At 43.5% G+C, this 1,088,266-nt stretch overlaps 5 protein-coding genes, 2 long non-coding RNA genes and 4 other non-coding genes across 74 annotated transcripts; 6 read left to right on the forward strand and 5 right to left on the reverse strand.

The window, feature by feature from the left end:
• The first annotated feature begins 43,414 nt into the window (after positions 1 to 43,414).
• CAMK2D (calcium/calmodulin dependent protein kinase II delta) lies at positions 43,415 to 300,823 on the forward strand. 11 transcript variants are annotated; one of them, XM_007670171.3, is made up of 21 exons: positions 43,415 to 43,563; positions 45,164 to 45,258; positions 144,821 to 144,880; positions 182,280 to 182,334; positions 217,744 to 217,809; positions 221,645 to 221,717; positions 232,188 to 232,290; positions 240,066 to 240,149; positions 241,075 to 241,169; positions 244,150 to 244,272; positions 245,505 to 245,588; positions 246,309 to 246,351; positions 248,982 to 249,019; positions 254,242 to 254,301; positions 255,999 to 256,040; positions 258,363 to 258,411; positions 274,716 to 274,799; positions 287,665 to 287,740; positions 292,147 to 292,241; positions 296,714 to 296,975; positions 298,784 to 300,823. In XM_007670171.3, the coding sequence occupies exons 1-20, from the start codon at positions 43,502 to 43,504 to the stop codon at positions 296,944 to 296,946; spliced, it is 1,620 nt and encodes a 539-aa protein (XP_007668361.3). In that variant the 5' UTR covers positions 43,415 to 43,501; the 3' UTR covers positions 296,947 to 296,975; positions 298,784 to 300,823. The 11 variants fall into 11 exon arrangements, with proteins under 11 accessions (XP_007668361.3, XP_028933010.1, XP_028933011.1 ...); XM_029077177.1 differs by having other exon boundaries at positions 296,714 to 296,942; XM_029077178.1 differs by having other exon boundaries at positions 248,985 to 249,019.
• A 13,748-nt stretch (positions 300,824 to 314,571) lies between these two features.
• On the forward strand, positions 314,572 to 314,709 carry LOC114815850. The gene has a single exon (XR_003763652.1). It is a non-coding gene; the product is annotated as a small nucleolar RNA SNORA7 (small nucleolar RNA).
• A 27,976-nt stretch (positions 314,710 to 342,685) lies between these two features.
• LOC114815847 lies at positions 342,686 to 342,823 on the reverse strand. Its single transcript, XR_003763649.1, has one exon. It is a non-coding gene; the product is annotated as a small nucleolar RNA SNORA7 (small nucleolar RNA).
• A 268-nt stretch (positions 342,824 to 343,091) lies between these two features.
• On the reverse strand, positions 343,092 to 919,343 carry ANK2 (ankyrin 2). Of its 50 annotated transcripts, XM_039913763.1 has the most exons (51): positions 848,419 to 848,784; positions 782,505 to 782,565; positions 528,665 to 528,766; positions 510,351 to 510,449; positions 506,864 to 506,962; positions 480,477 to 480,575; positions 472,870 to 473,055; positions 472,424 to 472,447; positions 470,119 to 470,217; positions 468,864 to 468,962; positions 462,034 to 462,132; positions 459,289 to 459,486; positions 456,604 to 456,702; positions 456,341 to 456,439; positions 451,766 to 451,864; positions 449,509 to 449,706; positions 445,542 to 445,640; positions 444,802 to 444,900; positions 443,236 to 443,433; positions 438,567 to 438,665; positions 437,745 to 437,843; positions 432,648 to 432,746; positions 431,602 to 431,700; positions 416,339 to 416,411; positions 408,503 to 408,647; positions 406,442 to 406,453; positions 404,012 to 404,114; positions 401,419 to 401,522; positions 398,668 to 398,703; positions 392,894 to 393,118; positions 391,004 to 391,102; positions 389,655 to 389,809; positions 387,120 to 387,331; positions 385,288 to 385,492; positions 381,725 to 381,821; positions 380,608 to 380,836; positions 379,374 to 379,499; positions 376,956 to 377,078; positions 374,210 to 374,242; positions 371,754 to 371,775; positions 362,671 to 368,673; positions 360,809 to 360,883; positions 359,081 to 359,212; positions 358,236 to 358,382; positions 355,392 to 355,680; positions 354,449 to 354,731; positions 351,585 to 351,677; positions 350,989 to 351,072; positions 349,325 to 349,489; positions 348,069 to 348,251; positions 343,092 to 345,362 (listed from the first exon to the last, which is right to left on the reverse strand). In XM_039913763.1, exons 2-51 carry the CDS (start codon positions 782,523 to 782,525, stop codon positions 345,348 to 345,350), a joined length of 11,880 nt encoding a protein of 3,959 aa, XP_039769697.1. In that variant the 5' UTR covers positions 782,526 to 782,565; positions 848,419 to 848,784; the 3' UTR covers positions 343,092 to 345,347. The 50 variants fall into 50 exon arrangements, with proteins under 50 accessions (XP_039769697.1, XP_039769694.1, XP_039769693.1 ...); XM_039913760.1 differs by lacking the exons at positions 782,505 to 782,565; positions 848,419 to 848,784 and adding an exon at positions 919,101 to 919,343; XM_039913759.1 differs by lacking the exons at positions 782,505 to 782,565; positions 848,419 to 848,784 and adding an exon at positions 660,858 to 661,019.
• A 2,336-nt stretch (positions 919,344 to 921,679) lies between these two features.
• On the reverse strand, positions 921,680 to 934,721 carry LOC114815498. Of its 2 annotated transcripts, XR_005660636.1 has the most exons (4): positions 934,589 to 934,721; positions 933,730 to 933,913; positions 930,714 to 930,797; positions 921,680 to 921,876 (listed from the first exon to the last, which is right to left on the reverse strand). It is a non-coding gene; the product is annotated as an uncharacterized LOC114815498 (long non-coding RNA). The 2 variants fall into 2 exon arrangements; XR_003763275.2 differs by lacking the exon at positions 930,714 to 930,797 and having other exon boundaries at positions 934,589 to 934,718.
• Positions 934,722 to 953,811: 19,090 nt separating this feature from the next.
• On the reverse strand, positions 953,812 to 979,259 carry LARP7 (La ribonucleoprotein 7, transcriptional regulator). Of its 2 annotated transcripts, none has more exons than XM_029076995.2 (13): positions 979,182 to 979,259; positions 969,495 to 969,705; positions 965,348 to 965,448; positions 965,159 to 965,242; positions 964,524 to 964,688; positions 964,174 to 964,276; positions 963,696 to 964,067; positions 963,454 to 963,604; positions 961,328 to 961,485; positions 960,420 to 960,535; positions 958,297 to 958,456; positions 957,443 to 957,534; positions 953,812 to 954,072 (listed from the first exon to the last, which is right to left on the reverse strand). In XM_029076995.2, exons 1-13 carry the CDS (start codon positions 979,257 to 979,259, stop codon positions 953,980 to 953,982), a joined length of 1,884 nt encoding a protein of 627 aa, XP_028932828.1. In that variant the 3' UTR covers positions 953,812 to 953,979. The 2 variants fall into 2 exon arrangements, with proteins under 2 accessions (XP_028932828.1, XP_028932827.1); XM_029076994.2 differs by having other exon boundaries at positions 960,420 to 960,538.
• On the forward strand, positions 962,500 to 962,568 carry MIR302-2 (microRNA mir-302-2). Its single transcript, NR_034859.1, has one exon. It is a non-coding gene; the product is annotated as a microRNA mir-302-2 (primary transcript).
• On the forward strand, positions 962,859 to 962,984 carry MIR302-1 (microRNA mir-302-1). The gene has a single exon (NR_034860.1). It is a non-coding gene; the product is annotated as a microRNA mir-302-1 (primary transcript).
• A 696-nt stretch (positions 979,260 to 979,955) lies between the features above and the next one.
• Positions 979,956 to 1,032,727, forward strand: ZGRF1 (zinc finger GRF-type containing 1). 3 transcript variants are annotated; one of them, XM_029077030.1, is made up of 31 exons: positions 979,956 to 980,105; positions 983,304 to 983,359; positions 983,589 to 983,669; positions 984,037 to 984,096; positions 985,831 to 986,004; positions 986,338 to 988,717; positions 989,094 to 989,168; positions 994,028 to 994,107; positions 996,109 to 996,180; positions 997,990 to 998,052; positions 999,558 to 999,740; positions 1,001,465 to 1,001,570; positions 1,001,654 to 1,001,757; positions 1,003,138 to 1,003,288; positions 1,004,859 to 1,005,529; positions 1,006,101 to 1,006,239; positions 1,007,679 to 1,007,863; positions 1,009,637 to 1,009,833; positions 1,010,746 to 1,010,885; positions 1,012,313 to 1,012,456; positions 1,015,127 to 1,015,241; positions 1,016,110 to 1,016,369; positions 1,019,346 to 1,019,505; positions 1,021,141 to 1,021,218; positions 1,022,281 to 1,022,428; positions 1,024,903 to 1,025,030; positions 1,026,544 to 1,026,667; positions 1,028,116 to 1,028,292; positions 1,028,430 to 1,028,564; positions 1,029,927 to 1,030,188; positions 1,031,706 to 1,032,727. In XM_029077030.1, the coding sequence occupies exons 2-31, from the start codon at positions 983,339 to 983,341 to the stop codon at positions 1,031,861 to 1,031,863; spliced, it is 6,771 nt and encodes a 2,256-aa protein (XP_028932863.1). In that variant the 5' UTR covers positions 979,956 to 980,105; positions 983,304 to 983,338; the 3' UTR covers positions 1,031,864 to 1,032,727. The 3 variants fall into 3 exon arrangements, with proteins under 3 accessions (XP_028932863.1, XP_028932864.1, XP_028932865.1); XM_029077031.1 differs by having other exon boundaries at positions 1,001,711 to 1,001,757; XM_029077032.1 differs by lacking the exon at positions 999,558 to 999,740.
• A 26,550-nt stretch (positions 1,032,728 to 1,059,277) lies between these two features.
• Positions 1,059,278 to 1,060,030, forward strand: NEUROG2 (neurogenin 2). The gene has a single exon (XM_029076330.2). It carries the CDS (start codon positions 1,059,278 to 1,059,280, stop codon positions 1,060,028 to 1,060,030), a length of 753 nt encoding a protein of 250 aa, XP_028932163.1.
• A 20,230-nt stretch (positions 1,060,031 to 1,080,260) lies between these two features.
• On the reverse strand, positions 1,080,261 to 1,082,549 carry LOC103170799. Its single transcript, XR_486404.3, has 2 exons — positions 1,082,271 to 1,082,549; positions 1,080,261 to 1,080,564 (listed from the first exon to the last, which is right to left on the reverse strand). It is a non-coding gene; the product is annotated as an uncharacterized LOC103170799 (long non-coding RNA).
• Between the last annotated feature and the right edge of the window lie 5,717 nt (positions 1,082,550 to 1,088,266).

The following is a 1,088,266-nucleotide window of genomic DNA, read 5'->3' on the forward strand; positions in this document are numbered from 1 at the left end:
AACACTTATCAAAGCCAAAAGGGCTTCCCCAACTAAGCCCTCAATTCCTCTTCTTCCCCTCTTCTGCATCATCCTTGCGCTTGAATTTGTTCCCTTTATTCACCTTTCCCTCAGCCCAACAGCACTTATGTACATAACTATAATATATTTATTTATGTTATCGTCATCTCCCCCCAAGACTGTTAGTTCATTGTGCGCCGGGAATGTGTCTGCCAAGTCTGCTATATCGTACTCTTCCAAGTGCTTAGTTAAGTGTTGTACAGAATGAGTATGATTGATTGATCGCCCCATCCATGATCCTTATTACTATTTCTTCCAATTCCGGTGACAGATTCTCCACTAGCCTCAATCATCACATTGATTTTAGTTTTAAAATGGCTTTTTTTCCTCCAACGTCCAGTTTGGATTCAAAGTGATTTCTACTTATTTTGTTTTATGTCACTTTTGAAAGGCTGAAAAGGAATAGGTGCGACATCTAAAAATAGCACTGGTGACTTTGATGTCTTGGAGCATAAATAACTCTTCGAGTGTATTTCATGTGTGGTCGTGCTGCCATTAAGGTTAAATGGTTAGATACGCAGATCAATTGCCTGACTGTATGAATTATAGCTGGCAGGACAGAACGACTCACTTTATGAACACTGCGTTTTCTGTAAAATTCACCAAGCCTTTAAGAAAGGAGTCTTTCTCACCTACCTGCATATTATGGATGATTTGTAACCCAGGAAGAGAGAATTTTTATCTACTTTGATGAAACTTCTGATGTTCTACACTTCAGAGCTAATTCATAGTCATGTTTTCCAAGAGAAGAATCAATCCATGAGATAGAGATGCAGCATAGCCTAATGGAGAGAGTGTGGGCCTGAGGGTCAGAGGACTAATCCCTGCTCTGCCACTTGTCTGCTGTGTGACCTTCGGCAAGTCACTTAACTTCTCTTTGCTGCAGTTCCTTCATCTACAAAGTGGGGATTCACAACCTGTCCTGCCTCCATTTAGACAGGCCCTATATGGTACCTGTTCATCAGGTATCTGCCCCAGCACTTAGTACAGTGCTTGGAATATAGTAAGCACTTAAATACTATCATCATCATTATTATTTAGATTTACTGAGCATCTGCGATGGGTCGTACACTGTAGTAAGTGCTTAGGAGGGCATAAGAGAAGTAAAAGAAAGAATCAGTTTGGAGATCTCTTCATAGAAACTAGGGTAACAAATCACTCATTTACTGGACTTTTTTTAACCTCTTGGACGTATCTTTTTTAGGGAAACAAAACTGGTGTCAAAAGTTGTTTGGGAGTAAATTAAAAGCCTGCACATCCATTCACATTGGCTTAATACCACATTAATATTTTCCATCAGGCTAAGAAGTACACTGTTTTTTGATAGTACATGGTTTTACTACACATTTTGGATAAAAAGCTCTTAAAGAATTTGAACACAATCAACCATATTTATTGAGCACTTACCGTGTGCAAAACACGGTACTGAACTTTTGGAAGATTACTGTGATGTTGGAAGAAACTGTTATACCTATGTACTAGTCAAGGGAAAGTTACTATAGTGCAGGTTTTCAGGATTATAATTCCTACATTATAGAACTGAGTCAAGTTCTCTTTGTCATTATAAAGAGCCACGAGAGACAAATCATGACAGGTACACAATCACTCCCTTTGGTTCAATAAGCAGCTCAATATTCTCTCAGTAAGCAGCAGAATAAAACATTGGCTCACAAAGCTTCGACCTGATCGGACAACCTTGCAATTGCCCTGTGAGGACTTTTGTGAAAGAGAGAGGCTGGAGTAACCACCAGTTATAATAAGCTGCTTGTGTACAGGAATCAATTTTACCGCTGATATCACACTCTTGCAAGTATTTAGTAAAATGGTCAGCCTACAGAAGGACTTCAATAAATACCAAGGGCTGACTCTGTTCTTCCCTTACCATAGTGTCATTACATGAGAAGTCACCAATCCCTGGAAGTTTGGACCTTGGAAGTATTCAACCATTGCTGTGGGAAAATGGGAATTTTTCCCAGCGTGCCAGGCCAGAGTAATCTGGTTTATCTAGAGCAATGGCCAGTGACAGCAAGAGCCAAAACGAAAAGCAATAGTCAGAGCCGGGCTCTCTGTCGTTCAACAGGAGTGGGTTGGAATTTTTTCACTGGTACAGAACCCCTAGGCCCCCTGGCCATCCTATGGGGACAATGAATTGCTGTCTGTTCTGGTAACTCTTTGGAAGCCCTAACTGTAGAGAAAAAGTGGAAAGAGCATGGGCTTGGGAGTCAGAGGAGCTGCGTTCTAATCCCGGCTCTGCCAGTTGCTTGTGTGTGACCTTGGGCAAGTGACTTAACTTCTCTCTGCCTCAGTTTCCTCAACTGTAAAATGGGGATTTAAATCCTACTCCCTCCTACTTAGACTATGTGGGACATGGACTGTGCCCAATCTGATAAACTTTTATCTACCCCAGAACTTAGAACAGTGGTTGACGGATAGTAACACTTAATGGATATCATGAAAAAAGTCAACTTCCCTGTGCTTTATTTTCTATGATGCCCAGTTCTTTTTAAAATACATCATTGCATTAAGAAAATGAGCTGGTTTATCTATGCTGCTTCAAACTGTGAGAAGCAGCGTGGCGCAGTGGAAAGAGCATGGGCTTTGGAGTCAGGACTCATGAGTTCGAATCCCAGCTCTGCCACTTGTCAGCTGTGTGACTGTGGGCAAGTCACTTAACTTCTCTGTGCCTCAGTTCCCTCATCTGTAAAATGGGGATTAAGACTGTGAGCCCCACGTGGGACAACCTGATTCCCCTATGTCTACCCCAGCGCTTAGAACAGTGCTCTGCACATAGTAAGCGCTCAACAAATACCAACATTATTATTATTATCATTATTAACAGTATATTAGCTGCAAAGGCATTGCCAGTACAAACAGTCTAGTCTCTAGTAGATTCCTATACTTTCTTAGATCCCATGCCGACACACTAAAGGCAGGTCTCTTCTAAGTTCCTTCCTCTCCTCCCCACTGGGACACACATCTCTCACCCAGATCATCAAGTTCATTTCTTTGCTAGCCTTCACACTCCTTTTTCAAAGTCTTTAAATCCTCATACATTCATACATTGAATTCTTTGTTTCCATTATGTGGGGGAACAGAGTTTATCTGTGTCTTAAGAAAATGGCTCCATTTTCTGTTATATTGGAGTTCTTCCTAAAGAAAACATTAAGCTTGAAACCTTGGGATCCTGCAAAATTACTAAAATAAAATAGCATGTTTTTGAATATATAGAGAGCCCCACTTTTTAACACAACTTTTTTGGATGAGAAAAGTAACTCTTCAGAGAGGATGGACAGAGGGAAGAGAGAGGAAATGAGTGTATTTGTTTTTTACACTATGTGTAAATTGCTTACTGTGCGCCAAGCACTTTGTACTATGATAATTTTTCAGTGGGAGGGGGTAGAAATCACCTCAGAAAACTGGATAGAGGAAAGAGCAGAAATAGCTTTGTACATGGAATGAGACAATATTTTTAGACTTATTCTGTGCTCAAGAATTTCATAAAGGAAGGACTGAGGTCCACTGGAAAGGCTGCTGTCATTATTCAGACGGGAGAATTTTATTCCCCTGCTGCCTGTGACTTATAGAATAGCCCCTGCCATCCTTCAGCTTCTACATCAGTAACAAAAATGGCAATAATATCTGCCTCGAGTAAGATTCCAAACTGTTTAACATTCCCAAATGAAGACTAGGAATAAAGGACTTTATTTAAGGCACAGAGCATAGAGACCTTTTAGCTTTCATGAAAAATGTGTTCATTGCTTTTTTTTTGGCCATCGACATCTTTGTCGCTTAGGAAATTTCACTTAATCAGAAAAGTGAAATAATTGCCAGAAGTCAATTGTTCACGGGCTTTTTAAATCATCCTTTTAGGAACTTAGATGCCAGGTGCTGTCAAAAGCTGTCAAAATCTAGAGGATTTTGTTCTGTCAATGTGACAGCTAGATTAATATATCACCTGATAAAAGGAATTTCATTGACTATTCAGAGATGTGAACCTGACTTCTGTCTTTTATTTGGGTTAATTTTCTGATTGGATCTGACGATGAATAGCATTGCTTTCTTTGCATATTACAGTTTAGGTCCGAGAGAGCAAAAAATCAATCAGTGGTATTTATCAAGCTTCGTACCAAGCACTTGAGAGAGCATGCAATCAGACCTCAAACGCCATCCTTCCTTCCAGCATTCCTATGAACCCTTCAGTAAAATATCTACATTTCTTCTCTTTGTATGGTAATTTAATTAAAGTTGTCTTTCCTTCCTCCTTTCACTTGATCTCTCTAAGGTAATATTTTATTTGATATTATCCAAATCCTCCCACTAATCCCATTCAAGTCTAAACCAGAAGCAGACGACTCTGACTCAAGCCTTTGGGTCCCCCTTTATTTTTCCTGGCGTAGAGATTACTCTTGTCACATGAGACGCCTACTGTAATTGTTCTCGGCTTTTAGCGCTTCTCATGTTGCACTCCACACCCTCCCCATCCTTTTAACAGGTATCTTCTCCCCTGTAGGTGGAAGAAGGCTTCACAAAATAGAAATGCCATTTTGTATTTACAAAGCACCTTTTCTTTGAAAAGCTCAAAGGAGTTTTCAAACAGTGTCATCGATTCTGATGGAGGAAAGTGAGTGACAAGTATTACAATTCTTGTTACATGGGGGAAAATTCCTTCATTCGTTCAATCATATTTATTGATCGTGTATTGTGTGCAAAGCACTCTACTAAGCTCTTGGGAGGGTACAGTAAAACAACAGACACAATAGGGTAAAATGACTTATTCAGGAGCACCCGGTTATGGAAGGAACTAGTGATAAAATTCTGGGTTCTTTCTTCCCAGCCCGTTCCTATATTTTAATAGCATCTTTTAGGAACATACCATCCTACTATACTGTGGAAACAAAGAAAACACATTTTGAAATTCTATCACAAAAGTGGAGGGGAGGAGATCACAAATTGCAACCCATTTGATGGCTCTAAATTCTGTATCCTAAGCTCTTCCACCTCCAAATCCCATTCATCAAATTTAAAAAAAAAGGAATCAATCAATGTTATTTATTGAATGCTTACTATGTGCAGAGCACTGTAGTAAGCACTTGGGGGAATGTAATATAACCGAATTAGCGCAAATGTTCCCTGCGCACAATGAGCTTACAGTCTAGAGACATTCATGTGAATAAATAGCATATAATATAAAGATATGTACGTAAGCGCTGTAGGGTTGAGGGTGGGGCAGATATCAAATGTCCAAAGGTTACGGATCCAAATGTGTAGATGATGCAGAAGGGAAAGCAAGTCAGGGAAAAGAGAGGCCTCTTGGAGGACATCTGACCGTGATAATGCTTTGAAGGTAGAGAGAGTGGTGGTCTGGCATAGATGGATGGGGAGGGAGTTCCAGGGTGTGGGGGGGGGAGTCATGTATAGTAATTTTATCATACTCTCTCAAATGTTTAATACTGTGCCCTGCGTAAGTGCTGTAGGATTGGGGGTGGAGTGAATATCAAATATCCAAAGGTCACAGATCCAAGTGCAAAAATGACACAGAAGGGAGAGCGAGTCGGGGGGGAAAGGGCTTAATCGGGGAAGCCCTCTTAAGGATATGTGACCTTAATAATGCTTTGAAGGTGTAGTGAAGGGTGGTCTGGCATAGATGGATGGGGAGGGAGTTCAAGGGTAGGGGGAAAAATCATGTATGCTAATTTTATCGTGCTCTCCCAAATGTTTAATACAGTGCTCTGCACACAGTAGGCATTCAATAAATGCTACCGGTTGATTGGCCTGGGAACCCAGAGTATTAAGAGGTGAGGGCAGAATAACAGCAGCTAATGGGGACTATTATATACTAGTTTCTCCTTCTTCTTAGACTGTGAGCCTCATGTGGGACGGGGACTGTGACCCACCTCATTAACTTTTCCTTTTTTCAGAGCAGTTGTTAAACGTTCACTATGTGTCAAGCACTGTTCTAAGCGCAGGGATAGGGACAGGTTGAGTAGGATAATAAGTTCTCTGTGCCTCAGTTTCCTCAACTGTAAAATGGGGATTAAAGTACCTGTTCTTCCTCCTACTTAGACCGTGAGGCCCATGCAGGACAGGAACTAAAGTGACTTGACCTCCTTGGGCAGCAGGGCTTGCACAGCAGGTGAGTGGGATTAGAACTCAGGCCCGCTGATTCCCCAGCCCATTCTGTTTCCACTAGGCGATGCTGCTTCCCAGGGTATGGAACAATGCTTGTCACTTCTCTAGACTATAAAATCATTGTGGGCAGGGGATGTGTCTGCCAACTCTGTTGTAGTGAACTCTCCCAAACTCTGCACATAGTAAGCACTCGGTAAATACCACTGAGAATAATAGGTGCTTAATAAATACCATACTACTGTGACCGCTACTAATAACAATAATACTAATAATGCTGCCCTTACCAGTGTCCTGCTACATCTTCAGCTTCTGCTGCTATTATGGGGTAGGTTATTTCCTGCCAGAATCTGAGTGGGTCTATTGAGTTTGGTGAACATGTAGTTTATTGGAAATAACCATTTATGTCCTGAATCAGGACAGGACAAGCTCAGGCATGGGGCCTGTATCAGATCTGATTGTTCCGGACGTACCTCAGTCCGGCACAGAGTATGCGCTTAACAAATTCCACAGCTTTTCATGCTTTGAGTTTGGCAGTCTGATGGCTGGAGAGAGAAGCCGCCCTGAAAAGCCAGACCTGCTAGGCAGCAGCTAACAGGGCAGACTAGCAGCGAATCCAAAGGCCAACACGAGGAAGGGCCAGCCCAAATCTGTGTGGCAAGCAGCAGGCCAGTCCTGAGTGATCCAAACGACTGTGGCCAAAACCGTTGTCACAAGTCAACCAGTAGGTGAACTGACAAGAGGCTGATAATGTTTCCTGCTGTCAAGAAATGTGGCTTTAGAATCTTTCTGTTTGGGCAAAATGACATTTGTTTTTCCCTGTGCAGTCTCAGACACTGGCAGGAAATGGATATTACAGACCTAAAATGATCTATGCTCCACTTAGCTGAAAAACTAAGAACTTATTTCCTCAGAACTAGTATTTCATCTGCACATACTTCAGGTGTTTGTTTTTCCCACCGAGAGAAAAATAAGTGATCCAATGAGGTAACTTTCCACTCGGACTCAAGAACTTTGTGTTTCCCACTAATGAGGCAAGCAATCTAGGCCTTAACTGTTGCTAGTCTTCGTTGTAATACACTATAACATCCCCTGAAATAAATTATAAATCCATGGAAAAGGTCCTTCGGTTCTAAAACTGGCTTTTCCAAGTGGTTTTCTAAATCTTAGTCAAACCTTTTATCACTGAATCACTTGTGATAAAGTAATCCCCTGTTTTCATTTTTGTCAGATAAAAATGTAAATGGAATGCTTCAGCCCTTTGGTGTCTTGGTAGTTTTTGGAATCACCCTCAGCATTTTGTTCTTAATCCTTAATGCCATTATGATCAAAGGCAACATACCCTGATGACTACTTCATTTGCAACAATCCTCAGAGGAAATGCAAATTTCTGTCTCTTTCAGAGTCCCTTAGGGAGGAGTAGAACATCACTTGTACTTTGTATATTTAATTCCATTACTTTTTCCACAGAGTCTGAAAAATCCCTTGCAGAATTTTCAGCAAACGTTATGTTTGAGAGTTAAGACCAGAAAATTCCAACCAAAGAGGTGACAGAGAGTCTATTAGTAAATATGTAGAGATATAGATATGTAAATCTCAATCTATATGTAAAATATATATTTTGTTTATATATGTGTATATATATTAAATGCGATATGCTAATAAATAAATCGCATTTGTTGAGCGCTTACCTTGTGCAAACACCACACTAAGCACTTGGGAGACTATAACATATCAGAATTTGTAGACACATTCCCTGACTCCAACAAGTTTATGGTCTCGAGGGGTAAATCCAAGACTGACAACATGACCTGGTCCCCGGCCCACGTAGGATTCTCAAGCTAACTGGGCCTAGACAGATATAAAAAGTATACAGAGAATATCTAAAGAAAAGTGTAATATAAACTAATGATATATTATTTTGGATAGTTGAATTTGCAATGTTAAACTAAGTAGTTCGGAATTGTACTTGGAAGAAAGAGTCCTCTCTGCTCCAGGTAACGGTCACTGATCACAACTGCTACATTCCCCAAGCGTTCAAAGTTTTGAAATTCTGAAATGGAGAAGCTGATGCCCTCAACGACCTGGGAGTCAGGTGACCTGGGTTCTAATGCTGCTCACCACTTGCCTGCTGTGTCATCTTAAGCAAATCACTTAACTTCTCTGTGCCTCAGTTTGCACAAGGAGATAAGGCTGTGAGCCTCATCTGGGACACGGAGCGCGTCCAACCTGATTAACTCGTGTCTACTCCAGCGCTTAATACAATGTGTGGCACGTAGTAAGTCGCATAGGAAACATATATATCTCTTATTTGTTTTTAAAAACTTGTGAGATCCTGAAAGTTCAAACCGTAATGCAATTCTTCAACACAAGCTGCCTGACAGCCATAAATATTACATTATTCAGCATCTCATAAATCTTCATGAAGCCTAAACCTTCTATTCTGAGGCAGAATAACTATTGCTGCCTATTGCTATGCATTGTTGCTGAGCCTGTGAGGATGCTGTAGAACAGGAGCTACTATTAATAGTCATATATGAGCAACTAATGGGCGATTATTCAGTGACCCTACTTTGGAAACTAATTTGACTTGACGCTTAACTTTTTTTTTCTCTAAATCGTGAATAGGAAATTCAAAAAGACCCAAGCCATATGGTTTTAAAAATAAACTTAAACGAGCATTATTCTTTTGGAGGAATTAATTAGATACCAGCTATGGAAAATAACAGTGATGGCAAGAAAATGAATGCAGGAATAGACGAAATCCCCCAGGGTTCCAAGAAAAATTGATTAGGAGAGTATCTTCCAGCAGTCTGTTGACCCAGAAGAAAAATAGTCAAACCGTCATGTGTGACAATGGGAGAGGGGAAGCCAGCTGGCATGGCATTGTTGTGTCACCAAAACAAAGGGCAAATAATTACCCTGGAATTGAAGTTAGTTAGGCAGCTAGATGACCCCAAGCGGGCCGGGTACTCGGAATGGGTATCTGTTGAGTCTAGAGTATTCGGTTGGCCGTTGGAAAGCTGTGAGAAGCAGCATGGCCTAGTGGCAAGAGCACGGGCTTGGAAGTCAGAGAATGTGGGTTCATTCATTCATTCAATAGTATTTATTGAGCGCTTACTATGCGCAGAGCACTGTACTAAGCGCTTGGAATGTACAATTCGGCAACAGATAGAGACAGTCCCTGACCAATGACGGGCTTACAGTCTAATCCGGGGAGACGGACAGACAAAAACAAGACATTCTAATCCCGGCTCTGCCGCTGTCTGCTGTGTGACCTTGGGCAAGTCACTTAACTTCTCTGTGCCTCAGTTAGCTCATCTGTAAAATGTGGATTAAGTCTGTGAGCTCCACATAGGACAACCTGATTACCTTGTAGCTACCCTGGTGCTTAGAACATAGTAAGCACTAAAGAATACCATAATTATTATTGTTATCATTGCTACCCAGACACCTGGGGCAGAAAAAAGGGAGCTGGAGAGATGGGCTAATTGATTTCTGGTTTGGTAGACCTCTTGAGGCTAAAGGTGGTGTTTGTTAAGCACTTACTATGTGTCAAGTACTGTGCTAAGCACTTGGGTAGATACAAGGTAGTGAGGTGGGACACAGTCCCTGTCCCACTTGGGGTGCACAGCCTTAATCCTCCTTTTACAGATGAGGCCCAGAGAAGTTAAACGACTTGCCCAAGGTCACACAGCAGACGTGTGGTGGAGCCAGGTTCAGAACTCGCAAACCTTCTGACTCCCAGGCTTGTGGTCTTTCCACTAGCCGTGGTGCCCCCCTCCCCAGTATGGCACAAGGGACTATATCCAACCTGATTACTTTGTCTCTACCCCAGTGTTTAACATATATTGTTATCATTATTATTATGACATGCTCCCCTCCACCATGGACTTCCTATACCCCCAGGTGACAGTGTTGGGGGAGGGATTGTTCAATTTCTGTTCTCTGACATGGAGAAGATGGGAAGCCTGGCCAAGATGCCTACAGCCTCTGGAACAAGTTCTCAGAGGCCCCCAAAACGTTTGTGAACACTCATTGTGGAACTGGGGAGTTACAAAGCCATCATAGCTTTGCCCTTTAGACATGTTAAACACTCTTCTCAAGCACTTAGTATGGTGCTCTGCACACAGCGTTCAAAAAATATGATCGACTGAATGATCGATTGACTCGCATAGCAATCGACAATTCACCTTCGATCATCTCCTTCCTCCCCCAGCCTCCATATTTCCCTCACCTGAGCCATGATCTCTCCATCCCATGTCACGGCCCTTTCTGGACTGAGGCATCTCCCTCCCTCTCCTGTTCCCTCTGCCTCCTTTTCCCTTGCCCTCTGTATGTAGCCGAACCATCCCACTATTTCCTGTCGTCTTCATCTCTTTTCCCCTTCTTTCTGGACGCAACGTTAATTGGCCGACACGCTCTCAACCTCTAAATTCCTTTTGCAGTCACTCAGAAGTCCCGGAGTGGGAGCGTGTCAGCCAATTTAAAGGTTCAGAGGGGTTGATTCAGAGAGCAACTCAGCCTCATACTGTGTAGATCCACTAGATGACTGCGGAACTGTACGAGTCAGGCATTCGGTAACCGACCGACAATCTTCCTCATACCTCAGGAATGAGAGAAGGCTGAGAAAGGATTGAGGGAGTTTTAGGCAGGGCCATCTTCAATCAGCCGCCCGCTGGTTCAAGAGGCCGTCCCTCCCGTGATATGTGACCCTATCATGCCATGACACGCCCAGGATGTGGGATACATTGTGATGTCATCAGATTGCAGTGCTTTGCCACTTGTTTTACTGAGACAGTGAGCTACATGCAGGACAGAGACTGTGCCCCACCCAGTAAACTTGTATCTACCCCAGAGCTTAGAACAGTGTTTGATGCATAGTAAGTGCTAAACAAATGCCATAAAAAAGTGGCAAAAAGATGGTTTCCGGATGACCCAAAAAGTGAATATGCCTGCCGCTAGTCGCCTAACCTACCGTTAGGGTTTTACTCCTGCACTGGGCGCACGACCCTAGTGAGGTTTTTACCACCCAATAAGCGGAAAGCAACATCGATCTCCGTAAATGGCAATCTTGTGTTAATACTGTTGATATACCATTCAGATCGACTGCAAAGGAACCTATTTTCTATAGAAAAATCAGTCAATCTACAAATACTGATTGAGCAACTCTATGGGAGATTGCAATATATTAGAACATAATAGATGCGGACATTCTAACACTGAATTTGTTTACAAGACCATCACTATTGAATGAGTGCAACGAAAGAACAGCTCTCAAATGGTATCCCTACCGTTGTTGCTAAATGTGTCTGCCAGATGTACAATTACCTATAAATCTGCATCATTTAATTTCATTTATGGTCAGACCCATTTTCATGTCTAAACTTTAGCCAGCACATCTGGACATCAGCTTCCCTGTGGTAAATTAATGAGATCAGATCCTACCTGAATGTTAATGTTAATTTAAAAGTTGCAAATGCCATTCTTGTCAATCACATTTATTGAGCACTTATTGTGTGCAGAGCACTGTCCTAAGCCCTTGGGAGATTATAACAGACATATTCCCCACTGACAGCAAGTTTACAGTCTAAAGGTCTTGTGACCTGTTTATGTGAGCAGGAAAAACAAATCTAAAGATATTCATTGATGATTTGGGTCAAATTAAATATAAGACTAGACATAGATAAATATATAAGGTATAGACAGGAGTGCTGAGATGGCTGATGGAATAGCTGGGAAAGAGGGTGATTAACTAACAAATCCAGATCTTTTGAATTGCCTGATTTTAAATCAGTCTTGTTATTTTTGTTTCTCTTCCCTGGTCTTTCTTCAAGTTCTCCATCTCATCCTCCAGTTATGGGGCCTCAAACTTTCTCAATTTGGAAGGCCTATAATACAAGGATTATTTCATCAGTCCATCTTTTTTTTTAGGAGTAATTTGGGTGTTTCCCCTATTCTTGTTCCTGTCAGAATTTGAAAGCCTAGCTCTGCCTTGCCTCATCAATTTTCCGGGACAGTTGTGCCTTAACCATCACTAGACCATCTAAGTATCAGGAATACTGGAGCGAACGTCAGATTCAGATGTGCTATTTTTTGAGGGAATTAAATATAAAATGTCCAAGTCCCAAAGTGAACCAAACTGAACCAAATGCCCAAGAGGTAGTTCCGCAGAAGATGTGACCAAACTGGGAACAGTGGGAAAAAGAGGATGGGGGAAAGCGATTTGTTGAATGAAAAAGGAAATGAGGAAAGTAAACATCTGATAGGCCTCCTAGGGGACTTCAAGAGGGAGTTTGTGTGGTAAATATTTGCCAAAAGGAGTAGTTTAGGTGGTGTTAACAATCCCTTGGTGATTATGAGGTGGTTGTTATCCAAATGCTGATAAGGATGAAGGGGTCATTTAAACTACTGGCAAATAGGGTCTTTTGGGCCTTCCTTTGTGGGTGGGGGTGGGGAGAGGCTCCGAGCCAATTCACTTGGTGTGATTGCAGTTTCACCTCCGGTAACAGCCATGATTAGGAACTGAGAAATAGGGGAGGAGATCGTATATCCTTTCCCAGCTTCCTCCTAGGGAGCCAAGCGAATAAGCAAATAAATCCCAGAGTGCCTTGGCAGGTTGAGGAGAGAAAGCAGACAGTGATCTCTGGGACTTTGGGTTTCATGCCTCAAGTTAAGAAGGGTGGGATCCCGGGATGTCTGGGGTCCGACTTTCTGATAGGTCCGACTTTCTGTTCTTTTGCAAACTGGACTGTGGGCCGGTTGTCCGGTAGGGATTGTCTCTGTTCGTTGCTGAATCGTACTCAGTACATATGACTGAATTGAATGCGTGAATGAAACAGATTAATAATGACGGTACTTGTTAAGCGCTTACTATGTGCCAAGCAATTAGGGGTTTGGATATTTTCGGTAGAAATGCTCAAGAAGCGCCTTGATCCCAGTCCACCGAGTTGAAGCCTAGCCCCGTTAGCTCATTGAGGTTAGGGAATACGGCTACCGACTCTGTTGTATTGTACTCTCTCAAGCGTACAGTAAGCGCTCAGTTAAATACCATTAAAGGTCACTGAGGGTGAAGAGAGTCTGAGATTTTCTTCCCCAAGACCATGCTGTACTTGCCAGACTGGCTTATCTGACGGGTTATTATTATGGTAATATTAACTGGTATTAAGTTAATACCAAATTAAGTTAATACCAAAGTCTAATATGGTAATATTATGTATTAAGTTCCTTCTCCGTGCAGAGCACTGTGCTAAATGCTGGGAGAGATTACACAGGTGGCAGGTCCTTGTCCCTTTTAGGGCTCAGGAAACCTTCCCAGGCTAGCAGCTCCTATGGATAACCTGCTGCTGAGATCTGGACTGATTAGGTGTGGATTCTGGGGAGTAGGACAAATATTAACTAGGCCTCCCTGTGTGTTTCAGAGCCCAAGGGTCAGGTGTGGGTGGATTTGGCTCAGAGGACAGAGCCAGGGCTGGGGAGTCAGAGGTCGTGGGTTCTAATCCCAGCTCCGCCGCTTGCCAGCTGTGTGACGTTGGGCAAGTCACTTGACTTCTCTGTGCCTCATTTCCCTCATCTGTAAAATGGGGATGAAGACCGTGGGCCTCACGTGGGTCATCCTGATGACCTTGTATCCAGCGCTTAGAACAGTGCTTGGCACAAAGTAAGTGCTTAACAAATACCAAAATTATTATTATTATAATCCTGGCTCCGCCGCTTGCCAGCTGTGTGATTTGGGGCAAGTCACTTAACTTTTCTGTGCCTCATCTGGAAAATGGGGATTAAAACTGTGAGCCCCACGTGGGACAACCTGATCACCTTATATTCCCCGCAGCGCTTAGAACAGTGCTTTGCTCATAGATTTGTCCCGGCACAGGACTCACAGTTCTCAAATATAAAATAATAATAATAATGGTGGTATTTGTTAAGCGCTTTCTGACTCCAAATGAATGCTCCATATCTGCCCCATAGTGTTTTGGAGTAATGCAGCGTGGCTCAGTGGAAAGAGCCCGGGCTTGGGAGTCAGAGGTCATGGGTTCGAATCCCGGCTCGGCCACTTGTCAGCTGTGTGACTGTGGGCAAGTCACTTCACTTCTCTGGGCCTCAGTTACCTCATCTGTAAAATGGGGATTAAGACTGTGAGCCCCACGTGGGACAACCTGATTCCCCTGTGTCTACCCCAGCGCTTAGAACAGTGCTCGGCACATAGTAAACGTTTAACAAATACCAACATTAATGGATTCTAATGTCTGATTAATTCTAGCTATAGGTTAGGAAGTTATCTCAAAACTCATATCGATCAGACTCGGAGAAGATTTCTGTTTAGACAAAAGTCCTTTTTTCAATGGTGCTTTTTCATTCATTTAATCATATTTATTTAGCACCTACTGTGTGCAGAACACTGTACTAAGTGCTTGGGCGAGTACAATACAACAATAAACAGACACATTCCCTGCCCACAGTGAGCTTACAGTCTAGAGGACGAGTTTACACCATACTGAACACTGGGGTAGACACAAAGTTGTCAAATTGGACACTTCCCCTGTCCTACATGGAGCTCACGGGCTTAATCCCCATTTTACAGATGAGGTAACTGAGGCACAGAGAAGTTTCATGACTTGCCCAAGGTCACCCGGCAAGTCCCTTAGGAGGCCTTTCGAGGACAGGAGTCTCTCTGGTCCAGATTCATTCCCAAACCGGTTGAACTAATCTTTCTGAGACCAGAAGGGAGTTTTGGCAAGGGGCCACAGGCTGGGCATATAATTGCATTTAAAAAGGAACATCAAAGTCTAACCTTCACCTTCCAGGGATTATATCATCATTCCCCACCCTTACAAAACACTCAAGTAGACTCCCAAACCACTCTAACAGTTACTATTGAATAACCTCTTGTTCATGCCTACTTGAATTTGAATCCAGTTTTCCAAAGTGCCAGTTTAACAAGGCACTAAAGCTTTCAGCTTGGTAACACACCCTGTTTATTAATGTGGCAAAATGTACACCAAAGCTGCCAAAAAGACTTAAAGAATAATGGGAAGGAAAGAAGAAATGAATGCTTAAGAAGATGCTCATCAAGAATTTATTCATCCTTGTCCTGGTTCTACATCTGTATATTTTACAGCGTAAAATGAATCCATTTAGCTTGAGCACAAAGCATAGCAGCCATGATACTCAATAAACATAATCCAATTTGGGCCATGAATCACCTTTGACACTTTTCATAGCCTTATTGGAAAAGTCATTCACTTGAATTGAGGCCAAGATCTGGCTAATGAGTTTATAAGATCATTTGCGGGGTTGCTTTCCTTCTTCATTATTTTGGAAAGCACATTCATTTTCATTAAAAAGGAAGGAAACTCAAATCCAATGCCTGGAAGTCCTGTGACACAGGAAACCTTAGTCTGAAAGGCATCTTTTCATTTTTGTCCCTGCTTTTAGACAGATTTGGAATCGGATGGCTCCGTATCTGGCAGAAATGATAAAACTATCCATCAGGGGTCATTAGAATTTTCCCAAATCACGGCCCCTGAGCCAGCCATCAACAACATTTTCCTTTCCTAGAACATGAGCGAGCTTCACTGCCAGAGAAGCTTGTCCGCTGGCCAGCCTTGAATGTGCCAGTGGATTCAGAAAATAGACCTGCTATTTGAATGTTTGGTTAGCATTAATTCCGGCTGCCAAAGGGGAATCAGTGGGGCAAAGAAGAACACGATCTGACTGCTGGAGTCGCTACCCGACATGGCAAATTCTCAGCTTAGCCTCGAGAGGCCAATGCACAATACTGGCATAAAAACTCCCAGCCCGCTCTAAAACCAGGATGAAATATAGCTGCCGGTATGTCTTAAAAACAGGTTAGAAGGAAAGCCAGTAAATTTTCTACCAACTTACCCAGGACCTAGGCTTCAAGGCTGTCCATCACCTTGCCCCTTCCCACCTCTCCTCCCTTCTCTCTTTCCACCGCTCACCCCGCACGCTCCGCTCCTCTGCCGCCCACCTCCTCGCCGTCCCCCGTTCTCGCCCATCCTGCCGTCGACCCCCGGGCCGCATCCTCCCGCGGTCCTGGAACGCCCTCCCTCCTCACCTCTGCCAAACTGATTCTCTTCCCCTCTTCAAAACCCTACTTAGAGCTCACCTCCTCCAAGAGGCCTTCCCAGACTGAGCTCCCCTTTTCCCTCTGCTCCCTCTGCTCCCCCTCTATCCCCCCACACCTCTCCTCAGCTAAGCCCTCTTTTCCCCCCTTTCCCTCTGCACATAGTAAGCGCTCAATAAATACTATTGAATGAATGAATGAATGAATTTCTTAACCACTTTAGGCTGTATTAGAGGGCTTGCGGAACCTTTCCAGGTGCTGCGCAGGCTAAAATGATATTGTCTTTTTCAAAGAGCGAGAGTTGACGTGGCTCTCCCCAGCTAGGACATTAAATCCGGCTTAAACATCCTCAGCTCCTGGCAAGGGTCAATCCAAAAAATCCTTTCAAGGGTCCGCGATTGTTAGGCTTTCTTCTCTAGACTGTAAGGCAGGGATCATGTCTACTAACTCTACTGTACTGTGCTTTCTTAAGTGATTAGTCCAGTGTTCTGTGTGTAGCAGGTGCTTGAATACCACCGTCCTACCCATTTTAATATATCTATTTGATCCGAACTTTACAGTTAGGCAGTTCACCCGAAAAATCTTGAGTTTGTTTGCAAAGTATGTCGTGTTCTTCAGGTGACTTGTGTGAACCTACCAGGATTGTTACTGGATGTATAAAAGATTAATTGGGCATGAAAATAATTGTGGTATTTATTAAGCAGGTATTATGTGCCAAGCACTGTGCTGAGTGCTGGGTGAAAACAAAACAAACAAATTTGGCTCATAATTTGAGGGAGGGAAAACAGGCATTGTATCTTCATTTTGCAAATGAAGAAATTGGGACCCGGGAAAGTGACTTACCCAAGATCACACAGGTAAATGGTGGAGAACCCAGGTCTCCAACCCCCAGTCCTGTGGCCTTTCCACTAGGCCATGCTACTTCCCAGCAGGGCCAGCATGGTTGTGCTCTGTTTCTCAAATGAACTATTCTGGCTAATAATGAGGTCATTATGGCTTATTTCACTTCAGTATTTTATCTTTTCTGGGCCTTTTATTCTATTCGGTCCTTCTGTGTGACCCACTGTCAATAACCTTAATAGTATCCTTCAGTACACCTCCCGTTTCCTCCATCTCCTTTAGCTGAATGTCTCTGTGTCTCTGCCTTACATAACTGGAAAAGGCTGATCCAAGACTCACCTTCCTCCAATTTAACCTCAGCTAAAATGCTCTTCTGACACATGAGTACGGAATTGCAAACTTCCCTATCCCCAACTCTGTAAACTTCCACTCATGAATTTTGGGAAAAAAAAAACAAAACATGAATTGTGGCCACATTCTCTTAGCCCAGAAGGAGTTAGTTTTCCTGTATGTGTTCGAAAAAATGTATACTGGCTCCAGTGTATCCAATGGGCTTTATACTTCTCCCCCAAAAACTTTGGCAACTCACCCAAACTTAATTATACATTTAGTCTCACCTGGTTTTTGTAGCTTGTGTCATTTGGAAAAACTTCCAGTTGGTTGCAAACCTGAACTGTAAAGTAATCTCCCTTCCTTTGGGCTTTCTCTGATTCATCTCACATTTCCATCAACAACTTAGCAATTAATACCAATCAATTAAAAAATCATATTGATTGAGCACTTACTGGGTGCAGAGCACAGTACTGCGTGCTTGGAAGAGTACAATACATCAGAATCGGTAGACATAGTCCCTGCCCACAACAAGCTTACAGTCTAGAGGATGAGACCATTTAGCGAGAGACTGTTTTATGTGAAGCACTGTAATAAGCACTTGGGCGAATACAATAGATGGAAGACATGATCCCTTCCCTCAAGGAGTAGTGATCTGTTTGTGCTAATTATTCACATATTTTCATTTCCTGTCTTTTGTGCATATCTCTTTAAATGATATATTATAAATCATTTATTTATCTTAGTGTCTGTCTCCCTCTTGGGCAGAGAGCTCACTATGAGCAGGGAATGTGTCTGCTAACTCTGTCGTATTGTACTCTCCCAAGCACTTAGTACGGTGTTCTGCACATAGTTATGCACTCAATACATACCATTGATGGATTAAATTTTAAATACGGTACATTTGCCAGTTTTTAACTGTCTCCATCAGGGCAGGGATTATGTCTTGAACTTCTTTGATATGTTCACTTTGTGACCATTACGGTGCACTCAGAAAATATTGTAGACATTCAGAGTGCCAAGGACATCCATTTCCCCATCTCCTGCCAGTCCAGAGCTTTATTGGTCTAGAAAAAAGCTTACAAATCCACAAGCAAGAATACATTTCCCTGTTTCCTCCACATGCAGCAATACAATGAATGATATACCATGAACTGAATAGCTGCTGCATAAGTGTTCAGAAATGAACCAATATATGGCCCTTACCATGCCTAAAGATCGATCAATCAATCAATCAATCATTGTATTTATTGAGCACTTACTGTGTTGTACTAACCACTTGGGAGAGTACATTACAACAGAATTAGTAGACACATTCCCTGCCCGCAACAAGCTCGCAGCGTAGAGGTGGAAGGGATGTGGAGACTTGGGGGACCTCTTTGAGGCATTTATTTTTTATTTTTTGCCTGTTATAGTACGCCTTTTTTAGGAGGCTCTTCCTATTCTAATTATAAAGGCTAGGAGGCCAAAGCGCATGACTGGCTAAATGTGTCTCATATAGGCGAGGACTTGATCATCAGAAAGTGACTTGATTCTCTCATATGAGAACGCTTTCTGACACTCACCAGTCGATCGTATTTATTGAGCGCTTACTCTGTGGAGAGCACCGTACTAAACACTTGGGAGAGTACCACACAACAATACAACAGACACATTCCCTGGCCACAATTCCCTGGCCACAATGAGCTTACAGTTTAGAGGGGACCATATAACCATCTTATTTCACATTTCTTTCGAGTAGCAGACTCCCCTTCAAAAATAAAATTGGAATTGTTCATACTGGTGCTTCTTAGAAAGATTTTTCTAGCAGCCTATGAGTTCCACCTTATAGTTCTCATATCTTTTTAGAGTAATTCTCTTCTCCATCTCATTTGTTCTCGTCCCTTAATTTTGATCCTCTCCGCCACCATCTAAAGAGAAACTGTTCCTTTAGAGGTTGCCTCCTGCGTGGAATAGAAATCTTGTTTGAGAAGTCTAAGTGAAAAATGAAATGGGCTGCAGATGCTTATTTTTATCATGTTCGAATCCCAGCTGAAGCCCCTCTCTGTTTCTATTGCTAAACGCCAGGATAAGAAGACCTTAAGAGCCATGGAATATAGTCTTTAACCAACTGCTTCCCTTTGTGATCCACTTGCTTTTAGAGATAGCCTGGGATGCCTTTCAAATAAAACCAACAAATAAAGCCTTGAAATAAACGGAGAATGTGTGAACGTATGGCCGTTCGTCCAGCCGTTCCTGTTTTCCACCGAAAAAGAAAAAGTACGAAACTCGCAGCACCAAAATCCGCACATCAAGTAGTTTCCAGTGATTGTTGGAATTCTTCTGATCCTATTTTGTCTAGACATCAATTGTTGGCTGTTCCACCCAGTTAAAACTGCAGCAAGCAGTTCGGGTCCTGCCAGAGTCAAGCTGCTTTGGCAGAGAAGTCTCTGGGTTAACTTCCCCGTTCCGCTCTCTCCGGGAGGACGTGGTCCCAAAGGGGCTCTGACAGCCAAACCGCTTTCAGTTAAATGTTTCCATAGAGGGATGGATCCTGCTGGAGGATCCTACTCTCCACAGAGAAGATTTGCAATTCTAAATACCCACCACAGCCAGAAACTGCTTCTGGGTGGGGATGGTTCGGACAGGGCTCTGGAAATACCCTCCTGTGTTCTCCTCCGCTTAGACCAAATGGGAGAGACCTAAGGAAAGCAAGACACAGTCACACGACTTCGGATTCCTGTGGCGACTCAAGAGAAGGCTAAATCAACAGTGGAATGAAAGGAAACAGGTATTAAGTCTCAGCAACAAATCAATCTAACTGGTGTCTTGGGGCCCCGATGTTAGTTACATTAATTCATTCATTCGATCATATTTATTGAGCACTTTCTGTGGGCAGAAGACTGTACTAAGCGCTTGGGAAAGTACGTCATAACAATAAACCGACATATTCCCTGACCGTAACCAGTTTACAATTTAGCTTCTCCATCCTTACCATTTGTATATAAAAGTACTTAATACGCAGTGCAGTGCACCCAGAGGGTACTCATTAGTACCATCATTAAAAATAATCATCATCAGCTATGTGACCCTGGGCAAGTCACTTAAGTTCTCCATGCCGCAGGGACCTCATCTGTAAAATGGGGATTAAGATGGGGAACCCCACGTGGGACAACCTGATTACCTTGAATCTACCCCAGTGCTTAGAACGGTGCTTGGCACAGAGTAAGCACTTAACAAATACCAACATTATATTATTATTATTATTTATTGAGCACTTACTGTGTGCAAGCACTGTATTAAGCACTTGGGAGGTACAATATAACATCAAATCCATTCCCTGCCCACAACGAGCTCACAGTCTAGAGGGGGAGACAGACATTAATAGAAATTAATAAATATATGATGCACTAAGAAATTATAGATATGTACCTATGTGCCATGGGTAAGGGAGAGAGGATGCATGAAGGAGCAGACATGAGCGGTGCAGAGGGAGTGGGAGAAGAGGAGAGGAGGGCTCAATCAGGGAAGCCTTCCTGGAGGAGATATGCCTTCAATAAGGCTTTGAAGTCGGGGAGAGCAATCATCTGTCCGTTATGAGGGAGAGCGTTCCGGGCCAGAAGTAGGGAGTGGGCGAGAGGTCCGCGGCGAGGTAGACGAGATGGAGGTAGAGTGAGAAGATTAGCACCAGAGGAAAGAAGTAAGTCTGCTGGGTTGTAGTAGAAGAGTAGCAAGATGAGGTAGGAGAGGGCAAGGTGATTAAATGCTTTCAAGGAGTCAGGCATAATACCAATTTTATGGGGTTGTGAGACAGAAAGGATGGTGGTGCCATCCGCAGTGATAGGAAAGTGAGCAGGAAGACAGGGTTTGGGTTTAAGTCATATTAAGTTTGAGGTGACGGGAGGACGTCTAAGTAGAGATGTCTTGAAGGCAAGAGGAAATGCGAGACTGCAGAGAGGGAGAGAGAGAGATGGGGGCTGGAGATGTAGATTTGGGTGTCATCGTCATAGAGGTGATAATTGAAGCCATGGGAGTGAATGAGTTTTCCAAGGGAGTGAGTGTAGATGTTGAAAAGAAGGGGATCCAGAGCTGAACCTTGAAAGATACCCACAGTTAGGGGGTGGGAGGCAGAGGAGGAGCCTGCAAAAGAGATTTGAGAATGAGTGGCCAGAGAGAAAGGAAGAGAACCAGGAGAGGACGGTGTCAGTGAAGCCATGGTCGGGTAAAGTTTCCTGGAGAAGGGAGTGGGTGACAATGTCAAAGGCAGCTGAGAGGACGAGGAGGATCAGGATGGAGCAGAGGTCACTGGTGACCTTAGAGAGGGTGGTTTCTGTGGAGTGAAGGTGGAAGCTGGATTGGAGGGGATAAAGGAGAGAATTGGAGGAAAGGAACTTGAGGCATTTACTTAATAAATGCTGTTATTACTGTAATAATAATCATGTTGGTATTTGTTAAGCGCTTACTAGGTGCAGAGCACTGTTCTAAGCGCTGGGGGAGATACAGGGTGATCAGGTTTCCCATGTGAGGCTCACAGTTAATCCCCATTTTACAGAGGACGGAACTGAGGCACAGAGAAGTGAAGTGACTTGCCACTATATGTATCCATATCTTTGGATTCATAACGCTCATTTACGAATAGACAAGGTCACAGAGTAGACAAGTAGCGGAGTTGGGGTTAAAATCCTGGTCCTTCTGATTCCCAGGCCTTGCTCTGTCCACTAGAACACACTGCTCAAACATACAGAACTTCATGGTGAGGGGAATTCTAAAGTAAAGGGAATTTTACAGGAGAAAGCGATTGTCTCAAAAAAAATCGGTTGGTCCAATCGATTAGTATTTATCGAGCACTCGTTCTAAGCAGAGTACTGTACTAGGCACTTGGGAGAGAACAACAGAATTCATAGGTGTGATCCCTGCCCTCAGGGAGTTTATTACAAAAACTCGGGCATCTCCTCTATAACACGCCACAGTTTTCTTGGTTTATATTTGATTTTGTAGACTTCCAAACTAACCCCAGTGGCTCAGTGGAACGATCACGGGCTTAGGAGTCAGAGGTCATGCGTTCTAATCCCGGCTCCGCCACCTGTCAGCTGTGTGACTTTGGGCAAGTCACTTAACTTCTCTGTGCCTCAGTTCCCTCATGTGTAAAATGGGGATGAAGACTGTGAGCCTCACCCCTGATTTCCCTGTATCCACCCCAGCGCTTAGAACAGTGCTCGGCACATAGTAAGCGCTTAACAAATACCGAAATTATTATTATCATGACATCGCCGGTCAACTCTCTTCCCCTCTTCAAAGCCCTACTGAGAGCTCACCTCCTCCAAGAGGCCTTCCCACACTGAGCTTCCCCTTTTCCCTCTGCTCCCTCTCTGCCTCCCCTTTCACCTCCCCTCAGCTAAGCCCCCTTTCACCCCTTTCCCTCTGCTCCTCCCCTCTCCCTTCCCCTCCCCTCAGCACTGTGCGCATTTGTATATATTTCTATTACCCTATTTATTTTGTTAAGGAGGTGTCCACCCCCTTGATTCTATTTATCGTGATTAAGTTGTCTGGTTCTTTGTCCATCCGTCTCCCCGGATTAGACTGTGAGCCCGTCAGTGGGCAAGGATTATCTCTATCTGTTGCCGAATTGTACATTCCGAGCGTTTAGTACAGTGCTCTGCACATAGTAAGCATTCAATAAGTACTATTGAATGAATGAATTTCAGAAAGTGACTGAAAGTTGATATAGTTGGCTTTAATAACTGTAGTGGGAAACTCTGGATTTTACTGGAGGCGGGGGTCCTTTGTGTCCCCTTCCAATATTTCTATCCTATCCCAGATTAAATCTGTCACATTCTCTGGATTTTTTCCCAATAATCGAAAAGTTTGGAGCCCTCCGGTGGCTAAGGCATATGTCTTAAATCCGCAAAATACCTGCAAACCAGGACATCCTCGCGGAGTAGTTGGAAAGACTTCTTGGGTTTACTAAGGTGTGGGACCAGCAAGATGGAAAGAGTAATCCAAGTGCAGAAAATCCGACGTCATAAATCCTAATTGGGGTCTTGAGTATTCTATCATCAGAGGAGATCAGATTCATCGTCACATCTGTAAAAATGAATCGCAGGTTAGTTCAAGAGACACGGGTTTATTTTTATTAGTAGTAAGTTAATAAAATACAGGCAGAAGCACTTTCCAAATGTACTGTCTTTTTATGTGGGTAAAATCTTTCCTTAGCAAACTACCCCTCATTTGCCAGATGAACACTCGGGGCCCGGACGTTTACAGACCACTGCGGCACCGTGAAAAAGTACGAGGGCGGACAAAGAAGGAGCAGAGTGGATTTCTGGGTGGGAAGAACTGAACTTTGTACTTGGTGAGATTTATCATCCTCTCCCACATGCTTAGTTCGGTGCCCTGCTCACAGTAAGCGGAGCGTAGTCAATCTCAGTAAAGACCGTTGACGGATAGATAGAAAGGGAAATGAATCAAATTTTTGTTTTTTACACTCTCACTCTAGTTTGTAAGCATCTCTGAAGTCCTGTTTATTGTTCCTTCGAGGAACCTCAGCAGTGCTTGGGGCAGTATGGAGGAGGAAGAGATTATCGAAGGGTGTTTTTTAAAATTTGTTTTTAATGGCATTTATTATGCACTTACTACGTGCCAGGCATTGTCCTAAACTCTGGGATTCTCCTCCGGCTGGCCTTGTTGACCGATAATTCTCCTCCAAAAGATCTTCCACTATTTCCTAGGGAGACAGAGAATAGTAGTCGGAAAAGCACTAAGAGAGAAAATGGGCCATGCACCCTAAATAATAATGTTGGTATTTGTTAAGCGCTTACTATGTGCAAAGCGCTGGATAATAATGTTGGTATTTGTTAAGCGCTTACTATGGGCCAAACACCGTTCTAAGCGCTGGGGTAGATACAGTGTAATCAGGTTGCCCCATGTGGGGCTCACAGTCTTCATCCCCATTTTACACATGAGATAACTGAGGCGCAGAGAAGTTAAGTGGCTTGCCCAAGGTCACACAGCTGACAAGCTGACAAGCGGCGGAGCTGGGATTAGAACCCGTGACCTATGACTCCCAACTCTAAATTAGAGACGGTGCTTTTCTTAAACGCATTATTTGACATCTTTTATTTTAACCTACCCCGGATTAATTGAAGAAAATCTAATTAACCTTTCTTTTGAATTTTCATATGAATTAACGATGAAGCTTCCATCCCCCAATATCTATTATTCTTCTAAATTGACCATACTTATGTCATTGTCTAAAGCAGGCATATTTATCTTTCCTGTAACTCTGAGGGCCGGTGTCAAAATGAAATGTTTCTGTGAGGATTTAATTGTAAATCATTTCACAGAAATGGAAATAGGCAATATTTGATTTTTCAAGTTAAAGTGAATGAGAACGGGAGGCAAAAAAAAAGCATCTATGAGAGGAGTTGACTGCTTTAATTTTTAAAACCTGTATAAATTTGGTTCATTTTTTATACTTAGTGCTGTACATTAATTTGGCTACTCACATTTCTATTTATGAAGTCATTCACCATGTTATCTGAGCACTCATGCATAAAGATGGTTATAAAAATTTCTCTATATGACAAAATCAATAGAATCCCACTTAATCACAAAACCTTCCAATAATCATTCAATCAGGGGCATTTATTGAGTGCTTACTATCTGCAGAGCACTGTACTAAGCGCTTGGGAGAGTATAATTCACTGTAAGCTCGTTGTGGACAGGGAAGGTGTCTGCTTATTGTTGTATTGTACTCTTCCGAGTACTTAAGAACGGTACTCTGCGCACATTCTACGCCTCAGTTACCTCATCTGTAAAATGGGGATTAACGGTGAGCCTCACGGGGGACAACCTGATGACCCTGTATCTCTCCCAGCGCTTAGAACAGTGCTCTTCACATAGTATTTTATTATTTATTTATTTATTGAGCGCTTACTATGTGCAGAGCACTGAACTAAGCGCTTGGAATGTACAAATCGGTAACAGATACAGTCCCTGCCCTTTGACGGGCTTACAGTCAAATACCAACATTATTATTATTATTGGCTCAATAAATGCAGTTGAATGAAAGAATGAATAGAATTAGTAGACATGATCCCTGCCCACTAGGAATTTTCCGTCTAGAGGGGGTGGCTGCAGACATTGAAATATGTACAAATAGGGGCAAATGGCAAGGTATAAGGATATGTATTTAAGTGGTGTGGGGCTGAGGGTGAGGTGCCTATTAAGTGCTAAAAGGACACGGATACAAATGGATAGGCAATGCAGAAGGAAAGGGGAGAGGGGAAAATGAGGGCTTAGGTGGAGAAGGCCTCTTGGAGATTCACTCATTCATTCCATAGTATTTACTGAGCACTTACTAGGTGCAGAACACTGTACTAAGCTCTTGGAATGTACGATTCAGCAGCAGAGAGACAATCCCTGCAGATGGTTTTGAAGGTGGGGAGAGTGGTGGTCCGTCAGATATGAAGGCCAGGGGGAGGATGCGGGCAAGGGTCGATGATGAGATAGAGAAAATCAAGGTACAGGGAGTAGGTTGGCGTTTAGAGGAGCAAAGTAAACAGATTGGGTCCTAGTAGGAAATCAACAAGGTAAAATAGGAAGAGGAGAGCTGACAGGGACACGGCCTTACACCTTAAAGATGAATACATTTGGTTTTCTAAAGGACCTCTTAAACTGAGCAACCTGTGACAGATATTCTGCTCGGATCTCCCACTGCTCCAATCCTGCTGCTAAATTCAAACAGAAGATTGTCAAAATCCTCCACTGAATTCAGTTCTCAAAAGAGCCCATAAAAAGAGAAACATCCTCTCTGGCAGTGACGGCCCAGGTTTTCTTGGGCCAACAGTGACTTCAGTGCACTCAGAACCCCTTAAATCTCCATTAGCTATATCTGCTGTGTGATCTTGGGCAAGTCACTTAACTTCTCTGGGCCTCATTCGCCTCATCTGAAAAATGGGGATTAAAAATGTGAGCCTCATGTGGGACAGGGGCTGTGTCCTACCTGATTAAATTAGAAATGTTTGGCACATAGTAAGTGCTTAACCAGTACCGTAATTATTATTATTACTGCAACTCTAAAGAGGGAATCAGGCTCTCTGGCTAGAGCTTCTGAGTGTTCTTCAGAGTTGCGTTCAAAGAGACTGTTACAGCTCATCCACCTACTGTCTTTAATTGCTTCTAATTTCTTACACCATTTGGGGAGATACCCTTGAGTTCACAGTTCATTGCAGGTCCTTCCTGTAACCATTTATTTACAAGGTAATTCATTTACAATGGCAAGAGGCTAACCCAGACGAAGTAGGCTTGCCCAGGTTTTACTTCCTTCCTCTTTATTAACAAATATTTCTAGGATTTTTCAAAAATAACATTTTTCAAATGAGAGACAAGTCATTTTGAACCAGGTGGCCGAGACGGAGTTTTCCCTCTAAAGTATTTTTTTGAGTTTGCAATTTTGGAGAAAGTAAATCCAAGGACCCAACCTTTTTCTTTTTTTCTGAATTTCTAGTGATAGTATTTAATCCAAAGACTCTTGCTATTCAGCTGTTTTGACAGAGAAAAGGAGACCTGCCCAGGTTGGGGACAAAATGATGTGAGGAACTGAAAGACTTTGTTTCTTCTGACATTTCCTTTCAGAGCTCTCAGAATTCTTCCCCATAGGTGTGGGGTTCTTAGAGATAGATGGATTCATGCTCTTTCTAGGCTCAACATTTCAGTGCTTGCTCATTTCACAATCAGCGTACTACTCTTCCCACTATCACAATATCACTCATATTTACTGAGTGCTTACTTTGTGCAGAGTACTGTACTATGTGCTTGAGAGAGTAGCGATATAAAAGTGTTGGTAGACACATTCCCTCCACAAAGAGCTTAGAGTCTAGAGGCCACGCTTAGAATTGAGAGAGATTTCTAAAATTCATGAAGGAACCCTTTTTTGCCTGACTAGAAGGTTGACATTAGAGGGGCAGAGTGTGCAGGCTGAGTTATACCAGGAGACCAGAAAGAGAAGGTAGGAGGGAGAGAGATGATTGCCTTAAAGCCAGTGGTAAGGAGTTTCTTTTTTGCCTGACTGGAAGGTTTTAGACATATTTTTTAGAGGAAGTCATTTCCCTCATTTCCCCTTGAAATCAAATCACTTTCCCTACTCCAATCCAACCACCAATCCTTCTTTCTTGTTACTCATCTTTAGGTAAACAGAATTGAGTGGTTAAATATTTCCAGAGTTAGAAGTTCTGTTGTTTTTTTTTTTTAAAAAAAAAAAGGGAAAGCATGCCTGCACAGGTTCCTCAGATAAATGAGGTCTGTAATACATTTATTTTTTAAAAAAATTGCACAATTGGAAGGAGAGAGAAAAAATCCATAACGCCCACATGTTCCCCCTCAAGATGTTTACTTCAGGCTTAAAAATGATTTAGAATGCATGAGATCTGCATGATTCCTGATCCTGAAGAGCCCTTCTGACATAGTTATAAAATGCAAGGATAGAAGGCACAGCTGAAGAGTGCAAATGAAGTGTGCTTATAATGAAAATGAGGATCAAAAAAGAAGAGAAGATGTTTTAGGAATAGAAATAGATTTTTAGGAATAGATTTTGAAAGGTGGGGAAACCCAAAGAGTTTGGCATTAAGCAACAGATTTTGGAAATACATTCTGGCTTTAAAGGTGAACTGAAGGGTTTTTAAAGAATAACTGATCAATTTTTTTCCGATCAACAACAGATGCAAACTGTGTGTGTGGGTAGGTATACATATACAGATAGATACTGTGTTATGAGTGTGTATATATATATATATATATATATACAGAAAAAGACAGATCTGTATATATAGAGAAAATATTAAATGATTTCTAAATAGAGGCATAAACTATTTTCTATTATAATTGGGGGGGGCAAGTTAGAATGATATTGAATAATTATTGTGTTTATAAGGTCCCCAAGTTGGATTTATATGGAATAATTATGGTGTTTATAAGGTTTCTACTATATGCAAAACCCTGGGATGGTTGCAGGATAAGCAGGCTGAACCCGGGCCCTGTCCTACATGGGCTCACATTGGAAGAGGGAAGGATAACAGGTGTCACAGATCCATTTTACAGATGAGGAAACCCCAGAGAGGTTAAGTAATCTGCCCCGGTCAGTCAGTCAAACTATTGAGTGCTCATGAGAGCAGCGTGGCTCAGTGGAAAGAGCACGAGCTTGGGAGTCAGAGGTCATGGGTTTGAATCCCGGCTCTGCCACTTGTCAGCTGTGTGACTGTGGGCAAGTCACTTCACTTCTCTGAGCCTCAGTTACCTCATCTGTAAGATGGGCATTAAGACTGTGAGCCTCGCGTAGGACGACCTGATTACCCTGTATCTACCCCAGCGCTTAGAACAGTGTTCTGCACATAGGAAGCGCTTAACAAATACCAACATTATTATTATTATCACTGTGTGCAGCACACTAAATTCAGCACTTGGTAGAATACAGTACAATAAATTTAGAAGATAGAATGTCTGCCCACAAGGGACAGGGATTGTGTCCAACTTAATTAACCTGTATCTATCCCTAAGCTTAGGACGGTGTGGGGCCCAATAAACACTTAACAAATATCATAAAAAATTTAAATTAAAAAGGAGCTTACAGCCTGGGCGGAGGGGAGAGAGACACCGAAATAAATTAAAGATAAGAGAAATGGCAGAACGAAAGGATATGTACTTTAGTGCTGTGGGGCTGAGGGTGGAATGGATGTCAAGTGCTTAAAGTGCTTAGATCCAAATGCAGAAGGGAGAGGGAGTAGGGGAAATAAGGGCATAGTCAGAGGGGGCCTGTTGGGAGGAGATGTGATTTTAAACTAGATTTGGAGGTGGTCTGTCAGATATGAAGGAGGAGGGAGTTCCAGGCCAGAGGAAGAATACGGGCAACAGGTAGGGGACGAGCTAGACAAGATCGAGGTACAGGGACTAAGTTGACAGTACAGGTGCAGAGTGTTCAGGCCGCAGAAAGGGAAGGTAGGAAGGGGAGTACTGATTGCCTTAAAGTCAATGGTAAAGAGTTTTTGGTGTTTTTTTGGAAAAATGATCCCAGCAGCTAAGTGAAGTACTGACTAAGCAGTGACAGAACTGGGACTAGAACCCTGGATCCTTGTTCTCAGTCCTGTTTTCTTTCCACCAGGCCACACTAATGTACCATAAATTGGAGTTCATGGGAAAACTGGAACCACCAAATTCCAGAGAACTATTTGGGGAAAATTGAAACATGGGCTCTAGGAAAGATGCGAACAGGCTTCTCTCATTCCGGGCTCTCCCTCAGACATAATAATAATGTTGGTATTTGTTGAGCGCTTACTATGTGCAGAGCACTGTTCTAAGCGCTGGGGTAGATGCAGGGTAATCAGGTTGGCCCATGCGAGGCTCACAGTCAATCCCCATTTTACAGATGAGGTAGGTGAGGCACAGAGAAGTTAAGCGACTTGCCCACAGTCACACAGCTGACGAGTGGCAGAGCCGGGAGTCGAACCCATGACCTCTGACTCCGAAGCCCAGGCTCCTTCCACTGAGCCACGCTGCTTCCCATGCGTGCGATGCTGATGGTAAAGAATTTAGCCATAGAGCTTTGAATAGATGGTCGGTAAGTGGCAGAGTGGCCTCAGATTCAGAGGACCTGGGTTCTAATCCTGGAATAGGATTTAATCCCCATTTTTGCAGATAAAGAAACTGAGGCACCGAGAACTTTAAAGTCACTTGCCCCAGGTCACCCAAGAGACACATGACGGAGCAGCGATGGGAACCCAGGACCTCTGAATCCCCGGACCGTGCTCTCTCTGCTAGGCCACGCCGCTCCTCTAATCTAGCAGGGGAGACGACGTTTGCCCAGACGTCTCTGCATGAAGCAGAAACTTCTAAACATCAGTTTTAAGGTGCTCTATCAGCTCACAGCCGTACTTAGCCCAGATCCTCTCCCACTACAACCCAAGAAACGACTCGCTTTTTCAATGCCACCTACTCACTCTGTCCTGGTGCCAACTCTTTCAGTTTACTCTTGTTCACGCCCTCCCTCCTTCCTGGAATTTCCTCCCCTTTCACATCGGGCAGACTGTAACTCTGCACATCTTCCAAGCCCTACTAAAATCACATCTCCTCCGGAAGCCTTCCCCCATTAATCTCTCCCCTTATTTCATTCGTTCATTCCATCGTATCTATTGAGCGCTTACTGTGCGCAGAGCACCGTACCGAGCACTTGGAAAGTACAGTTCGGCAACAGAGACGATCCCTACCCAACAAGGGCTCGCAGTCTAGAAGGCGGAGACGGACGGCAAAAACAAAACCAGTAGACAGGCATCGCTACCATCAGAATAGATAAATGGAACCATAGATAAAAGCACATCATTAATGAAATAAATAGAGCAATAAATATGTACAGATATATACAAGTGCTGTGGGGAGGGGAAGGGGGTAGAGCAGAGGGAGAGAGTAGGGGCGATGGGGAGGGAAGGAAGAGCAGAGGGGAAGGGAGGACTCAGTCTGGAAAGGCCTCCTGGAGGAGGGGAGCTCTCGGTAGGGCTTTGAAGAGGGGAAGAAAGTTAGTCTGGTGGGTGTGAGGAGGGAGGGCGTTCCAGGCCAGAGGTAGGACGTGGGCCAGGGGTGGACGGCGGGACAGGCGAGAACGAGGCACAGTGAGGAGGTTAGCGGCGGAGGAGCGGAGCGTGCGGGCCGCCGGGGTGCGACGCGTTTGGCGGCCCGGCGGGGACCGCTGCTCTGCTGTATCCTCTTGTCTTATGCCGTAAAGTCAGGACAAGACCGTATCCTCTTGAGCCCTTAACCTCAAAGCGTTTAGGTAATAGCATCAACTGTCCCATATCTGGCACTGCAAATTGGATCAAAACAGAGGGTCACAGAGGGGATTGATCCAGGCCTGGTCATCAGGGCAGTTCTTTTTTTTTTTAAAAATGACATTTAAGTGCTTACTATAGGCCAGACACTGTATCAAGTGCTGGGGTAGACACAAGATAATCGGGTTGGACACCCGTCCTCGTCCTGCAATACGATTCAGTCTTAATCCCCATTTTGCAGGTAAAGTAATTGTGGCACAGAGAAGTTAAGTGCTGTAGGGCTGAGGGTGGGGTGAATATCGAGTAATTAAAAGGAATATCAAGTTCTTAAGTGCATAGGTGATGCAGAAGGGAGAGGGAGTCAGGGTAAAAAGGCTTAAATGGGGAAGGCCTCTAGGAGGGGGTTTTAATAAGACTCTGAAGGTGGAGTGAGCGGTAGTCTGTTTTATATGAATGGGGAGGGAGTTCCAGGCCAGGAGGAGGATGTGGGCCATTTCAGCTGTCTTTACGGGAGGAGTGGACATTTTCTCTCCCATTATATTTGGCAGCTACCTTCCTAATGTAGTGGTCATTAAGGAAGGGGCCTAAATTTGTTGCCTTAAGTGAGTGCTCAAAGGTCTCTTTGGTACTCTGTAGAATGGGCTGGCCGAGAAGGTAAACTCCTCTCAGAACGCTCCATTGGCCTCAGGAAAATGTAAATAAACTAGTTCCTTTGTTCCCTGGCTAAGTATCTTCACCCCACTCTCTTTTCTGCAATTCCCTTACCCTATTTCAAGTGATAATGATTATGGTATTTGTTAAGTGCTTACTGTGTGCCAAACCCTGATCCAGGCCTGGTCATCAGGGCAGTTCTTTTTTTTTTTTTTTAAATGACATTTGTTAAGTGCTTACTGGGGTCGATAAAAGTTAATAAGGCCAGTGGTAGAGGCTGTCCCCCACAGAGCTCAGTTTAAATAGAAGGGAAAACAGGTAATCCCCATTTTACTGAGAAGAAAACTGAGGCACAGAGAAGGTAAGTGACTTGCCAAGGTCACACAGCAGGCAAGTGGCGGAGCCGGCATTAGAACCCAGATTGCCTGACTCCCAGGCCCATCCTCTTTCCACCAGGCCTTGCCACTTTTCAAAGAGATCAGATTGTAAATTTTGGAAACACCCTGTCTGTATGAAAAAACTGTCGGCGATCCAGCTAACAATTTTACAAATTACTTTTATTTAAACTTGTGTGACTGTTACATATTAATCTCCCAAATCCAGCTTTAGCATATGTTGAAATTAGGAAAACATTCATATGATTCCTGGAAAAACTATTTCATTGCTCTTAACCCAAATTCACAAAACAAAGTTGCCAGCTCATCGTCGAGTGTGTCTTTTGAGCCCAGAGAAAAAGGGATATTTCTAGAATTTTATAGTAACCCAATCTCTGGGGTTGTTTTTTTTTTGGCATGTGAGGGAGAGGATTGTCTGTTTTTTATTTCCAGTTTCAGAGTTTATTACTTAATTGTGGGACTGGGACCAATTCTGCTCCCTGGTGTAGCCACCTTAGAGGTTGACGAACTCTCTGAAAGTTGGAACAGCTGTGAACCTAATGTAGAGCACAGCTGTGGAAGCAAAGGAAGCAACCGTTGGGCACAAATATCACCACCTCTGCCAGTCTACAGTTCCCACATCCTCCTGCTCTTAGCGGACTGTGAGCCGGAACTGAAGCAGGCCTCCTCACTGTAATTTCTATCACCTTGTCCCGTGGCTGCACTGCTCTAAGAGACTTCGGGAATAGGTGGGTTTGACAGCTTGCGTTTATTGCCCTGCATCTTTTAATTTCTCCATCTCCCTCCTTATCTTTCCCTCTACTAGCTCCCTGGGGAATTCAGACCATTTCTCACCGGGAAACTCCAAAAAAAAAAAGGAGAAAAGAATAGGGTGACTATATGGCAGATGAAGCTGTCCTGTTGTTTTCTGTGATGTTTTTATCCTGTTGTGACTCCATAATAATAATAATGTTGGTATTTGTTAAACACGATGTGCAGAGCACCGTTCTAAGCCCTGGGGTAGATACAGGGTAAGCAGGTTGTCGCATGTGAGGCTCACAGTCTTAATCCCCATTTTACAGATGAGGTCACTGAGATACAGAGAAGTGAAGTGACTTGCCCACAGTCACACAGCTGGCAAGCAGCAGGGCAGGGATATGAACCCATGACCTCTGACTCCCAAGCCCGGGCTCTTTCCACCGAGCCACCCTGTTTCTCATGCCTTAGAGCTCTCCAAATACCCTCCTTATAGTCTCCCCCTCCAGACGTGGTGGACAGGAACGTGCCTGTTGTCATATTGTAATAATGGTGGTATTTAAGTGCTTACTATGTGCAAAGCACTGTTCTAAGAGCTGGGGGGATACAAGGTGATCAGGTTGTCCCACAGTCACAGTCTTAATCCCCATTTTACAGAGGCGGTAACTGAGGCACAGAGAAGTGAAGTGACTTGCCCACAGTCACACAGCTGGCAAGCGGCAGAGTGGGAATCTGAACCCACGATCTCTGACTCCCGAGCCCGGGCTCTTCCCACTGGACCACGCTGCTTCTCATGCATCAGAGCTCACCAAATACCCTCCTTCTCCAGTCACGGTGGACAGGAATGTGCCTGTGGTAATAAGGGTGGTATTTGTTAAGCGCTTACTATGTGCAGGGCACTGTTCTAAGCGCTGAGGCAGATACAGGGTAATCAAGTTGTCCCGTGTGAGGCTCACAGTTAATTCCCATCTTACAGATGAGGGAACTGGGGGCCAGAGAAGTGACTTGCCCACAGTCACACAGCTGACAAGTGGCAGAGCAGGGATTTGAACCCATGACCTCTGACTCCCCAGCCCGGGCTCTTTCCGCTGAGCCACGCTGCTTCTCGTGCATTAGAGCTCTCCAGACACCCTCCTTCTCCAGACACGGTGGATAGGAATGTGCCCGTTGTTATATTGTACTCTCCCAAGGACTTAGTCCAGTGCTTTGCCCACAGTAAGTGCTCAGTAAGTACGACTGAAGGAATGGAGGCCGTGCAGGAATCCATTCATTCAACAGTATGGAAGCAGCGTGGCTCAGTGGAAAGAGCCCGGGCTCGGGAGTCAGAGGTCATGGGTTCGACTCCCCGCTCTGCCACTTGTCAGCTGTGTGACTGTGGGCAAGTCACTTCACTTCTCTGGGCCTCAGTTCCCTCATCTGTAAAATGGGGAATAACTGTGAGCCTCACGTGGGACAACCCGATGACCCTGTATCTCCCCCAGCGCTTAGAACAGTGCTCCGCACATAGCGCTTAAATACCGACATTATTATCATTTATTGAGCGCTTACTATGTGCAGAGCACTGTACTCAAGTGCTTGGAATGGACAAATCGGTAACAGATAGTCCCTGCCCTTTGAGGGGTTTAGAGGAATGAAAAATAGATGTCCAAATATGGGGAAGAACGGAGCAGGTCCCTCCCGCCCAACTGCGAATCCCACTGGAGACGCAGCGCGGCTCGGTGGAAAGAGCACGGGCTTTGGAGTCGGAGGTCGTGGGTTCGAATCCCAGCTCTGCCGCTTGTCAGCTGTGTGACTGTGGGCAAGTCACTCCACTTCTCTGGGCCTCAGTGACCTCCTCTGTCAAATGGGGATGAAGACCGTGAGCCCCACGTGGGCCAACCTGATTCCCCCGTGTCTACCCCAGCGCTTAGACCAGTGCTCTGTACAGAGTGAGCGCTGAACAAATACCAACAGTATTATATGAGAAGCGGCGTGGCTCGGTGGAAAGAGCACGGGCTTTGGGGTCAGAGGTCATGAGTTCAAATCCCAGCTCGGCCACTTGTCAGCTGTGTGACTGTGGGCAAGTCACTTCACTTCTCTGGGCCTCAGTGACCTCCTCTGTCAAATGGGGATGAAGACCGTGAGCCCCACGTGGGCCAACCTGATTCCCCCGTGTCTACCCCAGCGCTTAGACCAGTGCTCTGTACAGAGTGAGCACTGAACAAATACCAACAGTATTATATGAGAAGCGGCGTGGCTCGGTGGAAAGAGCACGGGCTTTGGGGTCAGAGGTCATGAGTTCAAATCCCAGCTCGGCCACTTGTCAGCTGTGTGACTGTGGGCAAGTCACTCCACTTCTCCGGGCCTCAGTGACCTCCTCTGTCAAATGGGGATGATGACCGTGAGCCCCACGTGGGCCCACCTGATTCCCCCGTGTCTACCCCAGCGCTCTGCACAGAGGAAGTGCTGAACAAATACCAACATTATTATTATTAAGTGGTCAGTCCAGGCTGGTCCACTGGGAGGCCTGCAATGTGGTTTGGAGGCTCAAGGGATCAAGCAGGGGTATTGAGTGAGGGTGGACTAGGTGCACACTGCTGTGCTAAGCGCTGGGGAGGCGCTAATAGGACAGACTGGGGCCTCGTGGTGGGAGGCCACCTCCCCTCCCCCCCCCCCCCCCCACTTGGCATGAGAGACGCTAAGGACGGGCCCCGGCGCGCTCGTCCTCGTGACGGCCGTTACGTCAGCGCGGTCCCGTGACAGCCGGGCACGCGCGTCCCCCTCTCTCCACCCCCCCGCCCCGAGTCGGGCGGACGGAAGTCTCGCGAGAATGCGGCCGCGGCTCTCCCCCGAGGAGGGAGGGGGCCGCCTTCATTCATTCATTCATTCATTCATTCATTCATTCATTCATTCATTCATTCATCCATCCATTCATCCATTTATTCATTCATCCATCCATCCATCCATTCATTCATCCATCCATCCATCCATTTATTCATCCATTCATCCATTCATTCATCCATTCATCCATCCATCCATTCATCCATCCATCCATTCATCCATCCATCCATTCATCCATTCATCCATCCATCCATTTATTCATCCATTCATCCATCCATCCATCCATTTATTCATCCATTCATCCATCCATTCATCCATCCATCCATTTATTCATCCATTCATCCATTCATTCATCCATTCATCCATCCATTTATTCATCCATTCATCCATCCATCCATTTATTCATCCATCCATCCATCCATCCATCCATCCATCCATCCATCCATCCATCCATCCATCCATCCATCCATCCATCCATTCATCCATCCATTCAAATTTATTGAGCGCTTACTGGGGGACACACTGTACTAAGCGCTTGCAAAGTACATGTCGGCCCCAGAAAAGGGAACCGAACCTTATAGGAGGAGGGAAGGCTTGCCCGAGGGAATGGGGTAGTTATCTTTTTTTTTTTTAAGCACTAACTATGTGCAGAGCACTGTTCTAAACGCTGGGGTAGAGACAGGGTCAGCAGGTTGTCCCACGTGAGGCTCACAGTCTTCATCCCCATTTGGCAGATGAGGGAACTGGGGCCCAGCGAAGTTAGAGAAGCAGCGTGGTTCAGTGGGAAGAGGCCGAGCTTGGGAGTCAGAGGTCATGGATTCGAATCCCGCCTCTGCCACTTGTCAGCTGTGTGACTGTGGGCAAGTCACTTAACTTCTCTGGGCCTCAGTTCCCTCATCTGTAAAATGGGGGTTGAGACTGTGAGCCTCACGTGGGACAACCTGATGACCCTGTATCTACCCCAGTGCTTAGAACAGTGCTCTGCACCTAGTAAGTGCTTAACAAATACCAACATTATTAAAAATAGGGATTAACTGTGAGCCTCACGTGGGACAACCTGATGACCCTGTATCTACCCCAGCGCTTAGAACAGTGCTCTGCACGTATAAGCCCTTAACAAATACGTTATTATATTGCACTCTCCCAAGAGCTTAGGAATAATAATAATAATAGCATTAAGCGCTTACCATGTGCCAAACACTTCTAAATCCTAGGGTGGATACAAGGCGATCAGGTTGGACACAGTCCCTGTCCCCCATGGGGCTCAGTCTTAATCCCCATAATTATATTCGTCATTATGGCATTTGCTAAACACCTACTACATGCCAAGCACTGTTCTGAGGGCTGGGTGAGCAGGTTAGACTGTGAGGCCGTCAAAGGGCAGGGGCCGTCTCAATCTGTTGCCGACTCGTACATTCCAAGCGCTTAGTACAGTGCTCTGCACAGAGTAAGCGCTCAATAAATACTATTGAATGAAGGTTCCTTTTAAATGGTACTTGATGGTATTTTATTTAGCGTTTCCTATGTGCCAGGCACTGTACTAAGCGCTGGGGTGGAGGGAGAAGCGGCGTGGCTCGGTGGAAAGAGCCCGGGAGTCAGAGGTCATGCGTTCGAATCCCGGCTCTGCCCCTTGTCAGCTGGGTGACTGTGGGCAAGTCACTTCACTTCTCTGGGCCTCAGTTACCTCATCTGTAAAATGGGGATTAACGGTGAGCCTCACGTGGGACAACCCGATTACCCTGTATCTACCCCAGTGCTTAGAACAGTGCTCTGCACCTAGTAAGCGCTTAACAAATACCAACATTATTATTATACAAGCAAATCGGGTTGGACCCAGTCCCGGGTCCACGTGAGGCTCACAGTCTTAATCTCCATAATAATGATGATATTTGTTAAGCGCTTTCTACGTGCCAACCGTTTTAAGCGCCGAGATAGATACAAGGTGATCAGTTTGGACGCAGTCCCTGTCCCACATGGGGGTCACAGTCTTCATCCCCACAATCATAATAATGTTGGTATTTTGTTAAGCGCTTACTATGTGCCGAGCACCCTTCTAAGCGCTGGGGTAGACACAGGGGAATCAGGTTGTCCCACGTGGGGCTCCCAGTCTTCATCCCCCTTTTACAGATGAGGGAACTGAGGCACCGAGAAGTGAAGTGACTCGCCCAAAGTCACACAGCTGACAAGGGGCAGAGCCAGGATTAGAACCCACGACCTCTGACCCCAAAGCCCGTGTTCTTTCCAGTGAGCCACGCTGCTCTTCTTATGTGCCAAGCACTGGGGTAGATAGAAGGTAATCGGGTTAGACGCAGTCCCTGTCCCACATGGGGCTCCCAGTCCTAATCCTCATTGTGTAGACGAGGAAACCGAGGCACAGAGAAGTGAAGTGACTCGCCCAAGGTCCTACAGTAGTGACTTCCAGGCCCCGCTCTTTCCACCAGACCATTTTGCTTCGCTAGTACAGTGCTTTGCACACAGTAAGCGCTCAATCTGGGTGATTGGCTATTGCTGACGGGGTTGGAAAGCGGAGACCCCCACGGCCAGCGAGAGGGCAGGTACTGGGCCACGGTTGCTTCTGCATCCGCCCGGTAAATGACAACTTGCCGGAGGGTGAGGTAGTCAGCTTCTTTTTTGATGGTAGTTAATGGTATTTTATTAAGTGCTTCCTATGTGCCGGGCACTGTACTAAGCGCTGGGGTGTAAACCCGTCGAAGGGCAGGGACCGTCTCTATCTGTTACCGATTTGTACATTCCGAGCGCTTAGTACAGTGCTCTGCACATAGTAAGTGCTCAATAGAATACAAGCAAATTGGGTTGGGCCCAATCCCTGTCCCGCACGGGGCTCGCAGTCTTAATCCCCATAATAATGATGATATTCGATAAGTGCGCCACCAAGTAGCATGATGTAGTGATCCAAGATGGCCCCGGGAGTCAGAAGGTCATGGGTTCTAACCTTGAATCCACCACTTGTTTGCTGTGTGGCCTTGGGCCAGTCACTTCACCTCCTCTGTGCCTCAGTTACCCCTTCTGTAAAATGGGGATCGAGACTGTGAGCCCCACGTGGGACGGGGGGAGGAGGGATCGAGACTGTGAGTCCCCCGTGGGGCAGGATTGGGTCCAATCCGATTTGCTTGTATCCCCCCCCCAGCGCTTAGTACAGTGTCTGGTACATGGGAAGCGCTTCATAAAATACCATTAAAAAAAGAAAACAAACCCCCTGAGCGTGGCTCAGGAGGTTTACACGTGGAGAGGGAAAGAGAGAGAGGTAGAGATCTTCCTCCCCCGAGGTGGAGCGCGAAAGGACCTGCCCCAAATTAGCCCAACTGTAGCAGGTGACCACATCCCCACTGTGGCAAGGCAGGCCCAGGTGGAATCAATCAATCAATCAATCCATCAGTGGAACTGGAGGCTTATTGGGTGCTGAGCGCTGCTAGACACGTGCTGCTGGTCCGAGGCTCACACCCAAGCCCATCTCCTGGATTGGGGTGACGAATCTTTTCTTCATTCGATCATCGTCTTTGTTATTAAGAATGGTATTTAAGCGCTTGCTGTGTTCTAAGCGCCGGGGTAATAACAATGTTGGTATTTGTGAAGCGCTTACTACGCGCAGAGCACTGTTCTAAGCGCCGGGGGAGATACAGGGTCATCGGGTTGTCCCACGTGAGGCTCACCGTCTTCATCCCCATTTTACAGAGGAGGGAACTGAGGCCCAGAGAAGTGAAGTGACTTGCCCACAGTCACCCAGCTGACAAGGGGCAGAGCCGGGATTCGAACCCATGCCCTCGGACTCCCGAGCCCGGGCTCTTTCCACTGAGCCACGCTGCTTCTCGGGGTAGCTACGAGGTATTCGGGTGATCCCACGTGGGGTTGACCCTTTTCATCCCCACTTTACAAAGGAGGTGACTGAGGCCCGGAGGCGGCGTGACGCCTCCAAAGTCCCGCAGCTGACAAGTAGGGGAGGTGGGATTAGAACCCACGACCTCCGCCAGGCCCGGGCTCTCTCCACAAAGCCGCGACGGATTGAGCCCCTACTGTGTGCAGAGCACTGTGCTAAGCGCTTAGGAAGGTACAAGGCGGCAACAAATAAGGACCGTCCCTACCCAACGAGGGGTTCGCGGCCTGCAAGTCTCTCCTCTCCCACGCAGCCCCCCTGCGTCCTCCTCGGCCCGGGAATTCAGTTGGAATCGATCGATCTCTAACGGTATTTATTGAGTCCTTTCTCCAATAACTCTAATGATGGCATTTCAGTAATAATAACGTTGGTATTGGTCAAGCGCTTCCTATGTGCCGAGCACTGGTCTAAGCGCCGGGGGAGACACAGGGGAAGCGGGTTGTCCCACGTGGGGCTCGCAGTCTTCATCCCCATTTTACAGATGAGGTCACCGAGGCCCAGAGAAGTGAAGTGACTGGCCCCAAGTCACCCAGCTGACAAGTGGGGGAGCCGGGATTCGAACCCAGGATCTCTGACTCCAAAGCCCGGGCGCTTTCTACTGAACCCCGCCAAGCGCTGTTCTAAGCGCCGGGGGAGATACAAGATATAATCAGGTTGTCCCACGTTGGGACTCACAGTCTTGACCCCCCCCCCATTTTCCAGGGAGGGAACTGAGGCCCAGTGAAGTGATTTTGCCCAAAGTCACCCGGCTGACAAGTGGCAGGGCAGGATTAGAACCCACGACCTCAGACTCCCCAGACTCTTACCACTGAGCCAGGCCGCCTCCCTGCCCGGACGCGTTTTGGGCAGGGATGGTCCCTGCTAATTCGTAGTGTACTCTCCCGAGCGCTTAAAACAGTGCTCTGCGCATCAAAAGCGCCCAATAAATATCACTGTGTGATGGCCTGAGAAGCAGCGTGGCTCAGGGGAAAGAGCCCCGGTTTGGGAGTCAGAGGTCGTGGGTTCTAATCCCGCCTCCGCCACTTAATAACGTTGGGATTTGTTAAGCGCTTACTATGTGCGGGGCACTGTTCTAAGCGCCTGGGGTAGATACAGGGGCATCAGGTTGTCCCACGTGAGGCTCACAGTTAATCCCCATTTTCCAGATGAGGTCACTGAGGCCCAGAGAAGTGAAGTGATTGCCCACAGTCACACAGCTGACGAGTGGCAGAGCCGGGACTCGAACCCATCACCTCTGATTCCCAAGTCTGGGCTCTTTCCCCTGAGCCGTGCTGCACTTGTCAGCTGTGTGACCGTGGGCAAGTCACTTCACTTCCCTGGGCCTCAGTTCCCTCCTCGGTAAGAGAGAAGCGGCGTGGCTCAGTGGAAAGAGCCCGGGCTTGGGAGTCAGAGGTCATGGGTTCGAATTCCGGGTCCGCCACCTGTCAGCCGGGTGACCGTGGGCGAGTCACTTCACTTCTCTGGGCCCCAGTTCCCTCCTCTGCCAAATGGGGATGAAGCCTGGGAGCCCCACGTGGGACCACCTGATTCCCCTGCGTCTCCCCCAGCGCTTAGCACAGTGCTCTGCCCAGAGGAAGCGCTTAAATACCAACATTATTCTCCTCCCCCTTATTAGTCACCTCTTCTGCATTTGTGTGGGAGTGGGTGTGCAAATCTCCCCGTTAGCATTCACCTCTTCTTTCCCGCCCCACCTCCTACGGGCGTGCACTTGGGTGTCAATGCGGGGGTGTGTGTGTGTGTGTGGTGTGTGCAATGATCCCTTATTATTCATCTCTTTCTCCCCCAGCTCCCGGCGAGCATTTGTGTGTGAGTGCGAGTGGGTGCATGTGTGTGCAGTTATCCCCGTTATTACCTCCTCCCCAGCCCCCCAGCTCTGGGTGTGCATTTATGTGTGTGTGCAGTTATCCCCGTTATTACCTCCTCCCCAGCCCCCCAGCTCTGGGTGTGCATTTATGTGTGTGTGCAATTATCCCCGTTATTACCTCCTCCCCAGCCCCCCAGCTCTGGGTGTGCATTTATGTGTGTGTGCAGTTATCCCCTTTATTACCTCCTCCCCAGCCCCCCAGCTCTGGGTGTGCATTTATGTGTGTGTGCAGTTATCCCCGTTATTACCTCCTCCCCAGCCCCCCAGCTCTGGGTGTGCATTTATGTGTGTGTGTGCAATTATCCCCGTTATTACCTCCTCCCCAGCCCCCCCCCAGCTCTGGGTGTGCATTTATGTGTGTGTGCGCAATTATCCCCGTTATTACCTCCCCCCAGATCTGGGTGTGCATTTGTGTGTGTGTGCAAACACCCCCCCCCGTTATTAGTCCCCTCTTCCGAGTCCCCCAGCTCCGTGTGGGCATCTGTGTGTGTGCAGTTATCCCCGTTATTATTCCCCTCTTCTTCCCCAGCCCCGTGTGTCCATTTGTGAATGCGTGTGTGTGCAAACACCCCCCCCCCCGTTTTTTGTGTCTGAGTGTGTGTGTGCAATTATCCCCGTAATTAGTCCCCTCTCCCAGCCCAGCTCCGTGCGTCCATTTGTGTGTCTCTGTGTGTGTAACTATCCCCGTTATTATTCACCTCTTCCTCCCCCAGCCCTCCAGGGGTGTGTGTGTACATAGGTGTATATGTGTGTGTATATGTGTGCAAACACCCCCGTTATCAGTCCCCTCTCCCTCCCCAGCCCAGCTCCGTGCGTCCATTTGTGTGTCCCCGAGTGTGTGTGTGTGCAAACTCCCCAGCTCCGTGCGTCCATCTGCGTGTCCCTGTGTGTGTGTGTGTGTGTGTGCAAACTCCCCAGCTCCGTGCGTCCATCTGCGTGTCCCTGTGTGTGTGTGTATGTGTGTGCAAACTCCCCAGCTCCGTGCGTCCATCTGCGTGTCCGTGTGTGTGTGTGTGCAAACTCCCCAGCTCCGTGCGGGCATTTGTGTGTGTGTGTGTGTAATTATCCCCGTTATTAGTCTCCTCTCCCTCCCCAGCCCAGCTCCGTGCGTCCATCTGTGTGTCCCTACGTGTGTGTGCAAACTCGCCAGCTCCGTGCGTCCATTTGTGTGTGTGTGTGTGAGTGCATCTGTGCGAGTGCGTGTTGCAACTGGAGGTTTGCAGCGGGGGGGGGGGGGGAGCCGGAGGCGGGGCAGCAGCAGGAGGAGGAGGAGGAGGAGCCCGGGGCGGCTTGTGTCTCCGGAGCCCGAGCCGCTCCGACCCGTGCGGCCCCTCTCCCGCTTCCCGGGGCCGAGGAAGGCAGCGGAGCCCCGGGAAGAGCCGCCCTCTCCCCCTGGTCCAGCTCGGTGGCCCGGGAGGGCGGCGCGGGGGGCGGCAGGAACAGCGGCAGCTGCCCGGGACCGGCCCGGATCCCTCCCGGTCCTTCCCTCTCCCTCCCGGCCGGTCCTTCCTTCTCGCTCCCTCCCGGCCGGTCCTTCCTTCTCGCTCCCTCCCGGCCGGTCCTTCCTTCTCGCTCCCTCCCGGCCGGTCCTTCCTTCCCGCTCCCTCCCGGCCGGTCCTTCCCGTTCCCTCCCGGCCGGTCCTTCTCGCTCCCTCCCGGCCGGTCCTTCCTTCTCGCTCCCTCCCGGCCGGTCCTTCCTTCCCGGCCGATCCTTCCCGCTCCCTCCCGGCCGGTCCTTCCCGCTCCCTCCCGGCCGGTCCTTGCCGCTCCGTCCCGGTCCTTGCCGCTCCGTCCCGTCCGGTCCCTCCCGCTCCGTCCCGTCCGGTCCCTCCCTTGTTCCGAGGCGGGGAGCCTCCGGCGGGCGGGCTCCCTTTTCCCTCCTCCTCCCCCCCTTCCCCGAGGCCCCCCACCATGGCCTCGACCCCCTGCACCCGCTTCACCGACGAGTATCAGCTCTTCGAGGAGCTCGGAAAGTAAGTGGCCCCGCCTCGGGATGCTCCGGCCGTTGGCGACCCCCGAGGCCGCAGCTGGCCTGCCCCTTTTGGGGGGAGGGGGGGTCTCTCCATTTGGGGGTGGGGGTCTGTGACACGGTACGGAGGAGCCCGGCGCCCCGGGGGCAACCTCGGCCCCGGTTTGTGCGGCTCGACGGCCCTCCTGGGCTTGGGAGGGGTCCGCCCAAAGCCCGCCGTACCTGCCCAATTCATCCGTGCCCAGCGCTTAGGACAGTGCTCCGCACCCCCCTAGATGGGAGCGGGTGGAGGGGGGCGGGGGGCGCCCCGCCAGGCCCCCCCGGGGCCGGATTTATCGAGGCCCGAAGTTCAACTTGGGGGCACGGTGGCTTTGGTCCCCGGCCAGGAGTGGTGCTGGCAGGGAGGGGGACGAGGACAACTCCTCTCCCCCCCCAAAAAAAAAAGAACCCAGGGATCCTGGCATCCAAGGGGGGGTCCCCTCCCCGACCTTTTCGGGGCACCCCATCGGAGTGTCACATCCTCCTCGGGGGGGCATTTTGGCTGGGCATCGTCGCCGTCCTCCCCGTGCATTTGCAACGGAGGAGCTGGGCCCGGTTGTAACCCTGCATGTGGGTGTGTGTAAGACCTACGGACTCCTGGCCGGGGAGAGGAAGCCCAGCGACAGCCCATTATCCAAAAAAGAAAAAAATCCAAATTGAGAGTGTTAGATGGGGGGCCGGTTTGCTTAAGCACCGACCCCGGCAGAAAATGCATTCCCAGCTGTGCTTCATCTTTAACTGGAAAACGTGTGTGTGTGTGTGTGTGTGTGTAAGACCTACAAACTCCTGGTCGGGGAGAGGAAGCCCCAGCGACAGCCCATTATCAAAAAAAAAGGGAAAAAAAAATCCAAATTTAGAGTGTTGGTTGGGGGGCCGGTTTGCTTAAGCACCGACCCCGGCAGAAAATCCGTTCCCAGTTGTGCTTCGGCTTTAACTGGAAAACGTGTGCGTGTCTGGATAAGGGAAGGGCGGATGTACGTTAGGGGACCGAATTGACCGTCGTGATTGCCGCTGTCATTTGATCGTAAAACATGGAGAATGTGTTGGGAAGAGGCAGCTCGATTCCGAGCTCCTCATTTCGGTGTCACGGGCCGGGGAAACCACCCTGCCAGAATTCAGTAGCCCACACAAATGTGCTCAATATTTATACTTTAGGGAAAGCCATGGCCGGATTTAGAGAGCCGGAGATAGCGCTCCTTCCTTTTTTCTTTTTTTTTTTTTTTTTAATTCCTCCCACCAAAATAAATGGGCAGCAGATTCCTTTCCACTCCCCCTCATCTCTGCTCTTCGCTTATTTTCACGGAGCATTTGGTGCTACCGGGAGCGGTGACTGCGAAATGTGTTCAGATTCCACTTGTGAACAATTGGCAGCCACGGTGTGTTTTGTCAATTCGACTTACCGTCGACGCCCCGTTGGCAGTTTAGAACGGCACCTTCTTCCGGCTGCTTCTCTTTGTCATTTTCTACCTCGATGTCATCCGTCGATTAAAAACACTTGCAGTGTCAGAGATGTCGGAGCGTTCGCGACCGGTTGAATTGATGCCGTGCCGGTTATTGGTTTTCAGGGGGGCCTTCTCGGTGGTGAGGAGATGCATGAAAATCCCTTCGGGACAAGAGTATGCTGCTAAAATTATCAACACCAAGAAGCTCTCGGCCAGGGGTGGGTATTTTTAACTAAATATCTTTCGGTTTGCATTTCCAGTTGCTTTCGATGGTTATTCTTTGATGTAAACGTCCTGAATTTGGAAGCTGAGTCTCGGGAGGATCACGAGAGTCCCTTCTCCCCCGCGTATCGGTCCTTTGTTTTAAGGGATACGTTTTAAATGGGGACAGAGGAACCGCTGAAGGAGGAACCATCTTTGGGATAAGCCGCCATCCCGTTTACAGCATCGCGAATTTGGGAAAAACTCAAATTCGAGGGGGTATGGCCGAGATCATTTTACCTTCTGCTGGTGTGAGGAGGCAACTTTGACTACGGGCCAGAATGGGGGAGGGGGAAAAAAAAAAAAAAGCGGCGTCCCTCATGGCTAACTTCTCTTCGTTCGCTTTTAAATATGGTGAAATAGGTCAAAACTTAATTGGATGGTACCGTGGTATTTACAGTCACATTTATTTCATTAAAGCATATTTAATGGTGTCGAGAGGAAAAATATGTGCCGTAATTTAAATGAACTGAAACGGGGCAGGCCTAATTTTGATGTTTACGCCTGCTGATAAGTACTTGCTCATTTCCATGCCTGAATATTCAAGTGTTTTATGTATGTGGTATGTATGGGTGGATGGGCCTCAGTTCCCTCATCGGGAAGACTGTGTTCCCCAAGTGGGACAACCCGATCACCCTGTATCCTCCCCAGCGCTTAGAACAGTGCTTTGCACGTAGTGAGCGCTTAACAAATGCCACGATGATGATTATATTTTGTGGGCTTCCAGTAGCTGCCTTTATTTTCCAGGACTAATGGGAGGTAGGCCCTGTGGTACTATACTATGTCCTTTTGGTAAATCCAGACTAAACGTTTCCTACTGGAGGTCTGGGGATTATGGATTATTGTGTGATAACATTATCTGCATGATACTCTTTTTTTTTTTTTTTTTTGCCATAGTGATGAGAATGGAAACGAACAAAGGGAAACCGTCTGGGCGTAAACCCCTTTTTAGTGGCCTGGTTGACTTCTGAGATAAAAGATTTGAGAATAGAAAGACCTGAAATCTGGCTGTAGGCAAATTCCATTTGTTTAAAAGTAGAACAAGGGGCAGATACTTGCCTTTGATGGCCCGCTCTTCAGCTCCGATTGAAGAGTTTTCCCATTCCGTCACAGATTCTACCGTTAAACGTGTGTGTAGCTTAAAATTGGAGTTAGGTTTTTGTCCCCATCCAATCGCGAACCTGAAGAACACCTTCTATAGGCTTCCGTAAGGGTAGCGTACAGGCTAAATTGGCATTAGTGAGGTGCTTAGAGGTTCTCTACAACTGTTCTAGACTTCAAAGAGAAAAGGTTGTGTGTTTGCTGGTAAATAATGACCTGGTGGCTTGAAGAAGTTACTGCGTCTCCGTAGGAGCCTATCTAGATATCGGATTGACTTGACCACAGACAATACAGCCCATTGAGCTTGATTGTATTTTGCGGTACCTAAGTAACAATGCAGACAAAGCTTTCGTGAAGCAGAAGATAAGAGCGATGAGGTATTTACCACACTCTTTTCCCCCATGATATCCTCCGAAGTCGAGCTTGCAGGTCCTTCAAAGCACAGGAAAAGCGCATCTATCAGTTTTTAGAAGTAGTATTTTCCTCTGAGGAAGCATCGCAGTGCATGAACATTTAAGCGAGGATTTGTCGTTTTTTTGTGTGTGGGATTCTGCTTTTGAAATTGTGTTCATTTAAGGGAGATTATGTGGTAAGGGGAGATATGCAGTGTTACTGATGGTTTCCAAAGGAGGGAATTACAAAGTGACACATCCACTTTCTCCTTCATTTACCCTCTACTGCACCATCTCTTTTCTGTGTGGTATTTTTCACTAATCTTTATCTTTTATGTGATCACTGCATGCTAAGTATGGTTATTTTAAAGGTCAAGCAGGTCATCCAGCCCGATGAACCGTCTTTCAGTACCTTTTTAACACTGAGCAACTACGAGGTCTTATTGTCACTGAATCTAAACTGCACAAAGGTAGTCCTGAAAATCTGGTCTGTAGCCACACAGAATTGCCAGTCAGACTCTTCTGTCACCCAGTGTGTGTGTGCGCGCGCGTGTGCAGTGCGCACGTGCGTGCACGTGAAGACACGTGGCCATAAACCCACCTGGTTTTAATGGATGTATTAAAGGATATTTTTTGCAGACCTTTAATTCTATTTTCTCGATTATTTTAGCACCATATATGGAAATAACATATTGATATCCCTTTGTGAATGTGCTTTAAAGCCTTACTTTTTCATTGTTTTTAAAAATTCTGGTGACTATCCCGACAACCGCTCCCAAATTAGCATTCTGATTAGGGTCTCGTTGTTATGAACCATAATAATGATTGAAACAGCGAAATGTGTAAAAGCACCCCCTTTTTGCTCCAAAGAATATTGCATTTGGTGTTTATTCAAAATACGTTTTGAGGATTTTAAATAGCTCTCTTCTATTATAAGGTTATGTTGTATATAGTGAGTGTTGGAAGATTCATATTTCATTCAAACCTCAAGATGGGACATTTGGAAATCCATCTCCTGGAAAATAGTTATTTTGATGTTTTGTCGTGTGTGCGATATAGTTGAGGAATTTTGCCAAACGAAATAAGATCCATTCAGGAGTCTTGAATAGTGGAAAGGAAACGATGGTTCCATATAATCGATCAGTGGCATTTACTGAGGGCTTACTGTGTGCAGAATACTCTACTCAGCTTTTGGGGGAGTACAATACAACGGAAGTGGTAGGCCCATTCCCTGCCCCCAGAGAGGCCTCAATATGGAGATGGATAGTTATGGATCCATATAACGATGGATTCCTTTCAAAATAGTGGAAAGCAACAAATCAGGGAGTGAGCATCCATTGTACTAAGTGATGGAGACTCACCAGGGCCCCTGGTCAGGAGGAGAGATTGCTTGCTTATTCTCAGGGAGCTATTTTCACTGCCCAGACAGTGCTCAGCTCTGTGGTATGCTGTGAAAGCATCTGCGTTAGAACCCTGGATAATAATAAAAAAATGATCATAGTGGTATTTAAGTGCTTACTATGTCCTAAGCACTGGAGAAGATACAATAGAATCAGACCAGGTACAGTCCCGAGAGCTCAGTATGGTAAAGGGGGAAGATCAGGTGCTAATGCTGGAGCTTAACCCCTGCATGGGCTGAAGGTCTCATGGCCTGACCCAGCCCTGCCCAGAACCCGGCCCTCTCGGGCTCAGCTCCGGAGAGGAATGAAAGGAAGACCTAGCGTGGACGGAAGGTCGTTGACGCTCTTGCAGTCGTCCCAGAGAGCTGCTGCGACTAGAGTACTTGGGCAGGAACAGATGTCATCGGCCTGTGTAGAAAAGCCTTGACCCGCAGAGCCCTCAGATGAGGCCGTGGGTCCGTGGATTCGGCCAGGTTGACACCAGGTGTGGGTCAGGCCCCGGGATCTTGCAGCTCGTAGTCAGGTAGCAACTTCTTAGAAGAAGAGTAATGATAACGAGAGCGGCATTAAACGCTGTGTGCTAAGCACTGGGATAGATACAAGATCATCAGATCAGAGGCAGTCTTTGTCCCTCCTGGGACTCACGCTCTAAGGGCGAGGGGCAGCAGGTGTTCCCCATTATATCGACGAGGTTACCGAGGCGTGGAGAAGTTAGGCGACTTGTCGAAAGTCGCACGGAGCAGTCGAGTGGGAGAGTCAGGATTAGAACCCAGGTCTTCTGACTCCCGAGCCTGGGTTCTTTCCACTGTTCTGTGCTGCTTCTGCCTTGCCTGTTGTGATCTTTCCTTTGGTTCAGCATGTCATCACAGTTCCCTCCCTTTTCTCAAAGCAGTGGTAGTGTTCTCTTGTTTCTCTGGTGAAAGCCTCAAAGCTGCTTACTGAAATCCCGTGTCGTCTTTTTCAAGTACATGAGAGCCTTTGTCTGAAAGGCATGACAGATTGCTCCAAGGTGTTAATCTGCTGTATTTGTCCTGCAGTATTTTCTGTTGTATATTCAGTTCTGTGCCTGGGCGCATCTCTGTAACTTCCTTAGTTCTGCATTCTGGACTGGAGGCTGGGACTCTCTACTAGTGAATCCAGTTATTCTGGTTGGGCCTTATTCATGATGGTTAGGCAATCTGGATTTTTTTTTTTTCTTTTTAATTTTGTTATAGAAACTGTCGGGCCCGAATGTCACAACGGCAGGGTGGAGCCGCCACCCTTTAATGCAACCACCTTCACCTCCTCCGTGAAGGCCTCCGGGGGCCGGGTAGGAAACGTGTCTCCCAACTCTGCTGTGCTGTCCCAAACACTTAATGCCGTGTTGCGCACGCAAGCCCGCTGATGCCACCGATTGATTGGTGAAAGGATCCCAAACACTGAAATCAAATAAAATGGCCAGCTGGAGGAGCAGAGGCCTGGAAGAATCAAGACTAGAGCTTTAGATCCCCGAAGCTCTGGTCTAGAGAAGATTGGCTCAAAGCAGTAGGGCGAAGAACTCTGAAACAGCTATTGAAACAGTTCCTCGTAAGCAGAAACTCAGTGGCAAGAGAGCAAAAGATACTAAGGGAGAGGCCTTTGAGAATTTCTTGTCTCCTCTGTTCGTATGCTCCTTCGGGTTAAATTTTTGAACATTGCAAATTAAAATGGCATTCATGTTTGTACTCGTTCTCTCTTTTTTCCTAAAAGTACCATTTCAGGTGCCCCTACATTTGTGCAGAATGGGAGTGTCTTGTCAGACTGTCTCGCCTTATGCAATTGAAGGTTGAGCTTTCACCTTTTAGTTTCTCCCTGACGTATTGCTTCATAATAGTATGTTTGACTCTGCCATATTTGGGGGTGTATAGGGTTCTGTGGAGCAAGGAGATCAGAAAGTAGAGAATAATGATGTGTGCGCATCTTGCCGTCTTTGGTCTGTGCAGACTCGGAGGTGACTTGACCCAGGATACCAACCGAATGGGAGAGAATTGAGCTATTAAGTAGTTTTTTGGGGGCCTCAGACCATTTTGATTGCAAAACACCATGGCCGTTCCCAACGAGTGAACTTCACCGAAGCCATGTGCAGGCACCCCAGAGCTCAAGGCAGTGGGGCAGACAGTCCTCGGATTTCTGACACACTCAGATCCCGTTAACTTCATCTTAAGTCAAAACGTGGGAGTCAGAACCGGTTTTCCCGTAGGAACAGTGTAGCAAATGGGAGATGGGTTCCTGAACCGAGGCCGGATACCTCAGTTTTTCCAGAATTACCTAGAGTTGTAGACATTAACTAACGTATCCATATCGAGTCAGGGAGGCTCTTTGGTAGAGTAGTGACTTTTACGTGGAAATAAAATGGACCTTCTCTGTCGGCTTCTCTACCCCGCTAGCCTCTACCGTCTCATCTTTTAAAATTAGTTCCCCATCTTACTGCAATGCCCATATTTTCCTCTCCCTTGCCCCTCAACCTCCCATGGCCCAGGAGCTAGTGCACAGTGGAGGCTAGTGTTGTAAAGTTGGAATGATGTGTTAAATGTCGAGAAGTAGCATAGTCTAGTGTAAAGAGCATGGGCCTGGAGTAAGAAGGACCTGGGTTCCAATCTTGGCTCTGCCGCTTGCCTGCTGTGTGACCTTGGGCAAGTGATTTCACTTCTCTGTGCCTCAGTTGCCTCATCTGTAAAATGGAGATGGAGACCATGAGCCCCATGTGCGACAGGGATGAATCCAGCCTGATTTGAGAAGCCGCGCGGCTCAGTGGAAAGAGCCCGGGCTGGGGAGTCAGAGGTCATGCGCTCAAATCCTGGCTCTGCCACTTGTCAGCTGTGTGACTTTGGGCAAGTCACTTAACTTCTCTGTGCCTCAGTTCCCTCATCTGTAAGAAGATGGGGATTAAGACTGTGAGCCCCACGTGGGACAACCTGATCGCCTTGTATTCTCTCCAGCACTTAGAATCGTGCTTTGCACATAGTAAATGACTGACAGATGCCATTATTATTAGTTGCTTGTATTAACCCCAGTGCTTAGTACAGAACCTGGCATAAAGTAAGCACTTAAATACTAAAGTCACCATTATTATAAAGCCGCAACAGGTTGTAAATTTAGAAATGCAAGTGCTCTCTGCCCTAATTTGAAACATCACAGGTAGTTTACTGCCTGGATTGAGTGCCTGCTCTGAGCAGAGCTCAGGGCTAAGTGCTCAGCGAGGGAAGGGTTAAGGCATTCCTGCATTCTTTAACTCTTCAACTGAAGACTAAGGTCAGCATCGCACCTCTCTCCTCCCAGTGCCTCTTAAGCTGGGAGAAAGCAGCGCCGAGCAGACAGACGGATGGACACTGAGGTGGGCAGTGGGGGGAAGATTAGTGGGCAGGGCCACGCCATAGGAGCTAAAAGCGAGTTGGCAAGGGCCCGGAACTAAAAAAAAAAAAAAAAGTCTCGGCAAAGGCCCAGAATGCTGTTCCTGGGGATTGATCAAAATGCCTTGGCAAAATGAAGAATTTATCAATCAGGTATACAACAATTTTAAGGGAGAAACTTAATTTGACAGGTAACTCTTGTTACAAACATAACACCCCCCGGCTAGTGTGTGAGAAATGACATCGGGAAGTATTCCCAATTCATCATCATCTGTCTTTCTGATCATGTCGACCCATCCACCTCTCAGCACTCCAGTAGTTATTTCTATGTTAAATATTTATCTTGTCTACTTACATCTATTTTTTTAATCTTTAACTATTCATCAATTTCTGTAGCTCTTTCCTTTTAGAATATCGGATCTCTGCAGTGGAGAGTGCGTCTTTTTTTACTTCTTTTCTTTGTTCCCCAGGTTTCTAATATGGCGCCATGCGCCAAGTAGCCCTTAATAAATATTGTTAAAATACTGTTGATAACGAGGAGCTTTATTTAACAGGTAGATTCATTTCTCCTCTCTCTAAAATGGTGTGCTCATTGTTAAAGTATAGTTAAAAGTAAATCACTTTTTCTGAATTAATAAGAATGAGTGTGAGCCATATTGTAGGATACTTTGGATCACTTTATTTTCTTAAAGCAAATGTAACATTGGCCAGCAAAAGCTTTCATTCAGTTGGCAGCGACCCAGATTCTACCAGAGTGTAAAGCTATACACTTCAGGCTACAAAATGCCATTTAGTAGACTGTTGCAACAAGCATGCGCAATTAGATAGCATCTTTTACTCTTAGGCCAATGATCGAAAGTTCATTTAAAAGATGGTGCAAATTTGAGAATGGAAAAAAAAAAATCTAGGGAGTTTTTTTTCCTGATGGTGTGTGTGTATGTTTAAGTGCTCATTATATGCTGGGCACTGTTCTAAGCACTGGGATAGGTACACGGGAATTAGGTTGGGGACAGTCTCAGTCCCACATGGAGCTCGCAGTCTTAGTGCCCATTTTACAGACGAGGTAAGTGAGGCACAGCAAAGTTGGGTGACTCACCCATGGTCACACACCAGGCAGGTAGCAGAGCTGGGATTGGAACCCATGTCCTCTGACACTTGTTCTTTCCACTAGACTCCGTTGCTCTAATTGGCATACATGTGCTACATGAAGAGCATGATCTTACATGATGAATTGCAGAACTCTTTAGTATCAGAGTATATATTTGGAAATGCTGAAGAGTGATTTGGGGACAAAAACAGGAAGCCCCAAAATAACTATCGAAAGAAAATCACTGGTTCAATAGTTGGTGAGGATGTGTTCGGAGCCCGACTTCTGACATTCAAGAGCCTCTGCAAAAGCCCCAGCCTTGATCGAGGGGATGGGATGGGGATAGGGGAAGAATCCAAAATAAGTTCACGTCGATTGCATATTAAAACAGGCTTGACTTGTGGACTCATTAACTGCCATTTTTTGGCCCAGAATACCTTCCTCATGGCTTGCATTCGTAGGTGGATTGAACTTGACCTTATGCTTCCTCTTTCAGTTAAGCCATCCTAATTCATATTAGTGAAATGTTGCTAGAAGAAATAGATAGGGATAAGTTCAAGGGGTGTGTGGGTAAATATTTATGCACACTTGCTGTTCTTTGTATTTGAGGAGGAGCTGATTATTATATGAGCCTATTCATTTGTGTAGGTAGGGCTGAAAATACCTTTGCATGACCAACACCCCGTTCTGTACTCTGTGTAGGCAAATAATGTTCTTTGGTATAGGCCTGTTCTTACCATTTGCAGGGCTTGTACCTATTTTTGACTCTGCTTTTTGGTTTCCCCTTCTTCCTGAGATCTCTTCTTAAATGGAGCAATGCTTGACTTGCTTTTTGAGCACTAGGCAGGTCTGCCAGCTCTGTGTCTCCTGAAAGTCTGTTGCTCTGCCACACTGATGTGAAACGAGGTTTCACCAAATGTTGGTTCAGTCTTCCCTTCTTGCGTAAAGCTCTGTTAACGTGACTGCAAAGGAGACGCTTGTGTGAATTACTGCCGTACTATCTCATCATACTATCTCATCTCATCATGTGCCTCACCTGGTGAAGCTATGTTGATGATTGTCTTTAATGCTATGAACTGAGTGTGTCCTCAGTTCTAATTGTTGGTGATCCTTTCTTGCCACTTGTTGTTGAGTGGCTCACAGGTGGTGCTGATGAAACCAATAGAGAATCCAGCTGCATCTTCTGCAGCCTAATCAATCATTTACCGAACACTTACTGTGTACAGAGCACTGTAAAGGTGGGTGTCCCCAAAGCTTTGAATTCCCTCTCTTTCCTAGGAAGCTGGATTCCCTATGGATAGCTACCAAACTGTCCATTACCCAAAGCCTGTTCTAACCTTCTCAAGTCTGTTTTCTCCTTCACTGTCTATCCATACGTTTCTATACTGTGATGCCTAGGTAGCAAAATTGGGTGATAGCATAAAGTTTTGTGTTGCAAGTGGAAAGCCTTTTTTTAAAATGGTATTTTTTAAGGTCTTACTATATGCCCTGTTTTAAAGTAAAGGCTGGGTTAGATTCAAGAGAATCAGGTTAGACACAGTCCACGTCCCACATGGGGATCACAGTCTCAATCCAGGAGAGGTAGATTTTTACAGAAGAGGTAACTGAGGCCCTGGAGAAGTGAAGTGACTTGCCCAGGGTCTCTCAGCGGACAAGTGGCGGAGCTGGGATTAGGACCTAGGTCCTCTAACTCTCAGGTCCACTAGGCTTCACATTGGTTCACCAAGACCTGCCGGTTTCACCTCTACAATATCGCCAAGATCCGCCCTTTCCTCTCCACCCAAACGGCTACCTTACTATTACGGGCTCTCGTTATATCCCGGCTAGACTACCGTGTCGGCCTTCTCTCTGACCTCCCTTCCTCCTCTCTCGCCCCGCTCCGGTCTATTCTTCACTCCGCTGCCCAGCTCATCTTCCCGCAGAAACGATCTGGGCGTGTCACTCCCCTTCTTAAACAACTCCAGTGGTTGCCTATCGACCTCCGCTCCAAACAAAAACTCCTCACTCTAGGCTTCAAGGCTCTCCATCACCTTGCCCCTTCCTACCTCTCCTCCCTTCTCTCTTTCTACCGCCCACCCCGCACGCTCCGCTCCTCTGCCGCCCACCTCCTCGCCGTCCCTCGGTCTCGCCCATCCCGCCGTCGACCCCCGGGTCACGTCCTCCCGCGGTCCCGGAACGCCCTCCCTCCTCACCTCCGCCAAACTGATTCTCTTTCCCTCTTCAAAACCTTACTTAAAAATCACCTCCTCCAAGAGGCCTTCCCAGACTGAGCTCCTCTTCCCCCTCTACTCCCTCTGCCATCCCCCCTTTACCTCTCCGCAGCTAAAGCCTCATTTTCCCCTTTTCCCTCTGCTCCTCCCCCTCTCCCTTCCCATCCCCACAGCACCGTACTCGTCCGCTCAACTGTATATATTTTCGTTACCCTATTTATTTTGTTAATGAATTGTACATCGCCTTGATTCTATTTAGTTGCCATCGGTTTTTTACGAGATGTTCTTCTCCTTGACGCTGTTTAGTGCCATTGTTCTCGTCTGTCCGTCTCCCCCGATTAGACTGTAAGCCCGTCAAACGGCAGGCACTGTCTCTATCTGTTGCCGACTTGTTCATCCCAAGCGCTTAGTACAGTGCTCTGCACATAGTAAGCGCTCAATAAATACTATTGAATGAATGAATGGTTGTATGCAACACTGCTCTCCTCCCGATCTTTGAAACCTGGAAAGGTGCTGTTCAAGTCCTCCCTCTCTTTTAACTCACCTATTCAATCTTGCTAAATCAAATCCATTTTTTTTTCTCCACAATATTTCCAGGATCTGCTCTGTCCTCTCAATTCAAAAGATCACCACTCTGGTCCAGGTACAAAGCATAAATACTGTATCAGCCACCTCACTTGTCTCCCTTCACCCATTTTCTCCCCTCTCCAGTCCATACTTCATTGAAGTTTTCTACTCTTGTTTATTCCCCTTAGCCAGACAGCAAGCTCTTTGGGAATAATTTCTAACTCTAGTATACTCCTAAATACTTAATACCGTGGTGTGAACACTGGTGATCAGTAAATGCTATTAAGTTCAGGGTTTTGTTGGTGAGAGCTTGATATATGGCCAAGTTTGTCTTCTACCTTACTGTTAATCTGTAGCAATCAGTGGCATAATTATAACTTAGATAATTCTTACAGTCTCTTGTGGTGGAAGAGTTTCTCATCAATCAATGGGATTGTTTGAGTGCTTATTATAATAATGTTGGTATTTGTTAAGCGCTTACTATGTGCCGAGCACTGTTCTAAGCGCTGGGGTAGACATAGGGGAATCAGGTTGTCCCACGTGGGGCTCACAGTCTTAATCCCCATTTTACAGATGAGGGAACTGAGGCACGGAGAAGTTAAGTGACTTGCCCACAGTCACACAGCCGACAAGTGGCAGAGCTGGGATTCGAACTCATGAGCCCTGACTCCAAAGCCCGTGCTCTTTCCACTGAGCCACGCTGCTTCTCCTGTGCAGAGCACTGTACTGTGAGCTTGGGAGAGGACAATACAGTGGAGTTAGACAACTTCTGTGACCACAGTGAGCCTTCAGTCTAGCGGAGGAGAAAGACAAAATAAAAAAAAAATTATGATATCTGATTTAAATGTGGGTTCATAAAGTAACTTGAATAATGCTGCATCTACTGTGTATCCCAGCTTAATTGGTGATAGGGAAAAGATTGGACTTATATAATCTTCGGTTCTAACTAATTCTCAAGCCTCCCTTGACATTACTCCTAAAAACAAAGAACCGGACGGAAGGTAGGCAATAATGTAGCTTGGTACTTGACCGGTTCCCAAAGGGATTTTAAAATTATTGATCAGTCGCTGCGGTAAGATGTTTTTATGTTTATTTGTTGGTGGGTGGAATAAATTGTCACTTCATGATCCATAGACACAATGGAGTAATCGTGTCCCCTCCACCAGGCTCCAAGGAAGACAACTCTTAGGAATTATTCTTTTTATTTTTAAATAAGAGAATTGTTGGAGTCTTTTTTTAATGATATTTAAGCACTTACTTTGTGCCAAGCACTGTACTGAGCACTGGAGTAAATGCAAGTTCTTCAGGTTGGACACAGTCCCTGTCCCAAATTGGGCTCACAATATTAATCCCCAGTTTACAGATGAAGGAGTTGAGGCAAGGATAAACTAAGTGATTTGCCCAAGGTGACGTAGGCACATGCTGGAGTCGGAATTAAAACTCAGGTCCTCTGACTCACCGGCCTGTGCTTTTTCCCCTGATTGAGTGAATTTGCCTGTGGGTGAGTAGTTGGTAGGATTTCCGACAGTGCTGTTGGTAATTTTGAGTTATTGCTGTTATTAATGGAAAATCAAAAGAAATTCCTCGTCCAAATTGCTTGACAAAAAAGGGATTACTTTTGGGCCCTCGAGTGAAAAGCCTTCATATCACAATAGTCTTATTTTTTCATCCCACATCCAATCTTCATCTAATGAAGGGCTTTCTTGTGTCCTCTTGAATTCACACCCATTGTCTATATTAAATTACCTTGCTTCTCCAAAGATGGTGCACCTGCCTTTTTGGTTCAAGGAGAAGTGCTCATTTCCTTTTACAAACATTTGAACTCTGAGTTAATCCAGAGACCTTAAAAAATAAAGGCTTAAAGTGTGTTTGATCATCAGGCCCTTAGCACAGTTGAAATAGAGCACAGTTGAAAACCGAGCGTACCAAGGTCCGTTTTCCACACAACTCTTGCTTTTATTCCTAATCATTCAGACTGGGGTTGAAGCACAGGTGTTTTCAGGGAATGTGTGTTTGAGCATGCTTTCTGAGAGCTGCTTTCATAATATTTTAAAAAATACTGGTTCATTATTTCCTAAAAGCATCCTTGTCTTTTTAATGACTAATAAAGGCATAATCCATGCTTTTGGTCAGTGTTTGGGGAAGTGGCGTTCTGAAGACCAGAATTGAAATCATCATTTTAGCCAGTTGACCAGTTTAATCTTCCCTTGTGGCTGAGTAGTGCTGACGGTATTTTGGATGCTTATTGTGCAGCTATCAGAGGTTTAAGATAAAATACCGGTGGTATGAAATTCATGGCCCATTTCAACACTGGTTTTCAAAGGTTTTTTTCCAGGTTCCCCATCGGCCAAGTGGAATCAATCATTAAATGGTATTTATTGAATGCTTACTATGGGCAGAGCACTGTGCTGAGCACTTGGAAGTGGTTAAGTCCAGATCTCCACTCTAGCAAATTCACTAAACCTGCCTTCGTGCCCTCGTAAAAACTTCTGAGTCCAGTCCCTTCTCAAACCGGGGTGGCCACTGTGGGTCTTGTGTGTGTGGCGGGGGGGTTCGTATTACCCCCTCCCCTCGACATTGGTGGCTGCCGCAGAACATCGGGAGGGACCGGCTCCTGTTGCCTGACAAGAAAGGGGTTCAACAGATGACTTTGGAGGCTGTTCAAGGAGGGATAGCTCTACTTTTTTTTTTTTAATGGTAATTGTTAAGCGCTTACTACATGCTGAAGTAAGTGCTGAGGTAGATGCATGGTAATCGGGTAACAGATGAGGTAACTAGGGCACAGAGAAGTGAAGTGACTTTCCCAAGGTTACATAAACAAGTGGCAGAAGGGGATATTAGAACCCACGTCCTTCTGACGCCCAGGTCTGTGCTGCATCTGCTAGGCCACGCTGATCCTCCGTCAGGTGATTGTTCAGACCTCTGCCGGTGGGCTGAAAACCCCCAGCCTGGAAGTCTGAGCTGCAAGGGTTGCCTGGGCCCTGTTCTGGACCCAAGTAGAAAATGGGAACTTGGAGTGGGATGAGGGAAGCCTCCCTCTTCTGCCTCCAGACTCCCGTCCCTGAAATGAAAGTAGGCCCTGGGTATCCCCAGACTGTCAGGGATCCTAAAATGGAGACTTGCAGGAATTCACTTGAATCAGAGAAGCAGCATAGCCTCGTGGATAGAGCTTGGGTCTGGAAGTCAGAAGGACCTGGATTCTAATCCCTGCTCTGCCATCTGTCTATGTGGCCTTGGGCAAGTCACTTCTCTGTTCCTCAGTTGCCTCATCTGTAAAATCGGGATTAAGACTGTGAGCCCCATATGGGCCAGGGGCTGTGTACAATTTGATTAATTTTTATCTACCCCAGTACTTAGACGGACTTGGCACAGAGTAAGCGCTTAACAAGTACCATCATGATAATGATTATAGCTTTCCACCCTGCGGTCAATCCTAAGTACACACAGTATAGTATTTTATTTTGCTATTATTTGCAGCAGATGAATACAATACAAAAAAACAAAATTGCATCATATCTGAATCAGCATCTGAGAGAAAGTACAGAGGAGACATTGATTTTCTTTCTAAATGCCAAGAAAATCATGTGATCAATAGACAGGATTGTAAAAAACACTTTTTTTCCTACCTCCAATGGAAGTCTAGGTGTAAAGCAAAAAAACAAAAAATCTCATAATTATACTGTCAAATGCATTGTGGAATGCAGTTAAAAACCGGTAGGTACTCGGAAAGGTATTCACTGCAGTTATTCCTATCGTTTTAAATAAAGGGAAACTTGTCTATTCTGTAGCAGTTGCAGTATAAATATTTAACTTTCCCAAGTTCGGTCTGTTTTTAGTGTGTTTTTTCTGAAACATCCTAGTAGCTAAAGGAAACATAAATATGTAAGATGGCAGCTTTTAGAGCAGCAAGTGCTGAATTAATTAGTTTAAAAAGAATTAACGGATCCATTGTTCTACTTGGAACAGTTTAATCTTTAAAACGTTTAGTTCCAAATATTTTGTGTAGGGTGAGGGATCTCCTTAATTTCATCCATTCTTTCCTATGAGGGCATGAATTATTACTGTATCTTCCTTTGGGTGGAGGTTGATTTTATTCTGCTCCTCAATGTGGACAGTTTTGGTTAAGGCAACACTTTGAATTTCATTCAAGGAATCATCTTTCTCTTGTTTTCCTAATAGTAGTAATAGTACGGTGAAGCAGCATGGCCTAGAGGAAAGAGTACGGCCTGGGAGTAGGAGACCGGGCTCCGCTACTTGTCTGCTGTGTGACCTTGGAAAAGTCACTTCACTTCTCTGTGCCTCAGTTCTCTCATCTTCCAAGTGGGGATTTAGTACCTGTTCTCCCTCCTACTCTGTGAGCTCCATGTGGGACCTGATTATCTTGTACCTACCCCAGCATTTAGTACAGTGCTTGGCACATAGGAAGAGCTTAAATATTATCATTTATTAAGCACTTAACTGTGTGCAGATTATCATACTAAGAGCGAAGAGAAAATACACGGGTGGGAATGAGACTCTGTCCGTCTGGTAGCTCTATCTACTGTTATACTGTACTCTCCCTAAGCGCGTCATACAGTGCTTTGTACATAGTAAACAGCCAATAAATACGATTGAACACTCTTTAGAGTTAAAGTAGGGAGAAGAGATTGGGAGACAGTTCTGTGGAGTGACAGAACGATACATATATAGACAGAAACGTATACCCAAAACACGCTCAAAGTCTCAGTGAGGATGGACAAGTCCAGACGTAGCTTGTGCCCGCAGAACGTGCTGGAGCCGAGAAACCCCGGTGGCGAGAGGGAAGGTGGTGCTTCTCTTCTCCACGGTGCTTCTCTTGGCAGCAGTGGCGGGGTCTGAGAGCGTGTGGGAGCAGCTTTTATCCCTGGCCCAAAGTGCCCAGAGCGTGCTAAGAGTGGAGATCCTCTTCCCAGCAGTGTGATAGATACCCCTCTCATCCCCAGGAGAGCCAAATACTGTTGCAACAGCAGTTGCATTAATGATTTGAATTGTGGAAAAAATGCACTATTGGCATAACCTTCTAACGTTAGCTGGCTAATGTCATATCGTCAATGCTAAAACCAAAGAACTCAGGAACGTTTTTCCATTGGCAACCGAAAACTAGCTCCCGTGATTTCAGACTTCTCTATCCACTAGAATTAGAGGGGAAACACCCAACAAATCCATCACTGAAGAGCAGCACTACTCAAGCATGATTAACAGGAATATACCGAGTGGAATTTCTCCTGGATTTTCAGTGGCCTTTTGAGATTTAATTGAAAAGCAATATCCAGTTGAACTCTGATTTATTGTACTCCTTACATATGGAATATGTAATTATTTAATAATTGCCTCTAGTGATTTGTTTTTTGAAAGAATAATCCAAGTAGGTTTTTTGGGGTTTTTTTTGTTATTTGAGGCTAGAAATAGACCATCAAAACAGATTGGGTCAGCTAATCATAGACACCTTCATCGGAAATGTGTAGGAATTTGGCACAAAATTGAATATGATAATTGCAGTCACTTCTAGCTTTGCCAAAAATGTAACTAATGTTTGCAAAATTATTCACATCTCCTGTGTGATAGGCTTTGATAATGAAAAAAGTGAGAAACAGGGTCTTTCAAAGATCTTATTGGGCATACTGATATTTTTCTTTTAATTTCTTTTATGAGAGCCTCTTATAATATGCCCTGTTAAAGCCCAACACCACCCTAGTGTTGCAGCAGAGGTACATGTAACTCTCTTCACTCCCATCACGGACATCTGAATGGCTTGTTGCATGTTTCCCCATGCGTGTTATGAGGGTTCTTGGCCTGGGGAATGGAAGAGACTCTTTTACCAAGCTGAAAGAGCAGAAAGGATTTAGGGAGACAATAGTGGAGTTACCTGAGAAAAATTTGATTTGGTCTCTACATCAACAGCTCTACTCCTGCACAGAGTTCTAGCTATAAGAAAATATATTCAGTCGGTGGTATCTATTAAGCACTTACATTCAGTCTTGTTTCTGAGCACTTACTGTTGGTAAAGCACTGTACTAAGCACTTGGGAGAGGACAGTACTACAACAGACACTCCCTTCCCACGACGAGCTCGTGGTCTAGAAGGGGAGGCAGACATTAATATACGTAAAGACTATATTCAGAGCAGTGTACTAAGCGCTTGAAGGAATACAGTATAACAATTGCTAGATTTGTTCCCTGCCTGGAAGGAACTTACGGTCTAGGCGGGGAGACAGCCATCAAAATAAATTTTGATGATGTACATAAGTGCTGTGGGGCCAAGGGTGGGGTGGATATCATTTGCTTAGAGGGTGTGTATCCAAGTGCATTAGGTGACACAGAAGGGAGAGGAAGAAGAGAAAATGATGCCTTAGCTGTAGAAGGTCTCTTGAAGGAGATGTGACTTTTGGGTTGCTTTTTGGGGGAATCCTCTGCTCCAATATCAGTTTTAAAATAGAGATCAGGCTTAATGCTTCCCACCTCCTCATCCTCCCCCAGCCTCCGAGAGCCAACTCGTTGGTAAGCGAGAGAGGAGCCGTCTCTCAGCTCACCTTCAAGGGAGACACTGTGGGGCAGTGGAGGTCAAAAGGTTGGCGACAACAACCTAACCAGTCAGTAGGTGAGCAGAGGTGCAGCACATTTCAAAGTGCCTACAGAGATTTGTTATCTACAGGACCCATTTTTGGCTGTTACCCCAGCACCGTGCCAATGCCTTATCAGGTTGCCTGACCCGGAAGGCACTTGCCATGATAGCCGCTATGGTCTCTGCACTCCATTTGAGCCAGCAATTTTTCAGGATTTCTGTTGGACCTGTCCAGCTCAAGAATCTCCCAAGAGATTCTTCGGTCCGAAACCTTCACGCCTGAAGGCCTCACCCTCTCAGCCCCACGGCTCTTATGTACAGATCTGTAATTTATTTATTTATATTAATATCTGTCTCTCCCTCTAGACTGTAAGCTCGTTGTGGGCAGGGGATGTGTGTTATATTGTACTCTCCCAGTTGCCTACTACAGTGCTCTGCACACAGTAAGCACCCAATAAATATAGTTAATTGACTAACAAGGGCTGAAATGCTGGTCTCTTGATTCCCAGACCAGCGTTCTTTCCACTGGACTAACAGGGTTTCTGAAAAGGTAGTGGCAAGGGAAATGGTTTATTATTTCTCCTTATCCTTAAACCTTACCATATTGTATGAAACAAGGGGAAAAATGTCTTGGGAATAGCAAAATAATGTCACTGTAAATCACCTACTATTGTTTAACTCTGTGGTAGTTAGCAGTACAATGCCTAGATTCTTTGACTCAGTTCTGTGTTTAGTTTCACTGAGCAAGTGTTGAGAGACAAGAAGCATAGATAGGCAGAAACTTAGTTGTATTTAGAAAGCCTAGCCAGTTTGCTGTAATTTTAAAACGCTCGGGAATTTTTTTCGCACCCCAAATAGACATGCCAAACCACAAATTCAGTTAGGCTTTTTCTGTCATTTCTCTGTCAACCGTCATTTGAATGTATGATCCACGTTGTCTAAAGTTTAGTTTGGGAAGTCCTTTCAGGAGCTGTATGTACTAAAAGGCCTGCCTCAGGGAAAAATAATTGTGGATTGTGAACAGATGGTAGATATTTCGAAGTGAAATTCTTCAGGGTGCACTGTCGTTAGCATGATCTTGGCAAATTTAAGACAGCACCATTTCAACTTGCACTCCTTGTGGGCTTTCACTCAGTTCCTCCCCAGTAAGGTGAAGCTGGTAGGTGTTGCCCGGGATAGTCCTTGAAAATGGTAGTTATCAAAAAGTGTTGTGTTTTGGGCAGTTAGATTAAAAAGGCATCCTTTTTTTGTCCCCATGTTTGCACGTAGCCTACTCGACTAAATTCAGGTTAGAGCTTGTAGCCTTTCTTTGAAAAGTGGTGGCTCTAAACTCCCATGTTTTAGCCGAGGTTGTTAAACATCTAATGCCGTTAGGTAGTAATAGTATTTCTCAAGCACTCTGTGCAGAATACTGTACCGAGCACTGGAAAAGAGCATACAGGTGGGAATAAGACAAGTACCCTGTCCTTCAAGGGAGTCACAGTCTATAAAGGATTCCTGGTATCCTTCTTTAGCTATTCTCTCCCCATTCCCCACCTCATCTCCCTTTCTTCATTTACTTGTCCACTTCCTCTCAAACCCACATTTTTGGGCCACCACCCTCTCCCAGGGACTTCAGGTACTGTCACGAAATGGTCTAGTTGGGTAAAGGAATTGTTGCCTCCTCTCTGAAACTCCCTCTGCCTACATATCCAACAGAACCCCACTCTCTCCTCCACTCTTCACTCTCAAAACGCTGCTAAAATAATTTCTCCTCCAGGAAGCCTTCCCTGACTAACCTCTCATTACCCCCCACCCATCCTGTTTTGTCTCCCCCATTCACTTTGTCCCCCCGCCCCAAGCACTTAAGTACTCACCCCTGCCCATTCCATTTCCGACCTATCCCTGTGCTCGGTTGCTTTGCTTACCTGTTAACTATTTTAATGTCTGTCTCCCCCACTAGACTGTAGGTTCCTTGATGTCAGGGTCTTTTCTGCCATCTGTATTGCACTCTCCCAGGTGCTTAGTATAGTGCTCTGCCAAGGTAAGAGCTCAGTACATGCCATTCGTTGAATGCCCCATGTTGTGGCTGAATCGAACGTGGACAATTGGCACTCCCCAGGTTCTTTTTTCCCTCCTCCGCTTCCTGTTGGCCTTTGGAAAACAGATTAAAGTGGCTAACCCTTCAGAGAAAGAAAAGAGAATTGTGGTGCTCACAAGCAACTTGAAAAGTAGGGTAAAGGTTGTTTGAGCTAAGCATGTGGTACAGTAGAGGAAAAAGCTGGTGATGTCTTTAAATGTGGATGTGTGTTTATTGTGTACACTGGATGTGCTGGGTGGTCAAACATGAGGCAGTGATTCATTGTCATTTTGATTCCTGACTTGATCATCAATGCTATCCATTGAGCACTTACTATGTACAGAGCACTGTACCAAGCGCTTAGAAGAGTACAGTGTGTCAGAGTTGACAGACACGTTCCCTGCCAACTTCATAGCATCAAAACCTGAAAGAAATGGAGTTTGGTTTCAGGGACTGTCAGATGACAAACCACCTCCTGTCTTTCTATAGGTTTGAAGAAAAGGAATCATCGAAAGGAACACCTGCTTCTTGTCAGGTGCCTCGTAAATGCATCCTGCCTGTCTTTATTAATAGTTCTACATTCATCTTTGCGTAGTCTTATCCTTCCTTCCACTAGTGTTTTGGGAATTTTTTTTTTCTTTTGCATGAGGGTTTTTATTCTCATCTCCAACAGCTAGAGTGGGTGTTGTTGCCCCGTGGGTGGTTTGGAGAGAAACGTCTGCAACTGTCATTGTTTCGTTTTGTTTTTATAAACGGGTCCACCCACTCATTCCCTTTTCACTGGAGTCTGTGCTCTCTATTACTCGATCTGTTGTCATTCCTATGATAAAACCTTTTTTTTCTGGGGTTTGTCAGACAGAATTAGCTCATGTCGGTGAAGTGTCAAGTACTGTGGTTTAAATTGGAGAGTAACTGTGTCTTGTGAAAGTTGTTCTGACAGAAAGCAGTGGCTCATATTAGCCCCGACCTAGCCTTCAACTAGTCCTGCTTACCTGGATACAAAGGCAAAAACAAAACTACGGTATCTGTTAAGGCACCTCACTACCTCTCTCTCTCCCAGACCCGACTCCAGGGGAATGGGGGAGGAATCAGCTGCCCCCCCCACTGCTTTTTCCATCATCCAAACTCCTCCATCTCATCTTCTCTTCCTTAGTAGACCGCTTCATCCACCTCTGCCACCCACTGCAGTCACTTGGAGTAATATTAGTAGTTATTGAATGTCCATTTGGTGCCATGCAGTCAAATCAATCAGTGGCATTTATTGAGCACGTACTATCTGCAGAACACCTTTCTAAGCACTTGGGAGAGTACCAGGCGACAGAATTAAGACACATTCCCTGCCCATACCGAGTTTACAGTTTAGAGGGACTGGATGCAGTAGAAGAAGAGCTTGACACATGCCTGTGTTCCCTGTCCACAAGGAACTTATACTCTAATATAGAAACAGTGTGGCCCAGTAGAAAGGGCCTGGGAGTCAGAGGACCTGGGTTCTAATCCTGGCTCCACTACTTGTCTGCTTTGTGAACTTGGGTAGTTCACTTAACTTCTCTGTACCCCGATTACCTCACCTTTTGAAGTGGAGTAAGACTGTGAGCCTCATGTGGAACAGGGACTGTGACCAACCTGACTATCTTGTATCTTCCCCAGTGCTTAGTACATAGTCAGTACTTAACAAATACTCTTGGAAAAAAATGGGGGAGACGTGTAATCGTATTTAGAAATAGGATAGTCAAGATGAATAATTGAATATTCAATTGAATAAAGAGATATCAGTGACAAACTACCCCTTATTTTACCAAGATACCTTGTCTCCTCTCTCTCATTCAACCCCCATACCCAATCCGTCACTAAATCGTGAAGATTCCACCTTCACAGCATGGGTAAAATCCAACCCTTCCTCTCCATCCAAACTGTTACCACATTAATCCAAACACTTACCTTATCCCGCCTTGATTACTCTGTCAGCCTCCTTGCTGGCCTCTCTGCCTCCTGTCTCTCCCCTCTCGAGTCCATGCTTTACTCTGCTGCCCATTAACAGAAATGTTCAGACCATGTTTCCCCACTCTTCAAGAACCTTGGGTGTTTGCCCATCATCCTCCACATCAAACAGAACTCCTCACCATTGGCTTTAAAGGACTCAATCCCCTTGTCCTTTCCTACCTCCCCCCGATACTCTGCTACTACAACCTAGCCTGCGTATGTCGCTTCTCACTGTACTTTTCTCTCTCCTATCTTGCCACCAACGTCTCGCCCACATCCTGCCTCTGGCCTGGAACGCCCTCAATTCTCATTTCCAACAGACAATTACTCTCCCAGCCTTCAGAGCCTTACTGAAGGCACGTTTCCTCCAAGATACCTTCCCTGACTGAGTCCTACTTTCCTCTTCTCCCACTCCCTTCTGCATCGCCCTGACTTGCTCCTTTTGTTCATTTCCCCCCCTCTCTAACCCCATAGAACATGTTGTTTTTTTGAATGGTATCTGTTAAGCATTTACTGTGTGCCAGGCACTGTACTAAGCGCTGGGGTGGTTACAAACAAATCGAGTTGGACACATTTCCTGTCCTCTCAGGGGTTCACAGTCTCTATTTATGTTGATGTCTGTCTCCCCCTCTAGACCTCAAACTTGTTGTGTGCAGGAAATATGTTTGTTTATTGTACTCTCTACCCTCCATACAGCAGTTGTTTGGTTTATCCTGCTGTTAATCATCTTTTTTAACCGGTCCCACCCAGCATGGCTATGTTCGAAGAATGACCATAGCTTCGACGTTAGGGAGACTCACCTCATTCCAGTTCTCAGTGTTTGTAACTTTGGTCAACTGCATGAGTGTCAAAGGTATCAAAGCCTTCTGTATTTGTCTCCAAGCTCCATATCAAGCATCTCGCTGTATCTTCAACCACATCCATCCTACTCTTTTTCCTCGTCTAGTAGCACAGTATAGTGGTAGAACTTGAGCCTGGGAGACGGAAGTCATGGGTTCTAACCCCACTCGGCCACCTGTCTGTGTGACCTTGGGCAAGTGACTTAACTCCTTTGTGCCTCAGTTACTCATCTCGTAAAACTAGAGTTTGAGAGCTTTGAGTCCCATATGAGACAGGGACTGTATGCAACCCAATGTGCTTGTATCTACCCAGGTTTTAGTATAGTGCCGGCCATACGAAGTCTTAAGAAATGCCACAGGCTTGCTATTTTTATTGTTAGTACAGTGCTTGACACAAAGTAGGGTTTTCATAATTAGTTATACTAGATCTACCACAACCTCCATTCATTTCCATTGAATCAGTGGTGACTATATATCCCGCTCTGCCACTTGTCAGCTGTGTGACTGTGGGCAAGTCACTTCACTTCTCTGTGCCTCAGTTACCTCATCTGGAAAATGGGGATTAACTGTGAGCCTCATGTGCGACAACCTCATGACCCTGTATCTCCCCAGCACTTAGAACAGTGCTCGGACATAGTAAGCGCTTAACAAATACCAACATTATATTGTTGTTATCTGATTAATGCAGTTTCCCCATAACATAAAGTGCTTCAAGAGCACAACTTCCACATTACACTGAAAGTACCCTATTTTCAAAGAAAATTTACATCATCTCACACATTCTTGGGCTTCGAGAAGCTTAACAGAATTACCTTTCTACCTGTGGACAGGAAGATAGAACTGTATATCTGATTTCTACTCTTGGAGCTTAATTGCTTTATAACCTTGGGTAGGTATTAATCATGTATGTGGACTTTATCTTCAAATATGGGGGATAAAAAGCCAACCTGTGATGTGGACACTTTAGGACTAAATGAACCTCTGCAAAATGGAAAGTATTCACTCACCCGGAAGTGGTTTTCTTTCCCTCACTGCCCCTAACCACCATGGATTCTTTCACGGAGAAGCTGTTCCAGTCCAGTACATTTTCCCTACCCTTCCAGTGTTGCAAGATGTGGAATTGGTTTAAGCACTTACTCCCCGCTATGCACTGTACTAAGTGTGAAGCATAGTCCCTTTCCTACCTGGGGGAAGGGTCACAGTTTCAGGGACAGAGATAACAGGTATCCTCATTTTTATAGCTGAGGAAGCCGAGGAGCAGAAAAGTGCTTAGAACAGTGCCTGGCACATAGTAAGTACTTAACAAATACCATTTTAAAAAAAAGGTGGCTTGTCCAGAGTCACAGAGCAGGCAAGTGGCAGAGCCAGGATTAGGACTGAAGTCTGTTGACTCCCAGTCCCATGCTCTATCCAGGAGGCAACATTGCTGCTCAAAATTTGTTTTGTAAAAGAAACGTTACGAGTAGGGAACACAGATACTAACTAGGAAATAAACTATTGATGGAAGACATTAAAAAATCAATTGTCCTGTGATAATTTGTTAGCAGAAAAGGGTCATCTGAAAATGAAAGCCATTGCAAATGGTTTTTAGCACTGAATTTAAAGGAATAGTTGGTCCACACCTTCAAATGACACTTAATGGGGGTGGGAGGTGTACATGAACTCCATTCTGTGCGGTATGTTCCCAAAGCTTTAGCATTGTAGTCATAAACTGCATACTTGCAATATTCTACTGCATGGATGCAGGTGTTGCAGTTTCAGTCACATTGTATATTCATGCCTCTGCAGGAACAGATGGGGTTCTTCATAAAATCCATATTTGACAATCTTATGGGGTTTGCCAAACTCTAATTTGCATCCTAACCTCTCCAGGAGGTGGTTTTGTGAATTAATCAGTTAAAGGAGGTCTCGGTCATTTATGTGCCAAGGCCTCAGCTTCAAAGCTTTAAATTTTTGTTTCGTTCCTGAGTTGGGAGGCTTCCCTCCCCTCAATTCTGTTTTTTTGGGGTATTCTATTGGCATTAGGTCTCATTTTCTCCCAGGATCTCTCCATGTGGCATATATTTATAATCCCTTTTCAGATAAGTGAAGGGTCGTGGCATTTTATGTATTTTCTAATCTGAAATGTCATGTGTAGCAGGGATCATTGGCAAGTGCTTGGACAATCCAGTGCTGCATTGCAGTGAAGCCCAGGCTCAGTGGAGCAGGTGACTGACTTGCTGTAAGGCACCTCAAGGTTTCACTGAACTTTAGTGGCTATTGAAAAAGAGCTCTTGAAGGTAAAGCTCTTCAAGGTAACCCATCGGGCCTGCCTTCTGCTTCTTAAATTATTTCATAGGAGATTCAACTACAAGGCCCTGACCAGTTTGTGGTGAAACAACCCATAGCGAATGATGTGGTTACTTATATCTGAGTGAACGGATTTCTTTTCTATATAACGAGGGGAACTTTGAAGAAAATGGATTGCGAGACCTGTGTGGGGCAGGGACTGTGTCCAACCTGATGAACTTGTGTCTACCCAGTGCTTAAAACAGTGCCTGGCACATAGTAAACACTTAACAAGTGGGCAGGGAATGTGTGTTGTGTTATTGTGCTCTCCCAAGCGCCTAGTATAGTGCTCTGTACACAGTAAGTGCTCAATAAATACGACTAAGTAATGGGCAGGGCACGAAACTGCTAATTCTGCTGTATTGTACTCTTCCAAGCTCATAGAGCAATGCTGTGCTCATAGTAAGTACATAAATGCCATTGATTGACACTACTAATATTGATAATTGTGGGAGATAACTTGGAATATTGCTATTCCTTGTGGGCAGGGAATTTGTCTACCAACTGTGTTGTATTGTACTCCTAAGTGTGTAGTATAGTGCTCTGCACCCAGTAAGCATTCAATGGATAAGATTGATTATAAAGACAAAGCAATATGTATCCTTTAAAACTTGCATTAGATACAGGGTAGGTGCAGGAAAGAGGATCAAGTCCCCTTCCTGGTTTCATAAATCTAACGAAAGCATTTGATATACAGTTTCAACCTTGGAGGAGTAGTCACTTTATTGGCATATATCATTGTGAAATCCAGCAGACTGTACATACAGAAAATAAGCTTGGCTACCCTATTTCCAACTGTTTTTGGTAAATGAACAGTAAGAAAGCAGAGTGGTACATTTAGTTAACATTAGAAAAGACTAAAAATTCTTACTGTAATTACTGCTGCATAACTGCCTATAGTAGCAAGACCGGTTTTCAGTCTTAAAGGTGGGATCATTTTGATTTCTGTGGATATTATTCCTTAAGGAATATCTTAAAAAATAAAAATCAATTTTTGGCTTACTTTGACATTAGCTATGTTTGTGTTTGTGGCATGCATGTATGTTAAATATGTTTTCTGTGTACTGTGAAAGTGTTTGAGGGGCTTCTTTTGTGTACTCCAACCACTTAGCCAGGCTACTCTGTGTTTAATATAAGCTTGTCCTCTAGACTGTAGGCTCATTGTGGGCAGCGAATGTGTTTGCCAACTTTGTGTTATTGCTATAATTTATTCACCCAAGTACTTAGTACAGATACAATCAAATATGATTGCACCAATATTTACTGGGGTGGTTTTATGCCATCAAATTTTGTGATATCATTGGTTAAATGCTGTTTTCTTCATTAAATGGGTTTTTAATATTCCATCACAGAGAAAGACATAACTAGAATTTGCAGCAAATTTTGTTCAGATGAAATCTCTATGATTATGCAAATACATCTTTAGGTTGGGGAATTATGGAGTTCCTAGGATATATTTTGCCTAAAGAAGTCTTAATGCTTATTTTGGTGCTGTCAGTGCTTCCCCTCCTATGCCCGACATCTCACCCTTGCTGCAAAGATCAGGAGGGGTGTCGCTTTGGAAGACTCGATCAAGAAGGTTGCCTGATACTAGCCACTTAAGGAGATGTTTAGTTGGCCTTAAGCAACAGCTGCAAAGCGGAGGAGATTTTTGCTCCAGAAATACAGCTGCTTCTGACCACGGCAACCCTTGGGCGGTTTGCAGCCTGCCATCTATGCCCTCGTTGATCCCAGCATCCAGAGAGGAGGCTGAGCGTGCCTGGTGGGATACAGGTCCAACCCAATCGAGTAAGAGAGGTTCCCTTCAGTTCGGGGTGAAGGCAGCCCACGTGGATCCGGGAGGACGTCTCGGAGTAGTGGCTTCCGATTTGGGAGCTGTGATGGAACCGTTACTTGATTGAGGGGTGAGCTTGATTTTTCTTGTCCCCAAATCATCATGCTTTGGTTCTTCCCGGTAAAGGGGAAGTTCCTTGTTCCAGGAAGATCTGCCAAGGGAGTCAGAGAGGGGTTGTAATGGACGGGGGGCTGATTGGGATCAAACACTGAAGTGGTCATTATGGTCAGTACCAGAGGGATCTTCTGATTCAGTGTATCCAGAAAAGCAATAGTCATTCTTCCCATCTCCTCCTTCCCACTAACTACTGCATAATCTAGCAGGGTCAGTGGGGAGCTCTTCCAGTGGCCTATTAAAGGGGAAGCCCAGGAAAGTCACTACCTCAGAAATCTGTCCTCCCCCCATCCCCCCCACGGCATTTAAGCCCTTTCTATGTTCCAGGCACTGTACTAAGTGCTGTGCAAACTAATCGGGTTAGACAAAGTGCATGGTCCACATGAGGCTCGTAGTTTGAATCATCCTTTTAAAGATGAGGTATCTAAGGAACAGAGAAGCTAAGTGATTTGCCCAAGGCCACACAGAAGACAAGTGGCAGAGCTGGGATTAGTACCTAGGTCCTTCTGACACCCAGGCTGTAGCCCCAAAGCCATGCTGCTTCTACCTCAGGAGTCTGTCCTCTCCTGTAGAGTGTAATTCTCTGTCTAGCAGTAGGGGAGAGAGCTGTTTTTGAGGTCTGTGGCCTGAGGGAACAGGGAGGCCCATGACCTCTCTGCTTCTGATTCCTCCTGAGAAAAACAGATAACATTAAATGCAGAAGTGTATAAATATGAGTGAAGAGCGGTAGTTGGGGAGGATAGAAAACTGAAAGAAAAAAGTGGAGGTCCAGTGACTGCTTTTTTTTAAAATTACTGGAATATTGCTGATGCATTTCGGTAATACTGAACATGCCTTCGTTCGGTTTCAAAGGCTGTAATTGAAAGCTGCATCATGTAAAACCAAGCAGAATGAGAAGTAGGTTGATGTAGTGAAAAGAGCACGAGCCTGGGAATCAGGATCTGGGTTCTAATCCCAGATCTGCAAGTTGCTGAGTGACCATGGGCAAGTCGCTTACCTTCTCTGGGCCACAGATCTCCTGTTCTCCCTCCTACTTAGATTGAGGCTTATGTAGAACAGGAGCTGTGCCTGAACTAATTCACTTGTATCTTCCCTTCCCTTAGAACAGTGCTTTATACATAGTAAGTGATTAACAAATACCATAGTAAAATCAAGGGTCGTTTCTCTGGCAGTGGAGTTTTGTCCCTTACATTTTCTTCCTGATCAGGACATAGCATTTGGAAAGTTTAGGTACCAGAAAGCCTCCCATATCCCTTCTCATTCTTTTTAGTAGAATTTAAAATGATTGTGAGCAAGCAGGACCTTTGTTATGCCTTTAAAATATACAACCAGTTAGAGTAAAAAATGTCCTTCAGTCAGAGATTTGAATGAGTAGCAGTGCTTTCATTAATATAAAATGCCAGAAGGTCTTTGCAGAGAAGCTGACAGCATGTCACTAAAATGGTAAGGTTCCTGGGGCATCCGTGAGCAGGTATTGGTTAGGTAAACAGTTGAGGTACGTTAGCTCCTTTTACTCTTTCATCGCAAGTAGCATCACGGGATGATTTAAAAGATTGATCTGAGCACCCATTAACCCTGGATCAGTGCTTGGGCATTTTTTTTTTAATTAAAAAAAACCCCAACAGCTATTTTGAGGCAAAGAGATCAAAAGCCTGATGTTGCAGTTAGAAACAGCAAAATGTAGGTTTCACTGTGTAGCTGATTCAGGGATCGGTGAATGGCCTTTGGAGACCTGAAGCTACCCTTCCCTCTGCATAAGGTTGAGAGATGCCTGTGGGGCCGATCTCCGAATAAAATTGTTTACTGTCATTTTGATCCATTTTGCATTTTTGGGTACATGACTCAATTCCAGAAAATGGTCAAGTAATTCAGTATTCAATGGAAAAAGACATAGGAGTTGGCCGAAGGATCGATCTTGGTCTCCCTGTCATAGGACCCCGTATCTGTACGCGTTCTAACCACCTTTGGTTTTTCAAGATCCCACTAAGTGATGGTTAGGTCCAGTCCAAGTGGCTGAGTAGGACTGAAAATATTCACCCCAAACTCAGTCCTTCTGTGCATATTTGTCATTTATTTTAATATCTGTCTCCCCATCTAGACTGATATCCTTGTTTGCAGGGAACAGCTCTACCAACTCTGTATTCTCTCCCAGAAGCTTAGTGCAGTGCGCTGAGCACAGTCAGCGCTCAAGAAATACCATCGACTAGGAAAAGAAAGATCCACCCTCCTGGATTGTTTACGAGTAAAGATAAATCTTAGCTGCCCGAATGAGTTTGTCCCTTATCTGGATTGCCTCTTTTTGGCCCTGTCCCTGCCCTCCCTGATTTTCCAAGAGGCCTTTGCCCCAGGAGAGCAGCCCCTCCCTAATTCGTGCCCACAGGTGTGATCTGCCTGCCTGCCTGCCTGCCACAGTGTCTCCCAGGAGTTAGTTGCTGTGAAGCCTGGTTTGAGGCCTTCGTCAGGCCTCTGAGTAGCTTTGTTTTGCTAAGCCGGCTGTCATGTGCTCCTCTTCAGATCCCCATGCAGCAACTTCTGGAGTTTCTTGCTATCAACTACCTGAAGCACAATTGGAAATACTGAGCTCTTTTGGGGTGAATGGGTATGAACCCACCCTGGCCAAAGTAACACCATTAGTGAACCCTAAAAAGAGGAAGTTTGTACAAGAGAGTAAAGGGAAAAAAACCAACCCTTCCCCACGTTATTATTATTTTGAAAGTTTCTAAGTGTTTAACAATATAAAGTACTTAAAGGAAGCACTTTTCTTGTCAACTGGGTGGAATGGGGACTTGCTCCCCCTTACACATCAAGCTTAACCTTTGGCTCATCCATGACTGAGTCACTCTTTTTTTTCCTTAAGATTTTAAAAAGACATCTGCCAAGTAATAATAATTATGGTATTAAGTGCTTACTGTGTGCCAAGCACTGTTTTAAGCATTGGGGTAGATGCAAGGTAATCAGCTAATAAGCTTGTACCATGTGGGGCTCACCATCTTAATCCCCATTTGACAGATGGGGTGACTGAGGCACAGAGAAGTTAAATGGCTTGCCCAAGGTCAAACACACGTGGAAGAGCTGGGATTCGAACCCATGTCCTCTGATTCCCAAGCCTGTGCTCTTTCCACTGAGCCACACTGCTTATCTTCTTAGGAAGCATAGGCTTTGTCATTTTGATCAGGTATGTAAGAAAGTTAATTGGTTATAATGAAGAGTTTATAATTTTACACTTCAGAGTTTGGGGCTGAAGAAAAATCATTTTCATAAAACAGTTCAAACAAAGAGGTTTTTTTGCCCACAATATGATGAATCCTATCATTTTGCTTCTTCACAAGGCACAGGAATGTCACTGAATTAATTTCTGGTGTGAGTTATGTATTGATTTCTGATTCTAATGACCCCATTACAAATGTGGGCTTTGCTTTCTGCCCAGTTCATTGCATGCCTCAGAAGGGCTAGAATAAAATTGTTCAGTTAATGTCCAAATCAAGCAGTCTGCAAGAGCTCTGAGGTTGTTGGATGCTGAATTTTAAAATGATTACATAATAACTCTAGAGCCTTCACTTTGGTGGGAGGGCTTATATGTATCTAAAGTGGAACCAAATTAATTGTCAAGAACAAATTAAAAAATACTTGGAAATAAGTTCTTCATATGCAAGAGTATTTTAGCTACAGATATAAAGTTAACACAGTGTTCCACGTGGTCTATACTGCTATACCCCATTAACACTGGTAATGGGTACCGGGGAAATAGACTATCAGGCGAATGAGTGCTAGGCAAAGTTTATTTTCACGGAAAATGCATTGCTGCACACCCAACATGCAAGAAAGTTGACCAAAGCAATATAAATATATGCTTCAAAAGCCGGGAAGCATATAGTGTGAAGACTGTTATCTATCACATCCTATTTAGCCAAAAAGCTCCTCATGCTAACAGATTTATCTATGCTAAATAGATGTCATTCTCTATTGCTAAATTGAAATGGGAATATTTAACTCTATCAAGTCAGAATACTTCAAAGGACAAGGAAGCCAAGGTAAACTTTGCGACCTGCCTTATCTCAAATTGTGTGAAATCCAGGCATTAAAGTTCAATGATGCTAGCACATAAAGGCACTAAAAGAAGAGTACTGTGTGAGCAAAGCCTCTTCCTCCAACCATGAACAAGAGAGTTGAACCAAATGCATCCCAAAGAGGCCCCTTTTGATAAGGACACTTGTAAACAGAGTTGTTTGAGGGTTTTTTTATTTTTTATTATTTATCCGGATAGAGCAAGAGTGTGATGGAAATTGCATTTCGAAGTTAACAAGGTTTCTAAGGGTAGGAAATTACCGTATAGATTATGTTGTAAAACCAAGAGCCTTGTAGCCAAAAATCTCCTTTAATGGAAGGATTGGGAAAAGTTATAATTGCTGTCTGCCTGCAGCTGGTGTCATTTGCTAGTTATAGATATTGATATTACATAGTTTCAGACTGTAGGCGAAATGTTCGGCTCCCCTCATGTATAATTGCTGCCTGCAGAAAGTAGGTAAATTAGAGCCTTTGGAGTGGGTGGAGGTGAGGCTGTGAAAGGATTGGATTACGGGAATTAGCCACTTGACTTTGAATTTTATTAATCAGTGTAATACTTCATACTGAATAGAGCGATTTTAGAGAATGTGTGTTCTGCGGGAACTTTACTTTTCAAAATGTGTCATGTAAAATGTTGCCAAAGCTGGGGGACATCTTTATTATATGGAACTTTTAGCTTCAGAGGAGTTTCGGTAATCATTTTTGTGGTATTGAAGTGCTCCCTATGTGTCAGTCACTGTACTCAGTACTGGGGTAGAGTCAGTACAATCAGATTAGACACAGTTCCTGTCCACATGGGGCTCACAGTATAAGGGGGAAGGAGAACAGGTATTTAATACCCTTTGTGTTGATGAGGAAACTGAGTCACATAGTCACATAGCTGACAAGTAACATATCTGTAATTTATTTGTATTGTCTGTCTCTCCCCCCGCCGAAGACTGTAAGCTTGATGTGAGCAGGGAATGTGTCTATGTTATACTCTCCCAAGCGCTTAGTAAGTGCTCTGCACACACTAAGAGCTCAGTAAATGCGAATGAATGAATAAATATGATTGAATGAAAGTGGAAGAGCTGGGATTAGAACCCAAGTCTCCTAACTCCCAGACCCGAGCTCTTTCCACTAGGCCATGTTGCTTTCACTGTGGTCTTGTCATTCTTCCTTGCTTGTCTCTGGAAAGGCATTGATGATAAGTGATTAGCTACACATTATAAGAATGCTAAAACATTATCTTTCCCAAAAGTGGGGAGAAAAGAGTGTCATTTTCAACAGTCATTTAGATTTCTGGTTAGAAAGGATGGAAGTGATCAGTAAAGTCACCTGGAAGAGTTAAACATCATTCACTGTGGGACAGAATGATGACAGGGTGTGCATATGTTAAATTTCCCCATTTTATGGAAATACTGCCGTTACATCTTTAGATTTTAACTCTATCAGCTGTCTTTCATGGGATAATTCAAATGCCTACATGGTCAGCTAAATTGGGACTACACGGTGAGCAATTGAAGCAGTTCAAAAAAGGCAATTTAGTGTTTTGAATTTGAGCCATGTTCACTTTATAAAGAAAGCATAACTAAATGTATGTGGCTGTATTTTCACATATAGAAAACAGACAAGCTTACCAGTTGTAAGAAACACACAGGCTATTCCGTTTGCAGCAGCTAATCGTTTATAGTGTATTTTATTGTAGATTTCCAACCCATGAAATCCTTGGTCAGGGTCAGGACCTCCTTGGCCCCCATGTTTGGATCCAGGCATAGTGGTGGCTATTGTTGAAGTTAGTTCTGGTCATTCAAAAATTAAAAAAAAAAAAAAAGGAAACTGCTCTTAAATGGTCATTTTGTTAGGAGTTCTTGCCCTATGAAAAGTTTTTCTGCCAGTGGAACCCTCAGTCATTTAAATAATCCTTTCTGGGATAAATGTGTATTTTCATCGGGGGAGTTCCTGATTAGAGTGGAACAAAATCAACTTGATTCCACATTCCATGCAGCTCGATGAAGATATGCTGAGTATGAAGATAATTTGGATTATTGCCTCACATTTTTTTCGAACACCTAATTTGAATTCTTTCCATAATTCCAAACTGGCACTGGAATCATGGTGAGAGGGTGCATGAGAGTGAAGTTTCAGCACCTCCCAGAAGCTCATGTGCACAAATAGTTGAACAAGGTAGGGACAACTTCAGGTTATTGTTTGAGGTTCCCAGAGGGTTCATTTCCATTTCATCTGCAACTCTTAATATTCATTCACACCAAGGTTAGCAATAATTCCTTCTCTTAAGGGTGTGCCACTTGAAAATATTTTCAGCCTCTCTAGGAGGAAGAGAGCAGGAACATTCATTTGCTGTCTTTCTCCACTTCTTTTCCCTACTATCTTCCTGGAGGGTGGCAAAGAAAACTAGAGTGTATTTTACTTCTCTACCTTAGAGCTGATGTTTAAACCAAAAAAAAAAGTGACAGGATTCTAAAATGGAAGGCAGCCCGAAAGCCAGAGATCTTGTTTGTTATCTTGTGGCTGGAATATTTCACAAGCTCCCTCCTCAGGCTCCAGGGTTTGAGCCTTATTTTCTGAGAGAAACATCAGGCTGCCAAAAGGGTTATTTTTTCAGATTCCCTCGAAATAGACAAATTAGCTAAAAGAGAGAAAATATTTCCAAAGTCTGTCTTCGGGAGTTGGGGGTCCACCCTGTACACTGAGCTATTTATGAGTTAAAGCTCCCTCTTCTGACTTTCCATTTTATAGGAAAATCCCATTCCCCTCCCTCTGCCTTTTTATTTGTCACAAGTGTTAGACAAACCTAATGACCTGAGGTAACAGTTTAAAACAGAAAAAAGCCAGAAAAGCACTATCCAGACAATGGACTATAGGTAAGTAGCTGCCTGGCAGTTTAAATATTGTTGTTGTAGCCAGTCAGTCTACTATCAGCAAGTTGTCATGTTCCCAAGGGCCTAGTACAATGCCATGCACCCAGGAGACATGCAGTAAATACTGATAATGATGTGTACAGTATTTCGAATAGAGGGGAATAATTGCAGTGGAAATCCTAGTCAGGGAATAGAAGCTTGGGAACGATGGCCCATATATATTTGGGCCCTCATTTATTTATTTTGGTTCACAGTGTCAAAGAGTTCATGGAGGACAATGATCCGGCATCAGAAAACCAATCTAAGCTACCATCTCCCCCCCCCCACCCGCCTCCCCGACATACCAAGTCAGTCCGCGGTCCCTGCTTGCCCGTCCGAATTTTGAGTGGAGGTCGGTAGTATTGATTACTGGAGGAAGGGTCATTTACATGAGTTCTGCTTGACGTTTAATAAATCCAACAACATTATTTACTGAACACTTATTGCATACAGAGCACTGTACTAAGTGCTTGGGAGAGCACAGTATAACAGAGTTGGTAGACACGTTCCCTGTCATTACACGGAGTCTATTCAGGAGGCAGTGAGGCCTAAAAGGGGAGGGAAAAACACCAAACAAAACATGGGCCTGTGAATTAGGGGGCTCAGTTCTCACCCAGGCTCTGCCTCTGACCCTATTAGGGAGCTGGGTAAATCACTTAACTGCTCTGGGCCGCAGTTTCCTCTTCTGTAGAATGGGTCTAAGAAACCTGTTCTCAATACCTTATAGATTGTGAGCCCCATATGGATGGGGCACGTGTGTGATCGGATGATCTTATATCTACTCCAGGGTTTGACTCATCAGTGAGTCAAACCCTGGAGTAGATATAAGATCATCCGAACTCCGTTGCCCTGTCATGGTTTCCTCCTCTCTTGCACAGTGCCTACTTCCCTTCGTTTCTTTACTGCTTTTACATTAAGGAAACTTCAATTATTCTGAGTTTTCAAATTTCTAAGAAAACTGAACTTGCAGAAAGTGACAGCTCTGAAACAGCTGAGCTCTCCCACCCTCTGAAGCCCACAACCAAGACAGCTGCAGGAAGGAATGATCTGCAATAGCAGATCATTCCCATCCCCACACCCTCTAACAAGCAAAGTGTCACTGAAATGTTTAGTTTTAACCATATTACACTTTCTTAAAACCCTTCATTTTTTTCTGCTTTTATGGTGTTGGATTATAGAGGAGACAGGAGGATGGATTTGGAACTCTCCTGACCCTGGCTAAGGAGCACTGCTTGTCTGCTTATTATTCAAAATAAAATCAATTAATCAGTGGTATTTATTGAGTGCTTACTATGGGCAGAGCACTGTACTTAATGCTTGGGAGAGTACAGTTTCTCTGTGCCTCAGTTACCTAATCTGTAAAATGGGGTTTGTGTGCCTCACGTGGGACAACCTGATTACCCTGTATCTACCCCAGCGCTTAGAACAGTGCTCGTCACATAGTAAGCGCTTAGCAAATGCCAACATTATTATTACAATACAACAGAATTAGACATGTTTCCTGCCCATAAAAATGAGTTGATGAAATGAGATACTTTTAACAGCGAGTGGAAGTATCTGACTTGATTGCTGTTGTATCCTTTGAAATGGATTGCTGGCACAGGGACACTGAAGTTGTAAATGTTGAGATTAATACTGTTGATAGGGAAATCAGGTCTTAATTGCAGGGTTTTAGAATTAGCCAAGACACTTCATATGAGGCTTTTGACCCAGTTTCTCTTCCAGGGAGCAAAACTGAAAAAAAAAGTCAGTGTGGTTCTGACAAATTTCTAACACGTACTGCACGTACTGCTAAATCTAACCCAACATTGTAAGGGATTTGTGAGATTTGAACCATCTTTCAATCTGGAGACTCCACCCGCGTGTCATCGAAACTTCTAAAAGTAACGAGAAAATTAAGAAGTTTAATAAGGATTCAAATTCCAACTCTTACTAGGCCTCTTGGACAGCTAGAAAACTGGTGACTAGTTTTAGAGAGGGAGTATGCAGACCCACTAATAATTTACTCAGTATCTATTTAGAGCAGGATTTACTTTAAAGGGAAGGGTTGGGATTCAAAAGGGAAAAGCTGGATTTAATCTACCAACAATAAAACCAGGCCCTCATGTCTGTGGCATACCTTCCCACACGTGTTGATTAAATGTGGAGATGAATATGTCTTCAGGGTAAGGTTTAGAGAGCAAAAGAATCACCCATGATAATAATCAGGTTGATATTTGTTAAGCGCTTACTATGTGTCAAGCACTGTTTTAAGCTCTGGGGTAGATACAAGGTAATCAGGTTGTCCCTTGTAGGGCTCACAGTCTTCATCCCCGTTTTACAGATGAGGTAACTGAGGCACAGAGAAGTGAAGTGACTTGCCCAAAGTCACACAGCTGACAGGCGGCAGAGCCGGGATTAGAACCCATGACCTCTGACTCCCAAGCCCGGGCTCTTTCCACTGAGCCACGCTTGCTTCTCGTCCCCTAGTAGTGGGGTCAGAGGGGGAAAAGAGACTGATACTTTTGCAGTGGCTCATCAAGAGAATTCTGGGAGTTTGGCTTCTCCCAGAACAACTTCTTTAGTTGGGGAGAAATGTGGTGTGTCAGCCCCATCTCTGCCTTTTGGCAAATGTGGTTTTTGCCATCTTTCCTTGAGGTTCCTCTACTCATCTTCAAGAAGAGGTCTAATGAGCCCATTACTTCCTTTGGAGTTGGCACAGCACACAGCCATAGCTACATGGAACCAAAAAGGGGCTGGAAATGAGCTAAAATGTCACCTCCACATCTTTCCTCCCAGGTAGGAGACTGTGACCTTGATACTCGTTCTCTCTCTCTGGAACTCGGTCGTATTTATTGAGCACTTACTGTGTGCCGGGCACTGTACTAAGTGCTTGGGAAAGTACAAGGCAATAATAAACAGCCACATTCCCTGCCCTCGGGCTCTTCTTGTCTCTAACCCCGGGGAAGACAAGCTAAACTACTGCCTCATCCCATGTCACCCTGGCAGCTTGTTTCAGGCCATCCCCAACCTATTTGCTCCCAGACCAACATTCAAAACATTTAGATCTGCCGAAGACCCGCTTTTGTGCTGCTCAAAACGTCTCCCCCTGGCAGTATTAGTCAAAATACCATTAATTCCAATCAATTCATCCCATAAACCATATTATGGGAAGGTCATCTAACTATGCAAAAACCTTTTTCCGTTAGCTCTGGTTCAACTGATGGGGAAATCTGACATCTTTCAAAGTTATTACTTATTCTTGAAATTTATTAAGTTCAGCTCTTGAAAGAGGGCTTGGAAGACAGGGTCAAATGGATTGTTCCAGCTACTTGAGTCTAGATTTGGCTTGTTGCTCTGCAGAATTTCAGAGTTATTTGGAGCTCTGCTATTTTTCTTCTTATGTCGCTATTATTTTCCCACTTCCCCAAATCCCTATTTTGAGGAGTGGGTGAAAGCCTGGAAGTGTGTGGAGTGAAAGACTTTATGGAGCAGAGAAAAGGGATTAGGGTAGGGGCAGAGCCAAGTGTGGATAAAAAGAGAGATCGCAGCCAGGAAAGCAGGGGTATGCATTCCTTGTGCCCATGTTTCCTTAAGTAGAGCTTGCTAGCTAGATGCAGACTATGAACTTTTCCCTAAGAAGTTGAAAAAGAAATCTATAGGATACTTATGGCTTTGTGGAGATTTGAACCAATGATAGGCTCCTTGGGAAAATTCCAGTCCTCAAAATCTCTCAATTCAAATTTTATTTCTTGAAACTTATTTTCTTGCCTCTCTGGAAGCCACTTAGATAAATTTTCCTCTTGGTTGGTTATGTTTCAAGTTCTCAATCTTTCAACACTAAAGAAATCCGGCAGTGTGTACTCCATAGTTTTGATTTCTGGGTCTAAAAATTTGAATCCATAAAACGGCCACAGTATCTCAAGCCTTTTTTTCTCCTTTTCTCTGCAATGAATATTGCTTTTCTTATTTCCGTTACACTGTAAGTGCTAGCACAAAACATGCCCTGTCAGTATTTAAAGATGTTGAGCCATAATTTTAAATCTTATTTGCCCAGCTTCTGTAATTGTACCTTTCTGAAACCAACATAGTTTACCCTGCATTTGCTATTATCGGTTGGGTTAACTCAGTGCAGTACAAGAAAAGGTTAACATATACTAGCTTTATATATTGGGAAATATTGGTTTAGAGGAATTCATCTTGAAAGAGAGTCTATTATTATTTTGATATGGTGCCCCCTGCATTTTGATCAAAATGAGAAATCCAGAGACAGAGTGCCATGGGTAGATACTAGAAATGGCAATGTCCCATCTTTGAAGTAGCTTCCACAGTCAACTCTTAGGGTAGATTTATAGAATTTTAGCTGACTGCTTTTGTACTGAAATTTAGATCCCTGGCATTCACGATATTCGATTTGCCTTTATTAGCATCACTAGGTCTTTGAATGATTATCTCTAATAAGCTCTTTAGTCATACTATCTATGTCCATTCCTTCATTGCTGTTCCACGTTGGTATTTATAGCCGCAGCAGTCAGTGACGGAGCATGTGCAGGCATTCGATATTTTCCCAAGGCGGGTCCTGGTATGGTGTATGTGCCTGTGGTTTTGTATGCAAACACGTTATTGGAATTTAAAACATATTGAGTGCCAGCAGTGTGCTGGATGTAATAAAGAAGAGCGTGAGGGATATTTTGTCCGGTGCACACGTGCTCTTTGCCGTTATGGGTTTGTTTAAAATATACTCCTGAGGAGTCTAGCAATTGTGAAGGCATCTGGATGTTCTAGGAAGAAAAAATGCTTCTGAGGTTGTTTAATTTTTTTCACTTCATTAATATTTGAGCACCCACTGTATGTAGAAAGAATGCCTGAGGTTTCCTATTTTCCTCTAAAAAATATTAGTATCATTTAAGGTGAGTTTACTTCATAGTTTAGAATTGTTTTCTGTCTCTAGCACCAAAGGAAATCATTACTGGAAGATTAGGCATCTATGGTGTTCTCATTCCTTTAGACATTTTCAGAAAAGTAAAGTTTCATAATAGTCTATGGTACATTTTAGCATGAATAGCTTGTCAGTAATAATTCTCTGAAGATAGATATTAAATAGTTTGGAACGGTAAAAATTTACTGGGCTTGAAATACTTTGGGTCTCCTTTCATTATTTGTATAAGGGTGGGAAATTCTTTTGAGAGGGTTTTGTTTTTTTTTTGAGAGGAAGGAAGTATTTATCTCTAGGAGATTTTCTCCCTGATAAGTGCTCTTGTTAGGCCTCTCAAGCTAAGGAAGACTGTAACATAGGTGCACTTAAAACTGCAAGTGTAATTAACTACTTTAGGGTTTGGGTTGGCAAGCCAACTGCAGTTCGCAAATCATCTGGGAAAATACAGTAGAGGTACTGATGGCACCTCGCTCATGCTGTGAAAACTTGCAAGAGAAGAGTGGCGATGGAAATATTTTCCTTTCAACCTCTCAAGGGTGTAACAACGATTAATGTTAGCCTAAAGGTGGATAGTCAGAAACCCAGTGTTCAGCTCATTTAAAAGTCTCATTGCATAATTGTTAACACTTTTCCCAAAGTCAAAAAAAAAAAAAAGGGTGACCCTTTTCCAAAAAAGAGATGACAAGGCCCTTTTCAACTTTTGCCAAATACTTCTAATCCCAAATCACAGTCCTCTATCATTTAAACACATTTTAGGATGGTTTCCAATTCCAGTCTAATCTAATCCAATCTATTCAGTCTTAGAAGCAACAAGTGTTATTTAACGTCAGTCTTAAACTCCTTCCAGTGCATCAGTCATGGAAACCAGAGCATGTAATGCATTATTATTAGAATCTCTGCTGCTGATTAAAATAATTATATCTATCTACTGCCTCCACCCTACTTGAAAAATGATCCCAATATGTTTCCCTCTAACCGTAATTGCCACAGCAAAATGTTGCACTTGACAATAATGTTTTGAGTGAGAGCTGATATGAAGACATTTTGCCATTTTGAGAGAGGTAGGAAGATAAAAATATTGATTAGGGTTGCAAATCAACTTCTAGTGTCTGTTCTTCCTTTCCAGACGTGGCACAAAGTTCGTCTGAGTTTGCTGTAATATAACTAACTCTAGAAAAGATACCTGAGGGATCGTTTGCAATTATATAATTTAGCTTCTGAGCAGAAATGCAAAGCCTGAGGAATAAAGTGCTCCGTTGTCTTCCTTACCTTAGAACAGGAGGGTTGTCAAAACTCTTAATCACTCTTTATTCACCCTACAGCACTTATGCACATATCTGCAATTTATATTAACATCTGTCCTCTCCAGACCATAAAGTTGTTGTGGTCAGGGAACTTGTCTACCCACTCCATAGTATTGTACTCTCCCAAGCGCTTAGTACAGTGCTCTCCACTCAGTCAATACCATTGATTGAACTCCTTGGAGGTGCCTCCACAGTACCTTCCTGTAAGATATCTGTCTTTTAAGTGGAATTTTCAATTCTGGTTTTTGATCCCTGTGCTTCTCCATCAGTTATTCACTTTGTCAAGATGTGATTGCATTGGGTGTAGTCAGAATCGTTTCTTGGCATTAAAGAAACCAAAACCCTAAAGGTGTCTGGCTTACCATTCACTCACACAGTGAAAAATCCATTATAAGTCTATCTAGAATAATACAGTTATTCTGGTGAAGTATGCTTCGTTTTCAACGCATTGTTCATTTGGACTTCGGAAGTCCTGTACATTCAGTGGCAAAGGGTGATGCAGACCTAAATTATCATTCCATTGTCAAAATGACCTCATGGTAGTGTAAATAGTGAATATTTTCTGTAGGTATGGAAACCATCTTTGAAAATGAAACTAGACTGAAAATGAAGGCGAAAGGAAGAAACTCAGAAATGAATTGAATTTTCAGTGTTTTTTTTTTCAAGTTGCCTACTTTCACCGAATTTATAATATTAATTGCCAACTTGAGGGAGACCTGAAAACCATGACCCATTAGCTTATTTGAAGAAACATCAGAAGATCTGTTGGGTGCGTCTTCCTTGTAAACTGGATCGGTAAGGCAGGCTGGAAATTCTAATACTTTATTGGAAACCCTTTGAAACCTTTAGACGTGAGTTACCTCCTCCTACCCCAAGTGGAGGGAATTGGAATTTAGTATGAGACATGTTTTGTATGTGGATGCTGACAAGGAAGGACAGTCACATTTCTTTTTGTGTAGAGATTCGGTTTGCCAAAGACAGATGCAGAGACAAGGCAATATATCCAGTGTGGTGCAGATGGAGAGTTTCATGGATAGAGATGAGTGCCCTTCACACCTCACCTAAAATTAGGAAGCTATTAATCAAGTATAAGATAACTATAGAAGAATAAAATGGAACGAAAAGCAGGTATATACTGCTCATGTTTGATAAGAATAGAAAACTAACTTTCTGTCCCCGAAAGAATCACATTTTGCATGGAACTTTGAGCCATGACTGCATCGTCCTTGAATCAGTTCTAAATGTCTTTCACTGATCACATCAGAAAGTGACTGAGAGACTGAGCAGCTGTAGAGATGAAGTACACACCCTTTGGAGGGTGTGGTCTCTGAGATATATTGGGAAATTTATTCTAAGGCCTGTCCGTATCTTGTTCGTATGATGGGACATTTTTCTTTAACCTCTTGGTTTTTGAGGATACTCCTTCTAAGCCTGCCTATGCAGTTAAGAATCAATCAGTCCGTGGTATTTATTGAGCACTTATATATGCCAAACACTGTACTAAATGTTTGGGAGAGTGCATTACAACAGCAAAGTAAAGATGAATATTTTGTGTGGTCATTCATTCATGCAATAGTATTTATTGAGCGCTTACTATGTGCAGGGCACTATACTAAGCACTTGGAATGTACAGATCGGCAACCGAGACAGTCCCTGCCCATTGACAGGCTTACAGTCTAATTGGGGGAGACAGACAAAAACAATAGCAACAAATAGAATCAAGGGGATCTACATCTCATTAAAACAATAGCAATAGTGATGTTACCCTAAAGGAACAAAAATATTTGAATATTTACTGTGACGTTAATTATGGCATATTTTCCCATCCAAATTAACTTAAAAAATATCAATTTAAGATTGTTATTAATGGAGTTTCTCTCCTCTGATCTGGAAGAGTGCCCTGCACATGGTAAGCATTCGGTAAATACTACTAGTTAGAAAAAGGAACACTTTCTTGGAGAGAATCCTGTGGTGATCAGTTTTCAAGTATTCAAGACTTGAGAGAGTTCACTGACCTCCATGGTGTAGGCCATTAAGTCTTCAAATTGTCTAGTTTGAGTACACCACTGCTATCTCTAGATCCACTGAATTCTGAATGAACTGTTAAAAGAGCCCCTTTAAATAGAAGTGGTGTTTATACAATAGCCAATGGGGACAGCATCTTATCTGGAAAGCAAAGTAAAATACTGGAGTTTGAACTTCAACTTTCCTTTGAAGGGGAATCCAAATTTTAAAATGCAAGGGAACCAACTAACTGTGTTTTTCTGAGCATGCGTACTTCAATTGCAAAAGTGGTAACTGAAGGAAAGAAAGTGGGGTACTGGAGGAAAGAAAGTGGGGGAACAGTCACAGTTCTGTACCTTTTGTGTAGGTTCCAAGGCTGAGATCACCTCCATGCTATTCCAGGTATCGAGCCCCTGAGTTTTTTCAGTCAGAGTGGAAGAGACCCAAAATGGTGACTTTATGACCTGCCATTCCTTCAAAACCTGTCCTCAAAACCCACATCCCTTCATAGTATCCCTGCTCCCCTTTTGGTCCAACTTGCAACTTGAAGAGTTAGGGTTTTATATTAGTTTTGTAAAAATCTTGAGACCTTTAAGCCGGATCTAGATCCCATGCTTGAAGGAAAATGATTTCAGATGTACATAATTATCTGACCAGTGTCTGTGGAAAAGTAAAATCAAGAACGGGCTTCAGGAATGTGGATAATGTTTGATAGGCCCCTATTTCACAAAGATACCTTGAAAATTAAGTTGAATCTCTATTAACCTTTTGAATTTAGTAGGAAAATAACAAAATAGTGATAATGATGTAGGTAAATGTAAATGCATCCATGAGAGCCTGCTTATTTCCGTTTGTAATTTACTCTAGTGTTAGATTTATCCAACTACATTTTTGGCAATGCGAGAGCCACTTTCTCTCCAGCCAGGAAATGCAGTGGAATAGTACAGCGTTACTCATATGGTGATGAGTAATAAAGACACAGCACCTGTGGAAGTTATACTTGGGGAGTCATCTGCTCCCACAGCTTCAAATGCCACCTCTATGTGGATGATTCTCAAATTTATCACACTCACCCTGAACCGTCTCCTTCCCTACGGTCTCGCATCCTTTCCTGTCTCTAGGATATCTGTGTGTGGATGTCACCCCTCTCCCCCATGCCCTGCACCCCATCAACTCAACTCAGTAAGTCTCAAACTAAACTCCTTATTTTCCCTTTCAAATCTTCTCCTCCTCCTAACTTCCCCAGCCCAGTTGATACTTCTCCCACCCATCCTCCTTTTCTCTCAAGCTCATTCTTGCATTATCTTCGCCTCACTTTTTCAACCCCCATTTTCAGCCAGCCACCAGTCCTGTCAGTTCTGCCTTCACAGCATCTCTAGATCCACCCCATCTTCTCCTTTGGAATTGCCACCATGTTTGTCCAAGCACATGACACATCCCAACCTGTGCCTCCAACTGCTTCTTGCATCGTTTTTTGTTTAACATGTTGTTTTGACACACCTCTTCACTCCTCGAAAACCTCTCCAGCCTTCTCTGGAGAAACTACTGGACATTGGATTTAAAGAACTCAATCAGCACTTTCCAAGGTTTGGGACTGGGTTATTTTTACAGTATTTGTTAAGCACTTTGTACCAATTCCGTACTAAGCACTGGGTGGAATCAAGATAAGCAGGTTGGATATAGTCCCTGTCTCACATGGGGATCATTGTTTTAATCCCCATTTTACAGTTGAGGTAACTGAGGCACAGAGATGTTAAATGACTTGCCCGAGGTCACTCAGCAGGCAAGTAGCAGAGCCGGCATTTGACCTCGGGGCCTTCTGACTCTATACACTAGGCCACACTGTTCTACTTGTCCCAGCTCCTCTCCAAGAACACACCAGCTCAAACACTTTGCCCCCCTCAAGGCCAGCCAACTCACTGTACCTCATTCTTGTTTCTCTTGCCCTCCCTTTACAAATCAACGGATCACCGCTCTCCCTGTTTTGGAGGTTCTTAAATTTCATCTCCTCCAAGAGGCCTTCCCTTATTACTATTACATTTTTCCCCAGACTGTTTATACCACTTCAGCACTTCTGCATCACCTAAACACTTGGGCTCTCACTCCACCTTCCACTCATAGCATTTATGCGAATGTCCTTAAACTCTGTTGTTCATGTAATTTATTTTAGTGTTTGTTTCCCCAGCTAGATTATAAGGCCCTTGAGGGCCGAGATCACGTTTAACTGCACTGCTCCTGTTCAGTTGCTCAGTACAGTGTTCTGAATAGAGTGAGCACTCAATAATTGAGTGGAATGAAGTGCATCTCTCTGACCTTTCTTCCTGTCTAGCTCATGTTCATTGTGATGGCTTGAATCAGGGCAGGTCTTTGCTATTCCTTTGTAGAGCGGCTTACAGATTTCTTTTTTTTTTTTTTAAACCCAAGAATACTTGGATTGCTCTTGATCATAAGATCAATATCTTCTCTCCCTAAGGAGATAAAAGCACCTGCTGTCGGGTGAGCTGAACTGTGAGCTCACTGTAAACAGGAATGTGTCAACCAACTTGGTTGTGTCGTACTCTCCCAAGCATATAGAGCAGTGCTCTGCTCACAGCCAGCGCTCAGTGACTGCAATTGATTGTTGGAGAATTCTCTGTCAGAGCCCGTCGGCTGGTAGCTCCTGAGGCTTTGCATGCTACTATTTGAGGATCAAATCCATTGATCTTGCTTTCATCTAAGGCAGGAAAGCCAATTAATTGGCTGAAGAAGCATGATAAACCTCCAGTTGCTTAACAACCACAAAGCAAACAGTAAACTACTCCTTTTTTCCTAAGCTCATTTGTATTTAAAATAGCTCTGGACTTGTTCAGTGGAAGATGAAAACATTGTCCATATCAACTTTATGAGGCTCAAATCAAATCAAGCTAAAGACTGAGGGTTCATTACCAAGGAGATGAATTCTTCCAAAATATGATTTCACAAGTTACAGCAATATTAGCATGGTTTAGCCCAGAAGACTTGATTTTGAACTTCACCTTTTGAGGAATTCTAGGTGCTTATAATAGTAACAGTCATGGTACTTGTTAGGCGCTTTCTGTGTGCCAAAGCACTGTTCTGAGCACTGGGGTATATACAAGTTAATCAAGTTGACACATCCCTATCCCACATGGGCTCACACTTTTAATCCCCATTTTACAGATGAGGTAACGGAGGCCCAGAGAAGGTAAGTGACTTGTCCGAGGTCACATAGCAGATACGTGGTGGAGCGGCATTAAAACCCAGGTCCTTCTGACTCCCAGGCCCTTGCTCTATCCACTAAGCAGTGCTACTTCTCAGCTTCTAAATATGAAGGTGCTTCTTATTGTTATTATTATTATCCCAAGCGCTTAGTACAGTGCTCTGCACATAGTAAGCGCTCAATAAATACTATTGAATGAATGAATGAATCCTTCTTATTGTTATTGCATATTTGAACTAGGATCCAAGCTCTCCAAAGTCAACCCTCCTCCGCCACCAATGGTAATATTGGTAATTGTGACATTTGTTAAATGCATACAGTGGCCAAGCACTGTACTAATCAGGTCAGACGCTATTAAATCAACATTTTACAGTTGAGGGAATTGAGGCACAGAGAGGTTAATCGACTCTACCAAGGACATACATCAGGCAGGGCGGGATTAGAAATCTGGTTTTCGGGCACCCAGGCCTCTGCTGTTTGCGCAAAGCTACTCAAAACTCAACTGTGTTTGGTAGGAGCGGCATGGGGGAGAGTCAAGGGTGGAGATTCAGATTTACTGCGTGGAAGGAAGCAATGGTAAACCTCTTCCATATTTTTACCTAGAAACTCTATGGATACATTACCAGAACGCTTGCTGATGGAGGTGGGGCATTCCGGGAGAGATGTGTGCATCCATGATGTAGCTGTGGGTTAGAGATGACTCAACGGCTTAAGACAAGACGTAAGAGTAGAGTCGTTTTAAGAGGAGAATTTCAGTAAATTAATGAAGTGTCCATTTGAGTTATGAGGGAAATGAATTCTGAGGGAATCATTAGAAATTAGAAAATTGGTCCCTAGTCTTCAGGATGGATATCAGGGAGGGAAAACTTCACATGTTTTCTTTAAGCATCCTGTTGCCACTGGGTTGGACGTTGACCACTGTTCTGGCTCATAAATCATATCTCTTTAACTGGTATATTCCCATTCTCCAAAACTGAATATCAGGGCATACTGCAGTGTTCTAAGAAACCCATGGAGCTAATCAGTAAGAGGATACAAGCAGAAGCACAATAGGGAAGAAATTGACAAGAGTTTTCAGAACCTGTCAGATATTGGGAGACCTGTATTTTGCCTCTATTGTACTCTCCTAAACCTCTGCACACTTAACTGGTAAAGGCACTAATATGTATTTTTTTTTAAATTTAAGCCACCCATAAATATTCACAAAGATTTCCTTCAGGTTAAACCACAGATAAGAAAAAATGAAATCAACCGGCAGTTGAAAAATAATTTCAATTGTATTTGTTCAAAAGCTAATTTGCATATCTTAATCCCAAGCAACTTCAGCCAAACAAAAAAAGGTTTAATACAGTTTTATTTGGCTCATCCAGTGCTTTGTCTTTTGTGTATTCTGTTTTTGAAAATTATTTCTGATTTTAAAATTGTTTTTGAATATCAGTCAGTAGTATTGAGTGCCCACTGTTATGTACTGTACTCAATGCTTGGGAGAATGCCAGATAATTAGTAGATCCCGATCCCTTTCTTCCAGGAGTTTTTCAGTCTAGTAGAGGAGCTACACAGTAAAATGTAGGTAAGAAAAGGTAGTCGATTATTATAAGTACATGTACAGAAATGCTACAGTTAGAGAGTTTTGTAAGCTCCTTGTGGGCAGAGAAGGTGTCTACCAACTCTGTTGTAATGGACTTTTCCAAGTACTTAGCACACTGTGCTGCTCGCAGTAAGCATTTAATATATATCATGGACTATCCAAGTATGTAGAGTGTTTATCTTTCAGCCCTCTAGACTGTAAGCTTGTTGGGCAGGGATTGGGTCTACAAAATTCATGTTGTACTCTTCTAAGCACTTAGTTCAGTGTTCTGTACAGGATAAGTGCTCAATAAAGGAGATTGAGTGGATGGCATAGAAGTTATGACTTGGCAGTTTGAGGGCTTACCGAGTTAGGAAGATGAGAGATTCATCAGAGAAGACCTCCTGGAGAAGATTTGGTCTCAGGCTCTGAAGAGCACGAGGACAGTGGTCAGCTGGGTGTGAAGGGGAAGCAAGTTCCAGAGAGGAAGGAAGGCGTATAATGATGATAATGTTGGCATTTGTTAAGCGCTTACTATGTGCAGAGCACTGTTCTAAGCACTGGGGGAGATGCAGGGTAATCAGGTTGTCCCACGTGAGGCTCACGGTTAATCCCCATTTTCCAGATGAGGTCACTGAGGCACAGAGAAGTGAAGTGACTTGCCCACAGTCACACAGCTGACGAGTGGCAGAGTCGGGAGTCGAACTCATGACCTCTGACTCCGAAGCCCAGGCTCTTTACACTGAGCCATGCTGCTTCCCACTTGCTGCGTATGGCAGCAATTACAAATTTACAACTTGTTTAATTGAATTTTGATCTAACCTTTATTGACCGTATGGTAGGTTGAGAAAAGATTTCAATTTTCCTTGGGAAATATATTACAGGAGGAGGGAGTGACTCATGGTAAATGAGTCAGTTAAGTTTGGGACCCCTTATGCGGTAGAAAAGTCTGCATTTGACCCGTCTTAACTAAAGACATTATCCCACGTGGATTTAGATTAGTAACTATAGTTATTGTGGTATGATGACAATGGTAATGACTGAGTAGGGAAATTTCTCAAGTATTCTAATGCTCTCTAGTCACATCCTGCAAATGAATCATGACCAAATCTACTCAGGGAAACAGTTTTCATCTCCCTATTTCTCAATTTCAAAACTGCGGTGCTCTGAGCTGAATTCAAGAGTACCCCAGTCAGTTGCATTGAATCAGGAGCGGCTCTGACAGGGCCCTTTCTTTTCCCAGTAAATCTCATCATCAATCTCAAGCTTAATAAAATAGCTTGAGTTGAATTTCCGGCATCTACTAAAAAAAAATCTGGACATACATACTACACCATGCTTTGAAGGGGTAGCTCAGGATTGTGTTTCCAAATTCAGTTACACCAATAGGTAACCAATTGGTTTCCTTTTTGTTTATTGTTTTAGTAAGAGAAACTCACATTTGCTCAGTGTTTACCTGGCCTGCCGTGAACTTCTCTTCTTCATTTCACTTTTGTTTCTAAAAGTGCTTTTTTATTGTAAATCCAATTTTAATCAGAATTACTCTAGGATTTGAGGCGTTCCAAGTATATGGCTGTAAGTGCCTCTCTAAACTGTAAGCTCATTTTGGGCAAGCAGTGTGTCTAACAACTCTGTACTCTCCTAAGCTCTTAGCACAGTGCTCTGCACACAGTAAGCATTCAGCACATTCCATTGATTGATGGCTTGCTTGATATGGCTTGAGTGTCTTTGAATTGGGAGAGAGACAAATATTTTTGACCTCTAAGGGTTCCTGATTTTGAACTACTTTGTAGGACGTAAATGTAGAATCTGGTAAGATACGGGCTCAGCTGCTCTTCATCTTGCTGCTTTCCCATCTGGATATTCCAAATAATACTGACCTATCTGCTTTGGAAAAAAATGTAGGTGACAGTGAAAATCTGGGGATAATAACGTTGGTATTTGTTAAGCACTTCCTATGTGCAGAGCACTGTTCTAAGCGCTGGGGTAGATACAGGGTAATCAGGTTGTCCCACGTGGGGCTCGCAGTCTTAATCCCCATTTTCCAGATGAGGGAACTGAGGCACAGAGAAGTGAAGTGACTTGCCCACAGTCACACAGCCGACAAGTGGCAGAGCTGGGATTCGAACTCATGAGCCCTGACTCCAAAGCCCATGCTCTTTCCTAACGTTGGTATTTGTTAAGCACTTCCTATGTGCAGAGCACTGTTCTAAGCGCTGGGGTAGATACGGGGTAATCAGGTTGTCCCACGTGAGGCTCGCAGTCTTAATCCCCATTTTCCAGATGAGGGAACTGAGGCACAGAGAAGTGAAGTGACTTGCCCACAGTCACACAGCTGACAAGTGGCAGAACCAAGATTCGAACCCATGACCTCTGACTCCCAAGCCCGGGCTCTTTCCACTGAGCCACGCTGGAAATCTTTGGAAATAGCAGCATCTTGGTGGGAGAGTTGAAAACTGCATGTAAGGATACATTTGTTAACTTACTTCCCACCTCTGACAATGCAGTGTCAATATTTACTCTCAATAGGTGCCGTGTCAATATTTACTCTTGGCTTGGAAGAGTTGTCATTTTCTCTTCAACGGGTTGATTGTTCACTTTGAAAAAAATGTAAGCAGTGCACTCTGGGTGTGTATCTTAATGAACGTTCTGTTGAGACAAGATAATGTCCTAACCAACTAATTGGAAAGTCTTTAAATCACTTCCGAAAGGCATGAAAGATCACTTAGTGAGTAAATCTGAATATTTCAGGATGCAGTTGAAAAGGAAAGGGGTGGACAAACATTTAAAATTCTTTATTTTAACTCTTTATCCAGTTAAATGATCAACCCTTCGGCTATTAGATGTTACGTTTTCATAGAAAATAATCTGCAAAAGTAATTATGTTGTCTTAGTAAAATTTGTTGAGTGGATATAAAATCAGGAAAGCAAAAAAAAAAAAAAATTTGTGTGAATTTCAAATATTGATATAGTGTATCATTTGTGTATATAGCAGCGTGGCTCAGTGGCAAGAGCCCGGGCTTGGGAGTCAGAGGTCGTGAGTTCGAATCCTGCCTCCGCCGCTTGCCAGCTGTGTGACTTTGGGCAAGTCACTTAACTTCTCTGTGCCTCAGTTACCTCATCTGTAAAAAATGGGGATTAAAACTGTGAGCCCCACGTGGGACAACCTGATCGCCTTGTATCCCCCCAGCGCTTAGAACAATGCTTTGCACGTAGTAAGCGCTTTACAAATACCACCATTATTATTATTATAGAGTATTACTTCATATATTAAATGAAATTAGCAAATTAAAGGATGATTGCTTAAATCATGAAAACCGTGAGAATGATTCAAGTCTTTTATTTTGCTACGGTATCAGTGTTTAATAAAATTGCTGTCATTTGAAGGCATTAGAGAGTACAGGTCATTTCTCTGATTGAGCTTGCTATGCGCTGTAAATTCTGGACCCTGATTCACCCTAGAAGATGAGTTCATGAGTAATTTGGATTAATGGTTCCACGAAACACTGCAAGTTCACTTCCACATGATGGAAAAAAAATAATTCACCTAAACTCCCCTCCACCACCTCCCCCACACACTTTTTTTTTCAGTCACAGTGTACTTCCCCCTCTTCATGATCACAATTCAAATCTATACACACACACACACACACGTGTGTGTATGTGTGTATGTGAATCAATCTGTATTGATATTTTTTTAGTCTGCCATATGTTTCTATTCATTGCACAGGATGGCTATTATTTTTGTTAAATTTAAATATTAGGCTTCCATCCTTCAATTCTGCATTTTCTCTTTTTCACTTTGGCAACTGGGAAGCAGGATGGTTTTGAGGAAAATGAAGGGGTAAAGTCCTAGCCTGCCTTGGTCCCTATTCTGAGTTAGCTCTAGCCCAGAAGCGAAAACCAATCATGTGGTTCTTATGAGCAAAGAGCAGGTGTGGGTCTCATGGTTTTAGACAAGACTGTTCCAATTCCAGTTAATTGGCATATGCATTTTTTCTAAACTTTTGCAAATACTCTAGCATTTACGTAAATTGAGGGTGCTATTCATGGAAGGTAACTTTAATTCAACACCTCGAGCATTGTACACCTTAATTGCCCGAGTCCTGTGCCAGGCTCTGTGAAAGCCTTTTGATGCTACATGTTGATCGAGACACTGAGTGCTCTTATAATGATGAGTTTGTAGCATACTTATTTTGTGATTTCTGTTGTGCAATTTGGGTATAAAGGAAGAGATCTATTTTTGAAGAAAGATGTAATCAGATGGAATACTTTAACATCAGAGAAAAATGGTTTTTATTCAAGGTTCATTCAGCCTCCTGCTGACCTCCCAGCCCCCTGTCTCTCCCCACTCCAGTTCATACTTCACTCTGCAGCCCAGATCATTTTTCTGCAAAAGCATTAAGGACTTGTTTCCCCGTTCCTCAAGAAACTCCAGTGGTTGCCCATCCACCTCCGCATCACAGAAAATCTTCTCACCATTGGCTTTAAAGCACTCAATCGCCTTGCCCCCCCCCCCCCCACCTACTTCGCCTGACTACTCTCCTACTACAACTAAGCCCGCACAGTTCACTCGTCGAATGCTAACCGTCTCACTGTACCTCGATCTAGTTCTCCACTGACCCCTCGCCCTGGCCTGGAACACCCTCCCTCCTCAAATTCGACAGACAATTCAGTAGTATTTATTGAGCGCTTATTGGGTGCAGAGCACTGTACTGGGCGCTTGGAATGTACAGTTTGGCAACAGAAATGATCACTCGCCCTGCTTCAAAGCCTTATTTAAGGCTCATCTTCCCCGATTGTGTCTCTCTGTTGTTAAACTACTCTCACAAGCACTTAATACAGTGCTTTGCATACCGTAAGCGCTCAATAAATGCGACTGATTGAATGAATGAAGGCACATCTCCTCCAAGAGGTCTTCCCTGACCAGGCCCCCTTTCCTATTTTCCCACTTCCTTCTGCCCTTTGACGTGCTCCCTTTGTTCATTTCCCCTCTCCCAGTCCCACAGCATTTATGTACATATCTGTAATTTATTTATTCAGATTAATGTCTCTCTCCCCCTCTAGACTGTCAACTCGTTGTGGGCAGGGGATGTGTTCATTGTTATATTTTACTCTCCCAAGAGCTTAGTACAGTGCTCTGCACCCAGTAAGTGCTCAGTAAATACAACTGAATACGTGAATACCAATCTAGTGTAGAACATTAGAAATAATTTAATTTGTCTTAAAACTTATGGAAAATAGAACTTTATGATCACATACTAATGAATAGGGACTTCATTCAGTTGTATTGAGCGCTTACTGTGTACAGAGCACTGTACCCAGTGCTTGGGAAAGTACAACAATAAACAGTGACATTCCCTGCCCACAGCATGTGATTCAGGGAGTGATTATAAGTCTGGGCAAGGAATGGGTTTCTTAGGTTGCAATTTTAGTGCTATTTCTAGCCCTCGTAGGCCGAAATGTCCTGGAAGTGGGGAAAGACCTGCCTCCAGGGTTATTTTTGTTGTTGTGCTCATTGTTGTTGAGCCTCAGAGGCACTCTGAAATTTCTCCAGCTGCATCATGTACAGAAGATCAAGTCAGACTCTGTTTTCGTTGCATTGGAACCTCTGAAGAGATATTTTACTCCATTTTTTGGAATAGAATTAAACGACTTCTCGCTGCCAGAGTCCCCCCAGAACAGTGAAAAATGTACGTACAGAATGGGTGAAGAAAGAATTGGCTAATTAAGTCTTGCTGGAGTGAGGGAGGAGCCAAGGTGGACACAAAGAACAGATGAAAGATAGGGAGTGAAGAAAGTAGTGGATAGAGCCACGGGCCCGGGCGTCGGAGGACCTGGATTCTAAAACCGGCTCTTCAGCTTGTCTGTTATGTGACCTTGGGCAAGTCCTTTCACTTCTCCGGGCCTCAGTTACCTCATCTATTAAATGGGGATCAAGACTGTGAGCCCCATACGGGACACAGTGTGTGTCCAACTTGATTAGCTTGTATCTACCCTAGTGCTTAGAACAATACCTGGCCCATAGGAAGCATTTAACCAACACCATAAAAAGTGAAAACAGACCAAATGAAAGAACATAATTAGCAGTAATAGTAATAGCTCTAGTATGTAAGCTCTGCCTACCCTCCTGATTGCTACCTTAAAGATAATCAGGTCAGACACGGTTCTTCCACGTGGAGCTCACAGTCTAAGTGGGAGTGGAACACAGGTATTGAATCCCCATTTTACTGATGAGGAAACTGAGGCACAGAGAATTTAGGTGACTTGCCCAAGGTCAGAAGGCAGGTACATGGCAGAGCTGGTCCTCTGACTCCCAGGCCTGTGTTGTTCCTACTAGTCCGTGGAGTACCCAGTACTGTGGAGATTTAATAGAAATGAATTGAATTACCCTTCTTCTTTCAAAACCCCCCCCAAAAAAGCTTTAAAGGTAGTTCAGGGTGAGATTGCAAGTCACCTCAAGACTTTGAGCAACCCTCAGTAAGGTTTTGGAGCTATTACAACAGTATTGATGTGGTAGTTTAAACCTGGTCTTAATGGTTTTTTGGTCTTTGAAAATTGGATCCTTGACATAGTTTCACCCAAGAAAGAGCAGCCCCTGTTGAAATTGTGTGGTGGGTTGACTTTTTTCTGTTGTTTACCTGTTTTATTTTTTCTAGTGGAGCAGCTTAATGAAAATGACATCAAGAGTTATAGTTAAGTTAATGATCACTCTAAGGCACAACTGCATTTAACTCAGCTGTAATAATTAACACTTTTCAAGCCCAGCTTCTATAATGTGGATAGTTTGAGCAGGAAGTTCCTTCTGTTTTGCTAATAGAGGAAATGGAGAAGGGTTTAATTGGACTTATTGTCAGAGCTGTAGATTTTGCTCAGTTAATTCCATATCAGAATCATTTTAGCCCATTTTCTTAAATTGATAATTCTGTTCATTTTGGAAAAACCTTCTCATGCAAGAGTGAAATTTTTCTTCACGAAAGACTCTGGGCATATTCAGATTATCTGGAATTAGGGAAGGTTAGGAGAATTAGACATAGAGTCTAGTCTTTGGAATTTTTCTCTTAAAATCAACATAAGCCAATTAGTGATGAATTGTAATATTCTATTGTTGAAAAGGACTGTAAGAAGCTTAATACAGCTAACTCTGATTCAGCTTAGAGGCCCCTGAAAAATGTCTGGGTTAAAGTGGGCCCTTATTGGAGGATGCCATTTTAGAAATGGTTGTTTTGGCATATGTGAATATGATCTAATTTTACTTAATATGCAGTTTGTCGCTAAAACCCCGTTGTCCAGATCTCTCTCGCTGTCTGTTGAGTTATCTTCATCTAAAAGTGCAACTGAGTTATGTGCGTGTATTTTCCTGTGTATGTATTTAATTTTTATAATTTTTTTGTTTTCCTGACTCTCTGAGGTAGGAACAGGGTTTTTTTATTATCATTATCCCGTTTTACAGACTAGGATATCGAGGCATTAGAGAGGTTTGAGAGAATTTAGAGAGAATCTTTGGCCACTTTTCAAATATTACCCAAAATATTAGTATGAGATTCCTGATTCCAGACCTATTTCTAATTTATCAGATACCCTTGCTTTGTGCTGAGTACTGTTCTAAGCGCTGGGTTAGATACAAGGTCATCAGGGTATCTCACATGGGGCTCGCAGTCTTAATCCCCATTTTACAGATGAGGTAACTGAGGGACAAAGAAGTTAAGTGGCTTGCTCAAGGTCATACAGCAGAGAGGTGGCAGAGCCGGGATTAGAACTCAGGTCCTCTGATTCCCAAGCCCGTGCTCTTTCCACTAAGCCACGCTCCTTCTCTAATAATAATGATGATGATTCTGGTGTTTCTTAAGCCCTTACCATGTGCCAAGCACTGTTCGAAACACTGGGAGGGATACAGCATCATCAGGTTTTCCCACGTGGGGCTCGCAGTCTTAATCCCCATTTTACAGATGAGGTAACCGAGGCACAGAGAAATGAAGTTACTTGCCCAGGGTCACACAGCAGCCAAGCGGAGGTGCCGGGTTCAGAACCCATGTCCCGATTCCCAAGCCCGAGCTCTTTCCACTGAGCCACAGGCTAATCGAGTTGGACACAGTCTGTGTCCCTCATGGGGCTCACAGTCTTGATCCCCATTTTACAGATGAGGGAACTGAGTCACAGAGAAGTGAAGTGACCTGCCCAAAACTGCTGCTTCTTTATTAAGTACCGCTGTTTCTGGTTGTATTGTACTTTTCCAAGCACTTAGTCCAGTGCCCTGCACACCGTAAGCGCTTGGTAAATACGATTGAATGAGTAGCGTAATGATGGTATTTAAGAGCTTACTCAACTCAGTTTGCCTTCATCCACCCCTATTTACCAACCCATGGCTCAGTGGAAGGAGTGCTGGCTTGGGAGTCAGAGGTCATGGGTTCGAATCCCGGATCCGCCACTTGTCAGCTTTGTGAGTGTGGGCAAGTCATTTAACTTCTCTGTGCCTCGCTTACCTCATCTGTAAAATGGGGATTAAGACTGTGAGCCTCACGTGGGACAACCTGATGACCCTGTGCTTAGAACAGTGCTCTGCACAGAGTAAGCCCTTAACAAATACCAACATTATTAGTATTATTCCTTCCAACGCTGCAGCACTCGGTAGCGGTCAGTGGTATTTACTGAGCGCTTAGTTTCTGCAGAGGACTGTACTGAGTGTACTGGAGTGTACTGGAGAGTGCAGTACAACAGTATCGGTAGGCTTATTCCCCGTCTCTTTATCGTATTTATTGAGTGCTTACTGTCTGCAAAGTACTGTACTAAGCACTTGGATTGAAGCAGACTTGCACTGTTGGACAATTCTAGCCTAACGGTGGAGTGAAAACTAAATTTATTTCTGGTGGGGCTCCTCTGCTTCTTCTTGCTTAGGCTAGTTTGTTATGCAACACTTATCCACATCACAGACACCTTCCCCAAATAGCTCTTCATTCATGAATCTTAGTGTGGGTAGAGAGTCTGTACGGTTACTTAATTTTCTTTATGTAATGGAAATTTTCTTAGACTGATTTTAACATTTATTAAGCATCTACAGTGCAGTCGGTGCTTGCCTAGTGACTTTTTACCAAAGTTATAGAAAGCAAGTTATAAAGGGAAAGATGCCAGTTTAACAGATAAGATAAAATAGGGGAAGGGTAGAACGGGAAAACACTAGACCTGAGTTTATTATCCCTCAGTTTTATTGTCTGGACCAATAATAGAGGATTTGTGCCTTGTTAACTTATTTTTTTTACTGCTCACTGTGGGCACGGAGTGTCTGTTATATTGTATCCTCCCAAGCTCTTAGTACAGTGCTCTGCACGCAGTGCTCAATAAATACATTTGATTGACTCATTAGTGATGTCTTTTCAGAGCTTACTGTGTGCCAAACACCGTACTAATCATTGGGGTAAATACAGGATAATCAGGTCCTACATGCGGCTCACGTTCTAAGTAGGAGGGAGCACAAGTGTTGAATGGCCATTTTGGAAATGAGAGAGAATTTAGGCAAGGAGAAGTGGCTTGCCCAAGGTCACACAGCAGACAAATGGTGAAGCCAGGATTAGTGTCCACCTCCTCCGACTCCGTCCGGTTTGTGCTCTTTCCACTAGGCTTTACTGTTTTCCCTTGGTGGTTCTGTGCATTCTGCTCCAGCGAGTTTTAGGGTCTCAGCCCCACAGGACTCGCGTACATATCCTTAGGGTCCAGTGTTTCTCCTCTCTGTAATTTATTTTAACGCCTTTCAGTCATATTTAGAACAGTGCTTTGCACATAGTAAGCACTTAACGAATACCGTGATTATCATTATTATTTATTGAGTGCATACTGTGTGCAAAGCACTTGTACTAAGCACTTGGGAGAGTACAGTGCAACAAAAAACAGACACATTCCCTGCCCATCATGAGCTTACAGTCTAGATGAGGGGAGCCGGACATCAATACCAATAAATAAATTACAGGTATGTACATAAGTGGTGGGGGGCTGGGAGGGGGAAGAAATAAGGGAACAAGTCAGGGCTACTCGGAAGGGAGTGGGAGAAGAGGAAAGGAGAGGCTTAGTCTGGGAAAGCCTCTTGGAGGAGATGTGCCCTCCATAAGGCTTTGAAAGGGGGAAGGATAATTGAGAAGAGAGGGCGGTCCAGGCCAGAGGCAGGACGTGGCCATTTTCCTTGTAGACTGTAAATTCCTCGTGGGCAGGGATTTGAGTCTACCAGTTAGACTGTAAATTCCTCGTGGGCAAGGATTTGAGTCTACCAATACATATTGTGTCTTTCCAAGCATTTAGTACAGTACTCTGCTCACAGAAGGTGCTCAATGAGTACCAATGATTAATAGTAAGGAGGTGATATGGGAGGAGGGGGTGGAGCAGGCCCTCTGTTCCCTCCTATCCTGTCATTTATATATGGGTAATTTTTTAAATATCTGTAATTTATTTATGCTAGTGTCCGTTTCCCCCTCTTAGACTATAAGCTCGTTGCAGGCATGAGAATGTATCTGTTTATCCTTCTTATGGTACTCTCCCATGCTCTTAATACAGTGCTCTGCACACAGTCAGAGTTCAGTAAATATGACTGACTGAATCTCAGACCTCAGGTGCTTTCCTTCCTGTCCACCTGGGAATGGGAGTGGTCCTTTCAACCCTGCTTCATTCCCTGTGCCCACTGGAACTTCATCAGAAAACTCTTGCCAGAAGTAACTGTGCCAAGGGAGCAAACCATCATTTTTCGTTCCCACGAGATCTGGAAATAAATGTACACGTACAATCTCTGAAACGAGAAAACATTTTCCTTAGCAAAATACCTAAGGTTTCCTACGTCCGACATGCCTTGTTTCGAGGGGGAAAATAATCAGAGTATGTGTGTATATATATATACGTATATAAATATATAAATTAGTTATACCTGCAAGCTACAGAATACACTTGAGAGAACCTGGTCTTTTAGACGAATAATGTGGAGAATTATTGTCCCAGTCGAAAAGAGCCAACTTCCTGTTTTCATAGCCAAAGCCAACAAGCCATCTCGATTTCCATCCCCCCCCCACCGTTGAACTTTCACATACAAATTTGGTTTCACTTTTCTGCGGCCCCGTGGTTTAAATGGAAGACTTCTCATCGGGGCACACTGCTTCACCGATACTCACAGCCTGCCCCCCAGTTTCTTTGGAGAGAGACTTTTAAACCTAACTGTTAGAATTGTAATGATCAGGTTTGGGGTTCTAGTGCCTAAGGTGAAAATAGCTGGGTGTTTTGCATGCCGGTATAATTTGACCGTGGTGCAGTTGTCACAGGGCGCTGGGAACCTTGGTTTCCTGGCAACGTCGGACACCCGCTGACACCGCTGCTTCTCCTGTAGCTCATTGCGGGATCGATGCCGTTTGTGTCTTGGGACTTGGTATCGCCGGCGGCGTCTGCTGGCTCTTGGGAGAGGGGAGTCGAAGGGGGGATGTCGGTTCCTCTTGGTCGCTGCTGCCTCGGTGGCCCCCACTGTCCACCACCCGTTGCCACCTGTTCACAGAGGAGCATGATACCCCCCAAAGCGGGGAGGTGGGAACTGATATCACATATGAAATTAGGGTGTGACCAGTTCCCTGCAATTGCATGTGACGTGGCTGATTTTGGAAATAAAGTTGGCAGGGAATGTGTGTGTCTTATTGATATATTGTACTCGCCCAAGCCCTTAGCACAGAACTCCGCTCACGGTGAGCGCTCGATAAATACGATTGAATGAATGAAAGCCTAGACTGGTAGGTCCTGATGTTAAATACCAATTTTCTCAAGTGGAAGCCCCGTGAACGTGGTGTGTATGAGGTTATTTGTGACCGTGTTTCAGTGCTGTGTGGCTTGAGTCAGTCTACTCTTGACAGTGGGGAAAATGGGTCCCAGGCCCATTGATCTTGGGAAGCTAAACCCCGGGATTGACTCGTTTGTATTGCCTGATAACGTGGAGAAGGTCGTCACGGACCATCCTCCCACCATCCCTTTCACGGAGATGACTCCCCAAGCCGTGATTGGGTGGAGGTGGGGGTAGCAGGTGCAAAGTACATACATCAACATAAATTTAGTCCCACCGGAAAGGGGGAGACACCAAACCAAGGCGGGCGGTGGCAAGAACGTATAGTTCTGTGGCTCGGTGGATCTGGGGAAGGGTGATGGTGTGTGGTGCGGCGTGGCCTGGTGGATATTACATGGGCCTGGGAGTCAGAAGGACCTGGGTTCTAATCCCGGCTCCATCACTTGTCTGCTCTGTAACCTTGGTCAAGTTACAAAATGGGGATTAAGACTGGGAGCCCCATTTGGACCAGGGACTGTGTCCAGCCTGATTACTTTGTGTTTCCCCTAGTGCTTAGAACAGTGCCTGGCACATAGCACTTAGCATATAGCATGAGAAGCAGCGGGGCTCAGTGGAAAGAGCACGGGCTTTGGAGTCAGAGGTCATGAGTTCGAATCCCAGGTCTGCCACTTGACAGCTGTGTGACTGTGGGCGAGTCACTTCTCTGTGCCTCGGTTACCTCATCTGTAAAATGGGCATTAACTGTGAGCCTCACGTGGGACCACCTGATCACCCTGTATGTACCCCAGCGCTTAGAACAGTGCTCGGCACATAGTAAGCGCTTACCAAACACCAACAAATGCCAACATTATTATAAAAAGAAAAAAGTGATCTGGAGGAAAGGGAAAGTAAGCGTCAGGGAAGGACGATAAGTGTCGGGGGTGGAATCTGTGGGGAGGGAGAGGTGGCCCTAGCGAGTGAGTGGTGAGTGGGAGGTAAAGGGGATGACAGAGATTGACTGAACCCCCACAGTCGATTGCTTGTTCTAAAAGACCATTCTTCCTCTTGGAGTGTCATCATTATACTTTGAGTGTGACTACCAATCCTTTAGGCTCCCATTTAGTCATCGGGTGACCTCGATCATATTTTCCTACTTTACAGATGACAGAACCACATGGAACAGGATCAAAAGCTTTACTGAGATCAAGCTGTATTCCATCTGTTGCTTGCGTTCGATCTACTAGCCTCCTCAGATGAGTTTGGGCTCTTTCCCTTACAGAGCCAAACCAGTGTGCAGATAGACTTTCTGAGGTCTGACCGAAACCTTTATCTGTTCTCTTTGGAGTTGCATAATGGTGGCATGGGGCAGTGGTTTATTGGTTTAAGTTGAAGAGCGTTTCCTTTTTCAGTCAATTGCATTTATTGGCCCCTTCTGAGGGGCAGAGCACAGTACTTGGGAAAGTAGGATAGGGTAAGTACAGAAGCCCTTGCCCTCAGTGAGTTTACGATCCAGTGCCTTTTGGCTCTGTCTTCACCTGCAAAGGGCAGTGAAGAATTGAAGGAAATACCTGTATAAATGAGGACAAAAAAAACCCTTTTCCAGAAATAAGATGTTTAAGACTCATAGGGGTTTAGGCATATGAATAATCCGGATCCGTCACAAGTCTGCATTTTGAAATGCTAATCTAGTTTATGGGATGAAGGTTTAGATGATTACTAAACTGAGAGAAAAATGGTTTGGGACCTGTGAAGTGAAAGTTAGGGAGCACAGTTAATATTGGGAGGCGGGGATTATGGAGCAAGCTTCGTGTCTACCTGTGTTCATGGCTTCGGTTGACGTAAGTACCATTTTATTTTCTCTTTTTTTTATTCAGGAGTCGAAGGTCGTAGCTCATCAAGGCTGTCTTAGTAGTAAGGGTAATCAGTAAGTGTTTATCACGTGTGAAGCACTGAGCCTAATTTTGGAGTACAGAAAGAGAACAGTATCTCAATCTCTGCCCCACATGGAACTCACTTAGTGGGAGTGAACAGAACAATAGCGGGGAAATTCAGAGCAACAATAAATTAGCAATTCAAGAGAAGCAGCACAGGCCTGGAAGTCAGCAAGACTTGTGTTCTAATTGGAATGGAAATTGGCTTGTTCTTCCTTCTAAAATCCAAGTATTTTTCTAATTACTACTGTAGCCTGAATGTCTTCTACTGAACCTGTTCCTGCAATGCAGAGTAATGATTTGGGTAGTAGAAGCAGTATTTTTTAAGTGAGATTAATATGCCACAGACCTCTTTTTCTCTCCCACTTAACTTTCATCTGCCAATCCGTTAATCAATGGCATTTAGTGAGTGCTTTATTCAATGAGGAACACGGCAATAAGCATTTGGGGACGTTCAGTACAGTTGGTCAACACGATCCCTTGCCCTCAAGGAGCTTAGAGTCTGAGTCTCTGGGTTGTAGCCATGGATACTTAATACTTCTCAACTGGTACTTCCTGTGGAAAGTTATCCCCCAAGAAGCAGTGTGGCCTAGGGAAAGAGCATAATAATAATGTTGGTATTTGTTAAGCGCTTACTGTGTGCAGAGCACTCTTCTAAGCGCTGGGGTAGATATAGGGTAATCAGGTGGTCCCACGTGAGGCTCACAGTTAATCCCCATTTTACAGATGAGGGAACTGAGGCACAGAGAAGTTAAGTGACTTGCCCACAGTCACCCAGCTGCCAAGTGGCAGAGCAGGAATTCGAACCCATGAACTCCGACTCCCAAGCCCGGGCTCTTTCCACTGAGCCGTGCTGCTTCTCTGCAGGACTTGGATTCTAATTCCAGGTCCACCACTTGCCTGCTTACATGTCCTTGGGCAAGTCACTTAACTTCTCTGTGCCTCAGTTACCCTAATTATGTAAAATGGGGATGAAATCCTGCTACTTGGAGTCTGAGCACCCAAGTGGAACAGGGACTGTGTCCAACCCGTTAACCTCGTATCTACCTCAGCACTTAGTACGGTGCCTGGCCCATAGTAAGTGCTTAACAAATACCATTTTCTTTTTTAAAAGCCTAACATTCTATGCTTAAAAAAAACCCAATATTCTCCATGGCCCCTGCCCAGGAAAGAAAGCCAACCAAACAAAACTCTTCCATTTGGGTTTGGAATTTCTTTTAGGCAGTGGAATCCATCTCAGCACCTGGCATTCCGTTGCTTTTCTTCTTTTAGTTCCACCATTGGCACGTGTAGCTTGTTCGGGCCACTTTGCATCTATTTCTTCGGTATACAGAAAAAAGGTTGTAAAGATGACTCCTTTGTCTTTAGTTAAGCTCCCAAACGCAAGGAGTCACCCTTGGGCAGGTCTCTCTCTGCCAGTCTAGCAGCACTGCTTGGCACATAGTAATTGTTTAACAAATACCATTATTATTATTATTATTATAGTGGAAAGAGCCGTGGGCCTGGGAGCCAGAGGCCCGGGTTCTAATTCTGGTTCCGCAACTTGCCTGCTTGTGTGACCTAGGGCAAATCACTTGAATCAGTCAGTCATAGTTGAGTGCTTACTGTGTGCGGAGCGTTGTTCTAGGCAGTTGGGAGAATACGACACAAAAATATAACATGCATATTCCACGTCCCCTGGGCTTCGTCTGAAAAATGGGGATTCACTGCCTGTTCTTTAAATGTCCGTTTATTGTTGTATTGTACTCTCCTTAGTGCTTGCTCACAGTAAGCACTCAATAAATAAGATCGAATGAATGGGACTGGGTTATTTTATAGCGACCCCAGCGGTTAGTACAGTGCTTGGCACATAGTAAGTGCTTAGCAAACCACTATTATAATTATTGTTGTTCTCTCCACTACCCTGCACCCTGTTAACACCCACTGGGAGCAGACTTGGGTGAATGTGGCTCAGTAATGCCCCTCTGGTGCCCCGGACCCCAGAGTAAAACTGGTGTAAAGTGCCTGGAAAAGTCCGGTGCTCCCTGATTAGGTTTTCTGAATCTCTGCCCTAGCCTTCCCTAGGGTCAGAGAAGCCCTACTTTCTAGTTCGATCAGGCTCCAGGTGGGTGGGAAGAGGGATTGAAAAGTAGGCCTTTCAAATAGGGTTTGTTTTGAGGCAGTGCCAGCGCGATCGCTGCTTTTCCTTGACTTGCTGTGGACTCTAAAGCGATGGAAGGAAGTACAGCCTGAGTGTGTTGATGTCTGAGAAACTGCCCTGGGCTTTCACCACGTGGGGAAGAAATCTGCTCGTGTGGAGCGCTCAAAGGAGGGCCTTGAACAGGGAATACTACTCATTTTCCTCAGAGGGAGCTTTCACAGACTTGCCGAGGCTACTTGGTTTCATTTGGCCTCAGCCACACTGCACATCCGATACTACGAAGCTCGTTTTTAATAGGCATTCCTTGAGGTGTCTTCCCTGTCCGGACACGATGCCGTTTATTTTTTCATCTGGCTAATTAGGTACAGGATGTTATTTACAAAGGTTGAGCGGATTGAGAAACCTGGATGTGGTTTGCCAGATCCCGGCGAAAGGCACGGTGGACGACGTTTCAGACTGGAAGCTCCTCGTGGTCAGGGAACGTGTCTACCGTCTGTCGTGTTGTAGCCTACCGAGTGCTTAGCACAGGGCGTTGCAGAGAGTAAGCGCTCAGTAAATACTCGCGACGGATACCACTCAGCAAAAGGGTTCACCTCGAGTTGCCGAGAAGCGTGTAGGGAGTTGCCGGGCTCACACCTGAGAGTCAGGGAGACCTCTCGAACCTTAAATGTTTTGTCACCTGTCACCCTGTTAGTTTTGGTTTTTAAGTGCTAACCGGAGCAAGGAACAAGTGTAGTTGAAGGCCAGATGTGTGACGATGCACTTCCTATATGTTGCTGGAGCTCTTTTCTTGCTCGTGCTGCAGGCTGACTCTGGGCGTTAAGGAAACGGTCTCTCTCGACTTGTGGAAAACCTACAGCCGGACGACAGACCCGCTCAAACCCATTCCAAGCCCTGTTTATGTGTGGAGATAAAATGTGGTGAGATCACTGCGGTGACCTAGAGAGAGAGTATGGGACTGAGAGTCAGGAGACCCGGGTTCTAATTCCAGTTCTCCCACTGCGCTGGTGTGTGATCTTGGACAAGCCACATAACCTTCTGAGGCCTCTCTTTCCTCACAGTGATAATGATGATAACAATAATTCCATTATTTAAGTGCTTACTGTGCCAAGCACTAGGGTAGGTACAAGGTAATCGGGTTGGGCACGGTCCCTGCCCAGTATTAAGTTTGCGTGCTCATTTGTAACGTGGGCAAAAGATAATTCTTCTCTAAACATACAGTTTCTCTCTCGCTCTCTCTGTCGCCCATATTTGAGCCCTTGACTGTCCCCAGCCTAATTATCCTGGGATTTCCCCAGCACTTAGCAGAGTGCTGGGCGCACATCTCCTCCATGAGGCCTTTCCAGACTAAGCCCCTCCTTTTCTCTTCTCCCACTCCCTCCTTCTCCCTGACTTGCTCCCTTTTTTTCTTCCCCGCTCCCAGGCCCACAGCAGTTATGTTACATCTCCATAATTTATATTAATGTCTGTCTCTTCCCCCACCCCCCAACAGATGTAAGCTTGCTGTAGGTTTAGGGAGTGTGTCTGTATTGTTCTCTCCCAAGTATTTAGTGCAGTGCTCTGCACACAGTAAGGGCTCAATAAATATGATTGAATGAATGAATGAATACTTAAATATCTTAGTGGTAATAATCGTTAGCCCCCAAAGTTAATGATACTCATAATGTACACTCATCACTATCAGCTATACGTGGTCAAAAGCTGTGTGGGTGGGAGGGGAAATGAAACAGCCTGGCTTAACGGATTGAGCATGGGCCTGGGAGTCAGAAGGATCTGGGTTCTAATCCGGCTCTGTCACTTGTCTGCTCTGTGACCTTGGGCAAGGCAGTTCACTTCTCTGGGCTTCAGTTATCTCATCGGTAAAGTAGGGATTAAGATTGTGAGCCCCTTGTGGGACAGGGACTGTGACCAACCTGATTACCTTATGTCTACCCTGGGGCTTAGAACAATGCCTGCCACATAGTAAGCGCTTAACAGATATCATAAAAGAGGGGGGAAGGAATCAAGCCATGATGGAGTGTATCCCGATGTGTTATATTTTTAATAACTTTTCTCTTAGCCTTCCTTTCTTACCACTGTGAGCTCCTCCAACACTGTGCTGTCTCACACCTTTTCTTTTAAAAATGGTATTCAAGTGCTTACTGGGTGTAAGCTGTACTAAGTGCCGGGGTAGATACGAGTTAATATATGTCCCACATGGGGCTCACAGTCTTAATCCCCATTTTACGGATGAGGTAACTGAGGCCCGTAGAAGGTAAGTGACTTGTCCAAGGTCACATAGCAGTCAGATGGCAGAGCTGGGATTAGAACCTAGGTCCTCAGACTTCTAGGCCCGTGCTCATTTCCAGTAGGTCATACACCTTTCTGTGTCTTAGGCTTTCACAATCAAATTTTCCTTTTGCCTTATTTTTGGTCATTGTAAAGTACAATTACAGACTTTTCATTTTTCCAAGATTTCAGGCCTATCTCCCTTCTTCCAAACCATTTTCTTCCTCTGTGTTTCTAGAAGCGAAAAAATGGGAAAAGATTTACATTAATAGCAATCTGAGTCAGAAACGATGGCAGTTCCTTTCCCCATTTTTTCACTTTCACCTCAAAGACCCCATTGAACGTAGTTCTACCTCACCAGCTGAATGAACAGGGTCTTTGTCAGGATTTTGAGATTGGCGTGGGATGGTTCCACCAAAAAAAAAATAAAAATTGTCTTTATGGATTGGGGTCCTGCTCTTTGGAGACCCCCTTAGAGGTTGGTGGCCACGAGGCTTGTATGGCCAGTCGATTCAATGCTCTCCCACATCCTTTTATACATTGCTGTCTCCAGAATTAGCAAAGAAGCAGCAGAGCAGGGGAAGCCAGCATGGTCAGAGGCAACCATCCGCTTACCTCTCCTCTCCCCGCCTCACCCACACACCCCCATCTCCTCCCCCTCGGATTCCACCCTTGTTCCCCTGCCTACTTTCCCATCCTCTTCTCTCCCGGTTCCCTGCCTGGGTCCTGTTTGGACTGCAGAGTTTTCACTTTGAACACTTCAGAACAAAAACCTGATCTTGTTTTCTTCAGGGCTTCTGGGACGTTTTAAATTATGAAGCATTAAATTCCTGGCCGATGCTGCAGCCACTCTACCAGCCTGGATTGGTACATATGTCCATCAATCCGATCCTCTGTGGGGGACCCAATCAGAGGGTTTGACCTGAGAACGGCCCCAAAAATAATGCTTTCAATTGGTGAAATAATGATCAAAGCGGGTTGCCTCGGGTCCTATCATTTCTCCGTCCTGCTTTAGCAAAGGCACAGACTTCTTGTGTACCCTGTTCAAACTATCTTTTTGGCACAGTTTTCACCTCTGCAGAAACAGGAATCATTTTCAAGCTCCACTATAACATATATATCAATATATATATATATTGAATGGCAATAAACCAACATAACCAACCCCTCAGAAAAATGAAGTGCAGAATGAGGCTCCTTAAATTGGACCCTTTTCCCCCATGAAATTAGGTTAGAGTCAGCTCGAAACTAATATCTCTGCAGGAACAGTTAGTTTCAGTTGCCCTTTGATTATCATGTCTGTGCTACCACAGAAACCATTTTGTGAAATTTAATGTTCTAGTGGCAACAGATGTAGTTATTTTGGTTCAAGAAAAGATGTAGGATGTTTGAATACAGATTCGTCTGAAATGAAAGAAACAAAACGTAGAGCCAGTTTTTTGTGTTGTTTTTTTTTTTTTGTGACTCATAACTCCCAAGCAATGTAATGTTTAGGGGGGTAATTAGTTCTAGGTTGAGTGTGCAGTTCTATCTGTACTTTGCTCATAAAATATTTGTAAAGGTTGTGGGTTTACCCTGAAAATGTGTCAAAGTGCAAATCCAGGCAGGAGAACATTTCATCCGTTAAAACATCACAGAAATGAGTTTATTAATTGTCTCTAAAACAAGTCTCTTGACTTTTATCAAATTTGAGCGTGAGCTTGCTTGTCAACCCAAGCCCAGTACCTCTAGTCTAAAGGGCCATCTCTTATCCTGAGAAATATTTATTGAAAGGATACATTCTGTGAACCACAAATAACAAGGTTGTACCTTTTTTCTATAATTACTGCAGAAGGGGACAGGACTAAGGAGTCTAAATTTGGAGGGGTGATTTCCAAATTGACCGTTACTAGTATTCACTTGATACACTACCAGAATAATGCAGTTGGAGATGGGGTGTTCTGGGAGGGATGTGTCCCTGGAGTCGCTAAGGGTTGGTGGAAATTTGATAACATAAACAAGAAAAATATGCACTTTGACTCAGTCTTGTTTATCGAGCGCTTACTGTGTGCAAAGCACTGTACTGAGTGCTTGGGAGAGTTCAATATAGCAATAAACAGACACATTCCCTGCTCACAATGAGCTAACAGTCTAGAGGGGGAGAAGCGAGTGAAAATGATTTTAGTTTAATTCTGAACACCTAGCTCTGATATATGAGGAAAAAAATTGAGTTAATGTTGGGTTGATATAATTTAACTTCATTTTTTACCTTGAACAATTGATGGGAAACTAAAAAGACCATCATTCTTCCCGCTGAACTAAATGCATTAAAAGACAGTACCTATGCTAGGTTGGAAGGAATTGGAGATCCTTCCCAAATTGTTCTTTCCATGCCCTCTTTTTCAGTAAGGTTTGGGGGTAAAATGCCTAAAGTGTGAGTTTTCAAATAAGGGATGAGTTACCCTTTTCAGTCATGGAGAAACAGCATGACCTAGTGGAATGAGCACGGGCCTGGGAGTCAGAAGACCTGTGTTCTAAAGCCGACTCCGCCACTTGTCTGCCTTGTGACTTTAGGCAAGTCATTTCACTTTTCTGTGCTTCAGTTATCTCATCTGTAAAATTGGGATTAAGATTGTGAGCCCCATGTGGCACACGGACTGAATCCAACCTGATTATCTTGTATCTACCGCAGCACTTAGTACAATGCTTGACACACAGTGCTTACCAGATACCATTTTTAAAAAAGAAAAAAAAATAGCACTTTGCCGAACCTGTGTTGAGAAAGGAAAGTGTATCTGACAGCCGTGGTACACTAAGCAGATGTCATGGGTTAATAAGACAGCAAATTGGTGCTTACCAACTGAAAAGGATTAATACTAGGAATGGAAAGAGATTTTGAGTTTCCAAGTATTACATGCAACCAGGGAGAAAATGTAAAACTGATATGGGCAAGTGGTTCTAAATTTTCCTGGGAATATTTTTCTTGAATACCATCTGTAGTGAAAAGGTAAATTAAACCATTTATTATCTCAAATAGCATTTATTTATCATGAACAAAAGGGCCTCGCTGGAGAAATGGAATGCATACAAAAGGTTATAATGTTAGGAGGAACCCATTTCAGCTCGCGTGGTTCAAGATATGTTTCAGGGAGGGATTATAATGGCTATCCTGAACTGAAACTATTGTTCAAATTTGACTTTTTGTATTGAGTATATGATTTTAGTTCTTTGAAATGGGTTTCAATCCTGTAATCTAGAAATATATTCCATATAAGGTAAAGGCAAGGCAAAGTGGTACTGTGTCATCAGAAGTCAGTGCATTACTCTTGACACTCCACTGCCCTTTATTACCCGACCCCTTCCGGAAACCATTAGAATTTATTGCCGAACTGACACTGGAACTGGCTTCTCTTTGGACCCGGTTAGCATTAGTAAATGGGAGGCCAACGGAGCCGAGGTTTATTTGAACAAACTAAAATGGGGAGTTATCGAATCTATCGTAGATTTCCAGAGTCGTTGCTTGTGTGGCTAAAATACTAATTTTTTTTTTTTAGTTTGGAGATCCTAGGGCTGCAGAGTTTTCTAGGCTTCTTTTGTGGTGTAACCATGCTACAGGCTTTTACTCCCCAGAGAGTTGAAATATTTAGAAAATCATAGAAATCTCTGTGAAATGAATTTATAGGAATATATGCATATAGATTTTTTTCAGGTTTTGAATCATATTAACAGGGCCTAGCCTGTTTTATAAATCTACTTTATGTAGCAACCCTTGATGTGGGACTCATAGCGCCTTAGTTAGACTTTTATGTTGGTTTGCATAGCAATACCCGGAATGCTTTTCCAGCTTACACAGCTGTGTCATGTTTCTCTTGGAACGGAATTCTTGGAATTGACCAAAAAGTTTGTAGGTACACCTAGCTGCAATGAATCTTCACTCTGTCAGCTTAGCAGTGAGTCCCACCTATTCCTGAGACTTGTGCCAGACCTTAAAAATACCCTGAGGATTTATCTACTGAGAAGTGCATTGATCAATAGTGTACCTGATAGGATTGATGAGAACACGCCTCAAGTCTATTTTTTTTGGTTGGTGTTGAATCGATGATAATCTTCTGGTACTATGACACTTACCTTAAGTCAGAGTATATCTTTGGAATGATTTTTAGCGTGCATGCAGCGTATTCCATAAAAGAGTTGCTTGTGAAACTACTAGTTTTCTACTACAAAGTATAGGTTTTCTACCCCAAAGATTAAAGCTCGGCAGCCTGTTTTCTTTCGATGCACAGTGCTAATACACTTCTTGACCCCCATTTTTTAATTTATAGGTGGTAAGCTTGTGGATTTCCTATTTTGGTTGCTTTAATGTGAACGTTTGTCTACATTACTATATTACACACTCGACTGAAGGTGGCTTGAATGCGATGGTGTGTGTCCTTTCTACTGTTGTTTCCCAAGCATTGCGTTTGTCTTCTTTTTGATCAACCGGGCGGCTCGAATCTGGGGGCTCATACTAGGCATCTGATGCAGTTTTGCCTCTGGTAGAGTGGAAGGACTGAGAGGCACCTTGAACACTGGAGGATAGTGGGGAAGGAATCTGGGAAAGACTAAGTGAGCAAATTCGCAGATCCGTTACCGCTGTCTTTCCTTTGCTAATTGCAATTCTGTCCAACTGGAATGGACTGCCAGCTTCCTCCCCCATCTGATCAAGGAGTTAGTCTCACATCTCAAAATGTCAGATTTCTTGCTGACTTTTAAACCTCTCAGCAGCCAGCAGTGAAGATAGAACACGGTTAAGTATTTCCTTTTTAATTCTACTTTTTCCTCCGACTCGAACACGTTGATTTTGAAACTATGCAAATGATCGATGGTTTTTATTTTTTACTGACTGGGCAACAGTTTAAGAGCCCAACAAGGAGGCTGTTAAATATTTAGTGTCCCTGATCCTTGCTTGGCATATTCATTATTTTTTTTTCAGTGGTGATGTATTGTTTTCAGAGTACTTATATTTGGTATAATTGCTGATTAAGAAAAGCAGCTTGGCGTAGAAGAAAGACCACGGGCTTGGGAGTCAGAGGCCGTGGGTTCCAATCCTGGTTCTGCCACTTAGCTGTATGACCTGGGGCAAGTCACTTAACTTCTCTGTGCCTAGTTACCTCACCTGTAAAATGGGGATTAAGACTGTGAGCCCCATGTGGGACAACCTGATAGCGCTGTATCTACCCCAGTCTTTAGAACAGTACTTGGCACATAGTCAGTGTGCTTAACAAGTACCATCATCATTATTATTATTATTTTATTTAAAAAACCAGGGCAGTGTTCCCCTTGAAATAGAACTTAACCTTGCAGCTTTGAATAATAATAATAATGATATTAAACACTGAGTCAATCACTGTTCTAAGCACTGGGGTAGATACAAAGTAGTCAAGTTGGGAGTAAGAGGAAGAACAGGAATTGACTCTCCATTTTGCAGATGAGGGAACTGAGGCACAGAGAACTGAAGTGACTTGCCCAAGGTCATAAAGCACACACGTGGTGGAGCTGGGATTAAAAGGCCCTCTTACTCCCTTGCTCTTTCCATTAGGAGACACGGGAAGAAGGGAGGAAGACCAGATATTTTATCCCCATTTTACAGAGGACGTTACTGAAAGGTCAAGAAGCCTAAGCTGGTGACAGAACTCAGTGTAGGATTTCACTCACAGGCAGCCTCTCCAAGAGCCAAACTTCATTTTGGGCAGCGAACGTCTCTGCTAATTCATTGCATTGTGCTCTTCTGAGTGCTTAGTACAGTACTCTGCACAAAGTAAGCACTCAATAAGTATAATTGATTGTATACCCCCGATCTCTATCCTCTCTGAGCCCCCACCTTCTCCTTCCTTCCCCCACCCTGTGAAACTTGCTTCTCACCTTTTGACCCCTCATTTAAAAAACATTTTCCTTCCTTTGTTCCTATTAGATTTTCTCTGAAAGACTTAGATTCCTTACTTTTTCAGTCAGTCTTCTATTTTATGAGTCAAGGTCCTTCCACAGGGCTTGTAGGTTGCTTGCTCACTTTTCAAATTAAGTCAGTTTTTCCAAGCATGGCCATTCGGATGGCACTCGGAGTACATTCTCATTACTTGAGCAGCCAGTACTAGTGGAACCCTGTATTAATGCTTCATTAATAAATCAACGGTCGCCAAGAACTCCAGAAACTAGATCTTCCTCTTTCCGGGGACTTGAAAGTATCTCTGTGCATCAACGCTCCATTGGTTCAGGGGCCAGGAAAGTCCTGAAGGTTACTATTTGAAGTCAGACGGTAGCGTGTAGCTTTTCTGTTCTCTGGGCGAGTTACCTGCCATGAGCAGAATGAGCTTTTCGTTCTCAAAAAATTGGACGTGAAGAGTAGTGAACTTACAATGTCAGTGGGAATATGATTGTATGTCTATGGGATATGAATAGCATTTTAGGTAACTTGGGCAGTGGGGTAATATGTCCTAGGCACTGTACTCAGCTTTTTATCGATGGTATATGTTAAGCACATACTATGCGCTAGACGCTGTACTAAGCACTGGGGCAGAATCAGCTTAATCAAGTCGAACACTGTCCCTGGCCCACATGGGGCTCGGCCGTAATCCCCATTTTACGGGTGAAGTGACTGAAGCACAGAGAAGTGAAGTGATTTGCCCAAGATCACACAGCAAACAAGTGGCAGAGCTGGCAAGAGAACCCAAGTCCTTCCGACTCCCAGGCCTGTGCTCTATCCTCTAATCCTCCCTGCTTCTCTTCCACCTCCTTGCTTTGCTCCATGTGCAGCTTTTGCTCAAAGAGAGCCACAAGGTAGGAGATGGAGGAATTGATCACCAATGTCAGTTTTCCCAAAGCTGGAAGGTACAAGTGACACAGTCTGTAGCATCTGGATCTTAGCTGTGGCCCGAAACCCACATCTTAAAATCTAGCAAGTCCCAATTTTAAGTAACCTAAGAAATCCTTTTTAATAAGCTGAATTGCATTCGATAGGAAAGACTGCATCTGAATTCTCGCAAATGCTCAGTACAGCGCTCTCACAAGGTAGATCCTCAGTGTCATGGATTGAAATCCAGACAGTGTTATGACTAACTGCCATTTACGTTCAGCTAAATTGTTCCCCCTGCCAGACTCCTGAAATCTCTGCTTTATCAAGAACTGTGTCTGTATTGGCAGTCTCTTTCTGCCCTTGCTGCTGCCCCTCGTCCTGCTTCCTCCATCACTGCTCTTTCCCTCAAGGGACGGGCACTGCAGGGTTTCCCTTCCCCTGCTATGTCTTCTCAGCCTCAAGTCTTGGTCTCTTCTTGCGCTTCTTTCTTTTCCTTTCCCCCTTGGTTCCTGCTTCTCTTCTTCCTGTGCCCAAGCCCAGCGGCCATTTCGGCCTGGAAATCGCCTCTGAACCAGTCGGTTGCCTGGAGGGAGGTGTCGTAAACGGATGTAGCTTTTGCTGCCGCCTCCTAAAACTTAAGCCCGGCTGCTGATGGATGGCTTCAAGCAACAGCTTAACAAATGACACCCCAGCCCTCCCTGTGCACACACCACGTGTGTCTCCTTTTTCATTATGGATACCTCTGTTTTGGAGGTTGTGTGTGCGTGTCATTGCATTGACTAAGATCAGCCTTTTAGTAAATGATGTTGATTGATCATTCAGTTGTATTTGAGTGCGTACTGTGTGCAGTGAACTGTACTAAGTGCCTGCGATAGCCTAAATCATCAGAGTTGGTAGACACGTTCCCTGCCCACAGACACTTACAGTCTTAATGGTTAAGTCAATTTAAGTTACCTAATCTTTTCCTAACCCAAAATGCCCAAGTAATTTACCGGTCCTACCTTGACTGTGATCTTGTTGACGGTAGAGAGGACTGTGTATCCAGATGATCCCCAGGGCTGTGGTGTATGGCTTCTTTCTAGACTCATGCTTGGACCTCCAGTAGGAAACAGGTCACGCTTGAAGAGTCAGGCTAGGAACAGTCCAGTATAGAAATGTATGTTCACGGTGGCTAAGCTGATGGAAAGAAGTCAAGGCTGTTTCAGAGCGCAATCTTCTTCAGTGTCGATTTCTTTCTCGCTAGATTAAGATTTTCCTCTTAATCTTCCCTACACCTAGGCTGTTCTTTGGAAGATACAGCTATTGTAGTCCTAAAACTTTCCTCGAATGTTGGAAATCAGCCATTTCTGAGAGCATTTAAGCTAGTTAGAGGTTTTCTTCTAGAGTGACTTCAGTGGGCAGCATGTCAAAAGTACAGTGGGTCTTTTTTTCCCTTTTCATTTATCACTCCGGATTTCATTTTAACTTGAAAAAAATATATTTCCTTTGTGGTAAATTGCAGGTTTTAGAAGACGTCTAAATGAACTGTAACTCAGGTTCCACTCTTGACACATTCATCATAGTCTGCGCTTAAAGGCTCATTGAAACCCAGTAGGTGCAAATGCTCAAAATCAGCCCACACAGACAATTGACATTATGACTTGGAATGCCTTTCTAGTTCCTGGTTTCTGTTGTTGGGTTTTCTGTTAAAAACTTTCTGAAAGGCAGTTTAATGCATTTAAAGGTATCTATTTATATCTACATATCTATACCTACTCATTCAGTTGTATTTATTGAGCGCTTACTGTGTGCAGAGCACCCAGAGAAGCAGCGTGGCTCAGTGAGAAGCAGCGTGGCTCAGTGGAAAGAGCACGGGCTTTGGAGTCAGGGCTCATGAGTTCGAATCCCAGCTCTGCCCCTCGTCGGCTGTGTGACTGTGGGCAAGGCACTTCACTTCTCGGCGCCTCAGTTCCCTCATCTGTAAAATGGGGATTAAGACTGTGAGCCCCACGTGGGACAACCTGATTCCCCTATGTCTACCCCAGCGCTCAGAACAGTGCTCGGCACATAGTAAGCGCTTAACAAATACCAACATTATTATTATTATTATTATCACTGTACTAAGTGCTCGGAAAGTACGATTCGGCAACGAATAGAGAAAATCCCTAACCAACAATGGGCTCACAGTCTAGAAGACAGTGGGCTCACAGCCTATAGATATGTATCCTATAGATATATAGCTATATAAACGCATATAAGTAGAATCACACACACACATATATATATAGATACATATCACATTTATTGATATATTCATATATGTATATTGAAGCAGCATGGCTTAGTGGAAAGAGCATGGACTTGAGAATCAGAGGTCATGTTTTCTAATCCCAGCTCTGCCACTTATCACCTGTGTGATTTTGGGCAAGTCATTTAACTTCTCTGTGGCTCAATTACCTCATCAGTGAAATGGGGATTAAGACTGTGAGCCCCATTTGGGACAACCTGATTACCTTGTATCAACACCAGCCTTAGAACAGTGCTTGGCACATAGTAAGCACTTAACAAATACTATCATTATTATTATTATTATTATTATAATATACACACTACATATGCATAAACACCACACTTCTTCCCCATTAAGCTCTAAGGTCCCTGAGGGCAGAGACCTCCTCTTAACCTCTGTTTGCATTGTCCCCAATGCCTAGTACATAGTTTTCCCACAGTTTGCACTCATTAAATGCTGCTGCAAATGTCACCCTGTAGTGTAAGGCACAGCTTCAGAATGTGCCCCCCCCCCCCCCAGTTTAATAACAATAATTACAGTACTTGTTAAGCACTTACTATATGCCAAACACCGTTCTAAACACTGGGGTAAATATCAGTTAATCCGGTTGGACACAATCCCTGTCCAGCATGGGACTCAGTCTGTTGAAGGAAGTAATAATTGTAATATTTGTTAAGCGCTTACTATATGCCTAGCACTGTACTAAATGCTGGGGTGGTTTCAAGCAAATCGGGTTGGACACAGTCCCTGTCCCACTTGGGGCTCACAGTCTTAACCCCCATTTTATAGATGAGGTAACTGAGACACAGAGAAGTGAAGTGACTTGCCCAGGGTCACAGAGAAGACAAGTGGCAGAGCCAGGTTTAGAACCCAGCTCCTCTGATTCCCAGGTCTCTGCTCTTGTCACCAGGTCATGCTGCTTCCCACTTGAACTGAATTTTACTATAGCCAGAGAATGTGGGAAGGGGAGATAAAGGAGCCATTTATTAATTCATTCATTCAATCGTATTCAGCGCCTACTATGTGCAGAGCACTATACTAAGCGCTTGGAAAGTACAGTTCAGTAACAGAAGCAATCCCTACCCAGCAACGGGCTCACAGTCTAGAAGGGGGGAGGCAGATATCAAAACAAACAAACAGGCAGCAATGTCACCAATAGAAATAAACAGAATTGTAGATATATACATATCATTACTATAACAGAATGATAAATATGTACATATATATACACAAGTGCCATGGGACGGGGGGGGGGGGGGGGGGCGCAGAGCAGAGGGAGGGAGTCGGGTGATGGGCAGGGGAGGAGGAGCAGAGGGAAAGGGGGGGGTTAGTCTGGGAAGGCCTCCTGGAGGAGGTGAGCTTTCAGTAGGGATTTGAAGGGGGGGAGAGAGCTAGTTTGGCGAATGTGAGGAGGGAGGGCGTTCGGACGTGGGCCTGGGGTCGACGGCGGGACAGGCGAGGAGGAGGCAGAGGAGCAGAGTGTGCAGGCTGGGCTGTAGAAGGAAAGAAGGGAGATAGGAGGCAGCAAGGTGATGGAGAACTTTTATGGCTTTGTGAAAAGAGCACGGGCTTGGGAGTCAGAGGATATGGGTTCTAATTCTGGCTCTGCAATTTATCAGCTGTGTGACTTGGGCAAATCACTTAACTTTTCTGTGCCTCAGTTTCCTCAACTCTAAAATGGGGATTAAGACCGTGAGCCCCACGTGGGACAACCTAATTACCTTGTATCTACCCCAGCACTTAGAACAGTGCTTGGCACATGGTAAGCGCTTAACAACTACCATCATTATTACAGGAATCTAAGGGCCTTTCATATTTTGTTCTCTCGGATATTTAAAAAAATATTTTTCAGAAGCAGTATTTCACTGATGTAAGGGAGAATGGGAAACAGAGACAGAAAGATAAGTGATTTGTTTAAAGTTGCTTGATAGCAGTTGTCAAAAACCAAATAGTTAATGATTCTTGGCATTGATAAATCAATTCAGATAATGCCAATCCAAGTCCAGTTGTCAGCAAAGTTAATGTCAGTCCCCAAGCCCTATCTTTCTCTATCTATGGTGAGATAGTTGAGATGGAGGTTCAGCGAGAAAGTTGGCGTTGGAGGAGTGAAGTGTGTGGGCTGGGTTGTAGGAGAGGTAGGTATGGGCGAGGTGATCGAGTGCTCTAAAGCCAATGGAAAGGAGTTCCTTTTTGACGCCGAGGTGGATGGGCAACCATGGGGGCGGTTTTAGGAGTGGGGAAACGTGGACTGAATGTTTTTATAGAAAAATGATCAGGGCAGGAGAGTGAAGAGTGAACTGGAGTGGGGAGGGATAGGAGGCAGGGAGGTCAGCAAGGAGGCTGTTATAGTAATCAAGGCAGGATCTGTTCATTCAGTAATATTTTTTGAGCACTTACTGTGTGCGGGCACTGTACTAAATGCTTGGGAAAGTACAGTAGAAAAGTAAACAGACACATGTGTTCCTGCCCACAACGATCTCATAGTCTAGTAGGAGCGATCAGTGCTTGGATTAACATGGTAGCCATTTGGATGGAAAGGACGTAGTTTAGCGATGTTGTGAAGGTTGAACTGACAGGATTTAGTGATAGATTGAATATGTGGCATAAATGAGAGAGGAGTCAAGGGTATTGGGCTTTGAAGCAGCAAAATATGATTTTTGCACTTCTTTAGAGTGGCAACCTTCATTTATTTCCATTTGGAAATTCAGCTCAAATTTCCCTTTCTGAGCTGAAAGACAAATGCTTGATCTTCATTGAGATGACTGAAGCCACTGACAAGAAGAACTTTTTGTATCCATATGCAAATTGTGAGTTCAGTCCTGCTTATCTTGATCACTGTTCTTGGTGAACTTTAATCCTTTTATTTTTAAGGGATGGCTGGTAAAGGGCACACTGTAGGGTATGACTTTCATTTTTACTTTAGAATAGACTTAACTTTAAGAATTCTGAATTAGAATTGAAACCATACATCTAGAAGATTGATGGTGGCAATTACCTCGATTTGCATTGATAGATGAGCACTTAATATGATTCAGAGATGAAATTTTTGTTATTTATTGCTTTTTAACAATTTATGCAAGACTCAAGCGTGAGGTAGGGAATCTTTAAATGATCTTCCTCGGTACCTGCTTCAGGCTACCGTGGTATATTTTCGTTCTGGGTATATCATCCCTCCTGAGTCATGTTTATACCTGATAACTTGACAAAAGCAGTACCCAGTGAAGGATGTCACCTCTCTTTCACTGGAATTTTTGCTACGGCTCATTTCCATTGGACTTTCAAGGTTTGGTGTACACATTCAGCAGAGCACTCCCCTCCATTACCCCTTCCACCTCCTTCCAGATTGCTATCACTTCCAGATCCACACACAGCTCTGGGGCACCAGGGGTAATTTCCGCCTGATTGCCCCCCAGTCGATGAGACTGTGATCCCGTCGTTGCCAGGGATTGTCTCGATCTGTTGCCGAATTGTACATTCCGAGCGCTTAGTACAGTGCTCTGCACATAGTATGCGCTCAATAAATACCATTGAATGAATTTCCCCCCAGTGGAGTCAAACTCCAGGGAAAGACGTGGAAATAATTTGGGAATAATTTTGGAGGAGATAATAGCCGCTTTAGAATCCAGTGGTTTAACTCTCAACTTGAGACTGCCTACTGAAGCAAGAGTAATATTTATCCTCCCCTTCACTTTCCCAGCATTTATCCTAAGACAATATTACAGGGATGTCGCTTAGAGATCGCGACTCGGTAGTTGTTAGACAACCTTTTTACATAGCTTCACTTATAATTCACCAAAGAGAAACCTTGCTGAGCTATTTTTATTGCTACCGTTTGCTACTGACCTTTGCCAGTATACGGAGCATATTTTTAAAGTTAATGGTCATTGAAAAATCATAAATTCAATTTACTCTGGTCCTATTTGGAATATTGGGGGAAATACTTTGCTGTTTACAGTATTATGTCATAAAAAATAACCAGCTAATATTTAATCCAGTTTCCTCTTCAGCTCATGAGCACTCGTGCTTCAACACTTTTTGGTTGCTATTTATTTTTACACCCTGACAGCTTGTAGGGCTGGGCTGAGGGTCATTGCTGTTTCCTAAGAAAAAGCCATTAGAATAAAAAGCATAGTTGGCTTCCTCTGCTGGTGCTGTAATTCTCCATCTTGCATCCCAGGAATCCCTCTTGTTTAAAAAGCAATTATTTTTCTGTTGACTCGAGACTCTGTTTTTCTAAAACTGAAAAGGAAAATGCTTTAATTAAATACCTTGATCTCAGTAGTGTATATTTCAGCCTGCAGTTCAGAAGAAGTGAGCGACACCTATTTGAGCTAGCATTCACAGTCCGGTTGGCAGACGGTTCAGAGGTTAGATTTTTTTTCACGGCAGCATTACCAAGTAGGGACTTGAGCTCAAAAAGCCTTCCTTGATCATAAATCTTCTTTTATCTAAAGTTTATAATCAGTTACTAATCCTTGGCCCTGGGAGGCATAAAGCTTTTTTAGGTCAAGTTTTGGATCTGCCAACTGAAGAATGTGCACATTATAAAAAAGTTAAAATCAGCTCTTATAGTTGCTGAGTTTTCCCTCGTGTCTCTTTTTCCCACACTCTATTCACCTAAAAACAGACAATACACAGCAGCATCTCTTGGGCTGTGCTTTGACCATTATGGTCTTACAGCTTTTCTGGGAATGCGCAATACCCAGTATGCTCTCCCTCTTTTTTTATGGTATCTGATGAGTGCTTATACTATATGTCACTAAGTGGTACTAAGCGCCAGAATAGATACAAGCTAATCAGGTTGGACACGGTCCATGTCCCACGTGGGGCTCACAGTTCCCATTTTACAGATGAGGTTACTGAGGCACAGATAAGTTAAGTGACTTGTCCAAGGTCACAGAGCAGAGAAGTGATGGAGCTGGGCTCAGAGCTCAGCTCTTTCTGACTCCCATTCTCTATCCACTGGGCCATGTTGCTTCTCTGGCATTTTGAATCCAGAGCGAAGCACTCCCTGGGACTTCAAGGACAGAAAGGGCAGTAGGAATTGGTCAGAACTCTGAACGCCTTAGTTTGTTTGGAACTTGCAGTTGGGCCTTGTTTCTGTTCTCAATATTCCAGCTAATCATTTAAAAGCTCCTTGTGGGCAGGGCAAGTGTCTGTCAATTCTGTATTATACTCTCTCAAGCTCTGAGTCCAGTGCTCTGCACCAAGTAAATGCTTAATGCCAGTGATGATAAGGCAATAACACTTTTCATCAGACTCTTGGCTTCACTTTTTTCCCCTAGCTTTTCAAATGAGGTAGCTCATGGGAGAAAGCTGACAGGCACCCATGGAATGGGAGTGTCTCATCCTGCTAGACTGTAAGCTCCTTGAGGGCAGGGAAAGTGTCTGTCAATTCTGTATTGTACTCTCTCAAGCTCTGAGTACAGTGCTCTGCACACAGTAAATGCTTAATGCCATTGATGATAAGGCAATACGCTTTTCATCAGACTCTTGGCTTCCCTTTTTTCCCCCTAGCTCTTCAAATGAGGTAACACATGGGAGAAGTCAGCTGACAGGCACCCATGGAATGGGAGTGTCTCATCCTTCTAGACTGTAAGCTCATTGTGGGCAGCGAATGTGTCTGTTTATTGTGTATTGTACTCTCGCAAGCACCTGGTATACTGCTGTGTACACAGTCAGTGCTCAGTAAAGCCGATTGAATGAGTGAGTGGCCAGTCATGGTGTTGGGAAGATAGAGTTGAGCAGACACTGCAGTGAGTTGATCAGGCTGGGGAGAAGGAGGTTGGGACAGAGAGGATGAGGTGGCTGACTTTTCTCCCAGACCTGTCATTCCCTTACCTTTTCCTGGCTATCCACTGTTACCCTTCCGTCTTGGCAACCACCGATGCTCCCTTTCTTCTCAGTGATGATGTCTGGGGTGTATCCTCCCAAGAGGGACCATCTTTTATGCACCTCTTGCAATCTACTTGTCTCACAGAGGTGGCAAAGGTGAATGAAATAATGCTGGTAAAGTATTATGTGCTTTTAAAAAATGTTTTTCTTTTGTTCCCTTTTTTACTACGGCATTTGTTAAGCGTTTACTATGTGTCAGGAACTGTATTAAATGCTGGGCGTCGATACAAGATAATAAGGTTGGACACAGTCCCTGTCCCTCATTGGGCTCACGGTCTTAATCCTCATTTTACAGATGAGGTAACTGAGGCACAGTGAAGTGACTTAAGGTCACACAGCAGAAGAGTGACAGAGCTGGGATTAGAACTCAGGTCCTTCAAATTTCCAGGTCCAGCTCTATCCAGTGGGCCACACAGCTTCTCTGCTTGTGCTTCTGTGAGAAAGGTGCTCTATTCAGCCAAGACATTCTGAAGAAAAATGAGGTGGTGATTCTTTTTTTTTTTTTCATAAAGCCTTTTGACAGGCCTATTCTTAATGTTAATTGGGGATATATCCATTCAGGTCAAGGACACATCATCTAGCACAACCCCTGTGTGGCCATTTTGCCAGCTGAATATGAAGAGGTGATGCAAACAGGAGCTATCAGAAGAGATTAATAGAGGAAGAATTCCAACCCCTATTTATGAATAGATTTTTAGGGTTAGCCCCAAATCCATCCTCAGTCTCACCCCTCACCCGTCCCCCAGCCCCACAGCACTTATGTTCATAACCATCTTTATTTAATTTTAATATCTATTTACTCCTCTAGTCCAAATCATCTATATCTACTCTTTTGTATTGTGCTCTCCAAAACACTGTAGTATAGTACTTATCGCACAGAAAGTGCTCACTAAATACCAGTGATTGATCACTGCGTTGATATAATATAATGTGTTGATCTGTGCGAAGCACTGACCTAAGTGCTGGGATAAACATAAGAAAAATAGACATAGTCCCTCACCCCACTCCAGCTGGAGCTCACGATTGAAATGGGCATAAACAGATGGATAGAAAAATTGCAGTGGAAAGTAAAACACCGATAAATTACAAAATCAACAGAGATAACCCTGTGAAACAAAGTCGCTAAATAGGGATCTTGGAGGGAGTAGCCCTTAAAGTCCTCATGGCCGCGGGCATGGGCTGGATACAAAGCTGTGCGGTTTTCCCTGCCGATCTTGTTATGGTTTTGGGCCTCCTACCCGTGGCCAAGAGGCAGAGGCAGATGGCTGTCAGGACCCTTGTGGTCCCAGTGTCATGGGCAAAATTTTGTATTTTGCCCAGGGCAAAATTAAGTATTAATACCAGAGAGAAGAAAGAATGAGGGGAAATGGAGTAACGGCAGAACACCACTTTAGAGTGGTATAGAGAGAACAATGTTGTTTTCATCCGCCTTTTCTGTCCATTGTCTAATCTGTGGGTCTTCTGGAAAATGAAATGCTTTAGTGTTACTTGTGAAGAAAGATGACATTTAGAGAATCGCATGGTCAAGGGGAAAGATCACGGGCTTGGGAGTCAAAGACCTGCGTTCCAATTCCGACCCAGCCCCTTGCCTGCTGTGTAACCATAGATCAGTTACTTAACTTTCTCTATGCCTCAGCTCTCCTGGTGACATCTGTTGGAACTTCTTGCTCTTCAGAGTCACTGCCAGAATCAAAATAATTTTTGAGCTCTTTCAGATTTTACTGAATTGTACTGAACTTTGAAAAAGCATGCTGTTCATTCAGAAAAGGAGTAGCTTTGCTCAGGTTCAGATTAAGACAGATGACAGGGCAGTGGTCTCAGCGTTGAGGATGAAAGGGGAGAAAAGGTCCGGGCATGAACCACACACTGAGGCACAGGCAGGAGGGGCAGACGCACATCAATATCTGAGAACGGGGATGACGTGAGATGCCCACAGACGTAGGCACAGATGTAGACCCGCAAATTGTCAGATTAATCTCATGGAGGTGTCTTCTACACTGCAAACTCCAAGTGGGCAGGGAATGTGTCTGTTTTAGTATCGTACTCTCCCAAGAAAGAAATTATGGTATTTGTTACGCGCTTACTATGTGCAGAGCAGTGTTCTAAGCGCTGGGGTAGATACAGGGTAATCAGATTGTCCCACGTGGGGCTCACATTTTTTTTTAATCCCCATTTTTACAGATGAGGTAACTGAGGCCCAGAGAAGTTGTCACTCGCCCAGGGTCACACAGCAGACAAGTGGCAGAGTTAGGATTAGAACCCATGACCTCTGACTCCCAAGCCCGGACTCTTTCCACCGAGCCACGCTGCTTCTCTAGGCTTAGTACAAGGGCTTAGTAATAATAATAATAATAATAATAATAATTATAATGGTGGTATTTGTTAAGTGCTTACTATGTGCCACGCACTGTTCTAAGCGCTGGGGTAGATACAAGGTAATCAGGGTGGCCCATGTGGGGCTCAGAGTCATAATCCCCATTTTACAGATGAGGTCACCGAGGCCCAGAGAAGTTAAGTGACTTGCCCAAAGTCACACAGCTGACAAGTGGCGGAGCTGGGATTAGAACCCATGACGTCTGACTCCCAAGCCCGGGCTCTTTCCACTGAGCCACACAGTGCTCTGCGCACGGTAAGCACTTAAATATGATTGACATCCAGACTCATAGAAACCATTGTATAGAACCAAGCACAAGGCTCTCTAGTGTCACAGAGAGATATGTTCCCACATCCTCTAGTTTTCTTCAATATCATCATCCTTGGTTGTCGTGTGCATGAGCGGGAAGAAAGGCCATCGAGCAGGATTGTGTTAAAGCTTCAGAACCCCGGTCGTTTCTATGTGGGGGATGAGAAGCGCCTTTGGCGCCCACGGTTTTTTTGCTCCGAAGTCCCTCTTGACCCAGGCACCTCTCAGACTCCAGCTCAGTGCCTCTGCATTTTTAACCTTGTCCGCCTCCACCCTCTGGTGTGGCCCGAGGCAGTTGTCTCATTCTCCATCTGAAGCCAGCCCTCTGTGTGTCTGTGAGCTACGTTCCTAAGAAAACTGACCCACTTGGTCCTGTTATTCATCTATCAGAGTGACAAGCCGCCAAACCCGTATACATCAAAAGTCCCTGCCACTGCCTCGTTAGAGTTGTACAACTCTTTCTGTGGAAATGATTTCCGAAAAATCTTGTTTAAAACTAAAAATGTGTTTCCTCCATCTCTTTAATGGGTGTAATGGATAAATGCAATCAATGGTATGTATTTATTGAGCCCCTACTGTGTACAGAATCCAAGTTCTTTGAAATGTGCCTTCATAATAAAAGAGGTCTTGCTTGTCTAAGCCCTTATTTCTTCTTCTCCCACTCTCTTCTGTCACCTGATCTGCTCCCTTTATTCACCCCACTCTCAGCCCCACAACACTTTTGTACATATCTGTAATTTATTGATATTAATGCCCGTTTCCCCCTCTAGACTGTAAGCTCCTTGAGGGCAGGGAACGTGTCTACCGATTCTGTGGCATTGGCCTCTCCCACTCAGTACAGTGCTCCGCACACAATAAGTGCTCAATAAATACGATCGATCGATCACTACTTCCTGAGCACTTTGAAACTCACTTCATCTCCACAGCAATTTGGTACATATCCTTATACTCTGCAGTTTCCTCTGTCATTTGTTTTCGCGTCTGTCTGCCTCTTTACACTGTAAGCTCTTTGAGAGCAGGGATCATGTCCACCAACTCTGTTGCATTATACTATTTCACATGCTTAGCACAGTGCTTTGCACACAATAAACACTCAGTAAATATCACTGATCAAACTGGATAGCTCTGATATGTGCGAAAGATTGTATTTATCCACATGTGTGTCCCCCAACTAATTCTTAGTTAATTATTTATAAATTACATTTTGTAATAGAGACGTGGGGCTGCCTTAATAATTTCCAACTTGAACATTTTTTGGCTCAAATAAGGAATCAGAATCTATGGAATTTACTCCTGGCTTTTTCTGGATTTTATTTCTCCAAGCGTCTGTTTTAGATATCGTAGTATTATACAGCCTCTATTTTTCTTTATATCTTTTTTGGCCTAGATACATTGAAAGTGAAGACTAGGAGCATGGCCATTACTACACCGTTGTAATAAATTTACCAAGATGTGAAGTGACAGGAGGAAAATAGCATTACACGAGTACTATAGAACTAAGTTATAGTTGTCAGCCTAGCATTGAGGCCTTTCATTTTACTTTTGTTGCTCAAGGCTTTCTGTCCTCCCAATAACTCAAATTCTAAATGAGTTCTTTACGTTTGCATAATTTAACATATTTCTAGTCTTCAAAAATAAAGGACAACTCTCACTACAGATTTTCATCTCTTGCACATAGATATGTGTATAGAGGATGCATTCATGGATGAGTTGGAAAATCTTTCTTCTGTGCTTTGCCTAGGCCACGGACATTCGAATACTGTGTTCACTTTGTTCACCACACATTAAAAAGCTCGTTTAGAAATCGGAGATGATTCAGAAAAGAAAACCAAATGTGATTCAAAGGGAGAGATAAAGGTATTACGGAGAAAGGCTAAAGAAAGAGGCTGAGCTATTGATCCTGGAAAAGAGAAATGTGAAGAGGTGGTGTAATCCTCGCCCTCAACGAGGGTTACTGGAAAGAGCATGGCACTGGGAGTTGGAACGAGAGGAAGTGACTTGCAATAGGACATAATTTAGTAAAATATGGAAGAGAGAATTTATTAATTGTGAAGGGGATAAAAAATAAAAACAGTCTACAAAGGAAACCAGCATGGTCTAGTGGAAAGAGTACAGGCTTAGAAATCAGAGGATCTGGGTTTTAATCCCAGATCCACCATTAATCTTCTGTGTGACCTTGGGGCAGTCAGTATCTTTCTGTGCCTCAGTTCCCTCTTGTGCAAAATGGGGATTCAATACTTGTTCTTCACTCAGACTGTGAACTCCACATGGGGCAGGAACCGTGGCCGACCTCATTATCTTGTTCAGTTCTTGGCACGTAATGAGCACTTTATTAATAAAACTACTTATTTTGTTTTGTATTTTTCATATATTAGACTGTTCAAAAAGATCAGCCTTAACTCTTTACTTGTCAGAAAGAGGTGGCTAGATTTTTTTATGGTATTTGTTAAACACTTATTGTGTGTCAGCACTATACTAAACACTGGGGTAGATACAAAGTAATTGGGTTGAGCACAGTCCCTGTCCCACATAGGGCTCACAGACTTAATCTCCATGTTGCAGATGAGGTAACTGAGGCACAGGGAAGTTAAGTCACATGTCTTAGGTCACACAGCAGACAGGTGGCAGAGTTGGGATTAGAGCACAGGTCCTCTGACTCCCAAACTCATGCTCTTTCCACTGGGCCACACTGCTTCTCGTGGCCTCGAGTGTTCGTAATTTGCCGATATCATCATATGATCATACTGATCATGCTTCAGGGATTGGAGGATCTGAAGAAAAGGATTGGGGAGCAGGAATTCATCTTTTTACCAGTTTTAAACCTAGTTACATTATCACTCTATTTTAACACTAAGCAACATCCTCCAGTCAGTCAGTCAATCTAACAGTAGTATTTAGTGAGTTCCTACGATGTGCAGTGTGTGCTCTGTGTTTGGGAGACCACAAAGGAGATCAAAATTTGCGCCCTCCAGGAGCTTAGGATCTAAAGTGGAAGATCGATACAAAATTATTTACAGGTGGGCAAAAGATAGATGGGTAGGTGAATAATGGCAGTAGAAATGGACATATATAAAATTGCTTCGGGTGACTGAGTGCCGATATGGGAATCGGATGGCTGTGTCATGGGGAGAAGATGGGTCAATTGGCAAAAATAGCCAACTCCCAGGAATGCAGGGTGATTGGATCCAGATCCTGGGTGACATCTGACCTTGGGATGACATGTTTGGGCACCTCTGACCGCTTCCCAGGATCTTGGTTCCCTTATGCTCAGACCCAAACAGGAGGCAGATTAACTTGACCCCAGTTGGATCACCCATGCCTTCAGGAGAAGAAAGGGAAGTTGATGAGTGTTTGGTTCCCTGCTTTATCTGAAGATTTGGATATCTGAACATTTGAATATCTCCTATTCGGATAGCAAGGGCTCCTGAAATATGAAAATCCGAGGCTAGCTAATTATTAATAGGGGCCTTTATGCCAAACACAACAATAATCTCAGTGTTTGAGTTACATCTTAGCACCTTTCCATCAGAACCCATGATTCTTATTCTCTCTCCCTTTCCGATTGCCCTTTGACTCTGTCTTTTTCTCTGCCACTATATATCCTGTCTGCCAAACTCCTCTTCAGGACCCTCTATCTCTGCTGGTCCTTGTCTGCCTTGTGTGTGTGCGCGCGTGCGCATCTGTGACCCTGTTTATTTCTCTGTTCCTTATAGGCCTATGGGTATCGTACTGTGTGGCCCAGCATGCTTTTCTGGTAGTTGCAGGTGGCGGAGGCTCCCATCAGCTTTAAAGTACTCGGTGGGCTCTCCCCGCTCCTGCCTTGCCCCACTCATCTCCTATTACAACCCAACCTGCAACTTTGCTCCTCCAGCGCCAACTTAGTCGATCTCGTCAGTATCAACAGAGATCCCTTCATGTTCAGCCTCTGACCAAGAACCAACCCCCTTTCCCTTCAGCCCGCCACTCTGTCCAGCCTCAAAGCCTTATTAAAATCACACCTCCTCCAAGAGGCCTGCCCCGACTAAGCCCTCATCTCCTCTACTTCTGCGTCGCCTGTGCATCTGATCTCTACCCTTTAAGCACTTGATACTCGCCCCACTCTCAATCCCCAGTACTTAGGTACATATCCTTACCCTCTGTAATTAACACTGTCTGTATTGTTTCCAATGTCTGCCAGACCCTTTAGACTGTAAGTTCCTTGTACTGGTCTACCAATTCTTATCGTTTTTTCCCAAGTGCTTAATACAAAGCTCTGCACACAATGGGCTCTCAAACAATACGGTTGATTGATGGCCATCAGCAGGAGATCAGTAGTGGAAGAGATGCCAGAACGCTCCAGTGAGTATTAGGTTAGTTTGAGGGTAAGGAAGAATAAGAGCTGTGGTAAAGTGGGAATAAAGAGTGTATAAGTAGGAGAGAGCCCAATGACTGTCTTAAAGCCAATGGTCCTGAGGTTCTTCCTGATGCAGAGAGGACTGGGCAGCCGTTTTGTTTTTTAAGGACTAGGGAGAGGAATGCAGAATGATGCTTTAGAAAAATGATCCAGGTAGCAGATCTTACCATGGATTAGATTAGAAACAGGAAGACCACTAAAAAGGCTGATGCAAAATCCTAGCATAATCAATGGTATTAGAGTGCTTATTGTGCACAGAACATTATACTAAGCATAAGCTGGAAGTGATGTGGATCAAGCACTTGGTTAGCCAACAGCAGAAAATATTTGGATGTATGATCCTGGCTTCTGGAAGTTATGGCCAGCTTGATAGTGCTTGGGAGGTGTCGCAAATTGGTCTCTCCAGTCCATTCGGTTAACTCCTTCATCAGGATTATAACAGCACTGTATGTGGTGTGTGACAGGGGAAGACCCCGGTGGACTAAAACCCCACTTGTAATTTTTTTTTTTTGTCTTATGATGTCTGTTTTTTTATCCTTAGCCTGCATTTGATTGTGGCCCTGGGAAACATAAAGCAAGTCTGAACTCACAAGAGATCTTAATAGAAAAATCTATACAGATCTTTTGTATCTGTCATGTTATGTCAGTTACTCTGGGTTAAGGTGTGATGCTTCGTAGAGCTGTGGTGGTGTGTGCATTTATGTAGAGTCGAACATTTTTTTTCATTTTTTTTTTTTAAGAATTATTTCTAAAGTACATGATCCCATCATTTAACCTTCACCCTGGCAAAGAGACTGGGGAAACCGTAGTATCTATGTACATCTACTGTAAGCCCGTCAGACGGCAGGGACCGTCTCTATCTGTTGCCGACTTGTTCATTCCAAGCGCTTAGTACAGTGCTCTGCACATAGTAAGCGCTCAATAAATACTATTGAATGAATCTACAGATTTTTCTATACTTTTTGAACACATCTCATATATTTTGTGGCTTCTGACCACGTTTGCCATTAGCTGTTTTCTAGATTTCTTCCGCCCTTAGTGTAATGGTATCAGGTAGCCAAGTACCCCAAGTGCTTGATTCCCAAGGAACCTGAAGTGGAACCTATTATTTAGCACGTGTTCAGGACAAGCTTGCTTTCATATAGTGATGATATGAATGTTTTTACACCACTTTTTTCCCTAAGACGTTCGTGGTAGAATGGAATACCCTTCAAAACATGGGGCTCAAAAACGTATGTTCTCCATTTGCAGAATGTGATGGACTGCTCTTTTGTCTTTCATGTGTCAAAAGAAAGGAATGATAAACAGTTTGTGTGCAACTTTTCACAGAAATGGCAAGGGCAGAGAAATAATGAATTTGAGGATTTTCAGGCAAGGACAGTCAGTCATCAGTGTTATTTTTTGAGCACTAATTGTTTTCAGAGAACTAGACTAAATTCTTGGAAGTGTAAAATATATTAGAATAAGTCCCGATCCCGGCTACCACGGAGCTCACAGTCTAGCAGAGGAGACAGTAAACTAAATTACAGATCAGGGAAGCAGCAGGTGTATACAGATATGCACGTAAGTGCTCTAGGGAGAACAGAAATTCAGTTTGGTAATCCCGTGATTAGAAAGTCTTCATGTCTTCTACGGCTTGCCAACAGTGCTGAGGAAAAATTGTTAGCACATCAGAAGAAGAAAAGCCATTCAGTCACTCTGACATGAAAACTCCTTGGGGCTAAATGCAAACGTGTTAAATGAAAGCTTTTGAGTTGTTAGGCTTACCAAATCAAGGTAACTAAGAGAACTGTCAAAAGCCAATAATGTCACATTCAAGTTCTGTTTTGCAGAATGAAAGAGGGGAAAAATGGAGTTCCTAAATGTCTTCCATTGTTCGAACTTATTATTTAAATCAATTAGACTTCATGAGTGATTGCCTGTATACATATTATCACCTTTAGTGAATGGGCCCTGTGAATTTAAGCACTTTCACTAGGGAATTTTGGAAATTTTCACTTGGATTAGTAGTTTGTTGTAGTGTGGTTTTCAAATCCAATATGTAAGCCACCAGGCCATCTTTGATCATTTTTGCTGAATTGTACTTTCGAAGTGCTTAGTACAGTGCTCTGCACACAGTAAGTGCTCAATAAATACGATTGAATGAATCACTTCAGACTCAGTGTACCTGCTCCAACTCTGCCCTCTCTTCGTAAAGGCAACATTTCCTCTCCACCCTCAACAGTTCCCATGCCCATAAAACACACCAATTTATTTCAGGCTCTTAACTCCCTATGCCCCCCTACCTCCCACCTCTCTCATCCTAGGTAACCTAGCCAACTATCGAATTGACAAGATCAGGACCATCAGGCATGGGTTCCCTAAAGTTTATCCCATAGCTCCCTCCCACCGCTAATCTTTCTAATCTTTCTCGGCTGTTTTTCAAGAGGTCTTCCTGCCTACTTTCAAACTCTGGCCCTTCCATCTGTGCCTCTGACCCATCCCTTTTCATCTTCTAAAACACATGTTCCCATTTTTCTTCCCTGTCTTCATCTTCAGTGGCTCGCATTCTGATGGCTCCTTCCTCTCTACCTTCAGCATGTTCACGTTTGCCCTATCCTTAAAAAGATAAATGAATAAAAAGCCCTTCAGGTCCCCGGCGTAGCCTCCGGATATTGTCCCATTTCTGTCCAGATGCTTTGAATGGATTGTATGCACTAGCTACTTCCACTTCTTTTCCTCGTTGACACTGTAAAATCCAGTTTCTGTCTCCTTTACTTCACTGAGACGGCTCTCCCCAAGGTCACTAACGACTTCCTTTTTGCCAAGTCTGATAAGCTGTACGTTATCCTGATTTGTCCACGACCTCCTTCAACACTGTCGACTGTTCCCTTCTCCTGGGAAAAAAACCCCAAAACAATCTCTAACCGTAGTTTTTCTGACAACAGTTTACTCAGGTTCACCTCTTACTTTTCCATCTCTTTGGCCATTTCCTCCTCCATCTCCCACCCCTTAACTGTGGGTGATCCTTAAGATACCATCTTGGGTCCTCTTCCCTTCTCAGTTTGTATTCACACTGGTGGGAAGCTCTTGCACCCCCGTGGCTTCAAATGCCACCCCTGTGGATGACTCTGTATTCTACTTTGCTATCTTTAAACTCTGTCTCGGAAACTTTGCCTTTCCTCCTATAAACAGGCTTTCTGTACATAAATGTCTTGCTGGCACTTGAAGTGCAGTATGCCCAGAGTAATCGTCCTCAACTAACTTCACCATCACAGTGGACAGTACCACACCCCTTCTCTGAGACATGCAGCCTTGCCATTCTTTGACTCCCTCCTCTCTTTCGACTGCCATATTCACACCATCCCCAAATCCTATTATTTCCAACCCCACAACATTTCCATCTGCTCCTTCTTCTCTGTGCAAGCGATCACTTGCCTAGTCCAGGCATTTGTCATAAGATGGCTTGTTTACTGCATCAGCTTTTTTTTACTGCTGCTTCCACTCTCTCCCCTTTTCCAATTTGGTCACTGGCTTTACAGTGAACTGCTGCCCAGATCATTTTTCTAAAACATCATTTTGCACACGTCTCCCCATTCATCAGAAAAACTCAAATGGTTGCCCATTCCTCTCTGCAGCAGGCAGAAACTCCTGACCATTGATTTCAAGGCATTCAGACAGCTCTCTACCAGTCTCTCCTATTTCCCCACTCTTTTTCCCCACTATACCCAGTTTGTAGTCTTAGTTCCTCTCAAGCTAACCTACTCCACAATTGACATTATGACTTGGAATGCCTTTCTAGTTCCTGGTTTCTGTTGTTGGGTTTTCTGTTAAAAACTTTCTGAAAGGCAGTTTAATGCATTTAAAGATATCTATTTATATCTACATATCTATACCTACTCATTCAGTTGTATTTATTGAGCGCTTACTGTGTGCAGAGCACCCAGAGAAGCAGCGTGGCTCAGTGAGAAGCAGCGTGGCTCAGTGGAAAGAGCACGGGCTTTGGAGTCAGGGCTCATGAGTTCGAATCCCAGCTCTGCCCCTCGTCGGCTGTGTGACTGTGGGCAAGGCACTTCACTTCTCGGCGCCTCAGTTCCCTCATCTGTAAAATGGGGATTAAGACTGTGAGCCCCACGTGGGACAACCTGATTCCCCTATGTCTACCCCAGCGCTTAGAACAGTGCTCGGCACATAGTAAGCGCTTAACAAATACCAACATTATTATTATTACTCCCTGGGCCTTTTGGGCAACTCTCCCACCTCTGAGCTTCTGCTCACTCCCTTCCCCCTTGCTTCAAACTTCCTCACCTTTCAAATTTGATAGACCTCAGTTCTCTCCAACAGTGCTTGGCACATAGTAAGCACTTAACAAATGCCATCATTATTACCAAGACTCTTCTAAAATCACATCTCCTCCAGAGGGCTTCCCTTGTTAATTTCTAATCTTCACTGCCACCGAAGTATCTAAATACAACCTCATATAACCCCTTATGCATATGTTACACATCCTCTTAGGCACTAATAATAGACATATAATAATAATAATTTTGGCATTGGTTAAGCACTTAATATGTGCCAAGCTCTGTACTAAGCGCTGGGGTAGATGACAACAAAAGCAGAAAAGAGAGACAGAGTTCCTATCCCAGATGGGACTTATGAGGGAAGGAAAAGAGATGAGGAAACTGAGGGCTAGACATGTTATGTGGCTTGTCGAAGGTCATACAACAGGCAGGTGGTGGAGCTTGGACTAGAACTCAGATCCTCTGGCTCCCAGACCCACACTGTATTCACTAGGCCACGTTGCTCTCCCTTATCCTTCTTATCTGTAGTGTATTTAATGCTTGTCATCTCTGCTTGATTGCCAACTCCTTGATGGTGGTGATCATATCTGCTAATTAATAATAATGATGGTATTTTTTGAGTGCTTACTATGCGGCAGGCACTCTACTAAGCGCTGGGAAAGAGACAAGCAAATTGGGTTGGACACAGTCTCATGTAGGGCTCACAGTCTCAATCTCCATTTTAATAATAATAATAATAATGTTGGTATTTGTTTTAGCGCTTACTATGTGCCCGAGCACTGTTCTAAGCGCTGGGGTAGACACAGGGGAATCAGGTTGTCCCACGTGGGGCTCACAGTCTTAATCCCCATTTTACAGATGAGGGAACTGAGGCGCCGAGAAGTTAAGTGACTTGCCCAAAGTCACACAGCTGGCAAGTGGCAGAGCCGGGGTTTGAACCCATGACCTCTGACTCCAAAGCCCGTGCTCTTTCCAGTGAGCCACGCTGCTCCTTAATGCTGCTCATTTTATAGATGAGGTGGATACAGATGAGGCACAGAGAAGTAAAGTGACTTGCCCAGGTTCACAAATCACACAAGTGGCAGAGTCGGGATTAGAACCCGTGACCTTCTGACTCTCAGGCCTGTGCTGTACCCGCTAGGCCATGGTTTTGTTGTACCCTCCCGGGTGCTTAGTACAGGGCTCTGTGCGACAGTGTTCCATAAATATTACAGATTGATATTTGAAGGTGACCTGATAGGTGAATGTAGGTGAAGGACGAAAAGTCAAATTTTAAAGTATGATTAAATACACGTTTCTTTTGTGAAGTACCCATCTCAAAACCTGGGTTTTCAGATTAAATCAAGTCACCACCAGAAGCCCTTGAAATTTTATTTGGTTTCCCCACCACTGGATTTCATATCAATATAATCATAGAGCTTGATGAAAATGTGCCTACTGGAAAGCTGTAACATTTTATGGGAATCAGTTTTTGGCCATGTGAAGACTTTTCCTCTGAATTTTTTTCTTTCGTTTTTTTCCAGATGAAAAGGCAAATTTCAGATAAGAATTAATAGGATTTACTCTGTGGGTGGCCATATTCTTGCCCAATTTATCAAGTGTAGTAGTGGCTAGTGAAAAACTACAAGGCTGGACAGGAGAATTGGGTGCTAATGCTGTCTGTGCCATTTACCTGCTGTGTGACTATGGGCAAGTCACCTGACATCTCTGTGTCTTCAGCTATAAAATGGTGATTAAATATATGATCTCCTCTCCTCTGTGGCTGATCTGATTGTATCGTTTCTACGTGAGGCACTCAGCACAGTGTTTAGCACACAGTATGTGCTTTAAAATATCATTATTATTCTCGTCGTCAGTTTTATTTGTTCTCTGGGAACGCAGTAATGTTGACTGTCTTGATTAAGCCAGTCGCAACTAGCTGCTTTAACAAGAGAAAAACAACTGCAGAAAAGATCTTTATGCCATGTTGTTCATGATTGGTTATTCATTCAATAGTATTTATTGAGCACTTATCGCGTGCAGAGCACTGTACTAAGCGCTTGGAATGTACAATTCGGCAGCAGTTAGAGACAATCCCTGCCCAGTGACGGGCTCACAGTCTAAATAGCCGTGCACTTTTAAATGGAGCCTTCCATGTCCAATGCGGACCCAGCTCTCTAATTCAGTTTGTTTCTCTGGCATGTTTTTCATTAATGACATGCTAAGGTGGACCGAAATATACTTAACTGGAGCCCTAAGGTGTATAACATGCATTCTATGTGAGATGGACTTGGGGCCAGAAAGGGTTATGGGAATAATCCACTTTGGCACTCTTCCAGGATTGATATCCCGTAGTTACAAACAAATTCTTAAGTGATTTTACAATTATTTGATACCAGTTTTTCTAGATGAACAGGAAAAAAAAACCCCACCAGTTCCCATAGTAATCTCTGATAGGAGGCTCTAAGCTATATACTAAACTAGAAGGGGAATTAGGGATAATCATCCGTTCCTTAATTTCAGAGAATGTATCAAGAGCTTTTCATGGAGGTTTTGTTTGTCTTTGTGGTTTCAGACGTCTTTCTTTGGAATTTGAAGAAACACTGACTAAATCAGATGGAATGAGATGAGACATTTTGAGACTCTAAATTCTCAGGGAAATGACTTTATAAGGGCAAATCAGTAAAAAAACCAAAAAGGTTTTTTCCTCCATCTTCTGTTCCTAAGACTTACTACCTTTACACTGGGAAATTGTAGGGAATTGCCAAAGAAATGTCCAGCTTAAGTCCATCTAAACCACTGAGTTAAATTTACCTGAAGAAACAATCACAATATTCTACACTGTTGCCTGAAAGCCTAGGTATTTTTTTTTTCTTGATAATTATTAGGTTTCATTAAAATCCACAGTTTTGTAGGAATGCAGTAATCTATTGTAATAGGAGATCTGTTAGGAAAACCTGTTCTAGCTTAGAGAACCCGGGCCTTGAGCATCAGGGACTCCCTTATTGACAGGTGGCAATGTTTATAGAAGAGTTAACGTGCTCACTCTGGGACTTGCTTTATCTTTATCCTAGATCTAAAGCTTAAATATGAAGCTCTCATGATGGTTTTAAGAGTGAGAGTGGGACATCAAATATAAAGTGATTCAAAATTAGGCAACGAGCCAAACTTGAAGCAAAGAATTTTTTTTTTTTTTACATTTTGAATGTGTAATACATTATTTGTTTTCAAGCACTGATAGCACCCAAATTTAGGAAAGCAGTATACTTACTAAACTTACACAATTTGTAGTGCGCACTTTTATTCATTAGTGTTGGTTGAATGGTTACTGTTGAAGTGCTTAATATAGTGCTCTGCACACAGTAATAAGTACGGATGATGATGGTGCATAGCTGTGTATAAGGTGCTTGGGAGATTGCAATAAAAGTGAATTATCAAGATCCCTCACTTCAAGAAGTTTACAGTATGATTGTATTGTTATTCAATATTGTTTTCTCATTTGCCAGATATCTTACACTGGTGGATGGATTAAAAGTGTCTTAAGAGGGAAATATAGAACCAGCAGTTCCCTATGCCATTACCTTCTAAAATGGAATGTGGATATGTGTTTCACAGGAAATATATATATATACATATTTTCCATATGTGAAGAAGAAACTACTGTTGGTGAACTTCAGCAATGAGTGACTGTGGGGCTAAAAAGTCCAGTGTGGGAGCCACATTTACAGACATAACGGGCTCAGAGCTCAGGGAAAAAAATGACTCAATAACAAAATCACTTAAATAAATGCCCTCTCAGGTAATTAAGCAACCATTTCCAAAAATAATTTGACTGCATGGAAATAATGATAAGGCTAGGACCTCATCCCAAGAAATTTGATTTCCATACTGGCCTCTTCGGAATAATTGATGTTGGGAAGATGATGGAGCAGAAAAAAGTCCTAGAGTACTATTTGAATCCCCACTCCACTGCTTCCAATTAAAGTAAAAAGGAGTTGGCTTTGTAAAACCCTAACAACCACTAAGGAAAATAGCACCCAAGGGACAACCCAAGGAGACCATAAGGTGACTGGCCTTCCTTAATTCTCCCCAGAAAGAAAATGAGTCTCCTAGCAATATGTATTTTATCTTCTCCGTTATTTAGTGTGTTGTAGAGAAACAGCAAGACAGACACTTTTAAATGAGTGTCTATTTGATCAGAGCTAAGTATGCAACAAACCTTGTAACCCAAACGTTTAAAGAATCATCGTTATACAATTACTAACCAATACAGTATATTTTGGGCATCAGTCGATCAGTCATTGGTATTTATTAAGTGCTTACTATGTGTAGTGCACTGTACTAAGGACTTGGAAGAGTACAACAGAATTAGCAGACACCTTCCCTGCCCGTATCAGGCTTATGGTCTAGAGGGGACGAAGGACATTAATAAGAAGAATTTATAAAATATAATTTAAAAATATGTATGTAAGTGCTGTGGGGGTGTGGGTGGGGCAAATAGCAGATGTCCAAAGGTCACAGATCCAAGTGCATAGAGATTTCATATAAAAAGACAGTAGCATTTTCTTGCAGAATGATAGCAGTGCCTATTATCTGTATTAGCTAATGTATGATCTCCATTAAAAAAAGTTATCTAATTTATCTAGCTCTCCCGAATACTAATTGGAGTCCTGCTTATAGATGCACATTACACAACACCTAATAGGTTTCTGTCTGGTGCTTTTATCCTTTCAACAAATATAGATGCATATCTTTGAATGCATGCCATAATTATGGCTTAAAAAGAGTAAATAGCTCCACACTAAGGTAATGATATGAAAATGGTCTGAACAAATTGCATTATTCATCATTTTTTGAACAATGGGTAATGGAATGAAAGTATTAAGTAACAGAGCCCTTTCAAGCAATTATCTCCAGACCATCACCTTTCTTGTAGTATCCATCTTTAACTGCTAAGACTGACAGAAGTATCAACTTTAAAACTTTCTAGATGCTCATTTCACATTCATCCGAAGTGTATCGCATGCACTGTGGCATGCCCCACTCACTGAAGTTGTTCACTGTTTGATTGTACCCACTCTGGAAAGAAGGAAAGGCCACCACCCTTAGCAAATGCGTAACTTTGCTGGAGTAAATCCAACTTAGCTTCATCAAGTCCGTGCCCTATATGGGACTCCGCATCTTAGTTACTTAAGGGAACTCACAAGTACCTCAGGGATGAAATCACACACATCTGCACACAGTTAGTATTCGGAGATGAGAATTCTGACTGTTTGCACGCAGACATATCTATAGAGGGATTGTAAGAAGAAACTGATTTTTGTTGCCTTAACACTGATGGCATTCCTTGTTTTTTCTTATTTTGTGAAATATACCTATTTCCTGAAAAATTGAAATTAATATTTTATTTTTCTGTCCATTCTGTTCCAAATTGATTTTATTTTCTCTTGCTGACCAGATGTATTGATAGTTTCTAGTACCGCTGTCACCAGCAATCTGGCCAAACTCGAGTGAGTTGGAATATGACTTTACAGAAAGTTGCAGTGAAAATTCCTGAAAACTATAAATATGCAATTAGATTTCCACTATACTGCCTGCCATGCTTTCACTTTACAACTGACTGAGTTAGCCTGTATGGCTTTCATAATCACCTGATCAAAGAGCACAGGAAGTTTTAAGTGTAAACTGAATTCATCTTTGTAACGGAAGAAATATAATAAAGGGCCTCTGGCAATGCTAAGCACACAATCCTTCCTCATCTACCCACTCCCTCTGGAAGAAAGGAAATGAGCATTATTTGGCTTGTGAAGGTTAAGGGGGTGGCGAAATATCAGGTGGCATGCCTTTGCACTTAGTTTAATATGAGATAATGAAAACATAATTCCATTTGGGGTATCAAAAATCTATCCCCTTTAGAGAGTGTAAATGCCTTTATGGTACACGGGAGATCACTGAAGTGATTGTACTGGAACGAAAGTGGAAATATGGCACTATTAAAAATCACAGATGACGGGTATAACCCATCTCTGGGTTAAGTTGGCCCTAGAGAAAAGCCTCTTGCCTTCAGCAGAGAGGAGTCTGTTGACTGCAAGGTGTCACATTTACACCCTAATCAGCAGCAGGATGAAGGCTCTTAAGTCACCCGATCAATCAATAGTGGTACTTATTGAGTGCTTACTGTGTGCCGCACACTGTACTAAGCACTTGGGAGAGTACGATAAAACAGAGTTTGTAGACATATCCTTGCCCTCAAGGATCTTACAGTCTACAGGAGGAGAAAGATATTAAAATGAACTCCAACTATGAAAATAAATGCTGTGAGGATGGAGCGAATATCAAGGGCTTGAAGGGTACAGTGATCCAAAGCTTCTGGGAGGAGAGATGACATCAGTACAGCTTTGAATGTGGTGAGAGTGGTGAAGTGGAAGGAATTAGAGGCCAGAGGGAGGATGTGGGCAAGGGGTCAGAAGTAGAGATACAGTGAGTAGGTTGGCGTTAGAGGAGTGAAGTGTGTGGACTGGGTTGAAGTAAGAAAGCAGCGAGTTAAGGTAGGAGGGGAAGAGCCAGTTGGAGGTTTTCAGTGAGTGAGGGAGATTTGGACTGAATGTTTCTTTAGAAAAATGATTGGGGCAGCAGAGTGAAGTAAAGACTGGAGTGGGGAGTCCCAGGAGGCAGGGAGGTCAGTGGTGATTTCCTGGTTTTCCGGGGGTGTCTGCTCTGAGACCCTGAACCTAGTTTGGTTTCTGGGAATTTGACAGGCATATTAGAGGCACTGGCTGGAAGCTGCCATTGGGAGTTCCAGTCTCAGGAAGGCCAAAATTCATGAGGCCCAAGCATACCACTTGACTGCCATGGCTGCCCAGAGGCCCAATTCTCCTTGACCTGCCCTATGTCTCAGCATTCTTCTGACTGTCCATGAGTACTTTCCAAGTAGAGCTCACATTTGGCCCCTTGGGATTCAAGGCTTTCTAATAATAACAATAATTTGGGTATTTGTTAGGCACTTACTGTTTGCCAAGCACTGTACTAAAGCACTGGGGTAGGTACAAGATATTTCAGTCCCACCTGGGATTCATAGTTTAAGTAGGAGAGAAAACAGGTATCGAGTCCCCATTTTGCAGATGAGGGAACTGAGGCACAGAGAAGTTAGTGACTTGCCCAAGATCACATAGCCAGTAAGTGGTGGGCAAGATTAGAACCCAGGTCCTCCCAGGCCCATGCTCTTTCCACTAGCCCGTGCTGCTTCTCAGTGTTCCTCCAGCTGCGGGACCGGTGACGTTTAGACTATGAGCTCGTGTGGGTAGGGAACGTGACTGTCGTATATCGTTCTTTGCACACATAAATGTTCAATAAATATGATTGAATGAATAGGAAACAGGCTACTCCGTCCTATCCGAGATCACCTAAGTTGCCCACCGAGTACATGCGGTTGAGCCACCTAAATGAAGAGCGTAAAAGGATTGTACACTGGCAGCCGAGATTAGAGGACCTTCATTCCTTAGCTGAACAAGAGCTATCTTGTGCCATTTAATCAGTTCTTTTTGTTTTGTTTTTTAAATGGTATTTGTTAAAGCACCTACTTTGTGCCGGGCACGGTACTAAGCGCTGAGGTAGATACACTCTAATCAGTTTGGACACAGACCCTGTCCCACATGGGGCTCACGGTCCTAATCCCCATTTTACAGAGGAGGAAACTGAGGCACAGAGAAGTTAAGTGACTTGCCCGATGTCCCACAAGAGACAGGTGGAAGACCCGGCATTAGAACCCAGGTCTTTTTGACTCCCAGTTTGCAAAGAAATCTGCAAAAAAGAGGTTGTCTCTAACAGGTACTGTGGTGTTGGATGCGTGTTTTCCCCCAAGGTCTAGAAGGTGGCGGTAATTCAGACGCACAGCATTTTAGGGGAGGAATATTTTCTGGGACCCAGGTTCTTGCTCTTGCAGATGGACACAGTGGAGGTAATGTTAGTCTTAAATCTCCCTCATTCTATGCACACAGTCAATCTGTCACTAAGGCCTGTCATTTCTACCTTCACAACATTGCTAAAATCTCCCCTTCCCTCTCCGTCCAAACTGCTACCATGCTGATCCAAGCACTTATCCTATCCTGTCTTGACTACTGATTCTGCCTCCTCGCGGACCTTCGGCCTCCTGTCTCTCCCCACTCCAGTCCATACTTGACCCTGCTGCACGGATCATTTATCGACGGAAACATTCAGTTCGTGTTTTCCCGCTCATCAAGAACCTCCAACGGCTGCGCATCCAACTCTGCATCACGCGAAAACTCCTTACTTTCCGCTTGCGAGCACTCAATCAGCTCGCCCCGTCCTACCTCACCGATCTCCTATTACAGCCCAGCGCACGCACTCCACTCTTCTAGTGCCAGCTTATTCACCGTGTCCCAATCTCATCTATGTCACCACCGCAACCTACATCCACATCCTACCCCTAACCTGGAACTCCCTCCCCCTCCATATAAGCACTTAGCACAGTGTTGTGCACACAGTAAGCGCTCAAAAAATACAATTGAATGAATAGGCCAGACCACCACTCTCTCCACCTTTAAAGCATTACTAAGGTCACATCTCCAAGAGACCTTCCCCAGTTAAGCCCTCTTTTCCCCAGCTCGCCCTCCCTTCTGCATCATTTATGTCCTTCAGTCGTGACCTTAGCACATTTGATAGTCACTCCACTGCCAACCCCATAGCACTTATTAATATGAATAAATTATTTATAAATGTACGTGTCTGTCTCCCTCTCTAGACTGCAAGCTCATTATGGGCAGGGAACGCGTCTGCTAATTCTGTTGTGTTGTACTTTTGCAAATGCTTAGGACAGTGTTCGGCACATAGTGAACGCTCGGTAAATATGGTTGATCGATTAAAGGCCAGGTAGGACTGCCAAATCGTATCGCTTTCCTCTTTCCTTTTCACCAGCTAGAGCATATCATCCGATGATTATAGATTGTGCTGCAAGTAGTTTCCTTATCTTTTCCTTGTAGGCAGCTTGATTTGACATCTTACTCTGTCTTGCGCTATGGTAAGAAACTCTCTGAAATGGACAGAATGGGAAGAGGAGAGTGGAAACATAGATGTTTAATAAAATGTGATGATTTTCTTGAAACTTATAATTACTTCCTTGGAGAGGAAAAAAAAACTACTTGAGGCCTTTTAGGTAGTCTTTTTTCATTTGAGAATATTCATTTTATTTGCTTTTCAGAATAATTTTACTATTTACTGAAAGTCTTGTTTTTGTTCCTCTCTCTTTTGTAGATCACCAGAAATTGGAAAGGGAAGCCAGAATCTGCCGCCTTTTGAAGCACCCAAATATTGGTGAGGAAATCTCATGTTTTTACTCAGATGATCATTTTACATTCTTGTTTGAGTGTGTAATTAGATTCTATTCCATCAACCCTAGAATTTCAGTAAATATGCACTAAAACCAGAAACAAAAGCAATATTTGTGGGTAAAAGGTCTGAAAGAAAGCAGTGTTCTGAGAATTGAAGTATGTGCTAGCATTCTAGAAAGGAAATTCTTGCAGAGATCCAACGTCATGAGAGCTGAGGACAAAATGTTTGGGTAAGTAAGAGTTCAGCCTCTTTTTTTTTCCCCCGGAGATACCTTTTTTGGTGTTGTTTTTTATAGTATTTGTTCAGTGCTTACTGCGTGTCAAGCACTGTTCTTATCCCTGAATGCAGTCCCTTTTCCACATGGAGTTTATAGTCTAGGAAGGAGGGAGAATAGGTATTGAATCCCCTCTTTGCAAATGAGGAAACTGGCACAAAGAAGTTAAATGCTTGGCCTCGTAGATAAAGCATGGGCCTGGGAGTCAGAACGATCTGTTTTAGTCTTGCCTCTGCCCCTTCTCTGCTGTGTGACCTTGGGCAAGTCACTTAACTTCTCCGTGCCTCAATTACCTCATCAGAAGATGGGCACTTGGGTTAGGGACTGTATCCAACCTGATTATCTGGTATCTACCCCATGATTTAGTACAGTGCCAGGCATAGTAAGCACTTAACAAATACCGTAAAAAAAGTGATTTTCCCAAGGTTACAGAGCACAAAAGTGATGGAGGCGAGATTCTAATCCAGGTTCTCTATCTCCCGGCCTGTGCTCTTTCCACTTCTTCCCTACCTGTACAGCTGGGAAGGAGGAAATTATACTTCAAGAGGAAGGGAACAATGGGCATAAGAGAATAAAGAAGGTTATTTATCTGGGAAGGTTATAAAGCACCTGAAGGAAAGCTTTTCTATTTGCTTACCACACTATCTGCAAAATAAATGACATATTCAAAAAGACAAAGCAAGTTGGTGTGAAGCAGACTGATGTGGATTTTCCAGCGTTGTGGAGTTGGGGAGTGCAGTGAGGCATAGCCATCAAAAGAAGTCCTAATTGTTCACAGAAATGGGACTAATTGAATCCTAAATTTTACATGTTTTAATGGATTTAGTGTATATTCAGGAAAATATATAAATTCTCTTCTCTATTTCCTCCTCTCTCTCTCTTCCCTTTCTCTCCTTCTCTTCCCCTCACATTCCCAATACAAACTATGCTGATTTCCTGGTATGTCCATATTGAAAATCTCCAACTGGCAGTTGGAACTGAGTTTATGGATATATCTTTTTTTTTTTTTTAAAAAAAAAAGACGATAACTTAAAAAATAAATGGATGTAAGGCCAATTTGAGGTGAGAAACCAAAGGACCCTATACAGGGCAAAGAAATGCCCTTCCCTGATCTTCCATGCCCATATTTGCCCAAGTGGATACTGATTTGGGGACCAGTGAGTGGATGGTATCATTTATTTTTTATCTCCTTCTCTCACTTCTTTCACATTTTGTAAATTAAAAAATTCTCATTAAAAACTGGAGGTGAATTGACGTTGCCACACTTTTTCAGTGATGACCTGATGTTTCTAATATAATACCAAAACGGCAGTGATTAGGATGACTGATCATGATATCATTCTGATGTTACTTTTCTTCTCTGCTGTCCTCTATTATACAGGCTCACATACGTCCTCTCTTATTTCAGAACCAGTTAAATGGTTGTAGAAATATGTGGAGAGCATTAATCAAGTGCTTTCAAAACTCCCGCGAGTTGTGGGCAGTGAATGTGTCTGGGCAGGGAACGTGTCTATTTGTTGTTGTACTGTACTCTCCCAAGTGCTTAGGACAGTGCTCCGCACACAGCAAACACTCGGTAAATACGATTGATTCTACTGCTAGCATTTTAGATTTGTTCTTGCAGCTCATAGGGATGAGAGGGGCTGTGGTGGTGGCCATTTGAAGAATTTAGAGACTCATAAAAGAAGGAAAAAAAATCTACTGTAGCCTACCTTTGTTGGTTCTTTAAAGTCAGTCAGTCAGCACCATACCTGCAGATATTTTGGCCCCTAAGTCAAGTTTAAGGAAATGTCTAAATTCAGTACCTTCATCCAAGACATCCGTCAAGGGAGGTATGTTAAAAAAAAATGGTGAATAAATCTCCAGATTGGCCTGTCTCTCACCTGTTTCTGTGCATCCATCCCACCACCGAGTTTACAAAGCAGCGTGGCTTAGTGGAAAGAGCCCAGGCTTGGGAGTCAGAGGTCGTGGGTTCTAATCCCGTCTCCACCACCTGTCTGCTATGTGACCTTGGGAAAGTCACTTAACTTCTCTGTGCCTCAGTATCCTCATCTGTAAAAATGGGGATTAAAAGATGTGAGCCCCACGTGGAGCAATCCGATTATCCTGTATCTACCCCAGCGCTTAGAACAGTGCTCAGCACATAGTAAGTGCTTAACAAATACCATAATTATTATTATTTAAAATGTTCTGGCACTTGGTAGTTTGCTAGTGACATCCAGAAAGTGTCTTCCAGAGTTAGTTCCCCAAAAATGCTTTTTCGTTATTGATGAGCTTTTCTTACTGTCAGGCATTATTCTCTTTCCCAATGTTCTTTTATGAGACTGAATTGTTATTCCATTATTGATGAATCCAAAGATTTCTACTTTCCTTTTGTGTCCATTTTACATAGTAGACAGTCCATCTCTTTTGATTTTTTTTTTTTTAATTGTCTCATGAGGGATCACTCTGGCCCACTCCTACTCACTCTGTTCCCCAGCCCTCGCTGACATCGACACTCTGGTCAGATCAAGTCTGTATCTAAAGGTCGTGAAGGTCAGGGCATGTTATAAACCAGTGGCCACAATAATAATAATAATAACAATAATAAATATGGTCATTGATAATAATAATGTTGGTATTCGTTAAGCGATTACTATGTGCAGAGCACTGTTCTAAGTACTGGGATAGATCTGCAAGGTAATCAGGTTGTCCCACGTGAGGCTTACAGGCTTTACCCCCCCTTTCACAGATGAGGGAACTGAGGCACAGAGAAGTTAAGTGACTTGCCCAAAGTCACACAGCTGACAAGTGGCAGAGCTGGGATTTAAACCCATGACCTCTCACTCCCAAACCCGGGCTCTTTCCACTGAGCCACGCTGCTTCTCTCTAAGTGTTAAGCACTTACTATGTGCCAAACACTGTACTAGGTACTAGGGTAGATACAAGTTAATCAGATTGGGCATAGTCCCTGTCCTATAAAGGGCTTCCGGTCCAAGTAGGAGAGAATAAGCCAACCACTGTTGCATTCAGGGAAAATACAAGCAGACACAAGTATCCGCCCGTTGTTGGGTAGGGATGGTCTCTCTCTGCTGACAAGCTGTACTTCCCAAGGGCTTAGTACAGTACTCTGCACACAGTAAGCGCTCAATAAATACGATTGAATGAACGAACGAAAGTGTCCAGGGAACAATACGGTGTATTGGATAGAGCACAGGCGTGGGAGTCAAAGCGTCATGGGTTCTAATCCCGTCTCTGCCACTTGACTGCTGTGCGACCTTGGGCAAGTCACTTAACTTCTCTGGACCTCTGGTACCTCATCTTTAAAATGAGGATTGAGACTGTGTGCCCCATGTGGGACAGGGACTGTATCCAACTCGATTTGCTTGTATCCACCCCAGCGCTTAGTAGAGTGCCTGCCACATAGTAAGCACTTAGCAAATACCATAATTATTATTAAGGGTAAAGGATTATTATATACTGCTCTCAGTCAGACCTGGAACTCCTGACTCAGAAGACCACCAGGGTTTCCTTTGTGCAAAGCCACTGATAATATGTTCATTTCCCCCATAGACTGTTAGACTCGTCCTGGGTGGAGAACGTGTCTGTTTATTGTTATGTTGTACTCTCCCAAGTACAGTTCTCTGTAAGTGCTCAATAAATGCGACTGACTGGCAGACAGACTCCGTAACACATGTTTTGACTACGCATTTGTGTAGCACTCTGTTAGGGAACTAGAAATATTCTTTTGTCGATGCTCATCTGTCCGGATGGACCATTCATTGGAAGTAGCGGTCATGCTCAGGTGCGCATTGGCGGCCCAAGCGGGCATGTGGAAACATGGGTTTTTTTCATAGCGTGAGTTCATTAACTCATGTTAATGATGAGTGCAGCATCCAAGCTATAGAATAATGGGAGCATTTTCACTTCATTTAATGATCCATCAGAAGTAGAAGTCCTAAAACTCTTCTCCCTCTTTGTTCAGATTGTCCATTTGAAAAAAATATGTGGTATTGGCTCTTCTAGAGAGGCCCCAGAATCCTAAGGAAGTTTATTTTTATTTACCTTTTAGATTTGTGCACTGCTTTCCAGCTCTGATCTGCATATTCAGTGCACCGAGCAGATGATGTGAGATATGAATGATGACAGCTCTTATGAAATGTGATTTCTAACAGCTGAGGCTCACTGTTTTTCAGACTGCGTATCCAGATACTGAGGAAAAAACTAAGGCTGCCAAAGGCAGTGACATTTTTTGTTTTCTTTTACTTTTAGTAGAAATGACTTGGCCATGGAGATGAAACAACAAGCCTCTCTGATTCTGTGTTCTCCTCCTTCAGGCTATCCTTTGTTTTAATTTTTCTCTCAGGGTCAAAGGAGGAGTTATCTGATAGCTTTAAACTTCTAAAGCAGACTGTAATTTAGCATACAAATGCTATGAAATTAGCACAGAAGAGTTAAACAAGTCCCCTAAGATTTATGTGAGAGACACCAAGGAAAAGCAGACCATGCCTTGGCTAAAACAGATTGCATTATGGGAGCTAGGACAATTTTATTAACATACTTCAAGGAAATTTCAGTAGATTAACAATTCTAACTAACTGGTTTCACCAGAAGTCAATTAGCTGCAGATAGGGTCACTGATTATGCTAAATTTTAGAATAACAGATAGTCCTGTTGAATGTCATTTAAGAGTACAATTGATCGTCTGAGGCCTACATGCAGAAACTGTATTTCTGAAACACTGGAAATGACCACCGTGGTGTGTTTTTTGTGTTTGTAAATACATGCCAATCAGTCCACGAGTGGTATTTATTGAGCAATATGTTTAAATGTGTATAGTCAATCATTTATTTAACCATTTCACCCTGATATATTTATTTTTTGGTCTGCCTCCTGTCCCACTAATTGTAAATCATTTTTTGTCTACCTTTCTCTCCCATTTGAATGTAAACACATTAAGGGTAAGTAGGAAGAGGTATCTTGCTTCTCCTGGACTCTCCCAAGTCCTTACTGCTGTGCTGTGCGGTTAGTAGGCGCTCAATAAATAGCACTGATTGATTAGAACAGGGGGCGAAACTGAATTTGGTAACCAAAACACCAGTGTGACACATTGGGTGCCAACCCTGAGCGACGCAGTGGCGGTGATGGGAGACAAGGAAGAAGAAAGGGAGAAGGGATGGAGCAAACAAGCCATGGTCACCTCATAAGAATAATAATAATGGTGGCATTTGTTAAGCACTATGTGCCAGGCACTGTACTATGTGCTGGGGTGAATACAAGCAAGTCGGGTTGGACACAGTCCCATCTCTCATGAGGCTCACAATCTTCATCTGCATTTTACAGCTGAGGTAACTGAGCCACAGAGAAGGGCAGTGATTTGCCTCAGATCACACAGAAGAGAAGTGGTGGAGCTGGGATTAGAACCCAGGTCCTTCTGGCTCCATCCATTAGGCCACGCTGCAGGTGGGGGTCAGCGAGCTGCAGTCAGTGCCTGGGTGGATGAAAACTTCTCAACTGTGGTTTTGGAATCTCTAAGAAATATTGTTTATAAAATATCACGATGGGGCATTTTACTCCTAAGGTAGAGGCTGTTCTGTTCATGCCATCTGAATCGACGTGCTCAACCTTGACTTTATAATGTAACAATGTTGTATCTGCTAGAGGCAAAGAAAGATGATTAAGATGAAAACACTAGTCGCCATAAAATACAGAAGCAACATTCACAGAAGTTGTTGAGCTAAATGCATCAAGCCGATTGTGTATGATTACACACCTTTGGCCCAGGGAATAGTGTATATACTAATAGCATTATGGACGATAGGACGGCTGTTTCATTGAGGTTGTTATATCTAGTTGACATATGGTTTTAAAGCACCCAAGTGGGGCTGAAGCTGCTGAAGAGGTAGACACTCTAGGCTCTGTAAAGAGGCCTAGAGGAAGCACCAAGAGGTGCTATTCTAAAATAGATCGTTGTCAGTAATACCAAAAGATCATCTCCTCTCCCTACTTTATTCCTCTGTAGCCCCCTCCACTTGGTTAATTCTGTTTTGGTACATGTTTTAGGACTTGAAACTTTGGTAACTTAACACTATTTGTTGCCCTATCTCTCTCCCTTTCTCTTTCTCTCTCTCTCTCTCTCTCTCTCGCATTTCATGCTCCTCAGTTTTTTTCAGTGGTATTTATTAAGTTCTTATTATTTGCCAGGCACTGTTCTGTGTACTAGGATAGACCCAAAGTAATCAGGTTGGACACAGACCGTATCCCCAGTGGGGATCACAGTCTTAATCTGGGCTTGGAAGTCAGAGGTCGTGGGTTCTATCCCGACTCCGCCACTTGTCAGCTGTGTGACTTGGGCAAGTCGCTTAACTTCTTTGTGTCTCAGTTACCTCATCTTTAAAATGAGGATTAAGACCGTGAGCCTCATGTGGGACAGTCTGATTACCCTGAATCTACCCCAGCACTTAGAACAGTACTTGGCACATAGTAAGTGCTTAGCAGATACCATCGTTATTATTGTTTACGTGATTATGAATAAAGACTACTGTAATGTCAATTATACAGCATTTTTTTTTTTTGCCATACAGGGAAAAAGATTTCGGCGTATTTGTAAAAGATGCTGCATCTTAGACTTCCTTTTGGGAAGAGGGAGGAATACAAGAAATAGCTACATTTTTTAACTTTCCACTTATAAAGCATTCATAATATTTCAGTGCAGCTAAATGAAGTGCTTTAAATTGTGCCAGTTGCAATTTTTGGATGTTGACAAATGGTTGTTCTCTGGACCTGCCAAACTCATTTCCACATATAAGCAAGCCAGATTGGAAATTACTGCCAGTTTTTGCTGAAGAGTCCCAAAACAGGAAAGGTGGGAATTAAATTTAAGGAGTTCCCGCACATCTTGGAGAAAAAACATTTCTCCGAATGCCTGCGTGCATTTTATCCACCAGGGTTGCTGAGCAATTATGTACATGAAAGGAGAACACCCTCATTGGGTAGTGAAGAGAAATATTAAAGTTTCTGTTGCCAGACAGGGTTCTGAGTATCCACATTTTCATTTTACGTAGTTCTCAGTAACCGTGATTTTCCATGACCATGCGTGACTCTTGAAGTAGCCACTGAAGGCTGCGGAATTAAACTCAGCGAACAAGAATGAGGAAATAGAATTTGGGGTTTGCTCCAGTGATCAAACCTGAAAATAGGATGAGCGGTGAATGCTAGAAAGGTAGAAGGCTTAGAGGATGCTAGGGGATAGGATAATCTGTGTTTCGGGGGAAAGTCCCAGAGAGTGCTGGAAACCTCAGAAAGCAGTAGAGGGGAAGGTATGCAAGAAACTCACTTGTGTAATTTATGAATTATAAAGTCAAATGTAATTTTACTGGGTTCGAGCTGAGTTAATTGAAGGCTAAATGCAGGCCAGAAAGAGATGAAAGGTGCCCCCCAATCCAGACATGTGTGGCACCTACTATAACATTTATGCAAGCATTTGACTTGTTTCTGAGAGCAAGTGGGTTCATTCAAGGTACCAGGTGTGCTCCATCCAGCCACCTGAAAAGACTGAAGATTAGGAACCTCCAAGATACTTGGAGGGGCAGCAGCTGCCTTCAGCTCCTGCTGCTGAAGACCCTGCTACCTGCCTCTCGCACTCACTGGGGCACTTTGGGAAAGACCTTTGCTGTCCAGTGTGCAGTGATAGGGCTCGTGTTGGCATGATTTGGGCAGCAACAGATGATGAAGAACGGCAGCAGGTAGTGATTGATAGAGCAGCTGGGGTCATTCTTTTACCCCTGCCTCCTCCATCTTCTCTTGCTCCCCATCACCATCTTTCCTTTTCCATTTCTTACTCATTTTTTTCTTTCTTACCCTTAATAATAATGATGATGATGATGATGATGATATTTTAAGTTCTTACTGTGTGCCAAGAACTATGGCAGATGCCGGAGTAGATAAAAGAAAATCGGCTTGGACCCAGTCCCTTTCCCACACGGGGCTCACAGTCTAAATAGGAGGGAAAACAGGTGTTTAATCATTGCTTTATAGAAGATACTGAGGCATGGAGAAGTTATGCAGCAAGCAGAGGTGGAGCTGGCATTAGACCTTAGGTCTCCTGACTCCCAGGCCCGTGCTCTTAACAGTAACTGTGCTACTTCCCTTCCTTTAGCCCTACCCATGCCCTCATTTGCCCTTCCTTCTTTTCCTTGTCTACGTACTGTCATTTTTCCGTTTTCATTTTTCCCTTTCTCCTTCACTTACCCTATCCCATGTAATAAATGGTCCTCCCATGTAATAAATGGTCCCTTTAATAAAATATGGGAGACCCTCACAGGGTTGCAGTATTTTCAACTACAGCAAGAGGAGAAGCTCATCATTTAATGGCTTTAATCTTTCAAAGCCGAGAAGAGTAACTACATTCGAGGATTTTGGAACTGTTCCCGAAAGGGCAAGGAAATGGTTAAGATTCTAATTGCACATAAGATACTGGAGCAAAAGACGAATCCTTTGCCAATTCGACTTTGCCAGCAACGCTCAAAAACTAGTCAAATCTGCAATTTTGGAATTCTGGGAGATTCCTTTAATAGAGATCAAATATTAATGAATTGCACAATATAGCCAAATGGGGGGGAAATTACTGCAAGTGTTTGGACTGGATTTAAACAAAACTATTTAAATAAGCTGCAACTAATTCATGATGTGTAAAATTAGGCAATAATAGGCATGGTTTCAAGGCAGAATGTAGTCAACGCCGGTAAAATAAGACAATGACTGTACAGTGTGAGGCTGGTCATGGCATTAAATTACAAAAGCAACATTTTGGAAGTCATTTACCGAGGTGTCATGCAAATGGAAAAATGTGCTACTGTAGAGATTAATTTTCCCGTTAGGTTTTGGAGCAGAAGAGTGCAGAATCCCTAAGTGAATATTTTGAGGAAGAAAAAAGTAGTCTACAGCCGGCAAGGAAGAAGGTTGTGTTGTAGTCATAAAGACAGAGGTGATCAGAATTATAAACATAAATGGAAACGGTCTAAACTGAAACATAAAGTTAATACTAAATGATATTGGAATAGAAGTTGTTACCAACCTCGTCACCCAGGTCAGTTCATACAACAGGCCCCCCCCCCCCGCCAAAAAATCAGAACTATATGCAGGTTTAGAGGTATCACTCAGATCCTACATTAGAAATAATGATCCATTCAAACTTCAACATAGTGAAAAGGACGTTGTCTAATTTATTTTTTGAGGGAAGTGATAATTATAATAATTGTGGAACTTTTTAAGCACTTACTACGTGCCAAGCATTATTCTAAGCATTGGACTGCTCTGAGTAGTGACACTTCTGGTGCGGGGAGACAAGCGTGTTTCATGCTTGGGTTGGCTTACTACATCAAAGGCCAGAGAAAAGGATGGTGTATGTTGAAGTTAGATGGTATGCCAGGCACTATGCTAGTTGTTGGAGGAGATACAGGATAATCAGCACTAAAATGTAAAATTGAGGTAAGCAGTTTACCAATATGAAAAATCCACACCAGTAAAAGGAAACATGTAGTTTACTGAAAGCATTTGAGTCTTTTGATTTGGTTGAAATCATGACACCTGCACAGTGATAAACATTTCTTTGTCTACAAACACTGATTTAATTCAGTGCCGACAGCATCACTTACCCTAGAATTAGAAAACAAGAATTTAATTCAGTATTCCAGTGACATTATGTTTGGCTTGTAGTATTACATCTAATATGGTTTTGTTGGCAAATGAACTTTGATATTTCAAAATCAGCCATATCACTTTTTGGCAAACAGATCCCACTGGGAGTGACAAGGAACATTTTGGTAGAATCCTTTAGGAGGCCAACTTTGATATTAAAATAATCAATTTCTTATTGCCAAAAGCAGACTTTTGCTATCTTCTGATAGTACTCTGGCAGACTTAGAAAGTGAAAGACATTTATTGTAACTCAGAAAAATGTGAGACAGAGAGTGGGAGTTTCAGTTGCATGACTTTTGGAGAAATTGTTACTGTGAAAGGCTTAATATTTTAAATCATATATACTGAAACTTTTGCTCCAGGAATACTTAATTCACTTGTTCGTACTGATAATACCAAGAGCACCTTGTCAAGATGAATAGACTGTGGCCGTCAATGATCAAACTTGCATGTTAGAATCCAATTTTGAACCAAAAATTATATTTTTTTCCAGGATTTCAACTCTAGCTATGCTCACCTAACAGAGCAAATGAGACAAAAGATCTGGAGAAGAGGAATTAGATTTAAGATCACATTTCTGCTGCCCTTCACTTCCTTTACAGTTCTCTCCTTATGTATCTGTAACCAGTTCCTCAAGTTCAGCATTGCATTTGGGGATCTATTTTTCAGAGATCGCTTTAGTTTTTCAGTAATATGTCATAATCTTATCTGTAGGCTTGAAACATATTTTCAGTAGTGCCTTGGCATTCAGTGGAGAATGTTAGAAAATTTCTCACCAGCAGTGAGATTGGGGAGTTCATTTGCCTGGCGGTGAAGGTTTATTCCATAACTTCCTGTCCCCCTGATTTTCTGGGAAGGGGAGAGTGTGGAGGGAACGTCCAACCCCCAGGGAGGCAGGACATTGACTGCGGATGACCAAAGAGGCACCAAAGATGCAATGGCCAGCGGGGCCTGGGATAAAGCCTCCCATTGCAGCCGTGAATAAGGGTCTGGCAAAACTATAGGAGAAAGAAGTCCCCAGATGCCCAAATGAATGTGTGTATATATCTGTGTGTGTGGACATCAGCCTTCACAACTTCACTAAAATCTACCCTTTCCTCTCCATCCAACCTGCTACCATGTTAAACCAAGCATTTTTTCTGTCCTGCCTTGATTACCGCATTAGCCTCCTTACTGACCCCCCTTCCTGCTGTCTTTCCCCACTCCAACGATTCTTCAATCTGCTGTCTGCTGCCTGGATATTTTTTCTACAAAACTGTTAAGTCCATGTCTCCCCACTCCTCAAAACCCTCCAGTGGTTGCCCCTCCACCTCTGTATCAAACAGAAACTCCTTACCATTGGCTTTAAAGCACTTGATCAGCTTGCCCCCGGCTACCTTGCCTCGCTGATATCCTACCTACAATCCAGCCTGCACACATCAATCACTCTTCTAATGCCAACCCACTGACTGTACCTCGATCTGGTCCGTCTTGCCACCCATCTCTTGCCCACGTCCTGTCTCTCGCCTAGAATGCCCTCCCTCTTCATATCTAACAGACGACCACTCTTCCCACCTCTAACACCTTATTAAAAGCACGTCTCCTCCAAGAGGCCTTCCCTAAGCACTCATTTCCTCTTTCCCACTCCCTTCTGCTTTGCCCTTGCACTTCATCCCTTCCTCAGCCCCACAGAACTTATGTACATTTATATTAATGTCCTCTAGAGTGAAAGCCCATTGTGGGCAGGGAATGTGTCTGTAAACTCTCTTGTACTCTCCCAAGAGCTTAATTCAGTTAATCCCATTTACTGAGCACATATTATGTGCAGAGCATTGTATAAAGCACTTTGGCAAACAATTGGTGGAATTTATTGGACACTTACTCTGTGCAGATTAGTATACTAAGTGCTTGAGAGAGTCAGTAGGATGGGAAGACACAGTCCCTGCCCTAGTCTAGTAGGGCACACACATTAAAATAATTTTCAAGGAAAAGAAGCAGCAGAGTAGAAGGGTATGTACATAAGTGTCATGGGAATGTAGTAATAATGTATTTAGGAGAATGGACTTAACTGCATAGCGGGTGCAGAAGGGAGAGAGAATTGGGTGGGGAGATGAGGTAAGTTAGGGAAGGCTTCCTGGAGGAAATGAGATTCTAGTAGAGATTTGAATATGGGAAGAGTGGTGCTTTGTTGAATATGAAAGGGAGGGAGGATGTGAGCAGGTGGTCACTGGCAAGAGAGATGACGTCAGGACACAGTGAATAGTGTAGCGTTAGAGGAGTTGGGGGTTGTGCTGGGAGAGGAGTTAGGGTAGGTAGGAGGAAGAGAACTGAATGAGCTCCTAAAAGTCAATGATGAAGAGTTTTTGCTTCATGTGAAAAAGATGGGCAATGATTGGAGACTGGAGTGGAGAGACATGTGCAGAAAATTTTTGTAAGAAAATGATCCAGCAAAGTGAAGTATGGACTGGAGAGGGAAGAGGGCGGAGGCAGGGAGGTCTGCAGGAGGTGGATGCAGAAGTCAAGGCCGAATATGACAGGTGCTCGGATCTGCATGGCAGCGGTTTGGATGAACAAGAAGGGGCAGATTCTAGAGATCTTGTAAAGATAGAACTGGCAGGGTTTGCCGACTGAATATGTGGGTTGAAGGTGAGAGATGAGCCAAGGGTAATGCTGAGCTGTCAATTTTCGGGGACAGAGATGGTGGTGGTGTGTCAACAGTGCCGACAATGCTGAGGGAGCCCCACTTCTATCACGGAGACTGTGGATGAGAAGTAACGTTGGGTATTGGATAGAGCGTGGGTGGGGACTAAGGAGGATCTGGGTTCTAATCCCAGCGCCGCCACTTGCTTGTTGTGTGTCCTTGGGCAGGTCACTTCACTTCTCTGTGCCTGTTTCCTCATCTCTAAAACAGGGATTAACACCGTGAACCCGATGTGGGGCATGGACTGTGTCAGTCTGATTAGTTTGTATCTACCCCAACTCATAGTATAGTGCCTGGCACAAAGTGAGTGCTTAACCGATGCCATTAAGAAAAAAACCCTCTCAAAACCCGTGATTATTGTGATGATGGATGTGCCATTCATCCCCTTATACCCACCAACCAAACCTACCCTCCTGGGGCCCGTACAGCAAGAAACGCAAATTCACTCATTCGGTCATATTTATTAAGCACTTACTGTACGTAGAGCACCGTATTAAGCGCTTGGAAAAGTACAGTACAACAATAAACAGTGACATTCCCTACCCACAATGTGCTCACTGTCTAGAGTCGGGGAGACAGGCATCCATACGGTAAATAAAATTACAGATATGTACATAAATGCTTTGGGGCTGGGAGAAGGGAGGAGCAAGTCAGGGTGACACAGAAAGGAGTGGGAGATGAGGCGTAGTGATGCTCACTCTGGTTAGGCCTCTTGGAAGAGATGTGACTTCAATAGAGCTTTGAAGTGGGGGGAGAGTGGTTGTCAGATTAGAGGAGGGGAGGGCATTCCGGGCCAAAGGCAGGACATAGGCTGGGATCGTCAGCGAGACGGGCGCGATCGAGGCACAGTGAGAAGGTTAGCACTAGAGGAGCAAATTGTGCGGGCTGAGATGTAGAAACGTGGCGAATAGGCAGGACTCTGATGGGCTCAGAATACCGGGTAGTGCCAATGTCGCCCCAGCGCCACGAACCAGCAGTCGCCGTGCTCTTCACTGTCTATATTTGCCAGCTGTTCTCAGGATTCCTCCTGGGCCCGTCCACCTGGCCAGATGCCCAAGTCGCTTCTTCGGACAAGACACTTCACCGAAGGTAGTGTGTAATCCCAGCAGGCATTTCTCTAGGCAGTTCTCTACGTATGACTAAACAACCTCCCCCCTCCCCTCCATGAGATGTATACTTCCTCCAATAAGCCTTCCCTGAGTAACCGTGTTAGAGGTAACGGTTTTCCTGGCGTAAAACACATAACTCTCTTGCTTCAGTTACCTCCTTACCTCCTTCGCGTCCGTCCAAGGCAAATCTTGGTTTAGTTATTTGCATTTACTCACTGTTTCTGAATGTGTCATTGTCACCTGTCTTACATCGAAATTCCTTAGGATTTGGCCCTGTTTAACTTTATTCTTTGCCTAGAGGGTGTCATGATCAACAAAGAACTTTAATAATGATTTTTTTATGGTGATAGCTGGAAATGTATACAAATGATTTTTGTTTGAATGTATGGTAAATATAATGAAAATTAAAATAGCTTACAGAGCTATGAAACATTCAGAACACCATGGTAAATATAGTTTCTGTGAAGTTACGTCATTTCCTTTATTGATAGATTTTAGTAGAATAAAATATATTTGGGGACACAATGTATTTTTCTAGCCGTAAAATAAGAGTTACTTGTTCTTTTCCCAGAACACAAATTGGGGCACTGAAATGTTTTTATTTGCTAAAAGGACAATTCAAGTTTAACTCAGAGCTAGTCGAGTGCATATTTATGTCACCCATAAGAGAATAACCAGACCCCAAGTTTTACACAGTGCTGTGACAGCCGATACTCAAGAAGAGGAAGTTTAATGGCTGAGGTCCCTTTATTTTTATAAACTCTTTCTCTGGTTACTACAAATTTTACCAAGCAAAATTCAGGCTGCCCAGAGCTTGCAGCGTGGGATATCGTATTTGTTGAGAGGTTGTCTAAGTGGAAAAAGAGGTCAAAATTATGGTAGAGCAGGTTTTCAAAATGTCTCTCATGAGGAGAGATTATTCTTGGTGGCTTTTCTTTTGAGAATATCAATTTAGATCCACCCTTCAAAATGAAGCAAAAATTCTGGGCCATGTGATTTCTGGTCCATTATTGTCATGGGCCGGAGTGGAAACGAAATCCTTTTGCCAATTCAGAAAGCCAAAATTTCACAGCTCTAAATTGGGAAGCAAAATATTCACCGGTATCCGTAATAATAGCCAGCTCCGGTTGGACAGAGGAAAAGATGGTTCTTTATCTTGGCACTGCCCAAGAAATTAGTAGGAGCTCTAGTAGTAATAGTGTTGATTAAGTGCTTAGTGGGTACAGAGCACAGTACTGAGCGCTGGGAGAGGCTATACTGATAGCAATTATTAACACACTAAGGAGAAGGAAATTGATTCAGTCGTATTTATTGAGCGCTTACTGTGTGCAGAGCACTTACGGCTTGGCTTCTAAGCAGAAAACTGATAAATGTCAGCAGTACAAAATGAGAGAGGGAACTGCGAGCATCCGTCCTTTTTCCCATTACTAAATTTGCAGCTGGGAAGCAGTGTGGCCTAGTGATTAAAACAGGGACTTGGGAGTGGTAATCCTGGCTCTGACTCTTGCCTGCTATGTGCCTTTGGGCAAGTCACTTAGCATCTTGGTGCCTCAGTTTCCTCAACTGCAAAATGGGGATTCACTTCCTTTTCCTCCTACTTAGGCTGTGAGCCCTATTTGGGACAGGGACTGTATTTAGTGCTTAGAATAGTGCTTGACACATAGTAAGCACTTTATAAAAAAAAAAAAAAAGCATGAGCAGTCAGTTTTTCTGGAGCAGCAAGGCTTGTGCTCCCGACAAACCTTGCATTTATGACAGTTATGCTTTTTCTTGCTGTGAGCAGTATGCATATAGCAGTTTCTTCTGGCATCACTTCACTCACTGAGCCCCATTTTTGGAAGAACGCTCCTGAATTGTGCTTTCGCGTTTTTAGCATGGCATTATGAAGGTCCGTGTTCCGGAAGAAGTGAGAGTATTATGACAGCGTTAAGAATGGTTCTCCTTCCTAAAGTTGAAATGAACTATTTTTAATGCTACTTAAGTGTTTACTGTGTGCCAGGCATTGTACTGAGCACTGTGGTAAATATAAGATAATCAGGTTGGGCAGAGTCCCTGTCCTACATAGGACTCACAGTCATAATCACAGTCATAGTCCTCCACAGTGGAGGTAACTGAGGCGCCAAGAAATTGAAAAGCAGCAAGACATAGTGGATGGAGCACAGGTCTGGAGTCAGAACGACCTGGGTCCTAATCCTGTTCATCCACTTAAATGTTGTGACCTTGGCCAAATCACAACTTCTCTGTGCCTCAGTTACTTCATCTGTAAAATGGAGGTTAAGGCCGTAAACCCCATTTGGGACATGGACTGTGTTCAACCTGATTATTCAATAATATTCATTGAGCGCTTACTATGTGCAGAGCACTGTACTAAGCGCTTGGAATGAACAAGTCGGCAACAGATAGAGACGGTCCCTGCCCTTTGACGGGCTTACGGTCTAATCGGGGGAGACGGACAGACGAGAACTATGGCGATAAATAGAGTCGAGGGGAAGAACATCTCGTAAAGACAGTGGCGACTAAATAGAATCGAGGCGATGTACATTTCATTAACAAAATAAATAGGGTAATGAAAATATATACAGTTGAGCGGACGAGTACAGTGCTGAGGGGATGGGAAGGGAGAGGGGGAGGAGCGGAGGGAAATGGGGGGAAAAGAGGGTTAAGCCGCGGAGAGGGGAAGGGGGGGCGGTAGAGGGAGTAGAGGGAGAAGGGGAGCTCAGTCTGGGAAGGCCTCTTGGAGGAGGTGAGTTTTAAGTAGGGTTTTGAAGAGGGGAAGAGAATCAGTTTGGCGGAGGTGAGGAGGGAGGGCGTCCCGGGACCGCGGGAGGACGTGGCCCGGGGGTCGACGGCGGGATAGGAAAAACCGAGGGACGGTGAGGAGGTGGGCGGCGGAGGAGCGGAGCGTGCGGGGTGGGCGGTGGAAAGAGAGAAGTGAGGAGAGGTAGGAAGGGGCAAGGGGATGGAGAGCCTCGAAGCCTAGAGTGAGGAGTTTTTGTTTGGAGCGGAGGTCGATAGGCAACCACTGGAGTTGTTTAAGAAGGGGAGTGACACGCCCAGGTCGTTTCTGCGGGAAGATGAGCCGGGCAGCGGAGTGAAGAATAGACCGGAGCGGGGCGAGAGAGGAGGAAGGGAGGTCAGAGAGAAGGCTGACACGGTAGTCTAGCCGGGATATAACGAGAGCCCGTAATAGTAAGGTAGCCGTTTGGGTGGAGAGGAAAGGGCGGATCGTGGCGATACTGTAAAGGTGAAACCGGCAGGTCTTGGTAACGGATAGGATGTGTGGGGTGAACGAGAGAGATGATTATCCTGTGTGTACCCCAGTGCTCAGTACAGTGCCTGGCAAAAAGTAAGTACCTGACTAATATTCCAATACAACACTATAAAAGGCCCATTCCTTGCCCACAATGAGAGCACAGGGACAACATCAAACCGGTGACAGAAAGTGGTCAATTCGAAGGATCTCACAGTCTCCCCAGAATGGCACTGATACAGGTTCAGAAGTTCCTGGAAACTCTTTAATCCCTCGGTGGACAGTCCTCTCCCAAACATCATCTCCTCTGCCTCTTAACTCCTTCCAGAAAAGTACACTTTTCATAAACCTGTAAAATTCCTCTCCTGCTTTTCTCCATGCTCTCTTTCTGTGAAAATGACTGCTTTGCTTTCATCACAGTATCTGCTCATCATTCAGGGAGATGGGGTTGGAACAACTATCCATGAAGAGTCTTGACAACAGCTGCAGTGTCCTGGGATGGTTTTGTTTATTCTGTTATAAGTGGTGGTTACAATAACGATCAAATACTGTGTGTGACATTAATTCCCATTAGAAATGTAATTTGATTAGGGTTTGTAAACAAAATTAGTGTCTGGCTTCTAAGATTATAGCTTTGAATAGATTTACAAATAGCATTTTTTGGCTCTGCAGCTGATGATGTTGGGCTTGGTTTGCATCTTGTGCTGCTTTTTGTATTTCTTTCATTATTAGACTCTTAGTAGTTGAGTACTTTCAAAGGAGTTTTCTTAGCAGAACTGTAATGAACTGGGGAGTCAGGATGTGGTGGCTGTTGTGTGTAAATAAAGAAGAAAAGTATACAGAAGGGATATTGTGAGTCACTGTATTGTTCAAGGCCCATAGAATTTACAGACTTCTGAGGAAGGATTTCCTTTTCAGATTCACCCCTTTTCCTTTAAGCACTGGGTTTTAGTTTTCCGAAGCTCTATTGAATGTAAGCTTGTTTTAGTATCTCTAAACATGAGACGATCCAATTAAGTGTTTTTATTTCCCTTAGTGCCACCAGAACTGTTTTATTCTTTTCATGCTAGAGACCAACTGCCAGGGCAGTGCTTGGAAGTTGTCCTGCATTAGTACAATTGAAGTTTTAAGTCACTTCATTGCTCCCAATTTTATAATTTTTGTTTCCCTGCCTTCTTGGTGATGTGGACAACCAATCACATTCAACACCAACCTTCTCCCTGTCTCACAAGCCAGTTACCGCAGCACTATCCTCCACATCTGTCTCATTCAACCTGCTAATTCAGTCTACTAGCTCATCCCGTCAATTCTACCTGCTCAGCATCTCTAGAATCCTCTCCTCCTTCCCCACCCAAGCTGCTACTGTACTGATCCAAGCATTTATCATATCCCACCTTGATTACTGCATCAGCCTCCATGCTGGCCTCCCTGCCTCCTGTCTCTTCCCTCTCCAGTTCTTATTTCGCTCTGCAACCCAGGTTATTTTTCAGAGGAAACTGACCGATCCACGTCTCCATGCTCCTCAAAAACCTCCAAACGTTTCCCGTCCCTCACTGCATCGAACACAGACCATCAGCTTCAGATCATTCAAACAGCTCTCCCCTTCCTACTTCACCTCACTGATCTCCTACTACAATTCAGCCTGCACACCTTGCTCCTCTAACGCCAACCTTCTCACTACCTCGCTCTCATCTTTCTTACAGACAGATGATTGTCCATGTCCCCTCTCTGGCTTGGAAAGCCCTCCCTCTTCATGTCCAACAGACCCCCTGCCTTTCCATCTTCAAATCCATGCTAAAATCAGATCTCTTCCTAAAAGCCTTCCCTCATTAAGCCCTCACTTCCATGTCTAAGCCCTTAAGCCCTTCCCCCTGCATCATCTGTGCCTTGGATCTATACCCTTTAATAATAACGTTGGTATTTGTTAAGCGCTTACTATGTGCAGAGCGCTGTTCTAAGCTCTGGGGTAGATACAGGTAATCGGGTTGTCCCACGTGAGGTTCACAGTTAATCCCCATTTTACAGCTGAGGTAACTGAGGCAAAGAGAAGTTAAGTGACTTGCCCACAGTCACACAGCTGACAAGTGGCAGAGCCGGGATTCAAACTCATGACCTCTGACTCCCAAGCCCGTGCTTCTCTAATAATGATGGAATTTGTGCTTAATCTGTGCCAAGGACTGTTCTGAGTGCTGAAAGCAGTTAATACTATTGCTTCTATTACTACGACAGCGCTCTGCACCCAGTAAAGGATCAATGGATACCACTAATTGGTACTAGATGTTCTATTCTGAGTCGTCTGTCTTAGGGGAACTCAGAACAGCACATCTAGTAGTAGTGCCAGTTGTATTTATCAAGAGTCTGTAGTGTGCAGAGCACCGTATTAAGCACTGAAGGGAAAAAAGAGGTGAGGATTAGATAGGGTCCTTGGCTTTAGTGTGAGAATAAGTTGGGGGAGCGTTTGGCGATAGACGCAAAAGGAAAAATTAAAGCAATAGAATTGTAAAAACAACATGGTTCAGATAATCCAGTTGTCCAGGGACCTCAGAGTGTAGCTGTTCAGGTCAATGGTTGTCCCGTCTATTGCATGCTCATATTTCACCTGGTCACTTCACCGCTTTGCTTTGTCAAATAGAACCTGGAAAAACTGGCTACTTTGGAGCACGAACCTCTCCACTGCTGTTCTGTTTTGTTACTCAAAGCAGATGTCAGAATCTTGCACATCTAACCAGATTCAATCGGGTCCTGTTTCTTGTGACCACACCCTGCCCTGGCAAGCAGTGGAATGAACAGGGCATGAGAATTTTATTGTTTTATTGGGTTTTGTAGGACTAATAATGATAATTGTGGTATTTGGTAGTTTGAGTTGAGCACGGTTCTAAGCACTGTAATAGTTACAAGTTAATCAGGTCAGACCCATTCCTAGTCCCAGATGGGACAGTCTAAGTAGGAAGGAAAAAAGGTATTGAATCCCTATTTTGCAAATGAGAAAATCGGGGCACAGGGAGAGTTTTTACCAGACTTTTGTAATGGTATTTGTTAAGTGCTTACTATGTGCCAGACGCCGTTCTAAGTGCTGGGGTAGATAAAAGGTAATCAGGTTGGACACAGTACATGTCCTAAATGGGGCTCACAGTCTTATTACAGATGAGGTCACTGGAGCACAGTGAAGTTAAGTGATTTGCCCAAGGTCACGCAGCAACATCCCTTTGATTCTATTCATTGCTATTGTTTTTGTCCGTCTGTCTCTCCCGATTGGACTGTAAGCCCGCCAGTGGGTAGGGATCGTCTCTATCTGTTGCCGAATTTTACATTCCAAGCGCTTAGTACAGTGCCCTGCACATAGTAAGCGCTCAATGAATACTATTGAATGAATGAATGAACAGCAGACAAGTGGCAGAGCCGGGATTAGAACCCAGGTCCTTCTGACTCCCAGGCCCGTGCTTTATCCACTGGGCCGTGCTGCTTCTCTAAATCCACGTCCCATGTGGGGCTCACAGTCTTAATCCTCATTTCAAAGATGTGATAACTAGTGTGCAGAGAAGTGAAGTGATTTGTCTAAGCTGACAAAGCAGACTTGTGCGGAACCGGTATTAGAGCCCAGGCCCTGTGCATTTTTCACTAGATCAAGCCGCTCCTCACTTGCGGAATAGATACCACTTCCTTTCCTTAAAGTAGCACTTTTTTCCCCAGTCCCTAGCATTATTGGTTTACACGTTTGCCCGCTTTAAGATTGCTTTTCTGAGTCATGGTTGCGTCTGGTTTGGCCTGGCAGTTGTGACACAACATTAGAGATACTCTAATGATTAATTGATACAAAGTAAATAGCTCTGGCTCAGCACTTTGCACAGACGGTAACTGAGTCCCAGCCCACTGGTCAGTGCTGGAATAAAAATGATGCAGAAACGTGACGGTGCTTAGGAAGGCACTTCCTCTCCCCTTGATCTCAGACTCTATTACATTATTGAATATATGTGCTTCTTCCATGTCATCTTGATTTATTTTAAAAGGGCACGGTTATTTAGGTTAGTGGAAATTTTCCACCTACTGTTTCTGACATTGTTGTCTGAAGCTTCATTGCGTTTTCGTGATGGAGGGAGAAACATCAGATGAAGCAGCTGCCCCTTCTCCCTCTTCTCCCCCCCCATTCTCATGCTCTTCAAGCAGACCTACTGCTTGCTTCAAAAGCCTCTCTATTGGGGAAATATTTGGAAATGTCACTTTGTAGAAGGGCATCAGGCTAACATAGCCTATGTTTGTCCTTCTAGATTGCATTAAAAAAAAGAAATCACCAAGCCCAAGAGCTTCTGGCCTCTGGGCACAGGAAAGTATTGTACCTCTTTGGACCGTCATTGGAGAGTTGTTCTTCCCTGGGGAGCCCCGATACCTCAGACAGCAATGAGGAATTTGAGCAGTTTGGGACTTCCCTTTGACCCACAGGTATCAGGTCTCTGAAGAGATGATAGGTTAGTGATTAGGTGGTTGGCAGAAGAGATCGGCTTCACTTCTGGGTTTGCTTTTCGCCAAGGCGCAAGAATGCTCAGCCCGGCCCTGCCTCCCAGCTTTGGGGATGCTTGGTTCGGCCTCCTGCCTGCCGCTCGAACTCTTCCGCAAGCCCCCTCGAAGGCACTCAAGACTAATGGATGAGACCCACCCCCAAAAACACTCTTTCCCCACTGTCCCTACCCAGTCTCCTCAATCAGTTAGAGGTGTTTATCGGGCGATTGCCGAGTGCTAAGTACCACGTATTGAGTGCTTGAGAGCAAGGCCTTCATTACCTGTCCCCAAGGAACTTACAGTCTAATGGAGTAGATGGGTAGAAATGATTTATAGATGTCCCGTCCATTCCTTTCTCAGGAGCAAGTCCAGGCATTTCCTGGAAATCGGGTCTTCCACCAAGCTTCAGAACTATCCCCACCCCCAAAGCACTTTCTATCCAAATAGCTACTTTTACTCTTCTGTCTGTAATTACTACTAATGGCAATAGGAATAGTATTTATTGAGCACCCACTGGGTGTAATGCATTGTATAAAGTGCTTAGGAAGTACAAACAAGCAAATGGCACATTACTTGCCCACAAAAAGCTACACTAATAGGGGAAAGAGAGATGAAAATATTTACAGAAAGAGTAATCAAAGGAAGTAATGGAATTTATAGCTGAATAGCATGTACACAGAAGTGATCCAGATGGATATAAATAAGTGCGTGTGTAGTAGTGACGGCTGGTGGGCTTATATAACGTGGGGTGCCGGTAACTAATGGGAAAAGCTTGTTGTAGAAAAGGGGATTTGAGGAATAATAGTAATTGTGATGTTTGTTAAGTGCTTACTATGTGCCAGAGACTGAACTAAGTGCTAGGGTAGATGCAAGATAATCAGGTCAGACACATTCCCTGTCCCACATGGGGCTCACAGTCTTAGTCCCCATTTTCCAGATGAGAAAACTGAGGCACAGAGAAGTGATCTGGCCAAGGTCACAGCATTTAAGTGGCCGAATAGGGAGTAGAACCCAGTGGACAGTGCTCTGCACCCAGTGCCACTGATTGAATGAGAGACGTGTGCCAAACGAGACTCCTGAAAGATGATCAGGGCAGCAGCATGACCTAATAATAATGATAATCGTGGTACTTGTTAAGCACTTGTGCTATGTCCCAGGCACTGAACTAAGCTCTGGGGTGGTCACGGACAAATCAAGTTGGACACGGTCCCTGTCCCATACGGGGCTCGCAGTCTCAATCCCCATTTTACAGATGAGGTAACTGAGGCACGGAGAAGTTAATTGACCTACCCATGGCCATATAGCAGAATGGCAGAGCAGGGATTAGAACCCAGGGGTCCCTCTGACTCCCAGGCCTGTGCTCTTTGCACTAGGCTACACTGCGCCAAAGAGGCTGGAGCTAGAAAGGCCAACAGGGAGGCTGTTGCAGTAGCGTAGCTCCAGTATGACTACAGTCAGTCCAGGGTGGTATCTATCTTAATTATAATCTACTAATCTATAATCTATTTTAATTATAACTACCGTCAAATAAGGTACAGCATTACCAAGTAAATTAAAGATGACAAGTAAGGGGGGAGATGAAAATCAGCGTTCCTTAAGTACTGCTTCAATTTTCCAGATAAAAGACATTTTGCTACTTCTGAGATTTTGATTATTCTCTTCTAATGTGTTGTGATTTATTTCCGTCACGATCCCCACCGAACAGATCACTTGCAGATACATTGGGACGGTGTTAGCTTTTGTTTGGTTACAAGACTGACAGTTTAACATCCTTGTTGATTGGATCTCTGTGCTGGATTTGTTTCCTGATTTGGAAAGATATGAAAGGGAAATCTGGATGGCGAATAACTGATTCTCTTCCGGCTAGCCTTAACAACGCTTAAGAGCTCGAGGTCAGAACGTACGTTCAGTGGTGAATTCAGCCTCTGTTACAAGAGCAGATTTCCCTGGTTGATTTAGTCGTTGGGTAGATTTGTGTCTTCTCTCTTTGTCCCTGCCTTTTCATTCTCTGAATGTGCCAAAATTGAGGCCTCTTCACAGGCCCTTGAGACTGATGATGATAACCGTAATTTCTAGGTTAGGTGAACGAACCACCCAGAAGATGTGGTAACAGAAAACTCACTGGCATAAGCCAGATGAGGTTTGTGACAAAAAAAGCCTTTTTAGGTCTAGTAGTCATTTTGCCCTCACCGATTGAGCACACATTTGTCCTTGCCTCAAACAACAAAACAGTGAGTCTGATGTTTCCAGGGGAGCCGTCGGCTCTCTTTCCAGGCCTGCTATATTTGCTGTTCCTTCTTTAGAAATGGAAATTTAATTCAGTCTGATTATTTTTCTTTAATACAGCTTAATTATATAAAATATTTAATAAAGCAGGACAAACACAAACAAGAGGCAGAAAAGCAGGCACATTTGTTTAAGCCCTGAATTCAGAGAGATGTGTGAAATTCATCATAATGAAATGGAAACTCCAACCTACAGTCCTTAGTTTGAAGATGATCCTACTCGTCATGGGATCTTAATATGTGAATTCTGAAAGATCATACAGCCCACCTTCATTTTTTTTTTTTTTACTTCTTTATCTTTCAACACATCACTCGATAGCCTACAGCCCAAGAAGCATCTTTTAAATACAGCATTCACATCTTTGTCCCTTATTCAAATATTTGGGAGTGGAAATTTTCCCGATATTATTAGTTTTATATCAATTCATTCCAATCGTCAACCTGTCTCCTTCTGTACGTTTCTGTAGCACTCGGTCGAACGGCGTGAAAACACTTCCTTTGTCACTGATTGCAAAATCTTCTAGGTTCTTCTGGGGCCTGAAGAGTTTAAAGAATATCTTGGTGCATTTGAGTGGGTGCTAACCCCAGCACTTGTGTTACTTCCATCCATAGGTCACATTTCAGACTTCCATCTTTCTAGAACCACAGGTTCCAGGAATTAGCGTGGTCTATCCCATCCAACTTCGAACTTCCGCATTTGTTTCCTGTGACCTTGGAATGAGAATCCAGCAAGGACACTTAGAGCTCCCTTCTGAATTGAGATGGGAAGTGAATTAAATGTCTTGGTTCAGCTGGCTGATTTTTCTATCCGCCTTGGATTTTTATTATGCTCCTATTACGTGGGGGAGTGCTTACTGTTTCGACTTGTTTTTGGATCTCATTACCTGCAGGATTCAAAAAAGAATGCCAATCCAATCGGAGGGTTGCCCGCCCCTATTCCTTAGAAGCCTTTGACCCCATGAGGAGAAGTAGGCTTAGCTGGGAGAGTGCCCAGGTGAAGCCCGCCACAACTAAAGCCTTTGAGGTTTAGTAAACGCTCATTTCCCTGCGGGCCTTAGAGCCTTATGCATTAGCAAGCGGGCCCAAGAGATAAATGGGTCAGAAGTAGCACTCTTGAGAAGCAACATGGCCTAGTGGATAAAGAGTAATCCTGGGAATCAGAAGGACCTGAGTTCCTATCCCACCACTTGTCTGCTGTGTGACCTTTTGCAAGTCACTTAACTTTTCTGTGTCTTACCTCATCGGTAAAATGGGGATTAAGACCGTGAAGCCTCTGTAGGACGGGAACTACTGTCTAACCTGATTATCTTGTATCTACCTCAGAATTTTGTGCATTGCCTGGCACATAGTAAACACTTAACAAATACCATAACGAAACAAGGCAAGCTAAATAAGTGCCCTGCCATTACTACCAGCATTTTTCCCATGCATCAAATTGAAAGGCATGAAAAATGCAGAATTGAGTCGACCTGTTCCCTGAGAGAAGTCAAAAGGACACTTGAAGAAGCAGTGTGGCCATGTGGAAAGAGCACTGCTCTAAAAGACAGGAGATGTGGGTTCCAGTTCCATCTCTGCCTCTTGCCTGCTGTGTAAACCCTGGACAAGTCATTTAATGTCTCTGGGCCTCAGTTCCCTCATCTGCGAAAATGAAGATTTTTTAGTAATTCTCCCTCCCCATCAGATTGAGAGCCCCACCTGGGACAGGGTCTGTGCCTGTGTTCATATTGTAGTTACCACAACACATAAAAAAGTAGTAATAGGATTTATTAAGAGCTTACTGTATACAGAGTACTGTACTGAACATTAGAGCAGAATACACAGGTGGGAAATAGATGTGGTTCCTATCCCACAATCAAAAAGAGATTAGTGTTTGGCGTACGGTAAGCACTTGACGTCATAATTCCCAATGCCGTGGGATTCCGCTTTTCTATCCAGGTCTCCACAATCCAACATTTACATGCTTGACAAATTCCACGTGACGGAAAACTCGTGCTATAGTTTGTGCAGCTTGAACAGTGCCAGTTGTAAGTGCACAGCTATTTCTTCCAACATTGAGTCAGACAATCAGTCACATTTATTGAGCCCGTAATACGTGGAGACTTTACTAAACGTTTGGGAGAGTACAATACAAAAGATTTGGTAGACACATTCTGGGCCCCCAGAAAGCTTAGAATCTAGAGGGGAAGACAGGCACCAAAGTTACATGTCCATAATTTTAAAAAATGATGGATATGTACATTAGTGCTGTGGGAGGTACAAATCCAAGTACAAGAGAGACACAAAAGGAGAGCTTGGAGGAAAAATGAGGGGTTAGTTGGGGCAGGCCTCTTGGAGGTCATGTAATTTAAATAAGGCTTTGAAGGTGGGGAGAGTGATGGTCCATCGGGAATTCCAGGCTAGAGGCAGAGGGTGGGAAAGCATTGCTTTCTGTTTAGAGAGATGTGGGTAGGAGGAACATTCACTACTTTCCTAACAGACTACTATCCAAAATCCATAGTTAAAACAGGCGTTATGGAAGAACTAGGTGTATATCTTTTTGTACTGATGCGAATTGCCCTTTCTTGGCCCAAGAAGCAAATCTCAATAACTTTTCTCTCCAATGAGAGATTTTGTGCCAATGAGGAGAATGATTGTGTGATTGCAGGCTTCCTAGGATACTGACAGAAATTGGGATTTTTTTTTTTGCCTTTAAAAATAAATATTTTAATTGCAAATCATAAGCCGGACTCCACTGGAAGAACAACAAAAGCCAAGATGGTAATTTTATTAAGTATGAGAAAATAGACAGGACATTTGAATAACAATGTAGCTACAGCTAATCTACATGAGAAAACTGACATCTTTCCACCTTTTTCTTTTATCTTTTTCCCCTGCCCTTTATTTCACTGAAACGAATGCCTTCCATTTGCATTTTTTTTAATTTTCCATTTCCTTTCCCTGTGAACATATTTGTCAGTGTTTATTGTGTCACCAAATATTCCACAATATCTTTATCCTCAAAGTGGATATTTTCATATGCATATGATGAAAAAGATAAGAATTTTTTAAAATATTGGACATCTCAAAGGTTGAGTCCTGTATTATGATTATTTTAAATATTACTTTTATGAACAAAATAAAACAGTTATGAATAATAATAATTGTGATATTAAGTGCTTACTGAGTACAAAGCACTGTACTGTGTGTTGGGGTAGATAGGTCCCACCTAGGGCTCACCATCTAAGTGAAGGGGAAGAATAAGTATAGTGTCCCCATTCTGCAGATGAGGGAACTGAGGCACAGAAAAGTTTAGTGACTTGTCCAAGGTCACACAGCAGGTATTTGTCAGAGCTGGGATTGAAACTCAGGTCTTCTGACTCCCAGGCTCTTGCCACCAGCCATGCTTCTCCCCTAAATTTGAATTTAAGTTTAAGTGTATAGGTGGGAGGGTAATCAGCCTTTAATTATTTCCAGTTAGTTCAGAGGCATTACATGGATTCATTATCGTACCCCATTTACATGGCTAAAATGTAATACCTACTGGGTATGTGCTTTTTGGCCCTTTTCCTGTCCTCGGGCACCTCTCTTACTCCCCTCTTCTGCTTATTTTCTCTCTTTCTCTCTCTCTCTATTCCCAACTTCTACTTACCCTGCCTCTAAATCCTTTCCTATCGGCGGCAAATAAATTATTCAAAAATCTGTTCTCCAAATGGAAGCAAATCAGCTAATCAAATGAAATTGGGTACCCGCCTTTTTGAGAGCCACACGCCTAATGAATCATCTCAATTCTCCTTCATCCCAGTTAGCCCGGAAATTGCCTCTGTACAGAGTGTCAGACCCTACGAAGCTTACTTTTTCCCACTGCTAATTACCCAGACCTCTTGAAACCCCATTTAGCTTATGCACATAAGGAGCAGGGAGCGTGATACTGCAACAGGGCACACATGAGGGGTGGAGCTGAGTAGGGGAGGGTACCAGTAGTCGTGACTGAAGTTGACAGTGGCAGAATGGGGAGCCAGTTAGAGAAGCACTTGAGGTAGAGGGAATTCTGCGTTCAAAGGGTAAGGGAGCAAAAGGTTGCGCGGAGAGAATGATCTCATGAGTTTTTATCCATTGAATCATGTCTCACAGGGGCCGGGAGGAGAAGCGACGAAGCAACGCTATCTGCCCACTTCGTTTTTAGAAGAGAGCACTTATACCCCTTTCAGTTGGGAAAGCTAAATTGATTTCGAGCACACTTCTCTAGTTACGCATTATCTGTCGGGAAGCATAGTTGAAAGAGCAGAGTCTTTCATTATTCATATCCCTGAAGGAAAAATAAAAACAGATTTCCCACAAAAGGGGAAGGATTGATAACGGTCCATCTTACTCTCTCTTCACTGATCCCTTGCCCCTACCCTCCCTATGGCCGGGAACTCCCTCCCCCGTCATATACAATAGACCGCTATTCTCCCCACCTTCAGAGTCTTATTGAGATCACATCTCCCCAAAGAGGCCTTCCCAAATTAAGCCCTCTTTTCCCCTGTTCCCTCTCCTTCCTGCATCACCCTTGCACTTGATCCTGTACCCCCTAAACACTTCGTATTCACCCCATCCGCGGGACCCGACCACTCTATGCGGAGTAGGGTTCTACTGTAGATTTTGAAATGTAGCCGTAAGGCAGTTGTAGCTTTACTGTGGCGTAGTGGGTAGAGGACGGACCTGGGAGTCAGAAGATCCATGGGTTCTCATCCCGACTCTGCCACTTGTAGGCTACGCGACCTTGGACGAGTCATTTCACTTCTCCGTGCCTCAGTTGCCTCATCTTTAAAATGGGGATTGGGACTGCGAGCCCCGCGTTGGACAGGGACTGTGTTCAACCTGAGTTGCGTAGTACATTAGCACTCAGTACAGTGCCTGACACATAGTAAACAAATACCACAATTATTATTATTATTACTACTCCCTCTTAACAAATACCACAATTATTATTGTTATTACTACTCCTGGATAGAGCTACATAGCATAACCACAATCGTGTATAGTGCCGACATACCTTGCCATCTTTGTGCTATATATAACGGAGTACATCCTCATATGGGAAAAGAATTGATATTCCCTACCGGTGGGGGAACCTGTAGAGTCTTTCGATTGTCCACGTTCCCGGTGCCTGGAAAGAAGCGGGCTAAATATTCACTGTCCACACTTTAAAATTGAGTCTCTTGGCTGTGGTCTTTCCACACTGCAGTACATCCTCTCAGCACCCCTTACAGTTGAACCACACTCAGTTCTCATGGCTTCAATTGTGCCACTGTCATTTTTCATTACTGCGGTGAGCCAGAAAGCCTAAGAGCCAACGCCTGAGTAACCGCTCACAGATGAAATTGTCACGGAGGTTGGCCAAAAGACAGGGAAAATGGAAATGAACAATGGGGAAAGGAGAGAAGTAGAACAGCCATCTGAAATACATAGATCAGTTGAAAGCCAGAATGGGGTGAGGAGAGTTTTTTTTAAAGAAGTAGATATGGAAATAGGATAGTTTGGATGAATAGAAAGAAATTTAAATGCTGGAACAGAATCAGAATTACAGAATGGATTGGTCAAAAATGTCATCTTAGCGATCGTTCAAAAGAAATATTGATCCTATTGGGGGCTCTAAATGACTGGCTAGTACACATTTTATAAGGGTTATATTTTATTCAGATGTCACCACTGATGATTGACTTTGTTTCATATTAATGATTTGGTCAACTCCTTTTAGATATATTACTCGAATTTTCACATTTTGGAAAGCACAGAATAGGATACAGAAAATAATGGGCTACGGAAAAGATTGTAGAGAAAAGAGTCTTACAGAGTATCTTTCAAAATCATCTGTGCTGGGACACCAGGACTTACCTACAGCTTATCAAGGGAAGCCAACACCGATCCTAAAGGAGGCTAAAATTGGTGAAATACTTTAGATGCCTAAAAATATTGAACTTCATTTTCTTATGCTAGTGAAGATCCTGAGCGCCTTTACAGAAAGTGAGTGTTTCCAATTTAAAATTCATGTTCTACCCAAGGAAGTACAGGTGATGATGACAGCCCAGCAAAATGTGGTGTATACTGCTAATAGCTCCTAAAAGAAATTGTGACGGTATTAATTGTATTTTTTTATGTATAACATTTATAGTAGTGAGCACCTTCTTTAATATAAGGCACTTTGTAGCCCCACCATCATTTCCTGGCAACATTATCGTTGCTATTTATTTTTCTTGCTCTCAGAATGGATATCCCCTTTGTCGTTTGAAATGGTTACTCCCTAGAAATGTTTAGCTATTGATACCCCCACAGTCCATCACATCAAGGCTGAGCTACAGCTGTGCTTTGGAGCAGATTCTGATGAGAAAGAAAATAAACTTAAAGCAGTTTTAGCGTTCAGCGTGGGGGAGAGGTGTGAAGGCTGATGGCTGGCTCAGTTCGAGTTGACTAAAAGCGTGGAAGGCAATTACCCGCTGATGGGAAAATAAGATGGATGAGACTGCTGGTGGTCGTTTGTGATCACAGGGTGTGAACCGGGGGCGGAAGGTAGAAGGAATAGTCCAGAACGGTGTGTCGGTTTGGAGGATAAGTGTCAGTGGACCTGTTGGGGTTTAATTTATTTCAAAGTGGCTTTTTTCTTTCGGCTTCACGGCTGCACAGTGCCTGGGCTACTCCTGCCGTGTGTGTGTGTGTGTGTGTGTGTGTGTATAAGGCCCCAACACAGTGCTGGCACGAGGCAGGCCGTGACTCTGGTCCTGATGGAAGGGTGGCAGGCAGTCAAGAAATCAGTGGTATTTATTGAGCGTTTACTGTATGCAGAACACTGTACTAAGCACTTGGGAGAATACAAGAGAGTTGGTAGTCAGTGTTCCCTGCCCACAAGGGGAGTACAGTCAACCTCCGTCAGTCCTGTCTGCTCCCATGGAGAGCTGAGGTGGCTTTGGGTGGGGTGAGGGCGGTGAGGGAGAGATGCTGTTACTTGGGGTTCCGATCGTTTAGGGAATAATAATAATAACATCGTTAAGCACTTACTATGTGCAGAGCACTGTTGTAAGCGTCGGGGTGGATACAGGGTCATCAGGTTGTCCCACGTGAGGCTCACAGTCTTCATCCCCATTTTACAGATGAGGTCACTGAGGCACAGAGAAGTGAAGTGACTTGCCCACAGTCACACAGCTGACAAGTGGCGGAGCTGGGATTCGAACCCATGACTTTTGACTCCCAAGCCCGGGCTCTTTCCACTGAGCCATGCTGCTTCTCAGACACCCTTCAGTGTTGGCTATGGGATTGCTGATGGGATATGAGAGGAAACTCAGTATAGGAATAGAACCTCATTTAGAGTTGATGGTTTAGACCACTGGTGATTGTCACCGAGTGATAACAGTAATGTGTATAAGCTTGTGTGCTCACTGCTAAGCCAGTGTGGGCTGGTGAGCGTCGGAATTTGGAAATCATGTAGGATTTTGGTTTTATTATGCTATCTGTTAAGTGCTTACTATATGCCAGCCGCTGTAATAATAATAATAATAATGTTGGTATTCGTTAAGCGCTTACTATGTGCAGAGCACTGTTCTAAGTGCTGGGGTAGATACTGGGTAATCAGATTGTCCCATGTGGGGCTCACATTTTTTAATCCCCATTTTTACAGATGAGGTAACTGAGGCACAGAGAAGTTAAAGTGATTTGCCCAAGGTCACACAGCAGACAAGTGGCGGAGTCCGGATTAGAACCCGTGACCTCCGACTCCCAGGCCCGTGCTCTTTCCACTAAGCCAAGCTGCTTCTCACTGGAGTAGATACCAACTAATCAGGTTGGACCCAGTCCATGTCCCATGTGGGGCTCACAATCGTAATTCCCATTTTACAGATGAGGTGACCGAAGCATACGCTAGTGGCTCATCCAGGTTAGCACAGCAGACAAATGATGGAGTCGGGATTAGAACCCAGATTCTCTGCCTCCCAAGCCCATACTTTTTCCACTAGCCCATGCTGCTTCTCGTTGGTATTGATGATGGAAGGTTTCTCGGATGCTGCACGTTCCTGAGTGCCGTCCAGATTTGTGTTTACCGGAAAATCCGGCAAACAAAGTCTAGTTACCATCTACAGTTTCCAAGGCGATATTTTGTATTCTTGTCTGCTGTGCTGTGTTAAAAAAAAATTTACTGTGTGAAAAAATTACAAATAAATCATTAAATTGTGGTTAATAGTAAGGGAGATGTTTATATTTATATCAATAAAAATCAAATTATTTTACTTATTTATATGTATATAGATGTCTGTAAATATGAAAATAGAATTACTATATGTGGAAACCTATAATGTTCTGTGGATATTAGGATCCTATCCACGATCCTGTTTGTGGCTGAAAAAGATCAGTGCAGGACTCATCCTGCATCCACACTGGTACACACGAAGATTTTTTTTTGCCCAGATGGGATTATCATTTGGGGTGCTAAGGAAGAAAATGTCTTTCTTTGCTCCAAATAGTTATAAATCAGAGTTTACATTGGACCTATTTTGGTAGTGTTACTTTGTCATGCCTTCTCTCCTTTCCTTCCTCCTTCTTCTTCTCTGTTTCTCTCTCCCGCTTTCCTTTTCCCCACACCGTCTCTCTGTCCCTTTCTCAGCCCCGAGCTTTTTTGATTGACAAGAAATCTCATCTCCTGATAAGGATGGGAGAATAGGTATTTTTCCGTATGCAATACTGGAGTTTATACTTTTCAAGGCCACCAAAAGGAAAACAAAAATAAAATTGGAAACATCCAGAATAGCTTTGTTGATCCTAGTCCAATAAAATTAGTATTTTAGCTTACATGTAAAGCAGCAGCCAAACTGGTAATTCTCAGTAGTCTGAAAGTGCAGCGAGACTCATGGCATTAAGCCAAAATGAAGAAATGAAGAAATTTAATCTGTTTCATCGGCTGAAGAGTGGATCGAGTAGAGGTTGGCAGTTTTCAGGCTGCCTGCTGCTGAGACTGTGTGACCTAATGGAAAGAGCACAGGCCTGTAAGTCAGAAGACCTGGGTTCCAATCCTGGCTCTGCCACTTGCCTGCTGAGTGACCTTGGGCAAGTCACTTAACTTTTCTGTGTCTCAGTTACTTTCTTTGTAAAATGGGAATTCAGTACCTGTTCTCTCTCCTACTTGAACTTTGAGCCCCTTGGACAAGGTTTCGGGACCTTAGTCCTGAAACAATGCTTGGCATATAGTGAGTGCTTAACAAGGACCATTATTAATTCACTGAATCCTAAAACTTTTCATTCCATTTTTTTTCCTGAAGATATTTTTTCCCTTTTAATGAAATACTCTTTCCAGCTACATACAAACCTATGTAATAAACTGTTTTGACCTATTTGGATGAAGATCTATTTCATTGTTAAGAAAGATGGTGGTAACATTTTGTTTAAGAGCTGGACCAATTTGCCAGTGCTTTTCCCAGATGGTACTAAAATACAAAATTGGATTGGGAATTGTGAAACTGCTGTCCTCATGGCTGAGTTTACTCAGAGTAGCTGGAAAAGGTGATTAATTGAAATAGTTTGAAGGCCCTTCCAACGTATAGGATTCACATTGCAAGCTAGGTGTGAAGTGAGCTTTCATGTGTTAGTGCAGTTGAGCAATTCTGATTTTTGTAGTTGTACTGGAGAAGGGATGGGTTTTTAGTTCCCCTCTCAGCCTCAGCGTTAAATTGAAGATTTTCAGTAGATTTTACCTTAAAAGCTGCCATTTCCAGCCAGTTAATTTTTCACTCCTCTCTATCCTCCAGGTTCTCAGTCATTTGCTTTGAATTCTTTCAAGTGTGAATCTGTTCTTTTGTTTTGCTGTGTGTATCAATGGGAACGTGGAAACTATGCCACTTATGTCCAAGCAGGATAAAGTGTTATAGAGAGTTTGCAGGTAGCATGTTTTTTGTCTCAAATCATTAAAGTTAGTTCTCTACGCTGCTCCCACAACGTTAAATCCTTGGGGCAGAAAGGTTCCAGCCAAACTGGATTTTCTTTTTGTGTCTATGAATAATGTTCACCAAACATAATTTTTCCTGACTCTTCTGATTTTGCTTCGTCTTCCCTCTGATTATTATTACATCTGACACTCCTGATAATTTGTTTTTCCATTTTGTAGCAGGCAGCTTTCCTGTTGTTTTTTTTTAACCTCGAGCAATGCTGCTGTTTCGCATAGATTTTATAGGTGATTAGCCTAGTTGTGCCTTTCTCTACGTTAAATAATCTCCATCTCAGCACAATCGCTATCATTAAAATAAATTAGTTTTGTCAGAATCAGTTCTTGCTAGGACCAATGTCTTGCTTGGTTCTGCGACCCCATGCTGAGCTGGTTTTAAACATAGGACTGATATTGAATTGGAGGACAGAAAAAGATGACACTGGGATAAAATATTAGACCAGGGGAAGAAAGGAATTAAGAATTAACTGCTTAGGAATTATTATATATTAATGTGATGAAAAGCTACAAGAAGTACATTTTCTTCTAAGAGATACACTTTGAATTGCTGAAATGAATGATTGGAGAATTGTCTGTGATCATCTCTATTTCCATCAGCACTTTGGATGGAATTCTCCTGGAAGGGGGATCCAGTCCAGAGTCTAAAGCAGTAGACTCTTTCGTTGTCTGTAGGTGAAGTATCTAGTCATCAGTCAATCAATTAATGGTATTTATTGACTGCTTACTATGTACAGAGCACTCTGTTAAGCATTTGGGAAAGTACAGTACGACAGTGTTGATAGACACTATCCCTGCCCACAAGGAGCTTACAGTCTTCAGGGGGAGACAGATACATTAGTAATATTCATCCGGGTGCTATCTGTTCAGCTCCTACTCTGATTGTTTTTGGCTCACTGTATTATAAAATAAAAGATTCCATCTAGGGTATTCAAACTCAAATATCTTCTTTTTTGGAGATTCTCTTTTTCTAATTTGAGGCTACCGAGAGCACCAAATCACTTGGAATCTCTTTTGGCAATGTTAGAAGCTTGAAGATATAAAAAGAAAAATCTGTGTAACTCCCGATATATTACTTTTAAGGGAGGTTCTATAGTATTTCAGCTCTGATAGCTTCCGAAATAATGCATTAACATTTCTCTGGAAGGTGTGGGGGACAGCTTCCCTGATTTTGCTTTCTAAAATTGAACACAGATAAGGCTAAACTAATGCTTCAGCATTGCCTGTCGTCTTGGACCCACATTGAGATGACGTGGAGCTTGATCAGATGTTCTGATTGCCTTGATACTTGAAGAGAAAGGACATTTTGAAGGGAAAATTAGTAATTATCTCATGGGAAAATATGCTTTTTTAACTGTGAGGGGGGAGGGCTGACCAATTTATTTGGCTTGATGCAAAGGTGCTAGACTTGGACGCCTCTTGCCATTTGGGGGGCCCTTTGAATACCTCTCTGTCTCCTGGGTGGTGGTTCAAGGAACTTCCTTCTTCTCCTGTCTCCAGTTCCGCCAATAGTCAATGATCTTGAGATTTCTGGCGTAAATGCTGAACACTCAGTAAATCTAGTTTTTTATGCTGAAGGTGTCGTTTTCCCATGAAGAGGCAATCAATACCGTGTTCTGTCAAGGCTGTGCCCCAGAACAAGGCTACATCTCTGTTTGCTCTGGACTTTGGAGTTCTTTCTGAGTGAAAATGCCTGGTTGCACAAGAATCCTAAATATCGTGTTATTCTGCTGGACCTAGGATTCAGTTTTGCTGTGTCTTGAGCATCAGGAAACTCATTTAAGAACATCTGCAATGGAGAATTCCGTAATTTAAGAGAAATAGAATCACAGAGTATCAGAAGTCCTCTCATACGCGCCCTTCCTTAGGCAAGATTCACATAATCCAGATGAAAATCTGCCTGTTTTTTTGAAGATCTGTCAAAAAGATTACACACTTGCAAAGAATGCCTTCCAGTAATTTAACAACCCCTATTGTCAGGAAATTCTTACTTTTACCCAACTTAAATTTCTCCCGTTGTCATTTAAGATCATTTTCTTACTTTGGCCTTTGGGGACAGTGCAGGGAAGCAGTATAGCTTTAAGGAAAGAGCATGGTTCTGTGTTCTAATCTCGGCTCCGCCGCTTGTCTGCTACATCACCTTTTGCAAGTCACTTAACTTTTCAGTATCTCAGTTTCCTCATCTGTGAAAGAAGGATTGAATTCTACTCCCTCCTACTCAGACTGGGAGCCCCATGTGGAACAGGGACTGTGTCTAACCTAATTATCTTGCACCTATCCCAGTGCTTAGTACAGTGCTTGGCGCACGGTAAACACTTAACAAGTACCATAGTTCTATGATTATCATGCAGAACTGCTGATTTTTCACTGGACTGTAATCCTTCTGGCCAGCCTGGGACCATTTATTCAGTAAACCAAACAGTCCCAACCCCTGAGACCTTCTCTCGTGATTGATTTTGTACAAATTTGATTTTCTTATCTCTTATCTGAATTTTCTTGGGAATCTCCACTGCCCTCGCATGTCGTGGAATCCTAAACAGGACCCAGTATTCTTGTAAAGGGCTGACGTGCTGGGTGTCGCTGGAGGATGAGTTTCCCCGGTGGTGGTTCTAGGAAAAAAAACCTGTGTTATGTTCTTAACCTGCGTTCGGTAAATTTTTTTCATGCCACACCCTGTATCTGAATGTCCTGTCCTTTCATACTCCCCAAATAGTTCCTTCAACTAAGGAGGTTTGCAGATCACATTACCTCCATGCCCCCTCTCACCAGCAGATTTCCTGGGTGAATGCTTACTTTATCGTAATCATTATTTTCATGATACTCGTTAAGCATTCGCTATGGGCCAAGCACAGTGCTAAGTGTCGGAGGAGATACAAGGTAATGAGGTTAGACACAGTTCCTGTCCCACATGGGGCTCAGGAAGAGGACGAACAGGTATTTGCATCTCCATTTTATTACTGAGGAAACTGGGACAGAGGAGTTAAATGACTTGCCTAGGGTCACATAGCAGGCAAGTTGTGGAGCTGAGATGAGAGCTCAGGTCTTCTGACTCCCAGGCCTGTACTCTTTCCACTAAGCCAGCAGCTTCCTTATATTAGTGCCAATGCTGCATAGAACTACTTCCCTGCCACTGCACTCACACATACACACACACACACACCCTTCTTTATTCACCCACCCCATCTGTAGATCTAATCCTGGTTCTGCCACTTGTCTGTTCTCTGACCTTGAGCATGTCATTAAATTCTCTGTACTCCAGTTACCTCATCTGTATAATAGAGATTAAAACTCTGAGCCCCATGTGGGTCAGGGTCGGTGCCCCCCAACCTGATTATCTTGTGACCATCCCAGAATTTAGGACAGTGTTCCATGCATAGTAAGTGCTTAAAAAAAACAACAACAGGCCCTCTGGTAAACACCTTGACCCTCTCTCCCTTTGAATGCCACCTAATGGGTTCCTGTTAGATTACCAAAGTGATAAATACAGTGCTGTGCACACAGTAAGCTCTCAATAAATATGATTGATTGATTGCTTGATTCCTTTCTCTCATTTACAGTCTGCAACTCTTCCTCTACACTTTGGAAGTTCACAGCATTATTGGCATGTAGCGTAATACATATTTTACCTGCTTCTATGTTCAACATAAACCCATGTCCCATCTTATTTTTCACAGTGCGACTCCATGACAGCATATCAGAGGAAGGATTCCATTACCTAGTCTTCGATTTGTAAGTACATAAATTGGATGAATGCCGGTTTAGTGTAGTTTGTAGAAACAGTCTTGCTTGAAGTTTGAGTAGATGGGATAGCTTTTTAGCATTAATAGCACTGAACTTTCCCAAGCACTTAGTACAATGCTTTGCCCAAAGTAAGCATGCAGTAAATACCATTGGTTGATTGAATAAATGTTGATCATCGATGTTAGCAAAAGAGCAGTATTTTCCCCATCCTCTTGTCTCTTGTTCACATAGTAACAAATTCCATACCAATTAATTGATCTAGGTAGAATTTATTCTATAGTATATGAAGCACTTTTGAAGCTCTAGGCACAGTAGACATTCCATAATTTTTACTGCTAGGATTACAATTTCTTCAGGATACAGAAGGAATGAAATTTCACAGCATAAAAGTTTCTAATGTAAGCCAATAATAGAAAAATACAGGGAAATTTTCATATAATATTATCATGTTCTTGATTAAGCTCAGTGTTCTGAGAAAATGGCATTTTAGTAGCAATAGATTCAGTATTGGCTATTAGATGGTTCAGAGATACCACCATGGAAGTTCTTTCAAGTACCAATTTCTGTATTATTGTGATGTCCGTCATTAGCAGAATACTTTATATCATTGCTCTATATTACTGTGATAATTACCGTAAAATTACAAAACCACAGGGAAACCCTGGGTAACATACATTACAGCTGAGACAGAAAGCATAGACTTGCACTTCCATTGACGTCACACGACACATACTCACAAATCCCTTCCTTTCTATACCATATCTACCTGTGCCCCATGCCATACTCAGAACAGGCTTATATTTTGAGAAGAACTTTTCCTAATTCTTCCATCATGTTATATCCACTGAGCATATGTCGTGTGTAGAGTACTGTACAAAACACTAATATCTAAGGCTCATACATCACAGCAGAACTGGATGTGTATTGAGGCAAGAGACTAGAAATTTGAAAATGTTATCACATAATACAGAAAGTAGCTTCTTCTCTTTTCAGAGGTGGGGACAAGTTTAGAGCCATCAGAATTATTCTGCTTCGTTACTGATTTGGGAGGACAAATGCCTTGGTTTTCTTAAAGAAAAAACAACACCTTGAAATGGGAAGCATCAGTTTAAAGTAGTTTTTGTCAGTGCAACTACTTTAGGGATAATGTAAAGACAGGACCTTGAGAGGAAACATGTTGTATTAAAAGATTAGATCCTAGATTTACTAAAGAAGATACCTGACTGAATCGAGGGTTAGCAGCTGGGTGGGGAAAATCCCTGCATACTGATCGGATAGCCTGGGAATACGAAGAAAGGCCTAACTGTAGCATCTTCTAAATATTGGAGCCTGGGCCTGGAAGTCAAGTAAACTGGAACCTAATCCCGGCTCCTCCACTTTCCTGCTGTGTGACCAAGTCACTTAATTTCTTGGTGCCTCAATTTCGTCGTCTGGATCCTGGGGATTAAATACCTGTTCTCTCAGATCTTTTTTAAGGGCTTGGTATAGTGCTGTGCACACAGTAAGCACTCAAATACCACTGATTGACTGTTCTCCCTTCCCCTAAAACTGTGAGCCCAGTGTGGGACAGAAACTGTCTCTGATCTGATTACCTTGAATCTACCCCAGCCGTTAATACATTGCTTGCCACATGGTAAGCACTCAACAAATATTTCGTATTATCATTATTATCGTAATAATTATTGCATTTGTGTCCAGATCATTTGTGTTGAGGCTGTTAGCGAGTTAGTATTTGTCTAGGTAAAGCAATTGGATTTGAGCTCCTAAAGGAGGATTGCTCTTTGGATTTGTCCTCCTTGTGATGGTTTTGGCACCAGTTTGCTTGTACATTCTTCCTGTGGAATTTCAAATGCTCAGAGTGTAATAGGAAACTGTTTTTATAGTTGCACTGGGGCTTCTTTAAATGATTATTCCGTTTCAGAAAGGGAAAACAGCCCTCCCTGGCTACCCTAAAGAAAAAGTTTCCTCTTGCTACTTTTGTTTATTTTTCTTTCTTGGGGTAGAAGCACCTTCTCCCCTGTGGTCACAAATCACTTTGGGTACAAATGACTTATTTAGGTAGCAAACAATACCCCTGGGAGCTTAGAGGAAGGGACTTTGAAAACAAGCTGTAACAAAATAACTGTTATAGCTTAAAGGGCCAGAAATGGGAGGAGAATGTATGCAAGCAGGATACCAGAGCTGCTGCTGATAATAATAATGATAATTGGGGTATTTAAGCACTTACTATATGCCAGACCCTCTACTAAGCACTAGAATGGATACAAACAGACATAGGCATGCATGGCAGGAGTTTGTTTGCCCCCTGAGGGCATGATCTAGACCTTCCGTTCTCTGCCAAGACTGTTTCTGCTTTTCCCATGATTTCCTGGGTGGGTGGGCAGCCCTAGAAGCAGTGTCCCTATCAACCCTTTTTAAGTTGTGAAAACCTATCCAAGTTCCCTTTTTCCAGCACAGAGACTAGAAGTATTTTTTCCATGGCCTCCCTAGTTCTCCCAAAGGGAACTCTCTGATCTGATGACATCACATGCTTTCCTATTGCCAGTGGGAGATATAGGCTCAGGAGCTCCTTAATTCTATCAACCACTAATGAATCTCCTGTCAGGAAAGTAGAGTAACCTAGGGTTTGCTCCTAGGATTAACGGGCACATTCATTCAATAGTATTTATTGCATTCATTCAATAGTATTTATTGAGCGCTTACTATGTGCAGAGCACCGTACTAAGTGCTTGGAATGTACAAATCGGCAACAGATAGAGACGGTCCCTGCCCTTTGACGGGCTTACGGTCTAATCGGGGGAGACAGGCAGACGAAAACAATAGCGATAAATAGAATCAAGGGGATGAACATCTCATTAAAACAATAGCAGTAAATAGAATCAAGGTGATTTACATCTCATTAACAAAATAAATAAAGTAATGAAAATATATACAGCTGAGTGGACAAGCACAGTGCTGAGGGGAGGGGAAGGAAGGGGGGAGGAGCAGAGGGAAAAGGGGGAAAAGAGGGCTGAGGTGAGGGGAGAGTAGAGGGGGAGCAGAGGGAAAAGGGGAAGCTCAGTCTGGGAAGACCTCTTGGAGGAGGTGAGCTCTCAGTAGGTCTTTGAAGAGGGGAAGAGAGTGAGTTTGGTGGAGGTGAGGAGGGAGGGCGTTCCAGGACCGCGGGAGGACGCGGGCCAGGGGTCGACGGCGGGATGGGCGAGAAGAACGGGGGACGGTGAGGAAGTGGGCGGCAGAGGAGCGGAGCGTGCGGGGTGGGCGGTAGAAAGAGAGAAGGGAGGAGAGGTAGCAGGGGGCAAGGTGATGGAGAGCCTCGAAGCCTAGAGTGAGAAGTTTTTGTTTCGTGCGGAGGTCGATAGGCAACCACTGGAGGTTTTTAAGAAGGGGAGTGACATGCCCAGAGCGTTTCTGCGGGAAGATGAGCCGGGCAGCGGAGTGAAGAATAGACCGGAGCGGGGAGAGACAGGAGGAAGGGAGATCAGAGAGAAGGCTGACACGGTAGTCCAGCCGGGATATTACTAGAGCCTGTAGCACTACGGTAGCGGTTTGGGTGGAGAGGAAAGGGCAGATCTCGGTGATATTACAAAGGTGAGACCGGCAGGTCTTGGTGACGGATTGGATGTGCGGGGTGAAGGAGAGAGCCGAGTCAAAGACGACACCGAGGCCGCGGGCCCGAGAGACGGGAAGGATGGTCGTACCATCCACGGTGATAGGGAAGTCAGGAAGAGGAAAGGGTTTGGGAGGGAAGACGAGGAGCTCAGTTTGGGACATGTTGAGTAGGTGGCGGGCAGACATCCAGGTAGAGACGTCCCGGAGGCAGGAGGACATACGAGCCTGAAGGGAGGGGGAGAGGATGGGGCAGAGATGTAGATCTGTGTGTCATCCGCATAGAGATGATAGTTGAAGCCGTGGGAGCGAATGAGTTCGCCCAGGGAGTGAGTGTAGATGGAGAACAGAAGAGGGCCGAGAACTGACCCTCGAGGAGCCCCAACAGTTAGAGGATGGGAGGGGGAGGAGGAGCCCGCGCGAAGGAGACCGAGAATGAACGGCCAGAGAGATGAGAGGAGAACCGGGAGAGGACGGAGTCCGTGAAGCCAAGATGAGATAAGGTGTGGCGGAGAAGGGGATGGTCAACGGTGTCAAAGGCAAAATGGTACTTATTAAGTGCTTGCTGTGTGCCAGGCACCTTGCTAAGAACTGGGATAGATACAAGCTAATCAAGTTGGACACAATCCCTGTTGCACATTAGTAGCAGTTTTCATCTCCTTGGAGACCATACCTATGTGTTATAGAGAATGGATATAGAGAGTGTTCATACGACTCAGAAAATATTTATTTTCCCATGGCTCTTCAAATATTTACTCAGATTAATACATAACCCTGCATTCCATTGTGTAGAAAAGCAGCCTGGTGTAGTGGATGGAGCATGGGCCTGGGAATCGGAAGGTCCTGGGTTCTAATCCCGGATCTGCCGCTTGTCAGCTGTTTGACTTTGGTCAGGTCATTTCACTTCTCTATGCCTCAATTACCTCATCTGTAAAATGGGGATTGAGACTGTGAACCCCTCGTGGTACAGTCCAACCCTATTTGCTTGTGTCCACTACAGCACTTAGTACAGTGCCTGGAAATAGTAAGCACTTAACAAATACCACAATTAAGGTAGATACATTCATTGAATCATATTTATTGAGTACTTACTGTATGCAGAGCACTATGTTAAGATTAATCCTCTCCTCACTGTGCAGTCATACCCACCTTCCCCTGGCCCCTCCACCAAGAAAAGATCCCGGGCAAAAGCCAGACTTGTGTGGGGTTTTTTTTTTTTTTTGGTCAGTGGTTTTGGAGAAGCCAACATTTAAGAGTCAGAAGGACTAGGTTCTAGTCCTACCTCTGCCACTGATTTGGTTGCTGAGTTGGAGCTAGTCACGTCGTCTCCTGGTGCCTGGTTTCTTCATCTCCCCCCTTTAACTGTGAGAGAAAATCCCTGCCCATTCTCTCCCCTCCCACCTCAGCCACCCTCCAGTCCCCAGTATGGGCTGGAAAAAAAGTTAGTTAATCGAGGCAGACATTATTTGGAAGATAGATGCAATACAAATCAAAGTATGATAGTGATGATGATTATTGTTGTACTTGTTAATCAGGTTGAACACAATGTTCCACCTGGGCTTCATGGTCTGAGTGGGAAGGGGTAGGATTTAATCTCCATTTTGCAGTTGATGAATATGATTTTTATCATTATCATCATCAACATAATATGTTCTTGTCAAATCCAGTGGCTTCTACTTCTTCATCCTTACCCTTCTTGACAACTCACCTGCCTTCAACATTGTGGCTCTCCCATTTCTCCTGGAAACATTTTCTAAGCTTAGCTTCACTGACCCTGTCCTCTCCAGGGTTTTGGTTTTTTGTTTTGGTTTGTGTTTTATGATATTTGTTAAACACTTACTATATGCCAGACACCGTACTAAGTGCCGAGGTGGATACAGGCGAATCAGGTTGGACGCAGTCCCTGTCCCTTAAGGAACTCACGGTCTTAATCCCCATTTTAGATGAGGTAACTGAGACACAGAGAAGTTAAGTGACATACCCAAATTCACACGGCAGAAAAGTGGCAGAGCCGGGATTAGAACGTAGGTCCTCTGTCTCCCAGACCCATGCTCTTTCCACTTGGCCTTGCTGGTTCTCCCAGCTTTAATAATGTTGGTGTTTGTTAAGCGCTTCCTATGTGCAGAGCACTTTTCTAAGCGCTGGGGTAGATGCAGTGTAATCAGGTTGTCCCACGTGAGGCTCACAGTCTTAATCCCCATTTTACAGCTGAGGGAACTGAGGCACAGAGAAGTTAAGTGACTTGCCCACAGTCACACAGCTGACGTGGCAGAGCCGGCATTCGAACCCATGACCTCTGACTCCCAGGCCCGGGCTCTTGCCACTGAGCCATGCTCTCAGTCTGTTAGCCAACTCCTTCCCCTCTCTGGGGAGTTCTTCAAGGTTCAGTTCTGGGCCCATTTCTATTCTCCGTCCTCTCCCATTCCCTTGGAGAACTCATTTAGTCCCGTATCTTCTTCATGGATTATACCCAAATGTACCTCTGCAGCCCTGACCTCTCCCCTTCCCTGCAGTCTTGCATTTCCAACTGCCTTGAGCACATCTCTACTTGGATGTTCCACAAACTGCTCAAAGTTACCAGGTCCAAAACAGAATCCTCAACTTCCCACCCAAACCCCGTCTTCCCTGGCATCTCTCATCACCGTATAGAACGCCACCATCTTCCCTGTCTCAAGTCATAACCTTGGCGGTATTCTCAACTCATCTCTCTCATTAAATCAGCATGTTCAGTCTGTCATCAAATCCTGTTGTTTCTGCTTTCACATCTCTGGAACCTACCCCTTCTTCTCCCTCCAAACCGTTGTCATACCGATACCGGAACCTGTCATATCCGGCCTCGACTACTGCACCAGCCTCCTAGCCGACCGCCCTGGTTCCAGCCTCTCCTCTCTTCTGTCCAGACTTCACTCTGCTGCTCAGATCATTTTTCTCAGAAATTCAGGTCACATCTCCCCACTCCTTAAAACCTCTAACGTTTCCCATCTATCTCTACATCCAACCGGAACTCCTTACTAGCAGCTTCAGGCTACTCAGTCACCTCTCCCCCTCCTGCGTCATCTCGCCTATTTACTTGAACCCAGCCTGCACACTTTGTTCCGCTGATGTTTATCTACTCACTCTATCCTGATCTCGTCTGCCTCTCCAGTGACCCCTTGTCTCTGCCCTCCCTCTGTCCTGGAACTCCTCTCCCTTCGTACGTGGAACAGACCACCATTCTCCCCAGTTTCTGCTTTTGTTGAATAAACCCTCAGTTCCTCTACTCACCTTTCCTTCGGAGTTGCCTGTGAACTTGAGTCTGAACCTCTTAAGCACTTAATATTCATCCCACATCCAGCTTCACAGCTCTTATGTGTGTGTTCTGATCTACTGCCATTTCCCCTGTCTGTGATTTATTTTACTATCTCTGTCCCCCTCTAGACTCCTTGAAGGCAGGATGCATGTCTACCAATTCTATTGCATTGTACTCTTCCAAATGATTAGTACAGTGCTCTACACACAGCAAACAATCAGTAAATGCTTTTAAGCACTAAATCAGCTGGCCCCATCCTACCTCACCTCACTAATCTCCTGCTACAGCCCAACCCGCACTATCTGCTCTTTAAATTATCATTATATCATGTATTATAAAATATTCATATTCATGTCTGTCTCCCCCTCTAGACTGTGAGCTCATTGTGGACAGGGAATGTGTGTGCTAATTCTGTTGTACTGTACTCTCCCAAACACTTAGTACAGTGCTCTGCACATAGTAAGTGCTCAATAAATACAGTTGAATGATAAATAGCATTGGTTGACCGAATAGAATTTTGTATAGAGACCTATTACCCTTTTTGCCTACAGAATAGGAGTGCTTGTGGGGTGTTCACTCTTCAGTTGGAAATACATTTTGGGGTCAGATCTGCATGGGTGCAAATCTAAGTTTGAGCAGCAACTTAATGCTGGTTACAGCCTTGGTTCCAGCAGTTGGGATGAGTGCTCTGGGAGTCGGGAGTGCTGCTTCTTAATCGGCTGTTAGCTCCTTAATGGGAAAGAATTGTGTCTACCACCGACAGTTTACTCTCGCTAGCATTGATTGAGCATTGTATCATCAGCCAGGGCTCCCAGCTCACCCCAAGAGATAGCCAGATCACAGAGAGCACTTTAGCTTTTTGTTCTCTGGCAGTCTGTCTTCCTATCCCAATTCTACCCAAGGTGGACTCTGAGAATTCGCATCAAGCAGCCTGAGTTGAGGGAAGAGCGTAGCCACCGGCTTCTTGGGCAGGTAATCTCGCAGGCATCAGACCACTTATGGCATCACTTAAATGCCTACGTAAGGTCACCTGTTGTTTTTTTTTTAACTCTATGGTGCTGAATTTCAGTGGAAAGTCTTACGTGCAATCCCCAATCTTCTTGATTTCAGTCAATCAGTGGTATTTTTTTGAACCTTTACTGAGTATAGAGTACTGTCCTGAGAAGCAGCTTGGCTCAGTGGAAAGAGCGCGGGCTTTGGAGTCAGAGGTCATGGGTTCGAATCCTGGCTCAGCCACTTGTCAGCTGTGTGACTTTGGGCAAGTCACTTCACTTCTCGGTGGCTCAGTTACCTCATCTGTAAAATGGGGATTAAGACTGTGAGCCCCATGTGGGACAACCTGATTCCCCTCTGTCTCCCCCAGCGCTTAGAACAGTGCTAGGCACATAGTAAGCGCTTAACAAATACCCACATTATTATTATTACTGTCCTGCCTATTTGGGAGAATACCACAGAAGCAAAACGCACATGCCCTCAAGAAGCTTGACGTCTAATGAGAGAAATAAGTCAGAGACCATAAGATGAAAAAGAGTCAGTGAAAGTTTTCACCTTGCAACCATTTGTCTGTGTACGTATGTGTAGTTGTGAGAGAGAGAGATATGCACAACTGTTCATATTTAAAGATTTTACTATTGATGTAGATCACTATCCACGAGTGGAAGTGAGGCTGAGGGGACTGTGACACGTCTAAGAGTCCCTTCCAACTTGAAACATGGCCAAGCCGGATTTTAGTTTTCAGTTAAGGTGCTAATTGCAACACCAGGCTCTCTTTCCTGTTAATATTCAGAAATAGAGTTTTAATATCTTAAGGTCATCTCACCCCCAGCCATCATGCTTCTGGAACTTGAATTGGGTCAAGAGCCACTCCTTTAGCCCAGCTCCATGTGAGTAACTGCTGCCCGCTTCAGGATAATCTGCCTATCAGTCGGTTAATCAATCAGTGGTATTTAGTGAGCATTTCTGTGTGCAGAGCCCTATACTAAGTACTCGGGAAAGTACAGTACAGTAGAGAAGGTAGACCTGATCCCTTCCTACAAGGAGAAGCAACATGGTCTAGCGGATAGAGCATGAGCCTGGTGGTCGGAAGGACCTGCATTCTAATCCCGGCTCTGCCTCTTGGCAGCTGTGTGACTTTGGTCAAGTTACTTAACTTCTCTTTGCCTCAGTTGGCTCATCTGTAAAATGGAGATTAAGACTGTGAGCCACACATGGGACAGGGGCTATATACAACGTGATTAGCTTGTATCTAACCCTGGGTCGGTATACCTCCTGGCACATTGTAAGTGCTTAATAAGTACCACAGGGGGAAAAAAAGGAGCTTAAGGTCTAGACCGGGAGACACTGTCGCAAAAGGTGACTTTCTCCTCAGTGATGAAAGCTCTGTCTTCACGACCTGCTTGCATGGGACTCTTAGAAATTTCCCACTGCTATTCAAGTGATAATTGTGTTATTCATTAAGCACAAGATACAAGATAGATACAAGATAATCAGGTTGAACACTATCCCCATCCCAAGTGGGACTCATGGTGAAAGTAGGAGGAAGCACAGGTATTGAACCCCAATTTTACAGATAAGGAAACTGAGGCACAGACTAGTTAAATGACTTGGTCAACGTCACACGGCAGGAAAGTGGCAGAACTGATATTAGAACTGAGGTCCTCTGACTTGCAGACTCACGTTGTTAGATCTTGCACTGGCATTATTTCCCAGAATTGGTGAGGAATTACCCTTTGCCATTTTATTTCCCTCCCATAGCCAGTGACACACACTGGTTGACTATGGGGTTAGGGTATGAAGCATGCTCGCAAACAGAATCTCTCTGTGTCCTCTGCAACTGCATATACAGCTTCGTGCTAGGGTCACTTCATATGCCACCGTTGAATGAGGCATTCATTTCTGCATTACAGAACCTTACCATCTTTGCTGTTCACCCAGTAATTGCAGTCCCTTGCTACCCTGAAACAGATTTCAGTTTCGTGCCCTGCCTCTTTATGTTGCGGAGATAATATAGGTGCTTAAATCAGTCTCTTTAAGATGACCTGTGGACAGATTGACGACGAAACGAAGGTAAAAATCTCCACCCGGAGAAAGCCGGCAGGCAAGGGCAAAATACTTCAAAACAGCATTGCGACTATTTGAAACCTAGTCCCTGCATCCTAGGAAATATTTCATTTGGCAGGACTGAAGGAGAGAAAAGTCTCAGGGAAGAAATCCCAGCGTTTCGGTAGGAGTCGAAAATGCCGATTCGCCTTTCGGGAGATGGAAATAATGAATCTTTGGGTCAAAATAAACTTCCTACTTTTCTGACTAGAAGTGAATGAAGGCTCTAAAATGCTTTAAAATGGTGATCGGGTTGGAGACTCTGGGGTTAGAAGTTCTGTCCAAGCTACAGTGAAAAGTGCAGCTTTAAATCTTTCACCCGAGTTAGAAACGTATCAGTTCCAATGCACTCCAGTGAATTGGTAATTAGAAATTGACTGAGATAAGAGCTCCATTGCATTTGCAGTGCACAGCATATTTAAAGCACTCTGATTTGCCATCCTTTTTTAACGGACACGAAGTATCCACTCTGCTGCCCTTCTCAATCCTTTTTCGAGGAAGGTAAACCACACACTTGCCTTCTGTTTTTCATAATAGCGTTCAACTCCAATGTAATGCTATCATTCCACCCACACACTCCTGTTCCTTTCTCTTAAGGGCTGCTTTGAGACTGTGTGGGATTAAATACTACTACATCTCGTGAGCCCTACATCTTCAGTTTACATCCTACACAGGGTACGAGACCCTTCGTGATGAATCGGTATCTGATGGCTTCTTTAGAATTACTGTCATAGATAATTGTCTCAGATTCCAAAGTACCCTTTTCTTGTTCATTTTTACGCCTTGGTAATTTTCATGCATTGATGTGAGACTGGGTTTTTGATGAAGTCTCTGTGCCATTTGATTGCATCTTATAAATCAGTGGGAGACCTCTGAGGGTTTCTGGTTTTCTTGAAACTTTTACAGTTTTTTTTTTGGTTTCACAGAACTTGTAGTTAAAAAAAAAAAAAACAAGCCCGAATCCCTGTAGTGGAAATGTAACTTCAAAACCCCACTGCCGTATTTTCGTGATAGAGGCAAAAGGGTGCTTTGGCTACATTAGTGAAACCGAGACTTACATGTCAGAGCGCTCAGTAAATACAATTGAATGAATAATTGTATTGAACAGAGTTACTAATGTAGGGTTTGTTGCTTTGTAGAAGCCAACTGAGGCTTTTCTTGGCTAAAGTGGTCTGGAATGAACTGCAAATGAATTTGCCACCCAGGTTACATCAAATCAACACTCTCCACACCAGGGGATTTTGAAAATTGCTTTCTCTAAAAGAGTCTTGAAGTATCATTGCCATTGTCAAGTAATATTTATTTCTGACCTTTAGTTCTACCACTTCTCCTTGGAAGAGGTGTGTGGAGTTTCCTTGTATTAGCCGTATTGCTTACAGATATTTTACGGCAATGTGGTGCATAAATAAATCTCGGAGAGTTTACCATTTCTGATCAGTGGTATTCATTGAGTGCTGTCTATGTGCAGAGCACCGTGCTAAGCACTTGAGAGAGTACAGCACAACAGAATTAGTGGTCACGTTCTCTGCCCACAAGGAGCTTTCCAAAATCTCAGCTGCTGCTTGTTTTCTCACATCAGTCAGCATCTGTGTACTGTCCGTATGTTTCCTATCCCATCAACTCATCCATTTTCTGTTCTACCTGAGGTTTGGGGGCAGGTTTTGCCTACCGGTTCCCCGGGAGACTCAATCTTATGTGCTCTTGTCTTGGCTAATTTGCATTCTTTGGTTCTAAGGAGGTTCTTTGGTGGTAATGAAAATATGCCTTGATTTCGAAGTTTTAAATAATAATAACCATCGTGGTATTCGTTAAGCACTTACTGTGTGCCAGGTACCCTACTAAGCACTGGGGTGGATGCAAGCAAATTGGGTTGGACTCAGTCCCTATCCCACATGAGCTCCCAATCTTAGTAACCACTTTACAGATGACGTAACTGAGACCCAGAGAAGTGAAGTGACTTGCCCAAAGTCACACAGCAGACCAGTGGCAGAGCTGGGATTAGAACCCAAGTCCTTCTGACTCACATGCCTTTACGCTATTCACTAGGCCACGACGCTTCCTGAAGCTCACTACCTATTTAGCGTGCCCTAGAGTGACCAAGAAATGTAATGTTTTATCTTCCGCAGTGGTATTTATATATTTGAGAAGAGTCCTAATTTAATAAGAGAGTTATGGATGTAGAGGGGAAAAGTTTGAAATTTTAGATGGTCGGTTTCTTGACATTAGGATGGATGCCCAAAGGGTGATCTTCATACGTTTCCTCCAAGCATCCTTTTTCCACTGTCCGAGTCAGAAAACTGGATTGAATAGACTACTGATCTGACTAATTAACTTTTGTGTGTTCTTATCCGATTCAATTTTCTTATCACAGAGAAAAGCTGTATACACTGTACACTACACTACACTAAATCACACTCAGTAATAAATGTTTCTAAAACATCAAAAAGTGTTTCATTGTGCATCTAGATTCCAACAGTCTCTTGTCTTTAAATATGAATATAGCTTTTTTTTTTCTGCCCTTTTTCCTGCCTAATTCTTGCCAGTGAATTTTAGGTTTCTTTGTTCTGGGGTGTGGTGGCTTTTTCACTTTAATTCAAGCAGGACAGAAAATCACAAAATCAACCATCAGTCCTGTCATCCCTGTAGTTATTTTTGGCAGGGGAAGCCTATTGTCATATAATGATGACTATTATTGAATAATAAAAAATAATTATTATTGAATAATAATAAAAACCTCAGTTGACTTCTGCAAAGTAACAAATCCTACATTATCTCTGCTCACTACAATAATAATTGTATTATTATCATTACTTTTTAATCACTTACTATGTGCCAGAAGCTGTTCCAAGAACTGGGGTAGATAACAAGATAATCAGGTTGGAGACAATCCCTGTCCCACATGAGGCTCACAATCTTAATCCCCAATTTACGGATGAAGTAACTGAGTCACAGAGAAGTGAAGTGATTTGCCCAAGGTCACAGCAGACAAGTGGAGGAGCCAGGTCCTTCTGATTCTCAGCCCTGTGCTCTATCCACTAGGCCATGTTGCTTCTCCAGATCACTTTCTTATCACTCGTATCCCTTTCGGATACCCAGAACCTGTCCAGACTGAAACAGTGTGAAGCAGACAGGCTAAGAACATGCCGCCTTAAATGTTTCTGCTGCAGTCACAGTCCTTGTTTTCAAGCTTGAGAAAGAAAGCCACTGTTGTTTGTTTTTGAGCTCTCGCTACAAAAAAAGCAACTTGAGGCTTTCCAGAAACTTTGACGTATTGAAGGGCACTTTCAGGGGGCAGAGACAAAGGTTTTACAAGAGTTTCCAATGGACAAAGAAAACAAGTGATCTGGGTGAGCTGCGTCACCCAGCATTTTATATCTTAGAGTCATGTTCATGACGATCCTGACCTTTTCCAAAAGAATCCCTGCCTGACACTCAGAAGATCTGAAACATTTAGGGGAATATGAGCATGAATAAGAGAACCGCTGTCTTAAAGCCTGTGGCGATGTGAGTTTTTAGTTTTAAGGAGGGTTGTAAAAAGATCCAGTAATGGAAAAGTGTTGTCAATCAATTGTTATTTATTGAGTGGTTTCTATGTGCAGAGTGCTATACTAAGCGCTTGGGAGAGTACAGTACAACAAAATTAGCAGACATGTTCCCTGCCCTGAACAAAATAACTATGACGTATGTTCCTGGAGGGCTTCGACTGTCTCTAGCGAGAGCTCAGAAATTACATTTGTCATTTAAGCACTTGATATTCACCCCACTCTAAGTCCCACAGCACTTATGTACACATCCGTAATTTATTTTGCTGCCTGTCTCCTACTCTAGATTGTAAGTTCCTTGTGGCAGGGATCATGTCTTGCAACTCGTATTGTGCTCTCCCAAACACTTAGTACAGTACACAGTAAGCATTCAATAAAGACACTGATTGATGGATTTGTTGCATTCATAGTGAAATGTTAACCGTTTCTGTCAATTTACTAACTATTACGGCAAATACTGATGAGCAGATGTTCCCGGAGCAGTCCACCAATCAGGTACCTCTGAAGTGACTTCAAAACACAAGGAAAATATTTTAACCATTCTTGAAAAATTGTAAAGTAGTTTTGTAAAGGGATGAATATAGAAGTGTGACACCAAGGGTATAGAGATAAACCTACCAGATAGCTTTCCAAAATTGTCTGAAGATCTAACACACCCCACGGGAACTTATATGAGTGTGTTTGTGGGTCTGTATGTATAGGAAGTTGATGGAACACAATGAAGTTGTGAAGTATAGGATCAATCAGTCAATGGTGTATTCTGGGCTTTTAATATGTGCAGGACACTGCACCTAGCTCTTGGGAGAGTACAGTAATAATAATAATAATAATGTTGGTATCTGTTAAGCGCTTACTATGTGCAGAGCATTGTTCTAAGCGCTGGGGTAGATACAGGGTAATCAGGTTGTCCCACGTGAGGCTCACAGTCTTAATCCCCATTTTACAGATGAGGTAACTGAGGCACAGAGCAGCTAAGTGACTTGCCCACAGCCACACAGCTAAGTGGCAGAGCTGGGATTCGAACCCATGACTTCTGACCCCCAAGCCCGGGCTCTTTCCACCGAGCCACGCTGCTTCTCTGACAAAACAGAGTTGGTGGATACATTCCCTGTCCACGAGGCGCTTACAACTAGAAGGTATTTAGAACGCTCAAGCAGTGTTCTACAAAACTATCCTGGGTTTGCGAGGGGGAGATTCGACAGTTTTGTCGTGACTTTGGCTGAATCAATGTCCACTCCATATCATTCAGGTCCCAAGTGGATTTTGGCTGAACTCTAGTGTGACTGACTGCAGTTAACCAGAAATGGGAAAAAGTTGACCAATTCTGATCTGAGCACACACAGCCACCGGTTAACTGAACTACAAGTAAACAGCTTAACTCTTCCCCAAGATCTCTTCCGGAGCAGGAGGGAAGCTACTCATCGCCTTTTATTAATCTGTAATCTCTCCTGGGATATGTAAGGGGTATAGTGATCCCAATACATTAAGGTAACTCCTAATCCGAGAAACGAGCCCAAGGGAATTTTGTCTGAAATGAGCACTCATTCCCTTCCTTATTCTTGCGTGCTTCTCTAATTTCAGAAAGAAAGGAAACAATGATATCAGTGAGATAAACCATGAAATTGGAGAAATTCACCTAATAGCTGAGCAGTAGGTGGGTGTGTTTAGTGAACACAGATATGTGGATGGCAAATACCTTTCCCATGCCACAATTGATTTCAGTGATAGAAAGTCTCAACACATTCATCTTTGGCGATAATGTTTAAATTTCCAAGATCAGTGTAGCGGGGAGGCAAGGGAGGAGAAGGAAAGGGAAAATGAAGAGGGGAAAAGGGAAGAGGAGTCCTTTACTCAGCCCCTTCACCAAAAAATGAGTTGCATGTGGAAATACCACCATTTACCAATTTCAAAGTCCTGTCTGGCATCTCCTCGCCAAGCTGTGAAAAAGGCTTCCTTACCTGTACTTTTCTTCAGGATGGCAGGATGGGTGTCGAAGGGATATCCTGCTACTATTTTAGTCCTGAGGGAGATTTAAGTTTTCATGAAGAACTTTACCATGCTTGTGACCTTCCATGATTTCAGAAGGCAGCACACGAGAGATTACTGCCTTTCTTTCCAGCTCTGGTCAGCGCTAAAGAAAGTCATTCACTTGATTATTTCTGTTTTAATCAGTCAATTCCTGGGGAATATGCCAGTGAAACAGGAAAGATGTATATAGATCAGCGTTGCTCCTCCCTAACAAATAGAGAAACAAAGACCCAGAGATGTTTCTCATTATCCTCATAAGCTTTCTATTTATTCAAACATCCAGTTCATATGTGACCCTGGGTAGTTTCTGCAAATCAAGGGTTTCAGACATTTCTATAGTGTGATTTTCCCATCTAGTGTCTGGAGAAGAGGGCTAGAGATAAAAACAAGAATCGAATCACAAAAGGCAACACCAGTTTTTCAGGAAAATATTTAATAATTTTAAATAAATAATAATATTTAATAGTTATTAATAATTTAATAATATTTAATAATATTAACGATGATGATAAAAAATGGTGTTTGTTAAGCACCTACTATGTTCCAGGCACTGTTCTAAGTGCTGGAGTGGATTCAAGTAAACCGGGTTGGACACAGTCCCTGTTTTACGTGGCGCTTAAAATCTTAATCCCCATTTTACAGATGAGGTAACTGAGACAGAGAAATTAAGTGACTTACCCAAGGTCACACAGCTGGCATGTGGCAGAGCCCGAATTAGAACCCAGATCCTTCCGACTCCTAGGCCCGTGCTCTATCCACTAGGCCACGCTGCCTCTCCTCCAGCAGTTTGGGATTGTGCTCCAGGGTTTGGCTTGGAGAAAAAACTGGCTTGAGCAGTAGCTGCATCCTTGCCAGATCAGAGTTTGATGGTGTTAAATAAAGCCGTGACCTTTGTTTATCTCTAAGGCATTTCCGCTCCTTCACTGGCAGCAGGCCACTGGACAGTATATATTTATCAACAGCCTGTGGTCTGAATTCAGACCCTGCCTAATATTATAAAAATAAGTGTCTACTGTATGTACTGTATAAGCAGTTACCATGTGGGATGCTGTGTGTGAACTTCTCGGGGACTGAGACATTGCTAATTACTTCTTCTCTATGTGCCCAGTGCATTATTCGTGGTGTATCTGCATAGACATTTAGGAAGTGTGGTACTTTTCTGTGCTTAGTATATGACTCCATTATTTGGGGGTAACGCATCGACTTAATAGTTTCAGTGTGAGGGTTACAAATGGAACATACTGTATTCTCTAAACAGAAAATATTATGGTCTAAAGGTATAGAATTTATTACCTCAGAAAAACGTAAAGCCAATGTACTGTGTAGATTTGTGAGAGTCATCTTTTTCTTTTGCTCTCAACAGTTTTATCGAAGCTTCTCCTTTCTAGTATACAAACGCTCTCTCTGCATATTTTCCCTCATTAGATTGTAAGTTTCCTGAAGGTTGAGATTGTGTCTTCTACTTTCATGGTCGTCTACTCTAAGCCTCCAGTACAACCTTCTTGCACATAGTAGTTCCTCTATGATGATGAATACTGATGATGAAGATGAGAGAGAAAATGATCAAATCCAATTAAATGAGCCACATAGAGGAACACATTTTTCTGTTCCGCAAGGTTTTACTAGGTAGTGGTGCATTTTTTTGGTTTCTTAAAGGCTCATTGATTTGCTGGAATCACTAATTCTGTCCCTTAGTAGAGCATAAAACATTTCCAGGCCAAAAAATCTTTTCCAGCTCTGCTTCCTTATTCCCACCTCTTCCTATTTTCCTAGAACCGTGCTACCGAGTTTTGCTAGCATGTCAGCATTGCAGTTATTTATTAAGCAGAGTTCAGTGTACCATGCGTTTCACTAAACCCTTAGGAAGCATTGAATTAGCTGACATTGGTCTTGCCCTCAAAGTACTCACAATCAAAAATGGATAAGGAAAGGGGTTTTCCGGGATGGCAGGTGTTTCGTCCACTTCTCAAAACCTTGCTCTTTAAGGAAGTATTATGGTTTGTTAAGTGCTTCCTACGTGCCAGGCACTGTACTAAGCGCTGGGGGAGATGCAGGTTAATCAGATTGGTCATAGTCCGTGTCCCACATGGAGCTCAGAATAATTAAAAAATAATGGTATTTGTTAAGCATTGCTATGTGTCAGGTACTGTACTAAGCGCTGGGGTGGATACAAGCAAACCAGGTTGGACACAGTCCCTGTCCTACGTGGGGCACGTATTTTACAGATCCCCATTTTACAGATGAGATAGCTGAGGCCCAGAGAAGTGAAGAGACTTGCCCAGAGTCACACAACAAATGTGTGGCAGAGCCAGGATTAGAACCCATGACCTTCTGACTCCGAGGTCCCTGCTCTACCCACTGTGCCGTTCTGCTAGTTCTAATAGATTAGAAAGATACCTACCAGGCATATATGTCCAAACATCATAGTTCTCTTACCTGCTAGAAAGTCCTCCGCACGTCGTCAAATCTCCCTCCCTTCCCACCCTACCCATGGGAAATCCTCTTGCCTCAACTTTGCCACTGCCTCTAGAAGTCTTAGCCAACAGCACCGCTTGGAATCTGGAGTGGCTCCCTGTTCCTCCTCTCATCGCATTGCTCTAGGAGAGTGACTATAAGTTCCGGGAAACACAGGCTAATATGAGGATGCATCATCTTCCTCCCAAACCCCAGTGTGGCCTTTCCCTGCCCCCTTCCCAGTATAAATTCTTAGACCTCAATCAGCCATTTTGATTTTTCAGGTAAGAGTGTCATTTGCAACCTGTGGTCTTTGGGTGTCATAAATGTTCCAAAAAGCCTCCAGTTGGGAATAAGATGGATCCTTCAATTTTAATGTCCGATTCAGTCAGTCAGTCTTATTTACGGAGAGTGAACTGTGTGCAGATCAGCTTGTTAAGCGCTTGGGAGACTACAGTAAAACAGTGCCACAGACACATTCCCTGCGCACAGCAAGCTTACAGTCTAGCGGGAAATCGGGACAAATCTCTAAGCCGAAAGCTCCCTCTGGGCTGTAAGCTCCTTGTAGGCAGGGACTGTGTGTACTATGTTTGACTCTTACCAAGGGCCTAGCACTGCGCTCTGCACAGTAAATCCCACTGATTAACCAATATAGGAAAAGTTCAACTCTCAAAAAATCTACTGAAGATGCCCACATCATCATCTCATTAGCAAGGAGCACAATACTTGAAAATAGTTTAGTCGACCAAGATTGTAGGTCAGATGGCCCATCCAGAGCCATGATCCTTCATAACTGGCATGGCTATAGGGATATTGGCTTTGGTCCATGACACTCTGGCCTGTTATCTCACAACCATCCCTGGTCATAAGCTTTTGTAGAACGAAGATACCGTTTCATCCTTTTGCCCCTTACTCCTCATTTTATAGAACTGAATATTGGTCAATACAAACAAAACAGGCTTCTTTTGAAAATAGCATGAAGCTCATTTTCAGGTTCTTGGTTATCAAGCGTTTATTGTGTCTGCACTTCTGAAGCTCATCCGCCTGCTTTCTGCTTTCTGAAAATGAGAAAAGCATCCGGCTCTTGTGCATCCGAGTTGTCTTTTGTCTCCTTTTCTGTAGTAAACCGATGTCAATCCTAAAGTGAACTAAGCAGATCTCCCACTAAGATGTAGTAGATTTTCAAACTGAGTAGATTCCCACTTGGTTTTTGTATGGGCATGGAGATGATTATTTGGCTCTGGCAAGAGAACAAGTATGTTCATAGACTGCAAACTCATTAATTCATTCAATAGTATTTATTGAGAGCTTACTATGTGCAGAGCACTGTACTAAGCACTTGAAATGTACAAATAGGCAACAGAAAGAGACAGTCCCTGCCCTTTGACGGGCTTACGGTCTAATCGGGGGAGACAGACAAAAACAATAGCAATAAATAGAATCAAGGGGATGTACATCTCATTAACAAAATACATAGGGTAATAAAAATATATATAATTGAGCGGACGAGCACAGTGCTGAGGGGAGGGGAAAGTAAGGGGGAGGAGCAGAGGGAAAGGGAGGGAAAAGGGGGCAGGGATGTGGGCAGGGATCACATTTACCAACTGCACCGCACAGTACTTAACTGCTTAGTGCCGGGATCTGTGCAAAGTGAGTGTTCAATAACTACCACTGATTGTTTGGTTCAGGGTCTTAATGCTCTTTGGACACATGAATGATCAAAGTGGTCTTTCTACTCCCTTTCCTTCTCTTCAACCATCGACCCTGATTTTCCCTACTCATCATTAAACCAACTGTAAGCCCGTCAAAGGGTAGGGACTGTCTCTATCTGTTACCGATTTGTACATTCCAAGCGCTTAGTACAGTTCTCTGCACATAGTAAGCGCTCAATAAATACTGTTGAACGAATAAAAAGAACTGTGAATGTGTCCATCTTGGGTTTGTCCTTTTCTTGACTTTGTGGCAAATTCCCATGCTTTCTCTAATGGTTCTTGGGTGCATTCTTTAGTTCAAGTGCTCTAATTATAAGTGGCTCCTAAGGTTTTCTGTTTATTTTTTTCTTTTCAAAACAAAAAATGAGCTTTGCACTGTGAGGTTACAGTATTTGTCGTACTGATACAAACCAGCATGATGTTTGTTTATTCCGATCCCTAGATAATAGCCATCAAGAAAAATGGCCATGCCTCTCAAAATGATTCAGAATTCCAAGGCAGGAAAATGTACTTCCTGTGTTGGAAAGCAGCATTGCCTAGTGGAAAGAGGACGGCCGGGGAGTCACAGGACCTGGGTTCTAATCCAGTTTTGGCCTCTTGCCTGCTCGATGACCTGGGGCAAGTCACTTCACTTCGCCTCCGTTTCCACTTTGTAAAATGAGGATCCAATATCTGTTATCCCTGCCGCTTACACTGTTAGCCCTGAACTGATCCAGGGACTGTATCTGACCTGATTACCTTGTAGCTACCCCAGCCCTTAGTACGGTGCTTCGCACATCACCGATATCACAATTTTTTCCCTTACTGTAGGCTGTCAGTACCCACGGAGCATTTCTTTCCCCCTCATTCCCAGAGCTTTATTACCGCTGCGTTCCGAGCTACAAAGCTATAACTGCTATTCTAGAATGTCTTGTCAGCTGTTATACCTTTTGGAAGTGGGTGCTCAGAGGCTTTATTGATTTTTTTTTTCCTCCCTTTAACTGATTACACCTATGTACTGGGCCATATGCCGTTGGCAAAGAAAGAATGATCTTGGCAGAGCTGAGCCGGTGTGCCCTTGTGGTGTTTCATTCCCCAGTCCAGCCGTCATGCAAAAACCTCAATGCTATCTTTCTGATTAATGCTTCCATTAAAACTTGTCTGATCATACGTGTATGCTTTTGTTAACATTTAACTGAGTTTGAAGGTTGGCAAATAGTCACAGCACCCGTTTCTCTACTTGACAAACCCAGTGAGGCCACCAGGGAGAAATATTCTTTCTGCCAGAATTGTCAGTTGAGGTGGAACTGCCAAAACCTTTCTAAGATATGGGAACATTGGATTTAGTGAAGCATCCACCGTTCTCCAGTCTTCATTTTTGATTGGAAACGGTGTGTTTCACCCCTGAAAATGAGTTTCGGTGCCTGGAAGCTAAGGAAAACGGGATGGTTTGAATGAGAAACAGGGAGCAGGATTAAAAGACGCCGGATGTGCACATAGTCAAAGACTCTGGTTGTGCCGTGTTTCTCTTTTTCTGGGCTGTTTTGGGGGAGTAGCTGGGAATCCATTTTGGAGAAAAAATCCCACTGGCCTCCATAGTACTCATGGCCTTGTGTCCCATCAAACATTGGTAGGGAGTGGGTCGGGGACCTCTCCATCAAACAGAAGTGCCTTTCCATCCACTTTAAAACTCCCAATGTGCTAGGCTCCTCCTATCTTAACTTGCTTGTTCTTACTACAATCCAGCCCACATCCTTTGCTCCTCTAATACCAGGCTGCCCCCTGTACCACAATCTCATCCATCTCACCATCGATCCCTTGCCCACATCCTCCCACTGGCCTAGATCTCCCTCCTCCTTAATATTAGCAGACCACCATTCTCTTCTCCTTCAAAGCCTTATTAAAATCACCCCTGCTGCAAGAGGGCTTCCCCAAATAAGGCCACATTTCCTCTACTCCCTTTGCCTTGTGCGGTGCCCTTGTTCTTGGATATGTACGCCTTTTAAGCACTTGATGTTCACTGCACCCTCAACACCACAGCAATTTTGTACATATCCATGATTTATGTATTTTAATGTTCATCTCCCCCCCAGATTGTAAACTCCTTGTGGACAGAAAACATGTCTGTCAACTCTGTTGTTCTCTCCCAAGTGCTTAACACAGTGCTCTGCACACAGTAAATACCAATTGATCAATAGTAAATAATAGATAGTCAGTAAATACCATTAGCTAATTGATTGTGTATTATTGCATTACGTGCTTCCTAATTCTTGAGGGCTGGGGTAGAAATAGAAGATGATCTTATTGGACACCCGTCATGGTCCACATAGGACTCACAATCCAAGAGGTGGGTATCTTATTCCCGTTTTCACAGATGAGGAAACAACGTCGTTTGATTTGTTTAAGGTCATCTAGCAGGCCAGTGGCCCACTTGGGACTAAGATCTAAGGACTTCTGACCGACTTCTAGTCCCATGTTCTTTTCACTAGGGTACACTACCTCCTTCATGTGTGTGACAACTCAGATTTATGGAGGAAAAGCAGCAGGTCTTGTGCGTAGCTTTCCGCCTGATTGGCTCCGAAGTCCATAAATAATGCCTTGCACAATTGAATAGAGACCGATCCCAGGCTCTGACTTCATCATTCATTTTATGTTGGTAATTTTCAACCTAAAACTGAAACACCATCGGGGGACTCAATATTAGCAAGTTTCTACTTTAAACAAGAGAGCAGCTGTAAAATTCATCTGAAATTAGTATTCACCCAGGAGGGAAAACAGAGAGCTCGTAGTGTAAGCTAACTGGCCTTCTCTTCAAATAGTCTTCACTGCTCACGTATGACTGGAGGCAAGGTAAAATTAGTTGGACACCAAGTAAGTTGCTACAGTTAATTTGAACATGGAATAGGATTCTGAAAGCTCAACTCTGAATCTTTCCTGAGACTTTCTTAAATTCTTCAGTGAGCCTTCTGGAGTCTTTCCTAGGGTGATTAGCCTGAAAATCCTGATGTCTGTCTCCGTTCCTTCTCCCTACTTAAACCCTTAGATTGAGCCCCACAAGGGACTTTGTCTAATTTGCACCTGTGTATTGTCACCTGTTGCTAATATTACGAATAGCTACGTAGTCAATTCTCTAGACTATAAGCTTGTTGTGGGCAGGGAATGTGTATGTTGTTATATTGTACTGGCCCAAGTGCTCAATACACTGCTCTGCCCACAGTAAGTGCTCAATAAATATGATTGACTATTTATGTTTGCCCCCTTCTCTTAGTGTGTAAGCTCTTGGAGAGGGGCGGTGAGACCTAATGAAAAGAACTGGGGCTGTGAGTCAGGAGATCTGGTGTGTGATCTCGGCTCTGCTGCTGGCCTGCTGTGTGACCTTGGGCAAATCAGTTAACTTCTCTGTATCCCAGTGTCTTCATCTGCTGAATGGGGATAAAATTGCAAGCCCCTTGTGGGATACGGAATGTGTCCGATCTGATCGTCTTATACCTGTGCCGGCGTGTAGCAGAGTGCTTTACCAAAGCCCTTAATAAATGTTATTATTATTATTATCATTAATAATAATGTTGGTATTTGTTCAGCGCTTACTATGTTCAGAGCACTGTTCTAAGCGCTGGGGTAGATACAGGGTAATCAGGTTGTCCCATGTGAGGCTCACAGTTAATCCCCATTTTACAGATATCTGTACAGTTGGTCTACAGAGCACTACTAGGTTCAGATCCTGCCATCCAGGGCTATGCCATCAGTGAAGGCTCCTGATGGAAAAACTACTTGGGGTGTTCCACAAGGTTGATGAGTCAATCAATTGATTGTATTTATTGAGTGCTTACTCTGTGCAGAGCACCGCATTAAGCTCTTAGGGAAGTACAATAGAATAAAGCTCAGGAGACGGGATCCCTGCCCTCAGGGAACTTAAGAGGAGCCCTGTAGGAATCCAGAAAAATGGACAGCAAGGATTGGGGTGGCTACCAGGGCAACTGAGTCATTGTGCTCCAGCACGAAGGCCTGGACCCTAGGGCTGTTAGTAGTCCTCCATGTAAAAAAATAAAAAAAAAAAAAAGCCTCTGTGTTGACTGCACAATGTGCCAGACCCTTGCCTGTTGTGCTACTGGCCCCAGCAGGGGTATGATTAGATGGGACAAGAGAAATGTGAGCCCTAGACTCCAGCCCTAGCTCTAGACTGTGAGCCTGTTGGATAGGGATTTTCTCTATCTATTGCCAAATTGTACTTTCCAAGTGCTTAGTACAGTGCTCTGCACACAGCAAGCGCTCAATAGATACGATTGAATGAATGAATGAAAGTGTGAGTGACACAGCGCAAGCCACTGGCTTCATATTCAGTTCCTCCACGCAGATTCTCAGGCCCGAAGCCTCAGGTTCCAAGGCTGATCATTATTAATAATAATCAACTCTGTGTGATAACTTCGGGTCTCGTCTTTCCTCCCCAATCCTCTTCTCCAACTAAGTTTTCTATCACGCTTCCTAAGGCCACCATCCCCCCATTACTTATGCATTACCCTTGAAATTCCCCTCTCCACCCCTCTCAAATCACATATTCAAAGTCCTGTCAGGTTTTCCTCTTCAACATTTTGAAAACCCACCCTTTCTTCTCCATCCCAATGGCTACCATGCTGGTTCAGGCTCTTGACATTTCCCGACTTGACTGCTACATCAGCCTCCTTCCCGATTTTCCTGCCTACAGACTCTTCCCTCTCTGATCCATACTTCCTTCCCACTGCTGCATTTGTTTTTTAGGACCTTTGTTAAGCACTTTCTGTGTACCAGGCACTGTACTAAATGTTGGGTTAGATACACACTGATCAGGTTGGGGACAGTCCCTGTCCCACATTCACTGAGTCGTATTTATTGAGCGCTTGCCGTGTCCAGAGCACTGTACTGTGGGACTCACAGTCTTAATCCCCATTTTACAGATGAGGTAACTGAGACCCAGAGAAGTGAAGTGACTTGCCCAAGGTCACTCAGACAAGTGGCAGAGCTGGGATTAGAACCCTGGTCCTTCTGATTCCCGGGCCTATGCTCTATCCACTAAAGCGCACTGCATCTCAGCCGTGATTTTACTAAACCATCATTATGGGTCCATCTCCTCACTCCTCAAAAGCCTCCAGTGGTTATCCACTCCTGTCTGTATCAAAAGAAACTCCCGACCAAAGACTTTTAAGCACTCAGTCAGCTGTCTTCCCTTTACTTAGCTTTTCTCTTTTCCCACTTCACCTCATCTCACACTTTTCACTACTCTGAAGCCAATCAATTCTCCGGGCCTCGTTCTCTTCTCTCTTGCTCACCGTCTCCCTCCTGCTTGAAACTGTTTCCTTCCCCCAGCCCTTCACATCTGTCAGACCACTACTTTCTCCATCTTCAAGACCTTCTGAAATCACATCTCCTCCAGGAAGCCTTTCCTGATTACTCTTTTATCTCCCCACCCTCTTTCCCCCTGAATGCCACTTCACCTCCACCCTAGTTACCCCCACCTCAAACCTGCCAGAGCACGTATGTACGTATCTTTATACTTTGTTTCCTTCTACTTGTAATTTCTTGTAGTCTTTCTTCTCCACTATAGTACAGGATCCTTGAGAGAGGAAGGATCAAGTCTACTAATTTTGTTGTTGGCTAGTAATTAGCAGTAATTTAGTGCAGTACTGATAATAATAATAATAATAATAATGGTATTTAAGTGCTTACTATATGCCAAGCACTATACAAGCGCTGTGTGGGTACAGACAAATCAGATTGGACACCATTCTTGTCCCACATAAGACTCACAGTCTCGATCCCATTTTACAGTTGAGGTAACTGAGGCCCAGAGAAGTGAAGTGACTTGCCCAAGGTTACACAACAGGCAAGTGGCGGAGTTGGGATTAGAACCCATGACCTTCTGATTCCCAGGCCCATGCTCTACCCACTCTACCATGCTCACTCCTAATTTAGTACAGTACTCTGCCCAGAGTAGGTTCTCAACAAGTAACTATTGAGTGATTGAGATGAACATTTAAGTGCCTTAGCGCAGTGTGTGTCTCACAGAAGGCAATCAAACATTGTTGATGATGACCCTGTTATCTTCTTTCGCCTTCTCCCCATTCGTCTTTTTCCACTTCCCTCTCTGTCAAAATTTTATGTTTATGCTAGAAGCCGAAACATACTCAGAGGGCCTCCTGCTCTCCTCCTCTACTCTCTCCCTCTTCTTCCCCCTTACCCTCCTCTCCCAAAATGGCTTTTTAAATCAGCACTGGGTAAGTATACCTGTGAAATCCCACCTCAATTGTTAAACAAATCCCAGATATAAAAAGAATTAAAGGAAACTCACCCAGCGCTTCTTGCTGCTGCTTTAATTCTTTTTGTATCTGGGATTTAGTCAGTCAGTTGAGTGTCTACTGGGTACTGGGATTGGAAGATAGTACAATGCGGGTAAAAGATGCAGTCTTGTCCTTAATTTGCAATTCAACAGGGGGGACAGATCCAAAATTATGTTATAGCTAGGAGAAAGAAGAGAAGAGAAAGATAGAAAAGAAATAAATAAGGGCTGAAATAGTAGAGTACATAAATCGAAGTGTGCCTTAGATGGCTCTGAATTTTAAAAGTCTCTTCCAGCGGCTCTGCATAGCTGTGGCTTCTATCTAAAACTGCATTTATCGTAGGTTGTGCCTTGTGATTAAATTTGAAGACATTTGAAAGAGTGTATGATTTTTTAACCACCCAGTAGAGCAGCTAATACCATTTTCTCCGATCAGGAAACGGGTCATAAGTGATTCAGTGGATGAACATGCTTCATAATAACTGCAGTAGGAAACAGTTTTTCATTCTTCAGTTGGAAAGCAAGTAGATTCAGTGCCGGGAATTTACAGTAACAGAATCTGCTTTTCCAATTGCTGGTACTCAGATCTATTGTCTGGTAACATCGATGAGAGCAGCTCTCCTCTTTTCCTAGAAAGGTAATTGCTCCAAGGGTTATATCTTCATCAACAGGCAATCAGTATTAGAGGGTAACACCAGAAGGGAACGTGGATTACATTGCTTTTTCATTTCATTTACTCGAAGAGGTATTATCCGTGGCTCTAACAGTCCTGCAGTTTATGGTCACGGTATAGTGGGTGGAAAAAAATCGAGAAATTCTGACTAGGAAAAGATCACTACCCATTCAAGCTGTAACATTGTTAGGAAATGAGGAAACTGTGGAGCACGCCATGGAGGCAGATGAAACAGTTTGTGCGCGTGCATGCTGTGTTGGATAATAATAATGATACCATTTATAAAGCATGTACTGTATGCCAAGCCCTGTGAGGTCAGTTGAAACAGTTTTCTGTGCCTCTGTGCCGTGTTGGGTAATAATAATAATAATAATGTTGGTATTTGTTAAGCGCTTACTATGTGCCGAGCACTGTTCTAAACGCTGGGGTGGACAGGGGAGTCACGTTGTCCCACGTGGGGCTCACAGTCTTAATCCCCATTTTACAGATGAGGTAACTGAGGCACCGAGAAGTTAAGTGACTTGCCCAAAGTCACACAGCTGACAAGTGGCCGAGCTGGGATTCGAGCCCATGCCCTCTGACTCCAAAGCCCGTGCTCTTTCCACTGAGCCACGCTGACACCATTTATAAAGCACTTACTATGTGCCAAGCACTGTGCGAAGGACCGGGGTAGGTGCAGGGAAGTCAGAATTAACATGAGAGGTCCTTGGTGTGTGCCTGGGCCTTAACGTTGGATTTGCAAGGACTGAAACTGGTTCTAGGAGAAATCCTGTTTTTATTCAATCTTGTTTAATTCTCCATGCAACACTGCGACCGTGCATTTCTCTCTTGCCACATTTCAACTAAATTTTCACAGTGCAGACGTAGGGCTGGGTCTAATGCAAATGAGTATCCTTGGCTTTTACAACAGCTAAATCTTCCCACATTAACTGTCCCATACATTTATTCCGTGGATAGACGTCCTGAGCAGAGTTAATTGGTTTCCATTACCTGCGTTTCCATTACTCATCTTTTATAGTAGAAGTAGCCTTCCTTCCCATTTCCTTCTTCCTACCGTTTGGAATTTTTTTCATATGTGTTTGTATCTGCCTCCCCATATGATTACGCATGATTGCAGAGCTTACTATATAATGTGATGTCTGATAAAATATTTCATCCATGTTAGATTATGAAGACCATTATGCCAAGTTCAAAAGTAGTAAAGTTGTAGATTCAAAAGTGGGGGTGACCTTATTCCGTTAATTTCCTGGAATAATGAGGATCTGTATGTCACGTTGATAGTGTTCAAGAGTTAGAGATGTAAATAAATTGCAGTCAGTCCTCCAATAACTTGGGGAAATGTGTTCTTGCCAGATTCCTCATTAAGGAAAATTTACCTTATAATTTGTAATTCTTCACTCTCATTTGCCTGCTGTGTGATCATGGGCTGGTCACTTAACCGCTCTGTGCCGCACTTGCCACATCTGCAAAATATGGATCCAGTGCCTGTGTGACCTTAGGCAAGTCACTTAACTTCTCTGTGCCTCAGTTTCTGCATCGGTGAAATTGGGATTTTTGCAATGGTATTTGTTCATTGTTTATTATTGCGTCAAACACTCTTTTTAATCCCTGGGGTAGATACAAGTGAATTAGGTTGGACACTGTCCCTGTTGCTTACGGGAGAACACGATAACTGAGGCACAGAGAGGTTAAGTGACTTGCCCAAGGTCACGTTGCAAGAATTTAAGCTGGGGTTAGAAACCAGGTCGTCTGACTCCCAGACCTGTGTTTTAACCACTAGATCACGCTGCTTCTTCAAATTGAACATCCTAACTTAAGGATGTCCAATGCGTTCCTAAGAGGAAATCTTGTTACCTCTCTGGTTAAAATAGGGCTGATTATCTCATATTATCTGACAAGAGAATTGGAAATAGTTATTTCAGTCAATCAGTAGTACTTATGGAGCTCTTCCTCTGTTCAAAGCAATGAACTATATTTTCTGTTCTTTGGACAATTTGGATACATGTTACCTCTTGAATCTGTCTTGTTGAGCTGTTCCAGATTCCTCAGGGAAAGCTGAACTTCCTGAAGAGACAGGTTTTTTTGGTATAAAAAGCTTACTGACATGTGAGCTCGTGCTGTCAAAGTATCAAATATTGTCAACCTTTCATCCTACTCTGAACCGGCTGAATTCTGCCAAATTGTACATTCCAAGCGCTTAATACAGTGCTCTGCACATAGTAAGTGCTCAATAAATACTGTTGAATGAATGAATTAATGAACCAGCTAATAATGTTCATCCTATGCAAACTCTATTGTCAACTGATTTAAATTTTGTTACATTTAAGTAATGACATTGCAAATCGTTTGGGTCTTGTGTGTTAGAGTTGGCCAAAATGCATCTGAAATAGCATTACATTTTGATGAAAATGTAACATTTAGAGATGTTGATTTGAAATTAAGCTTGCCGGATTTAAGTCTAATATTTTTTAAAGTCTGTAGGTTTGTGATTAGGTTCATGTCAGATCTTATCCCGGGGATCCATGGATCTTCTCGAAGATTTCGCAAAATGTGGGTACTGAAGCAGCACGGCCTAGTAGAAAGAGCATGGGCCAAGGAGTCAGAGAACCTGGGTTCTAATTCTGGCTCTGCCAATTGCTTGCTGTGTGACCTCAGGGAAGGCATTTGACTTCTCTGTGCCTCTGTTTCCTCAGTTGTAAAATGGGGATCAAATCCTACTCCCTTCTGTTTAGAATGTGAGCCTCATTTGGGCCAAGGAGTGTGTCCAACCGGATAAACCTGTATCTATCCCAGGGCTCAAAATAGTGCTTGACACATAGTAAGCGCATAACAAATACCATTAAAAAGTATATCAGCATAACAGTTGGAGCTTCTAACAATCCTGGATTTCCATATTTGGTCTAAAGGATGGTCCCAGGTAAATAAATTTTATTTTTATTCATTTAGTTTCAGAGGAATGAGATGTCTAGAAATGGAGAAAACATGAATTTAATGTAAGCACAGTTGAAAAAAATTAGACAGCTGGACTATCCTATCTCAGTCTTTCGTCTTTGCTGTGTGTGTTGAGCAACTAGTGAATTGCCTCGCCAATGCCTCTGTCTTAGTTCAACTCCAGTTTCCAAGGGAGACCAGAATCTTCCATTTAATTCAGAGAAGGCAGAGCCCAGAAAGGTAACTTCCTGAGTTCTCCTAAGTTCTGTAGTCTTGTCTCTAAAACTGTTTTAGTCTGGTTGACTATATATTCCAAGTTACAATTGTTATTAATTGTTGAGCTCCATAAAAAAAAAAAAAGGTGCAGTCTTCCTACCCTTTCTTCATTCATTCATTCATTCGACTCAGGTTACTGAGACAGTCAGTGGTATTTATTGAGTGGTTACAGTGTGCAGAGCTCTGTGCTAACAATAATAATGTTGGTGTTCGTTAAGCGCTTACTGTGTGCCGAGCACTGTTCTGAGCGCTGGGGTAGATACAGGGTCATCAGGTTGTCCCATGTGAGTCTTAATCCCCGTTTTACAGATGAGGTAACTGAGGCCCAGAGAAGTGAAGTGACTTGCCCACAGTCACACAGCTGACAAGTGGCGGAGCCGGGATTTGAACCCATAACCTCTGACTCCCGAGCCCGTGCTCTTTCCACTGAGCCACGCACTACTCACTTGGTTGAGTACAATATAGAGTTAGCAGACGCCTTCCCTGCCCACACCGAGTCTGGGGCCACCCGGGATATGAGTTGTAATCATTTGGAATTCAATTTTAGAGGAACGAGTGTTAAAGCGCTCATTAGATCATTCATTAGTGGTGTCCCACATCCAGTACTTAATTCTTGCTCCTGAAGTCTTGATAATAGAATGGAATATTTGTGGTGATTATTTCCAGAGCAGACATCCATATTTATGTAATGTGGAAACCCTGTCATTTATTCTGGTAGTGTATTGTGGTACTCTTCTAGAACTAGATCTTAAAATATATTTTGAAGTTCCTTTTAGAATAGAATTATTTAGTAGAGAAGCAGAGTGGCTTAGTGGAAAGAACACAGGTTTAGGAGTCCTAAAGGACCTGGATTCTAATCCAGGTTCTGCCACTAGTCTGCTGTGTGACCTTTGGCAAATTACATCAATTCTCTGTGCCTAGGTTTCTTCATTTGTAAAATGGGGAATAAAGCTTACTCCCTCCTAGTAAGACTGTGAGCCCCATTTGGACAGAGACTATGTCCAACCAGATTATCTTGCATCAACCCCAGCGCTTTGTACAGTGCTTTGCTATTGTTACTATTATTATTATCTGTTTATAGCAGGATTCAGAAACAGTATAAAAAAATCAAATTTGGAAGATGAATTCAGCCCCTTTTGACATGACTATACCTCATTAGTTTTCAAAAAAAGTATACAGGATCTAAAATAATTCAAAATCAAATCTGAAAGGCCCTGAAAAGGAGCTAAATTTATTTATTTATTAAAATCATCTGGCAATAATGATTCTGCAGTCTAGGTGCATTGTATTTCAATAGAAAGTGCCCAGAATATGTGGATAAGGAGCTGAAAACCCTTCTCTTGTCCTTAAACTTCTTGTTAGAATGAGTAGTATTCACTCAGATTCTCAGGGAAGGGATTTAAGAAAGACTCGCAGTGGTAAGTTAAGATAAAGGGTCAGAGTAGCCAAATAATTGGATGGGGTCACATTGAAAGAATACAAAGAAAATAAGGAATTGTTCACTCTCCCAGCCTGGTAAGAGATTAGAGAGCAGGAGAAAAAGCATGTGGAAAAGAGTTTTCTATGGCTGCGAGAAATTTTCTAGTCATTTCAAATATCTCCAATCTGTATGTGACATAAAATGGGATGCTGCCTTCACAGGGTAATCTGCATATTTTATGACTATAAATAGATAGTATTCTCAAGTGGGAAAACCAAGATTTAGATGGAGTGCTTAGACATTGAAACTTTCAGCCCAATTAATTGATTAAGTGAACTAATTTAATTTAACTCCAGTCATATTTTTCAGGAAAGGACTGCTACTTGGGCATTAACAATGAAAATGTGCTTCCACAGAAAGATTTCAATGTATCCCCAGTGGCGCTTTTATTCTTATCACAGAGAATTTAAAAAATAAGATAGATGATGTGTTGGTTTATAAAATGTTGATGGGTTAGAGACATTAGCCAGAGTGCCTTGTTTGTTATAGGCTGCATGTCTAATGTATGGGGGAAAGTTGGTGATCATTTTTTCTGGGAGTAAATCAGACTGGAAAAGAAAATGCAGTATGTGGAAGAACATAAGGATGAGGGGTTTTTTTAAGATAATTTACCTTGGTTTAGATTTGTGCCTTGCTCCTTGTTGAGGGAATTATCATTCCATTCCATTCATCCCAGTCTAGTTTATGGAGACAAATTGGAGAAGCAGCATGGCTTAGTGGAAAGAGCCTGAGCTTGGGAGTCAGAGGTCCTGAGTTCTAATTCTGGCTCCGCCACTTGTCTGGTGTGTGACCTTGGGCAAGTCACTTCACTTCTCTGGGCCTCAGTTACCTCATCTACAAAAATGGGGATTAAAAAATGTGAGCCCCAAGCGGGACGATCTGATTATCCTGTATCTACCCCTGTATCTACAGTGCTCTGCACATAGTAAGCGCTTAACAAATGCTGTTATCATTATTATTATCATTAACCTCTAGGATTTTTTAAAAATGGCATTTAGCACCTGCTGTGTGCCAGGCACCTGTTTTAAGCACTGAGGTAGATGCAAGGTAATCAAGTTTAGACACACACCCCCGTCCCACTTGAGGCGCACAGTCTTAATCCTCATTTTACGGATGAGGTAACTGAGGCCCAGAGAGGTTAAATGACTTGCCCAAGGTCATGCAAGCAGACATGTGGCTTGAATCTTACTCCAGTATTAGTTTCAAGGAATGAGGATATGATCAATCCCAGATGAAGAGATAAATTAGCATTATTGCAGGAACCTCGAGGGCACAGAGCTTGTCTACAAACTCTCTTGTACTTTCCCAAGCACTTAGTACAGTACTCTGCATACAGTATGTGTTCAATAAATAGTATTGTTTGATTATCATAGCCGTGTATATCATTGAGAAAACAGTCAAGTAATTTCTAATTGGTTTATTCTCATAGGAAGATATCGTTTTAAGATGTTTAGTAAGCGTGTTGTATGGAATGATGAATTCTGTACATTTTAAAATGGATTCTAAAACCATTCCAACCGAGGACTTCAAATATTGGATATTTAATACCGGTTGGAAAATCTGTTGGGAAATACCAGTTGGGGAAAACTGGGGACCCAGAAAGGTTTGCTGATCTCCGAGACTGTCAGAGTACATTTTGAGTTTGCCAATTTAGATAGAATCCAGGTGGTGTGAAACAGTTGACTTTTTTGGTCAATAATAGTTCAATGGACTCAGTTGAACTGAATTTCTGTCTAGGAATGAATAGAATTAAGATAATACAGCGACCCGGGAGCAGCTGCATCTTGGTCTAAAGGGGAAAATAAATCTTATAAAGATAAATGTTCTTGCCAGGGCAGTCCATGTGCTCAGCATCTTGCCAATTTGTGGTGCAAATAAAACCTTCATTGTATTTTGCAAATGTTGTCAGAATTTGTGATGAAGTAGAGATCGCCCTACATAAACCCTTCTCTCGGTAACTTCAAGAACTGAGGAGCAAAGTCACAGAGAAAGAGCTTTTGGCTCTGCAGGAGAGATTCTGCCCACACACACACCAGAACACTGGCCTGTGACCCCTCAAGGGAGAGGAACCATGTCTAATTCCCACCTGATTCTCTCCCAGCACTTAGTACAGTGCTCTGCACACAGGAAGCACTTAACAAATACTATTACTACTACTGCACTGGAAGTTGATGCACTGCAGCATTCCCTCTTGCTGCTGGGAACGACTCTATCTGCTCAGACAGTACAGACGGTATTGGGGTGACCACAGTAAATGGCATCTGGACTGGTGGGAATGATTCCCTCGCCTCGATGTTCTACAGCTGGTTTCATCTGGGACAACCATTTCATGCTTCTCTCCCCAAAGAACACTGAAGTAACTTCCAACAATGAGTCATTAGGCGTGAGTAAAGCCCAAAGCTGAGGACCCTTTAAGGACCTTCTTTTATTTTTTTTTAAGATATTTGTTAAGCGCTCACTCTGTGCCAAGTACCGTTCTAAGTGCCGGAGTAGACACAAGGTAATCACACGTGGATCGCACGGTCTTAATCCCCATTTTGCAGATGAAGTAACGGAAGCACAGAGAAGTTAAGTGACATGCCAAAGGTCACACAGCAGAAGAGTGGTGGAGCCGGGACTAGAACTCAGATCCTCCTGACTCCCAGGCCTGTTCTCTATCCACGAGGCCATGCTGCTTCACAGTAAATCCACAGTAAATAGGATTGATTGATTGGGGAGGTAATGAAAAAGGAAGCCAAGGACCTCAGCTCAAACTATGGCCTGATGCAATGTGCTGCAGCATTCACCATGATCAGATAGAATTTGGTCTGCCCACATTACGTGCTCAATAAATGCAATTAATTGAGGCCTGTGTATTTCGCTGCTATCTGGGCTGACTGTGAGATTGGATTTTTTATAAACTACTTAAGTCAGCTAATTAATGTAATCATTTTTCCACAGGACCTATTTTAATTTGTGGTTTGGTGGTAGAACATTCAGAAAAGCCTGTTGAAATTTTCAGTGAATAAATAATAACAATTAGCCCTTGGTGTTGATCGAGCAATAATGCGATAAAATGACCTTAGGAAGGAACTTGTAGTGAAGATACCAACGTAATTCTTTAAAGAATTTAGTCTTGTGAAAACTGTTAAATTTGTCCATGCTGGATTGTATGTATGTTTAGGAGTAGAAATGAAGATATTTATAAGTAAGTTTGAGATGCATCTACCAATTCTATTGTATTTTCTACCAAGTACATAGTACAGTGGCCTGCACTCAGTGAGCACTCTAAAAATGCCACTGATTGAGTGACTGATTGATAAATGTTGATCCTGGGGATCAGCATCAACGATGGAGCTTCCCAAGATGCTTCTATTCTGTTCAAAGGTATTTATTGATGGTTTACTGTGTGCAGAGCACTGTACTAAGCAGTGCAGTAGAGTAGGTAGGCATGATGTCTGTCCACGAGGGGCTTTCAGACTAGAGGGGAATAAAGACACATAAGAAATGGCCTAAAAGAAAGAAGGTAAATAGAAATTTGCACACTTCATGATTGAAACTATTTGTGACAATAATAATGATCATTATAATTATTAATAATAAAATAATTTTATTAAGTGCTCATTCTATGCCAAGCATTATATTAAGCACTGGAATAGGTGCAGGATAATCTAATCCAACACAATTCCTGTTCCACATGAGACTCATGGCCCAGAGGGGTGGGAGAAGCAGGGTTAAATTCTCATTTCATAGATTTGTAAACTGAGGTACAGAAAACTTAAGTGACTTGCCCAAGAACAAGCAGCAGGCAGATGACTGGTATTAGAACTCAAGCCCCCTCACCCAAATTCTTGGAATTTACACTTGGTCACACTGCTTCCCTGGACCAACCTTCTTAGAGTTCCACATGGTCTCCAGATTTAGGTAGAAAAATCATGATAGTTTAAATTGAAGGATCCTATAGCAGTAGAGCTGTACACAAGAAAAAGTGGAATAAGAAAAAAGTTTTATTTCTGACCGGGTACTATTTTGTTTTCAGAGTCACTGGAGGGGAACTTTTTGAGGACATAGTAGCGAGGGAATATTACAGTGAAGCTGATGCAAGGTAAGTGGCTTTTTTCTTGTAATTATGGTTTCACAGTCAACTTTTTTAAATGGTATTTAAGTACTTACTTTATGCCAGGCACTGTTCTAGGCTCTGAGGTAGATACGGGATAATCATGTTGGCCACAGACCATGTCCCGCATGGGGCTCACAGTCTTGATCCCCAGTTTACAGAGGAGATAACTGAGGCACAGAGAAGTTAAGTGACTTTCCCAGGGTCATGCAGCAGACAAGTGGCAGAGCTGGGATTAGAACCCAGATCCTTCTGACTCCCAGGCCCATGCTCTGACTCCTAAACCATGCTGCTGCTTTTCACAGGCAATCCCAGTACCAGCATAGTGTTTATTCAGATACCTGTGAAAATTGTAGTAACTGTGCTATTTGTTAGGGGCTCACTATGTGCCGGGCACTGTTTTAAGTCCTGGGGTGGATGCAAGCAAATCAGATTGGACACAGTCCCTGTCCCACATGGGGCTCCCAATCTTAACCCCCATTTTACAGATGAGGTAACTGAAGCCCAGAGAAGTTAAGTGACATGCCCACGGTCACGCAGCAGACAATGGAAGAGCCGAGATTAAATTAGCAAGAGCCTTCCGACTCCCGGGCCTCTGCACTATCCACTAGTCCCCACTGCTATAACTCCCCTTACTCTTTGTCATTATCTATGCCTCTTAATTGACATTTCTCTATTAAGGACTTAAGGCCTCCGGAATGGTTGATTTTGAAAAGAGACTTTCATTCATACACCGGTATTTATTGAGTACCTGCTGTATGTAGTGCATTTACCAGGCATGTGGGGTCATTTGATTACCGACAGAGTCCCAAACTGAATTGCTTTATCTTAAACATCTCCCAATCTAATAATATGTTTATGGCTGGAGCCTTGTCTTTCAAATTTACTGCAATGCTAAGATCAGTTAAAGCCCAGAGTTAAGCCTAACGAGAGCCTTGAGGCTTGGAACATTCTAGTCTTTTTGGGAGACAGTCCCATTTCTCATTCTTTTAAACGTTTCTCGGAGTCAGTGAAAAGTCAACATTTGTTTTAAATCAGAAAAATAGTTGTCATAAGGGCTAGATTTTTATAGCCAGTAACATCCAAATCCGTGCTTCGGCGCTTAATTGATAGTCTACAGCCTCCTTCATACTGATCTCTATCCAGGTATGTTTTCCACAGATGGAATTTCCTTTGATGATGGGAAGTTTCTGGATTAAAGAGTAGTCCATCATGGAAACAATGTTGAAATTTTATGTGTGGGTTCATATGCAGTAAAACCTCATTATTTTGAGTCACTTTAATCTGTAGTTACGATGAAGAGGGTAAACTGCTTCTCTCTACTGCCTCCCATTAATCTCCCGACTCCTACAAAGGGAAAGCATGTTTTGATTGAAAATAAGAAGTGAGTGAGGTCTAAAGCTCTGGTTGTGTATAACAAAACTTTAGTTGACCCTTTGAAGAGAATATACTGAGGCCATGAGAAATTCAGTGGTGAACAGACTCACAGTTTCACTGGCCATCCCAGTGGTTCTACAAATAGAGGTAGACACACACAGAGAAGACACACACACACACACCCCCACCCCACCAACACACACACCCAGAGTACTTCTTTCAAAGAAGAATTCTATTTATTTTTTTACTAATTCAATCTGGATTTATCCCTCCCCCATTTTGTCTTCTAAACACGGAGCTAATAGCTCTTTGTGGGCAGGGGACCTGTCTACCAACTCTGTTGTATTATACTCTCCCAAGCACTTAGTACAGTGCTCGGCACAGAGTAAGCACTCAATAAATACCATTGATCGATTGATGTAGCCCAAATGATTTATTTTTACCCTGTGTTGTGTACATGTGCATGTGCAGAAATAATACCTCAACCTTTTTATTCTCTATTCAGTTTCTATTCTGACTAGATGTTGTTGAGGAAATGTTCATTGCTTAGGGTGATCCTGAGGTTGCTTTGATCATCTTTAAAGTCATGGGGCTATGTAATTGAAACGTGCAAGATTTTTGTTTTCCTGGGAAGTCGGTGGAAACTTTTGTCATTTGTAATATGGTAAGTGGGTTGCCTGTTGCTTGGGTTGAAAAAAAAAAAAGTGAAGCCGCATATTAAACCATGTAGATTGCAATCAGATTGTTCATTTATATCAGAAAACTAGAAAAATTCTTACCGATCAATTTTATTCTGAACAAAAACTTTATCGAATGGCCAGTATTCACGTGGGTGGTTTTTTAAAAAAAGTTTTATGGCTTAGCATATGTAGAGATGGTCTGGGAGAGTTGGCTAAGAACAGTTCCAGACAACTATCACGTTTTTCAGAAGTGGTCGTCTATCCAAAGATCCCAAAGTTCGAACCTGTAAAATGAGTGAACCCAAGATTCAAGTTTATATCTGTTTTCGCGTCAAGACCTGGAGTCTGGATCAGGTGGTCAACCAGGTTTTTCGGTAGTTCTCACAGAAGAACCTCTCCCAATACTTGATTTGGAGAAGAAAATATGTGTACCGCAAAGACCCACTTAAAGTGTGATTTTAACCTCCCAGTGGAGAATGGGAGCATGCTTTAGCCCCACTGGGTAATTTAGAGCAGCAGTTTGACTTACTACATCGGCGGTTTGTCAGATACAACTGTTTTTGTCTTCTCAGCTATACAACAGAACAGCTGGGGTCAGTTGTGGTCCCACACTGTAGTCTGGGATCGATACTATATTGGCACAATTCAAATGGCAGAGGGCAGAGAACATGTCCACCAACTCTGTTGTACTCTCCCAAGCGCTTAGTAGAGTGCTCTGCAAACAGCAAGCACCGAATAAATACCATTGATTGATGGATAGTCGTGGCTTTGAATGCGAGATGAATATTAAAATCATCTTTGTTAAAATGTTGCATCGTGGTTTTAAAAGATCGGTGTAAGTGGTTTGTGTGCACCATCATTCAGTACATAGATTAGTGCAGAATTTAGGAGTGTGACATATTCAGCATTTGCTTGTGTTAATTGGTAGCTAATGCGATGTTCTAGATGCCGTTATTGATTAATTTTTTCAGAGTTTAATTAGGAAACTGTTTCAAACTTGCAAGGTTTTGACAAGGAGAGTATAAATTGCATATATAGACATAATGATAAACAAAAGTCTTCTCTTGCTCCAGTGGGCCCAAGAGAGCAAGTGCGTAATATTGATCTGCCCTCTCAGGCATTTTCTGCTGTATAATTTGGATTTTCCCTAGGCTGAGCTGCAGTGGGCCTATCCCTTGTGATGATGAAATACTGTATATGGTGTTTAGTAGCTGGATTGGCCTTCCTTTTAATGCTTTATGGAGAAAGGGGAAAAAAACCAAAACATTTGATTTCGGTTTTCAGATTGTTCCTTAGTTTTGTTTCATCTCATTTCTTCTTTTTCGTTTCATTTCTGTTCACCCTTCTGTCTCGATGCTGTTGTTCAATTGTGACCTCAGATTTTACAAGGCTTCTTTTGTATGAGAAATACAAATTTGCAATTTTTTGACTTTCTCAAGAATATTATTGTGGAAAGCCTTCATCAGCTTTTCCTTCGGAAAACAACTACTATTCAGCCTATAGTATTTATAAGTATGCACACATTAAACTCCAAAATGATTAAAGAAAAACACAACACATTTTTTGTCTGATATTGTCACAAAGTATATGTTAGATGTCTTTATTTTAGATCAAAAATGCCTTTATTCTGCATGGTTTGATTCCAGTTCAGTGTGAAGCTAAACAATTTGTGAAGAAATGTATTTTTCTTTTAACTTTTTTTTATTCACTATGATTATGTGCCTTTAAAATGTTCTCCCTTCCATTCTGCCCTTGTATCTTCGCAGTCATTGTATACAGCAGATTCTAGAAAGTGTAAATCATTGTCACCTAAATGGCATAGTTCACAGGGACCTGAAGGTCAGTATATGGAGCCCATAAGTTTGATTAAAAAAAAAAAAAGTTTTTCTGGAGAAGGGTAGAGGGTGGGAGGCTTAAAATTTTCCATTGCCTATCCCCTCTTCCCTCTCTTCCACAGATTGACTGTGACCAAATAATGCACGGTGTCTTTTTCCAATTCGCTCATCTACAGACCTAATATACATCATGGCAAAAGGGGGCAAGGAGTCCTTTTGAGAATGTAACCTTCCAAGGTTGTGGTTTGAAACGAATAAATTCAATTTTGATGATGTGGTTTTCGGGAAGGGAGAGCATTGGTCATTCAGCAAGCACCTGGCGACGCCTGCACTTGGCCTGTGATGTATGTCAGTCTGCAGATAAATACACCGACTTCTGAGACCATGGGTTGCAGTAGCAGACGACTGGACACATATTACTCCGACCGAGTATGCCAGATCCTCAGGCGAGAGATCATAATGGCTAACTAAATTAAAGAATGAGAAGTTAATCATTGACGTTAAGCAAAACATTACTTATGGTAATGGGGGTCAATTCCTCATTTGACAGGAAGCTTTTAGAAAAAACTTACAGTAAAGTGCTGGAGAAGGGAAATGGAAAAAAAATAAATGAACCTGTTAAATGTTCTTCCGAAGAGATTTGCAGGGATAGAATGGATGTGGGTTACTTTGAAAATCCATTTCTCCCGAAAGATGGTATCCTCAACCAGCTGAACTCCTCTATTAAATCCGGCGCGGTGAAAATTAAGTCCAAAATCCGGCAACCCAGAGCGAGGTGATAATGCTTCCCGAGAGACGGGCTGCTCCGCCTGAGGAGAATGGGTACTTTCTGGAGGTTGGGTAAGACGTGTCCGGTTGGTTGCTAGGTTTGCCCTTGAAGCCAGTGTCTGTGAGGGTATACAGACCCCCAGGGTAAGCTTGGAACTAACACACGCCCCCCCGGTCTTTGCATGCAGTCATTGCATTCAGCAGATCCTGGAGGCTGTGCTACACTGCCATCAGATGGGCGTAGTCCATCGGGACCTGAAGGTGAGTAAATGCCGCTGGAGTAGATGAGACGGCACTCACTTCCCAACTAGCGTTCAGCTGCACTTACGCTTGTGAAGGCAGAAGGTATGAGCAGTGCGGTCACCTGGGTTCATTCCAAGACTTTCCCCAAACACACGCCTTGACCGTACTCCGTTTCTGTACCCTTCATTTAAGGATCTTAAATAGCACCTTTTATCCCGTGGCGAAGAAAGGCATCGCCTCGCCCTTCCTCCTTTGAGCGAGCAGAGTCTGCGGTTTTGTTCTGGGTTGGCTTTCTTGAGGTGAGGTAACTCGGATGCCCTCTCTTCTTAGCCCCGACTTCTTAGAGAAGCAGCGTGGCTCAGTGGAAAGAGCCCGGGCTTGGGAGTCAGAGGTCATGGGTTCGAATTCCGGCTCTGCCACTTGGCAGCTGTGTGACTGTGGGCAAGTCACTTAACTTCTCTGTGCCGCAGTTACCTCATCTGTAAAATGGGGATTAACTGTGAGCCTCACGTGGGACAAGCTGATTACCCTGTATCTACCCTAGCGCTTAGAACAGTGCTCTGCGCATAGTAAGTGCTTAACAAATACCAACATTATTATTATTATTATTATTATTAGCGAGTGGTTGTTTGTAAACTGATACAACGTGGCCTAGTGGAAAGAGTACGGGCCTGGGACTCAGAGGACTGGATTCTAATCACAGCTCTGCCACTTGCCTGCTCTTTGACCTTGGGCAAGTCACTTAATGTCCCTGTTCCTCAGTTTCCTCATCTGTGAAACGGAGATTAGATACCCGTCCTCCTTCCGCTGTAGACTGGGAGACCCCTGGGGAACAGGGACTGGGTTTGACCTGACGAGCTTGTTATCTATCCCAGTGCCAAGTGCAGTGCTTGGCACATAGCAGGCGCTTAAGAAATATGACAGTTATTGGTTTTATATTAATGAATAAATATTAGAAAATGGGAGTGTAATTAAATTTATAAAATGATGCTAGTGATTAGATTGGCTAAACAGTCTGTGTAACTGTGCCCCCACAAAACTATGTGCTAGGCTGATACACATTATTTTTATACTTACCAAGTGCCAATCGCGTGGCTAAACTCTGTGATAAATACAAGATAATCAGATCAGAAATGATTCTTTTCTTCCACGGAGTTCGCAGTCTAAGAGAGAGGCAGAGCAAGTATTTGATTCCCATTTCACAAATAAGGAAACTGAGGCGAAGTGAGGTTGGGCAAATTGCCTAAATTTGCCCATAAAGCCAGGTGCGGAGCTGGGATTATAACGTGGCTTTTCTGACTCCCATTCCCATGATCTAGACTTTGTGTCTAAACTAGGGAACGTGTTCACTAATTCTATTTTATTGTACTCTCCCACACGCTTAGTGGAGTGCTCTGCACATAGTAAGTGCTCCATAAATAGCATTGATTGATTAAAACCAGAATAGTAGGTACAGATTGGGCCGCAAGGAAAATATGGTCCCTATATTCAAGGATCTTACACTCTATCAGGTGAATAGATCATTAAAATAAATTACGGGTAACGGAAGAAACTGATTATAAGGGTGTCACACACAAGTCTGGTGAGGGTAGAGTGAACACCAGTTGTCTAAATTCAACTAAACCCTATAGCCAGATGGGAAGTGATTCTGGAACCAGATCGGAGTGGGTTCAAATCATTTTTTCTCTCCCTAGCTCACTGGGAACAAATGAAAATTTACTTTCTGAAGTGTAATCAAAGTTCATGAGCACCAGGGAGACCTATGAGAAGGGAACAGGTAAAATTAGAAGCTACAGAGCAAGTGGTTCATTTCCAAGTGGAGAGATTTAAGAAACCATCTTCCGAGTTCCCATTGAAGCTGCTTTGTTTCAGGGTGGAATGTTTAATCCAGTGCTTAAAAGCATGTCTACATTTAGGCAGCCATTTGCAGCGTGACTGAGTGGAAAGAGCATGGGCTTGGGAGTCAGAGGTCATGAGTTCGAATCCCGGCTCTGCCACTTGTCAGCTCTGTGACTGTGGGCAAGTCACTTAACTTCTCTATGCCTCAGTTACCTCATCTGTCAAATGGGGATTAACTGTGAGCTTCACGTGGGGCAATCTGATTACCCTGTATCTACCCCAGCGCTTAGAACAGGGCTCTGCACATAGTAAGCGCTTAACAAATACCAAAATTATTATAAACACAGTATGCGCCCCAGGGTTTGTGCTGTTGGGCCAATATATGCACACCTTGGGTGAGCTGAAAGCCTGGGTTGTATGTCTTGTTAAACCCCGGTGTATGTGGTCTGGCTAAAAATCATAGAGCCTGAAGGGTGTGAGACTGCTTACTTTCCATACTACCCACTCTAGATGTCTAAAACGAAAAGAGAGCAGCAGAGTTTGTTTTCTCATTTACAGAGCATCAGAAAGCCATTCTCACTGTAGTGCTGCTTTTAAGCCACGTTCTTCATTCTCATATCAATATTTATTCAGTAATTGAGTCAGGCCACTAATCAGGACTCCAGCCTGCCTGGATGAGTAAAATTAAGACAAAGGAAAATATATTTTTTATTTTACAAATGTACTGCTTGAAAGGGTACACTGTGGCATCCAAACTTTGTGAGACTGTTGTTTTCCAAACCCAGCAAGGAAATGGATTCCAAATTGTTGAAGAAACAGTGAGGAGCAGGCATGACATCCATTTGGGAATTGCTTCTGCCCATAATTATGTTGGGCCCTTCTTTCCCTCTGTTTCCTGTTGGACATTCCCAAGAATAACTATTTTGAAGGGAAGAAGCTTTTCCATAGTTTTTTGATGGGAACCTTTTTTTTTTTTTTTTTGGAGGTATGAGAGTTTTTCTCTCTAGGTTTACGAGAACTAGCACAGAAATTGTTGGAAAAGAAAGACTCTTAGGAATGATGATTGCTTTTTTGAGCAGAAATGCCGTTGTCCTATTTTCATTCGTTCATTCATTCAGTCGTATTTACTGAGCACTTACCGTGTGCCACTGTACTAAGTGTTTGCAAAGTACAATCGGCAACGAACAGTCTCTTCCCAACAACGGGCTCAAAGTTCTGCTTTGGGTCTCCTCTCTCCAGGCCCCTTCACGCCTGTGGAAAAAGCCGAATGTATGTCTTTGACATTTATGAGATGGAAATAGTACTTTGGAATCATGATTTATATGTTTAAAGAAAAATTAAGGTAAAGTAGATCTTCAGGACACTATCTCAAGCACATTAATAATTCATATTAAAAAGGTTTCCTGAAATCGTTGGGAAAAATGAGCAGAACAACATTATATAATGTGCATTTCTGATGATGGAAAATTTTCAGTGTACTTTAAAAATTCAGTCTCTTGGACCATGTTAAATACCAGAATTCCCTACATCCTTTCCTTTTTCCATGCATGGGCTTCAAGCGTAGCGATGAGAATATTTCCATCATTTCTAAGGTTTTGTTTGAGCCAAAACATTCACTGGAGAGAGCGGGTCATTTATATGCTAGGTGGATAGTGATCATGCTCTTTAGAATGAACTGTGTTCTTGATTTCAATGGGGTTGTGGGTGAGTCAAATACCTACTTCACTGGGGCCTCTCGGAAAGGTCTCAACCCAAAGTGTGTTTTTATATCTCAGCGTGAGTTTGACTGATTATTGCTACGCCTTAAAATCAGTTTTTGCCTGAAGAATTGGGTTCCAAACTATCCAAATTCAGAAGTTAATCACACATTCTGCTTTCTGTGAACAAGCTCTGTGAGAAGGAAACAACAGGTAAAATTAGAAGCTTCAAAGCAAGTGTAGTTCATTTCCAAGTGGAGAGATTTAAAAAACCATCGCCCGAGTTCCCATGAAACTGCTTCGTTTCACGGTGGAATGTTTAATCCAGTGCTAAAAGCGCTTCTGCTTTCAGACAGCCATTTTCCAGGAATAACAATAATAATTATAGTATTTAAGCGCTACATGCCAAGCACTTTTCTAAGCACTGGGTTAAATATAAGTTAATCAAGTTGGACACAATCCCCGTCCCACATTAGCTCACTCTCTTATCCCCATTTTAGAGATGAGGTAAGAGGTACAGAGAAGTTAAGTGACTTGCCCAAGGTCACACATCAGACATGTGGCAATTCTGGGATTAGAACCAGGTCTTTCTGACTCCCAGGCCCATGCTTTATCCACTAAGCTATGCAGTAAGCCTCACTGCTTCCCTCCCAGTGCTTAGTACAGTGCTCTGCACACAATAAACACCTATTACTAGGTTTAATGTTTGGAAAGGGTTTTTTTTTTTTTTCCAAGAACAGTGTGTCCATGTGACCTGATCATTCACTCAGAGGGCACAACCTAGCATTTTCAGAACTGCAAAAAGTTCTAGGAAGTTTATATCAAATAGAAGATAAGACTGGTTTCTTACTATCCGTCAAGGTTGGTCCCTCTTCTCATGGTAAAAAAAAAAGCTTAGAAATATAATCTGGGGACGTCCATCATGTATTCTCTGAGTTCATTAAAATTCTTCCTTCCAAGAACAAAACGCCAGCAAGAAAGTCCTTTTTTTTCTATTTGTTAGGCACTTAAATATCCAGACACTGTATTAAGCACTGGGGTAGATACAAGATAATCTGGTTGGACATAGTCCATGTCCCACATGGGGCTCCCAGTCTTAATCCACATTTTAAAGATGAGGTAACTGAGACACAGAAAACTGTCACTTGCCCAAACCAAAACAGCAGACAGTTGCTGGAGCTGGGATTAGAATACCCAGCTCCTCTGACTTCTAGGCCCATTCTCTTTCCACTAGGCCACACTGCTTCTCATGCTAGTTCTCAGAGATGCTAAAAATTAAAATAATGACTTCACCTCAGGAGAAAATACAGTTCTCCCTGAAACTATCAGCTTTTAAATAAAAGTGAATTTTCAGCTTCCCTTCAAAGCGTTGTTCTCACCTTTATTGGAAAGGGTCCCAGTGATTGAAAACATTCCCAAGCCCGGGCTGTTGGTCTAGCTTTCCTGATATTACGGGAAGCAATGAAGATGGATAAACTGCTTTACCTGAAAAATACGTATTTCCAAAGGAACTTTAGAACTAGAGAGTGTCAAGGAAAAAACAAGTGAATAACTCTACATGTTTTTCTAAAAATCTTCCAAAAGGCTCAAAACACCTTGGATAACTCAATTTTCAGGTTCAGATTTACTCAACTTTATTGGCTAGGATAATACTAACTAGAGCAGGCAAAATGGAATTTGCCAATGAACGTCATCGCCCGTTTCTTGACTAAGGATCGACTTTAACGATCACCCTCATTTGGAGGTAATTGTCATAAGGCTGTGGTGCAAGGTCGGTAATGCCCCTCGTTATAACCATTAGCAAACCTCTCAATTTCCTGATTTTTAAGGTGTCTCCCAAAATTCAGGAAAGTTGCGGTTTGAGTTTATGAGCTTTGAGGACTCTCGTTTCTCCTGAATAAGCTTTTGGCATAATATAAAACTCTATATAAATGACTTACCATTATTAAATTTGCTTATAAAACCAATTGGCCCAGCGAACTGGAGAACAGATTTCATTTTCCTCTTGGGAGTGTGTAGGCTTCCTGGTTTAGTTCCGCAGCCTGTGCCAGTTGGCAGCGCTGGATCCTGTGAGCATACTCGCCCTGTGGGCCACGCGACTAGGAGCTCCCAGCCCTTCTCCAGCTTGGCAGAGAGCGTGGCCCAGAGCCCAAACTCCTAGTGGCGAACAGAGCTGGGGCTTCCGTATGGCATGACACCAAACCCGGCGCAGTTGCCGCTTGCGGCAAGGCTGGCGCGTGGGTCTCCCAGCTTGTCTCACTGCCCGCTTCCTTACTCTCCAGCTCAAGTCAAAGGTCAAGCCTCTGCTGCTTCTCCAGCTGGGGGGGGGGGTAGGACCCCAAGTGAACCCCTTTCTCACATCCTAGGTAAAAACCCAGGAGCCTCTAGGCCATTAAGTGTGACTAGCTCTTAAGCTGAGCTGGAAATCAAAGAACTGCGTGTTCATTAACCCAGGCTCTGTCACTAATTTGCTGAGTCTCTTTAGCACCTTGACTTCCTCTTCAGGAAAAAAGATAACCAAGGGAACCTGCTCAGATACTGAATGAAGGTTCATTCTCACAGTTGACCTCCCAGATTGATAGAGTTTTTTGTTCCAAAAATAATCTTAAAAGTGACAGAAGCACCATTTTGGAAAAAAATATCAGATAATAGGGCTATATAGACCCAGGCAGACGGCTACATCATTCAGGAAAAGTAGCTGCTATTCTTTTCTTGAAGAAGGAAGCTCCTCAACTTCCATTAGTAGACTGTTACAAATGCCTTCCTTACGTTCATTCAGAATTGCTCCTCACCTGTTTCATATTAGGGCCTTGCTGGAATATGTAGAAGGTGGCAAATTCCTTCTCACCTTCCTACATTCGAAAGGTCCACGGTAAATTACTCCGTAGCCTTCTTCAGACTAAATACTTCTAATCTCTCTTCCATCATATGATCCATTTTCCATTTCTTCCATCACTGAGAAGCAGCGTGGCTCAGAGGAAAGAGCATGGGCTTGGGAGTCAGAGGTCATGAGTTTGAATCCCAGCTCTGCCACTTGTCAGCTGTGTGACTCTGGGCAAGTCACTTAACTTCTCTGTGCCTCAGTTACCTCATCTGTAAAATGGGGATGAAGACTGTCTCATGTGGGACAATCTGATTACCCTGTATCTACCCCAGTGCTTAGAACAGTGCTCGGCACATAGTAAGCACTTAACAAATACCAACATTATTATTAGTCACAATTCTCTGGACCTTCTCCAGTTTCGCTAAATTATTTTTAAAATGTAGTGACCATAATTGTGGGCATAGTACTCTAATTATGGTCTGACCATGGCAGACTTATAAATGGAAGGATTATTTCTCAAACTCTACATGCCATACTCCAGTATCTTCCAGTTGCAGATACGTTGGGTTTTTTTAGCAGTGGTACTGGATTGGTAATTTATTTAGCACGTGGTCCACCATGAACCCCAGGTCTTTTTCTGTTCTGCTCATGCCTATCGGAATTTCCCCAGTATTTGAGTTTTTTACCAAAGTTCACCAGGATCAGAAGGGCAAACAGATGCAAAAGGTTGCTTTTCCTTATTATTTACAAGGGAACACCTTTGGCCTTTTCCCTTCTACCAGATGTGTTCAAATAACTGTGAATATTGGAAGAAAATGGTGATGCAGCGATGTCAGCTGACATTGCCTGTACGTGATCATTGACACCAAGACCAGATGTCTTGGGAATACCAGCTTCACTGGATGAACAAGGTGGCAACGATGGAATCAGTATGGGATATCTGTGGAATAAATTTGGAAATCTCATTTTCCAAACCACTTTTCACTTTTAATTTAGAATTACAATATTACAAGATGGATGTTAGCGTTAGTTTTGGTGGTGATATGTTATTGGAAATCTGAATGGATTAAGCCTCCGGACACTCCGAGTAGGAATAACACGAATTCTTGGACTCTGCTGTTCTGTAAATATATTAAAACAACACCCACATGCACATACCTCACCACAGTAATACAGATTTTTTTTCTGAAATAGATCTGTTCCAACAATAATTAAATCTCAGCTCTCTCTTTACAAACGGCCCTGCCTTTACATGTTCATAACTGCAGCTGAACACCCTCCATATGTGTAAGGTAGAGATCTCCGACCAGACAGATTTGATTTTACCCGAGGTGACTCATGAGATAGTACCGTGAAGACTTCCAGGCCCATTTTAGTTTTGCATATATGCCCTGGCCATTCAAAGTTCATGCATGATAAAAATCTGAGGCATCCCATCTATCCCCAGATGGGCAGCTGTGTGATGTTTAAGGACATAATGCACACTATACAGCACACTACATTTTTTTATTGAACCGTATTTATTCACTAGTGAGATATCCGTTGGCACAGTTCAATCATATTTGTAACTTAAATATTACTGATAACTTCAGTGTTTGGAACCCTTGCTGGGTTAGAGTCTCAGTGCAACAGTTTTATGTTGCTGATCAATAAGGTCTTCTGTGTGTGTGTCACCTGGGAGATCTGTGACATGCCTATGAGTCGTGAAGGTCAGGAAGCAGCAGTGATTTTCTTAAGGTACCTAGGGCAGGCAGTAATTACAGGAAACGGCTCTCAAATTGAGAAAAAAAATTATGAGTGCACTGGACTAAAAATTTCAATTATTAAAGTCAGAAAATAAACATGAACTTTTTTCATCATTGGATAGTTTTTAGATATTGCTGCATAGCAATACAATTATCGAAATACATCTTCCAAGTCAAAAATGTAGGATCACGCTTTTTCTACTCCTGATGGCAAGGTGTTTTTTTCAGCATGTGGAGGTTGTCCTTATTTTAGGCTGTCGCTAGCCAGTTGAAATTATTCTCACCTGATCCTTATTAGACTTACGGCTAGGCTTAAAAAAATCTGGCGATCTACAATTTTTCACTTGCTTTCCCTGAATATGTGTCAGAGTGATGAGGCATCTGATGGCAGTGAGCAGCAAAAGTCTCAGGAAATGCGGTATCAATGCTGCATATCATATTTTCAGTTTTATTAGAATTATTTTCTTGCCCATGCCTGATTGTCTTTTACTGTTCAATTAATTGTCTTTCAAGCCTGGTGTTTATGGGCCTTTGCTACTCTGTCCGAATGGCTTATTTGTTATAGCGAATAGTCCGGTACTCGATGAACTATCGGGACGGAAGTCATGATAAATCTACAGGGAAAACATAGTACTCTATCCCTAATATTAGTCTTAAATTTAAATGCAGTTAATTATTTAATTGCCACTCGAAATGCATAGTGTTAAAATTATCCAACTTACAAATTGCCAAAATGGACTTGTAATACTTGGCAAATTGTATGTTCATCTTTTCTGTATTAAATCGATTTGAAAACTCAAATAAGAGTTTTTTAAAAAAAGCACTATAAGGGTGTAAGTCTTTGCAGAAATAGCTCAGATAAATCAAGCAGTTAAAACCATCTCACCTGGGGACAAAATATTGAGGCCACCTCTGATTTGGCTTGGACTGAGACTCATTAAATTAGTAATTGGTATAGTTCTCCAGTTTTCAAAATATTTCCTGGTTGTTTTTTTTCACCCTGCAAAGAATCCTTGTGCTTTTAAGTAATTGTCTAGAGCTAACTCTGTTCCTGAAGGAGCATTCCCCAACATGGGATTATACCAAATTTTTCATCTTGATTCCTCCCAAACTTAATCCCGTAGTCACTCTGTTATGCTGAAAGCGTGACTCTCCCGTGCATTTATGCATCTGTCTGCACACTGCACCCATGCCCGTTGGAATGATTTTTCTAACTATGTTTTCCCTGGGATTCAGGATGGCCTTCGACTGTTTAGTGGGAATCGCATGATCGGATTGCTCATTTGTCTTAGTGAAATATTATTGGCAAATTACTTCCACTGTGTTCTCATCTCAACGTTTTCTCTTTTAAAATGAAGCCCGAGAACTTGCTTCTAGCTAGCAAATCCAAGGGAGCAGCTGTGAAACTGGCAGACTTTGGCTTGGCGATAGAAGTTCAAGGAGACCAGCAGGCATGGTTTGGTAGGTACAGCGTTCCCCTTTCCTTGCTTAAACCTTTTACTATTCATTTATTATCATCATCTGTTGAGAACCAACCAGTTCCTCCCACTCTGCTCCGGGCAGTTAGCTACAAAAAGGAAAACAAACTGTGAAAAAGCTATTAAAACGACAAAACTGACTCTCTTCCCTCCCTTTCCCATCACCCATCCAATAACTGCAATTTCCCCAGAATTGCCAACGAAGGCTGATAGAGGCTCCAGTTCCGCTCCACTGCCCACCGCTCCCATTGGGAGGTACGATAGAGGTAGAGTTGGGCACCTCGATACCAGTAGGGCTTCTAGGATTCTAAGCCCCTACTGGCTCATTACTGGCTAATCCCTGATGGCAGAGATCTCTGACTACTTCCAAAAACCAAAGGTGCCAAATTTGACTTGAAATCAGAAAGATTGGCAGGCACTGGGGCTAGAGAAGCAGCCTGGCTCAGTGGAAAGAGCACGGGCTTGGGAGTCAGAGGTCATGGGTTGCAACTCCAGCTCTGCTGCTTGTCAGCTGTGTGACTTCTCTGTGCCTCAGTGACCTCATCTGTAAAATGGGGATTAAGACTGTGAGCCCCACGTGGGACAACCTGATCACCTCGTATCTCCCCCCCCCCAGCGTTTTGAGCAGTGCTTTGCACATAGTAAGCGCATAGCAAATGCCATCATCATCATCATCGGGCTTCCAGGGCTAAAGTGGGAAAAAGAAAGAGAGCCGGAGGAATGAACCCAGGCAGCATCCTCTCACCCACCTACTATCCATCTTGGGTTGGCCAAGATGGGAAGGCAGCTATCTTGCTTTCATCTCAAGATGAGGTTCCTCTGGGGGCAGCGGTGGGAATCTCTAAACTCCTTGTGGGCAGGGATCGTGTGTACCCACTCTGTTGTATTGTACTCTTCCAAGTGCCCAGGAGAGTGGTCTGCATATAGTAAGCACTCAATAAATACCATAGAGTAATTGATCTGAAAAAGGCAAATTGGGTAAAGATGCCCGAAGCTTTTCCCTCCAGCCCTTCATTGGCAGGGATATTTGGACTTCCAAACAACTCGATTTCACTAACAGAGACTGGGATGGGGAAAATTTCCAAAAGTGCATTCCTAAGATTGTGTGGGGGAACTAATTGGTATACAGACAATCTAAACCAAGTCAAAATCAGTGGTGAAGAGGGGTCATAGGAGAAATACAGAAGAATTTAGGCATGTGCTTAAATTCTTCTGTATTTCTCCTATGACCCCTCTTTGCCAATCCCAATCTCTCCCCACCCCCTTGCTCCCTAGTATTTTATCCCTCCCTCCCCACTGGGTAGATACAAGCTACCCAGATTGGGCACAGTCCATGACCCACATGGGGCTAATAGTCTTTATCACCATTTTACAGATGAAGGAACTGAGGCACAGAGAAGTGAAATGGTCTAACCTCTAGACCATGCTGTTTGGATGTAGGACAGACTGGAACCCGAGTTCACAAAAGAGAAAAATTATTGAGTCCCTCAAAAATTCTAGGGAGACTTGGAATGCTACTTGACAGTAGGGCTGTCTTGTCAGTCAAGGTTTATCTAAATTGCTTTCCTAGGAACCTGTACCTGTAGCTTTTATGATTGCATGTCCTACAGACCATACAACGTTGTTACAATAAAGAATTTTGGTCGTAGTGCAAGCATTTTTTTCCATTTCTAGAAAATATCCATCTCCTAAAATGTGTGCATGGTATTAACAGTGAATCATTTCTGTTTTCCCCCTATTATTTCACTCTTCAAGAGGGTTGGCACTTAAAACATGCCTTCTTTTCTGAATAGTGAGGGTGGCATGGTTGTACTACCAGTAAAATGAACAGTTGGCTTAGTGACAGACCAGAAGGAGAGGGGAATTCTGGAACAATAAATGAAACCACAAAATCAAATGATAAAACAACAAGGTGTATTTACCAACTAAATTAAGTAAATTCTACACAAGGTTTCTACTTCACTAAGTGCCAGAACCATCTGAAGTTCTTAAGAGAGGAGGTGTTCCAATTAAAATGAGAATATTCATTTTTGGAAAAACAAGATGTTTCGCAATTTATAATTATTGACTCTTACGAATCAATCGGTAATATTTATCGAGTGCCTACCATTTGCAGAGCAGTATAAAGATCACTTGAGAGAGTCTCGTAATCACTTAACAGAAACCTAGTGGAAATGACTCAAGCCTTGGTGTCAAAGGAGCTGGGTTCTAATTGTGGCTCTGCCGTTTGCCTGCTGTGTGACCTTGGGCAAGTCACTTACTTTTCTGTGCCTCGATTTCTTCATACATAAAATGGGGTTTAAGTGCCAGTTCTCCCTCTTCCATAAACTGTAAGCCCCGTGAGGGACAGTGGCTGTGTCTGACCTGAGTGTCTTGTACCTGTCCCAGTGCTTACTTCGTACAGTGCTTGGCACAGAGTAAGTGCTTAAAAATACCCCAGTTGTTATTATTAAACTACAATAAAATTAGTAAACATGATCCCGGCCCTTGGATCTTTCAGTGTTGTGGAGGAATTTACAATCTTGAGAGGACTAATTACTGTCTTGGGAAAGGGCACGTAGAATTCTGCCACAAACACAAATTGTCGTGGAAGTCTAGCTCTATAGAACAAAATTCATAATAATTTTTCCGGCCATTTTGCATGAGGCCTTTAAGTTCCGTGCCTGAGGTTGCATACTTATGCCTTGGCTGGTCCGAGTCTTTTGAAGAAAATGCATCAATAACTGTCATAAAAATGTAATTCCTTGTGTTTCCTTGTGTGTTCCTTTTACTTCCTTGTTAAAATTAGTTTTAAGTATGAGAAAACTGTGTTCCGTTCCTTTACTCGGGAAACCACATCATTCTCCCTATTCATGTTCATTGTTCAGACTGCCTCATTTTGGTTGCCCTTTGGGTTGAATAAAATTCCATTTTCACTTAAGGATATCTTATTACCAGTACACTGAATCCTGGACTTTGGACTGACCTTTTATTCCTTCTCCTCACCCGTGAATGGAATCCTCACATGGCAGGGATCTATGATTTGACTAAACAATCCTGAAAGCAGCTCTGTGACCCCCTTCCTGCCAAGTTTGCTGCTCAGATGACTAGAGGAATTACTGAAAGGAACCATCTGAGCTTCCATGTTTCAATCAATCAATCAATCATTTATTGAGTGCTTACTGGGTGCAGAGGATTGTACTAAGCTCTTAGGACGGTACAAAATAACAGAGGTGGTAGACACTTTCCCTGCCCATAATGAGCAGGAAATGAGTATAATTTGTTTAGCGTCCCTAGCCTCTGGTGCACCTAAAAAGAGACGTAGAGAGGCATTCTCGCCCCAACATAGTTGAATTCCACCCACACTCCCCACTACCTTCAATGTTAACCAAAAGCCATATTCTGTCAACTGCTGTTCCAGTGGGAAACAATAAGGAGTTAGGGGGAAGGTGATTTGAAAACAGTAGCAATGGAATGTAGCTTCTTTCATACGCACTGAAAATCAGGGAAGTTATGGGAAATGAAAAAAGTTTATTTAAGCAATCTTCTGTCTTGATACCTTCTCGGACGCCTCTGCGGTTCATTATTTGTAAGAAACGAGAAGCAAGGAGGCAAAAGAGAAAACGGCCCCTGGCACTGCAGACATTACCTCTGACAACCTGGCTTGTGCCATTGGTCCTACATTGGTCTTTTCAATCACACCCATGCTCATAGGTGAATTTCACCATCTGTGGTATCTTTGAGTTTCATTCATTCCGTCGTATTTACCGAGCACTTAACTGTGTGCCGAGCAGTGGTATTTAGTGAACGCTGGCTATGTGCAGAGCACTGTACTAAGCACTTGAAAGAGTATAAAACAGAATTAGTAGGCACGCTGCCTGCCCATAACCATCTTAGAGTCTAGAGTTGATTAACATAATCCCGAGAACCAATCTGCAGCAGTTGAAGGTTCAGTTGCCAGGAAACTATAGCAACAGTATTAAATTGTTTCCTTGTGCAGTACTAATGAGCTGATGTGTTGCCATGGGGATCCTTTGATATTGCTTGAATTAAGCTTTTTGGGAAGAAGCATTGCTTTGGAGATGCAGCATCATTATAACCATTTTATGGCCATGTTCTATAGAAATAACTGTGTGATAGATATTTGATATGCCTCCAGGACAAAACCCCTGTTTTTTACATCTGTTGTAAGCTTCCAACCACCTAGTACAGTGGTGTGCACACAGGCACTCATTTAATTGTGTAGACGTTGATAATCTACCATATGAAAGTATTTCATTTCAGATTTTAAGCACTTGACTATAGTAAAAAAACTGGCTTTGAAAACATATTGCTTCATCCCTGTATTTTTTTGAATATCCTTTCTCATCACTCCTCCATACTCTTGTCTTACTGGGCTTGTGTCTAATTGCTCTTCTCCTAGATAGTACAATGCCAAGATCATCATCAGTGTTGAAAAATCATCCTCTTTGCCAATGTTTATTTTCCAGTGACATCCTAGTGTTCTCCATGATGTAGCTTTTTCATATTCAGATTCTTCCACCTGCCACTAGTTTGTATGTTGTCATTTTTGATTTTTGATTCTGCTTTCTTAGCTTCGTAATCATTCACCTCCCATACAACCTGTACCCTTCTACCCCCAATTTCATTTAGTTCTCTTCCTCCATTTTTGCATCTTTCAAGCCATCAATTGTACAGTTTCATCCTTTGTCTTTCCATCTGACAAGCACACTCCCTTCTCTTAGTTTCAGATCCCTCTTTCTCCATTTAAACAGCAGGGAAAATGGATTGGATTATAATCCAAATAGCCCATCCCCAAAACCTTAAAAAAAGCCAAAGGCCTATTTATAGTTCGTGTATATTCTAAAAAGCTGACTTCCTTTGTGGAAGTGAGAAAGTCACGGGTTCTAATCCCGGATCCACCACTTGTCTGCTGTGTGACCTTGGGCAAGTCACTTCATTTGTCTGGGCCTCAGTTCCCTCATCCGTAAAATGAGGATTGAGACTGTGAGCCCAACATGGGATAGGGGCTGGGTGCAGCCGGATTTGCTTGTATCTACACCAGCACTTAGTACAGTGCCTGGCACAGAGTAAGCACTTAACAAATACCATAAAAAATAGGTATGTAAAACAATGGTTTTGCTGGACATTGGTAGTCATAATATTTATTAAGTCCTTACCAGGACAGGATTCAGTGTTTTGCCACTGAATTCTGCCACCTTGGTGGTCCATTCCCAATCAGGGAATGTGTTTATCAACTCGGTCGTATTGTACTCTCCCGATCACTTAGTACAGTGCTGTGAACTCAGTAAATACCATTGATTGATTCAAGTCAGGAAGTCGTGCCCCGATTTCCAGGAGCCTAAGGGACAAAAGACTGAGGTTCAAGTCCCAGTTCTTCCATTCGTATGCTGTGTGATCTTGGCCAATTCACTTAACCTCTCTGTGCCTCTCTTTCCTCAGCTGTGAAATGGGAATAAGTAGTTACCTTCTCCACCTTTTAGATTATGAGCTCTGTGTGGGACAGCCTGCTTCCAAATGTATTAGTTCATTATTAAGCACAGTGCTTAATAGAAGTCAGAATTAAAAATAGGCTAAGAAACAAAACAGAACAAGGTGGGATATTTTTGAGGAAATGAGGTAAGGTGTAGCAACCTTGGAGAATTAGGTTTCACACCAGACTGAAGATCTTCAAACCGGTGGTAGTGTCCAATCTCCTGTTTGGCTGGGAGAAATTGCCCTACCACCAAAGGCTCATCCAGTTTCCACCTACGGGCCGAGCTCATTCTCGAATGAAAGAACAGGTTTTCCAGCAGTGAGGTCTTGGAATGCAGTCAACTTGCTTGTATTGAGGCACTGCTGATCATAACGCTGCTTTAAAGGAGAAGAATGGGCTAGGCCCATCAAAAGGTGGCTGCATTGTGAGCTGAATTTGGAGCAGAAAAAGTCACAAAGGATGAAACAAACATTTTGAAGGCAAAACGAAGCCATCTCACTGTGATTTAGCTGTTACCTGTTGGGAGCCAAGCAATAGGCAAACCAGCCAGAGAAGAAAAAGCATGCCCTCCTTTAGCGAGGTTTCAGGAAGATGAGAATCCAAAATGGCGATTTTAGAAACAGAGAAAGGCCTTGCAAGTGAGTAATCCAGTAGTGCAACGAGGAATTATTTTTGAAAGAATACACTGTGGATTGGATTACTAGTTGAATGTGTAGTATTTACTAGGCGTTTGTTATATGCCACGCTTGGATATTATGAAGCAGCATGGCATAGTTGATAGAGCACAGGCTTGGGAGTCAGAAGATCATGAGCTCTAATCCCGGCTATGCCACTGCTTTGCTGTTTGATCTTGGGCAAGTCACTTCACTTCTCTGTCCCTCAGTTACCTCATCTGTAAAATGGAGATTGAGCCTGTGAGGCTGTGTCCAACCTCATTTGCTTGTATTTACCCAGTGCTTAGTACAGTAGAGAAGCAGCGTGGCGCAGTGGAAAGAGCACGGGCTTTGGAGTCGGGGCTCATGAGTTCGAATCCCAGCTCTGTCACTCGTCGGCTGTGTGACTGTGGGCGAGTCACTTAACTTCTCTGTGCCTCAGTTCCCTCATCTGTAAAATGGGGATTAAGACTGTGAGCCCCACGTGGGACAACCTGATTCCCCTGTGTTTACCCCAGCGCTTAGAACAGTGCTCTGCACATAGTAAGCGCTTAACAAATCCAACATTATTATTACCTGGCACTTAGTGGATGCTTAGCAAATACCACAATAGTCATTATTTTTAGTAGTATTATGTTTGTTTCCATACCCACATGCACATTCAGCACATATGGACACTCAAATATTTTTTTGAAAATGTGGGTTTTTAATTTTTAGTAGTTGTCATGATGTATGCAAAACAAGCTTAATTCATACTCTGGTTAGACCCAATCTCTTTTTTTAAAAAAAAAAGTCATTTTTTCTAGTATGCTTTATAAAAGAAACCAGTAAAAAAAAAATGGAGTGGTCCCATTTGGAGTTTCATTACATGCTTCTGAATTTCTTTTTTTTTTTTCGTAAAGTCACAAAATATTCAAAGACTGAAGAAGGGATACATAAACTCCATTTGTCTAATTCTCCAATGATTAGTCCTGAAGTCAGTTATTCAAGGGTATTTACTCCTACTGAAATTGTACAATGCTTAATGAATTGAAAATCTGTGGGCCTTACCATCTGGTATTTCCCCATGCTAATTTCCATTTCGGATAAGCCTGGTTAATATTTTAAAGTAATTCATCGAAATGCTCCCCAAACTCCTATTTAGCTGTCAATCAAAACTTTCTCAGTGGTAATTTCTCAGTTTCCTGAGCTCTGTAGTAGTCCCTCTGAAAGCAGGGGGTGTCTGTCACCGGTCTGATTACACTAGGACAAGAGTATCCATAAATTTAAGCACAGAACTTGGTAAACTTGCCTCCTTAGATGGACAGAATGTGCTTTCTCTTGTTGGCAATAATGTTAGAACTCAGGGCTGACGGAACCATGCTCAATCCCTGTAGACTTTGAGCTCGTTGTGGGCAGGAATATATCAATTTGTTGTTATATTGTACTCTCCCAACCACTTAGTACAGTGCTTTGCACACAGTAAGCACTCAATAAATACGATTGATTGAATGAATGAAATGAATTTCGAGGGATCAGGTCTGCAGCCAATCCTTCCTGGTTTCCTGGGACACACCGTATCTCCATCTGTAATGGACCAGATGCTTGCCAATCCGTGGAAAGGTGCCTAAATCTTTTGCTTTCTCTCAGGTTTTGCTGGCACACCAGGATATCTTTCACCAGAGGTGCTAAGAAAAGATCCCTATGGGAAGCCAGTGGATATGTGGGCGTGTGGTAAGGAATCATGTAAAAAGTATGTATTTCACATCCTAGGAAGAATAGGAAGCACTGCTTGGTTTTGAATCAAGATGGGGAGGAGCTGCTGCAACTGGAAGAAGACACAGAATTTACTACTGGAAGAAATAATTTGGCAGTGGACATTTGGTAGCTTCTGCCTATCAGGATAGGTAGAGGCATTTGTGTGGGGACTTGGCTTCTCTCCTGCTGTGTAGAAACAGCCCAAGGGCCCTGTTTATCTTTGAAGCCATTTTCGGGCTTGCGTTCGGATTGACGTCTCAGACTGAGTTCATCTATGCAAAGGCTCTTAACCGTGAACCACTAAATAAGATTGGATAATGACAACTGTTTTAGTTCCCATTTACAAATGTGGTTCTTTTGGCCTTTTGATTTTATGAGAACCTTGTGAATAAGTTAAAAAGAGGTTCAGGACATTGAGATGCAAACATTATAACACTAGAAATCCAGTCATCTTCTCCTCACAACTAAATCGGATGTTTTCCCCTTCTCTTATTCCACTGTCACTAGTTGTGCCTAAACTCTAAGGTAGGTCTTCTCTTTGACCAATACACCTTTGTTGCACTAGAGATATCAAATACCCCAAGCGCATTGGTAAGTGAAATAAGGTGTCGGCTAGTTCATATGGGAGTGGAAGATAGAATAACCCCAGTCACTGCCATAGTCTGTTGTTTTATAATTTGCCAGTCAACACAAGTATGTGAAACTTTCTGATTTCAATTTGATTCACTATGGTCATTTATGAAAGTTTTCTAACTTTTCCCATTGCTTTTAAAATGAAATTAGGCATAAGGTTGGCTGTGGAAATCAATTTACTCTATAGTCTGTATTTTGGATTGTGTGCAGTATGTTCCACTCACATTGAAATTGCCTTAAGTGTGTTACTCTGTTGATTTTTCTCTAGGTGTCATTCTTTATATTCTCCTGGTGGGTTATCCTCCTTTCTGGGATGAAGATCAGCATAGACTTTACCAGCAGATCAAGGCTGGAGCATATGATGTAGGTAACAAGTGACATTAAGTAATAGGCTGGGAGTTTTGTGTCTACTTAATAAGAAAAATTCTTCACATTTGCTGTTTTGAACTTGTCTGTATTCCCGAAGTATAATTATGATTTCTAATTATTTTCCATAGAGTTTTCTCCCGTATGTGTTTGCGTACATGTGTGAGAAAGACAAATATGAACTGAGAAATATATCATTTGCAGTTATTGAAACCTTTTTACAGCCTGACATCTTTTAATGTTGACGTGGCAAGCGTTCCAGACTCCGTTAATAAGTTATTGCAATAAACATTGAGTCTGGTATATTTTAATATGATTTTAAATGACTACATTTTGCAGTGCTATAACTACTGGCCCCTCAGATGAATTCTTTTTCCGCATTGCCTGTAAAATAATTTTAAGTTATAGCTAACCTTGGTCATAATCTGAAGATATTGCAGAATTAAAAATTCAGAATATTGATGGTTAGACTAATAGAATACACAACACATTCTCTTCTAATGAATATGGAACAAGTAAAAATAAATCATGAAGTCACGTATGCATGCTATAATAAATATCTAATTGTACTTGGGCATCTGGATATTCCAATGTGATTTTCTTCAGCGTGCCTTAGCTTGAACTTTGAGTTGATTTACACTATTGAATTATCATAGCTATTTCTGTAAATACTGCTCTACTTCATAAAAGAGGAACCACTGTAATAGCCTACATAATAGCCAACATAATAATGCACAAGAAAACTGGCATTTACCTTGTCCCTTTTACCAGACAACTATGGCAGAGAAGGAAAAGAAATTAAATTCCCCTTCTTAGCATCTGTGCAGCACAAGACCATGGCTTTTGTGCCTGAGAAAACAATCTCTCTTTTAGCCTGGTGCAAATTTCTGCATAAACCTGGCTGGTGAGAACTCGAAGGGTTGAGGAAGAGGAAACAGGAAATCTGTTTTAATTCCAAATTCAGGACTGTGTCCAACCTGATTACCTTGTACTTAGAAGAGTGCTTGGCACATAGAAAGCACTTGACAAATACCACAATTATCATCATCATCATCATCATTGTTATTGGAAAGCCCATAACCAGAGCAAATACTAACCTGAGCTAAAAGGAGGAAACTGAACCCACTGTAGCTGGTTAAAGGTCGAAGATGGGAAACTAAAGCCACCCCAAAAAGTAATGAGTGCTCCTGGCAGTTGGGATCAAACAGATCAACCAAGGAAAAGGGAGCAAATTGCTCACTTGGAGGAGGAGCATTAAATCCTTTGCCCTCAACAGTGTGCTAGAATGGAATAATTAATGCATTTACTAAAGAATGCACAATGGTTTGAGTTAATTGGTCTGCTATACTGGGTCACACCGTCCAATTCAATACTCTGTTTCTGACATGACACTTAAAAGATGTTTAGAGTAGTGTCGCCTAATGGAAAGAGCATGGGCCTGATAGAGGAACTGGGTTCTAATCTTGGCTGTGCAACTTGTCTGCTGTATCACCTTGGGCAAGTCACTTAGCTTCTTTGTGCCTTAATTACCTCATTTGTGAAATGGGGTGTAAGACTGTGGGTGCCATGTGGGACATGGACTGTGTCCAACTTGATTATCTCGTACCTACCCCAGCACTTGGCACAGTGCGTGGCATGTAGTAAGCACTTCACAAAACCATTAAAAGAGGTAGAGGGTTGGTTGTCCTTTAGTTTATCTTCATATTCTACAGAACCATAAGTCTTCTAACAATTTTATTTTTTCCTTCCAGTATTTCTCCTGCATGAATTTGCTGATCATGGATTAAACTAAACCCTTCTTATAGCTTTTAACTTATCTAACTTTTTACCCATCCCTAAATTTTCTCTCCACTAGCCCATATGGATTTCTCATCAATGAATTTATTCAGACTATTCCTCAATTGATTGCTATTTTCTGCCTCCATAATTTCCTGTGGTAATGGTTTCCATATTTTCCAACTGACGTATTTCCTTATGTTTGTTTGAATTTGCCTTAGTCATGTGGAGTCCTCAAGTCTTGGTGGTGTGGGGTTTGGTGAACAACAGTCTCTATCTACCCTTTCCACAACGTTCATAATTTTGTGGCATTCATTCAAGTATTCTCTCAATCTTTTTCTATCACACTGAAGGGACCTGATCACTTTAGCTTGTGTTCCATTCCACTGATACTCTCAATTGTCCTTCTTTGATTGAACCTTTGCCGAAGAAAAGGACAACCGATTTGAAGTCCTCATACTTTAGCCGTGGTTTGGCTCTGTCCATTATTTGGGAAAGGACTGAGTAGTTAACTCCATTTTGGAACCCTTGGAACCCCCAAGGTGATTTAGCCATTTAAGTGTCTACATATTGAGGTGGTTGTAAGAAAAACGTATACTCATCTTCTAGGTTAGATGTAAAGATAAGGATAGAAGGGAGTGTTGACAAGAAAGAGTGCCAGAGTTCAAGTGTGGATGATGTAGGTTAGAAACTAAAGGGCGAATTTTGAAATGGGTTTCTGGGAGAAAGTTATAGAACCCTCTTTTGTAGGGTTCATTAGGAGTAGAGTTGATTTCTACCTATGTGGGGTAATTTGGTAGTGGTAATACTTGAAGAAAGGGAGGAGTAACTAGAAGATCTGATGAAGTGGTTGATGGTCCTCATCATATTTTTTAATAGTGGTTGAAAAATACATCATAAAGAGAGCTTCCTAATAGTGAAGTTGAGGATCAAATTGCTCCCCGTTTACCAAATTGAGGTGAAAGCAGAGGTGGCTCGGATGTTAAAGAGGTCTTCTAGACTATTTTTAGATTATCCTCTCCTATTCATCTCATGCCTTTAACAATTAGGTTTTGGTGTACCTTCAGTAATTTTCAAAATAATTAATTTACTGTTTTTCTCACCATTATCAAATTTTGGATGTGTTGGATTGACAAGTAGGACAGCCCTCTATTTAAAATTGAGTTGAGCAGATTTCACTTGAAAACTTCTATTTTTAAAGTTTCCATCACCAGAATGGGACACCGTGACTCCTGAAGCCAAAGACCTTATCAATAAAATGCTTACCATTAACCCTGCCAAAAGGATCACAGCTTCAGAGGCACTGAAACACCCATGGATCTGTGTAAGTTATTGTCACTTAAATTTGATACTTCATAATTATCGTGTGAAGCAAGGAGGGGAGTATAAATGGCTCAGACTAACACTTTCACACTACTGGAAAAAGAGAATAAGCAAATATTCTTCTGACACACACACACACACACACAGACACCTCCCCACACACATATACATACCTCCCCCCCGTCATTCCCCCCCCCCCAAAAGAAAAAGTCCTATATCAATTGACAACTTGATGTTCTTGGTCTCTTGACAACAGTGCTGATATTTGAGCAACCTTGTCCAAAAGCGTTGCTCCCCTGACTGGACAAAAATTAGAAAAGCTCTCTACTATCTCTCATGTATACCATGTGAAAAATAGACACAAGCATGGATAAAATCCAACACCATTAATACCTTCATCTTTGAACATGAAAGAACATCCATACAGTAGAGTCTATTTTACCCACATTAGTCAGTTTACATTATTAGTGTGCGTCTTCTCTAGGTATGTAATTCATCTGTCAGAATGTACCGGATTTGAAGCACATCTCTCCAGAGGAAAGACAGAAGAGATTGGGTCATTTCTTATTAGACATATTTAGAAAATGTCTAATCTTTGGAAATAGAGAATAATGTGTTAAAAGCATGAAGCAAAGATAGAAATCTGAAAGAACTCATTAGGCTCAAGAAGGCAGATGGTGGAAAATCATGACTGGATACAGGAATTTCTATGAGGGCAGTGGTTTTGAAGAGTCAAGAAGCCTCACTGGATGGTTTGTAGCATAGACTGGAAATGTATTAGGAGCGTTGAGAATAGAAGGCCTTTCTAAGTAAATCCTTGATATCAATTCTTGCACTGACTGAAATATGAGATCTTGATTTTTCACTGAAGGGCCTGTAATAAATCTTACTGGGGCCGCATGGAGCAAAAGAATAACCACAAACAGATTAGTCCTGTGGACTTTTTACAGTTAAACCCTACCCAACCTCATGTCCTTGGTTCAGAATTTGGGAGAATCAAGGTCAGGTCTTATGCCATAGACACTGAAAACTCACTAGTAGAAGTGTAAGAGCTTAATTTTGCCAAAATTGAGTTACAGCAAAAGGAAAATGTACATGGATCATGTACTTTTTAGGGTGACAGTACGAGTTTAAAGACCTCTAATGAGACTTCATTAGTATTAAATATATTTGATTATGATACATAGTGTGGATATAATTATATTAAAACTGTTATTTTTCTTGTTTTTCCAGCAACGTTCTACTGTTGCTTCTATGATGCACAGACAGGAAACTGTAGACTGCTTGAAGAAATTCAATGCTAGAAGAAAACTAAAGGTAAAGAAGCAGTCATTGCGGGGAGAAGCATTTCCTTCAAGGTTTAATTTAGGAAGTTGTTGAACCCGAAGGGCACTAGAAATATTTTATAATGATCGATGTCACCTTGTGAAGATTTTAAAATCTTTATTCTGATTTATTTTTAATATTAGCATCTCTGCTTCATTGTGACTAAAATATCCATTTGAATTTCACTGGGCATAAGGGATTATTAGAAAAAAATGGAGTTCTTATTAATCAGTGGGGTACTGTGATAATCTGGCATCATCAATCGATTTGATTTGTTGAGCACTTAATATGTGCAGAGCACTGTAATGAGTGTTTAGGAGAGAAGAGAATTAGCAGACGCGCTCCCCGCCTGTAACGAACTTACAGTCTAGAAAAGTACTGCCAAAATTTATTAGCTGATGAGCTCCTTGAGGTCAAGGAATGCATACATTATTCTTGTATATTCCCCAAATGCTTACAAGAGGGCTCTGCATATGGTAAATGAGCAGTAAACTGCTTTTGACACAGGTTTAATACAGTAGTCATAGACTGTCAGTCAGTTGAGAATGCATGTCTCAGGAAAGGACTGAGATTAAGAAACAACAATTTAGGGATAGACATACCTCAAAATTTGGTGTGGTAGTCCTTTTAGTTGTTTATGTGTATATTCATATTTGTGACGTGTGATCTGTCGGTATAACTCTAATTAGTGATAACTTATCTTTTTAATAGGGTGCCATTCTGACAACCATGCTGGCTACAAGAAATTTCTCAGGTATCAGTTTTGAGACCTTATTCCATTCCTGACCACTCTATGCTTGTAGCCTTAGAGTTGTGAACCTTTAAAAAGAACAATAGTTAAGAAAGGGCAGTGTACTTACACTAAAATAAACAATGGCAATGGCTCCTTATTTTTAAGCATAACATTATAATTACTGTATACAACTATATATATTTTGGGGAGCCAGCTAGTGAAGTAAGTCATGGGGTCGGTGATGTTTTATTCTTGTCTGTAAAATCCTGCCGATATGTATGTTGGCTATTCTAAGGATGGTGTCAAGTCTGATTTTTCCAGTGCCTGAACTACTCCTGGATTGAACAAAATTTACAAGCAGGGGAAGAATGAGGTTCAGTGAATGCTGGAATGTGGTAGAGAGATGATCCCTGTAAATAGTGCATAGTTATTCATTGACAAATTGTGCAAAATTGATGCCCTTCAGATTTTATACTCAACTTACCTCTCGTACAAGATAAAGTTGATTATTTTTCTTTTACTTGCTACAACTTCTAGGTAAACGAACAGAAGTAAAAGGCTACAAAAATTTCACGTGGGCAGGTCCACCATATTCTTATGAGTGATAAACCAATGAATGACACCACAGTGAACAAGAGATTAAGTTGGTCTGTTCTACTTATCTCGCCCAATTTGTTTGGTGTTTAAAGGTCTATGTTGCTGCCTCTATGTGGTCCACCAGTTTATGTACAGGTGTATTTAGCTGACATTTATAGTGGGCAATTCAGTTTACCAAACTCCTGAAAGAAGATATGTGAAAAAAGTGAACATTTTAAAATCATCTTTAACTATGGATTCAATCAAGAATCGTGAAGTCTAGAGAAATTTTGATGAGTAAGAACAATCTGATAATTTACAAAGTTATCATTTATGTATATAAAGGTATACATGCTCAAATAGGCTTAGTATTTATGAACACCCACACATACTCCATCTTCCTCACTTTTCTCTTCTCTTCTTTGTGTCTTTCTTGTCCCCCTCTTCTCTCTCTCTCCTCAAAATAAAACCAACTTCATAAAGTACAGTATGGATTTTATCTAGTTTCTGAATGTTTTGGCATAAAAACCCAATATTCTTTCATTCATTACTTCCCAGTCGGCAAGGTAACTTGAGGCTCTGCCGCAGCATCTTGCCCTTGATATGACATTTTAGTTCCAAGTAATTTATTCATTCTATTTCATTGCAAAACATGCTCTAAAGTAATTTGTCCATAAATATATGGTTATAAAAGTGTTTTTATTTTTTTTCTTTTCTTCCTTTTATGTGGAATGTATTTCTTGTGAGGTAAGGCCCATAGTAACTGAAGGGAACATTGATCTGCATTTCCCAGGCCCAAATCCTGCTTACCCCGACCATTGTCTCTCCCTGCTTGCTATCGCAACCCCAACTCTTCTGAATTTGCTTTCTAACTTATTAACTGCCACAAAAGTTCTTTAATGATTGCTTTATAGCTCAGGCAGTCGATGTGCTATGTAAGGCGAGTGTTTTGTTGGCATAAATAAAATAAATTAATGGCCTCTTGCTGACTAAATACATATAGGTAGAAGTTCACATTTGCAGAAGTTTCTCAATAACAACATCATGCACCAACATCAAACCAAGAAATTCACAGTTCAGAGAGATCTCATGAAATTTTGCTCTGACCAGCTATTGTCAGCCTGAAAGCCAATCACTGACCCTAGTTTCTTGCATCCAACAGATCCTGATTAGCTACTTATATCTGTTTCCCTTCCTGTTAGTAAAAGTGCTGTTTACCTCATAAAATAGAACCTTAAGCAGCAACCTGTTTTTCAAGAGGTACCTGTACTTCCCATCTCCAAAATGACACCCACAAACATAAGGAAAATGAGAATTTCATAGACCTCCTGAGTTCTTGTGTTTTAGTTCGTAGAAATGAAGATGTATTTGTGACTTGGGCTTAGTCTCATGTTGTTATTTTAAAAGTTCCAAACTCAAGGCCTACTCTAGACTGGGCCTGCATATTTTCTCTTTGAGCAGTGTTATTTTCTTTTCAGGGTTAGTATAAAACCATCGCTGAAACTCCGACATTCACATTTCTTTCCACTGTAAACATAAAGTGACTGATGAAGTCTTAGTAAAGTGGTTACCTTCTGTGTGTGTTTAAAACTTTTGCTCCTAGCTCAGGGTCCTTAAAATCCCTGTTCATTTAAGAATTGGTGTAAATTAGATGTGAATGAACGTCTAATACAATCTATTACCTGATGTCTAAAGACTGAAATCAACTTTCTGGATTATGAAAATATAGTCCAGTTAAAGTTCCAGTATCCTTTTCACAATAGCAAACAAACCAAGACCTATAATTATCAGTGATGTTTACATAATTAACGGTATTTGACGATACCCAGCTGGCTAAGAAGATATCTTAGCTTCAAATTGAAAATTGAAAAATAAAAATATAGAAAAGTGATACTGCACCCATGCGTCCTTTAAGCTGTTGCTTCACTGTGTGAACTTGATTCCTCCGCATATGATGTTAGTCGTAATGCAGCAAAGATGGTAAAGAAAACCCAAAAAATAACATGCTTGCTTTGCCGCCTGCCGGTCGGATCTTTGGATAGCCCACTAAATATCGATTTACTTTCATTTTGCAGCAGCCAAGAGTTTGCTTAAGAAACCAGATGGAGTGAAGGTAGGTTTCCTCCAAGCTCTATATTTACTTTTTTCAGATGTCCGAGTTATTCTCTCTTCAATATCATATTCATCCTTATTCTACTTGGAGACCCTAAGGATGACTTGGCATTCCAAGAGTGCGAGGAAGAAAAATGACTGTAAATTTCACTTTTTAAAAGTTAACAAGGAAAAAGATATTTTGCTGAATCCTTTACTTTTCCAGCATTAAGCATGACCAGCATGACCAGTTGTGGTCATAAAAGAATCACACTTGCTTATGGAGCCCTAATACTCCATGTTTAACCCTTGTTTGGCTCTGTGTTTCCATGATGATCTGAAGCTCTGTGCAGTCACGGGAATGTCAGGATGGAGAGGTCTGAGTAGTGGTGGGCCAAAGCCAGTCTGTTCAGAAGCAGTCTGGGGTGCGAAACTCTTAGGTAAGGAGCCACCTTCATTAAGATTTAGTAACCACTCCTCTCCGACCATAAAGGGTGAGGGCATCTCGCAGTTGACTGCCCTGAATAAGTGCTTTGAAACAGAGCCGGAAAGCCAGTTAACAGCACATTTTATTCTTTTTTTAGTTTTTTTTTTTTTTAGCTCTTGGGATCCCTAAAGGACGAACAAAAATTTGATCCGTAATTCAACAATTTCTTCCTTCTCTAGCCAGCCTAGTGTAATAGAAATTTGTCTTTGAATGGAAATAGCTTGGCATTTAAACTATTTTTTTTTCTTTTCAGGGAACCACTCTAAAATTTGATTTTTCAAAAGATTAACCCCTTCTTCACCCACAGAGATACTGTGTTCAAACTCTTTAAGTGCTTTAAGGTTCTTGAAACCAAATCAATGTTTGATTATTTGAACTCAACCCAAAAATGTAAACAGTGGGAAAGTATAGAGTAGAACTGCATTACTCAGACACATTTTTCATTCAGTTTAAATGGGTCAGGCAAATCCTATTCAGTTTTGAGATTTGGGGATTTCAAGTACTTCTATTAGGGAAATATTGGTGCTTTACTTAAAATTGCTTTCTCAACCTGATTTCCTATTTCTGCATCAGTTTAGACTGCACTAATGGCAGTTAATATCGATTTTGATATTTGAAGTTTTCCAGGTATTTCAGTTCTTCATTATCTTGTGCAGATGTAAAGCAGTGGCAACATTCCTGCATAAATCTGTAGTGTCCCAAGTGCTTAGTAAAATGCTCTGAACAGTAAGCATTCAATAAATACCATTGATCGATTGATTTACCGTACTTCTAATTTGGAAAGGTCATTCCCAACCAGCCCCCATCTCAAACTTTTCCCCTCCTCTAGTTTAGTCCTTTTTGAAGTCAAAACTATTCTATACTCCTTGTTTTGATACTAAAATTCAACCGGTCACATTTTCTTCTTTTCCTTTTTCTCTGACTGGTCAATTCAGAAAAGGAAGTCCAGTTCGAGTGTTCAGATGATGGTGAGGATCTCTATCTGACAGATTTTCCCTCCTGTTAAACATTCACTCTGAGATCAAAAAGTTCTCTTTACAGCTGTTAGTGTAATTAAGTTTTAGGGCTTTAAAAATGGAAAATGTTGACCCGTAGCAAAAAGTCCTACTTCATATGTGACAGAATAAGACATTTTACATTTCTTTTAACTCCGTTTTCTGAAGTTGAATGCCAGAAAGGGGATGTAGCTTTAGTCAGTGCATTCAAACCATCTTCCATCCCAGGGGCCCTCCTTTTTCATTAGTCTTAGAATTCATTTTATTCTTACTGGCCTTCATTAGCGGAGTCATTCTTCAATTTTAAGTATCAAAGATTAACTTTAACTACAGAGAAATATGGAAGTCGACCCATGCCTCACGAAAATGGTTCAACACACCATTTAAACACTAGATTCAATTTTAAAAAAGAAGCATCCTGGCTCCTCCGCTACTGAAAACATGGATCACCTTCAAAAAGCCAGACTTTTTTTTTTCCTATTGAATCTATCTTTAATTGAACACATAAGTAGTATTTGTAACTTCTAAGGCAAATTGTACCAGACTTTCATTTTGAGTTTCTATTATGTTTTCTTGTAACAAAAAATACTATTCTAAAAGGTATACTTTGCTGACCAGAAATTAGGTTTTTTCTTTTTTTTTTTTAATAGTGGAGTGTTGATTATTGCACATATATTTTTTCTCTTATAAGGTTTCAGTTCACACCTGGTTATAGTGTTATATTTTATTCTTCCTAGCATTTTGTACAGTGCTCTGCACACAGAAAGTGCTTAATAAATGCGATTGACTGGTAAAATTCAACTGAAAGAAATGATTGGCATATAGACTCTTTTATTTCACTGACTTGTACTGTGGATTGTTAGACAATATGATGGCAAAGTAGACTAACCCCACTTTCACAAGGAAAGCACGCTTAATGTATGGGCTTATGTATGTACGGCCACTGTGACTAAAACAGGGTAGTTCTTGGCAACCATAATTATTATAGCTGAAGGAACCAAAATTCTTCCTCAAAATAGAAGGACTTGAAAGCTTAGCGTTTTGACCACCCATTGAAATACGTTTAACACTTACTCAATGTTTGCTGTCCTCCAGCTGTGTGAAAGCCCAAGTGATTCTTGCCAAGTTTTTTCATTTGTAAGAAATAACTTTCCTATGCATTTTTCCCATTTTCATCAATCCTAATCTGAATTATGTATTTCAAGTCCCATATTAATAGTTGCAGATATTTTTCTTCACTTTTTACAGATGTACCGCCTAAGTTAACTTTTATGCATTTTGACAGCGGCTAAATCAACAGATAGTCGAAATATCTGTGGTTTATTTATAAAGTAGGTCCTAGTCCTTGGCACCAAAAAACTTTTCCTTCCTTCTATCCTATGACATGGGGGCTCACATTAGCACACAATCATGTGTATTCGCTAAGCATAATTCAGCAAGTTTACTGTTCAGAGATGAATATTATGTTGTATCAGCACTTAATGGATGTTTTGGTAGAATTTTCAGGTTTAAAAAAAAACAGAAAAAAATGGAGAGAAGCAAAGCAGGTTAAATTTATATAGACTCTCATTAGTACTGAACAAGTCTTCATTTAGTTTATCTGACCTTTCTGGTGGTGGCCTGATGATTTTATCTTGAATTTTTCAGCACAGTTTAGGTAAAATGATATAACTTGTTTCTCTAGATTCCACATTATTTAAATTCTTAATTCTTTATGAAGCATTCACATTGTTTACAGAGGTTTTTAAAAGTGGTAAATTTCCATCCATGTTTAATATTCATGCTACAGCTTCTTCATTCCTGCCTTTCAAATGATATGTTGCTTTTTAGACTTCGCATCTTTAGAGTTATGACTATAATAATAGAAATAATACTTCTCCTTGCCTCAGTGTCCTCATCTGTGAAATGGGGATTAAGACTGTGAGCTCCATGTGGGACAGGGGCTGTATCCAACCTGATTAGCTTAAATCTGCCCCAGCACTTTGTAGAATGCCTGGTGCATAGTGAGTGCTTAATAAATGCCATAGAAAAGACCAAACCAAAGTTTTCAGGGGTAGTTATACTTATTATTAAGGGTGTCTGTTTCTTATTCTTTTTACAACAGCTGGAGGAAGTTGATTTACCATTTATTAAATTTGGCAGTTTCTGTCCCAGGTTTGTTCCAAGCAGATAGGAAAAGATTCGTAAATCATTTCCTTAGGATAGCAGAAATCCAAGACCCCAGAGTGAGCAGAGTCCATCTGACAAGATTCCTAGGACAATCAGAAACTCCAACTAAAGACATACTCTGTAGGGGAACAAAAACTGAATGTAACTGCTTCAAACAAATGCATATGATCATATCTTGTTTTTCTGTAGCGCTTTTATTTTTCCAAATTGTTTTCAGTCGGTTTTCTCATTCACTCCTCATAGAGTACTGTGAGGTAGGAATAGATGTATAGATTGTATAGGAAACTGAGGCCACAGAGCTGATGTGATGTACCCAAGTTATACAGCTGGCCACGGCAGAGGAAGTAGAATACAGGTATACCCTGTCCCATGCCTTTTCCATTAGGGCACAGTAATCCAGTAAATGCAGATTTTTCTGTGAGGAGATTGAAAAGCAGAGTTACTTGGCTTGTGCCATTAAGAAGCACACGAGTATTCTAACGTTCTTTTATTTCAAAGGTGCATTGATTTTTCTCCGTGCCCCTTTGTTGCCTCTGGCAGCATTCACCATAGGTCTACTATGATACTTTGTCTGGTTGATCATTCCCAAGGTAAAGTGGTTGACAGGTTACTAATGAGGTTAATTACCTGATTCCAGTCACTCACAGAGATGGGGTGCTGTTAAGCTGGAATATATATATATATAATATTCGTCAGGTTGTCCAGACAGACCAATGGTCAAATCCTAGGCCTTTATCATTCTCCATTTTAAAAACTGAAAAGGTCTGTTTCTGCAGGAATCTCATCAGTGCTTTTATTTCATCTAAAGCAAGAAATTCTTAACTAACTGGGTAGCCACAGAAGCTTATGCCTCACCCAGATAGAGCCTATCCGTTATTTGTTTAACTAGTGACTTCAAGCCCAAGAAATAAACGAATGGAGAGAAGCAAGTATGGTCTCCTGAAAAGAGCATTTTATGGGAAATCAAGAAGCCCAGGTTCTAGTCCCAGCTCTGTCACTGACCAGGGAGTGTGACCTTGGGCGAGTCACTTACTCTCTCTGGACCTCAGTTTTCACATCAGTAAAACTGGTGTTAAAACACCTCCTCTCCCTCCCTTTTAGATTGTGAGCCCTTTTGGGGACTGTTACTGTGTTTCCTCTGATTTTCTGGAATCTAACTCTGTCCATGGCACATTGTAAGTAGTTGATAAATACCTTAATTATTTATGACGAGGATGTACCACTTAATGCTAATGCACAGTTGTAATCAAGGAAATCAAAATGCAACATGGCATCTCTCCTTAGCTCTCCAATTTTAAATGTTAACTCCTTTGCTGAAACTCTTTACCTGTTCATTACCGTGGCGCAGCTGAGCGAGCCATGTTTGTTTGTCAAAAGCAATGCTGAATATAGCCTGTTTGTGTTAACTATCAGGATTTCTAGGACTGGTCACCAAACCTGCCTGTCATCACTGTTCCTTTTGAGTTCATCAGTTTCATCTTCAGCAGCTCTTTATTTCCATGTCTATATCTCTACATAGACGTGTTGCAGAGAGAGATTTTGCCTGTCTGGAGGTTTAAGGCTTGTCTGTTTCTATTTTCTGTATACCTACAGATAAACAACAAAGCCAACGTGGTAACCAGCCCCAAAGAAAATATACCCACCCCGGCGCTGGTATACCTGGATTCTTCTTTTCAACCCGACTTAAGTTCTTCACTGTTTTCTGTTGTTTCTCCCTTTGGCTTTCACTTTTCCTTTGCATCCTAAGATCTTGAACAAGTTGCTCATTTCTCGTGGTTTGCATTTTTCATTTGTTTATTTGCAAGGAATTCAGTTTCCTAGCAAAGTGCATTTCTAACACCAGATATGTCAACTCAGAATTCGACCCCATATTAAGGCTACGGGGGCCCAGGGGTCTGTCTGCATGCTGTGTCAGTAGGGAATTAGAATGTGCTTTGGTTGCTATTAGCTCTTCTCTTGGTGATACTTTTAGTTGGTTTAAATGACTGTTTTCCTTGGCATAATTTTGGCATCAAGGAGAGCTAATAGGATTCTTGCTAGGCAACAACCAAGTAGACCTTATTCAGATTTCCAGCGCTGCTTTATTTGAAAGTCAGTAGAACTTGTCAAGGTTTTTCTTACTGAGATGAAGAGGCACCTCACTTAGAGTATGGTTGGGTTCCACCGTTGCACTTTGAAAAGATTTCACGTGATGGAAAATACACCTGGAACTTGCTAGTTATTGACAGGATTCTTGCCCAGTTTCACTTGATCTCTTATCAATGATGTCAACTCTCCGTTGTCCAAGCTAAACGAAAGGCATGGTTATGACAAAAACAATGCAGAACAGCGTAGGCAATTTGGTCCGTTTGGGCAAGAGGAGAGTGTTGGCCATGGGATAATGGTTCCCAGAGAAAACTGCTGTTGTGGTTGGCAGGTTTTAAGCTATGGGAGATCTGAGGAATTCCCAGCTGTTTGGGGGGAAGGGGGGCGGGCAGAAAGATCCTGCATGAATCCAAAATGTGGCTAAGTGAAAATTGACTAATTCCAGCATGTCTCAAAATAACAATCTGTGAATCTCAGGATGTTTTTCCCAAGCCATTTTCTTCTCTAGTGCATAGCTCTCAATTGTTTTTCATTTTTAAGATGTTCTTGTATCACTAACTTCACCCAACACTACCACCCGAGTTTTTGAGTTAATACTCAACTAATTCAGATCCTCCACAGTATCTGTGCACCTATAGAACTTCAGAATGCTATGAATGCATCCTTAGCTGAGTATCCTTTCAAATCCTAGCTGACTGGCATTTGCAACATCAATTTTAAGGATAATAGGAAGGACATACGAGTATGAAATAACAATGAAGTGCATCTCTGAGACAATGCTCGCCTACAGGGCAGAGAGATGCCCAACTCTAAATCTGTTCTGATCATCCTAGGCTCCTCCCCAACCCCCGGTCCACACTATTTTAAACCTGTAGAGAGTTGTTTTCCAGGAGTCTGTGATAAATCAGTTAGGAAGGGAAACCCAGACCAATAAAAAAGGGGCTGTGTTTCTGCTCTAAGGAAGAAACTGTGAAACAGTGAGTGCCTCTTCTGGTCTCCAAGACTTCAAAGATGTGTATATGTGTTGATCATGAATAAGGTCTTTGCATGCCGCTACAGTAGGGAAGCCTAGGTTGGGAAATTCCAGGAAGGGAACCTTGGATGTGAGATCAGATCAGTCTCATCCTCTGCCAACAGTTGACGTTGCTTGGCCCTGGTCACTGTTTTAAGCACTTGTCGGCTGGCTCGTCCTGCTTTTCCTGCCCAGCTACAGAGGACACATTTACCAATGCAAACTCTTTCTTTCTTTATTTGTTCTCACTCAGGAGCCCCAAACCACTGTAATCCACAACCCAGATGGAAACAAGGTATACAGAAAGAATAAACTACAGTTTGCTTTCATAAATTATCCATTTCATCCACTCCAGGCTAAAATGAGTCCATGACCCTGAATTTACACAAGGGATTCTTTCTCTTCTCTCTCTCTCTCTCTCTTTCCTTTATTTCTCTTTCTCTCTCTCTCTGTCTCTCACCTTCATTACCCTAATTTTAGTGAGCTGGACATTTACTTCTTTTGAAAAAGAAACCTCCTATCAGCAAAGTAAAATAAATTGTCATTTTAGTGTTCTAATTAGCAGGGGATATTTTTAGGAACTATATTTACATCACTTTTCCATAAGATAATTGTGATGCTGAAGCAAAATCCATCTGCTAAACCTTTTCTCCGCATGTTTGTGCGTCACACCGTGGATCTCGTTTGTGCATGGGTGTTTGAGGTTTTTGTCGGTACCACATGGAGCTTTTGGTGAAAGTGTTAAGAACTGAGTTGATGTAGCGTTGCCTTGATTTAATTAAGCTTCTGTCTAAGTTTGGTCTGCTTTGTCATCACATAATCTTTTCCCATTCCCCCCCCCCCCCCCCATTGATTTGAACAAATATATTGCTCTGCATGGATTGCAACAGACCTGAAGAATTTTATTTTTTGTGCCTTGTCATTTTACAGTGTTCTTGAAAAAGATATTTTACTCCTCATCCTGAGGAATGATTGAATGATCAGGTTTTTGTTATACCTGAGTGTGAAATTGTGTAGATACTGAGCATGGTAGCAATTAATTAGGGTGGGGAAAGTAACTACACATGCATACATTTCAAAAGGATGAGGGGAGAACTTTTCTAAGTAGATTGCATGTCATTGATTCATTTTTTACAGTCCATAAAGCAATAATGTTTATTTTCCAAACTCGTCAAATACTACGTGCAGTCATGGGCCATATTTCTCCTCCCCCTCAGTATCAAACCGTGAAGCATAACGTTTAGGGAGCATTAAAGCAAACAAAGCGTGGGGAAAAAGAAAAGGTGTATAAGTTCAGGCATGGCAGTTGAGAGACCCTGTGTCCCTGAAAGTCTATAGATGGCCAGGAAAATCACTAATGAAACACAGGTTGTTATTAAATGTCATCAGCAAATGGAAAGATCAAGCATGGCGGCTGGAATGGATGCTTCTGGTACTAGCTACATCCCTTGTAAGGGCAGTGGCATGCTACCCCTTTGTCACACTACATTTCTTCCCTTTTATCAGAGCATGGTGCTGTTAGGGAAGGTACTTTTTGTACAGCCTGGATTGAAATGCTACATCAGTCAGGAAAAGCATGGGGATTCTCGTGTTTGATCTTGTGTCTGTGGGACCTAGGTGCTGCTTAGTGTCTACATTTGTGGTTTACGTTTCAGTAACATTTCATATTTTTATTCTTTTCATTGTTTTGACTTGTTTTTTTAAGACTAATCAATTTCTAAAGGGACACTGACAAAAGGTTTTACTTTTTAATAAAAATTATATTTTCATCACTAAGTATAGGGCCACAGATTGAAAGGGGATAAAATGTAGTTTTTGGTTTATCCAAAATCCTGTGTACATATTTCTCATGAGTGCCAGGGGAATAAAATCCAATTAGAGTATTTACGTTGGACAGATAAATTCAACCAAATAAGAAGTTGCTTCTGTTAATGTTCCTCAATGAAGGCAGTGTCCTTTTAGGTGATTTTACTAATCATTCACTCCATTGATAATATTACTGAGAACTCTGTAGATAGCTTGGCCTTTTCATTAAGGGAGCAAGTCAGTGGCATTGTCGCTCTTGTCTCTAGTTTTGAAATTCTTCATTAGATAAATCTGTTAGCCACTGGAGCGTCAGAGAGTTGATTACAATTTCAATTCACCCCAACAAACTCGTAAAAAAACAGCCTTTACCAGATAATGTACACACTGAAATTTCTTATCACAAACCTCTTTCCACTCTCAGGAGAACTAATGGGAAACAAAGATAATGCTGGTAAATTAAAAGTTGCATTTGTTTTTCAAAGTTGATGTTCAGTGTGCCAAAAACTACAGTTTCTGTAAGTATTCAACAGATTCCTTCAAACAACTGGGTAGTTCAGAAACCGGACATCCAAGTATTGGTTGTGTCGAGATGCTCCCTTTTGAAATGGATAGATTGAGACGTTTTATTTCAGTGAGAACCCCGTTAATATATATGATCATTTGCATGTAAATACATCCGCCCGGCCCGCTGGCCTGCTTGAAAGGTCTTTGCATGATCTGTCCTCCACTGACCGTACTGCCCAGATGGCAGCTGTATGAATAAAACAGCCAGGCGATAATCCACATTTCAACTGTATTTGCTTTTCAACAGGAGTCCACTGAGAGCTCCAACACGACCATTGAGGATGAAGATGTGAAAGGTATGCTTAAAAGTGAAACAAGGATATGCACAACCCTCACACGAACATACTGTCTTTGGTGAATCAGCAGGTATAAATGATTAGCCAATATTTGAAGGACATATGCTTCTAGTTTTAATTCTGCATGTCAATTTGGGGTTTTGACAGCCTCATTTGGTACTCATGAAAATTTAAGTACCACTTTTGTGTACTTCGTATGTGGAAATTATGTTCCCTGAGAATAGTCGTGGCAGCTGAAGAATGTTATTTCATGGGACAATTATAGCAGCAGGGAGATAAGATTAGAACCCTGGCTGTGTTTTTGAATACAGCATACATCTGTTGAAAGAGCCACTTTTTTTGTGAAACTGCAGGTAGCCTTCCTGAGCAAGCTTGCTATGGGTATAACAATATATATGTCTGGCTTTACAGTTTTGCCATTCTGTGAAGTTGTGAATTTTTCCATTTCACACTTGTTTTGCATTCTGTTCAGATGCCAGGGTCCTTCTTGAGCCTGATGCTGTCCATGACCAGCATTTTTCACATATTAACTATTGGTTGTTAGTGTTTGGGACCCATTTTTAGAGCCGTACTATTATATTGCTTCCTCACCCTCTCCTCCGGTGTTCCATTTTGGTGTGCTTATTTCTGTTGAAGTTGCTAACTGTATGGCTTTTCTTGCTAATACGATACGTGTAGTTTTGTTTCATAAAGGCCATTTTATTGAGCTGCAACAATGGTGCATGAGCACTGGGCTGGAACGGTGAAAAGGATTAGGAAAGTATGCAACCGAAAGATTTTTCGCGTAAATAGCACTGTAAAAAGTTATCCTTTGAATTCTGCCGCGTTAGTGCGGGTGTGCTTATGACTGAACCGCATTATAGACTTAAAGGGACTGAATATTTTCAGCAGCCACACGAGTACGAATGGACACTTTGGAGTAGTGGGGGCGCATGGTTTCAGTTGATTGGTTTCCCAGGGTGACATGTGATGGCATTTGCAATTTGGTTGTGTAAATCAATTGACAGGATCCATTATAATGTCTTGCAATTGTAATAATTTGGGATGGCTAGGAGAGGAGATTACTGGTGAATCAGTATGACTTGTTGAGTCACAATTGTTGAATCAGAATTGACTGAGTCGTTGCTTTTCCGAAATGGTCACGTCCGGTGATCCAGGTCCTAGAATTTCTACTGGTGAATTTTCCCATCCCTAATCGTATTGGGCAGGGGGAGATATATATATATATATCTCCCCCTGCCCGACACATATATATATGTATATGTGTGTATATATATATATTTGTGTGTGTGTGTATAGTAGAATTGGCTTTGCATTTCCTCTTTGGGTCCATTGGATGGCCTACTCAAACAGTGCTTTTGCACTTTTACTCATAGTTCCTTTAGTCAGTTATAGACCTCCCAGTCAAAACAGAAGGTCCTCTTTAAAAATGTTGTTACCCAGCTGGTGATTTACCAACACTGAAGTCTTTCACTGGTCCAAAGAAAAGGTAGGGCAGGAAGACAGAGAAAGTCCTTGCAGCTCTGCAGTGTTTACCCAAGGTTTTTTGGTTTGTTTTTGGTTTTTAAATGGTATTTGTTGCACTGACCGTGTGCCAGGTACTGTACTACGTGCTTGGGTAGATACACGCTAAGCAGGTTGGACACACTGTCCGTGTCCCACGTGAGCCTCACAGTCTTAATGCCCATTTTACCGATGAAGTAACCGAGACGCAAAGAAGTGAAGTGACTTCCCCAAGGTCGCACAGCAGACAGGTGGTGGAGTCAGGATTCAAACCCAGGTTCTCGGACTCCCAGGCCCACGCTCTATCCACTAGGCCTCGCTGCTTCTCCCAGCTCCCTTTGCACTAGGCAGTGCCGCTAATCCCGACTCCCACACTCCTTTACCCTTGGCCCTTCCCCATTTCGATCAATCGTACGTATTGAGCATTTACTGTTTGAAGGGCACTGTACTAAGCACTTGGAAAAGTACAATGTAACAATAAAATGGAGTCGGTAGACACGTTCCCTGCCCGCAACTGAGTTAGCACGGTATTCTGCACACAGTACGTTCTCAATAATATAATTGTTGGGAAGTATTGTTGGTGAATTATTTAATAAATCATACAGTGTAGAGGAGGAGTAATGTGCGAAGCACTGTACTAAGTATCAGGATAGATACAATATAAACAATTTGGACACAGTCCCTATCCTTTTGGGGGCTCTCAGTCTAAGGAGGAGGGAGAAAAAGGTATTTAATAGTCATTTTACAGATAAGTAAACTGAGGCCCAGAGAAGTTAAATGAAGTTAAGTCACATAGCTGGGATAAGAACCTTGATACTCTGACTTCCAGCTCATGTTTTTTTCCATGGGGCCACACTGCTTCACATACCGATCTCACTCTCCTTTGAAGGTCTGCTGTGTAGGAAATTCCACAATCTCCCTTCGTACGGGAACCACTGCTTCATGACCCCACGTAGTTGGTTGTTCCCGTCGCCTAGCACAAGTCTCTCTCACGGCAGGTTAAGCCTTTCTCGTTCCGTTGACTCACGCAGGTCTCCGAGAAAACTGTTACCAGTCTCTCGAAAAGAAATTCGAGAGAACCAAGAGCAAGTGACATCAAACTCGGCTCTCTGTTTTACTATCTTTGTCTGCGGGAACCTCTGAGCCAATTACTCCTTCTTTCTTCACTTGTCACAATATTCTGCTTCCACAGCCCTCTGATTCAAAACTTTCTAGGGAGTATTTGGCAATGGGTGTACATCCTATTCCAAATCCTCATTTAGCAAACCCACTCAGAACGGCTCCTTTCTTCTCCAAGGGAAATGACTGTACTGGCTTTAAAATTAAAAACCCCGTAATTTGCCTCATTCAGTTCCACGATCAAAGGCTCACCGATGTCATTCGATCCCTCTAGACCGTAAGCTCCTTGTGGGCAGGAAAAATGTCTGCCAACTCTATTGTACTCTCCTAAGCTCTTAGTACAGTCTTCTGCACACAGTGAGCGCTCAATAAATGGAATTAGTTGATTGACTCACCAAGCAACAAGCACTGAGGGAGGTGAAATGATTTTTCAAGTCATAATAATAGAAGCAGCGTGGCTCAGTGGAAAGAGCCTGGGCTTTGGAGTCAGAGGTCATGAGTTCGACTCCTGGCTCTGCCACTTGTCAGCTGTGTGACTGTGGGCAAGTCACTTAACTTCTCTGTGCCTCAGTTACCTCGTCTGTAAAATGGGGATTGACTGTGAGCCTCACGTGGGACAACCTGATTCCCCTGTATCTCCCCCAGCGCTTAGAACAGTGCTCTGCACATAGTAAACGCTTAACAAATACCAGCATTATCATTATTATTATTAATAATAATTACAGTATTTGTCAAGCACTTACTTTGTGCCAAGGCTCGGTTCTAAGCACTGGGGTAGCTACAGGCTAATCCGGTTGGACACAGTCCCCTATCCCACATAGGGCCCACAGTCTTAATCCCCAGTTTACAGATGAGGGAATTGAGGCACAGAGAAGTTAAGCGACTTGCCCAACATCACACACGGCAGACAAGTGGCGGAGCCGGGATAAGAACCCACGTCCTTCCGACTCCCAGGTCCGTGCTCTTTCCATTGGGCCACACTGCTTCTCAGTAGCTTGATAGCTGATTTTATCATTTAGAAGAAAGCAAGTGTTCATCATGGCAATCCCAAGTGTTCTCCCCTCCAGCACCTTCCCACAAGAAGTAATGGATAGAAATATGTGCAAACTGTCAGTCAATAGCTTTTATCGATTGCCTCCTGTGGGCAGAGCACCAAGCTAACTAGGCTCTTGGCAGAGTTCGATAAAAGTAAAAGACACTGCCCTCAAGGAGTCTTCTGTCTTCCTAATTAGGCTTAAAAACGTTGCAGATACCAACGGTCAGATCCCATCCAGACACTCTAAATCATTCAGGAAATGATTAGAGTGGAAAATTAAACGTTTAACACAGTTCTGGGTGCATTTCAATTTTATAAGTTTTTTTTTCCATCTAGATTTCTAAAAATTCCCATTAAAATTAATCTCGTAATTCTCCCAGAGGAAACAAAATATCAGTTGCTAATTTTGCACTGACTTTTTTTCCCAAAAGTCTTGGTCTTGTGGTATTTCATCCTTATAATAACAAATTTAATTTAGGGAACGTCATTATTTGCATTAAGATTATTGGTAAAATGTGCTTGATAATTCCCACAGTTGTTTTAGCCCATGATCTAATGAAATCAACAAATTTAATAAATATTTAAAGACAACCGGATATTCTAAGTAGTTTTATCGTTGCTTTTTAATGGTATTTTTTCAGGGCTTGCTATGTGTCAAGCAGTGTTCTAAGCTCTTGGTTAGATACGAGTTTATCAGGTTAGACACAGCTTCTGTCCAGGGTGGGGGCCACAGTCCAATTGGGAGGAAGGAAGTTGCAATCCCCATTTTACAGATGAGGTAACTGAGGCGTAGAGAAATTAGTGATTTGCCCCAAATCACACAGCAAGCAATTGGGAGAACTGGGATTAGTGATGTGCTCTTTTCACTAGGCCATGCTGCTCTGAGCCCCTTCCTTCGGTACCCATTGTGACAAGTTTTTAAAATCATCAAACATCCTCTGTTTAAAGTGCATTACAAACCAGTTTCTCCCGAGAGGGGAAGACTGGGAGTCGGGAGATCTCTTTCCTTTCTGCATACCGTCAACACATGGTGTAAGATTGGTGTCAGGGTCCGTCTTGGAAACCGTTGAGAGAGACTCAAAAAATCTCTCCCCATCTCCTGGCCTCTCTCTGAAAGGAACAAGGCATGATGGCCACACCTAGGGGAATTGGTTATTCTCCTTCCCCGGTCACGAAGCCACCGAAAGACTCCCTATGCAGCTTTTGGAAGACTTGTTCTGTCCCCAAAGTGATTCCGAACAGGCTGTAAATTGAGTAGGGAGCACATCAATCAGTCAGATTTAGTGAGTTCCTCCTCATTCCAGAGGACCGTATTAAGAGTTTACTAAACTCCAATTAGTAAGGGTCACATCCCCACCCTCCAAAAGCCAATATTTTAACAGGGAGATGGACAGCCACAATTTATATACCAGGAAAACAGCAGCACTCCAGAAGATGATGCCTGAGGTCTGGAAGGAAAGTTAGAATGTAAACTAAGTTTAGAACATCATGAGTGTGGTATTTAAACACTTATTATGTACCAAGCACTCTACTGAGTGCTATGGTAGATAAAAGATGATTAAGTCTCACATCGAACTCACTGATTTAAGTAGAAGGGAGAACAGGTGTTGAATTCCCATTTTGCACCTGAAGGAACTGAGGCACAGAGAAGTTAAGTGACTTTCTCAAGGTCACACAGTAGACAAGTGATGGAGCAAGGATTAGATCCAAGGTGCTCTAACTTGCAGGCCCGGGCTCTTTCCACTAGATCACACTGCTTCATCAGTTATTAGAAGAAGAGTAAGTGCTAAGAACAGGTTAATAATAATAATAATGTTGGTATTTGTTAAGCACTTACTATGCAGAGCGCTGTTCTAAGCGCTGGGGTAGATGCAGGGTCATCAGATTGTCCCTCATGAGGCTCACAGTCTTAATCCCCATTTTACGGATGAGGTAACGGAGGCCCAGAGAAGTGAAGTGACTTGCCCGCAGTCACACAGCTGACAAGTGGCGGAGCCGGGATTCGAACCCATGACCTCTGACTCCCAAGCCCATGTTCTTTCCACTGAGTCACGCTGCTTCCCTGTCCAACAATCAAGTGCTAACTATGGGGACCTATTCATTCATTCACTAGTATTTATTGAGCGCTTACTCTGTGCAGAGCACTGTACTAAGCACTTGGAATGTGCAAATCGGCAACAGATAGAGACGGTCCCTGCCCTCTGACGGGTTTACAGTCTAATCGGGAGAGACAGACAAAGACAATAGCAATAAACAGAATCAGGAACCTATTAGGATGTGACCTGAGAAGGTGGAGTTAATAATAAGACGAATAATACTTGTGGCATTTGTTAAGCTCTACGTGCCAGTCCTATACTAAGTGCCAGGGTAGATGCGAGGCATTCAGCTCGAACACAGTCCCTAACCCAACCAGGGATCAAAATCTAAGTAGGAGGGAGAACAGATATTGTATCACAGTTTTACAGATGAGGAAACTGAAGTACAGCAAAGTGACTCGTGCAGGGTCTTCGGGCAAATGGAGAAGCAGCATGGTGTAGTGAATAGAGCACAGCCCAGGGAGTCAGAAGGCTCTGGGTTTTAATCCCTCTCTGCCACGTGTCTGCTGTGTGACCTTGAGCAAGTCACTTAACTTCTCTGTGCTTCTGTTACCTCATCTGTAAAATGCGGATTAAGACTGTGAGCCGAATATGGGACAGAGACTTTGTCCAACCAGATTTACTTGTTTCCCCCCAAGCGCTTAATACAGTGTCTGGCACGTAGTAAGCACTTAAATATCACAGCACGTCCAAGTGGAAGAGCCGGAATTAGAACCCAGGTCGTGTGACGGCCAGTGTTGTATGCAAAAAACCTTCTGAAGGAGGTTGGCTTTCAGTAGGGCTTGTAGACTGGGAAAACTGTGGTCTGGCAGATTTGAAGCAGGAAAGGAAAGGGCAGATTGCAAATAGGAAAGCAGCGTGACTTAATGGAAATCAGAAGGGCTTGGACTCTAGTCCTGGCTCCACCACTTGTCTGCTGCACAACCTTGGCAAGTCACTTCACTTCTCTGTGCCTCAGTTACCTCATCTGTAAAATGGGGGTTAAGACTGTGAGCCCCACGTGGGGCAGGGACTGTGTCCAGCGTGATTGGCTTGTATCTGTCTTGTGCTTAGAACAGTACCTGGCACGTAGTATGTGCTTAACAAATACCATAAAAAATAGGTCCAACAATAAACTGAGCCATGATGAAGTTGTGTCTTTGATGAGGTCCAGAGAACGTAGCCAAAATCACCACTGCCACATCCTCATCTTGGTACTTTTCAGCAGCCCTCGCTGGTAAGCAAATCCACCTATTTTCCTGAATGTTTCAAAAGGTAATTTACCTTGACCTTGGAGTCGTTAATGCCATTACCCACCAATTTCTCTATTTAAATTACAACCTAATGATAATGATTTGAGTAATGGAAAGAAGCGATTTGGTGAACGGCTACATTTTATCTTCGCTGGGCGTCAAAGGAAAACATTGTGATATTACCATCTCTCTAAATTAGAGTTCCTCGCTTTAAGCCTGTAAAGTGCCATTTGGTAGTGTGATTACTTTAAAAGTCAAATTGATCCTGATTATAAATTCCCATTTTCAAAGGAATGGGGAAGGCGGAGGTGTTTCATTGCACCCAGGTGTGAACGAGGAAGGATCGGGTGGGAGACCTTCTGCAGCTATTCCCTTGCCAGTTTCCCTTTTAGTCATTCATTCTCTGTCAGATTCACTGAGCGCTTCCTGTGTGCAAGATCACTATACTAAGCACTTGGGAGAGGTGGGACTGTCCCCTCTACTCTTGTCCCACCCACCCCATCTCTCTTGTTCAAACCTAGTAATGAAAATGCCTCCACCTTCCACTTTATTTGAAAATGGGAATTGTTTTTTTCAATGGTATTTGTTAACCACTTACTGTGTGCCGGGCATTCTTCTAAGCGATGGGGCAGATTCAAGGTAATCGGGTTGGACCCAATCCCTGTCCCACATGGGGCTCACAGTCTTAATCCTCATTTTCCGGAGGAGGTAACCGAGGCCCGGAGAAGTCAAGTGGCTTGCCCAAGATCACACAGGAGACTTGTGGCTGACGTAGAATTAGAACCGAAATCCCCCTGACTCCCAGGCCTGTGCCGTATCCCTTAGGCCACACTTCTTTATAACCGGGATCCATTTGGCCGTTGTTCTCTCCCAAACAACCAAGCGTTTGACCTCACTCCACAGCGTCTTGCATTAGTAGCCCCAAGGTCGCGGGCTGGCCACCAAGATCCTGGTGAGTGGACAGAGGCCCTGCAACCCTGAGAAACAGTGTGGCTTAGTGGATAGGGAACAGACCTGGAAGTTAGAAAGATCTGGATTCTAGTCCAGATTCTCCCACTAGTCTGCTGTGTGATCATGGGCAAGTGACTTAACTTCTCTGGACCTCAGTTCCTTTATCTGTAAAATGGGGATTAAGACTGTGAGCCCCATATAGGAGAGGGACTCTGTCCAATTTGATTAACTTGTATCTATCCCAGAGTTTAGAACAATGTCGGGCACATATCAAGCACTTAACAAATACCATAAAAATTTTTTAAAAAGCCCCCATCTGTAAATTATTTCAGTGTTTGTCTCCCCACCTAGATTGTAAGCTCCCTGAGGGCAGGAGTTGTGTCTATCAACTCTTTTGTATAGTTTTGTCTTAAGCACTTACTACAGTGTTCAACCCAGTAAGTACTTAGTAAATATCTCTGTCAAGTTGGGGAGGAATTTGTCTGGATAGCAGAACTCTATCCAAAGGAGTCGATGTGTCCCCCCAGATAGGGAAAAATAGATTAGCCTAGAATCGCAGAAGCTAGAAGAGCTTGTAAGAATGAAGAGTTGGGGTGAGAGGTCTTCCTGAAACACTGTGGACTACATTTTAAAATGGAAAACATCTGGAGTTGTCGTTGGGGATGTTGGCATAAAGTCATTTGTTGTCCCTAGAGGCACCACTGAAACTTTTCTGGCAATTGCCGTTAATGGAATACCGTTATCACCTGGCTGCTAACTCACAGGGCCTTTGAAATAGCTGGATCTTATATAATCTGAAAACATGACGATCATTCAGGAATTAAAGGTGCCTTGCAAATTAAGTAGTGCCCGGGGCCTCAAAAGAAACCAGAACAGGTCTAATGGAAATGAATCTTGGAGCCTAAAACAATCAGGTCTCTGGTCTAAAAGAAAGTTAATAAAGTCAGTTTTTTTCTCAGCTCCTAGATCTCGCCGATTTTTAATAAATTTCATGGGAATTTGGTGGGTCCGAGAGACTTTGCGGCACACAGATGTCGGTGGCCTCGTGGTGTAATGTAGCAATAATTTTTATTACTGTGGCAATCATTTGTTTTATTAAATGGCATTTCTTAAGTGCTTACATTGTGCCAGGCACTTTACTAAACGCTGGAGTAGTTTCGAGACAAATACGTTGGACACAGTCCCTTGTCTCACCTAGCACTCTTAATCCCATTGCACAGATGAGGTAGCTGAGGCACAGAGAGCTAAAGTGACTTGCCCAGACACACAGAACTAAGTGCTTACTCGGTGCCAAGCACTGTACTACGTGCTAGGGTAGACTTTGGGCAAGTCCCCTAACTTTTCTGGGCCTCAGTTCCCTCGTATGTAAAAATGGGGATTGACTGTGAGCCCCTTGTGGGACGGGGACTGTGTCCAACCGGATTAGCTTGATTCTACCCCAGCGCTCAGTGCGGTGCTTGGCACATAGTAAGCACTTAACAAATACCGTTAAAAAAGTGCTGTTTCTCTTGTTTTTACCTTAACAGTCCAACTCTACCCATATGAAATTGGCCGGGAAGCCCTTAGGGAGATGTATTTTTCTATATTTTCCCTGTAGGGGGAAAGGACGGGGAGTTGAGGAGCATCTCAGATGCCATTTCAAGGAACTCTGAGGGTCTACTTAGGGTAGAACATTTATATTTTGAAACTAAAAGCAGAAGCTGTTTTATTGTGCATTCTCTAAGCACCTTAGAATTTTTAATGGGGTGGGCTCTCACATGGCAAAAGGAAGACGACCCTTGGCCCTGTCACAGAGACTTCGAGGATGAGAACCTGCAGAAAGGAACGGATCGATAAACGAGTGGTTTGTGCAGTGCCAACCGTAATCTCTCGTCCCTGTCGTTCACGTTCTCGCTGGGGCAGGGCAGTGGGGGCCACCGGCAAGTAGGAAATCTTTAATACGCCTTTAGAGAAAGGGTAAAAGGATCCTCGGTCCAGACCAGCCAACACAAAATACCCCGGGCTCTGGCATACTTGGCCGCTTTGCCCTCCCATTGTTACCCTCTTCCTCCTCTTTTGTGTGGCCTAGTGGAAAGAACGGGGGCTTAGGAGTCAGAAGATCTGAGTTCTAAACCCGGCTTCAGCGCTTGCCTGCTGAGTGGAAATGGGCAAGTCACGTAACTTCTCTGTGCCTTAGCTTCCTCATCTGTGAAACGTGGGGATTCAATACCTATTCATCTTAGACTGCAAGCTCGTTGTGGGGAGGGAATGTGTCCGTTCATTGCTATATTGTACTCGCCCAAGCTCTAAGTACAGTGCTTTGCACACAGTAAGCGCTCAATGAATACAACTGACTGACTGGACTGTATGTGAGCTCTATGTAGGACAGGGACTGTGTCTGACCTGATGTCTACCGTGGTAGATAATAATAGTAGATAATAGTCAGAGGTCATGGGTTCGACTCCCGGCTCGGCCACTCGTCAGCTGTGTGACTGTGGGCAAGTCGCTTCACTTCTCTGTGCCTCGGTTACCTGATCTGTAAAATGGGGATTAATTGTGAACCTCACGTGGGACAACCTGATTACCCTGTATCTACCCCAGCGCTTAGAACAATGTTCTGCACATAGCGCTTAACAAATACCAACATTATACCATTATAATTATACCATTATTATTATGGGCTTCCTGTCCAATTTCATATGGGTAGAGTTGGACTGTTAAGGTAAAAGCAAGAGAAACAGCACTTTTTTAATGGTATCTGTTAAGCGCTTCCTATGTGCCGAGCACTGTACCAAGTGCTGGGGTAGATTCGGCAATTTTTAATAAATTTCATGGGCATTTGGTGGGTCCGAGAGACTTTGCAGCACACAGATGTCGGTGGCCTCGTGGTGTGATGTAGCGGTAATTTTTATTACTGTGGCAATCATTTGTTTGTTTTCTTAAATGACATTTCTTAAGTGCTTACATTGTGCCAGGCACTTTACTAAGCGCTGGGGTAGTTACGAGACAAGTACGTTGGACACAGTCCCTGTCTCACATAGCGCCCGCAGTCTTAATCCCGTTTCACAGATGAGGTAACTGAGGCACAGAGAGCTAAAGTAACTTGCCCAGACACACAGAACTAAGTGCTTACTCTGTGCAAAGCACTGTACTACGTGAGTCCCTGTCCCACAAGGGGCTCACAGTCTTAATCCCCATTTTTAACATATGAGGGAACTGAAGCACAGAAAAGTTAGGTGACTTGCCCAAGGTCACGCAGCAGACAAGTGGCAGAGCTGGGATTAGAACACAGATCCTTTTGACTCCTGGGGCTGTGCTCTTTCCCCTGTGCCACGCTGCTCTCGGCTCTGATCCTATGCCAATGGCCAAACCAACTAAAAGAATAAACCCTAAATATGAAATAAGCAGCCGTGAGCTGTGTATTGTATTATGGGCTGAATCTTGAAAATATTCGTTGCTGTCTATATTAAAACTGGTCCAGAAGTACAGAACGTTGTAAAAATTTAAACCCCAAATTTCCCTGGTCTTCCCTGGAACTACTTCTCTGCTTTCTGGAGTCTCTCCACCCCAGTTCTGGTAAAGGGTCCATAAATGAAGTTCAGTGAGTCTGCCCAGAATATGAGTAAATACGGCACCTCAAATAGAAGAAGCAGACTTTGCGGGACACTGTTTCATTTGTTTTCTGGTCCTTAACGTTTTATGAAGGAATAGGAAAAACGATAGGCATTTCCCAGCATAAAACCCACGTCTCGCCACTGAAAATTCTTCAGCCAACTTGCATCAAAAGATTTAATCAGTTATTTCCATATGAGAGCTCCTCATTCCCCCCCAAATTCTCTCCCTTGTCCTTTTAAGTAAAATGAGGGGCCATTAAGAAATGGGTTCATCCAGTCTGTGCCCTGTTTTGTTTTGACCTACAGTTGACATCCTTTTAAGGAGCGCTTCCTACATACCATTTGGACTTCTTGTCACTGTCCTAATATTAGACTTCTGGATTATTGGGAATGTCACTGCCCTGAATCATATTTATTCTTTCCTCTTGTTTCTAAAACTGATGCATTCTGGGCCGGAGCCAAGTTGCATTTTCCTCCCACTAACCCCAGCATGTGTTGTCTTTTATTATAGCTTCTTTTTCTCTGGCAGGGCTCCAGGAGTTGCTAAAAATAGGCTTCTTCTGGACAAGTTTTGCCTTGGGAATTTATGGATTAACACACGTATAGTCACACACATACCCAGATGGAGCGATGTGGAGTCCTGTTATCTGGGGAAGGGCAGAGCTGCTTAAGGGCACTTTGAAAGTAGCTCCACTGCAGGTTTAAGATCTTGGATGGGTTTTTTGGTCGGCCTCTCTTTTTTTTAAATGACATTTGTTAAGTGCTTATATTCCGGGCACTATACTGAGCGCTGGGGTAGGTGGAAACTAATCAAGTTGGAAGCAGCATGGCCTAGTGGATAAAGTTAAGGGCAGGAAGTCAGAAGCACCTGGGTTTCAGTCCCAGCCCCACCACTTGTCTGCGCTTTGACCTTGGGCGAGTCACTTGATTTCTGTGTGCCCGTCTCCTCTGTAAAATGGGAATTAAGATTGTGAGCCCCATGTGGGATAAGGACTGTGTCCAACCTGATTAGCTTGTATCCACCCCAGCACTTAGAACAGTGCTTTTCACATAGTAAGTGTTTAACAAGTAACAGTCATCGGTCATGCAGTTCATATTCCCGCACGGGGCTCATAACTTCCCGAGGTCTGGAGTCTCCCACTTCTTTACCTCAGGTAGCGCAGGTCAGCATCCCGATCTCCCCTCATCACGCACTTCCGTCAGTCAGTCGATTGTATTTATTGAGCGCTTACTGTGTGCAGAGCACCGTACTGAGTGCTAGGGAGAGTACAATACAACAATAAACAAACACATTCCCTGCCCACAATGAGCTTAGTCTAAAGGGGGATATATTTTATTAATATAAATAAGTAAATTACAGATACGTACATAAGTGCTGTGGGGCTGAGAGGACGGATGAATGAAAGGAACAAGTCAGGGTGATGCAGAAGGGAATGGGAGAAGAGAAAAGGGGGGCTTAGTCAAAGAAGGCCTCTTGGAGGTGATATGCCATCAGTAAGGCTTTGAAGCGGGGCAGAGTAATTGTCTATCAGATATGAGGAGGGAGGGCACTCCATTCATTAGTATTTATTGAGCGCTTACTATGTGCAGAGCACTGTACTAAGCGCTTGGAATGTACAGATCGGTAACAGATAGAGACAGTCCCTGCCCTTTGACGGGCTCACGGTCTAATCGGGGGAGACGGACAGACAAGAACACTCCAGGCCAGAGGCAGGACGCGGGTGGGAGGTCGGTGGCGAGATAGACGACTTAACGCATCCCTGCCTCTTGCCGGTCAACCCGGGATACCTGAAGCACTCAGGGCTTGTCGTAGGCCTGGGGCGCTCTGAGTGTCTGCTTCTCCAAAGAGCCACAGTCACTTTGAGAGTGCCTGCCGCCATGTGACTTTCTTGACCTTGAAGCAGCACAAGCTGCCTCCACCCCTACTTCCAGGCTACGATCCGGGGGCGAGGAGGGACGGGGGGGGGGGCGGGACAGCTGTGCTGTGCTCATTTACCACAAACCCCGCTGGGTCCCCTCTCTGGTTTAACCCGGAGAATTGGAGTGCCGAGCGCTGACCCTCATTTCTCCAGAAGGTTTAGGCTCGAGCCGAATGCGGAAGGTGATCGTCTTCGTTACCCTGATCCACGGTGCTTCTCTGGAGACCTGGTGAGCCTGAAAAGCCCCCGCCACTTTCCACTGCCTGTGCCCACTCCTTAACCATTGAGCCTACCCAGAGAGGTCACAGATTTGCCAACTAGTCTTCTGTGGCTCCCTCTCTGCTACCTGTGACAGCCAGGGAAGTGGCAAGTGCAGGAATGGAGGCTGAGGAGTGTGAAGGTCAGCCGTGTGACTCCCCTAATTCCCTTTTCCCATTTATCGTTGGCTAATTTCTGGGTAAACAGTGATGTGGAAGTCGCAGGGTTTTGTTTTTTTTCCTTACGGTATTTGTTAAGCGTTTACTATGTGCCAGGCACTGTGCCGAGCGCTGGGGTACATGCAGAGTAATCGGATTGGACACAGTCCCTCTACCACATGGTACTCGCTATCTTAATCCCCATTTTACAGATGAGGGAACTGAGGCACAGAGAAGTTAAGCGACTTGCCCAAGCTCACACAGCAGACAGGTGGCGGAGCTGGATTTAGAACCCGGGTCCTTGTGACTCCCAGGCCTGTGCTTTATCCACGAGACCATGCTGCTTCTCCCGATTCACAGACCCCTGCGATTTACGTGGGCATCTCCCTCAGCACTTCTCCCCAGCCTGCCGTTGGACAGACAGCACCGGCCGGGGTCTCCAGGGGACCAAGGGCGTTAATAGGACTGTTGCCTCCTACTTCAGCCCCTGGGGAAAAAAAAAATCATATGGTTTATCTGGAGGTCATTCATACCAGGTCCCTCTTGTCTGGGAGCCGGCCGATCAGTCAATCAGTAATATTTATTGGACACTACATTCAGTGCTTGGGAAAGTACAGCAGAAGTACACCATCTGTAAAACTCCTCTCCCCACAGTTCCCACACCGATGGATGCACTTATCCTAATCCCGCCTCGACTACTCTGTCAGACTCCCAGCTGATGTCTCTACCTCTTGTCTCTCCCAACTCCCGTCGGTACTTCATTCCACATCTTTTTCCTTTAAAAAATATTCAGTCCACCTCTCCTTAATTTTCAAAAAGCTCTTAACAGTTGCCCATCCATCTCCATAGCAAATGGAAACACCTAACGATCAGCTTTTAGGGCATTCGGACAGCTCTCCCCCTCCTACCTTGCCTCACCGGTCTCCTACTACAACCCACGCCTTGCTCCTCAAGCGCCAGCCTACGTACTGTGCCTTGATCTCATGTCTCACCGCCAAACCTTTGCCCATGTTCTCACTCTGGCTTGGCATTCCCTCCCACTTCATATAATAATAATGATGGTATTTGTTAAGCACTTACTCCATGTCAACCACCATTCTAAGCTCTGATACAAGCTAATCAGGTTGGACACAGTCTATGGCCCACATGGGGCTCACAGTATGAATCCCCAATTTAAAGATGAGGCACAGAGAAGTGAAGCGACCTGCCCGTGGTCACACAGCAGACAAGTGGCAGAACCGCAATTAGAACCCAGGTCCTTCTGATCTCGGGCACGTGCTCTTGTATCCACTAAGCCACATTCCTTCTCACTTGGGTAGGTCATTTAACTTTTATTTCCTTTCAAAGACTTTGAATCTCCTGGTTCCCTAAATGGTAAATTCCCTAAAGCAGAATTAACACACTTAATTCCCAAAGAATCTGAATTGTTTTATAATGTAGGTTATTTGCATTTACTCTTAAATGTAAACACATATAAGAGTGGAGTCCGTAAAATAAATTGTCCCCTGGGAAACACGAATGAGAGAGAGAGAGAGAGAGAGAGAGAGAGAGAGAGAGAGAGAGAGCGCGCTGCCCCTTGAAGCAAAGAAATTTAGTCAGTACAGAAAGAATTTCCTTCCTCCCATTAAAAATTTATATCCCTTTTTATCCTCTTTCGGGACTAGTGCTGTGCAATAGGCAGACACTGCAGGTCTATCGTGTGTTTGTAAAGATCCCAGTTAGTTGAGGAGAAGTGGTTCGGAAATTGCGGAGGGGTTGATCACTTGTTTTGGGGGAGACACACCCAGCTTTCTGTTGAGCCGTACTTTCTGATACCCAAATGGACAGTGTGATGGGAAAAACTAGTGCCAAGGAATTATTTTGATTGGCTAATTAATACGAGTGGAAATGATGTGGACAAATTTGTCTTGGATTACTCAGGTCAGGATATGTTTTGACCATGAATTCATCCACTCTCTTGAGGAAAGCCTTTCCAGGCTAAATCAGGCTGGTATTAAGTGGAAGGGCATTTTTAATCCACACTGGCATCTGAACAGAGGCCTACACCTCCTCCACTCCTCTCCCCGGTTATCCTTTCAGACTCTATCCCTCCTTCCACCCCTCGCCCTCCTGTGATCGCTAACATTGCTAACAGAGTTGGTATTTGTAGGCATTTTGTTCATTTGCTTTTCCTAATTACCATCTCTCTCGGCCTTCTTTCTCCCTCCGTCATCTCTGCATGCCCAAGCACAGCCGTCAGAGAGGAGAGTGACCTGGCGGGGTTATGGCTCCCTCACCACTCCTCATTTTCTTCCATTGCTTCTTCATCATCTTACTGGTCACCCACCGTGCTGTTTTCCAGCGGCCACTCCTGCTGCCAGATTCTCCTGAGGATCCTCATCACGCTCTACCTCTTCATCTTTGTTTGTTCATATGTTGTATTTCTTTCCATCAATTCAGCGGCCAAGTGCATAGAACATGCAAATGTAGAGGCTCACCCCCAGAAGTCTGCTTCTTCCCAGGCTACTGTTTCCTCTGTACAGTGTAAGTGGAGAGACGCCCACCTCGAGAAAACAGGAAATAGCAGAGGGAGTTGTGGTTTGTCCTGGCTGGAGATGGGACTGACCAATTTTTAAAGGGCCGGGAGCGGTTGGGGGGGATTAGAGGAGCTTTTTTTTAAAAAAAAATGTTAAATCTTCAAGGGCAGTTTCCGTCAGTAGCTCATTCAGTCAGGATAGTTTGATTTGTGATGCTGTGTGATTTTGGAATATGCAAGATTATCAGGTTAAATTCCGGGCTATAACCCAAACCCTAGAGAGTCTCTTAATCTGTAAAATTGCTCATCTTTCTTGTTACTGCTGATGAGGAGAAGCGATTTAAAGTGGTCCTTTCCTACAAAAGTAAATAGGAAGCGGGCTAGATAAGGTGGGTGAAATGGTGGCAGAATGTAAGGCGGTGATAGTCATTTCCAGGAAATATCAGAAGTTAAACCCCTTGCATTGCTTCATTATCCAAAAAAGTTTTTTCTCCCTCACACAGGATTTTCAGTGTGCAATTGATTAAAGAGCTGCTCATTTGTAGGCTACAATGCCTATTTTAAAATTATTATTATTGTTAAGAATGATATTTGGTAAATTCTTACTCTTGGTCAAACACTTTTCTAAGCACTAGGTAGATATAAAATCATCAGGTTAGACAAAGTCCCTGTCCCACATGGGGTTTATAGTCTAAGTAGGAGAGGGAACAGGACTGGAATCCCCACTTTACAGTTAAGGAAGCTGAGGCATTAAGAAGTTAAATGACTTACCCAAGGTCACACAACCAGCAATTGGCTGAGGTGGGATTTGAACCTGAGTCTCCCAGGCCCGTGCTCGTTCCACTAGGCCACGGTACTTCTCTATTTGTTCCGGAGGTGATTCCATGTGATTATTTAAACTTGGGCAGCCTTTCTGTTCACACTGGGGCAGCTGGAAAGATGCGACATAATAATGATATAAATTGGTTGAGGATAGGGAAACTTAAGCTGGCCCCCAGAGTTCAAAAGATTTATTGGTTCTTCTTGTTTATGTAAGGACTGCAGTTGTCATGTTCCACTAGGGGAATGCAATGAAAGCCGAATTATTTTTACATTTTGAAACTAGTTCCAACTAATGCCAATAGTCCCTTTAATGCCAATACGTTTAATTTACCTTAAATTTGGTAATGTAGGAGAAGTTGACTTAAACTGCCATTCAAATGTTTTTTCCACCAACCTATATCGTTACTGATTTATTTAATTAGATCTCTGACAGCGTCATAATGTTTTGACAGATCCTAGTCAGTGAAATAGACTCAAAGTTCAAGTTTTTCCTGGGATTATTTATTTTTTTTTTTGCCCCAGAGTTGTATGATCATTCTTTGGTGACACATTTCAATTTTATTTATTCTGTTTTTAATGTGATGTGGCAAGACATTTCCACAGTAGCTTTTTAAGTCTGCAAAGCCAGGGGAAGGTTCTAAATCAGTGTGCTGTGTCAGTGGGGTAAAGATCACTTTAAAAAACACACCACTTGCTATTATGACTCACATAAAAGCCTCTGATCTGAAAGGATACTATCACCCACCCAATTTAGGCATTGGAGCAGTAGGTAGTGACTAATCACAGCCAGGGCTCCTACCCGTGGAGCCTTAACAACAAGGCTGCTGACAGATTAAAAAATGAGACCGCATCGGGTGTTATAACAATTTGCACCACTAGCATAAAAGCGGAAGGTATCTCAAAGCCTTCCCCAAATCTTACAAGTCGTCACAGGCTTTTGTATATTTCTTTTGACGCTGTCGTTGCGGATTTCCATTCTGAATCTGAATCCTGTAGAGGGAGTGAGATCGTGGAAATGGGGCAACCCAACACAGGGACCGCAGCAGCATTGAAGAACTCTGTATCTTATATTCAGCGACACATAATAAGCACGTGAAATCCCACTTTCTTGTGCTCAGTCGGGAGAGTTTCGGGCCAAGATTGCTCCTTCCTATTATCATCAGAATAAAGGAAAGAAAAAGCCCATAATTATCATCTCTGTTCCTTATCACCAGTTCGCAGCCCTTCATTTTCTAGCAATTGTCCTTGCTTTCTGCTCTGCTGGGTATAGCTCCACCTTCCCCTATCTGCCTTGAGCTAGTGGTGTGACCTCAGAAAGGGTTCTTGAGACTATAAACATAATAAAGAGGAAGTTTCCCGAGTGAGAGGAAAGGAAGGGAGGCAAGAAGGCAATTAGTTGGAAGAAAAAGGAAAGATCTGATTACCCTGTGAATGCGCCAAGAGGTCTAAGATATAATTTAGGGGCTATTCTAAAAGTGACCAGGATGCTATTAAGGTTTGGGCCCTCATTCTGCCATGTACAAGATGGCATCAGGGCCCGCACAGGCCCTGCTTTCGGCCAAAGCCTTGGATGAAGGGGGGGTGCTTTGGTAGCGGCTGGAAGCCCAGCATGGGGATGGAAAAGCAGGAAAAGGGTGACCGGGGAGGACTTCCACCTAATCTCTCCAACTGCAATGAAAACCAGCTGCTCCGACCCTGAAGGGATATGTGCCGGAGGGATGACATATTCTCCTCAGTACACCTTCTACTATAAGAGATGAGACCCTTCTAAACACGCGAAACCCGCCAGCGTGTGAAGACGTGGCACTTGCGTGGCCTAATGGATAGAGCGCAGGCCTGGAAGTCAGAGGGACCTAAGTTCTAGGCCTACTCTGCCACGTGTCTGCTGTGTGACCTTAGGCAGGTCGCTTCACTTCTCTGGGCCTCAGTTCCCTTATCTGTAAAATGGGGATTAAGACTGCAATCCATATCTGGGCTTAAAAATTTCAAATTCTTACGTGTTTTCTTCAAGGCTGGCTAGGTGGAAGGAAATCTTAGAGTTTAGTTGCAAAAATAGCTTGAGGAGTTTAACACTGGGTGAGCATCGGATTGCTTAGCATTTACCAAAAAGAAATCACAAGGCAAGGTCTTGTGATAAAGTTAATATTGCTGCAGGTGCATTTTACTGACACGGAAGATGAAGTTGCTGAGACACTATTCTAAAGGAATGTGGGGACCTCATTCAAATTGAAACTAAACAAGAGAAATGAAGGCTAATTTTGAATATGATGCATTGACCACCTAGTAAATGGTGGATAGCTCAAGAGGTGTTTTCTGTCGAAGCAGCAGAAAAACATTGGAAAATCCTTTCCTAATATGCATCAATGATTTCAAATCTAGATTTCTTATCACTGGATCGATGTAAATCTATTGTTCAGAGCACAAGTTTGGGGAAATTGTATTTAATTCATTGTTTGGGGAAATCAGTCCTATGTAATCATCCAAGGATGGTTTATGTAAAAAAAAAAAAAAAAGCCATCACAACTGAATCTGTTCCTCATAATATTTTTTGTATTACTAGAGGGAATGTTGGCCACACCATTTTTCAGTTGAATTGCTGTTTAGACAATCAGTGTCTTCATCTACTCCGAAATATGTTGCATTTAAGCTTTACTAGATGAGCAGTCGAGGCCTAAATTAGATTAATGTGGTAAAGGGGAAAAGACAGCGTGGAGAAATGGACATTACAAAAACAAGTCAGCTCACATGATAATGAATCAAAGAAGATCGATAGAAGCAGGGAGAGGAAGATTACTCTCAGAGAGATGGCTAAAGTGTTATCCTGGGCATAAAATATAATTCAAAGCAAACTAGACCATTGAGGCAGTGAGAACCTTTTTTTTTTCATATCTTGGTGATCTTGTAAGTGTCTGTGATTCAAAGTTGCAGTATCGGTGCCAGTTTTGCCAAAGAATAATGAGCCCCAGTCAGGAACAAGTTTGGATTTGTTTCTTTACTTTTATCGGAGAGATTCATATACTAAAATGAGAGTTTGCCTGTGGCAGTGAGAGGGGGAGGCAGAGAAAGAGAGTGTGTGTGCACACTCAAAAGATAGAGTGGGTGGCAACATGTAAAGCTTCAGAGGTTTGAGTTTTCTTCTAAGTGGAAGGAATTTCCATGCTTTTTACAACAGAGCAATCGATGGTTGATTCCTTTCATTTTGCGGAGTATTGTACTAAGTGCTTGGGAGAGTCCCATATGGTTGGTAGAAATGATCCCTGCCCTCAAGGAGCTTACAGTTCAAGAGAGGAGACAGTCATTAAAATAAATTACAGATAAGGGAAGAAACTGAGTAGAGGATTATGTGCATGAGCGGGCTTACCTAAGGGCTTGGGGGTAGGCTTATGTAAGCAGGAGAGGTAATAGAGCCAGAATAGGATGGGGGATGAGATCTTAGTCATGGAAAGCTTCCTGGAAGACCCTAACTCCAATTTTCTTCATTGGGCGAGTCCTAGGTCTGACCGTATATTTGAGACGTTGGCCCTCATTTGGAAGGCACAGAGTAGGAAATTGTATTTATCGAGTGCTTGCTGTGTGCAGAGCACTGTACCGAGCACATGGGAAATACAACAGGTGGTGATGCCATTCCTGCCTACAAGGAGCTTTAAATATTTAGGCGATGCAGAAGGGAGCGGAAATAGGGAGGTGAGAGCTTATTTGGGGAAGGCCTTTTGGAAGAGGTGTGATTTTAATAAGGCTTTGAAGATGGGAAGAGTGGTGGTCCGATATGAGGGGGGAGGGAGTTCCAAGCCAGAGGGGGTACGTGGGCAAAGGGTCATCGGTGAGATTGGTGAGATAAAGTCACAGTGAGTAAGTTGGCGTTAGACGTTAGGCATTAGGAGTGTGCAAGACTTGAGTTGTAGTAGGAAATCAGGAGGAGGGGACCAACTGATGGTGTGCTTTAAAGCCAATGGTAAGGAGTTTCATGGGCAACCAATGGAGGATCTTAAGGAATGGGGAGATGTGGATTGAATCATTTTTTTTAGCGAAATGATCCAGACAAGATGGTGAAATATGGACTGGAGAGGGGAGAGACAGGAGGCAGGAAGGTCAGCGAGGACCTTGATGCAGAATTCAAGGCAGGATATGATAAGCGTAATAGCATTTCTGATAGAGAGGAAAGGGCTTTTCATGTCACTCAGAATGCTCTTTTTCATCTTTTTCCTGACATCTCATCCAAAATCTTGATGGAGACTTTAATTCTCCTGTGTCTTTCATCCTCTGTATCTCCAACATCCAGTGAGTTGCCACATTCAACTTTTTCCCTCCCTGCAACATATACCTTATTTCTCCCCAAATCTCTGGTTTGACTTTTGGGTCACTTCACCTCTGGACTGCACTAACTTCATTCTTGCAAGGACTTGCAGTTTCCAGCCACTCTCCATTCCAAAGGGCATTTCTGCAGATGGAACTCAAACTGACCTCACTCCACCAATAGAACAATTATCACAGATTATGGTATCAAGTATTATTACTGGTTGAAATAGTAGGATTTGTTAAGTCCCCACTTGGTGGTAATAACAATAATTGTGGCATTTAAGCACTTACCATGTGTCAAGCACTGTACTAAGCACTAGGAGGGATACAAGCAAATAGGGTTGGACACAGCCACTCTTCCACACGGGGCTCAGAGTCTTAATCCCCATTTTAGAGATGGGGTAACTGAGGCCCGGAGGAGCGAAGTGACTTACCCAAGGTTACAGAGCTGACAAGTGGCAGAGTCAGGGTTAGAGCCCAGGTTTTTCTGACTCCTGGGCCCGCCCGTTCATTCATTCAATAGTAGTTATTGAGCGCTTAGTATGTGCTTGCTATGTGCAGAGCACTGTACTGTGCGCTTGGAATGTACAAGTTGGAATCAGAACACGGGTCGCCCGTCTTCCCGGCCTGTGCCATTTCCACTAGGCCACTCTGCTTCTCGGTATTCGTTAAACTCTTACTACTGCCGGGACGGCTACGACATAATCAGATGGGAGCCGGCTCTTGCCACAGTCATGGCTGCCGTTGGGTTTAGCAAATGAAGGCAGTATAGGGGAAAAAAAAAATCTTTGAATGAGTTCCCTTTTGACTGAGAAATGTCCATATCATTCATGTTCTATCCATGAGGCCGCACTGCTTCCCTTCATGCAGTGTAGCACGTGGGAGAGCCAGAGTACCAAAGTAACAGGTGAGACCAACCTGAAAATATTTCCAGCTAGAGAGTCCAAGATAAATGAAGTGGACGTAGGGCAGCCTAGCCCAGTGTACAGAGCACAAGACTGTGAGACAGTCTTTACCTTAAACTAGCCCTTTCCTCCTATTACAGCCTTGCCTTGCTGAGGGCCTCTCTGCTGTAGGATTCGGATGCCCTGAGTTCTAGACCCAGTTTTGCCTCCAGTTGCCTAACGAGGGAGGAGATCACACATACACTTAGCCGTGTGCAGCACTTCTGCCCGGCCGACTTGCTCGTTACACTCCATGCCCCATTGGGAACGTGAATAGCAGGGGCAAGAGAGTTCACGTGATGAGGTACCGAGTGGATAGAGCACGGGCCCGGGGGTCACCGGTATCTAATCCTGTCTGCTGTGCCACCTTGGGCAAGTCACTTCGCTTCTCAGTGCTTGTTACCTCATCTGTAAAATGGAGATTAAGATTGGGAGCCCCAAGAGGGATAACGCCATCATTATTATTAATAATAATAATAACGTTGGTATTTGTTAAGCGCTTACTATCTGCCGAGCACTGTTCTAAGCGCTGGGGTAGACACAGGGGAATCGGGTTGTCCCACGTGGGGCTCACAGTCTTCATCCCCATTTTACAGATGAGGGAACTGAGGCACCGAGAAGTGAAGTGACTTGCCCAAAGTCACACAGCTGACAAGTGGCAGAGCCGGGATTCGAACCCATGACCTCTGACTCCAAAGCCCGTGCGCTTTCCAGTGAGCCACGCTGCTTCCCGTATTATAAGACTGTATCCAACCCGATTAGTTTGTATCTCCCCCCAGAGCTTAGTATAACTCTCTGGCACAGTATAAGCCCCTAACTTGTGCCTTAAAAAAAAAAAAAACGGTACTGGCACTCTAACCAATTCCTCCCTGCAGGCCCACTATCCTGAAGCTAAGGGTCGGGGCTCATCCGTTGTTCTTGCCGGAAGACCCCGCTATCCTTCCACCTTCCATGGAATGCGGCGGCTATCGCCACCGTCCCTCTCCAGGTTTCTGGCATCCCAGGGCTGCCTTGGCCGCAGCAGACCCTCTAGTCCAGAGCAACGAGCCGAACTTAACACCGCCTAAGGGGACGTGAGACGGGTTCCGCCTTACCTCTCCCCTGCTACTACTGTTCCCAAGTGCTCTGCGTAATAATAATAATAATAAATTAATAATAATAATAGTAGTAATTGCAGTATTTAAGCACCTACTATGTGCCAAGCAGTGTATTAAGCACCAGGGTAGCTACAAGATAATCAGGTTAGACCTAGTACCTTTCCCACATGGGAGAGAGAACAGGTATTTTCACCCTTATTTTACAGATGGGGAAACTGAGACACGGGGAAGGGAAATGACTTGTGTAAAGTCACCCAACAGGAGGTGGCGGATCAAAGGTTAGAACCCAAGCCTTCTGACTCTCGGGTCTGTGTTCTTTCCACTAGGCCACAGCGCCTCTGATACTTTGCACATAATGCTCGTTGAGCGCTGTTCATTTGTGGTGGTTGATGGAGATTGAGCCCATGGTGGGTTGGGAGGAAGTCCTCTTCTTAGACCCAAATAACGTATTTAACTTATCTGGGCTTCGGGTTTTACCTCCTCTCAGCCGAGGATAGCGCTAGGCTTACCTGCTCCTCCCGACGTTCAGTTAATGGTGGAATAAATTTGAACTCCTTGGATTTAGGGTGCTCTAAAAGAAGGGCGCTTGTGTCACCATTTCCACTTGATGGTTAAAGACGCAGGGGGGTACTGGGTTTACCAATCCTCTTTTCTTAAGCACTTTGTGCCGAGGGGGATTCTGAATTCACATCCCCTTGGCCAGGGCCATGGACCCTGCTGTGGATTTGAAATGTAAGCAAGTTGATGCTTTCGCCATAGTGGAATTTTCAGGGAGGGATAAATAATCACTGTGGCACATTTCAAAAGCTAAAAAGGAAAAGAATCTCTTTTTTCCAGGATTTGAGCAAGCCCTCTTAAATATGAAAATATAAACCAGATAAGGGGAAACAAAACTAATCTAAACAGGAAATGTAGGTAATCTTGTGAGGTCGATAAGCAGCTTCTATTGATGAGACTATCACATGCATGAAAACGACCTTAATTTGTGTGCATCCCTCAGATAATGACCATTCCTAGGGGTTATTTTGGTCAATGATAGCACGCAAAGTGACAATAAAACTGTGGGACATCCGGTTGTGTAAAATTATTATAATTAATTGCAGCTCCAGTGCCCTAATCAAGTAGTCAAGTCACCTTACCAGAGAAAGTTCCAAGTCATTTTGGAGGTTCATTTAAGTTTGCAACCGTGCAACCTTGTGAGAGGTTCCGTGGGGTGAATGGAAATGTTGTTGCCCAGGGAAGCAGCGTGGCTCAGTGGAAAGAGCCCGGGCTTGGGAATCAGAGGTCATGGGTTTGAATCCCGGCTCTGCCATTTGTCAGCTGTGTGACTGTGGGCAAGTCACTTAACTTCTCTGTGCCTCAGTTACCTCCTCTGTAAAATGGGGATTAAGACTATGAGCCTCACGTGGGACAACCTGAGTACCCTGTATCTACCCCAGCGCTTAGAAAAGTGCTCTGCACATAGTAAGTGCTTAACAAATACCAACATTAAAGTGAAACGGAAATAGTGGCATAACTGGTGATTTTCATAACTGGTGATTTTCTGGACTGTAGGTCCCTGCTCTAGATTGGAAGCCCCTTCTCTAGACTGAAAGTACTCCAAAATGTCATTGATTGATTAGGGGAACTTTAACAAAGCTCTTAGCAATCCCTGGACTCAAAGGCCCTTCTTAAAAAGGGGATGGATAGTGAGAGGAAGAACATCACTGAGGCAGAAGAGATAAAAATAATTGCCGAGCACTTTGGTTTTACCCAACGTTAATCCTTAAATTATTGGGAAAGTAGACCTAGTGCCTTTCTCAAAGGAGGGTTCAAGCATGGAATGTGCTCTTTCTTGCCTCGTCTTATGCCATCGAGTCGTTTCCAACCCATAGCGACACCACAGACACATCTCTCCTAGAATAACCCACTCTCCATCTGCAATCGTTCTGGTAGCGTATCCATTAAGTTTTCTTGGTAAAAATATGGAAGTGGTTTACCATTGCCATCTTCCACGCAGTAAACCTGGGTCTCCACCCTCCAGTCTCTCCCGTGCCGCTGCTGCCCGGCATGGGTGGGTTTTGACGTGCAGCAGGTTGCCTTCCACTCGCTAGCCACTGCCTAAGCTAGGAATGGAACCGGTAGGCCTCTGCTTGACTCTCCCTCCCGAAACTGAGACTGGTAGAATACTGGAAACTCTCCAGGTGTGACCTTGAGAGGGGTTTTCGTGCCTAAGGTAGGTTTATTTGCCTGTGTATGCTCTGTTTATTAACGATGACTTTCTCTTCACGTTTTTGGAGAGCTCGTTAGTGTAAAAGATGTCAAAAGATGTTTAGATCCACATATAGTGGTGTTCCCAGGTTTTCCCCATGGTTCCACAGGCACCCAGTTCAGGGGTGAGCCAGCCAGTGTTTAAGGGAAAGGAGAGCAAGCCACTGGAAAAAAAAAAAAAAAGCTCAAGGCAGGTAGAGCTGCAGCCAGTAATTCAGACTCCATAGAACAGACTTTTGCTTGAGATGAAGATTCGCAGCAGCCAGTCCTTCTAGGCCTCGATCTCCCAGCCGAAAGGCAGCTACTCCACCCAGGACAGACTTCTTAATCTCTCTTTAATAGCCAGACAGCGGTATTTACTGAGGTTCACTGAGTGCAAGGCACTGCAGAAGTCACAGAGGGAACTTAGAAAGGATGAACACAGACATAATTGCTGACCTCGAAGAGGAAATAGTAAAACTACAGTTCCTCACATAAGGTTATAGTCCACTGGAAACATAAATACAGCCATAACTAGAGATTCCTGCGAAATAAACTGATCGGTTGGTGAATGTAGGAAGCAGGGCTAAGTCAGTCTCCCAGCCTGGATGCAGCGATCCTTCCCGACACGGCTTCACTGAGCAGGTCCGATGCGGAGAATGGACGAAAGTAGAGTACCCAAGCAGAGGGCTACCAAAAAGCAGGCTTCTAGGAAAGTTCCACATTTGTTCCAATATTGCAATGCCCAAGCTAGATGGGAAGCATCCCAATAAACCGAGCTCAGGGATTTGGAACCCTGCATCAGCCAGAGACTTCATTAGGGCTTGGCACGATTCCAGAAGGGACAGTGCTTCTGGCTTCAAAAACTCTCATAACAAATCAAGTTAGGAAGCTCTTCACTTGGCGTATCTCTTTCTGGCAACCCTTTTATGCACAGAAAACTCTGTTGGCCCACACAAAAGAGATTTAAACGGATTCTGGATGTAGCTCGAATGCCCAAAGCCAGCAAATATTTCCATAATCTCATTTTCTGAGTTTGCCACCCTGTAGACCTTCTGGTCGATGCCCTTTGATCCAGAAGTCAGGTTAACTAATATAGACTTTCACCAAAGTAAGGTTGCAGAAAAATGTCAATGACTCACTTGTTACTGAAGGGATTAAGCTCAAAGATGACATTGGCAACATCCCCACTGGGAATTCGTTTTCTGCTGTCGCTCGGGTACTCTCAGCAACATGTTTTTGAAATGGCTTACATTTGGGTGTCTGCTGTTTAAATTGAAATGTGCAAGTTGAGTTGCTTCAACATGTGTGAAACTGGGAAACCCTAATTTGGAGGATTTATATAAAATCTTTACATGTGATGATGACATCCATATATGTGGCTAGCTAGTCAAAATGTAAGGCACATTTTGATTTATAGGGTTCCCTTCATTTGGAAGCCAGGGCAGTCAGTCCGGCATTGTTTACGGTGACTAAATGACCAATTAAGTAATTACAATGTTTTCCCTTCCTGATTTATGTTGTAATTATAAACCTAGCACTAATTAATGGGTTTTGTAAGGTTATCTGAGGCCCCCAGTAACTCTAAATCGCATGTTCAGATTATTTAGCTATTGACCTATCCCAAATTTCAGTGTAAAGTTCTGTGTAAGATGATACAGAGAGCATCAGGATATTTTCAAGGATCAATTTCAAAATTCCCCTACTGAAAGTGTATCTTTGGAGTGTCCATTGTCAAGCTGATGATTGTAGCAATTAAAAATAAAATGCAAAAAGTCTGCATCACAGCTCACTTTTTTTCTCTTTAAAAACCTGCCCGTGCTAGTTTACCTCAGGCTAAGCAAATGAGTTTCAGAAGAGGAAACCATTCAAAATAAAATACCCAGAGAATCTCCCTGAAACCCCTTTGCTCCTTTAAACTCCAAAACTAGATGTGGGTGTGGCAAGGCCTTTTTATCAGGTGCTGAGTATTCAGGAGGTTCAGAGTAACAGATAAATTGGCAGTTTACTAAGTAGACTCAGAGAATGCATGCAGAAGTCTGGTTCTGTGATGAATTGAACTCTTTCTAACAGAAAGCCTTCTTAAGTGAATGAAAGTTTGTTTGAAGACAAATCATCAAAAATCAAACTACTAATAGTCTAATGTTGATTAGAACATTTCATAGAATCAGTCCAAAATGGAAGTTCAGTGGTTGACAGAATCAGTAACTGAAACCCCTCGTGACAGGGTCATGGTTTAAATGATCAGTTTTATGTATTCAATCAGTCAGTAGTGTTGTTGAGCCTTTACTGTGGGTAGAGACCTGTACTAAGCACTTGAAAGAGCTCCTTAGACTAAGTAGAGTGATCCCTGCTCCCGAGGACCTTACAGTGTAATGGGGAAAGTTGGGATTAATAATAATAATAATAATGTTGGTATCTGTTAAGCGCTTACTATGTGCCGAGCACTGTTCGAAGCGCTGGGGTAGACATAGGGGAATCAGGTTGTCCCACGTGGGGCTCACGGTCTTAATCCCCATTTTACAGATGAGGGAACTGAGGCGCCGAGAAGTTAAGTGACTTGCCCACAGTCACACAGCCGACAAGTGGCAGAGCTGGGATTCGAACTCATGAGCCCTGACTCCAAAGCCCATGCTCTTTCCACTGAGCCACGCTGCTTCTCCAAGTGTTTACTGGAGAAGTGGAGTGATTAAGTGTTCCATGATGGCATGTGTCTGTACCTAATGAATAGTTTTATGATTTCTGGTGGCTTTAAAATTCATGAAACTGAATATCCTCAATCGGCAAAGACCCGGAGTCGAACATGTCAGCAAATGGCATCTTCGTTGCTTCAAGTCACTTGGGGATTTTGCTCCTTTGACTAACTGAAGCTAGTAGCATTTTCTTTAGCTGTAGAAAAAGCAGAGAATATTCATATTGGGGACCAAATGAGAGCTGGTTTATGGCACTTTTTCTTGGTAAATATTGCTTAATGCATTTACCCACACATAGAATTTACGAAAAAGAGGGATCTGAAGTTAAAGACGAAAAGAAATCGTAGTAATTGGGCTCTACATTTGACCAAAATCAATGTTAAATGAGGAAAAATGAGTTTTAAACAAGGGGGATGGAAGCCAGGATTTTGCACCTCATGTGATTCATTGGAGCATTGCCATTAGAATGACAAGTCACCTTTCCTTTGTAGCAATTTGATAAATGTCAAGAGATCTTTAAAAAAGCCTTTTCAAAATGAGTCAAGTTGATCCAGAGGATGTAACCTTGAACATTCAGATGGTCTTTGCTCATAGTGCAGAAATGTACCTACATTAAGCTGGAGTAAGCCAGATTCAGTAACCTAACACATCTATCTAGTGGAAGTAAAGCGGTATTCTTAGACAATTGGCATTAGTCCTAGGAACAGAGAAGGATCTAAAGTTCCAGGTTTTGACATAATTAGGGTAAGAAGTCACATTGCTTATTCACTTTCACCTCTCTCTTATCTTTAGCACGGAAGCAAGAGATTATCAAAGTCACAGAGCAGCTGATTGAGGCCATCAACAATGGAGATTTTGAAGCTTACACGTGAGTTAAGCGATAGTCATTTTGCTTTCATAAAGGTGAAAGGTGTTTGTTCCTGGTTCAGACTTTCTAGAAACTAGAGCTGTGTAATAAGTCTGTCTTAAGGGGATGAAAATAAGTCCTTTTCTCTTATGTTCTTTAATTCTACAACAAGAAGAGTATTCTTTGCCTATGGTTTGAAAAGAGAAACAGCGTGACCTAGTGGAAAGATCGTGGGCCTGGGAGTCAGAGGACCTGAGTTCTAATTCCAGGTCGATCATGTGTCTACTGTGTGACCTGAGACGAGTCACTTAACTCCTGGACTGTAAGCCAGTTGTGAGCAGGAATTGTCTCTATTGCTGAATTGTACTTTCCAAGTGGTTAGTACAGTGCTCTGCCCTCAGGAAGCGCTCAATTAATACAGTTGAATGAATGAATTCTCTATGCCTGTTACCTCATCTGTAAAACGTGAGCCCCATAAGGGACACAGACTGTGTCCAACTTGATTAATTCATATGAACCCCAGCACTTGGAGTGCCTGCCACAGAGTACTAAACAAATACTATAAAAAAAAAAAAAGTTTTCATTTGTTCTTGTACTTTAAGTGGCAACCACAAAACATTTTCAGCAAGTTTCAAAATGTTCCACTAAGACACTGATAGTATTCTGGCTCTTGTGAAAGATCTGTAAATTGCTATTTTCAGCCTATTTAGACACCTGGGCTATGTTTAGGTATGATGCCCAAGGGGAATTTTTCATCACTCTTGAGTTTTATCTGGTAAAAGCAGCATTTCAAAGGCACTTTTCAGGACTTGACGTTTTCTTATTTTCTTTAAAAAAAAAAAAAGATTTAATGGGTAGGACTCTGAGGTTACTGTAACTTAATAAAATGAATTTGGAAAGAAAGAAGTCAGGTTTCAATGAAAATGAAGAATCTGGAGCAAAACAAATCCTCTCTGTTGTCAGAGGCAATATCCCTTTATAGACATTTAATTGGAGACGTATGGCCCGGAATTTCCATATCTCCCACAGCACATTGGTGTTCTGAAGTGACTATATCAGACTCTTGGGGAATCAGCAGACATGAAGGATTTACAGGTAGTGGGAATAGGAGGAAGAACAAAGATTTAATAGTACAAACATGTCAGAATGGAAGAACTGAGTCAGCAATTGAATATACATTTATTAATTAAGTCTTATGGATGAGCATAAAATACTTAAATCTTTAGGGTGGTTCATGATCTAGGTGAAAATCTTATTTTATCTGGTCAGGAAGAGGCCAAAGTGAGTCTTGTGCTGCAGTTCTCAGCTTCAGCCTCCCGTTGCAGGAAACAAAGCAAAATGAAAATAGTATTCTCACTGTACCTTAACAGTGCAGCAGTTCCAAGCTGATTATTAATGCTTGACTTCATGTTATTGTGGAGTTCTTGACATTCACCATGTTGCTGAGTATTTTTCACACGGCACAGCCAATTCCTTCATGAATCCAGAGAGCACGGTGACATATCTGGAGCTCTTGAGTGTGTTACAAGCATGACTGGTGTTTTGGAATCAGGGCTTCACTTGAGGCCCTCTCATGTTCAGAGAGCTATTTTTTCTGGGCCAACAGATGTCATCCGCTTAAGAAACCTGTATTCCTAGCATTCTGCTTGTTGGTTTGTACGATCTTCTCTTCCCCACTTTGCATCACCAATAAGTCGTGTTTAGTGGTCATTTACTGTTTGCAGAGCATTGTAGTAGGGAGTTGGGAGAGTGCAATATTACAGAATTAATAAGACATATCCCCTGCCCACAGTGATCTTAGAGTCTCCAGGGGCATTTTTTTAATGGTATTTATTCAGCACTTACGGTGTACCAGACACTGTTCTAAGCATTTGGGTAGATACAGGGTAATTGGGTTGGAAACAGTGCACAGTCAAGGTCCCATATGGAACTCATAGTCTTAATCTCCAGTTTACAAATGAGGTAACTTGAGAAGTGACTTTCCAGAGGTCACACAGGCAAATGGTGGAGCTGGGACTAGAATCCAGATCCTTCTGCCTCCCAGGCCTGTGCTCTATCCACTAGGCCACACTGCCTCCCCAAGCACTGCATCCAGAAGGGCCTTTTCATGGGTGTGGGCTCTCGGCATTCACTCATTTTTCAGTGGTATTTATTGAGCACCTGCATTGAATACTGTACTCGCCACCCTCAAGATGCACCGACATGTTAAGAGATTCAGTCCCTGCCCTCGGGGTTTCTAATCGCCGGGTTCCAGTTTCACACCTTTATTCCAAACAGCTATGTTGCCTTAAGTTACTTGTACGTCAGTATACGGAAGAATAAATTTCTCAACAAGAATATTAATGATAATATTGCTATCTGTTCACTGCTTACTATGTGTCAAGCACTGTACAAGCATCGGGGTAGATATAAGAACATCAGGTCCCATATGGGGCTCCTAATCTAAGTAGGATTGAGAACAGTTATTGAATTCCCATTTTGTAAATGAGGGAACTGAGTCACAGATAAGTGAATTGCTCAAGGTCACACAGCAGATATGAGGCAGAGCTAGGAATAGAACCCAGGTCCTTTGACTCCCAAACTTGTGCTTTCCAATACATCCTGCTGCTTCTTTCACGCAGCCGTATGCGTGCTTTTAAGCTTTTAGCAAGATTTTAATGCTTGCAAATATAATCTGAGTGAATCATGAATCTTGCCTTCATGCCATCATTCAATCAATGGTATTTACTCGGTGCTTACTGCGTGCAGAGCACTATACTGAGTGCTTGGGAACGTACAGTGCAACAGAATTAGGCAGTTTCCTTGCCCATAGCTATCTATGTGCAGTTTCCCTGCGCATGATATTAAGAAACAATCAATCAGTGGTATTTATTAAGTGCTTACATTGTGCAGAGCACTATACTAAGCACTTAACTCCTATTTTCCCTGTCGTTCTGCCGTTATAATAATTGTGATGTTTGGTAAGCACTTCCTGTGTTCTAGGCACTGTACTAAGTGTTGGGGTGGATCTGAGCAAAATGGAGTGGACACAGTCCCTGTCTCACATGGAACTCACAGTCTCAATATTTACTGCATCGCAGTGAACTAATGTGAAAAATCAAAATGACTAGAGATAATTTATAATCCATTCACTCTCAAGTGAAGGGAGGAAAACAGGGGTTTAAATAAGAGTGCCACATATAATCAAATGGTTGAAATAGAATAAGGTTTATAAGCAAAGGTTAAAGGAGTTACCATCATTCCTCCTAGGAAAGAGAAGTCTGAGGGATGATTTAGAGCCTCCCTTGCTGTAATGAAAGGGGTGGAAACCCAGAACTACTCGAGCTCCACCAAGAGGAAAGTGGTGTCTACGGCTGCGTGAAAGATTTAGATTAGACACGGAAAAATTTTCTGACAGCGATTGGGTTAAACACTGGGATAAGTGGGTTGTGAAATCTTCTCTGGTTTTTCAGGAATGAGATGAGTTTTCAACTGCTTGAGATGGAGTAGGTGATTGAGGAGTATGACATAACAATTGTGGTATTTGTTAAGCGCTTACTCTGTGCCAAGCACTGTTCTAAGCGCTGAGGTCGATACAAGGTGATCAGGTTGCCCCCCGTGGGGCTCACGGTCTTAATCCCCATTTTACAGATGAGATAACCGAGGCACAGAGAAGTTAAGTGACTTGCCCGAGGTCATACAGCAGGCAAGTGGCGGAGCCGGGATTAGAACCCACAACCTCTGACTCCCAAACCTGTGCTCTTTCCACCGAGCCACGCTGCTTCAGCGTGATACATGATATGGAATGATTGAAGTGTACGATATAGAACGATCCCGTAAAGCCCACCCCTGCTCTGTGAGTTGTGATGTTATTTTGATGACCACTTCCACTGGTCCCCACACTCAAGCACGGGAGGAGGAAGAGTGGGTAAAGACCTAGAGGAGCTAATCAGAGAGAAGGATTGGGGAGGAAGTAGAGGTGCCAGCTATTGGGAGAAGGGAAGCTCAGCCATCTTGAAGGTGAGGAGTGACAAGCTGTGTAGGAGCCTCTGGACTGTAAGCTCATTGTGGGCAGGGAACATTTCTACCAACTCTGTGGAATTGTTCTCTCCCAAGTGCTCTGCACACAGTAAGTTGCCAGAGTAAGTTATTTATTACCGAATTGTACATTCCAAGCACTTAGTACAGTGCACTGCACATAGTAAGCGCTCAATAAATACGATTGAATGAATGAATAAGTGCACAATAAGTACCACTGATGAATTGATTGAGCATTTTTGTCTCAGGTAATCAATAGCATTTGAGAAATGTCAACCACCCTTCTAAATGCTCAGGGAAACTACGATATGCATGTGGTGTTGGATTTAAGGTATTTTGCGTATATAAGTGTAAGACACCAAATATATCATTCACTGACATGTCCGCTTTGTTGATTTTCCCTCCTGCAGAAAGATCTGCGACCCAGGCCTTACCGCTTTTGAACCTGAAGCCCTAGGTAACTTAGTGGAAGGGATGGATTTTCATCGATTCTACTTCGAAAACGGTAAATTCCTTTCCGTTTCATAGTGTGTTTTTCAAGTACTCCTTAGAGTCCCTCCCTACTTAACCAATTTTACGACTCTTTCCCTGCAATTGGAAATTCGATATTTAAGGTGGCCATTTCTCCTCCAGGATTTTTGTATCAGAGTTGAGAAAGAAGTGATGGGCATACAGGCTACTCACCTACTTGAAAATATATTGATTTTTATAATGCATATCTCTGTCTCTCTTTCCCCCTTCTTTTCTGTCTCTCTGTCGCAGTCCCTATTATATCAATTCAGATATGTAGAAAAATTCATAAGCTATTTATAGACATACTTTCTTTCACCATTTATATTCTCTCTAATTCCATGGGTGTTCGATATTCCCTACCTATGCTATTGTTTGTAGAAGTATATGCCTCTGTGGGTGGGTCATCATCCCACTTTGTGATTGGGTAAGCCGCAGCCCCCAGAGGTGTGATTGGCACATAAAGAAGTACTTTAATTATTATTATTATTATTATATGGGGCTCACAGTATTAATCCCCCTCTTAGAGATGCGGTCACTGGGGAAGCAGCGTGGCTTAGTGGAAAGAGCCTGGGCTTGGGAGTCAGAGGTTGTGGATTCTAATCCCGGCTCTGTCGCTTGTCAGCTGTGTGACCGTGGGCAAGTCACTTCGTTCTCTGTGCCTCAGTGACCGCATCGGTAAAATGGGGATTAAGATTGTGGAGCCTCACGTGGGACAACCTGATTACCCTGTATCTCCCCCAGCGTTTAGAACAGTGCTTGGCACATAGTAAGCGCTTAACAGATGCCAACATTATTATGCAGCAGACAAGTGGTGGAGCTGGGATTAGAAACCAGGTCCTTCTGACTCCCAGGCCCGGGCTCTAGCCACTAGGCAATGCTGCTTCTCTTTTGGTAGTGCCAGAGTAGTGATTTCAAGAAGCCCAGAGTTGGCTGGGAGTGAGGGGGTGGGATGCGCAGGGAGGGGACCTACTGCAGAACTCCAACGTGCCCCCCTATCATCCACTATTCATTTAAGTCATATTTATTAAGTGTTTACTGTGCAAAGCATTGTACTAAGTGATTGGGAGAGTATAATATAACAATGAACAGACACATTCCCTGCCCACAGTGACCTTAGTCCGTGTTCCCTACCCATCTGTTCTCCCTCCCTTGCCGCTGCACTGCTGAAACTGCTCCACAGTAGGAACCTTGGTCCTCTAGCACATCAAAAATAACCTAGAAAGAAACAAAAAATAAAATGCTCCCACTATTCGAGTGCCACCTCTGATGTACACTGCGCTTAGACCCACTCCTCTAGACTGTAAGCTCGTCTCTAGACTGTAAGTTCTTTACAGGCAGGGAACGTGACCGCTAATTCTGTTGTGGAGTACTCTCCCAAGCACTTGTACAGTGCTCTCCGTGTACTAAGTGCTCAGTACCATTGATTGATTGGTGTCCCTTCTGCTTCTTGTACCCCTTGGCAACTCAGCTGCAGCTACTTCTAGGTGCAGTGCAGTAGCACAGCCTAATTTAGACATCCACATGAAATACCAAAGTGAAATCATCTGTGCAGTAAATGACATGCTCCTATGGATAATAATAATAGTCATCATTATGATATTCAAGCACTTATTTTGTGTTTTGAGCACTGGAGTAGATACAGATTGACCAGATTGGACACAGTCCCTGTCTCACATAGATCTTACAGGAGGGAGAGCATATATTTATCCCCATTCCCTGAGCAGAAGGAAGTTAAGTGAGTTGCCCAGGGTCACACGGCAGGCATTTGGCCAAGCTGGGAGTAGAATCCAGGTCCTCAGACTCTCGGGTCCATGCTTTTCCCACTAGGCCACACTGCTTCTCACTAGACCAGATTTGCTCCTCTGAAGCACGTTTGAGTATTTTGGAAAAGCACCACCAGTATAGAGAAGGGACTTTTCAAACAATTTGGAACTTGTAAGACTCAGAATTAGTCATTTGGTGCCCCAGAATGAAGAAGCTATGCCTTAGGGAAGAAAATCTGACTTGATGACTTTCCTTATCAAAAGCACGTTTGAGATGATTCAACAGCCTCACTATGCTGACTGACTCTCTAAGTCAAAGCGGGGCCGGGAAATGGTGGCTCTGCTGAAATCTGATAATAATAATAATAAGTGTGGTATTTAAGTGCTCACTGTGTCAAGGACCGTTCTAAGTGCCGAGGAAGATACAAGATAATCAGGTCAGACAAGTCCCTGTCCCACTCAGGCTCACAATCTAAGTAGGAAGGAGAACATGTATTGAAGCCCCATTTTACAAGGAGGTGACCGGGCCCAGAGAAGTTAAGTGACATGTACAGGGTCACACAGCAGTTACGTAGCAAAGCCGGGATTAGAACCCAGGCCTCTGCTAGAGAGCCTCTTCCAGCAGATGTGCAGGTCTAATTTTAAAAGTTTCTAGATGCCAGAAATTTCCACATCCCCCAAGAGACTCCCTACCTGGCCAAATAGATCTTTACGGGTAGCGTTTATTTCAGGCAGGTCGCATCAGTTACCAAAGACTCTAGCTTCTTTGTTTTGTGGTTTCTCTTCCGTGACCAAGAGGTGATCTGAAGGACAGGTTTTCATGCATATCTTTCCCTTTCAGATAAAGCAAAAGCTGCCGAGTCAGCGGATTGATATTGATTTTTATATTTCAAGAATGTTATCAAAGTTCTTGGAGACCTTAATCTGTGGCTTTACAGGCCTTGAAATGAAGCTTTTCTTTCGGGCGAACAGACTGGCTAGTTCTTTGGGTTTTTTATGGTATTTGTTAAGTGCTTACTCTGTGCCAGCCAATGTACTGAGCGCTGGTGTAGATACAAGGTTGTCAGGTTGGACACAGTCCCTGTCCCGCATGTGGCTCACAGTCTCAATCCCCATTTTACAGATGAAGTAACTGAGGCACAGAGGAAGTGAAGTGACTTGCCCAAGCAGACGCATAGTGGAGTCGGGATTCGAACCCAGGTCCTTCTGACACCCCACCCTATGCTCCATCCAGTTGGCCATGTTCCTTCTCATTTAAGTAGTTTCAGCAAAGCCTGGCTGCAGAAAGTACCCTCTGCTTTCCACAGATTTTTGCATCACTTCAAGTTTTGCACAGTTTGGGTTTGGGGCTGGAATGTCACGAAAGTGACATTCCTTGGGCTGGAATCCAACCCTTCTGAACATTTCTACACTCATTCCCTGAACCTCACCCCAGCTTCTCTTAGAATAGATCCCATGAGCAGAGCAAGGACAGCTATGCTCTTTGTTTTACCGTAACCTTGAAATTCTAACCACCTTTCTCTCTCTTTTTTTCCCCTCTGTTTCTTTTTCTCCCTCTCTCTCTCTCTCTCTCTCTCTCTTTTTCCCTCTCTGCCACTTGAAGCAATGGAAAATGGTTCTGGTTCCCAGATAATTGACAGAAAACACTGATAGATCGGGAAAGCGAGAGCAATTTGAATGGCAGCTAAAGTGCTGATTTTGTCTTTGATGCTGTGGGTCACCAAGGGAAAATTAACATGGACTCATCTTGGAGCTAATCAGAATCAAAAAATAAACCAGTGATGCTGTTGTGTCTGTTACTCCGTTCTTCCATTTCTCTGGAAGTTGTGACTCCCTTGAAGCATGTGGTTTAAGGAGTATTACTAGGCACAGCAAAATATGAAGAGGGGAAAATAGCTGGTCTTGGTCACTGGATTCCTTAGCTGTGTCCTAGTTGACTTCCCAATTAAGTGCATCTCTGATTTCCCTTTCCTCACTGATTGAGATGTGGGACAATGTTGTAGCATTTGCCTGCTGTGGGTTTAACATTGGCATTTTTTACATGATGGAGTAGCCCTGCCCACATAGAAAGATTGATAGATTGGAGTTTTACTGTTTTGTTTTTTAATGGTGTTTGTTAAGCGCTTACTATGTGCCAGGCACTGTACTAATCTCTGGAGTAGATACAATCTAGACAGGTTGGACACAGTCCATGTCTCACGTGGGGTTCACAGTCTTAATCCCCATTTTACATAAGAGGTCACTGAGGCACAGAGAAGTGGTTTGCCCAAGGTCACACGACAGACAAAATGGCAGAGCCGGGATTAAAACCTAGGTCCTTCTGACTCCCAGGACCATGCTCTATCCACTAGGCCACGCCGCTTCCATACTTGATCTGAGGATCCCTACCCACGTAGGACAGATTGATTGACTAGAAGTTGCTGGGTTTTTTTAATAGTATTTGTACTGTGTGTCGGGTGCTGGGGTAGATACAAGCTAGTCAGTTTGGACACAGTCCCTATCCCACATGGGGCACGCAGTCTTAATCCCCGTTTTGCAGATGAGGAAACTGAGGCACAGAGAAGCTAAGCGGGCTGCCTGAGGCCACACAGACTGTATTTCAGTAGTTGACTAAACAGCCAAGACGAGTGTGCCCCGGTGACTGACTCCAAAATGGGTTTCAGAAGCAACTGACCCTCCCTTTCGTTTTGTTCTCCTTTAGCTTTATCTAAGGGCAACAAGCCAATCCACACCATTATCCTGAACCCTCACGTCCACCTGGTCGGCGACGACGCCGCTTGCATAGCCTACATCCGACTGACCCAGTATATGGATGGCAGCGGGATGCCGAAGACCATGCAGTCAGAAGAAACTCGGGTCTGGCACCGTCGGGATGGGAAGTGGCAGAATGTTCACTTTCACCGTTCGGGGTCACCCACCGTGCCCATCAAGTAAATATTCCCCGGCAGGCGGCCTCCTTCATAGTATGTCCGCGATCAAGTTTCTTTATTCCTGCATGGATCGAAAGCATGGCTTGTCTTCTGTAGGGTGGCCCGAGAGAGAGAGATCGATCGATCAGTCAGTGATATTTATCAAATGCTCACTATGTGCAGAGCACTGTACTAAGCATTTGGGAGAGCACAGTGCAACATAATCAGCAGACACGGTCCCTGCCCATAATGAGCGTAGTCCAGAGGGAGAATAATAATACCTTGCTTTTCTTTTGCCATAGCGCTGTCACATTAATTCATTTCAGTCTATATAACAACCTTGCGAGGTAGGGATAGAAGGCAGGTATTATTACCCCCATTTTACAGATGGGGAAACTGAGGTAGTGAAGAGTTTAAGTGACTCACCCTCGGTCATACTGCAGGCTAACGGCACAGCTAGGATTGGACCCCGAGTACTCTGGCTCGCAGACCAGCGTTCTGCCACTTCGGCACTTGTTTTATTTTTAAGAAATGTACTAGATGCTACCCTGAAGCAACAAGCTTGAGACCAAAATCGTTTTAACCAAGTCCAATTAATTTGTTTATCTTGGTTGTAGCCTTCATTTCAATCAATCAATCAATGGGTTTTTATTCATTCATTCATCCAATTGCATTTACTGAGCACTTATTGTGTGCAGAGCACTGTACTAGGTGCTCGGGAGAGTACACTAGAGCAATGAACAGTCACATTCCCTGTGCACGCTTAGTGTGTGCGGAGCACTGTACTAAAGGCCTGGGAACGTATAATTTAACAGAATTGATAGTCGGGATCCCTGCTCACAAGGAGCTTATAGGCGGAGACAGATATTACAAGTAGTTACAGGTAGGAGAAATAGTTGCAGATTATTTGGTGACTTTCATACAGTAAGTATGAGTGCTTCGTGGTGCTAATAACCATGGTGCAGTGAAAACACCAAATCGGGTCTCTCTCTTTTGGGCCAACTGGCACCGTGCACTGCGCCTTTTGCCTACCAGATCCAAAAACTCCTCAGCAAACTAAGTCGATTAGCTGGTCATCAGAACCGCTGTGCCCAAAGCCAGAGTACGGCATGCTTGCGAGATGACTTGGCAGCCATTGTTCCACACCCAGCAGTTCCTCAAAGAACCTCAGTACAGGAAATTAACACTGCCAGGTCAAATTCAAAATCCGGGAGGGTGGGGGGTGCCGGGTGCATGATGAAGGAACCTGGGAAGGTTTGGGAAAATGGGACGCGGAGCCCATTAGTAGGAGCACAACTAGGAATGCCATAGATGCTGTTTCCTCGCTATGGTGCAGTGAATACTGCAGGAAGGAGGGCTCTCAGTTCAACCTACGATGAGTCCAAAATTTAAAGAACGTAGCTGTTTCTCTATCTCCGGTCAGCTAGGCCTCTTGCTAACCCAAAGAGTATATTCAGTGTGCAAGGTGGTCACATCAGTATCATAAAAATAGAGATGAGCCCATAGGACATTGCTTTAGAGCCACCCTCTGGATGTCTGTATTTGCTTAGAAAAATGACTTCAACTTGAAAGGATATCATCCCCGCTGATTCAACCCAGTGACTGAGACGTTAGGTTTACATCTGTCCGCAACTTGGGCCTCTTTGAGTGAACCGGTACCTTCCAGTTTTAATCTGGCCTTGATCATTTTTCGATAACATCGAATTAGCACTTCTGACAAATAGGATAGCAACTGCTTTGGTTTCCAAGAGGTCAGTTGGCACAGTAAGGGGCTTGTAATTGGAAAATCAACAATGAGTCATTTTTCTTTTGTCTCTCTCCATTCCCTTCTTCCACCCCCATCCCCCTTTTTTTCCTTTCAGCTAAAAATCAACAGTGCCAGTCCTGCATTCTCAGTTCGCAAGGAGCCTGGATGGTAACCACCCAGGACTTCCCTCCTCTTCATGCATGTTTCCAAGTGCATGAAGCTGTGAAGGTCCCACATGTAATGCATATGTGATGCATCATTTTGTTGTATATTCCATCTGTACATTTTGTTTACACTTCAACCAGTGGGGATGTTCCAGGCAAATTCAAATTGATGATGAGATTAAAAAAAAAAAAAACCGTGGGGGGGAGGGAGGGGGCAGGGTGGGGAGAGGGAGGCAGTAACCCAACCACAACGAACCAATTACAGCTCATTTGTCATTTTTCTCCGTTTATGCCAAGTTTCGACAAACTTTCAATTGAACACTCTCTAGACAGTTTGTAAAAGAATTGTAAATTTTTTAGAATTCTATACTTGCTAGTTTGTTTAAAAAAGAAAACAAAACAAAAAACCCTTCGGGTTTCTTTCATGGTCATAGTTGAGTTGGATATTTTCACTGACAGCTTTGTTACTGTAAAACGGTTTAATCGCAACAGAATGTGGACAACAGTTACTGACGAATGTGGAAGCGAGAAGCTGTTGGCTTACTAACTCCGCAAAAGCCGTCTTAGTAAGTGCTCAAGCTGTATAAACTGGAAAAAGATCACAGCGTTGACCGGCTTGATCTCGTTAGAATGCCTTCATGCCATTCTGGTTAATCGACTGTATTCCATCTTTCTCAAATCTATATGCTAGATCTGCTTTTATGCTGAGAATATGTTGTGAGAGGGGGAAAGAGGAAAGTCGGGGACAGATAAACAGTAAGTGGAATAAAGATTTCTGTAAGCTTGAAGAATAAGGTAAAGTTTTGGATCACATTCAGGGTGTACAGTAATTTTATTAAGGAGACTAGAGGGTTTTTTAATTTTGTTTCTGCTCTTGTTCTAACATGGTTTATGTGTTCTAAATGTCGTAGAAAAATCAGGCTTTTAAAAAGCTTAGACTGCAAACAAATCGCGACCTGGTGTAGCTCTGATATTTCTCTCCTACCTGAGTGGCAAACAGGAGGTCACCAAATTCATAACACGTTAGCACAACGGTTTTGTGCCGCTACACCTGATGTATGGAAAATCTGATATGCGGAATGGTGCAGGGTCACTTGCTGTTTTTCTCTGGCTGCAGAGACCCGTATAAACTTGGGGAGCCTTTTCCCAGGTCCAAGACCTCTCGAGAACCAATATTTTGTGACCCGAACTCTTCTGGCCTCTCCAGTATAGCCACGGCAGTCTCTGCCTGAAAGCAGTTGGGGTTTTTCAACTTAAAGCGAAAAGAAAGGGAAACTCTAGGTGTTTTGGATAGGCACCCCTTTTGATCATCTTTCAGTTCCTCTAGGACTCAGTCCCTCTCTTGCAAAGCTACCTAGTGCATGATGTCTCCATCGGCGTTCTCTTTAGTGTAGACAGTTTACAACCTGCCGCAGCCTATTTTTAAAAGCAGAACGAAACCCTTCCAGATTTATACCATTTCACCTTTCTGTGTTGATTACTAATCCAAGTTCTTTAACACCTTTAGATGTTGTTCTAGTGGATGTATGGTAGATGGATTGAAGCTTTTCTGATCATTATCACATGATTTCAAACAATATATATTTAAAATAAGCATAAAGTAAATGTATTGAGCCATGTTAACCTGCCAATGGGATCTGTGAAAAAGTAATGGCCTCATTTTTTTTTCATTTTTTTTTTTGTGAAGCGGCTATAAGTGGCATAAGTGTATTTCAATTAAAAAAATAGGTGTAGGGTGTTTTGGTTTTTTTTTACACTTTTAACATAGCATGTGGTGTTGAAGTATTCCTGTAGATCTTATCTGTCCTCCACACTAAGACGTGAGGAAATTGCAAGTCTTTCTCTCCACCACAATTGAATTATACACCTATATTCTGTCATTTGAAACACTGCAGTTTACCATGGGACACAGTGTACATATTTCTTGCCATAATGGTAAATGACCGATTGATATATTTAAGGATGAATAAATTAGTGATTTCTGCTGAAAATATGCCTGTCTTCATTTCTCATGAGGAATCCGGAGCCTGAGATATTGCCAGCGGGTAATAGCTAATGCCACAGTCAGCCATCGAAGTAGAGGGTGAGTGATTTAATTGAATATTTCCATTCAGGCCCAGATTCACTCCTTCCTTCTCCAAAGTGTGCACCATGGGGGCTGTAGAGGAGATAGCCATCTTCCACTTGCTCTCCTTGAACCAGGCCTGCATGGGTTCAGACCAAAATTAATCCCTGACATCCCAGTGGCTCCCAAACAGTTCACTACACGTTCCGGAGTAGACTCACCGGGAATACGGGTCCCACTTGTCTGGGCCCTCCTGTGCACGGACTGCTAGGAAGTTCTGCCAAGCTCTCACACTCCTCCTTGGGCTTCTTTCACCTCACTCTGTCACCTCGGTGTGGAGAAGAATTGCGTTTATTGTGAAAGAACCTTCAGTGGGGGCCGGCGATTGTCAACGGCTATGTTTGGAGTTGGCCAGGGCCTGGCGCCGAGTTCAAGTTCAAGCACGGCCTGTAAATGTAGGGGTAGTTGAGGCAGGGGAGATGTAGCATCCCATAGGCATGGTCGTGCTGCAGCGGGGGGATGCTGATCTTGGATGCCTAAAGGCGTTTACTTTCCTGTCTTACAAGAATTAGCGGGGGTAGCATCTAGCAGATTATGTTCAGTCAGCAATATAACCTGCTACTTTAATAATTCATCATGCTTGTGATGCCTCTGCCCACTTTTGTGTAAATCTAATCCCAGACCTCAGTTTCTTAATATTTTATGGGTCTGACTCTGAGAGAGATGACTTGAGGGAGGTATTAGCATGGCAAGATTGTTTAAAGCAAGGTCAACCTGGCAGACTGCCAGAAACTCAGCCTTACATTTAAATAGGGTGGTTGGTATTCTGTAACGGCTTATGAGAAATCCTAAAGGGGTCAGATTCTCAGCTACTGTTCAGTTCCTATTTCCAAGCCCCCAAATGCAAACTCTTGTCCCAGTATCTTTCTTGAGACAAAGGGAGATGTTCTTTCCCTGATTCCATGCAGTGTTTGAAGCTATATTGAAGCTGGGACATTGCAGGGTGTGAATCGTTCAGATACAGTTGTAGATAAGACTGTAAAATGGGCAGCCCTAGAAAAGGTCACCTGATTTTTATGGCATTTGACTCCTGCTGCCAAAGTCAGCGACAAACATCACTACTTTTTACATAAGAATTTTTATTCCAAAGACTGCAATCAGTTATATTTAGAAACAGGCTTGATGATCAGTCTGTTGATCCACATTAATTTGCAAGCTTCCTAACTTGTATCGCTCCCGAGAAAGCGGGGGGCTTTGCAAGAATTAGAGCGTGCCAGCGTCGATAGCGACTCCCAGCTGGGGCCAGAGCAGAGCCCCTGTCTAATCCAGTCAGTCGGTTGTATCTGTTGAGCTTTTACTGTGTGCAGAGCACTGTACTAAGCATCTGGGATAAAAAGACACATTGCCTGCCCACCAGGAGCAGTCGACACTCCTTGCTCCTCCCCTGCCCCCCAATCTACCGGAAGAAACCCAAGCTAGAGTTTGATTGAACCATCTGCGGGGGGCATAACCGAGGAAATGGGGGTCTCCTTTCCATTCTGGAAGAGCAGGTCACCTGCTGGTCTTTTCTGGTGACTGAGTGGATGCTTGGAATGAGAGATCTGATGGATCAGGTAAGGTCCCCCTTGGTGGTAGTTGGTGAAATGGTGGTGGTGGATGTGGATGTGTCCCAGGAAGGATGGGATCAGAAGAAAATGCCAGCCCCAAATCACCGGATTGCTTCTCCCCCACACACCCCCCCGGTGACCCACTTGGACACACAGATCTGTTTCTGGGTTTCTTCAGCCTCTGGCCCGTCCCCCTGTTAACACTGATCCACGTTATCCTGATTCATTCCCGCCTCCCCGGGACCATCCTGCCACAGCCATTGACGGTCAAAGATCCACAGACTCAGGCCGTCCGCTCACCTCTGGTTACCTCCCGTCTATTTTCATCAGACAAGGGTCGGCAAGGAGTCCAATCTCACATTGGCACCTTGGCCTCTGGCCCTGGGCAGCTCTGCCCTTCTGGCCTCCTGCCCGGCTGATGAACCATCAGCCTCCACGTCTACGACCGACCGGTGTTGGTCTCCTGGCGGCCCTTCACACATCCACCTGTGTTTTCTGGTCTACACAGAGCTGCTTGCCTCCATTGCTGCCGTGTGTAAGTACCCTACCGGGGGGGGGGTCGATTAGACTGGGAGGAGCTGGGAGGGAGTGGGGTGTGGGTAAGAAGAGCCTGGGACAAGACAGGCTACAGACAGTTCTAAGCATGAAATGTTTTGAGGTCAGCTGAACATCGGTGTCTAAGATGACACCATTTTAGCTTTTCAAATCATTGGCTCTGACTTTACAACATTGACTGCCTTTGAGCAGGGGGCGGGAGCTGGTTTTGGGATGTGGGGAGAGCGGAACCACTGGAAAAAAGGAAGATGATCGGATGGGGAGGGGGAAGGGCTCTCCAGTCACAAGGCAGAGTCATCGGGGTGAGCCAATGTGGCCGTTTTCTTTCCCTTGAACAAAAAGCTGGCCGGCTACCATATCCCAGCATCTCTCTGACACGATATAAATGCATTAATGACTCTATATTACTCTTTAATTGACATTGCACAATTCTGGGCAACTGGGGTAAAGGTCTCCTGTAATTGACCCAGTGCACTATTTAAAGTGATTCTGACAACCTCAAACCAGCCAGGGGTCCTGACCTGCCGGGCTGGAGAGGGCGGGGAGGGCTGAAGCAAAAGCCACACACGGCGTGCTTCCTCTAGTGCTTGGCCTCGGTTGATCCGGTACCTGGACTGGGGGTCCCAGACCGCCACACCCCCGGGGCCCGCGGCCCTACTCCCACGCCTCTCTCCTTTAGGTCAGCCACAGGGTCCGTTCAGGTCATGACTGCCTTGCAACATTTCGACGTCAGTCACAGTGCAGCTAGTGGGGTCATGACCTGTCATTCATTCATTCAATTTATTCACTAGCATTTATTGAGCGCTTACTGTGTGAAGAGTGCTGTACTAAGTGCTTGGGAAACAGCATGTAGAGAAGCTTGTGGAGAGCAGCATGTACAGAAACAGCATGGCCTAGTGGCAAGAGCACGGGTTTGGGAGTCAGAGAATGTGGGTTCTAATCCCGTCTCTGCCACTTGTCTGCTCTGTGACCTTGGGCAAGTCACTTAACTTCTCTATGCCTCAGGTACCTCAGCTGTAAAACGGGAATTAAGACTGTGAGCGTCCATGTGGGACGACCTGATTATCTACCCCAGTGCTTAGAACAATGCTGGGGGCTCTAGTAAGCGCTTAACAAATACCATACTTATTAATATTATTACAGCAACGAACAAGACACATCCCCTGCCCGCGACGAGTTTACACTCTTGAGATGGGGAGACATACATCAATACAAATAAATAAATTACAAATATGAACGGAAGTGATGTGGGGCTGCCAGTGGGGAAGAACGAAGAGAAGAAGTCAGGGTGTAGCAGAAGGGAGTGGGAGAAGAGGAAAGGGGGTGCTAAGTCAGGGAAGACCTCTTGGAGGAGATGTGCCTTCGATGAGGTTTTGAAGGCGGGGAGAGTAACTTTCTGACAGATTTGAGGAGGGAGGACGTTCCAGGCCAGAGGCAGGCCGGTAACCTCCCCCTTATACTGTGAGTTCCATGTGGGACGGCGACTGTGTCTGATCCGATTGTATTGTATCTGCCAGGCACGTGACGCGGTGTTTGGCACGGAGTGAAGGATTAACAAACACCACCATCATAGGATTGAGGGGTGTTTTGAAATATAGAACCTTGGAAGGGCTGGGGGTGGAGGTGGGATTCGAGCCATGGGAGTAGCAGAATGCTTAACTTTGTCATTGTAGGCAGGGAATGTGTCTGTTCATCGTTTCTTTGTACTCCCCTCGTACATAGTACAGTGATCTGCACCCAGTAAGCGCTCAATAAATGCAATTCAAAGAATGAATTAAAGGATTTGGGAAGCCACAGAAGAAAGGAGCATCTAGGAAACCTGAGAGGGGGTTGGGAAAGTAAAAGGAGAAGCAGCGTGGCCTAGTGGAAGGAGTATGGGCCTGGGAGTCAGAGGACCTGGGTTCTAATCCCAGCTCCGCCAATTGTTTGTTGTGTGACCTTGGGCGTGTCACTGAATTCTTCTGTGCCTCATTACCGCATCTGCAGAATGGGGACTGTGACTGTGAGCCCCATGTGGGACATGGACTGTATCTAACCTGATCTATTTACATTTGCCCCAGCACTTAGTACAGTGCTTGGCACTGTAAGCACCGTACTTGCTTAAATGTCATTTTTTTTTAAAAAAAAAAAAGGTAAAAAAAAAAGAAAGGTAGGGTAGCAATGGGTGGAGGTACATGGAATGTGGCAGAGATGTTGAACTCTTAGCGATACTACTATTTGGGCTCTAGGTTAGTATAAATATTCTGTCTGCAGTGCTGTCTTATGCTATTGTCTAGGTCATCTCCGGTCCTTGAATACTAAATGTTTCCAGGTAAAATGGAAACAGCATACCGTTTTTTCTTGATCACACAACTCGAAAACATCCAACCTGATTTACTGTGATAGAAACTTCACACTTGAAATAAATTTCAGGTCAGTTTCCCTCACAATGGAAGAGCCATTTCTCTTGCTCGATAGAGTAATCACTTTGCCCTCACTATGACTAATGAGTGTTTATCGTAAACTGTAATCCAGGACGCCACATGCTTCCTCCCACGTTCCCCGCCCGAAGACGAAGCCGGTGGTGTTCGGGTGGTACGGTGTCTGGCATGTAATGAGAACTTAAGAAATATCATAATTATTATCATTTTTGCTGGCTCAGAGCAGTTCAAAGTTATCCCATTGGAACCGACACCTGTTATGTGACTACACTGAAGGTTATTGCTTGGGTCCCCCCTAGACCCTTGTCCCCCGACAGAGACCCCACTCTAACCGAAGATCCAAAGACCAAGAGACGGCAGCAAGCGTCTGGGGAAGAGAGGGAAGCAGCATTGCCTGGTGGATAGAGCATGGGCTCGGGAATCAGGAGGACCTAGGTTCTAATCCCGGCTCCTCCTCTTGGCGGCTGTTGACCTTGGGCAAGTCACTTGGCTTCTCTGTGCCTCAGTTACCTCATCTGTAAAATGGGGATTAAGACTTTGAGCCCCATGTGGGACTGGTAAGGTGTCCAACCTGATTAGCTTGTATCTATCCCGTCGCTTAAATTGGCACTTGGTACATAGTAAGCACGTAACAAATATCATTATAGTTATTACTGAGACAGTTACTCTCCCCACTTTCAAAGCCTTCAGAAGAGGTACGTCTCCTCCAAGAGGCCTTTCCTGATTAAGCCGTCCTTTCCTTTTCTCCCACTCCCTTCTGCTTTGCCCCCATTTGCGTCCTTTATTCACCATCCCCTCACCCCCCCAACCCGCCCTCATCGCTTATGTATATATCCATAATTTATTTCTATTAATGTCTGTCTCCCCCTCTAGACTGTAAAGTCTGTGGGTGGGGAATATGCCTGTTACATTGTTATATTGTATTCTCCCAAGTGTTTAGTATAGTGCTCTTACAGTAAGGGCTCAATAAATATTCATTCATTCATTCAATAGTATTTATTGAGCGCTTACTATGTGCAGAGCACTGTACTAAGCGCTGGGATTGTACAAGTCGGCAACAGAGAGAGACAGTCCCTGCCCTTTGACGGGCTTACAGTCTAATCGCGGGAGACAGGCAGACAAGAACAACGGCGATAAATAGAGTCAAGGGGAAGAACCTCTCATAAAAGCAATGGCAAATAAATAGAATCAGGGTGACGTACATCTCATTAAACAAAATAAACAAAATAAATAGGGTGATGAAGATATATACAGTGGAGCAAATGAGTACAGTGCTGAGGGGGTGGCACGGGAGAGGGGGAGGAGGAGAGGGAAAGGGGGGAGAAGAGGGTTTAGCTGCGGAGAGGTGAGGGAGGGGTAGAGGGGGCAGAGGGGAAAAGGGGGGAGCTCAGTCTGGGAAGGCCTCTTGGAGGAGGTGAGCTTTAAGTAGGGATTTGAAAAGGGGAAGAGAATTAGATTGTCGGAGGTGAGGAGGGAGGGCGTTCCGGGACCGCGGGAGGACGTGGCCACAATATGATTGTCTGCCCTGAGGCTTCACATTTTATACTCTGCACTTCAGGTGAACGCCGCCCAGAAAGCGGAGCCACGTCGGTGATTTACTTCTCTGCCCATACTGTCCACTCTGTGGACTTAGTCTTCACTGGCATGTTACGAATTCTTATCATGACCAAATGAGTCCCTCGCTATGTAAAAATCATCATCTTTGCCACTGTGCGTCTGATTGCCATGGCCAGGGCGCAGGACAGCTCCCAGCTGGTCAACTCCAGCTCCATCAGTCAATCAATGGTATTTATTGAGCAGTTCCCGTGTGCCAAGCACTGTGCTAAGCATTTGGGAAAGTAAAATATAACAGAGTTGTCAGACACATTCCCTGCCCAAAATGAGCTCTGGGTGCCTAGACAATTTCCAACTGGTACCTGTCTCTCTCCAAAACGTCTGACCCATCCTCTGCTCCTCGCCTACAATCGCGTCATTATTTTGGAGAGCCGGTGACATTCCCCGTTCGGGAACATCTCAATAGTAACCCTTTTCTACCACAACAGTAACCACAGTTCTCAACAGAGCAGATGACTAGCAAATGGCCCGCTTTCATCGTCTTTCTTCATAGCCAAGTGGAAGCATACGTGCGCACCATTCGCTGATGCTGTGTCGGTATGGGTCACTTGGAAAAGGAAAGATATTAACGGCAAGTGGTGAACGATACAGGCTCAAAACTAATCCTCTCGTTAGCTAGGAAGTGTTTCCTGACAGTGGAGGGGATGAGGTGGTGGTGACTCGATGATGTGGCAGATAATTTCCAGGCTTACCTGAAGGAGTCAGTCGTGTTTATTGAGCTCTTACTGTCTGCAGACCGCCGTATCAAGTGCTTGGAAGCGGACAGTAGAACAATAAACGGGCCCATTTCCTGACCCCAAAGAGCTAACGGTCTAGAGGGAAGAGAGTGGTCTAAGGGAAAGCTTACAGTCCTGGGGGCTAATTCTGGCTCTGCCACTTGCTTACTTGTAACCTGTGCAAATCACTTACCTTCTCTGTTGCAGAAATCTTAGACAATGACCCCTGTGAGAGTTAAGGTCTCTGTCTCTCCTGATTATATTTTTTATCAACCCCAGCCCTTAGTGCAGTGCTTGGAACATAGTAAAGTGCTTAACAGATTATAATAATCATCATTGTACTTGTTTAGCGCATACTGTGTGCCAAGCACTATTGTAAGCACTGGGGTAGACACAGGATCTTTGAGGTGCAGCAGACATCTTGTCCACTGTGTCAGTCTGGGATCTGAAGCCACAGTGTGATTCCAGGGGTGTTGAGTGAATGATATTCTTTAGTAGCTGACTCCAAAGGACTCTGGCTAAGATCTTGCGGGCAATGAGAATTATGAGATGCCCTGATAATTGTTGCAATCCCATCTCAGAAGCAGCATGGTCCAGTGGAAAGATCACGGGCCTCGGAGTCAGAGGAACCACATTCTAATCCTGCCTCTGTCATTTATTCGCTGGGTGACTCTGGGCAACTCACTTAAGCTCTCTGTGCTTCAGTTCCCTCATCTCTAAAATGGAGTTTCAGTGTCTGTTTGCCCTCCTACTTAGACTGTGAGCCCCATGTGGGACCTAATTATCTTGTACATACTCCAGCATTTAGTAAAGTCCTTGACATTTAGTAAACACTTAACAAATACTATTATTATTGCTATTATTTACTCAATTTCTCTGTGACTCAGTTTCCTCATCCGTAAAATGGGGATTAAACAAATACCTAGTCTCCCTACTATTTAGACTAGGAGCCCCGTGTGAGCAGAGGCGGCGGCTGACCCGATTAACTGATATTTACCCCAGTGCCTATTACAGTGTTTGGCACATAGTAAGTGCTTAGCGAATACCGCTATTGTTATTATTGTTAGGGAAGCAGCGTGGCCCAGTGGATAGAGCACAGACTCGGGAGTCAGAAAGATATGGGATCTAATCCTGGCTCCACCACTGGGCAAGTCACTTCACTTTTCTGTGCCTCAGTTACTTCATCTGTAAAATGGGGATTTAGACTGGGAGCCTCACGTGAAACAGGGACTGCATCCAACCCGATTTGCTTGGATCTACCCCAGTGCTTAGTACAGGGCCTGGCATATAGTAAGCGCTGAATAAATACCACAATTGTTATTACTAGTATTGTCATTATCATTGTTATTACCTCACCTATTTGAAGATAGTGGTGATGGTGACACCTAGGAGATCCTGTGGTATCCTCTCAGCACTCCACGTTTTGAGAAAGCTTTAGCCGAATGGTCCCTCTGTCACAGAGGAACTCAGAGGAACGCCAGCCCCTAGGACCAGACGAGTCGCACTGCCCTACACGCTTGAGAAGTGCTTAGGGTCTGCTGAACTGTGATTTTTCACCCTTGCAAGGGCCAGATCATTTTTATTACTGCATTGATACCACAAGTTTCACTATGATTTGCCATATGTCGGAAAGGCCCAGGGCAGCGATTCACTCCCAAGGTCTTGCGGTCTGAGGTAAACAGAGATGGTTTCCCTCTGTGATAAGAGGACTAACCACAAATTCAAAGGAGGAGATCAGGCAGTGTCTATTTACATTGGAAAAATGCCTTTTTTGATCGAACCTGCTCCCAAGTGGATGTATGGTAAGGCATTCACCACACACCCCTGTCTCCCTCCTCACTCAGCCGAACTCAAGAGCTTGGAAATCCCCGCTTTAGAAGATTAGCATGCCGAAAGTGGTCCAAGGGAACAGAGTGTGCTCATTCACAGTGGCATTTTCCAGTAGCGTGAGCACTCATCTTTTGACCCTACAGGTCACAGGTGAAGGACGATGGCAAATGAAGCCACTTAGGCTCACAGTCAACCCCATTTTACAGATGAGGAAACTGAGCCACAGAGGTGTTAAGCAACTTGTCCAGGGTCAAGCAGCAGATAGGTGGCAGAGCCGGGATTAGAACCCAGGATCTCTGACTCCCAGGCCCATGTTTTATTCACTAGACCACACTGCATGTGTCTTTTAAAGTTGTAGTGCCCAGCGTGGGGAGGTTCGACTCAAGTCCTCCGGAACAGGAAGAGTAGGCCTTCCCCCGTTAATCCCTGTTTTCTCCGGCTCGCTCTCCCTTCTACCGTCATCTATGCACTTGGATCCGTGACTTTTGGACAGTTGATGTTCTCTCCACCCGTAACCCCAGCACTTGTGTGCGTATCTCTAAATTATATTTTATACATGATTTATTAATATTAATGTCCGTCTCCACTTCTAGATCGTTAACTCATTGTGGGAAGGAAACGTGTCTGTTGATTCTGTTCTATTGGACTCTCCCCAAGTGCTCACTACAGTGCTCTGCACAAAGTAAGCATTCAGTAAATACAATTGATTGATGGGTTGGAGTGTTCCCTGCCTCACCCTAGAGCTCCCGAAGATTTCTTTGCCCTTTAAACTTCCATTCCTGGGCACTGGGCCGTGGATGAAAGTCAGTCAATCAATTGTACTTATTGACGGCTTATTACGCGCGGAGCACGTAATCTCACCTTCCTGACCTACCGTGTTGGTGAAATGAAGATCTCAAAGTGTTTCAAGGATGAAGAAGGGTACGCAGGGTTAAGGGTGGCCAAGAGATCAAAAAGGATTAGGACAGAGTGATAATTTGATAATAGTGCTGATATTTGTTAAGCGCTTACTGTGCACTAAGCGCTAGGGTAGATGAAAGATAACCATGTCCCACGCCGTCCCCGTCCTTCGCTGGGCTCACAGTCTAAGTAGGGGATAGAAAGATATTTAATGGACATTTAACAGGTGAAGAAGGTTAGACACTTGAATTTGCACCCCTTAAAATAATAGCAATAATAATTGTAGCACTTGTTAAGCACTTACTGTGTTCCAGGCACTGTATTAAGAAGGGCTGGGTTAGATGCAACCAAATTGGGTTGGGAACAGTTCCTGTCCCACATGGGGCTCACAGTCTTAATCCCCATTTTACAGATTCAACAGCATTCAAATGCAGGAGTGCAAGAGGAGCGGAAATGGGCTAGGAGGGTGATCCAGAGGTGGGGTTGGTGGCCCACAGTCTTGAGCCCCCTGGATGCAGTATTGCAGGGACCATTTGCTATGCCCCCTTGCTTTTAAGATTAGGATGGGCAGCCCCAGCTACATCCAGTACCACCCCTCAGAGCCCAAAACGAGTCTCAAGTGGAGCCAAGACGAAGGTTGTACTCCTTGCCTTCTGCTGGCGGGATGTGCACTTCCCATCCTCCTCACAGGGTTACAGTGGGATGAGCCAGAGCTGCTCTCTGTCCTGTCAGTCAATCATATTTAATAATAATGTTGGTATTGGTTAAGCGCTTACTATGTGCCGAGCACTGTTCCAAGCGCCGGGGGAGGCACAGGGGAATCAGGTTGTCCCACGTGGGGCTCCCAGTCTTCATCCCCATTTTACGGATGAGGGAACTGAGGCACCGAGAAGTTAAGTGAAGTTAATAATAGTAATAATAATGTTGGTATTTGTTAAGCGCTTACTACGTGCCGAGCACTGTTCCAAGCGCTGGGGGAGACACAGGGGAATCAGGTTGTCCCACGTGGGGCTCGCAGTCTTAATCCTCATTTTACAGATGTGGTAACTGAGGCACCGAGAAGTTAAGTGACTTGCCCAAAGTCACACAGCCGACAAGTGGCCGAGCCGGGATTTGAACCCATGACCTCTGACTCCAAAGCCCGCGCTCTTTCCACTGAGCCACGCTGCTTTATTGAGCGCTTACTGTGTGCAGAGCACTGTACTAAGCGCTTGGGAGACTACAATATAAAAACAGACACATTCCCTGTCCACAATTAGCTTACCGTCTATAGGGGAAGACAGACGTTCATAGAAATAAATGAATTAAAGATGCGTACGTAAGCGCTGTGGGGCCGGAGGGGGGGGATGAATAAAGGGAGCGAGTCAGGGTGACGCAAAAGGGAGTGGGAGAAGAGGAAAGGAGGGCTTAGTCAGGGAAGGTCTCTTGAAGGAGATGTGCCTTCAGTAAGGCTTTGAAGCCAGGGGAGAGTGATTGTCTTTCAGATATAAGGAGGGAGGGCATTCCAGGCCCGAGGCAGGGTATGGGTGAGAGGTTGGTGGCGAGGTAGGCGAAATCGAGGTACAGTGAGAAAGTTGGCATTAGAGGCAAAGTATGCAGGCCAGGTGAAGTAGGAGAGTGGCAAGGTGACTCAGGGGAACAACCCACCCCTTATGTGACTGACCCCCATGGGAGCGGGCTCCGGGGGTGAGCCCCCCCCAGCCCTCCTCCCAGCACGCTGCCCGCCTCTAGCCACCACCAACGAGCAGCAGACGGGTGCCGAGGTTGGGGGGCGGGGGCGGCGGTCAAGCTGGAGCCACCACGGGCAATTCACCGGGCGAGGAAAGGGACAACCCACCCTCCGGGTTACCGGAGAGAGGGCAAGAGCAGCCGCTGGAGTGGGCACCACCCACCCTGATTCCGGCTGTATCCGGGGAGCAGAATAGGGCGCCGTTCGCCACCCCGACACGCACCGTGTCCTGGGGCGGGGCAGCCTCTGGCCCAGAATCCAGAAGTGATGACAGGCTGAGCGGTGGTGGAGCAGAGTAAGGGCGAGATGGTGCAAAAGCAGCAGGCAGGGTGACGATTCATTTTGCACCTACCTCTTGGTTGAACCGGGTACTAAACGAGGCCCTCGGGAGAGTGATAATGACGATGGAGTGTCCTGTCAAAAATGACAGGTGAGCCTCCGTTGCGTAGAAGACTTCGGGAGCAAGAATCTGCGCCAAGGAATTAATTACAGTAGATGTAATAGACCCGGTTTCAAGTGTCCTCTTACCTTCCTCTTTCTCCCTTCCTTTTCCTTCCCTTCCCTCCCTACCCCTGCCTTTTCTTTTCCCCTGTCCCTTCTCAACCTCCCCTTGCTTCTCCTCCTTATCATTACTATCATAATAATAATCATAATAATAACAATAGTGGCGATGGTATGTTGTAGGAGTTTAATATGTGCCAAGCACTTTGCAAAGCGCTGGGGTAGATACAAGGCCCCATTAGATTGTTCACCGTCTCTACCCCACACGGGGCTCACAGTCTAAGAGGGAAGAAAACCAGGTATTTAATCGCCATTTTGCAGATGAAGAAAGTGAGGCACCGGAAACTTGGGTGACTTGCCCAAGATCACCCAGCAAGCAAGGATTTAGAATCCAGTTCTTGTGACTTCCAGGCCCTTCCTTCTCTTCTGCGTCTTCTCCCCGTTTCAGCCCCACGGTGCTTTGCCCCAAGCTCGCTCCCGCACACAAATGAATAGTGGGCAACCTCCGGGAAGCTATGAGTCAGAAGAGGTCAAAAGGCACTTGCTCTCCTCGTCAGCTACCGGGGTTAGGGATGGCACAGCCCAAAATCGACGGTCGGTCCACCCAGCAGATGCCGACTTGCTTGTCCGCTCCAGAGTCTATACTGACTCTGCCTCTTCCGGCCTCAAACTCTGGGCGTTGAATGAATCTGCTGCACCCGGAAAGAGAAACCACCTTCCCAATGGGGGAATACCATTTCTTCCCCAGACAGAGGAAACAAGCCTAGTTTCCAACTTTGGAGCAGATGATAAACAAATCAGATAAGAAGAATAAGCACATAAGCATTCCAGAAATGAGTAGTAAAAGTCCTTAACGCAATCTGTCAACTAGATGGTTGTGCTGCTATCCGTGTTTCCAGGTTGCTGGGAAGCAGGGTGGGAGATTGAGGCCCCCAGGAGATTAACCCTCCATTTTCGACCCTGTCCCCAACTGTGTTTGATTTGCCTTGGGAAATGGACTAAAATGAATTTCAAAAATGAACCTGCCCCACAGATTCATAGCTAGTACACTCAGTTCTCCTTTGATGCTGGGGTTAAGTTCTGACCAAAGGTTGACTAAAGGAAATCTTTAGGCACTGAAGAACTCACCACCTCTCTCTCCCCACATCCATTGTATGCAAGCAGGCTGGTATAGTGGAGCAAATGTTCCCTAGTTTCTAATGGCATTCTCGGCAAAATGTGAAAGGAAAACACACATGACAACACAACTGAATGCAATTCTCATGAATGGTATTTATGGAGTGCCTTCTGTGTGCAGAGCGCAAGAGAATTAGTAGACACAATCCCATCCTCTTTTTTTTTTTTTTTTGAATGACATAATCAAACCTGATTATCTTGTATCTACTCTAGTGCCTGGTACAGAGTAAGTGCTTAACAATCAGGTTTGATAACAGTTCCTCTCCTACATAGGGTTCACAGTCTGAATTGCCATTTCACAGATGAAGTAAGAGACACAGAAAAGTGAAATGATTTGTCCAAAGCCATACAGCAGATAAACGGTGGAGCCAGGATTAGAACCCAGGTCCTCTGACGCCCAGGCCCCTGCTCTTTCTACTGGGCCACACTGCTTCTCTGCTTCTTCATTCCTTCAAGGAACTTAATATATTCGTGCAATAGAGAAATTAGCCCCCGAGTTTTCTTTCCCGATGGTTCTCCTTTTCAGTCAGTGTGTGAAGGACGTCCCTCTTCTCCCTGGCCTTCCCTTCTTGGGCATTCAACTGGCAAATGTTCAAGGAAGTTGCCAAGATCTAAGGTGGCAGTTTCACCTCTCAGGATCGCACCTGGAGAGTTTCCAGTACTCTACCAGTTTCGGCTAATGGAGGGAGAGTCGAGCAGAGGCCTACCCATTCCATTCTTAGCTGGGGCAGTGGCTAGCGAGTGGAAGGCGACCTGCTACAACTCAAAGCCCACCTATGCTGGGCAGCAGCGGCGTGGGAGAGAGTCGAGGGTGGAGACTCAGGTTTATTGTGCGGAAGAAGGCAGTGGTAAACCACGTCCATGTTCTGACCAAGAAAACTCTATGGATATACTTCCGGAACGTTTGCAGATGGAGGTGAGGCGTTCTGAGAGAGCTGTGTCCATGTAGCTGCTATGGGTCGAAGAGGACTCGATGGCAGAAGGTAAGGTGGCAGTTTAGCCTGTTGGAAAGTGCCCAGGAATAGATCCTGACTCCACCACTTCTCTGTCAGCCAGTCAATCGTATTTTTTGAGCGGTTACTATGTGCAGAGCACTGTACTAAGCGCTTGGGAGTGTTCAATATAATGAACAGAGACATTCCCTGTCTGCTGTGTAACTTTGAGCAAGTCACTTCATTTTTCTGTGCGTCCGTTTCCTCGGCTGTAAATCGGGGATTAATTACCTTGTTCCTCTTCCTACTGAGATTGTGTACTCCGTAAGGGACAGGGACTGAGCTTGACCTGGTTATCTTGTATATACCCCCAAGGCTTCCCTCTCTCAGGATCACACCTGGAGGGTTTCCAGTACTCATACCAGTCTCATCTACGGGAGGAAGAGTCAAGCCCGAGGCCTACCCATTCCATTCCTAGCTTGAGCAGTGGCTAGCGAGTGGAAGGCCGTCTGCTACAAGTCAAAACTCACCTGTGCCAGGCAGCGGCGACATGGGAGAGAGTCAAGGGTGGAGGCTCAAGTTTGAGACTCAAGACACAGAGGAAGTGAAATGACTTGTCCAAGGTCAAACAGCAGACATGTAGCGGAGGCAGGATTAGAACCCACATCTTCGGATTCCCAGGCCTATACTCTTTCCACTAGACCCCGCATCACTCCTTTCAGTTCCAATCCTGGCTCTGCGGAAAGGAGGTTGTGATTGGGCTTGGCTCCTGCCCACTCTCTGGAAGTCTGTCCCTCTCTGAGCTAATGAAGCTGGCCCAAAGTGAAAGATTTCCTAAGCTTAACACTGATTTAGTGGATAAGTCAAGGGACTAGGAGTCAGCGGGACCTTGATTCTAATCCCAGCTCCGCCACGTGTCCGCTGCGTGACCTTGGGCCAGCCACCTAACTTCTCTGGGGCTAGTTACTTCCTCCATAAAACGGGTATGAGTGTGAGCCCAATGTGGGACAGGGACCGTGTCCAACCGGATTACCTCGTATCTACCCCGGTGCTTAGAACAGCGCTTGGCACACAGTAAGTGCTTAACAAGTACCTTGATCATCCTCCTCATCATCTTTAGTGGAAGAGCTTTTCACTTTTTATAAGGAAAATATTGAATTGCCAAAGACTTTAAAGACATTACACGTAATTGTCCCTTTGAAGTAAGGTTTGATTTTTATAGGAATAAAGGTACTGGAACTCTGAACTCTGTATTTGAAACACAACAAATATGCCCGGGTGATTTGTGCAGGTCCTTCTGCCAACTTGAACCTGAATGGATACAGCTACGATGCAGTGTTGGAAGAAGGGCTCGTGCCCATCTCCATGGCATTAGACGTAGTGAGCAGGACATTGCAAGTTTTCCTAAATGTGGGGCTCTGCCAGTAAAAAAAACCCCCGTGCATTCTAGGGGGTCTGTATAGGTGGGTGTGAAGTGAGTCACTCTGTAGATGCTAGTGGTTTCTACATGAACTGTCCAACGAAACAACTCCATAAAGCACAGGTCCCAGAAGCCGCTAAAAATATGAGCCTCTAACATCCCTCTTTATAATCTCCGACCTTCACGTCTGAAACTTCCTACACACTCTTTTCCACTCGCACACCACCATTTACTTGTTCCCTGTTCTCTAGGAATCTAGTTTATGCCACCAACCCTTTCTTTTCACTTACCCCTCCAAAACCCTAGAGCTGGAAGGGTTGTAAAGAGGTCATCTGGTCCAGCCCCCTGCCTTGTCAGTTCATTGACTAAACCATAGTGATTGTCTGCTTTGCCTCAAATTCTGAATAATTCACAAAATCTCTTGTCTTGAGCTTTTCCTGGTGTTCTAATAATAATAATAATAATAACAATGGCATTTGTTAAGCGCTTACTATGTTTGAAGCACTGTTCGAAGCGCTGGGGCGGAGGGGGGATACAGGGTGATCAGGTTGCCCCACGTGGGGCTCACGGTCTTCATCCCCATTTTACAGATGAGGTCACTGAGGCACAGAGAAGTTAAGTGACTTGCCCAAAGTCACACAGCTGACAAGCGGCAGAGCTGGGATTAGAACCCGTGACCTCTGACTCCCAAGCCCGGGCTCTTTCCACTGAGCCACGCTGCTTCCCTCTACCATCCAGATTTATCAAAATATCATATCCAAACCAAAAAATCTCTCCATTGAATCCTCTTTCCTCTTTGCCGTCTTCTCTGGACCCAAATAACAGGTGGTCAGCATTCCGCTTTAGAAACCTGTCCGTTTACTTTGTTATTCAAGTCACCATCTTCAGTGAGAAGCAGCGTGTCTTAATGGAAAGAGCGCAGTCCCGGAGTCAGAAGAGGTGGGTATGGCTCTTGGCTCTGCCACTTGCCTGCTGGGTGATCTTGGGCAAGTCACTTATCCTTTCTGTGACTCAGTTTTCTCAGCTGTAAAATGGGGATTTAGATGGCGAGACCAATGTGGGACAGGGAATGTGTCTGATGGGATTGCATGGCATCTACCTCCAGTCCTTATTGCAGTGCTTGGAACATAGTGAATTCTTAATAAGTGCCACAATTATTATCATTACTTTTAGTAATTATTACTAAAACTACTACTATCACTATTACTTAATACTACTAAAATTACTACTACTAATAGCAACAGTTAACTCATAATTGTGGGTTTTAAACCTGACTCTGCCACTTGTCTGCTGGGTGACATTGGACAAGTCACTTCACTTCTCTGTGCCTCAGTTACCTCATCTATAAAATGGGGATTGAGACTGGGAACCCCATGTGGAACAGGGACTGTGTCCAACCTAATTTGCTTGTAATAATAATAATAATGTTGATATTTGTTAAGCGCTTACTATGTGCAGAGCACTGTTCTAAGCGCTGGGGTAGGTACAGGGAAATCAGGTTATCCCACGTGAGGCTCACCGTTAATCCCCATTTTACGGGTGACGTAACTGAGGCACAGAGAAGTGAAGTGACTCGCCCACAGTCCCCCAGCTGACAAGTGGCAGAGCCGGGATTCGAACCCCTGACCTCTGACTCCCAAGCCTGGGCTCTTTCCACTGAGCCACGCTCCACCCCAGCGCTTAGTACAGTGCCTGGCACACAGCAAGTGCTTAACAAATACCACAAGTATCATTTTTATTATTGTGGTTAAGCTTACGAGGGAGTTTGAGTTAGATTTTTCTTCTCCTTTTTGTTTCTTGCTGCCGATGCCTCCTATCCCCATCCAGTGCTTTATCCTTTCTCTTTACCACGACTTACGTGTTACCATCTTTTTACCTTAGTTTATTGTTCTTGTTTTATTTCACCTTCATCACTGTTGTATTACTTCCCGCCCCCTTGCCAGAAACTGCAGATTTTCTACAATGATAACTGATTTATTGATCCTCTATAAGCTTCTTACAAGTCAGCTTTCTCCTGCTGCTAACAATAGTAAGGATGACTGGGGCATTTATCAGGTACTTATTATGTTGCCTTCGTGGGGAAAACACGGTGCAGTCAGGTCAGTCACGGTCCCTGCTACGGAACAGTCTCGTAGTCTAAGGGGGAGAAAAAAACCCCCTTTAACCCCCATTGTCAGTTGAGGAAACTGAAGCACAGAGAATCGAAGTGATTTGCTCGAGCCCATGTAGCAGGTAAATAATAATAATGTTGGTATTTGTTAAGCGCTGACTATGTGCAGAGCACTGTTCTAAACGCCGGGGGAGGTCATCAGGTTGTCCCACGTGAGGCTCACAGTCTTCATCCCCGTTTGACAGATGAGGGAACTGAGGCCCAGAGAAGTGAAGGGACTCGCCCACAGTCGCACAGCTGACAAGCGGCAGAGCCGGGATTCGAACCCATGACCTCTGGCTCCCGAGCCCGGGCTCTTTCCACTGAGCCACGCTGCTTCTGGAGCTGAGATTAGAACCTAGGTGGTATTTAAGGGCTTACTATGTGCCAGACACTGTACTAAGCACTGGGGTGTATACGAGCAGATCAGGCCGGACTCACACTACCTGCCCAACAGTCACAGTCCTAATCCCTATTTTACAGATGAGGGAACAGAGGCAAGGAAAAGCGAAGTGACTTGACCAAGGTCATACAAAAGACAAGTGGTGGAGCTGGGATTAGAACCCAGGGCTCCTGACTCCCCGTCACGTTCTCCATCCACTAGTCCCCGCTGCCGCTCCAGCACTGCCTGCTCCGCTTGTCTGCCTGGGAACTTGCTAACTTCTGAAGGGGTGAGGGTGGTAATAATAATCATGATAATTATAATTATGGTATCCGTTAAGCGCTTACAATGGGCCAAGCACTGCATTAAGCACCGGGGTGGGTGCTGGTGGGGTGACCCCTTCTTAATGCCATCTCACCGACTCAATGTCCTCTCATCTCCCGGTTGGAAGTTTCCCTGGGATGAAGGGAAAGCACTGACTGAATCTAATCAGGAGAATGAACATCTAGGCTCAGTAACATCTTATATACTCAATAGTATTTATTGAGCGCTTACTATGTACATAGCACTGTACTAAGCGCTTGGAATGGACAAATCGGTAGCAGATAGAGACGGTCCCTGCCCTTTGACGGGCTTACGGTCTAATCGGGGGAGACGGACAGACGAGAACGATGGCAGTAAATAGAGGCGAGGGGAGGAACGTCTCATTAAAACGAATGCAAATAAATCGAATCAGGGTGATGTACATCTCATTAAACAAAATAAATCGGGTGAGGAAGATATATACAGTTGAGCGGACGAGTACAGTTTTACGCTCCTGCCCCCTGAGAAACTAAAGCCTTGTGGAATAATCACTCTGTCAAATTCCATTACTACCAACTCTGTGGTATTGTGCTCTCTTCCAAGTGCTCTGCACAATGCTCTGCACATGGTAAGCACTCAACCAACCCGTGATTGATTACTATCTCTATCCCACTGAAGCACCGGAACATTGTGCTTCAGCACTCAGTGAAGTAGGTGGCCAAATGTCTGCTGCTAAATCATTGCTCTTGCTTTTAAAAGTAGGCAGCTTCTCTTTGGAGGACTGCAAATTGCAGCACTAGCGGGAGGGTAATTTATTGAAATGACCCAAGGAGATTTGAAGAGGTGTCAAGGTAACCTCCCTAGGGGACTAGGGGGAGTGGAAAGTACCCTGGAGAATCAATAATGCCTGTGCCAAAGGCCAAGAAACTGGAATTCATCTTCTCCCAACCCACAACTCCGAGTGGGATTTTGGAGCAGGCGGCTCCAGACTGGGCAAACCGTTTATCTTTTTAATATGGGTTCTTCCATTCTGATCCAGAATTAAGGGTCCCAGGGGAAGATCGGTTCCCTGTTCCTGACATCCTGGCTTTTTTTTTTTTTTAATATTTTAAATTCTTTTTTCCAGCCCAGTCCTTCCTTTTCGACAGGTCCTACTTCCAACCCCAGCTCTGCCGTTTGCCTGCTGTGTGACTTTGTGCAAGTCACTTCTCTGTGCCTCAGTTTCCTCATCTGTAAAATGAGGATTCAGTGCCAGTTCTTCTTCCTCCTTAGACTGAGTTCCATGTAGGGCGGGGACCGAGTATGATCTGACTGTTGTGCATCTACTCCAGCAGTTAGCTTAATGCTTGGCACAGAGAAAGAGGTTAACAAATACCGTGATTATTAGATTGTATCCGTTTGAACCGGGGTCAGTGCACAAAGCTGCTTTCAGATTTGAGGATGATGCTACTGATTTGAAGTCCTACCAGTCATTACCCATCTGCAGTGCACAGGGTGGCCAGATAAGCTTGTTGTGGTCAAGGAATGTGTCCACCAACTCTGCTATATTGTACTCTCCCAAGCACTTATTAAAGCGCTCAATTAATAATGATAATAACTGTGGTGTTTTTTAAGCGCTTACTATGTGCCAGGCACCGTTCTAAGTTCTGGGGTAGCTACAAGATAAATGTTTTGGACAAAGTCCCTGTTCCACATATGGCTCACGGTCTTAATCCTGTTTTATAGATGAGGGAACCGAGGCAAAGGGAAGGTAAGTGACTCGCCCGAGGTCACGGATCAGACAAGTGGCATAGCCAGGATTAAAACCCAGGTTCTTCTGACTCCTGGGCCTGTGCTCTATCCCCCAGGCCTTGCTGCTTCTCTTGTTTCGGAAAGGTCATTCCTCAACAGAGCAAAAGCACTCCCTGGCAGCAAGGCGGTTTTCCTGCAACAGGGAGCATTGCAAAAGAGGGAAGCCTTATGGGAAGAGCACTGACCGGGGTTCTAATCGCGGCTCGGCCCCTTCTCTGCCGTGTCACCCGGGCAAGTCACTTCACTTCTCTGCTCCTCAATTTCCTCATCTGTAAAATGGGGATTAAGATTGTGAGCCCCATATGGGACAGGGACTGTGTCCAACCCGATTAACTTGTACCTACTCCAGCCCTCGGTACGGTGCCTGGCACATAGTAAGTGCTTCACAGATATCATTATTATTATGAGCCCAGCTCTGCCGTTCATCTGCTGGGTGACCTCAGACAAGCCACTTTACTTCTCAGTTGCCTCGTAAAATAGGGATTCAATCCTACTCCCTCTGACTTAAACTGTGAGCCCCATGTGGAACAATCTGATTATCGTGGATCTGCCCCAGTGCTTAGAACAGTGCCTCGTGCAAAGGAAGGGTTTAACAGGTACCTTAATTACTAAGAGGGGGAAGGCAAGCCATCCCTCTTTCACACCCAGGAGAATGTGCTTGCTGTACGTTAGCAGCTCTCTCTGTGAAGGTGAAAAGAGGAGTAGGGTGCACCGTAAGAGTTTGGAGTGGAATAATAATAATAACAATTATCAATAATAAGCATAATGGTACTAGATAGGCACTTACTGTGCCGAGCGCTGGAATTAATACAAGGTAATCTAGTTGGATGGAATGGAGGGCTCGAGAAGATCATTTCTCATCAGGAAATGATTTCCTGATGAACGTTGGTAAGAAACTTCACTTGAAGTGGGCTAGTGGGCAGTAGCTCCCCAGAGCTGAGGATTGAATTTCTGCCATCCGAGTCTCAACAGCAGAGGAGTTGGCCATGCCCCCTGTCTCCTTCGGGGAATGCGGGACTACCATCCAACTTTGATTACCTGCGCAAACATGCTTCCCATCACCATGACAGCAAGGTGGATCATCACGTCCTGATTAAAGAGATTCTTTCTCATTCGGTCCCAGGAGACAGAAATCAGGAATCACAGACGCAGGCTGACTCATTGGTTTGGGCTTCATTAACACGGTGAAGCTCTTTCTGTCTGCTGACAACCGGCAATTTTGAAGATTTTAACCAAACAAGTGAAATATGACATTCAAACGGGTAAATTCCAGCTGGCTGTCTGCGAGCCAAGCTCTGCTGAGAAGCAGCATTAACTCCTGAACTCTCAAGCTCCCTTCTAACGACCAGAACTCATTAGGCATTAGAAGAACTAAGTGACGGATGTGTGCAAAGCCCTGTGGAAAATAGAAAACGGTACTTTACGTAGTGCCAGAGCGAACGCGGCCTGTTGCGATGAAGCGTTGGCTAATTGAGAACTGATTCTTAAATAGTAGTTTCAACCCGCAGAAAGGAAAGACCAGCCTGTTTCTGTGAAGACAGGAAATAGAGACTCCTGGTGAACAAGTCTGTCTAAGAGCAAATTTGGAGATTCACAGCTGTACTGTGGATGAACTGTGTGTTGATTGCTATTTTTCAGGGGTACTCGATAAGCACTTTACTTTGGGCCAAGCACCGTACCGAACACCGGGATAGATAAAAGATAATCAGGTTGGACACGGTCCTTGTCCCAAATGAGGCTCACAGTCTAAGTAGGAGGGAGTGGGCTTTAACCCCCATTTCCCAGATGAGGAAACTGAGGCACAAAGAAGTTAAGTGGCTTGCCCAAAGTCACCCAGCAGACAAGCAGCGGATCTGGGATTAGAGCCCAGGCCTGTGTTCTTTCCACCAGGCCAAGATGCTTCCCTCCTCCTGCCGTGTCAGAGTAACTTGAAGGGCAAATAGATCAGGACAGTGAAAGCAACTGATAAGTCCTAGGAACTTCAACTGCAGGTCTAAGAATTCTCCCCTGTTCCCCACAGTGAAAAAGGCATCGGTTAAAAAAAAAAATTGTCTCGAAAAGTTGCAAACAAGCATTTTTTCCCAGTGACTCAGCGGCGATCAGAACAAAGCTCCAGTTTACGACCTAGGACTTTCAAAGAAAACGCCCTTCCATTTCACAATCCTGAATTGAACAGCCTTGCCAACATTCTTCCGCGGAGACAGCTGAAGCCGAGAGTTACCAGAGGGACCAGGGTAAAGTCTCTAGGAAAGGAAAAAGGTGAAAGGGGATGAAAACCTTTCCAATTTTCCAGGAGATTAAAGCTCCGGGCTTTTGCGGTGTCTAGTCGTTAGCAAGAGCTAGGTATGGTGTAGTTAAGATATTCTTCAACCGCCCAGGCGGACCCATTCTTTCTCACTCAAAGCTCTAAATAATACAGAGCCAATTTAACAGGGCGCCAACAACCCGGTCAGAGTTTGGTTCATTCAGACTGCTGCAGGCAGGGGAACGTGCCCACCAATTCTTTATGTCGTACTCTCCCGAATGTTTAGTATAGTGCTCTGCACACAGTAAGTGGTCTGTAAATAAGATCAGCTGACTGACTGGAAGCTTACTGTGGGCAGGTTACACGTCTAATAACTGTTTAGTCTCCCGATGGTTTAGTTACAGTGCCCTGCACGCAGTAGGTGCTCAATAGATACCATTGGTGGTGATGATAGATGTCATGATGGCATTTTGTAGAAGTATATGCCTCCGTGGGTGGATCATCAGCCCGCTTGGTGACTGGGTAAGCCGCAGCCCCCAGAGGTGTGATTGGCACATAGTAAGCACTTAAGAAGTACTTTATTGTTAGAATTATTATATGGGGCGCACGGTATTAATCCCCCTCTTGGAGATGAGGTCACTGGGGAAGCAGCGTGGCTCCGTGGAAAGAGCCTGGGCTTGAGAGTCAGAGGTCGTGGGTTCTAATCCCGGCTCTGTCGCTTGTCAGCTGTGCGACCGTGGGCAAGTCACTTCAGTTCTCTGGGCCTCAGTGACCTCATCTGTAAAATGGGGATTAAGATTTGTGGAGCCTCCCGTGGGACAACCTGATTACCCTGTATCTCCCCCAGCGCTTAGAACAGTGCTTGGCACGTAGTAAGCGCTTAACAGATACCAACATTATTATTCAATAAGGTGATCTGTAGTTTTCTGGGAACTACAGTAACCACAGTGCAACTGGTGAGGTATGCACAGAGTCCTCTCGTTTTTTTATCCCAAGTCAACCGCCGAGTGATTATTGCAAGAAATAATGACAAATAATGGCTCTCCTGATAAAGCACTGAAAGAAATAAGGAGCCGCATGGCCTAGTGGCTTGGGAGTCAGAAGGACAGAGACTACGTCCAACCTGATTACCTTGTATCTAGCCCGGCGCTTTGAACAATGCCTGGCACATAGTAAGTGCTTAACAAATACCATAAAGAAATACAATCAAGAGAAGCAGGATGGCTTCCTGGAAAGAGCACAGGCCTGGGAGTCACAGGATCTGGGTTCTAATCCTAGCTCTGCCTGCTGTGCCTGCTGTGTGACTTTGGGTAATTCACTTCTCTGTGTCCGTTATGATAACATTAATACTATTACTGTTATTATCGGGGGATATTACCGGGGAAGCAGCGTGGCTCGGTGGAAAGAGCCCGGGCTTGGGAGCCAGAGGTCATGGGTTTGAATCCCGGCTCTGCCACTCGTCAGCGGTGTGACCGTGGGCCAGTCACTTAACTTCTCTGTGCCTCAGTTACCTCATCTGTAAAATGGGGATTAACTGTGAGCCTCAAGTGGGACAACCTGATTACCCTGTATCTACCCCAGTGCTTAGAACAATGCTCTGCACATAGTAAGCGCTCAACAAATGCCAACATTATTATCATTATTATTATAATTGTGGTATTTGTTAAGCACGTGCTCTCTATCTGCTAGGCACCTTACTAAGCTCTGGGCTAGATAGAAGAATGGTCGGATCCCACGTGGAGTTTAAAGTTTAAGGGCACTAGCTATTGAATCCCCACTTGCAGTAGAGGAAACAGGCAAAGAGAGGTTAACTGACTTGCCCCAATTACTCAGGGGGCAAATGGTCGAGCCGGGATTAGAACCCAGCTCCTACTAGGCCACAGTGCTTCTCATCTGTAAAATGAGGATAAAGACTGTGAGCCCTGTGAGGGACAGGGACAGTGTCAAACTGATGATCTTGTGCTTAGCACAGTGTCTGTCACATAGCACTTAACAGATCCCACCCAAAAATAGATAAATAAAAAGCCTAAATAGCTACTGTGTTCAGTGACACCTCACAAAATAAGGCATTTCTGATGATGTCATATCTGGATTTGACCTGTTATTTAAAGGAGTATGTGAACCTACAGAACCAATGACTAAAATTAGTCTTTAATCTGTTAGTCAACAAAATCCAGCATTCCCCAGGCAGGCAGAATGTGCTGGGACTAGACACATGGAATGCCATAGCCATGGGAAAAATAAACTGTGGCCTACCCACAGGCACCGGCTGAAGGAAAACAATTCCACAGAAAGTTTCCGAGTTTAAAAGAAAATGCAAACCAACTCTCAGTAAGGCTAATAAGCACCTTCATTGGGCTTCCTTCTCACTGGTCTGGCTTTTTACAAGGTAATCAGACCCACACCCAGGCAAAATAGTCCAATTTGGGCTGTGATTGCTCCCCACAACACCTAAACAGCAAAAACAGTTCTCTCTCCTAGAAAAGTAGGTTTAAATCAGTGCTTCAGGAGAACAGATGTTCCTTGGAAACACAAGATGCCGAGTGTGCTTTAAAAAAATATATAGTTTATTAATCTTTCAGCAAACTACTATTATGAAAGAAGGAATTTGAAAGTGATTTTAAAAAATCATGCAAACCTCTCTTAGTGGCTTTCGAGCTTTATCATTCTGAAAAAAATGTATTAATTGATTGATTAATTGATCCCTGCCCTTCTCCATCTTGTGTCCCAGGTGGAGCATGTTCTTTATTTCCCACTCCCAGCTGGTCACTACTGCACACTAACATATCCTTCCCATCATTCTCACCACTTCTGAATTTCTACCCCTTCTCTGAAGCTTTCTCTGTCAGGTTTAAGGAGTGGTGACAGTTTCTCCTGGACGTGCAACTTCCAGATCCACCAGGTGTCTGCTTGGGTAAGTCACTTACCTTCTCTGGGCCTCAGTTACCTCGTCTGTAAACTGGGGGATTAAGAGTACGAGATTAACTGCACATTATGTTTTTCTGATTAATAAGCTTCATTATATTTAATGTAATAGCTTGATGTTTGTTTGTTTTTTTTCTTCCTTACCTATTGGCTTTATATAAGCACGTCCCTTTGGGTCGCTGTTTTTAGACTGTTGGTTCTTGGAAGGCGGGGACCTGTTTGTATGATGCTGAAAGGTGCTTATACAATCAGTTTTTGAATATCCACAATCCACTACTGGGGCAGAGATTGTCTCTCTTTATTGCTGAATTGTACTTTCCAAGCACTTGGTACTGTCCTTTGCACAGAGTAAGTGTCAATAAATACAACTGAATGAATGAATGATTGATTTTTGACCCGGTTCTCTAGATTTTCACAAAATAGTAGCAAGGGACATTGGATAAGCCCCCTGAATAGGAATGCGTAAGAGAAATGGGCATCAGTTCCATGACAAGTTGTTATTGCTCTGATTGTTTTTTTCTGTGTGCTGGCTCTTGGTCGACCAGAACAACTGCTCTGTATTTTTTGATCCTGAATTCAGCTGGTGAAATATGGATATGAACTTGTTTACTTTTATGGCGGTACCTCCCATTTCTTCCTTGTATTCTTCTCCTTACATTCCTTGGTATCAGTTGATTGTGGCCCTTTAACTCGCTTGAACATTTTAAACCTCTTTGCATAACCAGATTGTCGGTCTATCGGTAGTATTTATTGAGTGCTTGTTATGTAGTCAGTCAATCGATCATCTTTATTGAGTGCTTACTGTATGCAGAGCATTGTGCTAAACCCTTGGGATCGTACAACAATAAACAGACACATCCCCTGCCCACAGAGAGTTTACAGTCTAGAAGGGGATACACTAAGTGCTTGGGAGAGAACAGTATAACAGAGGTGGTAGACAGGTCCTCACAAGGCGCTATACAGTTTGGGCGGGGGGGGGGGGACAGATGTTAAAATAATTATGGTACTTGTTTAGTGCTTACTATGTGCCAAGCACTATCTAAGTGCTAGGGTGGATACAAATTAATCAGGTTGGACACAGTCCTTGTCCCACATGGGGCTCACACTCTTAATCCCTATTTTACAGATGAGTTAACTGAGGCCCAGAGAAGAAAAGTGATTTGCCCAAGGTCACACAGAAGACAAGTGGCAGCCCAAGGGTTAGAACTTAGGTCCTTCTGACTCCCAGGTTCGTGCTCTATCCACTAATTCATGCTGCTTTTCTAATCATTAATTAATGAAATTTTAATTAAATTAAATAATTTAACCGTTTTAAAATAAATTACGGATATGTACATAAGTGCTGTGAGGCTGAGGGTGGGGTGAATATTAAGTACTTAAAGGGAACAGATCCATTTGGAGCCAGAGGAAGTAGCAGGTACTTATGTACTCTTTGTGTTTGGGGTCTCCATCTTGTCATCCGTCGTCATGGCCCTATCCTCACCTAGGTTTGGCCTGCCTCGGTTCTACTCATGCTCTGACCCAGTGGAATCAGGTCTCTCTTGTCACTCTTTGAGGGCACCCTAAATGAAAGCAAAAAAACCAAAAAAGCCTCTTAAAAGGAGGATGCAATCACCCTAGCCCCTCGGCGGCTATTACAAATGATGGGGTTTTGAAAAAAAAGTCTTCCTTCTGAGATCAAGGTAGTCACTCTACAGTGCGTAAAGAGGCGACCTTTTTTCTGATTCATGGTTTGTGACCCCCTAGGAGAGGTAATATATGAACATAAATACCCACAGTACCTTTGGTTTCATAGGGGTTTTCAGAATTTGCAAACTGGCTTTAATACTTATAAGTATATCTTTTTAGAAAAGACTATTTTGTTTTGTAGTTAACATTTGAGAGTACTAAGAGAAGGATGGAGATATGCGGGAAGAGAGTGAGTTATTGGTAAAACTGGCACTATAACTGTATTTTTTTGTTTGTTTTCCAGCTGTAAGACGGGAGCACACAGTAAGCAGTGCAGTCTCTCTCAGGGACAACCAAGATCAGGATTCATTTCCCGCTTTGGCACATTGCCCCCGAGATCCTGCAAGTGTTTTTAGCCCTCCCTGGGATTAGAAAATGGCATGTGTGACTCTGGCTGAGTCGAACAGGGAGCATCCAGTAATCCATTCCACCCTCTTTGCGGGTAAGGATTGTCCTTTGCTGGACTCTTGCATGTACCAAGTCAGGCATCACTTTCATTTCTGCCTCCAGCCATTAGGCTGGTCAGAACGTCCTGGACGGTATCTCCCAGTCTGCCCTATTTTCCTCCATGGAGCTCTGCCAGCCAGTGATCGGGTAGGACTCTCTCACACTAGTGACTCCTGCCCAGGGCAGGAGAAAGTTCCTGATTCATGATTAGAAAATGGCGTGCTGTACTTAAAAAAGAGAAGACCGCCTCATCCCAAACATTAATGAAAATAGGTAATTCTTTTAAAATAGTACATCCACCTAATTGCTTTATCATACCCACGATCTCATCCCCATTGGGAAAAGAACCATTTTACTTGTTGTTCCCTCTGGAGGCTCCTCCCTCTAACCTGCAAGCTCCTTGGGGGTCTAACCAACTCTGCCCAAGTGCTTATTAGTCCAGTGCTCTGCCCACAGTAAGTGCTCAGTAAATACGATTGATTGATCACTTGCCAAGTACGGAGAAGAAAATGGATTCTGCCTACAGAGTGGAGATTTAGTCCTGAAAAAGGAAAGTCATTCTAGAGCAATTAAGATCAGCAGGAGTCTGACACTTGGTGGAATCTAGCAGCTATTACACGGTCATCGGCAGGAAAGGTCAGAGCGTGTTTAAAGCTGAAGAGAAATGCTGGGAGCAGAGAGGATAAATTTGGGGAATTTTGTGTATGTCTATGTATTCCATAGGACAATACTTAAAAATATCCAAATATTACTCCAGTCACAGTGCTTCAGTTCAGAAATTTGGGGGATTTTAAAAATTGAGCTAGATGTAAAACTAAATATCAGATTCAACTTGCAGATACCTTTCTTGGTTTCTCATAACCTAGTGTTTTTTTCAAAAAAATGTATTTGTTTTTGCTTTAGTGCCTGACACTGCTACTGCCTAAGATGCTTTATTTCTCAATTTTATAACACAGGATTTAGGGGAACATTGTATATCATGCAACTAGAGACTTAAAGAAAAACACTCTTTTACCACCAAAACTACTACAAATTTTCTCTCAATAATAATGCTAGGAACCCACAAACACCATATTGTTGTAGAAACTGAGCCCTCTAGGCAACAGTGCCATATTCATGCAGTATATAAAGTGAAATTACTCCACCTAAGTCACTACCATTTGCCCTGATGCTCTTGGAGAGAGTTCTGAAGCAAGGGCTGGATAAGAAGGCTGTGCCTTTGGAAAAGTTAGACTAGTAGTAGTAGTAATAATGATTAATTTGTTGAGCATTTACTATATGCCAGACACCGTATTAAACACCAGGATATCAATCAATCAGTCGTATTTATTGAGAACTTGCTGTGTGCGGAGCACTGTACTAAGCACTTAGGAGACTAAAATATAACAATATAGCAGAGTTGGTAGACACAGTCCCTGATACAATATGAGCAGATTGAATGCAAACCCTGTTTTTTGGAATTTTTTTTCTTTTTATGGTATTTAAGTGCTTATTATGAGCCAGGCACTATACTAGGCAGTGGGGTAGATACAAGTTAATCAGGTAGGACACAGTCTCTGTCCCAAATGGGGCTCCCAATTTTAACCCCCACTCTACAGTTGAGGTAACTGAGGCCCAGAGAAGTATAGTGACTTGCCCACGGTCACACAGCAGACCAGTGGCGAAGCTGGAATTAGAACCCAAGTCCATCTGACTCCCAGACCTGGGTTCTTTCTAGTAGGTCTCACTGCTTTTATGGTTTTCCATATTTCTTTCCAATGAAAGGGTAAAAAAGTAAAGGGCTATTTTATTTATATGATGATAAACTAGAGAAAATAATCTTAACATTACCTTAGAGGAGCAGCATGGCCTAGTGGAAAGACCTTAGTCCTGGGAGTGAGACTTGGGTTCTAATCCCGGCTCCACCACATCAGTCTATCAATCAGTGGTATTTATTGTGTGCTTGTTATGTGCAGAGCACTGTACTAAGCGCTTGGGAGGGCACAATACGACCGAGTTAGCAGACCTGTTCCCTGCCACAGTGAGCTTATAGTCTCCAGCTGTGTGACCGTGGGCAAGTCACTCAACTTCTCTGTGCCTCAGTTACCTTATCTGTAAAATGGGGATTCAATACCTCTTCTTCCTCCTACTTAGACTGTGAATCCTGCATGAGATAGGGATTACGTATGACTTTATTGTATGTTCCCCACTGCTTAGAACAGTAATCACTTAACAAATACCTCAGCTATGCTGAATACAAGTCTGGTTGAAAAGTGAGACTGCCCAGAGGGCAGTTAATAATTCTGGTATTGTGTAAATGCTCACTATGTATCATGCACTGTTCTAAGCACTGGCTTAAATATAAGATGATGAGATTGAACACAGGCCCGTTCAAGGCTCACAGTCTCGGGCATTTGAATAGAATGTAATGGTTTAGAACAAAAATGCACTTAATAGAATTCCTTGATAGTGGTAGATATTTGCACACCAAAATAAAGTGCAGTTTTATTTTTAGGATATTATTGAACATAGTAAGGGAAAGTGCAGTGTTTCCACAAAACAATGTGAATATAAAGTACTCTTGATTTGGCTATCAATTTTAGGTATTAAACATTTTAACAATGAGCAAATTACCTACCTAATCTTATATCTGTGTTACTACTTGGAGATTTGTAACTAAATTTTTAATTATCAATCAACTGTATCTGTTGAGCACTTACTGTGTGCAGGGCACTGAACTAAGTGCTTGGGAGGGTACAACATAACAATATAACAGACATTCCCAGCCCACAACAAGCTTTCAGTCTAGAGGGGGAGACCGACATCAGTGTAAATAAATAAAGACATGCACTGAAGAGCTGAGGGGGCGGTAGGGGTGAACAAAGGGAGCAAGTCAGGGCGACGCAGAAGGGAATGGGAAAATAGAAGACGAGGGCCGAGCCAGGGAAGGCCTTCTCGGGGAGATAGATGCGCCTTAAATAAGACCCTGAAGGTGGGGAAGAGTACTCATCCGTCGGATAGGAAAAGGGAAGGGTGTTTCAGGCCAGAAGCAGGATGTGGGCATAGTGTCTGTAATGCCGTTTCCAGTGGTTCTCAACCCTAAATCCCAGCCAAGACAGGCCCTGGAGTCACTTTAGTATGTGTCCTAAGCCCTTTGGTTTTTCCTTCCTGGGTGGGGCAGGTTTGGGGATTCCTGCCTAATATACCCAAACCCCTTTCTAGTGCAGCCTATCACTGTCACCACCCCTCCGTTAAACCCAGGCCTCTCCCCGGAGGTGAACCGAGTGCTGGGGTGGATGCAAGATAATCGGGGCAGTCAAAATCCTTGTCCCACCTTGGACCCACAATCTAAGGTGGAGGAAGACAGATATTTATTCTCCATTTTACAAATGAGGAAAGCGATGCACTGAGATATTAAGTGTCTTGTCCAGGGTCACACAGTACAGTGCATGGCACATGGTGCTTAACAAATATTATTATCATTGTTGTTGTCAGTATTTTAACATATTCATTAGGTAACAAACAAACAGACAGAATTCTGGTCCAGACTGCCTTTCCCTAAATTATTTCCCCCTCCCAGATCCTCTGCACTTTTCTATAGGTGTCCTGGGGCTCATGTTCCAATTATCCTTTCTCCCCCCTGGGGAGGACCCCTTGCCTCTTCAGAGTCCTGTCCTCAGGACCCTGAAACTTTAAGGTATCTTAATTCTCCGAGATCACCCCTGATTCTTCCTTGTGCTCTGCGTCCTCCCAGACTCTGAGTCTTCGCTCCCAGGATCCAGGCTTACCACCCCAGCAAAAAGGCTGAAGGGATTCTCCTCCCCACACCCCCTCAGTCCCTGCCCCCACAATGTCCTTCCTAATCCTTCCTTCTCATTGTAGCCCTCCCATATCCGACATTAGTAGCTCTACATTTGAATTCCCCTCAGGGGAGGAGCAAGTAGGAATCCCCGTCCCGGGCTCTTCTTCCCCCTCCTGACTGCAGGAGACCACATGTGTCTACTGCTTTCTCAAATAGGATTCAAGGCTTGCAATTCCCGTGACTGAAACTCCAGTGCAACAATTTCCCTGGCCCTCCATGAATATCCAAGAGTGCCTAAAAGAGGTGTAGCTGAATAGAGGATGAATGTTTCCTGCAGATAATGAGTCGTCTTATAGTCACTCTGCATTGTTGAGGGCTTCGGAAACCTAACGTCACACCAGGAATATTTTAAACCATCCTGGATCCTAATTGGCCTTTCCACCACTGTTATCGTTAGATGCCGACCATTCAGGTATTCCTAGGAGATATGCCAATTTAGCATATTCCTTCTGGCTTTCCCCATAAATCACTTTCGCCTTGTTAAAACTTATTGAGTTATACGGCGGGGAAGAAAAATGAAAGAGTCGGATGAGACACCCCCATTCGGGGCGTGCACATTTCCACCCCCACAATAGCCCTTATGTTTACAGATGCATTAAGCAAATCAGTTGAAATTGGCATCAGATTCCGCTTTTCAGAGCCCCACAGGCAAGCCTCACAGCATGGTGCCTGGGCGTTCATTTTGATTTTCTCTTTGTTTTTTCCTCCCCTCAAGCTGGAGCTTGTGTAGGTGTGTGAGTGAGTGAGGAATGTCAAAACAGGACCACACTTTATTGATGATAGGCTTGTTGAAAAATGGTCACTGGGGTAAAAGTAAGCGTTGACTCAGGAATGGAAGGCAGGGCTACAGCTACTTGAATTGCTCAACAGTTCCACTAGCCCCAAGCACTGTGCAGAGGGATAATAATAATAATGTTGGTATTTGTTAAGCGCTTCCTATGTGACGAGCACTGTTCTAAGCGCTGGGGTAGAAACAGGGTAATCACGTTGTCCCACGCGAGGCTCACAATCTTAATCCACGTTTTACCGATGAGGTAACTGAGGCCCAGAGAAGTGAAGTGACTTACCCAGGGTCACACAGCAGACAAGTAGTTGAGCTGGGATTGGCGGGGGGGCAGCAAGACCAGTTCAATCCAGTCCAGTTCAGGTTGGTCCAGTGAGGTCAGGGAAACCCATAAATGCCTGGGTCTTGTGAGAGATGACATCCTGCTAATGGGAAGAGGGCAGGGTGGCTTCCGTGCCACCCTCATCCCAGTGTAGCCTCCCAAACCTGCCCGGGCAATGCTGGCCTGGTGGCCAAGGGGTTACCTAGCACACCGCTGCCTGACCCGCAGTCTGGGCAGGGAGCCGGAGCCATCTCGGGGTGTCATCTGCTCCCGAGAACACACGTCAAATATTCTGCTTTGAAACAGTTCAGTGCGGACACAGCTGATCACCCCCACTGTGCTTGCGTACTAACTTAAAGCTTGGTTGCTTTCCCTTACCTGTAATTTATTTTAGTCTCTCTCTCCCCAGCTATAATCAATCTCCGTCTCACGTAAACGAAGCACTATGGCCTAGTGGAAAGAGCACGGTCCTGGGGGTCAGAGAACCTGGCTTCTAATCCTGATGCTGCCAAATGGTTGCTGTGTGACTTTGGGTAAGTCACTTAACTTCTCTCCGTCTCAGTTTTCCTGTTCTCCCTCCTAATTAGACTGTGAGCCCAATGTGGGACGGGGACTGTGTCCAACCTAATTAACTTGTATCTACCCCAGTGCTCAGAAGGGTGTTTGACACAGAGTAAGCACTTAAAATATACCATTTAAACAGGAGAAAATTCCAGGATATTTTTCTAGCTGTGACTCTGAGGACATTGTTGTTAATGTCTACCATTTGTACCTTTCAACACTTCCCAATTTAATGGTGATATCTTGACTGGTCCCATGATTTGTTGACTTGAATTTGTGGATAATCCACCGAGCCAAGCCCGTCGGTGGGTTGATTTTGATTTATGACTGTTTTGATTATTCAAATTTGCCCACAATTGATTTTCAGGCATTTTATTTAAATGATAGATTGTTCGATAATCTGAATCTGTGGCTTTGCAGTCCAAATTAGTATTGGGCACTGAGAATCAGGACGAATTGTGGCTTACAGGGGGTACTGACTTGTAGAAAATTAATCTGGGAGTAATACCAGTTCACAAAGTAAAGTTTAACTTTTTATTTCATAGGAATCAAAAATATTATCATAAATCAGCAGAGTTGTCATTTAAACATCTGGATGTGAAAATCAAATATAAAAACTCATATGGAATACTATCACTGAAAGCTCTCTAACTAGTTGGTTAATGTCAGTTTGTTACTGTTGAAGGGTATTACCTCCTGGTGAGTTTACTAATCATTTACCAACAAAATCTGAGTTGAATGAAAATCATATATTTGGTAGATACATTAAAAATGGATGCAGCATGGCCCAGCAAATAGAGTACTCGTCTGCTGTGACCTTGGGCAAGTCACTTAACTTCTCTGTTCCTCAGTTACTTCATTTGTAAAACTGGGGATTCATACATGAGTCCCATGTGGGACAGGGATTGTGTCCAACCTGATCTATCCCGGTGCTTAGAACAGTGCCTGACACGTAGTAAATGCTTAACAGATACCATGCAAAGATATATATTTACTTAGATGCATTTTTTCACTAGTTGATTTTTGTACAATCCATATTTTCAAAAATAAGTCTTGCTTTCTGACTCTTTTTATTCCAATTCTTACTTACTGAAGGTGGCTCTTGAGTACATCAGAGATATTAGCTACGTTAGGGAAACAGTCTAGTTTAGTGGAAAGACCATGGATACAGGAATCAGGAGGCCTACGTTCTAGTCCTGGCTCTAACACTTGTCTGCGGTGCTGAACTGTACGAGTTATTTAACTTTTCTACGACTCAGTTTCCTCATCTTTAGAATTCCTCTGAATGAGAAACAAGTGAATAATTGACATCTGCATCATTCATTTATAAAATGAACTTGCTGAACTTCAACAACTTCCCTGTTTACCCGATCAGGGGGATCTCTTCAACACCTTGACAATCTGAGGTAAACTAAGCAATGCTTTCACCCAGAGCTTTTCATCGTTGATTGTTAATCTTAATCCTGGGGGAGAGGGTTGAAGAGGAATTTTCTTAATTGTAGCTTCTGGTCTGAACATCAAGTCAGTCCAGGATCTACATCAAACAATACAGGTTGCATCTTAGGTGGTGGTAACCTGGGTTATGCAAATATCAATCAGTCATATTTATTGAGCCCCAACTGTATGAGCCTTTGGGAGAGTACAGTATAGCAGAATCGGTGTGACCTAGTTAATCTCTCTAGTGCCTTATCTCACGGAAGAAAGGGCCTGAACCATAACCATGAGTCTTTATTAGGGTGTCTATAGTATTCTGTCTTCCGTTAGGATCTTAATGTTCAAATTAATCTCCCTACCTTCAGAAGAACCTACTTATTCTTCTAATTCAGGTCCCAAGTGACCTCCTGTCAGTAGATCCGAGGGCATTCTTAGAGAAACTATTTTGTTTGTGTGTGTACGTTTTTAACCAGCTTGAGCCTGGGCAACAATTTCACGGCAGAGTTAAAGTGGCACTAGAGTCGTCTGTTTTACTTGAGAACGTGTCCTCATCTGGATTCTGTAAGCCCGCCGATGGGCAGGGATTGTCTCTATCTGTTGCCCAATTGTCCATTCCAAGCGCTTAGTGCAGTGCTGTGCACATAGTAGGCGCTCAATAAATAGTATTGAATGAATGAATGAATGATCCATTCTCTTGCAGAGAAAGGGTGAAATGTATTGACCGTTAGCCTGCCGTCCGCTGCCCTCTAGTGGCCGTTTGGAGAAAGCACCGCTTCACTCCAATTGGTTGATTATGAGAGCAGCAATTTGGTGCGATTAATAATGTTTGTTCCTTCCTTCATTCGCTAGTATTTATTGAGCGCTTACTATGTGCAGAGCTCTGTACTAAGCGCTTGGGGCAACGGATAGAGACAGTCCCTGCCCTCTGACGGGCTCACGGTGTAATCGGGGGAGACGGGCAGACGAGAACGATGGCAATAAATAGAGTCGAGGGGAAGAACATCTCACAAAAACGATGGCAAATAAATAGAATCAGGGTGATGTACATCTCATTAAACAAAATAAACAAATAGGGGGATGAAGATATATACAGTTGAGCGGACGAGTACAGTGCGGATTTGTTAAGCGCCTACTATGTGCAGAGCACTGTTCTAAGCGCAGGGGTAGATACAGGGTCATCGGGTTGTCCCACGTGAGGCTCACAGTCTTCACCCCCATTTTCCAGATGAGGGCACTGAGGCACCGAGAAGTGAAGTGACTTGCCCAAAGTCACACAGCTGCCAGGTGGTGGATCCGGGCTTCGAACCCTTGAGCTCTGACTCCCGAGCCCGGGCTCTTTCCACTGAGCCACGATGCTGCTCTCAATCGATCAGTTCCATTTATTGGGCACTTACTGTGTGCAACGTATTATGTTAAGCATTTAGGAGAGTATAACAAGAAGCAGACACATACCGGGTTCAGTTTTATCACTGTCAGCTAATTGAGAGCTTATCGAGTGCCGACTATGGTACAGAGCACTGACGAAAGTACAGTACGGCAGAGTTGGTAGACACGTTCTCTGCCCACAACGAGCTTACAGTCAAGAGGTTAATATAAATATACAAACTTGGGTTATCGGCATAGGTGCTGTGGGGCTGAGGGAGGGGTGAATAAAGGGGGCCGGTGGCGAGGGCCAGGTGTGGCTCACCTTTGCGGAGAAAATGTTAGGGACCGTGTGTACTGGGACTTGAGGCTTCTCCAGCCATTTGTGAGGTGGTGGTTAGTGTTGGTGTTAGCACTGCCCACATGGGCCAGGGCTGCGGAGGGGTACGGCGGGAGAGCCTCCCCCTGCCTGTCTCGTGCCACCCCTCCGCCCCTAGGAACTCATGTTCACCCCTCTCGCTAGAGCATTGTTTTATCCCATAGCCTCAGAATGTGCCTCCGTTTCCTCATCTGTAAAATGGGGATTCAATGCCTGCTCTCCTTCCTACTCGGATGGCGAGACAGAGACCGCATCCAACCTCATTATCTTGTATCCACCGCGCAGTGCTTAGTACTTAGACGCTATGAACCATTCTCTTGTTCTCGATAGGTTATTTAACCTCGGTTTCCCTGACATACATCACTCCTGATTTTCCTCCTACTATTCGGACCACTCTTTCTCAGTCTCTTTTGCTGTTTCCACTTTCCCCTCTCACCTCTTCACTCTGGGTGACCCTCAATCTTTTATGGGTTGCCAATTCTTCTCACTCTGTGCTTCCTTGACAAACGGAACTGCTCTCCCGGGTTCACCCACCTCCTTTGTGCGGATGACTCCCAAATCTATCTGTCTCGGTAAGATAGATCGCATTCCATTTGGCCGTTCTACCAGTCTCTCGAGCTCAATATGCTGAAAACCGAACTCTGCATCTTCTCTCCTAAATCCTTTCTTCCACCTAACTTTCCATCACCCCAGCTTCCGTGTTTCCACAGTCTGTGACCTTAGCATTATCCTTTTTTTAAATGGTATTTGTTAAGCACTTATAATGTGCCAGGCACTGTACTAAGTGCTGGGATAGATACAAGTTAATCAGTTTGGACACAGTCCTTGACTCACACAGGACTCACGGTCTTAATCCTCATTTTGCGGACGAGGTAACGGAGGCATAGAGAAGTGAAGTAAATTGCCCAAGGTCATACTGCAGACAAGCGCTGGAGCTGGGATTAGAACCCAGGTTCTTCTGACTCCCAGGTCCATGCTGAATCCACTAGGCCACACTGCTTATCCTTGCTTCTGCACTCTTTTTACTTTTACTTGGTCCATTGCTAAATTCTCCCGGTAACATTTCCTGGATCTCCCTTTCTTCCCCAATCAAAATGGACTCCACTTTAATCCAACCATTTGTCATATCCTGGTTTGATCACAGCCTTTTCACTGGTCTCACTGCCTCCAGCCTTTCCCCTCTCTTGTCCGTATTTCACTCTTCTGTCCAGATCACCTTTCTGGAGTGCCATTCTGCCACATCTCTCCACTCCTCAATACTTTCCCAAAGTTGCCCATTTATCTTTGTATCGAATAGGAACACCTGACCATTGGCTTTAAGGGATTCTGTCAGCTCTCTCCCTCTTACCTGTTCATGCTCTTCTCCCATTACATTCATTCAGTCGTTTTTATTGAGGGCTTCCTGGGTGCAAAGCACTGTAGTAAGTGCTTGGGAAAGTACAGTATAACAAACTTGCACATTCCTGTGCACGACAAGCTCGTTACACCCCAGCTCACTCTATTCTTCCCAAGTTCACTTTCTCATTGTACTCCATTCTCTGCTCTTTTTCCTTCAACCCTTGGCTCACCCCCTTCCCTCTGCCTAGTGTTGTCTCCTTATAGAAATATATCAGGCCACAACTCTCTCCAACTTCACAAATCGGCAGTCCCACTTCCTCCAGGAGAATTTCCCCAATTCATTTTTCTTCTCCCCAGGATACATCCTCTCAACTAGCATCTCCGCACTGTGTCACACATGACTTCTCTTTGCCCCTTTGTACGTATTGTTTTACAGATTATTTGAGCACTCCGTCTTCATGTTTGCAAATTATTTTATGTCTATATTCCCCCATCAATTGTAAGCTCCTTAAGAGCAAGGATCGTGTCATCTTCTGTACTTTTCCAAAGGCTTAGGACAGTACTCTGCGCAGCGTATTCTGGCTAAAGTTCAGCTTCTCCAGATTGTAAATTCTTTGGGGGCAGGGAACGCGTCTACCAACAACTCTGTTGTACTGTACTTTTCCGAGGGCTTAGTTGCAGTGCTCTCTGCACAGGGTATTCTGGCTCGAGTTGCCAACGTATAGCGGACGATGAGATTTCCCCGTGGTTTCTCCAGTCAGCCTTGTGTATTTCTTCCTGAAGATGGAAGCTATGGTGGCACCTTCAAAGTCTTTTGGCATTTCATCTATATTCTCTGTGTTCAGGAAAGACTCCTGTAGAATTCAGAGCTCTGTTTGTAGCTTTCTGCTGGACTGTTTCTACCGACTCTGTTGTATTGCCCTCTCCCAAGCACTTAGTACCGTGCTCTGCACACAATAAGCACTTAATAAATATGCTTGAATGAATGAAGTAATGAATAGTGTTGCTTCTTCGTCTTATTGTTATTATGACATTTGTTAGGTGCTTACTATTTGCCAAGCACTGGAGTAGAAACGAATGACTTGGTTGGATACAGTTCCTTTCCCACATTGGGCTCACAGTCTAAGTAGGAGGGAGATTAGATACTTCCCATTTCACAGCTGAGTACACCGAGGCCCAGAAAAGTCAAGTGACTTGCCCAAAGTCACAAAGTAAACAATCGGCAGAGCCAGGATTAGAATTCATGTTCTCCGTTTATATTCTTCAGTAAAAGATTAGCTGAAGTTGGCCAGGTCTCTGTGCAGCACGCTCCTTTGAATCAGCTCTCTTCAGGGCCCTCTTTCCTAGAACATATTTTTAAATGTTTCTTTCATCTGTGTTTTCTGTGGCAACTCAGCTGGGTCGTTTGTTGTTTGGATATGTGAAATGGCCGGGTTCACGCAGAACCTAGACTGGAGAAAGCAGAGCAGGGGAAGGCAGAGCAGGGGAGTTCCGGTGAAGAATGGGGAGTTCTTCCCCTGCTTCCTTCTCCCTTTTCCCCCAACTTCCAACAGACTCTTTCCTACTCACTCTCTCCTTCTACCTTTCCCACCCTGACTCCTTACCTTCCCTTGCTCATCTTGCTCTACCTCTTCATTTGCTGCTGTTACTACCCAAGGCAGCTTGCCAAACCTCTTTCCTCTCTGTCCAACTTCTCTGGATATGGCTTCTCTCCCTTGTTGTTTAGTAATAATAATGATGATGATGATGATGATAAATGTGATATTTGTTATGTGATTGCTAGGTGCCAAACACTGTACTAAGGGCTTGTGTAGATACAAGATAATAAGGTCCCCCATGGGGCTCAAAGTTTAAGGGGAAGAACATGTATTGAATTCCCATTTTGCAGAAGAGGGAACTGAGGCACATAGAAGGCAAGTGACCTGCTTAAGATGGTAGAGCTGGGATTTGTACATTCCAAGCGCTTAGCACAGTGCTCTGCACATAGTAAGCGCTCAATAAATACTATCGAATGAATTAGAACCCAGGTCCTCTGACTCCGAGGCCCATGCTCTTTCCCCACTAGGTTATATTGCTTCTCATTAGTCTCTCCCCCTCCCCAAACTGTTTATTTCTCCTAATAATAATAATAGTGGTATTTGTCAAGTTCAAAGCATTGTATTAAGCACTGGGGTCTTGTCTTAGGCCGTCGAGTTGTCTCCGATCCGTGGCTCAGTGGAAAGAGCCTGGGCTTCGGAGTCGGAGGTCATGGGTTCGACTCCCGGCTCTGCCACCTGTCAGCTGTGTGACTGTGGGCAAGTCACTTCACTTCTCTGGGCCTCAGTTACCTCATCTGTAAAATGGGGATTAACTGTGAGCCTCATGTGGGACAACCTGATTACCCTGTATCTACCCCAGTGCTTAGAACAGTGCTCTGCACATAGTAAGCGCTTAACAGATACCAACATTATTATTAGTGACTCCAAGGGGACATCCCTCCCAGAACGCCCCACTCCATCTGCAGTCGCTCTGGTGATGTATCCACAGATAAAAAAAATTGATACAGAAAATCCGGAAAAATACGGAAGTGGTTTACCACTGCCTACTTCTGCACAGTAAACATGAGTCTCCTCTCTCCACTCTCTCCCGTGCCACTGCTGCCCAACACAGGTGAGTTTTGACTTGTAGCAGATTGCCTTCCACTAGCTAGCCGCTGCCCAAGCTAGGAATGGAATGGGTAGGCCTCTGCATGACTCTCTCTTCCATAGCTGAGAATGGTAGAGGACTGGAAACTCTCCATTATGTGATCCTGAGAGGGGGAGCACTGGAGTAGATACAAGGAAATCAGGTCAGATGCAGGCTCTGTCCCACATGAGGGCACGCTAGAAAGGAGAAAGGGAACTGAACACTGCTGACTCGTGGTAAGTGCTGAGCAAATACCATAATTACGTTTTTTATAATCATTATTCCAAATGTCTCATTTTAGGGCATGTTCCTCCAACAACACTTGTTGACCTGGAGAGGAGTGCAGTACTGGGAGAAAGAAAGAACATGGGCAACACAGACACGGGGTGAGTACTGTCGGTCTTTGTTTTTCTTGCAAACCAACAGCCCCCCTCTTGGAGGCAGAGCTAAAGAACCGAGGGGAAAAGAAATAGAGAACCTTCCCTGAGGAAGAACACATGCCTGGGAGTCTAGGAGGCCCCGGGTTCTAAATCTCATTCCGTTATGTACCTGCTGTGAGACCTTGGTCAAGTCATTGAACTTCTCTGTGTTTTTTTTCCTCAATTGTAAAATGGGGATTCAATACTTGTTTCCCCTCCTACTTAGACTGTGAGCCCCAAATTGGCCAAAAAGCGAAGGACATTTCCTCCTCCTAATGGTATTTTTAAAATGGTATTTGTTAAGCATTTACTATGGGTCAGGCACTTTACTAAAGGCTGGTGCAGATACAAGATAATCGGGTTAGACACAACCCATGTCCCAAGTGGGGCTCACGGTCTTAAAATGCCATTTTACAGATGAGGTGGCTGAGGCACTGAGAAGGTAAGTGACTGGCCCAAGGTCACATAGCAGACAAGTGGCAGTCAGGATTAGAACCCACATCCTTCTGACACCCATGCTCTATCCACTAGGTCATGCCGCTTCGCTATTAGCCACAGAAACACTTTTTGTACAGCAGCCTGTGTCTATTCACCACGACAAAGGCCTCCGAGAATGTGGTAAGAAAGTGACAGGAGAGCCGTGTGAGGGGAAATACGTAGGCTATGATAACCCACAGCTCTCTCAAGATCACTTTCTAATTCCCTTCAGAAGCAGAAAATGGGTTCTGAGCTGAATTTGTTTTAACAGCTTTCTCAGTTGGTGAAGCCAGGATGATTTCCTCAGAAATTTGAAGCAGGCTTCCCTTCACGCTACGGGTATATTAGGGACACTTGTCCTGTGTGGGTGGGAAACTAATAATAATAATGTTGATATTTGCTAAGCGCTTACTCTGTGCAGAGCACTGTTCTAAGCGCTGGGGTAGACACGGGGGAATCAGGTTGTCCCACATGGGGCTCATACTGCTATGGCAGCATTAGCTTGTTGCCCTAAGTGCTGTCTTCTCTTCAGACACTAGGGCTATGAGACCCTGAGATATTTGGGATACAGAAGTTCCCTTCCTTGCATTCCCTGGTGACAGGTGGTCTGGCTTCTCCTCTCATCTTATGCTGTAGAGTTATCTCCAACCCACAGGGACTACATGGACACAGCTCTCCCAGAACACCCCACCTCCAACTGTGCTGGGAGTGTATTAATATAGTTTTCTTGGTAAAAATACGGAAGTGGTTTCCCATTGCCTTCTTCCGCGCTATTAACTTGAGTCTGCACCCTAGAGTCTCTCCCATGCTACTGTTGCCCAGCACAGGTGAGTTTTGACGTGTAGCAGATGGCCTTCCACTCGCTAGCCACTGCTCAAGCTAGGAATGGAATGGACAGGCCTCTGCTTGACTCTCCCTCCCATAGCCAAGACTGGTAGAGTACTGGAAACTCTCCAGGTGCCATCCTGAGAGGGATCTCATACCTAACGGCAAAAGTTGACTTCCACCAAGGGAGTCACTCCAGGTGGGAAGAATACTGGTAGGGCAGAGTAGAACCTGAAGTTTTCCATACCCCCTTTTACAGTTCTTTCCCACACCAAAAACATTTGGCTTTCCTTCAGGACAAAACCAAGAATAGACTGGCGCCCATAAGTCCTTGGACAGTCACTTCAGGAGAGAAAACAAATGTACCTCCGCCGACCTTGCCCACTCGGACCAGGTAAAGAACAACAGACACTCTTGCTACATTTAACACTTGTACATTTTATTTAATTAAATCAGCCATTGTACACATTGCAGCTATGTATTGTTAGTGTTGTATTTTTTTTTTCTTTAACTAATACATGCCCTCATAGATATATTCAATTAGTGTTATCACCATGGGAACAAGATGCTGATTCATCAACTTAAAGTTCACTTCTTCTCACAGTATTCAAGTTCTTTGATAACACAGCAAAAAAATCAAAATGAAAAAAGGTGAGTAACCATTTATGTTGTTACACAGACATCATCTGCACCGCAAATAACACAACAGAAATGCTTTTCTTGAATCCCATCAAAGATCAACCAGTACGGTCCTTGACAATAAGAAAGCTATGGTGTGTCTTGAAATGGTCCACCAGGGGCCACACTCATTTTGTCAGCCAAAGAGCCCTTATTCCTTATCTGACTGCCAAAAAGCGCTAGCTTTGGAGTCTTGGGGGGTTGTGGCTTATAGCCATTACCTCCCAGGATAGTTTCTCTCCCTTGGCATTGATATTTTAATGATGAAGTGCCATTGTTTGCTGCATTTGTTTTTGACATTCAGAGCACTGAGTGAGTCATTTTTGCACAATAGTAAAAGGCCAGATGAGACTGGAAAAACTTCAGTTCCTGGAGGACTGACTCATTTTTTTTTTTCATTCTTTTCTGAATATACATTTATCAAATAACTGATTCAAAACATATGCTGTTTATAGGTCTATATTTATATATGTGTTAAAATGCTACACAACGCCAACCACTAGTAGGATAAGTTATAGGTCACAGAAAAGATTTCAGATTTTGATATTCCCTTCTTTAACACAAGCCTCCCCCTCCCCCCGAAAAGTGCAGTAATGCTTAGAGCCTTAGAAGGTTAGTTCAGAATGTAAACAAACCCCACAAAGTGACCCGAACCAAAGTCCAAGGATTTCTGAACCCCATCAGCAAACTGAAAACAAGAGACGTAGTTGCAGATGGAAAAATCTGTTCACTCAGTGCTCAGAGCAAAAGATGGAGAATAAGCTGTCGATGGGATTACAAGAGGTTCTGGGGATTGGTTTTTTTTTTTTTTTCCTTTAAATGCCACATGCATGTATCAGAGAAGAGGCAATACTGAAAAATGAAAAATATGGTGAAGGAGTTAATTCGTCTTTTTGTCTAGTGGGTGAGTCTTGTTTCCCATAGTTATCTACAGTGCAGGGGCCAGCAGAAAAATATCACTAGTAAAGACCACATGATTTGCTAAAGCAGTGAGGAAAATAGGAAACTATCAGTGGTTAGAACCGTTTAATGCACCCCGCCAACAGGTCCAAATCTCAGAGCTGACTAAGCAACATCCCAGGGATATAGCAGCTAGCAAGTTGATCACCTAATTGGTTGTTTTGTGTGTTTTTCTCCCCCCCCCCAGGAATTCTCCAAGTACCTGTTAAAGAGTCTTAAAAGCAGAGCTGGCCACTGTCAGCAGTAATTTCACGATAAAGGGCTGTATTTCAAGGTTATCAACGGAGATCACTAAACTGGAAGTCCTATGGTCACAATTGGTCTGAAGTGCTCCTTTCTCAGCAGATCTGCATTTTCAGCAATAGCTGGATCAAGCATCGTTCAGCAATTTCTAGAGGTCTTTTATCCCACCATTCTAAGCGAGAGAATTGAGAGGCAGTGGGCCTTTTTTTAGAAGTTGTATGAGACTGAGCACTCTAGCTATGTACAGTTTAGGGGATATGCCTTTTCTGGCTGCAGATAAGAGTCCCTTGAAGAGGCCTGCAGGTGAAGTTGGCTTGATCCACGGATTTCCATGGAGCTAGTGCAGAAGCAAAGGAGACAATGGAGGTGGCATAGGTCCAATGCGGCACGAAGACAACGATACAGTGGATAAACCATCCAAAAATGAAGGATGCTCTCTTTGGTCACCAATTAGCTCACAGTTAAAAACAAAAGCAGAGAAAAGAAAACTGAATTCACTGCGTGTGACAAAGGAGGGTCTTCCATGGATTGGGTAAGTCTTGACCCCTACACTGACGGCAGAGAGTGAATGGGGAGGGGCGCCGGGGAAGGGTTGGATTCCTTGGGTGAGATGAGGGCAGCCCCTCACTGGGCCTCTTGCTTACAGTCATCGCTGCAGAAATGCCTAAGAAGTTGCTGGAGATCGTGCTGGAGTTCGTCTCGATCTAGTGCTTCTGGTACATCCTCCAGTTGTTCGACGTGAACGTGTTTTCCATGCTGGTCCTTCACCACCATCCTCTTCTCCGTGCTGGCTTTACTCATTGTTGTCCTAGCGGGAAGCAGGAAGCCGAAAGTGATTATCTCTCTCTTTTTCCCTCCCCCAGAGGAGAATTCCTTTTCCATCTTGTGCAGGTGGTGACTTGTACCATCGCCCCAGCTGATGGTCTAAACGGCATAAGGGCAAGCCATTGTACTACTATTGAGGCATGTACGACAATCATCCTTTTGTTCCTTTTAGCTTGGCAATTCTACTTGGAAAAATGATTGTTATGGTGTTTGTTAAGCGTTCACTATGTGCCAAGCACTGTTTCAAACGCTGGGGTAAATACTCGTTAATCAGGTTGGACACAGTCCCTGTGCCACACGGGGCTCACAGTCTAAATAGGAGGAACAATAGATATTTAATTCCTGTTTTACAGTTGAGGAAACACGCACAGAGAAATTGAGTTGCTCAAAGTCAAACAGCAAAAATTGGCAAGGCCAGAATTAGAACCCAGACCCTGCTCTTTCCACTTTAAATTGTTCTTAATAGATGGTAAGTAATTAGCACAGGCAAAAAAATATCACATATGCATGTGCATGTTTATGCTCGGATCTGAACCAAAGTGATTAACTTTTGGGCTTACCGGAAATCTAAATGGTACATTCCAGGTTCTGTTCACCTGGGAATGCGCTTAAAATATGAGAAGTCTTTCAAAGTGATGACCTGTCCTACGAGTAAGAGCTCAAGGTACTGAGAATTAACAGTGAAAGTTGAAAGAGGCAACTTATCATTCATCCCTCCAGCCCCAAGTTCAATGCATGAAATAATATGCTCCATCAAGACAACTGCCCTGATTAGCAGAAAGAGGTTGGTATTTAGCACCTGGAGACAGCATTCGGGTCTTTTCAGAGCATGACGAGGCTCTACAAAACCAGTGGCTTTATTATAGTGGGGTTTGGAAATAGCCTGCCTAATTTGTTAAGGTTCCATCTATGACTTCTTTCCTCCGCGAGGTGAGTACAACTGAGTAAGCCTAATACTAATGGCATCTATTATCTCAGGTGTAACACCCACGGAGGAAAAACTAAATCAATAGTGAAAGGACAATGCTGGCTCTGTTATCGGACAAGGCTGGGTGATGGTACATGCTATCCCTGGGCTCCTGCTTCAATACTGAAACCTCACTCGCTGGGGCACCACACTTAATCAATTCATTGCATTTACTGAGCTCTTACTGTGTGCAGGGCACTGTACTAAGCACTTGGGAGAGTACAATATAACAGACACTGTCTACTCACAATAAGCTTACAGTCTAGAGGGGAAATAAGCCTGTGAACCTCACCTTCTGCCTATACCGGCTTTTGGAGAGAGTCCCCTACCCTTTATTTATGAGATGTAAAATTCAATGTGATTAGGGATTTATATTATACTCTCTTTCAGAGAAGGAAAAAAATAACCTTACGGCCCAGTGAAGTTGGGAGCCGTACAGCCTCCAGAAAAGATATGGGAAGATAACCTGCCGAAGAGTAAATCAGGCTGGAGAGGTGAGATGAGGGACTCTGGAAACTGTTTTTCAGGTTCCTCCGGATTTATATGAACTGTCTTATTTTCTGCAACATCACACCCATGCAGTTCACCGACATGCAGAGTTTTAAATTCATGTTAAATGATGGGACAACTGAATTGATTCTTGGCTGGGCCAAAGAGTCTGACCAAATATTCTCCCATGTTAATGGAATGTAGTGGCTTAATTGAATCAGAGTAATTATCTGAAAATGTTTTCAAACCCAGTAAAACAGTGGTAATAGTGATATTTTTCTATGCATGCAGGATTCTGTGAGAGCACCACTTTATTCTAGGGGGCAGGAAGTGAAATCTTCTTTCTTTTCAGAGGGTTAGTCTGTTAATCTTACTCATCAAAATCAGTCTCATGCCAACCCAAACCTTTTAATAACTGATCCATCCTCTTTCACGATCTCATTCTCTACTAAAGTGGGGAGGTAGACTTTCATGTGGTTACCCGTGTAACTCAAAGCCTGAAGTCAAACACAAGATAAAAACCCTTTATGGAAACTGCTTGATCTTGATTCCATACAGTAGTGCTTGAGAGTTACTCCAATCTACATTTTAAGTAAATCTGAGCTGAAAATTTCTCTCTGATTTAGATCAGTGAGTAAAAGACTCTTCATTTATCTTATTCTGAAATGAATTGGTTGGCATGTTCTCCTACCTAACATTCCTTCTTCAGCAGGTATAGTACTAAAGCTAATGAAAACTCTGAAATTACCTAAATGTGCCTCTACTAGAGAGGAGGGAAGAAAATGGTCATGGATAAGACAATTCTCTGATAATCAGGAGTTGACAGTGATCACAGCATCTATCAATGACTGCGGTAAATGCAGAAAAGATCACTAAATAGATAATCATCAATTGGCTTATAACTCATGAGAGTATCACATTTAATTCCAATATTATGAATAGAAAGCTCTATGCCATTTTCAAAATGAGATTTTTTTCCATGGCAACCAGAAATTGGAGGAACTTTTAATTTGTCATAATGAAGGGGTGATTTAAAAACAACAACTTGTATATGGCATGTATTTGAAAGCAGCAGTGATAACTGTCCGTTATTTCTGCAAGTCCTTCCAACAAAGAGAACCTTGCCACCGCCTGTTAGTTTCAAGTCTAGGGTTTAAAAGACCAACGAGGATAACAAAACACAAAGTACTGTCCTCCCCGTTCATGTGAACAGAAAGACATAAAGCCACTTACCTCTTCAAAGTCATCTTTGGCTGATGGAAGGTCAGTGGCTAAGCTCGCATCCCCCAGGTGCTTTTCCATCCTTTCTCCATGGACCATAGTTTTCTTAACAACTTTGCTGACCTTGCGGCCTTCCACTGGTTCAGACTGAAATTGTGAGGCACTGGCTAAGGCCGCTGGCTCAGAGAAAGTTACCTGGTGAATGAAGGACTCAACCGTTAGTCTCCCGTAGTATAAGGATATTACTTTAAAAAAAAAAAAAAAAGCGGTTTTCTTTCTGCTCTGTAAAATGCCCGGTGGAGCCACTGGTTTGTAAGTCGGAAAAAAAAACCCACCATGAACTGCTTCTTCCATCCTCGCTATCCTCTTATACCAGAAGTAGGGAACCTGGGTGAGGAAAAGAACTGAGTTCTTGGCCTGAGACTTAAATAAGACTTTGGAACAGGAGGTTAATTGATGTCAGTTGGAGGTTGAGGCTGTAAAGAAAGACCTTATCAGTTTCACCACCACATTTGTTTGCACTAATCAGGAGATCCAGAAGTGAGTGGTATTTCTTGAGCCCTGTTCTAAGCGCTTGAGGAAAATACAATAGAGTTGGTAGACGTGATTGCTGCCCACAAGGAGCTGACAGTTTTCAGTGGGAGACAGACGTTAATGAACAAGTAGGGGAAATAGTAGAGTATAAGAATATTTACACAAGTGCTGGGGGGCTGGTCTGAGAATCAGCAGTTTCACCTAGCAAAAATGATTAATGTCTGTAGTGGAAAGAGCATGGACCTGGGAGTCAGAGGACTTGGGTTGCAATCCCTGCTTTGCCATTTGTCTGATGTGTGACCTTGGGCAAGTCATTTAACCTTTCCGTGCCTCACTTATCTCATCTATAAAATGGGGATTAAGACTGAGAGCCCTAAGTGGGCCAGGGACTGTGTCTGACCCGATTATCTTGTATCTATCCCGGTGCTTAGTACAGTGCCTGGCACAGGGTAAGCACTTAGCAATTATCACAGTTACTATTATTGATTTCTTTATAATAGAATGTCTAAGGAAAGGAAACTCAGAACCATTGTCTATCCAGTTATAGCACGGTGTCAGATGTGGGTTAAAATTACAATGCAAGTTTTCCTTAGTGTGGGATTCTGCACAAAATAGAAAAACTTAGCTTATTGGGATTTTTCCCATTCTAGATTATGCATTGAATAATAGGTACAGTCATAGGCTTCAGTGTGCATGAGTGATCATCTACCCAGTGAATCTGGGGATTACCTCACCTCAGATCGTTCACTGTCGCTCTTCAGAACAATGCGCTTTACGACTTTGGAATAGCCATCTCCTTCCTCAATGGTGACAGGTTCCTGAGATGACCCGAACATTGTAATGTCTTCTGTCTCTGTGCCTTCTGGGGAAATATACCGTCTAATGACTTTCCTGGTAACCTGAAAAAATTAAAAAAACATTTACACCCACTTTAAATATTAGAATGTAGCTCTGGAGCCACTTTGAACTTACAGACCCTGAGACAGACTTGTTCATCGCTGTTGAAAGATTGGCTACCGCAACAGAATATTCATTTCTTCACAGACCTTCAACTCCTGTTTTTACAGTTGAAAAGTAGTGAAAGCAGGAACGGAAGGTCTATGACCGTATGGATTCTTACTGTACCTCAGACCGACACGATTGAGTTGACAAGAAAAGCAGAGAAGATGGGTGCTAAAGTGGAAAAATGCTTGAAAATATTTTTTGTGGGGGGAAAATGTCAGAAGCTTAGGAAGACTTGATCTAGTTATCTACCTTAATAGGTGTCCCAAAATGTAGGATTTGTGGTCTTTGTTGGCTAAAATTTATAAAATGGAAGCACACAAAAAGGATGTGAGAAGCAAGAACTTTGAGTTGCACAGGGGGATTGGGAGCCATTATTATTACAGCACTTTTCTAAGCACCGCGGTAAATACAAGTTAAATCAGGTTGGACACAGTCCATCAGCTAAATAGGCATTCTGTGGCTCCGAACCAACTTGCCAGAGCTGTTGGTTCCTGGGGAAGGAGGCTAAGAAAGAAGCACCAAAAGGTGACTGGCTCACATCCTCCCTGAAACTTTCTCTCCCAGTGCCAACACCAACAAACCGCGATTGGCTTACCTGTTTGGAGGGGGACAGTCAGGGTCAATACAAACACAGCCTAGACCCTACGAAATCTGCGGGCATCACCAATTATTCAGCAAGGGAAACGAGGGGCCGTTGAGAAGCAGCGTGGCTCAGTGGAAAGAGCCCGGGTTTGGGAGTCAGAGGTCATGGGTTTGAATCCCAGCTCTGCCACTTGGCAGCTGTGTGACTGTGGGCAAGTCACTTCGCTTCTCTGTGCCTCAGTTCCCTCATCTGTAAAATGGGGATTAACTGTGAGCCTCAAGGGGGAGAACCTGTTTGCCCTGTATCTACCCCAGCGCTTAGAACAGTGCTCGGCCCATAGTAAGCGCTTAACAAATACCAACATTATTATGTTGAGATTTGACAGTGGATTGGGTGTCTCAGTCAGTCGTATTTACTGAGTGCTTACTGTGTGCGGAGCACTCTTCTGAGCACTTGGGAGACTACAACATACATATTCCCTGCCCATGACGTACTTAAAGTCTAGAGGGCGAGACAAACATTAATATAAGTAAATAAAATTATAGTTATGTACGTAAGTCCTGGGAGGGAGGATGAATAAAGGCAGCAAGTTAGGGTGCTGAAGGGAGTGCGAGAAGAGGAAAGGAGGACTCAATCAGGGAAGGCCTCTCGGAGGAGGTGTGCCTTGGTGTGTGCTGCTGCTTGGGAAGTCCCAAAGCAATTTTGGGGGGACCCCAGAGCCTGACCCACCACCAGCTAGCAGGCTCCTCATCTATCCCCTAGAGGTCCGCTAGGTCGAAAAGCCCACATTTAGGGTAAGACTGACAATACCTTCTTCACGACCGTGTGTCCGTGTTCGTCGGTGTACTCCTCTTCCGTTACTGTTTCGGGTGGTATTTCTGGCAGCTCGTCACCCTGAACAGCCAAGAAGTGAGACACGTTAAGTACTCTAAGCCTCCCTGTATGGCGCGAGATCAAGTAAACTGCTTCAGATTTGTTAAAAATTAGAATCAAAGGAAGAGTCAAAAAATATTGCCGAGATGCAAACCCTGGTGGTAGTTTGGTTATTAAAAAAAAAAAAAGTCAACATGCTCAAGAAGAGTTACACCATAAGTTTCAGCAACGCTTCAAAAAAAGCCAGGACAAATCAAATCATCCCCCAGCTTGATGAAGTCAAACGGAACCTGCCCCAATTCTTTGCGAGGCACCTTCAGAGTCTCCGAACTGCAGCGGTCGGTACCGTGATGTTTCTTTGCAAATAAATAGCATTAGTGACATGATCCGTTTTCTTAATTTTTATTGGCCATGCATCATTCGGGGGACATGCCACACCCCCCTAACCGCTCCACCAGCTGAACCAAGGAGCACACTCCAAGTGAAGCCAGAACGCAATTGTCTCGGAACATGCAAAGAGGAATGCTTGATACCTGAATGATCACCCGCCGACGAACAACCCTGGTAGTTATCATTGCGTCCTCATCAGAGCTAGCCTCCAGCTCCCCTAATTCCTTGGTTATCTCCTGGTGGAAGCATGGAAGCAGTGCTCTGTTTAGCCGGCTAAACATCACCTTCACCAACGGTTTGTGCTTTAGTTTACACCGTGCTCTCGAAATGCTGATTTGAATACAGTAATTCAGCATGAGGAGGTATTGAGGCTCTTCAGTGATACAGGTTAACAGAAAGAGAAGAGCATGGGCTTGATACTAAGCAGCTGTAGTTATTTAAAGGCTATTTTGTGGAGATGGAGTGAAAAATAAATGCTTTCTGCTTTAAGGATCATTCTGGCATCATCCAGCCGGAGAGAGCACAGCCCTGTTTCATGGTGGACTATTACAGCCAAAACCCGGGCTCCAGTAGGAGCTTTAGGTAATACTGAACATAAACACATCACTAAAGTTACATAACCAAACTGTCTAGTCAGTCGCCAGTGATGTTACAGCTCTGGCAGAAACTCATTAGCTAAACTGAACAGGAAGACAGTTAGATGATATCTTTCTGTAAAGAATTGAAAGTGTTTTGCATCTATTCCCTAACTGAAAAATCTTCATTATACTCTTCTGTGGCCAGTACTGGACTGATTGTGCAGAGGGAGTAACCGAGATACATACGAAGAGGGGAATTGGCTTTTCCAAGGTCATTCGGCAAGCCAGTGATGAAGCTGAGAATAGAACTGGGAATTGAACTCTTTTTCAATGCTAAATCGTGAGCCCACATTGTCTCCTTTCAGGAGATGCCAATGGGTGAACTCAATTTCAGTCCTCAAGATTGCTAATCATATTTCAGAATGCCAAAAATACATGTCTTGGTAGACTTCTAGGCCTAAAACAAATCACAATTTAAGAGCCAAAGATTGGGGCCTAGAAATTTTTGTGTGAATAAGAGAGGGCTATCACAGCAGATACAGTTCAATCAGCAGAACAGCAAAATAATAATAATAATGTTGGTATTTGTTAAGCGCTTACTATGTGCAGAGCACTGCTCTAAGCGTTGGGGTAGACACAGGGGAATCAGGTTGTCCCACGTGGGGCTCACAGTCTTAATCCCCATTTTACAGATGAGGTAACTGAGGCACAGAGAAGTGAAGTGACGTGCCCACAGTCACACAGCTGACAAGTGGCAGAGCTGGGAAGAGATTTTAAGATGTGAATAAAGAGAAAACTTTCATTGGTCCTTGATGAAGAGATGAGAAGAAGGCAAGGTCTCAATAGGCAAAGTGATGGAGAGTTGAAATAATTACCTATTAATCAGATAGAGTATTTTTTTTTGGCCTGGATTTTTCTGGATTCAGTTCTTCTCTACACTGGACAGTAGAAACTTAATTGAAATTTGGCAACATTTAGACTAATGTAGCACCAATTATTCCTTCACGCACCAAGCACATATGGGATGGAGAGATTTTTCATGAAGGCAAGCATGGAATTTTTGATTAATGAAAATACACTACAGCAACATTTTGGCATCTATCCTTTCCTAATTACAAGAACGCCGAGGGAAAGGCAAGAGTATCAGAACTCCCTGTCACTGTCAGAACGTTTTCTCCCAAACTCACAGAAACCACCAGTTCTATCCGGGCTATATTAGTTTGGAAAAAGCTCAGTTCTTCTAAACAAGTCATCCTTTATTCGTCATCACTTCTGGAAGAGGCCCATACCCCCTTAACATTGAACATTTGCCCACACCGAAGGTCTTTAGAAGGAAAGCCTGGCACTCCTATCAAGTAAAATAATTTTGGAATAATTTCACCAAAGCACACTATGTATCACTTGAAATCACATACAAAGAACTGTGTATCTGGGACATGGCACGAACTGGAATGGGTCCAGAACCATCTAGTCTTTCCTCTCAGAATCCTCAAAACGTAAAATCCAAAGAAATATTTTTCCAAGTTTTGTCCCTGGAATGACACTTTTCCAAAATAAAATTTCCTAACAAATGCCAAAACAACATGAAAAACATCGGTTTGACAGAAAATAAAATCAGGGCCATTTGTCCCATTCTATTCTCCCAGTACCCACAGTTATTTCATGGAGGGTAAATTAAGCCTTTTGAGTAGAGCATCAACCCTTTTACCTCTTTGGGGCTTGCTGGCCTGGAGATCCCCACTGGTCAGAGATGTACAATGATCTTCTCAGGAATCTACTATCAGGGAGGAACTTGAGGTGCCCTTGGAGGACTGAGCCCTGTGAATTATCCCTGCACAGCAGCAGGGAGCAGGACAGGGCAGGAAAACCCTAATAAAACAACTTCCAATGGGGACACCCACTATTCATAAGTAATTTGTGTCTGCCCACCTCCCTCTCTAGATTGTCTAGATTGTGAGACAGGGAATGTGTATTTTTCTTGTGTTGTACTATATCAAGAGCTTAACACAATGTTCTGCACACAGTAGAAGCTCAATAAATACCACTGACTGGGGATCGAGAATTTCGTATCTTCAATGGGAAGTCTCTAAGTCATTATAGCATGGGATGAACCGCTTCCCAAATGTTTTAACTCTATTGCACTTTACTCTTCCAAGTGCTTAAGAGAGTGCTCTACACAGAGTAAGTTTACAGTAAATACCAGTGATTCATTAATAGATTGGTTAAACTATGCCGGTCATTTCAACAACACTTGGCTAACCGCTGGTTACAGTTTACTTTAAAATCTGTGCAGATGTGCACGCCAATCAGGTAAATCATCAGGAAATTCAAATGAATAATCTCTGTGTGCAGAAACATAATCATTTTCCTCCCCACTCTCAATCTGCGTGCGGCTGTTATTCTGAGGTGTGTGAGAGGGGTGACTTTACCTTTTCAAAAGACTCATCGGCTTCATCGTGGTGTCCCGATCTTTGTGGCTGGTCATCAGTTGATTCCACGATCACAAGGCTACTTCTCCTAGGGGAACTCTCTTCCCCCTGTAACTGGAGGTCTTCAGGCTCTTGCACTATGGGGGATTCTCCTTGATCGCTGGAAGCTGGGGTAAATGGCCTTTCTTTCTCTTCAGCAGTGGGGGTGATTTCCTCAGGCGTAGAGCCAGATTCTCGGGCAGCTGTTGAAGCTTCTGGCTGTTCGGTTCCCGGAGTAGTGACACTGTGAAACAGTCAAGGAAAAGGAAGTAACTACAAGGCATTCTGTCTTCTCAAGAAACAGGATTCAGTTGTAAGCTCACTGTGGGCACGGAACGTGTCTGCCAACTATTGTATTGTACTCTCCCAAGTGCTTAGCACATAGTAAGTGCTCCATAAATACCACTGATGATGATGATGATAGAACAGCAGAGGAGGAAGCGCGTTAGACTGTAGGCCTCTTGAGGGCTGAGGACATGTGTCTTGTTCCCCTAAGCATTTAGTATGGATGTTTTGCATTCTAGTAGGTGCCCAAGAAATATCATTGGTTAATAATAATCATAATTGTAATATTTGTTTAGTGTTTACTACGTGCCAAGTACTGTACTAAGTGTTCAGAGAATACAAGACGATCAGGTCCCAAATGGGACAGTCTAAGTAGGAGGGAGCACGGGTAAGGAATCTCCATTTTGCAGATGAGGAAACTGAGGCCCAGAGAAGTTAAGTGGCTTGCCCAAGGCCATTTAGCAGACAAGTGGTGGAGCCGGCATTAAAACACAGGTCCTCTGACTTCCATACCCGGGCTCCTTCCACTAGGCTACACTGCTTTTTCTTAACTGAGGGCGTTTTTAGGATGAGGAGATTACCCAGGGTCTGATGGGCTGGGTGATCTGCTGAGACTTACAAATATTCTTGGTGATATCCAGGAGATGAATCTTTCGAAATGTCTTGGAATTTCCCTGAGAACTCATCTGGCTCTTGCTCTGGGTGGGGTTGTTGGAGGAAATCTGCTACTGACACGTCTGCCTCGGTCTTGGGGAGGCCATCGAGGAAGGAAGAATAACCGACAGAAATGTCCTCTTCGGAGACAATGGGAGGCTGCTCAGAAGACAGCTCACTCTCTTTAGAAACAGCGTGCTCCCCTTCCTTCTTCTGTTGCGGCGGGCACAGCTCTTCTTGGAGCACTGAAAACCCTACGGTGACAAAAGAAATACGACTTAGTTGAAATAGATGCCTTTTCTACATCTCAGGAGCTAACGGTCAACTAGTGGAAATTTATTAAGACCATTATTGATGTCACTCTGAGCCAGGTATTGTACAAAGACTGTCCCAACAGGCACCCAAGTCCCTACCCCTATAGGACTTTATAGTCCAAGATAGACAAAGCCTTAATAATGTTGGTATTTGTTAAGCGCTTACTAGGTGCCGAGCGCTGTTCTAAGCGCTGGGGTAGACATAGGGGAATCAGGTTGTCCCACGTGGGGCTCACAGTCTTCATCCCCATTTTACAGATGAGGTAAACTGAGGCACCGAGAAGTTAAGTGTCTTGCCCAAAGTCACACAGCTGACAAGTGGCCGAGCTGGGATTCGAACCCATGACCTCTGACTCCAAAGCCCATGCTCTTTCCACTGAGCCACGCTGTTGTATGCTATGGTGAGAAACAGCATGGCGTAGTGGAAGGAGCCTGGGCCACCGAGTTAGAGGACCTGGGTTCTAATACCTGTTCTGCCACTTGTCTGCTGAGTGACCTTGGGCAAGTCACTTCACTTCCTCTGTGCCTCCCCATCTGTAAAATGGGGATTAAGACTGTGAGCCCTAAGTGGGACAGGGACTGTGTACCACCTGATCAAGTTTTATCTAACCCAGGGCCCAGTCCAGTGCCTGGCACATAGTAAACACTTAAAGACCATACCAAAAAAAAAGCATTTGCTAGGTGCTAAGATCTGGGTTTACACAGGGTAATCAGATTGGGCACCATCCAAGTGGAAGGGAGAACAGCTATCTTTACCTCATTATACAGATGAGGAAACTGAAGCCCAGAGAGGTTACGTTATTTGTCCAATGTCACACAGCAGCTCAGTAATAGAGTAGGAACCCATTCCAGATCTCCTGACTCCTGGTACCATGCTCTTTCCACTAGGCTATGCTACTTTCTTACCAATTGCCCAGTGATGAACAAAGCACAGATTTCCTACTGGGTTATACCAGCAATAGAGAATTTGATCTTTGCCCAATCATGACTTTCCAGATAAAAACAGAAGCCATGTTTCCCAGAAGGGGCTCCAGTACTGCACCTGGATATTTTAGTCTGAAAAATGCTGATTACATAATGACAGTGTAGAGGCAGAGTCCCCCTTAAGTGCAAAGTTACCCTCATTGAATAACAGTTTAATAGTAACAGTATGGTAATAGTTGTACTTGGTAAATAACAGCTAAACACTATAATTAATTTATCTGTGTTAAGACTTAGGATCTTGAGACCCATTTGGGACAGGGACTGTCCAACCTGAATATTTTGAATCTAACCCAGTGCTTAGAGCAGTGTTTAGCACATAGTAAGTGCTTAATATAATCATACTAATAATTACAATATAGCATTCCCTATAATAGCAAGGGACCTCGTGCAGAGTAATATGGCATATGATTTATTTTTGTTTGGAAAAAATGTTGAAAAGTGACTGTAAAGAGGCAGAGTACTCTATAAGTGCCTAGTCACTCTGATTTAAATAGTTAAATGTCTAGTCACAGTGACATTTTGCAGTAGTTATCTGTGATAAGATCTGGGATCCTTTCCATGTAGAATTTCCTAGAATAGCTAAAGGGCTAAAGGTTCTATATGGGCCATATGGGTCCCCTCTTCCAACCAGCTTTAATATTGGGATTTAAGGGCTCACCTAGAAACTTCCTATTGGAGGAAGGGTGGAGGAGGTAGTTCACTCCCATTTTTCCATTTAATTCCTCCGTTCCTACTCCTGCTACCTCCAGTTCTCCCTAACCATTGACAGGACACTTCCTATCTCTACCTCATTATGTTTGAGGCTCACAGTCTAAGTAAGAGAGAGAACAGGTATTGAATCCTAAGTTTACAAATAAGGAAATTGAGGTCAGAGAAGTTAAGTGATTTGCCCAAGCCCCATTTTTCAAAGGTATTTGCTAAGGGCTTACTATGTGTCAAACACTGTTTTAAGCGCTGGGGAGCTACAGGTCAATTAGGTCAGACACAATCACTGTCCCGCATGGGGCTCCCAATCTGAGTAGGAGGGAGAACAGGTATTGAATCCCCATTCTACAGCTGAGCAAACTGAGGCACAGAGAAGTCAAGAGACTTGCCCAAGGTCACACAGCAGGCAATTGGCAGAGCACATGTGGGGTAGGGATGGGTCCGATCTGATTATCTTGTATCTAATCAGAACTTAGTACATTGCTTGGCCCAGAGTAAGTGCATACTTAACAAATGCCAAAATTATTGTTATTATGAGAAATGACAGCAGTCTGTTTGGGAACAAATCTACTGTTGCCTCTTGGAGAGGCCTAATATGATCCCTAATTAAGAGGAAGTAACTTCTATTCCACATAAAACCGATAACTCACAAACATCTTACCTACTGATGTCCTGAATGCAGCAAAGGGAGGACTTTGTTCCTGGAAATGAGGCTTACTTTACCCTCCTAGGAGTGAGTGGCTGACTTAGGAAGGCTCCTTTTTCAGTGTCTGATGGTGAAAGGGTTACCCGTAAGAAAATATTACCTTCACTATGATCCAGGGCGATTGTCTGTTCAATTTCTGCATAGCTGCGATTAGCGCGCTCCTGGAGGGGTTCAGCAGTGTTGGCCTCCATTAGGTGAACAATATCCATTCGGTTGATCTTGGTTAAGCACTCGGTGAGGTTTGTGTCTAGGGTGATGGGGTGGGGGGAAAAAATCCACGACAGTATTTAAGAGTTGAGAGATTCTCGCAAGTCCCTTAAACAGATGGTCTGGTTCGAAACATGTCAATATCTGCAATTTATTTGCATTAATGTCCGTCTCCCCTTCTCGACTGTCAGCACGTTGTGGGCAGGGAATGTTTCTGCTTATTGTTATTTTGTATTCTCCCAAGCGCTTAGTATAGTGCTCCGCACACAGTAAGCGCTCAATAAATACTATTGAATGAATGAAAACATAGGAGTAAAAAGAGCACTTGGAAGGGCCACATATAAGTTGCCCACCTAGCCTGCAGAAGGGAAATGAGGAAGCGTTGATTGTAGCGACAGTTAACGAAGAACTGTAGTTTCCCTCAAAACCCTCAGTCTCACCGCAGGGATTCGGTTCCCACAGGGCACCCCCTTGGAAGTAGCTGTCTGCCACAGGCCAACAAGAGGGGCTCAGGCTGACTCTGATTGGGCTGGCAGAGAGTTCAGTTCTCTGCCTCTGCTCACTAGAGAGCAGGCTCTCCTGCCACCTTCACCAGCAGGCCCGGGGTGGATGGTGGGCAGGAGGAGGGGGGATACGCAGATCACGCAGCACCCAAGGGGGGGGGGTCTAGCTGATCACTTGGTGGCAGGGACCAGAGACGAGTGCTCAGCGAATTATCCGTGTCCGATTAAGGCTTACCTGTAGCATGTTTCCCATCCCTTTCGAGCCAATATTTCAACAGGGCGTGGCTCTGGTCCTGGAGGGAGTTCGGATTCTCTATCCGGATTTGATGTATTTGCTCTTCCGTGAAATCCAATTCTCTTGCTAATTCTAGGAAGGAGAGTCAATATTTGTAATCCTTTTTCTGTTTTCTTGTGGTACAGACCATTCTAATGGTCTGTGGTTGCCGAAATGACAATTTCTTTGGTGTACTATCCTGAGAAGTATGCTTTTCTGCATCTTATTCTTTCTAAAATAAATTACCCACTTTTCTTATCTTTCCTGGTAGAATCTTTCTTATTTCAGGTTCATTTCAAGATGAGAGGTGCAGAACTACTACTATTTTTGGAACCAAAAATGCTAAAGAGCTCTTTAGCCTGTCTGCCAGTGGCTTTCTTCAGTTAAATGGTCTCAGAATCAGGAGTCACTAGGTAACCAAATCTTTGAATCACTATAAAGGGAAAAAGTTAACAGTACCTTGATTTTTTTCAATGCACTAGACCTACTTTAACTTAGGGAAAACATGGACTGTCACCCAGGAAATCTTTCAAGGAATATGCCAGCTCATAAGCTGGGGATGATGTTTGCTGCTCAGGGTTTATAACCTTACAGCTTTCAGAAGTCAAAGATGCATCATAATCATTTTATATGGGCTCCTTCTTTGGGTTTCTTATAACACTCCATTCCCTTTGCTACTAATTCATTTCAAAGTTTAGCAGATCCCCTTTCCCTTTCAAAAATCACTTAAAACTAAGTCCTATTTTTTTGGAGGAAGCAGAGAAAATCTGAATTTTTCAGATAGTACTTGTGTGACGGGAATGGCTGCCTTCAGTGCAGAGGTTTGGCATTGTAGTTTCTGTCGTGGTCTTTAACAAGTATCTTTTTCCCCTCAAGAATTGCTTGGAAATACGGTCCCAAATCTCAGATGGCTGGTGAAAACTACAGCTGTTCCTACAACCTCCACGATCCTTGACAGGTATTCAGTCTATCGATCAATGGTATTTATTTAGCTCTTAATGTGTGCAGAGCACTGTATTAAGTGCTTCGGAGAATACAATGTAACAGAGTCGGTAGACACGGTTTCCTGACCACAAGGAACATACAGTCTAGAAGTATTTCCTAACTCACCAAACACACTATCGAAGTTCCATTTCCAGGTGCTAGCCTATTTGAAATGCAATTCAACCCACTCAGTTCATCCACTTAAATCTCTGAAATAAACTTTTTCTTTCATTAAAGTTTTGAACACCGAGGAAAACTGAACATTGAGGAAAAACGTGTATTTGCTAGACTGGTAGCACTTTTTTCTTTTAAATGGTATTTATTAAGTGCTTACTATGGGGCCAAGCACTGTACTGAGGGCTGGAGTGGGTACGATAATCAGGTTGGACAAAGTCCATGTACCACATGGGGCTAACAGTCTTAATCCCCATTTTACAGAAGAGATAACTGAGGCACAGAGAAGTTACGTGACTTGCCCAGGGTCACCAAGCAGACAAGCGTCAGAGCCAGGATTAGAACCCAGGCCCTTCTGATTCCCGGGCCTGTGCTCTTTTCACTAGGTCATGCTGCTTCTCTCAGCCTGCTTTACTTTGTGACCAATGTAAAATCTCCTCCAAACATCTGGTTTTCATTTCCCTTGGATAATTTCCATGATCATTTAAAATAAATCCGTTTCATGAGAAGAATGATTTTCATTCATTTTACCTGTCCAACTGAATCCAAGGTGATCAGCAATATGTGCCAGTCTCTCTTCGGTCCTCTCTTGCTCATCCTGTGGATCTAAACAAGGTCAAAACAGAACAACCCCAGGCTATTATACAGTATGCAAACGCTAGATTGTTGATGCAGACTTGCTTCCTCATTCTTGGACATTTTGCCAAAAATAGCTGGGATCTAAATCATGCACCCTGTCTGATTTCTAGATAAAGACAATCAAATAAAATCACAAACCCTGTGAAAACTCCTGGTTCCCCTAGAACTTCAATCAAGACTGAACATCAAACTTAATGCCTTTAGAAACGGTTCACTCTGGAAATCTTTTTCCTAGGTAAACTACCTCCAAAGTCAAATCATTTCTGTGGTCAAGAGATCTGACAAGTTATTGCTCATCCCGGGGGTGACGGGACAGTCCGATAAATGCCGGAACTTCCAACACTGAGGGATAGTGGTGATACAGTGGCCTGCCGAATGAACACTGGACCAATAGTCACACTGACCATCTGATAAACTCATCTTGCCCTGGATCTATCCTCAGGGCTTATGTCCAGTCCAGGTTCTGCATCGAGTTTGCCCCAAGGCTGACACTATATAACCTCCCAAGCCCGACCCAAGGTAGACCAGAGCCTTCAGACCAAGTCCAGTCTTGTTCTAATCCCAAAGAAAAGAGAGGGGTCCAAGGGTATGGTGAGAGAGAGAGAGAGAGAGTGTGTGTGTGTGTGTCTGTGTGAGTGTGTGTGTGTGTGTACCCATCAGACTGGGTTTGCCTACCTGATCCCTGGACAGCCCTTATGCCACCACCACAAGGCAGTGCTTGCTGGTCTCTTGTCTCACTCCCTGGGGTAAGCAACATGTTACTGGAGAACCTACTTATTTTAAGATAAACGTTGTTCCGTCTCCCAACAGGAACGGTGGATTATAGTTGCGTTCCTGCATTTAAAGGTGTTTTAATGCCATACCTTTAGAGCACATCTATTTTTCAGGGATTTTGGATACATTCTAAGAGTAATAAGGCCTCTCTAGTGGAGACATGGGAAAAACAGATGCCTACAGCTCCAAGCAGATTATTTTTAGTCCCTTTTAAACTCCTTAATTAAAAGAAATGGGTGATGATGTCTCCCCATTCAGCCAACTTGAGTCTTGCAATGTTTGAGTTTTCGTCTTCTCAAAGCGAACGTGTGGATCTCACATCATCACAAATCCCATGCATCTGCTACCGAAATGCAAAACACAGATAAGGGTGTCAACTTTGGTTAGTTTGCAGTAGTAGTTAGCAAGGGTATTTGAAAGCCAACCACCCTTCAGCCTCAAACTGATCCACAATGCACTGCATTCAATGGGCTGTCATAGTATGCCAAGGCTTACTGAGCAGTTGTAACTACCAATAAAGGAACTGTGGGGCAGAAAACTTCAGAATGCATAAAAATGTATATAAACAGCAGCGTATCCTGCTTCCCTCCCCGACCAAAAAAATAAATAAATAAAATAATCCCCAATCTGCATTTCTAGCGGTCAGAAGGCAGGCTTAATTTGAGGCCACTGACGGGACCTCAGGAAACCAAAACTCAAAACTTGCATGGCCTTAAGTACTGCAATAACGGCAAAAGAAATGTCGTCTACGGTGTGAATGCTTTCCATAAGCATTCGAATTATGCAATCTTGAGATTGTTCTCACAGACAAGGGAACACAGACACAGCACAAACCACGAACAGCTCACACAAGCACAGTAATCACCACAGAAAGCTTAAAGAAAACGAGACACAAATCACCAAAAACAAACATAAAAAAAAAACAAATTTTAAAGTCAATGACATGCGCAGCACAGGGATTCCCAGTGGCTGTCAAATACCTTCAGCAGGGTCAGGCCCAGTTTCATCAGGAATGCGCTCAATCAGAGTCTCAACGGACTCATCCCAAATGGGCCTTGTGTCAAAGATGTCCTCAGGAAGGGCCTGCTCCGTCTCAACAGGAGGCACATTTTCAATTACTGACACTTCCAGGGCACTACTACTTTCATCATCTGAAACTAGTTCTTGTTCCCTCTCTGCCTGTGTAAGTCTGTCCACTAGTTTGGAGGCTTCATCGCTAATTTCCTCAAAGAACTCGATAGAGTTTTTGTATAGGTCAAAGAAGTGCTCCTTACTTTCGTTTGTGGGGCTAATGGCGCTGTGGGAGGATGAGATGCTTCGGCTTTTAACGGGCAGCCTTGAAGAAAACATCTTTGGTCTCATAGTCCCCTCATCAGTTTCTAACTCAAGTTGCATTTCACCTGGCCACTGTCCGGTCTCTGCTTCCACCTCGGCAAAACTTCTCGACTTTATTGCTTGCTTAGTCCTGAAGTCCCGGCTCGCATCCGATTCCGATTTGCTTCGATTATCCGGTGTTTGGCTTGATGTGTCTAGGGCAAGAGAGGACTCTGTTTTCTGGACAGACACTTCTGTGTATGTAAACTGTTCCTCGACTCTTTGGAAGGACGCTTTGATGGGAATTTTTGACTTTGGTTTGGCTTCATCATCCTTACTTTCACCACACGGGCTGTCGGGGGAAACCTCGGAGAGAGAGGGCTCACTTTCTGAGGGCTGCAATGATTGGGAAGCCGCTGGTGTCGTTCGGATGGGAATTTTGGATTTGCTTTCGGTGGAAGGCACACTCTCTGTGGCTGAAGCTGGGATTTCAATCACAGACTTTGGCTCCTCTGGTGAGGAATCCGGAGACTCATCGCCTTGTTCGGAATATACAGACCTGGTCACCTTGGAAAAATTGAACTGGACTTCCACAACAGGCTCTGGAGAGTCAGGGCAAGGCACCGGAGCATCGCTGTTGGGTGGCAAATCACCAGCCTCCACAGTGGAGAAGGACTCTCCTTCTGGGGCATCAGGGGATGTCGCCTCTCCTGCTGATGATTTTGAGGAAGCCGAAACACCCATCTTAATTGGAATTCTAGATTTAAGTTCTGCTTTCGGGTCACCAGCATCAGTGGCAGACATTTCCTCCATGTCCTCCCTGGAGTCCTCCGGAAGTGAGTCCGCTTCATGCACCTCCCCTTCCTGTGATTCTGCAGGAGCTGGTGGTTCCAGGGGTCTCTCCACCTGCGGGGTATCCATTTGGGTGGCCCCGTCTTTCATTTCCTCAGAAGGAACCTCTTGGCTAGATGGCTGCCCAATTTGGAAAAAGTGGAAACCTTCATCAGCCATGGACCTTTTGGTCATATCAATGGCTCCACTCCGGGTCATCTCAAACAACTTCCCTTCTTGGAAGAGAAAAGGGTTTTGTTCACTTGTGGGGGTCCCCTCTTCCGTTGGGGTTCTGGCTGGTGTCGAGTCCGGGGTCGTGCCCTGCGATTGTCTGTCGACCATCAAACCAAATATCTTTTGCTCTTCTTCTTTCACTCGCGCCTCAAATGCTTCATCATCTTCCCGAATGGCACTCCAAGAATCACAGTCTACGTCCGTTTTCGTGATGATCACCGTGTGGACTTGCCCACCAGCCACTGCCGAACTCTCTGCTAAGGAAGAGGAGAAGGACTGACCGGTCTGACCTTCTCCCAGAGAATCGGTTCGGTCCGAACCTCTTTCCCCATACCCATCGGGGTCGTCTCCCGGTGCAGATCTACCGAGGGAAGGCGTCACCAAGGTCTGCCCCACCGTCGATTCGACTGTAACAGAATGTACCTCTGAGGAAAATGTGGATGTGATCTGTCTGACTTCATTATGGGTCCTGGTCTCTTCATATGAGAAAAAAGCCTGGGTGGGGACATTTTCATAAGGGCTGGTTATCTGTGGAGTGGAGACCTCAGCTGTATCAGTAGGGCAGTCTTCAGGGACAGAGATTCCTGTGGACAACTGGTCTGATTGAGGCACAGTGGGAACTTCTGGAGAACCCGCTGCGGCATCCTCACACACAAAACCTTCCACAGGCATCTCAGAGCTTTTGTCAGGTGAGGGAGTGGAGGATTTTGGTTCCTGTCTCTCAGAGGCCGAGCAAGTAGGGGCTGAGGGCAAGCAATGAGCGTACTCACGAGGGGACTCTGCTTTGGGGCTCGGGTCCTCCTGCTTTTGCCCCTCTGTTGAATCCACATCATTTGGGTGAGTATCTTCCTGAAGTATGGAGTCTTTACAGGCCTCTAACGTCCCTTCAGTAGTGTCATCGCTGGCATCGCAGAACCGAGGGTCAAGTGACATGGCCGGGTCACTGGGACTTGTAGCCTCATACAATGGCTTCGCCTCCTCCATTTCGGTTCCTGGGCTTGGCTCAGCAAGGGGAACTGGAGAAGCTGGTGTAGACCCCTCCGGGTCATCCCCGGACAAAGAGGAGCTGCCTTTCTTTTCCACTGCTGGCTCAGAGGGTTCTTCCTGACTCTCTTCTTCCATCTTGAAAGTATAATGCCTGGAAACGATAGGTTGGAATTCTGTTTCTTCGGGACTAGAACTGGAATCCACCCCAGTCGGAAGCGGGGACGGAGGCTGCACTCGGATGACTGGCTCCATCAAGAGACAAGCGTCAGCGTCCTTCTTCAGCTGCTTTAACTCAGGCTCGCTCTCTGAGGAGGATGAGGCCTTCCGGCTTTCAGAAGTCACTACCACAGGCACACCTTCTCCGCCACCTGTACACTCGGACTCTTGGGTTTCAACCGGAGAGTCGGCCCCCAGTTCGGCCTCGGTGGGAGATTCATCTTGCCTGGATTCCTTTTTACAGTCCCTTTTCTGTTTTGCCTCTTGTTCGAGTTCATCAAACATTTTGATTTTGGTGACCATCTTAAACATCTCCTCTTCAGGAGTGAACCGCTTCTTCTCTCCGTTTTCTGAATCCTCGTCTTCTGTGCATTCAGGTATCGCAGCTGGCTTGGGAACGAGTACGTCTGTTGCTTTGGGAGTGATTTCATAGCTAACCTCTTCGGAGCTAGGAGTGTCGGGAGAAAGGGGACTCTTCCCTGAACTCTCCATGAGAGACGTTTGCTCCACGCTGTCATCCTCGGCACTTCCGTCGGGGTCACGGAGAATCCTGGAACGCACGGAAGCCAATTCCGCAAACATTTCGGCTTTGGTGGGGGCTGGTGGAAGAGAGACCTGTCCCGTGAGAATCCCAACTTGCATCTTTGGTTCTACCGGGCTGCTTTCAAGGGAGTCCCGGCAAGGAGATTCTTTCAAAGGACTCGGCTCCAAGGAATCGGGAGTCTTGTGGGAGGAGTTGTCTTCGAGCACAGGGCTGGCTTCCAACGAGTCTTTGTGGCTGACCGCCAATGACTCATCGGCTACTGGACTGAGACCTTCGTTATCGTGGCAAGGAAGTGAGAGTTCCAGTCCTTGAGGACTTCTGATAACCACATGCTGTTCTTCCAGTTCTGTATTGCCCCCTTCCTTGCCGGAGGGGTCAGGCGCATCTGCCGGTTCCACAGAGTCCCTGAGTTCTGGGGCTGGAGATCTTCGGTCCCCGCTATCGGGATCTGCAGTGGAAACCGAACCACTTTCGATACGCTGATCTTCGCCAGACGTGGATTCCTCAGCAGGTCCTTTTGATATTGCTGCGACATAACCGTCGCAGTCAGCATTCTCCCCTTCTTGCTTGGGGCTTGAGGCATCAGCCGAGGCCGTCTCCTCCTCTGGCAAGCTAGTGGCTGACGGCTCAGCGGACTCAGTGTCTGCAGCGAGGGGCTTCTCGGAAGCGTCGCTCCCATCTTTTTCAGAGGAGCGCTCTCCTGCCACGGGGGTTTCTGCCACTCCTTTGATTTCATCAATTTTCTCCTCTGTTTTCTTTGGCGAAAAAGAAAGACTTTCGGGGCTGGTCTCTGGAGTCTCCGCCAGACCCTCGTGTTTATAGCTTTCCTCTGAACTAATCTGAGGTGTCCCATCCATCAGGCTCCCACAGGGAGAGTCTGCCACCTCTTCGTGTTTAAGACTTTCTGAGCTGCCTTCCAAAGCCCTGGTCTGTAAAGCGAGTACCGGCGGGAACCCATCTTGCACGTAATCGGCAGGGAAAGTCACATTGAAAGGGCTCGTGAGGACTTGGTCTAAGTGAAGCTGCGCTTTCTCGGTCTCCTCAGATTGTCGGAACTGCTGGTATCTGTCATTGTCCTCCAGCTCTTCTTTAATGACCTCCGAGAAGTCGGTGGAGGTTTTTCTATCTGGGCTGATCTGGAGATCCAGATCACCTTGCTCATCGGCCCCCTTCCCCTTGGCGGGTCCACTCTCTGGGATACTTTCTTCTTTGGATATCGGGTGAGGAGGCTCGACCACCTTAAGGCCGAGACTTTTATCCTTTCCTCCCACTGCATCTTCCCGCTTAGGACCCCCAGCAGAAGCCCGGGCCCCTCGCCTAGACTCTGAAGCCCCAGCCACTGGAAACCTCTGACCTCGTCTGATTGTCTGGCTGTCTGATTTGTGGACTTCTCTGTGGGTGAATGCATGCCCCCTTTCTTTGTCTACCTGAACTTTGCCTCTTTCTGGCTGCTGCTTTGGCTTTGCTGATTTGTGCTCAAACAATCCAGTTTTATGCTTAGAAGGATCCTGACCTGACTGGAAAGCTTTCATCAACTCCCGCACTGACATGGTCTCTTCAAGCCTTTCTGTCTTGCCGGCTGGTGACACAGGCTGGTGTTTTTCGGACCGAGCCGAGGGTGACCCAGAGGGATGCTTTTCCGACTTGGCAGAGGGTGACCCCACTGGGTGTTTCTCGGTCTTCGTGGAGGGGGAAACTGGCGGGCGCCTGTCTGTCTTAGGGGAGGGGGAAACGGGTTGATGTCTTTCTGTTTTCACGGAGGGGGAAACAGGAGAACGCCTTTCTGTCTTCGCTGAGGATGAAAATGGTGGACGCCTGTCAGTCTTAGCAGACGGTGAAGCGGGGGGATGTGTTCTATGGACTGGCTTTTTAGGGGGTTCCTGGCCAGTGCCGTCTTTCCCTTTGACCCTGACAGGAAGCTTACTGCGTCCCTTCTGTTCATCTTCCACTCGCTTCTGGAGAGCCTTTACTTTGTCTTTTATGGAGCCAATGGGGGTTTCTTCGACCAATGGCGATACGGCTCGGGCAGTGGGAATGGCTTCAGGTGCTAACTTCTTCTCCTCATCTAATGACTCCTCTGAGCTACCCTTTTTAAGTCCAGCTGCTTCCTTGCTCTCTTGTACGCTTTCCTCTTTTTGTTTTTGCTTTTCTTTCAATTTCCTCCGAACTGGCTTTTTGATTTCCAGCGTTGGCTTGGGTGGTTCCTTTGAGTCCTCTGTCTTGCCTGGCCGAGCATCCGGTTCTTCTTTCTCAGACCTCCTGCTGACGACCACCGCTTCAAACGCCTCTCCTGCCAAGTCCTTCTGGACGCTCTGCGGCTGCATTTCCGGAAGAGTCACGTACGCATTTAGCTCCTCCACCAGGAAATTCACCAACCCAGTTGGGTCCTTCTTGGTTTCTTCTCTTGTTTCCTTATTGATCTGAATTTCCACACATGGGGGTTCAGAGACTTCTGAAGGGGCTTTTTGTTTAGCCTCCTGCACCTCCTCATCACTGATAATGACCCAATCTTCTTCCACTGGTTCTTTCCCAGTTGGCGACCTCTGCATTTGGCTGTCTTCTCCGGTGCAAGTTCCGCTCCTCAGGATTTCATTCACTTTCTCCAAGTCCTCTTTTACCCTTTCAACAATTTCAAAGGGCTCTCCGGGCTCCTCATCAGCTGCCTTGACTGGTTCTTTCCCTTTAATGGAGTCTGTCTTTTCAGAAGCATCTGTTCTTAAGATGGCCGTCATTTTGATCAAATCTTGTTTCATCTCAGACACTTCAGAAAGCAAGTCTGGACTGGCTAAAACAGGAACTTCATTAACCAGGTGGCTTTTCACGACAGATGTCTCTGTAGATTCTGTCTCATCATCATCTTTGATGTGAACGACAAACATTGAAAGTAACATGGAAATCAAAATAGAGATTGGAAAATGTAATCAGGACTCAAACGACACAGAGTCTTTTGCTGCAGCGGTAGGAAGATCAACAAAATAGGCTGGGAATGGTGGATCCACAAGATCTTGGGGTACAAGAGCAAAGCAAAGCTAACAGAAAAAAAAAAACTGAAAAGGAAAATGGGCAGGAAATAACTTGCTTAATTTTCTCACTATAGCACATCCACACATACAACACCGAAGCTACAACAGACAAAATTACTGAGACACCAAAAGTAAAAAAGCCACAAATCAAAGGAAATAAAGACTGCAGTGAAATTACACAGAAGTATCTCAAGATTGTTCAGATGTTACAGATCAATGTTCAAATAAAAATAAGGAAAAAAAAGAAACAAAAGCATTAGATTGATAGAAGTCGATTTCCTCTAGGAGAAAGCCAGTGGTAGCAAACTGTCAGAGTAGCAACTGAAAATGTGTATCCATTGTTTTATCATCAAAAAAAAAAATCTGGAGTTCAATGTGTCTAATTCTGCCACAGACTACATTATGTTAAAAGTACAGATGTGTACATCTGAATCAGCTGCAAACCGGCATTTCATCTCAGGGAAACTCACACCTAACGATGACACAAACAGTCTTTAGCTCTGAGAGGCATGACCCTTTCCTTGGAGCAAAGTCCTCGTTTAGACAGATAACAAATGAATCGAAGAAGGAAAATATGGAAAAAAAAATTAAAAAGAAACCCAAGAAAAATCGAGGATAACTACGAATCAACTTAAATGCTAGTCCGAAGGTTAAAAACGTAGTGAATGGCAACTCAAATTCAGAGACATTCACGCTAGACACACGCACTGTTTATGTAAGCCAAGTTATTTCCATGCAAAGCAAATGTGCTGCAAACACGGCTGGGATCACAGCCTTATTTCAAAGCACTGGCAGGAGAACGTTAGACACTAGAAAGGATAAATGAAAACATTACTGTGGTGAACTGCTTAATTTCCCTACAAACCAATATTCAAGATACGTCATTTGTCCAGCTCCTTGAATACAGGAGTCATGCCTATTAATTCTACTGTACTCTCCTATAGACAAAAGACCCCCCGTGCGCAGGGATCATGTCTATCAACTCTGCTGAACTGTGCTTTCCCAAGTACTCAGCACAGTGATCTACACACAGTAAGTGCTCAGTAAATACCAAATGATTGATTACTCCCCCAAGCGCTTAGTGCAGTGGTCTGCAAAGAGTAAGCACTCGGGAAATACAATTGACGGATTATTGGGACTATTTTCCCTCATCAAATCATGGTATCCAAATATCAGAAATTTACTTCTAGTTGATGTGGCGCAGGTTTATGCAGAAAACATTTCCCTAACTTTTGAAAAATACAACCAATAGGACTCCTTTTTATAATTTACTCTTAAAGTAAATATGTAATGATTATGTTCTAAATTGGCAGTATGCTCAAATCGGTACCTACATTTGATAAACTCCCTGAGTATTAGAATGTAACAAATGACTGAGGGCAGCCTGTAGAGTTTTCACTCTCCCACTGAACCTCCCTGCGAGAAATACATCAACAGCCCAACCTTTGCTTTCACTGCTATGTTGGATCCTGGATCAGTGGGGGGGGCGGGGGGGGGGGGGGGCGCAAAAAAGAGGCAAATTGAACAATTTGAAGGAGGTTGAGCAGAAATGATGTAAGCCTTTAAGAAGATAGTGGGAGGAGAGTGCTACAAAAGAGGTCATTTTGGTATCTCAGCTACGTTTTCCTGAGTGCTGTTCGAGGAAGTGTGACTTACTCTAAATAGCTTGGCTATTTTCACAATCAAATTTGCTCTAGGCTGATTCAAAAGTCAATAGACAACCCATATCTCTGAATGATAATCTCAAAACATATCTCCAAAAATGTAATCTTTCTGATTAAATAACTTTCTAAATAACATAAACTATACCAAAAAACCCATATATTGGATTAATTCCATAAACAGGACCAAAAAAATCCTGGTAGCTCAAATGAAGATACAAATCTGCATTAAATCCTTGAAGAATATTGGAGTGGGTGTTCTTTTTCTGGCAAAGGTTTTCTGAAATGTAACAAACCCAAGAGAAGCTGAACATACTTTGGGATGATGGGTTGTTGAATGTCAGTCACCAAGGGTTGCCAAAAATGTTTATGGAAAGAATTTCCATAAACAGTTGAAATGGCTGGAATTCGTGGTACAGTTAGTTGTCCAATGCAATGAAAAGGAAATAGTCTTTAAACAAGATGGCGAATTTTAAATTCTTAAAGATTGCCATAGATTTGAAACATCTTAAAAGTCAGTCCTCTCACAATCTTTATTCCTGAATCTCGAGCACAATAATTCACACTGTTCTGGAGTTTGTGGTTCCTCTGTTGCCTAAAAGATCTTTGGCTTCAACATTCATTGATGTCTTAGTTTATATACTGCTGCCTCCTACAGTTCCACCAAGTTTTTTTTTTACTTCAGTCTAAAGTATGAAGACATTTCATCACAAATCACAACTCAGGGAGCCTTCACCACAGTAACGGGGATTGTATAACCTGATAACTTTTAGACAGTATCACTTTTGTAAACAGCCCTGTTCCATATCAAAAAAGTATTAGTTTTTTGGTTGGAAAAAGTGATACTGTCCTTTCAATGCTAAAAATGATGAGATGATGTTAAACTATTAAATGGACCAAAATATACAATGGTGGTAAGGTGGGGGCAGGGGCGGAGGGGAGAGGAGGGGGAGGGAGAGGCAGGGGGTCTAAACAAGCAGAGCAGCAATTGCAGGATTACCCGGGGTGTCAAAGGAAAGTAACTGCTTAAATGAATTATCTTAAGAGCTTATTGCTAATTAGCTCAAAAATGATGGCAGATAAATGCTTGCAATTTAACTGGAAAGCTGCATTTAGAAGTATAAATTAATGCTTAATGATAATATAGTCAATTATCATTGTTAGTAATGGCTATTAGCTTGCACTTTTTCTCATGCTTATCTTTATTCTTTGCCAGCTTTCACACAAATTCAATTTTTTATTTAAAATCTTACGTTTTTCGGATGTCATATCAACCTGAAAGAAAACATACATACATTGAGATGTTACAAATGATGTTACGGTCTCCTAGGCCCAGTTGGGCCTGGTAGGTACAACCTGTCAATATGGAGGCACATCCTGTCATTCTGGGGGACACAAAACTGACCCGAGAAAAGGCTGCCTGGCTTTGCTGTGGTCACGTTTGGGAGTCTTAGTTTTTGAGATTCTGTTATGGTAAACCGGCTCACCAAGATTACTGATTACACTCTCTCAGAGGAATGAAAGCTGGGATGAAAAGGGATAACTATAAATGAATGGAAATATTGAAGGTTGAGTCACTCGGGTCTGGGTTGGGAATGGAAGACTGGGTTAAGACAAGAGTTTAGGCAGCATTCTTTGGGGCTGGAATAAATACTTATAGAAGGCAAAAGGCAGGGCAAAGCAAATTCAGGCACTGAGAGTCTACGTAGTTGAACAAGAGGATAGGAAAAATGGATTCCAAAGGATAACGTTCTGCCTGTAAATTATGACTCCAGTTTCAGATATCACCAAAACCATTCATAAAGAAGAGAAATATGTCTCTAGATCATCTTTAAGCACTCTAATATTTTACTTCCAGGGAAATGATCACCAGAGATTCTCCCACGCTTGAATTGCAACTGCCTTTATCACTTCTATATTATTTTGAGCAATGACCCAGGATTGTTTACCCTGAAGAAATACAGAGGGGCTACCGCGCTGTGGAACATTCTTGAGCATCTTAATTTAGACGTAGCCCAATTCCCCACTTCAATTTGCTGGAAAAGTTCTGGCCTAACTTGCCTTTGCTCTAGTATCAGTCTAGTTGACTCTAGTATCACCCATAGTTGGTCAGTCCTGATGCCTCAGATGAAGGTGAAAACCCCTCCGAGCTGGGTCACGTTAAACTGTATGTGGCCCAACGCTTAAGTCTAGTTGAAGAATGATCATCATCAGATCACCTGAAAGATCACTTTTTTGGCTAATGGAGTATCCCAAGTCCAGTTGAGCTAATTCACTTGCCACTGACAGCCCCAGTGAGCCCGATTCTTTGGTCTAAGGATTTTGATAATTGGGCGTTGGTAACTCAGAAAGTATGGCTCCTGGGGAGTTGCTACAGGGATAGGGATATCCCCTGCCTCCTGTCACAATCAGTGCCATCAGTGAAGGCTGCTGTCTCCCTGTGGCATGCGGTTGTGGTGAAGTCCCTGGAGTAAGGTGGTGGTTGGAGTAAGGAGGTGGCGGGAATAAGGAGGTGGCTAAACACTCCTGGAAATTTTGCTCTAGGTCCAACAGGCTCTGTCCATTATGCGTATGGGAGATGTGTAGAAGGCCACCATGGATGCCACTAACTCCATGCAGTGACCCTCTCCTTACTGAAAGAAGAAAAAGGGAGGGTGTTCTCAGCTCTATTGCTATTGAGAACACTGTGTTGTGCCCCACGGAGAGGGCAGGAGAGGGTCATTCAGTTCAGTGGATTGATTGGATTGGATCACAAGGGAAACAGTTCGAAAGAAGGTTTCCTGGAGGATCTTTACTGTTTACGTATTATTTTTAAATGATTTCTTGGACTTGCCAAAAGGGAGGGACAATTTTTGTTTAAAAACCATTAAGAACCAAGATCATTTCCAGTAACTCTCAGGACAATAGAGCCTCTCTCCTACTCTCTCTTTCCATATACAGTTTAAAGTGACCCAGCTCGGAGGGGTTTTCACCTTCATCTGAAGCATCAGGACTGACCAACTATGGGTGATACTAGAGTCAACTAGACTGATACTAGAGCAAAGGCAAGTTAGGCCAGAACTTTTCCAGCAAACTGAAGTGGGGAATTGAACCATCTAGCTGGCTAACCAAAGCTTCAATTACCTGGGTATTTTAAGCATCAATTAATCTTTTGACATTGTGGGTCTTTGATTCAAAGTGGAGAATTCTAGGCCAAGAGGACTACCCTTTGTCCGCAGTAGTGGTCCTCCTAACACAGGTGGTACTCAGGACTTTGGCCAGGGGCCCTGGTTCTAGTCCATACTTTCTGGAGCTAAGGAGGAAGTACTAGAACCCAACCTTCAACCTCATCGTAAAATTGTGGTCAGGTCTCCCACTGGTCTGTCATCACGGAAATCTGTCCATCTCCTGAGCTAGGGTAGTGCTATCCTAGCCAAATCAAACCTCAAGGCAAACACTTCACACCGGGCTTATCCTTTCTTGGATAACATTAATTGTGTTTTGACTAAACAAGGGGAGAAATGTCAACTTTTCATCCTGTTGAAGGTAAACGAAAGCTACATTAAAGATAAACAGACTAAGTAAACAATTTTAATTCAGCGCTGGTTAACTGTGAAACAACCAACAGGACCATTATTAGATGTCTCCCCAGTTGGCCTTCAAATCTTTACACCTTAGTGGTTAGAGCAAAGACACAGCCATAAGCAATTGGCACTGTAGCAAGAATTACCTCTTCCTCCTGTTCTTGATCTGACTCTGATTCCTTTCAGCCCCAAGATGCCATGCAAGAGGGAGGGGGGAAAAAAGAGCAGGAAAAGCAGAGACTGTTTAGAAGAAAAGGAAAATGCCCGCCAACCAATATCAACAGGCAAGTAATCAGATAGCATAATTTTTACAATCAGTTTTCAGAAGACAGGCAGAAAAACTCAAGGAGGCCTCTTTAAATGCAGATGTCTGTAGTTGCAAGAGACAAGAGACCCAAATTGCTAGGCAGGCTAATTGTTGGTAAGCTCCTTGTGGGCAGGGACTGTGGCTGTTCATTCATTCATTCATTCATTCATTCAATCGTATTTATTGAGTGCTTACTGTGTGCAGAGCACTGTACTAAACCCTTGGGAAAGTACAATACGGCAATAGAGAGAGACAATCCCTGCCCGCAACGTGCTCACAGTCTAGAGAGTCTGTTATGCTCTGCACATGGTAAGCTCTATATAAATACAATTGACTGACTGATGCTGGCTATTATAGGGTCTTAAATACTGACAATTTAGTTTTCAAATTTCCTACTTAATGAGCTCAGTTCTCCCATCCCTGCAGAACTGGAAGTGTAAACGTCAAGGAAACACTCAAAACCATCCCTACATTCTAGTACCTGAAATCTTGGCCTCACAGAACCCCAGGTACCTAACTTTCAGCACTTTTTTGAATAGTGGGTTACTGAGGCTCATTCCAATAATCATTTAAAAAATATCCCAGAGGCTTCTGGGCTGGGATTCTGAATTTAAGAGGCTTGCGTAAGCAATCTGATCTTCTCAAACAATAAATCAACGCCTCACTTTCTGGTGACAAAACTCAGAGTGAGGAAGAGGGGAAAGATTCCTTAATCATGCACTTTAGCGCTTCCCCCATGCACCCTGAACAATCTGGATCCCTGATAGCATGCAGTGCCATTTTAGGGGGGAGCCAAGGCAGCAGTCAGACATGTGTAGACATGGGACCCCACCACCCCTGCATTGTCCTTTTCCTGAATCAAAGAACCAGTGAGTCCTGTGCCTGATTCCTGGATGCTTCAACAACACCTCAAAAAAGCCCATTGAAAATGCCTCCAGCTCTGCCCCCAAAAGGCCCTTTGAAGCCCAAGTCTGAAGCTGCTTTAGGCTTAGTAGCATACCTAGAGGAGAGCCAGAGAAACTATGCTCCCCTCACTCCTCCAGGGTGATGTGTATCTGCGCCCCCTGAAGAGAACTGGGGCCAGAAGCTTTACTAATTAAAAATCTACAAGCCATCTTAGAATATTTTGTAGATGCATTCAGAAAATAGTTTCAGAAGCTAAAATCATTTACTGAAGAACTCATTAAATTGGGGCATTTAGTACGCAGTTACCCCAAATTGAGAAAACAGTACATAGAGCATTTGGGGCTAGTTTTCAGCTTATTTCTCTCTGATCATCTTTGGCCAAATATTCCCATTGGTTTACAGAGAAAGTTGCTATAATAATTTTAAAAATATATAACAGGTGATGTTAGGCCCATTTTGTGAAACAGAACTATGGAGGGGGGATAAATATGTTTTGGGGAATTACAGCCCGTGAGCTTTCAGGAAATGCTAGCAAAGAGGTGGGCAACAGAGGTATGGGATAAATCATTTTGGTTAGTAAAGCCCTTCAAAACTCATCTTTTAACAAAATGCATAGCTTCTTAAGTTTATTGTGCCAATACTTTTTCTAACTCTTACATTTGCAGGCAATAAGGAATGTTATTCAGTCTAAGTTTGGGACTAATTAGAAAAAGGCACCACATCATTAACAGCGGTTACATATCCATAACTAAATGACAAAATCTAACAATTCTATGTTTGAATCTAGTTGAACAAACTACTCTGGTTTTGATTTAAGTCTGCTTCAGGCTGAAATACAAGTACAGAGCAGATCCACTGAATACATGGAGCTTCCTCTCATTTCAGTAGACTTCAGGCTCGGTAAATATTCTTTTTATATGCTGACAGCATGAAAATCCTAATTCTTTTAAACCCTGAACATAAAATACTGTCACCAGGGTGGAGAAAACATGATAAACCAGGCAATTCAGTTTAAAAGATTAAATCAAAACCTTATTCACTCTCCCGCTCAAATCTTCCCGTTTTACGGATGTATTAGTTCAGACATAATAATAATAATAATGTTGGTATTTGTTAAGCGCTTACTATGTGCCGAGCACTGTTCTAAGCGCTGGGGTAGACATAGGGGAATCAGGTTGTCCCACGTGGGGCTCACAGTCTTAATCCCCATTTTACAGATGAGGGAACTGAGGCACAGAGAAGTTAAGTGACTTGCCCACAGTCACACAGCCGACAAGTGGCAGAGCTGGGATTCGAACTCATGAGCCCTGACTCCAAAGCCCATGCTCTTTCCACTGAGCCACGCTGCTTCTCCAACATGGGGAGCATGGGTTTGGGTTCAGATTCTTGGGCATGGTTACAATAGACTCACAGATTAGCACAGCTGAATTCCCAGTAGGAAGGAATTGAACTCATTTACTATAGGAAAAAGTCCTTTATTTCTTCAGATCAGGGTATACTGCTAAAATGCCAAATGCTTTGATGGTGGGCCATTTTTTTTTCTTTCTTCACCAAAACCCATAAATGACATATGGTATTATAAATGATCATCAATACGTGATTTTATCAGGTGGTTTGTGCAAAGCATTTACTGAAAGTTCATGAGTCTCAAAGTGGAAATTTTCTGCATTTTACAGTACCTTTGTATATAGCGGAAGTGTAATGTTTAAGTTGCAGATGGCTTGATGGATTAGGCCTCTTGAGGATTTTGGCTCTTTCATAAATGATAGTCGTCCACAAGGTTCCTGAGTTGTATCCCGCACCTGAGGCAGTAAAGATGAAATGCTTAGTCAGGAAACGTGTCTACCAACTCTGTTATGTTATATATATTCCCCCAAGTGCTTAATAATAATATTAGCGCTGGTATTTGTTAAGTGCTTACTAGGTGCCAAGCACTGTTCTAAGTGGTGGGGTATATACAAGGTAATCAGGTTGTCCCACATGGGGCTCACAGACTTAATCCCCATCTTACAGATGAGGTCACTGAGGCACAGAGAAGTAAAGTGACTTGCCCAAAGTCACACAGCTGATAGGCGGTGGAGCCAGGATTAGAACCCACAGCCTCCGACTCCCGAGTCCGTACTCTTTCCATTAAGTCATGCTGCTTCTTAGCTCTGCACACAGTAAGCACTCAATAAATATGATTAACTGATAGACTGACAGTCTACAATTCAAATGTTCTCTTTGGGGGAAAAAGCCCTTTGTACTAGTAAAGGAAAGCTAAATGGGGCTACCATTTGTTTTCACACATCTCTGTTTTCTGACAGCTGGAAATAATATTAGAACCAACACGGCACTCTCGATAAAGCACTTTTTCTATTCTATTCAATTATATATTTATTGAGCACTTACTGGGTGCAGAGCACTGTACTAAGCGCTTGGGAGAAGTATACTATAATGATAAGTGGACACATTCTCTGCCCACAGCCATCTAGATTTAGAGTCTTACTCTGTGCACAGCACTGTACTAAGCATTTGGGAAAATATATGAGAGTTAGTAGACAAGACTCTTACTCTCAAAAAGCTCATAATGTAGTGGGGGATACAAACACTAAAATAAATGACAGGTAGAGAAAAGCAACCCAGGATCAATATATGTACATAAGCTCTGTGGAGGGAAGAGGTGGGGTGAGTAGCTAATTGCTTATCAATCAATCATATTTATTGAGTGCTTACTGTTGGCAGGCTACTGTAAGGACTCAAGTGCATAGAGGAATGCAGTAGGGAGGGAAATAGGGTGGGGAGATGAGAGATTATTCAAGGAAGTCCTATTTTAGAAGATATGATTTTAGGAGGGCTTTTGAAGATGGGGAGAATAATGGTCTGCTACCTTGAAGTGGGAGGGACTTCCAGGCAGCGGGGGGAAAATATGAGCCAGAGGATGATGGTGATAGCGAGGCTCAGTGATCAGGTCGGCATTAAAGGAGTGAAGTGTGTGGTCTGGGTTATAGTGGGGGAAAAGCATGAGGTAGAGCCAATAATAAATCCCTTTTCATTTCAACAAATGGGATTCCAAAATAACATGGTGCAGGGTCGCCCCTTGCAATGGATCAAATCTCTGTAAACTGAAGTTCACATATATTCACTCACACTATACCGAATGGCCCATTTGAATAATAATAATAATAAATAATGTTGGCATTTGTTAAGCATTTACTATGTGCAGAGCACTGTTCTATGCGCTGGGGTAGACACAGGGGAATCAGGGTGTCCCACGTGGGGCTCACAGTCTTAATCCCCATTTTACAGATGAGGTAACTGAGGCACAGAGAAGTTAAGTGACTTGCCCACAGTCACACAGCTGACAAGTGGCAGAGCGGGGATTTGAACCCTTGACCTCTGACTCCAAAGCCCGTGCTCCTTCCACTGAGCCACGCTGCTTCTCAATTTGAAGTACACCTAATACCACAAATGGAAATACTGATGCTGATAACATCATTGAAATAAGACAACAAGTAATGGAAAGTTTGAGCAAGGAAGGAAAAGTAAATAGGAGGGGATCAAAGGGCAATATGAGGAGTCTTTGATGGGCTTTTGTGGTCTGGATAATTAAACCACAGTGAGCTTTAAAGTTCACAAAGACCCCAACAGATCTGAGAGCTGCAGAAACCATTCCCTAGGGCTGTGAAGTGTAAGTTCCCTTAGCACTTATACATATATGGGTATTTATACCACTTAGTATTGATTGATATTTGTATTCTGCTCATTTATTCAACCTATTCTTCCTCCCAGACTCTTGCTGTTCCTGAATATAACCTCCTTTTCTTCTGCTCCCATCATTGTACCTATTTTTTGTCTGGTGTCCCTAGTAGACTGCAAGCTTATGGAGGGAAAGGAGAGTCTCTTCACTTCTACTGTACTCTTTTAAGCTCTTGGTTAAGATCTCTGCACCCAGTAGGTGATCAATGAATACAAGTGATTAATGAATGCTTGCTCTGCAATTAACTTATATTATGCAAACCAGGTATTCTCAGGGAAGGAAAACTGTCCCTTGAGCGAGGAAAACTGTCCCTTGAGCTTTAATCGAACTCATTCCAGAAATGAATTTGTATTATTACCTTGACAAAGAGTGGAAGCCTATTTTCTTTGAAAGCAAAAAAGCTGAATATATGATGTTGGCCACTCTTTGTCAGTGGCACCAGGTTGCCAAAGCAGTCAACGTAGATGGGTTTTCCTTCTAATACCTGTAGGAAAATGGAAAAAGGAATCATTATGCCCAGAGTTGATACGGAGCAGACAGTATCAAGATAACGACTTCTGATACAATGCTTTGAGCACATCCAGTCTTTGTTGAATTGCAAGATTCTCTGGAAATTCTTGAACGGACTGTGAATCAAATGAAAATCTGAAGCAAACATCCCAAAGATGTGAAGTCGGTTTCTGGTAGAGCCTACTCCTTTTGTGGGAGTAGCTGAAGACTTCAAATGACCACTGTTCTTTATATTCTTCCCCTTGCCATATTCATTCTGCATTTTAGATCTAACTATGGTAATTCCTTCTGGAGTAATGCCAGGATTCTTTAGAAAAGATGGCTGACTCTCATATTCCTCCATTTCTAAGACCCAAGCTTTGAGTTAGCTATAAGACAGAAACTCTGGTATTGTGGAAATTCTGATTGTTGTACCAGTGGGTTCCAATAGCTTTATGCTGCAGTAAGAGACAAGATTTCAGCGATCAAATAAATGGTAGAGAAGCAATTTGGTCCAGTAGAAAGAGTTTAGGCCTGAGAATCAGAGTCTGGATTCTAATCCTGGCTCTGCCACTTGTCCATATGAATTTATGGCAAGTCACTGAGCTTCTCTAAGCCTCAGTTTCTTCATTTGTAAAACGGAAAAATTAAATGCATGTTCTCCCTCTTACTTAAAGTGTAAGCCCCATATGGGACAGGTACCTGAATCTGACTTGATTATCTTGTATCTATGCTAGCACTTAAGACAATTCTAGGCATATAGTAGGCACTTAATAAATACTAAAATAATAAATAAAAAGTTACAGTAAGTTCTACTGATTCCTGTCTTCAATACTTCAGCCAAGGGCACATTTTCTAGTGGGCAAGTTCACAGCTTCTCTAAACTCCAACTTCATTCATCTGGGCTCATCTCATTGTCTTAATATTCTCTTTGTGGGGGAGGGGGAATCTTTTACCTCATATTTTATGAGAATCTCAAATGGCATACATTTACTTTTTCTTGAAATTCAGTATTCCTACTTATCTCACCCTTCCTCTTAAATTTATTTTCAAGATACTTTGAAATTTAGGGCCTGTTAGGGTAAACCGAGTCCACATGATACCTCCACATCTCTGCTCCTGGCCACCTCAGCAAAGTTCTCCTGTTGTTCTAGGGTTTTGTCCACTTTGTCATCTGTCATGCAGAAACATCTTAATCGTGCTTCGATAGGATCGTGTGATTTGGCAAACACGACAAATTTGGCCATGTAGGGAACGCAGATAATCTCTCTGTACACTTGTGAAGCAAAACTCACAGATTCCTGGATTTGCCGGCAGTCTATCAACCAGAACCTTAAAAAAAGAAGTAGCGACAAGTTATCCAAGATTTCTAAAGCAATCCCATTTAACCTTGTCCCTGCAAGTCTGTGTTTCAGTTACTCACTTAATATCCTCCTCCTTTCTCGCTCTTTTGCCATTTCTCTTTCTCTCCCTTTCCTTTTCTTTTATCTTATTGTGTGCAGAGCATTGTACTAAGTGCTTGGGAGAGTACAATGTAACAGAGTCAGTAGTTGCAATCCCTGCTCGCGAGGAGCTTATTGTCTAGATCTGTTTTAATGTGAAGATTTGAGCTATTTCCTGATGGCAGTAAATTCATTATATTTGCAATATAATGCTACGGAGTCTTTAAAAATGCTACGGAGGCCTGCAATAGTTGGGTTTCAAAGAAATTGGGGATATTTTCAAGTGCACTATCATTGCTAAATTTTACCATCTAATCTTTATGTAGAGTGAAGTTAAATTCAAAAGAAATTTCCTAGCTTTTTTCTTTTTAAATAGAAGCTTCTTGAATGTATGCTTATCGCTCTGTTAAATAGAATAATTCAAAAGGAAAAATGGCTAACTTGAGGAGCATGGGGGCATAATAGTGGATTCCTGGACATTAGAGAAGCAGCATGGTGAAGTGGATAGACTACAGGCCTGGAATTTAGAAGGTCATGGGTTCTAATCCTGGCTATGCCATTTGTCTGCTGTGAGACCTTGGGCAAATCACTTCACTTTTCTATGCCTCAATCACCTCATCTGTGAAAGCGGGATTGCGACTGTGAACCCCACCTGGGACAGGGACTTTGTCCAACCTGATTTGTTTGTATCCACCCAAGCGCTTAGAACAGTTCCTGGGACATAGTAAACCCTTAAGAAATATCATCATAATAATTATCATTATTACTATTACTGTACCTGGCAGACACATTAGTTGTGAAGGAAACACATTCGTTGACAAATGTTAATGGCGTAGTTCCTGTAATATCTTCCCATTGAGCTGGAGTCGTTCCACCTAGAATAATAATTGAAAAGAAAACAATAATGCAAATTTAAAGGCTTGGGGTGATAAGAAAGTACTCCATAATTTGATCTATTTTCCTCTAATTCCCCCTCCGCACCCATTCTTCAGCCAAGATAAAAACAGCATCATCGACTCTTTCAACTGGCATCGGAGGATAATTATTCTAGAGACTTGCAATCTCTAAGTGACAGAGCTGAGACTTTCAGAGTTTGCAAGCCTTGTTCCAGAAAAGTGAGGTAGTAATATTTTGCATTTTGATTTGTCTCCCAGACATTCTCTGGACATATCATGGTGTACATACAAGTCTTTAAAAGCTATTTATAACCCTGATAGTCAAATTTTCCCATTTGGCAGAATCACCCTAATTATTTTAATACTCTGGATGGAAAGGTAATTTGGGAAAGTCAAGCCAATCCATCTGAACCTGAATCCAATCCAGCATCTTTATGGAATGGCTACATTCACTTTATGTGATTTAACACTTTGGTTGGTTTTTATCTCAAACTGTACTGTCGGTTTCTCACTATGCAAAGAATCCAAGACACATATTTTATCAGACCAGGCTCAATCAAAGCCATTAAACACCCCCCGCCAAAAAAAAAAGCATTTTTTTAACATTTTTAACAATTCCAACAAGAGTTACATATAGGCATACTAGTTCATGTGAAATTCCCAACCTAATTTTCATCTGAGCAGAAATAACTATTTTGGAGGATCACCTATGTCAGGAACAAAGGAAAAAAGAGTTTAGTGTTCTTCAAGATCAGACAGTCTTCTGTGAAGAGTATAATATATATAATATACTGCGTAGAGTATACTCAGTGATTACTGAGGCTTCAGTATCTTTGGGCTACAGATTGATTTGTTTTCAGAAATAGATGGCAATTAATTAATGCTAATTAGAAGTAATTGATTTCAAATTGGCAGCTTGAACATGAAATAAAATAATATTTTATCTTTTCATATGATATGTTATGGGGAAGTCTACTGTAATGGGAAATACCAATGCAATCTCTTACTCCCCTTGCCTTTAAAGAACACTTTTCGAAGTCCCGATTACAGATCTAGGTGGTGAGAATTAAATTCCTTCAGATATCACTTCAAAGGATCCTGTGCCTCATTCTGTGCTCCAGAATGAACATAAGGAAACCTTGGAAGTGGTTCAGAAGAGAACAACGAAAGAGATTGTAAACTGGGACAAATGAGAAATGACAAAAACGGTCTAGGGGAAAAGCATGGATCTAAGAGTCAAGAGAGCTGGGTTCTAATCCCAGCTTTGCCACCTGTCTGTACCTCCATTTCCCCATCTGTAAAGTGGAGACTAAATACCTATTCTTCCACCCCCGCCCCAGACATTGAGCACTACATGGGACTAGGACAGTGCCCAAACTGATTAACTTGTATCTATACAAGTGCTTAGTACAGTGCTTGACACATACTAAGCACTTAAATTCCAAAATTATTATTATTGTTTTATAGAGTCAGAGTCTTGGGTTCTAGTCATGTCTCTGCCACTACCCTACTATGTGATTTGGGGCAAATTACTTAATTTCTCTGAGTCTCATTTCTTCACTGGTAAACTGGGGATAAAAATGCCTTCCTCTCTCATTTCACAGAGGTTTTGTGAAGATAAAGCATGGGTTGTAAAAGAGTATTGCATAAACGAAAAATTGTTATTCAACTTCAAGATATAGTAAAGAAGGTGAGGTTATTTAGCTTGAAAAAGAGAAACCAGAGTGAAGGTCTAACATTTAATTTCAAGCATATTAAAGGGTATTAATCTGAGATGCTAGGAGACGCACAAAAAGGCAGTGGATTTAAAGGGCACCAGGAAGGATATACATTTGTGCTGAAATCAATCAGTTGTATTTATTGAGTGCTTACTGTGTGCAGAGCACCGTATGCTATAATAGACCCATTCCCTGCCACAGCAAGCTTACAGTCTGGAGGAAAATCTTCCAGTGATTGTTGCTCTACACTGACTGGGAAGGACTTTCGTAGGAAGATGATGATTTGATTTTTCTGGAGGTCTGTGAGAATAGAATTGATCTTATAATCCTTGTGTAGCTAGTGATGTCTCACTGACCAGAAGGGATGGTCTCAATGACCTGTTGAGGATCATTTCAACCCCATGATTCAGTGATCTACAGGGTCAAGACTGGGCCACCCAGGTAATTTGTTTTCATTTCTGCCCTTTTCTTTCTCTTTCAGGTTCAAACGGGCTCTCTCGGTAGGGTTGGAAGTATGGATGTGAGAGAACAGTTTTAACTTGTCACCACAACCAAGAATAGTCTGTAGTCCTGGCTCCCAGCCCTAAATTGGTTGCTCCACTTAGCAGGGAGTAGTGGGGTTGGTTAATCATAATGAAAATATAAAGAATTCACTCTTTGCTAAATAGTCCGGAGTCAGATACACAAATATAAGAAATAGGGATTGATTCGCCATATACAAGTGCTTAATGGTCTGCTCTACACACAGTCAACCCTCAAGACACGCTGCTTCCCAGAAGATCCCACAACAGTTTGCTTTTCACTAATGAATTAACAGCTTCAAGACGCTAAATCCTTCAGAAACAATGAAGTGAAATTAAAAACTAATGGAAGAGAAAAAATTGGATGATGGGTTGGAAGGAGGGAAGGTCGGTCCAAGGTGGGAGTCCACAAGAATAATAATAATAATGTTGGTATTTGTTAAGCGCTTACTATGTGCGGAGCACTGTTCTAAGCGCTGGGGTAGATACAGGGTAATCAGGTCGTCCCACGTGAGGCTCACAGTTAATCCCCATTTTACAGATGAGGTAACTGAGGCCCAGAGAAGTGAAGTGACTTGCCCACAGTCACACAAATGACAAGTGGCAGAGCCGGGAGTGGAATCCATGACCTCTGACTCCAAAGACCAGGCTCTTTCCACTGAGCCACGCTGCTTCTGCAAGAAGCAGAACCACAGACCAGATATGCCAGAAAGTGGTCAGAATTTAGCATCTACATGCCAGGCACTGTACTAAGTTCTGAGGCAGATATAAGACAATCAGTTTGGACACGGTCCATGTCCCACATGGGACTCACAGTCTGAATCCCCATTTTACAGATAACAGGCACAGAGAAGTGAAGAGAAGTGAAGTGACTTGTCCAAGGTCACCCAGCAGAATGATAGATAAAGTAGACTCCCAAGCCCACACTCTACCCACTAGGCCATGAGACTTCTCCTCCCTAAATTCATCTAGTTCTTGCCAGATGCTGGGAGAGGAAACTACACCCTCAAAGCATAGGGAAAACATGATATCATGTTATCTCTCCTCAAGAAGAAAAAGAAAATTTTCACATACAATGTTGGAGTGGAATAGATTTCACTTTTTCTTGAGTACGTTCTCTGAGCCTTGCTCCATTAAATGACTGATTTTAAACGATTCATCTTATTCTTCTCCCACACAAATGAAGCATGCCTCTAGGCTACTCACCTGTTATGCTGCATAGTAATCTTAACGTAGGTGTATCGCCCCCAAAGCCATTCAATAATCCATCACTGGAAGCTTTGGGGACAGGAATAGTCATTGTGATTGGCTTATGGAACTTTCTTCTTCTAGGTTCCAAAGTGACTATAGGACTGAAGGTAGCTTTGTTGCCTAGGATCTTCTTCACAAGTTCACTGTGCATAGGTTGAGCCTTTCCAAAGGAAAAGTATCAGAATCAATCAATCAGGGGTAGCTACTGAGCGAACACTTTCTGATTTCAGAGCAGTCTTGTAAGTGCTTGGGAGAATGCAATACAATAGAATCGGTAGACACGTTCCCTGCCCAAAAGGAGCTTAAAGGAGCGTAACATTTAAAGAATAGTATACAGTTCTATTTATTCTGTCAGTTGTTTCACCGCATTGCAGAAAGGTCCACAGCTTTGTGTCGCAAACTTTGTGTCGATACGTGGAGCCAAAAAAATAATCAGGCACAGACCCAAGATGTAAAAGTAACTAAATCAGGCTTAATCCACCCACACCTACCCGGGGGAGTTTTGATGCTCTAAATCCACCATTTTATCAATTAATGATATTTCTTGATCATTTATTGCGTGCAGAGCCCTGCATGAAGCGCTCGGAAGAGTAAAATCCAACACAGTTGGTAGACTCTGCACTGATCTATTTCCAGAGGAACGTACTGATGAGAGCTAAATGATCGTACATGAATCAGGGCAGTTAAAAGTAATTTTGCTATTGTTAGGATTTTGTTTTGTATTTGTGCACTGTATTAAAAATGGAAAGCATAACTTTCAGCCCCGGATGGTTTGCCAGGCTTCTGCTGCTCCTAGTTACCAGAAACATTTCTACAATAGTGTGGGAAGATTTGGGCTATGCCTTCTAAGTGGATAGCATCTGGGGAGGCTGCCAATATTTTGGAGTCCATCTGCAAACCAGTTGCTAGTTAATGAATTAATGTGCAGGCTAAACCCAAGCAGAACGTAAGCCCTGGTCCACTGAGTTGTTGGACTCCAAAGCAGATCATTGGAGTTTAAATGTCTCTTAATCCCTGATCCCGATGTCCATCTTTATTCTGTTGCATTTGTCTACTGCCTGGCCCCAGAATACCGTGACCAAATGGAAGGCTTAAATTGGTAGTAAAGATACTTATTGAGCACCCTCTGGGTGCAATGCACACTGTAAAAAGCATTTAGAAAAATATGGTAGACACAGGGTACATATTCCCCGCCCAAGAGGAGTCTATAAAAAGAATAATAATAATAACAATGGATTTTGTTATGCACTTACTATGTGTCAAGCACTGTTCAAAGCGCTGAGGTTGATACAAGCTAATGAGGTTGGACAAAGTCAATGTCCCACATGGGGCTCACAGTCTAAATCCCCATTTTACATATGAGGTAACTGAGGTCAGTGACTTGCCCAAAGGTCACACAGCAGACAAGTGGCAGAGCTGGAATTAAAACACAAGTCCTTCTGAGCCCCGGGCCCCGTGCTCTGTCCTCTAGGCTATTTTACAGGATGTGAAAAGGAACGACCTGATCAGGAGTTTGGGATTCTAATTGCTTTTCTAGGCAACAGGAAACAGGGTCTCTCACGAGAGCAGGGTGGGGAAATATCAGGTGAAAAGAACAGCTATATAGGATGGGATAAATTGGTGCACAGCCCTAAAATCAGTGACAATTTTTGGCCCAATCTTCATTAATGAAGTATTTAAATAAATGCTACATTCTTTATAACCACATTCAGCAACATGGGCTGCTTTCTAACTGACAAGGGTGAAGAAGAGCCTAACTAACTACTAGAAATTCAATTGCTCGTTACCTGTAGGCCTACTCGGATCCTCTTCGTTAGTGCTCCTTCAGGGAAGACAGCCTGCACCTGGGGTGCCACGGTGCTGCTCAGCACCCCTCCCTCCGGCCCAATCAGGTTGCTGTCCTGTTTGACGCGGGACACCACCGCAAAGTACTGGGGGAAGTCGCGGGTGATGATTCGGCATATGCGCTTCTTCTCCAGTTCCTCTGGGCTGTCTAGCACTGATGAAAGAAAATATCCAATGTTACTCATCGGGAATTTCCACCAGAATATTTCACACTTCACCACTGGCGAAAAGTCTCATCTTCCCTTTACCTGAATTTTTGGTTGGTATTGAGGTGGTACCAAAAGCAGGAAGACCCAGGGGAATGAGTAAATCAGATGAGGGACAGACAGGCAGACACTGTGGTCTGATGGAAAGAGCACGGGAGACAGAGGACCTGATTTCTAAAGCTGGCTCTGCCAAATGTTTGCTGTGTGACCTTGGGTAGGTCACATAACTTCTCCATACCTTAGTTCTCCTCCCTACTTTTAGACAGCAATCCCCATGAGGGATAGAGACCATGCCAGCCTAATTCACTCGTTCCTATCCCAGTGGTTAGAAACGTGTTTGACACCTAGTAAGCGCTTAACAAATACTATTAAAAAAGAAATTAACTTTCTGGTCAGGGACCCGCTCAACTAAGTCAGCTTTTAAGGGAGCCTTGACCACAGAGGGGGAAGTGCACTGGTCGTTGAAAAGGGCCTGTTTGTCATTGAATAGGGCTTATTTCCAGACGCATGAATTGCTCTTGGACTGGGTGGGAATATCTCTGATTGCCACTGCCAGGTGGGCTGTATGCTGAGCAAAGTTGCACACGATCAAGGTGGAAGAGGAAAGCCTACCATTAAAAGCTCTGCCTGAGATCTTAATCTACCCCTGCCCATCTTAATCCTTTCATTCCAGCATGACCGAGTGGCCCACATGAAAGACAGCACTTCACTGGTCACTTTAGGGAGCATGAACTCATCTCTGTTGCTAAATAACAGACCACCAGTCTCATAGCTGCTCTACTACTCTAAAGGCAGCTGTAAGTGCATGAAGACTGATAGGCTAGGCCCGAAGCTATGCTTTGCAGAGAAATAAATACCCCTGCAGTATACCTGGAGAGATGATGGTACAATCTGTCCCCATTTTAGATGGACCCAGAAGGGCATCAAATAATAATGCCACATTAAAGTTATCAACTTCTGAGGAAGGACAGGGCATTTCAGAATTCCCTTTGTGAGAAACAGCATGGTGTCATGGAAAGAGCACAAGCCTGGGAGACAAAGGGCCTGGGTTATAATCCTGGTTCTGCCACTTGTTTGCTGTGGACCTTGGACAAGTCACTTAAATTCTCTGTACCTCCGTTACCTCGTCTGAAAAATGGGGACATGGCTGTTTCCAACCTGATTAGCTTGTACCAACCCCAGTGCTTAATAGCACAGTGCTCTGCGCACAGTAAGCGCTCAATAAATATGATTGAATGAATAAAGTGTCCGGTACGTAATAAGCCCTTAACAAATACCATGAAAAAAAATTGTATGTGAATTCCTAATGCCAACCCACAAATGTTCCAACATATTGTGAGGAGGGGATACAATAGAAAATGCTTTCAGAAAAATGTGAATAAAAATTAAATGTGGCTTGAGTTTAGATTGAACAAGGGAGATCATTGCATTTTAAATCATCATGGAAGGTAGCTGGTTCATTTTCAGAAAATGATTTGACGCTCATTGCTCTACACTGATAAGAACACTGTGAAAAAGGAGGAATCTGAGCTATGAGGAGAAATATGCACTTCAGAATTCTCAAGCACTGGGACAGGACATGGCCCACTGGCAGATGTGAATTTCTCAGAGAAAACAGATTAGGAGGGTGGAAGTTTATAAACAAATGAAATACTTTGCTCATCCGGTTCCTCTCTACAGAAAATTGTATTCAGGGGGCTCAGTGGAAAAGAGCCTGGGCTTCGGAGTCAGAGGTCATGAGTTCGACTCCCGGCTCTGCCACTTGTCAGCTGTGTGACTGTGGGCGAGTGACTTTGCTTCTCTGGGCCTCAGTTACCTCATCTGTAAAATGGGGATTAACTGTGAGCCTCACGTGGGACGACCTGATTACCCTGTATCTACCCCAGCGCTTAGAACGGTGCTCGGCACGTACTAAGCGCTTAACAAATATCAACATTATTATATAACCAAAGAAATGAATTACTGATTTGGCAAATTATTGCACTTTAGCACAATCCCCCTTCTGCATTAGATGTAGATTAATATGCTATTGGCCAAAGTGGATGCCCCCGAGGACTATGGGAAACTCTGATGACTGAGGGAACAGCCTCGTTGGCTGTCGGTAAGGGGAAGGCTGCCCCAAAGCAGTCCTGAGTGCAGCAACCCAGGGTTGTGAAAATAGGACCAGATCCATCACTTGCGAAGGAAACCCAGTAAAGAAATGGGACGAGGTCAAATAATATTTGAGAGTTTCCACTTCTGCTCTGGTCTTCCACCCCGAGCACCGGGTACCTTCGTCCATTCCGTTGAGGATTTCATTGAGTTCGTCCTCCGTGTAGTCACAATAGTGCTCCTTCCAGCTGTCCCCATTCTCACTGCGCAGGATCACCAGCTCCCTCTCTCTTCCTCGCAAGGCCGCAAAGTGCGGGATCTCCACGATCACAGGCCTGGCACAGCAACACAGCACATCACACCCAGGAAGGAGCCGGCGACCGGAAAACTACGAGATTCTACGTGGTCTGTTACAAAGTGACCTGGAATTTCACTCTCTCTGGGGAGCGTAGGGGTGCCATTCGTTGGATTCCACCCACCCCCATCTCCAGAATGAGGTGAGGCAGCCTTGCAAGAGCACCGTGACTGCTAAGTCAACGGAGGCCACACCCAAAGCGTGCACTGTGAAATGGACCTCTTTTTGTAAAAATGGATAAACCACAACAAGGTAACCCAAGCTCAGAGGCATGGTTTGTAACCATCTTCGTAACACTGACAAAGTTGGGCAGGATCGCGTGAGAGCGGGAGCAGACTCTGTTGTTCTGAAGACAGGGTGCAATGGGGAAAATAATCACTGGCTTATTTGTATTATCTCCCATCAAGGAAAAAATGAGAATCTTCTGCAAAATACACAGCTCACAGAGGGGAATAAGTCCACAGGCTGCCATTTTTTTTTTTTTGTCATGGGCCTATCAAAATTGGGCGGACCAATTTCTTGTCATCCTGTAGTGCTCGTGGCCTAGTGGAAAGAGCTCGGGCCTGAGAGTCATAGGACCTGTGGTCTAAGCCCAGCTCTGCCACTTTCCTACATTGTGACACAGGGTAAGTCACTTCACTTTTCTATGCCTCATTGTTTCCTCACCTATAAAAAGGAGATTCATTACCTACTCTCCCTCCTACTTGGACTGTGAACCCAGTGAGTGACAGGGCCATGTCTGGCCTATCTTATGTCTATCCCAGCGCTTAGTACAGTGCTTCACACATAATAAGCGCTTAACAAATACCACGATTACATTATGACCTGTACAAGACAGCCTTCCCTCTCCACTCCACTCCAGGTTGCTTTGGTCCAGACATCAATCCATCCATCAAAACGTCATAACTAGAACAACTAGGCAAGATCTCATGCTTCAACAAAAATGGAGTTCACACAACTTCGATAGAGGAGATACGGTAACATACCACTAAAACAAAAACCACATACCACGAGGGTCAAAGAATGGCCCACTGAAGGTAGGTAATAGAGAATTTAAATCACAGAGAGGGGGCAGTCTCATGGGTACAATGACATAAAAGAGAAAATCATATTGGAGAAGAAGAAGAAGAATGGGGAGGCCAGCAACCATCAATTTGTTTTAAGTCACTCCTACCCAAGGAATTTGGTTCCAGGAGGCCCCAGCTGAAGGATTCGGCTGACCAAGCTTTCTCCCTCATTAAGTGGGGGAGGAGCCGTCGGCAGGTGAAGTTTACTGAGTACATCCAAAGCAGCAGTGAAAGAAAGAACATAAGTAAGCTTTATGTATTTTTTTCACAGATCCCCAGTGCCACTGTCTGATCAACAGAGTGGAGCGAATTTTCACACTGCATACGGTTCGGCCCAGAATTCAAGCAGCATCCTCCGTCTGTCCGGACGAAGGAGGAAAGGAGACCCGGGTGGGGACACTGAGGGAGGGCGATAGCAGCTGGCTCTGTTGCCGTCTGGTTTCCCTGCCAGACGCACGCCACCCAGATGCCCTGTGGAAGTGGGCAGAGCTGTGAGGGATGGTGTCCACGCTCTGGCTCAGGTGAGTTTTCATGTCTCCCCACTCGGGAGAGGGGGGGTGGCATCATGAAAACAGTTGAAAGTTTGGGGAGAGAGCAAAAGGGACTGAGAGAAGGAGAATGGGACCGGCGTGGAATGAATCAATCATAACTATCTTATGATCTGATCCATTCACGCTACTCCGCTTCTCACCGTCCCCTCCTTCCAAACTGGCCTATTCTTAAGGAAGAAGGAAAATGCTGCTTCTTGACGGTGGAAGCCAGAAGCAGCCTTTTGTAAGGACTGTTTCTACTCTTTCCACTTTTGTCCATTATACATTTTGGCTAGAACGCTACAGGGAATTAGGGAATGGTCACCTGACAGCACCAGCCTGTTGGGTTATGGCGAGCTATGGTACAGAAAGAAATGGCCTGTGCTCACAGAGCCTAAGATTAGTTGATTACAGTGGTGTGAGTCCTCCTGAGCGGGAGGTTTTGCAAGAACCTCATCTAGCAGGAGGTTTTGCAAGATCCTCGCATTTACAGGGGGGAGCTGGGTGTGGCTCATACCAATCGGAGGGTTCGAAGTGTCAGATTGGGCATGCCAACAGGCAGGACCCCCACTCTCAAACGACACATGTGCAATCAGACTAATAGGATTCATCATCCAGGGGCTTGTCTCCTGGGATTTTAACTATCAGCGTGCTAGGACAGGACTTAAATACAATTGATTTGTTTCAAAATAAGATTGAAACTTTTCCCCCTCCAACGCTTCATTCTTTTGTCAGTTCCAGAAGCAGCTATTCATTCTTGGCACCCGATGGTGCCCTTTCGATATAATAGCAGCTGGAAAAACAAACAGGGAAAAACTGCTGGTTTCCATTCACAATTGCTACAGAGTCCGGCAATCTTTTTCTACGGGCATCAATCTTTCTTTTTCTACGGACATGAGGAAAGGGTATAAAATAAACTGGCTGAGGAAATCTAAAGGCTCAAAGGTACAGTTTTGGTTCAAGAAAAAAAAAAAAGGCAGTCTAGCAGTCCCTTTGTACTCAAAAGTGTTCGGACTTGCCTACTGAGCCAATGTAGGTTTCCAAAATAGAAGTGCACCTGGGTTATACCCAACAACCAAAATTTATCTTGGCTCCAGATCAGTGCTGTGATTCTTTTCTTCATGCCTTCGGCAGGGATGATTTAAATATGAATTACCTACCACTGGCTACAACATGACTTTCATGTTCGTAGCCCAGCACTGATTAGCAAACAACCCAGAGGCAAAATGAGTGTTCGCATGTCAATCATCAGTGCTCTACACCAAGACACACACAAGCTAGTGAGACACTCCTGTCTCTCTGGGTAAACCCTAGAAAGAATCTTTGCCTTTGAACCACCTAACAGACCGCTGAAGCTCAACACATCTTTTTCAGTTCCATTCTGTGAAGCAGGTGAGCCCCAGATTTCCTCACGCGGAGAAGAAAACAATCCGGTCCCTGTCAGGATGACTTATTAGAAAGCCTTACCCGAGGAACTGAGCACCGGAAGGTCCAACTTCAATCAAGCGACTGGCTAGACCTTCTCCTTCCACCATCGGGGGCATCGTGGCCAGTCTGTGGCGCTTGACCAGGCGGCAGGTGACTCGGGTCGGGGCGGTACATTTCCGAGGTGGAATGATGATCCTGAGTCCGTTGTGCCTACAGCCACGCATCGCTCCACCCCGGGCGTCCACCATGAAACTAACCAGGAAACTGAAAAATTGAAACAAAACATCAGATGTGCTGGAAAGTAGCAAGGCAAGGTTCATTTATCCATCTCTCATACTTTCCTGCCAAGCTGGGGTCCCCTAACACTGCCTTCATCAGAATGAGCATTACTGTGTATTTATCAACCAGAGGTATCTATTGAGTATGAACCGTGGGCAGAGGACTGTATTGAGCGCTTGGGAAAGTACAACAGAGTTGGTAGGCATGATTCCTGCCCACAAGGAGCTTAGAATCTACAGAGGGAAACACCCTTTAAAATAAATTACAGAAAGGGAAAGGATATTTATGTAAGGGCTGTGGGAATAGGGCGAGAATCAAAGGGTATATGGGTAATCTTACTTCACACCAATGCTTGCTTGTCATCCTGGGCTCTTGCTACCAGCATGTGGTACTAACCTGATTCACACTGACACAGCAATATCGATTGAATGGGAATAAATTATAAATTCATTTTCGAGTAGAAAGGAAGCAATGTATGGGCAACCCTCAAGTGTGCTAAAATCAACTGCCACATTGTCGATGAATAGGCCCCCCTGGTCATTTCCGTGTTCCTGTGATCCCTTAAATTTATGGAGGGCTCCCCAGTAAGTCAACAAAAAGAAGAGTTGGAAAGAGTTGCACAGCAAGAAGGAAGGCCAGGTCTTGCCATTTCCTCTAGCTCACTGTGGATTATTTTGTTCTTTGTCTCTGGATTTTCAGGCCCACCTTCATATATTCAAGAACTCCTCCTGCAGTCAATGGGAGAGGTGAGTGTATATTGATGAGGGCAGGTTTGGAATGACAACCTACTGCAAGAATAAGACAATCGAGCAGAATTGGATGGAACCTATGAATCCATTCTTTTTTCTAAGATCCTCTGTCACTAGACTTTATTATTTCACTCCTATAACCCTACTTTCAATTCATTAATATTCTGATGTGACTTCCAGTTGGTAAACTAAATTATCTATTGAATAGGGGGAAAATCATGCATATGGGAATAAATCTTGACAGGAGAGAGTTGATCGAGAGCTGATAAAGTGGAGTTAAGGTTGACAATCTTTTTTAATAGGAGGCAGTAAATATTTGATAATGAAACAATTTATTTATGGAGCTCACTTTTATTACCTCTCTCCCGCTTTTCTTTGCTAGCTTATAACTGAATTTAAGACAACTTGGAGGGATTTTTATTTAGTGGATGAAAGCTTAGTACAGTGTTCTGTACAAAGTAAGCGCTCAATAAATATCATTGAATTGCCCATCCTGGTATGTTCCCCACTTTCCTGGGCTTTGTCCTGAATGAAAAACACTCAAAAGGCCTTTCATGAGGTGCAAGGAAAAATGGGCAGCAGGAAAATGGTATTATATAGGAAAAATATACCTCCCTTTAACAGTCAGTTGCTTTTCAACATTTCTGTTTTGTGTTTTCAAGAGGTTTGGAACAAGAGGAAAGTAGGTCTGCAGGAGGGAGGGAGGGGTTATTTCAGACCTACCAGTGGGCTTAATTATGCCAGAATTACACCAGAATCATCACACCTAGGTAATTGCATCCATGTGAAACACTTTCAAAAGAAAGGACACCAAATGTGAAATACAAGCATAATCCTCTTTTGCTTTCTCTTAGGGCAACTCCAAAAAAAAAAATATGATAGTATTTATGTCTCAAGAAAACACAAAAAAATTCATTCCACATGCCGAACAGAAATACTTCGACTCTCAAAAGAATGGATCAGGAGCCATAACCTGCCAATCTGAAGCACGCCATGCTGATTGACCCCATATGAAAGCACTTCATTCTCCCTCCCACACATGCAGGAGGCAGCCCACAGCCTATCAATTCCAGTCCTCTGAGCTTTGTTTAGCATAATGCACATTTTTCAGGGAAGAACTATTAACCTGCACCTGATGGGTTGGGTTTTTTTAGGCCTCATCCAAAAAACTGCCAAGAAAATGCTGACTCGTAATTTTTTGGCCTTTAGTATGTCATGTAAAATCACTCTCACAGTCATTTTTGAAAGCAGATATGCAACTCATTCACAGGAATGAAAACAGAAATCATGGCGCAAGAGCTCTAGCTCAGTTTTTTTTATTCTGGTTTTCAAATCTTCATTTGGTTGGGATATTACTGTTTGTTTTAACGAGCCGGAATGTTAAAAGATTTAAGTTCTATTGGGTGTAGCCTCCTAGATGGAGCGAGGTTACTGCCTTTTGGATGTTTTTTGTGTTCCTTTAGTCATATAAACATGCTTTCAATGCCCACCTCTAGGAATAGAGTGATCATGCTCTTAAGGCGTTGAAACTCCGATACTGAAATTAGTAACAGCATCACGTTGATTATACCCAGTGCCCCCTCTCTAAGGAAGCAACTCAAGAGACACTTCGGAGGCCTCTGTGTGGAATCGATGTCTGAAAACGGCATTTCTGATTATCCATTTTAAAGGGGGAATCTCTAAACAATCTGGCATTCCCTATACATGGCTGTCCTATGTTCCCTGTGTTTTACTGCTCTTTTGATGGATGGCATCCTAACCATTCTTAACCCAAAGAATCCTATATGTGAAAAAAACAGAATAGCTAAAAGTGAATTAAGTGAGGATTCTGCTTTCGTAGGAATAACAGTAATTGTATTTACTGTGTGCAAAAACGCTAAACTAGAATTAGGCACAGAACCTAGAGTTCTGGGTAACAAAGAGAAAACATGACAAATTAAGGAAAGAGAGGAAAGAGTGAAGCAGGATGAATGAAGTGGGAAAAACAACATGGCCAAGTGGAAAGAATATGGGGTTGGAAGGCAGAGGACCTGGGTTTTTAACCCGGCTCTACAAATTGCCTGCTGTGTGTGTGAGACCTTGGGCAAGTCACTTAATAATAATGTTGGTATTTGTTAAGCGCTTACTATGTGCCGAGCACGGTTCTAAGTGCTGGGGTAGACACAGGGGAATCAGGTTGTCCCAAGTGGGGCACAGTCTTAATCCCCATTTTACAGATGAGGTAACTGAGGCACCGAGAAGTTAAGTGACTTTTCCAAAGTCACACAGCTGACAAGTGGCCGAGCCGGGATTTGAACCTATGACCTCTGACTCCAAAGCCCGTGCTCTTTCCACTGAGCCACGCTGCTTCTCTAACTTCTAACTTAACTTCTCGGTGCCTCAGTTTCCTCATCTGTAAAATGAGGATTAAATACTTCTTCTCCCCCTACTTATACTGTGAGCCCTATGTTTAACAGGGACTGTGTCCAATTTGATTAACTTGTATTTCTCCCAGTGCTTAGAACAGTACTTGATACAAAGCAAGCACTTAGCAAATATTATTATTAATAAAATAAAATGCACACAGCATCATAAAGCAGTACACGATCATGCTAGCCCAAGGAATGTCTTTCCAACTATATCAATATAATAATGAAAAAAAAATCCATAAATGGAGGGAAAAATTCAAGACCAACTAAAAAACATTTGGGAGAACTGCTTTTAAGTAAGTGACCTTCCATTGGAAGGAAAAATAAGAAAAATGAGAAATTAGAAATCAACCAAAACTACATATATCTAGTAGCTAGTTGATTTAACAAAACAAATATGTTTGTTTGGTAAGATGTAAAGAGTTTTAAGATCAGAGTTTGGAAACTAATTTCAGTTTTTTGCAAAGAAACTATTCAGAGAGCACCAAAGGAGTTCCAAGATAAAGAGGAGAGCCCTAATTAGGCAAGAAAATTCCTTATTGTACAAAGACGGTGTATAAAGTAAAAGCCGAGTTTGAGATAAGTCTAACATGAGGAGGGGAAGAGTGGGGAGAGACAGGAAGATAAGAGAAAGAAGGAAGTTTAGGGGAAAGGCAAAAAGGAACAAGAAAAACTAGGAGGAGTATGGGAAAACATGGTACCCAAACACGGTCCGCTGGAAGAATCCAAACTTCTAATACTGTGAATGGGAGATGAGGGATAACTTCACAGGACCACAAAGCAAGAACACTATAAAATACCTTACAGTTTTGAATGAATTTCTATTTAAAAGAAGATTCTAAGCCTTAATGAACAGGCACTGGAAAATACTATCCATATATATACACATCTTAAATGGACATGAATTTATTTATATATATATATATATATATGTATGTACAGAGATGTATATCTCATTTCTATTGATGCCCAGTCTTATTTTAGGTACTTATATTTTAACATTTTTCAGATGCTTAATTTATGTACACCCCGCACTCAGGATTACCCAGCTAGCAATAGAGTTAAGGCCTCAGTGATAAGAATTAGTTTTCCATATACATTCAGCAACCATGCAAAATACAGGTTCATGTCAGATCTTTCTAAACTGCAGCAAATGTAATGCTCTCAACTGAAAGGGAAAAATGCAAAGGTAATACACAGTCATTAGACACATGGCACTTATGAAAATATCCATTGGTTTTAGTTCAAACGGGCTCACATGCTTCAGATCATGAGGTAGGAGAAAACAATGATTCTGGTTTTCAGAGGAATCGGTCCTCCGTCCACAAATTTAGTAGGTTCTAGTTCTAGGTAATGTCAAGTGAGGCAGAAACAAGCCGACTATCACATTCAGTTAGTCATTGGGTGAAAGAATAGGAAAAACACATTTTCATCAGGGTGCTTCAGTGATTCTTAACTATGGAATTGAGGACTCCCGATTAAATCTGATTTCCCAAAAGCCCCCCAAAACCCTGAATTATTTCTCTTTCCCCACACAAACTTCCTGATCTAGTGGGTTGGCACAGATTATGGCAAAGCAACCTAAAAACCAGATCCATTGCAAATAGACATCACAGAGAGCAAGAAACATTCACTGCCACTTGGCAAACTTTGGTTGCCATTTTAAGTTTGCATAACATACTGAAATAAAATGTTCATTAGAAGGGAATGATAGAGCAGGGTAGGAAGGTGGGTTGGAGGTGGGAGTTTATTAGAGTCCAAATAATTGAACAGATTGGGCTCTGCCAGGTTACCTAAAAACTTTAAGGTTACCTTTCAAATGAAAACCCCCAATTAACATGGAATAATGGATCAATGTTTTTTAGAATGGTAACAAGTAAATATCAAGTGCAATTTTCTAAATAACACAAAGGGGTTCATTTCATTTAACCCACAAAGCATGGAAGCAAAAGTGTTAAGGAGAATGATTTCTTTGTTTCAGTTGGAACACAGTGACTACTAACTGCTGCTTAAAACCACAACCTTTTCAGAGTGTTTAAATCACCCAGCAAATTGCCATCACCTCTGTAGAGAACATGCCTTCAGCTATAGATACCTCTGTACTCGACTAAAGGGGCTGGGAAATTTTGGCACATAACTAAGCTGACGTATCACAATAGGTCCTCGTTTTGTCTCTGCTATCATCCCATCCCATAGCCAATTAGATCAAAAAGAGCCACCTGAGTAATAGAGAACAAGGAGTTGGCCCACACTAATCTCTCTCTTTGGGGCAAGAATCTCCACTAAAGCATCCTGAGGAGAGGTGAATAGAAAAGGAGGTGATGAAAGGGGGAAAGAAAGGCAGCATGTACAGAGGAGGAATTATGCAGAAGTTCACCTGCTGTTGTCACGATCAAGACATGGAGAGGTGCGGCTGCAACAAAATAGATACTTTAGCAGAGGAGGAATGGATAAAGTGAAATATAAAAGAGGAAATCGGAAGAGAATTCCAACTGAAATATACAGAGAGATAGATACATATACTCACAGTGTGTATAGACAAAAGATAGACATAAACGGGGTTATAAATGGTTCTGTAAATGCTAAGGATATAGAAAACCTCACTGTAGCCCAGAGCTTTGGATCTCTTTTAGGTATAAGTTGTAGATTGTCTGGGCTGCCCTTGCATAGTCAAGGAAGTCATAAATGAGAGGAAGTTCATGCAATTCAAACTGCCCTGCAACTGCAAATCCATTTTTGTTTTTGCTAATTTAATTTGTTTTATTAACACTTTTGCCATAGCTTCCAAGCAGTAAGGATGCAGTTTTGCTCTTTGGGTTAGCACAAAAGCACACAAAATGCCCCTAAAGACACAAAGGAGTGTTTCCATCCTCTAATATTTTCTCATTCAAGTCCTCCATGAATTCTGCTTTCCTTTTCAATAGTCTTAAATTTTATTTCCCGGTTTTAATCTTTTTACTTTTATTCTGAATATCCCACAGTACAAACCATTAGGCAAAACATAACAGTGCATACTCAACACCATCTTTTTAAAACTTTTAAGATAAATTTATTTTGAGGTTTAAGACTTAATAATACTGATGAAAAATAAGTGCTTAAAAATGAACTTCTTAAGGACTTCAGGATATACTAGCTGCTCATTTTATCAGTTTTTTGCCTTTCCCCAAAACTAGTCTTGGAAATTCAAAAGTATTTCCTAATTCCACTTTACACTCACTGATGATCCGATCTCATTGGCCTGCCAGGAAGATAACTCTCATTTGTCAGTGTCGGGAGGACTTTCCAATAGTTTGTCTCGTCGGGGAAGGGTAAGGAAGAGGAGGACGGTGAACTAACCAAAATTTTGGTGTGGAGACGCTCTATGGAAATTTTGGAAATAGAAGCATTTCATTTCATTTCTTCATTCTGCGGAGCCACATCCACAAATATAAATTTTTTAAAAAAATTATGAGAATACTGGTATGTGTTTGAGTGCCGTTGATCCCAAAACCCCCAGATGGGCTTATGATTTATTATTAAAGCCCACTTTTGAATGTAATGTTGCCGTAACTCAGACTAGAGGGAATTGAAGGGAAACTTTTATTAATGTGCTTTTAAAACTCTTCGTATACATGCCTACTATCAACTGTGATGATAAAAAAAATTAGATCTCTGATTCTACTTGGATAATTTTAGGGCTTACATTTGCAGAGACCATAATTCCCTAACCACACCTTATTGGCTAATGCTGTGCTTATAAATCTTGACAATCATTTGAAAATTCTAAAAGTAACTTTATTCTAGAGAAGGAATTGCTTTTCACCACCATGAAGAAAACCGCATTGAAGTGAGAGTTAAACCTGCATCGACCCAATTATGCCATGTATTTTGGAGAATGCCCATTAGATCTAGTGCCGTATTTCTTGGCTGCATACTCCACCAGGGCATACGGCTTCTCATCTTGGTCTTTTAGAAATAAGACCTCCATCGGGCAAAATTAAGTTACAAAATAAAATTTTACAACATAAACAAAACCTCTGACCCATGAAATTCACTTCTGAATAACTGACCCATGAAATTCACTTCTGAATAATTCACCATAAGGCAGATTGGAATATGGTCATTCGTAAAGGAAGGATCTGTTTATAGCACTGTGTTCAGCTAAGAAGATTATAGGGTGGTGTGTTTTTTTTCTGTTCTGCCCATACCACTGTTTCCTATCTTGCATTTATCCGCTCGGTGTTTTTAGAGTAAAAGATTATCTCCACTTACCGGCTCAAGTCAATTTTGGATGAGAGGAAGATAAATGTGCCCTGACTCACACAGAAAAGTTTCTTTTTTAAAGTGAACTGAAGAAGGAAACTTTTGAATCTAATGGTTACTCACAACCAATGGCTACTCACCTTCCCTTTAGCTATTCTAAGATGCCGCTTTAACAAATCATCTGTGAAATCATGCGTCAAACGCTCTTTGTGAATGCCCCTGTTTTCAGTGAGACCCACTTTCTCATTCACCACAATCTTGGCAGCTTTGAAAGGGCAAACCATCAGGGCTTCCTTGCGAGTGGGCACATGGGCGGAAGTCCCCAGGCAACTGCAAGCCTGCAGCAGCTACACCCCACGGGGGTGGATGTGTGGTCAATGGTGACTACCCCTGACACCCGTTATGCCGACCGTGGGATCACTGCTGGTGGTGCCGAAAAGCCAGGGTCCCCATTTGCAACTCTGCCAATAGGTGGAGGCTGCAACTAGGCATGGGAGCAAAGAGAGACAGAGACATTTGCCTTCCTGGGCAAATGTCCAGAACGCAGCCTCTAGGCCAAGACAGTCTCTCTCTCTCTATTCAGGAAGGAAAACTGAAGTTCCAAAGACTTAAAGCCGGGTTCCCCGTCACCCTTTCCCCACCATTCGATTCACCTCCTCCACTCATTAATGAAAACGCACAATTAGCATCAGTGCCCACCTTTTCAGTGTTAATACTGCTCAGTAAACCTTCCTCAGGTCCTGAAAGACACACGCAGTCTGGGGGACTTGAAATTCTCAGTTTCAAGACCAAGTTAAGCATTAGCTGAAGCCACTTGGGAGGAAAGTTAATTTCACCTTCTTTTCTCTTACTTCTTGGCCTGGATCGCCAGTATCGAGTTACTTACCCTGAATGAATGGGACTGGAAGAAAGAGCTACGTTGTCCAAATTTTCAGTGCCCCAGCTCAGGCGATAGGAATTCCTTTCTGCTTCTTTGGCCAGAGATGATACCTAGGTATGTGATAGAGTCCTGCATTTAATAAAAAATCTACTGTCTCTTTCAAAATCCAAGAAATAGGAACTAATTTAAGCCCGGAAAAATTCACTAATGAATCCTTAGAAAATGCTTTCAGGTTACCACCTACCTTTGGCCTAAAGCATATTTTAAAATATGGATGTCCAATTCAAGAAATAACCCTTTTGTAGTCACACGGGCAGGATATTGGTGGGCCAATCATATTTACTGAGCATTTACTGTCTGCAGAGCACTGTACTAAGTACTTGGGATTGTACAGTGTAACAGAGTTGGTAGGCAGATTCCTTGCCCACAATGAGCTTACAGTCTAGAGGGGGGCAATGTTTTTCTAAACAGTTACCTCTCACCCCCATCCATCCCCCAGTTCCAACCATCTGAAGAGAAACTAGTTGCATTAGACTCCTTCCGAGTTGACATGGGAGACCGGCAAGGCAAGGCAGAGTTAAGTACCTCATGGCTGGGACTTCTTCCCCTCCTAAGACAGTCCTCTGAGTCAGATCTGTAGCCCCAATTTCTGCTGCTTATGTTGTGACTCTCAACTTCCCCTCTATCTGTCCCCTCCTCTACTGTCATATGAGTGGCCCTTAGGATAGAATCTTAGGGCTGGAATGTTTAGCACTTATCCTATCTCTCCTTGACTACTGAAGCGGCCACCTCTCTAACCTGCCAGCTTCTTTTCTCTCCCCTCAGCAGTCCATACTTTAGTCTGCTGCCTGAATCATCTTTCTAAAAACAAAAAAAATGGTCTCCCATCCACCTTGGCATCGAACAGAATCTACTTACCATGAGCTTTAAGGTGCTCAATCAGCTATCCCCCCTCCTGCCTCAACTTGCTGATCTCCTACTGTAACCCAACCTGCACACTTTGATCCTTCCACACCAACCTGCTCACTGTAGCTCAATCTCACTGCCAACCCCTTCCCCGGGTCTTCCCTCCGGCTTAGACCTCCCATCATCTTCAGATCAGACAGACCACCACTCTCCCCACCTTCAAAGCCCTACTAAAATCACACCTCCTCAAAGAGGCATTTTCTGACTAAGCTCTCCCTTCTGTGTCACCTATGTACTTGGATCTGAACTCCTTAAGCACTTGATACTCAACCCACCTCCAGTCCCACAATGCTTACGTGCATATCCTTATAGTTTGCCATTTCCCCTAGCTGGAATTTATTTTAATGTCTGTCTCCCCCTCTAGATTGTAAGCTCCATGTGGGTAGGGATTGGATCTAACAACTCTATTGTAATATCCTTTTCCAAGCGCTTAGTACAGTGCCCTGCAAACACTAAGTGGTCAATAAATACTATTAATTGACCAAGTGATACGACCAATAGCCATCCCATTTAGATGGCTGGGCAGCTTTATCACTAAAGATTTCTAGAGATGAAGACACTACCTTGCCTTCGATGATAATTAAAATATCAAAGACCCTAGATATGGCATTTTTCTTTCTGACTACCCTAAATCACTCATACTCCAGCTCAAACCACTTTCATTTTGTTTTGATTCCTTGGAGGTGAGAGGGGTAATTGTCCTCACAGTTTTATGGAGCCGAATCAAAGCCTTACCTTAGGGGCAGAAAAGATAAAAAAAAATGGGGGCTTTCTCATCTGTACCTCTTTGAAGCCAACCCCCTCCCAGTCTCTATCCCCTCTACAGCTCCTTCCTCCCTTTGTGCCCCAACACGCACAGTGAAAATTTGGTGCCTATGATTATCAGTCACTAATACTGTATCCCATTAATTGAAGCCCATTGATAATCCCCATCTCTCCCAGTTCAAGTGGAAATTCTTTCCCAAGAACCCAAGTGGACACATTTAACTTTCCGGTGGTTCTCCCTGGATTTTCTGCCCCTTGATAAAACAAGACACTGTCTTCAGCTACCAATAGTGCTGGGAGTCAGAAGGACCCAGGTTCTAATCTTAACTCTGCCACTTGTCTGCTGTGTGACCTTCGACCAGTCACTTCACTTCTCTTTGCCTCAGCTCATCTGTAAAACGGGGATTAAGACTGCGAGCCCAATGTGGGACAGGGACTCTGTCCAACCCAATTAGCTTGTATCTGCCCCAGCACTTAGTACAGTGCCTGATACATAGTAATCACTTTATAAAAACCACAATTACTATTGGGAAAGCAGCACGGCATAGTGGATAGAGCAGGCTCTAGGAGTCAGAAGGTCATGGCTCTAATTCCAGATCTGCCACTTGTCTGCTTTATGACCTTGGGCAAGTTGCTTCACTTCTCTGGGCCTCAGTTAGCTCCCGGGTAAAATGGGGATTGAGACTGAACATCCCATGTAGAACAGGGACTTTGTCCAACCCAATCTGCTTGGATCCACCCCAGCGCTTTGTACAGTGCCTGTCACATAGTAAGCACTTAACACAATGCAATTATTATTATTATTATTACATTTCTGCCGACAAACGACGTGTAACAGAAGGGACTTCCGAGCCCTGGAGGCACCTACCTGGTTGCTCGGGATCATCACCGTGTCCTCGATCATGGCACTCTCTCTCAGGAAGGAGGCGTGGCTCAGGGTGTGGGACCTGTCTGAACTGAAGGACCGAAGGCTGGTCGGTTGGCAATAGGTCAGCGGCAGTTGTGGTGGTGTGCGGATGAGATGGTGGGCCATGCAGGAGAGCGAAAAAAGCGCAGTATTAGCCGACAACACAGCTTCCAGGGAGCATAAAGCGATAGTGGGAAGGAGAAAACCTTTCAGCTCTAAGTTACATTAACATTCTGGTGCAGAGCTAAACCACTCTGCCTTTTGACTAGTGTCTCACATTCAACAGTGAGGGCACACTGGAAAGCAGAAATTTAAACCTGAATCCTCCTAATCTGATTTACTTTCTGTTGTAAAAACTGGCAACTCTGTGGTTTAGTCACTCCCCTACAGAAACAGGAAGAGGAAATCATTGTCGTGTAAATTATTTTAAAGGGGAGTTAGATGTTCGTCTCAGAACAATTTAAAGGCTACTACCAAGAAAATAAACAGACCAAACTACCCGGTGAGAAAGTCAAAAATAAAGAAAAAATCCTTTGCCAATTCTCTCAAGTTCTTTCTTTTGTTCTCTCTCTCCCTCCCATCTCCTTCTTTCACACTCTTCAGCTCTCTCATTTTTTTCCCTCCCTCCCTCAATCTCTCGTTCCTCCAAACGAACAAATATGAGCATTTACTGTGTGCAGAGCACTGTACTAAGCACTGGGAAGAGTACACTACAATAGAGTTGGTAGATACATTCCCTGCCTACAGTAAGCTTTGGGGTCTAGACGGGGAAACAGACATTAAAATAAATTACAAATATATATAAAAGTGATCCCTTCTCCTTCTTTAAACTAGGAATGGCTTGAAATATATATTATCCTCTGGAAGGTAAACACTGAGGTGAAACATGGTCCACGGTATGCTGCCTACTGAAATTGAGTTCCTCTGGTCAAAATCAGGGTGTAAGCCACCCACCAACCAAGCAAGCTGCGGAAGCAACAAAGTCCAGGGGTGTACATGAACTCAGGCACAGCTGCCAAACGAAAGCAAAATATAAAACAACTAAAAAAAAAACTGAAAATGGGGTTTGGCTGTCAAATGTCAATTGGTTTTAATTGACTATATGCTCTAAATTGCAAAGCCATGGATTATGGATCTCACTTTTGAAGTGCCCAAATTACATTCTATTTCTACAGATCAGACAATCATATTTTATTTAGGAAATAGAACTGTATTCCATGTTTTCATATGTGTGATACTTCATTTAAATCTCATGCAAGGCTCCACAGTCTTTACAAAGGAAAATGTTTTATTGTTTATCATCATAATCCATGGGTGCTTTTTTAAAAATTAAGATGTAGGATTTACAGACAAAATTCCCAATTAATCTGCTTCTTAATAGAATTTGCAGACGTTCCACTAGTCAGGTTAAAAGAACATTTTAATTTCTTTTCTAAAGGTACATAAACATCAAAAATAACGTGGCTGGGTCTTAACATTTATCCTTTCCTAAAACTTTAGGCTCAGAAGCAGAGACCATCTTCATGACTATCCTTTCTTTGTCTTAATACTCCATAGCTTAAGAACAAATTCATAGAGCCATGCACTGCTTTCAAAGGAGATCTGCTATGCCATTCAAGAGACTGATACTGTTTGTTCGAAGACTTCAAAACTAGCAAAATCCATAAAATGTTGGACTGATAATGGTCAGCCGGGTAGTCATTATGCCAAAAGTTTCTTTTTGGTTAAAAATCTAATTATTTTCACCACAATACTTGGCAAACCAACAATATTTTAATAACTCCAGATATTTTAAAACTTAAAGGTTGGGAGCCAAATGATTCATGAGTCATATGTTTCTATAAACTTTTCTTTCTGAGTTAATGATCAGAACCCCCTTAAAAGAAAGGGATTCGTCCACTTTCTACTGTCTCACTATATTCAAAACACCACTTTCTACTGACTCATTATCTTCAAAACATTGAATACTAAGGCAATGAAGTTGTTGCTTGGAGAGAAACTGAGAGTAGATAGATTTGGTTAAGACAAAATTCCCATGTAATTTAAAAGAACCACTCCTCGAATAAAATGTTCACATTTCACTCCATGCTCACGAACTTTAAAGAAAGGAGCAATTTATGGAGACTTTATTGTGGATGAGGACTATTCAGTTCATTAGCTGTCCCATTTACACAAGGACATTACATAGAGCTTTTGTTTGTAAGAGTGTAAGTCCAAGTGGAAAGCTTAAAAAAATTGACTCTCAGTCCATGGTCCAGAGAATGATTATTAGGTACAGTCTCTCCCAGCACATGCCACACAAACTGACAGGCACACCTGCAAAGGAATGAGCAGTGGAGTCACATAAACACATCCAGGAAAACAATGTTTTCATGCTGAGTTAGTACCTACCCGGGCACAGGGCTAATTGAGAGCATTCAAAGAGGAATGGAGGGAAGAAAGAAGTAATGAAAAGGAGATATGATTATTAAAAAAAAAAACTTGAAAAAGTCACCTAAAGAAAGAGTAACAAAAAAATGCTATGGACATGACATTCTAAATTCCCACGCTGGTTTCCATGACGCACCAGTGTTGTAGAAATGAAAGAATGGGGTTGGGATGAGACACAGTTTTCATTTCTTATATCTTCTTTATCTAATATGCTGTCGTGTGCTCAATTAGCACCAATCTGTCAAACCAATCATTTCCATTTTACAGATGCTCAAAGACTGAACCCAATGTTATGTGAATACTTCAGAATGAAAAGTCAGTCAACAAAGTAAAAATCTTCCTTTTTAGAAAAGAGGCTGAAGTTAAGAGTTTTACCCAGTAGAAGATTTGGAGTTGTTTAGAATAATCGACAAAAGGCTGGTACCTAGTCCACAGAAGCTAAACCCAAACACTTCTTTGTCAGTATCAATGAATCAGTGGCATTTATTGAGTGTTTAATGTCTGCAGAGCACTGTACTAACCACTTGGGAGAGTGCAGTATACCAGATTTGGTAGATACGTTTCCTGTCCACAAAGCGCTTACAATCTACAGGGGGGAAAAGACATTAAAATGAATTTCAGATGTGTACGTAAGTGCTCTGGGGCTGAGAGTGGGGTGCCGAAAAAGTACAAATCCATATGCAAAGGTGACTTTGGAAAGATGCCTAGAAAAATCCAAAGGTCAGAATTCAGGTAAACAATGTGGGATATGATTCCAGAGGATAATCAAAAGAAATACAAATGCTTAAATTCTGAGTGCTTTTATTCAGAAAATGGATGCTATTAAACATCCAGAACAAATAAAGTCGCTGGACTATTGGTAAGCAGGGCTAGGTTGAATAACGATGGAAACACAGTATGAACATTCCTTCCAGAAATATCAACTCCTAAGCTGTAAATCTGAGAATTCGCTCATTCAATCGTATTGAGTGCTTACTGTTTGCAGAGCACTGTATTAAGAGCTTCTGAGCATGACATTAAACTACCACCCATCTTTGAACTTTTAACTGGAAACTTGCTTCTAATGGACACTTTGATTAGGCAAAATGGCAACTAGACCATATGCCCTGAATAGTAGCATGGATTTAAATTTTATTTGGCTCATCCAACACATTAATAACTCACAAACTGTTCAAGGTAATGTCATTGTTCAAAAATACTTCTAAGATGAAAAGTTATGGCAATCACATCATTAGGGAAAAAACAACTGTGGAACAGGTCTGGAGAGACTGCCCATGGCTACCCTTTCTGAGAATTAAGCTGAGTCTGTGAGTTCCCCTGAGGCTCAGGGATAGTTCTATCAGACTCTCTGAAATTGGAGCAGAGTCAAGAAACCTCAAGATGGTGCCAGACAATACAGGAGCAAACCTAGAAGTCTAGACACCAGAAATTTTACAAGAAAAAATTCCAGAAAAATGAGAAACCTTGACAAAAGCATGTATAAAGTGAGGCAGACTGCGCCAAAATCAATCAAATCATGTGCCAAAAGGAGCAGGACTTTGTTTCTAATTCCGTCCTGAGTATTTTTCCCCAGCATTTAGTTCCATGCTCTGCACATAGTAAACGCTTATTTCATTTTACTTATCCTATGGTATTTGTTAAGCACTTACTGTGTCCCAGTACTAAGTGCCGGGGTAGATACAAGCTAATCAGGTTGGACAAAGGCTTAATCCTCACAGTCTTAACAGACTTTACAGATGAGCTAACTGGGGCACAGAGAAATTAAGTGACTTGCCCAGGGTCACACAGCAGGCAAGTGCTGAAGCCGGGAATAAAACCCAGGTTCTTCTGACTCCCCGGCCTGTGCGCTAGCCATTATGCCACACTGCCTCTCACAGCTTATTAAATACGATTACTGCTACAAAAGTCAAAGGACATTTAGGTCAGATTTAAGATGTTTAAAATGAAGAGGGAGGGCATAAAGTAAACAACTGGCAATGCACAAAAGAAACATGGGAAGCAATTCCATATTAGATAAAATACCTGTCAGATCTTCCTCCCTCTAAGCTGTACCTCAGGTAGTTCATACCATCCAGGAAATGGCTGCTGGGTAGGGAGTCATCTCCTAGCTCTTTCAGATCTTCGGGCCTTAGATATTCACCTCCATCTCCTGTCATCGTGTCATCGCCTAGAAATTGGAAGGCAAAGACTTGAAGACATTTTATTCCCTGGGTAATAAATCAACTGTGGGCACCTAGTTGATCACGAAAGGAGTGAAAGGCGATTTCTATCCAAAAAATCCACGGCACACGTTGGCACAATCAATTCATGCCTATAGACAGAAATATATTGGAAGCAATCAGAGCGAGAGAGCCACGTAAACATCTAACTTTCACCATCTGCGAAAGAGAGAAAAAATTCTCAGCTGGATTTTTCCTTAAATCTGATGTTTTCTTCCTTCTCTACTTCTTGATCATCTGAATCTCAACAATGGGACTCAAATCTTTTATCAGCAAATAAATCTGTGAACACAATTACGGGTGAGACTCTTCAATTAACTGGATACATTTTCCTGATGGATTGACGGGGGTCGGATATCCACCCTGCCTTTAACCCATTCTCTAAGTGGGAGTTGGTGAAGAAGTGGTGAAACTTTAGACAGAATATAGTATAGCATGAAACCAGTAACTCACATAGGTCCAGCCTGTATTCTGTACCATTTGCAAATACTAAAATCAGTTATTCAGGTAGTTTATCAAATATGGGTTCACCCAGTATTCCTATAATGTGGGCAAACCTCCTCCTCAGAAAGACTCGCCCATTAGCAACACTGTGCCCGAAACCACATGCATGTCCATAAATTGCTTCTTCCACCACAGTGCTGTGCTGTATCAAACAGGCTGGCCTGGCCTTGCTGCGTAGTCATTCCCTGATGACATTCTAGCCAAAAATGCCTAGTGAACACTCTCATCATGACAGAGGTGAGGGAGCTTTAATCATTTTGATCATACTGTCAATGTAAAAATGAAGATGAAATTCATCTGCATAAATTCTCATTGGAGAAGCAAAGTGGCCTAGTGGATAGAGTACGGGCCTGGGAATCAGCAAGACCTGGGTTCTCTAATCCTGTCTCTGCCACCTGTCTGCTGTGTGACCTTAAGCAAGTCACTTCACTTCTCTGGGCCTCAGCTACCTCATCTGTAAAATGGGGATTAGGTCTGTGAATCAATGTGGGACAGGGACTGTATCCAACCCAATTACCTTGTATTTGACAAACTTGTATCTATTCCACTGCTTAGTACAGAGCTTGATATAAAGTGCTTAAAAAATACCACAATAATTATTATTAAGTGCTCACACAATAGGATGGGATTGGTGAACTTGGGAATTGAACGACAAAGTCTATGGGCCAGAAGAGCAAGTTCAAAGTGGAACTTGGGCAGAAGCTTGCTACCACTGTCCACCCGTTGGCATGGTAATCTCCCCCCTCCCCCCGAACACTGAGGTTTGAGCCTCATCTTGCCCATTTCTACAACTCTATGGTGATTGTTATCCTCCAAGTCTGTTGGGTCGGCATATCTGGCTAGTGCTATTCTTAAACATTGAATTTTAACTTGTTTTCTTTGTATAAATGCCATTCTTATTCGTTTATGTCTCCGTTCTTCTCCTCTTAGTTGGAGAGCCTTTAATAGGGCAAGAACAGGCTTTGTTGATTTCCTTACAAATCCTGCAGCACTTAGTACAGTGCTTTACACATTCTAAGTACTTACTAAATGCCAGTAATAATTTAGCTTGACCTAATGGAAAAAATATGGGCCTTGGAGTTAGAGTACCTGGGTACTAATTCCATCTCTGCCACTTGCCCGCTGTGTGACCTTGTACAAGTCACTTAACTTCTCTGGGCATCAGTCTCCTCATCTGTAAAATGGGGATTCAGTAACTATTCTCCTTCCCTATTAGGTGGTGAGCCCCATGTGGGACACAGACTGTATCCTACCTGGTTATTTTGCATCTACCCCTGCACACAGCTCAGTGCTTGGCATGTAGAAAGCATTTTAAAATTACTGTATTAGTACATGCATAGTTGGAAGAGGATAAAAGATAGAAAACATATTAGGATGAGGTGTTGTGGAATACTGGAAGGGTGGGGATGACCTAGTTTTGTTCAACGCATTGGTAATTCAGAGCAAAACTGGTAGAGAAAAATTTGACACTCTAAGGGAATCCTGAAAAGCGGCCATAAAGAAATAAAATCACAGAGGTTCCTGATGGCTTCTGAAAGGTCATACAGGGACCTGAAACTGGAAGAGGAGAAAAAATGTAAAATAAATTGAATATGCAACATAGCAGTCAGTGGAACAAACATATTTTTAGTTTCGGTCACAGTCAAGGTAGAAGCCAAGCAGGGAAAGTAGGGAGGCATATAGGGTAGCAAGACACCCTTCAAGAAACTGATGCGATAGATTCCGCAAGATTATTATCAGTTTTGAGTATCTGGGGGGGTGTGTTCCTGGGAATCCTCACAATAAACCAATAATAATACTAATATAATCAAAATATTCTCTCTGGTTCTTTGACACACAACCATCTCTTCTGACATCATGTCATATTCTAGCCAGCCAGATGTGTACGGTCAACTGATCAGTCGAATTTATGGAGCACTTAATATGCGCACAGCACTATACTAAGGACTTGAGAAAGAACAATAGGACAGAGTTGGTAGATCTGTTGTCAGAAGAGGGTTCTCTAGTGCTCTAACCATGTTCTATCCAAGGTGAACAGTGAAAACCCTCATTATGGAAGATCTGGATGTTTGGCAAGTCCCCTGGTGAAAAATCACAGAACTGTTATTAGGAGCCACATTTTCATGATACGGATCAAGACTCTGAGTTACAGCAAAAATTAGGGGATTGAATCAGGGAAACTGGGCATAGGGAAGCCCTGGCTACATCTGTTGTATCTGGTGGTTTCCAGTGAGAATTTCAGGGTCTGATTAATCAATCAGTGGTATTTATTGAGCATTAACTGCACGCAGAACACTGTGCTAAGCACATGGGGAATCTTTTTGCCAAACTGAATCAACTGAGAAAATATACTCTTACAACAAAATGCATGATCCAGCCACACAGTAAAATACCACCTTGAATTATTACTGTTTTTTGATCTGCTTTTTAATGCTGCAGATTTACGTGAAAATCCTCAAGCCTTTTCTAACAGGCTAATTCTTGATTTCCAACAGTAGTGCTAATAGTATAATCCTGAAGGAGGATTTTCGAGAGCTGATGTGATTCAAAGAGTAGCTATGCAGTGGGAGGCTACAAAATGATACTTATCCACGGGGCACAGGGGAGTTTGCAAGAGCTTCGCGTTTGCCTTTGAATTATATATATTTAATGCAAATGCCTGTGGTTTTCCTTGAAAAGTGGGTGATTAGACATTTTGACCTGAGAAAAACAGTCAACACGTACACCACTGAGTCAAATAACGACTTGTTATTAACCCAGCTCTTGATCGCTGTCTCTTAGCAACTTGTGTTTTCAATTACAGCACTTCTTCTGCCTTCATTTGGTTGCTAGAAATGTTGAAAGGCTTGTACAAGCATCTTCTCTGTAAATTTTAAAAAGGAATGTAGATTTTTAGTAAATAAGTGGCATATATGCCATAAAACTAAGGTTTTATGAGCTAGACATTTCAAATAGGCCCACTTCAAGCGTGCAGAAAAATCGATGGATTAATCATAAATACTTTTTATAAAATCTTGAATTTCACGTTTATTTTGTTGGTTTCATCGGGCTGTTTTGTCCTTTGACTTGCATAAAAGCATGCTTTCATCATAGAAAGAGTTGAAGTCTCACTCTACCGGCACTCTTATTTACACTCTGACTCGTCACTGAAGATACTGGAGCCCAAAGAGTCGTGGTAAAAAGACATAAAATCTAGGGACTTTTCAAATTGAAATACATTTAAATTCAACCCGGATTCAAATGAGTTCTAGACAATGTGGGGAAAAAAAAAGCCGGTAGACAAAGTGATTCAGGTTCTCCACATACACTTGTCAGGAGGTGTCATATACTTTAATCTGGCTTTGAAAACAGACAATGAAATTACACTTTTCCTCCTTCTCCTTGGTACTATAAAGATAAGGAGGAAACATATTAATAAATTTGCTAAGGAAGTTTATGCAAAATCCTGAGCTCCAGGTCCACCGATCACACTACGACCTGTTCATCATCATCTTCCCAACTAATGACTGGAAGCTCATTGTGAGCAAGGAACGCATCTGTTAACTCTGTTGCACTGTACTCTCGCAAGCACTTAGTACAGTGCTCTGTACATAGTGAGTGCTCAATAAACACCACTTATTGATTAATGACTGAAACAGCAGCACAATTTTACAAAACTCTTCTATATGCATAACGTGGCCAAGAACCCCCAGTTCTACTATAATGGGTGTTTTCAATACTCATTTTGGATAGACGTCTGTTGAGGAAATAAGAAATGTTCTTCCCACAACACACGTCTGTCTAGGTACAGCGCGACCATGACAGAAGAAATGGTTTGGAGGATGTACAAAGCATCAGTCAAGGATAGTTCTAGATGAATTTTTAAAGCTTTTTTTCAGGAAATATTGTACCATTGTAGATCTGATTGCACTCTCTGAATTAAATAAAGGATTTTTCTCACTGACAGTCTAGAAGCACAGCCACCATAAGTGCTGTTTATTGAGAATCAGTAATGATACTGGAGATTGGGTTTATTGTTTTTTGAATATGATTCATCTTCTGCCAATTTGTGGCTATTTACAAGATGGTATATTAATTGACAAGAAGACCAAAATCAGCTGTTTTGGCACATGAATGACATGGAATGTTCAAACATTTAAATCATGCAATGTGCCCACACAAGTTGGAAGACCCTTTGCAGACATTTAAAACCAGAGTGTTCAAAGCATGACAAAGTATTAGAAATAGAGTGGGATATTGGTTAACGGACCCAAATCTATTGCCCTAAGATTCTAGGCATAAAAAGTTCTCATCCTTAGAGTCCTCAAGATGGCACTTTTTTCCAACTTCTTAGGCTATTCAACTGAATCCCTCTTACGAAAAACTGGGTAATGATTTTTCATTATCCCTATAATAGTCAACTAGCAAGCAAAATATTAAAAGCCATTTTCTATCCTGAACAGACTCCAGTTTCCTGCCACTTCCAATGTTCTAATAACCTGATTTAGGGATATCAGTCAATCAACCATATTTATTGAGCACTTGCTATATGCAGGGCACTGTACTAAGCACTTGGGAGAATACAAATACAATATTACCGAGACATTCCCCGCCCACAACCAGCTTGCAGTCTAGAGAGGGAGCCCGCCATTAATATAAATACATAAAACCTTGGCCCAATGATACAATGGAGCGCAGGGCATATTCAAGGCTCACAGCGAGCCAGAAGTAAGCTGTCATTGTGGCTTCTTCTGATGCTCACCCTCGGTAACTTCTGAACCGTATCCACCCTGCACCCGCAGACCATTCATCCCATCCCCTCCAGAAAATCTATTTATCTGGCCCACCGGACCGCTTTGCTCTGGGCACTTGAAGGAACTGCTCATGCAAACTGCGAACACTCTACGTCTCTCCGGTAGGGCATGCCCCTCTTTATCCCCCATCTGTTCTTTCCCCAAAGTGAGTGTGGGGGAGAGGGAAAGTAAAGAGAGGAAATAAGGGTGGTGGGGTAGGGTGTTCTTAGGAATCATGGCACCCCTGGAATTCCTTCCCTCTTTATATCCGACAGAACACCACTCTCCCCCTCTTCAAAGTCCTACAAAAATAGTATCTCCTCCAAAGTGCCTTCTCTGATTTATCATGATCAAGGCTTAACCCAGGCATCAGCATGGAGGTGGTTTTTTATTTACCCATTCATTCTTTCACCTCAGCAGCACCTTACCTGCAACCTGTCCAATCCCCTAGCCTAGTTCTAATCATAATTATTTTACTGTCATTACTAATTACCTGCTCTGCCATTTTAATAATAATAATAATGATGATGGTGGTATTTGTTAAGCACTTACTATGTGCAAAGCACTGTTCTAAGCACTGGGGGGATACAAGGTGATCAGGTTGGCCCATGTGGGGCTCACAGTTTTAATCCCCATTTTACAGATGAGGTAACGGAGGCACAGAGAGGTTAAGTGACTTGCCCAAAGTCACACAGCTGGCAAGCGGCGGAGTCGGGATTAGGACCCACGACCCCTGACTCCCAAGCCCGGGCTCTTTCCACTGAGCCACGCTGCTTCTCTTTTGCTATAGATACCCCTGGGTCAGATGGAGTAACTTTAAATTCCTACTTTAAACTCCTCTTCACCAATCCAAAATATGTTTCCTCGTCATCTGAAATGCTCCTGGCTACAGTAATGATGCCACAAGCAAAGTGCTGTGAAGCCCACTGATTTGGACCATTATTTAATAAATTGCTGCCCGAGAGTCATGTTAACATCAATGCTTTCTTCACTGACTCTCCAACTCACTACAAACAAGAGCCGTACACTTATTTTTTGCGGAATTCACTCGGCTGCTGTTGGTGAAGGGGGAGTGTTAATAGCAAAATGATCAAAAAAAGGATTATTCAAGCTAAATCATCCAAATAATTGCTGTCAAGTGATTAATTTACTGCCTTCAACATCTACGCAAGTAAACTCAATGCATTCCAGCACACACTCACCTCCACCCACATGCTCTTTAAAAAATAAATGTGTTAGGCACGCAGATCTAAACACTGCAAATCACATCTACCAAAAAAGAATGTAAAGCAAAGAAAACGTTTTCACTCCAAGAATTTTTACTAAGGGTACCTGAATCACTAAGTGCATCTCCTGCTGTAAATGGGGGTTCACCAGACAGTTTAAAGGCTGCATAACATACAAGTGAAGATGAGAAAGATGATCTCAAGCGATATAAAATGAAATTCTTCATGCATTGCTTTGGAAAGACATGCTGCATTTTGCTAGAGAAAAAAATAACTGACAGCTTCCAGTCAATGAGAACTGGGAAACATATGAAATATGTAATGATTTAAAGAACAACTTCACTGGTTATTTGGCAAACCAATTCAATTCTTCTTTACTGTCATAGATTCAAATATTTGCCACTCCTGGAATGCACCCTTAGGAAGTATGGTCAATTACATTTTTAAAAATCATTTATGAATAATTAAAAACAGTGAACTCAATCTAAAAAAAAATCCTAAAATGGAATTAAAACTCTAGGTAGTGCATTGTGGCCCCCTATAAATTATTATTTCTAGAATACTGGACACCTTCCACTCAGAATGGAAATAAAACACTTGTAAGAATAAAGAAGGTGGAGTCCTTTGCATTTCACCCCAGTTACACCTTCTTAAACATCTCTGCTTTTTCCTTATGTACCCAATAGACGATCCACAGCTATTTTCAGATAACAGTTTCAGTGTATCCCCCAGACAATCTTCACTGCTCAAAACAATTTTAACTGATTAGATTAATTGATTTCATACAGTGTTATTCATGGTTTCTCACCAAATACGGGGAACAGATTTTGAAACTGTGCTATCTGTATCACTGCATTACTTTTTCCATATCCTGATACAGATCTGTTGTCTCCAGCTGACAAAAGACCTTCCACCGATTGAGCCATTTGGCGCTCTTCAATCGTGATGTTCAGGATTTTCTGACCTTTCTCCATCATCATCAAAACAATTTTTAAAGGTCTGTATGTTGTTTTGGTCAGTATAACATCACTATACCTAGTACCTCCAGACTGCAAGATCCTCAACATATAAATCTCTAACACCAGGATCACCAAGATAGGAAAGCAAAATGGAAAAAGAATAAATGAATTCGCTCACCTTCCTCATCAGAAACATCAAGAACTTCCGTCATCGTCTCAGGAACATTCAGCTTGTGTTTTTCGGTCACGGTCTGTAGAGACAGAATCAACAACACTCATTCGAAAGCTGCAGAAGCACAGAAGGCAACAGCAATGCCCTAATAGAAAGGCATGTCTTAACTCAATCTTCTTTCATGCACGCATTTCCAGCGTATTCTTTTCCAGTTAACTTCTGACTCTTTCGGCTACAAAGGGAATAATTTTCTCGGGCAAAACTAGGATGAAAAATTGGTTGTTCGTTAAAATCTCATTTGAGAGAACATTCCATGGCAGAAATATAGAGTTGTTCACCAGTTCAGTGACAAGGCTGGTGACAGTGAGACGAGATTCATGGGGGTGGGCACTCCGTGGAGATTCTCTTTAACTTTTCATCCATGAAAACACCTCACTGCACTTCTTCTAGCCCCTTGCGATTCAGACTAAGGTCACAAGGGTTCTAATCCCAGCTCTGCCACGTATCTGCTGTGTGACCTTGGGCAAGCAGCGTGGCTCAGTGGCAAGAGCCCGGGCTTGGGAGTCAGAGGTCATGGGTTCGAATCCCAGATCTGCCACTCGTCAGCTGTGTGACTGTGGGCAAGTCACTTCACTTCTCTGGACCTCAGTTCCCTCATCTAGAAAATGGGGATGAAGACTGTGAGCCTCACGTGGGACAAGCTGATGACCCTGCATCTCCCCCAACACTTAGAACAGTGCTCTGCACATAGTAAGCGCTTAACAAATACCAACATTATTATAAGTCACTTCACTTCTCTGGGCCTCAGTTACCTTATCTGGAAAATGGGGATTGAGCCTGTGTCCAATCCGATTATCTTGTATCTAGCCCAGTGCTTAGAACAGTGCTCATATAGTAAGCGCTTAACAGATACCATAATTATTATTATTATTGCACTCACACCAATGGTCGAGAGGGGAGAGTTATGTCCTTTTGCCAGCAGGACATGTGCTAGTATGTAGATCGCTGGGTTGCGCCGAACCCTCCGCACCCTCTCGCCCAGTCCCTCTAGGTCCGGCAGCATGCATTACCAGATAGCTGGTAGGGAGAGCGGGTGGAGTCCCGTGAGCTCATGGAACAGACTATCTCTGAGACCTCACCACTGTGCCCTCAGCCATTTCATAAATCGTCTTGGAGTATCATCCTCCAAGTGGCTTAGAGTGTGAGGAGCCTTTTCCTCTCTCTTGCGAAAATGAGAAATGAAAAGCCAAAGAATCACGACAAAAAAATTCAGTTGTCCTTTTGATGTTATATATTAAGCACTTACTACGTGCCAGGCACTTCACTAAGCATGGGGGTTGATACGAGTAACTCAAGTTGGACACTATCCCTGTCCCACATAGGGCTCACAGTCTTAATCATCATTTTACAGAGGAGGTACCTGAAGCACAGAGAAGTCATATGACTTGCCCAAGGTCACACAGCAGACAGGTGATGGAGCCAGGATTAGAACAAAGGTCTTTCTGACTCCCAGTTACTTGATTTATCCACTGGGCCATGCTGCTTCTCGCTGCTTCGTTCAATCAGATAGTCCAGAGCAGGAAAATCAAGGGTGACTGTTTCGGGACCAAGCATGGCATCACCACAATATTATTCCAGCCTTTGGACAAGTCAGGGAGAACTCTCCCCAAAAACTGCCAGACTATGAAACCACCCGCAACAGCTCCCGGTCCATCCAGGGAAGATCTCACCTCAGAAAGGGACACCTAGCACCTCCCTCCACGAACTTCCCTTCCATAGACCCGAGGCTGTGAACACGCCTTCACACCTATAAGACCATGCACCACAACGCTTCACACTTTCTGAGCTATAACTGTCGACAGTGTCACTCAGTGCTCCAATCAGAAGGGAAATGATACTGAAATGACCCTTACAGAGTATGAAGGGGAGAGATGGAAAAAAACTGAAAATCAAATAAGGATCAAAGCCCAGACTCTACACCATACCAGCCAGGAATCCTAGAGCAAGCGAAGTCTCCCCAGAAGGCCCGTCTTCCAGGTCAGGCCAGAGTCAGGAGATGTTAAAAACAAAACAGCTTACCCTGCTAACAATCCTCTTCCTGCCTCATGTGTGATGGGCTACCGCTGAGTGAGAACCTCATTTCTGATACTCAATGTATGAGCTCTTAGAAGGGATTCACTTGCAGGGAGGGAGAGGAAAAGAAAATGTAAAATTAGAATACGTGGAGTCCATACACGATTCAGTGCGGGCAGAATTTCGCACTTCCTCTCCATGTTAGCCAGGAGGTGTGAGGTAAGACAACTCCATTTCCCTCAGAAGCTCACCCTTCCCTGGGCTAAGCCAGAGGAAGCAAATGGACGTCAAAGAAAAAAAAGAAAGAGAAGGGGATTACCCAGTTTGCTGGCCTCCTCCTGCCTGCTCTTGTGTCTTAAGACCCTCAGCACAAATACTATTGATAGTATAGATAGTAGACTGAGAAAATCTTGGATGAGTGTTTTTTGGGCAGTCCTGAAATGAATTAGGTAACGTCTACTAAAGAGACTTGAAAAGCTGTGTGGGACATATGGAATTTATTAAAATGGCTAAGCTCTTGGAAATAAAGCTAAGAACAATGTGAAACTATTTCAACTGGAAAAGAGAAACTGCACTTAGGTGCTTAGGCAGAAAATATCATGCATATCCTTTTTTGTGTGTTTCAATGGTATTTATTAAGTGGAAACTATGTGCCAAGCACTGTAATAACAATAATGTTGGCATTTGTTAAGCGCTTACTAGGTGCAGAGCACTGTTCTAAGCACTGGGGGAGATACAGGGTCATCAGGTTGTCCCACATGAGGCTCACAGTCTTAATCCCCATTTTACAGATGAGGTCACTGAGGCCCAGACAAGTCAAGTGACTCGCCCACAGTCACCCAGCTGACAAGTGGCAGAACTGGGATTCGAACCCATGACCTCTGACTCCCAAGCCCGGGCTCTTTCCACTGAGCCATGTACTAAGCACCGGGGTAGATACAAGATAATCAGGCTGGATACGATCCATGTCCCACATGGGGTTCACAATCTTAATCCCCATTTTACTGCTGAGGTAGCAGGCACAGAGAAGTTAAGTGACTTGCCTAAGGTTGCACAGCAGAGACGTGGTGGAGCTGGAATTAGAACCCAGGTCCTCTGACTTCCAGACCTATGCTGTTTTCATTAGGCCATCATGTTTCCTGAATTAGATAGCAGTGAAGTGTCAATATTTTACAGAATACCATTTCTGTAAGATATTTACAAAATAAAAACACTCTTCCCCCAATTTTTCAAAAGCGTCTTCTAAAGGAGTCTAAAAGAATCATCGGTTTTCCGGATAAGCTTCTTGTCAGCAGGGAACATGTTCCCTACTAACTCTATTGTTTTGTACTCTGCTTCAGGAAGATCATGACTTTGAAGATGAATTGAAAAAAGAACCAAACTCAGCAGTTACATCAGCAATTAACAATATCTGTGGCCACTTGTTTCAAAGGTTTGGACAGTGTCTCCGTCAATCCCTCAGCCACACCTGGGCATAATGATACATTTCGCCAGCGGTAGTGACATTTTAAATGGTATCCGCGCTTACTATGTGTCGGGCACTGTATTACGACTTGGGGTAAATAAAGCTAATCGGTTTGGATACAATCCACATGGTGTGAGCCCGTCATTGGGCGGGGATTGTCTCTTTCTGTTGCCGAACTGTACATTCCAAGTGCTTAGTACAGTGTTCTGCACATGGTAAGTGCTCAATAAATACTACTGAATGAATGAATCTCCATTTTACGGAAGAGGTAACTGATGCACAGAGAAGTTAAGTGACTTGTCCAAGATCACACAACAGACAGACAGAGGAGCTAGGATTGGAACCCAGGTCCTTCTGGCTCCCCGGCCCATGTTTTTTCCACTAGGCCATGATGCCTCTACAGTTGCTATTTCATTACTAGTTGGGAGCTCCTACTTCATTTGACAATCTTTAAAAGTACTACGGAAGACGGAAGCATAGAATCCTTTGAAATCAGGCTTTCGAACTAGAACTATCCCACACCTCCAAAAGACCAACGTAGCTGAATTCACCGTGACCAGAGAAGCTTTTGTTGATATAAGGGACTGGGATTTTTTTTTAAATTCCAGTCATTCGGTCCTGTAGCAAGAAGAAAGGCCATTAAGCCCCATGTGGGATGGGACTGTGTCCAACCTGATTAGCTCATATCTGCCCCAGAGCTTAGTACAGTGCCTGGCACAGAGTAAGCGCTTAACAAATACCATTAAAAAACAAAGACTGTAATTTTTAAATTTAAATAGGAGCACACAGTATGTAATATCAATCTATGGGATTTATTGAAGGCTTACTTTGTGCTGAGCACTAAGCGCTTGGGAGAGTGCTAGATTAGTACCAGTCCTCTAGACTGTCAGTTCGCTGTGGGCTGGGAATGTGTCTGTTCCATCGCTACACTCTACCATCCCAAGCACTTAATAAATACAATTAATACAACTCGATAAATACAGCTGACTGACCAACCACAATATATCAGAATTTTACACATGTTCCTTACCACAAGGAGTTTACAGTATAGAAGGGGATAGGGACATCAACATGAATAAATTACAAATATGTGCATATATGTTGTGGGGCTGAGGGTGAAAGTCAAGTGCACTGACCACTGACCATTAACTTCAGATATGCAAGGAAGAGAACAACTCAGAAAGGGCCACTATATAGTCCTAGTGCCCCAATTTTTGGCTAAATTATACTGTCTTCTTGGATTCCATCTACCTTTCTACGTACCATGCAATTCAAAGATTTATGCGTGGCAATACCGATATGGGGGTATTGAGAACAATAAGAGAAGTGGATAGTTACGTTCCATAGCCTACAAGCTGATCACAAGCCGTTATGTCATTCTGTGGAGAGAACCTGTCTTTGGAAAAAAAATCCTTCGTAAAATATAGTGAGCAAACGGGCCTTACAGAAAGAGCAAGGGCTTGGGAGTCAGAAGATCTGGGTTCTAATCCTGCTGTGTGACCTTTGCTTAACTTTTTTTTTAAAATGATACTTGTAAAGCGTCGAGCCAGTATTAGAATCCGCGTCCTCTGACTCTCAGGCCTGTGGTCTTTCCACTAGGCCATGCTACTTAACGTCTCTGTGCCTCAGTTTCCTCATTCATAAAATGGAGATTCAGTGCCCTTTCTCCGCATACTTAGACTGTGAGCCCCATGAGGGACAGGAACTATGTCCGACCTGATTATCTTCTATCTACCCAGTGCTTAATGCAGTGCTTGGCATGCAGTCAGAGCTTAACCATTACCATTATTATTATTGTTATTGTAATTATTCAGTCCTCCGAGGTGGCTCCTGGACCTGGGGCTGCCGAGGCTGTTTGCAGACGCTGGTTAATTCCAGACCCCGTGCCTCCCCTCGGGCTGCTGTGGAGCTAAGAGCAATCATTATGGCACTTGTTAAGCACTTACTATGTGCCAAGAACCGTTCTCAGCACTAGGGTAGATATAAATCAGGTTGGACACAATCCCTGTCCCACATGGGGTGCACAGTTTAAGTAGGAAGGAGTAGGATTTAATCTCCATTTTACAGATGAGGTAACGGAGGCACAGAGAAGTGAAGCGACTTGCCCGAGGTCACACGGCAGGCACGTGGCGGGGCTGGAATTAGAACCCAGGCCCGTGATCCTTCCACTAGGTCACACTGCTTCTCCTGGGCCACGGGGCCTCCACGCCTGCTTGGCCCCATACCTACATCACTCTGGGTGCACCCCAACTCCTCCACCCCAAGGAGGTTTCTTTGACTCTTTTCTCTCTGACCGGCTCCCATTATTTCCAGAAGCCGGAGCCCAGCTACCTCTCCCCAGCGTCTCTCTGGTGGACAGACTACTCCCATCACCACAGATGCAGAGAGCAGCGTCATTCCCAGACACTCCCAGCTGCCGGTGGTGGGCCTCTGAGGGTGGTGATGTGCCTCTATTGTTATATCATCCTCTCCCCAGGGCTTAGTCCAGTCCACACTGTAAATTCTCAATAAATACGACTGAATGAATGAATGGGAGTGGACAGTGAGAAAATCTCGGCCAGCTGCACAAAAGGCTGGAATTCTTAGTGTAACCAGGGTTCTGGGAGCAACCACCGAGGCCCAAGGGGGATCCAGTCAGTCAAACGTATTTACTGAGCGCTCTATTAAGCGCTTGGAAGAGTTCAATATAACAATAAAACAGACATGTTGTTTGCCCACAACAATCTTACAGTCAAACGTATTTATTAAGTGCTTTATTAAGCTGCTGAGGCTGTTTGCAGACACTGGTTAATTCCAAACTCCGTGCCTCCACTCAGGCTGGTATTCTGAGTGGAGAGAATACTATATATCATACACGCTCCCTGCCCATAATGAGCTTACAGTCTAGAGGGGGACACAGATATTAAAATAAATAAATGACAGATATGGATGTGAGTGCTATGGGACTGGAGGGTGGGGGGTAAATTAAGGGAGCACATCAGGGTGCTATAGGAGGGAGTGGGAGAAGAGGAAAGGAGAGCTTAGACAGGGAAGGCCTCTTGGAGGAGATGCGCCTTCAATAAGACTTTGAAGATAGCCGGCAGAGTGGCCCTAGGGAGCCTAGAGGGCAGGAAACTCTGGGTAGATCAGAGCTGAGAGAGTGGTGAGAGAAAGCAGTGTGGCCTGGTGGAAAGAGCACCAGCCTGGGAGTCAGAGGACCAGGGTTCTAATTCCGCTCCGACATCTGTCTGTTGGGTGACCTTGGACTTCATCTCTCCGTGACTCAGTTTCCTCGTCAGTATAATGGGGATTATGACTGTGAGCCCCATGTGGGACAGGTACTGTGGCCAATCTGATTATCTTGTATCTTCCCCCGAAGCTCGGTACAGTGCCGGTCACAAAGTAAGCGCTTAGCAAATACTAGTTGTTATAAATGAAAGTAAGGAAAGTAAGTAGAGAAGCAGCATGGCATAATGGATAGAGCACAGGCCTGGGAGCCAGAAGGTCATGGGTTCTAACTCCAGCTCTGCCACTTCTCTGCTATATGACCTTGGGCAAGTCATTCAACTTCTGTGGCCTCAGTTACCTCATCTGTAAAATGGGAATGAGTGTTAGCCCCATATAGCCTTCTTGAATAATGGGTAACTATCTCAGCACTTACAACAGTGCTTGGCACATAATAAGGGCTTAACAAGTACCAGAATCATTTATTGTTATGATGATTATTATTATTGGGGTGGGGGAGACAAGATGGAGCACGGGAGAGACAGGAGTGGGAAGGACCAAGTTTGGGGGCTGTAGGCAGGGAGGAAAACCACTTGAAACAGAACAGAGCACATTCAGAGAGGCCGTAGGGGGGGGAGCGGGAAGAGAGGGAATTGGTTTACTAGCGGTAATTGGACGTTACTATGGAGATGGAACTGATGGCTCGTGGGATACGGTCGCAAATGGTGCATGACGTATCTCCAGACTTTACATCTGTGGGATGAGACAGCATCAGGATTATTCCTATTTGCTTTCCTTTCCTGTAAATTAAGCTGAGTCTCTGCTGTCTTCACCTTAGACTGTAAATACTAGGAGGCAGGGACTATGTCATTTGGAATTAAATTGTAAATACTATCTAATGACACTCTTGCCTGTAGGTGAGTCTTCGGGCAGTTTTACAGATGAAACTCATTTGGCTGGAACATTATTTCTTGGCTTCCCTGGGAATACCATCTCTGAGACTCCGAGCGCACCGCCTCTGCTCTCTGCTTCTTCTGTCATCCATCCACAGCTGCATCCGACCCTCAGGCTGAGAAGACGGGGTCAACGAGAACTTCCCAGACCCTCAACTCAGAGCCCTCCATCCACTCCAGAGTCCAACTTACCTTGAGATCTGCCTCTCCTCAGATCCCATTAAAGTCGAAAGGCTTAGTCTCAATCCATTTCAGATAAATTAGATTTACCGGTATTTGACTTACTGGCTCCTTCATTAGCACTTCCATTAAGGACACTGAGTATGGTAGCTGTCTGGGGAAGGGAAACTTTAAACTCGTGGAATCTTGGCTTGTGGACTGAACTGCTTAGACCGCCTAACTTTACTGAAGACTGATGAAGTGTTGTTCCACGGGGTCTAGGTCCTCTCCTCTTAGTTCTCTCTCCCTTTCAACTCAGCCATCTGCACCACCCTCGGCTTTCCAAATCTCAACACCTATAGTTCAGTCCCTTCAGGGCTTTTATCTGCCTTTCCAGCCTCCTGGGGTCCAGTCTCCACCTTCCCTCTCCCTCTTTTCCAGCTGTGTAAATGTATTCATCCTCAATTTTATTCTTCTTGGCCACCCTGGAGATGGAGCTTGAGATGATTTCATGCACAGAAAGCACTTGATAGGTGCTGCTAATAAAAATGCTAGTAGTGGGTTTTGTTAAGTGCTTACTATGTGCCCGGCACTGTCCTAAGCATTGGGGAAGCAAGATAATCTGGTCGGACACAGCCCCCATACCTAGTGGGGCTCACAATCTAAGAGGGAGGGAGAATAGGTATTGAATCCCGTTTTACAGATGAGGAAATGGAGGCACAGAGAAGTTAAACAGCTTACCTGAGGTTACACAGCAGGTTGGTGGCAGAGCCAGGATTAGAACTCAGGTCCTCTGACTCATTGGCTCATGTTCTTTCTACTAACTCAGGCTTTCTCCCTGCTGATACTGATTGTTCTTCCCTCCAGATCACGCAGTTCAATTATTTTTGGTCCCTTGAGCTACTTTTGAAGTACAAAATATATGTTACATCTCACTGCATATCTGAGGGGAGGTGAAATGGATCACTTGCAGAGAGAGGATATTAAAAAATAATTTTCTCAGGTAGATTAAAGAAGGAGGTTTGGTTTTTGAATTTTGGGTCACTATGCAGGCAGAATAAGGTGAAAGGCAGGGTTTTTTGAAATCTATTACGGCACTAGGTTATGATAACATTTAGGAGCCAGCAAAGTAGTGCTGTCCTGGCTAGATTCTTATGAGAGAGTACTGTGCTCAATTTTAGCCATCACACTTTAAAAGATATGTAAAAATATATTAGAGGGTCTAGGGGAGAGCACTAAAAATAGATCCTATAAAGAAAAGATAGTCGAATCAGGGTTGCTTAACCTGCAGAAAAGAAGGCTCAGGCATAACCAGAGAAGGGAATTACCCTATCAAACACCAAGGTAGCTAACAATGAAGGTGCAGCCGTACTGAAAGCCAGTTCTCTCACTAGCCGGCTGTGTGACCTTGGGCTAAAGCTCTCTATGCCTCAGTTTCCTCATCTGTCAAATGGGGTTAAGATATTTGATCTCCCTCCCCTTAGACGATGAGCCTCCTATGGGGCAGGGACTAAGTCTGATCTGATTATCTTTCCTCCATTCCAGAGCTTAGTACAGTAAGTGGCTTAAATACCACACTAAGTAAATATCATAATTAAACTAAAGCATTGTGTGATGGTGGGGGAGAGATGGCCAGTAAGGGCAGGGGAAATCCTTGCAGTGATGGCGACAGCTGAACAGGGGAAATCTGGACCAGATGGGAAAGAGAGAAAAGGCAGATATGGTGGGGAAGTCCCTCAGGGGTAGCGATGGAAACAGCAGCCAAGAGAATCCACCAGAGAAGACTGTAAGTTCATTATGGGTACCAACTTTCTTTTACTGTACTGTCGCAAGGGTTTAATACTGGGCTCTGCACACACTAAGTGCTCAATGAATACTATCGATGGCGGTGATGAGGATGATGAAAACCACCAGCATAAGGAAGCTGGGGAGAGAAGGGGTGGGAGAGGGGGGTGGCCAGAAAGCAAGTTGGTGGTGGGGAAACAGATGGCGAGCTCTTCCCTGAATCCGGTGGGAAGCAGTGTGGCCTACTGGAAAGAGCCCGGGTCTGGAAACCCACAGGACCTGGGGTAATAATTATGTTTCTTGTTAAGCACTTACTATGTGCCAAGCACTAATCTAATCAGAGAAGTAGCGTGGCTCAGTGGAAGGAGCACAGGCTTGGGACTCAGAGGTCATGGGTTCGAATACCAGCTCTGCCACTTGTCATCTGTGTGACTGTGGGCAAGTCACTTCACTTCTCTGTGCCTCAGTTACCTCATCTTTAAAATGGGGATTAAGACCGTGAGCCTCACGTGGGACAACCTGATTATCCTGTAAATCTACCCCAGCGCTTAGAACAGTGCTCTGCACATAGTAAGCGCTTAACAAATACCAACCTTATTAATCTAAACACTGGGATAGATATAAGTTCATCGGGTTGGACACAGGTCCTGTGCCACACGGGGCTCACACTCTGAAGCCCCATATTCCAGATGACGTAACTGAGGCCCAGGGAACTGAAGTGACTTATCCAAGGTCACGCAGCAGACACGTGGCAGAGCCGGAATTAGAACCCAGGCCCGTACTAGGCCACGTGGCTCTGCCACCTACCTGCTGTGTGACCTCTGACAAGTCATTGAACTTCTCTGTGTCTCAGTTTCTTCATCTGCAAAATGGGGATTCAATACCTGTCCCCCTCCCCAGTAGGCTGTGAGTCCCATATGGGACAGGTACTGTGTCCAACCTGATTATCCTGTTTCTCCCCATGCTTAGAACAGTGCTCGGCACATAGTAAGCACTTAACAAATACCATTATAAAAATTTCCAGCTCCCTTCTCTGCAGTTTTCTCCCTGAAGCTTTGGAAGGGCGGCTATTCTCTTGCAGAGAGGAGGAAATGTGTTGATTGGTCAGGAACTCATGCACCTACTCAGGAGCTCCTGATAATCAACTAATGACCCTGCTGCATCCATAATAATAATAATTGTAGTATTTGTTAAGCACTTACTAAGTGCCAGGCACTGTAATAAGTGCTGGATTGGATACAAGCAAATCAGGTTGGACAGAGTCCCTGTCCTGCATTCATTCATTCATTCAGTAGTATTTATTGAGCACTTACTCTGTGCAGCGCACTGTACTAAGCGCTTGGAACGTACAAATCGGCAAGAGACAGGGACAGTCCCTGCCCTTTGACGGGCTTATGGTCTAATCAGGGGAGACAGACAAAAACAATAGCAATAAATAGAATCAAAGGGATGGACATCTCATTAAAACAGAAGCTGACAGTCTTAATCCCCACTTTCCAGGTGAGGTAACTGAGGCCCAGAGAAGTGAAGTGACTTGCCCAAGGCCACACTGTAAACACGTGGTGGAGCCATGATTAGAACCCATGACCTTCTGACTCCCAGGCCTGTGGCTCTATCCACTACGCCGTGCTGCTGTACTTGATGAAAGGTTTTCAAGAGAAGGTGCTGATGAGTCATTAACCACATTCCAAGAAGACTGTAACTGGGGAAATGGGCTTAAATTAAAGCAGGAAATAATTCGGTTGAAGATAAGATTGCAACCTCATTTGTGGGCAGGCAACGTTTGCCAACTCTGCACGTAGTAAACGCTCAGTAAATACCATTGATGATGATGATGATTATCTGAGTAATATAACACTCGAAGTTTGGAGTCTCTGGGGTCTCTATGCCCCAAATGTTTTCAACAAGAATTGCCAGCCAACTGTACTAGCAGTAGTAATAGTATTTGTTAAGGGCTTACTGTGCGTAAAACATTGTTCTAAGTGCTGGGAAAGATGCTGATAGCTTAATCATCCGCCTGCGAGGGGCTGGATCGGATGACCACTCCAGGACTTTAGTTCTATGAAATCTATCAGGGTAAAATCAATTTCACAGTATCAATAAAGATTCTCAAAGAAACGATCTTTCCATTCCAACCGGCCTCCTCATTGGTTAGTCTGCCTTCTCTCTTTGATTTTCACAGTGAGTCATTTTTAACACTTGGGATGAAGAGAGCTTTGAAAGATGTTCCCCAGGGAGGCTTAAATCAAGGATTTGACTGAAATCATTTAAATGTTGAAGTAACATCTCTGATTCCTAGATCCCAGTAATAATAATAATAATAATTGTGGCATTCCTTAAGCGCTTACTATATGCCAAGCACCGTGCTAAGTGCTGGGGTAGATACAAGGTAATTAGGGCCTACATGGGGCTAACAGGAAGGAGAACAAGCAGTGAATCCCCATTTTGCAGATAGGGAACTGAGGCACCGGGAAATGAAGTGACTGCACCGGGATTAGAACCCAGATTCTCTGACTACCAGGCCCATGTTCCTTCTACTAGGACACACCGCTTTCCTGAACTTATTACCTGTGGCACCTATCCTCCAACTGGTCCCTCTTATTGGCACTGTCTGAAATTATTTTCAGAAAGTTATTGGATCATCATTTGCTACCCCGGCCATTGAGTAATAGATTCCAGTGCTCCTTCATGAACTCTTTACCATTTAGAAAATGGCAGGGAAAAAATCTGATTCCTGGGAAATTAAAGAGGACCTCCAAGGATTGGCTTTTATGTTGAAAATCATTGAAATCTGAATTTTCCTATGATTTAGGCATGATTTGGAGAATTCTGAAACAGAGACTATGAATAGCAAAAGAGAAAACCAAAAATTAAGAGTTGTTGAGATCTAAGGAAGTGTGGAATTTGGACCTAGATAATGCTGCCAAACACCCAGGGATGTCCAAAGGCTGGAGAAATGTTAAATAGAGATATGAATGAGATTTTTCATGAGTTATTAGAGGGAAACATTCAGGATGATAAAAAGTTAATCCACAATTAGGGGTGCCCACTTTTCATCATGCTTGCGGTGGGTCGAGGGGTGTTTAAGCTGGGGTGCCTTAAAGGGGAAAAATGAAGTGGGAGAAAGTGGAGAGAAAAATGTGGGGGATCATCCCATCGGTTGCTTTATTTTCAAAAGGGGTTGTCATCGTTTTTATCGCTCTCCAAGTGCCTAGTTCCATCCTCTGCACCTAGTAAACTGTCAGATCAGATTGCAGCGGGATCCCCACTGTGCACCACATACACTGATCACAGCTCCTACGTTCTTGGGGGGAAGCTGGCGGCTCACCCCAGACGTGCCAGGCTCAGGAGGAAAGAGGAGGCTCGTGATGTCTTCCTAAGCCGTGTCAAGTGCCACTTGCAAATGGTAAGTGCTTAACAGATACCACAGTTATTACTAGTAGCAGTAGGCCTAGGTAACCAGGGAAATAAAGCTGACCCTGCCTGCTCCACTGACATAGTCTTACTCTCCCCCTCTTCCACCTGGACGCTGACATAGCTTACCTAAGCATCACTGGTACGAGCCTCCTCTTTCCTCCTGAGCCTGGCACATCTGGGGTGAGCCACCAGCTTCCCCCCCCCCGAGAACGTAGGAGCTGCAATCAGTGTATGTGGGGCACAGTGGGGATCCCACTGCCGCAATCCAGGTGCCCGCCTACACCCATCACTTCTCCAGTGCCATCCTGCCTGACTTGGCTGACTTGCCCTCAACGCCAAGGCAACCTGCCGAGGAAGCAGTGTCCAGGAAGAGTGTAGGCCGTGGGGAGATTAGGAAGGCAGCTCTCTGCAGGAGGAGGGGACAGTACAACCACATGGGCAGCGGGGTGGTGGGTGAGGCAGCTCTGGCTTGCCCTGCGGCCCCGAGAGGACTATGGGAAGCCCAAATGTGCAGGAGGCCAGGGGCCATTTCTTGCTAGCCGAGCGCAAGCAGCAGAGCCTCCAGTCTCTTTCCAGCTCCAACGGACCGGGTGGACTAGCAACCCCCAAATCCAGGGGGGTGACACTAAAGGAGGTGTCCCCTAAGAGGAAGTCCCAGGGGACCCTTATCCCCATCACCATGACAACAGGCCTGAAGGAGGGCAACCGTCATTGCGGCCCACCACTGTCGGTATCAGGATACTGGTCTGGAAAGGCCATTTACCCGACCTAGCGTGGCATGTCTGTGGCTCTTCTATTTTGACAATTACAACGGGTTTTAAAAGAAAATACAATTGTATCTAAAAGACAAAGTTCAAAACCAGCTATTTCTAAAAGGCAACTACAAAAGAGGCATAATTTTCTTTTGTTTTATGTGCTTCGATTTTGCTGGAAAAAGCAAACTCCGCAAATCTTGATTCAATCTGTTTCTTGCAGCCCATTAATAAATCATGGTCCGCTCTATTTATAACTGCACGTCAGTCCTGTTGTATTCCATCTTCTTCAATGGATGTCAGTGGGGATTCACTGTCAGTGTGTAATGTGAAAGCAACATTCCTTTCTTTCCCTTCACATCTCTCAGCAGAACTGGGCTCTTCTAAGTAGTATATGAACCATCTTTAGTTTTCAGCGTTGAGGAGGAACTTTTTTCTTTCCTAACATCTGTTTGGTGTATCAATGCATTATCAAGAAATGATACTTACTCTATTTTCCTTATGGGTTTGTTCCGATAGTAAATAACTAAGCTTTACTCCTTGAGTTCTGGGATCTGAGGTAGAAAACCAATGCAGTTCTTCTGTTTATACTTAGAGACACCCCTTAAATACTGCTAGAAGGGTGGTTTAGAAAGCAACAAACTTATTCTATCCTGTCCTGGCTTCTACAATCTCTCTGGTACACTAATCCAAGTCAAGAATTAGTGTGATCTAGTAGAAAGAGCATGGATCTAGAAGTCAGAGGACCTGGGCTCTAAACCTGGCTTTGGTACTTGCCTGCTGTGTGATCTTGGGCAAATCATTTAACTTCTCTGTGCCTCAGTTTCTTCATTGTTCAAATGAGGATTCAATGCCTGTTCTCCCTCCACATTAGGCTGTGAGCCCCATGTGGGACAGAAACTGTGACCAACCTGATGATCTTGCATTTACCCTAGTGCTTAGTACAGTGCCTCGCACATGAGTATGTGCTTGGCAAATACCACAATTACCATTATCATTATTCAAAAGGTTTATAATAAGTTAAGGGAAGTTATATAGGGAAGAGTTCTCTTACTTCCAGTAAAACCTAACCTACTAAAGATTTCAGGTCCCTCTGCAACAAGCTGAACATTGACCAAAAGAGACCCCTGACCTACCTGCGAGCAGCAGGTGTCACCCCCAAGAGCACAAGTGGACAGAGGGACCAGAGATCTAGGAAACATCTAAAGAGCACACTAATTTACACACACACACACATACACACCCCTTTTCTTTGCAATTCACATTAAAGTGTCTATTTCGATTTATGATTAGCAAAATTAGTCACAAGTCGGGACCACTCAGGTGCTATATTCCTGTGTAAATGATGTAGTTCACCGGCAGTAAGTACAAACCAAGGTCCCAGATATGGAAAACACAAAAGTACAGGGATTCAGAGTCCGCAGAATTGAGCAAAAGCATTAAAATCTGTCGTGTACTCACAGTTGTAGTGGTGGTAACCTCCTCAGTAACAACCTTCAGAGTATCAACCACTGAGATGTACCCCAGACGCTTAGCAATCGCTAAGGCAGTGTTGCCATTCTGAAGGGAAAGAGTGAGAGAGGGAGAGAGAAATGAGAGGGAGGACTGTGATGTGAGCCAATGAGATCACCCGCAGCTCTGCATGAGCCAGCATTTCCATCCAAAACAAGGCGCAGCTTAGGAAAATCACTGGTTTTTACCGTTACATCCGAATCTTTCTTTGTAACTTCTTTAGAGTATAGCACTAGTCACCATGGTAACAAAACATGCTTACATCTGCCTGCTATTTCTAATAAAAATACACTCAGTTCTTTAACCCTGACATTGTCAAATCTCTGCACAAATAATGCCTCATGATTATGACAGCTCTCGTTAGATAGGGGGGTCATTCTTTTCCAAACAATTAGAAAGTGTGAAGTGAACTTTTTTCTTCATCAGAAGCTAGAATGCCCATTAAAGGTGCGATAGGGCCCAGGGGGGTACAGGGAAGTATTTCAATAGAACTGTGCAGAATAATAACAAAAGCAAAGAATCCAGACTCTAGCCTAGGTCCCTTGGGAATCTCTTTCATTTAATTGCCTGGGTTTGTTTAAATTTGTTGCAAACAGTCCCGCAGCCTCATGATCCCCACTATTCTTGCAGCTGAAACCGAGTTACTTGAAGGCAGGGAGGAGGGAGAGAGTGCACTGCCTCTCCTCACATCTGATGGCCAGCTGTATGCGGAGCACGCTCGGTATGACCCAAGCGAAAAGCTACATCTCCAGAGGAGAGGAGAGGGAGTAAATCAGACTGTCCGGCTCCACGAGGCACAGACTCCCGCCGAAGTTATTCAGCATGATTTCGGCGAGTGTCGGGCCGGTGTTGACTTCAACAGAAGTCTGGCCTAGCCGGGGCAGTGATCTGGGACTCAGCCCTGGCAAAAAGCAACCCGGGCAAGGAAGGGAGGGGAGGAAAGAGGTGGGAACAGAGTCGGGGAAGGCAGAGCGGGGCGAGAGTTTCAGACTTACAGCGGTAGTGGCGTTGGGCTTGGCCCCGTGCTGAAGGAGTATATTGATGATGTGAGTGTGACCCTGCTGAGCCGCTTGGTGCAGTGGGGTGTAGCCATTCTGGGGTTGAGGGTGGTTTGGAAAGAGAGGAAAAAAGATCACGTTAGATGCAATTTGTATTTTCCGGTCCAACAGGGATGCTGTGCTAATTTAAGAGGCAACAGTGCCCGGGATCCCAGCACTCTGAGAAACAGCAGTCCCCTCACACCATATGGCTTAGTAAACCGAGTACAAATCTACAAGATTAGTAGCCTCAAAATACATTTCACCAAGGGAGCGAAGTCCGAGTTGATGAGAGACCTTACAATCAGAAAACGCCTTAGCCAGTTTTATTTCTGACCTCACTGAGAAAAGAGAACAAAAAAAATATATAGCTAAGGAGCACAGGCTGGTTGTTTTACTTATTTGCTCGAATCATTTTGATAAAATAAGTATGTAAGGTGACCATATTTCCAGTTAGTGGCGACAGCTATGAATTCTTGTAGGCAATTAGCGTTTCGGAATTGAGACTGTGCCAGCTAAACCGGACAGCTTGAACTGGCTGCTGATGCCCCTTGTTCATTTTAATTACTTCGACATTAATGTCTATGGTCAGAACACACACAGGTTAGATGGCGCAGCACTCTGGGATTTATAGTACAGGTGTCTTGGAATATTTGGGGACTTTAACCCTACATTTGCCTACCTTTCCATCCCCACCCCTTCACCCAACCCATTCTCAAATTCTGTTGCAGGGAAAAGAAAGTGTTCAATTCAGTGATAGTGTCAACGTCTCAGATTTCAACAACAACGAATTATGGCCAGCCTTGAACAAGCCTACAGCCTCATGACTCAGAAAAATGTGTGGTTTACAGAAACCTGCACTGTGACAAGCAAGTTAAGTTCAGGTATGAGTAGGACAGGTGGAGGGATGTTAAAGAGGATGAGATTCTAAGCTATTCCAGACCACGATGAAATTAAGAACTTCTCCAAGTCACTGAAGATGCCGTATGATCCTGAACGTAATAACGCAGTCTCTCCGAACAGTGAAGATGGTTCCAGCCTCGTCACAGACTGCGAGGGAATCCCAAAGAGTTGGTATAGGCAATTCAATATGTTCTGCAACTTCCCCTGCTACTTTAGAAGATTAGGCCCTTCAAAAATATAGAGAATTTTCCACCATGCTGACACATGGCCCTTATGTTATTATTGAGGAAGTCATTGCAGCAGTCATGTAATACGGCAAAGGACATGGATCCGGTGGTGTTCCTGTTGAGATGCATAACCTGCTTAAACACTTATACACTTCAACATTTGGAACGTGACGGAGATGCTGTAAGGCCTCAGGGCTACCACAATCTTCACCGTCTTCAATGAGGAAGGTAAAAGACCAGACTGTGACAATTATCAAGGCACCTTATTATTCTCCATTGATGGCAAGATCCTAGTCAGAGTTCATTCATTCATTCATTCAATCGCATTTATTGAGTACTTACTGTGTGCAGAGCACTGTACTGAGACGCCTGGGAGAGTGCAATACAACAGTAAAGACACAATCCCTGCCCACAGTGAGCTTATTTTGGCTACTGAAGAACACTATCGACCTAATGCTCCAAGAATCGCCGTGTGGTTTGACACTATGGACATGATCTTGGCCACACATCAGATTCAGCAAAAGTGTAGGAATCACGACCAAGACCTATGCAGCTTTCAGAGACACTGTGAAAATATTTGATTCCAGCAGTAAGTTTAAGTTTTTGAAAATGTTTGCAAATGTGGCTGCCCAAAATATTCATTTCAATTCTGTGAATCCTTCATGATAGTAAGGCTAGCCACCTCAGAGTCAGGCTGTCCTGTCTAATCTATTTGCCATCGTGAACAGGGAAAGGGGCTCATTTCTATTCAGTTCCCATGTGGCTAAGTGGAAAGAGCAGAGGTCTGGGAGTCAGAGGACCTGGATTCTAATTCTGCCTCTGCCATTAGCCTGCTGTGTGATCTTGAGACAGTCTCTTAACTTCTCTGCACTTCAGCTCCCTCATCTGTAAAATGGAGAACCAATACCTGTTCTTCCCCCTACTTAGACTGTGAGCCCCATGTGTTCTTCGTGATCTTATATCTACCCCAGTACTTTATACAATACTTTGCACATAGGAAGTGCTTGAGAAGTATGTTTTTTTAAAAAATTCTGGGCCGTCAAGCTGCAGAATGTAACAAATGGCCCAGACGCATTCTACTTCTACACCACCGGGAAATTTTCCCAACTCATCAAGCATCAACCCAAGACCAAGAGAAAGTCACTGAAGAATTTCCACCTCTACCTTATCACAATTTGAACATTGTATGAAGTCCTAGAGACCCATCATTCAAGAATTGTTTTACATGACAGCCTGTAGAGGCACACACCCAAGATAGCATGCAAATGATTGCAAACTGCCTTAGTGGTCCAGGGATATGGGCTGATGATGAGTCTAAAGAAAACCAAGGTACTACACCATCCAGGGTAATGGAAGCTATACATTCAACTGGAAATTTATATTGGCAGCGCAGAGCTAGAAGCTGCCACTGAATTCCGTTACCTAAGCAGCACACTGACTAATGATTCAATGCTAAAAGAGAAAGAGTAAAATGCAATGAAGGAAGCCAGCAAATCAACAGGGAGGCTAGCAGAGGGTGATGGCAGCCTAGATTCAAGTTCTAGAACAAACTAGAGAAGCAGCATTGCTTAGTGGATAGAACACAGGCCTGGGAGTCAGAAGGACTGGGGGTCTAGTCCCATTCTGCCACTTGTCGGCTGTGTGACTTTGGGCAAATCACTTAACTTCTCTGTGTCTCAGTTACCCCATCTGGTAAATTGGGGATAAGACTGTGAGCCCCATGTGGGACAGAGACTGTGTCCAACCTGATTGCCTTTTATCTGTACCAGTGCTTGGAATAGTGCCTGGTACATAGTGAGGGCTTAACAAATGCCTTAAAATAAAATTTCAAAAAACCTAACTAAAACTCCTCAGGGTTCAACCTTCTCTATGGCTGTAAGACCCAGACTCCGCTCTGATCCCAGAATCGAGCCTTTGAGCAGTTCCACCACAGTCAGTTACTAGCAAATTTCAGCATCAAATGCCAGAACAGAGTCACAAACAGCAAATTCCTAGAACGAAGTGAGTTGTCAGGTGCTGAACTCCCTCCCTGCTTCTATTAGACAGATGATCACTCTCCCCAGCTTCAAAACCTCATTAAAAGCACACCTTCTCCAAGAGGCCTTTCCTGATTAAGCCCTCATTTCCTCTTCTCCCACTTTCTTCTATGTCACCCTTGGATTTGCACCCTTTATTTACCACTCCCTCAGTCCCACAGCATTTACGTTCACATTGTAATTTATTTACATCAACTGTCTCTCCCTCCAGGCCCTAAGCTCAGTGTAGGCAGGGAAAGTATCTATCAACTCTGTTACATTATACCCTCCCAAGGGCTTAGTATACTGCTTTGCACAAAGTAAGTGCTCAATAAATACAATTGATTGATGTTCATTTGGCACAGGTACACCGGTTGAACACAAAAGGAGGGCGGTTGACAGGAAGCTATCTAAACAGCTACTTGTAGATTGAGCCGAAATAGGGAATCCAAAAGCAAGGATGACAGGTTATGCTTTAAGGACGTAATGTAACAAAGCCTCAGACAACATTGCGTCTCAGCCGAAAACTGGGAGTCAGTAGTCAGAGAGACCCAGATGAGGCACCGCAATCAAGAAAGGAGGAGCTCTTTTTGAGCAGGAGCCTTGCAAGGAAGGTGAGACATGAAGGCAAAGGCAAAACCAGTGCCTGGTGTTGCCCAAGATAAATATGACAACACAGCAAAGTCTAGTTTTTGTGAGGAACCCAGAGTAATCGGGCCATTTCACTGAGAGACGAATTTCACCATCAGCGGTGTCTTCTTCAGGCACAAAGGACACCCATCTCTACCCAACCTTGATTTTCAATCTCCATGTACAAAGCAATTAAACTTAGTGGTTGTTGCCATTCCTCCTGGGGAGGTGACGTAGGCCAGAGACAACACACACACACACACACTGGCATGAAGCTTCCTCAACACTTCTTCACTCAAGTGTTTCAAAAGTGAAGACCGTAAACATTCTGCAAGCTGACTTTTTATGTACAGACTTGTCTTTAAGTGTTCTCGCTCCTGCCCAGAGCAAGGCACAGCCCACATCTCTGTTATCTCTGCCTCTGTCACTACTCTTCCTCTTCTACATCATCTCCCTGGCATCTATACTACTCACCGATAGGGAAACAAAAGGGGTCAATGGTAGTTCTATCTTTGAGCAGGCAACATTGGGGATGATGGTTGTGTTGTGTGGACTTAACATTATTCCTATTCCGCTTCTGCTCTGGACCTTGTAATACGTGAGGCTAGTTGTGTTCACCCAAACTGGCGAAACATTGCTTTTTCTAAAATAGCCTCTATGAGTCAGTGTGATTCACACTATAAAGCCTATACCAGAAAAGCATACTGATATCTTGAGGCAGGCTTCTGGGTCAGGATTCCCGTAGTGCTATTCAATTGTGCATATTCCCCTGCTCCAGTGATTCATTCATTCATTAGTTCAAATATCGTTACCAGCCTCTGCTTCGGAGATTCTGATTGGAGCTAGCGGTTTATGTGGATCATTCTCTGATTCATCCACAAATTATATGCACTCGTTTTGGAAATTGGGCACAGACTAAAACCTCCTCCTCTAATTTTGCTCTACACTCCTGGGGCTCATCTCTTGGATGTGTAAGTACTGTGCTATTAAAAAAAAAACAACAATCCACCCTTCCTAAATTATTCCTAAAACCACACCCACTTAATTCTGCCTGGGATTACTTTGGCAGGATTTTGAGGATTTGTGTCACCCAAAGGCTTGGCTTCTAAAACCAGTAGGTTGAAAGACACTATTCAACTGTACTGTGGCAGTCATCGTCAGAAATCTTTCCTAGGAATAACTCAAACAAGACAGAAAGTAAGGCATTCAGTTCACAAGTCTTCAACCTCAGAGATTTTTTTGTAAGCACTGAGCAAATATGAGGCCCCGGATTACATTACCTTGGTTTTCGCATTGACATTAGCTCCTTGCTTCAAAAGGAAGTTCACCATTTTCACATTTCCATAGTGACAGGCCACAATTAAAGGAGTATAGCCAAGCTACAAGAAGCAGAGAAAAACGCGACATGAGGCTCTTGCCAGCTACCGCTTTTACTGTGGAGGCAGTTGGGGTAAGGCCAGAGAAGTCAGAGTGCTTGTTGGGGTGGGCGGGGAAAGGGGTAAGGCAGAGGAAGACAAGAAATCTCTTATGGAAGCACAGGTATGATGGGTGGGGGAGAAGAGCCAGGGAAGAGCACCACAGCCTTCCTATTTACCTTTGAAACCTCCACTCCACATACAGTATTTACTCACTTAAAAGTCCTGGTTTTTGGCACGGATTTTTTCCACCCCCAAACAAGAGGAGGGGCTATAACATGGGAAATGAAGTCTCATAATAAGAGGAGCAAGAGGAATAAGAAGAAAAGAAAAAATGCAGGGGATAGAAGAGAAGGAAGAGGGAGGTCAGCTAGAACTACAGATAGCAACCCTTACCTCTAATGCACTCTCCTAAATCCTACATACAATAGGCTCTCAATTAATTATGTTATCACCCTTCTGCTCAACCAACCTTTAAGGAAAACACTCCTCTTCATGAATAAATTACCACCTCCCCCACCCTTCTGCTCTTCTCTCTATCTCTGAATGGGGCTATCCCTGCTTAGTTATGTAGAACAAAAAAAAAAATTTGATTTCTTCCCCTCAAATTGGGAGAGGATAATTAGGCAGAGAAGGCAATTATGTAGACTAAATACAGTAACACCTCATCATCAATTCATGTTGTACCTTAGTTGGTGCATCCTGGTTGGCCCCATGTTTGGCCAGGATATCTGCTACATTCACCTTGTCCTCTTGGGCTGCAAGATGCAGTGAAGTCAATCCACTCTATAGGCAGAATAGAAACAAATGGGACACGTTACCCATTTCTGTTTCTGACACTTGATTCACCCCTTGCAGTCACATTCATCCCAACAACTCAAACTGTGAGTCTCATATGGGACAGGTGTCTGATCTTGTATCTACTCCAGTACTCATTACGGTGTTCGGCGCACAGTCGTCCTTAACAAATAACAAATGATCGAGTCTTGGAAACTTGGCTGGGGGACGTGGGGTCTGAATATTCTCTCAACCTCCTTCCCTTCTCAAGATTTAAAGTTTTCCTTGAGCCAAACTCATGCAGACGCAACTGGGGAAAAAGGTCTCTCAGATGCCAAGAACCCCTGTGCTTTGCACGGAACTCAGCTCCTTTTGAATCTCAAACAGATGCATAAGGGAGCTATCCAAGTGTGAGCAGGAGTTATCAATGCATTCCTGGCAGAATTTGGGGGAATCACCATATGGCCACAGCTATATCATTTGTGTGCAAGCGCAGAGGTTCTCAGTAATACCTTTGTGTTCTGCTCAGGAACTGCAAAAAAGCACATTTCTTCCATCCTCTTCTCCTCCTCCTCCCTTGCATCTGTCTCATCTCCCAACCTGGGCTATGTAAATCCAGGACCAGATGACAACAAGTTTATCCCATCTACAGGAGGTGGAACTGGATTCACAGCCTTGAAAAGTAATGTACTGAAAAAACAGTTTTCCCTGCTAAGATCTAGTCCAAATTTATGAAAACCTAAGCAATGGGGCCCAAGTCGAATTCTTGGTTACTGACCCTTTTGGCAACGAATTTCCATGAGACTGTGAACATCCTGGAGTCAGAAAACATGAATCTTGATTCTGTTGTACTCTCACAGGTGCTTAGATTGGTTCTCGGTACTCAGTGAGTGCTCAGTATCATTAATTGATTAATTAACATTACTAAATTCTCAAATGCACCTAGTGTTTATTCCAAATACACCTAGTCTAGTAGGGCAGCAACTCACCCAAATGCTTAGGAATAAAATCTTTTGTATAAATAACTTTATAACAAAAGCTGAACTGATTATTTTAACTGGTAAAATAACTACATCGATGACAAAAATTATATCTAGGGACAGGGAACGATTAGAACAATACGATCTCCTTATCTCAAGCCAAATAACATGCCAAATTCTAAGGCCTTCTGTATAAAAACTGGAACTGAGTGTGGTTCCTTGGTTTTGATAGTGTGCATGTGAGCATGCACCTGCGCATCTATGCAAAAGTGTGACATATTCATCTCTGCATACTTGTGTGTAACTGAATATGTATGAGACTGCATGTAAATTTGTGTGTATCTCAGCGAATGATGAGGAAGTGTGTTATGTGATGGGAGTCTGTGGGACTGAATAAGGAGTGGCTCTGTGTGTCCCAGTGTGTGGTATAGAGTCATAAAAATTATGGCAGTAATTAAAGTATCTGCTAAGTGCTTACTATGTGCTAAGCAGTGTTTAAAATGTTGAGATAGAAACAAGGTTATCGTGTTGGTCACATTCCCTTTTCAGATGGGGCTCACACTCTAAGTAGGAGAGAGTAGAATTTTATCCCCATTTTCAGATGGGGAAATTGAGGCACAGAAAAATTAAGTGATTTGCCCAAGGTCACACAGCAGTCAAGTGGCAGAGTGGGAAGAGAACCCCAGTCCTTCTGACTCCTAGGCCTGTGCTCTTCTACACAGTACTGCTTTTCATGAAGCAGCGTGGCTCAGTGGAAAGAGCGTGGGCTTTGGAGTCAGAGGTCATGGGTTCGAATCCCGGCTCGGCCACTTGTCAGCTGTGTGACTGTGGGCAAGTCACTTAACTTCTCGGTGCCTCAGTTACCTCATCTGTAAAATGGGGATTAAGACTGTGAGCCCCACGTGGGACAACCCGATTCCCCTGTGTCTACCCCAGCGCTTAGAACAGTGCTCGGCACATAATAAGCGCTTAACAAATACCAACATTATTATTATTATTATTATTATGAAAGTTTGAAGATTGTGGGCAGAAAAGCAGTGAACTATTCACCAAATACCTGCCGCAGAACACCCAACCTGTGCCTGGGGAACTTTGTTTGGCTCCTGAGCACTGGCTTTAAGACACTTGCAGGTGACAGTTTTAAATCAAACAATAGGAATAGGTTTTTTTCATCCAGCCCATTCAGCCTTTTGAACGGTGCTTGGCAAATAGTAAGCGCTTAAGAAGTACCATAATTATCATTATAAATATATGGCATTACCACACAACATTGGGCAGGCAGAAAACATCAAAACTCTTAAATAGAATTGAAATGAATTTATGGAGAAGAGTCTTTAAGGGACTATAAGAAGGAAAGTTACAGATGTCAGAAATAAGAAGTACTCAAAAGCTTACAAAGTTAAAACGGTCCAAAGATGAATGGTCTATGATATTGGAAGGAAAAGATATAGCTACAATAACGGCATGTTCTTAACCACGAGAACCAATGTCAAAGAGGGCGACTGTCACACTATTCCCCCTTGCATCTTTTGCTGTTCAATACAAAACAGAACACTGGGTTGGGATCATTGATCTGTGAGACCTAGGGGTGTTCCTTTCCCCCTCCATCCCTTATTCTCTCTGCCTATTTCTTCCTAACTGTGAGCAGTGGCAACACCGTGTATATTAAAGAGAGAAACAACTCAGCACTCTCACTAAAAATTATGATTCAGTAAACTCCCAAATGCATGGCATTTGTCTAGGTTCTTGGGAAGGATGTGAGAAATTCAACATAAAAAAGAGACATATTCTCCTTAAAAATAATAAACATTTTCCTATAATGAATATTTCCTAATAAATAAACAATTTCCTATAATGGAAATTGAAGAAGTGTAAGCTCTTCAGGGACATTTTCATATGGTGTACATCCTACAAGATTAGGTATGAAACTGTATCTATCCTAATGCCTAGCAGAGTTAAGCCCTAACAAATACCAATGCTCACTACCTTCAATAGCACCACATAACCTGACACACTCAATAAAACCAAGGTGACTCTGACACTACGGACCATACCTTTCTTCTGCAAAAACCGTCTAAATTTGCCTTTTCTGACATGGTCTTCTCCTGACTCTCCCCCTACTTCTCTGGACTGTACTTCTCATTCTCTTTTGATGGCTCTTCCTCTGCCCTATACTCTCTAACCATGGTGGTCCCTCAAGGCTCAGTTCTGAGGCTCCCTCTCTTCTCAATCTCCACACACTGCCTTGGGAAATATATCTTTTTTCATGACTTCGACTACCATCTCTACTCAAAGGACTCCTAAATCTACCTTGTTAGCCCTAACCTCTCTACTTCTAGGCAATACCGCATCTCCCCCTCCCTCCGGGGCTTCACAATCTGGGTGTGTCATTGACATTTGAGAACTCTTCATCTTTCCTCCAAAGTATTTTCTTCCACTGAACTATCCCTTAGCAGCTGAAAACGCCACCACCTTCCTTGTGTCCCAAGCCAAAAACCTTGGCAAAATTTTTGGCTCTTAGCTCTTTTTCAACCACAAAATTTAGCCTGTGTGCAAATCCTGTAGATTCTTCATCCACAACCTTTGCAGAATCAACCTGCTCCTCTCCAGCCAAATTGCTTGTGCTGGTTCACGCATCCATCACATCCCTACTTCAAGACTACTACAGGCTACTGTGTCAAGCCTCCTCACTGATCTCCCTGCCTCCATTTTTTCCCCTCTCCAAACCATGCTCCTTCACTCTCTTGTCTGGATCCACTCCTCGGACACTTCCAAAGGTTATCACTTCCTCTCCACAGTGATGGTCCTGAGCACTGGCTTTAAGACACTCATTCAGTTCTTACCCCTACTTATCCTCGATCCTCTCCCACTACACACCAGCTCGCATGCCTCATTCCGCTCAAGCCAATTTATTGTGCCTTGTTCTCGTCTCTCCCACCACTGACCTCTTGCACCCACCCTCGAATCTGCCTGGAACTACCACCCTTTGCCCATCTGGCAGACTACTGCTCTTTTCATCTTAAAGACCCTTCTGAAATTACATTTGTCCAGGAGGTCTTCCCCGATTCATCTCATTTCCCCACTCTATGTCCTCCCCAACTGCCATTTCAACACTTCTACCTTTACCTAAGTACTTGGGCATTCATCATAGTTCCCCTTCGCAGTCACGCAGACTGCTTCGTTATACTTTACTGCTTCTTCTTCCTGAGGATTTACTATGTTGTGTTCCCCTCTCATCTCATTACAAGCTTTTAGAGAGCAGGGGTCAAGTCTACTAACACTACTGTACTTTCTCAAACACTCTAGGAATTGCTCTTCACACATAAGGTGCTCTGTAAATACTGTACATTGATTAAGGTGAGTAGGTTTTCTGATGACTTTTCAGCCAGGTAATTCTACTTGAAGCAACCCTGACCATAAACTCTGTGTTTTCTTGAGAATGTCACTCTCTCATCCAATTCATTTATTGCTTTCTACTCCTTCTCTTTTGAAGTGGAAAATCGGGGTAACGTCTGAATGTATGAACAACTGGTTGCCAGCTTATCTGGGCTCTATTTCTTTGAACGTTGGCCGATCTACTGCATCAAGAAACTCACTACCTTGGTCGTCATGTGGATGTTGGAGCCTTTCTCCAGGAGCAGTGTCACCATATCTGTGTGACCCTCCTGAGAGGCCAGGTGAAGCGGTGTCACCCCTTGCTTGGTCACGATGTCGGTCTCCGCTCCGTAGCTGAGTAGCGTGGAGGCTATCTGCATTTGATTCTTCTTGGCGGCAATATGCAAAGGGGTGTAGCCGTTCTAGAACAAACCCATAATAGTTTAGGAGTTAACATTTAGTCAGTGGGCACAATCTGAAGGCCAAAACAAAACCCTGGCATGTAACTGTAGGTAGTGAAAGAAAATTTCCAGAACCAGTGAATGCCTGAAAACCCTTAGCTAACGTCTCCTTCTTTTGTCAGAAACGTTCTAGGCAAATCATGAGAGTCAAATGGAAATTAGCTAAATTTCCACTTAGGGTAGTGGAGTGAATTGAGAGCAAAACTGCCCTAGATTTATATAAGCAACGAACACAAGAATTTAAAATAGCGTAGACTATTAACTCTGCTTCCTGATTTTTCCATGGAGCAAGAATACATGCTAGTTGCTTCTGAAAATGAACATGTTTCCATATTTGAGGACACTCCTTGGAATCATTAGTTCCTCACTTACCCATATACATATGCATGCAGTTCTGTTCACATGATAGATTCACTGTGTTTGGGGAATTAGGTCATTCAAGGAGGGAAGAGGGCAGGCAGTGGATTCCAGGGCAATCTGAGGAAGGTTCCAGAAGCTCAGTCACAGGGAGGATAGTTTTCCGATGACACGGGGCATAACTCAAAGTCAGTTAGGGTAGCCTGCCGCAGAACACCCAACCTGTGCCTGGGGAACTTTGTTTGGCTCCTGAGCACTGGCTTTAAGACACTCATTCAGCTCTCACCCCTACTTATCCTCAATCCTCTCCCACTACACACCAGCTCGCATGCCTCATTCCGCTCAAGCCAATTTATTTGTGCCTTGCTCTCGTCTCTCCCACCACTGACCTCTTGCACCCACCCTCGAATCTGCCTGGAACTACCTCCCTTTGCCCATCTGGCAGACTACAGCTCTCTCTCAGGTAAGTTCAGCAACCCAACGCGAAGGCTAAGTAGGCCCCAAGGTTCATTTGCTAATTCGCCAACCCACAGAATACAATTAATACGTGGAGGGTAAGGGGGCAGGGTTAGTTCTGATTCAGATGAAGGGATTTCTCCTCTAGTTATTGGAGTCTTGCTCTCTAAGGAGTCAGGTTTCCTGGGCTGTCTCCAAACTGCTGTGAGGAAATGGTTGGAACAGAGGCAGATGAACACAAAGACTGTAAGCCCGTCAAAGGGCAGGGACTGTATCTGTTGCCGATCTGTCCATTCCAAGCGCTTAGTCCAGTGCTCTGCACATAGTAAGCGCTCAATAAATGCCATTGAATGAATGAATGAATGAAAAAGCCAATCCCCAAAGCAACGAGGACTTGAAAATTCCTGGGTCCTTTCGATTCGTATGCAACCTAAAGTCTGTAAACCTTATTAACCGACTCTAAACACCTTCCCAGTGGGGTGGTGGGCTCTTGGTGAACCTGAACTGGGCTCTCACCTTGGCAGTAGCATGGGGAGAGGCGCCTTTCTCCAATAACAGCAGCGCCACCTTCTGGTTGTCGTAGTGAGCAGCAACGTGGAGTGGGGTGAGGCCATTCTGAAAAGAGCGTGTTTGTTAACAGCAGAAAGTTGTTCTTAGCAACCCTGAACCTGCCATTGGGCTACAGATGGATTCTGATTAAATGCCTGTTAATAGATTAACCAAGAAAATAAAATAGCATTGGCTAAAGGCCACATTATTTTCATATTAGAAACGGACCGGAACCTAAACGTTACAAAATTGGGCCTATGGCTAGTTAGCAAACTTACTCTGCAGAGTAAGGCACCCAGGGGGAGACAGATGTTTTCCTATTTAAGTTTGAAAGGGCCAAGCCAGAAGCACTGTGATTTCAGTTTTTTTGTAACTCCAGGAAAACGAGGCACATCCGTTTGTAACTGTGTTTTCGTCATGTGAAGAACAACAGAATAAGTGCTTTGGGGATCAACGTAGGCCGTCCTGCTATAAGAGCAGGGCACCTAGGATTTAACGAATTTGCTTCACACTCTCCAAGATCTGTCATTTTTCTCACAGTTCAATCGGTTGCGTTCTCAGAGTACAATGGCTTTGCACGTTCACATTTACCCTCCTGGCCCCAAATCGTGAGCAATAATTCCAGAAGCAGCAGGATTTTCATTCCTCCCACTCACCACCGCCATTTCCGCCACCCCGACCCCACCACCCTCCCGGAAAATCTTTACCTTGCCTGCAGAATCCGGGGAAGCACGGCGTTGCAAAAGGAGTTTTGCCACATCCAGACTTCCGTATTTGGCTGCTACGTGCAGTGGTGTGAATCCCTTCTGAATGTTTCCATTTGGGGAACAAGGGAAAATACAACGATTGAGTAACTTACAGCCATTTTTCATTTCTCGTCACATGTCACATTCGTGTGACAAGGCCTATCCTCACTCTCATTTCTCTCCCCACTCCGGTACCTCAGCAAGCTCTTAGCTCCTTGCTGATCTCCCCCTGAAAAACACACCCTTAAACAGCCCTTAGGCACATATCTTTATTCTCAATTGTTTCCTCCTACCGGTATTTATTTTAGTTTTTATCTTCCCCTCTAATTTGTAAATTCCTTGAGGGCAGGGATCATGTCTACTCTGTTGTATCCTTCTTCTGCACAGAGTAAGCATTAGACCGTAAGCTTACTGTGGGCAGGGAACACATCTATCAACTCTGTTTTATTGAACTCTCCCAAGCTCTTAGTACTGTGCTCTGCACACAAAAAGTGGTCAATAAGGATGATGGATTGGTCATTAATTTTTAATTTTAGGACTAGGCAGGTGGGCATTGAATTGTTTCAGACAAAAAAGGACTAAGGTGAGTACATAATATCAGGCGAGTGATTAGCAGGCAACTGTGTCCCTTTTTGTGGTACTTGTTAAATGCATTCTGTATGCCAGACACTGTACTAAGTGCTCAGGGGAGAGATAGTTTAAGGAATTGGTTCATATACTGGACTTTTCATTCAGTGGAGGCCAACTGGAATTCTACAAAATGTGGTCAACAAGCCCTGCCTGACCACGTTTTGGGAGGGGGAGCGATACGACTCATCTTCTCTTTCCAGCTTTCTTCCCTCTCTAGCTTCTCTCTCCTGGTGCCTGCTGTTGTTCTTGAACTTTGATTGGTTTTTTGGGTTTGTTTTTTTAATGCATGGTGGCAGAGGTAAGGCACAATTTAATTATTTATCATTCCATCAGTTGGTATTTGCTGGGAAAATGATGCATCAAGCAGTCTGCAGGGTGAAAAAATATGCAACCTCAGCAGCACCTAAAATGCTGGCTTTCCTTCTTTCCCAGAATAGCAGCACTCTTCTATCCCTTACTCAAATACAACCCAACTTTTCTGGCTAAAGGCAGTGCATTGATTTAAGAGAGCTTATTAAACCTGCCTTTTTAAGAAACGGAGGAGATGAAATTGTTTTTCACTTTAAAACTTCATTTTCATTAGACTTACAATGGTTCACACTGGGTGTGTGAACTCATCTTGCTCACTCCTACCTCACCTCACTGCTCTCCTACTACAAACCAGACTACAGACTTTGCTCCTCTAATGCCAACCTACTCACTGTACCCCGATCTTATCCATCTCGCTGCTGATCTCTCATCCACATCCTGCCTTTGGCCTGGAATGCCCTCTCTGTTCATACCTGATGGACAATTACTCTGCCCCGCCTCAAAGATTTACTGAAGGACATCTTCTTCAGGAGGCCTTCCCCCTCTTCTTCTTTTCTTCCACTTCCTTCTGAATCACCCTGACTTGCTCCCTTTATTCATCCCCCCTTCCAGCCCCACAGGATTTATGTACATATCTGTAATTTATTTATTCATATTCATCTCTGTCTCCCCCTCTAAGTTTTAAGTTCACTGTGGGCAGACTGTGTCTGTTATACTATGTTGTACTCTCCCAAATGCTTAGTACAGTGCTCTGCACCCAGTAAGTGCTTGATTGACTGATGAGAGGTGTGTGGTCTCATCCTATGCCGCACAACACAGCAGATAACAAAAACACTAAACAATAAATGATCGATTTGATGGATTACACCGTGCATTCAGGATGCTCCCATTTCTTAGGGCCGAAGCTGCAAGAATATGCTGCCTAATCTCTTGTCATGCTATGCAAACTCAGCACGCCTTTGTGATGCTTTCAGCACTGTAAGATCTCAGCTGCACTCTAAGATCCAGATGATAGCTAGAGCCCCTGGAGCTCGATTTTCACTGCCTTCTAATCTCTGTTGCACCCACTGGGGCCCCCTCTGTTTTCACCAGATCACCCTCCCAAAGATAGGTACTCTCAGCATGACTTGAGCAACATTTCACAAATGCTGCTTTGTTTCTTACTAATGGGTGCTACACAGAAAGCTGCAAAATCCTTGGTATACATCCAGGTATTCTGAGGTATGCTACGTATTTTCATTCCTGCCTACCTTTATCTGCATACCACTGCCTATTACAATACCTGATCCAGCTGTGAAATGAAATTATATTTACCTCTCCTTGCCGATCTATAGTCTTCTAAGTTCATTAGCAGTAGAGATGTCCTCCTTTGAAGTTTTACTATTTTTTCTCAAGTCCAAAACCTTGGTTGCTGTAAGTTGACAGTAAGTGGGGCTGCTAACCAATCATGAACCCTCTAAAGGGGAGTCTTGCAAACTCACTTAATTTTGGCCCCAAACACACTCCCTTTCCGGTGTGGCTCAGTGAAAAGAGCACGGGCTTTGGAGTCAGAGGTCATGAGTTCAAATCCCACCTCTGCCACTTGTCAGCTGTGTGACTGTGGGCAAGTCACTTCACTTCTCTGTGCCTCAGTTACCTCATTTGTAAAATGGGGATTAACTGTGAGCCTCACGTGGGACAACCTGATTCTCCTCTGTGTACCCCAGCGCTTAGAACAGTGTTCTGCACATAGTAAGCGCTTAACAAATACCAACATTATTAAAAACAGACCAATTCCTTTGCTATCCTATGGTCTCCTGCCTTTCTCAGACTCTACCCAGAAGTCTCTTTTATGATAAAAACTTTCCGTCCTGGTTCTTCTCCTGGATTTCTCTTCTCCACCCCTCCACACCTGCCCAAACTGAGAGAGTAAAAACACATGTTGTACTGAACCTGCAATCAACGAATGGCATTTATTGAGCACTTAACATGTGTAGAGTACTAAGCACTTGGGAGACTATCACACAATAGAATTGGTAGACATATTCCCTGTCCTCCATGTGTTAAGAAATCTCTCCTGTTCTATAGGGCTGGCTCCCTACTAGAGAAAGAATGCTGGCAATAATCCAAGGATGACTAAATCCAATCTTTCCCCTATTATCAGATTAGTTGATCATCTTTTGTTGGGAATATACTAGTTTTTCTCAGAAATGGCAATAACACTCAAAACTTCAGAACCAACACGTAAGTAGTCGGGGTAGAAAAGGCTTGTTTGTGGTGGGACCATTCATTCATTTAATCGTATTTATTGAGTGCTTACTGTGTGCAAAGCACTGTACTAAGCACTTGGGACCATGATAGAGTGACTTAGTGAAAAGAGGATGGGAGTCAAGACAACGAAATTTCTTGACCCAGCTCTACCACTGGCCTACTCTGTGACCTTTAGGCAAACCACCTAATGTCTTTGGGTGTCAGTTTCTTCATCTTTAAAGTAATAATTATGGTTTCTGCTAAGTACCTACTATGTGTCAAGCACTGCTCTAAGTGCTGGGGTGCAAACGAGTTAATCAGGTCAGACACAATCCTTGTCCCCCATGGGGCTCACAGTCTACGTAGGAAGGAGAACAGGTATTGAATCCCCATTTTACAGTCGAGGAAAACTGAGGCCTAGAGAAGTTAAGTGACTTGACCAAGGTCACTCAGCAAAAAAGTGGCAGAGCCAGGATTAGAATCCGGGTCGCTCTGACTCCCAGGCCAGTGCTATTTCCAGTAGGCCAAATGGGATAAGATAGGGATAAAATGGACTGTGAGCCCCACGTGGGACAGAGACTAAATCAACTCTCATAACCTTGCATCTACCTTGGTACTTAGCAGATAGTAAGCATTTCATACTATCATTATTATAATTATCATTGTGAGACTGGAGCCAGTTGGCTCTCCTTGTCACCGCAACGCGGTTTCCCATCTTCCTTTGGACAGAGAAGAGAGGCAACGACTTCGTCCTTCATACCTTGGTAGCTAAGGAGTGTGCCGCTCCTGCCTCCAAGAGGACCGAGGCCACGTCAACCTGGCCTTCTCTGGCAGAGATGTGCAGGGGGGTGTAACCGTTGGTGGTGGCGGCGTCTGGATGAGCCATGTGCTGGAGAAGCAGCTGCACTATCTCTGTTTTACCCAGGCGAGAGGCGATGTGTAACGGAGTCTGTTCCTCCTGCAACTCAAGTCAGGTCAACGGTGAGGGGCGAGAGAACACAACATTATCTCGCGGTCTAACTCTTCTGGGAGCGCGTCCTCTAGACCGTAAGCTCGTTGTGGGTAAGAAACATGTCTACCAACTTGATTTTATTCTTGTGTTGCTCGCTGTGGGCAGGGAACGTTCTACCAACTTGTTTTTATTGTTATACTGCTCGCTGTGGGCAGGGAACATGTCTAGCAACTCTGTTATATTGTACTCTCCCAAATGCTTAGTACAGTGCTCTGCTCACAGGAAGCACTCGATAAATAGGATTGTTCTCCCCGCTCCCAGTGCCTGCTGCTGGCACAACACCAGTGACTTGGTCACGACAACAAAGGCCTTCATTAATTCAATCTATAGTATTTACTGAGCACTACTGTGTGCAGGGCACTCTACTAAGCATTTGAGTGAGTCCAGTACAATGGAGTGGTTAGGTACGATCCCAGGCCTCAAGGAGGTTACAGTCTTTCTCCAACAGGACCTTTTCATTACTGTACTCCATCAAGCATTTATTATAGCGTTCTGCATCCAGGACGTGCTCAGTTAATACTATCAGTCATAGAGCCAATATATATGCCTGACACATTTAGTCCTTGTCCACATTTCATAACAAGTAAATTATACCGATGGATTGAAGACCAAAACATAGATGAATCTTGCTTTAAAAAAAAAGGAATGGAAAAAGGCACAAAATTTTGAAACAGCCCCATTCAGTTTTGGATACATTGGTAATCTTTCTCCACCCCAAATTTTCTAAATTTTATTGACCCATAACATTTCCACAGCTCAATTTCTATAATAAACTTCATTAAGCAGATGATGATTTAAAATCCCCGAGGATTTGGCCCCTAAAAATAATCCTTAAATTAATCCCAAAGACATCTTTTGTGTGTTTTTTAAATAGTAAACCAAAATTTAAGCAGTTTTACTCCGTATAAACATTATTTTATGGATAAGCCAGGCCCAATTGTGTCTTTTCAATGTATGCCTTATGGGTTACAAGTGATAGTCTTCATTTTAGGTTACATTGAGCCAGGGCATCCACCAACCCTAAACTCTTCTGCAGAGAGCATGGGCCAGAACTCCCTGAAACACAGATTCTAGGAGGGGTCTGAAAATGTAAAAGGGATTCAGAGTTGCCTGCTTGCCTAGCTAGTGGAGGAACACTATAGGAAGGCAAGATGAGTATTAACAAAGGGAAGTGCACTGACAGCAACTAAATCCCATTACAAGAACTAGATTGGGACTCAAGGCCTACTAGACATCAAATAGAAGATAAACTCTGAAGCAATGTGGCCTAGCAGATAGAGCACGAGCCTGGGTATCAGAAGGACCTGGGTTCTAATCCGAGCTCCGCCTCTTCTCTGCTGTGACCTTGGGCAAGTCACTTCACTTCTCTGTGCCTCAGTACCTCATCTGTAAAATGGGGATTAAGATTGTGTGCCCCATGTGGGGACAGGGACTGCGTCCAACCTGATTAACTTCTATCTATCCCAGCACTTAGTACGGTGCCTGGCACACAGTAAGTGCTCAACAAAGACCATAAAAAATGTTTTAAAAATGAACAAACTCCTTCTGGGTAGGGAATATGTCTACCAACTTTGTAGACATACAGGGTCTCTGTTGGTGTTCTGTCAAGCACTTAGTACAGTGCTCTGCACATAGTAAGCACTCAATAAATACTGTTGATTGAACAAATGTCTACAATTAGGAATGGCATTTTTAAATTTTAGCGCTCTCTCCTCCTTTTTGAAGTGGAAATAGTAAAAATGATCATCTTTAGAGGGATGGAGAGAGAAATTGTTCACCAAGACTGTCATACAGATCATTCCAAGAGCTTAGTACAGTGCTCTGCACATAGTAAGCGTTCAGTAAATACTATTGAATGAATGAATGAGTCATGCTTCGGGCTAGTGTCCTAAAGTGATTGGTGTCAGTACTGGCTGCTTTCTCAGGTGTTGCAGAAGAGCATCACTCTGTCATGAAAGAGATAGAAATTCACTGTAGCGGAAGAGCAGGAAACAAAGACACTTACCCTGGCTCTGGCATCGACGAGGGCACCGTTTCTCAGGAGACAACGAACAACTTCCACCTGACCAGCTCGGGCTGCCATATGCAGGGCAGTCTCTCCTCGCTGCCGGGAAACAGAATATGAGTCACAAATGCACCCACTTTTATTCACAGTGACGAGCACGAAAACCAACGTGAGATAGATGGGCAATGTCAAGCTGAGAGAAATGTGTCAAATGACTGTGCTATTTCACCTGGAAAAGCAAGGGTTTGGGAAAACTTAATTCAGCTAGGACAGGAGAGGTTATTAAGTGAAGATGGTGCCTAGCTTTTCACCCCCATTTAGCACAGAACAAGAAGAAACAGATTTAAACTTCAGGATAGATTTAGGTCTGAAACTTTTAATGGGTTATTGGTTGGGTTAAAGATAACTGGAGGGAATCAGTTATTAACAGTGATAGTGAACTATTTTCTGAGGGTCTTTAAAACCAGGATCATCTCCTGTACTTGAATTGGGTCTTGCCTAAAGGACTTTGTAACCTCTTTCAACATTAAGGTTCGATATTTATGATCTTTAAGAGGCTTCATTTGATAAAACAACACTGGTGCATTAATACAAATTCATTTCCCGTCTCTCCATCTTCCAAATAATCCACACTGACTTGCCATGTTCTATTTGGGTTATTTTGGCACTTCTAACAAATGCTAGCAAAAATCTCCTTTGGCTTTGTGGTCAGCAGAGCCAAATAAGTCATTTTAGGGTCCAAGGAGCGATCGACTGACCATCAATGTAAACCATTTCACATTGAACATGTTCCACTGAACCTGAGGCTAAATAATTCCCAATGCTCATTAATGACTAAAGCCTTTCTGCTGAGCACAACCCTCCCGCCCCCAAATGATTCTAAATCACTCTTAAATCATACACTAAATGCCCTGAAAGCCATCTCCTTTTTCCCATCTTAGGGTACAAAATTGTATCTATTGCTGCAAGAATTATCAGAGTAGTAACAAATCTAATCATCTCAAAAATAAACTGTCCCAGGCATAGATAGTAAGAGTATGACCACCATTTTCATCTCTCGCACTGTGACAACTGAGTTGGATAATGAGAAGTCAGTATTTTTCTGCTTTGGACAGACAACAATTCTAGATAGCCTAGGGTGTCCCTCACCACTCTTCTCCAAATAGAGGAGCCTCAGGGCAAAAACACTAGTGGGACACCAACCCAAATCTCAGCCAGACCAATTTGCAGTCATTGTGCCTTGCTGGTTCTCTGGCTCACAGATTCAGAGATTTCTAGTAGGACTGAAGATCATATAACTCAGGAAGCACACATTTCTCTTGGGTAGGAAAGAAAGCAAAGAAAGGACTTTAATCTGCATTTAATGTTGAAGTTTCAGATTTGAGTTCCTGTAATCAACACCAGAGCGGAGGAAATTGAAAAAAGACAGGCAAACCACGATACTGGAACTATTCATTTATATTGTTTTAATATCTCAAATATGTTCGTGTGGCCAAAAAAAATCTATTTTTATGCTTTACAAGTATTTTACCTTTTTAGTGATTCAGCCCCAGGACAATTCACAGGGAAAAACATGATATGCCCACCTTAACCTACCAAAAGTGCTGGACTTCACCCCAGAAAGCTGATTTGAATCAGTAATTAGTTTAGTTCCCTTTCTGCTTGTCTTCTCATCCCACCTAGCTGTCTTATTAACCTTACCTTCAATATGGTAAACTTTTTTGGGGGCGGTGGAGGATTTGGGGAGGCTCTACATTTCTGAATAGAATACACACACATGGAAATCTGTTTTGTTTTGAAGGTTTGTTTTTTCTGAAGAAAGGAAGGCAAATCTTATAATATACCACTGGGTTTTTTCATACCTTTAGACTTACTGGCTTTTCTAAAAAAGTGTAAATTCAAGAAGCTAGTAGGGGGTTGATGTCCTCGGATTTCAATTCTTAGGTATGAGAACACTTACTGATAATATGTCAAAAGTGCTAAAAAGCCCTGAAAGCTACATATTCTGGAGTTTTGATGGCATCTTTCTTTTCCAGGGAATTTTTCCACTGAAAAGGAAATTGGAGAAAGTGGGCTACCCTGATGCCCAAAGCAGATTGACCCCTAAAAGTCATGCTCTCCCCCTGTTAATCAGCAGTTAAATCTGACTCCACAACAGCTATGGCAAGTTACAGTACTGCCACATCAAGTCAAAAAGCAATGAAGCCCAACAGACTACAACTCATCCCGTTCATGTAAAAGCACAAAATTTCAGGCAACATATGATGCTCCTGGGTTAGAGTATTCTGGAGTGAAGAACTGACAACCTGGTTGCATAGAAAGCAGGGAATAAATGTTCACACAGTTTCTGCATCAGACTCAAAGGAGGTTTTGCTACAGGAGCTGCCCAAACAGGAGAGATCACATTCACTCCGTTCCTTCACCAAAATGGGATCCTGAATATGTTTTTAGTCCCTGAAGAGCACATCGAAATGGAGAAATCAGAAAAGAAAAGAAGGTTTGGAAGAGTGAAGCAGCATAGTATAGTGGATAGAGCATGGGCCTGGGAGTCAGAAGGTTATGGGTTCTAATCCCGACTCTGCCACATGCCTACTGTGGGACCTTGGGCAAGTCACTTAACTTCTCTGTGCCTCAGTTACCTCAGCTGTAAAAAAAAAAAAAAATGGGGATTAAGAATGTGAGCCCAATATGGGCTATGGGATGGGCCCATTTAACTTGTCCTATCCCAGTGCTTAGAACAGTGCTTGACACATAGTAAGCGCTTAAGAAGTATCATGATTATCATTATTATATTTACTTATAACTACCTCCACTGCATAACTGCCCCACCCCAATTTTTGAGGAGGAAAGATTATCTTTTGTACTCCATAATCACAAGCAGTTAGAGCCCCCTTGCAATGTGGGGAGGGAGAGGAAAAGCCAGAGGGTGAGAATGGGGCTTCACAGCAAGATGGAGGTTAATTCACTGAGTGTTTCTTGTATGCTGCATTTGGGAGAGTGCAAGTGAAGAATTGCAACCTCTTACCTTCCTCTTTCTTCCCTCCCTTCCTTCTCCTTTTTTTTCCTTTTCCTCTTATCTCTCCCTCCCCCATTTTGCCAAATGTACTTCTTATATGACTCACATAATAGCACCACACCTTTTTTAATATTACAAAAATTATGCAAAAAGTTGGGCAATTATGTGAGCATATATGATAAACTATGTCACAGATGGAGGCAAATAAAATGCCTTTAGAGTTGGAAAATATAAGTTTAAGCCAGAAACTGTGGTGGCCCTGGGGTCTAATAAAACCTAGCCGATAAGGTGTTCTTGTTAGTTTACTATATCACAACAGATTGGCTTCTGCCATGTTGTTCTCTGCAAAATCTTCCAAAAAAGAAAATGCTCATAGAATTTTACTTTAAAAATCTCATGAAAATACTGGTGTGCAATCCATATTTATAACAGGTACAAAGTAAAGAATTAGGAATAATTATATAGGCACTAATAAATGTTCACAATTATGGAGCTTTCTTTTTTTATAAAGAAATGGAGGTTGCAAATTCTCATTTGGAAAAAAAAATATTTTGTAAATCTTATATTCAATCTTATTAAATTCAATAAAGGTTTTCATTATGACTCTAAACATACTGCACAAAGATCGGAAATTTAACCACAGAAGCAGGGTGCACAGGACCAAAAAAATGAGAGGCTACAAAGAGAAAGCGAAACTAGCCATTCTGTTTCACAATCCACAAAACGCCAGGAAAGCCAGAAGCAATGGTAAGAGGTCAGTTCATTGTTTTTAACTGTTCAATGATGTACATTTTTTAAGTCTTTAAATTGCATCCTAAAAGCATCAAATAACTACCTTTTTCAAAGGTCAGTGGGCCCCCGCACTTTGGAATGACTAGGAACTGGCTTCAGAATCAAAAAGGAAGTAATCAAGAGCCATTAGCAGACGAAAGAATGCACGGGAAGGAAATTCTGTTGATGTAGTCCAGCTAATGCTCACTGATAGAGGGTAAATTCTTTAGAGGCAGACATTTATTCAGGAAGGCAGACCAGAACAAGGGAGTGAAGCCCAGGAAATGGGGAGAAACAAGCATTTGTTGTCTTGGGTTACTTCTGATTTGACGGGAGAATAATATTGCTCACATTCCCAAGTCTTGAACTGAGGTTATGTTTGGAATAGCATTTCTTGCATACAATCCCAGTGGACCCTGTAACATGTCTCTGACAGTCTTCCAGGTATTATCAAGGCAGCTCTTTTTCTGATAGAGGGCCCACAACACACACACACACACACACACACACACAGCTGGAGATGTTATCTTTCAAAGGCACACTTTGAAAAGCTCTAAACCTTCTTCTCTGAGAAGTCCCAGTCAATAGTAAGCAGGGTAGGTACCTACTTGGGAGACCTGCACGATGGCTCCAATCCCTGCCTGTAATTCACACACACACACACACACACAAACTCACCCCACACACCCACTCACACTTTCTACCTCTCTACCCCATTCTCTCTCTCAATCTCTCTCCCTCTGTCATATCTCTGTCTCTCTCGTTATTCTAATCCAAGCCATACTCACAATGTTAGTGACATCTGGAGAGGCTCCATTCTGCAGCAGAAGGAGAACTATGTTCAAGTGGCCCATGAATGCAGCCACATGTATTGGTGTGAGGCCAGACTGCGAAACAAAGCAAGAGCAGTTTTACTCCTCTGCACGGTGGGGGCTTAGGGGCTTCTTAAGTTAAATGAAACTTGAGTGAAAAAGGAGAGAAGATGGGTAAAAGGGGTAGGAGGAAAAAGAGAGAGAAAGAATGTTTCTTTACAAGCTGAAACATTTTCTACCTCTGTGATAGCCTGGATTGAAGCCCCATATTTCACCAGGAGTTCCATGACTTTGATGCGATTTTTCTTGCAGGCAATGTGCAGTGGAGTAAAACCATTCTGTGCAAAAGACAATCAAGTTAGTTGAAAACATGCAAGAACAATTCTCACACAACTCCATGCTGGCACACCACAGGCAATAATGTCACATCATCACATGATGCCATTCCTATTCCCCAGTCCGGTGAAGGGCAGGGGCGGGGAGGTCGCTGGCCGGGGGAGAGAAGGGATTCTGAAAGACAATATCCTGGACAATAATCCTAGGTTAACTGAGCCTTCCTGGCCTGTGAGTAGCCCGAATGAAATTCTGTTCACATGGTAGAGAAACAGGGATCGAATCTTGAGAAACTCCAAAGGAAGCATGGGAACAATTTTGACTTTTCAGAAGTTACAACAAGCCACTGGAAATTGCAGACGGCATGATCGAGTTGGAAATTGCTTGCAGCTCTTGGAAACACAACATGGATGAGAAAATAGTTTGCTGGCTAAGAGCCCGGCTTTAAGGACCTAAGAGCTAATTTGCTGCACCTTGAATGAAAAGGAAGACTATTGACCCTTTGCCCCCTTACCCAGACTTCTGCTTCTCCTCCTTGAAGAAATTAGTGAAATAAATTGCTAATACTTTCTTGGGGTCTACTTTGCTGCTTGAGTCAGTGCTCTTTTTCACAAATGCATTCTTTTTTCAGAAATATACAAATGTAATTAGAGTGACCTTTCTTGAAAAATCAAAGGTAGTTCTTCAAATAATTGTTTTACATAGATCCATTTATAAGTGATGTATGCAAGTCAGAAAATGGTAAAAAAGATTTATCAGTTCATTGCCATATTTAATTTGCAGGGAATGAACTGCAGTTTCTTGGGATTATTTAATCAAGATTTAATGCAAAGTTGTTGTTTTTTATGACGCTGTGTGTAAGTTAAACGTCAACTTTCACATTTGAATGTAAGGAAATCTGTTCAGTTATTTTTGATGACTACACATCAGTGACTTTTTTTTCTGGAATACCCTTCCATTGCACAGTTCTATAATAGTCACAAGTGATTCCCTTATTGATTCCATTGCAGGGAATGCGACAAAGGATGTTAAGTTTGAATATTTAAAGGGTCCTGAACTTGTGTATGAGTAGCTGGAGCTGGACTGGTTTGTGAGGTAGGCAACATGAAGCATTAATGCATTTGAACACACTGGTCCTTCAGCTCCATAAATGTTACGACAGTAGATGTTTAATTAGAAGGGAAGCGAATTAAGTTCTGAAGTATTAGTGAGCGTGGAAAAGAAAGCTGTGAAAAGCTGCCATCACAGAGTTTCTGTCTCTATTTCCAGGATGGAGTTCAATACCAGGGGAAAGAAATGAGGCCCGAAAGTGAATTACTAGAGGCACATAATTCAGGGAAAAATAATCAATTTGAACTATTTATAGGGGTTACAATTTTGCTGATTTCATTTGGGAAGAAATGCACACAGAATTTTTATTAGTGTGTAAAAATTATTTTGTTTGGTCTTAGCTTACCTCTAATGTCAACAAATGATGGAGCCTCCCATCAGGAAGGACAGACTGATTAGCCACGTGAAGCAGCGTGGCTTAATGGATAGAGCACAGGCCTGGAAGTCAGAAGACCTGGGTTCTAATCCTGGCTCTGCCACTTGTCTGCTCTATGACCTTGGGCAAGTCACAACTTCTCTGTGCCTCAGTTACTTCATCTGTAAAATGGGGATTAAAACTGTGAGCCCCATGTGGGCCATGGACCGTGTCCAACCTGATTAGCTTGTATCTACCCCAGCGCTTAATGCAGTACCTGGTATACAGTAAGCGCTGAACAAACACAATGGAAAAAAAAAAGCCTCAACCCTGAGACTTCAGGGCTAGCAAACTTTGTAGAGGAATTGATTAAAGTGCTAGGGGCTTATGGTAGTTTCACTTGCCCTCTCTCCTCTCTGCTAGTCATATTTCCTCTGGGCTCTTGGCTCAGAATGCCACAAGTGAGTAGAATGGTAGAGGTGCAGCACAATGAGAAGTGCGTGTGCTGTCTTTACCATCTTAAGCCAACTTCAGGCTCAGTCGGGACCAGAACCCAATTCTCCTCTTTCCTAGATAGTGTTCTTCTCCTGAACCACCAACAGCAGAAATCATTTCAACAAATGCTTCCAAAATGCACTTCTTATTGGAAAGATTTTTTTCAATCAAATGATTAAAACCTCTAAAAATAAAATGAAAGCTATTTCCCTTCAAGGTCAAAGAACAGCCACTGAACTAACCACTATTTAAAATTTCTTTTCTAAAAAAAACCCGGTACAGCCCTAGAATTTTGTGCATTTTGAGCTGTACTGACTCCATATTACTGAGGACCTGTCAGTTTTCATTGTCCATGTGAAATTACCATCTCCTCAATAAATTCAACAGATTTGCAAGTGAAAGATTTTTAGAAGTTTATCTCGATGATTACCTGTCCCGCATCTACCTGCGCCCTCGATCTCCAAATTGTAAAATGCCCAAGGTTGCAGTGTGGTACATTCAGTGGTGCTGAAATGGGTTTGGTGTGCCTACCAATGAGGAATTATGCCTCTTGGCTTTAATAATCACGATAGTGATCGAGTACTATTTGTTTGCGGTTATGTTCAACTAAGGTGGATCCCGTCACGTTTACCAGAGCCCGTGCGTTCGGATTGGCTCTCTTGTCAAGGAGGAGCTTGGTCACACGGTAATGTCCACAGTGCGCAGCAACATGGAGGGCCGTCAGGTAATCCAAGGTGACATCATCTACGGGCGCCTTGTGCTGCAGGAGGTGTTTGACGCATTCCACGTGATCGCCTTGGGCAGCCATGTGGAGTGGAGAAAGTCCGTTCTGCGTGGACAAAAAAACCCCACCGTGAGTGTTCATTCCATCAGCCAAAATGGCATCAGAAGAAACATTTACCACTAACTCATCAATGTAACCAGGATGCTGGGACGATTATTAATACTGACTTACCCAAACTGGTAAGTGTATAAGGCAGAAACTTGGGCTGCAATCCTTAGTAGTGATAGTAATAATTATAATAGTAGCAATAATAGAAATAACAGTAGTGTTAATAATATTTATTAAGTGCTTACTGTGTAGAGCACTGTATTAAGCATTGGGAAAGAATAATAGTTGGGAATTACACATGCTCCCTTGTGGGGGCTCACAATCTAAGTAGTAATAATAGCAGCATTTTTAAGCGCTTACTGTGTGCAGAGTACTGTACTGAGCGCCAGGAGAGAACAGAAATACAAATAGTTCCAGCCCCTGCAGACTGGGGGACTTACATTCAATGAGACTTTTTTGAGGAAGGAGCCAATAACAGATACCATAGTATCTACACACGGACACCCCATCTAGATGTTCCATCTGCTTTATGGTTCACCATCCAAGGTGTCCCACCTATAGGATCTTTGAAACCACAAAATTATCATGCAACCAAATACTACCCATGCTTTACCGGTGTGTGCAAATGCACAAATATTCTAACACAATTCTTAGCCAGAGGACAATTGCCATCTAATCATTTGAGGATATCCAATGTGCTGACATGCATACTCCTTCTTTTTACTCTCTCTCTCAATTTAGAAAAATTTAAACTTTTCCCCAGATGTGATTGGAAAGTGTGGGGTAACTGAAGCCTCTTAGTTCTTGTACAATTCCCTGTAAGTAGCCACCGATACAATCCACAGACGGACCTAAAACCGCTTTGCTGTGTCACTCAGCACTGAGCTGCACATCTGAAAGGCCATTTTATAAAATGGTAGGAAAAAAACACTTTTGGATAGTAGGGGAAAAACAAGGAAGACAAATGTAGCCTCTTCATCTGCTTCCAATTATAGCTGTTCCATTAGTAGCAGTGGAGGCCTGTCTTTAGAAACTTATTTAATTCCTCACATGGTTTAAATGGAGGGACCACTCTTTGCCCAAATGTTTCAAATTAAATGTCCAATTAAAATATAATAATGCTTGAAAATATTTGCTTGATTTGGCTGCCTCTTTTTCCTCAGATTACTCGGGTAAAACTGCTTCAGCCGCTGCACCAGGGTATCTCAGTGAGAACGGAGGAGAACACCCAAAACTGCTTGTGCTGCATTATGACTGATGGACTTGAGGCCTTATATTCCTCTACATCCTCCTTCCCAACCAGAATAGTTCTCATTTCCATTCCACGGCACCCTCCGGAAAGAGAACAGAAATGTTAACCTACTGTGATGGCAGAAAAAGAAAGCTATTTTCAAACATTTTTTGGAAAATGGCAAAACAACCAAAAAAAAAAAATCCCACCATGTGGTTTCCATTTATGTTCCTTTCCCACAATATTATCTACTAAGGACTATGGCAAAAGTTGCTGATTGCACCATCTCAGGAATGGGCACTAAAATTCTTATTACCCTGAAATGTAAATAACAGCCTTATGCTTAAATTTGGATTATATGACTCTAAACAAAGTAAACTGATTCTGCCAACACCCTATACCTCTGCCAGTCGAAAATTGACTGCCAGTCAAAAATCTGGAGAGTTAAATGATTGAAATATCTTTGAGTCCCTATCTTTGGCAGACAGTGTAGCACAGTGGAGAGAGAAAGGGACAGAAGTTAAGAAACTCATGCTCAAGTGTCAATTCTTCCACTGGCCTCCTGAGTGATATCAGGTAAGTCACTAGGCCTCAGTTTCCTTTTCTATATAATTTGGAGAAGATTTTGAACCCCATGAAGGATGGATACTGTTCAATCTAACTATCTAGGGTCTACCTCAACACTTGGAGTAGTGTTTGGTGCCTAGTCAGTGTTTGATAAATATAATTATTGTCCCTAGATGAGATATAATTATGGATAGGCTCTGAGAGATGGAGGCTAGTAAGTGAAGAGTCACAAAGCAAAACATATAGGGAAACTTCGAAAAAAACTTTGACAGAACGGCCTCTGAACATTAGCAAATGATGTCCTAGTCTATCCTTCACCTAAAATCTTTCCCTTTGAAAAGTATTGGTGTGAACAAAAGTCCAACATTAAAAAAAACCCAGCAGAAAATCAACTCTGTTCTCAAATATTCAGCTGACATGGCCACAGGAATCATGAAATGCTTCACATCAAGCTCTGCTTTTGGATAGACTTACTTCTTAAATGACATTTCTTAATACCTCTCCCATTTCTGCTTTCCAAAACTGACACAAATAAAAGGGGTGATTTTGTGAGTGCATATGGTGTCTCAATATATCTGGCAATTTATCCAAAATCATTAGAATTCAGAAGACTGTAGGAAAGATACTAATGCATCGATCTGCAGGCACAAGGGCAGGTAAACCTGGCTTTAGGCCATGCTTTCTGAAATGGAAAGCGAGTTAGTGTCTCGTTTAATGATCCTTAGGCCACTCCCAGCGGGACTCACCTTGGTCCTAGCTAATAGTGGGGCGCCTCGTTCCAGAAGAAGTTCGACCACCTGGTCATGGCCACTTCGGGCTGCACAGTGCAGCGGTGTTAGCCCGTCCTAGCGCAACGGAAGAATGAGTTAAGCATAATGTCTGTTTTTGAAGGCCCTGTTTCATATCACCTGGAGAAGCAGGACCCTAAAATACTAATCTTCTCATTCATTCTGAGTCGGGAATATAGTCAGTTGTCTATGAACAAGGAGAAAGGAGGCTGATGCAGTAATCCAGTCGGGATAGGATGAGTGATTCTACTAACGTGGTAATGATACAAGGTAATCAGGTTGACCCACGTGGGGCTCACAGTCTTAATCCTCATTTTCCAGGTTGAGGTAACTAAGGCACAGAGACGTTAAGTGGCTTGCCCAAGGTCACACAGCGGACAAGTAGCGGAGTCAGGGTTAGAACTCACGTCTTCTGACTCCCAAGCCCATGCTCTTTCCACTGAGTCATGCTGCTTCTCTGTTAAGACTGCGAGCCCCATGAGGGACAGGAACTATGCACAAATTGAATAGGCTGTATCTACCCTAGTGCTTCGAACAGTGCCTGGCACATAGGCAGGGCTTAACCAATACCATAAAAAAAACCGGGAGAAGGATAGGAGCTGAAGTCCCCAAGGTCTTTTGGGGGGAAGCTGGAGTTTTCATCAACTGCCATGGGGCCCCAAATAACTGAGAACAGCAGTTTCAAGGTGGCCCTCCTCTCAGTCAGCATCAGTAGTCTGGAGAATTGCAGGGCAAGTTTGGCAGATGTTTGGAAAATCTATGTAAACAATCCTCTTCCAGCTCCTGGAACACAACATGGTGTTGGACCTGTTTTCATGTCAGAACTACTACTAAATCCAGGAAGGGAGAGCTTGTGGCCTTCGGAGGTGGAGAGAGAGGCCTGGTTTGGTTGGCTTATGCTGACCTACCCCAGTGTTAAGTACAGTGTCTAGCACATAGTAAGCATAACAAATACCCCAATTTTTACTAATATTGACAGCCTTAGAAGGAAAGGGGATGCTCAATCAATCAATGCTATTTATTGAGTGCTTAGGAGAGTACATACAATTGAGTTGGTAGACATGATTCCTGTCTTCAAAGAGCTTACAATCTAATAAACTTACAGCCCTGAGACAATCAGCTGATCAATCAATGGTATTTATCGAGTGCTTACTTTGTACAGAGCACTGTACTAAGCACTTGGGAGAATACAAGAGAGTTGGTACCCACATTCCCTGCCCACTAGGAACTTATAGTCTAGAGGGGGAGATGGACATTAAATAAATTGTGGATATGTACATAAGTGCAGTGGGGCAAAGGCAGTTAGGAGAAGGACCAGAGGTAGCTGGGCGGTCAAATATTAGAGATATGGGAATCGAAGGCAGGAAATAGAATTGGGAGAAGGAGAAGGCATCCAATAGAGGGTACCATCATCATGTGGGACAGGGACCGTGTTGGATCTGATAACCTTGCATCCATCCCAGTGCTTAGTGCTCATTAAATTCTATAATTCTTGTTATCATGGCATTTGTTAAATGCTTGCTCTTTGCCAAACTGTTTTAAGCATTATTGCTGTTATTACCTACTGGGTGTTGAGTACTGTACTAAAGGCTTGGGTGTGCACAATCACTATAAGAGACTTGTTCTTGGCCCTGGAGGGACATGCAAATCAACAGAAAGATAGGCAAATAGAAATTATTTACAGTCAATGGGAGCAGGATGAGAAGGGTGACGTTGTGTCTGGTATAGTAAGAATCAGGAAAGATGGAAGGGGAATAAATAATTAGATGATATAGATTGAGTGTCTTAAGTGTTAAGATGGATGTTGGTTGGAATGACAACCTGCTTTGGCCTGACAAACATTCAGGTGCTAGGCTAACTTTTAATTTCAGATTATTAATCTATTTTGCAATTATTCTGAGGGAAGCTGAGAACTGTACTAAGTGCTTGAGAGAATACAATACAACAGATTTAGGAGATTCATTCTTTGCCCATAATGACATTCCATAATCTCAACTTAGTTCACGAGGGATACATATTACCATCATTATTATTATTGTTGCATTTAGGTGTTTACTATGTATCCAACATCGTTATAAGTGCTGGAATAGAAACAAGTCAATCAGATTGGGCACAGTCCCTTTCCCACTTGGGGGGGGGTCACCCTCTAAGTGGGAGGGAGAACATATATTAAATCCCCATTTTTATTCGAAGACTTCCTGACAGAAAGGCCACATACCTCTCAAGGAGTCTCTTTAAAGCTACCTGCCTCTATATCTATCTTTTCTGTCATATTTTCACTTAGATGAATTTGGCCCACAATAAGGTTTGTCCAATTCTATGGCAAACACTCTAAAATTGACAGTTCTAAAAGGCTGGTTTTTCCTTTTCAATAACAGAGATTGGAAATTGGAGGTGTTTTAATTTGACACATCTAAGGGAATATCATTTGATATTTTCAATTATTGTCATCCCTTAATTTCACTTTGGCAGATTACAGGCTGGTGGTGGAATATGGGTAAATCATTAATTTAATCATTTAATAATCATATGAAGCTAAGAACACCTTGTACTATATATTCTTTAGGTTCTCCCACCTTACTTTATTTTTTTGTTAAGATGAAGGTTTTGTTTTAAAACAAAGTTGGAAGCGTTCCCCGCATGGAGAACAACTTGAACTTTGCTTTGCTTCTAGCAATTTATAAGTTGTTCTAAAGGATATGGATAATGGAGAAGCCTTGTGATCTAGGCCTGGGAGTCAGAGGACCTGGGTTCTAATCTCAGTCTGACAAACATTTGCTGTGTGACCTTGGGCAAGTGACTTAACTTCTCTGACAAAATGCTTGCTGTGTGACCTCGGGCAAGTCACTTAACTTCTTGGTACCTCAGTTCTCTTGTTTTCCTTCCTACTTAGACTGTGAGCCCCATGTGGAACAGGGACTGTGTCCAACCTAATTAACTTGTACCTACACCAGCGCTTGGAACAGAATTTGACACCTAGAAAGCTCTCAACAAATACAATAAAAAAAAAAACCTCAAAGAAGGCACAACAGTCATCGGAGTAAAGAAAAGATGAGCAACATAAACAGGGGAAGAGAATGACTTGAAAAGGTTAACATACAGGGATCAATCCAAATATAAAGCAAAATTTACTATTGGGCAAAGTTTTAAATGAAAAAATAGACATTTGGCAATTAAGGTAGATTTTATGTTTTTCATCAAGCTCTTCAGTATCGTTTAAAAAAAGCTTTACTCTGCCATCTCATATATGTCTTTATCTTTCAAGTTAAAGGAGGTTAATGGAATTAAACATATTTTGTTGCAGGAATTAAACTACTTCCAGTGCACGCTGTTTAAATGTATGGCTTAAAAGCCACAGGATAAAAAGATATAATGGAATTCAGATATTTTGGGTGAATTAAACCCCAAATATTACTTCTAAAATAGCTGTAGAGTGTTTATAATACATAACAGAAGCAGCTTGTCAGTCCAGCAATATTACATTGGGCAACCAGCAGGAGACAAAGATTCTAATACTGGCAATCAATCAAACAACTGTATGCAGAGCACACTACTAAACACTTGAGAGAGTACAATACATCAGAATTTGTAGACACATTCCCTGCCTAACAAGACATACCTGGAATACTGATACACTGTAACGTAATGGGCTAGGAATAGGAGACGTGTGGGGAGGGAGGTGGTGGAGAGGAGGAAAGGGCTTTGGAGGGTTGGAAGGAGGTTCAGAACTTTACTGAGTCTGGTTAGAAAAAAAATACATTTTTCATTCATTGTCACAAGGCACAGCAAAGGATGAAGCTCACTGAGATAGTCTGACATCCAGTAGCTTCACAGCAATCACTGGTTACACTATAAGCAGCTACAGAACATAATTATTGGTCCTGATTTTGAAGAGCCTCTGGTCATAGAGAAACTAAAGATGGAGGGTTTCAGAAACAGGATGACCAAAATGAACTTCAGGCTTCAGACATTTAAAAGTCATTGCAAGTACAGGTATAGGCCCCATATGCTACACCATGCTGCCTGCTTCTTGAAGCAGCAGGGAAAATAAATCATAGTTAAAGAGATGGGTTATCCTTGGTATCATTTTCAATTTGCCATAATGCTCTTTCCCTCTTCAGGCCAACACTGGTCTATGTTCATATTTGCAAATAACACCTTCCCTATGTCCCCTCCCTCTCTCACGAAGGCCATTCCTTCTTGAAACTCAGCAACACAGTTTTGGGTGCCTTTCTCTCTCTGTCTCAAATAATCAATCAATGAATCATTGATATTAACTGAGCATTTACTATGTGCTGAGCACCGTACTAAGGGTACGACCCAACAGAGTTGGTAGACACATTCCCTGTCCACACTGAGTTTACAGTCTAGAGCTGGGTCTCTCTTAAGCTCCATTTTATCTGGCTTTTAGTCTTCCAAACAGCATTGTCTATAGGTCCTTGTTCTCCTTCCTAACAGAGAAGCCAATCGGAGTGTTGAGACAATGTGTATATCAATTGTTTGAGGTTTCATGGACTATGGAACACAAAGGAGCCACACTGGGACTCTGTGGAAGCAAACATCCTCGGAATTCTCCCACGCATGTATGATCGACCCAAACTTGGCAGCATGAAGGTTTCTGGAACCCACCTAGGGGTTTATCAAGCTACAACAGGTCACCCTTCCACACTAGCTGGGAAATCACTGCACAACGAGATCACAAGAAACAGTTAAGACGTCTTTAAGAGAGATCAGTATCTTTGCCTTAAGAGAACTGATTACTTATGCTGGCCTGTGATCCCTGCTACCTTTTATATGGGGCCCTTAGTCATTTAAAATTTTGCTTGGACTGGAGAATGAATTTTTTAACTGTAGTGAAGTTGTTTGTGCAGCTTTCTGCTTTATTTTGAAAATATCTTCAACTTTTACTAGCTCCTTGAAATGCTAGGAAGTCAATGCATTCTAGATCAAGATTTTGGTTTTGTGGGGAAATTTGGGAGGGCTGAAAGGAGGGAGCTAAGCATGGTGACTATGGCTTTGCACGATGGAGGAAGATGGGAAAGAGGATGCCTGGGGGGGGGGGGAAGTTGGTATCTTTTTTAATGTACAAAAATGCATATTTTACTATTTGTTTTACTCCAGGAAATCAAGACACTTAAAACATGAAAATACAGTATTAGACATTTCAAAGATACATTTGTAAAGAAGCACTGTGAATTTACACAGAACTGACTTTTCTACTGTTCCCAACCCACCACTATCCAGACTCTGCAGAAAAACCAGAAAAGTAAGTGTTGCAGGAAGAATTTGTTTAGATTTAAGGAAAGGTCTGAACTTCCCCTTTAACTGCAAAACATATTTATACCGGGCAAGCAACCACTCCATGTATTTCCTTTGAACCCTCCAGACCAACGGTCATAGCAAAGGGCAAGGCATATGGGCAAAGCAAAGGGAAAGGAAAGGAGGAACAAGAATCTATTAAATATTGCACCAGGACATATCACACCACAATGGAAACAACAATGACAGAAAAGCAGAAAGCTCTGGAAATTCTCTCTCTGTAAAGTGCTACAGCTGCTCTGGACCAGCTGCTTTGGAGAACCACAGATGCACATCTTGAAAGCCAATTAAAGCTCTCAAGGACAGGCAAGGCAGGTGCTGGACTCCAGGCTCTGGCTGATTTGGGTAGTGGCTTGTGCTGATAGCTCAAGTTCGTCCTCCAGTTGAAAAAAGCTGGTAAATGCCTGCATTGTATGACAAGATTCTGCATACAGAGAGCCTCCACTTGACCCTGCTCTTCAGAGTCAAATCCAGATCTGGCTTATGGCCAACCAATAGAAATTTTCCCAGAGAACAGGGAATATCTTTAAAGGGATGGAAAGATTTTGCATTTTCTAATCCTCCTGAGGCTGAAATACCCATCATAGAAGAGAAAATGGAAAATCTCATATGATTGAGGGAGAGATTATATTATAGTTCAGACATGCTGGGCACATGTGGGGATTAAAGTATTCTTCACATCAATCCAACAGAAACAGACTGGCAGAAAGACACACTTAGATTTTTATAGCTATCCGTAAGTATTTAACGGTAATATCCTTTAAATCACGAGAATGATCGGAGGGAGGGAGGATTTGAGATTGATATGTTCTTTATCAAATTTACAAAAAATTCCACGTGGTCATTAAGTACTCTTTGTCTCCCTAAAGGTGGTTTTTATATTGAGGAGTTCCTCAAAAGCAAGTAGTCATGTATCAGATCAATAACATGTTTGGGAACTTAAAGGTAAAAAGCTGGAAGCCTAATTAATGACTTTCATCTTTGAATGTGAATATATCCAAGCTGTCATTTAGACTGGCATTAATAATGGACGTTAATAATGACATTCCAATGACAGTCCAAATCAAGGCCAGGATGAATTTCCACTTTTGGAGATTATAAGATACTGCAAAGAAGTAATATCTGACTAAATAAGGGCCTAATCAGTCAAATGTACTTAGTGAGTGCTTACAGTATTCAGAGGACTGTACCAAGGACTTGGGAAAGTACTATAAGTAGGCACAATCCCTGCCTTCAGAGAGCTTACAATTTAGTGGAGTTTCAATTTCACATTCCCTTACTCTGACTCAGTTTTGGGCAAAGCTTCCATTTCATTCTATAATCCCCAGCCCCCACCATCCAAATCACAAAAGAGGACTCCAGAGAGTCATCTTCTCTGCCCAGGTCTATGTGCTGATATTTCCAGATTGCAGCTAGAGGAGCACAAAGCAATGGGAACAGCAGGCAGTTGAAGGAACAGATAAACTCACCCTGGTTTTGGCATCGATCTGACCTCCACGATCCAGCAAGAGCTTCACCATATTGGTGTTTCCCCTTTTGGAAGCCACATGCAGAGGAGTGATTCCATTCTGCACCACCGAAAGACCAAACAAGAACACATTGGGTTTGACAGGGTCTGATGGGAAAGCTTGGTTCAGGGGACACGAAGGACGTTTGCCTCTTAAACTAAGATTGGAGCCTTTATTTTTTTTTAATAGGACAAAAGAGAGGAAACCAGAAGAAAACAACCCCAGAGTATAGAGAATGAAGTGAAACGATTCATCCGAATGAGGTTAATCAATATTCTGATACACTGATACACGTCAATATGGTATCAGACATATTGCACATTGTAAATATGTTGCACATTGGTTAAGGGCCAAGAAGGCTATTAGGAAATGGTCGTCAAACTTTAGCTCTACCAGGCCGATATTTTAATTTGGTACCTTTTTTTCTTTTTACAGAACCATAGCCTAAAAGGTGAATCCTAAAAATGGAAGACTTCCATAAAACTAAATCTGCTTAATACATCAGGGTTACAGGAAAACCTGACTCCATTGTACATAACCTTTTTGAAAACAATTCAGCAAAATAGTTCTTACAAAGAAAATAAATCAACCATACAGTGAGTGGGGAAACAAAATTTTGACTACCTATATTCTTAATGTACTATTTACTCTGATGACATTGGTAAAATATGGACAGCATAGTGTGCCTATAACCACAGTTTGTCTTCCACTTACTTTGAATCAGTCCTTCACTTTGAACTGCTCAGTTAGCTCAGTTAGTATTTTCTGACACCAAAATAGCCGACTTTATAATTATATGATAGTGCAAGAATGGCCCATTTATCAAATAAATAATTATTAAGTGTGTAGATTATTCTTCATCTGAAGAAAGCTCTGTGGGGAGTGCTTACAATGATTAATTGTGAAAGATATTGGAATTCAAAACATCAGTTCCCCATTTACGGATAGATACCGAGTGCCATCTGTGTGAACGGCAGTAACCCTCTGGTTGGGATTTAGGATGGTATCATGGAAAGCACCTGGAGAATTGGCAAAAAAAAACCTTAGATGTGCTACACAGATTGGAGTAGAAACAAATCCAATAATGCAAATTCTTTGGGCAAAACACAGCTAATAGAATAATGGCATTCCCCCTACTAGCCCCCTTTATGTGGAATTTTAAATAAACATCTCCACAAAATACACTGCCTAGAGGAGGAAAAGAATTAATCCATACCCTGGCTGTAAAGTCCACAGCAGCTCCTCGGTTGAGAAGAAGGGTGGCTACGTTAACATTTCCGTAATGCGCAGCTATGTGTAGTGGAGTGAAACCACTCTGTAGAAACAGACAGAATGACAGTTAGCAATCCGTTTTGACATTTCCCTAAGATCGCAACCATTTTATCAGGGAATCTTTGAAGCCCACAGCTTTTAACACTCAACATTGGTATATTAATCCCACCCAGTTATAAACCATGGTTAAAAGTGACATAGAGATGGGAGAGTTATGAAATAGCCTTTCTTTCTTCTAATGGGCCCAACTTCAAATATATTCTTTGATGTGGAATTTGTGAAGATTACTTCCGTGAAACAATGCACCTTTTTAAACGATGGTATTTCTCCTTCTATCATGATGGGAATAGTGCAAGTTTTCAGATCAATTGTTTACCTATAATATTTACATGATCTTGACTCCAGACAGCAGGCTGGAATGTTTCTGTCATACTGTACTCTCCCAAGCACTTAGTATAGTGCTCTGCACACAGTAAGAGCTCAATATGATTGACTGATGTAACTGTTCCCATCTTTGGAGGATAGGGCCACTGTAACCATTACAACAATTTAAGTATTTTCCCTCACACACACAGGTGTACTCAATTATCTGTCCTGAATTATTCTGTCCAAAATAGTTTGCATTTTCCTTTACTTTACAAAACAAACATTATGGAAAATTACAAACTGACTTGGTAACTGCTAAAGTTCCCTACTCAGTGTGGTCATATAATTGCCATAAAATATCACTCCACTAGAATATCCAATTCAGTCTGTCACTCAACTATGCAGAAATGGCTTCTAAATCTAAGTCATCAGTCTCCTAATACAAATAACTTCAGTGTCCTCATTTTTATTTAAATATCTCCATGTTTGGTTTTGTGGAAAATGGCATAATCAGACATAATAATAATAATAATTGTGGTATTTGTTAAGTGCTTGTTATATGGCAGGCACTGTACTAAGTACTGGGGTGGATACAAGCAAATCAGGTTCAGAAACAGACCCTGACCTACATAGGGGTGACAGTCTCAATCCCCATTTTATAGATGACGGAACTGAGGCACGGAGAAGTCAAGTGACTTGCCCAAGGTCACACATCAGACAAGTGGTGGAGCTGGGATTAGAACCTATGATTTTCTGACTCCCAGGCCCATGCTCTATCCACTACACCACACTGCTTTCAAAGATATCTAGGAGGTTGCCCCTAAAATCTGTATCATTACATCAGCATATTTGCTAAATTAAAAGAAAAATCAATACATATTGGCCAGGAAGAGTAGAGTTTAGAAGCATTAAATAAATTGAATACTATCAATAAATACTATTGATAGATTGACATATAAGTATGCTCAAAAGTTCACTAAGAGGTTTCACAACTAATTTTTCACACACTTTCTCTGTGTTAGTTTGGTATATGAAAAATGTATACTTTAACTTAATATGCTATTTTTTTTAGGCCTTAAGCCTTTTATCATCAAAAAAGTATGATGATAAAAGGTTCAAGACCTAAAAACAATCTGCTTTATATCTAAAATTTCCCAGTAAACATAATGTGATCAGTGTTCCTGAATTGAGTAGTGGAAAACTATATTTGCAAAATAAAGTTACCATGAGACATAAAAATATGGGAAGCAGCAAGGCCTAAAGGAAAGAAAAAGGGTCTGGGAGTCTGAGGGCCTGGGTCCTAATCTCAGTTCTTCCACTTGTCCACCTGTGTGAACTTGGCCATGTCACATAATTGCTCTGTGCCTCAGATTCCCCATGTATAAAATGGGTATTAAATACCTGTTCTCCCTCCTATTTAGACGTGGAGTCCATTGAGAGGTAATATGTCCACAGTGATGATCTTAAATCTGCCCCAGAGCTTAGTACAGTGCTTGGCACACAGTAAGCACTTAAATACCATAATTGCTATTTCCTCACTAAGACTAACTCCTAACCTGAGAATGCCCAGAAAATATTAGGCACATTTCTTGGTAAAAAATTAATAGTAGTGCAAAGTAGCATGAAGAGATGTTATGAAAACTTTATTGCCCCAACACTGCAATTCCTAAAATACTGCAAATACATCTTTTCAAGTAAGCATTATTTGCCAAACCATCACCAAAGTAAATTTTATTCAATATCTGTGATGGATTTAATCACACTGTATGAAAGGTCTCAAAATCCATTCAATGACAATGGATCTTCCAGTTAGTGAGAATTAGTGAGCATTTATTATAAATGGGGGAAAAACTGTTCATCTTGACATATCTACAATACTGTACCTCAGTTGTCCTATTCACCATCATCTGAAGCAGTGTTGTTTGGGAAAAAGAGGGAAGATATTACACAAAGGAAAATTCAGGGAGAAAAGTTCATTTGTATATAGCAATCAAGAATGCTATTACTGGAAAAAGGTCAAACATTTTATTAAAGGCAATATATTCTTCTAAATAATACACTGGTGGTCCGTTTTCACTGTTGTCTTGCTTAAAAACACCTTTAACAGGGAAATGACAGAACTCTGAAAGAAACCCTTCCCAAAGACAATCCTGGCATATATTTTCTCAGCCATGCACACAAGACAGCCCCACTTTGGAAATGCTGCCTGAATAATTTCTCTTTTCCCACAGCATAGAGCTACTACTTTAAAAATGGTCCACAACATATTGCCTTCCCACAGGCCTCCGTTTGCCGGAGGGTCCGTGAGCTTTTTTTTTTTTTTTTTTACCTTGGACTGGACATCAGCGTTGTGATCATTCTGGAGCAAGAGCGCTGCGGATTTCGTGTCATCCTTCCTGGCGGCGATGTGCAAGGCTGGCAGCCTCACTTTGCCCTTGGTGTCATTCTCCAGGAGAATGGCCACCGCCTGGTTGTGCCCTTGCTGCAGAGCCACAGCCAGTGGAGTGAAACCATCCTGATGAAACAGAAATTCATTCATTCAATCGTATTTAGAAATAAGAACAGATTTCCAATTAGCACTGGACACCAAGCTGCCGTCCTCTTCAGGTCCCCTCTTCTGTCCCCACTCTCCATCAATCGATGGTATTCACTGAGCACTTACTCTATACAGAACACTGCACTAAGCGCTTGGGATGGTACAACAGAATTAGCAGGTACGCTCCCTGTCCAAAATGAGCAGGCAGTCTAGAGTCTCCACCTCCAGTCACATATGACACAGGTCTTCCACATATCTAGGCTCTTCTCATTTAAAAAAAACATGATGGGCAAAGTGCTTGTAACACAAAATTGTTGCGTAAGCTATTCCTTTTTTGGTATCCATTAAATGCTTACTATTGTCAGGAACTGTTCTAAGCGCTGGGGTAGATACGAGGTAATCAGGTTAGACGCAGTTCCTGTCCCATATGGAGCTCACACTCTTAATCACCATTTTACAGATGAGTAACTGAGGCCCAGAGAAGTCAAATGACTTGCTCAAGGTCACACAGCAGACAAGTGGTGGAGCTGGAATTAGAACCCAGGTCTTTCTGAATCCTAAGCCCCTGCCCTTTCCATTAGGCCATGGTGCTTTTCTACGGAGCTGTTGCTTGCTCTATTTTCTGTCACTAATCTTCTGCTCAGGAAAACTGAATGGATTCTTAGCTGAATAGATTTGAGAACAACAGGTTGCAATCGCCAGAAACAAGATAATGCTTTCTGCTTTATGAATTCAATCAAAAGGAAAGTGCCTGAGGCTGAACAGTTACTAGGCATGCTGAAAAGTAGTATAGCCTAGTGGAAAGATATGGGTCTGGGAGTCAAAGGACCTGGGTTCTAATCCTGGCTCCGCCCCTTGTCGGTTGGATGACCTTGGGCAAATCAATTCACTTCTCTTTGCCTCAGTTACCTAATCTGTAAAATGCAGATTAAGAATGTAAGCTCTATTTGGGACAGTGACTGTGTCCAACCTGATTACCCTGTATCTACCCCAGCACTTAGAACAGTGTTCTGCCCACAGTAAGCGCTTAACATATACCATTAAAAAAAGTTACTGTATGCTAAGAGGTCACTGAAAGTCACATAGTTCAGGATGGATCATTTTACTTTGCAAATCAGGAAATCCTCTCTATTTTTGTCACCTATAATTTTATTGTCTGTTTCATTCTCCTTGATGCACATTAAAGGCCAGATTCATTAAGAGGAATCTCACAACCCCTGACTCTCCAATCTCTAGCTCTGACTCCTTGATCCAGACACCTTCCCCTTACCCCCTCTGATCCCTGACCCTGAGTCCTCAGGAGCTCATCCTTCCACTCCGACTTGCCCACTGGCACAACTTCATCTTTGTGACCTTGGGCAAGCCGCTCAACTTCTCTGTGTTTCAGTTACCTCATCTGCAAAATGGGGATTAAGACTGTAAGCCCCATGTGGAACAGGGACTGTGTCCAACCTGATTACCTTGTATCCACCACAGCACTTAGAACAGGGCTTGACACATAGTAAGCACCTAACAAATACTCTAAGAATTATTTATATTATGAAAACCAAGTGGATTTTGTTTTATTCTGATCCTATGAAAATTTTTCTTCCAGTTTCAAACAGTATATTTGTACTATTTCCTACTATATCCCTATTTTTCCTCCCATTTCACTTTTGTATATGACTCCTCCATTAGACTGTAAACTCCTTGAGGGCGGAGAACATGTGATTTGCTTCTGTTGAACTTTCCCATCTGTGTAGTACAGTTCACTTAACAGGAACTCAATACAATTGATTTGTTGATTCATTCCAATATTTTAAATTTCTCTTTGGGCTCCCAGTAAGCATGAAATTTTGACCTTCACATATTTTTAGCTTCTCCTACATTTAAAAGGCATATTTGCAATAAGCATGGGTGCTTTTTGGAGAACACTTTTTGCAAAGATTTTGCCATGATACTGTGTCCTCATAGTAATGATAATAATAATAATGGTACTTGTTAAGCACTTACTATGTTCCAAGCATTGTTCTAAGAGCTGGCATAGGTACAGGTTAATCAGGTTGGACACAGTCCCTGTTCCACATGGGGTTCACAGTCTTAAACCCCATTTTACAGAAGAGGTAACTGAGGCCCAGAGAAGTTAAGTGACTTGTCAAACTTCATAAAGGTAGACACGTCGAGGAGCCGGGATTAGAATTCTGGTTCCAGGCCCGTGTTCCATCCACTAAGCCACCCTACACCCTTTCCTCTTCATCCAAATTGCTACTACATTAATCCAAGCACTTATTCTATCCCTCCTTGATTACTGCATCAGCCTCCTTGCTGACCTCCCTGTCTCCTGTCTCTCCCTGCTCTAGTCCATACTTCACTCTGCTGCCCAGATAATTTTTCTAAAAGGAATTTCAGTCCATGTTTCTCTACTCTTGAAGAACAACCAGTGGTTGCCCATCCACCTCTGCAAACAGAAATCCTTATCACTGGCTTTAAAGCCCTTAATCACTTTGCCCCCTCCTATTTTACCTTGTTGATTTCCTACTACAGTCTGGCTCCCACACTTCACTCCTACTCACTGAACCTCGATCTCATCTATTTTAGTATACTGATCCCTTTTCTGCATCCTCTCTCTAGCCTGGCATTCCCTCCCTCTTTATATATGATGGACGACAACTGTCCTTATTAAAATCACATCTCTTCCAAAAGGCCTTCCCTGACTAAGCACTCATTTTCCCTACTCCTCTCCCTTTTGCATCACCTATGCACCTGGATACGTACCCTTTAAGCATCTGATAGTCACCCCACTGTCAGCCCCAAAGTACTTATATACATATCCATAATTTAATTCCCATCTCCTCCTCTAGACTGTAAGCTCCTTGTGGGCAGGCAACATGTCTAATAACTCTGTCGTAGTATATTCTCCCAAAGCTTAGTACAGCGTTCTGCACACTGTAAGCCACATAAATATAACTGATTGATTAATTAATCTGGATTTAACTGGGCCCCAAATGTACCAGATGCAATGTGCCTTATTTTTCAAGTTTGCTAACAGATCCGGTCCCAAGGATACTATTAAGAAACTATATTTTTCTCCACCTGCTGTTTAATTTGCCTGGTTCCAATATGATTGATATCATCTACACTCTTAATTACTTGCATTTCCCCAGTATCCATAACAAAATCCCTACAGACCCACAAGCATTTTAGGTCAATCCACATGCTTTCCCTGGAACCTCAGAGCGAAAGACACTGTAAACATCTTTGAAGGAAAAAAGTAGCACCTCTGCCCTATTGGAAAGTTAAAGAAATTCAACAGAAAATGTTAAACCTGATGCTATTCTTCTGGGGAATTTTGTGTAACATACAATAGACTATAAACTTCTTGAGAGAAGAGATTTTGCCTTCCGACTCTATTGTAGTGTATATGCTCAGGAGAGTACCTATAGTAGGTGCTCAATAAATACCAATGGTTGATTGAATGATTAATGTGGTGAGACTTCTGTCAGAATTAGAAACAAATTAGAATTAAATCCAAAAGGCCAAAGCGAAAGGAGTAGAGGCTTTATGGAGAGGAATGAGAAGTAAATGTTCACAGCTGTTCAGCCAGAGAGAGATTTACTACTCCCCAGAGCAGGTGGGTACCTAGAAGGGGTAGATAGAGATAACACTTTAAAAAGCACGAAGATGTGTTTAGATTGACAAGAAGAAAAACAATGGAAAATGTAGTGGAAGAATTATTCTTTTTCCAGGTAAACTTCATCATATGTTAATTTGGAATGGCACCCCAATTGAATGATTGTATATTTCCAGGCATGCTATCTAATCCATTCATAATTTTGTAATCACTCATTTTAATCTAATACCAATTAGCTTGTTTGTATATTAAATTGCAAATGCATCAGAGTTTGCCTATCACTACATGTTCTCTAGAGAGTAACTTCATTTTCGTGTATTAAAAAAGGGCAGCTGCAGGAACAACTGAGTTGAGCGGATAATTCAAGGATAGAATAATAATAATAATCATGGTATTTGTTAAGCGCTTACTATGTGCCAGGCAGTGTACTAAGTGCTGGCGTGGACAGTACAATAGGAGTGGGAAGTAGCTTGGCTCAGTGGAAAGAGCACGGGCTTTGGAGCCAGAGGTCATGGGTTTGAATCCCAGCTCTGCCACTTGTCAGCTGTGTGACTGTGGGCAAGTCACTTAACTTCTCTGTGCCTCAGTTACCTCATTTGTAAAATGGGGATTAAGACTGTGAGCCCCACGTGGGACAACCTGATTGCCCTGTGTCTACCCCAGTGCTTAGAACAGTGCTCTGCACATAGTAAGTGCTTAACAAATACCAATATTATTATTATTATTACAAGCAAATTGGGTTGGATGCATTCTTTGAACATTTGAAAAAAATGCTTTAAACTTCACAGGAATAGAACAAGGATGGCTCTGCCTACATGATACTGATCATCATCAACAGAATCTAACAAGTATTCAATATAATCTCAGGTATTGAGGCATTCTGAAATAGAGGGTTATTTCAACATTCTTGCATTCCAGCAAGGTGTTATGGCTGGCAGCTGGCCCTACTTAATAGTCCCTAAAAGAATAGATTCAAGGTGTCACATTTTTCAAATCATTCATTTTGATCCAAATAAATTCCCAGACTCCTTGCAAAACTTCACATGAATAATAATACAGGTATTTTTTCCTCGTTTCTTAATAGTCCACCCACACGTCTGTCTAGACAGAGAATTCCAATGTTTCAGTGAGACGTTAGAGGGGCAAACGTAATGTATACAAGGTGGCATCCTTTTGAAATCTTGAGTGCACAAACAGGGACTATTTACAGGAAAAGGAAAATAAAATCGACTGATTATGTGATCCAGAAGGGCGCAACAAATTCAGTGTTTGATATTTAGCACAGATTATTGCACTGAACTGTATATACGGAATCCTTGTAGTCAAGGATTCTGTCAGATATGGTTACATGTGCATAATATTTATGTTAATATTAAGGCATAGATATACATTACTGCCATTGTTCTTGTCTGCCTGTCTGTCTCCCCCGATTAGACCGTAAGCCCGTCAAAGGGCAGGGACTGTCTCTATCTGTTGCCGATTTGTACATTCCAAGTGCTTAGTACAGTGCTCTGCACATAGTAAGTGCTCAATAAATACTATTGAATGAATGAATGAATATCTGACAGTTCAGTACAATAATCTGTGCTGAGTGAGTAAATGTGATGAGTGACAAAATAGGTACTTCTGGGAGGGGCTGGAAAAAGGAAGTAGATGATTGAAGATTTTCAGCAAGGATAGGATCTGTAACTAAACCTCTTCCTAAAGGCAATGTTGCCTGGCAAAAACCAGACTTTAACATTTCCTGTAAGCACTTGGTATTCATCCCAGACCCAACCCCACAGCAATTATCTATATATGCATAATTTATTTTAATGCCTGTCTTCCCCTCTACATTGTAAGCTCCTTGTGGGCAGAGAATGTGTCTATCAACTCTGTTTTATTGTACTCTCCCAAGCATTTAGCACAGTACTCTGCACACTGTAAACATTCAATTATGATTTATTGATTGACTTCTGAGAATTCACTGGGTAATATCACTTCTACAATTCCATTGGAAAGAATCTTTTCATAGCCAATTTGAAGAGTTTTCATATTTGCTGAGTGAAGGGCTCATATAAAATTGGCTAATGTAGCTAACTTGGATTAATTTATCAATCAATTAATCAGTCAGTGGTATTTATAATAATTATGGCATTTGTTAAACTCTTTTGTGCCAGGCACTGTTCTAAGCACCGGGATAGAAACAAGATAATCGGGTTGGACACAGTCCCTGTCCCACCTAGGGCCCACAGTCTTAATCCCCATTTTCCAAATGAGGGAATTGATGCACAGAGAAATGAAGTGACTTGCCCAAGTTTTCACAGCAGTCAAGTGGTGGAGTTGGGATTAGAACCCATGACCTTCTGACTCCCAGGCCCATGCTCTATCTACTAGGCCACGGTGCTTCACACAGTTCTTATTATGTGTAGAGCACTTACCTAAGACATGGACTGAATTTTTTAAAAAAAATTAGCTGGGCAGCAGAGTGAAGTATAAATTGGATACGGGGAGATAGGAAGCAGGGAGAACAATTAGGAGACAGATGCAGTAGTTAAGTAAGCATATAAGAGCTTGGATCAGCATAGCATTTTGGATGAAGAGGAAAGGGGGGGCTTTCAATGATGTTGTGAAGGTAGAATCAAGAGGATTTGGTGACAGACTGAAAATGTGGGTTGAATGAGAGAGATGTCTGGAATGAGGGAGTAATAATTAGCTGGAAAAACAACCCATAAAAAAAGTCAATAAAACAATCTACTCAGTTTCTAATCCTGGTACTGACAAGATTCTAATCTCTTAGAAGGAAAGGTAGTGAAACCCCAGTTTCTCTATGTAGATATTGGTGGAGCTCCCCCAAGCCAGGTTGCTTACTCACAGCTGTGGTCTAAATCCCACCAAGCTCCAGGAAATGTATTTCCATTCAATGGCCAAATTTCACCAAAGCCACTCACGTGCAACTCATACACTGGATACTGTGTAATCCCTGAGGATGGGAATTTGATCCAATCTCATGAAAATCAGGTTGTACCCCAGGAGTTTAAGGATAAGATTTAGGGTCTGTTCCATCTGAGCTTTCTGAAAGCATTAAACTAGACCATAGTATTAATCCATGGCACACATTAAGCTCTTACTGTGTGCCAAGCACTGTATACTAAGTGCTTGGGAGTATAACCACACAGTGGAGTAGGTAGGCACGAACCCTGCCCACAGAGAGTTTACAGATCAGAGGGGGAGACTTGAGAATCTTGACTGTTCTTCCATGCCCCATTTCCTTTTTGGAGGTACTTAGGGATAGGTAGGTTAGGGGGATTATTGCTGTATAATTGCCCATTGCTAAGACTCGTCATCAGGTCACTCAATCCTCTTCATTAAAAATGCCATAGACAGATTCCACCAGAGCTCTTCAGGAGCGGTCCTCTCAAAACCTCTCAACAACTCTTCCTCCCAGATAGTGCTAAATCAGTCATTTCACTAAGCCAACAGACGGTCGAATTGAGGTGCTAAAATGATTCTGGGGATGGCGGGGAACTTTGTGGTTTTGCACCGGACACAACAGCACTCTTACTATTGATCAACCGGGAAGGGATGCACTCTTTCCGTTTATGGTACCCGTATCCCTTTAGATACGTTCTGCTTGACAGAACACCCCGGTGTGGGTAATAAGAAGCAACATAAACTTTGCCTAGGATTTTACATACTCATGAAGCAGAAGGAATGACTCCCAGTTGGGCTCTGCAAAACTGATGATTATCACTCCCTCTAGTCCCTGGCCCAAGGAGAAGAACATTATTTAGGATTGAGATTTCTGTACCTCGGTAGCCGTACTCTGATTGGCTCCATTTTCCAGCAAATATTTCACTACATCAATGTGGTTCTCTTGTGCTGCCATATATAAGGGGGTGAAGCCATTCTGGAAGAGAAAAAGATCACAAAGAAAAGTTCAGCCAGAATCACTTTACAGTTTGACAAGTTAGTTTTATTACAGTGTTACTATACCCAAATATTAAAAAAGAATAAGATCATATTTTGAAAGTAAACAGATTCAAAATTAACTGCAGTATGCGTTCCTTCACCACAAATATACGATCGCTCTCACATATATGCCAAGTTAGAATATCTGACTCAAGAAAGTACAGTGTTCTGCTCAATAAATACTATTGAATGAATGAATGAAAGGAGGGGCATAAATATTATCCTATATATACTCTCCCATGCACTTAGTACAGTGTTCTGTATACAGTAAGCATTCAACAAATATTATTGATGGATTTACCCATCTTCACAACAAAGACTCTTTGGACCAAGCGATAAGCATAATCTCTTAGGATGTGCCCTAATAAATACACAAATCTGACTGTCCTTGACTTTTTCTCCATTTCTCTATCCTAGTAGAAAAAAATACTAAAATGAACAAAATTAATGTTCTATGTGGCTTTTTCATCACTGATTATTTATCTACCTCAGGTAAATAGTGAAGAGGCTATTTGCCAGCTAGTTTAACTAAATAATTGTTACTGTCATGGGTATGGTAGAGAGGTTACATTCAAGTTGGGAAATTTTCTTTAATCAGTCAAGCAATGATATTTACTGAGCGCTTACTAAGAGAGCACTGGACTAAGCATTTGGGAAAATACAATAGCACAGAGTTGGTAGACACGATCCCCGCTCAGGGAGCTTACAGTCGGCAGGGAGAGGAAGACATTAAATTAGATCACGGAGAGGGGAAATGATGGAGTATAAGAATTTATGCAGAAGTATTGTGGGGCTGGGTGAGTTATCAAAATGTTTAAAGCGCACACAGACAAGTGCATAATCCATGCAGAGAGGAGGAAAGATAGGGGAAATAAAGGGCTTAGTTTGGAAGGGAAGCACTCTTTCTGTTTATTTTTTGCTGCCTACTCATTATCAGGTACCTTTATCACTTCAGGCACATTCTGCTTGGTTGAACGGTCCTGGTGAGGGTAATAAGAGAGAGCATAAACTTTGACTAGATTTTGCATACTCATGAGGGAGAAGGAATGGGGCCCAGTTGGGCTCTGCAAAACTGATGATTATATAACAATCCCGGTTCCCGGCCCAAGAGAAGGACCCTTGGAGGAGATATGATTTGAATTAGCCTTTTAAGGGGCGGGGGAGAGTGGTAGGGAATTCCAAGCCAGAGGGAGGACATGGGCAAGGGGTCGGCTGCCAGATAGACAAGGTCGAGAGTCAACGAGTCAACAAACCAAGGTTACGGGTCTGTGAAACTGGGAGGATGGTAATGCTGCCTTCAGAAATAGGAAAGTCAGGGAGAAGGCATGGTTTGTGTGAGAAGATGAGGAGTTCTATTTTGGACTTATTAAGTTTGAGGGGTTGGTGGAACGTCCAAATAGAGATGACCTGAAGACAGAAAGAAATGTGAGACTGCCGAGAAGGAGAGAGCTCTTATTCAATCCACATATTCCCAGATCATCTTTCTGAGAAGCAGCGTGGCCTAGTGGAAAGAGCACGGGCTTGGAAGTCAGAGGTCGTGGGTTCTAATCTCGACTCCACCACTTGTCAGCCGTGTGACTTCAGGCAAATCGCTTAACTTTTCTGTGACTCAGTTACCTCATCTATGGGGATTGAGACTGTGAGCCCCACATGGGACAACCTGATAACCTTGTATTTACCCCAGTGCTTAGAACAGTTCCTGGCACATAGTAAGCACTTAACAAATACCATTATTATTATTAATAATAAAAAGGTTCAGTCCACGTCTCCTCATTCCTAAGGAAGTTCCAATGGTTATCCATCCACCACCACAAAGAAAACTCCTTACCATAGGCTATAAAGCACTCAAGTAGCTCATCCCCTCCTACCTTACCTCACTGATTTCCTAAAACAACTCAGCGTGTATTAGGAATAGTTCAGGCAGTGCAGGCACAGTTCCCTCTTCTAGGCCAACTCACTCACTGAACATTAGCCTCATCTACCGCACCACCAACCCCTTGTCCACATCCTCCCTCTGACTTAGAATTCCTTCCACCTTCACATATGATAGACCACCACTCTCCCCACCTTCAAAGCCTTATTCAAATTAAATATCCTCCAAGAGGCTTTTCCCAATTAAGCCCTCTTTTTCGCTACTCCCTCTCCCTTCTACTTTGCCTACGCACTTGGATCTGTACCATTTAAGCACTAGACATCCACCTCACCCTCAGTTCCACAGCACTTATATGCATATCTGTAATTTATTGAATTTAATGTCTGTCTTCACTCTAGACTCTAAGTTCCTTGTGGACAAGGAACATGTTTGCCAGCTCCGATTCACTGTACTCTCTCAAGCACTCAGTGCAGTGCTCTGCACACACTAAGTGTTCAACACATAGCGTTGATTGATTGATTGATTGATAGAAGAGGCAGACTTGCGAATCGTCCACATAGTGATGGAAGTTGAAGTCATGGGAGTGAATGAGTTCTATAAGGGAGTGGGTATATATGGAGAATAGAAGGGGTCCCAGAACTGAACCTCGAGGCACTCCCACAGACAGAGGGTGGGAAGCAGGCAGGGAGCCAGAGAAAAAGACTGAGAAGGGGCAGTCGGAGAGATAGGAGAACCAGAGGAAGACAGTGTTGGTGAAGCCAAAGATAGATAATGTTTCCAAGACAAGGGGATAGTCCATAGTGCTGAAGGCAGCAGAAAGGCTGAGGAGGATTAGCATGGAATAGCGGCCATTTGATTTGGCCAGAAGGAATTCATGCGGAACTTTAAGGAGGGCCATTTCTGTGGTGGGGAGGGTGGGGAATGGAAGCCAGATTTCAGGATGTGGAGGAGGGAGCTGGAGGAGATAACTCATTCAAGAAGTTTGGAGAGGATTGGTAGGAGGGAGGTGGGTTGAAAGCTGGAGAGAACCATGGGTCAAGGGTTTTGTTTTTTAAGGCTAGGGGATACATGGACATGTTTGAAAGCAGTTGGGAAGGAGTCATTTGAAAGTGAGCAGCTGAAGATGCTGGTCAGGGAGGGAAGAAGAGGGGGGCAATTGCTTTGATAAAGTGAGAAAGGGTGCGGTCAAAAGCCCAGGTGCAGGGGGGAGAATTTGAGATGATGCAGAGATTTCGAGTTATTGCAGGGAAGGAGTTGAGTTCAGTTGAGAGGAAGGTGTTGAGGATGGGATTTGTGTGTCACGAGACAGGAGGTTGTGTATGAAAACCAGATGAGGCAGGATGATTTTAGAAAACTGGATGCGGGTCAAAAGATCAGAGGTCTCGGGGGAAACAGGACAGATTTTTAGGGAAGGGATGTATGGGAGAGAACACAGGTCAGGAGGATGTGGTTACACAGTGGAATTTCAAAGTTGTTGAGGTTAGAAATCTCTACAGCTAGTAGAGATGATGGATTAGTCTGAATTTTCATCACTGTAAAGAGTCAGCATGTACATGTGTAATATTCACTTAAAATCCCAAAGGCATTGATTTTGGAAAATGCTGAGGATTCAGGGGGTTGCTATCTACTCAACTCTTGGCAAAATGCGGCATCCCCACTCAAGCAAAAACAAACTCCAAACATGATTCATAAAGCTCCTTGGGTACTATAATTCTTATGAAGCAACACTGATGACTTCAGCATAAATGACTCAGAAACATATGGATAAAATTTCCTTGTTATACCTCCGGGTTCCAAAAATTAAGGGAAATGTTGGCAAGTACTTGGCATTGGGCAGAACCCAAAATGAGGACGCAATAGTCTGATTTTGTAACATGTCCCTGGATTCACTAACTTTTCCCCAAAATTCAAGAAACAGAATTGGTTTTGGCAAGACAGAAATAGCATTTTAGCCAGGTTGAATTTAGAAAAATACAAATGGCAACCTGTGGAAGTGCAGTGGCCAGGTGTGTGATGGGGGAGGATGTAATGGCCCACTACACTAGGATAGTTTCAGAAGGCCAGAGGGGCTTTTAATCTCCCCCAAAAAAGTGATGATGACAATAATAATGATAATAGCAGGGGTATTTGTTAAGCACTGTACTAAGTGCTGGGGTAGATACAAGATAATAAGGTTGGACACAGCACCTCACCCACAGGAGCTCACTAATTGAGTGAGAATAGGTATTGAATCCTCATTTTTCAGATGAGAGAACTGAAGCACAGAGAAGTTAAATGACTTGCCCACGGTCAGGATTAAAACCCAAGCCCTCTAACTCTTTTTGTTGGGCCATTCAGTTTAAGCAGAAAGTCCGAAGCCCCCACTAGAGCTATCAGGCTCAATTCTGGTGTATAGCATAGGCAGCATTTTAATATAAGAATGGAAGAAGAGAAAAGAAGAAGAAAGAGGCTGGGAAAGAGCAACCTTCACAGCTTTGAGTCACTTTTCCTCCCAGAGTGTAGAACTATCAAAATATTAGGATGTCCTTAAGGAGAATACACTACACTTAACATTACAACTAAACTCAACCATTTCTGGCTGAAACTTTCTCTGCCTAGTTTGCTCCTTTCTACCTCCTCCTTTAATTCTTTAGAGGTGACTACTTGTATCTTTAAAGGTTGTTCTCTGTTAAAAATGAATGGAAGGAAAGTATGTTGGGAAGCAGCCTGCATAATGGATAGAGCATGAGCCTGGGAGCCAGAAAGTCATGGGTTCTAATCTGGGCTCTGCTGTATGTCTACTGTGTGAACTTGGGCAAGTCACTTAACTTCTCTGTACCTCAGTTACCTCATCTGTAAAAAAAAAAAAAAAAAATGGGGATTAAGTGTGTGAGCCCTATGTGGGGCAGGGACTGTGTCCAACCTGACTAACTTGTACTATCCCAGCACTTAGAACAGTGCTTGGCACATAATAAGCACTTAATAAGTACCATAATTATTATTAATATCATTACCATGATCCTTTTTGACTCCCTATTAAGTTTGAGCTCTGCAGAGTCAAAGCCAGCTTTCTATATTGTCTGTAATTTCCCCTGCACATAGAACAATAGAGAGTAAATCAAGCTTTCTTGTACGAATGGATGCTTGATAATGTGGCCAATCCACCCAGTTTCAAAGCAGACAGTTCAATTTTCAGCTGGTCTTCCCCCTAGAACCAATAAGGTACTAGACACTTTAACATCAGGTATATCCTCATTCCTCAAAAATCTCTCCACATTAAGCAGAAAGTCCTTACCCATTAGCTTTAAGACAGTCAATCAACTGTCTCTCCTGTCATCCACTCTTCTTCCCACTATACTAGTTTGCATTCCTTTCCTTTCATAGTAACCTACTTACTCATTGAGCCTCAATCAATTATATTTTCATCTCTACTTCCAACTGAGTTGCCCTTGAAACCCTTCCCTCCTGCCTGGAACTTTCCTCGCCACCCCACAAAATCAAATTTGATGGACTACAGCTCCCTCATTTTCAAAGCCCTTCAGAAATTCACTTCTAATCTTACCTCTAATTACCCTTTTCAATCCCCCCTACTGCCCATTCAGTACCTCTACATCAATTAATGACTTATGTACTCATTACCTCTTATTAGCTTATGCACTTGCTCATGTACATATCTCTTTTTTCCTTCATCCTCCTATCTGTAAATTTCTTTTAGTATCTGTCTCCCTAGATCATTGAGGGCAGGTCGTTTGTCTACTCATTCTATTGATCTGTCCCAAATACTTAATACAGTGCTCTGCACATAGTGATAAATAAATGCTACTGATTAATAGTTACATTATAAACAAATGAAATTGAATAGGGATTGGTGCAGAGAAAGGGAAAAAAAAACCTTGGGGAGAATGGTACCTTCCATGGAGACATTAGGAAGAAAATAAAAGGAAAAATATTAATGGGCTGAAGGTGCCCTTTAATCATTGGCAATTTCTGTATATCTTTTTTTATTGAAAGGCCAAAGTAAATGAGCTAAAAGTGAGGAGTAAAGCAGATTGGAAAAGGCAAAATAGACATCGGAAGGAGTTAATAAGCGAAGGTGCCCAGAGAAAACAAGAGGAATGACAAACAAAAGTGTTGAAAATTACTCTAGATATTCCTCAATGGAACACATAATTTAATGCAAACAATGCAGTTTTATATAAAATGTGACAAATTATAAAATCTCCACACAGTTTCTTGCTCTTATCACAGAAATCCCAAGGAAGCTTTAAAACCTCACTTCAGAACACTTTGGCCATATAAAAGTACTACTTCAAAACTGCATTTTACAGTTGGTGCATCACATAAATCTTCCCTCATAAAATCAGAGTTACATAGTATCATAAATGTGCAATGAATGTGCTAGTCCAGAAATGTCCCAATACTGACCAAAGTAATTGTTCTGGCAAACATAGACTCTTTTTTAAATATAGTCTGAGAGCCTGACTGAAAAATTTGCATTATCAAAAATGTTGTCCAATTCTCTCCTATGAAATATTTCAGCATGAACAAAGTTGAGTGCCCAGCAAATCTCTCTATTTTAAAATCCTTACATGGGAGGATCACATAAATACACAAGCACTGTTGGCCGGCATAATTAACAAGACATCCGTATTCCCTTTTCACAATCGTGAAATGGTTACAACACTTGTTTTCAGCTCTAGAAATTACGGGGTGATTTCGAATGACCTAATCTCTTATGTTACATAAAGTAGGTTTTTATCCCACTTATGATATTAATAGAAAGCACATAAACCATAAATCAGATTTCAGCCTGAGCTAAGGGTTTTATTTTTTCTGGTAGAGTCACTGCATTATGGTACATTAGGAGAATAAATAAAATTATTTACAAATGACTGGGAAAAGTGATACTTATTTCAAGCAGTGCTTTGGAATGCACGCTTCACTAACAGGTGCACGAAATTGGCTTTTGATAATACATCTACAAATGTGTTCTTTTATAAAGCGTCCAAAAACTACGAATATAGCCTGGAGGTTGGGCAACACCAGGAACAGTAATTTGACTAAAATGATCACATCTTTAGAGCTACAGTCTTCTGCTGAAGAACAGTTTTCAAAAGATGTCTTACTCTTTGAATCTTAAAATCAAATAGCACAGTCCCGCACAAGTGAGAATAGCTGAAAGAAAATAAAAGCACCCTAAAAAAATTAGCTGAAGGGAGCAGCACGGAGTAGTAGATACAGCATAGGCCTGGGAGCCAGAAGATCATGAGTTCTAATCCCTGCTCTGCCACTTCTCTGCTGTGTGACCTTGGGCAAATCACTTCACTTTTCTGTGCCTCAGTTACCTCATCTGTAAAATGGGGATTGAGACTGTGAGCTACACATGGGACAGGGACCGTGTCCAATCCGATTTGCTTGTATCCATCCCAGCACTCAGTACAGTGCCTTACACATATTTAAGCGCTTAACAAATACCATAATTATTATTATTATCTGGTGACTGACATAGCAGGACACCACAGCCATTAACAATCCCCTCTGCTCACTAATAATAATATAATAATGATAATTGCAACAATAACAATGGCTTTTGTTAAGTGCTTACTCTGTACCAAGCACAGTACTAAGTACTGAGGTAGATAAAAGGATCAGATTGGACATAATCCCTGGTCCACAGTGGGCACACGATCTAAAAGAGAGGAAAAAACATATTTAATCTGGGACTAGAACCATGTTTTGACTGGACTGGATTATCTTGTATCCAACCGAGTGCTTAGTACAGTGCTTGGCACATAGTGTTTAACAAATACCATCATCATCATGATTATCATATGAAGAAATTGACACACAGAGACTTGCCCAAGGTCCCACAGCAGGAAAGTAGTGGAACTAGGATTAGAACCCAGGTCCCCTGACTCCTAGGCACGTGTTCTTTTCAGTACAGCACACTGTTTCCCTGGAGTTTGTACTGATGAAGAGATGTGGCAGTAGGAACCCCCCGCCAAATTAACCCAGTGAGGAGAGAGTAGCCCAAGTGAGGTGGGTCCCCAAATCTCACCCTGTGCACTGTGGGACCCTATGGCCACCCACCAGGCCACTTATGTAAATATCCTTATACACTACTATATATTATATATTGTTGGTATTTGTTAAGCGCTTACTCTGTGCAGAGCACTGTTCTAAGCGCTGGGGTAGACACAGGGGAATCAGGTTGTCCCACGTGGGGCTCACAGTCTTAATCCCCATTTTACAGATGAGGTAACTGAGGCCCAGAGAAGTGAAGTGACTTGCCCACAGTCACACAGCTGACAAGTGGCCGAGCCGGGATTCGAACCCATGACCTCTGACTCCAAAGCCCGGGCTCTTTCCACTGAGCCACGCTGCTACTATTTCTCCCACCTGTAATTCATTTTAATATCTGTCTCCCCCTGTAGACTGAGAGCTCCTTGTGGGCAGAGATCACTTCTATCAACTCTCTTGTACTGCACTTTCCCAAGCATTTAGCACAGTGTTCTGCACACAGTAAGCACTCAAATAAATACCGTTAATTGATTATTGCGCACACAGTAAGCGCTCAATAATTATTTTTGAGTGACTGAATGAAACACTTTCACCCGGAAGCCTGGCTTGCCTCAAGCAAACCTAAGGGGTACGGTTCAACTCGTAGAAAGTGTCAGACGCTGTATCCACTGTGATTCGAAGGAGAAGATTTTCCAGCTAAAAATGGAATGTTCAAAAGTTTCCAAATGATTTAGGAATCAAAAATAAGCCTCTCCACCTCAAGTTGCAGCTTGGCTACCATCCTTTCTTGTATTAATAATACCATCGGGACACAACAGCGGTGCACAGCTGAAAAGCAATTAATCATTTGCTCTGCTCAGAGGCTCCCAACAACACCCGCTCTGGTGCCCAAGAGACCTGATGACATAGGGTTTCACCAGAACCAGGTCAAACCCAGTCCAACAGCTGGGATCCCAGCATCTAGGAGAGTGGAAGAGTTCCTGGAATGAGTATCATTTAAAAGGATTTATTCCCGGTGAGATTTGCAAGGACAAAGTAATAAGTAGCTTTTCCAGTATTCTAACTATTGCATTGGACAGTGAAAGCACTGTCTTAGTATTTATAGTATTTATAGTACACATCAATAGTATTTACTGAGCATTTAGTGCAGAGCACTGTCTTAAGCACTGGAAGTACAATAGAGATAACAGGCAGGAAACAAATACGTTCCATCTCCTGAGCGCTTCTGAATTAATGATGCCCTCTCAATTTTTCTTCATATTTTTCATGGATTTTTCACTGGAAAATCCTGCTCTGATCAGGAGTGGAAGAGGTAAAATGCAAAGCCCTAAATCAGGATGCCAGGACTTACGTGCATATTTTTAAGTATTAAATAATCATAAACTGCTGAAGCCGGTGTGGATTTCATTTTTTTCCACATATTTACTGGGAGGTAGTTTTTTCCAAAAGAATGGCAAATTCAGGCCCAATACAGATTTACCGAATCACTTCAGAAAACATTAATGCTGTTGTATATCATATTTCCCTGGTGTGCTGAAATTCCAGACCCTCTCAGGAAGATAATGGTGCCAGGACTTTTTCCCTGTAGAAACACACTAACACACATTTCTGGGAACTCTATCACAAGAGGTGGAAGGCTGAAAAGCACCCAGTAGGATATATCTATCAATAATCAACAGGAGAGTTTTGTAAAAATGGTATTTGTTAATCACTTACTATGCTCCAGGTACTGTACTGATCATTGGAGCAAATATAAGAAAATTAGATTGGACATAGTCCCTATCTCACAGAGGGCTCTCTCAGTCTGAATCCTCATTTTATTGATGAGGTAACTGAGGCAGTAAAGTGACTTGCCCAAGGTGTCATTACAGACAAGTGGCGAAGCAGCATTAGAACCCAGGCCCTCTGATTCCCAGACCCGTGCTCTTTCCACTAGGCCACACACTGCTTCTCATGCTGCTTTGTGGAGGACATAGGCTTCTTTTAAACCCTGTAAGAAGTGCTCAGAACTTCTAGATTCTGGGGCTAAAACTACTGAGTAATTTTACACCCTCTTACTTTAGCTGTACTTAAAGACGTACAGGTCAATAGTCAAAGTTTTGGGTGTTACTGTAGGAAAACACTGGTGGCAGAGGTTACAATTTTAGCTGAAACAAAGGGGAAAGTGGATTTCATTCTTCACTTTCCAGAAAAATAAGGAGAGCTTACACATTGCATTATCCTGACATTCGATTTCTCTTAATAAAATATGCTGAATAACCCTTAGAGTCAATGATATAATGCTGTTATACAATTTCCATGCAATTTGTTTCATGCTGGAAATGTTTCATCAGCAATTTTCCAGCTCCTACCTCTATTCCCTGAGGAAAGAAAGCACTGTTCCAAACAACTGCAAAATAGCTCAATCATCTTTAACTAAGCTTTTCCTCTAAAGCCAATCCTTTTCGATAGCTAGGAAAACAGCTGGAGACTACCAATGCAGCTAAACTCTATAAATACTTGAGGTTTAGCCTGTGCTTAAGTTAATTTATAACATAGTCATGCAGAGTAGTTACAGAATCGTGTTAAGGTGATGATGTTATTGTTTTCACTTGCATATTGGTTAGCATCCTTTTCATGCTAACCTTCAACGGCTTTAATACTTACCTTTTATAATGGGGCCAGCCATATTAGGCAAATTTTGCCCATGAGTCTAAATTCCAATAGGGGAATGTCTTCATTACCATTTCCCCTGTACAATCATACATCCAATTCTCCTTTATTCCAATTGTAGAACTCTAAGCAATTTCCATATACTTGGCCCTTAAAATATTCATGTAGAGCACGTCTAATTTGGACTCCAAAGTCCAACTGAAGGAATCTGCTTTAATAAAGGGAAGTATAGGTTCTAGACAATCTGTGGCTCATTTGACCCTTGAGCCACTTTGGGAGCAACATTCTTATGGGGAACACAAGGCGCACTGAAATTTTAATAGTTGACTATATTCTTTGGCAAAGAATTAGCTACAAAAAACACTGAATATCAGAACATTTGTACTTAGCATGGAACACACTTGTGTGATAGATTAAAAATGAAAACACCAAGTCTTTTGATAGGATGTTACATCCAACTACATAATTATAATGACGGATTATTCCAATTAAGATTATTTGAACTAGGAGAGTTAAATTGATCTCTTAACTCTAACTTCAAGACCTTCCACTAACATTCAGTCAACAAATGATATTTATTGAGTGGTTACTTTGTATGGAAGCACTGTATTAAGAGCTTGAACATTGTCCTTTTTACTTTTCTGCCTTCTTCTCCTGCTTCATCCCATCATGCAAGCTTTATTTCTTCCAAGCTGATTCCCTAACTGTACCTCACTCTCTAGTGTCCCATTTCAGACCCATCAATGCACATCCTTCCTCCTGGATGGAACTCCATCCCTCACATCTGCCAAACCACCTATCTCCACACCTTAACAGCTCATTTTGAAAACCACCTTTAGCCAGAAAGATTCTGGTTAAAATCTTGCTGGTAGTGGTGAGATGTGGAAGGCTATGATTGATTCCACAGTGCGCTCTCTCATCTTTGTTCCTGATGATTCTGGAAGATGGTTTGTCTTTCAAGTCCTGTGGTATTTCTAAGTGTTTCTCATGGTATTTAGCAGTAAGTAGTGGAAACAGCAGCATGGTTGGGTGAGTCAGGAGACCTAGATTTTGGGTACCAGCTCTGACATTGGCCTGTCATGTGACTTCAGATGCATCTCCATGCCTTAGTTATCCGTAAAGTTATGATAAATTCAACCAATCAATAGCATTTCTTGAACGCTTACTGTGTGCAGAGCCCTAGGCTAAGCACTTGGGAGAGTACAATACAGCAGAGCTGATAGACACATTTCCTGTCAATGCACAACTTACAAACTAAAGGGACTGCAAAGTACCTGCTCTCCCTCCCTCTTAAACTATGCATTACAAGTGGGGAAATGCCCATCTTATGTCTACCAAAGCACTTATCACATTGAAAGTTCTTCCAGAATGTGAGCCTGCTGTGGGCAGGGATTGCTTCTCTTTGTTACTGAATTGTACTTTCCAAGTGCTTATTACAGTGTTCTGCACACAGTAAGCACTAAATAAATATGATTGAATGAATGAATGGAGCTTATAGTCTACAGGGGGAGACAGATAATAAAACAGATACAGATAGGGAGAATAGTAGAGTAAATCCAAGTTAAAGCCACATCACTGATTGATTGATTGATCGAGGGGCCAAAGAGTAGCCCTCTCCAAGTATAGCCATTCATTAAAATCAAAAGACAACATCCTGATATTAATTTTTAAGGTAGCAAACTCTCCAGAGGTTAAATGACTAGTTAATTTCACCTTTTAAATCTAGACTTGTAGTTTCCATCAATCATATTTAACAACAACAACAACAATGCTGGTATTTGTTAAGCGCTTACTATGTGCAGAGCACTGTTCTAAGCGCTGGGGTGGATACAGGGTAATCAGGTTGTCCCATGTGAGGCTCACAAACTTAATCCCCATTTAACAAATGAGGTAACTGAGGCAAAGAGAAGTTAAGTGACTTGCCCACAGTCCCACGGCTGACAAGTGGCAGAGCCGGGATTCAAAACCCATGACCTCTGACTCCCAAGCCCGGGCTCTTTCCACTGAGCCACGCTGCTCCTCTAACTGAGCGCTTTACTGAGCGCTTACTATGTACAGAACACTTTACTAAGCACAATATAACAAGAGTTGGCAGCCACATTCCCTGCCCATAATGAGCTTACAGTTTAGAGGGGGATACAAACATTAAGATGAATAAATTACAGAAATGAACATAAGCGGAGTGGGGCTGAGGGAGGGATGAAAAAGGGTGCAAATTAGTGTGTAATCTAATTTTAGCCTCTTCCTTCATTCTACTTCACTCCTCTCCCTACCATGTATGTGTTTCTCTTGCAAGTGTTCATACACCTGTGCCAATCTGTTATGACAACTGCTACCCAATAACAAAGTGAGGAAGGAATGCACTGTTAATATGTTTGTTCGCCAGAAATGAATTGGTTTAATTACCGGTTAAATCCCTTAAAGAACAGGAGGTTCAATTTCATCATTACATTCTGTTTGGAAAATTGTCTGAATTTCAACCACATGAATCACGATTCCTCCCCATGATTTCTGTTAGTGTGCTCTTATGCTGAATGACTTTATTCATTCAGAGAAGCAGCGTGGCTCAGTGGAAAGAGCACGGGCTTGGGAGTCAGAGGTCATGAGTTCGAATCCCGGCTCGGCCACTTGTCAGCTGTGTGACTGTGGGCAAGTCACTTCACTTCTCGGTGCCTCAGTTACCTCATCTGTAAAATGGGGATTAACTGTGAGCCCCACGTGGGACGACCCGATTACCCTGTATCTACCCCAGCGCTTAGAACAGTGCTCGGCACATAGTAAGCGCTTAACAAATACCAACATTATTATTTATTATTATTATTATTTATTTTCAAAGATGTTTAACATTCAAGTAATGCAAAACTTCATCAGCCAGCTCAGATAATAGAACACACAGACACATTCCAAAACATTTATATTCAATTGCCCAAATTAAGAAAGAAATTCCTTTCAATCCCAGAACTTCTGTTGTGTATTCACAGTCTGTCATGGTGGAGTTTTCCAGAAACAACATGGCCTAGTAGATAGAGCATGGACCTGGGAGTCAGAAGGACCAGGGGTCTACTCCCAATTCTGCCACTCATCTTCTGCGTGACCTCGGGCAAGTCACTTCGCTTCTCTGGGCCTCACTTACCTCATCCATAAAATGGGGATTAGGACTGCGAGCCCCATATAGGACATGGCTCATGTCCAACCTGATTACCTTGTATCTACCCCAGGAATTAACATAGTGAGAGGCACATAGTAGGCACTTAAAAAAAATGAGGCAAAGTGACTTTGTGATTTTAAAGGACAGCTTTAAATGCAGGTACACTAACCTCAATCTACTCAGCAACCTGGTTGTTGTCTATCAGAGATAAATTTAAGCCACATGAAGGGCTGGTAGGTCATGTGCCCATTCACAGTTTAGTCTGAAGCGAATGCCATACTGTCACTGCATTTTGACAGTTTTCCCAAGGCATAGTCTGGCCTTCGTAATTCATATTTCTGGTTCTTCGCCCAGCAGTTTGACAAACGACAGCGTGTGGTTGAGGTGGAAGGATTTGGTGACAGCCTTCAGCTGTGGAATTGAGGGACATTTGAAAGGCACAGGAAGGTTCCTGACAAAGGCTGGTACCTTATCCTGTTTTGCTTTTTTAAAACAACATTATCCTTAAACATGGAGAAGCAGCATGGCTCAGTGGAAAGAGCCTGGGCTTCGGAGTCAGAGGTCATGAGTTCGACTCCCGGCTCTGCCACGTGTCAGCTGGGTGACTGTGGGCAAGTCACTTAACTTCTCTGTCCCTCAGTTCCCTCATCTGTAAAATGGGGATTCAAAGTGTGTGAGCCCCACGTGGGACAACCTGATTACCCTGTATCTCCCCCAGTGCTTAGAACAGTGCTTGGTACCTAGTAAGCGCTTAACAAATACCAACATTTTTTTTTATTTTTATTTTATTTTTAAAAGAAGCAGAATATACTTAATCAGTGGTACATGTCAAGTGCTCATTTTGAGCACAACACTGTACTAATTGCTTGCGAGAGGTACAACAGAGATAGACAGGTTACCTGACCATCAGGAGCTTACAGTCTGGAGGGGAGAGAGATTTAAAAATAAATTATGAATATAATAACAATAATAATAATAGTTTTGGTATTTATTAAGTGCTTACTATGGGCCAAGCACTTTATTAACCCCGGGGTAAACACAAGGTAATCAGGTTGGACATATGGGGTTCAAAATCTAAATCCCTATTTTGCAGATCAGGTAACTAAGGCACAGAGAAGTGAAGTGACTTTCCCAAGGTCACACGGCAGGCATGTGGGGGAGCCAGGATTAGAACCCACGTCCTCGGACTCCAGTGCTTAAAGGGTACAGATCTAAGTGCATAGGTAATGGTAGAGGAAGTAGGGGAAATGAGGGCTTAGGTCGGGAAAAGCCTCTTGGAGGAGTTGTGATTTTAGTCAAGCTTTGAAGGCAGAGGAAGCGATGCTCTGTCAGATATGACGGGGGAGGGAGTTCCAGGACAGAGGGAAGACGTGGGCAAAAGGTCAGTGCTGAGATAGATGAGATCAAGGTATAGTGAGTAGGTTGGCGTTAAAAGAATGAAGTGTGTGAGCTGGAATGCAGTAGAAAATCAGTGAGGTAAACTAAGGGGGGAAAGTCGATTGAATGCTTTAAAGCTGATGGTAAGGAGGTTCTGTTTGATGCAGAGATGTACGGGAAACTCCTGGAGGATCTTGAGGAGTGGGAAGACCAATAATCAATCACTCAGTGGTGTTTATTGATCACATACTGGTGTAGAGCACTGTACTCAGGACTAGGGAGAGTACCATATAACAGAGTTGGGAGACATGTTCCCTGCCCACACTGAGCTTACACTCTAGAGGGGGAGACAGACATTAATATAAATGAATGTATAAATCATGGATATCTACATAAGTGCTGTGGGGCTTGAGGGTGGGATGAATCTCAAGTACTTAAAAGGTACAGATCCAGTTCATTAGCAACGCAGAAGGGAGAGAGAGTAGGGGAAAAGTGGGCTTTTAATGAGAGAGGGCTTTCTGGAGAGGTAACCTCAAGAAATGGATCTTTATAAAGATTATAGTAATAATAATGATGGTATTTGTTAAGCACTTACTATGCGCCAAGCACTGTTCTAAGTGCCGGGGTAGATACAAGGTAATCAGGTTGCCCTATGTGGGGCTCAGAGTCTTAATCCCCATTTTACAGGTGAGGTAACTGAAGCACAGAAAAGTTAAGTGACATGCCCGAGGTCACACAGCAGTCAAATGGCAAATCCGGGATTAGAACCCACGACCTCTGACTCCCAAGCCTGTGCTCTTTCCACTAAGCCAAGCTGCTTCTCTGATCTGGGCAGCAGAGTGAGGACTGGAGAGAAGAGAGACGAGAGATAGGAAGTGATCAAGGAGGTTGACTGTAAGTTCGCAATGGCCAAGGAACATGTCTACGAACTCTCTTATATTGTACTCTCCCAAGCACTTAGTGCAGTGCTCTGCACATAGAAAGCACTCGATAAATACCATTAATTGATATAAGCGCTTGGATTTACATGGTAGCAGTCTGGTGGAAGAGGAAAGGTTGGATTTTAGCAATGCTGTGAAGGCCGAACTGACAGGGTTTGGTGACTGATTATATAGGCTTTTGGAGAGAGAAGAGCAGAGGATAATGCTAAGGTTATGGGTTTGTGAGACAGAAAACATAGTGGGGTTGTCTATGGTGAGGACAAAGACATGGAGAGGATAGGAAGATAAGGAAGATGTCTGGTTTGGACATGTTTACTTTGAGGTGTAAGTGGGTATCCATGTAGAGATGTCCTGAAGGCAGGAGATGAGGGATAGTGTTCCTGAGTGAAGAGGACTGCCTACTCCAGCTGAGATATATTTTGTCTTTGGATAAAATAGCAAGTGATTTATCTGACTTCATTTGTCATTGCCCAAAGTCAGTTCCACAAGTCTTACAGGACAGAAATGTCAGATCTCATGAGAGCACCTGCTATTCTCAGACAATAAGAACCTTATTACTAGGGAGCTATATCCATCTCTATATTTTTCCCTGGTGATTTTCCTCCCCAAAGATTTGCTTTGACTGAAACCTGGATTCAGGCTATATGTTCAGGTTTCAGCCAACATAATGGACAATGTTTCACTCACAGTAAACAAATCCTGGCAGGTATTCCACTGCTCACTTATTAGCAGCCTTCCCGGTCTCGATTCTCTGGAGTCATGTCACTGGAATAGTCCTGCAATAGCCCTGACCTTTCCTAAGACTATGGCCCCACTGCACACCCAGTGCAGGTGGGGTTGAAATTATTTCTTTGAATAAATCACTGGCAGCTCAAATGTCTCAGAAAACGGTCACAAAAAGAACCTCTAATGATCCCATCACCCCCGGCAAAGCCCCCTGAGGCAAAATTGTCTGCGACAATTGATAGGACTGCACTTACCACAGCTGGGATAGCAGGGAATGGCTCTAGTCATTCTGATAATTGCCCTAATTATACCCACTGACAACATAGCTACGCATCCTACCTGTCTGTTTCTGGAGAGAGCCGTGACAATAGCACCACCTCTCTGGGTAGAGAAAGAACAAAGCTAGAACCCTTCCCATCCACCCACAGTAGCTCCACCACCCAGAAACTGCACTTCCACAGCATCGGGAGGGTTTGATCCGTTTTGCCAATCTGAGAAGCAGCAGGGCCTAGTGGGAGTCAGAGGACCCGGGTTCTAATCCTCGGTCCACCACTTTCCTGCTGCGTGACCTAGAGCAAGTCACTTAATTTCTCTGTGCTTCAGTGTCCTCATCTATAAAAACTGTGACACCCCCCCCCCCCCCCGTGGGACATAGACTGTGTCCAGCTTGATTATCTTGTATCTACCCCAGTGCTTAGTACAGTGCCAGGAACATATAGTAAGAGCTTAACAAATATAATTTTAAAAAAAATGTTCCAAGCCATTATCTGAGAATTTAGGCCTAAATAGATCCACCGGACGTATAATAATAATTTATGCATTTATATCAATGTCCATCTCCCCCTCTAGACTGTAAGCTCATTGTAGGGAGAGAATGCCTCTGTTATATTGTACTCTCCCAAGCACTTATTACAGTGCTTTGCACAAAATAAATGCTCAATAAATACTGACCGACTCTCCTAAATCAACCTCCTCCAGATCCCACCCCGGGTTAAGCTTCGGGAGATTTCCCTGGAGTGTGAAGCCCTGGGAGATTGGGAAGGAAGGGGAAAGATTTCTATAGAACTGTCTGCCCGTCAGGTAATGAGATGCAGCCAAGGCTTAATCTGGGCCTTGCGATGGAAACCTGAGAGCCAGACTGTCCCAAAATTACCTGAATCCCAGTTGCCCAGGTGGCTAATTTTATTCCATCTGTCACTTGGTATCCAGGGTCACTACTGCTACTTTGGGAAAGCCCCTTTGCTGAGAATGTGTCTGTTTACTGTTATATTGTACTCTCCCAACGCTTAGTTCAGTGCTTTGCCCACAGTAAGCGCTCAATACAACTGAATAAATGAATGTAATCCTTGACTGGCCTGTCAACCATTTGAGGCTTACGGGCAGGGAACACGTCTGACAATTCTCTTGTATTGTACTCTCCCAATCGCTTGGAACAGTGCTCTGCATATAGTAAGTGCTCAATATATACTATTAATTGATTATCTGTCTGCCTCTGTCCCCAAAGGCTACAAAACTTGGTATACTCCTTGTCTCCTCCCTCACTTTTGACACTTGCATTCAGTCTGTCACTTAAACTTTACCTGCTTTTCTTCCACAACATTTCCCAGTTCTGTCCCTCCTCAGCATCCAAATGGACAGTCAACTGGTTCCAGTACCCATTACGCTTCGGCTCCTGCTGTATCTGCCTCCTCACTAATCACCAGTCTCTCCCACCTCCAGGCCGTATTTCACACCCCTGCCGGGATCATTTTTCCCTAAAATGTCATTGTCTACAACTTGCTTTATTCCTCAAAATCCTGCAATTGTTACTCGTTCCTCTCCACATCAAGAAATCAGTCAGTGGTATTTACTGAGTGCTATATTTGGGACCCTGTTCTAAGTGCTTGGGAGAGTACGATATAAGAGAATTAGCTCCGCCACCTGTCTGCTTAGTGGTTTCGGGCAAGTCACTTCACTTCTCTGTGCCTCAGTTCCCTCATCTGTAAAATATGGATTAAGACTGTGAGCCCCATGTGGGACAGGGTCCGTGTCCAGTGTGATTTGCTTTTATCCACCCCACTGCTTCGGACAGTGCCTGGCACATAGTAAGTTTTTTAACAAATACCACAATTCTTTAAGGAATTCTCCAAATTGCAGAGTCACTGGGCATGCAGGGCTCCATTTCTTCATAGAACCTTCAGAGTTGGTAGGATTACAAGAGATCACAGTGACTACTGATGAGATTCACGTCTCCCCAACTTGATGAGTGTGCGAGCTGGAATGGATCAAGTGGTCGGCAGAGTTGTGGAGAAAGATGAAATGGATGACGGCCACAGGGACGCTGAAATCCATTTGGTTAGTGTAGGGGAGGAGGAGGAGAGAAGGAAGGTGAGAATGGTATAAAAATTTCTCAGAAAATTCGGAGGGGTGGGCAAAGAGAAGCAGCCTGGCCTAGTACATAGAGGCCTGGGAGGCACAAGGCAGAAGGACCTGGGATTTAATCCTGGCTCTGCCACTTTTCTGCCACTTCTCTGTGCCTCAGTTACATTATCCATAAAATGAGGATCTACCCCAGCGCCTAGTATAGTGCCTGGCACATAGTAAGTGCTTAACAACTATCATTAAAAATAATAATGATAATAATGTTGGTATTTGTTAAGCGCTTACTATGTGCAGAGCACTGTTCTAAGCGCTGGGGTAGATACAGGGTAATCAGGTTGTCCCACGTGAGGCTCACAGTTAGTCCCCATTTTACAGATGAGGTCACCGAGGCCCAGAGAAGTGAAGTGACTTGCCCACAGTCACACAGCTGACAAGTGGCAGAGCCGGGAGTCGAACTCATGACCTCTGACTCCGAAGCCCAGGCTCTTGCCACTGAGCCACGCTGCTTCCCGAAAGAAGAGGGCAGATGTAACTTTGCAAGAACCTTCCCTGCTCTCCATCATATTCCCTTCCTCCCAGTGTTACTGCCTTATTCCCGTCTGGGCAGAGGCTAGTGTTAAAAAGGAAAGATGCATCATTCCCTTAGGACTCTACATTGGCTGAATGCCCAGAGGGCAGAAACCTTGCTGGGACAACCAGCAATGAGAATCTGTAATCATCAGCCTTTCTACTGATTATCATACCGCGTACACAATCTTTTGAGAATTGCCTTCCTCTGCTGCAGATGAGAAGTGAAAGGAAAATGTGATACCATTATGAAATGTCTACTGAAGCTCCCACATCTTTTAACGGCATTTATTAAATGCCAACTATGAACCAGGCACTGTACTAAGCAGTGGCGTAGATACAAGTTAATCAGGTAGGACACAGCCCCCGTCCTACACAGAGCTCACAGTCTTAAACCTTATTTTACAGATGAGGTAACTGAGGCACGGAGAAGTTAAGTGGCTGTCCGAGGTCACACGGTAGACAAGTGGAGGATCCAAAATTAGAACCCAAGCCCTCTGACCCCCAGGTTCTTGCTCTTCCTTAGTGGCCAGGCTGTCTCTCACACGGTTCCTAAGACGGAAAACTCCTTTTCAATCTCAGTCTCCACAGAGAACTACTTAGCCTACCGGTGCTAACTCCAGCACATAGACCGAACACTACAAATCAGTGGCAAATCCAACCCACCCTGCATAAATCTCCCCTTCGGTTGTGTTACTTCCAGGCTTGCCCTTTGACCGCGAATGGATCGAGAAGGAATTTTCCGTAAGTGCATAGCATTATTGCTCACTCTAGGGATTGGGCCCCAAGAGGAGGTGAAGAGGTTACGGAAACAGGAGCTGGAGCCTCTGAACAGGTGCGTGGGTTTGGTGAGGGCACACTGTGGGCCGCTTGAGAGAGCGAAGCCGAATCGTCACCTCCTGGCCCTCCTTCTGTGCTCCTCTTCTAAGCTTTTAACATGGGAGCGGATACCGAGGGACAGGGAATTCTGGGGCATGTTTCTGGTGGAGAAGTGCTATGGAGGAAGGGAAGTTGGGCAGGGGACTGTGGGATATACTGGGATACAGAACAGAACAACAGATAACTGGCGTGATGGATAAGACTGAGGAGGTGTTATGTTCTTCTGAATCACCCAGAGATCGGAGCATACAGCACAGTGAACGTGATGTCCCAGTGCTCTGGTCCGGTGACTGATTTAGCAAATTTAGAAATATGGATTCTTCTGCTGTGTGACCTTGGGCGAGTCACTTAAATTTACTTGGCCACTGGCTGCTGATGGCAAATGAGAATTAGTATTGACCTCCTGCATTAGAAGGTTGAGTGGTTTAATCAATAGCAAGTGTAAATGACTTCAAAAATGTGTTGCTGAAGCTGAAGAGTAGGAAAAATCATTATTTTTCCAGATACACCGCATATCAGCTGGTACATTTTGATTTGTCCTATAATCTTTCACCATCAGCTTGAGTTCTCTTTCCTCCCATCCTTTACCCACTGTCTGGCCTTTCAGGATTGGTCTTGTAGTCCAGTTTGTATAGATCACTAAGCTTCACTTCCAGCTGATTATTTCAGTCCCTTCTGATTTTAAATTTCCTTCTTGGAAGGAGCATGGCCTAGTGGAAAGAGCACATGCTCTTCCTTAGTAGGCCATGCTGCTTCTCACACCGTTCTTTGGACGGAACACTCCTTTTCAATCTCAGCCTCTACAGAGCCCTAGGTAACCTACCAGTGCTAACTCTAGCACATACATTAGACACTCCAAATCTGTGGCAAATCCAATCCAACCTCTACAAATCTCCCCTTTGGTTGTGTTACTTCCAAGTTTAGCCTTTGACCAGGAAAGGATCCAAAGTCAGAGGACCTGGATTCTAATCTCAGCTCTGCCACTTGCCTGCTCTGTGACCTTGGGTATGGCACAACTTTTCAGTGCCTCAATTTCTACCTCTGTAAAATGTGGATTAAATACCTGAGCTCCCTCCTATGACCCCAGTGAGGGACAGGGACTGGGTCTGACCTGATTATCTTGTATCCATCCTAGTGCCTATTACAGTGCTTGTCACAGAGTAAACATTTAAGAAATACCACCATTATTATTATTATTATTGGCACAATAATTTCTTGTATCATAATCCTTTGGAGAGTATCACAACTGGTATTGGGGGGGGGGGGGCGCAGAGGTCGAGGTGAGTCTCTCTTGGGGATTTTCCTTATAAGTACGTGAAAGTCTAAATTAAAGATGTTCTCAGTGCTTGACACAAATAAATTGCTTTACAAATACCATCATCTTCATCATTTTTATGTGTAATGTTTTACAATAACACCCGTACCTTGCTTCCTTCCCTATGTCACCCAGTGAATAGGTGCAAAGAATGATTGCGCTCACAGAAAAGTTCACGCGATCCACTTTTTGTGAATGGCAGAAATGGAAGTGACCTCATTAGACAGGGTGACTTTTACAACAGGTATTTCTGGCCGCAATTCAGCACAAGGTAGCTCAAAAATGTTGGACTGGGCCAGTCGGGATGGACTGTGTGCGACACGGGCCTAGGGAGATTGTGCCTAGTGGGCTGCTAATGGGGGCAGTGGGAGAGTAGGGCTCGGCCGATTCTATAAACCTGCCGCCCAAACATTCCATGCCTGTTACGCCGCTACTTTCCGTGAGGCTTTGCCCTTTGCCAAAAGTATCTTTTCCTGAAAAAAACACCATGATCTTCAAACACTCCCATGTCTGGTGTCTTTCCCCCACTGCAGCCATACTCTGAATAGTCTATTGTTAGGAGCTATCGGATTTCCTCTAATCCCATGATCATTAATCCCCAATACTAGATTACCATTTGTTCCAGCCTTACATTTGGAATGAGACAATCAGAAAGGAAAGCAATTTTCCCTGGCGCGAGTGGTCTGCTCAGAGTCCTTTTCCTAGGGCTAGTTCTTCAGGGCCACTATCCCGCTGCCACAAATAGGTTGAATTGGTTCAGGAAGATGAGAGTTTCAGGGAGAGAAAGCGGCACTAAAGCCTACACACTTGGCTAGCGTGCCAGTCTCTCTGATTTGCTTCCATACTGCACTGCACACACCCTAGCAGCAAACACTAATACGGAACATTTTATTCTGTCATCAGTGTGTGCAGTGCTCGGTCACTGGTCAGCAGACCCTGAAATAGTTTTTTTTTCGGTAGGTTTCCCCCTACGCACCTTTGATCCTTAAAATTATTATTAAGAAGATGTTAATAATAATAACTAGTAAGAGAAGAAGCATGGCTTAGTGGAAAGAGCCCAGGTCTGAGAGTCAGGGGCCCTGGGTTCTTCTCCCAGCTCTGCTGCTTGTCTGCTGGGTGACAGTAAGCTATTTGCTTAACTTCTCTGTGCCTCAGTTACCTCATCTGCAAAATGGTGATTAAGCCTGTGAGCCCTGTGTGGTCCACGGACCTTGCCCAACCTGATTAACTCGAATCTACCACAGCGTTTAGTACAGTGCCTGGTAAATTGTAAGCACTTAACAAATACTATCAAAAAAAATAGTAATAATTGTGGCATACGTTAAGTGCTTCCTATGGGCCAAGCACCGTAGTGAGCACTGGGGAAGGTACAAGATAATCAATTTAAATACTCTCCCTCCACATGGGGCTCACAGGCTTAACCCCCATTTTACAAATAAGGAAACTGAGTCAAAGAGAAAGAAGTTAAGTGACACGCTCAGGGTCAATTACTCATCATCCAAACCCCAGCCACTGCTTGTATTTCCATCACTGTAGACGATATGTCTATCCTTCCTATCTCTGAAGCCTGTAACCTTAGTGTTGTCCTCAACTCATCTCTCTCCTTCAACCCATATGTTCAATCTATCACCAGATCCTGTCACTTCTACCTTCACAAAACTGATAAAATCCGCCCTTTTCTTTCCATCCAAGCTGTTACCACGATAATCCAAGCACTCCGAATAAAGCACGGGCCTGGGAGTCAGAAGGTTATGAGCTCTAATCTCCGCCCCACTACCTGACTGCTGGGTGACCTTGGGCAAGTCACTTCACTTCTCTGTGCCTCAGTTACCTCATCTGTAAAATGGGGATTGAGACCGTGAGTACCATGTGAGGCAGGGACTGTGTCCAAAACGATTTGCTTCTATCCACCCCAACTTTTGGTATAGTGCCTGGCACATAGTAAGCACTTAACAAATGCCATAATTATCATTATTATCTAATCCCGCCTTGACTACAGCATCCGCTTCCTTGCTGACCTCCCTGCCTCTCCTCACTCCAGTTCACACTTCAGTCTGCTGTATGGCTCATTTTTTCTAGACAATCATTCGGTCTGTATCTCCCCACTCCTCAAGAACCTCCAGTGGTTAGTCATCCACCTCCGCCTCAAACGGAAACTCCTTACTTTTGGCTTTAAAACATTCGATCAGCTCAACTCCTACCTTACCTCCCTGAGCTGCTACAGCCCAGCCCACACAATTGGCTCCTCTAGAGCCAGGTTGCTCACTGGGTCCTGATCTCATCCACTTTACCGCCAACACCTTTCCCACATCCTTCCCCTAGCCTGGAACTCCTCCCCCCTCCATATACCCCAGACCCCCACTCTCTCCACCTTCAAAGTCTTATAAGTCTTATGAGAGCTATTTCAGTCTGCTGTCCCAATCAGTTTTCTAAAATGCCATTTGGCTTTTAGCTCTCCACCCCTCATAAAACTTCTTTAATGGTTATCCATTCCTCGCCACAACAAGCAGAAACTCTTGACCACTGCATCAATCAGTGCTATTTACTGAGTGCTTACTACGTGGGGAGCACTGTACTCGGTGCTTGGTAGAGTACAATACCCCATCAGCTCACTCTTTCCTACCTCCGTACTTTCTTCTCCCACCACACCCCAGCTTACATTCTTCATTCCTTCCAAGTTTGCCTTCTCACTGTGCCTCACTCTCAACTCTAGCTAACATCCTCCCTCCTGCCTGGAACTCCCTTCCTCTTCACGATTTCTGACCACAACTTTCCCCATGTTCAAAGTCCTTCTGAAATATCAACTCCTGCAGGAGGCCTTCCCTGGGGTTGTTTTTTAACATATCCTTTTATATAGTAATTGGTAAGCACTTACTATTTGCTAGGCACTGTACTAAGCACAGGGGTAATACCAGTTACTTAGGTTGGACCTAGTCCACGTACCACATGGGGCTCACAAGCTTAATCCCCATTTTGAAGATGAGGCCACTGAGGCACAGAGAAGTGAAGTGACTTGCCCAAGGTCACACAGCAGACGGGTGGCCGAGTCGGGATTAAAACCCAGGTCCTCTGACTCCCAGGCCTGTGCTCTACCCACTAGGCAATGCTGCTTCCTCTTATATGTATTATTATACTGTATGATGCTTTCCCACAAAATAAATAAATATGGCAAGGCTTTGGCTGAAATAGATGCAGAGGGCACAAAGTATCAGTACACGGTTCTTTAGGCAAGCATGCATGAATTGGTTCAACACCCCCCCCCCCCCCCCAGCAATCAATCCATCATATTTATTGAATGCTTCCTTTGTGCAGAGCACTCTGCTAAGCACTTGGGACAGTACAATATAACAAAGTCGATGGACACGTTCCCTGCCCTTAATAAGCTTACAATCTAGAGGAAGAGACAGACATTAATATAAATTAATTGCAGAGGGTGGGGTGAATAAAGGGTGTAAATCCAAGTGCATCCACCAACTACTCCAAGCAATGAGGCATCCCCTCGCGACAGGGAAAAATAGTCAGCCCTAAGTGGAGGGAAAGTGCATGCTTAATAAATAACACTGACTGATCAATTGCACTCTTCTCATTCAAAGCCCAGACCATAAAATGCTAGAGTAAAACATCACATAGAACATTGGGCCCTCAATAAATACTTAGCAATAACAGATGAAAAATTCTTGGCAAAAATGAAAAATCCGTCATGAGAAAATGCAACGCTACCAGTGTAGGCAGGCTAAATGGTATCCTAAAATTCATGTTTGACATAATTTCATCAGCAACAACAGGATTCAAGTTAGCCTGATGATTTTTGAGCATTTGGGAGGCATGACTGGTTGTGAAATCGCCACCCCCCCCCCCCCCCCCCGGGAGACCAAACTTGACTATTATAATTTTGGAATGAGCCAAAATTAAGGAGGCTCAAGTTCGTGTTTCTCAGAAGCACTAAGCTGAATTGCTATGTAATGCAGATTTTCTTAAAGATGTAGCTCTTTTTTAAAATCATCCCATTCAAAATCATTCAGAATCTTAGAAGATTCACCAAAATAGGCATTCGGTGTTGATATCTATTGACAGTCATGGGCTCGCGGGTTGTGGATAAATCCGAAAGACTGTAAGCTTTCATATTGCCATGAATGGTTGTCTGAAAGCACAAGCTCTTGAATCAACCAGTTACATGAATTTCATCCGTTCACATCAACAAAAATTTCTGGAATTAGAGAGATTGAATTGGTCAGCTAGAGGTTGTGCTTCATTTCTGGAAGCCAGAGGTAAAAACTTTGCAGTCTTCAGGAATAATCATTTCAAAATGAGACAATATTCTTTCCTCACTAAACACAGGACAAATACTAAGGAAATAATTTTAGAGAAGAAAAAATTAACTCCATACCTGAGACTGTGCATTAATGCTGGCTCCTTCCATAACCAGGACTTTGACTACTTCAGCTTGTCCGGCCAAAGAAGCGATATGCAAAGCTGTATTCCCTTTCTGTTTCAACAGAAAAAGAAAGCAAGGAGTTTTAGACCAACTCTGGAATAGCCTTCATTATTGTGGTAGGTAACAATGCTTCAAAATAAGCTATTTAATAATTCAAAATTGGCCAGAAATAATAATAATGTTGGTATTTGTTAAGCGCTTACTATGTGCCGAGCACTGTTCTAAGCGCTGGAGTAGACACAGGGTAATCAGGTTGTCCCACGTGAGGCTCACAGTTAATCCCCATTTTCCAGATGAGGTCACTGAGGCCCAGAGAAGTGAAGTGACTTGCCCACAGTCACATGGCTGACAAGTGGCAGAGCCGGGATTCGAACCCAAGCCCGGGCTCTTGCCACTGAGCCACGCTCCTTCTGACATTATGATTATGGATTGATTGACAATCTCAGTTTTATATTTTCCTAATCTAAAGATTCTACATAATGTAAAAGAAACCCACGGTACCGTTAAGGTATCTTATAACAAAATCCTCTTCTTGGCTATTATGACCCATAACATTTTTAATTTCTAATATCAATTTAATCAATGGCATTTGAGTGCTTACTGTGTGCTGAGCAGTGAACTAAATGCTTGGGAGAGTACCATACAGTGTGCGTGTGTGTGTGCACACACATACATAATTCTCTCTCCCTCTCTGCATATATATACATTGGGCCCTCAATAAATATGAGACAATATATATATGCAGAGAGAGAGAGAGAGAGAGAGAGATTCTTGATCACTCTCCTCAAGGAGCTTAAAATCTAGTGGGATCTTAAAATTTAGTCTGGTTCGATAATAATAATAATAATGTTGGTATTTTGTTAAGCGCTTACTATGTGCCGAGCACTATTCCAAGCGCTGGGGTAGACACAGGGGAATCAGGTTGTCCCACGTGGGGCTCACGGTCTTAATCCCCATTTTACAGACGAGGTCACTGAGGCACAGAGAAGTGAAGTGACCTGCCCACAGTCACACAGCTGACAAGTGGCGGAACCAGGATTCGAACTCATGACCTCGGACTCCAAAGCCCGTGCTCTTTCCACTGAGCCACGCTGCTTTAACCTAGATCCATAAAGAGTACACTGAATTAGTAATAATAATTGTGGTATTTATGCACCTGTGATGTGTCAGGCACTGTACTAAGTTCTGGCCTGGGAGTCCGAGGTCCTGGGTTCTAATCCCAGCACCACCACCTGCCTGCTGTGTGACCATGGGCAAGTCTCTTAACTTCTCGGTGCCTCGGTTACCCCCTCTGTGAAATGTGGATTAAGATGGTGAGCCCAAAGTGGGACAGGGACTGTGCCCCACCTTATTATCTTGTGTCTACTCCAGTACAGTGGCTGGTACATGTAAGCACTAAATACCATAGAAGAAAATACCACAGATTATGATCATCATTGTTATGCTTGGGAGTGTTCTGAGATTCTCTGGAACACTTCATAGGCTCTGAAGGCCTCTCACACCCTCCTGGACATACATAGAGATCTGTTTTCATGAATACTCCTCAATACAGAAGAGCGTATATAAAGGTTCAAGTGTCCATATACACTGAATAGATGTTGGCCCTTTACAGGTTCCTGATTGCCTGAGGGATCGTGGTGGGGATTCTTTCTGTTAAACAGATCCGCCAATTAAGCACCACGCACAAGGAGACTCCTGCAGTCTGATCACGAGGCCTATCTTTTTCAATTTTAGTAAATGAAAAGCTTGTTGAACAGCCAAGATAATGAAACAAAGAGACGAAAAAGTGGGTTGATCAACCTGGAATCTGCATGGAGGATTCCTCCCTCTTCCTTTCCTTCCCTGCGCACGAGCAGAAAAACTGGTGCTTGGCAGTCACAAAGGAGAAAATAGGATAACTGTAGTCCTATGATCTCATGCTGATTCCTTGATGTCCTCTCCATTACCGTGGAATGCTGAGCCCCAAACCTCTTCCGATTACAGATTTCAGAGAGGTTAGCATTTTACAGAGGAGATTTAGGACTCAGCAAATGGCTGTCGGACTCTCCAGTGAGAATGGAAAAGCGTGAAAATGAGAAGTGTCTTCGGCCAGTTTGAATTTTGACAGCCTGCCAAGCATGAGTCAGAAACGGCCTGCCAAAAATAGGGAAGTATACACTTCCCAAGATCAGGGAGTATATAGGATTGCGGGTGCCAGAAACCCTGCCTTCCACCTCATGGCTGAACCATATATAAATTGCTCTTCTTTGTAGTGCAACAGAGAGACTTAACTGCCTGAATTGCAACATTTTAGTTCCAGTTTTCCTCGCAGTCCTTCACGCTATCCACCTACTAAAGAGAGAAGAAATAGTGTGGCCTAGTGAATAGAGCACAGGCCTGGGAGCCAGTGGATCTGGGTTCTAATCCCAGCTCTACCATTTATCTGTTGTGTGATTTAGGATAAGTCATTTAACTTCTTTCTGCCTCAGTTATCTCACCTGTAAAATGAGGATTAAGACTGTGAGCCCCACGTGCAGGACTTGGACTATGTTCAACCAGATTAGTTTAGTAAAATGCCCGGCACGGAGTAAGCACTTACATACCAAAAAAGAGAAAGAAAACCTTGCTTGGCAGTCATGAGCCTCTTTCCGGAGAAAAGGTCAACCAGCACCTAGATGCATCAATCAATCATATTTATGGAGCACTTACTGTGTGTAAGAGCACTGTACTATGCACTTGGGAGAGTACAATATAACAGAGTAGGTAGACATGTTCCTTGCCTACAACGAGCTTACCTCACTATGCTCTGGAAGGAGCAGTAGCAAATATGTAGTATTACTGCTCCTTCTAAAGTGTCCACTTTTCCAAAAAAGCAGCATGGCCTCGTGGATACAGCACAGGCCTGTGAGTCAGAAGGACGTGGGTTCTAATCCTGACTCTGCCACTCGTCTGCTGTGTGGCCTTGGGCAAGTGACTTAACTTCTCTGTACCTCAATGACCTCATCTGTAAAATGGGGATTAAGACTGGGAGCCCCACGTGGGACAGGGACTGTGTCCAACCTAATTAGCTTTTATCTACCCCAGCACTTGGAACAGTGCCTGACACATAGTAAGTGCTGAACAAATACCACTGTTGTTATTATTAATAACCCAAGGAACAAGTTTTGGCCTTTGTATTAGGCACCTTCTAATGCAATGCTGGGCACAGAGCAAATACACAATAATGCAGTCACATTGGCCTCATCACTATGTGTTTTGCACAGAATTCCATTATGGCATAAAGTACGTTCTTTCTGAAAGCAAGTGTCTGGAAACAACAGGGTGCAGTGTTAGAAACAACGGTTTTGCCCACGGGCACAGCACATAGGACTTGGGGAAAACAAAGTTCTTCAGACCCACATCGTTTGCGTTACGGCAGAACTGGATGGGCTCTTGATGATGAAGAGGACCCCAATATTACCTTAGTGGCAGAATCCACCGATGACCCCCTCTCCAGTAGCTCCTGGACCAGACCCACATGGCCTTCTTTGGCAGCCAGATGCAAAGCATTGAGTCCATTCTGTAATGTAAAACACGAGATAAATATGAAGAAAACCATTTCGGGAGGCAGCAAATATAATAATAATAATCACGTTGGCATTTGTTAAGCGCTTACTATGTGCCGAGCACTGTTCTAAGCGCTGGGGGAGATACAGGGTGATCAGGTTGTCCCACGTGAGGCTTACAGTTAATCCCCATTTTACAGATGAGATAACTGAGGCAAGGAGAAGTTAAGTGACTTGCCCACAGTCACACAGCTGACAAGTGGCAGAGCCGGGATTCGAATTCATGACCTCTGATGCCCAAGCCCGGGCTCTTTCCCCTGAGCCAGAAATATATCCTCTCACTTCACTTGACAATGCATTCAAAGAATGTTGCACATCATTTTCTAGCACCCTCTAGATGACATTTTGCCTCAGTTTCTCAATTATACTTTATTGAATAGGGTACTCCATAGTAATCAGTTCTAAGGGAAAAAAAGTCTTATTTTCCTCCTTTGTTTATTTTGAAGTTATCATATTTGTAGAAAGACTTTCTGCCATGACTTCATCTCCAATTAATTTGCCTCCAATATAAAAAAAAAAAAAAGAAGAATCCCATTACAACGCAATGAGAGAAAATCACTTGGAATGGTTGGATATGTTGGCAGACGACTGATTGCTGTATGATGAATAGGAGAAATCTCTAAACAAATATCCTCATACCTGAAGTGAGGAGTAAATAGCTTTACCTTTACAACAAATGATCTACAACTTTGGGATTAGGTTTGCATTCTTGCAGTGGTAACTTTTGGACCATAAAAGAATAGGCAGTTACAAACAAGTCTGTGGGAAACATATCCTTTTTCCAAACCCTTCAAAATCCATCCTACAAACTGTTTCTGTTGTATTTACGTATTATGTTGTTTATGGGAAGCAGCATAGCCTAGGAGAAAGAGTATGGGCCTCAGAGTCAGATGACCTGGGTTCTAATTCCAGCTCTGCCAATTGGTTGTTGTGCGAATTTGGGCAAGCCATTTAACTTGTCTGGGCCTCAGTTTCTTCATCTGTAAAATGGGGATTAAATCCTACTCTTCCTACTTGAGCCCCATTTGGGACAGGGCCTATTTCCAACCTGATTATCTTGTATCTACCCCAGCACTTAGTACAGTGCTTAACACACAGTAAAAGCTTAACAAATACCATTATCACCATTATTATTATTTCTATGAAAGCTGATGTTTCAGTGTACCATCAGTCTCAGGTATTTAGAATTCACCTCATTAAAAGGAAATCATTTCATTTAAAAAACACAAAATTAGATTGTGACATCTCTCTCATTCAATCTGCATATTCAGTTCATCACCAAATCCTGTTGGTTCTACTTCCACAGTATCTCTATAATGTGCCCCTTCCTCCGCAGCCAGCTGTTTCCACAGTGATCCAAGCTCTAATCCCATCCCACCTCAACTACTGCATCAGCCTCTTCAATGACCTGCCTCCTGTCTCTCCCTTCTCCAGTCCATATCTCGCTGTGCTGCCTGAACCATTTAAAAAAAAAAAAGAAAAAAGTCCATACAGGTCTCCCCAGTCCTCAAAAGCTTCCAGTGGTTGCCCATCCACCTCCACAAACAGAAATTCCTTACAATAAGCTTTAAAGCACTCAGTCAGTTCTCTCCCTCCTACCCTACTTTACTCATCCCCCAGCCTGCACATTTCACTCCTCCAACACAACACCTTTAGAGAAGCAGGATGGCCCAGTGGATAGAGCACAGGCTGGGAGTCGGAAGGATGTGGGTTTTCATTCCTGCTCTGCCACTTACCTGCTGTGAGACCTTGGGCAAGTAACAACTTTTCTGTGACTCGTTTTCCTCATCTGTAAAATGAGGATTAAGACTGTGAGCCCCATGTGGGACGCTGTGCTTTGCCTGTCACAATCAGCCCCAGCATTTAGTACGGTCTGCCAAAAATACCATAAAAACAAAGCAAGAACAAACCTCCCCCCCACCCCAAAACAATAAAACAACAACAACCCACTCATCTTATTTTGATTTCATCTACCTCACTACCAATCCTCCACCTGGAACTCCCTCCTCCTTTATATCCATTAGACCACAACTTTCCCCACATTTCAAACCCCACTAAAATCACATCTCTTCCAAGAGGTCTTTCCTGACAAAGGCCTCACTTCCCTATTCACTCTCCCTTCTGCGTTGGCTATGCACTTGAATCTGTCCCTCTTAAACACTTTCATACTCCACTTCCAGCTCCACAGCACTTAGGTACACATCCATAATTTCTTTTAACTTGTTTCCACCCTCTAGCCTTTAAGCTCTCCTTGTGGGAAAGAAAAATGTCTACCACCTCTATGGAATTGTAATTTTCTAAGTGTTTACTACAGTGCTCTGCACACAGCAAGCATTCAAATACCGACAATTGGTCTCAAAATTATAACACTGGAAATTCCAATAAACTAAAAGAACTGAAAATTGTAAGATATTATAAAACTTCCTAAGAACACATAGCAATAGCAAATACCAATGAAAAAGAAATAACGGCTAAATAAATGTAGTTGAATCAAAGTTTAATGAACGTTACACTGACTCAAAAAGTCACACTGTTTTTCAATTATTTTTGGAAAACTGTTCTGGCTCCATTTTGGCTGAATCTCATGTTGAATTTAAATTATTGTGACAGCTTTCACCACTTCCTAATCCCTTTTGGATTAAATGAAACAAGAGCATCAAGTGAATGACTTTTTAAATTAATAAACCCTAAATTTTCAAGGCCTTTACTGAAAAAAGTACCGGTTTTGTCCTCTGTAGGCAAAGTCTCACATTCTTCCTCAAAGCCTTATGATTTTATCCCTAAAACAGAGCTACCTCCCCCTCTCTTGGATTTTAAAATCCACGGTATGATTGACCCTCCCTCAGGCTTCTTTGACCAGCTTCATCTTTTTTTTTTCCATTGAACCTGGTAAACACTTACTATGTTACAAGCATGGAGGTAAATGCTGGGGTAGATATGAGATAATTGGGTGGGGCTCAGTCCTTGTCCTGCATGAGGCTCAGAGTTTCAGGAGGAGGATTTAACCCCTATTTTACAGATGAGGGACAGTTAGGCACAAAGAAGTTAAGTGATTTTCCCAAGATCCCGTGGCAGACAAGTGACAGAGCTGGCATCAGAACCCAAGTCCTCTGACTCCCAAGCCTGTACTCTTTCCCCTTGGCCATGCTGCTTCCCTAAAAGTCTTCATTTCCTGCAGTAGAGGGAGAAGGGGCTTCTCCATAATGCCTGGGAAAGCCACCGCTGTCATCCTTACCTGCAGGGAACAAATCTGGCTACCACGATTCAGGAGCAACTGGCCTCAGGGCCACATATTCAAATTCACCGCAGGGGCGGATATTTAAAATGTTGCACTTGATCAAACTGCTGAAGTTCGAATTTCATTTTCTACTTCAGTATCCTCAGTTAGCTTGGAAGCCTATATGGGCTATCTTTCTTGCTATTTATAAAGAATGGTAAGATGTGTTTCTTTCCCCTGATGTGGGGTATTATGTTACCATCAATGCAATATTTTGGGAATGCTTCATACTATTTGACAGATCCTGGAAACCACCAGCTCTTTAAAGCACAGAAGTCTAATTGCCATAGATATTTTCTATCATTTGCAGAATGATGTTCTCTTCCAGTGATGTCATGGCAATTTTACTCTCTGCAAAATTTCCTTCGCTTTTGAGTACCCATACTGTACTCCATCTGTATATAGACTCGGAACAAAGAGATGTCAGTTAAGGGGCTGATGACAGAGATGACACAGAGGGCCAGGTGACTAATCTCTCTGCCAGAAAAAGAAGCATTTGGCAAAAGCCTCACTATACCTATAACTAAATCCACATACTACAATAAAGCTTTCATCTAGGCAGAGTTCAGTTCAAGAAGTAACAGTAATGGGAGTTAGGGTTTCTTTTCAGCACTAATAGAAGCACAAGGCACACCTATTAGGAGCCTACACCGTTTCAGAGAGGCAGACATAAGAACCTTTATGAGAAGTAGAAGCAGAGAAGCCACGTGGGCTAGTGGGTAGAACACAGTCTGGGCTCTATCCTGTTCTAATCCCGGCTCCACTACCTGTCTGCTGCGACTGTAAACCCGTCAAAGGGCAGGGACTGTCTCTATCTGTTGCCGATTTGTACATTCCAAGCACTTAGTACAGTGCTCTCCCCATAGTAAGTGCTCAATAAATACTATTGACCTTGGGCAAGCCATTTAACTTCTCTGTGGCTCAGTTACCTCATCTATGAAATGGGGATTAAGACTGGAATCCCCATGCGGCATATGGACTGTGTCCAACCTAGCTGGCTTATATTTACATCAGCATTTAATACAGTGCTTGACAAATACTATAAAAAAATGAACGATCAAATATACATGTATACATATGAGAATTGGGGTTCAAATAAATACACCAGTGATAGAGGGGTTCTTTGGGTTGAGGCTGCCGACGGTTTTGGAAATTAATCGAGGAAGGGTGGATTTTTCATCAGTCAATGGTATATTTATTGATTGCTTACTCCGTAGAGAGCAGTGTACTAAGCACTTGGGAGAGTACAATACAACAGAGTTGGTAGACAAGAGAGTAGCTAACTGAAGGAGTTGACTGTTTGCAAATAGGAAGAGCTTTGGGAGTCAAAAGGACCTGGATTCTAATCCCAGCTCTCCCACTTTTCTGATGTGTGCCCTTGGGCAAATCACTTCACTTCTCTGTGCTTCAGTTACCTCTCTGTGAGCCCCATGTGAGACAGGGACTGTGTCCAACCCAGTTTGCTTGTATCTATCCCAGTGCTCAGTATGGTGCCTGGCACACACTAAGGGCTTAACAAACACAACCAGTATTATAATCATTATTATTATTACCTGGTGGATCTGTGCAGAGAGGGAGTTCCTGGTTGGGGAAGAGCAGTAATGAGGGGCTTAAGCGGGACCATCAGTAGGGAGAAATAGATAGAAGTTGAGCTGGGAAACCAAGATTAAGGAAATTCTTATTTGGGTTCCTTCTTAAGGGTTCTAACTTCACTGGGGCTGCAGAACCTAAGTTGTGTTTTCTTTTAATATCGCCTCCCAGTTTGCACTAGTGTGAGGAATGGATATGCACAGTATTTTAATTTAAGGTGAAAATAAGAGCCATCTCTGAAGTTCTCTATTCATTTAGGCCCTTCATTCTCACTGTCATCACATGCCTACCCTTTATTACACTGGCAACAATGAGCAGCCCAGTGACGAAATTTTCTGGGCCTAAAAGTTTTCAGTATTTATTTAGGTAGTTTCAAAGTTGATTTCATTTTTAATGATGCATTATAAAGATTTTATGAACCTTAATGAACACCTTCAACATGAAAGTTCCATAGAGGAAGGTACTTGAACAATTATGCACTGTGCATCACTAATGGGACACATTCTTTTTGAAATTCAGGCCTGCTGAATTCAGATCCAGACCTCTTTGTTTAAATCTAACAGACAGCTAGGATAAATCTACAAGCATTTTTCAGGCTAGCCATGCCATTCAGTTTCCTCTGGCAAGGCAAGAATCCTAGGGAAAGGAGGTGTTTAAGAGCCCACAGAATGCTCTAGTAGCTAAAATAAGTTTTTTGGTGATCCTCTCCATATGCCTTCTCCCAACCCCCCTTATTCTATTCCTTCTCCCTCTTTTAGTGTTATATTTATGTTTCAGGGAAAATGGGTAGAGTGAGTAGATGAGAAGCATTAAATTAAGAAGGTCATTTGGCAAATTTCTGAGTATCCTGGTTCCAAGTCCTGCTTTGCCACATGCACCCTGTGTCATCAACGTGGGTAAATCACTTACTTCTCTGTGCCTCAGTTTCCTCATCAGTAAAATGGGGGTTGAATACCTAGTCTCCCTCCTACTAAGACTGCGAGCCCCATGAGGGATGGGCACTGTGTCTGACTTGATTATCGTTGTAGACTACCCAGTGCTTAGTACAGGCCTTGGCTCATAATGAGAACTTAAATACCACTATTACTATTATTGTTGTTTTTGAGCATTATTTCCAGTTGTGGTGAGCATTATTTCATTGATTGGGATCCTATCCTGACATTTGAGTTAAATTTAGCACGTAGGTAACATTAACAGAACTGCTCTGAGAGTTCATTCTCAGGATTCACAGGATGGACTCCATAATGAGAAGCAAAATGGCCTTGTGGAAACAGCACGGGCCTAGGAGTCAGAGGGCCAGGGTTCTAATCCCAGCTCAGGCACTTGTCTGCTGGGTGACTTAACGTCTCCATGCCTCAGTTTGCTCATCTGTAAAACATGGATTTGGTATCTGTCCTCCCTCCCACGTAGATTGTGAGCCCCATGTGGGACGGGGACAGTGTCTGACCTGATTAACTTGTATCCACCCCAGGGCTTAGAAGAATGCTTGACACAGAATAAGCGCTTAACAAATACTATCATTGGACAGTAAGCCCATCAATGGGCAGGGTTTGTCTCTATCTGTTGCCAAATGGTACATTCCAAACGCTTAGTACTAATAATGTTGGTATTTGTTAAGCGCTTACTATGTGCAGAGCACTGTTCTAAGCGCTGGAGTAGATACAGGGTAATCAGGTTGTCCCACGTGAGGCTCACAGTTAATCCCCCTTTTACAGATGAGGTAACTGAGGCACAGAGAAGTTAAGTGACTTGTCCACAGTGCTCTGCACATAGTAAGCGCTCAATAAATACTCCTGAATGAATAATAACTTTATAGAATTTCAGTTTGGCATGAAGCAGTTTGGCATGTATCTACTCCCTGTAGATACCACATTTTTACATAACAAAATTCAAAAATAACAATTCACTTGGGGCCCTGTGTAGGGTCTTGTCAGGAACAGGATCAGACAAGGCCACCGACTGGGAAAGCTAAAATGTTGCCAGGCTGTCCTAAACAACCTTTCACAACCTCCACTCCTCTAAAAGAGAAAAGAGGTAGAAATTCAGCTTAAAACCAAGCTTCAGAGATCTCCCAAGTGCTTAGTGCTCTGCACACGGTAAGAGCTGAAATACAATTGACTAACAATCTCACATAGCCAGGGATGCCCACACATTAAGAAGCACACAGACACGATCAAACAACAAACATATTCCACACAATGATAACCCATAAAGGGACACACATACACACGAGAATTCATAAGCACAGAATAACAGAGATGGAAGGGGAGATAAAGATAGACAACCAAAGGCAGGGACATAAACACAAAGAAGCAAAGGCATTTTAACTCCATGGACTGATTACTTCCCTAATAGAAGTACTGAACTTACTGATGGAAACTACTGGGGTCAAAAGAGTTGAGGACTACATCCAAGACACCAGCCCATCTGATGTTTCTCTACTCACTTCTAATTGAGGCTTCAATACTAAATCCCTCAACCTATACCAGCTGGCAGGGCCTTTCTCTAACAGGCACTTGTTCTTAATCTAAAAATAGTGTCAGATCAAATATCCTAACTTTAAAAGCCCATCTTTAAAGTGAATGAGTACAACTGTATTACTTCAGGAAAGCTCTTAGAGGGACTATCAAGGCCCGAAAGAGTTAATGCATTTTCCCAGTCACTTCATTTCCCTTCGGGAAGGATGTTTGTTTTGCTTTCTGACATCTGTTAGGCACTATGTGTCAAGCACTGTTCTAAGCATTGGGGTACATAAAGGTTTATCAGAGGGGAACAGGCCCTGTCCTCATGTAGGACTCACAGTCTAAGTCTTGGTACATGAGGAGAAACAGCATGGCCTAGTTGAAAGAGCATGGCCCTGAGAGTCAGAGGACCCGGGTTTTAATCCTGGCTCTGCCACTTGTTTGTTTTGTGACCTTGGGAAACTCATTTAACTACTCTGTGCTCTGTCACCTCATCTGTAAAATGGCTCTGCCACTTGTTTGCTTTGTGACCTTGAGCAAGTCACTTAAAATCGCTGTGCTTCAGTCACCTCATCTTTAAAATGGGGATTAATGCTGTGAGCCCCATCTGAGACATAGACTGTGTCCAACCTGATCAGCTTGTGTCTACCCCAGCACTTAGTATACACTGCCTGGCATGTAGTAAGCTATTTTAAAACAAATGCCATTCTTTAAAAATGAGGAGAATGGAGCCTCTGTATATGCTGGCACACAGAGCTCAAAGAGGAGAGGGGGCCACCATTAAACTCTCTCTCTCTTTCAGCTAGGCAATCTAACCAATTATTTGGTGGAGGGGTGTCAGATAAACCAGTGAATTCTTTACCGTCACCGGTTGAGGTGTCAGTCAAAATGAGAGCTATAGCAATCATCCCACAACTGATCAGGTCTGCAACATGGGCCAAAGTTTCAGCGAGTAATGCCTTTATTCGGTGTGATTGGTCTGAGATGGGGAGCGATGATCTTGCGGCACGATGGATACAGAGGAAAAGTCACTTTCAGAAATGACAAGAGGGTGGTATTCGATGCATCTCTTTGGGAGGTTAACTGGAACCAGAGAATTGAAATGTCATAGAGTTTTCTGAAAAAACAGACCTCCCACAAGAAGGGTAGATTTGATTTGGTTGGGAACTTTTAGGGACCTCTTATTTTCCATGAAGCAGTTACTATGGTGTCTAATCAAAAGCCATTAGTTGTGTCTGTCCAAGTCCAAAAAAATTTTGCTGCATTTAACGGTACTCAATAGCACACATTTTGTCACACTTTCCATTTTGTTGCAGCCATATAAATAGATTTCTGAGGGCTTTTTTTTTGGTTTCTGGGAATATGTCTGTTATATTGTCATGTTGTACTCTCCCAAGTGCTTCGCACAGTGTGCAATTAAATAATAATTGAGTATTTATTACTCAATAAATGCAATTGATTGACATATCATTGGCCTAGCTCCTGATTGGCCTGTGGGGCTGCCTTGAACCCGTAGACTGTACACGGTGAGTGTTATTTGCAATTGAGACTTTTGGTCTTCACAGCAACCTCCATGGGAAAATATGAGGAAAACTGAGGGAAATTATGTTTTGTTAAACAAACCAATTCCCATTATAACACTGCCCCAGAAAAGAGCATACTGACCCAGTGTCCTATTTTGCCTGACTTTTCCCTTTCTGAATGTTCCTGGGCAAGATAGAGAAGCCACGTGTTCTAGTAGGAAAAGCACAGGCCCGGGAGTCAGAAGACCTGGTTCTAATCCCACCTCCACCACTTGCCTGCTGGGTGAACTTCAGCAAGTTATTAAATGAGTCCGTGCCTCAGTTGCCTCATCTGTAATATGAGGATTAAAGCTGTGAGCCCCTAATGGGACAGGAACCGTGTCCAACCTGATTAGCCTGTAACCACCCCAGCACTTGATACAGCGCCTGGCACACAGTAAGCACTAAACAAATGCCATGATAAAATGGCCTTCCCCTACTCTGCCACCCGCTTGCCTGTGCCCAAGGGGTTTCCAGGGTGGGTGTACAGCAGGGAAAATTCATAGGGGAGACGGGTAATGGAAAAGTGTGTCATGAATCATTCAACGGTATTTATTCAGTGCTTTGTACAGAGCACTTTACTAAGATCTGGGGGAAGATACAGTACACTCAGATGAGACACACAGTCACACTGGGCTCACAGTCTAAAGAATCTATCATTTAAAATCTAACAAATCTATCAATTAGATGGATGTGCTCACAAAAGGACCCAGCACTGGAATCTGGGATGGAAAGAGTTGGGGGCAATCAATCAATGGTATTTATTGAGCACTTACCATGTATACAACACTATACTAAGCCCTTCAGAAAGTACAACACAACAAATGTGGGAGGTGCATTCCCTGCCCACAAAACATCACCCTCACCAGACAGGAACAATCCCAGCTAATGTTACATCTTTCCCTCACAGATTCAGGTCATAAAGAAAAAAGGGCTTGCTGTGTGAACTTGGCTAGTGACTGGCTGTTCATAGCACTAACAGCTGATTTAATTTCATTCTGCTTCAGACCAGTTTGAAATTGAAATCAAGTGGAACAAAGTTGGTTAAATGAATAAGACCCCAAGGACATACTAACACCATCCTTTACAAAACTAGAAACACATCACAGTGGTTCTGTCTCTCAACCCGAAGACACTAGTGAGCTGAGTTCTAGGTCTTAATCATCTTTTCGGGATTGGGTACTGAGTCAAGGAAATGATCGATTCCAGTGCTTAATACAGTAGTTGGCACATAAGAGTTTAATACCATTAGTATTGTCATTATCAGTTTATAAATGATCTTTTTAGAACCCAAGTGATCCATTTTTGCAAAGATACAGATTTGAACACTGCACTGTTTTAAAAATGGTTTTGTCCCAATAGTTTCTCTCAACTGTGACTAGAAAATATGCATCTGATTTTAGACAAGCCAAGACAGAAGCCACCCTATCACTTTTCAGAACCCAATTTCTTTCGCTAAATGAACCATCACTGTGATGGCCAGTTAATAACATGTAGATGGGTATGTATGTAAAACCACATACATTATATAACAATAATAATAACTGTGGTATTTGTTAAGCACTATGTGCCAGGTACTGTACTAAGTGCTGGGGTGGATACAATGAAATCAGGTTGGGCACAGACCATGTCCCGTTTTACAGATGAGGGAATAGAGGCACGGAGAAGTGAAGTGACTTGCCCAAGGTCACACCGCAGACAAGTGGCAGAGCCGGGATTAGAACCCAAGTGCTTTTGACTCCCAGACCTGACCCAGACCTATCCACTAGGCCATGCTGCTTCTCTTACGGCTCAGATGCCGTAAGATCTCTTATGCTGCTGCTTCAGAGTCATCGTTGAAAGAGTTCCACCCCCAAAATGTTGCTTTTCTTCTGTAACTGGGCACGGTTCAGATTTCACATTCTTCTAGGAATTTGCCTTCATGGTCTGATACTCAAGTGCTGACGCTTCCAGGCCTTTCACTGTGGTGTGAAGTTTGCAGTTTATAGTCTTATTAGTGATGTCATTAGAGAAACATTCAGAGCTAGGCCTTCCATGACAATTGATGGCTTTGTGGGTTCATATGCCTTTCAACATTCTACTCAGCAAGTGCTGAGAGGATCTGGGTTATTGGACCAGTAAATCAAACAGTGGTATTTGCTGAACACTTACTGTGTGCATAGCCTTGTACTATGTGCCTGGGAAGTAAAATTCACCATAGTTGGTAGACATTCCCTATCTACAAGGAGTTTACAGTCTAGAGGGGGGAGACAGTCACAGTTGACAGCGGGTCAAAAGGTGCTGCCTTGATTTTATTTTACCAGAAAAGCCAGGGATGGTAGTTTGCCTCTAAAATCAATTTCCAAGGGGATATTTATTCTTGTTCATACCACTGAGGTGGTATGTGAAAATGCAAAATCTATCTTTGGAGTGTGACTCTACAGTGCAGATGTCACCTATTTACTGAACACAGAATCATTTCAAGAACTCATTTCTCCTCACTGACCAAGGACGGTACTGTTTATTGTGTAGCTGCCATAGACTCTGGCAGATTTGATATTCTTCCCTATATAGGCAGCAGCTCCTAATATAGGTAGGCTGGTAACAGAAAGATCAAGTCCACTAGGAAGACATCCCTGACCAATTTTTCTTCAAGTGGAACAAAGAAGGTTAAATGACAGACTCCAAGGATATAATGAGATCTTTTTTTTTTTTTTTTAAACACCACTCCAATTTTTCTTCCTCTCCTAATATATTCCTCCAACTATTACTTCAGTACTTATGTACCACTACGCACTTGTATACTGACAATTTTGTTTAATACTTCTACATAAAATCAACTTTAAGCACCAACTCATCAAACATTTAGTACAGTGCTCTGCACACAGTAAGCACTCAAATATCTTCGATGATAAGCATTTCCACTGTAAACTCTTTCAGTGTCTGTTTCCTTCATTAGAATGTAAGCTTCTCGAGGCCAGGGATCATGTATCATACTCTCTCAAACATTTAATACAGTGCCCTACAAGCCATCTGATTGTCTCTCTCTTCTCACTTCTGTTTAAAAACTCAGATCTAAATCCCTCAAGATATTGTAATTTAACTGAAGCTCCACAATTGCCTGGGTGCAGGGTATGAAGAAACAGCTCAGGGTCTTGAGTCCAATTCCCTCACTAACCGCCATCGTTTGGTTGTTAAACCTAAATTCAATGCTGAAACAATCCGTTTCCTGGCAGCTATGCATTCAGAAGCCATGGAATGTTGTGGAAATGTTTTAGGCACTGTGTAACTTCCAGCTGTGTTATTTTAACATAAGATAAACTTCCAAATAGAGTTTATTACCAAAAACAATGGGTAAATCCTTGGAGCGTTCCCTCCAACTGCAGACATGAGCATAATTTTACATTGTTGTTATGTTGTAGTTGTTACAGGAAGCTCATTTGATGATGCCTGCTTCAAGTTTTTCCCTTTCCCAGATCATGCTGCACTCTGCTGCCCGATTCAGAAACATTTTCTGCAAGTCTCCCCACCCAAAAAGTTATAATGGTTGCCCATTCCTCTCTGCAACAAGCTGCAATTCTGACTGTTGGCTTTACAGCCCTCAATCAGCTCTCTCCTCCTATTTATCAATTAATCATATTTATTGAGTGCTTACTGTGTGCAGAGGACTGTAGTAAGCGCTTGGGAGGATACAACAGAGCTGGTGTATCCTTGCTCTTCTCCTACTTTAGGCTTTACCCCTCTCATCGTAATCTCCTCACCATGGCTCATTCTCATCTCTCTCACTGTGAACCTCTTGCTCATATCTCCTCCAGGAGGCCTTCCCTGATTCATCTGTCTTCTCTGCCACTTGTGTACCACATAAGCACTTGGGCATTTAATCATCACCTACACCAGCCTAATAGCACTTAATGTATTATCCAACTCTACTTCCCTGGAATTGTAATTTATTTTACTGTCTTCCTCACTAGATTATAAGGCTTCTTCAGATCAGGGATCATGAGTACCAACTCTATTGTACTCTCCCAAGCACTGAGACAGTTGCTCTGCACAGAGTAAACATTCAAATACTACTGACTGATTAAATAATTCCCCAAATTGTCATGATTAGTCTGTGGAAGCCATGTGCGTTTGTATTTTGACTCCCTTCTGCCTCCCTGAAAGATTCTTAGACAAAGTGAACCTAGATTCTGAGATTAAGATCCCAAATTGATAAAAAAAAAGTTTATAGACCATAGAGGAGAGTTTATTAGTTCTTACCATCTAGTCGTGACAAATCCCCCTGCAATTGTGATCTTTAAAATAGGAATGTTAAAACAGGATTTGCCATTTGGGGTTCCTCATATGAAAGTGTCATTAATTATGTTACAATGGGAGACAAAATTCAAATGATAGACTACCATACACCAGATCAGAAAACTGACTGGAGATAAACAGAGCTTGGCTTCAGAATTCCCAGTATTCCTTAGACAAGAGTACTCATATTCTTTTTCAGAAACAATGTATGTTAGCTATCCATTACAGACTATAACATATAGCCAGAGACTTGTGGTTCAGACTGCTTTCCAAGTATTTTTTTCCAATTGAGTTAAATAGGGTGACATTTTTCATGAAAGTCACTTTTAATCAATGACTACAACTGACCTTATAACCATTCTGTCGCTGGAAGAACAAACTTTCCAACAGGGAAGCAGTATGGCCTGGTGGAAAGAGCACGGGCCTGGGAATCAGAGGACCTGAGTTCTAATCCCACCTCTATCATTTGCCTGCTGTATGACCTTGGACAAGCACCTAAACTTCTCTGTGTTTCAGTTTCCTTGACTATAAAAAGGGAATTCAATACCTGTACTCCCTCCTACTTAGACTGTGAGCTCCACGTAAGACAGGGACTGTGTCTGGCCTGACTGATTTGAATCTGTCATACCTCTTTAAACAGTGCTTGACACATAGTAAGTGCTTAACATGGCTCAGTGGCAAGAGCCTGGGCTTAGGAGTCAGAAGTCATGGGTTCTAATCCCGGCCCTGCCACTTAGCTGTGTGACTTTGGGCAAGTCACTTCTCTTCTCTGTGCCTCAGTTACCTCGTCGGGGTCAGATGGGGATGAAGACTGTGAGCCCCACACGGGACAACCTGATGACCTTGTATCTACCCCAGCGCTTAGAACAGTGCTCGGCACATAGTAAGTGCTTAAGTAGACAGAGGAAACCGACAGAAACGGGGGCCCAGGTTGAACTAGGAACACGCTGTTTAAAAACAAGCAGCTTTACAACTTCTATGTAGTATAAAACAGTTGTGAGGGTGCCTCGATCTCATCTACCTTGCTGCCGATCCCTTGCCCACGTGCTGTCTCTGGCCTGGAATGCCCTTCCTCCTCAAATCCAACAGTTACCTTCCACCCCTTCAAAGTGTTACTGAGAGCACATCTCGTCCAAGAGGTCTTCCCTGACTAAGCCTCCCTTTCCTCTTCTCCCACTCCTTTTTGGGTCACCCTGACTTGCTTCCTTTGTTCATCCCCCCACAGCCCCACAGTACTTACGTACATATCTCTAATTTATTTATATTGGCTGTCTCCCCTGCTCTAGACTGTAAGATCATTGTGGGCAGGGAATGTGTCTGTTTATTATTGTAATGTACTCTCCCACGTGCTTAGAGTGTTCTGCATACTGTAAGTGCTCAATAAATGCGACTGAATGAAATACTTTAGATACTGAACCAGAACGGCACAAAAGAGTAATATGGCCTTCTCCAGCATACAGGCTGGCCCTCAGGGACACCTAGAGTCCAAGTCAAGGCTGCACTGCCAAAGGTCACATGCTGTTTATTTCCATGAAGATGTCATCGTCCCTGGGTTATGTTGCTCCACCTTTAGACTGTACGCTCCTTGTGGACAAGTATCATGTCTAACAACATGACTGTACTGTGCTCTCCCAGACAAGCAGCATGGCGTAGTGGAGAGAGCACGGGCCTGGGAGTGAGAAGGTCATGGGTTCTAATCCCAACTCCGCCACGTGTCTGCTGTGTGACCTTGGGCACAGAGAAGCCTCAGTTACCTCATCTGTAAAATGGGGGATTGAGACTGTGCGCCCTACGTGGGACAGTATCTATGTCCAACCCAAATGGCTTGTATCCCCCCCAGCGGTTAGTACAGTGCCTGGCACATAGTAAGTGCTTAACAAATACAACGATTATTATTATTATTAAGCATGGGTACACTCTGCACGCAGTAAGTATTTGAAAAATACCATTTATTACCTGAATTTTTCCTCTGGGACAATTTGCCAACCTCCCATCCACCCTTTAAGACTGTGAGCCCCCAAAGTAGGTGCTCAATAGATATTAATGAGTTAATCAAACTGTGACCACACACGAGGAGAGGCTGCACCATAAAGCTTTTGAAGCTAGAGGTGGAATAATAATGATGGCATTTGTAAAGCAGTTACTATGTGCCAAGCACTGTTCTAAGCGCTTGAAATACCATAGGATCAACTGGCTGAGAGAAAATATCAACTAATATTTATTGAGTGCTTACCGTGGGCTGACACTGTACTAAGCGCTTGGGAGAGCACAATTTAATAGAGTTGGGAGACACGTTCTCTGCCTCCACAACAAGCTGATAGACTAAGGGGAAGACAGACGTTAAAATAAATTATAGATAAGTACATAGGTAATGAGGGTGGGGTGAATTAAAGGAGCAAATCCAGTGGAAAGGCATTGCAGAACAGAGAAGGAGTAAGGGAAGTGAGGGCTTGTCAGAAAAGGCCTCTTGGAGGAGATGTGATATTAATAAGGCTTTGAAGTGGGGAGACTGATCATCTATTGGACATGAAAGGGGAAGGAGTTCCAGGCCAGAAGCAGGACTTGGGCAGGGAGTCAGCAACGAGACAGATGAGCCTACGGTACAATGAGCAGGTTGGCATTAGAAGAGCGAAGTGTGGGGGTTGGGTTGTAGTAGGAAATCAAGGAGATAAGATAGGAGGGGGCAAGGGGATTGAGTACTTTAAAGCCAAAGTTTCTGTTTGATGCAAAGGTGGATGAGCAACCACTGGAGGTTCTTGGGTGGAGAAATATGGACTGAATTTTTATTTATTATTTATTTTTTTGAAAAATGATCCAGGAAGCAGAATGAACTGTGGACTGAAGTGGCGAGAGAAAGGAAGTCGGGAGGCCAGCAAGGAAGCTGATGCAGGAGTCAAAGCAGGATAAGAGCTTGGATCAACATGGTAGCAGTTTGGATGGAAAGGAAAGGGCTGATTTTAGTGCTGTTGCGAAGGTAGAAGATACAGGATTTGGTGACAGATTGAACAACTTGGCACCTAATAAGCACTTAACAAATGCCACAATTATTCAAGTGCCTGAACAAAAAACTATCACCATAGGGTCATTGTAATGCTGATCTAAAAACATCAGTGGATGCTTAGATCTTGCAGGCTCTGTGGGACATAAACTGGGTCTGAGCCTATTCCCAGCATTTCGTATAGTTTTTTTTTCACAAAATGCCTCTAATACAAACCACTGTTTTCTCACTCGAGTTTCAGAAAATTTATAGTCTCCACTTCTTGCTAGTACCCTAACGGCCCACTCAGTCTCGGATGACAGGTTAAACAGGCCAGATTTGGGGCAGGAATAGCCTACTTTAGGAGCATAAACCCCAGGACCCTCACTCTAGGGTGCAAATCCAGGTCACTAGAATCTGGCTCCTGGGGAATCAATCAATCACTGGTATCTATTGAGCACTTCATGTACGCAGAGCACTGTACTCACTGCTTGGGAGTCAGTAGAAATGTCCCCTGTCCACAACGAGCTTACAGTCTAGAGGGAACTGGGAACTCCACCTTCTATAGAAAATGCTCAGCAATATCAATTCATTAGCTTAGCACGAGTTCATGCTGTCTTGAGCCTGCTGTCTTCACCAGAGGCCTAAATAACCCAGTTTGCAAAAGTGAGGGACATGTAAAGAACGTTTTCAAAGTCACCTTGGAATAAACCATTTTTCACAGAGAAATGGCACAGTGGGTAAGCTTGTTCCTGCCACAAACACCATTAGTCATTAAAGGTTCTAAAGAGACAAGTGAGTCAAGGCAGTGTGGGCTTCTGGAAAATTCATTTTGAGTGAGTACCTTGTCCTATTTAGGACATTGCATGAAAAAGGAATAGGAATGGCAGCATTCATTTTTATAACATGACCGGGCTTCCATATGGGTTCCACAGCCAGAAACAATCTTCAGACCTTCTGGATCTTTTATTGGATTTTAACTTCCTCTGCAAGTTCATAAGTGAATTGTACAGTCCATTTGTCTACTTTTGTGCCTTATCTCCCCCATCTCTGATGGTCTACAGTTTCCTTATGCATTACTTTGTTGTGAAATATTTCTGAATAATAGATGAACTATGACTAGAGGGTTAGTTCTAATGTATTTTCACAAAATTAAATTTTATAGCTCACAAATAGAGGGTTACTCCTCTGGATATACGTCAAAATTAGATGGACTGGAAAATGTAACAGAGTGACAGAATAGGCTTATAAATCCCATAGCCCCTTGTAAAATAGCATCTTGATATTGAATGCTCTCTGAAATATTTTCAGCTGCTAAATTCATGAAAGTTTTATTTCCATTACAGTATTAAAACCTCAGAATGTCATTTTAGGTTGTGTTTTAATCTAGAGAGAGTTTAAACCATAATGAGAGAAATGATTGCATCAAATCTCAGTTACAAAAAAATTCTAGGAATGCTACCCCACAACCATGATGAGGGAGGTATAAGGAGATATAGTGGCATCGTTCACAGTGACAGGATCGAGTAGTAACATAAGAAAGCAAATTTATCACAGCAAAAGTCAGCATGGTTTCTGAAATTCTGCCAAGATTGCACAGCTGCCCACCTGCAGAACTGGAGAAAGAACTGGGAAATTTCAGGGTGTGAGTGAGGAGGACAAAGACACAAGGAACTCAAGAGTCCTTGGGAGCGTAACCTTCAGGGTGGGAAATCTCACATCAAGGTATATCGGAGGGACAAAATAATTATGGCAATAATTTAATTTAGGCAAAATTTAGGCAATAATATAATTTAGGCAAAATAATTTAAGCAAGATAGAGTTGCTTAAAAGCCAAGATATCCCAGAGAGGCGGAGGGTAGGTCTGGAGGGAGAGGATATGCCACAGGACAAAGTTACAGGGTTGGAAATGGTGGTCTGAAAATGGTAGCTGGAGGGTTACAGGAGAGATTGTTAATTCTATCTGATGTCAAATACTCTTTTTCCCCATGATTATGTACGTAAGTATCCTTCGGCTGCCTCTTACCTGGTTGCAGGTATTGATGTCTATTCCACCTTTCAGAAATTCCACCACTTTGTCCAGATTGCCAGCTCTGGCAGCTCGGAGAAAACTTGCATTGCTATCAGACTGTAGGGAGAGGGAGGGAAAAAAAAACCTCCGGTGAATTATTAATAAAATAAAAAGACAGCCCTACACAGCTGAAAATAGCCCATACCATGGCAACACGTGTTGCTAAGACTCTTTCTGTATAACTGAAATCACTGACCCAGTCCCAGCATTGGCAGCAATGAAAGATTATTTGTATTATCAATAAATAGCCTTCCATAGGTGAAACCGATTTCTTTTGCTATAGCAGAACCTGTGGGGAAATTTTGGAGTATCAGTAGTAAATGAATATAACAAGTTCACGCTAGAAGCAAAGAAATAGTCTTCCCTGTTCACATGTATATCCATCTGATATACTGGGCACATAAAGAATAATAATCATGAAAAGCACTGTTCTGAGCACTGGGGTAGATACAAAGTAGTCAAGTCAGACACAAATGGGGATCACAGTCTCAGAAGGAGGGAGAAAAGTTATTGAAAGCCGATTTTACAGATAAGAAAACTGAAGCACAGAGAACTTAAGTGACTTGCCTAATGTCACACAGCAAGCAAGTGGTTGAGGCGGAATTAGAACCTAGAGAAGGGTGAAGATGTCATGAGCCAAGCTGGATTAGCTCAGCGGCAAAAAAAATTAAATAAAAATAATGGGAGGGGAGCATGAGGGACAGAGTCCTTTACTGGCCAGGGGTCAGGAGTTTCCAAGAAAGGATCCCTATCCAACCCCAGCTTCCTCCCAACACCCAGAGTAGCTATCCCTGAAGCTTGTAGAGAGTCTGGATCTGCAGTGTGGATCATGTAAGGCTTATAGGATCTGGTCTCACCTCTCCTGCTCAGCCCCCAGGTCTCCTTAGTTCTCCTACTCACCCCCTCCTCAGGAAGATCTTGACTCTTCCCTGGAACCCTCTGTCCCTGGAACCCACCTTAAGTACCTCAGTGGGGATGGCCATGGGAGGCCAAAGGAGAGAGTAGTCACAACTCCCTCCGCAAAGTCAGAAGGACCTGGGTTCTAATCCCGGCTCCGCCACTTGTCTCCTATGCAGCCTTGGGCCAGCCACTTAATTTCTCTGTGCCTCAGTTACCTCATCTGAAAAACTGGGGGTAAGACTGAGAGCCCATGTGAGATATGGTCTATGTCCATCTCTACCCGGTGCTTGGGACATACTAAGTGCTTAACAAATGCCATTAAAAAAAGAAGTTTTGGTATCCGAAAGGCTGGGCGGACATCGAGGCGGTATCTGAGGAATGAGACGAACCCCTCCACCGGCAACACTCACTCCCCACAAACTTCCTCCCTCCCGCCTGCCCTCCCTCCACACACAGCTTCCCCCAGACTGAGAGCCAGCCTCCCTTCTCCCTGTCTCCTTTAATTTGTGTATATCAATCTGTCTCCTCCTTCCTTTCCTCATACTTGTCTCTGTACTTAATGGTTCTCCTATGTTCCTGTTCTCCCATCCACCTCCTAAGTCCTTCTTCCTCTCCCCTTAATGAATCTCTCCATTTCCCCTTCTCAGTCTCCTTGTCCACTGTTCCTTAAAGGTTTCTCTCTTTCCCTGTTGCTTTAATCCTGTGCTCTCTTTTTCTGACATTTAAATGGCCTGGAGCTTCTTTCTGTCCCTTTTATCATCTCCCTGCCTTTTGTTTTCCCTCTTTACTCCTCTCCTTCAGCCATTCTCTCCTCCTCCATCTTTCTCACTCTCTTTATTCCTCTTTCTCTATTCAACTCATTCTCTTGCTCACCTTCATTTCCATCTCTCTCCATCTTCACCTCCTAGTCCCTCTCTCCCTAGTTCTGAGTTTCTATCCTTTTCCCTCACTTCCTCTCCCCCTTCTCTCTTTCCCTGTCTTACTCACTTAAGTATTCGATCTTTCAGCAGCAGATGGCAGAGCCACAGTTGGAATGGCCTGAAGAAGCAGCTTAGCCTAGTGGAAAAGCACATGACTGGAAGTCAGGAGACCTGGTTTCTAATCCCAGCCCCATCACTTGCTGGCTGCATGACCTTCAGCAACTCAATTTCTCTGTGCCTCAGTTTCTTCATCCTTAAAATGGGAATCGCCTACCTGTCACCCCTCTCCCCTTATCCTTTGAGCCTCATTAAGGATAGGGACTAGGTCGGATCTGATTATCCTGCATCTACCCCAGTGCTTAGCACCATTCTTGGAATGCTGTAAGCCCTTAATAAATGCCGCCATTACTAATGGCCTGGAAGGAGAAGGCCCATGATCAGACCCTCGCCTCTCCAGGCTTTCCTTGCTATTTTTAATGGTATTTTATGGCATTTGGTAAGCACTTACTATGTACCAAGCACTATTTTAAGCTCTGTGGTAGATATATTTATCAGATTGGACACAGACCCTGTTCCACATAGGGCTCACCATCTATGTTGGAGGGAGGAGGGATTTAATCCCCATTTTACTAATGAGGTAACGAAGGCACAGAGAAGATAAATGACGTTGTCCAAGGTCCCACAGCAAGCAATTGGCAGAGCCAGGATTAGAACCCAGGTCCTCTGACTGACTCCCGAGCCTGTGCTCTTTCCACTAGGCAACACTGTTACATACAGTTGGAGCAGAGGGAGCAACTGTAGGTTCACTTTGTTGGTGGGAGGGATTACCTCCCACCCCTCCTCCTTTGTGACCATTTGGACACAGCCCCCTTTTTCCAGGTGGGTGGGGTGCAGTGGAGTTTAGACCGTAAGCCCGTCAAACGGCAGGGACTGTCTCTGTTGCCGACTTGTTCATTCCAAGCGCTTAGTAGAGTGCTCTGCACATAGTAAGCGCTCAATAAATACTACTGAAAATACTATTGAATGGAGCGATGGCAGCAGATTTATTCTAGGACACAAGCCGGTGGGGGTACAAAGACACAAGAAACGAGAGGCCTACTTCAAAAACTTGTTACATCACCTCTGTGAGGGCCCTGTTGGTGCATACGAAGACATTTGGGCCTTTAATGGGTTCAATCTACCCTCCTTGCCAAAGAGGGATTATAGCTCTCTTTATCATAACCAAAATGGAGTATTCACAGAGAAAGATCTAATAAATTACTCCACTGTGACAATTCTCATGCAGAGCAGAAGAAAGATCTTACTGAACACAACATATGTAAGGGGAAAATAAAGAGTATTTATTATCATTAATGGTAGTAGTATTTATAGAGTGCTTACTATGTGCCAAGCGCTGTACTATGTGCTGGGGCAGAATACAAGATAAACAGGTCAGATACTGTCACAATCTCCCCACATGGGGCCTACAGTCCAAATAGGAGCAAAGACATGTAACAGATGAGGAAACTGAAGCATGAGGAAGTTAAAAGAATACTCTAGGTCAAACAGGAGGGTGAGCGGCAGAGCCAGGATTAGAACCCACCACCTCTGACTCCCAAGCCTGTGGTCTTTCCACTATGTCATGTGGCTTTTCAAAATGTGTTTTCTTTCAAGGGAGAAATTTTATGGGAGAGAGGGAGAGAGGCAACTGCATCTGTTACTGCTACTTGTGGAGACACCTCAGATTAATAGCGGCAAACTCTAGAGATACTCCAGAAGCAAAATGCAGCTCACTGATCCATGGATTGCTAAACCTTGCATATCTCTTTCCTCACCAGCTCCTGAGCCCTATTTGAACAGTGCCTGTTGTGGCCCATTGAACTGATCCATTATTTTTCCCCAACCCTCAGCTCTCCGGGCAACTTCATACAAGAAACTGAAGCGCTGATTCCCACCTATTTTAATCAACCACAGATGGATGTCATTAAAACTGTCCTCTTCACAACCCTCAGTACCATATCCCAAGCCAAGAAAGAAGATTTCTTCTGAAATTCCTTTCAACACAATTCTGTACATTTTTATGCCTCTGAATGTTAGAAAAACAGAACATCTTTTTAAAAACACAGCAGGATGGAGACTAAAGGCAGCAGAGGAATTTGCATCAACAGCACCCAAGGATTTGAGCTAATTCAGCACAATGTGAGAAAGCAAGGCGGTCCTGTCTGTTCTTTTCTAGACCAACCATGGGGAACTCTTCTGTTCCATCTGAGCTTCAGTAGCTCATCAACAAAACAGGAATATCAATCCCTGTTCCCTTCCAATGTGTTGGGAGGAAATCATCATGATGTGGTTCTTGCACTGATTCCAGAGGCTTGGCAGATCAGTTCATGTATACGTTTCCCCCTAAACATATGTTTTCACTATTGCATGTTTTAGATAGAAGGCTGTTGGGGAATTAGGAACTGTTCCTCTAACAAGGAGCGATTAGCTTGCAGGTTTGAGCAGGGGCGGCCAAGGGGTGAATATTACTGGGCGGGGAATGTGTATACCAACTCTCGTATTGACTCTCCCAAGTGCTCAGTACACTGCTCAGCACACAGTAAGCACTCATCAAATACCAATGATGATGACTATAAGGCAAATTGTGCTTAATGCAAGGTTGGCCTAGGACATGAGACCCGCGTTTCATTATACCTGGATGTGTTCTAATAGAAGCAGTGTGGCTTAATGGAAAGAACACGGGCTTGGGAGTCAGAGGTCCTGCATTCTAATACCAACTTCATCACTCATCAGCTGTGCGACTTTGGGCAAATTACTTCACTTCTCTGTGCCTCAATTACCTCATCTGTAAAATGGGGATTAAGACTGTGAGCCCCAAGTGGGGCAATCTGATTACCTTGTATCTGCCTCAGCACTTAGAACAGTGCTTGGCACATAGTAAGTACTTAAATACCATCATTATTACTGTTATTATTATTAAGAAGCAGCAGGATTTTTGCTGCTAAAACCGCTTTTTTTATGACCTACTCCTACCCATTTTTGCAACCTAAAAACAAGGAAAGGGCTATTATGTGGGGAACTAAATATAGTGATGAAGGAGAAGAAAGAATATCAAAGAATAAAAGGACAGGGGAGGAAGAGAAGGATGTGAAAGTGAACTCGAGATTTGCAATCAGTAAATTAACCCCTACTCCTTGTTTTTCCTCCCTATTTAAGTATATCCCTATTCAGAGAAGAAACTCCCAATCCCTCACTGCCAGCTAGGATATGTGATTTTTTTTGTTTCTTGTTCTGATCCTCTCCCAAGTGTTTATACAGTTCTTCACACACAGTAAGCACTCAATAAGTATAATTGAATGAATGATCCTGTTTATTTTTCTACCCTAGCATGTACTCATCCTATTCCAGCATGTGCTCTATCACGTAGGAAAAAAAATTATTTCATTTCCTCTTCCAACATCAGGGTGGATGAATATAATGGTAATTATGCTACTAAATAGAGTCATCTATGTGAGTTTCTTAGAATGAAGACATTTGCTACTTTTACCCTTTATACCACTTATCAGACACCTAGTGTTCAAATTAATAACACTGGCATAAATAGGATATTAATCAAACATTAATGTTATTTATTGAGCAATGACTTTGTGCAGACCACTATACGAAACTTTTTTATGGTATTTGTTAAGTGCTTACTATGTGTCAGGCACTGTTCTAATCACTGGGTTCGATTAAAGGTAGATTAGAGAAGCGCGTAGTATAGTGGATAAAGCATGGGCCTGGGAGTCAGAAGGTCATGAGTTCTCATCCTAATTCCACCACTTGTCTGCTGTGTGACCCTGGGCAAGTTACTTCACTTCTCTGGTCCTCAGTGACCTCATCTAGAAAATGGGGATTGAGATTGTGAGCCCCACGTGGAACAGGGGCTGTGTCCAACCCGACTTGCTTGTATCCAACCCAGTGCTTAGTACAGTGTCTGGCACATAGTAAGTGCTTAACAAGTGCCAGTATTATTTTTATGGTAAATCAGGTTGGACACAGTTCCTGTCCCATGTGAGGTCCCATTCTTTATCTCCATTTTACAGATGAGGTAACTGAGGCCCAGAGAAGTGAAGTGACTTGTCCAAGGTCACACAGCAGACAAGTGGCAGAGCTGAGACTAGATTCAGGTCCTTCTGACTCCCAGGCTCGTGCTCTTTTCATAAGCCATGCTGCTAAGTGCTCCATTTGGTAAGCAGGATCCCTGCCCTCAAAGATTCTACTAGGCGGAGCTTACAAGCTAGTGGGAACAATATAAACGAACGAATCAATAGTATTTATTGAGTACCTACTGCCACTACTAATAAAAATTGCAGAATTTGGCAAGTGCTTACAAGATGCGAGCAGAGTACTAAGCACTGGAGCAGATCCAAGATAATCCAGTCTGACAAAGTCTTTGTCCCACAAGGAGTTCACAGTCTAAGAAGGAGGGAGAACCAGTATTGAATCCCCATTCTACACATAATACTAATAATAACGTTGGTATTTGTTAAGCGCTTACTATGTGCAGAGCCCTGTTCTAAGGACTGGGGTAGATACAGGATAATCAGGTTGTCCCACGTGAGGCTCCCGGTATTAATCCCCATTTTACAGATGAGGTAACTTAGGCACCGAGAAGTGAAGTGACTTGCCCACAGTCACACAGCTGACAAGTGGCAGAGTTGGGATTCGAACACGTGACCTCTGACTCCCAGGCCCGAGCTCTTTCCACTGAGCCACGCTGCTTAAAAAAAGTGAGACACTCCTAAGATAGGACCCCTTCCTTTTGAATTCCTTTTTCCCCTCCACTGTTGTCATGGCCAAAATCAAAATGCTCCATTGTTCTGACAGCAGGAAGGGGAGGCTACTGAGGTGCAAATTAAAACCCTCAGCCTGCATAGAGATCTTCTCAGGCCACCAAATGACTTCCCAAGAGCTGCTGCCTTGTGCTGATCCCAATCAAATATTCATTCATTCATTCAATTGTATTTACTGAGTGCTTACTGTGTGCAGAACACTGTCCTACGCGCTGCGGAGACTACAATATAACAGACACATTCTCCGCCCGCAGTGAGCTTACATGAGAAGTGTTTGAAAAGGACCCAAGATGTCCTAAGCATTTTAGGGGCCTTTACCAGGCTGAAGAAGGAGAAGAGGGAGGAAAAGAAAGGAGGAAGGGAGCCAGGGCACCCTAGTTCTCATTTCCCACAATGGGTGGTCTGCACAGCAATTCCCTGCAGTTCACCCCAGGGTCATAGGAAGGAGCCCCAGGCACTGGAATCCCATTTTCTGTTGCGCTGCCTTCCTCCCTCTCAGTAGCTGCTTCTTTTGCTTGTCTGTTCTGTTCTCCTCCGGCCCTCCTGTCTGGCTTTTCTTCTGCCCTCCAATTGTTGTTTTTCCCTTCTGCCCTTCCCCAGTCTGTCTCTCCTCCCTATAATCCACAATTAATAAATTTGGTATTTGTTAAGCTCTTACCATGTGCCAGGCACTGTATGAAGCACTGGGATGGATACAAGCAAATTGCGTTGGACGCGGTCCCTGTCCCACGTGGGGCTCGCATTTTTAATCCCCATTTTACAGATGACAGAACTGAGACAGAGAGATGTGAAGTGATTTACCCAAGGTCATACACCAGACAAGTGACAGTGCTATGATTAGAACCCATGTCCTTGTGACTCTATCCATTAGGCCACACTGCTTCTCTTTCTCCCTCTTTCTTCCTTTACTTTGTCCTTTTCTCCTCCTAGTCTCTTTCTTACTGATTCTCCATTTCTTTCAGCTCTCCCTTTTATCTCTCCATCCATCTTCCTCAAAGACCTCTCATCTCCTCCCAGTCACTCGTTTCCATTATATTTCCTGGAGTTTTCTTCCGATATCATTAATACCCAATATAGAGAAATGTAGCTGTAGTGCTTTAATTGATTTGGAAAAATGCTTGACATTTTGTCAATAGTAAAAGTCCAGGAAACCCAGTACCGTCAAATTAGCTATCCAGAAGGAATTTTAAAATAGCATACACAGTATAAAGTGTATAAACTCATCCATAGCTTACACTTTATTATCTGAATCAAGTTTTCTGTTTGATTTTAAAACAAATGCCTTGACCAATATTAGTTTCCTCACAGTCAAGGGGATGGAAAACAATGGCCCAGATAAGTAAATAAATATCAGGGCAAAATGGAAAAGGAGAAAAATGTGTGTGGATGCCTAAATTACCCACAGACAAGATTCAGATGAAACTGTTTTGCAAATCGCCAAACTTTCTACTCATGAAGCTGAGCCATCAACACAGAAAATTGATTGCTTTTCGTTAATGGGTCTTACCAACTCTAGTAATGTTTGGGTTGGAAAGAGAGAAAGGGAAAGATTTGGAAAGCTTCTGCTCTTATAATAATAATAACTACCATAGTATTTGATAAGTGCTTACTGTGTGTAAAGCACTATAGTAAGTGCTTACTGTGTGTAAAGCACTATACTAAGCACTCGATTGTTAGTACACAAGCAGAGTGGACACAGTGCCTGTTCCACACAGGGAATCAGAGTCTAAGGGGTAGGGAGAACATATATTTAATTCCCATTTTAAACAACATGGTGTGGTGGATAGAGCATGGAAGTCAGAAGGGCATGAGTTCTAATTCTAGTTCCTCCACTTATCTGCTCTGTGACCCTGTAAAAGTCACTTTTCTTCTCTGTGCCTCAGTTACCTCATCTATAAAACAGAGATTGAGACTGTGAGCCCCATATGGGGATAGGACTGTGTTCAATATGAATATTTTGTATCTACCCCAGCACTTAACAGTTTGCACATAGTAAGTGCTTAACAAATACCATAATCATTAATTATTATTATTTTACAAATGATGAAACTGGAGCACGAATTTAAGTGACTTGCCCACAGTCACAAGGCAGGTAAGTGGCAGAGCTGGGATTAGAACATGTCCTCTGAGTCCCAAACCCATGCTCCTTCCCTTAGGCCAAACTCCTTTCATCCAAACAAAGCAAAGAAAATAATAATGAACTGTTAATTTCTTGTATAAGAATACTATTCCAAACAAGTTACTTTCAATCAGGGGAAAAGAAGCATTAAGGTTGCACTGACTGGAGTTGTAAAAAAAAAAATGCTGAACGAGGTTCACTGCATTTTTTTTTTTTGCCTCTCCTGGAAGGATTTCTGAATTGACCAGATGTGACAAAAGTCAACCAAGTGAAAATATCTTTCATTATTGTTTTTATCGGTATGCCAGACACCCTACAGCATTCATTGACCATTCTGCCCTTGGGGTAACTGACGCATTTTGGTCTCAGTTGGTTCGATTATTCTCTGGTTTCTGGGTCCATCTGCTCCAAAAGCAACATCATTCAACTGCTGAGAGCTCTGAGGAGCTTCCCAGATGAGGGGCTGTCCTTATCCTACAGATTTCACATGCTAAACTAGATTGCTTGGCACCAAGGCAAGATCCCTTGCAACTCAGGGTCTTTTGATCATCTTCAAATGGAAGCTTGGACTGCCAAAGGGGATTTACTTGAAGATAAACCTTTGTTCTGCAATGCATCTTTACCAACAGGACAGCTATTTCATAAGACTTTGAATTTATCTCATATCACAAGGTGCCTTACCATATTGATCACAAACATGGGCTTACTGTGCGGATCGGATACATTTTTGAAAGTCAAAAAGGATGTTCTGTTCACAATAGACCCATGTACATTCATAATAGCCTGATTTTTTGCAGTGGATTGATTCTCTAAGGGGTTATTAAATTATGCCCCCATGTTATTTCATTTCTAAAAGTCAAGTTTATTTGTATCTTCTAAAATTCAAGGATTACCACTGGAGGGCAGATAAAATGAAATTATCCAGATTAAATAAGAAGATTGAATTTTGATGTTTATCCACTTTCCCCCCCTTACTTCAATTTTCAACCCAAAATTGCATCTCTACCATAATCCAAGTGTCTGAAATGTAAATACTTGGGTTCATTATTTTTTAATCTTGCTCAATGCCAAGGGCAAGAATGTGATTATCTGGGAGTGAAGGAATAGAAATTCCCTTCTGCGTGATCTTTGTAATATCTTTTCTCCAAGAAAATCTTAATTACCCAATTTCAGGAATGAAAAGCAAATCATCAGATGATTTGTTAATAATTTTTTTGGAACCAAAAGGAGCTATAAACAATTCTACGAAGCCAGTCTCATTTTAAAGCACATTTTCCAAGGCCTTCTGAGTCTCTGACTTTCAAAAAAAGAGTCCGAAATGAAGAACCTAGGAGATTTATCAAAAGCTCTTTAGTCACTGAAATAGGACAGGAAAATAGATGCCTTAATAATATGCATTAGCGTGGCTCAGTGGAAAGAGCACGGGCTTTGGAGTCAGAGGTCATGGGTTCGAATCCCGGCTCGGCCACTTGTCAGCTGTGTGTCTGTGGGCAAGTCACTTCACTTCTCTGGGCCTCAGTTACCTCATCTGTAAAATGGGGATTAAGACTGTGAGCCCCACGTGGGACCTGATTCCCCTGTGTCTACCCCAGTGCTTAGAACAGTGCTCTGCACATAGTAAGCGCTTAACAAATACCAACATTATTATTATTATTATTAAAACCAATCCATCAATTAATGGTATTTATTGAACATTTCCTGTGTCCAGAGTGCTGTACTAAGTGCTTGGGAAAGTACAATATAATAGAGCTGGCAGACATATTCCCTGTCCATATTGAGGTTACAGTCTAAAGGGGTAGACCAATAAGTAAATGAATTACAGATATGTACCTATGTGTCATAGGACTGAGGGCGGGGTGAAAACAAAGTACAAATACAAGTACTGTCTATTTCAAATAGGATGATGAGCATCTTCGAGTTCAATCTGAACGATATTACTGCTTTAAGAACTCTGTGTTGGTGATCCTAGATAGACTGCAAGTGGCAATCATATTTATTGAGCACTTAGAGTGTGCAGAGCACTGTATTAAGTGCTTGGGAGAATATAATATTAGAGTTGGTACTCTGGAGGCTATATTGTAATTTTACCTCAGGAAGTGGTTGGATATCCTTTGAGCCTTTTGCCGAGGGGCATGATTTGAAAGCAATCCTGGCCCTTTACTGAAATGATGCAGTATCTTCTGCAGCTCAGACATCCCAGGTGCAGACAAGTCATCACTGACCCCTTTGAGCTTAGTCAGTGCGGCTGCAATTGACGCAGTGTCAACCTTGGCCTGGGACACTGCAAGAGACTGGCTCTTATGAGCCCTCGCCTATACGGTACGAGAAACCAGACTAAAGGGGGAGTCTGAAGAAGCAGCGGCACGGCACAGCAGAAAGAGCATGGGCCTGGGAGTCAGATGACCTGGGTTCTAATCCCAGCTCTACCACTTGCCTGCTGTGTGACCTTGGGGTAAGTCACTTCACTGGGCTTCAGTTCCCTCATCTGCAAAATGGGAATTCAATACCTGTTGTGCCTCCTACTTAGACTGTGAGGGCCATGGAGGACCTCATTAGCTTGTATCTACCCCAATGCTTAGTATAGTGCTTGGCACATAATAAGTGCTTAGCGAACACCACGATTATTACTGGAGATCACCGAGTGAGAAAGGACCACAGCATAGCCCTCAGATCAGCCTGGGGCCCAGAGGACTCTCGTGAAGCTTGAGGGAGGTGGGGGGAGGGCAAGGGGGGAAGAGGAGCAGGCGGCCGGGGCACAATGCAGGTTGTAATCCAATCTCCGGGATCCTAGGGTAGCCCGAGCGGCAGGTGAGAAGTGACCACAGCTGGCTTAGAATTCCCACTAATGTCCTCTTTCCCCACCATGTTCTGGAGAAACCTCTTTATGCTTCTTGAGTCCCAAACTGATCAGGAGCACCTGAGCCCCCTTGAAATGAGACGCACAAACATGTGGAAACCAGACTGCTTCTCCCTGCAGGGAGGCCTGATAGACCTATGCCAGCATGTCACCTTCCGATGTCATCCACACTAGCCAGCTAACACACAGGGGGAGGGAGTGGCTAATTGGGCTGTTGCAAGGGTTTGTGATGGGTCTTCTAGGATTTCGGTCCCCAGCTGTGGCCCTCTTTCCACTTTCCTCAAGCCTCTCTTCAAACCCATGTGGTTCTTAAAATACAGGAGGGCCTGACCTATGTCTTTCTCCATCGGCATCTTCCCAACTTTCAGGGAAGGTGAATGAAGATGACAACTTTTTGTGAGCAACATTCTGATTTTAGTCAACTCACATTTTTCCAGTCTTCACTGATACATTCATTACAAAAGTCACAGAGAAATAAACATTCCAGTGTGTATAGTCTAGGGCTATAAATGGGAGAGGGAAAAATCAAGTGGACAGGATCCTGGATTTAAGACACAAGGAAACTATTCTTAGGCTTCATCAGTGGCTATGGCCAAGCCTCTTCATGACTCGCTCAGGATCTTGGGTTCAGGATCCTTAAAATAGGATATAACACCTTTCCTTGGGGGCCCTATGCAGTTAAAGCAATTTGAACTCCTTAGAGATCAATGGTACATAATAATACAGTACCAGCATTCCCACCTCACCCAGTAGTCAAGGTCAGAGTAAATCTCTATTTTTTTAGAAAACAACTAAAAATTAATAGAACAGAAAAATACTCATACAGCATGCTCTCATTATGTTCTGCACAATACAATAAATCCTAAGTAGAAAAGTCATAAAATGCTGCCGACATTTCCATTTAACTATAACCAGGAAATTTAGCTAACAATAGAAACTACAGTGAAAGGAGTCAAAGACTGTGAGGCAACAACCTGCATGGGAGATTTTTCGGAGCTCAGAACCCTCTCACGCCATGTATCTGATGCTTCTCAAAAAAAAAATTGAGATATTGCTTTAATCTCAGTAGGCATGAGCCATTAATACTTTCTAAATTTAACCATCGGAGGAGGGTGGGGATTGCAGTTGTCAGGAATGGTTAAGGCAATGAGAAGCAATTCTACCAAGTAAATACACACAAAGGTATCCTCAAGATGTCTATGGAAAAATGCATTATATCATTTATGCTGAAATAGTATTAAAAAAACTCTGGTAGCTTAGCAAAATAATGTATTTTTGATTAATTGAAATAACTGACAGTGGGTAAATAATATAGATAAGTATTTTTAGTAGTATGTGGCACAGCACAATATATTTCCTTATAGATCTTGTTAGTTGATAGAGTAAAATCTCCTCCTTGGGGTATATTCAACAGAAATTACCTCTCACTATGTGATCAGGTATTCCAAATAATACTGAGTTCAAACTGAATCATCAAAAATACCCAGTTGTGTTACCAACATTATTCTGACCATCACTTTTGAAAGGGGAGTCATTTCCTAATCTGTAAATTGGGGACATTCCTACTTCCAAAACCTAAATGAGCTAAAGGACAGGTTCATTCATTTTTGAATCACAATTTCAGGAGTTAAAAATCCACCAGGTTAAGTGAGAAATAAGAGAATAAGAAATCAGACCTGTAAAAATGCTAAATACAACCTCCCTCTTTCATTCTGGGGTTTCATTTTCACAGGAACCTGTGTTTGTGAGAAAACTAAATACTTGGTAAAGCCAAGGGACCACTTTCTTTTAATCTATTGATAATGGAAGGGAGAGAAGGAGGCTAGTGAAGGGACTGAGGCAGAGATGTTACACAATGATAATAATGAAGATGATAAAAATAATAATAGCATTTATAAGAGATTATATGGCAAGTATGGGGTTAAGTACTTTAGGTACAGTCAGATCACACACAGTCCCTATTCCACATGGAACTCGCATGTCGAGGGAGGAGGAGAACAAGTATTTATTTCCCATTTTACAGATCAGGAAACTGAGAAGTTAAAGTGATTTGCCCAAGGTGATACATACAGGCAAGTAGCTGAATGAGGATTATGTCCCAGGTTTTCTGACTCCCAATCCAGTGCACTTTTCACTAGGTCACATTGCCTTTCCTGATAAATATCAACAGGCCAGGGCATAATGGTGGCTAGTTGGAAATGGGAAAGACCCAATGCAAGGTCAAGTTCATGGTCTTGGGCATTTGGGGATGGTTTGTTTTTGCTTTTTAAATCCCTTAGGTTAATTGTATTTAAATGTTACTGGCAGTATTGCAAGCTGCTGTGTTTATTAGTTGAAACTCAACAATGCAAGGAATCTGGTTTTTGGAAGCATAACCATAATCAAAACAAGATGAAAGATAAAAAGAAAAACATTTTGAAGGAGTATGATAAACCTAAAATAAGAAACCAGTACATAGTGACATTCTGCCCTGGAGATGGTCGAAGCTGAGCGTTTTGGTGAGACGTCAGGCCCAGGAATAAAGATTAGTCCTGGTTGTGCCTGCTTAGAAGTTCAGCTTTGATCAGTAAGAGAAGAAAATGAATCCATCAATCGTATTTGAACACTTCTGTGTGCAGCGCTTTAATACTAAGTGCTTGGAGAGTACAACCCAACAAACTTAGTTTTGTTATGCTACAATAGCAACTGAGATGGGTATAAAGAGATTCAGTTATGGAATGGAAAAATGTAGCCTGCATATTCCAGCTTGATAGTGTGGAGGTGTTTTTGTTCTCAGAGAAATAAGAACTGGTAACCCTAGAGAGATGAAGTGTAAATTGGTACACAGAGATTAAACCTTGCTTTATAACTTTGGAAGATAGGGGCTCTTGAAAGAAACATCCCCTACTCCATGCCCTAATGAAAACAATTTACTCCATTTATTTTAAGATGTTGAAATTGTGGCCAAATAATTATTGAAAATGAGTCAGTTGGATGTTTAAATATATGTGAGCATGGAAAATTCTCATAAGGTCTCAGAAGCACTGCAGAAATCCAGTTAGTGCACTAATAGCATATGACCAATAATACTTGTAGTATTTGTTAAAGCAGTTACTATTTACCGAGCATTGTGCTGACCATAATAGTAATAATGATAATAACGATGGTATTTGCTAAGTGTTCTCTATGTGACGAGCACTATTCTAAGCACTGGGGTGGATACAAGCTAATCAGGTTGGACACAGTCCCTGTCCCACATGGGGCTCACAGTCTTAATCCCCACCTTACAGATGAGGTAACTGAGGCCCAGAGAAGTGACGTAACTTGCGGAAGATCACAGTGTAGACAAGTGACTTAACTGAGATTAGAACCTGGGTCCTTCTGACTCCCAAGCCCGTGCTCTATCCAAGAGGCCATACTACTTTGCATGGGGAAGATACAAGGCACTCAAGACACGGACCCCCATCCTGTCCCACAAGGGGTTTAGAGTTGAGTGGGGAAGGACAATAGGTATTTAATCCTCCTTTTATAGGAAAGGAAACTGAGGCGCAGATTAATCGACCTGCCCAAGGTCACACAGCCAGCAAGTGACAGAGCTGGGATTAGGACACAGGTTACTGGGCTTTCAGACCTACTCTCTTTCCACAAGGCCAGATTATCTAGAAGACTGAATACTTTCTTTAAAAAGACTCCTGTTACCATTAGAAATGTGAGTCTTCATTGGCTCCTTTTATTTCACCTTCAGCAGTGAGAGCCCAGCTAACTTCCTAATAGGCTTTGCTTAAACTCCAGAAAATGAACAATTTTGTTTCTAAACCAGAGCCATAAGGATGACAATATCTGGATAAAAAGGGATGACTTTAGTCCACTATCATTTATAAGAATTAAAAGACAAGTCAACTCAACTCACTGTTGAGTTTCTTTTTTACTATTAGCTTGGTATGGTGAGGCAGGGGAGGTTAGAATAAGGTATTGTCTTTTCTAATTTACTCTCTTCAAGGTCCAGGATTGCACAACATCTAAAACTGTTCTTCTTCCAAGAATCGATTCCCCTTTGGAGAATTGAAATTGCAATCATGACTATTAATGGGATGCTGACTTAGCTTCTACTCTCTATTCCAACTTTCCATTTGAAGTGTGGGGGCGGAAAGGAATTGGGGCATTTAGTGGGGAGGAAGTGGGTAGGGCTGGTGAGTTACAGGCAGGCTTGAAAAAGCTAATGGATCATAAAATGCCATTTGGGATCTTTTCATCTCCATTATTTAATGCTATTTATTTTTGAATTTTGTATCTTTAATAGCTCTAACTGTTCACAACTTATTCCTGCTTTCTATGGGTCGATCTTCCCCCATTTGGATGGTGAGATTCGTCTGAACTATTTATTTTTTCATCTATCCACGGTTTAGTCCAAAGTAAGCACTTAACAAACACTATGGTCAACCCAGTAAAATAAGAAATTTGGTCGCCACTCATATTATTTCTCTTATCCTAATCAGCACTTAACTGATACCCAGAAGTTCAAATATTCTTTGAGAATGCTGTTATCCATTTGAGTGGAAAACTTAGGGCATGTGATTCAAAACTTTTAGATCTTCATTCCTAAAGGCAGCCCTCAATCATGACAGGGCTGGCAGAAGTAACGTAAAATGAAAACCCCCTCTCAAAGGATAAAATGATTTCTTACAGAAGGTCTGGCCTAGAACTCCCTCTCCCTTCACAGCTGACAGACCACCACCACTCTCCCCACCTTCAAAGTCCTCCTAAAATCACATCTCTTCCAGGAATCCTTCCCTAAGCCCTCATTTCTTCTACCCACCTTCCCCTCTGTGTTCCCCATACATACAGATCTGTACCCCTCAAGAACTTCATATTCATTCTACCCTCAGGATCATAGCTTAGTGGAAAGAGACCAGGCTCAGGAGTCAGAGGTCGTGGGTTCTAATCCCGGATCCACCACTTGTCAGCTGTGCGACCTTGGGTAAGTCACTTCACTTTTCTGGACCTCAGTTCCCTCATCTGTAAAATGGGGGTGAAGACTGTGAGCCCCACGTGGGACAACCTGATGACCTTGTATCTACCCCAGCGCTTAGAACAGTGCTCGGCACATAGTAAGCGCTTAACAAATACCAACGTCATTATTATTATTATAGCACTTACTACAAACCTGCACATTCTGCCATTTGCCCATTAACGTCTACCCCACACTAGACTGTAAAGTCCTTGTGGATGGAGGTCGTGTCCACTAACTCTACGTATTATACTTCCTCAAGCGCTTAGTACAGTTGCCTGCACAAAGTAAGTGCTCAATAAGAGAAGAGGTATAGCCTAGTGGAAAAAGCACGGGCCTGGGAGTCAGAAAGTTATGGGTTCTAATCCCAGCTCCACCATTTGTCTGTTGGGTGACCTTGGACAAGTCACTTCAATTCTCTGTGCCTCAGTTACCTCATCTGTAAAATGGGAATTGAGATTGTGAGCCCCAAATGGGACAGGGACTGTGTCCAGCTTGATGTGCTTCTATCCACCCCAGTGCTTAACAGACTACCTGGCACACTCGGCTCACAGTCTTAATGTCTATTTTACAGATGAATTAGCAGGTACAGAGAAATTAAGTGACTTGTCCAACATCACACAGACAAGTGGCAGAGCTGGAATTAGACCTCAGGTCTTTCTGACTTCCCAGCCCAGGTTCTATCTACTAGGCCATGCTGCTTTTCAGTGTGTAATATTTCTCAGCACTTAGTTCAGTGCTTTGCACGAGTTTGGTGCCTAATAAATACCCTTACCACTCCTCCCAGGTCCCTGTTCACGGAGGCCCCACTTTTGACTAGAGCAGATGCTTTCAAATTTTGAGTTGTTGCCATCTCCCTCCTCTGCTGGTGCACCTTGAAACAACTGTCTCCGCTTACGAACTGAAGCCAGCCATGCCAATGGCCCTTCCTAACCCTTGATGAAGGTCAGACCTAGAACAGCTGGGCCAGAATCTAAGGAAAGCAGTGTCCACCTTACATCAAAGGACTCTGGTTGGTTGGTTGGTTGGCTTTGCCCTGCCCAATTTTACCCTCCTGGTGGGTCATGTGCTTTGTGGTGGGAAGGGGTGACAAGAATTTGCAACTAATTTAGTTCCAAGAGTGGGCAATAGAACGTAAAGAGAAAACAGACCCTACAGGAAGGATTTATTACCCATCAAATTATAAACCCAACTAAGTGAAAGGAAAATCAGAAGCAATAACTTTAAGAGAAATAATTCTGTAGTTGGCTATAATCTTGAGTGATTCACGGCACATTATCCAGGCTTCAAACTTAAAGGCAATCAGAGCAAAGGCTATTAAGAGCCCTAGAGAAGATTATAAATCTTTCCATTCTGAAAGACCTAACCAGCACCAGCGGGGTTGAAAAAGGAAAATGAAAAATTTTCATGTAAATGAAGCTATTACAGCCCTAGTAAAATGCCCTATGATGCTACTTAAAACAACACTGTTTTGTGGAATTAAACTTGTAAGGTAACGAGTTTAAGAGATATAACTGTCTTGTATTTTCAACTCATTTGATAGCACCATGTTCAGAATATTATCAATATCACATTTCTTCAGGTAATTGAATCACAATCATAATTAGCAATATTAGTTTCATTCCACATTCATTCCCTCATAACTGGTAACAAATTTACATTTTCAGGCACTACACACAAAATGGCTGTAGTTTTCAGTGCTGCAGAATCTCTTCACTCAACAACCTGATCTTGTTGTCCCATTTCCCTACCAGTCTTCCTTTCTTGTCACTAAAACAGAGCTGACCCAGAAAATGACATTTAATAATTATGGTATTTATAATTTATTGGTTGCCGAGCACATGCTTAGGCACTGGGGTAAATACAAGAAAATCGTATGGGTCACCGTTTCTATCCTACACAAGGTTCCCAATCTAAGAGGTCAAAATTACCTTATCTCCATTTTACAGCTGAAGAAACAGGTACAGAGAAGTTAAGCAAGTTGCCCAAGGTCATGCCGCAGGCCAGTAACAAAACTGGGATTGGAATCCAGGTCACTTGACTGCCAGACCTATGCATTTTCCACTAGGCCATACTGCTTCCCTACTCCTGTGGTTCAATCTTCCCCTTTCTCTTCCCTAAAAGAGGCTTCACTAAAGCTTCTTTACCTTGTAAGGTGGGGCTGCTGTTCCCTCAACCTTTCTGCTCTCATCCTCTTCCAGGACCACTATGAGGACTAGGGTGGGGCAGCTGCTTGCTGGAAAGTCAAACTGTAGTTCCCAACTACCTTCCATGACAATCGGATATCAGCCAAATGCCAGATAGGATAATGCTACTATGGTATCACGTTTTTGAGATCCAACATTCACTTTTTCAATTTCATTAAGCTGGCAGCAACTGACAAATGGCACTTATTTGGCCAAGCTCTCAAACGTTATATCCATTTTTCAACATTCACATGAACAGGATTTCTGGTAGGGCTTCATCCCAAACAATGTCTATTTTTTGAAAACTGAAAGCAGATCCTGAAAAAATCTGGTTGGATCTGCTGTATAATCCCCTTTTCCAGCTCATATTGATATAATCCCCCAAGTGGGATTTTAAATCTAGATGAAAACCAGGACTGGTGAAATTGGTATTTCTCCTTTTCTTCATTAATGGCCACACTTGCTGTTTCTAAATTCATTACACATTTAAAGAACAATACAAGTAAATTGTCTTTTCCTATGTTTAAAGTGGCTAATAATACTGAATAATTAGCGGCTTGGTCTCTGAGGAAATTCAAGGGTCACAAAAAGCGAGGTATTAAATATGAATTCTTCTTCACTCAATTTCTCTGTGAGTGTAGGTGCATGTACTTTCTACAGTAGTTAAAAAAATGGCTGAAAAGTAAAATTAAATTTGATGGAGTTCAGATTTTACTTTTTTGAAAAGAAAAACAGCTGCTACTTCAGTTAAGAATGCTTTGATAAAATGTTAACCTCCTAAAAGTAGCAATCTCTAGCAATCTATTATACTAAGTGCTTAGTACAGTGCTCGACATATAGTAAGTGCTCAATAAATAACTGATTGATTGAACCTATCTGAATATCAGAAACCTCATGTAACAAAATATTCAATGGCAACATTGAGAGCCCCCGGTGAGGTTGGTGAATTGATCATTTCCCACAGACTGCAAGATTCCTAATCATAAAAGCACCATCTTCAAAGCCTAATTAAAATTATATCTCCTTCCAGAGACCTTCCCCAATTGAGCTCTCATTTCCCCAACTCCCTCTCCTTTCTGAATCACCTAAGTACTTGGATCCGTACCCTTTATGCACTTATGCCCTTCAGCCCCACAGCACTTATGTGCAAGTTCATAATCTACTTTAATATCTATCTTCCCCTTTAGACTGTAAGCTTCTGGTAGGCAGGGAGTCTATCAACTTTGTTGCAATGTACTCTCCAAGTGCTTAGTAAACTGCTCTGCACATAGTAAGCACACAAGTACCAGTGATTAATTGATAAGGTACTGTGATAGGCTAGATTTCAATTTCGAGGGAGCTCAAATCTTTCAAAACACTGTTGTGCTCAAGCCGGCTTCCCACAAGCTACACATACTCTGGGTTTGCCTCGGGTTCAAGGTTTCACTAAAATGCTGCTTTTCTTCTTCTCAGGCTCTAACCTGCTGACCTCCTGTAGAAACCTGAACACTAAAGCAAAGCCTGGATAAAGTGGCACCTCTGAATAATGCAGAGATATGCAGTAGGAGATAAAATATCCATATTTGGAAATAGACTATTGACATGCTCCTTAGCACAGTCAGCCTGGTGATGAGATGAAGACGTCTTTCAGACCTTTTTTGATGTCTTCAGATCTTATCGGGCATTAGGATACCAAAAGAAACTGTGTTCCTAAATTCAATTATGCTCTCAATAAACCACTGCACATCAGCCTTCGTGAGAACATGATTTAAACACTCAATTTATCAATCCTTTAAGAAAGGTCCACGAACACAAACTATTTTCCCTAATTTTTTTTGTATCGCCAGACTCTCATTTTAAGGTGCTTAAAAATGAGCCAGAGGGGCAGACGTTTTTTCAGAAATCTTTCCTCTTATATTAAGATGGTTTGAAAAAAATAAACCTAATTGTAGATTCAGGGTAAAAATCAAAATAAACATCCTATTCCTTACACCTTTTTTTTTTTTGCATTTTATCCCAGGGAAATCTGTAATATATGAGAATCCACTATCCGTAACCAGGAATCTTCTATATTTATGACACTTTTTAAATGGTATTTTTTAAGGTAGTACTCACTATGTGATTAGTATACTGTATTAAGCACTAGGGTAGATACAAGACAATCTGGTTAGACACAGTCCATGTCCCACATAGGGATCACAGTCTTAATCTCCATTTTACAGATGAAGTAACTGAGGCACAAAGAACCTAAGTGATTTGCCCAAGGTCATACAGCAGACAAGTGGCAGAGCAGGAATTTAAACCCAGGTCCTTTGACTTCCAGACCTGGGCTCTGTTCAAATTCTAGGTCAACCAAAATACATTTCTCTCCCTTGGGCATTGCTCCCATTTTAAAAAATAATGAATTCTAATTTTTTTAAGTGTTTAAATCGTTTGCTATATAAATTATGTAGTTTCCCAGAACAAATCCTGTTGCCTTTAGGAATACTAGAAGATTAGAATAATCATTGCATTTTTGATTAGGGCTAAAGTATACCAAGTCTATATAGTAAAAGCCAATAACTGCAAAAGGATATACATGGGATAGAACAAAGCTTAGAATGCATAAGATGCTGTCTTTGGTTAATTACATATTTTAAATATTTCCCTCATAGCCAATCTAATAAACAATTATTTTTCCGATCACTTTCTAAAACTACACACAAGCAGGATTGGATAAAGGACACAATGAAATAACCATCACAGAACATAATTGAAAACGTTAAGAAGAGTACCCTTGGAGTTTTGCATTGCCGAATATGATTAAAATGACTGGACACAGAGGAAATAATCTTTCGTCCAAATGAAAATTCCAGAATGGGTCATCATAAAAGGTGTGTTGGGGGATCAAACAAAAATAGTACCACCCTCCAGAAGGGCAACAAAAATAAAGAGCGGAAATGAACTAAAAACAGCTCAGCTGAATGTGGTCCACTAGAGTAGAAAGCAAAGTGACTTGTGCAGAGAACTCTTAGTACAACTCAAAGAGCGGTTTTCTATTCTCAGATCCACCACTGCAGGGTGACCTTGAAAACGTCACCGCATCCCTTATTCACTTCTCATTGGTAAGTCTGGGCTAATAACCACAAATGCCCTCATGGGGCTCAGAGCTCAATTACTTAGGGAAAAATACAAAGTACGATTTTTGCTAATGAGCATACAGTCAAGTGGATGAGTCGAAGAAGAACGTTCATTTGAAATTCAACTCCCTAGGCCTGTGAAAAATGATATAAAGAGTGATATCATGTGACCATGACTGGCTTTGAAACATCTTAAAAGCAATGGAACAGTCTTTCTTATTTTTCCTTAAGCTGTGATTCTTCACCGTATTTTGTAAGAAAGCAAATGCAACACTGCATTGGCTTTATGAGTCTCCATCTCCGTTACATTTCAAACATTTAAATAGTTGGTGTTTAGAGATCCAAAAAATAATGAAAACTGATGGCTGTTTGACAATTGGCGATTCCAAAGGATCCTGGTAACATGACACCTTGACAGTCTAATGATGGAACTCTCTGGTGTTTCACCACTCTACGATTCTTTAAAGTTGATTTGCAGAACAAATTAAAAATCAAGGTATTAAAAAACAAATTTAAAAATGGAAAAAACTGGAAAAAAATCAAGAATCCTGAAGTTCATTATATAGAGGAGGCATAACAGGTAGAATAGGATAGAGGTTTCAAAAACCAGCAAGGGAAAGTAACGAGAGAAAAAGTTAACTTTCACAAATAGCATGTATTCAATCCCTTGCTGTGGTATTGCTAGGTAAAACCAATTTCACAGACCAGTTCTCTATCCTCTTCTAGAAGTGGATATTATAAAGCAGCATGGCCTAGTGGTTAGACCCCAGGCCTGGGAGTCAGAAGGACCTGGGTTCTAATCCTAGCTCTGCCACTTGTCTGCTGTGTGACCTTGGACAAGTCACTTCACCTCTCTGTGCTGTTATCTCATTTGTAAAATGGGCATTAAGACTGTGAGTGAGACTTGTGCCCAATTTGATTAGCTTGATGCCACCCCAGCACTTGGTACAGTGCCTGGAACATAGTAAGTCCTTAGCAAATATCATAAAAAAAAAAAAACAAACCAAAAGAGACTTTATATCTACTGCAGTGAGACTCAGTGTTAGTAAGTAAAGGGTGACAGGAAGTTCTCAACGTTTAGAGACCTAGAGCCAGATTCTCCCATTGCCTAAGCCACTCCTATTCATAAGAAAGGGACACATCTGCCTTCAGTATCACCAGTGCCTAGTTGAGGCACTGCACCAGGACAGAATTTCATCTGTTAAAGAAGCCTTGCTTTTCTAATATAAAACATAAAGCTAACCAATATCAAGCTTAAAAGGACAATTGGCTTGTCTGATCAACAGCAGTCAGTAGTAATATTCAGCAGCTCATCGGACAGAAGTGCTTAGGACCGGGCTCTGCATACAGTAGGCGCTCAGGTCTTTTGAACCACATTTTCATACACAGAAACACCACTGTAAAACAAAATCCTTGTAGTCAGCCACAAAATTCATGCAAGTTGGAAAGAATAAGATTCCTGAATACAATTAGAGGAATACTTTTGATGTCAATAGAGGAACTAAAATTTTACTTGAAAATCTTTATTTTGGCTACTTCCTAAAGAAAATCTTTTATTAGTATTCTTAAGCTTGGGAAATATTCACAAAAATGCTTTACTCCCCCTTAGAAGCCCCTCTTTCCTCCAAACCTCAAAGCATTTGCTTCTCTTTAACCAGAAATAACTTTAAATGAAGAAATATTTTGGAAGGCATATTTGAGACACTTGGAAGTAATAAAAGTTGAGACAATTAAATATTGTTTTAAAGCATCCTACTAATGAACAAATGAATATCAACTAGAAATCGCCTTCTACCAAACAACTACCCAATGCCCAGCAGAAAAGACAGATTTTTACATAATTTGAAATTCCAGATGTTTCTTGAAGTCCAAACTTTTCCTCAGAGAGGGACCTACATCCAGTAAACTGATCCAAGATATTTCCACAATTGTCTGGAGAAAGAGAAGTTACCATTCACATGCTCCTGGCTGAAACCTCTTCTTACTGAGAGCTAGGATAGGAGCTTTCTTTGTGACTTCTTTGTTAATAGTTCTGTTTATTTTATTTTATTTTATTTTTTTTGCTCATGGCATGAATTACTGAGACTATGTCCTCCTTTTTCCCCTCTACCATGCTGTCAAGTTTTCTTTTTTCTACTTCGGTTAACATGCAGCTCTAAATCTGTATTTGGTTTTTATTAAAGTCAAATTCCAGTTTCCTGTTTAAGCTTACAGAGGATCTGGTTTAGAATTCTGATGTTGGGAAAACCAACCCAAACTAAATAGAAATCTAAAAGAGCCAAGGGGAACTTATATTCTTCTTATACACTTTCGGTTCATTCCACCCACTGGAAGGACCCGGAGAAATTACTCCAACTGTAGATCCCAGGGTAACATAATAATCTCTTTCATGTTCATTTCTTAATCTTATGAGGCACACGGATACATACTAGTCTCACAATTTCAAGCTACAATAAGGTCTTTCCAGAAAGTCACATTGCTGGATCAAAGAAATTTAAGATTAAGTTCATATCCCTAAAGACTATTTAAATCAGCACAACCCACTGAAAAATTAGCCAGTCCATTTGTATCCAACAGTTACAAAACTAAAAATCTACATCTTTTCTATGCATGCTCAAAACTACCCTAGGATTTAGATTCTTGAGTTGGGGTGGGGGGGCGCAAAATAATCCGCACGCTCTTTAGAAACAACTGAAGTCAATTTTACTCACACCTCATGTGTGAATGATGCAGTTCCAGATGCCGTACAATAGTTTAGCCTAAACGAGACTGTCACTGTCCAAGAAACACTTGGGATCTGAAGTTCGGATCACCAAGGAGAAACAGTAAATCCGAGGTTTCACAGGACGCTGATTAGAAACCACGACCTACTGTCGTCTTAACAAACATTCAGGAAGTACTTCCAAACTGCTTTTATTTTGTATGGTCTTTTCCTTGGGGTAAGAAGGGTCGACCAATGCGATCAAATGAAGATCAAAGATGTCCTCTCCTTCTGCCCATTTAGAGTTTCTCACTTACCGGAGTCCCGGGATCTGTGACTTCCTCACAGTTGTAGCCATAGTAGTCAGGGGTTTTATCCAATTTCTGCATCTTTCCCTGAGCTCTTACTCCCTTATCCGTGTGACAAGAATGGCATGGTGGTGCATTGCCCATACCAGCTCTGCTCTTCCCTGCTATCAACGGGTCCGTCCATGCACTGCATGGAGCCCGTGAAGTTTCCAGGGACACTCTAATGTTAGCAATCCATAGAGGTGGTCCCCTGCTCCTCCCTGGTATGCCCCTACATGCTCTTCCCTGGTCCTCCCCATCTGCTGGCTGTCCTGCGTAAGAGAGAACTCAAAACCCCAGCAACTGCAAGCAATGTGCAGTGACCATTTCCAATTCAGGCTCTGCCTGTCTATTTTTACACCTACCAGGCCAGCTATGCATGTCAATGTAGTCCGGGGAGGGGTTTGAGTGAATAAGGGGCGGGGGGGGGGGGGGGGGTGAGGGGGTGTTCTGCTCTTCGGCACGCTACCACCCTGCCTAGCACATAGACGAAGAGTCCTACTGTGTGAAATGCCTCTACATGTGAGAGTTATTGAATTACGCAGTGCATGCCTTTGAATGTTTTGATTTTGTTCCCACTGTTCACTGTCTCTTTGTTTACACAAAGCACTGAATTTTGTTAAAGCCTTGGGACTTCCCAACATAAAAGAGGAAACTTTTTTTCTTGTAATTACATAACACAAATGGCATCTACTTGGTATTTATACCACACATGGTAAATCAAACTGTATAATTAGTGTATTTTCCACAGCCATTTGCAGAAAATGGCTAATTATCCATTCAAGATTTAATATTCATTGGAAAACCATTACTCCAAATGGGCCCATTTGGGACTGATACATATGTTGTGCCAGAAATACAATAGTAATTCATCATTCGAGACTGTGCCCTGTGGGAAATAAAATCTCAAATACCTGGTTGAAAAGGTTTTCTTTTTTTTTTTTTGAAGTTCTATCAAAAATTATTGATCATTCATATTTACTAAGCACTTATTCTATGCTGAGCACTATACTAAGCATTTGGAAGAATACATTATAACAGAGTGGGTAGACACTTTCCCTGTCCACAGGGAGCTTACGGTCTAGAGAATAAGAATCACCTTAAGTTTAAGTTACCAAATGACCTTGGCTATCAACACAGATCAGCCACCCACTCAACATTTTCCAGTGATTTGAACTTAGTGTCCAAACCACACGCTGCCGGGAAATTTTTCTTCCGGAGAAGCATCATGGTCTAGTGGAAGGAGCAGGGGCCTGGGAGTCAGGGGTTGCGGGTTCTTATCCCTGCTGTGCCGTGAGTCTACTTAGGCAAGTCATTTAACTTCCCTGTGCCTCAGTTACCTCATCTGAAACATGGGGCTCAATATTGCGAGCCCCCTTAGGGACAACCTGATTACCCTGTACCTACCCCACTCCTTAAAACAGTGCATGGCACTTAATATTCTTAATATTAGACTGTGAGCCCCATGAGAGGCAGGGATCGTGTCTAATTCCCACCTCTGTATTCCCTCCTAGCTGTTAGTCTTGATGATGTTGTCTTGTTTTGTTTTGTTCTGTTTTGCTTTGCCGTCTGTCTCCCCTGTTTAGACTGTGAGCCCGTTATGGGGCAGGGATTGTCTCTGTGTGTTGCCGAATTGTCCATTCCAAGCGCTCAGTACAGTGCTCTGCACATAGTAAGCACTTAATAAATACCACTGAGTGAGTGAATAATACATACAAACTTAATAAAATGAAGGCAGATCATTGAAGATTTAGCAAAATATCGTTTCGACATCAATTAAATAAGTGGTAAATGAAGAATTTTCCATTAAGATGACACCAACATTAGTGTTGGTTGTTTCTGTTGGTATAGTTTAGGAACTTCTTTAAACTATTGATATTTTCTTCCAGTGTGACTTATTTGGTTAATGAATTCTTTCTATTACCTAAAGACACTTATTTATTGTTTGTGTGAACCTTCTGGGTAAATCTTTATAATCATTCTTGATTCTTCCGTAATTTGGTGTTTATGTAAGTTCAGAAGGCACCAATAAGACCACTGTAAACTAGATGGTGATATTTTTGGCATTTTGAGTCCCTGAGTCCTCGAAGTACCTTAAAGGAGAAACATCATTTGTCTTTTGCTTTACCCTCAAACTCTTTCAAGACATATGAAGATCAGTATAAACATAAGGGTGTCCTTATACACCAATATGTTACGGGGCTGTTAGGCTGATTCAATTTGGGTGGTTGAAATTAACTGGGGAATACTTCCTGGAGGAGGTGGGATTTCAAGGGGAAGGGAGTTCCTGGCATGAGCAAGGGATTTGAGGCAAAAGAGAGGCATGGAGAGAAGGTGAACTTGGATGAAGCAAGAGCATAAACTGGAGTAACCATGGAGTGATAACCTGTGTAAGACGATGAAAGCTAGTAAAACCTTGAATCATTATCAATTGAACGTTTGTTAACCAGTGGTGAAGAGTTTCTGTTTGAGGGGGAAGGTGATGGATAATTCAGGAGGTTTGGATAGTGGAGAGATGTGCTGAATGATGATTTAGAAAGATGATGATGGTGATATTTGTGAAGCACTTACTATATTCTATAGCACTGTACTAAGCACTGGGGTAGACATAAGGTAATCATGTCCCGTATGGGGCTCTCTTGGTCTAAACAGGAGGGAGAACAAGTATTGAACCCCTCTTTGCTTATGAAGAACTGAGGCCCAGAGGAGTGAAGTAACTTGCCAAGGATCATACAGAAGACAAGTGGCGGAGCCAGGATTAGAACTCAGGTCTTTCGGCTCCTAGGCTCTTGCCACTAGGCCACACATCTCTAGAAAGATGTTCTTGACAGCAGAGTATTAACTAACCCAAAAAGCTCATAGGATAGCAATAAAGAGGGTGATGCAGTAGCCAGGAGTGTAGTCCAGAAAATGACTAGAGCTTGGACTAAGTTGGTAGTTATCTGGATGTAGAGGAAGGGATAATTCCGGGATATGTTGTGGAGGAGACATTGGAAGGATTTAGCATGAGGCTAGTTGAAGGTTATGTTGTCAAATGGGTGGGTAAGCCAAAGCAGCATGGTGTAGTGGATAGAGCATGGGCCCGGGAGTCAAAAGGTTCTAATCCTGGCTCTACCACATGTCTGTTGTGTGATCTGGGGCAAGTCACTTCACTTCTCTGTGCCTCAGTTACCTCATCTGGAAAATGGGGAATGAGAGAGATCCCCACGTGGGACAGGAAACTGTGTCCAACCTGATTTGCTTGTATCACCCTAGGACTTAGTACAGTGCCTGGCACATAGTAAGCACTTAAATACCAGAGTTATTATTCAGCGCTTAGTACAGTGACTGGCACACAGTTAGGTTTTTAACAAATACTATTATGATTATTGAGAAGATGAGTTCAACTCAACATGAGGAGATGTCTTAGAAGCAGGAGAAAATGCAAGATTGTATAGGAGGAAAGTGATCAGGGCTAGTGAAGTAGATTTTGGGAATCAGCTGCATAAAATTGATAGCTCTAGACTGTAGCTCCTTCTGAGCGGGGAACATGTCAACAAACTATGTTGTATTATACTCTCCCAAGTACTTACTAAAGAAAAATTATTTTTTTCTTTGATTAGAGTTTCTCTGTTACGTTACCTGGGTTCTACTTTTCAACGTCATCATAAATTAGTCTGCAATTTAATACACATCAGAATTTAGGCAAATGGGTAAAGGGTTTTAGCATCTATGAAGACACCCCCACCAAAAAAAACCCATATATAAATATATTGAGAGAGAGAGAAAGAGAGAGAGAGAATATGAATGAATGAATTGTACCTTGGGAGTGAAATGGTAAAACTTCACAATAATACAACCTTGGTTAGATAGTTTGCATCTTGCCGTGACATGTGAAAATGTCCTTGAAAGTATTCCTACAAAAGGCTACTCAATCACATGGATATTAGGACAGTTTCACATTTGGTTACCTTTAAACAAAGAGCTTGATGATGTTCGAACATTTTAAATACACCTATACCACTAATGCAGTACTATGCATATAAGGAATTCCAATTGTTTCAATTCTGCACTGTAGATAACCTGACAATCTATAATATTTTGGTTCAGAACAGTCAACTCCATTATTAAGGTTCAAACAATAAATTTGATTATTTTTAATCCTAAATTGACATAATCTGGTTTACAGTCAGATTTTTCTTGTATTTGATTATTTTGAAAAACGCACCCAGGGTGCATTTTCAAAATCTTCAGGTTATTTCACAACCATGTCCCCATGTCCCTATTAAAGCATCTGACATACGTTTTATATGAATCTATTAAAACTTAGAACATAAGGAATTGTAGTGTCTCTAAAGAAGTCATGCTTGCCCAAAAATATTTGTCAGGCTCTACAGAACTCTAGACAAAGTAAACTGGAACATTATATAGTTCTAAAATCCACAAGCAAAGATAATATATAAAATTATGTTCCTAAATACTGGATAGGACAGAAGCAAAAAATGGGAGAGGCACTCTGTAATCGTTATCATAACAAAGGAATTTAACACTCTTATTGGAGAAAGTCAAAATAATTATACGGATATTAAATTTTAGTTAAAATGTGATATTTAGGGAAAAACAAAACTAGAAAGGCATATTGCCTACAAAAAGCCAGTCTGCTTTTCAATCGTTCTCATAAAATGCGTGCCATAGATCAAGAATAATAATAAAACACAAAAAAACCAAAGAGGAAACTTGCATGGCTGACAGGAAGTGTAAAGGTTCTTTCTCCCAAGGAAAATTAAAAATATCCTTTTAAAAAAAATAAACCAGTCCTATGCAAAGCACTCGAGACGGTGCTGCTGCCTGGAACAACAGATACAAATGTCCACTTGATATCTGAATCACTAGCCTCTCTCTAGATTGGAAGCTCATTGTGGGCAGGGAACTTGTCAGCCAACACTGCAATACTGTACTCTGCCAAGTGCTTAGTCGAGTGCTCTGCACACAGTAAGCTCTCAATAAATACCACTACTTGATTGACTGATGAGCCTGGGTTTCACTAGTTTTAGAATCTCATTTTACAACTCTTGAACAGTTCCTGTTTTTAACCATTACATGCAGGTGGCATAGTCAGCACCATGCTGAGTCAAGTAGAATCTTTAGGTCCAAAATCATCTTTTTGCCGATGCCACATTTCCAAGGCTCTCTTTTCATCAATAGCTTTCTTTTGCTTTGCCTCAAGCACATCACAGAGGGATTTTGTGAAGCGTAGTTTCAAACTTCCAGTCAGTTTCAGGGGTCAAGTATTCTTAGTCCTGACTTTAATTACTGTGTAATTATTTTGTTTCCTTTAACCTTCAGGGATTCTGAGTTTTCTTTTTTGGTTCTCCCCACAGTGCCTGCCCCCAGAGTATTCCTATTCCCCATCCCACACCTTGCTTCTCCTAAAAAGACTAGACTATAAGCTCCTTGTGGCAAGGATAACATCCCTAAATCTGTTGTATGTTCTCAAGCACTTAGTACAGTGCTCTGTACAGTAAATGCTCAATAAATATCACTGATCAATTGATAAAAAGCTAGTTTTGTCCTTAAGGTGTTAATTTTTCACTTTTAGTAAATATGTCCTGTTTTCACTCATTGACCAGCGCTCTCAAAGTCATGATAGACTATTTCTCCCTGGGATATCCCACTTCAGAGGAATATGCAGTCACCGGAACACTATTTAGTGCTACATACATGAAACACAAAACTTCAGTCATCAGGATAACTCCTCCAATTTTAACTTTTCATGGTTACTTGGCCATCAGGACCATTCCTGAACTAGAATAACTAATTTCATTTAATGAAAAAAGAACATCTGCAAGCAAAATGTTCCCTAGAATAGTCTAAGGTCTAAAACTGACAGGACAAGCCACTTCAACCAAGTAGCAATTGCATGCATTCACATGAAAAAGTAAAGCACAAAGAGTCAAACAGCTTCAAAATCCTTGGAGATTCTGAGCTGCTGGGGTTTCCTATGTTCTACCTTTACTGGATGCAAATAACTAATTCAGGACACTTCACGGCTGTGAAAATAGGAATTTCTAATGGGCAGTTTCACATCCTCAGTGAGCTGCTCCAGCCACAGCCTGATGTTTTTTCCAGAAAAAAAAAAAAATAGCCCCATCTCGATAGTTCCTGATCAAAGTCCAAACAGGAAAAGCCATAGTTGAAGAATGGGCATTTCTCCTGACTCCTCCTCCTCAGCAAATCCCTTCAGGCTGTAGCCTGAGCCACTGGGCCTTCTCCACTGGGTCCTCAGACAAACAGCAAGAGCATTACGGAAATTCCATCAACCAGAGGGTAGGGCCGGAAAATGCAGTACGCATCACTGACTTAGAAATACTGCTTGAAAAAAGTCGGTATCTGAGTGGACTGCTTGACCATGAGCAAGGGGCAAGCTTTTTACCACAGAAGAACAGTGTTACTGTTGTTGCTTAAAAAAAAAAATGCTTCAAAGTCATTTGGTCACATTACTCACAAAGCAAATATTTTCACGTTTGATCAAATTATTTGGGGCATATTCTAACAACAACAGTATTTCATCTCCAAGTCTCCAGGATGGGGCATAATGTGAGGTTCCCATGCTCTTACTATTATTATTTTGTCTGCTCTGCTATGTTTCAAATCTATGGAAACAGAAAAGGATTTAAGGATGGAGAACAAAGGCCCGCTTCTTATTTATAATATTATGAAAGTGACTATTGAAGCTCCCTGTAGCAGCAAGCCCGAGAAACAGCTACTGCCCGGCCTTCTGATCCAGCTTTAAAACAAAAACAAACAACAAAAGACTAAACACTAATATCCTCCTGAGAGCTAACTGTTTGGCTTCAGTTCTGGCTTCAAAACTAAATATTAGGCTTCTGGACACATCAAGATATGCTAAAAGTGATTCAGGAAAAACATCATCCACAGCTTTTATAATAGGCCCTCACTAATGCTTCATAAGAAACCATAAAAACAGCAAGTGTCAATGACTGCACATTCATTCATTCATTCAATAGTATTTATTGAGCACTTACTATGTGCAGAGCACTGTACCATGCGCTTGGAATAAACAAGTCGGCAACAGATAGAGACAGTCCCTGCCGTTTGACGGGCTTACAGTCTAATCGGGGGAGACGGACAGAGAAGAACAATGGCAATAAATAGAGTCAAGGGGAAGAACATCTCGTAAAAACAATGGCAACTAAATAGAATCAAGGTGATGTACATTTCATTAACAAAATAAATAGGATATCAAAATAGTGCCAGAATATAATAGTTCCAGTGGTTTCTAATAAATCCCATAAATGTACCATTAATCTAATTCTTCCTCCATTCTCATTTGAGGAACTGTACGTTGACATTTTAGCACTAGCCTAACAGCATGTGAGGACACTCATACTTAGGACGGGGGAAGAGGATAAAGGAGGAGGAGAATTAACAAAAGCAAACAAGAGAAACATCTCGAATTACATCCAAGTTCCAGTAGAGAGTAGATAGGATTAAGTGATTCCTAGAAACCCAAGCCACTTTCTTTGAAGTAAACTGCAGTCAAAATTCACTCAGAAAATCCATAGAAAGAAAAAGTCACCAAGCAATTTAAGGGAGCTAAATCTGTCCACTTACTAGTGTAGCGAGAGCTTAAGTACCATGTTTAAGTTACTAAATCAACAGGAGGAAGCTGAGGTAGCTCCTTCCTGGAACTCCCTCCAAGCCAGCATGCTCCCATCTTCCAAGCCTTATGAAAATCACCATACCTTCCTGGATTTAGCTCTCATTCCCCCCAACCCTATTTCGCTCCCTCCCGCCACACTCAGACACTTAATCCCACCCCATCAGCATTTATATACTCACCCTACTCCTTCCCACACAGCACCCATGCACAAATGCTTATACTTGGCTGCCTACCTTACCTGTAGTTTACTTTAATGTCTGCCTACCCCACTAGACTGTAAGCTAGAGAAACCGTGGCCTAGTGGAAAAACTTCAGGCTGGCAATCAGAGGACCTGGATTCCAATCCCAATTCTGCCACTTGTCTGCTGTGTTACCTTAGACAAATCATTTCATTTCTCTGGGCCTCGGTTTGTAAAATGGGGATTAAGACCGAGGGGGACAGAGACTGTGTACAATTTGATTAGCTTGTATCTAACCTAGAGCTTAGTACAGTGCCTGCTGCATAGTAAGCACTTAAGTAACTTAAAAAGAGAAGAAAAATGTTCCTTGAAAGCAGTGGTGTCTACTGACTGTATTCAATCGTATTTATTGAGCACTTAGAGTGTGCAAAGCACTGTACTAATTGCTTGGGAGAGCACAATAAAACAATAAACAGACATATTCCCTGCCCACAATGAGCTTTCAGCCTAGAGGATAAGCTTTGAACTCTCCCAAGCAATGAGTACAGTGCTCTATAAAAAGCAAGCTCTCTTTAAATACCACTGATTGACTGATATCTCAGGTATACAGCGTATCACTTCAGCTCCTTCTATCCTGCCCCCCTTAGTCTCCTAAGAAATTCTAAACAGGCTGATGAGAGGTTCCAGGTTCTGTCTTGTCCCCACTCTGAAGTTCCTCAGGCCCTATTCTACTGCTCAAACAGCCTCTGCTTCTGAAAGGGATCAATTGTATTTATTGAGCACTTACTGTGTACAGAGCACTGTACTAAGCGCTTGGGAGAGTACAATATAACGGAGCTGGTAAACATATTCCCCTGCCCAAAAATGAGCTTACAGTCTAGAGGGAAGAAAGGCAAAGGGACAGGCGGTTATGATGGCATCAGATAAATTGAGATTTTCTTTTTTCTATGACTGACCAGAATCTTAGACTGTGAGCCCCTTGTGGGACAGGGACTGTGTCCAACGTGATTACCTTGTATCTATCCCAGCACTTAGTACAGTATTTGCACATGGTAAGTGTTTAACAGATATTATTGTTATTATTATTATTATGCAGATCAACAAGGATTGCTAATTTTCTACTGTTTGGGAAAGATAGATTATGCTGATATCAATTTTCAAACACCCAAAATAAGTTAATGAAAATCAGACCTACTTACTGTTCATTTTCCAAATTAGTTCTCTTTGGGACTAATCAATTCTTAAACTTGGGGAAGTCATACTGTTTGCAGCTTAACATATTAAAACAATAACTTATTTTAGACAAGTGTATCAATGACAAAACTTAGTAATGACCTCCATAATGACAACAAAAACATACATCATGCTAATTATTTTATCAGTTTTTGAGGATTCTGGTTGACTGTTGTCCAGGAAGGGTATTTATCTTGTACTTGGAAACCAAGCAACATCAACAGAAAATTTAAGCCTCTAGAAATATGTTTCACTCTAAAAATGAAATTGACAATATACATTATATAAAAGTGAAAAGTCATCACCAAGTTGTTTTAATTCTGAAACTTTAAGCTCAATCATTAAGCTTGTTCCCACTGTCATTTCTCTAAATATTTAATTTTAAGTGACATTATTCAAAAAATAGCAGCCACATTGATCTAGATCACTAAAAATATTTTATAGGAATACAAGATTTATCATCTTAATAAGCTTTGAAAAATGGGGATGAAACTATTACCTTTAATTTCAATTTGCCCTCTATAATTCATTACTGAATTCAGTTTTCCATTGATCTTAGACAACTGTAGCATCTTCATTAACTTGGAACTATCCTGTTAACTTGGAACTATCCTGCTACTGAGCATCAGGAGAAATCCTATAAAAACTGGATTTCCTGCAATTTCAGATATGTAATTCAAAGCACGATCAGTAATAAGTAAAAAATGATAAATCTTCAGGTTTCAGTTAGCCACTTAATTTTGCAAAGCACTGCTCAAAGGCGAATGATAAGTCTGATAAAGAGACTGAGGAGGAAATCTGATAATTACACTCTTCAGAACAGAAGCAACAATTAAATTAATAAAGAAAATCTCTGCAGATGTTTACTTACATTATGTTTCTTAACCGCTATGTTTTATCTATTTTTTTGTAGAGGTAACAAAAGCATCGTGGCCTAGTGGAAAGAGCACAGGCCTGGGAGTCAGAGGACTTGGGTTCTAATACCAACCCAGCCACTTGCCTGCTATGAGACCTTGGGCAAGATAACTTCTCTGTGTCTCAGTTATCTCATCTGTAAAATGGGAAATAATAATAAGGTTGGTATTTGTTAAGCGCTTACTATGTGCAGATCACTGTTCTAAGCACTGGGGTAGATACAGGGTCATCAGGTTGTCCCACGTGAGGCTCACAGTTAATCCCCATTTTACAGATGAGGGAACTGAGGCACAGAGAAGTTATGTGACTTGCCCACAGTCACACAGCTGACAAGTGGCAGCGTTGGGATTCGAACCCATGACATCTGACTCCCAAGCCCGGGCTCTTTCCACTAAGCCACGCTGCTTCTCTAAGCTAAGACTGTGAGTCATATGTGGGACAGATACTGTGTCCAACCTGATTATCTTATATCTACCCCAACACTTAGTATTAGTGCTTGGAATATACTAAGCGCTTCACAAATACCATTTTTAAAAAAGTAGACCAATATAAATAGGTTCTTTCTAAATGTCCCAAACTGGCATTCCGTATAGCAATCTCTTCTGATTTTTTATAATTATACTATCTTCTTTATTAATAATAATAATTGTGGTGTTTGTTAAGCACTATGTGCCAGGCACTGCTGTACTAAGTGCTGGGAAGGACACAAGCAATCGGGTTGGACGGAGTCTTCGTCCCACATGGGGCCCACAGTCTTAATCCCCGTTTTACAGATGAGGTAACTGAGGCACAGAGAATGAAGTGACTCGCCTAGGGTCACACAGCAGACTTGTGGAGGAGCCAGGATTAGAAACCAGGTCCTTCTGACTCCCAAGCCTGTGCTTCATCCACCAAGCCACGCTGCTTCTTAACATGGAAACTTTGGAAATCAGCAGGTTTGCATACAGTAAAGAATACGTTATGCCTTCATGACTGACTTTAATTCTTTTTTAATGCAGATTTAATAAAAGATATACACCACCCTAATAATTAGTGATCATACACAACCTTGCATATTAGCCTTCTTTAACTTGCTTTTGTGCCACTTCAACCTACTAGACTGTGAGCCCGTTGTGGTCAGAGATTGTCTCTCTGTTGCTGAAATGTACTTTCCAAGTGCTCAGTACAGTGCTCCACACACAATGATCACTCAGTAAATGTTATTGAATGAATGAATGCGATATTTGACACTGAACATTCAAGTTTTATCGTCTCTATCATATCCCCCTAGTTTTCTTTCACAGAGAACCTAAATCATACAAGGAAGACAGATAAGGAAATTTCAGTTACAGACACCCAGGTAACATTTCACACATATGCTTCAATATAATGACTGCAATTTGATCCCCGTTGTCTGAGAGAGAGGTATTTCTTTTAGAGAGAGGTATTTCACTTTCTTTTGGATCTTCAGTTTTCCCTCACCAGATTACCCGAATGCTCGATGACCTTTTCAACTTGATACGATTAATGCTTTCCCTTCTCCTTTCAGTGAGTCAGACTTAAATTCAGCACTGCACCCTTCTTCACTTTGATTCACTTTGAGTTCCAAGAAACATAATTTAAGTACAAGGTTTCGACAAGCGGTGAAATGGTTTCATGGTCCCGGAAGAAAGAAATATCTCCTAGGATCAAGATGCCATTTTAAATCTTCCACTGCTCTTGGGGATATAATGATGCCTTTATCTTTCCTTCCTGCCCATGATAATTCCCTGCTTAATGCAGAATTCGTAAAATGATCATACAAGAAACTATAGCAGTAGGCGGTATTTGGTTAAAAATGTAGTACCAGAGAGCAATAATCACCTGCTCTCTGGGTGACTATGCCTGTTTCCCTATTATCTCTCTCTTCAATAGCTTTTAGTCTTGAAGTTGGCCCAGATGTTCTTGAACCTAGAGGAAGCAATTCTGACTGTTTTGTAAGGGGAGTAAGAATTCACACACTAAAAAAAACCCCAGAATGGACAACAACTTCGTGACTCCTCACTCTCAGCTTTCACATTCAGCCTTTAGCTAATTTATGCAGTTCTCTTCTCTGTAATAGTTCCCACATCCACCCGTTCCTGTCTAACCACAATCACGCCACCTGGACCAGGTGTTCAGCATATCTGGGGTTAGACTGCAACAGAAATTAAAAGCTGGTTTCCCCAAACCCAGGCTCTTCCTCTCTGGCCAGTATCTCACTCGGCTGCCCGGAACACTTTTCCAAAACATCATTCTGCGTATGTCTACCCAGTCCTCGAAACCCTAGTGGTATTTGTTAAGCACTTACTATTTGCCACGCACTCTACGAAGCACGGGGGTTACCGTGTCAGACACAGTATAGGTAGGATGGAGAACTCCATCAGTCTTCTCCCTGTTATTTATCAATTCTCTTCTGCCACCACATTCCAGCTCACACTCTCCTTCATCCCTTCCAAACTAGCCTTCTCTCTGTGCCTCATTCTCGACTCTTCTGCCTATAGCCCCAGGCTCACATCCTTCCTCTTTCCATCTTCACTGAAGGAACTCCTAAAATCCCACCTACTCACCCACAATTAATTTTTTCCACTGAGCGTGGCTCAGTGGAAAGAGCACGGGCTTGGGAGTCAGAGGTCATGGGTTCGAATCCCAGCTCTGCCACTTAGCTGTATGACTGTAGGCAAGTCACTTCACTTCTCTGTGCCTCAGTTACCTCATCTGTAAAATGGAGATTAAGACTGTGAGCCTCATGTGGGACAACCTGACTACCCTGTATCTACCCCAGCGCTTAGAACAGTGCTCTGCACACAGTACGCACTTAACAAATACCAACATTATTATTATTATGTGTCTACTCTGTGACCTTGGGCAAGTCATTTCAGTTCTCTGGGCCTCAGTTATCTGGAATAGGGGGATTGAGACATGCACCCCATATGGGACAGGTCCAACCTGATTTGTTTGTATCCACTTGCTAATACAGTGCCTGGCACATAGAAGGCATTTAACAATACCACAATTATTAAGAGTTGGGCTCTTCTACTTCCATTGGAGTATTTCAAGCACTTAGCGCTCTACCAACAGTAGGAACTTGAATGGATTAATTAATGGCAAGGGGATAATCAAAAGACTGCTGTTGATATGTACCAAACCTAGAACTGAGAAGACAGAAGAAACATTTTATGGATACTGAGGCTCAACTTCAAAGATGTGGTATGGTTATGAACTGCTAGAAAATAAAGTGGGTGGGCTCATTAAGCTTACAGAATGAACAGAAATGGCATGGTTCCTTGGCAGCAAGAGTTATTGAGAAGACAAACCCAAGAGGCAGAATTGCAAACAGTGTAGACTGCCAGAGTGTGCAGCTGCAAACCAAAAGCATTATGTGAACCCTGTGTGGAGTGAACTCTTGGGGCCTCACCCCACCTCATCCAGATCATCTCTACATCCAGGACAATGACAGATAGATGTAAACACACGATATGGAATGCCTCAAATAGCTTTAGCCAAATGGAAACGCACACCACTGAAAAATATACAGTAAAAAAAAAAATCTGAGGCTGCATGAAATGAACATTTGAAGGCACACGCCACTGGGAATGATATGAGGGGAAACATGGTATCGTTTTACAACTCCTTCTTGTTCTTCACTCCGCTCCTTCAGTTTGCACTAAATAATCACATCCCTGCTCCCAAGCCTTTTACAAAGCAGTCACAATGCAAAACGTTCACGTGAAGGATTGAAAAGTTAGTCAGTCAATGGGGATTTACTAATTATAGGCAGGGATCAACCTACCAACTCTCTCGTATTTTTCTCAAGTGCTTTAGTGTAGTGCGCTGCTCACAGTAAGTGTTCAATAAATACCACTGAATGATTGACAGGTGACCTCAACAATGGCAAGCAAAACATCCTCTTTCAGAAAAACTATTATTTACTTTCATATGCATTCAGTTAGTTCTGCCACAATGTGCGCTTTCACCGTGTGCCTTGGATGGGACGCTGGCGCGGAACTGGTGAACATTCTTCCCACAGCACCCATCTGCCTGGATGGAGTGTGCTGCGGTGCTGGAAGAAATGTTTGCACATAGATATGTCAACACAATTTCCCCAAATTACAAGATTCTCCTAAAATGTGTTAAAGGAGAATTTACAGTATAGTACCTTCCCCTCTAACCCTTTCCCCCTCCCACACTCCAAAGAGCTTGTATCTAAATTACTCCATGCAAAAGACAGTCCTCAGGCCTAGGCAGTTGCCTTTCTGAATCTAGACTTCATAATACCCCTTGGGCCAAGCTAAGATGATCGCTAAGTCAGTTGGCCACTTTATTAGAGAGCAAGGCCACGGCCGTAGCAGCATGCTTTAAAATCTTTCAAACCATGTCTGGGAGGTTGTAGGATAGGGAGTCAAGATCACAGGGCTTTCCCCAGACAAAACCTTCAGCGACTACACGGTGACCAACGTGAAACCAGATTCTCAAATCTTGGCAACTTTGAACTTCAGTAGCTTTATATATTATCTTGTAAACCTCTACTTCCCACTTACAGTACTGATTAAATCCAGACTTTGGTCAATATCTAGTTTGAGAATCTGGTTCAGCCATGATTACTAGGGTCTTCATTTACCTCTCAATTTGGTCCTGACCAGAGCTTCATTTTACACCTCTTTCTTAGATTGCACTGAACACACAGAATGGAGAGTAGTTTTCATACTAGTTTGGAATTATAAAGCAGATCCATCCTAATGCTCACCTGAAACAAGACCTCTGGATCTGATACTACATGTTTCCAAATAAATTATTCGTATATATATTTGGTAGTTTATAGCATCCCAAGCCCTTTGTACAGTGCTCTGCACACAAGCGCTGGATAAATACCACTGATGTTGATGATGAAGAATAAATGCCAGGGTACTTTTTAAGGAAAGGTCAAAAAAGAGCTTGGCGGGCAAAATTTCACTTCACATTTAAAAAGATTAATGTTAATACTAGTAGTAATGGTAATGGCATGTAAAGTGCTTACTGTGTGCAGCACTCTGTGCTAAGCTCTGGAAAGAACAGCAGCCAAGTGGCAATTAGACATCATTCAAAAAGGGAAATTGCCTCCTCCTTCTCCTGACTGGGGATGGGACCAGTAAGCCAACTAGCTGCAAAGGCTCAGGGAAACAAGAAAAGGGACACACACATACACACACACACACAATATTCTGGTTTCCATGGCTACATTATTTTCCTGAGCACCACTTCTAACCTTTTTCCCTGAAAACTGTGACTCAACACAATCACAGTCTGCTAAGGATCCAGCTTCTTTCCTGGGCTTGATGTTGGGACTCTTCCCTTACACACCTCAGCAAGGGAGAGTTGAACCAGTCTATACTATACAGTTTGCCTTCTCCTTCTCTGTCTTTGCCTTTTACATACACGCAGACAACCAGGAGTTCCAAATATGGGTACAAATTTTAATACTCAGCCACCCCTTCACACATATGCTTAGCAGGTACTGATCCTGGCACCGTTCTGTAAAAATGTCAGCATGCAGTTTTAATAAACACTTTGATGAAAAAGTGGGTTGAATTATGTGTTCCAATTGCTATGAGTCTGCAGAGGCTCAACTTGAGTTTGCACCCCACCCCCTTGACAATTCTGGCAGTCCAGCATTATTCAATGGAGAGAGCAGACCATTTCAATAGAAAAACCTGCAAAGGGAAAACTGATGGTCACTGTTTCCACTCAACTTCTAGAATTTGAAAGCAGGAAGAGTAGATCAGTAAAGTATCTGAAGCTCAAAATACTATATGAAAAGCAAGTGTTCTGCCTCATATATTTTACTTGTGTACTCTCAACCTAGTCATCCATTAATATCAATGTAAGATTTCCCATTCCTAACCGAGATGATGCACACCAAAAGAGACAACCATCACACATTTCCTCCAAGCATCCTGTCATCCCCTTTGGAGACAGTCTCTGCATTAGAGGGCCACTGGTTTGAGCAAATAGTGCCTTATGTTCTTCGCTGATTTTAGTTCTTTGGGTTTAGTATCATTTTAACTCACTTTTTAAAAATTTTAATAGCCTTCTATAAGATTCAGCTTGACTTTTCTAGCTGGTGTAAGTTTCCTACCTGATGCTCCATCAGTGATTTCCAACAAATCAAGTGTTATATTCCTATTTTATAAGTCATATTCAATACACTGTATGATTTATATGTGGTCTCCTGGTACAATCTGTGGTATGCAAGCACAAGCAGTTTTTGCTAACTATAGGATCGATAGGTTATGGAAATTGTAGTTGAACTGTGGAACCATCATTCCATAAAAGTCAACCGTGACTTTTCCCCACTATACCCAAAGGGGTTACTTCTCTTAAAACCTTATCAGGATTCAATACTGTCCATACTGCTCAACAGTCAGGACTGTTACATAACCGATCAGGCTATTACATAATGTACAGACATGGTCCAGAGTCATGTGTGCCATATCCTGAATTGTCCTATTTAAGGGTCAGCTCTTATTGTCAGTCAGGTGTATTTACTGAGTACTTACTCTATGTAGAGCACAGTTCCAAGTGTTTGGGAGACTAAAATATAACAAAACAGATCCATTCTCTGCCCACAACGATCTTATAGGTTAGAGGGGGACACGGACATTTATATAAATGACCCCTCCAATTCCTTAAAGCAATTAAGATAATTTTTTGCAAAGTTCATGTGTTTATAAATATTAGACATCTCAGTTTTACATTTCTTCCCACAACTGTTTCACTCACACCAATTAAATTCTGGTATGAAGAAAATGGTACATGTTCAGGAGCCCCAGAAACTACTGGGAATTTTCCAAAGGGCTGCTAAGGTGGAAATCCTTTGTCTTTTGGTACGCCCAAAGAATCACCTAATAGTTCCCATACCATCTTCTAATGAGGCAAGGTCCAGATGGAAAGCAGGTGAGACCAATCTTCTCAAAACACCAGGGAGAGGGAATATCCAGCTGCTCTCCATGTGAAATGGAAGCAGTGCCTGTATTAGGTACCTGAAAGATGTGCACCTTGCTCATCTACAGCTTGCCAACTTGCCACTTTGTATTCTTCCATTTAAAACAACCGATCTGCCCTTTCTGTTCCCTTCTATGATTGGTTCTCCCAGGCAAGATCGGATCAGTGGGAAAATCTGCTTGCACAATCCTGTCTTTAAAGCCCTCAATCACCTTGCTCCCTTCTATCTTACCTCACTGCTTTCCTACTACAACACAGCCCCCCACTTCACTCCTCTAATGCCAACCTATTCACTCCACCTCCGTCGCATCTATCTCACTGACCAACACTCGTCCACATCCCGGCATCTGGTCCGGAAAGTCCTCCCTCTTTATATCTGACAGATGATCACTCTCCCCACCTTCAGAAGTCTTACTGAAGGCACATCACCTCCAAGAGGCCTTCCCCAGCTAGGCCCTAATTTCTTCTTATCGCTCTCCCTTCTAGGTCGCCCTGGCACTTGGATTGCACCCTTTATTCACCCCTCCCTCAGCCCCACAGCACTTATGTACATAGCCATAATTTAGGTTAATGCCTGCCTCCCTCTCTAGACTGTAAACTCTGTGAGCAGGGAACATGTCTACCAACTCTTATATTGTCCTCTCCGTACAGTGCTCTGCCCACAGTTAGCACTCAATAAATATGATAGATTGCCTGGCTTTGAACACGGGAGGGGTAGGTACAGTGGGCACTCAGCATGAGAAGCAGCATGGCCTAATAGAGCACGGGCCTAGGAGTCAGAAGGACTTGTATTCTAAACCCAGCTTTACCACTTGCCTGCTGGAGCACTGGAAAAAAAACACACAGATGAGAATCAGAAATAATGCCTCCTCCCCAGGGGGTTCATGATCTAAGAATAAAGTGGGGGAGAGGAGACTCAAAACAAATACCTAAAGAGAGATGAAACGATAAAACATTAGAACATAAAATAGACAAGGACAAATACTGGAAAACAAAATAATACAAGTGGTAGGATACTGTGGCCAGAGGAGCAGCGTTTGAAGCTTCCACACAGCTCAGTCCAACAGTCACAACCGCAGTAACTGCCACACTTCCGGTGGCCACCACACCCAACTGTGGAATGCTCCTGTTGAAAATATTTTCATCATTTGGCATTTTATTCTCCAAAAGGTTTAAAACTAAAATCTTCTAATCGAGTAAAAATGGAAATTAATTTTCAAAATCATTTTGCCATTTTACTATCCTGGGTTACACTTGGCCATGTACATTAGACTCTTCAACCAGCCTGGCTAAAGTGTTTTGCTCGCTTACTGCATCTAAATCTGGATCACCATTACTGTAAGAACATTTGCCTTATATCTTGCTTTGAAAACAGAGCAAGTAGTTTCTTATAGCCCTGATACATTTTCTTGACGCACTTGGATCTGTACCCTTTGGGGACTGGGTATTCTCCCCCCTCAGCCCCACAGCACCTATGTACATACCTAAAAATTATATAATTTATACTGTCTCTCCCTCCCTCTAAACCATAAGGTCACTGTGGGCAGGAACGTGTCTACCAACTGTTGTACTCTCCCAAGCAGTTAGTACAGGGCTCTGCATGGAATAAGAGCTCAATAAATACCGTTGATTGATTGCTTGATGAAGTGAATCTTTTTTTGAAAGATTACGAAGGCCACTGACATTCTGGATATGGTTCTAGAGTGATGGGACATGCTGAACATGCAACAAAAAGGCAGGTTGACTATGCATATTGATTGTTAGGAGTGAGTGGATTCTGATTCAGCAACATGAATTATGTGTCTTAGAAATCCTAATTATAACTTCATATGCCAAATTTATGCCCACTACTTTTGATTTAATTTTCCAATTTCCATACAATCAATGCTTTTCCATGCATTTTAACTGTAAGCCACTGTTCACAATGATTCTGTTATGATTTCCTCCACATTTTAACTATCCTGCCTCTGCCAATACTGCTACTCTGAAAATTTGATGATATTCTTCGAAGTTACTTTCAATTGCCCTCAACCTCAAATATTTTGGAAATGGATGGCATTTCAGAAACCTGAGTACACAAGGAAGATAAAGTCATAAAAATTACAAGAATCGATAACTTTTTTTAAATTCCTAAAGAGTGGCCTTGGATTGGGAGATAAGAAGGACCGGTTGACACTGGGCTGAGAACAAGGAGTCACAGATGTATGGATATTCCAAATCATTACTGAGTTTTGGGACAGAGTACTCCATTTAACTGTACTCACATTTGAAGACACCACTGACAGTGAAATTCATCTATGAATATGTGAGTGGATGAAAAGGCATTCAGGATCCACAGTCCACTCTAACTGGATCATTACTAACATACTGTTTTCTGTAATCTTACTATAAAAATGGTGGTAAGTTCAACACTTACTGGGAGCCAAGCATGTAGTAAGCACCGGGGTAGATATAAGATGATCAGGTCGAACACTGTCCCTGTCTCGCATGGGGCTCATGGACTAAATGGGAGGCAGAACAGATATTTAATCCCCATTTTACCAATGAGGAAAATGAGGCAAAAGGGGACTCTCAATAGCATCATTCCTGTTGAGCAGCTGATCTTCCTAAAACCTCCAATACAAATTTGTCTTTTTAAAGAGATCCAGGATAGATTCCACAAGGTTCTTTGCTGCACCATAAATTGGAAGTTCTTTTTTTGCAAGAATACCACACTATTCTGCTGTATCCTGTTTTCTCCTTTGCAAGATAAAATGGTTTCAGATCCCTGGCATTAGCTCTGAAATTCAACCATTGGCCCTTTCTTCGGGGAAATACACAGCATCCAAGATGATTGGTTTTGGTAACCATCATTAATGGCATTTATTGAGTACTAGAGTATGGACTAGAGTACTTCTGATCCATTTTTCCATACTCCAGCCAACCCAAGGCTGCCTTATCATTAAGAATGTTCTAAGTGGGACAAGCACACTGTCAGCTCGGATTCTTGGCTTATTCTTTTCCCGGGGTTGGCGAATTGGGTGCAGAATCTGGCCCAAAGAACAGGACTAGCCAAAAAAAAGTTTCTTTGAACTCACAAGCATTCCATCTAATGTCTCTGCCGGATATGTTTGATCCTCCAACCCACCATGAAAATGATTGTGATTCCATCAAATGAAAGAAAAAAAATCAAAGCTTCCCTAGTTCTTGGAGGAGAGACAGAAGTCACAATGACCCCATTGATTTTTGCTAGTACACCCTTAAGTGCAGAACTGAAGTAGTATTTTAAGTTCATTTACAATAATCTATTTGTTTCAACATGTGTGCAGCTAGTGTTTTTTTTCCATCAGTTTCTTTCTTCTAGAAAGAAATCTAGAAGATTCCAGCATCACCAAGTCTTTACTAGTACAGCTTTGTAAGGTTCATAAATCTAAAGCAATTAGTCGATGGTATTTATGGAGTGCTTACTATGTGCACAGCACTCTACTAAGTGCTCGGGAGAGTACAATGTCACAGAGTTGGTAGACACGTTCCCTGCCCACAGCAAGCTTACAGTCTAGAGGGGGAGACAGACAACAATATAAACAATTTAGAATATATAATTTGTGACCCTCATACATAATAACAATAATAATAATAATGATAAGAATTGTGGAGTTTGTTAAGCACTTACTATGTGCCAAGCACTGTTCTAAGCTCTGGGGTAGATACAAGGAAGTCAGATTGGACACAGTCCATCTCTCATGGGGGCTCACAATCTTGATCCCCATTTTCCAGAGGAGGTAATTGAGACCCAGCGAAGTGACTTGCCCAAGGTCCCATAGCAGACATGTGGCAGAGCCGAGATTAGAACCCACGACCTCTGACTTCTAAGGCCAGTGCTCTTTCCGCTAGGCCATGCTACTTTTCTAAGTGTTACTGTGACAATGGAAGAACTAAATAGGGGGAAGAAGAATATGGCTTTGTGGGGAAAGTGCAGCAAAGATTTTTTTTTAATGTTTGCTTTAATTATTGTCCTAATTAAGTCTCATTTTGTAAACGAGTTCAAGTGATCCCATAAATCACCCTTAGCACTTATCAGTTTGTTTACTCATTCACTCACTTTGTTTACTTTTGGTTTTGGCAGGTTTATCTATGTTTTCTCTTTGATTTCCATTCAATGTACACTTTCTGGAATGTCTTATCTTCCCAGGAGGTTGTAAGTTTTAACCGGAAGCATGTAGGCTTTATATTTTTCTTTTTAATTCTCAAGTTCCTAATCCAGGGCACAACACACAATATCTCAATTAATAGTATTTCAATCAATGGTATTTATTGAGTACCTAATGTGCTTAGAGTACTGTGCTAAAAGCTTGGGACAGCACAAGAAACTTATAGTCCAGAGGGGAATACAGCCGTTATTATAAATAAATTACATAAATGATGTGAATTAAGTACCTATTTAACAAACACTGATGATGACAGTCACAATGTCAATGATGATGTGAAAAAAGATTTTTATTTCTGCTACTCAGATGCCCAACTGCACTGGAATTTTCAAATTAAACCACTTAATAATCCTAAGGGATCCATGAAAAATAATAAAATTTAGGGATTTAACTAATCAGTGGTATTAATTGAGCACTTGTGTGCAGAACAGTATTCTAAATTCTGTGCGACTAGAAGACAGCAGCACAACTGCCTGCCTTCAAGGAATTTTCAATCTAATAGACTATCAGATCAATAACTAATGTATTATTGCCAGACCAATTTCTAATATAACTTTTCTTCCAAGTTTCTTCCAAAAGGTAGTTGCACACATTTCGGCTGCCACCTAATGTAGTTCCAGAATTTTGGGAAGAGAATCAACTATTTCCAAGCAATTTAAAATTTTTGTATTCCATCTTGGCACACGAAAAATTCAATGCAGACATTCTTGGTTACCATACTGTTCTTTTCTCACTCTCTCTTGACCACACTACCGTATTTTAATGCCGGTATCTCTTATAACCTTTTTTTTTAGCTTTGAGATAATGTTGTAAAGTTCACAATGACACCTCTCTTCCTCTCCTCCCCGACCTCTAAAGTGTTTTGACTGACTTGAATAAGGTGATTAACGGCCACTTCAATTTAGCACTATAAACAACAGATCTGCTCAGCACAGACAATGAAAGGTCTAGGAAGCAGAAGCTATCTTTTATGCCAAAAGGCTGTGAAAATTAAATGAGGATTAAGAATAAGGGGTGAGCATTACTATTTAGAGTGCGGGATCAAGATCCTGTGAAAAAGAATTGATTACAGAGCTAGTACTTTGTACAATTCCATTTCCATGTTCTCTTCTCCACTAGCCATGTTCCCACTGTGTCATGGAGAATGGTGAGTAGGGAGGTAGGGATACAGTACATTGGGAAGTGTTCACAACACATTTTTGGTTTCCAACGAAGGACCCAATTAGGTACAAAGTCATCACCTCATTAATGCTAGTCCTGTGCTACAGTACCTTAACCGCTCTGGACTGTAAGCTCGTTGTGGCCAGGAAACATATCTATCGGAGAAGCAGGATGGCTCAGTGGAAAGAGCCCTGGCTTGGGAGTCAGAAGTCATGGGTTTGAATCCCGGCTCTGCCACATGTCAGCTGTGTGACTGTGGCAAGTCACTTCGCTTCTCTGTGCCTCAGTTACCTCACCTGTAAAATGGGGATGAAAACTGTGAGCCTCACATGGGACAACCTGATTACCCTGTATCTACCCCTGTGCTTAGAACAGTGCTCTGCACATAGTAAGCGCTTAACAAATACCAACATTATTATTATCGACTCTTTTGAACTCTCCCAGACCCTCAGTTCGGTATATACAATTGGTAACCCAGCAGATAGTTGCTTCGGTAGTTGCTCTCACACACGCACAAACCAAAAACTGTTTTATCATTGGCACAAGCTTACATTTCTATTTTGATCCTGAAACTATTTCATTTGATTTTATCACAAAGAATGCATTTACAGTATTTTGGTCTTTTGTGGGAGGGATCTTGGGAACGTATTTCACATTATATCCCATGGGCAACTATATTTCAGAGTTCTTTCACTTAACACTCTGTTTTCTTAGAACTAATTAAGAGTGGATTATAGCAGTAAATATTCTACACTGGATTTGGGCAGAGGACAACAGAAGGCCAAAGAGATTTACTATTGTCAACTGTAAAGCATCAGTGAAATGACAGGACATTTGAAGCTCGATGGTTTTAGTGGATATGGCACCGACCTGGGAGTCAGAAGGAACTGAATTCTAATCCCAGTTCCACCACCTATCTGCTGTTTGAATTTGGGAACTTCTCTGGGGCTCAGTTACCTCACCTGTAAAATGGGGATTAAGACTGTGAGCCCCATGTGGGAGAGGGGCTGTGTCCAACCAGATTAGGTTGTATCCACCCCAGAGTTTAGAACGGGGCTCAGTGGAAAGAGCATGGGCTTGGCAGTCAGAGGTCGTGGGTTCTAATCCCGGCTCTGCAACTTGTCAGCTATGTGACTTTGGGCAAGTCACTTAACTTCCCTGTGCCTCAGTTACCTCATCTGTTAAACGGGGATGAAATCTGTGAGGCCCACATGGGACAATCTGATTACCTTGTATCTCCCCCAATGCTTAGAACAGTGCTCGGCACCTAATGAGCTCTTGACAAATACCATTTAAAAAAAAAACAGTGCTTGACACATAGTAAGTGCTTAACAAATACCATCATTACTCTAAGAACCAAGCTGGTTCAAAATTCTGAGTCAAGGAGTGATGATAATGAAATGTTTTTTTTTAAAAGGTGCCAAGCAAAGCACTGTGCACACAACGAGGAATTTGTATTTATTTGTATTACTCATGGCAATTGCACAGGGTATGGGTGATGTTGCCGCTGTTTAACTTATCGTGATAATAAAATGACACAAAAACCCTCACCCTCCTCTCTACCTTGGAAATTTACAGGCTAGACTGGTGTCGATGACCACTTCTGACCCAGTTTAGCTCATCCAAAGCAGAGGACGATCAGAATAATCGGAACCCCTTCACAGCACAGCAATCCTCTTATCCTATGAACATTGCAATTGAGAAAGCAGGGAGGGATTGCCAACCTAAATCATGATAATCCTTGCATTTGGCAGGAAGAGGAAAAGATAGCAAGTCAGAACTAATGGGGATATGTTTATAAGGAAGAGGAGCATGGTCTTGAAACAAGTTATCACCTAGACTCCTGCTCTGTTTCTTTAATATGCTATCTGTGAACTTAACATATACACTCACTAAACATGCATGCATACATGAAGAAAAATAAATGCTAGAGATTAACTGGATATATATGTTAAACCAGCTTCAGCTGCAAGACACTTCACTCTGCTGCCTGGATCATTTCTCTCATATATCCCCACCTCTCCAAAGCCTCCAATGATTAACCATCCACCTCTGCATTAAACAGAAACACCTTACAACTGGCTTTAAGCAGTATGGCCTAGTGGAAAGAGCTTAAGCCTGGGAGTCACAGGACCAGGGTTCTAGTTCTGGCTCCACCAATTACCTGCTGTATGACTTTGGGCATGACACTCAGCTTCTCTGTTCTCTCATCTGCAAAAATCCATACCTGTTCTCCCTCCTACTTAGACGGTGAGCCACATGTAGGACTGGACTGTCCCGTATCTACCTGGGTTGTAATATTGGTTCCCGACACTTGTCTCTATGTGACCTTGGACAAGTTACTTAACTTCTCTGTGCCTCAGTTACTTCATCTGTTAAATGGAGGTTATGATTGTGAGCCCCAGGTGGGACATGGATTGTGTCCAAGCTGATTAGCTTTTATTTGCCCCAACACTTACTACTGTGCCTAGCACACAGTAGGCCCATAAATGCTATTAAAAATATAAAGCTTCCAATCTAGAGACTTCAAGGACTTAACTTTTATTCCCGGAGTAAATTTTGCCACTGGGATAGTCAGGTGCATTGCATTCATACACAGTTTGGCTACACAGACTGTTTCACTAGCATACCTTTCATTATTTCTTAATCATTAATTCCTGTTTTCTTCATTCCCTCTACGTCTACATAGGTGCTTGTAAATTGTAGAACTGCATATAGAGTTGACTGTGTTTTAGTTATATGAAAAATGATCTTGTACCTCATAAGTAAACATAATCTGCTTTCAGTGAGGAAAACAATGAAAACCTTGTGATCTAGAAAATGCCTTTAATGTTACCGAAAAACATAATTAATGTTCTGAATACAAAGAGATTGAACATTGGCAGAAAACCCTGTCAGCTACAAAACCCACTTTGTCTTTCTATAAAGCATTTTGACCTTTAGCATTCATCACTTTCTTCTAATTTCCCATGCTAGTGGAAAGGTACTGATGAGAAAAAATATTAAAGGTCACCTTGAGTAAAGAGTCTTGGGTTTTGAGCTTTAAGGATTTAATATCAACTAGCTTTAAGAGAAACACTCCACCTGACAGAAGAGGAAAATCTCTTCCAAAATAAATGTTTTATCCAGAACATTAAAAAAAATGAGTGCAATAAGCCTCTCATACGCACTGCAGCAGACACTGAACGTCTGTCTACTCTCTGGTAAGCGTGCTGCTCACTGTATCATGCCTGCTGTATGAGTCATATATGAGGAAAAACACTGAAGGAAGGTTTTCTCATCTGAAATATTCTGGAAAAAAGGGTCTTTGAGTAGTCTGAAAACAAATATAAGAAATCTGCTTCCCTTTTTTTCTTAAATGTTTCTTCATCCTAGAGCTACAAAAAACTAAGTATTTGTAAATGAAAAGTATATTTGAGTAGTTATTCAATTAACTGGATTAAGTTGTACCAGGCACAGCCTTCATAGTCATTCCAAATAATTTAAATCTGCCAATATAGAGATACATAAATTGCATCCCCTCAAAAGACACAAGTGGCCTAGTACATTAAAACACTTCAAGTTCTTCTTCTTTCACAAGGGTGGCTCCAGGGATTGAATGAAAGCTTCCTCCCCTGAAGAGAGAGGTAAAGAGTAAATCAAGTTTAAGCTACTCATTCATTCAATCGTATGTACTGCACACTTACTGTGTGCAGAGCACCAAACTAAGCACTTGGGAGAGTAAAATACAAAATACAAAAATACACAGATTTATTCCCTGCCCATGATGAGCTTACATTCTAGCCATTTGGTAACATGGCAGCGAGATGAGGCACTGTGGGTAAAATCTCAACCACCCATCTCCAATGGCTCCTACTGCCTTCAAACATGCCCACGTCTCCCCCATCCTAAAAAAACCCGCTCTCGACCCCACTTCCCCCTCCAGTTATCATCCTATCTCCCTACTACCCTTCCTTTCCAAAATCCTAGAACGAGTCGTCTACAATCGATGCCTAGAATTCCTTAACTCCCATTCTCTCCTAGACCCCCTCCAATCTGGCTTCCGTCCCCTCCACTCTACCGAGACTCCTCTCTCTAAGGTCACCCATGACCTCCTTCTTGCCAAATCCAATGGCTCCTACTCCATTCTGATCCTCCTTGACCTCTCTGCTAGCTTTGACACTGTCGACCATCCCCTCCTCCTCCATACCTCATCTCACCTTGGCTTCACGGACTCCGTCCTCTCCCGGTTCTCCTCTCACCTCTCTGGCCGGTCATTCTCGGTCTCCTTCGCTGGCGCCTCCTCCCCCTCCCATCCTTTAACTGTTGGAGTTCCTCAAGGGTCAGTTCTTGGCCCTCTTCCGTTCTCCATTTACACTCACTCCCTCGGTGAACTCATCCGCTCTCACGGCTTCGACTACCATCTCTACGCAGATGACATGCAGATCTACATCTCCGCCCCTGTCCTCTCCCCCTCCCTTCAGGCTCGCATCTCCTCCCGCCTCCGGGACGTCTCCACCTGGATGTCGGCCCGCCAACTAAAACTCAACACGAGCGAGACTGAGCTCCTCATCTTCCCTCCCAAACCCGGTCCTCTCCCAGACTTCTCTATCACCGTGGGTGGCACGACCATCCTTCCCGTCTCTCGGGCCCGCGATCTCGGTGTCATCCTTGACTCGCCTCTCTCGTTCACCCCACGCATCCTATCCGTTACCGAGACCCGCCGGTTTCACCTTTACGATATCGCCAAGATCCGCCCTTTCCTCTCCACCCAAACGGCTACCTTACCGCTACGGGCTCTCGTTAAATCCCGGCTAGACTACCGTGTCAGCCTTCTCTCTGACCTCCCTTCCTCCTCTCTCGCCCCGCTCCGGTCTATTCTTCACTCCGCTGCCCGGCTCATCTTCCCGCAGAAACGATCTGGACATGTCACTCCCCTTCTTAAACAACTCCAGTGGTTGCCTATCGACCTCCGCTCCAAACAAAACCTCTTCACTCTAGGCTTCAAGGCTCTCCATCACCTTGCCCCTTCCTACCTCTCCTCCCTTCTCTCTTTCTACCGTCCACCCGCACGTTCTGCTCCTCCGCCGCCCACCTCCTCACCGTCCCGCGGTCTCGCCTATCCCGCCGTCGACCCCTGGGCCACGTCCTCCCACGTCCTCCCACTTAGCCAAACTGATTCTCTTCCCCTCTTCGAAACCCTACTTAAAACTCACCTCCTCCAAGAGGCCTTCCCAGACTGAGCTCCTCTTCTCCCTCTATTCCCTCGACCACCCCCCCTTTACCTCTCCGCAGCTAAACCCTCTTTTCCCCCTTTCCCTCTGCTCCTCCACCTCTCCCTTCCCATCCCCACAGCACTGTACTCCTCCGCTCAACTGTATATATTTCCATTACCCTATTTATTTTGTTAATGAATTGCACATTGCCTCGATTCTATTTAGTTGCCATTGTTTTTACGAGATGTTCTTCCCCTTGACTCTATTTATCGCCATCGTTCTCGTCTGTCCGTCTCCCCCGATTAGACCGTAAGCCCGTCAAACGGCAGGGACTGTCTCTATCTGTCGCCGACTTGTTCATTCCAAGCGCTTAGTACAGTGCTCTGCACATAGTAAGCGCTCAATAAATACTATTGAATGAAAAGTCCTTTTTAAGAAGCTACTTTTTCCAGACATCAGAGCCACCTGATTCCTCCTAACCTGATCATGCCCATCTCATCAATCACCCTTAACATTCAGGTGCATATCTATTTCATTTATTGATTGATTATTTTTGCCTGCTTTTGCTCTCATTGGTTGCTATTTTTTGCTTTCATTCTTGTTTCTATTCTAGTCTATGTTTAAGGGCAGGGACTCAAGGGCAGGGACTCTGTCAACTTTTATAGTCTGCTCTCAAACATCTAGGATAGTGCCCTCGATATATTCAATAAACACTGAAGATAATCAGACTGTTTGTAATCATTCATTCCATGTTTCCCCACTCTTCAAGAAATTCCAGTGATTGCCCATCTACCTCCACATCAAATAGTAACACCTTACCATTTTGGCTTTAAAGCACTCAATCAACTCTCCCCTTCTTACTTTACCTCACTGGTTTCCTTCTACAATCCAGTCCACACACTTCACTCCTCTAATGCCAAAGTACTCTAATTCAATCTCAGCCATTTTGCCACCGATCCCTCGCCCTTGTCCTGCCTCTAGCCTGAAACTCCCTCTCCTGCATAACCGACAGATCACCACTCTCTCGACCTTCAAAATGTTATTAAAAATGCACCTCCTCTATTGGGCCTTTTCTGACTAAGCCCCGACTTCCTCTGCTCCCTCTCCCTCTGTGTTACCCTTGAAGTTTTATCTGCACCTTTTACTCACTCTACACTCAGCCCCATGGCACTTATGCCTATCTGTAATTTATGTATTTATACCAATGTCTGTTTCCTCCTCTAAATTGTAAATTCATTGAAGGCAGGGAACATGTCTACCAACTCTGTCATATTGTATTCTCTCAGGTGCTTAATAGAGTACTCTGCCACAATAAGCACTAAATATGTTTGACTGATTATAGGACTGAAAAAGAGGGTGGTTTGTCCACAAATCCAGGTTTAGCCACTAAAATTCAGCTTCAAGCCCCTCTGAAAAACAGTGAAATATTGTCCTACCTCATTCCATTTAAAGGATCACTCTTTTTTAAGATTAAAAACTTGCTGGTCATTCTTATGAGCAAATAGACTATTATACTCCGCCATATCTTATAATCAAATCTGAGTGCTTACTATGTGCAGAGCTCTGTACTAAATGCTTGGAAGATGACAAGACAGAGTTGGCAGACACATTCCCCGCCCACGGTGAGTTTACAGTCTAGGAGGGGGGAAGGACCTTACAGTACCATAATAATAATAATAATAAGATGATATTTGTTAAGCACTTACTATATGCCAAGCACTTTTCTAGGCCCTAGGGTAGATATGAGTTAATCAGGCTGGACACAGTCCCTGTCCCACATGGGGCTCATACTCTTAATTCCCATTTTACAGGTAAGGTAACTCAGGCACAGAGAAGGGAAGTGACTTGTCCAAGATTACCTAGCAGATAAGTGGTTGAGTCAGGATTAGAACCCATGACCTTCTGACTCACAGGCCCATGCTCTATCCACTAAGCAAAGTTATTTCTCATTTACACAAAAATATCACATCACTATAAGCTTCTAGAGCTTACATTTTTTTTAAACCTAGATGTTTATGCTTGCATAAGGTGTCAAATTTCAGAGATTCCATTGTCTTAGTTTATCATTAATGCTGTCCAGGCAGTGGCATGAAAATTACCTTAAAAATAAAACCTCATAGAAAAACACCTGCTGTCAGAATAGTCTCCATTGAAGTCAAAAATCTGATACAATGATAGTTTCATAGTTCAGAAAGGAGACGAATATAGATATTTATAAACCTGGGTTTACAGTGTTCAGAAGCATTCAATAATCCCTTTACAGGTGGTTAAGCCCTAAAATAGCTTAATACAAATCATTCACATTACTACTGATTTTAATCCATTTAATTGGGTCAGGATCACACCAGGCAGTACTCATTTTTTTAAAGAAAAAGATAAGTCCACAAGGCCCTTCCTTGTTTCAATTGAAATTGATCTCTTTTCCTGTGTTTTCAGAAAAAGGTTGATCCCATAGGAAAGCACAGGTAGCAAAATCAGAAAAATCAACTTCCTTTGTCCCTTACTATTTTTAATTCTTGCTTTATAAACAAGAATCATTAACAAGGCTGGATTTGCCAGTTAGGGCCATGCTAGGACACGAATACCTGTCAAATGACATCACAGTAAGCGATATAATTATCTTTAGGAAGGAAAATTCTGCCCTCTATACCATACTGAGGTCTGCAAAATCAAAGTCTGAGCCAAGTGTGCTTACTCCTTCACGATAAAAACAAAGGACTATTGAAAGGGAGGGGAACCTTTGCAGGCATTGCAATTCCAGGATTACCTACATGTGGTATGATAAAAGGCACACCATTTTGCTTTTATGGCAATAGTTTTATTTTTATTCACTGGGGTCTTGAAGAATTATGTTGGAAACCAAAGTACCTTCTCAGCATTTTTCTTCTCTAGTTACTTTGGTCATATGCCATTTTATTTGATTTAAATCCCATGGTCAAAGTAGCTCTGTGTTTTGCCCCCAACTTATTTTAATATTGATTGCAATAGGGAATAGCCACATTGGCCAAATAAATTTACTCAAAAACATTTTTCCCAGGTACACAACAGAAAAAGAAAAAAAAAAGATTTTACAGATAATGGATCAAACCAATCTAGGAAAACTGGCAACATGTCCTTTTGGTTATAAATTCATAAATCAATGAATTGCATCACCTAAACTCTTCAGACAAGACATATTTCCACTGTTAGACCTGTAAAATAGCTTAAAAATAAGAGGCTTTTAAAAGCTTTTTCTCTTGGAAGAGGAAAATATATTAACCGAAATAAGAATGACTGTGGAAACCCATTTAAAAATGCAAGAAAACCTATATGAACATTTTAAATTCTCAACTTTAAGAAAAAGGAGGAACAACTGAATGCTAGTCACAGAGTAGAAACCTAAGTGCTAGATTTCAAATCATTTCATTTTTCTTTTCTCCTCTATTTAATTACAATGCCAAATTATTGCCAAAGTCAGACTACTTTCCCTCCACCTCTCATAGTTCCATTCAGTGCTATCTATTCCTGTATCCAGGTTTGGCCATTTAGAATACAATCAATAGGTTAATGACACTTATTCAGTGGCTAGAGTGTCTAAAACCTTGCATTCAGCACTTGGGAGAGTAAAATAGAAGCAAAAATGACAAATGTTTACCAATCAGTGATATTGATTGGTCACTCACTGTGTGCAGAGCACTAAACACTTGGCAAAGTAGTAGACAAGCACACACACACGCACACACATAACTGATTACTTAACATGGCAGCACACTCCAGGTCAAAAGCTATCTTCTGCTCGCTGCTCAACTCTACAGACTTTCTGCTTCATATTACCTCAACCTCACATCACCTTGGACATACACAAGATCTCTTCACCACTGGTCCTCAATGAGCTTAGTAACCTTGCTGTAAATGGATTCTGCATGCAAAGAACTTTAGTGTACAATTTGCCATTTGCTCCACCCCTGCCCATCTACTTTCTCACTGTGCTCGTGCTCCAGTGGAAACACAACTGGCAGTAGACAGTATGAGTGGCACTGTGCAAACCACTATCACAATAATCAATTCCTTCTTGAAATCTCTTCCATTGTTCTTGATGGGAGACAAGCAACCTTTTTTTTTTTTTTGACACAGAACTTATTTCTTCCCCCTTTCTATTGGTAAGGATGAACTTAACAGATCAGAAAATAGAGGAAGCACTAAGGACTTCTGCCCAGAAAATGAATCTAAGTAAATATCTGAGGCTTAGATGCTTTAGTGTATTTATTTCTGTGCATTTAATTTATAGACTTGCCTAACTACCAGCAAAAAGGGCCCAAAATCACAGCAGCATTGCCTGTTTTATTCATTATTTCCATCCTGAGTTGGTAAAAACCCTAAAAACATGAACATGTGTGAATGTTTTAATTAGGAGGCGCAGAGTCTAATTTTTGAAACTTACCCATCAGAATACCCAATGCTTATCATTTTGGCAAAAATAACATTAGATTGCTTGTTTGGGCTGTTTCTCATAAACTTTAACATTTGTATGTGGAAAAAAATCAGATCTCCAGTAATCAGAGGCTCATGTAAGAAGACAGAAAAAAGAAATACAATTTGCTTTTCCTGCTCGCTGTCAGTAGAAGGTATAAATAGGTAACTCGGGGAAACAGGAAAGGATTTCAACAAGTTATATTAAACCAATCTAGAAATAATCATCATCAGTGCATTTTTATCATGTTCATCATCATCAAGGGTACTTATTCAATTCAATAGTACTGACTGAGCGCTTACTACGTGTTTATTGAGCACTTACTTTGTGCAGAGCACTAAACTAAGCACTTAAAACAATACTTCTACTGCCTCAGGAAAGAATCCATAGTGATGATCTAGATCAGGAGGATATAAGCCTATACTTTGGAAGCGATATTACGAACCTGAACCCCTTCAATTTCAGCCCTTTTATGCTCTGTTCATTATGAAGTAAAGACAAACTACCTCAAATACAACAGTCACCTGAAAAAGTTCTCCCACATCACCTATCAGTGGTATTTACGGAGTACTTACTAGCCGGGGCACAGCACAGTACTTAGTGCTTGGGGGAGTACAATACAACAGAACTGGTAGATAATGCTCCCTGCCCACAAAGAGCTTATCTAGATGGGAAGACAAACATTAGAATAAATTCTAGCTATATACAGAAGTGCTGTGAGTCTGAGGGAGGGGCGAACACCAAATGTTGAAAGATCCAAGTGCATACTCCACACAAAAGGGAGAGGGAGTAGGGGAAATAAGAGATTCGTTGGGGAAGGCCTCTTGGAGGAGATGTGATTTGAATAGGGCTTCTAAGATGGAGGGAGTGGTGGTCTCTTGTATTTGAACGGAGAAGTAGTCCCAGGACAGGAGGACGACATAGGTAAGGGGTTGGTGGCAACAAAGATCAAAATACATTGAGTAGGTTGGCATTAGAGGAGAGAAATGGACGGGCTGGGTTGTTGTACCTCACTGATGAGGTAGAAGAGATGAGCTGATTGAATGCTTTAAAGGAGTTTCTGTTTGATGCAGAGGTTGACAGGCAACCCACTAGACGTTCTTGAGTAATGGGAGACATGAGCTGAATTTTTTTTTTTTTAGAAAAAGCGATCTAGGCAGCGGAGAAAAGTAAGAACTAGAGTTGGGTGAGACAGGAAGCAGGGAGGTCAGTGAGAAAGCTGATGTAATAGTCAAGGTGGGATAGAATAAATGCTTGGATCATCGAAGTAGCGGTGTGGGTAGAGAGGAAAGAGGGTTGTGAAGGTAAAACCAAGAGCATTTATTTGGTGACTATCTTCTTTATAGTCAGTATTTAAGAAAGATAGGAATTATAATAATAATATTTGTACAGTTCTCCAAACTGTACAACCGTATCATTTTGGGCAGGGGACATGTCTCTGTTGTATTGTACTCTACCAAGCACTTAGTACAGGGCTACGCACATAGTAATGCTCAATACATACTAACGATTGATTTGCCAAGCACTCTACTAAATGCTGAGGCAGATACAATAATCAGGTCAGACAGTTCCAGTCCCACATGATGCTCACAGTCTAAATGCAGGGTACTGTGGTGACTGAGTTTTCTAATGTATTCAGGATTCATTAGTCTGTGGCAGATTTGCCCTCAAGACATATATATGGATGGCTATTGTGAATAATCTACATCTCAATGAATTCTCATTAGTCACCCAGGTATTTGGCAATCTTACTTTGCAGTCTTTCAACTCTAACCAATACAATTAGGAAGAATAAAGGCTAGATAGGTATTTTTTTCCATCGTGGCCAAGTAAGTAGTTTAAAGCTAGATTGGCAAATTTCACAATTTTCCTACTGCTCACTGATTTGTGTGCCCATCTTGCTCTGCTATTTTAATTGCTTTAGAAGATACTAAACAATGTTTTCCAGTGCGTAGAACTGCACTGCCTCAGTAATAATAGGAAATGTTTAAGTCAATGGTGACTTGCCTTAACACCTAGGATAGGAAAAAGCAACATCCCCTTAGGGCACAGTGTTAATGAAGCAAAGAGGTGGGAGGGAGGAGCCCCAAATGTGAGTGTTGAGCGGCTCCTATCAAAGCTTGGGCTGAGCAATAGCAAGAGGGAAGACCTTTTCTGACAGAGTGGCAGCTGTGGTGGCTTACAACACCCTTCACAATCTCCCACATCCCAAAGCAAAGGTAGTACTGCCTAAATAGTGGGCTATACGAAGTTCATTACAGGAAAGTAAAAAGCAGGAACGGAATAGATCATCAAGAGCTATGAACTGTTATCCCTAAAATACCACCGCCCCAGGGATACAACCTGCACTGTAGGCACATTCCCTTTCCACAATGTGACCGCAAGTCTTGAGGGTAGCTCGATACCATTCCTCACATTACAACTATCCCAGGTTACAACCACCCTAGGGATACAACCTATATTGCCTGACAGCATTCACTTTGTAACAACAACCCCAAATTACAACCACCCCGGAGGTGCCACCTGTACTGAGCTAATCCTGGGTTCTCATTTGTCCTCTTTCTGCCTTTTCCTTCTGTAGTTTAGACTGTAAGGTCCTTGTGGGCAGGGAACGAATTTATCAACTCTGTAGTATTGTACTTTCCCAAGCACTTGGTAAAGTTTATTTTGTTAATGAAATGTACATCGCCTTGATTCTATTTAGTTGCCACTGTTTTTACGAGATGTTCTTCCCCTTGACTCTATTTATTGCCACTGCTCTTGTCTGTCTCCCCCGATTAGACCGTAAGCCCGTCAAACGGCAGGGACTGTCTCTATCTGTCGCCAACTTGTTCATTCCAAGCGCTTAGTACAGTGCCCTGCACATAGTAAGCGCTCAATAAGTACTATTGAATGAATGAATAAAGTTCTCTGCATACAGTGTGCACTCAATAAATACCACTGATTGAGTGATTCCGAGTTCCTCCGCTTTAAGATTTTCACATCTACACTTTACACCAGCAAGTACCTGCTGAGGAAAAAGCACTGTATTCAGTGCTTGAGAGAGTAGAACAGACAAAAAAGGAGCACCAAATGATTTGGATTCTCTGTGATTCCTCCAAGATGAGAACACCTCTAATGTAGGATAAATAAAAGGGAAAAGCAACAAGTGCATAAATAGGTTACAGCAAATTTTGATTTTTTTCAATTTCCCAAGATGAAGCATAACACCAGAACAATTATTTTATATGCAAAACCATGATACTCTATTTCAAAAGCCCACTTCAGAGAGATCAAAAGTCACAGTACCGGTTCAGTTTTTGCCCATAGGACAGATCTGACAGCTGCGACATTAAGCTGTTAGTCACCCTCACTATAGCTCAAAGCAGGTTCTCCACAATTAAATATCAAAAAAGAAAGCTGATTTACAATATTGCCTAAAAAATGTCATTAAAATCACAAACCACTTAGAGTGAAGATAACTGTTACAGCAAGAGAGGGATCTGAGAACTGAGCTAAGCATAAAGAAAATGTCTCCAAGCACACAAATGGACTGCGTAAGCCAGAAATCTGTAAAAGCGTTTGTATAAGCAAATAAATGAGAAACAATCTATAGACAAATAAACTAAAGAAAAAAATCAATAGGAGATTTTAATTTCCATGTGTAAGTGAAGGCCAGAATATATCTGTGGCATACATCCAAGTAAAGCTCAGTACTCTTTCATTTCCTCTTTAATGTGGTTTGTGAAAGATCAACATATTGATATTGCAGAATAGGCAATGGAAGATGGAGCATTATTTTGAGTTTTGTCCAAATATAGGGGATAGGAATTTTCCAGTTTTGTTTTTTTTTTTTTTTTTGGCGGGGGGTGGGGGGAGAAACTGGGGGCAGCCATCTGGACCCTTCTGGGACCCTCAAATCCCTTGTTCTGTGAATTATATTGGATATCAGCCATTATTATGTTTGTTGCTCAAAAATCTTGAGGAGCGTATTACTTGTTAAATCACTCCTGGGGTACATGAAGGTACTGAATTTCAAAATAAAATTCTATCACTACAGTAAAATATGACTGTTGGTGTTTGTTAAGTGCTTACTATGTGCCGAGCACTGTTCTAAGCACAGGGATAGGCGCAAGGTTGTCCCACGTGGGGTTCACAGTCTTCATCCCCATTTTACAGATGAGGTAACTGAGGCACAGAGAAGTGAAGTGAGTTGCCCACAGTCACACAGCTGACAAGCGGCAGAGCCAGGATTACAACCCACGACTTCTGACTCCCAAGCCCGTGCTCTTTCCACTGAGCCACGCGGCTTCTCACTCTAAGCACAAATAATAATAATAATAATAGTCATATTTGTCAAACGCTTACCATACGTGCCAAGAGCTGTACTAAGTATCGGGGTAGGTACAAGATAAATCAGGTCAGACACAGTCCCAGTCCCACGTGGGACTTAGAGGGATTGAATACCTTCTTATTTAAACTGTTACTGATTAGGAAACAGACACAGAGAAGTAAAGGAAGTTGACCAGGGCACAGCAAGCAATTTAGAGACAAAGGATTAGAACCCTGATTCTCTGACTCCCAAGCACGGGTTCTTTCTTTTAGGTCCCATGGCTTCACTTTTTTAATTTTTAATGGTATTTATTAAGTGCTTACTATATGCCAGGCACAGTATTAAGTGCTAGGTTAGATACAAGCTAATCAGACTGGACTCAGTCCATGTCCTATGTGTGAGGCTCACTGTCTTAATCCCCATTTTACAGACGACATAACTGAGGCATAGAGAAGTGACTTGCCCAAGGTCACACAGCAGACAAGTGGCGGAGCTGAGATTAGAATCCAAGTCTTCTGACTCCCAAGCCTGTGCTTCTTCCACGAGGCCTCACTGCTTCACACACAATATCCCCTGTATTCTTAAAATGCTCATGTGAGTTCCGTAGGGCTAGAGATCATCATTCCCATTTTCATTTGGCCACACTGAAACATGGAGAGGTTAAGTGGCTGGATCGAAACCACAGTTAGACTAGGCAGAATTAGAACTCATCTCATTGGTCCCTTTCATTATTCACCAGAATAACTAAGATCCCTCCCTCTTCTTCCTTCTTCTCTTTGGCAGAGCAATAGTTAGCAATCTAAGTAAACTCTGACATTCTTCCTAATAGTGATGGTGATGGAGAGGATTGCTTCTTCATTCCTTCCTATAACAGATGCTCTTCCTTTGATTGGCCAGGCCGCCGACGGATGAGCGACGAGGGACATGATCGTTCTCCGCATCAAAAAATCTGTTAACGCTACACGTTAGACAGGAAAGGTCATCTTCGACTCCACGCTCTACCTCACTGACATTTGTTCCTGCCTCTAATTTAGATGGGATCACATTGCAGGGTATCCAAATGGGCTCAGAGGCACAGGTGGCTCTCCTCCACCCTGAAGCGGAAGCCCGCCGTCCCCCCTGCCCAGGTTAAAACTGGTGCGGGGTGAAGAGGGAGGCCATTGGGAGTCAAAAGTGAGGCAGAGAGGGAGGCTATCAAAAATCAAAAGTGGCAAAGTGAAGAGAGAGTTCCAAAGAGGGAAGTACCATAAACCCTGGCCACCTCACCCCATCCTGCTGGCCTCAAGTGAATCAGAGGAGTAGGACCGGGGAAGCGGCAGTGACGACCAGAGGAGCCAACTTTTCATCAGGAATGCCAGAGGCCCGGGAACAGGCTTGCAAGACAAATCAGGATGCCACCATTTTGGAGCTTTTCAGCTCAGACTGGAAACTCCCGGTCCTTGTCGGAGACCTTGGGAGGAGCGAGGAGGTAGTCCGGTTCAAACCGTTAGAAGCAGCATGGCCTGGTGGGAACAGCGTGGGCCTGGGAATCAGAGGACCTGGGTTCTAATGTCATCTCTGCCAATTGCTTGCTGGGAGACCTTGGGCAAGTCGCTTCACTTCTTTGTGTCTCAGTTCTCCTCCCTCCTACTTAGACTGAGTCCCAGAGTAGCAGCGTGGCTCAGTGGAAAGAGCCTGGGCTTCGGAGTCAGAGGTCATGGGTTCGACTCCCGGCTCTGCCACTTGTCAGCCGTGTGACTGTGGGCAAGTCACTTCACTTATCTGTGCCTCAGTTACTTCATCTGTAAAATGGAACCTCAGACTGTGAGCCCCAGGTGGGACAGGGACTGTGTCTGACCCGTTTGTTCGTATTGATCCCAGAGCTTACTTCGGTGCCTGGCACATAGTAAGTGTTTAAATACCATAATTATCATTATTATCAAGCAATTGAGAGCGTCCAAGAGATTAGTGTGCAGATCATAGTACTAAGCAATTGGGAAAGGCCCAAAGAGCTGTATGAGGAACATTGTACTAAGCTACTGGGAGAGGAGAACTGTACCATACAAAGCCCTTGGAAGAGTACAAGAGTTGTGCGCAGAGCATCTTACAAAGCACTTGGAAGAGTGCAAGCGTTGTGGGCCTAGCAGAGCAATATACGAAGCATTTGGGACAGTACAATAGGCATGATCCCTGCCCTTTAAATTGTCACTAGTAAGGAGTAGCATTTGTCTCGCCCAAGCCAAGCCCTCAACTGCCCGCCCTGACACCTGTGTGCCCAAACCTGGAGCCTTTCACGAATCCAGTCCAGCTCTCTCCCTCCCCACACCCACTCTCTGACTCTTCTCAGCTGCAACTTCCAGCCAGATTTCATTTTCGGCTCTTCAGTTCTCAAGACGTAATCACTCCTGATGCATCCCGGATTCCAGTACTACTGACCTGGAAGCTAAAGAGAGATTCTAGAGATAAAGACTCTAGGTTGTTTCAACTCATCTAGTTCTCCACTGAACACTACCCTCAGAGTGTAGAGATCAGGGAAATAAATCATCCATTTGGTGTGAGAGGGGAAAGGGGCCTAGTGGAAAAAGCACGAGTCTGGGAGTCAAAAGATCTGAGTTCTATTCCCACCTGGGCCACGTGCCTGATGCATGACCTTGGGCAAGACAACGTCTGTGCCTGTTTCCTCATCTATAAAATGGGGATTCAAAACATGTTCCCCCTCCTAGACTGGAAGCTCCATGTGGACCAGAAACTGCGTTCAACACATTTATCTGGTATCTAACCCTAGCACTTGGTACGGTGCTTGGCACTAAGTAAACTCCGAATACAACCATGATTATTACTATAAAGGATGAGGGTGGCATCAGCCTAGAGGGCATTGAGATCCTCTCACAGACATGCAGTCAAGGAGGCAGTCATTCCTTTGGCATAACTGTTTCTGAATTGGGCAACTCCATCAATAATCAACCAAGTTTTTGGATAGCTGAGTTGTTTTTGGACAGAGAATGGTTTGGTATGGGAAACAGGGAACTAAAAAAAAAACCCCAAACTCATCATAAAGTCATGCATCGATCTATCATTTCTAAAAACAGTGACATCTCTGAAGCTTAATTTGCAGGGATTTGGGTGGTGCATTTAGTTAATCCTCACAAAGAAGATAATCTGCACAGAGAAAATCAACGTGAACTAGTGGACAGGGCACGGACCTGGGAGTCAGAAGGATGTGGGTTCTAATCCCAGCTCTGTCACTTGTCTGTGCCTTAGCTACCTCATCTTTAAAATGTGGATTAAGTCTCTCAGCCCCATGTGGGACACGGACTATGTCCAACCTGATTAGACTGTATCTATACCAGAGTTTAGTACAGTGCCTGCCATATGGTAAGCCTTTAACAAATACCATAAAAAAAAAATTAAAATCCCTGAGCTCGAAGTCAAATAGATGATATGAAAGGAGCTCAATTTGGAAAGGTAGTCTTTTTTTCAGAATTTCCTGGATTATTTGTAGCCTAAACCACTATACCCATATGTGGTACGATGATCCAAAAATGTAATACACATTGCACACGGGTGCATATTGTGCCCCCATGGGGATGAAAGGTCAGAATACCTTAATTCTGATGTCTCACTGTAACTCTAACAGGCACGAGAACAGAATATCTCCCCTCTCTGTATATATGTGGAAATGTGTGTTTACTGTTACAGTGTACCCTCCCAAGCGCTTACTATAGTGTTGTGTACCCTGTAAGTGCTCAATAAATACCGTTGAATGACAAACGGACCCCAGAGGGAGCAGACCAAACTGAGCTCTCTGAAAGTCTAAGTCCAGCTAGTGAGCAGCCCCAAGGATGCTTATTGTTTGACCCAACCTAATAATAAGAATAGTATCTGCTAAGAGTTCACTGTGTGTCAAGCACTGTGCTGAGCACTGGGGTAGATTAAAAGATAAAATGGGTCACACAGGGGCAGCAGGTATTGAATCCCTGTTTTACAGATGGGAAAATCAAGGCCCAAATGAGTGACTTGGCCAAAATCACCCAACAGGCAAATGGCCGAGCCTACTAATCGATAGGTCCCAACCAGGATTTGCCCTTGCACTTCCTCCAAAGCTAGCCCCTTCCCTCCAAAGCTAGCTCTGCCTCCATCCCCACTGGAGTGTCGGCACTAAGGGTGCTTTGCACTTTGCTAGTGGTGGCTGGGAGAGAAGAAAGTATCTGTGAAGGTAGAAGGGGCAGAGGACGAGATGCCATTCCTGTGACATTTCTCTCTCTGGTTATTCGGGGTGGCATCTCTTGAACTCCTGACTTTGGTCTTATGTGGATCTATGGGCTTAGTGATCTTCTGAGCTACTTCAACCACTATAAATCACTTTTTCTGTTTCATTAGGGTAAAATGTTTTTTAAAATCATTAGTCGTGTAATATAATAATAATAATACTAACGGTATTTGTAAAAGCTTACTACGTGCCAAACACTGTTCTAAACACCAAGGTAGATACAAGGTAATCAGGTTATCCCATGTGGGGCTCACAGTCTTAATTCCCATTTTACAGATGAAGGAATTGAGGGCCAGAGACGTTAAGTGATTTGCCTAAGGTCACACAGTAGACACGTAGACACATGGTGGAGTCGGGACTAGAACCCATGTCCTCTGACTCCCAAGTCCATTCTCTTTCCACTAAGCCACGCCGCTTCTAAATCTTACCTGAGAACAATCCTTGGGAAGATAAACAAATAGTTTCACTATATATAACCATTACCATTCTTGCTCACATTGACTTAAGTCTATGAATTTATTTACACCCTTCTTAGAACTCACCCATCTATAGCAACACAATTAATTTGTTTTAATAGTGCTGCAAATATTTTTATATTTGTTTCTCCTGCTCTTCTGGGGGCAGGTAATGTGTCACCTTCCTATTTTGCACTTCTCAAGCACTTAGTACAGGGTACCAAACCAAGTGGGCACCAGTACGTTCTACTACTAAATAATAATTGTAGTACCTGTCAAAGGCTTATAACGTGCCAACCACTGTATTAAGCACTGGGGTAGATAGAGTATATGCAGACCGGACACAGCTCCTGTCCCACACAGGGCTCACAATCTAAGTAGGAGAGAGAACAGGTATTTAATCCCCAGTTTACGAATGAGGAAACTGAGGCACAGAGAAGATAAGTGACTCGCCCAAGGTCAAGCAGCAGGCAAGTGGAGGAATTCCGCCTCTGAATCCCAGGTCCGCGCTCTTCCCACTAGGCCTTGCTACTCTTCAGTGTTATTTTTCACTTCCTCCCCTCTAGGAGCAATGGGCATACGAGGCGGCCCCCTCGCCGGAAAATGAACCAGGGATAAGCAGGGATAACCACACCCACTCCATTTCCACGCAAGTTTGTTGTGCAGTTCTGACATTTACTTACGTAACAGTATATGCAGCTGCGTAAAACAGAGTTTCGTTTTGCAAAAAGATCAAAAACAGACACTAGCTGGTGTTCCCAACCTCTTTCAACAGCCCTTAGCTGTTTCCTAGATATGACAGTGTAATTGTCTCACCATATGACCACAGTACTATTCTGCAGCCCTGTTTGAGCTTGCCAGATTTTAATTCAAGATATACAGCAACCAAGAATAGGCGTTTCAGAGAACTAGCTACCTAAGTACTCATCTGCTACAAGGATGCAGCATCCATGTTTAGGAAAACCGGATATAAAAGAAAAATAGTCCAATGAAACACTGAGGGAACATATGAGGTGGAGCCAGTAGACCTCCTGGGCTCTATGTGCTGTCTAGGCAAGGTGGATGGGCACATTTGGCCATCTGCTAAACCCCGGCAAATATATATTCGAATCCAAAACTGTAATCCCAGAAATTGCTGCAGTATCCCATTTCAGGGATTCGGAGCAGAAACACTAATTCTGGTGCAAGGAGCCACCACCCCAAAGATGACTAATACCATTCTTGCTTCAACAACAACAACAACAAAAAAAAGGAAGTGCAATGAAATTAAGCATACTTTCTAAATGGCCTGTATATTTGAGTTTCTTCCCAGAACCTAAATGAATGCACAGCTAATTTTATCTATTGTAATGAATGCAGTTGGAGCAATGCCAGACTAAGAAGTGCTGCTGAAATTTAAGATGAATCTCCCCATTTTCAGAGATGGCAGAAACATGCCCAGGCTGGGTTAGGAGACGTTCGAAGCAAAAATATTAGGTACCTGGATTCTGGTTTCTTTCCCTAGCCATATAAATTGCCTGCAAGATGAAAAAAGAATGATGCACCTTGGAGTTAAAAGTTTTTAGGGTTTTTTCCCCTCCTTGGGCATAAATCACCAGGAATGATTTCAAATGAGGAAAGAGCCAACCCTTTAAAATTGAAGAGAAAAATATATCTGTTCTGGCAGTCAACAGAAGAGGATCATTAATTATTGAGATTAGATGAATTCCCCACCACGCACTAATCCCAAACCAACATTTAAACAGCAGTGCCTACGCGAGCCATGATTCCAGTTTTGGGGGGGTTTTTTGCAGTTGACTAAAATATACTGTTTACTGTTTTCTGAATACATGACCTACTTGGTTAATTATGTATATAAAGATCCTTTCCTTGCTTGCTAGAAAAAAATAAAAAATGACAGGTGGCTGAATTTCCAACAAGCATATTAAGACTTTCTGTACTCGATTAACATTAAAAGTTACAGGCAGAGCAAGCTACCTCTTCTCCCAAGAGGATTTGTCATTTACCTTTCTTATCACCATCGTAAAAGATAACATAATTTGGAATTACGTTTCAAAGAGAATAAGCCCAAAATGCAGATATTTATGCCCCATACTGAATTCCACCTCCCTATGGAACAGTTTAATCAGTTTCCTTTAAAATCAAAACCGAAAAATACCCAATCATTTCACTCCTTAAACGGAGAGTCACAGGTAGCAAGCAGTTCCAGTGAAAGCAGCGTGCTAATGATATGTGGGAAAGAGGATTGGAACTAGAAAAGATGAGAGGGAGAGAAGAGGAAAATCCCTAGCACCAGCAAATAGCAAATCAACCTCCTCCTCCCTCTTTCTTCTCTGACAAGTGCTTGGTGTCAGCTGGAGGTTCGTACCACCTGGCTCCGGAATAGTGGCAGAGAGCTGGTAGAGATGGAAAACGAAGCAAAAATACCACTGGCCATCTTTGCTGGCCATGGGCCTCCGCATCCCCAGATTAAAGACAGTCTCCTCCTGTTGCAGTAAAGCTGGAGATGCCCTGGGTACCGCAAACCGAAGCAAGGAGGTGGTGCAAAGGGTTAGACGGAGAGAGAGGAAAGAGGATGGGAAAGTTACAAGTGCAGAGAAGGGAATTCGGTGAGGATGGGCCCTCTGCGGGGAAAGATGGGGGTGGGGGGGGGGGAAGGTGGGGAAAGAGAAAGCGGTCCTCATACCTTTCTTTTCCGTTCTATTCGCTCCCTAGGGACTTTCCGCTGCTTTTTCCTCTCCCTCTCAAGGTTTTTCTCCCTCTCTTCGAGTTCAGCCTCCCGAACTTTTTTAATGGAAGCAGCAGCATGAGCCATCTTGCAGAAGGAAAAGCGCAGGGCAGCAGCAGCTGCTGAGAATCGGTTTCCACCAAGCAGCAATCCAGGTGATCAGAGATCTCGGATGAATTTGTGGGTGGATTTTTTTTTGTCCCTGTCAGGGCAATGGCTGGCAGCTAGAAGCACTCTCAGTAAAATCCACTCCTCTGCCCCCTGATAGGTCACCGTCTTGCTCCAGCCTCTGCAGCACCCATAACTCAGCAGAGCATCCAAATGTCCCCAGCCCACTCCTTTGGCAAAGACATACCGGCAACACGTACCAGTGGGCGCACACGTATATACACACGCACGCAGCTACCAGGTGAGAGGTCCCTGGTGGTAGGGGATCTCTTCAGCCATCCCACGCCCACCAGTGCCCACCAGGCTCGGACCGGTTGACACATCCATCCTTTAGAAACACCTCACCGAATTGCCAGTCTCTGGGGGCTCCTCCAGACAGCTCGTGTCCCTCTGACAGAAGCCAGGAAGAAGCCACTTGGGAGGGGGGAAGGGGAGGTGACTTATTGCATCTGATTGCAGCTGCACCTCTATGCAGGGTGAGGAGAAAATGGTGCAGTCTGACTAAATGACTTGCTGCTCCGTGTTGTTGCTGCTGCCGCTATGGCTGGTGCTCCACTGCCTCGGCTACAGCACATGACAAGGGCTCCTTCCCCCTCCTCTCCCAGCTGTTTTTCCTTCCTCTTCTCCTAGAAGGGAAAGAAGCCCGGGCCGCTGAATGTCAGAGGGGATCGGCTCCGGCTTGCCGGCTTGGGCATCTGCAGAGAGCAAGTGGAGAGCCGCTACCTAAGGGAATTGAGCTGGGTTTCCTTCATTGTGCTGTTTCCAGCCCCACGTGAGGCTGCATTAGCGAGCTGCATTAAGAGGGAACTGACTGCAGCTGGGAGACGGAGGGGGGAGGAGGAAGAGAGAAGAAATCTGGGATTCCCTGGGAAGGAAGAAACACCCCATCCTTCCTCCTGCCCCCCTTCACACAGGCTCCCATACCCCCAGTCTTTTTTCTTTTGTGGAGAGGGGTTCGAGGCCATTTTTATTTTATTTTATTTTTGGAGAGGGTTTTGGGGCCGTTATTTCAGTACTTCCAAGCTGTTGATCAAAAATGAGTAAGATGTTTTAAGGAGCAGCCTAACGTAGATAAAAGGGAGTTGGTGGCCGTGTGCTGTGTCTTGAGACAAACAAAAATGAGGAAAGGCACGGCTCACTAATTATTGAAGGAAAATCCCCGTGCTCTCTAAGCTCTCAGCTGCCAACTTCCCAATATCTGCGACAATAATAACAAGGACCAAGAAACCTGTCTCTCACTGGTTGATCAATCACCCCTAGCCAGAGACTGGCTCACAAACTATCTGTGTCCACTATTCGTACCACGGTGACTATGCATTAACAGCTACAGACCTGGCGTCGGGGACAAAAACTATAGGGAATTGTTGGAAAATAATTTATCAAGCTCATTAATGGAAATTCTGTAAAAATGGGGATTCAATTCCTGTTCTCCCTCCTATTTTGATGGAACCCTTTGTCCCCCCAAAAAAGAAAGCAAACCAAACAAAATAACACCCCACAGGCAATTATTGAAGCTGTGGTAAAATTTGTGGTCTTTTAAAAAAAACCTCTTGGCCATTGTGCCAGATATCCTTAGTCAGTCCAGAAGTTTAGCGAGCAACACCTGTAGTGGAAACCCTTAAGGGCTTCAGGATTTACTCCTTACAAGTGTGGAAAGAGTCCCTGACTTTGCCTGGGATGAGTCTGATCACGGGAGAGGCACAGTCAAGAGTTTTTATCAATCAATAGTATTTATTGAGCACTTACTATGTGCAGAGCGCTCTACTAAGCTCTTGGAAAAGTACAATGCAACAGAATTAGCAAGACACGTTTCCTGCCAAGGCACTTATAGTCTAGAGGACTGCTATAAGCTTGTTGTGGACACAAAATGTGTCTGTTTATTGTTTTATTGTACTCTCCCAAGTGCTTAGTACAGTGCTCTGCTTACAGTAAATGCTCACTAAATATAACTGAATGAAGGAATTTATTGAGCACTTCATCTTTGTGTGCAGAGCACTGCACTAACAGTTTACTAGAGTTAGTACATGCAATTCCTGCCCTACGGTCTAGCAGGGGAGCAAACGCTCAAGTAAATTACGTGCAGAGGAAAGCAACAGTGCTTAAAGATACGTACATAAGGGTGTGGGTGGAGACAGAAGGAGGACCAGGAGATGACAGTATCAGAAAGTATGTCCTAGAGCAGGAGGCAATTCTGCCTTCTTGGACGGTTTTTACCCTGAACTCTGGTTGACACCAGCATTTTAACGCCTATCAGAGAACCTTGGGAAATGGAAACCACCCATTCAATCAATCAATCAATGGTATTTATTGAGTGCTTACTATGTGCAGAGCACTGTACTAAGCACTTGGGAGAATATAACAGAATTGACAGACACATTCCTTACCCATAACAAGTTTACAGTCCAGAGGAACAGTCCTCAATGAAGTCAGGATAGTGAACGCTCTGACCTCAAAAGGCAGATCTAATGAAGATGGAAAGCACGATCTCATGAGTATAACCGCCTATCACAGATTAGTGCAGGCAGATGCAGCCGTCATGCAGTCCTGAAGAAAAGATTCAGTGTTTTGTCTTAGATTGGCACCGGAGGATTGCCGGAACGACAGTTAAGGTTGACCTAAAGTTGTAACTGCACTAGCATTTCTGATTTCTTCCTCTGAGCCATCATTGAATTTTTTTCAGTCATCTACCATTTCTATCTTTTCCCTCCAACATCACTATCATTCCTTTACAGACTCACTATGAGTCTTTTTTCCATGAACTGAATTCACACTGTTTTTTAACTTATTGATATTTTCTGCCTACATAACTTTTGTGGTAATGAATCTCGTATGTCTACCACCCACAGTGTGACAGTTTCCTTTTATTTGTTTTAAAACTACCATGGTCAAGCTTCAAAGGATGGTCCCTAGTCCTACACAGAAGAATTACAAAAGGCCTGATTTTTTTTTTTCCCCCATCTTGGATCTTGGCAACTAGCATTCACAAATAAGAATTACTTATAAGAATTAATTACTTATTACTTATAAGAATCACATTATTAGCCTGTCTTGGACTTCCCCTTCCACACCATAATCAATTAATTGTATTTACTGAGCACTGTGTAGAGCACTGTACTAAGCGCTTGGGAGAGTACTCATTCAATTCATTCAATAGTATTTATTGAGCGCTATGTGCAGAGCACTGTACTAAGTGCTTGGAATGAACAAGTCGGCAACAGATAGAGACGGTCCCTGCCGTTTGAGGGGCTTACGGTCTCATCGGGGGAGACGGGCAGACGAGAACGATGGCAATAAATAATAGAGTTGATAGACAAGTTCCCTGGCTACAGTGAGCTTAGAGTCTAACATTAGCAATTTTTATGTGGAAGGTTGTACGGAGTGCAGGCTACATCGTACCCTGTTTTCTTGTACGAGCAAACTAAAGATCACTGTTATTTCCTGAGAAGTAATTGGGGCTAACGCAGATTCAAAAGCAGCAAAAAATTTAGGATAAAAAGTAGCAGTTGTGGTGTTCTTCCATCTGGGTATAAAGTCCTGCCATCATCAGTCAATGAGAAGCAGTGTGCTCAAGTGGATAGAGCCCAGTCCTGAGAGTCAGAAGGAACTAGGTTCTCATCCCGACTCTGCCACTCGTCTGCTGCTGTGTGACCTTGGGCAAATCACCTAACTTCTCAGTGCCTCGGCTACCTCATCCGTAAAATGGGGATTAAGACTGTGAGCTCCACATGGGACATGGATTGTATCCAACCGGATTATTTATATCTGCCCCAGCGCTTAGCACAGTGCCTGGCACATACTAAGCACTTAAAAATTGCTATTAAAAAATAATCAATGGTATTGAGTGTTTCTGTGTGCAAAGCACTGTACTAAGCATGTGGGAAATTGCATTCAATACACTAGGATTGGTAGACAGATCCTTCCTTGCCCACAAGGAGCTTATAACAGATAAATATCTGTAATTTCTTTATTTACATTAATGTCTTTTTCCCCCTCTAAACCGTGGCTCGTCGTGTCTGTTACACTGTTTGTATTATACTGTCCTAAGCGCTTAATACAGTGAAGCAGCAGCATGGCCTAGTGGCAAGACCATGGCCTTGGGAGTCAGAGGATATGGGTTCTAATCCCAGCTCCACCACTTGTCTGTTGTGTGACCTTGGGCAAATCATTTTATTTCTCTGCGCCTCAATTACCTCATCTGTAAAATGGGGATTAGTACTGAGTCCCCCATGTGGAACAGGGACGGAGTCCAACCTGATAACCTTGTACCTCCTCCAGCACTTAAAACAGTGCTTGGCAGATAGTAAGCACATATCATAATTTTGGTTACCCTGCACACAATAAGTGCTCAATAAATACGACTGGCAGTTGGGGGAGACATACAATATGAATTTTTTATTTTAGCGGGGCTTGAAGATTTGGGGAGTGGTGGTCTGTTGGGTCTGAAAGGGGAAGGAGTTGCGGGAAGGAGGGAGGTGTGTGCACAAGGGATCGATCAAGCACTTACAGATATATAATTTATTTATTCATTTATATATATCAATGTCTGTCTTCCACTCTAGACTGTGAGCTCTTTGTGGACAGGTGACATATCTGTTTGTTGTCGTATTATACCCTTCCAAGCGCTTAGTACAGTGCTTTGCACACAGTGAACACTCAATAAATACAACTGAATGAATAAGTCGAAGGTGAGAGGTGAGATCGATACCCAGTAAGTAGGGAGGTGTTGGAGGAGCGAAGTGTTGTGGGTTGGACAACCTAAAACCTTGTATCTAGGAAAGGGCTTACTGGACTAATTGATATCATTTTAACAGTGGCAAAATGGATCGTGTTGGAATGTGGCCTTGAATTCTGAGGATATCTTATGGAATCAAAGGGGAATGCCTGCAGGCTGCTCCAGGGTCATCGTCATCATCGTCGTCAATGGATTTATTGAACACCCACTGGAGCACGGTGCCAACCTCCTACTTAGAAGAGTATAATGGAGCTAAATAGAATGGTCCCTCCCCTCAAGGACTTTACAAGTACCAATGGACATATCCCCATGGGTCAAAGGCTCCTAAAAATGTCTCCTCCCCTTCCTTGGTTTGTCACTGACAAATCAGAGACCCCACCCACTAGGTTCCACCCCTGGCCTTGGACCCACCCCCAGACTCCATGGCATTCCCCTTTGACTTCCTGTCTCCACCATTCACCTGGAGGATTTGGGTTCTTATCCTGCCTCTGCCACTTGCCTGCTGTGTGACTTTGGGCAGGTCACTTCACCTGTCCATGCCTCAGTTTCCTCAACTGTAAAGTGGGGATTCGCTACCTGTTCTCCCTCCTCTTTAGACTGTGAGTCCCATGTGGGACAGGGACAGTGTCCAACATTATTAACTGGTATCTAGCCCAGCCCTCAGAACAGTGTCGGACACATAGTAAGTGTTTAACACATAAAACAATACTACTAATAATAATATTAATGATGACGACAAACATTTAGGGATTTAAGAAGCAAAAGGAATTCACTATTCCAGACTGAAGAAGAGGTTATGAAGAAATTTAAATAAACAGTGGGAAAGACCTTGTTGTTCTGGTGGAGTTTTTAACCCTGTTTGGCAGCTGAGCAGAAAGACACAGAGCAAAAAGTTCAGCTGGCCGGGTCACACAGCAAAGCAGTGTTTGTAACGTTTCCCGGTCCGGACGAGTATCCTTAAGTTCAGCAGTGTCAGCTCTAAGAATCTTTGAATTCAATGAGCCCTTCTTTTTAATTGCAAAAAAGTCCAGGAAAGCAGCATGGCCTTACTCCTGCCTCTCCCACCAACTTGGAACAAGTGCTTACAGAAGCAACTTAACATCTCTGTCCGTTTCCTTATGTGAGAAGTGAATGCCACCCCACCCTCACCGATACGGTGATGCCCAATTTATAACAACCAAGTCTTCAATGCAAATACAGTCATATGATACAATCAGAGCAGCTGTTGAAAAGGATTTGATGTAATTTACATGGACAGGTTCGTCATTTCTCAAACCAAATCTGGGAATAATGAGTCGGTATCATTAGCCCTGTTCTACAGCTGAACAAACTGAGGCTCAGAGAACATCCAGGAATAACGGTTCCCAATCCAGGCCTCTATTCCTCTGACTTGGCTCCCTCTTCCTCCCTACCTCCCGAGCCCTATTGACTGTATGACGGAATCGGCAGCCGGCGCATCTTAAGCATCTGGTAGAGCTAAGAATCATCCAAACCATTCAGCACATGCCACACTTCTTGTGGGCTGTGAACGTTGTTTCCCTGCCCTCACTCCCACAGAATATACGGCTCTGCTCCTTCCCCAGTCGGACACAATCTTCCTTAGCCATGGAAATATTTCTCAACCATATATCAAATTCATCCAAAGCCGGAATGACAAGCTGTCCATTTGCAATCGCCCTCCTGGCGTGTCTGCTGCTCAAATTTCCAGGCCACCACAATTTGTCCAGAGAAGCATTGGGATGGGGGAAAGACAGCCACTGGAGGCAGGAGGAGAGGGAAAGTGGGGCGGGGGGGGTGGGGGGAAATCCGGGACTTTGCGTGCAAGGAGAGAAAGCGGTGCACACTCACCAGCTGACCCCTGCACAGGCAGGACACCCGTTTCCAGTCCCAGGAGCTCACGGCCATTTAAATAATTCACATGCCACATAAAAGGGGTCTTCCCAGCAGGCCTCCAGCAGAGAGAAAACACAGTTTGAATTTTACTCGCACAAAGGATGCTTCGCTCAACAAAGCACCTTAGCCAGGAAAGCTTTGGGTCTGCCGCTTAAGAGTAAGAACATAGTGTAGTTCACATTTAAATTTGGAGGAAGCCAGCACAGATTGCCCTTCAGAGAGGACACACTTGATTTTTACAGACAGGCAGAGAGATAAAATGGCCATTCCCTGGTCTCGGTGTCCAGCATCTCATTGATCATAAGCGAAAGAAATCCTCTGCAGACATCAATCAGGGAATATAATATTCAGGGCACTGTTCAATAAAAACTGAGTTGGCCATATGCAATGGGATTTTTTTTTTCCCTCTTGGAAGCTCTCTTCCCCCCATCTCTCCCCCGCCCTACCTTCGGAGAGAGTGAACCACTTCTATGTGGGGAAAGCAGCAGAAGGCAAAACTACCACAAATGGAATGTGGGTAGCAAGTGGGAGGCGGGGACAGATGCACAATAAGAAAAATAAACACCCACCAAACCAGAGGAAAATGTGTTCCATTACTCTTTCAGCGATCTGTGAGATAAAAGTTCAGGCTACACAAATGCATACATGAAGTATTGTTTGTGCACTAGCTTTGCGTGGTCTGGATTGTACTGATTGTCAGAGTAAATTCAGTCTTCCTCATTTCATAAGGGAACTTTTTAATCCAATTGCAACTAAGGATCTGGTTTTCCTACTTCATCATCAGTGGTATTTCTTGAGCGCTTAGCACGGGCGGAATGCAGTACTAAGCGCTTTGGAGAGTATGGTAAGAGAGTTGGTAGACGTATTCCCTGCCCACGAGCTTACAGTCTAGATCCAACTTGACTTGATCTGCCACAACTAAATTCTAGTTGTCCTTTGCCAATACAAGCACCAATTTGCATAGCTTCAGTTGCATGGCCTATTTTAACAGTTTTGTTGAAATCTGGTTCACCAATTTTCCACACCCTCGCTCCTTCTTTCACTCACGCTTTGCTCTCTATTAAAAAAAAAAAATTGCAAGAGTTCCAAAAGTGCAGGATTCCTTCGTATTTTTAGCATAAAGTTGTCTAGTTTCATTTTCTGCCTGGCAAAATCTGAACCCTTCAACTGTCTCACTGACTCTTTGGCGAGAAGAATAAGCCCCTGGACTTCCTGACAATTCTCTGACAATAGTTGTAAAGGGCAGGGGCCTGCAAGGAGGAGGACCCACTTTTCTTCCTTTGAACCGCTGGTGTCTGAAAAATGCTCACTCAAATGGTAGAGAGCCAGAAAAGCACACTGCTGATATATTTATGGACAAAGTGAGTAAGAGTTTTTTTAATGGTATTTGTTAAGTGCTTCCAATGTGCCAGGCACTGTACTAAGTATACTCTGGGGTAGATACAAAATCATCCTGTTGGTCACAGTCCATGTCCCACATGGGGCTCATAGTTTTATTCCCCATTTTACAGAAGAGGTAACAGGCACAGAAACAGCAGGCAAGTGGCAGAGTCAGGATTAGAACCCAGGTCCTCTGATTTCCAAGCCTGTACGCCTTCCATCAGGCCCTACTGCCTCTCGATAATCCTATAAGAATTCCAAATAGGAAGGAGCGGCATGGTCTAGTGAAAAGAGCAGGGGCCTGGGAGTCAGAGGACCTGCGTTCTAATGCCAACTCTGCCACTTGCCTGCTGGGTGGCCTTGGGCAAGTCACTTAACTTTTCTGTACTTCAGTTACCTCATCTGTAAAATGGAAATTAAGACTCTGAGCCCTGTGTGGGACAGGGTCGGCATCCAATCCAATTATCTTGTATGTACGCCAGTGTTTAGTACAGCCCCTCTCAGGATCATACCTGGAGAGTTTCCAATACTCTGCTTGACTCTCCCTTCCGTAACCGAGACCTGTAGAGGCATACCTACATAAGAGAAGCATAAGAGAAGCAGCGTGGCTCAGTGGAAAGAGCACGGGCTTTGGCGTCAGAGTTCATGGGTTCGAATCCTGGCTCGGCCACTTGTCAGCTGTGTGACTTCGGGCAAGCTACTTAACTTCTCTGTGCCTCAGTTACCTCATCTGTAAAATGGGGATTAAGACTGTGAGCCCCACGTGGGACAACCTGATTCCCCTGTGTCTCTCCCAGCGCTTAGAACAGTGCTCGGCACATAGTAAGCGCTTAACAAATACCAACATTATTATACCCATTTCACTCTTAGCTTGGGCAGTGGCTAGTAAGTGGAAGGCACTCTGCTACAAATCAAAACTCACCTGTGCTGGGCAGCAGCTGCATGAGAGAGAGTGGAGGGTGGAGACTCAAGTTTGCCACATGGAAGGAGGCAATTGTAAACCACTTCCATATTTTGACCAAGGAAACTCTGGATCCACTAGCAGAACGATTCCAGATGGAGCTGGGACGTTCTGGGAGAGATGTGTCCATGGAGTCGCTATGGGTCGGAGATGACCCAATAGCATAAGAAAAGACAAGCTTAGTACAGTGGCCGGCACGTAGTAAGCGTTTGACAAACACCATTAAAAAAATACAGCAATGTTTTCCTCCAGAAACACTGTTAAGACTCAAGAGTCTTTGAAAATCTGTCTCAAGTTGTCCCTAAATATGACCCCTTCAACTGAAGCTATCAAATACTCCATCGTACTTGAAACAGCATGTCTTTGAAACAGTAGATTGAAATAGAAGCTATTTAGTATTACCCCTTAAGACCAGAAGCCAGTGCTAAATCTGGTAGTGATTCTGTGTTCATGGTTCAGGTAAAAACTCTCCCCAAATCCTTGTTATTTGGAAAAATCCTTCATTATTCTACTCATAACATTTTAATCAGGCTGCCTTTAGAAAGTGGAAACAACTGGATGGTTGTTGAATGATGTAGCTAAATTGATTGTAACCTTGTTTGGAATATGAGTTATATTACTTTGTTTTCAAAGGTCGCTTTGGAAAGTCACATTTGCATATACAGCTGCAATAAAATTTGCACTGTATGATTTTTCCTAAGGAACTCAAAGGACAGTCTCTAATCCTCAGCCTCCTTGTTAAATGCCTAATGGGCAAGTACAACTTGTTTATTTATGTTTTACAAATGGGAAGCTGTTTGCAAGCCTAATTTAGTGCTCTAGCCATTAAACCACTGAACTCTTCAGTCCGGGAACCTACTGGGCCATTCTAGAATCCAGTCCTCTGTTTGGCTCAGTCTCTCGTGCGTCATTGATTTTGGTCAATATTAAATAAACATAAACCATGCCGTTTCGATCAAATAGCCATTCACAAAGAATCCCCTGGTGCCTGAATTACTGGTGCAGATCAACTGACTTGTTTTCATCTGATCATTTGGGTCCGGTAGAAATGGATATTTGCAGCCATGGCTGATTCTCGGGAAGAGTTTGCATCTGGATGACTGATCTTTTGCGGGACAGAATGAGCAGCTAGAATAATCCTTTTTAGCTTTTCCACATATTTCTTTGTTGTAATCCCATAGGATGAGGGTCATACGCTTGATTATAATGTGGCCTTAGCCACTTCTAAGTCCCACCTACTCAAAAGGCAGGGTAGCCTAGTGGAAAGATCCCAGGTCTGGGAGCCAGAGGACCTGGGTTCTAATCCCAGCTTCGCCACTTTTCTGCTGTGAGACGTTGGGCAAGTCATATAATTTCCCAGCGCCTCAGTTTCCTCATATGCAAAAGGGGATTCAATACCTCTTCTCCCTCCACCCCCACCCGCCGTGGGTGATTATCTTGTATCTATCATGAAACTTAGTACAGTGTTCAGCACATAGAAAGCATTTAACAAATACCATTATTACTATTACTTTCAATATCAAGAGAGTAATATCAATAGCAGGTTCTGGTGGCCCAACACCCAAAACACACCTGTAATATTGAAGAAGGGGTGCCATCTTGGATGGGGTGAATGGTCACCCTAGGCCAAAACAGTGTCAGTGACACTCGAATAATTCTATTAGATGATTACGAGGCTGGTGGAGTTAAAAGTAGGAATTCGGTCTCTCAGTGAGAAGAATGTATGCTTGGGAGATTAAAGCTGTTAAGGCCTCAGGAAAATATTTATTTCCCCCTAACAGCCGAGATTGAAGTCACGTAGAGAGAGAAAGAAGCAGGCTCATTGCGAGAAGAGGCAGGCGTCCATTTGGGTTGGAAGAGCACTTCAATTTTAGAAAGCTGCTGAGAGTGCCACACCGAAAAAATTTGGAATTCACAAAACCGAGCATTAAGTTGATATTTACCGTATAAAGAACACTTAGAAGGAGGACCCGCCCCATCCTCTCCATCCAAACTGCTACCATGCTGACCCAAGCACTTAGCCTATCCCCCCTTGACTACTGCAACCGCCTTCTCGATGACCTTCTGGCCTCCTGTCTCTCCCCACTCCAGACTACATTTCACTCTGCTGGACGGATCATTTTTCAACAATAACATTCAGTCCCTGTCTCCCCTCTCCCCAAGTACCTCCAGTGGCTGTCCATCTACCTTGGCATCAGAGAAGGAGAAACTCCTCACCATCAGCTTCGAAACACTCGATCAGCTCATCCCATCCTACCTCACCTCACTAATCTCCTACTACAGCCTAGCCTACACACTCCACTCCTCTAGCTCCAGCTCACTCACTTTCCCGATCTCATCTATCTCGCCACTGATACCTTCCCCATGTCCGCCCCCTAGCCTGGAACTCCCTCCCCCTCCATAAATGCCAGACCACCACTCTCGCCTACCTTCAAAGAATTATTAAGGTCACATCTCCTACAAGAGGCCTTCCCCGATTAAGCTCTCTTTTCCCCAGCTTGCTCTCCCTTCGGTGTTATCCATGCACTTGAATCTGTGACCTTTGGCCATTTGATATCTGCCCCACCTCCAACCCCACAGCACTTATATGCATATCTTTAAATTATACATTAGAAATGATTTATATTCGTGTCCGTCTTCCCCTCTAGACTCTAAGCTTGTTGTGGGCAAGAAACGTCTCCCTTACTTCTGCTGCACTGTACTGTCCTAAGTGTTTACTACAGTGCTCTGCACACAGTAAACTTTCAAATACCACTGATTGTAAAGTGTGTTTTTTATACTCATGGGCTGTGCTGCATATTTGAGTTTATACTTTTGCTGGACAGTACTAGGTGACATAGAATTAATCAATCAGTTGTATTTATGAGTTCCTACTCTATGCAGAGCACTGACTGTACTAAGCACTGGGGACAGTACACTATAACAGAATTGGTAGACTCGTTCCCCGCCCATGATAAACTTACAGTCCCACGTGTAGCTCGCAGTCTAAGTAGAATGGAGAACAGGTACTTAATTCCCATTTTACAGTTGAGGCAACTGAGGTACAGAGAAGTGAAGTGAACGGCCCAGTCACAAAGCAAGGAATTGGCAGAGACAGGATTAAAACCCAGGTCCTCTGATTCCCAGGCCCGTGGTCTTTCTACTAGGCCATGCTGCTTCCCAGCTGCAGATGGGACATGGAGTGCAATATGCCAGTAGACAGGTGCAGCACATTATGAAGTCCATGTGCACTTTTTGCCTAAATTTAACCACATACAAGTGGAATCGGGATTCTAACCTGTCTCTGTCCACTCCCTCTAGATGCTAAACTCATTGTGGGTAGGGAATGTCTACCGAATCTGTTGTACTGTACTCTCCCCAGTGCTTAGGACAGTGCTCTGCACACTGTAAGCCCTCAATAAATACGACTGAATGATTAACATCTCTTGGTGCCTAAGGCAGTGATCTTTCCACTTGAACAGCAGCAGGGATCAGTGCTGCTTCAGTAATACGACTCCATCAGCATTCCCAAGCAGTCAAAGAAACGTAAGAGAACTAAAACGCCTCTCCACTCCCACCAGAGTTGACCCCTCAAGGTTAGCTTTGAGTAATGTGAGGTCTAGGGCCCGAGCAATTACACCGGCAGAGCGTTTCCCAATCTACCACGCTATCCGTCTCGCCTCCGTGGAGAATATCGTGAAGAAACGTTCTCTTTCAGCCATTGAAGCTGGGACAATATGCCATCTGTCTCCAGGGGGCGAGAGGCCGAGGGGACAGAAGAACCGAGAAGGGAGAGAAACCAAAGGGAACTTATTTCCACTTGAAATATTTGGCTATCTTGATCGTGTGTGGCGGGAACCTTCCTGGAAGAATGAAAGTGTTTATAACTAGCCATGAAAAGCTGAGGCTGAGTAGGGAAGTAAAAGAGACGAACGGTGATGCCGGCATTCATTTTCCTCCCATGAATTTACCGAAGTGAGTGGCTAAGGCCAGAGCCATCTGCTGGGCTGCAACTGCCAAGCTGGTTTGTCATTAAGATCTTTCCCTGAGAAAGAACACCTGCTTGGAAGACAGACGACCTGCATTTTAATCCCAGCTCTGTCACCTGACTGCTGGGTGGCCTTGGGCAACTCACTTAACTTCCCTGTGTCTCAGTTTCCTCAAGTATAAAATGGGAACTAAAACTGTGAGCGCTATGTGGGACGGTGACACTGTCCAACCCGATTATCTTCCCTACCACTTGGTACAGTCCCTGGCACATAGTAATTGCTTAACAAATACCACAATTATTATAATGATTATTAGACACATCCCCTACCCACAGTGAGCTTACAGTCTAAAGGGAGAGCTTACAACCCATCAATGGTATTTATTAAGCCCTTACTGTGTGCTGAGAGCTGTACTGGGCACTTGAGAGAGAACAGTACAGTAGACTTGATAAACACATTCCATGCCCAGGACTTGCTTTGTCTGGTTCCTGACATCCTTGGTATCACAAGAGTCATTGAGACCAGAAGGGGTAGACAGGAGGCCTTAGAACAGTCAGAGAGGCAGAGACAGTCAGGCGATGGCATTTATTGAGCATTTACTGAGTGCTTGGAAGAGTACAATATAACAATAAACAGATACATTCCCGACGCAAATGACATAGATGTGCACAATCCCCGGCCATGGCGGTTTCAGACTTTTGGGAAGGCCAAGATGACAGAGGTTGAGCGCAAACCCAGCCAGAGCTTGAGATGCAGAGAGATGAGTTTTGTAGGGGTTGGATACTGGGTCTGGGATGACAGATTCTGGGGTGCTAGGATCCTCTGACAGGGCACCCCAAGAGATGCTCACCTGTGCTCTCCCTAGGAGGTCTAGACAATTAGAAGGAAATGTGAAGCAAGGGATAGCACATAGGCATGTACAGTGTATTTTTGCTTTGTGACGTTTAAGAGAGTCACAGAGCTTTCAAGGGAGTCGGGGCAGTGTATGATTTGGGGGTTTTGTGAGGTTTTTTTTTTCTTCAGTACCATTATCAGCAGTTTAAAGGAATTGGTGGGCTACAAGCGCTGGTGAGTTTACCTTTTAAAGGACAGCTGGAAAGTTTCCTTCCCTTCTGGACCCAGAGAAGGGTAAGGAAGGAGGAAATGTCCCATTGCACTTAAAATGCCACTTGCTAGTCAGATAAGGGAAGAAACAGATGAAGTAAAAACTGTTCAGAACTGAGGCGTCCAGATTATTACAAAGGTCATTTGGATCAGAGGAATCATACATAGCTTCAGTAACTTAAAAATATCCCATAAGCTAGGAATCTTCCATGTAAGTTCCTTGAGGGCAGGGATCATTGCTCCTAAATCTACTGTCCTGTCCTAAGCGCTTAGAACAGTGCTCTGTTCACAGGAAGCAGTCTATAAATACCAGTGATTGATTCACATATTTTGATTATTTCAATAGTCAGTGATAATATTATCCGCATGTTTATTGTTCACTGACACCCCATATTAATGTTTCTCAGCTAAGAAGAGGAGGAAGATTCAAGACACACTGCAGTAGCAATTTCATTTCAATCTCTAGGTGCTTTTTAAACACAATCACAAGGGAAACTCAAAATGATTTTATTCCTCCAGCAGTTCGGACACCCCAAGCATGCCAATTACGACGAGGCTGGGGATATTTCAGAGGCAAATGCAGCGGTTTCTCTAAGTAGGGAAAAGTAGGCAAAAATGGATGTGCAACACATAGACATCCAAGTGTCGCTGCAAAGACAGAGCATCTATCACTCAGAAAAATGTTGGCTTGGGGGTTATGTCAGCCCATTTCATCCCTCCCCTCTTGATGGACCGGAGGACAGGGTCAGAGAGAATATCAGGAAAGAGGAGAAGGGATACAAGCCCTGTACAAACAAGCTGGGGAGAGAGGGCAGCAGGGAGGGGAGGACAAAAGACCAGATGGGAGAGGTTCCGGGTTTCGGGAGGAAGACATAACTTTATGAGGGACCAGTGAGCTCTAGCTTGGCTTTAAGATGGTCCACTAAGTCATGAACCACCATGACTCTTCAATCAGTCAGTCGCATTTACTGAGTGTTTATTGGGTGCAGGGCACCTTACTAAGCGCTCGGGAGAGTACAACACAACAGACACATTCCTTGCCCACAAAACAAAGTGGTAATAGACGGCTAAAAGGCGTAAACTGAAATGTTTTTTCTTTACTACAAAAATAGGTGTTGTATTTACTTAGGAAAATACTTTATTTTTCAAAGTGTTACCTTCTTCTTCTCCTCCAGCAAAAAGGCACCTATGCCTCACATACTAGAGATCTACCATCATTTCTTCTCAACTTTCTTCTCGATCCACTATAGTTAGGCCTTCACTATGTTTGTAATGATAATAATTACCGTGAGCCAAGAACTATACTAAGCACTGGGATAGAAGATGAAAAGGTCCTACATGGGGCTCATAGTCTAAATATGAAAGAGAACAGGTACTAAATCCTCTTGGTCACCTCCTGGAAAAACAATACTTTCTCTCTCCATGTTAAAGGATGTTCTATGATGCTGACGCTATGGCAACCTCCTTCTCTTCAAAGCGTTTCACTGACTCAGAGAAGCAGCATAGTCTAGTGGATAGAACACGGGCCTGAAGTCAGAAGGACCTGGATTCTAATCCTGGCTCCACCACTTCTCTGCTGTGTGCCCCTGGGCAAGTTTATTTAACTTCTCTTCAGTTCCCTCACCTGGAAATGGGGTTTAAGACTTTGAGCCCCATGTGGGACATGAACTATGTCCCACCGGCTTATCTTTAATCTACCTCAGTATTTAGTGCAGTTCCTGGCACACAGGAAGCACTTAAATACCAATTAAAAAAAACCTCAGCTTCCTCCTATCTCTCCGACCAGCTCTTCTCAGTCTCCTTTGTTGCCTCCTTTCCACCTCTCAATCCCTGACTCCAGTTGCTCCACAAGGGTCTGTTCTGGACCCCTCTTCTTCTCATTCTACATTTAGTCTCTCAGTAGGAAGCACCTCCTTGCCTGGCTTCAGTCACCACTATGTGGGTGATTCCCAAATCTCCCTCTCCAGCCCAAATCTGTCACCTCATCTACAATCAATCAGTCACATTTATTTAGCACTTACTGTGTGCCAAGTATTGTACTGAGCACTTGGGAGGGTACAACACAAAAATATAACAGAATCCACCTTTTCTTCTTGTCTTCACCTGGATCGCTAGTTGCTTCAACTCAACGCGTCTAAAGCCAAACTACGCATCTTTTCTCCTAAACCACCTCCTTTTTCTCCTAACTTCTCATCTCTGTCAAATGCACCACCATCCCCAACTCTTCTAGAAGCTCACAATCTTTGCATCATCCATGACTTCTCATTGTTTTTCGGTTTTCACTCGCAATCAACTGCTAAATTTTGCTCTTTCTTTCTCAAGTACATTTCTTGGCTCTGCCTCTTCCTCTCCAACCCAAGAGCTGTCCATGTGGTCTAAGTTGTCATATCATGGTTAGACTATATCATGGTCAGACTACTGGTATTTGAGTGCTTGATGTGTTTAGGGAACTGTACCAAGAGCTTGGAAAAATGCAATGTAATTAGTGGATACAATTTCTGCCCACAGGGAGTTGACGGCCTACGGTGGGGGGAGGGACATTAAACTAACTTACAGTTAGGACCCAGCCTCTTCACCTCTTCAGTTTCACTAAAATCTGCTGCCTGGATCATCTTCTTAAAGTGTGGCTCGGCACACATCTTTCCATATCACAAAAGCTCCAAAGGCTTTCCATCTCTCTCTGGGTCAGATAAAAGCTCCTCTCACTAACTTAAGGGCTCTTTCCATCTTACATGATGACTCTCTTCAGCCACTCCTCCCGGTGCATGCTCTTTATTCCTTCCAAGATCACCGTCTAACAGTGCCTTGCTCTCAAGTCTCTCGCTATCTACCATTTACGCACACTGTTCCCCCAGGTTGGAACTCCTTCCTCCCCAAGATAATCAGCTCACAGCTCTCCCCACCAGAAGAGGGAACTGAGGCACAGAGAAGTGAAGTGACTCACCCAAGGTCACACAGCAGGTACGTGGTAGAGTCGGGTTTACAACCCCGGTCCGCTTTCTGCCAGGCCCATGATCTTTTCTCTAGGCCACGCTGCTTCTCTAGTCTAAAATCCCGCTTTCTCTAGGAAAGCTTCCTTTATAATAATGATGATCATATATAATGTAATTGCATAATATTTTATAATGGACAACTCTGTGTACATACGTATAAATATATATATTAATATAACTATTTTATCATGTGCTTACTGGGATAGAAATCAGAACTGACATAGACCCTCTCCCACAAGACTTCACAGTCTAAGAGGGAGAGAGGGAGGGTGTTTTCTAATCTCCATTTTACAGGTGAGGAAACTGAAGCACAGAGAAATCAAGTGACTTACCATAGGTCACACAGCAGCCAAGTGGCAGAGCTAAAACTAGTACCTGACTCCCAACCCCATAAATTTTTGCTAAGACACCGCCTCCTTGAGTGGCTTTGCATTATTCCCTTCTTTGGTGCTCTCTCACTTAGCACTCTTTTTTTTTTATGATGCCAATTAAGAGTGCTAACTGGGGAATTCTTGTAGACTTAGTTTTAAGCATCACATATAATTACCACATTACATTTTTACTATTGCATGCTAATGTGGTGAACCTTCCCATCAAATGACTTGCCTGAATTCCAGTTACTTCTCCGCTTTTTTTAGAACCTCTAAAAGCAGCATGGAGGCCCAAACATCTGATTCATATTGCGAAAGAAAGTCCACGCTGGAGGTACATGGACGCAATTCCCATTAAAGGTAAATGAGGGAACACAACTCCCTAAGGTTTAATTTGCAGCTCTGTAGCTGTATCACCTACAGACGTTTGTGATTGTTAGGGAGCGGTGCTGAGAGGTGGCTCTCTCGTTATCCCCGTGTATTCTGGGGACTTAAAAAAAAGTTTCCTACGTTTGTCCATTAAATACGAGTGTGTAGCACCAACTCTTCAGAAGAAATACTGGAGAAGAGAGACTCCTAACCTGTACAAATGTGATAAATTCTTGCTGTGTTTAACTGATTCTGCAGCCATGGCCTAGTAGATAGCGACCAACCTGATGACATGGTATCTACCTCAGTACTTAGAACAGTGCTTGGCACATAGTAAGTGCTTAACAAATACCATAAAAAAATTTTGATTAACTTCAGTGTAAAGGACAGGGGCAAAAAATAAGCATGGCCAAGGGGGGTAAGGGGCAGAGAAAGGAAGTGGGAGAGGACAGAGTGAAGGGAAAGGGGGAAGGACAAAGTAAGGTTTAAAGTAGAGGGGAAAGGGAGGCGAGAAGGATGTTGTGGTCAGGGAACACGTCTACCAACTCTGTTATATTGTACTCTCCCGCGCGCTTAGAACAGTGCTCTCCACAGTGTAAGTGATAAATATGATCGACTGAAAGAAAGGAAAGAGGATATTTGTTAAATGCTTACTATGTGCCAGGTACTGTACTAAACGCTGGGGTGATAGAAGGTAATTGGGTTGGACACAGGCTCTGTCCCATATGGGGTTCACAGGCTTAATCCCCATTTTACAGATGAGGAAACTGAGGCACAGAGAAGTTAAATGACTTGCCCAAGGTGAGAGAGCAGACAAGTGAGGGAGCAGGGATTAGAATCCAGGTCCTTCTGACTCCCAGGCCCACGTTCTATCCATTAGGCCATGCAGAGATGGAGAGGGAAGAGGAGAAAGTAGTAATAGTAGAAGGGGTGTTTTGTGACTGCCATAATCACCCCTGAGCCAAGCCTAAAGCCCGACAGCCACCTGTCCTCCACAAACTCCTCACTGCCCTGCTTAGAACCTGCATTCGGCACTTAGTAAGCACCCGGTAAATATCACTGATTTATTGATTGATTCAGGAACTTTGACATTACATGTGTCACCTCCCTCCTGGTGAGAAAAGCATCTCCCCAAAGACTCTAAGTCTGAGATGCGCTGAAAGTCTTGAGGGTTAGCACAGGTTAGTGCTCAGCATCATGGAACATCCATCAGCGTGGAGAGAGAGAAAGGACTCTTCTTCCAGGAGTTGACCGGGGCGGGGGTCATGGTAACAGAGCAAGATGTCAACCCAAAACACGTTCTTTTCCCTGTCTTCTTCCGATCGTTATTATTATTAATAATGAGGTACTTGTAAAGCGCTTACAGTGTGCCAAGCACCGTCAAGTGCCGAACTAGATCCAAGTTAATGAGGTAACTGAGGCCTAGAGAAGCGAAGTGATTGGCCCAAGCAGACAAGTGGCAGAGCCAGGCCCGTGCTCTTCCCACCGAGCTACGCATCACATTTCTTCATCATCCGCCCGGCCCTAATGATACAGTCGTCCATGGGGCAGAGAGGAACAACACTTCTCCAGGACTCTCTCGACTCGGATATTTTTAGTTCTTCAATCTGAGGAAGGGTCCCTTTCTGCGACTCAGCATTCGCGGGCAAAATCCCTAGTTAAATAAGATTTATTTCAAGCTGCAGGCATCTAAGGGCCGATGTAGAGCTGCTGTTCTCTACAGTGCCACGGGAGGTCAGGCCTACTCTACAATCGTGAAATCCAACGGCCCCTTAACTCCTTAAGGGACACAAAAAACAACCAGTCTCTTGGAGCAATGAAGCAACCAAACGTTTATGAGAAAACATCCTTGAGTAAAGTTCTCACAAGGCAACCTGTCCCACTTCAAACATTCCTCCTAAATGTCTATTCCGAAAGGTGCCCTGGTGGAGATGCACAGTGTACAATTTTTATACACAGAAAAATACTCCTTCTTCCTTACTGATGAGATATTCTACTTGCCCTTTTGTAGCGTTTAGGGCAGAGCCTTGGACACCAGAGGCGCCTAGTTAATACCGCTCCTGGTGACTGAATTGCTTATTTAAGTCTCTACTTGGATATGTGCTTCGCGATTACCAATTCCTAAAGTAAACAGAAATTGAACAAGTCAATTTCAAATACCAAAGTTAATTAAATATGCTACTTTGGGGCGCATGATTTAAGATACTGATGCAGTTGATGGAAAAATCTTTGCTTTATAAAATGCATTTTAAAGCCTGATAGCTCCTTTCTCAAATTTTCCAGAAACCTCCCTTTTAAAATGTCAGCTTTTTTGACTCCCTGTGGAATATGGTTAGGAAAATATATTCAAATGAATAGAAAATGAATTAATTTATATTCACATTAACTTTCACTAGGAAAGCATCTGATTACAACCCTGATCGGATCCTCATTAGTTCAATGAGAAAAACAGATGAGACAGAGATAGCTTAAAATTATATATGGATGGATGTATTTTATTATGGATTGCTTGTTTTTGGTGATTTCATTATAAATCCCTCCCAGAATTAAACTTGAGGACAGAAATACAGACTTAGACTGAAGGTGATTATGAATGTGAAAACAGGTGAACGAGAAGAGCAGGTTGCTGTTTACTGGCGATCGAGACAGTAATCTTTTTCGAGAAGTAGCGTGGCCCGGTGGATAGAGCACGGGCCCGGGAGTCAGAAGGATCTGGGTTCGAATTCCAGCTCCACCACTTGCCTGCTGTGTGACCTTGGGCAAGTCACTTGAGATGTCTGTGCCTCAGTTACCTCATCTGAGAATGACACTGTGAGCCCCATGTGGCACTTGGACTTTGCCCAACCTAAGTAGCTTGTATCTACCCCAGCACTTAATACAGTGCCTAGCACAGAGTAAGGGTTTAACAAGTTCCATTAAAAAAAGACAACCCAGTAACCCATTTTGACAGTCGGAATGAAAGACATTTTGAAGTCACTCCGTACTGTCAGCTCTTCCAGATCTTAGTACAGTGACACATAGCAAGCACTTAACGAATATCATTTTTTAAAAATCACATAAATGTGAGTGAACTATGCCTTTTATCAGAAAAAAAGGGGATTGAAATGATGAACAGAGATTCTCCCTGCAGATACACTACTCCTTGAGAGTCATTTGGACCCTCTGAGGTAATCGCCTGGTGCAATTTTATTAAAAAATGTAGTCAATTGAAACCTGTTTAGTGACTTTCTAAAAATGACCTAAGATCCTTGAGGGTAAGGTTGCATCTATTTACTCTCTTGTACTATTCCCAGCACTTAATACACTGCTCTGCACTCGGTAAGTACTCAATAAATGTTACTGATTGATTAAGTACATCAAGAAAGTAGTGATGGAAGAATTTCACTCAGAATATATTAAAGACAGTAAATCCAGAATGTCATTGAATTGTGGAATTCCTCACTAAATTTTGATCTTTTCTATTTTTTTTTTCCCGCATTCAAGACTACCCCTCTCAGGGTCACACCTGGAGAGTTTCCAATACTCTACCAGTCTCGACTACAGAGGGAAAGTCAAACAGAAGCATATCCATTGCATTTCTAGCTTGGGCTAGTGAGTGGAAGGCAATCTGCTACAAGTCAAAACCTGTCTGTGCTGCAGCAGCAGGAGAGAGTTGAGGATGGAGACTCTACTGCAGGGAAGGAAGCAATGGTAAACCACCTCTGTATTTTTACCAAGAAAACTCTATGGATACACTACCAGAATGATTGCAGATGGAGGTGGGAGGTTCTGGCGTCACTATGGGTCAGAGAAAACAACATCATAAAGCAGGACGTTTCAAGACTAAGTTTAGAATACATAATTTTTTGGTTTGTTTTTTCCAAAATCTTTTCTACAGAGAGATTATAAATTTTTAATACATCACCAGGGTTGAAATTCTGTTGTAGTTGGACTTGAGTTAACATTTTCATTCAATGTCCCATGTGCAAATAAAGTCCTGTGTTAGGAGAGCAGGCTAGGTCCTGATTCTAGACTGAGATAGAGATTTTCTGTAGACTTAAAGCTTTCTGTGGTGAGGGAATGTCTATACCAACTGTTATAATGTACTCTCCCAAGTGTGCTCTGCATCCATTATGCACTCAATAAATTCAATAGATTTTTTAAATAGAAAACTTTGAAAAGCTAGTACAAAACACAGATTGATACATTTCAATGCCACCTATTGCATTACTATCTACATGTCAGAAAGCGAACCAATCTTTGGTGTCTCAAGCTCCATTCTAACCAACCACAATTTTAAGTAAGGAATTTGAAGAAATCACAAAAGTAAAACAAAATGAAACTATATCATCTCTTATGAACTTACTTGGAATCGTTAATGTTGCCCTTTTAAAAAGAGACTTAGTCATCTTCTATCTAGCTGATATATTTTATCAGACCAATCCAAAATGATCTGAACAACGTTCAATCAATTTCTATTTAGTAAAGCACAAAAACTTGACTAGCCCAAAGGACACACCGAACTCGGGACGCCCATTCTTCAGCTGTATGTTGGACCAGACCTACACTCTACTTACTTGCATTAACGGATTGGACTTTTCCTACTGTGGGCTCACCTTCCAAAGTGAGGACAGCTGTGCATATATGTACTGCCCTGTGTAGAATTTAGATGGCTTAAAATTCCATTTTCGGCTTCCCAGTTTATAGAGCCTTGTTAGCGTACTGGAGAAATGGCAAAACTGGAGCCACCTTGCCTTGGTCAGCATATGCTCAAGGGATAAACGGTGACTGCCTGATCAGCGAGCACAAGCTGCCCTGATGCATGGCTGCCAAATTCAAATGGACTTCAGTTGTACAGCCTGGACATACCTATTTCCACATTTTTGCATCAGATAGGAGTATTTTCACATCACCTGTGCACGGAACATGATGAACTCATTATTTCTTCCTAATACTTATTTCTTGACAATATGAGAAATTAAATTGATGAGTCATGAGACTAATTGGAAAGAAAGGGTGAAATATAATGAGAACTGGCCAACAATTTACTGTCCACAGGCAGGAAAGCAAGGATTTTTTCAGGATTATTCTTCCTTAGGTCTCTGATTTTCAAGTGGTCACAAAGCTAATTGCTGAAAGTCAAATAGCTCAATCCATCTATGGTAATTATTGAGCATTTTCAGAATGCAAATCACTCTACTGCGTGCTTGGGAGACTATATTAGAAGCCAGATACACACACCCTGAACTCATGGAATTCAATCAGAGAGACAAAAATCATTTGCTAGTAGCATAAAAATGTCAGAATGCGATAGCTGAATATGAATACATAGGCGGATAAATGTCGAGAGTAAGAATTAAAGATGGCTGATGATCATCTATACTATAAACTCATTGTGAGCAGGAAATGTGTATGCTATACTGCCATGCTGTACTTCTCCAAGCTCTTTGTACAGTGTTCTGCACATAAGTGCTCAATAAATATACTTGATTGATTGATATGGCTAGGAATTAATCTCAAGACAGTAAGCTCAGTATGGGCAGGGTATAGGCCTACCAACTCTATCGTACTGTAGTCTCCCAAATACCTAGTACAGTGCTCAACACACAGTAAATGCTCAAGAAATAGAATTGACTAATGGACTGATTAATTCGGAAGGCTTCCCAAAGGAGATGAGTTTTGTGGGCAAGTCACTTCACTTCTCTGTGCCTCAGTTCCCTCATCTGCAAAATGGGGCATAACTGTGAGCCTCATGTGGGACAACCTGATTACCCTATATCTACCCCAGTGCTTAGAACAGTGCTCTGCACATAGTAAGCGCTTAACAAATACCAACATTATTATTAGTATTATTATGAGGGCTTGGAGGATCAGGAGAGTTTTGGTCTGGCAGATGAGAGCATGGAGGAGTTCTACTTTGGGGCATGGAGTGAGTACCGAGTCCGAGCAGGGAGATTCAGGAGGGAGGAACAGTTACAAGGTGAACTGGGAGGAGCAAAAAGTGTGAACAGAGGACTACCTGGTGAGGAAAGTCAATATGTAAAATGGGGATAGCTAGAGGAGAGCCCTGAAGCCGGTTGTGAGATTCTTCTTCAACTGGAGAGAGGTTATTATTATTACCGTTATCCTTACTCATATTTATTGAGCACGTACTGTATGCAAATCACTGTACTAAGTGCTTGGCAGAATACAATATAAAATCAAACACATTCCCCGCCCATAATGAGCAAAATGTAGGAGTGTTTAAAGAGTGGAGAGTTGTGTGTCGGGGGGGGGGGGGGGGGCATTTCAAGACGATGATGCAAACAGCAGGTGGTTGTGGGGTGGTGAGGCTGCAGCAGAGGGACCCGTGAGGAAGCTGAGTCGGTAGACACCCATGCCACTCTGAACCAAGCGAAAACTCCTGCTCAATCAACTCTCTCCTCCCTCCTCATCCTCACTCCTCTCTTCTCCTCTTCCCACTACACCCCAACTCGCACACTACTCTCCCCTCAAGCCAACTCTCTCACTGCATCTTTTCATCTCTTTCATCATCGTTCCCTTGTTCATGCCCCCCTGCCCTCCCACCGCCTCCCTGAAACTCCCTTCCCCTTCACACATCGGGCAAACCGATGCTCACTCCAGCTTCAAAGCCCTGTTGAAATCACATCTCCTCCAGGAGGCCTTCCCTGATTATTCTCTCATCTCACCTCATAGTTCCACATCAGCTAAATCAGCTTTTCTGCATCGTAAGCACCTGGATACTCACACCCTGCACTGTACTTAGGTATCTACCTTCATATTCTATTTAATGTTGGTATTTAAGCGCTTACTATGTGACGAGCACTGTTCTAAGCGCTGGGGTAGATACAGGGTAATCAGGTTGTCCCACGTGAGGCTCACAGTCTTAATCCCCATTTTACAGATGAGGTAACTGAGGCACAGAGAAGTTAAGTGACTTGCCCACAGTCACACAGCTGACAAGTGGCAGAGCCGGGATTTGAACCCATGACCTCCGACTCCAACGCCTGGGCTCTTTCCACTGAGCCACGCTGCTTCTCTATTTAGCTTCCTCCTATCTGCAATTTATTTTAGTCCTCTAGACTGTAAGCCGCTTGTGGTGAGGGAATGTGATTAACTGTTATACTGTACTCTCGCAAGTGCTTAGAATAGTGCTTTGCGCATAGAAAGCCCTCAACAAATACCACTGATTGATACCGATCGATCGCCTCTCTCCCCAACTAAATTGTAAGCATCATGAGGGATTTTGTCCGATTTAATTATCTTGCATCTCTCCTAATGCTTAACACAGGGCTTCGTACACAGTTAATGCTTAATAAATACGATCATTATTAGTAGTAGGACTTAAAAATATCTGTGGTATCTTCAGACTTCTGCAATTGATGCTCTGCAGTTTATCAGAAATCCTAAGAAGCAATGAACTCTCACTTCATAAAGACGATCTTACCCTTTATTTAAATAAGGATATTTTCCTTAGGCGTTCTCAGATGCTGTGGACAAACAACCAGCCTCAACAAACAGCTTGAAACCGAAACAATCCATAACACATTCTGCTGCCCATCCTTTAGAATTTTTTTTTTTTAGGTATCCAGATGAGGCACACACACACATATGAAACAAAGATAGACCCTGGGTAATTGTAATTACATGTAGCCTAGGCATTTAACTCTCCTCGCTATTTACACACTGGCCTGAAAGAAACAGTAACCTTGGGACAACAACCTGGAAGTAGCAATCAAGAAAAAATAGGCCTCTCTTCTTATTACTGTAAGCTCACAGAGAAATAATTGGAATCACAACAATGTGGTAAAGGTGAGTGACATGCTTTCTTTCAATACTTTTTCTTAAATTGATTTTTTTCTCTCTGCTAAATAGGCATGTAGTTGCAGCTCTTTTACAACATCTGCACAAAAAAAGGATTTTACTATTGAGTGCCTTCTGTACTATACACTGTGCAAAATACACTAAACAAATGTCATTCCTGCCCTTTAGTGGTTCATTATAGTTAACATATCATCGAATATACTGTGTTGGCATGATAACCAATGGATACGATAAAACACCATCCTCTCTGTCCCAGAGGACAATAATCTTGTTGTTTGAGTCCTCCCTTTCTTTCAGCTCTCATATTTCAGAAGACAAGTTCGTTGTGGGCAGGGAATGTGTCTGTTTAGTGTTGAATTGCATTCTTCCAAGTGCTTAGTATAGTGCTCTGCATACAGTAAACACTCAATTTTCCCCGCTAGACTGTAAGTTCTTTGTGGGCTGGGAAAGTGTCTGTTTATTGTTGTATTGCAAACTCCCAAGTGCTTAGTTCAGTGCTCGGCACACAGTAAGCACCCAATAAATACAATTGAATGAATTAATTGAATGACTGATAGATCTCACCTATTCTTCCTCTACAATATTTTCCAGATCCACCTCTTCCTCCCAAATGGGTCTATTCTCATTTCTGCCTCCTAATCAATGCAAGAGTGATCCAAGGAATTAAAATCTTTTGAAGGTGTTTTCTTATATTCTTAGCAATTACTTCACGGCTTCTCCCAGAGCACTCCTACTTCTAATTCATCACGTCATGCCATTCTCCAAATCGCAATTACTTCTTTCACCTTTTCCCCTTCCCAGCCTCAAAGTTTTCTTAGAAACACACCTTCTCCATGAAATATTTAAATCCCTTCAATCATAACTCTACCAATTCAATATCTGCCCTTTATCAATAAGACTTCCTTTTTTTATTTAGCAATAGTCTACCCTGTTCCAGTTAGTTAGGCCTGGGTACATAATTCATACAATTAGTATTTATGTAGAAACCACACACAAACACACTTGTAGCTGTCCTGAGTCTCCCTTAAGGGCAAGAACCACTTCTCTTTTGTCACTCCCCAACCTAGGCTACAGTAGCTGGTGAATAAGTGATTCTAAATGACTGCGAGATAAAATAGTCATATAAATTAAAGATGTATTTATCTTACAGTTTAGGGGCAAACTAAACCCCCCTAATTATAAAATACTACCCTAAAGTATCTTATTGATTAATCAAAAACTGCTTCATGACTATTTAAGCCATAAAATCAATACCAAAATGGTTATATGAAGTAAAGATGCAATGGTGGATGTTTGAATGCATTAAGGGAATGTGTCTACCAACTCTATTGTACCGTACTCTCCCAAGTGCTCAGTACAGTGCTGATTAAGGCTGATTGAGTGGTTGGTTAAAAGAGCACTGTAACTTTTCAATACCTCCTTAAAGAGGTTGAAATTTTGATTTGATGTTTCATTATCAATTAATCTCTTGTTAGAAGTCTCAGCGAAGACAATTTAAAGATTGCATCAGCCAAGCCAAGGCTGATTTCTACAGTTCTGGAGACAGGAGAAAAAAACAAGGAAGTAGTTATGGCAGGGACAGTTCTGGATCAGGGAAGATGGCAAATAGAAGCCTCACATACTGAGGAACTCCCAGAACAAATTCTACAAAGAGGAGTCGTCAAGGAGAAATGAACTCTTGAGATTCCTTTCATCTTATGATTCTATGACTTTCATCAACCAAAAACCACTTTCTAAACCCACCTAAAGGTACACAACAGCTCATAGTTCTCTCTAATATTATTTTAGGAAGAGATTTATGTCCAGAAGCTTCCATTCTCAGCACAATTTTCACATTGCTTAAGTGCGCCTTGCATTAAAGCTCCTGCAGTCAAACTTTTTTCCTCCTGAAAACCAGAAGTCAGCAAAGTATAAAAATGAGGTAAATGCTGGAGGGAACTTCTCAAGAAAAAGATCTGGAATGGATTGACTCCAAAAAAATCAAATACGTCAAGCAAAGCATTTTGAAACTGCTTGCTATTGAATAATTTCTCCAAAGAGGAGGGTGAGAATCCTCCCCAGACTTTAACACTAAGGAGGTCAAAGTGGGGATTTGGTGTGGAAATATTGCTTGAGCCAAGAGGAACCACCATGGTTACTTTTTTCGTAGCGTACATCATTATGGACATGATTTTAGCTAGCAGAAGTATTGTTGGTACTGACAGAGCCTATGAATTATGTTTGTTTAGGGGTGCTATTGCACCCAGAAACATTTAACCTGACTGATCTGCTTACTCCCACCTTAAAAGGAGAAATTGATAGCAGCACTGAAGATGAAGGGGGGTATAAATTGGGGTGAGGGGACAAAGGAATTGGGTTGAAGCTGCTCCTACATATGCCTAAGAAAAGAAGGGCAAGGAAGGAAGCCGAATTCTCCCTAGTTTCACGTGCAGGGACACAGGCTGCAGCTCCTGATACCTACAACTAAGTTGCCTCTATTCCGTACCCCTTGACTGTAATCTCCTCAAGGACAGCGATCATATCTTCTAAATTTATTGGACTGTCCCAAGTGCTAGTAAAGTGCTCTGCACAGAGTATGTGCTCATCAATCAGTGATACTTATTGAACGTTTACTGTGTACGGAGCACCCTACTAAGCGTTTGGGAGAGTACGACACAACTGAGTTCACAGAAGTATACCCTATCCACACTGAGTTTAAAGTCTAGTTTATTGTGATCAATAAATACTACTGACTGATGGGCTGGTACTGTTGAGGGTCTCTAAAGCCCCGAAGTTTGGGGTTACGTCCACCATCGCAAGGCTGACCTACATTCACAGTAGGCTCATACGTGTCATTTTTTTCCATAGAAATCCTTAAAATAAGAAAAAAACAAGAATCAGGAATAAAATAATTGAGTTTGGGCACTAATTAGCTTCACAATTCAGGGTCACAAAGAAACAGCGTAAGAAAAAAGCCCATGCTTTTGGTAAGTGTAGCTGAAATGGTTGACTTTTTTTTGAAAGCTTGGGTCACTACAGACTACCCACCACAAACAAGTCTGACATTCTGAAAACTCATGGACTCGGGAGAAAAAAAATGGGTAAAGTGTTGGGGATGAGAAAAAGGAGAAAAATACCTTCTGCTCATGGTTTGTAGTTCAAATTCAAGCAATCTCAAAAGCATTTCTAGAATAGTCCAGAGAGTAATTTTCAATACGCTATAGGCTATATAATTATATAGGCTATATAATTAAATATGATTGTGATTAACTGCAGAACACTGAGAATAAACATAATTTCACTACTATACAAGAGTGAACAAATACAATCTTCCTGAAATAGCACATAGTAGCTTTGATGGGATCCAGTAAACTCCGGCTTTAATTCAATTCACATCTTCATGTACGGAAACTGTACATAATCAGTTCACCTTGTTGTCATGGATTTTGTAATGAAAAGATTTTGTCACTATGGAGAATGCACTGAAAAGCATCAGTGTATCACTTCCCGGTGAGAAATGAAAGTCTAAAATCTATTCAAAATGGTTGTGACTTTTGGCAGAAAAAGTCAGTAACATCAAACTGAAAATGAATCTACAAATTAGACTAATATTCAACTAGACTAAATTTGTTATCTTGTGTATTGATGCCACACGTATCAAGAAACTGGATTACAAAAAGATGAAACGCTGGCAGATAATCATATGAATCGAGGGTATTTATTACACGTTTAGTTTATGCAGCACACTAGTCTAGCAACTGGGAGAGTACAAGCGAGTTAGTTGACACGCTCCCTTGTCCTTAGGCAGATAAGCAGAAGTGCACTAGAAAAAATGATCCAGCTTATTTTGATGAGTTTGAAACTTGCTCTTTCATGAATTCATGGCTCCAAGCAATATTAAACAAATGTGTAAGAGGTAGGTGTGTTTTAATATGACAGCATTTTGCCATTCATACTTTGGTATGTCCTCACCTTCAAAAAATCAGTGAAACATTGCAAAGGTAATGGAAGAGTAATTTGAGAGCTAAGATACTATTATCCTTTTCCCTCCAAACGGATGTGCTAAATAATGGCCCTTGATGGAGAAGATAATAATTCATCACACCACCATCCTCATTCAAACCCCAAAAAGATAAAGTAAAGACTATTTACAGGAAATGTGGGATGTTACGATCTGCATGACATTTCCCAAGCAACTGGTATTTAGGTGGAAATGTATTTTCAAGTAAAACTGTTACAGTTATCTCATTGCCTAACATCATCTTTTATTCAACATCCAGCTGCTATTACTTCATTCCTAAACGGTCCCTAAAATAGCAGAATTAAAGTAATGAATTTAGTGACCATTTCTGGTAAATGGAGGGCAGCTTCATTAACAGGGAAGAAGAAATCAAACAATACCAGAGACAACTAGTGGTGATCCCGTAAGCTTTAATCACTACCTTAAGGCAGTTCCTGGCTTAATAGCCTAATGCATTAGTCTGTTCTGAAAACTACCTAGTGGACATTTTCTATTCAAAACTAAAATCCATGCATACTATCTTTGATATGCATAGAGAATTCTAATTCTAATTCTCCCCCTCTGGAACATAAACTCCTTGTGAGCGGGGAACACGTCTACCGTCTCTGAGCAGTGTGGCCAAATGGAAAGAGCCCGGGCCTGGGAGTCAGAGGATTGTGCTCTAATCCCAGCTCCATCACTTGTCTGCTGTGTGACTTTGGGCAAGTAACTTAACTTCTCTGTGCCTCAGTTACCTCATCTGTAAAATAGGGATTAAGACTGGGAACCCTATATTGGATGGGGACTGGTTATCTTGTACCTAATCCAGCACTTAGTTCAGCTCCTGGCACACAATGGGAATTTAACAAATGCCATTATACCAAATACCATTTTAAAAAAACCCCTTCTGTTAAACTGTACTCTCCAAAGCACTTAGTACAGTGCTCTGTATACAGTAAGTGCTCAATAAACATCACTGATTGATTGAATGATATCAAGCACAGAGGACATGAACAAACATGAACAAACCAGAGTCTCAACCTTGGCTACATCATATCGCCTATTCCTACTGCACACTAAAATACCCGCTTTGGGGCCTTGAGTACTTTAGTGGCAGGAAAAGCAACGAGCATACTTGAGCATCGGGGTAGTGTGGAGACAAGCAGAAGCGGCTGGAGAAGGTGAGTGTGAGCAGAGATGAGCTCAGCAGCTGCCTCCGCTGGCTCCCTGGAGTTCCCACTTCTATTTCCTACTTCCCCTGAGCCCAGCGCCACGCTCTTTAAGGGCTCTGTGCTGGGAAACTGGTGTGGAAACTCCCGGGGGGCAACGGAGAAACTGCTTCTGCCACTGTTGTTGTTTCTTACCTTCTTCCAACACTTCTCTCCTTTTTGTATGGTATTTGCTATGTGTTATGTGCCAGGCACTGTGCTAAATGCTGGGGTAGATACAAGGTTTTCAGGTTGGACACAGTCCGTGTCCCACACGGGGTTCACAGTCTTAATCCCCTTTTTACAGATAAGGTAAGTGACATACAAGAAAGTAAAGTGACTTGCCCAAGGTCACACAGCAGACATCTCGTCAGATTTGCAACAAGACTACATCTATACAGGCATGTGTTTTCATGTATATTTGTGTCTCCAGACGGGAGTTCGTGGGGGAGTCTGTCCCTTCATTTTGCGTGTATCACACTTGTGAGATTGCCTCGGTTTACCTCTCTGATGGTGTTATTCTAAATTTCTCCTCCTGTGTTTGCTGTTTTGTTCACCTCTGTCCCTTTGTCTACCTCTCTTGATCATCTTTTCTCCCTGTTCTCCTCATCCATCTCCCAGACATAATTCTAGAACACAGGCCTCTCTCCATACCAGTTAGGACACGAAAATAATCAAGTCTCTTTATAAATAGTGTTAGTGATTTTAAGCACCTGAACCTCACTGCCAAAACTGAAGCAGTGTGACCTACCGAAAAAAGCTCAGGCCTAGGACTCCAAAGATCAGGATTCTAATTCCGGCTCTGTCACTCGCCTGCTGTGTTACCTTGGGCAAGTCACTTAACTTCTCTGGTCCTCAGTTTCCACAGCTGTAAAATAGGGATTCAATACTTAGACTGAGAGCACCCTGTGGAAGAGTGACTTTGTCTAAACTAATTAACTTGTATCTATCCCAGCATTTAGAACATTATTTGACACACTGTAAGTGCTTAATATCATGAAAAAAACAAACTGAGGAGCATCTCCAGTCTTTGTCCCCAGTCCCCTCACCTTTTTTCTCTCTTATTTGCCTCTGTGTACCCCTTAAGTAGAATGGCCTAGTGGATAAAGCACGGACTTGGGAGTCAGAGGACCTGGGTTCTAATTCTGTCTCCACCATCTGTCTGCTGTGGTCTTCATTCACCTTCCGCGTGTCTCAGTTCCTACACCCGTAAAATGGGGATTAAGACTATAAACCCCATGTAAGATGTGGATTGTGTCCAACCTGATTATCTTGTATCTATCGCAGATCTTAGTACAGTCCCTGGCACATAGTAAGCTCTTAACAAGTATAAAACTATCACTTTAATACTCACTCCAGCCCTAACAATGCTTGGGCATTCTTTTATTCTCCTAACTCCCCTGTCCCTAATCCATTTTTATGTCAGTTTCCTCCTGAAGACTGAAAGGTCCTTTTGAGCAGGGTTCATGTCTACCAATTCGGTCGCATTGTACTTTCCTATGCACTCAGTACAGTGTTCTGCACGTAGTAAGTGCTCAGTAAACACCTCTGATTGATTGATTGATTGAATTGAGGAAACTAGAGTAAATCAATCAATAGTATCTATAGAGCACTTTGTACTAAGTAGTTTAGAGGGTACAATAGACACATTTCCTGCCCTCAAGGAGTTTGTAATCTAGCACAGGAGACAGACACTAAAATAAATTACAGGTAGGAGGAAGCAACAGAGTTTAAAAACATGTTTAGAAGGTAAGGGCTCAATTGCAATAGGAAAGGAAATAGGGTGGTGAAATGACAGGGAAGGTTCTACCACAATCCTTAATCCACAAGGATTAAGCATGAGGGAGAACAGGTATTTACTCACGAAGTGAATTCATTCCCAAATGAACTGAAATGAATCTCACTTAAACTTTATTCAGCCAGAAAGGCTCCTGAAAAACCTATCAATAAGTTGAAGCCTGATAAGATTTATGGTTAAAGATGTCAAAGTTCTTTTATTCACCTCTGAATTAGGGTTTTATAGATTAAGGGCTCCTGAACTGAAGATGGCAGTTTCTGATATAAAAGACTTGGAAAATATGTTCCCCGGTGTAAATGTTTTATGGCTGTAGATCTTCACACCTCCCAAAGATTTCTACTGCTGTCTCTTAAACCACCAACTTTGAAATTAGTGGCTATTAAGAATGGTTCCCCAGATGCTCGAAGGAAGAGGAGCTAGCTAATGGGGAAATCAATGTCTTTTCACTTGACAAATACTTTTCAAAGCGACCAATGAAAAAGAATTGGGTTTCAAAGGGCAACTCTTTCTAAAGGAACCACAGGTCTCAGCTAAGAGTCTTAATGGAATGGTGGGTTCAATCAATTTTAACCCCAACAAGAAATCCAACTGCATCTGACTTGTTTTTTTGACTTTCATAGTGATTCTTGAATCACAATATCCTTATTCTTTCTAACTTCCTTGGGCAGCATGCTGGATGGGAGGTGGAGGTAGAGAGGACAGAGGTAACAAATTCCAGCCAATCTCCCTGACTCCAGAAGGGGCACCTAGAGCCTGGTGCCCCTCGACAATAGACTTGAATTTTGAATCACTCAACCCGAGCACCAGAGCATTCAACCTCAGAAAGACTAGTGGCTTCACTAGTAGTTGCTGTGGCCATGGGTTCGTTGTTGACGAAATGTACATCGCCTTAATTCTATTTATTCGCTATTGTTTTAATGAGATGTTCATCCCCTTGATTCTATTTATTGCCATTGTTCTTGTCTGTCCGTCTCCCCCGATTAGACTGTAAGCCCGTCAAAGGGCAGGGACTGTCTCTATCTGTTACCGATCTGTACATTCCAAGCGCTCAGCACAGTGCTCTGCACATAGTAAGCATTCAATAATTACTATTGAATGAATGACTGACTTCGAATCACGAGGAACCTGAAATTTTGCTCCTCTAGCCACAGCACCCTACTGACTTTGTTTTTATTTTGTGTATTTGCCTTTATATTTTACACTGTTTTATTGTTCCTGATATGTCTGTCTCCAGTGCTCTCCCTGCACCGATATTCACAGACTATGAGCCCCTCAGGGGACAGGGTCTGTGTCTAATTCCCACCTGCGTATTCTTTCCCTGTACCGCATTCTCTCCCCGTACTATACAGTACTCTTCCACACAGTAAGTGCTCAATAAATACTATTAACGCTATTTCGGGCCAAATTCACTATACCCCAATCGAGACTAGAGAATGACAGGCAGGACTGGTTTCACATGGGTAGAGAGTGTAGGATGTGGAAAATGATTTTCCCAAGAGCCTAAACATCAGCCTAATCAGAATACATTCCAGATCTTACTTCTTTATATATTTACTACTATTATGATATCAAAATATGCTCTGGTATTTCCTCTTAATTAGCTTGAGGGCCATCTCCTTATGTCATTAGAGATAATGTGATATGAAAAATTATACAGCTTCCCTAAGGCAAAGATGGCAATCAATCAATGGGTTTTATTAAGTGCTTACTGTGTGATAAGTCAAAAGTCTATGATTAAAGTTGAAACAAGTACCTCTAGTGCAGGGCAAAATTTTAAGATGCCTGAGGCTTGCAAAGTATATGTAATAATTTATCTCCAAATTGATCTCACAGTGACACCACAAAATACAATGGAATATTATTATTATTATGCCTATTTTACAGTTGGAGGAAATGAATTCAGAGGTTCATAACTTACTTAAGTTCACACAACCCAGCAGCTGTGCAGAGGTGGGCTGTAGTTTGTATAGAAAAAAGGGACGGGTCACCAGCATCTCAGTGGCAGAACAGTGACGACAATTCAAGTCTTCAGCTTCCTAAACCAGCCTACTTTCCACTAGAGGTGATCAGCCAAAGAGTTGTTTGCTAAAACTCACTTGGACAGTTGGGAGCGTGGTTCACATCTTAAACTCTAGTTCACTGCCAATCTCTGGCCCCCATCCTGCCTCTGGCCTGGAATGTCCTCCCTCTTCATATCCAACAGATGATCACTCTCCCCCAAACCTTATTAAAAGCACATCTCCAAGAAGCATCCCCCGACTAAATCCTCATTTCCTCTTCTCCCACTCTCTTCTGTGTTGCTCTTGTACCTGGATTTGCACTCTTTATTAACTCTTCCTTCAGCCCTCCAGCATTTATGTTCATAACCATAGTCGACTTATAGTAATGTCTGTCTCCCCCTCTAGACTGTAAGCTCACTGTGAGCAAGGAAAAGTGACTATCAACTCTGTTATATTGAACTCTCTCGAGCACTACAGTGCTCTGCCCGTAGTAAGCACTCAATAAGTATGAATAATTGCTTGATTCACATACTAAACAATGGATAATCAAGATAATCAATGGATGATCAATTACTCGTTTGTAAAAAAAAAAAAAAAAACGGTTATTATTCCTACCTCTTCTTGAAAGCCTCGCCATTAATTCAGGAGTGTTTTTATGGCAATGATCCCCAGAAACTTGAATTTAACTTCTCCAATCACTGCTGCACAACTCAGGAAATGCAAATGTTGGAAACAAAACTATTTTAGATAGCATGATTCTTAAAATAATCCCTAAAATTAAGTTCTGCTGAATGTTCCTATCTGAGATGAAAAGGGGAAAATGGAGACAGCCCAAAAGAAGCTGTTTGAAATAATTTCTATTTTGTTTAGTTTTTGTCAGGTTTGACCTTGTTCCCCAGAGCTTCAGCTAATTGTTATTATTATTACTATTACGGCACTCGTTAGACATTTACTATATGCTAAGCACCAAACTAAGTGCTGGAGTAGATTCAAGATAATCAGATTGGACACAGTCTATGTCCCATACGGGGCTCACAATCTAAGTAGGAAAGAATATGATTTAATCCCCATTTTACAGATGAGGGAACCAAGGCACAAATAAGTTAAGTGACTTGCCCAAGGTCAGCTAATGCCCCAGCAACCTCAATGAGCCGATATTCTCAGCAAAACTCCTCTAGGATATCCTGCTTCTGGAGATGACATCATACCTTTCGGTTCAATATGTCTGCTCATGTATGGATTTTTTTGCAGCAGTGAATAACAAATAACATCATGCATTACAATTATGCTCCTTCCCAGCACAGCGGCTACACTGACGCATGGAATGTCAGGAAGGACGACACGTTTTAGAACCGCTGCTGTTGGGAAGCAACTGCCATTTCAACTGCGTTTCACGTCTAATCACAGAAAACCACCTCAAACAAAATATCAGAGCACAAATCCCAGCAACAAACACAGTGTTTGCTGAACTTATGGGCATAGCCAGAAGCAGACACGGCTATATTTAGTGATGTCTATTGGGATTAAAACCATATCTGGGATGTATAGTATAATCAACATCACATTGGAAGCACGGACTCAGGCTGTTGACCCATATTAAAACAGACTTCTTAGCTGCTGGCTTTGGTTCGTGATCCAACTGCAAAACATACGCAATATGTGCTAGAAGAAAACTGGAAACAGCCTGTAATGTCCCGAGTTACACAGCCAAACTCCACTCACTTAAGCAAAGGCACGTGCGTGGATATTACAGAGGTTACTCATGTGATAGATGGAAATTAAATCTCAGAGGGCAGATAATGAGCGTTTTGCTCCTACTGTACTCGCACAGTTGCTTGAAACAATGCTCTGTATGCACAAGATGTTCAGTAAATATCACTGATTCATTCATTCACTGCACACAGATATCACATAGTCAAAATAGGTGACCTTGATGATTTCCAAAAGTTTATAAAGGTCTTTCAAAGCTTGGACAAGGGGAGAGGAGAGTGACGTGGATCCACGTCAGTGCTCTGAGAAGTTGCTCCCATCATCGTTTTCAATATCGTAGTCTGTGAGCCCCTTGAGAGATAGAGTTCGAATCTAATTTCCACCTATATACTCTCCCAGGGCTTAAAACAGTGTTCTGGGCACACCAAACACTTAAAAACTATTACTACTAAGTAAGCATCGATGATGCTAATAATGGTATTTGTTAAGTACTTACTTTGTGCCTAGCACTGTATTTTGTGTTGAGGTAGGGAGAAGATAAAAGAGATGAGTTAGGAGGGCAGGAGAGCCTCACTTCACACATGACTGTGCACCCACAGAAAAACACACACACGCATATTCTCTCCCCTCCAATTCTCCCATTCTCCCAATGAATAGAGCACAGGCCTGGGTTCTAATCCCAGCTCTACCAATTGTCTGTTGTGTGACCTTCGGTAAGTCATTTCACTTCCCTGGGCCTCAGTTACCTCAGTCGTAAAATGCGAATTGAGACTGTGAGCCCCATGTGGGACAGGGACTATGTCCAACCCTATTCACTTGTATCCACACCAGTGCTCCATTCAGTGCTTGGCACATAGTAAGTGCTTAACCACCATTATGATTTGTTGTTGATGATTTACTGATGCTAGGTGGTGAAGCTTTCTGGCGGGAGTGTGGCGGTCTTTGGCGAAGACCTCACTTTGTTTCAAGGCGGGAACAAGTGTGGAAAAGGTGAGTTTTGCACCACTGTGCAAGAGTGAATCGAACGTGGCCGTGGTGGATGAGAGCAAACCTGCTCCTCTGACTGTGGATAGTCCAGCTAACAGTGAAACCAGGGAAAAGTTCCTCCTTTCTCTTAATGGAAAAAATCTGTTTATTTTCTAGACTGATAAAGAACTACCCTTTTCAGTTTGAATAGATGATACCTTCTTGACAATCTGCAAGCCAAATAAAAAGTTAGAAAGGAATACTTAACAGCTTGGCTAACTCCCAAAGGTAAGGGCAGGTCCTTTGGAGGCCAGTCAGTTGACCTGGGAAGCAGCTGAGCCTAGTGGAAAGACTATGGACCTGGGAGTCAGAGGACCCAGATTCTAATCCTGACTCTGCCACTTGCCTGCTGTGTGATCCTGGGCAAATCACCTCACCTCTCCATGCCTCAGTTTCCTCAACTGAAAAATGGAGATTCAAAACCTGTTCTCCTTCCTACTTAGATTATGAGCCCCCATGCGGGCCAAGAACCGTGTCTGTCCTGATTAACTCGAATCTAATCCACCGCTTGCAAGCTTAGTAAGTGCTTAACAAATACCATAGACACAATAAAATAATAAATAATGGCACAGATGTCTGTCCTTCATCTATCTTGTTGAACTGGCATGTGGCTTTGACAGCTGGCTGGCAGTAAAAGGGCTTCCAGGGAGAAGTGCCCACATATCTTCAAATTTCCTAGCCGCAATTGACCGATCAATCAATAGAATTTATTGAGTGCATAATCTGTGCAGAGCACTGGACCTAGCACTTGGAGACTATAATTGAGGGGACAAGCATATTACCGGCACTAAAGAAGCTTACAGCCTTGGGAGATGGTTGAGGTTGCAGGTTGTAATGCCGGTATATTTGAAGCTTAGTATTTGCCTCACTGGAAGATGGGTGGCCAATCTGGGCCTTCTCCATCTTCAAGTCGGTTCCAAGGGACTGATTCCTAAAGGATGGAATGTATAATACTCTCCTCCCTTCTCTCTTTCTACCGCCCACCCCGCACGCTCCGCTCCTCTGCCGCCCACCTCCTCACCGTCCCGCGGTCTCGCCTATCCCGCCGTCGACCCCTGGTCCACCTCCTCCCCCGGTCCCGGAACGCCCTCCCTCCTCACCTCCGTCAATCTAATTCTCTTCCCCTCTTCAAATCCCTATTTAAAGCTCACGATCTCCAAGAGGCCTTCCCAGACTGAGCTCCCCCCCTTTTTCCCTCTGTCCCCTCTACCCTCCCCCTTCACCTCTCCGCAGCTAAACCCTCTTCTCCCTCCTTTCCCTCTCCTCCCCCTCTCCCGTCCCACCTCCTCAGCACTGAACTCGTCCACTCAACTGTTTATATCTTCATCACCCTATTTATTTTGTTTATCTTGTTTAATGAGATGTACATCACCCTGATTCTATGTATTTGCCATTGTTTTTATGAGATGCTCTTCCCCTTGACTCTATTTATTGCCATTGTTCTTGTCTGCCTGTCTCCCCCATTTAGACTGTAAGCCCGTCAAAGGACAGGGGCTGTCTCTATCTTTTGCCGATTTGTACATTCCAAGCGCTTAGTACAGTGCTCTGCACATAGTAAGCACTCAATAAATACTATTGAATGAATGAATAATCCAGTTTGGTGCTGAATACACCACGGGTCTAACATCAAGCCATCTACCACATTCCACCCCCCCTCAATACTAAAAGTGACATTTAGGTAAGTCTCATATGAGACAGATAAGCAATAGCATAGTCTAGTGGTTAGATCACGGGTCTGGGAGTCAGAAGGACCAAGCTTCTAATCCCAGCTCTGCCCCTTGTCTACTGCGTGACCTTAGGCAAGTCACTTCACTCCTCAGTGCCTCAGTTTCCTCACCTGTAAAATGGGGATTAAGACTGTGAGCCCCATGTGAGACAGAGACTGTGTCCAACCCGATCAGCATGTGTCGGGTATAAACTGTATGAACATACGTATTTATTAAGCACTTCCTGTAGGCAGAGCACTATATTAAATGCTTGGAAGGGTACAGTAGAAGTAAGAGATAAGGGCCCTGACCTCAAGGAACATACAATCTAATGGAGGAGTTTACCAATCTAATTTTTCAGTCCCACCAGGTCGAGGGGATTCTTAAGGAAGAACCTGGAGCTGGAGGTTTTCTGAGGACCTCCCGCCCCACCCCGATGACGTGATATGGCCTGACCCGGCCAACCCCACAGGTGATTGCGCAATTGGGGCTGCGGCCACCCCATGATCAGTTCGGGTCTCTGACCCTCTCCTGCCTACTTTGTGAGCAGCATTGGTCACTGGGGCCAAAAATCACAGTAAGGTCTCCACAACCCATTTTCATTCCCAGGAGGTAAATCCATAAATCGATAGAACAACCACTCCCAGATGGTTATGCCAAAGAATTCATAAAGTAGTCTTGGGGCCGTGGGAGACATCTCTTTAAACCCTGGAAAGAGTTACTGGGGAAAGGAAAAAGGCCTTCTTTGGAGTTTCTTTGAAAATCAGATCGAGTCCTCCGGGCCTGAGGCGGCTCTGGACCTACTTGAAGCTGGGAGTGAGCTATGAAAAAGGCAACCCAGTAGAAATACAAAATAGAAAACCACTTGACAGTTGCTCCATATCCCTTATGCCATACACCAATTATCCCCTATATACCTGCTCGCTTCATATATATGTGGTGATAAATGGAGGGCTTTGAGCATGTAGATTCCGGAAGGACAGAAAATGCTAATTAAGGCATTAAGTTATCATTTTTACTCAGAACCAAAATGATGAGAAACATTTTCCCAGAAGTGAACTTATATTCTAGTGAATTATATATATAGGAAATTTTTAATGGCATTTGTTAAGCACTTACTATGTGCCAGGTGCTGTACTAAGCGCTGGGGTAGATAAAAAGTTGTCAAGATGGACACAGTCTCTATCCCGAATAGGGATTACAGTCCTAATCCCCAATTTACAGATGAGGAAACTGAGACAGAGAGGAAGTGAAATGACTTGCCCAAGGTCACACAGAAGATAAATGGCGGGGCCAGAATTAGAACCCAGGTCCTTCTGACTCCCAGGACCGTGCTCCATCCACTACGTCACGCTGCTTCTCAGTGCATTTAATACAGCAGCATCGGACTTTGGCATCTAACTGCAGTAGTAGAAATAGTATTTATTGAATTCTTACATTTTGATAGAAGGAGACATCTACAGACGACAAAGAGGGGAAAATTAATTCCTTTCCTGCTACAATGCATCTGGCAGAGCTATTCATCATTCACATCCAAAATTAAGCAGGAAATTAACCTTATTGGAACTTACTTGCTTACTTCCCTCTTTCATTCTACTGAATAATTTACTTCTTGGAATGAAAACACATCCATCATGAAGAAAGCATTTTGTCCCAGAAAAGCCTCATTTTTAGCTTTCCTATAGTTTTCACAGCTTGGCATTAGATGAAGTTCCTACAAGAAGCCACCAAAGTACTGTGGAGTGAAAGCCCTAGTTTGAAATAAAAGCAAAGGCTGTCAGGAATAAAAGACGGTGATTGGCTTCTCTGTCCGTCAAACTCCGTTGATATGAGATGGTAACTAAATAATCTGGCAGAGAAACAGGCTTCATTTACAGTGCCATGTGTACATGGGAAAGACTCAATTGACATTAAAAAATCAAATCAAATTCCTTCTAGGCACCAGAGAACTATCATATGAACCCAGAAGCCTACCCACCTGGGTTCTCTTAGGAATAGGCTGTTATCTCAGACCGCCAGTACCTTGTGGGCAGGGACCACCAACCCTATTGCACTTTCCCAAGCACTTAGTACAGTGCACGACATTCAGTGAGCACTCAATAAATACCACTGATTGACTGCGGTGACTCGTGTAGAAAAGGGACTGTAGCCTATTCTGAAGCTGACTGATTCTCCCACCTCACTTCCATGAACCTGTTAGGATGAGAGAATCCTTGGAGCGATAAAAGGTTTATGGTCACCCCTCTAACCTAGGTGGACACTGAGCTAATGTCCTTATATGACAGACTGGAAAAGTTACCTTGTATGATGAGCCTCATCCTATCCAAAAACTGCGAGAAGGTTTCCAAACATTGGAAAACAAATTACTGGGTTATATGAAAGGCAGTGGTAGTCTAAAGGTTGTTCTGAAAATGTCAGATTCAGAAATGGCCATGAGTAGAGCAAACAGGTTTGAGAGATACACAGTATGGGCTTTTCCTAACACGTACGGAATAATTTTACCAAGATTCGGTTTATGGTGTCAAGGTCTTAGTAATAAATGGCAATAATAATCGTGGTACAAAGTGCTAAACTCCGTGTGATACAACATATGCAGATCAGACACAGTTTCTGTCCCACATGAAGCGCTGAGTCTAAGCAGGGAGAAAGAACAAGTATTTAATCCCCTTTTTACATATGAGAAAACTGAGTTCTGGAGAAAGTTAAATGACTTGCCCCAAGGCCCTGTGGATCTTGTGAATTCTGTGTCTAAATTCATTAATTCATTCAACCAATTGTATTTACTGAGCCCTTACTGTATGCAGAACATTGTACTAAGCACTTGGAAAAGTACAAAAAAACCAACCCAGATATATTCCTTTCTCACAACAAGCTTACGGTCTAGAAGGGGGAGACAGACATCGATGCCAAAATTAAATTACAGATATTTACATAAGTGTAGAAGCAGTTTGGCATGGTGGATAGAGCACAGGACTGAGAGTCAGGAGGTCATGGGTTCTAATCCCAGCTCCACGGCTTGTCTGCCGTGTGACCTTGGGCAAGTCACTTAACTTCTCTGGGCCACAGTTACCTCATCTGTAAAATGGGGTTCAAGACTATGAGTCCCCGTGGGACAGGGAGTGTGGCCCACCTGATTATCTTGCATCCACCCCAGCGCTTAGTACAGTGCCTGGCACAGAGAGAGTGCTTAACAAATACCATAATAGTTACTGTCAGTGCTGTGGGTCTGGGAAGGGGGAAGAACAAAGGGAGCAAGTCAGGGAAGGTCTCTTGGAGGAGATGGGCCTTCATTAAGGCTTTGACGGGGGAGGGGAGCGGGGGTGGAGAGAGTGTCAGATTTGAGGAGGGAGGGCGCTTCAGGCCAGAGGCAGGACATGGGCCAAGGGTCGACAGTGAGATAAGAGAGATTGAGGCACAGCGAGAGGATTAATAATATTGGTATTTGTTAAGCGCTTACTATGTGCAAAGCACTGTTCTAAGTGCTGGGGTAGATACAGGGTCACCAGGTTGTCCCACATGAGGCTCACAGTCTTCATCCCCATTTTACAGATGAGTTAACTGAGGCACAGAGAAGTGAAGTGACTTGCCCACAGTCACACAGCTGCCAAGTGGCAGAACCGGGATTCGAACCCATGACCTCTGACTCCCAAACCCGTGTTCTTTCCACTGAGCCACGCTGCTTTCTAAACACTAACTTTTTTTTTTTTAACACTAAAGGAGTGAAATGTGCATGCTGGGTTGTAGAAGGAGAGTAGAGAGGTGAGGTAGGAGGTGGCGGAGTGTTTTTAAAGCCAATGGTGAGGAGTTCGATGTGGAGGTGGAATGGCAACCACTGGAATTTTTTGAGGAACGGGGTGACATGTCCTGAATGTTTTTACAGAAAAATGATCCAGGCAGCAGAGTGAAGTTTGGACTGGAGTGGGGAGAGACAGGAGGCTGGGAGGTCAGCAAGAAAGCTGATGCAACAATCCAGGTGGGATAAGATGAGTGACTGTATTAACATGGTAGCAGTTTGAACGGAGAGGAAAAGGCGGATTTTTAGTGATGTTGTGAAGGTGGGACTGACAGAATTTAGTGATGGATTGAATATGTGAGTTGAATGACAGACAGGAGTCAAGGATAACGCCAAGGTTACAGGCCTGTAAGTCAGGAAGGACAGTGGTCCCAACTACAGGGATGGGAAAGTCAGGGGCTGGACAGGGTTTGGGTGGGAACATAAGCAGTTCAGTTAGCACCGTGCTGCGTTTTTGTGATTCATTTATCAGTAAAAAGATGTTTCCATCTTTCATTTATACTCTATTTCCTTTTTGGATTGCTCTTTATTCACCTAAACCACCCCATCAGAAAGGACATAAAAGTTATCAGTGAGAGATGCTTCCATATGCCACCACGCATCAGTGTCAGGAACGGAAGGAACAGGTCTATCAACTCTGTTATATTGTCCTCTCTCAAGCATTGAGTACAGTGCTCTGCACACAGTAAGTGCTCAATAAAACAGGAAACACACATTAGATAAAGGGAAGCAGGGTTAAGGGATATGGCCAGACCACACAGAAAGAGATTATTTTGGAAAGCTCAAGTCGAAAACATCTCATCAATTACCCGACTTTTTTTTAGAAGTAAAAATGAAAATAGGAGTACGGTTTGATCACTATTTCACATCCACAGAATTTTCTTCCAGTACAACAAAGACTGTTTTCCTGTTTGTAATTATAGGGCTGATTCAGTCACCCTATTTTAACCCTGGTAGCAGATTTGCGCTTGAAAGGAATATTTATTGATTTTCTTCAGTTAATCCCTCCTTTCTAAAGATTGAATCTAATTCCAGCACATCTAAATGATCCCCTATTGCAAATAAATATCTGTGACTGCCACTAAGCTAGCTATTTTTTGTCCACTGCCCCTTCTTCATGAGCATCTGAATCGTGCCTCTCATCAAAACTGTGGCGGAACGTGGGAGGTGGTACATTTTCTAGAGTAAGCAAATAAAGTTCTCAGGAGTTGGGAGTAAATTACATTTAGACAGTAAAAATCTTGCAGATATTGGCCCCCGAGGAAAGAGAGTTAAGTATGCCAGTCGAAGCTGTTTTTTTTTTTTAAGTAACATAACTCCGTGGAAATGTATTCTTCGCTACTCTCGATAGCTGGAGTGCTTTTTTGACCCATTAGCTTGAAATTGCTTCTGAAATGACCTGCTTACCTCTTCCCCAGGTGCTCCAGTTACGTAGGATCAACCGGAAGCCCAAAATATTTCACAAGATCAGCCTTGGCAACCTCTTACTCTGAAGTTTTTTTTTTCCATGTGCTAGCTGAATAACTCTTGTAAATCATCAATAAAAATGTCTGAATCAAAGACACCAAAATCAATGAGCTGGCATTGAAAGCAATGCACTCTTACATGAAATTAGGCTGGCTCAGAGAATGCTGGGCATTTATACACTAAATTTGGTTCACATTGGATGAAGCACCTCTGAGGTTTTTATGCTTGGAAATCATCAGCAGGGCATCCAAGATGTTTTGTGCTCAACGACAACTACAAAAAGTGCACTGTCCTTTTAACTTTTCATTTTCTTCCTACCTTTTGCAGTATTAGAAAGGAAGCTTTGATTATGCATCCATAATCTGTCCCTGCCAAAGAAACAGGAGTAAACATGCACTGGGGCCAAATTCTGCAGGGACTCCCCGTTAGTTTAAGAAACTGTCCTGTGATCCTGCCATCTCTCTACCGGGACTACCTTTCCTTTTCTACAAGTACTGAGAGATGTTGGTGCATATCATTTATCACTGGAAAAATGAAGTCAATAGATCGCTTTAATTTGTGCCAAAACTCTGCTGAGCTCATTCAATTTTCTGCAAATGCCTTCATGCTACAGACCGTTTTCTATCCTTTCCACCTACACCCGTATGGGCTGAGATGCTACCTTTTCTCTGCCCTCTACGGCACTTGGTAGAGGCATCTGGATGACAGCCTGTTTCAATTCGGCTAATTCGATCATTTATAGTAAACGTCTTCAGATCTGTCCTCCAGGCTTGTGAGGTTGTTTTGAAATAAATTGCTGACAGACTGACTAATTAGGGTACAAAGTGTGGTTTCCCTTTTTTTTTTTAATATAACCTGGTCTACCTCTATCCATCTCACTCATGTCCCCCAAGGCATTGTTTCTTGATTATTTCCCTCACTTTATATAAAATTATTGAATAGAGTTTCCAGTTTTTTTTTTTTATTGTTACACTCAACTATATTAATTGGACAGTGGTTTGGAGTAAAGCACTTTCTGGTAGGTCTTAGAGGCACCAGCCTGGAGTAATAATTTTGGGGGGAGAATGGCATCACTGGGTAGAGCCCCATCTCGTGACTGCAGGGTGGGCAGAATCCCCTATAACAACTTTTAGAACACTGAGAAAATACTGATTGATAGTGTCCTGGGGTCCCCGTCCATAAGCCTCTAGTCAAACTGAATGACATTTCAGTGTACACTTAGAATACAAGCAGCCAATATTATAGTAATTCATTTTACACTAAAATTTTATAATTAAAAAAAACACTGAAGACCAACAATTAGCTTTGTGCCTATATGCAGTTGTGAATGAGAAATGTGTCTACTAAATCTGTTATATTGTACTCTTCCAAGTGCATAGTACAGGGCTCTGCACTCAATAAATATTACTGATTCATTCATATGGCAAAAAATAAGTCTGTACCTAGTGGTGAAAATGGAGGTCATAATTGTGATATTTGCAAAGGGCAATGTTCCAAACACTGTACTAAGTGCTGTAGATAAGAGTCAATCAGATCCCATGTGGGACTCACATTCTAAGTAGGAGGGAGAACAGGTATTGAATCTCCATTTTGCAGATGAAGAAAGTGAGGCACAGAAAAGTTAAGAGATTTGCCCAAAGTGACGGCAGACAAGTGGCGGAGCCAGGATTAGAACCCAGATCCTCTGATTCTCAGGCCCACGCTCTTTCCACTAAGCCATGCTGCTTCCCTTAAAAAGAAAGTACCTCCTGTTTCCCGTTCTGCCCTCTGTGTGCACATATAAGGTCAGAAACTTTGCAAAGAGGACTCAAGAAACTTTAAAAATGATCAACTGCATACTCTATGGTACTTTAAATCAATTATTCAACTCTATCAATGATATTTACTGAGTGCTTACTCTGAGTGCTTACTGAGTGCTTACTCTGCAGGGCACTTTATTAAGCACTTGGGAAAGTACAATACAATAGAGGTGGTAGACCTAATCCCTGTCCACAAGAGCTTGCAAACTACAAGAGGGAGGGGAGAAATAGCCCTGTGATTTTAACGTCTCTCCGGGAGGTTAGACTCCGGGTGGTACCATCAGAGGCCTAGGTCGCCACGGCAATTTCCAGTAGGGTGGGGATTATTTTGGGGAATCCAAGTTTGTACACCCCCGAGATTGACCTAATTGGCAACCTTAGTGACATGCTGCCATTCTCCTAATGACTCCTACATTTGGCGACCTTGAAAGGGTTGGCAAGCATCCAGGGTTCAGCGAGCCGGGCCCCCACCTTAAGGTCTGCCTGCTGAGGTTTGAAGAAATGTCAGTGCCTGCTTCCTTCCCTCCCTCTCTCCCCAGATTAGTAACATGGCCTAGAGGGTAGAGCATGGGGCTGGGAGTCAGAAGGACCTGGATTCTGGTCCCGGCTCTACCACATGTCTGCTGTGTGACCTTGGACAAGTCCCTTCGTTTCCCTGTGCCTCAGTTCCCTCATCTGTTACAACTGTGTGCCCCATGTGCCCCATGGACAGTGTCTAACCTGATTATCCTGTATCTAAGTGCTTAGTACAGTGCTTTGCAAATATTAAGCACTCAAATGAATAAATCAATCTATCCCAGCACTTAGAACAGTATCTGGCACAGTAAGCACTTAACAAATACCATTAGAAAAAGCTCTCTGAACTGTCATACTCCACATGCACAGATAGCTCAGGCACTGTCCATGCTTATAAACAGATCATCAGTATTTAGCTTGCTAAAGGTTTCAATAGCAACAGCACCTGTGACATTTCTAATTATTGTATTGATATGGAGTACTGATTTAAAAAAACAAAAAAGTAATCGCCCTTTGCCTTCAAAATCTGTTGCTGAGAACTACACAGTCTACTGGCATAAACTGGGATCTTAGACTAGGTCAAGAAAAAAAAACAGCCCGTCGGAGCAAAGGCCTGGGCGTCAAGGATTTTAATTCCAGCTCTGTCACTTAGCTGCTGGGTGACCTTGGGCAAATCATTTAGGGGTTGGGACTCGGGTTCCTCACTGGTAAAATGGGGATTCAATACCATTTTACAGATGGCATTGGTAAAGTGGCTTAGTACAGTTCTCTGCCCACAATAAGCACTTAGTAAATGTGATTGATTGATTCCCATTCTCTATCGTGGACTGTAAATCCCATGAAGGACAGGGACTGGGTCCCATCTGCTTTTCTTGTCTCAATTCTAGCACTGGGGACAGGGTTTGACACATAGTAAACACTTAACGAATACCACAGTTATTAGTAGTAGTATCTGGTACTTGTCTCTAACTTCAACTCAGGGGGTCTCATCACCCCCCTGAAATCACTATTATACTTCCCTTAGCAGTTTCTCTATATCCAAGCTGTTTACAGGTCCTTTCCTGGAAGTTTTCTGAAGGGTTCTTGTTGGTTTTTTAATGGCATTTTTTAAGCATTTACTATATGCCAGGTTCCATACTAAGCACTAAGGTAGATCCAAGATAATCAAATTGGACATAGTCCTGTCCCACATGGGGCTCCCGGTCTTAATCCCCATTTTACAGATGAAGTAACTGAGGCCCAAAAGTTCACTCTCTGTATCAAGGCCTTCCTGGGAATATCAGTTTCACACTTGCTTCCCTAATGGAAGCCTCAACACGCTTTCCTAGATTTGGTTGCGCTCAAATTGATGTCAGTTGGTGAGTGTCTGGAATCCTCCTCCAAAGAGCCTTTCCCTCAGAAGGAGTCTTAATGGTGAAATTTTCCTGTTCTAGACATTGGAGGGCCTTCTCCGCTTTGATCTATGTGAGGAGCAAAGCCTGCTAGGCCACAATGGTTTCAGCAATGTCATGTCTAATTGCCCATTTAACCACACTGCCCAAATTCACAATGACAACTTTGGTTGAGAAGTGAGAAGAATGTCAATTTAAAATGACTCAAAAGTTTGGTCAGCCTAAGGAAGAGTGGCATTCCCAATAATGGGGAGAGGAGAGTAGCAAGGATAAGGAAATGAGCTTAGTTCAGGATGAGGGGATTGTTCAAGAAATGTTGGGCAAACATCAGATATTTAAGGCAGGATGGCTGGAAAGAGAGTGGCATAGCTTTAAAATTGGTGCCCTGGAAACAATGATAAAAATATATTTTATGGGAACTGAGTAGACAGAGAAAAGAGGTCGGGGGTTCCACAACTAAGCAGGAGAAAAAGAGCAGGATCAGAAATAGGTAAAGATAATCACATTTCACTGCTTAGTTAGGGAGAACTGTCATTATCCTTATTATGCAGATTAGAAATCCAGCATAGATATTACTATATTCAGATAACGCGGAGCATAAATTACTATGCTCATTTCGATTTTCATTTCCTTTTTCTTGTAGAAGAAATCATCTTCAACACTACATGAAAATCATGTCACCCTTTATTAGATTAGAGGTTTTTTTAAAAGCTCCATATTGCTCCATTTGTTGTCTGACAAGATACAGAAAATGGTGGTATGGTTATTGAGACTATTCAAGTTTAAGATTTCTAGGGGGCTTGTGAGAAGGTATTAATCAGTTGAACAGTGGAATTTTTTGAGCGCTTATTAAGTGTAGAGCACTGTACTAAGCATTTGGGAGAGCACCCTACAGAGTTGGAAGACACGTTCCCTACCCACAACAAATTAATAAAGAATACCATCAAAAACATTACATGTCCTCCAAGAGGGCTTCCCGGACTCAACACTCATTTCCCTACTCTCGCTCCCTTCTGTGTCACCTATGCCCTTGGATCTGTACTCTTTAATAATTATCATGGTCCATGTTAAGCACTGTTCTGAGCACTGGGTAGATTCACGTTAATCAGGTTGGACACAGTCCCTGTCCCACATGGGATTCACAGTTTAAAATCAAATCAGCAATATGATAAAAAGTGTGTACTTTTATACACATGTACGTTATAAATACATAAGTACATATGGACTTCTAATTCCGGCTCTGCCCATTGCTTACTGTATGACTGTGGGCAAATCACTTGACTTCTCTGTGCCTCAGTTTCCTCAACTGTAAATCCTATTTAGTGAGCCCCGAGTGGGACAGGGACTGATTAACTTGTATCTACCCCAGAACTTAGAGCAGTGCTTGACACATAAGTGCTTAACAAGTACAATAACAATAATACCTAGGTACACATCCAGAATTTATTCTAATGTCTTTCTCCTCCTTAGAGCAGTGCTTGATACATAAGTGCTTAACAAGTACAATAACAATAGTACCTAGGTACACATCCAGAATTCATTCTAAGATCTTTCTCTTCCTTTAGACTGTAAGCTTCTTGTGGGGAAGGAGCGTGTCTACCGGCTCTGTTGCACTATACTCTCCCAAACACTTAATACAGTGCTCTGCATACAATAAGCACTCAATAAATCCCAGTGATTGATTGGTGGAAATGTTGGAGCTGAGCAAGGGAGAGTACGAGGGGGGAGATGTTGGGTGGCAGGAGAAATGAGAGGCGAATGCCCTGTGAAGCAACCGAGGCATGCCTCATTATTTCTGAGGAAGCTGACAAAGGCCCCGTTACCACCACCTGCCGTTGTGTATACACTGAGAGGGGACGCCGCACCTGCTAAGGAGAAGCATGATTAGTAGAGAAAGGGAGACCCATAAGAATAATCAGCCCACGATATTCTTCGAGAAGCTTAGTTTGGGGCCGGGAGAAATTTTCACAGGTGGAAGGGATCTTTTCGGGCCTCAACAGCAACAATAACAGCAGTACCAAAATCTATAGAGCTCAAAACATTTTACTCCAGTGAAAAATGGCAATTATCCTTATTGTGTTGTAACTGAAAGTCTATGAAAAAATCTAAAAGCTATGAAGATCTTTATATTTCATATGCATCGTACGCAGTGCTAGCCGTATTTTGAATGTGACTTTTTATATCAGCAAAAACAAATCAAATACTTTCGGGAAAGTGAATGTGTCCTTTTGATGACATTTGAAAGGCCAGATCTGAGGTGCCCAGATGAAATAGAAATCGAAGTTTGCCTTATTTCACGCATTCCTGGGTGTTGGATATTCCGTCGATAGAATACCAGGGAAGCAAATAACGTGCATTTCTCATTCAAACATAAATGAAATTTGCCATTATCTAAGCGACACTATCTAAGAACCAGTGAACTCAATTCTTCCAGTATCCTACAATAGACTCTTCCCCTTGATTCCAACAACTCCAAAAACCAAGGGTTGTTTTTTTTTTCCCTCCTGCTCCCAGAGTTTCCAGGTTTTAGTTTTGGCATAAAGCTAGATTTAAATATGTTGCAGATGTGGAGGAGTGTCTCTTTCCCTCTCTCCCTCCTTCCTTCCCCTTCCTTTCCTTCCCCTCACTGAAAGCAACAAAGATAGGAAGAGGAGGTATATGTTGCATAGGCTAGGACCAAAGGGGAATACTTGCCTCATTCACCTCTGGTTCAAACTCCTCTCACCTCCATGTAAGGGTAGCGGATCACACATGAAATGATGTGTGACGTTTTCAGAACAGAGACAGAGATGGATCCTGCAGCAGGGAACCAGTGGAAGAATATCACCTCCTTCCCTGTTCTTTTAAGCTAGCAGGAAATGTTAAAAAGGACAAGGAGTTGAGCTGACAGGAGTTTCCGAAGAGGATAAGGAGTTCGGGGGGAGGCCAGAAAGAGAAAATGAAGGCCAAGGGGGAGGAGGATGGAGAGGGTCAAAGACCAAAAGCCTTCAAAACTCTTCAACTCCTCTTTCTTCCCCCTCTTCCTCTCTCCTCCTGGCATTTCCTCTTCTCATCATAAACCTTGCCTTCCTCACTTCCTCCCCTACTGTTTGTATTTTCTCTCCTTTTGTTCTTTTCTTCTTTTCTATTCCCTTAGCAAAAGGAGATGAGAATGGATTCAACCATCAGTGCTCCAGGTCAAATTGCAGATTAGGCCATGTTGATAGTTGCCTCCAAAACACATGGAACCTGATTTGTACAAACTCTGCATGGTCTATATAGGTGCATTTATATGCTGTCCCTTTGTCTCGCCTCTTTGGATTGAAATCTCGCTGAGGGCAAAAATCCCGGCTCCTCTTCGGTGCATCACTGCAACTTCTTAAATGGTGGTGTACACATAGTAAGTATTTAACAAATACCACAATTATTATTATGTGCCCAAGCACCTAACAAAGATAATTAGGTTGGACACAGTCCTTAACCCACATAGGGCTCACGGTCTAAGCAGGAGGGATAACAGATATTGAATCCCCAATTTATAGACAAGGTAACTGAGGCACAGAGAAGGTAAGTGACCAATCCTCTGACTCCAGGTCCTTTCCATTAGGTTTCACTGCTTCTACTGATTGCACGGTGGTTAATCGATAGGTAATTTTAGAGAAGAATAATGATGTAAATTTTCTTTGGTTTTGCAAAGGGAAAACCATGTCTTTAAATTTTTAAAAAAGAGATCGGAGCTAGATGGATAGAAGGAAAAGGAATTTTATTTTCAAAGAAATGAGGGCACATATGCCATCTTTCCCAGAATTATTTTTCTTATACCATTCAGCATGAATAATTTACTAACATATTGTCTTGTCCGCTTTCTTGCCTACGTGAATGAATCCCGTCCCTAGGGTTGAATATCATTCTCTGGGTTACAGACAAATGTTATCATTTTTCTACTTTAAAACAAGTGAGCCTTTTTCTAATAGCCTTGTGCCATTGTACCATTTTCTGGATAATACAGTCATTTTTCATTGGTTGGATTTATATATGTAGTGCTATATATTTCTGTAGACCTTTGACACTCCAAGCATTCCAAAGTGATTATCTTATATCTATCCCAACACTTAGTACGGCACCTGGCATATAGTAAGTGCTTAAAAAAAACCTTAATCATTATAATTATTCAATGACATTCAGAGGCATCTGAGTTGGTCACAGTCTTTGGCTTACATAGGCCTCACAGTCTAAGGGGAAGGGAGAACAAATAATTAATGATGGTATTTGTTAAACGCTTACTGTGTGCCAAGAAGTGTTCTAAGCACCGGGATAGATACAAGGTTATCAGGTTGTCCCACTTGGGGCTCACAGTCTTGATCCCCAGTTTACAGATGAGGTAACTGAGGCCCAGAGAAGTGAAGTGACTTACCAAAGTCACACAGCTGACGAGTGTCGGAGCAGGATTAGAACCCACAACATCTGACTCCCAACCCCAGGCTCTTTCCACTAAGCCTCACTGCTTCTCTAATTCATCCCTATTTGACAGATGATGAAACCCACTGAGGCACAGAAAAGTTAACTGTCGTACACAAGGTCACAGGTCAAGTGGCACAGCTGGGATTAGAACCCAGATACTCTGACTTTCCAAATGCTTTCCTCTATGTCAAGCTGCCCTTACCATACCAACTGTGTTGAATTATCCCAAGTGCTTAATACAGTGCTCTGCACACAGTAAGTGCACAATAAATACCATCGATTGATTGATGAGATGGCACAGACATCCCTATGTAGATTTAGAGCATCTCTATTATAACCAGACTCCATTAAAAGTGAAACTGGAGTTCTAATTCTGGGAATTCCAAAGGGAAATCATCGAAGAATCAATCGTATTGTGCACTTACTGCATGCAGAGCACTGTACTAAGCACTTGAGAGAGTACAATATAACAGACCCATTACCGGCTCATAATTAGCTTACTGTCTAAAGGGGAAGACAGACATTAATATAAATAAATTAATTACAGATATGGACATAAGTGCTGTGAGGCCGGGAGGGAGGGTGAATAAAGGGAACAAGCCGGGGCAATGCAGAAGGGAGTAGGAAAAGAGGAAATGAGGGTTTAGTCAGGGAAGGCCTCTTGGAGATGTGCCTTCAATAAGGCTTTGAAGGAGAGTAATTGTCTGTTGGCTGTGAAGGGGGTTTATAAAAGATGCTTTTGCCCCTCCTAGCCAGTATTATAGAATCCTTGGAGCCCTGAGAAGGAGGTTTAGGGCTCATTATCCCTCTAAACTATATGTCCGTTTGGGGCAGCGAACATGTCTACCAACTCTGTGATACTGTACTCTTCCTAGAGCTTAGTACAATGTTCTGAACACATTAAATTTAATTGATTAATTAACAAAGAACCAACCTAAAATAACTCCTGGGACCTATTCAGAGAAAGGGGGCAAATTGCTCTATTAAAAAAAAAAAAAGTAAAAACAAAACAAAAACAAAGTTTCAGTGACCATAAATTAACTGGTCACTCTATCACTTAAACAGCCAGGCTTTATAATCATTACCGGAAAGGGTCATTACTTAAAAACTTCCATTGGATGAAGCCCAGTGGTTCAGAAGTCACTTCTAAGAGTAGCTTTTTATTTGATCTAGATCATCAGGTGAATCAAAGTTGAAACTGGCCCAGACTAACCTGCCGTTGACGTTACTAAAAGGGGATGGTCGACTCACCGCCTAAAATGTAGAGTATGGAGCAGTTGATAGATCGATGACCTTTTAGAGAAATCGCATTGAAATAGCCCTTTTACCAGCAAGTGCGCACATGTTTTCTCCTGACATAGCATCATGTTACATCAAGAGAGATCAACCAATGGTGTTTATCATCATTATTAATATCTGTAGTTATGTTACGTGCTATGTGACAAGCACTGTACTAACGGCCAGGGTAGATACAAGATAATCCGGTCCCATGTGGGGCTCACAGTTTAAGTACGAGGGAGGATTTGGCAGTGGAAGAAACTGAGGCCCAGAGAAGTTAAATGACTTACCCAAGGTCACAGAGCAAACAAGCGAAAATCATATTTATGGTATTAAGTTACTTAATAAGCTCTTACTGTGTGTCAAGCACTGCTCTAAGCACCAAGATAGATACAAGAATAATGCTCTCTAATTCTTCATTGTGTAACTGAAACCTTCCTTTATGACAGAACTGACTCAATTTCTGTTTCCCAATTGCCCACATCCTATTCAGATAAATTTTACTATTCCTTGTGGGAAGTGGAAATTTATAGAGAAGCAGCGTGGCTCAGTGGAAAGAGCCCGGGCTTGGGAGTCAGAGGTCATGGGTTCGAATCTCGGCTCCGCCGCTTGTCAGCTGTGTGACTGTGGGCAAGTCACTTCACTTCTCTGGGCCTCAGTTCCCTCATCTGGAAAATGGGGATGAAGACTGTGAGCCTCACGTGGGACAACCTGATTACCCTGTATCTACCCCAGTGCTTAGAACAGTGCTCGGCACATAGTAAGCGCTTAATAAATGCCAACATTATTATTATTATTATTATTATAAATTAGTTCAGGTGTGATTCCCCCCCCCCATCATGGATCCATATGTATGAGGATTAAGGATCTTGAGACAAATACCATGCAGCTTGGGATCTGTTCCTGTCCCATTGTGTGCAACTACTGTAGGCTATTGTATATGGAGGAATAGGCTCAAAGAACATTCCTAAAATACAGTCAAATAATAATACAACAGTACTTTCGGGACTGGGTTGGCAGGCCATGGAAAATGACGGGCTTTTGAGGGGCGTTTTGTTTTGTGAAGTGTTCCGTTACTTTCTATTTTGGACCAGTTCTGAACTCGATCACTTGTCGTCCACAAAGTGGTGGGCTCTATTGTCTCAGACAGTGGTGAATTCGGAAGAAAGGACCCTAGGACTTCTCATCAGCAATTTTATAACCTTGAAGTTAATTCCCATGGATTTTCTTTTGGAACGGCCTCCTTGGAGAGAATCTGTAGAGGAAATCCCTAACAGATGCGGCACTGGGTAAATTATAAAGTTCATGTTTTATTAATGATAATAATACTTGTGGTATTCATTTGGCTCTTACTATGTGCCGGGCACTGTACTAAGCACTGGGGAGGATGCAAATTGAGTCAGACACAGTCCCTGTCCCAAATGGGGCTCACGGTCTTAATCCTCATTTTACAGATGGGGTAACGGAGGCAGAGAGAAGCCAAGTGATTTGCCCCAGGTCACACAGTAGACAAGTTGTGGAACCAGGAATAAAACCCAGGTCCTTCTGACTCCCAGGCTTGTATTCTATCCATTAGGCCACACTGCTTCATTTTGTATTACTATTAATAAAAGTAATGATGATAATGATAATAGTTAACAGCACGGTCTAGTGAAAAGAACAATCGCCTGGAAGTCAGGAGACCTGGATTGTAATCCCGGCTCTGCCACCAGCCTGCTGTGTGACCTTGGACAAGTCACTTAATTTCTCTGTATCTCACTTTTCTCATCCGTATAATGGAGACAGGGACTGTTCAGCCTGATTATCTTATCTACCTTAGTATTTAATACATATGCATGGCACATAGTAAGCACTTAAATATCATATATCATAATTTGTTAGGGTTTACTATATGCAACAACACTGTAATAAGCACTGAGGAAGATAGAAAATAATCAAGACAGACACAGTCCCTGTCCCGCATGAGGCTCACATTGTAAGTGGGAGGGAGAACAGGAATTAAGTCCCCACCTTACAGATGAGGAAACTGAGGCACAGAAAAGTCAAGTGACTTGCCCAAGGTCACACAGCAAGGAAGTGGAGTCAAGACCAGAACCCAGCTCCCCTGACTCCTAGACCCATGCTTATTTCCACTGCCATGCTGCTTTTTTAATGCACAAGTTTTTTGATGAACAGCAAGTCTATCTTTTTTTTTTTTTTTTTTTTAGATGTTGTGATGATAAATCCTTCCGGCCAGCAAAATGACAAATCTACCCTTGTCTAGGAAGTGTTCATCTTGGAGGGGGCGGTCAGCTGCTTTGGGCAACAAATTTCTTGGGACCCAGGAATTCCCATCCTTGGAGGAGAATTACCAGGACGGGTCAGCACCCTCTCCCCAAGACAAAGTTCATGCTGTCATCGGAGGAATTCAGGAATCATTAAGAATCACCGCAACTTCCCACCTCAGCACCATCCCCGTTCAGCACCATCCCCTCTCAGCACCATCCCCCACTCAACACCGTCCCGCCTCACCTTTGTCTCTCCTCAGCATCATCCCACCTCAGCTGTCCCCAGGCCCCGCATCCTTTCAGGACTGCACAACCAGTTAGGCATAGAGTAGATGCTTACAGATATTTAGAAGATGATAATATCCCAAGACCCTCCCCTACAAAGCCCCCATTACCCCTTTTTCCTCTCCCTTCTATCACCTGTACACTCGGATCTGCATTCTTTGAGCATATACACACTCAGCCCCTGGCCCTATTTAGTGATTTCTTCTCCTTGTGGTAGGAAGGTTGCTTTAGAGTACCAGCCCGAGTGAGCCAGCTACCAATTAAAACAGGTCTCTGTGGTCATAACCTCATTTGTTGTGAGGAGTACTGCCAGTGCCCACTGAGATAAAAACAGCCCTCTCTAGTTACTTATCCTTCTCTCTCATAAACTGTAATTAAAACTGAATGTAAGCGGGAAAGAAATAAAACTGAGCATCAGGATTTATAATATTATAAATGATTCATGAGGCTCACCAGTCAAGTATTTATGTAATAGCAAATTCTATATCACATTATTCTTTTTTCCTTGAGGAGCAATACCTTTTCCCTAGTGCCTGGCACAGAGTAAACACTTAACAAATAATAAAAATAATCACTATTATTATTATTAAATCCAGAGGTGGGGGGGGGGTGCTGGGAATCAGACATTTTTCCTTAAATGAAAAGCCTGGAGACAAGTGTGCCCACGTAAGAAGGAGCTTTCAACAGCCTAGTCACTTATAAGGCCGCACTAACAAGGTATCTCAGAGGAATCATTAAAGCTGAAGTTATGACATCAGAATCAACTTTATGTTGGTTACTTTTAATCTTAGTTAGCCCAATCAGTTCTGTTAGCCCAATCGGTCAATCAATCGTAATTATTGGGCACTTACATGTACACAGCACTGGTAAGCGCTTGGGAAAGTACAATATAACAGAGTTGGTAGACACATTCCCTGCCCACAGCGAGCTTATAAGTCTAGAGGTGGATACAGACGTTAATAGAAATACATAAATTACAGATCTGTACATAAGTGCTTTGGGACAGAGGGAGGGGTGAATAAAGGGTGCTAAATCCAAGTGCAACCGCAAACCGAAAAAAAATCAACTAATGCATTTTTGTTATCCAAGTTAGGTCCTTTGCACTGTCTAGACAGATGCAACAAAACCATAACCAGACATGGGGTGTGGGGCCTTAAGGTCAGAGGCATGTCACTTTAAATACCACTGCTACTATAACTATTATTGTCATTTAAGAAATGGTCATATTTTGGAAAAAAAATTGGTGAAAAAAGAAATTATGGACAAAACTGCAAAACATGAAAAGATAGGTAAGGATGTCAAAAAGGACTTAAACCTCAAGTACAGCATCTTGTTTTGACAGGCATTAAACCAATACCTTTTTGGCTATTAAAGTCCTGACAAGCATAGACTTAAAAGCAAATGCATCACTAATACAATATACCTTTGCAGCACTGAAAATAAATACCTCTTGAGTGGAAATAAAAGGTGCATTTACTACTGAATTGATTTCCTAAACATGAAGGCATAGACACGTATAGACACACAGGATCCAAGAAGAGTTCACAGCATTAAGTGCGAGGTATCATAGATGGGTGGTCAGTTAACCACATTTACTGTAACTGGCATTAAAACACTGACTTCCTGCAAAAGAGCAGAACGCCTCCCTACTAAATGAGCATTACAAAGACCAAGCGGTTAAAGGCAACAGAGAGATTTCAGGTTGAAAAAAAAATCCAAAATCAGTATCAGGAAAGATTACTGAAAAATTGGAAGGAAATGTCTTAAATAATTGGAGATCATTTAGCAAGTGAGTAAAACCATAAAAGGATTTGGGGCAGAAAAGGATGAAATGGCTCAGAACTAATTAGGTATTGGAATGTCTCAGGACCTGGTGTTACTTCTCCACTCTGCTACACTTGACTCTTTCATACCCTAGTGCAGTGTTCTGCACACAGTAAGCGCTGGATAATATGACTGACTTGGAACCGTTTACATTCTTCCTAAATGCAAAATCTGGACTCTATTCCAGGATTGTGGATTTGGCCCTTTGAAGTATTTCTCACTGAGCTGATAAAACGGTGCCCCTTGGGGCTACCCCTGTTTTGAATTGCGGGAGTCAGAACAAAGAGGAATGGAAATGTGTCATTTTTTCTTAGCCTGTATTGCACCCACTTTGGTGTTGCAGGTTGAGAGTGGGATCGGATGGGGTATATTTTTGGACTTAGAGTCACTTTTAGAAGACTATTATGTATCCAGATCAGTGCCCTCTTGGGCAGATTCCTAGGTGGGTATATGTGTGGGTGGGTGAGAGAGATATAGGTCTCTTCCAGGGTCTGATCTGCTCCTGTGAGAAGGTCCAGAAGTGCAGACTTAAGAAAGCTCACTCTCCTTCATGTACCTCACATATCCAAACCTCACTAACTCCTGTACCTCCTCCCTCCTCCATCCTCTTATCTGTAATTTATTTTAATGTCCACCTCCGCTAGATTGTAAACTTCTTGAGGGGAGCAGCAGCATGGCATAGTGGATAGAACACAGGCCTGGGAGTCAGAAGGGTTCTAATCCTGGCTCTACCACTTGTCTGTTGTGTGACCTTGGGCAAGTCACTTCATTGCTCTGGTCCTCAGTTGCCTCTTCTGTAAAATGAGGATTGAGACTGTGAGCTCCATGTGGGACAGGGACTGTGTCCAACCTAATTTGCTTGTATCCACCCCAGCGCTTAGTTTAGTGCCTGGCATATAATACGCACTTAACAAATGCCATTATTATTATTATGTCTCCTAATGCTACTATGCTCCTTCAAGCACTTAATTTGGGGTTCTGCGCCCAGAAGGCACTCAAGAAACACAACTGCTTGGTTAATTGCACCTGTTTTGTTAGGTGAAGGGTCAAATCCTTCCCTGCTCCTCAGCACTGCCTTTTCTTTCAGGGTTTGCCATGCCAGGAGAGCGATGTATCCTCTCTCAGTCCCTTCCCTTCCCTTCTGTCGGAGCAGCTGCTGTCTTGTCTGACAAAGGCATTTGCCCAAATTCTGCTGAGGCAACGGAGGAGCTGAGAAGGAGGGAGAAAGGAAGTGCCCATTCTCCGCTAGGATGACAGCATTTTGGTGGAGAAAGGGGAAAGGGAAGAGAGGCTGAATCTTTCAACGCCAAACAGTCCTCCCCGAGCAACCCCAGATCACCCCTACTCTCCACCTGAGTGTCTGTACAAAGGGTGAGGAAAATCGTTGGGGGAGGGAGAAGGAAGGCACCTCTGAATTCATCCTATTCTTTTTAAAGGGAAATAAGATCATGTGAAAGATGAAAAGAAATTCATCCATATAGGTAAAAGGAGTGAAAGGAAAGGGTCTAATGAATGGACAGGAACTCAATCATATTTAATCAACGGTATTTACTGAGCACTCTACTAAGCACGTGAGTGAGTACGATATAAGTGAGGCGGTAGACACATTCCCTGTCCTCAACAAGGAGAAAATCAGAAAGGGAAGAGGAATAAGAAAGTGGAGAAAAGTTTAACAAGATTTGAAAGGAGGGCAAAATGGGATCTGGAACAAGAAGCAGGAAACTATTGGACTCGGGATAGGGATGACACGTTGAAAGGAAATAAGTAGGAGAGTAGAGGGGCAAGAAATGAGAGCGAATGCTGTTTGGAGTAGTGGATGGGGTCAATAAGTGGAAGGCTTTTGGGTGGGTGGGTGGTTGTGTTGAGGAGAGGAGGAGATCTGTAGGAGACTGTGCACAGAATACTGGACTGGGTATGTGTTTTTTCCTAAAGTTAAGCACAATACATTAATCCTCTCAGAATACCGACTAACCCTAATTTTTAAAAAAATTCTACATGTGAAGTGCTTACTATGTGCCAGGCACTGTACTAAGTGCTGGAATAGATACAAGATCAGTAGGTTGGACACAGTCCCTGTCCAATATGGGGCTCACAGTCTTATTGCCCATTGTCTAGATGAGGTAGCTAAGGAACAGAGAAGTTAAATGACTTGGCCACGGTCACACAGCAGACAGGGTAGAGTCGGGACTTTAAGATCATAACAGGCAGGGAACGTGTCTATGATCTCTGCTATATTATACTCTCCCAAAACCTTAGTATAGTGCCGTAGAGAGAGAAAGTGCTCGATAAATATGATTGATTCATTCATTCAATAGTATTTATTGAGCGTTTACTATGTGCAGAGCACTGTACTAAGCGATTGAGGGATAGGAACCTAAGTGAAAGTGCTTGGACTTTTACCCAGAAAAAAAGAAGCATCAAGAATATTAGACTGTTTTATCAGTTGTCCAGTCTCCTGGAACAATTATTTTACAAGTGTTACAACAAAAGAACAGCCTGACACCACCATAATTCCATGAGCAGGGTAGTGTCACTGGAGATGCCAATGTAATCTCTTCAATTTGTTTTGGGAGAAATTATGATTTCTCTCAAAACATGTCAAAAATTGAATCTCAGTCCTCTAGACAGCTTTTTTGGGGAAGGGAACAAATCTAGTAGTAGTAATAGTATTTACGAAGCACTTCCAGTGTGCTGAGCACCATAATAAGTGCTGGGAAAGAATACATAGGTGCGAATGACACAGTCCCTGTCATTCAGGGGGCTCACAGTCTACAAGATATCTAACAGCTCTGTCATATCCTACTCTCCCAAGGGCTTAGCATAGTCCTCTGAACACAGTAAGCACTCAAATACCATTGATTGATTGAGTGAAGTGCAAACATTCCATCCTTAACTTGTAGTGGGAAATAAAGGACGATCTTTTCTCAACTCATCCTAAATCCTTTTTCTTCTTCCTAATATGGATGATGTTTATCGAACTACTACTTCTTTCCTGGAAGTAAGTCCTTTTGACTAGTAGAGCATTAAAAAAAAAATATTCCGAGTCATGATATGCTGGTTGTGGTCAGGGAACACGACTATCAAATCTGTTACACTGTACTCACCCAAGTGCTCAATACAGTGCTCCACACACAGTAAGAGCTCAGCAAATATGATTGACATTTCATCCCCAAACCTATTTCTACAAGAAGCCAAATTAAAACCACACCCTCAATAAAGTCAAATGGGAATGGGATGAATCATTTTTACCGGTGAATCTTCAGAAATCTCATCAGGTCGCTAACATTTGGGAAAATGACTGTTGGACTTCTGTTAGTTCTGAGTATCACGGGGTCTATCTCTCCTTCGTTTATATAAACATACAGGTAATGGAACTCTCACCCTGAAACAACTTTTGCCACACAAAAATACACCATAAATAAGAACATTTGGGGACGCTCTCCATGACACAAATTATTTTAGGGCATTCAAATTTCACTTCAATGGTTTCTCATTAATGACATATGGGAATGTCATGCAGATTCACCTTACCTGACCATTTGCCCATCCACAAGCAGAGAATTTACTACCTTGGATATTGTTTCTCCTGGCAGCCTGGCTCTAAAATGAATTAGGGCTAGGGCAGTGGGGTTTAAGAATATGCCCACTGATCAGTGATTTATTTTCACAGGTACTCAGCTGATGGCAATCTTTATCTAACACTCCCTATCTCTCCCCCCTCCTTACAACTGCCCAGATTTAGGACTGGGTTTTCAAAGAAAAATACACCACTATCAGATATATGATTGCCTGTCTCCAAAAGGATCTATTCCCATGCTAATGGGGAACAAATGTCTAGAAAACAAGATCTTTCCATTCACCCCTCTTCCACACCTTTCTGACTTTTCTGCTGCATATGCACAAAAACCCAGGAATTTAAACTATATTGAAATAGCGAGGTACAGTGAGGCAAAGCCCCTTTTTCCTTTCTCCCATGCTGGGCAAGAGAATTTAGCCACCTGAACCCAGCCAAAGAACATCCTTTTGGCCACCTCTGAATTGCCTTTATCTTTTGCAGGATTGCAACATTATCTTACTGTGATTCCAGAAGGATTTCCCAGTGATTTGTATCCCTATGTATTTAGAAACAGGTACAAATACACTAGCACAAACTATGCAAATCTAAGGCAGCTTTGTGCTCCTCTTGGATTTATTTGCAGGCAGCATATTATCAGACATCTAGAAATAATATCATAAATTATTTTTAAACAAATGTAATTTCAGTATTATTGAAAGGGGGGAAAATGCCCAGCCACATTCATCACATTTTATCATCACACCAATTCTGAAACTTGGACCATTTTAAACTGGAATCCTACCTTTTATCCAGGAAGAAATCCTGAAGAAATAGAGCTTAAAGCTTTTAATTATAAAGCGTCTACTTCAGAGGAAGGGCTTACTAAGATCTGTGATGCTGCGGCAGCTTGCTAGAAGCAGCAGGCAGGGGACAGAGAAGTGTTGAAATTGGGTGGGGCTGAAGAGTTTTCATCTTTTTTTTCCCACACTGCTTTTCCCGCACTGTTTTTCCCTGGGATCAGCAGCTGGGAATCTAAGTGGATGTGTGCAAGTGAATTAGGGTGTAAAAATTATTCACCGTGCCTTGTGGGTTCCCCGAAAACATGTTAGTTATCCATCTAATCCATCAAAAGATCTATCACATATCATATAGGAGCTAAGTAAAAATCACAAAAATATCAATCGGCGGGGGGAAGGCGGGGGGCGGGGGGGCAGGGAGTAGGATCCTATTTCTTCTGTCATAACAGTCTTTCTTCCTCCCACAGAATACACTTAGAATCCAGCTGAAAGGCACTGGCTGTCTAATCATCTCAAGGCCAGTAGAGATCAGAGGCATCTAGCCAAAAAATCCCCTCTCACACCACTGCCCATTTGCTCTGCACAAGATCCCCTTCCAAACCTCATTCAAAAAATAAAATGATTTATACCGCGATCAGGCTAGACATGGAGCTATCTGTCAAAAGCAACAGCAGCATCCCTCATTTATGTGAACCTCCACAATAGAAATATTTAACCACATGCAAGCATTATAAGCCGTGTTTCCTTAATGTTCTCAACAAACGATAAGCCGTTCCTGCATGCCTTTTTTTTTTTCCCTCGTTTGAGACACAGCTACACTTACTAAATGAGCTTAACCTCAGGCATCCCTAGTTGTTAGACCATTCCTGTAGACTCTTTACACACATACATGCACACCACAGACAAACCCATCTGGGTTTCTAAAACATTACCTTCTTGGGTTTTTTCCTTCTCTGGCTACTGCCATTGAACTTCTCTCCACTGTCGCTTTTCTGAGCCACCTCTTCGTTTATCATCTTGAGCAGTTTTGAAAGAGGGGAGCTTTGCCATTAAACCTTCTCAGCTGTACAGACCACTAGTGAATATGTCACTTTACTGGAGAGAAGGAGGAGGAGGAGGAGGAGGAGGAGGAGAAGGAGGAGAAGGAGGGGTGGGGAAGGGGTGCGCACTGGGAGGGTAAGTAGATGATGTTGCCATGGCAGCAGCTGCCACAACTGTTTATCTGACTGCATTGTTAAATCTGATTCAACCAATTACTACCGGAGCCGGGTCCACAATGAGGAAAGCACTGAAACAAGAACGCTGGCGAATAGCAAGATTTGAGGACTAGTTTAGTCGGTATCTGACATCCCCTTCGCTTAGACAAAGTATAAAACCACAACAAAACCCTCGCATAATGTCTTCCCTTCATATATTAAACAAAGGGCAGATACGATGGATAGAAGAGAATCGTAATGATTAAGAGCCTTTTTCAAGCCCAATCCGGTCATATTTTATCCAAGGAATAGGGTGGTTTGGGATTGCAGCCAATCGGCTATACTAGATTTTCTTAGGGAGAAAGTCAACTCTTTTATCCGCTAAAGAATTTCAAATTATTCGCTCTTCTTCCTATGGAAAAAAGAGGCAAATTAATTTGAGGCAAGAGTTCTTCTCTTTTAACTCTGGGTTCGGGAAGAGAAGCATTATTTATTTAGTCCAAACATGGAACTGTGTTTATCATTTCCTCTTGAAAAACAGGTAAGGAGATGCACAGATATGTACTCCAACAACCTCTCTTCATTCCCTCTTCCTAAGAGTAAAATGGAAATATGGTACATCGAATATCTAAATGAACTGGTAAAATATCACTATTAGGCTCAGTCCAGTGATTCTCTCTCATATTTCCGCATTAATCGTCACTACCGATTGCCAAAAGAGCATATTCTTTGGCCAGGCATGGCAGAAACTCTGCAGAGACATGTGGAGGGGAAGGAGGAGGAAGCCTGGGCTCTTTGGCTGCACTTGGACCCCTAACATGGTAGCCTTAGCTGAAACTTTGCAAGCACCAATGAGTCAATCGATCGTATTTATTGAGCGCTTACTGTTTGCAGAGCACTGCACCAAGCGTTTGGGAGAATACAACACCGCACAGGCTAGTGAATAGAGCACTGGCTTGGGAATCGGAAGAATCTGGGCTCTAATCCTGGATCTGCTGTGTGGCCTTGGGCACGTCACTTATCTGGGCCTCGGCTGCCTCATCTGTAAAATGGGGATTACGACTGTGAGCCCCACGTGGTACAGGGACTCTGTCCAACCTCCTTAGCTTGTATCTACCCCAGTTCTTAAAACAGTTCTTGACATATAACAGGCGCTTAAACACCATTATTAGTATTAATAATTTAACAGATACAGACCCTGCCCACAATGAGTTTACAGTCTAGAGAGAACCACCAACCATTGCTGCTTTGGTGGTGATTCTACAGAAAGTGGAGCCAAAGCTGTAGTGCCAGCAGCCTATAGCAACCACGACATGGTACAAAGCAGCCCCTCTCCCACCCCTTCCATCTTCAGGGTTGTTCCACGGCAGCCCCACTGATCTGAGGGCTAGGCTGTGAAAGATGGAAGTGGGTGACGGTGGTTTAGGAGGGATTCTTCCTCCTGACATAATCCTCCCAGCCAAACAATAATTATGGTATTTGTTAAGCACTTACTGTGTGCCAGGAACTGTACAAAGCACTGGACACTCTACCAAATGCCTCATAATAATAATAACAACGGTACTTGTTAAGGGATTACTATGTGCCAAGCACTGCACCGTTAAGCGGTGGGGTAATCAAGTTAATCAGGTTGGACACAGTCCCTGTCCTACCATGGGCTACCACTCTAAATGCCCATTTTTTACCAATGCGGTAACTGCAGCTCAGAGAATTTAAGCGACTTGCCCAAGATCACAGAGCAGACGTGGTGGAGCCAGGATTAGAACCCAGGTCCTTCTGACTCCCAGGCCTGTGCTCTATCCACTAAGCCATAAGGCTTGGGCAGAGGAACGGAGGCCAGGGACAACAAGACCTTTCTTGTATATAAATCAACCTTCACAGTCATTTTATATATATTATATAAACAAATTATATTCCCATTGAAGACTTTAACTCCATCCCGTTCCCATTTAGCTTTTTCCGGCTCAGTCTATCCAAGGTATAATAATACCTTCAGTCGCATTTTGGGGAAAGCACTTCAAAATCCCACACCAGATATATTTTGTTAAAGTTTATGATCACAGTGAAGAATAAAAATCTGCCACTGTAAAGACATGTAAATACTGAATATATTCTGCCAGAACGTGGCTATTCGACATCAAAAAAATTTAGCCAGTGTTTCAGTATTTACCACACATTTGCATTTGAGGCCTAATCTGTTAAGGGTGATGCACCATGCCAAATTCTAGGTAACATCAGGGGCAGCTGAATAATTTTCAAAGATATTAGGGTGAAAGAGAATAGGGCCCACGATCAGAGGACGCTGAGTGGTCTGTTGTTTTTGGACCAATTCTGTCATATTGTATTCCCCCAAGTGCTCAGTACAGTGTTCTGAAACACTGTAAGCACTTGATAAATATCATCGATTGATTGATCGGTCCCCTTGGTGAAGCACAGCCAGGCGGGACCAGGTCAAATAGGGCATGGAAGAATTGCAAAAATGAACGTTTAATTCCCAGTCATAGTAAAGCATCCCTGCCTTTCTCACCTTCCACTCCCACTATGGGCCAGGAAAAGTTCTCCACATTTGTTCCATGGGACACGTGGTCTAAAGGCAGAGACTCGGATTGAGGCTGATTTCGCTATGAAGAGCCCCACTCTATTGTATTAAACTCTCCATCAGTGTTCTAGCAATATTACAAAATTGGGTACTTAAATGCCAAATTGGAAAATGATATAATTGGGACAAATTTTCTTTCAACAGATGACTCACTGTGCTTTCAGGGATAACTTCAAGAGGATGTAATTGAGTGCATTTGAAAGGGTCTGGTCTGTAAGCTTGCTGTGGGAAGGGAACTTGTCTCCCAACTCCGATATATTGTACTATCCCAAGCGCTTAGCTTACACCAAGGATTTCCCCTTTTCTCTGCAGCAGAGCTAAAATAGGCTACAGCAGCAACAGGCCTCAAAAATCTAAAAATGTGGCCACAACCTATACACTAAAATATCCATTACAAGGTAATGTGCACCCATTATATTTATTTTCTTTAGGCCATGGTGGTACCAGTACGCTATTTATTCTCACATCAAGCAACATGAGTTGAAAAGTGTCCCGAGTTCTTCCAACAAGATCTTGTTTTCCTGGGTGATGACAGAGCTAAGTCTTAGGGGTACTCTGCACATAGTGTTAGGCATTCAATATATATCACTGAGATAATTATTATTATTATTTTTGGTATTTGTTAAGCGCTTACTATGTGCCAAGCACTGTTCTAAGCGCTAGGTAGGGACAAGGTAATGAGCTTGTCCCCGTGGGGCTCACAGTCAATCCCCATTTTTCAGATGAGGAACTGAGGCACAGAGCATAATAATAATAATGTTGGTATTTGTTAAGCGCTTACTATGTGCCGAGCACTGTTCTAAGCGCTGGGGTAGACATAGGGGAATCAGGTTGTCCCACGTGGGGCTCACAGTCTTAATCCCCATTTTACAGATGAGGGAACTGAGGCACAGAGAAGTTAAGGGACTTGCCCACAGTCACACAGCCGACAAGTGGCAGAGCTGGGATTCGAACTCATGAGCCCTGACTCCAAAGCCCGTGCTCTTTCCACTGAGCCACGCTGCTTCTCCAAGGAAGTCCTCTTCTCCAGAGAAGTTAAGTGACTTGCCCAAAGTCACACAGTTGATAAGTGGCAGAGCCTGGATTAGAACCCACGGCCTCTGACTCTCAAGCCCGGGCTCTTTCCAATGAGCTACGCTGCTTCTCTGGCTCCTAGATTAATAGCTCCTCTTTGGCTAATCATGGTATTTGCTAAGCACTTACTAGTTTCAAGCACTATTCTACGAGCTGAGGTAGATACGCATTAACATAAACCTGAATGTTGAATTCTTTATGTCCTTTCTCCAGCTGTACAAGACAAAATATTATGCCATTTGCTCAGCTCAAATATGGGGCACGGGGTGGTCATACCAGTGGGTTCTTCCTTCGACCCTGCAGGTTTAAAATTGCCTATGGAGACAATGACATCTTGGCTTCAGAAACCTGGTCAGGTACGTGTAGAAATTGGATAAGACACACTAGAACCCAAGGACAGGGTCTAAAACTCACGTCTGGTGGATGGGGAGAAATCCTGTGGGGATGGAATGTGTCTACCAACTCCGTTTTATTGGACTCTCCCAATTGCTAGGTTACAGCGTGGCCTAGTAGAAAGTCCACGGCCCTAGGGGTTAAAGGACTTGGGTTCTAATCCTAGCTCTGCCACTTTTCTGCTGTGTGGCCTCGGACAAGTCGCTTCACTTCTCTGTGCCTCAGTTCCTACACCTGCAAAATGAGAATCTGCAATACCTGTTTTCGCTCCTAATTACAATGTGAGCCCTACGTGGGACCTGATTAACTTGAACCTACCCCAGTGCTCAGTACAGTGTTTATTACAGAGTAAGTACTTAACAAATATCACAATTACTATTATTATTGCTGTTACAGTGTTCTGCATACAGTAAGTGCTCAATAAATACCACTGATTGATCGATTGATCAAGAAGCTGCTGCGGAGCTGCTGGGAGCAAGGGAAAGGGGAGCTGACATTTCAAAAACTGGTAATAAAACCAGAATAAGTCTACATGATTACTCATAGGGGTTCAAGGGTAATAATAATAGTAATAATGGTATTTGGTAAGTGCTTAATGTATGCTCGGCAATGTACTAAGCGCTGGGGTGGATACAAACAGATCAGTTTGGACACATTCCCCGTCCCACATGGGGCTCACAGTCTTAATCCCTATTTTACAGATAGGGTTTAATCCCCATTTTACAGGTAAGGTAACTGAGGCCCAGAAGAGTGAAGTGACTTGTCCAAGGTCACACAGCAGACAGGTGGCAGAGTCAGGATTTGAACCCAAGTCCTTCTGACTCCCAGGCCCCTGCTCTATCTACTGCACCATGCCGCTTGTCTAAACTGTCCAAGCCCACCCCAAACCAACAAGCTCATTCCTCACAGTGTCCATGGGCTGACAGGAGCCTGCAAGGGGATCTCCTGACCAAGTTTATAACCTGGTCTATTCTGAGCTCTAGCTCATGATGCTAAATGAACTTAACTGGATAGGCAACCATTGAACCATAGCAGACAGAGTCTTGCTCAGTATTTTGTCAGTTTAGGCTCAGTTAGGTTAGAATTGCCTTTTTCTTAGTCACTCATCAACGTTGCAATATGTCTGTTTGACTAATCATTGTTTCTAATGGATTAAATTGGAAATATATTCAGAATGTTCAGAAAATAGAGAGGCACTGAGGCTATATACAGGGAGTTCCCTCGCAGAGTGACAGTTGTGTTCTTGAGGAACTTTGTGTTTGGGGAAAATTTGATTACAGTAGCCAATGATTCAATAGGAACTACCAGGTAGAGGGTTTGAAGATATCATGAGTGATGCTTTTTAATACAAATTTTTACATCAGTTATGCCCACCACTAGCAGAATGCTTTTTACCCTTATCACAACACTTTGTCCATTTTACTGGATTAAAGACAGTAGAGTTGCAAAATCATAAAGCGCAACACAGTTTTTTCGTGTTGAAGTGCAAAGTACTTCAGTACATGTACCTGGAAAAAAAAAACGTACTGGCAAACACTGTGTTCTCTGATAATGCTGAACTACCTACTTGACAAAGCTTGAATAATGAGGAAAACTCTCAACATAGTGCATGCATCGTGACCGAGGAAGCATACATGCTTGAACATAATTTCTGACAATATCATGTAACCTTGGACAAATCACTTAACTTCTCTGCGCCTCAATTTCCTCATCTGTCACAGTATTAATCCCCATGTGGGAGATGGACAGTGACTAGCCTTGGATCATGATTCCAAGCCACTGGACTGCAGTGATTATGTGGCATTAGTGAGAGATGAGCTGTCAAGGTTACCAAGAGCGGGGGATCGCAAACATTTCCCAAATTAACACAAAAGCAGTTTAATATAATGTCAAAAAAAGGAGAAAACTAGATTCCAGAAGAAATGACTGTGTGCAAGATAATGGCCTGCAATATGAATTTCACATAACACGGAATTCTGGACAATACAGCAACTGCATCGGGGGGAGAACTAAGTGTATTCACAGTTAAAATTTGAAGCAGTTTGGCCTGGTGGAAAGAGATGGGGAAGAGCAGGGATCTGGGAGTCAGAGGAGCTGAATTCTAATCCCAGCTCCTCCACATACCTGTCGTGTGACCTTAGCAAGTCACTTAACTTCTCTGTGCCTCAGTTTCCTCATCTGCAAAATGGAGATTCAATACCTTTCCTCCCTACTACTTAAACTGTAAGCCCTGGGTTAGATTTGATTATCTCAGTCTACCCCAGTGCTTAATACAGTCCTTGGCGTATAGTTGCCTCTTAAATTAATTTTTATTGTTAAAATAAATAGATATGACTATCTCTAGGACAACCACAGGAGAGAGAGTGCTGGATATACAGGGCTCTGTCCAGCTGATTGACTCTCAACACCAGAAGACTGGGAAATGTAGGCCTTTGTCTTCTTGGAAAAGTATAGATCTGTTGGCCGCTTCTCTCAATCCTTTGACCCATGGTCCACCTCTGGTAGAAGCCTGAATTTTGTCACAAACAAGCTTTGCCAACAGCTAATTCCCAAGCGCTGCCTTTCATCAAATTGGTCAACCCCTGATATGAATTCAGACTTGATCAATTCACTTTTCCCTGGGACCGAAGGCACCTGGAGGAGGTATTAGCTCTATTTCACAGAAAAATTAAATTGGGGAAGAGAGACAAGACTAACGTGAAGTAAGGCAGAGAGTAATACTACTTCTGCTTTCCTACACAATTACGGATATCTGTGAGAATGAGCTGTCTATTGAGCGGGTCTATTGAGAAGCAGCATAGCCTAGTGGAAAGAGCATGGGTCTGGGAGTCAGAGGATGTGGGTTTTAATACCAACTCTGCCATACGTCTGCTGTGCGACCTCGGACAAGTCACTTCACTTCTCTTTGCCTCAGCTACCTCATCGGTAAAATGGGGATTAAAAGGGAGCCCCACCTAGGCCAGGGACTGTGTCCAACCTGATCAGTTAGTACCTACTCCAGCACTTAGTACGGTGTGTGGCACATAGTAAACACTTAAATACCATAAAAAATAAATAACTGTCCTGCATTCATGAGTTTAAATGGAAGGAGAAATGAATATAATAATAACAACTGTGGCATTTGTTAAACACTTACTATGTGCCAGACACTGTACTAAGTGCTTGGGAAAGATACGGGTAATTGGGTTGGACACAGTCTCTGTCCCACATTGGGTTTACAGTCTTAATCCCCAATTTTACAGATGAGGTAACTGGGACATGGAGAAGTGAAGTGACTTTCCCAAGGTCACACATCAGACAAATGGTGGAGCCAGGATTAGAACCCACGACCTCCTGACTCCCAGGCCCATATTCTATCTGCTAGGCCAGGTTGCTTCTCCATACTGAGAAAATTAGCATAATTTTAGGGAATTCTATTAATAGAAAAATATCAGATTTGAATTCAAGGCACTTTTCTACCAACTGAAGTACAGCACTTAAGACATATTCCCCGTTAAGTAAATGACAGCGGAAGGGTAATGTCAAAGGGATCATCTTGCAATAACACAAGAAATCCTAGGTTTTAAAAGAATATACTCATGTCAGATGATTTTTAAACTACCAGAAAACTGGCAGGGACTCAAACACCCAAGTCACTTGGGGTGATTTTTTTTAAACGTTTATCCCTCCACGCTTGAGAAGATGTGTCTTCTGCCGAGAAATGACACATATGGAATTGGATCGAAAAGCAGTATTAAAGTGGATACGAAAGCACCTGAGATCCTGAAGTCAAGAAATATAGTATGGAATCTACTAGAAGGAATGCTGAGCCAGTTTGTTACTGCATCATCCCATTGAATCATTAGTAATAACTTATGACTAATCAGTTCCATTCATCTCAGGTAGAAGAAAATTGAGTTGAAGTGTTCTGAATGTCTTAATTATTTGGCATTGTTCTCCAACTGCCAAATGGAGTCCTGCACGCCTGATTAACAGCATGTCTGGGGCCTTTTGGTCAGAAAGATCTGGAACATCTGGGTCCATATCTTGGGGAATAAGGTCCATTATACAAATCACTAGGCATTAGAGCATAATTTAGCAAATGCTTTCCATTTTGTACAAAGACTCTGGAATATTAGCAAGAAGAATGAGCTGATCATCAAATCCATGGACTCGGTCATATTTATTAATACTCACTGGTAAGTATACAGAAATTGGAATTCATTTGCATTAGCGATCAGAATGAAATCCTGTCTTCCAATACCGGTCTGTCTTTAAATGACTCCTGTCACTAGAAAATGCCTTACTTCCAGTATTAAATCTGGCCCTTTCTGGCAAAGATGAGAAACCAACAGTTAGGTTACTAGTCTCTGTCTGCTCCATCTAGAAATGGAATCCCTACTTTCACAGGACCAAAGAAAGGCAGCTGGACTAAAAAAAGCTTTTTGCAAGTGCTTGCTTGAAAATGGCCCTGAATCAAGTAGTCAGAAGCTACAGCTTCCCACAAAAATGTCTTGAATTATTAACTTTGTAGAGCTGCAGGGATTTAGCAGAATGGAGAGAGGAACGCGTCATTTCTAGGGAGTGGGGAAATAGTTGCAATAAGGTGCTTCTTACATGGAAGATAGTCTCAGTTAATAGTGCAATGAATTACTTTGGTTTTGGTTTTGTTTTTTAACCACATGTCTCACTCCTGACGATCTCAAAGTTCTTTTTTAAGCACCTTAAAGAAGGCTCATGAAGCAACGGCAGTCAAGCCATGATTACTACCTCAATTTTAAGGCCTAGGGGCAAGGAAGCTGAGGTTAACGAGCAGATTAAGTGGTCCGTGAGTCCGCAGAAGGTAGAAACAGTAGACACGGATCCCGTCTCCTCTAAATTTCCTTTTCGTTTCACAAGAAACTGCCGCGTTGAGATAGTAGCCCCTAATAGTGTTGAAAAGCAACAGGAGCTTCTAAACCAGTGTCAGAAATGGAAGTAACCCCTTAACGGTTGCTCAAATTCTAAAGCTGAGAAGATCTCCCTGTCAAAAATAAAGGAAACATCTGGTTGGGAGTTTGGGAAGGAGCTGTCCGACTCAGCAGCAGCAAGACGTGAGAGCCTATCCTACATCAGGTCCTCTACCGTTTTGCAGGACACAGCTGGCTTGGGCCAAGGAAAACACCAAAGCCCCTCTTTCGATGTGATCTGGCATGACCAATTAACTGCCTCCAATTCTAAAATGCAGAAAAGAGAAAAAGCCAGAGAGGCTCAGACAGATTTTTTAACTCCAAAGGCTGCTCGTTCCCCTTTGCATCTCTAGACCGTGAGCTTGTTGGGGGCAAGGATTGTCACTCTTCTTGTAATTCTTGTATTGTACTTTCCCAAGTGCTTAGTACAGTGCTCTGCACACAGTATGTGCTTAATAAATACAACTGAATGAATGAAAGGAGAAACTCCTGACTATCAATTTTAAGCCTTCTCGACACTACTTCCTCAGTCCCGCTGGATTGTGAATTTGTTATTGGCAGGAAACATAATAATAATAATAATAATAATAATGATAACGTTGGTATTTGTTAAGCGCTTACTACGTGCCGAGCACTGTTCTAAGCGCTGGGGTAGACACAGGGGAATCAGGTTGTCCCACGTGGGGCTCACAGTCTTAATCCCCATTTTACAGATGAGGTAACTGAGGCACCGAGAAGTTAGGTGACTTGCCCACAGTCACACAGCTGACAAGTGGCCGAGCCGGGATTTGAACTCACGACCTCTGACTCCAAAGCCCGAGCTCTTTCCACTGAGCCACGCTGCTTCTCATGTCTACTGTCTACTAACTGTTGTATTGTACTCTCTCAAGTGTTGACTACAGTGCTCTGCACACAGTAAGCACTCAGTAAACACCACTGATGATAGAGTGATACTTATCCTCGCTCGTCTCCCACTACAACCCAGGCCACACACTTCAGAACTCTACCACCGACATATTCACTACGCCTTGCTCGCGTCTGTCTCGCCGTTGCTCCCTTTGATCACACCCTCCCTTCCACCTGGAACTCCCTCTACCTTCATATCCAACAGACTATCACTGTACCCATCTTCAAAAAAATCACATCTCCTCCTGGAAGCCTTCCCTGATTCATCTCTCATCTCCCCACCCTATTCTCCCTCCCCCTGCATCACCTAGGCACTTATGTCTGTACCCACTAAGAACTTATTCACCCCACTTAGTTATCTTTACAGTTAGGCACAAAGATTTTATCTTCTAACTACTGTACTCTCCCAAATCTTTTGTACAGTGGCCTACACAGATAAGCATTCAATCAACGTTACCGATCGAACGATTCAACTAAAAGACGAAAGAAGCTGATTGATCGATTCAGTGCGTTACCGCTAATCAGTGGCATTTATTGAGCACTTACCGTGCGCAGAGCACGGCACTAAGCACTTGAAGGGGCTGACATTACACCCAATTCAAAAGTGGTCCTTGTAAAACCACATGGAACACCGGATGCAACCCAAACCTCAGTACGAAGGGGAAAGAGATTGATGTGAAGTCCTTTGAAATGACCCTTGCATAGTTGCTGTGTAGTAAAGACCATCCACGATGCCTCAGCAACATGCCTACGGCATCTGTACTGTCACGGGCAGCATTACATCAATCCCTCTAATCTGGCTAAGTGCGTGCCTCTGAAACCTGGAAGGTTCAGCCCGCTCCTTGCTGTTTCTCTGGAACGCGAGGGACTTTCGAAGCCAAAGAAAAGATGTTTCTGCCGCTTGGCAACAGAAAAAAAATCTCAGAGTGTCACTTAAACAGAGGCTCCATTAACATAGCTGGCTTGCTTCCTTTCCTGGGCTTTAACCACTGGACAGCCTCTCCATCAGAGGAAACTGCCAAGTTAAAGCCAGCCTCTCAACTTCCAGCCTCCTTCCCTCTCCACTCCGTACTACATGCTGCTGCAGGGATCATCTTGAAGATCATCCCTCTGGACTTTAATCTCCTGGTGGGCGGAGAACGCGTCTACCAATTCTGCTCTACTGCACTCTCTCAATCGCTTAGTATAGTGCTCTGCACACAGAAAGTGCTCAATAAATACCACTGATTGACCTTGCAGCACGTTCCCTGCCTACAAGGAGCTTACACGCTAATGGGGCCAAGCAGCATGACCTAGCGGAAAGATCACAGGCGAGGGAGTCGGAAGACCTGCGTTCTAACTCTGGCTCCTCCAGTTACCTGTTGCGTGACCTTGGGTAAGTCACTTACCTTCTCTCGGCCTCAGTTCCCTCATTTGCAAAATGGGGATTCATTGCCTATTCTTCCTCCTACTCAGACTGTGGGCACCATACGGGACCTGATCATCTTATGTCAACTTCAGAGCTTTTACAGTGCTTGGTACATATTAAGCCCTTGATCATTATCGTCATTACCACAAACATAAAAGTATTTACAACTCAACTGGTCAAACAGTTACTGGACATATATACATGTCCATATATATGTATACATGAGTGCTGAGGCAGTTGCAAATAAATTCATAAGTGAAGATTTGGCTGAAAGAATAATCTGGCTCAGAGAATGAATCAAGGAAAACTTGCTGTAAGAGGTGGAATTTTAGAGGGATGTGAATGTGGGGGAATGTGGCAGAGCTGCGGTCTGTCTGGTGTGGAGAAAGAGGGAGCTCCAAACCAGATGAACAGTCTGAGCAAGGGGATGGAGGAAGGAGACTTGAGAGTGAGGTGCAGCTAGAAGCTTGGTTTGGGAATAGCAACGAAAACCCTTTTCAAACACCCTATCATTTTCCAGAATGAAATTCAAAGGGTTTAAACTGTAATGAGGTAGGGAGAACCAAGTTCGCAAATAGCACGGCCACTGTGCATTCAAAAATATTTTCCACACAGTGAGGGGTGCTACGCGCTATTTCACGGTACAGTGAATGTCATCCAGGACACCACTCATTGCCAAATCTGCAGAGAAAACTTCCACCTGGAGTGACTCTATTAACAGATAGTTCTGCGAAAAGAACATTTCATGTGCAGATTGAGGGCAGATGTTACCACAGAAGTCATCTGGGCAGGGAAGTGGCTTTCCACATGAATAACAAACTGAATGACTGCAGTCTTTTTGATCATCAAATGACAACCATCTTTCTTCAACTTTCCTCCTCCTGCAGTGCTCACTGTACTATTTCCTACACGTAACCTAAAGAAATAGAAAAAACGGATAGCTTTTTGATGTGATGTTTTGTTGGTTTTTTTTGGAAGGGTAGGGGCAAGCACCCTTGTCTTTGCATGCACCCTTCAGCAGTTAGGAAATTGAAGAACACTACATTACATTGGCAGGAGAATGGGGCAGATTGTTCAGGATTAGGAGAAAATTGTATCTACCGTAGAGGGGAGGCAAAGTCTCTTTATATTGTCTTTAAAATGTATTAATAACGGATTCCTAAAATTCAGCATTTTCTTGGTCTCTTAGAAATTGTACAGACCTGTCTCATCTGCAGCTTCTTTTGTGAGCTTCTTGAGGAAGCAGCATGACCTACTGGGAGGGACCTGGGAGTCAGAAGACCTGGGTTCTAATTCTAGCTCTGCCACTTGTCTGCTGTGTGACCTTGGACAAGTCACTTAATTTCTCTGTGTTTCAATTACCTCATCCGGAAAATGATTAAATCCCTCTCCCTCCAATTTAGACTGTGAGCCCCATGTGGGACGGGGACTGTGTCCAACCTGATTACCTTAAATCTACCCCTGAACTTAGAACAGTGCCTGACATATAATAAGTGCTTAACAAATATCATAATTATTCAATGCGGACCCAAACCTCAGGATACCTGGTCACGATTTCAGAACCCCCATATGCAGACAGCAGCCTTCAAGGAAAATACATGCATGTGTATTGCATATGCAGATACCATTCCATATTGCACAAGTTCATAGGGCCTTTTTACACTATTTCCAGAACTAACATATACATAGATATTTGCATCTTTTTTTGCATCTATGTTTGCTCTGGAACAAATGTAGAGAGCCAGATGAAGTTGTGTTGTGTTTTTATTATTACCATCCATTCCGTACAGTGAACAAATGCTTAGCTGTTGTAGCCACTATATGTTCTACCCAAACTGAACAATTCATCTTGGGTAATCAGCTGGGATTTTCCCAATTCTTCTTTAATGAGGGGTTTCTCCTAGTTACCTTGTGTGTGTGTAGGGGGAGGCGGAGGGGTGGGGGGGTGGGGAGGCGGGGGTGGGAAAGGAGGGGAGGGTGGGCTTTGTGGTTGCATCTGCCCGATTCTGATAACTAAAGAACAATAGCACCAACCACAGGCTAAAGTTAGGGTTTAATCATAACTATGATAACCTTTTACTATCAAAGGAGAATGAAAGATATCTTTATTTTTAATTATGGCTCCGAGATTGAATAAACCACATTTTAAATGGTTTCTATCCCTTAGGAAAAAGCCTGAAGTCAAATCATACCAATTCACTAATAGCCAAGAAATCAGCCCATCTGCCCATGATCCTTTAAGAGTCCCCGGAGCCTTCTGTATTCTCTTCAAAATGAATCTAACCCACATAGAACTAATAGGACGAAGGAAAGAAGCAAGTAGCAGAGGAGAATGTTTTGGCCCAAATGAATAAAAAAAATTAATAATTAATACTGACACATGGCCATATCCTCACTTCCAGTCTCTAGTAGGCTTCTGATTTTTGAGATGCATCACATTGTATCATTTCTGATTTGATTTAGCAATACTCTCTAGACTTGAGTTTATTTCTCTCTGATTGTACTGCTAATTGATTTTTTACAGCTAAAACAATGTGATCATCACTTCAAAAAATAATTGAATCTCAAGATCTTTCCACCGATGTTCCCACTAATATTTTTTAATATTTATAATGGAAAAAATCATTACATTTTCAAGAAGAAACTGTTTTTTTTCCCCCAATCCTGCAAACAATTATTTTATTCTCAGCCAACATATATATGTAGGCCATTCTCAGAAAACATTAGGGAAGACCAACCACAGAATTCTAAATCAAGACATTACTGATGCAAAGGATGGGTGAAGCACCCAGATCTCAAAAAACATGGATTTGAGATTGACATGTTTTAATCACGTTTAAATGAACACCCGCTCCAGATTGACTAAATTATTTAGGCACCTAACTTGCCATCATAAAGCATTGTCTTTCTTTTTCTAGAAGAGCAATATTTGGGCTTTTACAGATTGCAATGCATGTCGTCCAGTTAGATTTTATTAAAATAGCCTGCTTCTATTATGGACTGTCTGGCTTTTAAAGGGATTCACTGTAGAATGACAAATGTCTTGCTTTTAGAGTAGTCTTTCACCAGGAGCCAGGAAAATAGAAACATGCCTACTACTTAGGCGGAGGGCTTGCATTTGGCCCACTCCTGTTCCTCTTGTCATACTGGATTCATATTTGAATCATATTTGATGCCTTAATGGGAAAAAGTTGCGCTTTAAATAGAAAGAGATCTTAGCCAATGATAATCCAAAATTTTCTCTCTAGAGCAAGATGATTCAGCCAGAAAGAAAGGAAATGGTTCCCCCAAACCACAGCTGATCCTTTCCAACATAAAATGACTACTCCCATTAATTTCATTAATGTTTGCTCTTAGTCTTTAAATTGAATGAGAAGCAGCATTGCCTAGTGGATAGAGCATGGGCCTGGGGGTCAGAAGGACCTGGGTTCTATGACCTTACTCAGCTATATGCATCAATCAAATCAGTGACATTTAATAATAATGTTGGCATTTGTTAAGCGCTTACTATGTGCCGAGCACTGTTCTAAGCGCTGGGGTAGATACAGGGTAATCGGGTTGTCCCACGGGAGGCTCACAGACTTAATCCCCGTTTTACAGATGGGGTAATTGAGGCACCGAGAAGTAAAGTGACTTTCCCAAAGTCACAAAGCTGACAGGTGGCGGAGCGGGATTAGAACCCGTGACCTGTGACTCCTAAGGTGGTGCTCTTTCCACTGAGCCAGAGCACCGTACTAAGTGCTCGAGAGAGTATAATACAACAAAGTTTTCAGACATGTCTGCTGCCCCATAACAAGCTTACAAACTAGGGTGAGAGACAGACATTAATATAAATAATTTATACAGCTTGGCTTAGTGGAAAAGAGCACGGGCTTGGAAGTCACAGGTCATGGGTTCTAATCGCCGTTCCACCACTTGTCAGCTGTGCCACTTTGGGCAAGTCACTTAACTGCTCTGTGCCTCAGTTATGGGAATTAAGACTGTGAGCCCCACATGGAACAACCAGGTTACCCTGCATTTACCCCAGTGCTTAGAACAGCGCTTGGCACATAGTAAGCATTTAACAGATACCATCATCATCATCATTTTAATTTATAATATATAATTTAAAGATATGTACGTAACTACTGTAGGGTGCTATGAATAAAACTTTTGTGAGCTGCATTTCATTCATTTAGAACCAAAAAAAAATAGCCACCCAGCCATAGATTCAATTTCTCAGCTCCAGAAAAAGTAAGAAAAATGCAGAGCTTCCAGTTTCTGAGCTTCATTCACCTGTGATATGTATATTCTTCAGACAAAAGAAAAAAAAAACCTGTCAAGAATACGTAAAGAACAATATGTCAGTGGATCAAAGAGTCAACTCTTTCATTCACTCTCCTGCAAAGTTTCTACCTTTCTACCTACAAATTCAGCTGTGTGATTCACTTTTGAGACACTCCCTAGTGGTTTCTTTCAGGGATTTCACTTCGCCCTTCATTTGTTTTCTAGGAAACTGTGTGAATTGGATTTTTGGTTTGCATAATGTATATTGAACTTACACATGGACTAAAAACAATTCAGAATCATGGGGTGAGGGCTGGTAATTTTTGAATCCATCAATCTGACATGAAAATTAATGACCGAGAAGTCTATGACTTCAGATCTTGAATGGTAGGCATAGATGATGGTGCTGAGGCTCCAATGAGGCAAAAAAAAAAATAAATCTGAATTCATTTGTGATTGCTGAAGGGTTTCTCCTTTAGAGTTCCGAAAATGGATATTCCCAAAACCAGTAGCTGAAGCAGAACTAAAACTAGTGAGTGGCAGAATTCAAAATTTAGTATCCTAAGACTATGAGACTGTTGGGCTCTTCCCCAGATTATCTTGTATCTACCACAGCACTCAGTACAATATTTGGCATATAAGTCCTTAACAGGTACCACAATTATTAAATTTGCTCAAGTGGAAATGTGTCCTCCTAATAGCTTCAACAAGAAGGGACTTTTACCTGGCTATACCATAGTTGTAGATGAGAGAAGAAAAAGAGTAGTCAGAAATGAAGTTTCAATTTTTTAGAAAGAAAAATCCGTGAGCATGGAGGTAGCGGATGAGATGGTGTGGGTAGGAAGGTAGGTAGAATGACTAGGAACTGTTTTGTATTACTCCTGGGGGGGTTGTCAACTACTTCCCCGATTCCAGACCCCAGGATAAAGGAGAAGCAAGATCAGGGGAGTGAAGGGAAGAGGAAGGACTGTGAATGAGGGAACTTTTTGCCTGAATCACAATCCTGATCAGCAATCTACCCGCTAACCACTGTGAAACCCCGCCACCAAAATGTCAATCAAAAGACCCAGGCCTTAGTCCCCGCTCAGCCGCTTCCCTGCTGCGAGCCCCTCGTTCTGCCTCAGTTTCCTCTATAACAGATCTGATTGCAGTGAATCTACCCCAGCTTATAGCACAGTCTTTGGTATTTTTTTCTTTTATTTTTATGGTATTTGTTAAGCGGTTACTACGCACCAGGCACTGTTCTAAAAGTTGAGGTAGATACAAGCTAATCAAGTTGGACACAGTCCATGTCTCATGTTGGTCTCACAGCCTTATCTCCCATTTTACAGATTGAGTAAAAAGATAAAGAGGAAGTGAAATGACTTGCCCAAGGTCACACAGTAGAAAAGTGGTGGAGCAGGATTAGAACCCAGGTTCTTCTGACTCCCAGGCTCATGCTCTATCCATCAGGCAACACTGCTTCTCAAACTATTTATGGTAAGGTATCTAATTATTTATGGTATTTGTTAAGCACTTAATATTTGTATGCACTTAACAAATACCCTATTATTACATCATTCCTGCTTCCTCTTACAGACCTAACAGTCATGAAGTCTATCGTACTGTACCCTCCCAAGCGATTAATGCAGTGCTCTGCACACAATAAATGCTCAATAAATACCACTGACTGATTTAACGTGATGTAATCTCTGCAGTATCACACTTAACAGTCATGAAGTCTACTGTATTGTACCCCCCCAAAGCGATTAATACAATGTTCTGCACACAATAGATGCTCAGTAAATACCACTGACTGATTTAATATGACGTAATCTCTGCAGTATCGCAAAAATTCAAACGAAACATTTCCAAGGGAAAACATCTTATTTACAAACCTGTACCTCTGATGCTTTCTGTTAACTTCTCCCATTTGGGTACTGCATTTTCATGTGAGCTCTGGGTATAAGGCAGAGCAGAGCTACTTTCTTCTAGACAGCCAGTTAAGAGTACGCATAATAAAAGCAAGGTGTAACAAAGACACTGTCAGGAAAGGGGAAAGAATGGGAAGCCCACAAAGAATGTAAGGTGTAATTAATTTTTACTTTGTGAGTAAAAGCTTCTTTTCATGTAGGCTTTGAATAATCTGCATCATTATACCAACAATCCTTGCAAAGTAGCAGAAACAGCTATTTTGCTACCCTGGAAGAAAATGGTAAAATCTGAATTGCTAAATATATTTCTTCTTCATCTGTGGTCTTCAGAGGATTAGTCTGTGGATTAGTATATGGCCGGGGGCGGGGGCGGGGGCAGGTAAATCTCTTCTTATTAATAATAATATTAATAGTAGTGTGCCAACCACTTGACATCCCTCCGATCCAACAGAATTCAGATCTCCAAAGATAATGGGATTCAAGATCTTCTGTTCTAACCCCAACTGGGTCATTGCATCCATTTGTGAGAAGCAGTGTGATCATGTGGATAGAGCACAGGCCTGGGATTCCGAAGGACCTAGGTTCCAATCTGGCTCTGCCACTTGTCTGCCATGTGATCTTGGGCAAGTCACTTCTCTTCTCTGTGCCTCAGTTACCTCATCTGTAAAATGGGAATTAAGACTGTGAGCTCCACGTCGAACCCGGACCGTGTGCAACCTGATAATCCTGTTTCTACCCCAGCTCTTGGTACACCACTTGACACATAGTAAGCGCTTAAATGCCATTGAAAAAAAAAATATTTCATCCTACAAATAGAGGACTCTAAGAGCCTTCTATTCAAACCACCCAAGGAAGTGTTTTCTTTTCTCAGTAAACCTAACCCTAAACAAAAGTGGCATATACATGTTCTTTCACTGAAAGAGAACAATCAACTCACAGATGCAATGAAAAATTACCAATAATCTGTGGTTCTGTACAGTTGGTTCTGAAAAAAAAATGGACCAATTATCAAGGACTTCCAGTTTAGAAAAAGAAAAAAGTCAATACATGGAACAAAGAGGATCCAATTGTTATAGCTCATTCCTATTAATTAGAGGATAACTAATTTCTTCTAATTTTAGGTTTAACTCAAGACCAGGAAGAGAGAAGAGTATTTGGGATTATCTTCAGTTATTTGTACTTTCATAATCATTAAAAGTTAAAGCTAGTCTGCACTTTAAATTGCTAATTCAGCACACTTTCACCTCTGAATAATATAGTAGACAGGCAAAATGCGGCCTTTCTTTTTTTCCATGAAAGGTACATTCGAAGACTGACTTCCGCTAAAAATGAGATTAGTTGGACATGGACATAATTCTCCCCCATGGATATCTGTCCCTATTACCACATGTCAGAAATATTCAGAATGACTGTTAATCAGTGCTCAAGTACATGACAGTTTGGGTAAGGGGAACGGGTCAGGGGTGTGCTTCTCTCTGTATCTTCAGAGACATGTCAATTATTTTGTGTTTTTCTCACTTCAGTGCTTTCAGTTTCTTGCTTTCATAAGGTATAAATTTGTCCACTCAAAGAAAAATTATAAGAACAAAGAAACTTAACATGTTCGGTCTTCCAAATGTTTGCAAAATACACACATGAATGCTCTCTAAAATATTTTAATCATCTTTTCTTTTTCCATGACCTATTTTTTACTTACATTATCAAACCATAACCAAAACCGAAAGAGAGCAGCGAATGACATTTTGATTTGAAACAGTTCAATAGTACTGGCCTTTAAAAGCTCAGTGGAGATTTTATTTAGAGCCAGTGATGTTCATGATTTGGATTACAACTGTTGTCGAGAAAAAATATCTGGGGAAACGCCTGTAGTGCTGCTAACATTTGCAACAGATATTTTGAAATTGGGATACAAGAGTTTCTGTTGTAATGTAGGGCTGTGTTCTTGAAGACCCTCGTATTTAGGGAAAACTGTGTTCCGGTAAACATTGACTCAGTGGGAAGTAATGAGTTAGGGGATTGGGTTCAAAGAGAATCCCATGACTGTCGTGTGCAGTCGGTCAATCATATTTCCTGAGCGCTGTGTGCAAAACATTGTACTAAATGATTGGGAGAGCACAGTATAACAGAGTTGGTAGACACATTCCCTGCCCACAAAGCAATCACAGTCTAGAGAGGGAACGTGTCTCAGAACTCTGTTGCACGGTGCTTTCCCAAGAGCTTAGTACAGTGCTCTGCACATGGTAAGCATTCAATAAATATCATTATTGATAGGCATTTTTTTGAAATAAATGCCTCCATTATTTCCGACCACTTGCAGAATCCTTTAGATTGAGGCCACTGATTTTTATATGGTATTTCTTAAGCACTTACTGTGTGTCAAGCACTCTTCCAGTGTCGTGGTTAGAAAAACAAGTCTATCAATCCCTTCCTCTTACAGTCACTGTCCCGCATGGGCTCACAGTCAATATATGCAGGTTAGTTGCAAAATCAAAGAAATCCACAGGAAAACCCCCTCCCTTATGTGTCATTTTTGCATTTGGATCTGTGACCTTTGAGTATTTGATATTTGGCCACCCTCAACCCCACAGCACATATGTACATATCTATAACATATTATGAATTACTAGCTTATATTAATGTCTGTCTCCCCCGCTAGACTGTAAACTCGTTGTGGGCAGGAAACCTGTCTACCAACTCTGTTGTATTGTAGAAGCAGCGTGGCTCAGTGGAAAGAGCACGGGCTTGGGAGTCAGGGGTCACGGGTTCTAATCCCGGCTCCGCCGCTAGTCAGCTGTCTGACCTTGGGCAAGTCACTTAACTTCTCTGTGCCTCAGTTACCTCATCAGTCAAATGGGGATTAAAAAACTGTGAGCCCCACGTGGGACAACCTGATCACCTTGCATCCCCCAACGCTTAGAACAGTGCTTTGCACATAATAAGCGCTTAAATACCACAATTTATTTATTTACTCTCCCAGCTCATTATGGGGAGGGAATGTGTCTGCTTATTATTGTATTGTAATAATAATAATAATGTTGGTATTTGTTAAGCGCTTCCTATGTGCCGAGCACTGTTCTGAGCGCTGGGGAAGACACAGGGGAATCAGGTTGCCCCACGTGGCGCTCACAGTCTTAATCCTCATTTTACAGATGAGGTAACTGAGGCACCGAGAAGTTAAGTGACTCGCCCAAAGTCACACAGCTGATTGTACTCTTCCAAGGGCTTAGTAGAGTGCTCTGCACACAGTAAGCGCTCGATATATACGACTGAATGAATGGTCTGTTCAAACTTCCGCACCTAGCCCCAACCTCAATGGACATTTACTGAGTGCTTACTATTTGCAGAGCACTGTACTAAGCGCTTGGCAGAGTACAATCTTACAGGGTTGGTAGATATCTTCACTGCCCATAACGAGCTTATTCCCTCTCTGAGACCCTTGCTCATACAGACTCCATTCTAATGACCGGGTGCTTTCCACTCATGCGCCCTCTGACACACCACCATCTCTCCCCCCAGCCTCTTCGGTTTGGTCCCCTGACCTAAATGTCTCACATGAAGGAGCAGCATGGCTTAGCGGCCTGGGAATTCAGATGGTCAACAGTTCAAATCCCAGCTCTGCCACTTGTCTGCCGTGGGACCCTGCGCAAGTCACTTCACTTCTCTGGGACTCAGTTACCTCATCTGTAAAATGGGGATTGAGACTGTGGTGAGCCCCATGTGGGACAGGGACTGTTTCCACCCCAGTGCTTAGTACAGTGCCTGGCACACTGTAAGCACTTGGAACAAATACCACAATTATTATTGTGCCAGTTGAAGTCAACCCCAATCGGCAGAGAATGAGAAGCACCTTGACCTAGTACCTTGAGCAAAGCACTGATGCCTAATTCTGTTGTATTGTACTCTCCCAAGTGCTTAGTACAGTGCTCTGCACATAGTAAGTGCTCAATAAATACCACTGGTTGAGAATGAGAAGCACCTTGATGTAGTATCTTGACCAAAGCACAGATGCCTAATTCTGTTGTACTTTCCCAAGCGCTTAGTACCACAGTGCTCTGCACATAGTATGCACTCAGTAAATAACACTGGTTGATTGATGTGCACACCCTTTCTTCCTCCGCTCTACCAAGTTGTGTATCATGCTATAGCCAGAACAGTCTCCCGATTCCTAATATTTCTGCTGAATTCAAGTAAAATCATTGAATAAAAATATTCATCATCACAGAAATGTCTTCAGAAGTCAAACTGCATTAAAGTCGTTCATATTTTGAAGGATTTAGACCTTCAGAACTATGAGACTGCTTGAGGCAACCGAATCAAAACCATTAACGTAATCCTGATTTCTTTTGTGTTTAAAATGCAGCCTTTATCCTACGTATTTGCGCAGGGTTGTACTTCCCTTTCAAAAGGATGAATCCAATGAAATGCCTAGCTTTATGGCATTAACATGAATATCCCCGTTCCCTAGATCGTTCTGCATTAAAAATGCTATAATTTCATTTTTAATCTTCAAAGCTTCAGATTTTGCCCAGTGCAATTAAGCCAAACAGTTCACCAAGTTCTGCTCTTGGTCCAGCATTTTGAAAGATTCAGAACTTACAGAGATGGCGGGCTGAAGTGAGTCTCACTGCTTTCATGAAGAGGTTGTCCTTGGGTACAGTATGCTCCTGTGAAACATCAGCCCAAAGAGAATGTAGCCGCTCTCAAAGCCTTGAGAATCTTATTAGTTTTCCATTCTTCTAGTTGCTCTGTTACGAAGCAACTAGCAGACCTAGTTGACCTTCACATTTTTTAAATGCTATTTAATTAAGTGCTTACTACGTGTCAAACTCTGTTCTAAGTGCGGGGTTGAAGACAAATCAATTAGGTTGGACATAGTTTCCACAAGAAGCTCACAGACTGAGGGGAAGAGAGAACTGGTATTAAATCTTCATTTTACAGTTTAGGCAACTTGGGCCCAGAAAAGTTAACTAAGTTCCCCAAGATTACCCAGCAGAAAAGTGGAAGAGTCGGAATTGGAACCCAGATCCTCTGACTCCTAAGCCCAGGCTCCTTCCACTAGACCACACTGCTTCCCAAAGAGAATGTCACTGATGGTGAATTTGATTACCATGTCTACCAAGTCTGTTGTATCATACTCTCCCAAGCACTTAAGACAGTGCTCTGCAGAGAGCAGTCAATCAAGTTTACTGAGTGCTCACTACTACTAACAATAATAATTATGGCATTTGTGAAGTGCTTACTACATGCCAGGCACTGTTCTAAGCAATGGGGTAGATGCACGCAAAGTGGGACACAGTCCCTGTCCCATATAGGGCTTACGGTCTCGGTCCCCATTTTACAGATGAGGTAATAGAGGCACAGAGAAGTGAAGTGACTAGCCCAAGGTCACACAGCAGACAAGTGGCAGAACCAGAATTAGAACCCATTACCTCCCGAATCCCAGGCCTGTGCTCTATCCACTATGCCACGCTGCTTCTCTGCTGTGTGCAGAGCACTGTACTAAGTCCTTGGGAGAGTACAAAATACAGCAGTACAGCAGACATTCCCGGCCCACAGCGAGCTTACAGTCTAGAAGGAGAGACAGCCGTCGCTATATATAAATTAGAGATATTTATATAAGTGCTGTGGGACTGGGAGCGGGGATGAATAAAAGGAGCAAGTCAAGGTAACACAGAAGGGAGGCGAAAAGAGGAAAGGAGGGCTTAGTCAGGGAAGGTCTCTTGGAGGAGATGTGCCTTCAATAAGGTTTTGAAGAGGGGGAGAGTAATTTTCTGCCAGATTTGAGGAGGGAGGGTGTTCCAGACCAGAAGCAGGATGTGGGTTTAGCTCTTTATACTAAAGCATGACCAACAGTCCCTGCTACACCACACATCACCTGGCTATGCATCATGGTTGTCACCTGGGATGTTCTCTCCTGAAAAATGCACTTGGCTCTTAAAGAATAACTTAAGTAGTGGCCTAGTTGAAAGAGCATGGGCCTGGGAGCCAGAGGACCTGGGTTCTGGTACTGGCTCCACCATTTAACTGCTGTGTGACCTTAGGTAAGTCACAACTTCTCCATGGCTTACTTCATCTTTAAAATGGGGATTTGCTCCCGGTCCTTTCTCCTACTAAGACTGTGAGCGCCATGTGGGACCTGAGTATCCCTATCTAGACTAAGCTCATTGTGAGCGGGAAATGTCAATATTATTTATTGAGCACTTGTGTGCAGAGCACTGTACTAAGCACTTGGGAGAGTACAATGTAACGATAAACAGACACATTCCTTGGCCACAGTGAGCTTACGATCTAGAAGGAGAGACAGACAAGAATATAAGTAAATAAATTACAGCTATGTACGTAAGTGCTGCGGGGCTGGGAGGGGGACTGAATGAAGGGAGCACTATTCACTACAATAATGGGTACTGCTTTAGGAACAGGTAAATAAAGCCCAGTAAAGAATATAAAACTTTTTAATTAAATGTATTAAACGCTTACTATGTGCCGGGCACTGAACTAAGCATTGAGGTAGATACAAGATTATCAGGCTGGACACAGTCTCTGTCCCACATGGGGTTCACAGTCTTAAACCCCATTTTACAGATGAGATAACTGAGGCCCAGAAAAGTTAAGTGACTTGGCCAAAGTCACACAACAGATAAGTGGCAGAGTCTAGCCTAGAAGCCAGGTCCTTCTGACTCCCAGACTCATGCTCTTTCCTCTAAGCCATGCTGCTTCTCTTAAAAAATGTTTCATTTTTTCCTTCGTTTTCATGAAACTGAAAGCCGTCTCATCCTCAGCTAGCATTTATTGGCCTCCTCGGATAAAGCTGGCACAAAAGGTACAAACAACAGATTCGAAGGAAAGTTTTATGCTCAACTCTTATTCTCTCTTCTAGGAAGGAGATAAACCTAGGCAAGTGAAAAAGCTGATCGGTCTCCAATCGATATTATCATAATCAATGATTTAAAAGGCCTTGAGGGCATGAAGTTTACAGGGGTTTCTATCTTCCCATTGCAGAGACCAGATTCAACCTAATGATGATAATCTTTAGAAGAGAAAGTGTTGCCAATTTAAATCTTCACACGCAGTTTGCATAACAATGGCCCATTTCATTTCAATCCAGTAACAAAGAATCCTCAACAGTTGTGTTGCACACTGTTCGTTCTCTGGACCTCACAGACCAATAAAATTGCAGGTAACAACAAAAGAGCCTAATATTTTTAATAGCTGGGCCGGAATCAACAGTAGATAGTTCTCCTAAGCCATGGAAGTTCACTAAACAAAGCTATTATCATAAATACTGATTTGGCTGCCAGTCATTCCAGAAAATTTTGCAATAGTGTTTGCTTTTAGTTATGATATGGGTCCTCATTTCCTTTGAAAATTGAAATGGAGAAAACCTTCCACATATTTTGGATTTGGGGGGCTGACATGATTTAATCCCATCTCTACCTCACAGATCTCAATAAATACTATTGAATGAATGAATGAATCTCTTTTTTCCATTTCATCTGATGAAATTAAAACTTGACTAAGTGCTATGTGCAAACTGGAAAAGAAAAAGTCAACAAAAACTTGATTTACAAATCAACCCTAATTCAGCCATGGTCATTATAAGTCAGTTTAGTGCATTTGTGTGATCAAATGTCCATATTTCCGCTGGCAATATGATTGACATATTTTGCAGTATGATGCATGAAACCACTATCTTGTCAAAACGCCTCAATTTTTGTTTCTTCCATTTCATGTCCTTTCCTTTCAGGCTGTCAGGTATCTTCATTTCTTGTCAACAGACAACCCACACCTCAAAATCAGAACTAAGACGATCATTACATTTTGTAGAGATGCTGGAGTCAGATACTTTAAATAAACGTCTTACCAGTGTTTTGTGTGCCAACAGATAACTGTAATGTTGGGTTTTTGTTTGGCTGTTTGCCTTTTTGCTAAATTCAGAAAGGAGTAAAAAGTAATATTCCCCAAGAAATACTTGCCAAGCAGAGGAACCATAAAAATTTCAGTTTTAAAAAATACTTTTTGAAATTTAAACCCGAGGAGCAGCATGGCCTAGTAGAAAGAGAATGGGCCTGGGAGTTAGAGGATGTGAGTTTTAACCCCAAATCTGCCTCTGGTCTCCTGGGTGACCTTGGATAACTCACTTTAACTTCTCTGCCTCAGTGTTCTCCTCTGTAAAGTGAAGATTCGATACCCACTTTTCTTCATCCCCCACTTCCTTCTGCATCATCCTGACTTGTTCCCTTTGCTCTTCCCCACCTTCCAGCCCCACAGCACTTACGTACATATCTGTCATTTTATTTATTTGTATTGATGTCTGTCTTCCCCACTCTAGACTATAAACTCGTTGTGGGCAGGGAATGTGACTGCTTTTTGTTGTATCGCACTCTCCCAAGCGCTTAGAGTAAGTGCTCAGTACATATGATTGAATGAATGAATTCAATATAATTCAGGAGAAAATGATCATTTCAAAATTAATAATTACAGTATTTAAGCACTTACTATGTGTCAAGCACTGTTCTTAGGGTTTGGGTTGCTACAAGTAAATCAGTTCAGACACAGTCTGTGTCCCATAGTGGGCTCACAGCCTAAGGGGAGGGAGAAGAGACACTGTGGGACAGAGACTGTGTCTGAACTGATTTACTTGTAGCAACCCAAACCCTAAGAACAGTGCTTGACACATAGTAAGTGCTTAAATACTGTAATTATTAATTTTGAAATGATCATTTTTTTACTGAATTATGTACTTAAGACATTAAATCCCTAATTCTATTTCCCCCAACACAAGTGACAGGTTAATATGCAGGGTGTTTTTAAAAGCAGGATCTACAATGGCAGCAAAAACACTTCCAGCCCGGCATGTAGAAGCATTAAAGTTCACTTGACAAAACAGTCCTTGACTGAATATCCAGTACATGGGAGTTTTGTAAGCTTGGCGGCTTCCTGAGGCTTCAGTCCCCTGCAAATGGCTAGTCTCCTCCTTTTGGCCCCTTTTCTCAAATTTCAAATTGCAGCTCCCTTTCCCAGAATCAACATCAGATACTGGATCTCCTAATACTCAGTGATGCTCATAATCTTTGGTCACGTAACTCTAGAAGCCCCTCATGGACCACAGAAGAGTGAGAGGCCGAGGATGAGAATGCCGGTGGAATATGGCCTCTTCCACAGTCTCTCAAAAATTCAGGAAGTATCACAGCTGACTTACAAATGACTTCCTCCTCTATTCACCTATGACAAGGAACACTTTCTTATAGAAAGTAGAGACATGATTGATTTTTTTCTGTTTGAATTCCTGGGAATCTCTTGGGGAGAGGGTAGACTGATAAAAGTTTTCATGGCCTGGTAAATTTTGGGTACCTATTTTCAAGGTTGGTCTAGTCTTATCAATCAGTGGCATTTATTGAGCTCTTACTGTGTACAGAGCACTGCACTAAGTGCTTAGTGATTTTTTTAAATAACCCTTATTAAGCACTTACTATGTGCTAAGCACAGAAGTAGCTGAAAGATACGCAGGTTAGACCCAGTCCCTGTCCCCTTCGGAACTCACAGACTAAGTAGAAGGGAGCAGGGATGAATTCCCATTTTACAGATGAGGAAACTGAGGCACAGAGGAAGTGAAGTGACATGCCCAGGGTCACACTGCAAACAAATGGCAGAGCTGGAATAAGAACCCACTTCCTCTGACTCCCAGGCCCGTGCTCTTTCCATTAGACCATGCTACTTCTCATGATGATGAGACTGTAAGTTCATCCTCTAGACTAAGCTTGTTTGGCCAAGGAATATGCCATTTCATTGTTATACTTCATTCTCCCAAGAGCTTTAGCACAGTGCTCTGCACATAGTAAGTGCTCAATAAATATGATTGACTGAATGAATGTAGTATGATGATAAAATTTTTCTTCCCATTAGCTCACAGTATTTGCAGTCTCAAATACTGTCTCCCCATTTTTTTTTTTTACCTTAAAAGGGGGCTAATAATACTACTTAACCATTTACTGGCATATTGAGCTCCGTGATATTTCTACTTATTGGTTAGGGGGCCATTAATCACATTTCGCAAAAGGGAAACCAAAAAAAACGGAGTGTTTAAGTGGCATCTAAGTTCAAACAATGAGACTCAGGCTAAAACCCATGCTTCTTACCACCCAATATCCCACCTGTTCTACTCCACTAAGTTGCTTCCTTTCATTTACCAACTTCACTCACCAAACTGCAAGACAGAGTTTCTTAATTTCTCTCTCTCACTCATTCATTTAGACTAATTTCTGGCAATGCTCATGACCACCATAGAAATAGATACAACTCTGGAGAAAGAGTGACCAATGTAATGTCTTTCTCCCATTACAAGTTCATTGTAGGCTGGGAACGTGTCTATCAATTCTGATATACTCTCCTGTGTGCTAAGTAGAGTGCTCTGCACACATTAAGCACTTAACAATTGATGACGATGATGATGACAAAAAAGCTTTTGGTTCCTAGGCATACAAGGACACTTCAATGCCAAAGGCAGATATCGAAAATTGAAAGAATTGCTTTCTATACCAGGTAGCTATGTAGATTAAACTCCACCAGACATTTAAGACTGAAACCTACCATCTTCTCTCATTTCCTAAACATTTTAATTCTTTTACTTCAAACTTGATGCTGGAGGTAAAAAAAAAAAAAAAAAAATCCTCTGGAGCTGTCACCGAATACAGCAGGTTCAACCTTCCCAACACTGCTTAAAATCCGCCCATTCCTCTCCATCCAAACTGCTACCATGTTAATCCAAGCAATTATCCTATCCTGCCTTGATTACTGTGTCACCTTCTTGCTGACCTCCCTTGCCTCCTGTCTCTCCTCACTCTAGTCCACATTTCACTCTGCTGCCCAGATCACTCTTCCACAGAAACGTTCCGTCCATGTTTCCCCACTCCTCAAGAACTTCCAGTTGTTGCCCACCCACCTCTGTATTAAACCCTAACTCCTTACCTTTGGGTACAAAGCACTCGTTCACCTTGCCCCCTCTTATTTCACCTCACTACTCTCCTACTACAACCCAGCCTGCCCACTTTGCTCCTCTAATGCCAGCCTGCTCTCTGCACCTCAATCTCGCCGCGGACCTCTCACCCACGTCCAGCCTCCATCCTGGAATGCCCCTTCCTCTTCATATCCAACAGACAGTTACCCTCCCTACCTTCAAAGCTTTACTGAAGGCACCTCAATAGGCCTTCAAAGAGGCTTCCCTGACAAAGTTCTCATTTCCCCTTCTCCCACTCCCTTCTGCATCACCCTTGCATTTGGATTTGCTCCCTTTATTCGTCTCTCCCTCATCCCCTCAGCACTTATCCTTAATTTATTTAATGTCAGCCTTCCCCTCAAGACTGTAAATCCCTTCTGGGCAGGGAATGTGTCTACCAACTCTGTTATACTGTAACCTCCCAAGGGCTCAGTACAGTGCTCTGCACGCATTAAGTGCTCAATAAATTCGACAACTGATTGAGCTCTGGGCCATAAAACTGAACACAACCAAGAAAAAAATATCGGCAGTACTTTGAGGATGTCAATATTTCCATGGAAAACGGAAGTCCTACGGGTAACTTTCCCCAGACCAGAGTGCCTGAGATCCCGGTCACAAAAGCGGAGGTCAATGTTCCCCTCTACCAGGCAGGGACAGAGGGGAGAATCCAAGCTGATTAGAGCCCAATACAGGATCCCCCAGCACTTCTTGACCCTCTGATGTTGTGCCTGTTCAAGAGTAGCCTGAGCCTGGATCCATGCAGCCGCTGTTACCCCTCAAAACTGCTCCAGTTTGGATACCTGAGGCAGACCCCTCAGGGGAAGGGAGGATGGAACAATCTTTCCTGTCTCTGTATACTGCTCCAGAACCAGCAGCTTTCTGCCTCATCTGCTCAGTCACCACGACCCCAGGACATTCAGTGGGAATTTGGACTTGGACACTTTAAAGCGCTCAATCACTTTGCCCCTCCTACCTTACCTCACTGCTCTCCCACTGTAACCCAGCCCACACACTTTACTCCTCGGATGCCGACCTACTCACTGTCCCTCCGTCTCATCCATCTCATGGTTGATCTCTCATTCTTGTCCTGCCTCTGGCCTTGAATGCCCTGCCTCTTCATATCTGACAGATGACCACTCCTCCTGCCTTCAAAGTCTTATTCAATCGATCATTTATTGAGGGCTTACTGTATGCAGAGCACTGTATAAGTGCTTGGGAGCGTATGACAACAATATGACAGACTTTCCCTGGTCACAGTGAGCTTACAGTCTAGAGGGGGAGACAGACAATAATATAAATGAATTATGGACAGGGCACAACTCCTCCAAGAGGCCTTTCCTGATTAATTCCTTATTTCCTCTTCTGTGTCACTGTTACAATGAGATTTGTTCTTCTGTTTCAACCCTCCCTCAGCCCTACAGCACTTATATCCACATCTACAATTTATCTGTTTACATTAATGTCTGCTTTCCCCTCTCGTCTGTAACTTTGTTGTGGAGAGGGTAATGTATCTCCGTTATATTGGCCTCTCCCAAGCACTTACTACAGTGCTCTGCACACAGTAAGCACTCGATAAATATGATTCATTGGACAAAAGTAACCTGTAGAAATGCCACCGTGGAGTGAGAGACGACCTCACTTTCCCATCTCCTCTATCAGCGGGCCATAGGGCAGTTAACTCCAGGCCCTTTCCACTCTCTTCCAGCTTTATAAGCACAGTTTACCAACTCTTGGCAGGAATTAGGATGACCTTGGATCAGCCAATAGGGAAATCAGTCAGAGAAGTTATCACTTGATGATAATAAAAATAATAATTATTATGGTATTTGTTAAGAGCTTATAATGTACCAAGCATTGTTCTAAGCACTGGGGCAGATACGAGGTAATCATGTTGGACACAGTGCCTGTCCCACATGGGGACCACAGTCTTAATCCTAATTTTACATATGAGGTAATTGAGGCACAGTGAAGTGACTTGCCCAAAGTCACACAACAGACAAGTGCGGGAGCTGAGATTACAACGCATGACCTTCTGACTTCCAGGGCCATGCTCTTTCCATTCATTCATTCATTCAATAGCATTTATTGAGCGCTTACTATGTGCGGAGCACTAAGCGCTTGGAATGGACAAATCGGTAACAGATAAAGACAGTCCCTGCCCTCTGACGGGCTTACAGTCTAATCGGGGGAGACGGACAGATGAGAACGATAGCAATTAATAGAATCGAGGGGGTGAACATCTCATTAAAACAATAGCAAATAAATAGAATCAAGGCGATATGTACATTTCCTTAACAAAACAAATAGGGTAATGAAAATATATACCGTTGAGCGGACGAGTACAGTGCTGAGGGGATGGGAAGGGAGAGGGGGAGGAGCAGAGGGAAAGCGGGGGAGAAGAGGGTTTAGCTGTGGAGAGGTGAAGGGGGACGGTAGAGGGAATAGAGGGAGAAGGGGAGCTCAGTCTGGGAAGGCCTCTTGGAGGAGGTGAGCTGTAAGTAGGGTATATCTATACCACACCAGGCTGCTTGTTGGTAAACAGGATGCTCACACCGTCCCCCTCAGCTGACACAATAATAATAACTTTGGTATTTATTAAGCTCTTACTATGTGCCAGGCACTGTTCTAACGCTGGGGTGGATATAAGCCAATCAGGTTGGACGCAGTCCCTGTCCCGCATAAGCCGTAGTGCCCGGGTTGTCCTAGGCAGAATATACAACGCTGCTCATCACTCAGGGGTAACTGGGCTCTCCTGAAATTTCGGATCCTTGCCTGACTGTAACACGGTTCCATTTCAGTGACTTCTCAGATAAACAATGTCTTTCACTTGTGAATTCCAACTGATTACAGTGAAACTTTCAGGTCTCGGCAACACTGTTGCTATAGCAATGCAATTCTGATGAGGTATTCTTAGCAAGCAGCCACAACTCCCACCCACAGAGTTCTTCTGCTCGTTGCAAGAAGAATGGGCTTGATACTTGGGATTTAAAAAAAAAAAAAAAATGTGCCGCACTCGGTAAGAGCCATCAGTATTTGAAAGGTTCCTGAACCCAAGTGGAGAGCGGAGTTGGTGAACGATGCGGAATGAACTCAAAACATATGTACCGAAAGGGTAAAGTGTGTCTTGACGGGGAAGAGAGGAGGGATTCATTTGATTGGGCATTATGTAAATAAAGTTAGAATCCTTGAACTCTAAATGATTTCGATACACGAGGCAGAACATGCTTCTCAAACACATAGGGAGTCTGAATGCATTTCACCTCCAGAATGGAAAGAATAATGAAGAAATGATATTGTTCTCCCATGCCAAAGAACAATAGCTTGACATTTTGACCACACAGACTTCATCTGAATTCCTGAGGTCCTTCAAAATGCCAGAAATGAGTAAAATGGTTTGGCACGTGGTTTGAAACACTGCATGGCCAGGTGGCTTATTATTATTATTATGGTTATTATTCTTATTATTATATTTCTCCAGGGCTCACTTTGTGTCAAGCACTGTTCTAAGAGCTGAGGGAGATGCAAGTTAATTAAGTCAGACACAGACCTTATCCCACATGGGGCTCATAGTCTAAAGTACCTTACGTGTTCAAACCCACTGAGATATGTGCTGAATGTGGGTCCGCCGGAGAAGAAATGATCTAACACCACCAATCATATTTAATGAGCACTTACAGTGTGCCGAGCACTGTACTAAGTACTTGAGAGAGTACAATACAAGAATAAACAGAAGCAGCGTGGCTCAGTGGAAAGAGCCTGGGCTCCGGAGTCAGAGGTCATGAGTTCGACTCCCGGCTCTGCCACTTGTCAGCTGTGTGACTGTGGGCAAGTCACTTCACTTCTCTGTGCCTCGGTTCCCTCATCTGTAAAATAGGGATTAAAAGTGTGTGAGCCCCCACGTGGGACAACCTGATTCCCCTGTATCTCCCCCAGCGCTTAGAACAGTGCTCGGCACCTAGTAAGCGCTTAACAAATACCAACATTATTATTATCATTCTTCTTATTAAACAGACCCATTCCCCTGCCCACAACGAGCTCACAGTCTAGAGTGGGGGAAGCTGATAAAACCTAAAACAGTCTTTATCAAAAAAGTCACCCTACCGATTCAGGAGTTTGCTAGATCTGGGAGTTATCCATCAGCAGAGGATCTGCATTTCCTGCTGCCCTGTGATTAGATGGATGATTCGTTTTCTCTCCTGGACCCTAAATTGATCTGTACATGCTCAGAGCACACATATCAACTCTAAATCCTCCCAAGTGATGGCTGCATTTCACTAGTGGATGCTAGGAGAAAGTGCAAAGGTCTGGGAGTCAGAGGACCTGGCCTCTAATCCCAGTTCTGCCACCTCGCTGCTGTGGGACCTTGGGCAAGTCACGTCACTTCTCTGTGCCTCAGTTACCTCATCTATAAAATGGGGATGAAGACTGTGAGCCCCATGTTGGACAGGGACTGTGCCCAACCCAATTTGCTTGTATCCTTCCCAGCACTTAGTAAAGTGCCTGGCACAAAGTAAGCACTTAAATACATAGTATTTATATTATAAATTAATACATAGTATTAATACACAGTAAGCATTTAACAAATATAAAAAACCCTCTCTATCCAAGGATGGTCTTGTTGCTAACCTTCATTTTCAACCTTTCCATCCAGACCACCTACTCGAAGTTTTGCAGAGGTATCAAGGGGTTCAGAAGTAGGAAACAATTAAAATCAAACACTATGGAATCTATACCGCTTTTTAAGGTCACAGAAATACTCTGCAGATAAGTTACGAGAAACCATTATCCATATTACATCTGTGGCAGCATTAGGGTCCTCTGAGAATTCTACAATTCCAATGACATCATCTCAATGCACCAAGGATGTGCCAGAATATCAAGCTTAATTTATTCACATTACATCAACACTTCTCAAATTAAAAAAAAAAAAATCACTCAAGCACAGGCGCCTGTATGTTCTTGGTAACATTATCTATGGGAGCTCTCTTAACCCTTCAGGCTTTTTGAGACAGAACCTATTCAGTAGTCCAAAGATAAATCAGGCAAACCATAGTGGGTGAGTAGATAGCACATACGAGATCTTCCATTATAACTGTTCCAGTTGAAATTTTGTTTTAAATGGTATTTGTTAAGCACTTACTAACAGTGCCAAGCACTGTTCTAAGCACTGGGGTAGATACAAGTTAATCAGATTAGACACCGCCCCTGTCCTAAATGGGGCTCACAGGCTAAGTAGGAGGGAGAATAGGCATTAAATCCCCATCATACAGCTGAGGAAACGGAGGCACAGAGAAGTTAAGTGACATACCCAAGGTCACACAGCAGGCAGGTGGCAGAGCTGGGATTAGAAGCCAGTTCTTCTGACTCCTAGGCTTGTGTTCTTTCCGCTAGGCCACACTGCTTCCCATGCAAATATTACACCTTCTAATGCTGACCGGTCCAAGCACTGTTCCACCGCGGCAGCACAGTGCGTAATGACCATAGCAACCGACAACCTGCCGTGATAAGTCCACTCAAATCAAACAAAAACAATGTGGAATTTTCCCCAACCCAGACTTTCTACTACAAGCTCTTTACTATCTTTATTTCCTGAAGAGGACTACACAGGGAGTACCAAATTCATGAAATCCTTAAATGAAAAAAGTATTCTACACCAGGCTCTGCCACTTGCTTGCTGAGCAACTTCGGGCAAATCACTTAACTTCTCTGAGTCTTATTAATAATAATAATAATGGAATTTGTTAAGCGCTTACTATGTGTCAAGCACTGTTCCAAGCACTGGGGTAGATACAAGGTAATCAGGTCAGACTCAATCCCTGTCCCACTTGAGGCTCACAGTCTGAGGACCGTATTGAATCCCCATTTTATAGATGAGGAAGCTGAGGCCCAGAGATATGAAGTGACTAGTCCAAGGCCATACACCAGACAAGTGGTGGAGCCAGGATTAGAACCCAGGTGCTCAGACTCCTAGACCCGTCCTCTTTCCATTAGGTCACTCTGCTTCTCTAAGTTTCAGGGTCAGTTTTCTCATCTGTAAAATGGAGATTTAATACCTGTTGCACTCCCACTTTGACAGAAAGGGACTGACCTACATTGGGCTCACACTCTTAATCCCCCTTTCACGGATGAGGTAACTGAGGAGCCCAGTGTGGGACAGAGAGTGTGTCCGAATGTCTGAAGTTTGGGAAAACCCAGAGATCAGAGAAAGAGAACACTTTCTCTAGTCCCTTGTAAAAAACTTCATCTCCCTCTAGACTGTGGTAAACTCGGTGTGGGACGGGAATGTGTCTGCTATATTGTTATACAGTACTCTCCCAAGTGCTCAATACAGTGCTCTGCACACAGTAAGCAATCAGTACATACTATTGATTGAGACCCAGATTCTAATCCAACTGTGCCACCCTGGTTAACTTCAGCCAATCATTTAAGCCCCGGTGCCTCAGTTTCCTCACCCGTACCCTGGAGCTATGATATCTGTTCCTCCTCCTCCTCCTCAGACTGAGCTGGGAGTGTGGCAGGTACTATATCTGATCTGATTACTTCGTATCTACCTCTGTGCTTAGTAAAGAAGTGCTTAATAACAATGACCATAACTACAGAAAAATCTCTAATCAAATCTGGAACGACGAATGCCACTCGTGACTGAAAACACAGAATCAGAAGCTTGCCTTGATCTTGAAAGACAGGGAGAATAATAATAATTATTATAATTATGGTATCTATTAAGCACTTACTATGTGTCAGGTACCGCACTAAGCACCGGGATGGATCCAAGCCAATCGGGGACTGTGTCCCTTTCCCACATGGGGTTCACAGTTTCGATCCTCATTTTACAGATGAGGGAACTGAGGCACAGAGTGACTTGCCCAAGGTCACACAGCAGACAAGTGGTAAAGCTGGGATTGGCCCAAGACCTCATGACTCTCAGGCTCGGGCTCTAGCCACTACACCATGCTGCTTTTCAAGAAAGCTGCCAATTTCCTGAATATGCATCAGGGCAGAGACAGGGAACACCCATCACCTATAGATCTATAGTAAAGGAATTATGTTCCAATAGAGTAAGAGCCTATATCTTCCTCTATGATTGTGTCTGACTTTATTTCTTCTATCTATTATGATGTTTGGCACAGAGTAAGCATTCACTACTATTATTATTATTAGCAGTAGCACTTAATACCACTATTACTTATAAGAAAAGAACACCTCCAACGAACATGAAAGTAAAACCTGAAAGAGGTAGACATTTAATAGAGACAGAATGAAAAAGAAAGGTTATTGTGTAACAGGTATTCTCATGGTTTGTCTAAATAAACTTAGGTTTGTCAGTGGAAAAACACTGCGAAGACAAGGGTGTTATACAAAAAGAATATACAAGGTCAAATGGAAAATGAAGAGCTCTAGAGAAGGTCCAGTAATCATTTACAAATCCTACATATGAGGAAAAAAATGTGAAAAACAGGCTTTTGGAAAAGAACTGGAGGGTAGAAAGATGTAAAAGAAGAACCCATACAATACTGGGAACATAGAGGACTCTCAGTCACGCCTCAGAAAAGAGAACTCACAGTCATTGTTGACTAGTCTTTTATGGCATCGGCCCGATGTGGGGCAGCAATCAAATAGTTGAAGGGTATCATTAGAAAATAGATAAAAGACATCATTTTGCCACAATATAAAACCAGGGTACATCCCCAAGAAGAATAATGCTTGCAATTTGGGTGGCTGCATCTTAGAAAGAAAGAAATGATGCTGGCGAAGGCACAAGGAAGCAGCACGGCCTAGTGGATATGCCACAGGCCTGGGAGTCAGAAAGACCTGGGTTCTAATCCCAGCTCCACCTCTGGTCTGCTGGGTGACCTTGGGCAAGTCACTTCAGTTTTCCACACCTCGAGTTCCTCATCTGTAAAATGGGATTAAGATTATGAGCCCTACCTACTGTGGTACAGGGACTGTCCAACCCGATTATCTTGTACCTTTCCCAGGGCTTAGAACAGTACTTGACACGTAGTAAGGACTTAAATACCATTATTATTATCACTGCTAACAATAATAATAATAGTATTTGTTAAGCATTATTAAAATGCTTTACAACAGAAAAGGACAATGAAATTATCAACAGAATAGAGAAGCAACCTCATGAGAACAGTTTGACAGAGTAATGACTCTCCATTAAGGAGAAGCAAGGTCGAAGGGGGCTTTTAGTAATAGATTACTAGAGAGGAAATTAGGGGTTTTGAATAAAATGCTAGGGATTTAGACAGTAATAATAATAATGGTACTTGTTGGATGTTTACTATGTGCCAAGCATTGTTTTAAGTTAAACAGGTTGGACACGGTCCCTGTCTCACGTGGGACTTCCAGGCTAAGGTAATCTCTATTTTACAGATGAGGTAACTGAGGCACAGAGAAATGAAAGGACTTGCCCAAGGTCTCACAGGGGACATGTGGCAGAGCTGGGATTAGGACCTGGGTCCTCTGACCCCCAGTCTTGTGCTCTTTCCTCCAGGCTTAACATCATTTCTCCAAGGATTCTGTTGCTATTGTTGAAAACAGACTACTGGGCTGGCTGGTCTAACTCAATTACGGTATTTCTTTTATTTTTCAAGCATGAAAATAATATGAAAAACAAGATACTTTAATAGAATTAGAAAGCATTCATAGATTAGTTTAATGCTAGAATATGAAATGTTAATATCTACCATAAGAGGGAAAATTATGACATAATAGACCTTTAAAAGAGGAAATGTTTCGGAAGCAAATAGAAGCCTGAGAGTTATCATCAGCAGAAGAGAGCAGACCATGAGACCAGTTCACATCACCATCATCATCCTCATCAACAGTGGCATTTACTGAGCACTTACTGTTTGAAGGGCACTGTATTAAGCACTTGAGAAAGTACAACAGAATTGGTCGACACATACTCCGCCTACAGTGAGCTTAGAGACATTAACATAAATACACAATCTATAACCGCATTTGGAGATATGTACACAAGCGCATTGGGATTGAGAGTGGGGTGAATAGCAAATGCTCCAAGGCCGCAGATCCAAGGGCGCGTCACATGTAATTAGTTCAATCCAAAAAATAAACAAATTTGTTGTTTCATAAATACACGGGTTTGTTTTTTTAATAAAACTACAACTGAGTAGGGCTCAAACAATGCGAGCAGGAGTGTAAACATTTAGCCTTGGAATTTTTTTCTTTTTTAAAAGAGCTTCACTGCTTTTGGTACCACTGAGCAGCTATTCAGAGCTAATCAACTCCCTTGTCAGGGACCAACTTCACTAAGGAATCTTTTCCTCTCACCCACACTCTCCAACCTCTTCAGCCCATCTAGACTGTAAGCTCATTGTGGGCAGGGAATGTGTCTGTTTTATGTTACATTGTCCCCTCCCAAGTGCTTAGTACCGTGCTCTGCACACAGTAAGCACTCAATAAATCCGACTGAATGAATGAATGACCCCAGTCAATCAAGGCTGCCCCAAAAGTCAACATTTCTAGACTTTTTTTTTTAATCATGCTAACACTGGGTCTCCTACACCTTCTTTTTACTCCCACGGCAGTTAAGAGAATACAATCCAAGGTCACCTCCAATTTCCAAGATGTTTCAGCCCAGCTAATTTTTTTTTAATGGTACTTGTTAAGCGCCTACTATGTTGCAAGTACTGTACATGGCATAGTGGATAGACCACAGGCCTGGGAGTCGGAAGGTTCTAATCTCAGCTTTGCCACTTGTCTGCTGTGTGAACTCGGGTAAGTCACTTTACTTTTCTGTGCCAACCCGATTTGCTTGTCCACCCCATCACTTAGCACAGCGCCTGGCACATAGTAAGCGCTTAACAAATACCGTAATTATCATTATTCTTACTAAGCACTGGGGTAGATAATAATAATGGTGGTATCTGTTAAGCGCTTACTAATGTGCAAAGCACTGTTCTAAGCGCTGGGGGGACACAAGGTGATCGGTCGGACTCAGTCCCTGGCCCGCACGAGATTCACAGTCTAAGCAATTCCAGACACCAGACCCTAAGAGGAAGCCACAGAACTATATAATTGGCTGGGAGGAGGCTTCTGGGAACTTGACCTTTCTGGAAGCTCAGATACAACGGCCAGGAGAAGTACAACTTCAGGGTCAGAGCAGGGTGAAGTCAATCCTTCTAGTCTTCTCCTCCTTTTCTTTCCAGTGCCCCTTGGGGGTCGATCCCATTACTCCACGCTTGTCATTGAATGACAGGGCTCTATGCATTGCTCCTCATTTTAGATTAGAGCCTTTTTATTCACTGGGACAGATAATCCGGTTTACCCCAGATACACTTATTTGGGCGTGAGGAGATGGAACCGGGGATAGACCAAACAGCCACGTAGGCTCCTTCCAAAAAACTAGGGCATCCTGAGAAACTGTGATGAAAATAAATAGGACCGAGAAAGAGTTTGCCCTTCTTCATCTGCATGTTCCAATTAAAAGACTCCGGTGCTGGAATAGAATGGAAAGCCAGGTTTATCCTAAAATCTCCACTCGGGCAGGTGTGGTGTATTGACACTGAAGCATGCTGTTTAAGGGAAATCAAATCCTTTTTCCCTGAGCCTTTTCTAAAGTAAGCCGCTGAAAACCAACAGCTGCCCGTATTGTGTTTTTTTTCTTCCCAGAAGCTCTTTGTTGGCCATAGTCACTGATCCCTTCTCTGTAAATGGACAGTCTGAAGTTGGGGTCCCCCTCCCCCCAGTTCACTCTCTCTCCATGCTGTATGGAACAGCAGAACCTTATTAGACTGGAGCAAGTAATAATGGCATATTCTTTTTAGGGGGTGGGTTGTTTAGGGTATTCAAACAAAACCAACTTGGAAAATGACACTTCAATGAATTTCACACTTGGCACCATGGCAGACTTCGGGGGTGTCGATATGTCGCTTGTCAATCCCTGAACTCCTATTTTACAGAATTTAGTCTAACTGAAGGACCGATCACCGCAGACTTCACCAGACGATACGTCTTTGCGATCGAGCCGGAATTAGCTTGGTATTTGAATAGAAAACCATCTGCTTTTATTCTACTCCTAGCTGATAGATTCTGAAACTTCAGGTCCTAAGTCCTTTAGGACTCACTGCAGATACATCTTCCTTTTGATTTGGGGAGAGGAAAAAAATAAAATCACTTAGCTAAAAAAAAACCTATAAAATAAAAAAGAATAAAATATACTTTCTTTGGCATTTCACAGCATAATGCTGGGTCTGCATTAGCAAAGGTAGATGACAGATGGTTGGCACAAGCTAATGTAACAAAAAAATTTAAAGCTTGTGTGCAAAATTAGCACACCCACTGATTGATTAAAAGTCAGTAAACCACACTCAGTTGCTTCAGGGGTATTGACTCTTATGCAATTGTGAATTTCTTGCACTAACAACTATAGTAGAATGCATTTAATCAGAATCATATTCAATAGAAAAAATGAACAAAGTTTATCACAATTTACTTGGGCAACGTATTTCCACTCAATGTCATTGTCCCTTTACTTGTCTTTCCGGTACTCTCTAGAGATCGGGCCCCCTTGAAAGCATTTCAGCTGCCAAGAAAGTATTTCTAAATGCTTCTCAACCAATGATCTCCTTTAAAAAGAAATAAAATTTCCCATAATCACCCCCTTCGCTTTTCCAATCTGAAATTTCCACCCCCACTAAGATTCCAGTGCCAGTGTTGCTTTAACTTTATATCACCCAACCCTTTATTTTCTCTCCCAAATCTCAACTGCCAGAACAGAAGAACTGAAGCACAGGGAAGTTTAATGACTTGTCCAAGGTCACACAGCAAGCAATTGGCAGAGCTGGAATTAGAACCCAGGTCCTCCTACTCCCAGGCCCATGCTCTGTCCACTAGACCATGCTTTTTCCATTCAGAGTGAGACAAAGTGAGCAAGAGTGACCCGAATGGACTAGGCAGTCCCCATTATATAGCCCCCAGTTTTGACTTGGTTTTAATGTAGCTTCTTCCTCATCAGCCCAGTAGTAGTGCTAATTGCCAAGAGCTAAGTAAGACCAGAAAACCAAAGCCAGAATATTAGTATGGTATCATCTGCTACATTTCAATCACATCACTGTCTCCCATCATACCACCTCCTATCTGCTATATGCCTTCTTTCCGACATCATCAAAGGTATTGATCGAATTCTTAAACAGAATTCCATATTGCCCAGTATGCCTAGAACAAAAATCTGTGGATATCGTCCCTAGATCGGCAGGAACAACTACAAGATGTGTTAACAATAATACTGTGGGATTTGTTAAGAGTTTACTATGTGCCAGATATTGCACTAAGCCTTGCGGTGGATATACGCAAATCAGGTGGGACACAGCCCCCGTCCCTCATGGGGTTCACAGTCTTAATCCCCATTTTACAGATGATGGAACTGAGTCACAGAGAAGTGAAGTGACTTGCCCAAGGCCACACAGCAGACAAGTGGTACAGCCGGGATTAGAACCCATGAGCTTCTGACCCCCAGGCTCATGCTCTATCCACTATGTTTTTCTGTAGTTCCTTCTCAAAATGACTATAAATTCACCCCAGACTCTCAGCGACAAAGACTCCAGTGAATAAAATCAGTGAGAAGAATCATACAGTCTCCTATGCAGAAAAGACCTTGAGAGATCATCTGGTCAAGCCCCTTATGGACAAGCCAATGACTAAGTTCTCCAGGACAGAGGGCAATATATTCTTTTTCCCCTTTTAGGAGGGTTGTAAAACACCTGGAAAGGTGTATAAACGATCAGCGGGATGGAGATATCTATATGCGGTAAGAGTGGAAATTCTAGGATGCTTTTATCTGGAAAAAGGACTGCTAAAATGTAACGGAAGGGCGAAGGGAGCATTGACACAGAATTCATACTAGTGGGTCATTCCTATAGGACGTTGGGTAGGAAGAAATTAGGGCTAGCTTTTAGAAATCTTTAAACAGATTCATAATGGAATTAGAAGAACAGCGAGGTATATAGAGCTAAATGTTACACTTGTCTGCTGTGTGACTTGGGCAAATCACTTAACTTCTCTGCACCTCGGTTCCCTCATCTGCAAAAATGAGGATTCAATTCCTGTTCTCCCTCCTATTTAGACCGTGAGCCCCATGTGAGATCAGATTATCTTGTATCTAACTCTGCACTTAGTACAGTGCATGACACACAGTAAGCATTTGACAAACACCATCATAATTATTTTGATTAGTGTTTTAGGCTTGAGGATGAATATCCAGAAGGGCAATACTCTACTTTTTCCTGCAACTTTGGTACCTCTACTGGGCTATAAGGACCATTGGTTTGGCCAAATGTAGTATTTCTTATGTTCTCATTTCCAAGAATGGTTACTGCATAAGCTCATTAGCCAATGCAATCTCCCTTGCTACTCTATTTCAGCATTTCATCATGTGGACAATTAGAGAAAGCCTTTGGCCCAACCAAAACTCTACCCTGCTTTAACCCCATTTCGTAACTGGTCAGTTCTTAGTAGACTAACCAGTTAGGTCATGAAGATTCCTCATTTCCTTTAACCTTACCTTTTAGGATCCCATTTTTAATTCTTTAATCATTTTGTGTCTGAACCCTTTCCAATTCGTCTTTTGACACTGGTGATGACAAAACTGGCTAACTAGTCTGATCAGTGCAGAGTAGAATGGAAAGATTATTTCCTGATTCAATATGCCTGGCTCTACTCGACTGTGAGCCTGTTGTGGGCAGGGGTTGTCTCTGTTGTTGAATTGTACTTCCCACGTGCTTAGTACAGTGCTCTGCACACAGTAAGCGCCCAGTAGATACGATTGAATAAGTTCATCACTACACTGTAACCTCATTGTTGATGGGGAACGTGTCTACCAACGCTACTGCGTTGTACTCTCCCAAATGCTTAGTACAGTGATCAGCACACAGTAAGCACTCAATAGATATCATTGATGACACTTGAGGGGCAAACTCCCTGTATAAGAATTCAGCCCAGGATCCACTGGATCATAATTTCTGGCCATTGTACTGCTGATTCACTGTGGTCAACTAACGGTAACATAAACATTCTTGTGCCTGGAGTAGCTTTTGGGTTTATGGCTATGGAGACCAGGAAAAGAAAGGATGCTTAGGGAGCTCAACTATTTGCTACTCTGCTAGGAGAGAACTCGGAGTATTATATATAAAAGATCAACCTTTCCCTGAAGAAAAATGGAAGATGGTCAATCCTATTTAAAAGTCAAAGATGCTAGCCAGCAATTTAAAATGGATTCAACCTATCAGTGGACTTGCCATGGTATTAAAAAGTTGAATTGGAAATATTGGAAACATCAAGAGACTGGAACATAGCCAACAGCTTGAAGCAAAGAGGTGGGTTTTAGAGGATTTTTCAAAAGAAAAGAATCAATTTTTGATCTGATTCTGCACTGGAGAAATCGATTACAAAATCCAAAGTAGCAGGTAGTGCCACATCCACTTTCTAGCTAGCATTTCGGCTCTTCCCACCTCCCATTCCTGGTCTCGCACCCCACTGTCACCTTCAGGAGCTACATGGAAAAGCAGCAGCATGGCTTAGTGGATAGAGTACGGAAGTGGGAGTCAGAAGGACTTGGGTTCTAATCCTGACTCTGCCACTTAACTGCTGCGTGCCCTTGGGCAGGTCACTTCACTCTTCTGTGGGGATTAAGATCGTGAGCTCCACATAGGACAGGAATTGTGCCCAGCCCGATTGGCTTGCATCCACCCCAATGCTTTAGTACAACACCTGGGATGTAGTAAATGCTTAACAAATACTTCCAAAAAAAAAAAAAAAAGTACTCAGATCCAGGCAGGTTGGCAGTGGAGTGAGAGAAGCCCAATGTCTTAGAGGTCTCCTGAGCAGGTGCTGCCAGTTGGGGGGAACCCTCAACCAATCGGAAGACACATGTGAACGCACAATCACTTAGCCAAAAAAACCCACCATGCCTTCATATGTTCCAGCAGATGGCTTTCAGCCAATCCCTCTCCATGAAACCCTTCTTGCAAATGCTCCTTTCATTTACCTGAAGCAGAACTGCTTTTAATTTCCATCATTAAGGAACCTGTGGGTTCTAGATTATTTTTCCAGTAAATTTTGGTTTGGGTTTTATCACATAGTTTTGGGACGAGAATAGCAGTAGTAACAGTATGTCTTGAATGTCCACAGGGTGTTATGTATAATAGAAAGCACTTGGAAAAGAACGGATTATTGAAGAGACTCTTAGGGGGATCAAAAAGAATGTCTCCTCTCCCTTCCTTACCTCTCTATTCTCTCAAAATCCATTTAAAGCATTAAAACAAAATATTTCAGGTCCTTGTTAATGAGGATGGAGTACCACAGGTATCTTATAGGAGTATATCTGTCAAAACAATTATCTGTGTTGACTAGCTCCACTCTGTTCTGTAATCCTATAACAAAAAATCTGGGTGGTACTACTATTACTAATAATCATGATATTTGTTAGGGGATTACTACGTGCCAGGCACTGTATTAAGTGCTGGAGTGGATATAAGCAAAACAGGTTGGACCCAGTCCCTGTTGCGCATGGGGCTCACAGTCCTAATCCCCATTTTACAGATGAGGTAATTGAGCCACAGAGAAATAAAGAGATTTGCCCAAGGCCACATAGCAGACAAGCGGGGAAGTCGGGATTAGAACCCATGACTTTCGCATTCCCAGGCTTGGGCTCTATCTATCATGCCATACTGCTTCCCATGACTACATTTCCCCACTATACCAAGTACCTTCTGCTCTTTATTCCTAGTATGCACCCAATCAAGTCATTTAACTTATTTTTGTCTCAGTTACCTCATCTATAAAACGGGGATGAAAAGACTGTGAGCCCCAAGTGGGACACGGACTGGGTCCACCCTGATTTGCTTGTATCTACCCTAGAGCTTAGTACAGTGGCTGGCACATGCTAAGCACTTAACTAATACCACAATTATTTTTTTTTCTCATATTTTAAACACTCCCTTTGTCTGTAATTTATCTTTTCTATGTGTCTGTTCTCTCCCTGCTGGACTGTGAGCCCCATGTGGGAAAGGGATCAGCTCAGAACCGTTTATCTTGTATTCAAACCGGTGCTTTGCACAATGATTGGCCTAGAGTATGTTCTTAATAAATGTCACAATTAGCTAAGTGATTACACACGCCTATTGGCCTCAACTTCAGAGATTTAAAGAGGAACTAATTAGGCCTTTACAATGAATTTATCTGGAAGGAAATCAGCTTGATGAATACGGCCAGTTTCTTACCGGTAAGGAAAAGTTGCACTAAAAAACTGGGATTTTGACACCTGTAAACCATTTCTTCTGACACTGTAGCATGTTGTACCCAAACAGGCTCATGCTATCAGACAAATTTCACTGATTCCCCAATCATGTTCTAGTCAAAATGCAGTGCAAGCACACACTATAGCCAAACTGAGGTAAACCACTTTAAAACTGCAAAAACGTAGCCCATCTTTGAGAAAGGTCAGTGCTGGAATGAGAATTTCTTTCTGGTTGAAAGAAGTCGAGCCAAAATAGAGATATAGGAAGGCAGGACTTTGTCAGCCGAGTATAAACGTACAATCGGTGATATTTATAAAGTGCCTACTGAGTGCAAAGCACTGAATTAAGCACTCTAAAGAGTATAATAGAGCCCATGACACACAATCCCTTCTCTCCAAAGGTTTTTCATCAGGCAGTCAATTAATGGGATTTATTGAGCGCTTACTTTGTGCAGTGCACTCTAATAATAATAATAATAATGGTGTTTGTTAAACACATAACCATGTGCCCGGCACTGTACTAAGTGCTGGGGTGGATACAAGCCCATTGGGTTGGATGCACTACCTGTCCCACATGGGGCTCACAGTCTCAATCCCCATCTTACAGATGAGGGAATTGAGGCCCAGAGAAGTGAAGCGACTTGCCCAAGATCACACAGCAGACAAGTGGGAGAGCCAGGATTAGAAGCCATGACCTTCTGACTCCCAAGCCCGTGCTCCAGCCACTACACCATGCTGCTTCTCTACTTGGGAGACTACAATACCAAAAACTTGGTAGACACAATCTCCGCCCTCCAGGAGATTTTACTATCTACAGGGGGAATCTAATGGTAGGATCGCAGAAATTATTTACATATACGCAGACAAAAGATTCTACCAGGTAGTAGTACGATGAGTCAGGATTAAATAGCTGAATAAATAACTGCATATACAAATTAATGACACAAGTATATGTGTGAAGGCTAAGACAGAAATCCATCAATTCTCTCCTTTCACATTCTTTTTTTAAAAAACAAATGGTATTTCTTAAGTGCTTATGATGTGCCAGGCATTATACTAAGTGCTGGGGTAAATATAAATTAATCAGGTTGGACACCGCCCATCTCCCACACGGGGCTCACAATTTTAATCCACTTTACAGAAGAGGTCCTGAGGAACAGAGAAGTGACTTGCCCAAAGTAACACAGCAGACAAGCAGTAGAGCCGGGATTTAAAACCCAAGTCCTTCCTACTCCCAGGCCCGTCTTCTATCCACTAGATTACACTGCTTCTCTTTCTCTTTCCCCTTCACCCGCTCTTTAATTCAGGGAAATAAAGGGATAGATTCCTCTGTAGCAGGCTCCACTGACCTGAAATGGAGCAATCTCCATTGGCATGTGTGACAAACACAAGCCTATTAGGAGTCAAAGTCCCACGTAATGGTTTCTGCAATCACTTGAACAGCAAATAGCTTGAGGGTCTTTCTCCATTGGACAACTTTTAGACAGTAGCCGAAGTAAAGGGAGGATCTCTGACCATGCTGAATTGGGTGGTCTAACTAACGTGTGTTTCGTTCAGTCATATTTATTGATTACTTATACACTACCAGAACGATTCCCGATGGAGCGCGGGATGTTCTGGGAGAGATGCGTCCATGGTGTCACTAGGGGTCGGGAACGACTCGACCGCATAAAACAAGACAAGACTGTGTGCAGAGCACTGTACTAAACGCTTGGGAGAGCGCAACAGAGTTGCCGGACCCGTTCCCTGTCCACAGAGAGCTAAATTTACCCTTTCTCCATTATATCTCTGTAGGGGGAGTTCTGTCTTTGAAGACAACACGACTGAGGTGAAATGTTGGTATTTGTTAAGGACTTACTATGTGTGCCGAGCACCGTTCTAAGCGCTGGGGTAGACACAGGGGAATCAGGTTGTCCCACGTGGGGCTCACAGTCTTCATCCCCATTTTACAGATGAGGGAACTGAGGCACCGAGAAGTTAAGTGACTCGCCCAAAGTCACACAGCTGACAAGCTAAAATGAAAGCTAATCCTTGCTTGCGTGTGTCTGAGAAGACATACATACATGAATCATACCCCATTCCAATGTGAAAGTAAAGACTTCTTTGCCCAGTATGGCCTAATGCAAAGAGCAGAAGATTATCAGAAAGTAGACTGAGTTCCAAGCCCGGCTCCGCCTCCTGTCTGTTCTGTAATCTTGCGCAAATCCCTTAACTTTTCTGTGCCTCCGTCACCTCATCTGTAAAATGAGATTAAGACTGTGAGATCCCCGCGGGATAGGGATTGTTTCCTATATGTTTATGCCGTATCTACTCCAGGACAAGTGTTTGGCAGAAGACCTAAATTCTAAACCCGGCTCCGCCACTTGTCTGCTGTGTGACCTTGGGCAAGTTGCTTCACTTCTCTGTGCCTCAGTGACCTTAGGAGGAAAATGGGGATTAAGAGTGGGGGCCCTATGTAGGACATAGACTGTGTCCAATTCGATTAGTTTATAGGTACAGACACAATTCGGTGCTTAACAAATACCATAAAAAATATAGTAGGCACTTAATAAATATGAGAATTATTATTATTATTATGCATTCACATTTGCAACACCTATTGCTATTTTGAAGTTTGTCTCTTGGTGACCCACTCCCCCGATTAGACTGTAAACCCGTCAATGGGCAGGGATTGTCTCTATCTGTTGCCGAACTGTACAATCCAAGCGCTGAGTTCAGTGCTCCGCACATAGTAAGCGCTCAATAAATACTATCGAATGAATGAATGAATTCTTCCTGAAATCTTTGCTCAAGACAACAATCTGTTTACGGACTCATCTGCTTAAATGTCCCAAGTTTGCTGTGACACCAATACTGAGTTTACTTGGATTTTAAAATATTTGTTTTGTTCAACCTGTGAAGAACACTGAGAAACAGCATAGTCTAGTGGATAGAGCACAGACCTGGGAGTCAGAAAGACCTGGGTTCTAATCCCCACTCCACCCACTTGTCTTTTTGTGACCTTGAGCAAGTCACTTCACCGTGCCTCAGTTACCTCATACGTAAGATGGGGATTAAGACTCTGAGCCCCATGTGGACCGGGACTGTGCCCTATCTGATTACCCCAGCACTTAGTACAGTGCCTGGCACATTTAGAGAAGCAGCGTGGCTCAGTGGAAAGAGCACGGGCTTTGGAGTCAGGGGTCATGAGTTCGAATCCCAGCTCTGCCACCTGTCAACTGTGTGACTTTGGGCAAGGCCCTTGACTTCTCGGTGGCGCGGTTACCTCATCTGTAAAATGGGGATTAAGACCGTGAGCCCCACGTGGGACAGCCTGATGACCCTGTATCTCCCCCGGCGCTTAGAACAGTGCTCTGCACATAGTAAGCGCTTAACAAATACCAACATTATTAACATATCCCATTTAAAAAACTCTGCCTCATTTCAGATACTGATGATGATGATAATAATTGTGGCATTTGTTAAGCGCTTACTATGTTCCAGGCATTTTATTAAATGCTGGGGTGGATACAAGAAAATTGGGCCGGTCACTATATAGTTCACTATACAGCAGCTCTTTGGCTCCCCTGATATCCCCTTTTCTTCTTAAGTGTAGGTGAACACAGGAAGGGTGGAAAGCAGAACAAAATAAGTTTTTGCTCGACTGAATTAATGGCTCAGTGGATAGGACTAAGCTAAAAAATACTTTGCTATCCACGCCACGGCATTCGGGCTAATGATTTATATACACAGGCTATTTGCATAGTCCTGTGTGAAGTGTGTTTGTCTGTCAGCTTAGTTCCTCCTGGGCATGTATTTACATTACAACTATACACGGGCTCACAAAACATACTGAAATAAGAGCTGCAGCTGCAACATCTAAAGGCAATCTGTATGCAGCTCTGCGCTGCTGTCTCCACGTTAAAAGGCATTCAAAGCGCTCCAGCCTTCTACAACAAACTTTAAAAAGTAAAATATTTGACAAAGTGACCCGTTCTCCTCTGGGCATTTCACGCATGACCGAGTTCCTTTGGATGTAGACGTTCATAGTTAGTCTCCTTATTCTGCAGGTTTCCTTTCAGAATGAGCCTCCTCCCAGAGCAAAGAATCTTTGGAAACAAACCTCATTTTAGACAGTACAAAGAATAAACCAATCTGCAAACTGTCTCTTCTACAAATGCAAACTTCGTCATTTATTGATTCCAAAAAGCGCTTGATTCGCTGAATCTTTCCCCTAGCTTTCTAGTGGTTCGATTCAGTTCGTATCTGTTTCTCAGCTCACCGGGCCCCCACGGACCAGTCCTACCTGCCCTCAACTCCCAAAATATCCCAAGTCCCACGCAGTTGACATTTGCTTGTGAAATGTCCGGTTAGGTTTCACCCAGGGTTCTCCAGCGGGTGGTTGAAACATATTTTTCAGACTTGGCACGCCTTGCTCCCTTACTCAAAAAAACTCACCTCTGTCAGAAGGCCTTTCTTGATTCATTTCTAAACTTCCCAGTTCATACTCCTCCAAAATCCACGTCAGAGCCACCTATGTATTTGCAACCTCATCTAGAATTTGTGTACATATCTCGCATACTCCACTGCTTAAACACTAATTTCCCTCTAGACTGCCAGCTCCCTGTGGGCAGGAATGTGTCTGCTGTTATACTATACTCTTCATACTTCATATTTCATACTAATCATTGATATGGCAAAATTGTAGGTTTGTAAAAAAGACTTTTCTAGTGGTCCCACTGCATTTGTTCCCCAAAGGGCCTGACAGTTGATGAATCATTGGTATTTACTGAGCACTTACTATGTACAGAGCACTGTACTAAGGACTTGGGAGACTGTATTATAACAGAGTTGGCAGACACATTCCCCGCACAGGAGAATCTTATACTGCTTTTGAATCTGTCTCTTGGCATTTCTAATCGCCACATGTTAAACCCATCAGTCCTTAGCAGACAGCAGCAAACTAATTTAATAAAACATATGTAATTCCATTTTTCTCAATGGGTTCCACCATAATCAAGGACCTTTGGAAAATAGATCCTGGAAAAACAATGGCTCAACAATACTTTACCACTCTTTGAGGGGGACATGACCAACTTAGAAGAACACTGAACAGATATGGTAACGACGTTTTATTAAATGAGACAAATACGATACTTAGCACAAATGCTAACTTTCCAGATTACTCAAGGAGACTGATACCAAACCAGCCCGTTCTATTGTATTTGAAAGGAAATAGTCATTTAAAATTCTACATCATAATTATTTTTCTCCCAAAACAGACAATGGAATGAGAAATTTTTTTTTTAAAGATGGATAAAAATACTCCTTAGTTTAATGAGTGAAAATCATTGCTATTATTAAATTGCATTGTTGGGGATGGTATCTTTTCCTGAAATGAGGAATGGATCTGAAGCCTCGTTGCCATGGTGTGGATTTTCGTGTTCCCTAAATAGAGCAGAAGACATCTCTGCTGTCGACGACAAGGTTTTAGAATACGAAGTTCGACTTTGGATTCTCAGATTCCTTTGCTGTCCACTTTATCCTGAATCCTGCCAGCAGGAGAAGCTGGTCCTAGTTTCAGCTTCCACCACTTGCTTGCTTGGCCAAGGGACTTAACTTCTTTGGGCCAAAGTTTCCTCATCCATACAGTGGGGATAAAACACCTGTTCTCCCCCCCCTCTTTAGACTCTAAGCCCCAGAGAGACCTTGCCCAATTTGATTAGGGTGTACCTGGCCCAGTGCTTAGAAAGCTCTTTGGCACATAGTCAGAACATAATAAATACCATACATATCATAGGGCCTATATCCGGCTCCTACTTCCAGCAGGGTTTAATTTGTGCAGGGATCTGGTAGAACTTAACCTTGGCACCTGTGAGGAGAGCCCAGGCACGTGTATTTCCCCTTATGCAATGCCAGTGCCAGGCATCTGTGCCATAGTTTCCCAGTCATGCCTCTTCATACCTGAAAATTACTCTCCCCGTCTTCAGAGTCTTACTGAAGGCCATCTCCTCCAAGAGGCCTTCCCTAAGCCCTCATTTCTTTTTCTCCCACTTCCTCTGCATCACCCTGATTTGCTCCTTTTATTTGCCCCCTCCCCTCAGCCCCACATCACTTATCTACAGATCCATAATTACATTTATGTCTGTCTCCCTCCAGATTGTAAGCATGCTGTGGGCAGGGAACGTGCCTCTATCACTTGACAGCACACTATTCCAAGTGCTTAGTCCAGTGCTCGGCACACCGGAAGTGCTCAATAAATGATGGATTGATCAGTGCCTGCATCATTGAGTCCCCGTCGATAAGGGGCTTCTGTTCACTAACCTGACACCCTCAAGGTGCCTGCAATGGGAAACACCCTGGGTTTCTCACAGGCCCAGTTCCCAACTGAGCCCAAAGGCTTGCATGGGCTGAACGAGAGGCATCTGGCTGATTCAGAGGAGGAACTGGGAATGGGGGAGCAATCTAATCGCCCTCCCATTCCCAGAAACTGGCAGGAGGAACAGCTGATCGGAAGTCATTCGGCTTCTGCTGAACAGCACGCGATCAAGCTAAGCCTCGGCAACAGACCAGGGAAAAACCCGGTCCTGAAGTCCTCCGGAAGCAGGATGTCCTAGTGGAGCATGGGCCTGAGAGTCAGAGGACCTGGATTTTAACCTCGGCTCTGCCGCTCATCTGCCGTGTGACCCTGGGCACGTCTTTTACCTTCTTTGTGCTTCAGTTACCTCAAATGTAAAATGTGAGCTCCATGTGGCATCTGGACTATGTCCAACCTGATTAGCTGGTATCTATCCCAGTGCTTAGAATAGTGCCTGGCACACAGTTTTTAATGAATACCAGAAAAAAATGTGCCACGGCAAACACAAGCCGGATGGGAATTTGAAATGGAGCAAAGTATCAGGGGCATAGACCTGTGATGGAGGATCAGTTGTTCCGATCTGAGAAACTTAGCAATTAAAATGAGAATCAGAAACTATTAGGCCAGCTGTGACTTGCTACAAAAGCCTTGGGGATCAGCAAGAACCCATACCGAGGCATGCCAACCATCTCACATTAGGACAGAGTGTTTTCATCAATAACCTCTATAGTTTAGAGGACTCTCCTTAGTCAATTAACAAACTAATCTCGTTTCAACAAAGTAGCTGCAAGGATCCATAAAAAAGGCAGTTCTTTCAGCTAGGCCACTCATCAACTTTAATTAAGGTAAATATTTGTGTAAAATGAATGCAGAAGAGCAATGAAGATCTCGTTTTGAAAGCTGATTTGATGGCACTCTCGTCATATATTATTTATGAGGACTGGGAATTAGGGTGGTATGATGGAGATCTCTCTAGCTGCAGAGGTCACTTTGAAGAAAACTGTCACTGTTTTCCATTTTGATTAATTTCATCCAGTTTAATTAAAACTAGTGCTTTAGATTATGGACTACACAACTGCTGAGTGCAATTCGGCAAGATTTGGTGCCAATTTTGTGTGTATTCTACAAAATGCTTTTGTGGGTGTCTTCAATGTTTTCTGTATTTTAATTAGCTGGTAACAAATTCATAAAACCCCATGAATTAAAGCCTTTGAAGAGCAAATCTTGCTTGATACTTCCAAAGGGTCCATCTCCATTAACTCCATGTGGCCATTAAGCTCTTTTTTGGTATACAAATTCCAATCATATTGTTTTAAAATAGGATGTAGACTTTGAAGCCAACTATTAATGTTGCTACTCTGCACATCAGCCTAGGCTGATGTTTCGGAAGCAACGTGGCCTAGTGGAAACAGCACAGACCTGGGAGTAACAGAAACTGGTTTCTAATACTGGTTCCACCACTTGCCTGCTGAATGATCTTGGGCAAAGCACTTCTCTGTGCTTCAGTTTCCTCATCTGTAAAATGGGGACTCAATACCTGTTCTGCCTCCCCCTTAGATGGACGGCAGGGACCGTGTCTATCAACTCTGCTGTACTGTACTCTCCCAAGAGCTTAATAAAGTGCTCTGCACACATTAGATGCTCAATAAATATGTTTCATTGTTTGATATGGGGCAGAGACTCTCTGACCTAATAATTTTCTAGCTACCCCAGATCTTAGTACTGTGCTTGGCACCTAGTTAGTGCTTAAAAAAGGCCATAGTTATTACGATTATCATTACTATCCACTGTTACCCCTTCTTTTACGGAGGAGACTAGGGAGCCCAGACTGGATATTGGACAATGAAAAAGTGTTGCGAAAGCTGTTTTAGCCCTTCTCCCTTCTTGTTTAACTTTGTTCCCCTGAATTACCCTAAAAAATGTGTTCTAAACAGTTATAACTTCCTGGGTTTTGTCTCCCTTTTATCTTCACCAACAGGGGTATTTGAGTGTTTACTGTGTGCAGAGCATTGTACTAAGCACTTGGGAGAGTACAGGACAACAATAAACAGACCCATTCCCTGCCCACAACAAGACAGATGGGCACAACTTATTTACAAAGAGAAGGAGCAGGGGGGAGGAGCAGAGACCCAAGGTACTTAATAAACAACGATTAGTTGAGCCAGAAAGAAACTTTCCAAAGTGATAGAATTATATCACTTGCATGAATCCTCCCAAATCAAAAGCTCCTAAATATAAACTTGGAAATATTTTATAAAAACATATTGCTCTGACAGACAACGGGGCTACATTTTTAGGTATTAACTGAACAATATAGAAAACGGGGATACTAATAGTGACAAACATAATAGTTGTGGTATTTCTAAGGCATTTACTATGTGTGCCACGTACTGTACTGAGCACCGGGGTAGTAACAAGATAGTAAGGTCAGGCACAGTCCCCATCCCACATGGAGCTCACAGTCTAAAGAAGGATAGATATTTTATTCCTCATTTTTCAGGTGAGGAAATTGAGGCACGGATAAGTTAAATGACTCCCCCAAGGGCACACAGCGGGAAAGTGGAAGAGCTGGGATTAGAACCCAGGTGCTCTGACTCCCAGGCTTACGTTCTTTCCTTGAGGCCACACTGCTTCCCAAATTGTTGGCCTTTTTCCTTATGCTATTCATTCCCTTTCACTAACTCCATATATTTGAAAACAAGAAGATAAATAGCATCCGTCGGCTGGAAAAATATTTTGAAATAAAACTAAATTTCTTTTCCATTTTGATCCTTGCTACTATGTACCACTAAAGGACATTATTTAATAGTGCATGGAGTCATCCTCCTGAGACCCAAGAGGTATATGAAAATATTCATGAGAGAGATGTGTCATTATCTCTCAGCACTACCCAATGCTCTGAAATTAGAAAGACAGCTCTCTCTAAGCAGATGGGTCTCCTTGGCACTGTTCCAATGAATAATTTGAATTGTTTTTTCAAAGCCAACACAAATCATACCCAACAAAAGTTGGAAATCCTTATGGATATCTAGTGATATGGACTTTTCTTTATTTTTTTTGTTCCTCATACGATCACAATTCTAATAGAGGCATTTGGTTAGATTTGTTTTTTTGTCGGAAACGAGGACTGGATGCTATCGATTCTTTAGCAGGCTCAGATGGGCAGCGAATGACCCCTCAGGTCTGTTCAGTGGCCCATGTGAAATAAGTTCATGCTTTCAGTCCAGTTTCATAATGGAGAACGTGCCACATCACTTCAAACTACATTACGAGGAATATAAGAAGCTTCGCTGAACGACGACACGGTGGCGAGGGAGGCCACCATGGGAGTTGGCTCTGCACTCAGGGTTGCTTATCACACTCATCGGTGTCTGGATGATGAAACGGAGAACCTACTCACCAAGGCCGAAGGTGACGCCAAGTCTCGGGGAGAAGGGAGTGAGAACGTGGCTAATCCAGGACTCGTGGCCATAAATAGGAAGGCTAGCCAACAGGAACCATGAGGTAATTCATTCTTCCGTTCTACCCCATCTAGAGCAGATCCTTCTGCATGGATGGTGTTGAATTCTGGGTTCTGTGAATAATTATTAGGTATAAAACATCCTGTTCTCCTATAATTTGGGGGTTACTGCTTTAGAAGTCCCCATGTTAGGCAAAAGTCACAATACTCATGATTGTAACCATACAAATCCATTTTTTTCCAACACTGCAGCACATTATATCCAATCAAGCCCACGTTGTGGATGGAAGCTCCCTAATAACATTCTAGTTAAAAGGAATAGTGAAAATACTATGGCAGAACTGAGTCTACATGAAGTAATTCAAGAGGATCACAAAAATTATCCAATAGCAATGGAAACTAAGACCCACGGGGTGATAAGAATCTTTCTGAAATCACATTTCCTCCAGGGAGTCTTCCCCAATTAATTTTTCCTTCTCCCCGGGACACATTTCCCTTTCATCGTATCCCTAATTTATTTATATTAATGTCTCTCTCCCCCTGTAGCCATTGTGGGCGGAAAACATGACTACCAACTCTATTGTATTGTACTCTCCCGAGTGCTTACCACAGTGTTCTGCACACAGTAAACACTCAATACTTTTGATCGAGCGACCAGCTGATTCTACCACCTCAGCCCCGCCGAGTCAGCTACACCCTTGCGTTTCTGTAGCACTTGCGTACATGACAGCTTACAGATCCTATTATTTAAACACTTACTCATCTGTGTCTTTTTCCCCTGCACTTGAGTTAGCTCATTAAGGACAGGGATCATATTCTCTAACCTGATTCTACTCTCCCAAGGAATTGGTGCAGTGCTCTGCATATGGTAAGCAGTCTGAGGTAAGGTTAAACATATTGGTATTTTTCAGTTTGGAAAAAGAAAGGTGGGAGTTATTTAATCACCGCTTTCAAGCTTGCCATGGTCTTTTCCTCGGATAGGTTAGTAACCGCTCCTCTCCATCTCTACTATAAATGGAATGAAGGAAATAGCAAAAGGCCCAATCTTTGTAGCCACCGAGGAAGACGAGTCACTGAGAAGCTGTGTGGCCTACTGTATAGAGCACGGGTCTAGGAATTAGAAGGACCTGGGTTCTGATCCTGACTCCATCACTGGTCTGCTGGGTGACCCTGAGCAAGTCACGTCACTTCTCTGGGCCTAAATTACCTCATCTTAATCCGGGGAGCCCCACGGGACACATGGACTGTGTCCAACCTGATTAGCTTGCATCTACCCCAGCACTTAGTATAATGCCTGGTACATAGTAAGCACTTAACAAGCACCATTTAAAAAAAAAAAAGACAATCAGTAAAGACTCTTCCTCGGAGGCTCTGCTTCCGTTACTGCTGACCAGTGGCCACCAGAAGTCTGGGCGTCCTCCTGGCAACTCCCCAAGAGGTGGGGTTCTTATAGTCTCATGGGAGACTTTTCAGAAGAAGGGATGGGGTGAGCCACCTTGAAAAAGATTCCTGGACCTGAAGCCTCCCCAACATAATGTTGAGGAGCAGCGTGGCTCAGTGGAAAGAGCACGGGCTTTGGAGTCAGAGGTCATGGGTTCGAATCCCGGCTCGGCCACTTGTCAGCTGTGTGACTTTGGGCAAGTCACTTAACTTCTCGGTGCCTCAGTTCCCTCATCTGTAAAATGGGGATTAAGACCGTGAGCCCCACGTGGGACGACCTGATTCCCCTGTGTCTACCCCAGCGCTTAGAACAGTGCTCGGCACATAGTAAGCGCTTAACAAATACCAACATTATCATCATTATTAGTATAATGTGAAATGAAAATAATGACAGGAGGAAGAAAAATATGCACTTTGATAAATCTAACACTAAAACTCCAAAAACTTTGGCGATTTTGAGCCACCGATTGAAGAACTCTTAGTATCCTAACTCTCATGTCCATCAGGACAGATTTAAGGGGCTAATATGTTTATTATATTTGCTAAGTGTTTACTCTGTGCACAGTTCCTGTCCTACAAGGGGTTTACAATCTAAGGGGGAGGGAGAGGACTTTGCCTTCATTGTAACCCGTGTGGGGTTTAAAGAATTAAAAATAAAGCTTGCAACTAAAAACTAAAACAAAACAAGTAGAGCACCCTGAAAATAGTGTATTAGAGCTCTTCTTGACCGAGTTGATTTTATTCATTTGATTTTAAAGAGGAAGATGCCCTGGGCACTTTTGGTGTGGAATCATTCTTTTTAGGGGTCCTGAATGAACTTTAGATCATCCACAATTTGGAAATCCTGACTCTCTCTAATCAAGTAGTCAAGGGTTTTGAATCCTGGCCCTCCCTAACCATGTAGTCAGAGATTTTAATAGATAGGCCATTTCATCAATCACATTTGGGAAGAAAGCAAGTAAAAAGCAGGTGGGCATTAGAACACACGAGGAGCTTTGACAACCATGACTTCTGAATTCAAAGGCTACAGAACAGTGCTTGCTTTATTTCTTTACTCCAATAGCTGGCTCAGCAAAATGAATCCAGCACTGTTTCCCTCTGGCTTTCCTCTCCCTGCCCCAAACCAAGACATACACACATACTCTCGCTCAAATTATCCAAAAAATACTGATCCAACACGGACACACACCCCCATTCGGGGACAAACAGACTGTAATCTCCTGGAGGGTAGGGCTAGTTCAGAAATCAGGAAAACGGCAACTAATATGTGCGTAAGAACTTCAATCCTGCATTTTCCTCTAGTGCATACCCTATCTTCCAGTAACACATAAGGCGGTAGATCAGGTCTTTCAAATATCCTTCAGAATAATCAATAAATTCAGATAAAATCAACGCCTTTCAAAAGGTTTCTTCCTGGATGTTTCCACAGGAGCTGAACTGTACAGACATGTTAATCTGGAATGAAAGGAAAAGGGGACTGAGAGGAGGTGCATCCGCTTAACCGTAATTCCTTCACTAAATCTTCATTATATACTTTGCCCTCAATCACCCATTTGATGCTTCTAGAATAAAGCCCGTTTCAGCGTTCTAAGAAAATGAAGCACTTTTATACACAGTGTAAGCATGACCCATTTTTATGCACTCATTAGGTAATCTAAATTCTTTATGCAGTGAATAGTAGGCATTTTAAGATTAAAAAAAAAAAATAGCAGGGTCCTTTTCTACTCTTTTAAAGATATGAGAAGGCATTGCTATATTTTCTGAAAAAGTCATGACATTTAGGGAGGGGACACAGATTGGCTTTTAGGGCATTCACGGTGTAAGAGTACAAGAACGGATCGCAATAGTGAAAAGTGAACTGCATTTTTGGCGGACTAGCCAAATTCATAAGCCCTCCCCTTTACAAGAGGGAAATCGAAATCATTTTTGACAGTTAAACTATTCTTTTCCATTCAAAAGCATATCCATATCTTAGTATTTATAATCGCTTTACGGCTTTCAAATATGAGTCACAAGCCTCATTAACCGAACCATGCAGCTGATCGGGCCAGAAATAATTTAGCGAGAGACATTCCCAACTATCATTCCCTCTGGTGGACAGAACAGGGAAGTAAACAGACTTGTTTTTATGTTAGGACTTTAGGAAATCCTTGTCTCAAGCCTAAATTGTACTTTCCAACCGCTTAGTACAGCGCTCTGCACACAGTAAGCACTCAGTAAATAGGCCTGAATGAATAAAGGAATGAAGGCAGTGTAGCTTGGTGAAAAGAGCACGGATCTGGGGGTCAGAAAACCTGAATTCTACTCCTGGCTCTGCACTTGCCTGCTGTGTGACCTCGGGCAAATCACTTCACTGCTCCAGGCCTCGGCTTCCTCCTCTGTCAAATGAGAATGGAATATTCATTCAATTCATTCAATAGTATTTATTGAGCGCTTACTATGTGCAGAGCACTGTACTAAGCGCTTGGGATGAACAAGTCGGCAACAGATAGAGACAGTCCCTGCCGTTTGACGGGCTTACAGTCTAATCGAATACCTATCTCCCTCCCTCGTGTGAGCCTCTTGTGGGATAGAGCCGGTATCTGACCTATCTTGTATCTACCCCAGGGCTTAGTGCAGAGCTTGGCCCATAGTATTTCTCAAACGATCACTGATATTTATCCAGTGCTTCCCGTGTTCAGAGCACTGTACTGAGTGCCTTTTTATGGCATTTGTTAGGGAATTACTACAGTAAGCTCATCGCACCAAAATGTGTTTATCGACTCTGTTATACTGTACTCTCCCAAGCCTTAGTATAGTGCCTCACACACAGTAAGCACTCAATAAATGATTGAGGTAGTTCAAGAACAACCGCTTGATGATTGACCCCCCCTTTTACGGGAAGTAAACTGAATCCATGAGAAGAAAAATAACTGAAAGATTGCAAGAGTCATCTCCTCCAAGAGGCTTTCCCTCATTAATTTCTCATCTCCTCACTTAATTTCCACCCCTCCGCCACTTCAGGACTTTTCCACATCACCCAACCGTTTCTGTAAATATCTTTAAACTCTGTGGCTTCCCCCTATTTACTTTATTTTAATGTCAGTCTCCCCTGCAAAACTGTGAGCTTGTTGAGGGCAGGGTTAATGTCGACCAGTTCTGTTGTATTCTCGAAAGTATAGTGTTCTACATGCTGGAAGCACGCGGTAAATACTACTGGTTTATTGGTACACAACCCTGCCATTTCCCAGACTACGCTAACCAAAAACAACCAGTTCCTTTCCCCCTCTGACACAATTAAGTATTTTTCAACGTTTCTGAAATTCAATATTTTTCCAATACCTTAGTTACTCCCAGATGCTATTTTCAAATACGCGATTTCCATTATTTTAGGTTGAGGAAAAGCAGCATCTCCTGAGCAAAATCACTCACCCCAACTCCAACAACACTTGACTCTGGAAACTTTCTAACTGTTGCCAGTTGTGAAACGACAATAAGTTAATGAAGCCAATCGACTTCCCAGAAAAGAATGTCCTTGGCTCACAGAACCCAAGTTGTAATGTTAGAAATGGCTCCAGAGTCGTTAAAAATTAAAGTCTTAGGAGAAAATCTTCCCCCAAAACTGTCAGACATTTGAGACTCTGAGAAAGTAAAATTTTGGACTTTTAAGGTGAACTCTGCCCCACAGCATTTGTAATAATAATAATAATTATTATACTCATTAAGCACCTACTAGGCACCAAACACTGTACTTAACACTGTGGTAAGATAAAATGATCAGGTTAGGCCCGGTCCCTGTCTCACCTAGAGTTCAGAGTCAAAGTCGGAGGGAGTAGGATTTAATCCCGATTTTACAGATGAGAAAACGGAGGCACAGAAAAGCAAAGTGACTTGCCAGGGTCATACAGCAGGTCCATGTTGGAGTCAGGATTAGAACCCAGATCCTCTGGTTTGCGTGATCATGTTCTTTCCACTAGGCCACCCTGCTTCCCATTAAGTACTTATCCAAAATTTATTTTAAATGACTATCTCTCCCTCCACAGTGTAATATTATAATTAGTATTATTAAGTACGATAACTGTGCTATTTGTTCATCACTTACTACGTGTCAAGCACTGTACTAAGCACTGGAGTAGATATAAGATAATCAGGTTGGACGCCCACTCTAAGTCAGAGGAAAAAGGATTTACTCCCCATTTTACAGATAAGGTAACTGAGGCCCAGAGAAGTGAAGTGATTTGCCCAAGGTAACAGCAAACAAGTGGCAGAACCGGGATTAAAATCCAGGTCATCTGACTCCCTTATCCGTGCTCTTTCCACTAGGCCACGCTGCTTCCTTGTAGACCATTCATTCATTCATTCAGCCAACCGTATTAATCGAGCGCCTACCGTATGCAAAGCCCTGTACTAAGCACTTGGGAGAGTACAATATAACAACAGCCACATTCCTGCCCACAACGAGCTCACCAACTCTGTTGTCTTGTACACTCCTGGTGGACAGCGAATGCGTCTATGTATACTGTACTTTCCCAAGCACTTCGCACAGTGCTCCGCACACGGCAAACACTCCGTAAATACTATTTATTCCTGCGATCCTGTTTGAGTGCTTACTGTGTGCAGAGCACTGCACTAAGTGCCTGAAGTGATGGATTGATTGATAAAGCAACAGGGTTGGGCTACATAATCCCCCTTGCACTTGATTCTATATCCTTGAAGCGCTTGATATACACCTTCGGCCCCACAGCACTTATTTAACTATCCATAATGAATATCCCTCTTAATGTCTGTTTTTCCCCCCTCTAGACTGCAAGCTCTTAGTGGGTAGGGAAAATGCCTGCCGACTCTCTCGGTTTTTGCCCTCCCAAGCGCTCGGTACAGTGCTCTGCCCACAGTAAGCTCTCAAAAAATAGCATCGATTGATTACTTCCTGTAAAGACTCATTAGCTCACTTTTTCCAGAAACTCCAGCCCACTCTCCAGGACTTTGGAACTAATAGGATCCATGTGGGAAGCCACAAGGACCAACCGAGTGACTCATCTCAGATGGCTTACTTCGTACAGTGAGTGTCCGGGGGGAGAAGAGAGGGGTGAAGCAGGGAGTGTGGCATTAGGTCTAAGGTTTTCCCCTGGGTTTGACGATCGATCAAGGAAACCGTTACATTTATTGAGCGCTTACTGTATGTAGAGCACTGTACTAAGTGCTCAGAGAGTATAATAGAACAGTAGGACAGAGTTAGTGGACGTGCTCCCTGTCCACAATGAGCTTCCCATCAAGCAGCATGGCCTAGTGGCAAAAGTACAGGCTTGGGAATCCAAGGTTGTGGGTTCTAATCCCAGCTCTGCCACTTGTCTGCTGGGTGACCTTGGGTCATTTCACTTTTCTGGGCCTCAGTTCCCTCGTCTATAAAATGGGGGTTAAGACTGTGAGACTCATTCATTCACTCAGTAGTATTTATTGAGCGCTTACTATGTGCAGAGCACTGTACTAAGCGCTTGGAACGGACAATTCGGCAACAGACAGAGACGATCCCTGCCCACTGACGGGCTTACAGTCTAAGCGGGGGGGCTCCCGTGGAACAGGGACTCTGTCCAACCTGATTAGCCTTGTATCTGCCCCAGAGCTTAGAATGGTGCTTGGCACCTATTAAGCACTTAACAAATACCAAAATTATTATTTTTAGAGGGGACAACTGATTGCACAACAGCAGCTGGTATTTATTGAGCACTAACTGTGGGCAAAGCACACGGGAGAGCACAGTATAACAAAAAAACAGACACATTCCCTGCTCACAATAAGCTTATAGTCTTCCGTCCTTGCAGCGGATAGAGGGCTAAGCTCCTGACAGCTCAAGTCAGTCATTCAATGGTATTTATTGAGCATTTACTATGTGCAGAGCATTGTACTAATTAATCAGTGGTATTTATTGAGTATTTGCTAAGTGCAGACTACTGTACTGAGCACTTGGGAGAGTACAGTACTACAGGCTCAATAGTGGAACACCCTCTTTCTCCCCCTAATGTTTTGTTTCCAGCTGTTCTGTTAGAGGTGGACACGCCAGTTATTCGATTTAGCGACAGCTGCAGTGAAGCCTATCGGCCCCCCTACTACAGCCAGGCTTGTGGAGCCCACCCACAAATAAGATGTTTCTGAAAAATACTCACATCTCAGTGGGAGGCACAATTCGGGTAGAATCAATCATATTTACGGAGCACTTGCTGTGTGCAGAGCACCGTACTAAGCGCTTGAGAGAATACCGTACAACAGAGTTGGTAGACACGTTCCCCGCCCACAGTCTGCTTCCGGTCTAGAGCGGGGAGACAGACCATCTAAGTAAATAAATCACAGAAATGTACGTAAGTGCTATGGGACTGAGGGAGAGGTCAAAGAACGGTGCAAACCAAGTGCGAGGGTGATGCAAAAGGGAGGGGGAGAAGAGGAAATGAAGGCTTGGACAGCAAAGGCCTCTCGAAAGAGATGTGCTTTTAATAAGACTTTGAAGGTGAGGAAAGTGATCCCCTGTTGGATATGAAGAGGGAGGTCGTTCCAGGCCAGAGGCAGGACGTGGGCGAGGGTTCGGCGGCCAGAACAAGGTACGGTGAGTAAGTTGGCATCAGAGAAGGAAAGTGCGCGGGCTGGGTTACGGTAGGAAATCAGGGGGATCAGACTGGAGACGGGGAGAGCAAGGTGATTGAGTGCTTTCAAGCCTACGGTAAGGAGTTTCTGTCTGATACGGAGGAGGCCGAAGGTGACGTGTCAGCTTTTATTGCTACCAATCATTTAATGGTATTTATTGAGCGCTTATTGTGTGCTGGGCACCGTACTAAGTGCTGGAAGAGTACAACGCAACAGAGTCGGTAAACACATTGCTTTTACAAGAGGAGCTTACAGCCTCGAGGGAGAGACGGACATTAAAATCAATTATGGATGTGTTTGTAAAGGCTGTGGGCCTGAAGGTAGGCTGAATATCAAGCGCTTAAATCCAAGCGTCAGAGACGCACAAGTGAAAGGGAATCGGGGAAACTACAGCTCTCGAAGAGGAAAATAAAACACAACACGCTGCCTCCTCGATTATGGCCGTTTTGCAATCTGGAGACCCGAAATAAATGGCATATGGCTAAGGCAAACACAATGGCATGCAGAGCCACTTAAAGTTGGGAAATCCTCTAGAGAAAATGCCATTTATATCCAGCCTCGCCTGTCAGGGCGGGAAGCAAATCGGAAAAAAATGTGTGTGATTTTTCTTGACCTGGCTTCACCCCAGAGGGAAAAAGAAAAGGCTTGTTCAAAACCTTAATGGAATAAATTTGTACTCGGCCACAGTTGGTGGCAATTGCAGCGTGTTGTGGTCGAGAGGATGTTCTAGGCATTGGAAGTCATTTTAATGTTTGGAATTTGCTTCGGCCCATAAATGACTGTAAAATAAATTCATGTCCTCATCTTTGACCTTCTCCATCAAGGGTAAAACATGACATTCCATTAAATTGCTAAACTGTGGGAAAACTAAAATTTTGCTTCTAGCAGAGAGGAAAGTTTTCATTTTTAAAGCTACAGTGTCCTGTCAAAAGCATTTAGGCAGTCAGTGTTGCTTATTAAGAACTGGGTGGACAGGCTATCGACCGAGGCTTTCTGAATATGTTTTTACGGCATTTGTTAAGAGCTCAATATGTGTGCGGCACTGTCCTAAGTGTTGGGGTAGACAAAGCTAATCAGGCTGGACACACCTCACGTCCCACAAGGGGTTCACAGTCTTAGTCTTCATTTTACAGACGAGGTACTGAAGTACAGAGAAGTTAAGTGCCTCACCAAGGTCACGTAGCAGACTTTCTATTAACTATTTTGTTAATGAGATGTACATCACCCTGATGCTATTTATTTGCTATTGTTTTAATGAGATGTTCTTCCCCTTGATTCTATTTATCGCCACTGCTCTCGTCTGTCCCTCTCCCCCGATTAGACCGTAAGCCCGGCAAAGGGCAGGGACCGTCTCTATCTGTTACCGATTTGTCCATTCCAAGCGCTTAGTACAGTGCTCTGCACATAGTAAGCGCTCAATAAATACTATTGAATGAATGAATGAACTTTCTGTACTCCTTTGTCTTTAACTGGTTCCCGACCTCTCACGACTATTTTGATAATAAGGTTTAAAAACTGTATAAAGTGAACTCCTTCCTGCTCTAGTAATTTATTTTCCTTCCTGTGCCTTTTCTCCTTAAATCAATGATATTTATTGAGTGTTTACTATGTCCAGAGCACTGTACTAACCACTTGGGGGAGTACAATATAAAAGAATAGGTGATAATAATGTTGGTATTTGTTAAGCGCTTACTATGTGCAGAGCACTGTTCTAAGCGCTGGGGTAGATACAGGGGAATCAGGTTGTCCCAAGTGAGGCTCACAGTCTTAGTCCCCATTTTACAGATGAGGTAACTGAGGCCCAGAGAAGTGAAGTGACTCGCCCACAGTCACACTGCTGACAAGTGGCAGAGCCGGGAGTCGACCCCGTGACCCCGACTCCGAAGCCCGGGCTCTTTCCACTGAGCCACGCTGCTCCCATAGGTACAGTTGTCTCCCGCCCGCAAAGAGGAAGCTAGACATTAAATTCAATTACAGATATATATACATGTAACTGCTCTTGGGTTGGCAGAGGGGAAGCATATCAAAGTGCTTAAGAGGAACAGATCTCAGTGCATAGGCAACACAGAAGGGAGAGCTAAGACAGCCAAGAGAGGGCTAAGGCAGAGAAGTTACTTTTCTTCACTGACTCAAAGTCTCCATAAATTCCAGCTACCCTGGCCCCCTCTGCCAACATAGGCTATTATCGGTCGATGCTATTTTAGCATTTTCAGAGCACTTAGTCTGGGCAGAGCTCTGAACTGGGATCGCAGGCCTGGAAGTCAGAGGACCTGGATCCTTTTTGTTTTTCCTAATGGTAGTCGTCAATAATAATGTTGGTATTTGTTAAGCGCTTACTATGTGCAGAGCACATAGTGCTTACCACTTCACCAGGTACTGTACTAAGCACTGGGGTAAATAACAGCCAATGACATTGGCCACAGTCCATGTCCCACATGGGGCTTCACTGTCTTAAACCACATTTTTCATGTGTGGTAACTGAGGCCCAGAGGAGTGAAATGATTTGCCCAAGGTCACATAGCAGACAAGTGACAGAGCCAGGATTAGAACCCAGGTCCTTCTGATTCCCAGGCCCGTGCTCCATCCACTAGGTCATGCTGCTTCTTAAGCCATGTTATATTAAGGAGGAGGAATATAATAATAATAATAATAATAATAATGTTGGTATTTGTTAAGCGCTTACCATGTGCAGGGCGTTGTTCTAAGTGCTGAGGTAGATACAGGGTAATCGGGTTGTCCCACGTGAGGCTCAGGGTTAATCCCCGTTTTACGGATCAGGTAACTGAGGCACAGAGAAGTTAAGTGACTTGCCCGCAGTCACACAGCTGACAAGGGGCAGAGCCTGGATTCGAACCCATGACCTCTGACTCCCAAGCCCGGGCTCTTTCCACTGAGCCACGCTGCTTCTCACCGTGCGTGGCTGTTAATCAGTTGGAAATTTTTTAAATGGATAAATGATGAAAGCCAAGAATGATGAGTTTTGAATTTGTCTCCCCATCAAGACTCTACGCTCGTTTTGGGCACAGAACGTGTCTACCAACCCTGTTGCATTGTACTCTCCCGAACGCATAGTACAGTGCTCTGCATACAGTAATGCTCAATAAATACCATGGATGTGGGGGGCGGTTATAGCTGCATCTTGGATCACATCCAGGTTTTAGCCTTAAGTTTCTCACACTGACTTTAGTGCCGTACTGAGTCTGTGTCATTCATGACTCAATACCTTCCATTAAAGGCATTAACCTTAATGTCTCCGTTGGCAGCCACTGATCCAAAAAGAAAAGCTGGGATCCAATCACCTACGTTGGCTCAGTAAATCTTTAATGAAAAGGTTTTCTTGCCACTCTAACTGAAGAAAAACTGACCAAGTTTTAACAGAATGACTTCATCTGATGGCATATTAAAAAAAGAAAAATCAGAATGCAGGAAATTTCTACCCCTCATTAACCCTTAAGTAGTTGAATTCTAAATAAAAAACAAAAAGCCTGTAATTGGCCAGTTCTGACAACCGCTATGATTATGCTAGGCATAAGAATCATTTACACATGAGAAGATGCAAGAATTTCATTTATGAATCAAATCTTAATCTATATTCTAACCTTTGCCTTCACATATTTCTCAAGTGGGCAAATGTATGCCACTTCAGTCCCCGCTCCCCATATCGCCTTAACATTTGTGACAAATTGTATGAAACCCACTGCCTAAAATAAGAGGAAACTCAGTGTCAGGCAGATAAAGAAACTGTCACCTACTTAGAGAGGAAGACACAAGCCAATTAGGCACATTCCTAGAGAAAGGCAAAGGTTTACTTTCTCTAATGGAAAATTAATCATTCAGAAAGTGTCTCATTTGAGAGATGCTGATATCATAGCTCCATGATTGAATCAAATTGAACGTATGCAACATTCTGAGACAAACTCTCTCAGCTCTCCCACAAAGATGGAAAAACTTCTAAGCCTCTAAGGGTTTAGATACTGCTGGCAGAAGCATACACTTTATTAATACCCGCCCCAGCAAATATTTCCATAAGTTCTCTGGCTAATGAAATTCCACAAGGAACTACATCTAAAGATGTTCTCTATAGAGTAACTGAATGTCGTTGAAAGCGATGTTTTCATTAGGAAGCATTATTAAGGAAAAGTGGAAAAGAACCTCGTTTGGGGAAAGGCACACATAGGATGTTAAAGCTGGAATATTTTCTTCTTTGTGGCTGATTCTAGGAGAGAGACTGGTGAATAGGGATTTGGAAGGAGAAAATTTTGGCACAAAAAGAAAAAAGCATAGAATTCTGCAAGCAAAGTATTATCCAAGCCCAGAAATAGAAAGATTTATATCAGTATAAGTTGTTTTTCTCCTCTCAAACATCATATGACTTGAATGGGGAAAATAGCTATTATTTTTCTACTTAAGAAGGAGCTTAAATGAAGAAATGTGGACAAAGAAGCTCCTCATTACCCCTCCTTCCAAGAGTTATTTGCACATAGGCTAAAAGCAGGAAGCTGGATAGGGAATGTGTGGGGCAACTAGATGATTATGGCAAAATTTAGGGTTAAAAAGAGCTGAAAATCTTAAGGGAAGATGTTTGAGAGATTGCCTCACTTGAATTGTTCTATGTAACAATAATAATAATAATAATAACTGTGGAATTTCCTAAGCACTGACTACGTGCCAAGCACTTGCACTGGGATAGACACAATAATCAGGTTAGACACAGTTCTTGTCCCACATGGACAAAGAGTCTAAGTAGGAGGGAGAACAGATATTTAATAGCAATTTTATGGAATTGTTGCAGGCACTTCAAAGGAACCGAATCAAATAGTGGTGACCAAATAAGTTATTTTGATACTAAATTTACAAGGTAGTTGCTTACAGTCAGTCTCTAGAACCAGATGGCCATGCTATCCAAGATTTCTGAAGGAAGGTTGCAGAACTCCTGAGAAGGTTACAAATAGCTTCTATATTTACAAGTCTGCTGCGTGACTTTGGGCAAGTCACTTTAAGTATTCTGCGCCTCAGTTACCTCATCTGCAAAATGAGGATTAAGACTGGGAGCCCCCTGTGGGACATGGACTGTGTCCAACCCCATTATCGTGAATCTACCCCAGTGCTTAGTACAGTGCCTGAAACATGAAAAGCACTGAAATGCTACTTTAAACAAAACACTGGAAAATTATCAGTGTACTTTCTATATAAGATCCAGAGGTTATTCTGAGGTGTTCTAGACCACTGAATCTCTCTTTTGTAGGTGACATATTAGTAGAATCGATAATTTAGCTTAGTATCAGTGAACTTAAAAAACAACCTTTTGGATGAAAGCGGCATGATTTCTGTAAAGGGAAACCACATCGAAATCTGCTGAGTTTCTTGAAGGAGTCAGTGAATACCTGAATGGGGCGGAAATCGGTAGATATATTTGGTTTTTCCAAAAGGCCTTTGATAAAGTTCTGCCCCTAAGGCAATGAAGAAGAACAAGAACAGGAACGAGAAGAAGAAGAAGGACTGTGGTGTTTGTTAAGCGCTTTCCGTGTGCCAGATACCGTACTTAGCGCTGGGATAGGTACAAGATAATCCGGTTGGACACTGCCCCTGTCTCACACAGGGCTCACGGTCTTAATTCCCATTTTACAGATGAGGTAACAGAGGCACAGAGAAGTGAAATGACTTGCCCAAGGTTACCCAGCAGGCAAGCGGTGGAGCTGGAATTAGAACCCAGGTTCTTCTGAGTCCCAGGTCTGAGCTTTTTCCGCTAGGCCATGCCGTTTTAAAACACTGAATAATATTGGGAATTAGAGAGAATACTCTGATCTTTATAGAAAACTGGTTAAAATAAACAGAAATAAAAGCAATATAGAATACAGACAAGCGGCTATTCTGGGAGGTAGAGAAGTGGAAACAGCAGGATCCCTTAGGAATCATTGATGGGCCTGGTTTCATTTAAGATTTTCATAAAAAAAAACTCAGGGGGAGATCAAATTTGCAGGTGGCACTAAGCTTTACTGGGAGGGGAATGCTGAGGTGGAATAACTCCAGGGAGAACTCATAAAGCTGACGAGTGGAACCATAAAATGGCAGATGGGTTTCAGCGTAAGAAGTGCTAGGTAATGCACCTAGGGAAAAATAATCCATTATTACATCAGTGGGCTCGGAGTTATCAATCACTACTCAGGAAAGATTTGTGAAAAGTCACTTCTGACTCTCCTTTTCAATCACTGTTTCAGTGTGCTCGGTAGCCAAAAAGGTCAACTGAATGCTGAACACCATCAGGATGGGATAGAAAACAAAAGAGCATGGTTTTGCTGCTACATAAAACCATGGTACAAACCCCCACCGGAAATACTCTATGCAGTTCTGACTGCTGCTCACGGGAAGGACGTACTAGGTATAATAGAAAGTAGGAGAAGGAAGTATAGTATAGTGCTGCGCCCGAGAGCTTAGTACAGTACACTGGTACCATAAATTTGATTCCTCTTTGCATCACCGTCAGAGACAGCATAGAGGATCTGGACCACTAGACTATAGCTCACTGTGGGCAGAAAATGTGACTGACAACTCTGTTGTTCTACACTGTTTCATGTGATTAGCACATTGCTTTGCACCCAGTAAACACCACCGATGGCAACAGTGATGGCATCTTTTATTTTTTGATGATGACGATGATTACGGTACTTGTTAAGCACTTATTATGTGCCAGGCACTGTACTAAGCAATGGGGTAGATACAAGCAAATCGGGTTGGACGCCGTCCCTGTCCCACTTGGGGCTCACAGTCTCAATCCCCATTTGCCAGATGAGATAATAATTGTGGAATTTGTTAAGCACTTACTATGTGCCAGGAGCCATACTGAGCGCTGGGGTGGATACGAGCAAATCGGGTTGGACGCCGTCCCTCTCTCACACGGGGCTCACAGTCTCAACCCCCATTTTACAGATGAGGTAACTGAGGCCCAGAGAAGTGAAGTGACTTGCCCAAGGTCACACAGCAGACAAGTGGCAGAGCTGGGATTAGACGACCCATGACCTTCTGACTCCCGGGCCTGTGCTGTATCCACTATAATAATAATAATAACAATGTTGGTATTTGTTAAGCGCTTACTATGTGCCGAGCACCGTTCTGAGCGCTGGGGTAGACGTAGGGGAATCAGGTTGTCCCACGTGGGGGCTCACAGTCTTCAGCCCCATTTTACAGATGAGGGAACTGAGGCACAGAGAAGTTAAGTGACTCGCCCACAGTCACACAGCCGACAAGTGGCAGAGCTGGGATTCGCACTCATGAGCCCTGACTCCAAAGCCCGTGCTCTTTCCGCTGAGCCACGCTGCTTCTCATATCCCACTGTGCCACGCTGGGATGATAATTTTAATTTTTTAATGGCATTCGATAACCGCATACCATGTGTCAGGCGCTGTACTAAGCACTGGATAGATACAAGCTAATCAGGTGGGACACAATCTCCGTCCCACCCGGGGCTCATAGTCTTTATCCTCATTTCACAGATGATGTGACTGAAGCACAGAGAAGTTCATTCAATCGTATTTACTGAGCGCTCTCTGAGTGCAAAGCCCCGTACTATGTGCTTGGGAGAGTTCAGTGTAACAACAGACACATTCCCTGGTTAAGTGATTTGGCCAAGGTCAGTGATGTCCCAGCATTTCCTGCTCCACAGAAAACGTGAAAATAAAGCTAATTCAATCCCCAAATCAGCCTTGCTTTAGCGATTCAGAAATCAAATTGTGTCCTAAAAATCATGGCTATTCTCAGGGATGTCTTTTTAAAGATGTTCTATTCAGCTTTTGCTACATGATGTTTAAGAGAAAACATGCTTATGGAATAATCCTTTATGACCACCCGGTGGCATTATATAGCAAAACTCTAAACTAGAACATTAGGCGGGGAGGGTTTCCTGGAGAGAAAAGAGAAAGAGAATCAATATCAGTGGGTCGATGGTATCTATTGAGCAGTTACTCTGTGCAGAGCACGGTACCAATGGCAGCATCATCCGTTCTCACTCTGACATCTTGACCGTAAAGATAAGCGAGAAGATCTTACTGCTAATGAACAAATTTCGCCTAATCCGAGTTCCAAACTAATGCCTGGTACACACTTCTCATTTTCTAATTTACCTGGGGTCTCTTTAGGAGAAATAAACAGCATTTCACCCCCTCCACAATCCTCACAATGTGACTTCTGAAACTGAGGCACAAGAAACCAAACGGTTCTCTACGGTCCAGAGGTGCCCTCCTCTGGAGCTAAGTTATCAACGATTACTCACCTGTGTCAAGGATGGCAGGCGGGATGCGAAGCATCACCAGCTACCCAATCCCCTTGTGCCCACTGGCAGAGGCCATTTTCATTAGTCCACCAAGGCCCCACTCAACCTCACTCTCACTCTAGGCTTCCAGGCTGTCCATCACCTCGCCCCCTCCTACCTCTCCTCCCTTCTCTCTTTCCACCGCCCACCCGGCACGCTCCGCTCCTCCGCCGCCCACCTCCTCGCCGTCCCCCGGTCTCGCCCGTCCCGCCGTCCTCCCGCGGTCCCGGAACGCCCTCCCTCCTCACCTCCGCCAAACTCATTCCCTTCCCCTCTTCGAATCCCTACTTCAAGCTCACCTCCTCCGAGAGGCCCTCCCAGACTGAGCTCCTCCCTTTTCCCTCTGCTCCCTCTACCCCACCTTTACCTCTCCACAGCTAAACCCTCCTCTCCCCCCTTTCCCTCCGCTCCTCCCTCTCTCCTGTCCCATCCCCTCAGCACCGTACTCTTCCGCTCACCTGCATATATCTTCATCACCCTATTTATTTTGTTTAATGAGATGGGCATCACCCTGATTCTATTTATTTGCCATTGTTTTAATGAGATGTTCTTCCCCTCGACTCTGTTTGATCGCCAGCGTTCTCGTCCGTCCGTCTCCCCCGATTAGACCGTGAGCCCGTCAAAGGGCAGGGACCGTCTCTATCTGTTGCCGATTTGTGCATTCCAAGCGCTTAGTGCAGTGCTCTGCACATAGTAAGCGCTCAATAAATACTACTGAATGAATGAATGAATGAACCCCTTCCCAAGATGTCTCCCTCTAGCCTCTCTCACCGGTTTCCGACAGCCATATGATAACAACTGTGGTGTTTGTTCAGGCCCTTACCATGTGCCAGGCGTCGTTCTCAGCACTGGGGTAGATACAAGGTAATCGGGTTGGACAGAGTCCCTGTCCCACATGGGGCTCACAGTCTTAATCCCCATTTTACAGATGAGGAAACTGAGGCACGGAGCTGTGAAGTGACGCAGACAGCTGGGATTAGAACCTAGGTCATTCTGACTCCCAAGCCTGTGCTCTATCCACTAGGCCACAGGGCTTCGCTGCTTCTCTTCCTCCCCCAGCCATTCCCCATAATAAGTTATCTGGAAAAGAAGCTTGACAGAGGAGGGGGGTGGAGAGGGTTGTGCTGTCCCCTAGCAACTGAACTGATTCCACACCTGACAGCACGTTGGCCTGACTTTCAAACACGCCCCTATAATAACAATAATTAGTAGTAGTCGTACTCGTTGAGCGCTTACTATGTGCCCGGCACTGTTCTAAACAAGGGGGTAGAAACAAGTTAAACAGGATGGACATTGTCTCAGTTCCCCATGGGGCTCTCATTCTTAATCCCCATTATACAGTTGCGTTAACTGAGATCCAGAGAAGTGAGGTGACTTGCCCAAGGTCGCACCGCAGATACACGGCGGAGCGGGATTAGAATCCATGTCCTTCTGACGCCCAGAACCACGCTATATCCACTAAGCCATGCTGCTTCTAGTAATTATTATTATTATGGCATTTGTTAAGCGCTTACTGGGTGCCTGGCACTGTTCTAAGCACTGGGATACAGACAGGATAATCAGGTTGGATACAATCGCTGTCCCACAAAGGGCTCACAGTCCTAATCCCCATTTTACAGAGGAGGGAACCGAAGCCCAGAGAAATAGTGACTTGCCCATGGTCACACAGCGGACACGTGGCAGAGCCGGAATTAGAACCCATAACATCTGGAAAATGGGGATTGAGACTGTGAGCCCCACGTGGGACAACCTGATTACCTTGTATCTACCCCCAGAGCCCCAGAGCTTAGAACAGTGCTTGGAACATAGTAAGCACTTAAATACCATTATTATTATTATTATTATTATTATTATAAGGTCCAGCATTTCATTCTCAGTGTGAAAATGAAAAGAAGATGGAGCTTTCACTGGGTAGGGGAAAGGAGGAGGAGTGAGCATGGTGGGAGAGCTACAGGGTCAGAAATATACAACTTGGACTCTTGGGGATTTAGAGGACCTGGGTTCTAATCCCAGCTCCACACTTGCCTAGTGTGTGACCTTGGGCTAATTAACTTCTCTGAACCTCAGTTTCCTCCTCTGTAAAATGGGAAATCAACCCCTGTTCTTCCTGAGCACTCCATCTGAGATAAAGACTGCGCCGTCCCTGTCCCACGCTAATTTGGTCCAGAAAAATAAATTTACCCTCAAAAATTCCCCCTCAACAATAAGCCCTCCTTGTGCAGACAAAGTCATCAGGCAGCACCAGATGGGAGCTGCCGATGCTATTTAAGCTCTGTAGTTAACGCAAACAAAACAGAAATCGTTTGCTCCTTCAGAAATTGTAAGAACCATCTTTTCCAAATGGACCCGTTTGGGAAACATTCTATGTTAGGAAACGGTGCTGTCACCTCATTCCTCTTCATATACATGCTTCTCCAGATGGATAGGAATAGTCTCTTTAAAAAAAAGTCTCTCTCACCTGGTGACACTAAAGCCATTGAAATGGATCTTTTCTTATTTTTTTATAGGGAAGAAAACTGGGGCAAGAGTTGAGTCATATCTTCTTCCCCCAGGTCAATTAAATAGCTATAATTGTATCTATATTAATGCCTGACTCCCCCTCTAGACTGTAAGCTCACCGTAGGAAGAGAATGTGTCTTTCAACTGTTATAGTGTACTCTCCCAAGCGCCTAGTACAGTGTTCCGCACACGGTAGGCGCTCGATGAACATGAACGACGGACTGACGGGTCTTAAATCCACGGTTTCGATTCTCACTGGAGAGCAGGGTTGACAAGTGCTGAGACTGCTTTTTACAAACCCTACAAATAAAAATGACTGACACACTTTTTCCCTGACAGATCAAAATTGGAGGAGGGCAGGTATTCAGGGTGGGGCCTGGGGAAGAGGGTTCACTTTTTTTTTTTTTTTAATAATGATATCTGTTAAGCATTTACTATTTGCCAGGCACTGTACTAAGCCCTGGGGTTGACACAAGGTTGTCAGGCTGGACACAGTCCCTATCCCACCTGGGGCGCACAGTCTTAATCCTCATTTTACACGCGAGGTAACTAAAGTACAGAGGAAATGAAATGACTTGCCCAAGGTCTCACACGGCAGACAGGTGGCAGAGCTGGGATAAGAACCCAGATCCTTCTGGCTTCCAGGCCCGTGCTCTATCCATTAGACCACGCTGCTTCACCCGCGAACCGGTGACAGATTCTGAACACTCATCAAGTGCCGGGGTAGATAGATACAAGCTGATCGGATCAGACGTGGTTCCTGTCCCACCCGGGGGTCCCCTATTCACCTTATCCCCACTCGACAGATGAAGAAACTGAGCCCCAGAGGGCTTAGGTGATTTGCCCACAATCAACCAGCGGGCAAATAATAATAATGTTGGTATTTGTTAAGCGCTTACCATGTGCAGAGCACTGTTCTAAGCGCTGGGGTAGACACAAGGTAAACAGGTTGTCCCATGTGAGGCTCACAGTTAACCCCCCTTTTACAGATGAGCTAACTGAGGCAACGTCAGAGCTAGAATTAGAACCTAGGTCTCCCGGCTGCTAGTCGCGTTCCACTAGGCAGAGAAAAACGGTCGAATGGAAAGAATGCAGGGTTGAGAGTCAGGGGACCTGAGTCCTAACTCCAGCTCTGCCACTTGTTTGCTGTGTGACTTTGGGTAAGTCACTTAACTTCTCTGTGCCTCACTTTCCTCATCAGTACAATGGGAATTAAATACCCCTTCTTCTTCTTCTTCTTTAGACTGAGAGCGCTACGTGGGACAGGCAGCGGGTCCAAACTATCTATCCCAGAGCTTAGTAGAGTGCTCGGCACATAAGAAGCACTTAATACCACTTTCGGTTCATGAAAATTCAGTAATGCACCTGTTCTGGCCCCTAAACGTATCTTTAAGTTTTGCTCACACACCAATGGTTGAGAGGTCAGCTCTATCCTGCCATCACAGCAGACCATACCGTGGTTGGCTCTACGGTAGCGGTGGTGGTTTGCGGTGAGCCGTCCACACTGCCTCACCTGATTCCCCTGTGCCCGACAACACACGTTGCAAGATGGCTGACAGGGAAAACAGGTACAGTCTCTGGTTAGGGGATTTAAAAAAATCCCCAAACCCTCAACATCTCCCATTTGGGTAGATCATTATCAAGCCCAGCACTCCATGGTTCAGGAAGGGTCAAGGGGATCGGTTTGACGTGTTTACAAGAACGCGGAAAAACCAAAACCCCAAAATAAAACAAAGAACAGCATCAAAATGTATCCGGAGAGCTTCAAGATGATGATAACATATGAATAGGATTAAGATTCTTTAGGCACTAAAGATGGATGCAGGAAGGGAAGGTAAAAGGCAACTTTTCAGGGCGGAAAAAGTGTTCACACTGATGTCCTTCCGTCCTAAACTTAAAGATGGTAAATTTCAGAAAAACAGGAGACGGTAAGACATTCCTTTTCCTAGGAAGTGGGACGAACGTGAAATTGGTATCTGTAGGCAACCGGGCAGGCGGAAAACCAACAGGATCGAGAAAAGCCTGGATAAATTCTAATCCCGGCTCCGCCGCTGGTCAGCTGGGTGACCTTGGGTAAGTCACTTCACTGTGCCTCGGTTCCCTCATCTGGCAAATGGGGATGAAAACCGTGAGCCCCACGTGGGACAACCCGATCACCTCGTATCCCCCAGCGCTTAGAACGGTGCTTGGCACATAGTAGGCGCTTAACGAATCCCACCATTTATGTAGAAGGGTCCGTAGGTGGGTTTTAAAGGGGAAAGGGGTTGAAAAGCACATTCAAGAAAAGAGTTAGTTCTGTTATCCTCCCCACTTCCACCGGGTGGCGCTGTGGCACCCAAGAGTTGGTAGGAAGACCTCAGTTTGGGTGTGGATTCTGTTTTTAAAAACCAGAAACATCTAGTTTAAAATGGGAAAACATTTTCTAGGAAAGAGAGAAGGAACGAGAGGAGAATCGGGGTAAAGCCGAAGTACAGACCCTCCTTATAGACCAGATGGCGCAAACCACAGGCTTGAGCTGAGTTCCCTTGACCGGCCCACTCACACACCCACACAAGACACGCACCGGCTTGTTGTTTTTCCCCCTGCAGTTTGGCTGAAATCTGAACCCCTGGAAGACGGGATTCATTTTCGTTGACAGATATGAGGGTTGACGCTTGGATTCCGCCGCTGGGGGAAGCAAGCGTGGCTCGGTGGAAAGAGCCCGGGCTTCGGGGTCAGAGGTCACGCGTTCCACTCCCGGCTCCGCCACTTGTCAGCTGTGTGACTGTGGGCCGGTCACTTCACTTCTCTGGGCCTCAGTGACCTCATCTGGAAAATGGGGATTACCTGTGAGCCTCACGTGGGACGACCCGATGACCCTGTATCTACCCCAGCGCTTAGAACGGCGCTCTGCACATAGTAAACGCTTAACAAATACCCACGTTGTTATTATTTGGCCCCGGTAGGAACCACAGCCGAGGAGTTAGGGCTCGCCAGAAACAGAGGCCTCTACTTCTGGATCCTCCAGTGCCTTGCTAGATGACCTTCGGTAGATAGCTTCTGCCCAATTTAGCCCATAAATCTTAACGGTATTCGGTAATAATAAACCCGACCTGGCTTATCCTCGGGCTCCTCCCTGAACTGAAACCTTTCACAAATTCCCAGGAGCTGTGAATGGAATTCTATGGAGAAAGCACTTGGGATTCCAAGCTCCCGGAGCTTTATGGATCGCCTTTGGTCTTTTGTCTCCAGCTGGCTGAGATGTGGGAAATCTGGGATTGCCAGTTGCAGCGATACAGCTGGTCTGTGTACATTTTGGCACAGTCAAGGAACTGGAAATTGCAAAAGGAGGTTAATAATATCACCACCATATGGATAGACCCGTATGGCTTTTAGAGGAGAGGCTGGCGATCATTATTCGGACACTGGGATAGATGAGACGGATCGCTTTTCACCCGGGGAACGAGAAGCGTAAACGCCTTACGTGCCCCATAAATCGGAAGCGAAGACACAAATTTTAAGGAGAGAGAAAAGGTTCCTGTTGATGCTTTTCTGTCCTACTTGAGTCCCCTTTTTTGCAAAATGAATCCTAGGTAGAAACTCATAAAAAAACAACAATTTGGATTTTTTCTCCACCTACAAGCAGGGCTGTGGAAAAGCCAGTGAGAAAAATGAAGAGGGTAGAGGCAGAAATGGGGCAAGGGGAAATGTAGTAGTAGTATTTTTGACCAATTAAGAGGAAACATGAAACTTAGGAGATAAAAATGAGTCAGCTGGAAGATGAGACAATTATCAGAATATATGGACAGGAAGAAACCCACGGGGACTGGCAATTGGATAGACTGGAGAAAGCTTTGGAGAAGCAATCAATATTATTTGAGTGCCCAATGAGTGCAGAGCATTTGAGAGACAGCGATAGAAGCAGCGTGGCTCGGTGGAAAGAGCCCGGGCTTCGGAGTCAGAGGTCATGGGTTCGAACCCCGGCTCCGCCACTTGTCAGCTGTGTGACCGTGGGCAAGTCACCTAACTTCTCCGTGCCTCGGTTACCTCATCTGTAAAAGGGGGATTAACCGTGAGCCTCACGTGGGACGACCTGATTCCCCTGTATCTACCCTAGCGCTTAGAACGGTGCTCAGCATATAGTAAGCGCTTAAATGCCAACATTTTTATTAGAAGACACAAACCCTGCCCTCAAGTAGCTTACATCTGGTACTAAGCTTCTCACCGTACCTCGATCTCATCTGTCCTGCCGGCGACCTCTCGCACATATCCTACTTCTGGCCTGGAAAGCCCTCCCTCCTCATATCGGACAGATAATTTCTCTCCCCCACTTCCAAGTCTTATCGAAGGCTCCTCTCCTCCAGGGAGCCTTCCCTGTCTGAGCCCTCCTCTCCTCTTCTCCCACTCCCTCCTGCGCTGCTCATACTTGCTCCCGCATTCATCCTCCCTCCCTTCCCCGCAGCGCATATGCACATCTGTATATATCTGCAATTTACGTATCTATTTTTATTAATGTCGGTCTTCCCCTCTAGACTGTGAGCTCATCGGGGTCAGATAATGCGTCTCATGCTACATTGTACTCTCCCCAGAACTTAGTACAGTGCTTTACACACAGTAAGTTCTCAAGAAATATGATTATTAATAATGATAAATATGCTTGAAGAAGAGACTATAAGGTCTACTTCATGGGAATGTGGGTGGAATATTAGGGATTTTACAAAGAAAAAAATCCAGTTGAGTTTCCTTCAGTGCTAAGTTGATATTCACTCCACCCTCAGACCCACAGCACTTACATACTCATCCGTAATGTATTTAACTTCTTTAACTTCTCGGTGCCTCAGTTCCCTCATCTGTAAAATGGGGATTAAGACCGTGAGCCCCAAGTGGGACAATCTGATGACCCTGTATCTCCCCCAGCGCTTAGGGCAGTGCTCTGCACATAGTAAGCGCTTAACAAATACCAACACTATTATTATTATTATATTAATGTCAATTTCTCCCTCTAGACTGTAAGCTCCTTGTGGGTGGAGATTGTAGCTACCAATTCTGTTGCACTGTGTTCTCCCATCTACTTCATACAGTACTTTGCACAGTAAGTGCTCAATAAATACTTCTGATTGACCGGGTGGGAATCAAGGAGTGGAATCCCTCTACACTATACGTTTGTTGTGGGCGAGGCACGTGCCTGTCACATTATTATAACGTACTCTCCCAAGGGCTTAGTTTAGGGCTTTGCATACAGTAAGCGCTCAGTAAATATGATTGCCTCAGAGCTGGGTTATCGGTCCCCTAGAAGCCCTAAACCCAGGGTGGCTTCAATCAATTTAGTGAGTGCTTACTGTGGGCAGAGCACTGTACTAAGCACTTGGGGGAGTCCAATATGTCAGAGTTGGTAGATATGTTCCCTGTCCACAAAGAGCTTCCACCTAGGCAGACTACCTCTCTGGGACAACCTGGCTCTCCTTCCCAAGTCCACAGCCCTGCTCTTCATCCAACACAAGAGGGAAAAAAAAAAAAAAATCTAAAACAACAACGAAGATCAGGGCTTAGGCGGCTAGAAGCAAAACGGTGATGGTGGTGGTAAATCTGAAGCGGCAGTTTCGAGGCCATGTGGTCTACTCTTGTGGTATTGAGAAGAATAATAACTGTGGTATTTGTTAAGTGCTTACTGTACGCCAGGCACTATATTAAGCAGTGGGGTGGATAGCGTGGCTCAGTGGAAAGAGCCCGGGCTCGGGAGTCAGAGGTCATGGGTTCGAATCCCGGCTCCGCCACTTCTCAGCTGGGTGACTGCGGGCAAGTTATTTAACTTCTCTGTGCCTCAGTTACCTCATCTGGAAAATAGGGATTAACTGTGAGCCTCACGTGGGACAACCTGATGACCCCAGCGCTAAGAACAGTGCTCTGCACATAGTAAGCGCTTAACAAATATCAACATTATTATTATATAAGCTTATCGGGTTGGACACAGTCCCTCTCCCACATGGGGCTCACAGTCTTAGTCCCCATTTTACAGATGAAGTAACTGAGGCACAGAGAAGTAAAGTGACTTACCCAAGGGTCACACAGCTGACAAGCGGTGAAGCCGGGATTAGAACCCAGGTTCTTCTGACTCCCAAGCCAGTGCTCTCTCCATTAGGCCAAGGTGCTTCTCAAAAGTGTCATAAGAATAAATCCAGTCCCCATATAATCAAGACAGGTTTGCAGGAACATTACAGCGAAATACCATCTGACGTTCCGATTAAGCAATGACGGCGATCTTTCGGAGGAGAAACCCGGCAATGATTTCCAGGAAAGCGATTTCTCCTGTAAGTGCTTTACGATATCTGCCTGAAAACCACCTAGGAACCTCAAGTGCTGAAAGTAAGAAAGAGTGCATTTTAGCATTACTTTCCCAAAGAAGCAGGCAATAACCTGCTGCCAGTATCATTAACCTTATCTCTGTCGTTGGCGGACGTCAACAGCAATAGGAAATTCAAGTTGTGAGGATGAGAAACAGCGTGTGGAAAACATCGTTTAATGAATCGGCTATGTGGGTCAGCTTCGTGCCAGACTAAAAGGGTGCCCTTTTCCCGTTGCAGCACTCCTGCTTCGCACTAATTGATAAATAGATGTTGGCTCAAGGATGAAACTGTTTCAAGCGTACTTTGCTCTTTCTGACACAGGCCTAAGATACACGAGGTAAGTGACCAAAGTGCTTTGAATTCTCCAGAAAACAAGCATTCTATAAAGTCGGGGTGCCCGTTCATTAGTCAGCCCGACCCTCCATTTCCTCCCTCTGCTAAGCAAGAACAGGCTGCTGGGAAGCAGATGGCATTCGTTCCCCCTATGCTCCACACACTTATGTACATATCTTTAAATTATATATTATAAATTACTTATTTATATTAGCATCTGCCTTCTCCTCTGGACGGTAGCTCCTTATGAGCAGGGAATGGGTCGGCTAATTCTGTACATATTGGACTCTCCCGAGCACTTAGTCCAGTCCTCTGCACATAGCGTTCAAACACCGCTGATTAATGGACTGATTCCTCCTTGGACTTATATGTATTAGGGCCCGAGGAGGCCATATAAAAGCGTGCTGTTTCAGTGACAGTCCAGGCCATTAATCAGGCCGCAGCTTAACCCTCTTTTCCCCCCATTTCCCTCCGCTCCTCCCCCTCTCCCTTCCCATCCCCTCAGCACCGTACTCGTCCGCTCAACTGTATATATTTTCATGACCCTATTTATTTTGTTAATGAGATGTACATCGCCTCGATTCTATTTAGTCGCCATTGTCTTTACGAGATGTTCTTCCCCTCGACTCTATTTATCGCCATCGTTCTCGTCCGTCCGTCTCCCCCGATTAGACCGTGAGCCCGTCAAACGGCGGGGACCGTCTCTATCTGTGGCCGACTTGTTCGTTCCAAGCGCTTAGTACAGTGCTCTGCACGTAGTAAGCGCTCAGTAAATACTATTGAATGAATAATCATTTCATGGAGGTGTCCGTCAAAGAGGGCAGAGTTCCCCTGAACTATCTGTGGCCAGTGCTGGGGACAGAACCCAGGTGGAATGAACCACACCTGGTAGGACACCGTTTATGCTCTCACATCCCCGGAGATGAGGCTAAAGAATCTTAGAGGCAGAGTAGCAGCTATGTGATTTCAGAGATGCATTCATGCCTCCGGTCACTGCGACAATTCCTCAGAAGGATAACTGTCCCTCGCATTCCCAAGAGAGGACAAAGACCACCTGTGTTTATTGGTGCAAACGTGGCCTGGAGCTGTGGAGGGAGCGGGGCTGTTGTCACCTGCAGCCAGTTGTCTCTCTTCAACCTTCCAGTTAGTCAAACGTATTTACTGGGCGCTTACTGTGTGCAGAGAACTGTACTAAGTGTACAGTAAGAAACAGCACTCTATGACGAGATGCATCCGCTGCCCACAACTAGCTTATAGTCCAGCGGGGGAGACAGACATTAATATAATATAAATAAATAACAGATCTGTACATGAGTGCTGGGGGGCTGGGAGAGGGGATGAATAGAGTGAGCGCATCGGGGCGATGGAGAAGGGAATTGAACAAAAGGAAAAAAGGGCTTAGTGAGGGAAGTCTGCCCTACCTCGTCCCGGTGCTGAAGGCAGAAGAAAGAGGAGACTGACCCTCCCGGGAGCCTCCTTCTCGGGCCTTCCCCGGAGAAGCGGAAATCATCCCAGACCCTCCGGTGGCCATCGAGAGGACCCAATAATAATGACGGTATTTGTTCGGCACTTACTATGGGCCAGGCACCGTACTAAGAGCTGAGGTGGCTTCAAGCAAATCAAGTTGGGCACAGTCCGTTTCCCTGCCACTCTTCTATTTGCCGTGGCGACCCCTGGGAAAGAAGTAGGGCAGCAGAACATCCAGAGCGTGGGGACAGTTATTCACCTTTAAATGAAAAATTTACTAATCACGGCATTTGTTAGACACCTACTGCACAGGCGAGTCCTGGCACAAGTATTAGGTAACAAGAAAAAATCAGATCAGAGATAGATCCTGTTCCATCCAGGGGTCACAACCCGAGAAGAAGGCATAAGCTCCTTCATCCGTTCATATTTATTGAGCGCTTACTGTGCGGAGCGCTGTGTTAAGTGCTTGGGAGAGTATAATATAACAATAAACGGATACGTTCCCTGTCCTTCTTGGTTGCCCCCTGCCTTGGTCTTGGCCAGAGTTTGCTAACTGACTCGGTTTCTGAACCCATAACAACAGAGGGGCATCATTCATGGCTCCATGATTCCTCTCCAGCATATTATAAGGGCCACAGTCCTTCCTTGACAATTTGCTTCTCTTACCCAAGATAAAGTTCCAACTAGGGTGGCCTCGCAATTAAAGCACCGGCCTGGGAGTCCGGAAGACCTGGGTTCTAATCCTTTCTCCGCCACTTGTTTGCTGTATGACCTTGGGCAAGTCACTTCACTTCTCTGTACCTCAGTTACCTCATCTGTAAAATGGGGGTTCGAGCTGTGAATCCCCACTGGGACAGGGACTGTGTCCAACCTGACTCGCTTGTATCCAGCATTTAGTATAGGGCCTGGCACATAATAAACCCTTAACCAATACCGCCATTATCATTATTCACAAGACTGGTGCATTTTGCTTAGTAGCATACCAGCTTCCCACCCTCTTCTTGAGAAGAATGAAGAGAGCAGCTGATAGTAGAGCCTGTCTTTAACGTGCTTAGTACTCAATTTCCTAGAAGCAAAGGCCAAAACCCAAATTACATTTGCTCCTCCCTCCCATGTGTCAAGGACTAGGAAAGTGTTCTGCACTTGCTGACTGACTCACTGACTGTGGCTACTCCTGCCTTTCCATGACCTCTTTCAACATGACCTATGTCTAGTTTGGGGTGTTTTGTTTTTTTGTTGTTTTTTTTTAAGGTGGAAGCTCCTGGGAGCCAGAAAATGTGTCCATTTTCAGCTTCCAGGAATATGATGCTTTAACTTGCTAAAGGTGACACTGAAATCTGTATTACTGATTCACGTTTGTTTGTTTTTAATGGTATCTATTAAGTGCTTACTGTGTGTCAAAAACTGTTGTAATTACTGGGGTAGATACAAGTTAATTGGGTTTGTCACAGCGCCTGTCCCACATTGGGCTCACAGTCTGAAGTATAATGATAACCAGTCTCAGGGTTCCACCAAACTAACAGAGGGAGGTGGTGGAGAAAAGGAGCCATGAGTGGAGACCTGCCTCTCTCCAGCCCTTCTGCTGAGCCAGGGAAGATAATAACAATAATAATAACAACGTTGGTATTTGTTAAGCGCTTACTATGTGCAGAGCACTGTTCCGAGCGCTGGGGTAGATAGATACAGGGGAATCAGTTTGTCCCACGTGAGGCTCACAGTTAATCCCCATTTTACAGAGGAGGTCACTGAGGTCCGGAGAAGTGAAGTGACTCGCCCACAGTCACACAGCTGACAAGTGGCAGAGCCGGGATTCGAACCCATGACCCCCGACTCCCAAGCCCGGGCTCTTTCCACTGAGCCACGGTGCTTCTGCGATAATAATGTAATGACGATGGAACGTGTTAAGCACTTCCTACGTCAAACACTGTTCTAAGTGCTGGGATAGATAAAAGTTAATCAGTTGGGACACAGTCCCTGCCCCACATGGGGCTCATGCTCTTAATCCCCATTTTACAGATGAAGTAACTGAGGCACAGAGAAGTGAAGTGACTTGCCCAAGGTCACACAACAGACCCGTGGTGGAGCCGGGATTAAAACCCGGGACCTTCTGACTCCCAAAGCCTCTGCTCTATCCACTAAACCATGCCGGTTGGGGTATCGCCACCCTCCCGAAAACTCACTGTCGGCAGGGAATGCGTTCGTTATATTGTATTCGCCCAAGTGCTTAGTATAATGCTCTGCACACAGTGAGCGCTCAGTAAATACAGTTGACTGACTGACTGACCTCCCCCACCAAGCCCTTCTTTCTGACCCCATGTCAATTCGGAGGGGAAAGGCAGGAAGGATGCTGACTGGTCAGAAACTCGTAGCGCACACACACCAAGACATTTCTGATAACCAACTGGCATTCTTATTCTGTTCAATAATAGTAAAGGGGCAGGGACTGTCTCTTATCTGTTACCGATTCGTCCGTTCCAAGCGCTTAGTACAGTGCTCTGCACATAGTAAGCGCTCAATAAATACTATTGAATGAATAGTAGATCGCTACATGAAGTGAACAGAAACTGGGGCACAGTTTACGTGAATTGCTCCAGCAGCAGCAGCCAGGAGTAAAATCCCGTCGACGTACTGGAATCCACTAGATTCTTCATGTCGCACTGAGGTAACATAGAAGCTGCCTGGCAAATGGGATAGTCTATCAATCGTATCGACTGAGAATTTACTGTGTGCAGAGCACTGTACTAAGCGCTTGGGAGAGTATGAAAATAACAAGAGTTCATTCATTCTTTAAATCATATTTATCTGAATGCTTACTGTGAGCAAAACACTGTATTAAATGCTTGGGAAAGTACAACAGGCACGTTCCCCGTCCACAACGAGCTGACAGCCCAGAGGGAGGCATTCAAATAAGTTACAGATATGCACCTAAGTGTCAAAGGCAAGGACCTGGGTTCTAATCCTGACTCTACTCATCTGCTGCGTAACCTTGAGCAAGTCACTTAACTTCTCTGCGCCTCAGTGTCCTCATCTCTAAAATGGGGGTTTAATACCTATTCTCCCTCCCCTTAGACTGTGAGGGCAGGGACCATATCTGACCTGATCATCTTGAATCTACCCTAGTGCTCTGCACAACGTTTGGCGCCTAAGTATTTGACAAATACCACGATCGCTAAAAGCAGTGACTGGAACAGGTTAATTCCTGCCGCCTCAGTCTGGATTTGAATCTGCTTTGCCAGATTTCAGCGTGAACCGGTCATCTGGCTAGAACGCTTCATGGGCGGCACTTTGCCTCTTTAAGGGAGGGCAAATCTCATGGAGCTCTGCTACTTCACACCGGTGCCCCTCCCTCTCAGTAACTTCTCAACTCAGCGGCAGTACGGTTATCGACAGTCGGGTGCCCAGAAAAGCCTTCAGAGTACTAGCACTAGTCAACCTCCGGGCTCCTTCGCTAAGAAATTCCAGCATCCTGCTAACCATTGTAATAATCCTAAGAATTGTGGTATTTTGTAAGAGACTCATATGCCAAGCACTGAATTAAGCGTTGAGGTAAATACCTTATAATTCGACATAGTTCCTTAGAGTGGGGGCTCCCACTCTAAGGGGGAGAGAGATTAGGAATTTCATCCCCCTTTTATAGATGAGGAAACTGAGGCCCAGGGGAGTTAAATGACTTGCATGAGGCCAACCAGCAAGCCAGCGGTGAGGCGGAATTCATTCAACAGTACTTACTGAGCGCTTACGACGTGCAGAGCACTGTACTAAGTGCTTGGAATGTATAATTTGGAATTAGAACACAGGTCGCCCGTCTTCCCGGCCTGTGCCATTTCCACTAGGCCACTCTGCTTCTCGGTTTTCGTTAAACTCTCACTACTGCGGGGACGGCTACGACATAAGCAGATGGGAGCCGGCTCTTGCCACAGTCATTGCCGCCCTTGGGTTTAGCAAATGAAGGCAGTATTGGGGAAAAAAAAATCTTTGAATGAGTTCCCTTTTGACTGAGAAATCTCCATATCATTTCATCTCCCAGTATATCTCTTGTTTCACCTGATGGGACCCGCCACAGACCAGTCACACCAGGTCAGGAAACGTCAGCGCTCGGTGGAAGAATCCGAGCACGGCAATCTTATCCGGCCCGATGACCCGAGTGTGTGCTCGACAATGTCAAGGGCTGAAAGAAAAGATTAGCGCGGTTGTGCGTGCCCAGAGCCACGTATGCCGTCCCCAAAATAGGTCGTGCCTTCCGGATTCTGGAGGCAGGTGACCGACTCAGTAGCTTCGCCCCATAAAACTCTCTCGGGTACTTTGCATAATGCTGAATGCATCCATTCTTCTCTCTGTCAGCTCTCTACCGAAGAGAAGCAAGACACAGGAGAAGATCAAGCTAAGGTGGTTTTCAGATTTTGCAAAAGGGTGGAGTTCCTCTCACCACAAGAAGCTGCCTAGCTAAGGTACTGCGCACAGGAGGGAAAGTGAGAAACCTAAAATTCAATACTCAAGGTATAATAATAATAACGTTGGTATTTGTTAAGCGCTCACTTGGTGCAGAGCACTGTTCTAAGCGCTGGGGTAGAGGCGAATGAGGTTGTCCCACGTGAGGCTCACAGTCTTCATCCCCATTTTACAGATGAGGGAACTGAGGCACAGAGAAGCGACTTGCCCACAGTCACACAGCTGACAAGTGGCAGAGCCGGGATTCAAACCCATGACCCCTGACTCCCAAGCCCGGGCTCTTTCCACTGAGCCACGCTGCTTCTCTATAAATCAGATGTTTTAGTGGAAGAATATTCCTCGGTTGTATCGGGTCCTCTCAATTTTAGGTACAGTGCTCTGCACACAGTAAGCGCCCAGTCAATACCACTGATTGGCCGGAACACGAGATGGAGTCAGGAGACCCAAATTAAAACCTCAGGTCTGCCGCATGCATAAGCCTGCTGTGCGGCTTTGGACAAGTTACCTGACAGTTCTTTGCCTTAGTTTCCTCGTGTGTAAAATAGGGATGATACCCGCTCTCCTTCCAATCAATCGCATTTATTGAGCGCTAACTGTGTGCAGAGCACTATACTAAGCTCTTGGAAGGGTACAACAGAACAATATAACAAACATTTCCTGCCCACGATAAGCCTTCCCTCTTTAGACTGTGAGCACTGGGTGGCACAGAGTTTGTCGGATCTGATGGTTTTGAGTGCTGCCTTCGTCTCGTTTGGCCCAGTACTTTGGCACCTATTAAGTGCTTCGTAAATTCCATAATTAGTTCATTTTTACCATCAGCCATGTTGAGAAGGTAGAAATTCATTTGCAGCGCTGTCAAAGAGTAAAAGCTTAAGGGTTCAGATTTTAAGAGCCTGGAGTGTCCACTGATCAGCTACAAAACAGATTAGGAATTATGGATTTACTCCAACAACTTTTCTGGGCTTCTGTAAAGATGCCACACCAATTTTTCTCCCTGGCAAATGGAAATGGGAAATATTGCCCAAAACAAAATTTGCAGAGCAGTTAGGAGTATAGGAGTTAAATCCCTTTACGAGTTCCAAATGGAATACCTTATCTAAATGAAATACTGTTCACATTTTCAATTCTTAGTGACAGAATGTGTATTCCTTTACTGCATCCAGTTTATGAAATGAAACTTCTTCAAAGCAATTCAAGTGAACTTTCAAAAGCTAGCTCAGCAAAGGAAGCACAAATGTTTTAACCCTTTTTTGATCGAATCAATAGCATTTACTGAGCACTTACTGAGTGCAAACACTACACTAAGCACTTGGAAAAGTACAGTTTAACAGAGTTGGTAGACACGTTCCCTGCCCACAATGAACTTACAGTCTAGAAGATACTAACTCAAAAGTCAGCATTTTCCTTTGTTTCCATTTCTGTGGTTTAATTTGCAAGTGCAATTATCTGTAGTGGAATAGTAACGATGGTATTTATTAAATGCTTACTCTGTGCAGACCACTGTACTAAATGCGAGGAAAGAGTATGCAAGTGCAAGCTAGACACTGACCCTGTCCCTCAAGGGGCCCACAATTTATAACAATACGGTACTTGTTAAGTGCTTGCGTCAAGCACTGTTCTAAGCGCTGGGGTAGATACGAGCAAATCGGGTAGGACAGAGTTCCTTGTCCCACATGGGACTCAAAGTTTTAATCCCCATTTAACAGATGAGATAACTGAGGCACAGAGAAGTAGGTGACTTGCCCAAGGTCACACAGCAGACAAGGGGTGGAGCCACATTAGAACCCAGGTCCTGTGACTCCCATGCCTGCGCTTTTTCCACTAGACCATGCTGCTTCTGTACTTTGTAGCCGTTTTAAGGGGCAACCCTCAAAATATCGTCAACATTTCTTCCTGCCAATACATTTCAGAATCTCACCCACTCTCTTAAATTTCCAAATCATTAAAAAGCCATTCAATGTCAGAATGGCAAAGCCACTTTCACAGACGAAAAAGAACCGCTGCATTTGGGTTTACAGTTCAAGACCCGGAGGGAATCCGGTAATCTGCGATGGTTTGGCAGGAGAAAGGCTTGGATCAGAAAGAAGGTCGTCTGAGATTGGAAGAGTGGGTGTCATTATAAATGCAATGCTCTGAATTCACAACCCAAAGAATGGGGAAGGTCTCTCTGGAACCAAAGTGGATTAGCATGAGCCTTGATCACTTTAGCCATATAACTAAACCACATTTCCCACACAAGATCAAGACAGAGTGAGCCATCTTTTTCCTTTCTGAGTCTGGAAATATTCTCTGAAGCTGGTTTTCATGCTTATGATCCAGTTCACGGGACAAAGGAGAATGGGGATCAATTATTCAATGCTATTTATTGCGCCTGTGTGCAGAGCACTAACTATACTAAGTGGCTTGGGAGAGTACAATGCAACAGAGATAAGCAAAGAATAATTAAGTTCAAACCCATAAATGAGAAGCCCCTGTGTGAAGGCTGCCTAGTGCACTCCTGAGGTAGAATCACAGGGATTCAGGAATTTCTGAGAAGGTCTGAGGGTTTTCCACAGGACCAGAGAGGAGACCCTAGAGCCCATCGAGTTGAGGAGATTCAACCCTAACTGCAAATGAGTGGTATTCCGAGAGTTGAGTTTTCACTGAACCTAAAAGGGAGCCTCAAAAAGGATAAGGAAATTAAGAGAGTAAAGCTGGACCTCAGAGATCTTGAAATTTCATTATTACCGTCTGGACGACAAACATTTTAAAGCATCAAGGAATTACCTGAAGTAACAGGAACAATCTCCAAATTTAATCAAAATGAAGCATGTGCGGTAACTAAGTGCCTAAATAAAACAAAGATAAACTCATTGCCCTAAGCAGTGCAGTACAAATGTGGAAGTCTGTTTAGAGCCCTTCAAAAGTTCTCCCGCCACGTAACAGGTAAGCATTTTTGAGAAGTCAACCTCGTATCATCTTTGAAAGTGGGGAAAAGGAGCCTTTCTCTGCTCCTTTGAAACGCCGCCAAAGTCCAACTCATAATAAAAATAATAATAGTATCTGTTACAAGCTCACAGTGTGCCAAGCACCGTGTCAAGCATTGCGATAGATACCAGATAATCAGGTCGAACACAATCCCTGTCCCACAGCCTGAGGAGGGAGAACAGATGTTTCATCACTATTTTACAGATGACGCAACTGTAGCCCAGAGAAGGGAGATGATTTGCCCCAAGTCACACAGCGGGCAAATGAGGAGCCGGGATTAGAACCCAGGTCCTTTAACTCCCCGTCCTGTGCTCCCTTCACACGGACTCCCAGATTCCTTGCCTAGATATCAAGACGATCAAGTCACAGAGTTTCAGTGCACCTAGAGAGTCACCAGTACACATAAAGTCACCCTCTCCTCACCTGTAGTTTCTAGACTGTAAACTCTTGGACAGGGATCGTGTCTATCAACTACGCCGCATCATAGTCTCGCAAGCACTCGGTTCAGTACTCCGCATACGGTAACCGCTCGATAAATACCACTGATTGACTGATGGCTTTTGACTGTGCTCATCGCAACCGTGTTTGGAAGAAAGCACCCTGCCAAAATGTAGAGAATTACACCTATTATTCAGACAGCCTGCTGAGAACTATTATATCCAGGGAATTGATTTATTCAGGTTTTATCCAGTTTAACCCAATTCTCTTAATTCTTTTTTTTTCCCCTCAATTAGGGTTCAACCTGAAAAGAGTATAATTTTTACACAATTACTCCTATGCCCTAAAAGAGTACAAAAGAGGCTGTAATTTGTTTTTCTTCTTAAGACAAAAGCCAAAGAAAATTGGAAGAAAACCTGACATTTTTAAATGTCACCCATTTGAGTTCCTGGCAACAAATATATTTAAAACTTCATGTCCGTATTCTGTTTTTCTTGCAGCACGTCTATGAGCTGCTTTTCCTACCTACTACCTAACTCACACGACCCAAGCACATTCTGAAACCCTTTTCCTAATCCTCTTGAAGATTTACCTATTGTTTCCATGCTTAGATTATAGATATTAAATTGAGGTTACACTTTGTTAATGGTATTTGTTAAGCACCTACTAGGTGTCAAACACTGTTCTAAGCACTGGGTAGGTACACGTTAATTAGGTTGGACGTAGTCCCAGTCCCGGATGGGGCTCACAGTTTAGGAGGGAAGACAGGTCTCTCTAAAATATCCACTTTACAGGTAAGAAAACTGAGGCACAGGGAAGTTAAGTGACTTTCCCAAGTCATGACTCCCAGGCCCATGCTCTATTAGGCCCCACAGTTTCCCTCTGTTCCGCTCAGATCATTGGGATAGAATGCCAACCACTTGCTGTTAGGTGAACTGTTTAATTGTCCATATGCATCACTTGCAATCACCAAGAAACCTATTTCACATGGGCAATGGAAACTCTCCACCTGCAGCGGTTATTGTCCGTGAATCACAAAAAAAGAGAAATTACAAAATAAATGAATTTAATTCAAGTTTACCCCAACTCAAATATAAAACCCAATAATTACCCGTACCGCATCCAATAACCACTGCTTTTAAAACCTGAAAAATCCAACACCTTACTGTAACAGGGAAAACCATTTCTTTACTTCAAGAGGATTGAGACTGTGTGCCCCAAGTAGGTCAGCAACTGTGTCCAACCCAATTAGCTTGTATCCACCTCAGTGCTTAGTACAGTGCCTGACACACAGTAAGTGCTTAACAAATGCCAGAATAATTATTACTTCAACACAAATATCTACTTACAGCAAAGGGGAAATGCTTCTTATAGAGATATATGAGAGACCAGTACGTTTGTAGAAGTACCTCTGGAGAAGCGGCGTAGAGTAATAGATAGAACATGGACCTGGGAGTCGGAAGGTCATGGGTTCTCATCCCAGCTCTGCCACTTGTCTGCTGTGTGACCTTAGGCAAGTCATTTCACTTCTCTGGGCCTCAATTACCTCATCTGTAGAATGGGGATTGAGACTCTGAGCCCCACTCGGGACAGGGACTGTGCCAACCCGATTTGCCTGTGTCCACCCCAGCGCTTAGTAAGGTGCCCGCCATATAGTAAGTGCTTAACGAATATGACAATTATCATTATTACTACTGTAAACCTTTACCCTACCACCTTGACATAAACCCCTATTCCCACAATTCCTCCTTCATTCCACTGGTAATGACTAGCCAGGGCTGAGTGGGGTGGGGATGAATCAGGCGACTTGAGATCGCATATTTTGTAAGCTCCTTGAGGGCAAGGATCATGCCTGCAAATGTGCTATATTATACCCTCCCAATTGCTTAATACAGTCCTCTGCACAAAGTAAATACTCAAAAAATGCTATGGATTGAGTGTAACTCTATTGCGCTCTCCCACGTGCTTAGTATGGCAGTCTTCACAAGTAATGCTCAATAAATTAGAGGAGCAGCGTGGCTCAGTGGAAAGAGCACGGGCTTGGGAGTCGGAGGTCATGAGTTCGAATCCCGGGCTCTGCCACTTGTCAGCTGTGTGACTGTGGGCAAGTCACAACTTCTCTGTGCCTCAGCTACCTCATCTGTAAAATGGGGATTAACTGTGAGCCTCACGTGGGACAACCTGATGACCCTGTATCTACCCCAGCGCTCAGAACAGTGCTCTGCACTCAGAGCACATAGTAAGCGCTTAACAGATACCAACATTATCATTATAAATACCATTAATTTCTTTAACAACCCCCTCTGCCCAGACTAGACATTGATACTGGACTGTTAACACTATGAAGTCATCTTCAAAGACTGTGACAAAGAGGAGCAGAGTTTTTTAGCTTTGTTCATTAGAATGACCACCGAAACAGTGAAGAAATGCTTTGAGGATTTACAAAGATTCAACCTTGCATAAAGCAGGGATTAGACCAAATTATCGCCTTTGGAGCAAGTTTGCTATAAAAAGTACCACTGAAAGCTATTCGCCTCACACTCTGAATGGAACCGTCATTTATATTTATTATCAGTAGGCAGCATGTCAAGGAAAATTGAGATTGCTGAAAATAAATCATCCAATTTACAATAGATTGCAACAGATGGTTCTTATGTAGCTGGAAAAAAGGGTGTTAAATTTCCCCTCAAAAAAGTGCTGCATATATATATATATAAAATATATATGTATTTCTCTGCCTTTTTTCCCCCACAAACCTAAGAAACTGGTGGCTAATATATGCTGCTGACAAATTCTCATTTACAATTTAGAGACTTATTTTTATCAATAACCTCTTAGCTACTTTTAGTCCCCAAAGAATAAACAGCTGCCACTTCATTTGTAAATCACTTTTAAGGATCTCTCTTCTGAGCAGTAGCCAGAGTATCCCAGTGTGTAGGAAAACATATGTCTATCGACAACAGTCTTTGACCATGTTTCAAAAAAACCTGTCAGGGAGTGGGTGATGGAGAAAGGGAAATGTTAGTAGACTCCAATCTCCCAGTGCCTAAATTCATTCCCTGATAACATGTTGGACATATGGGTTGAAGCAATAATGCCTTCACTTACCTTAAAGACTGCCTAGGGTATTGCAGCATTATTGTTATAACGTTCTCTCCCAAGTACTTCATACAGTGCTTTGTGCACAGTAGGTGCTCAATAAATACAACTGAAAGAATGAATTATATGCACAGTGTAGGGAACAATTTTCTAAATGATACTCTAGTAATGTGAATTAGCAATTCTCTCAAAGGGCTCAAATCTTTTCTAGTGTTCATGATATCACATCAATAGCTTCCATTCCTCCCAGTGACATTGTCAATAATAGTCTGTAAAACATTATGACTTGCAGGCAGGTAAAGTGCTTTGTAGATGTTTCTTACTTTGATCTGGATTTCAAAGATTGTTTCCTTTTTGACTGAATGCAAATGCCCCAAATTGAAGATGTTTAAATTAAATTCCATCCAAACTCCTTCTCCTCTCTTCCCCCAACATCAAAGTTTTGAAACACAACAAAAGATTCTAGGGTTTCTTTGTAAGGGACAGACACAGTTAAGAGGCTGATGAGATTTCTGAAGGTGCCTGTTTTGATCACCTTATAATTTTCAGTTCCAGTCACTGGTCCTCTTAGGTGACTACAGTGTAATCTCAGAGGAGTCATGATACTCTTCATTTTTCTTCTACCATTCCCTGAGGGCATTGGTGGAAGATGGGTAAAATATAAAAACTAGGGGGTTTTTCTATTCCATTCCCACCTCTTACTTAAAAGGACCACTCTTTCCAACCGGGTCCTTCTGCCTCCCACATCCGGGAATCACCAAAAGCACGAATGTACTTGTAGGAGGAGCACAGAGATACCCAGCTAATGAAAACCCCGGAAACCAGGGAGCACAAGGAGTTATTTTAGCAGGAAGCAATGGGAAGCCTTCGGTTCCTCTTGAAGAGAGGAGTTATACTTCATTGATGTTTTAGAAAAATGGTCTCTAAAGCTATATGTACGACATGGAAAAGGGGAGTTCAGGAAGGAGGTTGTTACTTTCTTCAGCTGGGAGATATTTATGCCAGTCAGCATCAGTGGCATTTATTGAGCACTTACTGTGTGCAGAGCACTGTACTAAGCACTTGGCAGAGTAAAACAGGGTTGGTAGGCACATTTCCTGTCTATAACAAGCTTAAGGTCCATACCAGGGTAGTGGCATAGACCATATTACTTATATTAATACCTGTTTCCCCCTCTAGACTGTAAGCTTGTTCTGCACAGGGAATGTGTCTTTTTATTGTTATATTTTACTCTCCCTAGTGTTTAGTACAGTTCTCTGCACACAGGATGCAGTCAATAAATACAATTGACTGATTGACTGACTTACGGTGATTGTACGGCTGGAACAAAAAAAGGTAAGCTGATGAAATATTCTGCAAGAAATGCAAAGCTAAGAGCCAGGATAAATTTGTTTGGGTGAGGGGAAGGGAGACAGGGAAAGAGTAAAAACAATGTAAACGCTCAATATATACCATTGATGAAAAAAGGTGAGCAGTAAAAAAAACAAAAAGTACAGACATTTCATGTTTATGGGATAGGGAGAATGCCGCTGTGGTCAACAGAACAGGGAAAATTTCAGATTTAAATTATTAAAATTTAAGGTGTCAGGAGGTCATCTATTTGGAAGAATCACAATGATAGGAAGAAACATGAAATAGTAGAGCAAATAAGAGGCCAGAGCTAAAGATTTGGTTGGCAACCAGCTGTAGTTTAGAGATGGTAGTTGAAATCATGTGATCTGAGAAGTTTTCTGAGATGGTGAGAGTAAAGTGAGAAGAGCAGAGAGCCTCAAGGGCACCCATAGCTAACGAGGAAGGAGAAGAAGAAAAGCCAGAAAAAGAAACTGAGGAGCATTCATTCATAAATATGAGATGAGAAAATGAGAAGTAGTGACCCTCAAATCAAAACTGGACATTGCTGCTAGGAGGAAAGGGTGGTCAACTGTTTGGAAAGCAATAGAATGGTAAAGGAGGATTAGGGCAGAGAACAAACCAAAAGATTTGCCAAAGCAGATTATTGGAAGCTTTAATGAGCAAGATCTCTATGGGAGTTAACAGAGACTGGATTGTAGGGAGTCTAGAAGAGCTGGAGAGAGAAAATAAAGGCAAAGGGTATTTATAGCTTTTTGAAAGTACTTAGTACAGTGCCCAGCACTTAGTATAGTGCCTGGAACAGAGTGAGCACCTAAATGACATTTAAAAGAAAAAAATTCCATTGATAAAAGAAGCGGTGTGAGCTGGAGGTGGGGGCAAGAAATAGTTTTTTCAGCAACTTGGGGTGTTCAAAGACAGAGGGAGGGAATTAGAGGAGATGGAGAGAGAACCAACCTAACAGATTGAGAAGGGAGGAGGAGAAGGCTAAGATTTTCAGGAAGCAAAAGAGGATAGAGATTAAAGCAAAGATAGATGGGTTGGCTTTCAAGAGTAGGGGGAAGATGATCTCGTGAGGGGCAGCTGAGAAGGGAAGGAGGGAGTTGCGGATTTTGGGGTTAGAGAGCCCTGAGGAAGGAAACAAATCTTCCTGATGGTCCTGTTCAAATAAAATGAGCTGGCCAATTTCAGAGCTTCACTGGATCTTTAAAATGATTCTTCTGCTCTCCGAAAGGTAGACTGCCACTTTCTTTCCCAATGCTGTTAAAGATTTGCATTCTTTGCCTTTTGTCTTAACTTTCCTGCTTTTAGGGGTTACATTACCTTTGGCTTTTCAAACAATGGGTACACTATTACCTTGCTTTGCTGCTGGATACTTCCCAGGGCATCATGAAAAAATATTTCCAGATCCGAGATGCAGGATTACATTAGACAAATCTCATAAACTAATTTTACGTTACCGTGGATACGGGTAATCACAGCAAGTCAACACACTATGGCTGACACACTGCTGAAGAAATGCCATCTAGAACCTTGATTTACAGATGATAAGTGTTGACCAGCATGGTCAAGTGGGTAGAGCACGGGCCTGGAAGTCAGAAGGACCTGAGTTCTAATCCCGGCTCCTCCACTTGTCTGTCGTGTGACCTTGGGCAAGTCACTTCACTGGGCCTCACATACCTCATCCGTAAAATGGGGATTAAGACCATGAGCCCCAAGTGGGACAGGAACTGTGTCCATCCTGATTAGCTTGTATCTACCCCAGCGCTTGTGGGAGTTAATAGCTGTGGGACATTCCACTGCCCAAGATGGATTTACAGTCTAGAGGGGAGGGAGTAGGATTTAATCCCCATTTTACAGATGAGGAAACTGAAGCACTGAGACATGATGAGTGACTTACCCAAGGACACTCAGCAGACAAGTGGTAGAGCTGGGATTGGAATTTAGGTCCTCTGACTGCCAAGCCTGTGCTCTTTTCACTAAGCCACTTTGCCAACCTTATTCCTGAGGCCCCCCAAATAACTCTCAAAATCTTACTGGTCTCCCCCAATGTAAACATCATGGGGAATAGAACATGGATAAAGTTTTTTTTCAATCTTTGTGGTGAAAACGCACCAGTGACCAATTCCAAATTGCTTAGCAGGTCCCCACTGGGTTAAGCGGTAAAAGGGAAGGAAGATGAGAGAATGGAGGGATAAAATGAGGAAAGGAGTTTAAAATCCCATCCCAAGATCTCACAATAGTTTAATCGGAACAAAAAAATCACTGATGGGATTTGAGCTATTTTTATTTGGATGGGAAAGCTATAATAAGTGGCGGTATCATAGACAGAGACATGACTTAAGTCTTGACTACTGATGTACTAAATTCAGGCTGAATTCCAAGGCTTGAAAATGTGTGCTCCTGCCTTGCCATTGAATGTTAAGTGTAGCTCCTAGGCGACCCATTAAATTGTTCAAGAAGTCAGATATAATATTCTGTAGAAGGCCCCAAGTCTCAGACTAAAAATTAGGACCTTACCTCTCTTCTGTAGATATTTAATTTGGCCTAGAGCTTGTCATTAATTGCTTGTATACCTGTGGATGTTCTACATGTGCTTAATTCATGATAGGATACATGCCCATGAGGATAATATGCTTTGGATTTTTGTCTGCGCCAGAAATGTCTTTCTAATCAGGTGGAAAGCAGCACTAATGTTGCTCTAATGCCAAAAACGTAGACAAAAATACATTAAAGACTCCTTTGACATTAACATCTATTATAGCAAAATCTTCTCTGGGAGGATTTAATCTGAGTGTTGGATGTTTAGTCAAGTGGAGAGAGAACAGGACTGGGAGAAAAGAAATCTGTGTTCTAATTCTAGCTCCTCAACTTGCCCGTGTGACCTTTTTTTAATCGTGTTCGTAAAGTGCTTACTTTGTGTCAAGCACTGTTCTAAGCACTTCGGAGTGTACGACAGAATATCACAGACATATTCCCTGCCCACAGCAAGCTTACAGTCTAAAGGAGGAGACAGACATTAATATAAATAAATTATGGGTATTTACGGATATGTACATAAGTGTTGTGGGACCAGAGTTGGGGTCATGTTGCTATGGCCCCAAGACCCAGAAGGCAGAGTTTCAGGTAGTTCTGCAGTCTTCGCTGAAACACTCAAGGGTAATCGGACTGTCAAGGCTCAGACCGGGAACTGCATTGCTATTATCAGTCCTGATGTAACAATTGCCACAAAATTACAAATTGTTAACTCTGTGATATTGCCAGTGACAACGTATGGATCCGAAAGCTGATCAGTGAAAAGACAGGATAGAAGGAACGTCGGTTCTTTTGAAATGTGGTGTCGGAGAAGGCTTTTGAGAATATCACGGACTGCCCGAAAGACAAACAAATGGATTTTAGAGCAAATTAAACCAACGTGGTCTTTGGAAGGCCAAATGACTTGACTTGGAATAGCATATTTTGGACATAAAATCAGGAGGACTAATTCTCTGGAGAAGACACTAATGCTAGGAAAAATCCAGGGAAAATGTGAAAGAGGCAGACCAGTCCCTGTCCCACATGGAATCCATAATCTTAATCCCTATTTTACAGATGAGAGAACTGAGGCACAGAGAAGAGATTAGCCCAAGGTCACACGCCAGACGATGGCAGAGCTGAGATTAAAACCGTGGTCCTTCTGACTCCCCCACCCACGCTATAACCACTAGGCCAAGGTGCTGCTACTTCTAGGTACTGTCATCTTCCCCAGGAAACACTCCTTAATTATTGTGGGTAGCCAAGACTATTGACTCTATGAATTATCAATGAATCAATAGTTTTTGAACTTTTACCAGGTGAAGAACATGGAATTTACTATTATTATGGCATTTGTTTTAACTGCTGGAGTAGATACATGTCATTCAGCTCAGATAGTTCCTGTCCCACACGGGGCTCACGGTCTAAGCAGGAGGAAGAACAGGCATTGAATCTCCATAAAAATTAAGAGTGAAATCCCATAAGTAAGGCATGGCTCCCAACAGACCTCTAGTCGATGTGTCAGATTATGCTATTGTGACTCAAAAAGGATTAAATAGAAACTGATATTAGTCCTTGTCTCAGAAGAAAGAAATGCAGACTTATTGCATTTGGGCTAATCAGTACTGAAAACGGGATATGAAGACATTATGTTTTTACATGAAACAGATTTTCTGAATCTTTATCCAAAGTCTGTAGAGAGTCCCTCAGACCAAACTTGAAGGTGGAAGTCCATGTATAATAAGGCTGTACTTGCTGGGATCATTTTCTCTTTTGGTATCCAAAACCATACTTTTATATCAAGGGATTTTCCCCTCAGGATTCAGGTGCCCATAAACCATACGTGGTAGCTAAAATTTTAGCAAATTCATTCTTTCAAATCACAAAATAGGGAATAGTGAAACAAATTCCTCATTTATTATTTATCGAGGGAGTAGAAGATTAACAGGCTGGAGCAAACTGCAAACCTATCGTGTAACTGTAGATACCAATAACCAAGGTTACACTATTTGTTTTTATACAATTCATGGAAGGTCTCAAGTAAAATAAGAATATTTGGCAATATTTCTCCTTGAAAATTTGAGTACATAAATAGTATATCTGCTATGTCTCAGGAGATGGTATGTGCGTTTTATATATATACACACACACGGCACATATATTCTTTAATTTTGTAAATCACGGTCAGGAAATATTCTACAAATTTAAATTGCTCACTAAATTTCTGCAGGAAATTTTGTTCTTAGAGTTGGAAGGCTGCATGAATGACATTTTCCACACAAATGTCATGAGATCACTCCAACCTCATCATATCCTTTGCAGTTAGTGCCAAGCACATACTCCATTTTATAAATATCTATGCAGTGGAAATCAGCTGAGTCTCTTCATCAACACGCTTGTCCTACATCTTCTAGAGGTTAAATGGACGTCATACCCGCCAAAAACATAAAAGATAAAGGAGACATATACTCACATACACTTTCATTCTCAAAGGAATCCTTAAGGACAATATTTGAATCTAATCAGATCAACAGTATTGCCCTGATATAGCTAATCGTAGGGATGATGGAAAACAGAAATGGAGTAGGCACACCTCATCTAAAGTCAATAAAAATAACTCAGAATGATCAAGAATACTTCTGGCATTTCACAGAATCGAATAGCCTACAGAAACGAGATGGCAGAGCAAATTCTCAGCGGCAGAGATGGCCAGTGTAAAACGTTGACTAAACAGGTGAAAAAACACAAAAAAATTCACAAAGCATAAATTTCACTCACACATAATCATTTAAAAAGAATAAGGAAGCAAAAAAAAAGTGGAGATCTATTAAATACCCTTCACCTAATGATGTTTTATAGAAACACCGCAGCTGAGTAGAAAGAGTACAGGCCTGGGTTCTAATTCCACATCTGCCAGTTGGTTGCTGTGTCACCTTTATCGGGTCATTCAATTTCTCTGTGCCTCAGTTTCCTCATCTGTAAAATGGGGATTCAAGGCCTGTTCTCCCTCCTACTTAGACAATGAGCCCTGCACAGGGACTACATTGCCCTGATAAACTTGTATCTACCCCAGCACTTATAATAGTGCTCGACATAGAGTAAGTGCTTAAAATAATTAAAATAATAATAATACTTCGGTTTCCCCACCCATCAGACAGGTGATCCGCACTGGGGAGAGAAATCAATTAGATCCTTCAGGGGAAATACTTAAAATGCATCGATTGCTTTCACAGCTGCTGTTTACGCAAGCCAAGTGCTTTGAGAAGCCAAGGCCCAATCAATACCTAGACTTTTTTCAGTGGTGAATAGACCTAGTTTACCCTAATGAATACGAGAATCACATTGCCAATACTCAGGTGGAGCAAAGGCCTGAGGAGTTTAACTTTTCGTACAGTGCTCTGCACAGTGAGCACTCAATAAGTATCATTGATTGAATCCTCATAAAGACTCTCCAGGTAACCACAGGTCCAACGGGGCTATGCTAGGCTTAGACCACCTTACCTTTGGGCCATATTGAACCCACCGGTACCTAATGGAATTCACTTTCTTGGGTGGCTGAACAACCATCTTTCAAATTGATTCTCCGTGCTGAATACACAGAAGAAAGGCAGGCCATAACATCTTTAAATATGAAAACAAAAGTGCTTTCGAAAAGCATTAAAAGCAATTAACAGTACACCAACTGAAAACTGGCAGATAATATTTATCAGAGCAAATGGCATAGAGAGGATTCAAACCCAGAAATATTGCCCTCCTTCACTCCCTCTCCTTTCTCTCTCTCTCTCTCTCTCTCTCACTCACACACACTCTTTCTCTCTCTTTCACACAGACACTGGCACCATTAAGGGAGAGAAATGTGCTAAGATTCTAAGTCCTTAACTGGACTTCCCAATCCCAGGTCAATGACTGCACTTTATATTTAAGGCTCACGCAACAAATACTCTAGATGACTGCTGTTTTCAAAGATTTTTATTCTCGATATTTGTAGGTTTTAATCATCCCAAATCATATAAACAAGATATTGATTAAAATTGAGATATCTGAAAATATATCCATCTTATGCATGATACCTTTATAACTTGCAAAATTGGATAAAATTCCAGAGGGACGGGTGGGAAGAAGGCTCCCCTGTTTCCTCTCCTTAAAGAGGGTTTCCTCCTTTTCTGTTCCCCTTTCCCACTTCTGATCCCTTATTAAGTAGAGAATTCTTGCTCTCTTTCCAGCCTGGGTCTTTCCTCCCTCTTAAAAAGAAACTCCTTACCACCAACTCTAAAACAATCAATCAATCAGCTTGCCCCTTCCTGCCCTACCTCACTGATCTATTACAGCCCACCCACACACTTCATTCTCCTAGTGCCACCTTGTTCACTGTGCTCTGATCTCATCTAACTCACTGCCACGTCCTCTCTCTGTCCTGAACTCCCTTCCGCTTCATGTAAGCCAGAATACCACTTTCCCCACCTTCAGGGCCTTGCTGAGATCACATCTCCTCCAAGAGACCTTTCCTGATTAAGTCCTCTTTTCCCCCACTCCCTTTCCCTTCTGTTTTGCCTATGCACTCTGGCCCAGTAGATAAGAGTACGGGCCAGTGAGTCAGAAGGACCTGGTTCTAATCCTGGCTCCACCACTTGTCTGCTGTGTGATCTTGAGCAAGTCATTTCACTTCTCTGGACCTCAGTTATCTCATCTGTAAAACAGGGTTAAGATTATGAGCCCCGTGTAGGAAAGGGACTGTGTCCATCTGATTTGCTGGTATCCACCCCAGCACTTAATACAGTGCCTCGCACCTAGAAAGTGCTTAAATACCACAGTTATCGTTATTATCTATACCCTTTGAGAAACTTGATATTTATCCCTCCCTCAGCCCCACACAACTTACACACATATCCATAATTTGTTTGTTCGTGTCTGTCTCCCCTTCTAGACTGCGGGCCCCTTGTGGACAGGGAACATGTCAATTAATCGTATTTATTGAGCACTGACTGTGTGCAGAGTATGGTACTAAGCACTTGGGAGAGTACAACACAACAGATATATTTCCTGCTCACAACAAGCTACCAACTCTGTTGTATTATACTCTCCCAAGCACTTAGTACAGTGCTCTGCACAAAGTAAACACGCAATAAATACTTCCAAAATACTTGATTGTGGGCTTTGCTGAACCCTCCCCAGTCCCGGAGATGCCTAACTGACTTCCAGACCTTCAGCCTGTGTTGGGTACTGAGGACAGGAGTTCCCATATGGAACTGGGTGAATCTTTTCCAACAGATTTTCAGGAACCAATTCTGAAAATGGCCAAGAAACTGTAATACCTGTTTTTCCTCCTCCTCCCACCAATTGCAAATCATCCCCTCAGGTTGCAAAAACTCCTAGAGGGCAGAAATTGTGTGTCTTGCTTCTGTTGAACTCTTCCAAGTGCCTAATCACTCAGGAAGTATTCAGGAGATGCCAAATTAATATCACTGATAATAATGAAGACCACCCATATCCTCAGCTGGTTAGCTTTTACTTTTCAAACATGTTTTCTCTTCTCTGAAGGAACGTACATTCTCTCAATATTTGAACCCCAGGTTTCTCAGTGATATATATTTCCATTAAAATCGCATTCTGTCATCAAATTTTCAAATAAAACTAAATTGGAAAGCAACAACAATGAGGATCATCATCAGTATTTGAGTGCTATCTAGAAGCAGAACACTAAACTAAGCACTTGGGAAAGTACAACAGAGTTGGCAGACATTCCCTGTCCACCAAGAGTTTACAGTCTAGAGGGGAAGAGAGGCAATAATATAAATAACTTATAATATATACTGGGGGGGGGGGGGTGTGCACATAAGTGGTATGGGGTTGAAAGTAGGACAAACATCAAATGACCAAACATCATATATCCAAGCACATAGGTGAGGAAACCAGGGAAAAGAGGGCTTAATCGGGGAAGGGCTTGGAGGAGATGTGATCTAAATGATTAATTCCATTGTATTTATTGAGTGCTTACTGTGTGCAGAGCATTGTACTAAGCGCTTAGCTCTGTAAATGATGTTTTAAAGGTGGGGAGAGGTGTAGTCGGGAGTATATAGAGGGGGAGGGAGTTCTAGGCTAAGGGGAAGACATGGGAAAAGGGGTCAGTGGTGAGAGAGGAAGAAATTATCAATTGGCTCTACCTAGTGCATTGAAGACGAAAACCTAATTTAGGAAATGCCAAGTAGATACATTTCTGGAGAAGCTAAAGCCAATCCGAAATACAGGAACTAAAGAACGACGGTTAAGAGCCAAAGATTCAAACAGAATCAGGCAGTAGTACATTCATTCAAGTTCAGGATCCAAAAGAGCACAAACCACCTGTTGGGCAAAAGATAACATGGCTCTGGGAGGAGAAATTCATGCCTCAATTGGTGGAGTTCTCTAAAGGGGACAAAGGAGAGTCAGGCATTCGTTCATTTGATCGTATTTACTTAACACTTACTTTGCGCAGAGCACTGTGGAAAGTGCTTGGAAGAGTACGGTACATAACTATATCTTTAACAAGCTACTGTGTCATCATGGATTTGGAGGAAATGTTCTGCCTTGGGTAGAAAACTCAATAAAGGACAGAAAAATGGAGGAGCAGGTTGACAGTGAAAAAAGTGCAGGCCTGTGGCGTCAGCGAACCTGCCATTTCTGCCACTTGCCTGCTGGGTGACCTTAGGCAAGTCATTTAACTTCTCTTTGCCTCACTTTCCTCAACTGTAAATGCTCCCACTTGGACTGTGAGCCACATGTGGGACAGGGACTGTGTCTGGCCTGATTACCTTGGATCTGTCCCTATGCTTAGAACAGTGCTAGAGACATACTAAGTGCTTAAATACCATTATAAAAGAAAAAATTGAGGGAAAACCTGGTCAGCTTTCTCATCGGGCGAAGTATAAAGTGGAGTCTCACTATTACCATTGCCTTTATTGAACACCTTCTAACATGATCCGGAAGTGTACGGCGGAATCTCCAAGTCTGCACACAAAACTAAGCTCATTCGTGTTCTCAATTGGCTGCTTGTGGGGATAAAGATTTCAGACAGCTGAGCACAGGGGGAGAAAGGGTCACATGATTTTTGGCACGAGTGAGTGGAAAATAAATTATCTGGGGAAAAATAATCTGAACTGCAACAGCAGTCATCATTCGGCAGAAATTTTGGAATCAGGGTCAACTCCTTCCTCACTGTTGGCTCAGGACGGAAAGAGTAAAATCTGGGAGGATAAATAGTGAAAATACATAGTGATACTTCTACAGTGGACTACTGCAGGGAGGTTTGGTGGCCATGACAGACTGAGAGCCCCCATGGGTAAGGGTCTTTGTACTAAACACTAGGATAGATATAAATTAATCAGGTCGGGCACACTAGCTGTCCCATATAAGACTTGCTGTCCAAAGAGATAACTCTCTCTGTTCACCTAACCTAAAAGATGCTGGGTGATGGCATTTGGGTTTGCTCTGCTCTCTTCCCCCAAGTTTTAGAGGGAAGACCACGTGACCAAGCACATGGTAAGTGATCGTGTAATCAGGCAGTCAAGATTCGTATTTCCCACTTTAAACATCAGTGGCTTTAAATATTCTATTAACATCAGTCTTTGGATCTCTCAGTTGCTATGCTTTCCATTTTATAATACTGATTAAATCTTCCCTTTGGCTATTATTTTGGTCGGGAATCTGGTTTAGTTATGATCACTGGGGCCTAAGCAGAGTTAGCCAATGGATAGTGGCCAACGTCTATACACACCAATTTTCCCACTGACTGTTCTGAATACAGGACAAACCCTATTTTTGCTAATTTCTAAATTTTGGGTTCAGATTTAGTGATATACAACCCCAACTTCAATCTCCTGGGACAAAAGGTTCACAGCCTAATTAGGGTATGAAGCCATACCATTATGAGGCGAAATTAAAGATACTGGAGCCCTCCAGTCTGGAAAGAGGAAGGTTGTGAGGTTCACAACTTCAGGGAAGATGTGGACAGTGTGAACTCGGAATTGTTGTTGACCAAACTTCACAACACCATGATCGGGCCGACCTAGTGAAGCTAGAGGCAGTGCGTTTAAAAAATAGAAGAAAACACTTCATGGGGGATAAGAAAATGAAATGTATCACCACAGAGTTGTGGAGACCAAAAACACTTACAGGTCAAGATGGATTTGGGAAAATTAATGGATAAGAAACTATGCCAGAGAGAAGAGCGTGCCAAACTCTCACCCAATAATCGGTAATTGTTCCTCATATCGAGGACTCTCTTCTGCCTCAGTTCAAACCAGTTTCCTTTTTTTTTCCCCTCCTCACTATGCTGTGCCAGAGGGATAGGTGATAGGAAGATCTTATAAAACAGACTAAGCGATCAGGAAAGCAACAGATTAGCTTTCTTTAATCTTGGCTCCCAGTTTTAATTTCCCAAACCTTTAATCATTTTTGTGGCTTTCGATGAACATTCTCTACCGTCCTTCCTTAGTTGGAGGCCAAACCTGGACTCAACAATTACAGTAAAAACAATAATGATAATGGCATTTATGTCACTCTTCCTTTATGCCAAGAACTGTGCTGAAACTGGGTAGAGATAGAAAATAATCAGATTGGACACAATTCCTTTACCTCCTGAGGCTCTCAGTCTAATAAGGAAGGAGAAACATTGCATTTCTTTTTTAATTTAAAGAGATAAGGATGAGTCACAGCGAGGTTAAAGATTTCTCCAAAGTCTCACAGGAGGTGAGTGGCTGAGCTGAAACTAAAACCCCAGCATCCGTACTCTAAGAGGCCTAGTTTCCATTAGGTCTGACTACAGAGTTCTGAGAAGCAGCGTGGCTCGGTAGAAGGAGCTCGGGCTTGGGAGTCAGAGGTCATGGGTTCGAATCCCAGCTCCGCCACTTGCCAGCTGTGTGACTTTGGGCAAGTCACTTCACTTCTCTGTGCCTCAGTTACCTCATCTGTAAAATGGGGACTGATTGTGAGCCCCAGATGGGACAACCTGATCACCTTGTATCCCCCAGCGCTTAGAACAGTGCTCTGCACCTAATAAGCGCTTAAATACCAAGATTATTATAGTCCAATGTCTGATCAGGGCTGAGGAAGAGTGAACAATTCCTCTGAGAATTTCAAATTGGGACCTCTGGATGTGACCGATACAGTGAAGGATACAATCAATTACTTCGAGCCCTCAGTTCTGCAAGAATACACATTTTCCCAAAGTGTTTTGTGTCGAATGCTGCTAAGGAATTGGGCACACATTGGTGGACGTTCTCCATTTGAATACAGGATCCTACAGTGTTGAACAAAATAGTTTTTGAGCATGAGTACGTGAGTTCTCTTTAAGAGGAGAGGATCTTACCAGAGTACGATCCCACATGAAAGGCAAACTGCAAGCCCTTACCCCTCCGCCTAGCACAGAGCATGGCACATAAAAAAGCCGCATGGTGAAGTGGATAGAGCATAGGCTTGAGAGTCAGAAGTCATGTGTTCTAATTCCAGCTCCACCACCTGTCTGCTGTATGACCTTGGGCAAGTCACTTCACTTCTCTGTGCCTCAGTTACCTCATTTGTAAAAACTGGGGATTAAGAGTGTAAGCCCAATGTGGAACAGGGACTGTGACCAACCTGGTTAACTTGTATCTACCCCAGTGCTTAGAACAGTGTTTGGCACATAGTAAGCACTTAACAAGCACTATTATTATCATTATTATTATTATAGCAGGTGGTTAAATATAACAAACTCATGGGTTTAGGCCAAATTACTATTTTAATAACCCACACTGTCCTCCCTTCTTAAAATCACAGTGCTTATTTGAAACTTTATGGTCAATCTTTTTATCCACTGGAGTCAAGTTCTCTGCTGCATAACTTACCTAAAGCATACTGCATTTTGTATTTGCCTAACTTCCTGCCAAGAAATTTCCCTGGCCTGTCAGGATGTCATCCTGTAAATTTTGATCCAAATTAATGGCTGATGAAAATGAAAAAAACTAATGACCTACAGATTAACCCATAAAGAACCTCTCCTCTTATGTTCTCCCAGGAAGACACTAATCCATTGGAAATATGTTCTGTAATGGATTCTCCAGTCCACTGTAAACTAGCCCCACAGTAAGTTTGTAGTCTAACCAATATTTCCCCAGTTTCCTGTTGGGTACGCCAAGTTTGAAAAATTAAATTAATCTTGCCAAAGTCAAGAAAATTACATTCCTCCATATTTACAGATTGATTCCTTCAATCTTCCAGGCCAATTATTCAGTAAAGAAGAAAGCCACATAAATTTGATAGGACATGTTCTTCAGAAAGCCAAGGTGGTTGATACATGATTAGTTTCACTGTGTGTGAAAACCGTTTATATGTTTGCTATTTTCCCCTAAAGTTTGCATATGCTAAGTCGGTTTGGACCATACCACTGGTTTATAAGAAAAATAAAGCTTTTCTTTCAATAGGGTTGAATCTATTTAAATAAAATGAAGAGTCAGTGATTGTGCATTCACGAATAACAACTATGGCATTTGTTAGGCACTTACCCCATGCCAAATACTGAGCTAGGGTAGCTACAAGTCAAATTAAATATACTCCCAATCCCTCATGGGGCTCCCAATCTAAGAAGAGATTGAAAAATGTAGATATTTTATCCCCATTTCACAAATGAGGAATCTGAGTCAAAGAAAGATTAAGCAACATGCCCAAGGCCATAGAGCAGTCCAATGGCAAAGCAAGGATTAAAATCCAGGTCACCTCACTCACGGTCTCATGCTTTTTCCAGTGGCTACAAAATGCCATAAAATGAATATAAACCATGTGAGTTCAGGGTGCAGACTATACTGAAATTTAATATAGATTTATGGATAAATGAAAATGACAAACAAAAACCAGAAGGACTCGACACACATTATGAGAAAATGGAAAATCCAATTAAAGGATCCTGTAGAGCAAGCTGGATAACTCAATAAGGATAATTGCTGAATGGGCTACATTTATCTTCCCTTATTTTATCATTTGGATGTTCTTGTCTCACTAACAAAATACTACCGGCCAACAAGATGGTCATAAGTAGAGAAAGTTCCAGGTTTTCTCAGAGAAATATGGCACAACCTTGAGTCCTCCCAATCTTAAAGCTTAACAGCTAAACTAGTAAACAAAGTTATTTCCCATGTCTCAGGCCCCTCCCCACTCTACAGTTTGCTCAAGAACCATGTAATCTTCTGTTCTTTCAGTCCAGAATCCTTTGTTGACAGGAAGAGCAACTTATAAGTTTTAGGAGATTCATATTTATTTAGTGAGAGGAGACTGTTCCAAAATCCAGAAAGCTTCCTTGACAAATTCTACTCATCTTCTGGCTATCCTCTACCCCCTTCCAATGCTTACAGCTTGTGTGGTAATGACAACAATCCCAATGAGTATATCCTAAACCAGGTTGGAGCTTCATCGAGCTTGAAACTTCAATTTCTCACCCTACCTTCTCGGGGACTGTTTCTTTTCTGTTCATCCTCCAATCCCCAACCGAGTCAGCGTAAAGTTTGAACAGTGTTTACGATGTTTCTAAATTTACCACCTTCCCTCGGTTTCAACATATCGGTGTTGACTCCATGACACTAGCCTCCTGTATGGCAGCAGCTTCAATTGCCACCTCTACAATACTTCATTAGAGTTGGGGAGGAGACAAAGCAGACATGGGAGGGGATGGTTGGGGAGAATGCAGAGAAAAATAACTTTAAGACACACAGTGGGGTGGGGGGGGGGGGGCGCTTGGGAATTTAAAGAGAGAGAAGGAGGTGGAGCAAGGAGAGCCAGGGGTAGGTTATCTGATTGCTAGGCAAAAATCACCTGGGAGGGGGATACATGTCCATTTTACTTCAGATGAAGTCAACTGCTCTATCATGGACCCTCTATGACTAATGTAATGATATTACATATCTGTAGTTTAGTGAGTACACAATTCTGGATATCGATGACAAAAATTGGGTCTCCAATCTTGATTCAGCAGCCAAATCCCTCCTCCCATCTCTAAAATTGTTCCTCTGAGAAAATTGGTTCCGATTAATGTTTTTCTTAAAGATGAAATTTCCAGGAAGCAATTGTGTCAAATAGGACACAGACTGTGAACCCATTTTCTAAACTCAAGTACATTACTAATACTGTTTCTTCCCTAACTTTAATGTTTTTTTAATAGGAAGACCCAGTAAGGAATCAGAGCAGAATGGAACTTGGAGCTCTGTCCAGATGTCAGAGCGGGCATGCAACTAAAAACTCCCAAAATGGGTGACTGAACCATGAACACCTCTAGTGACGGCCTGCCTCCGAAGGCAGTTTCAGGATTTAACCAATTTTATTGTCAAAAAGCTCTTCCAATTGGCTCACTTAAATATCATCTTGCAATATAACCTAATTTCCTTCTGTTCTCTCTCCATTCAGATGGAAAGGAGTCGTTGAGGATCTGCTTCATAATATATATTTTTGTGAACTGCAAGATAATTATTAAATTGTCCCTTAAATTCCTCATACCTGGGATTAAGCCTTCAACACTCAGTTTGTAGGCCACTATCCCAATCTTTTAATATTTCTATCATTGTCCTTTATGCCTTCTAATTTTTTGGCTTTAAAAAAACAAACTGGGTGCCTAACATATACACTCAGTTGTGCAGGAATGGAGAAGCAGCGAGGCTCAGTGGCAAGAGCCCGGGCTTGGGAGTCAGCGGTCATGGGTTCGAATTCCGGCTCTGCCCCTTGTCAGCGGAGTGACTGGGTGCAAGTCACTTAACTTCTCTGTGCCTCAGTTACCTCATCTGTAAAATGGGGATTAACTGTGAGCCTCACGAGGGACAACCTGATGACCCTGTATCTCCCCCAGCGCTTAGAAGAGTGCTGTGCACATAGTAAGCGCTTAACAAATACCAACATTATAATTATTATTATTATGTGTGTTTTGGCTAGTATGCCACTGTAAAGTGAGGAAACATTCTTCTTGGAGCCTGTCTAGGGCTAGCATTACTTGGGGACAGAAAAGACGGTCGCGTGTCTGTGCGGATCGGACTAGGGAGAGCCCACACTGTAGCTCACATGTCTCTCGCCTGCCCGTGCCGTCCGGCTCAGGCACACGTGCTTATTTATTAGTCATCTGAGAGGTTGTACCGCTGTGCCAGCCTTGTCAGAAGTGGTGACCATGCCCATTTGGGCACCCTTCCCCATCCCCCCTAGCCTGGCAGTCTCTTGCTCCCACCTCTATTTACCCACCCGTGGGGGAACACTTCTTTTCCATTTACTGCTATTCCCCAGTCTCCCTATTCTCCAACACTGGCTTGCCATTCTGTTTCAATATTTTTTTTTAAATCTGTAGCTCTTGATGGTATCATAATTTTGGTTGTGGATTTGCAGTTCATAAAGTTTGACCCTCCCTAGCATATCGAGAAGCAGCATGGCTCAGTGGAACGAGCCCGGGCTCAGGAGTCAGAGGTCGTGGGTTCTAACCCTGGCTCCGCCACCTGTCAGCTGTGTGACTTTGGGCAAGTCACCTAACTTCTCGGTGCCTCAGTTCCCTCATCTGGAAAATGGGGATTAAGACTGGGAGCCTCACGTGGGACAACCTGATTACTCTGTATCTACCCCAGCGCTTTTGTTCTTGTCTGCCCGTCTCCCCCGATTAGACTGTAGGCCCGTCAATGGGCAGAGACTGTCTCTATCCGTTGCCAATCTGTACATTCCAAGCGCTTAGTACAGTGGTCTGCACATAGTAAGCGCTCAATAAATACTATTGAATGAATGAAACAGTGCTCTGCACACAGTAAGCGCTTAATAAAACCAGCATATGTGTCCTTGTATTCACCGTGTCCAATGCACATGATATAAATATTCCTAAACATGAGGTTTGACAAAAGCATAATTCCAAGTTATGGTAGAACTGGGTGAACTGATCTGTTGCCACATATAGCACTAAGTTTGTCCTATTTCTCTCTAGACTGTAAGCTTATTGTGGAAAGGGAATCTGTTTACTGTTATGTTGTATTTTCTCAAGTGCTTACTACAGCGCTTTGTACACAGTAAGCACTCAAATACAACTGAATGAATTCCCCATGCTCCAATTTAGGGTGTGTTCTCTCTCTCTCTCTCTCTTTTTTTTTTAATTAGCACTGCATCAAGACTTTGACTACCAAGCCCCTTGTCTCCATCCAAACTATTACATGCTGATCCAAGCACTTATCCTAACCAGCCTTAGCTACCGCATCAGCCTCCTCGCTGACCTCCCTGCCTCCCGTCTCTCTCCTCGCTGGCCTATCCTCCATTTTTCTACTCAGATCATTTTTCTAAAAAAACCTGCTCAGTCCTCGTCTCTTGTCCTAAAAAAACCTCCAAAGGTTGTGCATCCATCTCGGCATCCAGCAGAAATAACAACAACAACAGTGATGGTATTTGTTAAGCACTTACTATGTGCCAGGCACTGTACTAAGCACTGGGGTAGATACAAGCAAATCGGGTTGGACACAGTCCCTGTCCCATGTGGAGCTCACGGTCTCAATCCCCATTTTACAGATGAGGTAACGGAGGCTCAGAGAAATGAAGTGATTTGCCCAAGGTCACACAGCAGACCAGTGGTGGAGCTGGGATTTGAATCCATGAACTTCTAACTCACAGGCCTGTGCTCTATCCACTACTCCATGATTGGCTTTCAAGCATCTATCGATTTTCCCCTCTCCTACCTTATCCACTGATTTCCTTACTACAACCCCAGTCTACACTCTTTCCTCCTCTACTATCTACGCACCGTATCTTCATCTTGTCTATCACCTCCGTCGGCTTGCCCATATCTATCCTCTGACTGGAACTCCCTCCCTCTTCATATCTCAAAGACCACCTCTCTCACATCGTCAAAGCCCCTACTAAAAATCACATCTCCTCCCAGATGCCTTCCGAGAAGCATCTCCTCCAAGAAGCAGCTTTGGCGCTTACCTGGGAGTCAGACAGCCTGGGTTCTAATCCTGACGCCCCCACCTTCCTGCTGTGTGACCCTGGACAAATCACAACATCTCTCCGTCTCAGTTCCCTCAATTGCCAAATGGGGATTCAATAGCTGTCCTCCCTCCTGCTTAGACTGTGAGCCCAATGTGGGAATCTATTACCTTTGTCTACCCCAGAGTTTAGAACAGTGTTTAACACATAGTACATGCTTAATAAAAACCATAATTAATTATCATTCCCCAACTAAGCCCCCCTTTTCCCTAGGTTATCCCTCCAGTCAGTCACTTATACACTTGGGTCTGTTCTCCTTAGGCACTTTGATAGTCACCCCTCTCCGGGCCCAGAAGCACATCTCACACCGGGAGCTGTTATTCATTTTAACGTCTGTCTGCCTCTCTAGCCTGTGTGTTCCTTGTGGACAGGGATCATAAATACCTGCTCTATTATACTGTGCTCAGTACAGTGGTCTGCACACAGTAAATACTCAATAGATATCACTGATTGCAGTTCTGCTCTCCTAAGCTTGTGTCCCAGCTGAAATATGTAATTTGTAGTTTCATTTTTCTTCACAAGTACACTACCTTACACTTATTCTTAATGAATTTTACCATTTCATTATCTCCTCCTCTAGACCGGGAGCTCTTTGGGAGCAGGGAATGTGTTTGTTGTTATATTATACTCTCCCCAGCGCCTAGTACAGTGCTTTGCACACAGGAAGCATTCGATAAGTACAACTGAATGAATGAATTTCAATTAGTAATTTCTTTAAGTCACTTCGAAGGATTTTCCTACCCTACAAGAACTAGCATACGATCCAACCCGTTACCCGAGGACTTATAAAACTATCCAGTAATACCAGATTCAAAATCTAACTCCTTCAGGTTATCTTTTTTTCCCTTTTAATGGTATTCGTCAAGTGCCCAATACGTGCCAGGCACCATACTCAACACTGAAGTGGATACAAGCTAATCGGGTTGGACGCAGCCTATGGTCCTCATGGGGCTCACAGTCTTTAATCGCCATTTCACAAATGAGGTAACGGACACATATAAATTAAGGGAGTTGTCCAAAGTCTCACAGCAGACAAATGGCGGAGCCAGGATTAGGTTCCAGGTCCTTGCTCTAATAGGCCTCACTGCTTCTCATATTAAGAGCCATTCATCACTTTTCTGACAACTATAGGATCTTCCAACTAACACTATATCAGTATAGTAAGTCAGATTCATTTGTTCCATGAAAATGCTATAGGACATAATGTCCAGGCTGAAGTCCAGAAAGACATTGGGTATTGCCAATTCATTCATGATAAAACTCTTATTCTGTCACAGGAGGATTTTTTTTAGATACAATTTCATCTAAAGACCAGCTGGTCGGTCCAATTGATATTTGGATCATCTGTCCCAGAATCTTCGTAGATACTAGAATTAAGCAGATGGACATAAGGTTTTCCCTTTTGTAAAATGGGCTCTTGCTGGACTTTCTCCAGTCTTTGGGAAGTTCAAGTGCTAAAAGGCAATAGTAATATCTCTAAATAACATCAGCCAATTCCATTTAGTCTTGTCATTTGAACACATCTAATTTTTTTTTTTTTTTTACCATCATCAACTGCATCTTCCCCTCTTCTAGTTTGGCTTTTGCCCCTCTCATCGCCAGGGCACTGTGGTTTCCTGTTATGGTCCACTCTATTAGAAATATTGAGATACTTTAAAGAATGAAATAATCCTCCTCTAGTGGGTTTTTTAAAAAAATAGAAAGGCATTTACAAGCTTCTCATTCCCTAGTAGGATTGTTCTCCTTTTTTGCCCAGTGTAAATCATGAGAGGTACCCAGAGTCTTCCTAGCCTCTTGAACGTTACATCTTTTGGTTGATATAGTTGATATCATTTGAACTGTTTTGCAATAATGGGCTTTGTTGTTGTTGTTTTTTTTGGTGTCCTCAGAACTGTCTCCAAAAATAGGACCTTTACACTTTGGCCTCTTCTCTGTTATTGCCCTAAACTGGTTAAATACAGCCTTTTGCATATCAAAGAAATTATTTAACTTACAAAATTATGTGTATCCCAAGCACATTGATCCTAGATCCCACTGTAACATCTTTAATTACCCTTTCCATTAAGCTATATAATATAAATATCTTACTAAAAACACCATTTCCCAAAAAAATAACCTTTGTGGATAAGCAAGGAAGACAATATCCTCATTTTCTTCAAGACTGATCATTCTGAGCAAATATCACTTCTCCTGTGCACACCCATACTTAGCCAACTGAAGGAAATGCATATGAATTTTAAATGGTATTTGTTACTACGTGCCAGGCAGGGTACTAAGCACTGAGACAGATACAAGCTAATCAGGTTGGACATAGTCCATGTCCCACATGGGGCTCACAGTTTTAATCTGCGTGTTCTGATGCCTCCAGAATAGATAGTAAACGAAGTGGACATTGACATATAGTATCTTTTTTAAAAATGTTTTTTCCCCATGTAGAGCCAATTGGTTTGGTGCCAAATCATCAATTAAAGTCCAGCAATGGCAGACCAAATTTTTGACTTGCAGAATAAAATAGTCTTCTTTGATGATCATCTATTATCATGCACTTTGGCTGTACAGCTGGACTTGTGATTTTCATATTTAAAAGGGGTTTTTATTGTGAACATTTTAATGTCCCACCTCAAACTTCTCAATGGTGGAAAAAAATGTATAAAATATTGCTTTATACCCCCAAGGGGCGGGTGGGGAAGAAAGAAGATAATGCTTTGCTGATCTAGGCAGTACTGCGCCATTATTTTGTCTGAAGGGCCACTAAAGATTTAGTAAGCTGATGAGGGCCGCTCGTACAAAATATTAGATTTTCGCAATACCTCTCAATTAAATTGCTATGGCTTGAGTTGTATAAGAAATGTTTTTGCACCGATTTACACGTCTTGTTCATGAGACTTGGTTCTCATCCCAGCTTGACCATTGCCTGCTGTGTGACCATTAGCGACGGTGCATCAGTTTCCTCATGTGTAAAATAGGGATTAAATACAGTCTAAGGGGGACGGAGAACCTGTATGCTCCATATGGAACAGAGACGGTGTCAAATCTTATTGCACTGTGTCACCCCAATGCTTAGTCCGGTGCTTGGAACATAGTAAGTGCTTAACAATGCCACACATTATTATGCTAATACGTTTCATTCATGCATTTTGGGGGCAGTGATGTTGTGGATTTTTGTTTTTGCTGGATATAGTAGTGGCTCAAATCGACAGGCTGGATGCCAATCCCCAGACTGGCAACCTCCAATAAGCAGCATTCATTCATTCATTCAATAGTATTTATTGAGCGCTTACTATGTGCAGAGCACTGTACTAAGCGCTTGGAATGTACAAATCGACAACAGATAGAGAGAGCCCCTGCCCACTGACGGGCTTACAGTCTAATCGGGGGAGACAGACAGACAAAAACAATAGCAATAAATAGAATCAAGGGGATGAACATCTCATTAAATTAAATTTAAATTAAGCATTGCCTTGTGGTTAGAGCACAGGCCTGAAAGTCAGAAGGGTCTGGGTTCTAATCTCTGCTCTGCCACTTGTTTGCTGTGTGACCTTGGGCAAGTCACTTCATTTTCTCTGTGCCTCATCTGTAAAATGGGGAATAAGACTATGAGCCCCATGTGGGACATGGGCTATGTTCAACCTGAGTTACCTGTATCTACCTCAGCACTTAATAAAGTGCCTGGCACATAGAAGGGGCTTAAAATACCATTAAAAAAAAATCCCAGGCTGTATATTTATCTTCCTACAAGAAGCATCGTTGCCTGAGTCCACCTGCAGACATGCAAACTTGTAGATCATATTTATTAAGCCATTACTACGTGCAAAACATTGTACTACGCACTCGGGAGAGTACAATATAACGGACCTGGATGGGCCTAGCCTAACCAAAACGTTCCTGGAGAATGAATTCTGTAACAAGCAAATCTGGATGCTCAAAGGATGCATTTTCCTTCTGCATGTAATTTTAATTTAATATTGGTATTTGTTAAGCGCTTACTATGTGCAGAGCACTGTTCTAAGCGCTGGGGTACACACAGGGTCATCAGGTTGTCCCACGTGGGGCTCACAGTTTTAATCCCCATGTTACAGATGAGGTAACTGAGGCACAGAGAAGTTAAGTGACTCGCCCAGAGTCACACAGCTGACAAGCAGCAGAGCCGGGATTCAAACCCATGACCTCTGGCTCCAAAGCCCGTGCTCTTTCCACTGAGCCACGCCGCTTCTCAGTATTTCCCTTCTGACTTTCCTCGGTTCAAAAACCTGCTTCACAGATTTTTGGTTAACCTGTGAAAATGAAAGAGTTTTTCTTCCCTTTAAATTTCAAAACAAGATCTAAAACAACATTACTTAAAAATATTTTACCCTAAAGTTGTCCCAGCTTGCTGGAACTCTTGAGTTTTACGTCAAAGTAAAGTTTCTTTATGACAGACTCCTTCAATAAAATTTGCAACTCTTGCGATTATTTGTGCACACCAAAAGCATGCATAGAAGCTGCCAGCATTTAAGAATGTTTCCTTTGCATCGGTGAACAGCATTAGCTGATGAAAGCGAAACTATGAAGGCAGACGCCTGCAGAAGAGACCCATGAGCTTTTCCACCAAAAGGAAATGCACTTACCACAAGGCGTTCTATCTGACGCATCGTTTTCTCCAAATATTTTTTCACGTGGATATAAACCTCAGGTTCAAGATTCATAGGTTTCAGGTGATTGAGAACTTGGCTACCCTATCAGAGCTGTGTTCAGTTTTACAGCCCGAATGCCATTTGGTTGCTAAGACGAAATGGCACATAACTATTTCCCTGCACTGTGGCAGTTTATCACCCTTAAAGGGAAAGCTTAGCCCATTGTAGGTACTTAATAATCAATAACATCCCTAGAGGATAAAATGGCACATTGTATACAGTAAGTTTAACAAACCTACATTTTGGAGGGTGTGTAAAATAAGATCTGAGGGATACATAGGACAGAGTCAGTAAAATCAGAGACCTTCCCAAAACCTACATTTCCCCTCCGTGCCCTCCCCCTATGTCAACTATGCACTTGGCTGTGTACCCTTTAATAATGTTGGTATTTATTAAGCACTTATGTGCACAGCACTGTTCTAAGCGCTGGGGGAGATACAGGGTAATCAGGTTGTCCCACGTGAGGCTCACAGTTAATCCCCATCTTACAGATGAGGCAACTGAGGCACCGAGAAGTTAAGTGATTTGCCCACAGTCACACAGCTGACCAGTTTCCGCGCTTTGATACGCACCCTGGCCTCAAAGCATCTATGTACAGAGTCTTACACTCTGCCATTTCCTCTTTCTGTAATTTAATACTTCTCTCCCCCTCCCCCCTTCCCTGCCTCCATAGAGACTGTAAGTTCTTGTGGCCAGGGCTCACTTCTACCAACTCTATTGTACTGTCCGTTCTCCAAGTGCTTAGTACAGTGCTCTGCACCCAGTAAGTGCTCAATAAATACCACTGATCAATCTGGCCTACAGGTACCAAGACTCCACATACTCCAACTTACATATCCTTTTAAAGGCTGCCCGCCGTGCTCAATGTTCATGGTCATGAATATATGAGGTGAGCACATTTTTTTAGAAAATATTTTCAGGCAAAGATTATTTCTGACCCGAATATCCTTACGATGAAAGTCTAACTATTTAGCGCATAACATTAGCGGTCATGAGACGAGAGGAGCATTCAACCGCTGAGGCCTCAGTACCACTTCCCCCCTTCAAAGACCTACTGAAGGCTCACTCCTCCAAGAGGCCTTCCCAGCTAAGCCCCCCGTTCCTCAGCTACCCCTCCCCTCTGCATCACCTCCACTCTCTCCCTTTGCTCTACCCCCATCCCCCCGCCCCACAACACTTGTCTATATACGTATATATCTATAATTCTATTTCTATTGATGCCGGTTTACTTGTTTCGATGTCTGTCTCCCCACTTCTAGACTGTAAGTCCTGTGTGGGCAGGGATTGTCTCTGTTGCTGAAATGGACTTTCCAAGTATATAGTGCTCTGCACACAGAAAGCGCTCAATAAATACGATTGGTTGAATAAACCAACTTACTTCGTGCCAGGCACATTTCTAAACACTGGGGGAGACACAAGTTAATCAGGTCCGACACAGTCCTTGGCCCACGTGGGGCTCATAGTCTTAGTCTCCATTTTGCGGAGGAGGGAATGGAGGCACCAAGTTAAGTGACTTGCCCAAGGTCACACAGCAAACAAGTGGCAGAGTCAAGATTACACCCTGGCTCCTCTGATTCCCAAGCCTGCATTCTTTCCCCTAGACCACACTGCTTCTCTAACTGAAAAGATTTGGAACGCAGTTTTCTCCTTTAAATAAAAAGTATAGTTTGGTACTTCTAATTAGGGTCTGCTCAGACACGTACATTCTAGCCATCCCAAATTCATTTGGATGGTACAACAATATCAAGTTCTTAAGACAGTGTTTTGCACACAGTAAGTGCTCGGTAAACACGACCGAATCGATATAACGGCCGTGGCCCTTACGAGGCACCACTGCTCTTCATTTATTGGAGTTGAGGCTGTGACTTGTTTAGCAAGTTACCACACCTCTTTGCAGTCTTTGTGTGATAGCAACAAACAGCTAGTCCAATGTGCACTGAGCTCTGTATTTCTGACAAGAAACAAGGGAAAAGAGTGAGAGATGATACTAGTCAAACCCAAGCCAACGATCTAGTTTTAAGTCGAGGGGAAATGAATTGCTGAAAGAGCATTCGCCAGAACAGACTATACCACTTTTAGATTTTATCCGTTTTCTAAGTTTACTTGCACCAGGGTCATTATTCAGTTGTTAAAGCTTGCAAAAGATCAGCTGGAAACAGCATTCTTTAAAAGATAGATCATTAAATTGGATTTTCAATTAAACCACTTTTGCCATGCCCGGTGGTGATGCTGGGCATGCGCTTGAAGGACATACTTGTCAAAAGCACTCTACCCCCGAAATCAAAGGGCTTTGTTATTCTCTCTCGATAGACTCTTTGCAGAGGAACGTGCACATTGGTAGGAGCCAGGAAGAGTACAGAGCAGAGAATCAGTGCAAAAACAAGGGGAAAGTTGCCCAGCACAATCATTAGATTGCATTTCTTGTCAGCAAATGAATGTATTTAGCAGAACTAATAAATGTAACTTCAACATCTTCCAAGTTTATGTCAAATTTTTGGAAACTCATCCTAATAATTTAAAAGGCATGAACTTTTAGGAGAACTAGGTTCAACCCCACTAAATTGTGTGGTTATTGGTTATTAGAAAAGACTAGAATTGAATCATTGTCAGAAATGGTCCTGTGACCTCACTGAATGGATATTAAAAAAAAAAAAATAGCATCACTGAGAAAACTCTTGTCCCAGATAATAAGAGCAGTCATATTTTTTGATCCTTTTGTATCTGAATTTTGGAATATTTCTAAATTTCTTCATAACTCTTCTAAAAGTCTTTCAAGAGTCTTTAGGACCCCAAATAGCCATTCTAGCTATGTCAGCTTCACCCTCATTAACCCTTATATATGGTTTTAAAAGGCTTTATCGTTTTTACTTATATATATATGAGATGGATTTAAAAATAAAATTATATATATAATTTTATTTTTTAATCCAGCTCATTTCTTTGGAGTCCTTGGAACATGGGTCGGGGTTATTTTCATGACTGCTGTAGACTAGTGTCTTTCAACAGGTGCAACTCAATCCACTGACAATAATGGTGCTATTTGTTTAGGGTTTATTATATGCTAAGCACTGTACCAAGCCCTGAGGTAGACACACGATAATCAACTCCCACATAGGGCTCATACTCTTAAGTACGAGGGAGAACAGACACTGAATCCTCATTTTGCAGATGAGGGAACAGAGGCACAAAGAAGTTAAGCGACTTGCCCAAGGTCACACAGCAGGTAAATGGCAGAGTCAGGATTAGAACCCATGCCCTCTGACTCTCAGGTCTGGGCTATTTCTTCTAGGTCACTCTGCTTCTCCAATGGTACGTTTTCGTGCCAAGTCTGGCCCTAAAGGTGATAGGGACAAACAATTTAGAGAACACTCCTGTCTCCCCGGCCAGTCCCTCCTCTTAACTTTCCTAAAATGCCCCATTCATTTCAATATTGACTCACAGCTTACCTGTGTGCATTTAACACCTTATTGACTATTAGGCTATCAGTTCTTCGGGTGTTCATGAAAGCAAACTTCCCAACACTCCTTTCTTAGTTTAGGCATCACTATTGGAAGGAGCACAGGCTTGGGAGTCAGTGGCCGTGAGTTCTGATCCCAGCTCCTCCACTACACAGCTGTGTGACTTTGGGCGAGTCACAACTTCTCTGTGCCTCAGTTACGTCATCTGAAAATGGGGGTTAAGCCCCACATGGGACAACCTGAAAACCTTTTATCTACCCCAGCGTTTAGAATAGTGCTTGGCACATAGTAAGCGCTTAAATACAATCATTATTTATTATTATTACTACTTTGGGGGGAAAAAAGAAATTCTCTGACAGTAGAACTCTCAGAAAGAAGCTCTTTGATACTCACCCCACAGCCCCTAAATACATATCCTTATACTGTGCCACATCCCTTATCTGTACTTTATTTTAGTATCTATCGCCCCTTCTCTAAGTTCCCTAAAGGAAGGTACTGGGCTTTACCATTCCTTTGCAATGTACTCAAGTGCCTAGTACAGTACTCTGTCATGAAACTGCCCTTTTTCTACTGAGTTAGTCTGACTCTCTCTCAATTGGTGAATTTCAAAGATCAATTTAGTGGGAGGGATCTGACCTAATATAGCATTAAGGCCTCAACAGGATTCACAGTATTCAGTATATTTTAAATAATTCTATTAATGATGATGAATTTGCCTTGTCTTATGCCATCATTTCCGACCCATAGCGACACCATGGACACACCTCTCCCTGAACACCCCGCTCTTCATCTGCAATTGTTCTGGTAGTGTATCCATAGAGTTTTCTTGGTAAAAATAAGGAAATGGTTTATCATTTCCTCCTTCCACGAAGTAAACTTGAGTCTCCACCCTCGACTCTCTCCTGTGCCGCTGCTACCCGGCACAGGCGAGTTCTGACTTGTAGCAGATTCCCTTCCACTTGCTAGCCACTGCCTAAGCTAGGAATGGTAAGGATAGGCCTCTGCTTGACTCTCCCTCCCAGAAATTTTCCAAATGCAACGCTGAGAGGGGAGATGGATTTGCTATCTCATCTAATTCTCAACTGTGTAACTTTCCTCAGTGTTTAGTACAGTGCTTTGCACTCATGTGCTTAATGCTATTATTGCATGCACATTCGCCACATTCCATTCCTCACTTTTTGAAGTCTCTTCAAAAACTAAGCACCCTCTGTTCTCCAGTTCATATGTGACATCTACACTGTGATAAGCACAAAGAGGAAAAAAAGTACCTATACGTGCCATCCATCCAACTCCATGTAGGTTGTACATGCCACGTCCAGAACATCGATACTCCCCCATCTCTCTAAATACCTCCTTCAGTCACAGGATTAGCTCCTACATATGGAAAACCATCTGGCAGGCCCTCCTCTATCTATACTGGAAACAAAGAATTCCACTGTTCCAGTCAGTGTTACACAGTGATGCAAACCAATAGAATTGCCCAGGATCAAGCCACTTTATGATTGTGCTCCAAGTCAGTTTTGTAAAAGAATGGAAGAGACCAAACCATGGGACCCTGGTCAATATCAGGAAGAAGCAATCAGATCACTGCTTTGTAAATTGCCAGTGTTTACAGGGGAGATTTTCAATTCACCTTAACCCATTCAACCAAATATTTCGCACCCTCCCATCCTACAACACCCCTCCACCTAGAAAGTGTCTATTCACCACTCCAAATTCATCTAGTGTTTATTGAGATCAGTACACTGAATCAGAAATCTTGATAGATTGAATGAAAATGAAGCTAATCCTATGATTTTTAATCTATGAGATTTAACCAGAAAAAATGAAATGAATTATTTGTAACATTTTAGCCAATGGACTAGTTCACGGGATTTCTTTGAGGACCACCGACTGTCTGATGATAAAATGCCAAAAATACCTTTTGCAACATGCTGGTCATTGGAAATATCAGTTCTTCATGTCCCTGTTCAGTTACTTACCTAGAAAGAGGGGGAAAAAAAAAAAAAAAAATCAGAATACAATTACCTCTAGCAATCATCTCATCAGCAGTACATTTAATATGAATGCAAGCTATGAGTCTCCTACTCTAAATATTATTAACTCTGCAATCCAACATAAGTTATTCATAGAACTAATTGATCACTGAATAGAGTCTGAAGTGAACTGATGAGGCCGGAGGGAGGAGGAGGGAAGGGGAAAGAACAACTCAGCTTTTATGTTGCGTGGTATGTCAAAGGATTTAGGCAACTGGACAGAACAGGATGTGAGAACAAATAAGTAATTGCCAAATGCATTACAAACTATGAAATAATCAATTCAATAAATATTAATATTAGTAAGGAGCAAAGTACATTTGAAATTCAAAAGACTGTCAACACAACTTCTATGAACCAACTTCTTACCAAATGTTTCTGACTGTTCCAACTTACTTATGCCACGCATTTTTTGGCCAGACAAACTTGAATGCTTTATTCCAAACTGTTATGCACTGTTTTAACTCTTAATCAAATAAATAATTTATTTTAAGAGAAAGGAATTATGTTGCCATTAGAAGTGCCACTATCAAATCAATGATATTTGTTGAATGCTTACTTGGGTGCTTTCACTGCACAAGGTGTTTGGGAGAGCACTCATATGTGGATTGAAAGAGTCCAATACATGAACTAATACAGATTAATCTGGAATTGATGGAGGTGGAATAATAATAATTATGGTATTTGTTAAGCGCTTACTATGTGCCAGGCACTGTACTAAGCACTGGGGTGGCCACAGTCTCTGTCCCACATGGGGCTCACAGTCTCAATCCCCATTTCACAGATGAGGTAACTGAGGCCCAGGGAAGTGACTTGCCCAAGGTCACACAGCAGACAAGTGGCGGAGCAGGGAGTAGAATCCATGATCTTCCGGCTCCCAGGCCCGGGCTCTATCCACTTTGCCACGCTGCTCCTCTAAAGGCAAGCTGATCTGATGAAGCAAATTTCACTGATTTCTCAGGGTAGTAATAATCGTATTTGAGAGCCAACTGGGTGCAAATGCCCTGTTTAAGTATACCAGGTATTTGAAATCCATCCCCTCCCCAACATCATCCCCTAAAATCCCCGACTCCTTTTTGTCACCCTGCTTCAACTGAAAAATAATAGTAATGGTATTTAATGAGCATGCTCTGGGGCCAATGCAGTGTATTAAGCATTCAGGAAGTTACCATAGAAGCACAAGATGCATTCCTTGACCACGAGGAGTTTACACTCTAGCAGGGGAAATAGCAAGAGCACAGAACTGGGAATCAGATGACCCAAGATGTTATCCCAGCTCCATCCCTGGCCTACCCTATGACCCTGAACATGTCATTTAACTTCTCTGGGGGCTCAGTTTCCTTCACTGCAAAACAGAGATGAGACAGGTAATGATCCTCACGTTGGTCAGCGACCATATTCCATTTCATAACCCTGGTGATTAGAATATAGCAAGCACTTAAATGCCATGATCATCATCAATAGACACTTTGAGCATTTGATATTCACCCACCCCCAACCCTACAGCTTTAAATTATATATTATAAATTATTTGTTCATATCAATATCTGCCCCCACCCCCCAGACTGTAAGTTGGTTATGGACAGGGAACGTGTCTGCTAATTCTGTTGTACTCTCCCAATCACTTAATACAGTGCTCTGCACACACTTCTAAGTGCTCAGTAAATACAACTGCTTTATTGATCAATGGTATTTGAATGCATACTAAGCATTTGAGAGACTACAGTGCAACAGAGTCAGTAGAGCACTTTTCCTGCCCACAAGCTTACACAGCCAATGATGGATGTCACCGATTCATACACCGTTACATCAGAAAATTAGATACCTGGGTGAAACTGGCTGAATATTTCCCCTAATGGTTCTCATCCAATTACTTCCACAAGAGTTGCTATAGAAATGTTTGACAATCTTTGGTGGCTGATTCCATTCTCTTTCCTTTCCAATACTGACTTTCCACTGACACTAACGTTTTATTATACCCCCCACTCCCTGACGAAAATTGGCAAGAGTCCATTCAAATCTGTCACAGACATGCACACCATCTGTTCTAGGTCTTGTCATGACTTCAGAGCTCAATTTTTTTTTAAAAAAAGGTACTTTGCGAAGCGTCTAAGGACCTCTATCGACTACCACATTAATCGCATTGCATCAGTTGGGCTTTAGAGAAACTTTTGAAGGAGAAAAAATTTGCCCTCTCTGTATGAACGAGCTAGAAACCTCAAGTGGTTAGCTTTGCCAAAAGGAACCTTACCCTAAAGACTTCGGGTTCAAATCCAACCTAAGTCTGTGATGACCAAGCGTTTAGAGCCAAGAGAGTCTTAGCAAACAGCTTTTCTCGTCCCTTCCTCAGCCACCCGCTGCCCGTCTACATTAGAATCAACAGGCCCATCCGCTGGCAATTCGGCACAGAGACTGGCCACAACATTCATTCAGTCGTATCTATTGAGTGCTTACTGTGTGCAGACCACTGTGCTAAGTGATTGGAAATACAATTCAGTAATAGAGAGAGACAATCCTTGCCCACACCGGGCTTACAGCATGAGGCTCCTCCACCTCTAGAACACCAGGAAGCAGAATGGAGGCAGGACCTTTCTTTTCAGGACCTTGTGTTTTGTTTTGTTTTTAATCTATAGCATTTACTGAACCTCTGGTCTGTGCAGTCCATTGTTCTAAAGCATTTCAGAGAGTTGTAAATAACCCAATTCCTCATCAAGCTTACCAAACAGGAGAAACAGACAAAACTAAGAGGGAAAGAGAAGGGAGAGATGGATAAGTGAATAAATCTTTCAATACAAGTACATCCGTGAAAAGTATGCATATAAGGGTTACGGGAGGCTGTGAGTATTAAGTGCTGAAGAGATAAATGGAAGGATGAGACAGTTTCGTGAGAAACTGTAAGCTCCTTCAGGGTGCGGAACATGCCTGCCAACTCTATTATAATGTACTCTCACCCAAGTGCTTAGTACAATGTTCTGCACACAGTAAGCACTTCATAAATACCACTGATTGATGGTATTCCTCTCCCTAAGGACCCAGAGAGAACACTACCTTTATCTCAGAAGACATAAAACCTGACCTTAAAGGTCTTTGCATTTCATGGCCGCTCTCCCGACCTTCAAAACCTTCCTAAAAATCAACTTTGCCAAGAAGCCTTCCTTGACTAAGCTCTCGTTTCCCCTACATAATAATAATAAGAATGGTATTTGTTAAGTGCTTACTGTGTGCCAGACACTGTACTGAGCACTGGACACAAGTAAACCAAGATGGACACAGTCCCTGTCCCACACAGGGCTCACAGTCTGTCCCCATTTTACAGATGAGGTAACAGGCACAGAGAAGTGAAGCAGATTTCCCAAGGCCACTCAGCTGATAAGTGGCAGAGCCAGGATTAGAACCCATGATCTTCTGACTCCCAGGCCTGTGCTCCATCCACTACACCATGTGTCCTCCCACTCACCACCCCCCGGCCCACACACAAAACTAAAGCATCTTATACCCACCTCAGCCACACGGCACTTATGTAATATAGCCTTACGCTCTATTTTCTCTATCTGTAATTTATTTTCATGTCTGTCTCCCTTGTAGACTCCTTACGGGCAGGAACTGCAACTACCAACTCTAATTGCACTGTACTTTTTCAAGCCCTTGGTACAATGTACAATAAGTGCTCAAATACCACTGCTTGATTGATTCCTTATTCCCTAATAAATCTATCATAGTTTCCAGAGGCTGTATTTACTCCCTAACAATAAACAGGGGTGTCTCCCAACACAAGCCCATAAGAATATCTTTCTATCATGTAAATAAACCCCTGTACCTTTTCTTATATTACCTGTTAAGGACTTACTCTGTGCCAGGCACGGTACTCCATCCCTGTCCCATCTAGAGCTCAGCGTGGCTCAGTGGAAAGAGCATGGGCTTTGGAGTCAGGGCTCATGGGTTCGAATCCCAGCTCTGCAACTTGTCGGCTGTGTGACTGTGGGCGAGTCACTTCACTTCTCTGGGCCTCAGTTCCCTCATCTGTAAAATGGGGATGAAGACTGTGAGCCCCACGTGGGACAAGCTGATTCCCCCATGTCTACCCCAGCGCTCAGAACGGTGCTCGGCACATAGTAAGCGCTTAACAAATACCAACATTATTATTATTAGAGCTCGCAGTCTAAATCAGAGAAAGATTTAATCCCCATTTTGTGGATAAGGTAACTGAGGCATTGAGAAGTGAAGTGATTTGCCTAAGGTCACAGAGCAGACAAGTGGCAGAGTCAGGGATTGGAACCCAGGACCTCTGTATTCTTTCCCCTAGGCCACGGTGCTTCCCTAATTCTTTTGGATTGGAACACCGTATGGATCAGACACCCGGACTCCTAAATGCATGCACGTCACACTTTGAAAAATTAGAGTTAGATAAACAACTGTTTGAGGACAGGGACTGACTCTTACTTCTACCATACATTTCCAATTGCTTAGGACAGTGCTCTGCTCATAGTAGGTACTCAGATATCACTACTGATTGAGTTGTTCCAATATCTCCGAGGAACCTACATATTAGAGAAGCAGCGTGGCTCAGTGGAAAGAGCCCGGGCTCGGGAGTCAGAGGTCATGGGTTCTAAGCCCGGCTCTGCCGCTTGCCAGCTGTATGACTTCGGGCAAGTCACTTCACTTCCCTTTGCTTCAGTTACCTCATCTGTAAAATGGGGTTTTAAACTGTGAGCCCCATGTGGGACAATCTGATCACCCTGTATGCCCCCAGCGCTTAGAACAGGGCTTTGCACATAGTAAGTGCTTAACAAATGCCACCATTATTATTATCTTCCCAAACTCATAGTCTTGATCTGCCTGGCTATCTTGATAACTGTGGCATTTTTCAAGAGTTTGGTCTGCCAGGCATTGTTCTAAACAAGATTATCAGGTCAGACACTGTCCTTGTCCCCCACGGGGCTCATGGGCTAAGTAGGAGAGAGGCCAAGTATTGAATCACCATTTTTACAGATGATGGAACTGAAGCCTAGAGCAGAAAGTGACTTGTCCGAGGTCACCCAGAAGGCAAGCTGCAGAGCTGGGTTTGGAACCTAGGTTCTCTGAGTCCCAGGGTAGTACTCTTTCCATTAGCCCACGCTGCTTCTCAATAGCCTATTTTGTGGGCATGGCTTAGTCATTCTTAAATATCAACGGAAGATTCTGTTCTGCCAGTCACCAACTCATAGCATGTATTTGTGCCCTTGGTTTACTCCCCTCTGCTTATCCTCACCCAGTAACACCAGGGCTGGATTGACCCAAGGATTCACACGCAGACACAGCACACATACACACATTCATCCCATGTTTTGAAGAAATAATAATAATAATGGTATTAAGCAGTTACTCTATGCCAGGCACTGTACTAAACGCCGGAGTGGATACAAGCAAATTGGATCGCACACAGTCCCTGTCCCATGTGGGGCTTACAGTTTCAATCCCCGTTTTACAGAGGAAGTAACTGGAGCCCAGAGAAGTGAAGTGATTCGCCCAAGGCCACACAACAGATAAGGGGCAAAGCTGGGATTAGAACCCATGACCTCCTGACTCCGAGGCCCGTGCTCTATCCACTAGGCCGAACCGCTTCTCTGTATAACACAGAGCTTCTCAGGAATGCACGTAGTAGCTTTGCACATAGTAAGCGCTTAACAAATACTATTATTATTATTAAATCATATCTCTGGTTTTAAAATCTTTTTGGGGAATCAGGGGCCTGGAGGAGCGAGACCCCTGTGAAGTGAAGAAAAAAAAAAAAATTGGCAGCCCAGCCCAGGAGGACTGCTGGAAGTAAATTTAGGAGGTCTCCAATCCAAGCATCCCCCTTGTCAATTTAGGCCATTAGATCACAGCTGGAATAGAATAGATTATTTTTACAAAACAAACCTCTTGCTAAACCGTCTCTTCAGCAAATGGATACATGCCAAAAAATTGTGGGAATTATCTGAAAGTAATTTTCTACCCTTTTTGCAAACTTGCTAATGAGCACCAAAATTTAACAGCGCACAACAATGGGAAGTGAAACAAAACAATATCGTGCCTCTCAACCTGAAAAGTTGTTTTGGTCCAGTATAAAGTTGCTGATATTCATTTAATTTTAGACAGGATTTCAAGTCACCAAAATCCCAGTGGTCCCAACAGACCAAACAAATCTCCCTGCTTTCAGAGCCCTTCAGGCTGCTCTTCACTGGCCCAGAATCTGCTGAGCTTCCCGGACAGAACTCACATTATTCCCGTCTGAAAGGAAAAACTCGTTTCTGGGCCCTGGCACGCACACTCATTCTTCTCCGAGAGAACCGAGTCAGTCAAGTACAGCTTAAGTGTTCGCCTCTTCATTGTGGGTCTGTTAGGATACAAGAGCCTTATAAAACCATAGCGCTGTCCGGTTCCCTCCTTGGCTGGGTTAAAAATGCAGCTCTTGGTCTCTTTCAGACCCCCAGTTTAATTTGGCTCTCCTGGCCTCTGACTGTGAATAGCTTTCCAATGATGAAATGCACCGAGCCTCGGTGTTTTTCCTCTTTCAGGCACAGAGCTTTCTTTCAGGGTTGGCTGAGCAACGACGATGGAAACCATCTACCCCGGACGAAAAACTGCACGGTTTAGCTTCGCTTCCCCCAAGTTCCCTGATCTACAGAGGAAGCCTTCTGTGGAGAGGACAAACCTCCAACCTTGTTTCCCACTTGATAGTTCAAAATTCTTCGACAGGATTTTCCCTGACTTTTTTTTTTCTTTGAGGTTCATTTTCCCTCCTTCCCAATGTCCTACCTCTTCGTAGCCGACAATTACTCTCCCCAACCTCCAAAACCATATTGAAGACATAACTCTTCCAAGAGACTTTCCCTAAAACCTCATCTCCTCTTTTCCCAACCCCTTCTGCGTCATCCGGATTTACTCCCTCTATTCACACCTCCCTCAGCTCCACGGAACTTGTGAGCATGTCCATAATGTATTTATATTAATGTCTGTCTCTCCCTCTAGACTGTGAGCTCACTGTGGGCAGGGAATGTGTCTACCAACTCTGTTGCCTTGTACTCTCCCAAGCTCCGAAACCTTCCCCATCTGCCATTTCTATGAAATGTTGATATGTAGATTTGGGTCCATGCAGAAGAAGCTCAACGCTACGTGTTACGGGCAAATAAGCACTGTAATTTATATTCATTCAATAGTATTTGAGCGCTTACTATGTGCAGAGACCTGTACTAGATATTCACCCCACACTCAGTCTCATAGCACTTATGAACATATCCTTCATTTATTTATATTATCTTCCCCCTCTCCAGACTGTAAGTTCCTTATGATCAGGGAATGGGTCTACCAACTCTGCTGTATTGTACTCTCCCAAGCATTAATATAGTGATTTGTGCACTGTAAGTGTTCAATAAATACCATCGATAGATTGTTAAGTGTTAAGTACAAACTATGTGCCAAGAACTCTGGGACAGACACAGGAAAATCAAATCAGGCTCAGTCCACACGGGGCTCACAGTCTAAAGGGGAGGGGAACAGGCACAGATGAGGAAACGGGCACAGAGAAGTTAAGTGACTTGCCAATGGTAACACGGCATGACTCCTTGGGTTTTCATAACAAACACATAGCTGAGTCCATCAGTTTGAGGCTCACAGGGACTACTGATTATCTTTCTGCCACTCGGTCCCTAATTTCACACCTCTAGTATCCTTGTAGTTAGTATGTACAAGGATAAGTATACTGTGAGCCCCAAGTGGGATAGAGATAGGGATGTGTCCAATCTGATTAACCTGTACCGACCCTAGTGCTTAGAGCAATCCTTGATACGAAGTAAGCACTGAACAAATAACATAATAATAATACAAGCCACATACTTCTACCAGTGAAATGTCTCTTTTTTTTTTTTTTGTACGGGCAATTTCTTTCACGTCTTAAACCTCCTTCAAGTCTGTACCTGTTTCTGCATTATACTACTCTAACTGGATGCCATTTGAAAACTAAGCTGACCTCTGAGACCGGCCTGAGATATACCCACAGTCACCCGACCGGAGGGAGCCAAACCAACTCTATTTTAGAAAGGTCCGCCAGCTCCTCTGTCATTCAGCAATCGCTACATGCTCTTCGTTGTTCATATACGGGCAATGAAGGCCTTGTAGTTAGAGGCCGCAACTTGCAGTTATAGCCCCAGTTTGCACTTAACAGGGACTAAACATCTCACCCAAAGTTTCCAAAACTTTCCCCACCTGCCATTTCTATGAAATGTTACGTAGATTTGGTTTCATGCAGAAGAAGCTCAACGCTATGTGTTACGGGCAAATAAGCACTGTAATTAATTTATATTCATTCAATAGTATTTATGGAGCGCTATGTGCAGAGACCTGTACTAAGCGCTTGGAATGTACAATTCGGCCACAGATAGAGACAATCCCTGCCCATCGACGGGTTCACATTAATATCCGTCTCCCCCTCTAGACTATGAGCTCGCTGTGACAAGGGAATGTCTATCAAACTCTATTATATTATTTTGTACTCTCCTGAACACTTAGAAGAATGCTCTGCACCCAGTAAGCGCTCCACAAATAAGACTGATTCGAGCTTCATCTCCGCCTAACCAGGTTAACGCTGAGCCACAAATCAGTTTTCCTGGAATTCATCTTTCCAACCGCATAAGACAAAAATACCATATTTCAGACTTAATTTGCAGAGTAGAAAGGAACGAGGGAGTAATCAAAGCTTTGTTCATTTTCTATTTTTCAGCCACGTGAATGAGAAACACTGGCATTTTAACCGCTATCTAATCATAATCGCAAACTGCTTCAATCCACAAGCCTAATACTTCCTTTACTTAGGTGCAGTGAATGCATGTGGAACAAACATTAACTATACAGTGGCAGCTCAAGCTTCCCAGTGAAACACTTGCGACTCATGGTGAAGGTGAAAAAGTTGCAGGGAGTTTGAGCCCTTGAGCACGTGGACTATGCAACTCTCTGAGGCCAACGTTGCCTACCCACACCAACCAGCCTAGACGACAGAATGCCCGCTCTTACCTTCCTGTGGTCTCTCTGGATAGGGAAAAGAGGGAATTAAAATGGCACACAAGCTGTGTGTAAATTTTTATATGTTTTCTGGCTTTTCTTTCAGCAATTTCAGCCTGTTTGTATTTTAGAATTCTCTTAACTTTTTTTTTTAAATGCGTGCGCGCGTGTGTGTATACGCACACACGCCCTGTTCTTCCATAATGCATGTTCTCACTATGCGTTTTGGAAAGAATGCTGTTAGGGAACTGGGGAATGCTCCTCCAACAACTATTTCTGTCTGGATAGAAAGAGATTCCAATGTCAAAAGAACCTATTGTGTGCATGTGTGTGGCCCTGGACAAGGCACAAATGCTATAATGTGAGTTTCACTTAATGTGGGGCTGATCAGGAGTGTAGCCCTTCCCCCCGTTATAGGAGAATGGAACATGTGCAAAGGCACACATTCACAAATACATGGGCTTGTTCTGTGTTCTCAAAGATGAAAATCTGGCTTCCGTCCCCTCCACTCTACCGAGACTGCTCTCTCTAAGGTCACCCATGACCTCCTTCTTGCCAAATCCAATGGCTCCTACTCCATTCTGATCCTCCTTGACCTCTCTGCTGCCTTTGACACTGTCGACCATCCCCTCCTCCTCCATACCTCATCTCACCTTGGCTTCACGGACTCTGTCCTCTCCTGGTTCTCCTCTTACCTCTCTGGCCGATCATTCTCGGTCTCCTACGCCGGAGCCTCCTCCCCCTCCCATCCTTTAACTGTTGGAGTTCCTCAAGGGTCAGTTCTCGGCCCTCTTCTGTTCTCCATTTACACTCACTCCCTCGGTGAACTCATCCGCTCTCACGGCTTTGACTACCATCTCTACGCAGATGACACGCAGATCTACATCTCCGCCCCTGTCCTCTCCCCCTCCCTTCAGGCTCGCATCTCCTCCCGCCTCCGGGACGTCTCCACCTGGATGTCGGCCCGCCACCTAAAACTCGACACGAGCAAGACTGAGCTCCTCATCTTCCCTCCCAAGCCCGGTCCGCTCCCAGACTTCTCCATCACCGTGGATGGCACGACCATCCTTCCCGTCCCGCAGGCCCGCGATCTCGGTGTCATCCTTGACTCGTCCCTCTCGTTCACCCCACGCATCCTATCCGTTACCGAGACCTGCCGGTTTCACCTCTATGATATCGCCAAGATCCGCCCTCTCCTCTCCACCCAAACGGCTACCTTACTATTACGGGCTCTCGTTATATCCCGGCTAGACTACCGTGTCGGCCTTCTCTCCGACCTCCCTTCCTCCTCTCTCGCCCCGCTCCGGTCTATTCTTCACTCCGCTGCCCGGCTCATCTTCCCGCAGAAACGATCTGGGCATGTCACTCCCCTTCTTAAACAACTCCAGTGGTTGCCCGTCGACCTCCGCTCCAAACAAAAACTCCTCACTCTAGGCTTCGAGGCTCTCCATCACCTTGCCCCTTCCTACCTCTCCTCCCTTCTCTCTTTCTACCGCCCACCCCGCACGCTCCGCTCCTCCGCCGCCCACCTCCTCGCCGTCCCTCGGTCTCGCCCATCCCGCCGTCGACCCCCGGGTCGCGTCCTCCCGCGGTCCCGGAACGCCCTCCCTCCTCACCTCCGCCAAACTGATTCTCTTTCCCTCTTCAAAACCTTACTTAAAAATCACCTCCTCCAAGAGGCCTTCCCAGACTGAGCTCCTCTTCCCCCTCTACTCCCTCTGCCATCCCCCCTTTACCTCTCCGCAGCTAAAGCCTCATTTTCCCCTTTTCCCTCTGCTCCTCCACCTCTCCCTTCCCATCCCCACAGCACCGTACCCGTCCGCTCAACTGTATATATTTTCGTTACCCTATTTATTTTGTTAATGAATTGTACATCGCCTTGATTCTGTTTAGTTGCCATCGGTTTTTATGAGATGTTCTTCCCCTTGACGCTGTTTAGTGCCATTGTTCTCGTCTGTCCGTCTCCCCCGATTAGACCGTAAGCCCGTCAAACGGCAGGGACTGTCTCTATCTGTTGCCGACTTGTTCATCCCAAGCGCTTAGTACAGTGCTCTGCACATAGTAAGCGCTCAATAAATACTATTGAATGAATGAATGAATGGAACCCTTACATACGACTACGAACACAGCTGCAAAGACCAGTGAGGGACTGACCTTTCCTCCCACAATATTGACAAATAAAGAAAAATCCTTGTTGTGCTAATGGGTTTGCCCTACACTAGTCCTGTCTGTTTTTGAGGCTGCTTCCCGGCATCCAGCTCTTCCCGAAGACCTCGATCAAAGCGAGTAACCCATCTTCTGATTTCTGCCTATTAGACTGGTTTATCTCCCGCAGTCTCCCAACGGTTCACGACCCTGTCACACTGGTGGAGACTGTGCTTGACCATTATCATTTTTATGGTATTTGTTAAGCTCTTACCCTGCGTCAATCAGTGATACTGATTGAGCCCTTACTGCGTGCAGAGAACCGTACTAAGCGCGTGGGAGAGTAAAATACGACAGTTGATAGACACGTTCCCTGCCCCCGATGAGCTTACGGTTTAGAAGGGCAGACAGATATTAGAAGGTGCTTCGTGTCAGTCTAAGTGAGAGGTAGATGAGACCCTGTCCTCAAATGGTCTTTTCTGTCGCTTTTTTAAAGGGTATTTCTTAAGCACTTACTATATAATAATGTCGGTATTTGTTAAGCGCTTACTATGTGCAGAGCACTGTTCTAAGCGCTGGGGTAGATACGGGGTAATCAGGTTGTCCCAGGTGAGGCTCACGGCCTTAATCCCCATTTTACAGAGGAGGGAACTGAGGCACACTTGCTCACAGTCACACAGCTGACAAGTGGCAAAGCCGGAATTCGAACCCATGACCTTTGACCCCCAAGCCCGGGCTCTTTCCACTGAGCCACGCTGCTACTATATGTCAAACACCTTTCTGAACACTGGGATAGGTACAGGTTAATTAGCTCAGACGCAGTCCCTGTCCCCTAAGGGGCACTCAGTCTGAGTAGGAGGGAGGACAGGTATTTTACATGTCCATTTAACAGAAAGGAAACTGAGGCAGAGAACGTAACTTGCCCTAGGGCATACAACAGATAAATGGCAGAGTTAGAACTACAACTCAGGTTCTCTAACTCCCTGACCGGGGTTCTGCCGCGGACCCAGGCCCCTGCTGGGGTTGCCCACTGGAGATGGGGGTGGGGAGATACGGAGAGCCGAGAGTGAGAGACCCCCACTCAGTGGGAGAGAGCCCGGACTTGGGAGTCAGAGGTGATGGGTTCGAATCCCGGCTCTGCCACTTGTCAGCTGTGTGACTGTGGGCAAGTCACTTCACTTCTCTGTGCCTCAGTTCCCTCCCTCATCTGTAAAATGGGGATTAACTGTGAGCCTCACGTGGGACAACCCGATTACCCTGTATCTACCCCAGCATTAGAACAGTGCTCGGCACACAGTAAGCGCTTAACAAATACCAACGTTAAAATGGTGCTGCTGTGAGGACTGCTGGCCGCACACCTGGCTCTCATCATGGGTCAGCTCATCCTGCCATTTCACGTTCACGTTAGGTGGCACTGCTCAAACTCCTCCCAGAGAGGGAAATGTCTTCTATAGTAAGGCCAGATCTCATAACCATATCGGTTGACCCCCCCCCCCCCACAGCCTTCTAAGATTTCAACTCGATAATCAACCGATCAATGGTATTTACTGAGCATTTACTATGGGCAGAGCACTGGTGGCTAGAGCACGGCCCCGGGGAGTCTGAAGGACCTGGGTTCCAATCCCCGTCCGTCACTTGTCTGTGTGAACTTAGGCAGGTCACTTCACTTTTCAGTGCCTCAGTTCCCACATCCGTCAAGTGGAGATTAAGACTGGGAGCCCCGTGTCGGACATGGACCGTGTCCAAGCTGATTATCTTGAATCTCCCCCAGTGCTCAGTGCAGGGCATATTGTAAACACCTAAATACCATAAACAAAATGCAATTTAACAGGATTAGCAGACATGTTCCCTGTCCATATCAAGCTTACAACCTAGAGAGGGAAATCAGATGCTTATGTGAATAATTTATAATATATAGTTTAAATATACGTGCATAAGCGCTCAGCGGTTGGGGGTGAGGTGAATATTCAAACGTCCGAAGGTAACATATCAATCCCTCTAGCCGACGCAGAAGGGAGGGAGAACCAGGGATGAGAGGGCTTAATCGGAGAAGGCCCCATGGAGGAGATGTGACCTGAAAGGATCTGGATGCCCTTTCACGGGCCAACTGAAGAGCGACGTCTTATAAATTGAGATCGAACAATTGACCGATCTGCTACAGCCAGAGGGAAGGCTCTTAGCAAAATTCTTATTTGGAAGCCAGAGGGTGAGAGAGAAGACAGAGGCTGGGGTTGCATTATGGGACCAGGGAGGCATTCTTGCTGACCTCTACGGCAGCAGAATGCCCGTCAAGGGATGGACAGAGTGTGTTGGTCACAGAAGGTGCTTGGCTTTAAAGGAACAGCCGTTTCTAATCCCTCCACTTTATTCTATTTCATTAGAGAAGCCGCGTGGCCTAGCGGCTAGAGCACGGGCCTGGGAGTCAGAAGTTGATGAGATCTAATCCGGGCTCTTCCTCTTGTCAGTTGTGTGACCCAGGGCAAGTCACTTCACTTCTCTGTGCCTCAGTTACCTCATCTGTAAAATGGGGATTAAGACTGTGAGCCCAATGTGGGTCAGGGACTGTGTGCAACCTGATTTCCTTGTATTCCCCCAAGTACTGAGTCAAGTGCCTGGCACATAGTACGCACTTAAATACCATCATCATTACTCTATCTCTTCCTCCTATCTGTAATTTATTTTAGGGTCTGTCCCCGCCTGCTAGATTGGAAACTCCTTGAGGACTGACTGCTAACTCTTTGGTACTCTCCCTAATGCTTAGCACGGCACTCGGCATGCAGAATGAGCTCAATAAATATTTGGTCAATTTATTGAGGAGGGATTTTATTTATTTCTATTAACGCTGGGCTCTCCCGCTAGGCCGTAAACTCGTCGTGGGCAGGGATTATGTCTGCTTCACCCTTGTACTGTACTCTCCCAAGCACTCAGTGCAGCACTCTGCCCACAGTAAGAACTCAATAAATACGACCGACTAACTGAGGAGGGATGGAAGGAGTGGAAAAAACCCTCCCAACTACGAGATTTTTAGTATCAGATGCAAACTACGGGGAAGTGCTTTACCTCAGTAGCTTTTTAAGTCATCTTGGGGCCCGTGAGAGTTGCCAAACCTATAGCCTTAGAAGCAGAAGCGATGCATAAACACCAAAAAAGAGAGAGTCCTTCTCTGCTTCTCAACTACAATACTGAATCGATCCTCCTATAAAGAGACGGACAGAATGAAGGCACTTGAAGCAGGTGTCATGGCAACACTTTTGCCCAGCACATCCTAACTAAGCAATCTTCCCAATTAACGGAGATGATAGCGACCCAGAGAAGCCTTCAGCAACCTCAGTGAAATATGAAAAGAGTAGCTCCAACTTGGGAGGGTGTTGAGAAAGCTAATCGGTAGCGCTAACGGACCAGTCTCTCTTCGCGCAGCAATTAAACGAAAGCCTCCAAAATACCAGCTACCGCCCATTAGCCGATGGACACGCAGAGCCACTGTGGGATCTGCGGCAAGATGCGATCAGAGAAGCAGTGTGGCCTAGTGGATAGAGCACAAGCCTGGGAGTCAGAAGGACCTGGGTTCTAATCCCAGCTCTGCCACATGCCTGCTGTGTGACCTCGGGCAATTAACTTCTCTGTCCCTCAGTTTCCCCATCTGGGAAATGGGAATGAAATCCTACTCCGTCCTACTAAGACTAAGAGCCTTATGTGCGACAAGGGATGTGTCCCATCTGATTATCTTGTATATACCCCAGTGTCTGACACACGGTAGGCGTCAAGCATAATAATAATAAAAAAGATCCTGCAACTTTCATTTGAAAAGAAATATTGGCAGAAATGTAACAGTGTGGTCTAGTGGAAAGAGCACAGGCTTGGGAGTCGGGAGTCCTCGGTTTCAATCGCAGCTCTGTCACCTGCATATTCCGTGACCTTAGACAGGTCCCGTCTTTGTGCCTCAGTTTCAACATCTGTAAAATGGGAATGGAATACCTCCTCTCCCACATTCTTTGTCTGATATGATTATCTTGTATCTAAACCAGTGCTTGGAAACAGTAATCAATAGCTGAAATCCTATAATAAACGGTATTTGTTAAGTGCTTACTGTGTACCAACCACTGTTCTGAGCACTGGGGTAGATACAAGGTAATCGGGTTAGACACATTCCCTGTCCCATATGGGGCTCACAGTCTCAATCCCCATTTTACAGATGAGGGAACTGAGGCCCAGCGAAGTGAAGTCACTTGCCCACGGTCACTCGGCGGGCAAGTGGCGGAGCTAGGATTAGAACCCGTAACTCCCAGGCCTGCGCTCTATCCACTCTGCCATGCCACTTCACTATTGCTTCCCCTCTGATCATTTCCAATCCCAGTTTGATATCCGAATACTGCCAAAAGGTCATCCTCTCACACTAGCTAAGGAATGAAGACCTCCGCAACCAGATTTGGAGGACATCTCAGGAGAATTCACAGATACAAGTCGATGGGCAGTTTGACTTTTGATTACAATTGATTGGGAGGTATTTTTGCTGTTTCTGCCAACATCATCAGGGATGAGCTATCAGTCAACCCATAGTATTTAGTGGGTGCTTACTGTGGGCAGAGCCCCGTACTAAGCGCTTGGGAGGGTACGACGCAAAAGAGCATGTACAGACGATACTTGCCCTCAGAGCCCATACAAGCCACGTTTGGCTCTCGTGGCTCAGTGGAAAGAGCCTGGGCTTCGGAGTCAGAGGTCACGAGTTCGACTCCCGGCTCTGCCACCTGTCAGCTGTGTGACTGTGGGCAAGTCACTTAACGTCTCTGTGCTTCAGTTACCTCATCTGTAAAAGGGGGATTAACTGTGAGCCTCGCGTGGGACGGCCCGATTGCCCCGTATCTACTCCAGCGCTTAGAACAGTGCTCTGCACTTACTCCATAGTAAGCGCTTAAATATCAACATTATTATTCACTATCCCAGCAGGTGTTCAGAGGGCTTCCCAGAACGATGAAAACATGACAACATCAGATACCCACTGTTTAAGGGGGCAGAATATAGGATAATAATAATTGCAGTATTGGTACTAAGTGCTGGGACACATACAATGCAGTCAGGTGGGACACAGTCCCTGCCCAACATGTGGACTCATGATAATGCTATTTCTTAAGCGCGCATTATGTGCCAAGCACTATAATAAGCACTGGGGTGGATACAAGCAGATTGGGTTGGACACGGTCCCTGTCTCGGGTGGGGCTCACAGTTTCAGTCCCCATTTTACAGATGAGATAACTGAGGCACAGACAAGTGAAGTGACATGCCCAAGGCCACACAGCAGATAAGTGGTGGAGCCAAGATTAGAACCCATGACCTAACTTCCAGGCCCGTGCGCTACCCACTAGACCACGTTGTATTTAGTCCTCATTTTAGAGACAAGGAGACTGAGGCACAGAGAAGTTAAGTCAGTTGGTCAAGGGCACAGAACAGGGATTATATCTATCTCAGGTCCTCTCTCAGCCCTGGCCTCTTTGCACTGGGTGTGTCTCATTTCTCACTCTAGGCTTCCGGGCTGTCCATCACCTCGCCCCCTCCTACCTCTCCTCCCTTCTCTCTTTCCACCGCCCACCCCGCACGCTCCGCTCCTCCGCCGCCCACCTCCTCGCCGTCCCCCGGTCTCGCCCGTCGCGCCGTCGACCCCCGGGCCGCGTCCTCCCGCGGTCCCGGAACGCCCTCCCTCCTCGCCTCCGCCAAACTCATTCCCTTCCCCTCTTCGAAACCCTACTTCAAGCTCACCTCCTCCGAGAGGCCTTCCCAGGCTGAGCTCCCCTTTTCCCTCTGCTCCCTCTACCCCCCCTTCACCTCTCCTCAGCTAAACCCTCTTCTCCCCCCTCTCCCGCCGCTCCTTCCCCTCTCCCGTCCCCTCCCCTCGGCACCGTGCTCGTCCGCTCGACTGTATATATCTTCACTACCCTATTTATTTTGTTTATGAGATGTACATGGCCTCGATTCTATTTATTTGCTATTGTTTTAATGAGATGTTCATCCCCTCGATTCTATTTATTGCTATTGTTTTTGTCTGTCTCCCCGCATCAGACTGTAACCCCTTCAGTGGGCGGGGACTGTCTCTGTTACCGATTTGTGCACTCCGAGCGCTTAGTACAGTGCTCTGCACATAGTAAGTGCTCAGTGAATACTATCGAATGAATTTCTGCTGAACAGGTCTCTGTCACTCACTCACACAAACGCACAGACACACTCCTATATGGCTCAGAAGCACTCTTCGAACTTTCGAGATGCCATGACCACAACAAAGTTTTTCTCTATCCTCCCGGGCCTACCAGCTGTCCCTGGGCCTGTTTAGTAAAGGAGGGAAAAGGGAGGAGCGGGAAAGAATGCGCTTCTCTCATCTCTAAAATTCCCTCTTCCAGTTTTCACATTAGAGCTAATTCCCATTTCCCACTCTGCCTGTGGAGAGAGCAGAGCAGAATATAAGCTCTAGCGCTGTCATTTCAACATATAGAGGGGGAAGCGGTGCAGGCATTCACACCTGTGTTTAATGGCATACATCCCTGCCTTCTACAGGGAAAAGCAGCCGGCTTTTCTATCGAAGCTGGGTTTCTATCGAGACCCGAAAGCCTGGGAAAGAGAGAGAGAGATCCCGGAAGTGCGTTCTATTTCCTTCCCTGACGCTTCGGCACAATAGTCAACGCCTCACCTACTAAATTCTCCGAAGAGCTGTTGGCTGTAGATTTCGGGGGAGCTCTCACACATCTACATCTCCGGTCTAAGCCCTGCGATCCTGCTGACCCTCGGAACTATTCGAAAGCCAGTTCCCTCTCCTCTGCGTGGATGTTTCGGCACAGCGGTCTGGAACCGAACAGAGACCCGTCACAGAAGAATGAGAACAAATGCCGCCTTTGTACGCGACTGCTGGAACACAGTGAGGGTTTGACTCACAAATACAATACAATTAGAAGCAGTGTAAATTCCACAATACTTCTAATATTAAAGCAGTGGCAGCATGAACTCTTTCACTTTGACACATGTTCTCGGAGTCCAAAAGTCTTCTCGCCTGCTTTGTTAAAACCGGCGACAGACAAAACTTCAATTTTAAGCCGGTTTCGTTTACGCGTCGACCAAAATTAATAAATACACAGGAAAACAAACTTGAAAAGCGGCCCTGTTCTGAGACGTACATTCCTTTCTAAATATGGGCTGAATATGTAAGTAAGCAATTCTGATTTTCTGGCTGTCTGATGGTTTTTCTAAACTGGGTGTTAGGCAGATTTTCTAAGTGATGCATTTTCCTCATATTTGAAAATTAGAATTTGGAATTTCTCTTGGTTTCACTCCAGCCTCCTGAAAAATACCATGCATTCATTCATATTTACTGAGCGCTTCCTGCGTGCACAGCACTGTACTAAGCGCTTGGAAAGGTCAACTCGGCAACAGGTAGAGATGATCCCTACCCAACGACGGGCTCACAGTCTACAAAACCTGGCTTCAAGGTACCCGTGAAAGTAGGGCTGGTCTCTTAATGCATTCAAAAATCTGTTTGATCCCCTGAAGATAATCCTCTGCACCTGTGACAAAGAAAAACTTTAAAAACCCTCTTTTTATGGTAGTTCAGCGCTTACTATGTGCCAGGCACTATACTAAGCACTGGGGTAGATCAGGTTGGACCAAGTCCCTGACTCACAACGGGTTCGCAGTCTTTATCCCCATTTTCCAGAGGAGGCAACTCATGCCCAGAGACGTTAAGTGACTCGCCCAAGGTCACAGAGCAGACGCATGACAGAGCTGGGATTAGAACTCAGGTCCTTCCGACTCCTGGGCCCGTGCCCTATCCGCTAGGCCACGCAGCTTCTCGTGGTCTGTAATTGAAAACGTAAGTGAAAACTTCTTTGGGGAGCTCTGCCTCTTCTTGGAACTGTGAGTTCTTAAATTAAATCTTGAACTCGTCTACTAAAAACTGTATAACGAATGATAAAAGGCCTTATGGTAAAGCGTATCGGGTTGTGGCCAAGAACTATATTGATGTGATCCGCTCTGGCATTAGAGTAATGCGCCTGTTTCGATGTGCATCTGTATTTTTACACCGACAAATGGAATATGTTAGCAGTGATGGTGAGTGGTCCATGCTTATCTCAATAAAATCTTCCATTAGGAAGAGATGTCAGACTATTTGGACTAACTAAATTATCCCCAAACCATTTATCCGCGCTGTGAGGCTTCTCTCCTTCGAGAGTGGCTCTGTGAAACGACTTCCCACACACTCACTATAATGCATAAACTTCCCATTCTGAAAGAGGACAGTGGGTCAAGTTCATTTATACGTCCCAATCTATTGGCTAAGAAACTTCTCAAGATGTCGACGACGCCTCGCTTACGGTCAAGGGGAAAAGGGAGTTACACCCCTAATCTGTCTTCTGGATTCTTTCAATCATCAGTGATATTTATTGAGCGGGAGTGCTTAGTGAAGCAGCGTGGCTCGGTGGAAAGAACACGGCCTTGGGAGTCAGAGGTCGCGGGTGCTGATCCCCGCTCCGCCACCTCTGTCAGCTGTGTGACTTTGGGCAAGTCACTTGACTTCTCGGCGCCTCAGTTACCTCATCTGTAAAATGGGGGTGAAGACTACGAGCCCCGAGTGGGACAACCTGATTACCCCGTATCTACCCCAGCGCTTAGAACGGTGCTCGGCACATGGTAAGCGCTTAACAAATACCAACATTATTACTAGGGGGGGGGGGCGCTCGCTAGATTTGGTTATAATTTGGTCTTTTGAAAAAGGCAGTGAAATATCGTAAACTCCTCGAGGGAAGGGACCCCGTTATTTGCTTCTACTGAACTCTTCCACTTGTACTTAGTACAGTGGAGCACGGCCTCCCGCTCTGAATCTTCAGCATAATAATAATGTCGGTATTTGTTAAGCGCTTACTATGTGCAGAGCACCGTTCTAAGCGCTGGGGTAGACACAGGGGAATCAGGTTGTCCCACGTGGGGCTCACGGTCTTCATCCCCGTTTTACAGATGAGGTCACTGAGGCCCAGAGAAGTGAAGTGACTCGCCCACAGTCACACAGCTGACAGCATCAGTTCCGTCCTCCCGCCTGCCATACTTCATAACCTCCAGGACCTTGGGAAGCTGCAGCCATTCAGGAGCAGGGAACAGAGGCGGCACTGACGGGTTGGGAGAGTACAGCAACACAGAGCCGGCAGACACATTTCCCGCCCCCAGTAATCTTACAGTCTAGATGACTTTAAGCTAAACTATCTCATGTCAAGAAACCCATCCCTATATATTTAGCAATTCCTTTACAGCTGCAGATCAGCAATTACTGTATGAAAAGACAACCCTAATTCATTTCAAGCAGCGTGGCGCAGTGGAAAGAGCCCGGGCTTGGGAGTCAGAGACCACGGGTTCGACTCCCGGCTCCGCCACTTGTCAGCCGTGTGACCGTGGGCAAGCCACTTAACTTCTCTGGACCTCAGTTTTCTCAATCAATGGTTTTTATTGAGCACTTACTGTGCGCAGAGCACCGTTTGAAGCACCCGGGGAGAGTACAGTAGAGTTGGTAGTCCTTTTCCCTGTCCACAGGGAGTTTACAGCCTATGAAGTGGGGGAGATCCAGACAGTAAAATAAATTACAGAGGAAATAGTAGAGTAAAAGGATATGTCCATAAGTGCTGTGGGGCTGGGGTGAAAACCCCTGTAATTGTGGCCCTGTGAGGGACAGGGATTGAGTCTGATCTGACTGTAATGAATCGAGAAGGAGGAAAAAGGGCACGGGCCTGGGAGTCAGAGGACCTGGGTTCTAATCCTGGGCTCTGCCAATTGCTTTGAGACCCTGGGCAAGTCACTTAACTTTTGTGACTCAGTTTCCTCAATTATAAAATGGGAATTAAATATCGGTTCTCCCTCCTCCTTGGACTGGAAGCCTCACGTGGGACAAAGACTGTGTCCAACCTGATTGACTTGGACCTATCCCTGCCTTTGGAACACACATTAAACCTTAAATACAATAATGTTAATAATTGTAATTGTATCTATGCAGTGCTTGGCACACAATAAGTGCTTAACAGGCAGAGCCTGACAGGCAAAGATTGTCTCAAGATTTCAAGTCCTGTCCAGGTCAAGCTGGTATCAGCTGCTCCAGTGACCACCTTCATAGTATCCTAGGATCTATTTCCAGCACTCTCTCTGGTATATTAGCAAGCTACGTCCCTGAATCTCCACTTTGTCAGGGGCAGTGGGAAAAATATTGCAGTATGGAGCCCAGGGAGATGGAGGCTGAATTCAGAGTATGGCACTTCTCCAGTGCCAGCTCACACACTGTGCCTTGATCTCATCCATCTCATCACTGACTCTTTTCCACATCCTCCTAACCTAGAACTCCCTTCCCCCCGACACACACCAGATCACCACCCTCCCCGCTTTCAAAGCCTTATGGCCAGATCTCCTTCAAGAGGCCTTTCTCCCCATATTCCCTCTCCTTTCTGCATCACCTCTGCCCTTGAATCTTTACCCTTCCAGCACTTGATATTCACCTCACCCTCAGCACTTATATACATACCCGACATTACTTATTGATATTAATGTCTGCCTCTATCTCTGGACTGTAAGCTCCTTGTGGCAGGAAGTATGCCTACCAACTCTTTTATTGCACTTTTCTAAGCACTTAGCATAGAGCTCTACACACAGTAAGCACTCAAATACCATTGATGGATGGATATAGTGGGGCAGCAAGTCCCTCTAAGAACAGGGGAATGGATTTAGAGTGTAACTAATGTCTACACATCTGTAGAGTTTAGTCGAGTCAGGAACGGTTCTGGAATGGAACCTAACAAACTGCACGTAAGTCATGGAAAATATATCCCGTGATATACAACAGTCAAAAGTCTCCACACATACTAGGAATGTATCTCAACCATAGCAAAAGGAACTCCTACATTTACCTCCTTCTTCCAGAGAAAGTTGAGCCTGTAAATGAGGTTTAAGAGAAGCAGTGCTGCTGAGTGGATAGAGCACGGGCCTAGGAGTCAGAAGGGCCTGGGTTCTAATCCTCTCTCCTCCACTTGTCTGCTGTGTGACCTTCGGCAAGTCACAACTACTCCGTGCCTCAGTCACCTCATCTGTAAAATGGGGAATAAGACTGTGAGCCCTATGTGGAACACAGACTGCATCCAACCTGATCAGCATGTATCTAACCCAGATCTTAGTACAATGCCTGGTACAATAGTAAGCACTTGACAAATACCTTTTTTTTTTTTAAAAAAAAAAAAAAAGGCAGGGGGGGCAGTTTGAAGAAATTCATGGGTACATGGTACAAAATAGGCTTCTAGAGAAAAGGTTAGGAATAAAGAAGGAAACATTATGGAAGCCATCATGAATCTTTGCTTTGAATCATAATTTCCTAGGGAAGTTCAATGTGTTCCTAAAAACTCCTTAGGCAAATTATGAATGGTGAAAAGGGCTGATGCAAACACACTGCTGCTTGTCATGCCTTAACAAGTCTCCTTGAAAACTCACTCTAATCAAGGAATAGCAATTTTCGAGTGCCTATTCTGTGTACAGCATTGTACTAAGGGGTTCAGAGAATAAGAGAAACAATTATGGTATTTTTTAAGTGCTTACTATGTGCCAAACAGTGTAATAAGCACTGCGGTTGATAAGATAATCAGTTTAGACTCAGTTCCTATCCTACATGGGGGTCTCAGTCTAAATAAGAGAGAGTAGGGTTTAATCCCCATTTTACTGATGAGAAAGCTGAGCCACAGAGAAGTGACTTGCCGAGGTCACAGCAGACAAGTACCAGAATCGGGATTAGAACCCAGGTCCTCTGACTCCCTACCTTCAAGGAACTATCAGTCTAATGGGGGAAAAAAGACAAAATTCTTTACCCACTCTTTTTGCTTTCTGTAAAGATGGATAGGTAAGTATTTCAGTAGAGTTAAATCGATACAGAAGTGATTTATGGCGTTTGCAAGTACAAAAGTGCTGAGGCGATGGTTTGGAGAATAGCAATCAATGGTATTTCTTGAGAACCTACTGCGTATAAAACACCGTACTAACGCTTCGCCCCAGGATGTGACTCGGGGAGAGGAAAATTCTCTTCCCCGTGGAATTCTCTGTGGAAATGCCCCCGGAGGAAGCTGGATTTCAGGAGCTGGGATCTAATGGAATCCACTGAGTTAGCCCTTTTCTCAGTGAGCTTCACGCCTCACCGTCTTCTTTTGTTTGGTTATCCTGACATGATACTTTTGGTGCCACAACAGTGACAGCTGACAACTGCTTTTCCCGTTTGCAAAAGCCGCGCGATTCAGCTTGGACCAAAAACATTTAACTCATTGCATGGCAGTGGATTAGATATAAGGCAGACCATGCTGCTGGGGGCGTCAGTGCCAGATTGAGAGAAACTGGAACAAAAGCTGGATTTATCACTGGTGAGGAACTTCCAGAGAGTAAGACAGTACATCTCTTTAAGTAGTTGAGAGACAGTTTAAAAGTGAAAAGCAAATGGGGGAGATCCAGGATTTAGGAACTATTTTGGTTAATTGCTCTAGCAAATACTTCAGGCTCAGTGATTAACCGGATGTGCACTTCCTGTGCACTTTTAAAAAGTTTGTCTTAAAAGCTGCAAATGACAAAGCGTTTCAAGAAATTCTATGAATAATCCCATTTTTCTTTATGTTAACGGCATCAATATAAATAGAAGGAAACTGCTTATCTTTAGTAGTCTTGGAAACAGTTTTCTATTTGGTCCATACAGTTGAACATTCAGGGAAATGTAAGCCTCTGCAGGGGTAACTAGTAAGAAACCGAGCAGTTTATCGACTTCAAAATCGGGATGAAAAAAAGCTATAGTCCAGTGAGGCAGGTAAGTAGGGAGAAAAAGGAGAGACAGAAAATGAGAAAGACTCCCTCAGTCACTTGTGGGTCCATGGCCCCTCACCTGTTTACACAAACTCAGGGTATGGGCAGAAATTATGTCTACTTTCTTTATTGTACTCTCCCAAGCACTCAGTACAGTGCTCTGCGCACATCAAGCCCTCACCCAATACCATTAACACTGCTAAAATCCAGCCTTTCCCCTCCATCCAAACTGTTACTGTGCTGATAGGCATTTACCCTATCTATCCTTGATTACTTCAGTTATCTCCTTGCTGACCTCCCAGTCTCCTGTCTCTCCCAAGTCCAGTCCATACTTCACTCTTCTGCATGGATCATTTTTCTAAAGTGTTCAGCCTGTGTTGCCCCACCCAAGTACCTCCAAAGGTTGCACGTCCGCCTCTACATCACACAGTAACTCCTTACCCATTGGCTTTAAAGGGCTCAGATCAGCTCATCCCTCCTACCTTAACTCACCGATCTACTATAGCCCAGCCCGCAAATTTTGCTCCTCTAGCACCAGCTTACTCACTGAGTTTCCTGACCTTGCCTATCCTTGCTGCTGACCCGTTTCCCACATCCTCCTACTCCATATATGCTAGACCACCACCTTCCCCCTTCACTTCAAAACATTATTAAGATCACATCTCCTGGGCAGGGAAAGTGTCTGTTATACTCTTGTTTTGTATTCTCCCAAGCACTTAGTACAGTGCTCTGCACACAGTAAGCCCTCAAACTATAGCTGAGTGAAAGAATCTCTTCCAGGAGACCTTCCCCAATTAAGCCTTCTTTTCCCCAGCTCCATCTCCCTTTGGCATTGCCTATATACTTGGATCTGTGACCTTTGGGCATTTAATATTCACCCCACAGGACTTATGTATAAATTGTATAGTACAAATTTATTCATATTCATGTCCATCTTCCCCTCTAGACTGTAAACTCATTGGGGAAGGGAACATGTCTGTCAAATCTTTGTACTGTACTCTCCTAAGTGTTTAGTATAGTGCTCTACACATAGTAAGCAGTCAGTAAAAACCACTGATTGATTGACTTGGGGCATTTGTTGTTCATTCCATAGCACTTATGTACCTATCTGTAAATTATATATTTTGAATGATTTATTTATATTACTGTCTGTCTACCCCTCTATACTATAAGCTCACTGTGGGCATGGAACATCTCTACCACCTCTGCTGAAATTTCCCAAGCACTTGTTACAGAGGTCTGCAAATAGTAAGCACTCAATAGCACTGATGATCAATGATCGATAAAATACAGAAATACAATTGTTTCTTTGGACCTTAAAACTAAGCCAGTGTCTCGTCGGATGTCGGTGGAATCGGATTGCAGAGGGGAAAACCTGAAAGTGCCCCAGTGACTGAAGCAGGGATCGGGCGGGAGAGGGTGTGCTTGTGTCTGTGTCTGCAGGCTCAGGCCTCTTGTACTTGCCCATCACCATATCACACAACACTCTCTCTTCTGCTGTTTCCTAGATTGGATAGTTCTCCCTCTCTGTTCTCTCTCCCTGCTGTGCAGACAGAAGAAACACATGTCTGACTTTGATGGATTCTGAGATTTAAAATTTAATAAGGGCCATGTCCAGGGGATACATTTCAGTAAGCCCGGTACATTTAAGTGTTTAAAAAATAAGTGAATGTTTAGCTACATATAAAAATTTATCCAGTTTCAAAGAGGTTACTGATATCAGGCAATGGCAAGAAAAATCCCTCTGTTGAAGTTATATGGCTCCCATTGTATCCACCCTGAAGTATTCTTTATGACAAAGTGGATGCTCAATAAATGATGATGATGAAGATAGCCAGACTGGAGCCTCCGGTCACAAAGGGCCTAATTGTCTAAATGCATCATGGGAAGGGGCTCTTAATTAGTCAATGATATTTATAAAGCACTTACCGTGTGCAGAGTACAATATCATTAGAAGGAACATCCCCTGCCCACAACGAGCTTCGTCTAAATAAGACATTTTGCCATAAGCCATGAACTTAAAAAAAAAAATCAATAGTATTTACTGAGCCCAGAGCACTGTACTAAGCACTTAGGAAAACGTAATATAACAGAACAGGTAGACATGATCCTTGCTCACAAGGAGAATACAGTCTACGTCTGGAAAAATGACCCGTAGTTCCAGTCAGCCATTTTCAGAAGGAGGTGATAGCATCGCCAAGCAAGAGAGATGGATTGAGCCTTGGTCCTGAGGCCTTCCATGAAAAGGTACAGAACTGCCTAACACAGTCATACCTGCCAGTCATAGTGCCTGTGGGGAGTAAGACAGTACATGGCTTTGAGTAGTTGTGAGAAAGTTTAAACAATAAAACAAATGAGGGAAAACCATTTTGGCTAATCGCTTTAGCAAACACTTCAGGCTCAGCAATTAAACCCAGTGTTAATCCGCTCGGGCAGACGGTGCAATGAGAAAGTAGGCCGGCAACGGCACGGTTACACTGTAAGGTGCCCCCAAAGCCTTCTGCGATCGGAGATGACGGTAAGCAGAGTGGTGCGGCCTAGTGGAAAGAGCCCGGGCCCGAGAGTCAGGACCTGGATTCTAATCCCAGCTCTGTCACTTGTCTATGTGACCTTGGGCAAGTCACTTCAATTCTCTGGGCCTCAGCTTCCTTATCTGTAAAATGGGGATTAAGCTTGTGAGCCCCAGGCGGGCCAGGGACTTTGTCCTACCTGATAATCTTGTGTCTATCCCAGCACTGAGTAGTGCTTGACGCACAGTAAGCACTTAAATACCACAATTATTATTATTGCTACAACACCATAACCCTGGAGAGGGTTGCCTTCAAAGTCACTGGGGTCTTTGCCACTCACGTTAGCTCGATATTTTTCAGGAGTCCTGTTGGACCCATCCACTTGCACAACAGCCTAAACAGTTCTTTGGCCAGAAAACTTCTCCAAAGGCACAGCCCCAGCAGACATCTCCTCAGTTACAGGGCTAGGACTCGAACCCAAGCCTCCTGAATCTCACAATTCCCACCAGTCCTACAGCAGGGCTCCTACATATAATACAGCTAGAGGTGGAACAAAGGTGGACAGCCAATATTTGGGGAAGGGGGAATCTTCCTCATGAAAAGGTTAGGACTGTCCACCCTGGAAAGACACAGGCTGAAACGGGGCACAGTTCAAACTTACACAATCATACACTGTTGTGGATACTTAGGCATGGAATCGTTGCTCATCAGATCCCACAACAAGACAAGAGGTGCAGGGGGCAACGATTATGATTGAAAAGTGTAAGTTTATAAAACCAAAAAAATATACCCTTACGGTGTCAGTGGAATTCTTGATCACAGTAAATTGTGCAGATCAAAAATATAAGCAGGTTCAAGAAGGGGTTGAATAAATTTGTGGACAAAAAGGACAACACCGGGCTACTAGAGGGAAAGTTACTGATGTAAAGAGAAGCGTAGGGTAAAGAGAAGGGTAGTAAATGGTACTTTCTTAACCAAAAGGATGAAGGACAAAGAGGCAACCCTTTGAATGATTCTTCCAAGAGTCCTTTTACCAATGCACAGAGAGAAGCCTGGAGATAGATGGACCGTTGGTCTGACCCAGAAATGGCTTTTGTTAAGTACAAAATACAATCTAGTCAGGTTGAACACAGTTTGTATTGCACTTGGGGCTCATAGGATTAATTTCCATTTCACAGAGGAGGTAACTGAGGCACACAGAAGTTAAGTGACTTGCCCAAGGTCACACCACAAACAAGTGACAGAGCTGGGATAGAACCCAGGCCTGTTCTCAATCCACTAAGCCACACTGCTTTTATTCATTCATTCATTCAATAGCATTTATTGAGCGCTTACTATGTGCAGAGCACTGTACTAAGCACTTGGAATGAACAAGTCGGCGACAGATAGAGACGGTCCCTGCCGTCTGATGGGCTTACGGTCTAAATCGGGGGAGACGGACAGACGAGAACGATGGCAATAAATAGAGTCTAGGGGAAGAACATCTCATAAAGACAATGGCGACTAAATAGAATCGAGGCAATGTACATTTCATTAACAAAATAAATAGGGTCATGAAGATATATACAGTTGAGCAGACGAGTACGGTGCTGAGGGGATGGGAAGGGAGAGGGGGAGGAGCAGAGGGAAATGGGGGGAAAAGAGGGTTAAGCTGCGGAGAGGGGAAGGGGGGCGGTAGAGGGAGTAGAGGGAGAAGGGGAGCTCAGTCTGGGAAGGCCTCTTGGAGGAGGTGAGTTTTAAGTAGGGTTTTGAAGAGGGGAAGAGAATTTATGTTCTTCTACATTTGCTTAAGTAGTAGTAGGATTTATTAAGCACTCACTGTGTGCAGAGCACCTTGCTAAATGCTAAGACAAACTAGACAGCACATGCTTCCCTCAACCAAAATTCCCCAAGAATAAGTTCAGAACTTATCCATTCTCTCCACCGCCAGTCCTCCGAATGATAGAGCTTAAAAATGTGACACTACTGATAAACGGCTATCTCGGCACAAGCAAATCAAATCCTTTTTCATTTTTGCTAATATCCTGTTCTTACATGGAATTGGAAATCCAATTTGTCACATCCCTACTCCAGACCTCAGAAATAAGCCACATCCTATTTGGAGGGCTCTTGGAGAGTGGTCTTCTGACTCCTGGGCTCTTGCTCTTTCACTAGGCTATAAGGTCCTGGAGTGAAGGAAATTATAGGCAGCAAACCTCACTTTTTAGCATTCAATATCTGCTCCATAATATGGTGCACTTTAGTTCGGTTCTTGCTAATCGAGTCAGATCTCAAAAGCCCGGAGACATATTATACTTGCTTCCAACTATGAAGTAATTATCAATCTCCTGCTTGAAAAAAAAAAAATCAGCTGTTACCATATTTCTATCCTTAAGGCTCATGTGACACACCTGCCCTCCAAAAAAATTGTTATAAAGAAGCATTAACAAGATGACAGTACCCTTTTAAAATGTTTTCTTATACATTTCGGACCTAATCTCACTATATTTCAAACTCACTGGAAAGATTTTAAGTGCTAAGACATCAATATTAGGGAAACCCCTCATTTTAAAGCAATACAGTATTTTGGAGTTAACTCTCACACTTCATGAGCCCAGCCCCTCCGAAAACATTCACAGAAATTCTGCATTCGTTGGCAAACGGGTCTTTCTAGTCAATGCCTGGGTGAGCATAGCCCAAATGAAGTTAAAGACTCAGCAGTTACTCAATTGATTTGCTTCATGGAGGCAATCTAAATGGGTTTGTTAGGTCAAAAGATCTACTTTGAATGCCCAGGTTTTCCAGCCAGGAGCATCCAATTCATTGTTAAACACTGAATCAGTGGAATTTGATTATTTTGTGAAGAGCACTGTATGAAGCATTTGGAAGAGTATAACACAGTAAGCAGGTCCACAACACCTAGGTTGAGCAAATTCAGCCACAGGACTGAATGACCCCACAAAGTGAACAGACGCACACATATGCACCTAGGAACAGCAATACCAGGAGACATCACACCTTAGGAGACCACCCCTGCTGCTGGCCTGAATATCAATCCTTAAAAGTCCCCATACCCCCTCCTCTCCCCCAACACACACACAAGGATAAGACTGTGATTTCTGTGACACAGATAACCAAGGTCCACCATATCCCCCTTTGGCAGCACCTTCAGGCCAGCCCTGCCCAGCCAGGCAAACCTGAGAGAGAATCACCTCGCCTCCCCCATCCATCTTGAGCCACTGTTCAACACCAAACACCTTACTTACCTCCCTTGAGTAAAACCACTTCTGAAAGGCAGTGAATGCCCCAGGGTTCCTCGGAAGAACCTTCGAGGTCTGTTTAACAAGAACAAACATTCACCCGAACTCCTCTGACATCCTCAACCTCTGCTCACCGACTTCTCTCCGAAGCTCCCTTCCCTACCTTTCACGCCGCCCCCCCCCCCCCTTCCCACGAGGAAGCCGAAGTCAATTAGTCTCCCCGAACAGCTGGGTTGAATTATCATCAGCTGCAGTTGCAGTTGCCCAGGTTTCTCCTCCCACCCTCAACCCCCAGGCCCTACCCCGGCCAAGCCTCATTTGCATTTTGTGTGTTTTGTCTCAAACTCTCTTTCCCCTAAATATGTTTGACAGACTTCAAAGTGGCTGGGACAACAGTCATTACCCTCCAGCTAGCCTGCTAATTTGCTGTTTTCCGAATGTCACCATTTACACACGGGGGTTTGTTAACGGCTTAGCAATGAGAGTGGAAGCTTGCTAGCCAAGTTTTATGAGGCTCACCGGTGCCCATGCTTCCAAGGCATTTGACATATCTCTGGCATTGCTTCCTTTAAAAGAGTTACATGTTAATAACTTAATATCAGTCCTAAGTACAACAACTACAATCAACTCTGCCTACTTCTAATTGCACGAATCAGTAGCCGACCAGTTTACAAAAATGTCATTTAAATGAATGATCTTTCCATAATTTGGGATCCAAACGATGAAGAAACTAGACTGTATTTCTTACTCTGAAACAACAAGAACTGTGGGATCTGTTAAGCGCTTACTGTTCTTAGCATAGGGTAGATACAAGCAAATCAGGTTGGACACAGTCCCTGTCCCACGTGGGGCTCACAGTCTCAATTACCATTTTACAGATGAGGTTACTGAGGCCCAGAGAAGTTTAGTGATTTGCCTCAGGTCACACAGCAGACAAGTGGCAGCGTTAGGATTAGAACCCATGATCTTCTGACTCCTAGGTCCGAGATCATTCCACTAGGCCACGCTGCTTCCCATTCAACCCAACTGGTTTGAAACCGGGTAGTATGCACGATTCCCTTGCCCTTACAAAGGGAAATTCTTATTCCTTTTCAAGAATTTAGAGGGTGCAGGATCTTTATCTAAGCCCAATCCTCACCCATTTACTATCTTTAAATTTGACACACATTAATATGGGATCCTCATGTCCTGTCTTTAGTTGTATTTATAATGTATCTGTTATTTATTTACCCATCTATGTTTATTACTCATATCTAATCTTCTGTCCTTTTAGCTGTTATACATCCATCCATTTAAAATTCCTTGTCTTCGGTTAGTTTATAAACTCCTCTAGGACAAGAATAAATAGCTCTTACACTTTGCTGAATGTCACCCAAGTTCTTATTTCAGTGTTCTAAACACAATAGGTGCTCAATAAATACTGTTTGTGATGTTGGAGCATCAATATATCACCTGGTTATTTTTAAAAGTTCTATTTAGAATTCTTATGCAATGTTTGTTGTGGGATTTTTTTACAAATCCAAACTTGTTACTATGTTCCTCACTATTCCTTTTTCCTACATATCACTTCTTTTATTTTAGTCTCATTATTAGCAGTTAGCTTGCTTTCCCACATTTGGGGGGAAAAAACATGGCTTTGCCACTTATGAATGTATTACTTTGATGTGGTGTGTTGTAGCTTCTACATCTGCCCCCAAAGCCTTCAGTGTAGGGATGTGTTTTACCAAATGAAAATCAATAAACAAATACCATCTTTGAGATGTTTGGTTCTCTGGGGGAAAAAAATACCAAGTTTCATTGTGCTAACATTCCAGTCCTTTCAAGAAGAACATCTAGAAAATGAGGTTAGCTTTTCTGTCATCATTCCCTAAATTTTTAATTATTTTCTAAATAAGCCAACTGTATCCATTAGCTTTCAAGAATATATATATATATATGTGTGTGTATATACATATATATATATATATAGTGCTTTAGAGTCTGCTCTAGTAATCAGCAAACCTTACATCCTTTGCTGTTAAGGACTATGGAGCAGGGCTAGCATATAGGAGATAAATTAATCACAATCTAAGGTGTTTTACATTATTTGGCAGTGCTTTTGGGAAGCCAGGTGTGACTGATCTTAGTAGCAATGAGGCATAAAATTTGCAAGAACCATGAAGCCCCTTTTAATTATAATGTTTCACAAGGCATGGTTCAAAAACAAAGTGAAATTCCCCAGCTACTTACTTCAGTTGACCTTTACCAATGAATTTGAAAAAATGAATTTTTTTCTCTACAAATATGCCACATTTTCACTAGCTCTTTCCATCAGAGTGATGCTGTATCAACCGGCATGGGCGTCTGTAGACTGTCGCTTCACTTCTCTGGACCTCAGTTTCCCCATCTGTAAAATGGGGTTTAAGACTATGAGTCCCATGTGGGACAGGGAGTATGTCCAGTGTGATTGCCTTGCATCCAACCCAATGCTTACTACAGTGTCTGGCACATAATAAGTGCTCACTAAATACCATGGTTATTATTATCATCTGTTTCCCATCACACAATATAGGTAATATTGCTTTATATTTATCCATTGAAAGATATAAATATATCTAAGCCTCTACTCTTCTCTCCCTCTAGACTCTAAGCTCCTTGAGGGCAGGAAAGGTGTCTACCAAATCTGTTATATTGTACTCTCCCAAGCACTTAGTACAGTGGTCTGCGCACAATTAGTGCTCAATAAATACACTTGATTGGTCTTCCCTTTTGCTTCTACTAATTTTCCTTTGAATATCTCCTTTGATCTGTTTTCTCCAAATTGTCTCTCCAATCCTATTAATGAAAATCCCTCACAAAGAGGAATAGGCTCTCCAAGCTTCTTGGATCACACTTCAAGAAACAGTGCTCTAAAACACACCCCTTTCTCATCAGCCATTTTCTATTGCACTATTTTGTGATGTGTGTACTTTTCTTCAAGTAGCTTTGTATGGGCTTTGCAAACTTTGGTTTAACCTCCCTCCAATACTCTAGGAAACAGGTAGATGGCTTGATATTGTGGGTCATTCTCATTCAAAGAAGGAAACTCTGAGGTCTAGGGATTGCATGGTTTTCCCAAACGAATACAGAAAGTAATCGGAATAGAAGCAAGAATTTACCACTGCAGCCATTTTGTCTGTGTTACTTCTTAAATAAGATTAAAATCATCTTCTCATAAATGAATTGCAAGATGGCTGGAAAAAGATAAGTTAATTCACTAACCTTTTGTTCTAGAAAAGCAGAAATATAGATCACAACATGAAACGAAAACTAAATTGTGAGAAGGCTGAGCAGTGAATCGGTTCCAAAAGCTTTACTTCAGCATTAAAGCTGCTCACTCCTTGGGCTATTTTGCATAAAAGAGTTGTCATAGGAGAGCTGAATCAGATTTGGAATACTCCAAATCTTTGAGCGCAATGGTTCCATTTCATTTTTTATCCAGAAAAAAAACATTTACTAGCGCACACAGATAAAATAATTGTAATAAAAATCTTGCTAACTGAACCACAGCACTGAAAGCAGTGTTTGGGTCTCTGAGTATATGTATATGGTACTCTATTGATTTTATTGAAAGAGAGTCCTTCGAAGCGAATGTCCAAAATGTTGCTCTCACTGGGTTTTTTTAATTGTTTTTTAAGATCCCAAAAAACAACTAGGACTGTAGAATACAGCTGCTGTAGCTGGTGTTCCAAAAATTAAAGCTCTAATCTGTCTTGGCAAAGAAGACTCTGGAAGTAATGAAACCCAGCCTTCACATGGAAAGATTAATATAGCTTAAAAATGATTGTTTATGACTGCTCTCACTGAACAAACCATTTACATTGCATTATCAAATCTTCAGGAAAAGAATGGGGGACTGCCACTGTAATAAAACATTTCTGCTTTGAGGCAAATGTACATTATCACATTATGTCTTTCAAACTTCGTTATTTTACTATAGCGATGTTCTCTGATTCTCTGCAGTGTGGATTGAGAAGACAGGGTTATTACAGTCTCCTGTCTCTGCGTACTTACTGCTTCTATATTGTAAGTTTTTAAAAAAATTCTTTGTAAGACCTTGTTGAAAAAGACAGCATGCAAGCAGTTTTTGAAAAATGGCATCTAAAGATTGAGACATTTTTGTGCCTTAGATGTGCTGTTCTTTGAACTATTATTCTCAGCCCCTAAAATTTGTGGACCCTAACCCGCTTTGTTCAAGGTAGCCTTCTCTTAGAAGTAGCGTGGCCAAGTGGATAGACCACGGGCCTGGGAATCGGAAGGAGTTAGGTTCTAATTCCGGCTCTGCCATTTGTCTGCTGTGTGACCTTGGGCAAGTCACTTCACTTCCCTGTGCCTCAGTTCCCTCATCTATGAAATGGGGATTAAGATTGTGAACCTTATGTGAGACAGAGGATGTGGCCAACTTGAATATGTGTGTCTACCTCAGCGCTTAGAACAGTGCTTGGCACATAGTAACCACTTAACAAATACCACAATTATTAGTAGCGTGGCCAATGACAGCTCTAGTGGGTAGTAGACCCTCAGACACACATGACAGAGCACATCCAAACCACACCCACCCCCTAGTACTTCCTTTCAAAAACATTTATAAACGGTGTCTCTGTATTTGAATGAAATCCATTTCAGATATTTTGTTAAGAACAAATAATAGTGTTCTAATGCCAACACTTCTAGCACAACAGCTGGGTGGATGGCAAAGAAGTGGAAGAAAAAACACTGCAAATGGTTTTTAACCTAACGAATGATCTCAAATCTAAAAGGTATCACAGTGTAATAGTGAAGAATTTCCAAGAATCCTTTCACTGTAGCTGTTTTTTTCCACAGCATTGTCCAAGTCCTTGTCTTACAGAGTTTGCAGCAACATCCCATCAAACTGACCGAAACAATATTCCTTTATTTTGGAGTGAATGGCTGCTACATTGTTAAGAGCTAAATACGAAATATACTTTCATCTGAGGACTAGTATGTTGTAACCACTAGACCAAGGTGGCGAGGATCTATTACAATTTTCCTTTGTTCAAGTAAATAGGGTCAGTGTTATCTGGAGGACCAAATCTGTTCCACTCTATGTAGGTAAACATGGGTCTCAAAAATCGAGGAAGTCAGTCAGTCAATTGTATTTATTGAGCACTTACTGTGGGCAGAGCACTGTACTAAGCATATCACAAAAAACAGACACATTCCCTGCCCAAAACAAGCTTACAGCCTAGGGGGAGCTTACAGAGGGAAGTGCCTAATAACTCCCTCTCCAGAAACCAGACCCGCTCTCCAGTTTTCTAGATATTTAGGCCCCACTTCAGCATGGGCCCAATGCCTCGCCAAGAATCTGGGCAGAACCAGCTCTTCAAATCCAGAATGGAAAAGATACAAGCCCTAGGTTTGGGCTCCACAGGGGCCCACCACCCCAGGGAGGGGCCTAAGCTAGGCTGAATTTCCTGGGGAAGGCTCAGATCGAAATCGCCCCCGCCCCAACTCCCTTTCATGGTGCCGACTGTAAAATCCTATTGCAATAAACCCACACACATAATAATAATAAGGTTGGTACCCACAGGGGTGTTGGTACATACCCTCACCCCTGAATTAATCCCAAGGACGGGCAAAGGAGCTGATCACGGTTTTACTGTCAACAGAACTGAAAACCTGGCCAGTTTCTGTGCAGATATCCTGAATCTGCTGCCCCAAAAGGGACCCTCTCCCAAACCAGAGAGGTTTTCCAAAGAGGAAAACTGTCTCAGTCATCCAGGCTGACGTTTTAGGACTCCAAGAACTCCAAGGCTCTCACAGAGTCTGTCCTGGGCTGAGATGGCTCCTTTTCAAAGACAGTGCCGCCTTGCTCCCCCGCATCGCTGCCCAACCCGCTTACTCAGGATGATGAATGAGTTGAGGATCATCCCCCTGCCCACCCCAGAGAAGCCCCTCATGGAAGCCGGTTTCTTTGCAAATGGCACTTTTAGGATCTTCAGGGGAGATTTAGTTGCCCTGGTTTCCGGGGCGGGGGGGGGGGGGGGGGGTGACTGGGTCAGAGTGGAGTGACCCAGCCCAATGTCAACCTCTTCCCAGCCACGGGGAACCAGTAATAATAATAGTAATAATAATTATGGCACTTGTTAAGCATTTACTATCTGCCAAGCACTGTTCTAAGCACTGGGGTAGATACAAGGTATTCAGGTTGGACACAGTCCTTGTCCCACATAGGGCTCACATTCTTAATCTCCATTTTCTAGATGAGGTAACTGAGGCCCAGAGAAGTGAAGTGACTTGCCCAAGGTCACACATCAGACATGTGGCAGAGCCACAATTAGAACCCATGACCTTTTGACTCACAGGCCCATGCTCTATGCACTAAGCCACACTGCTACTTCTCAGTAAGTAAGTCACATACTAGACTACTTTAGACTTTTAGACATGAATGGCAGGGAGGAATTAGCAGCCACTTTATAATAATTGTGGTATTGGCTAATAATAATAATTATGGTATTTATTAAGCACTTACTATGTGCCAAGTACTGTCCTAAGCACTGGGGTAGACACAAGGTAAACACTTACTATGTTCCAAGCACTGTACTAAGTGCTGGGATAGATATTATAAAATAATCTAGACTTTAAGCCTCTAGATTGTAAACTTATTAGGGGCAGGGAACCTGTCTACTAATTCTGTTGCACTGAACTCTCCCAAGCTCTCAGTACAGTCCTCTGCACATATTAAGCACTCAATAAATACGATTGATTGATTTAATCAGGTCCGACACAACCTCTGTCCAACATGGAGTTCACACTAAGGGGAAGGAAGAACGTATATTGAATCCCATTTTACAAATGAGGAAACTGGGGCCCAGAGAAGTGAAATAATTGGCCCAAGGTCACACAGCAGGCAAGTGGCAGAGCCAGAATTAGAATCCAGGTCCCTTGACTCCCCGACTATGCTCTTTCCACCAGGTCACGCTGCACTCTCTGTTGACGGCTCTCTGTATCTGCTTAGGCTCCCTCGAGGATCACTCTGGTCTGTTAAATCTGGCGAACAACGCACCTGCAGAAAAACCGTGCCTGTGACAAAGGCGGGGGTCCGTCCTGCGATCCTCCAGCCCATCCCCACTCCCAAGCATTGGGTTTGCTTCACAGGACCCTGCTCCTCTGCCTTATGAATGAGCAGTGCGTCTGTTAAATAATGTATTGCACTTCTATGAAATAAAGATCCTTTCCGGACCTTCAAAATAGTAAATAAATTATTACAGACTCCTCATAATGCACTCTATCATTTCCTCTGCATCACAATGTGACTCTCTGCAGATGTTTACCAACTAATAATGCCTGCTTTTAATTCCAAAGTAGTGGCAAAATTATGAGGCTCCCTGAAATATTTAGATTTGTTTCTTGTTGGGCTAATTCAGCCCCGGGGGTATATTGTTATCCACTTCCTTCCACCTGTGCACTCTGCTTTGTTTACAGCTTGGCAAAAACAATGGGATACCTATCTGTTTCTAAGCAATTGGACATGTATCTTTATCACATGCTAATATTTTAACTCCAGGACAATTTCTCAGCTCTGTGTAAAAGGCACATCATGCCAAGTGAACACCTATGAAAAAGGTAATGACCATAATACTTGTATTGGAGCCCTATCTCAGTCAAAGTGCTTTTGTATCAGTCATTTCATATCATCCTCTGTTATTTATATTGTCTGTCTCTCCCTCTAGACTGTACGCTCCTTGTGGGCGTGGAACATGTCTACCACCTCATCTGAATTGTATTCTCCCAAGTGCTCTGCACAATGTAATGATAATAATGATGGTATTTGTTAAGCGCTTACTATGTGCCAAGTAAGCACTCAATAAATACTACTGATGGAGTGAGCCTCACAGATTTCTTTTAAAACCCTCGACTAGGAGCCAAATACCTACATAAAACCTGATTATCTTGTTTCCACTCCAAAACTTAGTACAACATTTGGCATACAGTAAGCGCTGAACCAGTACGATTATTTAAGCAAAGCTTTCTTAGCTGATTTATATAGAGGGCGTCTTCATTTTCAAAGATGATGCAACAGACGGTAAGATCCTGTCTGAAAACACTGAATTGTGACCCTGACACATTGTTTACCCTTAAGGATAATAATAATTGTGACATTTGTTATTTGCCAAGCACTGGGTAGATACAAACTAACCGGGTTGGACACAGCCTTGTCCCATTGGGACTCCCAGTCTAAGGGGGAAGCAGTGTGGGAAGAAAACGGGACAGCCACCTACCTGCTGTGTGACCCTAGGCAAGTCACTTAACCTCTCTGAGCCTGTTTCCTCATCTGTAAAATGGAGATTGAATTCATTCAGTTGTATTTATCGAGCGCTTACTGTGTGCAAAGCACTGTAGTAAGCACTTGACTGAACGCTTGATTTCCCTCCACCTTAGACTGTGAGTCCCATGTAGGACAGAGATTATGTCTGGCTTGATTATCTTGTATCTTCCCCGGGTCTTAGTACTATGCTCGGCCCAAGTAAGCACTTAACGAATGACACGATTATTAAGGGGGAGGGAAAATACTGAGTCTCCATTTTACAGATTAGGAAGCAGAGGCCCAGAGAAGCTAAGACATACCCAAGGTCACACAGCAGGCAAGTGGAAGAGCCGGGGCAGTGACCCAAGTCCTCTGACTCTCATTTCCATGGTCTTTCCACTAGGAGATGCTGCTCCTAATGGGCCTGCTGCTCCTTCATAAAAGGACTGCATGTTTTAAAATGTATTAAAAGCTTTACTTGAGGAGAGCAAGTAATTGATTTTTATGTGCCCATCTTCCAGTGCCCCATTCAGAACTGCTTAGGTATCCTGCTGTCTTCCATTCTCCTCACATGTCCTGCTGTGACAGCTCTGTTGCAGTGAGCTGACTACCTTCTACGAGTTCATGGTTGACGATCTTGAACTGCCCTTTGATGCTGAATGTGCGTCGTAGACGGCATAAGCAAAATTGCTCCAGGAGCTGTGCTTGTCTTACAGTTTCCAGACTGTAAGCTCACTGTGGTCAGAGAATTGCCTATCAACTCTATTGTACTGTCCTCTCCCAAGCCCTTAGTACAGTGCTCTGCACATAGTAAGCGCTCAATAAATACCATTTATCGTAAGCATTTAAGCATTCTTTGTTAAAAATAAAAATGTAAAAATTAAACTCAAATATATCCTGCCCACATCTCCATATAGTAATTAAGGATGGCGGCTATTATCCCCATCTAACAGATGGAAAAATCTGAGGTTCACAGGGGTGAAATGACTAGTTCAGTCTCACACGGTGAATCAGTAGGAGAATTTGGAGAAAGTGATTACCACAAAATGTCCTTCCCACTAAACCCCAGTGTCAAGGAAGGAAATGATGAGGCCTTCACACATGTAACCTGAATTAGGCTAAATGATTTTGGCTCTGCCCAGTGGTGCTTCAAAATGGCTCAGATCTAACCCAGTTCTTCATATACACTGCCCAAGATCTGTCCTTCAAGCAATATCTAAAAGATCATGTCACACATACTATCGCTGCATCAGTGTATTAGTACCATGCTTCGTTTGTGCCCGATCGTTTTCTGACCTTCTGGAAACACAGATTCGGGCATCATCGACTATGTGCTAACTAGAAAGATCGAAAATTCTAAATCTGCTAAATCTCTCGCCGTCCTTCAGTTCGAAAGTTGGCACTGCTGATGGTGTTGCTGCCTGGGTTTGAGAGTGGGTCTGCAATCCTTCCCACACTAGGTACTTGTCATTTGTCCTTTGGGGCTGTCAAGGCTGTTTACAAGGCCTGCAGAAAGGCTTCTCTGACTCATCTTCCCCTCCCGCCCTCCCCGGTTCCACTCTCCCCCCCCCCCCCCCCCCCGCAACCGATCCGGATCCATCCAATTTTCCCTCCCTACTGCCTCACCCAGCACTTAGTCCCCAAGCACTTAAATGTACTTACCCCACCCCCATTCCCACAGCACCAATGTGCATATCCTGTTACTTGGCGCTTCCTCTATCTATAATTTATTTTCAAGTCTGTCTCCCCGCATTAGACTGCAAGCATGTTGAGGGAAAGAATTGTGTCTAACAACTGTATGGTACTCTCCCAAGGCTCTGTGCCTCAGTGACCTCATCTGTAAAATGGGGATTAAGACTGCGAGCCCCAGGTGGGGTATGGACTATGTCCAACCTGATTAGCTTGCATTTACCCCAGCACTTACTAAAGTGCCTCGCACATTGTAAGCACTTAACAAATAAAATGTTTTAAAAATAGTAATAAATAGAATTGATTGATGGACTGCATTTTAGGCTTTGCCTCCTCCATTCCTGAATGCATGTTGCCTTTGCTAAAAATGAACAGTCATAGTCTGTATTTGATCCCTGTGAGGTTCATAGCACTGTCTTGGATATTTGGTGTGCTGTTAATGAATAGTCCCTGTCCTCGAGTTGTTTAAAATCCAACAAGGGAAATGAGGCTGTTTAGCTTGGTAACGCCTCAGATCTAAATAAAGCAGAACTTCTTCATTTATGAACTAAATGGTACATAAGGGATCGTGTCTACCTACCATATCGCATCCTCCCAAGCACTGAGTACTCTGCAAAGTTTAAGCACTCAATAAATACTCAATGAATACCACTGATGGATTGACTGAATGCATCCCACCACTTCTGTTGGGTATGAAAAGTAGACACCCTCAATGCTGTAAGCTCAACCAGTCCAGGATGCTGGAAATTACCAAGAAAAAAACCTCCTCTGTAAAATGGGGGTGAAGACTAAGAGCCCTAGGTGGGACAGAGATTGTGTCCAACCTGATAATCTTTTATCTACCCCAGAGTTTAGTATAGGGTCTGGCATGTAATAAGTGATTAATACATACCATTAAAAAAAGTCCAATATAGTGAACCCCTAAAGTATTTATGATGCATTTTTATTTTGAATATGGTGGGTTATGTTAATGGGGTAGAAATCTTGGGAATGTGGCATTCGTTTATCTTTTGGACAAGACTCAAAAGAAGCCTTATAACTAATTTGCCTTATAATGTCAACAGCAAATGCAAAACTGAGAAATTCAAGGGAATCTGGAAAGGACCAGGGCTGGACATCTCTCCTTGCCACTGGGTCAGTCAGCAGTGATCCATATGAAAACCAGCTAATATTTAACTGGGGTAGTGAATTTTTTTCTTTTTATGGTATTTGTTAAGCACTTACTATGTGTCAGGTACCGAACTAAGTCCTGGGTTAGATACAAGCTAATCAAGTTGGACGCAGTCCATGTCCCACTTGGGGCTCACTAGGCTGAGTTCTCATTTTACAGATGAGGTAACTGAGGCACAGAGAAGTCAAGTGAAATACCTAAGGTATTTAAGGTACCTAAGGTACTTAAGTGGAGGAGCCAGAATTAGAACCCAGGTCCTCCTGACATTCAGGTCTCTGTTCTATCCACTAGGCAATACTACTTCTCTGAATCAGGATACAACAGATGTTGAGAAATTTATTTAGATTAAAATAATTTGAATTTGGAAATGAAAGTGGTTTTGAGGACTTTAAGTGACCTTAGTAGAAAGAGCACAGGCCTGCCATCAAGAGACCCGGGTCCGAGCTCGTCCAACCGTCAGCTGCGTGACCTCGGGCACGTCGCTTAACTCTCTGTGTCTCAGTTTCCTCAACTATAAAATAGCAATAAAGTACCTGTTCTCCCTCCTACTTAGATTGTGAGCCCTGTATGGGACAGGACCGTGTCTAATTTGAGTATCTTGCATCTATCCCAGTGCTTAGCACCGCGCTTGGCACCTAGTAAGCACATAATGAATCCATTCATCACTTTTTTCCTTTAAGAGTAATACCATCAGAGTAACCAAAGTTACTTGCGTCTCCTAATTATTAATATCGGATATAAAAGTTGTAAAAGTTGTGACGTGGCCACGTGGGGTTTGAATCATTTTTCACCCAAATAGAGCTCCTAATTCTGGAAAAGGTACTGAGGGGGAAGCCTCAACCCACAAGTTATTTTGGAATTGTTTTAACAGTAAATGAATTTAAATATTATGGACTATAGAGCCTTTTTTCATCCCACAGACTATTTAGAAAGAGCATATCCAGTGTTACAAGGTATTTGGAAAGATCACATCCAGTGTTCATGGTTGAGAAGAGGGTGGGTAGCTAAGACCATTTAGGAAAAAATGAGTTTCTCTGAAACTTGGTAGAGAGTACTTTTGCATTTTATTTTCTACCTACTCCACCCAAAAGTCTTCAAATCTGCTGTAGAAAGAATCGCAGAGGACGTTGTTCACATCGACGAGGCTTTGATTAGAAAAAGGAAATCACTGTCCCTGATAATCTCAGTTTGTATTCCCTATCCCTTTTTAGGAATGGCCCCACATTGACTTTGGCCTCCACTCACAGGTCCCATGATGAGCCCCTGATAAGGCTCAGTGAACAAGAACTATGGAACACTAGTTCACCCTTTGGAAGTCCAAACAAAGAAACACCAGATGACAGTAATTTTTCAGATTGGGCCAGGCACCAGTAATTTCCTATTCAGCACAGATTGGTCTGCTCCATTTTAAGACAAAATAGTGCACGCGTAGCAGTTAACCCAGCAATTTAACCTGCTCTCCTTGATGGGAAGTGAGGGTGAAAATTGAAGGACCCGACTGATCGGTAGATTTCTTTTCCCACTATTTTATGCTTGTCTTCTGGCAGCTTATATGTACATCCTTATGGACAACATAAAAAATAATAATGTTGGTATTTGTTAAGCGCTTACTATGTGCAGAGCACTGTTCTAAGCGCCGGGGTAGATACAGGGTAATCAGGTTGTCCCACGTGAGGCTCACAGTCTTAATCCCCATTTTACAGATGAGGTAACTGAGGCACTGAGAAGTTAAGTGACTTGCCCACGGTCACCCAGCTGACAAGTGGCAGAGCCGGGATCCGAACCCATGATCTCTGACTCCCAAGCCCGTGCTCTTTCCACTGAGCCACGCTGTTTCTCAGCGTGAGAAGCAACATAGCCTAGTTGATAGAGCATGAGCCAAGAAGTACCTGGGTTCTAATTCCGGCTCTGCCACTTGTCTGCTGTGTGACCTTGGGTAAATCACTTCACTTCTCTGTGACTCAGTTACATCGTTTGTAAAATGGAGATAAAGACTGAGAGCCCAACGTGGGACTGGGACTGTGTCCAATCTGATTAGTTTGTATCTTCCCAAGTGCTTAGTATAGTACCTGACATATAGTAAGTGCTTAACGAATACCATTTAAAAAAAACAAAACTGCTGAGGTCTTTTTTAAGCCTGGGATAAGACCATGTCTGGAATCTTGGATGTGCTCCTGGGGTCTGTGTGTGTGGGAAGGCACAGAGAAATATCAGTTTACTCTTGGGATTGGACTCTCCGTCCAAATTGGATTCAGCTCCAGCAGACAGAAGTGAAGTAGGAAGGCAGGACCAAGAGAGGGAAAAGTGAGGTTCCCTAGAACTTCCAGACTAAGGGAACAATCCCAGCATCTTTTTTTTTTTTTACAGCATTTATTGAGCTCTTAATATGTGCAGAGCACTGTACTAAGTGCTTGAGAGATTACAACATAAACAGAATTAGCAGACATTTTCCCTGCCTATAGCAAAGTACTATGTGCCAGGCACTGTACTCTGTAGTAGAAACAAGATAATTGTATTGGACACAGTCCCTTTCCCACAAAGGGCTCAAAGTCTTAATCCCCATTTTACAGATGAGGGAACTGAGGCACAGAGAAGTTCAATGACTTGCCCAAGGTCGCACAGCATACTCCCAGGCCCATGCTCTTTTCACTAGGCGGCACTCCTTTTTTTTTTATATTTCTGGGATCCATTTTTACATAGAATGCCTACAGTCAAGAGAATTGCTCTATTGGAAATGATGTCCAAGTACACTCCCGGATTTTCATTGCTATCTGGCAGCGAAACCCAATCCACTGTGGTGCACAGAGATGGTAGTTCCTGCCCCTGGATTTCCAATCTGCCTGCTCCCTTTCTAATTCTGAGAGTCAAGCTTTCAACCACCAACCCCAACAGGGGTTCCAGATCCAGGCCATGCTGGAAGAGAGGTATTCCCCAGCCTTAATTTCATGTAATAATTCTCTGAGATCACCGATAATGTGTATAATTCTGTGCCTTGTTGGTTTCGCTGGATGGGAGAAGAGCACAGCCGTCTATCTACCGCAAAAAGATTTAAATTGCCACTAAATCAAAATGTACGTGTTTTCCAGCTTTATCTCATTCTATTATCACAGATGAATGATATTTACATCTCCCTGGTGTACCATTGTCTGGTTACCCCAGATTAAGGATTTATAAAAAAAGGGCCCAAATAGTTTTCCATCTGCGTATAAATGACCTCTGTGTTTCATGTCCCGGTTACTTGATTATTTTTTTTCTTATCAGCCAAATACAGGACTGGAATCCACAGCAGCTATTGCATCCCCTTAGGCTCCCTCCTTTTTTTTTTTTCTTGCTGGATTTCACTTAGTTTATGCTTACGTTAATTACCAGCACCCGTTCTGAAAACGTATATATCGTAACTGGTTTGCAAAGGCAAAGTTTCTAAATGGAGTCTGCAGCAGGACCCCTCCCCTTCAGTCCTTATCCAGGGTACAGCCCATTCAAAAGGTAGGAATGATCTGATATTCCTTCCTCTTCCTAGAGTAAAGGAAGGAAATAAAATATATTTCTGGTGGGGCCGGGGGAAAGAATCTAAATCTGCATAAGGGTCCTGCTCTTTCACTACGTAATCCAATACGTAATGAAGATTAAATATTACTAGAATGATCGGAGGGACACTGTGGCATTTGTTAAGTGCTTACTATGGGCCAAGCACTGTGTTAAATGTTGGGTTAGACAGCATTTGTAATCAGGTGAAGTCCCTGTCCCATATGGGGTTCACGGTTCAAGGAGGAGGGAGAATCAGAATCGAATTCTCATTGTACAGATTAGGAAACTTGGGAAGTTAAGTGACTTCCCCAAGGTCTCAGCAGGAAAGTGGCAGACCATGGATTAGAACCCAGATCTTTGCACTCCAGGCTTGTGCTCTTTCCACTATCTCAAAATGCTTCTCTGACAGGTTTAAAAAATAAATGAATGCTCACACATCTGCCTGGAAAGCAGAAGATGAAACCTACTTGAAGGCAGGGGAACAGAAGTTTATTCCAGCCTGTGATTCTGTGGTACTACTTGCCAGGTGAGTTCAGACATCTACTCTGTAGCTTTTTTTTATGGTATTTGTTGAGTGCTTACTATGTGCCAAGCACTGTACTAAGCGCCGGGATAGATATAAATTATTCAGGCTGGACACAATCCATGTCCCACATGGGGCTCACAGTTTTAATCTCCATTTTACAGATGAGGTAACTAAGGCCCAGAGAAGTTAAGTGACTTGCCCAAGATCACAGAGCAGACAAGTGGCAGAGAAGGAATTAGAACCCCAACAGAGTTCTTCTGACCCCCCGGTCCTTCTGACTACCAGGCCCATGCTCTATCCACTAGGCCATGCCGCTTCCCATCAAACATCAAACTTGTCAAACATCGAACATCCGAAAGCTACTCTGTTCACACTTTTTTTCAGTTTTAGACATTAGCAGAATAATTCTAAATATCAAATAGTTTTGATGATCTTTGTTCCTGTATGTTCGTGCAAATACGTGGCCTAACGGAAAGAGCCTGAGAGTCAGAGGAACTGGGTTCCAATCCCGACTCCCAGTCTGTCTGCTGTGTGACATTAAGGAAGTCACTTAACTGCTCTGTGCCTCAGTTATCTCATCTGTAAAATGGGGATTAAGATCGTAAGCCCTACAAGGAAGATGGACTGTGTTCACCTGATTAGCTTTTATTAACCCCAGTGCTTAGTACAGTGCCTGGCACATAGTAAGCATGTAATAAATACCATTAAGAAAAAAAGATACTGGGGCAGGGGAAGAACAAGGATTTCACATGAGGACAAGCAAAAGATGGTCACGTTAAGACTAAAAAAAGTGTTGACAAGGCTGTTTTCTGGACTCTGCTGACAGGGCGTGGACGAAGAGGTGGGCTGGAGAAAATGAGGAGATTAGATGGAATTCTGTCCAGGCCATCCTCCAAACTGGGGATGTAAAAAGCAAGAGCCTCTAGGGTCTCGATGCTATCGGCTCACTGGCACTCTGTCCAGTCCCGACCACTCCTGGGTTTGGGCTTTGTCCACACTGGTCTACGGTTCCTCTGAGGGGGACTGAAGCGGTTTTACGTTCCTCTTGCACCCGCAAACCCTGGAGAGATGGAAGGCTCCCAGGATCCTTCAGCGGGGCTGGGATTGCTGGCCAGTGGCTCAAGGGCACAGTGTCATGCAGGGGATTGGAACTTACTGGACCCTGGCCACATCCCCTCAGAGAGGGTCTAAACATAGGAAGGCGGGTGAAGCTTGAAAGGAAGTACAGGAAGGGGCTGCTGGGGTATGCAGAGCTAAAACTGAAGGGGCTTGAGCCCGTGCATAAATTCATCTCTGCCGAGGTGGTCGAAGGAGTCCGCAGTGAGCCAAGAGACAGTTGGCCAAGCTCAGAGTTAAGGCAGCGACACCTCTCTTAGGGCCCGGGGCCTCCCGAGACTTCGGTAAGCCCCTGGACCTACGGCTACGAGCCCTAAAGCCAGCCTAAAATGTCTGAACGGGAACCCGGCAGGCCCGGGGGCTGAGAGAGGCCATATGGTGAGTCCGTAGCTCAGATGATTGCATCTGGTTCCCAGTTGGGGAACAGGCTTTAGAGAAGGAAACAGATTGCCCACTGACCCTCAGAGTTCTTCTGTAAGGATCTCTCTCCCAGCAGTGAATATCTGATGCTCACGGCAATCCTGGGTTGAGATAAAAAGGGGCGGGGTGAGGAGATAGAACTGCGATTGGCATAAAAAACACATCTCTCCGGGGAAGAAACTGTGATCCTTGGGTCTGCTCTCCCCCCCGTCACGGTCCCGAGGGCAGGACGCGGTTCCGGTAATCCCCACAGCCTCTAGGCCCCGCGGCTTTCTCAAGTTACAGATGGATGGAGTCTCCCATCAGAAATGGCGGAGAAGCTTCAGCCCCGACAACTTGCCCAATTGATTCGCTCCTCTAATGCCAACCTTCTCACTGTGACTCGATGGTGTCTGTCTCGCCAGCGATCCCTCGCCCACGTCCTGCCTCTGGCCTGGAACGCCCTCCCCCTTTATAACCGACGGACCACCGCTCTCCACACCTTCGAAGCCTTAGTAAAATCACAACTCCTCCAAGAGGTCTTCCCCAGCTAAGTCCTCATTTCTCCTACTCCCTCTCCCTTTGGCATCGTCACCCTTGCGCTTGGATTTGTACCCTTTCTTCACCCCACCCTCAATCCCTCAGCACTTACGTACATATCTGTAATTTATTTTAATGTCTATCTTCCCCTCTAAACTGTAAAAGCTCTTTGTGGGCAGGGGAAATGTCTGCCAATTCTATTATATTGTGCTGTCCCAAGCACCTAGCACAGTGATCTGCACACAGTAAGTGCTCAATAAATATGATTGATCGATGGATGGATTGGTCTATTGGTGGGTGCACCGACTGCGCTTTCTCTCATCCTTGCTCATCAAACTCCCTCCCACTCACTGATCTATGGCTACCGTTTCATATCTTTGAGGTCCTTCAGAAAACTCCTGTGAAATTTCAATTTCCTTCCGGCCAACTGGATCAAATTGAACTCTTCAGCAAGCCTGAGCTTCCACGATTGGGAGAGGGGTGGAGGGTAGACAAACAGCGTGGCTTAGTGGAAAGAGCATGGGCTTGCGAGTCGGAGGATGCGGGTTCTAATCCCAACTCCACCACTTGTATGCTGGGTGACCTTGGGCAAGCTGCTTAACTTCTCGGTGCCTCAGTTACCTCCTCTATAAAATGGGGATTGAGACTGTGAGCCCCACGTGGGACAATCTGATTGCACTGAACTTAGAACACTGCTTGGCACGCAGGAAGCATTTAACAAATACCATGATTATTATTATTCTAGAGAGGCAGTCGATCGATCGGTGGTATTTACCGAGGGCTTACAATGTGCAGAGCACTTGGGCAAGTATAATAAAGCAGAGTTGGTAGAGACATTCCCTGCCGATGAGGAGCTTATGTGGTTATTATCTGACACGGCGCTGCCGGGAAGAATCTTACACTGCCTTTTCCACAGCCGAACAGCAATGTTCCACATGGAAGCTGAGAAACTCCTTCTCCCAACACGCCATGGACGGGGGCGATGAATCACCATGACCGGGACTGGATTTCTAGAGGAACCAACCAAACTGTAAAGAGGAGAGGTAACGGAAGCACCAGAGGTGCCCTGGAGATAACAAAAGTCAAAAGCAGGAGAGAAACCTCTACCTTTGCAACAAGCAGAAACACTTTTTACCATCGGCTTTAAACCTTCAATCAGTTTACCCCCAAAGCAATGTGGCTTAGTGGAAAGAGCACGGCCGTGGGAGCCAGAGGACGGGGGTTCTGATCTCGGCTCTGCTACGTGTCAGCTGTGTGACTTTGGGCCAGTCACTTCACTTCTCGGTGCCTCAGTTATCTCATCTGTAAAATGGGGATTAAGACTGTGAGTCCCATGTGGGACAATCTGAATACCTTGTATCTACCCCAGTGCTTTGAACGGTGCTTGGCACATAGTAAGAGCTTAACAAATACCGTTATTATTATTACTAGCTCACTAATCTCCTACAACAGCCCAGCCTGCACACTTCACTCCTCTAGTACCAGCCTGCTCACTGGGCCTCAATCTCACCTCTTTCATCACCGACACTTTTTCCACATCCTTCCTCTGACCTGGAACTCCCTCCCCATCCATATACGACAGGTCACCATTCTCCCCACCTTCATAGCCTTATTGAGATCACACCTCCTCCAAGAAGCCTTCCCCAACCTAGCCCTCTTTTCCCTGATTCCCTCTCATTTCTGCATGACCTATGCATTTATATCTGTGTCCCCCAAGCACTTTATAGTCACCGCACCCTCAGGCCCACAGCACTTAAGCATATCCGTAATTCATTTATTCATTTAAATTAATGTCTCTCTCCCCCTCTAGACTGTGGGCAGTGAACAGATCTACCAGTGCTGTTGCATTGTACTTTCCTAAATGTTTAGCACAGTGCCCTGCACACAGTAAGAACTCAGTATCAATGGTATTGACTGATTGACTGAGAAACACTTAGGCTTGGTAAAGATATGTGGAGGGGGAAAGGTTTTTTTTTTTTCAAGAGCCATTAAGGCGCCTGCCTTCATCTCTTAGTTCCAGTTCCCAAACCAACAGTATTGAGGAATATTCCCTTTTCTCCCTACAGCCATCCTACAACCTTCATCTCCCAAACTGGGAACAGCTGGAATATGGGGTTTGAAAGAGAGGTACAAGTCCAGGATAATGTCAAGGTTGCTGGATTCAGAGTTGGAAAGAGGGTGGGGTTGTCAAATGTGAAGGGAAAGTTAAATGGAGGAGACTAGACTCCTCTAGTCCCCACTTGAAAATAAACTCTTTGTGGGCAGGGAACATGTCTATCAACTCTGCTATACTGTACTCTCCCAAATGCTTAGTACAGTGTTCCACACACAGTAAGCATTCAATAAATATGATTGATTGATTGATTGACAGAGGATTGAGAAGGAAGGATTTGAGGAATTCAGTTGGGGATATAATGAGCTTGAGATGCTGGTGGGACATGCACGTCCTGGAAGCAGGAGGAAATAGAAGATTGCAGAGAGGAGGGGAGGTCGGGGCTAGTTGAAGCCATGGAAGCAGATGAGCTCACCAAGGCAGGGAGTGTTGAGTGAGAAGAGAAAGGGCTCCACAAGGGAGACTTGAGGGACAGCCATGGTTAGAGGGTGGGAGCCAGAGGAACAGCTGACTAAAGAACCGAACGGCAATGGGCAGGGAGGGAAAAGAAAACCCGAAGAGAATCGTACCGTACGATCGAAGCTAGACAGTAATCCCAGGGAAAGGGAGCTGTTTGTAGTATCCAAAGCAGCCAAGAGGTTAAGGATGATTAGGATAAAGTAAATTTTTGTTTGTTTTTACTGGAATTCGTTAAGCTCTTACTGTGTGCCAAGCCCTGTACTAAGTACTGAGGTAGATACAAGGTAATCTGGTTGGACACAGTCCATGTCCCACAAGGGGCTCACGGCAGAGAAGCAGCGTGGCTCAGTGGAAAGAGCACGGACTTGGGAGTCGGAGGTCGTGGGTTTGAATCCCGACTCTGCCATTTGTCAGCTGTGTGACTGTGGGCAAGTCACTTAACTTCTCTGTGCCTCAGTTACCTCATCTGTAAAATGGGGATTAACTGTGAGCCTCACGTGGGACAACCTGATTACCCTGTATCTATCCCAGCGCTTAGAACAGCGCTCTGCACATTGTAAGCGCTTAACAAATACCAACATTATCATTATTATTATTAATCGCCCTTTTATAGATGAGGTAACTGAGGCACGGAGAAGTTAAGTGATTTGCCGAAGGTCATACAACAGACTAGTGGCAGAGCTGGGACCGGAACCCAGGTCCTTCTGACTCCCAGGCCAGTGCTCTACCCATTAGGCCAACCTGTTTCTTTAGTTCTCCAGTTATCTGTTGATGACCTTTGAGAGAGCTGTCTAGAAGGAGTTGAAGGGGGTGAAACCAAGATTGCAGAGACAAGAAGGGAGCTAAAGGAGAAGTGGAGACAACAGAGGCTAACTTCCCACTCAAGAAATCTGAACAGGAATTGGGAGGAGAAAGATGGGGCAATTCCAAGAAGGTGCAGTGGGATCCAGAGCACAACAATAATGCTAACAATAATAATAATGATTGTGGCATTTGTTAAGTGTTTACTATGTGCCAAGCACTGTACTAAGCACAGGGGTAGATGTAAGAGAACCAGGAGAAAGATATAAGGAGGGAAAACAAGTATTGAATCCCCATTTTACAGATGAGGAAACTGAGGCCCAGAAAAGAAAAGTGATTTACCCAAGGCCACACAGCAGGCACATGGTGGAGCCACACTTAGAACCCAGACCCCTCGATTTCCATGCCTGTGCTTTTTCCATTCTATCGTGCTGCTTCCTGCCTTTTTTTTTTTTAGGACAGAGGAGACAGGGAAAGAAGCCACCAGAAGGAGAATGAACAGAATCCAGTGGCTAGTAGTTAGAGATGATTCACTGTGAAAATCCTGATTTCCACTTTTATAGTAAAAAAAGGTAAAACAATGTATTGAAAAATATGAAGGCAAGAACAAAATCAGAAGTAGTGCATAGGCACCATTATATGACAGGGCTTAAAGTCTTCGAAGTAATTTTTCCTAATTACAACCTGTAATCAGAGAATTTGCTTTAATTTATATGATGAAGACCAGATACATGCCACTGTTTTATCATCTTAGTCCAATGGATATTGAGCCACCTTGTCTGGGAGAAAGAAGCTAAATTCTAAAAATTAACAGGTTCCTCGGCCTTGGGTCATTTTCCATGTCTTTGTGCTATTAAATTCACTGTGGGCCGAAACGAGTCTACCAACTCGGTCGTATTATGCTCTCCAAAGTGCTTAGTAAAGTGCTTAGCGCACAGGAAGCACCCAATAAATACCACTGATCGACTGATTGATTGACTGATCGCATGCTTCATTTCAAAAGCAGTGCGATTCTGTGGAAGACTGAGGAATTCCCAATACCCCATTTGATACACTGGTTGTCATTCACAATGAAACTTCTACAGCTCATCACTGCCCTTTCAAACAATAATCATATTTCACATCACCCGATCTTCAAAAGCTCAGCCCGTGTTAATACTGATATAGATCAGCGGCGAGAGAAAGCACTTTCAACGGAATCACCAAATTTAGTTCTCATTTCTGGGCCTCATGGCTACAAACACAACTTCATCCTATTTTAGCGAGTTGAGTGAGGGACCAGATGGTCTAAGGCCTGGAGATTAAAACATAGATCTGGGTGTAGAAGTTCTGAGCAGTCTTGTCCTTAAAAACAACTTTTCATTTGGAATTTTACTTTCCTGTCCAATCGATACCTATTGAAGCAGCAGGGCTTAGTGGAAAGAGCATGGGCCTGGAAATCAGAGAACCTGGGTTCTAATCTCGGCTCCTCCATCTGCCCGCTGTGTGATTTCGGGCAGGCCACTTAATTTCTCTGGGCCTCAATTTCCTCATCTGTAAAACATAGATTTGATATCGGCTCTCCCACGTGAGAGCGTCATGTGGGCCGGGAACTGTGTCTGACCTGATTACCGTGTACCTACCTCAGAACTCGCCCTCTCAGGGTCGCACCTGGAGAGTTTCCAGTACTGTACCAGTCTCATCTACGGGAGGGAGAGTCAAGCAGAGGCCTACTTATTCTATCCCTAGCTTGGGCAGCGGCCAGCAAGTGGAAGTCAATCTGCTACAAGGCGAAACTCACCTGTGTTGGGCAGCGGCAGGTTGGGAGACAGTTGAGGGAGGAGACTCAAGTCTACTGCGCGGAAGGAGGCGATGGTAAACCATTTTCGTATTTTTACCAAGAAAACTCTATAGCTAGATTACCAGAAATACTATAGGTGGAGGTGGGGCACTACGGGAGAGATGTGTCCATGGAATAACTCTGGGGTCGGGAATGACTCGACAGCTTAAGGCAAGAATTTGGCATAAAGTAACCGCTTAAGCATCATAAGCATCATCATTATTATTGTTATTATTATACTGTCCTTCAAGTGAGATTTCATCCAGATGGTTAGTAGACTCACCTGCCTGTAATGGCAACCGCACCATCTGCTCCTGACCCGAGGCCGTCCCTCTCTCGGATACTCCAAAGTCCTCAAATTGGACAGGGAATGTGTACTGTAGTGTCGTCTCCACGCTCTTAGAACAGCGCTCTGCACACAGTAAGTGCTCAACCATCGACTGATTGTTCGAGGAAGGGCAGGATGGAAGTGGAAGCTGGTCCGCGCAAGGAGGAGCGGGAAGAGAAGTCACCGGCCTGCTCCTTCCTGGAATTCAGTCCATAGTTCCTGACTCCTTTGGAATTGTGACTCCTGTTGGACAGTGCTTGGCATTTAGTTAGCCCTTAACAAATACCATAATTATTATTGTGGCTCCGTTTATTAGTGTTCAGAGAAGTTGCAGCAGGGTAGAGGAGTGTCTGTGTCAGTCAGTCAGTCAACCATATTTATTGAGCGCTTACTGTGTGCAGTAAGAAGTAGCATGGCCTAATGGCAAGAGCACAGGTTTGGGAGTCAGAGGATGTGGGTTCTAATCCCAGCTCTGCCACTTTTCTGCTGGGTGACCTTGGGCAAATCACTTCACTTCTCTGTGCCTCAGTTACCTCATCTGTAAAATGGGGATTAGGACTGTGAGCCCCACATGGGACAACCTGATTACCTTGTATCTACCTCGGCACTTAGAACAGTGCTAGGCATGTAGTAAGCACTTAACAAATGCCATAATTAATAATTAATTCAGTCAGTCATATTTATTGAGTGCTTAATGTGTGCAGAACACTGTACTAAGCACTTGGGAGAGTTCAATATAGTAATGAACAGACACATTCCCTGCCCACAGTGAGCTTGTGGAGGATAGACACAGCACACAGACCCACTGATGGGTGGGTTTGCTGGAGGAAGGGCAGGTAGATTTTTTCTGGGTCATAGTGATCGGGGGAGTGACAGGTATTCCGCACCTCACGCCCTCTGCTCACCCCGATCTCTGCCAACTCAGAGATCAGCAAACATCCAAGAGGGTCAGAGACCAGAATACTGATGAGAGAATGCCTTGATTGGCTACACCAGAACTTTTTGTGTGTGTATGTGTGCACACATATTTGCATCATTTTCTCTCAGTAGTAAAAAGACATGGAGTCTGGTGGGGAAAGACGTAGCTATAGGAACAGGGACAGAGAGGACCAAATGGTGCTTTATAATTGTCTTGGAAACCACTAGTTTGAATGGCTATTAGTAGCGTATCACATTCAATTATGCTCTTTGAAAATTCCTAGACAAATCTCTCAGAAACAGATCTAAAAAAATTAGGAAAGAGGTTTTTTTGAAAGGATTCATAAAATTGTTAGGCCCATCGAAAAGGGAGAGGTTACGGCTGTTTTCACTGGAAACTCAATCGTTCGTATGAGAAATTCCATTCTAAGGATTTATTTTGAATGGCTCTAGGCTTCTCATTAAGGTGAGGTCGTAGGGACTATATGCCATATATATAGGGTACAAGCTAATGAGGGGCAGGTATCTCTATTGATGCTAACAACCCCAAAGGCAGACTTTAGAAGATAATTTTTTCTTGCGTCTTCGTTTGGTTGCAGTCATAATAGCACTCAAACTACATCATCATACCTTCTATCTACATTTTCATGGGTTCAAATTGATTCATTTTGCTTAATCCAGATAGACACCCATGGAACTATGAGCATTTCTTCAGCTCTGCAGGCCTCTAAGAACGATTTTTTTTTTGATTCTTCGTAAACCTCTAATAACCTCTACTTGTGAGGGTGCTCAGTTCTTGATTTTGTGTCAGCTCGAGCCAGCCCTACAGAGAAGCAGAGCCCTAAAAACAGCAGAAATCTTCCAACCCAGCACTTCACAAGTTACTCCTCAGATTCATCTGTTAAAGGGGTGAGGCTCAAGGAGGGAATGTAGCTAGCATTCTTTTAAATTAAAGGCAAGCTGAAGGGTTGTTTTGAGTATAAATTTCTATGTTGATTTTAAATATTATTATTAATAGTGGTAATAATATTCAAAATCAACATAATGATAGTAATAATAATAATCGTGGCATTGATTGAGCACTTACCAGGTGCCACTAGCACTTTACTAAGGACTAGGATGGACATAGGTTATTCGAGTTGGACACCCTCCCTGTCCCACAGAGAGCTCTCAGAGGGAGGGAGAACAGGTATCTAAACCCTATTTAACAGATGTGGAAACTGAGGCACCGAGAAGTTGTTACTTGTCCAAGGTCACACAGCAGATAAGTGACAGAGTCAGGATTAATAATAATGTTGGCATTTGTCAAGCGCTTACTATGTGCAGAGCACCGTTCTAAGCGCTGGAGTAGACACGGGGGAATCGGTTTGTCCCACGTAGGGCTCACAGTCTTAATCCCCCTTTTACAGATGAGGGAACTGAGGCACAGAGAAGTTAAGTGACTCGCCCACAGTCACACAGCTGACAGGTGGCAGAGCCGGCATTCGAACCCATGACCTCTGACTCCAAAGCCCATGCTCTTTCCACTGAGCCACGCTGCTTCTCTGGATTAGAATTCAGGTCCTCTGACTCCCAGCCCCATTCTCGTTCCACTAGGCCACAGTACTCGTTACTGAAGCAGCGTGGTTCAGTGGAAAGATCCTGGGCTTGGGAGTCAGAGGTCATGGGTTCGAATCCCGGCTCCGCCACCTGTCTGCTGCGTGACAGTGGGCCGGTCACTTAACTTCTCCGGTCCTCAGTTACCTCATCTGTAAAATGGGGATTAACTGTGAGCCTCACGTGGGACGACCTGATTCCCCTGTGTCTCCTCCAGCGCTTAGAACGGTGCTCTGCACATAGTAAGCGCTTAACAAATACCAACATTATTATTATTATTATTACTCAAAGAGGATGCTACTGATGGTGAAATTCACTTCTGAGTGTGTATATGTGTGCGTGCTTGTGTGTGTGTGTGTGTGTGTGTGTGTGTGTGTGACTTAAAGGCCAACGCCATACCTATAATCTGGGTCACACTGTGCAGAGAAAATGGGTGTCTCTTATTAGGTTGCCATGCCTGAAGTAGGCAGCGTCTGATGCTATTAACACTTTAGCCTCCTCGTATCTTGATTCTTACAAAGCCTCTGCTCAAAAAGAGCCACTCCTTTCCCGACTGCAGTAAGCCGCGTCGATCTATCCCCAGGGATGCAGCACTTTGTCTGAGAATCTGGGTCCTTGAAACGTTGCCCCTGCCCTCCTCGATTTCGGTTTCCCAATTTCGAGAGTCGTTTGGGTATCCCGCCGTCCATTCTTCTCACGTGTCCCACCCAGTGCTGGGCTGAACGCAGCATTAATGTTCGGGCACCGACTTAATTCCAGAATCTCACCTTTTGTGATCGTGTAGTTCCATTCGATGTGGAGACTAGCTCGCAGCGACGCTGGCGGAACTACGGAAGGAATTGGGCGTGGCATTTATGTGGGGAGAAGACTTAGTGGAAAGAGCACGGGTTCGGGAGTCAGAGGTCGTGGGTTCTCATCCTGGCTATGCTGCTTGTCCTTCATTCATTCAATAGTATTTATTGAGCGCTTACTATGTGCAGAGCACTGTACTAAGCGCTTGGAATGTACAATTCAGCAACAGATAGAGACCATCCCCGTCCAACAACGGACTCACGGTCTGCTGAGTGACTTTGGGCAAGTCACTTAACTTCTCTGACTTGCCCCAGATCAAACAGCAGATAAATGGCAGATCTGGGATTGGAACCCAGGTCTTTCTGACTCCCAGGCCCGTGATTCCTTAGGTCATTGTGCTTCGCTTTCTGCAGTTTTCTGCAAAGAGCAATCCTTAAATGTCTATGAGACTTTGGATAATTCTTGCAATCTGCTATGTTAGAAGATGTTCTAGAGATATAGAAGTGCTCTCTAAACCTGCATCTTTCTCTTGTTGCATCTTTCACCACGGCTGCCTAGAATAAATTGAACAAGACCGGCCCGCTACGCAACCCTGTTTTACTCCACTGGTAATAGGATTAATAGTGATGGGGCCTCCTTGCCTCTGATCCCACCAGCCTTACCGTCATAAAGTAGCCTCTAATCTCACCCCCCTCTAAACTGGTTTCTGTCCCCTTTATTCCATAGAAACAACCCTCTCAAAGGTCACGAATGAACTCCTTCTTGCCAGATCCAAGAGCCTCTTCTCCATCCTAATCCTTCTCGACCTCTCAGCGGCCTTCATCACTGTCGCCCACCCCCTTCTCCTGGAAACGTTATCCAACCTTGGCTTCACTGATACTGTGCTCTCCTGGTTCTACTCCTATCTGGCTGCTCATTCTCAGTCTCTTTCCCAGGCGTTTCCTCTGCCTCCCACTCCCTAACTGTGGCTGCCCCTCAAGGCTCAGTTCTGGGTCCCCTTCTATGCTCCATTTACACCCCCTCCCTTGGAGAACTCATTTGCTCCCAGAGCTTTCACTATTACCTCTATGCAGATTATTCCCAAATCTACATCTCCACCCCAATCCCTCTCCCTCTCAGTACTCCTGTATTTCCTCCCGTCTTCAAGACACCTCTACCTGGATGTCCCACTGACACCTCAAACCTAACGTGTCCAAAACAGAACTCCTCATCTTCCTACTCAAACTCTGTCTTCCCCCTGATTTTCCCAACACCGAGGACAGCACCATCATCCTTCCTGTCTCACAAGCCCGTAACTTTGGCATTATCCTTGACTTCTCTCTCATTCAAGCTACATATTCAATCCATCACTAAATCCTGTCGCTTCCACCTTCACAACAAGACTAATATCTGTCCTTTTCCCTCCATCCATACTGCTACTCTGTTAATCCAAACATTTATGCTAACCTGCCTGGATTACTGTATCAGGCTGAACTACCTGCCTCCTGTCTCTCCCCACTATAATCCATACTTCAGTCTGCTGCCCAGATCCTTTTTCTAGAAAAATGTTCAGTCCACCTTTCCCCACTCTTCAAGAACCTCCAGTGGTTGTCCATCCACTTCTGCATCAAACAGAAACTCCTTTCCGTCGACTTTAAAACACTCAATGCCCTTGCCCCCTCCTACCTAACCTCACCGCTCTCCTTCTAAAATCTAGACCACATACTTTGCTCCTCCAATGCCAACCTACTCACTTTCCTTGATCTCGTCTGTCTCGCCGCCGACCTCTCATCCACATCCTGCCTCCGGCCTGGAACGCCCTCCCTCTTCATATCCGACAGTTACTCTCTCCACCTTGGAGGCACATCTTCTCCAAGAGGCTTTCCCTGATTAAGCCCTCAATTCCTCTTTTCCCATTCTCTTCTGCATTTCTCTGACTTACTCCCTTTATTCACCCCTCCCTCAGCCCAAAGGCACTTATGTACATATCTGTAATTTTATTGGTTCGTATTAATGTCTGTCTCTCCCCCTAGACAGTAAGCTCATTGTGAACAGGGACGGTATCAGTTCTATTGTTATATTGCACTCTCCCAAGCACTTAGGATTCATTCATTCATTCAGTCGTATTTGAGCATTTATTTTGTGCAGAGCACTGTACTAACCACTTGGAAAGTACAATTCAGCAATAAAAATAACGGTGGTATTTGTTAAGTGCATACTATGTGCCGAGCACTGTTCTAAGCACCGGTGGGGGGGATATAAGGTAATCAGGTCGTCCTACATGGGACTCACAGTCTTAATCCTCATTTTACAGACGAGGTAACTGAGGCACAGAGAAGTTAAGGGCAACTTGCCCAAAGTCACGCAGCTGACAAAGGGCGGAGTCGGGATTAGAACTCACTCCCTCTGACTCCCAAGCCCGTGCACTTTCCACTGAGCCACGCTGCTTGTCCACCCTGCCCACACCAGACTTACAGTCTAGAGGTGGGGAGACAGACATCAAAACAAGTAAACGGGCATCAATTTAAATAAATAGAATTATAGATATATCAACATCAAAACAAGTAAACAGGCAGCGATATGGATAAATGGAATTATAGAGAGCATGTAGTACAGTGCTCCGCACCAAGTAAGCACTCTATAAATATTATTGGCTGACTGACTGATAGGAAATAATGGGAGATATGGCCGCCATCACCATCTTGCCACCTTCTGTCCCCAACCTCAGCAGCCTCTCCCTGAATGTGTGTCTCCCCTACTATTCTTCCTTCTCGAACAATCAATCAATCGAAGGTACTGTACTAAGCACTCAAAAGAGTATGACAGAGTAAGTCAACAAAATCCCTCCCCTCAAAGAGCTTGCAAATCCTGCGGGAGAGACAGACGATAAAATCTAGTACAGAGACGGGAGGTAGCCAAGTATAAAGATATGAACATAAAAGCTGTGAGGGTGCGGTGCAAACCTAAGTGCTTAGGTGGGGGACTTGAGTACATAGGTGATGTAGCAGGGAGGGGGAAAAGAGGAAGGGGTGATGAGGGATTAGTCAGGGAAGGCTTCTTGGAGGAGATGGAATTTAGTAAGGCTTTGAAGTTGGGGAGAGTGATGGTCTGTCGGATATGGGAAGGAGTTCCAGGCAAGAGGGAACTCGTTCAATCCCTCTGGAGGTGCAATGAGGGAGCCTGACCGGGTCATCGCGTAGTCCGGGGTGGCAGCTGCAAAATCACTGCATCATTGTCCTGATGAAATAGCTGCCATTTCTATAGCCCTGACAGAAGCTCTACTGCTCTAGTGACTGAACTGTTAGAATTATCAGCTTCATGATTGCCCTGCCGCTAGTGCAGAGCAGCAGCGCGGCTCAGTGGAAAGAGCCCGGGCTTGGGAGTCAGAGGTCATGGGTTCGAATCCGGATCTGCCACTTGTCAGCTGTGTGACCGTGGGCAGGTCACTTCGCTTCTCTGTGCCTCAGTACCCTCATCTGTCAAATGGGGATTAACTGTGAGCCTCGCGGGGGACAACCTGATTACCCTGTATCTACCCCAGCGCTTAGAGCAGTGCTCTGCACATAGTAAGCGCTTAACAAATACCAACATTATTAGTTTCTCCCCATGCCAATCCATCCCACAAGCAGCATGTTTCCCAAGTATGGTTCCAAGCCAATCAACGCTCTTCTAAGAAAACATCAATAAATCACTTCTGCTCCTAACTTTGCCACTGAATTCAAGGCTCTCCTCCAACAGGCTCCTCCAGACGGAACTGTCCTCTTCTCTCCTTATAAGTACATCTGCTCATACCTGAAGATGAATCTTGGGCTTTCCAGGCATTGCATACACCCCCCCCCTTCCTCAGAATGCCCTAAACTTTTCCTACAAGCCAATTCATGATCTTCTCCAATTCCAAAGCTCCACCAACAACTCACCTTCTGTTGGATGTCCTCTCGGATTAGGACCCCAGACCCTGGCTATATCATCCATTTCAGATGTTTTAGCCATTAAGTATAACAGTAATAATCATAATTGTATTTGTTAAGTGTTTACGATGAGCCGGGCATTATACAGAGCGCTGGGGTAAATACAAGCAAATGGAGTTGGACACAACCACTGTCCCATGTGGGGCTCACATTCCGAATCCCTATTTTACAGATGAGGTAACCGAGGCACAGAGAAGTGAAGAGACTTGCCCAAAGTCACACAGTGGACAGGTGGTGGAGCCGGGATTCGAACACATGACCTTCTGACTCCCAAGCCCATGCTCTAACCGCACTATACCATGCTGCCTCTTCAAGTTTGTTTTCTTCATGTTTATGCTCCTACACGTCGGCCTTTCTATCTCACTGAATGTGACAAACTGATGGTCAATTATAGCTAACTGAATGTTCACAGTTTTATGTCTTGTTCTATCACCCTTTCAGATCAGAAATTCTTTGAGGGGAAGGACGTGTCTTACTCTTCTTTGGCAATACCTCCCTGGGTGTGTTGACAAGGATGATCTAGAGAATTGATCATTTTTGCCCAGATTAGTCATTTTGGTAGAACATGCGACGTCTAGCGTATTTGCACTAGACTAAAAATACAACAAAAGATCATAAACCTATCTACAACTTGTTCTCAGCTCATATGGAAGCCTCGCGTTTCAAAGTCCCTGATGCAGTCGACGGAAGCATCCGACTCTCATGCCGGTTGATGTATAAGCTGATTGTCACCCTCAGGAGCCGGGGAGTGCCAACAATACACCAGTACCTGTAATAAGTGCTTAGGGAATAGACAGATGAAGTAGAACACAAGCCGACAAAAGATGAAATATGCAACGTTTAAGTTCCCTTGGGCATGATCAGAATAACAAGCACAAGTAAGTAAATAAATAAATTCATAAGGTTATACATGACAATAATAAGCATGACATTTGTGAAGCACTTACTATGAGCCAAATACTTTACTAAGTGCTGAGGCAGGTACGACACAGTCAAATTGTTATTATTATTATTGTTAGTATTCATTCATTCATTCAATCGTATTTATGGAGCGCTTACTGTGTGCAGAGCACTGTACTTAGCGCTTGGAATGTATAATTCGGCAACAGATAGAGACAATCCCTACCCAACATTGGGCTCACAGTCACGGCCTAGTTGAAACAGCATGGGCCTTGGAGCCGGAGGACTTGGGTTCTAATCTCGATTCTGCCACCTGCTCGATGTGTGACTTTGGTCAAGTCACTTCACTTTTTTGTGCCTCAGTTACCTCATCTACAAAATGAGGATTCAATACCTATTCTCCTTCCTACTTAGATTGTGAGCCCTGTGTAGGACAGGGACTGTGTCTGACCCGATTATCCTGTATCTACTCCAGCACTTAGAACAGTGCTGGATACCTAGGAAGTGCTTAACAAATACCATCATTATCACTATCATTATTACTATTATTTTTATTAAGAAGATAAAGAAGAAGCAAAGGCCTTTCATTTCACCAGTAATCAAAAGGCAAGTAGGGATCACCCCTGCACCCCATCTATCTCCATGGAGAAGGATTCCCCCCAGCCCCTAAGAAGCCGATACCTTGATGGAGGAGAGGAGCCCCAATACCCAACTGAATGGGCAGGACCCACTTGATCCAAACCTGAGGCTAACTGTAAACTGAGAAGAGGAGAAGCCTCAGAACAAAAACCTAATCCTGAAAAGCTTTTGTTCTTGATCGTAAACACACTCGTATTAGCGTAAAGCTACTGCTTTGTTTGCTCCAGAAAAGATTGCTAGCACTTTTTGTCTAACTGGCTTCGCATCTTGAGGACCCAATGCCTCCGCAGCTATATATTTTCATCATCCATCTTCAGTCGGGTGAGGGTACCTACTTTTAATGAAAGATCTTAATTCTGAGACCCTGTAAATCCCTAATACGAACATGAATGACTGATCGGTTTGCCCTTTCTTCTCTTCTTTACCTGAAAGCTTGACAAGGAGGGTTTTCATGGTTCCCTGAAGATGTCACCTTTTAGAAATGTCACACTCCCGGCCACTGTCTGTTGAGTTCTAGGCAGCCCGCCTAGAGGAATGCCTCAATTTTCCTTAGTCTATGTGGGCCTAGCCACTGGGGCTAATTTTTTTTCCTAATATATCAATGGGGCTTACTACCTAAACTGACAAGACAGGTCAAGTACTCTAGGCAATCTGTAAATCACACTCCGGACACTAAAATAAATTGATGGCCGCACATTAATGAAATAAACCAGGTCTGCCGAAGGTAAGGTTTCTGTTAAACCACACCCATACGGCACTGATTTAGCATGCTCCTAGACTTGTGATACCGAGCTCAATTTAAAGTGGTTGAAAACGAACCCCCGGCTCTCCGTTCGGATGCCAGGCTACAAGGAGGCTGGATGACTAGCAGCTGTACATCCGTTTGTTATCTTAGGGCAAGCTACGGCTGTATTATCTTGGAAATCTTCTTGCAGACCCACCACGCATCGCAAGGTTCTGACCTCTTGTTCTGGGGTCAGTAATCCAGCGAGGAAGGAAAATGAAGGTGAATAAGGCGATTAAATATCACAAAGGTTAAAAACGACATCCAGCGTGTAACCACAAAGAGACACCAGGAAAAAAAAGGCTGAATGAGGGTGTGGCTCACAGAGCTACCTACTGAAGATGGGACTCGTAAAAATTCTCATCTCCTTTCAGCTTTCTGGGGGAAGCCAAAATGTCACAGCTTTTTCCCGGGCTATTAATGAGTTAACTAGACCCTCCTTGCAACTCGTTGCACCCTCTGCAATGCACAAGAATTTTTTTACCTCATCTTTCTATTATCCACTTCACACGTACTGCTGCCTGAGGAAGACAAAAATTCAGGTTCCACGCAAGGGCTTGTCAATAATTGAACAGCATTTTCAAACAAAATAGAGACGGGTATCCATGCATGTGCGTTTCTGAATAAAACCAAATTTTTTCCCTGCATTGGTTCAGTGATTTTGCCATCGCGATCATTGTTACACCCGAGTCATGGGCATAGTTTATAGTTATAATGGAGTTTATAAACCATCTTCTTCATGAATGTTATAAGCAGGGCAATGAATCTGGGGGACATTTCTTTTCTTTTTCCCAAATGTTCCTATTCTGCTGGAGCTGAGGGCTGAAGATAACCTGCACTAAGACTGAGAAGGTAGTAATTAGGTGGAGAATCATTCCAGTAACTGACTAATGTCTTCCAAGAAGAGTAATGGACCACTTAGCCTGGGCCCCATCTAAAGACCCTACCGTAAAGAAGGTCTGTTTGAAATGAGTCACTAAACCCTATTCTCTTCCTCCCTCTTTGAACCCCCTCACACTGCTGGAAAGAAGAGGAGCCGGCAGCCAGAAAGTCGTGTCTCTCGGGGGCCTTTTGTGGGGAGGAAAATTCCTCTCTGTGGGCAGGGGCGAGAGCCGTCTGGTGCTGGGGCTCTGCCCAGGGATTAACCTGAGCGGACAGTTCCCAAAGTGGATGTTGAAGCAGCACTGTCTAATGGGTGGAGCACCAGCCTGGAAGTCAGAAGGACCAGGGTTCTGGCTCTGACACTGGTGTACTGTGTGACCTTGGGCAAATCACTACACTTCTCTGTGCCTCAGGTACCTCATCTGTAAAATGGGGATTAAGACAGTGACCTCCAGGTGGGACAGAGACCCTGTCCAACCTGATTCACCTGTATCCATCCCAGAGCTTAGTAGAGTGCCTAGCACATAGTAAGCATTTAACAAATGCCATCATTATTACTATTATTATTATTATTATTAAAGGACAGGGCAGAGTGAGAACACCCCTTGGGGAATCTTTGGGGTGAGCTTGCTGACTCCTGCGGGCTTCCTGGGTTGGGGGGGATGGATTTTACACCTTTTATTCAACCTTCTCCCTGGCCCACAGCATTTATGCATGAATCCATAATTCATTTATTTATATTCACGTCTGTCACCCTCTAGACTGTAAGCTCACTGTGGGCAGGGAATACATCTACCAACTCTGTAGCTATTGTACTCTATCAAATGTTTAGTATAGTGCTCTGCGCATGGTAAGCACTCAATTAATACGATTGATTGAGCAATCTATGAATATTTAAAGTGAGGGACTCTGGGCATTCATCCCAACTACTCCCTAGCCGGGTATTACTTCTTTACGAGGTAGTCGGAGAATAGGGCTGAGGGCGAAGGGTAGCCTTTCTCTCCTCTGGACTGGGGAAATCACACCACCGTCACCCTCAGCGTGGCCCAGTGGGTTGGGAGTCAGAGCACCTCGGTTCTCATCCCGGCTCTGCCACTTGTCCGCTCTCTGACCTGGGCCAAGTCACTTAACTTCTCTGAGGTTCAGTTTCCTCATCTGTAAAATGATGATTCAAGACCTGTTCTCCCTCCTTCTTAGACTGTGAGCCCCACATGGAACAGGGACTGTGCCTGACCTGATTAATCTGTTTCTACTCCAGCGTTTACTACAGTGCTTGACACGTAGTGAGCGGTGGTTAACAAATACCGCCATCATCATTATCATCAGCGAGGCCTACCCAGTTTGGTGGACTACCCACCTGGTCGGAGAGTCCATCTTTGCTACATCATGAAAGGGGAACCGGGGAAGAGACTGTTCTCTGCCATCATGATGGACTGCGGTTTACTGCTCTCTGACCTAAATGAGACCCTCCAGGATGTAAGCGCTCTGTGGTCAGGGCACAGGTCTACCACCTCCGTCGAGTTGTACTCTCCCAACCCCTTCGCCCAGCACTCTGCGCACAGTAAACACTCAACAGATACCACTGATTGATTGATTGATTGATTCATTGATCGATGCCTGAAGAGCGGCTCACGCTCTCTGGGAACTTTCTGGGTACCTCCCCTGCCGTTTCTCCCTGCCAACGTCCCTCCCGCTGCCCTGGGATTCTTGGTTCGGGGAGAACTCTGTTTTTAGCCCTAGCAGTCGAGGGTGGGTCCAACGGAGACGGAAGTGCTCAGGGCACTTATGTCAGTCAGTCGCTGACCACTTTTCCTCTTGCCTTTCAAGAGTAAGAGAACTGGCCCCAAATTCCATCATGTTTCCAGTCCACCTGGGTGAGAGAGGAACTGCACTCGCCACCATTCCCTCTTGAGCTCCCAGGATCCCGGGATAAACTGACAGGTCACCTCTCCATTCCCCCACCTGCAACGAGAGCCACACCTAGAGCATCTCAGGCCGATGGAGAGCTCTGCCGTTCCGGGAGCCGGAGATTGACTTTGTTGTCCCTCTCCTGCGGTTTTTAGAAGGGAGGCTGTCCAGCAGCTAGCACCCTTCATTTCACTGGGATCCCCCTAAGGAAAGGGGACGGTTGTCTGACTGAGAGACGGGAGGAAGCCAGGATTCCTTTGTAAAGGGATCCCGTTCTGGGAACGGGAACCGCTCAATGTGAACCTTTCTTCTCAACCCTCCTCTGCTTCTACTTTTCGGGGTGGCTGGGATTAGGGCTCAGAGGCTGGCTTCCCTCTCCCTCTTCCATCCCCACCCACTCGCCCGGACTGAGCTGCGGAGAGAGGTGGGCACACCCACTGCCGCCGTGCCCGAGGAAATATAGCAAAATCGAATCAATATAAGGGCAAGCCCACCTCGAGCGAGCAGCCTCTCTCTCTCTCTCTCTCCCTCCCAGCTTTCCTACAGAGAATCTCCAAACCCCCAAGAGTTTCAGAATCCGAAATCATTTCAATGAGACCGACTGGGGAAAAAAAAATAAAATCCCCTCTGCAGCACCTAGGATGAGAAAGGCACTGCAGAGCCACTGGGGAAATGAACAGAAATCAGGGCTGGGGCTGTGTCTTCTGTCTTCCTTCAGGAGGGAGAGGAGAGGCAGGCTCCACCGGCTCCAGATGGAAGGCAGGGATCCACAAAGGTCCGCAGTCTTTCCCTCCAGCCCCTCCCAGCCTCCTTTCTTCCCCCCTCATCTCTCAGGCGTGCTCGGAAGCAGATCCCCTTAAGGAACACTTTACTGAGCGAGCGCTCACTAAGGAAGCACTTGCCAAGCGAGCACTTACTGCGAGCCGTAGCGATACAGGGCCCGGGCGCGTCGCGCAGGATGCGATGGGAAGAGCCGGAGCTGCCCTGCTCTCTGCAAAGCCGCTGCCTAGGATCTGGAGGGCCGGGAGCAGGACTTTCCGATTACGGCTCTGGTTCTGTAATCCATGTGCTTTGCACTGGCCACTCCGGGCAGCCCGCAGAGCACCACATGATCTGCTCTGACATCAGATCAGGCCGAACGTGACAGCCCCCACCGCCCTCCTTCTTCTGCACCCTCCCGTTGCATCATTTGGGTGGCTTCGGCTGGCCGCTGGCAGGTGGCAACCGTTCGGCTCAGCCGCTTCCCGTTTTGACGGAGGAAACCGTCGGGCTGGGTGGGCATCGGGGCTTGGCCGAAGCAGGGGCTTTTTCGGATATTTGGGAGCTCTCCGTTGGGCTTAGGAAACCAAGCAACTGAGCTGTTGTCAGGGAAGTGATTTCAGATGCAAATGAACACCACCCCCTTCCTCTCCACCACCCCCCCCCAAAAAAACAGCATCTTTTATCCCAGGTTTCAGTTTTAACTCTTTTTTTTCCAAGCCCATCGGTTCTATTCCCAGTCCAACAGAGCTCTGCGGATACAGCTCTGCCCCGACCTGCTGACTGACCTTGGGCAATCATTTAACCTCTCTGGGCTTCAGTTTTCTCATCTGTAAATTGGGGATTTAAAAAAAAATCCCGCTCTCTAAACCTCTTAAATTGTGACCTCTGGGTTGGGAAAGGATTGAATACGATCTGATTTTTTTTTTTGGTATTACTGCTTCGGACGGTGCTTTACATGTGCTGAGCACTTAATAAACACCACCCCCACTCCCTCTCCTGGCCCTTTTCCTGCCTTTGCTGCAGAATCCTCATTCATTCGATAGCGTTTATTGAGCACTTACTGTGTGCGGAGCACTGTACTAAGCACTTTGGAGAGTACAATGCATCAATAAACAGGCACATTCCCTGCCCACAGTTAGTTTACAGTCTAGAGGACGAGCTCATCTTCCTGGTCACTTCTGACCTCTCTGAACTAAACCAACTCCCCACCTCAGGGCCGAATAGTGTGAAAGTCTCTCTCAAAGGGACCAATATTCATTGATTTTGCCGGGTCTGCTTTTTCTTCCCACTGCCTTCACGGGGCCTCGATTTAGCCTAGTAGATAGATCCCGGCCCTGGAAGTCAGAAGGACCTGGGTTTGAAAGCTGGCTCTGCCATTTATCTGCTATGGCACCTTGGGCAAGTCACTTTACTTCTCTGTGCCTCAGTTACCTCATCTGTAAAATAGGCATTCATACCGTTAGCCCCATGTGGAACATGGACTGTGTCCAACCTGAATACCTTGCATCTATTCCAGCAATCAGTACGGTGCCTGGCACACAGTAAGTGTTTAGCAAATACCATAAAAAAAAAAAGGACACGATCCCTGTTCTTCAAAGAGCTCACAGTTTAAAAATGTAAGTGGGGAGATGGGATTGGAGACAGACACAGCAGGAGTGATAATAATTTTGATATAATAATAATTGCATTTGTTAATTGCTTACTATCTGGCGAGGACTCTACTAAACACTGGGGTGAATACAAGCAAATCAGGTTCAACACAGTCCCTGTCCCACATGGGGCTCACAGTCTTAATCCCCATTATACAGATGAGGAACTGAGGCACAGAGAAATTAAGTGACTTGTCCAAGGTGACCCAGCAGACGGGTGGAGGAGGTGGGATTAGAAACCGGATCCTACCATGCCACGCTCGCAAACCAAAAGACAAAATAGGCTCAAAGTCTCACTGGTGACGGAGGAGTCCGGGAGCTCGCGGGAGTAAAATGGAAGCCGGAACCCTCCGTGGCAGTTAACATGGTGCTTTTCTCAGCAGCGAGGAGAGAGTTCAAGAGCATGAGGGAGAAGCTTCAATCCCCAGCATGGTATACGTGGAGCATGCCAGGACCAGGGCTCGGGAAAGGCAACAGTTACCACAGTGCTTTTCTCAGTGACAACGGAAGGGTCTAAGAGTGCACTGGAGCAGCTTTTATCCCCGACCCAACAAACTCAGAGCATGCCAGTTAGTCAGTCAGTCAGTTGTATTTACCAAGCGCTTACTGTGTGCACGGCACTGTACTAAGCACCTGGGAGAGGACACGATAACAATCTAACCGACACATCCCCTGCCCAAATGAGCTTACAGTCTAGATTCGGGGGAGAGAGACATTAATATAAATAAATAAATTACAGATATGGACATTAGAGCCGAGGGCATGAAGAAGCACCTTTTCTCCCCATCCCGGCGGCCACAGAGCTTGAGCCCTTGGTGGGCAGGAATTGTCCCTCTCTATTGTTGTATTGTACTTTCCAAGATCTTAGTACAGGGCTCTGCACACAGTAAGCGCTCAGTAAATACGACTGAATGAATGAATGAGGGGAGCAGGGGCTCTTGGTGGTGGGAAGGGGGTAGTTACCAAGGATGCTTCCCTCAGCTGTAAGAGAGATAGTGCAAGAGGTTGAAAAGAAAAAGCAAAGGACCAACAACTGGGTCTTCAAGGAGCTCTCCAATTAAAGGCAGAGAGGAAGAAAAATGATTACAGTACACAAATAAGGAGCACTTGGGAAATAGGAGGAGAAAAAGGGAGAGAACATTATCCTTGACACCAAAAGCAGCATTCAAGGAGTTGAGGTTGATGGACAGTGTTGAAGGAAGTTTAGGGGTCAAAAATGCTTCAGGTAGGGATGAGTCCTTGAACCGTGGCCAGAGATGGTAGGTGAAGACTTTAATGAAAGCCGTTTGGATCTAGGGAAGAAGACCCAATCTAGATAGGAAAGCAGCATGGCCTAATGGAAAGAGCACGGGCCTGGGAGTCAGTGGACCTGAGTTCTAATCCCACTCTGCCGCTTGTCTGCCGTGTGACCTTCGGCAGGTGACTTCACCTCTCTGAACCTCAGTAATCTCATCTGTAAAACAGAGATTAATTCCTTCTCCCAACCAACTTAGACTGTGAATCCCATGATGGGACAGGGACTGGATCTGACCTGATTAACCTGTATCTACCCGAGGGCACAGAACAGTGCTTGACAGAGCTTTAAAAATGCCATAATTAACTATATTGTAATGTGTTGGAGCAAAACAAAGGCGATTGGCTAGCTAGAAGTGGCCAGATACGGCAAAATGGAGGGAGAATTTTGGAGAAAACATGTGGCTTTAGTCACAATAGCACATGACTCAGAATCAGGAGACCTGGGTTCTAATTCTGGCTCCACCACCTGCCCGCTGTGTAACCTTGGGCCAGTCGCTTCACTTCTCCGTGCCTCTCTGTCTTCATCTGTAAAATGAGGATCAAACACCTGTTTTCCCTTCCCCTTAGACTTTGAACCCTGTGCTGGATAGGGACTGCCTCTAGTCCGACTGCATTTCATCTACCCTGGCACTCAGCACACTGCTTCTTGCCACATATGAAGGGTTTAACCATTAGTAGTATTAATGATAATGATGATGATCATTGTTGTTATTAGCAGTAATGATAATATTACTAAAAATAGAGGCTGCAGACACCATTAAGGAGTGCCCTAAAGATTCATTCATTCATTCAATAGCATTTATTGAGCGCTTACCATGTGCAGAGCACTGTACTAAGCGCTTGGAATGTACAACTCGGCAACAGATAGAGACAATCCCTGCCCAATGACGGGCTCACAGTCTAAAGATAGGGAGAAGGGGTTAATAGTTGGGCAGGCCACTAATGTCACAGCGAAAAGTACACTTGTCAGTTAATACGCAATTCTAGCATCATTCACAGGACTAGTCTTGACCTAAAAACATATAATGACTTTGGTCATCATCAAGTCTGAGGTGACTTCAGCCAATCAATCAATGGCATTATTGAGCACTTAATATGTGCAGAGTACCAGACTAAGCACTTGTGAGCATGCAATATAAGACAGTCTTCTGTCCACAAGGAGCTTACACTTCCTTTCATCCCAATGCAGATGAGGTCTGGCAAATGTTCTTGCAAGCTTCCTTGTGCAAATGAGGTTGGAACAGGAATCCCACTGGAAGTGATCAGCCCTTCTCCTCCTCCCTTGAACGAATCCAGTCGGAGACCATTCATTCCCCTTTAAAAGCCAGTGAATGGCAGGAGTGGAATTGAGCCGGAACAGACCGGCTGGGGGGTCTGGTAAGATAATAAGTGCGGGTAGGGCACAGCGGGATGAATTATTAGGATGCCCCCTCGTCCATTTTTCCTTTTTCCACATGGAGCCCCAACCCCACCTCGGCTTCTACCTCCAGGAATCCGGCTTTCGTGATGACGTCGATGGAGATGTTAAGACAGTACGGTTAGCATTACTGACACTGGGGAGTGAATCCGTCAAGTTTTTTCAGCCTCCCATTAGGAGTGCCCCAGAATCATTCCAAAATTCTCCCTCCATTTTGCCATATCTGGCCACCTCTAGCTAGCCAATCGCCTTTGTTTTGCTCCAATCTGGGAAAGTTCTGGGGTAGCTGAGCCTTTAGAGCATTAACTTTGCTTGCTTTTTTATTCATGGGCTGCTCATGTTGGTTTCCTCCCATTGTGTTACCCAACTGCTGAAAAATGATCCAATACAAGAAGGCCTAGATTAGGCAGAAAGGCAATAGAGACAAACTGAAAAGGTCACATAAAAAGGCTGCTTAGTATGAGAAATCGCTAGAAGGTGTGATTTGTCTCCTTTTCCAAGTTAATTTGTTTCTTAAAATAAAAAGGTCAGACGATCTTCAGGAAGTCCAAGCAAGAATACTTAAGGAGAGAGAATGTCCATTTTGCTTCCTTGTATCTCCATGTAATACAGCAGTGAGCCTAGCCCTCGTACTAATCCTTGCGCTTTATCAAATACTGGGCCTTACTGCTGTAATACATTAAAAGTGAAATACACTAAGCTATTTGCCTATCCCTGTGGATAGCAGACACCTACTTGTGATTTGCTGAATAAAAATTATGGTGATTTCCTTTTCAGTTCCTGGACATAGTCATTTTGTGATTTAAAGTGTAGGCAGTCTGAGCTAGTTGAGTCTAGTGAAAGAAAATATTGCCTTTTAAAACATCGTTTTACAAATTGCATCTAGTATGTGAGTTATGGTACTTAGAGGCAAGGGAGAACATATTTTCCTTTTCCCCTTACAACCTAAATGATTACCCAGGAACTTAATGCTAGTTAACTTTGAAACTCTGTTCTATAACAATGCCTTGTTTTTGCACGGTGCTTTTATTTTGCCGAAGTGGAAAAGCAGCATGGCCTAGTGACTGAAGCACGGGCCTGGGAGCCAGAGGAACTGGATTCTAATCACTGCTCTGCCACTTGCCTGCTGTGTAACCTTGGGCAAGTCACATCACTTCTCTGTGCCTCAGTTCCCTCATCTGTAAAATGGGGATTCAATAGGTGTTCTCCCTCATACTCGCCTGTTAGCCCCATGTGGGACAGGGACTGCATCCCACATGATTAGCTTGTATCTACCCCAGTCGATAGAACGGTGCTTGTTGCATAGTAAGCGCTTAATAAGTTCCAAAAAAACCCCACCTTCCACATCACGCATCCTTTTTTTTTCTTAAAAACAGCCCTGTGAGGTATGGAGAGATACCTATTATCCCCATTTTGCAAAGGAGGAGGCTGAGGCAGACAGAAGTTAAACGACCTGGCTGAAGGTCAGCAGGCCAGGGGCAGGGCGGGAATCCAGGGTTTCAGGATTTCCAGCCGCACACTCTTTCCACGCTCTCTCCACTAGATTCTGCACAGGTCAGCAAGTGACATCCTCGGTACACTATTTCCACCGGGTTTCGGGTCTTTCTGGGAAATAGATGAAACGGGACACGCAACTAAGGAGCTGAATTACTTGCTGTAGACTGGAACACTAGCACCAATCTTCAAATCCCCCTAACCAGAATCTCTTCCCAGAATGTCCAGTGGGATCTTTCTGCCAATTGGTGCCCCTCCTCAAGAAACTGGGGATACCAGGAAGGAAAATCAGGGACCCTCAATGCATAGACCCCTGGGGCAATCGCCTAGCTTCACTAGCTCTGAATGTCAATCCTATTTAGCCCCAGAAAATATCTAAGGACACAGAGTACTGAGACTGAAGCTGTTACACGATGATACAGCCTATCGCACCAGATTGACCCTTTCCCCAAACCCAATGGAATTTCCCCAAACCAATGATAACAATGATATCGGTTAAGTGCTTAGTCTGTGCCAAGTAAGGTACTAAGCGCTGAGGTAGATATAAGATAATCAGGTCCCACATGGGACTCACAGTCTAAGTAGAAGGGAGAACAGGTATTAACAAGAGTACATAAAGCCAGGAGGTCCAGTGTCATGCGATCTATTGTATCCTGCAAAGCCTGAGGATTCAACATAGGGGTCTGGATGCTGGTATTAGACTGTAATTCATGTTATATGGGAAACTGTCAATTTAACAGGCGAAAAGTTCACTGAAAGCCCTTAAATAAGCTACACAGTCAATCCATCTATCAATCGATGGTATTTATTGAGCACCTTCTGTGTGCAGAGCACTGTACTAAGCACTTGGGAAAATACACTACAACAGAGGTAGCAGACATGATCCCTGCCCCCAGGGAGCTTACAGGCTATGGGGGAGATGGACACTAAAATCGACTAGGGACACAGAGCCTATTATGTGGTCTGGAAACACACACCCGAGAAGAAATGGAGCCAATATGGATCACATCAGCAGAGTTAGCAAATCCCTCTAGATTAACAACCCCAAAGTAGGCTGAATGCTGTCACTGAAATCTGCCAGCAGGACAACATGCTGTTCAAACCTTGTCAAGAAGGCAAGCGGGACAATTGGGATAGTGATGGAGCACGGGTTTAAAGACCAAACAAGCCCATCACCCCCTTCCAGTCATCATTCCATTTCTCTGCTTCCCAACTAGACGGCAAGTTCCTGGATTGTAGGGATCGTGTCTACCAACTCTACTGCTGCCCAGATCATTACTCTACAAAAATGTTCAGGCCATGTTTTCCCACTCCTCAAGACCCTCCAACAGTTGCCCTTCCACTTCCACGTCAAACAGAAACTCCTGCCCGTCAGCTTTAAGGTTCTCAATCGGCTCTCCCCCTCCTAAATGACTGGGATGATTTCCTACTACAACCTAACCTGCACAATCTGCCCCTCTAACACCAACGTCCCTTCTGCACCTCGATCTCGTCCATCTAGCCGCTGACCCCTTGCCCACAACCTTCCTCTGGCCTGGAACTCCCTCCCACTTCATATGCAACAGTCCACCGCTCTTTCTTCCAAACCTTCCTAAAATCATAATTCCTCCAAGAGGCCTTCCCCCATTAATCCCTCATTTCCCCAACTCCCTCTCCCTTCCACTTCGCCCATGCACTTGGCTGCACGCTCTTTAGGTCCTTGATATTCACCCCACCCTACACCCCACAGCACTTATGTACATCATATTTGTAATTTATTTATATTAATGTCTGTCTCCCCCTCTAGTCTATAAGCTCCTTGAGGCCAGAGAGCATGTCTACCGACACTATTGTAGTGAACTCTCTCTACTTCTTAGTAAAGTGCTCTGCATACAGTAAGTGCACAATAAATACCACCGATTAAATATCAGTGATTTTGGGGAAGCAGCATGACCTATTGGAAAGAGCACGGACCTGGGAGTCAGAAAGCTTGGGCTCTAATCCAGCTCTGCCCCTTGTCTGCTGTGTGACCTTGGGCAAATTGCTTGATTTCTCTGTGCCTCGGTTTCCTCATCTGTAAAATGAGGATTAAGGCTGAGACCTCTGTGGGACAGGGACTGTGTCCAACCTGCTTAGTTTGTATCTACTCCAAAGCTTGCTACAGGGAGTGGCACCTAGTAAGTGCTTAACAAATACCAGTCATCATCATCATCATCATTCATTGACTCCCAGCCAAACTCCAGAAAGAGGTTGTGTACCCTCCTCCCTTCAATTCCTCTCCACCAACTCTCTTCCCGACTCACTACAGTCAGACTTTCCACTCCTTCATTCCCCCAAGACCGCACTCCCTAAGGTCGCCAATGATCTCCTTGTGGCCGGTTGCAGAAGGCTACACCCCGTCAGTGGATCAATTGATCAATCCATGGATTCATTTATTTATTGAGAGCTTTATAGATATGTCCCCTCTTAGCAGAATGCTCTTAGCCTTTGCCTCACAGTTATTTCACTCTATTGAATACTGGAAAGTTTAAAAACCACAAAGAAACAGGATGTCCTGTAGGGGACAACAAGGCTGAGGCAGACTGGGAAGCAAAGTGGAAACAGGCATGAACTTACACCCAGACATATCCATGGGCATAACCATTTCTTCTTACTCCACATCTATTTGCCCCATCTTGTGGATCACATAAAGGCCAGTATAGACTTTTGTTGCCAATAGAACATTCCTCAATAATTCCATCCTGCTGTACCCTTCCGCTTTTTCTCCCAGTGAGGCGGGTTTGTGGCCTAGGGAATACAGTCTCTGTCTTTATAGACTATGGAAGACATGACTAGAACCCATCCTGCCTTTAATGTGACTTTCTATTTGGATAGAACACGACGGAAGACTAAGCATCCTGGTGCCCTGAAGCACCCAGGTCCCCTCTCAATCAATCATTCAGTCGATCAATGGCATTTATTGAGCGCTTACTATGTGCAGAGCGTCGTACTTAGTGCTTGGGCGAGTACAATACAACCCAGTTAGCAGACATGTTTCTTGCCCAAAATGAACTGCAGTGTAATCTTCAGTGAACTTCACTTGGTTCTGTGACCTTCGTGTATTTGATATTTGAACCACCCTCAACGCCACAGTACTTATGTACAGATCTTTAAATTAAGTATTACAGATTATTTATTCCTATTAATGTCTGTCTCCCCTCTAGACTCTAAGCTCACCGTGGGCAGGGAGCACGTCCGTTGTACTGTACGCTCCCAAGGCTTAGTAGAGTGCTCTACACATAGTAAGGACTCAATAAATACCACTGATGAAGCAGTCATGAAATGACCACAGTGTAATGCATTACACCCCCGCATAGAAATGACTTCAATCAGAACTGTGTCGAGTTTCCGTATCAAAAACACTACATTGGCTTATGACATTGGATAGGCAACCAGTGATAAGTACTTACAGTTCACTGTTATCGCCTGTTTCTTCTCTGTTCTGATTTTAACCTACCACCAGATTCACCCTATCGATCAGTCAATCGTTGGTATTTCTTGGGCACTTACTGAGTGCGGAGCACTTACTAAGCACTTGAGAGACAACAATACGACAGAGTTGGTAAACATGATCCCTGCCTTCGGAAAGCTTTCAGTTTAGTGGAACAGTTTATAATCTAGCGAGGAGCTTCAGAGCAGAGCTTCTGAACATCATTATACTTCACTTAGTAGCACCACTGACAGCATTTCAATATACCTCTGATAAAGAAAAAACAGAAATTGGTCCTACAATCTGCTTTAAAAGAAGTTGATGTTGGGCTATGAAAGGGGGAAAAAATCAAGAGCTTGCTTTTTTATCTTCCTATAATGGCTCCTTCTCAGCTTTTGTTTTATCATAGCTTCAGACTTTGAGTAACCTAACTCATAACCTTTTGTCTAGCCGAACAATTAGAACACAGTAAGTGCTTAATAAATGCCATAATAATAATAAAGACAACTGTCTTCAGCCTGAACAGTCATTTCTGCTGCCATTTTCTGCTTCCACTACATATAGTGGCATAAACGAGAATTAGGTGACCCCCATAATCCATGGCATTTATTGAGGGACATAAAGGCCTATCCTGATGATTGGGAAAACATCTTGATCATTTCCAGGGAGGGCAAAATAATTTCTGGTTGAATGTTTTCAAAGCATAATTGGATCTCCAAGAACACAGTACACAAATGAATCCTTGCAGCTGCTAATCTTACAATTTTAAAATTTTTCCACATGCTTAAACGGCCCCTCGGTTTAATTGCCTTTGCAATTTTTAAATAAACCTCACTGGAAACAAACAAAAAAAGCCTCCTGGAACTCCAGCTGAAAGCAAAATTAAAATACGTGATAAACATCTCCATCCATATAAAAATGACTTTCTAACCCCCTTCCTAAAATGCTCGCAACATTTAGGTGCTCATGTCGTTGTCTCTATTACTTGTACCTTTAAGCACCTAAGGGATGAAATTGTAGGGCGGGTTTCTTAGCGGTATGCCAACTGTAAAAGAATAAAAAAATCTATAGTCGGGGTTATTGTAGTTTTGCAGCCTGTAATGGTATTGTCCTTGATAGGAGATGCAGAAGTGGATTCATTTCCTGTCAGCCTGACGGATGCTAATGGACTTTCCGACTGAAGCTGTTGTTTTGCACACTCTTAATGACTTGTTGCAATGGAGATGGAGGCTCTGGGAGAAGCAATGCCATCTCCTGGCACAGTTCCTGTGAGAAAGGGAGCTTGTTGAATGCACTGAAATAGACCTTCTTGTTCAAAGAAGACAAAAATCCGGCCTACATGATAAATATCGGATTTTCTCTCTTTCAGCTGAATAAAAAAGCCTAAACAAGGCCTGGGGCAAAAAGGCAGGAGCACATCGGTTTACACTACGGGACAACAGCTTGCAAAAGTTCCACTCAAAGGAGAGCTTTGAAATAGGGCCTAAATTCATAAATAAAATGCGGCTATTCCCGGTGACAGTCTATGAGACACAGTATAGTGAAAATAGGGTGTCGAGCTCCATGCTTTGTTGAAGATAATCATAATAATTTTGTTCAACAACTTCATATTTTTTAATATTTGTTCAGCACTTACTATGTGCCAAGCATTGTGCAAGGTATTGGGGTAGAACAAACACAGTGCCTCTCCCCCCGGGGATTCACAGTCTAAGGGAGAGGGGGGAAAGGATATTGAATCCCCATTTTACAGATGAGGGAACGAGGCCCAGAGAAGTGAAGTGACTTGCCTAAGGTCACACAGCAGGCAAGGGACAGAGCCTGGATTAGAGGCCAGGTCCTCCGCTCCGGGTCCCGTGCTCTTTCCACTGAGCGGCACCGCTTCTTAGGTCTGCAAAGCCTCCTCAGTGGCGGCGAGACTCAGACCTATTACAGAAAACACATCCAGCTCCCCGAGCAGCTTCATCAGTGTCGCCTACTAGCTCATTTCGCCTACCCCCCGCCCCACCCTTTCAAAGCCCTACCGAAAGCTCACCTCCTCCCGGAGGCCTTCCCAGACTGAGCCCCCCTTTTCCTCTGCTCCTCCTCCCCTCCCCATCGCCCCTACTCCCTCCCTCTGCTCTACCCCCCCCCCCGCCCCACAGCATTTGTGCATATTTGCACATTTTTATTCTTCTATTCATTTTATTAATGATGTGTATATATCTATAACGAGAAGCAGCGCGGATCAGCGGAAAGAGCCCGGGCTTGGGAGTCCGAGGTCATGGGTTCGAATCCCGCTCTGCCCCTTGTCCGCTGTGTGACTGTGGGCAAGTCACTTAACTTCTCTGTGCCTCAGTGACCTCATCTGCAAAATGGGGATGAAGACTGTGAGCCTCACATGAGACAACCTGATTACCCTGTATCTACCCCAGCGCTCAGAACAGTGCTCTGCACATAGTAAGCGTTTAACAGATACCAACGCTATTATTATAATTCTATTCATCTATTTTGATGCTACTGATGCCCGTCTACTTGTTCTATTTTGTTGTCCCTCTTCCCTTTTCTAGACTGTGAGCTCGTTGTTGGGTAGAGATTGTCGCTATCTGTGGCTAAATTGTACTTTTCCAGTGCTTAGTAGAGTGCTCTGCACACAGTAAGTGCTCAATAAATACGATTTAATGAATGAATGAACCTACAAACCACACACTTAATGTCAGGACAAGTTCACCAGCAACAAAGACCTGTGATGCGATCAACTCACCAGCACCAGCATGAGAAACAGCATGGCCTAGCAGGAAGACCGCAGGTCTCGACAACAGAGGACCTGGATTCTAATCCCTGCTCCGCCACTTGTCTGCTGTGTGATCCTGGGCAAATCACTTCACTTCTCTGTACTTCGGTTCCTTTGTCTGCAAAATGGGGATTCACTACCTGTGGTGTCTCCTACTTAGAATGTGAACTACATGTGGGACCTGATTATCTTATCTACCATAATGCATGGCACATAGTAAGCACTTAACAAATATCACAATTGCTATTATTATTACCAGCACTGAAGCAGTGGATACAACAGTCACACAGCTCTGCTAGGCAGGACAGCACTTAGGTATGGATCCATAATTTATTTTAATATCTGTCTCTCCTCCTCTAGACTGTAAGCTCCCGGTGGACAGAGGACAGGTCTACTAGCTATGTTGTTGCACTGTACCCTCCACAGCACTTAGTATAGTGCTCTGCACACAGTAAGCGCTCAGCGGATAATACCGATCGATCGACAGGTGAGGAGAATGGGTGACAGTAGGACATTAAACAGGTGCCAAAACGTGAACCCAAGGAAGGTCCCACATGACCCCAAAGAGCAGAAAAAGGTTTTAAAAACTTGATGAATCCCAAATTCAAACAGTATGAAAAAGCAGCGGTTGGGGGGCCCCTGCAGTAGAGAGATGGCCAGAAATAGGGAGAGGGCTTGGTGCTCTCTCAGAGTAGAAGTAGGTGAAGATTAGGATGTGAAATCACCATGCCCAAAGCAGTGGCAGAACTAATATGGGAGAAACCACTAGCAGAACAAGGATAATAATAATAATAATATTTGTTAAGCACTTAGTATGTGCCAGGCACTGTACTAAGCACTGGGGTGAATACAAGCAAATCAGGTTGGACACAGTCCCCGCCCCTCACAGGGCTCACAGTCTTCATCCCATTTTACAGATGAGGTAACTGAAGCACCGAGAAGTGAAGTTGCTTGCCCAAGGCCACAGAGCAGACAAGTGGCAGAGTGGGGATTAGAACCCATGACCTTCTGACTCCCAGGCTCATGCTCTATCCACTACACTATGATGCTCATCTATCCTTTCCTGCACATAATTAAGGAGGGGGCCCTGAGTCTACCTCAATCTTTTCAGCTGCAATTGCAAGCATAAATATATCCACATCACCAGTACTATTATATTTTAATATAAAGAATAACTATGTGTATTTGTGTCTCTGTGTTTGTGTGTGTGTGTGTTGGTAGGCAGACACACTTACAGAGAAAACCTTTGAGTAGAAAAGGACTTCTAGGTGACTGTTATATTTCATTATTGAGGAGGCTAAGGGAGAACTCTCAACAGGATTTCCGTGAAATGAAAAAATGATACAATTCTGATTTATTGTATTCCAGATGGACACTGAAGCAAACTGACACTCAAAACGATATTAATTGTGGCATTTGTTAAGCACTTATTAGAAGAAGGAGAAGGGGAAGGAAGTGAAGGAGGAGGATTACAATGACGAGGAAGAGGAGGAGGAGGAGCAGAGGGAGCAAGAAGGAGACGGAAGAAGAAGGAGAAAAAGAAGAAGGAGGAAGAGAAGAGGAAAAAGAAGAATTGTATTTGTTAAGTATTTACTACGTGCTAAGCACTGCATTATGAATTGTGTGGATACAAGTTAATCAGATCAGGCACAGCCTAAATAGGAGGGAGAACATGTATTTAATCCCCATTTTATCAGTGAGGAAACAGGCACAGAGAAGTTAAGTGGCTTACCCAAGGTCACAGACAGGCTAGTCGCACAGCCAGTATTAGAACTAAAGTTTTCTGATTCCCAAGTCTGCTCTTTTCACGAGGTAACCCTGAGTGGTGCTAACTATCCAGGTCAGTCAGATTTTTAAAAATCACCCTTTCTATATATTTCAGTCAAAGGTAATTTCTTATTTTGGCCTCAATATTCTAAGCCTCCTTTCTGGTGTTCCAGTCTCCACCCTCTCCCCCTCAGGGGTATTTTTGGAGCACTTACTATGTGCAGAGCACATACATACACTACACAATGCTGTAAATTCTTTGTGGGCAGAGACTGCATCTACCAACTCTGTTGTACTCTCTTAATAGAGTAAGCGCTCTATAATTACCATTGATTGTTTGCTGGAGATCATCTTCCTTAAGCATCTCTAGGCCCACATCTCTTGGCTCCATATCTTTGCAAACAAAAAGTCTTCATCATCAGTTTTAGGGTTTTCTACCCTGCTTCTGGCCTGACCTGCTCTCCTGGCCCACGGATCTTGGTTCTTCCCAAGCCATCCTTGGAGCTGTACCTCACTTTCAATTCTCCCGACTCCATCATTTGCTCACACTAGTTCCACCCCCCAGCTCAGAAGCCCCCTCCCTCACCACATCAGACAGACCAATAGTCTCCCGCATCCCAATCCCGCCCTAAAATTCCACCTCCTCCAATTAGTTTCCCCAGTTTACCTCCCAACACCCTGAGCCAGAAGCAGCGTGGCTCGGTGGAAAAGAGCCTGGGCTTCGGAGTTAGAGGTCATGAGTTCGACTCCCGGCTCTGCCACTTGTCAGCTGTGTGACTGTGGGCAAGTCACTTCACTTCTCTGTGCCTCAGTTACCTCATCTGTAAAATGGGGATTAACTGTGAGCCTCACGTGGGATAACCTGATTCCCCTGTATCTACTCCAGTGCTTAGAACATTGCTCTGCACATAATAAGGGCTTAACAAATACCAACATTATTATCATCCCCATCTCAAGCACTTGGGAACGAATGTCTCTACGCCCTTTTGGCACTCATGTACATATTCATTCATTCATTCATTTAATCATATTTATTAAGCGATTACTCTGTGCAGAGCACTGTACTAAGCGCTTGGGAAAGTAGAATACAGCAATAAAGAGTGATAATCCCTGCCCACAAAGAGCTCACAGTCTAGAGGGGGGAAGACAGACATCAATACAAATACAGAGACATCAGTACAAATAAATAAAATGGCAGATATATACATAAGTGTTGTGGGGTAGGGAGAGGGGGGAAAGAGCAAAGGGAGCAAGTCAGGGTGACGCAGAAGGGAGTGGGAGATGAGGAAACGTGCAGCTTAGTCTGGGAAGGCCTCATGAATCCACTTGACTTATTTGTTTTAACAGTATTGTAAGTATTTTTGCCTGTTTCTTTGTCTCTCCTATTAGAGTGTTAGCTGCAATTTATATATAATGTATCTGTAATTTATTCACTTAGATTAATGTCTGTCTCCCCCTCAAGACTGTAAACTCACTGTGGGCAGGGTATTTTTCTACCAACTCTGTTGTATTGTACTCTCCCAAGTGCTTAGTACAGTGCTCTGCACAAAGTAAGGTCTCGGTAAATACCACTGATGATGATGATGAAGCAGGCAGTCAAGTGCTGTGTTGTTTGCCAGATGTGCTTATCAATTCTTTTTTAATGGTTTTTGTGAAATGCTTACAATGTGCCAGGCATACAAGCTAATCAGGTTGGACATCAGTCAGTCAAGTGTATTTACTGAGTGCTGACTGTGTGCGGAGCACTATACTAAGTGCTTAGGAAAGTACAAAAGAACAATAAATAGACACACTCCCTGCCCACAACAAGCTTAGAGTCTAGACGGGGAGACAGATGTTAATATAAATAAATAAAATTACAGATATATATATGTCCCACATGGGACTCACAATCTAAATCCCCAATTTTCAGATGAGATAACTAAGGCACAGAGAAGTTATTTGTCTTGTTCAAGGTCACACAGCAGAAAAGTGGTGGAGCCGGGATTAGAACCCAGGTCCTTCTGACTTCCAGTCCCAGACTCTATCCAATAGACCATGCTGCTTTCACCACCTTCCCACTCTCTTAAGCCCACAAAACTGGAATTGCCTTTTACTTCTCTTTCTCCTATTCCTGCCATGTCCAGAGCACTGTCTCAGGCACCTGGGATAGATGAACTATAAGATGTGATATCTTCTCTTGAGGATCTTATCATTTAAAGGGCAAATCGTTCTCTCTCTTTCAACCCTCATATTCAGTCTGTCACCAAGTCCTGTCGGTTCTTCCCCCACAACACCTCCAGAATTCAACTCTTCCCCTCTATCTTAATTCCCTCCAGACTGGTCCAAACGTTTGTCATAGTCTGATTCATCGGCTGCAAAGACCACCTCATAAACCTCCCTCTCCCTAGCCTCTACCCTCTCCAGTCCATTCTCCTCTCTGCTGCCCTAATCACTTTTCCAAAACTCGTTCCGGGTTCATCTCTCCACTCCACAGAAACCAGCAATGGTTGCCCATTCAGCTCTGCCTTGACCAGAAACTCTGGAATGTTGGCTTTAAGACACTCAATCTATTCTCACTCTTCATTCATTCATTCATTCATTCATTCAATAGTATTTATTGAGCGCTTACTATGTGCAGAGCACTGTACTGAGCGCTCGGAATGTACAAATCGGTAACAGATAGGGACAGTCCCTGCCCTCTGACGGGCTTACGGTCTAATCGGGGGAGACGGACGGACAAGAACGATGGCAATAAATAGAATCGAGGGGAAGAACATCTCATTAAAACAATAGCAAATAAATAGAATCAAGGTGATGTACATCTCATTAACAAAATAAATAGGGTGATGAAGATATATACAGTTGAGCGGACGAGTACGGTGCTGAGGGGATGGGAAGGGAGATGGGGAGGAGCAGAGGGAAAGGGGGGAGAAGAGGGTTTAGCTGCGGAGAGGTGAAGGGGGGGCAGAGGGAGCAGAGGGAAAAAAGGGGAAGCTCCGTCTGGGAAGGCCTCTTGGAGGAGGTGAGCTTCCCACTACAACTCTTCTTACAGGTTTTCCTCCTCTCAAACTAACTTACTCACTGTGCCTCGGTCTCAGTCTCTCTCGCTGTCAACCCCTTGCTTTCATCCTACTTTCTGCCCAGAACTCCTTCCCCCTCTACATCCGGCAGGCCATCGCTGTCACCGCCTTCAGAGCCCTCATGAAAAGCACATCTCTTCCAGGAGGCCTTCCCTGATTCATCTCAGTACTAACAGGGAGGAAACATCCAAGAAATGTCCAGACACTGCCAGACGCTCCCATGCCACAGGATTCTAACTCGGACTTTGGCTGGATGCCTTACTGTTTGCCAGGCTGGTATAATTTCCTGGCTCCTAGAAGGAAGCATCCAGAAAGAGAACCACATTTCAAATGTACACTAATGGTCTCTATGGGAATGTGAAGAGTGCCAGTATCATGAATAAACGGCTTTCACCCCGGCAGACAACTTCCCCTATGAGAAAAATTGTGTGAAATGGGAGAGAGGGAAGAAGAGAAAAAAATAATAAATGCTATGACAAATCACCAAAGAGAAGACAAATAAAGTCAAATCAGTCCACCCCTGTCTTGGCTTGATAATATATCTCAAAAATAGTTTTTTTCACCCCATAAAAATGAAAACCTGTTGGGGGAAAAACTATTTTCAAGTGCTGCTAGCTTAAATCTCAATCAAGTGGGAGCAGAGCCGTACATTCTTTCACTTTCACTGATGGAAATGTAGGGCAGTAACTCCCTGCAAAGCAAAAGGACTGCCAATATATAGATTCATTAATCAATGATAATTAATTAGGAGCTTACTGTGTGCAGAGCACTGTACTAAGCTCAAGAGAGACAATAGTATTAAGGAGCTAACAATCTGAGTTTAATGATCTACACATTAGTGCACAGTGGAAAGAGCCTGGGCCTATGAGCCAGAAAACATGGGTTCTAATCCCAGATCTGCTACTTAACTGCTTTATGACCTTGGGCCAGTCACTTAACCTCTCTGTGCCTTAGTTTACTCATCTGTAAAAGGTGAACTAAATACCTGTTCTTCCTCAACCTTAACCTGTGAGCTCCACGTGGGACAGGGTTTGTGTCTATCCAATTATCTTATACGTATCCCAGGATTTAATACAGAGCTCGACACATAGTAAGCGCTTAGCAAATGTCGTTGTTGTTGTTGTTGTTACTACGATGATGACTGTTATTAATATTATTATTATGCGCTACAGGAAAGGGTGAGTATCCAAGTTCTTCAGTGATGCAGAAATGCTGAAGTAGCATTAGAAGGGGAGTTTTGGCAGGGAGGTGAGAGAACAGTCAGGGAAGACCTTCTGGAAGTCACGTAAACCTAGTAGGGCTTCGAAGAGAATAGTGGTCTATTGGATGTGAAAGAGGAGGAAGTTCCAGGCTAGAGTGAGGCCGTGAGCAAGAGGTCTTCCACAGGAGAGATGACAGTGAGGCGATAGTTGGCATTAGAGAAGCAGAGTGTACAGTCTAGGTTGTAGGGGGACAGGAGTAGTCAGGAGAAAGGACACCTAGGGTTCAGAAATGCCTATGGCCAGACGCCTCTGTTTAACGCAGAGATGGATGGGAAACGATTGGAGGTTTACGAGGAGTGGGAAGGGGTACACGGAATGATATTTTTAAAAAGGGATCTGGGCAGAAGAGGGAAGCATGGACTAGAGAAGGTAGAGACTGGAGGCATGAAGGTCTGCGAGGAGGCTGATTAAATTATTGTGTCGGGATGTGGAAAGTGCTTGGACCGGTGCGGTGGACATTCAGGTGAAGAGGAAGGGTCGGATTCCAGAGATGTGGAGGGAGAACCGACCGGATTTGGTGACGGACAGAATGCGGGTGTCGAAAGAAAGGGCAAATCATTCCCTATCAGATTATAAAATCCTAAAGAGAATGTGTTGCATCTTATATTTCTTCTTAATGTCCCCCAAGTGCCTAGAACAGTTCTCCGTACTCTGTAGGTGCTCACTGCTTCCCCACCATAAGAACCGGGGTATTTGTTAAATACTTACTATGTGTCAAGCACTGCACTAACAGCTGGGATGGCTACAAGCTAATCAGACTGGACACAGTCCTTGTCCCACATGGGGCTCATGGTTTTAATCCCCATTTTACAGATGAGGGAACTGAAGCATAGAAAAATGAAGTGACTTCCCCAAGATCACAAAGCAGACAAGGGGAGGAGATGGGATCAGAACCCAGGTCCTTCTGATTTCCAGGCCCATGCTCTAGCCATTAGGCCACACTGCTTCTCAGCTTATCTTATTTTAATAGCTGCATCCCCTTTCTAGACTATAAACTCCTTATGGGCAGGAAACCTGCCTACCAACTGTTGTATCGGTCTCTCCCAAGTTCTTAATACAGTGCTCTGTAGCCAGCAGGTACTCAATAAATATCACTGATGGATTGATTGATTGATTGACTGATTGACTGAAAGGCCCATCTAGGGAATCTCACATAGTAGATAGGCTCATCAAGGTTCTCAAAAACACTTGATCACCATCAGCAGAAGAGAGTGCAGCAGACTACTGAGCTGACCACCCACCCGACTGGTTTCTGGTTTATGATCCTGCAGCACAGCATGCTATTAACCCCCGGTCACTTGGGCTGGAAATGGATTTTTTTAATGGTATTTGTTGGGCACTTACTATGCGCCAGGCACTGTTCTAAGCGCTGGGATAAATACAAGCTAGTCAGGTTGGACACAGTCCACGTCCCACATGGAGCTCACAATCGTTAACCCCATTTTACAGATGAGATAACTGAGGCCCAGAGAAGTGAAGTGACTTGCCCAGGGTCACCCAGCAGACAAATGGCGGAGCCAGGACAAGAACCCAGGTGATGATGATGATGGTATTTGGCACATGGTAAGCGCTTAACAATCACTGTTCTAAGTGCCGGGGTACATACAAGGTGATGAGGTCGTCCTACATGGGGGTCACAGTCTTAATCTCCATTTTACAGATGAGGTAAATGAGGCACAGAGAAGTTATAATGATAATAATTATGGTATTTGTTAAGCGCTTACTACGTGCAGAGCACTGTTTTAAGCACTGGGGTGGATACGGGGTAATCAGATTGTCCCACGCGGGGCTCACATTTTTTAATCCCCATTTTTACAGATGAGGTAACTGAGGCCCAGAGAAGTTAAGTGACTTGCCCAAGGTCACACAGCAGACAAGTGGCAGAGTCGGGATTAGAACCCACGACCTCTGACTCCCAACCCCTTGCTCTTTCCATTAAGCCATGCTGCTTCTCAGCCAGCACTGTTGTTAAGTACCGGGGTAAATACAGGGAAATCAGGTTGTCCCACGGGGGGCTCACACTTTTAATCCCCATTTTATACATGAGGTAACTGAGGCACTGAGAAGTTAAGTGACTTGTCCAAGGTCACACAACGGACAAGTGGCAGAGGCGGTACTAGAACCCACGACCTCGGCCTCCCAACGTGCTCTTTCTACTAAGCCTCGCTGCCAAAGTCCCACAGTTGATAAGTGGCGGAGCCGGGAATGGAACCAGGTCCTTCTGACTCTCAGACCCGTGCTCTATGCACTAGGCCGAGCTGCTTCTGGACTTCTGCACCAACCGCCCCAGAGAGAACGTGGCCGGCAGTGATGAGAGAGTAAGAAAGACTCTGTGCGAACCACCGAGACCATAATCAAGTCGTTCGTCCAGGTTCTCGGTCCCGGGGTCTCACCGCTGAACCCAGGCCCATCCATCGTTTTCCACAGTAGCCACCGGCATCGAGGGCTCAAGAAGCATCAACTTTGATGATGGTGGCACTGAGGATGCTTTCTTCTTAATAACTGAGGTATTAGTTAAGCACTTCCTATGTGCTAAGCACTGGACTAACCGCCGGAGTAGTTGCAAGATAATTAGGTACCACAGGGATCTCACAGTCTAAGTGGGAAGAAGAAACAGGCACTGAACCCTCTTTTTACGGATGACAGAACAGAGAAGTGACTTGTCCGGGGTCACTCAGCAGATAAGTGGCAAAGCAGGAATTAGAACCCAGGTCTTCTGACTCCCAGGCCTGGGCTCTCTCCACTAAGTCATACAGATTGTCATTCCCCTCACAGATACTCTCCAGGAACTGTGTCTTTTGACCTTAGGGAGGATGATAGAGCCCCCATTATCCAGCTGCCTCCATTTCCATGAGGACCACAGCAAGAGAAGTCGGGCAACGGTTGAGAAGCAGTGTGACCTAGAGGATAGAGCACAGGCCTGGGAGACAAAAGGACCTGGGTTCTAATCCCACCTCCACCACTTGTCTGCTCTGTGACCTTGGGCAAGTAGCTTCCCTTCTCTGGCCCTCAGTTATTTCATCTATAAAATGGGGATCAAGACTGTGAGCCCTGTACGGGACAGGGACTGTGTCCAACCTAATTAGCTTCTATCTACCCCAGCGCTTAGCACAGTGCCTGGCACATAATAAGCCTCTAACAAATACCACAATTATTATAGTGATTAACCTAGTGCTTAGTATAGCTCCTCACACATAGGAAACACTTAATAAATACCATAGCAAAAAACAACAACCAAAAAAGGTGGAACTAGATGGAGGAAGGCAATGGTAAACCACTTCTGTAATTTTACCAAGAAAACTCTATAGATCCACTGCCAGAACATTTGCAGATGGAGGTGGGGCGTTCTGGTGGAAGTGGGGCCTTCGGGCGGAGATGTGTCCGTGGAGTCACTGTGGCTCGGAAACTACTCGAATAAGACGAGACCAACCTCTCAAATCACCTCCTGCTCCTGGCTCCTTCCAGGATAGGGAATTATGGCCACGGTAGCCACAGAACGGGGCTGTGGTTTGTGCAGCGTGGCTCAGTGGAACGAGCACGGGCTTTGGAGTCAGAGGTCACGGGTTCGAATCCCGGCTCCACCACTTGTCAGCTGTGTGACTGTGGGCAAGTCACTTCACTTCTCTGTGCCTCAGTCACCTCATCTGTAAAACGGGCATTAAGACTGTGAGCCTCACGTGGGACAACCTGATTACCCTGTATCTCCCCCAGCGCTTAGAACAGTGCTCTGCACATAGTAAGCACTTAACAAATACCAACATTATTATTATTATTATTATTACACGGCAGCTCCAGGGAGGCATTTGCAGCCGCACTCCCCCTCAATCCTCCTTTGATTTGGTGTCATCTCCCTCTGAGAGTAGCTCCACGGGAAAGGAAACCAGATCAGAGGCAGATCAAGTCCTCGAGTCCCCTTCATCCCCCTTGACTTCCACTTAGCCAGCAGTGGGCAAGCAGCAGGAGAACAGAGAGGGAGCTGCTGTAACCCTCAAAATGCTCAGCTCTACCAGGCCCCGGAGAAGCAGCCTGGTGTCGTGGAGACTGGGCTTTATCCACTAGGCCATGCTGCTTCCCGTGGGCTGCGAAGAGGGGGACAGTAGAGATCTGTTGAATATGAAGTAGGAGGGAGTTCCAGGAAGGAGGGAGGATGTGAGAGGTCCATGGCAAGATAGAAGAGAGAGGCACAATGAGTAGGTTAGAATTAGGGGAATGAAGTGTGCAGGCTGGATTGTAGAGGGTGAAGAACAAAGTAAAGTAGTGGAGCGAGAGCTGATTGAGTGCCTTAAAGCTGAAATGGTCAGACGTTTCTGCTCGACGCAAGGAGGAATGGGCAACCATTGGAGACTTTTGAGGTGTGGAGTGACAAGGGCAGGACACCGTTTGAGAAAAATGAACTGGGAAGCAGCTAATGAGGCTTTTGTCACTGAGTTGGCTGCAAAATCCTCCGCTAAGTTGTTAGAGATTTTTCATTTAAGCTCAACTAGTATTTATTTCTGACTAAAGCTGTTGTACTTCATAACCTTCCCCACTCTGCTGTTGTCACTTCAGATACTCTCTCTGTAGGTGTTGAATGGATTTAGCACACACCCGTTATCTGACTGTCTCATTTATTGTGATTAGTCATGGAACTCGCACTCGTTATGCTCATGATTAACTTTTTCTCTGCTTAGGAAAATCTAGCTCTACAGACTCTGATCTCTCTTCTCAGGAATGGATCAGGCTGAATTCACAAAGCTCTTGTCTGGTCTTGTCTTATGCCATCGAGTTGTTTTCTAGCCTTAGCGACACCCACAGACACATCTCTCCCAGAACACCCCACTCTCAGATGCCCCAAAGAGATTCTTCCTTGATTATTTTTCTCTTATTTTTTTAATAATATTTGATAAGCACTTACTATGTACTAGGCCCCGTACTAAGCCCTGGGGTAGGTATAACTTCATCAAGTTGGACACAGTCCATTTCCCACAAGGGACTCCCACTCTTAATCCTCATTCCATTTATACTCATTCCCTCCATCTATACTCACTCCCTTGGTGAACTAAGGGACTCCCACTCTTAATCTTCATTCCATTTATACTCATTCCCTCCATCTATACTCACTCCCTTGGTGAACTCATTCGCTCCCGCAGCTTCAACTATCATCTCTATGCAGATGACACCCAAATCTACATCTCCTCCCCTGCTCTCTCCTCCTCCCTCCAGGCTTGTATCTCCTCCTGCCTCCAGGAAGTCTCCACCTGGATGTCTGCCCGCCACCTAAAACTCAACATGTCTAAAACTGAGCGCTCCTCATCTTCCCTCCCAAAGCCTGTCCTTTCCCTGACTTCCCTGTCACTGTGGATGGTACGACCATCCTTCCCCACTCACAGACCCGCAACCTTGGTATCATCTTTGACTCAACTCTCTCATTCACCCCACACATCCAATCCGTCACCAACACCTGCCGGTGTCACCTTTACAATATCGCCAAGATCCGCCCTTTCCTCTCCATCCAACCGGCTATCGTGCTGGTACAAGCTCTCATAATATCCCCACTGGATTATTGTGTCAGCCTCCTCTCTGATCTCCCTTCCTCCTGTCTCTCCCCACTCCAGTCTATTCTTCATTCCATTGCCCGGATCATCTTCCTACAAAAACTCTCTGGGCATGTCACTCCCCTCCTCAAAAACCTCCAGTGGTTGCCTATCGACCTTCGCACAAAACAAAAACTCCTCACTCTTAGCTTCGCTGCTGTCCATCACCTTGCCCCCTCCTACCTCACCGCCCTTCTCTCTTTCTACTGCCCACCCCGCACACTCCGCTCCTGTACCGCTCACCTCCTCACGATCCCCCGTTGAATCCTATCCCACCTTCGACCCCCGGCCCGTGTCCTGCCGCTGTCCTGGATTGCCCTCCCTCCTCGAGTCCGCCAAACTAACTCTCTTCCCCTCTTCAAAGCCCTACTGAGAGCTCACCTCCTCCAAAAGGCCTTCGCAGACTGAGCCTCCCCTACTCTCCCCTCTCTCCACTCGCTTCCCCTTCTCTCTTCCCCTCCCCTCAGTACTGTGCTCATTTGCATATATTATTTATTGCCCTATTTATTTTGTTAATGAGGTGTACATCCCTTTGATTCTATTTATCTTGTTGATGTTGTCTTGTTTCTGTTTTGTTCTGTTTTGCTTTGCTGTCTTCCCGGTTTAGACTGTGAGCCCATCATTGGACAGGGATTGTCTCTATCTGTTGCCAAATTGTACATTCCAAGCGCTTAGTACAGTGCTCTGCACATAGTAAGCGCTCAATAAATACTATTAAATGAATGAATTTTACAAATGAGGTAACTGGGGTGCAGAAAAGTTAAGTGACTTGCCCAAAGTCACATAACAGATAAGTGACAGAGTCAGGATTAGAACTCAGATCCTTCTGATTTCCCAGGCCTGTTCTATCCACTAAGCTATGCTGCTTCTGCATATTAATCACTCAATTAATCGATGGTATTTATTGAGTGCTTACTATGCGCAAAGCACTGCACTAAGAACTTGGAAGAGTACAATACAGCAGAATTCACAGATGCTTTCCCTGCCCATAACGATTTCACAACCTAGCAGAAGTATTCACTTTTTTCACTTGGAGCAGTGTAGATAATGAAAGCCCACAAAACTAACAAAGGACTATAAGGAGTCAGGAGCTCAATCTCCTCAAACTCTCTTTGCTATTGTAGCAACTTGCTAAAGAGCATACATTTTCCCCACTGTTAAGTGCGTAGAGATGTTGAGAAACACCACACCTATTAATCCAGCATGTTTGATGGAAGTTTTTAATCCCAGAGTCATTAATTGCAGGTTTCAAAATTCAGCAGTCACTCTATATTCATAATAATAATAATAATAATGGTATTTGCTAAGCTCTTATTACTACAGGCACTGTTAATCATGTTGGTATTTGTTAAGCGCTTACTATGTGCAGAGCACTGTTCTAAGCACCGGGGTAGATACAAGGTAATCCGGCTGTCCCACATGGGGCTCACAGTCTTAATCCCCATTTTACAGATGAGGTAATTGAGGCACAGAGAAGTTAAGTGACTTGCCCAAAGTCACACAGTTGATAAGTGGCAGAGTCGGAATTAGAACTCGTGACCTCTGACTCCCAAGCCCGTGCTCTTTCCACTAAGCCCCACTGCTACGTGTATTATTTATTATACGTATATACCAAATACCATCATTGTGCATATGTATACAACGATGGTATATGTTGAGCATTTACTGTGTGTCAAGCACTGTTCCAACTGCTGGGTAGATACATGTTAATCACATTAGACACATTCTCTATCCCACAGGAGGCTTACAGTCTAATTCGGAGGGAGAACACTGCCTCACCTGTGTTCTCTGCATGAACTAGTACATTCCAAGCGCTTAGTACAGTGCTCTGCACATAGTAAGCGCTCAATAAATACTATTGAATGAACTACAATTCCTTTGTTTTAACCCAACCAAAGTTTCTATACCAGGCACTCCCACTGAAGGGTCTTCTGTTGCACACAAGTATGAGTGAAAAGTAAAAACTAAAGTTGAAACTTCTTACCAAGATTGACTCAAACAGATTTCCACTTTTAACTAGTATGCCCACTTCCTTTCTTCTCCATGATTCCTTACCAAAACCACCTTTGGACAGATAGGAGTTAGAACGGGTAAATGTAGTTTCTGTGAACATTTAATGACTGCCCTCCAAGCACTATTAAACAATTACAATTTATCTTCAAGTTTTTGGATTCTGAAGCCTTTCAATCCAAATGCTTTTATCTACGGAAGAGAACAATCACTCGGTATCTCCCCACTACTCCCAAACCTCCAGAGGTTACACACCCATCTCCACATCAAATAGAAATTTCTTACCATGGGCTTTTAAGGCACTCTTTCATTCATTTATTCCATCGTATTTATTGAGTATTTACTATGTCCAGAGGACTGTACTAAGAGCTTGGAAAGTACAATTCGGCAACAAATAGAGACAATCCCTATCCAACGGACTCACTCGATCAGCTTGTCCCCTTCTACTTTACCTCCTACTACATCCCAGTCTGCACTAATGCCTATCTACTCACTGTACCTCGATCTCATAATAATAATAATGCCCATTACGTGCCAAGCACTGTCCTAAATGCTGGGGTAGATACAAGGTAATCAGATTGAACACGGCCCCCGTTCCATAAGGGGCTCCCAGTCTACCCAGAGAAATGCACGGAAGCAACTGTAAAATTGTGTGCAATTCCTCTTCTGGGCACTTAAGTGGGGAACCGTGTAGGTCTGTAACCAATGAGAGGAGAAGCTTTTTCCCACTGGTATTTTTTTTTAACCACAGGAAGTTGGGCAGGCCAACAATATCAGTAGGTTCAAGAAGGGTTCAAATGCCTTACTCGACAAGCGGTCCATGATAGATTACTAGTAGGAAAGTTAGTGAGGTGGAGGTCGGAGTTAGGAATATTAGTGGGTGCACAACAAGACACTGGGATCCGCCACGGTCAGAGACCAAGCTTTGGGCTGGATCGATTACTGCCCTAACCCAATAGGACAGGGCTGAATAATTATTATAATAATATTATAATAGTAATAATATAATTATAATTACTATTTGCCAAGTACTGGACTGAATGCTCCGAGAGATACCATCCACTCTGATAACTTGTGTTCTTTAAGTCTATGTGGCTAGCTAAGAATTGGGGTACAGTGAAGTTTCTATTCAGTTAGCACATAATGAATTTTAGGAATTTCCCTTCACACTTTTCTTCTTGGCAACAAGCTGAGCAGGGCTACTGGCTATATTGTAATTGGCTGGAAGTTAAAGCTTTAATACACCTTCTTTTCCAAATCTGAGGGATTCCCTCTGGTTAATAAAAGTCTAGGAAAACAGAGGAGAGCTTAAGTAGGTCATTCAGCAACTCTCTACACATTAAGGGCACAGCATTTAAATGTAAAAGGTAGGACATCTTCAAATGTTTTCACTTATTTTATGTCTTTCTTAATAAGAGTCTGAAATGCTTTTCCTGACGTATCACATTTCCAGGAGATGAGGTGAGCTGAATTCTCCTGTATTTTAAAGAACAAGATCATGTGAACTGTAGGAGAATCAATAAAGCAAGTCACACCAATCTTTTGCCCCTCTCAACCCCACTTCGGGACACAGTCCTAAGAATAAGGAAAGAACAAGTCTGTTGTAATCATTATGATATGAAGTACCAAAGCCTTGGGATAGATATAAAACAATCATATTGGACCTAGTCAATCAGCCAATTGATTTCCTGAGCACTTACTGTATGCAGAGCACTGTACTAAGCACTTGGAAGAGTACAATACAATAACATATATCTGGTACATTCCCTGCCCACAACTAGCTGCCCCACACAGAGCTTACTAAGTAGGGAACCTGAGGCACCAAGTGATTTAAGCAAAATCTCTCATGTCATTTATAACAGAGTTTGAACCACAACACAATCCACTGAGCTTCACATCTCCTGGGAACTCTGCTATGTCATCACCGTGCCCCGCAGAATCCCTCCCTGTCCTCAGCATGCCCTGGGCACAGTGGGCCATGGCATGGCATTTGATTCCGTAAATTTTAGAAGGCCCCTAAGGTCCCTTTTACCCCTGGACTTGGACTTTGCACTTTACCGTTGCCTTCTACGTCATCATCTCCCCTACTCCTGCTCCCTTCTGCCTCCCCTGTGGCATCCTTTAAGCATTTGACATTCACCCCACCCTCAGCCTCCCAGCACTCATGTAGATATCCAAAATTCATTTCAAAGTCTGTCTCCCCTTCTACAGTATAAGCCCTCGTGGACAGGAAGTGTGCCTACCAACTCTTGAGTATTGTACTTTCCCAAGAGTTTATTACAGTGCTCCGCACACAATAAGCCCTCGATAAATACCGTTGATCAACTGCTTTTCTATTTATATTATTTCATCTTTGCTATTGTGCCTTCCCCCCTCTCCGGATTGCACCCAGAGAGTTTCCAGTACTCTACCAGTGTCAGCTACGGGGGGGGGGGGGGGGGGGGGGGTCAAGCAGAGCCATATCCATTCCATGCCTAACTTGGGCAGTAGCAAGTGAGTGGAAGGCAATCTGCTACAAGTCAAGACTCACCTGTGCTGGGCAGTGGCGGCATGGGAGAGAGACGAGGGCAGAGACTCAAGTTTACTACCTGGACGAAGGCAGTGGTAAACCACTTCCATAAAACACTATGGATACACTAACCCGAGCTATTGCAGATGGAGATGGAGCGTTCTGGGAGAGATGCGTCCATGGAGTCAATATGGGTCGGAGATAATAGTGCATCTGTTAAGCGCTTACTATGTGCAGAGCGCTGTTCTAAGCGCTGGGGTAGATACAGGGTAATCAGGTTGTCCCACGTGGGGCTCACAGTTAATCCCCATTTTACAGATGAGGTAACTGAGGCACAGAGAAGTTAAGTGACTTGCCCACAGTCACAGAGCTGACAAGTGGCAGAGCTGAGAGTCGAACCCATGACCTCTGACTCCCAAGCCCAGGCTCTTTCAAGGAAAGACTGTATCTTCCCCCATTATTTTAGGTTGTGAGACACTGGAGGGCTAGAGGCCCCATCTAACTCTCACACGTATATTTTTTTTTCCCAGTGCTTAGTACAGTGCTTTTGTTCATGGTATTAGTTAAGTGTTTACTATATGCCAGGCACTGTACTAAGCACTGGAGTAGACACAAGATAATCAGGTCGTCTCTGTTCAACCCAGAGTTCATAATCTTAATCCCCACCGTATAGATAAGCATGGCTTAGTGGAAAGAGCACGGGCTAAGGAGTCAGAGGTCACGGGTTCTAATCCCTGCTCCGTCACTTGTCCGCTCTGTGACCTTGGGCAAGTCACTTCACTTCTCTGTGCCTCACTTACCTCATCTGTAAAATGGGGATTAAGACTGAACCCAAGGTGGAACAACCTTTCATTCATTCAATAGTATTTATTGAGCGCTTACTATGTGCAGAGCACTGTACTAAGCGCTTGGAATGTACAAATCGGCAACGGATAGAGACAATCCCCGTCCATTGACGGGCTTACGGTCTAATCGGGGGAGACAGACAGAGAAAAACAATAGCAATAAATAGAATCGAGGGGATGCACATCTCATCAACAAAATAAATAAGGTAATAAAAATATATACAAATGAGCAGATGAGCATAGTGCTGAGGGGAGGGGAAGGGAGAGGGGGAAGAGCAGAGGGAAAGAGGGGGGAAAGGGGCGTAGCTGCGGGGAGGTGAAGAGGGGGTAGAGAGGGGGAAAAGGGGAAGCTCAGGCTGGGAGGCCTCTCAGAGGAGGTGAGATTACCTTGTATCTACCCCAGCGCTTAGAACAGTGCTTGGCACATAGTAAGTGCTTAACAATTACTATAATTATCATGAGGTAACTGAGACGCGGAGACATCGGGTGAGTTGCCCAAGGTCACACAGCAGAGATGTGACAGAGCCAGGATTAGGATTCAGGTCCTCTGATTCCCAGGTCCATGCCCTTTCGGCTTGGCCATGCTGCTCCCCAGTGCTCTTCCCCCAGTAAGGGCCTAATGAATGTTTTTCTTAGTATCACCGCCACTACTATTACCATGGCCAAATTTTTTTCATTATGCGATCCATCTTCCTAGATTAATAAAACCCTTCCTACACAGCTGCAAGGCTCAGGTGAGGTGACTGGCTACAGGGCTTTGGGCAAATTGCTCTTTGTTTCCTCTTCTGTAAAATGAGACTGGTTATCATCTCCCAGGGGACAACGAAAAATAAATTCGTGTTTGAAATTTCTAAAGAACCGGGAGACCCGGGACTGAAGAACAGGCTACGTGGGCAAAATATTCTCCCTCCGTGCATTGTTCACGGTTCACGATTCCTCAAGGAGAAAGCAGAAGGGCTCATTTTAAACTCCTCTTCAATGTCGTAACCCATTTACTGACGGTTACTGTTTTGCTATTTTTATGACAGATTGCTTATTTGTCCTCTCAAATGATAGAATAGATCCAGCTTGGTACTGACAGAAAAATCAGAGCAGTACGGCATTCAGGAAGATGTGCTAAATGCATATTGTCCTCGCCCTTTAGTTTCTCATTATGAAATACTGCTTTTGCTTAGACCCCGTATAGAAACAAATGTTACTAAGGATTGCACTTAGCATTGAGAAGCAGCGTGGCTCAGTGGAAAGAGCCCGGGCTTGGGAGCCAGCGGGCATGGGTTCGAATCCCAGCTCTGCCACTTGTCAGCTGGGGGACTGTGGGCCAGTCACTTCACTTCTCTGGGCCTCAGTTCCCTCCTCTGTAAAATGGGGATTAAGAGTGTTGTGAGCCTCACGTGGGACAACCTGATGACCCTGTATCTACCCCAGCGCTTAGAACAGTGCTCGGCACATAGTAAGCGCTTAACAAATACCAACGTTATTATTGCACTTGCCGCATTCTGTAGAAAAGCCTCACTAAAAATGATTGGAATGGATAGCTTTCTCATTCTTTCCACTGGAGGGCCCCCAAAGGCTTCCCAGCATAAAGTTTCTGGAGGTTTGGAATTAAGTGAATTTTTATTATTATCATTATTAGTAGTAAAAACTTGAAGAATAATCTGACCTCTAGGAAAAAATCAGAAAGCAGAAAGATTCAATAAAAAAACTTTGTTTAATAAACTCTCTACGATTTTTCTTAAAAAACCAAGAATGCTAGTCAGCAGGGATTCAATTTGTGTCATTTTTTAAAAAGCTGATAATCAGTATACAATTTAATTAATCGATTAATCAGTCAATCATATTTACTGAGTGCTTACTGTGTGAAGAGCACTGTTTGGGAGAGTACACTCTAACAGAGTTAGTAGATACATTCCCTGACCACAACGAACTTACAGTCCTGAAAATTTATTTAAAAGTTCTAAGTTGCCAACGTCAGTGTATCTTGTGATGACCCCATCATTAAATATAAATACCGTATCATAAAAATGTTACAACTGTGGAAAGAGCCTGGGCTTCGGAGTCAGAGGTCATGGGTTCGACTCCCGGCTCTGCCACCTGTCAGCTGTGTGACTGTGGGCAAGTCATTTAACTTATCTGTGCCTCAGTTACCTCATCTGTAAAATGGGGATTAACCGTGAGCCTCACGTGGGACAACCCGATTACCCTGTATCTACCCCAGCGCTTAGAACAATGCTCTGCACATAGTAAGCCCTTAACAAATACCAGCATTATTATTATTATTACACTGAGTACACTGAAACTATTTCAATACTATTTTATTTTAGAGCTGGGAACATTGGAACTGTAGCTCGGTCACTCAATCAAAGTTACTTATTAAGCGCTTACTGTGTATAGGGCACTGTACTAAGCACTTGGGAGAGTATAATACAACAGAATTAGCAGTCAAGCCCCCACTAGAGTAGAAGCATGGCATAGTGAGTAGAGCACAGGCCTGGGAGTCAGAAGGTCATGGGTTCTAATCCTGGCTGTGGCACTTAATAATAATAATGGGATTTGTTAACTACTTACTATGTGCCAGGTACTGTTCTAAGCACTGGGGTAAATAGAAGGTAACCAGGTTGGACACAGTCCCTGTCCCACATAGGGCTCACAGTCTCAATCCCCATTATAAAGATGAGGAAACCGAGGCAAAGAGAAGTTGAGTAACTTACCCAAGGTCACACAACAGACAGGTGGCAGAGCCGCATTAGAACCCATGACCTTCTGACTCCCAGGCCTGTGCTCTATCCATTAGGCCATGTCAGCTGTGTGACCTTGGGCACGTGACTTGACTTCTCTGAGTTTCAGTTACCTCATCTGTAAAATAGGGCATGAGACTGTGAGCCCTATATAGAACAGAGACTGGGTCCAATTTGATTTGCTGATAACCACCCCAGCACCTTAGTACATTGCCTGGCCCATCGTAAGCACAAAAGAAATACCATCATCATTATCATTCACTTTACAGACCCTGTGGTTTTTGGTTCTGGCTCTGCTGTTAAAAACTCTCTCAACTCTGAGTCAGAACAAGGCACTGCAGACATGCTGCAATCTCTAAAACCCTAGGGAAGACCATAAATTTACCCTGGATCAATCAACCAATTAATCAATCTTATTTATTGAACATTTACTGTGTGCAGAGCACTGTCCTCAGCACTTAGGAGAGGAAAACACAAAAGAGTTGGGAGATGTGCTCTGTATCTTACATCTCCTCTAGAGGCCTTCCCTAATTAAGCCCTCATTCCCCTTACCCACCTTCTCCACTCTATCGATTATAAAGTTGGCTGTGTATCGCTTAAGCACTTCTGTACTCATCCCAGACCAACAGCACTTCTGAAAATATTGCTATATTCTACTCTTTCCCCTACCTGTAATTTATTTTAATGTCTATCAAAGCGTCTTGTGGGCAAAGATCATGCCTATCAACTCTGTCGTATTGTGCTTTCCCAAGCGCTTACTACGGTGCTCTGCACCCAGGAAGCACTCGATGAATACCATTATTTGATTATAAATATTTAAAGGTGACTGATGGAACCTATGTCTAAATAGCATTTGGAATTTAGCAGGAGAGAAAGCTTAAACCACTCTGTAGTAGATTAAAGCACCTCTAACACCTCCATTGATTTCTTATTTAATCTAAAAGTAAGGGAGATGGTGTAGCCCAGTGGAAAAGACATGGGATTGGGAGTCAGAAGAGATGGGTCCTAATCCCGGCTCCACCACTTGGCTGCTGTGTGACCTTGGGCAAGTCACTTCACTTCTCTGGGCATCAGTTACCTCATCTGTAAAATGGGGATTGAGACTATGAGTCCCACATGAGACAGGGACTCTGTTCAACTCAATTTGCTTGTATTCATCCCAGTGCTTAGTATAGTGCCTGGCACATAGTAAGCACTTAAGAAATACCATTATTATTATCATTATTATTATTAATCCCAGTCCCACCACTAACTTCCTATGTAGCCTTGGACAAACGACCTAAATTCTCTGGGCCTCAGCTCTTCATCTCTAAAATAGGGATAAAATAGCTGCTGTTCCTCTTGGAGTATAAACCCCATGTTGGCCAAGGGCTGAGTCCCATTTGATAATCTTGTATCCCTCTCAGTCAATTAGCACCGACTGAATGATAGAGATTGGGTCCAGTATGATTATCTCATAGCTATCCTAGTGCTTAGTTCAGTGCTTGACACATAATAAGGGCACAGACACCACTATCGTTTCGAAATCTGTAACAAAATTGGTCTCGTGTCAGAAATTGTCAAATTTATTATTGTATCATTTTACTACTTTTAAACAAACTAAGCAAGAAGCAGATTGCCTTAATATAGAGTGGGAGGGGGAGAGCGTGATGATTTCAAAAGATAATTGTCTATGTGTAAATAAACCTACATATGCTTAGAGTATAATGCAAATTCCCCTTTGCAGCTTGCTGAAGCTGACTCAGAACTCCTGATGCTACAGCCTAATTACAACTCTGCCAGATTCCCATTTTGTTGGTGGAATAATTAAGTTAGCCAGAGGGAATAAAGAAGTAAACAAGGAGTTAAGAAAGGAGCCAGCAGGAGCAAATATTCCTTGAATATTTGGGAAGGAAAGCACCTTTCTTCTTGAAAGGTTTAGGAAAATATTTAAATCCCCTTAGTAGGCTTTTAAAAATATATGAGGGAAAAGGGGGTACTTTTTCTTTTTTTTATTAAAATTCATTGATTAATAGTAGTAACTTTCATTTCTAGAACTTGGTATAACTACATCAGAGTGCTTTTCTCAAAGGCAATTGATTACGAGTCAGCACTGGAGTAGGCATAAGGCTAACATATCAGAGTTCCTGTCTCACACAAGGCTCAGAATCTATCTTCTCCCCATTTTACAGATGAGGAGACTGAAGTTTAAAGACATAAAATGACTTGCCCAAGACCCCAAAGCAGGCCAATCATGGAGTTGGATTCAAACCCAGGTCACTTGGGCCCCAGTTCTTTCCACCATAATAAGTATGGTATTGATTTATTCATCACTATATACCAGGCACTGTACTAAGTGCTGGGTAGATACAAGCCAATGGGTTTGGACGCAGTCCCTGTACCTCATGGGGCTCACAGTCTTAATCCCCATTTTACAGATGAGGTAACTGAGGCACAATTTTGTTCTCTTTTGCTTTGCTGCCTGTGTCCCCCGTTTAGACTGCGAGCCCGTCATCGGGCTGGGATTGTCTCTGTTGCCGAATTGTACATTCCAAGTGCTTAGTGCAGTGCTCTGCACATAGTAAGCGCTCAATAAATACTATTGAATGAATGAAGTTAAGCGACTTGCCCAAGGTTACAGAGCAGACAAATGGCTGACCTGGGATTAGAATCCAGGTCCTTCTGACTCCCAGGACTGCGCTCTATCCACCGGGCAGCACTGCTACACTATGCCACGTGCCATCTTTTCCAGGGGACCAAAAGTGATAAACTGTCCTTCCTGTACCAAGATGCTGCCTTTGATGATATTTCAAGATATTTGGGTTAGGGTGGCTGAAAAGAAGAATATACCACTAACTGCCCTTGGCCCACTGTCTTTTTGAAGTGTTTATTCTGGCTAGCAGCTACAGGTGAGGTTTACACCCTCTGAACCTCAATGCACAGACAGCAAAACGCCTTTGCCCAGAATTGAAGAATCAGATTCAAAGAATGACATTCCCAAAACTGCAAAACGAGACAGACCAACGTGAAGGCTGTTTTTCATGGATTCCAAAGCCTCAAACCAATTGAGCATTCGAAAGACTAATTAGATGCTTCTCCGAAACCCCTTCTAAACGACTCAGAATTATCTCTTAAAAAACAGACTTACCGGTTAGGCTAATGTAGGTTTTATTAACATTGAGAATGTTTCTGTAAATTCTAGTACTGCTGCTTTTAATCTTGAACAAGGTCAGGAAGTAGCCCTGAACATAAGAGCAGATGGACTGAAAGAGGGGAAATTTTCTAGAAAAGCATTTTATGCCATGGCCTTTATTATCTATTAAGTACTCACCTTGCCCCAGGCATTTTTATGGGTTTTTTTTCCAAATTGCTATATTTTTCATCCACTTTCCGGTTTGGCATAATGATCAAATAAACATGATTCTCCTATATTCCAGAAATTAAATTTAGCTTTCATGAAAGCATATGAGTTGCCATTATAAAGACATAGGTATCACCCATAGATATAGGCTTGTAGCTTTTTATACTTTGTCACATCTTCAGTGCTGTCTGACCTTGGACAGATCACTTGACTTCTCAGTGCCTCAGTTTCTTCACCTGGAGAATGGGGATTCAGTATCTGTGCTCCCTTTCATTTAGCCCTTGTGGGACAGGGACTGTGTCTGACCCGATTATCTTGAATCTACCCCTTCACTTAGTACAGTGCTTGACACTTAATAAGGGCTAAACAAAAACTACTATCATTATTAGATAATTATATTATGTATTATATTCTATTATACTCTATATCCTATTATCCTAATATAATAGACAGAGTACTGTATCTCCTCGGTAATCTCCACTGCAAGGCAAGCTAGGCAAAGAACTACACAAGATAAAGGAACAATGACCCCCCTTAGGATGAAATTTCCTGTTTTTCATTTTTCTCCTTGTCGATATTCTCTATTGAACAACACCCAGAAATGAAGGGAGACACACTTAAAGGTCTGGAAAGATTCTGGGGAACCACTAATAGCATCTGGTTCCTCTTTGGGAAATATTGAAATTCAATGGTTTTAAATGGTATCTTTTGTTAGTCTCCACTCCTTCAGCTGCACAGAATTAGTTTGCTTTAATAAAGGAGTTTCTCAGTATTATTATTTGGATGGTGGGTGACGGATGTTTCCATAAGGAGAAAAAGCATTTAAAGCTCTTTTTCAAAACTTGCGTTTCTAACTCACTGGAGGTGTTATCCAGCTGTTTTTATATTTTAAAAACTACACCTCTGTGTGCAGGAGTTGGATTCATTACTCTACAATGATCTCATTCCTCTTGATGTTCAAAATCTACATATTGAAAAACCATATTCTTTCTCCCCTCTAGACTGCAAGCTCCCTGTGGGCAGGGCACATGTCTACAAACTCTGTTATATTGGACGCTCTTAAGCACTCTAATCAGTCAGTCAATCGTATTTATTGAGTGCTTACTGTGCGCAGAGCACTGTACAAAGCACTCCTGCTGTCTGCAGTCCCTTTAAACCCTGAGTCCCATGTGGAACAGGGGGACTCTGTCTTACCTAATTATCTTGGATTTACTCCAGAACTCAGTACAGTGCTTGGCCTAGAATAAGTGCTTAACAAATACAGCTTTTGTTCTTATTAGTTGCCAGCAGCCACAGCCTCACCTCTCCCACCCTGAGGCCCTGGATTGCATGCTCTAGGGCTTTCTAAGTGGCTGGCTGGCTGGCTGGCTGGCTAGCAACCTCCCAAGAAAGACTGCTGGCTGCTAGGATGGTGGAGACAGCTGGGGTCACTGGCTTTCCAGTTGGAATTGTTTTTTTTTTTTTTCTTTACTTACAGTACTGCTCCCCAGGGACCCATATGAAACACGTCTCTTTGGATTACAACATCTGCTTTGAGGGACCAGACAGCCTGACAAATACCACTTTTTTCAACCTAGAATTTTAAAATTCAACTCTGTAATTTCTGATACTTTTTACCATCAATAAGCCACGACAAGGGTACAAGTTACCGGGGTTTTTTGGCCAATGTTAATCTGCTTTACCGCCTCTCGTGATTTCACTGGCACCACCTTGTTGGCAACAGAGAAGCAGTAATGGCAAGATCACGGGACCAGGGTTCTAGTCCTGACCCTGCCAATTACTTGCCGGGTGACCTTGGGCAAGACACTTAACTTCTCTGTGACTTAGTTTCCTCAAATCTAAAATGGGGATACCTGTTCTCTTTCCTACGTCGACTCTGAGCCCCATACGGTACAGGGACTGTGCCTGCCTTAGTGAACTTATATCTACCTCAGCGCTTTAGAACGGCATTTGACAAAGAGGAAGTATTTTATAAATACCATAAATGATCGCTCAAAAAAACAAAAGCAAAAGAATCCGAGGCAGTCTCTTCCATTTAAAGAGCATCTTTGGCTTATGCATTTCCTCTTTGCAGTGCCCAGCCCTGTTTTGGATTCTGCTTCTTGATTCCATGGTCTTCCCCAAAATCTCTGCTCCAAGAGTCTCCCCATTTCTGAGTGGTTAAAATGAATACTGCCCTTAGCAATCTTTGCCTAACAACGAAAGATAAGAAAGGCTAAGGGAAAAGCTGGGATTCACTGAGAACCTCTTGAGGGCAGGGATCATGTCTGCCTACTCTTCGGTGTTCTCCTAAGTGCTTAGCAGAGTGCTCTGCACACAGTAAGTGAGGCAGCATGGCTTAGTGAATAGAGCATGGGCCTGGGAGTCAGAAGGTCACGGGTTCTAAACCCTGCTCCGCCACTTGTCTGTTGTGTGACCTTGGGTAGGTCACTTCACTTCCTCTGTGCCTCAGTTACATCATCTGGAAAATGGGGGTGGAGACTGTGAGCCCCGCAGGGGAGAGGGACTGGGTCCAACTCAATTTGCTTGTATCCAGCCCAGCGCTTAATACAGGGCCTGGCACATAACAATCACTTAGCAAATACCATTATTATTATCATTCTTTTTAAGTGTTCAATAAATACCACTGATTGATTGAGGACTGTTCTGCGCTTTTCTATGCTGCCCAATTCTAGGGGTTTGATCCAGGCTTTAAGCTCCTTGAGGGCAGGGAATGTGTCTAAACTCTGTTACATTGTACTCTTCCCAAGCACTTAGTACAGTGCTCTGTACACAGTAATACAAGTAACTGGCAGGGTCAGGATTAGAATCCAGGTCCTTCTGACTCCCAGACCTGCGCGCTATCCACTAAGCCACACTGCTTCTCAGAGATAGTAGTCACGTTCCCTGCCTACAACAAGCTTAGCGCCTAGTGAAATTAAGTGACTTGCCCAAAATCACAAAAGAAGTAAGTGACAGAGCGACGACTAGAATCCCGGTCCTCTGACTGTGAGGCCCGTGCTCTTTCCACTAGGCCACACCGCATCTCATGAGAGAAAAGAAGAGAGGAACGAAACACCACGTCCAAGTCCAAGGCCTCTGCCTCTCGTGACCAATGCATTTCTCATTCCAACTGGTCCTTGTTGGGAATCAAAGTGAAAATGCTGTTTCATAACAACTCAGCCTTCTCCCACTCCCACTGTGGCTCCACGTTGGGAAAACCTACTGAGATTATTTTCAGCCTTGGTGCCTCCATTCAAGAACAGAACAACTTGCTCTGCAGGATTTAGGGAAACTTTTCAAAAATCTGTGTGGTCTCACATCATCAGAAAAATAATGAGCCAAGAGAGGAAGGGAACACAGGAAACAAGAGGACACAGACCCTGAAACCATTATGGGGGCCGGATGAACGACCTGAGACTAGCTTCTAATACAGTGGGTAATTTGCCAGGCACCTTGTGGACATGCCGTAAAAACTTTTTTGAAGATAGACTTTGTAGTTATGACTGGACTTCTTCTATAGCCAAGTTTGAGAAGATTGTAATACTGGGCATTTTTTAAAATTAATTGAAACCTAAAAAGAGTACTTGTGAAGCAGCGTGGCTTAGTGGCAAGAGTACAGACTTGGGAGTAAGAGGATGTGGGTTCCAAACCTGCCTCCGCCACTTGTCTGTTATGTGACCTTGGGCAAGTCACTTAACTCGTCTGGGCCTCAGTTCCCTCACCTGTAAAATGGGGATTAAGACCGTGAGGCCCATGTGAGACAGGGACTTTGTTCAAACTGATTTACTTGTATTCATAAGTGCTTAACAAATACCACAATTATTATTATTGTGGTTAATACGTTATAATTCTTACCAGTCACTAATCAGTGGTATTTACTGAGTGCTTACTGAGTGCAGAGTACTGTACTAAGCACTTGGGAGAGTAAACAGTAAACAGACACATTCCCTGCCCACAAAGATGTTGAAAGGAATGGTGGGTCACACACTGGATTTATTGGCCACACTCAAAGAAAGACCCTGATAAAGATCTCACCATCACTAGCTTCATCTTCAAGTGGAAGTTTATATATAATTTACCTAGAAATATGAATGAGTGCTTCGCGGGTTAGGAGACAAGAAAAGATGGAGGCAGGCAGCCACAGAATGGTGGGGAGGTGAGGGAAAATTGTATTCAAGTATGACAGAGTCATACTTTCCAAGACAGGGAGCCAACTTGGACATCTGCAGCCTGGTCTAGTGGAAAGAGCACAAGCCTGCTAATCTGATGACCTGAGTTCTAAACCTGGCTCTGCCACTTGTCTGCTGTATGACCTTGGGCAAGTCCCTTAATTTCTCTGTGCCTCAATTACCTCATCTGTAAAATGGGGATTAAGGCAATGATTCCAACAAGGGACAGGGATTGTGCCCAAAGTGATTAGTTTGAATCTATCCCAGAGCTTCCGTACTTGTCTGGCACATAGTAAGCTCTTAACAAATACCATTAAAAAAATAAATAAAAGTAAGCGCTCAATAGATACCATTGATTGCCTCGCCTTATGGGGCAGGTCGATTCTCAACAGGAACAGCTTTAGACAGCATCCTTTCTTCCCACATTTTCTTTTCTACTTATTCTCCTCAAAGAATTTTAACCTTCATATGTTTCCTTCACCCCTTAATTTTTACTATCGGTTCGAGTAGCATCCTAGACTCCAACACTGTAAATAAAATTTTTAAAAACTAGTAGCGTCAACAGGCCACCCTTAACTAAAATCACCTTCAGAACATAATCCATTCATCACTTACCTGCAACCAAAAGCTTGATGTTAAATAATTTTTAAACTGATCCCCCTTTGCCTCTTACATCGATTTGAGCTATTAAAAAAAAAGTCAGCCTTTTAGTCAAATCCCCAACAAAAGGCATTCAAGCATGTAAGAATGTGCACAAAACACTCATTTACACATGGAAATGGTACTTGTGTAATCAATCACCATTTTGCACATGCAAATGTCTGTTTGCATATAGATGTCCAGGTAGCCTCACTGGCTCTGGATTAAATCTTTTTCCAATAGGCATTTCCTGTTGGTGCTAATGTGTTTGTCCCTGGGTAACCCACTCAGTAGGGATTGATGATAAAAGTCAGATTGGAAGTGACTTCTTTGATTTTCCTAGTTTCAAAGGTGTAAAAGAATTTCTCACTTCCGTGAGGGCCACCCCAGTTTCAGGTAAAAGAATGTTTCACTTCCCAGGGTGCTAACAGCTATTCTAAATTACACTCTTTACATAACTGCAAACAAGGTAGGTTTTGCTAAATCACTGCAATAATGAAATTTTCTTATATATAGTACATCTAATCTGGAAATTTCACTGCTTAATAATATCCCATCTTTATTAGGATGTAATTTAAAGGCCGGGATCATCCAGATTGATCAATATCATAAAGGTTTTGACATTTGACAACATGCTTGAATAGATTATTAATTAGGGTGTCCTTTTTTTTCAAGTGACAAAAATAAGTGGGAAGTACTGAAATAAACATTCGAAATAATTGTGAGTGAGCTTCAATAGTCCACTGTCTCAGGCCTACTCACTGTTTTGAAACCCACTGTTTAATAACCTCAAAATGAAAATATTTCTGGCTTCCTCAGCGGGACCTAAACAAGGGTGCACTTTATTGAAATGCTTGATATGCTATTTTCTTCCCAACTGATTTGTGAAGGCTCATGCTAGTCAGCATTTAGTCAACATTGTTTTTATTCCTTCCTTGCTTTTGCTGGATGAACACATAATAAACTCACTAGGTTTTTGCATGTTGTACATCTGTAGCTTACAACTCACACCTCTTCAGTTTGGACACCCACTGCAGCAGTCCTCCATTCCAAAGTCGCCTTCAGTGTGATGAACTCTTACTGTATTTTGAATTATGCTTAATAAATTGGACTTTCCCAGTGAGTCTTGGGAATAAATTGGGTCTTTTAGAAACATCATCACCACATCATCAACAGTAGTACACTGCTCTGCACATAATAAGCTGTCAATAAATCTCCTCCAAGAGGCCTTCCCAGACTAAGCACCCCTTACCTCTTCTCCCACTCCCTTCTCCATCGCTCTAACCCCCTTTGCTCTTCCCTCCTCCCAGCCCAACAACACTTACAATTTATTTATTCGTATTGATGTCCGTCTCCCTCCTATAGACTGTGTGTTGTGTGCAGGGAATGTGGTCTGTTTATTATTGTATTTCACTCTCCCAAGTACCTAGTACAGTGCTCTGCACACAATAAGCACTCAATAAATATGATTGAATGAATGAATAAATACCATTGCTGATGATGATGATGACGATGATCAGTGGGGCATACACAATCTCCGCCACTTAGGAGTTCATATCAATCGATGGCATTTATTGAGCGCTTATGGCATGCAGAGCACTGTACTAAGCGCTTCTGATAATAATAGTTATGGTATTTGCTAAGCCCTTACTTTGTGTCAAACACTGTTCTAAGTACTGGGTAGATACAAGTTAAAGGGGTCGACCCAGTCCCTGTCCCACACGGGGCTACGACGCCTCAGAATTAGCTCTTCATTGCACTCCTTCAAATCCCATTCACAAACTCCTTATCTGGGCAACTGGGAAATGAGTTAACTGGCCAAATAAAATCATTCCTGCAAAATGCGGCTGCATTTTAGTTAACTGGCCAAATAAAATCATTCCTGCTAAATGCGGCTGCATTTCGATGGAAAACCATTGAATTGGCGGTTCATCCATCACCTGTTAACTGAAAAAGAAACATTCATTCATCCCATCGTATTTATTGAGCGCTTACTGTGTGCATGTCCAAGACCCTTTCCTAAGTGCATCTGACTTAGCTACCCGCTATTAAATTGTTTGAGAGTGAACTTCTTTGAGCCACAGCCTGGTCATACATAGCCTGGCAGGTTTTCAGTGTCCCTTCTCCTGGATGTTTCTTTAAATATCATTGACAGTATCCAGTTTGGGGAAGGAGGCGGGGAGATGTGAGGGAGGGATGGCATGTTTCATAGTACAGCAAGCCAAATACCTGGGAGGAATTAACAAATGTTACTTGTTCAACTTACTAAATTGTTCAAAAAGGCCCTTCTCAAGTAACTGCAGGCCCAATGGGATACCCCTGTAAAGCAATCAACAGTATTTATTGAGTGCTTACTCTCTCTGCTCCACCACTTGCCTGCTGTGTGACCTTGGGCAAATTACTTAACCTTGATCTTGTCTATCCCACCGCCAACCTCTCGCCCACCTCCTCCCGCATCCAAACGCCCTCCCTGTTCATATCTGACAATGACTCTCCCCCACTTCAAAGCCTTATTGAAGGCACATCTCCTCCGAGAGGCCGTCCCTGATTAAGCTCTCTTTTCCTTTTCTTCTACTCCCTTTCTTGTCACCCTGACTTGATCTCTTTATTCACCTCCCCCCTCCCAGCCCCGCAGCACTTATGTACGCTTAGAACAGTGCTTGGCACATAGTAAGTGCTTAACAAATACCATCATTATTATATCCATAACTTATTTATTTATATTAATGTCTGCCTCCCACTCTAGACTGTAAGCTCGTTGTGGGCAGTGAATGTTTCTGTTATATTGTGCTCTCCCAAGCACTTAGTAAAGTGCTGCACACAGTTAGTGCTCAAAAAAAATGATTGATTGATTGACTGATTGGTCACTGACTCCTGGAACTCTGGAGGCGTGTCAGGGACTCCTGGAAGCTGGGATCATTGATCTCCCTGTTCCCCACGACTTCACACACACACACCCCAACACCCATTTTATGCCATTTTAGAATCTCCCCAGAATGGCCTGAGGAAGACTATTGACTTGAAAAAGCCTAAGGTCCAGGTAGCTGAAATTCTTTAATGAACCACAAAGGAACTCATGTTGCAAAGAGAAGCATTCTTTTTTATGAACTAGGATCCAACTCACAATAATGATGTCTCTGACCAAACGGAAGGCGAAACACTATTTTGGTGCCTACATTTTCTGTATAGCAGAAAGACCTATTTTGTGAGAATAGTACCACAAATTTTATGTTCCAAAAATAAAGCCAGTTCTTGAATTCAAGAGAAAATTCACATAGCTATAAAAAGCTGAAGAAAAAAGGTCAGGGACTACTTCTCTTTCCACAAGCATAAGTGAGAAGCAGCAGTGCTTAGTGGATAGATCACGGGCCTGCGAGTCAGAGGGCCTGGGTTCTAATTCTGGCTCCGGGACTTGTCTGCTGTGTGACCCCGGGCAAGTCACTTCATTTCTTTGTGCCTCAGTTTCCACCTCTGTAAAACGGGGAATAAGATGGTGAGCCTTAGGTGAGCCAGGGGACCGTGTCCAACCTGATTATTTTATATCTACCCCAGCACTTAGTACAGTGTCTGGCACATAGTAAGTGCTTAACAAATATTACTTAAAAAAAAATGAATGAGTAGATGTTCGTGAACATGTATTTGCACACATTTGCTATTTCTTGCCTAGACACATATCCAAGTTATTCTGTTAATTTCTTGTACTGATCATTTCTTATAGCAAGCAGAGAAACTGGGAAAGGGGTAATATGTATTTATATGCTATTTGGCCAGTTGACTCATTTCCACCTAAATCAAGATAGAGGTCATAGGGTCTCAGTTTGGATACTGATTCTGTAGGAACACAGAACACCGGGCAAAAGAAACGGAAAAAAACCCGATGTGGTTTATCATGGGATAAGGGGTTGGGAGGTGCTTTCTTTGTGTGTCTGGAATTAACACCCTTGCAACACTCGTTCTGTAACACTGGCAGAACCATTAAATGTACGAAAGTGACAGTTTGTCAGCCTAAGTAACCAGCTGTAAACTATACTTCGGATGCAGTAGCCTGAAATGCCATTGGTTGAAAATGCAAACACTTGAGAAATTTAAAATGAATGAAATCTTTGTTGCACAAACAAGGTTCCTTCTGGATAGGAAACCTCAAGTCATTGCCCTATTCTTGATAGTCTTTGTATTCTTGATATTCTTCGGGAGCAATTAAGGTCACAGATAAAGTACTTTGCAACCAGGCCACATTACCAAAAATAGCACTGCACAGAGGAAGCAAAGCTCTGTTTATAAAAGCCTGGACTCACAGCATTGTAAACAAGACCAGATTTCAAGCACTTCAACTACAGTCAACTCAAACTCTGCTTTGATTTGAGGGGGTAATTGCCACCAGAGATGATGAAATTTAACCTCAAATCCTGCTTTGTTAAGTCACACATTGACCAGATATCGAAAATCAGAGTTAAAGTATACATTAGTCTCAATTACAGGGCTATTTCAGAAATATCTGACTAACTTCCTAGCTGTGCACAGAAACTTAAAAATGTTTGTTAATTTACTCTCCAAAATGTTGTAGATCTTGGTTTCTAAAGTTATTAACTAAAACTATCGCTCAAAAGTTTGTGTCTTCCTACAAGTGAAATTCATTTTCTCTTGTTCTGTTCTACAAAATGTAGAATGATTGTTCACATCTCCTCCAAGAAGCCATCCCTAATTAATTTCTCATCTCCCTGCTTTATATCCCCCTCCTACTGCCACATCATCACTCACAAGACCTCCCCACTAAGGCTTATTTTTTCATCTATTTTAGAGACAGTTCTGTAAATTAAATCAATCAATTAATCAATGATATTTACTGAGTGGCTTATTTTATGCAAAGCACCATACTAAGGGATTAAGAGTACAGTATAGTAGCTAGACATGATCTCTGCCTTCAGAGACCTTACAATCTAGCAGTAGAGCAAAGATTACGAGAAATCATAAATAAGAAAGGCGACGAGGTATAAGGCTCCGAAACGTGATTTGGGGGGAGCCTCACTTTGGCCCATTTAGATGCTGAAAAAGCCAAGTGGCCTCTGCCTCCTTCTCAGCCATAGTTCGTCCCTGTCTTCATCCCCGTTTGAGCTATGGAGGGTCTGGCCCCAATCCTGGTCCCCCCCCCCAATTCCGGGGATGGATTTGACTTTGGTCTTTATTATTATTATTGCTGTTGTTGCTGTTATTATTGCTATTGTTTTTATTACTTTTGTTAAGCACTTACTACATGTCAAACACTGCTCGAATCACTGGGGCAGATACGAATGTGTCGGTTTATTGTTATATTGTACTCTCCAAAGTGCTTAGTACAATGTTTTGCACACGGTAAGCACTCAATAAATATAACTGAACTGAACTGAAAGTTAATCAGGTTGGACACAGTCCTTGACCCACAAGAGGCTCACAGTCTAAGTAGAAGGGAGAACAGGTACTGAATCCCCAGTTTATAGAAGAGGAAACCGAGGCACAGAGGAGGTAAGTGACTTGTCCAAGGTCACAGAGCAGACAAGTGGCAGAGCCGGGATTAGGATCCAGGTCCTCTGACTCCGAAGCCCTTGCTCTTTCCATTAGGCCATGCTGCTTCTCATAATGGTGGACTGCAGGAGAGTGTTCCTATCTTTCTCTACCTCCTCCCTTGTCACTTGCCTGTCTGTGGATCTATATGTGCACCTACCTCTCTTCTTTCTGAATCTGTCTCTGTCTCCCTTTTCTGGAACCATTTTTCCGTCTGTCTCTCTCTCTCTCTGTGTCTCTCGCTGTCTGTGTGGGTGTGCATCTCTCTCATTCTCTCTCTTTCACTATTCTCTTTCTTCTCTGTCTCTGTTTCTTTTTTTTTATGGTATCTGTTAAGCACTTACTATGTGCCAGGCACCGTACTAAGCACTGGAATGGTTATAAACTTATTGGGTTGGACACAGTCCCTGACCCACGTGGGGCTGACAATCTTAATCCCCATTTTACAGATGAGAGAACTGAGCCACAGAGAAGCAAAGTGACTTGCCCGAGGTCATACAGCAGACAAGTGATGGATGCAGGATTAGAACCCAGCTCCTTCTGATTCCCAGTCCCGTGCTTTATCCACTAGGCAACACTGCTTCTGGCCCAAGTCTTGACTCCCTGTCTCGCTCCCCACCCAAGCGTGACCGGAAGTGACCGCGGTGTCAGCAAGTGAGGAGGGCAAGAAACAGAGTTAGGGGAGGTTTCGCTGGGGCTGGGCCATCAGAGGAGAAGATCTCTAAGTAAAGATCTACCCTGCCTGAAGCCTGCTGTGTAGAGGACGGGCTGAAAATAGCCGGCCAACAGGCAAAGAAGACCATGGCGGCAAACGAGGGGTCTGCTCAGACATCTATGTGCCGGCTGGCTCTCGGTGCTGTGGCACAGCATTGGCATTTGTCTGCGGTCACTTGGGTCATAAAATGGGTTTTGTACTTAAAACTACTGAGTGCACTTCCCAGTGTGTTGCACCCCTCCCCTACCTACTCCCTTGTTGTGCCACTGCACCCGGGAATGGGACTGGCAAGGATGAAAGCCAGTCCCGGGAAGCGGCATGGCTTAGTGGATAGAGAACGGGCCTGGGAATCAGAAGGACCCGGGTTCTAATCTTGGCTCTGCCACGTGTTTGCCACGTGACCTTGGGCAAGTCGTTTCACTACTCTGGGCCTCAGTTACCTCAACTGTAAAACGGGGATTGAGACTGGGAGCCCCACGTTGGACATAGACCGTGTCCAACCCAATTACCTTGTATCTACTCCAGTACTTAGTACAGTGCCTGGCACATACTAAATGCTTAACATATACCACAATTATTATTACTGAAAGCAAGTGAGAGGCTCTGCACACAAGCCACTAGCACTGTAATCACATTTCTTGGACAAGCTTTTAGTGCAGTGTACTACATAGAGTGGACACTCAATAGACGCACCTATCATTGTTACTGCATCAACACCCCGAGATGACTCTTTAAGAGAAAGATGACCAATTTAACAAAGCGTCTTTAGACTGCAAGCTTCCTCTAGACTGTATGCTCACTGTGGGGAGGGAACATGTCTACCAACTGTGCTGCGTTACACGCTCCCAAGCACTCAGTACTAGGCTCTCAACATAAGAACCGCTCAATAAATGCTACTGATGATGATGAAGATGATGATGAATATATTCTCCTAAACATCAAGCTGTCAGATGTGCATCTTGAAAGCAAGCACAAGGAAGCACAGGCACACTTAACTTTGCAGGAATTGAACAATGATAGAAAAGGGAATGCATCCAAGTTTCAGTCTCTGGGATAAGATTTTTGAACCATAAAGTTTGGAAAGCAATAACCACAGGCTTGGCTAATAGAGCCAACATGTGAGAATTCTGGGAAGTTAGAATGAGCTGAATAAAGCATCTTCCTGGAATTTAGCCTGAGATACTATACTGGATACTATACTGGGGAAGCAGCCCGGCCTAGTGGAAAGAGCACGGGCCTGGGAGTCAGAGGACCTGGGGTCTAATTCCGGATCCACCATCTGTCCGCTGTGTGACTTTGGGCAAGTCACTTGACTTCTCTGTGACTCAGTTATCTCGTCTGTAAAACGGGGAGGAAGACTGTGAGGACATGAACTATGTCCAACCTGATGAGTTTGTATCTACATCAGCACTTAGAACAGTGTCTGGCACATAGTAAGCACTTTACAAGTGCCATAAATATTTTTTTTTTAAAGGAGTGAGTCCATCTGCTCCCCTTAGATTTCCTGGTCCACAGTCTTATATTTGACAGGGAGTGTGATCCTGCAGTGTTACTCTCACAGTCTGGCAGTCCCAAGAGGGCTCCAAGTATGTTTAATCAATCAATTGCATTTACTGTGCATTCACTCTGTGCAGAGCACTGTAGGAAGCACCGAGGAAAGTACATAACAGATTTGGTAATCACGTTCCCTGTCCACAGCGAGCTTATATTCCTTTAACTTGTAAAAATAACTCTGGTGTTTGTTAAGCGGTTACTACGTGCCAGTCACTGTTCTAAGCACTGGGGTAGATACAAGTTAACCGTGTTGGACATAGTCATGAAAGTCTAACCAGGTGCCTTCCTAAGCAAGAGAAATGGAGATTTTACTCCAGAGAGTTATCTGACAGAGTGTGTGAATGAAAGAGAAAGGAAGTGCAGTGGTTTGTGGATCATTTTAATTAGTGAAATAAGGAAAGGGGCGGTTGAGCCACAGATCCAGATGGAGTCATTCCCCCAACCACCCCCTCACTCACTGTCAGAAAGCCAAAGGCCACAACCCACTCCTCCTGTGCATGAGTCACAGCCCACAATCCACAGTTTCAAACTGAGACAGCTTGGAAAATGTTTATCAATGGACCGATTTAAGCTTTAGCAGGGTTGATTGTACTCATAGCCTAAGGAGGGTTGCTGGTTTTCAAAATATTTCCTACTGATTGTTGGGTGGTTTATCCTTCTAATATGATCCAGAATCATGTGTATGCATTGCTGTGGTGAAAGTTGCCTATCTTGGCATATCCCACTATGAAGCACAAGAAAGAGAACATCTTAAAATAGTTGATTCAAGTTTTGATTATAGGCTTTGGACCGGATAGCTACTGATAAGCTAATCTGGCAAATGGAGCATTACCTTCACATTATGAGTTTTATATGGTTTTAGAATAGTGCAAGTAAAAATGCCCTGCATTGAGACCACTTTGCCTTACTATCAGCCTCCTGCTCCTCCCTCTCCTCTTAGGCTGCATTATCGTAAGGGGCTATTGAGGAATCTGTGGTACCCCAGGCTGAGAGCATTGCATTTAGTGAGAGGAAGAGGAGGATAGGGGAAGAGAAGAGGAGAAAGGGGAGAGAAGGGAAATCTGATTAACTTGTATCTACCCCCAGCACTTAGTACAGTGCCTGGCAATTTAACAAATACAATTTTACAAAAAGGGAGAGAGGAGGAGAAGGGAGGGAGAGAGAAATGTTTAGAAGGGAGAGAGATAAGAGAGGGTAAGAGGAGGAGGGAGGAGAGGAGGGAGGAAGGGAGAGAGGGAGGGAGGGAAGGAAGGAGGAAAGAAGTGGGAAGGAGGGATGGAGGAGGAGGGGAGGAAGCAGGGATGGAGCAGGAAAGTAAGTAATTGGCTCTTTGTTCTCTGCTCTTCCAAGTGTTCCACCCATTTGCCCGTCGGCTTTTCCCCCTGAGCTGGGACTAAAAGGAGGGAAGTTTGCATGTTGGGTGACCTTGGAAAAATCACTTAACTTCTCTGGCATCTTCATTCATTCAGTCATTTATTGAGCGTTTACTGTGTTTAAAGTGCTGTACTAAGCTCTTGGGAGAGTACAATATAACAATAAAAAGACACATTCTTCGCACCTGCAAAAGAGTGACTCAATGCCTATTCTCCCTATTCATTCATTCAATCGTATTCAGTGAGCTCTAACTCTACGCAAAGCATTGTACTAAGCACTTGACAAATATAACATACCTCTTCGACCGTGAGTCCCTTATACTGTGTCCACCTCAGCACCAGCACAGCACTACGCTCATAGTTCAGTTCTTAACAAGTATCACGTTACAGCTGGTTGCCAGCTGGACTTATACCATATCTTCCTCGGAGAGGAAATCAGAGATGAGCTCAAGAGTAAAAATAAAAGAGAAAGACCTAATTGCTCTTGACTGCTCCTACTATTCTGCTGCTTTTGCAGACTTCTGTGGGTCAGGAACCCCAACCAGAATTGTGGACGATCCTGGGTAAATAATGTTGGTACTTGTTAAGCGCTTACTATGTGCAGAGCACTGTTCTAAGCGCTGGGGTAAACACAGGGGAATCAGGTCGTCCCACGTGGGGCTCACAGTCTTAATCCCCATTTTACAGATGAGGGAACTGAGGCACAGAGAAGTTAAGTGACTTGCCCACAGTCACACAGCTGACAAGTGGCAGAGCTGGGATTCGAACTCATGAGCCCTGACTCCAAAGCCCGTGCTCTTTCCACTGCGCCACGCTGCTTCTCATCCTGGGTAGGGGGCAGGGTGATGAGGTGGAAAGAGCCTGGGGCTCAGCACCACAGAATTATTGTCACAACTTCACCACTGGCCTGCTGTGTGGCCTTGGGCAAAACAGTTTACCCTCTCTATTTCCTCTCGGTGCCTCGATTTCCTTATTTGTAAATAGGGATCATAAAATCTGCCTCGCCCTACCTCACAGGGATGTGGTGAGGATAAAATTAAATAATTGATGTGAAAGTGTTTTGGAAGCAAGAGCTTTTTTTAAAAAAATGACAAGGATGATGAGCTTGGCTGAAGGTAACGCCTTCTCAGATGAATAAATAAATGGAAAAGACCACAGCTCTCCCCATCTTCAAAGCCCTCCTAAAACCCCATCTCCCCTACAGGGCCTTCCCTGATTAATTTTCTTTCTACTTCCAGGTCATATTCTCCCAACTATCATTTTGGCATTTATGCAGACACAATCGCCCATTGCACTTAAATACAATTCACTTTTCTGTCTGTTATTCTTTAACTTTATCCTCTTCCTTACCTTAACGTTCCTTGATCTTTCTGCTACCTTTAACGTTGTGAACCACTCCCTTCTAGAAACATTATCCGATCTTGATTTTACTGACTTGGTTCTCCTCTCATCCCGTTGGTGGATTCAGCACTTAGTACAGTGCCTGGCACATAGTAAGTGCCTAACAAATACCATAATTATTATTTTTATCTTTCTCAGTCTGTCTCACCGGCCCTCTCTCTGCCTCCCATCCCCTAACTGTGGGTATTTCTCAAACTCTGTTGTGAGTCTCTTTCTCTTTTCACTCTTTGAAGCTCAGCCACTCCTGTGGCCTCAACCATCACCTCTAAGCAGACACTCCCAAATGGAACTTGTTAGAGCTGATCTTTCTTTCTTTCTTTCCCTGTGACTACTCATTTTATCCTGCCTCCAGGATATCTCCAATCTGACTCATTCTCCCTCCCCAAATCCCTCCTCCACCTAAACTTTCCCATTATAGTTGACCACACCATCATCTTCTCCATCTCTGAAGCTCATAACCTTGGCATTAAACTCAGTTCCTCCCTCTCTTTCGGTCTATCTCCAAATCTTGTTTTTTTCTCCACAACAGTTCTAGAATCCGCCCCTTCTTTTCCCTCCAAATGACTAAACACACCTAACCAGGCATATACTGCTCTCTTCCATTCCCTCCTCTCTCCAGGCCATACTTCCTTCTGTTGCCTGGATCATTTATCTAAAACACCATTCTGCACACATCTCCCTACTTCTCAAAAGCCTCAAGTGATTACTCAATTTTCTCCACACCAAGAAGAAACTTCTAACGATTCTCTCTCTCCGATTTTTTTAAAAAAGGTACTTGATTAGCACTTACTATGTACTAGGCACTGTACTAAGTCCCGGGGTAGATACAAGCTAATCAGGTTGGAAACAGTCCATGGCCCACATGGGGCTTTATTCCCATTTTACAGATGAGGTAACTGAGGCCCAGAGAAGTTAAGTGACTAGCCCAAGGTCAAATAGCAGACAAGTGATGGAGCCAGAATTAGAACTCGGGTCCCTCTCCCAGGCCCATGCTCTATCCACTAGGCCGTGCTGCTTCTTTTTTCTTCCTCCTATTGATAATTTATTTTAGTGCCTATCTTCCCTGCTAGATTATACACTCCTTTTAGGGCAAGAGATCATGTGGTGTTCTCGACAGAAATGAGAAAGTTAGGACAAGTTGGTATAGGAGGGGAAATCATTCGGTTTTAGACATGCTAAGTTGGTTGATTCAAAAAGCTCTTAAGAGGAGTGTATCCCCTAGAGCACTTTAACCCATTTGATTTAGAATTGCAAATCTGGTTTGAAATATATTCACCCATAATTTGTCCTCTATTATCATCCTATTCTTTGCGCCCATTCACCCTGCTGTGTTTCTACTGAAAACTTCCTTGGGAGGACTGACTTGGCTCAGGGTTAACAAAGGATTTATGTTTATGAATAGATTGGATATACCGGGTACCAGATTTGAATCGAAGTTCAAGAACGAACCTAGATCCAATCAGGAAAAGAAAACTCCTCAGGGAAGGGAAGGAGAAGCATTATTTTAATCTGACTGTTCTCTGGTGCTGCTGCCCTAACTTTACTCCCTTTTGTTTGGATGGAGTTTGACCGCCCAAACCCCCTGGAACAAATTGCCATGCTTCAGCTGAAAGAAACACCACCTGACTGCCCTCTTCCAGTCTCCCCTTTTCCAGTCCACACTTTCTTCCGCTGCCTGAATCATTCATCTAGTCAGTCAATTGTATTTTCTGAGCACTTACTGTGTGCTGAGCACCAGGCTGAGCACTTGAGAGAGTATAGTAGGTGAAGCAGCGTGGCTCAGTGGAAAGAGCCTGGGCTTCGGAGTCAGAAGTCATGGGTTCGACGCCACTTGTCAGCTTGTCAGCTGTGTGACTGTGGGCAAGTCACTTAACTTCTCTGTGCCTCAGTAACTTCATCTGTAAAATGGGGATTAACTGTGAGCCTCGCGTGGGACAACCTGATTACCCTGTATCTACCCCAGCGCTTAGAACAGTGCTCTGCACATAGTAAGTTCTTAACAAATGCCGACATTATTATTACAGTATAACAATTAACAGACACTTCCCTGCCTACATTGAGCTTACAGCCTAGAGGGAGTCTAAAATACCATTCTGCACACATATTCCCACTCCTCAAAAACCTCAGATGGAAAGACCTGGATTCTAATCCCGGCTCCACCACTCATCTGCTATGTGACCCCGGGCAAGTAACTTCACTTCTCTGGGCCTCAGTTCCCTCTTCTTTAAAATGGGGCTTAAGACCGCGAGTCGCTCCTGGGACATGGACTGTGTCCAACCTAATTAGTTTGTACCTACCCCGGTGCTTAGTAGAGTGTCTGGTACAAAGTAAGCACTTGACAAATACCATAAAAATCCCGATGGAGTGATTGACCCTTTCACAGGTAATGATGCCAAGGTAATCTTTCCACACCCTACGGCACCCCATTTCCCCACCGTATAATGAGAGAATAGAGCTGAACATGACCATTTTTGCTTCTTCATTCCTGACTCATTTGAAGAGTGCTAGTATCATTCACTAGACCGTAAGAGCTTTGAGGGCAGGGATCGTGCCCATCAACTCCATTGTACTGCATTCTCCCAAGCACTTAGTACAGCACTCGGTACACAGTAAGCACTCAATAAATACCACCGATAGACTGATTCCCAGACATTTTCCATACTCAGTCCTAGCTTCTAACCACACTGAGAGGGGAGCTGAGAAGCAGAAATATGGTCCGCGATCAATGCTACAGAGAGTAAGGGTGCACTGCAAATTGTAGCTACGCAATAGTGGGAGTGGAGCAGCTTGCTGGATTTCTGACAGAAAAAAACCCAAAATGATCAGAAGCTAGATTCTCCCACTAACCTGGCTGCATTTCTCTATGAATCATTACTTTCTTAAAGATGATTAATCTAACAAATGAAGTCTCCCAATTGAATTAATTTTTTATACTATAGCTTTAGGTTAATCAAACTCTAGAATGTGTTGTTAGTGGTGATAATAATAATTAATAACAATATTAATTTAGTAAGTGGAATGGAATCCATGATACTTTATAAATAAACAAAAAATAAACCAAACTGGGCAAAATGCCCAAACTGCCATTTCTGTAAAAACAAACTCAGCAAAAGGGGGGAAAAAAAGGAGCAGTGGAAATTAAAAAAGAAAGCTTTTGTAAGGAACTAAAATTGTTAACTAATAATGTTGGTATTTGGTAAGTGCTTACTATGGGCAGAGCACTGTTCTAAGTGCTGGGGTAGATACAGGTTAATCAGGTTGTCCCATGTAAGGCTCACAGTTAATCCCCATTTTACAGATGAGGTTACTGAGGCACAGAGAAGTGAAGTGACTTGCCCACAGTCACACAGCAGACAAGTGGCAGAGCCTGTATTCGAACCCATGACCTCTGACCCCCAAGCCCGGGCTCTTTCCACCAAGACATGCTGCTTCTTAATTGTTCCCAGGAAAGTAGAAAAGTCTACTTTATGATTCTAGGGGATATACCTAGTAGGGACTTTTCTTCAGGACAACAGCATGGAAAAGTGGATAATAATAATGTTGCCATATGTTAAGCACTTATTATGTGCCAAGCACTGGGGTAGATATAAGGTAATCAGGCTGTCCCACCCGGGGCTCACAGTATTCATCCATATTGCCCAAGATCACACAGCTGACAAGTGGCAGAGCTGGGATTAGAACTCATGACGTCTGACTCCCAAGCCCGGGCTCCTTCCACTAAACCAAGCTGCTTCTTAGGTCTTCTCATGCAAGCATGGGCCTGGGAGTCAAAAGGTCATGGCTTCTAATTTTGGCTCCACCACTTGTCTGCCTGCGACCTTGGGCAAGTCACTTTACAGTTCCGTGCCTCAGTTACTTCATCTGCAAAATGGGGATTGAGACCGTAAGCCCCATGAGGGACAGGGACTGTGTCCAACCCCATTTACTTGTATCCACCCCTGTGCTTAATAAAGTGCCTGGCACATAGTAAGTGCTTAACAAATACCATAATTATTATCATTATTATTGTTATTCACCATTTTTAAAGGAGACTTTCATAGTGACTAAGGGGAAACACACTAATGGATATTCCTTAGTATGTTTTTGCCCCATCTGTATTTAAATTGCATCTGTGACAAAATAAGAACGATTTAAATATCAGATAGTCAAACATAGAGTCCCATATTCTCAGAATGAGTACCACAGTGTGTTCGACTTCAAGGAAATCGTTAGATTTCTTCTTGGAAAGGATTCCTTTATGAGTTGCAAGATGTGGAAGAAGAGCACTTAAAATGTTTGTTAGAGCGCTTCTGAAAATTCAGTTTTGATACATGGATCTTTTAATCCTGGTTTCTCCAGTACTTCTGTTCCTCACTGACAAATGAAGCAGATACACTGTGACGAAAGCAAATTCTTTGTCCAAATGGACACCGGCTACTTTCTATTTCAAAACACGTGAAAATACAATACCTCTCTAAATATAGGTCAAAAGAGAGTTATGACGTCCTTTCCGCGGTCCACTGCCCATCACTGAACCCCTAAATTTAATTCATTTCTCTTCTTTATCATAAACTAGGCTTTAATCCTATTGAAACCCATTGGACAAAAAAGTGTAAGAGTTGATATGCACAGGACGCTATACTATTACTATTAGAAACACTATTATTAATAGCGATAGTAATATTAGTAATTAGTAACATTAGCTCTGCTATTACTACTACTACTGGATGACAGTCTGACTCAGAATATTTTTTCTTCAATTATTTTAATTTAGACAAAAGAAGGGAGAAGCATGAAATAGTATCTGGTGCTCTAAGACTCATTGGTTACTTGTATTATCAAATTTTACTCTTCTAAAAATTATAATCTGACACAGCAAATAGCATTTCCACACTCTGGAAGGCCTAGCTACTCCTTGAAGTTTGGGTTTGGAATTGAAGGGCCAGAAAATTCTCTCCAGTCTACTGTAACCACAGAGATTTTAGTCAAACCCAAATCATCCGTAATAAGGAAGAACTGAAGGAGAATGGGTGACCTTCAGAGGAGGGGAAGATAATTAGAAAATAATGTTTTCTCTACTGGACTTTCTTTCAAAAACTCTATATACAAAACAACCTACATTTAATACAGATTGACTGAGCCTACAGCCAAATGTTTTAATGACATTCCCAATCTGAGACATATTTTGCCCCCAATTTTCCAGAAATCTGAAAAGGATCCAAATTCACTACTGCTTCAGTTATTCAGATATTTCAGAAAAAAAATTTCGAGTCTAAATAGTCTGAATGATTTACTTAACTACTAAGGTCAGAATTTAGATAATTGGAACTAAAATACATTTTGTCTTCAATTATCCGAAAGGTTTTCAAGTGAATGTGTATGCCATTAAAAAAAAATTGCTAGCATATGTCGCCGAGAAGGAGTTTTCTGCCATAAATCATATCTGGGCTCAAGGGATTCTCGTTGACATGACCTGTCAATCCCTCTTGGATTGACCAGATCAGCTGATGGTGACATTAGCTGAAGCTCAGCTAATTCTTCTGGAGGATGGAGACAAAGGGGAAGGCAGGGAAAGGGTTACATGGAAGGGAGCCCTCCTTTCCTGCTCCAAACCGAAGAAATGCATCCTGGCTTGAGGCCACAGAAAAGCCATAAGAAGACCCTTCCACCAAAGAGAAAAGATCTGTGGGTGTTGCTAAATTTGGGGATAGCCCATAGTAAGTTAATTACCAGAACCAGACCAGGATTGGGTTGTGCTAAAATAGGATTTTGTTTTAAAGTCTCTGTTGCCAAATTATTGTTGCTATTCAGTTACATCCTCCTGGATCTGGGAAATTTAAGAGTCTGATTGGGACATGTCTCTAAATAAAGTAAAGGCTGTAATATTTCTTTTTCAATCAACAGGGGTACAGGGGTGCCTGTGCCACGTCCGTGCATAATTACCCACTTTGGGAAAGGAGTTGAAGCAGCATGACCTAGTGGATAGAGCATGGGCCTGGGAGTCAGAAGGACCTGGGTTCTAATTCCAGCTCTGCCACTGGTCTGCCGTGTGACCTTGGACAAGCCACTTAACTTCTCTGTATGGCGCAGTTACCTCATCTGTGAAATGGGGATGAAGACTGTGAGCCCCATGTGGGATAGGGAGTGCACCCAATCTGATTCTCTTGTACCTAAACCAGTGCTTAGTCAGAGCTTAACAAATACCATCAGCATCATTATTCTTATTCCCCAGTCAGTGGCTATTCAACACCCAAAAAAACCTCCTCAAACGTCTTGGAAGTTCAAATCTATGCAGCAGCCGTGAGACAGAAGCAGCTGACTCCCTGGATAACTGTCTAATCTGCTCGGGACCAGATAGTGTTATGAGAAACAGCGTGGCTCAGGGGAAAGAGCATGGGCTTTGGAGTCAGAGGTCATGGGTTCGAATCCCAGCTCTGCCACTTGTCAGCTGTGTGACTGTGGACAAGTCACTTCACTTCTCTGTGCCTCAGTCCCCTCGTCTGTAAAATGGGGATTAAGACCGTGAGCCCCACGTGGGACAACCTGATTCCCCTGTGTCTACCCCAGCGCTTAGAACGGTGCTCGGCACATAGTAAGCGCTTAACAAACACCAACATTAAAAGCCTCCCGAGTGGCCTCTCTTTTCTCCAAGATGGTTCTGATGGGGGAAGGTAGCCCCGGTAGATCTTTCCGGGCTATTAGAGGATAACACGGATCTGGAGTCTTGGGGTCAAGGCCTATTACCACCACCAGAGCTACCCTCATTGTCTCCATATTGTTGTACTGTACACTCCCATGTGCTTAGTAAAGTTTTTGCACACATTAAGTGCTCAATAAATACAATTGACTGACTGACAGGAGCAGCAAGTTCAGGCGAGGCTGTGCCCTGAATTGTCTCCTATAGTACGTCCACTAATTTGGTTGTATTATCCTCTCCCAAGAACACAGTACATTGCTCTGCACACAGTAAGCGCTGAATAAATACCACTGATTGATAGCGGCTGTGAGAGCGGCCCCTACAGAAGCCCAGGCATCCAATCAGGAGCCAGATTTACATCAAACCTAAAGGCAGAAGTTGCAGTGGTGATCCAGCCAGCAAAGGGGAAGGAAAATCCCCAATGGCCTCACTAAGTCAATCGGATGAAGATCTGTGCCCCTCCGATCAATAAGACCATCTGCTTTCAAGTAATCAGGCCTTCTCCATTCAATTTCAATGTAATATAACACTCATTACTTATTCATCTTGGATGCATTTCTATATCCTCAATATCATTATTTGAATCCGTATCAGAGATGGTAGAAACCTTTTGAATGACTGACCAAATTAAAGAGACTGAATGTTTCTTGGACAAGATCGATCAGTCAGTCAGTTGTATTTACTGTGGACTGAGCTGTGCTAAGCACTTAGGAGAGCGCCATACAATTCAAGGGGCTTCAAAGGAAGGGAAAGAGATGGATGGTGGGGGTGGGATGGTGAAAAAGCAGACAACTCCCCCCCACTTTCCCAGCGATTATTGAGGAGTTGGAGATGAAGCCCCCTTGAAAGAAAGATCCCTAAAAGATCTAATTCATTTTAGAATTTTTGTTTGTTTGTTTTTATCCCAGTTAGCTAACATTCCCCAGCTATTGGTCGCATTTAGTATTTCCAATCCCTCTGCACCGATCTGAAGTGAATGAATACACTGGACCACATGATTTAAAAATCTCCAAAACTTAGCTATTTGTTCAGTCAACAACAACCTCCTGGAAGACACTGTACTTGTTCTCATTCAGCACCACGGAGACCTCAATTTCAAATTATAAAAGAAGGTCAGTATTGAGTTATTTGAAACTGCAAAAATCATTGGTTGATGTAAAATAGCTTTTTCTCCACTGGAAATGAAATGAAGATGAATTTGAAACATCTCAGCACAAAAAGGTAGGTTTCTTAAAGATGAGATTTAAAGCTAAAATGACACAGAACTACCTGTGCTCATATACCGATTTACATGCTCAATTGAAAACCTCCTTTTTCTTCTTCCTCATATCTATAATTGACCTTAGTGACAGTCTCCCCCATCTTGATTATAGGTTCCTTGAAGGCAGAGATCATGTCTACTAATTCTATATACTTTCCTGAGCTCTTAGTATAGTGCTCTGCACACATAAGCGCTCAGTACGCTTAGTACAGTTCTCTTAGTACAGTGCTCTGCACACATAAGGAGCTCAATAAATATTACTGACTGATTGATTCCAAACCTTAACTCAATATAATAGTGGGATTCAGTTGAATCCAAATCATTCCTCTGGCATTCATGTTCCAGCTCTACAGTAGACCCCAGCACACGGGAGAAGAATATGCATTTAAAAAAAAATTTGAGACCATCTGATGTTTTATGTGCAAACTCCCCCCAAGCTCTACATGCAACATTTCCTTCAATAGGCAAACAAATATCCCTATGAGAAAATTATTTTTCGTAAATTGATGCCCAGATTCACAAAATCTAGAATGCAAGAGAGGGTTTGTAACTAGAAATAAGAATGAGGGTCTTTCTAACTTACCAACTACTCTGTTTGCCCCATTTAGGTACTTAGGTTGTGAGCAGAGAACGTCTCCCAACTCTGTACAATTCCAAGTGCTCATTACAGTGCTGGGCACACAGTCGGCGCACAGTAAGTGTCATTAATGAACTTGGGTCTGAGGTCACAGAATGATTAAATTTACACAGCCCCCTCCCCCTTAGATAGATCATTCCGTCAAAAAATGGTATTGATTGAGTGCTTACTTTATGCAGAGAACTGTACTAAAGTGCTTGAGAAAGTAGATGTAATTCCCAACCCCAAGGAGGCAGATTTTATGGAACCCTCTGGCATCATTTCTGACTTTGGAAACTGCTGTGTGCTGTTTAATGGTGGTAGGTGGAATTTAAGCAGCACTGGGATGGGCTTTAATGTTGGTTAGCAGGATGCTAAATGATTTATTTATCGAAATGATGGGTGACTACTTATGAACTGGCTATCAATGACGATACTGCAACCTCAATCCCACCTGCATGTTGAGTCGCCATCTATACATAATAAATTCTGACACTTCGGTTTCACGATTCACATCTTTCCTACCTTGGCCTATAAAATGTTTATTCCTATATAAAGGCATGTTTTAATAATGTTGGTATTTGTTAAGCGCTTACTATGTGCCGAGCACTGTTCTAAGCGCTGGGGTAGATACAGGGTAATCAGGTTGTCCCACGTGAGGCTCACAGTTAATCCCCAGTTTACAGATGAGGTAACTGAGGCACAGAGAAGTTAAGTGACTTGCCCACAGTCACACAACTGTCAAGTGGCAGAGCTGGGATTCGAACTCATGACCTCTGACTCCCAAGCCCATGCTCTTTCCACTGAGCCATGCTGCTTCACCTCATGTGCTAGGCTAGATAGCAACTACACAGTTAGAGAATGTTTTTCTGATGATTTCTGGCTAGAATATGATGAGGTGAAGAAAGAAACAACTTTGTACATGTGTGTGATATCGATCTAGGTGTTTCTACTATAATGTGTGTTCTTTAAAAAAAGCATAACACCCATGTTATAGGAGGCCTGCCTGGATATGACCAAGACAGTGAGAATGGTCCATCATGTTTGAAGATGATGCCGCTAATGGTGAAATCAATTCTACTTGTGTATGTAGTTGAGAGGCTTTTATGCACTGTTCCCCATTAAATACTGTAGGGCACCTTTTCTACCCCACTGTCATTCAAGAAAAGCATCGCATGCTTACGTAGGATTATTAAGCTCACCCCAAGTCAAGGTATTCAGATCATCTCCCATTTTAGTAAGACAATGATAATAATCCTTGTGTTTTTTGTCAGCCCTGACTACATCCTAAACACGGAGGTAGATACAACACAACAGGGCCACGCCTCAAATGAGTTACTTAACCCCCATTTCACAGGTGAGACACAGAAAACCTAAGGTCACACAGCAGGCAAGAGATAGAGCTGGGACAGTCGAGGTGCTCTCTAGACTCTAAGTTCACTGTGGGCAGGGAATGCCTCTGTTATATTGTTGCATCATACTCCCCCAAGCACTTAGTAGTACAGTGTTCTGCACACAGTAAGCACTCGATAAATAGGAATGATTGACTGTCTGGTTACTGTGTGCTCTTTCCCCTTTGACTACCTGGCTTCACTTACCCCAGACCTCGGAACTAGCAGCTGCTGAGGAAGACAACCTGGATCCTCTAACCATTGATTCTGGACCTCAGAAGACACCAGAGAATGAAGCTGTGGGCTAAACTGCTCCCCCCCTCCCTGCTCAGCTGGAGATCAAGGTTTATGATAAATTCACATACGGATGTTGGGGGAAAGAGAGGTCACGAGGGCTGCAAAGGTGAAAAACTCTCTAACCTGTACACCAAAGAAATCATCCGATGGCCTGAAACCCAGAGTTTGGTTTCTTCAGAATCAAGTTTCTCTTACTACCAATTTCCATGCCCTAAATCATAACCCTTTTACAGTCCAACTGCTAACTCTCTGGAAAGACAGAAGGATCAAGCTGAGAAAAGAAGAATAAAAGAAAACACAGATTCTCAGGGCTGAAGGAGCGGGAAGAAATCCCATAGCATTTTCTACTATAAAATAAACAAAGGATAATAGCTGTAAGATAAACCTCCAAGGCTCTCTTCCAATAAAAATGATTTTAATATCCCCAGCTGCATATAAGTTAGTTTTCAGTGCATAATGGCTTCTCCATTTGCCAACACCATCCTCAGACTAGGAGACTATAATAACCCATTAGGTTGTAAAGTGCTTTGAACTACCTTGAAATGATAACTTCAGAAAACTAAATTACGCATTTCTATTTTAAAACTCATAGATTGCCCTGCATACAACTGATGCTCTTGTTTTTCCAGTACGATTGGATCAACGGTCAATCATTGAAGAGAAATCTCAAAGAATAAAACCTAAGCATCACGAGCTGCATATATTCAGTGTATAGTTCAACATGAAAACCCTTTGCAAAACAAAACATGAAGCATATCATCTGTACAGTTCTATTGAGAGCTGCAGGACAGATTGTGCATTCCAGGTTTTTCATTAGTTCCAAAAAGATCAAGTTCTGTAAGCATCCTCGCCACCCACATTTGTGTGAACACTTGCGGTGAATTTACTTGTTTGCAAGTGCTTACTTTTAACATCTACTAAATTTTGACACAACTGAAGTTCCTTAAAGAGTCTAATTAAATCTGAGCAGAACCTCCTAACCTAAAAGGAAAGTGATTTCAAATTGTAATCTATTTGGAGATTGATAACTTCTACAGCCACCATGCACAAATTGAAATTTATTTGGGCATTTATAACCTCTACAGGCAACCATTCACAACAGAATCCTGGACCGGATAGATCATTGCTCTGGTTCAGTAATGACATTTCTAAATCTATTTTCTTCAAACCAGTTCAAATATTTGGGAGCCTTGAATTGAACGGATGCCTTTTTTAACTCAGCACAAAAAAATGTTAATGGTTCTCTAGGGGATTCAACAACCATATCATACGGCTTAAGACAGCCATCTGAAAAATCATGGACATAGTAGTAGTAATAGCATTTACCAAGTCTTTGCCAAATGTGAATTACAGTTCTCAGAACTGGGAAAAAGTACATGGGTTAAAAATGGGCAAGGGGATCACAATTTAAGAATAAGAATGGGTCATCCGGCAACAGACAAACATGACTGACAAAACAAAAAACAGAAAACAGGAAAAGACAAAGACTATTATAAATACCAGAGGCTTTTTGGTTTCCATTCTCTTCGTCACATAGGCAGGGCTATTCCAAGTCCAACGGTCTCAACAAGCACTGCCACAAACCTCATTCCCCACGTTATGAAAATTATGGAAGACATGCTGCAGTTTGTTTCAATCAATCGATCAATGGGTGGTATTTATTGAGCACTTACTGTGTGGACAGCACTGTCCGAAGCACTTAGAAAAGTGTAATGCAATAGAGTTAGTAGACAGGATCCCTCCCCACGAGGGAGGAACAGGAACTGTAGTCCACAAGGGGAGACAGACATTAATCCCTGTTTTATAGATGAGATTTCTGAGGCACAGAGAAGTGAAGTGACTTGCCCAAGGGCACACAGCAGACAATTAGCCGAGCAGGGATTGGAACCCAGGTCCTTCTGACTCCCGGGCCAGTGCTCTATCCACTAGGTCATGCTGTTTCTCCTTGTGGGCAGGGAAAGTGACCATCAACTCTGTTAGAGAAGCAACTCTGTTAGAGAAGATCATGGGTCCTAATCTCGACTCCGCCACTTGTCTGCTGTGTGACCTTGGGCAAGTCAGTTCACTTCTCTGGGCCTCAGTTACCTCCTCTGTAAAATGGGCATTAAGGCTAAGTAGGAGGGAGAACAGGTATTGAATCCCCCATTTTACAGAGGAGGAAACTGAGGCACAGAGGAGTTTAACTGACTTGTTTGTCCAAAGTCAAGAAGCAGGCAGATAGCAGAACTGGGATAAGAGCATAGGTCTTCTAAATCCCAGACCCGTGCTCTTTCCATGATACCCAACTGCTTTCTAGATGGAATTTCAGAAGAAAGGGAGGCATGTGCTTTAACGATAAGATTCGGGAGACTAGCCCCTCAGTGAACAGTGAGTAGACAATTGGGCCGGAGCATAAGCAGGTGATTTAGGAGGAAATAAAGAGTAGATGACAGGTAAAGGGAAATCAGTTGATGGAAAGTTGGGAAGCCTAGGATCAAAGATTTTGATTTAAAATGTTATTCGCCCTTCAGTCGATTCCCCATTCTGCTGTCCAGATCAATGTCCTAAAAGGTCTTTCAGCATACATCTCTTCACTCAACACCTCAACAATTCTCTATCTCCCTCTACATCAAAAAGAAACTCTTGGGGGGGGGGGGGGGCTCTCCACTAGCTTTTTCCCGCCTTGCATATCTTCTCCCAAAGTTCCCACTGTGCACTCTTGGCTCCTCCAGGTCCCCTTCTAGCTGCATTTCACTTATGACTCTGACCTCTTGCTTTCTTTGTTCCCCCGTCTGGCGGATTCTCCCCCTTCAAGTCCACCAGACTACAGCTCTCTTGAGAAGCAGCGTGGCTCAGTGGAAAAAGCACGGGCTTCGGAGTCAGGGCTCATGAGTTCGAATCCCAGCTCTGCCACTTGTCGGCTGTGTGACTGTGGGCAAGTCACTTAACTTCTCTGTGCCTCAGTTCCCTCATCTGTAAAATGGGGATTGAAACTGTGAGCCCCACGTGGGACAACCTGATTCCCCTATGTCTACCCCAGCGCTTAGAACAGTGCTCGGCACATAGTAAGCGCTTAACAAATACCAACATTATTATTACTATTATTACGACAACCAGATTTTTAAGAATTTAATCGTATTTATTTAAGCGCTTACTGTGTGCAGAACACTGTACTAAGCACTTGGGAAAGTATAATACGGCAATAAAGAGAGAATCCCTGCCCACGGCGATCATAAACGGAACTTCATAAAAAGAGCTCCCATCTGTCTATTTAACTGTACATTCAATTATTGATTGAGCTATTTCTTCCTGACAATCTTGTGCTATTACCTGGTATATCCTTGTTCCTCCTCCTGCTCCCAATATTTATAAATAATTTATGTCTGCCTGTCTCCCCCAATTAGATTGCAAGCCCCTTGAGACGAGTATCAAGTCTTTTGCTTCCAGTGAATTCTGTCAAGTGCTTAGTACAGTGCTCTGCACATAACTGGTGATCATTAAATACCCCTGTTTGATTGATTTAATTAATAATAATAACTGTAGTATCTAAGTGTTTATTATGTATGTAGCACTGCTTTAAACGCTGGGATAGATACAACTAATCAGACCAGACACTGTCTCTGTCCCAGATGGGGTACGTAATGTTACTGGGAGGGAGAACAAATATTGACTCCCCATTCTATAGGTAATAATAATGAATAACTGGTGTTTGTATAGTACTTACTGTGTGACAAGCCCTGTACTATGTGGTGGGGTAGATACTAAATCATCAGGTCCCACATGGGGCTCAGTCTAAGCAGGAAGAAGAACAGGTACTGAATCCCCATTTTGCAGATGAGGAAACTGAGGCACAGAGAAGTTAAGTAACTTGCCCAAGGTCATTCAACAGGCAATTAGGAGACACTAAAAGCTGCTTAGCCGCATCAATGAAATGATCAGATCATTTAGACGGTGAACGTGTTGTGGGCAGGGGATGTATCTGTTTGCTGTCGTTTGGTTCTCTCCCAAGCGCAAAGTAGAGTGCTTTGCCCACAGTAAGCACTCAATAAATATGACTGAATGAATAAATCCGTACGCTAAAAATGATCCATGCTCCCGCAAGCGGGATTGAAGGGCAAGGAGCGATCGTGGCCACCGCTGCCTTCACCGCAGCTGTTTCGGTCCATTTGGGTTTGGGCGTGAAGGGAGTTTCCCAGCATTGCTGGAATTCTGCCTCTCCAGCTGCACCGAAAGGTCCCTTTCATTCCACGGGTCCGAAGGCACGTGTCAGAACAGTTCTAGTGGAATCCCGGCAGCTGCCAGAGTCACTGCCCCTTCTACCTGGGTGGTATCTGGAGAGCCAGCTGAGGTCTCGCTATGTGTGCCAAGCACTGTGCTAAATTCAGGGATAGATACAGGACGATTAGATCGACAGTCCCTATCCCATAAGAAGCTCACGGTCTTACATGGGGAGGACGTGTTGACCAACTCTGTTGTATTGTACTCTCTCTCCAGGGCTTAGTACAGTGCTCTGCACACGGGAAGCACTCAATAAATACGATCGACTGATCAATTGAGAACAAATATTGAATTCCCATTTTACAGAAGAGGAAACTGAAGCACAGAGAAGTTAAGCGACTTGGTCAAGGTCATCCAGCAGGCAAGAGGCAGGGACAGGTTTAGAAGCCAGGTCTTAATCCAGAGAGCGATTAAGCAGCAGTGGAGGAGTATAGGATTCCTTCTTCCTCTCCTTTCTCTCCTTCTCCCTCTCCCTTCCTCCCTTTACTCAGCCCTCTTTCAGTCCCCTCTCTCCTCCTCCCCTCCACCTAAGACACAACGTCCCTCTTTAATCCCTCCCCACCTCTCAAACTAAGCCCACCTCCACCTAAGGGCTCCAGAATTCTGGTGCAGCGAGGCCTTTTGGTTTTCTTTAATGATATTTGCTTAGCGCTTACTCTGTGCCAGGTACCGGACTACGTGCTAGGGCGTATACAAGGTAATGGGTCGGACAAAATCCATGTGCCACGTGGGGTTCACAGTCTTAATTCCCATTTTAATAGATGAGGTGATTGAGGCACAGAAAATTTAAGTCACTTGCCCAAGGTCATACAGCAGGCACGTGGCAGAGCTGGGATTAGAACTCGGGTTTTCTGACTCTCAAGCCCAGGTTTTTTCCACTAGACAGTACTGCTTCACTTGAGTTGTGTCAATCTGGATCCCTCGCTAGCTATCCCCTTCTAGTTTGTAGTTAAAACAGCTCTATATCTTTCTTACTTTGGGCCAGCAGTCAAGTGCCATTCTGGTTCAGTTGGAACCCATCTGCTCAGAGGTTCTCCAGTTTCCTGATGTAGCTAAACCCTTCTTCTCTGCACCACCTTCTCATCCCCTGATACTGCGGGATTCTAACCCTGCTCCTGAGCCTGGCACGTGGGAAAATTTGCTTAGATGAGTGCAATTCTTTCTCTCGGGAAAGGAAGATGGGAAAAAGATTGTCTCTTCAAAGAATCAATCAGCGATGTTTGTTGAGCACTTATTGTGAGCCCAGTAGTGTACTGAGAGCCTGGAAGAGTAAAATATAAAAGGTTCCTTGCCCATAACAAGCTTACAGTCAGAGGGACATAAGAAATGCCACATAGGTTCGGATTCCGGTCCTTCTTTCCTTATAACTTGCTTCCGATAGTGGCAATAAAGGGTGTTTGCAAGAGAAGTGTGAAAGGCCCCCTCTTTTTATTCTTCCCCAGACTGCTCAAAATCATTCTGAGGCTGCGCCACGTACTTTTAAACTTCATGCAAATAGACATTTTCCAAAATATCTTAAATTGTTTCTTCTTTCATACTTAAAATGTTCATTTTATCCTGAATAAGAGTACAAGATCATGCTATGAAAGATAACTTCATTCTAGTTATATAATGGAATAAAAAATAGGAAAAAATAGAATGGTCATATACATCATACAGAACATCTCATTGTGTGGAAACTGGGACATCCTTAGGCTGGTAATGACCAAACACAAAGAGGCATAAGTAATTTAATGAAACAGTGTAGACAAGACCCTGAATATTTACCCACCCAATAAGAATTTGGAGGTATACCTTTATTAATGTCAATCACTCATTAACCTACTACACAAAGAAGAAAGCCTTTCATTTAAATTAGTACATTACTTACAAGGAACTTGTCAGTATCTTATAATAATAATAATATATTCCATTTTTTATTTCTCAGTTATTACACTACATTAATAATCTGGGAAAATAAATTAATCAACCTCCAGTGCTCAGAGTATATTAAAATCTTTGGTTTCTCCCCGTAGTTGTATTTTTCATTATACTTGCTCTTTCTACTCTCAGATACGGCTTCTAAAAATAAGTGTGGACCATGCAAACAATTTATATTTTAAATGCGAGTCCCCAAATCTCATTTGTTTCAGAAACTGTGATATAGCAAGGCAAGAAAAACCTAATTAATAACTTGGTTAGTAACACAGATAAAATATCTTTCTGCATGTAATAGGACTCGGCTACAGAGCATCTCGTTTGCTTCAAATTTGTTCAAAAGTACTTGTTGGGGGAGAGAAGGGGGGATTTTTTTGAACCTAGAGCTACATGAATTCTACTTGACTAGCTGAAGCTCAAGCTAAATGGGCAATGTAAAACAATTCTAACTAATTTCTAAATCTTATGTGAATAAATGCACCGATCACTGCAACCTACCATATCTAGTAAAGTTTTATAAACCCTCCCCCGCAACTGGAGGAATTGAACAGAAACTATGTAATTTACAAAGATTGTTATCGATGTGTTAAACTAAGTACCTCTTCTCCTAAAACTTGGCATGCCACCGAATTATTTTTACAATGCTGTTTGCATAGCTTCCATACTTAACTAGAAATGCTTTCATAGCATAATTATGCCTTGCTATTAACTGTAATCATGTGTGGGCTAATATGCATTAATACACAACTGCATATAAAAAGGAAAAAAGATCGATTTTTGTATTATCAATCAAGTATCGGTCAATTCTGATATTAACGACTAGTTATTCAGAGGGGAGGGAATATAAGAACAGGCAAAGATCCAGCAGTTACTATTTTAATAGAACGCGGCAGATACTCAAACCCTGAATTTTACAGGTTGATCCTGTTTAGACAGCTTGATACCGCCTTTGGAAATAAGTAACCCTTAAATGATGGAAGGGTGTTAAAAACCCATGACATAATCTGTAGTATTTGCATAAAGAAAAGACAGCAAAACAAAAGAGGGCGCCTCCCCCCCCCCCAAAAAAAATCCTTAGGGTTGTAACAGAGGCTTTGGTAAGTGCCAGCCTAACAAAGGGAGATTTTTTTCTTTCGAGTACCTTAGTGTTAAAAGAATACCCTGAAGCCCCTGACCAGCACGAATAGCATTTCCACACACACACCATCCAAAAGAAGAACCAGACCTAATACAGTTTCAGGCTCTTTGGAGAGCATTTTTTGCCCAAGCAATTTACTACAGTCTCCCAGAAATCCTGTCCCAAGGATTTAATCCAATTGAGTGGTCATTAAGGGATACCTAACTGGGTTTTCGTGCCCTTTGGCAAAATAAATTCTAAAAAAAACTCTCACTGACTCATTGGTCCCAAAGCTTCCCCATTCCATGTCAGCGAACGACAGCAAGGTCACACATGCACAAACAGAGATATACATATTCAGCAGGGCGATATACATATTCAGCAGGGCACGCTGCCACCTCTCTTAATGCATTTCTGAACTCCACAACCTCAGTGCAATACAGCAGCACCCGTTAATCATCCCCACATTCCCCGTGCAGAGGGCAGATGGCATCATCTTATTATGAGGCTAACAAAAAACTCACCCTTTTTTAGCTTCGGGAAAGCGGTATACTGTTCGGTTGCCTGTTCTGTATCTACGCAAACAGTTGAGGAGTTGGGCTTGTGTCTCTAAATACTGGACAACATGTGCTGTGTGTGCTGCCGTTCCAATGATCTGTTCGGAGTTGGCATGATTGGGGGGGGTTACACCTTTCCGGGGGAGGGAGAGACACGAGGATGTTTCACCATTCCTTCCAGCCCATAGGCCTTTGCCACGGATAAGGTCAGACACGCGTTGTCTCTAAATTCTCTAAGCCTTCTCTGCCTCTTCTCCCACTCCCTTCTGTGTCGCCCTTGCACTTGGATTTGCACCCTTTATCCCCCTTTCCCTCAGCCCTTTAGCACTTCAGTACATATCCGTAATTTATTTATATTAATCATGTTTATCAAGCGCTTACTGTGTACAAAGCACTGTACCGTGCTGATTATAATAATCATATCATTATAATAACGTATGTCTCCCCCCCAGGCTGTAGGCTCACTGTGGGCAGGGGATGTGTCTACCAACTCTGCTGTATCGTCCTCTCCCAAGCGCTTAGTACGATGCTCTGCAGGCAGTAAGCGCTCAATAAATACCGCGGATTATCGATTCTCTGTTTCAACGGGGCGTGAGTTTCTCGCTCCTCTGTGTCAAGAGTTTTTCCTGTATGTTTGCGCTTATGTGGGCAATGGTTTGAGAGGGGATGCTTGATGGATGAGTTTGTGGTGGCTGTTTTGCGGACAGAGAAAGAAATTATGGGGGGGGGGGCGTCTCTGTGTGGGACAGGTGCGGTTGAGGGAGTGAAAAACAGTGGGACAAATGGTGAGGCCAAGAGAGAAAGGGGGATTTAAACCTAGAAAAGAGAGAGAAGGGAAGAGGAATCCGGGGAGGAGAAGACGGTCCAGGGGGATGGCAAGGGCGGTGGGTGTGGGAGGCCCTGGGGACGGTTCATTCATTCTATCGTACTTATTGAGCGCTTCCTGGGTGCAGAGCACTGTACTAAGCGCTCGACAGAGTACAATATGACAGACACGTTCCCTGCCCACAGAGGGAGATTACTGTCTAGAGGTGGTAGGTGGTTGGGAGGACGCGTAGGGCAGTCATGTCACTTAGGAATCCTCCTCTCCCTCTCCCTCACCCTCTCCCCTTTCCCCCCTTCCCCTCGCCTTCTCTCTTTTCATTCACTCATTCAATCCTATTTATCGAGCACTTACTGTATGCAGAACACTGTACTAAACCTTGGAAAGTACAATACAGCAATAAAGAGAGAAAAATCCCTGCCCACAACAGGGCTCACAGTCTTAGAGGTGGGGGAGACACCTATCGATTTCATTCATTCATTCAATACAAGTAAACAGGCATCAGTATAAATAAATAGAATTGTAGACAGACACATAAGCGTCGTGGGGCTGGGAGAAGGGGGAAGAGCAAAGGGAGCAAGTCAGGGATGACCTGGGAAAGGAGGGGGAGCTGAGGAAAAGTGGAGTTTAGCCTGGGAAGGCCTCTTGGAGGAGATGGGCCTTCGGTAGGGCTTCGAAGGGGGAAAGAGTGATTGTCTCTCCTCCCCCTCTCCTTCTCACCTCTTCCCCTCTTCTCCCTCTCCCCCTTTTCTCTTCTTCCCTTCTCCTTTTCTCCCTCCCCCTCTCCTCTTCCTCCTCCCCCTTCTTCCCCTCCCTTCCTCTCCTCCCCTTTCCCCTTCCCCTGCTCTCCTCTTCCCTTCTCTCCCCCACCCCATTTTTCATCTTCCTCTCTCCCTCCCCTCCCCTCCTCTGCTCTCCCTCTCCCTTCTTTCTCTCTCCCTCCTCCTCTCCCACTCCCCTTCTCTCCCACTCCCCTTCTTTACTCTTCCTCTCCTCTTCTCTCCTCTCCCCCTCCCCCTCCCCCTTTCCTGTCCCTCTCACCTTCTCTCTTCCCCCCTTCTCTCCTCTCCCCTTCTTTCGTCTCCCCCTCACCTTCTCTCCCCTCCCACTCTCTCCTCTCCCTCTGTCCCTCTTCTCTCCTCTCCCTCTCCCCTTCTCTCCCCTCCCCTTCTTTCTTCTCCCTGTCACCTTCTCTCCTCTCCCCCTCCCATCCTCTCCTCTCCGTCTCCCCTTGTCTCCTCTCCCCCTCTTCTATCCCTGTCCCCTTTTCTCCTCTCCCTCTCCCCATCTTCTCTCCCCCTCCCCTTCTCTCCTCTCCCCCGTCCCCCGTCCCCCCTCTCCCGGTCCCTCCCCGCTCCCCGGGGCTCGATGACCCACCTGGCGAATGCGGGCCGGGGGCGGCTGCGGCGAAGCCCCTCCCCCCGGGACAGCGGAGGTGGGCGAAGTCATCTCCCTGCCCTTCCCGGACGATTGCCGCTGGCTCCCCTCCGACCTCGTTCCTCTGTCCCGGCTCCCCGGCCGCCGCCTCCGCCGTGCAGACCTCCCGGCCGCTCCGGGGGCCCCCGAGAGCCCCGCGGGATCCCTGCAGGATCCCCGCCGCGCCGCAGCTCCTGCTGCTGCTCCTGCAGCAGCTCCTGCTGCAGCTCCTGCTGCAGCTCCTGCTGCTGCTCCTGCTGCAGCTCCTGCTGCTGCTCCTGCTGCAGCTCCTGCTTCTGCTCCTGCTAAAGCTCCTGCTCCTGCTGCAACCCGGCTGCCCCGACCCGGGCCTCCCTCTGTCCCCGCCTCGGGCTCTGTCTGGCTGCCTGTCGCTCTGTCTGTCCGGCTCAAATTATTAGCGCGGTTCTTAGAAATAGGCTGGACGCTGTGCACCCGCTGCCCGGCTGCTGAGGAGGAGGAGGAGGAGGAGGAGGAGGAGGAGGATGAGGTCATGGACAGCTCCCAGAAATAATGCACCACTGCCGGATCTCCCCCACCATGCTCCTCCTGCACACGCATGCACATGATGATAATAATAATGTTGGTATTTTGTTAAGCGCTTACTACGTGCCGAGCACTGTTCTAAGCGCCGGGGTAGATACAGGGTAATCAGGTGGCCCCACATGAGGCTCACGGTTAATCCCCATTTTACAGAGGAGGTAACTGAGGCACAGTGAAGTGACTTGCCCACGGTCACACAGCTGACAAGTGGCAGAGCGGGATTCGAACCCATGACCTCTGACTCCCAAGCCCGGGCTCTTTCCGCTGAGCCACGGCGCGGGCAGGGCATGGGCCCGTCGGGAAGGATGCGGGTCGCCCCTCCCGCACACGCAGGCACATGCATGTGCGGGGCATCGGCCCGTCGGGAAGGATGTGATAATGTTGGTATCTGTTAAGCGCCTACTATGTGCGGAGCACCGTTCTAACCGCTGAATAACGTTGGTATCTGTTAAGCGCCTACTATGTGCGGAGCACCGTTCTAAGCGCTGAATAACGTTGGTATCTGTTAAGCGCTTACTGTGTGCGGAGCACCGTTCTAAGCGCCGGGGGAGATACAGGGTCATCGGGTCGTCCCACGGGAGGCTCACAGTTAATCCCCATTTGACAGATGAGGTAACAGGCACAGAGAAGTGAAGTGACTCGCCCACAGTCACCCAGCTGACAGGTGGCAGAGCCGGGAGTCGAACCCACGACCTCTGACTCCCAAGCCCCGGCTCTTTCCACCGAGTCGAATAGCCGAGCAGGTGGAGATGCTCTCTGTCCAGCAGGCGGAGGAAATTGGGGGGGGGGAGGGGGGCCTGTCCCAAATGTGGAGAAGAGGAGGAGGTACCTTTGCGGGGTACGCTCCTCACCCCTTCACTCATAACACTACGGCGTTTCTCAGGTGCTTACTTTGTGCCTGACACTGTACTGAGCGCTGGGGTGGATACACGCAAATCGGGATGGACGCAGTCCCTGTCCCACATAGGGCTCACAGTCTTCATCCCCGTTTTACTCATTGGGAAAGTGAGCGAGGAGAAGTGACTCGCCCAGTCACAGAGCAATCGAGCAGGGTGGCGTAGTGGGTAGAGCGCATGGGTTCTAATCCCCGCTCCGCCACTTGACGATGGTATCCGTTTAGTAAGTGCTTACTACGTGCCAAGCACTGTTCTGAACGCTGGGATAGATTCAAGGCCATCGGGTTGCCCCACGTGGGGCTCACGGTCTTCATCCCCATTTTAATAATAATAATAATAATAATGATGATGATGATGGCATTTGTTAAGCGCTTACTATGTGCGAAGCTCTGTGCTAAGCGCTGGGGAAGATACGAGGCGATCAGGTTGTCCCACGTGGGGCTCACCATCTTAATGCCCGTTTTACAGATGAGGTAACTGAGGTACAGAGAACTGAAGTGACTTGCCCAAAGTCACACAGCCGACAGGCGGCAGAGCCGGGATTTGAACCCCCGATCTCTGACTCCCCGGCCCGGGCTCTTTCCACTGAGCCGCCCTGCTTCTCTGTGACCGCTTGTCTGCTGTGTGACCTTGGGCAAGTCACTTCACTTCTCTGGGCCTCAGTTATCTCATCTGTAAAATGGAGGTTGAGCCTATGAGCCCCACTCGAGACGGGGACTGTGTGCAACGTGATTTACTTGTGTCCACCCCAGCATTTAGTAGAGTGTGTGGCACATAATAAGTGCTTAACAAATACCATCATTATTAGGCGGAGGAGCCAGGGTTAGAACCCATGACCTTCTAACTCCTCGCTCTACCCGTTACGCCATTCTGCTTCCCTACCTGATGGAGACGTAATCGGCAAGACCAATCAAGAGATCAAGCTCAGAACAGTGCTTGGCATATAGTACACACTTAACAAATACCATCATTGATATTAAAGCGATGTCCATACCGTATTTTGGCTCAAGATGGAAAAAAAAAAGAATTCCTAGAACCACAGTAGAAAATATCGTTGGCCCTTTCTAGTGGAATAAAACATTATTAAATATTTAATTTTATTTCAGAGCACTCTATTCATCATTTGTCTCCGCTGCTGAATGATGCTGAGTGTAGGCAATTTTGTTCAAAGATGTTTTCCTCCTAACTATTCTTTGTCACCTCTTCAAAAGGTCAAGATTTGCATTCCAGATTTTTTCCGTTATTCAGAGCGGAAGCTCCGAATCATTTTTTCTTTTTTTCTGGAATTCCAAAAACCAAAGTCAAACATTAAGAGGAAATTTCTGTGTCAACTTGCGAAGATGAACCGCTGTGGAACCATAACAAAAAAGCTAGCTCACCGTTTTGGAGGTGAGATGATTAAGTTTATCATTATTTTGGTGTCCAGACACTGACCAAGTTAACTGTCAGAGCAACTGAGAGTTGCTGGAAACTGCTCTAGGATGTAAACTCATTATGGGCAGGGAGCGAACCTGCTAATTCTGTTGCATTGTACTCTTCAAAACACTTAGTACAGTGTTCTGCACGTAGTAAGCGCTCAATAAATACCCCTGATTGATTCTTAACATCAAAAGGCAAGATCAAATCACCAAGAAGTTGTGAAACGCCATCAGCCTTCTGACATCAAAATCACATGTAGAGAGAAACAGCGCGGAGTAGTGGATAAGGGCACAACCCTGGGAGTCAGAAGGTCATGGGTTCTAATCCCAGCTCTATCACTTGTCTGCTGTGTGACCTTGGCCAAGTCACTTCTCTGGGCCTCTGTTACCTCATCTGTAAAATGGGGATTGAGACTGGGAGCTCCACATGGGACAGGGACTGCATCCAACTCGATTTGCTCGTATCCATTCCATCGCTCAGGGCAGTGCTTGGCATAGAGTAAGTGCTTAAGAAATTCCATCATTACTATGCCCAGCAAGTCGGATTTATGGATTAGGATAAAAATTGAGGGTGGACAATTAGTGACAGGACACTGACCCAATCCTGAAAGAACAATGCCCCATAAATTCTCACATATGAATGAGTGCTCGAAGGCTCTGGATCGCCATCTCCATGGCGACACTGGGGAAGAAAGAGCTGACTGACTCAAAAGATGGTGCAGACCACTCACAACAGCGCTTAGTACAGTGCCTGGCAAATAGTAAGCATTTAATAAAGACCACAGTTCTCAGCATGTGGGGCCCTAACCAGTGCCCCAGATAGCCATTTGGCAAATCAGCCAGTCTTGGTGGGTGCCAAAAAAAGGGGGTTGTTCTCCCGGGGGTCCACGCTTCCACTGCGCCGATTCTTTCTGCAAGCAGGAGGTGGAAATCAACTAATCACTCAATCGTATTTATTGAGCACTTACTATGTGCAGAGCACTGTACTAAGCGCTTGGGAGAGACAATATGACAGAATTAGTGGACACGTTCCCTTCCCACGATGAGCTTACAGTCTAGAGGCTGTGTGACAGACATTGGGAGAGACAATATGACAGAATTAGTGGACACGTTCCCTTCCCACGATGAGCTTACAGTCTAGAGGCTGTGTGACAGACATTGGTATGAGTGAATAAGTATTTTAGGATACATAATTTAAAGGTAAGTACATAAGTGTTGCGGGTTAGGGGTGAGGAAAATATCAAATGTCCAAAGGTCACAGGTCAAAGTGCATAGATGCCCCCCTTCCGCCCTCCCCCGGCTTCTCCACCCCCGACCACGTTGGTCTGGGCCAGAGAGGGGCTGCAGAACTCAGCCCCATCCCCACTCCATGATCCCGTCCTCATGCTCGTCGCTAGCAGCTGCAGTCCGCCCCCTTCTCCCATTTTTATTTTTGAAGAGGGCCCCTCTCCCCCTCGTTGGCCCGAAGCCCTGGGCCGAGTGCCCGGGGGCTAACACGTGTGACATGGTATGCGGCCACCCTACTGCCTGTTGCCTGCTGAGCAGACCATTAGAACAAATTGGAAGGGAACCAAGTTGTGCCCGCAGCACTAACTCCAGGGCCAACCTGAGCACGTCCTTCTCTCTCACTCCAGTCACTCTCTCACTGAGTAGTCATGGCTGGACTGGGAAGGATTCGAGGCTAATCTGAAGAGAGTTGAAAGGAAGGAAGGAAGCAGAAGTTACCTCCTCTGTAAAATGGGGACTAAGACCGTGAGCCCCATGTGGGACATGGACTGCGTCCAACTGGATTAACTTGTATCTACCCCAGTGCTTAGTTCAGTGCTTAATAAGTGCTTGATAAATACCATTAAAAAAAAAAGAGCTTCACCTAAATTTGCCCTTCCCTTGTCCTACTCAGCAGTGCCTGCTTGGCATTCCAATCTATCACCCTCCGGGTGGGTATGGGTTAATATATTGGTATATTGTTATATCATCCCATCACCCTAGGTATGTGTATGGATTAACTGATGTGTTTGGGTTAGTATACTGGTATATTGTATTCTCCCAAGAACTCAGTACGGTGCTCTGAAAAGAGTAAGTGCTCAATAGATATGATTGATTAACTGCTAGGGTGACCTAGAGAAACATATGACGATTCCTATCATTTCTCCCTCATAAACCAGTTCCTTTTCCCATATTAAAATATCCAATAATTCAAAGCTAACAATGACTTTCAAATAATTTTTTTTTTAATTCCTTAAAATAAGATGCATGTTTTAAAGCACTTAATAGAGTGCTTTGCCCACAGTAGGTAGTTTATAATAGCTATTATTACTAGTACTGCTGAAATGATTTTCACATTTTTTGCTCAGAACTCTATTTCTTTAGTATTTTATTTGCAACCTAAAACTAATAAGGCATGTCTAATGATTAGCATAATGGATAAGTGAATCGTGATTTTTTGAGAAGCAGCATAGTCTGGTGGGAAAGAGCACAGGATTGGGAATCAGGAGGCCTGAGTTTTAATCCTGGCTCTGCCACTTGCCTGCTGTGTGACCTTGGGCAAGCCACTTAACTTTTCTACGCCTCCGTTCCTTCATCTGTAAAATGGGATCTCAGTATTTATTCTCCCTTCTCTTAACCTGTAAGCCCCATGTGGGTCAGGGACTGTGTCCTTCCTGATTATCTTGCATCTATCCCAGTGCTTAGTACAGTGCTCGACACAGAGTAAGCTCTTAACCTACACCATTATTACGATTATGATTATCTGCATGAAAAAATATGCGCACCTAGGAAAAAAATGTGCTTAGCTAAGTATTTTCTAAAGGAGAGATTAGAAAGAGGTTTCATTTACTTATAATAGATCTTGCTATTCCTTGTCCAAAGCACAAAAGAATAGAATTATAGTTTGAAGAAAAGTTCTTTTCTCATTAAGTACTTTTCGTTTGTAAATTCAGTGCAACCCTGCCAGTTGAAAGACACGATGTCCATATTAATGCTTTGGGAGTAGAATTTTGCCTGTTCAGTTTCAACTTAATGAACATATAGAGTCTTTGTAATGCAGTCAAGAGCCTAGTTCACTTTGAGCAAAGTACGGAAGCCGCGTGGGCTTAGTGGGAAAAGCACAGAACTGCTTTTCAAGGCAGTATGGCTTGGTGGACAGAGCATGGGCCTGGCAGTCTGAAGGTCATGGGCTCTAATTCCAGCTCCTCCACTTGTCTGCTGTGTGACCTTAGGCAAGCCGCTTAACTTCCCTGTGCCTCAGCTTCCTCATCTGTAAAATGAGGATTGAAACTGTGAGCCCCATGCAGGACAACCTGATTACCTTGTATCAACCCTAGTGCTTAGAACAGTGCTCAGCACATAGCGCTTAGCAAATACCATAATTATTATTATTAACTGGGAGTCGGTTGACCTGGGTTCTAATGTCGACTCTGCCACTGGTAATCTTGGGCAATCAACCCATCAATCCTATTTACTGAATGCTTACTGTGGGCAGAACTCTGTAGTAAGCTCTTGGGAGAGTACACTATGACAGAGTTGGTAGATCTGTTACCTGACCACAAGGAGCTTACAGTCTAGAGGAGGAGACAGGCATTAAAATAAATTATGGGGGTGTACTTTCCGTTCTTTTTTCCTCAAATAACACCCTCTGCCTTTCCAATTCTTTGTTCATTCCTTTCTTCCTCCCAGGAACTCCCACTTCAAATCTGACCCACCACTACCCTCCCCATACTTAAGGCCATTCTGAAACTTTTTCCTCTAGGGGACTGTCACCAATTAATTTCTCCTCTGCATAGCTCTATTGCCCCCAACTATCTCCTCAGCTCTTCTATGCCACTACCTGGACGGCTTTTTGTAGATCCTCTCATTTACGCACTCAATCGCCTACGTAATTCATTTCTTTCTTCTTCCTCCGATCTGAAAATGATTTTAGTGAGTTTGTCAAGGGTGCAAGATTGTAAATTATTTGAGGGCAGGGATCCTGCCTACTGTATTGGCCTCTCCCTTGTGGTTACTATAATTCTCTGAACACAAGTAGCTGCTCAGTAAATACTTCCGACGGACCGATATCCGTTCTCTGTCTTGCATTGTATGCCCCATCTTGATGTGATTATTTTGAATCAGATTGTTTAGTACAGTGATTTGGCATATAATAAAAAACACTTAAAAAGATTACTACATAGTTTTCTGCATTTATAATTTTGGCAGAGGCAAATTAGATTGTAAACCCTTGAGGTGAGGGATCAGCCTACTTAATCTAGCGTAACAACAATAATAATAATAATAAATGTGGTATTTCCTCACCCCAGGAATCTAATATTGCTGTAGCTCCTTCGGCTTCAAATAAACACATATTCGTGCACTGTTTCAATAATATTTTCCAACAGATTACGGGGCATCCTTTGTACATCAGTGATATATTTATACTGTGTATAAGCTTGATCTATTACACTGAATCAGCTTATTTAGAGTTATTTAGTAATCAGTAATTTAGTCTTTTAGTCCCTGCATATATTTTTGATAATAAGCAACGCTAACTAATCATTTAAGTATGACACGTTTTTGCCCCCAGGATAAAATTAATCATATACTTGCAGGTTTCACTGTCACCATATATGGTTATTTAGAACTTTTTCTTAGATATTATTGATTTATTTCATTAAGACTGATTGTGCCCTCTGAGTTCAGAAGCACACATTTGCTAGAGCAAAGGGAGAGGTAACTTCCAGTGCTTTTTTCTAGAAGTTTCGCTTCTCTCAGGATCCCTGACCACAAGGGGGTCACAGAGGGGGAGGTGACCAGGGAGACAGGGAGGGCAAAGGCAGCAGTAATCGTAATTGCGGTATTTGTTAAGTGCTTAGTATGTGTCAGCCACTGTACTAAGCACTGGTATGGATACAAACCAATCAAGCAAATTGCCCCCTCACTACTCTCCTACTACAACCCAACCTGCACACTTGGCTTCCCCAGGACTAACCTTCTCACTGTGCCTCGATTTCACCTCTCTTGCTGCTGACCCCTACTCCATATCCTGACTCAGCCCTGGAACACCCTCCCTCCTCAAATCCAACAGACAATTACTGTCCACCCTCTTCAAAGGCTTCCTGAAGGTACATCTCCTCCAAAAGGCTTTCCCAGACTAAGCACCCCCTTTCCTCTTCTCCCACTCCCTTCTGCTTCACCATTATTTACTCCCTTTGTTCATTCATTCATTCAATCATATTTATTGAGACTTACTGTGTGCAGAGCACTGTACTAAGTACTGGTGTGGATACGAGCAACTCAGGTCGGACACAGTTCCTGTCCCGCTTGGGGCTCACATTCACAATCCCCATTTTACTGTGTGCAGAGCACTGTACTAAGCACTTGGAAAGTACAATTCGGCACCAAATTGAGACAATCCCTACCCAACAACAGGCTCAGACTTGCCCAAAGTCACAAGGCAGACAAGAGGCAGAGCCGGGATTAGAAGCCATGACCTTCTGACTCCCAGGCCCTTGTTTTATCCACTACGCCATTCTGCTTCTCATGCTGCTTCTCTGAGCCTGGGCAGTGGTTCGGGACTCCAATAGAACCACACACTGATTCTACTGTGTCCCCGGGCTGGCCCTCGCATATAATGATTTAGAGCAATTGCTCCCAGCCGCACCCTTCAAGAGACCCTACTTCTCTCCCAGAACAAGACACCAAGTAAGGGTGGGACCAAATCAGCCCCCAGAACCAACAGCTCCCAGGCTCTCAGGAGAATCACTCAAGGAGCAGAAGCAGCGAAACCTAATGGAAAGATCCCAGTTCTAGGAGTCAGAGGACCTGCTTTCTAACCCCGGCTCTGCCACTTGCCTACTGCATGACCTTGGGTAAGTCCCTTAGCTTCTCCATACTTCAACTCTCTCATCTGCAAAATGGTGGTTCAGTGCCTGTTCTCCTCCCTACTTAGACTGCCTGCTCCGTGTGGGACCTATCTTGTATCTACCCCAGAGCGATTAATAGTCAATCATATTTACTGAGCATTTACTCTGGGCAGAGCGCTGTACTAAGAGTGTGGGCGAGTACAACACAACAATAAACAGACACATTTCCTGCCCACAACGAGCTTAGTCTAGAGGGATTAGTGCAGTGCTGGGCACACAGTAAGCACTTAAATATAATTATTATTATTATCGTTATTCTGCACCAAGTGAGAGGACCCACTCTTTAAGTCTTCCTCCTCTTCCTCCTCCTCCTCCTCCTCAGAAGTGATGATCTCACACCAGCAAGTACGTCCTGGGCGTCACACCCACCTAAGGATGGTCTTAAGTAAGGCTCTTTCTCCCAGAGGCACAATGCCATACTGTGGCTACTGATGGTTTCTCAGGTCACTTTCCAGATCAGTCTGGGACAAGCCGAGATAGTTGGAAGGGTATGGGAGGTTGAGAGGGTAAAGGGAAGAGTTTCTTTTTTTCTCTGTTATGGTTCCAGAGGATGTCCACTCCGTTGGGTTTGAAGCAGATTAGTGAGTCCATTATTTCATTACTCTACCCAATTCCTTTGAAATGCAAAGAGGCAAGTTGTTTGTGTTCTGTTTTCTTAACTTGCTCTCCTCTTATTAAAACATAAGTGGGTCAAAGGCTTCTGGCTTCAAACCTCAGCGATTCATTCGTTTTCTTTGGCTAAGATGGAATGGAGGGGAGAGTGGGTGGATTGAATGTTTTCATCTCAGCCCTTTAGTATGCTGGAAATATGTTTGCCCTCATTTACGACTCCCCAGAGAGATGTGGAGTTTGGAGTTTTGATTCTGACACCTGGATTTGACTACCTCTGCATGGGGTTAGAGATGGCAGGCTGATTAGCCAACACATCATTTTCCACCGAGAACTGTCGTCTTGGGGAAAACTAGTGATTTGGGCAGCAAGGGTGCCTCATCTACAGTTCCTTAGGCCATACATGGAAAACACAAGGAAGTCTTTCCACCTGGAGGATGCCTAAACTCCTCACCATTGGCTTTAAAGCCCTCCACCCATCACCCCCTCACTACTCTCCTACTACAACCCAACCTGCACACTTGGCTTCCCTAGGACTAACCTTCTCACTGTGCCTCGGATCTCACCTGTCTGGCTGCTGACCCCTACCCCATATCCTGACTCTGACCTGGAACACCCTCCCTCCTCAAATCCAACAGACAATTACTCTTTCCCCACTTCAAAGGCTTATTGAAGGTACATTTCCTCCAAGAGGCCTTCCCAGACTAAGCCCCCCCTTTCCTCTTTTTCCTCTTCTCCCACTCCCTCTGCTTCACCCTGATTTACTCCCTTTGTTCTTTCCCCGCCCCAGCGCCACAGTACTTATGTACATATCTGTAATTTATTTATTTGTACTGATGTCCGTCTCCCCCCTTATGGACTGTAAACTCCTTGTCAAAGGGGGTGGGGAGGATATGTCTGTTTATTGCTTTATTGTACTCTCCCAAGTGCTTAGTATGTGCTCTGCACACAGTAAGTGCTCAATAAATACAATTGAATTGAATCGAATTGAATAAATGATGTTCAACTAGAAAAGGCAGGCAGGTATTCAAAGCTGTTTCTTGACTTCAGGGAACATGTCTACCAACTCTGGTATACTGTATTCTCCCAAGCGCTTAGTACAGTGCTCTGCACACCGTAAGCGCTCAATAGATATGATAATAATAATAATAATGTTGGTATTTGTTAAGCGCTTCCTGTGTGCACAGCACTGTTCTAAGCACTGGGGTAGACACAGAGGAATCAGGTTGTCCCACGTGGGGCTCACGGTCTTAATCCCCATTTTACAGATGAGGTAACTGAGGCACAGAGAAGTGAAGAGACTTGCCCACAGTCACCCAGCTGACAAATGGCAGAGCTGGGATTCGAACTCATGACCCTGACTCCAAAGCCCGTGCTCTTTCCACTGAGCTTCTCTATGATTGACTGATTATCTTGGATACCTGCCCTCTTTGAGGCCTCCTATTTCTATAGGTTTCCATATTTCCAATCACTGCTTGAGGGAGAGCCTGAGACAGGAGCTTTCCACTTCAGAAACAAAAGTCCCTGAATTCTGTTCTATTTTTGAAAAGACTGGCTTTAATGGCTAGAATGTATGAATTTAAGATCTTGAAACAGGGATTGGGGTTTCATGTTGATTGCTGTATTGTATTCTCCCACCTCCAACAACTCTCCCCAAAACTACACATCGGCTACCTTCACCAACACACTCTGTTCTTTCTTCCCAAGCAAACCTGTCAACTGAACCTCATTTTCGACTCTCCTGCCTCCATCCACTCACACTCCTCCCTCAGCCTAGAACTCACCGACACCACTCGACAGACCACAAGCTTTCCCCAAATTAAAGCCCTTATAAAATCCCACGAGCCTTACTTAACTCCCAATTTCCAGGGGTCATATCAACCCAACATCCATCTCTATACTTATTCATACCTTTCCGCAGCAACGCTTGCATAAAGAAGCGTGATCAACTGTATGGTCTACTATTTGTTCTGATTATTGGATTCATAAATATTTTTAAGACAGTGTCTTCTGCTAGTGTGCAGACCCCTTCTGAACAGGAAATGATTCTCTTATTTCTGCTCTACTTTCCCAAGCATTAAAACAGTGTTTTGCCCCAAGTAGATGTTCAAAAATATTACTACTACTATTATTTTGAATCAAAGGACAATGAAATACACAAGGGGAAACATCCACCCATTGCATACTTATTACCTCAATTGGTGCTAAGTAAATGTGTGTACACTCTGTTTTCCAAAATCCTCATTGTCACTTCTGAAACTTCCCGGTTTTCTGATTCTAATATTAGTAATAAAAGAAATGGGCCACTGGGTTAGTCACTCAAAGGAACGAACCAGACAGAGAGTTAGGAGAGTTGATGGAGGAGATACCAGAAATAACATATTTTTAAAAGAAAGAAAATAAAACACATCTTTGTATTTCTGGGCAGATAAGGTAGGATTTACCAAGATTAGGAAAATTCTTAAAATTAAATTGAACTGCTGCAGCCAACCTCTTAGTAAAATATTTTAAAGGCAAATGAATAGTCTTTCCATCTTCTGGAGTCATATGGGAAGAACTCATTTGAAGAAATCAATCGCAGGCCCATAATACATGTATTCAGAATCAGGGAAAATAGTGTTGCTATGTCATTATATTAGCAGATGGATTATGTTAATTATCCCTGAGCTATTTTCTAGCCAAATTAATGTAGGAGACAGATGTCTACGGGTGTCCATAGCCACAGAAAGACTAAGCTCAAAATCACTCCTCTGGGAATATAGCAATGATAAGGAACTGCTAGCCAAATTTTCATCTCATCCACCATTCCACAAAATTCCTTTCTCACTCAAAGACTTCCTTTGAGAACTAAGAACCAAGAGAGCGAGATTAATGAAAAGCTAAGTACAAAGATGTAAGAACAGGGAGAGTTAAAAGTATATCAAATAGAGTAGTACTGCAGTAGCAACCATCATTATTGTACATTTCTTCCCTCACTTTTAGTTACATACTTCTTCCTGATATCCATGACATATATGGACAAATGCCAATAATATACATCATTAATATGTTATCATTGAATGTCATTAATGTATAATGGCATTAACTCACGTTTTTGGTGAGGAACTTAGATGCCGAAAAGTTAAAGGACTTAGAAAAACGAAACAGTGTGGCAGAATTGGGCCGTATTTCCTGATTCTACTTTGCATAGGATGCAAAGAAATATATACATTTCTTCTTTGCATCTTATATAGGTATATATATAAGATGTAATTATATATTTATACTATATATACATAGTTACAGTGGATATCAAGTGGTTAGAGAGCTTTGGACCAGCTCCAAATACTAGAATTATTTTATTTCTGGGTTGGTCAGTGACACCCTGTGACACTTTGAGAAAATTTCCATTCAGATTCTATTTCTCCAACAGTAAAATAGGGCTGAAAATACCCACCCTGCCCCCGCCCATTGTTGTGAGGACCAGTGATATTAATAATAATTATGGTACATGTTAAGTGCTTATTATGTGCCAAGCACTGTTCTAAGCACTGGGATAGATACAAGTTAATCAGATTGGACCCAGTCCCTGTCCCACATGGGGCTCACACTCATCTCCATTTTTACAGATGAGGTGACTGAGGCACAGAGAAGTTAAGTGACATGCCCAAGGTCACACAGCAGATACGATACCTTCCAGTGACACTCCTTGTGACCTGTATATTTTGTCCATTTATATATACACCCATTTGGGTCTGTTGTGGTAAAGGCAGAAATATCAATCATCAGCATCATTATCACCAACAGTATAAATTGAAGACCTGACCAATCTATCAGGGAGTGCCAATTTTGTTAATGCGTGCATATATTCATTAAGCATTTAGGGACATGCAGCAGGAGAAATTCCCAATTTCTGGCCCTAAAGGGAACAAGAGTAATGACTGTGGCATTAGTTAAGTGCTAAATGCTGGGATAGTACAAGATTATCAAGTCAGACATAGTTCCCATCCCAAATGGGACTCACAGTCTAAGAGCTCCAGTGGATGAATGAGGCACACAGAAGTTGAATGACTTGCTCAAAGACATAAGAAATGGCAGAGCTGGAAATAGAACCAATGTCTCCTGATTCCAGTCCTGTACTCTTTCCACTGGACCACAAAAAGAAGTTATAAATTGATGAAAACATCATCATCTAAAAAGTAGGAGAGTGGGTACTAGTAATAATAATAATGAGGATGATGGTATTTGTTAAGCACTTACATGTGCCGAGCACTGTTCTAAATTCTGGGGTAGATACAAGGTAATCGGGTCATCCCACGTGGTGCTCACAGTCTTAATCCTCATTTTACAGATGAGGGAACTGAAGCACAGAGAAGTGAAGTGACTTGCCCAAAGTCACACAGCTGACAAGTGGCAGAGCTGGGATTAGAATCCACGACCTCTGACTTCCAAGCCCATGCTCTTTCCACTAAGCCACTCTCCTTTCAATATTAATGACAAATAGTAAAATCTCTCTCCCCCTCTATCTCATAGTGTTGCTTTTTTGCCTCCGATTATGGTTGAACTTGTCCCCTTTCTTCTCTTCCCCATTCATTCAATCATATTTATTAAGCGCTTACTGTGTGCAGAGCACTGTACTAAGCACTTGGGAAAGTACAATACAACATGCTGCTGGGGAAGCCACATGGTGAGGCGGATAGAGCACGGGCCTGGGAGTCAGGGGTCATGGGTTCTAAGCCCAGATCTGCCACTTGTCTGCAGTGTGACCTTGGACAAGTCGCTTCACTTCTCTGTGCCTCAGTTGCCTCATCTGTAAAATGGGAATTGAGACTATAAGCCCCATGTGGGGCAGGGACTATGTCTAACCCAATTTGCTTGTATGCACCCCAGCGCTGAGTCAAGTGCCTAGCATGTGCTTAACAAATACTATTATTATTATTATTAGCAATAAAGAGACACCTTCCCCAGACTCTGGAAGCCCTGCCATCTTTCCTACTTTGAGCTCAGAAACATGGTCACTTTAGTAAAAAGGTCCACCTACTTTTTCCACAGTCATACAGTGAGTCACCAATATGAATCATTTACTCAGCCTTCTGAGCTATGATGATCCATCCATCCTAGATACTTTGGGTTGAATCCCAGAAGTGACAGATCCCATATGCTTTCCTGCCAGCCGAGGAAATTCAGACCCCCAAGCTGGTGAGAGCCAAAGAAAAACATAAGAGCAAACCTGTGGTCCTTTCCACCATTCCAAGTTCAACACGGCCACCCAACAAATTGGCTGCTGGCATCTTCCAAAACAAGGCAAGCCAGGCTCTTTCTCGACATAAGCACATAATCTCGTTGCTGGTGACAGTTCTCCTCATTCTACAATTTCCAATGAACCATTCTTCTTTCTCCCCAAAATGTGGATTCTGTTGAATGATGATGATAATAATAATCATTATTATTAGTTGTGGTATTAGTTAAGTGCTTACTGTGTGCCAAGCAATGTACTAAACCCAAGGATAGATTCAGTATAAACAGATAAAACAGAATTCCAGCCCCAGACACGGTTCTCAGCCTAAGGAGGAGAGAATAAAAATGGCATCATCTCATTTTTACAGATGAGGAAATTGAGGCACAGAGAAGTTAAATGATTTGTTCAAGATGACATGGCAGGCAATTGGTGAATCAGGGAGTAGAACCCAGGTCCTGACTCCCTCCCATGCTCTTTCCACTAGGTTATCCTGCCTCTTGATTGCCATTTTTAAGCTGCTAGCTAATGTGAAGTCACAAAAGCAATATAAAAGCAAAATCAAAATGTTGCACGCAAGCAACAGTCTCAAGAGCATGTCAAATGACCTCTTTGGTGATGCTGTTATCTTCAAGATCGATTATCTAGCATGACTAAATTATCCAGTTTAACAATTTCTTGGTGCCAAACTTAAATTTCTAGTTGGCGGTCATCTAAAGCAAATAGAGAAAGGGGGAAGGAAAAGGATAAAATTCAACTTAGAAGACCCTACGATCAGCATTCCAAATTAAAAAGCCACATGATTACATTTAGTGAATGTTTATCACGAGTGGAAATGATTTTAAAGTATTACCACGTCCTTTGTCTTCTTCCCTAAACTTCTACATCCCTCTGGGTGCTTTTTCTCTAAAAACCAGGGCAGGGTGATCAACTTGGTTTCCTTAGCAACCACCACCAGAGCCGCTTAACACATTCCTTTCCTCTCACTTCCAATTGTTTGGACTGCTTGGGTAATAGATATGCATTCTAAACGTTGACTCCTAATGCATTCCAGGAGATGGAGCCCAGTGAATGGGAATAATAATTGTGGTATTTGCTGAGTGCTTACTACTATGTGTCAAGCACTGTACTAAACCCTGGGATAGCTACAAGATCATCAAGCCCCACATGGTGTTCACAGTGTTAGTAGGAGGGAAAACAAGTATTGAATTCTGATTCTGCAGATGAGGGAACTGAAACACAGAGAAGTTGAGTGCCTTGCCCAAGGTTCAACAGCCAGTATGTGGCGAAACTGGGATTAAAACTCAAGTCTTCTGACTCCCAGCTCCACGCACTTTCCACTATGCCCTACTGCTTATCTGGTTCAGTGCTTGTAAACCAGTGCCGTAAACTGGTTCTGGTTGGTTCAGGGCTTGTTAACCAATTCATTCATTCAATCGTATTTACTGAGCGCTTCTTGTGTGCAGAACATTGTACTAAGCACTTGGGAGAGTATGATACAACAATAAACGGACGCATTCCCGACCCACAACGAGCTTACAGTCTAGAAGTGGGGAGACAGATATTAATAGAAAAGAATAAATTACAGATAGTGCTGTGGGCTGGGATGGGGGAAAAAGAAAGGGAGCAAATCAGGGTGACACACAAGGGAGTGGGAGAAGAGGATAGGGGCCTTAGTCAGGGAAGAGCTCTTGGAGGAGATGTGCCTTCAATAAGGCTTTAAAGGAAGGGAGAGAAAACTGATTGGGTCACCGTCTTTGCCAAAGTTTCAAGCCACGAATTTTCAACTTCAGAGGGCAATGTCCTGATCTTAATGAGATGGAGGGAGAGAGGAAAGGGAAGGGCTGGTGACATACAGGTCAGAGAAGAGATCCATGAAAGAACTGTGCAGTGCCACTCACTCATTCCAACCCCTATCAGATGTGTTTCTGCTGTGGCGACAGATGCGACAAATGAGTAGGTGAGTTGGAGTGCAGCATGTAATAATAGTGGTATTATTAAACTCTTTACTATGTGCCCAGAACTATACTAACGCCTGGAGTAGAGACAAAATTGGACAGAGTTCTTAACCCACATGAGGTTCCTTGTCAAAGTAGGAGAGAGAACAGATTCATTCATTCATTCAATAGTATTTATTGAGCGCTTACTATGTGCAGAGCACTGTACTAAGCGCTTGGGATGAACAAGTCGGCAACAGATAGAGACAGTCCCTGCCGTTTGACGGGCTTACAGTCTAATCGGGGGAGACGGACGACAAGAACAATGGCACTAAACAGCGTCAAGGGGAAGAACATCTCGTAAAAACAATGGCAACTAAATAGAATCAAGGCGATGTACAAATTCCTTAACAAAATAAATAGGGTAACAAAAATATATACAGTTGTTCCCACTTTACAGATGAGGAAACTAATGCCCGGAGAAGTTGGGTGACTTCCCCGAGGTCACACAACAGGTAAATGGATTAGCCCGCCCGCTCCTCTGCTCTTTTCACTAGGCCAAGCTACTTGCCACTCAGCATAGTGTAGCGGATAGAGCATCGGCCTGGGAGTCAGAAGGTCATGGATTCTATTTCCGGCCCCACCACTTGTCTGCTGTGTGGCCTTAGGCAAGTTACTTCACTTCTCTGAGCCTCAGTTACCTCATCTATAAAATGGAGATTAAAACTGTGAGCCCCAAGTGGGACAAGGACTATGTCCAACCTGATTTGCTTGTATCCACCTCAGCGCTTAATACAATGCCTGGCACATAGTAAATGCTTAAATACCACAATTATTATTATCGTTACTTACACAGATGTGTCCAACCCTATTTGTTTGTATTCACCCCAGCGCTTAGTACAGTCCCTGGTACATAGTAAGCATTTAGTGCTTGGCACGTAGTAAGCACTTAAATACCATAATATTAATAACAAATACCACAATTATCATTATTATTATTATTGTTAAGAGTGCTTTGGGGCTGGGAGGAAGGATGAATAAAGGGAGCAAGTCAGGATGCCACAGAAGGGAATGGGAGAAGAAGAAAGGAGGGCTTGGTCAGGGAAGACCTCTTGGAGGAGATGTGCCTTCAATAAGGTTTTGAAAATGGGGAGAGTAATTGTCTGACCAGAAAATTCAAACGGCATCCAACTGGAAACCATTCAAACCAGAATCTGGAACTTCTTTCACCAGTGCCCCTTTCTAGACTATTTCTGCTTTCCGCATTCACTTCTGCAAAGTAAGCTCAGCAGTCAGGTCACCTCCACAGCACCGTCATCAGCCGCTTATCTCGCCTTTTCTCATGCGGAGACTTTTTCATTAGCATTTGGGATCTTAATGGTTCAGGAGGCCCACAGAGGAGTTGTCTCCTTGTCTCCCTTTTCCTCCTCATTTGGTCCTGGAAATTCCCTGCTCTCAGCAGGACCGATTCTTGCTTTATTTAGAGGGCTGATGACTTGAGCTGGAGGATCTCATGGAAGAAAAAAAAATTCTGTTTCCTCTTATATCAAGTGAGGTTTGCATTTCTCAGTCCTTCCTCTCCATCTCCACTTCTGAAAGGCACTGTATCAGATCTAGATTGTGTGAGATTACCCCCTGAGGAAACAGGGTAAGAAAGCAAAAGGCTGTGGCATCACACTTCGCTCCAAGTGCAAAACGGTCGGAAAAGATTCGGAAAACTGCCAAGCCTGGGGGGTAGGGAGTGGGGAAGGTCATCCAGTGACTGGAAAGAGTAAAGGGGACATGCGGGGAGTCGAAGGCCAGACCGGAGAAATGGCAAGATGTTTTATCTCTCCAGAGCTGCCAGTGAGAAAGTTATTTGTATGAAAGGAAAATCAGTTTTCTTGGAATTCATTCATTCAATAGTATTGAGAGCTTACTATGTGCAGAGCACTGTATTAAGCGCTTGGAATGTACAAATCGGCAACAGATAGAGACAATCCCTGCTCATTGACTGGCTTACAGTCTAATGGGGGAGACAGACAGACAAAAACAATAGCAATAAATAGAATCAAGGGGATGTACATCTCATTAAAACAATAGCAGTAAAGAGAATCGAGGTGCTGTACATCTCATTAACAAGATAAATAGGGTAATAAAAATATAGACAATTGGGCAGATGAGCACAGTGCTGAGCGGAGGGGAAGGGAGAATCACTGAGCATTTCTATTTGGCACCCATTCTATCCACTGCCCTCTGCAACCATTTCAGTTTCTGAACTTCAACTTAAAGCAATATCACTTGTTTGTTAGTAAATGGGAAGTTTGTTTTTTATTTTCTCATTCCTCTCCACCACCACTTGCCCGTGTCTCCCCCTTCCCAAAAAAGTCCAGTGGTTGCCCATCCACCCCCATATCAAACAGAATTTCTTTATGGCAGGCTTTGAGGCATTCGGTCAGCTCGTCCTCTCCTAGTGGATAAAGTACAGGCCTGGAAGTCAGGCTCGGCTCGGCTCGGCTCGGCTCTGCCACTTGTCTGCTGTGTGACCTTAGGCAAGTCACTTCACATCTCTGTGCCTCAGTTACCTCATCTGTAAAATGGAGATTGAGACAGTGTGCCCACATAGGACAGGGAATGGTTCCAACTCGAGTTGCTTGGGTCCACCCCAGTACACAGTACAGTGCCTGGCACATAGTACGTGCTTAACAAATACTATTATGATGATGATGATGATTTTTGTAATCTCCCTCAGGGGTTAGAACTGTGCCTAGCACATAGCTCTTAGCAAATACCGTAAATAAAAAGAAAGAGGTGCCGTGTCATCCGCTAGAACCGTAATCAGTTCCTTTACACAGATGCTCAGCCCCCAAATCTTCATGCTTGCCCCCCGGCTTCATCAGTGATTTCGTAAGCCCGTCAATGGGCAGGGACTGTCTCTATCTGTTGCCAAGCGCTTAGTCCGGTGCTCAGCACATAGTAAGCGCTCAATAAATATAATCGAATAACGGAGACTCCATCACTGGGTCAAACCAATGATCGAATCCTACAGTGCTGGCTGGAGGAAGTTCCTTGCACCCATGCTAATGTTTAGAGGGTACACAGCTCCAACTTAATTGAGCAAAATGGGGGAAAGATTAATCAATTGATCGATCATATTTATTGAACATTTCCTGCGTGCAGGGCCCTAGACTAAGCGCTTGGGAGAGTATACTATAACAGAGTTGATAATAGTAATTATGGTATTTAGACTGAGCTCGCTGTGGGCAGGGAATGTGTCTGTTGTTATATCGGACTTACCCAAGCACTTAATACAGTGCTTTGCACACGGTAAGCGCTCAGTAAATACAATTGAATGGATGAATATCTGTTAAGCGCTTACTCTATGCCACTATGCCATGCTGCTTCTCGGGGGTTGATAGATACATTCCCCGCCCTCAACTATCTTGCAATCTAGAGGGGGAAAGGGAACTAAAGGAAACTGAAAGCTTAAGAACGTTTCACAGAAGGGACCTGAAATTATTTTCAGCTAAGGAGCAAGAAACTCTCCTGAGAGGCCTCTCCGTAGACCCAGAGGAATAACTAAGCAGACATCAAGTAGTGGCCACAGTAATGTTGGCAAGAACTTCCTTTCCATTCTTTGGAGCCAGGGTCAACCAGGTCAGTGCAATCCTTTGATTCATTTTAGCTCACTGGCCTAATAGGAGGAAATAGAAAGAGATAAAAGGAAATAGCGGTGAAGAATATTGTGTCAAGGAAGGGTTGGACCTGTACGGGAAATAGCTTAAATGAAAACTTCTGAAACCTAGGTTAGACATAATAAAGACACTTCTCAGAGGTAGTCTCCCAGTGGCAGTACTACCTTCGAATGGAAGGTCAGCTCTTTCGAAGCCTAAGGAAATGTCAAAACACATAAAAGAATTCCATCACCGGAGATGGCACCCTGGTAATTCACTGGTTGAACAGTTGGGATGCTGTGACCGTCTTTGTATAACTCTGAACAGCTTTCTGTGACTCTGCTGACCGTCAGAAAATCTTACTGGGACTTTTTAGCCTCTGACTTCAGGCCATAGTTTTTCCTACAGCAGGAGTGGAAGAGTTGATCTCGCAAATCGTGTATCACGGTCTTGGCAGGTTAATCTGATAGAATTAGTACCTCTCCATAAAGCAAGAATAGTTGGTTAAGCGGTGGACTTACCGAATTGAGCAGATCTTGAGAAGCAGCATGGTCTAGTGGAAAGAGCAGGACCTGGGAGTCAGAGGACCTGGGTTCTAATCCCAGCTCTGCCACTCACCTGCTGCGTGACCTTAGGCAAGTCGCTTAACTTCTCTGAGCCTCAGTTTCCTCAACTACAAAATGGGGATTAAATACCTATTCTCCCCTCCTACTTAGGCTGTGAGCCCCATGTGGGGTAGAGACTGTGTCCAACCAGATTAACTTGTATCTATCCCAGAGTTTAGAAGAGTGCTCAACACACAGTAAGTGCTTAACACATACCATCATCATCATCATCTTGAAGTCAGCTATATCATTTCCAAACCCGTGGCTCAAAGCCAAACTTTGTAAAGGTGGATGAGATGTTCACCTCCTCCAAGGGGCCTTCCCAGACTGAGCCCCCCCTTTCCATCTCCTCCCCCTTCCCTGCCCCTCCCTCCACCCTCTGCTCTTCCCTCTTCCCCTCCCCTCAGCACTGTGCTCATTTGTATATATTATTTGCTACCCTATTAATTTTGTTAATGAGGTGCACATCCCCTGGATTCTATTTATCTTGATGATGTTGTCTTGTTTTTGTTTAGTTCTGCTTTGCTTTGCTGTCGGTCTCCCCCGTTTAGACTGTGAGCCCATCACTGGGCAGGGATTGTCTCTATCTGTTGCCGAATTGAACATTCCAAGCACTTAGTACAATGCTCTGTACATAGTAAGCGCTCAATAAATACTACTGAATGAATGTTTAAAACTCTTTTACTCCAAACAACTTGGTCTCATCAGGAAAGCCCTTTCTCCCTTTTAAAGAGGTCTTGGCTATAGAGCTTGTTTGGCTAAGTGACAAAGATTACAGTGATATCAAATCAGCCTAGGAGGAGAAGGAAAACAATGCAAGTGAAATTCCAGGGCTATCAACAGCCTCCTTACCCATAGATAAGGTTCTGAGCCCCTGGATGCTTTATCACTTTCATTTTAACCCCATAGTTCTCCTATAAAATGATGATGTCAGTCAGAGGCTTTGGCACTGCATATTCTTTCTTCTTACAGAGGCATTGCACTCTCTCAAGTGCTTAATGCAGTTCTCCATGCACAGTAAGGGCTCAATAAATATCATTGATTAATTGATATTTGCAGGGCTGGATTAGGGGGCACTGGCTAGAATCAGAACTGGATTGGTGTGTGTGTTTTGTGGCAGAGGGAGGAGGGGGGATCCTCATGTCAGATTACCGGTGCCAAGGTACGTTCGATTGACTCAGGCCTTGATGAACCAACACCCACATCAAATTAATCAATCAATCAATCATATTTATTATATTTACAATTCATTCAATAGTATTTATTGAGTGCTTACTATGTGCAGAGCACTGTACTAAGCGCTTGGAAGGTACAATTCGGCAACAGATAGAGACAATCCCTGGCTGGACACAGTCCCCACAGTGTGCTCACAGTCTTAATTCCCATTTTACATTTGAGGTATTTTAGGCATTGAGAAGTTAAGTAATTAGTCCAAGGTCACAAAGCAGGTACTTGGCAGATCAGAATTAGAACCCAGGACCTCTGACTCTCAGGCCAGTGCTCTTTCCCCTAGGCTCAGCTCTCCCCATTTCCAAAGTGCTTTTGAAATTCCACCTCCTCCAGGAGGCTCTCAGAACGATTACTATTATTCTTTGTCATACTATCCCAACTGTCATTCATTCATTCATTCCGGGCTCTCGTTATATCCCGGCTAGACTACCGTGTCAGCCTTCTCTCTGACCTCCCTTCCTCCTCTCTCGCCCCGCTCCGGTCTATTCTTCACTCCGCTGCCCGGCTCATCTTCCTGCAGAAACGATCTGGGCATGTCACTCCCCTTCTTAAACAACTCCAGTGGTTGCCTATCGACCTCCGCTCCAAACAAAAACTCCTCACTCTAGGCTTCGAGGCTCTCCATCACCTTGCCCCTTCCTACCTCTCCTCCCTTCTCTCTTTCTACCACCCACCCCGCACGCTCCGCTCCTCTGCCGCCCACCTCCTCGCCGTCCCTCGGTCTCGCCTATCCCGCCGTCGACCCCCGGGTCACGTCCTCCCGCGGTCCCAGAACGCCCTCCCTCCTCACCTCCGCCAAACTGATTCTCTTTCCCTCTTCAAAACCTTACTTAAAAATCACCTCCTCCAAGAGGCCTTCCCAGACTGAGCTCCTCTTCCCCCTCTACTCCCTCTGCCATCCCCCCTTTACCTCTCCGCAGCTAAAGCCTCATTTTCCCCTTTTCCCTCTGCTCCTCCACCTCTCCCTTCCCATCCCCACAGCACTGTACCCGTCCGCTCAACTGTATATATTTTCGTTACCCTATTTATTTTGTTAATGAATTGTACATCGCCTTGATTCTATTTAGTTGCCATTGTTTTTACGAGATGTTCTTCCCCTTGACGCTGTTTAGTGCCATCGTTCTCGTCTGTCCGTCTCCCCCGATTAGACTGTAAGCCCGTCAAACGGCAGGGACTGTCTCTATCTGTTGCCGACTTGTTCATCCCAAGCGCTTAGTACAGTGCTCTGCACATAGTAAGCGCTCAATAAATACTATTGAATGAATGAATGAATCATTCATCACCTTTATATTTGCAGTCACCCAAGGCAAATATAAGGTATTTATCAGTTTACATATTCTATTATACTTTTCTTCCTTCAACCTTTGAATTATTTTGTGATTATCTCCCCAGTCGGATTGTGAGCTCTTAAAGGGAAGGGACCATATCTTCGACTTCTCGTGTTTGCTCCCAAATGCTTAGTGCAGTGTTCTGCACACAGTAGGATCTCAATAATTACTATTCAGTCAATCAATCAATCAGTGACATTTATTGAGCACTTACTGTGTGCAGAGCACTATACCAAGCACTTGACAGAATATAATGATAATAATAATGATTACTATTATTATTATATTTGTTAAGCACTTACTATGGGCACTTACTATAGGCAATGTACTACAGATGAGGTAACTGTAGTAACGGGAAGCAGCGTGGCTCAGTGGAAAGAGCCTGGGCTTTGGAGTCAGAGGTCATGGGTTCGACTCCCGGCTCTGCCACTTGTCAGCTGTGTGATTGTGGGCAAGTCACTTAACTTCTCTGTGCCTCAGTTACCTCATCTGTAAAATGGGGATTAACTGCGAGCCTCACGTGGGACAACCTGATTACCCCGTATCTACCCCAGTGCTTAGAACAGTGCTCTGCACATAGTAAGCGCTTAACAAATACCAAAAACAAACCCCAAAAACTGAGGAACAGAGAAGCGAAGCGATTTGCCCAAGGCCACAAAACAGACAAGTGGAGGAGCTGGGATTAGAGCTCATTACCGTCTCACTCCCGTGCTAGTACTCAATATAACAGAGTTGTTAGACATATTCCTGGCACACAAGGGGCAGCATGAAGCAGCATGGCCTAGTGGGTACAGCATGGGCCTGGAAGTCAAAAGGACCTAGGTTCCAATCCTGCTTTTCCCCTTGTCTGCTGTGTGAGCCTGGGCAAGTCACTAAACCTCTCTGTGCCCTAGTTACCTCATCTGTAAAATGGGGAATTAAGGCCCCATGGGAGACATGGACTGTGTCCAACCTGATTACTTTAGAACAGTGCCTGGCACATAGTAAGTACTATAAATACCATGAATACCAAGTAAACACCATAAAAAAGGATCTTACAGTCTACAGGGGGAAACAGACATTAAAATAAGCTTGAGCTAAGGATTTAAAATGCTGCAAAGCTGAGCGTGGTCAATCAATGGCATTTACTGAGTATTTACTAGATGCAGAGCACTGTACTAAGTGTTTGAGCCAGAAAAATAAGATGATCTCTACCCATATTGCCACAACTGCACGTACAAGTAAAGGTTAACAGGGACCCCTAGAGAATATGGAGAATCTGTTAGGGTTACACTGGCCGTCAATATAATATTTACTTAGAAAAACAGAATTAGTCATCTAGGCTACCCTACATAATCAATCACTCAATAGTGTTTATTGAATTTTAAGTGCAGAACATGCTGAGAAGCAGTGGTGTAGTGGATAGAGCATGGGCCTAGGAGTCAGAAGGACCTGGATTCTAATCCCAGCTCTGCCGCTTGTCTGCTGTATGGCTTTGGGCAGGTCAGGTAACTTCTCTGTGCCTCAGTTACCTCATCCCTTAAAATGGGGATTAAGATTGGGAACCTGATGCAGGACAGGGACTGTGTCCAATCTGATAAATCTGGAACTACTCCAGGGCTTAGTGTCTGGCACATAGTAAGAGCTTAACTAATACCATTTAAAAAAAAAATCTTCAATACTAAGCCCTGGAAAAATAATATTAGCATTAGTAAACATGATCTTCGTCCACAGTGAATTTACAATCTAGCAGGGGAGGCAGGCACTAAAATGAATGAAAGGTAGGGGGAAGTAACATAGAGTCATGATTTGTACATAACTGATGAGGACTGAACTGAGAAATAGCAAGGCCTAGTGGATAAAGCAGGGGCCTGGAGTCAGAAGGACCGGAGTTCTAATCTCTGCTTGGCCACTTGACTGCTGTGTGGCCTTGGATAAGTCATTTAACTTCCCTGTGCCTCAGTGACCCCACCTGTAAAATAGGGATGAGCTCTATATGGGACATGGACTGTGTTCAACCTGACTAACTTTCATCTACCCCAGCACTTAGTAAGGTCCCTGGCACATAGTAAGTGCTTGCCTGGCACAGAAATGCTGAATTGACAGTAAGGGAGAAATAGGGTGAGAAAATGAAAGAATGGTCAGAGAAATTCGTTGTGGGCAGGAAATGGGCCAGTTATATTGCTATGCTGTGTTCTCCCAAGCTCTTAGTACAGTGCTCTGCACAGGGTAAGTGCTCAATAAATAGGATTGATTGCTAGAAGGGGTTTGAAGATTAGACTGTAAGCTCATCAAAGGGCAGGGACTGTCTCTATCTGTTACCTATTTGTACATTCCAAGCGCTCAGTTCAGTGCTCTGCACATAGTAAGCGCTCAATAAATACTATTGAATGAAAAGATGGGGAGGGAAGTGGTCTGTTGGTTGTGAAGGGGAAGAATGTTCCAGACAGAAGGGAGAGGGTAAACAAGAGGACAGGAAGAAACAGAGAGATGAGAATGAGGCACGGTGAGTAGGCTGACTTGAGAGGAGTGAGGCATGTGAGCTGAGGTACAGTGGGAGACAAAGGAGAATGTGTAACTGGGAGACAGCTGATGGCCCTAAAGCCATTGATCAGGAGTTTCTCCTTGAAATGGAAAAGAACTGGAGACTTTTGGAGGTTTTCAAGGGTCAAAGAAACATGCACAAAATTCAGTTGTATTTTCAATTGTATTTACTGAGCACTTACTGTGTGCAAAGCACTGTACAAGCACTTAGGAGAGTATGCTATAATGGAGTGAGTAGACAAAACAATACTGATTGGCTTGGAGATGACTTGGAATGGCAAGTTCATTGTGAGCGGGGAATGTGTCTGCTATATTGCTCTAGAGCACTCTCCCAAGTACTTAGTACAGTGCTCTGCACACAGTCAGCGCTCAATAGATACGATTGAATGAATTCTCTGGAAATCACATGGAGATCTCTCATTTGAGCCAATGTCCTTCACCTTTCTCTTAGCACAACTCAAGGTAGTCAGTCACTCATTCTCCACTCACTCTCCCACTGCCCCATTCCTCCCTCCGGAAAAGGTACTTTTATCATTCCTTTATTGGGTACTTGGCCATCCTATTTTCATTATGATGGGAAGCACAGAACTCTGGTCTATTAACAAAAAAGATAAGATCAGCTTTGGGTAAGAGATAAACACATTCTTTGACTTCTCAATGTTGGGAATTTGTGGGACAAGAGGAGAAAAGGGTGGAATGGGTTTTTTTTTAGCTCTCATCAGAGCACTCTGGTGGGAAGACATAAACAAAGCACTAAAACATTCAGGGGTCTCACAGTAAGGTAATTGTTTTTTCGTTAATTCATTCTAGAAAGAATATCAAATCCAACCAGTATGTCAATATATTGCGTGAGAGTGATTGGAGGAATTCTAGATCTTTTTTTAAACTTCAAGCATATTTTAAAAACGGTATTCGTTAAGTGCTTACTATGTGCCAGTCACTGTACTAAGCACTGGGATAGATACAAGCTAATCAATCCTTTTGTCTCTCAGGTCTGTGCTCTATCCACTAAACCACGCTGCTGCCACAAGGCTGGCAGGCTTGGTAGAAATCCTGAAAAACAATAGTGTGCCCGAGAGCAATGAATACAGAACTGGGAGTCAGGAGACCTGGGTTCTAATCCCAGCTCCGCCATTTGTCTCGCTATGTGACCATGGCCAAGAAACTAAACTTCTTGGTGCCTCAGCTTCTTCATCTGTAAAATGGTGCTTAAAAATCTGCTGCCCTTCCCCCTTAGACTGTGAGTCCCGTTTCATTCAGTCATTCATTCAGTCATATTTATTGAGTACTAACTGTGTTCAGAGTATTGTACTAAGCTCTTGGGAGATTACAAAACAATAATAAACAGACACATTCCCTGCCTACAATAAACTTACAGTTTAGAGGGGACAGGAAATGTGTCTGATCTGATCGTCTTGTATCTACCTTATCTACACAGTAAGTGCTTAATGGTAATAATAATAATATTATTATCATCAATCTGAGCTGCAGAGACTACAGTGGGTTATGGTGCATAGCATTAACACTAGGCTGCAGTCACTTGAGCTGCAAATAGCTCCTGAACATAAAAAACCCCACAATTTGTGCACTTTTCAATGTTCTGCACCTCGAGTCACCTACTTCTTTGTGGCACTCCATCTTCCCCCTTCCCACAGCACTTGTGCATATTTGTATATATTATTTATTACTCTATTAATGATATGTATATATCTATGATTCTATTTCTCTTGATGGTATTGATGCCTGACTACTTGTTTTGTTTGGTTGTCTGTCTCCTCCATTTAGACTGTGAGCCCGTCGTGGGGCAGGAATTGACTCCACCTGTTGCCGAATTGTACATTCCAAGCGCTTAGTACAGTGCTCTGCACACAGTAAGCGCTCAATAAATACAATTGAATAAATGAATGAAAGAATGAACCCAACTGGCAGGGAAGAGGGAGTTCAAGTGTCACAGCCCAAACCATAGGACACAAGGCTCAATTCCTCTATGTTCTTGGTCTTGAAAACTCAGGACTGAAGTTCATCCATCCTTCCCAGGCATATCCTATATGGAATAACTTGGTAAATGAAGAGAGAAAGGTCAGAAGGCCAAGAGGTGTCCACTATTCCAATCAGGATGAAAAGAGTCAGGAAAGGAGGCAGAGGGAGTTTTCAGGAGGACAAGAAAAGAACCATTAACCGTTAATGCCCCTCAAGCCAGAACAGAGTTTCAAGGAAAAGAGGATGTTCAACAAAGTCAAAAGCAGTAAAGAGATTTGGGGGATGAAGGCAGATTAGAGGTCAATGGATTTAGTTAGGAGAAGGAGATAACTGGAGATATGGCAAATGTAGTTTAAAGGGGTGGGGTAAATAAGCTTCTAGAGTCAGTAGCTAGTCGGTTTTGGAGATCTCTGCTTGCATTCCAAATTGTATGCACTGCACAAAACTGAAGTCTTCATTCTTTTTTTGGTAGTTTTAAGGCATTTTCTTTACACTGTAGCTAAGAACTTTGAGAATATTTGAAAGCATTTGAATGAACTCTTCCCTTTTTTTTTTTTGCAGTTTTAAGGCATTTTCTCTTCATTCTAGCTAAGATCTTTGAGACCATTTGGAAGTCCTGTGTATCTAGCACTATATTAGACCCAGTAACCCAGTAATGTTTTCCAGACTTTAAAGAAATCAGTAGTAGGATCTTGTTCTCGACTCTTCCGGCTCGCAGTCTCTGCTCACCCTCTATTGTCAGTCTGAGAAGCAGCGTGGCTCAGTGGCTCAGTGGAAAGAGTGCAGGACTGGGAAGTTAGAGGACCTGGGTTCTAATCCTGTGTTCTGCCGACTGCCTCCTGTGTGAACTTGAGCAAGTCATTTCACTTCTCTGTGCCTCAGTTATCTCATCTGTAAAATTGGAATTACTCTTCCCTCCAATTTAAGACTGTGAGCCCCGAGTGGGACAGGGTGTGTGTCCAACCTAGAAAACTTGTATTTTCCCCACTGTTTAGAGCCATGCTTGAAGCAGTGCCTTTTGAAATCCCACCTACTCCAGAAGGCTTTCCTTGATATTAATTGTTCTTCTCTCCAAGCCATAGTCTCCCAACTGCTACCTTGGCACTTTTGTACTAATCAATAGTATTTACTGAGCACGTGAAAAATACAATACCACTCCAGCACTTAATGTACTCAAAACCAAACTTAGCACTTCTGTACGTAGGAATTTTACACATCTACTTTTCAAGCACAAACTTGCATTCATCTTTCCCTTCTCTCTTTCCTCTAAATTATTTTTAATAATTTTGTGTCTCCCCTAATTGACTGGAAGCTCTCAAAATGCAGGGATCCCTTCTTCTATCTCTACTGTGTACTCCAAGTGCTTAGTACAGTACTTCACTTCTCTGTGCCTCAGTTACCTCTTTTATAAAGTGAGTATTAAGATGGTGAGTCCCATGTGGGACAGGGACTATGTCCAACTTGATTATCTCGCATCTACCCCAGCAGTTGGAACTGTGCCTGGCACACAGAAAGTGCTTAATAAATACCCATTAAAAAAGGCACTCTGCATAGAGTACATGCTCAAAAAGTACTCTCTCTCAAATTAAGTTTTAGGTAGCAGAGAGGTAGGAGGAGGTGATTATTTCAGTAGATAAGTGGACTAAATATCCAAGGAAAAGGGGAAAAGAGGAGAAGACCCTGAGGTGATAGTATGGAAAAGGAGGAGCTCCTTTTTGTTATGTTTGCATGTATAGCTGAACCTCTGAAGGGGTAGAACTAGACTCATTTATCTCCACAACAAGCCAGTCCTCATTTATCTCCAGCATACCTCTAAGAAGCAGGAAGGGAGCAGGTATTAGTATCCTTTTTTCAAATGGAGAATCAGGCCAGGAAAGGCTAAGTGACCCCCATCTAAGGTTACACTTAGTTGGCGGCAAGGCCTTTTGACAACAAGTTCAGGCTCAGACCAGATTCAGGAAGGTTCAGGAAGCCAGGACAGGTGTGGCCCAGAAAGGGGGAAAGAATGATAGCTTTAAGTGAGGATGGTGTCTGCTGCCATTGTGTAAAGAGGACAAATTCTTTATGGCGTTCAGATTTTGTTTTGAATTTTAGCTTCCAGGCATCCCCAGTTAATCAGAAAATAGATTTTGTTTTTCCCCATGTGGCCCTGAACTACACTAAGATCAGAGCACCTGGAATCAGGACCCAAGGAACTTTTTTTGGGAAGGGTGGAGTGTTGGGGGGGAGTGGGGAGAGATGATCGGGAAGGTGGTCTCATATTTGGAATACAGCCCCAGTCTTGTTAGCCGGAGAATGGGTTGAGAGCAGTACCACCTATTCCTGATCACAGAAAAGCAGCATGGCATAGTGGAAAGAACACGGGCTTGGGAGTAAGAGGATGTGGGTTCTAATCCCGGCTCTGCCACTTGCACCTTGGGCAAGTCACTTAACTTCTCAGGGCCTCAGTTACCTCATCTGTAAAATGGAGATTAAACGTGTGAGCCCCACGTAGGACAACCTGATTACCCTGTATCTACCCCAGTGCTTAGAACAGTCCTTGGCACATAGCAAGCGCTTAACAAACACCCTAATGATTATTATGAATGAATAATACAAGAGAGTTGGTAGATACAGTCCCTGTCCAAGCCACAACAAGCTACCTCTTTTCCTTCCTCCTCCTCCTTTCTTTCCTTCTCTTTCCCTCCCCCTCCCTCCCTCCTTCCAGGCTTGATGAGCTCACCCACTATCAGCATGCCGAAACAATAGGATAAGAGCTGCCAGCGAAACCTAACTGGTAGACAGTGCTTGCAGTGGGATGGGCCTCAATTCCAGCTCCACACCGCATCTGTCCTGTTGAAATTGGCCAATTCCCATAACAATTCAGTGATGCGGAATTTATGGTGTTGATTTAAAATGAACCTCCAAAGCACACATTTCTACAAATTAAAAATGCTTTGTTATCATATTTATAAGCCCATCTGAAAAAAAAAAAGACAAAATTCCAATGTTCTTGGCAAAAAGTTTAAATAATCAAAATTATAACTCAGCTGCCCTCTCCTGGCCACACTTACCATAGCTAATTTTTGGAAGTTGCAATTTCACAACTCTACTGGAATGCCTAATCCACTCTAAACTGTTTATTAGCATTTGTAAAGCCTAAAAAATGATTTACCAAATGCTAATTATGCTGATAGCAACTTGCAGCTAATAGATTTAGGGGTTTGGGTTTGGAAAAAGAAAATACTCTAAAATACACTGAGTTTCTTACAATTAATGATGTTATCAGAAATTACAGTGAGATTACAGGGACATCCCCCTCTTGACTAGCTTTACTGCACCAGGGCATATAACTAGCACGTAACATAACTAGAGAAGCAGCGTGGCTTAGTGGAAAGAGCACGGCCTTGGGAGTCAGAGGACATGGGTTCTAATCTCCGACCTGCCACTTTTCTGCTGTGACTTTGGGCAAATCACTTAACTTCTCTGTGCCGCAGTTAGCTCATCTGTATAGTGGGGATTAAGAGTGTGATCCTCACGTGGGACAACCTGATTACCTTGTATCTACCCCAGTGCTCCGAACAGTGTTTGGCACATAGTAAGCGCTTAACCGATACCATCACCAGCACTATTATTATAACTAGGATCTGTTCTTAATCACACTTTATCCTATGTCATTACCCAAAGGCTGACTAAAATCCTTTTACATAAAATAGAAAAGTTTTCATTGGTCTAAGAATATAGATTAAGCTGCTGTCATAACACAGATGCGCTGTAATTCATTCCATCGTATTTATTGAGCGCTTACTGTGTGCACATATGTATTAGATGCCATGACGTGGATTTAATTAGTTAAAAATGTGGGAATTAAACTACAGAAGAGACATGACTGGGACAAGAAGATTGAAAACAGGTTTGACACTGAAAAAGGTAATCACTTCCCATAAAAGAAGGTATAAATTGAATCCAACTTTTCTTATATGCACTTTGTAAATATTACTTTCAATCAACTAAAATACTAAGGGGCTAATTATCCTGGTAGAAATAATAGCATTGAGCACTTGCTGAGCATTGAATCTAAGCTACCTCTTTTGGAGCGCTGCTGCTACGTAGCAGCTTTTGCAAAAGGTTTAATTGGGAAGAAAGTTGATATTATTCATATTAATCAATCAATGAATCAATCGTAGTTACTGAGCACCTACTATGACGAATGAATGAAATACACTCTTACTTAGTCTTCAGGGTTCAGGGCATGACATCTACTCCAGTTTTTCTTTTCTTTGGTTAGTACTGTGGGAAAAGATAGAGATGCTTACTTTTCAGGAAGTGTTAAACTTTGGTACATTTATAGGATGTGTCAAAATGTAATATAAAATAACTTTATAAGGAACTCCATTATAACAAAATTTCCAACCGCCGATTTTTTTATGGTATTCGTTCAGCGCTTACTATGCGTCAAACACTACTCTCAGTGGTGGGGTAGGTACAGGTTAATTAGATCGGACACAGTCCCTGTCTCACGTGGAGCTCACAGTCTAAGTAGGAATTCAAATTTTACTGAAAACCTTCAGATGCCTAATACAAAGAGCTACCATCTAAATTCCTCCATTTGTCCCATTAGTCATTCTACTCCTTCCCAAAGAGCTCCTCCCAACGGATTTAATAATAATAACTGTGATATTTGCTAAGTGCTTACTATGAGCCAGGCATTGGACTAAGTGCTGGGGTGGATTCAAGCAAATCGGGTATGACAGAGTCCCTGTCTCAGGTGGGGCTCAGTCCCAATTTTTACAATTTTGACCCCATTTTACAGATGAGGTGACTGAGGCACAGAAGCAAAATGACTTGCCCAAGGTCACACAGCAATGACAGAGCTGGGATTAGAACCCATGTCCTTCTGACTCCCATCTGCTACACCACGCTACTACTGGGTGACACAGAATCATCTCACTCATCCATATGAGGAAACCGGCTCCTAAATCTAATCCTACAGTTACTGGATCACGTGATCTCCTTGTTATTTCTCTTCAAAAGCGCTTCATGCTGATGAGATTTTCTCTTCTAAACGCATCATTACTTCCTTCAGAAATATGCAATTGTATCCAGAACAAATCCGCTCTTACCTGTTGATAACATCAATACAGTGGGCCCCAGTAAATACCAAGACTGGTCAGAGGTCACTTATTAGCTGGTTGGAAACATTGGTGACTCAACACTGGACACTAACTTACCCTTGTTAAATCTGCATTTGGCCTTCAACTCCTTACACCAATTAATGTCCTGATGTGCCCCACACAAGGCCTCACACGTGTGGGGGTTGGCGGACAAACCAGGACAGCCAGCCCGCCCTGTACCTGCGTCAGCCAGCCAGGAAAAAAGAAATATCTGCTGGGGCCATGGCACCAGTGGTGAAGGCTTGGGGACAATTTGCAGCTTCTCCTGTGGTGGACGGATTCAACTGGAATGCTGAAGATTGCTAACGTTGCAGGTGAAAACCAAAATGACGACCGGGGCATCTTCCCTGGCAATCGGCAACTGGTCTTTGGTACTACTGTCAGTGGGTCAATAATGCTTATTGAGTGTTTACTGGGTGCAGAATACTATACAAAGCACTTGGGAGAGTATAACAATAAACAGACACATTACCTGCCTATGCAGGAGTTACTTTGTATCTCGGGTGCCCTTCGCAAGCTACCTCAGCCCTGTCCACCTACTCATTTGTTGCTCCCACTGCCCCGGCGGGAACGTGATTGGCACGGGCAGGACAGTGTGAGCAGTGCTGCCCAAACCACCAGCGCCATAATCACTCTGCACTGGGTCTCGTTCCAAAGTGCTTCCTCACAGGAAGGCTCGTAGGTGGCCACCATGTTATGTAACCTGTCCGCTCGCAATCTGAATGACTGACAAAATAAAATGAAGTTTTTTCCCCTTAATGGAAAGCCAACTTCAGAGGTCCCCTAGTGATATAAATTTGGGATAGTTCCTTTAGAAAAGAATCACCCCCTCAATTAACAAAAGCAATACAAGAGCACGGCCATGGGAGTCAGAGGTCGTGGGCTCTAATCCCGGCTCTGGCACTTGTCAGCAGTGTGACTCTGGGCAAATCACTTAACTCCTCTCTGCCTTAAGTTACCTCATCTGTAAAATGGGGCTTAAGAATGTGAGCCCCACGTGGGACAACCTGATTACCTTCTATCTCCCCCAGCGCTTAACAAATGCCATCATCATTATTATTAAAACGGTTAAATGCAACCTTTTACTCCTCCATTACTTAACCCTGCTGTTGTTTATCAGGCTACTCATGAATTCCCATTCCTTATTAAAAGACCTTTAAAAGCCGATGCAGATGCTCAGGAAATGGATAGGAGAATGTCCAGGGAGAAAAGAAGCAAAATGGAAGAGCCTGAATACCCATTTGCTTTGTCAGCCCTGAGGCTGGTGCCATTTGGGGTGGGGGGTGCGGGGGGAGGGAAGCTTGTTTGTGATTTCCGGGGTCCCTGCTTATAACCCAAACCCCCTGCCTGGCCGGCTAGACTTCGCTTACAGAAATAAAAGGAACAAGACACGATAAAAACTGCTGTTTCCCTCATACAGGTAGATTTAAGAACGTCTATGCAAATATTGCCTCTATCCATACAACCTAATAGAGTTACAAGAGGAGGCAGCCTATTATGTTATAAAAACGTGAGGAATAAATTTTGCAAAACATCACAATCCCCAATCATTTGTAATGTGCATGAAAGAAAAATGTTGCTGTTGATTGAAACTCTTTTTATTAGATACTTGCAATTCTGTAAATTGACTTACATCAAATAGAAAAATTCAACAAAGGAAACCTAAGTAAAAAACATGAAATATGCTGTTTTAATGAAAGCTTTATCTACATGCTCAGGAGTAGTAACATTTTATTCTATTATAAATGAACTTTAGAACAAAATTCTTGCGTTCTGCAGCACGGTACTGCAAAAGGATTTCAGACGAATGAAAAAATCCTTCTTGCAGAGCAAAACTAGAATCTTGCCAGTCCATGTTCTGAGAAGCGAATATGTTTACTTGCTTGTTGAGTCTTTTCCAGTCTAATCTTCTCAGCTTTGGTGATCAACTACAGAGAAAGTAGATATTAGAGTATATGTGAAAGGGAAATATGATACAATGCAAGTGCAGATTGTAGAGTAATTTCAAATATTTAATAAACGGTGATGACACATAAAAAACAAGAAGAAAAAGAACAAGAATTAAACCCAGGGTGGTCCCCATGCTGAGAGCCAAAGTAAAAAACAGTCTAGTAAACAGTTAAATTCAAAGAGAAGCAGAATAGCCTAATGGAGAAAGCATGGGCCAGGGGGTCAGAAGACCTAGGTTCTACTTCCAGCTCTTTCAGATGTCTTCTCTGTGTGTTTCGGCAAGTCGCTTAACTTCTCTGTGCTTCAGTTTCCTAAACTGTAAAATGGGGATACCTGTTCTCCCTCCTAATTAGACTGTGGGCCCTATGTGGGACAGGGACTGTGTCCAATCTAATCAACTTGTACCTTCCCCAGTGCTCACAAACAGTGCTTGACACATAGTAAGAGAAGCAGCGTAGCTCAGTGGAAAGACCACGGGCTTTGGAGTCAGAGGTCATGAATTCAAATCCCAGCTCTGCCACTTGTCAGCTGTGTGACTGTGGGCAAGTCATTTCACTTCTCTGTGCCTCAGTTACTTCATCTATAAAATGGGGACTGAGACTATGAAGCCCACATAGGACAGGGACAGTGTCCGACTTGATTTGTTTGTAACCCCTGTATTCATCCCAATGCTAGCATAGTGCCTGGCACATAGCAAGCGCTTAAATACTAGCAATATTATTATTAGCTGTGGTCTAATAAGACATGTACGTATAAAGAAGCCCTAGCCTGTTCTATTATTAATTGCCCAAAGGTCAAAAACAAAATGCATCATACAGGAAGCTCAACTCAATGTCATCCACTGTCACAGTTTCATTACCAATTCCCAATTTTTTGTCCCAATTGTATCTCTACTTCGAATTGGCTCCCATTTCTGTTACCAAGATTTTACAGTTTTGCATTTACAAGCCTCCCTCATGTTTTAAAATTAGATTTCTATTCCCTTTGGTTTTCAATTCCCTCCAATTAATTTGATCTTAAAATGTAATTAACATTAGCTTTCAATGAAGATGCTAATTCCCCATAAGGTCTAAGGATGCCTCAAATGCATCACTCATTTTTATGATTTTCCCTTACGGATTTTGGGGGCAATTTTCAATTTGGGTTAGCTGAAATAAAGTGGAACTACAACACATTGAACCAACTTTTATCTACGTTTTTTAATGAACTTCAAAAGCTACTGGGCTCCTTTCATTTCCCCATGGAGAAGGGGAAAGATGACAGCAAAAAGGTGGAGTTGACTTAAAGTAAATTGTTGGCAACAAGGTTTTGGCACCGTTAACAATCCTTCCTTGGAATTTTCTGGATATCAATGCCATTAAAATTGAAAGACAACCAAATCCTCATGAAATTCCAGCAAAATTGGACAGGCAGTAATTTATCTGCTTTCCCACCCCTTCTCAATCAACGATATTTAATATTGTACTAGACTAAGCAATAGGGAGAGTACAATAGACTTGGTTCACACAGTCCCTTGTCCTCCAAGAATTTGCAGTCGAAGGAGACAGAGGGGAGAAAAGGCAGAACAAACATGAGACACCACCGGGGTTCCCCAGAACCAATTCTGCCATACTGGCTCTTCTCTGGAAATGCAAGCGTGATATCATCTTCTTGGTTATTGTTTTGTAACTCCTACAGTTGAAGCCTGAGGACTAACCTGATATGAAATTGGCACACAGTAGAGCTAGAGAGCTATTTATATAATTTACCCCCAGATTCCTGGATAATGAATTATTTTCAACTCATGGCGTAAACTTATCTCTCTGGATCTGTCTTCCACAATGTTGTTTCTACTCATATTTTCTGTTTGTGAATGATCAAATTGAACTGACCTCAGATTTGCAAATAGAATAAAAGATTAAACAACGTCTTTGGACTCTACTTAACCATTCCTGGATTAACTACGTTAGCATTTAAATGGTCTCTACTAGGCTTTGAAATTAACACCTCACTGAGCTGAAAGGACATCCTTAAGGGAAAAAAAGGAGTGAGGGTTCCCTCTTTGCTTAGGCTGTCTCCATTCACGGAAACAACAGAACTGATTATCAGTGGTTCCATTCAACACTAAAAATCAGCAGGAAGACCTAAAGAAAAACTTCCTTATTGCCTTTAAGGGGCTCAAGAACGACCAAGGCTAAATTAGGGCGGCTGGTTTCCAAGTTCAAAAATTGAAACTGAAAGAACTAAAAACCATCTAAAAGATACTAGTGAGCACAGACAAAAAGCTTAAAGTAGAAGAATGATTCCTCACATTCCAACTGAGAGCACGAGCATGTTTGGTCAAAGCTCAACTCGTACACCTCCAAGTTGACTCAAGGTTTGGTCTTTTTTTGCTTTTTATAACCCCAAATTCTACTAACCTAGGAAAAGTCATTTATGTTCTACTTTCTCTCCCATTCAAGGATCCAGACATTCTACAAAGATTGCTTTTAACAAGCTTCCAGAGTTAAGGGCAAAGGAATGTATAGAACACATGATCTGTATGTCCTCTGCAAGTCTCTTAATTCTCCAAAAGAAGCTACTCTGTCTTCAGTTTCAGAAAGAACAAGAGACCGAATTACGTTTCCTCAGGATGGGGAAACATTGTGAAGATTTTTTGTTGCAATTCCAAGAAACTTCAAAAATTATTTCTTTGAAGTATCTTTTGACAGGTTCATTATGAATTTTTGTATGTAAGAAGAGATAACATTTTCTAAACAGCACTTAAGTTGACTCTCAATTTTTAACAGTTCCTAGATTTGCCAATCTTCTAATGCATCTGTACCAAAACAAAGAATTTCAGCAACTACTATTTAACAAATCACCTGTAGCAATTATCTATCAATTAAAAATATAGTATTTGTATTATATGCATTGATAATGTAATTACATTTTGCTGTCCAAAAATAAATTTAAAGTTTGGGCTTTTAGGATCAAAAGGGCAAGAAACCTACAAATTTCAAAGAAAAGGAATGTCACTTTATCTATGAAGTCTCTATCTTTTGCAATTAAAACATTAACCAAATAAAAGTTTCTTATTCAGTGAAGAATTGTGAATCCATAGAGACCTTAAAATTCAGGAACTAAAGAGGAAGTATATGAATCTGAGTTTTGGGGAGAAGAATCACTTAATATACTCCACAAAATATTCCTGAGAAAGAGGGCATGCTTCCCCCGGGTCTGGAGTGTTGGGCATAAGGTGAATTATTTTTAAATGACTAAGTACTGGAGAATTCAGAAAAATTATGAAATTCTTCCTCTAAGCAGAATATCCTACTTTCAAAACAATTTTAGTCATACTAATGGCTTCCTGATTTGAACCCTATTTACCTTTTCTGTGCCCCGTTTCTTTTCTCGAGGTTGATTAAGTTTAGCTTGTCTGTCTACCAAAATCTTCTGCCAGTATCTCTGTTCATGGTCACCTTTAAAACAAAAAAAAATTGAATAAGTAAAAACTTCTAAATACAAAAGTCTTTGTGGTTCTCAAGTGAAAGAGATATGAGTTTATTTTCCTTCACCAAATTTAAGAAGAGGAACACAGTCTACCAACAGCATTCTAGTTTCCATGAAGAAAAGGAGAACAAAATCGAGAGAGCAACACCTTCAGAAGAAAAAATGAAAGCTGAAAAATAAAATTACTTCGAAGTATTGGTCTGACTACAGAGGCAACCATAAAAATTACAATGATTACCATAATGCTATCTGTTCCAAGAACGACAAATCTTATTTCTGTGAGCCATTATGTCCAAATCTGTTTTTTTCAATAATAATTTTGGCCGAATTCAGCATTCAAGGCTGAAGACAATTTGCTAGGTGAAGAGTATCATGCAGGCGCAACTAAAAGGTCTGAGACAGGAATGTATGTACACATGCACATCCACCATAATACACAATAAAAACTGGAAAAATTCAAGTTAGAAGGGAGATAGAACTGTGTGAGAAAGGATTGGACAAGGCATAAAAAGGCAGCTATAATGTCCCTTGGTATTAGATGGCTTAATACTGAAATTCCTTAAAGATTATAACCTGCTCCTACAAATAAGAGGGGATGTCAAAATGTTATTTCCAAAGTCACAAAATGATGTACAGTGTGTGTTTCTCCATAATATCAGTTCTTTTTTCATTATGGCGTATCAAATGAGCCACCATTCCAAGCATGTTTTTTAGGCATTTAAAAATCTTACCAGAAAGGACTTCAAATTTCCAGTTGTGCTTTTTCTGAATTTCTGTACATGCTTTCATTATTGCTTGGGCATCTTCAGGAGTTTTATATCTGACATGACATTCTGTATCTCCTTCCAGCATATCAACATAAACCACATTAGAAATCACTGCCAGAGTATCCTGGGGTATAGTTTTCCAGAAAGGGAACAGGATGAAGTTAGTTACATTAAAAAAAGAGTCATTCCCACCCTCTTACAAGTCATATAGCCATTAGTTTAAAAAATTGCTTGATGGGTAACTTAGGGAGTGTAAAATTCGAACAAATATTAATTTTTAGAAAGGAATGGGAGATCCAGGCTTCTCTAATGTCTTCAAAACTAGGACTATATCCTTAAGTGTTTTCCCGAGCATCTGACTCTTCCATAATCTCTCACTCGGAAATTTCATTTGCTAACCTTTGGAATATGTTCGTGTTTTTAGGGTAAAAAACAGAGGGTACATCCCTAAATGATCTCTGCCAGACAGACGACTGCAGGAGTGGGATCAACCTAACACTGAAATGATTTACCTGTATGGCCTGCTGTGAGGGGAAATTAACTAGATCCCCATTCCTAATCAATTTCATTCACAGCAGGCCCTAGAAGCAAAACGACTTTATGCAGGAATGTGATAGTCAGCCTTAATTCTCCAGCACTCTTCCAGGGGAAAAAAAAAGGGGAGGGGGTAGGACCGGGAGAAATACTCCCAAGCCATCCACTAATTTACTTTCCCAGACTAGAGTTTAATTCATAAATATTAACCTGATTCATGATTACATGAAGGAAACAACATTTTTATAAAAAAAGAACAGAAGGAAGAGCTGCAGAACTCTAGAGAAAACAGCCTGGGAACTAAAAATTTAAAAGCAACAACTTTCCTCCAAACGCTAAATGCACAAGGTGTTGTGGAGTAGACGGTGAAAGTTAAATAACTGATCTGTCAGATTCCTAATATCTTAGTTATTATTAGGCTAATCAAATAACAAATTACTCTGGTTCTTGATATAGCCGTGGGCCAGTCACTTCCCACCCACTTTATGCCTCAATTTTAATTACCTACAGGTCTCCTTAACCTGGGTATTCCTAGTCTAAATTATTGTAAAGAAGGTGGCAGGAGAAAAACTACAGAACAGACTACACAACTAATACACTGTATTTGCTATAAAAGAATGCCAGCAACTCAATTTTTGCCAGCCCAAGAGCCTAACTGCAGTAACCCTTTCCTCTCCTCCATTTTGTTTTACTCACCCACCAGAGTCAGTCACTCTTTACCCTCACAAAGATCCCCAAGGCCCTGTCTCACCCCACTAACTCAACTTTTAAGACCACTCCTCCAAATTCAGAAACACTTCAAGGTCCTATGGATTCTCTAGTGATCTGAGCCACAGGACAGTCTATTTCGGGAAGCTGAAAAAGCCTACTTTCCTTTCATCTAAGGACTTACTAAGTGACACCAGAGCAAATTACAAAATTCTCGCTACACCTTGGTGACTTTTTGGTGACCTGAGACTTGTAGGGTGCAATATACGCCCTTCAAAAATGTTCTGGTTGAAACTTTTCATGTAGTGTTGCTTCTTTTAATATATTCTATGATTATTCACTACTCATACCCACATTCAATTACACAATCTAAGAATGCTTCCAGTCTCCAAAAACAACCAAATAAAAACACAAAACCCCCAAACAATTGTGATCAAGTTTTTCAAAAGGGAAATTTTAAATATTTTCCTGGGTAATTTTTTGCCCCATAATGGCATTTCTTATGCCCACAGTTAAGATTTCTCTAAGATCGGTATGTAATTGGCCCCAAATTCTATTGGCAACTGATCCTTAATAGAGCCATAACCTTGACCTAAAACTTCCCAAGAAATCTTTTCTCTGTATAGAAGCATTAGTGACTTTTAAAAATATAAATCTCAGTCTGACTTTGCTTTAGCAAATACTTTCTTAATAGCTACTATGGGCACTGAAAACCTGCATGAGGATGAACACCAGAGCGGAGATTTCAATTTGATTTGCTTAAATCTACTTCACATTCAAAACATTTTCACAGGCTAAAACTGCTACAAGAGGACAACTACCCTGAGGGCTCAAAGCATTCTTACCCTGATGTGTTTCCTGCCTGGTAGGGGCTCAATGCTAATGATCTTCACAATCACTCCACTCACAAATTGCGGTCCCATTGAGTTAACCTTTTCAGGGGGGCAAGTCTTTTCACCTTCTGCTGTTAATTTGAAGAGGAAAAGAGCAGAATGAAATTTCCCATGTAACAATTTGGCAAAAAGATGGAGCACTCTCCAAAGTGGTGGTAACAGCCAGTAATATTAAGACTTCTGATAGTGGTTGAAAAAATTGTTACAAAAAATAACAAGAGAGCTTAAGTAATATAAAATTACAACTCTAGCTTCTGAAAGAAAAAAAAGGCAATCTCAATTAGGACCCGCTGTTAAAAAAGCAAAGTTAAGTCAATCCCTCAACAGGATAAGCTTTCAAAAACCTATAGATCAAATTTAAAGCAACCAAAATGAGACTTGGGCTCTAAGTGGGGAAAAAAAAACCTCTCAAAGAAAAAAGTGGTCACTGAATAAATAACTGCCAATTATAATGCATCTCTTAACGGGTGAAGGTTAAAGCCTTTGGATAGTCCACAGGAGTTCACACGTATTTTACTACTGATAAAAGTGGAAAATAACATTTCATTCACTTCACTCATTTGCTATCCAGTGTAAATTCAGGCATACAACCCAACAAGGACAGCATAACGTTAATGAATGAAAGTGCCTGATAACTAGTACTCATGAATTAAAATCATGACTTCCTGCAAAGTTATGGTAGCCTAAGAAACATAAAGTGGCACTACACCATATACAAGCACCATGGACAGAAAAATGCTCAGCCTCAAAACTGAATGAATGCAAAATTGGGTTCCTAACCAATTAATTCACCAAGAAAAATACCGATTTAGAGAATTTCTTTAGACTCATGAATCGATTCTTTCCTATTAATGATCTACCTTTGCTTGTTTTAATTTCAGACTTCTTTGATTCACAAGTATCAATTTCCATTTCACCCACAGTCTTGGATTTGATTTGGGATATTGTCTTCTTTAAAGAAGCCATGCTAGCTTTTTGCAGAGCCAAATACTCTTGCTTCAAGGCCATCCATTCACTTCTGCAAGGAAAAATAAAGAAATAGTCATAAATAAAGATTTCCAGCCGTGCTTAATTACAAAAGCATTTGAAAATATAGCCACGGAGTTTTGTAAATAGAAACTAATGTTTCCCTTGTTTTCATGCATGTGCATGAAGTCATTCTGTTTGCAGCAACTGGAACAAATGTAACCTCCCCATGGGAGGGTCCTCATATAAATCTACTTAAAAAACTTGTCATTTTAAATGCTTTTCATTTCAAAGATTTTGCCAGAAAGTTCCAGTACCGTATTCTGAAAATGGACTTCATGGTTGGTTAATGTAACTGAGTAGAGTTAGTATATTAGTCTTTTTCTCAAGAAAAAAAAATTAATGATTGAAAGGAAAAGACTTTGTTAACCCTCTCTAAACTTCAGAGATAACATTCCTCAGTATTTATTGGCATCAAAAGAAATTTCCAAGAAGAAAAAACACCCTATGGAAGCAATTTATATATTTACATACATTTAACATGTAGATGTTTCTGCAAACAGCTAGAGCTTTGCCTGATAGAAACACAATGCCTATAGAGCCACTGTGAGAACGAGTCATTGTTACTCTAATCTGTGCCATCAAACAAGCTGATAGGGGATTTTTAAAGAGGAGGATATCTTGTGGTAATGGTTTTAGCTGTTAACATTGACAACTGTATACTTCAAAAAAGCATCCAGACCCACCCTGGATCATACATTCTCCGAGAGCAGATACATTAAAATAACAAAAGAGCCATGTAATGATTCTTTGAGATAAAAAGGCAAAAGGCAACTCTGGAGGAGGAATGGTATAAATAGAACTGCAAGGAGGTAGTCCTTTTGCCAGTCCTGTGAAGAAGAGCAGGCCATGGAGTGAAAGCAAAGGAGGTAAAGAAAGGGCTCCATCCTTCCCGGTGTGTTCTCAAGGTACTGACGATGAGTTAACTTTATTTTTTACGTTCTTTCAGGGTGCCTCGTTTGGAAACGAGGGTGCAGGAGGATCCAGTGGTATTGTGCGTGGGCCCCTTCTACTTTAACATGGAGGTGCTTTCTGTGATTTAAAAAGTAAGTGCTTCCATGTTTTAGTAGAGGTGAATCCTGCTTTTTCAATAATGGACCCATTCACTCATGAAGAACACAGATGATGACTATTCATTGCCTACTACTCAGAATGAAGAATAAAGAAAGGTAATGGGTGGCTGATGCCAACAACCCCTCTCAATAACTCTCACACTGATGTGGTCTTTGTGAAGAACTGCCTTTGCTTTAACATGGGGGTACCTGCTACGTAAGAAAAGTAAGTGCTTCCATGTTTCAGTGGAGGTGACTCTTCAAATCTACAACACTCATCAGCGAACAGGCCCTTAATTTTCAATTTTGTAGGACGTGAAGGTAGTTTGTAAATTTGATTTCAGGGCTCCCTGTCACTTAAACGTGGATAAACTTGCTTTACTTTTAAAGTAAGTGCTTCCATGTTTTAGTGATGGTGTTACCAAAATTTCTTCGATGTGAATCTCTAAAAAGGACCCCTTCTCCTTTAACATGGAGGTGCTTGCTGTGAGTTTGAAAAATTAAGTGCTTCCATGTTTTAGTTGAAGTGAACCCTATTTGCTTATGGAACCTGGCTCGGAAAGTTTAAAAGGTTTATTCTACTGGGTTAAACATCAGATACTGGCTGTCCCAAATGTCTGAGTTAGATATATTATATATTAGCTGCAGGCCATTACTGTTGCTAACATGCAACTCTGTTATGTATAAACTGGAATTGCACTTTAGCAATGGTGATGGACTGTAAGTCAATTTTTAAGATTGCTAAAAAACCCATATTCCCAAATGTACACGTTTTTAATGCATTCTGACATTTATACTAATGCACTTCAATAATGGTGATGGGACTGTAAGTCAATTTTTAAGACTGCTAAAAAACCCACATTCCCAAATGTACTTTTAACATTCTGACATTTATACTAATTACATACTTTGAGAGTACTCTTAATGGTATGACTTCTTCGCCCATTTTGTGTCTTTCTTTGTGCTTTTTCTTATGCTTCCTTTTTGATTTTAAAAGAGAGCCATCTCCATCTTTCATATCGCCAGTATCTTTTTCCTCTTCTGTCGACACTTCAAGATCTAAGCTCAAAAACATTCCAAGTTAAAATCCAGATTTGTTAAATTGGAGGGAGTTAGATTTTGGCCAATTATTCAACACTTTTTTTAGGACCTTTGCAATCCTTAGGCTTTTCTGTTGACTCCTGAGGATGATGACGATCGTCTTTTGCACAGGATTTCTTCAGCTTTGAGCGGGATACGAATGCCTCAACGTCTCCAGAACTGCTCCGCTTTCTCTTTGCTGGCCTGGCTTCCTCTGGCGAGCCTGCCATTTCAGATCGTTCCCTCTTTTTCTTCTCTTTCTTGGATGGCTTCTGGTTCTCTGAACTATCCATCTCGGAGCCTTCAGACACTGTCCTGGCTCGTTTCGGCTTGCTATTATGCTCTCCAGTAGTGTACTTAGTTGATTCCTTCGTCTCTGCAACCTGGGCACTGTTTTCTTTCTTCATTCTGGATTTCTTCTTTTTTTTCTTTTTCTTTTCTTCTGTATATAAAAATTGTGACAATTAGATTCTACCAAGAGACATGTAACTTCTCATTAAATTAAAAATTTGCTTGCTACATTCGATATTTTGCAATGTAATACCCACCAGCTACCGGACTTGTGTTCAAGCCAGGAATGGGTTTATTTTTTACTGTCTTCGGGAACATCCCTGGTTTTCTTGGTGCTTCTTCAGGTGGGTTGTTCAGAAACTATTAAAATAAGATGATGGAAAATGGTAATCATGGTAATTAATACTTGTATATATTACCATTAATCTTTCTCCCCTAGCTATGCTGAAGAACCCCAGCAGTTTGCAATTTTCAGGGACTTGTCTTCAACACTTGATCTGATAACTGGAGAAACAATTGCATACTGAATTCTCCCCCTATTTTGCACTGACAACTGGTAGTTGACACACAGATGACTGCATGCATTCCAAAAGAAATCTTCACATACCTCAATGGCTTTGTCGGCTTGTTCTTTTGTTTCAAATTCAACAAATGCAAATCCCTTGGGGTCTCCCGTGGACTTATAGTGGGGAATGCTGATGTAAACGACATTCCCACATTTTCCAAATACTCTTTCAATCCAGCTGTGGTTGACATCTTTGGGAAGCAATTCCTTAATATAAGGATGATGGGGGGGGTTAAAGACACGAAGTTTACCAGGTCCCAATCCCTTTACCCAACTGGAAGGAGCCTAAAGCCAGCCTAAAGCCAGCTTCTATCAGTGTTTGATAAATTCCAGTCTCTACTGTGCACCTTTGACCCTCTGACCCCTTTACAAAGGGCTGGATTTTCAAGGAGAAAGATTGGCCACCAAGGTTTTTATTTTATCTATAACACCTCATAAGGCCAACCCAAGGAGGAGAAAGCAAATGGAAGAGGAAAGCTGAAAGCCAATGGTGTTTTAAATGGCCAGGTAGTTGGTGCTAAATAGAACTGGAGTTGGATCCAGGATTTACGCTAGGCGAATACTTCTAATTCTGCACTTGTTTCAGTTTCCCAAGAATTCTACTGGAGTAATACTGGAATACATCACAAATCCAATTTTAACTCTTGGGTTCGGAAGACATTTCTTGTGTTGCTTACCACATACACTGTCCGATCATCCACGTCCTTTGGTCGCTCGCCCAGTGGCTGGCGCCTCCGAATTCTTGTGCCTTCTAAATCCAACTTAAAGGGCACAGGCGTAAATAGAGCTTTCCTTGATCCCTCACTCCAACCCCCTCCCCACCGTTATAAAAATACATCAAGAGCTAGAAATTAAAAATGATTTACCTCTACAACGGCGGAGCTTTTCAAGGCACGGGCTATTAGTTTTCCATCTGTGGTTAATTTTTTCATTTTGTTAAATGACACAAGAAGTGATATGTCAACATCTGAGGAAACGAAGTTCATAAGATTGAATGGCATGAAGGAAAGGCAGTCAACTCAATTTTACATTTAAACTAGGCTTGAATTCAAACTTCCTTGGAATTTTAATCCCATCTAGTCTTTCACCTCTTTCCAACCCAGCTTTTGTTTCTGGGAAGAAAGAAGGGCATTCCCCCCTCCCAGTCTGGCTTTAAAGGTGCAAAACCCTTTAGGATTCAAAATGCCATTTTCCCTAAGGCACTTAATTAGTGCTCATAGTCAACTCAATAATATGCATTACAAAGAAATGATTCACTCCCATACGAGTTAGTTAAACTGTCACAAGTTTGATGGAAACTGTTGCAAAAGTTGGTGATAATGCAAAAGCATTATCATCCTAGATATACAGAACTTCTATGGTCTTTCCTTGTACGCTCTCTATTAATGAAGCTATATTATATTTGGCATAGGGTACTGACATAGAACATCACACCAATACAAAGTCAGTTGGTCTAAAATAGAATGCTTCTCAATTTACAAATAGGAATCTCTACCCCGAGGTTGTGCCCAAGAGGAAGGCAGGCAGGAGGACAAAATTCAACAGGACTGGTTTCATTCTGACAAATGGTTCTTCCATTAAGAAATCTCTTACCATGAAGTTCAGCCTATTCAAAATTGGACACTTGCAAGGCAAACACCTCAAACAAAGCTTGTACTAAGGAAATATCCTCATCTTAATGCATCTGCCTTTAACTCTGATGGATTTGATAGCTAGTTTTGTTATTAAACTATCCAATGTCTTTTGGTTTTATACCTAAAAACCAAAGAAAACCCTTCTGCATACACACACACTAACGAGTATATACCTGTGCCATTAAACTGTTTAGACAGTATGCCAGATGAAAATAATTGTGGTTGGTTTTTGTTAAGCGCTTACTATTTGACGAGCACTGTACTAACCAGCACGGGGGTAGACACAGATACAAGATAATCAGGTCCCACATGGGGATTCACAGTTTAAGAAGGAGGGAGCACAGGTACTGAATCTCCATTTTGCAAATGAAGGAACTGAGGCATGGAGAAGTAGGTAGCCAGGATTAGAACCCAAGGCCTGACTTCCAAGCCCATGCTCTTTCCACTAGGCCAAGCTGCTTCCCCCTCTAGCAAATCACTCTGTCCATTAAATGGGGCTCAGACAGCTGCCACAATGGGAAATCATGGAAGGGAGCAGGAGCACAATCTAAGACTGCTTCAAACAGAAAATGTGGGAAATTGTGGAGGGAATTTATTATCCCTCTGCAATTCCATGACCTCAATGCATAATTAAATTTGCTTAAAAGTACCTGCAAAATCTAAATTCTTATACCACTTAAGCAATCTACTAGTCAGCTACTTGTCTGCTGGGTGACATTGGGCAAGTCACTTAACATCTCTGTACTTCACCTATACCTCATGTATAAAATGGGGATTGTGAGCCCTGTGTAAGACAGGGACTGTGTCTGAGCTGATTAGTTTGTATCTACCTCAGAGCCCTTAGTACGGTACCTGTCACATAGTAAGCACTTCAGTAAAATCATTAAAAAAAAAAGCTGAGAGTTTAATTTCCCGAGCATCAATTACAACTCCTTAAACTATACTGCAGTTAGAAAAGGGAGGGTAAGGATCCCTGTTGTGTCACCTGAGGCTTGTTTTCTGGAAGACCTGACAGAATATAGCAGTTTTGTCCGCAGAAGAGAAGATCACTGAGAAGCCCTTTTTATCTTCCTCTTATTGAAAACTGAACAACGATACCGGAGAAAGCTCAGCTTATTCTCAAAGGATGTGGACAAGTTTAATGCCCATGATTATTATGGGTGGTAATGGTTTTAAGGGAAGTGAAAATCAAGAAAAAAAACATTAACATTTCTAAGTAATAGGGAATAAAAACAAACTTATTTTGAGAGAGCACATGCATTTGAAAACAAACTTTGAAATAGGAGATGAACTCTAAAAATAGGTGTTCTGTTACTGCCATTTCACATGTTCCAATTAACATTTGTTGGGTGTCCATAAAGGCTCTTGGCATTGCACCAGGTGCTATCATGGGTTCTAATCCCAGCTCTGCCACTTGTCTGCTGGGTGATCTTGGGCAAGTCTCTGAGCCTCAGTTCCCTCACCTGTAAAATGGGGATTGAGACTGTGAGCCCCATGTGGGACAGGGACTGTGTCCAACCCGATTTGCTTGTATTCACCCCAGCGCTTAGTACAGTACCTGGCACATAGTAAGCACTTAAATAACAAAATTATTATTGTAAGATTGGCTACAGACTGCAAAAACCCCTCAGCCTTTACCATTAGGGGCTTTAAAATATAGCTAGGGGGTGATGTTTTTAGGGTTTCAGCAAGATATAAGGATAGAAGCACCATGACGAAGTGGATAGAGCCTGGGCCTGGGAGTCAGAAGGTCATGGGTTCTAATCCTGTATCCACCACTTGTTTGCTGTGTGACCCTGGGCACGTCACTTCACTTCTCTGGGCCTTATTTCCCTCATCTGTAAAATGGGGATTAAGACTTTGAGGTCCATGTGGGACAGGGACTGTCCAATCAGATTTGCTTGTGTCCACCCCAGTGCTTAGTACAGTTCCTGGCACATAGTAAGCACTTAAATACCATAATAATAATTATTATATAAGGCAACTTCTACCGCTTGAAAATATTTGAATGTTTTAACAATTATGGTACCTATTAAGCACATATAAATGTGCAAAACATTATGCAAAATGCTGGGGAAGATGCAAGAGAAGACACAGTTTTCATTCTACAAACAGTTTTCGATCTAATAGAGAGTGAAACCATACATCTGATCACAAAGAAAGACACTGAGGCTCAGACAGGTTAAGTGAGTTGTCCAAGGTCACAGCGTAGGCTGTTTTAGAGCTGGGACAACCAGGCCTCCTAGCTCTCATTCCCAAGATCTTCCTAATAGGTCAAATTGCCACTCATGAAAAATTATGGATTAAATCTAAACAATCCAACAGGTAGCTGTGATGTTGCACAATTTGCTAATCCTGAAAAGCAAACTACTAAAGAAATCCTTGTCAATCAGCTATTTGTACCTGAGTCATAAAAGTTAAAACGAAACTCCAAATTTTATAGGCTTTGAAAAAGAAAAAAAATAAAACCAGATTATTAGCTCCTGCATAACTCAATTTTCATATGATAAAATCCATACGCTAAAAATAGTCTACTATCCAAACTGTAGGTTAACCCTGTTTGTTCCTCTTCCCTTCTGCTGTTTTTTGGGCACACTCACTGCCACCAAACAGTGGGGAAAAGAAAAGGGGCTATTCAAATTGGTCAATTTTGGTCTTTGACCTAGTGAAATGACTGATGACTAATGTCTCAAAAGAATGTTTTGATTACTATTGATTTCCATTAGCCCCACTTTTCCCCAATAGCACAGAAAACTGAATCCTCTACTGTAAGAAAAAGAATGACTACCTGCTGAATATTTACGATTGCATTAAAACTGATCATGAGATTCAGTCCTATGCTAAATGACAAGTCTGTCCTAATTATGTATTCTAATCTTGGTGTATGGACAACCAAATAATCATAATCATAAAAATATAATCACTGTGACAATTGGTGACACCGGAATTCTCATTTTTTGGAGGACGAATATTCTCTACTGTTCTAAATTATGGATGAAAAGCTTTTTTGAAAGGATCAGTACGCGCCAAGCTAAAGCGTTCTCCAATAGAGATGAAAAGGTGCTTGTTCTTTCCAATATGCATAGGCAAAGCATGTACTTTTGTAAATATACAATAAAATACATAATGACACTAAACTGATTTGTGTAATCACTATATATACATGTAAAATGTATTCGTATGTTTGCGGAAGACAAAATGTTTTGTAGTTAGCATAATTTATCAAACACAATAGTTTGACATGCCTCCCCAACTAGACGTAAAGTTCCTCGTAAGGAGATGTAATGCTTATTTTGGAGAGCCCTCAACCCCTGAAGTCAAGTTTAGAACTTGAAACAGATCTTCCTCCTCCCCCCTGCTCTTCACAGAGCTCACTTACAGCCATCTCTGGACTTCTCTATCTGCTCCCGAAGAAATCGGTCCTTGTGAAGATTGGCGTCTCCAAACCAGAAATCCACTTGCTTGGCGATGTCTGAAAGCACCTGCTTCACTCTTGACCGCTTTTTTTTCTCTCGCTCTTTTTTCTGTTCACTAGTTTCCTCTTCCATGGCCTTATCCTGATTTCCATTTTCGGTTTCCATTTCTGGAATCTTAACACAATTACAGGGAATAAATACTTCAATTCCTGTAACAGTAGCAACCCAAAACGTTTGACATTTCTAGATTAAAAGAAAAACAATTTTCTCAAAATGTTTTTGTTTGAATGGTACTAAGAAAGAAGCTCCATATCCTCTAGCTAAAATAAAATTGCCTTGGTCTGTGACTCCCAGAAATAAAACCTTTCAAGGGATCATACAAAGGAACGTCTCGAGTATTTTCCCAAAGACACATTTAACATTTGAGTTAATTTCATGGACCTGATCTTACTTGTTAAATATAAGTTCCACTCTCTCAATCAGATTCATACTGATAATATCCTAGGCTACTACTTCTCCTTAATGGCTTTTTTCCTTAACAGAGGTAACTGACACATAATCTATTCTCTCCTCTGACCCCAGACTCTACCTACTATAGCATCCACTTTCTTGCTCCCCTTATACTTTAACTCCTGTCCACTGATCTTTGTCATTCCCCTAACTTACCCCCAAAGCAATTCTACCTGCCTAATTATATATACGTGGCATGTATGTCCTATCTTTCCCAAACTCACAATCATGACTCATTTGTTTTCTAAAGTCAATTAAGGGCCAATTTGTACCGGCTTTTCATCTTGCACAGTTAAATTCCCCAAGGCAATTTTTGTTGATGCTTTCTAGGTGTATTTCTCCAATAACTACTGAAGTACCCCAGGCTCCAAAAGCCCCTCCTGCCTCCAGCTCCAATATTATATTCCATCACTGCTGGTAAATCAGTCCCTCCCCAAATATGTTCTTTACATCCTTGTGATCCGCTACACTTGAACCTATACACACAAAGTGAAGACAAGTTCCTGTCTGAATTACCTGTTACGATAAAAGGTACAACACAATTCATATTCACAACTGTAATAATAATTCATCATTCATAACTGTAATCTCCAGAACGTGAGCTTCTTGTGGGCAGGGCACATGTCCACCAACTGTTATACTGTACTCTCCCAAGTGCTTAGTACGGTGCTTTGCACAAAGCAAACACTCAATAAATACCACTGATTGATTCAAGAACTTTTTGCTGATAATTTCATCCTGAGGCTGCTTCATATGCAACTGTTGAAGAATTTTAAACGTGTCTTCTTTGTAGAGCCACAAAGAAAATACAGAGAAGACATGTCTAAATTTCCTATTTTTTTATTCCTCACCTACGACGCACTATAGGTAATTAAAAAGTACGATGTCTAATCCCCTCCCGCTACCTCCTCTATTAATCAGCCAATGGTACTTATTGAGCGCCCCTGCATCATCCAGAGCACTCTACTACGTACTTGGGAGACAAGAGCTCTGCCCATAAGGGGTTTATAATCTAGTTGGGGAGACAGACATTAAAATAAGCAACAGGGCCTAACAAAAAGAGCACAGGCCTGAAAGTCAGAGGACCTGAATTCTAAGACCAGGCTCTACCAGTTGCCTGCTACGTGACCTTGGGAAGTCACATCATAATAATGGTATTTGCTAAGTAATTAGTAGTAATTAGTAGTAACTAGTAGTAGTGTGAGGCCCTATACTAAGAACTGGGGTGGATACAAGTAAATCGGGTTGGACACACTCCCTGTCCCACGTGGGGCTCACAGTTTCAAGCCCCCTTTTACATTTGAGGTAACCGAAGAACAGAGAAGTGAAGTGACTTACCAAGCAGACAGGTGGTAGAGCCGGGATTAGAACCCAAGACCTTCTGACTCCCAGGCCTGTGCTCTATCCACTACACCATGCTCCTTTTCAACTTCTCTGGGTCTCATTTCCTCATCTATAAAATGGGGATTTAATACCCGTCCTTCCTCTCAGACTGTGAGGCCCATGTGGGAAAGGGACTGTCCCCCAACTGATTTATCTTGTAGCATGGAAGCAGCATGAACGCGGTGGGTAGAACACAGGCCTGGGGGTCAAAAGGTCATGGGTTCTAATCCCCACTCTACTACCGGTCTGCTTGACAAGTAACCTTGGGCAAGTCACTTCACTTCTTTGGGCCTCAGTTACGTCATCTGTAAAACAGGGATTGAGACCGTGAGCCCCATGTGGGACAGGGACTGTGTCCAACCTGATTTGCTTGCATCCACCCCAGCGCTTACTACAGAGCATAGCACAGAGCAAGCGCTTAACAAATACTATTATTATCTGCGCAGTGTTTTCTATATTGCTTGGCTCAGTAACTACATAACAAATACCATTATTATTTTTGTTATACGGGAGCATCAGCATAAAAGCAGATGTACCTAAGGACTGTGGAGACACCATTAATATTGTTATAGGGAAAGCATCAGCTCTTAGAACAGTGTTCGGCACATATTAAGCACTTAAATATAATAATTATTGTTATCAGTGTACAAGCTTATGTACATAAGTGGTAGGGGCTGAGGGCAGGGTGAGGAATATAGGAATCCAGGAATTCCCAATGCTGATTTCGGATTCCTGGACTGAAGCAACAATTAGCAAGTGATTTATCTCCAGATCTTCTGTCTTGCGGTCCACCGGAACCAGTGTTACGCCTGTACCAAGACAGAAGGAAATCCACCACATGGCGGATATGGCGCTCCCAGTGAAGTCGATACATTTTAGGATGGTTTTGTAGGTGGGAGAGTGGTGGCCTGTCAGATGTGAAGCGGTAGGGAGTTCCAGGCCAGAAGGAGGACATCAGTAATAATAATGTTGGTATTTGTTAAGCGCTTACTATGTGCAGAGCATTGTTCTAAGCGCTGGGGTAGATTCAGGGTGATCAGGTTGTCCCATGTGAGGCTCACGGTCTTAATCCCCATTTTACAGATGAGGTAACGGAGGCATGGAGAAGGTAAGTGACTTGCCCAGAGTCACACGGCTGACAAGTGGCAGAGCCGGGTGGTCAGATAGATGAGATCAAGGCACAGTGAGTAGGCTGGCATTAAAGGAACGAAATAAGTGGGTCAGGTTGTAGTAGGAGTTAGTGAGGTAAGGGAGGAAAAGTTGAGTGAGTGCCATAAACCCTCACTTCCTCTTCTCCCGCTCCCTTCTGCATCACCTTCGCACTTGGACTTCCACCTTTTATTCACTCCTCTGCAGCCCCAAAATGCTTATGTACACACCTATAATTTATTTATATCAACATCCATCCTCCCCTCTAAAACATAAGCTAGTTGTGGGCATGGAATGCATCTACTAACCCTGTTAAAGTTTACTCTCCCAAGGGCTTAGTACAGTGGTCTGCACAGAGTAAGCTCAATAAATACGACTGATTGGAGAGAAGGGGGTGAAAGCCAGACTGTAGGGGGTCGATGAGAGAATTGGAGGAGAGGAAGTAGAGGCAGAGAGTGTAGATAATTCACTCAAGCAATTTGGAGCGAATGGTAGAAAAAAGCTGGGGTAATAACTGGAGGGTCCTGTGGGATCTAGGGAAGGTTTTTTAGGATAGGGAGATACATGGGTATCTCCCCTCAGCACTGTGCTCATCCGCTCATTTGTATATATTTTTATTACCCTATTTATTTTGTTAATGAGATGTACATCGCCTTGATTCTATTTATTGCCATTGTTTTTGTCTGTCTCCCCTGATTAGACTGTAAGCCCGTCAATGGGCAGGGATTGTCTCTATCTGTTGCCAAATGTGTACATTCCAAGCGCTTAGTACAGCGCTCTGCACATAGTAAGCGCTCAATAAATACTATCGAATGAATGAATGGGTATGCTTAGGCCAGTTACTTAACTTCTCTGTGCCTCAGTTTCCTTTCCTCAACTGGGGATTCAATACCTGTTCTCCCTCCTACTTGACTCTGAGGTCCATGAGGGGCAGATCAGTATCGCGCCAGATTCATTGGCATCTACTCGGGCACTTGGAACAGTGCTCGACACACAGTAAGTGCCTAATAAATACCCCCCCCCAACCTCCCCAAAAGAAACAGCCACTTATTGGAATGCAGTAAGATGACTATCCCTTTAGTCCCCCCAAAATGGAAAGGCTTTGCAGATTGTTGTGTAAATCAGACTCTTCTTCCTGCCACCTTTCAGCATCTCTTCCCGCTGTGTTAGCTAGCTATTCAAGACATTAAGGTCAGCAAGTCACTAAATTGTTACTTCCCTTATCCTTTGCCAACTATTTCACCACTAGGCTAGCAGGTCATCTTGAGTTAGCATCTAAACTGGAATTTTGGTTAGCCAATTCAAACTATATTATACAAAAGATGCTAATTTGCACAATGATAGGATGCTAATCCCAGGAAATAACTGAGGATCTGTGGGAATTTTTAAAATAAAATATTTAGAAGTTAAATGATGAGAACAACAATAAATACCAGATTGATTAAATACCTGTCAAAAACCATTGAGGGTGTTAAAGTGTCGAACTTGCCTACAACAAAGGCTGTGCCGCTATTATGGAACCGATATTTTTAAAATACTTTTAGAAGACTTTGGGCAAACATTATACAAAAGCAAATTTTGGCTAATGTTCTCCAAGTACAAACTAGATTTTTCTTCAATCTGCTTGTGGAGCTACTCAACTCTAAAAGTAATCTTAATTAGCAATCTGTCCATATGGTCCACCATAGGATTCAGGTATGGCTAAACTTGAGTTTATAAAATAATATACTGCACTACTCAGTTCTTCAAAAACTACACCTTTCCACTACACATTTTGGAAAATCTACCATGGAACGCTGTTAGGGAATTAGTGAAAATTGTAACAGTGCTGTTTATCTGGCGAAGATGTGATCCGATTTCAGAAGAATAATTGTGCCTGAGCAATATGGTGTAGGTCAGAGCATACATACTACAGGGTGAGTTTTCCTTAATGTGGGATTTGCCAGAAACCTTATAAAAGCGTACCCTAATAATAAAAAAAGGTTAAGCTTTCTCAAATACATGCAAGGAGCTGGAGTATTAGTCAGAGACTGCTGTTTTCCACTGTCAAAAGTAACTGCACAGGGAGGTACTGGAATATTGAGAAAATTTAGAGACAGGCTATAATAAGAACCCAGAAACTGCAAAAGACTTTAAGTTTGCATCAACAGAAAAACCATAACACCAAAAAGATACGCGACTCAGAATAATTTATTTTAATAAGACTTCTCAGTGGGTGTAATCATGTGAGCAAATGCCGCAAAATCACAATGCAAACTTTATAGCAGCCTTGGTTAAGTCTGTGATATTTACTTAGGATTTGCATTCATTTGGGATTTAAAGAGGTTAAGAATCTTCAGGTATCAATCCATCCACTATCACACAGGACAATTAAGGGAAGTGGGCTTACGTGCACGCTGCCAAGGTTGAATTTTGAGCTTCAAGACTGTAAGCTCGTTATGGGCAGGAAACGTGTCTGTAAATTCTGTTGTACTGGATTCTCCCAAGCGCTCGGCACACGGTAAGGACTCAAGAAATAGCACTGAGTGATTTATTGAGCCGGACCCAAGCAATCTCCAATGGTTGAAAAGACTTAGCAGTGGCTGGAGGGTTATGACTGATTTCTGAGAGCTCTCGGCAGAGCTATTATGCTATGTTAGTTATGCTAACATAATTATTATGCTATGTTACTTAATAACGAACTATTAGTTATTATGCTATGTCATGTTGTTCTGTATGCTGAGGTACCTGCATATACACGTGGACTGCAAGCTCCAGAAACCATTTCCCCGTCATTGGGCAGAGATGGCCTCTATCTGTTGCCGATTTATCCATTCCAAGCGCTTAGTCTAGTGCTCTGCACCTAGTAAGCGCTCAATAAATACTACTGAATGAATGAATGACATCATAAGAGAACTACAAACCCCTCAATAGGCTGGTGCATTCATTCATTCAATAGTATTTATTGAGCACTTACTAGGTGCAGAGCACTGGACTAAGCGCTTGGAATGGACAAATCGGTAACAGAAGCCCTGGAACACACCAGATATCGCTGACTGTAAGCATCACGGGGGCCGGGATCGCGTCCACAAACTCTGTTGCCGTACTGAACTTTCCCCAGCGCTTGGTACGGTGTTCTGCCCACAGTAAGGGCTCAATAAATACCGTTGATTCATCCTAAGTAGGAATGATTCGCTTGGTGGAAGCGATTAGACCATAAGCCCGTCAAAGGGCAGGGACTGTCTCTATCTGTTAATGCTTTGTACATCCCAAGCGCTTAGTACAGTGCTCTGCACATAGTAAGCGCTCAATAAATACTATTGAAAGTGTGGGAGTCTTGGCAGAGCCCTCCCGTACCTGACTGGTGCCCACTTTTGCCAGCCTGAACCAACCCTGCGAGCAAAAGATTGTCCGACGGATCACAGAGAGGTTTGTAGCAAACGTCCTCAGCTCCCCATTCGCCCACTTCTATTACTGGGCTTAGAATCCTAATGCCCAAAGTCTCCTAAAATAACACAACTGGCTCCAATTATTGATACGTGCTGGTTCAGTTGCTGATCTTTTCTCGGCTTTTCCCCTCACGTAGCGTCACATACACCTCACAGTGGCGGTGGGGGGGGGGGGAAGAAAAAGCCCCCCCAAAAAAAGAAAAAGAAAAAGGCGCGGCACCGTCTGCCATCGGCAGTGAAGGCATCTGAGCGAAGAAACCAACTAGGGAATAAGTGGATAAGGCTCTCTCCACTACTCCATGTTGCTTCTACGGCATTTCCCCAGTTACTGCAGAAATCAGTTCCGTAGCCAGAGCCATGAAAAATGGCAGGGCACCATGAATTTGTACTGTACGAGCTGAAACTGCGGAATAAAAGAAAAGAGGACAGAGGAAAGCTCAAAATACCTGCTAAAATAAAGTCTCGGTCAATGCTGCATCTCGCCTGAAATCTAGGACGCCGCCACAAATGGATCAAGACAGACCAACGCGATGTGCTTGGCAATAACTCTTTTAGAGTACAAGCCTTGTAAAGATAGTGAGGCAAGGAGACAATAGGTCACCATAAATATATAAAATCTAAATATAAGTAGTGTCTTCTTCCAATACAAGGGATTACTCTGTGTATCTACAAATGAGTATTTTTCTTGTATCTGCAATGAATATTTTTCATGTATCTACAAATGAATATTTTTCTTGTATCTACAAATGAATATTTTTCTGGTATCTGCAAATGAATATTTTTCCTGTATATGCAAATGAATATTTTTCTAATCTACAACCCTTTCGTTCTTTCCAACGGATATCTGAATTTGTCCAATGCTTACTAATCTTCATTTTACACATACTTCATCCCTAATAGTACCAAACAGTATTAACTTTGCCCTCGCCACCGATGATCTGCGTGGCCCAGTGGAAATAGCCCGGCCTTGGGAGCCAGAGGTCATGGGTTCGGATCCCGGCTCTGCCACCTGTCAGCTGTGGGCAAGTCACTTCACTACTCTGTGCCTCAGTTCCCTCATCTGTAAAATGGGGATTAAGACTGTGAGCCTCATGTGGGACAACCTGATGACCCTGTATCTCCCCCAGCGCTTAGAACGGTGCTCTGCGCATAGTAAGCGCTTAACAAATACCGACATTATTATTATTATCTCACTACCTCAGGGTTTCTCAAATCTGGAATGAGAACAAGAGCATTCAGAATGGTCCCAGATTTCAGATGTGCTTAGTGGTGCTGGGCTCCCAATGACTACTTAATAAATACCGACTTCTTGGGCTTTTCACTTAAATGAGCTTTCCACTCTTTCAGAAATGTGTTTTACCTCTATCACCATCAATACTATTTATTACCAATCAATGGTATTTATTGAGCAGTTTCTGTGTCCAGAGCACGATACTAAGTGCTTGGTAATAATGATGATAATAATAATAATGTCGGTATGTCCAACCTGATTAACTTGTACCTACCCCAGCACTTAGAACAGTGCTTACCACCGAGTAAGCACTTAACCAGAACTACAATTATCACTCTTATTATATGAGTTTTCGATGTGAGGCACATTTCAGGTAGGTTTCTGGGGCATTTTTAACAGCCTCCAGGTTTCTTGCATTACCTCCTCTCGTTGGAATAACTGTTGAGCCCGTTGTTGGGCAGGGATTGTCACTGTTGCCCAATTGTACATTCCAAGCACTCAGTACAGTGCTCTGCACACAGTAAGCGCTCCATAAATACCACTGAATGAATGTTCCAACGAGGCCCCGCCTGAGAAGCAGCGTGGCTCAGTGGTAAGAGCCTGGACTTGGGAGTCAGAGGTCATGGGTTCGAATCCCAGCTCCCTCATGTCAGCTGGGTGACTTTGGGCCAGTCACTTCACTTCTCTGTGGCTCAGTTACCTCATCTGTCAAATGGGGATGAATCCTGTGAGCCCCACGTGGGACAACCTGATCACCCTGTTCTCCCCCAGCGCTTAGAACAGTGCTTAGCACAAGGTAAGCGCTTAACAAATATCAACATAGAAAAGCAGAGTGGCTCAGTGGAAAGCACCCGGCCTTGCGAGTCAGAGGTCATGGGTTTGAATCCCGACTCTGCCACTTGTCAGCTGGGTGACCTTGGGTAAGTCACTTCCCTTCCTCTGTGCCTCAGTTACCTCATCTGTAAAATGGGGATGAAGATTGTGAGCCTCATGTGGGACAACCTGATCACCTTGTATCTCCCCCAGCGCTTAGAACAGTGCTTGGCACATGGTAAGCGCTTAACAAACACCAACCTTATTATTATTATTCTCCATGCCTCAGTTCCCTCATCTGTCAAATGGGGATGAAGACTGGGAGCCTCACATGGGACAATCTGATGACCTTGTATCTCCCCCAGCGCTTAGAACAGTGCTTGGCACATAATAAGCTCTTAACAAATACCAACCTTATTATTATTCTTACTATTTCATTTCTCTGGGCCTCAATTACCTCATCTGTCAAATGGGGATGAAGATTGTGAGCCTCACGTGGGGCAATCTGATGACCTTGTATCTACCCCAGCGCTTAGAACAGTGCTTGGCACATAATAAGCTCTTAACAAACACCAACCTTATTATTATTACTATTTCATTTCTCTGGGCCTCAGTTACCTCATCTGTCAAATGGGGATGAAGCCTGGGAGCCTCACGTGGGACAACCTGATGACCCTGTCTCTCCCCCAGCGCTTAGAACAGTGCTCTGCACGTGGTAGGCGCTTAAATACCAACACTATTATTATTTCACTTCTCTGGGCCTCAGTTCCCTCATCTGGAAAATGGGGATGAAGCCTGTGAGCCCCACGTGGGACAACCTGATGACCCTGTCTCTTCCCCCAGCGCTTAGAACAGTGCTTGGCACATTATAAGCACTTAACGAATAGCATCATTAGTGCTAAGGGCGGGGTCGCAAGTGCGCATGCGCGGCCCGTCCGCCACGGAGGGGGTTGCAAGTGCGCATGCGCGGCCCGTCCTCACCCGAAAGGGCTCTGCACATGCGCAGTAAGCCCGTGGGGGGGGGGGCGGGATGATGGGGGGGCGAACGGAGAGGGAAGGTTGGACACAAGGGAAAACAAGTGTGGAGGAGAATGACTCGCGCCCGGAGAGCCCCGTGTCACGGCCCGGACACTCACCCGGCCCGCTCGCCGGGACCCCGCAGCCTCGCCTCCGCCCGCTCGCCGAGCCCCGTCCCGCTTGGCCCCCCCCGCCATGGCGTCACCCGCCGCGCGACGGGAGGGGGGAGGCCGCGGACGTCACCGCCGCGCGACGCGCGCACGCGCCGGAGGGGAGGAAGGCGATTGGCTGCCGGCGGGAGCCGTTGGGGCAAGTCTCGCGAGAGTCAAGGCCCCGCCCCCCCCCCTTTTCCGCGGGAAAATTCAGAAAGGGGCCGAGGTGGCCCTGACGGGGAGGAGGCGGGGGGACAGTGTTATGGCGGACGTTTGAGGGGAGGCCTGGATTCCCTTTTCTACCCCTTTTTTCTCCCTTTTTTGCTCCTTTTTTCTTCCTTTTTCCCCTTTTTTCCTTCCTTTCCCCCTCCCTTTTTTTCCTCCCTTCTCCACCTTTTTTCCCCCTGTTTCTTTCCCTTTTTCCTCCTTTTTTCCTCCCTTTTCCCCTCCCTTTCCCCCTTTTTCCTCCCTTCCCCCCTTTTCCTCCCCTTTTCCCCATTTTTTCCTCCCCCTTTCTCCCCTTTTTCCTCCCTTTTTCCTCCCCTTTCCCCCCTTTTTTCCTCCTCCTTTCCCCCCTTTTTCCTCCCCCTTTCCCCCCTTTTCCCTCCCCCTTTCCCCCCTTTTCCCTCCCCCTTTCCCCCTTTTCCCTCCCCCTTTCCCCTCCCCCTTTCCCCCCTTTTCCCTCCCCCTTTCCCCCCTTTTTCCTCCCCCTTCCCCCCTTTTTTCCCTCCCCTTTTTTCTCTCCTTTTCTCCTCCCCTTGTCCCCCCTTTTTGCTCCCCTTTTTCCCCCTCCCTTTTTTTCTCCCCGAAATTACGAAAAAGGGGGTAAAAGTGGGCAAGGCTGCAGGGCTCTGGCAGCAGCAGCAGCAGAGGCCTCCTTCCCTCAGGAAAGTGAGTGGGCAAAGGCGCTGCGAATAATAATAATCATAATGATGACCTCTTTAAAAATAATATCTAATTTTATATTTAATAATAACGTAATAACAATTTTACCTCTATCACCATCAATGTTATTTATTATCAATCGATGGTATTTATCGAGCTCTTACTGTGTCCAGAGCACGATACTAAGTGCTTGGTAATAATAATAATAATGCTGGTATTTGTTAAGCGCTTACTCTGTGCAGAGCACTGTGCTAAGCGCTGGGGGAGACACAGGGTCATCAGGTTGTCCCACGTGAGGCTCCCAGTCTTCATCCCCATTTTGCAGATGAGGTCACTGAGGCCCAGAGAAGGGAAGGGACTTGCCCCCAGTCCCCCAGCTGACAAGTGGCAGAGTCGGGATGCGAACCCAGGACCTCTGACTCCCAAGCCCAGGCTCTTTCCACTGAGCCACGCTGCTTCCCTAAAGCCTTCTCTGTTAAGCCTGTCTTACTAAGTGCCAAGCTCTGTGCTAAGCGCTGGGTGGAGACAGGCAAATTGGGTTGGACCCAGTCCCCGCCCCTCGTAGGGAAGGGGGAAACTCGACCTGCAAAGTCAGTCGATCGAATTTTATCCAGCACTTAACTGTAATAATAATAATTGTGCTATTTGTTAAGCGCTTACTAAGTGCCAGGCTCTGTGCTAAGCGCTGGGTGGATACAGGCAAATTGGGTGGGACCCAGTCCCTGCCCCACGTAGGGATGGAGGGAACTCGGCCTGCAGAGCCAGTTATCGAGCGCTTTCTGTAATAATAATAATCCTCATTGTGGTGTTTAAGCGCTTATTAAGTGCCAGGCTCGGTGCTAAGCGCTGGGCGGTGCATGCGAACTGGGTTGGACACAACCCCTGCTCCACGTAGGGATGGAGGGAACTGGACCTGCGAAGCCAGTCAATCGTATTTAGTGAGCCCTTACTGTAATAATAATCCTAATTGTGGTATTTGTTAAGCGCTTACTAAGTGGCAGGCTCTGTGCTAAGCGCTGGGTGGCTACAGGCAAATTGGGTGGGACACCGTCCCTGCTCCACGTAGGGATGGAGGGAGCTCGACCTGCAAAGTCAGTCAACCCTATTTGAGTGCTTAGTGTAATAATAATAATAATCCTAATTGTGGTATTTGTTAAGCGCTTACTAAGGGCCAGGCTCTGTGCTAAGCACTGGGTGGAGACAGGCAAATTGGGTGGGACACAGTCTCTGCTGCACCTAGGGATGGAGGGAACTTGGTCTGCAGAGTCAGCCAATGGTATTTATTGAGTGCTTACTGTAATAATAATAATAACCCCAATTGTGGTACTTGTTAAGCGCTTACTAAGGGCCAGGCTCTGTGCTAAGCGCTGGGTGGCTACAGGCAAATTAGGTTGGACACAGTCCCTGCTCCACGTAGGGATGGAGGGAGCTCGACCTGCGAAGTCACTCAACCCTATTTGAGTGCTTAGTGTAATAACAATAATAATAATCCTAATTGTGCTATTTGTTAAGCGCTTGCTAAGGGCCAGGCTCTGTGCTAAGCGCTGGGCGGTGCATGCAAACTGGGTGGGACACAGCCCCTGCTCCAAATAGGGATGGAGGGAACTCGGCCTGCAAAGTCAGTCAATTGTATCTACTGAGTGCTTTCTGTAATAATAATAATAATAATCCGAATTGTGGTATTTGTTAAGCGCTTATTAAGTGCCAGGCTCTGTGCTAAGCGCTGGGTGGATACAGGCAAATTGGGTTGGACACAGTCCCTGCCCCACGTAGGGATGGAGGGAACTCGGCCTGCAGAGTCAGTCAGTCGTATCTATTGAGCGCTTACTGTAATAATAATACTAATTGTGGTATCGTGGCCGGGGGAGCAGCGTGGCTCAGCGGAAAGAGCACGGGCTGGGGAGTCAGAGGTCATGGGTTCGAATTCCGGCTCTGCCACTTGTCCGCAGCGTGACCGTGGGCAAGTCACTTCTCCGTGCCTCAGTTCCCTCACCTGTAAAATGGGGATGAAGACCGTGAGCCCCACGTGGGACAACCCGATTACCCTACGTCTACCCCGGCGCTTAGAAGGGTGCTCTGCACACAGTAAGCGCTTAACAAGTACCACCATTATTATTATTACTTGCTTGAAATTCCCAAGCATTTGGGAGAGTGTACTGAACCCAGCTGGCGTTCAGGAAGTACCGCTTCTCTTACCAGAGGACGTCCAGTTGCTAGCAACAGTGGCTAGCCCTCTTAGACTTTAAACTCTTTGTGGGCAGGTAATCTGCCTGTTATATTGTATTCTCCCAAGCGCTCAATAAGTGCTCCGACCCCAGTAAGTGCTCAATAAATACGACCGATTGATTGTTTCACTGGGAGATTGCAGTTCAGCACAGTAGGGGGACGTGAGCCGGGAGGATGGGTGAGTGGGGCACCCTGAAGGTGAGGAAATTGTGTCATTCAGCAGGACACAAGGAGGGCAGGGGAGGATTGGGAGGAATAGAGAGATGGACACACTGTGCTTAATTACCACTCTAATGAGCAACATTGGGACTGAACACAAAACACGTAGTTAGAAAAAAGCAGAATGCCACCGTGTGGCGATTTGGTAGCCACTCGGGAAAGAGGAAGCTGGAGATATAGCCCAAAGTCAGCTTGGTAAATTGGAAAATACCCAATTATTTTCTAATATTTTCAATTTTAAGAAGACACAGATAAGCTTGTACAGGTGGAATTCGACGATCAAGTAAATTCTTCAATAGAAATTTGGTTGCATTGCCTAATTTATAGAAATTTGGTTGCATTGCCTAATTTTGATTTTATTAAAAATAATAATGTTGGTATTTGTTAAGCGCTTACTATGTGCAGAGCACTGTTCCAAGCGCTGTTCCAAGCGCTGGGAGCTAATCAGGTTGTCCCACGTGAGGCTCACAGTTAATCCCCATTTTACAAATGAGGTAACTGAGGCACAGAGAAGTGAAGTGACTTGCCCACAGTCACACAGCTGACAAGTGGCAAAGCTGGGAGTCGAACCCACGACCTCTGACTCCGAAGTCCAGGCTCTTTCCACTGAGCCACGCTGCTTCCCCATTTATCCTCATTTCAAAAGAACTGAATTTTGGGGGTTATCCCATTTCCTCTTCTCCTGTGGGAAAGCAGGTTGCGTGAGCGTCTTACATTTTTCAGTAGCGTTTAGTCTGATTTATCTCCTCCTGCCTGCAGATTGTGAAAAGATATGAACCACTACCCCAGGAGTAATGGCCTCGCAAGAATTTACCGTAAGTTTTTCATTTTGGCTCTTTTAGTTCACAGTTTAGATGGATTAGACTGTGAGCCCGGCAATGGGCAGGGATTGTCTCTATCTGTTGCAGAACTGTACATTCGAAGTGCTTAGTACAGTGCTCTGCAACTGGTAAGTGCTCAATAAATACTATTGAATGAAATGGATTAGACGTGTGCAGGACCGCAACAAACCGTTCTTTAAATGTCTGTTTTTATATATGTGAGGTGTTATATACGCATCAGAAGACAAAGAAGGCCAAAATATGGCAAGATGGAATTTTAAAGACCAACACGGGAGGAAGTAAGGTAAGTGCAGGCCCGCCATTCTCGATAAAACACGACAAAAGTTCAGAGATAGTGAATTTAAACCGACAGATTTCATCCAAGCATCCCATTCTGGCAGTGGTTACTTTGAATTAGTAACTGTGATTATCCTTTTAGAGAATATTCTCCAGAATTTATGAGCCAGCAGAAAAGAGAATGCAGATCCCAAGTCTGCTAACTTGAAAAGCTAAACCTCTCAACAGTAAAAATAAACAAAAAACCTAGCTAAGCCATGGATGGTGATTATTATTATGCCAAGGTGTTTTTTTTTTTTTAATGCCCCCACTCTACTCTTCTACTAGTGTTTGATAATGTTTATTTTCTTAATGCTGTTTCTGTTTTGATGCAGGCAACTTTATATGATGACAAAGGCCAGTCTTTGGAGAGTATATTTCTGAAACAACGTGAGGTAGTTTTTTCTCCCGTTTTCATCACTTTCAGAAAGTCCTTTTGAATACTCCTCTCACGAAATACGTTGCTTAAGTTCATTCCTACTATGCCAATATGTCATGTAGTTAGGGGAAGCAATGTGGCTCAGTGGAAAGACCCCGAGCTTGGGAGTCAGAGGTTCGAATCCTGGCTCTGCCACTTGTCAGCTGTGTGACTGTGGGCAAGTCACTTCACTTCTCTGTGCCTCAGTTCTCTCATCTGTAAATTGGGGATGAAGACTGTGAGCCTCACGTGGGCCAACCTGATGACCCTGTATCTACCCCAGCGCTTAGAACAGTGCTCTGCACATAGTAAGCGCTTAACAAATGCCAACATTATTATTATGTAGTTAATGGGCATTAATCTTCCAGTTGATTGCATCAGCTGAGGCAAAAGAATAGTCTCCCAGTAGTGTATAGTCTCCGAGTAGTGTAATGAGAGCTGATTTTTATAACGTCCATTGTTGACAGAATATATTCATTCATTCAGTCATATTTATTGAGCGCTTACTTTGTGCAGAGCACTGTATTAAGCGCCTGGAAAGTGTAATTGGGCTACAGAGACAATCCCTCCCCAACGGGTTTGGCAAATGGTACTATTAGAAAGCTACTGGAGCCCCCTTGAGTTCCAGTAACCGCTCTTCCTTAGAGCAGCCCCCTTTCTAGCTCATCATCCCTAGAATTCATCCCTCTTTCCCCGACATCAGGAGCGGGATGCCAGAAACAGCGGAACTTCCCAACTGTTAAAACAACTGGAAAGCTGTGACAGAATGGAAGCAAAAAATTGAGGCAGAGCAGCGTTACTCCTACTATTGTTCATCTGTTAATTTCTGTCCATTGTCTTTTATTCTCATATTTTTAATTGCTCCCATTGTCTATAATTCGTCTTTTCTGTGTTCATCCCCACCTACCTAGATTGTGAGCCCACTGTGGGACAGGAATCTCGTCTGGACTGTTTTTCACTTATTCACGCCCATTTCGTAGCACAGTGCCTGGCCTGTAAGTGCTTAATAAGGACCATAACTAATTAAATATAAATCGCCTCTACTATCATAAAGCCGCACGGCCTTCTGGAAAAAGCACGGGCCTGGGTTCAAATCCCATCTCTGCCAATTGCTTGCTGTGTGACTTTGGACAAGTCGCTTAACTTCTCTGGGCCTCAGTTTCCTCACCTGTAAGATGGGAATTAAATACCTGTTCTCCCTCTTACTTAGGCTGTGAGCCCCATACGGGACCGGGACTGTGTCTGACCTAATTAACTTGATTCGATCCCAGCGCTTAGAACAGTGTTTGACATATAGTTAGTGCTTAAACATACCCTTTAAAAAAAACAAACAGGCTACACTGTGAGGCGACTAAGGTTAACTTGTAAAATCCTTAAGAGGAGGAATCGTGTTTAACAACTCAGTTGTACTATACTCTCTGAAGCGCTTAGTACAGTGCTTTGCACACAGTGAGCATTCAATGCCATTGACTGAACATTTTGTTAAGCAGTTACCATGTGCTAAGCACTTTACTAAACTCTGGAGGAGCTACTAAATAATCAGGTCCGTCATGAGACTCACAGTCTAAATGTCTGAATAGAGGCTATATAGTTTATTCAGAAAAATATCGGTTCATATTCATATTTGTAGTTCTTGAGTGGGCTGCGTGGGCCACCAGTTTACGAGAACAGGGCACCTAACTAGGTATTTTGCTTATTCTTTGAAATTTAGGTGAAACCCGGCGATGACTTAGAAAGCGATCGATTCTTAATCACAGTTGAAGAGATCAAAGTTGATGAAAGCAATGTCAAAAAAGAAGCTTTCATGTTAAATACAAGGGAGATGAAGAAAATCTACGGCCTCTCTTTACCCTATCAACCCGCTGGCTTAAAAAGGAAGTTTACGGTAAGTTTCAGAAGATATAGATAGATGCATTCTAAAAATGAGTAAATTATCAATAAGCATATTCCTCATTCAAAAAAAGAATAAATTTTTAACAAGTACATTCCTCATTTAAAATAAATTTTGGAATGCAGAGCCAATTGAAGAAAACTAATTCTAGGGGACTTTTTTGCTCCTTTCAATTGTAAATTTATATATCATTTTAGTAAAATACTTTCATTTTGGCTTTGCCTCCGAATGAAACTCAGACCAAACATACATTCTATTTTTTGGTAGAAATAATTTGAAATCGTTAGTGCGAGTGTGGGGCACATGATTTATTTTTATTTTCCTTAGGGCTTCCAAGGGCCTCGTCAAGTGCCAAAGAGAACGGCCACCCCGGGAGATGGTGCATCAACCACATCCTATCTTACTAAGGAGGTTCGCCCTGCCTCTCCTCAGTTCTACCGTACGTCACCATTGTTCTCTACTACTCACAAAACCACTGCAGAAACTCCCTTGTCCACAGATCCAGAGAGCGTTGTCGTGGGCGAGTTCAGCGAGGGACGAAGCAAGACAGTCTCTTTTCCTCCGTCCACTCCTGTCCAGCTAAACCAGCACACAACACACGATGGCAGTGAATTTTGTTCCACCTTCGATGCTGGGAATATACCGTCGGACTCTTCTAAGGATAGGAAAAGTGGTGATGAGACAGCTGGAGAGTCAGTAGTCTCCCGAAACATCAGAAGCAAAGCACAGATTTTAGCTTTGCTGAGGTCCAAGTCATCCCCTAACTTTGAGGAGCTAAACACCAGTGATATTACAAAGCAGCTGCCCTGTCAACAGCCGTCAGAAAGAGCGGAGGGTTCGGATGAACAAAAGCTCACGGATGAGCATGAGAACCAGAAGACGAACTCAGAATGTGTCGATCCTCAACGACATAATGTAAGTAACACTGAAAGTTATGGAAGTCGATGGGATATATATTTACCACAGACTTCGTCTTCACAGATTTGTAATGGAAGTGATTTAGAAGGGAGCCCCAAAGAACCGGGTGACCGTTTAAACTTAGATTTGCACCATCATTATAGCCAAAAGGATACAGACCTTTCTACAGCTTCCTTGCGAGCTACTGAAAAAAGGTTGACAGGTGATTATGACCAGCTCATAATAGATGATGACCGTGACGGACCTGCCTGGGGTAGGAAGCTAGATTTTCAAGAGTCTTCGTTCTATGAAAGTGACCAGCCGGCAAATTCACCAGATGCCTGTCACGTTGAACGGAACGAATGCTTATTATCTGACTCCAGCCTGAAGAGAGACAGTGAAATACTTCCTATTCTTGATCGTTCGAGATGTCAAGAGAAGCCGGTCACCTTTGGAGGAAGTTCTTGTGAGGGAAATGGAATTGCAGTAAAAGAGATGAACAATCTAGAAGTTGTTCCTCTGTTCCCAACTGATTCTGCAAGCGAGGGAAATGATTCTGGGATTTCTGAAATTGTCACAGGCTTTACTTCCCAAACTGGAGTTGAAAATGAAGACTCGAATACTTGTACAGTCACAGCAAAATCTTTCTTGCAGGTTACTTTTAACCTGGGCAGTTTTGACATGACCGACCCTGAAATAGGATTTTCCAGCATTCCCCTGGATTCTGAGGATTGGTCTAAGGGGGCTCTGGCAAGGGTCGGGGAGCTAAGTGCTGGAAGCGAAGGTGGGACTGAATGTAGCAGTCTGGAAGTGGATAGTGAATGTTTAGCAGCCTTGGAAGCTATCGATTGTAAGCTTAAAGAATCAGCCTTGGAAACTATTGATTGTAAGTTTAAGGAGTCCGCCTTGGAAGCTATTGATGATCAGATGAAAGAATCTCCAAGGGCACAACTTTGTGCTAACACATCCATAATCTTGGGCGAAAATGAAAAAAATCACAGAGACTCTTCCTTGATTGATCTAAACTATTCAAAAATGGAGAACCGTGCAAAAGAGGGGTCAAGGGGGACACTGAACCCTGAAACTTTAGTCAGAAAGACCAACTCTGACTTATCTTCAAGGCAAAAAACTAATGATTTGTTGGTGAGCGATGAAGAGGATTATGATAGATTTATTCATAATGGCCGGATTGACAGCATTTGCGATGGAAAAGTAACCAGATCTGAAGAGACCAAAACAGTTTCTCATCACCTTTCCCTTCCGAGCACAACTGTAGACCCAAATCTTCCAAATAATTCCCCACCCTCTGAAGACACTCTTTACCAAAACAGTGTTTTAGGAATTTCCTGGGATAATGATGATGATGATGATGGCAGCCGGATGGTGGTTTTACCACTAGCTTCTAACAGAGGTGGCACCTCATCAATCTTAAATATTACTGAAAGTCATCCTGGATGTCACATGCTTGATATGACAAGTATTCCTGTTTCCAGCACTTATCCTAACTCTCTGGTAAAAGAACACTTTGTTTCTGAAGAAGTGGAAGTGGTGGAAGAATTTGAAGAGATGAGAAACACTGGAAATTCAATCTTTGAAACTCAAAAATTAGAAACCTTGAGAGACTGCATGGAAACTGGGGGTGCTTCTGGAAATTCCTCTCAGCTTTCTGAGTTTGCAAAGAGTCTCTCAGATTTAAAATTCCCGATTGAACCCCAGACTGCTTCGAATAGCTTAGAAATATTGAGACAGAAAAAATCCAATTTGAAACATCGAAGAGGGCAGACAAGCGATCCAGATAGAAGTCCCGAAGGTTAGATTGCTCTCTTGACTGGGTTTGGTTTACCTGATGACAGCTCTATTGCTTTGGTACATTATTTTCTTTTAAAGACCATCTTATCGAGAAGAGCAATATGTAATTGTATTTTGTTAACTCAAATTTCCTTGGAATAATGTAGCTGAAACGGCACTTTTTATGCTCTAGACCAGACTCACTTTCTGAGGTAATTAATGAAGGTTCATTATTGAATGTATTATAGTGGGAAAATTGGCAATCTCTAATCATTTGAAAATGATCTTTTTTTCCCAGTGGAATAAATACTTGAAATATGAAATTTCCAAGTGGGTGCATAAAGGGGTCGTTGAATTATTTACAAAATAATGTAGCTCTACTTTTATATGGAAACTAGGGGCATCTCTCCTTTCCTATGATGAAGTGGCAACAGTACAAAGGATATCAACCCAGCAAAGCAAGCAAAACAGGGGTAAGGACTTCTGCTTTCTGGGGTTATGAGTTAGGGAGGGCTTTCCCCTTTTGAACTGTTACCCCACTGACCTCCCTTTTCTTTCCTTGCCATTGCCTCGCCCCCATCTTTTTCCAGCATTACCCACCCTGAATAGCTGGGGTCCTCACCCTGAGCTCACCAACTTCTTGGGACCACTGAGTCGTTAGGAAAAAGGGCTTAGATTCTCTAGCAAAGTGAACTTAGGTTCTCCAGGCCACAATGACTATTAGATGGGCTCCAGGGGAAGATATGGGAATAACATTTGGGTCCCAGAACTACCCTGCCACTTTGTACAGCTGATCTCCAGGCAGATGGACTAATTTTAGTCCATCGTCCATCCAAAGTGTGGCAGGATTAATAATAATAATGATGGCATTTGTTAAGCGCGTATGAAGCAGCGTGGCTCAGTGGAAAGAGCCCGGGCTTGGAAGTCAGAGGTCATGGGTTTGAATCCCAGCTCTGCCATTTGTCAGTTGTGTGACTGTGGGCAAGTCACTTAACTTCTCTTTGCCTCAGTTACCTCATCTGTAAAATGGGGATGAAGACTGTGAGCCTCACGTGGGACAACCTGCTGGCCCTGTATCTACCCCAGCGCTTAGAACGGTGCTCTGTACATAGTAAGCACTTAACAAATACCAACATTATTATTATGTGCCAAGCACTGTTCTAAGCACTGGGATAGATACAAGGTCATCAGGTTGGTCCCCCGTGGGGCTCCCAGTCTTCATCCCCATTTTCCAGATGAGGTAACTGAGGCCCAGAGAAGTTAAGTGACTTGCCTAAAGTCACACAGCTGATAGGTGGCGGAGCCGGGATTAGAACTCACAACCTCTGACTCCCAAGCCGTGCTAAGTCATGCTGCTTTTCTAAAGGAACCAGGTTAGGCCCCAGCCTGCTTCTCGACCTTTTGGCTAAGATCCCATGTAGTATCTGTTCTCATTTTAATATCTGGTTTAAGAAGCAGCCAGAGCACTCAGAGGACCTGAGTTCTGATCAAGTGTCTGTCACTTGTAGGCTGGGTGACCTTGGGCAAGTTATTTAACATCTCTGTGCCTCAGTTACCTCATCTGGAAAATGGGGATTAAGACCGTGAGCCCCATGTGGGATGTGGACTGTGTCTAACCTGATTAGTTTGTCTACCCAGCAATTAATACAGTGCCTGGCACCTAGTAAGCACTTCAATACCATGAAAAAAGTACACTGGAGGATTTGACTGTAATGGGCTTGTACAATATGAAATCATCTGAAGAACTCTTTTTGAGTTTTTCTTGCAGCATACATCCTTGGAGTTCTGGCACGGTTGGTTCTTAAACTGCCTTTAAATTGAAATCTGTAAATGGGAACCAATTTGTTCCTAGTAACATTGTTATGAGAGGGAGATTAGTTCCTGGATCAAGGTCAGATAGCTTATTTTTTTTTAATCAAAATTACCCAGAATCGTATACTCTGTCAATTATAGGTAAATACTATCGATACATTGAATCAGGATAACTGACTTTTCTTAGGAAGCATGAAATGGACTTTAAGTTTCCCTGGGGAATCCAGTTAGCAGTTAGGTAATCTCCCCTTCCTCCCAGCCTCACCCACTTTGCCATCCTCCTCTCATTAAACCATCTCCCTTTTCACCCTGCAACTACTGTGCATTCTCCTCCTCCCACCCCACCACGCCCCAGAGCCATAAAAAAGGGCTATTGCTGTCCAGTCTAACTGATCTGTTGTAAAGTTGAAATGGCCTAAATTTAGAAATGAATGTGTAGTTTGTCATAATTCAAGAAGCAGCGTGATCTAGTGGATAAATCACGGGCCTAGAAGTTAGAGGACCAGGGTTCTAATCCAAGCTCCACCACGTGTCTGTAGTGTGACCTCGGGCAAGTCACTTAAATTCTATGTGCCTCAGTTCCGTCATCTGTAAAACAGGTATTAAAACTGTGACTCCCTCATGGGATACGGACTGTGTCCAACTTAATTAGCCTGTATATATCCTAGTGCTTAGTACAGTGCCTGGTACCAAATAAGTGCTTAACAAATGCCATAAATAATAGTAAATAATAAATGTCTTAAGTCAAGGACTGCCTGTATTCCTTAATGAGTTTGTGAAATACTCTGCTTATTAAACTACCACTGTAATCAAAATTTAATTTTAGGGAGTCGAGCGTCAGTGGGGAACAATGTTGCCTGATAATTAGACAATATTGGCTCTATTATAGAATTAACTGAAAGTATCTGGCACTGCTTGAGAATTCTTTGACACTAAAAAGCCATATTGCTTCATTATTGCTAATGTATACGCCCATATTATCGTTCGGTATTGTTTTAATGGTATTTGTTAAATGCTTACTATGTGCCAGGCGCTGTACCCAACAGTAGGGTTGTTACAAGCTAATTAATTTGGGTACAATCCATCTCCCTCGAGGGGCTCACAGTCTTAATTCCCCTTTTACAGATGAGAGAACTGAGGCGCAAAGACGTTAAGTGATTTACCTAAGGTTACCCTTCAGACAGCTGAGGGAGCTGGGATTAGAACCCAGGTCCTTCTGACTCCCAGACCCATGCTCTCTCCCCTAGGCTCTCTGCTTCCCCATGTTTTGATCCACTACTGTTCCTTTTTCTAAACCAAATGCAGCCTGATCACTTCCTTAAACTTCCCTTATTCACGGCCCTTATTTACATGTTTGTAGATGGATGTATTTAGTAGATTTCACAGAATTGCAGAACTCACTTTTTTGTGTTTTGAAAATCTGTGAAAGCAATGAAATCAGCACAACCCATTTGTCGTTGACTTGAGTACCTCAAATATTGTTAATTTTCATCTTGAATATAGTTTTAAAACAGCTTTTCTCAGGTTTTCACCTCTCGTAAAGAGGATTCTCCTCCAACCTGAGTTTCTGCTAGAAGATTTCTTGGATTAGTTTGTGCATGTTACTGTCCTTCGTAAATGAACTTGTATTGGTGTGACCAAAAGGCTGTGGATCATATTTTTAACTCCAACATTGAGAAATTCAGGACCTTGGTTGGAATCTGGCAATTTTTTTTATGGCATTTGTTAAGCACATACTATGGTCAAGCACTGTTCCAAGAGCCAGGGTAGATACAAATGAATTAGGCCAGATACAGGCCTGTCCCACTGGGGCTCACAGTCAAATAGAGAGAACAAGTATTGAATTCCCTGTTTTTCAGTTGAGGAAACTGAGGCATAGAAAATTAAGTGACTCGCCCAAGGTCACACAGCAGGCAAGTGGCAAAACTGGGATAAGAAGCCAGGTCCTTCGATGCCCAGGCTTTATCCCCCAGTCCATACTGCTTCCCAATTCTCTGCTGATGATATTATCAATTTGATTGGGTGCAATTTTTCTTCCTAAACCTAATTAAAATAAGGTCATGGAGACATCCTTTTTTTTTGCCATTAAGGTGATTCCATTTTTCACCTAGTTGGTTCAAACGCTTTGTCTTTTGAGACTAAATTCTTGAGGTTAATCTGCTTTAACCTGGATACTCTTACTGTTAGCTCCTAGTGACAGAAAATTTTTGCTCAGCATTAGTTCTGTTTGAATTTCTGACTTATTTGTATTGCAGGTAAATGCCCAAAATGGGTAGACCTGCCTTAGTTTCTAATTTATGTCATACCATTCCATGGGTCTCACGTAAATAGTATGAAAAGCGGTAAATTTCTTACATGTCCATCATTAACTACTGTATCCCTCAGGTTAACTTAGTCACCCACTCTATACCTCAAATAACCATTTTGGATCCAGCTGTTGTGATTCCAAAGCAGCCATTACAAATCTATAATGAAATTTTAATATATATCAGAATTATTGTTATATCAGTATTCCGTTTCTTCCTATTCATATATTACCCAAGAAATAAATTTAGAAGTTGAGCAATTTGAAAGCGATAATCGAAATCCAGCGCAATGACTGCATGGTAAATGTTGACATGAAGGAGCCTTGCTTGGGTGGTAATCCAAGATGTCATTTGGAAGCAGGAGTAATTTTCTAATTATTCCCCCTAGTTGTTTTGCCTGACGTGAAAGTTTGTAGTTGGTTCAGAAGGGGTTTGAAGCATCCTTCTTAGTTCAATTATCTCTTGCCTTTTGATTCATTACTTCACCTTCGAGCATCAGAGGGAGGATAAATTTGTTTCATTTGTCCAAGATCAAATAGCTAGTAGTGTCATATTCTTTGATTATATTCAAAGGCTTCTTCTTGAAATGCGGTCCAGCAAACTACTGTTTTTAATCTTTCATTAGTAAGTGTAATAGTCTCACTCCGGGGTTTCGATGGCTCTAGAAATTACTTGGATAGTTCTTTGATTGTTCTGATTGGACTCTGTCTGTTCAATACTCTCAACAGCTGTAGATTCTTCAAGCCTTAGTCCATCATTGTTGCAAAATAACTTTCTCAGTGTCTATGTCCCAGCAGCTCTAGGCGTCGCGACTCTTATTTGCGGCTAGGTTGTTTCAGTCCAGTGTTTCTCTGGGTTTGGTAGCCTAAATTTGAAGCTGGAATTTATATAAAACATTAAATTTTACAAGGAAATAATCCCAGTAACCTTTATTTTGTTCCAAAATTTAAACAGTACCCTACAGATTTGGTTAAAATTGGTATAGTTTTGAAAGGTTCAGTCCACAGTTTTCATTTGAAATGGTACCTAAACATAGAAACCTGCTCCTTGATCTCAAAAACCATCTTGCAAAATTTGATTATTGTATCTTAAGAAGTGTCCAAATGCATAGGGAACCTTCCAAATACATCGCACATGATTTGTTTGGAATTAGCGGACCACAAATATTTCTTCAAAATGGTGACTAAGATTTATGCCATTTTTATCTATTATAGCTAAGAAGCCATTAGTAGCAGTAAATTATTCAGAAGATGTTCCCAAGTCCTTCTGCATGTGGCAGGATTCTCCTGAATCGGTAGCTATCTGTTTAATTTGTACAGTCTCATCTAATAAATCTAATTCCAGAATGTTCTGCTGCTTATAAGAGTTGCCATTGAAAGATTGTCTGAGAAGTAGCATGGCCTAGTGGATAGAGCACAGGCCTGGGAGTCAGAAGAATGTGGGTTTTAATCGCCACATGTGTGCTATGCGACCTTGGACAATTCATTTAACTTCTCTGGATCTGTTACCCCATCTATAAAATGAGGATTAAGTCAGTGATCCTCATGTGGGACATGGATTGTGTCCAACCTGATTAACTTGTATCTACGCCAGTGCTTAGTAAGCACTTAAATACCATTTAAAAAACCCCACTGGATGAGTTAATGAAGAGTAATAGATTTTTAAATATCAACCTGTACTCTTCTAAAATACACTCAGTTCTTCTTTAACATGTTTTTACTGCACATTTTGGCTGGAGCACAGTTAAGGAATTAGGAAATAGTCTTCCAAAACCATGTTTATATCAGGCTAGAATGCAATATGCCGTTGAACAGAACAGTTTTGCTCACGTGGAGGAGAGTGTTCTTAATACGGAATCCATCAAGAGGGTAACTTTCATATTGAGTAGCAGAGTGGCCTAGTGGAATCAGCATGAGCTTGGGAGTCAGGACCTGGGTTCTAATTCTAGCTCTAACACTTGTCTATTATGTGGCCATGGGCAGGTCACGTAACTTCTCCGTTCCTCAATTCCCACATCTGCAGAATGGGGATTCAATACCGGTCCTCCCTTCTACTTAGACCGTGAGCCCCATATGAGACCTGATTATCTCATATCCATTCAAGTAATTCAATCTTATTGAGTGCTTACTGTGTTCAGAGTACTGTACTAAGCATTTGGAAAGTACAATTCAGCTATGAAGAGAGACGATCCCTGCTCACAGTGGGTTTACAGTCCAGAAGGGAGGAGGCAGACCTCAAACAAGTAAACAGGCATCAATAGCATCAATATAAATCAAAAGAATTATAGATCTATACACTTCAAAACAAATAAACAGGTATTAATATAAATAGAATTATAGATATGTAGATATATACACAAGTGCTATGGGGCAGGGAGGGAGGGTAGAGCAAAGGGAGTGAGTCGGGGCGATGGGGAGGGCAGGGGAAGCTGAGGAAATGGGGAGCTGGGAAGGCCTCTTGGAGGAGGTGAGCCTTCAGTAGGGCTTTGCACTTAATTCAGTGCTTGACACATAGTAAGCACTTAACAGATATCTCAAATATTATTAGTAGTAGTATCGAAGGAAAACCAAGCGTACCCACATCTTCGTTCAGTTCTTCACTTGAGATTTGACTCAGAGGTGTCTTTTAAGAGTTTCCATATTTTAAAAATAATTCAAATAGTTTGAGTTAGCATTAAACTACCCAGATTTTGCATTTCTGAATGGATAATGATCGTGGTATCTGTTAAGTACTTATGATGTGCCAAGCACAGCAGTAAACACTGGGTAGATAAGAGTTAAAAAGGTTAAACACAGTCCCTATCCTATATGGGGCTCACAGTCTACGTAGAAGGGAGAACGGGAGAAAATCCCCATTTTACAGATGAAGAAAGAGAGGCACTGAGAAGTTAAGTGACTGGCTCAAAATCACACAGCAGACAAGTGGCGGAGCTGGGATTAGAACCCGGATCCTCTGATTCCCAGGCCCAAGCTCTTTCCACTAGTTCATGCTGCTCCTCAAAAGCCCAATTAAATTTAAATGGCACCTTGTTCTACAAATTTACCCTCTTTATATCAATCAGTGGTATTTATTGATTACTATGAATAAATAAAAGTAATCGATACTACTTTTCTATTGTAAAAAGAATACTAATTAAGTATTATAATTAGTTATAGAGTACTAATTAAGGGCTTGGGGTGTTCAATGCAACAGCATTAGCAGACACATTCCCTGCTTATCCCTGATGTGCATTTTTAGTGAGATTTAGAGGAAGTAATTTGTGTGCAAAGTTACATTTCATTTTTTTATCCATAAGAATCCGTTGACATCACAAGAAAACCAAGATGAAATTTTGATCAAGCCTTATAAATCCTTTGATGCTTTGGAGGTAGGTTGTTCTTAAGCTAACAATTACAAACAATTTAGGTGGATATATAAAATGAAATATGAACTTTCAGAAATGTTTATAGTTTCACTTAATAAGCATTCATTCACCTTCCTGATATGCTTAGTATTTGTTTTGATAGTGTGAAATAGTAATGGTATTTATTAAGTACATACACTGTTCAGAGTACTAAGCACTAGGAGAAAGTAGACATGGGAACTAGACATGGTCTCTGTTCCTCAGAGTGCCTGCAATCTAAAAAGTCTTTCCTTCTCCTGAATTACTAAAAAGGCTTTCCTTTTCCTAAATTATGCTGCCCTTTACATCCACGGTCCACTTACCTGACTCCCAGGACGCTATGTCTAACCTTGCCCTCTCTTACCTCAAACCCACGGGGTCATTCCAGCTACAATTAGCCCCTGTGATCATTAATCAATCAACAAATTTTTCTGCTTGATGGAATTTCTTTTAAATATCCAGTCTTCCATTTTAAATGCCATCCAGCAGCTCCATAAAAATGCTAATATTCAACAAAGAGTGACATAGAGGTACAATGGTGTAGATATCTTTTTCAAGAAAAAGTAGACAAGGGAAAGACCGATATTAATATAAATAAATTATGGATATGTACATAAGTGCTGTGGGGCTGAGGGAGGGGTGAATAAAGGATGCCAATCCAAGTGCAAAGTCGATGCAGAAGGGGAAGGACTTAGTCGGGGAAGGCCTCTTGAAGGAACTGTGTTTTTAATAAGGCTTTGAAGGTGGGGAGAATGATTGATATGAAGAGGGAGGGTGTTCTAGGCTAACGGCAGGACGTGAGTGAGAAGTCGGTGGCAAAATAAAAAGGATCAAGGCGCAGTGAGTAGGTTGGCGAGGAGCGAAGTGTGTGGGCTGGGTTGTGGGAGGAGAGCAGCAAGGTAAGGAAGGAGGAGGTAAGGGTGATGGTAAGGAGTTTCTGTTTGCTGCAGAGAGGGATGGGCAACCACTGGAGGTTTCTGAGGCATGGGAAAACATGGACTAAACGTTTTTGTAGAAGAATGAGCCATGCAGCAGAGTGAAGTATGGACTGGAGTGGGGAGAGACAGGAGGTGGGGAGGTCAGGTAGGAGGCTGATGTAGTAATCAAGGCAAGATAGAATCAGTGCTTGGATTGACATGCTGGTAGTTTGGATGGAGAGGACACGGCAGAATTGTGATCTCAGGTCTCATCGTGAAAGCCACTGTATAATGTATTAATGACTGCAGCATTCATAAATTCAAGGAATCAGATAAAGCAAAAAAAACCAAAAAACTTCTTTCTTCCCCTATTTGTTCCATACATCCAGATGCCATGAGAAGCAGCATGGCATAAAGGATAGAACACCCACCTGGGAGTCAGAAGGTCAGGGGTTCTAATTCCAGCGCCACCACTTGTCTGCTTTGTGACCTTGGGCAAATCACTTCACTTCTCTCTGCCTCAGTTACCTCATCTGTAAAATGGGGATTGAGACTGTGAGCCCCATGTGGGACAGGGTCTGTGTCCTACCCTATTTGCTTGTATCCACCTAAGTGCTTAGTACCAAACCTGGCACATAGTAAGCATTTAACAAATACCATAATTATCATTATTAGATGTCCATAATTCTTTTCATCAGAGATTCCAAATGCACTTTTACACAGTATTTAGTATAAACTGCAGAATTAACTCTGCACTGATTGATCTGCTGTAGTTGCTTTTGACTCAGACATTGCAGAGCATTTTCTCTAGGTACAGCAACCTTGCTATGTAGGTAGATCATTTTCATTCCTGAACATGTTTATTGTTTTTTGCCAGCCTTCCTTGGAAAATGATGTACCCTTGCCTTTTCTGACAAAGAGGATAAACTTGGAGCCTAAGGTAAACGTTATAAAGAACTACTATTACATTCTTTGCGTATATACCAGCCAGCCTTTTTTTTGACATTTTTCTCAAACTAGAGGAACGCCCTTTATCCCTAGTCCCTGAGAAAATCCTCTCATTTTCCCCTTTTCCATTTCCTCTCCACTCAACTCCTCCCCATGTTAGAATTGTAGGAACTGTAATAATGATAATAATAATTTACAGTATTTGTTAAGCACTTACTATGTGCAGAGCACTGTTCTAAGCGCTGGGGTAGATACAGGGTAATCAGATTGTCCCACGTGGGGCTCACATTTTTTAATCCCCATTTTACAGATGAGGTAACTGAGGCATAGAGAAGTTAAGTGACTTGCCCAAGGTCACACAGCAGACAAGTGGCGGAGTGGGGATTAGAACCCACGACCTCTGACTCCCAAGCCCGTGCTCTTTCCACTACACATTCCATGTATTGAGGCTGGGTAACTCTTTATCAGAATTCAATTCCTGACTAATGCAGAGGAAAACGATATTTTCCATTCCCCGTGCAACTGCCAATATATGCAGGATTAAATGTTCCTCCTTATCAATTCTCGATTCAAGGGATTAACCTCAGCATAGGTCTGGCTACGGCCGCCCAGAGCCCAGCTCAGTTTTGCCGCTCACCTCCCTGACGTTCTCCAAGTCTGGCCACCATACCGAATCTCCCATCCAAGGCCACTTTTCGGCTCCTTGAGACTCAAAATATCTAGACACGTGTGGGGATCAAGGTCCGTACAAGTGTGGAGATCAGTGCACACACAGGGATCAACCGATTCAGAACAGTTCACCCTCCCTAAGAACAGTCCTTCATCTGCCAATTGTAGGATGGCGGAGAGTGATAGTTCATTTCCAGTTCTCTTTTTGTGCTGAACTTTCTCTCGAATTAAGGATCTTGAAGCCAGTAACACATGTACGTCCCCTAAGCAGAATGCACCAGAGGGCATATTACAATATTCACTAGGCAAAACTCCAGGAAATAGTTATAATTTTACATTTATGAAATAATATCTTGATAATGAGCTCTTGAAAGTATACTTCATATCAATAGCCTTAAAGTTAAATTGGTTATTTCTGAATGTAGATGTTTTCTAAAAAACCCCAGAAAATATTTGGGTTTTATTTTCCTTTCAAATGTGGTCTAATTTCCCATTGTATAGGTTGGTGCTTATAAGTTTAATAAAAGAAGATTTAACTCAATATTATATTTAATTCAGTTTTCATTATTTTCTGCCAAGTTGTCCTTGAGCATAGAGAGGTACCTATCAATTTAAAACAGAACTTTCTAGGTTCAGTTAGATGGGTTTGAGAAATTTGGAAACTGTTAAATCTAGTTCTAGAAGAGAATGCCTCAACTCTTTGTGATTGACTTTGCTATTGTAAGGAAATCCAATTACATATTATTTTCTTGAAGTATAGTGATCAAAGGTTATGGTCTCAGTATACATTTCGATAATTCTCATGTTTAACAATAACTTTTTTTGTAGCCAGTTGAGTTTCAGGGGCACCAGGTCAAAGGATCAGCTACTAGTGAGGTCATGGTTAGAAAACCTTGCTCGCCGCTAAGATGGACTCAATATTCAAATAGTGTTGAATGTGAAAACATCCCAACAACCATTTATTTTTCATCACAGTTGCCTATCAGTTATATGCCAATTCATTTCGAACAGGTAAATCTATTGTGTTTCCATCCAGTTTTTTCCTTAATTTGATCCAAAAATACGCTCTGTAAAGTAAGTTCCATTAATGATAGATAATCTCTCAGAACTGGTAAATCACTTAGAAACAAAGTCCTCTACCTTCCAAGCCCTTCTGAAATGACACCTCCACCAGGAGGTCTTCCCATTTATTTTTAATTTCCTCACTTTACATTGCCCGAACTATTACTTAAAGCACTTCCGTACCACATAAGCACTTGGGTACTCGCACTTGTAGCACCTTTGTACCTATCTTTATACTCTAATACTTTTTCCTTTGTCATTTAGTTTAGCATCTGTCTCCCCTGCCAGATTGTAAACTCCTTGAGGGCAGAAATCCTCTCTACTAACTTGGATTGTATTCTTTCGATTGTTTAATACAGTGATCTGAACACTGTAGGCACTCAGTACATTTTTTTGATTGAATAAGTTAACATGCACATCTTCAAATCAAAGCAATTAAATTGATGCATGAGGATTTTATTCTTTGTAAGTGTATTCTTCTTCAGAAATAATGATTAAAGGATCACTTTTTGTATTAAAGCATAGAAATAAAAGGAAAAGTAATGTGTTCTCTCTCAAGCATTTAGTACAGTGCTTTCTACACAGTAAACGTTCAATAAATACCATTGATTGATTGACTGGACTTCACAAAAAAGTTTAAACTTTGAGAGTGAAATTCATACACAAGGGTACTATATTATAATGGAATAAGCCTTATTTAGCTGTGGAAAAAAGAATAGTATTACGTATTTGGTTTCGTAGAAAAAAAAACTGACACCTCAACATCTTTTCAAAACAAGCCCAAAACGCGAATTCATCTTCAAGAGATAATTGATCACAGTTATGAACTACTTTAGACTTCCAGTTGTTTACAACCGCCTTCCTAGGCAAACCATAAGTACTGTATCCTTTTCTCATGCCTGTTCCCTATTTTTCAACATTCCTGAGGCCTAATTGTCCTCTAGACGGATTAGAGGGTGGTGGTGGTGAGCTTCACATTTTTTCCTAAGCAGAAAGCTAGTGGCTTTAGTCACATGGTCACATTTAAAGATTGTGTTTAGGCCCATTTCCCCATTGAACAGAATGCATATGCTACATTGTGCAATAGGGATGCTCCAAAACTTTTTTTTAATGGTATTTGTCAAGTGCTTAGTCCGTGCCAGGCACTGTACTAAGTAGTGGAATAGGTACAAGTTAAACGAGTTGAATACAGTCTCTGTGTCTCACAGTCTCAAATGGGGCTCACAGTCTTAATTCCCATTTTACAGATGAGGGAAGTAAGGCACAGAGAAGTGAAGTGACTTGTCCAAGGTCACCCAGCAGACAAGTGGCGGAGCTGGGATTAGAATCCAGGTCCTTCTGACTCCCAGGCCCGTGATCAATTCACTAAACCATGCTTCTTCTCAGTCCTTTCTTATGGGTCCTTTTTTCATTGGCCAAGTGTGTATTATTAGCAAAACTCCGGAGAATATAGTGCTTTCTCTACACTCATACCTTTTCCCTGAAGTTTTTGCAAATACTGTAGTATATTTTGCAAAAGTAAAAGCATCTTTAGTAAAATATTTTGTGTATAAACAAGTTTTCTTTCTCTATAAAATTAGGAAATACCAGAGACAAGTGATGCAAAAATGCTTTTTAAATTGTGTTGCCCACTATGAAAATATAGTAAAATAAAAGGGTTTGTTTTTTTAAAGTCCTCAGATTCAGAACTGTTTCCATGTGGAAATCTGAGTTTCACAAGACAAGATGATTTTCAAGTAGCACCCAAATTTACTATGGAGCCAATTGATAATGCAGCTTGTAAGTACACATTAACCTTTTGAAAATGGATTTACATGAGAATAATCATCATCATCTTTAAAATTCTCTTCATTTTTCTGCAGCAATTCAGAATTTCCCTTTTAGAGATTCAGAGTACACTGTTCCATCTCATTCTTCAGGTTATAATTTGCCACGGACAGAGTGGACTTCTGGAAAGACAATGAAGGTATTAAGAGGATTTTAATACTGATTTTGTTCATTTGGTTAAGGAAACCACTCTCCCTCCTTCCCATTTTAGCCAAGGGACCTCATCCTATTCAGTCTTGCTATAGGCACATGTGAAAGGTCAAACAGGTACAAGATCTACAACCCTTGTGAGATTCTGCGAAACACCCACAAGGTTGGGAAAGGGACCCAAGAGAATCCTGGCTCCCCTGTGACTTGGGATTCAGAATGGGAGCCTAATTTTCATTTGCCTTATAAATAATAATAATAATAATAACATTGGTATCTGTTAAGCGCTTACTATGTGCCAGGCACTGTACCAAGCGGTGGATCCAGACAAAATCGGGTAGGACACAGTCCCTGTCTCACATGGGGCGCGCAGTCTCATTCCCCATTTTCCAGATGAGGTAACCGAGACTCAGAGAAGAAGTGACTTGACCAATCTCACACAGCGGACAAGTGGCAGAACCAGGATTAGAGCCCATGACCTTCTGACTCCCAGGCCCAGGCTCTATCCACTACATCACGCTGCTTGTTTTCAAATCTGGAACTCCTAAGGACAATGGAGGAACGTGTCCTATTTCTTACCCTGGAATGTGGGGCCAGGTTCTCCTTCTAAACTTATGAAAGCGTTGGACATAGCCTCTGACTGCATTCAGTTTTGCCATCATGCATGTTTTCACTACACGTCACAGCTAAAATGCTGTTGGGGAATTAGGAAACATTCTTCTATTACTACGAACAATAACTGTGGTATTTTTAAGTGCTTATTAATATGCCAAGCACTGGGGTAGATACATGATAATCAGGTTGGTCATAGTATCTGTCCCACACAGGGCTCACAGTCTAAGGGGTGAGAAGATCAGATATTTAATCCTCATTTTACAGAGGAGAAAAATGAGGGGCAGAGAAGTTAAGTGACTTGATCAAGGTCACACAGCAGGCAAGTTGCAGTGACAGGATGAGAATCCAACTCCTCTGACTCCGGGGCCTGTGATCTTTCCTCTAACCCATGCTACTTCCCAGTTCTGAGCCTCTTTTCCAGCACTATCTCGCATTGAGTCCAGAAACGGTTGTGCACATTCAAGTGCATGCAACAGTGGACACGAGTGAGTAGTACGTGTGAATTTTCTTTAAAACAGGGTTTAGCAAAAAAAAACAGCCCTTGCATTATAGGACTGCACATAATGCGTACCCCCCATTTTTGATAAGAAAATAATGCTTAAAAATTGCATTATAGAGTTTTAGCATACATCCACATTTCTCAGATTGTTGGGAACTGTACCATGATATTGGAAAGAGAAAAACAACCCCAAAATATTCAACTTTCAATATTATCTTTTGCCTCATTGGCTTCACACAGTGATTTCTTTCTCGGTAGGTTTTATCACCATTGCAAAAGGTTCCAACATTATGGCCAGATTCTCCCTCTTCAATGTCAGGAAATGAAATCTCTGAAATGAACAGACCTGAAGAGCGTCTGAAAGCAAGAGCTGTATTTGATGACACTGAAAATTCAGAACACCTTTTTGGTATGTAACAGGGTTACTTCTAATTGTTTAATGCTTAGGTGGACATTTGCTCACCTTGGATTTATAGTCAAGATCTACATTGGAGAAAAGACTGTACACTAAACTGTCTAGACTCTCTAGACCCTCCAGACTCTAAGCTCATTATGGGCAGAGAACATATCTGCTAATTCTGTTGTCTTGTACTCTCACAAGCGCTTAGTACAGAGCTCAAATATAGTAAGCACTCAATAAATACCATTGATTGATTGTTATATACTTATCCTCCCTTTAAGTGCCCCTCTTTGGAAATTTCAAATTTCTAGCTCCTCCTCCTAGTGAATAATAGTAATCTCACCTGAAAGCATGGTATATGTAGCTTGTGGTATCCAGAGAAAACTATTCACTTGTTGCTATGGAACGGATTCTTTATCTGGTAAAAATGAAACTCCAATTCTCTATATTGAAGAAGGAGCGTGGCTCAGTGCAAAGAGCGCGGGCTTTGGAGTCAGAGGTCATGAGTTCAAATCCCAGCTCTGCCACTTGTCAGCTGTGTGACTGTGGGCAAGTCACTTAACTTCTCTGTGCCTCAGTTACCTCATCTGTAAAATGGGGATTAAGATTGTGAGCCCCATGTGGGACAACTCCAGCGGTTAGAACAGTGCTCTGCACATAGTAAGCGCTTAACAGATACTAACATTATTATATTGAAATTTTTTATCAGAATGTTTCAGAGGATTAATTGGGGCAATGAAATAGATAAAGAATAAATCCATTCAAACCCACTACTGTCATTTTATCTGTTAGTTTATTTTCAATGTGTAGGAAAATGCCCTGATAGATTGCTTTCATTTCTTATGAACATGCGATCTCCTGTATATAGTCTTTTGGCATTTACCAGGAATTTCACCTTTTGATTTACTTTCCCAAGGCAGCTGAATAAAATGAAGTCCACTATATTCAGAGTATTGGCTCTGAAAGTGAACTTTTTAATGAGTGGCTCCCAAACTAGATTATCTCATTAATTTTCATTCACTTGGAAGAGTAGTTAACATCAAAATATGGCCCAAAAAAGTCAAAATATGCTTATTTTTGAAAAATTCTGATGTATAAAGATAAATTAGGTGACCGTACAAGATATTTAGCCAAATCAATCCCGAAAAGATCTATATCCATAGGTTTTAATTTTTATGCCGAGATCTAATTAAAAACTGACTTCCCCCTTGACTTGAAGGCCAACCAACTTTGGAGTTCACTGGACTCAGATGGAAAAGAAATTTGCATGGATACAGGCCCAGCACAGAAAATGGTATTCCACCAGATAGACCAGACCATTCGGGTAAAAGAAACACCTGACCTCAGTTGTTATGATGGTGTAGAGGCAGGAAGGAGAACTTTTAATGGGCACAAGTGGAAGCACTTTTGATTCAGCTATCAAAGTTTTGCACTTTACGAGAAATTAAAACCTTTTAAATAGTTTGGATTTGAAAATTCAGCAGTTTGCATCACATCTTATTTAGTGTCTTTTTCTCTTTACAGCCTAGTGCTGGCTGTCCGTCCAGTCTGATCTCATCTTCGTTTCATTGCCTTTCAGGGATGAATAAACCCAGTCATGCGGGGAACGTAAGCCTTCCCCGCTTCCCATCCGCACAGAGAGTCCGAACTCCTCTCATCACTCTACCTCCACCTGAAGGTTCCCAGTCGAATATCCCATATTCGAATGTGATTGATTCTGACCCCCAAGAGACCTTTGGTTCCCCCACACTCACCCTGTTTGAGGAGTCAGAAGGTCTCCCTATGAGCCATTTTGAGCCTGAGGACAGGAAGAGCGAAATCACTCTCTCTGGAAAGTCTTTGGAGGAGAGCCCAAGGCAACTAACCCAGCCAGCGTTCACTAATGTGCCCACACAAAGCCAACAAAGCAAGTGGCTGAAATATCAAATCACAGCTCGGTGTAACTTAATTACTCCAAACAGTGATGATACAAAAGTGACGGATGACTTCTCGGCGGAAAGTGATTCAGGAATGCCGTCCGGCAACACCACGGAGTGGCCGAGGGGTGCTAGAAATAAAAGCCCTTCAGATTCTGTGCATTTGCAGATGTTAAAAGGTGTGATTCATCAACAGGAGCAGATTTTTAGCAGTCAAGATTCTGTTTCCGGAAGGAAGGCACTTTCTCCAGCGTCAGCTTCCAAAGCGGAGAAAACACGAAAGGTGTTGGGTCAGCAGGCCTTCTATGGTCGCATTGTAACAGGAGATGCCCAGGTGGGGAACCATTTTGGCAAGTTTTGTATACTTTATATTTCTCGCATCCATCATGCATTTCGGAAGGTCGAAGACGAAGCCAACCAAGTAAACCGTTTATCACCCTTGTTTAGAGGTCTTTTACCTAACTGTGTTCAAAACAGTTCCTTTGACTTAGAACAATAGAGGTTTTGAGTCAATAGTTCAATTCTAAAGTTAAGAGAACTTTCATAAGCAGAGCTGCAAATCTGCTGCGTTTGCCAGAAAGTTACACAGTGTGAATTCCATGGAGGCATTTGTTTCGTTTTAAGTTTATTTTCACAACCGTCAAGGGAGGATGACTGTAGGATAATGCAAGAAAAAGAATTAGCCTCGTGTAGGCTTCTGCCAGGCTAAAATTTTGTTAGCCCCATGTCCGCCCCACTTAAATATTTTATTTGAATTAAATATGATCAGGTGGGCTTCCAGAAATGTTTGCCTTAGTAATTGTTTTAAAAAGACTCATAGTATTAAAAATGCCTGTAGAAAATATTTGCCAATGGCCAACTGGTATTTTGCTGGAATCTTTATACTTTGACTCATTCTATTTCAGGAGATAAATGTCTCTGAGCTCTCCTTTCCGAGCAGGAAAAGGATCAAATGTGCCTCTCTTCCCAAAAGACAAGTATGCATACCAGCTGTTTTCTCATCTCCTGCTCATTATAAAGAGGTTTTTACTGCTGCTCTCACAGGTAAGGCGGATGTTTTTCAGGGCAGAAACACTGATAGGGGATTTTAAAATTTACTTATGGCCCGCTTTCATGTCTGTCTCACCTTGTGGACTGTAAGCTCTGTGTGGGCAGGGTTCGCACCCACCAATTCTGTTGTATTTTACCAAACCCTTTGCATAGTGCTCTGCACACAGATCGATCGACTGATCGATTATCGGGAATGCTTTGATGATTTGGTGGCCTCTTGTAAGTTCAGGACAGAGATGATACAGTGAGTGTTTACACCGATTATAGTCACCACCCCTTATTCTTTCAGCGTAAGATGTTTTTGTAGGGGCTGCATTTACCTAACTTAATCTCTGCTCAGTGGTTACTTTATGAGTAGGGTATATGGGAATTCGTATACTTGAGAAAATTTTAATGCTACGCTTTGGATAAAAGTATCTCAAAGATAGAAAAACTGTAAAATGTTTCAGGAAAACAGATTTGAGCCATTTTGGTCCAAATCTTTGGTCTTTTTTGGGGGGGAAAGTTTTGAAATGCAGGTAGGGATTCAGAAGAGGGCAGTTATAATCTTTGCATTGAATGCCCCTTAAGTGCTGGGGCATGGTTATGGCTAGGTTCATGGCTATTACTTTAGAAAATTAAAGAGACCTGATTCAGTAATTCCTCTCTCAGTGGGTATTTGATAAACTGTTTAGAAAGAGAGCGATAGTAGGATCTACCTCACTGGAGTCTGGAAGCAGTAGAGATCTTTCCGTGGTTCTGGAGGAGCTGGGAGATACTCTTGGATAGCAAAGACAGTGAGGAGATTAGGGGAAGGTAGGGGAAAGGAGAAGGAGGAGGAGGAATCCGATAGTAAAATCAAAGAGCAAGGGAAAGGGGAAGAATGTTTTGGGGTTGTGCCCCTTTACCTTCCTCTCAGTCCATCCAAGATCCATCCCCTTCTCACAGAGCCTCCCACATCCAGCTGGAAATTAAGTTCACCTCTCCAAAATGAACCAATCATTCAGAGCAAGAAATTAAGCGTACAACCTCTCCAAAAATGAATCCATCACTTACACAGAGCAAACCCTTCCAGGCAGAAGATATTAACCTTTGGACATCTTATTTTTATTAGGCTAGCTTGCCTGCTTGAGAGCAAGACCAGCTTTTCTGTTAAAATGCCAGGCCTTCTAGGCAACTTAATAAATACTCTTTGTATCGATGATGGTATATTTTCAAAGCGTAGCTAAGACTTTAAGGAAAGGAACCAGAAGTATAAAAAAGCACAAAGGGTTACAAGCTGTAAGCAAATGGCAAAGAACAGGGTAGATTAATGAAGCATGGAATTAGAGAGTTGTTGGGGAGGGTCTTTGTTGAAATGCATTGGTGATTTGTGAGAAGAATCATCTTCAGACTGACACAAACTGAGAATCCATCTCTTACTTGTCACTTTTTTCTTTCCTCCCCACATAAAGAACATTTAAATATACTGTTGTTTGAGTTGTCCCAAAGATTGCATAAAGCTTTTTCGAAAGTCGACATATCCTTTTATACTTCCATGAAAGAAGAAACTAAGAAAAAATTAGGAAATCATGTTCCTCTCTGCCGTCACAATCAGCCTACAAAACTTGTCATGGTTAAAAAAGAAGGTCCAAATAAGGTAATATACGCTTTTTGTCTAGGTTCTACTGATATATATATATATAAATAAATATATAAATATATATGTATATATGATCATATATATAGGCCCTACTGTGGCAGGTTTGAAAGGAGCCATTCTTTGCAGCTAGAGGGTAAAGCATATTATGCCAAGTGAACGGAAAAAGAATCCCAATTTCACTTTACGACCACCAAATTTTGTTGAAGGAAGGTGATCTGGTCAAGTATTTGGTAATGGTTGGGCTTTTTTTTTTTTTTTAGGAAGTGGTACAATAGTGAATTATACCAAACTAATTCTCTCTCTAACTTATTTGTAATATTATTAATAAATAACAGTCAAAATAGATTTCAGAATGCATGTTGACCTATTTCACAGGGGACTAATTTAAATAAATCAAATGTAAGTTCCTTTTTGTAAAGACAAACTTAAAAAGCAATCTATATATACCTCAGATATCCAAAACTGAACTCTTCATTTTCCCTCCCACATCCTCTCCTCCATCACCATTCCCAATCACAGTTGACACTACCATCCTCCCCTTCTCTCAAATCTATAATTTTGCCATCATTCCACATTCATCTTCCCACTACTCTGAAAACACCAATGGTTGCCTGTTCATCCTCACATCAAGCAGAAAGCGTGGCTTAGCGGAAAGAGTACGGGCTTGGAAGTCAGAGGTCATGGGTTCTAATCCCAGCTCTGCCACTTATCAGCTGTGTGACTTTGGGCAAGTCACTTAACTTCTGTGCTTCAGTTACCTCATCTGTAAAATGAGGATTGAGATTGTGAGCCCCACGTGGGACAATCTGATTACCTTGTATCTACCCCAGCACTTAGAACAGTGCTTGGCACATAGTAAGCGTGTAACAAATGCCATCATTATTATTATAAATTTCTGACCATTGGCATTAAGGCACTCAGCTCTCTCCCTGCTACTTATCCTCACCTCTCCCACTACACCCCAGCTCACACGCTTCATTCCTCTCAGAGAAACATTGGGTCATCTTCTCATCTTGCCACTAACCTCTCTCTCCAGCCCTCCTTTCTGCTTGAAATTCTGTTCCCCATCACATCTGGCAAACCACTGCTCTCTCCTTATTCCAGGTCCATATTCAAAGCAAAAAAAGATATTCTTTAAATTTAATTGGAAGTTGGAACAAATTAGGTGTGTATAGCAACACACTCATTAGAAAATCCTTCCTGTTGAGACTAAGATCTGCCAAAGTAGTTTAAAAAAGTTGCTCTTCGAAATGTAGATGAAAAAACAATTTCTGTGAAATGCTGGCTTTTTTGGTTTAGTTTTCTTACAGGCACAAATTGTCCCTCTTGTATTCAAAGATGCTTTTTATCAGTTATGTTACAAAATGATGTTGACTAACATAGGTAGACTCCAGGAGGGTTCTGGTTGTCTTGGCTTTTTAAATCAAAATTTGTCTTAATTCCTCTGTGGCTCAGTTTCCTCACCTGTTAAAGGGAGATTAAATCCTTGTTCTCCTTCCCCCTTAGACTGTGAGACAGAGACTGGGTTTTACCTGATTTTTCCCCAGCACTTAGTACAGTGCATGGCATAAAGTAAGCACTTAACAAATACCACGGTGATGATGATGATAAAGAATGTCTGGTTGTAAAATAAGACAAGTTTTGGAAAATAAAATGAAAATATTTAGGCCACAAATATTTCTGAATGAGGGCAGTTTATAAGGAATAATTGACGTAAAGCAATCTCCTATTGTATCTCTGACTCATTTTAACTGGTTTTCTTCCTCACAGGGCCGTCTCTTTTATACTTGTGACAGCCCAAAAGCTGATCAGTGTAATTTTTTTAAATGGTTTGACGAAGCCACCCCAACTAATTTGATGCAAGTGGAGTCTGGTCCCAGTCTGGTGCTGCATGACATAAAGAGTATTGGAACTTACTTACGATGCCAAAAGATTCCCCTGTATGAGGAATGTCGGCTTTTGATAAGGTATGTTATTTTTTGTGTTCTGGCCAAAAGGCACACATCTGATTGTGAATGGATTGGGTAAGATCTCACCCATGTCTATCAATAATGTTGGTATTTGTTAAGCGCTTACTATGATATCAATCAGTGGGTTACTAAATGAGCGCTTAGTAGGGGCCGGGCACTATTCTATCTAGTGCTGTGGCAACAAACCGTATCTGAATCTTTTCAAACTTGGAAGTTAGAAACCGTGATGCCAAAAACCTAGTAAAATGCCATGCATTCATTCATTCATTCAATGGTATTTGAGCACTTACTGGGTGCAGAGCACTGTACTAAGCACTTGGAAAGTACAATTCAGCAATAAAGAGAGACAATTCCTGCCCACACCGGGTTTACAATATAGTAGGGGTAAGACAGACATCAAAACAAGTAAACTGGCATCAATATAAACAGGATAGCTCAGTGCTAGCTCCTTAGCTAGGCACCCCAGGACTTCAGGTTAAGCCCCAAATGGATGATGATAGCCTAGGAATCCCCAAAACACCTGCCTAAGACGCAGGTCTCCCTACTACTACTGATGACCCGAGTGTGGGATCACTCAGTAAATACTGATGATGATGATCAAGCGGGATAGGGAGTAAAGAGCCAGGAACTGCTACTTTCCCAGGATTCTACATGGTCAGTGCTGTTCATTACAACCCCAAGGTAAAGCCCATACAGTAGTCCAGGGTAGAGAAAACAGGAATTTATATAGTTATACTGAACAATAAACACTTTCTACTTGGTAATGAACACATTCAGAACCGAAACAGTGTAGTACAATATCTCAGTATTTTAAAGGATCCCCTGATTCCCTCTCCAAATATTTTTAAGTCCAGTTTTTTCACCTTACTTGATTTTTGACTCTAAATGCATTTTCCTTTCATTTTACAGAAAAGGATATGAGTTTCAGAGGAGACAATTTGGCAAATCCAAGAAATTTGGCATTTCAGATGCCTCACTTCACAGTGACTCGAAAAGGAAACTGTATCTTAAACTGAGTAGGAAGGAGAATTCCTCTTCGTACAACAAAGGTAAGCTTACCTGGTCCTCTCAGTGGCTAATCTCACAGCTCATGTTTGGAAAATGTTGGATATTAATGTATGTTGTGGTCAATATCTCTCTCGATACAAAGAGAATTATGCATCATGTTAGCTCACTGTGGGCAGGGAATGAGTCTATTCTTATATTGAACTTTGAGACACTTTATACAGTGCCTTGCACCTAATAAGTGCTCAGTACATAGGATTGAATGAAGGAATTGTGTCTGCTTAAAGGTCCACCAAATTATGTTAAATGCCTTCTTTAAATAACCAGTAGTTTTTCTGAAACTTTGCAAAACACAGACCAGCAAACAGATTCTGTCTGCTTACGTCTCTTGTTTCTGATCTTTTTGAACCACTTGGAGTGTCAAACTCTGGCATTTGTTGAACTTGCGGACCAGGGGACAAATAAGCAAAGACAGGTAGGTAGGTCACTCCTCAAGTGCTAGATGACTGCTGAAGTTATGACTACCTTGCAATTAGAAGAAACCATGCTTTTTGAAATCGAAAAAAACCCATGGTTGCGGGTTCCTAGTACGATTTAAATGCTCTCGGTGTTTCCATGTTGCAAACACAGAGAATACCGTGGAAAAGAGACAGGAGAATTGGAAGGGGACAATGGTTTGGTGGTTAGATAGAGAAGGCAGAAAGCACAGCTCTATTCCAAAAATGCCACCAACAGGGACACTGTTCCTACCTTCTGTTTTCCCCTCTTTCTCCTTAAACATAAACCCTGAATCTGTTCAAATCAAGGCTTGAAGCTTGAACCCTTTCAATCTGAAAACAAATTAGGTCTGTATAGCAACACACTCATTAGAAAATCCTTCCTGTTGAGACTAAGATCTGCCAAAGTGGTTTAAAAAAGTTGCTCTTCGAAATGTAGATGAAAAAACAATTTCTGTGAAATGCTGGCTTTTTTGGTTTAGTTTTCTTACAGGCACAAATTGTCCCTCTTGTATTCAAAGATGCTTTTTATCAGTTATGTTACAAAATGATGTTGACTAACATAGGTAGACTCCAGGAGGGTTCTGGTTGTCTTGGCTTTTTAAATCAAAATTTGTCTTAATTCCTCTGTGGCTCAGTTTCCTCACCTGTTAAAGGGAGATTAAATCCCTGTTCTCCTTCCCCCTTAGACTGTGAGACAGAGAATGGGTTTTACCTGATTTTTCCCCAGCACTTAGTACAGTGCATGGCATAAAGTAAGCACTTAACAAATACCACGGTGATGATGATGATAAAGAATGTCTGGTTGTAAAATAAGACAAGTTTTGGAAAATAAAATGAAAATATTTAGGCCACAAAGGTGTGTGTGTGTTTTTAAGATGGGTTGGGAGAAGGATTTTTGAAATGTGACATTAGCTAGTATTCAGAATGGATTTGGAAATGTTTCAAAACCCTGCATTTAATTGTTTTCACAGATGATCTCTGGGTAATTTCAAAAACCCTAGACTTTGAATTGGATACTTTCATCGCATGCAGTGCTTTCTTTGGACCATCATCCAACGATGAGTTGGAGCTGATACCTCTGAAAGGCTTTTACCCTTCAAACTGGCCTTGCGATGGTAAGGTTTACTTTGCCAGTCAATCCATTAATAGTTACTTATTGGGTGCCTACTGAATGCGGAGTCTAAGTGCCCAAGAGAGTATGATAGAGTGAGAAAACTTAATCCCTGCCCTCAAGGGATAGGCTCAAAACCGTAGGAAGAAGAGAACGGAGAGGCGGATACAAGGTACCAAGTTTTTTTTAGTCTGCAAATTAAAAAAGAATAAAATGGTTAAGCTCTCTAATCAGGGCTAGAAACTTGGGAGGAACTACTATTTTCTATCTAGTGTGATCTCTTATATTATAAATTCCCACTCAAGGGCCGTCTATTTTACCCTGAGGTTAGTTGTGATGCAGCAGGGCGGATTGAGAAGCACCGTGGCCTAGTGGATAGAGCAGGGGCCTGGGTGTCAGAAGGACCTGGGTTCTAATCCCAGCCCCACCACTTGTCTGCTGTGGGACCTTCGGCAAATCGCTTAAAATCCCTGTGCCTCATTTCCCTCATCTTTAAAATGGGGATTAAGACCGTGAGGTTCAGTAGGGGACAGGGACTTTATCCAACCCAATTATCTTGCATCTACCCCAGCGCTTAGAACGGGGCCCGGCATATAGTGAGCGCTTAACAGATACCATTAAAAAGCGCCTGCTCCAGCGTTTCTTCGTGGTCTAGGGTGCCGTGGGGATTCTGGCAACTTCAGGGGAGCCTGGAGAGAAGGTCCCTAAAAGCGCCGGTCTTCAGGGCTCCGGGGAATCTACCAACTGAAAAATGAACGGGAAGCAATTCCCAACAAGACTCAGCAGGGGGAAGTGTTGCCGAGAGAAGGATTTTGGCAGCTCAGGTTCCCAGAGCTTTGAGATCCTGTCCCCAGCTGACCTCCACGTTGGCAACATTGCCAGGAACCCTGGAGACGTAATAAGTAGGCCAAGCCCCCCCGGAAGCCGGGCCATCAACCCCGAGAGCCCTCCGGCACACCGCCTCACCGTTCCTCCCTAGTTAATAATAATACTAATGAAGGTATTGGTTAGCGCTTACTAGGTGCGAAGCACTGTTCTAAGCGCTGGGGGGGATACCAGGTGATCAGGTTGACCCACGTGGGGCTCACAGTCTTCATCCCCATTTTACAGATGAGGTCGCTGAAGCCCAGAGAAGTGAAGTGACTTGCCCAAAGTCACACAGCTGACACTTGGCTGAGGCAGAGTCAGAACCCACGACCTCTGACTCCCAAGCCCGGGCTCTTTCCGCTGAGCCACGCCGCTTCTCTGTTGCTCCAAAATGTAGCGTAGGCAGGAGAGAGTGCTGGGGGAGGCTGGGGGAGGGATGGTATATTAAAATCTTCCCTTTGCTTTTCATCACGGGAAGGCAATGGATTGGGTCAGTTCTCTGAACTCCTGGGCCTTAACGAAAATCAACTTTACTCCACTGTAGCTCCTTTCTTCCAGAGCAGTTTCACATCCATATGTCATCTCTTTAGCCTCTGGGGCAGGGACAAGGTATTTTTATCCACCTGAATAGTTCGGGAAACTGGAACAAGAGAAATTGTGATTTTTTTTTTCCCCCCAACCCACAGTGAAAAGCAAAGCTGCTATCAGAACGTAGAATTGCTGGCTTCCAACCCAGTGCTTTTTCCTTGGTTTTCATTTCCCAGACAGGCTGCTGTTGGCTGAGAATGTCACTACATCCATTTCACCTGAGAAACAGCGTGGCTTAGTGGAAAGAGCCCGGGCTTGGGAGTCGAGGTCATGGGTTCTAATCCCAGCTCCGGCCACTTGTCAGCTGTGTGACTTTGGGGAAGTCACTTCACTTCTCTGTGCCTCAGTTACCTCATCTGTAAAATGGGGATTAAGACTGTGAGCCCCACCTGGGACAACCTGATAACCTTGTATCATTTCCCAGCACTTAGAGCAGTGCTCGGCACATAGTAAGCGCTTAATAAATACCATTGTTATTGTATGGAAAATAACTGATAGGGTAGCTTTTTTTTTCCCCGAGATCATTTTACAAATATTCAGCCAATCTTTTTCAAAGTAAAAATTTGTTTCTTGGGTTGAAGCTGTAGTTCTGAGCATTTTGGGAGAAATAAATACTCTGGAATGTTTTCTTGTAAAAAAAAAAAATTAATATCAGAAGCCTTAACATTTAAATCCGAAAGAAGAATTCAGGTTTAAGTCCGTTTAAGGAGAACTGACAATAATAATAATCGACCATAGAATAAAGTATTTTTACATAGTGTTTGTTAAGTGCTTCCTGTGTGCCAGGCACTGTATTATAGCCCCTGGGGTGGGTGGGACTACAAGCAAATCGGGTTAGACACAGCCCCTCTCCTATATCGGGCTCACAGTCTTAATTCCCATTTTACAAATGAGGTAACCAAAGCAGAGAAGTGAAGTGGCTTGCCCAAGGTGACCCAGTAGACAAGTGGCATCGCTGCCTGAGCTGGGATTAGAACCCATGACCTTCTGACTCGCAGGCCCTTGCCCTATCCACTAGGCCATGCTGCTTCTCCAGATTTAATACCTTGACTTTTTACCTAGAGATGATATTTAAGCATGAACTTTGAAAAAACTACAATAATCAGTAGCTGAACAGTGAAAGTACCATTTAATATGGTTTTTTGTTTTTTTTAAAGAAACCCAATTTCATCAGCACAGTGTTCACATCGTGTTATCACTTTCTTATATCTCTTTCTAGTGGTGGTTCATGCGTTGCTGGTTTGTAATGCAAGTTCAGAGTTGACCAGTTTGAGAAATATGCAGGAATACTTTTGTCCCTCCACTCTTCCTCTAATGCAGTACTTGCTAACACTGTAAGTATCTAAAGCCCATGGTATCAGGAATAATATTAGAAAAACGGAAACTAGGTTGAAGAACCCAATCATAAAGTATTGTTTGAGGATTGCTTAAACTGTTGTCAGGAAAATTTAGAGAAAGGAATTTTTTATTATTAATAATATTACTACATTTAGTGTGTATTTACTTATGTCATGATATGTACTAAGTCCTAGGGTAGATGCAAGGTAATCAGATCAAACAGTCCCTTTCCCAAGGTGTATGTTGAATCTGAGTAGGACAGTATGTCAAAAGTTTTACAGTAAGCTACATACTTTTATAATAATAAAAAAATACAGATAGCACACCAACACTTTCATGTGCAATTTACCAAAAAATTATGGGCATATTCTGAAACAAACAAGGTTTGAATCTCTCAAATAGAATAAGGAAAATTCAGTAGCCTCTCCATTTGTCTTCTCCAGTTTACTTTCTGGTGTCAGTTTCTTTTGCCCTTACACCAAATTTTACTGTCTAGTTAATACTTTTATTTGGTTTTATAATGACTGGAAGGTCGAGAGGCATTATAATTCCTCGCAGATATATTAGAGTATGTCATGTACATTAATGCTGAGTCTGCAGTTGTTCCATCTCCTCCATTTGAATAAGATGAGTGGCAGTTGGGAAGAGGTAAGCTCGTGGAAACAGTCACGCTTTATATTCATTTTGGAATAGAATTTGATCCATTAGTCCAATTTTAACCCAATTGCAAGGCATTGAAAATGTCAGTGTCTTTAATGTCGTTTATTAAGTAATCTAATGATTTGTTCCCTTGGCCTGATTACGCCAAGCTCCTAGATTTAGCCCGAATTTACTTTCTGCCTTTAATTGCTGGATTTGTCCTAGGTCTTCTCCAAGTGAACCTACTAATAAAAGAATAAACCCGAGAAAATTTATCCCGCCAGCCTTCAGTGCAAATATAACTAAGAGCCATAGTCTTCTCAGCTCAGAAGCAGCATTACAACTAGCCAGTCAAGTGATTCAGTCATTTCAACTGAACCCCGATCAAGCTACCGCTCTAATTCAGATCGCTCACAGGATGGCCTCCTGTGAAAGTGTTGCTGAACCAGCGGAACAATACACCTTACCTATCACCGTCATACATGGTAAGAAGCAAGAGACTGTCCAGACCACTTAGTCACAGACCTCCCTATCGACTATGATTCCATGTCTGCTCTTGCCATTCTCTTTGTATATAGATATCTCAAACTCTGGCCAGAAAGAAGAAAATTCAATCATAACGATCGTGGTATTTATTAAGCGTTTAAGATGTACCAGGCACAGTACTAGGTATTGGGGTGGATACAGGCAAATTGAGGACACAGTCCCTGTCCCATATGGGGCTGACAGTCTCAATCCCCATTTTACAGATGAGGTAACTGAAGCACAGAGAAGTGAACTGACTTGCCCAAGGTCACACAGCAGACAAGTGGCAGAGCCGGGATGAGAACCCAAGAGTTTATTCTTTTTCTCCTCATTTGTTTCTGCGCCAAAGCAAGTCAGCTACACATCACAGAATTCTACCTAGATCACGCCGTATCCATTGCTAACTGAATGATTTTGCAATTGAATCAGCGCAACATTTTCTCGGCCGTTTGTGTGATTGGCTCCTCCTGGGGGTTCGGGCTCATGTCCCACCTGTTACCTCTCTAGTCCACCCACCGGTCAATCCACTGCTGTTGATTCAGTGGAAAGAGCACTGCTCTGGGAATCAGAAGACCTGGTTTCTAGTTCCAGTTCTATGCGTTGGGACTATATCATCAGCAGGGAAGGTTTTTGAGTAAAGAATCACCCGGGGTGTTCCACAAGGTGGATAGACCCAACAAAAAACCTGACAAATAACTGGCAACTGTAGACAGCAAAAGACGGCGCTCTTCATTCCTCTTAAGCTAACCTACTCATGGGGCCTCCTTCTCTTCTCTGACCCTTCACCACATTCCCTCCTTGCTTTTCAAACCCAAAAGACCCCAGCTCTCCACATCTTCAAAGCCTTTCTAAAAATCACCTCTCCTTCAGAAGGTTAATTCATTTTCCTCAGTCAATTGATGGTATTTACCGAGCGTTTACTGTATGCAGAACACTGTACAAAGCACTTGGGAGAGTACAGTACAACAAATTGGTAGACACTGTTCTTTCCCCATCTCATTATTATTATTACTCTTATGGTATTTGTTAAACATTTACTATGTGCTCAGCACTGTTCTAAGCGCAATGTCCCTTGATACCTCCTTCCATACTACCAAAGCGCATCAAGCGCTCTCTCAATCATTAATTCATGTACATATTCCTTTTTCTTTCACCTCTCTAATTTATTTTAGTGTCCTTCTCCAGGCTGTAGTGTAAGCTCCTTTAAGGCAGGGATCATGTCTTTTTTTATTGTGCTCTTCCGAGCAGTTAGGACAGTGACAGTCGGTGTTCAGGAAATGCTATAAATTCATTGGAAATCATGTCTCTGCCTGGGCTTTTTCAGTAATTCGTATCCCAGTGGCATATTAACCTCTTCTTAAATTGCTCCCAGGTCGGAGGGAGCTGAATTCTGTGACTAGAACTACCATGACTAGATAAGTGTTTTTGTAGAGTTTTACATGTATTTTCCTCATCTTGATTCTGCTTGTTCTCCGTTTTCATATCTCACTGCTTTTGGTCTTTTCTCTTTCATCCTTAAGTCACTTTCAGTCATCTTTAATCTCTCCTCCCATTTGGCATCTTCTTTCAACTTCTTTCTGCGTGGCTCAGAGGAAAGAGCCTGGGCTTCGGAGTCAGAGGTCATGAGTTCGACTCCCGGCTCTGCCGCTTGTCAGCTGTGTGACTGTGGGCAAGTCACTTCACTTCTCTGTGCCTCAGTTACCTCATCTGTAAAATGGGGATTAACTGTGAGCCTCACGTGGGACAACCTGATTACCCTGTATCTACCCCAGCGCTTAGAACAGTGCTCTGCACATAGTAAGCGCTTAACAAATACCAACATACTTTTTAAATCATTTTTGTCTGCCCTTGTTATTTTTCCCCCAACTTCCACCTGGACCCTCGCCACCTTTTTCAACATCACCTCCTTGACCCTTCATTTCTTTCTTGGTGTGTGTTTTTACTCTGTGCTCTTTTGTCGTGAAGCCTGTATCTGTAATGACTGTCTCTTCTGCAGGCAAGTTTTATTCAGGGCTAAGATGCATAATTCCTTGGGAAATAGTAATTTGTTAAATTGATCCTTCTGCATTGATTTTTAAGTCTTTAATTCTTGGGAAATAATAAATCATTTAACTTGGATCACAGCACTTAATGGTATGATCTACTTCAAATTAAGGTTTTGTCAATTTTTGAGGCATTGAAAAAGGTATTTTCATTTTTTTTTATGGTATCTGTTAAGCGCTTACTATGTCCTAAATGCTGGGGTAGGTACAAGTTAATTAGGTCGGACAAAGTCCCTGTCCCCACTTGGGGCTTACAGTCTAAGTAGAAAAGTGAACGGGTATTTAATCCCTATTTTACATTTGAGGGAACTGAGGCACAGAGAAATGAAGTGACTCACCCAAGGTCACACAACAGACTAGTGGCAAAGCCTGAATTAGAACCCAAGTTGTTTTGGCTCCTAGGCCTGTGCTTTTTCCACTAGGTCATGCTGCTTCTCCAATTTATAATCTTTTCGATTTATTATTGATCTGGGTCTATGTGACCCACCCCAGTGTTTGCAGTCCCTGCAGAAGGAAGAACATTTGCAGAGAAGTAGACAGAAGAGTTGCACGCCAAGTACAGTTGCCAATATACTCTAAATAAAAGCTTATAAAAAACAGATTTCCTTTCTTTTCCTTTGCTACCAGCAAATTAACATCCTTCTAATTTGTGTTACTCCCTGAATGAATACAAAAGATGATGTCTTAAATGTGATATCTTTACATAACTCAGAATGGAAGATTAATGATTATCTGGTAAATGTGGTTTAGGTTACCTCTAACTTAGGTCATCTGGGCCACAAATACTGCTTTTCCTTCTGTCATCTGGGTAATCACAGGGTAACAGTGCTTTCTGAAATGTACTCAATCTTCCCAAATCTCCTTGATATTTTCTCTCTCCCAATACAACTCTAGGTGTTTTTGGAGCTGGAAAGAGTTATCTGCTGGCAGTGGTGGTTTTGTTCCTTGTACAGCTCTTTGAAGAGAGTGAAAGGCCCACAAGTCCAAATCCAAGATCATGGAAAATTCTGATCTCCTCCTCTACTAATGTTGCTGTGGACAGGGTACTTCTTGTGTAGGTATCTTTTTTTTTATTTAAATGGCTAAATGACATTGCTTGTTTTAGCACTGTTTCAGATAACCAAATTATTTCAGTCTTTCATTCTGTCTTTTTCCATTTAATCCCTGGCTTAGGGGTTGATAGTGTCAACCCTAAGCCAGAAAGGTTTCAGGAATATGGCGATTTATTTAGAGATATGGAGAATGACATGCAACCTGTCCTTCGGAACTGCCGAAGGGACCGCTTTTGCAGGCTTATGCTTATGCTCCCTAGATTTTTCCTGCACCGCCACACTCCTGGCAGAATCTCCGTTAGTGATTCCACTTCCTACTTCTTTCTTTCACACCCCCAAGAAGACCCAAAGCCACAGCTAACTTTGCACCGTGACTGTGCTGGGAGTGAGGATCTGGTAGAGGATCTTGGGTTCCTCACGAGGGGGTGTGGAAAGATTCTCTCAATCCCTTGGAGTTCAAGAGGGACACCTCTGCAGTCTTTGTTTGGGCATAGAATGGTTAAAAATATGGGTCCTGTGTGAGTTTTTTCATCCATTCAGTCACCCAAAGGTGAATTTCACTGACAGTAGCCTTTCTGAGCAAAAAAGACAACAGTATACAGAAAAACTGATATAACCCGGTTACATTTCTAGAAAGAGTGGTTCTATCATGAGTGATTGTATTGTGGGGTACATATACCTTTTAAATCTAAGCACAGTGTTAGATTCCATTACAGTCCCATCCCCTTCCTGATGACCAAGAATGACAGGTAAGTAAACATTCACCAAAAGTGCTTCTCTGTACCCTTCCATACCCTCATTCCATCCTTCCCTCTTTCCAGTGGCTTTTCCTCCACCCAGGCCCTGCACCTGAACTTGGCCCTACCTACCCCTCCTCGGTGCCAGGATAATTTAAAAAGGAAAAAAAAAAAACCTAATATTAGTGACAAGCATAGAAGCAGTCCTTCATCCCTCCCCTCGTAGTCCCGCCTCTCGGCCCCAACCAAAGCTGTCGGGGACAGGGGTGGAGATGGGGCTGGTGGGGACGATAGCAGCAACCACAGTTTGGAAGAGGACGGTCCAGTCATCCCTCCCTTTCCCTCTCCTCTCCCATCCCACCCTAGTCCATTCCTGTCCCTGGTATTTTAACTTTGACCATGAGCAGGAAGATTGGCGATGATCATGCTTGTCTTGTAGTGGCAGCCACAGGAATTTACAATGGTTAGTTTGAAAAAAAAATATTCATTCAATCGTATTGACCGATCACTGTACTAAGTGCTGGGGAGAGTAAAATTATAACAATAACCAGACACATTCCATGCCCATAATGAACTTACAGTCTAGAGGAAGAGATTACAGTCTAGAATAAAGGAGGTGGGGACAGAGCTGAAGGGAGGCCAAGTTTAGGTAATTGATTTCTCCGCAGTTATCGGACATAACGTCAGGGCTGTAATTTATGTACACTGGGGTCGATCAGTAAGTAGGGCAAGAGTTATCCCTGGATGGCACACGTAATGCGGTGGTCCCCGCCCAGGGCACACACATATAGCAAATTCATTATTTAATTTCATTTTTTTTTAATAGAGAATCACTTGTTTAAAATCTGTTTCATGTTCCATTTCCAAAATGGATGAAAGTATGTCTTTTCTTCCTTGAAGGCTACTCAGTTTGGGATTTGAAAAGTTTATCAGAGTTGGGAGCATTCGGAAAATTGCCAAGCCAATTCTACCATACAGGTAACAGTGCCATTTTCTTCAGGAGACCAGATGGGGCTGATCTTGAGGAACACGAAGGCTTCAGATGGGAGTAATATTGTTACGAGGGGAGGAGTAAGAGAGGAATGTGTGTGCCCACGCAGCTTCGGGGACTTGCTCGGGCCAGGTCTTTGCTGGACCACCGGCCAGGTTTCCATAGCGACTGCAGGTGCTTCCTCAGCGTCAGAGGCTGGAGATGATGCTGTGGGCGCTGAGGGCCCTGTGGGGACTGAAAGAGAGGCTCCCCATTGAGGAGTTTCAAACTGAGGTTGGGCTCCATAACGGTGAGTATGGGCTTAACCGGTCCTCACTGTCTCCCCTGCCTTCAGTCCCACACTCATGAGTGTGCTTGGTCTGGAATAGGAAGTTTCCACCCCTGGTCCGGAGGAAAGACCGAGGCCTCGACCCAATAGCTGATAATAAAATGAGCAAATATATAATAAACCACATACTATGAGTAGCAGTTCAAGGATAGTTCTGGCAAGTTGAGATTTTTGTCTTTGTGGGTGACCAAAGAGATACTTCCTTTACAATATATGTACATTAAAATGGTAGGGCATTTTTTTCTAGCCTTTTACCCAATGGGAATAAACAGTGCATTCCTAAATAGAGTTGGAGTAGGAGGGGAAAAAGGAATGTCCTGCCATCAGCAGGAGATATGGACCCTTTCCCTCAGTACAGTGATTCACACATAGAAAGTGTTTAATAAATTTTGTTGTTACTACTTATCCCATCACAGTCACACAATACTGCTCCTATCATTAAATAACTTTTTGCCTTAAGGAATCTTTTAATGTTCCAGTCTGAACTTGCTATTGAAAGTAGAAGCTATTTCTCTTTGTTCTGCTCTTTGCTATTCTTTACTAAGGCTACCCTTATTGACATAGGTTCATCATTGATAAGATCAAGCAAATCAGGCAGGAGGTCACTGCTTTGAACATGAAGGGAGAGATGTTGGCCTTTTTAAGTTATGCAATATTCTTTTGGTTGCATCCACAAAAAAGCTATATGCCCTAATTATGTTTTGAAAATATGTTTTCAAAGCTTACATGCTGGCTCAGGAAATGAAAATGAGCAATTAAAAGAGCTACATGCGTTAATGAAAGAAGACTTGACTGCTGTGGAGAGGGTATATATAAGAAAAAGTATTGAAAAGCACAAGTTGGGCACCAACAGAGAACTACTAAAACAGGTACTTGGAAAAACATCTCAGAATGGTTTTATTTTCATCTGAATCTAATTTTGTCCAATATAGGAGATTCTTGTCAGAATCCCACAAAGCAGTAAAATATAAGTTTTCCCTGAACAAGCTGTTTCTATTATTGTATAGTCACACTGTCAGTTCCTTCAAACATGAAACTTTTCTTACAGTTATTTAGATAAACTCCCTTTCAGATCCATGCAGCAGAGTCATTACTGATGCTAAGAAATGTATTCTCCTAGGAATATGACAAAGAAAAGAATCAAGTGCAAGTTTGTATAAAGTGGGGAAGGAACTTCTAGACTGAGCCCGTTGTTGGGTAGGGATTGTCTCTATCTGTAGCCATATTATACTTTCCAAGCACTTAGTACAGTGCTTTGCACACAGTAAGCACTCAATAAATGTGCTTGAATGAATGACCTTAAGTTAGCAATATGAACCCATTAAAGAAAGGCATATTGAGTTAAAGTATATGATTATAATATACCTCATTTTTGGTATAGTGCTTTCATTTTTCCAAACTGCTTTTCTTGTCCCTAAAAGTTAGGAAAAGGCAGGTATTATCGTGTCCATTTTATGGATGAAGAAACTGAGGCAAAGAGAAATTGTAACACTCGTCCAAGTCACACAGCAGGCCAGTGTCTGCCAGTGGCACAGCCCAGACCTGAACTCAGTTCTCCCAACCCCCAGTCCTAAACTCTTTCCTCCAGACTCCACTGCCTCTCATTCCTTTTTTAAAGGGCTTATTCATTAGAAAGCAAAGAGGTTAGTTCATGGATGACACTTTCACTTTACATAGCTATTTTAGGAAGATTGTCTTTATCTTACAATTTCTCAACTCCTCAAAGTCTTACATTTTAGGTCATTCTTGTGTTTCTAATTTTCAATTAATAAAGGAAGATATTTTCTGACAGATGATTGTGTAATGTTTTATAAAATGCATATTCTTCATAATAGCCCTAATGTAGCGATAATATCAAGTTGTATGCCTAATTAAAGAAATGTTCTAAGGGTCAATCTTTTAAGTCTTTGCAAAAAATATTTTACAGGTAGTACACCTGTAATAAACAAATGCAACAAAGCTAAGTACTTAGTTAACACCCCCCCCCCCAAATTTACATCCTTAAAGCCAGAGTAAAATAGCACATTGTAAATTTCTAAGGCAAAGTATTTGTCATCTTCATGGAGGTGGCATAGGCTTTTCTGTAATTGGAGGGCAATACTTGATCCAATTGGGGAAAAAATTATTTTAATTTAAATGTGTTATTTTGTTCCCAGTTTTTGTTCAGCACTGCAGCTGGCAAGTGTTGGATAGGGAGTTTTAAGCAAGATTCCAAAAGAGCAAAAGAGGAGCTCATGCTGAGGTCTGATCATTTTTCAAACATAGAAAAATATAGAACTTTAGAGCTTTCTATGGAAAAATTGGGAATGAAAGTCAGATCTTTTTTGTCCCTTGAGGTAAATTGCTTTCAGACCTTCCAACAAGCACCCCAGTTAAGTGCCTGCATTTTCATCCCCAAAATGGGACCGAAGGGGAAAAATGAAGGTGTACCTATTGAATTTATGTAGACATATTTAGAAGAGTGCAGTGATAATCTACAGTTTTGAATACATATTTTTAATGTCATGAAGTTTTCACTTCATATAATGGGATTCAACAATCCGTATAGTATCTGAGAAAGCTAGATCAACTATCCTATAGTTTACATTTTAAATATGGATACTATAAGGTATTAGACTGTGAGCCCATTGTTGGGCAGGGATTGTCTCTATCTGTTGCCAAAATGTACATTCCAAGCGCTTAGTACAGTGCTCTGCACACAGTAAGTGCTCAGTAAATACGATTGAGTGAATGAATAACAATAATTGTGGCATTTAAGTACTCACTATGTTCCAAGCACATGGTCTAAGGGGGAAGGGGGACAGGGAGTGTATCCCCATTTTTACAAGTGAGAAAACTGAAGCACAGAGCAGTTAAATGACATGGTGAGCGAGTGCCCAAGCAAAGATTCGGGCCCACGCCACCTGACTCCCAGGCTCATGTGGTTTTCAGTAAACGACACTGCTTTTTGTAGGGAGCCTAAGTGATTCACATCGTCTCTAGTAGTGCTCTAGATTGCAGATGGAGAGCGGGGCGTTCTGGGAGAGATGTGTCCGTGGTGTCGCTATGCGTCGGAAACGACTCGACGGCATAAGACAAGACAAGTACTCTATCAGAGAGGCGGTGCCTTCTCTTCACTAAAAGATATCGCCTTGTACTACCTCAGCAATCCTCAACACTTGATGCCTTAGGTCTGCCGACCGATGCCTATAGCCTCATTGACCGTAAGCTCGTTGCGGGCAGGGAGCTTGTCTACCAACTCTGTTGTATTGTACTCTCCCAAGAGCTCAGTACAGTGCTCTGCATACAGTAAGTGCTCAATAAATACCACTGATTAATGATAACATTCTTTTCTGAACTGTAGGTACGAGTAGTTGGAGCTACCTGTGCAGCCTGCCCATTTCCATGCATGAATAATCTTAAATTCCCAGTAGTCATCCTGGATGAGTGCAGTCAGATCACAGAACCCGCGTCTCTTCTTCCCATTGCCAGGTAAAGCTACTTTGAAAAGTTTCTGTTTGCAAAAGACTTCATCATCTCGATCCGATACACCAGTAACCCCTCGTCGTCTCTCCCAGTCATCCTGAAATGCACAGAAACCTTCTTCCACAGAAAAAAAAAAAAAGATTCTTACCCAACTGAATGAAAATGCCGTGGTCTGGATTTCTTTTTTTTTTTTTTTTAAAAAAAGGAATAATGGAGAAGGAAATGCTTCCCCCGCTGCAAAGAAGAGGAAGTGTTCTGGACCCCAGGTTGACCTCATAGAGACAGGGTGCCTATACCTTGTGGGTGGGAGCCTATCAACCATCTCTACTGTATTGTACTTCCCTACAGTGCTTGGCACACAGTAAGCACTCAGTAAAATACCACTGAGCGACATTAACGGTGCTATTTGTTGAGGCCTTACTATGTGCCAAGCACTGTTCTGTGCACTGGGATAGATACAAGGTAAATCAGGTTAGACGCAGTTCTTGTCCCACATGGGTCTCACAGACTAAATCCCCATTTTACAGATGAGGTAACGGAAGCCCAGAGCAATGAAGTGGTCACATAGCAGACGTGGCAGAGCTGGGATTAGAACTCACATCCTCTGACTTCCTAGGCCCATGCTCTTTCCATTAGGCCACGCTGCTTTTCTAATAACGCGCTACCTACAAGGTCCCTCAGACAGCAGATCTACTGAAACCAAAGTGAAAGTATATGAAACCCAGCTAGATTTTAGCATTATTGGTAGTCACCAAATCTACCAAGCCATGGTGTTTTTATTGAGTCCTCTTACTGGAAGCCAAAAAGGAAGACAGAGGGAGTCTGCTACTTGGAGCAGCCTACTCCTGGTCAACTGAGGTGTGCGGTAGGGAATTTTTCTAAAGCTTCACATCTTCCTTTCTGACATTCAGTAAAGTTTTGGAGACATCTTGGTCACCCCTAACCCAGACCCTGGAGAAAACACTTCAGTGACTGATAAATCTTTGGCAGTGCCTCAAAAATGTGAAACTAGCAGTCAGATCAATTATCAGTGTGTGTATAGACCTGGGGCCTAATTCTGAATACAGAGAAGTGCTCCCTTTGTGGAAACCTACCCATCTATCAACAGAGATAGACACAAACCCGAGGAAACGCTTCCCGAGGTAGGCAAGGATGGATAAATGTAAGCAACCTGAAGCAGATGTTCCCTTTACGAGTTGAGGAGGGTTCTCTGGCGGATAACCTGGGTCCCGATAAGACCTAGTTTGACTTTCCAGAAACTAGGCATGGGACCGAATTCTGACCTAAAGGACCCAGACAGAACTTTTACGTTGAAAAATGAGCATAAAGTCAGAGCAGCATATTTTACTGGTAGATGAAAGTGTCCTTTCCCTTTGCAACAAATAATTTTTGGTAAATGAAAGTAATGGAACCTTGGATGTGCTGAGAGGTTTTTGGTCGTGTTTAGCTTTTATGCCGCATCTTTGAAATTCTATGCTTTGCACTTGAAGATGCCCCGACGATGAAATTCTGTTCATAGGTTTGAGTGTGAAAAATTAGTTCTTGTCGGAGACCCTAAGCAGCTGCCTCCAACAATTCAAGGTTCAGATTGTGCTCACGATAATGGATTGGAGCAGACTCTTTTTGACCGGCTCTGCACAATGGTAAGTACACCATTTTACAGAGACTACGATGTTAAGTTTCTTCCGAGCCAAAGTCATCGAAATACGTCGATGGCGAGACACTATATTTTGAGTGGTAAATTGCTTTCCCTTTTTAAAAAGGTTTTTGACACCATCACAGCCTGAGCCCTAAGTGTTCCGTGAAAAAAATTATTTTGAACGGGTGGATCATCATTGATTTATTGTAAGCATCGACTGTAGAGAGCTAGGTACTAGGCGTTCTCAAGGGGGCATATCAAAGAGAGCAAACGTTACCTTTCCTCTTCCCCTCTCCTTCCCACTTCCACTGTGGGATGAGGGGGGGTTAAGCGAGGACAACTGTAAACCTGTGGGAGAGGGAAGAATTCATTCATTCCTATTTATTGAGCACTTACTGTGTGCAGAGCACGGTACTAAGTGCTTGGGCGAGTACAAGAGAACAATAAACAGACATTCTCTGCCCCCAAGGAGCTTACAGTCTAGAGAAGGGAGATAGCTCCATGGACAACCCTGGCGTCAACCCCCCAATTGTCTCTGGGGGTGCTCAGGATCCTTCCCTCTAGATTGTGAGTTCATTGTGGGCAGGGGCCACGTCTCATGTTTTATTGTACTCTCCCAAGCACTCAGCACAGTGCTCTGCACACAAGCGCTCAATAAATGTGACTGACTTCCACTGCCTCAGTCAGCTTTCAAATGGAGCGAGCCGCCTGGAACTGCAGCTAGAAGCAGGGCACAGGCAACTCTGTCACTCAGCCCCGAACGCTCTTCGGAGAGGCAAGACCCAAGAACGGGCAGAGGATGGGAGGGATTGGGTTCTGGGCCACTGGTCGTGCCCCTTTCGGGGCTGTGACCCAGGGCAGTGCCCTACCGTAGCCCACCACAGACCCTGATATCAGATTTTACAGGAGTGTGGTTCTGTTTTTTAAAACACGCATTTTAGTTCCTAAATTTCCTCCATGGAGCAGCAAAGCAGCCTGGTCTAGTGGATAGAGCATGGGCCTGGGAGTCAGAAGGATCTGAGTTCTAATCCTGGCTCCACCACTTGGCAAGTCACTTCACTTCTCTGTGCTTCAACTCCCTCATCTGCAAAATGGGGATTAAGACTGTGAGTCCATGGGACGGGGACAGTTTCCAACTCCATTATCTTGTATCTGTCCTAGCGCTTAGAACAATGCCTTCATAAGTGTTCAACAAACGTTATTACTGTTAACAATAGGAATAATATTGGCTTGCTCCAGAAATCTCATCAAGAATATGATTTCTGTTTAGAAGCCCAAGACTATTTATCCATCCCCAAACAGCACAATTTTGGCTTTGGAGATATTTGGTACAAGGTTTTGCAGCAAAGATTTTGGGTGGGTTTGAAGTTGAAGATTTTGGGTGGGTTTTTTTTCCATTATTGGGATTTTCTTTCATTAAAAAATGAGTTACTTTGGCTTGAAATTTCCAAGGGTCATCATGCGGTTCTTCTGCGAACACAATATCGCTGTCACCCCGCCATCAGTGCCATAGCCAACGACCTGTTCTATGAAGGAAACCTGATAGATGGCATTTCAGAAAGGGACAGAAGCCCTTTATTGGATTGGTTACCAACACTGTGTTTCTATAACGTTAATGGAACGGAACAGGTAAGTGACGAATAACCTCGATGCTGACAGAGAAGGCTGGGTTTATACGATACTGGTTCTATTTTACTTGCCAGGCTTGTGGGATTTGCGTGTAATTTTTCAGAGATGCGTAATTTCAGACCTATTTCCTAATCCAGATCGGAAGAGATAACAGCTTTCATAACCTGGCAGAAGCTGCTTTTACACTCAAATTGATTCAGTCACTGATTGCGAGCGGAATAGAGGCATCAGCGATTGGCGTGATAACTCTGTACAAATCACAGATGAATCAGGTTTGTATTGCACTGAGCAAAATGGGGTAGTAAAATATCGGTTCAAAATAGTTTTTAAAAGCCTATGTATTTTGCATGAGTTTTTTGGAATTTCAGGATTTTTAAAAAGCTAGTAATTATTTACAGGGTGGGAACGGAAGTGTTCTGATTTTAATAATGATGCTATTTGTTAAGCGCTTACTTTGTGCCAAGCACTGTTCTAAGCGCTGGGGTAGATGCAAGGTAGTGAGGTTGTCCCACGACAGTCTTAATCCCTTACATTTCATTGCAGCTGTTAGAAAAAGAATGCATATTAAATTAGGATGGGGAACCTTTAGGTTGGGATGGAACCTCTGTTTTCCAAAAGTGACTTCCTCTGTATAGAGTGCTAGATACTACTGTATTTATGAATAAATTTCTTCTAGCTTTTGGTCTTAAAAGGTACTCTTTCGATATATCATTTGAATCAATCGATGGTCTTTACCGATCTCTTACTGTGTGCAAAGCACTGTACTAAGCACTTGGGAGAGTATACAGTACAATAGAGTTGGTAGAGAAGCAGCGTGGCTCAGTGGAAAGAGCATGGGCTGAGGAGTCAGAGGTCATGGGTTCTAATCCTGGCTCTGCCACCTGTCAACTGTGTGACTTTGGGCAAGTCACTTGACTTCTCGGTGACTCAGTTTCCTCATCTGTAAAATGGGTATTCAGACTGTGAGCCCCACGTGGGACAACCTGATTACCCTGTATCTACCCCAGCGCTTAGAACAGTGCTCGGCCTATAGTAAGTGCTAAATACCATCATTATTATTATTATTATTATTAGACAGTGATCCCTGCCTACAAAGGAGCTTACAGGCTAGAGAAGGAATCCAGGATTGATTCTGTTTATTAGAAAAGCCTAATCAGTAATGGATAAATGATCATATTTAATATTGCTTCATTGTTGATTTCATTGAATTGACATTTCCCTGTCTTCTAAATTTGATAACATTAATCTAGAAATTGAGGTGTGGCCTGAAAAAGAGTAAGGGTTATAAAAGAATTAAGCTTAAAAATTAGGTAAATAATCATTCAGTGGTATTTATTGAGCACTTACTTGTGCAGAGCATTGCACTAAGCACTTTGTTGGACTGTTTTCTGAGTTGGGAGACATGTTCCCTACCTGAAAAGAGCTAAAGGGGAATATAAATAAATATTTAAAAAATGTATAACATATAGGTAGATAAGACAGAGTACCCCAGCTTTTTACACCTAGACATCTTGATTTTGAGTCTAGTTGGTGCATATGCCCAAATTCACCTATTCTTCAATCAGGAAGAAATGAGCCTAATAAATAGAATTTGGGGTGTGTTCTTTTAAAGTTTTGTTGTCTTTCTTCCACAGCTTTGTAATTTATTCAGTGCTGGACACTCAGATTATCCCAATATTAAAGCCGTTCAGGTGTCCACTGTAGATGCTTTTCAGGGAGCCGAGAAGGAGGTCATCGTACTGTCTTGTGTGAGGACAAGGCAATTTGGATTCATAGATTCCGAAAGAAGAACGAATGTTGCGCTGACAAGGGGGAAGAGGCACTTGTTAATCGTGGGCAACGTGGCCTGCTTGAAGAAGAACAGACTGTGGGGAAATGTAATCCAACATTGTGAAGGTAAAATGGGAAAGGTCTTATACTTAAAAATTCATTATTGAAAATGCATGTTTTGCTTGTTGAGTGGAAAACTCATCCTGGTTGGATTACCTTCCTGGAGTAGCCTGAGCAACTTTTCATGTACATTCCAAGCGCTTAGTACAGTGCTCTGCACATAGTAAGCGCTCAATAAATACTACTGAATGAGTGAATGAATGAATAACGCCAAGCCACCTTGAAGGCTTTGAAAGGGTGGGGCTTTGAGAAGCAGGTTACGAGGCCTGCTTGTAACCTGCAAGCAGGGGGCCTTTGAGAAGGGGCACGGCCTAGTGGATAGACCACAGGCCCGGGAGTCAGAAAGACCTGGGTTCTAGGCCCGGCTCTGCCACTTATCTCCTGCGTGACCTCGGGCAGGTCACTTAATTTCTCTGTGCCTCAGTTACCTCATCTGTGAAATGGAAATTAAGACTGAGGCCCGTGTGGGACAGGGACTGGGTTCAGCCCGATTTTCTTGTAACCACCGCAGCACTTGGTACAGGGCCTTTTAAGTAAGCACTTAAATACCATAATCATCATCATAATATTATTACAAGGCAGGGAAGCATTTTCTCTTCTGCTCATTCCCCACACACTCGCGCTTAGTCTTAGCTTTCCCTGACCACGTCCACCCCCAACGGCCCTCCTGTTCAAGCTGCTGCCAGCGCAAGCCTCAAATTTTTGAGGTGGATTAGTGGAGGAGCGAGAGAAATCAGAGGGGAGTTGAGTGTGGCCCGGTGCCACCCTCAGGAGACGTCTCAGAGGAAGCAGGCAGCTCCACAACTACCTCAGCATCCCAAAGAGACGGAACTAAGACTACAAGCCGGGATCTCCCAGCTCACAATTTGTTGTCCCTGCTTCCTTGCCTTTCTTTTCTTTCAAGAAAAATTGCTAAGTAAAACCAAGAGTCGAGGTATCTAACTCTGACTCCTTCTAGATCTGTTCCTCTTCTCTCACTGCATCTCCTTAGGGTTTTCACCTTCCCGGTCGGAGTCGGGTGGATATTTTAATTTGGAGGTAGAAACTTCTGCTTCACGTTTAGTTTCTCAGTCATCTGCTAAATTGGGAAAGTCCTTCTTTGCCCGGGGTCTGTTTCTGCTCCCATGCCCCACTCCTGGATCCTTCTTCCACATCCCTTATAAGAGCTGTTTGTCCTGGCAAACCCTGCTTCTGATGTGATCTGAATGCTGCACTGCTTAGGAAATGTAAAATAATGCCCAGCCCTAAAGCAGTACAGCATCAGGGAGTAGCAGTAATAATATTTAAGCGCTTACTGTGTGCAGAACACTGAACTAAGCAATGGGAGAGAATACACATGTGGGAATTAGACATGGTCCCTCGGGGGGTTCCAAGTCTAAGAGTTCCACATTCGGCACGTGACTACTGTCTCCTGGGTACGTTGGACCTGATTCTATTATCAGAAATGGTGACTGCAGTGATATAAATATGTTAGGTGGCTTCTCTGAATGGGAACAATCATCTTACGCTCTTTCCCTCTTCAGGAAGAGCTAATGGATTGCAACATTCAAGTCAGTATGAAGCACAGCTGAATCATCTACTTAAATGTCATTTGGAGAAAAAAGCAAAGGAGCAAGAAGAAAGAAGTAGCCAAAAGGAGAAATCTGGAGATCATTTTTGTCCACCAAAAGGCATGAAATAGAAATTCCAAGTTTTGTGAAGTATGATGGTTTTTAAAAATGAATTGCACTTTTCAAATTCTCCCTATTCACTGTAATTTTTTCCTAGTGTTTTAAGACCTTGATAACATATGTTTCTGTATATTTGTCACAATTGCAAAATATTTACAGCCAGAGGAGGAAGTAGGGGCCAAGTATTCATGTTTTTAGTACCTTTTATTTGGATAGTAAACCTTATGTTAATTATTTAAGAACTTATAAAAGGCATTCTGTAGGGGAAAATGTTTCTGAAGAATGTATCCAAAAATCCAGATTCTTGGTCACCTGCCTACTCCTTTCAGAACAAATTTCACCTACTTCTTTCAAAACAAATTTCACCGTACTACTCATCAAAACACTTAGAGGCTTGCATTGTTCAAGGAACATGTTCTTTCTTGAGTATATGGACAATGGCTATTTTGAAATTTGTAGTGCCGTATTTCTGACTTTTGTGGTTGACTGATCTACCCCTTCAAAATTGTTGCCAGTGTTGTGTTTTACACAGGGCTAGGCAGTGTCTTCTTAAGGGAAAACCAAAGGGGCAATCTGTAGTCTATAGTCATCAAGTCTTTGCCCTTCATTCAAGGTTTTAAACTTTCAAACCACAACTTTAGAGCCCGCTTTTGGTAGCTCCCAGACTAGTATTCATATTCAAACCATTCCTGTTTTGCCTCCATTGAAAAAATTTAAAAAAAACCAAACTCTGTGTACTGTTATGTTCTGGTTTTCTAATGATTTCATTTCAAAACTACTGGGAATAATATGCGTCGGTTGTAAATGATAAATTATCTGTAAATTGATAGTTCTATGTACTGAAAGTTCAATTAAACGTATGTACATCTACGGAATTCTCTCTTTTCCTCTGAGATGGTTTTCTCTACCAAGTGACCAGGTGTTTTATCCCCGGCAGAACTATCCTAAATTCCATGCGTTTCCCCTCCCCCCCTACCATTAGTGGGACATTTTTATGTCATGGTGGTGTCAGCAAGGGAGAAAACGCCAAGGCTGCTGGCAGCAGTGGAAGCAGGGTGGCTCAGTGAACAGCCAGATTGGTTTGTGGCCAGAGCACAGAATGGGGCGGCCCGTAGCTCAGTCCACCCCACTCTGGTTTTCCCTCTCCTTCCTCCCTGTCACCCGGGCCAGGTGCCACACATTGAACCTCAGCAGTCCTGCTTCTTTACCCCATGGCAGGAGAAGAGGTCGCCACCCTCTCTTGCCACCTACAGGCTCTGGATGACAGCAGGGAGCAGATGGAAGAGCACTTACTCTGTGGCAAGCACTCTGCTAAGTGCTGGAGTAGTTATAGAAGTTATCTCATCAGACACAGTCCCTGTCCCTCATGGAACCTGTAATATTAGCAATCATTTATTGAGTGCTTGCTGTGTGCGCAGAACATTGTCCTGGGCATTTGGGAGAGCATAATTTAACAGATTTGGAAGCCACAATCCCTGCCCACAAGGAATCTGCAGTCTAGAGGGGGAGGCAGACATTAAAATATATTACACATAGGCACATGAAGTACTTTGGGACTGAGGGTGGGGGGAATTAAGGGTACAAATCCAAGCGCAGGAACGGAGCAGTTATCCCCCTCTCTATTTTACAGATCAGGAAACGAGACACCGAGAGGTTAAGTGACTTGCCCAAGGTCACCTCACAGCCCAGAGGCAAAACTGCAACTAGAATCTGACTTCATGATTCCCATTGTCCATTACTCCAAGGAGCTTAGCAGCCACTGCCAATCCCTGCGCTTCCTATCCCAGCTCTCCTAGGGTAAAAGACAGAAGGTGAAGACCAGTGGTGGCAAACTTCAAACGTGGGGCACTGCATTCCTTGAAGCAGCAGATAGAAAACAACAGGACTATCAATAGTGGAATGATATTTACTGAATGCCCATTAGGTGCACCGTAGTTAGTGCTTTGGAAAATACACACTGGAAGCCTAAGACGTGAACTGCCCCCAAAGTAGCTTCATCATAAGAGATAGAAATAAAGATATTTACAAATAGGGTCATCAGAATAAATAGACTACAAACAAAAATATATACATAGTGATGAAAGGAGGGATAAATATTTGAGTACTAGAAATGGCTGATGAGTTCATGTCACTTGGACACCGGGAGGGAATTGGGAAGGCTTGTTAGCGGAGGTGGAATTTATAAGGAGTTTGAAGGTAAAGAGACTGCAAGATTCTGAAACTCGCCTCCACCTGGAAGACTTCCTTCATTAATTCCCAAAATCCCAATTAACATCGATCCACTAGCCACCCATAACAACTATTTCATTAAATCGTATTTATTAAGCACTTATGTTCATTCATTCATTCATTCAATAGTATTTATTGAGCGCTTACTATGTGCAGAGCACTGTACTAAGCGCTTGGAATGTACAAATCGACAACAGATAGAGAGAGTGCACAGCACTGCCATATATATATATGGCATATTCTATTACCAGTAGTTGATTTAGCTATTCCAGACGTATTCATGCTACTCTGTACTATTCCTTTATTTTTCTGCTCCCAGTATTCATAAATTTGTGTCTGCCTGTGTCTTCTCCGCCCCCACCCAAGTTTTAAACTCCTGGAGGACAGGGGCTTCTCCTTTGCTTCTGTTGTACTTTCCTTAAATTCTCCTGCAGATTAAGCTCATTGTGGGTCGAGAATATGTCTCATATTAATAATAATGCTGGTATTTGTTATGCGCTATGTGCCGAGCACTGTTCTAAGCGCTGGAGTAGACACAGGGGATTCAGGTTGTCCCACGTGGGGCTCACAGTCAATCCCCATTTTACAGATGAGGTAACTGAGGCACCGAGAAGTTAAGTGACTTGCCCAAAGTCACACAGCTGACAAGTGGCCGAGCCGGGATTCGAACCCATGACCTCTGACTCCAAAGCCCAGGCTCTTTCCACTGAGCCACGCTGCTTCGTACTGTTGTACTGTACTCTCCCAAGTGTTTGGTACAGTGCTCTGCACACAGTAAGCCCTCAGATTCGATTTACCTACTGACTCTCCCAAGCACACAGTACGGTACTCTGCTCTCGGAAGGAATTCCGTGCAAAATATAATCTCTCTCTATAAAATGAGTACTTGGTTATTTTGCGTATTTATTTTTCATGATAAAATACATGTTTCCAATCAATTGATGGTATTCACTGAGGGGCTTCTGAGTAGGAAACACTGAACTAAGCACTTGGAAGTTGCAGCAGAAGAGCAAAACACATATTCCCTGCTCTCACGGTGTTTACAATCTAGTGGGGAGACAGATTATTTACCTAAAGTGGGAGCAGGAAGAACAAGGGTAAAATAGGACAGTTATGTCAGGATAACGTACATGGAGACGGAGAGAGATATAAATGCCGATGATAGAAATAAAATCCATGACTAAATATACCAGATTAGAAAAGCCAAGTTCACTGGTGCCAGTTCTACTCGAGCTAAAAACCTGGAGAAGAACCAAGAGGAAAACCATGACAACCATGTGAATCTTGGGTAGCAGCTGGCAGCTCTTTGAGAGTCATGTTCCTGTACTTAGCCTTGTAACAACCTCCTCACACTCCTGCCTCATTTGTTTTCAGGAAAAAAAACCCAAAAAACTTTGGAGTCCCCAGAATCCAACATATAACAAGCAATGGAACAGAGATTATTAAGGGGTTGCTCCTATATTATTCCACTAAATTGGACATAGTGACGTGGAATTTTGACCACCTCGCCATACTCAAAGAGGGTCACACATTTTTTTGGCTGGTTCTTCACCATTAGTGGCATTAGCTAATGCATTATTAAGAATCATAAGAAAAATCTTTTTTCATATAATGCAGTCGTGGGATGAAGATCTTTGGTGGATTTGGGGTATTCGTTGTTCGCTTTTCACTGAACAAGCTTAATAATTTTTTTTAGTGGTATTTGCTAAGAACTTAGTATGTGCTAGGCCCTGTATGATGTAGTGGATAGAGCATGGGCCTGGAAGTCAGAAAGTCATGAGTTCCAATCCTGGCTCCCCCCACTTCTCTGTGTGACCTTAGGCAAGTCACTTAATTTCTCTGTGCTGCAGTTCCCTTCTCTGTAAAATGAGGATTAAGACCGTGAGCCCTATGTGGGACAGGGACTGTGTCTAACCCGATTATCATATCTACCCCGGCACTTAGAACAGCGACCTGGCACATAGTAAGTGCTTAACAAATACCATAATTATTATTATTAAATGCTGGGGTAAATATAAAATAATCAGGTCAGACAGTCCATCCTCCATAGGCTCACAATCGTAATCATCATTTTACATATTAGGTAACTGAGGCATAGACAAGTTAGGTGACTTGCCCAAGGTCACACAGCAGACAAGTGGAAGAGCCTGGTTTTGAACCCAGGCCATGCTGCTTCTCAGTATATATTGAGAGTATACTGGGTTTTTTGGTACAGTCCTGGCATTTTTTCTGGAGGGAAATTCACATGAGAAAAGGGAGTTTGAAAATGGAGTGCCACTTTTTAATAATGGTGATATTTGTTAAGCGCTTACTATGTGCAGAGAACACTGTTCTAAGCGCTGGGGCAGATACAGGATAATCAGATTGTCCCACTTGAGGCTCACAGTTTAATCCCCATTTTACAGATGAGGTAAGTGACTTGCCCACAGTCACAGAGCTGACAAGTGGCAGAGGGGGAAGTCGAACCCATGACCTCTAACTCCGAAGCCCAGGCTCTTTCCACTGAGCCACGCTGCCATTTTTTATAGTTCATTCCTATCTTCAGCACTTATCTATGTATACTTTTATTTGTATTTGAAATTGCTATTCAGTTCTAAAGAACTGAATTAAAATCCAGATACATTTGTACTTCATCCTGTGATAATCATAATGGTACTTGCTAAACATTTGTGTCATACATGGACTAAGTGCTACGGTAGATACAAAATGATCAGGCTGGACCCATTCCCTGTCCCTGGAGCTCACAATCTAAGTAGGGGGGAGAACAGCTATGAGGTAACTGAGGCCCAGAGAGGGGAAGTGATTTGCCCAAGGTCTCGCAGCAGACTAGTGGCAGAACCGGAATCAGAGCCCAGGTCCTCTGACTTCCAATCCCAGGCTCTTGTTAAGCGCTTACTATGTGCAGAGCACCATTCTAAGCGCTGGGGTAGACACAGGGGAATCAGGTTGTCCCACGTGGGGCTCACAGTCTTAATCCCCATTTTACAGATGAGGTAACTGAGGCACAGAGAAGTGAAGTGACTTGCCCACAGTCACACAGCTGACAAGTGGCCGAGCCGGGATTCGAACCCATGACCTCTGGCTCCAAAGCCCGTGATCTTTCCACTGAGCCAAGCACTTACTATGTGTAACACTATCCTGCTGGGAGTAGGTACAGGTCAATTGGGTCGGACACAGTTCTTATTCAGCGTGGGGTTCCCAGTCTAAGTAGGAGGAAGGACAGGTATTGAATTCCCATTTTACAGTTGAGGAACTGAGGCTAGGAGAAGTCAAGTGACTTGCCCAAGGTGACACAGGAAGCAATCGGCAGAGCCGGGACTAGATTCCAGGTCCTCTGATCCCACGGCCCATGCTCTTTCCACAAGGTCACGCTGCTTCTCAATTTATAACTTTGTTCTTCTTACTCCCACTATTTGAAAATACGTTTTGTCTGTCCACACTCTTAGAGTTTAAGCTCCTAGAGGGTGATGACTGTGGATATTGTTTCTGACAGTCTCCCAAAAGCTTAGTATAGAGCTTTGCACCTTTCAGATGATCAGTAAATCCCATTGTTGATGATGGTGATGAGGATGATGAGGACTTCGACCCAAGTAGAGACCATGCATGCAGAAATCCAGAATTTCAGAAATCGGTCATTCATTCGATCGTATTTGAGCGCTTACTCTCTGCAGAGCACTGTGAGCGCTTGGAAAGTACAATTCGGCAACAGATAGAGACAATCCCTACCCAACAACAAGCTCACGGTCTACAAGGGGGAGACGGACAACAAAACAAGTAGACAGGTACAAGTCGACAGGCATCGCTACCAAAGTAGATAAATAGAACCATAGATAAATGCACATCATTAGACTAATAAATACGTACAAAAATATACACAAGTGCTGTGGGGAGGGAAAGGGGGTAGAGCAGAGGGAGGGAGTAGGGGCAATCGGGAGGAGAGGAGGAGCAGAGGGAAAGGGAGGGCTCAGTCTGGGAAGGCCTCCCGGAGGAGGTGAGCTCTCAGTAGAGCTTTGAAAGGGAGAAGAGAGTTAGTTTGGCGGATGTGAGGAGGGAGGGCATTCCAGATCGGACGTGGGTCGGGGGTCGAAGGCGGGACAGGCAGGAACGAGGTCCAGTCAGGAGGTGAGCGGCGGCAGAGGAGCGGAGTGTGAGGGCTGGGCTGGAGAAGGAGAGAAGGGAGGTGAGATAGGAGGGGGAAGGGGATGGAGACCTTTGCAACCAAATCTTTGGCCTGAGTCCTCAAGCTGCTTAACTTTTGGCTACTTCTGGCTTGTCCATACCTGGCTCTAGGACTGCCCAGGTCGCATAAGCACATTCTTCTCCTTCCGTTAGGGTGGAGGAAGTTCAGAGGATAGGAAAAGAGGGACCATCTTGCTCCCAAGGCTATTTCCTTAATTCTGTGGTGGGGGCCAGAAGCTACAGTGAGTTGGGGACTCGCCCTAGCGGTTGAGGATCTTGTGAGAAGCAGCATGGCGCAGTGGTTAGAGCACAGACCTGGGAGTCAGAAGGACATGAGTTCTAATCCCAGCTCTGCCATTTGTCTGCCGTGTGGCCTTGAGCAAATCACTTCACTTCTCTGCGCCTCAGTTACCTCTTCTGTAAAATGGAGAGTGAGAGTGTGAGCCCCACAAGGGGCAGGGACCGAGTCCACCCTGATTTGCTCGTATCCACACCAGTGCTTAGTACAGTGCCTGGCACATAATAAGAGCTCAACAAATACCGCAATTATTATTATTGCTTATCCATTATTTGTAAATGGCTCAGATTGAGGAAAGAAATGGACTGAAACTGCAACACGAGAGATGAGGTGAAACAATTTTCTGACACTCGTTTCAGAAGTCATTATTGAGCCCTGACTATGTACGGAGAACTATCATCAACACAGTAAGAATAAATGCGATTTGGTCCCTGGACCCCCAAGCAGCTCACAGTTTAAAGCGAAGTCCTGGGATGCTGGCGACGGGCACATGAGGGAGAACTTTAGTTCATGAAGGCAAAGGACCCTGGAAGAGTGCGGTAGAAGGAGCCGATTACAAAATGTTTGCGCCATGTTACTCCGCTCCTCAATAACCTCTGATGGAAGCAGCATGGCTCAGTGGAAAGAGCACGGGCTTGGGAGTCAGAGGTCATGGGTTCAAATCCCAGCTCTGCCACTTGTCAGCTGTGTGACTGTGGGCAAGTCACTTCACTTCTCTGTGCCTCAGTTACCTCATCTGTAAAATGGGGACTCACTGTGAGCCTCACGTGGGACAACCTGATGACCCTGTATCTATCCCAGCACTTAGAACAGTGCTCTGCACATAGTAAGCGCCTAATACCAATATTATTATCTCTGCATCAAACAAAAACTCCTCACCACTGGCTTTAAAGCAATCAATCGCCTTGCCCCCTCCTACCTCACTTTGCTCCTCTCCTACTAAAACCCAGCTCCCACATCTTGCTTTTCCAATGCCAACCTTCTCACTGTACCTCCTTCTTGTCTGCCTCTCTGCCCATCTCTCATCCATATTCTGCCTCTGGCCTGGAACGCCCTCCCTCCTCATAGCCAAAAGATGATTATCCTCTCCCCACCTCAAAGCCTTATCCAAGACACATCTCCTCCAAAAAGCCTTCCCTGCTTAAGCCCTCCTTTCCTCCCCTCCCACTCCCTTCTGACTCACCCTGACTTGCTCCCTTCATTTATTTATTCCCTCTTCCCAACCCCACAGCACTTACGTACATATCCATAATTTATTCATTTATATCAATGTCTGCCTCCCCCTCTAGCTGTAATCTTGCTATGAGCAGGAAATGTGTCTGTTATAGAGTAGCCTCCCAATTGCTTAGTACAGTGCTCTGCACACTATACGCTCAATAAATACGATTTACTGACTGATTACAGGCTTCTTGCCTCCCAGGATGTGCAGAGTGTAACAGTCACAGCCAAAGCCTTTCCAATTTTCTAAAACTAAGGAAGGCTCAGTCCCCCTCCTGGCCCGGCTCATCCAGGACAGATCAGAAGCGAAGGCCCAGGATGGAATGGTGAAGGGAAGGCAGAATTCCCCACTGAGAACAAGGCTGAACACCGAAAACATCATGTTATGTCTACAGCGGGTTCCTTGCACTGCGTTTTGAAAAAAATGTAAGCGAATCCGAATCAACACCACCTTCTGCTCAACTGCTCTTGTAGTCACCGCTTTACTTTGGATCTACCCAATAAAATGAGAATTAGCATCAGAAGCCAGGTTCTTAAAAGTGTCTCAGATCCAGGTTCCACACCACAATTGTAAACCCTGGGGAATTATGTGACACCATGAAAATTGCAATTATAATCCATATGGCTAATGACGGAGGAGCAAGAAAGAAATTCACATTTGCCTGTGCCATTATCAAACCATCACAGAAATTATCGACAGAGAAATGTCATGTTATGGCAAAAGGAGAGAAGGGGGGGGGCAGACTACATACAGATACACTGCCTTAATTATGACAAGTAAACAAACTTCCATAAATACTGAAAATTGAATAACATCTAAGCTTTCTTGGGCCTGAACAAATTATTCATAATTTACACCCCATTGAAGAGATGCAATCAGCTTCAAAAGCCAGAAAAGCAGGTAGATAGAAAAAAACACTACAAATCTTCTGGGTTTTAAAAGCTTTGATTATCTTGCTGATTACTTTAACAGCCTCCCAAAATTACCCCAAAGAATTCTGGTAAATGTAGTTTCTACAAAGAAAGACCAACATGAATTCATTCATTCAAATAACCTTCCTAATCTACTTTTACTCCCTTGTGACTTCATTTCTACCTTCAAGAGGAGCCAGGCTTTACTAACCCTTGAGAAGTACCTAGTAATTTTGGAAACATTCAGGGTGCTTACCCTGGATTTGTGGAGACCATGCAATAGCTCACCAGTCTATGCTTCCTTGTCCGGCTCTCTTAACTGACCCGGCCATCTCTAATTCTGTGAAACTAGTGATTAACAAGAAAATATGTATTTGCTAGAGGGTTTTTTATACTACCAAAATCTTTGTGATGGTTCAACAGAGGATTTTCTTTCAGTTTTAAATTGGGAGAGGGAAGTGAGGGTGTTGAACACCTCATCCTCCTTCCAAACCCACACTCCTCCCCCTCCTAACTTGCATTTCTCTTTGAACAACACTGCCATCTTCCCCATGCCAGAAGCCCACCTTCTTGTTGCGTCTTCGACTCCTATCTTTTAACTCTCATAGTAACTATATCCCACCAGTCCTTTCTCCTTGATATTTTTTTATTCTTATCCTTTGCTTCCCAAACGGCCACCGCTGCAATTCAAGATCTCATTGTCTGTTACTTAGATTTACTGTATCACTCTCTTCATTGGTCTCCCTATCTTCAACCTCTCCATCTCTTCAGTCTACACTCCACGACACACATCATTTTCCTAAAATATCATTCAACACCACCCCCTCCCTGGCTGGTTGTGCCCTCTTTTCCCCCTCCCTAATTTCCCAGCCCCTGTTCTACACTCTTTCCAAATGAACTTTCTTATTTTCCAATGCTCTCCCACCTCCGGCTCCTTGCTAATACCCACCACACTGCCTGGAACTCTCTTCCCGTTTTCAAACTCACCAGACAATAGCTCTTCAAAGACTTCCTGAAATCTCACCTCCTCCGGCAGGTCTTTCCCCCGTGATCTTCCTTCTCCCGACTAGTCTCCTCCCAAATGCCACCTCATCGCTTATGTAGTCACCACCACCTGTAGCATATATATGCACTTATCAGTTTACTTACTATTTTAGAAATCATCTATTCCCTTATTCATCTTTCCATTCTCTTTCCTTCAATACATCAATATTAGTGTCTCCCCTGTCGCCGAGGGCAGGGAGGGTATCTTTTTCTTCGATTGTACTCTCCCTAACGTTTACTGCAGTGCTCAGCACCTGTAGATGTTCAGTGAACACTCTGGATTAACTGATTGGAGAGAGGAAACAGCTGAAAATCCAATGTGATGGAGCCTAAAGCAAACATATCTCTCCGATCTCATTCCCAGCTCCCAGAGCAAACAAGCCCACCTTTTCCATCACCACCTCATGATTGTGGGGAAAAGGGACCGCCAAAATGGGTTATCGGGAGAGTCACAGGATTAATTAAAAGCCTGTCTTTAAATTCTACTGTACTCTCACAATCAATCAGTGGTATTTGTTGAGCGCTTACTATGTGCAGAGTTCTGTACAAAGCACTGAGGAAAGTACAATTTCACAGAATCAGCAAACATATTCCCTGCTCATAAACAGTCTAGAGGGTCTAGAGAATCTAGACAGCCTAATCTACAATCTCTTCTCCAGTGTAGAACTGTACTATAAATGATGATGATGACGATGGTATTTGTTAAGCGCTTACTATGTACAAAGCACTGTTCTGAGCACTGGAGGGGGATACAAGGTGATCAGGTTGTCCCGCGTGGGCCTCACAGTTTCAACCCCCATTTTACAGATGAGGGAACTGAGGCGCAGAGAAGTGAAGTGACTTGCCCAAAGTCACACAGCTGACAAGTAGCAGAGCTGGGATTCGAACCCATGACCTCTGACTCCCAAGCCCATGCTCTTTCCACTGAGCCACGCTGTTTCGGAGAGCAAATTGTCCACCTAAGCATTAAACAATTAGAAGTAACCTGTTACATACCCACGAGGTGTATTGAATTTTCTGTGTCATCGAATAAAGCTTTTGCTTTCAGAGGCTCTTCAGATCTGTTCGTTTCAGAGATTTCATTACCTGACATCGAACAGGGAGAGTGTGGGCACAATGTTGGAACCTTTTGCAGTGGTGATATAACCTTAATTGTCTCTCCCAAGTGCTTAGTGCAGTGCTCTATACAGAATAAATCCTGAATAAATGCTACTGATTGATTGATTACAGGTCTGGGAAAATAATAATAATAATAATGTTGGTATTTGTTAAGCGCTTACTATGTGCAGAACACTGTTCTAAGCGCTGGGGGAGATACAGGGTAATGAGGTTGTCCCATGTGGGGCTCGCAGTCTTAATCCCCATTTTCCAGATGAGGTAACCGAGACCCAGAGAAACGAAGTGAGCTGCCCCAAGTCACACAGCTGACGAGTGGCGGAGCCGGGATTAGCATCCAGGGCCTCTGACTCCCAAGCTCGGGCTCTTGCCGTTGATCCGAACTGGTGTTCTGCCATTGATTGACTGACACACAGAAGCAGCGTGGCTTAGTGGAAAGATCCCGGGCTTGGGAGTCAGAGGTCATGGGTTCGACTCCCGACTCTGCCACTTGTCAGCTGTGTGACTGTGGGCAAGTCACTTCTCTGTGCCTCAGTTCCCTCATCTGTAAAATGGGGATTAAGACTGTGAGGCTCACGTGGGACAATCTGAGGACCCTGTATCTACCCCAGCGCTTAGAACAGTGCTCTGCACCTAGTAAGCGTTTAACAAATACCAACGTTATTAAGATAGACATTCCCTACCACCTAGGAGCATGCTGTTGGTGGGATAGTATTAAGCGAGGGATGCCGGGCCCAGCTTGGGGAATCCCAGCGGCCCACAGCCCGCACAAAGCCAGGCCCCGGAGCAGATTTCTTGGGTTTATTTCCCCCCACTAGGTGGTGGCCGTGTCTTCCCCAAGGCCTCCTCGTGGTCACAGCTACTGCCTCGAAGGCCTTGGGCCGGGCAGGAGCAGCCTCCCGCAGACACAAGGCCCCACTCTCCTGGATGGCCACTCTCCACTCTCCATACGCTCTCACCCTCCGCCCTGCTCGCCCCTGCACTTGCTCGTCCCTAGACTTCCCCCTGGACAGCTCACCCCTGGCCCTGCTGGCCCCTAGATCTGCTCTCTCCTGCTCCTTGCTCGCCCCTGGTCCCGCTCACCCCTAAACTCGCTCATCCCTGGACCCGCTCGCCCCTAGACTTGCTTGCCCCAGGCCTTGATCGCCCCTGGTCCTGCTCTCCCCTGGTCCTGCTCGCCCCCGGCTCTGCTCACCCCTGGCCCTTCTCGCCCCTAGATTCGCTCGCTCCTGCTCGCCCCTGCCCCTGCTTGCCCCTAGACTTCCTCGTCCCTAGACTTGCTTGCCCCTAGACTTCCTCTCCCCTGGTCCTGCTTGTCCCTGGCCTCACTCACCCCTAGACTTACTCGCCCCTGGACCGCTCGCCCCCGGCCCTGCTCACCCTTAGACTTGCTCGCCCCTGGGCTTGTTCGCCTCTGGCCCCTCTGGGCTCTCAGACTTTAAGGGGTGAAATTGATGGGGAAGGAGGAGGGAGGGGGTGAAAAGAGGGAGGAGGAGGAAGGGCGAGGGGCTGAATACGCCCCCTCTAAATTACCGGTGACACTCGGCTCTAGCCCCCTAAAATCTCAATCAACAATCCATTACAACTCAACGGGAGTAAAACTAAATCCTCGTTTAAGTGTATTTATCCGATCCCCTTTCTCTCTTTCAAATGCTAAATCCATTTCAGCATATGCCCCCTCCTTTCTCTCGCCTTTCTCTAAAGCCCGGCTGCCTATACGACTCTTGTAAATATGAAAGATGCTAATCATATGACATATCACGTCTCAGTCGGAGCCTGGAATAAAGCCTTGAGATTTGGGATCATTGCTCCCAGACAACAGCTTCATCAGCCGGAAAGTTATTTTTTTTTCTCTCCTTTCCTTCAACTCTCAATCCCTTCTTTGTCTGAGGGAAAATGCGGCCGACTCGAGCCATCCAGGCCATATGGTTCGCTCTGTATTTTCTTAGTTGAATTCGGAATTGTTTCTGGTGACTTGCGAAGAGTTTTTTTTTTTAGAAATGCGTATAAAGACGTCCAAGAGATCCTGATTATTATTATTATTAATTTATGTACTTAATGGTATTTTGTTAAGCGCTTACTACGTGTCGAGCACTGTTCTAAGCACTGGAGTAGATACAGGGTAATCAGGTTGTCCCACGTGGGCCTCATAGTTTCAACCCCCATTTTAGAGATGAGGGAACTGAGAGGCACAGAGAAGTGAAGTGACTTGCCCCAAGTCACACAGCTGACAAGTGGCGGAGGCGGGATTAGAACTCATGAGCTCTGACTCCCAAGCCCGGGCTCTTTCCACTAAGCCAGCCGCTTAATATTCATATTAGTCGTATTTATTGAGTGTTTACTGTATGCAAAGCACTGTACTAAGCGCTAGGGGATTAGAACCCACGACCCATGAGTCTAGAGCGGGAGAAAGACCTTAATATAAATAAATAAATGCATAAATCACAGATATATACATATGTGCCGTGGGGGAGGGAGTGAGGATGAATGAAGGAGCAAGTATGAGGGGCTGGAGGGGGGGGGGGTGGAGAGGATGGGAATCCCGCACCCCCCCTGTAAAGGAGGCGTGTCCTCTTCGGAAACGGAGCTGGGCCCAACTCCGAAGACTGTTTCAAGGGTCTCCACCCTAGAGGAGGCTGGAGGCTTCGGGGCCCCCCGCGCTTCTTTCCACTGGATTCTCCTCAAAGTCACCACCAACAATGCCCCCCCGCCCCCCAAACAACCAAAACAATAGCAGAAGAGAAACAGAAGTATTTTAATTTTCACTGTGGAAGGCAAATCAGCTTTTCAAGATCTTTATCCACTCTTCTTCAATGAGATTTGTGATGTCCCGGATCAGAGGACCGTCCCCGCTGGACAGCAGAGCTGGGCAGAGCTGGGCAGAGCAGAGCTGGGCAGAGCAGAGCTCCACATTTACTTTCACCGCCTCTCCCTCCTTACGCAAACCCCCAAAAGGGCCTTTTCAGCCCATCATTAAATTCTACAGAGGTGGTCAGGCTCGCCCGGCTTTTCACGAGCCCGAGAAAGAAAAGGGTCCTTGAAGTTTAGAAGATGCCCAAGGAAAACTCCTTGAATGACATCAAAAGAATGAGTTTCCATAGCTGTTGAAGCACGAGAGCTGTGTGTCTGCTCAAAGGGGGAATCTGGGGCGCTGGGCCGGTCCCGTTTTTCTACTATCCCCCGCACAATTGGGTCACTGAAATAGGGAATTCATTACCATTGGAGAGTGGGTTGCCCATTCACCGATGGCTGAGTTTTATTAAACGCCAATATAAATAACAAAACAACTCTTGTGGCTCCACTATTCCTACACGCCAAAGGAAGGATTATGCCGGGGATTAACATCTTAAAGTCTATGAGACTTTCTGACTCAAGGCTCGGAGCTGGTAATCGTGTTTGTCTCCTGGTTCAGCGATTAGTGCTCTCTTTCTTGCACTTTCGCCTGGATGGCCAATGTCCCTTTTTGCAGGCACAGGGGTATTTATTCGTTGTTGTGGTTTTGCTTCCCCATTCCCCCCCACCCCCAATCTGTAAATTTTGTGTCCTCCTCCGTCCCCCTTCTGTTCTTGGGCCCGGCTCTGAAGAAAAAGACAAAACTGAGGCTTGCTCACCGGATCGCCGGGCCCCTTCCCTTCCTTGGGAAGAGGGAATGTGGAATAACAACAGCAACAAGAATAATAATAGCATTTGTTAAGCGCTTACAGGTGCCAAGGACTTTTCTAAACGCTGGGGGAGATACAAGGTGGTCAGGTGGTCCCACGTGGGGCTCACCGGCTTCATCCCCATTTTACAGATGAGGTCACTGAGGCCCAGAGAAGTTAAGCGACTTACCCCAAGTCACCCAGCTGACAAGTGGCGGAGGAAGGATTAGCTCTGATTAGCTAATTAGCTCGCATCTCCCCCAGCGCTTAGAACAGTGTTCGGCACGTAATAAGAGCTTAAACAAAATACCCTCATCATTATTATTATGAATGATTATTCCCGAGAAGGAGGAGGTTGGCATCCTTAGCCCTGCCTCCACCCCCCGGGATCGCGTCTACCGGCTCTTTCCTCCCGCCCCTTCCCAGGCGCTCAGTCCAGAGGTCTTGCACGCGGTGGGCGCCCAATAAGTAGCAGTGGCGGAGTGGTTGATCCCTAGGGGCAGATCCGGGAGGAGGAAGCCCTCAGACCCTCCTCACTCCCACCCCCAGCAAGGGGATTGCCGCAGACCGCTCCCCGCACACCGCCCTCCTTTCACCAGGCTTTTTACACCCTCTCTCCAAGGCCCGGAGGGGGGCTGGAGCAGGGAAGGGAGGGAAGGAGACAGAGAGAGGCACAGAGAGAGAAAGAAAGAAACAAGAGACACAGAGAGAAGAGAGTCAGAGACAAGAGACAGAGAGAGAAAAAGACATAGAGAGAGAGAAAGACAGAGACACAGACAGAGAGAAAGACATAGAGACAGAGAAAGACATACAGAGACACACAGAGAGAGACACACAGAGAAAAAGATATACAGAGACAGGCAGAGAAAGGGGCAGAAAGACGGAGAGACAGAGAGAGACAGAGAAAGAAACAGAGGAGAGAGAAAGAGACAGAGAGAGACAGGCAGACAGAGAAAGGGGCAGAAGGATGGAGAGACAGAGAAAGAAACAGAGAGAGGCAGAGAGAAAGAGACAGACAGAGACAGACAAAGAAAGGGGCAGAACGATGCAGACAGAGACAGAGACAGAGAAAGAAAGAGACAGAGAGAGGGGCAGACAGAGAGAAACAGGCAGAGACAGAGAGAGACAGAGAGACAGGGAGGGAAACAGAGACAGAGACAGAAACAGAGACAGAGAAAGAAATAGACAGAGAGACAGACAGAGAGAGACAAAGAGACAGACAGAGACAGAGAAAGAAATAGATACAGAAATAGAGAAAGAGACAGAGAGAGAGAGACACAAAAATAGACAGAGAAAGACACAGAGAAAGAGACAGACAAAGAGACAGACAGAGACACAGAAAGAAACAGACAGAGATAGAGAAATAGACAAAGAGACAGACACAGACACAGACAGAGAAAGAAACAGGCAGAGGAACAGACAGAGAAAGAGACAGATAGAAAGAAACAGAGAGACAGAGATAGAGACAGAGAAATAAACAGAGAAAGAGACAGAAAGAAAGAGACAGAGAGGCAGAGAAAGAGACAGACAGAGAGAGACAGAGACAGAGAAAGAAACAGACAGAGAAATAGACAAAGAGTCAGAGAGAGACAGAGAAAGAAACTGACACAGACAGATAGAGACAGAGAAAGAAACAGACCGGAAAGTAGACGGAGAAAGAGACAGATAGAAAGAGACAGAGAGGCAGAGAAAGAGACAGTCAGAGAGAAAGAGACAGACAGAGAAATAGACAAAGGGACAGAGAGAGACAGAGAAAGAGACAGACAGTGAAAGAGACCGACAGAGAGACAGAGAAAGAGACAGACAAATAGACAAAGACACAGAGAGAGACAGAGAAAGAGACAGAGAGAGACAGAGAAAGAGACAGAGAAAGAGACAGAGAGACAGAGAAAGAGACAGACAGAGATAGAGAGGGAGAGACAGAGAAAGAAACAGAGGGAGAGACAGAGAGAAAGAGACAGAGATAGAGAGAGACAGAGAAATGGACAGAGAAAGAGACAGACAGAGAGACAGAGAGAGAGAAAGAGAAAGACAGACAGACAGAGACAGAGAAAGAGACAGAAAGAGAGAGACAGAAAGAAAGAGACAGACAGAGACAGAGAGGGAGAGACAGAGAAAGAAACAGAGGGAGAGACAGAGAGAGAGAGAAAGACAGACAGACAGAGACAGAGACAGAAAGAGAGAGACAGAAAGAAAGAGACAGACAGAGACAGAGAGGGAGAGACAGAGAAAGAAACAGAGGGAGAGACAGAGAGAAAGAGAAAGACAGACAGACAGACAGAGACAGAGAAAGAGACAGAGAAAGAGAGAGACAGAAAGAAAGAGACAGACAGAGACAGAGAGGGAGAGAGAGAAAAAAACAGAGGGAGAGACAGAGAGAAAGAGACAGACAGACAGAGACAGAGAAAGAGAGACAGAAAGAAAGAGACAGACAGAGACAGAGAGGGAGAGACAGAGAAAGAAACAGGGAAAGACAGAGAGGGAGAGACAGAGAAAGAGACAGAGAGAGAGCGAGAGCCCGGTGCGGTGCTGTGCGGTGCGGTGGGTGGCGTTCCCTCCCCCCTCCCCCTTCCCCCCTCCCCTCCCCCCCAGTAGCCCCCCATCCCGGGCCGGTGTGTCCCGGCGGGTGTGCGGGGGCGGGTGTGCGGGGGCAGGAGGGGCCCAGCCGTCGGCCCGCACGCTTCGCCACTTGTGCGGTCGGAGCGTGTCGGGGCTGGCGGGGCCGCCCCGGGCCTCACCGCAACACTTACCCCCGATTTTAGGGAGGGCTCCTTCGGCCGGTTCAAAGTTCAACCTTCTTGGAAACCACAAAGGCTTTCGAAACCTCTCTCCCCCCTCTCCCTTCCCCCTCCCCATCTCCCCTTTCTCCTCCTTCCTTTCTTCTCTTCCTTCTTTTTTTCTCCCCTCCCACCGGCCCCCCGCACCCTTTCCCCCCCCCCTTTTTCGCCTTCTCACGTTTTGGGTTCGTTTTCCCAAAATAAAGGGCCTCTTTTTTAAAGTTTTTAAAAAGCAGCATCCTCCCCTTCCTCCCCAGCTGGCCGGCTCCGGCCTTCGCGGCCTCGAAGTAAGACCGGTCGGGGAGAGGGAGCCCCGGTTGACCCCTCTAACCCTCGAGGACCCTCCGAGCCGGTGGTCACTCGTTGACCCTCTCGACTTTTATTATTTTTTTAAAAAAAATAAACGTTTGAGATCTCGGTTTCTCCCCAAGAAACCTCGGTTAAGAGGGCCAGAGGGTGGTCTCGCAGGCCCCACCGGCCTGCTGTGATGTTTCTGCTCCGACTAAAAAGAGAAATAGGTGTCGGTCAGAGAAACCCTGCAAAGTCTTAGAAACCCATGCAAAGTCTTAGAAACCCACACAAAGTCTTAGAAACCCATGCAAAGTGTTAGAAACCCACGCAAAGTCTTAGAAACCCATGCAAAGCCTTAAAGCTTTGCAGAAACTAAGGCTCCTGCTCCCCGAGCCCCACACCCGGACCTCTCTGCCTCCGACTCGTCCCGAGATAATCCTTCCTTGGGTTGGGTACGTTTGTCCGGCTTGCGTTTCTTTCTTTTTTTTCTCTCTCTCTCTTTTCCTTTTGTTTTTTAACAATGGTTTCCATAGTCGTTGGAAACTTTTCCCCTTTCTCCTAAGTGCTTTCAGAAGCACCTTCGACAAAGCAGTCGGCTGTTAATAGGCTGAATCCAGGTTAAAAATGAAACGGGGCTAGAGGATCTGAAGAGAGCAGGACGGGTTTCTCTTTCTTTTCTTTTTTTTTTTCAACGACTTGCCTTTCACGGTTTTTTTTTTTTCTGATCCAAAGACTCAATTGTGAAGGAATTATCCAAGGGAACATTCTTAGAAAGTGCAAGATTGGTTTAGGCTATGTGGGTGAAAGCGCTTCCAGTTTATTTATGTTAACAATGTTTAAAAGGTGGCTTAAAATTTGCATTTTAATAACTTTCATCAAAAAGGCAAAACGTTAAACAAATGCACCCTTTCTTATATGTGACAGAAATCCAGGAGAACCTGAGAAGTATCCATCTAACTCTCCCTCTCATTTATTGAAATACGTGATCGTGTTGGAAAAACAAACACAATGTCCTCACATAACAAATGTCGATTCTTAGGCTGTTTCTCACTCCCGAGCTTTCCAGATCATTTCATCTGGCCATCATTATACAGAAGAAAGCAGGTAATTCAGGCTGGCATAAACACGTTGAGAGTAAAAAAAAAAAAAATCTAACCGCACAAAGTTCTTCATTAACGATGACTTCACTAATTTCATATTGCTTGTTGGTCGGGACTTCTAGAAAACTCAGCTCTACTCGAGTGTCTGTTTTTAAGTTTCACGCACAGACTTAACAGCCAGATGATTTCATTCCGATTCTGTGGTTTTCCGTTAGTCATTTCGCTATTTTAGAAATAGGTTATAAAGGAAGTTGACCTTCTTTTCAAGCGGCCTAAAATTCTACCGATGCTCAAATAAAACTTTTTGCTTTGAAGTTTTCCGTTCGTTCGATTTTCTTGGGCAACAGTTCTGGCAAAGAGTATCAGAGGTCTCCAAACCTTCAGCTTTTTACTAAGTCATGTTGTTGTGATCGTTGGCTTATTAAGTCGCGGCGCTTTGGATCTTTAGAGTACTTCTTTTTCCGATTAGGTCTTTGGTCAGAGCTCTTTTATTTCTTCTTGAGCTCTGTCTGTTTCTTTGGGCAATCGTTTTTGTTTGTTTGTTTGGTTTGTTTGGTTTTTTTAAAACGCTTTATTTTGACCACTGCCAATAAAATCCAGCTATAACGCACAGGAAATAAAATCCGAATAACGGTCCACATCTTTCCTCCCTCTTCTCTGTTTAGTTTCAAAACAAATGCGAGTTGTTCTTTGTTGTTTCCCCCGCCTTTCGTTTGACAACTGGTGGTAACTGGTAGACAACAGTGGTGGAGATAAATAGGTTGGCTCTGAAAACAGCGAGGCGGCATGGCTTAGTGGATAGAGCACGGGCCTGGAAGTCAGAAGGACTTGGGTTCTAATTCCGACTCCATCACTTGTCCGCTCTTGTGACTCGTGGGCAAGTCACCTAATTTCTCTGTGCCTCAGTTAACCTCAACTGTAAAAAAGGGGGCTTACTCCTGTGCACCCCATTTAGGATCTGGACTGTGTCCAACCTGATGAGCTTGTATCTAAAAGTGCCTGGCACATAGTAAGTGTTTAACAAATACCATTAAAAAAGCAGTCTTTGTCCTTTTTTGAGGGGAGGGATGGGGCGGGGAAGGAGGGTAGCTGTGACTTCAACAAGAGAAAAAGAAGGCCCCCGATATAGTTAATGCAATCCAAATTTCCTTGTGAAGATACAAAGTGTGTCAGAGATCACAGCGATTTGTAGAGTCGTTTTTGTGACGGAGAGGTCTTCTCCTGGAGACTAAAATTCCTTAGGGTCTCTAAACATTTTACTCCTAGAATTGGGGTTTCCCCTCTTCACGCCACCCCCGAACCACCCTACCCCTATCACGTCCACCTCAACTCTTCAACCCATTTCAACCCTCCTCTTGGGCTTTCTCATTTTGAGTTTAAATGTTGAAATGACATTCTCGTCAGCACCTCCTTTCCCTGAAACAAGTGCCACTGTCGGATTGTGTGGAGTCGGGCTCTTCCCTGGTCTAGTTAAACTTCTTGCATTAGTAGCGGTGATGATGGTGGTGAGGAATAGAACTAGTAATAGCAGTAGCGGGCAGAGCTAACTGCTTGGAAAACTTCATTTTTTCCTATTGGTAGACATGTTCCCTGCCCACAACGAGCTTAAGAGTCTAGAAGGGGAGTCACAGTGCTGGTACTAGTAGTAATGATCAGTTAGTCCATGATATTTAGAGCTTTTTGTGTGCTGAGCACTGTACTAGGCCCTTGAGAGAGTACAACACAACAGACAGAGTTGGTAGACAAAAATCTCTGCCCACAGCAGGCTTATAAGTCTAAAGGGGACCGGGAGGTTGTAATTGTGGAAACGATCCTGCTTTTCCTTCCGCTTGTAACTCCCTTCCTCTATACATTTGTCAGGCCTCTGCCCTCCCCGTCTTCAAAGTCCTTTGGGAATCACATCTCCTCCCGGAGATCTTCCCTGATTGTTGCTTGATGTTTATTTTTAATGGTACTTGTTTAGCTTTCACCATGTGTCAAGCACCGTTCTAAGATAATAATAATGATGATGGTATTTGTTAAGCGCCTACTAGGCGCCAAGCACTGTCCGGTCAGACACGGTCCTGCTCTCGCATGGGACTCACAGTCTGAGTAGGAGGGAGAACAGGTATTGAGCCCCCATTTTGCAGTTAAGGAAACTGAGGCCCAGAGGAGTTGCGACTTGTCCAAGGTCACACATCAGGTGAGTGGCAGAGCTGGAATTAGAACCCGGTCCTTTAGCTCCCAGTCTCATGCATCATCCACTAGGTCATGCTGCTTTCCTTCCTTCCTTCCTTCCTTCCTTCCTTCCTTCCTTCCTTCCTTCCTTCCTTCCTTCCTTCCTTCCTTCCTTCCTTCCTTCCTTCCTTCCTTCCTTCCTTCCTTCCTTCCTTCCTTCCTTCCTTCCTTCCTTCCTTCCTCCCTCATTCATTCATTCATTTTATATCCCTAACGACCACATCTGCACTTTCTCACCACTTGGGCACTCCCTCCCTCCCCTCCCTTCCCCCACCCCCCGTAGCACTTACGGACTTGCAGCTCGATTTGCTTATACCCACCCTAGCGCTTAGTACAGTGCCTGGCACAAAGTAAGCGGTTAACAAATGCCATTATTATTATTACTCTTAATGAACTCTGTCCCTGTACCTGTCCCGTTCCGGCACTGATGTCCGTGTCTGTCTCCCCCTCCAAACTGTAACCTCCTGGAGGGCAGAGATCGTGCCGTGTCCACTTTACTGTGGCAAGCGCTTAGTTCAGTGCTCTGCACAGAGTAGGCGGTGAAAAGGAAGCAATGACCGCCCCGAGCCGCCCTGCTCCCCCAAAGGTGGAGGTCCCTCGCATCCCCCCTGATTCATTCCATTGTATTTTCTGAGTGCTGTGTGCAGAACACTATACTAAACGCTTGGGAAAGTACAATACAGCAATAAAGAGAGAAATCCCTGCCCACAAGGAGCTCACAATCTAGGGTAGGAGGACAGACACCAAGACAGATAAACAGACATCACTATAAATAAATAAAATGACAGTTCAATACAAATGAGCTGTAGGAAGGGATTCTGAGTGCTGTGTGCAGAACACTATACTAAACGCTTGGGAAAGTACAATACAGCAATAAAGAGAGAAATCCCTGCCCACAAGGAGCTCACAATCTAGGGAAGGAGGACAGACACCAAGACAAACAGACATCACTATAAATAAATAAAATGACAGTTCTATACAAATGAGCTGTAGGAAGGGATTCTGAGTGCTGTGTGCAGAACACCATACTAAACGCTTGGGAAAGTACAATACAGCAATAAAGAGAGAAATCCCTGCCCACAAGGAGCTCACAATCTGGTGGGGCCGGGGGGGCAGACACTGAGACAGATAAACAGACATCAATATAAATAAATAAAATGACAGTTCTATACAAATGAGCTGTAGGAAGGGATGGGGGGTGGGGGAGGAGAGCAAAGGGACCTGGTCAGCGTGATGCAGAAGGGAATGGGAGATGAGGAAAAGCGGGGCTTAGTCTGGGAAGGCCTCTTGGAGGAGATGGGCCTTCAGTAAGGCTTCGGGGGGGGGGGTGAGAGGAATTGTCTGGGGGTCGCCCATTCTCAGTGGAACAGAGCCTTCCCCCGCACGCCCAGGGTTTCTGGCTTCCCGTTAGATGCTCCGAGATACCACAAACTTGGCATCCCGGGGGATGGGGTGAGGGTGGGGGGGGGGGGTAAACCCGAGGAGAGAGGCTGGGTTGGGGAGAGGGGGAGACTTTGGGGTCCCTAGAGTATTTATATATAAAATTATACATTCCAAGCGCTTAGTACAGCACTCTGCACCTAGTAAGCACTCAATAAATATCATCGACTGAATGAATTTGTTGAGCAGCATAATATTTGTTGAGCAGGCACTCAACAAATGTATATGCACCAGGCACTGTACTAAGCGCCGGAGAGGATCCAAGCAAATCAGGTTGGACACAGTCCCCTGCCCCACGTGGGGCTCCCAGTCTCCATCCCCATCTGACAGACGAGGGAACTGAGGCCCAGAGGGGGTGAAGTGACTCACCCAAGGTCACACGGCAGACAAGTGGCGGAGCCAGGATGAGAACCCTTTCTGACTCCCAGGCCCGAGCTCTAGCCACTAGGTTACCGTGGCTCAGTGGAAAAAGCCCGGGATGGGGAGTCAGAGTTCATGGGTTCGAATCCCGGCTCTGCCACTTGGCAGCTGTGTGACTCTGGGCAAGTCACTTCACTTCTCTGTGCCTCAGTTACCTCATCTGTAAAATGGGGATTAACTGTGAGCCTCATGGGGGACAACCTGATCACCCTCTATCTCCCCCAGCACTTAGAACAGTGCTCTGCACATAGTAAGCGCTTAACAAATACCAACATTATTATTATTATTAATATGGCCGGGCTACTTGCTGACAAACTCACTGCGGCCTCCGTGGACCACGGTCTCCCACCCGGCCTTGAGCCCCCCAAATCTCCCCACTCCTCTTAGAGAAACAGCGTGGCTCAATGGAAAGAGCCTGGGCTTGGGAGTCAGAGGTCGTGGGTTCTAATCCCGACTCTACCGCTTGCCAGCTGTGTGACTTTGGGCAAGTCACTTCACTTCTCTGGGTCTCAGTTCCCTCATCTGTAAAATGGGGATTGAAACTGTGAGCCCCACGTGGGACAACCTGATCACCTTGTATTCCCTCCCCCCAGCGCTTAGAACAGTGCTTTGCACATAGTAAGCGCTTAAGAAATACCACCATTATTATTCTCCGTGCCTCGGTTCCCTCCCCTGTAAAATGGGGATGAAGGCTGTGAGCCTCACGTGGGACAACCTGATTGCCCTGTATCAACCCCAGCGCTTAGAGCAGTGTAAGTACTTAGAGTAAGTGCTTAGAGTAAGTACTTAACAAATACCAACATTATTATTATTATTGTTATTATGCCAGCTCATCGGGTGGTCCCACGTGGGGCTCACAGTCTTCATCCCCATTTGATAGGTGAGGGAACGGAGGCCCAGAGAAGAATAATAACGACGGCATTTGTTAAGCGCTTACTATGTGCAAAGCACTGTTCTAAGCGCTGGAGGAGGTACCAGGTCATCGGGTAGTCCCACGTGGGGCTCACAGTCCTCATCCCCATTTGACAGATGAGGGGACTGAGGCCCAGAGAAGAAGAAGAACGATGGCATTTTTTAAGCGCTACTATGTGCCAAGCAGTGTTCTAAGCGCTGGGGTAGATACAAGGTAATCAGATTATCCCACGTGAGGCTCACAGTCTTAATCCCCATTTTACAGATGAGGGAACGGAGGCACAGAGAAGTGAAGTGACTTGCCCACAGTCAGCTGACAAGTGGCAGAGCTGGGATGACCCTCTATCTTCCCCAGCGATAAGAACAGTACTCTGCACATAGTAAGCGCTCAATAAATACTATTGAATGAATGCTCTGCACAGAGTAAGCGCTCAATAAATACAATTGACTGAATGAATGCTCTGCACAGAGTAAGCGCTCAATAAATACAATTGACTGAATGAATGCTCTGCACAGAGTAAGCGCTCAATAAATACAATTGACTGAATGAATGCTCTGCACAGAGTAAGCGCTCAATAAATACAATTGACTGAATGAATGCTCTGCACAGAGTAAGCGCTTACCAAATACCAACATTATGGGTCTATTTATGGTGCTCTGCACATAGTAAGCGCTCAATAAATACAATTGAATGAATGAATGCTCTGCACAGAGTAAGCGCTTAACAAATACCAACATTATGAGTCTATTTATAGTGGCCTGCACAGAGTAAGCGCTCTCTAAAAACTATTGACTGAATGAATGCTCTGCACATAGTAAGCGCTCAATAAATACTATTGAATGAACAGATGCTCTGCACACAGTAAGCGCTCAATAAATACAATTGAATGAATGCTCTGCATAGAGTAAGCGCTCAATACATACAAATGAATGAATGCTCTGCACAGAGTAAGCTCTCAATAAATACAATTGAATGAACGAATGCTCTGCACAGAGTAAGCGCTCAATACATACAAGTGAATGAACGAATGGTCTGCACAGAGTAAGCGCTCAATAAATACTTTTATTGAATGAATGCTCTGCACAGAGTAAGCGCTCAGTAAATACAATTGAATGAACGAATGTTCTGCACAGAGTAAGCGCTCAACAAATGCAAGTGAATGAACGAATGGTCTGCACAGAGTAAGCGCTCAATAAATACTTTTATGGAATGAATGCTCTGCACAGAGTAAGCGCTCAATAAATACAATTGAATGAACGAATGGTCTGCACAGAGTGAGCGCTCAATAAATACAATTGAATGAACGAATGGTCTGCACAGAGTAAGCGCTCAATAAATACTTTTATGGAATGAATGCTCTGCCCAGAGTAAGCACTCAATAAATACAATTGAATGAACGAATGGCCTGCACAGAGTGAGCGCTCAATAAATACAATTGAATGAACGAATGGTCTGCACAGAGTAAGCGCTCAATAAATACTTTTATGGAATGAATGCTCTGCACAGAGTAAGCGCTCAGTAAATACTATTGATGAATGCACGCTCTGCACAGAGTAAGCGCTCAATGAAAACTATTGAACGGTCGCTCCGCACAGAGTAAGCGCTCAATAAATACGAACGATCAGTCTCCCGGGGGAGGGAGAAAAAGGCATTTTGCAGGGGGAGGGGCGCGTCTATCTCGGCTTGGCCGAGGAAGGGCTCGGGGCGTCGGAGCGGGCCCGGCCTCCCGCTCAGCGAGAGGCTAAGTCCTCGGGGGGGGGCCGAGGCGCATGCGCGGGTCGGGGAAAGGGAGGGGGTGGGGGGGGTGGAGCGCCCCCTCCCGCTCGGCCCCCCGAGGAGCGTCTGAAAGGGAGCGGGCTCCCGCGCGCGTGGCTCGCCGGCCTCCCGGAGGCCCCTCGGCGGCCGCTGATTGGCCGGCCGCGCCTCGCGCCCTCCATTCATTAATAAATTAGCGGCACGCTCCAGCCGAGCGCGAGCCACCAATCACGGCGCCGGGCAGCGGCCCCCAGCGGCCGCCGGCGGAGCTTTTTTACCCACGACGGCTTTGATGCCCGTCGGATGAAAAAAAAGGGGGGGGGGGGCGGGGAGGGAGGGAAAAAAAAAAAAAGGACTGCACGGGGAGGGGCGGAAAATAACGGGCCGGGGGAGGGGAGGGGGGATAGAGAAAGAGAAAGAAAAGAGGGCTGATAATGCCATGAAAAGGAGGGAGCCGGGGAGGGGGAGGAGGTGGGGGGCGAAGGGGAGAGGGGGGCGTCGAGGGGATTGTTTTCCCCGGGGTATATAAGGGGTTTTAAGGAGGGTCGTGTGCCAGACACGCAGCCGCCCCACGACGAGCGGCTGCGCTTTATCGGGAGGGCCCCGGGGGTCGCGTGCCAGGAGCAGCACCGCCCCGGACTGACGGACAGAGGCGGCAGGACCGGCCCACGGACACCCCTGCCTCCTCCTCCTCCCTCCTCCCCCCCCCCGGCCCCTCCTGGCCCGGGACCCTGCTGCCCCTCCGCCCCCCGGGACAGGGGCCTCGGCAGGACCGGTCCTGGGGTGTCCCGTCCCACCCGCCCCCCGGGCAGAGGGAGGAGCGGGCAGGTCAGACGGGCCCGGAGGAGCCTTGTTCCCGGGGCGCACTGACAACGGGGACGAGTAAGTGTGGGGGCTGCGGCTGATGATCTGGGGGTGCGGGGGGTGGGGGGGTGAGGTGCCTTCCCCCCCCCCCCCGCTTCGGTCCCTCGCCCCACTGTCCAGGCCCAGGTGGGGAGGAGCCCTGGGACGCCCCTTGCAAGCCCCCCTTGGCTGGTCCTCCCCTGGCCCCCCTCAGGAGGGAGGGGATCCCCATCCCCTCTCACCCGGGTGGTCATGTCCCGTCCCCCTCTCTCTCCCCCCTGCTTCTGTCCCTCACCCCACTGTCTGTCCAGGCCCAGGTGGGGAGGAGTCCTGGGACGCCCCTTGCAAGCCCCCCTTGGCTGGTCCTCCCCTGGCCCCCCTCAGGAGGGAGGGGATCCCCATCCCCTCTCACCCGGGTGGTCATGTCCCGTCCCCCTCTCTCCCCCCTGCTTCTGTCCCTCACCCCACCGTCCAGGCCCAGGTGGGGAAGGAGCCCTGGGCCACCCTTTGCAAGCCTCCTTGGGCTGACCGGCCCTCCCCCGGCCCCCCTGGGGGACCCCCCACCCTCCAGGAGGGAGGGGATCCCCATGCCCCGTCCGATGCCCGGTGGGCAGTGCCCCCTCTCACCCGGGTGGTCGTGTCCCCCCTCCCGGCCCTCCCCCCGCTGTCCAGGCCCAGGTGGGGAAGGAGCCCTGGGCCACCCTTTGCAAGCCTCCTTGGGCTGGCCGGCCCTCCCCCGGGCCCCCTCGGGGGGACCCCCCCCAGGAGGGAGGGAGGGGATCCCACGGTGGGCAGTGCCCCCTCTCACCCGGGTGGTCGCGTCCCCCCCCTTTCTGTCCCTCGCCCCACTGTCCGTCCAGGCCGAGGGGGGGGAAGGAGCCCTGGGCCACCCCTCTGCAAGCCTCCTCGGGCTGTGCCGGCCCGCCCCCGGCCCCCCTCGGGGGGACCCCCCCCAGGAGGGAGGGAAGGGATCCCACGGTGGGCAGTGCCCCCTCTCACCCGGGTGGTCGCGCCCCCCTCTCCCTCCTCCAGGATGCCGGTCAAGCCGGAGAGCCTGGAGCTGAAGGAGGAGGAGGCCGTGCTGCTGCTGCTGGGCCCGGCGTCGTCCAGCGAGGAGGACGAGGACGAGGAGGACGAGGGGGCGGCCAGGGGGGCGGCGGCCGGGCCCGTGGCGACGGCGGCGGCGGCGGGCGAGGGACCCCGCCAGGCGTCGCGACTCCTGGGCTGGCGACACGAGTGCCAGCGTCGACCGGCCCGGGCCCGGGGCGCCAAGACGGCCGAGACGGTGCAGAGGCTGAAGAAGACCAGGCGGCTGAAGGCCAACCACCGCGAGCGCAACCGCATGCACCACCTCAACGCGGCGCTGGACGCTCTGCGGGACGTGCTGCCCACCTTCCCCGAGGACGCCAAGCTGACCAAGATCGAGACGCTGCGCTTCGCCCACAACTACATCTGGGCGCTGACCGAGACGCTGCGCCTGGCCGACCAGGGCGGGGGGGGCAGCCTGGCCGGCTCGGGGGTCGCGGGGTCAGGGGTCACGGGGGCCGAGGCCCTGCTGCTGGCCGGCTGCGGTGACAGCCCTTCCCCGGCCTCCACGTGGAGCTGCACCGACAGCCCTTCCTCCTCCTCCTCTTCCTCCTCCTCCTCCTCCTCTTCCTCCTCCTCCCCGTACAGATGCACTTTATCTCCGGCCAGTCCCGCCGGCTCGGCCTCGGACATGGACTTCTGGCCTCCGGACGCGCACGGCTACCGAGCGGCCCATCGGCCGGCCCGGGATGGCCTCTGAGGGCCACCCCCTCCCCAACCACCGGCCCCCTCCCCGCCCCCTCCTCAGCTGCCCCCCAAACACCCATCCCTCCCTTTCCTCCACATGGGGAGGGCCGTGCGGTCCGCCGGTCCCCTCCGTCCCAAGGATGCTGCAGCTCCAGGGAGAAGGGGGGGGGGGAGGAGCCCCTTAAATTGGGGGGGAGGGAGGGTCCGGGCCGAAGCCTGACGGGGGGGGTCCCCGAGGACCGGCCGGCCCCTCCCCGCGCCCCCTCGGGCCTCGGAACGGGCCCCGTCTGCAAGGATGGGGAGGCGGCCGGGCCGGGCCGGTCCAGCCTCCCCGTCTCCGTGGAAACGCGGATGTCGGCCCCGGGGCGAACCCCGGGCTTAGCATCTGAATGCTGACACCGGGGACCATCTTCGCCCCAGATCCGCACTGTCTGGCGTCTGCTTTCTTCCCACCGCCGTCGGCGGGCGGTGGGAATTTCACCTGTCAAACCAAACTTTCCCTCTCAGATGTGCACTTTGTTCCGTTTCCCAGATTTGGCACAATGCCTTTTGTCCCACCCTTCTCTTGCCTCTTTCGCCCCCATTTTGCCATCTGTCTCTTATGATTTATACGGGGAGGGGAGGGAGGGGGGGCGGGCGGGAGGAAAAAAAAAAGTCGTTCTGTTAGAGGGCCAGGTTAGAAGTCATTGTATAATTTGTAGGCTTTGTAATGATTGAATGCAAGCGTGGAAATTTAGGCTGAACTCTCTATCAAAAGAAAAAAAAATGTGGAGGGAGAGGGAAAAATCAGGAGGGAGGGTTGCTTCATGCATTATTTATCTCGACCTTTTAGGGGACGAGGAACACCCCCATTCTTTCAGGAGATTAAAAATAAATCAACAGACTGAAAAACCCAAGCAGACACGGAGCATTACCGCGATCAGCCACACACGTGTTCACTTCTATTTATTATAAAGAGATTTCATGGGAGAATTATGTATTTTTGGGGTATATTTTACAGAGTTTATTCTAGTACCTATTTGCATCCCGGAGAGCGAGAAAAACGTCCCTGTAATTAAACATATAAATAAAAATGTCTAATTTTCCTAAGTGATGTGTGCTGCTGCTCTCTTTTATCGGCTTTCTAGTCCGGTCTACCTATTAACGGTGAATCGAACGGCACGCCGAGATGCAACTAGACGTTTCCTTTCCGAATCGCGCCGAGAGGGCTACGTGTTTGGACCCATCTCTTTCTGACTCGACTTGGACGGTGATAGGCATGAAGAGATTGATAATTAGCCTCCCAGGTAGGAGAGTTCAGGCAGAGACTCTACCTCCCGGTGAAGAGGCAGAAACCTAAAAGGACCCTAGGCATACAAAATGCTAGATTTTCTCCCCCACCCCCCCCCGTACGAAAGAAAAAGAAAAAAAAACACGCCATTATTTCTGATTGAACCAGGTCCCGGAAAGAAGTTACAGTCTGATTGGGCATCTGTAAGACTGGAGTTGGAGGGAGGGGTGGGGAGGAAGGATTTGGGAAAAATGGTGAGAGAGAAATCAAAGTAACGACAACAACAAATCAAAAGCCACATCCGAAAAGACTTGGAGGACCCATCCTTCGTTGGAAGAGGCTGGATGGAGAGGGGACAAAAGGGAGGGGGCCGAGCTTCAGTTGAGCCTTTCCTGGGGGCCCGGGAATCCCGGGAATCCTGGGGCTGGGCGAGGGGGTGGGGAAGGGGAGAGGGGGCAAGATCCTCCAGGCCCACCCCCTTTGCCCCCACTCCAGGCCCACCCCTTCGGCCCCCTCCCTCTCATTCCTCTGACTACTTGACGGAAAAATCAATGGGCCTTCAGAGACAGCTAGGAATTAGGAGGGGAGTGTCACTGTGAAATACGCTCTTCATTTCCCTTTCAGAAATCGAACCCGCGGGACAAAGCTGACCTGCCCACCCAGAAATGCACTTTGCCCCTTTTGTGATCTCCCCGCCCCCTTGTTCCCCCCCCCCCCATCAGCCCCCCGCCCCGATTTTTCTCTGGGGTCTCCACCAGGGATGTCGTCTCAGTAACACGCCCAAACCGTTATTTTACAAGGGTCTTTAAAAAAAGGAAAATGAAGTTTCTTCTTGTCGCGACTCGTGGCGGGCGAGGCGTGGGTTTCGTGGGAGTAGATCTTAGGTTTTAAGCGCTCACTGTGTGCGGAGCACTCTACCATCCCAGTGCTCATCCCAGCCCTACAGTACCGATGTAAATATTCTTGCATTCTACCACTTACCCTACCCCTAACTCTACTTTAACGTCCGTCTCCCCCTGTAGACCGGAAGCTTCTTGTGGGCAGGGATCGGATCTGCCGTCTCTGCTGTATAATAATAATAATAATGATGATGATGGTATTTGTTAAGCGCTTACTATGTGCCAAGCACTGTTCTAAAAGCCGGGGTAGATACAAGGTGATGAAGTTGTCCCACGCGGGGCTCACAGGCTTAATCCCCGTTTCACAGGTGAGGTGACTGAGGCCCAGAGAAGTGAAGGGACTTGCCCAGAGTTACACAATCGATAAATGGCGGAGACAGGATTAGAACCCACCACCTCTGACTCCCAAGCCCGTGCTCTTTCCACTAAAACAGGTAGCTTCTCTGGATCGTAGCTTCCCGAGCTCTCAGTACAGGGCTGTGCACCCAGTAACTGCTCAATAAGTAGCGCTGATGGACTGACTGTGTACTAAGCGCCGGGAAAGAACACACAGGAATTAGACAAGGTCACCGATCGGCGATGGGCTCGACACCTAAAAATGGGGCTCGGGTTTCTGGCCGGCCCCGTCCTTCTCGGGGTCAGTGGCGTGGGGCTGGGTGGTGGGAGGTATTGGCTAATAATCGTACTCTCCCCAGCGATTAGTACAGTGCTCTGCACGCAGTGAACGCTCAGTAGATAACGACTGATTGACTGGACAATCACCTTGCAGCTGCTGCTTTGCAGACAGGCGATGTCCCCACTCCACCAGAGGAAGAAGCCGAGAGCTCGGCCGCTCCCTCTGGGGGGGTCTGCGAAACTCGAGGCGACCCCCCACCCAAGGCCCAGGCCTCTGGGGTCGAATAATAATAATAATGTTGGTATTTGTTAAGCGCTTACTATGTGCAGAGCACTGTTCTAAGCGCTGGGTAGATACAGGGTCATCAGGTTGTCCCACGTGAGGCTCACAGTTAATCCCCATTTTACAGATGAGGGAACTGAGGCACAGAGAAGTCAAGTGACTTGCCCACAGTCACACAGCTAAGTGGCAGAGCCGGGATTCAAACCCATGACCTCTGACTCCCAAGCCCGGGCTCTTTCCACTGAGCCACGCTGCTTCTCTAATGGGGATCCCGCTGCTGGTGTGGAGCCGTACACCTCCTCTTCTTTCAGAGGATGGGGAAACCCCTCCCCAAAACCAAAAAAAACCAAACCCCCCAAAAAAGTGTGGCTCCGAGCTGGGTCTTTCTTTGCTCCAGGCAAGGCAGAGTGATCAAGAGATGCGGCCAGGAGGGAAAGGTCAGAGGCACCAGCCGGCCTACAGAGGCCAACAATAATACTAATATTACTACTGCTAATAATAATTGTGGTATTTGTTAAACCCTTACTATGTACCAAGAGCCAAGCAAATCAAGTTGGACACGGTCCCAGGTGGAATTCACACTCTTAATCCCCTTTTTACAGATGAGGCAACTGAGGCGCAGAGAAGTGAACTGACTTGCCCATGGTCACATAGCAGACATGTAGCAGAGCTGGGATTAGAACCCAGATCCTTCTGATGTCCAGGACCGTGATCTATCCACTAGTCTGTGTTGCTTCAGAGCCCGTGCTTGGGAGTCAGAGGACGTGGGTTCTAATCCCGGCTCTGCCATGTATTGACTGTGTGACCTTGGGCAAATCGCTTCACTTCTCTGGGCCTCACTTACCTCAACTGTAAAATGGAGACGAAGACTGTGAGCCCCACGTCGGACAACCTGATTACCTTGTATCTGCCTCAGTGGTTAGAACAGTGCTTGGCACATAGTGAGTGCTTAACAAATACCATTATTATGTTACTAATGATAATAATAATACTTGTTACATGCTCACCTTTTAAGGACTGGGGTAGAAATTAATCAGGTAAAAATTAATCTTGCCTGATTGGGTGATCTTCAATTAATCCAACAGAGGGAAATGAGGAAGGCCCTTAAGGTTCTGACAGGGGGAGAACATCATCACTGCTATTCCTTGAGCACTTACTATATTCGGAGCACTGTACTAAACGCTTGGAGAAGCCGCGTGGCTTAGGAGAAAGAGCACGGGCTTGGGAGTCAGAGCTCGTGGGTTCTAATCCCTGCTCTGCCTCTTACCAGCTGTGTGACTTCGGGCAAGTCGCTTAACTTCTCTGTGCCTCAGTTCCCTCATCTGTAAAATGGGGATGGACTGTAAGCCCCACGTGGGACAACCTGCTTTCCTTGTATCTACTCTGGTGCTTAGAACATAATGGGTGCTTAACAAATATTATTATTATTATTCAATGCAACAGAGTTGGTAGACACATCTTCTGCCCACAAGGATCTTATTGCCTAGGCAAGACAGCTACATCTCTCCTTTCTTCTTTCCTTTTGAGGGGGTTTAAAATTTCTAAAGTTTTCCCCCATCCTCCTCCTTTTCTCCCTCCCTACTTCACATGCACCTTGGCCTATAAGCAGGACCCAGTGGCAACAAGCCGAGGGAGGGGCTATCAGACTAATCCCTCTCTCTTCATCACCCTAGGCTCGCTGCCCACATGCCACTTTAGCTCTGGCATCACCCAGGCCCTCGAGTCTTTACCTACTAAGCGCTTAGGTATTGCCCCCCCCAACACTCCTACTCCAGAACCTTTCTGTACGTATCCTTCCACTGAATTGACTCAGTTGCCTCCTCTCCAGTAATTTATTTCAGTGTCCATCTCCCCCTGCTAGTCTATATTCCTTCATTCATTAGTTCAGTCGCATTTCTGGTGCGCTTCCTGTGTGCAGAGCACTTCCATTCATTCATTCGCTAGTATTTATTGAGCGCTTTCTATGTGCAGAGCACTGTACTAAGCGCTTGGAATGGACAAATCGGTAACAGATAGAGACAGTCCCTGCCCTGTGACGGGTTTACAGTCTAATCGGGGGAGACGGACAGACAAGAACAATAGCAATAGACTCGAGGGGATGAACATCTCATTAAGACAATAGCAAATAAATAGAATCAAGAACTCTATTCAGAGTTTGGGATTGAAGGCAGGAATTGTGTCTACTGACATTTGTAGTCTCCCAGGTGCTTAAGCTTAGTGCTCTGCACAAAGTAAGTGCTCGATAACTACTGATGGATCGACTCGAAGTAGTGCCCGGGAGATCTGGTGGAGGGCGGAGGACTTGGAGCCCGGTACCCCTGGGTCTCCTGGGCAGCTGCTGTCCAGAACCCATTTTCAACAGCAAATAGTAAAGTTAGTCTGGGAATCAGGAGGATCTGGGTTCTAATCCCTGCTCCTCCACTCACCTGCTGTGTGTGTGACCTTGGGCAAGTCACTTCACTTCTCTGGGCCTCACTGACCTCATCTGTAAAGTGAAGGTTAAGACAGTGCGGGACAGGGACTGTGTCCCGATTAGCTGGCGTCTACCCCGGCGCTTAGTACAGCGCCTGGCACATAGTGAGCGCTTAACAAATAGCATGAAGAAGACAGTAGAAAAGCAGACTCATTTAGCTTGAACCTCATCCTCCTTCTGCCTTTCCTCTGGAGATGAGGCTGTCCATCCTTGAAGTGTCCCGAAGGCAGTTTGCTGGAGTCAGGAGCAAGTTAGGTCTAGTTGATATTGCCCGGGGCCTGGGAATCAGAAGGACCTTGGTTCGCATCCCAGCTCTGCCACTTGTCTGCTGTGTGACCTTAGGCGAGTCACTTCGCTTCTCGGGGCCTCAGTTCCCTCATCTGTAAAATGGGGATAAAGACTGCGAGCCCTGTGTGGGACAGGGACCGTATCCAACCTGATTAGCTTGCATCTACCCCGGTGCTTGGTACATAGGAAGTCCTTACCAAATACCGCAATTATTATAACTGTTTCCTCATCTGTAAAACGGGGATTAAGATTGCGAGCCCCATGGGGGACAGGGACTGTGTCCAACCCGATTAGCTTGGATCTCCCCCAGCGCTCAGTACAGTGCCTGGCGCATAATAAAGCCCTCGCCAATCCCACCACAAAAAAAAACCCCGGCTGATCACGACCCGGGCATCTTTCCGCCTGCTCATCCCTCCCTCCCTCTACCCCCCAGCCCCATTATCGAGCCAGCCGAGAGTGGGTCGTGACTGCCGGGCACAGTTCACACCTGGAAACCATTAACAAGCGCCCGCCGCCCCCTCCGCCCTCAGGCCCCGGGCCTCGCCGCCGCCATCGGGTTGTTAATTAAATAAAAACGGCCTCGGCCCGCGAGGCTGGCCAATGCCGGCCCCGGGCCCGACAGCCTGAAAGGCCCGGCTCTGGACTCCGCCAAAGAAAAACGTGTGAAAAGAGAATTAGTGAAATTAGGTTAGGCCAATAAAACGCCCGGGCCCGGCCCCCGTCCCTGTCCTCAGCCTTGGGCTAGGAGGGCTATCAGGCCCGGGTGTATTGTTTCCCCACCCGGCAGGGGGTTTATTGTGTGATAAATAATTCCCCCCTCCCGCCTTTATTTTCCCCCTCTAAAAAAAAAGGGGGTATTTGCATAATCACTGCTTTGATGTGACCAGAAATCTGAAGCTGGGTCCCCCCAAATCTGCCACTGGGCCGAGCGGGAACAAAGCCAGGCCCAAATCTTTCACTCCCCTGACAGTGTGTGGGCCAGCCCGTCGGCAGCAGCTTTAAGCCGCTGCCTCTTTTTAAGGCTCCCTTTTAATGATTAAACTTCAGGAATGCCCCAAAGGGGGGAAGCCGGCTGAGGAGATGGAGGAGGAGGAGGAGGAGGAGGAGGATCCCTTTCTCTCCCTTTCTCTGTCCGCCCCCCTCCCCAGCACGGCCAGTCCCATTGTCCCTCGGTCCTAAGTGGATTTCGGGGAGGCCCCAGGCCTCGAGTCCGGCCTCAGGCCCAGCTTCCCGCCCACCCTGCCCCAGCATCCAGGCCCCGGGCAGCTCTTCTGGTCACCTGCACCCCGGGGTTGGGGTGTGGGGAGAGAGGGGCTGGGCCCGGCTGGGTTAATAATAATAATTATGGCATTTGTTAAACGCTCACTGTGTGACAAGTCCTGTTCTAAACGCTGGGGTAAGATACAGGTTAATCGGGTTGGACACAGTCCCTATCCCAGGTGGGATTCACACTCTTAATTCCCATTTTTTACAGAGGAGGTAACTGAGGCACAGAGAAGTGGAGTGACTGGCCCACCATCACATGGCAAGCAAGTGGGGGAGCTGGGATTAGAACCCATGACCTGCTGACTCCTAGGCCCGTGCTCTATCCGCTACATGATACTCCCGGACTCGGAGCCAGAGCAGTCGGATCTTACTCTTTCCACTCTCAAAGCCTTATTGAAGGCACATCTCCATCCATTCATTCATATATATCTAGTGAGCGTTTATTGTGTGAAGAGCTCTGTACTAAGCACTTGGCAGAGTACAAGATAAAAGTAAACAGACCCTTTGCCTGCCCACAAAGAGCTTACGGTCTAGAGGACCTAACAGTCTAGCGGCCTTCCCCGACTAAGCCCTCATTTCCTCTTCTCCCACTCCTTTCTGCATCACCCTGATTTCCTCTCTTTATTCACCCTTCCCTCAGCTCCCCGACACTTATGTTCGTATCCGTTACATATCCATTACATGCATACCCATAGACCGATACCCGGTTTAAGTAGGAGGGAAACAGGATTTGAAACCCCATTTTGCAGAGGAGGGAATTGAGGCACAGAGAAGTTAAGTGACTTGCCCGAGGTCAAACAGCAGGTGCGTGGAGGGACTCGAGGAGGGCTAAACTGAAGCTCGGGGAACCCTCCCTTTTGTCCCTGGCCAATCTACTTGTTCAGCGAAGGGTTCTCTGATTCCCAAGCCTCTGCTCTTTCCCCTAGAGCATGCTGCTTCTCAATAACAATAATGCCAAAATGTGCTAAGCGAGGACTAGGTGTCAAGCACTGTGTCGAACGCTGAGGGCAGATGCAATGCAACACGATCCCTATCCCATATGGACTTCAGCGTCTAAGTAGGAGGGAGAACAGGGATTTAATCTGCATTTTACAGATGAGGGAGCTGAGGCCCAGAGAAGTGGGTGACTTGCCCAAGGTCACAGGACCAGCAAGCAGCTGAGTGGGAAGTAGTTCCCAGGTGTCCTGACTTCCAGACCCCTGCGCCTTCCACTAGGCCGCGTTCTGTGCCAAGCACTGTGCTAAGGGCTGGGGGTTATAGAAGCAATGCAATTAGATCAGACACCGTCCCTGTCCCACATGTTGCTCAGATGTCGAGGGGCGGAGAATAGGCAAGGGGGTCTCAAGGAGGAGGTTTCAGATGGCTTTCTTGGTAGGGAGCGGGCAAAAGAATCCAGTCATCTGGAAAGTAGAATGGGAAAGTGAGTGTAGCGGGGACTCTTGTTTCTCAACAGAGTGTGGTGCGTCGGGAGACCGGGGCTGGGAATCGATCCTGATGGTGTGAGCGCTCCAATTGTCTGACTTCTTTTCTCTCCGGGGTGGGGGGCGGAGGAGGGATGGCTGGCCAACGCACTGCGCGTGACGCTTTCTCTTTTCACTCTCATTCTGGGCTCCCCCAGCCTTTTAGAGCGTGAAGGGAGAAATGACCGTTTGGATTACTAGCTGTAAACACATCTGAAAAGCAAGGCCAGTGGGAGGTAGCTGCCTCTCTCCTGTCCCCCAGGCAGCCAGAAGCTAGCCCTGCACAGTCCCTCACTAGCCAGTCCCCAGCCAGCTCCACCTGGAAGAAAATTCATTCATTCAATAGCATTTATTGAGCGCTTACTATGTGCAGAGCACTGTACTAAGCGCTTGGAGTGTACAATTCGGCATTAGCTACTTAGCCAGAGAGCTCCTGCCGACCAGTGAATCCAGCTAGATCAATCGATCAATCATAGTTATTGAGCACTTACCATGTGTGGAGCACTGTACTAAGCGACTGAAAAAGTAAGATACAACAATAAACAGACACATTGCCTGTCCTCAAAGAGTTTATAGTCTAGAGACAAGTTTAAAGTCTACTTTAGAGTTAGACCCCAAAGTCTGAAGGTCTAGGCAAGGAAAAAGATGCCCTGGAGTTTTCTTCCGGGCTGGTTTCCTTTCTGAAGCCAGAGTGTTACTTCTAGGATTGCTGACATCAACGTCATCATCATTCCATCATCCGTTTTCACTGCCACGTCTCATTCGATCCATTAAATGTATTTATTGAGCGTGTGCAGGGTACCGTACTAAGCGCCAGGTAGTGTAATGTATAACAATCGGTAGACATGTTCCCTGTTCACGAGGAGCTTACAGTATAAGGAGGGAGACAGACATTAAAATAGATTTTGGATAGGTACATGTGCTGTGGTACTGAGGGTGGGGTGAGTAAAGGGTTCAAATGTAATTAGCAGATTTGTTATTTTCTGGGATTCATCAGGATGTATTTCTCCACCTTCCCATGCCTGTCTGAAAAGCCACTGGGCAAAATGAGGTCCTAGAGGAGAAAGCACTTTGTAAAATTAAAAGTGCCTCACCAATTCAGTACGGTGTTCTGATAATTGCAGTGGGTGCTATTACTATGAAGAAGAAAAAGTGATTGCGAGATGTGGGAATCACCGTTTTCTAAATTGTTCAGCTGCTTTCCCACTGACTAAATCAACTTTTCTTTGTTAACCATGCTGCTCTGGGGACTTCTAAAATACTACCTGTGAAATCTGAAGAAAATATGTGCAAAGCTACAGCGCCGTTTTCCAGAAAACTCCTTAGTTCACTGACAACACTCTGCCACTGCAGTCCGAGGCCCAACTTGATCAGGACAAAGAGTCCAGTGAAAAAAGAGAAACTCCCAACGAAAAGGAGAACTTCTCAAATAATGTCAGGCGATCGTATTTATTGAGCACCAAACTAAGTCCTTAGGAGAGTATAATATAACAGAGTTGGTAGACATGTTTCTCGCCACAAGGAGCACAGTCCAGACGGGCCAGGAAAATAATAAAAAAAAAAAGTTGGGCCTGGAATCTCTTTAGTAATCCTCAGAGATTAAAAAAAAAACAAACTCTGGTCAGAGTGAATGTGGATTCAAAAGTGTTTTGCCTTGCTTTTTATTTGCGATCCTGTTAACTTATTGTTGCATTTTTTAGAGGTGTCCTTCCCCGTCCCCCTCTGTCTCTAATGACTCCATTATTACTTCCCAGTCACTTTCCTTCCCGGTCACTTTCTCTCTCTGTCACTCACTTTCTCCAGGACACTCCTCCTCTCCACCCCCCCCATACACAAACACACACACTCTCACACACTCTCTTTCTCTCCCCCCCTCCCGCCCTCGAAGAGTACCTGGAGATACTAGGAACAATGGAGAAAAGAACAACGGCCCTCAGCAGTTTGCTCTATAAACAATTAAGTTAAAGTGCTGAAGTGGATGTAAAATGGAAACTGGAAACGGGTCCCTTCGAAATAAGGGGAAAAAACTGGGGGCTAATTTCCATGACAGCAGCTTGCAATAAAGCTTAATTCCTTGTGACAAAGAGGTCATCTTCCCTTTAAAAACGTGTTTATGATCCCTTTGTGTATTGTATTTTGGCATAAAAGCTCCTCTGCACCGTCAGAGCTCAACGGGCAGTTCTATGACTCTCAAGGGGGTTTATTGCCCTCCTTGGCATAAGAATAGCAGAAAGAAGCCAAACTAGTGCCAGTGTGACAAAAGGTTAACCCCAAGGGCTAGCATTTGTTTTATTTTGTGTACTGCATAAATCTCGCCACATAGCTCCATAATTAAAATGAGTGTTCCTCGATTGCCATAATTTGGTTTTGTAATTTTAAACGGCCACCTTCCCTTCTCTGTCAAATGCTTGTTGAAAACCACACACGTGCACACACACACAGTGAGGACTGGCTAGAACAGGATCTTTCTTTTTGGAACATGATAGATAGGAGGTGCATTACAGAAACATGATAGAGCTGTTAAATTCTACCTCTGCAGTCTTTATATAGAGTTTAAAGATTACTGGAAGACAGACATACCATATGTGGTACAGCATTGGCTCGTATCTATAGTTTACTGGAACGACAGTAACCTGGATTTAAGATACTTAATGCATATTATATATATATGTACATATATAATATATAAATATAATATATATATACGTGTAACACTATATAAGTCAATATGTCTAGATTTACACGCGTTTTCTTCAGATTTCACAGGTAGTATTTTAGAAGTCCCCAGATCAGCATGGTTAAGAAAGAAAAATCGATTTAGTCAGTGGGAGAGCAGCTGAACTCTTTAGAGCCATGAGTTCTACTGCTCTTCTTGAGTTTTAGTGACCAATTATTCATGCTGAAACTGTGTGGTCTAGTGGAAGGAACGTGGATGGACCCGGGAGTCAGAGGACCTGGGTTCTAATCCCATCTCTGCTACATGTCAGCTCTGTGTCCTCGGACAAATCACTTAATTTCTCTGTGCCTCAGTTACCTCATCTGTAAAATGGAGATTAAATCCTACTCCCTCCTATTTAGACTGTGAGCCTCATGAGGGGAGGGGATTGTGCCTGTTCTGATTATCTTGTATCTACCCAAGTCCCTAGTATAGTGCTTGGCACGCAGTGCTTAACCAGTACCAGAAAACAACAACAAAAAAACCTCTTGTCCTTTGGGAATGGACAAAATGCTGACTGCCCAGGAAAATCCATCCTTGAGTTTTGAAGTTTTAGGTCTGAGCTGGGCAGGGGGAGTTGAGAGGGGAGGGTTAAGAAGGGGTCCAGGGACTCTTGTCTGGCTTTGGTCGGTTCAAGTCTGAGGTTTTTTTTTTAATGGTATTTGTTTAGCATTTACTATGTGCCAGGCACTGTACTAAATGCTGGGGTAGATATAACCTAATCAGGTTGGACGCAGTCCTTGTCCCATCAAGGGGCTCGTAGTACTAATCCCCATTTTACAGATGAGGCAACTGAGGTCCAGAGAGGTTAAGTGATTTGCCCAAGGTCACACAGCAGACAAGTAGCAGATCAGGGATTAGAAGGCAGGTCCTTCTGGCTCCCAGGCCCAGTGCTTTATCCACTAGGCCAGGCCGCTTCCTGGGGCAGGTTGAGCTCAGACTTCCTCAGCTAGTCTGAGAGAAGACCATAAACTCCTCTGGTGGGCTCAGAGTCAACCTGGCCTCAGGGCACCTTCTGACCCTAGTTTGGTTTTTTGGTTTGGAGAGGACCCCATTGTCCGCTCTATCCAAAAGTCTGATTCTGCTGCCTCATTTGGGACAGATGTAACTCTGCCCTAAGAAGCACTTTGGCCTAGTGGATAGAGCACGGGCCTGGGAGACAGACGGACCTGAGTTCTAATTCTGCCCCTTCCACTTGTCTGCTGTGCTACCTTGGGCAAATCACTTCATTTCTCCGGGCCTCAGCTACCTCATCTGTAAAGTGGGGCTTAAGACCGTGAACCCCATGTGGGATAGGGACTGTGTCCTCTAGACTATAAGCACGTTGTGGACAGGGAATATGTCTGTATTGATGTATTTTACTCTCCCAAGTACTAAGCACAGTGCTCTTGTACTTCTGCACAAAATCTCTTGTCCTTTGGGAATGGATGAAATGCCGAATGACCAGGGAAATCTAGCTTTGAGGTTTTAAGTTTTAGGTCTGAGCTGGGCAGGGGGAAGTGGGAGAGGAAGGTTAAGAAGGTTCTCGAGGGTCTCTGGTCTGGCTTTGGTCAGCTCAAATCTGAGTTCAGTGACCTTGGAAAAATTACTTGACATTTTTGTGCCTTATCTGCAAAATGGGGATTAAATACCAGTCCTTCCCACCCCTTAGACTATGAGCCCTATGTGGGACAGGGACTGTGTCTGATCAGTTTGTACTGAGTCTGCCTTAGCAGATATTGAGCTCATACTATGTGCTTAATAATGATTGTTTTTATTGTTACTATTACTAATAAAATCTGGTCTTTGACTCTGAGCCTTTTCCCAGCAGGGGCAGGGAAAACTGGTTAAATATGTCAGGACTCCATTTTACCAGTTTAGCCAAATCTGCCAAAATAGGATTAGGGTGGAGAGAGTGTTAAATTGTCAACTCTAGAGGTCAGGCCCCATTTCTTTTGCTTCTTGTGCACTTCCCCAAGTGCTTAGTTGGGAGCTGGGCACAGAGTAGCCACTCGATAAATATCACTGCTCATACTGCTGCTCATGATGATGATCAAGAGGGTGGACCGAAAGCTTCTGGCAGAGCTGCCCTAAATAATAATAACAATTAAGCACTTACTGTGTATTAAGCACTGTTTTAAGGGCTGGGGTGGATACAAGCTAATCAGATTGGACACAGTCCCTGTCCCACCTGGGGCTCACAGTCTTAATCCCCATTTTACAGATGAAGTAACTGAGGCAGAGAAGTTAAGTGACTTGCCCGAGGTCACACAGCTGATAAATCACAGAGCCGGAATTAGAACCCAGGTCATGCTGACTCCCAGGCCGGCGCTTTTTCCGTTAGACCACGCTGCCCTGCCTCTTCTTCTTAAAAAAGATTCTTGACCCTCACAGAACCATCCTGAATCCCACTCATTTACACATATGATGGTCTCTGAGGCAGACACTTCTGTGCCCTAGGCAGAATCTGTTCACCACCAAGGGAGTCAGATCAGTCCAAACTTTGTCTAACTGCTGCACTTTAAGCCCTGACCCCCTGAAGAGTTCATTTACTCCTAAAACTGTGAATTTTCTTCACCCCGGTTCACCGTAGGGTCAGAGTCACCACTAAAGTAATTAATTATAATAATAATAATGGTATTTGTTAAGTGTTTACATTGTACTAAGCACTGTAGGGGAATACAAGCAAATCGGGTCCCTGTCTCACTTCGTGCTCACAGTCTTAATCCCCATTTTACAAAGGAGTTAACTGAAGCACAGAGGAAGTGAAATGACTGGCCCAAGGTCACACAGCAGACACGTGACAGAGTAGGGATTAGAACCCATTACTTTCTGACTCTCAGGCCTGTGCTCTACTAGGCCATGCTGATGAAGTGTCTCTAGACTGGAAGCTCTTGGGCAGGGAACATTTCTTTCAACTCTGTTGCATTGTTCTCTCCCAAGAGCTTGGTAATTTGCACACGGTAAGTGTTCAGTAAATAGCATTGATGGATTGAAGTAATTTACTATGTGTAGAAAATTTCCACTTTTGTTCGAATCTGCCCTGGGCAAACCCAAGGTGTGTATTCATGAGAATACATCACGTGGACAAGAGTGATGATATTGTTGTATTCTTCCAAGTGCTTAGTACGGTGCTCTGCACACAGTAAGCACTCAAAAAATACAACCAGTGAATGAATACTACTTGTCCTGTTTCTAAGCCTATACAGGAATCAGGATGTCAGTCTGGCCACCCAATCAACAGATACAATTTGGGCCTCTTGACTCCTAATCTTATCGCTACTGCCACCCTGGGAGTTCTGACCTCAGTCCTTTACTGACCGTAAGGGTGGATAGGTGGCAAGGTGAAAAAGGGCGAGCCAAGCCTTCGGCACACCCAGGTGCTCCTCCCCTCTGACAGACGCCTACGCCAATCAGGAAGCAGGACACTAAAATACAGTCTCCCTGAAAAAATGTTCTCTGCACCACTTCATCCTATCACTCTTCAGTCGTACTCTGCTGAGCTTCACCAAAAAGGACAATTAGAAAAGCCGATCACCTTAAGAAGCTGAAAACAAACAAATCAATCTGTGGTATTTATCGAGCACTGACTTGGGAGGATACAACACCGTTGAGTTGGTAGATTCTTTATCTTCCTATCTTCCCACCTAAACCCTGTCTGCCCCTAACTTTCTATCACTATAGACAGCACCGCCATTCTCCTTGTCTCACAAGCCTGTAACCTTGGCATTAGCCTCTACCCATCTCTCATTCAACCCACATATTCGATATGTCACCAGATCCTGTCAGTGCAACCTTCACAGCATTGCTAAAATCCACCTTTTCCTCTCCGTTGGAGAGGAAAACTGCTATCAAGCAGTTATCCGATCCCACCTTGATTTCTCAACACCTTCCTTGCTGACCTCTCTGACTCCTGTCTCTTCCCACTCCAATTCATACTTCACTCTGCTGTCTGGATCATTTTTCCACAAAACTATTCTGTACACGTTTCCCCATGTCTCAAGAACCTTCGGTGGTTGCCCATCCACCTCCACATCCAGCAAAAGCTCCTTACCGTAGGCTTTGAAACACTCGATTGCCTTGCCCCCTTTTCCCTCACCTCCCTGATTTCCTACAACAACCCAGTCCACGCACTTCACTTGTCTAATGCCAACCTACTCACTGTATCTCTATCTTGTCTATCTCACTGCCGACCGCTAGTCCACATCTTGCCTCTGGCCTGGCATGCCCTCCCTCTTCATATCTGACGATCACTCTCCCCACCTTCAAAGCCATATTGAAGGCACATCTACTCCAAGAGGCCTTCCCCGACTAAGCCCTCATTTCCTCTTCTCTCACTCTCTTCTCCATCACCTTACCATTTGCCTCTATGGTGGAATGCCCTCCCTCCTCAAATCTGACAATTACTCTCTCGCCCTTCAAAACCTTATGCCCTCCCTCCTCAAATCTGACAATTACTCTCTCGCCCTTCAAAACCTTACTGAAGGCACATCTCCTCCAAGAGGCCTTCCATGACTAAGCCCTCCTTTCTTCTTCACCCATTCCCTTCTACATCCCCTTCTCTCGCTCCTTTTATTCATCCCCCACCCCCCGCAGCTCCACAGCACTTTATATACATATCTGTAATTTATTTATTCATATTAATGTCTGTCTCCCCCTCTAGACTGAAGCTCACTGTGGGGAATGTGTCCGTTTACTGTTATATTGTACTGTCCCAAAGCTTTTACAGTGCTCTGCACACAGTAAGCACTCAATAAATATGATTGAATGAATGAATGAATTTGCACCCTTTATTCACCCGCCCCTCTATTGATCGAGGGATAGACTTAATCCACGTCCTCAAGGAGCTTACAGTCCAGTGGACAATCAAGTTACGGTTGACACAGACTACAAGCTCCTTGTGGGCAGGGAATATGTCCACCACCTCCAATGTATTGAACTCTACCAGGCGCTTAGTACGGTGTTCTGCACACAGCAAGTGGTCAATAATTACCATCGATTGACTGATTGGTTCTGTGAAACATCTTCAATCGACTTCTAGGTTTGTAATAATAACACTTTTGGTATTTGTTAAGCATTTATGGACTTCTTTGTAAAGATGCGCACCCCATGATAGGATCGTTCACTATAACTATATACTGAACAGTAAATGTAGAGAAAGAGGAATCAAGAAGTTATTTTGATTGTGATTATAGTATAATAAAGAGTAAGACAAGTTTCAGGCAGAATCTCTTTAGCATAGGTTTTTCGTGTAAAGTTTAAATTTTCCCCTCTGCAGTACTTTTTCACTATTGTGGCCCAACAACATAAAAATGCCTTATACATGTACATTTCATAGAAGAGAAAAAAATCTGGACATCCTTGCAGTAGATTTCCGTAAATGTTTGGGAGAATTTGTTGAAGTGAGGCTTCTTTTGAGAAGACTAGAATTTCAAAAAGGTATTTAGGACCTTGAAATATCAAGTAATGAAATATATTTTGAGCCTCCATGGGCAGCGTTGGGATAACAGCGAGCAAAAATGAACCGTCTTCACACAGTCTGAGCCACCCTGGCAAGGAGGGCTTGTTGTCCTCCATGGATTCAGGGTTGTTTCTCATTTAGCCCTTGGAAAGAGAAGCCAATAATATCAGATGGGCACCTAAAAGCAAATCTTTCAAAAGAGTTTCTCCACTCCAAACTGCTTCTAGGTAGGGGTTTTTCTTTTTGTCTTTCTGGCCTCTTTTATTAAAAAAAAAATCTGGCTCCTTTCTTTCTGATCTTTTAAAGGTGCCTCTTGATTTGCGTGTCAGAAAACGGGAGACATCTCACACCAAGTGATTTAAAATTGTTCTCCATGAAAAAAAATAGATTAGGTCTTAGCTCCCCATGAATAGCTTTGCTCTCTCTTCTTTTTTTAATAAAGAAGAGTTTGACTGGACCAGTGCCGATGGCATATTTACCTTCATGGGTTGAAAAAAAAAGTTAATTACGGCTTGGAGCAAGTTAGTCTGGCTGTCCTGAGCTGCCTTTTATTAGTTGTCCCCTTCATTAATTTCCCTTGCTGGATTTGCTGCTAATAGCTGCCTGGTCTCAGTCAGCTCAAAGCAGCATCTGTGCCATTGAGGAGAAAAAACAGGAGACTGGTAGAGGGGAGGATAGGAGGATGGGAGGGAGAGACGCTATTTACAGATAGGCCCTTATTAACATGATGACCTAGTCTCCGAGCTGGGAATCTGGAAGCTGCTAGCAGCAAGCCTGAGGTTTGGATTTCAATTCTGCTCATATCAACCAGTGCTTCCATAGCCTTAAAAGAGCCAGCAGAAATGGAGGTGAAGGAGAAGGAAGACGAACAGGAGGAGTGGGAGGACGAGAGAAGGAGAAGAAGGAAGAGGAAGAGGAGGACAAGGGGAAGGAGAAAGAGAAGGAGGAGGAGGAGAGGATGAAGAGAGAAGGAAGAGGAGGAGGAGAAAAAGGAGGGGGAAGAGAAAGCCGCAGCACTCTGGCAGTGAACAAAAGCAAAGACCTTGTGGAGAAAGTTGTTTTTTTTCTCCATGGTACAGGGGCTGGAGATGGAAGGTCAAGATTGTGAAATAGCTAAAGGCCACCAAAAGTTTTCAGACTTTCTCAGTGCAAGGGAGGGAGGGGGAAGAGGGAGAGTAAGGAGGATTTAAAACCTCCTCCTCCTCCTCAATGGTATTTACTGAATACTTACTGTGTGCAGAACACTAAACTAAGCGCTTGGGAGAGGACAATACAACAAAGTTGGTAGACATGCTCCTGCACACAAAAACCTTCACTTTGGTATTTAACCCGGCTGTGTACGTCATTTCACAAAACACTGGGTGGAATGCAGAGTGGTCATTGTTCTCCTGGATGCTGGTCTGGCATGCTTTACCTCTAAACAAGCTGGCAGGGAGGTGGGCAGTCCAGGAGTCTTTGCTACTCAGAGTCTCTACTCTCTGTTGTGGCTCTGGTCAAGTCATTCAACCCCTGCTTTGCAGATGAACTCAGGACTATTCCACCCTGATTATAATTTTTGTTTTATAGTATTTGTTAAACTCTTACTGTGTGCCAGGTACTGAACTAAATGTTGGGATAGAGACAAGCATAACAGGTGGGACACAGTCCCTGTCCCACATGGGGCTCTTGGTCTTCATCCCCATTTGGCAGATGAAGGAACTGAGGCCCAGAGAAGTGAAGTGACTTGCCCAAGGTGACCTAGAAGACAAATGACAGAGCTGGGATTAGAACCCAGGTCCATCTGACTCCCAGGCCTGAGCTCTATCCATTAGTCAGTCAGTCAATCATATTTATTGAGTGCTTATCATATGCCAAGCACTGTACTAAGTGCTTAGGAGAATACAGTACAACGATGTAACAGACACATTCCCTGTCCACAACCAGCTAACAGTCTAGAGGGGGAGACAGACTTTAATATAAATAAATAAATTACAGATATGAACATAAGTGCAGCAGGGCTCGCATGAATAAAGGGAGCAAGTCAGGGCGATGCGGAAGGGAATGGGAGAAGAGGAAAAGAGGGCCTAGTCAGGAAAGGCCTCTTGGAGTCACGCTGCTTCTCAGTAGAGGTTGAGCTTAAATTCCCCTGCCATTTCTTCCCTTCCTTCCCTCCCCCTTCATTCTGTTGAACAGATCAGCGGTAGGGATTTCCTGATAATTGTCATCCGGAAATTTTGATCTATTGATTAATTACTAAGCTCTGGAAAAGAATAGGCCATCATTAGTATTTACTGAGCACTTAGGCTGTGCTGATCACAGTACTTAGCACTTGGGAAAGTGCGATGGAATTAAAAGATAAGATCCCTGCCCTCAAGGAGCTTGAAATCTAGTGTGTGTGTGGAGGGTGAGACAGACATTTAAATAAATTACTGATAGGAGGGAATAAAAGCGTACTGTATATAAGTACCTAAGTGCTATGGATGGAATTAAAAGATGAGATCCCTGCCCTCAAGGAGTTTGCAATCTAGTGTGTGTGTGGGGGGGGGGGGGGCTGAGACAGACATTTAAATAAATTACTGATAGGAGGGAATAAAAACATCCTGTATATAAGTACCTAAGTGCTATGTGGATTGTGGGGTGTTAAGTGCTTGGAAATAAGAGTCGTGGGATCCAAAGTAGAGAGTTAAGAGATTAATTGGGAAAAGATCTACTGGAGGAGATGTGAAGGGCTTTGAAGATGGAGAAAACATTATCTGCCGGTTGCAGATAAGGGGAAGGGAGCTCAAGGCAGGTGAGGAGTTGGACTTGGGTCGATAGCCTTTAGCACACTTGAGAAGTGAAGTTCAGGCAGGTGCTAATTTGATTGGTTTTAAAAGTAATGCTAAATAGAAATGTTCCAAGATATTTCCCAAATGCAGACAACAACTGTCTCTTCTTCCTCATACGTCCGGTCTGGAACTCCCTCCTCCTTCATATCGGACAGTCCATTACTCTCCCCACCTTCAAGTCCCTTCTAAAATCACATCTCTTTCCAGAGGCTTTCCCAATAATAAGCCGTCATTTCCCCTACCTGCGCTCTCTTCACTGTCGATTATGCACCCTCTAGACTATAAACTCACTGTGGGCAGGGAATGTGTCTGTTTATTGTTATATTGAACTCACCCAAGAGCTAAGGACAGTGCTCTTCACACAGCAAGTGCTAAATAAATACCATTGAATTCACTTAGCTGTATATCCCTTAAGCCCTTTAATACTCACCCCAGCTCCACAACACATCTTTCAGTTATTTCTTTCAGTCTTCGAGCCTTATCTAGGGTTTTTCACCTGACTGTTTTTTTTGTCCATCCACCACAACCAATGTAATGCTCTTCTGCTAAAAGGCCAAGAAAGCACAAACAAGATTTTCTGGGGCCTCTGTTGAAGACACTCTACAGAGTTAAAGCTAAGATACATCTATTCTACTTGTTTTTCAGCTTTAAAATAATTACTCCCTTACATAGAAACTCAGGTTGCATATAATCAATCCATCGGATCATTGACTTCTGCCCAGAAAACCAGGACTAGATGTTTTTTATTTTGTCTCTCATTTATATATCTTTGTATATTTTTCCTTTTCTTTTCAATTTATTTTTTCCCCAAAGGTAGCATTTGTTATATCATTTAATTAATACGATCTCTTTTAGTTCTCATTCAGTACTGGACTTAGTTTCTGTGCTATGTGCCTTCTCTTCCGTTTCAGGGGGACAGATAATCTGGGCAGATTTCACCTGGATGGAGGAGGCTACCGGCCTCAGGAGCAGTTAGTGGCATCTTCCCTCTAAAGTCATGAAAACTCAAAGCAGCAACACCAGCTGTAGCCTGAAGAGAAGAATTTAGGTGATTCTTATGGGATTAGGATTCAGGAGATTAGGGTTCAAATCCCAGATCTACCACTGGCCTACTGTGTGACACTGGGCAGGTCACTTAACCTCTCTTGACCTCATTTTCCTCATCTGTAAAATGGGAATAAAATAGACTGTGAGCCCTGTGTGCAACTGGGACTGTGCCCAGTCATAATCTTGGAGGAGCAATGTGGCCTAGTGGAAAGAGCAAAGGCCGGGGAGTCAGAGGACCTGGGTTTTAATTCTGCCTCTGCCATTTGTCTGTTGTGTGACCTTTGCAAGTCACTTAACTGCTCTTTGCCTCAGTTCTCTCATCTGCAAAATGGGGATTCAATACCTGTTCTTTCTCCTACTTAGACTGTGAGCCCCATGTGAGACTTGATTATTTTGTATCCACTGCAGATCTTAGTGCAGTGCTTGGCACATATTGAGCACTTAACAAATACTACAGGATTTGGAAAGCTGGTCATTGATGTTAATTATAAGATAAAGACAGGAATGAATGTCTTTTATCTCCTTAGGACGTGCTTGCTTGGCATTCAGCCATGGGGGAGCCCACTACAGTAGACTTCAAGAATTAGGAGTGCCACCTTTCTCTCATCCTTCACACAATAGCGTTTGTGGCAAGCGGGCACTTATTAGCTTTCTCTTTCCTGACTCCATAGTTGTACCAAAATGCAACAGGAATTACTGAGAGCAAAAGGGCTTAGAAATGGGAAACATGCCGAGATGAGAGTAGGAAGGAAGCTACCTGTAGAGAAAATAAATTAAAGAAAGTCTAGTGGAGTTGGGATTTCAGAAGGGATTTGAAGGTGGGAAGAGCTATGTTCTGGTAGATTTGAAGGGAGAAAGGAGATCTAGGCAGGAGAAAGGGCATGAACCAGGGTCAGAAGATTGGGAGTTGAGAACCATCTGTGGAGGTATGAAGGGTGCAACCTGAGGTGTACTGAAGAAGAGAGTTGGAGGAACAAGAGGGAAAGAGCTGTTGGAAATGTCTTAAAGCGAATGGCTAATTTTGATGGGTAGAGAGACATGTTCAGAATGATGTTTTTTAAAAAGGTAATCTGGGCAGCAAAGATGGTGGAGGTAGGGAGGCAGGAATTCAATGACCTGTTCTTCCTCCTACCTACACTGTGAGCCCCATGTGGGACCTGACCGACCTGATTATCATATATTTATTCCAACTCTTAGGACAGTGTTTGACACACAGTAAGGGCTTAATAAATACCATTATTACAATTATTATTGCGTCACCCTGACTTACTCCCTTTGTTCTTCCCCCTCTTGACCCCACAACACTTACATCCATATCTGTAATGTATTTATTTATATTAATGTCAGTCCTCCTGCCCTCTAGACTGTAAACTTGTTGTGGGCAGGCAATGTGTCTCTTTACTGTCATATTGTACTCTCCCAAGCGCTGAGTACAGTGCTCACTAAATATGACTGAATGCATGACTGACTGAATGAATGAATATTGCATCCACCTTTTGCTTAATGCTTAATAAATGCCAGTAATTTTTTAAGGTATTTGTGAAGTGCTTACTAGGTGCCAGGCATTGTACTAAGCGCTGGGGTAGACACAGGATTATCAGATGGGACTCTGTCCCTGTCCCTTGGCTCTTCTTAAAGTTGCCTCCCTAATACTGCTGAGCAACAGCGGTTTTGAAGTGCTTATTTTACCTTCTTCATCTCTGACTCTGCTCCCTCGGACTGCTGAACGCTTGCCGTCCTTCTCAGCCGTGGCCCTCCGTGCGTGGGCGGGAACGTGACTGGCAGGGAACAGGACGTGTGGGTGGCACTGCCTAACCACTATTCCTGCAGCCAATTCTTCTTTGCAGAGACCCTGTCTGAAGGGACACAAAATCAGAACCCAAGCCTCAGGCCAAGCTTATCCATCGCTTCTGTTGGGAGACTCCAGACCTTGGACAACTTAAGGTAGAATTTCAAGATTGCCTCCTGACGCACTATTGAGTGTGTCATAATGCCCTCTTGCTTTGCCCAATTATCCATCACCTTGGCAATAAACAAACTCACTATCGTTGTCCTTTGAGCAATCCTGCCCTTCTCTGACCTTCTTTTCTAATCCCTTCACTCTAATTTTAGTTTATTAATAATAGCAATGATAACTGTGGTATTTGTTAAGGGCTTACTATGTGCCAGCCACTGAACTAAGCACTGGGGTGGATATGAGCAAATCAGGTTGGACACAGTCCCTGTCCCACATGGGCTTCACAGTCTTAATCCCCATTTTACAGATGAGGTAACTGAGGTGCAGAGAATTAAAGTGACTCGTCCAAGGCCCACAGCAGATAAGTGGCAGAGCTGGGGTTAGGACCTATGTCCTTCTGACTCCCAGGCCTGTGCTCTATCCCCTACGCAGTGGAGAGAGTTCAGGACAAGGAGTCAGGTCACCTGACTTCCATTCCCAGCTCTGCCACTTGTCTTCTATGCGACCTTGGACAAGTCATTTAACTTGTGTCTCACTTTCCTCATCTGTAATTGGGGATTAATACTTGTTCTCCCTTGCCCTTTATCTGTAAACCCCAAGTGGGACAGGGACTGTTTTCAACCTGATGCTCTTGTATCTCCCAGTGTTTAGCATCGGTAAGCCTTAACAAGCACCACAGTTAGTATATTTATTATAAAGAGCAAAGAATTCAACACTGATGAAATGGAAAATGGGTTCATTGAATTTATCAATGTCACCAAGGTTGGGAGGAGGTGGGATTCAAAATCATTCTGTAGAAATGGTCCAAAAGAGTAGGATGAAATTATTTCTATACAAGTGCAGAGTAGTGTGTTTAGGGAAGTATGCTAACACAAGAAGAGGAAAGTCTAGTTATCACCAAGAATGACAAAGAGGTGAGAAAGTGGGAGCTAACTATGAAAACTAGTGTTAAAAAGTTTACAAAATTCTGGGGTTTATTAATAGAGAGAAGAGTGAGTGAGAACAATGAAACTATTTCCTCATTTCATTCAGAATTGGACCAGAGAAAGATAAAACTAGAGATCATGAATTATTTAAACCCACAAAATAAGACTCCGTGAGAGAAATTCAAAGAAATTGGGATTAGCCTGAAGGGTCAAATGATACTAGCCTTCAAATTGAAAAGATATTAAAAGAACCAAAGGGTTTGGTTTTCTTAGTCTCCATTCCACTGCAGTAACAGAAGAAAACAGCCATGTGGCCTAGTGGAAAAAGCACTAGCCTGGGAGGCAGAGGACCTGGGTTCTAATGCCGGATCCGCCACTTGTCCGCTGTGTGACAAGCTCGTTGCGGAGAGGGAATGTATCTACTAACTCTGTTATATTATTACACTGTACTCTTCCAAGCCCATAGTACAGTGTTGTGCACAAAGTAAGCACTCAATAAATACAATTGATTTGATTTAATACGCTTCTGAACTTCACCTCTTTTCCTTGTGGTGTTTTCAGTAGAGACATGCGTATCTCTTCACTTTTAACTTCTGCAGGCCATGGAGGAGAAAACAACCCTAGGGTACTTTCTCATACCTTCACCGGTCAATCACTCATTTTTTGCAGGTAGAGACTGAGGCCCAGTTATTCTCATCAGCATCATCATGGTACGTTGAATGAATGGAGGCTTCTGGGATAGTGTGCACTGCACTGTGCTAGATGTTAGGTATCATCTGAGATATACCTTCTGGGGTATTTTATACCTTCTGGGGTATCTGGATTTCATTCCTTCTGGGGTTGATGGAGCTTGTTCATGACCCCTTTCAGATGTTTTGTTTTTTTTTAATGGTATTTCTTAAGTGCTTACTATGTGTTAATCATCATTCTAAGCTCTGGGGTAGGTACAGGTTAATTAGGTTGGACACAGTCCCTGTCCCACATGAGGCTCAAAGCCTAAATAGGACTGATTTACACATAGACTTTGCTACCTCCCCATAATCCCGATTACCCTGACAATAGAAATCAAAGTGACTTATTACTGTGGGAATCCTCACTGTTGGACCCAATCTTCTCCTGCCCCTGCAAAGAAAATTTCTATATAAACAAAATTCAAATATGATAGTTTTCCATCGTTTTTCTTTTCCAAGGGACAATTAAAGGGAGTTAAGAAAAGGTTTTTGATTAGGATGAAATAAAAAAAAAACTATATTTTTATAAAATTGTAATTCAACTTTGGATGGGTCTGTGCGATAAAATCATTCCCCTTGGGAGAGATGGAAAAATCGATTCAAAGTCCAGGAAAGACCCCTGCCCCAGCAACTGGTCTCCTGTTCCTGCCTGCCATGTAAACAAAGAGCAGGAAAAGAAATCCACCAATGAACTGGAAACCTTCCCGAGTTTGGATCAAACCAAGGTTTCTTTAGGACCATCAGGGAGATTTTCCTAACAAAAAACTTTAAATGAGGTTGATGACCCCTTTTGCTCATTCTTTACTTTTGACCTTATCGTCTTTAATTTGGGTCAAGATGAAACTTCCTCGGGGTCTTCCTAAGTCCCCCGGCCGTCGTCAAACAGAGCGTAGTGTACTCCCAAACCACGAGCAGCCAACTCTCATCAACATCAGCAGTGTTACCAACGCTGGCTTTCAGCTCCTTGACTGCCCCCCACAACTTGCAAGGTGGACCTTTGGGAACCACTGGATTTGGTTTTTGGGTTTTTCATTTGCCCATGGGATGTGCAGCTGAAAGTCGCCTCTAACTTGCTACTGCAGCTGTAGGATTTGTAGCACCATCTCGATAACCCGGTGGCCTCAGGGCCAGGAACAGCCACTCCTTTATTTTATTCCTTTAAAATCAATCATCAAGGCGGTGGGACAATAAAATGTGACCCTCTTAGTGACTAGAACAGCACCCCAAATGGCAGAGACACCCCCCCTCCCCGCCCCGGCCCTCCTTTCTTTCCATCACCACCTCACCCTCGTCCTCGGGTCCACATTATTAAGAAGGGCGAATTCAAAACCACCCTTTTTTTCCTCCCCCTTTTCTTTCGGAATATCCCTAGCTGCCGCTCCATCCTATAACTGGGTCCAAGTTGCCCCACGAGGGCAAATCTCCCCTCTGGCCGCCTCCGGGGAGACCCGAGACCCCTTTTGTCCGGGCATCGGAACAAGATAACCGACTTAATCTTCCCAGAAACACGTGAGTTTCCATGTATCATTTTAATCTGCAAAACACGGGTTGAGTAGTGTCACATGCTGATTTTACTTTTCTATGAGAAAGTGACTCCCGGGCTGAATGATGGATTGCTTGCTTCCTTTTAACAACAGTCAAGATGGGGAATGCCCTGGGGTGAGAGACAGAGTGTGCAATGGGAATGAGAGCAAATCTGATGGCCCAGTTCAAGTTCACCTGACAAAGCTGGGGGAGTCTGCAAGCAGCACTCTAGAAAGGATTATTCACACTAGCATTATATTTTTTGAATGCATTTTTCTTCTTGTGCAGCTGCACAGCTCCCTCACACTGAAGGTTTATGCACCATAATAAAGAGATTTAATTTTTTTTTTCCCCTCTCTCTTGCTTCTCCCTCTTTTGCACCTAGTTTCGACGGCTCTGGGCAGGCAGCGGGCATCTGTACATCTAAACAACACAGAACAAACATCACCTAGAAAACAATAGCCGCACTAAAAGGCAGGAACAAAAGCCTGAAATCTCGGCGGGCTAGAGGACAAAAGCTGATAGTCTAAGCTGCTGAACTCAACGCTGGAGACCCATCTTTTTATACTCTGTCGCTCCACTCTCAACGCATTCCCCCAAAACGCATGCACACACACACAATCACACACACAAAACTAGAAAGGAAAATGGCAAAAAGACCTTCTTAACCGAGATAGTAAGGCACTCGCCTCCCCAAACCGACATTTTCTTTTAAATATTCACTTTAACAAGAAGAAGCATCAGTAGTATAAATAGAGGAAAAGGAGACCCACTTTGACTCCAGTGTTCTTTATCTATTATTGAGGTCGGGATATTGCATTTTCAGTAAACCTTGGATTCAGGTTTGAGTTACCCTTCTCAGTGTTCCTGTCTATTATTCCTCGCTGTCCGGGATTACCATGGAGAGATAAAGGGGGAATTGTTGCCAGCTGGGTAGCAGCCTCAGAGCCAATCCTCCTTTGGCTGGGAAGCTACACCCAGGTGGCCTAAATGGGCATCGGGGGTTGGGATGGTTTTACGTCACGCGGCCTTCGAGTGGGCTCGGGGTTCCTGGTTGGGTTTTGGGCCTGTCCACTCGCCCAGCTTTGTAGGTCTTCCATACCACCAGGAGGTTCCACTTCCAGTAGCTCACGAAGTGGTCTTGATGGTGTCATATCTCCTAGACATATTATGAAGAGATGATGATGATGACAATCTATTAAAGCGCTTTACTATGCATCAAGCACTTTTCTAAGCCCTGGGGTAGATTCAAGTTACTCAGGTTGGACGTAATCCATCAGGTTGGACGTAGTCCCCGTCCCACAGTGGGCTCAAAGTCTAAGTAGGAGGGAGAATGGGCACTGAATCCCCATTCTACAAATGGGTAAACCGAGGCACAGAGAAGTTCAGCGATTTGTTTGCCCAAGGTCGCACTGCAGGCAAGTGGCAGAGCTGGGATCAGGACCCTGGTCCTCTGATTCCCCAGCCCATTGCTCTTCCCACTAGGCCAGGCTGCTTCTAAGCCGGCTCATGGCAAGAGCCAGCTCTTGATTTACTCAAGATGGCTGCCACTTGCGGCAGTCAAGATGGAGTTTGAACAAAAGACCTCCTCACCACGCTTGCGTCGAGTCTTCACCGTACCTCTCTGATGTTGCACATCTGTGTAGCCATCTCTGTAACCAGAGCAGGTTAGAGATGGGATTATTCTGAGGAAGGACATGAAGGCAATGATATCTGGTTCAGGAATTGTGCAAGTGATGCTGGTGGGTGAAAAGTGGGCAAGATAGATAATCTGGTACAGAAACAAGTTGTCAGGCATTAGGACTCGTGCCCCACCGGAGACCCTGGGTGGAGAACAAAGAAAAGCAGCGTGGCGTAATGGATAGAGCACGGGCCTGGGAGTCAGAAAGACCTGGGTTCTAATCCCGGCTCCTCCACTTGTCTTCTGCGTGACCTTGGGCAAATCCCTTCAACTTCTCTGGGCCTCAGTTACCTCATTTGGAAAATGGGGATTAAGACTTAGAGCCCCACATGGAACAACATGACTACCTTGTATCTACACCAATGCTTAGAACAGGGCTTGGCACATAGTAAGCATTTAACGAATACCATAATTGTTATTAATATTACGTGGGACAGGGACTGCATTCAACTCGATTACTTTGAATCTACCCCACTGCTTAGAACAGTGCCTGGCAAACAGCACTTAACAAATAAGATTAAAAAAAAGATTGGGGTCATGGCTTGGCTGTCTACAAGAAGTGGTTGATTTACAATCTTTCTAATTACAGTCAGATGAAAATTATTATTTTCTCTTTGAAACTAGGGGGTCTGTTTAAAAAATTACTTCAGCTGGTCAGCATCTCAAAGCTCATCTTAGAGATAGTACATCTGGCTTTGTTATATTACTATAATTCTGTTCCTGAAGAATCTTATGGAGAAAATGAGTTATAGTAAGGGGTTAATAATAATAATAATAATTATGGTACTTGTTAAGCATTTACTATGTGCCAAGCATATCAGTCAACCTCTGTATCCACTGCCTCACCATCAATCACATTTATTGAG

This window comes from Ornithorhynchus anatinus, chromosome 12 (genome assembly GCF_004115215.2).
Source record: "Ornithorhynchus anatinus isolate Pmale09 chromosome 12, mOrnAna1.pri.v4, whole genome shotgun sequence".
Taxonomy (NCBI): domain Eukaryota; kingdom Metazoa; phylum Chordata; class Mammalia; order Monotremata; family Ornithorhynchidae; genus Ornithorhynchus; species Ornithorhynchus anatinus.

Coding starts and splice junctions, on each gene's coding strand:
- ANK2 (XM_039913797.1), bottom strand. CDS start 553,743: ATGGGCAATGCACCACCATGCCATTCTTGTCACACGGATAAGGGAGTA. Junction 391,103..392,893: donor TCCGGTGCTCAGTTCCTCGG/GTAAGGCTTTCT, acceptor GGATGTACTCAG/TAAACTTCACCTGCCGACGG. Junction 374,243..376,955: donor CACTTCCGCTATATACAAAG/GTACTGTAAAAT, acceptor TGGGGCTGAAAG/GAATCAGAGTCAGATCAAGA.
- LARP7 (XM_029076994.2), bottom strand. CDS start 979,259: ATGGCGGGGGGGGCCAAGCGGGACGGGGCTCGGCGAGCGGGCGGAGGC. Junction 964,689..965,158: donor ATGATCGGACAGTGTATGTG/GTAAGCAACACA, acceptor CCTTATATTAAG/GAATTGCTTCCCAAAGATGT. Junction 960,539..961,327: donor TGAAATTAAAACAAGCAAAG/GTAGATCATTAA, acceptor TCAAATTAACAG/CAGAAGGTGAAAAGACTTGC.
- CAMK2D (XM_007670171.3), top strand. CDS start 43,502: ATGGCCTCGACCCCCTGCACCCGCTTCACCGACGAGTATCAGCTCTTC. Junction 246,352..248,981: donor GGCTACAAGAAATTTCTCAG/GTATCAGTTTTG, acceptor TTCATTTTGCAG/CAGCCAAGAGTTTGCTTAAG. Junction 249,020..254,241: donor AGAAACCAGATGGAGTGAAG/GTAGGTTTCCTC, acceptor GTATACCTACAG/ATAAACAACAAAGCCAACGT.
- NEUROG2 (XM_029076330.2), top strand. CDS start 1,059,278: ATGCCGGTCAAGCCGGAGAGCCTGGAGCTGAAGGAGGAGGAGGCCGTG.
- ZGRF1 (XM_029077030.1), top strand. CDS start 983,339: ATGGCCTCGCAAGAATTTACC. Junction 1,021,219..1,022,280: donor AAGCCAATTCTACCATACAG/GTAACAGTGCCA, acceptor ATGTTTTCAAAG/CTTACATGCTGGCTCAGGAA. Junction 1,026,668..1,028,115: donor TTGACCGGCTCTGCACAATG/GTAAGTACACCA, acceptor GAAATTTCCAAG/GGTCATCATGCGGTTCTTCT.